This window comes from Manis pentadactyla, chromosome 1 (assembly GCF_030020395.1).
Source record: "Manis pentadactyla isolate mManPen7 chromosome 1, mManPen7.hap1, whole genome shotgun sequence".
In the NCBI taxonomy this organism is placed as follows: Eukaryota; Metazoa; Chordata; class Mammalia; order Pholidota; family Manidae; genus Manis; species Manis pentadactyla.
Genome location: NC_080019.1, coordinates 226351303 through 227233782, shown reverse-complemented (window position 1 = coordinate 227233782; position 882480 = coordinate 226351303). Strand labels below are relative to the sequence as shown.

At 40.2% G+C, this 882480-nt stretch overlaps 2 protein-coding genes and 1 long non-coding RNA gene across 18 annotated transcripts in view; 2 read left to right on the top strand and 1 right to left on the bottom strand.

The window, feature by feature from the left end:
* The first annotated feature begins 214471 nt into the window (after window positions 1-214471).
* On the top strand, window positions 214472-839412 carry PTPRG (protein tyrosine phosphatase receptor type G). 4 transcript variants are annotated; one of them, XM_036878497.2, is made up of 30 exons: window positions 214472-215237; window positions 368349-368453; window positions 577209-577388; window positions 591269-591417; window positions 653772-653867; window positions 697062-697128; window positions 716615-716772; window positions 726459-726651; window positions 746482-746666; window positions 749606-749714; window positions 754578-754627; window positions 756383-757163; window positions 767774-767903; window positions 779312-779398; window positions 790111-790202; window positions 801194-801285; window positions 808280-808376; window positions 812654-812736; window positions 812923-813057; window positions 814061-814195; window positions 816005-816177; window positions 817530-817665; window positions 818182-818328; window positions 820320-820413; window positions 821286-821362; window positions 821785-821913; window positions 824727-824873; window positions 825570-825712; window positions 834241-834376; window positions 834954-839412. In XM_036878497.2, the coding sequence occupies exons 1-30, from the start codon at window positions 215153-215155 to the stop codon at window positions 835098-835100; spliced, it is 4338 nt and encodes a 1445-aa protein (XP_036734392.2). In that variant the 5' UTR covers window positions 214472-215152; the 3' UTR covers window positions 835101-839412. The 4 variants fall into 4 exon arrangements, with proteins under 4 accessions (XP_036734392.2, XP_036734391.2, XP_036734393.2 ...); XM_036878496.2 differs by having other exon boundaries at window positions 767771-767903; XM_036878498.2 differs by lacking the exon at window positions 779312-779398 and having other exon boundaries at window positions 767771-767903.
* On the bottom strand, window positions 823203-836663 carry LOC118908673 (uncharacterized). The gene is made up of 3 exons (XR_005023285.2): window positions 836531-836663; window positions 833245-833332; window positions 823203-824259 (listed from the first exon to the last, which is right to left on the bottom strand). It is a non-coding gene; the product is annotated as an uncharacterized LOC118908673 (long non-coding RNA).
* A 31749-nt stretch (window positions 839413-871161) lies between the features above and the next one.
* CEP15 (centrosomal protein 15) overlaps window positions 871162-882480 on the top strand; it is a 13883-nt gene continuing 2564 nt past the window's right edge. The window contains exons 1-4 of one of the 13 annotated variants that reach the window (XM_036878506.2): window positions 871170-871216; window positions 871820-871953; window positions 872491-872571; window positions 873987-874110. In XM_036878506.2, coding sequence (XP_036734401.2) covers window positions 872519-872571; window positions 873987-874110 — 177 coding nt within the window. In that variant the 5' untranslated portion in view covers window positions 871170-871216; window positions 871820-871953; window positions 872491-872518. The other 12 variants (XM_036878504.2, XM_036878502.2, XM_057508066.1 and 9 more) reach the window with 12 other exon arrangements.

Here is an 882480-nt window from a genome sequence, read left to right as displayed (position 1 = left end):
ACCTAAGAATAAAATAAAACAAGAACCAATCATTGAAAATGCCCTTGCAGTGCATGCTAAGGGCCAGAACTAAAGCAATAACAATAAGGATGAAAGGTGCAAAGGGAAGTAAGATAGAAGATTCTATAATTTGTAGATTGATAGGGTTCTATCAATAGGATTGTTAGTATAGTATTAGTAAGAGAGAGCATCTGGAAACTGAACCCAAAGGTTTTACACTAAGAAACTGGATACTAGGAATAGAACTATTCAAGACAAGGAATATTAAAAAACAAACTAACAAACAAACTGGTTTTTGTCTAGCCTCTAAGATGGCTCCCATAATCCCCACCTCCTACTCCTCACACCCTTGGATACTTCCCTTCTTAAGCCCAGGCTGACCAGTGTTCTCTGTAGAATACTGCAGAAGTGATAGGATGCTACTTCATAGATGAGCACTCGCCCTGGGAGAAGCCAGCTGCCCCGTTGTCAGAGCACTCAGCCAGCCTGTGGAGAGGTCCACGTGTCGAAGAACTGAGGATCCAGCCAACAGCCAACTGGGAGCTGAGATCTGAGAATGACCCCGGGAGAGAGAGGGTGATCAGCTCTTCCAGCCCCATTCACGCCTTCAGTTGACTGCAGCCCTAGCTGACCGACACCTTGACTGCAACATGAGACACTCTGAGCCGGACCACACTGCCAAGCTGTACTCACATCCCTGAGCCACAAAAACTGTGAGATAATGAATGTTTGTTTTAAGCTGCTACGTTTTGAGGTAATTTGTTACATAGCAACAGATAGCTAATAAAACCAGTTTTGATTAATTTGCTGGTCTAAAGAGCTGACTATTCCTTGAAGGCAGGAGTCATGTCTTGATATTTAAAGCCTCTTGCTGCATGTGGCACACTATGTTCAATGAATATATTGCAAGCTGGGAAGATAGAAAGGAGACTGGGAAGGCTGGCAAAGTAGTTTTGGACACCTCCTGGTGGGGACCCACTAAAGGGCCATAAGATATAATAATTCAGGACACAGATTTTTTTAAAAGAAATGTGGTGAATTACTTTAATGCTTGATAATTCTTTAAGGACTTGCATTGCTTGTAAGTGTATTTTAATAATCTCATGTGCTTTAGAAGTGCATTAATCCAACATGTTCACATTGTAGAGTTCTAAACCTGTGAATTATTTTCTTATAGAATAAACTTTGGGAAAGGGTAGAACTGAAACATTTTAACTATGGAGAGACTTAGCAAGATATTTTTCTCCAAATTCCTTTCAGTAGTCTGGGCAATTTGTAGCCAGCTATTTTCTGCCAGCTTTCCTTTTTCCTTTGGACTAGTGTCGACCTTGATTTAAAGCCTTGAGTTGGTGAAACTCACATTTTTATAAGATATTTTACAAATTAGATGATGCAATAGTCAATCCAGGAAAATCCTACATTCTGCACTCCATCTATATCTGTCCTTTAAGCAATTGATTGGTCCTATGACTGCTTGGACACGTATTAGAACCAAAGAGAAAAAGAATGTAATGGACTGAATGTTTGTGTCTCCCCAAAATTCATGTTGAAATACTAACTCCCAGTGTGATGTTATTAGGAAGTGTGACCTTTGGGATGTAATTAGATCATGAGGGTGGAGCCCTCGTAATGGGATTAGTGCCGTTATTAAAAGGACTCCAGAGACCTTTCTAACCCTCTCTTACTGTCGTGTGAGGACACAAGAAGTCAGCACTCTGTACTCCAGAACCTGACCATGCTGGCACCCTGATCTCAGACTTCCAATCTCCAGAACTGTGAAATATATTTCTGTTATTTATAAGCCACCCAGTTTATGGTACTTTGCTATAGCAGCCTAAACTGAGAAACAGAAGATATAATAAAGAGGACCAGTCCATTTAAACCTGAGTGTGCAATTATACTTAGTCTGTTACTAAAATAATCCCATAAATACACACACACAAACAAGTTTTACAAAACCAACTTACACTCCCTTCATCCCAGGGCTCAAAGAAAAATAGAGGGGATTTGTGAGTCCCTGAAATACACCATATGCCTGGTAAAAATGAAATCAGAAAAGTCTGGGGCACTGGTGAGAGGTCCCCTTATTAAAAGTAAGAGATGAAAATCTTGCATTGTAGCCAATGTAAGCTGAGGTTCACATGAAACATGTATGTCTCTGGATAGAACCACAAAAGCTGAAAAAGAAACGGGAAGGCCAAGGAGTTGATCCATTGTGCGTCAGAGGAAGGACTGGATCTTGCAGATCTTTCTCAGTTACTACAGAGTCTGGTTCCATCTGACATCTCCTCAACCACTCAGCTCTCATAGCTCTTGCTTCAAGGACTACCTAATTAGATACAGCAAATAAGAATTTCCCTTGCAAAGCATGCACGGCTTTTCTTAATTTTATATCATTCTATAATTCACTTTGACATTTCTTGTACTACCTCCATATAATTTGCAACGTTCAAACACTGGGATAGTTAGCATTACCTTGTAGGTTTTATTTAACTAAACCATAGTCAAGCAGCTTTTACCTCCTTTAGAAAGAAATGGCAAGAACATCTTTGACCTTATATCTTAACTGTAATTAAGATATCATCTCCGATGTTTTCCTCTAGCAAATCAATAAATAAAATATGAATTGATACAACAAACTCATTCATACTGAAAAGCAAATAACAGACTACTCCTCATCATTCAGTTACAGTCAAACAGGACTCCTGGCTGTGTGACCTTTAGAAAAAAAACATTTAACTTTTCTATGCCTTTGCTTCCTAATATATAATAGGATAATAGTTCCTACCTTAGGATTGTTGTGAGGACTCCCTGAGATTATGTAACTCTTTCCCAACATAGGCAATATTACTGGTAGCATCTCCCTGGCATGAACAGAATTCTTTGGGCTTCCTTTTTCAAAAGGAGCTCATGCTATTTCATTGTGCCTCATCACCTAAAACAAGCATTGGAAAGGGGTTTTGCTGAATTGCTTTTAGATTTTGAATTATAAGCAGATATTGAGTTGTAGCATCCCGAGATGCAACGGCCAATACCATAAGAGGAGCTGTGCAAGAATAATGTGTTTGCACACGTGTGTGACTGTGTATGTATATATATGTTTATATACACACATGTGTATATACATATATATTTGCATATATGCAAAATGCCAGCAGCATGTGGTAAAGAAAGGCAGAGATATTTATACTGAGGTAGATTACTTGCACATTTAAATATTTTGCTGCTCTGGTTGGAAAAAGACATGGTTATTCATATATATAATCATGGCTCAGAAAAAAATGGTATATCTTAGCACCTATGAGCTGCCCTTTCTGCTGCCAAAGCAGCTAATGCAGACAGTTTATTCCTTTGCCTCTTCTCTTTACAGGCTTACTTCTCACTTCCCTGAAAGAAACTTGAGCTGATTCACATGAGGCGGAAGAGTGAAGTGAAAGAGCTCAGGCTCTGAAGCCCCTTCGATTTGCTTTCAAACCCAAATCCTGCTACTTCTATCTGTGAAGCCATGGATGCATTACTTGCCTTCTCTGAGCTCAGTTTGCCCTTCAGCAGAATGGGAATGATGAGACTGCCTACCTCCATACAGTTGTAATAAGGATTAAATGAGATACTATATGTACACTAAGGACTTAATGAAATGTTGTATGTGATGGTTCTTGCATGACCCAAGATAAAGGCTCCAGCTGCTGTGGTGACTACAAAGACCCAAATGTAACCGAGGCTTAAACAGGACATAACTCTATTTCTCCTCACCCAGGACTGTTAGAGCAGCTCTATGATATCAAGCACCCAGAGTCCTTTTATCTTGTTATTTTGCCAGAATTAAGTGGCAGCCTGCATCTCTGAGTCCAAGATGGCTGCTGTAGCTTCTGCCATTTATTCACATTTCGGCCAAAGGGAAGGTGGAAAGAAGTTGGGTACTTATTTGTTCATTTATTTTTCTAACTACATTATTTCTGACATAAAACAATAATTGGTCATCTCTCATAGTTTCTGTGTTACAGGAATTAAGAAAAGACACAGCCCGAATGGGTTTGTCTCTATTCCGCAGTGTCGGGGGCCTCATCTGGGAAGACTCAAAGGTTGGGGATGACTCATGGCTGAAGGCTGTAGCCGTCTCTGAGGCTTCCTAACTCACAGGTCTAGCAGTTGGTGCTGGTTACCAACTGGGACCTCAGCTGAAATCGTTAGCCAGAACACCAATGTGTGCCTTCTCCCGGTGGCTGCTTGGGCTGACTGATCACAGCCGGGCCCTAAGAGAATGACCCAAAGAGAACCAGGCTGAAGCTTCATCACCACTTTTTGACCTAGCCTCAGACATCAAATAGCATCACTTGCATGCTATCACAGACCTGCCCAAATTCAAGAGGGCAAACAAAAGCCCCACCTCTCAATGGAAGGAGTGTCCAAGTCACAGTGCAAAAAGACCACACAGGATGAAGACTGTAATAGTCATTTTTGGAACATACAATCTGAGATAATCCGCCTATGATTGATACAGCAATTTCATTCATAGTTTCAATAGATATTTTTTGAGTGTCCACAATATAGGGGTCACCATTCTGGGTTGTAGGGATAGAGTGGCCAACAAACCCCATTCCTTGCCTATATGGTAATTATATTCTCATAGGGGAGAAAAGTTCACCTTATTCCACTTTGCTTTATACCACTTCACATTTATGAAAGACCTACGTTAGTATGGGTTTTCGGTAACTGAAAGAAATCTGAAGAGGATTTTTGATTTAATAAAAAAAGACAAAAACAAAAGTAGCGTTCAGCCTTTGTTTTGCAGCAAGCTGTTCCAGAGGCAGTGCACCCCCCACAGCAGGAGTGGCCTCACCCAGCTCCTTCCCCAGGGACTCCACCCAGCGTCTCAGCATCAAGCCACCATAGCTTTGAACTGTGTGAGCATCTGTGCTTTATCTGGATTTATTTTGTGCATCTGTTAGCAAGATGTGTCCTAAGGTTTCAGAAAAGCCTAGGAGAGGTTATTTTTGGAGGCTGGGAATGCTAAATATGTTTTCCATATAAATTAACGGTAATTGTGTCTTCCTTTATGCCATTTCAGTTTACAGAAGGTTTCATAGGAACACTCTACTCTTGAATAGCAAGGGGAACCTGTTTAATACACCTTTGGGTAGTGATGAATGCTAAGAAGAAATTAAAACAGAGTAAGAATATAGAAAATGGCAGCAAGTAAATGTTATTTAGATAATATAGTTAAAAGAAGGACTTTTCTGAGGAGGTGACGTGAACAGAGACCTCAGTAGTCAGATGGACCAGCCATGCAAGAGCTAAGAACGAGCATTCAAGGAGAGGGACTTGCCCGAGTAAAGACCTGAGGTAGAACATACTTGGCTCCTTCACAGAACAGCAATAAACATGTGTGACTGGAGTGAAAGTAGAAATTATTCCAGCAGTCCAGGCAAAAGGTTAGCGAGTAACCCTGCAGATGGGGAGAAGGAGCCTGACTTGGAATCTGGAAGGCAGGGGGAACAGGACCCACTGATGGATCCTGTGAAGGGTGTGAAAGAAAGAGGGACATGGAGGGTGACTATTAGGCTTGAGGCTCTGGTATGAATTGGAAGTCCCCCTAGCACCCTAAAGCTAGAGGCAGTACAGTGCAGTCATTCATATCCCCCTACAGAGGCTCAGGGTCAAAGCATAAAGACAGACACCCCAATGGTAACCTTGAGTGCCTCCCATTCCTACCAACCAAGGGCAGAACCAGCCCCACACACTGACGTTTAGCCAGCAGGGGGGACAGAGAGGTTTAAGCTTCCCAGATGAGGAGAGAGGAAGGAAGCAACGGGGTGCACCAGGAGCAAGGAAGATTACTTTTGCAGTAGCAACGACAGAAAGGAATCAAGCACTCCCAGAGAGAAGCACAATGGATCCCCAGGGAAATCAGGTCTGGTAATCCTCTCAGAATCTTGGCCTTTGCTTCCTCTGTGCCAGGCACCCAGTGGGCACTCCCTAAACACCACTGACTGCAAAAATGATGTTGTTGACTGGGCAGCACTGCCACTCATTTTTGACCGATTATTTACGATTGTTCAGTTGATTTCCCACTCTGGTAATAGTCTTCAATTTTACTGCACACACAATTAGGGCACACCTATGCAAATGCTTTACCACCACAAAAAATAGATCTTACCTCCCATTGGATGCCTTTATGCACTAAATTTGTGGCTAACAGATCCACTACCAAAGTCCCAGGGAGGTTTCCCCAGCCTACAGATGAAGACAGTGCAGGAAAAGTCAATAGGCTTAAGTCAGTCCTAGCAGTGTAGGATGGAGTCTACGTTTTCCTTCTTAGCAATGTTATTTCACCTGCTGCTTCCCCACCATTTTATTACAACCTCTTTCTATATATATATATATATATATCTTTTCATTTCAAATGCCAAATCTCAATCAATCCAGAATGACAATCTTCTTCTTATTTTTGTGCTCTCTTTCTCTCTCATATTTCACACCCAAACTGAGAAAGAAAAAAAAAAAGATGGAATTTACACTCTTTTTCAAAGTATACAATTGAACTTTTTTTCTTTAGAATGTCTGTTTCTCCCTTTCCAGATTTTTCCCTAATATTTCTTCCTTCAATATGCTTATGGAACGTTGCTTCTTGATGTCAAAAATTTTGCCCCTTAGATCATACACATAACACTAACCTCCGCCACCAACCCCAACTGGCAGAAAGCGGCATGAGGCAAGTGCCCGTCCAAAGAGAATAGTAAGGGCAGGCTGGCTCCCCTTTGTGTCACACCCACCCCCACTCCAACCCCCTTAAGTCACACACAAACAAGGAGAGCAATCTCCTGGTAATAATTCCAGAACACGTTTCAAACAAGGAAAGAACTGTGAATTTTTTCCAAATCATAATATCCAGGGCCAAATGAAAAAAAAAATGGGGATGATCCAAAAACCCTCAATTAGCACAGCTAATCAATATTTGATTTGTATTTCTCAGACATTTAAAGGACAGATTTAAATGTAGTTTAATTTTCTTCCCTACTTTAGAAATATATCAAAGAACTTTGCAAAACAATGCTATGTATGACAGATAATCTTGAGTCTTTCTCCCGGATGGATGGCTTTACTAGACTTCATTTAACTGTTTCTGGTTTTATTTTCAAGTAAGCCATGAAGGAACACCTCATCAATTTAAATTGATTTAATAAATATTTGTGAATGAATATAACTTACTGATTCTCTAATCTTAGAAACTGAAGGCTTAGTTCTTTTTAAAAAATTGAGACTCTACTTCCTACCCTTTTCCTACTTTCCTGCTGTTTAAGTACTTATCAGCTCTACTAAATTCTCATTCCCCTTTAACCTAAGCATCACTTTACGTCTTAGAAACATGTCAAAATAACAGTAAACTAAAAGAGAAAACACACAGCATCAAATACACTTTCCACAGACTGTTATAGTTTTGAAGCATATCCACAATATTTTGATATTCCTCCTTTGAGCGTGGGCTGGATTACTGACTCACTTCCAACAAATAAAATACGCCGACTTCTGTGTAACTTTCAAGAGCGGGTCACGAAAGTCATTGCAGTTTCTACCCTGCTCCCTCCTGAATCACTTCCTCACAAAAATTATCAAACAATTCTTCGGAGGGGTCCAAAGGACAAGAAACCAAGGCCTCCTGCAACCGCCATGTAAGTGAACCAGCATGGAAGTGAGTCTTCCAGCCCATCAAGCTCTCAAATGACTAGCCGCGGCCAGTGTCTTCATGGCAACATCATGAAAGACCCTGAGCCAGAGCCATCCGAGAAAGCTGCTCTTTACTCACTACCCACAGAAACTGTGACATAATAAATGTTTGTTGTTTTAAGCTGCTTAGCTTTGGGATAATTTGTTACATAGCAATAGATAACTAATTATACTGATCATTTCACAGCTTCTACCTTGGTTTCCTACATTCACAGGTGAACAATTTTCTCTAATTTCCGTTTTATATGATAGTATTAAATCATTTCATTTCATACTTATCACAGGCTTTGTAATTGACATCTATATCCCCATTTTATAGCAGAGAAAAGTAAGTCTCAGAGAAGTTGAATGACTCATTGACATATTGCAGAGCTATAACTTGAAACTGTATCTTAGAAGACTCAATTTTGTGTTCTTTCTGTGGGACCACAAGAAATTCATTTGTTTTAATTTCCACTTGAAAAAACAATAAACATTCGTGATTTTGAACTTAAACATGTATCTTTTCAGACGAGGTATCTCACAATCCTGCAATAACATAGTAATCATGATCCTCAATCATTATATTATTGTTTTCATCCATTTAGGTTTATTTTGCATCTTTATTAACATATTATAACATATGAAGCTTATGTGGGAACTGTTCATCTCAGCTGTGCCCTGAATTTTCCAGTGAAATTCTTCTACATTGTAATGAGTTTACTGGTACCATTGCTTATGGATTTCATTCTCTATTACTCTCACATAGGCTATAAAAATCTTAGAAAGTTGCTGGAGAAAATTAACTCAAACATCTATATCATTAAAGATAAAATAATGTCTCCATAAAAATCTGTCTCAATTTCTGAAATAAGCTATGCAGAAATGCACTCAATCTCACCCTCGATAGATTTTTTCCACCATCAAAATGGTCTTTCAGATAATTTAGGTCAAAATAACACAATAAAAATTGAAATGACTGTTAATTTTTTTCCTCTCAAATTGCTATAATTTTTTTTCCTATTGAGACTAACAATTAGCAATGGTTTCCTACATTCACAGGTGAATAATTTTCTCTAATTTCCAAAAGTAGTGACCCAAAATGAATTACTTCTGGAGAGTTATATTATTATGTTTGTTTCTCTAACTTCATGTTTTCTTAATTCTAAAGGTATTTTGAAAAATTCTCAATAGTATCATTGTCTTACACTGTTAGTGAAATGATTCATCAGAGTAGCAAATTTCTTCCTTTCACATTTTCAGTTTAACACTCCAGACTGTTCAATATGTTGAAAGACAGAAGGCTTAAGAAACACATTAATCTCTTTTTCTAAAACCATAGAACTCCTATAGTCTTCTCTTAAAATACACATGATAAAAAGTACATCTGTAATATTCCTGAAAAATAAAATTTGTTCCCAATTTAGCAATTGGGCAATTTCTTCTATACTTTTCATTACAAAAAAACTTAGTAACTGGAAGATCAAACTAAGAAAACCCAATTATTATGTAACAAATCCCTCTATTTTTTACTTGCAATTGTTCCTCAAAGGACACTTATCATGTTTTATCTTGCTATGGAATTATTTATATAAGTGCTTTATTTTTTTCTCCAGTACCTTATAATCAGTGTATAACCAGAGCTGTTCTTTCAAATGTTTGGGTCTTCCTTCAGTCCTAACTGAATCTCTCAAATTTAATGTCTCTGAAATTAAAAAGATCTTTTATGGGACTTTGATGCCAATAGGGTTTTTCAGACAGAGTCAACAAAAAAAACACTCAATAAGCATTTTTGTTATTCTGCCTAGCCCACACTGATAGATACAAACTATAAATTGAGAGATATAAGCCCCCAAGTGTACAAAAATATTTGGCCCATTGCTCTGTTACAGTACTACTATGTATTCAAACTCACAATATGGTCTAGTGTGTAGTATAATTATTTCAAAGAGAAATTAATTTCATTACAGGACAATTGGGATGTAATACAGAAAAAAATCTAAATCCAATCTCAACTGCTGAGAAGTCACTTTCTTGAAATCACTGGCAAGCATACTGTGTAGGAGAAATAGGAGGATTAAAAGGTGGGGCATTGATACGACACCATTTAATTATTAATGAAGCTTCAGAAAACTATCCACAAAAAAAAAAGTTAAATTCTATCCCAGCTGTGCACAAAGATTTATCTTTACAATTATCTCATCATTATTTTAGAAGCATAATGTTGGAAACAACATAAATATATAATAATAGGAAACTAACTAAATAATTTTGATACTGAAATACAATGGGATAGTATTAAGCCATATAACTTTCCTATTGTAGAAAAATATTGCATATTATGTAGGTATGTCCATTATTTGTAGCTTAAGTGGAAAAAAGTTATAAAATAGTATCTGCAGTTTGATTCCATATTTTTAGATATACTTAAAATGTGAAAAAATACTCAAACTTGTGTATTTATGAGACATGGAAATTAAAACTACATGAAGAACCATTTTCATTTGTTAGGTTGCCAAAGACTCAAAGTTCAATAACACATTATGTGATGAAGGGTTTAAGAAAAAGATATGTTTATACATTGCGCATAAGACCTGTAAATTTAGTGCAATTTTTATGGAGAGTAACTTGGCAATATATATAAAAAGTATAAATGCACATCAATTTTGATTCAGCTATTCAAATTCTAGAAATTTATTCTAAGATACATTTTTATTATGTGCAAAAGGACATATACAACAGGTGTTATATGGCTTCATACTATCCCACTGTATATCAGTATATTAAAGTTCTAAACCCAGTACCTTGGAACGTGACCTTATTTGGAGATAGGGTCTTTACAAGGTAATCAAGACAAAATGAGATCATTAGCGTGGACCCTAATCCAATACGACTAATACCCTTGTAGAATGGGGACATTGGAACACAGAGACACACACATAGAGGAAAGACGATGTGAAAAGAAACTGGGAAAAGATGGCCAGCTACAATCCAAGAAGAGAGGCCTGGAACTAGATCTTTCTTCCACAGCCATCAAAAGGATCCAGTTCTGCAGACTGACTTTAAATTTCAAGCCTCAGAACTGTGAGACAGTACATTTCTGTGGTTCAAGCCACCCAGTCTGTGGTACTTTGTTACAGCAGCTCTAGTAAACTAATACACAAAATTACTCATTGTAAAATTGCACACAACAGAAGATTGGAAACAACCTAAGTAACCATTAATAAGTAACTGGCTAAATAAATTAAGGACAATTGAAGTTATTTGTACCTATGTATACATATTGATTGTATTTATGCAGACTTGATTACTACACATTACTTTTAAAAGAGAGTGCTGTTTGTATCAATATGGAACTTATCTCCAAGACAGATTGTTAAGTTAACAAACAAGGCACAGAACAATTTGTATATTAAGTTACCATTTTGGTGAAAGAAAAAGAAAAAAAAATGTAATTCTTTGACTCTACTTAAATATCTCTGTAAGAAGAGAAAACATGGAACACTGAGGGCCTCTATAGAAAGGAACTTAGAGCTGAAGCTCTAAAGGAGGAAATTTTTCATCTAACAATTGTTTTATTTCTTGAATTTTGAACAAGACTGCATTACTCATTCAAATATATAATTCATGTGTATGTCTGTGAATATATATAGAAATCAATTGAAAGGATGTAAACATACAATCTTAGGACAGTGACAGAGTTTATTTTTTAAAACCTTCTCTCCTTTTACTTAAAGTATTCTTTTGCAATTATAAAAATCACTGCATTTAAAAAATATCTTATCATTCTTGTAATAGGAACTTAGAGACAATAAGGGGAGGGCTATTTTGTTTTGCTTTTCTTTTTAATCAGCATGGTAGCTGGAAGTCCCATTAATGAAGAGATTTTAGAAAGAACCAGCCAGACATATTTGGGCCTAGAAACAGAAAAAGTAAACAATATTAAGGAAATTTCATGGTTATCTGGACTTTCACTTGTACTAAGTCAAGGGGAACTATTTTCTTGCAACAGACACGGGATGCAACAACATTTTGTTTGACTTGCTCAAAATATAAAACACATCATTCATTAGGATGCCATTAAAACAAAACCTACATTTGTCTTCTCTGAGATTTATCCTACTTAGGGCTACTAATAGTCCACAACTATAACTGTGAAGAAACAGGTGCCTTACTGTCATACATAGAATAGCATGAACAAATTCTATCATACCTGAAAGACTGTCTCCAGAGGAGAGGAATGAAATTGAGGGCAGGTAGTTGAGCCCTTATCAGTTCATTAATGAACTAGGAAACTCTCTGTATAATAGATAACACCACAGGGCCAGTGGAGCTAAAGCCAGCAGTGATACTATTGGACTTAAAGCAAATAGCTCCTATAGGCGTGCTCTAAGATAAACTATGAAATGTGATTTTTTAATGTAGTCTATTCACAAACTATGTAATGTGAATTTTAAAGTTGACTTCGAAAAGATTTCATTTTTCTATAGGATAATCTAGGTCAGCAATAGACCTTTACAGATTTGCTAGTATTAAAGGTCTATGGAAGGAAATTGCTTATATTAAAAAAAAGGCTGCACAATTTGTATTCTCTTGATTTTACAAAGCAGACAACATATCATTCATGGCCTTGCATTTATCTTTAATATGCAGCTATTCAAGAACGAGGTAGTTCAAATGGGTTTTTCATTTGCCAGGTTAAAAATAAAATCTTGTCAAACTCAGAGAATTTACAGAGCACTAGGTAAGATTGCTTTTGCATTTCAGGTGGATTTAACACCCTAATTTCCCGAGTTAGATCCAAATGCTTCTCAGTTCTTCTTTTTCTCCCCCATAGGAGTTGTGATAAAATTCTTGGCTTTGCTTCAGATAAGAAAAATGCATTGATATTTTGTGTTGGGACTCAGTGAGGAGCACTGAGGCAAAATCATGTTCCCATAATGCCCAGTATTATGAAGAATGTTGAAGGCTCTGAATAGTGGGTACTTCTAGAAATTACTTTGAACAACAAAAGGACGATATTTCCAAATGCCTTCTGAAGACCCTTTGCAATGGCTTTGAAAGATATGCACAACTTTTTGACACTGCTGTCTTGAAAGATGGGGATGTCTATGTTCCCTCCTTCTGCGTCTGGAATGGTCTGAGTGACTTGTAACTATGAGAATGCAGTAGAAGAGATGTTGCATAATTCTGAATCCGGGTCAGAAAAGTCTGTGCAGCTTCTGCTTTCTCCTGGGATGTTCCTTCTGGAGAAAGTGAGTGCCATGTAAGAAATCTGACTACCCTGAGACCACCATGCTGGAGATGCCATGTGTAGGCAGTCAGGTATAAACCTTGCTGAGCTCCCGGCTGGTAGTCAGAATCGACTGCAGCTATGTGAGTGAGCCATCTCAGATGTTCTGCCCAGATAGCTCCAGCTCCAGCCAGCACCCGACTATAGCCACATAAGAGACCCCAGATAAGAAATGGTCAGCTAAGCCCTTCCCTGTTTTCTGACCCACTCACTAGTGAGCAAAATAAAATGGTTATTGAAGCTATTTAGTTTGGAGAAAATTTGTTACAAGGCAATAATAATCAGAGCACTCTTTCACACAAATTACAAAAAGGTAGATAATGCTTCAGCCTTTTAAGGTCTATAAAATCTAGTAGGATCAGCAACCAGCCTTCATTCCTTCCTAAGCATTTGGTATCTTTCTAAGCTGCCCTGATATTTCTGGGTTCTTAATATTCCACTGATACTCAAATCTAGTGTTTAGACTGGATAGAAAAGATTGGGCTGATACGCCAATAACTTCATGAACAATTCTTGGTCTCATTTACCAGCCAATATAATTGATGATTCATGAAAGTTGAACAAATGCTACTTTAGTGAGAAATCAGCACAGAGGAAGGCATCTTTCAAGACATGCTCCAGGATGAGAGAATATTGACTACATAGAAATACCTCACTTGAGCATAGACATTGTACTCATGTCTTTTCTTATCCTGAAACATTTTTCATTCAGTATATTATTCAAGGTCAGAATAAAGTTTTAGGTGTTTTTTTTTTTTTTTGGATTGGCTGCAAAGCACTACCATTTCTCAGACTAATAACATAGGGCACATCTAGAGATGACAGGGTTTATGATAAAACTTAGTTAATGTTTCATGATTCATCCAAATAACTGATTCTTGTGGGACATTTAAAGTCCCAAACCTAAGTTTATTCTGCATGAAAGTGGAATCGCTAGAGTCAGTGAACTTCACTTCTCACTTGATTTGCCAATGAAGCTAAGAACCTCCTGAGGTAGGTGAGAATTTTCAAATAGTAAATGACAAAGCACCTTGGTCACATCTATTTAGATAACCTCTACATGGCGTTAGGATGAACTCAGGCAGAACGGACAGACTGAATTTTACAGTTCTGGGTCCAAATCATTCATGAAGCTTGTCTCATCACAATGATAAATTCTCAGCAGATAAGTTGGGGAATCAAACCTATACATCAGCTAAGGAGTAACTTTAAGACTCTTTCCTGAGTTGTAATATTCTATATGAATAATACACTGCTTCAAAGATGTTCTGTGCAAAGAAAATTCAAATCCCTTTCTTATATTTTAATGATTTTTCAATTGCCTAACCTCTTCCTAGATTATTTTCTATATATATTAAGTGAAATTCAAGTTAGTGGTTAAAGAGCTTATTCAAAATTATTCAAAAGAGGAAGCTAATCAGAAGTATAAATCAGTTTTGGTAGTTCAAGATTTCAAATAAAGAGCCCCATATGATATCTGTTACATGCTCATTACCCTTAATAAAATAAGTCACTTATTGATTTCCTATTTTATATCCATGTTAGTTGATGAAAGATGGACATACACTGTGTTTTCCTGACCATCATTCACTTCCCCTTCTTCTGGCCACAGAACCCTCATTTTCATTGGGGAAAAGTACCTTTTCTTCATTCATAGGCTCTATATTTTGTGTGAGGTAGATGCCACCCCATCCCTCATTTCCAAGTGTGAGCACATGATCCAGGTATTGCCCATCAGAAGATTTTAGGAAGCCGGTAAGGCAATCACATGTAGTTGGTAATGAGTAAACAGTTCATTCTAAGGCCTAAACACAGGTGAATGCAGGATGAGTTCCACAGAGTGTGGAATTCAGGGAAGGGAGTGGGTAAAGGTGAAGGATAGGAGCCTTGAATGCCTGTTGAGGAGTTTGGAATTTTTCCTAGGAGCCACCAGAGGGATTGAGGTAGGGAAGGTATGAGATAGCATTTGTGTTTTTATAAAGTAACTAAGGCTACTTTGTGGAGAGTGAGATTTAGGGGCTCAGTATGGATTTAGAGACAGTCAGGAGGTCGCTGTAAAAATATTAGCACATGGTAATTATGTCCTGAACCAAGGTGGTGGTAATGGGAAGCCAGAGAGGAAATGCAAAGGAAACAAAAAATGATTGCTGACTGAATGGAGAGAGGACTAATGGAAAGAAAGAGTGAGACACAGGCTGCTGATTTGCAAACCCAGTAGTATGTTGTAATGTCTTGGGGTAGGGCCCATGTCTGGGTCACTTCAGTACCTCTCATTTCTGCAGGCCTTGTTTGAATCCAGTATAATGTGATGGTTAAGAGTCCAGGTTCCGAAGCCAAACAGCCTGTGTTTTAGTCCCTGCTCTGCCACTTCCTAGCTTATACACATAACCAGGCCATTGGTGCCTCAGTTTCCTCATCTGTAACATGGAGGAAATACTTATATCAACCTGATAGAGTTGGTGTGAGTATTAAATAATTTATTACATGTATAATACCTAGGATAGTTCTGGAACATAGCAAGTGCAATGTAAGTATTAGATACTATAGTACTAATATACTATACTCTTGGTAAATATAATAATCAATTGAGACTCCCCCAAAATACGTGTATTCCAGGAGAAAGTAAAAAGATGGCTTGATATAATTTATCTTGGTTGTCTGCTCCTTGGTGCTAAAATTAAGAAAAATTACAAATTATTTTTCTGTTGAAAAAATATTTTATAACAATATTTTAAGAAGAAAAAAACCTGACAGTACAAAAAAATAACAGTTAACAGGACAGAGTCAAACTGGGAAAAGCAGGGTGCCAGAAGGCAAAAAACTGGAGCACATGCTATTTAATATCATTATTAATGATTTGAGGCACAAAGTAATTGTACATTATTCTTATTTGCAGAAAATCATAAACAGTGAAAAATACATCTATGGTACAGAACAATCTAGAGACCTTGGAGAGACACATAAGTTTTAAGTGTGATGAGTTCAATTTACAAGAACCGAAACAATACACTTTGGGAAAAATACTATGAAGCACAGACATAAACTGAGAATTCTTCTGAAGAGTAAAAAGGCTTAAGAGGATTTGGGGGTGATAGTCAATAACAAATTCACAAGAGCTTACAATGTGCTCCGAGCAGCCAAAATTAAAAAGAGAGAGAGAGAGAGAAAAGGGGAAGTAAATGTTCTAGAAAAGGAGCAATATGAAATTATTGGTACTGAGTGAGCAGAATAGTACATGTGGTAACCTAAGTTATTCCAAGCTACCCTATAATTTTCCAATTTCTGCTTTAAAAAAATATCTAACAATCTATCCCTCACTATGAAAATGTACATCTTCATCTCTAAACCCCTGAAATAGCAAGGAAATATAAAATATAAACCTGAGCAAATAGAAGTAAACAGAATTTTTTTCACAGTGGAAATAGGTTTCCCAAATAAAACTTGTTTAGTTTAAGGAATTTGGGTGAACAATAATACAGCACTGTTAGAAGCTAGTTAGATTTTTTAAAGATGGTAGTTGTCACAGATGTCATTTTTTTGCCATAGTTATCTGTAAGGGAACATCAAGGAAAACACTTTGCATTTATTCATTTGCTCATTCAGAAAAATTCATTGAGTAATAACATAAATAATCATGAAGCCAGGTGTTATGCAATGCTTAAAGATACAGAAATGAATGAGATACAATTCTTCCCTTAAGCTGATCATTGCTACCCCATGTGGTAAATAAACCCAGGGAGGGATGTACATACAGACAGGAACCTAGAGGATGACAGCACAAATTCTGCCTGGTGGGGAGGGTAGTACACAGCAAAGGCAGGAGATGCCCTAAGCAGTTTGTGAGGCTGGAACATTAGGTCCAGGCTGAGAGAGGTGAGAAGTGACACCGAGAAATCACCAGGACCTTAAGGAGTCACTGGAGAATGTTAAGCCAGGAAGGACAGAGTCATTTTGGGATTCCTGTGGTAGCCAGTGCAGAGGCTGAATTTGAGAGGATCAAGTTTGGAGATAAATGACATCTACGAGTCCAGGCTTGGGATGCTGAGTAACATCTGGTGCTTTCCCCTGGGCTGCATCAATGAGTGGCCCCCTTCCTTTGGAAACAGCACCCACATTCCCCTTGGGAAAGACCCTTCCCCACTGGCTTCATGCTTGGTGGGAAGATGTGGACAGGAGACTCAAGCCAGGCTAACCCTGTACATCCTTTCTCTCTCCCTAAAATTTGTATCATGAGCCAAAGGACAAACGGACTGAAAACAAATGGAGCATTGCATTTGTGGCAGTGTCCTCAGGGGCGGCACTATTTTCTGTCTCCTACATTCCCTGAACACTCTTATTGCCCTTTTCCACCCTGTCTGCCCCTCTTGGGGCCTCAGGTTTTATCCTGGATTCTGAAAACCCTCCTCCCTTTCTTTGACTTCAGCTAGCCAAATTCCTAGCCAAATTCTTTCACTTGCAACTAAAGAAGTTAAACTAATCAAGGTCTGAGAAATAGCTAGGAGTTAAGATAGGCAGGGCATCATTACTATGATTCAAACTGTTTTTTGCTTAAGAAGTATGGCTAGGAATATAATCATATTCATATATATATATATATATATATATATATATATTCATATGCACATACTCTTTCTTTAAAAGTATGTAGCAAATTGCAATTATTTAAAAGTCCTAAAACTGGCCAAAAAAAATCAGCAGGCATTTATAACTATTTCAAATAAATCATTCCAAAAAAAGTGATTTTTGAAATTCCTATTTTTAAGGCATGAAGGAATTCGACTTTCAAAGATTCTGGGTTTTCCAAACTAGTGTTTGAAAAATGTTTAAGTTCTATTCCAAATCCCTTAAAAACATTGAAGAGGCACATACAATCAAGTCATGGCATCAGGAGAACTTAAACGGTGGGCTCCCCAGGCATTTTACCTTAGGGAAAATGGGTAAGTACTTAAAACGATTTTTTTCCATTAGGTATAGCAATGAATCAATTTGAAATTATTGAGTGGCCGACATTGTAGCACAGAGGAATAATGTTCTGGAAGTCTTAAATTACTAACATCAGATATTTGAAAATGAATGACTATGAAATCTGCCTACAGGTAAGACACCATGTATGCAATTATTCTTTCAATTTCAGATAGAGAGACATGCTTTTAAAAGCTTAAAATGAAAGTTTTTTTTTTTTTAAAAAGCACATTACCCAGTGCATGTATAATTGTGCAATCACAGACACAGGGTCCTTCTCTTTCTCTAAGAATTGGAGATTGTAAAGTGAGGGCCACCCCTATGCACGAGTTAAGAGCTAGCAAGGCACATAACATCAGGCCACATCCCCACCCAAAAATCTTTAAAGATTTTCCATTTCTTTCAGAATGAGTCTGTAATCTTTATGTAGCTTTCAGGGACACCTGTCATCAATTCACAAGGTCTTGCAAATTTCAAGCTGAGGTGCTGACCAAAATGTGCTCAATCCCACTCAAGCCTCTTGCTCGTGGTCCCCTCCTGTGTATTCTTCCCCAACTGTCACCATTCCTGCCTGTCTATCTGTCCAAATCCAGCCAGTGCTTATAGATCACCTCAGAGCTTATCTCCTCTATGTAGATCATTGCAACCACCCAGACCATTCCTGGTTTATTCCTCTTTCAGGTCCCACCTACCAGTCCCAGGCATTGTTCAAACATCATTTGGGCCATTACTTTTCTTGTTATATGTTCGCCTACATCCCATGACTAGGGCATCATTCATTCATCAAATATTTCCTGAATTTCTACCATGTGCAGATATGGCCCTTTGTACAGAGAATCCAACAGTAATCAGATCCAACATATAGTCTGGTTGGGGAGAGGGGGGAAAGCTGATCTTTGTATTAATCAAATAATCATATGGTTGAGAATGGAATCATTGGTCCATTAAGATAGCTCCAGCTTCAAGTCATAGAAAATCTTCACCTCAAATTGGCAAAAACAGAATGGACATTGGCCACCTCTCAACTCCACTGTCTTGCAGAAAGCTGCCCTCCTTTCTGTGGCCTCCATCCCTCAGGCTGACAGCAGAACGACAAAAGCTGTGGCAGGCAGCTCATCCCAGCCAGCAGAGGAAGAAAATTAACTGGTTCCTTTTGAATGCTCTTCTTGACAGCCAGAAATACTATCTCCACAGTCACCTGGCACACATCTCTTTTTGTTTTATTGTCCCAAACTTGGTTATGTGCCCACACTTTAACTAATCATTGGCAAGGAGATTTACTATGAGATGGAAATAAGGTCATCCTCTCCTAAGGTCACATAAGGAAGGGCACATACATTAACAAAACTCAGGTTTTGTGACTAAGGAAAAAGGTGGAAAGGATAATGAGTGGGCAAGTAGCACTGCCTGACGTAACTATCTACTGACTACCAGCAAGGCAGTATGCAAAGAAAATACACGATCCCATGAACTTAGAGCAGAACATAGATGGCAGTACAGTGGAGAGAAGGGGTCAGATTTGCAAAATAGAAAGGGGGTAAAATTGACAGACCATGATGATGAATTGAACAGCCTAGTAAGGACAGCAGCATCAGTGATGACATCCAGTTTCCTGAATTGCATCTGCCATGAATAACTCAAATAGATGTTGGTGTCATTTCCCAAGCTAGAAACATTAGCAGAAAACTAAGTCTGTAAGGAAATTAAGTTATAATCCCAGTTTAGTGCTTTTTCCCTTTGAGACATCCAAGAAGCAATGTCCATGAAGCAGTTATGTATATGGGCTTGGAGCCAGAGGAGCCATCTGGGCTGAAAATATAAATTTGTGAAACATCTGTTTATTAGAGGTCATTGAACGCATGGGCATGGGTGAGATTTTGCAGAAAGAAAAAGGAAAGATTGAGAAAAGGGGGTGACTCAGAATTGAATCTTGAGGCACTCCAACATTTAATGGCCAGAGATAAAAGATAGCTGAAAGGAAGATGGAGAAAGAATTGCCAACAGTGGCAGGACATGCCCTATATATTGCAAGCATATCACATTGTATTTCATATTTCTTTATTGGCAACTACACTTTCTTAATTTAAACTCAAACAATTAATGATTATCCTCCCAATTAGCACCTTTTAAAAAATATCATCATTCTCAAATTATCTCCAATATACAATTTAGCACTTCATTTTATCCACATATATTGTGGCTCTACAGAATTGCACATCAGCTAAATACTGCCCTCCCCCTCCCCCGGCTTTTGTCTTTTCTCTTTCTTATTTTCTTATTTGATTTATTTCCCCAGCCAGACAGTAAACTCTTCACTGGCGATGACCAGCTTATATTTTGGTTCCTTTGTTCTCAAAATCATAGCACAATCTTCTTCCCACAGTAGTCACTCAGCAAATAATTAAGTTGATTCTGACACTGCCCGTACATTTATAATGCCCTTCATTCTAGGTTATGGAATAAGCTTACTGTTTTCGTATTGAGTTTTGTGACAGGCCTACCTTACTATAAGTAAAAAGAGCTAAGATGAGGAACCAACCAGTCTATTTCTAATCCATACCCATCACATTCCCTAGGTCAGAATTATCAAAAGGCATTTTTTACTAACTATGCCTTTGCCATTTAATCAGCAGCTCCTCATTATTTTTCTAATAGAATGGTTAATAATTTACAAAGTACAAAAATGAAGATTGTAACTTCAAAGAAACATGTCCCCCTCCCTTTTTTACTAGATAAGAAGTGCTAATAACATTAGACTGCTGTCAATCAAGATACACCATTCTAATTTTATGCTCTAAAATGCATTAGAATTCACTTATTCTCTGCCCCATTAATGGCCAACATTTCAAATTAATTTTAGAAACTCAATGGATAGTGACTGCAGGCTGCCCCCCTTCTAAGAAGCTGGGTCTTAAATACAACCTGTGGTCATCCAGTGGACATCTGACTATTGTGGCCTCTCCTGTAGAGACATAACAAAAGCAGTTGTCTTACAAGCCTGTTAAGTCATTTTAAGAAAAAGGGCAAATACATGCCTATCCATATGAGCAACATAAAAATATCACCGCTTGAATATTAAGAGGGAAATGTTTCACACCAACCATCAGGAAAACAAAGTCATGATTTGGTCAGTAGTGAAGAAAAGAGTTGGTAAACACCAATAGTAAAGTTTGTCATGACAGCCACACCAGGAATTCCAGAAAAGTTCTCTGTAAGTCTGATAGTATTTTATGGCAGTATCTCTGATGTTTTCAATAGGAAAAATACCTGGCCCACACTTTCATCATTTGTGAGAACTCAAACACAAAAAAGCTATAAGGTGCTTTGTACCAAACCTGCACAATTTACCTGCTTTGCATCCTAAAGCTCTATGCCTGGCAGGCCATCAGTTAGGCTGTCAATCAATCTACAAACCCATATTGAAAGCCTTCTGCAAGTCCATGTGGAGAGGAAGCCAGGCTGTGGAAGCAAGCTTCCCAATCTGGCGTCTTTCATTAAATTCCAAAGTCACTTGTCTTTGTCTCCGTATTAAAAGAAATGATTTCATGTCCAGTCCCTCCTTTAAAAAGTGGCAGAACTCAACCATGCAATATTCATTAGTTCTTTCTGGCAACCCAATTTAGCTAATGGAAAATCAGGTACATTCATGTGCAATTATTAGATATTGAAAAATTATAAAGTGTCCAACTTTTCTTTTCACAGCACTCACTCCCAGGTTTTACTCTACGGTTGTAAATATACACATGCAGCTGTGACATATCAATAAACTTTTGAATAATTGGCAAGTTTTCAGCTTGCTCCATCTATGTTTAGTGTGATAAGCAGCCAGTTCTAACTTGTTTATCAGTTTAACTCTGCTATACTGTTTTTTAGCAAAGCTATGCACATGCTAACCACAAATGTACCCAAAGTAAGAGAAAGTGGCCTGAAGTGGGGACTGGTGCACCACTTCTACACTTTATTGACACAGGCACCAAAAGGACAGTGACTGGGGCAGAGGACTGCATGGGTGGCTGCTAGTGCTCCCCCTGGAGTCCTCTGGAGTCTCCTATGTGACAACGCAATCTGCTTCATGTGGCTGAGGCTCAGCTTTTTTTCATCTGGGAGATGGAGATAATATTAGAACCAAGGCTAGGAGCACTAGCTTCAGAAGCAAAATTTAAGAGGGGCCCCAAAACTCAATTGCCAAGATAAATCATATTTTAATGCAATGTTTTAAAAAATCAAATTGACAATCTACAGGTGCCTATTTTTGTAAGTAGACTTTACTAAGGTTTAATTTTTTAATTAAAAAATTAAAGTTTTTAATTTTTTGAGGAACCTCCATACTGCTTTCCATAGTGGCTGCACCAGTTTACACTCCCACCAGCATTGTTCAAGGGTTCCCATTTATTCACATCCTCATCTACACTTATTTCTTGTCTTTTTGATAATAGCCATTCTAACAGGTGTACAGTGATATCTCATTATGGTTTAGATTTGCATTTCCCTGATTAGTGGTGGGGAGTATCTTTTCACGCACCTGTTAGCCACCTGTATGTCTTCTTTATTAAATAAAGTTTTAAGGCAGTATTTTTTTTTAATGCACTATAAAGTTTAAGGACAGGAAATAAGATTGACCTGAGGAAGACAGAAATCTTAGGCTCCACATCATGTTATCTCAATCCTGAAAGTACAACTAGAACTTCAGAGTTTCAGAATTAATGGAAGAAAGAGGTAGGGAGAACTAATGAAGAAAGAAGTCCTAACGTGAAATGAACACAAAGTTCTGATTTGCCTGGGATTCTCTTCATTTTCCATTCCCAACATCCTAACACTTTTCCTTAACAACAGATCACTCATTGCACATGAAAACTAGAACTAGAATGCTTGTGCAAAGCAGACGGTGAGGGATAGCCGAACACATTTGGCCCAAAACACATTTTTTCCCATTAGCCAAAAACTTCCTTGTTTTTTTACTTCCTTGTTAAGAGAGGAAAGCAAATTCAGAATGTTAAGTAAGCAGCTTCTATGTGTTTTAATTTACTAGTCTCTCCAATTCAACCTAGTATTTAAAAGGAAGCCAAGTGGAGTCGTCAAGAGCATGATGTATGGTATGCCTACTTTAGTGTGTGTTGGAAGAGCTCTTTTCTTGTTTATTCTCAACGCCCTATGACTTAGGAAACCTAAACATAAGGTTTTTCTCTCCATAATAATAAGATTTTTAATCGCAGTGACACAAGATTTTAGTATCTCACTTGTCCTTGCCAGTTTTACCTCACTTCTCCATTGAGCCAAGCCCTTAGGAAATCAGCGCTTTTGCTGCCAACAGGGATTGGAGAGGCTCTGGAACAGAGACGCATGGGAACTGTAGTTTATTTTGTATTTAGCTCCAAGGCTTCTATATAAAGGGTGTTAGCCTAAAATAAATAATGCTGGCAGGCTGGGAATGTAAAACATGTCTCTTTCCTCTGTCAGAAGTGCAGCCTCTTCTCTTGCTTCCTGATCTTAGTGCTGTTTCCTAGGAGAACCTATTCACTTAAGAAGCACCGCACTGAGCTGTTTCTGTTCAACCCAGGATATAATCTTCCTTGCTCCTCCACTTGCTTTGCACCACTACTGCCTCTGTGATTATAAAGCACAGCCACCAGTCAAGCAGATATGAGCTTCATCCTATTTGCATCTAAAATCTGAAGATCCACTCCCAGGAGAGCCCATGAAGACAATACTGATGAAAGTCAGCAATAAGTAAAAGTAATCAGATGGAACACTAAATTCGGCACTGCTCTGGTAACCTTCCTGAAAATAAAGGCAGGCTGAACTGTAGTGCTTCTCTCCAAGTAAATTTCAGAGTATTTTATTGAAACTTCATGCACAGCTCAACAAGAAATTAAAAGATGGGCAAAGATTTCTTCTATTTTCCCTCAACATATATCATAGCCTTTCAAGCTACATTCACTTAATGTAAAATGAATTCTATTTTAAATGTTAGATATCTAAAATACATAACTTTTTAAGGAGCTAGGAAATATGTTAGTCAAAGTACAAATCACACTATGTGAAACCCAAATAAGTGGGTGTTGGATTGTTAAAAAGCATAAAAGTTCAACAAGCTTACCCAAGCACAAATGTTGCCCCTGAAGAAAATATTAAACAATTATACACCTTGAAATGCAAGCTGTTCCAAAAATGTAGTTTAAATTGTTTGTGGAAAAAGCCAGTTGGAAAATTAGTCTTTAAAGCAAGTGATAAATTAGTGCTATTAGAGTAAAATCTGAAATGGAAGAAATTAGCTAGATTTTCAGAAGATTGAATAAACATAGTCACATTGAAAAAGTTGTTTGTTGCTTAGCTCTTGTGCTTTCAAAATTAGAATTTCCTTTAAACATTCTCAAAGTCTCCTGTGAATATTTTTCAAAATATATTAAAGGATGGATTAACCATACTATTTCAAGAATGACATACTCTGGTTAACAAAATTAAGCAGGAAATGTCTTTGTCTGAACCCTTGTTTTGGAATTCTTACTAGAATGCATTTTAAGGAAAGTGTACTCAACGTCATCTTCCCTTGGGAATCTGTCATTGGAAAATTGAGCATCACACACAGCTCTGAAAGCAAAGCAAAGATTCAGTTTCATGGGTGCAGATATAAGGCCCTGTGGCAGGGGGTAGAATACAAGCCACACTCATGCCCCATCTTCTCACTTTCCTATTGAGATATAAAAAGCCTGCCTAAACTAGTTGAGTTTTAAAAGGTGGGGCTGAGGTGGTGGTGTATTAGTCAGGATTCTCAAGAGAAACAGACCAATAGGATGCATGTATAGAGAGATTTATTCTAAGAAATTGGCCACTGTGATTTGGGGGCCTGGCAAGACTGCAGGGTAGACAGGCAGGCTGGACATCCAAGGAAGGGGTGATGTGGCAGCTTCCTTCTGAAGGTGGTCTAGATGCAGAATTCCCTTCAGGAAAGGTGATCTTTTTTTCTCCCTCTTAAAATCTTCAAGTGATAAGGTAAGGCCCACCTGCATTATGGAGAGTAATCTGCTTTACCCTATGTCTCCTGATTCAAATGTTAGTCCCACCTAAAAAAAAATACTTCCACAGAGTTTGACCAAACATCTGTATACTGTGGCTTAGCTACGTTGACACATAAAATTAACCATCACAAGTGGGGTGGAGCGTTCTTGAAGAAGTCACAAAATATTCAGTGAGACTATGAAAAATAGATGGAAGAGAGCCAGAGGGCAAGCTCATCTGCTTTACCTTAATATGTCACGGCAAGAGAAGGAGGGCAGAAAGATCAATATTATGCATATTAGCCAAAGTCTTTCTTCTTTTTATCAGCTGTTTTAAATATCTCCTCACGTGCCCCAAAGTGTCAAGCCCATACTGACTGTTCTAAAGTTCCATAAGTTTGCTCTGGGAACCTTATGAAATGTCTGGGAGGTGGCAGAAAAATATCCTAATAGATACTACCAGCTAATAATGATTGAGTACAAGACACTTTCCATGTATTACCTTATTTCATCCTCCTAACAACCCTCTGAAGTAGATGGTAATAGATTGTCATTTCACAGATGAGTAAACTGAGGACCAGAGAGGTAGTGACAGTCTAAGATCACCCAACACAAAAGAGGAAGAGTGACTCATAGTCAGGTCCATAAAATCCCCAAACCCACATTCTTAATTGCTGTAGTAGGCTGCATCTGTTTCCCCTCACTAATTCTCAAGCACTTATCAATTGTGTGCTACAAATAAACTCTTTGCTATTTAAGGTACAAATAAATAGAAAATGACAAGCCGAGGATTTTTGCTGGTCTCTTCCCTACTTCTCTCTTTTCTGCCTCTTCACTTAAGAAACCCAGCCAAGCCATCTACTGTATGCCAATTGTGTTAAGTCACTTCCCTTATATATTTCCTGGAATGGTTACTGAAAAATAAAATGAAGTCATCATTCAGGCACAGAAAGGCAATTTAGGTATATACACAACCAAAATAGTCAATATATTGATCAAGAGAGTTAAATGTAACATGTGTGACATGAGATATTGCACATGGAATGGTATAAAAGCTGAAATCACCCAAAGTATAGCTTACAAAGAAACGCAAATAGCTCCACTTGTATATTCATGTACCAGTGAGTCTAGGAAACAATGCACACAATGTTCTCAAGAAGCTTAGATTATCATTGGAGAAACAGAACTCTCCTGGATGAACCAATATGGACAAACAAATCACTCAAATATAATTAAACACCAAAATATAAATGTCTCAGGGACCTCTGGGTGAGAAAGAAAATGTTGGGTAATGATTGGCCTCAACCTGCTAGCTTCTCCAAGAACACATTAAGAAAACCTGGAATCCTGCCAAGAGACAGTGAAAATCAGTCAGTGCCACCTTTCAAAAGTGGCCTACCTCAGTCATGAACTTCCAGTAAAGCCTTGATAACAACCTGCTGTGATTTTTCCAAACGGTTGTCTTCTCAAGCTTTGCCTTTAACAGTGGCACCCAAGAAAATAAAAGTGATCACGAGTTTCATCAATTTTAAATAATAATGTGGCCAAGTTGGCTGTGGCAGGTGGCTCTGGTCTCCAGCACCCGTGGGATTTGGACACAGCCCAGGGTATCCTGCCTTTGTGATTCTAGATGGTCCATGATGGAAGGATCTGTGTCTGGTTTACTCCTCTGCTACCAGTGCCCAGGGCATTGCCTGGCAGACAGTAGGCACTCAATAAATCAAGCTAATGAAAAAGCTATCCAATCCAGTGAAAAGTTACAGGATAATCTGAGGGTGGCATTCATGTCTGTTGGTTCTTCCTATATGTTTAGAATTCTCATTTTAAATACAGCCGGACCCTCAGCTTCCTTGTTCAAACCTCTTCTGGGGAGATCAGAAGTCAGAAGCAATTCCTAACTTGTGTGAAAAACCAAAGTCACTGAAATGATTATTATGTGTTTTCAGGAGCTGGTGGAAAAAGAGGAGGAGGGGACAGGGAGCCATTTCTCACTGAAGATGGGGAAGAGAACAAATGTTGGGAATCTTCTGAGCAGGCAGGGACTAAGTCCTAGCCAAGGCAACACTTTGGGGCTACCAGGACCTCAGAGAGGACTCCTCTGGGATACTTAAGCCGGCTGGAAGCTAAGCTCCCAAGTGCCACCACTGCCCTGATACCAGTGCCCCAGGCCAGAGAAGGTCATGCAGCATAATAGAACAGTACCCCATGCTTTCTTAGGAGTCATGAGAGACCCAGGAAACTTGCATAGCATCCTTGGTGGAGGGTGCAGGGAGAGAACATGGGGAAGAAAAGCATCCCAACAATGGCAGAGGTTGAAATTGGACACCCTTTTAATTTGCCCTGTCAACCTCCCTATACTTGCTGGCAGGATGAGCAAACTTAAGCAAAGATATAAGAAAATCAAGGGAAGCAATGATTCTTCCACTTGTGGGATTGTAGGTGAAGTCACGCCTGCTAGGCAGCTTGGTTTACAAATTGCAAACAGCAAGTGTAAAGTACGTAACTGGTGATGCATTTATTAGCAGGTGAAGGCAGGTGAGTTGGTAAATATCACTTAGCAGGAAGCACATCCATGAAGAGCTGCGCTAGGGCATGGGGACGCCAACACGATGGGGAGGGCAGAGGTTCCCACTTCCGTCACATGGGGCCTGCATTTGGAGCCACGTGGAAGATACTCCACAGGTGGCCATATCCAGCCGCTTCTTCAGTCCCTGCTTGAGCAGCTACTCTAATCACATGACAGCTCGCCAGGATTCAGACATTCATTTCGGTGCTGGATGTATGGCTCCAGTTTTGAAGCTATGCCACTGTCTAATGATTGGCAGTCAATTAGTGCAGATATTAGCAACAAGACTAACAATAAGAATGATGAAAACAGGAAAAACAACACTAATGGTAACATTGCTGCATTCTTACTCACTGCCCGGAACACACTCCTCACTTTACATGCATCAGTGAGGTGAAAAATGAAAAACAAAGGTCTTATGTTGCCATTTTACAGATGAGAATATTCGTATTATCTCCATTTTACAGATGAGAAATGGAGACTTAGGATAGCTTTGAACTTGACCAAGATCCCCAAACAAACAGATGGTAAAGGCAGGATTGTGATCCATGCAGTCGGTCTCAAGAGCCCACACTCTTCACTATTGCAGAATATGCAGTTAACAACAAATAAGTAAGTGCAAATGTTCAAAGATGGCCTCAGGTTCGGTGTAATGTATGCTGGCAGTGTCCCCCAATGTCCGTTTTCTCATGAAATGCCAGAGAGAAGGCAAAGTGTAACCTGATAGCTTATCAAATTTTTTGTGCAGTCCAAGTAGGTTTTCAGAAACAACACTCAACTCCACTTCATAGAAAAATACTTCTGTTTGATGGATAAATGGAGAGTGTAAACTGGCAACTCTCTTACTGGCCGACTTGCATTCAGAAAAGAACTTAGTCCTTGCAATTCATATTTGCATCTTTTCTTGAAAACTCTTAAAACACTGGCTCATATTTTAAAACACGACATCGAGACCAACTCAATGTAACTGAAATCAAGCCACAGGGACAGCCTCATCATGTCGTTATGGCAACTTCTCACACAACTGTCCTTTCAGTCATTGAACAATTGCTAATTTCCTTGCTTTGAAAAAAAGCCCTGAGTTGCTTTCTCAGAGGCTCATCCTGTTATCTAAGATTGTGCGTGAAGGTGATAGAAATGTTACAATGGTAACATTCAGAAGAATAGTATTTTTTATTAGTCACGCTTTGCATTTCAATTTGTTTTCCTCCTCAGTGTGCCATTTGTGGTGTCCCTGGCTTCCGACAGTTCAGCAGACTTTAGCAATAAAGGGGTTGGCTGGAACTTTGCTTTCTTTCTAAAACCCAGGCTGACAGAAACACCAAAATCATCTGTTCCTGAAAAGGGGTTTTACATCCATCTGCAATTAGAAAATGAGTATCTTAAAAGCTGGGATGGAAGCTCTCTCTTCTCTGTCCTTCAGTCTAGCTAACATGTTTGCTGGATGAATGATAGAGAATCCCTGAAGTTCTACAGTGTGTTTTTAAATTATTTCCATCTTTTCCAAAGTGCATAAGAATTGTTTTAATATTTTACTTTTGCAGGGCTCAAGTGGAATAATCCACTGAAACAAATCAGGTATTGGATGAGTGGTAATACCTAAAATCATGCTTGGAACTCAGAAATCAAAAAGATGTTAAAAATGGAGACCTTTACTCGTAAAACACTAAAAAGTCTGTGGAGCTGTTGGACATTACTGGAACAACTGGAGAAATTTTAATATGGGCAGAATATAGCTAAAGATCTTAAATTAAGGTTAAATGCCCTAAATAGAATCATTGTGTTGTGATTATGTAGAATAATTTCCTTGTTCTCAGGAGAAGACTGCTGTATTTGTTATGTCTGCAACTAATCCTCAAATGGTTCAGAAAAATTATGTGTATATAATGCATGTACATTATATACACACATGCATGCACATTAATACACATATATGTATATATAAAGAGATACATAAAGCAAATGTAGCAAAATATTAACAATTGAAGAGTGCAGATAAAGATAATAAAGCTGATCATTGTGCTACTCTCACACCTTTTCTATTAGAAATAAAAAGCAGAGGTGGAAAGTCCTTTCTACTGAAAAGCTTCAAGTCTGTAGGGAGAGAAATGGCAAAAAAATAAAGATGTGATAATTGGGTAACAAAATAATATGATAATATGCTAGTGTAAGAAATCATACAAAAATTCTTTGGGGTCCAAAGGCATCCATGTAATTCCCCATAGAGATAATATTTGACCCTAAGTATATAAACAGATTTTATTGCACATAAGAAAATACCTTTGGAGAATTGGAACTAGAGGAGACTGATCCCAGACAGCTCAGAAGTGCCAGATATGGTCAGGAAAAGGAATAGGTATCTTGGGCCTGTCTTCTTAAATGATGAGTCCATAGACAGATGATGGGCAACACAGGCACAGAGCTGGGAACCTTGACTTTCCTCTCCTGTAAGCACCTCTTGCAAAAATGCCTAGTGCCGTACAGTAACTGAACTGATATTCTCAAAAGCTTTCCAAACAGCAGAAAGAGCCAATAAACCAATATTGTTGCTCAAATTCGTCTTAATAATGGATGCAAGTCTGACAAACATTCCTTCTACTCATGTCTATTCTTGTAAATTGTTTTCAGATTTTTAAAAAATTGATCCATCTATTTCTTCTGTAAGTTACGGTCTTCAGAAAGCATTAATGTAATGGACTGATAAAGGGTGTGTGCTCTGAGGTTACACTACCACAGGTTAAAATGTACTGGCAATCTGCTCTTTTAACCTGAGTCTTATTAGCATCCTCATCTGTAAAATGGGGAAAATGAATACTTTGAATCTCATAGACTTATTGCACTTATTAAGTTAGGTAATGCTTTGGGATAAATAAGATCAGGCACATTCTAGACACCAAATGAATATCAGCTAACATTATTTGTAACTCATTTCATTGCACCTACATTCACTTACTTCTGAAAACAAGAGGTAGGGACATTTAAAAGCTACCCGTAGTAGAATACCTTGCCTATAGTAAAGACAACTAATAAAAATACTAACTCATAATAATCTAAGATACCTGGATGCTGCATATAGTGGGAGAAAGTACATAGGCTTCAAAGTTTTAAAAACCTGAGTACAAATCTCTAATTTTTTCTCTTTAGCTACATGCTCATTGGCAGCCACTTAGGATCTTTCTGGCTCCATGTTATCTGGAAAATGGGGAAAATATCCTCTCCTTATATTGAGATGACAAACTGTAGATATAATGCCTGTAAACCTGCAGGCACTCAGGAAATGGTAGCCATGATCATTCTCATTTCTGTCAACCTACTTTTTGTCCAATAACAAATATGTGGAAGTATATACCAACTTTTGTTTAAAAACATGTATTTCAGACAGCCTCAGATATAGTACATAGCTATTGCAAGTATTTATTACAACTTTTAGCAACTAGTTTTGCAAACACATTACTTGTGTTTTGTTTAGTTTGATGTTTCTGTTGTGGTATAACACACACAGTAACGTGGGCTCATTTTAAATGTGCTAATCCCAAGTATACAGCTTGATGAACTTTTGTGTGTATATATATATACATGTCACACACATGTATCCATCACCTAGATCAAGGTATAAAACATTTCCAGCATCCTCAGGCCTTTCCCTGTCATACTTGCCCCAGGAGGTAACCACTACTCTGACCTCTACCACCACATTTCAGTTTTGCCTGTTCTTGAAACTTGAAACGTACATGAATGCAACGTTACAGTGTGTACTCTTTTTTCGTTATTGTTATTGTGATAAACAGTACCTACTCTTTCAAAACACATTAAAATTTCCAGTGTTTCTGATGAAGAATATTCCTGGATTCTTTCCCTTTGTTTCTTTTTTTTTTTTTAACTTGTAATCGGAAATCCCTTGTCTTGGTTTCATAGTCACTTGCTGTTTGTCTCAGATCAATTTTCTGGACATGCTCTGAAATTAATGGACTGCATCCAGTCATCTTTTAGGAACTAAATGATTGCTTCGTGTGGTTATATTGAAAGGAAAAACATGGGTGTGGGCATTCAAGAACATCCTCTAGAAAAAAAGAACACACAAGTGGCTGGTGGGTGCTGTTATATAACCAGCAAGCATGTTCTGATACACAAGGCTTAAAGCATAATGTTTCCTTTGGTAGGGAAAAGCAAAAATCCAATTGTGTAGAGTTTGGATAAAAGAATACACAGTACGAAGAAAATATAACTAAGAGATGGCAGAATTAGAGAAGCGAAAGAAGGAATTATGGAAAAGCCTTCTAAAAATACAATAGGATGTTATGCGCAAGAAAATTAAAGCTGGTTTTGCTAAACCAGGGGTGAGAACATATCATAAAAGACGCAGAGAAGAGTGAATATGAAACAATATGAAACTACTATTTTGTCTGTGCCTTTAACACAAAGAATGAAGGAAGCAGGGGATCCGTAAGATAAATATTAATGAGTCTCTGGGAGTATCAAGAAACAGAATTAATAAGAGGCAGGTAAAAGAATACTTATGCAATTTAAATATTTATAAATCACCTTTGCTGGTTGAGATTCATTTGAACATATTCAATGAACCGACCAAGACAGGATGTACCTCCGATACTCGTGTTTGTCGTAGAGACTTATGTACCAGGGACATTTAAGCAGGCTGATTTAGTGTTGGAGATAAAGCAGCCAAAAGCAGATCCGGGAAAAGGTGGGCTAGTTAGCGTATCCAAACTACCAGTCAAACCTTAAATGAAATAATAAATCAGTCCATGAGCACCTTGAGGAAAATAACATAGTAAGTAATAGCCAAAGAGGTTCATAAAAACTAGAGCCTGTCGAAGCAGCTTAATCCATTTTTGGATATGCTAAGAAAGTTGGGGAAGGTAACAGATGTCAGAGACATTGTTTAGGGGAGCGCTGCCAATACCACTAGACAATTCATTTTGGACCCACCTTGATGCAAAGGCTGTTATTCTCCCCTTTTCCAACAGTGAAGGGTAATTTTACTTCCACACTTCAAATGTGGGGATGGGACTCTATGTATTCCCCATGGCACCCAGCATGGAATTTAGTTATCAGGTAAATGCACAGAAGTACAAACTAAATGTTATCCAAATGAGAGAGAGATATTGATAATATTGGAGCAAACTAGACTAACATCTTTGGGGAAAACAATATGTGTGTGTGTTGTTCTTGCCACAGGGCTTTTGCACTTCTCCTTGTCCCTCCCACTTATTCATTCTTCAGTTTTCTATTCGAATCCACTTTGGAGGAAAGCTTCTTTGACCTCCCAGACCATATCATTTCCATTGTATTTTGCTCTCATAAAGCCACCTTTCCTTACCAGAAGCGTTTATTTCAGAATGTAATTTTATACTCAGTTTAAATAATGAACATAGTCCTTCCCAAGTAGACTGTAAGCCCCATAAGAGGAGGGACTGAATATAAGTTTTTTCAAGATTGTATCCCCAAGACCCCAAGACAGTACCAAGCACAGTATTTGTAACAAGATAAAAAATAATTAGAAATATATATGCAGATGGGCTCCCTTCATAAAGAGTTAACTGGAAAGAGTCTCTCTCCATCCTGAACATTATAATATTCCTTTCAGGTTTTTTTTCTCAAGTAAAATAATGGGAAAAAGTCTTTAAAGAGGGTCTTGTTGACAGAGGTGTAAAAACACGAGGCAGTTAAAACTCGAATTGCTGAATTCTACATTTGCACATTATATTTACCTCTGATGTGTTCCAAAATTTCATTTCATGGTGATAATGAATCTGTGGGAAATTAGCATTCTGTCACTCTTCACATGACAGTGTTAGCGAAGGTTTTCCAAGCCATGCATCATGCAGAAAACGAAGTACTTTTCAGGTAACTAACTTTATAACACAGTCTTACTGCTTCAACAGTGTTCATCTTTACACCTTGAGTGATCTAAGCCTAGAATCAGAGGGAGCCATGAAGTTAGAGAACAATATTTTATTCAAAGGTCAGTCACTGTGGGGGGTTTTCTGCTTTTGCAATAGTGCTTGGATGCTGAGATTTTTTTTTTTAATGAATTTGTAAGTTCACAAGGAACCAGACCCTTGCATGAGAGGTTTTGATATATTCAAGGTCACACAACAGATCTGGAATTCAGGTTTCTGGCTTCACTCCATTGTTCTTTCATTAGTTCCTTCATTCATTCGGCATGTGAGACCTGAAGGGCTCCCATGAGTCTGGAACTGCGCTATGCACTGTGGAAACAAAGATTAAGAAACTGTCCCTGACCTTGCGGAATTCATTATTCCATGGGAGAAACCAAGCAAGGACGAATGATTGCAGTAAAACTGACGAAGGCTCTTTATAGCAGCCGCCATAGGTGCCCCAGGCTGAATGCTGTCAGCCCTTCTCTGACTTCAGCCACAGCTGCGCAGCGCTGTGCCGGCGACAGCATCCCTCTGCAGGAGCCTGCTTAGCCAAGGGCAGGGCCGCCCAGCAAGGAGGGGTGTGACCACCCCTGCAAGCAGCCTTAACCAGATGGGGATGTGAGTTGGTGGGTATATGTCCCTCCCTCCCATCCATCACAAGGATGATTCTTAGGGGCATTCTACATGGTTCCTCAGAGGGTCTCCTCCAGACTGAGCCCCAGGTGTCCACAGCAACACTCAGCTCAATAATGTATCTTTATGGGCAATTTCTCCTTCCCAGGCTTACTCTCCCCACTCCTTCACTCCTGCTTCCTAAGATCACCTCCAAAATAAACTCCCTGATCCCATGCCCTTGTTTCAGACTCTGTTTTTAGGGGAACTGATGCCACTAAACAATATCAGTGAACAAATGAATGAATGAGTGAATGAACACAGAGGAGATACTAAGAACAAGGTTGTAAACTGGAGCATCTTTTTTTGGCTCTCCACAAAAGGTCACTGCCTATAGTGCAATGGTTTGTGTTTGTGTTTTGTTTTTGTTTTTTAACCTATTTGAAGACAGTTGTTAGTAGTTACTATGGGGGAGGGGTTCGGTGGGTCAGTGGGAAGGATGAGAGGGATAAAGAGGCACAAAAATTTCCAATCATGATATAAGTTGGTCATGGGGATAGTAGTACAACATGGAGAACATAGTCAATTATTTTGTAATATCTTACTATGTAACCACTATTGAGAGGGTAAGGATTTAATAATATGGATGACTATTGATTCACTGTGTTGTATATTTGAAACCAATATAAGATTATATATCAACAATAATTCAATAAAAAAAAAGATGGTCGTTAAATGTTGGGTGTGGAGATGCAAGACTGGAGCATCCAGGTTAGAGCTGAATTGCTTTCCTGAAGAATTGAGAGATACATGTGGCAGGAAGGGAAAGATGCAGCAGCAGAGAAGCCTGGGCTGGCACATCTGTGGCCTAATTAAGGAAAGAAAGGAGAGTGAAGACAGCGATCTGAGGAGCTGGCAGAAAAGCTCTGAGTATTGAGGATCACTCTGGGAAAAAGAAACACTGGGTGGTGCAATATAAAATCCCGTAAGCTTTTCCCAGGCATACACTGGGCTCTGTGTGCCTCCCACACTGCTGGGACCATCCACACAGGACCATGAGTCACTTTTGTGACTCCAGTCTGAGCTGCTACTCCTGGGAACTGCTGTCACTCAGAAAGATCCCTATCAAACAAAGGACAGTAAAAGGGAAGTCAAACAGCAGAGGTGGAATAAAAGGTCTGACTGGAGCTAGCATTCCTTAGGCTTTTCTATGAAAACCACTACTTAGAAGTCATTCCTGACAAAGCAGGAATAAAGATCCAGAGTGAGGGAAGTCTTCCTAATGAACATAAATTGTATCTGGTCCCCCCACCACGATGCTTCCCATGGTATTGGGATGATGTCTGTGTTGGAGTCCCAGTACCCAGCATAGTGCTTGGCACACAATGGTACTTGATACATGTTTATGAAAGCAATTAAGGAAGAAAAGGAGGAAGAGCAAGAGTTGGATACAAAATCAATCAGTGCGCCACAATCAAAAGATTGCTAAAATGGTGTAAACTCAGTATCAAGGCACAGAACTCAGTAAATTACATTTGTGTGAGATGAAGACACGAACATAATTCAGGATCTCCTTGGATCCTTTGCACAGGAATGCAGAGGAGACTGGAGAGTGGGTGGAGAGAACATCTTCTCCCCATAGAAGCAGAAGAAAAAGTTACGTTTTTCCTTCAGAAAATTCCAGTAGGTAAGATGATGCTCTCTTGTTGGTAATGAGATATGGGCTTCCTTCCAGAGAGTGACAGAGATCCTTCCAGCGAATCTGTGGCCTTTGATGTGAACACTACTGAGAAAGTATTTTCAGCTGGGCAAGCAGGGAGGAAAAATTTGAAGAAGGCATTTCATGTTCTCCTCTGTTGCATCTTTGATGTACACAAAAGATTTAGCACTAGAAGATGAAGATTGTATCAGTTTTCTTCTCCCTGAGGAGAGCTTTGTTCCATATTTCCCTGTTGGGGCATGATCCTGGTGAGTGGGTGACAGGTAATTATCTACTTTTCTCATTATCCAAGTATTCACTACCCAAGTCCCATGGGCAATAGGTCGCATAGACAAGTAAAAGTCATCATAACACAGAAATATGTACTAATGAGCTTACCATTTATAGTATCACCCTTAACTTAAATATTCCTTGCCAATTACAAATACCCATATTAAACTATGAATTCAAAACAAATCAACTGCTACAACAAATTGAAAATTTTCTAAAGGTTACAGTTTCATGATGTCAATAAAAGTAATCTGGGAGAAGTGCTCCTAGTAAAAGCAAACCCTTTGACAAATGACAAATCAGCATAAACTAGTCAACAGCTGGGAGAAAAAGTGGGTGAAAGGGGTGAAGGGGGTCAAAAGCTACAAATTTGCAGTTATAAAATAAACAAGTCCTGGGGGTATAATGTACCCAAATGGGCAACTACAGTTAATGATACTGTATTGCATATTTGAAAATTTCTGGGACAGTAGATTTTAAAACTTCTCATCGCAAGAAAAAAAAATCTTGTAACTACATGTGGTGTCAGATGTTAACTAGTCATTGTGGTTATCTTGCAATATGTACAAATATCGAATCATTATGTTGTACACCTAAAACTGATATAATGTTATATGTCAATTATACCTCAAAAAAACCATGAGGGGGATGACATAATAGCACTTCAAAAATACAATGATCTGAATATAAAAAGACACCCTTGAGACAATTGGCAAAGACCAAATATTTCCCCAAAAATGATCCTAATTATGAACCTGTGGCAAAACTGAAACATGAAATGAAAGGTGGCATTATCACACTGCCATAAAATTTGTGTTGAAAAGTATGCCTCCCACACTCCTGATTCAGTCTTCATCTTAAACGTTAGTTTACAGTGATTATAACTTAAATAATTATTTATGATATTAAAATAGGGATTTGAAAACTAATTCTAGTTTAATGTTTCCAGGTAGAGTCTCAATCAAGATTTTTGCTCTATTTACTTGAAAAGTTGGTCGCTGTATTAAATGACTTTATTTTCAAGTGACTTCTTCCAGGTATTGACTGTTCTTGAGAAAAGAAGACCTCCTCTATTCTGGAATCTGTCTTCTTCTCCCAACCCCACCGTCATTTCCTTAATTCAGACTACCATCATGTCGCAGCTGGGCTATTACAACCACCTCCTATTGCCGCTTCCTCCTGGTTTGCCTCTCTCCAGTTCTTCCTCCCCATTGCAGGCAGATGGTGACCTCTAAAACGCAAACACGGCAGCATCACTTGCGTACCTGCAATCCTTTTATGGATGCCTTCTGCCATCAGTGTACATATGTCTTAACATGTCTTGCAAAGCACTTCATGATTTAACCCCTTTCTTCTACCTTTCAACCTCACCATCCTCTCTCCAACATCTTTAACCCTTGCTCCTATAGAGCTGTAGTCTTCATTCTAGCTTCTCATCATCCCCTAAGCGCTCCCATCCCACCACCCTAATGCCTATGCAGCTTTCAGTTCTCAACTAACGGGTCACTTCCTCCAGGAAGCCTTCCCAGATCACCTGGGTTTGGTGCCCCTCCATTATGATCCCACAACATCCCGCACTGACTGACTATAAGGAAGCAGTTATGACACAGTATCAGAATTATCTATAGGTATGAGGGCACTGGGCCTGGGCCTGCAAGAGTGTCCAGCACCTTCTTCAGAACCAAGCCCAGAACAAGTACCCATGCCCAGTATATGTTTATTTAAGGAATGAATGCAGCACCAAGAAAACCAAAGCAACTTTAATACTGCTATGAAATTAGTGAAGCCACACAATTAAGCTGAGACTTTTTCAAGTCTGGGCGTTGAAGAATCTGAAAGTTAAGACAGCAAAACTTCCCAGTGGTTATTTCTGGATGTGGGATTAAGAGAGTATGAAAAATTTCATTTTTTACTTTATACACCTAAAACAATTGTGGGACATTTCTATAAGAACACATTACTAATTTTTAAAAATAATTTCAAAACCAATAAATACCCATAACCAAATGTTTACTATTAGTTTTAAAACATCCTCTAGTGCTTTCTCAATTTGAATATTTCTACTTGTTTATTTTTTTCTAAACTGTGTAAAAATACAGGCACTTTAAAATAAAAGCTGTTTTAAAGAAATGAAATACTTTGAACATTTTTAGTTTAGCTACTGTATGTTGTTTACATAGGGTCTCGGGATTTTTTTCCCCATCATGGAGTCTTAGGCTGTTCTTATAATAATGTGTATTGAGAATTTAATGTTTCTTCAAGAGAGTGAAATTGATTGGGAAGGAGAACAGGGTACATTGAGAGGGAAGGGACTTCTAGTTTTCACTGTACACCCTTCTGTACTGTTTAAAAATTTTACAAGAAGTTCCTATTACTGTTATAATTAAATAAAAATAGATTAAAAATTCAAAAACAAATATCGGCAAGCACTTTATGAGGCTTTAAAAAAATACATGAATACTGCTGGCAATATTCTGCAAGGTAGATATTATTGTCATTTTAAAGATAAAGAAACTGAGACTCCAAGAAGTTCTGTGACTCGTCCAAGGTAAAAAATGGTGGTAAGTGGCAAGCAAAGGCCCCAAACACAAATCAGATTTAAAGGCCAAGGTGTAGCTCTCTAAAAATGTAACATCATGTTTTCTTGTTTTATTAAGCAAGTGGATAGTGGTTAGCTCGGAGGATAAGTATGTTACTTTAGGGATGGAGAAAGATTTATTTTCTTAGTTTAAAGCAGTAATAAAGCTTAGGGATTCAAAATGAATGCTTTCCTGGACTAAGGTAACCAAAGAGGAATCATATTAGCTGCCAAATTTAAAACAAATTTCCTTCTAACATTATTATTATTGTCTTAAACATTAATATTTCCTAAATATTATCTCTCACTTTAGCAACAATAAAGCTTTGCTTTAGGCGTAGAGCCTTAAATATAAGAAGCAGTCAATATTTATTGTAAAATTGTTGAAGTGTGAATGTGTACGTATATTTATATGCGTATAAATATGTGTGCATGTTTTCATGTATGTGTGTATTATATATTGTACAAAAATATACACCAATATTAACTGTTGTGCCTGATGATGAAATTATAAAAACATTCTAATTTCTCTGGGATTTTCTATATTTTTTTCATTTGTCTAAAAATGATATTTATTAATTTTTTTGGAAGGCTAGTAGACAGTTTTATTGAGCAAGGAGAAAGTGCACTCTCAAAGGGACACTGGGTGGTCTGAGAGGTCAGGACCAGCCAGGATATTTATTAATTTTATATAAGAAGAAAAAGAGTGGTATTATTGCACAGATAATGAGATTTATCATAAAGTCATAGTAACCACGTGTATTAGTTCAGGAATAGACAGACTGACCTGTGGAACAGAATAGAGAACCCAGAAATACATATGGAAATTTGATATATGAGAGAGAAAACATGGTGCATTGAGGGGTTGGGGGGAGGGGAGGATAATTCAATAGATTGAGCTGGAACAACCAGTGGTCCATAATAGAAAAATTATGGATTTTGGATCCCTATCTCCAATCATACTCAAAAGTCAATTACAGATACAGTAAGGACTTAAATGCCAGAAGGAAATACAGAAGACTGAAAGAAATTCTTGAACAAGAAACAAAGAGTGCTAATCATTAAAGAAAAAATTGATAAATGCAACTCCATTACAACTAAAAACACCCTAAAGAAAGTGAAAAGCCAAGTCATATGCAGGGAGAAAATACTTGCAATGGGTACAACCACTGTATTGATTGGGGTTCTCTGATAGGAAGAATATATATAAACATCCATACGGAGATTTATTACAGGAATTGGCTCAAATGATTATGGAAGCTGAGAAGTCCCACAGTCTGACCTCTTCAAGCTGGAAGCTCAGGAAATCTGGTGACATAATTCAGTCCAAGCCGAGGCCTGAGGACCAGGAGCACATGTCTGAGGGTGGAGAAGATGGATGCCCCAACTCAGGCAGAGAACAAACTCATCCTTCCTCCACCTCCTTGTTCTACCCAGGCCCTGGAAGGATTGGATGCTGCCAACCCACCCAGTGACAGGAATCTTCTTTACTCAATCTATGAATCCAAATGCTAATTTCTTCCAGAAACACCCATTCAGACACACCCAGAAATAAAATTTTACTAGCTATCTGGGCATCCCTTAGCCCAGTTAAATTGACACATAAAATTAACTATCACAACCACCACCAGATTAACATGAAAAAAAAAATTATCAAAAACTTCTACAAGTCAAGACGGGAAAACAAGCAATTAAATACAAAAGCCAGTAAAAGACATGATCAGACAATTCACAGGAAAGGAGACATTATGGCCAATTAATATAAAAAGAGATTATCATCCTCATTACTAATCGGAAAAATTCAGACCAAGGCCACAATTCCATTTTATGCCCAGTAGCTTAGGAAAAACAAGAATACCAAGTATAAGAGAGGATGTGGCTCAACAGGAGGGCTTACACATTCTGGTAGGAGTGTAAATTGTTATAGTCACTTTGGAAAATAATTTCATATTATCTGTTAAAGTTGAACACTCACAAAACTTCAATTTAGCAGTTGTGCTCCTGAACTCCCAAGTTTGTACTCCCAAGAGAACATCCTGTTCATGTGCCCTTGAGGAATGTTCAAGAAGGTCCAAGGGGGCACTCTTCATAACGATGGAAATGACTGAAATGTCCCATGACAAGAAAATAGATAAAAGTAAGTGTCTAAGTGCCTGGCATGTAGTTAACACTCAGTAAATGGTAATCATCATCATTAGCCTTGAGTGTCAGTGTCTTCATGCATAATATGGCAGCAAAATACCTAATTTACAGGAATGTAAAAAGAATTAAATGAGAAGCATATGTAAACCCTTGGCACATAGAAGGCATTTGATGTACTCCCTCCTTACAGATCTGCGTGAGGGCTGGAGTGAGCTATTAGGTTAGAAACAGAAGTTTGTACATAGGCAATGTTGCTGGTCAAAGCCTATCCTTAGCAAGCTTCCAAGGCTAGCTGTTTTTGTTTTGAGGTACCATTTTAATGCTTGCCATATGCCAGGTGAGCACCATCTGAGGTGGTACTGCTATTATCCCCATTTAATGCATTTGTAAATCCAGCCTTGAGACCTGAGATGACTTGCCCCAGGTCACCCAGCTCAGAAGAGTAGATCTGGATTTGAACTCAAGTTGCCTGATTCATTCTCAAAACCACCACCTTCTACTGCTTTCCAAATGCCACCAGAGCTAAACCTCAACTCTAACAGAAAGTCAAATTCCTCCTCCTATTCCATGTCCCCTACTGAGGCTGTGTGTGTGTGTGTGTGTGTGTATGTGTGTGCGTGTGTGTGTGTGTGCACGCGCAAGCGTGTTGGAGGAGGTAGGAGGCCAGGTCTTGACCACCAATGGGAGACCTTGGAGCAAATGTCAGCTTGGATGTGCAGAAGCCGCCAATGGTTAACTGCATTAATCCCCGAAGGGCACCAGAAGGTCAAGGAAATAGTTCTTGACCTTTCAGTAGCTATTATGAGGAAAACATAAAGAAACAATTCTGCAGGCTTAATGAAGGAACGCTGTGAAAAGTGTAATGGGCTATTTGTGCACATCTCAAAAGCATCATATAATTTGACACAATTGGCAGCCTTTTCTCCAGCATGACCAAGCAGGGTGTTGCTACTTAGACCCAAAGTGCCTTGGCAAAGCCAGGTCCCACCTCCATCCTTCTCTAAAACCCAGGGAGTCCATGATTTAATTTCTAAGGCTTAAATATTAGCTGCTGAAATGAAATGTGGCATAGGTTCATTCATTTTCCCTAAGTGCAAAAATATGTTTTATGCTTCAAAATATGAGCCTATTTTGGTTTTCTTTTTGTTACACAAAGTTCTTTTTTTTTTTAAATTACATTTTTAGGCAATTATTCATTACATTGACTCAGCTTTTCATGATTTGGTGGGGGCTGGTGGAAAGGTGAGGTAGTAGAGTACTTCATTATTTTAAAAATGACTATTGGCCATGTTCAATTCCCGTATTTCACTCCCATTTTCATAAAGGCATTTAGTATGCAGAGTCTTTGCATAAGATCATCAAATGCTACATTAGCACAATGGCTCTTTTGGAGCCTTAACAGTCCACCACGGAAATGATCCGTGGATTATGTAAGTTTACAAGGTCTGATAGATTTACAAACAAAGACTTTTTTTTCACCCTTTTCCATTATTTTTTCTTCATTAGGCTTCTCCCTCTCTTTTTTCTGCTCATTAATATAAATGCAAAAATAACACGCAAAGCCAAGAAGACACACTCCCAAGAATGTCTGACTAAAGCTAAGAGAAGTCTGAAAAAATGATGGCACAAAAGTGATGATTTTCAGATCAACCCTGGGATTCAGCCTAAACTGTATTCCTACAGAGCTTCTGTTCACAGCTCATGTTGCTCCCCAAATAAAGGAATAAGTGTGTGACTTTGGGGGCCAGGGCTGTGTAGCTCTTTGTGGCAGTTCCCATAGTCTGGAGGACTGTTGTGTAACTTCTAAACAGCATTGCTATGTTGGCCATGAATATTTGAGTCTATTTCAGGTTCTTGATCATTCTAAAACTGGTGGTAAAAGCCGGAAGCAAAACTGGTAGCTTTGTATTTTGAAAATTTGGGCATTTTCAATCAACTTACTTAAGAGATAGAAAACTTTGTCTTAAGCTGGCAGACGTCAGTAGGCACAGAGCAAATTGAAATATCTTTAGCAGCCTGAGCTATGCCAGGATTAGAGTCCATGTTTGTTAAAGCCATAAACAAAAGCAGCAGTGAAGTGAATTTAATGATAACAGAAACATGCCCTGGACAACTGTCACTGCTCATATTTGATTTAGATCATTCTTTACCAGCAGTACAGCCTTGCCCTTCACTTTTGACACCAGAGAATAGATTGTTTTCTTGGAAATGGAATATTCAAGTGAAAGGTATTTTTAGACATCTGTAGAAATGCATCCACTAGGCACAGAGGGTTCACCATAAATATTTATCATATCCCCCTGCCAAGACCCAATAAATGATAGTAAAAGAATGAACCCATAACCAAGACAAGCCCAGAAGGGGTGCCATCAGTGAATGAAACACCCCAACAAATTTCTGATGGATAAGTAAAGGGTGCAATCCTATTGGTGGATGAAGGGCAGGGAGTAAGGGAGTAGTTGCAGAGTATCTAGGGGGCTCCACAGGAGGAAACCTACAAGGGACTTAGGGGGCCCTCGAGAAACTAGAGTCAATATGGGTGGAGTTAGCAGAGGCTGGCAATAAAAAAGAGATTAATGGAAATTATCTTTGGAAGGACTATTTCCATGAGCTCCCTCTTTGACCTTCCCCTTTCCAATCCTGCCGTAAGCCACGCAGCACGTGGTGGATGGGGCCAACTATGGCTCCCACATTCTCCTCGCAGTTCCCCCGTCCCTAAGCAAGCAAAGCTAGGTCTCAACCCTACTGCCACCACCTTCCAACCCCAGTATTTTTTCCCCAGGATGAAAAGCCAGGTAACTCTTGTCTAAAGCATCTGAGTCACTGCCTGGACAAGCAGGCATGCTAGGGCGGATGCAGGCTCTTGCACACTGCAGACCTCCACCTCCTGGTGTTTGGAAGCCTCCAGCTCCCTGTCTGCTGAATTCATTCCCTCCCTGAAGTGAAAGCAGCTAAGCACTAATCCTTGCTCTTAAATTCAGAGCTCGCAGGCAGCCTGTCCATTCCAAGGTTGATAGCACAGCAACCTACCCAGACCAGAGTCCATGCTCATTGGTGTAGCTGTCATGGATACTGTTGCCTTCATCATCAACATTATCATCATCAAACACTTACTGAGCGCACATCATTTCTCACATCTCTCAAAGGCATTGCAAACTTAGACTGCAAATCAAGCTAATCACCTTCTCCCCCGACTTCCTTCCCAAACTTCTCCTCTTCTGATATAACCTATTTCAGAGACGAGACCTACCAACCATCACACTTACCGTATGCCAGGAACTGTTCTAAATACATGATATATAATAACTCATTCAAACCTCATAATAACCTGAGGTGAGAGGCAAAGCCAGGCAGAAGTCGGTAAGGGACCCTTTGTAATCATTTCAGAGCAATTGGCTTTCAAGAGTTCTCAGAAGAAAGAAACTTGAATTTCTAAGACTCTGGTAATTTGTGGTGATTTGTTTTCTCATTTTAAATAAATTGCATGGATTTTTGTGTATGTGTGTTTAGGGTTTGTGGTCTTTTTACATGGAAACTTTAGGCTCCCAAATCTTGAATTTGGCCCTGGGCTACTTACATAGAACAAGAATCTGACTCCTGTGATGAGATTTCCATTGGGCAGCAATGATACTTGCAAGTGTACAGTAAAACCAACATACATAGACTGTACTTCAAATGGGCAGGTGCTGCCTATAGTGCTTCACGGGCATTAACTCATTTAACCTATCCCCCCATTGTACACATGAGGAATCTGAGGCACAGGTCCCAGGTGGCCAGGCTTGACCACTCAGCTGTTAGCCACTGCTGCAAGAGATGGATTCTCAGTCTTGAACAGACACACACAAAAAAGCTTTTGAGCCATTAAGAGTTTATTTAGAGAATAAAAGTTCAGAAAAAGACAAAAGTACATGCCCTAGGGTTGGGGCATGGGCAGATCCAGAGTGGGTGGTGCAGAGAACAATAGGAAGCCTTTTTTATATGCAGGGAAGTGAAAAGTATTAAGTGAGATTAGGTTTCAAAGGCAACAGGTTGAATCTTCTGGAATTTGGACTTGCTCCACCCTCATGTGGAGGAGGATAGTTTTTTTTTTTTACTGTATTTGGTTCTTCTTGGAACCGTCATGGCGCAGGGAATTTTACTATATTAATGACGTATAATGTATTTGCAAGTGAAGTTAGCGTCAACTTCTCCTTCAAGTTGGAACAGGACAATTTTGGCCCCTCTATTATCTAGACCCTCACCCCCATCCCATGGGAACAGCTGGTACAGAATGTGAGAATGCAAGCAGGCAACCAAACAAAGTTCCCCTCCTGCTTATGTCTAGCTATCTACCTACTCTAACACCACTGCAGTACAGTCTCTCGAGTAGTTGTAAAGTCTAGGCCATTATGCAATTATGTTAAAATTTTAGGTGTGCAATAGAATAGCGGTTGTGTTTTTTTAAATGTATGCTGACCTCAAAAAATTAAACACAGCATTACCGTATGATCCAGCATTTCTACTTCTAGATACACACCCAAAAGAACGAAAGCCAGGGTCTCAAGTAGATACTTGTACATCCACATTCATAGCAGCATTTTTACTCACAATAGCCAAAGGGTGAAAGCAATCTAAGCATTCATCGAAGGATAAATGGGTAAATAAAGGATAGGAAGGATAGGCAAGTCCACCTCACACAAGACACGGCAATGCCTCTGTATAGGGTTTCAGAATTTGTGAGGGGTCACCATCAGAATCATCATTCTTCATGATGGTGGCAGGGGGAAAAGCTAGAGCTTACACACTAGAAAAAAATAAAAGAGAAGGCAGGGGACATCTCAAGTGAGGAAATCAAGTATTAGTCAATTCAAGAGCCAAGACCTGGTGATGATTACAGACATTATTCAGGAAGTAGCTCTCTGACCCTTCAGAAACTACTGCGGGAGGGTACAGAGGTTGGGAAAGAGCCCTAATAATTGTTTTGGCAATCTCACTCCAGGGCCTGACCATTTCATCACATAATAGTCTTGAATAATAGGAAGGGGACAGGTGAAGCTAATATAAAGAAATATAAAGGGCAAATACATTTATAACTCATATAATATGGTTCCCAAACATTTGACTTGCCATTGTATTTTGGTTTTCTTTTAAAGGAAGAGTATAGAAAGGCAGGATCACACATTAATTTCTCGACTCAAAAGAAATAACATTAAAAAAGGTCTCTTTAGCCCTCATCAAATAAACAGTGTTCAACTTGCCCTGGAGACAGGCTGTAAGCCAGGGCCTGTGAGAAAGAAGACAGGCCTGCTTTCAACAGTTTTCATATGAAGTGACAAAGGAAAAAAGTGTCCAGATTTACATGACTCCAACATCCTTAGAATTCTGTGTGGAGTCATTTATTGAAGACTTGAATTTATCTTCTCCACAGGAGAGTGAGTTTTATGTCATCCTGGAGGAAATGCAGTATTTAAAGTTAACCTTATTACAGGAGGGATTTCTGGAAAGACAACAAAATCCAACAGTGGGTGGATTCAAGCTGGAGGTCACTCTAATTAAGAAAGTAAAGAGTAAATAGAATGCAAACAATCCTATTTCAAACTAAACAATTCAACGTGGGGAATCATGTTAACATAATGACTCAGGGACAGATTACATATTCCCATGCACAGACACAGCCCCCATAGATACTGATGTATATCTACAAAGAGTTTGGAGCCTAGAGGCAGGTGAAATAAATTGTGTGAAGCAATTTAAAATGCAACCAGATGTTTTTGACTCAGAAAGATGGGGTGGGGCTCAAGCCACAGATAGCCCACGTGATAGAAGACAAAGGCATAGGCATTTTTAAAAAGTCAGCAATAAACTAACTTGACCTCTTCTACTATCTTGCTATCTTCTTATTCCATTTAAGGAAGAATGCATACCAAGAAATTATTTCATTTGATAAGCATTTCAGAAGGCTTCCTCGTTTTAAAGCATCCTTGAGGAAAAAAAGAAAAGATCGATTGACCTGAATGCTGATCTCAAGAAGTTCAAAGTTTGTCTAATAGGAGAAATGAATATGTACAAGATTAAACAAGGGACACATTCAGAAAATAATCACAGATGTCTGAAAAAGTTGCCCACAGGGATTTCATAGAAGCATTGCTGTAGTGAAAAAAATGTCTTAAATATTGAGTAAGGAATTTTTTTTTTAGAAGTATCTACTAATAATGATTAAATGGTTTGCAACTGTTAAGAAGGATTTAAGGATATTTAAATATTCTTAAAATATTTAAGGGTGTGGAAAACTGTTGATGCAATATTATTAAGCAAAAGAACAACTAACCATGTGTTATGTGCAATATGACTGTTTCTAAAGAAAAAAAAATTTACATTGCTGGAGTAAATGGAAGTTTTCACCCAGAACTTCCCACCTGGCCTCTATAGCGGTAAGATAAGGGTCTCTTTGCAGGCGCCTGCCAGTCACCTGGGGGCCTGCCCATGGAGTTCTTCACAGAAGGGGAAGGTGACAGAAGGGGGGATCCCTGGTGGAGCAGAGCAAGAGGGAGACAGAGAGTGCTGAGTGAGAGACTGAGCTGCAAGCAATAAAACTCTTCCCCCAACCTGCCCTTTCCCTTATCTTCCTTCGGTTCATAAGGAACTTGCCCCAGGTGGGGAACCTCCTTCTTCCCAGAGCTACAGTTGGTTTGTTTGCATAAAGGAGAAAAAATATTTATCAAAATATTAGCAATGCTTATCATCTGGTGGTAAAATTATGAGTGGTTGTTTCCTTTACTACTTCTGTTCAACTCTTTTTTGATCATCTGTATTTTCCACAATTACTATTCCAAGTTACTATTTTTGATAACTAAAAAAGAAAAATATATATATTGAAATGATGGTTTAAAAAGAACATAAATAAAACAGAGAAATTTAGAAGAAGGAGAAAATACCAGTTGAGATGGAAATGGAAATAAGAGTGGAATTGAAGGAGGCAACATTGAGGCTGGTCAATGGAGGAGGAAGAGAACTAAAGCTAAAATATCCAGTATTGATTTCTGTCACCAAATTCATGATCATTCCCTCTGCATAAACTTACTATAGAAGTAAATACACATAGTCACTGTGCTGTGTGAACTTTAAGGGGTCACCCTTCATGTTGCAGTCCATGTCAATGATGTCCCTGGAATGCAGTCTTGTAGGCAGTGTTCTCTTCCTTACAGAATTTACAGGCCTTGTTCAAAAAAAAAAAAAGAAAGAAAATGGGGAGTGGGGAGACCAAGGGAAAATCCAATTCATTTATTGGTCTAGAGCAGTTCGTGGAAGCCCAGAATTCTCATGCATATTTGATAACAGGCTTACTGGTGAGATTCCAGACTTTCTAGCCTCCTCCAGCCCCACTTTCATGAGCAGCCTCAGGGTTTGTGGGGACAGGTGCAAATGAAAATACACCTGAGGCCCCTTGTTTAAAAAGCAGGGAAAAGATGGGAGCTATTTGAAGGGACCCAGAATATACCACTGTGGCATAAAAATTATTTTGAGCTGAAGACATTTGAGAATCAGCATTTTAGGCAGAAACACAGACATGAGCGGGGTAGAGTGAGAATAAAGCCAGTAAAGTCCACCAAAAGGGACTCAAAGAGTTAATCAGATAAAACCAGGGAGCCAGAAAGGACTCACAGAGTTAATTAGTTAATTAGTTGAGGTCTGAAAGGCCAGGAGTGTCTTGGAATGTCCAGCTATTCCCCAGATGAAAAACACTTTCCCAGATAAAGAAAAGTATCAGAGTGCAGCCCATGACTTCACTGGACCAATTAGATTAGGCCTCCAAGGCCACAGACTGTCAATCAAGGACTTTTCTGCTCTACCCTATGAGACAGAGCAAGGAAATGGGACAAGGGTCATGCCAGTGTAAAATCTCAGCCTGCAAAAAAGGCCCCGCATACTCTAGCTTTATCTATATGGTGTTCTTTCTCTTCTTCCAGCCCCTTTGTAACCAGGACAGGAGGTAGACCTTCGAAGCATAAATAAACCTATGTGGATAAAGAATACTGAGATCCAGATCCACAGTTACCTAAATAACCCTCTTCAAAACTTCAAAGGAATTATGAATCACCTGTATATATAGTGCCTATACTGGCCCCTACCCAAAATGCCCTATAGAACCCCAAACTCTAAGCCCTAAGGGCACCTCCTCTCTGAGGTTGCCCACACTTCCCTTTCTTTGAGTGTCCTTTTTGTCTTAAATAAAGACTTCTTACTACTTAACTTATGTTCTGTCTCTGTGCTCTTCCAGTGGTAAGCTTCTTTGCCACTTTGCTATTTCATTCTATTCTCCAGACTTAAAGCACAAGTCCTCAGTCTGTCTCTCTTCTACTCCAGATAAGTAGGGAAGGACTACCGAGAGCTCTGATTTCAGCTTGCAAGTCCCTGTTGCCTGGGTGACCCGGACGGGACTGCAGCTATACAATCATGCTCTTCAGTAGACTGCCTGAAATTCTCCTTTCTTTGCCTTTGGGAAGTTCTCAGAACATAATCTCACTCCATCCAGTGCTCTGAGGCTCCCCCTAACTCCTGGGATGGGAGGGGCTTAGTTCCCACAACATGCAGATTCAAGTGGACACTGAACACCAGGTAACCCTGGCTTTAGGATTTGGCAAGGGATTTGCCCTGCGATGAACAGGAGTTCAAAGAGACTCCCTTTCCTCTCTCTGTTTCTTCCTTGCTCTCTGCTGCCTGCAAGGCAGCTGCCATTCCCTGCTATTCTCGCTTTAATGAATTCCTTCCATACCTTTCACTCTGACTTCCTTGCATCTAGGAACAGAATTTGTTCCCAGCCAGCAGACCCAGGAAGAGGTTTTGTTTGGGCTCACCTTTTCTGCCTAAAACAGAGCCTTCCAAGAGAACTCAACTGCTATAAATCAGTAATAATTCCTAATGTCAATTCCCACAGGAAATGGGTAAGGTAATGGAACAACTAATTTATAGTAGAGAAAATACTATTGAGATACAAAGAGATGCTGAAAAGCATTACTAATTAGGCAAAAAATTAAATTAAATCTATGAACCCAGAAAAATCACAAAATGGAGTGATGCTCAGTTGGTGGGGATTTAAGTGTAAGGAATCCTCATCTGCTGGGGGATGGGTAGACAGGTTCAGACATTATAAAGAGTGACTTAGTCAAGTTAAACAGATGATAGCAATTAATTCTGCTCTTAGGTGTTGTGAAGAAATTCTTACTTAGCATAGACATATATTTTTCTGCTGACTATCTTCCCCACTGGACTATAAGCTCCTTGAGAACTAGTATTTTATTTCGAACATCTCTGTATCTCCAATGTTGGGATCAGGGCTGGTGCATTCTAAGAGCTCAATAAATATTTGTAGAATGAATGAATGAATGCCATAGTCATCACAGAAATCTGTGAGGGCATGTATTTTATAGATGAGGAAAATGAAAGAGCAGCCATCTCTTCAACATCACATGGCCGTTTAGGGCAGAGATGGTGTTAGCACAAAGTCACACAGCCACGACTGACTGACTCCCAGGCATCATCCCTCATTATTTCAACATTCCTTATCAAACATCTCAATAGACGCTCCAGGCTGTAAGTAACTGGAAAGAGCAACTATATAATCATATTTTCAAATTTGAGCATTTCTAAATACATGAAAAGATCTATGAGGTAAGGACTCCTTCTAAATGTCTTCATGTATTGTTGGGTTATGCCTTTTCCAAGAGATGCTACTTTTCTAAAAAAAAAAGAAGAAGAAAGGAAGAAAGGAGATTGTCTAATAGGTTTAAGGCTTTTGTTTTACTAGATACATTTCAACATTTGGGGACAAAATAAGCAGTCTCAGAGAGAACCAATTCTCTGCTTTATTTTACAGCTTTAATGTTAAAAAGGGTTAATATTTGCTTGCCAGCTTGCATATTTCTTGGTCTTTCCCTTCCCCTTTCTGTCTGTAGCTTTGATGAGTTTTCTTCAGAAAATAATTTGAGTACTTTCTTCATTTTTCTTGGTTCTTTCTGGCTATCTCCGCTTTGGCAGGTCTCACCTTATATGGGTGTAAGTACCCACTCTACATCTCCCCTACACCCACTATATTGTGAATCGAGTGTTAACTAACATTGTAGCAAAACAAATCCATCTGGAAATTGGCATTTCTACGATGTGTTTTTAAAACTGCTGTTTATCATTCCTGACATGTGCACATGTGTGAAAAATTCAGAATACATTTAAAGCAGGAAGCACTGGAAAGGCTGGGCATGCGTTTACAATTTGGAATGCACGCCACAGAGGGAGGGGACACTCTGAGAGCTCTGCAGAATGGCTACCATGGGTGTCAGGTATGCTAAACTAAATATCTGACCGTTTTGACTGAACACTATTATTCTGAACATGTTCCACCTTCTCTATTTACCAAAAGATTATTTCTCAATTGCAAAAAGGATTACAGTTATACCAAATCAAAATACATAGCCTTTTTTTCTTCATTAGTTAATTTATTTATACTCAGCCTCGCTTGTGGCAAGAGGATTCAAGGTAGCTCAAACACAGTGGACTGGATTATCCAGGGAAGCATTCCTTTCCTATTCTGATTCCTACTTCCAAATGGATAACAGTAGTAAAATTAATTGCAAACTAATGATTAGGAATCGCTAACATCTTTCTAGTACCCACCATATGCCGGACTCTTTGTCAAATACTTTGCATATCCTTTCTCATTTAACCTCCTCAACAACCCTGAGTGGATACGATTTTTGTCCCCACTTCATTGACAAGTAAAATGAGGTTTAAAGAATGTGAGTATACACAAGCATTTAATTAGTGAGAGGTAAAGCTGGAATTGGAATGCAAGCAAGCCTTTCCTAGGAAGTTCCCTCCCTGCCAACCCTTATCCACTACATTTCTGGTGAGAGGTATGTGGGCAGGAGGAAGGGTTTCTAATCAGTCCCTTGAGTCCAGGGGATCCATAATGACAAGTTGGAGGAGATGGATGACCATGGCTAGAGGTCAGAGACAAAATATATGATGATCTCAGGTTACTCATATCCAGTGGTAAATATAATATCATGAATTGCCACATCCTGTTGTGCCTGAGAAATCTCCCTGGTTTTTAGGTGATGATCATGTCTATAATACTGATCAGTCTATCCCTACTCCCCAGCACACTGGTGCTCAGTGAATATTTGTCAAATGAATGAATATACCATCGGGTTCACCAACTCAAAAAGGAAACTTTCTTAAGACATGAAAATGTCTGAAGAGCTACTACTTTCAGGAATTAAAGAATGGAGCAGGAAGTTCATTGAATTTCCCTGTATCATCTCATGATTATCACCTCCTGATAATCACACCCTATGTAATCGCTCTCCACGATTGTAGGCCCAACTTACTGGTTTGCTTTTAATAAATAAAACATGGCAGAAGTGATAGGATGCCACTTCTAAGATTAGATTATAAAAAGACTGTGTGTCTTCTGAACCCGTCTCTTTCTGGCTCTCTCTCCTTCTCTCTCTCAGATCACCACTGTCATGTCATGTGAACACTCAGGCAGTCTGTGGAGAGGCCCCCATGGAGAAAAACAGGCCTGCCAGCAACTGCAAAAGGGAGCTTACAAACAGATTTTCAGAGGCCTGCCAACAGCCATGTAAGTGAGTTTGGCAACGGATTCTCCAGGCCCCCAATGTGAACCTTGAAACGACTGCAGCCCCAGTTATCAGGTTAACTCCAACCTCAAGAGAGACGTGTTAGCAGAAGCTAACTGATCTGGGCCTGTATTCCTGATCCACAGAAAGTGTGAAACAACAAATGCTTATTGTTTTAAGCTGCTAGGGTTTAGGGTAATTTGTTATGCAGTAATAAATAACTAGTGCATCCCCTGATAACTTCCAATGAAACAAGGACTATAAAGAGGCACTACAGCTATAAAAATGGTGTAAGACCACTTATCATTGCTGCTTATTCCTTCCTGCCTGATTTCCCCATGGTGGTTATCTAGAAACATCCTTACAATAGAAAGGGACCTCGCGCGTATTTTCACAGGCAAAAAACGAGTGGGGACAAGCCCTTGGTCCCGTTCCACAGCCACTCCAAGAGAGAGGATCCTCAAGAAGATCATCATGTTGTCATACCTTTGAAAAGGGAAGACAGCCAGGCACAGGGAGTGTATCCAGCGGTAATAATTAACTCCATGGACAATTCATCTTGGTTTCCCAACATTCATAAAACTGAAGTTGGGTGATTTTCAATTAAGATTAGTTTTAGCTATATAAAACGGGAAATCTCTCAGGTAGGAGAATTCTCACGTAGGAGGGAGTTATTAGAGGCTTCCTCTGGCAGAAGCAGGATGTTAACGGGCCTAGGCTCCTCCTATCCATCCACAAGGCAATGCCTAGGGGGCAGGCCCACCCGCCCAGTAAACAGAGCACTTTGATCTCAGCACCTGTATCCTCATTTCAGCAGCAGGGTGGAGGAAAGGGCTAGAAAGAGCATACCATCCTTTTAAATAGACTTCCTAGAGTCCCACATGACTTCTGTCTACATCTCATTGACCAGAACTTATTCACACAGGCACCTAGCTGCAAAGGATGCTGTGAAATGTGCCCAGCTAATCATCAAGGTTCTGTGAATAAGAGGAAGGGAGAGGCAGAGTAACTTCTGCTATAGGAACAGGACTGATACAGCACCAGATGGTTTGTTAGTCTAAGAATCCCACGATCTGACTCCTCTCTCATTTTCTGTTTGATTGCTCTTCTTTAATTCCATCAGAAAGGACTAGACACCATTCTTTATGCCTTTGTATCTTCATACCTTCACTTATGCTGGTGCTTCTGAGGGCATCCCAGCCGTGCCATCCATATTCAACCAGTTCCAAAGCCACATCCTCTGTGATTCTTCTCTCAATCTTCTCCTTTCTCTGAAAAATCACACCACTGCTTTGTACTTTTGCCCAATGTAATAGAGGAAAAAATATTACCATGTACTTTTCAACTGCTAGATGCTACATTAGGAGTGCAAATGTGAATAAGATAAGGAACCAGTACTCAAAAATGTATAATAGTCTACTAATTATTGTTTGTTAAATAATGAATGACTAATCTGCTCCAAAATCTTATATCAGGCTTTGATTACATATGGTCTTCATAATCACATGCATAACAAAGGATGGAATGTGGTCCATGTACATATAACTTGGCAAGATTTCTTCAGCACTTTGTATATACTTGGCATTATGCTTCCCACATGATCCTCCCATCCTTCATTTATTTAATATCTACTGTGTGCCTGACACTGTGCAAGGCACTGGGCATAAAAAGAAAGGCCTGAAATCTTCCCTTGGGGACTTGGGGAAAAGACAGACAAATAAAAAGATGATTATAATATAGGACGGTGAAATGATAAAAAATACATGCATTGGTCTCTATCTCCTGTTCCTGGCACAGAGCTCCTGAAACCTTTGTTGTTTCCTGGGGCAACAGGAATGTCTTTTGTCCTAGTGAGGTGACCCTGGATGGCTCCGGGATGAGCCCTGGTCACCAGAAAGGCCAACCTATGATAAGAAGCTTGGAATTTTCAACTCCATTCCCCATAACGAGACAGGGCAGAGGGGCTGAAATGGAGTTAATGACTAACTGATCATGCCTATGTAAGGAAGCCTCCGTAGAAAGCTCAGTAGTGTGGGATTTGGAGAGCTGCTGGGTAGGTGAATGCATCCATATACCAAGAGGGTGATGTACCCCAGTTCCATGGGTACCCTGAACCCAGGATCTTCCCAGACCTTGAAAACCCAATGGATCCCTTCATCTGTATCCTTTATCACATCCTTTAATAAACAGGCAACTGTAAGTAAGTGTTACCCTGAGTTTTGTGAGTCACTCTAGCTAATTAATAGAACCTGAGGAGGAGGTCATGGGGACCTCTGATTTATAGCCAAGTGGAACATAAGTTGTGTGTAACCTGGGAACCAGCTACTTGTGATGAGCATCTGAAGTGGGAACGGTCTTGTAGGGCTGATCCCACAAGATCAACCTGTGGGATCTATGCTATCTCCGGGTATATAGTGTCAGAACTGAGTTAAATTGTAGTACACTCAGCTGGTAACATGGAAAATATCTTGGGGGAGGAAAAACCTCATGAATTTAGTGACTGGAAGTGTCAAAAGTGAAGTGTTCTGTGTGAAAGTAAAGAACACACACAAGGGGGGAAAACTGGGTTTTGCCCAATACAAGCACAACGAAGAACTAGGCTGGAGATGCCCACAGAGTGATAAAAGTACTCAGCCTAGCTTGGAAGGCTTAGAAAGCTTTCACAAGAAAGTGGCACTTGAATCTGAAAGGTAAGTGTAAGTTGACCAGGCTCAGAAGAGAAAGGATAGCACTTCAGGGGTTAGGAGGCAGCATCTACAAAGCCCACAGGTGAAGAACAAGACACTGACAGTGCTTTTATAGCACAGGAAGTAATTCAGTCTGACCAGGATTTAGGGTGCAGGGTTGGGAAGGGGCAGGGATGGTATTGGACATACATTAGATAAACAGCTGTATCAAAATCAGTAAGGAACCGAATTTAACTAGGAGTAACAGATTCCCCAAAAGACTATCTTAAACAAAAATTTCTATTTTTCTGTTTATTTATTTTATATTATTTTATTTTTCCCCAGCTTTATTGAGGTAGGACTAACAAATTTTAAAAGTTTATATTTAAGGTGTATAATAAGATGTTTGATGTCTACATACACTGTGAAATGTTTACAACAATCAAGCTAATTGACACAGCCATCAGCTCATAGTTCCCTTTTTCTAGTGAGAGTAAGATCTACTCCCCTAACAAATTTCAAGTATACCGCGCAGTATTGTTAACTAGAATGCCCTGTCGTACATCAGATTCGCAGAACTTATTTACCCTGCACATCTAAAACTTTGAACACCTTGGTCAACAAACAAAAGCTCCTATTTTTCTAATACAATGACTGCCCAGGTAGGCAGAATAGGGCTGGTACAGGAGCACAGCAGTGCCATGAGGAACTCAGGGTCCTTCTGTCACTCAGCCCCTCACCCTTACCGTGTAAATGACCCTGTGGTCACCATTCAGCTACTTCACCTTCAGTACCTCAAATGCACACCATGCGGGGAAAAAATGAAGGCAGAAGGGAAAAGTTATGCGCCATCCAAATCTGCTTATCTTTTCTAGAAGTCCCATCCTGCTATTATTTCTTACTGGCCGGAATTATGCCGCACGTCCCAGAAAAAGCAACTGCTGGAGATGCTGCTAAATGGAGTCGGGCTCACTGTGGCCCCAAACCACGAGGCCTCCATGGCTGAGGAAGAAGGGCGGGCAGGACGCTGGGTAGGTGAGCATCCATATGCACTCCAGTAGGTCATGGAGGTCCTAGTATGCCCCAGCCATAACTTAAGGAATGTTACTCTGGCAATAGGGAAGGAGGAACTAGAAAGAGTTTAAACAGAGGAGCAAGAAACTGAAAAGATATGCATTTTAGAAAGTCCTGAAAATTAAGTAAAGAGTGTATTGGGGGTAAAGAGAAAACAAAGCTGGAGACAGAAAGATTAACATCAAGAGGCTGTTGTAGCAAGGGCTAGAACTTAGAATACGATAATGGGATGGAAAGGTTTGAAGCAGTTTGAATAGAAGCCCCTCTGTAGGGAAAATGGAAGTTCATGGTCAGGATCCTCTCCTGATAACCATTGTGTACATGCAATGAAGTAATACTTGGCCCACTGCGTAGGCGCATGCTTGCATGCCCTTTGGCAATAAGCCATCACTGTCCATATTGCTATTAGAACAGTTCTGTCTGGTGCTAAGGGAAGCAGAGAGCAGAGGCTACAGAAGAGAGCAAGAAAGGAGGAAAGAAGAGAGCAAAGCTAAGGGCAGAGGCTGAGTTGAGGGCAGAGATGGAGGTGGATGGGATTCTAGTGCTCGGCCTACTACCATGAGAATAAAGCTTGGTATGAGCCACTTTTTCACACAATGTTCTGTTGTCTTTATTCAGTCTCACCAAATCCATAGTGAACCTGTCCAGGGCTGAAACCTTCAGGTGAGACACCCTCCCCAACTCATATCCACCCAGAACCTCAGAATGTGACCTTAATTTGGAAATAGGGTATTTGCAGATGCAATTAAGGTAGGGATCAAGGTGAGATCACACTGGATCAGAGCGGGCCCTAAATCCTGTAAGAGTGTTCTAACAGGAGACATAAAAGGACACACAGACACAAAGAAGGTGATGTGACAATGGAAGCAGAGACTTAAATACTTCATCTAGCACCCAGTGAACAACAAGCATTGCCAGCAGCCACCAGAAACAAGGAGAGAAGCATGGGACAGTTTTCCCAAAGAGCTTCCAGAAGGAATCGGCCTTGCTGACACCTTGATTTTGGACTTCTGGACTCCTGAAACGTGAGAGAATAAATTTCTATTGTTTAAGCCACCCAGTTTGTGGTAATTCACTTTGGTAGATGTACAAAACTAATTGAAGGTTAAAATAAATATTAAGGAGACCAAATTGATAAGACTGAATGGGCCTAAGAGAAAATAGGCGCATCACGGTGCTTTTATCAAGATGAGGAACACATGAGAAAGAATTGTGAGAAGGGGGGAAAAAAAACAGGTTCAGCTGTAGACAAGTTGCTTTGAAGGTGCCTAAGGAACATGAAGATGACAGGTCTGGGATGCAGATCAGATGTAGCAGCACTTGGAACCATTAGAGTGGATCTTGCCCACAAGTTGCCTAACATTTTCTCAGGGAGATGAGACTTTCACGTGTGAGATGATAGAGGAACATTCCAAGAGAACATGGATTAAACTGTAAACTGTGGAGCATAAGAAGCTTGGGGAAATTAACATAAAGTGGGAAAAATGGCCTCCTTTTCTGAACTAATGAGCAGGGTTGTTTCATTTTTACTATTAATTGGTGAAACATGCATTAGCCTCTGACCAAACAGGCTGTACCAACTCGGCGACCGGTTTTAATTATACATGCAGAGGTTCATAGAATGTTCCAGTGGGGAAGGACACATACTTTCCAAACTCCCCCACTGACAGATAGAAAAGCAGAGACATTGAGGGAGAATGAACTGCCTAAAGTCACTAAAAGGAACAAGTGAGATATTAGCACAGCCTCAGCCTCCACCCTGAGGTTCACAAAATAAAGTGAGCAGGAGCATAGGGTGTTGTAGCCTACAGATGTCATCCACACAGTCAGCCTCTTGCATCAGTAATCAGAGTAGAAAGAGTGGACAGTCAATGTGGAGGGACAGAGAAAAGATATTCAACACTCTCCATTTTATAGATGAGGTGTGGGTAACATTGCAGTATTTCCAGAATCTCTCTCCTGGCCTTAGTGCATCTCCATATCAACAGGTGTTTCCAAGAGGTGGAGAGAAGTAGGCCATCTCTGTATCAATTGGTGACTACAAAGTGGGTGGGGAACAAGCAGGCACCTGGACCAGAGAGGTTTGGTGGAATCTTTTTGCAACAGGGTCATGAGAGACACAGACAAGCAGGAGTAGACTACTGCTAGTAAGCAATAAACACTACATTTCTCCTACTTTACTTTTTTATTTACTCCCACTTTACTTTTCCCTTTCACTGATTAAGGCTTCAAAGGTTTATTTGCCCAGGGGTGGGGAACATATTTTCCCCCTGAAGTTACATCTGTCATAGTTGACAGAATATCTGAACCCAAAATCTGTCTTAATGGGTGCAATGCTGGGCAGGCTGCCCCCCGAGATGGTGGGGAGATACCTGGAAACCCCCCTGTGGATGGTGGGGAGGCCCCAGAGACTGCTGCGGTGGGGGATGATGACTCACCCTTACCTCAGGCAGTGCTGGATGGTGCAGCTTGACCCAGGAACCCCCTATACATGAAGCTTCCACTCAGGGAGCCCCTAGTGAGGAATCAGTCTAGGGTAAATCACCTTCTAAAGGGGCGAACCATTCCCCTGAATTTGGGAATGGTGGAGACGGCAGAAACTGTGGAATTAGCCCCCCATGAGACAGAAGACTGGAAACAGTCTTAGAGGCCCTGAGTGGCCACAGAGTGGCCAGGATTGCGGGACGTTTGTTTCTCAAGATATTGGAAAGGGTTATTGAGGAGAGAGAAACACTTTGGCATTGCCTGGAGGAGATGGACAATGACCTATGGGATGTCCTTAAGAAAGAGAGACAGTTATTAAGAAGTGAGGTTGCGCTCCTGAAGATGTTAGCAGCAAGGGAGGAGATAGCAGGAGAATCTGTGTTTCAGGAGGCCACGGGGGTGGGTAAGAAAGGGCAGTGCCTTCAGCCCCAGAGACGGTAGAGGAGCTATCAGGGGGGGGGGCCAAGGGCCAAACTGTTTCCAAGACTACCTCCCAAAGCACCAGTTCCTCCCGTATTAAAGGCCTACCCGGCTGTAATTAAGAAAATAAAAACACAACAACTGCAGGCTCCTCAGGGGAAGGAGCAGCCCCCTCCCCAGGTTGTGGAGCACTCCATGCTCAGCCCCTATACCCAGGATTAGCTGGTGGACATGAACATCCTGTTTTGGCAGAAGACCTCAGAACATCTGCCTACATGGCTTTTGCGTCTTTGGAATATGGGGGTGGAAAACACTGTTATGTCAGATTCTGAAATGGGTAGACTAGCTTTCCTGACGACTCACCCTTCCCTCTGGTAGCAGTTGCAAAGTGCCCATCACACCTCAGGGAATCAGGCACTTCCATATTGGCTGACAGCTGCCATCAGGGCAGTTTGGCCTAATCAGGGTGATTTACCATACTTACCCACTATCTGGAAAACGTATGCAGAGCAGGTGTTATGGGAGTTGGGCATGAAAAATATCATCTATAATATGGATTGTGTCCAAATACTACAGAGTGGCATGGCACAGATGCCTACACTGGCCAAATGGGGCACATACTTACAGCAGCATAGCACCCTCTCCACTAGCCCCCTAAGTGGAGAACTCCAACTCTTACTGGGGCCAGTGACCTATACCAGTGAAAAGCAGGAAGAACTTGCTTTTGAGCCATTGGTAGCTAAAAGTCCTTATCAGGAGGGAAAAGCCCCTATACCTGAAGATGCTTGGTATGGACAGCTCCAGTCATGGGCAGCCCCCAAAGTGAAGGGCTATGGCTTTCCATCCTAAGACTGACACAATATGGATGGAGAATGGAGAGGGGAAAAGCAGCTCATGGGCTGAGTTGTGGGCAGTATGGCTCATGATCACCCAGGAGGCCTCCGCTATAGTTGTCTTCATTGACAGCTGGGCTGTCTACCAGGGCATGACATGTGGCTACTGACATGGCATCATGCCAACTGGATGGTTGGTCACTGGCCCCTTTGGGGGCAAGAGTTGTGGCAAGACCTAGGGGCCTCTGGTCAGACTAAGACTGTTACTGTATATCATGTGACTGGCCATGTGCCTTTGGCATCCCCAGGGAATGATGAAGCAGACATGTCAGCCCAGGTGTGTTGGCTAGAAGGAAAGGCTGCCTCTGATGTAGCCCAATGGTTACATCAGTGTTTGCTGAACCCGGGGCAAAATACAATGTGGGCTGAACCCTGTCAGTGGTGTCTGCCACTGACCTTTGAAAAAGTCAGCAGATCCCAGAAGCAGTGCCTCATGTGCTCTAAGAAGGACTGAGTCCTGCAGCAACATGGGACAATACTAAGGGAATCCATACTCTTGTCAGGTGGCAAATAGACTACCTTGGGCCTCCGCCCATATCAGAAGGATATCTGTATGCCATGATTTGTGTGGACATGGCTACTGCACTGTTGGTTGCTTTTCCTGCACATTGTGCAGATCGGCAAATGACCAAAATGGTCCTAGAGCATCTCTTTGTGGACTATGGCCAGCCGCAGGTGACTGAGAGTGATCAAGGCACCCAGTTTACTGGACGTTCTTTACAAGAATGCTTGCAGCAATTAGGAATAAAGTGGAAGTTTGATGTACCATGTAACCCTACCAGGGCAGACATTATAGAGGTACAGTGGTTTGTTGAAATCTGGCTTGAAGTCAGACACCAACTGTCTACAGGGCTGGTCAGTTTGCTTATGGACAGTGCTACAGCATTTGAATGAGAACCCCTAAACAGGAGCCTTGAGCCCTGTGGACATGCTAACACACATTGCTGCCTCTCATATACAACTGTATGTGCAAACCAAAGAAGAGTTACTGAAGCCAGGATATGGCCAGCAGAGCAACATCCTGCTGCCAGCCCCCACTGCATTAAACCCTGGAGACTCTGTGGAGTGGACGTAGCCCTGGACATTTCAACACACGGACCAGTGATGGCTGACCCTTCTGGCACCTTGGGGAAAAGGTCTGAAAGCTGGCCTCCTGCGTGTTCCTGGAGTAACAGCAGAGTGGCCCCCTAAGATCACAGTAGTTTACCCAAAACATCTTCTGGGAGGTAAAAGCATCTTCTGGGGAAGTTTTGTTTTATCTTTATGGCCAGTGCATGTACGTCCCATAGCCCTATATATTGACCCATCTGTAACTCCCACAGGGAGGGGAGTGAAGGTCTGGTATACTAGACCAGGATGAGATCCCATTCCTGCCACTGTCCTATCACAGGACCACTCTCTTGCATACATCCCAGCTGATGGACAAGATTTCCCTATGCTGGTGTCATTAAAACATGTATGTTATTGCCCTTGAGGTTATTTTCTTCTCTAGTCCCTGTGGCCTGGACCCACCCCCTGGCTGCAGCTGCCATATGATGAGAGCACTGAATTCTCTACCAGTTCAGCTACTGGTCTCCTGTGGAATGGGTAAGCTACAGACTTCATTTGAATAGGATTTTGAAGCTAGCTGGATCCTCCAGTTTGAGGATTATCATGATTTTATGGCTGTTGTTATTGTATGTTATTAGTCTGGTTACAGCACTCCAGTTTTCTCACACAGGAGCCATTGCAGAAGATGGAGAGTGAGTGGATTGTGAGGCAAGACTTTTGGAGAGGGGTGGAGTGCATAAAATTGCAGTATTTCCACAATCTCTTGCCTGGCCTTAAGGCATCTCCATATAAATAGGTGTTTCCAAGGGATAGAGAGAAGTAGCCCATCTCCATATCAATAGGTGATTACAAGGGGGGTGGGGAGTGAGTGGGCACCTGGACTGGAGAGGTTTGGTGGAGTCTTTTTGCAGCTGGGTCACAAGAGACACAGGCAAGCAAAAGTAGACAACTGCTTGTAAGCAATAAATGGTTTTCTCCCACTTTATTTTTCCCTTTGACTGATTTCAGCTTCAAAGGTTTATTTGCCCCAGGCTGGGAACATAGTTTCCCCCCAGAGTTACATGAGTAAACCAAGATTTGAAGAATTAGGTCACTTATCTAGTCCAGAGAATCTATTCTTTCCCCCAACCCCAGCTATATTAAGGTATAATTGCTCAATTAGAGCATACACTTTTAATCACCACACTATATAGAGTGCTGGATGCTAGACACCAAACATATGATCCACAGACACTATTTTTCCATTTTATTCTGGACTTCACTGGCAAAGAGAAACCACTGATAAAATCAGAGTGTCCAGATCTTCCCAGGCAGGCACTTCTATCAACAAATAAACTAAGGCTGCCTCCAAGGGAGTTGGCCCACATCTCAGAGTCCACACAGTGTGGAAGCAGTGGGGGGACCACAATATAAATGTAAAAGCCATGCTGCTTTTCCTCTCTGCATTGCTAAACTAACTTGAATTGCTGGCTATACCATGGAAATAAATCAAAATGTGAAAGTCTGTGAACAGTTTCCATTCAAGGTGCAATTGATTTGTTACACAATGCACAAGGTAACCAGAGCCACACAGACTAAGTAAACAGGGTGTCTGACAATATGCACATATTCTTGCAAGCAGTGCCTATGTATCCACACTCTCCAAGAAAATCAAAGTGTTCAACTGGCTTCTTCTTAATCCAATTCACACTCACCTCGCTCTTGTCAGAAAAGTGGGTGGCAGATATTATTTATCATTCCAGTGTCACTGGTGGGCTCAGAAGGGTGACATGATTTACCAATTGTCAAACAAGTTTTCATACCAGCCTAACTCCGTTTGACACATTCTTTTCAGCAAGCCAAATATGCTGTCGGTCCATACCTTGAACGTGTCAAAATAATTTGCAAGCGACACCTACATCCCCAACCCATTTGATAGAGCTAGGTTAGTCACTTGGAAGAGTTGCTAGGGAGATTATTCAGAAAGGAGAAATGCTAGAAAATTAGAGCTTTGGAGACTTCTCCTCACATGGATGAGGCTGATAATTAATTATAATACTGATGTGTACAAGAAATGACTGTGGGCAGGACGCTGCTGCTAAGCCCTATGTTTTTGTGATCCATTCAATGCTCACAAGCAACCAATAAGGGGCTACTACTACTCTTGCTACCATTCTACAGAAGAGGAATTTGAGTCTAGAGAGATTAACTGACTTGCATGGAGGCAGGGGTGGCTTCCTGGGCTTGCCATTTTAGAAGGGATCAGTGCTTGGCTCAATGCTCAACTCTTGCCATTTTGAAATCCCTAATAACTTTTGAACAAGGGGACCTGCACTTGCATTTTGCACTAGGCCTGTACGTAATGCAGCAAGCATTGCCTGGAGGCATCACGCCTACACATACTTAAGTAGTATGTACCAGACACTGGATTAGGCAGAAGGGGTCAACAAGATGTTCAAGTGCCCACTCTCATGGAGTTGCCATTCTAAGGGAGAAAGGTGACAAATGAAGGGGACCGCAAGAGAACTGCAGATTATCATGACTGTTATGAAGAAAGTAAAGGGGTGATGAGATATGGCAAATGTGAGTAAGTGGGGCACTACTTTAGATAGGGTGGTTACTTCAGAACAAGTGACACTTAATGAGGCCTGAGGCTGAGGAGGAGCCAGCCTGGCAGGACCTGGAGAGAAGTTCCCGCCCGGCGAGTGCAAATGAGGGCAAAGGACCAAAGGAGGCAGGAGTCATACATGCTGAAGGAAAGAATCTCTGCTACTTCACCTGTGTGAGGGGAGCCATAGCACAGACGTGAGAGAAGGGCAAGCAAAATCAAGAATTAGACAGAAACAGATCAAATGAGGCCTTCAAGGCCAAGGTTAGGAGCTTGGATTTGATGCTCCAGCCCTGGAACGGAGGGACAGCAAGAGGAGCTAATGGATATTTTAAGATCACTCAGGCTATTGTGCAGAGAACAGATTCTCTAGAGGAAAGCAAGAGACACTGGAGCAAATCGCGACTATGACCCACCACCATACGGCACCGCTCCCAACAGGAGCAGCTGAAGAGAATGTGAGGATTCCATGACGGCCTCCAGAGAATCCACACATAATGGATTCACACTGCATGTGCATGTATGTGTGTTACAAATGGAATCCACTAACCTACTCACATTTCATTATGTGTGTATATATATATACAAATATTTAAAGTACAATGCGAAAAAAAAGCCAACATGCACACAAAAATATATCCTATTAAAAATTTATTTCCAATGCATTAATTTATGCAGCTAGATTAATTCATTTTTGGATACACACCTGAGATTTAGAATGTCTTTGCTATCTCTGATTATTTGAATAAGCTTGCATGATGAGATGATTAACATCATCACTATTTAAAACCCTTCCTAGGCACTTCCTAAAACCACTCAACCAGAGCAAAACAAATAGGAGCCTAGGACCAATAGAAAATTGTAACCATTACCCAAGTCCACAATTTCACATTTGGTCTTTCCCAGCTTGTCAACTTTAAAGAAAGTAAAATTCTGTATATTTAAAGGCATACTTGTGATTTGTATTCTTAAAGATCAATTTGTCTATTTAATATTGATTCAGCAAATGATAATAAAATGAAAAGCAATACATAAGGCAAGTTCTTGTCCTAAAGCTTCACACTCAAGAGACCTGACAACAGCAGAAAGGCTTTATTATCACCACCCTATTCACAGGTGAATAAACTGAACTACAAAGAACTTAGTAGCTCCTCATGTAATAACTTTATAACAAGGTCACACAGCTAATTAGTGGCAGTGCCAAGATAAGCACCCAAGCAGTCTAGCTGTATAGTTCATGTTGGCAGATTGGGTTGATAAACTACAGTCCATGGGCCAAATCTGGTCCTTTGTCTGTTTCTATAAATACTGTTTTATTGGAACAGCCACACCCATTGGTTTACATCTTGTCTATGCCTCCTTTTTCTACAAGGGCAGTTTTGAGAAGTGGTGGTAGAAATCATATGGCCCACAAACTCTACAATATTTACTACCTGCTGTTTTACAGAAAAAGTTTGCTGACCCCTGCTCTAAACCACCATCCTATATTACATATACTATATGCTGATCACTGTTCTAGGCACTAGAAATAGAGTACAAACAAAATTAACAATACTGGTCTCATGGCACTTACAATTATGTGATGGGTTTTGCAATATTGTGTATGTGTGCAAAGAGGCAATGCTCTGCTGCTAAAACTTTTGACCATCCAAATATAGATGAGCCCTTACTTTGTACTCCTTTGTTAAAAAAAAAAAATCTAGCAGTAGCAGAGCCTTGGGTGTCTTAAAATTGCTTTGGAAGGAAAAGTAATTGATACGGTTCTAGGGGCTTCTGTCATTGGCAAGTTAAAAAGTGTGGCTCTGACCCGGCAGGGTAATTCTCATGGATAAAATACACCTGCCTATTAGAATTGCACAGCTGGTTTGTTCTTGACAAGTATGCCAATAAAAGGATAATTAATAGAAACAAAGATTGTTAAAACTGATAAATGTTTATAAGAGCCAAATATGAGCTTGCAACTGAAAAGGAAACCTGGCTGATGCTATAGGAATTAAAATATTCCTGAATCAAAAATCTACCTGCAATATTTATTTTTTCCTCATGCCCTTAGCAGTCTCTATTAAGAATTTGTGATTGTCAATATTACCATGGCAACCTATTTGAGAGCAGCAGCAAAAAGATGCACCTCAGGTTTCCCTCTAGCTGATACTCACCAATAATATGCATCTTTGACTAAATGGGTGAAGCACAAACTCTTGATGTAACTAGCATCCTATACCAAAAAACTTGGTTTTTTGCAGGTTATCAGATAATTAAGAAATTCACTGGATTCCTAATATGAGCTGCATCCTGGTAAGATTTCATATTTGTAATCAAAACGTGGTAAAAATCCATCAATAAGAACAGTTTGCTGATCATATTACCATAATTGTTGATTGAGTGATAGATGGCATTAACAGTCTAAACACAGATTTCCTTCTCTTTTTAAAAATCCACTCTTAATTCTAACTTGTGGCCTTACCTCATGAATTTTGAAGCCACTAATTTGGAATTTGTGATTCAGATTCAATCAAAATGTATTGAAGTTCCTACCAGGTGCCTTCACATGCATCTTTCATTTAATTCTTGTAGCTACACAACCATTCTTGGAAGTAGATATTATTACACCTACTTTATAGATGCATAAATAGAAGCTCAGAGAGGTTGAGTAATTTACCCAAGGTTACCCAGTAAAAAACGGGCAGATCCAAGAGTCAAACACTAGTCTCTTTAAATTTCCAGGCCCAAGTTAATGTCTACCATTACTTAGCAATATTTTCTTCATAGAATATTAATTATATATAGGATAGGAGGAAGGGCAGTTATTAAAATAAGAGGTAATTATTTTCAAGGAGCTCAAGCTCCTTAAATCTAACATTTCTATTCAAATCCCTGCGTGTTTGATGATTTTAAAAAGTGCTCTCTTACTTATTAAAGTAGGCTATAGATTTTTCTAGAAAATATTTGGCTTGTGGTTGGAAGTTATTGGATAACCTGGAAAGCAAATGTGCTAATAGTCTCCATTTCTCTCTTCAGACACACCCTCCATCATTCTTCGTGCTATTCTACGTTCTGAGAGACCTTTATGGGCCAACAATACTTCCTTGCCCTCCTGGTTCCTTTTGGGTTCAGTCAGTGGGCAGGACCATGGGATCAGAGGACAGAAAGAGAGAGAAGTCAGATTATTTCTTCCCCTGACCCTTCCCATAAGTTGGAGTTGGCTGCATTCCTCTAACAAATGTCAAGCTCTTTCCAAGCCACTGTATCTTAGTGCTACAATTTCCATCAGATTTCTGCAGAAACTCCCTTTCCTTATGCCTTGAGGCCTAGTGAGCAGTAGTACTTTCTACCTGCTAAACTTGGGGTTTACCGTCATCCCTTGTCAGTTTTCTTTAACCCTGTGGTCCCTGAGGTCCCTAGTGAGTCTGTCTTTCCACCTTTAACAGTCTTCTTATATTTGGTTTATATTTGTGGTGTAATATATAATTATAATAATTATTATGTTATATGTAATACATTATATATAATAATAATTCTACATAAATGTACTCTTTATATTGTAATATATACTACATATAATTATTATTATATTATATAACTTTCAGGGTTTTTAGTTATACTTTAGAAGAAGGAACATGGTGAAATATGTCTATGTCTATTTCATCTTCACAAAGCAGAAGTCCTCATGCCAAATAGTTTGAAAAAAGGAATTAGTTACAAAAAGTTGGATGAGCTGAAAAGCTAAACAGGGAACAGTGAGGCCACCCAAACATTTGCAATAACAGAAAGTCCTTCTACTCTAGAACTGGTGGCACACAGAATAGGAGATGTCACCAGGGTCAAAAAGCTGAAGCTGCCCCATGGGAGACTGGACCACGGAGGAAGGGCCCGCCCGACAGAGAGCATAAATCATGAAGGAGATGCAGCCACTGATGGACTCCCACCTCCACCCCAGGTAGAAAGAGGGAGGCAAGGAATACATTAGCTTCTCCCCTCTTCTTCCTTTTCATTCCCCTTCTGGTGCCTCCCAATTGCTCCCTGAAGCCACTTGTCCAGGGAGCCAAGGAAATATCATTTGCAGGGGTCAGCAATCCAGACACTGAGCAGAGCAGGAGCAGGCAGAGAGCAAGTATGCAGGGAAACAGGCAGATGACTGGTGCATGCATAAATAGTTTTTTTCATGCTGTCTTGTACTTGGAGTGGAAAAAAAAAAACAGAAGTATGGGAAAATGGCAAGAACATAGCAAATGCATCAGATGCCACAGGAAAATATCATTATTGGGTGGCTCAGCCCATTGCTTGGAGTAGAAGGAACACCAGTGTGGTATACCCTAAAACATCAGGGTAATTTCTTAAAATCTATCTACTTTCCTCTGATTCTAACCACCTTACTTGAAAGATAACAAACCTCAAATATTTATTCTTGTGACTATGCAATCTTTAGAGTCGGTGTTCTGAAAAGGGTGTGTGTGTGGGGGGGGTAACCTAAAAGTATTAGGTGTGCCTCCCTCGGTGCTTATTTGTGGGGCTGGATTCTTGTGATGTGTTTTTTCTTTTTTTGAGAGGGCATCTCTCATATTTATTGATCAAATGGTTGTTAACAACAATAAAATTCTGTATAGGGGACTCAATGCACAATCATTAATCAACCCCAAGCCTAATTCTCAACAGTCTCCAATCTTCTGAAGCATAACGAACAAGTTCTTACATGGTGAACAAGTTCTTACATAGTGAGTAAGTTCTTACATGGTGAACAGTGCAAGGGCAGTCATCACAGAAACTTTCAGTTTTGGTCACGCATTATGAACTATAAACAATCAGGGCAAATATGAATATTCATTTGATTTTTATACTTGATTTATATGTGAATCCCACATTTCTCCCTTATTATTATTATTATTTTTAATAAAATGCTGAAGTGGTAGGTAGATGCAAGATAAAGGTAGAAAACATAGTTTAGTACTGTAAGAGGGCAAATGTAGATGATCAGGTGTGTGCCTGTAGACTAAGTATTAATTCAAGCTAGACAAGGGCAATAAAACATCCACAGAAGCAGAAGATTTCTTTCAAAACAGGGGGGGTGAGGTTCTAAGCCTCACCTCTGTTGATACCCAATTTCTCACCTGATGGCCCCCCTGCGACTGTGCCTGTCTTAGGTTGTTCCTCCCTTGAGGAATCTTACCCGTCTCTGCCTAACCAGTCATCTTCCGGGGCCATACAGGGAAATGTAAAGTTGGTAAGTGAGAGAGAAGCAATATTCTTTGAAAAGGTTAGCTTTTTACTTCTTTGCATATTTATGCCCTGTGGCTTCTATGCCCAGCATTTGTCTTGAGGTATCTTTACCACTTGGAAGAATTATGATACTTGGTAATTTCGATATGAGGCATGAATTCTACTTAAGGGTTGTAATTAGGAAGGAAGAAGAAAAGCTATAGAAGTAGCAGGCGGAAGAAAACATGGGAAGATTGATTATTTCTTTGACATGTCTTCTTGTAGAGTAACTTCAGCATGTATAGGTTTTAAACTACTAATTAAATTGTGTACACACATTAACATAATAGGAATACAGCTACATAACCAAAGCAGACCTACAATTACCAGCCATCTCCAGTGAAACCAAAAAAACCAGTTAGGCACCCTAGGCATTTGTGAAAACTTACCAATGATATGATGGATATTGTCTAACTGAATTTGAATAGTTTGAGAAAAATCAGACAAATTAAAACAACACATTCCTGGGAACTGTTCACATCCCATATGTTCTTTTAACAGTAGATAGTCTATAGTCGCAAGATTTTGGAGCGCTGCAACTTGCACTTCTCCTAACTCTTGGTTGAGTTCTGACACTATAGATCCAGTCAAATTTGTTGTTTTACTGTATGCACAGGCCAGCTTAGATACCTCCTTCTTCATTCCAATGGCAAGTCCAGGAACCGGTGGGATGAATGCAGCTACAACTGCAGCATCGCCTGGATCTTTGTTGAAATTATTTGATGATCATCTTCTGGAATGACTCTTCCAGAGAATGTTGATGTTGGAAGTTCTTCATATCGTATCTTAATTCGTTTTCTGGGTAGCCAAATTAGGCTTTGATCCTCTGTATAAACACAAACAAACCCTTTGCCCACACTTTGATATGCCCTTTCTACCATTGTGAAGAACTTATTGGAGATCACCACACAGGAACTGCTTTTTTTTTTTTTTTAAGAGAAAGGAATATTATCAGAAAAATGCATTTCCATAGCTGATCATCTGACACCCTTTAAATGATCAAAATTAAGGATATTTAAAGCATGCATTAATCGTTGATTTACAGTTAGTTTTATCCTATCAGGGAGTAATCCCCCTTTTCTTTCTTTTTTTTTGTTATCATTAATCTACACTTACATGAAGAATATTATGTTTACTAGGCTCTCCCCTATACCAGGTCCCCCCCACAAACCCCTTTACAGTCCCTGTCCATCAGCATAGCAAAATGTTGTAGAATCACTACTTGTCTTCTCTGTGTTGTACAGCCCTCCCATTACTCCCACCCCCCCAATAAAAGAATGCTAACCATAATACCCCTTTCTTCTTCCCTCCCCTTATCCCTCCCTACCACCCATCCTCCCCAGTCCCTTTCCTTTGGTACCTGTTAGTCCATTCTTAGGTTTTGTGATTCTGCTGCTGTTTTGTTCCTTCAGTTTTTCCTTTGTTCTTATATTCCACAGATGAGTGAAATCATTTGGTATTTCTCTTTCTCCTCTTGGCTTATTTCACTGAGCATAATACCCTCCAGCTCCATCCATGTTGCTGCAAATGGTAGGATTTGTTTTCTTCTTATGGCTGAGTAATATTCCATTCTGTATATGTACCACATCTTCTTTATCCATTCATCTACTGATGGACACTTAGGTTGCTTCCAATTCTTGGCTATTGTAAATAGTGCTGCGATAAACATAGGGGTGCATCTGTCTTTTTCAAACTTGAGTGCTGCGTTCTTAGGGTAAATTCCTAGGAGTGGAATTCCTGGGTCAAATGGTAAGTCTATTTTGAGCATTTTGAGGAACCTCCATACTGCTTTCCACAATGGTTGAACTAATTTACATTCCCACCAGCAGTGTAGGGGGGTTCCCCTTTCTCCACATCCTTGCCAACATTTGTTGTTGTTTGTCTTTTGGATGGTAGCCATCCTTACTGGTGTGAGGTGATACCTCACTGTGGTTTTAATTTGCATTTCTCTGATAATTAGCAATGTGGAGCATCTTTTGATGTGTCTGTTGGCCATCTGGATTTCCTTTTTGGAGAACTGTCTGTTCAGTTCCTCTGCCCATTTTTTAATTGAATTATTTGTTTTTTGTTTTGTTGAGGTGGGTGAGTTCTTTATATATTTTGGACGTCAAGCCTTTATCGGATCTGTCATTTACAAATATATTCTCCCATACTGTAGGGTACCTTTTTGTTCTATTGATGGTGTCTTTTGCTGTACAGAAGCTTTTCAGCTTAATATAGTGCCACTTGTTCATTTTTGCTGTTGTTTTCCTTGCCGGGGAGATATGTTCAAGAAGAGGTCACTCATGTTTATGTCTAGGAAGTTTTTGCCTATTTTTTTTCTAAGAGTCTTATGGTTTCATGACTTACATTCAGGTCTTTGATCCATTTTGAATTTACTTTTGTGTATGGGGTTAGACAATGGTCCAGTTTCATTCTCCTACATGTAGCTATCCAGTTTTGCCAGCACCATCTGTTGAAGAGACTGTCATTTCGCCATTGTATGTCCATGGCTCCTTTATCAAATACTAATTGACCATATATGTTTGGGTTAATGTCTGGAGTGTCTAATCTGTTTCACTGGTCTGTGGCTCTGTTCTTGTGCCAGTACCAAATTGTCTTGATTATTATGGCTTTGTAGAAGAGCTTGAAGTTGGGGAGTGAGATCCCCCCTACTTTATTGTTCTTTCTCAGGATTGCTTTGGCTATTCGGGGTCTTTGGTGTTTCCATGTGAACTTTTGAACTATTTGTTTCAGTTCATTGAAGAATGTTGCTGATAATTTGATAGGGATTGCATCAAATCTGTATATTGCTTTGGGCAGGATGGCCATTTTGAAGATATTAATTCTTCCTAGCCACGAAGATGGGATGAGTTTCCATTTGTTAGTGTCCCCTTTAATTTCTCTTAAGAGTGACTTGTAGTTTTTAGGGTATAGGTCTTTCACTAATTTGGTTAGGTTTATTCCTAGTTATTTTATTCTTTTTGATGCAATTGTGAATGGAGTTGTTTTCCTGATTTCTCTTTCTGTTGGTTCATTGTTAGTATATAGGAAAGCCACAGATTTCTGTGTGTTAATTTTGCATCCTGCCACTTTGCTGTATTCCGATATCAGTTCTAGTAGTTTTGGAGTGGAGTCTTTGGGGTTTTTTATTTACAATATCATGTCATCTGCAAATAGTGACAGTTTAACTTCTTCTTTACCAATCTGGATTCCTTGTATTTGTTTGTTTTGTCTGGTTGCCGTGGCTAGGACCTCCAGTACTATGTTAAATAACAGTGGGGAGAGTGGGCATCCCTGTCTTGTTCCCGATCCCAGAGGAAAAGTTTTCAGCTTCTCGCTGTTCAGTATAATGTTGGCTGTGGGTTTATGATATATGGCCTTTATTATGTTGAGGTACTTGCCCTCTATACCCATTTTGCTGAGAGTTTTTATCAAGAATGGATGTTGAATTTTGTCAAATGCTTTTTCAGCATCTATGGAGATGATCATGTGGTTTTTGTCTTTCTTTTTGTTGATGTGGTGGATGATGTTGATGGATTTTCGAGTGTTGTACCATCCTTGCATCCCTGGGATGAATCCCACTTGGTCATGGTGTACGATCCTTTTGATATATTTTTGAATTCGGTTTGCTAATATTTTATTGACTATTTTTGCAGCTACATTCATCAGGGATATTGGTCTATAATTTTCTTTTTTGGTGGGGTCTTTGCCTGGTTTTGGTATTAGGGTGATGTTGGCTTCATAGAATGAATTTGGGAGTATTCCCTCCTCTTCTATTTCTTGGAAAACTTTAAGGAGAATGGGTATTATGTCTTCTCTGTGTGTCTGATAAAATTCTGAGGTAAATCTGTATGGCCCAGGGGTTTTGTTCTTGGGTAGTTTTTTGATTACTGTTTCAATTTCTTTGCTCATAATTGGTTTGTTTAACTTTTGTGTTTCTTCCTTGGTCAGTCTTGGAAGGTTGTATTTTTCTAGGAAGTTGTCCATTTCTTCTAGGTTTTCCAGCTTGTTGGTATATAGGTTTTCATAGTAGTCTTTAATAATTCTTTGTATTTCTGTGGAGTCTGTCGTGATTTTTCTGTTTTCATTTCTAATTCTGTTGATTTGTGCTGATTCTCTTTTTCTCTTAATAAGTTTGGCTAGTGGCTTATCTATTTTGTTTATTTTCTCAAAGAACCAGCTCTTGGTTTCATTGATTTTTGCTATTGTTTTATTCTTCTCAATTTTGTTTATTTCTTCTCTGATCTTTATTATGTCCCTCCTTCTTCTGTCTTTAAGCCTCATTTGTTCTTCTTTTTCCAGTTTAGATAATTGTGATGTTAGACTATTCATTTGGGATTGTTCTTCCTTTTTCAAGTGTGCCTGGATCGCTATATACTTTCCTCTTAAGACTGCTTTCACTGCGTCCCACAGAAGTTGGGCCTTTGTGTTGTTGTTGTCATTTGTTTCCATATATTCCTTGATCTCTATTTTAATTTGTTCATTGATCCATTGATTATTTAGGAGCATGTTGTTAAGCCTCCATGTGTTTGTGAGCCTTTTTGTTTTCTTTGTAGAATTTATTTCTAGTTTTATACCTTTGTGGTCTGAAAAGTTGGTTGGTAGAATTTCAATCTTTTTGAATTTACTGAGGCTCTTTTTGTGGGCTAGCATGTGGTCTATTCTGGAGAATGTTCCATGTGCACTTGAGAAGAATGTATATCCTGTTGCTTTTGGATGTAGAGTTCTGTAGATGTCTATTAGGTCCATCTGTTCTACTGTGTTGTTCAGTGCCTCCGTGTCCTTACTTATTTTCTGTCCAGTGGATCTATCCTTTGGGGTGAGTGGTGTGTTGAAGTCTCCTAGAATGACTGCATTGCAGTCTATTTCCCCCTTTAGTTCTGTTAGTATTTGTTTCACATATGCTGGTGCTCCTGTGTTGGGTGCATATATATTTAGAATGGTTATATCCTCTTGTTGGACTGAGCCCTTTATCATTATGTAGTGTCCTTCTTTATCTCCTGTTACTTTCTTTGTTTTGAAGTCTATTTTGTCTGATATTAGTACTGCAACCCCTGCTTTCTTCTCTCTGTTGTTTGCCTGAAATATGTTTTTCCATCCCTTGACTTTTAGTCTGTGCATGTCTTTGGGTTTGAGGTGAGTTTCTTGTAAGCAGCATATAGATGGGTCTTGCTGTTTTATCCATTCTATTACTCTGTGTCTTTTGATTGGTGCATTCAGTCCATTTACATTTAGGGTGACTATTGAAAGATATGTACTTATTGCCATTGCAGGCTTTAAATTCGTGGTTACCAAAGGTTCAAGGTTAGTCTCTTTAGTATCTAACTGCCTAACTTAGCTCGCTTATTGAGCTGTTATATACACTGTCTGGAGCTTCTTTTCTTCTCTCCCTTCTTGTTCCTCCTCCTCGATTCTTCACATGTTGGGTGTTTTGTGCTGTGCTCTTTTTAGGAGTGCTCCCATCTAGAGCAGTCCCTGTAAGATGCCCTGTAGAGGTGGTTTGTGGGAGGCAAATTCCCTCAACTTTTGCTTGTCTGGGAATTGTTTAATCCCTCCATCATATTAAAATGATAATCATGCTGGATACAGTATCCTTGGTTCAAGACCCTTCTGTTTCATTGCATTAAATATATCATGCCATTCTCTTCTGGCCTGTAAGGTTTCTGTCAAGAAGTCTGATGATAGCCTGACAGGTTTTCCTTTATAGGTGACCTTTTTCTCTCTAGCTGCCTTTAAAACTCTTTCCTTGTCCTTGATATTTGCCATTTTAATTGTTATGTGTCTTGGTGTTGTCCTCCTTGGGTCCTTTCTGTTGGGAGTTCTGTGTATTTCTGTGGTCTGTTTGATTATTTCCTCCCCCAGTTTGGGGAAGTTTTCAGCAATTATTTCTTCAAAGATAGTTTCTATCCCTTTTTCTCTCTCTTTTTTTTCTGGTACCCCTATAATACGGATATTGTTCCTTTTGGATTTGTCACACAGTTCTCTTAATATTGTTTCATTCTGGTAGATCCTTTTATCTCTCTCTCTGTGTCAGCTTCTATGCGTTCCTGTTCTCTGGTTTCTATTCCATCAATGGCCTTTTGCATCTTATCCATTCCACTTATAAATACTTCCAGAGTTTGTTTCATTTCTGTAATCTCCTTTCTGGCATCTGTGATCTCCCTCCGGACTTCATCCCGTTTCTCTTGCATATTTCTCTGCATCTCTGTCAGCATGTTTATGATTCTTATTTTGAATTCTTTGTCAGGAAGACTGGTTAGGTCTGTCTCCTTCTCTGGTGTTGTCTCTGTGATCTTTGTCTGCCTGTAGCTTTGCCTTTTCATGGTGATAGGAATAGTCTGCAGAGCTGGGACGAGTGACGGCTGGAAGGACTTCCCTTCTTGTTGGTTTGTTTCCCTCCTCTCCTGGGAGAACAGCGACCTCTAGTGGCTTGTGCTGCGCAGCTGCGCGCAGACAGGGCTTCTGATTCCTGCCTGGCTGCTGTGGAGTTTATCTCGCTGTTGCTGTGGGCGTGGCCTTGCTTGGGCTGTTGCTCCAAAATGGTGGAGCCCCGTTGGAGGGGGAGCTGCCGGGGGCTATTTATCTCCGTGAGGAGCCTCTGGGCTCCCTGCTGCCCAGGGGGTTAGGGTGCCCAGAGATCCCCAGATTCCCTGCCTCTGGACTAAGTGTCCTGGGACGCTTCCATCCAGTTTTGGGGTCCCTGTCCCTTTAAGACTTCCAAAAAGCCCTTGCCAAAAATAAATAAATAAATAAAATTAAATAAATAATTAAAAAAAAAAAAGCTGCTCGTTTTTCCTTGTCCCCGGGCGCCGGCCTCAGGCATCCACTCACCGGTCCTGCTGCCCTGTTTCCCTAGTATCCAGGGCCCCGCACACGTACTGTGTCTGCACTCTGGCCCGGATGGCTGGGGCTGGGTGTTCGGCAGCCCTGGGCTCCGTCTCCCTCCCGTTCTGCCTGCTCTTCTCCCACTGGGAGTTGGGGGGAGGGGCGCTCGGCTCCCGCCGGGCCGGGGCTTGTATCTTACCCCCTTCGCGGCGCTGGGTTCTCTCAGGTGCGGATGTGGTCTGGATATTGTCCTGTGTCCTCTGGTCTTTATTCTAGGAAGGGTTGTCCTTGTTATATTTTCATAAATATATGTGTTTTGGGGAGGAGATTTCCGCTGCTCTACTCATGCTGCCATCTTGGCTCCGCCTCCTGATGTGGTTTTCATTCATTAAATTAACTAGTTTCCCTGCATGTAGGTGATCTGAGCAGAAGTTGGCTATGCTTCCACTTTCAAATAGATACATGAACTTAAAACACATTTAAAATGTTCTGTTTGAGTAGGGGAAAGTCAACAATGTAAAAAATAGATGTTCCATGCTTTGAAGTCTGGTGAGAACATCAACTGGTTCCAGGTGGACAACTACCACTACACCACTGATACTAATTTGGTGGCAGCCTGTGTGAAATTTCTTGGAAACCAAATAGGAGAAAGTTTTATTTGGCAGAATCTGTGGCATTAACAGCAAAGAAAGATGAATGGAAGAACTAATGTCAAGTGTTTTAAAGAATGCTCTCAAAGAATCCATTTTAAGGAACAACTATTACATACATCGAAATGCTTATCTTTTTATTATGCTTTGGAAGTATATTTTAGAAATGTATTTCTAAACTTGGGGGATTAAATCAACATTTCTATTTAAAAATTGTAATAAATACATTTTATAACTCAGATCTATTAGTACACTTCTTTCAGTGTTATGTGGGAGGGCTAGTTTGATGTTACATGAAGGAATGTATGCACAGGACAATAAGCTATGTCTATTCTCACAAGTGAGTAACTCCTTTGATTGACAGTTTCTTCCTAATTAGTAAAGCAAACTATAGCTGACTGTACTAGTGTTAGAAGCCCAGTACAATAAATTATCCTTCAATTGTCATTCAAAACAGAGTTCATGAAAGAACTAAGCATTAGGCAGGGGGGAAAAAAGCAGTTTCCATGGCTTATTAATAATGTACAAGAATGGTCAATGCAGTACTTGAATGAGATGGGGGTGACAAAAGTCAATTAAAATCTTGAGACAGTTTTTGAGATTTGGAATATTAATTAGAGAAAGCAACCACAGAATACTGGCATTACCAGGCACACATTTGAAATCCTGTTTGTAGTTCAAGAAGCCATTTTTTAAAGACCACTTGAGAGACTGAAAAGATGCATCCTGAAAAGAAAGCAATTAAAATAATTCAGAGCTGGAAGATGTTAGGTCATCTTGACGCACATAATACAGAAGCATACAGTAGTCAGAAGGGCACTCCAGGAAAACTAGTAGGACAGCTACTTCTGTGGGACTCTTTAGTGTTTTTATTTTTCTCTGGCAAAGAAAATTTTTAAAAACACAAATGCAAGAAAGTCCATTACAAGTGTAGTTTTGCCCACTATTATGAATTGCTTCTTTCAAACATAAGTGAAAGAAAGACCATTTATGCTCTGGTTAAGCAAATCGTATTTGTCTACAATAGGATTAGAGATGCCACAGGGTAGCTTGGCTCTATTTCTGTGACAGGAGGTCTACTCTGCAAAAATAAAAAATAACTAACATCTTTGAGAGACTTTTTGTGTACCAGCCCTGCAATAAGCTTCTAAATGCTTTCGTCTCTCCAGAATGTAAGCTACAGGGAGGCAGGAGAACTTGCTTGTTTTGTTTTGTTGGATGCTTGGCACATCATAGGCACTCAGTAAATATTTAATTGATGAATGGTATTTCTCAGTAGTTGAATTTATATGTATGTATTACTTTTGTAATCAGAATAAAACTGTGATTTACCACCTCTTAATAGTCATGCCTTTGTGTAAGTCTGTCTCCTTGAAGGTGGGCTGGATCTAGTCATTCATTTCTAACAAATAAGATTACAGAAAAAGTAATGAACTATAACTTCTGAGATTAGGTTGCAAAACGACTTGGATTTCCACCTTACCCTCCATTGTTCACTCACTTGCTCACTCTGATGGAAGCCAGCTGCCATGTTCAGAGCTGCCCTACAAAGGTGCCTGTATGGCAAAGAACTGAGGAGGCCTCTGGCCAACAGCCGGTGAGGAGCCGAGGCCCTCAGTATGATGGCCTATGAGGAGTGGGATCCTGCCTCCAAACATCTGAGCGAGCTTGAAAAGTAGATTCTCCAGCCTTAGTTGTGTCTATAGATGACTGTAGTCTTGGCCATGTGATCTTGTGAGAGACACTGAACCAGAGTTATCCACTCAAATTCTGGATTCCTGACATACAGAACTATTTATAAAAAGCATTTTGGTATTTTGAGCTGATAAGTTTGTGTAAAGTTATTATATAATAACCATAGATCTACAGAAGAGTGGTTTTTTAAGTTGTTTTATTTCCTAGTAGCATGATAGTTTTATATTTTCAGCTGTTTATGAAATGTACTAGTATTTCTCAAAAACTGACCCTGCTTCAGCAAGAAGGTAGTAATTGCCCTTTCATGACCAAAGGATGGAGGTAATGTTACAACTGAACATTTATTCCCCCAATCTAATATTCTACCCTAGCATATTGACAAGGGGAACTTTAATCAGTTACTAGAAAATTATAATTAAGCCAAGGTTTAAAAATACTTTATAATCCAGTAGGTTTATTCAACACTTCTTATCATAATTATACTTATCATAATGATACTAGTGCTGAAATTGATCTTCAGACACCTTCCTACTGAAGTGAAAATGGGCTCTGTCTAGTTCCATCTATGGTATAATGACATCCATCTGTTTTCTTTCCAGTAGCCAGACAACAGCTGTACAAATGAGTCCTAAGGATTCACACCAATTCACCATCCCATTCTAAATACAGTAATCTCCATTTATCCACAAAGGATACATTCCAAGACCCCTAGTGTATGCCTGAAATGGCATATAATACTGAACCCTCCATATACTATGATTTCTCCTATATACACGTACCTATGGTAAGGGGTAATTGATAAATAAGGCACAGTCAGAGGTTTATGACAATAACTAATAATAAAATAGAACAATTAAAACTATAACTGTAATAAAAGTTAGGCGGGTGTGGTCTCGCTCAAAATATTGTATTACATTCACCCTTCTTAAATGATGGGCAATGATAAAATGTCTACATGCTGAGATGAAGTGAAGTGAATTAGGTAGGCATCGTGACATGACATAGGCTACTATGGACCTTCTGCAACATGTCAGAAGGAAGATCATCTGCTTTGGGACTATGGCTGAGTATGCGTTACTGAAACCTCAGAAAGCAAACCACACATAAGAGAAGATTACTGTAGACATTACACCCTGTGGTCCAGCCCCCAAATTCCAATGATACCTACACATTATTGTTTACTCTTACACTACCAATGTTATAAACCTTCATATTCTATAAGATACATCTAATAGTACAACAGAACCAAAATAATTTAATCTTTGAAATTGGAAGGGCCTTATGAGGTACCATTATGAATAGCAAGTATTTTTCTATTCAATTAGCATGGACTTCCTATCACGTAGCTTTACCAGCACTTTTACTAATTTCCCCAGACTGTAGGTATTGTATCACTGAAAAATACCTGGTATGTAGTAGAAACTCAGAAGTATGAGACTAATGGAAAATACATGAACTCCACCCTCATTTATTCATTCAAACAAACTTCAGTATAGTCCTAGCCCTCAAGGATTGATGAGGAAAGGGAGGAAATATGCAAATGATCATGTTGTACGACAGTAATAATAATTACTTTCAGAAGTGTTCAAAATGATAGTGAGGATTTATTAAACATATGCAAATCTCCGGGCCCCAGCCTCCAGATGAATGTCTAATTTAGTATGTGAGGATGTAGTGTGTAAATTTTTTCCATAAAAGGCCAGATAGTAAATGTTTTGGGCTTTGCTGGCCATAGAATCTTTGTGGCAGCTACTAAACTCTGCAAAGATACTGCAAGAGTGGCTGTAGACGATGCAGAAATGAATGGACATGGCCAGGTTCCAATAAAACATTATACGTGAAATTTGAATTTCCAGTAATTTTCAGTTATAAAATATTGGTCTTCTTTTATTTTTATTTTTTACCATTTAAAAATATAATAACCATTCTTAGTTCTTGGACTGTACTAAACCAGGCAAATGGCCAGATTTGGCCCGTGGGCCGTAGTTTGCTAACCCTTGGCATGGATGAAAGCACAAAATCTGGAATCCTCTTGACATAAGTTAATATTTCAGCTTTGCTCTTTACTAGCTTATGACCCGGGCAAGCTATGAAACATCACGTGAACATGTTTCTTCACCTGATGAGAGACTTCGGTAATACCTACTTCATCCCTTAGGCGGCAAGAAACTTGAAGACCAAGAAAAAAACAAAGGCTAAAAAGCCTGTGTGCTAAAACAACCGTGCTGCTTGGACTATCATAGTAAACATGTTTTCTTTTTACATGCCAATCAGGGAACTAATTTGGACATTGGATTTAATTAAATGCAGTTGGCTGCATCACTAATATACTCCTCTCTCTTCATCATATTCTTTTACACAGTAGTCACTTCTTTTTGGCATTTGTTACTATAATGTGATGAGACCTCACCATAACATGTCATGGAGTGCACCAGGCAGCATCTTTTATTTTTATATGACTAGGTTTTAATGGGATTTTACAATTTAGCTGTAGGATGTCTAGCCTGCCAAGTCATTCAGCAAATGCTAAGGAAATTGTCTTAACTAGCACACTGCAAGTAAATGGTTCAATTTAATATATCATAAAAATAATAAAAAGAGGAAAATAAAATAGGTAAGGAAAAAATCATTTTGGAGAAAAGCCGAGCTTTCTCCTGAATTAAGATTTTAAGAAACAAAGTTCACATTTATTTCTTTATCTAAAAAGGGACAGGCATTATAACTACTCTGATCATAAGTCCTCCGCCCATCCCCCCCACAAAAAAACACATTCTTAGTTTAAATACATTTACTTTACATTGTGCCTGACAAGTAGTCAGTCATCCAGCCTCATTTCAACAATCTGTCCTTAATAAAGGAGAGTCTTAAAGGAATAATGCCTTAGCCCAAGGGAATTAATATCTAAATAACAGAATATTATGCATTAGACTAGAGGCAAGTGGGTAGTGGTGGAAGCAGTAAGGTAGTGAAGAATATAACCAGAAAACAAGTCCACCCCTATTATTTTGTGGGCACAGGAAAAGAGTACAAATGGAGACCATATAACATGTTTAAATATTTGGAAGTTATAAATAAATTTAGCCTCCAGCCAGCATCTTACCCAAAGCACTGCAGCCAACTCTCTGAGAATAGCCCTCCAGCCTGGATGTTAAAAACCTAATGGACGGTGTGGCAGCACAGATATGCTGGAAAGGACAGGATAGAAGCTAGACCTGATGTCAGGTCCAGGATTTCTGGGTAGTGACTAGATTACAAACCTATTCGAACTCATGATCAAGTTCAGCAAAGTTACAGGACACATGATCAATATACAAAAATCACTCTTATTTCTAAACACTAGCAATAAACAATCCAAAACCAAAATTAAAACAATTCCATTCATAGCAGCATCAAAAAGAATAAAATACTTAGGCATAAACTTAACAAAAGAAGTGTATAAACTATTTATTCCACAAAAATGTATACCATGAAATGTATATGTTGAAAATGACAAAACATTTTTTTTTAATTAAAGAAGACCTAAATAAGTGGAAAGACATTCTATGTTCATGGATTGGAAGACTTAATATTGTTAAGATGGCAATACTTACCAAATTGATCAACAGATTCAACACAGTCCCTATCAAAATTTCAGGTGGTTTTTTTTGCAAAAATTGACAAGCCAATCTGCCAGTTCACATGGAAATGCAAGGGACCCAGAATAACCTAAAAAGAAAACCTTGAAAAAAGAATAGCAGAATCAGAAGACTCACACTTCCTGATTTCAAAACTGACTCATATTCATATGTATGGTCAAATGATTTTCCACAAGGATGCCAAGACAATTCAATGGATGGAATAGATTTTCAGCAAATGGTGTTGGGACATACACAAACAAAAGCATGAGGCTTGATCCCTACCACACAGAAATTTGGAGTCAAAATAGATCCCAGACCTAAATTTAAGAGTTAAAACTATGGAACTATTAAAAGAAAAGAGAACTACATCTTTAGGACTTTGAGTCAGGCAGTCTTTTTTGATATCACACCAAAATCACAATGATAAAAATAGATAAATTAGACTTCGTCAAAAATTAAGATCTTTTGTGCTTTAAAGGACACCATAAAGAAAATGAAAAGACCACCCATAGAATAGGAGGGAATACTTGCAAATCATATATATGATAAGGGACTTGTAACCAGTATATATAAAGAACTCTAACATTTCTTCATAAAAAGATAAATGACCCAATTTAAAAGTGGGCAACGGATTGGAATACACATTTCTCCAAAGAACGTATATAAATGGCCAATAAACACATGAAAAAAGGCTCAACATCATTACTTATTAGGAAAATACAAATAAAAGCCACAAAGAGACACCACTTCCTACCCACTAGAATGGCTGTAACAAAAAAAATAGACAATAACATGTGTTGACAAGAATAGGGAGAAATCAGAACCCTCTCCTCCCTAGAATGAAATCCCAGGTTTTGTATCCTGATGAACTCAGCTTCCCCTTCCCCAGGGGAGAATTGAAGATTTTGTTTTTAAAACCCTTTCAATCACACAGCACTATTATGACAATTATAATAATAGCATTTACTGAAGGTTCACTAAATGCCAGGCATGGTACAAGCATACTTCACAACAATTAAGTTATTTCATCCTCACCACACCCTATGCAGTAGGAATTATTATCATTCCCATTAGGTAGGAAACGGAGGCTTAGAGAGCTTTAAGGCACAGATAGCTCTGGAAAGAGTAATGATTTCAACCCAGGCAGATTCTGAGATTTTGAACTACTATGTGTGTTGGAAATGCTAGAACCTGCCTATGGCATGGATAGAGATTTTCAAATTTGAAGGGAAGGAAAGCAGTCTGACTTCTCAGAAAGCGGGGTTCCCCCTTAAAGCCAGGGAAATGGAAGGACTCAGTGAAGATGAAGACCCACCACCCATGTCCACACAGAACCTATAGGTTGGCAAGAGCTTTGATGAGCAGAGCTCTGTGGGATTGAGCACCAAGCTTAACGGGGTTGAAAAATGGTATGAAATCCCTGTAGTCAAGTCTGCAAGGAAAAGAGTGAAGACAGGTACCATCAGAACTCCCTAAAGTCAGCCCAGATTAGAGAGAAACAAGTCACCACTAACTGGTTTATCTGGACAATCTTAAGTCTCTGGGACCATTTCCAGTCCTGCAGAAAGGAACACCCAAAATAATGCTGATTAGACATTATGTCAACTAGATTGTTGAAGTTTGAGTTAGATGTAATTTCATTTGGCAAACTAAAGAAAGGTGTTCCCTTGAAACCAAGAATCACAGAACAAGTTCATAATACAAAGCTAGAGGGCATGCAGAAGAATGATGAAGAGATGCTGTCTGGTGATGGAATAAAAAATAGAAGTTTGAGTTTCTTGTTTGAAGGAGTAGAGTTGGTCATTGTAGGAATCAATTTTGAGGAATGTTGGGGGGAGGTGATGTAAATGATCTAATTCAATCTTCATATTGTCATAGCAGAAGTTACTCAACATCTATGTACACACACAAACTTGATTTATGCTTCTGCACTAAATGATACTGGGACCAAGCTATAAATAACTTACTTGCTCCAAGGAATACCTGCTCCTGGTAGATAAGACTGAGCCAGCTACAGTTTACTTATCAAGACTAACAGCTTGCTCATCAACATTTACTTCAAAACTTCATCTTGTGCCTGAAAATACAAAATTAGTATCCCGAAAACTCAGCCCAGTTCCAATCAGTTTCAGTCTTAGAAGACTTGCCTTAAAACACCCAAAACTCTTTATGTATCCTTCCTAACATCCCCTTTCTGAAACACTAATAACAGTCTGTGAAGGTGTTCTCCCTGATGTAGTAAATCTAATAAACTTAGCATTGCTCCATCTACAGGTGTTTTTAGTAATCTTTTTGAGAAATCAGCAGTCCACAATTCACAGTGAATAAATTAAAAAGGAGTAGGAAATGAGCATCAGAGATAACTGAAGCAATCATCTGAAAATAGAAATGGTTAAAAGAATCGCCCTCTGGTGGCAGGGAGGGGTATAGCAGGGAACACTTGCATTTCCTGTTAAGTCTTTCTGTACAATAGATTTTGAAACCAGTGTGCATATTACTCTGTTAAAAAATATTAAAATTTAAAAAAATATTAGTAACAGTAACATAGTGGCTGTCAGGCCATTTCCCCAACCCTTTGCATATGCCAGGAGACCTGGCATTCTTCTTTCTGGATTTAGCCTGAAAACATAATACTGATCTAACAAAGAAACAAGTTATCTTCATCCGCATTGCACAAACATAAAAGTCACAACATAACAGGCATATTTTACAGGTACAGAATGCCAAGAGAATTGAAGATATTGCCAGGGTCCACAATGCACCCTTCATCTACTGCTGTAGGGCTTCCTAGGTAATGGTTATATCTATAATTAATCTTAACAAGTTTGGTTGGGTCCCCCTTACTCCTGCCTGCTCTCGTTACACACATTTCCAGCCAACTCCTACTCCTAAATCACCTTCAACAAGAAACATCACAAGGGAAGAAGTCATTTTTAGTATACGATGGACCATTTTCCTGAGCCCCAATTTTAAAAATTTTAAACCTTAGAGAGGAAATTAGCTTTTCAGATTGGAAACCAGTTTCTGTCTAGCCCCAGCTCCAGCTTGAGTTCACACACGGAGCACTTTGACATGAGAGCATTGTGTTTATGGGAAAACTTAGAGGAGGTTATGGAAGTCATCTGAGAGGTCTCAACAGGCCAAATGCAAATACATATATTTGAATTCAAAGAATAAATATGCATAAGAAGAACTTCTTTGAAGGTATGTTTCTAGATAAACGCACTCGCACACACGTACACACTCTGCACAAAGATCCTCTTCCCACAAAGACAGTAAAACAAGTTGAGTCTGGGTCTCAGGATATCCTCTTCCCCAGACTTTGAAACAAAAAGAAACTACCCACTGAACCATGCCCCCAACACTTCAGAATCTAACCCCAGAATTGGCTAAGACACACATCCATGGCAGTGATTTGGCTTATTTTTTTAAAAACTTCAACCCCTTGTTGGGGTGGGGACTAGTAGAAATAGTAGTAAATGTGCACTGAATAATTAATTATTCATTCAACAGTATCTACTGAGCATCTCCACGTGCCGGGCACAGCTTTCGGCACTAGGCATGGAGGTGAACAAGTCCCTGACTGCAAAATGCCCCAGTCTGGTAGTATGCACAAAGTAGGTACATCATAAATATTTGATGATGAAATGAATCAATAAGCAAGTTAAAAAATTAAGTCAAAAGATAAAATCACATTTGAGTGTTACACTTTTCTAATTCTCTTAAAATGTATTTTACAATGCCAATAAAAAAATAAGTAAGTTGGGAAAATACTCAATGATGGGAAATGTCTATGATACAACCGTAGGAAGAAAAACAATGCAAACTGTATACGGCTTTATTTGTCAACAAGAAAAATATATATATTGCTCCATGAAAGGGAAAAAAATCGATAATGCAACAATCCAAAATGTTAACCATTATTTTCCTTAGTTTTAGAAATTGTTTTAATATTTTTAATTTTCCATTTTTCCAATTTTTCTATATTAAACATACATCCTTTGTGTAAGGAGGGAAAATTATTTTTAAAAGAAAAAAAATTCTACATTAATTTTGCACTTAGCAAAAGAACTAACAGATCTTAAGAAAACATACTGGATTGACAAGCTAACTAGTTTCTATCAACTTTTCTCCTCCAGGCCGTAAGATGACTTTATTTTTGTTTCTCAGATCTTATGTCTGTGGGGTGACGGAGTTGCTAGTCCACAGAAAAGGAATCAGCAGCCCCTGGTTCCAGGAAGTGAGCAAAGAAACCTCCACAGCACACAGTCCAGGAAACAAGGAGGAACGTGTTTAAAGCAGCCCACACCTGGCATTTGGGAGCTCTTAAAATCATGCACATGACTGGAAACGTCAAATGATCTTTCGTTATTTTTTTTTCATCAGTTCTCTAACTCATGAAACTCATAATGGTATTTTTCATATTTAGTTTCTATAAAAAGAAGCTGTCCTTAAAACATAAAGTGAAAGTGTCATGGAACAAATAGGCTCTTAACAATTACAATAATAGCTGATGGTTCTAAACACTTGCTGGGTTCCAGGCACTGTGCTAGCCATTGTATATGCTTTATTTCATTTAATTCTCAGTCTGTGAAATAGGTAACATTATAACACTGAAAGATGAAGAAACTGAGAGATGGTAAGGAACTTGCCCGAGATCACAATACTAGGGGAAGAGGGGGCCTCAAACCCAGGTCTGGCTGCCTCTCAGGCACCTAATGACTAAGATTTTTAGTTATTGACTTTATTTTTATCTTCCTGTATCAACAAGAATATTTTGGGACATAATATAAGCTATTTTTTCCAAAAAGTAGTTGGGGGATGCAAAGTTTAAGGCTTAGCAACCTCTATTTACCCTTTTACACATTTTGTCTCTTCACTTTTTTTCAAGAAAATGAGACTTTGGAGAAAGATAATTTCTTGAAGACTGAAAGAATTAGCTGTTACATATTATTGAATCATTTCCACATCACTTTTTGTCGTATCTTTTACCGAAAAAACAGATGCCTTACCACTGTTTGGCATTTCCACCAGTTTCAAAGATTCCAGTACAGAAAACTGCATAGGCAGAATAATATTCCTTCTGATTAATTTATAGCTTCAACTTAACATTTAGAATGTTCTGGAAAGAATCAATAGGTATATCCTCTTCCTAGGAATCATAAACATTTATTTAAACAAACTCAATGTTCCTTTTGTTTATGTTCAACACATAAACAATTTGAAATGGGTTAGAAAAGGATCTAGTCCCTTAAAAATCTCAGATGACATAACAGTGAATGGGAGAGGGATTGTATGAGGCAACCACATGTATACACTCAAGGTGCATCATTCTCTTCTATTATTTGATACTTGTTTAAACTTGGTTAGGCTGGGTTTGGATAAGATGTCACACTTCCATTCATGGTCATTAGACCAAAGAGTGGTGGTTCTCAACCTCAGAGAACTTAAGAAAAATTGAGACTCAAAGCCTCCCATTTCAGAAATTCTGCCTGTTCAGGGCATCTAAGAATCCATACTTGACAAGTCTCTCCTGGAATTTGAATGCAGGTGACACGTGACTTATACTTCAAGAAACACTGCTGTGAGTAAGGGTGAATAATAGCAAGGGCTCAAGAGCCGGCCGTACATGTTTGCATCACGGCCCTTCCACTTATGAACAGGTGTCTTTAGTCGTCTTTAGTCAAGCAACTTAATTTCTCTAAGTCCCAATTTCTTTATCTGTGAAATGACAGGATAGCAAGAGTGTCTTAAAGAGTTGTGAGAATTTTTAAACATATATATATATATATACATATATATATATATATACACAGAGAGAGAGAGAGAGAGAGAGACTTCTCAAACTGCTCATCACAAATGCTCAAAAACTGTAGTTTGCTGGTATTAAATTATTAGTTTGAAAGAGGAAGCTCCAAAGCTCTAAAACCTCTGCTGTCATGCTCTCTTTATTTCTCCAACTCCTCCCAGGGATATTGATTCACCTTCACATTTTCTCTTAGTTAAATCTTCCATGAGTATTAATCTTAACTTGCTTTGATCGTGAGGTCCACACATTTTGTAAAAGCAGTATTAAGGATTCGAACAGTTCTCTCTACATTTCAAAATATTAGAACATCGGGAGAGTCTTTTGCCTAATTTGGCCTTAGTTGGTACAATAATTGTAACTGGTCTCCCTGGATGTGTTCTTGTGGTGAATAAAATAAATCCCAAAGCACAGAAGACCAATTAATTAGTTACCAAAGTATTGTGCAGATGTTTTCTAAGAGCATTCTAGATGTTTGTATGATTTTTACAGGATACACATATGCACACAAGAATTAATGCTAACCTGTTTGTTCCCATGATCTTTGAATAATGCAATAGTTGGATTTTCCACTTGTAAACCTCATAGAATTTTTGCCTAAAACATTATGCTAGAGTTTGTATTATAAAGCAGAGTGAACATATATATAATATTGAAACTTAGCTTCCCACAGGTTTTGCATTTTTTATTTTGTTATTCATATATAATACTCAGTTAAATACACAAATCATAAGGACACTGCTCAATGAACTTTGACAAAATGAACACAGTCCTATAACTACCAATGATTGAGATTTACAATACCACCAGTACCTCAGAAGTCTCCGTTGCCTTCTCAGTCATTACCTCCCTGACAGGTAAACACTATTCTGACATCCATCACCATTGATTAATTTCATCTACTTTGGAACTTCAAATAAATGGAATCTTAAAGTATGGATTTCCTCTTCAACATTGTCTGTGAGATTCATCCGTACTTTTGTTTACAACGGTAGCTTTTTTATCTATATACAGTGTTCCATTGTATGCATGTGTCACAAATTATTTATCTATCTATGGCCATTTCTGTTAGGAACTGTTATGAATAAAGTGACTATGAACATTCTTGTCCATGTGTTTTAAACACTGTGTACTTGGAGCACATTTGCTGGATGGTAGGGTAGGCATTTACTTAGCTTGAGTTAACACTGCCCAAAAAAGTTAAATACAATGACTTTATCAATTCACACTCCCAGCCAGCAGTGTTTAGAGTTCCAGTCACTCAACACCCTCACTAGTTTGGGTATTCTGTCTCTTCCATTCTAGTCATGTTGAAGGATACGCAGTGGCAATGCACTGAAGGTTTAATTTGCATTTTTCTCCTGACTGATTTAATTCATCATCTTTCTTGTCTGTGTTGGACCTTTGATTACTGTCTTTTTTTAAGTTACTCACATTTTTGCCCATTTTTGTATTGAGTTAGTCACCTCTTCTTTTTATTTTTAATACATTTGGAGCAGAATGATTTCAGATTTATAGGAAAGTTGTAAGGATAACACAAGGGCTTCTTTTTATTTTATTTCATTTTTTTTATTAAGGCATCATTGATATACAATCTTATGAAGGTTTCACATGAGTAACATTGTGGTTACTACATTCACCCATATTATCAAGTCCCCCAGAACCCCAGTGCAGTCACTGTCTATCAAGGTAGTAAGATGTTATAGAATCACTAATTGTCTTCTCTGTGCTACACTGCCTTCTCCGTGACCCCACACACACCATGTGTGCCAATCATAATGCCCCTCAATCCCCTTCACCCTACCTCCCCACCCACCCTCCCCTTTGGTAACCACTACGCCCTTCTTGGAGTCTGTGAGTCTGCTGCTGTTTTGTTCCTTCAGTTTTGCTTTGTTCTTATACTCCACAAATGAGTGAAATCATTTGGTACTTGTCATTCTCTGCCTGGCTTATTTCACTGAGCATAATTCCCTCTAGCTCCATCCACGCTGTTGCAAATTATAGGATTTGTTTTCTTCTTATGGCTGAATAATATTGAATTGTGTTTAGGTACTACATCTTCTGTATCCATTCATCTACTCATAGACACTAAGGTTGCTTCCATATCTTGGCTATTGTGAATAGTGCTGTGATAAACATAGGGGTGCATCTGTCTTTTTCAAACTGGGCTGCTGCATTCTTAGGGTAAATTCATAGGAGTGGGATTCCTGGGTCAAATGGTAAGTCTATTTTGAGTTTTTTGAGGAACCTCCATACTGCTTTCCACAATGCTTAAACTAATTTACATTCCCACCAGCAGGGTAGGAGGGTTCCCCTTTCTCCACATCCTCACCAACATTTGTTGTTGTTTGCCTTTTGGATGTTGGCCATCCTAACTGGTGTGAGGTGATATCTCATTGTGGTTTTAATTTGCATTTCTCTGATGATTAGAGACGTGGAGCATCTTTTCCTGTGCCTGTTGGCCATCTGAATTTCTTCTTTGGAGAAGTGTCTGTTCAGATTCTTCACCCAACACAAGGGCTTTTTATGTATTCTTCACCCACTTTCACTTAGTGTCAACATCTTACATTATGTTTGGTACATTTGCTAAACCTTAGAAACACACTGGTATGTTATTATTTAACTAAACTTCAGGTCTGATTCGGATTTCTCCAGTTTTTCCACTAAAACATTTGCTTTTCCATAATCCAAACAAGGCTAGCACACTGCATTTAGTCATTATGTTTCATTAGTCTCCTCTGGTCTATAAGAGTTTCTTAGTCTTCTCTTGCTTTTCATAACTTTACAGTTTTGAGAAGAATCAGTCAAGTATTTCATAGAATGCATCTCAATTCAAAACTGTGTGATGGTTTACTTACGACTGGATAGAGATGATGGGTTTTGGAAAGAATAATCTGACATCTGTCAGTGTTCACTTTATGACTCAGAGAGTGGTTTATTTTAATAAATGGTCTATGTGCACCTGAAAAAGAATGTGTCTGTTTTGCAGAGTGCAGTGCTATACCATACACACATATACAGGCAAGTTTGATAATTGCTCAAACTATTCTATACCTATACCAATACTTTCATCTGAGAAAGAGGTGTTAAAAATCTCTCACTATCATGATTATACATTTGTCTACTTCTCTTTTCATTCTTATCTGGGTTCGTTTTTATGTATTTGGGTCTATATCATTAGGTGCATACAAAGTTAAGATTGTTATATCTTCCTGATGAATTATCCTTTTAGGCATTATGAAATGACCCTTTTTATCTCTAGTAATAGTTCTTGCACCTAAGTTTATTTTGTCTGCTATCATATAGATAAACCATCTTTCTTTCAGTTAGTGTTTGTATGCCATATCATTTTCCACCTTTTCATTTTAATTGTTCTGTATCTTTATTTTAAGGCATGTCTCTTGTAAGCACTATATAGTTGGGTTGTTTTTAAAATCTATTTTGACAATCTTTGCTTTCAATTAAAATGTTTTGCCCATTTACATCTAATGTAATTACAGCCATTCCTCAGTTTATGATGGGGTTATCATAAGTGGAAAATATCATTAAGTAAAAATGTATTTAATACACCCAATCTACTGAACATCAGAGCTTAGCCTAGTTTACCTTACATGTGCTCAGAACACCTACATTAGTCTGTAGTTAGGCAAAATCATCTAACACAGACTATTGAATATTGCCTGTAATTTATTGAATACTGTAACTGAAAGTGAAAAACAGAATGGTTCTGTGGGTACAGAGTAACCAGTTATAAGTGATTCAGTTGTTTACCCTATGACCGTGTGGCTGACTGGGAGCTGTGTTTCACTGCACTGCCCAGCATCATGAGAGAATATCTTACTGCAAATCACTAGCCTGCAAAAGATCAAAATTCAAAATTTGAAGTATGGTTTCTACTGAATACATATTACTTTCATACCATTGTAAAGTCAAAAAATCATTAAGACGGGGGCCATCTGGACTGCCCTTGTACTGTTCATCATGTAACTTATTCACTATGTAAGAATTTGATCTCCATGTAAGAACTTGTTCGTTATGCTTCAGAAGATTGGAGACTGATGAAAATTAGGCTTGGGGTGGATTAATGATTGTTCATTGAGCATTGACTCCCCTATACAGAATGTTATTGTTGTTAACAACCATTTGATCAATAAATATGAGAGATGCCCTCTCAAAAAAAAAAAAAAAAGTACAGACTTCCAATTGTAAAATAAATAAGTAACCAGGATGTAATGTATAGCATAAGGAATATAGTGAAAATATTGTAACAACTTTGTATGGTGATAGCTGGTAGCTAGAATTATCATGTATATAAATGTTGAATCATTGTGTTGTACACCTGAAACTAATGTAATACTGTGTGTCAACTACCCTTCAATAAAAAATAATTATCTACAAAAAAAAAAAAAAAAGATGGGGGCCATCTGTACTAATATATTTGAGTTTAAATCTACCACTTTATAATTTATTTCCCATTTCTTTTAGGTTCCTTTTTTCTCATTTCTTGCATTCTCTTTGATTAATCAAAATTACTTTATCACTTCATGTACTCCTTTTTATTGGATTGTTAGTTATACAATTTTTTGTTCATTTAGTATTTACCCTACCCTCGATATTGCAACACACATCCAGGACTTAATATCTACCTTAAATTAGCAATTGTACCACTTCCAAGATAATGAAAGAATTTCACAATACTTTGCCTCCAAACATTGCCTCTGAACATTTCTTGTCATGTATTTTAACTCTGCATACTGTTAAAACCCATGAGGCTTTATTATTCTCGTTTTAAAGAGTCAGTATTTATTTAGACTTACCCATATATTTACCTTTTCTTCTGCTCTTCACTTATTCCTGCATTTCCATGCTTCCATTGAAGGTCATTAACTTCCTGCTGAAGAACTCCCCTCAGTGCTTGTTTTAGTGTGGGTTTTCTAACAACAATTTCTCTCCATTTTTATTTGAGTGAAAATTGCCTTTATTTAATCTTCACTTTTGAAGGATATTTTCACTGGGCATAAGATTATTCTTTGACTATTATTTTATTTCAGTTGCTCATATATATATATATATCATTCATTATCTACTAGCTTTCATCATTTCTTTTGAAAGGTCAACTGTTAGTTTATTGTTGCTCTTTTAAAGCCCATTTATCTTTTTCTCTGAATATGAATTAGATTTTTCTCTTCATAGGTGTCATCACTTTTTGTGATAATATTTTACATTATTCTGTTTGGGATTTATAGAGCTTTGTGAATCAGCAGTTAGTTCTTTTACTGTTTTGGGAAATTATTTGGTCAGTCTATCTTCAAAGATTTCTTCTGTTCCATTTCCCCTCTCCTTTTCTTTTGGAACTCCAAATACACACATATTAGACATTTCTTCCCAGTCTTATGTGTGCTCTATATTCTCATTTTTATTTTCCATTTATTTTTCCTCTCTGCACTTCAAACTTACTATTTTCTGCATACCCTACTTCCAGCTCACTAATTCTCTATTCTGCTGTGTCTAATCTGAAGTTGAACTCATCTTTTGACTTCTTAATTCTTTCTACTCTGGAACTTCCAAGTGGTTATACTTTCATAGATTCTGAATTTATAGTTACATTCTCTATTTTTCAGTTTACTTGCTTTAACATATTAATCATATTTAATTCAAGTTATATTTCTGTGAACCCCAATATCTGTATTATTTATAGGTCTATTTCTATTGTCAGTTGTTTTTTTTCCTCTTAGCTTTTGTCATTTGGTCCTGTTTCCTGGCATAGCTGGTAATTTTGGATTGAATACTGACATTATACATGAATGATTATAGAGACCATAGATGATGTTTTACTTCCAGAGAATACTTTACTTTCTTCTGCTTGACAGGCAGGAAACCTTGATCCACTCAGAGACTGAAATAATTGGAGGCTATTTTTAAGACTTTGTGAGGGCCAATCTGTTACTGATTTATCCCTATCATCAGCCATAACACTTTGGAGGTCTATTTTTAAAGCCTGAGGAATTTATTGGGAGCTCTTCTTCTTGACAGGTTCTAAATTATAATTTTTGTCTCTCCTTAGCACTGTGATTCTGTTAAAAGCTGTGATTAGCTTTTTTGCCCTTTAACAATTACTTTTTTCTGGATTTTTTAGCTTCTCAACCCACTCATGCCCAACTTAGGAATTAGCTAATGCATTGAAGGGAAATTGTACAGAGAATTCTGGAACACTTCTCTGAAGTTACCTTATCTTCAGGATCTTGGCCCCTTAAGTCTTGGCTACTTTCACAGCCCTTAAGCTAAACTTCCAGTTCCCTATCCTAACAATATGGCTCTAGACCTCTGCTTTCTCTTCAGCCCCTGTGCCTCATAAGGCAAATTAGCAAATGTCCAAAGACAAAAGCTTCAGTAAATGTAGGACTCAGTTTATGCTTTCCTCTTCTCTCTGAGATGCGGGCCCTTCAAGGTTTGGCACTTTGATCATTGTCTTATGGCTTTAGATAGCTGCTATTTTGTATTTTGCTGAGATTTTTATAGATGTTCTCAATGGGAAGGTTAGTTTAATGTAAGAGAATTTGGTTTTAATTTACCTTGCTAATTCCTCGACTGCTAACAAAGTTGAAATCAACCTTTAAATGGGATGATACTATACCCTAGTTTGCCTGGGGTGGTTCTGATTTATGGTTGTTATTCTAGATCAGTTACTACTAGTGCTCTCTTTCATTCTCAAAAGTATCCAGAATGTAACAATAAATTGTAATGACTACCCTACCTCTGAAGGCAGGTAATTCCTCTTACTGCATTCATTAAAATAACTATTAGTCATAAAAATATGACTAAACAATAAAACTGCATGACTAAATAATAAAAAGAACAGACTTCATATGTATTATTTGTGCATGTCTTAGTATTTCTTTTATTTACGTACTTATCTGACACACCATTCTGAATCAAAAAAAGGAGTTTCTACTTTTAAAGGTCAAGGAGAATTCCACATCTTCAAGTGGATAATCATTTCCAATGTCTAAAAAATATCATGCATTCATTCACACATAAACATACATATGAATACAATGGTCATTTGTAAAAGTCAACTGTTTTTCTACATGTGTAATTTTCATAGTCTCTTAGGACTAGAAGAAACCTTAAGATGACTGGACTCAGCCATATATTTCTTTTATAAACAAAGACACTGAGGTCCCAAAAGTTAGTTTAGGGTGACCAAAATGACTTTATCCTACATCACAGGTACATGTTGAACTCCTCTGATCTTTAGTCCAATAAAATTCCCTCTCCACAAACTACCCAATCCAGTGCTTTCCTATTAGCAAACTTTTCCTACTTCTGTAACAACAAACACCTCCTGCTCCTATATCTTAGCACACAAGGATAAAAGGATTTGAGGACCCTCACATATTGAGATGTAAAGGGCAAGATTTGGACCTTTCATACAAGGATATAAAAAGCAACAGCTCTTCCTGGAAATTTCATAAAGTAACTATTTATATTTTTGTTCACTAAACATTTGCCAGGATACCTTTTGGATAGTCCCTAAGGATTTGGAGTTGCAGATGGTTCATTAGGATTCTTTGTTTATTTCAAATGGAACAATTTACAGAGTACATGAGTTATTAGGTAGCTGCAGCAGATACATCTTGTTCCCTGAGTTGCATCCACGTAGCCTTACACCTGCCTGAGTTTGGCCAGGTTGGACTAGATAATTCAATGCAAGCTTAGATTTGCTTCATCTGATAACATTCCACCTGTGGCCCACACTGAGTATCTTTAGTTTCTGCCCCATGGCTCTCTGAGATACTAGTAAGAGTTTTTTCCGTCCTTACATATGTGCAGGGAAAGAGCATGGGGCAATCTTGACCAAGGCACAGGAGTTAATGGATAGACACTCATGCCCCCGGACCACTGTGTGGACAATTCTGGGAAGTATTCTATGTGCCTTTTAGGATTAAGCCCTGTTGTCCACAGTGGCAGTGTTGAAACATCACCCTCTCTTTTCCAATTTAATTCTTCCTACTCCATCATTCCTGCCCCTAAGATCACTTCTCAAATAAACATGCAAGCAAATCTTTGTCTTAGGATATGATTGTGGAGGAAACCAAAGCACATAATGTTCAAACACTAAATTCTTCCACCAATCAAATGTCCCTATTTCAAAGTCCTCTCAACATCAGCTTCACATATGAAGGCTTCCTTAGCTCCTATTTCTATGGCATGTCTTCCTAGACAGTAAAGGATAATAACTACAATGAATGTGTTCTATTTTAGTGCCATCTAGTGGCCAGGATGAATCAAAGTGCATGGCATCTAAGTAACCAAGTTGTAAATATTAAACTTAAACACTGGTAAATTTCACATTACATGAGATAGGTAGATGTATTCAAGAGCAGGCAATCTTACCACAATTCCACTGAAGGTCAAAAAGATAAATGTTTGTGACAGGATATTAAAAGGTTGGGATAATTTTATGATATGTAGGTACCACAAGCTAAGACAATGATAAAGATAATCAAATCTCATGCATGAAAAGACAAAAGCTAATCACCAACAAGGTCAGGAAGAGCTTTGCCTCTGTGTTTTGATTTAGCTGAACATAAAGCCACACTAAACACACAAAGTTGGTTCGCACAGTTTAGAAATCTGCCCCAGCAGCCAGTGCTAAAAAGATTTTGGATAAAATGAGCAGTAATACAAAATAATAACAGCAATAACAACTACCATTTAATGAGTAATTATGTTTCAGGCTCTATCTAAATATATCATCCGTGGGATATCATCAATTTTTAGAACAACCTTTTAAGGTAGGTACTACTGATACCCTCATTTTTCAGATGAAGAATAATTACTAAAGTTCTCAGTAGACACATCTTGTTCCCTGAGTTGTTCCATATATACTCAGTAAAGAGCAGGAAGAGGTTCAAATCCAGGTCTGTCTGGCTACAAAATCTATTCTCTTACCCAGTTCACATTTCATGCTGCATCAGAAATCATGACTAATTTTATGGCAAGTGCATTATTGGTAATTATTATAATAACAAACCCCCATTCTACAGACAGTGCTGAAACAGTCATGGTTAAATATCTTGTCTCAGGTCACCTGGAAATCATTTTCTGTCTGGATTAAGAATCCTTGGTCACTGGACTCTAATCAAATCAAAACATATATTCTTTCTCTTGATTGACTTCTGCCAGTAATTAATTTATATCCTTAAGCAAAAATCTGATTGTTTTATCCTAACTTGTGTAACTGAAAATACTATTAGATAAGATTCTCCAGAACAATTGGAAAATCTAATCCTAGTGAATTTAATTCTGTGCCGTCTTCTGACAGTTAGTTTCATAGTTCAACGGAGTTTGGGATGAATAAGAACTCAATGATCAGCAATATATGGTCCTAGCAGTTCATCCTAACACAAGAATTGAAGATGAGATGGATTTACTATCAAAGGGCATATGGAGCTTGTTGATAAAACTAGAATTTCCCTGGTTATAGGAAATGTCCCTTTTAGGAAAAAAGCTTCTGGATTCTATTGAACCATTAGCACAACCTTGGGTGGGACATATAACCTATCTGGGCCTTAGTTTTTAATCTTGGAGGAGGAAAAATGAAAACTTCACAGAATGGCAGTGGGGATTAATGTATATAAATAACCAAGAATAATGCATGATGCATAGTAGACACTTAAATGATTTTCTTTTATATCCTTTCATTTTTCATAAAGAATTTTAAGTTGCTTATGAAAATAGTCTCCAAAATATATTCTCTCTCTTCCTCCTTCCTGTGGTCCAAAATAAGACAAGTTCTTGCAGCATGTTGAACACTGTATAGGATGTGAGAAATGAATACTTTTGGAATATCTGGGCTTGCCAATAGAGGACAATTTATTAATATCTAGCAATTACAAATGCAAATACTGCTTGATCTACTAATTTTTGCCTGTGGGAATTTATCCTACAGTAGAGTTATGTGCAAGGCTATTCATTACAGCACTCATTTTAACAGCAAAGTATTACTTAAAATCTAAATGTCCATCAATAGAAGATCGGCTACATAAATTATGGTGCATGGTACATGTATATAAGGGAATAGTATGTAACTGGAAAAAAATCCAAGATATATATTTTTATGTGAGGTAGCAAGGTATAGAACAATATGCATAATATACTACTTTATGAAAAGGAGAGGAAATAAATATATATTAATATTTACTTGTATGTGTACAAAGAAACACTGCAAAGATATTCAGACAACTATGGTTTCTGCTGAGCAGGATATGGGAAAACTGGATCCATGCAAGAAATGGATGAAAAGGTTTTTCACTGTATATTTCACCTTTTTTTAAACCAATGGCAAAAAATTTAATAAATTAATTGAATTTTTAAAATATTTGAATTGGGCTTGTGCCCACTTCTTAAAGATAACACAATTTAAAAGTGCACTATCTTATATCACATAGTTTCTAATGGACAAATGGATGAACTGAGCCATAAACTACTAAATGTTTCCATACAAAGGCCATCATCACATCCTGGAGACATAAAACTACCTGCATCTATGAATATTTCCACTATTTCTATATTGGTCAGTATTTAATTTTTCTGATGCTATTCTAGTAACAGAATGACATGGTAGGCATTTGTAGGTGAAACACAGTTTCACTACTGACTTAGCATATCTAACAACACATGCCACATACCATTTATTTCCTCTTCAAGGAAATTTACGACACTTAATTGGACTTTGAATCAAAGTACTAATTTTTGAATATGTCAAAATCTTGCACTCATAATCAAATAGAAGTCACAGAGACACATGATGAACTCTCTTCCGATTTTTCTTTTTTTTAATGAGCACTTCCTTGTTTAAACTCTTATTTTTCCACTTGATTTGTACACTCCAGCATGAAGAACATCAAAATAAATTTCTTTTAGGACACCTGACTTTTTAAATACACATTTGATAGTATGACTTAAATGTCCCAAACTGACTTCTTGATTTCCCACATAAAACATGCTACTACCCACATATTCCTCATCACAGTACATCACACTTCATTCACCTAGATGCTTAGACCAAACCTTTGTAGTCAGCCTTAATCACCTCTCTCTGTCATAACCCACATCCAATCTATCAGCAAAATATGCCAGCTCTACATACAGTAAAAGATAAAGAAAAGAGCAAAGGTATGTACATTAAAAAATTACTTCTAAGTAAGGCATGAATTTAAGAAGATATCACAAGGAAAATTAGAAAAGATTCCAAATTGGAACATAATCAAAACACATGAACATTTGTGGGATGCAACTATAGAGTAGTGCTAAGAGGGAAAGTTATAGCTTTAAGTTATGATATTGGTAAAGAAGAAAAGTCTAAAATCAAAGATTTACATTTCCATCTTAAGACTGTAGAAAAAGAACAAATTAAACCCAAAGTAATGACAAGAGAAGAAATTAATGACACAGAAAAAAGGAAAATAATTGAAAAAATTAACCCAAAAAGTTGTTTCTTTGAAGAGATTGGTCAAATTGATAAACCGCTAGAAAGCTGGACTAAAAAAGAAAAAAGCACAGGAATTATCAATATCAGGAATGAAAGAAAGGTTATCAAAAAAAAAACATAAAAAATAATTTTTTTCTGGAATACTTACAGAAAAAAATGTAGAATATCTTCACAAGGTTTTAAGGTAGGCAAAGATTTCTTAGACAAGACAAAAAAAGCATCAATCATAAGGGAAAAAACTGGTAAACTGGGTTATAACAAAATTTAAAACAGCTCTTTAAAAGATCCTGCAGGGAAATTGGAAAGGCAAGCCTCAGAATGAAGAGAAATATCTGATAAGGGTCTTGAATCAAGAGTATTTAAAGTACCACTGAACTGTGCACTTTAAAATAGTATAAATGACAACATTTTATGTTATTATATTTTACCACAATAAAAAAGGTCAAAAAATATATAAAGAAATCACTACAATGGACTAATTATTTTTTCCTCTGTTCCCACCCCTCACACTACCTAATCCCCTGCCTAAATGAAACCTTGAGAAAATAGAATACTAGTTTTTTGTTCATCACTATATGCCTAGTGCCACAGCAGTGCCTGCAATATAGTAGACACTTATTAATTATTTAATTGAATAAATGAATTAATGAGTGAAGTTGCAACCAATCATGTGGCTCTAGTTAATCTGTCTCCCTCAGGCTTCTGCATGTATTTCTCCCTCCCCTAGATTAGTGGCTTTGCAAATCTGCAGACCGCTGGCAATTATTGGGTCAAAAAAAATCTTCATTATAATACTAAGATGTTATTTGCATTCTTCACTGTATTGACATTCGCACTAATGGTGCAAAAGCAAGAGTGGGCATAATTGTTGGTACCATAGCAGGAATTAAGACAGTGGCCCCAAGCTGTACCAGAAATCGCTATATTATTCACAGAAATTGCTGTATTAATCACAGTTTTTAAAAAAATTAAGTTTCACTTAAGAATGTCTTTTTTGAAAAAGTATAAATGATTAGTCTCATTAAATCTCAACTTGAATGCAAGTCTTAATATTTTGTATAACCAAATGGGGGGATTTTCATAAAGTACTTTGTTGCATAAGTAAGTTCAATGGCTGTGTCTGGGCTGGGAAGGATTTGTGGGTTCATTTGAGTTGCAAGCTGAACTGGCTGCTTTCTTATGAAACAAACTATGGTTATTTAAACAGGTGTTTGGAAGATATTTTGTCAAAACTTTTCTCAATGAATAAAGTGAGTTTCTGCAAAGCAACTGACAGTATTTGTTGCCAATGATAAAACTTGAGTTTTCAAGTAAAAAATTAGAATTTTGTAAAACTTGTATCCACCACTGTGAACTTAACAGCTTCTAGTACTTTTCCAATGAGATAGGTGCTGATAGTAATGTATGTGATTTTTAAAATATATCATGCAATGAAACTATATGATCATATAGTCAACATTTCTGCAAAAGTCAGTGAATGACTTTTTTCCAAATACCCAACACATGATGTTACAAAATTATGCATGAGTAAAAACTCCTTTCAAAGTACAAGACAGATCAATGGACTGTAATTCAACAACAAACAAAAAGTTCATTGACATAAGTTCAAATTCTACATTGCCATGAAACTTTTAAAAACTACTCACCTGCCCAGTTTTTATATAATACTGAAAAAGAATACCCAAAACTATCAGAACATGTTTTTTAAATATGCCTCTTTCCTAACTAAATATCTCTGTGAAGCTAAATTTTCTCCTTATATTTCAACAAAAACATCATACCACAATAAACTGAATACAGAAGCAGATTTGAGAATCCGGTTGTTTTCTATTAATACATGGACATTAAAGATATTTCTAAAAATATAAAGTAACACCACTCTTGTCACTTTTTTTTTTGGAAATGTAACTATTTTGACCAAAAATGTTATTTGTATTAACAATGGGTTGTTTCATTTTTAAATGTATTAATAAATATTTTTTAATTTCTCAATTTTAAATTAAGGATAGATATAACTCACATAAACAAAAGCTCTTTAGTGTCCTCAATAACTTCTTTCTTAATTGTGACAAAATATATATAACATAAAACTTATCCTTTCAATTATTTTCATGTATGTAATTCACTGGCAATAATACATCTACAAAGTTGTGCAACTATTCCCACTACCCTCTTCCAGAATTACTTGTCCTCCCAAACTGAAACTCTGTACCCATTAAACAATAATTCCCAATTTGCCCCCAACCTCCAGCTCCTAGAAAAGTTTCTGTCACTATGGATTTGCCTACTTAGGAACCCCATGTAAGTAGAATCATACAATATTTGTCCTTTCGTGTCTGGCTTATTTAATTTAGCATAATGTTGTCAAGGTTCATCCACACTGTAGCATGTATGAGAATTCATTCCTTTTTAAGGCCAAATAATATTCCATTGTATGCATATAACACACTGTTTATTCTTTTGTTGATGGACATTTTCATGAATAATATTGCTATGAACATTGGTGTACAAATATCTGTTTAAAACTGTACTCTCAATTCTTTGAGTATGTACCTGGAGTTGCTGGATCATATAGTAATTCTCTGTTTCAATTTTCAAGGAATCCTCAATAACTTTCAAGTGTTTGAAGGGATCTGAGACAAAAAAGTTTGAGAACTACTGTCCTAGAACATACCAGCTTTGCCTGGATAACTCCTGCCTGTTATTCAAGATAAAAGCAGGCGTCACCTCTTAAGAAGAATGTCAAGTCCAGCACCAGGTTGTGTTATGAGACCCTCCTATATGTAGCCTATGCGTACTTGCACCTTGGCTGATAGTACACTGTGTTTTATTACCTGCTGACGTCACTTTCTCCTCTGTAAACTTTGAAGAGGGCAAAATTTTTTTTTCGGGGTGGGGGGAAATTCAGATCTTTTCTATTTGTGTGTATGCCCAATGTCTGCAATATAATAACGCACAAGAAATGTCTGTAACATAATTTTGTCTCTATAGGAGGCTTGATAAAAACTTCACTCATATTTCACCTTTAATTGCCTAGTGATGGCTGCCTGGAGGTCTGTGTTGAGAAGGATTCTGAGGTCGTCTGGAAGCTTAGCAGGAAAGATTATAGGGACCAATGAGCAATGCAAGTCAGATGTGTAAAGATCTATACCTAGTCTAGATGCTAAGTTCCTTTCAGTTCTAACATTCCAGGTAGGAAAATGCAATTATTTTTGTTTTCAAATCTCACCTTTATTACTTTAGTCTAAAAATCTGATACTTCTTTTATTAGAAAATTAACTGTGACTATGTTGTGAAATCCACTGGATAAAAAACACAAATATTCCCTCTTCAGTCTCTCTGCATCCCTACCCCTGGATCCTGCCAAGATCAAAAGTTCCTTAAAGAATTCTTCATGGATTTTTACAAATACATCAATGCAATTTTATGATAATACAGGCTGTTAGATTTGAAATAACTCACACTGCTTTCATCTAGGGACTCATTCCTTTCTCAAGTAGCATTCAGAGACAAATATATACAGCCTACATTTTCATTTTATTTCTAGTTTCATGTCTTTGGTTTTATTTGTAAAAAGCTATGCATTGTTAGAAAATGAAAACCATTTGAATATGTATTATTACATTGTTTCTCTGATCTCTCCTTTTACAAATGGATAGCTACTGGAGTTAAAGAAATTACTAGCTAGGCTAAAAAAATAATAATGATGATGATGCCTTAGAAGAAAGACTAACAGGATACATTTGAATGGGAAGTCTGAAGTCATTACAGCCTCCACTTCAGGGGGGAAAAAAAGGAGACACCTATAAATTAAGTATTGGTATGGTATTATCCATGTGGGTGACATAATATATTGGCATCCAGTATGAATTTATCAACAGATTGATCCATAAATGTTCAAATCGGAATGGAGATGTTACTCCCAGAAAGATCCTTTCATTTGTACTGTTTAGGTTTGTTCAAAGATTACTATGCCTCAGAGAATAAGTGACATACTTATTTTACACTCATCCTGGATGGTGTAGAAACAATAAATGAGGAACTGAGAATTTCATGAAAATCGAAGTGATACACCTTCATAAAATAACAGAAAAGAAATTTCTAATTTCTTGAGGATAGAAGAAGAGGCACATGAATACTTTTTCATATGCATATATATGGAGAAGAGCTGATCAACAATGAATGTGATAGAAAACAGTTTTGCAGCCAAGGCACGAAAATACTACCTTGAATTTTATAGCACTTTTTGCTTTTTAAAAACACGCTCACATCCATTATTTCATTTTATCCTCCCAAGAAACCTGTGAGGTAGGTAAGTCAGGTTTCATTATCTCCAAGATTTATCTAACACTCTTGCCGCTGCTGTTTTATGATAGGGTTCATGGGTCCAGAGAGCGGTATTCCTTGTATTATGGCCATTATCTGGTGACTCACAAGGATTGGAAAAATGAACAAATGAGTATGTATTATGAGGGACAGGGACACCCTCTCTTAACTTGGGAGTTGGCTTTCCTTTATAAATATTGTACCAGCAAATTTATTAATAAATACATTTGTGCCGCTGTATTGAAATAGGGATTTCCTGACAAACCACTTTTGACTTTCCAGCATGGAGGATAACCATAAAAGGTGATCCCAAGGGCTACATGCAACAAAAGCCCTGGCTTATAATTGCTTACCCTCTTCTTAATTCTTTCTCTTATTTAACCCTCTTTCTGGCCTTTGGAAGACCAAAAATTAAGAGGAGGGGATGGGAACATTTTAGGTGAGACAATGCAATGAATAGAAATTGCCCTGTGTAGACAGAGCCCACGTTTCTATTTACTTCAAAGTTAATATAGGTACTATTTATCCCATGATTATGAGAAATACAAATTAATAACATTAATTGAATGCTAATAACCTATGAGGCAAAGAAAATTTTACAAAGATTTCTTTAAAATGTCTTCTTATAACAAAGTTGCTTATAAAAACAGCTCAATCTCAAGATGTGCTCTTTTATTACAGTGTATGGAAGCATTTCTTTAGGAGTGGGGGATGGAAGGAACTGCCAGTCAGCTTTGTTTATCAATATAGCCCATTCACTTGTTTATGGCTAACATTCTTCTGACTATCTGATGACTGGTGCCTATTAAACATTTCACATACCATCCCTAACATAAATATTTGCTATTTTATTCTTTACTTTTGCATATGCTTGAATTTATACACATAAACACACACATGTGTATATGTACATAATTATATATGTATGTGTATATATATGTGTGTATTACATATTTTCTAAACAAAATCAGGTATTTATAAAGCATTTCTCCTTGCTTGTAGAGGGCAGAGGACCCCTCCATCAGGTGTTCCCTGCTTCAGAGCCCACTAAGTTCTGACCTCCACAATCTCACCAAGTTCATATCTTAGACTAACATGGCTAACAGTGTCCTCTTTGGTCTTACAATTAGACTTAGTTCTCCTGCTGATGGTTTACATTTTTTGGAGGCAATGAGAATGTTATACAATATTATATAGTAAGAAAGAAATTTAAATTTGACAATATTTCAGAATACTCTACTGACTGTTCTTTACCCGTAGCTTAACAAATCTGTCCCAAAGGTTTCTTTTCTCCCATCATCCCCATAAGTGAAGTGTGACTGGATGGTAGTGTTTTAGAGGACACAGTGCAGGTAGAATTTGATTCTAGTTATTACCAATTCCCTCTTTAACAATGAGGGAAGATGCCATCTCCTCTCCCTCCCTCCACCCACTATGCTTTATGGCCTAGTAAGCAGAGCCTGGTTTCTAAAATCGCATGAGCCATGATTTGTATTCCAGAACCTCTCCTTTCTGACTGAGCAGTCTCAGAAAAAAATAATTCATGTGGGCCATAGTTTCCTGATTTGCAAAATGAGGAAACTGAAAGGCTCTATCTCAGAGGGTGGCTGTGAGAACACCTTAGGACACAGTGCCCAGACAACCAGTGCTCACTGTTAGGAGGATACATCTATCTAGTTATAAAACATGGTTCTTGAACTGATAGCAGGCAACTTCAAAAAAGGTGAAATATACTAGTTTCAAAGTCTAATTTTCTGATGTCTTTTGAGAGAGACAAGGTGGGTGCATACCTATCTTGACTTCTGAAGCTATGCTAAAATATAATGTTGCCTTTCTATATCTTTTATGATGACTTATTTCCTATCTCAATTCTACCATGGTACCTCACACTCATCCTCATATCATTCTGCACAATTATATGTCCTGTCCATTATTTTGTCCTGTCTCAGAGAATGGGCACCTGGAGAATGAGGATCTTTTACTTAATATGAGCTTCTGCTATCCTAGCTCCACTGAAATGTTCCTACACTGATTGTCTAAGAATTCCACAGTGCAATAACCAAATTATTTTTTAGTTGTGATTTTCCCTGGGTCTATTTCTCTATTTGACCCAGTTGACTACTCAAGTCTTCTTCAGACTTTCCTTTTCCAAGATGCTACTCTTGACTAATCCTCCTCCTGCCCAATTTTCTATTTCTTTGCTCAACTGCCAAACATTGGTATTCTCACTAGGCAGAAGCCTGAAAGAAAGAGGTTGTTCAATACGTGCTGATGGAGACAGATTTCCAAATTATCTAATGAAATGAAAAATACAAGATGTTTCGCTTATAATTTTCTATCTTAAAAATATTCTAACCATGGAAATGTGTATTCATTTTCTAGGGCTGCTGAAACAAAATACTACAAACTAGATGGCTTAAACAACAGAAATGTATTCTTGCATAGTTCTGGAGGCTGGAATTCCGACATAAATGTGTCAGCAAAGTTGGTTCCTTTTCGGAGGTTCTGAGGGAAAAGCTTTTCCATGCATTCTTCCTAGCTTCCAGTTCTTGTTGGCAATCTTTGGCACTCTTTGGTTTGTAGACTCATCCCTCTAATCTCTGCCTCTGCTGTCGCATGCCATTCTCCCTATGTGTCTCTGTCTTCATATGGCCTACTTTTTTTGGCGTGTCTGTGTCCAGTTTTCCTTATTTTATGAAGAGTCACTGGATTAGTACCTACCCTTCCTAAGCCTGTATAACCTTGTTAATATTTTAAAATAATTAAAAGTAAGGCATATTGTTACAGGTTGAATTGTGTCCTTCAGATATTTGAAGTCCTAACCCCAGAACCCCGTGAATGGGCCCTTATTTACAAATTGGTGGGTCTTTGCAGATTAATTCCAGTTAAGATGCAGTTACACACATGCAGACACATATATATTTCCATATTATACAATAATTTAGTACTTTGTAACTTTTTATCCCCGTTTTTCCTTCTCTGTCCCTGTCCTATCCAGAGAGGCCCAAGCCAGAAACTTGTAAGTCCTCCCTGAGGGCTCCTTCTCACCACTCTGCTGTGCTGTCTCACTAATATCTTTTAGTCCAAGTCCTCCTCTCCAGCGTACTTGAACTTTGCATAAGTCCAAGCACTCATTATCTCTTACCTGGACCATTGCAATAGCTTACTAACTGGTTCCCTGGCATCCAACCGTGTCCCTTTAAGTCCATCACTTCCAGGGTAGCTGGAGTCATTTACATAAGATGCAAATTAGATGATGTTGCTCTGCTGCTTAAACCAGTGCCTTGTTTCCTCTTCCCTCTAGTTCCTCAATCTGCACACAAGACCCTCGATTACCTACCCTACCCATCCCTTCACCCTTATTTTCTAGCCTGTCCTTGCCTTCAAAGCTACACTATAAACAGCAATGGCATGTAGGTTCTGGTTCATACTTCTCTTCCTCTGCTGTGCCCCTTCTTCTGCCAGGAATGGTCTTTCCTTCCTCTGCCTGACTTATCTGTCTGAGGGATGAATTCCAGGTAGTCCACGTCCTCCGTGAGGCCTGTCTGAAGCCCAGGTGAGGTAAGGTGTTCTTAACATGTGCGACCAGGGCACCCTAAACACACTGCTCTCTTTACTTTCTTATCTATATTAAGTACCAGATTCTGTGTCTCTCTGACTGTAAGCACTTAAATGATAAATGTCATGTATTTTAAACCATGGATCTGTTGTGCCTAGCCTAGTCCTTGGACATGAAGTAGGTGCTAAAGAAATGCTGGTTGAGTGAACAAAGGAAGACACATTTTTTTAATTAAAAATAATTTTTTATTGAAGTATATAGTGACATACAATATTATACTAGTTTCAGGTGTACGCCATAGTGATTCAGAAGATACATTTTATCATTCAAGAATTTCTACAAACTATTAATTAACAAAAGAATAAATGACTTTAATTTTATTGTAATAACATCTCAAACACTTATTTTATATAGACCAGGATTTCTCAACCTTGGTACTGTTGACATCTGGGCTGGATAACACTTTGTTGCAGGAGCTGTCCTGAGCATCATAGGGTGTATGGCAGCATCACAGGCCTCTCTACCCACTAGACACCAGTAGCTTCCTGATTCTCAATCGTGACAACCAAAAATGTCTAGAAACATTCCCAAATATCCCCTGTGGGGAAGAGAGGACAAGATCACCCCCAGTTCAGAAGCACAGACTGATGTTCATTATAGATTTTGAATTTCAGACTACCTGTAAAAGCAGGAATTCCCATAACATTCCATTTGGTCCCTTGGGAGACCAATTATTCTTTGTAAGAGCAAATCTGCCACAGTTTATCATGTTTTTAAAGGCATTTAAATCAACTGTATGTAAAATTTTTAAGAGTTTTTCTAATATAATTACCTTGTAAAAAGATGAGATCGTGTTATTCATTGTTCTATAAAAATGTAGGGTGTTTTTTTTTTAACATATCTATGTGCTGATTCTCATTTGGAAAGGAAAGAGGTCTACAATTTTAATTTGAAGATGCTCTCCTCTGGCTCTGAAAGAAGGAAGGAGAGAGAAAGGGGAAATGGAGAAGGAGAGAAAGGAAGAGAGGGAGATAATTGTTTTAATCCAAAATTTGGGGGGCTTTTTATGTTAACTCCCCGTTTCCTTTGCTTTCTGTGTGATTCTAACCTACTGTTATTGACAGTGTGGCCAACATTAAACAAAGAACAGTGAACTCTATTACACAGCCTGGTCAGGAAAAGGTCAATCCAATATTCTGGTTGACAGAATGTACAATATTCAAAGTATTCTACTATTCATAAAAACACTGAACATTAAAATTACACTAAAGTATTTTAGAAATTCTTTGAGGCAAAGTGAGCATAACTAAGGGTCAGGAACTATGGATTTTTAAAAAATGAGCCACACAGACATGATATCTCTTCTCTGAAAGTTTATGGTCTAGTAGGTATGTATAAAAAATAATGAAATAGTCACGATGATGGGGGTATAATTAGAAACTGAATAAATGCTAGGAAGGAAAATAATTAAAGGAACATGACCTGAACATGAGGAAATGACACTTGTGTTGAGATCTGAAGAAAGAATCTAAGGAATTAACTGAAAGAGACAGAAGAAGAGCAGCTGAAGGTGGAGGGCATGGCACGAACAGATGCGCTTGGCTGGAGGGAGCATGTAGGGGACTGAGTGAGGAGGAGAGAAGAGCCTAATGGAGCCAGGGAGGTGGGCCAGGGCAGCTAGGGAAGGTCTGTTGGATCATGTTGAGGATAGATGGAAGGACCGTGAAGTGATGCAGGTGTTAAGAAGTCATTTTGGTTCTGGGGTAGAGAACAGATTAGTAGAACAGGAAAGAGGGCATGCAGGGAGACTGGCATCCTACCTATATCAGGATTCTCATTGTTCCTTGAAAGCTCAGGCAGAAGATGTATTGTTCTCCAAAGGGATGAACTCAGAAACAGTGTGCTAAATGAAAGAAGCCAGTCACAAAAGGCCACATTTTGTGATTTCCTTTCTATGAAATATCCAGAAATAGGCAAATCCATAGAAACAGAAAGTAGATTAGTGATTGCCAGGGAATGGGGGAAGAAGGGAGGGGAAGGTGTCTGTTACTAGTTATTGGGTTTCCTATGGGTACTGGGTTTCCTTATGGGGAGATGAAAATGTTTTATAATTAAATAGTAGTGAAGGTTGCACAGCTTAGTTAATATACTGAAAACCAATGAATTGAACACTTTATAAGGGTCAGTTTTTATGGCATGTGAATTATATCTCAATAAAGCAGTTACCAAAAAAACAAATCAAAATAAAACCCTTTTATTATGTCTTGTGAGAAAACAGGTTCTAAGTTCCTAAGTAAAACTAAGATAAGAGATGACTTTTAAAATTCTTAATTTTAAAGTCATGTTTTTAAAAATGTTCCTTGCCTTCTAAAATTCAATTAGTTGAACTTTAAGAATTACATTGAAACAGAGGCATTTATACAAGAATAGTTGATCAATGATTTAGTGAGATCCCCAAATTCCCACATCATGGTTTTTGTTAGGAAAAAATTATAAAACCACCAGCTACTGAGAATTAGATCAATTGGAATTTTACTATTTTGTCAATTCAGTCAAATAGTGGATTTTAACTTTCAACATGATTTTCATTTCCTATGCAGACAGCCACTTAGGTATGTGGTATCAATCTTGATTTTCAACCTCAGCATTCTATATGAATTTAATGGGGGAAGTAATTGTGCAAGAATGTGTTTTAAAACACAAATTTCAGCTACCCTATTATTACATTTACAGCTGATTACCACGTGACTTGCTTTTATGTTATGCTCGAATATCACTTAACACTTTCCTTTAAGAGGTACATGGCCTTTAATAATGATGGCACTGGCTAATATTTACTTTTAAATTCACATTTGCCTTAAAATTATTATTAAGGAAAAAAGAACTAATGAATGGGTCATTTTCTATATCAGGATTCTTTTTGGTAAGTGACAGAAAATCCACCTCAAAGCAATGTAAGTGGAAGTAGAATTCACTGGCTGTCTTAACTGCAAAGTTCCAAGATGGTGCTACTACCTTCAAGCACAGCTGGATTCACAGCTCTCAGGCCGTTTTCTGCAAATTAGTTTCATTTTCATACTCATGGCTGTGCCTCCTGACGCCATGATGAGAGCAGTAGCCCCTCCTGTGTCTCCCCAAATTCCCAGCAAAAGACTCACTGGATCTCTCAGTTTCTAACCAAACCATGTACCAGTCTTGGACCAATCACTATAGCCAACAGAACTGGGCATGTTGACTGACTTAGACTTGGGTCACATGCTCAGCCTTGTAGGATACAAACCCACTCCAACCATAAAGACTGACAGTAGGGAAGGGATGAATCCCTAAAATAAAAGCAGGTACTGTTGCTAGAAAAAAGGACAATGGAGGCTGGCAGGGAAAATAACAAATGTCCACTGAAGTTTGCAGTTAAAAGATGGCCCCATCATATTAAAAGTTAAAGGATGGGTAGGTGGATGGATAGGCAAACTGACAACAAGCTGGGGAAGAACTTGCAACTGAAATACTTCTAAATGGTTTCTATGGAAATGCTTTTTAACCATGATACAGAAAGGGCCCTTCTAGAGAAAGTCAGGATGCAGCTTTCCCTGTGGCCTAACATGAGCCAATTTCTCTCAATTTCAAATATCTATTCAGTAAACATAGTACTCACCTATGGTAGTCACTTTGCTAAACACAAAGATAAATAAAAACGTAGTCCCTGCCCTCCAGAAGCTCTCAGCATTGTACCACTAGTCTACAACAACAAGCAAACATAGGTATGAGAACAACCAGCTTTGAAGTATGAATATCCATCTAGTGGAAGCCAGGGAGCGTCCTCTCTCTTTCCCTCTTTCTCTCACTTTTGGTCTGTCTCTCTCTCCATATTTATAAGCTGACATGCAAACTCAGAATGAGGAATCATAAATATCACAGGCTGGAAACTGGCTATACAAGCTAGAAAGACAAAGATACAGCTTAATTAAGGAGAGAGTAAGAAAAATAAAAACTAAACTAAAAACAAAAAACTCAATAAAAACCAAACTCAAGTTTATTTGGCAGTGGTGACACTGACTAAATGCTTGACATCTGCTCCCTGCTCCCTTTAGGTTGTAGAGAAGCTATTTCTACTAACTTCATTAGTAGAAAGGATGGCCCTGGATTAACCCCCTCCATACACATGATGAAATTATCACTAACAAATTAGTAAATGACTTGAATCAAATGTAAATTTGTGCATTTAAATCTTGCACAGTAAACATCCCCATGGCTATGAAGAAAGGCCAGCAAAAAAGAATCTTGCACTAGAAGTCAATTATTTATTTCTGCTGGCATCTCTAAATACAACCATATGGTCCTAGAGGCCACAGTGTTACAAATTCCACCTACTACAGGAAGATCTAAATTCCCGGGAGACCATATGTCTAATGATGTATCCCAGCCCTTTCATTTACACTTCAGTCTGTCAACAACTCTGCTTCTAACTGGTCTGCTAAGCATAGAAGGCAGTTCAGAGATGCTCAGAGTAAGTATCAGACATCTCTTGTGAACTCCTGTCTTTGACGGAACTTAGAACTTTGTGACTAGGCCACTGTCCACCAAAAAAAGGACATCCAAAACCCAGAGCATTTAAGGAAGGCTTTTTAAACCTAGTTTTCCTAGCAAATTATGATGTTTTCCTGCACAACTCCTTATGTCTTGGTTTTGTCTTTTATTTTCATTAATTCACTCATTTTCTCATTCAGCAGATTGAGGAACTACTTTGGGTCTCCATGCTAGGGTGGGTGACAGGGGTGGGAGGGAACACCAAGCTTCATAATACAAGATACTTGCTCTTGGGGGGAGGAGGGGACAAACACACTGATGCAGTATTAATAAAGATACAAAGTGGAATACTGGCACTGTGACTGGTAAACTATAAGGCACTATTCTAATGTTTGTTATTTAGCTCAGGAGAGTTGAAGAAGGTCTCAGAGAGGATGGTGGGCTTGATCTGGTTTTACAGGTGAACAGGTATTCCTTCACTACATGTAAGAGCACAGAAGGAGTCTCTATCCACTCCTCCAAGAAGCTTAGTGTATTATGTTGGAGGGAAACTACAGAAGAATATGTGGTAGATTGTATTTTATGTAGAAAGATGGCCACTTTCATCAGTAAGAGATGGAGTCTAATTCCTTGCTCCCGAAAGGGATGCTTTCAACCATGAAGAGTATGGCCAACGCAACACTAATTGCAAGATTATGTCACATTTCATTTCTGCCCTTTTCAGTGGAACACTCCAGCTAGAGCCCTGAGTTACCATGTGAGCACTCCCACTATCTTGGGGGTGCCATACTGTGAGGAAGCCCAATCTAGCCACTACAGGGACTGCATAGAGGAGCCCTGAACTACATAAAGAAAGACAAATGCCTGGCCAGCCATAAGCTGCTCCAGCTCCAGCCACCTTCTGACTGCACCTTGGGGAGATACCCCACACCAGAAGTGCACAGCTGTACCCTTCCCAAATCACTGACCCACAGAAAAACCATGAAAGATAAATAAATAATTACTGTTGTTTTAAGTCACCAAGTTTCAGGGTGATTTGTTACAAAGCAATAAATAACCAGAACAAGGATGTATGAAGTGACTTGACTATTTTTATTTTTTATTCATTTCATGTCAGATTTGGATTTGGTGGAATCAGCCAAATGGGGGCTGACTGGAACCTGGAGATGAGGCTGACTCCACAGTGCAAAAGAACTAGTCAGGTTAAATCCAAGAGTAGGAGGAGATGCTAAACAAACAACTGGTCAAAAATATAGTAGAGGACCAGGCCCTACAAAGCCTGAGGGACAAGACAGACCCAACATTGAAGAGGGATACTAAACTGAGAACCAAAGTGAAGACACACACAGCAGGGACCTTGCTACTCAAAACCAGTAGGCAAAGTCCCATGAAATTCAACAAGAAGCTTGCAGATGAACACAAAGATGAACATGACACTGAGTTGTGAAGCACTGGTTATAGGGTTTCTTCCAACTCAGGAGTCTAGAACGCTTTTAGTTTGGGGTGAGATGAGGCCTGGGATCCCATTTGTGTGGATTAGATGGAGGCAGAATCAGGGACTGGGTGCTTATCAGATTATTTTCTTCCCAGCCAGCCCTGATAACTGAGTATCCTCCTCCACCAATCCTCCAGCAAAAGTTAAAAAAGAGAGACCACTAAAATAGACTAAAAGAAAAGAAAGTCAAAGGAGAAAGTAGAAAGGATTATGGATGGTATTCTGGAATAGTCTGTATCCACTAAAAATTCAAATTCGGTACTCACCCTTGATTTGGCAACATGTATCAAAACATGCCTGAAAATATTTGTAACAGGCAGAACAGCATGCAAATACATATGTAACAGAAGGATGGCTTCCACAGTGTTCATAATAGTTACATCCATAACAAAAAGGGGAACATGGAACAATCTAATTGCCAACAAATTAGCTGAACTGCAGAATACCTTGGAGCCTTTTTAAAAATGTTTGATAACGTGAAGAAAGATTCCCAAGGTATTGTTTAGTTTTTAAAAAGTTCCTTGAGAGCAGGTTCTTGGTTTCTGTATCTTTAAACATGCCTATAAGAATCCCTTGTACCAGCAGGCCCTTAAAATACACAAATTCTATAGTTAGTTTTCAGGGGAAACCTACTATATGCCAAGCATGGTTTTAAGTTCCTTCCACATGTAAATCTATTTTGCCTCCAAGTAACCTTAGGAGGTAAAGTATTACCATCCTTGTTGTAAACAGGCAAAAACAGGAGCAGAGAGGTTAAGAAATTTGCCCAGTTGAGTGGTAGCACTGGGACAGGAAGGGATAGGCCTTATATTGTCTTTTGAGTAAGAGGACTCTTAAATGATCAGAAAAAAAAAAGTCACAAAACTAAAAGTTACAAGACTGTATCACCAAACCAGTAAGACAAAAATACCACTTATTAGGTCTTATGATTATTGGTAACACATTTTTCAGAATTAAGGGCAAGGAGCATACTAGCAATGATTCTAGAATTAAGGAGGATGGGAGGGATCCTAGGATATTCTTTATTTTTCTTTCATTTTTTTCACTAGCTGGGGAAAATAGGGAAAGCAGAAGAGGAAAAAAAAAAAGGAAACCAAGTTTGTTATTTAGGTAATATGGAATCATACAGGAAAGATATCAGTAAAAATATTCTAAATGCATTGTTTTGGGGTCTTCTATTTCTGGATCCATTTTATTTCCCTACTTATCTGCATGCATTTGTTTCAGCACCCATTACAGAAGCATAATTTGTCATGAATTAACTTAGGTCTGTTCAGGAAATTTTAAAAATCACTCCATCAAAAATTAAGTCGAAATGAGACTTGGGAAATAGCTGATCACCCCCTCCTTAAGAGACTGTCTCATACTGTTTGCCAGTTGTTTCTAGCCTCAGGCAAAGACCCCCAACTCTGAAACAGGATCAATGCTACATGCACATTTGCCACTTGAAACGGGGGCAGTGCCAGCAAGTCGTCATTCTCCTCCCACACCTCCCTGTGTCTCTGGCAGCATCGGGGATTCGGACTGATTTGAAGTGTGGGTGGTGGAAGAGTGGGAGGTGTTAACCAAAATGCCCCCACCCCCATTCTGCGCTGCGCTCTCTCATAGATTATGCCATCCCGCCGCTCTCCATACCGTCCAAGGCGAGAGCATATGGAGCTTCCCCAAGTGCTTTAATTCATTTCTCCCTTCATTCTCACACTCAGGAGGAAACGGCTACGGTTAGATAAAATTCGTACTTAATAAGGGGTTACCGAGTGTGTAATTGCTCCCAGAGTGTTTTCAGAGTGATAGTTCCCTGGTAGGAGCCCAGCCTTGCTAGAAAAAATCTCGCTAAACCGGCCCAAAGACTGCAATTCCATTCATTTGTCATTATTTGGGTAACAGACCAAAGATGAAGGAGCATCATTTACTAAAAATCCTCCTGCCCCATTTCAAACAGGTCAGCACATTCCCAAGTTCCAGGTTTTCATCCAGGAGTCATGGAGTGAACAGGTCCTCAAGCTAGTGCCGAGGTGACTCCAGAACCTCCTCACGTCAGAGTTCACGAGCAGGTAGATGTGACCTTTGACAGGGGTGGAGGCAGAATTGCCGCACTTTGTAATTTTTTAGAGCTTCAGAAGCAGGACCGCCTTGTTTCACCAAGTGGGTCACCCAGCTGCGAGGGGAAGTTAGTTCTGCGGAGAGCTAACCGACGGCTCTCATCTCCTCTCAGGAGAGAGGAGAGAGTCTCGGGCCTGAGGGCGCCATGTGGAGACCTTCCCGGCCTCCCCATCTTCCCAGGGACACTCGCCAAGGTGGGTGCAGGGCTGCCGCGACAGGTGGCAAGCTGCGTTCTTCTCAGCCAGGAGGCTGTTCCCCGAGCCCACGTCCGCGCCGGAAGTCGGGGCACGCGGGCTTCCGGTCGTGTCCTCGCACCCGCTCCCGGGACTTCCGTCGGTGAGGGAGCCGAGGGCGCGTCCAGGTCGCCGGTGTTCCCAGCGCCGGGTCCAGAGCGTTTTTAGTCAGGAGAGCCGCCGAAGGTAAGCGGACCTCGGGTGTGCACGTGTCTCCACGTTGGGGTGTCAGTGAGCAGTCGCGGATTTCGTGGACTAAACAGTCGCCTTCTGTGGACTCAGGATTAGGGGCTTTCCAGTCACTCTGCAACCTGAGGGGGGTTGGAGGTTTGTCTGGGCTTTTTTGCTTTCATTGTTTTTTTCTCTGACACCACTTTTGGCGGTTTTATTGCCTTCGTTTGAGCTTCTCTGCTCGTCGGTTGCTGTAGGTGAATTACTTTGTTCATTTTTACCACAGTTTATTCCTGGGGCCTCGGGGAAAGGATGGGCTGTGGCTCCTTGCTCAGACAGTCATCTTCACTGCGGCACTATTCACGAGGAAACTACCACAATCATGTGCCTGATAAGGCACAATAATACCATCCTCTTTACTGAATCCACTTTGTGAACTATCCACATCATGTTATCCAGTGTGACTTCAGGCTACCCACGGGAAAGCTCACTGTGGGCAGGAACCTGCTGTTTGCCTCATCTTTCCAGTATTAGGGACAGTGCTTAGATGGGAAGGCAGTCAACAACTGTTTGTTGAATGAATAATAGTGAAGTAGTCAGAGTAATTATTTTTTAATCATTAAAAACGACTAATCATTTTTTAATTATTAAAAAGTGAGCTATGGAATTTAAGAGGAAGAGAAGGTGATCTGGTGATTTGGCTTGAACATTTCAGTGCTTCCCTTTACCAGTATGGATAATTAAACAGTGTCTGCGGGCCCACAGTCAGAAAGAAAACTGTGATAAATAATGGTCAGTTGGAAAGGCCTGTTTTTACAAGGACCTAAGAGTGAGAATGCTCTCAAAATGGTCATGAATTAGCATTAGAACTATTTTCATTAAGGTCTTTAGATTATGAACAGCAGAAAATTACTCAAATAGCTTAAGTGAAAATGGAAGATGGAGGTTAGTTATAATGCTACAGAAATTACACAGAAACCCAAAGAGGATACGGACATTATGCAAACCAGAGCATGGAGAGAAAAACAACCAAGATCTCTCTGCATGTTTTTTCTCAACTCTGCATCTCAGAATCAGCTTCTTGCTGTTCTCTTGGCTGGCCTCTTCTGCCTGTTTCCCTTAGGCATAGTCCAGCAGCGAGATCCTGAGATCTCAGATGACATGACTTGCCTACATATTGCCCATCTTCTCTGACAACCTCCCTAGAGGGCATCTGAACAGCCAAACTCATCCCCTCTTGGCAGTGCCTTAGAAGTCATAGATATGTGGCCAACCAATGGAGTGGTCACCTCTAAGTCAGGTCTTCATCTGTAGTCCAACCTGTGGTGGCTGAGGGCAAAGAAGGAGGAGGATGGGTTTCCTAGAAAGCTTTAAGGGTAGACAATGAAACATATCTAGTACTTTTGTACTTCTAGTAGTCTGTGAACTTCCCTATGTTAGAGATATTGCTTTATTCTTCTTTGTACACTTTGTGCCTAAAATAGGGTCTTTTACAAAGTGGATATTCAGCAATTATCTGATGAATGATTGAATGATGCATAGATGAGAATGAACGCTCACTAAACTTTATGTCACGCACAAGAATAGCTATAATAAAAACACATGATAACAAGTGTTGGAAAGGATGTAGAGAAACCCAACCCTCATATACTGGCTATTGAAAGGCTAAAATGGTGCAGCCTCTTTGGAAAACAGTTTGGAGGTTTCTTAAGTGTTATATATTTCTTTATTACATGACACAGCAAAATCACCCCTAGTGTCTAATCAGGAGAACTGAAAGCTTGTGCCCACATAATGGCTTACACACAAATGTTCAAGCATTATTCATGATAGCCAGAAAGTGGGAAAAAATCTATTCATCTATCAACTCTCCAGTGCATAAACAAAATGTGCTCTATTTATACAGTAGACTATTATACAAAGGAAACAAGTATTGATAAATGCTACAATGTGGATTAACCAAAAAATATGCTAAGTGAAAAAAGCCAAGTGTAAAAGACCACATATTGATAATTCCATTTTTCTGAAATATTCAGAAAAGACAAATCTATAGAAACGAAATAGATTAATGGTTGTCTGAGGGTGATTGGAAATAAGAAATGACTGCATATGGGAATTTCTTTGGGGAGTGAGGAAAATGCTCAAACACTAGATTATTGTAATGTTTACACAACTGTAAATTGACTAAAAATCATTGAATTATATGCTTAAAATCAGTGAATTTTATGGTTTGTAAAGTATACAAATGTGTTTTTTAAAATCTGTGCAATTAAAAATGACTATGTAAGTTTTCTTAGATAACCAAACCCTTTGGCTGATTTTTTATTGCATCTTCCTCTGTTTTCTGAACAGATTTGTTCCCAATCTACTGTTAGCTTCACATCTCCTTACAATCTAGCTTGGGCAGAAAGGAGCCTAGCAAAATCAAGAGTGCCCAATACATCCTTTTTGGACTATAAAGAGTAACAGAAATGTGTCCAGATAACATCACCAGCTAAAGCTAAGATAACATTGACTGTGGTATCTTCTTCATCTTCATGGCCTGGATGACCAGTAATACCATTCCTGAAAATACAATTTATGCATCTGGGCAGGCATTATACACTGTTATTATATGGGCTGTTTACTTGCTCCAGAGTCAGATGGTTATTTAGGTATCCATAAAAACAATAATGTAATTGCTCAGTATAGAATGTAACATCATTGTATGGAGAGCACTTAATGTTACATTTCTCACCCATCCATATTGTGATGCTTTGGTGACCTCTTTAACATAAATAACCTTTCCATGTGGAAGGGGTTAAGGCTGGAGATGACATAAAGATATGGGAATAGTCAAAATATTTCTCAGCCACCAGTATTCTCCTCCTGAGTGGTAAAGGGAAGGTGATGTTGAGTAAATAACAATATCGTAGCTGGATCATTTTCTAATATTATTTTTTAAATTAATCTTTTATATTCAAGTGACCATAGCTCCATCTTTGCCATTCACATAATGCTTGAATACATGATTTGAAGTAAGGAATCACACAACTGTTCTACTCACACCCTTTTCCAAAGAGACTTGTGTTATAAAAACATTTTTTCAAGCTTTTGCTCAGCTTCCAGGGTGGATCAGAAATTACAACAGGGATGACTTAAAATTGACTTACTAATTTTTTTAGTACACTTGGATTCCCTAGACAAGCTGACTGGTTAGTTTCAAAAACTGTAATGCATATATAAATAGGCAATAAATATATATGTAAATGCTTGTATTTTCTTTATACAACTGCTTTAGATGGTGTGATATGTATACCTTTAAGATTTTTTTCTCTGAATATCAAATTGACCCAATAAGTATTTAATTAATCCCTATGGTAAACTCCTAGCACTGTAAAGTACAGCCATAAATAGGAAAGATAGTAATAGGAGCTGCTAGTTAAGGAGATTTTTTTAAGGCGATAGAATAGGTCTTAGAGTCAGGTGGAAAATTAAATAATTAGCACAAGAAGAAAGTGAAACCTAAAAGTACTGGCTATAGTCTCTAGAAATGCACAGCAAAAAAAAAAAAAGATTCTTAAGTGCAAAGTCAAATGATAAAATGTTTCCTAATTAACCAGAGCACCTTGTAGGTATTGATTATAACTTAGAAAAATAATAAACTTGTACATCATAAATCATGCCTAACATATTCCTTAAGGAATGATGGATGGAGAACAATGGCTTGAACTTATTAAAAGTTCATTGCAAAATAATAGGATTTTGATGGTAAACTGTTTATACTTCCTGTTTATCACATGGTCTTCCTAAATGAAATGGATCTTGAAACTCATTTTTCAGAATCTGAGATACTGATCTTCCTGCATTACTAGAAGAAAAAAGAAAAAAAAAACATAGGTCAGGTCAAAACATTGTATCACTCAATGTCTTAGGGACATAATGGGATTATAAATAATGAGACTTTTGATAACAATTTGTTTTGGTTATAAACAGAATAAAGTCTGGAATTGAGGTGTCTGTCTTTAAGGGTTTATATGCAAGGTAATTATCTTTATCTTGGTCCATTTAAGGATACTTGAGCTTAAAATGGAATAGCTGGAAATAATCACATTTTTGGAAAACTGATGTTAAGAAAATAGCTTTTAAATAGTGTGGAAAAAGAATAATAAGTATTCAAGAGTGTGTATGCTGTAAAATGACACTAATTTGGATTAGTGAGGATGAGGCCCATGCAAATGAGTAAAATATGAACTTGAAAATATTTGAAAATAGAATAAATGTTGTTTTTCTAGTATATGCCCTGAAAGGGAAAAAAGAAAAATGGTGAACAAAGTGCTGAACCTGATGTTAGGGCTAGTTTTAATTGGTAAAGAGGTTTTTTTTTGTATATGTGCATTAATACAACAAGTATTTACTGAGCTCCTTACTCCTTGCCCACCCATGTGCAAAATGCTGGGGAGAACCAGAGAAACACAAGAGGACTACAAAAATCTGGCTTTCTTAGAAGATTCATTAATTTACTGAGCAGCCTACTCAGTAAGAGGCCAAATGTTTCTAAGTCAGAGACCCCCTCCTACATTTTGAAACAGTATGTCTCATAAAGAGTCGTTGTTATAAACATCTGTTTTTGGCCTGTGCTCTCATTCAGTGATACTTTCAGGAGCTATCAAGGAGCAGTCTTTGAAGTATTATCAGTGATTCTTACTCAGCATCTTCTCCAACCGCTGCTGGTATGACTTCCTGACAACCATGCTCCCTTCTGATTCCTTGCTTATCCTCTTCATTGTCAAAGGAAACCAATCATTTCTTATTTTATTTTTGTTTTAATTGTTTTCATTATTTTAATCAAATCACAATATCATGACTTCATTTTATTTTCATTTTAATCATCTTCAAGATGATGGTTACAATAGCAAACATTCCCATATGCTAGCCTCTGTGTTAATCTGCTCAGGTACCTGTGATTTTTGCCTACTAGCATCCATTTCTCATTCTTTTGGAAATACCATCCAGATTTTACTTTGAGCAACTCTTTCCACTCACCTTACCTACACACACACACACACACACACACACACACACACACAGATGCACTCTCTCTCTCTCTCTCTCTCTTCTAGTCTATGTCTAAAAATAGTTCATTTCTGTGATTATGATCATTGGCCAGGGATGATTCAACTTGATCCGACAAGATCTGGTTCCAGTTTTGCTGGAACTGCTGGAGGGTTATTGTCTCTTTCTGCTGTCGTGATTAGCTATAAGGACCATAATGTATAGAACTGGAGAGGCCTCTTGAGAATGAAGCTAAACACAGAAGAAAGCAAAACCTAGAGATGAAAAGAAACAATGAATCTTGATGACATTGGCCCCCTGGATTCAGCTCTACCTGAAATTTACTCCTAGACTTTTCAGTTATGTGAGCCATTATAGCCTCTTGTTTGCTTTGTGCCATCTTGGAATTAGAAATATCTGCTTAATAGACATACTCTTATTTCATTTGAAGTCTGTAACAGTTCTCTGGGGAAGATACTATAATTCTTTACATTTTATGAATCAGAAATCTCAGGCTCACAGAGATTTAGAACTTTGCCCAGTGACCCAGCCATTAAGTGATAGAGCTAGTACTCAAATCCATGTCCATCTAAAACCGATGTCCATGTTTTTAACCCCTGAAGTCATCTCCCTTCATGCCTCATTTCTCTCTGTCTCCAACATTTAACACAGGCTGTGACACATACTCAGTGTTCTGTCAATGTTTTATGAACTGGTTGGCCTTAGAGGAGAGTAACAGGCTGTCCTGTCTAATGGACAAAGGCATATAAGAAAATTAATTAGGTAGTTGGGGGGATATAGGGATGAGGGAGAAGAATGAGACAATTTGAAAAAAAGGATTTTGGAGAATTCCTCAAAACTGGTCCAGTTAAATCCTTTAAAAACAGTTGATTCTTAAAAATGGGTTAAACATTAACCTGAACTATATTATTTATCTGACCCATTTACTTTATAACCTTATAAATAGCACAAAGGTAAACTTAAGAATGGTTAAATTTGCCCACATTCTTAGTGAGTAAGGGCAATTCAACGTATTATTCTCCATATTTAAGACAAGCCTTTTCACTTTGCTACTTTATCATGACATAGCTTATATCATGGCATAGCTTTTTTAAAAAAAATCATGCTAATTAATGATCTCCAAAAGGCCTATTTTCTGCTCTTGTTCCAAGGCCTGTGATGCTTATCTAAGGACAAACCTCGGGCAAAGTTCAAATGGTGCTCTGCCCTCAAATATGCTCTGTAGAGTTGTGTAGCCAGACAGGAAACAGCCTCTTGAATGGTCATGGGGACACACGTGTCCTAATTTAGTAATACCCCATGTAGTCTCTGGCTTAATCATATCACAAAGTACACCCCAAGCATCATTAGCCCCATTGTATGCAGTGACGTACGAAGACCACAGTGTGAGGCAAAAATGTCCAGTGATAAACATGGCTGCAAATCATATCCATGTAGTGGATCTCTGCCAAGGATGGCTGACAAGCCTCACCTGTCTAGTTCACTCATCCATTGCAGGTCTGAGATCATTAGGCAGATGATGGGGGAGTAACAGTAAAGCAAACTGAAGATATTAAGACTTGGTAAGTCCATGAAAATGGATGATTGCACAGAGATTCCATCCCAAGTGATAGCCCAGGAGGCAGAGAACTCATTGAGAAAATCCATAAATTGTTGTTATTACTTAGCGTATGTAAAATATGTGAAGCCATACTAATAGCTTTAACTCACAGAAGGTTTGCTGTAGTCCAGGCACTTTGCTAAGCATTCTGAATTCCCTGTCTCATCCTCATAAATGCCCATGGAGTTGTGGTGTTCTTAATCAAGCCCACTCTGGATCTAGGAAGAGTGAGGCTCTGTGGAGTAAGTAACCTGCCGGAGGTCACACAGTTCGTAAGTGGTGAGGCTGGGGTTCAATCTTATGCCTACCAGGCTGTTTCTGGAATGGGGGTATTTAACTACCATGTTACACCATTGCTATGAAAGACTACACAGAACATTAAGGATGTCCTCTGGAATGTGATTTGGTTCACTTGCATTTCTTTTGATTTTTTTATTGTGATAAAATATACATAATGTAAAATTTACCATTATAACCATTTTTAAGTGTACAGTTCAGTGGTATTAAGTACATCCACAGTGTTTTGCAACCATTATCACCATCCATCTCCAGAACATTTTCATCCTACCAAACTGATAGTTGGTGCCCATTTAACAATAATGCCCCATTCCTCCTCCCCCTAGGCCCTGATAGCCACTATTCTACTCTCTGTCTCTATGATTTTCCTACATACCTCATGTAATTGTCCTTTTTTGTCTGGATTATTTGCCTAGCACAGTGTCTTCAAGGTTCACTCATTTGTAGCATGAATCAGAATTTTATTCTTCGCTAAGGCTGAATAATACTCAAGGCTGTATGTATATACCACGTTTTGTTTATCCATCCTGTTGAGGACCATTTATATTGTTTCTACCCTTTGGCTATTGTGAATAATGCTGCTGAGAACATCAGTGTACAAATATTGGCCCAAATGCCTGCTTTCACAAATGAAATTGCTGATCATAGGGTAATTCTATGTTTAATTTTTTTGAGGAACCACCATATTGTTTTCCACAGTGGCTGCACCATTTTACATTCCCATCAACAATACAAAAGGTCCCAATTTCTCCACATCATTATGCACACTTGTTCTTTTCTTTTCTTCCCTTCTTTTTCTTTTTTCGGTTGTTGTTATTGTTGTTTTAATAATAGCCATCCTATTGGGTGTGAAGTGGGGTCTCATTGTGTTTTATCATTTGTGCTCCCTTAATGATTAGTGATGTTGAGCATCTTTCATGTGTTTATTCACCATCTGTATATCTTTGGAGAAATTTCTATTCAAGTCCTTTTTCCATTTTTTAATTGGGCTGTTTGTTTTGTTGTTGTTGAGTTGTAGGAGCTCTTAATGCCTCCTGAATATTAATCCCTTATCAGATAAATGATTTGCAAATATTTTCTCCCATTCTGTGGGTTGCCTTTTTACTCTGTTGATAATGTCTTTTGGTGCACAAATGTTTTCAAGTTCAGTTGCATTTTAATAAAAAAGTGTTCATCACCTGGGTGCACAGCAGTCTGGTCAGGAAGAGAGGCTGAGATGGGTGACAGAGCTCTTGTCTGTGGCTGCTTTTGTGTTTCAATAACAGAGTTTAGTAGCTGTGATAGACACCATAAAGTGGATAAAGCTGGAAATATTTCCTCTCTGGCTGTTTACAGAAAAAGTTCACTGATTCCTGCTGTAGAGTAAGGCCAGTGGCAGCCCTGAACTGTTATGTGAGTCCCCCCAAATTTAAGCTAGTGGGTATTCAGATCTCCATCACTTACAACAAAATATTTCCCCAAAAAAGTGTTCTCTTGATTTTAAAGAAGAGAAACATGAAGTTTTGAGCAAATAAGTGGCTTGGTCATATAGTTGGTCACATATTTGGTCCAATGGGCTGGTATCCTGTCTCTCAGCTCACTGTCATATAAGCTGGCTTCATGGATATACAGCCTATGCAGTCACACAGAGCCCTCCCTTCCCTGCTTAGAAGGCACTTGGTTTAATGCTCTGTTATCACAATATTGAGATTCTTACGACATTTTGAACAAGGGGCTCTTGCATTTTCATTTTGCACTGGGCATCACAAATTATGTAGCCAGTACTGGTACCACCCACCCAGCCTCCAAACCCTATTACCTTACCCTTTTCTAAGTGCATTCCACATCTACATTATAATTTGCTATCGCCCTAGTACATTAATATTAAAGAAAGTGATAGTGTAACTGTGTCCATGTTTTAATTCCAATATATTTATATATTAAGTTTCTCTAAGGTTCAGATAAAATAGCTACAGTTTTATTTTTCAAGTGGTTTAATCATTCTCATCATCATAATTGCTTTGTATTTATTTTTTTATTTAATTCGTACTTCAGGAATGGATGGCACAGGGAATGGATTCAGTAATTCTGCAAGTTCATAAACTGTGAACGGGATTTCAAAAATGGTGCCTATTATTGAAGCATCTGGCTGTAGTGCTAATTAAAATGAAAAAAATTATAAATTATACAGTGCCTAGATATCCCCATAGCAGACCAATATATGGGTAAATAAATTTATAGCACAGGGCAAACCACAAGGCTTAGTTGCCTAGTCAAACCTGAATCTCTGTCCAAAACAGTTTGGTTCACAAAAAATGAACCTAAGAAATGCAAGAGAAAGGAACAGTTAAGTCACATGGTACAAAATTGTCCATTTTTTCAAACAATGATCTATTCAGTCTACGTTGGGTTTTTGTTTCCTGCGCTTCTAACTACCTTTTTCTTTGTTTTTTTTTCTGTCTGTCTCTAATCTGCCTTTCTATTTTCCTTCTTATCTTTTTTTTGTAATTTTTATCATTTTTGCAAATTACCAGTTATATATGTCTCTTGTAGTATATTTTTAAAGTAAAGGTTAAGGGAAAATAAGAATGTAAAACCACCATTATTTTACTGCTCAAGATAGCTATGGTTAACATTAATTTTTGTTGTTACTAACATTTAGAATGTCTTTCCTAATCAATTTTCCATGCACACAGAAAAATTTTAAAAATGGAATCTCACTGTATTCCATCTTAGGAATTTGCTTGTGAGCATTTCCCTTTGTCTTCACTGTTCTTTCTCACTGCCATTTTAATGACTACATTCTATGTAATTGTGATGGTAATAATTTGATGTGTCAAGTTGACTGGGCTAAGGGATGCCCAAATAGCTGGTAAAACATTATTTCTGGATGTATCTGTAAGGATATTTCAGGAAGAGATTAGCATTTGAGTCAATAGACTGAGTAAAAAGATCCACCTTCACCAACATGGTTGGACATCATCCAATCCATTCTCTCTGTCTCTTCTCTAGTAAGACATCCATCTTCTGCCCTTGGACTTAAGAGTTCCTGGTTCTTGAGCCCTGGGGCTCTGGAACTCCTGATTTGGGACTTTTGGCCTTGGACTGGCATTACACCATCAGTTCTGGTTCTCAAACCTTTTGCCATGGGCCAAATTATACCACCATCTCTCCTGGTTCTCCAGCTGGTAAATGATGTCATGACACTTATTAGCCTCCATAGTCAATTCCCATCATAAGTTTCTTCTTGTATATATCTGTGTAAAACCTATTGATTGTATTTGTCTGGGAAATCCTAAAACAGTCATTTATTTAACAAATTCCTTATTGTTGGGCATTTGGGTTGTTTCCAATTATCAGCAATTCAAAACAAAGCTGCAGTGAATATCTTTATAGCTATATTGGACTTCATATATGTTCTTTCTTTTTTTCATTTTATATTAAAAGCTCAAAGAAATTATTCTTAAACTCTGTGATTAACAACTTTTCATTTCCATAACACTGTTGACATGGGAGCTTGGATGAAAGTGTATATAAATTTCAAATATTTGCATAGCACAGTGCCTACATATAGTATTTGCTCAACAAATGATGCCTATTAATAGCTCCAAGAGAGCCTAGCCTACTTGACATCAAATTCAAGGGACAGTTTTCCTTAGCTGACCTTTATGAACTTTGACATAGACTTTTAAGATATTCAAATATTTGTGTTATACCATCCCTGAGAAAATGGGTTCCTTTAGTTTAGTCCTCATATTAAAAAAAAAAGGACATACTTTTTTGTCCCATTTATATTTCAGTGAACCTCTTATCCCAGTGTTTTCAGGATTAGATAAATCCATTCTTAACTCAAAGTATGCATAAAACTTAAAAACTTGAAGATACATATTATATGCAAAACAGAGTTCACTATCATTCTTTTAAACATTAGAATGTTATACTTTTAGGAACAAAGGTCCAGTCACATCAACAGAAATTAATAAATGGAACTAAGGATTTTCATTTTATGATAAATAAATGTAATGTATTTTATTATAACCGATAGTTAACTTAATGTTTAAAAATAGATTAAATACTACTAGAAAGAGAGTGAAACTTCTTCCCTTCTTGGTTCAGTACCCTACAAGGGATTCATATCTTCTAGACTTTCAAGTAACTAAGGTCTCAGTGTGGCAGATTTTCTCTACCAGCAGAGAATTCCTGTGTTGTTGTAGGTTTTTGATGGATGTCTAAAATAATCATCACTTTAGATACATTAAGAACCCCCTTGGAGAGTGTTACAGATGAGCACTCAACTTAGGACCTGTATACAATCAATTAAAATTTTATTAATAAATAAGCAATGTCAACAAATATTGCCTTGGGCCATTAATATCTAAGACAGCTTTTATGTCTTCTCTGTATTTATTATCTCTGTTGTTTCATATTTTTCTTGGTTCCCTCATCTGTAAAATGGGAAGAGCAATAGTGATTTGTACAATTGTTGTGAGGATTCAGTAATATCGTGTAAGTAATGCACCTAGCATCAAACATGGTACTTGATAAGCCCTTAACAAAAATTAGCTGTTTCCATGAAAAATAGCGTAATCATCACCATCATCATCATTATCTTTCTGGAATGTAAATGCCATCTGTCCTGCTCTTTTTCAGCAGGCAGGAGGAGCCTTATTTTCTCCTTGAGAAAAGGTTATTCTACAGTTGTTGTTTCCAATACAATCGCCACCTGAGGGTATGATGTGGAAGGGAGTCGGAGAGTGAGAATCGGAGAGAGGGAGCCCATTAATTTGGGAAAACTAACATGTTACAGAAAACCTTGTCCTAGTATATGAGAAAAATGGACTTAGCAATTACAACTGTTATGAAACTTCTGTTTTATGAAGCCAGAGGCTGGAAGCATACAATAAAACAACTTCAAAGTATCAAAAGACCACTTTGGGTGGTCTGCCAGTGAATTATAGACATGACTTTTATATTGAGAGAGATTGTCTGGCATTGAATCAGAGGAACTATATGATATGAGCAGTGGGATATCAGTAGTTAGTTTGGTCTTAAATAAAAATATCAGAAATGGTAAATCAGTACAGCATAAGCAAAACTTAAGAGATTTGTTACATACAGTGTAAAAGAGGAGAGTTTTGTAAACATCTAACTCTAAGAATTCTGGAGTTTTCTTTAAACCATATCTTTCAGTGTACTGAAACTTTCCAAGAATTTAATTGATTTTTAGGAAGACATTCAACATTGCAATCTGTATGGGAACATTGTTAAAGTTAATTTAAGAGCAAGTTTATCACAAAAGCTCATTTTTCTAATTATTAGGGAGAGAGTAAAAAAGATTGCAGGTTTGAGAGAGACATGGCAGAGCCCAAACGGGGGGGAAATCTCTCCAGTGCCCCAACACAAAAGGAGAAGGAAGGTGCAGAAATTGCCCTTTGTTGAAAACCACACCTGCAGAAGCTAATGAGAGCGTGGCTTTGCTGTGTCTGCCAACCATTGATGGCTGATTAGCAACTAATCTTTTAAGTGTTACAGTTCAAAATGGAAACAAAAGCCTCTACAAGTTTAGACCATAATTGGTAAGAAAGACTACTGCTGCTCCCCAAACTTAGCTAGCTGCGTGCTGCTCCCTCTCTCTCTCTCTTCAAGACAGATTACTGATCCACATGCCATTTAAGTTCTAAATTAATTTTTGCAGCAGCCATGGCCATTTCTTATCCATAAGAATGCAACATGTACCAAATGTACAAGGTGGCAAAATGGAATTATGTTATAGAATGCTTTGGAGCCAAACCTTCTGCTAAAGCAGGTAAATTATGAAATCGAAGAGGATACCAATGCTAACACAGAACACAAACAATTCATCATTTCTCCCTGGAAACTTTCAAAATAATTTTGCCAATGAGTTACTCCACTCTAACAAAGAGGAGAGAGACTTCTGGGTGTTGTAAATGATGCTGCTACATCCGTAGAAAGCCATCTTCAAGAAATGGATTTTACAATATTAACACATTTTAAAGGTTTATGATTGGAGTCTTTTCGACCTAGGGGGTTGGAAATAGGTAGCTTGTTTATGTACAATCTTGTGTGCTGTAACATCCTACAGCAAAATCTTTTGACTGGAGATCCAGCCATTGGACTCCCATTCTTTCTAGAGAGCTATTTGACTCCCTGATTGCAGCTAATTGTCTCAGCACTATTAAGTGGATATATGTACACACACACACACATGCAGCCCAGACTCTTCTACTGGTGCTGGAGAAAATCAGATAACTCTAAACTCTGAGTAATCTTACTGTCACCAGCCTTACCTCCTTGGATCAGTTCTCCATGGTGCCTTTAGATATCAGAGGTATCAGAGACACCTTTCCAAAACATAGATCTAATATTGCCAGGATGTTGTTTTACAAATCTTCAGTGGCAAACCACCTTCTACTGGATTAAGTCCAAAATCCTTATAAAAACTGTTAGAAAAACCCATATACTGGGCATTTTGTAAACAATTCATTTAATAGTATAAAAATTATATTTTATAAATCATTAAACAAATATTTAAAAAATTTCTCTTCAATTCCTCAAGGGAGGAACAACCTAAGACAGGCACAGTCGCAGGGGGGTCATCAGGTGAGAAATTGGGGATCAACAGAGGTGAGGCTTAGAACCTCACCCCCCCCCCCCGTTCTGAGAGAAATCTTCTGCATACGTGGATGTTTTATTGCCCTTGTCTAGCTTGGATTAACACATAGTCTACAGGCACACACTTGATCATCTACATTTGCTCTCTTACAACACTAAACTATGCTTTCTACCTTTATCTTGTATCTACCTACCACTTCAGCATTTTATTAAAAATAATAATAATAAAGAGAGAAATGTGGTATCCACATATAAATCAAGTATAAAAATCAAATGAGTATTCATATTTGAACTGACTGTTTATAGTTCATAATGCATGAGCAAAACCGAAGGTTTCTGTGATGGCTGCCCTTGTACTGTTCACCATGTAAGAACTTATTCACTATGTAAGAATTTGTTCTCCATGTAGGAACTTGTTTGTTATGCCTCAGAAGATTGGAGACTGATGAAAATTAGGCTTGGGGTGGATTAATGATTGTGCATTGAGTATTGACTCCCCTATACAGAATTTTATTGTTGTTAACAACCATTTGATCAATAAATATGAGAGATGCCCTCACAAAAAAAAAAAAGTACACACTTCCAATGGTAAAATAATAAGTAACCGGGATGTAATGAATATAGTCAAGATATTCTAACAGCTTGGTATGGTGATAGCTGGTACCTAGAATTGTCATGCATATAAATGTTGAATCACTATGTTGTACACCTGAAACTAATGTAATGTAATACCGTGTGTCAACTACCCTTCAATCAAAAAATAATTGTATACAAAAAAAAAAATTTCTCTTCAAGAATATGCCTTATGTATTTTCATGTATTGGTATTTCTCAGAGCACTGATATCTAACCATGGACAATATTTTCCCCAAGGGATATTTGGCGATGTCTGGAGGCATTTTTGATCATCATAACTAGAAAAGGATGACTGGTATCTAGTTGGTGGGAGGCCAGAGGTGCTGCTCAGCATCCTATAGAACAGTCCCCCACAACTAAGAATTATCCAGCCCAAAATGTGAGGTGTGCTGAGCTGGAGAAACCTGAGCTAAAACAATGAAACATGTTACTCAGCTGTGACAATGAAATTCAGGTTTGGAGTCTCGTGCTACTGGAGTGGACCTCAGAGGCTGATGAGTGCATCTCTCTGGAAACTGACCTTCACTTCTCACAGTGACCACTGAGGAAGGCGTTGGGACTGTATTGCACCATATATATGGCACACCAGATGGCCACAATCTCCAGATAAGGCAGGCAAGGGAAGATGTAAAAGAAGTTTAAAAAAAAATTAGAATGTCAAAGAACCTTTCATACCTGGCAGGCTCCTCACTCAGCACAGGTAACAGCATTCATTACTGTAGGTCCCTACCTGAGACACCATTCCTCTGAGATCATGCAGTGACAAATTCTGCTCTGGCTAATGGTCTGTTTCTATATCCTCTGCCATTTAAGATTCTTATATCCTCCAACATCATTGGTTGGTGTTTCCAATAATCACCATCTATTTAGGACTGTGAAACACCAGTGAAACAATGATTTGTGAGCTAGACTAAATTTAGAAAGAAAAACCTATTCTAAAAGCTCCTTTGAACATATCAAAAGTAAGGGTTTAAGATATAAATATACATTTTTTACCACAAGCCAGAGGAACCTGGAAATCAAAATATGACACAAGGAAATTTCCCACCTGCCCAAACATAAAGTGAAGGGTATTTGCTTGGTAAGGGATTCTGGGGGGAATGTGGAGGGAGAAGAAAGGAGACCAGAGATCAGGCACAAGGGTACAGACTTCCCTTCAGGGTGGAGAGCTTTTGGGGCTGGGGGGAGGTGAGTGAAATGCCACATAGCATGAGATAGGAGCTAAAACCCTAGGGATTTGGGACCTACTTTCCACTTGTAATACTGGGGAAAAAAAACACTTTTAGGGTCCCTGAGACAAATGGGCAACAGTAGAAGAAAAAGAAGCATGGCCTGTTTTTGGCAGGGACAGCATGGAAGGAAGTCAGATGTTTCCACTTGCACTCAGTGAGGAATGCAAACAGAAAACTAGTAGATTGCATGGCAAGTTGGCCATGCAAGTCGGAGGTGACTTTGTAGTAGAGTTTAAGGGTAGACAACCAGAGTGTGGGCTCAGATGTAAGATATAGCTTAGATGCAGGAGACTGCAGCAAGAATGACCACATCAGCAAAGGAAGGGAGGAAAACACACCAAAGAAAACAAACCAAGAAAATAAGACAAAGTTTTCCATCTCTGAACTTCTGTGGCAATTACCAGGTGAGACCAAGGACGTCTTCATGAGTCCAGCAAACACCTGGAGGGACCAGCCTGGGGCCAGCAGTACAAGTCCCAGACCATGACAGTACATGTAACTTCTATACACAGGCACCAGCTTAGGAGGAAGGCAACCCTTTGAGAACAGCAGAACTGAAGATCTATCCAAATGTCTAAGTAAGGTTAAGGGAATGGGCACTCAAGACATTTAGATAAGTTATGGGAAACAAAAAAGCTATAATTTTTTGCACATCTAAATTGTAGTATTTAAAATGTTGATGCTCATTTCAGTAGGAAACTCCTATAAATGGTGTAATTCTGAGGTAAGTGAAGCACAAAGAAGTACCTGAACTTGCCCAAGTTCTCAGAGACAGTAGGTAGGACAGCTCTGGCTCCAAAGACCACTACCTTTCCATTGTTCTTCTAGATGTCATGACGTTCTAGCAGATCTTTGGCCATCTAGCCCATCCTAAATTACTGGCCTCATTTACTGCTACATTCCTCACATTCTTTTTGTTTCACTCACAGGATTATTTCCCAAATATGCCATGTATGTGATGCTTTTGAACAAGTTTTTCCTGCTGCTTCAATGCACATACAAACTACCCTTTTCTGAACGCACATACAACCTAACACTTTTGGGTAGACTGGGACCCACTTTGTTGGTGGCAAAAGGTGGGAGTTGCTAAGAAACAAGCTGACAAGTGGAGTTATCCAGGTCAGTTCCCACAAGGCAGAGGCTGCCAGGTCAGGCAGGGCAGCATGGGAGTATAACCACCTACTTGATTTTTGCTGGCTGCGACCATAGCAGCAGAGTCATACCAGGTCTGCAATACCCAGTAAGTTCTCAAGCTCAGAGGCTTGGCTCAACCATTCTGTTTATAGCCCCAACAACCCCTGGACATTTTGTCCTTGCTCCTCTGGCATACAACTCTCTCCAGTTTCTGCCCAACTTTCCTCCACAATGAAACTACCCAGACCACCCACAATTCCTGTTTATCTTATTTGCACATGGCTTTTCTCATTAGCATGAGATGAAAACCCCTTTTGCCAGGACAATCAGAATTGTCTCACCCAAATCCTCTGCTTCACTTGGTTTATCTCAACCTGGCTTATCTCACTCTTGTAGTCACAAGAATCTAAATGCCCTGCAACCTCTTCTCTAACTGATCCTTTCTGAGGTCTTCCTATAACTACTCTGATCAATTCACGTTCTTCTAAAGCCAGTTATGTTAGTATAGCACTTTCCCATAGAACTTTTTGCATGATGGAACATTGTATGTTTTCCAATATGGCACTCACTATCCACATGTACTATTGAGCTCTTCAAGTGTGGCTAGTGTTCATAAGAAACTAATATTAAATTTTTAAGAAGTTTAATTAATTTAGATGTAAATGTAAATAGCCATATGTGATTGGTAACTACCACACTGGACAAACCCAGGGTTAGAACAGTCTGTTTTGACCTATGTAACATACATCATATTTCCCTGCATATATTCAAAGCATGCATGATATATACCCACTAATCAAACACATCTTATATACTTAATCATCTAATTTAGTATATTTCCATTTTCTTCAATAATAGCTATCAACTATTAAAACCAAACCCAAATTTACTCCCTCAGGAAAGGGTGATGCCAGTTTGATAGAAGCAGTCACCACTTCTTTTCCAAGACTCACACATCATTTTATACATGTATCTATCGTAGAACCCCTCACAGTGTATTCATTCATTTTTTCCATTTTGATCTCCTCTCCTGTTAAAAAATACTTTCTCTGAAGGATGGAAGAGACCTTTATTCATTAAGAGTCAGTATGAAACTGTTGGATGAATGAATGAAAGAAGAATAACTGAGTGGGAGATGGGTAGGAAAGTTACAAATATTTTTTAAATGAACATGGAAAGGATAAAATATAGCTGGACAGAGATAATTAAAGTATCATCTGTTTTATGTCTTTTTCTTTCACATTTCTTTTAATGGAAGTCACTGTGATCTATTTGAGAGATGATGTGGAATTCTTATTGCTAATGAGGCCTCTGTAGAGGCCAGCATTAAACAGTATTTGAGTTGTCAGTTATCAGATGTTGCTGATAGATAGGAGACAACATACCTGGTGGTACTGTTCTCATTACAGTTGTCATCTGCTACACACACCTACCCAAGACACATCTCTGCAGACTTTTGAATCACAGTTTATACACTGGAGTGTTGCCATCACTCTAGCCTCCTCCAGTCCTTTTTCCAAACCACTGCTTCAGTAGTCTTTTTAAATGCAAATGGTGTTGGGTTCTATCTGATTAAAATCTGCTGCTGACCAAGCTCTTTAACATGACCTGCAAGACCCTATGTGACGACACTCACCCCCTTCCCTGCTGCAGCAGCACTGGCCTTCCCTCAGCCCTCCACCAAGTTCCTTCTGGCCTCAGAGCATGTACACTTTCAGCTCATGCTCCCTGGAACTCTCTTCCCATTCTTTTTTGCCTAGTTGATGCCTATTTATCCATCAGCTCTCAGCTCAGGCATCACTTAGTAGGGGAAGACTTTCCTTACATCCAGAAGCCTAGATCCCCTTTTATAAACAGAACATGTCTCTCAGTAACATCACAGATGGTTTTACATATATTTGTGAGTATTTCAGACATGTCAGCCTCCACCCCAAAAGGCTTAGCTCCATGTGGACCTGCGTATGTTTACTATTTTTCATTGTGTGACTCTGGTCCCTAGCACGGTCCCTGACACAAAGTGGAATCTCAATAAATATTTGTTGGATGAATGAAAGAATGAATGAATGATGGGTGCAAAAAAAAAATCTCCCTTTAGAGTATAAGTCCAATAACTAAATGTTATTAAAGATCACAACTCAAGTACCTAAAGATCACAAAGAATAGGTCCCCAATAAAGAGTAAACATAATCAACCATGGCCTGTCCTCCTTATAGTAAAATTAACACTAATAATGACTCTCAAAGGATAAGACGTCTTAACAGATTCTATCTCACTCTAGGAAGTGACCCACCTAGCGGTCACTAAATTAACATAGCACATCTCTTCTGCGGTGACCAGCCAGATGCATCCAGAGATAATCAAGAGCATTGATGTTAAAATGTCCAGAGGTTATCACTGTGGAATTTACTTCAGGGCTCGAGGATATGGACCTTTTAGCTTAAATGTCTCCTAATCATTAAAACACACCAAGGGAAATGCTAAGTTTTACTTTTCACATTTTGCATCTGGTTTTGGATGTACAATGTACTTTATAAACATACAATAAAGCGCATTGATTGTATACTGATATTCACTGATACATTCAAAAGCTATTTAGAGACTCATTAATATTGCCCAGAAGTGGTAGACAAACACAGACATGATATCTGGCCTTATAGAGCCTACACTCTAGTGGATGATAACAGCTAATATCTATTGAGTGTTTATTCTTGTTACAAGCACTGTGATAAGACCTTAACATGTTATTTTAATGCTTACAAAAATCATATAAGGTAGTACAATGGGCATTTTTTGTTTGGACTGTCCAGAACCTACAATTTTCAACAGCCACTGTTTCCCTTGAGAAATTATCATTCGCAGGGATACTTTCTCACTGGAACTGTTAGACAAAAAGGCTTGACATTCCTCAGTGAAGTGTGAAGGTATAACCCAGGCTTCTAAGCCAAGAATGTACTCGTTACCTGGAATCTGAGTTTTGAGCAGAGAGAGAATGAGACTGAAAAGGGCTGCATTCAGACCAGATTCCTTCCTATGGCCAGGAGACCATTTGGGCTTCCTCCTTCCTAACATCCCATGCATGCTGCCTTTAAATCTGTCAGTTCCTCATATCCTTTCAATAAACTATTCTTGCATAAGTTAGAGCCAGTTTCTGTTGCTTACAATTCAAGAATATTTATTATCATTGCAAGATGACAGAATGGGTTGAGAAAAGTAGGTCATACAGCTAAAAAATGGTGGAGGGTTAAAACCCATGCAGTCTGATTCTAGAACATTCCTCACTTCTGAAAAAGCTGATTATATATCCCCGGATATCATGGCTCATAGGGTAAATTCTAGGAAGTTCTATGCAGTCTCACCTTGATGAAGGCTCTGATTATTTGCCACCATCAGCCCATGAAGAGTCCATGCCTCCCATTTTTGATTTGAAATGTTGGAAAGGCCTCCTAAAGCAGAAACATGCAAGTTGCCTACAGCAATGGTGTGAATTGATGGAAATTTGTGGAATTTGGTGAAAATAGAATTTTGCTTACAAGCAATGGTGGAAATTGGTGGAAATTTGTGAGTAGAACCAGCCAGAGTCTCTTGGGTACCTACCAATATCACTTCAGAATGGATGCAGTGGTAGATGGGCTGGCTGCTGGCAGTTTGTGCTTTTCCCTGGAGAGCATCCAAGATGACCTTGGAACTGAATCAACTTCCTGCTTGAATGGTACCCCAGCTCCTGCCTCCTCTTCCCTAGCCAGAGGGATATCTAGTTCTGGGGAGTAGAAAAACTCACCCTGAAAACATGCATCTAAAATCTTTGGGCCAGAAGCCTTTTCCCTTGAGTATTAGTCTTTGTTGCAGTTTCCCAAGTGAATGCAAGCCTGGGGGGGAGAAAAAGGCCCTTAGAGAACAAGAGAGAAAGCATGGGGGGAAGGACACTAAGTGGAGTTACAATTCTGCCCCCATGACCTTGCTCCAAATAAACACATGATAAATGGTCCTTGTAAACCCATGAGAGAATAAAATGTATATAAATACATTGTTGGAGTCCAGTGAAGAGTCCAAGAGTTTTCTGTGACTGTGTTCCTTGTGGATTTCTCACATATACAATAACAAGTTTTGGCTTCCCTGACACATATGCTTGAGCAATGTGTTGCTGTATCTCTGACAGTTGGTGGCATTTCCTTTGCAGTCAGCAAGATTTGTACAGAGGCTGTATGTCCAATGAAGAAATTAATATCCTGAATCCCTACGTTTGCTATTAGTCATCATTTGTGCCTTCATCCAAAAAATATTCCTTGAACACCTACTGTGCTCAGCCCTCAGGGATGCAGATGAAACCAAAACAGTTACTGCTCCCCCAAGGAGATGAGGCATATACATAAAGTATATTGCCTAGTGATATTATTTATTAGAACAATTGTGATTAACATTTATTTGAGGACTTATATTGTGCCAGAAACTGTTCTAAAATATTTAACATGCAATATCTCCTCTAATCCTCACAGTAGCTCTGTTATTATATGCATCTTATAGATGAGAAGCATGGAGAAATTCTATAATTTCCCCCAAAATCACATTAGTACGATAATAAGAATGAAGGCAAAGCTGACTGAATTCCAGAAAATAGCTGTTAGTTGCACAGAAGAGTACCAGGAAGGTTTTATCATGGAGGCAGTGTGTGAGCTGGTCCGGTTACTCTACAGTCTGTAAAGCTGGTGTTAGGAAAAAGTGATCATATTTCTCTTGTGATTCTTACCCTCAGGAACTGTTGTTAACACATATCCCTCATGAGAGTTGCTTATGAAGCTGCAGGTACTGATAACAGACTTCACATAAAACCTTAGGCTCATACTGACCTTCCTTCAAAGCTTGGAAAAGTTCGTTCTATTGGTGTATTGTGTTTGAGATCTAAGAATTTAGTGATTCGCTTTACAAATTGCCACAGAGTTATATGATCCACTGAAGTAACTGATAGATGGTGGATTTAATTGGCCAAAAGGCCATTAAACAATTGGAATTTTTCTGCTGAATAAGACTTTGGACAAACTGATCCATCACTTTCAAATTTAAAAAAATGAAATAATGAAGACACATAGAAGTAAAAAGACTCATCCAAGGGCACACACAGACTTTGTATAGGAGCCAGGAGTGGCACCCCTGCCTTCCTATTCCTAATCCAGTGTCCTTTTTTTACATTTAACAACTTTATTCAGGTATAATTGAAATGCATTAAATTGTGTAAATTTAAAGTGAACAATTTGATCCATTTTGACATATATATTCACCTGTGAATTTAAAAATTGCCACAGAGTTATAAGATCCATTGCAATGAAGATAAATATTTCCATCACCTGCAAAAGTGACATTTCCTTTGCAGTCAGCCAGATTTGTACGGAGGCTATCCTTCCCTCAATCTCCATTCCTCAGCAACTACTGATAGGCTTTCTATCACTATCAATTTGTATTTTTCACAATTTTATTTAAATGGAATCACATGATATGTAGTCTTTTTGTCTGGCTTTCATGTAATTATTTTGAGATCTGTTCGTGTTGTGTGTCTCTACAGTTCACTCCTTTTTACTGCTGAGTAGTACTTCATTTTATCACATAACACAATTTGTTTAGCCATTCAGCTGTTAATGGACACTTGGGTAATTGCCAGTTTTGAGCTATTATAAATAAATCCATAATAAACATTCCTGTATAAGTGTTGTGTGGACATACGCTTTCATTTCTCCAAACTAGACCTAGGAGAAGACTGGCTAGATTGTGTGGTAGGTTTATGTTTATCTTTTTAAGAAACAGCCAAAATGCTTTCCATTGTTGTACCATTTAACCTCCCCATCAGCAATGCATGTGAATTTTAGTTACTCCCCGTCCTCTCCAATATTTAATATCTATTTTCTTTTCTCTGTTATTTTTACTAACTAGTAATGATTTCCACCACAAGTGACTAAATAACACATTCCTTAGTGCACTGTAGAGGAATGTCTTTCAAGCGTTTGAGGCCTGATGTGATTTTCTTACCCTCTCAGCTTTTTCTTTTCTCTCCTGGTCAGTTTTGGAAGCATGTAGTCTTTTGTCAAAAAGTAAAAATATATGATTTAATGTAGTAACCACATTGTTTTTTCATGTGAAACCTTTATAAGACTGTATATCAATAATACCTTAATTTAAAAAATTTTAAAGTAAAAGTAGTAGATGTTTGTAGAGGGGGTGTCACTGTGAAAATCAGAAAGGTCTGACTTTCTTAGAGGTGTTCCCTTTGGCAAATATGAAGGAAGAGAAAGCTCCTTCACTCAGTACACAGGAAAACCATGCCATTACCGCCAGGCTGTAGGGGAGTAGCACTCGGAAGTTGGAGATTGGTGCCAGGAGTCAAGGAGAAAGAAGAAGGGAGATCTATGAGAATCCTCTTTATCTCCCATTCTGGTGGGTTCTTTAAGGACCACCAGGTAACCTTCTCTTTCCTTCCCTAAACTTTTTGAGATTGGACACTTTCTCTTGGTTATCCCTAGGATAACCCTATCTCTAGGAAATAGAGAAATACCTGGGATTAGTTGTTTAATCACAGTAGCTACTATTAGCAGAACCCTCATGCTAGGAAACTGTGCTGAGAATTTTACACTCATTATCTCATTTTTAATTCTCAGAATAACCATGTGCATTTGGTGTTACTAATCCTATTTTACATGTAAGGAAAATGAAACACAAATGTTATGTAACTTGTCCATGATCACAAAACTAGTTAACTAGGAGGAGGATTTGAGCCCAACTCTGTCTGGTTTCAAAACCCACTCTCTTAATCCCTGAACTGTACTACCTTTTCAATGACCAAATATGGGTGTTGTGAATATAAGTGAATAGCAAATGAATATGAGACCCCTTCCCAGACTAACCCTCAATGAGTCTATTCTGCAATGTCATGGATTGATTACAGCCGTTCTTTGCCAAATAGTCAAAGAATTTCTGTAGTCCTTAAATGTTTGCCAGGAGTAGGTCTTTGATGCTCCCTAGCAAATTCTGGAGGGGAGAGGGAAATCCATATTTAGAACTTCGGTTACTAACTGCCAGCAGTCTTTTTCCTTCTGCCCACCCATTCAAGCTGATGTTCCAGCACTTGCTTCAGATGTGTGTACACACGTGTACCTCTCCCCACAGTGTCCAGTGATTCTTCACCTTTGGTGCACTGGCTAAAGCTAGAAATACCAGGGCTTCGCATTCTGAGATTCTGATTGAGTAAGATTGGTTTTGAACCCAGCAGTTGTATTTTCAAAAGGCATCTTAGTGACAACTGTTACTTTGTAGCTGCCCACCTTCCATTCCCTGACCTAAAATCAACCCAGTTGTATTTGAGAGAATTGCCTTCCTCTTGCTGGGCTTGGTCCTGGTGGGTGGGCAGTTCCAGGCACTCACCTCCATAGTAGACAAACCCCCTTTCCCATCAATTGATTTAGCCAAGGAATTGGCCTGTGAAACAAGCTTAGCCAATCATATGGCCTCACCCAAGACTGTGAATTCTGAGAGAAGGAACAGATGGAGGTGATATAGCTCAGCAACTATGCCTGGTTCTAACCACGAGCTACTTGTGTGCTTATTGCTTCTTGTCCAGAGAGTTCCCTTGATATACCTATCTTGTCCCTCAGTTCTTTAAGCCCTATCATGCTTACCTAAATATCTTTTCAACAAATACCTATTTGTACAAGTTAGCTTTTCAGTTTTTGATGCTTGCAACCAAAGCATTATTCCATGATACCTCAGGCAGTTCTGATGCAAGAGATTCAAAGGCCAGCCTAAGAGGAATACTGCCCTTAATTTTCAGAACTTCCCTACTTAAGCTTTTTGGAAAAGGACATGTGACTAGTACTAACTGTCTCCAGCCATCATTCCCACATGAGTAAACTTGTCAAATCTTTCCAAAAGCATAAGGAGACCCTGTGTTTTCACAATATTTTATTCTCCCCCCTTTGCATATCATGCTTGTAGTCTCTGCATACAAGAAGTGTATTTCTTTTTGTCCCATTTGCTATTAAGTTAGATCTCTAGAGTGCTGTTCATTTTATTCAAATTCAAATTATTAGCTTGTCTTTATTTGTATGCTTTAGGATCCTGTTCATCTGAAAGTAGAGGAAAAGTTGGTAGAGCCAAGTGGACATCTGACAAGCCACTGATTAACTGTCTAGTAGTGTGTTGATGTAGGCCACGACCTTAGGGAACTGATCGCAATGTGAAGATCCACAGGAAAGAATGGAAAACCAGAAGAGCACCATTATTAGCAACTCCTGATGAAATGATAGCATTCCAATGATAACAATAGATGCTAATTGACTCCTCAAGCGAGGAGTTTCTATGGTAATAAGCATTTGGTCACATATTTCTGGCTGAAGACTTAGTCATTGCAGAAGAAATTCTAGCAGAACAGAAGAAGGGCTGTGACCCTCCTTCCCTAGGTGAGGCAATCTTACGTATGCAGGTGGTGTGTAGTATTGCTAATACGCTAGTTTTGGATGCTGCAGTTATCTTGATTTTCAGAATGGACTTCTGGTGGGGAGTGGACCTCTGAGGCTTTTCGCTAGCCAGCATCATTATTATTCCCCTTCTCTGGGGATGGCAGCAGTATACCTGTGAGAGCTTTCTTTCCCCACCGCAGTCTGTGTAGTTTCAGTGGAGTTGACACCACCACCTTAGCTCCAGTGTGGGCACAGAACCAAGGCCTGGCCAGTCAGTCTTCCTGGTCACAGTATGAATCTGAGATGGGTATATGACACAAGGCAGACCAGTGAGACTCAGACCTAGGCTTTCCCTAGAGCCATTGGGAAGGAGGTACTTTCTGCTGAATTTGTTAAGTTAGTTAGATCCAGGACATTTTTGCCATCACAAGGGAGAGCAGAAAACTATGGAACCAGCTCAGAGGAAACCAAAATCAAGAGACTAAGGAAGAAAAATTGTCAATGCCCCTATGCAAGCCTTTGAATCCAGCCATGATGAAGTAGCACTACCCACTGGGATTTTCAATTATGGCAGCCAAGAAAGTCCTGTTCAGTTTTGCTTTAGTTATTTTGAATTGGGTTTCTGTCACTTGCAACCACAAAAATCTTGAGCAGTATACTTGGGAAGCAATAGACTGACCCCTGCAAGAATCATTTCATGAGGCTGTTAACCCATCCATCTGGAACTTTCTAAACTACTCTTTCTGGTCTAGCAGGGAAAGTGATACAGGCATAAGGGAAGGACAGGAAGCTCTTATAATTGAATCCTCCTGCTACAAACACTTTCCCACACATTTCCTAAGCTATGCAGCAAAATCTTGTTTCTTTGCCTTCCTTCCATACAGTGTTTTCAAATTCAGAACATATGCCGAAACATTCCAGATGAACTTGACTTCTGCTGTTTCTCTTCATTCAGGAAACTGTTTCATTTTATGTGGCTTCCCCTGTCACCTTTATGCCTTTCTTCCAGTTCTTATTTCTTTAAGAAGCAAGAACAACTTACTACAAGGCCAAGGTCATTAGCTCTAACACCACCATCCAATACTTCGAGCAAGTTCTCCATCAGAACAAATCACAGAGAGAAGACTCAGGGAAGGCAGAGGAGGAGTCAACCTTGACTTATCCTGGTGTGCACATTCTGCTTTTTAATGTGTTCACACTCCAGTGAGAGACTCTAGTCCATTAATATTTAATGGATTTAATGGCCTTTCTGATATGATGGGATAGAACTAGTGAAGTATCCCAACATGCCTCACTAGTGTGAAGTTATAAAGTCATTTTGCAGCTTATAACTCCTTGACTCCGCCCAAGTTATTTGTGCCAAACCCTGTGATCTCTGTCTTCAAGGAGCTTAAAAATAAAACTTAGATTGCTTAAAAGAAAATACAGAGGGGTTTTCAACACCACTGAAACACGTGTGGGTAACCTGAAGATCCTCTGCTTTAGATATATGACATAAATCAAGTCTAAAACCTTGTAGAGAATGACTGGACACAAAGAAAAAGATTGTGGAAATGTGAAGGAGAAAATAGTAAAATAGCTCAATAACTGGATATATGAGTATAAAGAAAAAGACAAGTTGGAAATTGTTGCTTAGGAAGTTAGGCATAAAGTAGAGAAGAGCCATGGTTTAGAGCTGGTAAATTAAAAAGTATTACTTTTTTAACAAAAATAATGCTGGTTCATTGTAGAAATAGAATTCACCTATAATCACTCTGCCCAAGGATAAACAAAATTAGAATAGTTTGCATTTCTTTTATGCCTAGATACTTACACTGATTTGGAAAGTTGAGACTTTATTAGGATTATTTATTAGAACTTACTTGTTTAATATTTTATGATCATTCTTCTACATCATTGATCATCCAAAACATGATTTTTATATTAATTTTTTCACTTCATTATTCAATATTTCAGATGTATGAAGGGGTATAAGGAATGATTATTATGAACTATACCCACCACCCAGTTTAAGAAATAAATAATCATGAACACAGTTGAGGCTTTCTGCATATACCTCTGGAATAACATTCTTTTCTTCCACTTCTGCAAGAAGCATGTTCCTTTTTCTGGCTGTGTAATATTCCCTTATAGAACTGTATCATATCATTTTTAGGCATTTAAAGTGTTGCTAATTTTCATTATTATTAATTACAGTGAGATGAATATCATTATACATTTTTGCATACATATCTATAATTATTTCCTTAAGACAAATTCCTAGAAGTAAAATTGCCATTGCCCAAGGTAAGAACACTTTGCTACATATTGCCAGGTTACCCTCCAGCAAAGTTCTATCCAAGTGCACCCCATACATACCACCCCCAGCATTGTATGAAAGACCTTATAAAATAGCTGCTCATAGAACACTGGGGAAACATCATGAAATTTGTTGTTAGTCCATGCTTTCAAATAGCTAACAGATGTCTGTTCCTGGGCACTGAGGGTACAGAGGCGAGTGAACCCTCTCCATCTAGCAGAGAAGTATAGCACTGGAATAGAAAAATAACACTGGGATGGGAGGCAGAAGATGTTGTGTGCTGCAGAGGTAACCTAGTAAAGTGGCTAGAGCACTGCTTTGGGAGCCAGACTTCCTCCTTGGGCAACTTATTAAACTTCTCTGTGCCCCAATTTCCTTATCTATAAAATAAGAGTAATCAAACTTCCAGCATAATCCATTAATCCAAGGCTAAAAGGACACAATACACAGTGCCACTCACTTGAACTGCAGTGTCACTAACTCACCTGCATGCACAGTATCTGATGGAAAAGGCAAAAGCTAGAAAGGGAGGGCAGAGTAGCAATTGGAAAATAGAAATAAGACAGGAGGATAGGCAGGGAGGAGAACGAAAAGGTTTGTGCTTATGACACAAAAATGCAATTACCTTCCTGTGTAAGAGGGCCCAGGAAATGCTCCATGCCTATTCTCCTGTGTCCCTGCCTATGTCATCCCCAAAACAGATTAACTAAATGCTTTATGACTATGATCCACTCTGCGTGCCTAAGGCTACATCTGAGCTGTACAAAGGCAAACTACTGTAAGGGCCTTGGCTCTTGTGCAGCGGAGTATACTTTCTGTTGCCAAGAAAAAAGGAAAGTGCTCTCTTTAACTGCACATCCAGTATAATCCTAGTGCATTGATATAACCAATATATCATGTATAAAAAAAGCACACTGTAGATAGTATATTGCTCAAGCTCTCATATATATATATATTTATTTTTATTTGCATGTGTATGTTGTATGCAACATATATATACAATTTGTATATTGTATGCATCTATATACACATAGATACACATATGCAAATAAAACAGTAATTCATTCATCCAAATAATAATTATTTAAAAAGTATTTACTGAGGACGTCCTATGTGCCAGGCCCTGTGCTCCATGCTGGGGGATATAATGTGGATATGGTTGCTGCTCTAGGGGAGTTGCCATTCTATCATCCATATCTTATATACTTACATATTGTTTGATAGTTTAAAAAATAATGATTAGGTATTACTGGACAAATAAAAAAATAACTTTTTTGTTGTTAGAATAATGAATGATCTGCACCAGCTGTGTGACAGAGACAGCCAAACAAATGAAAATACAACAAAGCAAAAAAATAGGTCAAAGAAAGCAGAGAAAACCATAATTAAAAGAAAAATACACACACTTTAGAAAAGGCTGGGATTGAAATGAATCTGCTGTTCTTAAGGAGCTCATGTAATGATCTTTTAGAACAGGGGTTAGTAAGCCTTTCCTGTAAAGGGCCCAATAGTAAATATTTTAGGCTTTTCAAACCACATGGTCTCTGACACTACTCAGCTCTGCCATTGCAGGATGAAATCAGCCAGCCATGGACCATACATTGCTGTATAGGCATGGCTATGTTCTAAAAAACCTTATTTATGGGCACCCACATTTGAATGGCATGATTTTCACATGTTGTAAAATAATTCTTCTTTTAAGATTTTTAACCATTTAAAACTATAAAAATCATGCTTAACTGGTGGGGTAGATTTTGTCCATGGACCGTAGATTGCTGACTTCTGATTTAAAGAACTGCATAATAATACATTCTATGGAAATTCCAAGCCATTCCATTGACATTCCAAACTCTTCTTAGTGAATCCCCTGGTGACATGTAGATCATTTCCATTTTTTCCCTATCATCCACAGTGCTGTGATGAGCATCTGAATACATGCATTTTTGCATCTTTGAATGTGTAAATTACTATCTTTTATGTTTCTGAATCCACACCCATGCCCCAGCATGAACTCATTTGAAAAGATTATACAGAGGTGTTCTTTAGACAGCCCTGCTGAGCTCCAAATGCAGAGGATAATACAGGCATTTTTACTCACCAACCTAATAATTCTGTTTTTAAAGGGCTGTCAGATCACCTGATGTGAGTTATTCTGTATATACCCTGCGGCTTGTTTTCAGTGACCCATCGTCCTCAGTTGTTGCAGAACTTTGAAGATGGCCTTCACTGTTTCCTCCAGGAGGCTGTCAGAAACACTCTTCAGCCATTTGCTAGGCCACCCTGACCTCCGAGATATTCCTACTCCCAGCATCTCTCACTAGGTTCCTCTTCCTATTTTTGTTTTAGATATTCATTCAATTTGATATGAGATTTCCTTACTACCTCCACTAGAACTTGAATATTTGGATGAGTGTTAGGTTAGTACATCTTTTTTTCCCAGGGAGCCTCAACTTGTATTTATTCATGACCTGTCCACACAATTTCTATTTTTTCATTTTGTTTGTATCATTTCAAGTTTTTAAAAGAAATGTTTTTTGAAACATTTTTTTTTTTGCAGAAGAAATACAGGATTGTGAGAAAAACAGGTACAAGCTAATTAAACTCTAAAGTAGACTGTGAAAGTCCTCTCCTATGCCTCACCAGCAACTTTCAACCCCCGCCTCCCCAGAGGCAGCCATGATTCTCAGTCAGATGGACCTCTAGCTACAATGTTGCTTATCTGTGTGACCTTGGACAAGTCAGTTAACTTCTCTGAGCCTTAGGGTCTTCATCTGTAAAATGAGAATGATAATTCCTATGATCTTAACTGGAAATTATGCCTATAAAGCATTTAACACAGTACATTGCCTGACCATAGTAATGCTAAAAAACAATAGCTACGTTAGTATTATTATTATTAACATCTTTGCATTGTCATTCCTCTGTGCAAATGTGGTCATCGTTTTTTAACATAATGTAGACTTTTTTACCATAAGTAGTGTTATTCTATGAATAAACTTTTGTAATTTTTTTCTTTTTTAGTCACTTTACTTACCTGGAACATCTATCTTTCTTTGATCTATTATTTTTATTACTCTGTAGAATTCAAATGCATTGGTATCCTTTTATTTGTTTAATCATTCCACTATTGATGATTATTTAGGTTTTCAACTTAGGTTTTCATTGCTGGAAGAAAAATCCTTGAACATATAGGCTGGGTATTTTCTTAGGACCTGTTCCCAAAAATGGAATTGCTGTTTCAGTAGTTATAGACATTTTTTATTTTAATAGTTAAGGCCCAAGGCAGTCATCTGTTCAGCTTTCTGCCTTCCAGGGCCTCATAGAACTGCACTTCCTGGTCCTTTTGCTGATAGAAAGGACATGTGATTTGGCCAATAAGTTGTGAGTACAAGGAACAAATATTACTGCCATTTTATTGACAATTTGAAACCTTCCAGGGTCTCCTTTATCTTCTGCCACAGTGACCAGTGATATTCCAGACAGTGGCCACTCCACCAGCCTGAGTCCTGTAGTGAGGACAATGTGGGACAGAGCTTCAGATGACCCACCACAAACGTACAGCATGAATTGGAAAGAAACATTGGTTGCTTTAAGCCACCATTATTTGGAGGTTGTTGGTTACTTTGGTATAAAATGATTGATACACTGCCAAGTTTCTCTCCCAAGTAGTCTAAACTAGTTCCCACCCTTACAAAAAAATAAGTGAAAGAGCCTGTTTTACTATACTTCTTTTGTAATTTTTTAAAATTTTATAGATTTCTCTTTTCCATTAGTCCTATTAGAGACGGACAGAGCAAAAAAAAGGTGCATAATGCCTCAGCCACTTACCAAGGCTATATTAATTCAGCACACCTCCTTATTTGCAAATCCCTTTTTTTTCCCCAAAATACCCCCATACTAATATACAACTAAAAGCCCTTCTCATGTTCTTTAGTTTCTTTTTTCCCCCATATTAACCTAGTTTCCTTTTTACTAGACTCATTTTATGCTCATAAGCCTTAGCAAGTGCACTATAATCCTATCTGTGTTTCTCCCCGTCATCTTGATTATTACAAGATAATTTTTTCCCTTCAGAGAGAAATGAGTAGTCACTGTATTTTAAATGTGATTCTGTTGAATAGTCCTTTTAAAAAAAATCACATTAACAACTCCATATCTCTTACCTTCATTTTTAACAAGGGGTAACAAATGTAGTGTATATCTAAAACCTAGCCACTCTAACAACCAACTTAAGTACCACTTACTTCGTGAAGCTGTTTCTCATCATCCTCAGCTCAAGATAGTTATTCCCCCCTCTAAATACGTATGTACTTTTCTACATCTTTTTCACAATTCTCACTTTGTTGACTTGCAATTAGGTGGGTCTGCTTTGTGATCTCTACCCTTCCTGTGTCCTCTCTACAGTGACATCATTTATTTGCAACATATTTTGCTATCATTGCATTACAAGTTATGTCCTTGGGTAACAGCTCTCATTGGGAGAGAGGGAAGGCATGTGATCAAACCACCAGTGTGAAGCAAGACCTCCCCAAGAGGTATTTAAAAAGCCTAGGAACCTTAAATATGAATGCTCAAATTCTCAAACCTCAAGTACATTGTTGTGTATTTTTTCTACAAGTTAAATGATTCTTCTATTGAAAAAATTCCAGAAAGAAAGGAAACAGAAAATGTATTTCATTATAACCATTGGCATCTGAACAGACTCTTCACTGGGATGTATCTATCTCTGGCTTTGAAGGCTTGTTGTAGGACAGTGTGAATTCACTCAGGCCGAATTGGTTAAGTAGAAGCTATGCCTCTGTGTGTGTGTGTGTGTGTGTGTGTGTGTGTGTGTGTGTGTGTGTGTGTGTGTGTGTGTGTGTGGTGGAATATAAGTTCCAAGAGTTGTTTCATAAGCAATTGTTCAGTACTTAGTTAGAGATAGGTCATTATAAATTACCTTCCCAATCCTTGCTGCAATAAAAGTGAATCTAGCACCAAATTCTGTCACACAGACGTTTATTAGATAAGCATTACCAGCAAGCAGGCACAAAAACAGTCAAATAACCTCCAAGTTTGACATCCCAGCTCTCTGCCCTGTTTGCTCTGACCATTCTTTGCATGACAAATTCTCTTGAGACAAGCCTAACAACATTCTTGAGTCAGGATTTAGTTAGCCTCCTAGCCAGCATAAGGCAACCAGAATCATCAAACTTCGTTAACGGAGGTTTTGGACCATATTAGAGTCAAGCCCTAACACCATTCCAAAAGTTGGACGGTGAAAACCTCACTAGAATGTTATGTCCTGCTCCTGTAAGATTGGGAAATGTCTCTAATATTTTTATTTAATCTTCATATCTTGAACACTGGTCATTTTACCAATGGAAACCAACTTCTAACATTTATTATGCTAATTAATAAGACCTTTGGTATTGGTCAAGCATAAATACAGTTGAAGCACTTGTGGTTAAATTCATCTGGAGTACTGTCTTATGAATAAATGCAGACTGGCCATTTACAGAGCATATTCCCAACCAGAAAGACTGACTGCCCAAGGGTGTAGCTTAAACTAATCAACCACATACTTCTATCATACTATCTCTGCTGCCTTAATTTAAAATTAATTACAGACATCAAAACACAAGAGGTCACTCATGTAAGATTCTATAACACAAAAATCAGGGTATTTAAACCATCTCTTGAAACCTGTGTAGGGGTGTGAAACCTGAGGGTACTTGAAGAGGGGGGAGGCATCCCAGTCATACTTTTATGGCAGTGTAATAAAAAGGAGAATTTGATTCCCTAGGAAGACATTTCTCCTGGTAGGTTACCTCTGTATGGTGGGAACAGTTGAGACGTGAAGTCCCCGCTCTCCAACAAATTTGTCAGAGACTCTATCCTATATGCCTACCCCCAGACCCCATTTCAAGAATTGGAAGACTTCTAACACACTGCTGTAAAACTGGGTGTAAAAAGCAGTAGATGCTTTATTCTTTATTGTTTTTAAGAAGGATATAATGGAGGCAAGACCTTCTCTTGGCTTACACTAAACTGCTCCTTCTCACCCCCCACCTGCATCTCACCTCCTCAGTTCAGACATATAGTTGATGTGGATGTAGAGTTGAAAAAGGTGACTCTGAACAGTCCTTACTCTCCCCCCTCCTCCTGCTCCACATCACTTCTCTCACTGAAGGATATAGTTTTTGTGGCCATTGTATTTTGTGTAACATCTTTCTGTGTGTCCCTGTAATCCCCCCACCAAGTCAAGGGTCAGCATTTTAGTGTACAAATGATTGTACATAGCTTTTTATTATTGCTTCACTATTTACATAATGCTTTTTAAGTGTTTTTAAAATGTGTATTAGGTCAGTGTTAATGGATAAAAAGTGTTGAATGGTAAGGCTCTGAGTATGTATCTAGATTTTTTTTTGCAATAATTTTTGCAAAAATAATTTCCCATTATGTCTTTGCACTGTGAATTGCACTTTTCCTGAGATACATCCTTGACTTGGGGTATGGATTCCCTATGTACTCAGTAATGACTTCTATCCTCATTAGAGCATTCCAAGGGCAGGATCTATACCTCTTTCATGTTTGTATGTCCAGTATCTATCTCAGTGCAACAGAAACATAATGGGCCTTCAGTAGGGATTTGAGTAGGTGGATGGGTACTTGGGTAAGCATGAATGCTTGTGTCTACTTTGCTGTTATTCTTGCTGCATATAGGCTTGCTTTTGTTCTGAAATTATTTTTATAGTTCTGTGTGTTTAATTGTATCCTGAGTGCACACAGAAGAAGTGTAGAATGTTACAGATAAATGGCCCTCATGAATTCAAGAGTAAAACTGCTTTCTTGTTTTCAATATGATCTTCTATAATGATACTGAGATTAAAAGTTTTCAGTATACTTGCGATGACTTTTGAACTTAATCCTCTTTGTGTCTGTCTCTCTGTTTTTCTCTTTCTCTCAGAATACCATGGGCCAGGCTCTGGAGCTAATTGCTGGAAATGAGAATAATATAACCAGCCTTGCAAGAACATTTTCATTTGCTAGACACAAAGGTGAGGGAAGGACTTACTGCCCTCAGTAATCGGCCTTGTAAGTATATAGCTGTTGATACCTGAAACAGGAGCCACATAAGGAATGAGGAGGAGACAGTCCAGGGGTTCCACAGAGCATGACAACGGCAAATTATCTCTGTTGGCAGAAGAGAAAAAGTGATAGCCAACCAGCATAGCTGTATCTCTTACTGCTTCCATCAGTTTCTCTTAAGCTTTAGTCATAAATGGTAGGGGAAACATTTAACTCCCTGAGTAGATGGAAATTCTGGCTCCAGCTATGGCTAAAATTGATAATAAGTAACATGGGAATAGTTAAGAGCATACAAACACAATGGGGAAACATAGACACTTCTAAGGTTATTTCATTCAGTAATTTCCTGAGCAAGCTGGATTCAAAGCCCTGACATTATACTGGGAGTAAGAGTCACAGAAATAAGGAAGACAGTCTCTAGTCTCAAAGGCCTTTGAGTAGACTAAGACCTGTCCATACCAACTCTATAAAAAAATAGAGCATTCCTATAGATACTCATGTAAGACTACCACATATGCATGAATATGAGGTAAGTTTTTATTTTTCTCATTTATCCATGAGAAAGAAGAGTAAGCTTTATATTTGAGTCCTTACCAAGTCTCTTATTATAGAACATGCACTCAAATATTTTAATTTGAAGAATAAGTTCCTGAAGCAGAATCATCTTCAATGATACTAGTTTGGGGTGATTATGGAGGTCATCTGATAATGCTTTTTAAAAATAAAGAAAAAGACAGATTTAAGACAGACTTAGAAAGCATTCCTGAATGTATAGTCTCACAAATCCAAGAGCCATATTACTGGTAAACAAACCTGTGAAAGATCACTTTAGAAGCAATTTAGGACTTCCATGTCAGCAGGACAGACGTTAAATAAACCACACTGCTGAATGAACCAAGTAAAAAGCTGGATTAAAGATATAAAAACGTCTGTTTGAGTGTTTTGCTGGCTGGGCTGGGGTGGAAAGCAGGATTCTCCAGTAGCTAGCAAAAGAAAGGAGGGTTCCTGGGAGACATTCTTCTGAGACCAGGGAACTTGGACCTTGGCACTGACAGCTGATCAGAGTGGGCACCTGAGGAGCAGGGTTGGGGGTGCAGGGGGTGCTGATTTGGTATTTTCATGGAAGTGCTGTCCCGAATAGGCTGTACCCTTGGTATAAGGAGCAAAGAGAAGTAAATCTTCCATACTAAAAGGAACCAGAAGAAATCAGCTCTGGGTGAAGACAGGAAAACAAAAACAAAAGCAAAAACAAAACAAAACTCCCCTGAGAATTTGTAACTGCAAGCCAGCTTTCACCTAGGTTTGTAGTTTGAATTCTATCTATGTGATTCCAGAACACTTCCAGAATAAAATTTAATATAAAGTAGGAAAGGACAATTTAAAGGCTGTCTTTTCATCCATGGAACTACAACAACAACAAAAAAAAACACATTAATTTCTTTATTACATGAGTAAACAACATATTTTTTAAAACCCAAAAAATATAAAACAAGAAGAAAAAATATATGAGCAATTTCCAACAAACTCTGTGTATTCATCTGAGTAAGTCATAGAGAGTTTTAAGGATAGCAACCAAAGATAGCTGTGATAGCAAAATACAAGTGGCACACTGTAAAGAATTATTTATTTTAACTGCTTTCTTACTCCTTTTTTTTTTTTTGCCTTTCATGTGAGAAGAATGAGATAAAGATATTTGGAACAAAGTTATATGGTGCTTCTTGTTAATTTGCTAAAGTAATGGCAGCTAGTAGTTTTCTTTAATTATGTTAATATTCAAGCTTACCAGTAATGATATTAGACTTCCCCTAGATGCCATGAGACTTAGACAAGCATAACCCTGAGAAGTTCTCAAAAGTCTTTGAAAACAAATAGTGGACATAGCGGGAAAAAGGTTAGATCCTGATAAGTCTTCAGGTCACCAGGGAACAGTAATATATAAAGGGAAAAATTATCTTGGCATATCAGTGTTTTCCTCTGGCAATCAACCTCACTCTTCTAGATGTTCAGATGTGCCCTACTTGTTCAAAGAGAACCCAAGAAGGCCATAAAGCACATCATTTAAATAGTAAGTCTCCAAATTTCATCCAAATTTTTCTTCCTCTGTTACATGATCTGCCTATCCTTCAACATTTCTTTTAACAGATACCCCTTCTATATATAATTTCAACTAACTCAGGCATTGCTATGCACTTAGCTGATGATAGACAATGAGATGAGGTTAATGCTCACCAAATGCCTAAATAATTAGTAGCACTATTGTGGGAACAGGTCTTGGTAGTCAGACTGGAACTATTTTAAATCCCAAATCAACATGTCTCAACATGATTCCCTTCAAACTATGGAAACAGGTCTGCGTAGTACTTTATTAAATATAAAGGCACTTCTTAAATAAATCAAATGTAATCCAATCTTTGAGATGAATGTCTTCAGTAGGAAAAGTTAGAGCCCACCCTCATTATTTCTAAGGCAGTCTATAATAAATAGGTGGATGTTTGTTCTTTAACTAAAGTCAGGTGTCTACCCACACTCACTAAAAATTGGCAAAAATATTGTATTACATTGCACTTTAAGCTAGAACATAAAATGAGTGTACCTTGAAATAAAAAGAAGCATTTTGGAGAGAACATTTGTTGGTTGCCTCCCCTACAAACCTTCTAGCCTTCTGCCTTTTTTATAGGACCTCAAACTTCTCCGACATGAGGTTGGGCTGGAATTGAACTCTTTAAAGAATTCAAGGGTGGGCCCTGGTCGCCTTATTTCAACCAGTGTTTCCTTCTTGCAGCCAGAGTGAATTGCTTTTTGGAGGCATTCTGAGAAACAAGTGTCTTCTTTTTTCTGTGGAAGCTACGGGAAGAGTTCATTCTTTCTCCCCTCTGGTAAAAACAGAAAAGTGTGGCCTGTATTCCTGCTACTAGCCCTTTGTGGACATGAAAGTTGCCAATCTTGAAATGAAACTGATTATGGGGAAACAGAAACTGGTCTCCTGGTTGAGCCACTAGATCAGTCTATACCTGAAGCCTGCCCTACCACTGGACTTAAATAAGCTGATAAAATCCCTTTATTGTTTAAGTTAGTCTAAGCTGGGTTTTGTGTTACTTGTAACCAAATGATTGTACATAAAAGGTGCTTGCAACCTAATTAATTCTTTTATTTTAATCAAAGTTATTGTTGATATACAATCTTACATTGGTTTCAAATGCACAGAACAGTGGTTCGACAGTTGCCCATATTATTAAATCTTTACCCCTCTAGTGCAGTTACTATCTGTCAACATAGAAAGATGTTACAATCATTGACTATATTCTCCATGCTGTACTACTGTCCCCATGACCAATTTATATTGTGATTGCAAATTATTGTGCCTCTTTAGCCCCCTCACCTTCCCCACCCACCTACCCCAACCTCTCTCCCATGGGCACCACCAGTTACTTCTTAGTGTCTATGAGTCTACTGCTGTTTTGTTCATTCTGTTTTGCTTTGTTCTTATATTCCACAAATAAGTGAAATCATATGGTATATGTATTTCTCCACCTGGCTTATTTCACTGAGCATAATACCCTCTAGATCCATCCATGTTGTTGCAAATGGCAGGATTTCTTTTCTTTTTGTGACTGAATAATATTCTATTGTGTATATGTACCACATCTTCCTTATCCATTCATCTATTGATGGGCACTCAGCAACTTGCTTAATTATTAACTGAGGCTGAAGTTAAATTAGAAGATAAACATCCTTTAAAAACCAAACTTATATAAAATTATCCAGATATCTTAGAGAGTCACAGTTTAGACAGTATAGGGCATATTGCTAGACAAGAAAATGTAGCCTGGAATTTAGTAAAGTTGAATCTGTTACAACTAAAAGATTTTAACACTAACATGTAGAGCAGTCCATTATTGCTGATAAAGTGACAGATTTTGTTAAAACACTTCAGTTCACTGTGGAAATAGAGCTGATGCTAATATCTCAGTCCATCCCTATGCATAGGCATTTGTGAAGAACAAAAATAACAAGTGTATAATTTCCTCCATCATCTCCAAGGCATTTTGCAAATTCTCCATCATGAAATATTTGAACCAAGAACATTCTTTTTTGCTGTATTTTAGAAGAAAGATAAAGATTCACAGAGATACTCTTTGGGTATCCAAGATGAAGCAAAGACTGTTCTTTTTTGTTTTGTTCTCATTTTTTGCCCTTTCTTATTGCATACCACCAAGAAATAGTTCATTCAGAGGCTTCCTTGGTTTATGCTTCTCAGTTTGTGTGGTCAGTGTCCACCACTTGTCCCCTAGTGATTACAACACTGGGTTCCTGGCAGCCATAACTACTTAATTGTTCCCTTCCTAATGGATTCAGTTTATTGGACCAGGGATGGATACCTTTCCACAAACCAAGTAATTAATTCTCTAGAAATTTGCATTGGAACCAAGAGAGTGTCAAGTTCACTTGTTCCCTGAGGCTGGACCAAGAACATATAAAATCAGTATGATTAAGTGGCTGTTCTTAGCCATGTGGACTAGAAAGTTAAGAAATCAAGTCTGTAGTGACACATTGTAATAATCATAATAATTCAATGAACTAACTCTTGAGTGCTTACTAAGTAGCAGGTACTATAATAAGTTCTTTATATGCATTAGTGATTAATGCTCAGAACCACCTAAAGGAAGCTATTGTTACTATACTTACTTGATTGATGGGCATACCAAAGGATTAAGTAAATTGCCCAAGATTAGAGGACCTGTGTTAGAGAAATGATTCAGACTTAATCTGCCTTCAGAGTATTTGCTCTAAACCACCAAGTTCCATCCATGGTGCCATTTTGTGCCTAAGGTTCAGATGCATCTCTGTTTGAATCCAATAAAACTACCCAGTATTTGTCATAACGTTTACCTTTTTCCTTAGTTTAAGTTGATTTCTTTCAAAAATATCTTAAGGAGCATAGCAGTGACAATCAAAGACCAACATTTATAGTTCCAGGAAGTCAGTAAATGGTGAGAAAGTAGATAAATGGACAAATGGATGTCTTCTTACCACAAAGCTGCATTTTTTTTTGAATTTTTATTTATTTTATTTTTCTTCTGGTAAAGATCTTAATTATATATTCACAGATATCTTTGACAAAATATTTTAGATCTACTTTTTTGTGTGCATTTTTTTTTGGTATCATTAATCTACAATTACATGAGGAACATTATGTTTAATAGACTCCCCCCATCACCAAGTCTGCCCCACATACTTGTGTGTCTCCTGCTGTTTTGCTCCTTCAATTTTTCCTTTGTTCTTATACTCCACAGATGAGTAAAATCATTTGATACTTGTCTTTCTCCACCTGGCTTATTTCACTGAGTATAATAGCCCCTAGCTCCATTCATGTTGCAAATGGTAGGATTTGTTTTCTTCTTATGACTGAATAATATTCCATTGTGTATATGTACCACATCTCCTTTATCCATTCATCTACTGATGGACACTTAGGTTGCTTCCAATTCTTGGTTATTGTAAATAGTGTTGTGATAAACATAGGGGTGTATATGTGTTTTTCAAGCTGGGCTGCTGCATTCTTAGGGTAAATTCCTAGGAGTGGAATTCCTGGGTCAAATGGTATTTCTATTTTGAGCTTTTTGAGGAACCTCCATACTGCTTTCCACAATGGTTGAACTAATTTACATTCCCACCAGCAGTGTAGGAAGGTTCCCCTTTCTCCACAACCTTGCCAACATTTGTTTCTGTTTGTCTTTTGGGTGGTGGCGATCCTTACTGGTGTGAGGTGATATCTCGTTGTGGTTTTAATTTGCATTTCTCTGATGACTAGTGACAGAAAGCTACATTTGCAGTGGGCTTTTGGGCATCTTAACTCATGACAACTTCAGATTCATATTATCTGAGCATTCCTGTTATTTGTGCCCTGTACACAACAGATGCTCTGTCTGTGGGCATTTTTGAAGTAGGTGGATAATTTCCTGGAAATGGAGCAAGTTCTTCATGTTCTTAAGAGGTAGCACAGACAATACTCTCCTCTGCAGTCTTGGCATTTTGAAGGACAGATGTAGGATTCAATCAATAGTGAGAATCCAGGGGAAAAAAACTAAAAAATACATTAGGTTGAATTTTTTAAAGATAAAACGGTATTATATATAGCAAGATTAACTCAAGGCTGAGAATTGAGTTTTTAAGTCAAGCAAATTTGAATTTGAACTCCTAGCAGCTCTGCCCCTAGCAGCTTTGTGTCATCAGGCAACTTTCTTAATGTTTGTCTTACCAAGTTCTATAAGTTTTTAAAATATTACTTTGTTATTTGAAAAAGTACCCCAAGAAGTACAAATAAAGAAATACCACTTTAAACATTTTTAAGTGTACAACTCAGAGGCGTAAAATACTTCACATTGTTAGGCAAATGTCACTGTCATCTATCTCCAGAACTTTTTTAATCTTGCAAAACTGTATCCAAGAAACAGTAACTCCCCATTCCTCCTTACCTTTAGCCCCTGGTAACTGCCATTTTACATTCTGTCTCTATGACTTTGAGTATTCTGGGTAACTCATTTAAATTAAATCATAGTATTTGTACTTTCATGACTGGCTTACTTCATTTAGCAAAATGTCTTCAAGTTTCCTCCATTTTGTAGCATGTTATAGGATTTCCTTCCTTTTTAAGATGAATAAAATTCCATTGTATGGCTTGCTACATTTTATTTATCCATTCGTTCATCAGTGGACACTCAGGTTGCTTCCATCTTTTGGCTGCTACAAATAATGTTGCTGTGAACATGGATATAGAATATATGCTCAAGTCTTTTAAATGCTCATGTTAAGGTAATTGAATAGCTCATTCATGTTTACTTTAGATTTGTACATGTTTAACATGAAACTCAAATTTTACGTACTGTGAAAATATTGCAATGAGTTAAATTTTCTAAAACAAAATTAAACAAAACAACAACAGAAGATGACATAATTATGGTAAAGTCAAGATTATATAGTATTGTAAGGGTCAAGAGCATTGTGCTCGTCAGTCAATCTGGCCATGTGCATCTCTGGGCACGTAACTTAAAATCTTCCAATAATAGTTTTTATTATTTGAGTAGTTACTAAACACCAGATATTAAGTAGGCCCTTTACATGTATTAACTTATGAACTATAATACTGATGTTATGAGAAGTATATCATTGTTATTCCCATTGTACTTAGCCTGGCAGTTGAGAGTATGTGCTGAGCCACATTGCCTAGGTTCAAATCCTACCTCTGTGACTAGTTACAGGACCTTGTTCAGATTAATTAATTGTGCATTAATTTCCTCAGATATAAAATAGAAATAATAGTATCTGCTTCACAATGCTTTTATGAGGATTGAGATGATGTATGTGAATTCTTCTCTCAGGATTTTGTATGTAGCTAGTACTCAATAAATATTTCATGTTGTTACTTGCATCTGTATTTCATTCAGTCCAATCCAGGTACATTTTTTTCCCCATCCTTAGTGGTCATATGTGAAGCATGAGTACAGAGTTTGCAATCTTATGTTAATATTAGTTTAAACCAAACACAATTAAGAAATACTGTGATTTTTCAAAGTTGATATATATATGAAACACTAATCATCAAAGTTGGTTCAACCCCATTTTTTTAAGAATGCTCAATACATTTGGGTCCACCCTACCAAGATTCTGCTTAGGTGAAAGCAGGATCATTCTCTGATTCCCTCCTGTCCAACAGAGAGTATATATGTGCAAGGCAAAGTCTTTACATATGGATTGGATTCTACTGAGTGAGTAAGGTACTCTTTGAAAAGAGTATCTATTCCTTCCACTAAGAAATCCTCAGATGGCTTCTGTACAGAGGTGACTCTTGGTCAAACCTATCAACTGCTTCCTTTCTCTTCATTATGAATGAAACAAGTGACATTGAAGTTTTGCTGACCAGAAGACCCCTTTCTGACTTTCTGACTTCTAGACCTTTGCATGTGTTATATCTGGGCCTCTGCATATGTCATTTCATCCACCTGGTATATCCTTCCTTCTTTGTGGAACTATTATCCATCCTTCAAGGCCCAGTTCAAATACCATGTTCCTCCGTGAAATCTTCTAGAGTCTAGCCAATTGTAAAGTTCTTTCCCTTTTCAGCTCTGATTGTGCTAATTCATACATCTTTATTGATTTTTGTCATATTCTTCACTTGACTTATGTATTATGACTAGGAACCTTATCTTTCTTATCTCTAGAATCTTCATAGTGCTTAAAGTGCTTAATATGACATGTTATAGATGCTTAGCAGACCTGTATACTATAGCATCTACCTGTGAGATTTATCTGATATTTTAATACACATGACTTGTTTGTGTCCCCCACAACCATCCACAGAGTAGACAGTGTTGGATTAATTTAGCTGAACACATTATTTGTTTTGCATTACCTTGACACTGTTTAAATCTTCTTGGCCACAAAATGTGAGAATGAGAATCCCAGAAAATCAAGTAGAAGCATCTTTTTTGTTACAGGTGGAACAAGTTTCTTCTATACTTGATTTGGTGGTGCTGTCTTTAATGACCTACTGGAAGGGAAAACAGGCTTTGGGATGAGTTCAGTAGAGTGCTGTGGAATTTCCTGAATATAAGCAATAAAGAAGGAGATGATTTCAAAAGCCATTATGGATAATCTCAGTGACACTAAATTGAACCAGATCTAATTATAAATAATCAACTTTGGATAGGAAGAATGGTTGGAGATATGCAAACATGGACCAACAACAATTTGCAACTTCTGTGAAAAGAAAGTGGATGGCTTTTTTTTTTTTATATCATTAATGTGCAACTACTTGAATAACATTATGGTTACTAGACTCCCCCTATTATCAAGTCCCCCCCACATACTCCATGACAGTCACTGTCCATCAGCACAGTAAGATGCTATAGAATCATTACTTGTCTTCTCTGAATATACTGCCTTTCCCGTGTCCCCCCTCACCTACATTATGTGTGCTAATCATAATGCCGCCTTTCCCCCCTTATCCCTCTCTTCCCACCCATCCTCCCCAGTCCCTTTCCTTTTGGTAACTGTTAGTCCATTCTTGGATTCTGTGAGTCTGATGCTGTTTTGTTCCTTCAGTTTTTTCTTTGTTGTTATACTCCACAGCTGAGTGAAATCATTTGATACTTGTCTTTCTCCACGTGGCTTATTTCACTGAGCATAATACCCTCTAGCTCCATCCATATTGTTGCAAATGGTAGGATTTGTTTTCTTCTTATGGGTGAATAATATACCATTGTGTATATGTACCACATCTTCCTTATCCATTCATCTACTGATGGACACTTAGGTTGCTTCCATTAGTGGATGGCTTTTTTAATAAATCAAAGTTATTTATAAAACCATAGGGCTGTGGATTAAAAATAAAGTATTAGAGAATTGGCAAAATATAAAATCTATTGTCTGATCTTGCTCAGAACTGAGGAGTTCACCTTAAATGTTGAAAGGGGTCCCACTATTTCACCTTGAAGAACTGATAATATTAAAGGAACAGAAGCCACATGGAATCAAGATCAGAATCATCAGATTCAATATAAAGATGTCAATTGGCAAGCAGTATTTTCCATGAATAATTAAATCTAAAATTGGCTGAAGTCAGAGTCTAAGTAATTCCTTGATGTAAAACCAAACTCACTGAATAATCTCCAGAGAAGTTCCCCATGTGTTAAATGGAGCCAGAGTCCCAAGATTCTGGACCTTGCATTTGGAAAGAGAAAAGGCTGGATACATTTCTGATGTTATCACAAGAGAATACTGCCCACATGCTCAGTGATTTAGATGCCCAATTTTTCTTCTTTTTGTCAAATTAAAGTCATGTAAATACAAATGGTCATTATATTTAATCACCTCAACACATTTTACTGTGAACATATGTGATTGTGCTGTATTACGACAAGGAATGATGAAGACACAAATGATTAAGACATGGTCCCTGTCCTCAAGTAACATACATTATATTAACAACAATTACAGTAAAACATGATGAAAGCAATAATAGAAATAGCACAGAAGCTTTCTTACCCAATGAAGAGTGAGGCCTCCAACCTGGTTCTTTTTTATTGCTTTGGCAGTTCTTGTTGTTTGCATTTAATTCTAAAACCTGTTTTGCCTATTTCTGTTAACAAAGATGACTGAAATTTAGGTTTGGGTTATGTTGAATCTGGAACAACTAAAAGTGAATTGATATCCTAACAATTTTACTTTTACAACCCATGAATGACATTGTATATATTATCTCCATTTCTGTGGGTCTTTAAAATCTCAGCAGTATTTTTAGTGTAAAAATCTTAAATCTCATTGGTAATTTTTAAGTATTTTGTGCTTGAGGCCACTCCTGTACATGGAATTTAAATTTTATTTTCTTATTGATGACAATCATATAAAAATATAATTCACACATATATTTTATTTATATATATATATTGCATATTATGTTTTTCCTCTTATTGTTAGCTTATATGGTAGATTAGATTGATTGATTTTCAGCTATTGAATCAGCTTTGCATACCTGTAAAAAATCCATTAGTCGGGAGGGGTGGAAGATGGCGGCGTGAGTAGAGCAGCGGAAATCTCCTCCCAAAACAACATATATCTATGAAAATATAACAAAGACAACCCTTCCCAGAATAAAGACCAGAGGACACAGGACAATATCCAGACCACATCCACACCTGAGAGAACCCAGCGCCTCGCGAAGGGGGTAAGATACAAGCCCCGGCCCCGCGGGAGCCGAGCGCCCCTCCCCCCAGCTCCCGGCGGGAGAAGAGCAGGCAGAGCAGGAGGGAGACGGAGCCCAGGGCTGCCAAACACCCAGCCCCCGCCATCCGGGCCAGAGTGCAGGGCGCTTGAAACTAGGAAAACAGGGCAGCAAGAACAGTGAGCGGGCACTGGAGGCTGGGCGCCGGAGGACATAAGAAAAGTGCGCGACCATTTTTTTTTTTGCTTTTTTGCTGTTTTGTTTTGGCGAGCGCTTTTTGGAAGTCTTAAAGGGATAGGGACCCCAATACTAGGGAAACAGGGCACCAAGACCGGTGAGCAGAGGCCTGAGGCTGGCACCGGAGAATAAAGAAAAACGAGCGAACACCTTTTTTTTTTTTTTTTAATTAAAAAAAAATTTTTTTCTTTTTTTTTTTGGTGGTCGTTTTGCTTTGGCGGGTGCTTTTTGGAAGTTTTAAAGGGGCAGGGCGGGACACTTAATCCAGAGGTAGGGAATCCGGGATCTCTGGGCACCCTAACCCCTGGGCTGCAGGGAGCAGGGAGGCCCCTTACAGAGATAAATAGCCTCCCAGCAGCTCCTGCTCCAACGCGACTCCACCATTTTGGAGTAGCTGCCCAAGCTAGGCCACGCCCACAGCAACAGCGGAGATTAACTCCATAGCAGCCGGGCAGGAAGCAGAAGCCCTGTCTGCGCGCAGCTGCCCAGCACAAGCCACTAGAGGTCGCTGTTCTCCCAGGAGAGGAGGGCCACAAACCAACAAGAAAGGAAGTCCTTCCAGCCGTCACAAGTCCCAGCTCTGCAAACTATTCTTATCACCATGAAAAGGCAAAGCTACAGGCAGACAAAGATCACAGAGACAACACCAGAGAGGGAGACAGACCTAACCAGTCTTCCTGAAAAAGAATTCAAAATAAGAATCATAAACATGCTGACAGAGATGCAGAGAAATATGCAAGAGAAATGGGATGAAGTCCAGAGGGAGATCACAGATGCCAGAAAGGAGATCGCAGAAATGAAACAAACTTTGGAAGGGTGTATAAGCAGAATGGATAGAATACAAGAGGCCATTGATGGAATTGAAATCAGAGAACAGGAACGCATAGAAGCTGACATAGAGAGAGACAAAAGGATCTCCAGGAATGAAACAATATTAAGAGAACTGTGTGACCAATCCAAAAGGAACAATATCCGTATTATAGGGGTCCCAGAAGAAGAAGAGAGTGGAAAAGAGATGGAAAGTATCTTAGAAGAAATAATTGCTGAAAACTTCCCCAAACTGGGGGAGGAAATAATCGAACAGACCACGGAAATACACAGAACCCCCAACAGAAAGGATCCAAGAAGGACAACACCAAGACACATAATAATTAAAATGGCAAAGATCAAGGACAAGGAAAGAGTGTTAAAGGCAGCTAGAGAGAAAAAGGTCACCTATAAAGGGAAACCCTTCAGGCTAACATCAGATTTCTCAACAGAACCCTACAGGCCAGAAGAGAATGGCATGATATATTTAATACAATGAAACAGAAGGGTCTTGAACCAAGGATACTGTATCCAGCACGACTATCATTCAAATATGACAGTGGGATTAAACAATTCCCAGACAAACAAAAGCTGAGGGAATTTGCTTCCCACAAACCACCTCTACAGAACATCTTACAGGGACTGCTCTAGATGGGAGCACTCCTAGAAAGAGCACAGCACAAAACACCCAACAAATGAAGAATCGAGGAGGAAGAACAAGAAGGGAGAGAAGAAAAGAATCTCCAGACAGTATATATAACAGTTCAATAAGTGAGCTAAGTTAGGCAGTAAGATACTAAAGAGGCTAACCTTGAACCTTTGGTAACCACGAATCTAAAGCCTGCAATGGCAATAAGTACATATCTTTCAATAGTCACCCTAAATGTTAATGGGTTGAATGCACCAATCAAAAGACACAGAGTAACAGAATGGATAAAAAAGCAAGACCCATCTATATGCTGCTTACAAGAAACTCACCTCAAACCCAAAGACATGTACAGACTAAAAGTCAAGGGATGGAAAAACATATTTCAAGCAAACAACAGTGAGAAGAAAGCAGGGGTTGCAGTACTAATATCAGACAAAACAGACTTCAAAACAAAGAAAGTAACAGGAGATAAAGAAGGACACTACATAATGATAAAGGGCTCAGTCAAACAAGAGGATATAAACATTCTAAATATATATGCACCCAACACAGGAGCACCAGCATATGTGAAACAAATACTAACAGAACTAAACGGGGATATAGACTGCAATGCATTCATTCTAGGAGACTTCAACACACCACTCACCCCAAAGGATAGATCCACTGGGCAGAAAATAAGTAAGGACACGGAAGCACTGAACAACACAGTAGAGCAGATGGACCTAATAGACATCTATAGAATTCTACATCCAAAAGCAACAGGATATACATTCTTCTCAAGTACACATGGAACATTCTCCAGAATAGACCACATAGTAGGCCACAAAGAGAGCCTCAGAAAATTCCAAAAGATTGAAATCCTACCAACCAACTTTTCAGACCACAAAAGCATAAAACTAGAAATAAACTGTACAAAGAAAGCAAAGAGGCTCACAAACACATGGAGGCTTAACAGCACGCTCCTAAATAATCAATGGATCAATGACCAAATCAAAATGGAGATCCAGCAATATATGGAAACAAATGACAACAACAACACTAAGCCCCAACTTCTGTGGGACACAGCAAAAGCAGTCTTAAGAGGAAAGTATATAGCAATCCAAGCATATTTAAAAAAGGAAGAACAATCCCAAATGAATGGTCTAATGTCACAATTATCGAAATTGGAAAAAGAAGAACAGATGAGGCCTAAGGTCAGCAGAAGGAGGGACATAATAAAGATCAGAGAAGAAATAAATAAAATTGAGAAGAATAAAACAATAGCAAAAATAAATGAAACCAAGAGCTGGTTCTTCGAGAAAATAAACAAAATAGATAAGCCTCTAGCCAGACTTATTAAGAAGAAAAGAGAGTCAACACAAATCAACAGTATCAGAAACGAGAAAGGAAAAATCACGACGGACCCCACAGAAATACAAAGAATTATTAGAGAATACTATGAAAACCTATATGCTAACAAGGTGGGAAACCTAGGAGAAATGGACAGCTTCTTAGAAAAATACAACCTTCCAAGATTGACCCAGAAAGAAACAGAAAATCTAAACAGACCAATTACCAGCAACGAAATTGAAGCGGTAATCAAAAAACTACCAAAGAACAAAACCCCCGGGCCAGATGGATTTACCTCGGAATTTTATCAGACATACAGGGAAGACATAATACCCATTCTCCTTAAAGTTTTCCAAAAAATAGAGGAGAAGGGGATACTCCCAAACTCATTCTATGAAGCTAACATCACCCTAATACCAAAACCAGGCAAAGACCCCACCAAAAAAGAAAACTACAGACAAATATCCCTGATGAACGTGGATGCAAAAATACTCAACAAAATATTAGCAAACCGAATTCAAAAATACATCAAAAGGATCATACACCATGACCAAGTGGGATTCATCCCAGGGATGCAAGGATGGTACAACATTCGAAAGTCCATCAACATCATCCACCACATCAACAAAAAGAAAGACAAAAACCACATGATCATCTCCATAGATGCTGAAAAAGCATTTGACAAAGTTCAACATCCATTCATGTTAAAAACTCTCAGCAAAATGGGAATAGAGGGCAAGTACCTCAACATAATAAAGGCCATCTATGATAAACCCACAGCCAACATTATATTGAACAGCGAGAAGCTGAAAGCATTTCCTCTGAGATCGGGAACTAGACAGGGATGCCCACTCTCTCCACTGTTATTTAACATAGTACTGGAGGTCCTAGCCACGGCAATCAGACAAAACAAAAAAATACAAGGAATCCAGATTGGAAAAGAAGAAGTTAAACTGTCACTATTTGAAGATGACATGATACTGTACATAAAAAACCCTAAAGACTCCACCCCAAAACTACTAGAACTGATATCGGAATACAGCAAACAAAAAAATCAGTGAAACAAGCCAAGCAGAGAAAGAGAAATACCAAATGATTTCACTTATCTGTGGAATATAAGAACAAAGGAAAAACTGAAGGAACAAAACAGCAGCAGAATCACAGAACTCAAGAATGGACTAACAGGTACCAAAGGGAAAGGGACTGGGGAGGATGGGTGGGTAGGGAGGGATAAGGGTGGGGGAGAAGTAGGGGGTATTAAGATTAACATGCATGGGGGGGGTAGGAGAAAGGGAGGGCTGTACAACACAGAGAAGGCAAGTAGTGATTCTAGAACATTTTGCTATGCTGATGGACAGTGACTGTAAAGGGGTTTATAGGGGAGACCTGGTATAGGGGAGAGCCTAGTAAACATAATATTCGTCATGTAAGTGTAGATTAGTGATACCAAAAACAAAACAAAACAAAACAAAACAAAAAAGCAGTTCCTGTGTGGTAACCTCCAATGAGTTCTACACAAGGGTATAAAGGGCATATAAAAGTGTAGGCAAAGGGTCTGTTTGCGTCTATACAGAAGATCAAAGCCTAACTGGGCTACCCCGAAAATGAACTAAGATACGATATGAAAGAGAACTTCCAACATCAGCACTCTCTGGAAGACTCATGCCAGAAGATGATCATCAAAAAACCCCAACAAAGATCCACGCACTGCTACAGCTGTAGATGCACTCATCCCACCAGTTCCTGGACTTGCCATGGGAATGAAGGAGATTATCTAAGCTGTCCTGTGCATACAGTAAAACAACAAATTTGACTGGATCTATACTGTTGGAACTCAACCAAGAATTAGGAGAAGTGCAAATTATAGTGCTCCAAAATCTTACAACTACAGACTATTTACTGTTAAAAGAACATAAGGGATGTGAACATTCCCCAGGAATGGGTTGTTTTAATTTGTCTGATTTCTCTCAGACTGTTCAAGTTCAGTTGGACAATATCCACCATATCATAGATAAGTTTTCACAAATGCCTAAGGTGCTTAACTGGTTTTCTTGGTTTCACTGGAGATGGCTGGTAATTACAGGTATGCTTTGGTTATGTAACTATACTCCTATTATGTTAATGTGTGTGTGCAATTTAAGTAGTAGCTTAAAACCTATACATGCTGAAGTTACTCTACAAGAAGATATGTCAAAGAAATAATCAATCTTCCCAGGTTTTCTGCCGCCTGCTACTTCTATAGCTTTTCTTCTTCCTTCCTAATTACAACCCTTAAATAGAATTCGTGCCTCATATCAAATATACCGAGTATCATAATTCTTCCAAGTGGTAAAGATACCTCAAGACAAATGCTGGGCATAGAAGCTACAGGGCATAAATATGCAAAGAAATAAAAAGCTAACCATTTCAAACAATAAGGCTTCTCTCTCACTTACCAACTTTACATTTCCCTGTATGGCCCCGGAAGATGACTGGTCAGCCAGAGACGGGTAAGATTCCTCAAGGGAGGAACAACCTAAGACAGGCACAGTCGCAGGGGGGTCATCATGTGAGAAACTGGGGATCAACAGAGGTGAGGCTTAGAACCTCACCCTCCCGTTCTGAGAGAAATCTGCATCCGTGAATGTTTTATTGCCCTTGTCTAGCTTGGATTAACACATAGTCTACAGGCACACACCTGATCATCTACATTTGCTCTCTTACAACACTAAACTATGTTTTCTACCTTTATCTTGTATCTACCTACCACTTGAGCATTTTATTAAAAATAATAATAATAAAGAGAGAAATGTGGTATCCACATATAAATCAAGTATAAAAACCAAATGAATATTCATATTTGAACTGACTGTTTATAGTTCATAATGCATAAGCAAAACCGAAGGTTTCTGTGATGGCTGCTCTTGTACTGTTCACCATGTAAGAACTTATTCATTATGTAAGAATTTGTTCTCCGTGTAAGAACTTGTTTGTTATGCCTCAGAAGATTGGAGACTGACGAAAATTAGGCTTGGGGTTGATTAATGATTGTGCATTGAGCATTGACTCCCCTATACAGAATTTTATTGTTGTTAACAACCATTTGATCAATAAATATGAGAGATGCCCTCATAACAAAAAAAAAAAGGACAGACTTCCAATGGTAAAATAAATAAGTAACCGGGATGTAATGTATAGCATAAGGAATATAGTCAAGATATTGTAACACCTTGGTAGGGTGATAGCTGGAACCTAGAATTATGTATATAAATGTTTTATCACTGTGTTGTACACTTGAAACTAATGTAATGTAATACTGTGCATCAACTACCCTTCAATAAAAAATAATTATCTAAAAAAAAAATCCATTAGTCATGGCATATAATTTTTTAATATATCATTGATTTGGTTTTAATAATACTTGTTAAGGATTTTTACATCTAAGTTCATTTTTACATCTGAGTTCATCTCTCATGATCTAAGTTATGAGAGGTACTGATTTGTAGTTTTCTTTATCTGGTTTTGGTATCAGGATAATATTGGCCTCATAAAATGAGTTGGAAAGTATTTCCTCTTCTATTTTCTGGAATCGATTGTATGAAATTAGGGTTAATTATTTTTCAAATGTTTCAAGAATTCTCTAGGGAAATCATGTGGGCCTGAAGATTTCTTTTCAGGAGCTTTTACATTAAGAGCTCAATTTCTTTAATGGTTATAGGGCTATTCATATTGTCTATTTCATGTTGGTTGAGTTTTGGTAGTACATGATTTTCAAGGAATAAAGTTGTCAGATTTATGAGGATGAAATTGTTCATAGTATTCTCTTACTATCTTTTTAATGGCTGCATGATCTTTTGTGATATGTCCTTTTTCAATCCTGATATAGGGGATTCCTTAAATATTTTAATTTTTATCACTGAGGAAAGCCTTATCCATTTTGTTGAGTTTTGTAAAAGACTTGCTTTTTCTTTTTATATCAATTTCCTCTATTGATTTCCTACTTTAAATTTAATTGATGTCTGTTCCTTTGTTGTTTCTTTCCTTCTACTTGCTTTGAGTTCATTTTTCTCCTCATTTTTCTGATTTCTTAAGGTAGGAATGTAGTTTATTGATTTAAGCTATTCTTCATTTCTAACATAAGCACTGGTACTATAAATTTCCCTCTCAGCACTGTTTTAGCTGCATTAAATACATTTTGCTATGTTATTTTCATTTTCACTGAGTTCACAGCCTTTTCTTTTTTGAGACTTCCTTTTTGAGTCATGGATTATTTAGAAGTGTGTTGTTAAATTTCTGCATGTTTCAAGATTTTCCTGTTGTCTATTTTTTATTTTTATTTCATTTATTATCAGAGAACACATTCTGTATGATTTCATTTCTTTTCAATTTGTTGAGGTTTGCTTTAAGGCCCAGAAAATTACCTATATTGGTGAATTTTCCAAGGACTTCTTTGCTGTTTTTGGGTGGAGTGTTCTGTGTATGTCAATAAGGTCTTGTTGGTTGATTGTGTTGTTGAAATAGTGTGTATAGCACATGTCAAGATTTGTCTATTTCTGCATTCACCTGTGTCAGTTATTCCTTGTATATGAGGTTCTGTTTGGCACACAAACATTTAGGATCATTAAGTCTTCCTTGTGGACTTATTCTTTTATCATTATGTAATATCCTTCTTTGTCTCTAGTAATTTTCTTTTTCTGAAATCTACCTTAGCAGATATGATAGACACTACTATTATTGATTGCTTGCATGAAGTAATGTTTTTTCATCCTTTTGCTTTCATCCTACCTAATGTTGACTTGAAGTGAGTTTTTTATACTTGGCTCATGTTTTCTTATACATTCTACCATTCTGTCTTTTTATTAGTGTATTCAGACCTTTTACATTCAAGGTAATTAAAAATTTTTATGTTATCACATAAATCTTTCTTTTTCTTTTCTATTTGTTTCCTTTAGAAATTGTTTCTGTTTCTCTTACTTTGATTTCCTGTGCATTACATAAAGATATTTTTGGGATTCTATCCTGACTTATTAATAGTGTCTTTAATTCACATGTTTGTATCATTTTCATAATGGTTACTTTGGATTTTAATATACATATGTGACTTAGAACATTTACTGGTATCAACATTTAACTCTTTGTGGAAATCTCAATTCCATTTAGATCATTCTACTTTCTCACTTTAAAATATCATTGCTTTGAACATCAAATGGTAATATAATTTTTGTTATAGTCACCAAATATTATTTATTGAACTTATAGTCTGTCATATGCATCTATATTTCTCCTTTGTTCTCTCCTGATATGCCAAGATTCCTCCTTTTATCATTGTTTCTGTTTGAAGATATTCCTTCAGTTAATCTTTAAGGGTAGATATGCAAGTTACAATTTCTCTTTTTATAGCCTTCCTTTGTCTGAAAATAGTTTTATTCTTCCTTTTTTCATAAGCAATAGCTTTACTAGATCTATAATTCATGACTGACAGTTGTTTTCTTTTAGTACCTCAGAAATAATGTGACATTTTTTTCTGGCATCCATGATTTCAGGTACGATATCTGCTGTCATTTGAATTGACATTCCCCTATACATAAACCATTGTTTCTCTCTGGCTACTTCCAAGACTTTTTCCTATATTTTTAGTTTGCAAATTTAATTGTATGTGTCTTGGCATGGATTTCTTTGGGTTTATCATATTTGGGGCTTGTTCACTTTCTTGTATCTGTAGGTTTGTATATTTTATAACATTTGAGAAGTTTTAAACTATCATTTGTTTACATACGCTTTCAGCTCTTCCATTCCCTCTCTCCTCTCACCCCGGGTTCTGATGATACAAGTGCTGGATCTTGCATTATTTCTGAGGTCCCTGAAGTGCTTTTTATATATTTTATTTATTTTTCTCTGTTCAGATTGGATGAATTCTATTGTTTTGTCCTCAAATTCATTGATTCTTTTCTCTCTTATCTCTACTCCACTCGAGCCCATACAGCAAGTTTTAAAATTTTTTGTTATTATATTTTTCACTTCTATGATCCCATTTTGTTCTTTTTCATAACTTCTGTTTCTTTATTGAGATTTCCTATTTTTTATTTTCATTTGTTTCAAGAGAACTTGTACTTGATTGTTGGAAACTTTTTTATGATGGATGCTTTAAAATCTGATTTATCTTAGTGTTTGTCAGTTGATTATCATTTCTCATTCAAATTATAATGTTCTTGGTTCTAGGTATTTTAGGTGATTTTCTGTTATATTCTGCACCTTTTTATATTTTATTAGAAGACCATGGGTCCTATGTAAGTCTTATTTTAGCAGTTGGTCACCTTATTAAAATTGAGCATGCAAGTTTGGGCTTACTTCTGTGGACTGTGGTTTCAATGACAGTTTATTTTTCAGAGACTTTGTGATGTTCTGTTGGTCTGCTTAGCTTATCTGGTGCTCCTGGTGCTGTCTGAGTTTTTTCCCAGGCCAAGCCACCAGGTGGGTCTTGGTGAAGGAGGGATGTTGCAATCTCCCTATTGGTGACCCTCAGCTGCCTAGGTGTCTGGATGAAAAGGAGGGAAATTCTGAGCCCATGAGGACAAAGCTTCCTAAACCAGGTCACCTGATGTAGTTGAGGCTCTCCTATAAGCCTGCACTGCCTGCCTTGGTTCTCTTGGAAGAAATGGAAAGTATCAGGCCTGGCAAGGAGAAAGAGATGTCAATTAAGATTTTACTGTTAAATCAATCTTCCATTCATGGAGTAAATCCTACTTGGTCATGATATCTCATCCTTTTCATAGTTCTGCATTTGATTTGTGAATTTTTTTGCTAAAGATTTTTGCATCAGTGTTCTTGAAGGATATTAATTGTGACTTTCTTTTTCTGTAATATCTTTCTCAGGTTTAAGGTTATGTTGGCCTCATGGAATAAATGAGAAAGTTTTCTCTCCTCTCTGTCCTGATAGATTATGTAATAGTGGTTTTTTATCATCCTTAAGTGTTTGATAAAATTCGCTGTGAAACCCATGTGGGTCTTGAGGGTGTTTTATTTGTGGAAAGATTTGTGATAATGTATGTAATTTCTCTAATAGATGTAGTGCTATTGACATTTTCTGTTTCATCTTTTATCAGTTTAGTATGTTGTATTTTTCAAGAAATTTGTCAGTTTCTGTAGCTTCTTGAATTGGCATAAATTAGTTTACAGTATTAGACTATCCTTTTAGTGCCTGTAGGATCTGTAACAAAAACACTTATTTAATTCTTGATACTGGTGCTTTGTGTTTTGTTTTTCCCTTAATCATTCTAGCTTGGGGTTTGTCAATTTTGTTGATCATTTCAAAGAACCAACCTTTTGATTGGTTATTTTCCTTACTGTTTACCTGTATTTAGTTCACTGATCATAATCTATTTTTATTGGGGTCTGTCAATTTTGTTGATCATTTCAAAGAACCAGCTTTTTGATTGGTTATTTTCCTTACTGTTTACCTGTTTTTATTTCATGGATCTGCTCTTATTTTTATTATTGTTTTACTAATTTGGGTTTACCCCTTTGTTCCTCTTACTCTAGCTTCTTGTAAATATACAATCCTTGGCCATTGATAAAAGCATTTAAAGTTTTATCTTTCCTTCTAAATTCTGTTTTAGTTTCATCCCACAAAATCTGACATGCCCTATGTTCTTTATCATCTATTTCAAAATATTTTCTAATTTCCTCAGTGATTTCTTCTTTGACTCATGAATTATTTAGAGATTTATTATTTAATTTCTAAATATTTGAAGTTTTCCTTGATACTGGTTGCTATTAATTTTAAGTTTAATTCCTCTACAGTCAGAAAACATAATTTAACAATTTAATCCCCTTTAAATGTATTGAGACTTGTTTTATGGCCTAGCTTATGGTCTGTTTTTTATGAATGTGTCACAAGCCCTTGAAAAGAATATGTATTCTGCGGTTTAGTCTAGTATCATACAAGTATCAATCATATGCAGGTGGTTGATAGTGTTCAAATTTTCCACACCTTTACTAATTTTTTTGGTCTAGTTTTTCTATCAGTTTTTGTGATGGAGTATTAAAATCTAGCACTGTAATTTTGGAGTTGTCTTTCTCCCTTTAATTCTGTCAAATTTTCTTCATGTATTTTGAAGCTTAGAAGTAGGAAACAGCAGGACATTATCAGGAAACCTACATTAAAGTTGGATAAGGCTAGGCATAGAATAATGCTGGAGCTATTAATTTTCATCTTTATTAAATAATGATTGCATGGGTAGTAATAACAACATTATCATGCTGTTTCCAGCTAATGCTGTAAGACTTTATTACAATAAAAATAGTGTTATCAGGAGAATCTGCGGGCGTTTCCAGAACAAAATATCATTAGATGGCATTTTAAATGAGATCTTTTATAGAAATGTATCTTAAAATGTATAAACACAAGTAGGAGTTATCATAATCATCATCATTACAAAACAATAGTGTCCTCTTCTACTCAGTTCCATGCTAGAGAAGATTGTATTCTATCAAGACTTTACTCTTATTCCTAAATTCATTAGAGCCTTTTAAAATACTGTATAGAGAGTCTTTATTGTGCTAGTCAGTGGGAGCTCCTTTCTAGGAAAAAAGGGTCGTTGGAGAAAAAAATTAATGGAAATTGAAAAAGGTACATTATATGGAATCATGGTAAAAAAATCTGGACAGAAGCATATATATGGCAAGTTGACTAGGATACATTGTTAAATGAAAAAAATGTAATAATATGTAATGTGGCTTTTTAGTAAATACACAAGTCTATAGATGTGTACGTATACTTGTATAGGCCTAGATCAAGAATGAAATTGTTAATTGTGGACAACTCTGAGGATGGATATTTTAGCATAAGGATTTGGCTGGTTGGGTTAGGGTTGGGGAGAGGGCACTTTTGCTTTTTAGTTTCTAGAGTTTTCTATTATTTGTATCTTCTTTTACAACTAACTTGAATTGTTAAAAAAAAAGTTTTTAAATTTGAGTAAAAGCAACTGATCAAAAAGGTAGAAAATAGACAAAGTTAAATTTTCTCATATTGGGACAGAATAGATCCTTGAAGTAAGACAATAAGGAACACCTTTGTTAATTTACTGCTATAATGCAAAACTGGATAGGATTATTAGAGTATTTTTTTCCATACATGCACAAAAATAATCTCTGAGATTAATGATAATTACATATTGTAACCTGTTTGTTTTATTGGATTTTTCTGATCAAACTTTAAAAAATTTAAGTAAATACAAAGTAACCTCCTGAGTTTGTGGCACAATAGCAGCCTTCTCTTGTGCTGCCCTTTATTAGAATAATTAAGTTTAATTGGCTCTTAGAGGATCACAAGTTCTATGGAAGCCTAAAGGAAGAAGCCATATAGGTCTCCCTCACCACAAAAACTTTGAATCAGGACTCAGTTTGATCGGGTAGTTACTGAGAGACATAAGGATTTATATGCAGATTATAGCATCTTTAAGCAAATTCATTTTCCAACAAGAGATACCAGCCTGCTCAAGTATGGTCATTTAGAATGTAAAGTGATCATGTAACAGAAACTGGTATTACCATTGTGTCTAAAAAACAGACACTTTTAGTTGCCAACCTAATAGCCATTTTCCTACTCTTCTTTCTTGCCAGTAGAGCCTTCCTCATGTTCCATGGGAAGCGGAAACTCCAGATGAGAACCATCTGTAGTAAGCAAATTTCTGAGCCTCTTTAAAGTTAGGATGTGGACATGTGACCCAGTCCTGTCCAATGGGACTTGAGGGGGGAATTTCCTGGGATAAAGAGAGAAATAAGTGAGAGAAATCTCTTTTCTCTCTCCCTGCTTTTGTACATTGTTAATTGTTGCTACTGCAACAGCCATCTTGTCACTGTAAAGGAACCCACATCACTGATATTGTAGATGGTAGAGCAGAAAGAGAAAAATCTGAGCTCCATTAGTCAGTTGGAAACTCCGTCCTGGAATCATGGACTTCTATACTTGTTTGCCTTGGAATACGGAGGGAGTCTGTGGTCTGCTCAGGTACTGAGCCGAAAATGTGGGCAAAGAGGAGGGGTCGGGTGTTATCCATGTATTTGGCATAGTTCACAGGATAGTCACAATGATGCAGTAGAAGTAGTAGGCATGTGAACAAGGAAACCTTGTGAGTCACCCATTATAGTCTGGAAAGGTAGTGGAACCATGGCAGCAGAAATGGAGGATAAAATCCCCTTGGAAGGCCAGTTGCCCCTCCCTCAGAGCTGTATTTGCTCAGGAGAACTGCATGTACCAGGCCAATGAGCAGTGAGATAGAATCTTAAAAATGGGCAAAGGACTTCAATAGATATTCTCCAAAGAAGATAAACAAATGGCCAACAAGCACTTGAAAAGATGTCAATGTCATTATTCATTAAGAAAATGTTAATAAAACCACAACGAGATCACACCCACTAGGTTGGCCATAACCCTCCCCCAGAAAAAGAAAAAAAAGGAAAAGGACATTGGTGTTGACAATGAAGAAGAGAAATTGATTGGAATCCTTGTATGTTGCCATTGAAAATGTAAAATGGTGTAACCACTGTGGATACCAGTTTGAACACAGAATGTTCAAGTGTAGTTACTTTGTGCCCCAGTAACTCCACTCCTAGGTATATATACCCCAAAAAATTGAAAACAGGTATTCAAATACATACTTATATGAGAATGGTCATAAATGTCACTGTTCTCAATAGCCAAAAGCTGGAAACAATCTAAGTCTCCATCCAGAAATGAATGGATAAACAAAATATGATATGTACATACAGTGCAATGTTGTCCAGCCGTAGAGAGGAAATATGGTACATAGTACAACATGGATGAACCTCAAAAACATGCTAAATGAAAGAAGCCAGACACAAAAGGCCACACTGTATGATTCCAATTACATGAACCATCTGGAGTAAGCAAATCCATGAAAAGATAGAGCAGATTAGTGGTTGCCAGGAGCTGAGAGTAACCGCTTATGGAAGTAATAGGGAGTAACTGCTGAAGGAGTACAGAGATTCTCTTTGGGGTGATGAAAATGTTTTAGAACTCGGTAAGAGGTGATAGTTGCACTACATTCTGAATATACTAAATGTCACTAAATCATACACTTTAACACTTTAAAATAGTTAATAATTAATTTAATGCAAATTTTACCTCAGTTTTTTACAGAATTGTTTAATGTACAACAGGATCATAAATTGTAACCTTTATGGCTATCTGTTCCACCAGACAGAATTTGATTTAATCTGGCTAGGGCCTATCAGACAAAAATCTACAAGTTAAACTCTCTCTCCTGTGAGTTATAAAATGGCCCTGACAATAGGAATTCAACCAAATAACACACTGAAGAACACTCCGCAAGCTCTTTCCTATTTCTAAATTTTGTATATTTTTTGCAACATCACATAGAATCCAAGTTGCAGTTCAGACTATGTTCGTAATGGGTTATTTTCATCTTTGGAAAAGACTGCCTTTTTTTTCCCAGTCAGCTGGCCTCATTCATGGCCTCCCCAGTCTATTAGAAATGTATTAAACTAGAAAAGGAAAATATTGGAATCTAATTTCTTTCCTCCCTGAAGATTACTTAGTCTGTGCACAATGTGCCCACCTCTTCCCAGTAAATAAACCATCCTTATGTGGGTCTCCGTCTCTATCTGTAGGATGTGTTTTACCAGTGTCGCCAATGGGTAAGGAATAACGAATAGTATTCTTCTGTCTGCTTGCATAACTAGGTTTTCAGTTCTTTGCAAGTAAAGCAGACGGAAAGCCCCATTAAACCCTTCAGCCAAAATATTAGAGACAGAGACAGAGATAAAGACAGGGAGACAGAGAACTTCTCTATAGTTCTTCAAGTTTTACTAAATGTTTTGGTGGGTAATAGGACCCTTTGAAAATTTAAAGAAAACTGAGGACTATTTCTGCAGGAAAACACACATGGATACATGAACACAAAACTTTGCAGACGGTTTCCAAATTTCAGATAGTTTTGTACTCACAGAAAGGTTTCCAAGCAAAGAATCCCTACTCTGGGTGTTCCAGCCAATCAGAAATAACTAAAGTAAAAATTTTCTGTGTGTGATCTGTCTAACCTGCCTGTGTACAAAGCCTCCAGTCTACAGCTTTCATCTCTTTGCAAAGATCCACAGAATATATGAAATTGTTCCCTTTATTTGTAGGTTCCTGAAATGAGGAAATAAAAATTGTGAATAGAGGAAAAAGCATCAAAGAGGAAAACTTTTTCATAGGCTTGCTTTTTGGAATTGTTTCATTATTTTAACTAATTAGCCAACTACTGTTAAAAGATACTTATTTTGAAAAAGTTATTTATGTTGCCCCACCATATTTATTTTCTCAGCATCATGCTTGTTTATATAGACTACTGGTGAATAAAGCCTGGAACAGCCTTATTCAGCATGTATTTCAGTTTGAGACTGAAAATGCAATGAGCTTTCTGTATCAACTTCTAACTGAACTTAATCTTCACTTTTTTCTCAGCTTGAGTATTTTTTATAGATCATTTTGCCCCTCCCACTCACAAGCTCATTATTTTCATCTGCTAATTTACTTTTTAATTACTTATTTCCACCATACTGTACAATTATATTCAGTGGCTCTTGATTTAGTAAACCTTGGCTTATTTCAGAAAAAAAATGTCAGAATGGTATATTTTCTTTTTGAGTCTAAAGTTAAAAATAAGATTTACTTTGCATGCACCATTAAAGGTGATAAATCTCCCAGCTTCAGTTAAGAACATAACAGCATCAAATGTCATAGAAATTCCTTCTTTATGCCACTTATTTTATTCTGAAATTTAAAATAGAATTTAAGGTCTTCTCTGAAATGTCATAGAGTTGGTGAACAATGCTTCTGGAAAGATGAGGAGAGAACTGCTTATCAGTTGCCATGTACCAGTATCCAGTGTGGGTTTTTACATAAAGCATTCCTTCCCTTCAGTCCAGTGTACATTCTGATTGGTCAGGCATCCCTGTTTGCATGGGACTTTCCTAGTTTTAGTACTGAAAGTCCAGTATCTGGAAAACTCTTTCAGTTCTAGTGAAGCTGGGATAGCTGGTTACCTGAATGATCCCTTTCAGAAAAACCCAACATTATTAACTTAAAAGCATCTGTAGTCCATGTTTGTAAACAACTGACCCTCTCCAGGTTTGTAATATACCCTAGAGATTTTTTTTTAAGAGTAGTCAACTTAAAACACATTTGAGACCAGAATGGAAATTACATGAGTATCATGTCAGAGAAGGCTTGTAGCAGAAAGACTGATTTGCATTGGCATTTATAATGGAGAGAATTTCCATATTACTTGTGAAATTAAAAATAAAGATTTTTTTAAAAGAGGCAAATTTGGAAATAGGCCTAAAAGATGTTAATCCAAGAAGAGTATAGATCAGAATTTCTTCTGCAGCTGAGAATTTTTTAAAATTTAAATTGTAATTGTATTGATTTGAATAGGTATAAATTTAAATAGTGCTAATGCTAAAAAGGAACAAAAAGTGTATGTTCAATAAATATCTTCCTCCCATCCTGTCTTCCAGCCATTCAGCTGCCCAAAAAGTTCTGGTATACTATCCAGAGATATTCTGTGCAAATATAAAAAAGAAATATAATTTTGGGGGAGTAAAATGGTAACTACTGAAGATAAGACCGAAGGGAAGCAAAGAGGTGAGTTTGGAGTTGAAGCATAGGAGTTAGCAACCCAAAAAAGCTAGGGAAGAGCAAAGCAACAGCATGAGTAGACGGAGAGTGTGGAGTAGCGTGGAGCTTTCAGGGACCTGCAGGCAGTTCAGGTGAGAGCTAAAACGTACAAAAACAGTGGCGGCAATGAGAGATTAATCTGGAGAGACAGGCAGGGTCAGGCAGAATTCTTGTAGTGTAAAAGCACAATTTTTGCTTTAAATGAACATGAGCCAAAGAAAAGCAGACTTAATTCCATGGGAGTGGGGTGCAGGGTACAATCAAAGGTCTTAGTAGGCAACTCTCTTAATGCCTAGCCCATTTAGAATCAACCTCTGGATAACGTTTTAGATGACATAGTTTAAAGGGGAAAAGATAACTATATTCAAGACAAACAGTTTCTTCCAAGATGGATGATGTCCATTTCTATTAAGTGAACCAAAGCTGAAGCTTTGACAAAAGTAGACGTAAGAGGAAATAATTTCAGCAAGGTCTCCATGTCCATGTACACTCTTCTGTGACAAACTGTGTTTTCGCGTTGTTGGAAGTGCTGCTTTCAACAGCTCTGATCAGTCCTGCTGCCTGCAGTCTTAGCTCAACAGATGTCATAGCTGTGATCTTTCAGAATGCATTCTCTGTGGCTGAAACTCTTTATTGGAGAAGCTTAAGGAACATTGTCCTCACTTGAACATTACCTCTGCATGCCAATAAACTTCTGGCAGCTGTAAACATGTTCCCAGTTGCTGAGCCAATAAATAGGGACTCCCATTCTGGAGAGAATAACTTTCACCACTGCACAGTAATTTCTAAGAAAGAAAAAGAGTTTTGACACTGCCAGATAGGAGTTCCTTATACTGGCTCTTGAGAATTAAAAAAAAAACATTCAGGGCACCAACCTTGACTTTCTTGGGTTAGAATAGGGTAGGAGTGATGAAAGAGTCCATCTTAAAAATAAAAAAAAAGTCCCAGGGGTTATAATAATCAGATTTGGGAGATTCCATCTGCTAGTCCAAAATTGGGCACAGTCCTCAAATAATCTTTTGTGATCACAGACTCACTCCAGATGAGCCTGATTTGCACTGAGGTGTTGAAAGATTTCTAATCACTTAGATTGGGAGACTCTTAACTCTGGAAATTTGTTAGGCTCCACAGCAGAGGAAATGATAGTGGAAAAGAAGTCCCTATAGAAACCCATTGGTAATGGGTCATTCAACTGTACTGATATACCTTAATGCAGTAGAAAAAAGTGAATAAATCAAATTTTTATAAATGGAATTTCTTTTAAGTGTATTGGGGGATCTATAGATTTAAAGAGATCTTGTAGGGCATTTTTCAAATCAGTATTTTATTTTTAAATGTAATACATGCTCATAGTTAAAAAAAGCACACCCACATATCACCTCACACCAGTAATGATCGCCACCATCTGAAAGACAAACAACAACACATGTTGGTGAGAATGTGGAGAAAGGGGAACCCTCCTACACTGCTGGTGAGAATGTAAATTAGTTCAACCATTATGGAAAGCAGTATGGAGGTTCCTCAAAAAGCTCAAAATAGACATACCATTTGACCCAGGAATTCCACTCCTAGGAATTTACCCTAAAAATGCAGCAGCCCAGTTTGAAAAAGACATATGCACCCCTATGTTCATTGCAGCACTATTTACAATAACCAAGAAATGGAAGCAACCTAAGTGTCCATCAGTAGATGAATGGATAAAGGAGATGTGGTACATATACACAATGGAATATTATTCAACCATAAGAAGAAAACAAATCCTACCATTTGCAACAACATGGATGGAGCTAGAGGGTATTATGCTCAGTGAAATAATCCAGGTGGAAAAAGACAAGTATCAAATGATTTTACTCATCTGTGGAGTATAAGAACAAAGAAAAAAACTGAAGGAATGAAACAGCAGCAGACTCACAGAACCCAAGAATGGACTAACAGTTACCAAAGGGAAAGGGACTGGGGAGGATGGGTGGGAAGGGAGGGATAAGGGGGGGAAAAAAAGGGGCATTACTATTAACAGACATAATGTCATGGTGGGGGGCACAGGGAGGGCTGTACACAGAGCAGACAAGTAGTGACTCTATAGCATCTTACTATGCTGATGGACAGTGACTGTAATGGGGTATGTGGCGGGGACTTGGTGATGGGGGGAGCCTAGTAAACATAATGTTCCTCATGTAATTGTATATTAATGATATCAAAAAAAATGCACACATACATAGTAGAGAGGAAAATAATATGAAATGTAAAATCCTCTCCCTACTCCTCCCAGATAATCAATTTTAACACTTTCTTGTCTCTCAGCTGCATATTCCAACATGATCTTATAAAACATTTGCCCTTTTTTTTCTTTTTGTCAATACATGATGGACCCCACTCCATGTTAGGAGATAGCCACCCTCATTCTGGAAGTTGCTAAATGTATATGCCATCTATCTATGTTCTCTGTAACTATTCCTTCATTTATGGAAATTTAGGTGATTTCTTCTCTTTCTCTGTCACACACACACACACACACACACACACACACACACACACACACACACTAATGCTCCAGTGAACATCTTTGCACATATATGCAAGTATGCCGATAGGATAGCTTCCAAATGAAACTGCTGGTTGGAAGAGTATGTGCATTTTAATGTTCTCAAAATGTGTTCCCCCCAAAAGTATACCAACTTCCACTTCCAACAGGGTATGTGACAGCCCCTATGTTCCTGCTTCCTCACCTCCTCTCGGTATTATCCTGCTTAATCTAGGTCAATTTCATTGGCAAAAAACGGTATCTCATTCTTATTTTAACTAGCATTTTTTTTTTACTATAAGGGAGGCTGAGTATATCTTCTTGTGTTTACTGATCACTTAGATTTTTTTTCCAGTTTATTGAGGATTCTTTTGCAATGCAGAAAGTAATTTTTCAAAGTGATCCTCCAGCTGCCATAATTTATCCCTTTCTAAGTTTAGGGCATCATAAATTGGCCCAAACAAGTCATTTCCAAGGGATAACCATACATAGGTTATCCTTACTTTGAAAAAGCTGTTACTTGATCCTGCTTGTATCCCATTTCTTTCCTTTGCTTTGCTGCCAAGAGATGGATTCTTATTTTCCTCTTCATCCATACCTTCTTAGTCCCCAAGGTCTGGCATCTGTCCCCTCCACTCTAATGAACACACTCTCTGGAAGGTCACTGAGGACCTCCTTATTGCTAATACTACAGCCTCTGCTCTGGGATCATTCTCCTTGGCTTGTGGAGGGCGCTTATGGGTTCCTCTGCTCCCTAACTTCTCTGCGCCTCAGATTCCTCAGCAGATGGTAATAAGAATATCCTTTCTGTCTTGGGTTTGTTGGGAGGTTTAAATGAAATCATATGAATGTGCTTTGTGAGTTATAAAATACAGCATAAATACAAATTGTTATTGTTGTTTGCCTGGGCCCTTCGGGTTCCCAGTACAGGCTGAAAGCTTAAGAGGAGATATTTCATTCTTACTGATCAACCGTGCACTGCTTCCCTTAGCCTGCCTTCCTCTTTCTCTCTCTCTCTGTCTCTCTGTCTCCCTCGCACCCCACAATCTTCCACACTAAGAGACTAACTTTTACTAAGCATCTGCTATGTGCCAAGCAGTGTTTGGGGTGCCGGGGAAACAGTGGTAACCACTTTTGTTTTTTCTTTTTACTTGATGATGCTGTTTTATTTATTTATTTTTTATTAAGGTGTCATTGATATACACTCTTATGAAGGTTTCACAAGAAAAACAATATGGTTATTGCATTCACCCTTATTATCCAGTCTCCCACACACCCCATTGCAGTCACTGTCCATCAGTGTAGTAAGATGCCACAGAGTCCCTGTTTGTCTTCTCTGAGCTACACTGTCTTCCCGGTGACCCACACACACCATGTGCACCAATCATGATACCCCACAATCCCCTTCTCCCTCCCTCCCTCCCCACCCATCCTCCACCATCTCTCCTCTTTGGTAACTACTAGTCTCTTGGAGTCTGTGAGTCTGCTGCTGTTTTGTTCTTTCAGTTTTACTTCGTTGTTATACTTCACAAATGAGGGAAATCATTTGGTATTTGTCTTTCTCTGCCTGACTAATTTCACTGAGCATAATACCCTCTGGCTCCATCCATGTTGTAGCAAATGCTAGGATTTGTTTCTTTCTTATGGCTGAATAGTATTCCATTTTGTATATGTACCACATCTTCTTTATCCATTCATCTACTGATGGACACTTAGGTTGCTTTCAGGTAACCACTTTTGGAACCTGCATTAAGTATTGGCAGTGTGCCAGCATGGTGCATAAAAGCCCACATGGGATAATGATCAGTATTTTATTTTAAATATAATACATGCTCATTTGTAATAATTGCTCCATATCAATTATCAGAGACAAGTATTATTTTTACTTTTTTGTTTCAAAGATAGGAATCCGAGACCCAGATTTGGGTTAAGTAAATTACCCAAAGCTACAAAGTAGTAAGTGAGGAAATTCAGGATTTGAACCCAGATCTCTGGGGCCGTTCCATGTAATGCTCATTACATTATATCCTGTCTTAAATGGCTGGTAAGAGAATTAAATGAGATCATGTATATGCTTAATGGATGATATAGACAGGAATGAGATAAGTAGGTGCTTAATAAAGGTAGACCATTACTAACAGCAGGACCAACATGGTCAACATGGTTAGCTCAAGGAAGAGCAAATTCCAGACAGCATTGACACGAACTGTTGCACAGGCCCCTGGGGGCACTCTGCTTTTTCAGGTGAGCACAACCACGGCACTGCGTGATGACCAGTCTGTGCCACAACCAAGTACCTATATCCTCTGCCGCCACAGGGGTCCATAACAGCTCTGTCTTATTCACTCATTTATTGGCCTCTTGCTGAAGGGAACAATGAGGGATCAGGTGTCACTCTACAGTCCTGAGTCCTGAGAATGACTTTTGAATCCAGTCCCTGCCGGCAAAGAGAGCAGTCTGCTTTCTTGGGAAAAGAATTAAAGCACTTCACTGTGTGGATAGTAACTTTTTGTTGAAGCAGGCACCCAGGATTAGGGATTTTGGGTCATTTTGCAGATTAATCCAATAGGTCAAAGAGAGACAAAGCTTATTGGCCAGCCATCATTCCAAAAAATGAAAAACATTGCCTACACATTGCTAAATGGTTTCATCAGAGAATACGCATGGTTCTGTGGTACAATCATCCAGGTACTATTATTACAACAATGGCTGCTGCCGTTTCTCATCCAAGCTAAAACAACTGTAAAGCATGCCACTTTTTAATGTGCCACCAAGAAAAAGAGCTCCCAGTTAAACTGTTTTTACATCACACCAGTTGTAAGATACATCTTTATTTCTAAAAAAGTTAAAAATGTAAAAAACTATGTGCTCTGCAGAATTGATAATACCAGTAATAGTAAGAACTAAAATTTTTAGTGTTTTCTACTGGCTGGGCTGTCTTCCAGGTGCTTTGCGAATCTTACATTATTCAATCTTCAGAACTCTGAGCTCCAAGCTTTACTGGCCCTTTTTCACAGGTGAGGTTGCCCTGGGAGGCTTGAAAACACTCCCACCACATACACAAAATCACAGAAGTGCCACTGGAACCCAGATCTATCCAGGCCCAACTGTTCTTTCTGTCACTGTCCTCCATCAATTTAGAAAATTTCAGCATGTCCTTCACAATGCCCAGCAGGAAACATGGAGTCTCTGAGACCAAGTTGGAGAATGAATGTTGGTGGGTGGGAAAAGTGCCCAGAGCTGCCACCTGCCAAATGAGCCTGGGATGTGCTACAGAAGGAAGACGTGTGTTTCCTCAAGTCGTTTCACCAAGGTCACCTAACATTGAAGAACATAAGAAAAGTTCAACACAGTTCTGGAATGTGGTTTACCAGCAGGCAATTCTTAATCTCAAGCAGTGAGCTGACATAGTGAGGGTGACAGTGAGCACAGTGGCTGGAAGGGACTCATTCTTCCCATCCTAACTTCACTTAATGTAGCTTAATTCTGAAATAGTAGAAGCATGCACAGACAAGGCTTGCTGGCCAAATCAGAAATGGGAGAAGTGCTTCTTTTGAACATGTTGTCTGAGAAACCTCCGACGAGTACTTGAAAAACACGTGTATAATCGTACATACTTCTATTATTAAACACCTACTCTTAGCTCCACCTCCTCACTCCGTCCATGGGGCCACCTTATCCTCATGGAGGAAATGGACAAGAAGGCCGTCATTCAAGTAGGGGTCACAGTAAAATAAAAACCCAATCCTATCCAAACCTGTTTGTCTCTGGAGAAGAAAACAGCTGGATATTTTTACAAAGGAAATCAGTTGTGTGACTAATAAGGGACATCAATGCCCCCAGGAAACTCCCAGCCTGACCTAGTATTAGGAGTCCCGTAGGGAATCTCATGTAAAATCCTGATGTCTGTAGCCTCTCTTCCCAGACATAATAAATCAGATTATCTAAGAAGAGACCTGAAATTCGTATTTCTTTAAAAAGTGCCCTAAGTGATTCTTATGACCCTGGTCATTTGGAAAACCCTATCCTGAGGGCAGTTCTTGTTTTAGTTATTGAAAAGCCACTGGAGTAAATGTTATCTGGGTAGGCAGGTAGAATGCATATTACTCCTTGAGACAAATGGATAATTGAAAGGTGGTTGGTTCTTATCTATTATTTTCTCTAAAAAGAAATTCCAGCAAATTGACTGGACGTTGGTGAGGATAAGTTGCAGTCTTAATGGCTACAGCCTAAGAAGGAAATTGAAGACTGCCGATCAGGGACCATGTTTTAGTGGCTACTGTTATCTTTTTGAAAACAGCAGTTGGTATGCTCTGTTATTATTCCAACTTACAGATGAGTATTCCAAATCCCAAACAGTTTAGTATCTTTATGAAGAGTCCAGTATGAAAGAGGCACATGGAAAGAGATAGGGAATCTCAGCTTGAAATTGGCCTGTAAGTAAATCCAGTCTTAATTTAGAAATCTTTTTTCAGGCCCTTTGAAAGTCCTTAGGCTTTGAGTTAAGAGGAGTGTACCCTACTCTAAAGGAAGTAAGATTCCAACTTCTTATGCCACTTAAACTCAATCAAAGCCCAAATATATTCAAAGATTCCGAATATTCTACAGGTGTCACCAGATGAAGTTTAAAAAAACCGGTCTACTGTCTTATCATCCTTATTGAATGGGTTGGAAAAATTATTCATTGCACTTCAGCTCACCCATCTTTGTTTGTAACTGTAAAGGGGCAAATTTGCAAGAAAGGACTAACTTCTACACAAATCCAAACAACATTACTCCAATCTTGTGTGTTGTTGAAACAATTCCTTAGTTTTGTTGATCAAAATTCAATGTGCAGATGAACCTCTTGTACAGCTTGTTTAAAATTCAGATTCCTGGACCAGCCCTGTAGAATGCAATTCAATGGGTTACTCTGGGGTAGGCCCAGAAATGTGAATTTCAATAAAATGCCCAGTTGAATCTCATGATAGGGACCCATTTATAAGTTTCTGTGTTAGTAAAACTTAATTGTAACTGTTTTCCACTTTTACTGTTCTCTTTTACTCCAAAGGAGCCTGAATTTATATTCAATTTAGAATTGTCATATGTGGCTGAAAGAGCTCTGAGTTTCAAGCAAACAGGTGAATTACCAGCAGAATGATTTATGAAGTGAAATAACTCACTCATTTAGGCAAATCGGCTCCCCCTTGTGGAATGTGTTCTGTGGCAGATACAGACCTCAAATGAACCATAGGCCTTGGGGCTGAGCTTGTCAATACAACTCAACCAAGAATATTCTTGGGGTTGTCTAAGCTGTAATTCTGGGAAAGCCATTTGGTTTCCTGTATCCTGCTTCACTTGATTTCCTGCATCTGATCCAATGCTCAGAGTTCCTGCTTCACTGATGGCATGAATAGAAATTAATTGAATTAGCTATTCTCCAATGTTCGTTTGCACAGATATGCTTAGAATTTAATTCTGTCATGTCTGCTTTCCTCAAAGCCCTCCCTTTTTAGAGATAAAATCCCTAGGTAAACAAACCACCAACAAAAAGGTTTTTCCCCTGGCTATTCCCAATGGTAGAGAAGCTAAATGAATTTTGCAAAATATGTCATCATTTTTAAAACCAATTTTTTTTTTCAAAAATCTCTTAATTCTATGATAATCTCTTGTAATGTGTGTTTGCTGTATTATTTAAGATCATTCACTTCTGCAATGGAAAAAAAGAGAAGCAAACAGGGAGAAGAGATGAAACTAAACACAGAAGTAAGTACCTTATGAAACACATTAGACGTAGATAATAAGTAGAGGAATACATGTGCCAAACTTGATAAGAAGGAATAGAAAAACCAAGAGGCACAAAAATTTCTGCTACACACGTTAAGGACAAGAATTTTTAAAAAGATGTGTAGGAAAAAACCTTACATCAATCTGTGAGGTCTTAAATTGGCTGTTATTGGTTGCACTCATCCTAGTTCCAGGGTTTCTGCCCAAGAAACACCAATGGTTGCTCATCTGGCTTTTTGGCAAGCTATAGATGTTGGCCTAGAGTACTTGCACTTGTGTCTCTAATATAGCAGCTATGTGTTATGGTCCTAGGTACCTTTCATCTGTTGGGTGCCTTGTTCAAACCTCATTTCTGCTCCTCCTGAACCTGGGAAGACTGATGTGGCAGAGTGAAAGAACGAGCCAGTAAGCAAGACATGCTATGTAAACATCCCCAGAGTTCAGACAGTGTGGGCGTTTCACCCCATGGTACCCTATGTTAAGCATGTTAACCTATCCCATCTCTTCCCCCTTGCTTTGCAATGTGTTTTAATTTACTTCAATAATCTATATGATTTGAACATGCTGATTTGGTCCTTGAGCCTTTAATTTAAAAAGGTCTGTTACCTTGCCTAGTAGTCTATTTGGAGGCTATCATTACATTGAACTATTTTCTTACATATCTCTTGTTTTTATTTTGTCTATAATTTGTTTTATAATATGTCAGTAGAGACATAGTAGTGTGGAAGGTTATAGACCCAGGCTTTGGGGCAGCTTTTAGAGGGCAGAGGAATTTTGAATAATAGGCTCAGAGATCAGGAAGGGAGTGCATGGGTATAGACCACAATAGATATTCTCCCACATGAAGAGCTAAGCTAAGAGAATACTGAGAAAACCCCCTGGATACCTGTTCCCTCTTGAAAGTGTCAATAGCCACTCCTGGCATTTGTCACTTCTTCCGGAGACATGCCTGGCACACACAAATATGGGCCATTCTATTGTATCTTCATTGATGATCAAGCCTTGATCATGTGGACTCTTGGAGACAAATTCTTCTATTTTAGCCAGCATCCCAAGACCAGCAAGAAAATTCAGTATTCTGGACATCATTCTGTGCCATACAGTTTCCTTTTTCATCTAAGAATATGTGGCTCCCAGCACTGTTCGTAAATCGGATTTCCTGGGAAACAGGTGAAATCATACTAGGTGAGGCATAATTTGGAAATGAAGAGTGCGTTCACATCAGAGGTGGAAGGCCCATACTTACTAAGCAAGCCGTATTTTTTCCACCTTACTACCTTTCTTTCTTTTTAGTGGAGATTCAGTTTTGTTTTTGTGTTTACCATCTCATGGGCTCAGTGAAGCACTCTCTCCTCAAGAGAACAATGGGGGAGTAAAATAATCCAATCAGAAAAAGCCTCTGCTATTGCCTAGAGAGGGTGGCTTATTCATGGATTCTGGTGCAAATCTGAACAATAAAGTCTGTTTGGGGTTCTTAGGGGGAAAAAAAGGCTACTATCTTATGCCATATGCAAAAATTAACTCAAAATGGATTAAAGACTTGAATGTAACACCTGAAACCATAAAAGTCCTAGAAGAAAACATAGGCAGTGAACTCCTTGATATAGGTCTTGACAGTGATTTTTTGAATCTGACACAAAAGGCAAAAGCAACAAAAGCAAAAATAAATAGATAAATCAAACTAAAAAATTCCTGCCAGATGGAAACCATCTACAAAATGAAAATGCACCTATGAATGCAAGAAAATATTTGCAAATCATATATCTGATAAGGGGCAAATATCTGGAATATATAAAGAACATACAACTCAATAGCAAAACAATAAACAATCTGATTTTAAAAAGCACAGGAGATCTGAATATTTTAACAAGACATGCAGAGGGCCAACAGGTACATGAAAAGGAGCTCAACATCACTGACCAATAGGGAAATGCAAATCAAAACCACAATAAGATATCACCACACAACTATTTGAATGGCTATTACCAGAAATAACAAGTGTTGGTGAGGATATAGAGAAAAGGAAACCCATGGATACTGTTGGTGGGAATGTCAATTGGTGTAGCCAGTGTGGAAAATAGTATGGAGGTTCCTCAAAACATTAAAAATAGAACTACTATATGATCCAACAATTCCCACTTCTCAGTATTTATTGAAAGGAAACAAAAGCTAACTTGAAGAGATAACTATATCCCTATATTCATTGCAGCAGCATTATTTACACTAGTCAAGATAATGAAAACAACCTAAGTGTGTGTGTGTGTATATATATATATATATATATATATATACACACATACATACAATGGAATATTATTCAGGCATAAAAACAGGAAATCTTGCCATTTGTGACAACATGGATGGACTTCAAAAGCATTATGCTATGTGAAAAAAGTCAGAGAAAGACAAATACCATATGATCTCTCTTATATGTGGAATCTAAAATAAATTTTAAAAAACAAGCTCATAGATACAGAGAACAGATTGGTGGTTGTCAGAGGCAGAGGTTGAGGGGTGGGGGAAATGGGTGAACTGGTTTTGTTCTTTTTAGTTTAAATTAATTGAATTTTAAAAAAGAAATAAAGCAGAGGATGAACTTTGGATTAAAACAAACTTCATTTCAAATCCTAAGTAACACCAGTTAACATGAGTTTGAGAAGTTGCTTAAGAAAAAAAGACATTGAGACACACTTGTATTTATGTACCACCCTAGGTGTGGTGAATTAACACACAAATGGCCTTAATCAAGAATTTACATTCAGTCAGTGTCTGAAAGACCTTAATCAGGAATCAACACACTGGAGAAACCTCTTCTGCAAGATTTTCAAATATCCCTATCTGGATCTGCACCAAAAGTTTTATTAAATAGCGTAAGTAATGTTAAAAATAAGTTTTCACTTATTTGTCAAGTTGGCAGGAAATTTTGTATAGGCATCTTCATTCTGGCATGGAGGAGGTATCATTATCTGAGGAGCCCAGAAGCCTAATGCCTCCTGTGACACCTCAAGTTTATAACTCAGTCCCATTTTGTGTTGTCTCAACTTACTTTCTGGAGGATTCTTTCATCTGATTTATCTAGGTCAGCAGATCCTGATATCACAGCATGGTCACATTTGTCTTGGAATAAATGTTTTATGCACAATGCTATCAAAATGCCTAAAATGACAAAGAACCAGGGACTTTACTGAGTTCACAAGATTGGCTGTGTGATTATTTTGTGTCTGCATGATAAAATTAGACCTGAGACTTGCCATTGCTTTTTCATTCAGTTATATTATCAGAACAAAGAACTAGAGCCCTTGCCTACCCTAGTTATTGGAGGTTATCAATCTCTGTCAGAAAGAACACACAAATTGGAAACAACCAAATTAAATTAATTTGGACCATGTATTATCTATTACTGTGTAACAAATTACCTTGAAACTTAGTAACTTAAGAGAATAAGCATTTATTATCTCACAGTTTCCATGAGCCAGGATCAGGAGTGGCTTAGCTGGGGAGTCCTGGCTTGGTGTCTCTTACGGAGTTACTGTCAGGATGTTGGTCAGAGCTGAAGTCACTTGAAAGCTTGACTGGGGTTAAAGTAGGTTCACTTCTGAGATTGCTCATGCACATGTATGGCAGGATGGTGCTGGCTGGTAACAGGAGTGCTCAGTTCATTGCCATGTGATTGTCTTTATAGGACTATTTGGGTGTCCTGGGGATACTGAGGCTGGCTTTCCCTAGAGCTGGTGTAAGTCCGGGGAGAGGAAATCCTGGGGCAAAATACCTCTAAAAACCGAAATCAGTCAAAGGGAGAAATAAAAGTTTAAAACCCGTTTATGGCTTACAAACTGCAGTCCAGGGGCCTCTCTCTTTCCTGCTCCAGCAGAAGCAAATCTGACAGTCCCCTCCCCTCTCCGGATAGCCCTCCTTGCCTAGTAATTACCCATTGATATGGAGATGAACTTCTCTCCACCCCTGAGGAATGATGCAAAGGCACTAAAGCCATACTTCTTTCCACCTCTTAATGCCTATTGATATGCAGATGTACTAAAGCCAGGCGATATATTCTGGAAATGTTACAGTTTTACCCACAGCTGGTAACCCAAAAAATACCAAGTGCCCAAAAGTGGCAATATGATACAGATGCAAAAACTACATATACTGTCACTGCCACATTGTGTTCATTAGAAGTAAGTGATTAAGTCTGTCCCCACATTCATAGGAAGGAGAATTAGTCTGCACCTTTTATGGTAGAAGGGGCAAATAATCTGTGGACATGTTTTAAAGCATCCACAAGGCACTTGCTGGATCATGTTTGCAAGTCAAATTGTATTTGTTCTGTTCTTTCCATATTCTTACAATAAATGTTTATCAAGTATATAGTATGTGCTAGACTGTGCTGTAGATATAGAAATAGAGCCCGGAACAAAGTAGATGAGGTGGGGAGGTGGAGCAGGATGGAAGAGACAGCTGGTCAACAGCAAACCCAAGTGCAAGTGAAGGGCATTGCTCCATGTAAGAATATGGGATAGTGAGAACAGGTGAACTTTGGAATCAGTAAGATTCAGTGTACCAGGCTTTTAACTTTAAATAAGAAATCACTGTGACTGACATTCTGCAAATGAAGCAGACTGGGTGTGGATTTTGATTTAAAAGTAAATGACTTCTGCAGATATAATTACGGGGTTAACATCAGGAGGGTATTGGTTGGACTTAAGTTTTTAGCTTCAGATTCTTGGTTCAGATTTTAGCCTTTGACCTTAGACAAGTTATTACATCTCTCTAAGGTTTTTATTTGTTAATTTGTAGAAGGGAGATGATAAGATACACACCTTAATGTAAGGGAGAGACGATAAGCAAAGTCCTGTGCATATTGTCAGTGCTCAAGAAATGTCAGCTGTTGTTATCACTGGGCCATTTGCCTTCCATATGGCTGCCTCCTGGGAGAGCAGTCAACCCACCTCATATAGGTCTGCCTTACCCTTAAAATCCACAGAATTCCTTGTAGGCCTCAATTTGGGTCAACAGCTATTTTCTTCAAAGGTAGTTTAACATAACCAGGTGGATATTTGTTGAATCCCTGAAAAATTGCTTTAATGGTCTGTACAAGTTCAAATCCTGGAATTTTGTCCATGACCTCTTCTCTCAGAAAAGGTAAATCACTTAAACTCTCAGCTTGTTTGCCTGAAGAAAAGAATAAAAAGTCACTTTCCCAACTGTGATATTAATTAGTAGAACTAAAGTGTTTTGGAAATGCAGAATATGGCTAATTTTTAAAGGGTAAAATATAAATGTTAAGTGCAATGGAATATTATCACACCTTGGAGGGAATGTAGCTGCTCTAACACTTTTTTTGCCAGAAAACATTATATGGTGGTGATAATGCTTAGCTTTCAGAGGTCTGAGCTCATTTTGAGCAGAACTAAGAAAAGCCTTGGGATTTGAGGCAAGTTTTTTAAAATTGGAGGGGAAAAAAGCATTAGGGATTTTATAGGACTGCTTTCTCCATGAGATCCCTTTAGTAAAAATGCATTTGCTTCCAGTTTTCAAAGATTTCCACTACTGAATATCTCTAGCTTTAATATGGGTATAGTAGCACTCAGATTTCCTCTTTGTCATCAAGGGTCTCTCTGTTGAGTATTCAGTTGCTCATTTCACTTGTGAAAGTGAGGGTCCCTAAGTTGCTAAATCAATGTAATGGATTTTACGAGCTGCTTTAGATTAGTGAGGTGTTGTAGAAGAATGACTTGCTTAAAAGAACTATTTAGCTTTTCAGAAAGGAGGTATTACCCATTTGACCAATAAAATTAACATGGAAATCCAGAATCAGGGAATAATTGTCATGTCCGACACTGAAATATGTGTTGCTCGTGAACAAGGAAACAGGTTGTTGTTATTTCTTTTTAAGAGTACTGATTTTTATTTACTTTTTTTACCCAATCTTTAAAAATCCCTTGTGTGGTACAAGAGGAACATTGTCTCCATTAACTGGAGCAAATTGGGGCAGTTGGGTTTGGTGACTTTTCCTGATTTTGTGATGGAAGCTAATGAAAGAGCCAGAATCACTAAGTTCCTGATAGTCACCTTGTGCCACTGAACCCACACCATTCCAAGCAAAAGTACTTCACTCTACTGTTTCCCGTTTAGTCTCAGAGGAGTCCAGCCCCTCCCTGGTCTTTTTTCTTTTGTCTGACCTTCCAAAGACAGGATCATTTATCAAAGTTCTCTCTCCAAATGATCTGCCTGCACCAGCCATTTTCAGATATACCATGAAGAACAGGCTGGCAATACCCCAGCATTCAGTGAATTTGTTTGAGGGGGACAACATGTCTCTGAAAAGGGACTGACTGTGATGGGAAGTGCTGGGAAATGGGTCCAATGAGACAAGGATGGAATTAGCTGAGAAAAGGAAAACACGATCTAATCTGGAAGAGGAAGTATTAAGGAAAAAGAAGAACAGTAACTGTTCTTCTATAGTTATTGAGAACAGAGCTGGAAATCAAAAGACTTAAATTGCAGGAAAGAGGTTAAAAGAGGAGGAAATGTTCTGTTTCCTGGCTCTGTGCAGAAATCTGGCTAACTTGATGTAACTCCGAGGAAAAATCCCAGGGCAAAATACCTTTGAAACTGAAATCAGTCAAAGGGAGAAATAAAGTGGGAGAAACCCATTTATTTCTTACAATCACTAGTCCTGCGTCTCTCTTGCAACCCAGCTGCAGCAGAAGAGACCCCCACCCAACCTCTCTGGTCCAGGTTAAGCCCTTGCTTGCCCTTATAATTACCTATTGGTATGGAGATGGAATACTTCTCTCTAACCCTTGGAAACACCTACTGATATGGAGATGTACTAAGACCAGGCAAAAGATTCTGGAAATACTGCAATTTTACCCACAGCCCATCCCTCCAGAAATCTTGCCTTACAATCTACTCATTCCCCATCTTCCGCAGTGGCCCCTGGGCAAGAAAACGAGCATTGTAACCAGACTAATAACACACAAACAGCAACAGTAATAAAATCATGATAATTCTCAAGCTGGAGGATTTAATTAGGTTCAAAGTCCTATGCAGATTAAGTCCATAGCTCACCTATTCCACAGGCAGTCAGTAGCTAAACAGGTAGGGAGTTTAGAGAAATCATCACACAGCAGCTGCAGTCAGGGAGTGTGTCCAGGCCACAGGGATTGTAGAAGAACATAACCTTAAGGGCAAAAAGATACACCAGCATAGGCAAATCTGTCCATCAGGTAGGATGCATGCAGGAGAGTGGTCCTGTGAAAAGACAGTGGCAGGAATGGGATCTTGTCCTGGTCTAATATATAAGACTTTGACCCCGCTCCCTGTGGGAGTTACTGATGGGTCAATATATAGGGCTACAGGACGTACATGCACTGGCCATAAAGATAAAACAAAACCTCCCTGTAAGATGCTGTCACCTACCAGACATTTTGGGTAAACTACTATGATCTTTGGGGGCCACTCTGCTGTTACTCCAGGAATACACAGGAGGCCAGCTTCCAGGCCTTTTCCCCAAGGCACCAGAGGGGCCAACTACCACTGGTTCATGTGTTGAAATGTCAAGGGCTACGTCCACTCCACAGAGTTTCCAGGGTTTAATCCAGTTGGGGCTGGCAGCAGGATGTTGCTCTGCTGGCCATATCCTGGCTTCAATAACTCCTCTTTGGTGTCTACAGGCAGCTGTGTAGGAGAGGAAGCAGTATGTGGTAGCATATACACAGGGCTCAAGGCTCCTATTTGGGGTTTCTCATTCAAATGCCATAGTACTACATAAATGAACTGACCGGCCCCATAGACTATTGGTGTCTGACTTCAGGCCAGATTTCAACAAACCATTATACTTCTCTATCATGCCTGCCCCAGTAGGGTTATATGGTACATGAAACTTCCACTTTATCTTTTAATTGCTGCAACCATTCATGTAACATATGTCCAGTAAAGTGGGTGCCTTGATCATTCTCAATCACCTGCAGCCAGCCACAGGCTGCAAAGAGATGCTCTAGGCCCCTTTTGGGTGTTTGCTGATCTGCACAATGTGCAGGAAAAGCGACCAACAGTCCAGTAGCTGTGTCCACACAAGTCATGGCATACCAATGTCCTTCTGATATGGGCGGAGGCCCAATATAGTCAATCTACCACCTGACAAGGTGTACTGGTCCCTTTACTATTGTCCCATGTTGCTGCAGAATTCAGTGTTAAGTCCCTCTTAGAGCACACAAGGCACTACTCCCAGGCTCTGCTGACTTCTTCAAAGGTCACTGGAAGCCCCACCGATGGGCTACAGCCCACATTGTCTTTTGCCCTGTGTACAGCAAACACTGATTTGAACACTGAGCATCAGAAGCAGGCTTTCCTTCTAGCCAATGCACCTGGGCCAATGTGTCTACTTCATCATTCCCTGGGGATGCCAAAGGCAAATGGCCAGTCACATGATATACAGTAACAGTCTTAGTCTGACCAGAGGCCCATAAGTCTTGCCACAACTCTTGCCCCCAAAGGGGCCGGTGACCAACCATCCAGTTGGCGTGATACCATGTTGGTAGCCACAGGGTCAAGCCCTGGTAGACGGCCCAGCTGTCAGTGCAGACAACTATAGGGAAGGGCTCCTGGGTGATCACAAGCCATACTGTCGCAACTCAGCCCATTGGCTGCTTTTCTCCTCTCCATTCTCCATCCGTATTGTGTCAGTCTTAGGATGGAAAGCCACTGCCCTTCACTTTGGGGGCTGCCCACGACTGGAGCTGTTTATACCAAGCATCTTCAGGTATAGGGGCTTTTCCTTTTCCGTCCTGATAAGAACTTTCAGCTACCAATGGCTCAAAAGCAGGTTCCTTCCTGCTTTCCACTGGTATAGGTCACTGGCCCCAAGAAGCATTGGAGTTCTCCACTTGAGGGGCTGGTAGAGAGGGTGTTATGCTGCTGTAAATATGCACCCGATTTGGCCAGTGTAGGCTTCTGTGCCATGCCACTCTGTGGCCTTTGGGTCCAATCTCGCACCCACCCTGTGATGGGATAGGTGGTTATTACCTTGGTTGTAGCTGTTTCAGTGATGGGCTTTGTAGCCAGCAAGGCATGGTACACAGCAGCCAGTTGCTTCTCTATCAAGGTGTACCAGACATCTGCTCCTTTCCATAGTTGTAGAATCCAATAGTTTGGCATGTCTGTTCAAACTACAGCCAAACACCCCATCCATAACCATTGTCAGTTACATGAACATCTAGCTCGCAGGGCCTTGACGACTCCATTACACTCAAGGCTTGTACAGCCTTGGCTGCTCAGTTAGCAGCAGTAAAAGCAGCTGCACATGTCCTATCCCAGGGTCACCTAATGCCCTTTCATACCAACCAGTATAAGGTCTTCAGAATTTGTGTGACATGCAGGATAAATACTCTCCAGTAGCTCAAAAAACCAAAAAAACTTATGAGACTGTCACAGTGGTAGGGGTAGGGAAAGCCTGAACCTTGCCTATGACTGCTTCAGGAATAACTTTAGTTTTACCCTACCAGACAAACCCCAAGAACTTTACAGACAAACCAGGTCCCAGAACCTTCGTGCTAGTCACAGCCCATACTTTCTCCTGTAGATGTTACAGCATTCTAGGAACTGCCTCTTCTAAATCTGCAGAAGAATCAGACATGAGCTCAATATCATCAATGTAGTGATACAGCCACAACGTTTGTGGTTTCTTCCATGTGACTAAGCCCTGGGCTGCAAGTCTGTGACAAACGGTGGGACTGTGGAGGTATCCCTATGGAAGGATATTGAATGTCCTCTACCAGCCTTCCTGTGTGAAGGTAAACTGTTCTGACTTTCCTATGCTATGTCAGTAGAGAAGAAAGCATTAGCAATGTCCACAACATAATGATACGTCCCTAGTTCATGACTAAGTGTGTCCATAAGGGCTGCTATTGAGGAACAAGAGCGTGCAAAGGGGGTGTGATTTTATTCAATTCCTTGTAGTCCATTGTCATATGCCAGGAGCCATCTGGCTTTTTCACTGGCCACACTGGGGAATTAAAAGGACTATGAGAGGGCTTTATGGCACCCACATTCTCCAACTTCTGTAGAGTTTATCCAATTTCCTTGTGCCCCTAAGGCAATTTATACTGCTTAGTATTTGTCGTGTGCTGAGCTATAGGCAGAGCTGCAGGTGGGTGTTTAGCATGGGCCCTCAGAACTGCCTTTACCGCACATACCCTCAGTCTGAACTTAACTTCCAATGGTCTGTAACCACAGACCCTGCAGGATCTACCCCAAAAATATATTCAGGGATGGGACAAATGTACACATATACTTCTTTTGGGGGTATCCCCAGTGGGATTTGGGCTTTCTTCACTCTAATTGCCTTTCCCCCTTAGCCATCTGTCACAGCAGGGATCCCAGGAAAATGCTCAGGGTTGCCATAAATCATAGAACATTCAGCTCTTGTGGCCACCAGTGCCAGGACACGTTGTACATTCCTAGGGGACCAATGAATTGCTAATTTTACATGTGGCCTCTGGTTCCTACCATGTCCCCCAAGGTGGGGGCCTTCACCCTCCTCTCAGTTGAACTGTGACACCCGGTCATCATCCTGTGGGGGTGAGGGCCCAGGCGGAGCCTGAGTATTGTTCCCAGGGAATTCTTGCAGGGACACAGACCGGACCTGGGGCTTTGCCTCCAGTTTCTGTGTCCTAGACCTCAGTGGCTGGAACCACTGCTCTGGCTTTAATTGGAGTCACAGTTCAAATGGGCTGCCCATCAAGTATTTCTTTCACTACCCTGACCTTTATTAAATCAACCCACATCTGGGTCCTTGAGACCATCACGTGGCCTTTTGCACCTCTCCTTTCAGTCATAGCCTTTACTTCCTTCTGTGCTCTTACTGTTTCAAACTCCCCCAGATCTGCTAAAGTACAAGTAGCCTCACTTATGGGTTGCTCTACGTGGGGGGCAAGAATAGACACGAGGGACCCAAAGAGAGATGGGGAGCTGTATGGAGCACCAGATTTCTCATTCCTGCTGTGAATAACTCCTCATCAGGGCCCTGGGGGTCCATATTATAGATGATATTTTTCATACCCAGCTCCCATAACACCTGCTGGAGCTCTGCATACATTTTGTAGTTAGTGGGTAAGTATGGGGAATCACCCTGATTAGGCCAAACTGCCCTGATGGCTGCTGTCAGCCAATCCAGAAGTATTTGATTCCCTGAAGTGTGATGGGCACTTTGCAACCGCTGTCTGAGGGAAGGGTAAGTCTTCAGGGAAGCTAGTCTACTCATTTTAGAACCTGACATAACAATGTTTTCCACCCCCATATCCCAGAGCAGAAGCCATGCAGGCAGAGGTTCTGATGGCTTCTACTGAAACCAGATGCTCATGTCCACCAGCTCATCCTGGGTATGTGGTGGAGCATGAAGTGCTCCACAACCTGGGGAAGGGGCAGCTCCTTCCCCTGAGGAGCCTGCAGTTGTTGCATTTTTACTTTCTTAATTACAACCTGCCGAGTGTTTAATACAGGAGAGACTGGTGCCTTGGGCAGTGGCCTTGGCAACAGATCAGCCCTCAGTCACACCCCCTGATCCTCTCCTGATCCCTCTGATCTCTACCATCTCTGGGGCTGAAGGCACTGCTCTTTCCTCCCCCTTCCCCATGACCTCCCCTCTTGTCACTAACATATCATCCAGGAGCACAACCCATCTTCCTAATAACTCTCTCTCTTAAGGGCATCCCATAGGTCATTGCCCAGTTCCTCCATGCAATGCTGAAGTGTGTCTCTCTCCTGCCAAGGTCTCTCTCTCTCTCTCTCCTCAATAACACTCTCTCTCTCCTCCATAACACTCCACTATCTCAAGGAAAAGAGATCCTACAATTCCAGCTGCTACACAGCCACTCGACCTCTAAGCAGTCTTTTATCTGATTGAGGGCTGCTTCTGCAGCTTCTGGTGTCTCCACCCTTCCCCAATTCTGGGGAAGGCCCCACCCCTCTAGGAGGTGCTTTACCCTAGACCAATTCCCCACTAGGGGCTCTCCAATTGGGACCCCCACAAATAGGGGACTCCCAACTGAAGCTGCACCCTCTACTGCTGCAGCCACTGGGGCCTCCCCACTATCCTTAGAGGCAGCCTGCCCAAGGGTCACACCCATGTTGACAGATTTTGGCTTCAGAGATCCGGCCGACTGGAGATGTAACTCTGGGGAAAAATCCCAGGGCAGAATAACTTTAAAACTGAAATCAGTCAAAGGGAGAAATAAAGTGGGAGAAACCCGTTTATTTCTTAGAAGAAGTCATCCCGTGTCTCTCTGGTGACCCGGCTGCATCAGAAGGGTCTAACCTTACCTCTCTCGTCCAGATACGCCTTTTCTTGGCCTTGCAATTACCTATTGATATGGAGATGGCGTACTTCCCTCCACCCCTTCGAAACACCTATTGATACGGGATGCACTAAGGCAAGGCAAGAGATTCTGGAAACACTGCAATTTTACCCACACTTGATGATGAGGCTGATGATAATGATGTACTTGGAGAATTTAAAGGCAGTGTTGCTCAGAGCAGGGCGCAGTGTTGCCCAGAGCAGGGGAATGGACTGGATGAGTTTGCTGACCTCTTTGAACCACAGGATTTTAAACATAAAGGATTGATAGCCTGAGAGGCAGAGTCACAAGGATCTTGGTGAAATGCAGATTCTGATTCAATGCTAGCTGGGGCTCAAGTCTAATCTTTTAATAAGCTCTCAGAGGACTGTTGCTGCTATTCAGCGAACCACATTTTAAGTAGCCAAGCCCTAGAGCTTTGTCATTAAATAGAAATCTAATATGAGCCACATAGGTAATTTAAAATTTTCTGTTAGCTATCTTACAAAAAAAAAACAAATGAATTTTAATATATTTTATATATCTCTATATCTCTACAATATTTTACCATGCAACCAATATAAAAATTATTGATGAGATATTTTGTTTCATTTTTCTATACTCAGTCTTTAAAACCTATTTTACACTCTACAAAACCTCTTGATTTGGACCAACCACATGTTGCTGGTGCCTTCTGTATTGGGCAGTCCAGCAAAAACCTAGGACCATCCAAATACTCTTGGCAAGCTGAGAAGAAGTGGGCTTTTTAGTTCTGGAACCCACTTGAGTGGGCAAAAAAAAAAAGCCTAGGAGCATAATGAATTCCCTGGTACAGAGCAGGGGTCTTCGAAAGTTTAATTATTCACCAGGATCCCCTGAAGATGGGAGAAAGTATAGATTCCTGGGCTTCACCCCTGAAGAAAAAAAAGAAACATTTTATTATTAAAAAAGTAAACATCTGTACCCCAAGATAGAGAAAGTAGAACATTGGATACATTCTCTTTTTTTAATGTCATTGATGTATTTGTTACAGAAATTGGGTTGTCACTGCTTCTCATTGATTTGGCTGGTTGCTTCCCCATGGTATGATTTTGCTTCTTCTATTCTCTTTATTTCCTACAAACTGGCATTTATTGCTAGAGAGTTGAGGATATCCAGGTCCCAGAGATTTTAATTGGAACAGGATTTTTCAACCCTGGTCCCATATGGGAAATGCCTAGTTACTTTGAAAATACAAACACTAGGGTCTTATCCCCAGAGCTTCTGATTTAATTGACTTAATCGGTATGGGGTATGGCTTGTGTATCAAGATTTTTAAAAGCTTCTGGGTAGTTCTGGTAACCAAGGTGGTAAACTGCTAGATTAGATAAACTCTGGTTTGAAAAAAGGCAAGTGCTCTATAAAGGCCTGAAGATAGGGCTTCTCAATCTTTTTATCACTTTGCCCTAAACAGCCTTATGAAAGAGCCTTGGAGCCAAGCTAAGAATTAGTCACTAGGGGAACTGAAAATACTGCCAATGTCCAGACTCCACCCCCAGAGAACTAATAAATTGGTGAGCCCTGTTGTCCTTGGTTTTAAAGTCTACCCACTGATGATTCAAACATGGTGCAAGGATTGAGATGATCTCTAGCCATAGATTGGGATAGCAAGGATTGAAATTGCTTCTCATATTTTCATGAGCCCATAAGTCATCTGAGGATCTTGTTAAAAATACAGGTTCTGATTTTGCAGATCTGGATTGAGTCCCAGGTACTTCATTCTTATTGAACTTCCAGATAGCTCTGGTGTTGCAAGGATCACCATTTGAGTAGCAAGAGTGCAGGTGGACAGTATGCACTCTGGAGCCAAAAGAACTCTCTTTGAATTCTGCTTTTGCAACTTACTAGCATGTGTGACTTTCAGCAAGTCACTTCTCCTCTCTGAGTCTTCTCACCCACAAAATAGGGATGATAATGCCTACCTTTAGTTCATTCCATGTCTAGTAAACCGGGCCTTATTATTGGCTGGTGTGAAAAAAGCACAGGTGCATAGTTGAATGTTGAATCTCTGTAAGTCTTTTTCCACTCATGCTGGATCAGTTCTGGGGATATTTGGCCTTCTAGCAGATCCTTTGTTAAAAACTGACACATCAGACATTTAAATAAGTATTCTTAGGCCAGCATCTGTATTCCTCTGCTTGGTGCCAGGCTTTGTGCTTGGCAAAGTGCGATTTGAGGTTATCCATGACCTGGCTCTTCACTTCTAGTCCTCATTACCTCTGACCTGTTTCCCTCCCACTTTTCTTCCCCCAGAGCTCTGGATTGTTTTTACGCTGTCATAAATCTCAGCCAGCACCACGTGTTTCTATGACTATGTTGAAATGAAAATTGTCCTTTCTCACCATCTGCCTGAATTGCCCCCACGTCTGAATCTCAGCGGGTTCTCCATGCCCTGAGATTCAGGGCTCAGAACACATGCCAAGAAGAATTGCATCTATCCTGAGGTTGACAAAGAAACTCTCCTGTTAACATAAGTTATGAACTACAAGTTCTTATCCTCTATTTTTAGCCAGATGGAACAATTTGGAACTCTATAAATCACGTGGCTCTGTGAATTAAACTAAAATCACCTCTTTCGCATTAAAAAAAAAAAGCTTATATTCTGCTTTTTGAAGTTGACATACAAAAAAAAAAGTTTGCTGTGGCTTCTTGACTTAACGAATGTGCCTTTCAGGTGCTTTCAACATTGTTCAGAGTGTTAACAGTTCACAGTAGAAAATGATTAACACAATTAGTGGTTTTCCAGTTCATAGCTCTCTCCTATCTGAATTACTGTAAATATTTGTCTGTTGCTTAACTTGTGCTCCTCATTCAGTCACCTGACTTCCTCTCAATTTCAAGTTCCAATAATGTCTTTTGAGGGATCAAATAAAAGACCTTTTGTTTCCCAATAGAGATGTCCTTATGCTAAGTAAGGTAACTGAAAATGCATTTCTATTCTAGTTAGAGGGGGAAAAAGATACTCTCCCTATCAGTATTTGAAACACAAACTAATCACTGATTTAATAAGCAAATAGTGGGTGTTTAAAAGTACCATGCTGAGTGCTGGGGAGGACACCCACAGAGATGAAAATAATGAAAATAGGAAGTGTCTGTCCCGAAGGACTTGGAAATCTAGGAGGGGAGATAAATCTACATATATGAGCACCTACAATATTCGTACAATGTGGAAGATATTTCTCAAAAGCCTTCCCTGGTCCACTGGGATTTTCTTTGTACCTCGGTTCACAATGCAAATCTTAAACATCGTGTTATAATTAGTTGCCCACTGTCTGTCTCCTTGGGAAGGTTCTAAGGACTCTGAGATCAGAGGCTTCATCGCAGCATCTCTCTGTCTAAGCCAGGTCTGGTACACAGAAGGTGGTTGATAAGTCAATGAAAAGGAGGAGGAGAGGAAGGGATAACTTGGGAGTGAGTGACCTTAGGGCTAAGAGATGGTGCCTGTGTTACAGACATTCAGAGCCTTAAAAAAAAGGTGAAATTTAAGTCAGGGCTTCAAACCTGGTAAGAATAACATTGGATCACAATGAGGCAGAAGATATTCAGACTTGAGTGGTATGAGGAGAGGAGTGGAGACAGGAAAGGCAAGGCCAATCTGATTTCCTGTGTTTGCTGCTCCTACTAAATCCAAGATAGAGACACTGATAAATTTTAAGGAGATTAAGAAGTAATCTGACCCTCATAATGGAAGTGCCAGTGACAGCTGGTAAAAGGCCTTGTGGCAAAACCATCTTTCTTTATATTCATTAACCCAACATATTTAATTGTATGTATTGAGCTGTAATGATGCGCACATTCTGTTCTATGTAGGGGACCCAGTGGTGAGCAAAGCAGACACGTGAGCTTGCTTTCAGTGTGAGGTTCATGCTCCAGTGGAGAGAAGGGTTAGTGGTTTATTACACACTGCCTTCTCCATTGGAGTATGAGTCTCAGACAGACAGCAAACTCACGTGGCTGCTTTGCTCACCACTGCGTGCATAAATAAACACGACTACACACATGCACAGTGTGATGATTTGCTGTGAAGGGGATAGTGTGCTGTGATAGAAGGTGACCAGTTGGATAGGGTGGTCAGAGAGAGCTTCTCTGAGGCCTAGCTCAGGTGATGAAAATGGAACAGCCACACCAAGAGTTGAAGGAAATAGCTCTAACAGAATAGGGAGCTCAGTTGGGGGTGATTTTGCCCCACCCTCCACACCCCTGGGACATTTGGCAATGTCCCCAGACATGTTTTGGTGGTCACTTCTAGGGGACTTAGGGGAGTGCAGCTGGCATCCAGTGGATAGAGGCCTGGGGTGCTGCTAAACATTGTACAGGGAACAGGGCAGCTGCCGCCCCCCACTACCCTCCACATAGAATCATCAAAGCCAAGTTCCAGTAGCACCCAGGGCAAGCAACCCTGAAATAGAGGGATGGTCAGCTACAAAGACCCTGAAGTGAGAATTAACCTGAGAAATAGACAAAAGGCTCATTTGGATGGAATATTTGGAAACCTGGGAGAGTAGAAGGTGGTAAGGGAGAGACTTTGTTGGCTGTGGCAATGAGTGCACCTAATTGTGGTGCTTTAGAACAATTAACCTGACCTCATCTGCTACAAATTATGGTTTATAGGTAGATAAACTATTTCTTTTAATAACTTCAACATAAACATGTCATCGTTTCTTAGTTGCTTTTCCCAGCTCTCTGCTAGTCCAATAACAGAGCAAAAAATGATTTCAGTACAATTTTGTTCTGAGAGCTTCAAGAAAATACTTCCAAACATTTGGCCCCTTCAATCTGTGGATCAAAAAAATCCTGCAGCAAAAAAAGACCCAGAAAATAGAATCTTGTTTAACCTCATTTAATCCAATTCTCCAATCTTCTGTCATATATCTTTATGGCTCTTTTGCCCACCCAAATTGCAAATGTGAAAAGAAAGACACCTTCATTACTGAGAACTCAAATATAGATGATGATGTAATGATTTATTTGCTGATACTGGAAAACTGAGCTGTATATGTTAAAACCTCAGAGAAACAAAATTAGGAATGTGGCTATTAATGTGGTTGCAGAGAAACATGAAATAATGTCCCTTTAGAGGCTTTTGATGTATACACAAATGGATAGTTTTATAAACATATTCATTGGCACTTAGTTATCACTTATTCTGTCATTCATGCATGGTGCTAATACTATCGTGCGTATAGTAAGTGGGAGAAAATATGCATGGTGTCGGAAACTAAAAAGTAAAATAAGGCCGGCTTCTTGGTTTCAAAGAATTTCTGGTGTATAAGTAAAATACCACATAATCAGCAGCATATAATATAATTCAGAATTGAAGAAAGAATAGTTTACGCCTGTCTAGTGTGTATTCTTTTTCTTCTAGTAACAGCAACTTGATTTTTCTCCAGGCAACATCTCCCACATTCTCAGTATCTGTGGATTGAATCCGTTTGACCCTCTGTCCACCACAGGTGGGCTAATGACTAGGGCCCAACCAATCAGCATACTCCATTTCTCTGGCCACAGAGCATGGCATGGCCAAGATGCTGGGATGGGTGCGTGACTCAGGTTGATGCAATGGGAGTCACTCTCATCAAAGAAGAGGCTAGGCTCAGAGTATAGGAGAGATATAAATTGGAAAGAAGCTAATTCTTGCTGATACCATTTAAACTCCTGATTTAATCCACTCCAGAGTCAGTGTTCCCTGAACCATTTTCAAAAATTATTTTTAAAATTTATATACAAAAGATTGACTTACTTTTTGGTGCATAGTTCTGAGTTTTAACCCATGCATTCAAATATGTATAACTACCATCACAAATAGGATATAGACAACCCCACCACTCCCAAAAACTTTTTCATATGAGCTTTCACAGAGTAAAAGTTTTAAATTTTTGATGAGGCCGAATTTAATCAGTTTCCCTTTTCTTGGATTTTGCTTTTAGTGTCAATTCTAAGAACTCTTTCCCTATTCCTAGATTCCAAAGATCTTCTCGCTGTTCCCCCAAAGTTTTTATATTTTACATTTAAGTCTATGATCCATTTCAGTTCATTTTTGTATATAAGGTTTAAGTGTAGGTTCATTTTAAAATTTTTGTTATATATACTCTTTTACCTATGCATGTCCAATTGCTCTATCCCCATTTGTTGAAAAGGCTATCCTTCCTCCACTGAACTGCTTTTACACCTTTGTCAAATGTATCTTGGACCAGTGTTGTCCAATACAACTTTCTGGAATGATAGAAATGTTCTATATCTGCACTCTTCAATGTAGTGGCCACTAGCCCCTGGAGCCTATCGAGCACTTAAAATGTGGCTAGTGCAACTGAAGAACTGAGTTTTAAATTTTATTTAATTTTTATTAATTTAAATAGCCACATGTGGTTGTTGGTTACCATACTGACCAGCACAATTTTGGACATCTTTCTATATCATAATTAATAGCTCTTTCTTAATATTTTAAAAATATAGCAATACTTGATATATTTTTATATTTTATGTATATATTATATAATTAAAAATACTTGATATATTTATATATACTTGCTCTGTATAACAATAAATTCAAATACATATTAATACCAGTATATACTAATTTTTAGTTATAAATTTTTATGTGTTATATAATAGTTGAAAAGGAAATTGAAAGTTTTGAGAAAGTCAGATTTATTGAATAGGAATTGTATCCTTAGGGATGCTTTCAGCAACAAGTAACAGGCAGCTCTACTAAGAGTAGCCTAAACAGAAATTTGTTCTAGAGCTCATGAATGTCAATAAAGACTCAGGCTTTTATCCATCTTTCTGCTTTGCCACTCTCATCTTCATGCTTTAAGCCATGTTAGCAGGAAGACTTAAACAACCACATCCATTTCCAGGTCAGGAGAAAGGGAGAAAAATGGGAATATCAGCTAAATCTACTTCTCAATGCCCACCCACATATACTTTTAAAATAATTTAAAATCATTCATTACTACTTACTTTTCCCATGACAGAGATATTTTGAAGCAAATCCGAGTTATCATTATAGTTTGACTTGCAAACATGTATGTCTCCGTGAAAGCGATTACTTTATTTAGACGTAAACACAATACTGTTAAATGCCTAAAAATTTAACAGTAATATCATAATATCAAATATCTGATATTCTCATAAATGTATACTTTTTATAGTTTATTTGAATTGGGATTCCTTGTAAATGACTGATATGACTCTTACACCTTTTCAAAAATATATAGATTATACTGCTTTTTTTTCTTTGCAATGCATTTGTTGAAGAAATCGGCTGCCCTGCAGTTACCTATGGTCTGCATTTTGATTCATTCCTATGAAGTCATTTAATATGTTTCTCTTTCTTCTGAATTTGCCTTAAATTGATAGTTGGATCTAGAAGCTTGATCAGATTCAGAGATTCACATTGAACTTTTTTGGCAAGATTGTGTAATAGGTGGTGTTGTAGTCCTCCACTAGGAGGCAAATATACGGTATCCCCTTCAAAAGTAAGCTTTCCCAAAACACTGTCTCCCCCTTCCTTGCCAAGCAGTCTTTATGTTACAGTCTCATTGGCCTCAGTAGAACATGTAACTAATCCTACTTGCAAAGGAGTATGGGAAATCAAACATTTGATGAAGTAATCAGGATTAAGGCTAGGCTCATTACTACTCCAAACTAAATCAGGGGTCGCTTGGCAAGGAAGAGGAGGCAACAGGTATGATTTGGACAGGAATATGGTTCTCCTTAGAGGTTTAAATAAATAAAATCCGTGATTAAAGCATGCAGGATATGCTCTTTATTTATAAAGGCTTATGATATAAATAACACTTACAGATGAATATTTATTAAATATTAACAAAGATAATGATTAAGGTTAGTGATAAATTGTCACATTACCCTTTGTATTTGTTATGGTTCAGTAAGTCCACCTATATGTAGTTATCTGTGGTAAGGACAATCTGAAATAGCACTTTTCAGATAAATTTTTTAAAACAATGATCTCCTAACTTTTCAGATAACTTTTTAAAAACAATGATATTCTAAAATCCTTTAACTTCGTAGTATGCTCCTGTTTGATATGCTGAAAGGAATATGTTTTTAGGGCTTTTCAGAATCATCTAGTGTGTGCAGTTGAGTAATGAGTCTCATATTTCACATAAAAATAAGAATGGGTTTATTGTTAAATTGAAGAAGGTATAGATTGACTTTCTGACTTAATCTCCTCTGTTCAAGTCACTTTAATGGCAGTTTATCAAGACAATGAGCCTTTATAAAATTTTCAAAATAAATGTTTCCTCTTTTTTTGCCATATTTATTGAGATATAATAATTGATATATAACATTGTGTAAGTTGAAGATGTTCAATGTGTTGGTTTGACACATTTATATATTGCAAAATGATTACCACTAATGGGTTACCTAACACCTCTATCCACAATTACCATTTCTTTTTTGTGGTGAGAACATTTAGGATCTACTGTTTTAGCAGTTTTCAAGTATATAATATAGTAGTATTACGTTATTGCTGTACGTTAGATCCTCAGATCTTATTTGTCTTACAGTGGAAGTTTACTATGATCAAAATCTCGTTCTTTTACCCCCAGCACCTGGTACCACCATTCAACTATCTATTTCTATGAGTTTGGCTTTTTTAGATTCTACAAGTGATATCCTATAGTACTTGTCTTTCTCTTTCTTACTTATTGCGCTTAGCATAATAATGCCCTCAAGGTTCATCCATGTTGTCATGAAAGATACAATTTCCTTCTTTCTTATGGCTAAATAGCATTACATTGTGTGTGTGTGTGTGTGTGTGTGTGTGTGTGTGTGTGTGTGTGTGTGTGTGTATGTGGTTTGCTTCTTTATCCATTCATCCATTGACGGACGCTTAGATTGTTTCCATAACTTGGCTAATGTGAATAATGCTTCAATGAACATAGAAGCTCAGATACATCTTTGAGATTCTGTTTTCAGTTCCTTTGTTTATCTACCCAAAAGTGGGATTGCTGGATCATATGGCATTCCTATTTTTAATTTTTTGAGGAACACACACACTCTTTCCCATAGTGGCTATGGCAATTTACATTCTGACAAACAGTGTACAAGGGTTCCCTTTTCTCCACTTCCTCATCAACACTTGTTACCTGTTGTCTTTTAGGTAATAGCCAATTTAACAAGTAAGAAGTGTTACTTCATTGTGGTTTTCACTTGCATTCTTTGATGATTAGCAATGTCAAGCACCTTTTCATGTACCCTCTTTGCTATTGGTATGTTTTCCTTAGTAAATGCCTATTTTAGTTCCTCTGTCCATTTTTTAATTAGATTGTTTTTTGTTATTGAGTTGTATGAGTTATTTATATATTTTGGATATTAACGCCTTATCACATTGATGATTTACAAATGTTTTCTACCATTCCATAGGTTGCCTTTTAATTTTATTGATTATTTCTCTTGCTGTGCAGAAGCTTTTTAGTTTGATGTTGTTTCACTTACTAATTTTTGCTTTTGTTGCTTGTGCTTTTGATGACATTCAAAAACTCATTGCTAAGAGCTTTTTCTCTATGTTTTCTTCTAGAAATTTTAGACTTTCAGGTCTTATGTTTTTTAGCCTTTAATTCATTTTGAGTTAATTTCTGTGAGTGGCATAAAATAGAAGCCCAATTTCATTCTTTTGCATGTGGTTATCCAGTTTTCACAGTATCATTTGCTGAAGAAATTATCCTTTCCCCATTGAGTATTCTTTGGTCCATGGTCAAATATTAGTTGACTGTGTATACGAAGGTTTATTTCTGGGCTCTCCATACTCTGCCATTTGTCTATGTGTCTATTTTTATGCCAGTATGCCAGTTGCATACTGCTTTAATTATTATAGCTTTGTAATAAAGTTTGAAATCAGTGTGATGTTTCCAGCTTTGTTCTTAATCAGGATTGCATTGGCTATTGGGGATCTTTTGTGGTTCTATACAAATTTTAGAACTTGTTAGTAATCTGTCACATGATCTTGGAGAATGTTTTTGTGCACTTAAGAAGAATGTGACTTCTGCTGCCATTTGATGGAATGCTGAATATATGTCTGTTAGGTTGATTTGGTCTAAAGTATGGTTCAAGTCCAATATTGCCTTGATTTTCTGTGTTGATTATCTATCCATTGTTGAAAGCAGAGTATTCAAGTCATTCCTTACATTTATTGTATTGTCTTTTTCTCTCTTCAAATCTGTTAGTATTTGCTTAACATATTTATGTGCTCCAATGTTGTGTACATAAATATTTATGATTATTGTACCTTCTTGATGAATTCATTCCCATTATCATTAAATAATTACCTTCTTTGTCTCTTGTTGCCTTTTTTGACTTAAAGTCTATTTCATCTGACATAAGTATACTTACTCCTGCTTTCTTTTGGTTCCCACTTGCATGGAATGCTTTTTCCTTCCTTTACTTTGAGTCTATGCATGTTTCTCAGTATTTAATATTATCAAGGGATATTTTACATGTGAATTTTCTTCTTTCTCCTTTTTTCCTTTTTTTGGCTTGCTTTTCTTTAGGGGATTAAGTTACTTGCTGAGCATTATATAAATGAAAAAAATCAGTCATTTCAGGAAAATTTTGGAGCTGTCATCACTAACAAAATCTTAGAGAACTTAAAGCCGTTCATTGCCTTCACATATTTAATATTTATTTGAAGCCTTCTTTTCTTCAATTGTGGAATATACCACAATTTCAGGAGAACTATTTCAGGTTTTAACATGTTCAATTTCTAAAGCATTATTGTGGATAACACTATAATATTCCACTAAATGGCTATGTAATTATTTATTTAGTTGATCCCCTATACTTAAACAATCTCCCCCCCCACATACTTTTTAGGTGAAACTATTGTGATAAAGATTCTTGTTCATGAATTATTATCACCATCTCTAATTAATTCTGGACCTACAATGTTTGTGAGTGATGTTACTGTGATTTTGGCTCTGACTTTAGCATTTACTTCTGCTAACTGGGCTTCAGGACTTATTTCTGTGTACTACAGTGACTGAGCCCCTGTCTTACTTCCGGTCCTTAGTAGCTTCCCTTCAAATTACTCTCTTGATGCATTATTTTTCGCTTCTCTAAAATAGGGATGGTAGCCATTTTCACTTAAGAAGACTGTTGTCAAGTATTAAATTAGACTATAGCTATTTTTCCAGACTATTCTTCTCCTATTCCTTGTTCTTCTAATGCGATGAAAATCAAGAGTAAACCCTAAATCTGTCACCAGGTTGGTCAAGTCTGTAAGCCTGGTCCAGAGAGAGATGTAGGACCCAGGCAAGGGCATTTAAAAATACATTTTAGGGAATCATTATGGACACTGGAAATGATATCCTTTTGAGAACAGGCATCACCAGGAGCCAGACAAGGAGGTCAGAGGAAAGGAAAGCAAAGCTGTGGGAGCTCAAGAGGTAATTTAGAGCCATAATTGGAGTCTTTTGGCCCAGTCTTGCTCAAAGCCTTGAACTTTCCACCAGTGATAGGAATCAATAACTTGCTTTACTTTATTCTAGTTAGTTTACTTGGTGGTTCTGTTACTGTAACCCAAAGAGGTCAATCACGTTCGCTATTAGTACTAAATCCTATCTTTTGAATAGTGTATTAAAATAGCACCACTACTTGTTCATTCTCTTTAGGCCACTGAATATAGGGCTTTATGTAATGACATGATGAGTATCATTATCATTAGAGGACTTAGAGATCTTTTCCTTTGTTACATTTTTTCAGAATAAACATGTTGCTACATTTAAATTTATTTTATTCCTAAAATAAATATTGCCCCCAAATTTGGAGTCAGAATGAATAGATTTTCTGTTGTTATTGTTTTGCAAGCATTTACGTGTGAGGTTGAAGACATAGTCACAGCTATGGTTTGTCTACACATGAAAACTATCCAGGAGAAAAAGGTTAATAGCATCTGTATAGTTTCCTAGAGCTGCTATATAACAAAGTACCACAAAGCAGGGAGCTTAAAATAGCAGATACTAGTCTCATAGTTCTGGATGCTAGGAGTCCAAAATCAAAGTGTTGGCAGGGCCACAGTCCCTCTGAAACATGTAGGGCACATCTTCCTTGCTTCTTCTGGCTTCTGGTGTTCATTGTCAATCCTTGGCTTATAGACGTATCACTCCAGTCACATGGCCATCTTCTTCTCATGGGTTTTGCACATTGTCTTCTCTCTGTGCTTGTCTATATCTGTGTCCAAATTTTGTCTTTTTATGTAGACATCAATCATACTGGATTGGGGCCCACCCTGATGAACTTATTTTAACTTGATTATTTCTGTAGAGACCCTATTACCAAATAAGGTCATATTCCGAAGTACTCAGAGTTAGGACTTCAACATATCTTTTTGGGAAAACACAATTCAACCCATACAGGCATCTTTTAGTTTTAACAGTAGATGAAGTAGATTGTTTGCAAAGGCCACAATTCCTGTCATCCTTGTTCTCATGCCCCTTTGCAATGAGGTTTAGCTGCTCCTCCTCCCTTCAGGAACTAGAGTCTATTTTCCCCTTCCTTTGAACCTGGACTTTTAGATTTGTTTTGACCAATACAGCCCTAGATCTCAAGATTGCAGCTTCCATTCTCACACTCCTACTAGCCTGGGACCATTGTGTGAATAAGTCTGAGATAGCCTGCTGGGGATTTCAGTGTTGGCCTGAGGAATGAAGAGAAAAACAAATGGTCCTTGTTTTGAGTTACTAAGTTTTGGAGTGATTTGTTACACAACAATAAATGTCTGATACAGTAGATCTGTTAGAGGCTTGAGTCTTCTGTTTACTATTTCAGGCACCTCAGCTAAATCACTTAAATCTAGGACTCCTGCTTCTTTCTTTGTAAAATGTGGATGTTTTACTTTTGCCATCAGTTCCAGGTTTCAAGTTTTTAGTTTGAATTAATAAAAACCCAACTCAAAGAAGCAAAAGGAATAAAAGGAATTTATCGGCTCAAGTAACTGAAAAATCCAGGGTCTGGTCTGACTTCAGATATGATGTAATTCAAGGATTCAAGTGATGAAATCAGAAGTCTGTTGGTCTCTACCTCTGCACTCTGTTTTCTTTTGTGTGTCAGCTTCATCTGAAAGTAGGTTCTTCACAAGTGGGGCCTTCTTCATGTCTCAGGGCTTCAGTTCATCCATTGTGGCAAAGCCAGGAAGAAGTTTAACTCTTGCTGGATCAAGTAGAAACATGTGGCCATCCCTAACCTAGTCCGGCCAGGTGGCTGAGATGCTCCAAATGGTTAGGGTTGGGGCATGTGTACATGCAGTGAGGTGGAAAGACAGAAGGTATTTCTGGAGAAAGAAGGGACTAATGTCTCACCAAGACCCTCTGTAGAGATTAACACAAAGGAAAACTAGGGTGCTATTATTAGAAGAAAAGGAATGGAAGCTAAGCAGGCAGAAAACAACATCTTCACTCCTTTATTGCATAGGCTTGTTGAGCAGATAACTGTAATAGCTTATGTTTGTTAAATGCTTATTAGGTGCACCGCACTGTTCTATGTACTTTACTCTTTTTAATTCTTGTAATTTCAATTTTTTATAAGTAGGTGCAGTTATTATTCCTTCTTTGCAAATAAGGAAACTGAGGCACAAGGTGTTTAAGTTACCAGTGTCAAACAGATATAAGTCACATCAGAACCCAGCTAGACCAGCTTGAGAGCTATCATCTTTAACTACTAGCCTAAACTCAACATAGACCACCAGCACTATGGTAGGCAGACTTATAAAATGGTCACTGGGATTCCTACCCACTGGTGTTATAATCCCCTCTTTCTGAGAATGGGTGAAGCCTGTGAATGTGATGGGATGGTCGCCCTCAAGAATCCTTTATAGATGACATTCTTCTGTTGACTTTGAGGAGGTAAGCTGCCATGTTGTGAGGGGGCCATGTGGTTTGGGCCTGAAGGTAACTTCTAGCTGAGATCCACTTCTAGCAACTAGCCAGCAAGAAAATAGAGATCTCTGTCCTGCAACTACAAAGAATGAAATGTGTCAATAATCTGCTTTGACAAGGACCCTGAACTCCAGAGAACACCTTTGCAATGCCTTGACTTCTGCCTAGGGAAACCATGAGCAGAGAACCAGTTATGCCACACCCCAACTTGTGACCAATAGAGCTGTGAGATAATAAGTGTATATTGTTTTAAGACGTTAAATTTGGGATAATTTATTACTAATACCAGCACCTTCTCTTTGTGGCCTTCTTATCTTCCCATCATGGTAGCCTATCTCTCCTATGGCATGCCCATGGCCCTTCACACCAGCTCTCCTGAGGTCCTTTCTGTATAAGGGTAGCCCCCATATCACCAAGGGTGGGGGTTGTAATCACCAGAAGGGAGCTTTGTGAAGTCCACTGCTGGGTTATTTTGTGCCAGTAACACTTGATATAGCCCCTGGTATGAGCTGTTATGTAATTGGTAGAATGAATAAAAAGGCACGCTGTGTGATATGCCTGTAAAATTCTATTATGGAAATTGGCGGGGTCTAGGTTGTGGGAGGGTCTGGTAAACTTTAGCTTAGAGCCCAGGACAGTCACAGGCCCAGACATAATTAGACATTTATTTTTAGTGTGGGACCTCCTGTACTATAAGAGTAATGGTAATTCATTCTCCCACTCCTAAGCCTCTTCCCCACATTTCAGTGTTACCTGAAACCATCATTTCTTTGCTTTTTCACATCTGTGCAAACAGGCCTCAGAATCCCAGCTCTGCTACTCACTAACTGGGGATCCATTATTTTACTTTTCTGAACATGTTTCCTTGTTGATAAAATGGGGAAAATAATTCTTACCATTGGCAGAACTGTTATAAGGATTGTATGAGGGAATGCATCCTGTAGTTTGAAAGGTAAACTGCACAAAGATCACAGACCCTGTCTCAACACAGGCTGTGTTCTCACCACACAGTAAATATTCACTAAATTCGTTCAATGATGAGTTTATGAAAATAATTCAGGAGAGTAACTAGTAGATAGTAAGCATTCCACAAATGGCAGTTTTTACTATGTCCGTTTTGGAAAGAGGAAGCTCACCTGGTGATCTCTACTTAGGTGTTCTGTTCTGATTCAGATTCCAGGATTTTCCCATTTTATCACTCAGATATTTAATAAAGTAGCCAGACATGCAGGGGTCAATCTAATCTCTTTCAAAACTGCTACTGACAAGTGACATCCTTTAAATATAACAAGAAAACCGACACTCACAAGCATTTATGAGGGAGTCAGGAGTCCAACAAAACCAGGAAGGATCAAATTCCAAAGAAAACAAACCATACTCACTCCTCAACCTGAGGGAGGGTGTCCACCTTCTACCCTCTTTCAGCTAAAGATAGAATTCGGGCCCTCCCCGGGAACTTCCTGGCTTTTATTAGTTTGTAATCCCAAACGTAACCGTTCCAAGATTTTTCTTTTCGAAGTGTGGGTGTGAAACTGTTTCTCTAATCACTTCTTGCGGTAGATCTCCGAACATCTGTATATTATTTGAAAACCTAGCATCCGGTTGGGATGTTTGAGTGGGCGGGGGGCCCTGCGTGATGGGATGAAACGAAACGGACAAGTTAAAAACATGTCTAGAATTCTTTTAAACAAAGGCAGAAAAATTTGGCAAAAATTACAAATGGCTAATTATCTTGGCTCAATTACACGTTTAATAAAAAACCCACCTCCCCCACTCCTAGCACCAGCCTGAGTGGAAATAGGGCGCTTAGAAATCTAAACGATAAAGATCTCACCGAGAGCCAAGGGACAAAACTCATTACAGATAAGCCCAGTCCCCCCATTTCCCCCGGACGCCTCTCCTCAACTGCTGAAGAGGTAGCCGCTCCCCGGGTAGCGGCCGGGAAATCAGGCCTGCCCCGCGGCGGCTCAGCTTTGGCCCAGCGGAGAGTCGAGGCGCACTTCCTGCCGCCTCCCCACCACCGGGCGGGCGCGCGGGAAGCTTCCCTCTCCCGGGGAGCTGCGAGTGGGGAAAACTCCGCCAACCGATCCGGCTAGGCGCGGAGAAAGGGGGTGTGGGACTCTGAAGGTCTGCGTTTTCCAAGCCTAGGATCGATATTCCTCCTCCCCCGCTCTCCCCAGCCTTGGACTCGGCCAGTGGAAGCCCGAAAAAAAAAAGAAAACAATTAAATCCCAACGCAGCCAGAGGGCAAAGGCCTCTCGGCTTTGTTTCCAGATGGGTGAATGAGCCGGGCTGGGGGCGAGAGCAGGGAATGGGCAGGGCGCGCCCCGCCGCGGCGATGAAGTCAAGCACGAAACCCTCTTTCCCTAAAAAGGCGGCCGGTTGCCACTCTCTTCTCCCCAGCCAGGGACCCCCAAGTTGCAGACTCGCGAGCAGCGCTGACTGGGGCAGACCTCGCCAGGCCCGCGCAAAGCACGGTGTCTTAAGAGCTCGCAGAAGGTGAATCTGGCAGAGACCCGCCTGCCCTGGAAGGCAGCCGCCGTCCTCGGTCTTTCCCAAATCGAGCCAGAGCCGCCCCAAGCCCCCAAACTGCCCCCGCCGAGGCCGCAGCCCCCACGGCCGCCGGCGGAGAGAACTGAACTGTGGGAGCCCTCCCAGGCGAGAGCAGAGCGTGGCTTCTTTAAGAGCGCGTGCCTGTCGCCGGGAGCCCGGGTTGCGCGCGCCCGAGCTCGCGCGCCACCGTCGCGCGCTCCCTGCTCGCTCGCTCTCTCGTTCGCCGGCTTTAAAGTCTCTGCCAGGATCCATGCTCACATGTTACTTCCTGTATGGAGGCATGGCCAGTTTCCAGCCCCGCGCTCCTGGTTCCTCCCCAGCCTGCGCTGGAGCCACAACTTTCAGGAGCATGGATTGAAGGCGCCCTCGCCCCAGCGCCTCTTTGAGATCCTTTGTGTTTTCCTTCATTTCGTCCGGTCGTTTCTATTTTGGGGGGGCTCTTTGCTTCCCCCTCCTCTCCCCTCCCCTTCCCCGCTCGCAAACATGCCTCCTTCCTTTCCCGGGCCCTGGAAGGAGCTGCCTGCCTGAAACCGGGAGACGCCGCGCCGTGCTCAGCCCCGCCGCCGCCCTCAGGCTCTTGGCTGCGCTGCGCTGCCGACTCAAGTTGGGGATCCTCGGCTGTTGGCCGCTGCCTCCTGCGGTCCCTGCCTGCCCCGGGCCCGGGGCATCGCTGCCGCCTTCGACTCCTCGCCCTGCTCGCTCGGCTCGTTCGTTTTTGAAAGGAAAGCAGCCCTTCTCCTCTGAGGATCGTCCCCAGCGTGGCTCCACGTTCCTGGTCACTTTTTGAGATTTTCCGGGGGGCGCTCGGCGGCTTCTCGGATTCCAGGGGGACTCGGGCCGCTGAGCACGGGGGGCCAGCAGAGCGGGCGAGAACGGGAAGAGCCCCAGGTTTAGCGGAGGCTCACACGGAGGCAAGAACTTATTCAACAAGTTTACCCCTCCTGCCTTCCTTTTTTCGATGTGCGTTTTTGGACATGCGGAGGTTACTGGAACCGTGTTGGTGGATTTTGTTCCTGAAAATCACCAGTTCCGTGCTCCATTATGTCGTGTGCTTCCCGGGTAAGTGACGGCCTCCGAAGGGACGCGGCCCTGACCGGCGCGCGTGGAGGATGCGGAGTTGTCGCCTTGGCACCGAGCTCTGGCGCCCATCCGGGGGACCCCAGAGAGGGTGGGGTCGGGGTCGGGCCCCCGGGGAGAGAGGGTTTTCGCGCCGCTGGCTGTAGCGGCGTTTAGGGAGACTGATGGTTGGGAGGCGGGCTAGGGCTTCAGGGGTCTACTCTTGCTCGGATTTGAGGGGCCTCGGTGAGCGGGAGTCGGGGAAAAGGGAGACTCGCTCGGCTGATCTGCCGCGGTTCGGGAGAGCTAAAACTCTGGAGCGACTGAGGCCAAAGGCGGGTGCTTCTGTGGGTTGGGGTGGGGGCCAGGGTGCACCTCTCACTCTGGGGGTATTGAAGGAGCTCAGAAGGGACACTTGCTTTGCTGTTTCCCGGCCTTTTAGAGAGGGTGGTGTTCTGGGGATGGAAGCTGGAGGTTGACCGTGGAGGACTGGGGTTGTTGGGAGCAGCCTGTGTTCTGGTCTCGGGGGCGAGGGGCGGCCCCTGTTCGGGGCTGGGGCGCAAAGCTGCACTTGAGTGCCCGCGCGAGGCAGCCTTCCCGGGCGCGGGGGCCTGGGAGTGGTGGGAGGGCACGGAGTAGGCTGTTGAGGGAGATCATGGCTCCTCCAGCCCCTGTCCGCGGCGCCTTTACCCCGCAACTCTCCCTGGCCGGGCTGCTCTGGTAGGGGCAGGGCGGTGTGGGGGGTGGGGGCCGGGTGGGCGGCTGGGCTGCAGTCCGTGCCCGGGCGGAATTTTTGCTGTCTCGCGCGCCCTGCCTACCCATCTTTGCCCTTTTGCAGCCTGTTCGGGGTTAAGGCAGGAACAGTATTGGTCACTGATGACGATAATAAATCACTGCACGCAGCATTGTGAGGCTCGGCGACCCTCCGCTTTCAGCCTCCACTGGCAGATCCCCATCACACTGTTCTCTCCTGGAGGGCAGAGGCCGGCTGCCTCCCTCTCCCCTCTTGCAGGTCCCCTGGGCTGCAGTCCCGAGCTCTCTTGAATCTGTCTCCCCTTCTCGGGGGTGGAGGCCACGTCCTCTGCCCTAGCCGGGGAAAAGGTGGAAAGAAGGGGGCGATTTGCCTTTTTTTCATCCCTTCATCTCCTAAGGACGGGAACCCCTCGTCTTTCTGCGCTCTCATCCAGCAGCTCTGGCTACCCGGCAGTGGGGTTTATCTGAACCAAGGAAAAAAAGGAACGTGTCCCCACGTTTCTGCTCTCCCTGGTCACAGCCGCCTGTTTCCTGAGCGGCTCGAGCGCAGGTATTTGGTGCAGCGGGTCTCCCGGCTCCGTCTTGCGCCCGCGTGCAGGGCGCCAGCGCTTTTGCTGCCCTCGGGGACCCGCTCGGAGACCAGCTCGGAGACCGGCAGCGAGTGTCCCCTTTGGAGGCACGGGGGTGGCCTTGAGGAGCAGACAGGCAAAGCACCGTCTTGTCTTCGGCACCCCCTTTACCTCTGCGCATCCTCCTGCCCCCGGAAGCTCAGGGGGCTCCTGCCACATCCCAGAAACCCAGCTTCGATGCCCAGCGAGGACGTGCGTCCATACAGGCTGAGGCCTCGCGTTTGCCCTCCAGGGTTCTGCCTCCGCAAAGCTGGAGGCAGTGTGGAGAACTACCGCCCGCCCCCAGCCCAGCCCTAAACCTCCTACCCTCCTCAAAAGAGCCCTGCTCAGTATTTGTGTTAGTCATCTGCCTCTTCTAGACTTTCTCCTTTGCCGTGAACTTGCCGGCCGAGTGGGCTCAGGTGTACGAAGGGTGGAGGTTTGTAAACGTCATGCTTTACCCGGGGCAGTGGAAGGCAGCAGGAGAGAAGTTTTGCAAAATAAGAGGAATGTCTAATTCCACTTATGGCCTTCTCCTTATAATGGGGCATGCGGCCAGTGGGCCGGCCGTGATTTTCTTTCTCTTGGTGTCGAGGAAGCTTGAAATCCAAAATGGGACTGCCAGTGATGCCGCCTTCGTGGGCTTGGACAGCTTTCGTCTTCCGTGTTTTCTTTTCGTGCCCACGCTGAGAGGTAAATAGCCCATTCCCTGCTCCGGGAGCCGAAGGCGGTAGGAAGGGGAAGGACAGGTGTGAGGCGCGGGAAGAAGGGCGGTGGTTTGGGAGGTGCCGCGTGAGAAGAGTGCAACATCCTTAAAAGCAGACCAAGTTAAAACGTCAGAACCTTGGGAGACGCCGGCTTTCCGTTTCCCGAAGGTGCGGCGATGCCGCTGGACCTCAGGGGGCGCCCCGGAGCCGCTCGTCGGGCCCCTGCCACCTCCACTCGTCCGGCTCGGCCACCTCGGCGCGGTGCGGATGTGGCGGGAGCGGAGAGGCGGCCACTGCGGACGCCCCTTGCAGCGGGGAGGCGGCCTCCGCCCGGCGCTGCAGCTCCTGCCCGCCCTCAGCAGGGCGAGGGCCCGAGTTCCCTTTGAGACCCCCACTTTTTGCCGGCCGTAGCCTCGGAAACGTTTATCTGGTTGACGTGAGGGAACAAATGCTTCTGGTTTGGATTACGTTCCTCCTTGCAAGGTCTTAACCCAAATTCCTTGTTATTTTGTTGTCCTCTCAGACTCACGCCAACTTTTCAGTTGCATTTGTTCTCAGCTCCTGTTCAGGATACGACGTAGCTGTAATTTGGGAGGGTTTTGGAAATGTAGCCCTCGCATAGATCTTTCGTAGCGGACCGGAAAAAGTGCCTTAGTCTCAACAACAGTATGGCAGCGTGGGACCGACGCCCCCATCACGGTTAGCTTTTCAAGTGATGTTTCCACCTTCCAGAGCAGAAGTGTTACTTGAGCCTGTCATGATACAGTGCATAGTATGTTCTTTTCCTACATCTTCTTAATAATGCAGGATTAAAAAATTTGTGGAAAATTTAATGAAAATATGAAAATATAATGATTCCCTGTGGAACACCAACCACCACGCTCCCCCAGCTCAATTATCAACTCAGTCTTTTTTCTTCTATACTCTATCCTCCCCAACATCTTGTTATTAAACAGAGAACCTTACGTGTAGATTATTCAAGCCCTCGGTATCTATCTCTACATTGAGAAATGAAGTGCCACCAACAGGATATCAAGTATGTTGGTTAAGAGGGTTAACATTTTATATGTTTTATATTTGTAAGCGATTCAGCAGAAACTTAAAACAGTTGATTTCTTCTCTCTTTCTGCCCTCAGAATGAAACGCTTCTCTTTGATTCTGATATGTTTTGTTTCATAATTGCACTACATCTAAGAGGCTGATGTGGCAAACACTTCAGATGGATACGCTTTGCTCTGTACTTTGAATGTGTCAGAATCGGAAGATCCATGATTGATTTCCTGTGCATCTCCCTCTAAGCCATCTCTTGGTGGATTTGCATGTAAATGCTTTAGTCCTGATGGATATCCTTCATGTCCTTCGTAGGAAAATGCAAAAGCAGTATTTGTAAGTCAGTAGTCTTACTCTTTCTGGGTGTGGTGAGAAATCATGCAGTTATCCCCTACTTCACGTGTCTTATTTGAAACTGAAGAATCTTTGTCTAGTCTTGAAACTTAGTCTCTCTGAGGCAGTTAAGGAATAAAATCTTTGATGTTTCCTCCTAAACAATGTTTATATTGCAGAGTTGTTGAAGTTACAACGTTAATACAAATAGGTCTAAAAGACTTTGGAAATACTGGAGTTGCCTTGGCTGGAGGCAGAAAGGTTATAGGAAAGGTTGACTGAAATGAGAAAAAAAAACTAATAGTGCAGCTCTGAACATCTCCCCTTAATTATGGACCCATTTTCACTGAATAAAAGATTTTACTGTTGTTTGCATGAAACAGTACAGGGAATGCTGATGATTTAATACAGCAAAACAAAACAAAATCCCTTTCAGATTCATCTTCCTATTCTTCTGAAAAATTTCCAACTTAATGTAATAGAATCAGTTATATAGTGGTGCACTAGTTGGAATGAACTTTTGCCGTTTGTGTTAGATTATTTAAAATGGCCCAGAGCAATTGTTGCTAGGGACTGCCTTTTACCCTTTCACCCCTCCCTCATTTTCCTGGGAACTTCTTGACCAAAAGGACAGTCTTGACACTCACATTAGGCTTACTCGGGTGAGGAAGCAAATTAAATGTTGCTGGTGCTTTGTTGCTTTGCTTCTTTCCTGTTACAGTAAAAGTTTTTTTTCTAATCTGAATTTCCATTCAGCATTTTCCTCATAACATACAGGACAATGCAATGCCATTTCTAAGCAGGATAAATATTGTAACGTGGGTGTCCATTCTAAATTGGAATGTTAAAAAACTATCATGAACACTTTCATCCTGGGGCACATTTCTTATGTGGTCCTTTTCGTATGTCAGAGCTTAATGGGAGAAACTTAGATCTGAAATTATCTCAAACATTCTTGATTCCCCCCACCCCTAAACCACTCAATCTGTCCATTAGCCCTTGGTGCATTTTGATTACAGGTTAACCACTATCTTGTGATGGGAGGTAATGACTGAAACTGCATTTTTGACTGTATGTATAGAGAATAAAAGTCCTGTGTATCTAATAACATGAAGGAAGCCAAGGAAGTGTTAGTTCTCCACCTGAACTTGATCCTGGCAAAGCTAGTAGCTACTGAGGAGGGTGGGGGCTCCAGAAAGTGAGAAGTGTCCTTCAGAGAACAGCCTGCCCCCACCAGGCAGTGAGAGCTGCTCTGGCATTAGGGAGCAGTCACTGAATGAGGTGGCCTGGACACTGATTAGGCCCTCAGTAAAAGATCATGTAATTTGGTTTCCCTGTCTGAGAATTGGAATGACCATCTAGCTTGTAAAGAACCAAACCCAGGACCAGGCAGTGTTCTGCACACTTAGATCAAATAAACGCACAGCTGTTAAAAAAAGTTATCTGTTACTGACTTTGCTTTGACTTACTTCTTTGGTATTGAGTTTACATGGAGTTATAACCAAAAAATCACTCCAAAATGATTTGTGTTTTAAAAACCTGTTTACTTCTCTCTGCTTTTTCCTACAGTTCCTCTTTGTCTCAAATTTCCAATACCATGCAGTTGTTAATGTTTGTTTTAAAAAAATAATCTGGAAGTAGTGTAGGTGAATTTCACTTTGAGGAAAGTCTATAATGAATGATTGAAATGTGTAGCAGATGAATGTGTCGTTTGCTTCTATTATGGAAAGGATTGTGAGGTTTATAGAGATAGTTGTGCAAGATTGCCTGTAGTAGCTAGAGGGCTCCATGTTCTGTCTTCTCCTGCAGGGACACCTGTAATTGGAGGAGCCGTTTCCCCGGGTTTCATTTGTAGCAAAATGTTTGGTGTTTCGATTGAAAAATATATAATCTATGTGAGATGGTTTGACACACCTATGCAGGCTTGAAGTTTCTATGTCTATAGCACTTTAAATGACTACTTTTGAAAACATTTTAGGGCTGGGTGGAGGAATGATATTGAGCGGACCAGGTTCCAGGTGTGCTGGGTTTTTCTTTTCTGAGTGCCTCCTAATGAATTAGGTGGTATTAGTGCTGTATTTGAGGTGGGAGTGTGGGGGGCGGGAGGGGGGGTGGGAGCCAGCTTTCATACTGGAGAACTGTCATATTGGTCAACCAGTTTGGAGAGTCACTGTACTGTTCTTTCAGCATATGACAAGGAAAAGTCCTTTAGAAACTTAGAACTTGTTAATATTTTTTATTTTCTTTGTAAACCAGGTAACTATGGAAAGTTATATAGAATACATGAAAGTTTCTGGAGCCTGCTTGCTTCTCTCATTAGTAGCTGTATTGCTTTCGACAAGTTGCTTAACTTCTCTGTGCCTCTCTTTTTTCCTTCCATCTGTGAAATGACATAGTGGTAGTACCCTGACTCCTAAGCTCTGTATGAGGTTTGAATGAGAATGCATGGTAAGCACTTAGCATTGTGCACGGTATATAGTGCTTAATAAATTGCCTGTTTTTATATTATGTATGCTAAGGAGATTTGGTAGGAGTATATTGGAAGAGAAAGTGGGAACTGAGGACAATTGTATGTAAAAACAAAAACATTAAAAAAATGTGAACTTGCATGAGGGTTTTTGTACATGGCTTTGCTATTGAGGGTGAAAAGGAGTAAGGACTGGCATGAGGATATAGCATGTAAAATTTGTAAAATGGTTATGTTTTGAGGTTTTAAAAGAAATGAGAAAGCCTCAGTGAAGTCTGAGATCCTTGCTTGTTCTCATGGTGAGGAGATCGCCACTTCCCCGGCTTAAACTGGGAAGAATGTTTTCCTCAGGCTTACCATATCTCGGGAATTGCCAACATCCCTGTGTGGTGGTATCCTTTCAAGAAAAAGTTGCTTGGTCCTGCTTCCTGGGATGCTGAGTCTTCTCCTAAAGCCTTCTGGACTGTGTCATAGTCAAAAAAGGATGGGTATGCCTGTTACTACCATTTCTGAGTTTTACTTTGGTGCCACTAGCAGGAAGCAACCAGTAGTTACTTGGGTGTTTTAATTTTGTTCTTGTGTGAACACGAACAGAGTCATGTTCCTGTCTCCATGTTTTCTTGGATTCGACCTGCAGAGCCTTTGAGAGAGAACCGTGAACTGTGCGTAGCACCTGCCCTCTAATCAATTTTTTTTTCCAACTGAAATCAGCATGAAGGTTTTCTGCACAAACAACAAAATCTGACTTTAAACTACCCAACTTAGCTATTTTTGAACTGTAGCAAAGTGACACAGTCGGCTGCTGAAACTAAAAAAGAAACAAAAAAATCTAGCAACTGAAAAAGAAGAAGTGAAAGCATAGGTCATGGAATATCTAACACTTCCATGTAAGAAAATAGGACAACTGCTCGTATCTTGGGGTTTGCAGATACTATTTTTCTAACAAGGAGAACGAACCAAGTTGTTGATTGATATTGCAGTGGGTATACTTTCGAGGAATTCATACTGTCTACATGGATTCAAGAGGCACTTGAATTCTCACACCATTGCAGCCTTATGAATTCCACAGTGCACTTAAATCAGAGAACTCATCAGTTTGGAATAATTTGGGTAGGGGACACAACCATAAACAGTTCACCAAATATAAAAGCATACTCCAGATAGTGAGGAAATACCATTGACTTCTCAAGAATCAAGTTAGTCATGAATCATCAATGGATTTATTTGCAAAGCAATTGCAACTTATAAATGAATTCTATTAAATTAAAAAAAATAGATCACTTTTCCTGAGGTTCTTTAGTTTAGCGAGTGTGGAGGCCAAAAAACAGCTGTGGTCTTGGCTAGTTCACTGGGTAGCCTTGGGTGAATTACCCAGGATCTTGTGGAAGTGGGGTTGGGTAGTGGTGGTCTGGAAGTCCCAGATATACATACCTCTTACTCAGGAACCACACTGTAGGACCCCAACGGTCCAGGTTGAACTCTTGGTCTGTTGCAGCAGGGTTATCTTGGGCAAATGGGCCTCGGTTTTTTAATCTCTAAAATGGCAACTGATTATAATAGCTCACCACACTAACCAAGTCTGTGTCCCTTATATAGGTGCTTGGCCTGAGCTTTTTATATGCATTTAATCCTCTTGGAGGTAGAAACTGAATATCCCCACTTTAGGATGAGGAAATTAAAGCTGAGGAGGTCTTCACTTGTCCAAGGTGTCTCTCCTATAGTAAGTGGAGGTAGGTATAGTATGTCTCTGTAGTCATCTCAGGATGTTTTTAAATTTCAGACTGTTTGCTGTGAAAGCTGTTTTTCCTAATTATATAAGAAGGCCAATTAAAAGACAGACCCAGCCTTGCATTTTTAACCCTCCTACTTTTCCCATATAAGTATGTATCATGACTACTGGTGGAAGTAAAGGTGTCTTCCTGTATTTGCTACAATTAAATAAAGAAGTAATGCAGTTACTATAGTATTTTATTTGGTTACATGGAAGAGATGGCCTTTCAGCAAATTACTTTAGCTTTTGAATAAGCCAGTGATAACTGTGGAATAGAGTGAGTTTGTTTGTGGCGAGTTTTTTTGACTCCTCTTCAGAATGATCTAAATTGGTTTAGTCTATAATTTGAGAACTTTTGTTTGGGGTGTTGAATATGATTATGTTATAATAATGTGCTGTTGTTACTATACCACATAGCATTTTAAGTGTGAGCTGCAGACTCTGAATTGCAACTTAAAGAAAAGGTCTGAGGGAGTTGTACTCGGCAGGAGATGGTTTGGGTTCTGGAATTTTCCTCTGGTGATCAGAACTAGCCATGGGAATCATCCAAGCCAGTTCTGGGATTTATGCAAGACCCTCAGTTTCTTTGGGGTTGGTTTCATAACCCTTAACTAAATGGCTTCAAAAACTCATCCGGAATTTTAGGGATTGTTGATTCCAGGCTGAGCATTTTGTGTGGGTGTGGCCTGTCTGCATTATACAAGCTAAATGCCCAGTGCATGTGTTGTGTTCTGTGAGGCGCACTTCTTGTTAACTGTCCTCTGAAAGTTTGCTTCCTAACTGGCTAAGAACCTTCTGATTATCTTGCTAACCTTCGTACAGAATATCCCCAGGGAGTAGCAAACAAGGTGGTGGAGTGGATCTTGGTTAATGGAATGCCTGTAAGTGATTTTTTTGTTTTTAAAACATTAAACCTTATTTCTCTAGGAATCCATGTTAAAAAAAAAAAGGGAGGTTTGCTTATGTCAATGAAGTTATATATGGCTTTTAAAGCTGTTTAATGTGATTTATGATTGGGATAGTGGTTTCAGAGTACTCAGTCTAAAAAGTTCTGGATCTTATTCTGGAAAAGAAAAATGGAGAAAGGGCAGCCATTCAAGTTATTTGGAGCTCTGTAAGAGGCATCTGGCCACTCAGGTTATTTGGAGGTCTGCGTGGGGTATCTCGCCTGCAGGTGCTCTTGTTGGCCATACTATGTTGAAAGAAATAATTGAATTAAATATTTGGGTGTTTTGCATTCATGCCATCTATAAGTCTGTCCTAAATCCTACAGCCTGCTAGGCAGTATTCTAGACACTAAGGGGGACAGTGGTGACCAAAACAGATGGAAACTCCTGCCTTCTTGGGGACTTCCCTTAGAAATCTGGGTTACTCCTGAATTGGAAGTTTTGGCAACCTAGGGCTTGTATTCTTGTGTGGCAGCAACAGTAAGGTGGAATTAAATAGTGGCTGCCCCCTGAGATGGGGCACTTAGCTGGCCCGCCGCGGTTATTTACAATACCCAGCTGGTCCCTAGAGGTGTTTGCCACCAGTGTTTAGGGGATTTCTAGATTTCAACCTGAGGGACAGTTTTTTTTTTTTTTTTTTTTTGCTACTACTTGTTTGGCATTACCTGGATTGGTTGTGTGTAAATGTGTGTGTGTGCACACACAAATGCAAACACGTGTATTGTAGCTATTGAAATGCATTCATTGCTGTCAGTGTGCCCTATACAGCTGAGGCTCAGCTCTCTGGGTTGTATGTTTTTTTGGCGCTGCCAGTGGCTTGCTGCTTGGATATTTCACTGTAATGTCGTGACTTCTATTGCGGATCTAAATTGCTGTTGGCTTGTTCAATTTTTAAAAGTAAATCTCTCATTTGATTGGAGAACTAGCTCCCTTGGTCACTTCTTGTTACCGAACTACCCAAGGAGGAGGGTGATGGGGAGGACAGGGGAGGGGAGGGAAGGACAATGGCCAGTGTAGTAGGATCTGAGTAACTTCATCTTGGAGACGTCATAATAGTGGGTCCCTTGCTAAAGATCTTAATTTTTTCACATAACATTCTGACCCACTAATTTTTTGCACATGATGCCCAAGGAGGGATTTCTAATATATGTTGGAATTATCACATATCTGAGTGTTTCCAACAACGACATGATGGAAGCATGAATTCTGAATAGAGTGACCAGCTCTTGGCATAGACAGATGGAAGATTTGAGGGAGTGATTCTTTTCCTCCAATTCCAGCACTGGTTCTTTAAGTGATTATCATGATATATAGTATATTCACATGAATTCCTCATGCATGATTCAGAGCCTAATTAATTCTACTGTGCTCTTTGAGGGCAGGACATCCTCCTCCTCCTGTCTGCTTTATCTTTAGTGTCTAGGTAGTGGTAGTCATATTTAAGGACTGATAGAATGAGTAGATGCTCTCTAAAACACTTAGAGGACTTTTTACAAGACATTGATATCATTATATGTTTTTTTTCCCCCAGAAATCTCACATTCGTATATTGCCTCCTCTTAAGAGGTTTGATGTCCAAGGTTAACATCTTCCTTGAAAATTCAGACTGTATATATTATCATGGTGTTTGAAGTCCACTGTAAAAAATGAGAAGCTAAATTTGTACCTTCTGTTGCCAGCCACCAAGGTATCTTTTGCTGAAAGCAAGGTAGTCTAATTAGAGGTCAAATGTCTGATGGTGCAGCAGGGGCATGTTTTGATGATCACAAACCTGTTTTTTTTCCCCTGTTGTGTAATAACTTAGGCTAAATTTTGTGAGTCTGGCGTTCATTTGCATCAGAAGTGTCCTTGGCTTTAGGGTTGGTTCAGAAGTAGGCATTGTCATTTCTGCTTTGGTTGTTCAGTGACAGGAGGTTGTAAGGGACAGCAGCATTTGCTTGAGCTGACTGTTGAGCCTGAAGGTCAGGGTTGGTCTATTGCCTAGTAACAGCTTCGGGCAGGTTTGTCTAGGATAAGAGGCGCCTGAACTGACAATTTTTGCTTGCTTGACCAAGTACTGGTTTACCACCTTGTCAAATGCCCTTGATGAGAAAGATGTTGGCTGGTGCATAATGGTGATCCTAAACGTGCTAAGGTGGGAGCACATGGCCAGCTGATGTCTGCTCTATTTTATTCTTCTTCCAACTAGTTGTTTTCTTTTTAAAAACTAGTCATTTTCTCTGCTTACATGAGTGCAAAGGCCATGAGTGGAGGGTGTGGGAAATCACTTGACAGTTTTAGACATCGGCCCCTTATTTTCTCAATTGGTCAATTTGCACTGAAGCTGCTGAAATTATTTCATGTGACAGAGGGTGGGTAACACTGGCATGAGATTTCTTCCTGAACATTTTTGAGGATGTGCTTTTTAAAAGAAACATCTCTGTTGTTAATGAAGCATATTAACTGATATGATGGAGCTGTTGATTCTTGAGGTTTCTGTCTTCATTCATGACGTCAAGTGGAGGGAAAACTGATTTCTGCAGAATCTGGGGGAAATGTAAGCACTCTGACCAGATAAACAGAGGAGCTTGTGGAAATAACTCTTATATGTGTTGGGACCTCTAACAGGGTTTTGGGGAAATGCTACTTGGTACAGATGAGTTCTGATGAAAGAGGCTACTGGCAAATGCATGTTTTTTGAATTGTGCAGATCTGTGCATCAAGTTAAGTAACTGGTTGGTTCAGGTTAGTGAATACTAGCTTTGTCCCATACCAGTTTGGGCCAGTTACTTACTTTGTCTTCTTATCTGTAAAATGGGGATAATGAGAGGTTTAGCCTTGTAGAGTCCTTGTAAAGTTGAGATGAGATGGTGTGTGCAAAGCACCAGAAAAGCATTAGGCAGACAGGCCATTGTAAATAGTGCCTGTTTTTAATAGTGATTGCTTAAGATTTATGAAAGGAATGCATGCATAAATATGTTCTTAGCACTATGCAGCCCTGTGAAGAGGTGGGAGAGCTGGAACTCAGGGAGAGTGGAGATCCCAGTTAATGAAGTGGCTGAACCAGAATTTGAACTTGGCTTTCTGGATAGTGTTATGCTCCTCTTCTGCTAGCAGAATAGGTGGTGGATGGATTCGGTGCACTTGGCTGCTTGGGAATATTTTCTTTTGACAGAGATTTACCAAAGATGCCTGTTAGGTTTTAATTTGCCCAATGTGCCTCAGCTTGAAGGAATGGGTTTACAGTTACCCTTGGTATTCTCATTACTGATACTATCTTTGTGAGTAGGATGTGCATGCCTTGCTGTGTATCTCTGTGATAACTGTGATGCCTGTCATATATCCCTTGGGTGCAATGCAGATGGAAACACTAAGTGAAAGTCTGCACTGCATGTGTTTGTCTTCGTGCCCCTTTGTTACTTTGCTATTTTTCTACACAGGGATTGGAAATTGACATTTGAGGTGAAGGTCCTCGTTCCCACAGCCTGGACAGACATTGCTAATCAGTCACCGAGTTCTTGCTGCTAATGCTTGAAATGGATCTTAGAATGCTTTGTAAGAGTTGGCCTGGGAGAGGACTTTCGTGCTATTCTGAGACGCCTTAGCCAGTATTGGAAAACAGCATAAGGGGAAGCATACCCAGGGGATTCTTATATCTTTCTGGTAGGTTTGCTGCTACAGGAGCAATTTTTAAGCCATAGAATTATTTCGAACTTGACCTGAAAGAACAGCTATCAATAACAAGGACCATATGCAAAGGTTTCCTTATCAATGAATTGACTTGGGCGCATATTTGATTCACATTCATTTATTCAGGGGGGAAAAATACAATCTCTTGATGATGGTTACATCATATTCTAATTGGGGACTTTACTAATGGAAGTTTAGGGATCTAAAATTAGTTGCTTATTTTTTCTCCAAAGCCCAGAGGTTTTGCATCAGATTATGGATTTTTAGGACTGTTTGTATACCGAAGTGACACCTTTCTGAATTCTTAACTATTTAAGCAAGTGTTAAGTATTGGCTTGGTGACAGCAGGTTTTAAAACTGTGACTGACTAAATGGATCCTTTTCCCCTATTGTTTATACCTGGTAAAGTATCTTGTGTTTACTTTGAATAAATTCATTGTTACATTTAGAGTAGCCTGTTTCTCAAAATTGGAGTGGTCCTCTGTTATTTTTGCTAAGGAAATTAGAGAGTAGGGATAAAAGGTGAAAGGAATTCTTTTGTGAAGCTGACATCCGATAAATTTGTGGTGTTTGGTAATATTCCATGTACTTGGATGGCATCAAGAAACCCCATATTTGTTTCCTGAATATGAATTTTTTCTCTTAAAGGTCCCCTCTGATGTTGAGCCTTAGCTTCTTTACTATGAAATGTCTGTAGAGCTGTATTGTCCAGTAGCCACTAGCCATGTGTGGCTATTGAGCACACAAAATATAGCTTGTCTGAATTGATACGTGCTTTAAGTATAAACTTTTGGATTTTAGAGACATATGAATAAAGTATGTAAAATATCTGTATAATTTTACATTGTCTACTGAAATGATATTTTAGATATATTGGGTTAAGTGGAACATATTCTTAAAATTAATGTGGCCTGTTTCTTTTTACTATTCCATGTGATGGCAGTAAAATTTAAAATTACACATGTGGCTCACATTCGTGGCTTATATTGTATTTTAATCAGATGATTCTGGTCTGGAGTGCTCTTTCGGACCTTATCTCACTTTCCAGAAGAGTGATTCACATAGTAGTCCCTGTGTGACCATGATGAGCTCTTCTTCCTTCCCCGTCCAAACATAGGGCCAAAGGAGACAGGCCATTGATGGAGAGGGCTCCCTCTGGAAGGCAGTGCCACTAGGAAGCACTGGAGTCTGGTGTCAGAGAAAATGAGGGGGTCATTTTAGCTTTATGGGCTTGTCCCCTGTCAGTGAAATGAGGTAACAGTCCCTGCTCGGTGAGGTTTTGTAAGGAGCAGATGAGGTAAGCCATATAAGGCAGTTGGCACATGTCTGGCAAATAGTAAGCAGTTGAAAATAATAGCCATTGACATTATCTTACCAGTTCCTGAGTAGGCAAGTAATGGAGTTCCAGCTCTGATTTCTCCCTTTCTGGTTCCAGTTGGTGATGCATTGGGACCTGTGAAGGGTTGCAAGCTGAGTTGAAAAGACCAACCTCTGCTGTGCAAAGAAATCCTGGGCAGTGTAGAATGCCTTGAGCCTTCTGATCGATCTCATGCAGCAACTTGAAAGGCAGAAGCGACCTTGGAGATCTTCAGATGGGCCGCAGGAGCTCCCTGACAAGAGTGCTCACCCATCACAGTGCTCATTCCCATCTGCCTGGTGGAGGAGACTGTGGGGGCCTTCACACAGCATCCTGGGTCCTTGCATTTGCTCTCCTGGGTATTTTATTTATTAAGGTCCAAGTTCCCATTTTTGGTTAATAACCAAGCTCATACCAGATCTAGTGTTGAACTCCAGGTTATAACCAGTGGTCTGGACTTTAACACAGCTGTGGATTTGGTGAGATGGATAGGATGTTGGCTTTTACACCTGGTAAGAGTATTAGAGATGTTCAAAACCCCCTATTATGATGTGTGTTTCGTTTCTGCAACAGAATGTTAAAATGAAAAGCTTTTCTGAGTGGAGTGAATATTCTGTACTCGCCACCTCTTTGGAAGTAGAAAATAGGGAGAATGTTATGAGACTGAATGCACTTTTATCAGAAAGTATGGGCTACTCGGAGGGTTCTGGCATTGGTCCTCTGTGTCAGCACGCTTCTGCAGGCCAAGGACTTGGAAAAGGGTGGTTGATGCTGGGGAGAGAAGCAGCAGGTCAGCTGGGAAAACCCATCTGTTTGTTTTTCAGGTGGGAATGCTTCCTTCCCAGGAGCTGTATAGCAGGGTAGACACATGCCCTTTGTGTGGTGCAGTTGATAAGAATCTAGGTTTCAGTTTTAAGTTCTTTTATGAAGGGTAAACAAGATAGTGAAGTCTTCAAGTTAGGGCGTTGACGGAGAAGTAGTGAGTCCTCAGGCCCCAGCGCGAGCCTGCCTTGGAAACCCCTGGCAAGGGTGAGGAGAGCAGCTGTGTGTGCCCATGTGGGAAGGGGATCAAAGGAGTTCTCTGAGGACTTGCTCATTGTTTTTGGCAGAGCTGGACTTCGGAGTGGCTTTTTAAAAAAATTGAAGTATAGTTGACATATAATGCCATGTTAGTTTCAGATGTACAACACAATACTCAACATTCAACACATGAATGCTCACTATGATAAGTGAGGTACCTGTCACCAAAGTTATTACAATATTACTGATTGCGTTCCCTATGCTGTACTTTTTGTGCTCATGACTTATTTATTTTATAGTTAGAAGTCTGAACCTCTTTATCTCTTCACCTGTTTTCTCCCCCACCCCCTGCCCCCAAAACACCAGTTTGTTCTCTGTATTTATGAGTCTGTTTCTGGGCTTGCTTGCTTGTTGTTCAGAGTGACTTACTTACAAAGGAAAATAGTCCTCCAAACCTTTCTGTCTATACAGAGCTTTCGTATTTCCTGAGTCATCAAGGCAGATCCCTTTTTAGGGGTGGTGTGATTACCTGTGTCTGTCGCTACTGACACCTCTCCCTCCCTGGCCTTTCACTGTGTCTGGGATTTAACTCCAGTATATTCTGCTGTAATCACTGATTTCTGGGAAGAACACCTCCCTTCCCAGCCTGTCATGAAAATGGAGAGGGATGGTATCTGGAATTCTGCTATTGTTCCATCTACAGGTGTCTTTTCAACATATGGCTCTATGGCGAATATATAATATATGCCGGCATATGGCTAATAACATAAGCCACCCTTTTTTGAACCCATTCTATGAGCATGGTGGGTGTCGTGCAAGGGGCTGGACACACCTTATCTGAAATTCAACCTCTTATTTTCCAGGTGTGCAAGTAGAAGTTCTGCTTAGTTAAAAACTTGTCTAGTATCAGATACCTTTAAAAGTGGTGGAACCAGGTTTCTGACTCCAAAGCCAGTGATCCTTTTAGTAATAGCATGGGTGCTTCTGTTCTTGCATGAAACTAGCTCTGCACATCTTGGGAACTGCACTTACTGGAATGAACTCTGGGTACTTTGAGACTGATAGCTGAGATCTGAAAAGGGCAAAGGCTAGGTGAGTGAGGACTGAAGGCTAACTTGGACCAATGTCTTAGTTCTTTTGCTCTTGGCCATTTTAGGGATACATAAAATAGGGTCAGGTCTTTATATGAATTTTGACAAAGCATTGATGAAATGCTAGAATGCATTTTAGACTGAATAAATGATATATGTGTTAAAAAATAAGGGAAAAAAGCCTTACTGGGTGTGTTTTATTCCTGTGGCCAAGAATAAAGTAAAACGACTTAAAGATTATTATTTTCTTTTGGTTGCAGAAACCTTTCAGTTCTTGATAAGTTAGTTACCTTGGGTAACAGGATATAATTATATCTTTTGTCTGCAGAGGGCATGTTTGCAAGGTATACTGTATGATTTGTACTACTTTATGGAGGTTTCTGAGTAGTTACAGAGAAGTCATGTCTTTGAAGGATGGAAAACATCTGTGTTTCCTTCTTGCTGTCTTAGACCCAGAGCATAGCAAGCACACATTCTCGCCCTCCTGACTTGTCCAAGGCTGTGCTGCTTGGTCCACTCAGGTGTTTCTGTTGATGACATTTTTGGCACCGTATATAGGCAGGGAAGCAATCATGTGAGGGATGAATTTTTAACTTTTCTTTCATGGTGTTGGATACATCTAAAGGCTGGTAGTTGGACTCTGAATAATGAACCACCTCACCGAGCTCTCTCTCTCTGTTAGTTTTGTCCTAGAGGAGCTGTTGTAAATCTAGAGACATCAATTCCCTGAGAGAAAGTTGCCAAGGTTTGTTTTCTTCTTTCTTTCTTGCCACACCTGTTAATTAGTTCCAGACACTAGCTAATCAGACAGCAACCGTGAAAGCTCAAGGGTGAGAAGGAAGGTCAAATCAGTTTTTCTATACAGGCACAGCCCTTGTTTTAACAGAAAATGGTTTGCAGCATCCTTTTTCTCTGTGCCCTTTGAGTCCTTTCTGAGTGCAGGCTGCTCACAGCTTTGGGGCTTTTTGTCTCCTATAATTTTAGATTTGTGTGTACCAGTTTGAGAACACGTGGCCGCAAGAATGTGATAGGGACACAGCAGTGCCAAAGGACAAAGAGCAAATGAGAGAACCTAGAGTCACTTCTTTATCTTGGCAGTTGCTATATCCTTATTTTTGGGGGCTGGGAATGCTGAATATATTATATTTTCATATAAATTATAGTATACAAATGATGAAAATGGCAGGCATAGCAACATGAATGGCCAAAGTGGTGAATTACAGTCCACTGTTCTCACCACCCTGGCATGACTGAGACAGACACTGCTTCTCTAGGACGGTAGAGATGAGAGATGGAACAGGCTAGCCAAGGTAGCAAATGCAGCTGGCAAGTAGCATAATTTGAGCTCAGAGAGCCTTTGCCTATGTTTGGCAGGAATGGCCTCAGTGTTCAATTTAACCGTATTCCCTTGTGTCTGTCTGTTGGGATGCTGGGAAGAGAAGGATGACCAGACTCACTCTTGGGAAGCTGTTGTCTTCTAAACTTTACTATTTCCAGTGCATAGAGAAATGAATGCCTGAGCTGTCCAGGGGGATGTTTTTATTATTATTATTTAAACTATAAGGGGTATTCTCTTGCACATTACTGCAAGTAATGGGCTCAAGTCAAATATAGTGGAAAATCCTTATGTGTAGGACTTTGCTTGGTGTTACATGGAGCTTCTGAAATTGTGGGTGAATTGGGGAGATCAGATAAAGGCCCCTTAAACAGTTTGCTTAGCTGTGTAAACCTGAAGATATAATAAAGTGCTGAAATACTGATTCAGTCCCTAAGTGTTCGGGATCAGTAGAGTAATGAGAAGGATACCTTCCTGCGAGTAGATGCTCTAGAAATCTTTGAACGCATAGTTTTTATATGAAGATGAAGCCGGTGGTGGTGGGGAAACCAGGGAGCAGAGCTAGTAAAGAGACTGTTAAGGTGGTTGACCAGAGGGTAAACAGGCATATTCCAAGGGCAAAGTCATGCCGTTCTGGGACTTGGACCCATGTCTGCCTTGTATCTTAGCTGTTTCCTCATGCATAAAGCCACTAGTGACTTAGCTCGCACATGGACACCGCAGGGTTTTGAGAGGCATGGCAACCAACATTGGACACATTGACTGGCCCCTGAATGCTAGGCCGAGGCCTTTGGACTTGATTTTGTTTTCTGTGAAGATGGTAAATAAAGTAGCAAAGGGAAAGGCTGAATGACTTCCTCAGAGTGGTTTTGCAGTCTGAGACTAGGGTGGGTCTTCTTGCTTTGTGTCCTTAGTTCCCAATTTCCTCATCCATAAGATGGGATAATGGTCGTTATCTAATAAAGTTGATGTAAGAATTAAATTAGAATGTAAATAAGGCACTGGTCCCTAGTAGGCACATGGCTGGCTATTCTTACTGTTATTATAATGCTCTTGTTTTTACCTACTGAGCATTTTTTGCTGATAGCATCTTTGCTACTCTCGTCCTGACTTCATGGTCTTGGAGGAACCTTCTACTGACTGATCAAGGGACTTTGTCCACCCCAGTTTGAGAATGATACAAAGGCTAGGCCAGTCACACCTTTTCTCCCTGGACTTGGAGGCTTAAGTCAGATGACATAAGAATACTAACATCTCTCTCAATTTCTACTACCTGATCCCAGAGCTGCTCTGATTCTTACCCTTTCAGAGAAGCTGGATTGTTTGGCTGTTGATTGATATCCCAAATCCTTTCAATACATTCTTTTTCTACCATGTTAACCAAGGGTTGATTTTGGTCATTTTCAAAGGATACCAGTATCAGCTGTAGGTACATAAAGGGGGTAGTAGGTAACTTGGTGTGTTGAGAAGGACAGGAACCATCTCCCCTGCATGCCCGAAATAGTCCTTTAATAATGGTTTTGTTCCTCTGTTTGGCTTTTTTTTTTATCATTCATTTTGAGCTTTTTATCTCCAGGACTTGGAGGGCTTTTATTTTGGTGCTAGGGACAGCCTCTCTTGAGACATGCTGATAACACTTAGCCTTAACTGCTTCTCTTGATTTTATTTGTAAATGAGAATCCTACAGATCTGTAAGGAAACGAGTAAAACTTAATTGAACAACATTTAGAGCTAGAATTAAAAAAGTAATAATAAAAAGAGTCCATAATGGTAAGAGGCCCTGGGGGATGAGATTAATGTAAAGCTATGAGGGCACGTATTTTTGCCCACACCTAATGCTGTCTATCACGTTTTAACTATTGCTTAGACACGAGGTCTACAGAGTGTCGGATGGCCTCCCGAGCTGTGTCTCTTATCATATGTTGTCCCTGCTCAGTTTCCTTTGCTGCCATTATTGGACAGCAAGTGTTCCAACTTAAATTAAAATCAATATGAAGCAATTTCATTTGTTTTTAACTATGAAGACAAAAGCGCTTCCAGCAGAGCACTGTACTTTCAAATAAAGTTTTTCCTTTTCTCTGGCTGGGGCCGCAAACACAGTAATTTTTTCGTGTAAACTTTGCTTATGTTAGCCTACTTTGCTTTAAGGCCTTGTTGTTCTCATCATCTCTTTAAAACCGGGATTGTTGGCATCTGAATGAGTTTTGTATTTTGTATAGATCTTTGGCAATCAAAGTGTCATTGGGTTTGTCCACCTTGAAGCTTCTTAGAAGTACTGGACCTCAGCCCCCTCAACCAGGTGATCTGGAGCACCTTGCCACTGTTTCCTGTTTGAATGGTTATGTTATTTAAATCTTGTTTTTGTAATTTTTTTCTATTGAAGTGTAACAAATATTCATTGTAAAAACAGGGGAAAATGAAAGAGAGAGGAAAATAAAATCCTGTCGCTTCAATACCTAGTCATAATTAATGACTTATGTTGGTGGATAGCCTTTGGTGGGTTGTTGGAACGTTAAAAAAAAAACCAAACAAGCAGTATTCGAATTGAAATGTTTATTAACACCTTTTATTCATCTTAAAGCCTAATTCCTACAGGTTGAAAGATGAAGATCTAAGTTCTCCTTTGGACAGATTATTCTTGAAGAAGAGACCTTCTTTTCCCTCAAACTAGTATCATTTGTTAAGGAACCTACTTTATGCCAGGTACAGGCTTCCTGCCTGGGAGACCCTTACGTTGGTCATCACAGAAGAAGAAACTTATGACACTTAAGGCTTTTGAATCTGAACCTGCATTTTCTGGACAGTTGAGGTGAAGGAAATTATTATATGGCTTGCTTTTTGCTTAATTTTCCTCCTGTTTTTCTTTTTTTTTTTTTGCCTTGCTTTGCTAATAATGATTTTGAATAACTTACTACCTTAATTGCTTTCATTAGGTGATGCATTCCTCTGATTGAGCAGATCTTTCCATCTGAAAATACCTAGGATTTGAAACTTAAGGTCAGGAGGGACAAATTCTTCAGTGTGGGGTGGTAGGTACGAAGGTGGTAGTCTTGGTATCAGAAGCTTGCTAATTACACTGTGGTGTGGTATCTATTTATGATGGAGGCCCTGGGGACCCAATTAGCATGTCATTTTCATGTAAGGGTCTTGGGACTGGACTCTGGTGTGTAAAGATGATACGGCAACCAGCAAGCACCTTCTCAGTACAGGGGATGGTTTTAGATCTTGGATTGCCGCTGGTTACTGATAGGAAACTAAAGCTCTGCTGTTCATTCTGTTCATTTGAATCATTAGTTTCTAAGGTTGTCTGCAGGGCCAACAGTACTAAAAAGTTGCTGCCCTTGGCTTCCCAGGAAGGAGCTGGCTGTGGTGATGAGGCCAGGAGGGTAGTGAGGATCAGCAAAGCTGAAAGCAAAGGTGTGGAAGAGGCAGTGGGACCCTCCCTTTGGTCCGGATTTCCCATCTGTCTTGAGGGTATCTCCCTTCCTGGAAAGCATCCACTTGGATTCTTTGACTGGGGTTGCTGTAGAAAGGGGAGGGCATCAAGAGACGGACTGGGCAAGCCTTTTCTTCCCTGGTTATTCCTTATCATTTGTAGGGCCAGGTATCACCCTGGTACAGGAGGGATCTACAGGGGATGTGTTTCACCTGGTGGGCACCAAGGGCAGAGAGCTTACCTGTGGCTGGGCCCCTGGATGGGGTCACTTTTAGGGGGTGAGTAGAGAGTTTGACTTTTTTACATCTTGCTCAGGGCAAAAGTTCAGATCCTATGGTGACATCAGACACCATCTTGATGATGACTTATTTTCAATACTAATGGCAAATATTACCTTACATTACTTTGTAAAATAGAAACAGAAAGCAAATAGGCGTGCTCTCTATATAACGACTTTTAACAGAGAACTTGTAGCTTTCATTTATTCTTGGTCCGTATGCTTTTAAATCTGAAAATAATTTCAGATTTCTGGAGAAGTTGCAAAAAATAGTGCAAAGCATTTATTTATTCCCTTCCTCCCGGACTACTCAAATATTAAGTTTACCACATTCACTTTTTCTTTCTCTCTTCTCTCCCCTTCACACATGCACACACACACATGCATGCACACACACGCAATTTTTTTTGGACATTTTGAAAGGAAGTCGCAGAGATGATGCCCCATACCCTGAAACACGTCAAAGTGCATATTTTCCAAATAAGGACATTCTCTTACCATAAGCATAATTCAATCATTAACAGCAGAAAAGTAACATAGATATAGTTCTGTTTCCTAATCTGTAGACCTCATTCAAATTTAGTCAGTTATCCCATTAATTTCCTTTATAGGAAAACAAAAAATTTTTTTCCAACTTTTTTTTTTTTTGAAACTTTTTCCTGGTCTAGGATCCAAATATACACCCATCTGTTTAGAAGCAACAAAGTCCTGTGGGACCTGCAGGCCTAAACTATTAATTGTGTGGCCAGTTACAGAAAGTTTGCCAACTCCTACTCTTATCACCATCTTACTAATGAAATTGCCACTTGATGAATGGTATGTTCTACGTTCCGAACTTAGAAATGGTTACTGAAATACCATGGTGTAGTTGTGGGGTGGCATAGGCTTTGGATCTGGGGAGACAGGTTTGGTTCGAATCTTGTTTTTAGACTTAACCAATGAAGTTATTCAGTCTGCTATGGGTTGAATAACCTGGATTTCTGTGAGGATCTTTGAGAATCATTCCTTAAAGGTGAGAGTCCAGAAGATAATGGACATGAAGGGCCACACATAGTGCCTGATACTTACTAGGTGCTAATAGTTAGTTCTGCTGTGTCCCAGTTACTAAATTTGGTGCTGAGACTAGAAAGGATAACTAAGATGTGTTCTTTCTCTCAGAACATTGATGGACTAGAAACTGGCAGGTAAATAAATGACCATAAACAGAATGTTGGATGGAGCCAGGAGCAACTGTGTTGGAGTGTCCTCAGTAGGAGGCACTGGAGAAAAGTATTCATGACTGAGTCTTCCTTTCTCTGGAGCTTAAATTGTGCTAGGACAAGTGGATAGATACTGCAGCATACCCTTTTTGATTTTATATGAAGTTTATACCTAACCAAAAGGATTTCAAATTATTTTCTTAGTAGCTTGTTGGAGAAAGCGGGTTATCGGCCCATTTTGTGAACTCAAAACTCACACTGTCTTTGAAAGTCCCCTTCTCTTTGTGAAATATACCTCATTAAGGTTGGGGCTAGAGAGGAGGAAAAAAATCACCCACTTACCTCCCTGAAGTCTGGATGGTTCTCTGCAGTCCCCCAGGACATGCTGGGCAGGCAAAAACAACATAGGCTCTGAGCTGGCCTAGGCTATTTATTCTAGGATATTCCATATCTTAATATTCAAAGTGTCATCCTCTGATGGCAGCTCAGTATCACTTGGGAATGTGTTAGAAATGCAGAATCTTAGTATCTCAGACCCTACTCGGGATCTGTATTTAACAAGATTCCCCTAATGATTCCAATGCACATGGAAATCTGAGAAGAAACGGGTTGGGATGAGACCGGTAAACTGGGCCCACCTCTGTGCACCCCCTCTGTACATTTCCCCAGTACACCTCAGGCACCTCTGTGCCCCATCAGGACAGACACCTTTGGAATCCTAAAACAGGGTGTGCCAAGAAGGGCCCCACCATGGTAAACTGCTTCTAGGGAGCTCTTTACTTTCCTTCCAGGCTACAAATCAGCATTTCCTTTGTTCACTAGGTAATAATAATTGGATTAAAAGACAAGAGAAGAAGGTGGTCTAAATTGTCCTCACAGTCAAAACAGCTGGGGTCACATGGGTGAGAATTACTGCTTATGGTTTCAAGTCTATTCCCTAAAAGTAAGCTGTGTGTACACTTTTCTTAATGACACAAAGTGAAATGGGCTTTGAAAACTAGAGATAGATGAATGAGGTTTTTATAATAATCACTTGCATTTGCTCATCAGCTCTTGTTCTTGTTCTCTTCATTTCCTTTCAGATAGAGGCATTTTTAATGAGGAGAAAGGCATTAGAAAAGGAGGTCAGAGAAACCAAAACACAGAAAGAAAAATTCTGCTGAGTTCTGTAACTGTTCTCAGTTCTTTAAAGTGCTTGAAAAGTAATATTTTTTTGCTGCTAAATCTAATTAATAGCTACCTGGTACTCATCAAGTCTTCATTTCTTTCAACCTTGAAGGCAGTTGGAAAGATATACAGATCTCTGTATTATCACAGCAAACAAATTCTCTTTTTTTCTTAATCACTTAGAGCTTTATCAGCAATGTAGGCAGCAGATGGACAGCTGTGTTTAAAAAATTAAATGCATCTCAGAGTGTTCACTGTGGCATGTAATGAATGTGTATTGATTGATGGAATTACTTTTTTTTTAAAAAAACACAATTTTAAAAACCAGAGTCTAAACTAGGTACTAGGCATGGTTCTTAACTGAGTATCCAGGCTTTTCCTGAGAATTGGGGTGGAATCAACAAGTCTTTGGAAGCCTGTTCTCTGTCCAGCATAGGCTAATCAGAATGCTAGGGACCAAAATGGATTTAAACACAAGGAGGAGATGAAAATGCTCATCTGGGAGGGCGCTGGTGGATTACGGCACAGAGCCCCGCATCTCAGGCTGTGCAGGCAGCAGCTGTGGGCCATTGGTTACGCGGACATTTCTTCCATTCTGAGCAGACCAAGTATGAATTGACTTGGTGGCTGACGTGCTGATAGGCTCCAGTAAAGTAGGTCAGGCTTTAACTGTAGCTATCAGACACTGGGAGTCCAAGCAGAAGAGAGGCAGTGATTGCAAATGCTCTTATGTAGAAAGCAAGAGCCGCTTCCGAGGGTGCCTGAGCATCCCCTCTGTACACTCTTTCCCCAGTCCAAATCGATTTTTTCTGTTGAAGCACACCCAGGACTTGATGATGCTTTGTGTTTGCGAGGTAGAGTGTTACTCGGTTTGGCAAATATTTATTAAGTATGAGCTTTGTGCCAGGTCCTTGGTACAGCAGTTTAAGCCTCAAATCTGCCGTTTTGTTGGTTGTGCCAGTAGAGCCAACATCCATCAGCACTTTTGCATGTCTGTAATTTATACTGTGCTAATAATCTGGCAGCCCTGCTTTCAAGCCTGACTCTTATCAATAAAGCATGACAGAGAAATCTGCACAGTGTTTGTGGAAATAGCTTATGGGAAGAAACACGATGTTACAACAAAATTTGCCTGATCTAAGCATAGCGAAGGTCTGAAATTGACAGGGAGTTGTTAAAATTAACACATTTTTTTTTTCTTTTAACCATCTTTAATCTGCTGTGAGAAAGTGAAGGAGTTTCACTTAATCCAGCGAAAAGTGAGAAAGCCTGTTTACAGATGTTTGTCATTTAGTCAAAACACACAGATGACAGCCTATGTTTTTTTTGGTTTCCATATGGACATGCTGCATATGCCTGTAGAGAGAGAGCAGTGGTAATCTCCCACCTTCCTGGACAGGACTGAGCAACATGTAGGATATTTCCTTTGTCCTCTGAATATAGGAGACAATACACTGTGTTTGCTAATAAACTATTTCCACCGTAGGTGGGTGATAGACTCAGCAGTCATATTCACATTTTAAAAAATCTATCAATTATGTTTCTATCTTTTGAAAGAGGGAGAAGAGTCTGATTATGAAGTGTTCCTTAACTGCTCAAAGAAATTAACTGAAGTAGAACTACAGAAACTCTGAGGTGTCTTTTCTTATAGTTGGTAATGTGTCCTCAAAATCTGATTGTTCTCCAAGATTTGTCAACAATTTGCTGTCCCAGGAAAGGGACTAGAAATCAGAACTTTGGTAAAGGGTATTTCTTATGGCTACTTGAGGGAAGGTGTAAAAGAATTTCATTTCTAACTTGGTAGTTTGGCCCTAGGCCTTGACTCTTATACTGAAAGAAATAATTAATACCTTATTCATATGCTAGTATACAGACTATACTATACACTTTTTATATACACCCAACAGCTGTCAGGCACTAGGTGGACGTGTGCCTAAGATTTCCCATATATGATTGGATTTGGATCTTAGAGTCTTTATCAGTTTTATAGGTTTGGGTAACTGGTTTATATAATAGACAGGAAATATAGCTGATGTTCACATCAGGGTAAAAGATCAGAAAATTTATATGTGGTATTTTTATACTTAAGTTTCTTTAAAGAAAGTCTGAGGCAGCTACAGACGGAAGTGTAGCATCATTGCATTCTTTAGCAGAATTTGAAAAATTGAAAATATTTTTGAAAAGATAGCTTTTTAAAAATTTGTAAAATGAAACCCTTTTAGAAAAAACAAAACAAAACAAACACCATCTTCAAGGAAAACCCCATTTAGGAAGGAGGTCAGTTAGTTTTCAAAAATCTCAATTTGTCTTTGTTTTCAGCAGGTATGGAAAATGTGTGCTTTGTAGATCCGTTTTCAGTAATGTTGGCCAAGTTATCTTAAGACTGAAAGCATTTTTCAAAGTTCCTTGGTTTCCTCAACTTTGTTTTTCCTTTATATTTGAGTACAGTGGATATCCACATTTAGTTTAAAAGTAAGTGGCATTTTAATCTAAGTTTACATTGCTTTTCTTGTGAGTGTGAAACAACATACATACTCATTTCTGTAAGTAATAGGATTATTCTCAAAAACAAAACAAGCCCTCCCCAACCCTCCCCCAAAAAACACAGGACCACTTTTCACCAGTGGTTTTCAAGCACTGAATCCTTTCTTCAAATCTGGTTTTTCTTGTTGAAGCACCAAATGTGAAACACATGAGTGCCTCATTTATTTGACAAATGATCGGGGAGTACATGAGACACTTGCCTATCTTAGGCTTTAAAACAAGGTATTTGTTTTTGATGGAGAAACCCCTCTGTTATTCCTTAAGAGAATACTGGGCTCCGGGGAGCCTCAGACTCAACTTCACAGTGAGTTAGTGGTGGAAGTGGTTTTGAAACCCGTGTCTCTCGGTTGCTTCTGCCTGGTTGTTGTTTCACCTTTGACAGATGGCAAGGATGGCGAACAAAAATGGTAACTGCTCACATGAGTTTAGTGTCTCGACTGCTCTTCAGAACTGAATAATTTTCCCAAGGTTTTTATGCCATTTAACTCAACTTGTAGTAATTGTATGTATGGGATTGAAATGAATGATATAGAACACTTAATGTCAAATTTCACTTTCCCTGGTATTAGCTGTAGGATACTGCAATCTGCCTATTTTCTCTAAGGCAGTCAAGTTCATTTGTTAAGGGGTCTGATTTAATATTTTTACCATATTGAGTTTCGTATGGTCATTGTTCAACATTTAATAAGTCTGTTTTAACTAGTCTATGTGTTGCTTACTCATATCATGTTTAGTTTAATCAATTAAGATAGGTAAATTTGCCAAGGGCATTGAAGTTCCTGTATTTCTTTGACAGATTTTGTGAGCCATTAATCATTTTATTTTTATTGTGTATTGATATTTATGTGAAAATGGATAGACAGTGGTTTGTGCTGGTTGTAATTAGAGTCATTTTACTAATATGAAATGTATCCCCTTAGAGCATTTGGAAATCACTATCTTGGCAGATAAAACAAAACGAAACATTATTCTAGCGATAAAAATCCATTTAAAGGGCATAGTTTGTTTTCTTTTACCAACTATGATTGGGCTCCGAAACTAAGGGGCTTGGCCGTGGGAAGGAGCTACTCTAATGGGATGAATAGAAATTTTGCACATGCTTGTTTTGAAACTCAGCTACTTCTGTTCAGGGTTGACTGGTCTCACTGGTAACAAGCTTAAAATGAAATAAGGCCTTTTTGCCAACACCATCTTGATTCTTCTTGTATGGACTGCTTGAGCCAATGTAACACATAATGTAGAGCAAAACAAGAAATCGATAAAGCCATTAAGCAGCTCACTGTCTGGCTAGGAATGTTGATGAATGGGTCTGCATTTCCCTTTGGGTGTTTTTATTCACCATGGGAAGAAAAGGAGTGGGCCAACAGAGTAGAGCAATTGAGAACAGCTTTTCTTGCTTGAGTGAGGCAATGCAACTAGTGTGTGTGTCTTTTCATCTAGGAGACTTCTTTTTATTTGTGGGTCAGGATGATTGCTCTGTCCTCTTATTTTTGGGTTATTAGTTGATGATAGAGTGGAGAGATACCAGACACAGTCATGAAACTCAGGAGTCGGTTAAGTGTGACTCCACTTAGAAACCTGAGGCCAGTGCTCAAGAGCGTGGGCCAGTTGGCCTGCTGTGGGGCTACAGGAGAAAATGTGAGCTTGGAGGTTGTATTACTTTGGTAGGACAACAGAAATTTATTGGCTTTAAGCTCTGAAGGCTAGAAATCTGAGATGAGGGTTGTGCACAGAGTTGGGTTAGTTTCTTTCGAGGGCTGTGATGGAGAATCTGTTCCATGCCTCTCTTCTAGCTTCTGGTGGTTTGTTGGCAATCTTTGGTACTCCTTGGCTTGTAGAAGCATCACCCTGATCTTTGCTTTCCTGTTCACATGGTGTTCTCCTTTTGTGCGTGTCTGTGTGCACATTTTCCCTTTATATAAGGACACTGGACATAGTGGATTGGGGTCCACCCTAACGACTTCATCTTAACTATCACTTCTGCGAGGATTCCATTTCTAACAAAGGTCACAATCTAAGGTACTGGAGGTTAGTTACTGGGGTTAGGATATATGATTTGGGGAAACAGAATTAAACTCATAACCAATGAATAAGATGGCTGGTTTTGTGTCTCTAAAAATCTTAAATAAGACTTGTTTCAATCAAGTAACCTATGGATTCAAATTTTCTAAGCATGTCTACTGTGTTTTACAGTTTTTTTCTAGCTGCTTTCTCATACCCTGTGTTCCTTACTACAGCAAACATGTATTGGTGTTTATGAAGGTGGTAGAGACTTTATAATAAGTGCAGTAAACCCTGTAGGTGAGCAGGAACATTTGATAATCTGCTCATCTTTTTTTGTGGGGGTATCAAAAAGCATAATAATTCTAATCCCTAGTCATCTGCATGAAGACTTTGGTTTATATTTATCAAGCTCAGTGGTTGACAGATGTTGGCTTTATACAGTACAATGTACTGTATCATGACATAAAATATGTAGTATACTTTTTGAGTGATGTAAGGAATTTTCAAAGAGTAATTTGGACTCTCGCTCAAATCCTTGTACTGCATTGACTTTTGAACTATACATCCATACCATCCCAGGTGGTAATCTACTCTAATTAAATGAAAGTTTGATCATGATTCTCTGCCCCATCACCCCCCTTCCAAAAAAAATAGCCTTAAAGTCGAATGTTTTATAGTCTACCTTTAGCAGTGGAACGTGTTTTGCAAATAAAATCTTACTGGATGTGAGCTTTTAAGATTTACTCTCTTAGCAGCTTTCAAATATGCAATACAGGATCGTTAACTACAGTTACCATGTTGTCCATTACATCCCTATGATTTATTTATTGATAACTCGAAGTTTGTATCTTTTGACTCCCTTCACACCAGTATGTTTCCTGTAGCTGTTAGCTTCTTTTTTTAGAGTCCACATTTTAAAAGTATGCCAATTATACCTCGATTTAAAAAAAGCATATAGAAAAGTATATTAAATAAAAAGTTCTATGTACAAACAGAAATCCTACTTGAAATCTCAATATAGGAAATACAGATTTTTAAAAAGATCTTCTCTGATTGAATCAAGGCAGAGGCTTCTGGTCAGCCTCCCCTGCCTCCCTTTCTTGAACCCTTCAACCAGAACATAGCTGGAGAAGACTTTGAGAAACGACAGTATGTGAGCATATTTACCCTGTGATGAGAATTTTATCCCTTGAAGGAAATTAGAACGAGTGAGAATGTTGGGTAGCCTTTGGATGGTCTCAGTTACAAGGCTCAGATCAGGTTCATGGTGTCCCTCTTTTGTCCATATATTCAACAAAACTTGAGAGTAATCCATGTAAGATGTTGGAGAATCAAAGATCATTGAGACATAATTTCTTGCATTAGAGTTTTTAGTCTCCATCCATCCCTCATAATTGTTGATTGCCTCCTATCTGCTGTGTCCTGTTTTAGGTATTTGAAAAAGCGACAAAAATGATAGAACTGTCAAATAATCTCTGGCTTTGTGGAGCTTGGGTTTTAGTGGGGGGAAACAAACTAACATGTTAGAAGGGTCAGGGAAAAGGAAAGAAGGTTTAGGGAAGTGGAAGTTTTTGGAGATGGGGAGTTGGGTATGTGCCATCTATTTTAAATAGACCTCACTGGAAACAGTTGACATTGAGTGAGGGTGTGAAGGAGGTAAAGTTAAGCATATGGTATCAGGGGACAAGGAGACAGACAACTTTCTCTCCTGCATGCTTGCATTTGGATGCTACAGTAACCCTCTAAGAGCAGGTACTGTTATTATGATAAAAATTAAGCTAATGGCTAAAGTTGTCTAGGATCAAGGGACTAGGAAGTAGTGGAATTCCAGCCTTTGGGTGCGAGTTGAGGCTGGCCGATTGTACAGATGTCTCTCTGTGGCTGTATTCATGCGACTCTTCTTAGGCTTTCTGTTTCAGGCAGTCCTAGCCTTTTGCCAGCCTGTGTGTGCCTGAAAGACTGAGGCTTGTGTTTATCTTGCTCACTTGGATCTACAGAGTGCCTAACTCATAACTCTTATTATACATGTATTCGTTGAGTAAGGAGGATAAAATATGGCCTTGGGCCCCTTGTAATTAAGAGAGAGGGTCAAACACCCAAGCCAGTGGTGATAACCCAGTTCAGAGGGGAGTAAGACCAGCTTTCTCATGGTGGTACCAGTCAGGCATCCAGCTCTGAGTTGGGATCCTGGAGCACATTGCAGCTGGGGCTCCAGGTAGCTGCTTCACGTGCATGGGCTTCTAATTTTCTCTGTGGGTCACGCTAAATAGTCCATTGTTCATCAAGGAGAGGGGAAATTGATTTCAAATTACTCCTGTATTGGTTAAAAACCAAACTGCCACAAATGCTTTATGGAATCGGGAGAAGATAGGCTCAGGTTTTTTAGCTGCACTTAAACATGCTTAATTAACCGAGCACCGTCTATTATCATCTGCCAACAAGTGTGACCCCACTTCTTCAGAGGGTCTTGGTTTTGAAGACCATACTTACTCTGGGGCCAGGAGTAGTTTAAATCTGAGAGGGCAGAGGATTTATGCTTTATGGGCTTCTCTTCTGCTCTACGCATCCTTGCCTGGGGTCAGGGGCCTGCTTGTGCCGTCTCAAGGGAACAGATTGTTAAACGCTCAGGAATTTTGTGAGCTGGTTGTTAAGCATTGTCTATTTAAAGCACAAAAATGCGTAAACCTACAGTTTAATTGTGTTTAGAAGTAATACATACCCCAAGCTCATCACTTCCTGATTTACTGTTACCTGTGCCCTTGACTTTACTTCTGTTGTATCCGATGGAAGCGCTATGGAATGATGTGCTCCTGTCCATCTCATCTGTATGTCACATTTAGTGATGTCACATCACTAGTTTAAAATAAGCTGTGGTGGGAATATTTACACTATGGTAACCCATAGAGGCTACAGATACCTTGCCAGAACTAAATGGGAAACATTTACAAATACTGGGGCTGGGGCCGTGCTCTGTATTAGTTTGCTAAGGCTACCATAAAAGAATACTGTAACAAGGTGATTTAAAAAACCACAGAAATGTATTGTCTCGGAGTTTGGAGGCTGGAAGTCCAAGACCAGGGTACTGGCCCGGTAGGTTCCTTTTTCAAGGCTCTGCGGGAGAATCTGTGCCTTTCCACTTCCTAGTTCCTTGCCATCGATCCTTGGAATTCCTTGGTCTGTCGGTGCACCTCTCCAGCCTCTGCCTTTATTTCCACATGGCCTTCCCCCTGTAACTGCAGCTTCACGTGGCTGTTCCCTTCTGTGTCTCTCCCCCCTCATTGTAAGGATACCAGTTGTATTGGAATAGAGACCCATCCTATCCCAACGTGACCTCATCTACTAATTACATCTTCAATGACTTTATTTCCACATAAGTTCATGTTCTGAGATATGGGGGTTAGGACTTTAACATGTGTTTCTGTGGAACACAGTTCAACCCCTAATGTCCCCCAGTGAACTTACATTGCTTATTGGGACAGCTCGCCTTTGCCAGCTCTAACAATAAAATCAAACACAAGAGCCCATATGCACGATAACTTCAGTGGGTTACTGTGCTAAATTTTTTTTTCTCCTTTCTTCACATGTGTTCTCATTAGCCTTCTCAAAAACCCTGTTATGTAAGTACCATTATTCCCATTTTTACAAATTAGGAACTGAGGTTTGGGCAAATTGGAGAAATTTTCCTAGCTAGTATACTAGGTATTTGAATCTGAATACTACAGCCTTTTTGTCAACTTACTTAGGACATCCTGAATTTTATTTCCCCAGAACCCCATTAGTTGTACCAAATCTTTAGAGAGGGTTAATTATGGGAGAGTAGGACAGAAGGAGAGCTAATTTTTATAAAATTCCTTGTAGAACCAGGCAGCAAACATGATGCCTTTGTGTATGTATTACCTAATTTAATCCTCGTGACAAATTGAGTTGTTACTGTCTGTGTATATGAGAGAATTGAACTGTTAGACGATAAAGTGAGCTTTGTCCACTGACTAGAATCTAAAAGCCAATAAGGGGAACAGCTGAAATAGGAGCCTGGGTCTCTGGGCCGAAGACCCTTCTTGTTGGGCCCTAACACACTGCCTTTCAGCACATCCCACATTTGATTCCTATTGGTTGAGGTGTTCGTCATGCATGTATCTATTTTCTCATTCATTTAGTAAGTATTGAGAGGCCCCTGATGATGTGCCAAGGTCTGTGCTAAGGGATGGGTTGTGACTTGTAAACACATATTATGGCTCCATTCTCAGAACTAGAACGCTTTAGAGTCCTCTACAGCCATGCTCCCTTAAAAGGTCAGAAGTCCCACCTCTTTCTCCACCATTTTCCTAGTTGGTGAACACCCTTAGCTCATTTGCTGTATTTATTTGTTTTCAAATCACCACAAACTCAGTGACTTAAAACAAGACAAAATTATTATCTCACAGTTTCTGTGGGTTATGATGCCAGGGATTAGTTGGGTCATCTGCTTCGGCTGAAATCAAGGAGTAGGCCAGGTCTGTGTTCTCATTTGAGGTTCAGAGTCTTCTTCCGAGCTTGCTGACGGTTGCAGAATGCAATTCTTTGTGAATGTAGAACTGTGGCCTGAGCCTCTAGAGGCTGCCTGCTCTTGCCTGCCTTTTGGCCTTTGTACAACATGGATGTTCAAGGCCAATAGGAGAGTGGCTTTGCTTCTTCCATTCTCTCTCAAAAAACTTAGATGATTAGGCCAGGCTCCTATAGGATGAATTCCCTATTCATTAAACTAGAATCAACTGATAAGGGACATTAATTACATCTACAGGATCCCTTTACCTTTGCCATTTTTAATGACTAGAAAGAAACCATTGGTTCCACACCCTCCTCGAGAGAAGGTGATTGATTATACAGGGTGTAACACAATGGGTGACAGTCACAGAGGCCATCTTGAGTTGCTTTTGCCATATTTGGGATTTCCTTCAGACTTTTCCACCTTTTTGGGTTTGGACCCTGTTATTTCCACTTACTCCCTCCTTTAGACGGGAATGTCCACATGGTTCATAAACAAGTCATGGTTTGAGGAAACTGAGTGCCTAATCCTTGACTGGCTTTGGATGACTAGCCTCTGTTTCACCGATTCTTGGGGTTGTTATAAAGCTATTTTTGCAGATTCTTTGTGTAGAATCCCACTTCTTTGTCCTTAGTCTCTGACACCTCTGTTTCTATTACTTAAATATTCTAATTTCTAAAAATTAAGGGAACACTGCATTGAATTTTTCTGTTGGAAGGGAGAAAAATCAACACTAAATAGCTCATGCAGATAGAGGAACTTATTGGTTCTCTAATGCAAGGGTGGAGTGAATTCAGACATGGCTAGATCCAGGTCCACAAAACATGTTATCACTTTTTTTTTCCCCCTTAGTCTTTTCTGGTAGCTTTGGTGATGTTGATAAGCGGCCACCTTCTCTTTCCTGATACCTATAGACTTATATGATATACATGTCTCCTTATTTCTAAAGAGAAAAAAAAAACCTTCCTGAGTCTAGATATCACGCTTTATTCATAATTATCGAGACTTGGGTCACATTCAGCTGGACCAGTAACTGGACAGGCTCAGATGTGGTCCCCACCATTGTGATTGAGGTCAGAGTGAAAACACTACCATGACCTCTTGGAACAATTTTTTCTTAGAAAGTGGTGTCTTTGCCAAGAGAATAGAGAAGGAACATTGGGAGGATGAAAAGAACAGACAGCAAGTTATAACCTGGAATGAGAGATACATTCTATTGGTTCATCTTGTTATAAAAGCAGGGGTCTAGAATTGGTATTCCCTATCCCTCCTTCATCAACACCATAGCTCGTGAAACGTAAGTGGTGTGGACAGCCACTGGTGAAGAAAAGTCTGGGTACCTGCAGTGCCTAGTAGATTTTCATTTAGTGTAAATCCTCTGTCTTCTTGACATGGGTCTCTTTTAAGACTTGTGAATATTGTCCTGAGAAACTGCCACATGAATTCAGAAGTCAGATCAAACTATGTTCTTTGGGATTCATTAAAACTGAAATGCCTGGGGCCAAATGCTAGACAGATGTATCAAACGCTGCATAAATCTGAGGCTGTACTGAGCTGGATTACTCTGATGCCCTCATTTTATAGAATTTTTCTTTACCACAAAAAGGCAGTGCCACAAATTCTTTAAATCTTACATGACTTTTTTTGAAGGGTCTGAGAACATGGCTAGAAAGTTTTAAGTATTAACCTAACTTGCTCTCCCCACTCCTCCTTCGAATTAAATTCTCTGTGAAGAGGCCTAGAGGTGGACATTCCCCCTGTTGGGTTTTATCAGTTTGAGGGCTCACTTTCTCTAGCTGGTTTCTGTGATGGCCAATATTGAGGTTGCAAATTCAAATAAATTCCATCTGTGCTCAGGAAGTTAAAGTAAAGGTGTGAGGTAGGGAGGGACCAGACTGGTGAACTGGATACAACTTGATTCTCCTCTGGGACTTGCTCCATTCTGCCTGGGCTGCCTGTTGCCCTGAGGGACTTTGAGCCAGGGTTAGATCATTCCAGTATTCTAGGAGAAACGAGAGATCTTAAATTTCACCTAAGTACTCCTGATTTTAAATTTTGCTAATGACTTCAGTTTTTATTACACCGTGAAGGCTGAAGTAATTGTCTTTTGGCAGGGCTTGTACTTGGGTGGCCAATTTTGATCTCTGGTCTGCATCTTGCCCAGGTCAGAGGCCTGTTGGGATGCTGTTTGGTGCCTTTGTGGCATCCATCTCCTCCTCCCTAACAGAGCCTCAGTTCTGCACATGTGTCCACTCTCCTCTATGAAGTCAAACCCTAGCTCAGGGTTGGTTTATCTGGTTTACCTTCCTTACCAATGGTTGTTCAGGATTGGCCATGTGATCTGGGTCTGTCAAAGTAATGGGAAGATGTGTCTGCCTTGTTCTCCCTTGGAAAGCTGTCTTAACCTTGGGGCCAGGGAAGCTGTGATCGTTTTCCTCGCTCCGGGCACTTTCCGCTGGTTCCATCCACAGCTGTTGGAGCCGTTTTGCTGCCAGACTGAGATGAAGTCAGATTGGAGGGGGCTGACCTGGAAAGGACGGGTAGGACCTGGGTTCTGGCCGATGTCCTTAAGTTGCTGTATCAATCAGCTCCAAAGTCTCTGCCCTTTCAGTGGACTTCCTTTTGTGTGAGACAATAAACTCTTTATTGATGTTTAAGGCAGCGTGAGCCATCCTGGAAGCAGACTAGGGGAGAGACCCAGTCCATTTCTAGACCTCGTGAACTATTGGTGATAAAGAATGCCTTCCCTGATGCTAGGCTGGGCTGCCACTGATTTAGGGTCAAACAATAGGATTTCATCTTATGTCTTCACTCTTCACCCTTGCTGTTGTCCCCTGGGAGTATTATCCAAAATAACCATCCATCTTCTGTGAAGGATGGGCTCAGTCAGGGAGAGGAACATTCTCAATTAAATCTACCAGCGGGGCTTAGAGCGAGGAGTGGCCATCATACCATGCGTTTGCCATCAGTGGTCAGATTCAGCTTGAATATGATATGGAGGCTTTTGGTCTCTATAGAGGGTTAGATATGGATTGATAATAACCAAACTGTGACCTTTTCCATTTATGAAAATAATTCTCTAGGTTGATAAGCCTTCATTATGAAAAGAACCTCACCCTTGAAGGAAAGGCTGAGTTGTCGATAGTGGAATACAAGACAGAAAGGTTCCTGCTTTACCTTTACAGTGAAGGTAAATCAGCTGGAAGCATATCACTGTCTCCAAACATTCCAGATGTTTCTTTATCTTCCTTTTTTTAAAAACTGAAAAATAACATTGCATTTTGAGAAAATGTTTTTTCTCTGTCAGTTTATGCAGGTTATTCTTCCCAGCCTTTTTCCAGTTGTTCAGAGTTAAAGACTGTTCTTCTATTAATGACACAGATAAGCTTGATCATGCACTACTGATTTGCACATTGAAATGTTATCATGTGATTCTGTTATGGACAGGCACTGAGGTATGTGGTAAAGAGTGGGAACTCGGATGCCCCCCTGCCTGGGTTTGAATGCCAGCCCTGACACCTACTGGCGATGGGACCTTGGCAAATTGCTTAATTTCTTTGTGCCTCAATTTCCTGATCTATAAAATAAAGTAATTATAGTGTTGACCTTGTAGGGATGTGAGGATTAACAGTTTAACGCCTGAGTCCCTTTGAAGTGCTTGGAACAGTGCCTGGCACACTGTCAGTGCTCTGTGTGTTCGCTACTAGGCGTCATCACAATCATGGTAATAAAATCTGCAGGACTACGGCTGGCTGCAGCATCAGGCTTTGCTAGGAGATTTTGGAAGACCTGAGTCATTTGGTAGATGTTATGTCACTGTCTCTGAGATTACAAGTGATTTACTGCTGGATATAAAAAATTGCCCTGGAAGGTAAGCGTTAGGGCAGGAGTCTCCATGGGGCAAGGATGCTGGGCTGCAGCCAGGAGTCTTCATAGCTGACAGATAAAGAGATTATATAGTGTGTTTGCCTAGATGGATTTGGCTGTCCTCAGCGTGATAGTAGGTACAGGAACTGATTGTGACTTAAGAGCTCAACATTAAAGCATGCAGCAGTTAATAAGACAAACATTCTTAAGACCACTCTATTCAAAGGTAGGTAGTTTTCTCATTTCATTCACTCAACAGTTACTTATTCTCTTACTGTTTCATTCTTTTTCCAAGTGGCCAAAGTACTATGAGTTTTTGAACAAGTAATTACTCATCTAGTAATAATTAAGAGGTAGCCTTGAGCTTTGAGGATACCATGTACTGCCATGACCTAGTGACGACCTTGTGAGGATGTGAGACAGCTTCTCTTGGGTTCAATTTCCTCACTTATATGGGGTACCCTTTCCCCAGAACCTTCTGTGTGGTTTACATGGGATCATGTGTGTAAAGTGAGCAATCAGTGTCTCCCTCATCATTTTTTTGTGTCTTTTTCCTGCTTTATGTCTAACCACCATCTTGGCTACCAAGTCAGCAAACTTAAAAGCTTTTTGGGGAACTTTTACATTGTGCCATTTCCGCTGAGTTTTCTGAGAAGAGAGCCTATTTAGAATAAAGAACAACTTCTCTTTCATTAGTAACTATATTTTCCTAGTGGGCTTTTTAGTTTACTTGGAGTTGTTTTCTTGGAATTTGTGGGCAAAATACTTTTCCTATAAAGAGCCCAATAGTAGACATTTTTGGCTTTGCCACATCAGTTGTGCCTACTAATTGTGTTGTAGCTCAAAAGTAGCCATAGACAATACGTCAAAGAACGGGCATGGCTGTGTTCCAGTGGAACTCTATGATGACATCCAAAATTTGAATTTCATATATTTTTCATGTGTCACAGGATATTATTTTTCTTTTTATTAAAAAAAAACACTTAAAGATATAAAAACCATTCCTACCTTGAAGTTGAAGATCATATAAAAAGAGAGAGTGGATTGGAGTTTGAGGACCCTGGCATTAAAGTTATGATAAACCATATTATAATCCAAGCAGCAGAAGTTTCTCATTTGCAGAGCTTCTCTGGCCAGCATCATGGAATTGGAAACATCTTCCTGCAACATGGGTAGCCTCTCCATAATTTGAACAGGTTCAGACACTGTTTCCTTGGATGGCCTTTCCCCAAATTGAGGTGCTTACGTGCTTCAGCTTCAGTGTAGCATGTCGCTTATTTCCTGTTAGAAATGTTAACAGTGTGAGCCCAGGTAGCTTCTGGGCATGAATTGCCTGATTGCCTCCCAGAAAAGCTGTTAACTTATCCACTGCTTTTGAAAGGAACTTCTGCTTTATGCATTCTCCAACCAGTTTTTTTCCTTGGGTTTTTTTCCCCTGTCTTCTCTGCATTAAAGGTGCATTAGTGTATTCTCAGTGCAACACTTTAGATTCTTTGGAATGGGCAGAGAGCAGTTATATCCCATAATAGCAGGATAATCAATGGAAAGAGATAGATTGCCAGGTTGTAAATCATGTGAGAGAATTTGATGATATCAGCTTCAGGGGAATGGGATCCTATTACTTGTTCTGAATTTTCTGGTTCCTGGAATTAATTTTTTTTTTTTGTACTTGTAATCATTTGATGGAACAGCCTTTTGCTGTGAACAAGAGGATGACAAAGCACAGGTCAGCTGTGTCCTGCACCCTCCCTCCACTCCTCGCTCTCCATGCTCACCCCTGTATAATTTCAGACGTGTGATGTGAAATGCTCTTTCTGTAGCCACAGTCAGCATTGCAGAGTGGAATACACTTAGACTGTCAAAGAGTTCAAAGAACATTTATTCCTCCATATTCAAAAGTGAAGAAAATCACACCCGTTAGACTAGGACACCTAAAAACCTAGCAGCTTTTGAGCAAATGCAATTACTGGCAATAGAAAGCAAAGGGTGTTTTGCTTCTTCATTTTTAAGAGAAATAAACCATACCTTTTACTTTCTGACTTACTACAGAGAGATGAAAATATGCTAAAGACATGTTTGCTTTTTTAAAGGCATAAACCAGAGACATTTGGAACATTTTCATCTAGCAAATCCAGCTTCTCTTTAAGCAAAGCATCAGGACTGCTTCAATATTTAGGTATTAATATTCCCTTGTGGCTCAATTAGCTCTTTGAAAATGAATTTCTCGGCACTGCTGTCACAATGAAAGAAAGACATGCTGAGGTGAAGGGGAATTTGTGTTTCTTAGAGTGGAAGGATGTGTTGAGTCAAATGAACATCCTCTCAAGGTTAAATTATCTATTTAAAACCCTCCCAATTACAGTGCCAGGTACAATCTTTGATGACATTCAGGGAGAAGAAATGACTTAATCTGTGGGAGAGAGATTTTTTTGTATGAAGGAAAGCTGTGAAGTCAGAATGAACTGGGCATTGTTTATTGTCAGAGGAAAATGGTTACATAAATTGAACATGGTGCAGTCTTACTAAAACATGAGCCATCACTGGGTGTCTGAAGGCCTCACAATAGAAGAGGTTATGGGTGAGTTCTTTGCTGTTTGTGCTTAAGACAAAAAAAAAAATATTAAAGAATCGTGAGATCACCAGAAGGGAAAACCCCCAGCAATCTAATGTTACCCCTCTCTGTGTGATCCGACCCAAGGAATTTGATGGTGAATGCAGTTCTATTTTAAAGGTTAGTCTCATGGTCTGACTTTTTTGAACAGTCACATTGGCTTGTTGGCCTTATCTCCATAATAAATCTTGAATCTCTCTGGCCAGTGTTGTCCATCTCTTCTGCTACTGAGTTGGTCTAGGCCACCATCCTGCCTGAGTTAAAAATGTGATGACAGCCTTCTTAGTAGACTTTCAGCTTTCATAAACATAGCTTCCTATGACATAAGAAAAAATCCAGACTTTGATCTCTAGAGCTGCTTCCATTTCTCACATCTTTTCCTATCATTCCACTTACTTGCTGCAGGTATATACATACCCATTTGCATTGTATTTATTTTTGTATTTTTATGTATTAAAAATCACTAGTATATTACCTCCAATTCCATTTCAACACCACATGTATCAATTTAGTTTTCTCCCTTCTATATTTGTTACTCCCTCCCTGAGAGTGAGTAACCTGGCTTCCACTATCTTGAATATATTTACTAATTCAATCAGTCCCATCCCATGTTGTGCCACTTTTCCATGTAGACACCTTCCTCAACTCTCTGAGATGCCAATACTCCACGCGAAGCCCTTTTTCCCCATAGTACAGACCCTTCTCACCATTACTTGGACACCCCTTCTGAATAGGTGTGCTTTTGTGCAAAGAAAATGGTACCTCTTCCTCCTGGCAGAGAGCAGCCCCATGCTAAGACCCTCAGCTTGGAAAGTAGGGTGTATTAGCTGGATTTCATTTCTCCCGATTGGCCTTTGTGCTGTATGTCAAGTACCCAACTTTCTGTGGCAGCCCTGTTGATTCCAACCCTGGCTACGGGTTGGATGACGGTGGGTTTCTAGCCCATCGTGGGACTGAGGTGCTGGTTGCTGCTTCTGTGCACTTGCTGCTGTGTTGAACCAAGGAGATCCGAGGAAGGGTATTGTTGACAATTACCTTTTGCCATTGGCACTGGGAGACAAAGAAAACCTGACTCAGTAAGAGGATAAAGTAAGTGGACAGAGAGGGAATGGCGACAGAGGATTGCTGGAGACTTCTTACTTTGTGTCTGAGGCTAGCTGCACCTTTGCCCTTGGTACTTGAGTGACTATCCCACATTCTTACAATAAACTAACTCTTGAAGTTAAGCTGCGGACCTAAGCCAAGTCACAAGGTCATACCCCCAGTTCAAGGGACAGACAAGAACTGCAAAGTTGACTGGCAAAGGGCCTGGATTTGGGGGCCAATTATCCAGTATACCGTGGAGAGGACAAATTTGTTTGCCACAGGCTAACCTGCTAAGAAATGGCAGAGCTAGGATCAAATGAGGTCTGTCCAATTAGGGTATTAGCATTTACCCACTGTATTGCTTCTGGGTAAAGTAGGTGCTTGATCTGCATGTGGGTATATCAGGGTATACAGACATTTTAAAAGGGTGTTCCTCTCTTCGTGCTTTCTTTTGCCCTCTTATACATAGGAAGTTTTCTTTAAAGAAGATAATGTTAATCAGATACAGGACTTCTTCCAAGAACCAGATGGCCTTCATTTCTTTCTTCCTGATTAGCTATATAAAGCTAATTGTCCAACTGAGAGAGGCTTAATTTTACAGGCTTTACATGGGAGGCACACTTACTGTTCACAGCTTTCCATCTCCCTCTTGCCTTCTTTGCCAGAGGCTCTGCTCTAGCAGGGGAACCTGAACCTAACAAATTTTGAAAGAAGTTGGATTTTTACAAGGAGGCTCGATATGAGAATACTTCTCTTTAATCCTGTAGGTTAAAGGTGTGCCTGTGCTGTTCTTAGGTTCCCCATTCTGTCTTTGTATTTTGTTTTATTTTAAATGGCTTGGGCTGACCGCAGGAGTTTGTATGGTGGTTTTTAGGTACTGTCTGCATTAATACTCTGTAGGCAAAGGGCTGATTGTGCTGGAGACCATATTAAGGAGTTGTAATATAGAAATTATACTGAATTATAAATGTGCAAGGATGCATTATTATAACTAATTATTAAGCTTACACAGAGGCCAAGTGGTACTTGGTGTAAATCTTATATTTAAAGTGGTGGAAAAACTGTTTTGTTTCAGTGGAAATATACTTGAAACATTGTGCCTTTTATGCAGAGTAAAGATAATAGTGTCTGGAATACAGGATCAGCCATGTGTTTTGTGAAAGATGGTAGGCTTAAAAATCCATTCATATTTCTGGCAAATGGCCTTAACGTAATCCACATACCTAATTTAAAATAATGAAAGTTAAAGTTTATACCTAAGTTATATCCATTAAGAAACTGGTAAATCAATTTTCTCAAGCCTATACTCCAATGTTAGATGTGTGTGTGTGTGTGTGTGTGTGTGTGTGTCCTGCTCACGTTTGAATTGTGAATTCACATTGCATTCCCTTGCAAGGATGTACCATTTTTAATTAAGAGTAAAACATGGTGGGGGATTCTAAATTAGGCCTGATTATAATTGCAGATGGCAAGTGAGCTTGTGGAAGCTGGTTAAACTATTAAATAAAATTGGTGTTTTTTAGTGTTGATTTGCAGAAGTTCAGCAGTGGTTGTTTGGGAAAGAATCTGTCACCTCTTTATTTCCATTAAACTCAGTATCACGAAATATCCATCTTCTCTTAAGGGGGTTTGACTCAGAAGAAATTTTTCTTAAGGCTTTATCGGTCAATGATTAAATAAAAAAAATTTAGCTCATAAAGCTGAACTTTCTGACGGCTTTCTGTTGAGAAGTATAGAAAACTCATGACAGGTACTTCTTAGGTGTTCTTTGGATAGTTACTGAGCCAGTGCAATTATAAAGTTGCAGAATTTTTTTTTTTAATGAAAACTGCCTTTGACTTTCAGTAGACTTTTAGTGATCAAAATTAGTATCTTACTGTAGCCTTCATCTGTTTGGTGGGCAAACTTAGGCTTTGTTCAGTGCCTTAGAAAGGTCTATGGGTGTGATTGGCTGTTGCCTGGGTGTGCAGTGGATTTATGCATCCTGCTTATGTGGACCATATACATAAAGTTTCTGCCTCTTGATGGGCATACAGACCCACTACACCAGTGCTTCACAACTAGGGATTCATCATTTTGCCCCCTTTCCCCAAAGGGACATTTGCAAATGTCTGGACATTTTGGAGTGTCAGGACTGGGAGGTGGGGCTGTTGTTCGTTTGGTAGAGGTCAGCGATGTTGCTAAAGACCTTACACTGCCCAGGACAGCTTCCCACCGGGAAGAATTATCTGGTGCAGAATGCCAGTAGTGAGGCTATTGAGAAACCCAACACTAAACACTGAGCTCAACATGCCTCCCTTTGTCTTCCGCTGGCCATGGATTCAGCTCTGTTCTACTGCATTTTATCCTCCTGTTACAGTACCGTGGGCAATATATTAAATTAAACCCAAATTGCTAAGGAATAGTGTTTTCTGGAAGAATTCAAGAACGTGAAAGGCGAGCAATGATCCTGCAATGTTGTTAGGCTAGAAGTTTGCAACAGGCCAGATGGAAAATGGATTGCTCTGCTCACCCCCCACCACCTCCCTGGAAGTCTACCTTTGTTAAAGTAGATGTCACCCTTAAATGTTAGTTCCTGTAAGTGATGGATTCATAAATAGGTGGTGATGAAAACATTTTAATAAACAACATCATGCCACTGTGTTACTCCTCTACACTGAATTCTGCCTAATGAAGATTGGCTGTGTACAGCCACCAGTGCTTAATTTGTTGCATTTTGTGTACACAGCTCTGAAAATTAAGAGACCAGGGAACTAGTATTGAGTAGAATAATAAGAGGACTTTCTTGAATGGTGGCACTTTTTATGTTTTTTTTCCCCTGTCTTACGTGACTGGAGAAATAAGGGAGTAGGATGTCATGGGGCTCGTAAACAGTTGATAACAACAGGCTTCATTTACATTTTGTAGCTTGCATAGCCCCCCTCCTTCAGGCACATGTGTAGGGAATTGAAATTGCAGTTTGCCTATTATGTGTTGGCAGTAATCTTTCAAAAAAAATTTTATGTTTCAAAATCAGGCAGCCAACAGCAGTAGCCGGTGATATATGGGGCTATTGATGTGAATTGAATTTGCAGAGGGAAAATGGGATTTGGTTGCAGTATGAACTCATAATGAGGTGGCCCCACAGATTTGTAATGGTCAGCCATTGTTTGTGCCCAGATTCAGCTAGGAATCAGATAGCCTTTTATCTGAGTCTATCTGACTTTCAAAGAGAGTCTGAAATGAAACTTGAGTTTTCTTTTTCTTCTAGCTAATGGAGTGGTTCCAAAGTGGTATCATTTGCTTTAGCTATGGAGGGTACTGGAAGTGAACAGTTTATTTACCCTGTAATAAGTGTGTGGGTCAGTGGTCCTCACTGATCTCATTCATTGTCTTAACTGTAAAAAAGAACTGGACCCATGCCTCCTATACCATATCATATTTACTTTTATCAATTTTGTACATGTGGTCTTATGCTAAAGTATTATGTAAATTATGAAACACAAAAAAATGCAATGCGTGACATGAAAATGATTACGATTGAAGGTTAAATATTTTTTATCATCCCCAAGGGATTATCTTATGCACCCTTGGAAACGGTGCTGGAAATGACAGGTGATAATACTGCCCAGGTAACTTTCTCAGGTAATGAAGAATATTGGGCTGCCTTTCCTCCCATATTGCATGCATCTTGATAAAGTAAGTGTCTTAATCTTGAACCTTTACTATGATTGTATGGTGTGAGCTGCCAGTGTGACTGGATTTGGACTAAACATTCACAACGGGCTCTCCTCCCCAAGTGTGAAGTGCAGGATAGATAGCGTAAGTGAACTAAAGCTGCCATACCGTGTTTTATCTGGATGTTGTGCCTTAGAAGTCTACCTCCTGATTTATCTCAGTAATTTTCCTCTACTCCACTCCCCTTTGCTTCTATTTTTTCTAATTTTTTGCCAGGGGAAATTGGGGCACAGTATTTGCCGTAGATATTTTGTCTCTGAGGTCTTCTTCTCTGTGTGGGGTTTTAAGTTAGAATAATTACAGTGTTCGATGCATGAATGAAAGAAGCAATAAATTTATCTCTTAGCCCAAACTTCGGTGTTCAGATGATCTTGGTGGACAAGCTGGTAAATTCTTCCGATTCTCTGTTTTCTTTTCTGTGAAATGGGGACTGTTGCTTATCCTCGCAAGTCTGTAGGACTGAGTGCACATGAAGGAGACAGCACAGGGCCTTGCTTGAACTAAATGCTTGCTTAATTTTGGAGTACTTTTTTCAGCAATCCTTGTCCTTGGAATTCTTTTAAGTGTTTCTCAAAAGTCTTCACTCCCTGGAGCCAACACTGATTTCCCCGACACCAGAGCTCTTAGATACCAAAATGACAAGTGGTACAGTATTTGCCGGGCCCAGTTATGTGATCATTCCCTTAAGTCTCTCCCTTTCCTTCTTCCCAGGTGAACTCAGTTTCTGGAGGGTAGAAACCAAGTCTTGACTTTATTTTATGGTTGGTTGCTTTTTCTTGCCTCTCTCTCCAACACCATGCTGAGGGAGTAATCAAAGAACTAATTCTTAGTTGTCAGGTTAAAGGCATTTTTGTGTGGAATCAGAAGACTTAGCTCTTGGTTGACTCAGAAGACTTGTTTTGGAATTAATGAAGGTAAGTGATTTTAGAAAGGATATTGTGCTGATTGTAATTAATGCTGAACAGAAGTTGGTACACTTCTGCAGTCTTCTTTTGTCAATCACTTTGGATGATGATTTTTTTTTTTGCTATTATTTTTAAGTGACAGATTGCAGTACATATTTTAGGATCTGCCACCCATTTTGATTTGAAAGATTATGTTGTCAGAATTTTAGACACTGCAGGTAAGGATCTAATTTTACTAAATAACAGGGACTTATGAATCTTGTAAATTACTTTCCTCTTGCAACTGAAAGTGTTTTTCTCTGGTTTATTATGCAAATAATTGTTAATCTTATAACTGAGTAAATAAAACTTTTCGTGTCTTTTAGAGTCTATTTTCTGGTTTTGCTCATTCTGTAACACTTACCTTAATAGGCAAAAAGTATGAATTGTGTGGATTATTGAACAAAGATGAAGGACTGTATATTTTGGTTATTTCCAGTTAGCAAATTGCCTCTTAATCCGATTGAGTTCCTCAGTCACTTCCTTTTCTTACAGATTGTCTTTAGGAAGGCACATTTCCACCGTAAATGCACTGAAGAAATTATTACTTTGCTACTTTTACTAAAAGTAATAATATCCTTATTTTCCTGTTTTAGAATTTCAGGCATAACCCCCTGGAGCTGAAGGACAGGCATATTTTCTACTGTGTATCTTTATATCAGGAAACTAGCTTGCATGCATATCAAGCTGATGCCAGAGAGTTTCCTTGATTGCTAACAATGGGATGGATTCTGACCAAATTAAGTCAAAAGCTTGCTTTGGAAGGGTACTCTAAGTTTATTTTCAGGATGAAGGAAAAATGGGATGAGCAACTTGGAGGTAGCAGGAACCAGGACAGTGGGAGCTAATGGCCAAGTGGTGGTGTAATGAGTTAGCTCTTACCGTGTCTTGTTTTTAGGGATGACATTCCACAGGCAACTGGATGCCTCCCTGTGTAAGATTCTGGTTGACTTGGCTGTGGAGGACAGGGTATCTGCATGGATAATGCAGAGGAAAATTGGGACACTCTGACCTGGAGAAGTCGGGGGAAAGGAACAGGAGATTAACTACTGCCAGAGATTTCTTTCTCTGAATGTTATCTGTTAGGTGGCTTTAATCAGAGAGTGGTTTGCAAATGTTGGAGCAGGAGGGGGCCCCTAATTCCTTAGGAAAGCCCTGATGAGTGAGTGGTGTGCTTAGTGTGCCGCAACCGTGTGTGCTCGCCTAGCTTTCATTTCTTTTGTATTAGGCTAGAAAATTTGGTTCCTGGGTGATGATATCTAACATTGGGAAAGAAAATCTTTTTCAATTAGCAGAGATAAAGTATTGACATTGAAGTAGAGTGGGTGCCTATAAATATAGGCCTTTTATAATTGGAAAGGAGCAATTAAGATGACTGGAAGAGAACTTCCAGTTGCTGGTTGTAGAAATCAAGTAAAGGACTGACTACCTGTGAAAGGTTTCACCTTTTTGAAGTTTATAAATATCACTTGAACACACACACACACCGAGGAGGATAATAGCAGGCAGGGTAAGTCTATTCCTAAATCTTATTGCCAAGCACTAAATGTAACTTCTAGTATTTATTCAGAAAATGCTTTGTTTGGGCACACATCAGAGGCTCTGTTGGCTTGGCTGCTTCCTTCAGTGCTCAAAGGCCCAGTATATCTTAAAACCCCAAAGCAGAGGCCACTGAGCCCAGGAGCAGCCCCTGGGAGGCTACCCCCTCTCCAAATCTTTTTCAGTTAGGACCACTATCTCATAAGGCTTTGGATTTGCTTAGTGCATGGTATAGCGTGGTGGCTGCAAGTAAAGTTTTGAGATTAGGATGAATATCAAGTCTCCCGCTTAGTTGTGAATGAACTTGGGTAAGTTTTCAACCTCTCTGAGGCTCTAGTAGATTGAATCAAGACCCACTCCCTTCTTCCTTGTGATCGAATGCTTGCAGTGAATCTAAGTAAAAACCTACATTTCCCAACTTCCAATGCAAATATGGTTGGTTGTTGAGTTACCAGTAGAAATAGTTGCTTGGGGGTGTCCAGGAAAGCTATTCCAAAAGGATTCATTCAGGTGAGAATTGACCTTTTTTTTTGACTTTTCGCATTTGCCATTTCAGATGTGAAATACAGGTGTGATGGCTGAGAGCTACAGCAGCCATTGTGAGTCTGTGAGGAGTACTGGCAAAGGGAGTTGCAGAGACAGGCATCTTCGGGCTGCTGAGTGACTACCTGCAGTCACCTGCCTCCAGATTGCTTGTTACACGAAATGTGTTTAAGCCCCTGTAATGGGTTCCTGATAGCAGCATCAGAATGTGGTTCCTGATCCCAAACCTCAGACTCCAATCTGAGTATAAAACTGCAAAAGGATAAAACTAATACTTATGTTGTTGGGGTCTTTCTAAGGATTTAAGGACAGCATGTGCAAAGTCTTACCTCATAACTAGCAGGTGCTACTTTTGAAATTTCTGTTGCATTATTATATATTACATACATATTTTATATAGACACATGTATTATTGGTTCCCTAGGATTGCTGTAACAGAGTAACATTAACAAAGTACCACAAACTGGGTGATTCAAACAGCAGAAATTTCCTGTCTCAGTTCTGGAGGCCTGAAGTCTGTGATCAAGGTGGCAGCAGGGTTTGTTATGAGGGCTGTGAGGGAGGGATGTGTTTCAGGCCTCTCTCCTTGGCTCCTGGAGGCCTGCCTTCTCATTTCATTCACATCATCTTCCTTCTGTGGGTGTCTCTCTGTCCAATTTCCCCCTTTTATAAGGGCACCAGGCAATTGGATTAGGGTGGGCCCTGACTCTGAATAAGGTCACATTCTGAGGTACTAGCGATTAGGACTCCAACAAATACTTTTTTTGGGCACACAATTCAGCCGGTAACAGGACATACATAACTTAATGTCAGTGAAGTTTTAGTCACTACCATTTTTCTGATTAAAAATCTCTTCATAAAAAATCAAATACTACTAGAACGGATATCGGAATACAGCAAAGTTGCAGGATACAAAATTAACACACAGAAATCTGTGGCTTTCCTATATACTAACAATGAACCAATAGAAAGAGAAATCAGGAAAACAATTCCTTTCACAATTGCATCAAAAAGAATAAAATACCTAGGAATAAACCTAACCAAAGAAGTGAAAGACCTATACCCTGAAAACTATAAGACAATCTTAAGAGAAATTAAAGAGGACACTAACAAATGGAAACTCATCCCATGCTCTTGGCTAGGAAGAATTAATATTGTCAAAATGGCCATCCTGCCCAAAGCAATATACAGATTTGATGCAATCCCTATCAAATTACCAACAGCATTCTTCAACGAACTGGAACAAATAGTTCAAAAATTCACATGGAAACACCAAAGACCCCGAATAGCCAAAGCAATCCTGAGAAGGAAGAATAAAGTGGGGAGGACCTCACTCCTCAACTTCAAGCTCTACTACAAAGCCATAGTAATCAAGACAATTTGGTACTGGCACAAGAACAGAGCCACAGACCAGTGGAACAGAATAGAGACTCCAGACATTAACCCAAACATATATGGTCAATTAATATTCGATAAAGGAGCCATGGATATACAATGGGGAAATGACAGTCTCTTCAACAGATGGTGCTGGCAAAACTGGACAGCTACATGTAGGAGAATGAAACTGGATCACTGTCTAACTCCATACACAAAAGTGAATTTGAAATGGATCAAAGACCTGAATGTAAGTCATGAAACCATAAAACTCTTAGAAAAAACATAGGCAAAAATCTCTTGGACATAAACATTAGCGACTTCTTCATCAACATATCTCCCCGGGCAAGGGAAACAAACGCAAAAATGAACAAGTGGGACTACATCAAGCTGAAAAGCTTCTGTACAGCAAAGGACACCATCAATAGAACAAAAAGGTACCCTACAGTATGGGAGAATATATTCATAAATGACAGATCTGATAAAGGCTTGACATCCAAAATATATAAAGAGCTCACGCACCTCAACAAACAAAAAGCAAATAATCCAATTCAAAAATGGGCAGAGGAGCTGAGCAGACAATTCTCCAAAGAAGAAATTCAGATACACATGAAAAGATGCTCCACATTGCTAATCATCAGGGAAATGCAAATTAAAACCACAATGAGGTATCACCTCACACCAGTAAGGATGGCCACCATCCAAAAGACAAACAACAACAAATGTTGGTGAGAATGTGGAGAAAGGGGAACCCTCCTACACTGCTGGTGAGAATGTAAATTAGTTCAACCATTGTGGAAAGCAGTATAGAGGTTCCTCAAAAAGCTCAAAATAGACATACCATTTGACCCAGGAATTCCACTTCTAGGAATTTACCCTAAGAATGCAGCAGCCCATTTTGAAAAAGACAGATGCACCCCTATGTTTATCGCAGCACTATTTACAATAGCCAAGAAATGGAAGCAACCTAAGTGTCCATCAGTAGATGAATGGATAAAGAATATGTGGTACATATACACAATGGAATATTATTCAGTCATAAGAAGAAAACAAATCCTACCATTTGCAGCAACATGGATGGAGCTACAGGGTATTATGCTCAGTGAAATAAGCCATGCGGAGAAAGACAAATACCAAGTGATTTCACTCATATGTGGAGTACAAGAACAAAGAAAAACTGAAGGAACAAAATAGCAGCAGAATCACAGAACCCAAGAATGGACTAACAGTTACCAAAGGGAAAGGGACTGGGGAGAATGGGAGGGAAGGGAGGGATAAGGGCGGGGAAGAAGAAAGAGGGTATTGCGATTAGCATGTATCAGCTGTGTGTGAGCAATGGGGAGCACCGTGCAACACAGAGAAGACAAGTAATGATTCTACAACATCATATACTATGCTGATGGACAGTGACTGTAATGGGGTTTGTGGAGGGGACTTGGTGAAGGGGGATCCTAGTAAGCATAATGTTCTTCATGTAATTGTAGATTAATGATAACAACAACAACAACAACAAAATCAAATACTTCTTTATGAAAAAGTGCCCCCCCCAAAAAAAGTGTCCTGTTTGGTAAATGACTTTTTTTTTTTCATTGAATTTGTATTTATTAAGTGTATTTTTAATCAAGATTCTTTTGAGCTAAGCAAAAAATGGAGCAAGGGAGGGTACTTACTGGCTCACCTAACTGAAAAAGTCTAAGAATAGCACCACATCAAGGTATAGCTGGATCCAGGCTCTGTTTTCCACTATACTCTCAGACAGTTGGTAAATGCCTTTTAACTTATACTTTCAGATTCTAGAATCCTGAAGGGCTTGTGAAAGGGCCATTTGTGGTAATTTTAAGGCAGTGATTATCCACTTTTATGGCCCTTTTGGATTTGAGTATTCACTTGGGTAGGTTTTAAGCCGGTGACAGAGAAATACAGGAGTCTACTATTTGTTATTCCACATCTTTTACAATTCTGTAGAATATAATATCTATGTGGTCACAGTCATACATGTTGTGGGCTGTTTGGTCTCTTGGTAAATTCATGTGAGAGCAACACCCTGGAGGTTGTTCTGCAGTGTCCTCAAGACTCATGGCTTCAGGCTTTTTAAAATATGTGTAACAATATTCCTTAACATCTCAGTCTCCAGTGTAAGTTACCTCAGGTGGGACTTGTTTGAGTCCATTGTGAGAAAAATAATAATAACTCAGTATTCTTACATCTGTTTTTTTTTTTTTTTTCTTAGCAAATATTTCAAGCACTCACACCATTATCTCTGGAGTAAAGCAGAGTAGTTTATGCATTAAATAAATAACTTTCCTTGTCCCGACAGGGTTTTTTTTGAACATCACTTTCAGGTGACATTATGTGTTTGTAGGGGCTTGTCTTCAAATAAAAGGCATAATTGAAATACAGCTGAATAGGAATCAAGTGTGTGATTCAAGTGTAAGGTAAAATTGATGACATCCCTTATTGCTTTATAGATGAATTACTTTACAGTGGCCTATTTCCCAGTAAAGCTTTTTTAAAAACTAAAAATGGATTTTTCTACTCTCTAATCGTCCATCCTGACAGTAGCAAAAAAGAAAGGCTGTTCCCCCACCCCCCTCAGCAGTGATAGTAGAAATTGCTTATTGCCTGAAAATCTATATTTGCCTGCTGGTGTGCCATTAAAAAGGGAATTTGTAGCCTGAGTTCCATTTTTTATTTACCATAAGACCTAAGGGGGTTACGTTTTCCATATTGGCAGATTGTGGAGTGGGTAGGTGACTTAAATGTGGTCTTTTTCATTTAGTGTTATTGTTCAAAACCTACATGTGGGAATTGGGAATGTTTACATGTGAGATAGAACAAAGATGATAGTTGGGGCTAGTTCTCTCTGCATCTACCAAATCATTAACCTTCTCAGAGTCAGGAGGAGTGCAGCCATCGAAGGGAGGTGGTCACTCATGAACCTCTGCCACTCGCATCTGCTGGTGGACACCAACCTCTCAGCAAAGTGATGGGCAAACATTTGTTAGGGGTAGTAGAAGTCTGGTTGGCAATCATTATAAAGTATCATCCAGTTCAATTCAAGATGGCCCATCTTAACCACCTGTGATGTATTCTTAGATAAAAGAATAGCGCTTTGCATCAGATCAAGCCTCTCACATGCATAATGTAAAATGACACCCCTGGAATGCAATCAGCAGAACCCGTGGTTGAAGGGAATTTTATAATTCAGTTGACCCTATTTATTCAACAAGTCTATGGAAGAGTTTAAAGAGTTTAATCTCTTTGGATTAAAAGATTAAAGACATTTGGATCAAATGCAACATGCGGACTTTGGATCCTAATTTGATCAACTTATTTTTAAGATAGGAGATTTGGACAGTAGATATTACCTGACTTATGACATTATTATTACTTTATAGGTATAAACAAGGTAGTAGTGTTGGAATTATATCTTAAAGACTTCTAATCTTTTAGTGATATGTAGTGATTTAGTGTTGGGGGAAATTATGGTGTCTGGGTTTTGCATTAAAATCCAGTTGAGATAGGGAGTGGGTCAGGGTAAAAAGAAATAAGAATTTCCATATATCATAATTGTTGAACGTAGAAGATAAGTATATGGGGACTCTTCTAATTTTGAATATTTAAAATTTTGATAATAGAAAATTAAAAAAATAGTAATGGTTCTATTTTTGATGACTGTTGACTTTAGAAGACCCACTTTGTTTTAACTATTCTTGGGTTAACAAATACTTTAATATATGATATTTTATCTCAAAGTAATCTGGAAATAAATATGGACAATAACTGCAGCAACCAAGTCTCAAACAATTGACAGGTTTTATTTAATGACCCATTTTCCTTTATTTCAACTCAGCCCTATGGAATAAAGGAGATGTTTTATTCATCAGATTCTTCACTTTTTTTATTTTAGAAAGCCTTTGTAGGAATTAGCAGGTGTTTAATTATCAATGGGAGGATTCTTTATTTGCTGAATGCAGTAGAAAATCATTAAAAGAAGTTTAAAATATGAAAGAATCAAATGGGAGAACTTGGGGAACATGAATACATTTGTTCTTTCGTGTCCTGGCTTTATTATAAGGTCAAATGAGATGTGGTTTAATGTTTTGCAGCTTCATTGTAAACTGAGCCAAAGGAAAATCTTTCTGCCCTTTGGTCAAACATTCCTGTGTGAAGAGAGGAGCCATAGTGGAACAATGCCAAGGTTTTTTGGGGTCATACCTTAGACCTTAAGTTTAGATAGTTGAGATAAGTCAGGACTTACGGACAGCCTTACCTCTAGTCACAACATTGAGTCATTACTTCCATGTTTTCATTTTCTTTAATGCTACAAGAATTTTTTGGAATGCCCACTGTGCATTCAGCTCTGTGCTAGGCACTGAGAATGCAGACAAATCAGAATGATTTTTTTTACTCTTTTGTCTAACTTGAACATCTGTCTTCTGCTCTGTCATCCCCCCGCCCTTTCTCTTGTCTTTGTTACCTTTCTCTTTTTCTAGCAACATTACCTTATCAACTTTGAATGATGTACTACTGCCCATGGTGATGCTAAATTATTTGAATCTGGGAAAAAGGTTTGATAAAGTTGAAGCAGTTTGGAAGTGAGTAACGGAGGATGGGTGATGAGCTACCATTTACTGCCCAAAGGAATGTCTAATCTATTCCATCCAAAAAGCCTGCAAAGTTCAGAATTACTCCCATTTTACAGGGAGGAAAGGAACCTCGGAGAGTGTGAGTCTCATGGTTCCAAGCATCTTTGTTAGTAAAAAGACCCAGGTCTGTGGCAAAGTAATGCTTGTAACCTACATTCCATATACATTCTCCAGGGTGTGGGTAATGAGGGCAGTTTTGCAGTGACACATCAACCATTTATTTCACCACAATGTTGCTTCTTATTGATTCTGCATGAGAAGTTGAGGGGCAGAGAGGAAGACACTTGGGAGACAGGCATTTGTGCCTTCAAGTGGTTCATTTTGGGCACCTGCATGTATTTGAAGATTGCCTAAATTAGATCTATAAATTTTCTTGATAAAAAAGGGGTAGAGGAAGGACGGACAGGCACTGGTAGCTTAGTTACTGTGAAATGGCTTTGCTAGCCCTTTGTCTGCTTCACTCCTTTGTGTTAACTTCAAAGTTGGAAAGGTCTCCATGATGTAATAGAGGGAGATCTTTGTGAACAAAGCTGCTTACGAGCCCCATATATCAACAGAAAAGCATTATTTTCTTAAAGCCCACAACTAACTACTTTTGTGGTCTCTGATAAGAAGGAGGTAAAACAGGTAATGGCTTACCGTAGATTCTTTGGAAGGCATGTGACGTTTGTGGAGTACTAGTAAACGGAGGATTCTGGTTGCTCTCCAGAAGCTCTTCAGGTTAACTAGTGTTGTCAGTGTGCCCGTCTTCAGCTTTGGGCTCCTTTTCCCTCCAGGAGCTCTTCTGGGAGGCTGGTGAGGGGCACCATGCCAGGAAGGAACTCCGGTGTTGGAGCAAAATGTTTGAAAACAGAAGGTGGATGGAGAATAGCAATTTCAAATCATGGGCAGTAAATAATAGAACTGGAGAAGTTACTCAGGCTGTGCTAATGTGCCCAAAAAAGTTGAGCATCAGCTAAGGAGTGAGATGTGCATCTAAGTGGTGTTTCTTGGCCACAGGGAGTAGTAAGATTTGCTCAGCTACATGTGAGCCTTAAATGGATGATGGTATTAGTGGAAAATAAAATGATAGGGAGAACTGTATGCTTGCTCCCTGGACCTCATTCTGGATATGTTCTATGGAGCTGTGGGCCACAGCAGATTTTGAGGTAAGTATTCATTTAATTAAGGAGGTTATGATCTTCATTCTGAAGTAGTTTAACTTGGCTTAACTCATTTAATATGACCAAATTCTTCTGTTCTGGCTTTCTACCTTCCTATGTGAATATGAAAGTGACATAGAAAGAACACATTTAAGTTTTCTTCAGTGTTTTAGGTACTAAACTATAAAATTACCTGGTTAATACATTAGCATTCTATATTGCCTCATTAATAGTGACTTTCTTCCAAGTCAAAGATGTTTTGTACTGTCACATATCCACCCTCTGTTATTATCTTCCTTTGGGGGATCTTTTTAAAGACCTGCTCAGCTGAAGCAACGTTCCAGTTTGGTACACATTCTTTGCAGTGTGTTTGTGGTTCAGCATGGTTCAAAATATTTACCATCTGAAATTTCTTTAAGAAGAGTGGGAAGAAATGTTAGTGCACGTTTCCCCAAAGTGCCATAGTAATTGTCAACTACTTAAAAAAATGTATCTTTAATGAGAGAGAACATCCTGCTGTTCTTGACAACATGAATGGACCTTGAGCATATTCTGCTCAGTGAGATAAGTCGGGCAAAGGAGGGCAGGACTCCACTTATATGTGGAATTAAAAACAAATTCTTTATCTCAATCATCTCAACAAACAGCAGCCCTATGGTACTGTCATCTCTTACATGTAAGAAAATTAAATCATAGAAATGATTTTGTGTCTGTGGACACAAAATTGTTACTTACATGCAAGAATTAAGAACCAGGTACACAAACATTAACATCTGCACCAGTTCTTTCTGTGACTCAAACCTTTAGCCACTATATTATAATGCTCTCCTGTAGATTCTGGCTGCCCAGGTTGTTTTCTAGATACTTCCCAGTGTATCCTTCAAACTGGGTAAGGACTTAACCATGAAGTCCTGAAAAGCAGATCAAGAGCAAAGGATTCTTCAGAAGATTTAGAACATAAGCTGCCACAGATTCCTTGCATGATTATGGTCTAGATTTGAATCTTCTGACTCCAGTTCTCTTCATTTTCAGTTGCTATTTTGGAAAACTCCTCTCTCAAGTTTTAATTGAAGCATAACCTCTGTGTAGCCTTTCCTGATCTGAGAAAAACAGGTTTTCCCCCTTATATGTTGGATATGGTTTAACTAAGCATGCAGCTTTACTGAGACATAAATGTTTTTCAGTTATTTTCCTTAATGTTTGTAAGTGCTATGGTGCCTTAGAGGACTGTTTTTTTTTTTTTTTTTTTTTTGGTATCATTAATCTACAATTACATGAGCAACATTATGTTTACTAGACTCCCCCCATCGTCAAGTCCGAGGACATTTAAAAATCTGTGTAAAAATGGTTCTCCAACTTCTGAGCATCAAATTTATCAGAATCATCCCAGACACTTTTTAAAACACAAATTGCTGAACAGTGTCCCATGGAGATTCCAATTCAGTAGGTCTGGGGTAGAATCCATGAATTGCATTTCTAACAAGGTCACTGTTGATGTTGATCCTGCTGGCCTGAACCACACTTTGAGAACCACTCATCTGTCACTTGGCGCATAAAAATATGCTAAATGAACACCTTTCTCTAGATTATTCCTTAAAACAAGTTGCTAATAAGTTTTCAATATGAAGAGTGATGAACTAGTAACCATTAGGTATAGGACTAGTTTGCACACAGAGAGAACAGAAGATCAGAAGAGATTATAGAGCTTCAGATTTTGTCTTCCCCTCCAATATTCTTAACCAGTTATTTTGAACTGAGTAGGAAGTAGAAAGGTATTTTGAAAGAGAAAAGGAATTTCAGATTTCTGTGTGTCCTGCTTTACATCCTTAGGTACTTTGATGTGTTCATCAAAAGAACAAAAATAATTTCAGATTGCGGTATTTTGGAAGGTGGATATCACACAATAGGAATTAGACTTGGATTTTAAGCATCTTATGGAAACCATTAGCTTTAAAATAGTTGTTTGGGCCTACATGGAATCAAATTCATTAATAAGTGTTCTTCAATAAAATAATGTCACATTTTGTATTATACAATGAATAAACCAAGCTCGTGAAAACAGAGTGAAATGTTTGTTGCCAGGGGATGAGGGTGGTGGGGGTGGGGGAAAAGGACAGATATTGTTTAAGGGTTTAAACTTATAAGGAGTAATAAATAAGACTTGAGATCTAATGCACGGTATAGTGAATATAAATGATATTATATTATAATCAACAAATTTGCAAAGAGACTAGAACTTAATTATTCCAGCCACTAAAAAAAGGGTAATTATGTAACGTGAGAGAGATGCTGCTTATCACTACAATGACAATCATATTACAATATGTAATGTAATAAATTAACACACCTTAAATGTACACATTGGTATATGTCAAATATATCTAAATAATAAAAAGGAAATGGGTCTTTAAGATTAACTAAAATTCAAGTCTTGAGACTATTTGGTGGGGCAGGACCTACTGTTGGGATAAAAAAATAAGTAACAACTTTTTTACCATAAGGAAAGATACCTCCAGTTTTGTTAAATGAGTATATTATTTTCTAAAATTTACATTTATTATATACAAATACATGTTGCCAAAGCTTTTAAGCCCTTTGTTTTCGTCAATAGTTTGAATACTATAAAATGGTTTATTGTGTTCACATGTTGGGGAGACTTGATCACAAGAGAAAAGGGAAATTGCAAACTCGTCAAAAGCTTCCCCTTGGTTTTTCAGGGATAACAGGCCCTGAAAGTAGGTATAAATAGGATGTGGAACCTCCTTTCAAGGAATTTATGTAGTGACAAAGATGGACGTGTAAATAATCTACTGCTGTTGAATAATATAGATGCTCTGACTGTAGCCTAACATGGGGGCAGTGGAAGCCAGTTCTAGGAAGAGATCAATTCTGCAGAGGTTAGATTTGAGTCAACAGTCTAAAAGCCTAAAAGAAGTGATAAGATTACATAGATACAATACTGGCTAGATAGTGATAAGTGTTAAAGGAGGTAGACAGATAAAGTGCTCTGTTTCTAGAGAAATAAATTACTTCTGTTTTAGGAGACTTGGGAAGGCCTCAGTAAGGAGGATGATTTTGCTATACCTTCAGCAGCAAATTTCAATTTGCAAAGAGCTTTCAAGTATATCATCTGCTAGTCCCACCGAAAATCTGGGAGGCAGTTTGAGGTATATTTCGTACTCGCTCAGAGAGGTAGCGGGGACATACCCAGGGCTATATAGCGAGTGATTGATTATGCAAGCATGTCTTTGAGTTCAGCATTTCTGACTATTCCACAAAGAACCAGAGTTCTTCATTCTGCCCTCACCTCCCTGCCTTAGCTTCCCATTAATACAAAGGCAAAGCTTTCATTCTGGACCGTGGCCTGCAAGGCTGCATATGATCTGTCTGGCTCCTGTGTTCCTCTTAGGACTAGCCTTGGATGGGTCCCCTTGTTTACCATGCACACTGACTCTTGCAGAAACACATCGACATGGGTTCCATCCCACGGTTCTTAAGCTTACTGTTACATTTGCAGAGAAAGCCACCCCCAAACTCCTTCTTGATCTGGTTCATATCACCTCCTCAGGGAGGCTTCCCTGACCTCTGAATCTAGGCACACCCCACCTTCCCATTAGCTTCCATTTCTCTTCTGTGTTATTTTTGCCAAGACACTTAGCACTGTCAGAAGTTAGAATTTTTGGTTCATCTGTTGTATTCTCAGCTAGAATGTGAGTTCCGTGATGGGGGAGTGGCAGCGTTTTCTTTTGTTGTTGTTCACTGTTTGCCTAGTGCCTGGGACAGAGGAGGCACTTGGAAGTATTTATTAAGTAAACAAATGGGTCTTTAATTGCTGAAGATATGATTGAGGTATTTTTTGAAAAGCAGAAATAAAAATCATTGGAATGACTTTATAATTTTCAGCCTGTAGATTGGAAATCTGGAATTTATTTGGGACAAGGCTGATGTGAAACACAAACTTTTATTTTTTATTTTTGGGTTGTTTGTTGCAAATATATAGAAATGATTGAGTTTTGTATATTCATCTGGTATCCTGTAAATTCAGTCTTTGTTGAATGTTTGCTCTAATCTTTTTGTGGATTCCATAGAATTTTCTATATATAGGGATCATGACATTTGCAAACGGAGAGTTTTACTTCTTCCTTTTAAATGTGAATGCATTATTTTATTTTCTTGCCTAATTGCTCTGGCTAGAACTTTTGGTGTAGAAGCGGCTCCAGAACAGAAGTGGTGAGAACAAGCACCCCTCTTACTCTAGATCTTAGTGAAAATACAGTCTATCACCAATGACTATGATGTTAGCTGTGCATTTTTCATAGACTCCCTTTATCAGGTTGAGGAAGTTCCCTTTTATTCCTACTTTGTTGAGTTTTGAAAAGTGTGTTGGATTTTTGTCAAATGATTTTTCTGCAGAAAATCAAACTTTCAGACTAGAATTTTTCTTCTTAAAGCACAGATTGAAAGACACAATTTTTCTTGTTGACCCCCAGTCAGCAGAGCTTTGGGAGTTTTCCCCTTCTTCCTATGAGCTCCACAATCACGTGGAGCAGTGTTTGTCATAGGTGAACTGTCCGGGAGGGATGCCCGTGCTTGTCTTCTGGGAACAACTAAGAATGGGATGTTGCCCTGCGAGTCTCAGAAACAAACTGCTGAAATGTGATGCATGTCTGATGTACACACAGTTGCCATGTTTGTTTTGAGGGTGTAATACTGTCCAGTCACTGCTGAATAAGCTGATTTGGAGCTATTGATATATAGTTCAGACCGTGGAAGTTTTCTAATCGTGACACTTTAGTGTTTGATTGCATTCATTTACCTTGCAGATAGTCCACGGTGTAAGTGATCTCAAAATGAGAATGTATCTAAAGCTTGTATTTGTAATAGACAAGGTTCCAAGGAGATCTGAGACTGTAAAATACACATATGGACTTCCCGAGTATGTAATAAAGACTTCTACTCATTGAGGCCTGTCAGACAGCCATATTAGAGGCATTGTTTGGTTGCATGGAACTTCCTTTCTTGATGTTAAGGTAATATCCAATAAAAAGTAAGATGGTAAAAAAATAAGCTGTCAAGCATGAGGGTGAAGGCAAAGGTGGGATATCCATAAAAGTGCATTGTGTTAATTCAGTAGTTTGAGGCATATATGTTGGGAGAGTTCTATAGTCCAGTATTATACCATGCCTTCATTAAGGCATTAAAATAGCACTAAAATTTCTTAGAACTCTTGGATATTTATTGGAAAAAACACGTATGTTGGGATCTCTGTTTAGGAGAGAGTCCTGTCCCTTTTATTCAGTGAATGCTATTGGATGGTATTTCAGTTTTAGTTAGAAACTTTTATATTATAGCTCATGCAGGGTTATTAAGCATGCTGATGTGCTATGGCTGTGGCTCATATGCCTGAAATTCTAATGACATACTATGAGAAGGGCCTTATCATTATGTTGTTTAGTTGTTACCATTAGCCATTAAAGTATTGATTATGTTATTATTGACTCCATTTTGCAAACAAAAAAAACCTGAGTTTGGGGCTGATTGCTTCAAGAAGGCCATTTTATTAAACGGTGGAGTATGGGTTTGATTCCAAGCAGCCTGCCTCCACATTTTATAATCTTTTTTTCTGGAGGGGGTGGGGGACCCTTAATGCTTTCTTAATTAATTCATTCATATATAAAGTGTTTTTTCTAATCACAATATTGTATTTGTATATCAAGTACAATATTGACATACAACTTTTGGTTTCAGGTGTGCAGCATAGTTCTTCGACAGTTCTGTACATTACCAGATGTTCACCACAGTAAGTGTAGTTGCCATCTGTCAACAAAGATAGAGTATTTTTGACTATATTCCCTGTGATGTATTTTCATCCCCTTGACTATTTTATAATTGGATGTTTGTACCTCTTGATAACCTTCATCTATTTTACCCACATTTTGTACTCTTAAACATATCTGACCTAATCCAAGGATTAATTCTTAAGTGTCATCATAACAAGTATTAGAATTTTAGTATCTTAGAGATGATTTCAGCCCCCAAGTGAAATAGATCCCGTTTGTTGTATTCTTGACCAAAAAGGTAGTCTCTGCTTGAATGCTTCCAGTACTGAAGAGCTCACTGCTTCATGTGGGCAATCTTTTACATTGTTGGGTAAGTTCTTACTTATTTTGAGCCAATCTGAAGGTCAGGTTAACTTTCCTAGCAATTATCGTATTTTGTCTCTGTTTGAACACAAAGAAACTAAATGCTCCAGGTTTTTTTTTTTTTTGTGGTAACAGTTTTTTATTGGGATAGATTTTAATAGGATAGAATAAATTCCATCCATAACTCTGGATAAACCATACAGTTCATTCATCTAAAGTGTTTTTCTTACATTCACAGAGTTGTGCAACCATCACAACAATCAATTTTAGAACATTTTCATCACTCTCAAAAGGAAACCCCATACCCTTTAGCAGCCACTCCCCCTTTCTCCTCAACACCCTCTAGCCCTAGGAAACTACTAATATACTTTCTGTTTTATAAATTTGCCTTTTCTGGACAGTCTGTAAAAAATGAAATCATACAATGGCCTTTTGTGATTGGCTCACTCAGCTTGGTGCTTTCAAGGCTCATCCATCTTGTTGCATGTATCAGAACTTCATTCCTTTTTATGGAGAAATAATAGTCCACTTAATGATATACTACATTATGTCTATTCATTCATCACTTGATGGACATTGTAGCAGTTTCCACTTTTTGGCTGTTGTGAATAATGCTGGTTTACAGATTTCCAAATGCTTTTTTGACTGAACAGTATGGGCTTTTCCCACTTTTGTACTCTATTTACTGGTTGGTTCATCTGAATATAATATTTTACATGGTGAAGTCTCATATTGTTGTTTTTACTAACAATCTCATTTTGTCTGGATGTTTGACATTTTGGTTACTTGATCTATTGTGTGATCTGTTCACTCCAACCTTATGTATATGCCAGTTGTTAACTCTGCAGTCTCTGTCTTCCTGCAAGTCAGATTAAAATACTGTTCAATTTGGGGGTAGCTTTCCTGTCCCATAGCTTGTTACTGTGGAAGAGGCATGGTGGCCTCCTCCCGGCCACTGGTCTGTGTACAGTTAGGGCACTAACACATTTTTATGTCTAACATGAAACATTTTAAGTTATAAAAACATCCCTTTATTTCTGCTAGCACCAAAACGTTCTGGTCTTACAGGATTATCTATGCCAATTTCTCATCTCTAGTTAGGTTGGTTAATTATTTCGTGTTCCAGCCAGAGTTTGAATTCTGGCTCTTCACCATGACCTGTGGGTAAGTTACTTGAAACTTAATGTGGTTTATTTTCTCCTCTGGAAAATGTGGGTAATAGGAGCACTTACCTTCCAAAGTTATTGAGAGGGCTGAATGAAGGAATTCATACAAAGTGCTCCTCACGTGCTGGGCACGTCGGGAAGGACTGTATTCAAGAATGAATTTTCAAGGAGGCCAGAGGATTTCTGTGACTTTCTCACAGCCAAAGCTAGAACTGTGCAAACTGATCAGAACACGTACTGTTCCCTTGGAGCCTTGTTGCCTGAAGGACTCAGTTTCTGAAGGAAAAGAGGTCGAGCACACATACACGGGGAATGTTAGATATCTTAGCAGTGACCAGGTTGTCCACTGTCCCTTCCTCAGCCGTGTTTTCCGGCATTTTCCTGTGTGTGTTTATCATTGTTGGCCATGCTCCACAAAGATGTCAGTACATCTGAAACTGCTAGTCACCACATAGAGAAAACTCCTGCACACCAACACAGCCCTGCCCTCTGAGGATCTGCCAGCTAGTGATGGTGGTAAATGAGAAGAACACACTTATCATTCAAGTCTGCAAATTATTATTTCTTCCCATTAGAATAATCTCAAGAGAATTATGTGTAATCTCTGCAATGTCAACCAAATTTCAGTTTTCACTTGGAACTGTGATTCCATCTTGTGCAATTTTAAGGGCATAATTTAAAGAAAATGTTCGTCCTTTTAAAAAAGTTTGTTGTCCTTAAATTTCTCAAACCTTTCAGCTACTATTTTCAAAGTTGTGGGACCAAGTTATTGTTCAGGATATTCACACAGCCCAGCCCTTTGGGGCCCTAGAAAAAACTAAAAAGGCTGAGGGAAGAGAGGTATCTTACTGCTAATTCTCTCAGATGCTATTATGGCAATGATACTGATATTTTTGTATTCAAGATTAAGGATATTTAAGTTAATGTTTGTTTGTAGGTGTTCTCTCTGTATTATGTATAGCAAAATGTCAGGACCCAGCTATAGGACAGTGTTTCTCAAATTTATGTTATAGACCTCTTATCAAAGGGAGAAACATCTTGCTAGAACCCTGTGAATTTGTCCAAGCCCCACAAATGTAAGATACTTCAGTTTTGCTGCATGAAAAGTATATTTTGATGCCAGTTATCAGGGTTCTTGCCTGGTTTGGTGTCCATAAATAGAAATATTTTATTTTAGTCTATCACAGAAATGCAAAACCTTGAACTTGTGGACTTCTGAGGATATCCTAGTAATTTCCAACTCCATTTTGCAAAATCTTGCTCCAGACAGTGAGCCCATCAGTAGGAAGGGAGGACTCTCAGGTCTGTCTAGCAGAGGTTGCAGATTGTATATTCATAAAGCTCTGGTTCAAGCCACAAGATGTGATCTTCCCTTCTGAGATTGTGTTGGGTTGCAAGTTTTCAGATACTTAACTTTTTAAAATATGTGCATGCATGTATAACAACTATATATTTGATACCAACTTCAGATATCAGGCAGTCTTACACTCAGATGACATCCACTTTCTTTAATAACCCTGTAATTGTGCTGTGCTGTCCCTGCATTCCTGTCTTGCCCCAGCTGCCTTGAGTTGCACTGTTGGTTTGTCATTTTCTGACATAGCTTCTTAGCTGGCTGGTACCTGCCTGCTTCTATCTGTGGCTCCTGGACCACTTAGGAAGGAAGAAATGATGACAGTGCTGTTGCCTGGACGTGTGCTAACCTGTGAGTGAGGAAACTGTATTGGTTTCCCAGGGCTGCCATAGCTAAACCTCAGCAATTTATTCTCTCACAGTTCTGGAAACCAGTAGTCAGGAATCAAGTAGAGCCCTACCCTCTCTGGAGCTCCAAAGGAGAATCTGTTCATTGCCTCTTTGAGCTTCTGGTTGCTGTCAGCATACCTCCACTTCTGTCTCCATCTCTGTCTCCACGGCCCAGCCGCCTTCTCTTCTCTTTGTCAAATCTCCATTGGCTTCCTTCTTCAAAGGGTGCTTACTTATTATTGGATTTAGGACCCACCTGGGTAATCTAGGATAAACACTTCCTCTCAAAATCCTTAAATTAATCGTATCTTTGTCATGTAAAGTAATATTTACTCTTTAACCATATAAGGTAATATTCACAAGTTCTGGGCATTAGGGCATAGACTTACCTTTTTTGTGGGGTCAAGGAGCGGTAGGCCTACTACTGTAACCTAAAGCTCAAGACTGCTTCGAGCTGACAAAGGCATAAAGGCAGCCTGCTGGGTGCTCAGCAGAGTATCACTCACTCTTCTAGAAATGACAGCTTTCCTTTCAGGGAACTCCATGATGTGTTGGTCTCCTGCACATCATTCTCTATCTTTTGTCCAGCAAAAATTCAGCACGTGTTAGGCACAGGGTAGGCCTAGGGGGATACCCTGCAAAGCATTCTAGATGCTGTGTCTGTCTTAGATTGGATTTGCATTCCACTGGACACTCTGTGCGCAGTCTCCTCCTTTGAACTCTTTACCTGCTAGCCATCCAGACATTTCCATCACTCTGCCTGCCCTCTCAGAAAGACCTGCCCAGTCCACAGTTGACAGCCTTGTTTCCTGGTTGAGTACTTTATGTGAACTTGAAAAGCCATAGCAGCCTTAAGGGAAGAAATGAAGCTGATGCGGTTGGTGAGCAAGGGACAGCCATCACTGTCTTGTCTTTCTCCAAAATGAAAGTTGCCCTCCAGAGAAATCAGAGTAGGACATGGGTTATATAACTTGGCTATTTCCAAAGTTGAAATGGACTTCCTCTCCATTGTGCGACATGTATGGACCATTTTCATCATCGCGGTCATTGTTGTCACTGTCACCGTCATCATCATCATGCCCAACCTCCTCGTGAGCAGAACTTGTTGAGCATATATGAAGGGTCAGACCCTGTGCCAAGCACTTTTTGCACATCACCATATTTAATCCTCACACAAGCCCTGAAGGGAGCTACAATTGCTATTCCATTTAACAGATGAGGCCAACAAGTCTTGGAGGAAAGTTACATTCCTGTGGCCAGCAGTGTCTTAACTGTCTGACCCAGAACCTGAGTTTTCCATTAAACAGTCTCACTCCTTTATTTATCCTGCTGAATGGGCTTTCAGGTTCTGGAAACCAGTAGTCAGGAATCAAGTAGAGCCCTACCCTCTCTGGAGCTCCAAAGGAGAATCTGTTCATTGCCTCTTTGAGCTTAAGGAAACAAAGGCTAACACAAACTGCAGCTATTTTGAACAGGTCCCAGTCTTTGCAGTTTCTTTTCTCTTCCTGCAATGCTTAAAGTAGGAAGGTGTCTACAGATCAGAGGAGAGGTTGATGAATGGCATGGTGCCTCTCAATGTTTCAGATGGGGTTAGTCTTGGAAGAAATTAGCGTGGAGACCTGGGACGATCAGGGGAAAGATCGGCCAGCTTTGGCTAGCATAGGTCCAAGCAGGTTGTTTTCTGATGACGTGAACTTACAGGCGTATTTACACAGAAGAATCTGAGGCTTAGTGTCACCTCCTTGGTCATCTCCTAGATTTTCCTGTCAGCTCTGAAGTACTCCTGGTCCTAGTGAAATGAGTAAAATTTCTGTCTCCCCTCTTCCTCTCATCCTTTTCTTTTCCCCTGCCTAAAAAATATATAGAATACCTACCGTAATGCCTCGTTCTTGCCCTGGAGGTACATCAGTGAACAAAAGCAGATGAAAGCACTTGCCCCTCTGGGCACTCTCATGAGTGGGTCGAAACAGGAAGCTCAGGAGAGCAAGAAGCTGCTACACATGGCTGTCCTGTGGACCACAGTCATACTGTGTTTGTTTGGCAGTGATTATTTTTATTAATCTAGGGGAGAGAAATTTCACGAATGTTTATTTCTCCTTGCTTTCTTTATTAATGTATTTTTAAAGGAAAATCATTGAGTTCCTTCCAACTCTCATTTAGGTAAATGATTGCAATTCATTTCAGGCTTATCAGCTTTTCTGTTTTGTCCCACTGCAGATGGGTCTGTGTTTCTTTTTAAAAGATGGGCCATCAGTATTTATATAGACACTTAATCCAGGTTTAGGAGTTGTCAACAGATGCCTCATGAAATCTGACAGTGATTAAGGAAAGAGAAAACAATTTCTTTGTTTGGTTTGGGAGGGGTAGTGCCCAAATCTGGAAGCATATTCATGAGCTATAATTTCAGTACTTAATGACTTTTAGAAAAATTAAAAGCAGGAAGTAAACCTTGCCTGCTGCAAAGATCTGAGATACAGGATGGATAGGTCTGATTTTGTTTTGCATTTATATTTAATGGCCCGGGTCTCTTTCCTGTGGGCTGGTGCACATTTAGCTAATGAATGCCTTCTGAGGAGACCTTGTTGGCAGTAAGGAGGTCATACCCAGCTTCCCCACCTGCAAGCCCATGGGGAAATCTGGTGCAGTTGCCAGTGGGGCCATTGCAGGCCTTACCTGTGGAGTTGTTTTCGTGCTCCCCACTTGCCTGGATTGTTAGTTTATAAAAATCAAAGGACCAAGGCAGAAGCCCAAGCGCCGACCTTGAGTTATTAAATTGGCTCCTCTGGCCATTTTTCACAGCCACAAAGCTGCCCACCAGCCACAGACCCTGACCCTGCACTGTGGTGTGTGCCTGTCTCTGCCTCGGGCCCGTCAGCCTGCCAATTTGTAAAGCCATCGTTAAATTGTGTTCAGACGGTTGATTCAATTTTTCTCCTGTACAGCTTGTCACTTCTCTCTTCTTTGCTGCCTTCGTACTAGGTCTTTTCTTAGTTGGACTGGTGGATCTTCTGTTTGGTTCGCAGATGCTTGCTTTGAGTTTGGGGGGCAGCCTAAGGTCCTCTGATGGTGCTTGGAAAGGAACAGAGGCATGATGTGATTCCCATCGCTGGAGTCACTTGGACCTATGTAGGAAGGTGGCCCGCCACCCCAAGGACAGGTCTGCACTGTGCCCAGGGGAGTGCTGAGTAAAGGGAGGCCTGAGTTCTGTGCGAACTCTATATATGTTCTCTTTGCTGCCCTTTGGACTGAGCACATCCATCCTGACCCTTTGGGGAACGCCCAGATTTGACAGGAGAATAACAAGGCTTTTGGTTGTGACTTCTGATCATTCTGTATGTGGTGGAAGTTTACATGTGTATGTAATGTATGTATTTAAAAAATTAAGAATGGCTTTCAATACTGAGTAACCAGGCAGTAGATGAGGGGATGTTTTTCCTTTATGAAATAATTGTAGCTGAAAATGAAGACACAGTGATGGAAATGGAGGAGGAACATTCTGCAGCCACCAGTGAATTGCCAGATGTAGACATGGGTGTCGACACTTAATAATATCACAAAAAGACACAACCAGACATGAGCCCCTGATGGTGGAACATACCACCTCTTAGGAAGTTGTCATACAGCCCCTCTAACCCCATCCTGCAACAGAAACAGAACCACCTGAGTATCTTCAAGTTGTCCCAAGGACCAATTTATAGAAGTGCAGAGGACTGAGAAACATGGTAAATGGCACTGTGGGAATAAACTAGGCAAGTTCCAGACAGGCCAAAGATCTGGACTTTTTTAATGAATGAATTGCAAGGGGGCAATAAAGAGAGATGAAGAGGAAAACCTATAGATTAAAGAATTTAAACGACATACCAGTTAATCTCTGTGTGGATCTTACTTGGATCCTGATTCAAATAAATTGGCTAATAAAAGCTAGGCATTTGGAAATTTGATCCCTGAGTGGAAATGGAGCAGTATTAGGGAAATATTTAAACATTTTTTTAGGAGGGATAATAGTTTTGTGAATTTTTTAAAAAGAGCCAGCCCCTATTTTTAAAGTATTTGTAGATGAAATGATATAATTGAGATTGGTTTTAAGTCATATGTAAGGAGGGAATGTAGGTGAGCTTTGTGAAACAAGATTGGCCATGAGTTCATAATCTTTGAGGCTGGGCAGTATATATGGGGATGGAGCTTCTATTTATTTTACTGTTTGTTAGGAACTTTCCAGAATTAGAAATTAAAAAAGGAGATATGGTAAGGTGTTTCCAAAAATGCTTTTCCTAATGTAAAAGCCACGTGTTCGTTGTAACAAACAGATAACGATAAACTGTCTTTGCATTAATTTGAATACCTCAGGATATATGCATCTATATATATATGTCTTAGATTTTTTTTATGGAAATGAATACTATAGTACCCTTGTAATCTGCCCCTTTCACTGGACTGTTTATTTTGCATGTTATCCCGGACCATCACTCTTCTAAAACCTTTAGAATTGACTCTCCAGAAATGTTTAATTTAATGTTTATGCTGTAATTTTAAAAAATGATTTCCTTATGATTAAGTAAATGTTGTTTACAGCTTTGGATATAATGAGTGCAATGATGAAAATTCTTCTAATAACATTTATCATTCTTCCTTATTAAATAAGTTCCTTGGGAGTGTAAGGTAGGATTCACCTCCAGTGTTAGAGATAGCTTTTGCTTGGTGCTTTGCTTATGAAATGTTCTTAGTTTTCTCCAAAATAGTAAGCTTCTTGAAGCCAGCCCTATATTTTCAATATCCTTTTCTTCATAAACTTGTCTAGCTGTTCATGAATGTTCTCATAACTGGGTATTTGTTCCCTTGATCTTCAAGAAACAGTATTCTTATCGGAGCTTTGCAAGGAAGATGCCGTCTTTATTGCGTAGGTGTGGCTGTGTAGTGTCTGTTAAATAAAACGAATATTCAGTATGTTCATCAAGTTATTCATTTTCTCACCTCTGAATTGGAAACTTTAACTACTGTCTGAGATGTTTGGTTGTGGAGGTGATTGGTGGGGGGCTGTTGGGAGAAGTCTTTTTGTAACTGTGGATAACAGAAATTGTCATTAAAAATTTTTTTTATTAAGGTATCATTGTACACTCTTATGAAGGTTTCACATGAAAAACATAGTGGTTACTACATTCATCCATATTATCAAGTCCCCCCCATGCCCCATTGAAGTCACTGTCCCTCAGTGTGGTAAGATGCCACAGGGTCACTACTTGTCTTCATGTGAGTCTTATTTTAAAGAAGAAACAATATGATACAGAGATGAAGTAGCTCATGTAAATTCACAAGGTTCCTTATGAAAACGAGGCTGCTGAGTGAATGGAATGTGCTCGGCTACGTCATTGATGGGCAGTTTTGTACAAGGCCTTAGAGAAAAGTGGTTAACTCGGGCTTAGTGATTAAAAGCGAAGGCTGTAATAGAGACAGAACTGAATTACAGTCCAAGCTGTGCCACATGCAATGTGTGATCTTTGGCAAATTACATGAACTTGTGCCTCAGTTGCCCCATTTGTAAAATAGTGGATAATAATTCACCATATCTCACAGGGTGGCTATGAAGAGTAAATAAAATTATAAATGAAGTAGTACATAAGTTTAAGTGATTAGAGCCGAGCCTGGCATGTAACAATGGCTTTATAAATAGTAATTATTGATAATGCTACCTTTTCTTAGAAGCATTTTAAGGCATCTGATCTAGCACAGTGATTGCATATAGTAGGCAGCCTCAAAATGCTTGTTACATGGTCAGTTTGACTGTATATTATAATGGTTAAATTTGATTTCCACATTTAGTTAATCTTCCAGATTAACTGGGGCACCCTTTTTTTCTGAGTTGACCATTTATATACTCTATAGAAAAGAACAGATTAGGCTTCTAATTTTTACCCCCTTCAGGCTGTTATGGAATCAAATCCATTATGTATGCAGCACCCACCCTAACAGAGATGATCACAATCCTATTTGAATTATACTGCACACCTACAGAGTCTCACAGATGTGTGGATATTAAGTTATTAATAACTAATTGGGTGCTAATTACATGCCCTGGAGTTCTTGGAACTGATAAAGAGGTGCCACCTACTGTGTCAGTTCTCTGTTCAGCCCTGGAAAATCATTTTTGGCAGATGTGCCAAAGTTAACTCTCGAGCTTAAGCTTTCAAGCATTGTCTCTCACAAGTCTTCATTTTATTTTTTGTGCATTGTAAAACATTCCTATGAAACTGATGTGACTTCCCAAAAGTAGAAATTCCATTTCCAAAGAGAGGGGTGACCAATATGTGGCCATAGTTTTTCATCTCTGAGGAGATAGAGAGGAACTAAGTGAGAATTAAAAGTAATCCCAGGGAAGAATGAAAAGCTGCTCAAGGGAATTCAAGGATTCTGAATTCCTGTTAGGTTTTTGGTTGTTTGGGGAAATGACTGTTTTCATAAAGCCTTGAACTTGGACCTTGCAAGATACAGCTTCAGCATTAAGGATACATGTCTCTTATTTGCCTCTCCTGCCCCATCAGTACCTCATCATTTATTCCATTTCCATCTCAGTTGGTAATAGTTTGGTTTCCATAAACTGGATAAAATCACTGACTTAGAAATCCTGTATGCAAGTCAGTATGCTAGGAAATAGGTTCCATGATATCTAAGATTGGTGGAAATATTCAGAATTAAAGGAGATGTTTTGAATGAGATAAACATTGAAAATACCACCCTCTCCCCTTTTTTTATCTCTCATTACTTGTAAGCTTTAGATTGCTGGAAAATTTTGCCTCCTGCTTTGAACAGGCAACATGCTCATTTGTTTTAAAGTCAGTCCAACGAGAGGTGTTGCTTTATGATTGACAGAACCCATTTGCTACTAGGAAGTTGTTAGAACATTAGGGCTACCTGGTTTGCTTTGTCTTAAAATTAGCTTCATAAACACACAGAATTGAAGAGGCTCTTAAGTTTGGGTATTGCCTTTCCTCCTGCCAAATTAAGAGCATTTAAAAAAATCGAAGCATTTCCAGACAAGGGATAAAACGTAGTATAAAAGACATAAGAGAAAACTGAGGATGAAAGCAAACAAATGGGAGCCCAGGCTTAGCAAATATTGACAATGACTAACACTTCTTATTCATCAGGTTGGCAGAAAACCCACTGTTTGGCTTAAACCACAGAAAATAAAAACTACTCAGTTGTGTTGTGGCTGATAACTTTGTCCGTACTCCACCTACCCATTCTGCGCTCTGTTCCTGGCTGGCCTCTGTCTAAAGTCCCTTTCTGGGTTTTGGCCTTGCCTGCTCTGGAAGGCCTGGTAGATGCAGAGTCTGCCCGACAGGTTTCAACCTCCCTTGCAGCTAGTGTGGGAGCATGTGCCTGGACTCTGCCAATCACATGCATCTGCCTCAGACCCTCCATGAGTTTCAGCCTCTCTTGCAGCTAGTGTGGGAGCATGTGCCTGGACTCTACCAATCACATACATCTGCCTCAGACTTCGAATCAGTTCCTGGTTTTGCAACAGGGACAGAGGAAAAGCCATTTTGTCAGTGCAATTGTTGGGTCATGTGGTAAGTGCATGTTTATTTTTATAGATAGGACAGCAGTGGCAGTTGGAAGGGCCTCATTGTCTTACTTGGCTTGATTACTGAGCTTAGTTATCTGGCTCTGGGGTTGGCAAGTTTTTTCTATAAAAGGGCTGATAGTAAGTATTTCAGGTTCTCTAGGATATGTATTCTTTTTTTTGAACTATTCATTTCTACTGTTGTAGGGTAAAAGCAGCCGTGGAAAATAGATGGATTTGGATGTAGTTTGCCAAACTCTGATCTAGGCTACCCAGTGAACCTGAACCTGGAAGCTAAGCTACCTAATGTTTTTAATAAATTAATTTTCTTAGATCAGGCAGAGATGGTTTATTTTACTTGCCTCTAGGATACTCACTACTACTTCTAGACTCCTTAGTCCTAATTTACTATATATAGGGGCCATAAAATACCACCTGCTTTATATAAACACAAATAGGACTGCTCTGATCTCCAAAGGGATCACAGCCCTTCCAGGGTAAAATATAGCTCAATCCTAATTCTCCACAGTAGATCATTTAAGTCTTAATTGGACTTAGCCTCTTTATTGAAAACTCTTCTGGTGTTATGCATCCAGACATGCTTCCTTTTGAAATCCCCCCACCCCCACCACCAATGGGGTCTGTGTACCCCTTACCCAGTCTCCTCCAGTGGTACATTCTGTATAACTGTAGTATGATACCAAAACCAGGAAATTGACATTGTCACATTCACAGACTTTATTCCTGTTTCACCAGTCTTATACACGCTCAATTGTGTATGTGGTGTGCCTGTGTGTGTAGTTCTGTGCATATATGCAGATTCATATTATCACTACCACATCAAGATATAGGACTGTTAGATCCCATGTGCTACCACTTTACAGCACATTGAGCCAATCCCTAACCCCTGCTATCACTAATCCATTGTCATTTGAAGAAAGCTGTATGAAAAGAGTCACACAGTATGTAATCTTATTGGGTTTGGCTTTCTTTACTCAGCATGATTCCCCCACCCATCCAGGATGTTGCTCTTTATTGCTCAGTAGTATTCCGTGGTTTGGATATAGCTTGGTTTGTTTGACCATTAAATCTGTTGAAGGACACCTGGGTTTTCCCAGTGTTGGGCTGTTGATGGTAAGGCTGCTACAAACATATATGTCTAGGTTTTTGAATGAACCTGAGTTTTCATTTCTCTGTGATGAACACCCAAGAGTGCAGTTGTTGGGTCATGTGGCAAGTGCATGTTAATTTTTATAGGAAACTGTCAAATTGTTAAACTGTTTTCCTTAACTAGATGCACAACAGCTTGGATTGACAGTTTTTAAACATTTTTCCTATTTTCCATTGTACCCTCTTTCTAACCATTATCTGGAATAATATTCCTAAAACAGTAATTGCAGTATTCTTACATACCAGATGTTATCCTAAGCACTGTACACATACTAATTTAATCTTCATCCCAGCTCCTCAAAGGAGGGTTGATACAGTTATTTCTCTAGAGAGGAAAATTGAGTCAAAGGGGTGTAATTAACCTGTTCAAGTTCATCCAGTTCATTAAGATGCAGATCCAACAATTCAAGCTCTGCTGTTGGAGTTGGTGTTGCTAAGGCCTCACTAGACCGCCCTTCTAAAATACCACTGAATGTGCACTCGATGCCTTGAGGTGTCCCGTTCTAATCATGGCCCATTACAGTCTGCCTATCTATGGATATTTCCTTGAATCCGTCTATGAATCCTCTGTTGCTTTGGATTTTATTTGCCCTCTTGCTTTTGACATACCTGAAGCCTAAGACTTTATATAGCTCCATAATAAGTGGGGGCTTAATGTTTGATTAAACCGATCCTGTTGCATGGTCTCCTGAGAATACCTTAACAGAAGTAGTACTGGAAACTCTTGTAGGGTGTAGTGAACCACACTGGGATGAAGACTTCCTGAGATTAAAGTAAGCCCCATTTATTCATGTAGCTCTGGGTTTGTCATCATGCAGTCCTTGTTCCATGTCAGAATCCTCATAACTGAATCTTAGCTGTATTCAGCAGTACCCAGTCACTAAGGATTCCTTGTCATCCCCAAGGAACTCATCCTTCCTCCAATGCCCTCGTGTTCCCTGGGCACAGTCTGAGGCTCCAAGGATCCAGCTTATAAAACACTTAGCCTGCCGCTATGCGGGTATGCACGTTCACAAGGAGAAGGGGGAATGAGAACTGGGCAGCAAAAGGGAGTATTCAGGGAAAGAATGAAATATTCCCAACTTTTTGTGGCATAAAAGAAATTTTCTTCTGGAATACAAATCTTCCAATACCCAATTTCATCCGTACTGAGACAAAAATCATTCCATTTTGTGCCAGCAGGGAGATGAGATGCAGAGTGTTTGATCGGGGTGACCCCTGCTAATGTACCAAAGGAGTGGTGCCCCTCCTAGGCTTCCACTCTTATTTGGCTGTCATCTGGAATACACTTCTTCCAAAGAGAAAGGGTAAAAAGTGTTCTATTAGATTCTGTTAACCTGTACTGGAATAATAAATGGCATATTGCTTGAATGTTTCCCGAGAGAATGTTTTCATGTGTTCCTTGTGCATTTCAAACACCAAAGAAGAAGAAGAGTAATGGTGGCAGTGGCTGGGGGAGGCCTGGATAGTGAATCTCCGCTTAAAAGATTCTGATCTTTGCTGAGGAAATTATTTATTTACATGAGAATATAAAAGCTATCTTTTTCTTGAACTGCTTCAGCAAGCCCACCAGCTAATAAGTGCATACAGGTTTACAATAGCACAGTGATGTTTGAGTTTACTACCAAGAATTAAAATGCCTAGTGGCAACTTTGGACTCCGAAAAAAAACTACACTTTGTTGTTCACTGGTTCTTTGCTCCTATCTTGACTCTCAGAAGGAGATTGCCCTATTTTATAGAACAGCAAATTGGTACTTTTAATTTTGTGCTGAAGATCTCATGGCTGATAATGGCTTATAATTGGTGGAGCCTGGGTCTGGGGTTTGGGCCATACTTTATGTCCCTAAGCCTGTGATTTCAGCCAGCATGCTATGTTCTGGCTTGTCAAAAGCAGACTGTAAAAAACACCCTTTACAAGCAGTATCCTGGAGGTCCTAATAAGTATGGCCCTGGGTTTTGCTCCTAAACTTAATAAGGGCCATCTCTGTTTTTTTTCCAATTTCTCTTTGTCCTTAACTATCCCCTTTTCTTTCTAAGGGGAAAAATCAAACCTATAAACACCAGGGGTTGCATTGCCTGGCAATCTTGGTTTCCCCTTTAGAAGAAGTGCAGTGATGCATAGTGAAAGTATGAGAAGCAGAGCTGTACACTGCTGTTGAGAAATGTCTTTTGGTGCATAGAGTTACAAAACTGAATCAAGGAAGCCAAGGGTGGAGTCTGCATATACTGTAATCCTAAAAATGTTGAATGCCAGCGAAGTCTTAGGGAATTGGCCATTGCCACATACCCAGGAACATTAATGGGAATGTGTAATACAAGATTTTTGTGGAATGAAATTCATGTTTGAAGAGCAGAGTGGAGAGTTCTGCACAAAACTGCTGAGCAGCAGCCAAAAAAGAGCTCATGAATGATTGCGCCCAGGGCAGGAGAAGGGAAGTTTGGCACCTGACTTCATAGGATGCACTAGTTATCCAACCTTTGGATGCATCTGCCGTTTTCACCAGGAGGACCATGGGACATCAGGGTGATGACTGAGTGAGGAAGTTTTGTGTCTGAGCCCATGTGTTTCCAACAGCAGTGTTCTTTTCTGTGGAATTAATGTTTCCGAGCACTACTGTGAACATTTAATCGAATTAAATAAACATTTCATCATCAAATGCACAGTCAAGTTTTATTTTAAAATGTATTAATGTGATCATTTTCAACTACTTGGTGTTGTTTTAACTCAAATTGCAAATGAGCTGCTCTGTCAGATGTATGCATTTGGAAGGGGCTTTCACCACTGTCTGGCTTTATGGGTTGCTTTTCTTGTTTACTTTATGTTATAAACTCATTTTAACTACCAATAAAAGTTTTAGGAATCCTATTTACATCTGAACAATGATTGAGCAACTTGAACCTATTTTTTGCTTTGGAGTTGTCTAGTAAAACATTTATATGATTCTGCTGACTCTAATGGCTCAGATAAATTATACATTTATCTGTGTATAAGTTTATATTTCTTTCCTCACTGCCTACACATTTAGAACCTATTCATCAACCTCCGTTACATGAGTGGATTTGGACACTCTCTCTTTTTTTTCTTTAAGGAAAAACATAATTTCTGTATGCTACCAGATGGGTGTGTTGGCTATAAGATAAAAATCCCAAAATACTTAACAGACCATCTGGTGTCTTGGTAGGGTTTAGTTGATTAAGTTCTTGTGTGTTTACTAATTTTCAGTCTCAGCAGAGGTAATCTTACCCCTTTGGATTTCTACTTAAACAAAAAAATTGTTCATATTTTGTTCTATTGTTAATTTTTTTCTAAGAACTTACATAAAAAATTTTGGTGGTAGATGGTAGCAACCATTTCTTTATAGGCTCATGCGGTTACCAGTTGACTATTGATAGGATGTCCTGAAAAGGCCAATGAGGCTGGAGGATTAGGCTTAGTTCATGGGACGTAGCTTTCCCCAGGAGATGGTAACGGGACCAGAAAGGAATTGACCTTCCCTGGATTCACTACCATTGAGCTTGAAGCTAAGCAGTTTCCTTGTGTAACATGTCGGAAGTTTTTGGGTGTGTACATTGTTCTTAGCAAGTCACCTCTTAGACTGTGGCTCTTGTGTGTCTCGAAACAGTGTTAAAAGCTTCATATACATTGTCCTGTGTAAATTATAGAAGAGTTAAGCAGCATTGTAACCCTCGCATTGCAGATGCAGACCGTGGTAGCCATTGGCAGAGCTGATATGCGAGTCTGTCTGCCCTTGGCTGTGTGGTTGGGATTTCCCCTTCTGTGCAGCTCTGTGCCCTGGGGGATGGGAGGCTTGCCTGCTGAGCCCCTCCTCTGTGCCGTGGACGGTGCTGAGGTTAGGGCATGTTCCCCAACTCTGTGCCTCTGGAAACTTGCTCCTCAGGTAACAAAACATTTTACATACTGTTAATAATAATTTTTCTTCTTCCGGCTCCCCACACTATGATTTTCATTCTAATATTCTAAAGAACTGTTTCTCAACCTCTCAGCACTATTGATATTTTGGGGCCAGATAATTGTGTGCTGTGGGGGGGCTGTCCTGTGAACTGTAGGATGTTCAGCAGCATCCCTGACTCTCCAGAGAGATGCCACTAGCCCCCCTCTCCTCCCACCCCACCCCCCACACACAAGTACCAACAACCGAAAGTGTCTTCAGACATTGCCAACTGTCCTCTGGGGAACAGCTTCCCCCACGCTGACAAGCACTCTTCTAAAAGTGACTGCCAGCTATTTGTCACTGGGTAAAGGGTCAGAAGCCTGTTTGGCAGCTGCAGAATCTTTCTGTCAAAGGGGCAGAGATTTACAACACAACCCCGGACTGTCAGGTGGCAGAATTGTCAACCAACACATTCACATTCATTGTAGAACATTTTATAAGTACATACAAGATAGGGGAAAGGCAGTTTTTCAAAGCTCCAAAGCAAAAAAAGAAAGACCATTTAAAAAATCATCTCATAATCTAGAGATAATACTGACTCAATATTTTGCTCTTTATCCTTGTAGTTTTTTTTATCTATACATATTGTATAGAAAAAGTTTTTTATCTGTACATATTACTTATAGGAGAGACATGGCATACATACAGAGATAGAAAAGATACACTGCCCATGATATTCTGCAGTTACCTTTTCACTTTATGTTGTGAACATTTCCTATTTTTTCAAGTCCCCTTTTCCAGCATGGTTCACAATGGACAGTACACCTTATCTGCTAGTTCTTGTAATTTTTAACAGCTGTAATAACAATCCTCAATTAAGGAACAGTGTATATTTTTCTATTATTTTAATGTTGGGCATTTAATTTGTTTTCATTTTTTTTGTTGTTCTTCCGATAGTACTTTGTTATTCCCCAAATATTTACCCAGGCTAAAACAAGTGAACAAAACAGACTGCTGCCCTCATGGTTCTTACAGTCTAGTGGTGTACTTATAACTAAGTGATGGCATACATCTAGGCTTGTTTTGTTGGCATTCAGTGTGCCCTGCCATTTTCTCATATGTTTTGGCTCCTGCTTCTCCACCTTCACTCTTCTGGATAATCTCTCCCTTGTGTAAGGGCTCAGCTTCTATGAAAGGGAATGTGCTTGCCTTGAGATCAGAATTAATCTTGGCTCAAACTGCTCCCAGTTTTCTAGCAAATCAGCATGAGCCAGTAACTACTAGAAACAGCATGTGTGTGCTTTTTTAACGGGGAGAACTGTCAAGGAATATATAAGGCTAATTAAGGAATTTCATGTTCCGCAGAGAGCTGACTGAATGGTGTCTTTCTTAACCTGATTTTCATGGCTGGCCTCATAGGAAGGCAATACAGCCGGGAGAAGAATAAAGAGGAATGAGATGGCATAGCTTTTCTGAGTGATCTTGGTGAATGACTTAATCTCTTTGGGCCTCAGTTTACTCCTGTGCCTCATAGAGTTGTTGATAGAAGTGGATTTGATTTGTGAGCAGCATTGCCATCGGGGCTGGGATAAGTTGTTACTCCAGAGAATGGAGGCTACTCTTATTCTCACCCCATCTTTAGACAGACTTTTGAATGACTCTGTGAGTACCTCCTGTATGTAAAATACTTGACATGTGTTCTCAAATCTAAATAGCACACTTAAGAGGTAGACGTGGGTGGAATTCCACCAGTTTTTGCATCAAGTATTTTGAGGCTCTGTTGTTGGGCGAATATGCATTTGTAGTATCTTTCTGGTCTATTGACTGACCTATCCTAGCTTCCAGGATTTGAGTGGTTTGAACTTCTTACTGGTGACAGAGGGTTCGTGCATGCTCTCTTATTAGCTTGCTGAGATGTGGGGCAAAAGGGATCCTAGTTGCCTAGTGAGTCATCCTGCAGGTAGATAGTTGAGTCTCTGAGTTACATGCCAGGTCCGTCCAAGGGTTGTACATGGGCACAGCTCAGCCTCTCAATGTCAGGAAATCTCTCTCTCTCCTGTTTCTCCTTATTTCGCCACTGGTGTAAATTTAACTTTTACGTATACTGGGAAACCAAAAAAAATCATTTGACTCACTTTATGGTGATATTTGCTTTGTTGTGGAGGACTGGAACGGAACCTGCAATATCTCCAAGCTATGCCTGTTTTATATGTTCCTAGAACAGTGCCTGACACATAGTAGGTGCTTAAAAATGTGGATCAGATGGATGTTATCACTGAAACATCTCAGTCAAGGAAGAAGGAATGCCAGTTACTCCCCGTTATTTTTCCTGAAGGTGTATTCAGGTTGATATGTGTTAATGCATGGTTGCACAGTTTGGCCATTTTTACTATTAAGTACTTTTATCATTATCATTTATTTTGTGAAGAACTTTCTTTCCTTTTGAGTTTGTGTTTCCTGAGCATCCCTCACCTGCTACAAAAAGTGAGGTGACACAGAAGTGGCCTTAGTCTTAGCAATTAGCAAATGTAGGATTGAAGTGCTTCTACAATTCACAGTTTACATGTCAGTAATTGAGAGCTGACTCTTCCAGAAAATAGGAGTTTAGGTGGCTGGGCTGTGTTCAGAATTCTTGAATATCAAAGGCATTTTCTTTAGTTTCTTGATCTTTGCTTTCTGGTCTCATGGCCTTTCAGAAGTTTTCAGTTTCTTGATGTTCTAAACAATATTTTTATTTATTCCTCAAACATTATGTACAACTTCCTATATGCCAGACACCCATTTCAGGTACCCAGGATAGAACAGTGAACAAAGCGGATCCTGGGCCTCATGGGGCTTACATTTTATAGTACATGTTTGCAGCTAATTATTATATTTATCTTTGATTTTTTTCTTCATTGTGCCCTAGTGTTCCTTGTATGTGCTGTCTCCCACCTGTCCAGTTTTCTTAACTCAAAATGAAATCAGTTGATTATAAATGAAATGAATACAGGAGATATGAAAGCACTTACAGCGAGCATCTGTATCTTACCTTCCTAGAAAGTGCCGTTCACGAGGCAGTCGAGAGTGCTGTGCAGACCTCTTGGTCCTTGCATTGATGGATCCCAGGCGCCAGTGGGGAAAAAGCCTACACTTGGCTTGTTGAAAAGTGGGCTGCTGCACAGCTGGGGTCCACTTGGCCTGGCCTTGCTGCTGTGCCCCAATCCAGTGGTTACTGTGCTTTCCTGGGCACACACACTGAGCATTCGCTGTGTGGACAGATGTCTCCCTAAAGAAGATGTTTGGGAAATATAGGAGCTCCGGGTCCTGGGATGGGATGCAAAGAGGACTTAACTTTCAGGGGCTGCAAAAGCTGCCAGATTAGGAATGTTCTAGTCTGAACTGAGCAGGTACTAATGCCTGTATATTTAGGGCTGGTCACATTGCAGCTGGATGCTGTGAATCCAGATGTCTCTGACAAAAGTGTGTCCTGGGAGAGTGAGTGACTAGGTGAGGTCTCAGGAGAAGGCACAGAGTTAGAGGAGGCGGTGTGCCATCCTGATCAAGAGTTTTGATTGGCCCTACAGCCAAGTAGCTATAGGTTCAAATACTAGCTAGCTCCGCCTTCGAATATTCTGTGTGACCTTGGAAAACTCGGATAACAAGTTGAGCTCATTTCTCCATCTCTAAAATGGGGGTTGAATGTGAGGCACAGCCCCTCTGGTTTCTGTTCCCTCTACTCTACCTCCATCACACTGTGCTTTCTAATTTTGTTTTCTTTCTATTTCTTATCATTGATGTAAGTGTTTGTTTTGTTATTTCCCCATCTAGGATTCTAATTCTTTGAGAGTCAGGGATTTGATTCTTTTTTTTTTTTTCATCGCTCTATCTCAGCACCCAGCACCTAATAGATAAAATATTTGTAGAATAAGAGAATGAGTTTGCTAGAGGCTCATGGTCACGATTGGCCTATATTTCTTGGCTGCACTCAGGAAAAGATAATTTTCAAGTAAGAATCAGTATATGCTTGTGTTTTAGACATCATGGCTTCTGCCTACCATGCCCTTGGCAATTAACTTCTGAATCTGTTTTCCGACCAAGAATAAAACACTCGTTCCCATGCTTGCTTTGGAGGGTGTCTTTGGGAATTGTTGCTGACAGCCTTCTACTCAGGAGCATGAGCTCTGCTGTCTTTTCACTTGCCCCTGTTCCCACTTCCTTGTTCCCTCTCTCTGACAGTGCCCAAGGCCTGGCTGGGGCACTCGGGGGCTCCTGCAGCCTGAAAGACTTGCTGATCCCTGCTTTTAAGGGTCTTGAGCCCTGGCTTGACAAACATCAAAGACAGGATGTTGGTTGTTTTATTTATTTATTTTTTAGCTTCACAGCTGTCAGTTTGATTAGATGTTCTCAGGGCTTCATAGAGGCATATAAAATGTGTGTTTGCTTTCAGCGACAAAGGCTGTGATTGTGCAAGTCCAAACAGTGCGGTTCAGTTGGGTATTTTTCCTAGTTCAATTTTCGGTAGTTCTCGACTGACTGCATTCTGCCTCATTGGAGAGGAAGATGGCTTTTTGATGCTGCATATATATGCTTCTTAAAGTGAAACAACCTTTGCAGATAGTTTCTGCAGGCAGGAGGATGTAGCAGGAAAGAGAGTCAGGAAAAAGGGTCTGAATTCTGATTTTGAGCATTCACTACTCAAAAGGCTTGGGCAGATAGACATTTTTCTTTTAAAACCTTGAATGTCAACTTCCTCCTCTGTCCAAAAAGTGGATTAGATTCAATGTGATATGGTCAATAGATCTGATTTTGAGTGTCATTGGTAATTAATAGGTAGAGATGCTTAGATCACTGTATTGAGCAGTATTCTCACATTGTATCTGGGCTCAGTGTGTGTCATGATTGACTTAATATTATTTTTGTAAGCTATTTACCTAAACCAAATGGTACTAGTTTTTCATTCCTAGGTGTAACTCTAAATTTCTTTGAAAAATAAGCTAGTTTAATTGAAAAAAAAAAAGAATAAATTAGCATATTGAGTGCATGGACATGGATATGGCAGAAACCATGAACATAGTATGAGAAAGAATAAAATTCTGGAAATATTACGTAGATTTTTGTTATTAATCTTCTGACAGAATCATTTTGGGGAATTTCATGCAGGTGGAAGCCCATGATTTTTAAAGGCATTTAGGTGGTACTACGTTGTTCTTAAGGGTTTTTTTGTTTTTTTGTTTTTAACCAGGAGCTAGATCTGACCCCAGAGCTTTTTCCCAAGCACTCTGAGAGAGGCCTTAGGTATAGAATGTTAGCAACAATATGGGATAGTGGTCAGAGCCTGGACTCTGAAGGATTCCCTAATGTTTATGTAACAATGACACGCACAGTTACTTAACTTAACCTGAGCCTTGGTTTGTCTGCATTAAAATAGGGGTGATAGTCATACCTGCCCGATATTGCTGATGCATGGTGTTAACACCTCATGATGTTAAAGGGGTCGATGCAGAGGACACCTCTAGAGCAGCATGTGGTTCAGTATCACACACTCTGCACATGCTGCCAATAATGATGATTATTGAACATAGGAACCCTTACACAATTCATTACACAACTTTGAACACTTCCCTCCTTATTCTTAAAAGGAGATGGCTGGCCTTAGTGATTGCCAAGACCACTTCAAAGTCTGAAGACTTCGTATTCTAATGAAAATTCGCCTTTTTTTAAAGAAGGTTATTTCTGGACGAGGAAGTAGCAAATCTTGAGTTCAGTGAATATCTTATTTCTTCCCGAGTTTCTATATGCTCTTTTCCTTGTGCTTGTGTATATCTTATTTATCTGGCTGCCCAAGGCAATTCAGAATATGTAAGCATTTATGCAACTGAATGTTTCTTAGAGTTATGGCATCTTTGGTGAATGACTCTGGGCTGAAACATTTTATCATGCTATAAATTTCAGAACCACTAGGAATTAAAGAACAAGTTTATTTCATTTTGTTTATAAATCCTACCCCTTTTATTTTGCAATGGATAATGGGCTTTATTTTGTAAATCACCTTACTCTTCTATTTCTTTCCTGTGGAGTGAGTTAAAGAGTAGATACCCATTTGTGCATAGATATTAACATTTTGTATGTAAAAAATTCAGCCCTAGATACATTAAAAACCTACAAGCTTGTTTTAAAATGTGATTGTGAAAAAGAGGGTACTGATTTAACAACAACTAGTCTGTCAAACAAAAGCTAGTCCCTTACAGTTTCGCCCAGATATTGATGATTTAAATTTTAATAAGCACTAGGACTCATGTTTCATCAAGTATGAGTTTCTTTCCTTATTATCATGCACTCTCTGCTGTAGCTGACTAGATCCTGTTAGCGGACCCCAACCAATAGAAACCAACCCTAAACTTACCTTCTAAGTCTACATTTGTGGCTAATAAACCTGAGTTATCTTGAAGACCTGATTTCTTCTCATCTTGGAGCAGTTTATTAGTTAACAGTCATCTTGAAATAGTCCACAAATTCTTTGATACTCCTTCTTTCAGGACCTGAAGCTTAATTCTCTTCCCATTGAGTCTAGGCTGGACTTAGTGACTCACTTTTAACGACCGGCATAAGGTAGACGTGATGATAACTTTTGCGACTAGGTCTCTAAAGAGACTTCCTTTCTTGGTTTAACACGCTCTGGGGGAAGCCATCTGCCACGTTATGAGGCTAGTCAAGCAGCCCCTTGGGGAGGGCCACGTGGTGAGGAAGTGAGGCCGCCTTCTGAAAGCCATGTGAGTGAGCTTGCAAGTGCATCCTCCTTCTCAAGTCAGTTCTTAGATTACTACAGCCCGGCTGACCCCTTGACCGCAGCCTTATGAGATCCTGAGCTGGAACCACCCAGCCTAACTGCTCTGGCATCCCTGACCCACAGACGCTGTGAGATAATTAATGTTTGTTGATAGAAGTCTCTATGTTGTGGGATAATTTGGTACACAGTAATAATAACTGATACAAGTTAATGGTGGGGCCAGATAAATTGGAGCAATCCGTCATCACTGAGTCCATAAGCAGATTCCTCTCCATGGCATACCCTTTGAATGGGGACCAACAATGGCGGGCACTCTGGGGAAGGCCTTTTTAGAGGCACAGAGGGGAACATTTTCCAGTCAGGTTTGATACTTGGCATGTATAAGGAAGATCTGTTCCACTGGCAGTTTTTAAAGACCTTCCAACTAATAGTTAATGATGGTGACTTGGCACAAATGACCGTCTGCAGGAGTACAGGTGAGCAGGGGAGGGCAGAGCAGGTGCTGTCGGTACAGAATACAGAAATTGGCTTCTGACTCATCTCTACATAGAATAGTTTCTGAGGTGACTCATTTATTTAGTTTTTAAAAGCACTGAACAGAGAGAGGACATTGGCATTCCACTCAGGTTCGGGTATGAAATCTGGCTTTGCCACTTAGAAGATTGTAGTCTCCACAAAGGTCAAGATGTCCCTGTGTCATTCACTTCTGGAGTGCCTGGTGTAGTGGAACATGGAAGGTTCTCAGGGGGATAGTTGAGTGAATGAATGCACATTATTGTGTGATTTTGATCAGGTAACATGACTGTTTGAGCCTCACTATCCTCCTCTGTATAACAGGGGTAAGTAACCTGTATCTTAGAAGATTACTTTAAGATGTTGAGATAGTGGGTTTAAAGCACTACGGCCTTTAGGAGGTGGGCATGCATCTCTCAAAATCAGAATGAATTCTGGTTTTGTTGGTCAGAGAATGAATGTGAAGTTTTGGTCATGTTGTACTCCCTGTTTGGGCAGAATTATTCGGGGTAATTCAGTCCCTTAAATTGTCAATGATGAATTCAGAAAATGGACTCTTGGATTTGGCTCCATGCCTGGATCATATCGAAATGGGTTATCACCAAGCTCCCACTGTACGTGCTCCTTGTAGTCTTGCTCATGTCGTGCCCCTCTCACTTCTAAGAAGATAGTGGTGCAGTTGTGAGTCGTAGCTCTCCAACAGGAAGCCACATTCCTGGGGTTCAGTTATGGGTGGGGGGAGTGGAGCTCTTGATACTGATGGACCATCACTTCATGTCTTGTCATCTTCGGTCCAAGAGCATGTCCAGATAATTTCCTTCTTTCACTATGATGTTTCCGTAAAGCGATCTAGTGTAAATCTGGATATTCAGTAAAAACAATTCTACCTTTGTGCTGTTAATGATACTTACGAACCATAGATTTGGGATTAAAATGGCATTATGGGGAGATATTGAGAAGGGAATTTTCTGTCTGAAGGATTATATGAAGTTCACCCAACTGGACATACCCTATTTTTGTATGGTTTTTTTTGGCGGGGGTGGGTGGGTAGGGGGAGGTGTATGTTTGGCAAATGGAGTTTTCTGGTAAATCTTAATGTTACTATCAGTGTCACCCCTTTTGGAATGAGGACTCTCACAGGAAATTCATATTTAATGCCACACTTTATTCTTGTCCGTTCTGTATTGTTGCACTGTGGTTGGGGTGGAGTTCTGAGGAAGGGAGTTGTTGCGTAGTAGGTAGGGATGGTAATCGTGACCATGTGGGTGCCTACCTTCCCGCCATTCAGAACTGGAGAGCTGGAAGAAGTGAAACATGGGGACCCAAGAAATACATTGTCTGTCCTTCTGTAATACTTGCCTCTATGTATATATTTATGTATTTTTATATAAATGAAAGATTCCATTTTTCTAAAAATGAAACGTGCAAATGAAGCTATTTTAGCGGTAATTTTATGTGTGAATATGAAAAATCCTGGAAATTAAATAAAATAAGATTATAGTGGAAAGGACTAGAAGTCTGGCTCTTAAAGGCTTACTTTTTTTTTTCCCCCAAACGAAATGGCTAATTATACTGGGAAGCAGGGACAGGTGGCTGTGTATCTTATTTGGCAAATAAAGAATAATGTTAACCTCCCAGGATGCCGGTGGCTGTTTAGTTTGGGTAGAAAATCCTATAAAGGAGAAAGAGCTGCAGAGTGTAATAAACTCTCAGGTGCTTGATAAAACCCCTGTTCCATTTATGCTGGCTGGTCAAGATCAAGGGCACTGCTGCAGAGCAATGGAAGGCTTCTTACTGGTGCACAGGTGATAAGATTTCTTGTCTCCTGCTATTTTTCTGAATTACTTCTGGGGCCCCTCTTTTGATAGCAGCTCAGAGGCTTTGGATATCTTATTTCCCTTAAGTTAAACCTACTGGTCTTCATTTGCCAAATCATTTCCACTTCTGGGAAGGGTGTGTGTGGTAAACTCAACAAGCTCATGTCTAGTTCTCTGCTGATACTTTGGGGCCATGGGGCCTGGAGCAGGCAGCTGAACCTCTTGTGCCCTCTTTTCCAGTGTCTGCCAATGGGCAAAAAGGAAAACCAGCTTTGCATAATTGCCATTGAGGAGGTGAAGTGAAATAATAAACACAATGTACTGGCATGTGGTTTTCTCTAAGGCAGGGTTTCTCAATCTCAGCACTATTGCAATTTTGGGCCAGAGGATTCTGTGTTGTGGGGGACTGTCTTAGGCATTGTATGTCATTTAACTGCATCATTGGCCTTTATCCAGTAAGTGTCACTAGCATTCCCCAACCCCCCGTACCCCCTTGTCATACCAAAGATGTTTCCGGACAAATTTGCCCCTGACCACTGATAAAAAGGTACTTAAAACCTGATGTCAGATGTTTCTTTTGATCAAAAATGGTGTAGACCAGTATTTAGCATGAATGACTTCAATTTAATATTATTTCTATATTTGATAAAGAAATTATATAGTGGTAGTGACTTTCCCTCCCTTCTTTTAGTCATTCATTGAATTGATGTTTTAAAAGATGCTTGTAAAATTTAGGCCCACCCATCTGCTCCTTCCAGTTGCTTTAAACCAGCATTAATTGCTTTAGGATTGATTTTGAAAACAATAACAGAAATGGTTTCCTGTGACCACAAATCATAATAGAAGAACTGAAATCCTAAGAGAATCACAACAAGCTTATGAATAAGCTCAAAGCTTAATTGTATCCCCAACAAACTAGATTTGGATTGCACAAGGTATATGTATTTGATTTGACACTTTAACCTCTTTAAATCCCTTAAAAAATTGCTTGTAGGGTGCGTAGACATTGACGTTGGAATGGATATAAAATTTTTAAAACTTTTCCTAGAAAGTCTGGTATGTTTGATATAAGCATACGAGAAATAAAAATGTTTGGTACTGGTACTTAGATAATTGTATTAATCATATTAAAAATAATGCTTACAGTTGATGGTACTTAATATGTGCCAGCTACTGTTCTAAGCACTTTCCCTGTAATCACTGGCTTGCTTCTCAGAACAATACTATGAGGTAGGTTCTGTCATGCCTGCCTCTCCCTCTGCATTTTATAAACAAGGAAACTGAAGCAAAGAAAAGTTAAGTGTTTGTCCAGAATTACCCAGCTAGTAAGTGGTAGACTGGCTATTCATTAGACTTTAACTTCATTTGTAGCTCAAGGTTGGATGGGGGTGGAAGAAGACAAGAAATGAGTTTCTTTTGTCAAATTAGAAATTATGTAAATTTTGCAAAAAAAGTATTAGAGGAAATGTGTAAGGCTTTAATTGGTTTTATGGCTTTATCTCTTTTTTAAAAAGGTTACTTTGTGAGCATTACCCTCTGCTGAACATTGTAGACAGTTCCTGAGGTTTAATAAGATCTTGGAGTAAAATCACAAGAAATATGACTCTCCAATATTTTCAAAAGGTGATACTATTTTGGGCTAAAAGTACATTACACTGGGCTGTCACTTATTAGGAGGATTCACTCCACCACACAAGCTCCTCTTTATCTGAAATTACTATGAGCTGCAACAGAAAGCTTTTTGCTCACACCTAATTGACAGAATACTTATTTAGTATTTATCAAATCAATGGTGGCCTAGTTTTTTAGGCTCACTTATTATGCTGAACTTTAGTTAATACAGAAATTACATAGTTTATAATTACAGTTTTGGCCCCTGGTAAAACTAATATTGTGCATTGCATTTGTATTATTGGCATCTCCTTCCTGGTAGTCGTGAACCGAAGAGTCTGGCTGCTCTCTAGGACTGTTTTTTTTACAGTTTTGATTTTAAGTTGAGAGTAGACTGAGCTTTTGTAGATCAAAACAGAAAGTATGAGCAGAAGTGTTTGTTTCAGACAGATTTTTCAGTGCCTCATTTCCTGTGGGATTGATGGATCATTTTTGGGATTTAGGGCCTGAAATGTTATGAGTTACTCACTGAGACCCATAATTGGGTCAGAATGATTGATTCTAAACATTGTGGCATGCCTAGGTGCTGGTCTTCCTATTAAGAGGCTGGGAAGGAACACTAAGCATGCTCATAGTGATGACAACATAGTCACACCTGATGCGTGCCCATGACTTCAGTGTGTGCAGGAGCACACACTCCTGTCTCTCCTTTCTGCTCTTCACAGACTTATCCCCACAGTTAATTACAGTTGTATGTCTATTTCAGATGGTCTATTTCGGTTTGCCATGCACCCCAGTACCTACAGTATACTGTTGAATGAATGAATGTTTTGCCTTTTTCTTCTCCTTTGAAGTAAGGGATTTTCTGCTTGGAACCACATTATGCAGGTTTATCTTAACATTTTGTAAGGCACCCATTACTTTCTGAGGTATGGGTCCTACATTGCCAGATAAATCAATTTGTACTTGAGGAAGACTGGCATACCTTGGGGTCTTGAATGGCTGGTTGGGCAATGAGGAGGTGACATGGGGGACTGAGAGGAGAGGCCACACATGAGTGTGTCATGCTGCAGATAGAGGTCAGTGAGATCCGTGAGGTGGCACTGCTCCTTTTGGAGAAGAGACAGATTGATAGGGTGGTTAAAAGCCTCAGTTCTGGAGTCCAGCAGAAACAGACTTTTGCCCAAATCCTGACTTACTGGCTATTTGACCTTGCACAACTTTATTTATCCCCTTTGAGTGTTAGTATCCATTTTAGTCCCTCCAGGATGCTTCAACAAAATGCCATAGACTGGGTGGCTTATAAACAAATTTATTTCCTACAGTTCTGGAGGCCACAGATCAAGATGCCAGCAGCTTTGGTATCCGGTGAGGACCATTTTCTGATTCATAGAAAGGACTTCTTGCTGTGCTCTTACGTGGTGGAGCGGATGAGCTAGTGAGGAGCTAGCTCTCTGGGTTTTTTTTAAAGGCACTAATCCCAATCATGAAGACTTTGCCCTCATGACCTAATCACCTCCCATTGGTCCTACCTCCTGATACCATAACCTTAGGGGTTAGGATTTCAACGTAAGGATTTTAGGGAACACAAACACTCAGACCATAGCCATCTCCATGTCCCTTTGATGGGCATAAATACCTGCCTCATACATAGGATCTTTGGAAGCTCAACAAAAAGCTTAGCACTGGGCCTGGTATGCAGTAAATGTTCTTTAACTGTTAGCTTTTCTTTAGTCAGATTTGAACAGATTGAGTTGCACTGGGGCTCAGCCTGCAGGTCAGTGGCTAATATTGAAAAACTTGGGAAGTCCCAGAGGGGGTTTGACTTATCCAGAAATCAAGTTCTTTTTGAATTGCTAATTATTTCAGGCCAGCAAGGTATCATCTAAGGATGTCAGATAATTAACTAGTTCCCAGATTTCTCAAAATGTGACTCTCAGACATACCTAAGCTATTCTTAAGAGCACCTTGCCTGGTAGGAGTCCATTTTGGTGTATTTGCTTTAATTATGTTACAGAGCACTGTGGATTTGTTATCTATGCTCAGAATGGCATGATTTGCCCTAATATTGATCAATGCCACATCTTTTTACTTGCTTATTTCTGCTTTCCATATGGTGAAACTCCAAAGTCAGCCCTAACTCATTAACTTCTCTGATATGAAATATAAATCGCCCGGGAGGGGATGGGCTCCATAGGATAGGATAGGAGGCAGAGTGTTTAAAATTTCTTTCAGCCCTACTGCATTTTCCTGAGTCCCAGCCAGAGACAGTAGCCTCAGCATGGAGGAATTTGGCATTTTCTGTGTTGTGGTCATTGAAATCCCAGCCCTCTGTAGGCTTGCCCCCACTGTGGGGAGGTGTGAAGTAGAACTCTATAAAACTCAAGCAGTCCAGTCCGCCAGGTAAGACAGAGCTTAAGTTGGCTTCTGTTGAGCACATGATTCACTGGAGAAATGATAGTCTCCTGGCCAAAATGGGGTCCAGGATAGATGGATGGAAAAAAAAAATCTTCCATGTCTATGGGCAAACATTATTACTTGCAGCTTAGTTGTTATGTTTGAGGCTTAGGATTTTCCCCAACATAGTGTGAATGCATTTTGAAGAAAATGGTTTCTTAGCATCCCTCATATATCAGAGTCTAACAAGTTATAAGTTGTCCCTGCATGTAAAGCCATTTCTTTGTGCTTTCTGGAAGTAATTGAAATTTCTGTGTATTAACAGCTTGGCCAAAGTTCTTTTGGAAACTATGGCTTAGAGTTTTTTGGTAAATAACAAAGAACCTGAATGGTTCCCTGGGATAAAATACCAGATTGGGACTTTACAAAGTTAGGCTCTCATTATGATATTTCAGTCTGCAAAGTGAGGATAACATATATAATAATATAGGATATATGCATTATATTAGTGTAATTCAGTGCTAGTTTTTAGTGCAAATTCAGCGTTAGGCATCAGACTGATTATAAAATACATCCCTATATGTTCTTCCTTTTAAATATAGAACTCTGAACCACACTTGATTGGATGGGAGGGTTGGAGTAAGTTGAATGTAAATTCATTATGTTAATAGTAGGATGAAGAATCGTGGCATGAGAAAAACCCTTTGAGCATCTCGGAGATAGACACACAAATGTTAACTTGAGTATAAGTCCTGGATACTGATCTCTCTCATTTTTGGATTTTATTATTATCTAATATATTTAAAGCCATAATGGAACTCCGTAAATTCTCTCTCTCACACACACATATAATTTTCTATTTTTAATGGAGGATAGAAGAAGATCCCTCAATTCTCCAAAAAGTTAAATTGATGTATGGCTCGATTCTGTTTATTTAGCAAATGTTATTGAGTACCTGTTTGTTGACTTGGATGAAAATGAATTTAAACTAACTTTATTTTGACCTTACCTTTTTTCAATTTTCAAATCACTTTATGAATTAGTTGAGAAGTTCTGGAATGTCTTTCAAACTCTGGATGGGAATTACTGTTTAGGAGTTGTCAGGTAGTATCACTAGGTGATAATTCCCCTCTGTGTGAATGTCATGGTTACAGTCTGCTTTTTGCCTCTGAAAGAACAATTATATTCAAGAAATTTCCTAGTGCATTTAAAAACAGCTGGGTGAAAGTCATTTATGCATTTAATTAAGCAGAAGTTAAAATAAATTAGAACAGAAGACATTCAGTGCCGTTTGTTGAATCAACAAAGCAAGAAACAGCCTAGCATTACCCTACCACAGATGTCTGTCACTCAGCACTGTTGCCCTATAAATTCACATCAACTCTTAACATTTTTTGAATAACGATTTCTTTTCTGTAAAAACTGGTATGTGATATATAACAAGCCAGGTTCTTTATACTAACTTTACTTCTGCATGTGTGTGCACACTTGTGTGTGTGTGTGTGTTTTCTCTTAAAATAGTAATTTTACATTGCTTGTTTGGATCATTTTTGGGGAGAGAAGGGACTAAACCAGCTTAGTCAAGTTTAGAAAAATACAGAAAATTAAAACAATAAGGCTTAACATTGAATTTGTGTATTTTTAGTGGAAATGACTCTTGAAATTGTTTCATTTTAAAAAAAATTTATTTTGGTGTCATTAATATACAATCACATAAGCAACATTGTGGTTACTAAGTTCCCCCCATTATCAAGTCCCCACCACATACCCCATTACAGTCACTGTCCGTCAGCGTAGTCAGATGCTATACACAGTCACTACTTGTCTTCTCTGTGCTATACTGCCTTCCCTGTGCCTCCCTCTATATTATTTGTGCTAATCTTTTTTTTATTTCTTTATATTTATTTTGGTATCATTAATCTACAATTACATGAAGGACATTATGTTTACTAGGCTCCCCCCTTCACCAAGTCCCCCCCACATCGCCGTTCACAGTCACTGTCCATCAACATAGTAAGATGCTGTAGAATCACTACTTGTCTTCTCTGTGTTGCACAGCCCTCCCCGTGCCCCCCCAGCACTATACATGCTAATTGTAATGCCCCCTTTCTTTTCTTCCCACCCTTATTCCTCCCTTCCCACCAGTCCTCCCCAGTCCCTTTCTCTTTGGTAACTGTTAGTCCATTCTTGGGTTCTGTGAGTCTGCTGCTGTTTTGTTCCTTTGGTTTTTGTTTTGTTCTTACACTCCCCTGAAATCATTTGGTACTTGTCTTTCTCCACCTGGCTTATTTCACTGAGCATAATACCCTCTAGCTCCATCCATGTTGTTGCAAAATTTGTAGGATTTGTTTTCTTCTTAAGGCTGAATAATATTCCATTGTGTATATGTACTACATCTTCTTTATCCGTTCATCTACTTATGGACACTTAGGTTGCTTCCATATCCTGGCTTTTGTAAATAGTGCTGTGATAAACATAGGGGTGCATATGTCTTTTTCAAACTGGGCTGCTGCATTCTTAGGGTAAATTCCTAGGGGTGGGATTCCTGGGTCAAATGGTATTTCTATTTTGAGTTTTTTGAGGAACCTTCATACTGCTTTCCACAATGCTTGAACTAATTTACATTCCCACCAGCAGTGTAGGAGGGTTCCCCTTTCTCCACATCCTCACCAACATTTGTTGTTGTTTGTCTTTTGTATGGTAGCCATCCTTACTGGTGTGAGGTGATATCTCATTGTGGTTTTAATTTGCATTTCTCTGATGATTAGCGATGTGGAGCATCTTTTCATGTGCCTGTTGGCCATCTGAATTTCTTCTTTGGAGAAGTGTCTGTTCAGATCCTCTGCCCATTTTTTAATTGGATTATTAGCTTTTTGTTTGTTGAGGTGCATGAGCTCTTTATATATTTATCAACAATTTGTTGGATATGTCATTTATGAATATATTCTCTCATACTGCAGATGCATTCTTGTTCTACTGATGGTGTTCTTTGCTGTACAGAACCTTTTTAGTTTGATATAGTCCCACTTGCTCATTTTTGCTTTTGTTTCCCTTACCTGAAGAGATATGTTCATGAAAAAGATGCTCATGTTTATATTCAAGAGAGTTTTGCCTATGTTTTCTTCTAAAAATTTTGTGGTTTCATGACTTACATTCAGTTCTTTGATCCATATTAAATTTACTCTTGTATATGGAGTTAGACAGTAATCCTCCTGTTAACCTTTTGGGTGTATAGGTTTTTTTCTTGGTGTATATATACTTTTGGCTTTTTTTTTTTTTTTAAACAGGGTTAAGCTTTATAAGCAGTCTTGTATTGTCTTTTTTCCCATTTAATAGAATTTTGTGATTGATACAGTATCTGGTATTCAGCTGCAACTGAAACAATGGACAATTTGTGCAGCTGAGTAATGAGTACATAAGGGATCAGTATACTCTTGCTTTTGCATAAATTGAAGTTTTTCTTTAGTGAAAAAAATTTTATATATATGCATTGATTAGTCATTAATATCTACCCTGTCTGCAGGTTTACATTGTTGTCATCATTCTTAGGAGGTACATGTCATGCCGTTGTAGCACCGACCACAATTTGGAGCATAGTTGCAAGTTAACCAATACACTATTGTTAGATCTCAGTTTTTTAGACCATTCTTTCAAATGGATGGAAACTTGTTTGGTCATTCTCTTAAGAATCTTGAATTGTGGTAACCTCAGAGGTGAGAACTGGAAATCTTTATTTAGAAAAGTTTTAAAGTTTGTGAAATCATACATTCTCTAAATGCTTAATTGTATTTCACATGGATCTTACAGTCCCTGCTCCCTGGCCCCCCAGTCCCACACATTTTAGTCCACCAAATAATTTTATTGCCAGATGTCTTAGTGCCTTGTTGTATTTTAACATGTGGCACAGTTGAAGTTGACTTTTACGGAGACAGTTTTTGGACTGGATAGTGCATGCATGGTCTGTCATCTTTGCTGTTTTTTACAAGCTACTAATTCATGTATTTCAGCTGAGGGGCTATTCTGTACTTTCCCCTACTTCTTATCTGCTTCAACATTTAGTTAGATGTAGAATCCTGAGTAAGGAGTATCATCTATTACATGAGCCTCAAGTTAATTTAGATAAATTAATATTAATCACTACCTCTTACATGAACTTAAGTGTGAAACAGTTTCTGTGTTATATACCTGGTACCTACTTTATCCAATTGAATCTTTACAACAGTTTCTGTTAATCTCTCCATGTTACAAGGGAGGAAAAGAGGCCTAGAGGTAATGCACTCAGTGAATGTCACACTGCTAGATGCAGATTTGTGGGCACCATGGTCACCTCGTTTTGTAGCTTGGATCAAGATTGAAATAGATTAATGAATAATTTTTGGTAGGTGTGTTTACTTAGTAATCATAATGCATGCAAATGGGAAACCTTAGATAATAGGCTTGGGATTCAAATCTGCCCATGGGTTACATAATCTAGAAGTTTCTTTCCTATCTGTGTCTTAGTAGCTAAATTTTACTAACTTTACATTTTCAGTCCTCTTAATTTTATTTGGAATAAACCACAATTCTAATGTATGAGGGTCCAGAACGGTGAATGGCTTCTTTAATTGACATACATTCTAAGTTAGCAATTTCTGAAAGTTGGCAGCTCCTTTAGATGTGAAACACCGAGAGCATGAGTCACTACAAAGCGTGCTTATGATTACTGGGCCCTGGGGTGGAGAACTGACTTGTATGTAGTATTTTGAAAGGTAGCTTCTACACAGCTCTTCCTTATGAATTAAAATTTATGAAAGCTGTTTGGGAAATTCATTACCCAGAGGTATAGACACCTTGTTTGGAAACACAACACACTGTGCACAGAGTCTGAGCAGAGAGTCTTGATACTGAGTACATTAGGATGCCTTATCATCAGTAGACAAATGATGCCTGCCAACTGGTAAGGAAGGAGCTGTGGCTGGGTCAGCAGGCTCCAGGTGGGCACTTCCAGTTGCCGTTTTATGAGCCAGCCAAAGGCCTGGGAGCAAATGCCCTCCCTGAGCCAAAGGCACATGGATGATGAATGTAAGAAGGACAGTCTCTTTGAAAGACGCTTGCAAACCAGCAGCTGTAGAAATCCTTCAGAATACCTGAAAGGGTGAGCTGATGAGTTTTAAGAAAATGAAGGAAGGGATAGGTATTCATGCTTGGTCCACGGAAGACATGGACAATGTGTGTTTTGGTCTTTACAAAAATAAATGTCTGAATACACAAAGCGCGGTTCAAGAACAGGGAGCAGCCAGGTGGGTTTGGAACTGACAGGTACATCCTAATGGTATTTTCCCTCATTCCCGTTCTTATTTTGAAAGAAGTGCCATACCCTGTAACTTTTCTCCCTGTCTTTGCATGTTTGATCTCTCTGGCTTGGAGCATCACCAGACAAGACGGCCGCTCGCTGATAGAAAGTTCACTGGCTGAGATCTCGGCTTCCAGGCTTCTCGGCTTGGCACCTCACTTTTCTAGTTAAGAATTATCTGAGCCACTTCACAATCCTGTTAGGACCCTGTCCCCTTTTGGTAAATATTCAAAAGAACCCCTAATTTGTCCACTTCCTATTGTTTGGTTGAACCATTGTTTCTGGTTTTCAAAGGTAAATGCCCATTGTAACTAACACTCAGTATGCTCTTTCCGATTGCGTCCCTGCCCTTGAAATTTGCGATGCGTCTGAGTGCCCAACCCTCTTTAAGGATCTCTGCATTAGATACGTTTTTTTTTCTTTCCTTTTTTTCCTCAGATACTTTGTTTTTGTTGTTTTGTTTTGTTTTCCTTAAGTGAAGATAGATAGTCATCTCTAAGTTTGGTTTATTTGACGAGGAGAAAGAATATTCAGGAGAACACTAGCCTAACATGACTAGAGAAACTGATAGAACCACTGCAAGATTGTGCTGTAGTCCAATTGGATGGTTTGAAGAGCTTGCTGCCCCAGGGATGGATGCATATACAAAGTCCCCAGTGGTGCATTAATTGATTTTTTGATTATGACAAAGCTTGGGCATTTCAAACTGTCTTCAGACTAATGGCCGCCACATTTGGCAAGGAGCCCAACTGCACATTGGGTTCATTGTAAAAGGAGATCTTGATAGCTCATCAAGAGGACAGAATGCCTGCTAGGGTGTTGAATAGTTGTTCAGTTTCAGAGGAGCTCATATTTTTCCTTAAAAGGTGCCAGAAATGTAGGACCCCTCCGCCAGTCAGGCCACAGTGACTCTGGTAAACACTAGCAGAACCTTAGCAGAATGGTTTCAGGGGCTCCTCCTTAGATTCCAGCTCACAAAACCTCTGAGATCAGAGCCTTATGAAGTTGAATGGAATCGAATGGGAAGTTAAGGATGATCCCCAGGAGAAGTAAAATCCGTGACACCTTGCACCCTTCAACTTGCCCCACATTTTGTCGACTGCCCTCCTCCTGGAACATTTTCTCTTTCTTAATTTCACTTGTCCCCTTAAGCAATTTACTAATTAGACATTAAACTTTCCCATCCTCTCAATCCCAAAGCAAAATTATGAACACAGCAAACCAAAGCATTTGGGCTAGAAAAGAACAAAGACGTACCTGCTGCAGAGGTTTGAACTTGGAGCCAACACTGGTAACCCAGGCTGGGTGACCATATGTCCCATTAACCCCAACTTGTCCTAGTGTAATTATTGACAGCGCCCCCCTCACTCTCGAAGGTGTCCCATTTCTGAACTTGATTATGAGGTCACCTTAGGGATGAGTGGTGGTGAGTGAAGCAGGGTGGTGGTGGGGGATGTGGTGAATGGGAGGGCCCTTGTCTTGGGGTCGGGGGTTGGCTGGCCCTCTGATCCACTGAAGAGCCTTGGGTACCCACCCACTCCTGCCCCAGTTAAGTCTCCAGAGAAGCCAGAAATCTGGATTTTTAGGTGAATGTCCTAATTTTAAAATGTTGGCAATTTTTCAGCTTTATAATCACTTTGGGGGCAGACAAAATATGTGGGTGATCCATTGGTTCCTTTCAAAGACAGTTTTCCATTCTTCCCTTCAAAATAAATGCAGCCAGTTTAGATGAACAGCTTTGGTTTTGAGTCAGGTTGAGTTAATCTTGTATCTTTTCTGTTCTCCTAAAAAAAAGTCAGAATGTCCAAGCTTTCCTGGAGCCATTTCTGTCTTTGTGAATAGGCGATTTAAGGTCTGTCCCATCCTAAAAGCTTTTGGCTTGTGAAAAGCTTCTTTTCTTCCTTTTAAAACCTTCACTCTGTGTTTAGAATAAATGGCATTCCTGGGTCTGTTAAGTAGGCAGTTAATTATGCCATAGAAGCTGCCCATTGTACAACCAACCATAAAATTTGCTCAGAGGGCAAGACATGTATTGGAATATTCCATAATGATCAAATGCTGAAACTTTATAATCAGCCGTGACCCTGCAATCTGCATTCTTAATTACAGTTTTCATTTACAGTAAAGTATTGATCTGATTTTGCTTTGTCCTGAAGGTTGACTGGATCTCAGTAATCTATTCATGTCAGACTGTTTGCTAGGACCGGCTTGAATTCAGCTTTTTAGAGGATGCATTGTCATAGGGAGAGTCTAGGTAGTTTGTTTTACCTCGATATGTTTTCCAATATATGCTTTGTTCTCGGGGGATGGTTTTTCATTCTCTTTTATAAAATGTGGATTATAAGGACTCATGCCCCATGGAGTTTTATGAGATTTAAATGAGACAATTCATATAAAGTGCTTGAAAAGAGAACATAGTAAACACCAAATAAATGGTGGTGGTTCTGATTTTTCTTACTCTGGATTTAAATTTTTTAAAATCTTGAATTTGGGGTTAGTAATCTTGTTGACCATTGAGGAGACTTGAAAAAAGAAAGTGAGCTAGCAATGAAAACAAACAACAAAAAAATAAATTTGTGGGGTAATTTATGGTGAAATTCTCATATGGACTGTAAATTAAGTTGTATTATAGCAATATTAAATTCCCTGATTTTAATAATTGTACTATACTTATGAAAGAGAGTGCTTGTTTTTAAGAAATTTGCTAATTTGGGGTTGAAATGATATGATGCCTGTAACTTACTCTCAAATGGTTGAGGAAACATTTATATGAGAAGACTTTAAAGCAAATATGACTGCATGTTGACAATAATGGATATTGGTGAAGAATATACAGGAGTTCTTGTGTATTATATAATGGAAGTTTTATTTTAAGTGGGCTGATGAGGAAAAATGTATCTGATAAATGTTCCGTATTTATCACCAGGTGAAACTACTGGCTCAGTTTTCTTAGAGCTTCCTGTCAAATGCTGGAGAGAGTTCCTCCAATCCTACTCTGCTTTCCCACCTTCCAATTCTTGATTCCTGGGTATGGTTATTTGAAAAGAGGAACTTCTTTGCCCAGCAGTTAGTGCTCTTGCTGTTTTGTTTCCACCGTCAAGTCATAATCCTTTGTTCATGACATTATAATAATCACCATTAGTGGCTAGTTGTGATGTCACAAACGGAGGATTGTGACTCAAACGAGGAATAAACAGTAGGGGTGGATTAATTCCTAAGCAGTGAAGAAGTTTGGTGCAAATGCCCCAGGGAAAGGCAAAAGGAAGACAAAGCTGAACATATGTGATCTGTTAGCCAAATTGTCTGAGTGGAAAGCTAATGTTTTTCTCCCCTCTTCCACTTAATTGTCCTTGTGGTATGAATAGCTCCTCTATGGTAGATGCATGGATTTGTTTTTAGGTCTAACAAAGCTCAAGGTGTCTTGCTGACTAATTACAGGGTTGTCACACCTGAGTTGAAAAGTGAGTCATTATGGAGCCATCGAGGTATTTTTATTTTCTGTAAAGTTGAATTGCTCTTTGTAGTCAGCCTAGAAAAGTCAGGCTGTAAAGATCACAATGGCTGCAGGCAGCTGGGCTGATAATTGACAGCAGCCCCAACCTGGGAACGCCGGCTAAGGCCACAGCAGAGTGAGAACAAATGGCCTCAGTCGCTCGGGCTCCAGGACAGTTTCCTGAATGGGTTGGATGTAAACCAAGCGGTAGTTAACAGCTGTTGCTATGGATTGGCCTAGAATTAGTAGTTAATTCTTGTGGAACTGTAATTTTCAATTCCAAGTCAAGAATATATATTTTTTTGCTTTTCAAAAATGTGTGGTTCCCATATGATTTGGTTAACCAAATACCCAAATTCTCCTCTGGAAATGACACTTAACATCTTATTTATCCCTGGGGTTACTTGGTTGTCTCAGGAGTACTTTTGAAATATGTGGCCTTTTCTAAAACCATGGTTTCAGTAGCCAAACTAAACTGGAAATCCCTTTGAATTGTTTTCCTTTTCAGGGGACATAATGTCCCGACTCCTGTCTGTTATATTTAGTTCTTTCACATCGTGCTGTTGGAGCCCAAGCCCTCTCTCAACGTACGACTTAACTTGCACTTGAAATCTGGAAGCCTTCTTGAAAAACACTGGGGAAAGACCTGAGGCTACAGCTTGGCATTAGATGCAGAGCAAGTAAACCACATTTTAAAAACTTGGTAAATTTACTTATAAAGGAGACGTCCCATTTTAGTCTAGGCATTTAATAATAGCCTTTATGCACAAGTAGAAATTATGTGATTATTATCTTGGGGCTGTGATTAGAATGTGTTATGTTGGTAACATTTAGAAACGTGTAACTTCATCTGTGGTTTAGACGAAGCCCTCCAGGGAACCAGCAAGCGGGACATCACGTGGCGTTGCAGTCCGTATGACTTTGAGATTCTCGGAGACAGAGCAGTTAGGAGAAAGTCATGACAACCGTTGCCACTATTTTTTCCTGTTTCCTTAAGTGACCAGAGATGGTCTGTGTTTTTTTTTTTGAGTAGCTCAGGTAGACGTGTTGCCTTCTGGGTTGTGAGGCAATCACAGCCTCTCCTGTTTCACACGCTGGAGTAAGCATGGGGGGATTGTTCCTGCCTGTGGTTTCCCTGTATGTGTACTGTGGCCAGCTCTCTGCCAGGATGTATTGTCTTGGATGCAGGAATGTGCCTGTGTGCATCCTTTCTGGATTTTCAAGTTGAGCATACATTTAAATTTTCCTTTGAGAATCTTGTTTGGTGCATTTACAGCTCTTCAAAAATTTCAGGTATTTTGGTGTGGGTTTTCTCTGAGCCAGTATTTACTACACTCCAGTGAAATTGGGAAAAACAAAGGGAACATGTCCAAGCTCAGAGGGGGTCTCTCAACATGGGACAGGAGCCCCCAAACCTGGTGTGGTTGTTATTGTGTGAAACCCAACAACATAGAGGCGGTGGTGACCTCTGATCCTGGGGTATGTATAGCTTCGTTTGGAAGCCAAAACTGGACCATGTGAAATCAATGAGAATAAGCCAAGAATCAACAAATGTGGATTAAAAAAGATTGAAACGTGCTATAAGATTCCAAGGGACTTGCAGATTTAAGTTCTGTAGTTTATTGGAGAAAGTGTCCTGGAGTACTTCCTTGTGTTTGGGAACCAGGTTTTAAAACAACCAGTGAAGGTGGTGAACATGATTGTGTTCTGTGTCACCAGAGGCACTTGGTGTGAGGCCTTCCCTGCGGTTGACTGACGTTGGGACCAGTTGTGGAACCTATGTCTGATGTCCTGGACCTGGCTCTTCTCTCTCTTTCTGTCTCTCTGTTGCTCTCCCTCTCTCACTCTCCCTACCCGCTTACCCCAGGAAGGAAGTTAGACGGACTCACTGGACAGTGCCTGTGAGGAGCTGGACCAAGTGCCTGCACTGAATTAAGAATTCGGAATTACCAGTGGAGGCAGAAAGCACGCAAGCCAAGGAAGCATGTGTACCCAGGTGCACCGGTAGTCTCCCCAGGAGCCTTACTGTGCAGGCAGGTTAGCTTGGCTGGGAAGGAAGGTCTGATGAGGGACATGTGGTTTGGTTGGGATGAGGAGTGGCCTGGATGATCACAGCAGGTCTCCTGGCCATGTCCATTGAGTGGTGCAGACACTGAATGAGTGGTGAGAGGCATGCATTGAGGGTCAATGCTTGTGACACATAATGGGGAGGAGGCCAGTCAGAGAACCTTAGAACAATGCAGATCTGACACAATCTCAGTCAACCCCCCGTGGAAAGGTCTGGAGCAGAGGTGGCCCATTGTATGAGTCAGCCTGTAGATGGAAACAGCTAGACAGATCCCGGTACCCCAGTATCCTTTGTGGCACTTGACTGGGGGCTGCTTGGGAAGAGCATCATCTTGGCCCAAAAGCTGCTTGGATCCTGAAGGCTCCTTGCAGGTGAGCAGCAAGTTCTTCCTTGAAAGGACATCTGCATGGCACCCAACCCCACTCCCACCCCACTGTGTTCTACCATCAAAACTGGAGGCTCTGCCCTTTCTTTTTTCTTTTTTTTTTTTTTGGTAGATACTGCTTTTATTTTATTAAAAAAATTTTTTTTATTAAGGTATTATTGATATACACTCTTATGAAGGTTTCACATGAAAAAATGTGGTTACTACATTCACCCATGTTATCGTGTTCCCCCAATACCCCATTGTAGTCACTGCCCATCAGTGTAATAAGATGCCACAGAGTCACTATTTGCCTTCTCTGTGTGACACTGTCTTCCCCATGATCCCCCCTACACCATATGTGCTAATCATAATACCCCTCAGTCCCCTTCTCCCTCCCTCCCCACCCGCCCTCCCCGAGCCCTCCCCTTTCGTAATCACTAGTCCCTTCTTGAAGTCTTTTGAGTCTGTTGCTGTTTTGTTCCTTCAGTTTTGCTTTGCTGTTATACTCCACATATGAGGGAAATCATTTGGTACTTGTCTTTCTCCACCTGGCTTATTTCACTGAGCATAATATACTCCAGCTCCATCCATGTTGTTACAAATGGTAGGATTTGTTTCTTCCTTATGGTTGAATAGTATTCCATCGTATATATGTACCACATCTTCTTTCTCCATTCATCTACTGATGGACACTTAGGTTGCTTCCGTATCTTGGCTATTGTAAATAGTGCTGCAGTCAACATAGGGGTGCATCTGTGTTTATGAATCTGAGAACTTGTTTTCTTTGGGTAAATTCCTAAGAGTGGAATTCCCAGGTCAAATGGTATTTCTATTTTTAGTTTTTTGAGGAACCTCCATACTGCTTTCCACAATGCTTGAACTAGCTTACATTCCCACCAGCAGTGTAGGAGGGTTCCCTTTTCTCTGCATCCTTGCCACCATTTGTTGTTCTTAGTCTTTTTGATACTGGCCTTTCTAACTGGTATGAGGTGATATCTCATTGTAGTTTTTATTTGCACTTCTCTGATAACTAGTGATGGGGAGAATTTTTTCATTTCCCTGTTGGCCATCTGAATCTCTTCTTTGGAGAAGTGTCTGTTCATATCCTCTGCCCATTTTTTAATAGGGTTATTTGTTTTTTGGTTGTTGAGGTATGTGAATTCTTTATATATTTTGGATGTTAACCCCTTGTTGGATATGTCATTTACAAATGTATTCTTCAATACTGTGGGATGCCTTTTTGTTCTGTTGATGGTGTCCTTTGCTGTACAGAAGCTTTTTAATTTAATGTAATTCATTTGTTCATTTTTGTTTTTGTTTCCCTTGCTCGAGGAGATGCGTTCAGGAAAAAGTTGCTCATGTTTATATTCAGTAGATTTTTGCCTATGTTTTCTTCTAAGAGTTTTATGGTTTCATGTCTTACATTCAGGTCTTTGATGCATTTCGAGTTTACTTTTGTAGACAATAATCCAGTTTCATTCTCTTGCAAGTAGCTGACCAATTTTGTCAACACCAGCTGTTGAAGAGGCTGTCATTTCCCCCTTGTATGTCCATGGCTCCTTTATCATATATTAATTGACCACGTATGCTTGGGTTTATATCGGGCTCTGTCCTTTCTTATTTTCCATCTTACTTCCCTCACAGCATCTAATCATCAACATCATAGTAGAAATGTGTACACTTTATCTTCCTCACCAGGAAATGGCTCTTGCCTATGTAATTGGCTGCCACACACCAATAGGCACAGTGGAGAGCATTTTTCTGTCAGCCCGACATGCTATACAGTATTCTGTCTCTTACTGCTATGACCTATCATTTGGCCTTGGAAAGCTTGCTTACCTTTTGTTGGATTATGAGTGGGAATGCAGTCATTGTGAGCATGTGCCAAATGTTCCAAGGGACATGCTTTGTGGTTATCTCATTTAATCCCTACATGAGGAAGGGCTAGCTTATATTTGTTTAGTAGAAGAAGGATGCATGCATGCATGTCCTCTTTATGGATAAGGAAACTGAGCTTTAGAGAACTTAGATATTCAGACTCTCCAGGGTCACTCAACTCAGCAGTGGCAGAGATGGGACTTCAACTCTTTCTGCCCACCAAACCTATGATCTTAATTGCCCTGCTCCTATGGGGCAGATGTGTTGGGAGTGAGGGGAATGAGTGCAAGGATTTGGCACACTAGCCTGTTGATACTTATGTTTCCTGTGCCAGGGTTAAGGCCCTTTAGAACTGGCCTGTATTGTAGATAGTTGATGAGCTGTGGGGAATTGAGGAACTGTAGGTGTCACTACTGGGGACTTGAAATTGGTACACCTTCTATAAGAGTATCAGGGTATGTCCGTCAAACTTATGCATACACATAACCTTTGATCCAACAACCCAGATCCCAGGTATGTGTCCTATAGGTGAGCTTCCACAAGTGCAAAATGACTTTGTTCAACCCGTAAATGTACTCTAGGGCGCAACACTAGGGGCCTGGCCTGAACTGACCAAATGTGACTTTGGGGTCCTTTTAGAAGTTTCTGGTTGATGTTCCTTTTTTCTCCAAAATAAAGTAATTGCAATGAAAAGAAAATGAAACTGTTAAACTTACATATTTATACAAAAATGTGAAAAAGAATGAGAGGTTAGGAAAGCGTGAATTATTTCTTAAGTAGGACTTTATAGCTTTGTTGGTCATGGAAATGGTTTTTTTTTAACACATTAGACAAATTCTTTGGAGGCCAATTTGCATTCACTTAGAGAAAGATTTGTGGGGGTGTGTAGTGTGCAGAGATACCTGTTCCTTTTTAGGAAATCAATTTGTTAAATAGCCCTCAAAATATGACAGCTTTATGGTAGGATTATGACTTTTTTTGTTTCCCTGTCTGCTTAAAGGGCTAACAGAATAAGACAGTCTAATCACACGTCATTATGTTGATAGGGGTGTGGGAAGCTCAGAAGAGCTTACAGAAGTGGATATGGGTTCCCAGATTTTGCAAGCCGCTTTTTAGCAGAAGTCACTTAAGTACAGCTTCTCAATATTTGCATGGTTTGGAGATGTGCCCACTGAGCCCGTTCTGAGGGTGTCTGACCTTCCCGAGGTGTAGTTGGACTCACCTTTCTACCTAAGGTTGAGGCAGTTGTCAGGGAAGGCTTGTTGCTAGGTAGGGATGTTGTCTCCACAGAGAGAGGCCTCCCCTGGAGTAATCCATGTTTCCAGCCGGATGTTTATTATGTATAGGGGGTTAGGCAGGGGACAGGATTTAGACCAGTGTTGCCCTGGAAAACTGTTCTCCAACCTCAAGCCAGAAAAGGGAGTTTGTGTTGACCAACGTAGGGAGTGGTCTCCAAGTGACAACCTGTGCTCTGTATTCAGGCATTTGTCATTCCAGCTACAGGTCTTGGAAGAATTAGAGCTAGATAAAGCATGAGCTCATCAGCGGCCTCCCTTCCGGGGCTGCCTGCGTCTTCCCAGAGATGGAAAGGGCCGCCTGCGTCTTCCCAGAGACTGAGAGGCCACCAGCTGTGGAAGCCAGTCTTGAGCTTTGCCGGTGATGAGCCGCCCAGCAGGAGGGGCTCATCACATTCCCCTCCGTCTTGGAGCTCTTTGGGCTGGAGAAGCCTCATCTTGGCCCCTCACAGAGCGGGCTGCTGGCGGCCCTGAGCAAACAGAAGGAGCCAGTGTCCCATCCTTCCCCCCTTGTTTTCCATACCGAAGGACTTAACACTTCTGTTTGCAAATTCAGTTGTTCCTGCCCTTGTCAGCTGCTTACTTTAAATTCTGTGTCCTTTCGTGTCTCTGGGTCATTGCTTAGTAAATGGTAAACATTGCCATACCCCAGCTTTCTTTTCCTAGGTTATCTTGCTTGAGGCTTGTCAGTGGCAGAATCTCAGATTGGGTTGCTTGACCTTGACTTGTCTGCTGAATTCTTGGACCATTGTACCTCTCTTACCAGTGCATCAGGGAAACATCCTGACATGTTTGTTTACCCTTTCACCTTATGAAGAGGGCAGAGGTTGAGGTTTGGCATCGGACCTGCAATTGGTTAATGCCTACACTGGTGAATCAGGCATTAGCTGAGCCTCCTGACTTGTTTGAGGACTTCTTTCACCATATAACTGACAAATCAAAGACTCTAGAGACTGAGAGATCTCTGAAATAAATGGGTTTATTGAGCCTTTACAGATGCTAGCCAGGTGAGGACTGAGCCCTGAGACAGGAAATTTCTGCTTCACCAGCAGCAAGGCCAGTTAACAGAAACAACCTGTCTGCCAGACTGAAGAAACAGGGCACAATTCTGAGGGATCTGAGGGAAAGAAAGTTGGCTAAATTCACATTGGCTACAGATAAGGAAGGCTGTGGACTAACACAAAGCAGGGAAAGTCCTGGGATAGGTGGCTGGTTACACAGAGAAGCCTCGTGGATTGGCCATTGATGGTCGTCAGACACTGGTCACATGCAAGGGGGCTACAGTGGTCCTGGGGACCTTCTGGATGCTTGTTGAAATAACTTCATCCAGGAATGAAGAGTTTCTGGTTAGCTGTGGCCCATGGCTATTGACTGATGACCTCCCCTTGTCTGTCTCCCTCATAATCCAGCCGTTATGTCACTTAATTTAGGACATAGCAGAAATTTACTGAATCATAATCCCATCACTCTGGGTTTTAAGTTTGAGGAATGAAAATTACATTTATCGTTAGCCTAAGGAAGACATGGTGCAGTTCATAGTTAGGGCTGCTGTAACAAAAGTCCCTCATGCCAGCCAGAAGTGATTTGGTGATTGGCGACCGATTTGGGAGAATTATTCATATAACTGCTTCCCTATCATTGTCTGTATTAAAGAGTTGAAAGTACAGATGGGCCCCCACTTGCCCAGGTTTGACTTACGCATTTTTGTCTTTATGGTGGTATGAAATCTATAAAAGCAGACCTGAGAGATATTACAGGTTTGGTTCCAGAGCACCACTATAAAGCAGACATCTACTCAAGCATGTCAAATGAATTTTTTGGTTCCCAGTGCATGTAAAAGTTGGTTACAATATAGTGTTGTTGATTAAGTGTGCAACAGTATTGTGTCTAAAAAAATGCACTTTATTACTAAAAAATACTAACCATCACCTGAGCTTTTGGTGAGTTGTAATCACTGATCACAGACCACCATGGGAAACATAGTAATAATGAGAAAGTTTGAAGTACTGCATGAATTACAGAGAGACATGAAGCAAGCAAATGTTTTTGGAAAAAGGGCACCTATAGATTGGCTTCATACAGGGTTGCCACAAACCTTCGATTTGTGAAAGATTACAAAATCTGCTGAGCACAATAAAGTGAAGAATGATATGACAAGGTGTGCCAACATGCACTCAGTAGAAACCATATCTTGGATTAAAAATTTTATCTTTTCCTGGGTGCATAATAGGAGGTAGGGTCCCCTCATGATAGTGGGAGGGCAGCTTACCTCACCTCCCAGTAGGTGCTGTGATGCAGAGGGTGGACAACTAAGACACCTACAGCCATTCTGTCTCCACACAGCCATTCTGACTTCACTTTGAGGACAGTACTCAGTCAGTTACATGAGATATTGAATATTCATGAGTAATTACTGATTACCAAGTCCATGAGATAGTGAATATTTTAATCTATTTATCAGACAGGTTTTGTCTTAGGATGTCCAGCTGTAGGGCAATGCAAGTGTTCTGAGTACATGTAAAGCTGAGCTCTGGTAGTTCAACAGGCTACATGTAGACTGCATTTTTAACTTTGGATATTTTTAATGTATAATGGGTTTATCAGGCTGTAACTCCACCAGAAGTTGAGGAAATCTGTATATGTATATGTTCAAACATGTGTACACACACATGATAATTTGTTTCCTGGATCTTAAAAGAATTCTAGAAAGATTTTCAACAATGAAGGATGCATGTTTATGATGGTGTGGCTTAAAATGTAGGCTGTGGAGTATATAAAATTTACTTTGGAGGGCGGCCTTGGGAGAGCTCCACAAATAAATAAATAGGTAATCAGTGTCTTCTAGGGCAGCTGTTACTGAGTGAGACACAGTGAGAGGCTGATGTGGCTGCCCAGCTGGGAAGACCTAATCTCCATTATAGGATGCTGAGCACTGTGGTGTCCTTGGGAGTGAGGAGGCAGATTTGCAGTGGCAAGGACAAATGTGAATGGCAGGCACTGATTTGCATTGGAGCTGCTCTTCTCAGGGGCATGGCTGAGTAGCACAGGTGAAAGTAGTATCAGTAATTCTAGACTTCCTATTTATTGGTGGTGAATAATTTTCTCAAGAAATGAAGGAGAATGGAACATTTTCAAGAATAGATAATATAGTAGGCCATAAAAAGAGCCTCAGTAAGTTAAAAAACATTGAAATTGTACCAACCAGCTCCTCAGACCACAGAGGTATGAAAGTAGAAATAAATTATGCAAAGAAAATGAAAAAGCCAACAAGCATATGGAGGCTTAACAATATGCTCCTAAATAATCAATGGATCAATGACCAAATAAAAACAGACATCAAGCAATATATGGAGATAAATGATGACAATAATTCAACACCGCAAAATCTGTGGGATGCAGTGAAGGTGATGCTAAGAGGGAAGTATATTGCAATACAGGCCTATCTCAGGAAAGAAGAACAATCCCATATGAAAAGTCTAAACTCAAAATTGATGAAACTGGATAAAGAAGAACAAATGAGGCCCAAAGTCAGTATAAGGAGGGACATAATGAAGATTAGAGCATAAGTAAGTAAAATTGAGAAAAATAAAACAATTGAAAGAGTCAATGAAAGCAGGAGCTGGTTCTTTGAGAAAATAAACAAAATAGGTAAACTCTAGCCACACTTTCAAGAAAAAAAAGAGTCTACACACATAAACAGAATCAGAAATGAGAAAGGAAAACTCACTATGGATACCACAGAAATACAAAGAATTACTAGAGAAAAATTATATGCTTACAAACTGGATAACCTAGAAGAAATAGACAACTTTCTAGAAAAATACAACCTTCCAAGGCTGACCCAGGAAGAAACAGAAAATCTGAACAGACTGATTATCAGCAACAAAATTGAATCAGTAATCAAAAAACTATATAAGAACAAAATGCCTGGACCAGTTGGCTTCACTGCTGAATTTTATCAAACATTTAGTGAAGACCTAATACCCATCCTCCTTAAAGTTTTCCAAAAAGTAGAAGAGGAAGGAATACTTCCAAACTTATTCTGTGAGGCCAGCATCACTCTAATACCAAAACCAGGCAAAGACACCAAAAAGAAAGAAAGAAAGCTACAGACCAACATCCCTGATGAACATAGATGTAAAAATACTCAAAAAAATATTGGCGAACTGAGTTCAAAAATACATCAATAAGATAATCCACCATGATCAAGTAGGATTTATTCCAGGGATGCAAGGATGGTACAATATTCAAAAATCCATCAGCATCATCCACCACATGAACAAAAGGACAAAAACCACATGATCATCTCCATAGATGCTGAAAAAGCATTCAACAAAATTCAACATCCATTCATGATAAAAACTCTCAACAAAATGGGTATAGAGGGCAAGTACCTCAACATAATAAAGGCCATATATGACAAACCCACAGCCAACATCATACTTAACAGTGAGAAGCTAAAAGCTTTTCCTTTAAGATAGGGAACAAGACAAGGATGCCCACTCTCCCCACTTTTCTTCAACATAGTTCTGGAGGTCATAGCCATGGAGCCATGGCAATCAGACAACACAAAGAAATAAAAGGCATTCAAATTGGCCAGAAAGAAGTCAAACTGTCACTGCTTGCAGATGACATGATATTGTACATAAAAAACCCTAAAGAATCCACCCCAAAACTATTAGAACTAATAACTAAATTCAGCAAAGTTGCAGGATACAAAATTAATACACAGAAGTTTGTTGCATTCCCATATACTAATGATGAACTAGCTGAAAGAGAAATTAAGAAAACAATTCCATTCACAATTACATCAAAAAGAATAAAATACATAGGTATAAACTTAACCATGGAAGTGAAAGACCTATACTCTGAAAACTACAAGACACTCGAGAGAAATTAAAGAGGACACTAATAAATGGAAATTCATCCCATGCTCTTGGGTAGGAAGAATTAATATTGTCAAAATGGCCATTCTGCGTAAAGCAATCTACAGATTTATTGCAATCCCTATCAAAATACCAACAGCATTCTTTAACAAACTAGAACAAATAGTTCTAAAATTCATGTGGAACCACCAAAGACCCCTAATAGCCAAAGTAATCCTGAGAAGCAAGAATAAAGCTGGGGGGAATACATCAAGACAATTTGGTACTGGCACAAGAACAGACCCATAGATCAATGGAACAGACTAGAGAGCCCAGATACAAACCCAAGCATATATGTTCAATTAATATACGATAAAGGAGCCATGGATATACAGTGGGGAAACGACAGCCTCTTTAACAGCTGATGTTGGTAAAACTGGACAGCTACATGTAAGAGAATGAAACTGGATTATTGTCTAACTCCATACACAAAAGTAAACTCAAAATGGATCAATGACCTGAATGTAAGTCATGAAACCAAAAAACATAGGCAAAAAACTCTTGACTATGAACATGAGCAACCTTTTCCTGAACGGATCTCCTCAGGCAAGGGAAACAAAAGCAAAAATGAACACATGAAACTACATCAAGCCAGAAAGTTTCTGTACAGCAAAGGATACCATCAGCAGAACAAAAATGCTTCCTATAGTATGGGAAAATGTATTTGTAAATAACATATCGGACAAGGAGTTAACATCCAAAATATATAAAGAACTCACACCCCTCAACACCCAAAATGCAAAGAACTCTATTAAAAAATGGATGGAGGATCTGAAAAGACACTTCTCCAAAGAAGAAATTCAAATGGCCAACAGACACATGAAAAGATGCTTTACCTCACTAATTAACAGAGAAATGCAAATTAAAACCACAATGAGATATCACCTCACACCAGTTAGGATGGCTTACATTGGAAAGACTATGAACAACAAATGGTGATGAGGATGCAGAGAAAGGGGAACCCTCCTACACTGTTGGTGGGAATGTAAGCTAGTTCAAGCATTGTGGAAAGCAGTATGGAGGTTCCGCCAAAAACTAAAAATAGAAATACCATTTGACCCGGGAATTCCACTCTTAGGAATTTAGCCAAAGAAAACAAGTTCTCAGATTCATAAAGACATATGCACCCCTATGTTGACTGCAGCACTATTTACGATAGCCAAGGTATGGAAGCAACCTAAGTGTCCATCAGTAGATGAATGGATAAAGAAGATGTGGTACATATATACAATGGAATACTACTCAGCCATAAGAAGAAAACAAATCCTACCATTTGTAACAACATGGATGGAGCTGAATCAGTGAAGTAAGCCAGGCGGAGAAAGACAAGTACCAAATGATTTCCCTCATTTATGGAGTATAACAGCAAAGTTAAACTGGAGGAACAAAACACTAGCAGGCTCACAGACTCCAAGAAGGGAGTAGTGGTTACCAAAGGGAGGGGTATTGGAGGGCGGGTGGGAGGCTGAGAGGTGGGGGTTGGGGGGCATTATGTTCAGTACACATGGGGGATCATGGGGAAGACAGTGTAGCACAGAGAATTCAAATAGTGAATCTGTGGCATCTTACTATGCTGATGGACTTCAGTGCAATATGGGAAAGACTTGATAATATGGGTGAATGTAGCAACCAGAATGGTTTTCATCTGAAAGCTTCATAAGAGTGTATATGAATGGTACCTTAATAAAAAAAGTAATGAAGGAGAACAAACTAGTATGATAATCCTGATGGTGGCAAAATAGAAGTCTTTCTCATTTTAGAGTGTGTTTATCCCATCATCGAAATTAGTTGACCATAGAAATTGAGGATTCAAGCAGCTTCCATTTATTTTATATTGGAAGGGTTTTGGGATTCTTAGCATTTGTTTTCTGAAAATTCTCCAGTTTACTAAGTTTCAGTGAAATTAGAAATAGCGTTCCTTTCAAATGCTTTGAAGTGAAACCTATCAGTGGACAGATGTCAGTCAGGGAAGGGATGTATGTTTTATGAAGTGTCATTGTTCTTCCTATGCGATTGATTGATTGTTCGTCTTCTATTTTTTGTGTTTAGTTTTATTTTGTTGCTTCCTCTGGGTGCTGTCCAAGCCCTCTTCTAGACTAGGTGATGGGAGAGAGCTTTGCCAAACATTGTTCTGGCATTAGCCCCAACCAGGCTGTGGGCCTGACTTGCTCTGACAATGGCACCAGCTCTCGTCTGTGGCAGATGGCTTGGAAAGCAGGTGCAATTCACTGCATCTGGGGTGGTTGCTATCACTGCTCCTAAATGCAGGGGTTTCCTGGTTCTCCAAGGCCACTGAGCCCAAGAAGAGAAGAAACAAAATAGTAGAGACCCACTAAGGGGCTGAACAGATCCCTTTTTAAGTGTATTGTGAGGGTAACTCATTTGCCAATTCTCTCCAGGACAAAAGGTGAATAATGCTTAATTGTCCCTGTTCTTCACAAGGGAATATGTTATATAAAACAGCTAATTCAGGACCCTCTGTCTGCCTTTCTTGGACATTTTTTTGGACTATCTGATACATGGAAAGTGGAGGAAATGTACAAAAGAGTGGAATACAGGTTTAAGAAACATGTACAAAACCAGAGAAAGCCTGGGACCCTAAAATACTCAGTGTCTTTTTATCCTGAAGGTCCATGAAGGTATTCATCACACATAAGGGCCAGCATTGTGCCATTTATAGATTCCACATCCTAAGAGAAAATCATTCACTCACATGGTTTCTGGTAGTTGACTCCTGTCTCTTTGATATGCCCTTCTAACTATTTGACCAGAAACAAAGCTCTTTGAGTAACAGCAACCCTCTGTTGGCTTTTGAGCTTGTGTCTGGCTTTTTTGCTCAAGGGTTTTCTTTTCCCCCCAAGGAAATTAATAGATGATCCACTCAGTGCCCAGCAGTTTCAGATCTCAGTGTAGTCTTTCTCAGAAAGGCATGTTGTGCTTCTTTACATCTCTTGAATGAAGCTGCTTATTGAACGATTGATTTTCGGAAAGAATTGCTATGTTACATAGACACAATAAAGACACATTATATGTCAATGGAGGAATGGCTAAATAAAATACAGCACACCAAAAAATGTGGGATATTAGATACCCTCAAAGGATTTAGGTCCCTGTCTGCTGACATATAAAAATACCTAATATACTGTTGGGTGATATAAGCAAGTTGCAGAGCAATATGGACTGTACTTTTATTTGTGTTTTTTAAAGGAGTATAAGGACCAGCCTATATATGTATGTGCTTCTCTGTGTATGTACATGTAGTTATTTAGAAAGATGACTAAAAAGCTGTAAATCAAACTGTGTTTTCTCAGGGGCTTGGGGCAAGCAACATTGGGTTGCAGGGGACAAAGGGTGACCATCATGCTTTGTTTGGAACGATGCATCATCCTGATCTTGTACATTGAGGATATATTTATATCGTATGGACATAACAAATTCTGCAAAGTATTTTAACAAGATTACTGCAGACAGTACTTTGCCCTAGGTCACCATTTGAGTTCCCACCAAGAAATGATACAGCATCAAATATTTCATAAAATCTTAATACCTTGAATGGCATATGGGGTTTTCCTAAGGGTTAGTAGGTACAGTGGAGCCACATTACGTGATGCAGACTTAGGTTTGAACCCCGACTAATAACGAATTTACTGATGGGGCACAGAAAGCGGATGTTACATCATTTATATATTGAATATAAATATATTTTAGGTTATGGAGAATCTCTAAGGTAGGTAGGATGAAGAATGAGCATTCTAGGCTATATTTACTTTGATTTTTCTTCTTACATTCCAGTGCTAAACTGTTAATAGTGTATAATAAATAATGAATTTTCTTCTACTGTCATATGTGTTCGCTCCTTAAGGATTCACCTGCCTTTCCAGATATGTGGTGCTGTTAATGGTTTGATAAAGAGTTGTGTGTTGCACAAGTTGCAGGTAACATTTAAACATAGACTGGCAATTTATAAGACACTGAATAGAAATTTAGGTAATGAGCATGCCTCATGGAATTGGACAAACCAGCGTTCAAGTTTCCATTGTGCAATTTGATAGGACTACTTCCCTGTATTAAGCTTTCAGCTGGGGGTATTCAGTTATAAAATGTGACCAACAAAATTACTTAACTCTGTACAATTGATATGAGTATTAGGTCATGACCTAACTACAGTTTATGATACATCCTGTCTGAGAGCTGTTACCTGCTATTACTCCATGTTATACTGTGGAAATCAACAGAAGTAAAAAAAATCATGGCAAAAGTTAGCTACTTCTGTGTAAGCACATGTAAAACTTTTTAGTATGTTGTACATTTTATTCAGTACCTTTCCAGCCCTGTTATTAACAGTTGTTTTTATAACAATTGGATATGATGTGAGACTAAAAATTTTTATTAATTGGTTGCTATTCCTTGGAATAAAAATGAAAAAAAGATGAACAATGGGAGAATATTAAAAACGCAGTTTGCCCATTCATTACATCAGACAATTCAGTTTTATGAGAGGTAGGCATCATATTAATGTTCAACTATTTAGCAAGATGTATAAATGATTAATATATGAAAAATTCTGAATTTAATACCTGTCGAAAACTTGTTAGAATAAATGATTTTTATGTTTCCATTAGGTTTTGTGATTGGAAATAATATATTTTATGTAAGGGGATATTCAAATACTTCTACTTATTACCCATGAGATGTCCTTAAACTTGGCACCCTATTCCTCTTTGCTAATACATTCTGAACTCTTACGGCTAAATGTCCAGGTAATATATTATAATTGAACGCACATTTATGTCAATATTGCCTGTCAGCCAGGATCCAGTAATTCAGCAGACATTTTCTGCCTATTAGGTGGCTGGATTTGGTGCTAATGAGCCCTGGGAGATGGTTGAATCCTTGCTCTATAAAGGTGTGCTCTAATACCAAGAAAAGAGACAAAAGGTATAACCTCCTATAGAACAAAGATACTAAAAGGTTTGTGTGTTGAGGGTTAGAGACAGAGAAGAAAAAGAAACAGCAAAGTCTGGCTCCTGCGGAGAGTAGGTAAGGGAAGACTTCGAAAAGTAAGTGATGTTTGAGTTGAGTAGGGAAAGACCCACTTAGGCTTGAAGGTCTGGAACTTAGGGAGCGGCAGACTATGGAACCAAGATGGAACAGCAGTGAGGTAGGCAAGAGGCCAAGTCCTGAAGGGACTGTGAGTCTAAATTTTGAAGGCATTGAGATTATAGCTAGTATAATAGGGAGAGGTTTGTAGAAGAGTACAGACTTTGAGATGTAAGATGAACAAGATACGAAGATCTAATGTTAGACATGGTGACTACAGTTGATAACACTATATTGTATAATTGAAATTTGCTGAAGAGTAGAACATCTATGTTCTCACCCACCCTTCCCTTCCCCTGCAAAAAAAAAAAAAAAAAAAAAGAGGAGGACAGGGACTTAAGGAAATGTTTTGAGAATGTTCTGTGGCACCTTCAATATGGGCTTGAACTGATTGGAATATAAATATAGATTCTTAAAACTTAAGACTTTGTGTTGCCATGAGAACAGACCTTATCTAATGGTCTTTCTCACGGTGCTGTACCCATAAAGTCCTCCTAATGCCTATGTGGCCATTGTAAGTATTTGCTGCTGTGGTTATGTAATTGACATGTTAAGTGCATAGCAATTTAAAACCTTGTAACCACATGCTTATTCCATTTTTTTCTTTTTTTATCAGTAGAAGGGAATTTTATTAACCCGATAAATAGTACCTACCAAAAACCGATGGCAGTCATGTGCATTGGCCAATGTTACAGCTTTTTCTCTGATCAGGAGGGATAATAGGATTCCCATTATCGTTGCTACCACTGCTACCACTACCTCGCTTCCCTCTCCCCTGCCCTTTATATATACAACAGCACAGACTCATTTCTAATGTTACCCCGTCCTTGGTTTTATAAGGCTTTTTTACTAATGGGTTGCATGAAGACACTTCCTTGTATGTCTATACTAGGTGGGTACTTTGTATGTGCATGAATGAGCAGGGAATTAACCTGGGAACTGGTCTCTGGTGGAAACGACTGAGGTCCAGTGCTCTCTTCAACAGGAAAATACCTTTTCTCACTTTTCGCATTGTAGGGCAGCACACAAGAAAGTTTTTCTTTTTTCAGGAGGTCTTTTGAAAAGTTGTCATGTTTATTTTTCATGCTTCAGAGTCACACTTGGCTTTGATTACTGCCTGCTGCACAGATAAAGCCTTGTGACCTAAAAGTCCCTTAAACTTTGAGCTTTAATTTTTTTCTTTATATGCTGGGGATGTGACAGTGTTGCCCTTCTGGAAGTACCTGGAAGATGATTTGATCCATGTGAAGTGCCGTGGCACAGTGTCTGGCGCATGGGAGATGGCCAGTTAAGATTGATCATCAGCATCATCTTTTTCTGTCAAGGGCCAGATAGTGAATATTCTAGGCTTTGCAGGTCATACCGTCACAACTACTCAATCCTGCTTTGTGGCAGAAAAGCAGCCAGAGATGATAAGTAGACAAATGGGTGTAACTATGTCCTAGTAAAATTTTATTAACAAAAACACTTACAAAGCATTTATAAACAGGCTGGATTTAATGGGCTCATGTACAGTATCTAAACAAACATAGCTGTATGCTAAAAAGAAACCTTACATAGCCAGGCAGGTTGGATCTGGCTCATGGGATGTAATTTACTGATCCCTTTTCTATAGTAATGGTTCTCAAACCTTTTATTCTCAGGTATCCTTTATACTCGTAAAAATTATGGAGGATCCCTAAGAGCTTTTGCTTATGTGTGTTATGTCTTTGATACTTAACTGTATTAAAATTTTTAAACTGAGATATTTAAAAACTTAATTCATTAAAAATAACACTAGTAAAAATGTGGCATGTTAACATAAATACCATTTCTATGAAAAGTAGCATTTTTCCAAAACAGAAAATGTGGAAAGAGTGGCATTGCTTTACATTTTTGCAAATATCTTTAATGTCTGCCTCAACAGAAAACAGCTGGATTTTCGTAACTTTTACAGTCTATTGTGATGTTCCAAGTCTTGTAGTCTCTGGGAAACTCCCACTATATCTCCTAAAATTATCTTGAGGAACCACAGGGGTCTGGACCACACCTTGAGGATCCTTATTCTATAGACATCATTAAGGGAAATGGTTAGGTGTTATCTTGTAACAATGCCAGCCGCTTTTCCAAGTTCCTTTGTTGTGTCATTCTGAGCTGTGAGTGAAGTGTTGCAGTGTTTTTCCCTTCCCTCTGCTGCAGAAGGTGTAGTCAGTCATGTGGTAGGAGTTTATGAAAGCAGGTTTGCTTTATTTTCTGAAACGATTGTCACCTTAGCTTAAATTGTCTGCCACTGCATTGCAATAGAGTTTTACTACTGTAGAGAAACAAAAGCCAGGAGATAGTCTGAATTCACTGGAGTAAAGGGGAACAATAGAAGGGAGCTTCCGAACAGGAAAATGCCTCTGATGACAAAGAAGCCTAGAAGAATGATTTGCATAAAGCTGAAACACTTGAAAAGCTCCAAGAAAATAAGGTAAAATACAAAAGGAGACTCAACCCTAGAGTGACTTCTTTTGAAATAACTTTTCAGGATTTTCAAGAACAAATGTTTCATACTCTAGTGTTGAGGGCCCTTTAACTCTAGGGCAGATACCTGGAGCTGTGAATTCTTTTGGGGGAAGCATGTGTCTCCATGGTCTTGGAATTGATCCTTATTTAGTGAACAGGTGGCTCTGAAAGTCTTTGGCGTTTTATACCCATTGTGTACTGCTTCCTCTGGGTATCCACTTTCCCCCAAGGATTTCCATGAGCTGCTTTTCATCCAAGAGATAAGTTGATTCATGCAATGCTTAAATCATCCTGTGAGATGCTAATATAAATCCATCTCATGTAAGATTTTCCTCATGAAGAAAAGCAAAATTACTTTATTCAGATCTGTTTTGTTCATAGATACCAGTGAGTAAATAGACTGGGGATAAAATGGCAAATAAGCTGAGAATGTTCAACAGCAAGATTTCTTGTAGCCCTGACTGGATAGAAATGAATATTAAGTAATCCAGCATAGTGCTAAAAGCTTGCATCTAATTGCCTTTTTTTTTTATTTAGCTTAACTTTAAGGGAAATTTATAATTAATTGGGCTCAATGAATTCCCTTGGTTACCTAGTTTTATTGCACATCATAACATATTTCTGTTTAATTTACCTCTTAGAGCACTGGTACTTCGGTGAGGATATGACCATGTATTTGGAAGGTAGTAAAGTGAACTTGATTGCTTGTGGAGGTTGAGCTCTAGAACTTCCCAAAAAAAAAAAGTCAATGAAATGATCCTGCCTTGTTCCAGAACATTTACATTTTGGATTTTCCAATGTAGAAGGATCAATATTCCCATTTTCTCAGGCTCCTGTTCGGCTGTGTCACTTCATTCTGTGTATACCTCCTTTCCCATTATCACATCTGTTACTTGTATTCCCGTCTGCCTCTGTGAATCTTTAATTGCATGGTTTTATACTCCACAGGAGTACATGGGAAACATCCTAACAACTCTGGTGGAAACAAATGTGCATCCCTATCATTAAAGCTCCAGCTGTAAGCTTTGCCTCCATCCAGGTCAAAAGGCCCTATTGTTTAAGGAACCCCCGCATTTAGCAATGAAGTGAAGACAGTCTGGGAAGGTAAGGTCCCTGGTTTTCTGGAAACATGTGTAATGGGAGATTTAGTGTTTGCGGTTCCCTCCAGCTCCTGTCCTCATCGCTTGCCCTTTGTCTGTTTACTGCTAGCTGCATATTTCTTCCTCTGTGTTTGTGGAACACTCTGCTGTCGGACCATATGGGCTTTTTCCTCTGGTGATTAATCAGGCTGCATGCTGGGCTTTCTGATTCTTTGGGGATTGTGTTTCCTCATGATCTTGTCAGAACATGCAGAATAGCAGAGTGTTAGTTCTCACATTTGCACCCACTGCTAACAAGGTATCTGACAAGTCCTCAGTGGCACCTGGGATGCAGGACGCAACTGCCTAGTGAGTTTCATTTTCCCTTCTGTGGAAGGTCTGGGTCTGAAGAGGCCCAGGTCACATTTTTATTTATGCTGCATGTCTAGTTGCAAGTTACCATAATAATATATTTATTTGTTTTTTGGTGGGGGTTTTGTGGGCCAAAAGGTGGTTTAAAAACAACCAAATTCAGTGGTCAGTTCTTACTTCTGCAGTATATATAAATGAAGAAATAAGTACAGGAACATCTGAAGAATTGTTATTATGAAGATAGTAGAAGTAATAGCAGCCAGTGCATGTTGAGGCATCATGCTAAGATTCAACCGACCCTTACGCTGTTTACTATTTCATCAACAACTTGAGAAGAATAGGGGCTAGTATTATCTCCATCTTAGGGAAGAGGAATTTGAGGCCCAGAAAGTTAAGTATCTGGCCTTCAATACTCAGCTAATAAGTAGCAGAGGTGCTTTTTTTTTTAAACAAAGTTTTTTGTAATTGAGTAAGAACATATATAAATTAGTTTATATATTAATTAATGCTAGTGATATTCAATATAGTAAACAGATATATATATATATATAAAACATTTTATAGATGTTATATAAATGTAAATAAATAATACAGACTACTTCCAGCTTCCCAACCGTACCAGTTATTCCTTTCCACCCCAATAAGGTGTAAATTGTGAACCACTCACCATAGATGCTTTTGCCACTTCTAGAACTTTAGGTAAGCGGAGTCACACAGTGTGTACTCTTTTGCATCTGATGTCTTCTGTTCAACGTAATGTCTATGAAATTTATTCACCTTGTTGTTGTGTGGGATACTTGTTTTCTAGTTTTAATTGATTACACAACTATACCACAGTTGACCCCTTTGCTGTAGGTGGACCTTTGGGTTCTTTCCAGTTCTAGGCTTTTAGGAATAAACTGTAACAAACAGTCTTGTATGTGATTTGCACACATATGCATATTTGTAGTCAGTCCCCTTGGGTCCCACTGTAAGGGAGGCATAAGGCGCGTGCAGAGCTTGGATTCGAACCTTGGTCCTTTGTCCTCAGAGCCTTGGTACTTTACCACTACCCTTTGCTGTGCCTGTAGATTAAAAATCTCCTCAGGTGATGAAGCTGGAGGTTTTTTGTGAAAAGTTGGGTGGACTGGTACTTAGAGATACGAAAAGAGAAAACTTGGTTTCCTCCTCTGCTCTGCTTTGGCCACACTTGGAGTCACAGCACTCTGACATCAGTTGTGTGGATTTTCCACACCAAGCAGTTCTCCAGTTCTCTGCAAACACTAATTGGGTGTCCTACAGTTTAACCCAGTGTGCGTGGAGATAGCGTCAGATCCCATAGTGATGTGCTTAGTCTTCTGCCCCCTCTGCCACCCAGCATCCCCCCCGTGCACCCCCCCACACACACTTCAGATGACAGTTGCATGGTGGGTCTCCAAATCAGAGCCACCACCCCTTCCTCAGATTCAGTCATTTAGTAGAGTGGCTCACAGGACTGGGAAAAACAGTATATTTACTAGATTACTGCGTTATGACAAAGGGTATATTAAGGGATATAAATGAATAGCCAGATAAACAGAGACACAGGGCAAGGTCTGCAAAGGTCCTGAGCACAGTTGCTCTGTGCCTGTGGAGCTTTGGGCTGTGTTACCCTCCTTGCACATCTGTGTATTCAGGCTCAGGACTCATACTTTGGAATCTTTATTGAGGCTTTCGGAGAGTCCCCTCATTAGCGTAATTCAGGTGTGGTTGAAAGGGGCCTGCTGTGAATAACAAATGACACTTCTTTCATCTTTATAGCTCTTATCACTTAGGAAATTCCTAGGGTTTTAGGAACTCAGTATCTAGAACTGGGACAAAGACCAAAACTGCTTATTGTAGGTCACAATATCACAAGGTGTTTCTTAGTAACTTGTGTTTGCCCTGCTTATACAGGTGCCAGACCATTAAACTGCCCATCATTTTCAGAATGATATCCTTTGTGTAAAATAGATGTAGGACACTCGAAAAATGGATCTTATCAGTATTGCTTGCCTAACAGGTTGTGAAGAAGTTTTTTGTTGTTTTTTTTTTTCAGGTTGTGAAGGAGTTTAAGTTACTAATATCAGATTGCACAAGATTGGGGTTGAGAGTAACTGTTTAGCTAAGCATTGGCTTTATTTACTCTTAAACCTTGGTACCGCGGATTGAGTGATCCAAAGTCAGAAACCAGAAATAGCATTTCTAAGAATCCATCCCCAGGTTTGGGGAGTTGACATCTTTCCTCTACTCTCTTTGTGCTAATTGGTTGTGTGGCCTTGGGAAAGCCACTTTCCCATACTTTATAATTTGCTCAGTTTTAACATGGGTTATATAGGATTTCATCAAGGGTTCTTATCTTTTTCTTGGTTTTTCAGATCCAAAGGAAGTTGGATATATCTTTTCCTTTGAAAAACAAATACAGATTTGTGTCAAATTTGATATGGGCTTATTCATGCATATTTCTTAGGATTCCTTGATTATAAAGGGTATTTTCAGTTCTAATAATAGATAAAAGTTACCTCTCTGCTTTTTGGAGGAGAAGTAGTTTATTGCGTCAGGTTATTGTCTGGATGCCGGTGCCTACTGTCATCGCTAAAATGAAAACACGACTCCTTGGTTACCCTGTAGCAAAAGTGAACTGGATGCCCAGTTGGTCAGACAACATCTCTGATGGTAACACCTCCGTGGACTGCCACTCTTGAGGCAGCCTTCCTTGTGCCTCGAGGGTGGAGAAGTGAATAAGCCAGACTCCAGCTTAGGGCTTAGGGTGAGGCAACAGGACTCACGTGGTGCGTAGCTGCTGGAAAAGAGAGGCAAATATTGGCCGTGTGGGAAGCCAGGTAGTGTAATGGTGAAGAGAACAGGTTTTGGAGGTGGATAGAGCCAGACCAGATTGGAACCTCAGGTCTACGCAGGCCAGTTTTATCCCTCTCTGTGTCTCAGTTTGTCCATCTGCTAAAAGAGTATAGTGGCTGTACCCTCCATTTGGATTGTTGGGGCTTTAAATGAGTCATGGCAGGGTCACCTGGCCTTGGCCCTGTTTGACACTTCACCACAGGTCATTGTTTTGGGGTCACTGTCCTGTGTATTGTGCAGTGGTTAGCAGCAGCCGTGGCTTCTACCTACCCACTGGATTCCTGCAGCTGCAGCAACCAGAAATGTCCCAGGGCGATGCCAGGTGTCCCGTGGAGGAGGCAAGATCCCCTGCCCCACCTCAGCCACTTGAGAACCACTGGTTTTATGTTAAATTCAATTTTCCAAATGTTATGGAAGAACTCTTGGTGACTGTTGCCTTAAAGAAAAAAGTTCTTTGAATAAGCCGCAATTCCCTGCCTTGTGCTCAATTGATGGAAACAAACCCAAAAGCCAACAAAGCCCAGGTAACAAAAGTCTTTTTGTTCTCTGCTTACTGAATTATTGATGTGCGCTCTAAGATGAACTGCATTCATTCAAGTAGGATTAATAGCCACATGCTTCTTGAAGAATAGTAGCTATCACCTGGCTTCTGCCCCCTGGCCTTGGCGATGTGACGGCTTCTGCTGCCTGCACATTTGCAGCCCAGCTTCCTGTACACAGGCTCTGTTCTTACAGTCCTTGCTCAGAGCAGACCTAGTGAATAATGGTAATGCTAGGCAGCTCTGCCCAGAGCGTTAGCCTGCAGGGAGCGTGGGCGCAGGTGCCAGGTAGTGGGTGAGCTTATCGGATGGTGATGAAAGACCCAGGCAGGGAGGGCTCTGGGTGACTGAGACGCAAGAGGGCATTATCCCTCACCTCTTAGTGACCCACACCACAGAGATATCAACCAAGAAGAGGCATCTGGGGCACCTGAGGCTTGGAGCTGAGTTGGTGAGGATGCCTGTGATGGGTGTGAAGAACAGGTGGAAACAGCCCTGCTGAAAAGCACTTGCAAACTAGGGAGTGAAATAGCAGTGTCTGATGGGTTTGTCTGTTGGGGAAGGGAGTTGGAGGTTGGAGAAGAGGGTAGGTAGATTCTGATTCTTTTTTTATTTGCCATTTATTTGCTCAAGGATGCTATTTGTTTCTGCAGATAGGAGGGACCTGATGCCTGTTGTTGAATGATGATTGACTTCATGAGTGGTGGTGTCCTAGGTTTGCCAGTCTTGGTGAGGACTTGGGGTTGGGCAGAGGCCGCATGGTGCCCTGGGGTGCACATTCATCTCTCATTCTTCTTGTCCTCATCTTTCCACCCTTTGCTTTTTGATCTTTCCCTAAATGTCTGGCAAGATTGCAGCAGTACACAAGCATATTCCCACTTCCGGAGATGTTGCACCTTCAACTCTTTTTGTTTCATATGGTTTGTATGTGCCCCAAGGGACGGTTATGTTGTAAAAGTGGGTGTCCCCATTGTCCTCCCCACCCCAAGTCTGGAGAGGGATGGTTGGGTGACTGGCAGTGTGGACTGTGATCTCTGATAATGAAGGCAAGATTAAATACTTGCAATCTACTGACATTCTGAAATGCTCTGTTTGGACACTAAGGCTTAAAGAGAGCTTTTAGAATTGGAGACTTCTAGTCATTAAATAAAAAAAAACAACTCTGTTAAAAAAACGTAGGAGAATGCACAGGGTGCAGCTGGGAGCTGTCCCATTGATTAGGTGTCCAATAGGAGCTACATCTTCAATCCAAATGCCCTGACCTGTTTCTTTTAGTAATAATTGGACAATGTCTAGTTACATAATATCTGTAAAGCTATCAAGAAAGAGAGACCCTAACTTCTTGTTTTGGAGAATGACTGTAGAAAGTATATTATCTTTCTTTCATTTTTATCTTACTCTGCCAGTCTATTTAAAAAAATTTTTAGTCAAAAAAGCAGTATGTGAATACATTACAGTTTAAGAAATTCTAATGATGCAGAAGCACATTTCACTAACTCCTCCTAATCCCAGACCCTTCTGAAAGATGAATGTGGTGAATTGTGTATTTACTGCACTTCTACATATGGAAAATACCTAATTTTCATATTACATAAATGATATATATGTATTGTTAGACAACCTACTTTTTCCCCCCTAATATATCTTAGAGTTATGCACAGGGCATTCCAGAAATAATGTGTTCATCCTTGTTAATTGCTGTGTAGTGTTCCGTAGTTTATAGAGCATGTGGCCATTCATAATTGTATACTGCTGTAAATAATGTTGCAGGGAAAAAGTAAAACTAAGCACATGCATATTCATTCACGTGTGCATTTTCATCTATGATTAAATGCGCAGAAGATTAATTGGTGATAAAGGACGTTTTTAACTGTAATGTATATTTTGTTTCTCCAAAATGCTGTGGTGTTTTGTGCTGTACTCAACAGTGAACGAAAAGACTGTCCTTTGTGAATATTCCAGCCAATTGATGATCTCAGTCCACTAAAAAATACTGAGTCACTGCAGTGGGACAACCTGAGTATTGTCAGTCTGCTATGCGAGTGAGGGGAGCACTGTGGCTTTACGGTCATCACTTGAGCAGTGACCTTGCCTGTAGGGGCAGACACAGAAGCCAGGGGCTACTTTCATACACTGTAGATCCTTAGCTTACCCAAACTTTGGCTCTTTAGATCTTTCCTAAGGAGCTGGCTCTTAATTAAATTGAACAGTGCATAAAGGCACGATTCTGAGAATACCACTTTGAGTTTCTCAAAGATACCTTGGAAACATACTTTTTTTCAAGTGGCTACTTCCAGACCACCTTTGAGGGGACTTGCCCAAAGAACACAAGTCAACAGGATAATTTTATAAATTGTCACGAGGTCTGACAGGTTTGGATTGTAAGTCTGTCAGAAGGAAGTAAACACTACTAGTGAGACCACAGAAAAAAACTAGCCACCTGCAGTCAGTTATGTGAACTCTCTGTGCGTGTAGGGCTAGCTGGGGCCTTTTATGCTCTGAATCCATTCAGCATCAGTCTTCCCAGAGCTCCACAGACTCAGAGGTGTTGTTACCTCCATTTTTCAGATGGGCCCACTGAGGTAGACGGGAAGCAGCCTGCATGCCAGCGAGGCAGCTAGTAAGAGGATAGATAAGCCAGGAAATACATGTAATGAAAGTCAGTCTGACTCCAAATTCTTGAATGGGAGCCAGCAAATGGGGCCTGCCACCTGCTTTTGCACAGTGCACAGAGAGGAATGGTTTTTACATTTTTAAATGGCTGCATTTTAGGGGATTACGTAAATACTACATGACCTTGATTTTGTCTTTTTGACCAGCAAAGCCTAATATGTTTACTGTTTAGCCTTTCATGGAAAAATTTTGCAAACCCTGCCTTTGACTATTACTTCTTAACTACGTAAGACTGAAAAGGAACGGTTTCACTCAAATGGGAAAGTCACCTAGGCCAGTGGTTCTCAAATTGGTTAGTCTGGGTCACGATCATGTGGCAGGCATGTTCCAATACAGCTGCTGGGCCCTGACCCTGAGGCCTGGGGTGGGACCAGAGACATGGCATTTCTAACAGTTTCCCAGGGTGTCTGATGCCGCTATACCTGGAACCACGCTAGGAGAAGCTCTGAGCAAGAGGAAGGAAATAGGAGTCATAGATGTTGGCTAATGAACTGCGAGAGTGCCGCACCCCAGTGATTGGCAGTAGCGATTTTCCAAGTTGGAGCCATAGCTTTTTAGGAGCATTAAGTGAAGGAGGCTCCCGTGTTGACAATGAAGAAATTAAAAATATGGTGGCAACAGTTGTATGAAAATGGAGATGGTTAGTACATAAGAACTTCAGTTTTGCCACTTAAATGTTTTAATCATTACTGTTGAATATATATTTAACTCTCTTTCATACTTAGAATTTTTGGTACCAATTATTGATAGCTTATAATAATTGGTATCAATTACTGATAACTTAGTATGTGCCAAGCTCTGTTCTGAATTCTTAGAATAATCCTATGAGGTTAGATAATAATATCTCCCATTTTAAAAGTAAATAAATGGATCTAGAAGATGATGCAAAAAGGAACTCCTCATCAAAGCCACTTGGTAAGTGGCCCCAGATCATTAAGACCCTGACGGTGGTACAGTTTTCCCATTACTCTCTTAACATCCTGCCTTCACCCTCCCCCATGGCTCCTCACATGTCCTGTTTGTCTCTTTTAACTCAGAAAAATGTTACTCTGGGGAAAATGGCCCATGAAGTAAAAAGTTTCTAATGTTATTATTTTCTTAGAAAAAAAACTTGTACTTCTAGTTCAGCTGTTATAATTTTAAGATTTGAGTTATGGAAAATTTTTATGTAGAGAAAACACAGCAGACATCCACATTTAACAGATGCTGATGCTTTGTTTCAGTTGCTTAAGAGATTTTTTTTTTAAAGGAGAAAACACGAGAGAATTTCTAAGTATCTGAACATCTATACCCCTTCCTTTCCTACCCAAAGTAATACTTATCACCCAAGGTAAGTATTTTGCTTATGCATATTTACCTATGTAGCAAAACGAAAAAAAAAAAAGCATGCAAGAGGAATCATATATAGTGGATTCAGCATAGGACACTGGTCAGTTGTGTGTGGACAGTTTACTGAGTAAGTACTCCCTGGAACATTAGGTGAGAGAATGATGTTCCTTGTTTTTCCTGGGGTTTTGTAGGCAGCATATTAATAGAATTTTACCAACTTCAGGAATTCCTATTTGGGACCCCAGATCCCTTTCATCATCCAGGTGTTTTGTTGTTGCTTGTTTTGTTTTGATTGTCCAACATCTTACAAATTCTAGAATGCATGGGTTTGTATCTTTAAGTGCTTATCAGAGTTTTGGCAGATTCTTTGAAGCAACAGATGTTTTTTCAGTCCCTCTAGGTAGCAGGCATTAGCTAGGCAAAGAGGATACAGTAGAGAATGAGAAAGATAAATAAGTACCCCTTCCCGACTGAGCCTTTTATTCAGTTTATTCCAAATACCATCCCACCTTCCCCAGTTTAGTATAATGTGACTTTTCTAAAAGTCAGTAATACTAGTTCATAATGCGTGATCAAAACCGAAAGTTTCTGTGATGACTGCCCTTGTACTGTTCACCATGTAAGAACTTATTCACTATGTATGAATTTGTTCACCATGTAAGAACTTGTTCGTTATGCTTCAGAAGATTGGAGACTGACGAGAATTAGGCTTGGGGTGGATTAATGATTGTGTATTGAGCATTGAGTCCCCTATACAGAATTTTATTATTGTTAACAACCATCTGATCAATAAATATGAGAGATGCCCTCTCAAAAAAAAAAAGTCAGTAATACTTGCAATTAAATAGAGTCCCAGATTTTTCATGGTGTCCTCAGCATTCAGCAGTGGTTACCATCTTCCCTGTGTGTGGAAGATAGTGTGTTCCAATTTTTGGTTCATAGAAGGTGGTCACCTTATCTATTATGTGGCAATGAGGCATCCACACTCTTATTAAATGGCCTGCAAAAGTTATGTGCCCATTTCCATTTGTTATTAGACAGTGTGCTAATTGCACGGGTGATTTAAATGTTAAAAAGGCATTAAAGCATTTGTTGTAATAATTAACAAAGGATTGGTAGGTTATGAATGAATGATAATGCCGTATTTAAAAAATACAGCATTACATATCTGTGCAAAGTGGTATGTTATGAAACATTAATATTCAAATGAGAGATTTGAACTGAACGATCTCTAAAACCTTTTCTAGTAAGTTCTTTCTGATTTTCTAAAGTGTCAGCTCTACATCTATTATATTTTGTGAGATGTCAACCATGTCGCACTTACGAAGACCTCAAGGAAAGGCAGCGGCCTACCTTTGGCCACATACCACTGCATTAACAACCTCTGATAGTGAACTAGAGAATGCTGATCTTCTTTTTTCTCAACAATAGAAGCTCTGTTTTTCTAGCTGGACACAAAGCTGCTGGAATACAGACTAGCCTTTAGCCTCTGTAGTTAGGTATGATTTAAATTTTGGCTGACAGGATGTAAGTAGAAATGCCATGCTATTTCCAGGAAGTTTCCTTGAAGGAAGAGAGGCATCTCCTTAATGTCTTCTTTCTCCTTGTTGGCTGAAACGTGGACCTGATGGCTGGATCTTGAGCAGTTACCTGGGACCATGAGGTTTTGCCATTATGTGCAGGCAGAGCCAAAAGATAGAAGCAGTCTGGGCGACACTATGTATATAGTTGTGCAGATTACTTCTTGTGCAAAGGTGTCTGCCTCAGAGGTTGATTAAGGGGCAGAAATTCAGTCCTGTTTCTACTTCCCAAGGTCTGTATCTGGAGAAAAGTTGGGCATTTTACCTTCCATGAAAGAATCGTGTTTACTAAGCCATGTGCCTACAGGGCTGCTTTCACCTGGAAGGGTACCTTTTTCTACTTATTCACCGCATGAGCCCTGTTACCACGGAATAAATGCCTCACCACTCCAAGACCTTCCTACCTCTGAACTAGAGAGAAATACCCTTTATTTTGTTTTAGCCGCTGTTGTTCTGGTATTTTCTATTACTGTTGCCTGGATCTGAGCCTGATGAATAACATACCACTGTGTTTTTCTTTGCATGGGTTACTTTCAATTTTTTTTTTCCCCAGCAAGAGAGACCATATCTGGGCAACTTAAGTCAATAGACCTTTTTTGGAAGATGTTTAGGAGCTCACAGAAGAGGGAGGCAACTGAAGAATCAGTGTTGGTCCTGGGCAAGGAACAAAAACGTTGCAATATGCTAGGAAGTGAATTCTAGAGCCCAGCTTGCTGTGACTGGGACAGTTTGGCAGTTGGGGTGACTTCTGCTATGGGGGCCGTAATCTCCAGCCTTGTCCTTTCTCCCTAAGGAGCTCATTCATGATTCAGTGGTGGCACAAGGGCGGGGTGTCCACTTGGTGAAGTGTAGCAGATCACACGTCCTGGCCCCTTGGCCTGCGGTTCCTGTAGTGGGAGTGTGCATATCTGGGTCAACTGTTTGACTGCCTGCATTGAAGGAGCATACTTTTCAAAAAAGGAATTGAAGCTGCTGTTAGGATGAGGGATAGATACTAAGTATCAACAAAGAAGTAAAAGGGAAAGAAATAAAAGAAGACAGTGATGGCAGGTGATCACACCACTGTGTGAGCTCCTAAAAGAAGAAATGGAATGAAGTGCATACTAGTTTCCCACGAAGTGTTTTTTTTCTTTTCTTCCTTTTTGGTGTTTAAAATTCTACCATCACGAAATGAGTGCTGAGTCTGTATTTATTAGTCCACAAGAACTATCATCAGACCCTTATTGACCACCTGCTGTGGGCAGGACATTGTGATTGATACAAGAGTGACATAACAAAATGACACACTGAATGGAGAGGCACCCAGAGTCCTGAGGAAGCTGCAGAAATGGCTTTGCAGTCTCAGCCGCTCTGCCACCTGCCACTCCCCTCTCCTTTATAACCCTTTAGGGAATGGTTTGTATGCTTTTTTCCCAGAATTGGGGCTCTGTCTCAACACTAAGGATCTAACGTCATCTTGAACCCTGCAGAGGTATATTTCTGCCTCTGAAGTGCTATTTTGTGGTAATTTTATGGTTTTTCTTTATGAATAATTTACACATAGAGTCCTAATATCTTTGTATGACAGTGAATTTTGGTGTTCATCAAGGGTACATCGCAACTAGAAGAGAAAAATCAATTTTCTTGTTATAAAGCTAAGTAAAACATGAGATCATCTATCCTATGGGAAAGCAGTATACTGTATAAGCATTTTGGATTTTTTTTTTTAAGTCAGGAACTCATGGATATCTAAGTAAATTATTGTCCTGTCTCATACAAAAATGGTGTACTTATTACTCTCCTGTCATATGTCCTCACTACCTACTCTTGTTGTTGGGTTATGAAGTGTTCTTTGGTCACAGCATTATAGGGCTAAAAGACAAACCTGTGATTTAAACCATTTAAAAAAAATATGTGCCACATCTTCTTATAAAAATTCCCAGGGACACCGACACCATAACCTATTTTGGTGACTTATCTCTTTGTCTTCAGCTCTTCTAGCCCTTATTGTAATAGATATATTGATACTCTTGTCCAATTTTCATAAATCTTCCTGGAATCACATGTTGTAAAAAGTTTCTGTGCCTCTTAAGTTTAACAGTGCCTACTATCTGTTTTTCTGTGCCCCTTGTGCCTAATCTCTGAATGCCCAAAGGGAAGAAAAAGAGTAGTAATAACAGTAGTAGTTACAGTTTATTAAGTGCTTCTTACATGCAATGCATAATCCTGACCACAACCCTCTGAGGTACGCAGTGTTATCACCCCCACTTTACAGATGAGGAAACAAGGCCTGACTTATCAAGGCCAGAGGCAACACACCTGGAACTTGAGAACTCTGCCTTAAAACTAGTTCTGTGGGAAATCAAAATCACTTCGGCTTTCCCACCAACAGAAAATTGATATATTTTTAACGTTTATGCTTGGAAGAGAAATAGGTGTTACTCTAAGAACCCAATTCATACAAGACTCAGAGAATCCTAACAGACTTAGGAACTCGAGCTTCCTTCTCTTACTGTTGACCTGTTACATTCAAGGAAGAATTCATTAATGACATTTCTTTTGTATTAAAAGATTCCTCCCATCTCTTTAACTGCTTTTTACATTTGGCTCACTGTAGTGGGGTGTGGAAGTGAATTGAAAAACGCCAGGTAGATGGTGACTGTGTGAGTTGAAGAAGTCGTGGATCAACATGACATTATCTATCTACTTTAATTCTTTTTTACCTTTAGCAAGTTAAAGAGGTATGATCTTTTGATACTGTCCTTTAATTTTAAAATCTGGGGCTGTTTTACAATCATTGTTGGGTTGTGGGGAAAACAAGAAGGTAAAAATTTTGCCAGTGTCTCTGTTGCTTTGGAATAAATCAGGGAAATTGGGTATGTCCCAAACAGTAGCTTGGTACTAAGTTCGATGCTCTTTTGACTTAGTACCTTTTCCTTGACATTTGGAAACTAGGGCCTCTGAAAGCAGAGGGCTCTGACGTGGCCCAGAGACTCACAGGACAGTTCGATGAGGTCACCAAGGGGAGCCAGATTTTTGAGGTGAGGTCTTGCTAACCATTTGGCCTGGTGTCCTGTCCTTTCCCGTTAGTAATAGAAACCTGGAGTTCAATGCTATCGACGTCGAGCAGTCATTGACTTGTGCACAGTGAATTTGAAGCTTGGGTCTTAAGTTTAAAGGGGATAAACAATCAGTGTTGAGTTCTTACCTGTAATAGCTTGTTGGTTTCAGAACTTGTCCCCAATAATCCCTCATGCATGGTACAGATACTAGCCATCACCTGGTGGCTTTTATTAAAATCCATAGAAATACACCAATCCCAAACCTCATTTTTTTTTTTTAAGTCACAGATTTCCACTTGTGCTCTTGCAAAAGCTTTCACAAACAGCAAAGATTTTATATATGAAACCTTGTGTTGCTTTGTATGCTAACGAAGCATAAAATCTTACCAGGGAGAGAGAGAAAGGGCAAAGGAGTATGAATCATAAAAATCTTCGGGAAAAAATAGTTGTGTTGTACATGAAAATGTAATTGAAGAATGGCCCCGAGGTTAATTTACTTAATTAAAACAAAGGAGTACAAATATTCTCAAGCATTAATCAAGCATCTGCAGCCTTGGTCCCTGACCTGGGAGTTGTGGGGATGGCTGAGGTGTGGAGGCCTCTTCCTGCAGAAGCATCTGGAGTGTGGTGTTCTCAAGCCCCTCCTCTGTCGTCACCGTTGCTGTAGGGTCCTCTGGGTCTCCATGCCTCCCATCCTCTACCATGGAGGCTGAGGTAGGGTCTTGGATGGAAAGACAGGAAACCAGGAGGAGGTAGAGTAAACCTGAGTGGTATCCTGCCCTTCCTTCCCCATTGTCATTCCTTTCCCTCTTCTTCCTCTTCTCAGCCCCTCATCCCATTTCCTCCCTATAGCAGTTATGTGTTCATTACCTCAGATCTGAAGTGTTGCATCTGAATTGAGTCTGTGTGTGTAAGGCTTGGGGAAAGTGGGACTAACAGTTGGGTTGTTTTTCTCTGGTAATCATGATTATGGTTCTTGATTGAATGACACAGAAGTGCATTGGGTCAGGAGGAGGAGTAAGCTGTCTCCTTGCTTGCTTCTATTCTCCCTAGTAATCCTTCAAACACTCTACTGCAGTGTTTCTCAAGTGTGGGTGATTTTGCCATTCACAAGACATTTGGCAGTGTCTGGGTTGTCATATCTCTGGGGTAGGGCTTCCTCCTTGCATCTAGTAGATAGAGGCCAACAGCACGGCTCAACGTGCTACAGTGGACAGAACAGCCCTGCACTGCAAATTATTATCCTGCCCCCAGTGTCAGTAGTGCTGAGAAACTCTGCTCTACTTAAACAGCTCCCGGGCCAACAGAGGAGCCTGTCTTGCTGGCACATCCATCCTTGCCAATTTATCTCTCTCTCTCTGCAGTGTAGCAAACTGGTTTCCTAAACCAGTTAATCATTTGCCTTTTAATTTGTATTGGCAACTCCTTTTTTAGACAAAGCCAAACTGATTGCTGCTCAAAAGGATCACCATTTCCAAAGTGTGGAATCAAAATGAGGGATTTTATTCCTTGGGAGTAATGCCAGTTATCAGTCATTTACAGAGAGATACTTGAACAATCCACAATATAGTTCACCACATTATATGGGCTGGTAAGTAAGATAAGGATTTTGAAGTTACGCAGTCAATAGTTGTGATCACTTAGGGTGAGCAATAATTTTGTGCCAAACCATGTGCTATATTATTTTCTGGTCTCTCTTGCACTAAGCCATTTGTCCTGTGGGCCTTGCCTTGGCTATCACTGCCTCCAGGAAGTTTTCCTTCATGCCTCAAGCTCAGAGTCACATACCCATCCCATGTACTTGTTCTCTGGTAACATAAATCTTAACTCACTGAACCAGTGACTTGCTGTTGCCTTTGAGTGGCAAGCCCCTCCCGGGTAATCACATTTGCTGGGCGCATAGTAGGGTCTCTGTAAGTACTTGTGGAATGACTATATCAAGGAAAACTGCAGCCAGCACTTTGCTTAATTACAAAAGGAATTATAGTAGAAAGAAACAAACTCAAGAGTCAGAAAATGTGTGTTTAGATGTTGGTTCTCTGACTCTCATTTATCAAGTAAGTGGATAAACAAGTGGACTGAATGAATGAAATGATTGTAAATGGGGAACCTCCATGTTTCTCATAAGCAATCATGAGTACAGTGCTGTCATTATGAAAGTTCATCTGCATTATTAAAAACAACAGGATTTTCTGTTCATCTAGAGTCAGTAGCAAGCAGAGTGTTACTAAAATATTAACTCAAGGCCTTGCCACCCTGATCAGCATCCCTCTTCTCAAGCAGGAGTTCTTACCGGGAATATCCACCACCTATGCCGTCTGGTCCTCATCCTCTCTGACTTTTTATGCTCCTCTACCCCTCGCTCATTCCGTTCCAGCCGCCTGGCCTGCTCGCTTTCCTCACGCTTCTCCGCCCTTTCCAGGCACCCTCCTGCCTCAGCGTTTGTAATTGCTTTTCCCTTTGGCTGGCCTGTTTTTTTCCCTAAGACCTGCATGGATTGACCTTGACCACCTGTGGGTCTCTGCACAGATGTCACGTTTTTGTAAGGCCTTCCCTGGATACCCTGTCTCTGATCACAGCCCATTCATGACTTGTTCAGTCTCCTCTTCCTGATTTACTTTCTTTCTCCTGAGCACCATTTGGCATTCTATATATTTTACTTTATCTTGCTTATTGTCTCTTCTCTGCACTCCCCACCCTCTTTAGAATAAAGCACCATGGTAGCAGATGGAATTTTTGTTTTATTGAATGATGACACACATATGGAAAAAATGGACACATTATATAGTGAAAAGAGTTCCATAAATGATCATAATCTGAACACATCCATGTAACTAGCCCCTGGGTCAAGAAACAGTAACACTTTAGAAACTCCCCTCATGCCCCCTTCTAGTCACTTTTTCCCACTTCAATGGCTACTGCCAGCCTGAGTTCTGACATCACAGATGAGGTGTGGACGATAAGGAGTTTTGCCAGTTTCTTTCATTGGTGTATCCACAGCTTAGGCATGAAGTAAACACTGTTCAAGTGAATTAAAACAATATTGGAAGTGAAACCTGTACATCTGATGCAGGTACATTTCTAAAGTTGATCTTTTTTTGAATTAATACCAGTCACTTTAAAATGCAATTAGAGGCTTTGAAATATCCAGTTGCAAGACACTGGCTTGCTCTAACTTAGCCAATTAGATTTGTCACTTGTTTCTGCTGTGTTGGCCTTGATTATTTAGGTATTTTTACCTGTGATTTCTTTAAGTCCATTCTTCTTGCTCGTAGTTTAAATTTATTGTCTATTCTATTTGCTAGGCACTTAATCAGACATCTCTCTGGTGATTGTCTTACAGGATTATTTAACTTCTTCTTGCCTTTCCAACTACATTGTAAATTCAGCCAAGCATTATAAATTTGCACCAAATTTTACCCTTCAGTCTTGATTCTTTCCTCACTGGAACTATTGTACATTTCTGTTCCTGGTCACTGGTCATTATCTGGGACTATTTGGAGTGTTGGCTACTTTTCCAGTTGGAGGCCTACATTAGAATTGTAACCTGAATTATTCTAGTGTTTTAAGTAATAGAGTGTCTTAAGATTTGATTGTACTACTAACCTTTTGAGATTTGATGATGAATTTAAGGATGCCATGCTTAACGTAAGCCAGTGGGTTAGAGCTATCTCTAGCTGTAGAGATGCCTCCAAACTCAAGGATGTGTCTGTCACTACAGCGGCACTATGTGATTGATGCATATAGTTATTGGGCCTTTATCCTAGCAGGTGGCAGGGAAATGTCCAGAGAAAGAGGTACATTTTCTAACTTACATAAAGTCACCATGTCACGTGATGCTGGGGATTGACTATGTGATGGGATATTACACAATCAAGAAGACAGCAGTGTATTTTAGGACACATTTTGTATTCCAGTTTTCATATTTAACACCATGCCTTGTATATTTCCCTGAGTTAGGAAATGCCTAGGGGACTTGATCCTCTAAAAACCTTTAGAGGCCACCCCACATTAGGGCTTCCTGAAGCAAGCAAGAAAGTTACAAGCAAGGATGCTTTCAACTGCAAGTGAGGAGAAACCCCAGTCTGAGCAATGAGGAAAAAACAATGTTACTGGCCATACTTAAGGACCAGAGGTAGAGAAATTCCAGGTAATCAGCGGCCAGCCAACTTCACTGGAAACCCAGCCTGTTTCCATTTATTTGCTCTGTCACCTGTGTATCCGATTTATCCTCAGAGTGGCTCTCCTCAAGGTGGCAAAGTGAGTTGCACAGCATGCACCTCCAGGCAAGCAGAAAGGGGACCAGACCGATTTGGACCACCTACTCAGCACTGTGAATTGAGGCAGCCTCCTTGAGGCTCACAGCTGAGTGGAGGCAGAGTCAGGAGGGCGTGTGTGTTCTGATCTGTAGGTGGAAGCAGGGCAGTTAAAGGTGGGGGACAGACATAGGATGGGCATGCAACCCACGGGCCAGAATTAAAGTTGGGCTTTGGGAGCTCTGTTTATGCAGGTCTCCCCTGCAAAGTTTCAAATTCTAAGCAACTTCTAAATATGAAGTCAGTATCAAATTTATAGTCCTGTTCTCTCTTAATTTCATTATTATAACTTTAAAGTGAAACTGTTAGCATGATTGGGGAATTAATAATAGTGCATTTTTGGGTTAACTTTTAGAACTTAGATTGCTTATTTAAAAAAATGGTTTAGTATACTGTGTGGCACACAGATGTTTAATATGTAGTTATTTAATCATGGATATATGAATACATGTTTTATTTTCTGTTTTTTAGAATTGTGTAAAGGTGCCAGCCCACATGCTGGAGTTACACAGTAATGTTGTTTTAACTTGAATGATTTGAGAGAAAAGGAACTGAAAGGATTGCCTGGGGAGTGGGTTTGTGGGGCGGGCGGATGTGGATGGTCAATTCACAGGAGCTAGATTTTAGCCTCTACCTGGATTAGAACCATTCAGTTTTCAACCTAGGACAAATATTTAGGATGCTTATTCTCCCTCCTCCCCATTCTTTTCTGGAAATGTCTTTGTTTTAGAAATTATAAAATCCATCCCTTAACTGATAATATTGTTCAAAGGCCTGGTAATGTGTGTTAACGTAGTCTTGTTTCATTTCCCAGTATTTCATCAGATGATCAACAGGAAATTGCAGATTTAAAGTAATGGCTTTTACCCAGTTTCTTCCATTGGTTCCATCTTACATAATTACAGTACAGTATCAAAACCAGTAGTGTGACATTTGTACAACGTGCATGTATAGTTCATGCCATTTTATCATGTGTGTAGATTGATATAACCATCACTGAATTGAAAATACAGAATGACTCCATCATCACAAAAATTTCCCTCATTCTACCAGTTTATAATCACACACTCCTTTTCCGCACAAGCACCCCTGATTGTTGGCATCCACTGTAATCTGTTTTATGTCTGTGTACTTTTTGTCATTTTAAGAGTTATATACATGGAATCATACAGTATGCGATCTCTTGAGATTGTTTTTTTTTCCCACTCAGTATCCATTCAGGTTGTGTGTGTACCGTAGTTTGCACAACATGATGCTAGAGTAGGCTTGGGTTCCATGGCGTGGATGCTCCAGTTTAATGCCTCATCTTTTAACGAAGTTTGTTTTTCTCAGTTCCTGGTTGTTTTAGAACAAAGCATTAATAGTCATGTACAGGTTTTTGTGTGGATGTTGGTTTTCACTTTTCTGGGATAAATACCAGTGCACTTCCTGGGTCATATGGTAAATCTGTGTTCTGTGTTTTTTAAGAAACCGCCAGATTTTCCAGAATACCTGTCCCATTCCACATTCCCACCCACAGTGTATGAGATCCAGCTTCCCTACATCCCCACCAGCCTTTGGTGTTATCACTGTTTTTCTTTTTGTTTTTCTAATTTTTACCTATTTTGATACATGTGCAGTGATAGCTCATCTTGGTCAAAATTCGCATTTCCGTAATGGCTAATGATGTTGAATATTCTTCCATGTGCTTATTTGCTGTCTTCTCTAGTGAAATGTCTTTTAGTCCCTTGCTCACTTTCTAACTGGATTGTTTGTTGTTTTACTGTTGAGTTTTGAGAGTTCCCCCGTACAGTGGAGATAGTAGTCCCTTGTGAGATACATGGTGTGCAAATATTTTTTTTCTCCCCTCATCCTTTCAAAAAAGCCTTTTACAGATCAAAAGTACCTAATTTTGATGACATCTAAGTAAATTCATTTCTTCTTGAATCATGCTTTTGGTATCATATACAAGATGTCTTTAGAGCCCCCGTCCAGACAATTTTCTTCTATTCTGTCTCCTAAAAGTTTTATGTTTTCTATTTTGCATTGAAATTCATGATCCACTTTGAATATTTGTAATAAGGTATGAGGCCTGGGTCAAGATTTTTCTTTTGCCTGTGGATAACCGGTTCTCTATAGAGCATCATTGAAAAGACTCACCTTCCTTCGTTGAACTGCCTCTTTGCACCTTTTCAAAAACCATTTGGCTGTCCTCTGTGGGTCTCTTCCCAGCTTCTGTTCCGTTGATACATACGTGTATCTGTCTGTCTTCAAATACCACACACTCTTGGTTCCTGTAGCTACTATACAAGTCTTCAGAATGGATAGAGTGATTCCTCACACTCTGTTCTTCCCTTTTGAAGACTTGATTCTCTGCTCCACCCGTCACCCCCCACCCATTTTTTTTGTTTGTTTTGTACTTGGAATAATCTCTGTATTGAGTACAAATGACCTCAGTGCCCCTTGAGGAGTCCTCACTTTAATGTGATGCATTTTATCCAGAAGGTCAGTTCCAGCAGATTGTTGATGCCTGCTTATAATCTATTTTAATTTTTTGTCTTTCTGGAATCCAATTTTGAACAGGATTGAGAGGACAAGGCCTGCCTCAGTGGGAAAGTGCTGTGAAATTTTAGTGATCCCTTCCTTGGGTTTAGGATAAGCTCATGGTGGCAACACCACGGGGTGTTCACTTGACTGGTATCAGATAAGGCACTGTTGAATTTTAGCTGGAAAAGAGTCAGGCGTTTTCAGGCTGGGATGGGCAGTGGAGGAGGCTTTCCCTGCACATGTAATCTTACCTCTCTAGTTAAGTATTTCCAATAAACCATCATATTCTCTGACCTTGTAGCATAAACTGAAGAATTGCCACAGTTCTTATCTTTAAACTTCAGCCAAGTTTTGTTACTGTGGTTTATGTGTAGTGGTTTTGTCTTTTGGGTTTCTGGTCATCCTACTGCCCACTGTTTACCGTTTTACGACTGTTGACCCTTTCAATTGAAAGGATCTCTTGATTTATGACTTGGTGTGGTTTTTTTTTTTTTACCACAGATACAAATATACATTGACTAATGATTGAAAACATAGGATTTGGTTGATACAGTATATCTAGAAAAATCAGGTGAATAATTTTTGGGAAATACACTATCAAATCTTACTTGTATTAAGGATTTTTGTAATGGGAATACACTACTACTAAATGGAAAACACCAAGATATTGCTAAACATAATTGAAAGTAGGTACTTTTCCTACCTAGGACACATAAGATGTCTACATTTTATGACCTATTAAAGATTGGTGGTTGAATTATATCTCTCCTCCAATGCCTGCCCTCTAAATTACCTTTTTTTGATGCCTGAAGTTTCAGCATTAAGGGTTATTATTATTGTACATTAGTATCTCCAGAAACCTTCTATATTAGATTATCTCTTCCTCTGAGTTTGTGAAATGTTAAACTGTTCTTGCTTATTAAGATTGAGCTATAGAATTTAATTTTGATTTTCTGGGGCACGTTTCTGAGTGTAGAAGTTTGGAAGTAGAGGAATGGAAACGGACAGGCCTGGAGTCCAAGTTTTTTGGAGAATGGTTTTAAGTCATTGCAGTGTCAAATCTTAATTTTCAAAAAGTTAAAAACATGACTCTTGCACAAACATAATTAATGCATATCAAATTCAAATCATTAATGAGGCAAACAGTAATACCATAAACTTGGTTGGAAGGGCATTTGGAGGAACAGGGTATTTTTAGGTAAAAAGAAATGTCAGAATATGATTGCTAGGTTAGATGTAACACTGGTTAATATCCTATAGAGTTATAAAACTGTAACCTATTTTTCTTTTTTTGAAACTGGATATAAATCTATAGGTTAATGTGTAACTTCACCAAGTCTGGCCTTTAACCATAGTGAATAGCAAATCAGACAGTGGTATATTCATCTATGTAATTGAGTTATTTCTGCGTGAGTTTGTTAAATTCCTCCCCAGTATGACATTGAAAGGGCAGGCTACTTTTTCTTTACCTTATTTCCATGTTTTGGATGATTTTTCTCATCAGTAGTTTGCGAAGCTTCGTGGAGACTGACAGTGCCTGAGTTTTATCTACTTTACAGTTTTACTTTGACTAATGTTGATGGCTAGTCTACCTGTCTGCAAGGTGAAGCACTTCACAAGCTTGCAATTGAGTAATTTGTAATTTTCATTGCTTTCTCTTTCTTTGTTGGTATTTGGGTATTTCAGTCCTGTGCTCATCTTTATTTCTTTCTTTAATCCTGTTCAAGTTCATTTATGTCTCTCGTATCTACTTTGCATGTTGGCAAAGAAGAATCACCAAATAGACAAGACTGAATTAGAGTCCTAAACAATTTACTTCACTACCCTGGGCTTGGACACAACTCTGTCATATCCTATCTCTGTGTCTTTAAGCAAATCAGTTAACCTCTAAGCCTCTATTTTGGTCATTTAAAATGGTTCAACAATGGTGCTTACTGTGTTAGGGATATTGTGAGGATTAAAGGATTAAAGCATTAAAATGGTACCTACCACATACTAAGTTTTAAATTAAGATGATTAGCACAGAGCTGTTTGTGTGTATGTATACATAGCTGTATGTGTATATGTATATATGGCTTATATCTTTTCTTTTACTTGCTAGATGTTTCTAAAGGATTTGCAAACCCACTTAGAAGGATGTGGGAGCTGTACTATAAATAACTGAAAAGTCTTACAAAATATATCATAGGAGCAGGGACAACTGGTGACTGAAACCTGGGATTCCAGCTGGTTAAACGAAGGTGGTCCTAAGCTAGGTGTCTTGAGCCAGTTGTTACCATATGGTTCAATATGGCCTGATACTAATTTTTTTAAAAGAGAAGGTTAAATTCTGGACTGTCTTGTGTCCTTTCCCCTTTGTAAATGGTGGGAACTGATTGACATATTTTATGGGCTCCATATAGTGGGCTGCCATTTTGCTATGTTCGCTCTTGGTTGATTTAGATTATTTAACAAGAAAGGTAAAGTTGTTCACATTAGACCATGTCAGAACTTGAAGTGACCATACTAGTCATTTCCACAATCCCCTGCTTTCACATATGAGACAGTGGGTTTGGGCAAAGCCAAATGGCCTGGCTTGTTAGTGGTGGTACTTTTAATTTCTATGGAAGTGAGCTTTACTTCTACACATTCTTCCACTTTGAGAGTTACAGGGTTTAACACAGACTCATTTTGAAAGATTCACCATGCACTGAAAAATAACCCCATTGATTATTGTAACAGAGGGAAGTACACCAAAATTTTAACAGTGTTTATAGTTATTTTTATTTTCTTGTTTATGCTTTTTATGTACTCTCCTGTCTACTTAATGTACTCCTCATTAATGTACTTTGCCTAATGTGCTTCTACAACGAATATTTATTGCTTTTATAATCAGAAAAAGCAATAAATGCTATTAAAAACAGAATTTATTGTGGAAATGCCAAGATGTGTGATAATATGATTATTGATCAGTTTCATGGCCCCAAGACTGTTGCCAGCAAAGTAATGGCTTGTTATTTCCTTTGCTCCAGGAAAATGACTGTGCATCTATTTTACTGTGCTATTTAGATCTGTTTAGACAGGTCTTTCTCAGGTCTGCACTGCTTTTTTTGATTGAATGGGTTTCTGTCCATCATGGGGCATATAAGTTGCTGGTTCCAGATTTGGGCAGCTTGCCTGCAAGGGATACCGTCTGTTGTAGCAAAACTAGGGGCTTGCCCTGCTGGGCTGGAGCCCACCAACTGTTGCAGCCACAGTGCCTCAGCTGCTGTGCTTTTACACTAACTCTTATTAGCCATGCAGATCTTTATGGTTCAAACCAGGCCACACATCTGTTGTGAGTCCCATGACCTTCAAAACCCTGAGTAGAGAGCAATGCAAAACACACTTTTTATCTCCACGCTTTGTGTAGACAAGTCAGTTTAGAGGGCTTAATTTAAAATTTTTTCTAATCTTATTTTGCAAAATATCTTCATTTTCCTTTTACTCCATTAGCAGTAGATTTACGTTGTTGTTGATACGAGCAAAGTAGTGTTGCTCAGAATCTGGTCTGTTGACAACCTGCATCTTATCCCAGGAGTTTGTTTAGAAAATGTACTTCAGAGACATCGTAGACCTGGAGAATCATGTTCTTAGGGGTGTGTTCTTGCCCCAACATTTTAAACCCATGATTTGGGCATTTAAGGCTGTATGTCCAAAGGGACGTCCTGTTTTTTAAAGGAGCGGGCATGGAGTTAGAAAGCCAACAGCAAGATGGGTGATTATGTGTTGAGTTGGGCACCTGCAGGAATGTCTGGACCTCTTTAGAAGGTTTGCTTTTGGGTGTAAACGTTTGGGGAGGGTCCTAGTCATGTGACCCTGAAAATGTTCATGTTCCTTGCAAGATGAGGAACTACTGTATGCTTCCAGGTTGGACACAATGATTCAGTTGGTTATGTTTTCCAGAAATAGTAATGTCTAAAATGAAATTGTTCTCTTCTCTGTATATGCTGTTATGTCCCCTCAACCTAGTTCCTTCAGAAAAACCGAGTGTCCAGAATACCAGACACTATGGTATTGTTCCTGTATTCTTCAGAGCCAAGCCATTTGGCCTCCTAGTGCATTTATGAGCCCTATATCCCATTGCTGAAGCGCTATACAGACCAGTGGACCGTACACCTCTATAAAAACACTCTGTCTCCTCCCCACAGAGTTAGCTGTCTCTTGATTAAAAGAGCAGAGAAAGAAGAAGTTGAGTTTTCCTAATTTGTGGGACTGGGGTAGATGGAAGGAGAAAGGAGAGTTTCACTAAAGTATTCTAGGTCTCTTTTTGTCCTTGGGGCAGGAGCTAAAGGAACAAAGAAGCTGACTTTCATAGTGCTGTGTAAGCCTTCAAAACAACATGCTTCATTTTAGATTGAGGAGATTAATTTTATCCAGTATATCCAAAATATCATCTTAACATGTAATCAAAGTTAAAATTATCGAGATTTTTTACAGTCCTTTTTTTTTTCCCCTAAGTATTTGAAATTCTCTGTGTATTGTAGTCTCACAACACGGTTTGGGGTAGCCCCCTGTGGCTGGAGGCTACTGTATTGGGCAGTGTAGTTCTAAAGACATCTACTAACCCCTAATTTCTAGTTAAAATGTGAACATATGCCTGTGTGGAACATTCTTTTTTTCTGTTTTAGAGAAAGTGAATTGTTTTCTCAGCAGTTAGTTGGTGCTAGCGTAATGCCTTCCTGTGTAGGCTGTAGTGTTAGAATTCTCTTTGCAAGCCTTGTAATAATTTTCAGGAATTATCACTTTTATTATGGCATTTTTAGTTGCAACTAAAGAATTTTTATGGTGGGAATTCTTTCTGTGTGAAACCTCTTAAAAGAACAATTGAAAATACACTGTGGTTCTCCTGGGATGCGCAGTTGGGGCACCTAAGTAACCAGGCGGGGTCCTTAAGACAGAGTCAAATTAGAATTATCCAGGAGAGTCCTGGTTCAGTGGTCACTTGGTATCAGTGCAAACATGTCCCATGTCAACATTTTATGTTGGGGTTTTTATATTTTTCAAAAAAGAACCTAAAATATGCACAAGCCATTCCCATGTTGCAGGCACTTTGGATTTCATAAGAATGTCTCTGTGGAGCTTCATTTCCTTTTTTCCCTCTTTAGAGTGTCTGGGTTTGAATGCCTCTCCAATACACAGTGTAATGTGAATTTGACAAGGAACGTCACCATGTTGTGTCTGGGGACATGGGCGTGCCGAGAGGGTTTACCCTCAACGTTCTGGTGAGGATTAAGTAGGATAATCCAGCACAGTGTCTCCGAGTACATCGCAAGTGCTAAAAAATACTAGCTATCCTTGGCATCTTGAATTATCTTTGTTAATGTTAGAAACTAAAGCAGTATACAGCAGGAATTTCAGTAATGAATGTATTTCTTTGACATTGACATAAGTTTTAAAAGAAAACCTTCTTCCCGAAAAATATCTTCAAAATCTTTGTTTCTGCATAATATCCTGAGCTCCAAACCCCTGTTCCATCCACTGTTTTGTCCTGGGACTGAGCATTACTTCACTCTGGGTAAAAGAGCATCTTAGTTATAATGACCTCCCTCTCCCACAGTGTGAAGGGAAGTGTCCTAAGCACATTTCACAGAGTGCCTTTTCTTTTTCTGAAACACTGGCTCCTCAGTAACCATCAAGTATCACATGTGATTTCACAAACACCTAAAATCTGAAGCCTTTTTTTTGGTCTCATTGTGTTAAGTATCAAAGAATGGATTAACGTGAACATGGGCTGGCACAAAAGAAAAACACGAGGTTTCCTCCGGCTTCCATTTCTCTTACCTTTTTATTTAATACTTACTGATTATGCAGAGGTGATATTTAAGAGCAAATGTGTTTAATAAACCTTTGTAAGTAATACTTATGAAGCATTTATTTTTCAAAACCCCCTGAGGATTTTTGTAATCTGCAGTTCTGTAGTTTGGATACGTGTGTTACACGAATTGTTCCAGGGTCACGTCGTTCTCATCTGCTATCTAAAAGTCAGGGAACAATACATTCCATTAAGTTTTGCCTGATAGGGAAGCCTCTAAAGATAGAAAATTTCCTCTCAGTATCATTATATTTATTACAAAAAAAGGGGGGGGAAACTGTCCTTTGAATAGTTTGATTGACTCCCTCCCTCCCCTAGTTTGATTGTATTGTAGTCATAAAAGGACTTAAATTCAGAGTTGAAAAGTTTCCTTGCAATTGATTTTATTCAGTTCCTTGTAGACAAATGGATATTGAAAAGGAAAAAAAGCCATATTGAACTGAAACTTTCAGTTTTGGATTTGAGCTTTTTAAAGTCATAAAACTGCTTATCCATTTGACTCTTCAAATGGGTCCTGCAGTGTAAGTGGTCAGAGCCAGAGGTTTTAGAAAAATCACAACCAAAAAAGAAACAAAACAAAACAAAACAAAATGCTACCTCTTCAGTAGCCATTTTTTCATCGAAAAGGACTTGGTAAAATAGCTCTTTTTCCAAAAAAGGAAAAAAAATCCTATACAATGACAGAAACTGCTTTTAAGAGGTAGTTGAAGCCAACTTAGAGACAAATACATTAGGCATCACGATGTGATCTGGTGAAAATTTTTACGTGGCTTAAATTTTTAAATTAAATTATTTTATTCAAGATTGAAATAACCCCTTTAAGTTACTTTCATTGGGACTTGGATTGTGTTATTTCAACTTAATAAATCCTTTTGAAGGAAAGCAGAATGCAATATATTTCTTCTGATTTCTTTCTGCAATTGAAGAGAACAAAGCAAACCTCATTCTTGCTGGAAAGGAAGAGAAACTTAACACCTAAAAAAAATGGAGATAATAAAAATGAACATGTAGCCCTGGGATATTCTGACTAGCAACATTAAAATGGTTGCCTGGGTAATGCTACTCAATTTCTTGTGTTATTTTTTTCTTTTAAATCCCAGGGACAAGTCTACATTACTTGACTCAAGGCCTGTTTCTCAGTGTTTCAGGAGGGAGAAACGGTCCTATGGATTTCAAATAATGGAGAGAGAGAGGTATTTGGTAATTTATCTCATTACCAGCCACAAAGCTTATCTGTCTGAATACATTTTTTATGGTTTAGACAATTCTGAACAGTTGCTAGAGATAAACTCTGTCATTGTGCAGGAATGAATTCCTGTAGATTTAATTTATTAATTATCCTTTATTTAGGTCATTTACTGTTCCACTGTTCACATCTAGTTGTGAAAGATAGCATTTGTTTTGTTTTGTTTTAAATTATTTGGGGAGACAGAAGACAACTTGGGTTTAAAGTCATGTACATGTCCATGTTTAAAAGATGATAAAACTGTTTTTTTAAGAAAAACTACCCACCTAAGCATCCTATGAAATCCATGGTAGAGCCTTCTATACCTCTCTAAGTATACATACAGGCAGGTAATTTTTTTTCTGGTGTGATATTGAGGGTGTAGCTTTATGTACTATATAGCTCTAAGAGAAAATATACTGATAAGGAGAATTCTTACCTTCTGTCTTTTCCTCATTTTGCTTTTAAGTAGTTGTATCTGGTGTGCCTCTCATTAACTGTTACCTTGTTTTATTGATATGCAAAACAATTAAATCCTTGATCAATCCAGTGCCAATCCTAAATCAGGTGAAAAAGGACAATGGGGGACTTGTAAAAAATAACAGCAAAATAAAACTAGAAATATTGAGTAGGCTTTTGGCCAACTGATTATAAATATTAGGCTACTGTTTGCTCTCCAAAATTATGCCTCCAGGAGGGCCACTGTCCTGCTCACAGGTGTAAGTACACATTTAATGAATGATTGTTAACTCACTCTGGGGGGCCCTGTTTTCTGCTCCTGTCTGCCTCCCTCTAGTCTGTTCCCCACACAGCACAGTCACCTTTTCAAAGTCTACATTGACAAAAATGTTCTAAAATCAGATTATGTTGATGGTTGCACAACTCTCTAAATATACCAAAAAGTCACTGTATTGGTTTGAAAGGAAAGCATATATCAGACATACTGCGTGTCCTCTTGGGGTCCTTCATTGCCTTCCAAACTCACTTCAAAGTCCCTAAAAGTCCTGCAGGGTCCTTCCCTTGCTCATCCTCAGCCTCCTTCTCCCGCAGCCAGCTCACCAAGCGTGGGCCTGGCGGGCCCACTTAATCCCACCCTCTCTCCTGCCTGGACATCCTTACATGTGCTGCTCCCCATCTTGAACTCTGTCCTCCTGTCTGCCAATGCCTTCAGCTAAAAGGGTGTCTTCTTCCCTGACTGCTCCAAATGCGTTTCTTCCCTACTTGTATTCTCTATGGCAGTAACTTGTTTATTTCATCTAATTACCACATTTGTTTCACCAGGAATACAAATTATAATTCATGCATTTACTGACTGACCCCTGAGTGGGCTGGAAGCTCCAGGAGGGCAGGACCTTTGTGGGGTACGCATTGTCCACTGCCTTGGTGTAGGAGCATTCTGCTTCGGGGAGACCGTGAACAACTTGCCGAAGTCTTACCAAACTTCCTAGAATTCTGTTTTTTGCCAGAAGTAGTTAGGGACTTTACTTAAACAGTAAGTGTAGAGGTGGAGTAAATACTTGGCTGACCAAGACCACAGCTCTGGGCAATAGACAGCTGCAGGCCACTGAGCGGCTGGCTGGTCAGGACCTACGTGGTGTCGCCACTCTGGCTCTAGAAGTCTCAGGTTTGTGGGTTCACTAAGCCAGTCCGGTCTGTCCGTGCCATGAATGATGTCTTGAGCAAAAGGGTATCATGGTTGGAATCCTCTCTGTATTTCATCCCCAAACCCAAGGCTTAGGCATTATGCCTACAATCTGTTTTCTACCCCCTACTATTGTTGGATTTTATCTTACTGGGTATTTTTGCCACTGTGAAGCTATGTACTCACTTCTGGCAAATTTCACTGGGGTTGGTGGGTGCAGCTATGGTTTTGAAATGGGCACCCAACAACATTTAAGGAGGGTTTCTTTGTCCATTTCAGGTGTTTTTTTAAAAAGCTTTCTTCATTCAGTATTTCATAGGGATTATGCCTGTGTAAATGACTCAACTATAAATAAGGCCCAAGTTAAGCTGATCCTTTATTTCTCAGGGATAAAAGTGCATTAGGGTGTCATGATTACAAATTTTAAACAAACAGTTGTAAGTTAATATTTATTTTCTGCCTGAATAGGAGTGACTTTCTTTTTTATAGACATAACCAATTGTTCTCATCATATTAGAAAAATCACTCTGTTGTATTTTTCTGTTAGGACTATCAGAACATTTTATTTTAGACAGTTGCCAATAGTAGTGGGAAGAGTAGCCTAGACAACTTCTTTCTTTTGAAAGTATTACTTTCGAGTTTTCTGAGGCCCATGTAGAAACCGTTTTCCATTTGTGATGTTTATGAACTTTTGAGCAGGTGAAGTAGCAGTTAACTCACAGATATTTTATGATTCCTGAAATTCAATTTTGTGAAGAATAGTTGTAGTATAGTGTCAATTTTACAGGTTGGGAGTCATATCTGGTTTGGGACTGTGTGTCCTTGGGCAAGTTACATACCTTTTCTGAGTAATTGTACCTAAGCCATAAGATTATTGGAAGAATTACATGAGTCATTGCACTGAAATGCTTTTAGTATTTAATTTGGTATTATTGCCTGTAGGCAATAATTGAGTTAGTATATTGTCAGGCCAGGCCATGGGTGGAAAGCCCAGATGGCCATAGAGCATAGAGGAATGATCAGAAGGAGCTGGGGACAGTCATGATTCTATTCTAAAGAGCTAGTCTGTATTCACATAGCATATTGTTGCGATTTGTGAACTAAGTCCAAATCTCTTCTTAAAAAGTATACAGGTATTGGGGTTCTTTTCTGGATTTTCCCATGTTGGCAACTAATTAAATACACTGCACACACATGCATACACATACAAGGGGTGAAACAAAACATCTGGATCAATGGCTGTATTCAGCATGGTGGCCACCGTATGCAAGCTCAGACCTGCATTTGCCAGGTCTGTTGATCAATAAGGATTCAAAGGGGTGACACAATGGTAAAACTGGAAGTACAGATTGGTGGCAATGGGCGTTACCACAACACTATCAATGACAAATCTTCGTTTTCCCAGTAATCTTACAGAATTAAGAGACTCGATTCTTTGAGAACCAAACTGTTTTAAGTGGATTGGAAGAGTTGGTTGATATATTTCTATCTGATGTTATAAAATATCTGAAGCCAGGAGTCCAATTCTTTTCTTAGCAGGGGGTCCCTGTGGAAGATTGAACCATGGTCTTTTTCAGATTTTCATCACAAATGAGCCCCCATATAAATCAGTTTTCTAAGTATACCTTTTCTAAGCCCTCCATATAAAACAGTTACCTGTTTAAGCATGTATTTTTATTTCTGAAGTTTTAAAACTATGATATAGTTAATAGCAGAGGGACAGATCAAAATTTTTGTTCCTTTACTCTTGTCTGAATAAAAATTAAATGCTGCCTCCTGGAATCCGTTATTTTGGAGTAAAATACTTAAGAGCTTCTCCACCTGCCTTGTCATTTTTATAAGACTTACGTTGTGTGTCATTCCACACCCCTACCCCCCGCCCCCCACTGCAATACTCCACTGCTGTTATGATTCCTCTTTCCTTGAATTGCCTCTGAGTTTAGTAATTTATTTTACTTAAAAAGAAGTCATGGCTCTATATTTGGTCCTTTTATCACTATAGATGATGAGAAGAATTCTATTTTTGTAGTTGGGACAATAAGTACATTTGAATATGATAAAATAGGTAATCCACTGTAATATAATCTATTGTATTTGAGGTTAGCTCAGTATCACAAACAACTAGAGGGACCGTTTGTAATGCAGTAGTTACAAAGGAACACACTTCTTGATTCTACTTTTGGGACACTTGCTAAGTACATTTTGCTACAGTTGAAATACAGACACAAAGGAGATGGGAGGCTGATTGGAATATTTAATTACTTTTACTATTATTTGATACTTTTGCCCATTGTAGGCATAAAAAAGATAAGGATTTATTCATTTTAGACTATTGTGTGGAATTTAATGTTCTTAAATGCTGTTTAAAATTTAGAGAAAATTATGCTTGATAGAGATTTTGCCATCCTTGAAGGATCTTTAATTTGTTTGTTGTATGAGCAGCTATAATAGATATAAACAGCCTGCTTAACTGTTTGTCTGCCATTCTGGAAATATGCATCTGGATTTGAAGATTTAAGTGCCTGTTATTTTTAGTGGGCTTACTTTTGGCCCTAAGTCTGGCAGAGAACTAGGACTCTTTATATGAGAGCAATCCATCCATCACTCTAAGTAATCGTCATTCTAGCGCTAGGGAACCAGGATTTATTTGTTCTGATGATTTCAATTTTGGATGGAAACTAACCAGTTCTCCAATTTTAGATTCCCAGGCTTCTAAATCCTTTGAAATGACCTAGAACTGGACACACAGTTAAGTGGAAGTACCCCTAATTGTCACTACACTATTTTGCTTTGCATACAAGATGTATACCCATGTTGCAGATGCAATTTGGGGCTGTTCTCATCAGAGACTTACTGTGGCTTCCCCTCTGCATAACCTCTGCCATAGAACCACTTTCCCCATAGGAAACCAGGACATAGTTGTGATCAAGTGGACATTGTTGGCTTGATATGGTTAAATCGATTAATAATGTGGAGAAATGCTGTGGTTATTTTGAAATGCTTCATGACTTCATGTGTTCCTTTCTTGATGGACACTTCAGACTTCCCTTCATTTCGAGATAAGCAAATGCATATATAAATGTACCGACCTGTCAAGAACAGTAAGACATTAGTTGTGTTCTGTAATTTTTTATCTCACGCATTTGCGATTTTAGAAGAAAAATATTTTCTATCAATGCATAACTACATTAATTTTTACCTCATGTAGATTCAGTGACCATTCTCTCTGACAGTAAAACCTAAGAGAAGACATCTGTGACAGGAACATTATGTAATGTAGTGTTTAGAGGAGCTGGTCTCTTTGTATGAAAAATGTTTGGCCTGCACATCAACACAGAAGAGTTAACACAGCCGGAAACTCTTTTTCTCCCCCACGTCAAAATTTCTCTGAAGCACTGAGAGTAAAGATTATACAGAATCCTCCTGAAGATGGAGTTAAGGCAGATGGGATACGCATCTGCTTTTGTATTCCCAGCGTAAAAACATTTATAATCATGAACTATGTCCGGTGGCTTTGGGAAATACAATCATGTACACAGGAAACAGTTTTGGTGATATCTTTAGTAGGTAATTCTTAGGATATTTTTGTAGGAGAGGATTGGGCCTTTGGGTCTGGAAACATTTTTATCTTTTTTGCTTCAGGCTGGAAATGAGGTAGGCTCAGTAGAAGTTCTGAGAGGTGATAGAGTTTATAAAAATTCCCTAATGAAAATACCTGTCACTCATTTAGTCTCTGCATAGCAACCAACTTGACTTTAAGATTCCTCCTGCTGAGTGAGACGTCAGCATCACTGTTAATGCTGTTGGTTTTGAAATCTCCACTTTCATCTTGTCAAAATTGAGAGACTCGGATTCTCCTGGATGATGAGTATAGTGGGTTTTTCTTTTCTAAATTCATTTCTTTATTACACTATCTAGACCCTTGAAGGTTGCCCAAATTTGATATTCTTTATGCCCAGATTTTTTAGCCCAGTGTGTGTGTGTATGTGTGTGTGTGACTTGCACTAGAGCTGACTGTTTGAGGTGTTTACAGCATTGTACACAACTGGGTGTCCTTTATAACTTCAACACTTTTTACATCACTGGGATTCCAATTCCTTGAAGCATTATAACACCATTAAAAGCCCTCCTGAGCTTTGTGCTGACAAACGACTTCAGCTCCATTAACCATAGTGGGCTCGGTGCTGTAGAACTTGGTAGAATATATGTTTGCATAACAGCAACTCCTCCCTCTTATTAGTCACACCATAACCACAGGCAGATTTATACTTACTGTCTATTCTGAAGAGTGAAACTACATATTTTCATAAGCATGCTCCATTTTTAATTGTGTAATTAAGTTGCTGACATAAGCAAGTATATAATTTCACATTAAGGTAAGGACCCGTAAAGGCATGCATTTGCATAATTTAATTTTCTGCAGAAGATATTGAAAATCAATAGCATGATTCATAGCCTTACCATATCATTGCCATGCTGCCACTGGTTGGCGTTTTGAGTTTAGAAGAGCATAAAGAGTATTAAAATTGATTGAATTTGGTGTGTTGAGTCTGTCTTTCATTGGGGGCCACATACTGTTTCTTTTTGCAAATCTTTGCTCCTTGCCAATATAATATTAAGTTGCTTAATATACTGGATATACATTTTTTTTACTGCTGTTCAAGTAATTTTTTAAAGCTATTAACATGTCATATGATTAAAATGCATTTGAGGAAGGGACTTAAAATTTGTTTTAAATTATGTAAGTGCTAGTAGTACATGATTATATTCTTATCAGGAAAAAAGAAATCACACGTTACTGACATAGACAGAATAAAAAGGACAACTAAATATAGTCATCTTTAATGAATAGTTTGTGTGTTAAAAAGAAGTCTGGTGCCAGAGTGATAACGTCCTTTGCTACCCTGTTCATTTCTGAGTTGCCTCCTTAAAGAATTGCTTACAAGGTTCTCAGGATTGTTTCTTCCATTTTCATGGTTTAGATGTTTGCTGTTTCTGACAGGTGGGCAGTAACTAGAAAGCAAGACAATACGGGGGAAGGTGGGGTTTTTGCTTGTTTGTTATGTTAACACTCATACACACACACACAGATGGACAAACACTCCTGACACAGACAACATCAGCTGTTCTTTTATTCATGTATTCATGCATTCATTCATTATTGAACACATTCCATATGTCAAACTCCATTGGGGGTGGTAAGTGGAGAGCCTCTTATCTCTAGAGAGCTTAGAGCCCTTGATAAACCATGCAGCATGTCCTTAGAAGCAGGTTCCCCTGCCCATTCCTACCTTGCTGTGAATAAACCACACTGTACAATGCTTTGGGGAATGTGAGGAGGACAGGGTTCACCCACCTTCCTTGGGATGGCCATTCCCCATCTGTTACTTCTTGTCAGTTGGTCTGTATACAGTAAAGCTGCCCCTTTTACTTTTGTCCTAAGTCAGCTCCCTTTAGATAGGCAGTTCTGATGCACAGCTCAGATCCTTACACTACAGTGGGCTGTGTATGGCTGGCTGGGAAGTTTATCTACTCTCTGGAGAATGGTTTCCATTACTTACAGTGTCGTGGAGGGCCTTCTGATGTTTACCTCCCTCGTTTCTTGAATTGGATATATCTGCAGATTTTCTTTTTTCAGTAATAGTCTAGTGAGCTTGGGAGCTAGCAGGTGTGGGATCCCAAAACCTATGGCCTCTATCCAGTCTAGTTAAAGACTGATTTACAGGAATTACAGTCTGCTTGTAAGTACTTCGGAGTTTTCATGCTTACCAGATGAACTCTGGACTCTTGTCTTGCTGTTCTAGCAGGCTGGGTAATACAGCTGCCAGCACGGAGCCACTCCAACATAGATGCCGCTGGTAGCCTTTGTCCTTCTTTGCCCCACCCTGATACTCTTAAAGGTTCTGGGAAATGAAAAGCAACCTCTTTTCAGGAAAAAAAGGGGAACTGGCAGTGGAGATTGTGATTCTAAAAAACATCTTGTGTAAAGGGTATAAATTAGTATCCCTGAGGATAACCCCATTCTTTATATTTGTAGCTGGTTCATTTGTTTGTGAGCTTTCTGGCTAGAACTCTGGTTCAGTTCAGATTTGTCTGTCTCAGTTCTGAGGTTGGCGCCACACTGGTATGATTTCAGCAGCAGGCTGTTCATTTCAGCCTGGCCAGCTCTTTACTGATGTTAAGATTTAGCTTGTCAGGTTGCAGGCTGTTAGGGTGAGAGTTGAGGAGGTCAGCATGGTACACCTCAGCTGTAGCACAGCAAGGAAGTCTGTGGTTCTTATCTCTGGCTTCACAATAGAATCATCTGTACTTTTTTAAAGTACTGATTTCTTGTTCCCACCCCAGACCAATTAAATGTGAATCTCTAGAGGTAGGGTCTAAAGCATGGGGTGTTCTGTTTTTAAAGCAACCAGGGCTTAGAGCCAGAGCTCTAGTCAAACAACTGCCTTTTATGCATTGAGAAATTGACGATCAGGTGTTCAGGTGACTCTGAAGGTCACCAAGAACACTTTTAGTATCATTTAGGGATCTTTTGCATGTAAGAGACAGAAAAGTGAGCTTTGGCAAATAATTGGTTCATGTAAGTATAAAGCCTCCCATGGGGTTGGTTTTAAATTGGCTTTGTCCTAGGCTTAAATTTTGTCAACAGAATTGATCCATAGATTTAGCTTCCTCTGGCTTGGCTCCCTTTTTAACTCCTTTGGTTCATGTTCGTAGCACCTTCAGGAAGAAAGAAGAATCTCTCTGATTGTCTGATTTCCCAGGGTCAGGGGAAGAAGAACGTCTGATCCATGACTTGGGGCTAGAGGGAGTACAGTATAGTGATAACAGAAATGGGGTCTCTGCACCAGTTTGCCACTATGTTGTCAGGCATTTTAAAAGCACTGTGTATATGCCTAGTGCTGAGTGAAGAGGGGCTCTCTGCTCACAGTAACTTGTATTGTCTTCATAACAATGTCAAGGTTGGTATTTTTAATTTTACAGACCAGGAAACTGAGGCTTAACCACGTACCCTGATGGGAGCCACATTCCTATGGTTAAGACACTGTTTTTTACTCATTATCTAGATACAAAGAAGCATTATTTGGGAATAATTAGAGTGCACTAGCTCTAAGAAGCATAGTAAACAGATACGTAAAAAAAGGTCCCCCAGAAGCATAGAAAATACGTTAGCCAACGGATTATTTATTTAGTGCACTTCAGTGGAAGAAAACAATTGATTAGTGAAACTGGAAGTAAAAAACAGAATGGTTGTAAGTCTTTGGTTATCCACCCTCGCGATCTCGTGCGCTCGCTGCCACGCCCAACATCACGAGAGTCTCGCTCTGGACCAAATCCGCAAGCCAGAAAAAGACCAAATTCAAATTTCAAACTCCGGTTTCGACAGGAAATGTACTGCTTTCGCACCGTTAAGTCAAACCATAGTAAGCCAGCGGCTGTGTATACTTTATGTGTTTTCTAATTTTTCTTCATGAAGAAAGCTAATGCTGTCATGGTGAGATTGTTATTATTACTTTGATTAATTTGGAATAGAGAATGTGTTATGTTTTCCTGGTGCCGTCTTGATCTTAAATTGAATATACAGTTCCCCTAACCGTTTTCTTTGCTTTTCAAAAGGATACTTGATTTTGTTTGGGTGCATTGAAATATTAACATAGACAGCTGGGATGTATGGTTTGAAGTGTAATTTCATTTCATCTTGGATTCTGGGCACCTGTGGTATTTGTCTTAGACGTCAGTACATTCAGGTGTGGGCTCACAACAAAAGAAATTCACATCCATGGATTTTGCTGGGAGGGGAATGTTTTGCACATTATATAGCAGGCAGAGGGAGGCTCTCCATAATGGGGTAGAAAATTGGATTCATTTGAGTTTTCAAAGAATACATCATTTAGCAGTGTTTCTTTTCTATTGTTGGCCTTAAAGGGTTTCAGTTTTCTTATTCTCAGGTGTAACAGGTGACTCTTTGGGGTCTAAAGGATGTATAGGACTGGTATTGGCGCCGGGGAGTCTCCCAGGCCTGGGCCTGTCTTGTTTGGCTGGCAGAGGCCCTGGCTTGGCTGCAGGCATGCCTGTGAAGGCTTCCTCATCTGCTGCTGTTTACCTGTGTGCCAGGGACCAGTTAGTGTCTCTAAACCTTAATTCCTCCATCTGTACAAGAGACGGAATGACTCCGTGTTCTATGATAATCAAATAAGGTTAGAGGCCTTTTGCATCTAGGATGTAAGTTTACACATGCAGTTGGAACCAAAACCTCAGGTTCCAGGTCTGCTAGTTATATAATCTTTGGCAAGTTAAAGTTGTTTAACTTCCCTAAGCTTCAGTTTGCTTATCTGTAGAGTGTTACCAGTCTGGACCATTGTATCTACTGCATGGTGGTGTTTTGCAAATTACGTAAAATAATGTATGTAATGTGCTTACTGCACCGCACTTCATGGCACAAAATAAAGGCTCGGTGCAAGTGTATTTTAATATTAATAGTAGTTAACAGTAATCTCGCTAGGTTCTCCGCAAGTAGTTTTTCTGTAAAATCAGGAGGTTTTATTCAGTTATCCCCAGAGTCTGTATTTCTAGGAAGTCACCCTTTCTGTGTCCAGTGGGGCGATGACTTTGGCTTATGGTAGTTCTTCCTCTCTTCCAGTGTTGACGGAAGGCTACGTCGGGGCCCTGCACGAGAACAGACACGGCAGCTCTGCGCAGATCCGCAGGCGCAAGGCCTCAGGCGACCCGTACTGGGCCTACTCAGGTAAGTTTACTTGCTGGGAGCAGGACCACACAGACCAGTTAACACCCCATTAAACTCACTGGAAAGCATGCTTTTAATCACTTTCACACCTGACTTCTGTTTGCTCAAACCTTATGTAGTTTGCTGAGAGTTGAAATACCCAACCCTGTTTTTCTCAAGGTTTTAACTACCTTAAGTTATCTCTCCCACCTGTTTTCTCAACCTGCTTTATCTTCTCAATTTGCAATTATTTCAGAACTGGACATGTTAATGAGTTATTGTACCAAACTTGTAATTTTCCCAAAGACATAGCCTTTTCTTTTCCGTCTTTTCAGTGGCTGTGATTTCAGAGAGCAGAAAATACAAGGCTAGTCTTGTGCTGCAAATGTCTGCTAAATATTACAAAACATTACATACCAAAATGATGTATTATGTTTTAATCTAGGAGATGCAACTTTATTTCCAAGTCACATCTTGTTAGTTGAATATATTCAGCCCTCTCTGGTATTCTGCAGTGCTTTCCATTTTTGTTTTTATGTTTAGCCTCCTAGCAGTGAAGAGAGAGAACAGTGTTATAACTACATTAGATACTACTTTGCAAATAATTTTCTTACATTTTAAGGGGGGGAAAAATGAAGACCTACAAGATATACAGACCTTCCACTTCCAACAACTAACAAAAATATGATAGGTGGATTGTTATTTCTAAGAGAGATTTTGATGCTCTAAAATATATGGGAAATGTATTGTAGCTAATTAAGGAGGAATGCTTGAGAAAGATAGACCACTTTGGAAATTACTTTGGCACTGAATAATTCAAATTCTCTGAATGAAAGGGCTTGGAGGCATGGAGTATCAGTCTTACTAACATATCTATGTCTTATGCAATGTTGTTGCATGTAGAACTGAAAGGTATTTTCATATTGATGCTGTGATTTTCAATCCTGAATTTCTACCTGCAAATTCTGTTAAATTTTTGTCAGTGTAAAATGTATAGGCTTGTTCTTTAATTACACCTTATCTATTGGCTTTTTGCATCCTTTTGTCTATTGATAAATCTCCTGCCCCTACAGGGAGAATAGCCTATCTGTTTTGTTTTGCAAGGAACAGATAGTGATTCTGAAGTCTTCCATCACACCCAGTTCCTTGTGATTAGAATTATTAGAGCCTTTTTGTCACCATTTGTGAGAAATGAAGGAAACTGGGAAATGAAGGCCAAGCTTACATATGTGTGTGTGTGTGTGTGTGTGTGTGTGTGTGTGTGTGTGTGTGTGTGTGTGTATATGTAACTTGATGTCTAGAAATCCAAAGAAAATTTATCATTTGTATTCTTGTAGCTCCAATATCAGGAAGAGACATAAAGTGCCCTGCTATTTACAGTTCATCAATTTAGAATAATAATGCTGTTAGTCAGGAAACTACAAGATATATCCCATCAGCATCTCCAATTGCAAATGGTAGTGAAGGAGTGAAAGGCCTAAAACATTTCCCATTACTCAGTTCAAAATGGATGTAAGTGGTGCAATCTTTGGAATGGAGCAATTGTTGATATCCTTAACTCTGGTGGGCTTAATGAGTCTCCATTTTGTATTTCTGGAGTGGATTGTGTCTGGATTTGGTAACTGCCTGTATTAGTGGAAGGGCTAATAGTTTAGCTTCAGAGGTTAGCACATTTCTACTGTAAAGATCCAAGTAATAGGTATTTTAGGTTTTGTCGGGTGGTATATGGTCTCTGTTGCAGCTACTTAACTCTTCCATTGTCATACAAAAGCAGTGATCAGTTGATAATTCTGGACAGACTGTTCTGATAAAAATTTATTTATGAACACTGAAATTTGAATTTTGTATAATTTTCACATATCAAGAAATGTTATACTTTTGATATTTTTAAAATTGATATTTAAATGGTTGCATTAAAAAATATAGAAACTATTCTTACTATGCAGGCCATGCTAAAACAGGTAGCCGGTTAGTTGGAAATGGTTGGATAGGTTCACAGACACAGTTGTCAAACCCTGTCATAGTCGATTTTTTTCAGACTAGGATAGGACAGTCACAGGAGGAATTTTCAAGACGGAAGAACCGCTGAAGTCTTGCTAGGCATAACAGAGAAAACAATAAAATAAAAGCCAGAAGAATGAGACAGGCATCAGTTGGTGGTACATAGTCTTCATGCTTTAAACAGTTGTTAATGAAAAATTTCATGGTATTAGTGGTTGCTTCACACCAAAATGGTGGAATGTTCGTTCTCACGTCAAGAAGATTTGGGGTCCATGAAAGACACTTCTTAGCATTGGGCCAGTAGCCACAGAAAGGCCAGGGAGCAACAACTGTGTGTTCCTTCTGTACATCAGACCAGGGCCTTAGAGCAGCAAAGCAGATGTTGGACTGCTGGCTGCAGGTGTACATCTCTGGATATAAATGCTGCCTGGAAAGTGGGACTGTCAAGAGAACCTCATTGTTTGTAGAGGAGAATGTTTTTAAATTTAACAAAGGTGAAGCAGGTTTAATGGTACAGATTTTGATTTTGTGCTTCTAATTCATAGATTTGTCTTAGTTCATCCTAAGATAATGCCGTTGGTGCTTAGGGGTATGGTGTGTGACTGTATGAATCTTGAAGTCATGCAGACAGACTGTTTCAAATCTGAGTTTTATCTTTTAGTGTCCTCATGTTGTTGGTAGAACATTCAATTCCTTGGAGACTTAGTTTCCCTATATTTGATATTGGAATAATTATAGCACTTCCCTCACAGAGGCATTTTGGGGATGAAATGAGATGATATGTATGAAAAATTTAAATTTAACACAGGCCCTTGTATAAAGTACTTAATATTATTTCCTGCTGTTTCTGACACTATTATTACTTTTACTGCATGTTGTTGGAATTCTCGGTGGGTAGGTGTGATTGACAGTGGGTGATAACTAGGTAGTACTGAGAGCTAAGCCAGCTAAACTCGGTCAGTCATGATTCCCAAGAACTGCCCATTTGGGATTTGTGAATGAGGATTAAGCAAACCATCCTGAATTCAGGGATTCATGGCCTACATGATCCACTGCTGTTTTTGTGAATTAAGTTTTATTGGAACACTACCATGCACATTTCTTTAGGTGTTTTCTATGGCTGTTTTTGTGCTGGGAATTACATGGTGGCTACAGAGACTGACCAAAATGCCTGGAATATTTTTATCTGGATCTTTACAGAAAAGGTTTGCCAAGTCCTGCTCATGTTAATATCCTGGTTTTCTCAGCAGATGTTAGTCTGACTCATAAACAGAACAGATTTGGAAGATGTCTTCCCCCCGCCCTCTCCCTTGAGCTGGAATCTCCTTGTTAGCACTCGTAGCGGTTCTGGTGTCAGCTTTGGGAAAGCACTTGGGAGGGACAAAGATGAGTCGGGTGAGATGTGCTGCAGGAGATGGGTCAGAGTGGTGGGTGGGTGCGAGTGGTTCTGGGGCCTCTGGGTTACTGTGTTCTACTCAGTGGGTTCCTTTTGTTGGTGGGGTGTGGTGAATGATGTTGACCTGGTTTTCCAGTGACATTCCACCCCAGTCACTTGAAGAGAATTATTAGTTTTCAAGCTGTGGATAGCTTGTTTTTAGGATACTGTCATGACTCTAATTCATTAATATTAGTATAACTTTTCACGTTAGGACTAGCCAAGTTATTTCAGTTTCTCTGCATCACCTTGGATAATGGATGCCCTATTTATATTTGACATGCTCATCAAACAATGCCATGTGAACACCTACAGCTTTGACATAGAGAACTGTTTACTGAGGAACCTGGAGATATGTGTTCTGGTCCCCTGGGATCATGTGAAGATTGATTATCTCCCTGGCTTCTTAACTTTGTCAGTGGTCATAATATCAGTGTGAAAATATCATACACAAGAGATATAAAATGGAACGTAAAAGTAAGGTACTGTTGTTAACGGTTAGTAACAGCCATGCAATTTGAAGATTGCTTTGTATCTTTGGATTTCTTTTCCTTAGATCAGTATAGGGAGAACAGGGGAAAGACCTCCTTATGTATTTCACACAGAATTATAATGAAAAAAAAAAGTTGATAATTTAGAAAAAGAACATTTCATTGAAAATAAAACAATTTCTTTTCTGTTAGAAAAAATCTGTATCTTAGTACAGAAAATTGTGTTACTTAAGGTGATGACAGCTCGTGAATTTTGGAGCTTGTCGAGAACTTGGGTAATTCCTACACAGAAAGTAACCACTGCTCGGTAGGTCATTGTTGCTGGAAAGGGAAATGAGAAACAAATCTGGAGCAAGTTAAGTGCAAATATGAGGCATTTTTATAGAGCTGTCTTTTTTTTCTCTTTCCCCTCAAAGGCTTGGAGAAAAACAGATTGTGGTTTCTCTTCCCATCCCTTTTTTACTTATCCTGTTTTTTTCCTGCATTTTTAATAATCTGTACCTCATGTTCCTTCTCTGTAAAAAGAGTCTATGAATCGATACAAGGGAGGCAGTTCTCATCATTAGGGGAATCCAAAATTGAGGCCTTTGATGACCAAACTTCTCTGCAAGGTGTGTCTGGTGTTGCAGTGGGTGAAGGTAAAGCAGGGTTTTTCTAAGCGGCATTCCTGCTGTGGCCAGGAAATTGTAGGAGACATCAGAGTCCTTTCTTACTGTCCTGGAGCTTGATGACTTGTTCAGCTGTAAAATGGAGATAACAGGACATACCTTGCAGAATGGCTTTAAGGATTAGAGGTAGTGCACATAAGTACCTGGTATAATTCTTGGCCTCCACTCTGGAATGGAATACATATTATCCATTTGGTTCTTAATTATATGCCACCCCACTACACTATTCATCTAAATGTCTTGTTTTTTCATGTGTGTCTGTGGTGTGTAGGTGTATGTCTCAGTTTCTGAGCTAATTGTAGAATCCTTGAGGGCAAGGATTATAGTCTATCATTCCTTGTTTTTTCTGCTGTGTGCCGGAGTATCTTATTTTGTGCATATTTGGTCAATATTTTTCAGGTGGGTGTATGGTTGGACAGATAAATACACTCATGCCAGAGTCTGTGCTTGGGAACTCACTGAGGGGATCCTGCCATGAAATTCAGATAAATTAGTGGGTTATTTACAAAAGGTTTCACCATTGGATCCTTTTAAGTAACAAGCTCCTCTGATTAACTTAAGATAATTAAATTCCTAAAATATTTCTATGCCTATTTTTAATGTTTATACAGGGTAAAGCAAAATATAGTGCTTTGATACCTACAGAAGTCTACTTTCATCATTAGAAGAATGGAAGGCTCTATGGAACATCAAAGATTATCGTTAATATAGTTTTATTATTTGTCCCTCTCCTAATTCCTCCCAGGAAGTCCCTTACAGGAGTCATTTCCCCAGAGTCATTTTCTTTGCAACAGAGACTTTTGATGATGGAACCACCCCTTTGGGGGAACAATCAGCCTTGAAATTCATCCTCCGAAGGCCCCCCTTAAAGGAACCTCCATCTTGATGCTTGGCCTTAATTCATCAATCTCCCTTTAACTTATCAGTCTCCCTTTATTTCTTATAATTAATTTCAGTCTACTGTACAATTCCCTGTTAATCTTCTTGAAGTTTTAAGTAGAAATTATTTATTTGTTCAACACACTTAAACTGCTTACTGTATGCAAGGCATTGTGCTATAATGGGAGGGGACAGAGAACTCCCAGTATGGCTGCTGTCAGATCGCAGTCATTAAAGATGGGCAGGTGATGCCAGGATGTGCAGAGGCTTTGAGGCATGAGACGATCTGTCAGGGTCTGGGAGACTGGCAGCAGCTCAGTAAGTCTGGAGGATGCGGTAGGGGGGAGAAAGATAAGGGAATAATGCAGAGTATTAGAGTTTGACCGTGAAGGGTCTTAACAGTATTCTACTAGGAACCCAGAACACCTTTCTGAGGGTGATAGCAACCATTTAAGGGTTTCATGGTAGAAATGGGCCAAGTTCTGTATTTGAGTAAAAACACTGATCGTAGGATTAGGATCTGTCAGTGGGGGAAGACGGTGGGATGAAAAATGATGAGGTTGTATCATCAGTGATTTGAGAGATAAAAGGAAAGAGCCCATGGGAATTCATTATCATTAATACATGGAAAAGAAAGCAAAATGGATTGTTTAGGATAATCCCCAGGATGATTGAAGATGGGGTTGCATTTTATTTAAAAGGAGTAGTTGGGGAGTCGTGGGTTGGTTGTAAAGATAAAAATTTGGACTTGAACCTGTTAAGGTATGGTAGAGTATTGTGTTCATATTTCTCACACTTTAAGTTTTATGCTGCTTGAGCAGAACCTTTTCCTTGAGCATATTCCGTGTTGCTGCTTAAATGTTTTGGAATAGAAGGGCCTCAAGGTAAACAAACTGTAAAGAAACTGTTTCTTCCTGCAGGTACTTTTTTCTTTTGCATTTGATCTGTGATTACAAGGATAGATAAGGTGAGAAAAAACACAGATGGTCACACACTAATCAGGACTTTACCTATAAAAGAGAAAAATGTGTTACCGTATGCCTAAGTTACCTTGACCATTTTTCAATACTTGGCCAAGTTGGGCTTTTACCCCTTCCACTATTTGAAAGAAATTATTCTCACATCTTAGAGATGTCTCCACATTTTCTTTTTTTTAAACTTTCCTTTTAATACTTGCCTCCTGAATTCTAAAGTTTCTTGATATCTTCTCTCTGGAGATGGTTTCACAATTGTTTGTTAATAAAGTTAATGGATGTTATTATATAAGAAGACAGCAGTAAGTTCTTCAGGGTCCTTGCGACCCTCAGGAAAGCATATTAGGAAGATGAAATATCGTTCAATGTTGAGTTAGTATCAATGACATATATTAGTGATAACAATTTCAATTGTTACTATGATAGGACAGTTAAAATGTGAGTATATGGGAGGCTGAGAAGTTGGGTTTTAAGTTGGCTCTGAAGGTAGCGGGTTGATGGAGTCTTTTTGGAGGACTCTTTGGAAATAATCTGCGAAAGTTTTAAATATTAATAGTCTTTGATTGAGCACTTCTGTTTCTAGAAGTTTGTTTTGCAGAAACACTTGTACCTATCCCCAATGTGGCATTGCATTTAACAGCCTAAATGACCATCACAGGGAAGTTGGGTAAATTACAGTATATCCTTATGAAGAAATGCTTACTAAGCATCCATCAAAATGAAGTAGGTTGAGCAATAAGATATGTTAAAATAATATGGGTAATAAACTGCTATTAATGAGTCAACCCTGAGAGGTCTGGAAACAGTACACAAAAGTTAATTGTGGTTATCACTGAGAAATGAGAGGTATTGCCTATTTTACATTTTTATTTGTACAATATTTTAATAACTTACAGAATTATATCTGGAACATTGTGATTTCTTCTACTAGTACATTCATAGTATTTCCTAAAATCTTTTTATTGTAGAGTAGATGGCGGAATCATTGCATTCAGGCAGTTGTCTTTGCAACAATTTTGAAGGGAGAGAAAAAAAAGAACTGAAAGGAAGGTCAGAAGAAAAGCAATGGCCTTTTTTGTCTCTTTAATTGGCTGGATATAAATTTTTTAGGTGAAACATTTTCACTGGCATTTCAAATTTTATAAAATGCTGATATGAACTATGTAGAAATTAATGAACTGATATTGACTCAGTTTGAAAATGAACATCAAGATTTATTGAGCAAAGCAGTAAATATTGACCCAGGCAGAGATAAGGTCAATATTTACTTTGATATAACATAAATCCTAATATTCAGTAATCTATAACTTCAGTGGGCCCACAGAAATCAAACAAGAGTTATCTATATGTTTTTTGTATTTGTGATGGGTCAAAGTCAAACGTCTTTTTTCCTGGTCATAAATTTGAAACGATGGTGTTTTATCCTTTGAAACTGCTTTTGGGGAGCAGGGGATGGGGGGATATGAGTTAGTGGAGTAACATGATTAATCTAGTTTCAAAGGAAAAAGACACCTGAGACTCATAGATGCCTAGAAATTGGAGAGCAGTTACTTGTGTGATTTACTTAAAGGCTACTCGTCTTCCTTTTTAACCTCATAAAATATACTCGTTTATTATGTCTGATTAGGTTCATAAAACCCACTGTCTGACTATATAAAACAGAAGTATGTTCTGTCTTTCCCTTTGGATACTGTTCAGCTATGTTATATGGAACATTTTTTGGGGGGCAAATAAAATATGACTGATACATGTCCAACTGAGTAATGCTTTAGTGGCCTTTCCCTTGTTGAAATTACTAAGTTGAACTACACCTTTATTCCTTCTCTTGTTGTCTCTTCCCTTGGTGGGATGGGCCTGGCAGCAATATAAAAGTAGGAAAGTGCTATCTCCCTGGGTTGTGAACTTTTATTATTGCCAATATGTAGCTGGTATAAGTGTCTATCTACTTGTGCTTAAAGATTGAATTGTTTTTTAAACTTCAGTTTCAGAAAGGAACTTGGTCCGCAGGGTTAAGCATAAGCTTGCACCTCGGCAAAAGCCTTAGATCTTCCATGGTCCTGTTCTGGTCACAGTACCTTGGATTATCTTTCAGGCTGATGACAGTGTAAAGTGGCAGTGCTAAGCTTCAGTGACCCCAAAATTAATCTCCCCCCCACCTCTCAGCTGGTAACCTCCCACGGCCCTATTTGAGATCAGTAGCATTAGGGATGGTATATCTTCTTGACTTCCTTCCTGTTATTAAAATTTAACCTGTCCTCTGTTTCATTTATATTATATTAAATCCCATTTTTCTATCATGTAACTAAGACCTTCTTTAGTGTAAAAACCAATCAGGACTCTGTGTATAATGTGGAACCTTGCCTTCCTGAGAAATACTTTCTCATAAATGTAGGTATCCTTACCTTTCATTAACAGTGCTATAGAGTGTATGATAAAGTTTTCCGAGTGTAGTATGGAATGTGATTGTATGTCATAAAAATGAGTACTGTGATGTAAGGACTAGACTTTAACATAATAAAGTGTTTCTTCTTGAGTTGTTTATAAAGGAGAGACTCACAATTGGTACAGACAAGTCTTGAACCCTTCTCTTAAGTCTTGCCTGTATCTCTTTGTAACAGTTAGATCTTGCCCAGGGCCTGCAGCTGGGAGAATATTTTAGAATTTGATCTTGTGGCATTCATTATTTCCTAGTACCCTTCATATCGGGCAGCTCTGCTAGTTTGCCATATTGGTTTCTTAAATTTACTATTAGTTATATATTAAAGATTTTATAAAAGGTGAGTCAGTTTAAAGAAAAATTTTAACTCAGCAGTTATAAACTCTTATTCCAATATGGCAAAATAAATCTTCTTCTGTAGCAGATGTCATTGCCGTCCTGAAAGAAGTGAAAAGCCTCTTATTAAATGCCATACAATCAAGCTGTATCTGTGATGGAAGAATCACAAAGTGCAAAGTGAAAAAATCCCAAAATGTAAAGAGTTTCCTTGAGATGGCTTTTAAAAATTAAGGAAACTATTTAGTGTCTTAATTTAAAAAGTGTGGTCTGCTGTGTGTTCTAGTAGCCATATACATATAGATTGTAAAAAATCTTAAAATATGCTTTGGCCCAGTCAGGTTCCCGGAGTTCCCCTGTCCCCTCCCATTTTGGAACCTCCTCAGGATTCAACAGTGGGTCTCTCCATCCATCATCCTCCACCAGCCATTGCTACTGGTTATTGCCTCTGATTTGTTAAGTATTAAAATATCACAATGGAGGGACTTTCAGAGAGTGGAAGGTGGCCTGTGGGGTTTTAAGGCTTGTATTGTGTGCTGCAGCCCACTTACTGAATTTATTTAACCTTGAAGTATTTCCTGGGCTTGGGAAGCCACTTGATCCAGATACCCTGCTTATGTTCATCCACATTCTCCCCTTTTGAAGGCCATTTCCTGGGAGGAAAACAAGCTCCCTTCTTGAAGCTGCACGAAAATTTGCTGCTCCCAAAGGCATCGTTGAGTTGCTCACCCCAATTATTGCTGGCCTCTTTCCCTGCTGGAACCTGTTTTCTTCTGTCCCGCCCTCCCCACGAGTTCCAAGTGTTAGGATAATGTTCTTCCTTGTAGCAGGGCGTGCATGCCATTAGTACATTTGGTATTGATCTGTTGTTCAGAAATTTTAGCAGTAAAATGAAATATGAGCCTCGACCAGGCTGTTTGACTAGTATCTGCGAAGATGAGAGAGGTCATTTGTAATGTGTTTCTGCCCTGGGGCTCACTGTGATAATGGGAGGTATTTTCTCCTCACTGTTGTGAAATACATAGTCTACCCTCTCCTCTTAGGGAGTGATTTTGACATTTTTTGAAGGTCCTGGGGCTTTTACGTTTTTACACCACTTCCTAATGAGCTATCTTATAACATCCTTTTCGTGTAAAGATTGCCCTTTCTCTCACCATCTACTAGGGTGTGAAAAAGAAGTTTCAACACTCATGGCCATTTCGACCACATACCTGCTGTGCCAGAAAGAACTAGTCAGGATTTGCTTCCCTCTGTCCTACAAGCACTTCTGCCTGGCAATATTATCAGGATTTTCCTCCCCAGTTCACATGGAAGTCATTTCTAGGAGCATGTTTGAGTATAAGGATTTGTTTTTGTATCAGTTACCAGGTTTTATTTTGCCTGTGGAAAAGACTTCCTAATTCTCCTGGCTTAATAATAAGGACAATTTGTTCCTTACATAGCCCTCAAGAGGAAGGGGCCTCCAGGATATGTCTTTGTGTTTAAGTCCAGAGAAAGAAGAGAGAGAACCCCCTTTTTGTGTTTCTAGGAGGGAGTAAAATGTTCTTTTAAGTGCTCCATCCCTGACCAATCAACCCTTTTATCTCATTGGTCAGAACTGGATCCCGTTCTCATGCTTCATACAGTCACTAGCGAGAAAAGTGGGGTTGGCAGTATTGGCCTAGACCAATCAGGATTTACCCACAAGTAGCAGAGACAATGGCTAGATAAGGAGCCTATGATGCCAGCTACCCTTTATTACCTTTTCCAAGTTTTAAAAGCTAAGCAACCCTGTGGCACTTAATAAGGGAAGAAGTTATGGAAAGAAATTACTTTTGAAATGAACATTTGATTTTAGAAGCCTGGCATGTTTGCAAATAAAATAATAAAGCTACATGATTTGGGGGCCCTTTACAATATTCAGAGTTGCACTGTTCAGTTCTGTCACCATTGGTCATATATGCCTATTTGCATTAAAATTAAAAATAAATAAAAATCACACTAGCTAAATTTCAAGTTCTTACTAGCCACAGATACCCTTTTATACAGCACAGATAGGAACTTTTCCACCTTTGTAGAAAGCTCTATGGGACAGCACTGTTCAGAAGTTTCAAACATTATAGAGAAACCAGCAGATAACATATATTTAGCACTGACTCTGTCTGAGGCCTGAGCTAATTGCTTTCTCTGTCTTAGTTGATATTCTAACCAGCCCTCTGAGAATATACCCTTTTGCAGAAAGGGAAACCTTCTGTGTGGGGTGCTGCCTTCCCCAGGGAGCAAGTAAGAGACCTCTCCTGAGCAATTACACCTGTCTGCATACCCTGCCTTCCTAGCCACTGGAGCTGTTTGGAAGTGGGACAACCCAATACTTGCAAACATTCAGTTCATTGGAAAGCATTAGGTGTCGATTTTGATTTCAGATATTCCTGAAAAACTTGCATGTATCCCAAGTGTACAAGCCTCTCAAATCCAGGGAGGTCCCATGTAGGTCCTTCTTCCCTCTGGTGGTCTTGGGAAGTTGTGCTGTTACAGCTCTTAAGCATTATTTTTGAAGTTCTCTATCTTGGGCTAAATAAGTCAAGGACTTACAATGAGTGAGGTGGTGGTAGGGGGTGTTTTCCTTTTGCCATTTTCCACTTCATTCATTCTTTCACTGAAAGAGTATTTATCAAAACTCTGGGCATGAGGCATGTACAGTTATAGTCATTAGGGCTACACAGAGAACAAAACAAACAAAATTCCACTCCTTCCTGGTGGGGAATGACAGTGAAGCAGACAAAAAATAATGTAATCTCATCAGATCAGGCTATAAAAAAAGTGAAGTAGGGTATGGCAATCGTAAGAGGTATTATTTCAAGAAAAGCCAGAGAAGGCCTCTCTGATGAGATGATACTTGAGGAGAGACCCAAATGTAATGAGGGTCTGAGCCCTGGGTACATGGGACAGGCCTTCCAGGCAGAGGACAGAGGGGAGACTATGGAACTTGGAAAGGTTAAATGAGGTATGTGAAATTACCCTACTAATTTCAGTTGGACTATATTCTAGAAACCTGACTGGCCCAGAATATTTTGCAATGTACACAACAGCCCCGAGAGCAAACAATGTTCTAGCCCACAATGTCAGTAGTGTCAGAGTTGAGAAGCCTGGTGCTAGAGGCTCGCCAAAGAGTCGCCATGCTGCTGTGGGAAGTCCACCTTTCGAGCTGGTTATCAATCCACATCCTCAACTGAGTGAATATTCCAGGGCAAGAATGCAGCAAGCAGTGTCATGCAGGGTGGCTAAGGTGTTAGACAAGCAACTGAGTAGTGTGCTGGTCAGTCTTTGGAGATTGGAGAGAAGAAATGGAAAGCTTGGCAAGTTGACCGTTCCAGGAATCTATGCATGAACTCAGAAAGGAATGAATCACAGCTCTGGTCGTGGTGAAAGCCCACCTTTCCTGTCGTGTGAGGCCATAAATGATAGCTGAGCCACACTAAAGAGATGGTGAAGTGGTTTTTATTGTTTTATTTTTGAGGTCTCTGGTGACTCCTCCATGTGTCAACTCTTTGATCTAAGAGGCTGCTATGAAATAATGTTTCCTTATATTGCTAACAATGAAGGACCCTCCAGAATATCACTATGAGAAAATTCACAGTACCAGGCGTGGGCAGGGCATACTTCCTTAGTGATCACTTTTAACAAAAAAAGTGAAAAGGAGAGCTATGAATGGTGACTGACAGGTCATCATGATCTAGCATTTTTCAAGTCAGCAGCTTAATATTTGATAATAAGTTATGTAATTGTTAGAATAATGTCCACAGTTACCTCCCAGAAAGGATTGTTCACCTTCTGTGTATGGATTAAACAAAAATTACATTGGGTTGGGGATATAAATGCATGTATATTTACCTATACATCGTGCATGGCGCTCTTGACTTTTCTAAAAAGCAGGTGGTTATCAAGTGCTAGCTCTGACTCAAGCCCTTTTGTACATGTTTAGATATAAACACAATTCATGTGATTATTGCCCCTAGGGAGTTCAAAGTCTCTTTTACTCTTTCTCTTTTGAAAGCAGAATTTCATTATTAATGATAGTCAGTGACTCTGAACATTAAAGATAGCAAAATCAAATATATTTACCCAGATACTCCTCTGGTAGGTGTTCTGAGAGTTTGATACCAGATAATTCATAATGCCAGGCTTGCCCAGAAATAGTCTTTATTTAAGTTGTAATTGATAACATCTTACCAAAGTATTGACTTACCTATTTAAATTGTATTCAAACATGTGTTATTCTAGCTCCCTTGTTGATGGCAAAGGTCGTGTGAGAAGCATTTTCTTTCCCAAAGAAATTTTGGAATTATTGTCTCCTCTTTTTCTTACCTTGGATTCTTTCTTATGTCCCAGACTAATTCCAAAGGACTTTCCTTAGTCGTTGCTGTTGACAAAAGACTTTATGTTTGGAGTGCTTTTTTCTTTTAAAATTTTGCTCGTAGATTTTGAGTCTAAGATCTCTGATTGGATACCACTTTGTATAAACTCCCTCTTTATATAGAAGGAGTAGATTTGGGTCTTCAGATCTCTCTGGTAGAAATACAGACTGCATTATAAAAAAGGAAAGTATATTCCTATTTGAAAATGTATTATTTAACACCATTATTATATTGAAATGCATTTTCCTAATTAAAAATGCTTACTATAAAACAGCTAATCATTATTAAAGTATGTGGCTTAGAATAAGAGGATTGTCACACTTCAGTTTTGAAACACATTTTGTAGTGGGAAGAAAGCCACATCATGTTTCACTCAGTTTTTGTGGCTTATTCAAATACATAGTGATTTCACTGTAGTAAATAATTTTTCCTAATTTTCCTCATGTAGAAATCTATATGCATAGATTCTCGTTTAAATAATTTGTTTAAAGGTTGCTCCACTGAATGCTGCCCTTTGCAGAATATGTTTTATAAGATATTAAGAGCATTTTAAGTATTCTTTCATATTAATTGCTTGGCATTTAGAAGTAGTTTTAAGTTACTTTAATAAATTAGGTAGAGCTATAATATAAAAGTGAAAAATACACATTTGAAGGGTTCAGAGACACTTGGGTGGGTAGTTGAATACTTGAAATACAAGTTCAAATGAATATTTGATATTTGCATTTGAGTTCTCATTACAGAACAGAATGAATTTATGCATTGGGAGGGTAAGAAATATAATCATTGGAAATAAATTGATTTCAGATTTTTGTCTATAAAATACTAGTCATAAATACAGTTATTAGAATCCATGTTTATGGTCCTGGAATTTGACTGAGAGTTATTCATCAGAAAAGCCACCAGTCCTACCATTTATCACAGTGAATCATGAATTTATATATCTCTAACTCACAGGTGTGATGTATGTCTTTTTTGATAGGGACTTTTACTGCAGGAATTAATTTTATACATTGGGAGACTTTTATGGCCATTTTAACTGTTAGTTACCTAAAGATTTAAATAATTTCACTGATTTCTTGGCATTAGCCTCTGGGAGTAGAGTTTGTGTGAACAAAAAGAATATCATCAGTACAGATTGTTCAAGTGCCTTTGTGTTTACCTCTGCACTGAGTCTCTGTAAGAATCCCTTGGCAAGAGTCTAAGTCAATGTGGTTTCTCAGAGAACATTTTCCCAAAGTCTGCCTGGGCACACTAGTTCAGTAGGCTGTTCATAGACCTTCTATGGCAGGAGAGGCATGTGGCCCAGGAAGATTGGGAATTGCTGAGATAAACAACTAACACAGGTTTCTTTACTGCAGGACTTCTCAGAGCCTATAACATCTCATTCTTGATAGAATTGGACATGTTGGCCTTCACTGTGAACTCACACACTCCATTAGGAAGGGAGGGGAAGAGAAAAAAGTGTGTGTGTGGCGGGGGGAGAGTATAGGTAGGAGATTGGTTCTCCTGTGCTGGACCAGTGTCTTCTGTGGTCATTATTTCCTAACAGCTTTAAAAAGGCTAGGCTGGTGTTCTGGAGTATGGGTTACAGGGAAATTTCAGTCTGAAATGAGGAGTTTCACATGATTTACACATCTACCCTGAAGTAAAATGCAGAGACATGCTTGATTAAAAGGAAAAGCCATGACAGTGTATATCAGAATATTAGAAATATTCTTTCTTCTTACTTAGTGGAAATGGAGCATTTGTGCATGAAATAATTCCTTGGAGGCTGAAACAGCATTTAGTTTAATGTGATGAAAATATGTATTCAAGTCTCCATAAATGAAGATATTTACTAGAAATGACGATATTTAAATTTATGGAAGTGTTTCGTGTCCTACCTTCCTTGAGAGGGTGATGACGTATGGGGAGTGGGTGATGGCTTTATTTCACATGGAATTTGGGAATAATAGATTAGTCGGCAATGAATGGTTAGATGACAGGGATAAACCCCCTAAGAAATGAATCTGTGGTTCATAAGAAATGAAACAAAGAATTAAAGATTTTAGTCAAGGTAGACGGCACATGATTGAGCCTCAGCAGTGAAGGTAACAGAAAAGATTAAGTTTAGAAATTTAATTTTAAGGGAGAAAAGGGAAAGAAGTGGGATTTTAGAGCATGGAGAAGGAGAAAAATGAGGCTGTGATTCTGTCATTGTTTTTTGTTCTTCCTGGCTCTGAAGAGTAGCGCTCCCCCTAGTTGGGACTGTCAAAGAGTTTCCAGACATTGCCAAATGTCCCTTGGTGGGAGGCAGGGCTGAAGCCCTGTGGTTGAGAATGACTGTAGAGCATGTAAGGAAGAATAGTATAGTAGGTATAGTAACAGTATAGAATGGTATAGAATTATTAGGTGGTAAAGGTGGCCATGATGTTTGACCTGACAAGTTTATTTTGGTAATTGTGAAAGGTTCCTTACTGCAAGTGGGCGGTTTTAAGTATTTCTTACTGCTGTAACAAATGTGGGGCGTGGGTTTTATTTCCCTTTGATTCGTGCTCTGTCAGCTCTGGAGAGCATGGATGAAGTGTGATCGTAGCTCAGATGGAAGATGAAGACTAAGGAGTTGAGTTGTCTAGTTAATGGGATATATGTTTGCCCCTGATCTGTACAATGTACTGTTTAAGGTTAATACTTAGGGGTGAATGATGGGCTGAGTTTTTAGACATTGTCTGCCTTAGGAGGATAAGAGCCATAGTGCTTCATCTCACATTTGCTTATGTGGAGAATTAAAGACACTGCCTGAATTAAATCAAAACAGTAGACAGGGTCATAATGTTAATTATCTGAATATGTTGGCCTGCAGAATATATATACATACATATATATCTTTTTACATACATACGTACATACATGCATACATACATATCTTTTTTTAGTTCTGGAGGGTGGAACTAATTCTTTGAATGGTTTTCCTAACTTGGCATACACTTTCCCCCCTGCATTTAATATTGTTTCGTTCAGATCATCTCCAATTTCTGTGGAAATGGCTTCATAAGGAATTTAAAATGAGCTGTGGTTTGAGGTCTTCTTTTAAAAAATGGAAATTGCATCTATATGGGTTAGAATTGTATCTAGAATGATAGCTTAATAGCTCTGAATATTATTTTCAAATTCATATTTTAATGCAATTAAAAGTTGGCTTTTTAAATTTCAGAGCAGAAAGAAAGCTTTTTGAACTTTTCTTTTTCCTGCCAAGGAATGTGTTTTTTCCTTGGCATGGACAGTGCTGCCCGTTTTCATACCTTCTATCTTTGTATCCTCTGCTTTTCACTTCTGTTTGGCAGAATTTTCCCCTTTCCCCCCTTACCTCCCACTTGACGTAGTGAAATTATTCCTTGTTCTGGCTCTTGTTTCTCTCTCTCCTGGGACAGCTGCCTCTCACCATTTGCTGTGTCCTCCTTGAGTTCTCCTTGTCTTTGTGTTTCATGTTTGGGACATTGGTGGACTGGGGAGAGTCAAGTTCAGTGGAAAGAAAATAGACTCATGTCTTTTTTACAGTATCCGATGCCCTAAAACGATCAGCACAAACAGAGAATAAGATGCACTATGAAAAAACTTTTGACACTTGCCTGTAATGAAGCTTTTGGTTCCCACAATGCTGACTGGAGGCTGGAACTCTGTCAGTCCTCCGTTTGTTCAGCTCAAGTTTGCCGTGGCCTGTAAGAGGGGAGGAAAAGGAGTGGCAGAAACTTGAGAGCTTTATCTGTGTGTGTGTGTGTGTGTTTTGACTTTCTACATAAGTTGACAGGCAGTTTAATTTCATATTCTGGTAGGTCTTCTAGTTTTACTTAGCCCGTACAAGGTGACCTTTACATGTGACTTTTGTCTATTTGTTAACTCACACTTAAAGATCACTAAGATGCTTAGGGTTATTATTGGAATCCTTTCACTGTTCTCATATTTTAATTTGTTTTGTAGTTTAATTGCCATGGAGATGAGATATAAATCCAATACCAAAAATAATTATTGTGCCTACAGAACTTGCATTCCCTACCTTGGCTTAACTTGTTAAATATTAAAATGATATCACCTTTGCCCTCCCCTCCTCCTCTTTGCTTTCCTGAACCATAGCGGGGTTGGGGTAGCTTGAGATTATAAGAAAACTGTAATAACTATTCTAAACTTTGTTCACACATACACATGTATGCACACAGTTTTCTCTCCTGTTTTTTTTTTTTTTAACCATTTGATTTTGGTGACCATTCTCGTGGCAATGTAGAATAGACATTCATCTGAGCCAGTATGGATAAAGATCCATGTTTTTTGATAACCACATGTCATTTCATAGCATGGATAGAGATACACTGTAAACTATTTAAACATTTCCTTGTCAACGGACATTCTCATCATGCCCAACTTTTTACAATAACCACAGCGCCCCAGCACTCATCCTTGGGTGCTGGTGCTTTTGTTTCCGTAAAAGTAATTGTCAGAAATGCAGCTAGGAGATCAAGGGCTGTCGTGGTGCTTTTTCCCGTACCTTTCAGTAAAGGGCTTTTCAGATTAGATTATTCCTCTATTATAAAGAATGGGGGAACTGAATGAAACAACTCCATAACATGTAGTCTGAAAATAAGGCTTGTTGTGTCTTGACCACTCTCTTGGGGAGATTTCAAAGTTGAAATCATTGTTTTCATAATTAGCACCAATATCCTCAACACGAGGAATGTCACATGGATTTGTGCACGCTGGCGGCAGGGAGGGAGGGCTGCTAGCCTCCTAGTATGTGTGCCCCACTCCCCATCCACATGGGCCTGTTGAGCAGCTTCTCAGATTATTATGAACAAAACAAAACAGAACCCTGAAAAGGTTATTGGTTAAACCAAGATTGAAATGGATGCCTGAGTGACCCAGGAATTGTGCTGTATCTGACCTGTTCCCAGCATGGAGAATTTATTCTTTCATAATATCTACTCCATCAAGTTCCAAGTTGGACTCCTTTCGTGTGTCTTCTGTAGTTCTCAATTTCCAGCAGGTAATGTAACCTCTTCCCTTAGTTCCCAACTAATAGTTTTAACCAGTCTGTGATTGTGTGACATTTTATCCCTTAAAGAAAGCTCTTTCAACATTTTAAACATGTAAGACTATAGGAAAGCTTGAAAAGCAACATGGCGTGCCTTATTTCCTTTTATTTTATTGAGCATTTCCTTTATGTGTCTTTTTAATAGTATTAAAATAATGTTGCAATAGAAATGTATACCCCATAACGGAAATCTTCCTTTTGATAATTTAGTTGATATGAAAAGATAAACTGAGTCATAAAAAAACTCAACAGTCTTAAAAATGGCTTCCTGTATCTAGCTCATTCTCTGTAAAACAAACACTAAAGATCTTGGCTGAGACTTGAAGATTCTAATACCAGTTGGTGGCAAGTGTAAATCTCCAGACTTTTTCTTTGTCATGGGGAATTGATTTAGAGGCCAAGAGATGCTATTTCTAAGAGACAGAAACTGCTGTCCAATCCAAAAATGTTTTGCCATTTTTTTTCTGTGGATAAATGAGAGCCATGAGGTTGACTTACTTCCTTGAAACGTCAGATGGTTTTCTTTGAATCCCAAGTTCCCATTATTTTTGGAACTTTAAAATTAGCTTTATTGAATAGATTGATATCAGCATAAGTGCTTTCCCCTTTGCCAAATGTGAATAGAAATCCTAGCTATCACTCGATTGTTATGGAAAGAACCAGTTTGTGTCTGTTAATCATTATCTCTTGATCCAACCAGCTCCTCAGCCACAGAAAAAGGAGAAGCTACCATCAATAGCAACACAGGAAAGTGTCATCTATCCTTGGGCCTTTATTAGGGTGATTTCACATTTTCTACACGAGAAACTCTGTCCCTTTAGTTGGAAGCTCCAATTTCTTGATGCCCTTTGGTTGCAGTGATCTGAGGCCTTAGATTTTGCCACTTTCTCTCTTTTACTTCAGCACAAAGAACATTTGTAACTCCTGAATGTTCCCTGATTTTTCCTGCAGCTGAATCCTAATTTATACAAATTTTCAATCTGGGGTGGCCCCTTGTTTGTTAAAATCTTCCCAGCCTTTAAAATGTATTTTTAAAATACTTGTTTACCTAAATGTTGCCAGATTTTTAATTTTGCTCCATCATCCAATTTGTATTAATTATTGCATGCGCAGTATTTTAGCAAACTATAGACTGGTTTGCTTTGCACACTGGTTTGTGAAATTCTTCTGGTGCAAGCTTGAAGTTTTGTTCCTCTTTCGATCTCTGCTGGGCCTAACTTGGTACTGCACATAGAGAAACACCTAAATAAATATTTGAAGTATTTTATTGAATTATGTTTCTCTGTGGAACACAGGAAAAACATTTCTTCTAGTCAATAAATAATAAAGTGTTTACTTGGTAGCTTTATTTTGTAAAGCCCCGTACCAGTGCTGTCCAGTAGATTTCTTTACGATGCTGGTAGTGTTCTGTTCTATGCTAACATAGTAGCCACTAAACAGATGTGGCCATTGAATGCTTGTAATATGGCTAGTGTGTCTAAGGAACCGAATTTTAAATTTTATTTAATTTTGATTAGTTTAAATAGCCACACATTGCTAGTGTGAAATAAGCTGTTTTAATCTGGATCTTTTCCTCTTTGATTTCAGCAGTCTTTATTAAGCACCTACTAGGTGACAATATATTTTTTAAGGCCCTGGGGATATCGTGAGCATCTGTTGATTTCAAGACACAGGAAGCTTTCACAGTGCTGCAGAGAGTCTGACAAGATTCCAGCACTCATTCATACAGGACAGTAAGTGTGATAAGGTCAGGGTAAGCAGAGAATTGGGGATACACAGAAGATGGTGTTATAAAGCCAGGGATTATTTTCAGCCTAAAACATGGAACTGGGGACAAGACTGGAGAGGTCAAGGAGGCTGTCACAGAGGAAGGTCTCTTGAGGTGAACATATTTCCTGGGACATGGTAGGAGGGCATTAGCACTACATCTGTTTTTAGATATTTGAAATGGTAGATTGCAATCAAGTCGGCTGTTAACCATGTCTGAAGTCTCCCAGAAAAAATAGCACTTTGAAGCCCTGTTACTTCATCCATTTCTTTGACTGTTGAGCCCTGATACTAAAATTTCCAGGGTTTAAGCTACCAGGTGTATTTAACTTACAATTGAATCACCAGTGCCTGGCACAATCCCTGTCACATGGGAGGTGCACAGGAAGCTTAACACTCGCTCACTCATTTGTATATCAAATACATGATGGTCTGCCCTCTGCCAGACCCTGTGACTCCGCTGGAGAGCATGACCATTTGATTCCTGGTCGCATGAGACCCATCTTAGTGGCGCAGTCTGGCAAGAAACTAGTGAGTATCAGTAGATGAAATTTATCTATGGTAGCCATGAAGGAAATGAATGGGCCTGTGACAGCAGCAGTAGGGATCTGTTTGAGGTACATGGTGAGGGAAGGTCTTCCATTTGTATGACCAGTTAAGGGAGAAAGAATTCCAGCCTGAAAGGCAGCAGGTACAACCAAGGACACATGGTGGGGGAAAGTACATAGCTTTAAGTAGAGTAAGAGAGATGGGAGTTGTACGGGAGGAAGTCCCAAAGGAAGAGAAGGATGGATGAAGGACAGAGTCTACGGAACCCTGTAGGATGTATTAAAGAGAATAAAGTTCTAAGGATCATGAGATATCATTAAAGGTGAGCAATATTTACATTTGTCTCAATATTCATTTACACACAGACACGCATAGACACACATTCTAAGGGAGGGAAATGTTTTAGCCCATCTTAAAAGTTACTGAACACTTAGTTGGTCAGTCCTCATCCTATTTTGAGATACCCTCGTTTTGGCCATAGCTTGGAATCCTTTAAGAAACTGCAGAGTTCTACATTCTTCTGGGAGTGCTTGAAGCTAAGTAAACTAGGGGAACATCTGATTAAATCCTTGGAGATACGAAAGTGGAGGACATAATGCTGCTCAAGTAGGTTTCGACTGCAGGTCTAATCTTAAGAGTGAGCCCCCCTGAGAGAGGCAGTAATTGGCCAGAAGAGTGTGATTGCTCCTAATTGCCTTCCTAATTGCACAACACTGGTGTTGGGGGCTGAAGGCCTGGTGCTTGGCACTGTACATCACTGATGACTTGTCCCCAGAGAGACGAGACTATAATATCTCCCAAGTTTGAGCATTTTCTGCAGCCCTTCAGTTGCTTGGAGATTCTGTAGGTTATGTGAAGGGTCTTTTGCAGGGAGGTAGGCATAGGTCTATTCAGACAGGACACATCCCACCAGATTTCTAGCCTTAGAAAGATTGATTTCTCAGCTGTTCTTGGTTAAGTCCTTGCTCATTACCAGTAGAGTATGCCAAGAAGGTGAGGTAGCATAGATAGTTTTAGTACTCTGCCCATATTTCCTCTCCTTTTTTTTTTTTTTTTTCTGCAGGCTGGCATCTGAAAGTCTTTCTTTGAGGGCTCTCCAGGGCTACAGGAACATGGCAGTTGGAACAGGCTGGGAAAATTCATGCCTTTTCACCAGCAGCTTTCAGTCACTGATTGATCAGAGTTCCCCAGTACTTCTGCTCCCCTGTGCCCCCCCACCTCCCCCACACATTGTTTCCTGGGTCACCTTGCAATAAAGTACTAGTACAGGACTCTTTGCCTCAGAATCTGTTTCTGGGGAGCCCCAAACTAAGACATTCTACATTAAGGAAAGTTGGTAGAACAACTTAATGGCCACATACTTCCTTACTAGACAGGAAGGTCACATATGAAACCTAAGTGTGTTTCTCTGAATAAGACAAAGTCATGGTTATTATATAATTAAGTGATGACAATTTGCTTGAAATTAATCACTTAATCAGCAGCTCTGGGTAGTGACAATCAGACGTGTGTTGTTTTTTTGTGGGAAGGACCATTTTATGAAGCTGGAAAATGATAGAATATTGAGTGGGGGGCTGGCAGACCTAATGCTCTCAGGGCAAATTTGGGGAATGCATAATGAAGCTACTGTGAGATTCCTGCATGATACTAAATCAGAGGCAAACTAGATTTGTCTCTGACTTGAGTTGCATTTGGTCTACAAATGTTTTGTTTGTATATATTTGAATTCCAATTTTTAAAACTGGAAATTTTAATTTAAAAAGCTAATAGTAATATCTTCCTTAAATTAAAATCACAATGCACACATTATGAATGAAACTGTAAAATCAGCCTGGCTGGCAGCCCTGAGCCCAATCTTTCATGATAACAGTACTACCTTCCATCTAGTCCTTGCCATTCAGTCATTTTTTGTTCTCTGCAGTTTATATTATCTGCCTGACCCCATGAGAGACTTGAATTTGCATCCATGATCTAAGAATTTGTCTTTGATTTATTAGCTATTTGAAAAACTTAATTCTTAGGCACTCCTGCCAATTAGCTTTAAATATGAAGATAAAAGATCTATGAAATTAAAATATGTGCCTGTGTCCATCCTCTTTGTTTTAGGGGGTGATCTACTGGATGGTGTGATATTATAAGTTAATGGGATTTAGTTAACAAAAACATCAATTAGCTCAGAGCTCTCCTAGAGCATGCCTCTAGAGGGCATGGGAGGAATTTTTATAATTACGTAGCTCTTAGAGATCTGACTGTGGGCTCTTTAGTTAACATTATTAGCTAATTTCAGATGACTTCCGAGTACTCCTGAAAAAAGTTTACAGACCATACAGATATTAAAAGCATAGTAGGAAATGCTCAGTGATAACCTCTGTAGGAGGAAAGATGCCCTGTCATCGTAGCTATTGGGAAATTTATTATTAATTCCCTCCTTCCACCTACATTTAAAAAGTTCATAAACCTTTTGGAGTAGAAGAGCCAGTGAAATGGAGTTTGCAGAGTGTTTCCTATAAAATAGGTTCACGCTATGTGCTTGTCAGTTAAAACGTTGAAGGATGACTGGGTATATGAGCATTTAGAGAGTTTGTTTTTCTAGGAATACATGATAGGGTAAAACTATAACTTCAGTTTGATGACTGTCCTTTGAACAATCATTATTTCAAGTCTTTTTTTTTGTTGAAACTTACAAAGACTATTCTGTGTCCTGTGGAACAGTGAGTTTGGGACAAGTGTCATCTCTTCCATGTTATCACCTCTCCACTGCAGAAAATTTTGTCCAGGACTTTATTTAGTAGGCTTTTTGTCAGCATAGTAACACCATCCAGTTTTATATATAGACAGATATTTGATTTTCAAGTTAACTGTTATGAAGATGGCAGTTGTTTACAGTAAGAGAATTTATTAAATAATTACTCTTCCCATTTCTCTTAATAAATATGATTTAAATTTGTCAGAACTTAAGCTCATCGTGAGGTCACCAGTGCTCCCTCATTGAGTGGATATAATTCCATCTGTAAGCAAAGACAGCAAAAGGTAGTTACTCTGTGCAGACTCTCTGTGATATTGGGGAACAACAGTTCCACCATGACTAAGACTTCTAAGGCAAGGAGCAAAGTACTTCATGTTTCTATCTTCCTTTGACTTTCATTGAAATTTGTTTTAAATGAAACAAATGCACGTGTCTCAATATTTACCACCTCCTCGATGTCAGATGTTGTTTATTTTTCAAAGTGTCAGTAGGCTAATTTGACAAACCAGTCGGTGTTAATTTAACAGTAGATGAGGACAATGCTTTATTCATCAACTGAGTCATATGTTAAATCAGTCAATAAATTGAGTGTGAACCATCAGCCGGGCTGATGAATCCTGTCTTCATACTTCGTTGGTTTGAAAGACAGACATGAGATAAATAATTTCACCAGTCATTGATTTAAAAGTGTGATGTGTGCAAAGAAGTTTGGTGTGCAACTGAACTGTTGGGTGAGCCAGAAGCTGTGTAGTTTTAAGGAGGGGAGTGATTGATGGTGTTGATGGAGGCGGTGTGGTCTGAAGAGACAAGGGCCAAAGAGAATATTCAAGAGGAATGTAAAATAGTTGACCTGGGTCATTGTGGAGTCCTTCCCTCCTGATGTGATATTTAAGCTGAGGGTTACATCCAGGATCTGCTCTTTCTTCAAGGTAATAATTACATGAGTGTGGTTTCATATTTCATTCTGTAATTTGTTTTTTAAAATATACTAATTATCCACTTTGTGCTAAGCATGGTCCTGGGTGCTAAAGCACATAAGGGTTTTCATTGTAGTTAGGGTGGGAGAGACACAAATAACAATTCCATTAATACCATCATGTGGTAACTGCAATAATAGGAAAGTTTGTATTTGGCTGGGATACCCCACTGTAATTTATCCTAAGGTGTAGTATGGTGGACAGGAAAGATTTTGGAGGAGAACAATTCTTGTGCTGGACCGTAAAGAATAAGTAGAACTTATCTGGCTAAGGAAGGTTAGATGGTATGTGCCGAGGGTAGAGACTGAGATTGTGTGGGGTGGGTAAGGGCTGGTGGCAGCATGCTTGATGCGGTGCACAAAATGTGAGCAAGGTGTGGGGGACGGGGACTGGAACTGGCTGCCTAGCTCATGCTTGGGGGCCTCAGGCAGATCAGAGCCCTGCAAGATTGGAGGGCAGGCTGTGGAGATAAGAGACAGATAAGCTCGGATTGCCAAGCAGGGGTCTCATCTTCAGGAGCCTGTGTGCCATGCCTTGGAATGTGAGCTGGGGAGCCATGGAGGGGATCTGTGCCAGGGGACTGACTGAGTTAATTTGAGGTGCTAGCAGATGTCCTATTAGAGAAGCTGACCATTGGCTGTTTGAGCCTCAGGACTGGAGTGTAGTGGAAATTTGGAATTAGCTGAGATGACTGAAGGAGAATCTATAAAGCAACATCCCACAGAGAAGTACTGATTTTTAAGATTCTGATAGGGAAGAAGAACCCAAAAAGGGAAGGTTAGGGATGGTGAACAGTGCACTGGGAAGTTAGGTATTGGGTGAGCCAGAAATTGTCTCAAAAGTTTTGAGAAAGAGAATAATGGATGGTGTTAATGGACCTCACTCATGGCAGCCTGCCACCCTTCCTAGCAGGTGCCTGATCAGCAAGGCTGCGTGCTGGTGGGGGCTGAGTGGGCAGGAAGTCCTTTAACAAGTGGCTTCCTCAATGTGTACCATAGTAGGTAAATATTTTCTATTATGTAAAGGCATATTTTTAACCTCAGGGGAGAGAGAGAGAGAAAGTGTGTGTGTGTGTGTGTGTATGCATATGTGTATAAAAAGAATCGTACAGAGTTTATTCCTGGAAGGGGTATAAACTGTGGATGGGGAAATTAAGGCTGAGTTAGAAGCTGTTTGACTCTGAAAGGTACAGGCTAGGTCTTTAGTTGATCTTCTAGGTAGTTAATCTTTTTTCAGTTTCTTGTGCATGGCACTGGGAAAATAGGAGCTTGATAATTTCATTTACTGTTCACGATCTGTTTCTCCCGCCTTTCCATTTTTACGCATAGAAGCAAATATCATTAACAACCAAAATGACCCATATGCTCTCATTATGAGATACAATTCTTTTAAAGAATTTGGTATGCATATCCTTGACCTTTTTTGGAATTAAAAATTATCTTGAAAATTTACCTCTACATCTGTAATTTCTGTGGTGTGCTCAAAAACAGCTTAATAGTCTGAAAATGGATGAATTTAAAATTAGAGAGTTGAAGGTCGTAACCCAGCAATGATAACTCGGCTAATGAAATATTCATTTCCAACTCCGGTAGCACTGTATATCAATATGTTGTCACTGTCATCGTTACGTAGAGCTCAGGTATATTTATGTATTTATAAATAGCTGAGAGTAAAAAGAGACTAATTACATGCAGAAATGCGACAGTAATTTTTATGGCTGTTCTTCTAACAGGCAACTGCTAACCATTTTTCCAAGCCACGTTTGTGAATTAAGTACGGGTTCTGCACATTAACCTTTGCCATATTTGGTTTTTAGAATTATGCAGTTAGAGGGAGGACAATTCAGGAGATAAACGTACTTTTTTAGGTCATGTCCATACCAAGAGTTTGTTTATACAGATGTAAAATGAGGTGGAAAATTTAGCACCTACCTAGAGGAAGTAAATGAAAAATTCTTTGCATTGAATCATCTAGAAAATTGTAGAAGGTATATATATATATCTTGATATAATTAGCTTTACCAATAAAGAATGGATTTACCTTAGCAAAAATCAGTGTTATTATTCCAGATAATTCAAGCTAATTAAAGCCCTTCCCAAATCCTTAGACCTGCATGTTTCTGGTAAAAACAGATTTTTTAATGTTAGCTTTATAATTGGTATTGGTCTTACTTTAATTTTCAGGTGTAGACCTGGCTTCAGTTGATAATACCCACTTGATGAACAGATGTCCTTCAGGGTGAAAATAAAATGGGAAATATAAAACATTGCACACCAAATTAAAAATATACTGGGAATCATGCTGACAAATCTTGGAATACACCATCTTTATATCCAGATACACATAGACCAGAGCAGAGAATTCATTAAAAATCATATAAACAGGGTTGAGCATATACGTTGGGTCATTTTAGAGTCCTAGTGAACAACCTATTTCACACACATGCACACACACGAATTAAGGCCACTTCTTTCCGCCACCTTCTCGTCCTTTGATTTCTGTTCTTCCTGTGGCCTGTCCTTAGCTCTCCTGCTTCCCATTCTGACCACTTGTTATCTTTTTTTCTGTAGCCCTTCTCCAAACTGAAAGTGACAGCCACTAATTAGATTTATAAATAAATGCCACCTTGAATGAACATCATAAACAGGTTCCCCAAATCATACGTGCCTTTGGCTTTTCTTCCCATTTATTGTAGAATTTTAAAAAGAAAAAAGAAAAAAACAAAGCAAACATTATTACCCATTATCTTAGAAGGGTGGAGTAGGTGGAAGCAAATGTGCCCATCATAGTGCCCGCCAGAAATTAAAAGAGGAAGATTTGCCTTGAGCAATTGGCACTTCTATTTTAGCTTCTAAAAAATTCATTTTGTTCTTTTTCTTCTTCCTTGGTTATTCCTAGCTGTTAAAGTGAGAAAAGAGAACACATACTGTAGCTTGGACTGAACCTCATGATGAGGAAGGAACAGGATTCAACCAAACTTAGTTGAGTATGTGGCTGTGCATTGACTTGATAGCTGAACCTTAGGAGGCATTTATTTCATTATCAGTTGTTGACTAGTTGTAGTACCATTGGAGAGCTTTAAGAAAAAAAACAAATAAATTACTAGGCTGGGTGTCATACTTGTTGTAGGAATTCAAGGGGGGTTGGAGACTCAAGGCTGGGAAGATCTGGAAAAGAGGAAAGAAATGCACTCCAAGGATGGGGACACATTGGTAGTGTTGGGAATAGGCAGGAGCATATTTGGAGGAAAGACCTACTTTTACCTCTCTAGTCCTTCTATTTTTGTTTATGCCTAATGATATTTTTAAACATAAAAAATGATAATATGGTTATCAGATTTTGGAACGAATGTATTTTTGAATGATTATTCTCTGATTTTATCATACATTTAGAATATGCTAACTCTGAGGAAAATCAGTGTGGTGTCTTTGAAATGTCCCAGTGGGAATAGAAGCCGTACACACTGTAACTTGTTTACATGACAAAGCGGAATAGATGTGTTCTGAATCCCTGAATGACCGCAGTGGCCTTCCACGTCCCACCGTCCCACCGCCAGTGTTCCTAAGCAAAGTACAGTTTCAGTTCTTAACATATATCCCAAATGGGAAAATACTACGTGATCTAATGTGCTCCTTCAAAAGTGTTTTATAATGTAGGCTCAAAGAATCTTTGATTTTTTTTTCCCCCCAAGAACTGGGTCATTTGTGTAGAAAGGAAAAAAACCAGAGTTCTTTAACCTAAGAAACAAGTAGCTTGTTGAATTGAATGTTTAAATGTGTCCACTTCCCACCCCTCTCCTCCAAGAAGGTGATTATGAAGAGGGAATCACAGTGCTAGATAATTTGTGATGGCTTTTCAGTGCTCATTAATATTTCCTGTTGTAAAGTTAAGGAAGATTATTTTGGAAAGAACCCAGAAACATGAAAAACTCGCTATAAAAATTACTTCACTTAATGCTGTTACTCCCTTTTCTCCATGTTGCTGATTGGACCTAAGGCACCTTTGGTAGAATCACATTGTGTTGATTTGAAAAAAACAAAACAAAACTGTGTCTGGTTTCAGTGGATAGGTTGTCTCATTGGTGTTTTAACACCGTAACAATTCTGAGTGATGTCATTACTGTTGGGATTTTCCATGATCTCTTTAGTAAGAGGTCCCTACGTAACTTGGGGCAGTGCAGCCAGAAACGGAATCACTGTGGCTTGCTTTATTAGACCCTTCTGGGGAGCTTATAAATGCTTGATCGCTGACCCCATGGACCATAAGTGTCATCTTTTACCTGTTCTGGACCATAATGTTCATTCCTTATTAGAAGCCTTTAATTTTTGTGTGATGGACATAATTATGTCACAATGGTTCCTATGGAGTTGTTAAAGTCAATTTGTTCTTAGAAACTTCTTAAAAGGCCAATTTATTGACCTGATGGGCTGTAAAGCTATTTCCGTTTATTACAAGAATTACCTTTTTTAGGTAGACATTCATGCCCACGATGGCTGTAGTAATACCCCTCGTTACCCAGTGGAGGCCTGAAAGTCATTGAAATTAGGCTATTTATTCCCCTTGTCACCTTTGTTCTTTTTTTTGAAGATGGCACCTGATGTGGGGGAGACTGCCAACCTGGGGGTTTGTCTAAGAAAAATAAAAAGATCTGTAGCAATAGCCAAAGTATCTGAAGTGTGAGAGCCCCTTGCTGCTTCTTCGTCTGTCCCCAAAACTGCCTAGGTTGGTTAATTTCTTTCCTTTTCCCAGCTTTACCTGGATTTATTCCCCTGGTACAGACTCTTTTATTTTCTGCATCAGGATGTACTGCATGGGACAGTCTCTTAAGTATCAAAGGTAAGAGATTAACATTTTGCTCCTGAGTATTAGAAGGAAGTTCAGGTGCCTAGACTATTGTATTTGTAGTCAGTAGATTTAACTGCATTTATCAGAGTACACAGGATTACAAGGGGAACTAATTGTGTTGAGATAGTTATCAAAATGTTAAAATTTGTTATTTGGTTTTACATAAACATTTTATCAACACAATACATATGATCTAATAACAAGCCTAACAACTGTCGTAATATTGAAGTTGTCATGAGTGCACATGACATTTTGAGATACTATAGCAACTGTACTGTGAGTGATTTCTGATGATAATAAATTCTTAAGTACTTATAATAGTACTACGATTTTGCATACATTCACAAATATAAGGAAAAGGAAAATTCAACTACTGGTTCAAGGTTGAGGAGAATTAAAAAAAAATCATTTGAAGCCCACAGACCACTGAACTTTTATTTACAGGTTGTTCTAGACCATGGCTCCAACTTTTCCTATGAAGAGCCACATAACAAATACTTCTGTTTTTATAGGGCATATAGCCTACTCTGAGTAACTGCTCTACTCAGCCACATGAAAGCATCCATAGGCAATACCTAAACAGATGGTCAGGGCTATGTTCTAATAAAGCTTTATTTAGAAAAATAAAAAGATGGCTCATTTGATCCATAGACCATAGTTTACTGACTCCATTTCTAGATGAAGGCTCTTCTTGCCAAGACTGACTCTCTACCCTGGCTGACAAATTTTCGCTTTATGGCTTAATCATTCTTTGTTATTTTACATGTGTCTTTCTCATCTTTCATGTTTGGGTGCTGTTTCTTACACTAGTTGTATTCCATTCAGTTTAACAGGCATATACCTTGAGCACTAGTATGTCTGGTTTCTTATAAGACAAAGATGATTAAGACATACTCTGCCCTCAGGAAACCTCATACTGGTCAGGGAGACAAACACATAAATGGGTAACTATAATTAAAGTGTTGTAATTGCTATAATAGTTGTACATAATGCCATATTCCTCCTCCAGGAGACCCCTTACTGCTTCTCACTCAGTATGTTATATGGGTGATTTTCTTTCTTTTCATGACTCCAACATACCTGAAAATCACTGTCTATATTTTAATAAGTATAATAGGAAAAAAAGCAGTGAATTTAGAAATCATAAGTGTTTAGATTATGGAATTGGAAGTATATTCACAGATTATGATGACATTGCTTTAGATATACTTTGTTTCAAGTGAGTGGGCTGTTATTTTAGACTCCTGTTTGAGGTAAGGTAAGGATAATGCTGAAAACATACTCCTCTAATCTGGGGGAGTGAGTTTTGTATGGGAGTGATTTTTGTTCACGGAGCGGGTTTCACAACTGGCATTTGCTGTTGTAGTTGAATCCTCTATGTCAAGTTATTTAGGACTTCATTTTAAACAGCTCTTTTCTGGTACCATCAGGGTCAGTGTAGCCAGTGGGTTTTCCTTTGGTGTGCTTACTGCCATGGATGGTGCTTACCTGAGTTCCCAGGCTGCGCCTGTGGTGTGCAGTGACTGATGTGATTACTTAGCTGTGTCCGTCACGGCCACTGGGGGAACCCCTAGGCCCTGTTGTTTTTCTGTGAATTCAGGAAGTCCTCATCCCCTAACGTTGCTGGCCTTGCTGTGGGGGGCATTCATTTTGCTGCCTTCCTCCTTAACACTTTTTATCCCCTTGTCTTCACAGCTATCCTAGGAGCCTATTTATTGTGAACTTTCAGTTGAGTGAGAAGTGTTTTAGTCAAGTGGTTTGGATTAAAATCAAACTTTATGACGAAACTCAGACCAGATGCTATTTCACTGCAAACATCGATACTGAATTTATTTGAACTTTTAGAGTTAGAATAAGAGCTATCATGGAGAACAGAGTCATTGCTGATACATGACTGACCTTCGTGGATAAACTGTTCTACTGCAGGGTCATAAATGTATACTTGCCTTACATGTGTATAGGATGAAATACCAGAGCAGAACCTTTATAGCTATTTACCTTATCCCTGGTTTCACAGTTAGCTTTACAGAGACAACTTCTGTCTTAGAATCCCTTCCTTCTCTAAAATGCTCTGGCTTCTCTGATTATTACTATTATTTTGTTCTTTCTGAAATCGAATTATTCACATTGTGATTTAATTATTTTATCTAGGAAAGTATGTCTGAGTAATTCATCTCTGCCCTAGGTAACAGTGATTGATTTGTTGATAGTCTTTGTATAACAGTTAAATAAAATATATGTAAAATCTGATCTTTCATTATATATTACTAAAGAAATTTTTGGCTGAAACAGATTCTAAATCAGTACCTCTTTTTTCCTCTTGCTATGTTAAGATGAGACATGCATGGGCCATCAGTTTAAAACAACAATCCAATCAGTTGTTGCCATTTTGTTAAATTATTCATGCAACAGGGGAAGAAGTGTGATGCAATTTTTATCATTTGATTTCACTTTTCTACTTATATTTATATATAATTAATCCTGAGCTATTAGATCCTAAGCTTTAAGGATAGTTTTGGGAAGCCAGAAACCATCATTTCTTAGCAGGACAAACAAAAATACTTCCCTAGGATATATAAAATGTCTTGTTTCTTAGATTTGTGATTCAGGCTTGCTCCCACAGACGCTGGGAAATTATTTCCTATTGTAACGATGAGTTCCTGGAGACATGTTTTTCCAACCTTTGATTCATCATCAAGTAATGTGAGGAACTAAAATGATCCTATGATGTAGATCGTCTGTTTCCCGCAGAGACTGGGCAGGTATTTTAACAGTTTCAGATGCCTGGGACCACTACATTTATAGTAAATTTATTCGTAATCCTTATTACTCAAGGATTATTCTACAAACCGCAAATCTCTGTACTAGTTGGGAAGTCTTGAAGGTGCTTTCTTGCGTTCAGAGATATTATTCTTTAAAGTTAATTTATTTTAATCTCATCTCAGCTTTTGGATTTTGCTAATGATTTGCAGAGGTTTAAGAAAAGAGGAAGGCAGAAAAGTACATATTTAATGCATCTTCATGAATAATAACTAGGATCCTGAGTTCTAGAAGTTGGAATGCATCGTTTACTAGAGCTCATCGTTTTGCTTGGGTTGCTCTGACCTCAGAGTACAGTTTTTTTTGGGGAGGTGGGGCGGGTCAAGGGAGGGTGAGAGGGGCTGCAGTCTTAAGTTGGTGCAATGTCACCAAAGTGGACGCTGGGTGCTGAGTGAGCCCTTCCCTTCCCCAGCACATACGACTTTATGGCCTTACTTCACCCTTGAGCCTACCTTTAGAGTCTAACATTTGGTACATGTCATATTTCTCTCAGTTCTTTGCTCCTTCCTACCAATGAATTCAGAAATTTGGGTTCAAATCTCAGGTGGTGCTCTTTACATTTTCCTTAATTCTTTTTTCCTTAGACCATTTTTCTCTCTTTTTTTCTCCCATCCCACAGCTTACTATTCATTTATTGGATAGAAAACTGAAGGATAGGCCCTGAGGACAGCACAAAAAAATATAAACAGATGGAAGAAAAGACTGAGATAGGAGTGGTCATGAGAATTGGGTGCATGTCAAGATTTGTCTCTCTTGGTCCAGCCCATCCCTTCCTCGGGCCGCCTGTCTGGCCTCTACGTAGTTCTGGGAGGGCTGCCCATCACAGTGACCAGAACAGGCGGGGTCCCCTTAACTAGCCCAGTCTTGCTCGTGTGAGTGGGTATGTCACCCAGGCTTGTCAGAGTGCCTAGCTATGGTGGTGGTTTCCAATACTCGTGTGTCCCAAGCAAGACTCATGTGTATCTTCCATTAGTTTGCCAGATGGATGCCTCATAAACAGAGAGTTTCTCTTGTTAGGGGGTGGGTTTCTTATCCAAAGGAGAGGGTTTTGCAATTTTAGCTTTGTGAGGGCAACTTTTTGGGCATAAAATTAGAAGAAGAGTCAGAGCCATGATTATAACTCCTCTGCCCTGGAACCACCTGTACCTGAAGCCTTCTGTCTTAGCCTTTCCGTTTTTTTGCCACTTAGCTCCAATTTTTTCTTCTTTATCATCTTACATTTATATGCCTTTCAATAAAAAAACGCCCAAGTGAGACACTAGGGAGAGGGATACATAAAGTCACTGGGGTAAAAGAAAAAGGCCAGCAAGCTCCTATTACCAGCATGGGACCTTAACTTCAAATTGACAGGAGTCCTGGCACAGCTTTCTGCGTGTTGTCATCTCTGTGACCCTTTCCCCGCTAGTTTCCTTTTAGCTGAAAGGAACAAAATTAATTCCAAGTTTGGCTAGGTTGTAAAAAAGAAACTGCAAGTCATCTGCTCTGTGTTTTTCCTTGCCATACAGAAATGAATACCTTTTTAATAATCCAATTATAGCAAAACCTATGTTTTACCATGGCATGTTGAAGTTGTTTCCACCAGATAGCTTGGTGGGATGAACTGGTTGCCCTGGAGGCGCCACCCCTGAAAGTGGTAACGGTGCAGCTCTGGAGCTGCTGCTCGGTGTGGAAAGGGCACTTTGGTATTCTGTTTGCTCCAGTCCTCGTGGTTATGAGAGAAGATTTCGGATAAATGATTTTGTCTAAATCCCTACAATCCCACTACATTTCCCTCTTTTCTACCCCCGCCCCATTTTACTTTTTAAAAATCAGAATAGCGTTTATTACTATTAATTATTAGGAACTTATGTTTGGAGTATTTTTGTAAAGGATGTGTTAGGTTTACTATTATTTTTAAATTCTCCTTGTCTTTATTTCCCTATTACCATCTGTTTGTTTATATTTTCTCAGGTCGTTTATGGTTTCGGTTTTCCCTCCATACATTTTCTGGCATTTGGTTCTCCTTTTCTGACACTTTAAGGTCAGGCTTTCAAAAATCTGGCCCCTTTGTATGCGACTTTTTCTATAATCAAGACACTGCCTTTGCCTTCTGAAGTCTTTCATCTCTTAGGTCTTTGAGCAGATGTTAACGGTTTAAATATTTTGTTGTTTGGGTGTAAAGAAAATTGAAACGTAAGACATCAGCGATAGTATGCTTTGTTAATACCAGAGCATATTGCTGCCTGCAAATTGAATATGCAAACATCTTTAAAACATGGAGTATTCCCCTTATGTATTTTAACCATAATCTACAGGTTGTATACTCTGAAAAATGATTTAAATTCTTCAGGTTATGATGGGAAGATTTTTGTTGCTTCTGCAGTATAGTATCTACAAGCTAGTGTTCTTATTACCTGAATTGATTTAGAGTGGTAGGGCTTTACCTGGTAACAGACTCTGGGCTTCCCCATGGAAATAAAAAAGGAATTGGATGTGTTTTACACTGTAATTTCTGGTTCTTGTTTTATAAATAATGGTATTTGAACTCATTTGGTCAAAATATGAAAGGTTAAAATGAATGATTAATATTGTACAGTCAACTGGGAATGTGATACCACTCTGAGCAATAGTAGTGGCTTGAGTAGTATCACTACCCAACCTTCATTGTATGCCTGATAAATTCCTGTCACTAGGCCAAGTATGTCATTTAATTTTTCAACCAACTCTTTGTGTACCAAGGCTAAAATCCCAGCTCTGCTACTTACTGGTTTCATGACCTCGGGGAGCTAGTGAACCATTCTCAGCCTCAATTTCCTAATGTGTAAAATGGGACCATCATAGAGACTGAGTCCATTGCTCACGGATTTAGCCTCTGGATTTCATTTCTTTTTAGGGTAAGCCTTAAGAGTGCAGGCTGTGAAGATCAGGAGGACTTAGCATTACTAGATCTTTGTTATTTCATCTGTAAATAGTAAATGGTAACAGTATGTACCTGCAAAGTATTGAGAGGTTAAATGACAAAGTACAGATGCCTGGCTGGTAAATGCTCAGTAAATCCAACTATTATCCTAACTATTAAGGCTACTGATAGTGTTATACTATAGAGCTTTATTTTTATTTTGTCTCCCATCCCCCCATGACAGAGAGGGCTGTACATATAGTAAGCATTGATTATGGCTGAGTGTAATCATACTGTTAAAAAGCAAGGTTTAGAGTAAATTTTGAAGATGTAATTGGCTTTATTTAATGACTCATAAATCAGGTGATATCCCATCTAGGAAGCAGAAAGGAACTCTTGAGAAGTGCTACAAAATAAAAGGTTTGTATAGGCCAAAGGAGAGTGGGACAAGGAAGTTTTTTGAAAGACTAGATTATTTTAGGCAAGGTTATCTTCACTTAGGAGAAGACAGGTTTTGTCAAGCAGATTACCTCACTAGTGCTAACCAGGAAAATTCCAGACTGATTGGTTTAAAATTCCATTCCTGGGAGATGCTGAAACTGAAGTTAGGTTAAGAATCAAGCGTTGGTTTGCTGGTGTGGGGCTTAGCACAAGTGACTCCATTTTGGGGCCTCTTGTTCCTTTTTTAAGAGTGTCTTTGGATAGATGATGCACCATCACTACCTCTGTCTTATGTGATTTATTAAATAATTCAACAGCAGAGGATTTCTCCTTAACTTTATTCAGATTTTGTCCTTGGTCTGTGCCCCACCAAAATAAGGAGAAATTTGTAGGTTGGGCCATCAAGTTGAAAGCAGGAATTAATATCAGCAAATTTCCTTTAATAATCTTCACATTAAATTTGATGACCAGAGGGGACATTTCTCATAGCTTATAACTTAAAATAATGTCTCTGGGAGACAAGGGAGCATTACCCAAATGTTAACCATTGAGGGATATTAGAGACTGATGACCCGGGAGGCTCATGGTCGGTGTTATTAATCCCACAGTCCACACTCTGGTGACTCACTTACATTTCCTGAGCATCTGTGGTACTTTAATCTTAGCTGCAGAAATAGAAAAGAAGATTGTAGAAATATGACCCGAAGCAAAGATTATTGATACTTTTTCCCCTTACATGACTCAGAGCCAAAGAGGACTGACTGTAATAATAATGTCTCTGACCCTTTGGGTTACTGAAGAAGAGTCATGAAATCCAGCAGCCAGGACAGCTGAAAGTTGCCAATACAAGGCCTTGAATGGCAGAACTTGGTTTCTTGGGGCAAATGAGGCTGTGTAGTTGCTTAGAAAGTATGAATGAATGCCTGTATGGCTTCTGTGTGTGAGATGATATTCAGGCAGGAGTTGGAGCGTAGCCAGGGAGTTGCTCTTTATGCTTCTTGACCATACCTTCAGACCCTGGTGCTTCATGGCTTAATCCTGCTCCAGATCACAGGTTAGATGTTGATTCTTAAGTGTGACTCCTCCAGAGTACTCTTACCTCAGTCTATCACCTTATTTGTTTTGTTGTTCTTAACTTGTTTATTATTTTTGTCTGTCTTACAAAACACTAAGGTAAGGATTTACTTTCTCCATTGTCTAGGCTGGTGTAACACAGGGCCAAGCGGCCCATACCAATAAGCACTGAAAGTCTCGATTGGTTTACTCCATATGTTTTTGTGTATTCACTACAAGTGAGGGACTGTAGGAAAAGGTAGAAAGCAGGTCCCTGTTCTATCAGGTTATAAAGGCAGGGGTCACGTGAATGTTCCTGTGATTCTCAGGGGCTAAGATGTCCATTACCAGCTCTTTGAGCCTCATTTCCATTCCATCTGTGAACTTCAGAGACAATACTTAGGTGTTTTAGGCTGACCCTTGAGGATTAAACGATGTAGTAGATGTCATCAGTTTGTGAGGTTTTGTTCTTCTTCCCATTTTAACATTGCTGAAATCAGGATGTAATTTTCATTTAGTACTGTTTGAAAATTGTTGTTGGTGTTTTTTTTTTCTTTCCACATTTGAACATCTCTGAAATTGGGATGAGTCATAATCAGTGGTGTCTCTGACTTCCTGAAATAAGGTAATTATGGAAGGTGTATCGGTGTTACTTACATACCAAATGTTTATTTCATTATCTTTTTCCTCAATACCAAAGGAGAAGAAAACAGTGGAAACGTCCCTGTGAGACGACAGGCACCTTCCTGTGGAGGGAGCATCACGGGTCTGGGAACTAGGTGTCGGGTTCTTTCAGCTCTAGTGCTGCCAGTCATTTTATCTCCCTCTTCCCTGCTCTGCAAATCAAGGTGTTTGGTTTTTTTGAGTAGCATGTATGTTTCCTCTGTAGTGCCAGTGATTGCTGGTGGCTCTTCGGAGCTCTGTGTTCACAGTTGTGAAGCCAAGCCCTGGGTCTGGAGGCAGATGCCAGACTCGTTTAGGCCGACTTGCGTTGAGTGTGGTGTGGAGAAGGGGGCTCAAGAATGCCCACTATTTACAGTTCTGGGTCCCTGATCTTCAGCTCTAGTTTTCAGTGTCAAAAAGGACGAGGGAGAAAGGATGTGTGAGAGGAAGAGAAGGGAAGGGGGGAAAGAGAAGGGAAAGAAGAAGGAAAAACGGGTCTATGGAATTTTCTTCCCAGCAGAAAATAAAAGGGATTCTGAGACTGTCTACTGAACCCAAGTCTATAATATTTATGCTGCCACAGTAGGACCACCTACTTTTCTTCTTTCTTCACAAAATATTTGTTTGCATTTTAACACAGGTAATTGCATGAATTATTCTTAAAGGAATAAAATCTTCCCACAAAGACTCAACCTGTCCATCATGTTCAGGACTCTTAACGAGTTTATTGGTTGTACTATAGGAAAGAAACACTTCAAATAATTGTGGAAATTAATGACACAGCTGTAACTGTAAATTTCAACTCAGCTTTCTAGAACTCTTCTATTCTCATCTAAGTTCCCTCCAAAATACTGTGACAGTAAATGACAAATAGTTAATTCTTTTGATAGATTAAGAGGAGTTCTTTGAGTATTGGAAATAATATCAGGTTTATCATTGACAAATTACAGTGTAATTCTGGTCAAAACCCTTTGCAACTTACTGCTTTTCCTCTGAAGCTTGTGACAAAACATTTCCCAGAAAGGAATAAAATGTGGTTCAATCACTTGGCATTTTAAAAAGCCTGTTCTTTACCACCTTCCCAAGGCATTCAGAGCCATGGTGGCGGTGGTGTTTTAAACTTTGCGTCATTTGCATTTCTTTGTCATTTGTAAGTGTTGTTAAGAGTGGGCTCAAAAATAGCCAGCCTGATAGCTCAAGAGTAAAATCCAAGATCTGCTCAAGTAATCTGCCTTTATGGATGAGCAGCAAGTAATGAAGCAGTCAGTGGAATGAACTAGAAGCATGATGAGGCTTTGGGTGACTGTTGACGAGGCAGAGCCTTATTGTGTAGTACAGAGCTAGTCTTCCATCCCTGAGAGGTTCTGTTCATTGCTGAAAACTTGGAGGGTTTCTTACCTTTTGCACATTCCCTTCAACTATTAGTGTTTAAATAAATGATTTATGTGAAAGTTTGAAGTTTATGGAAAAATTGTGGTAATAGTGTACAGAGAGTTCCCATATTCCCATATACCCCATTACAGTTTTGACTACTATTGACCTCTTATGTAAGTTTGGTACATTTTTCACAACTAAAAAACCAAAGTTGCTACATTGTTATTAAAGTCCAAATCTACTAGATGTCCTTAGTTGTTACCCAGAGCCCTTTTCTGTTCTAGGACCCCACCCAGGATACCACATTACAGCTAGTGGTCATAGCTCCTTAGGTTCTTCTGGATTATGCCAGTTTCTCGAACTTGGCTTGTTTTGATGACCTTGACAGTTTGGGGGAGTATTCTTCTGGTACTTTTTACTCATGATTAGACTGGAGATGTAGGGTTTGGGGTAGAAGATAATAGAGGCCAAGTGCCCTTACCCTTGTATTGTGTCAAGAGGACTTGCCGTCAATGCAGTTTATGACTGTTGATGTTGACTTCGATCACCTGGCTTGTGGTAGTGTTTGCTAGGTTTCTTCACTGTAAAGTTACTAACCACCCCTTTCTACTTTTCCACATTGTACTCTTTGGAGGGAATTCACTATGTGCAGTGCACACCTAAGGAGTAGGGAGTGAGTGATGCGCTGCCTCCTTAAGAATATGACATAGCGTTTCCTCTCCAAACAGTAAGTGTGTTTATTAGCAAAGAATTGAATTTCTGATTTGAGAAATAGCATACTTCTTAATTTAGGAGATGATATATAGTCACCATCAAGAGTGTGGACATTGCAGCCAGGTCAGCCTTACAGGGGGCTAACAATAGGAATATATTAAACATTAAGTGAAATGATCTATGATACAGTGCTTAGCCCAGTGTTTGGTGAAGTCTCATTGCTTAATATTGCCTTGATTGTATGAACAAACCAGTTTGTGTATGGGTGTGTGTGGAGGATGTGCCATTGGTTTCACATGTATTTTTAAATATGTTTTCTCAAAGAGCCAATTTTGTTAATGGTGGTAGGGTTTCCAGGTAAGTTGAAGACAGGTAGGGGACCACATACTGCAGCACTAATTTCAGAAATAAGAACCATCAAACAAGAAACCATGTGGTTTAAAAACATCGTGAGCTTTGTAGAGGGTAAAGGGTTTCTCTTAGAAGGTTAATAGGTGTCAAGATTGGTGGAGATCATCAGTGACATGTCTTGGTGTCTTTGCTGCTTCCGAGGATGGTCATTTTCAGTGATGTCTGGGTTTCCTCTGAAGCCTTAGAGTTCCTTGTGGAGTAGTCACGGCCCTTACTCCCACCTCTCATAATTGGTATTGCAAGCTGAATGAAGAGAGTAAGTTTTTTCCTGAGGTGATAGGAGTGGAGAGAGGAAAGTCATCTGTGGCATAGACATAACTCTGTACAGTTTCCTGAAAGGAAGGAGAATGGTGGAAAGAAGCAGACATTTGTGAAATGCTTTGTTTGCAGTGTTCCTTGGGTGGAGTCCCTGACCCGGCCCTGCCGGTTTCAGTGTCCCTCTGGGCAGTGACTTTCTGGTGAAGTGAAAAGTGTGTGACCAGCTGCTTCTACAAAACAGATGCTCTGGTAGCTCAGGGGAGTGCTTGTGAGGTGGGAAATGACTCCTGGATGCTTAATTTAGCTTCAAAAGTACACATATTTTCATGATTGCTCCCTAGAGTACCTGCAGGGATGCGGTGTGTGTGTGCGCATGCACGCATGAACTTTTTTTTTTTTTAACCCAGAGATACAGAGGAGAGGGTGGAGAGGGGAGGAGAAAGAGGGTGAGGTGGTGAGGAAGGAGTGATGGTTATACAGAAAACCCCAGATCAAGTGCAGGCAACAGAAACTCAGTTGGTTTCAACAGTAAAGGAGAAGAATAGGGTTTGTACTGTCCTCAGTGTTAATTGGGTCCAGCAGCTGAAGACTGGGGTCAGGGATGCTGCTTATTTCTGTCTCTGGACCCTGCCACCCACAGCACTGGCATCCTATCCTCCTAATGCTGGCTCCGCAGCATAATGGTGATGTTGCTGACCACCAAGGAGGCAGGGAGGAGTGTTTGGGAGGAAGAACTTTTCCAGAATGCCCAGCTCAGAGTTTCAGGCTGTGTCTGGTGCATCCCAGATCCATTATTTGCTCAGCTGGTTATCTTAGGCTAACTAAGTCCTATGCTGTAACCCTGAAGTCCAGGCAGGACCTTAAAAAAATTATTTTTAAACTATGTGAAATGTCAGTAATACACAAAATTAGAGAGTAGTATAATAGGCTCACATATGCTCATTACCCAACTTGGGTGGAACTTTAAAACATTTTCAGTGTATGATTTGGTAAGTGTAATCACCCATATTACCTCCAGGATTGTTGCCCAGAGATGCTGTAACAGAGCTTGGTAAGCTACCAAAGAGAAGACAAAGCCCACCACAGTGCTCATCTCATAGACAGTTGGGGGTCAGCCCTGTTAGGGGGCAGGGACTTTAGGCAGGGTTTCCTGGAAATGGTACAGTGTGCTATAGAGGAAGTGGCATTAACTGTACTCTTCCTTGTTTATGTCTGCATTGTGGAGAAAGTTGACCCATATTTTTTTTGCAGATCCAGCTTCCTTTATCAGTAAGATAACTGCATACATGCTGGAAGACTTTTATACAGATATAATTATTAATTTTGCCTCCTTTCATTCTCAAAATTGATATGGTTTGGATGATAAATTTTATGGTCAACTATCAGTCTCTGATGGAAAGCCCCATTATTTGATTCTGTCACTGTCTAGCTCTTTGGGGTTTCTCTTTGTGTGATACCAGTTTTACAGCTGGAGTGCTAAATGCACATGGCCACTGCATGGAGAAGGGTCAGTTAGACTTGGGGAGTGACGGGGACACTGTGGGAGCTGGAACCCCCAGGCCCAGTCTAAAGGCATTCAAGTTCACACTCGCCTGGAACCCATGCTGGACACAAACATGTTTGCTGGCTGAATTCATATTTTGGGTTCTTACATATTCGTCCTCCTCTTTATAGGAAACTGTTAATGATCTAGACCCTGGCTAGGTAAGCTATGGCTCATAGGCCAAATTCATCTTTCTGCCTGTTTCATAAATATAATTGTATTGGAATATAGCTACACCCATGTGTTTGCTCATTGTCCATGACTGTGTCCAGACAGAGACAGAGCCTGAAATATTTACTGTCAGGCCCTTACAGAAAGTTTGTTGACTCCTGTTCCTTAACAGTGCTGTCCAATAGAAATATCACATGAGCCATAAATGTGAGTCACACATATAATTTAAATTTTCCTGCTGGCTGCGTTAAAATAAGTATAAAAGTAAAGATGAAATTAAATTCAATCTACCCAACAGATCTGAAATACTATCATTTCAACATATATTAAAGTAATTATTAGTGAGATATTTTATTCTCTTTTTCCTGCTAGATCTTTGAGATCCAGTGTGTATTATATGCTGTAAGCATGTCTCAATTCTGAGTAAGCCACATTTCAGGTGCCCAGTTGGCCACATGTGGCTAGTAGCCACTGTATTGGACAATATGGTTCTAGAAGGAAGGCTGAAGCATTTCTCTGAGTATACTGCAGCTCACAGTACCTTTTCAACTTATGTTCATATTGGTAGCACCTAAAGGACTTTTTTTTTCCCCTGAAAGGATTTTTTTCCTTGCTTCCTGAATGTTGCTCTTTTGAAAGAACACAAGGTTTGGATGTGAGCGTCTGGTGGTTGGCTAGGCTCTCTCACTGGGTGACATGCCACCATGTGTTAGCTTCCTAGTCCTCTCAACTCTTTTTTTCCTCAGGAGCTTTAAAAATATCTATTTGTCATGGATCTTCTGGGTCTGTTAGAATAATAACCAAGCATTTGGAAAGTTAAAAGTTGCAATGCCAGGGTCTTTTATACTTCCTCTAAGACATAACTGTCAGGTAATGAAAAATCTGCCATGGCTAGATCCATTTGTTGTATTAATCACTACCTTTCCCTTGGAGTTGATTTACGGTTCAGTGGGAAAGTCTGAAAGTGCCTAGTGCAAACAAGACCACGTTTATTCATAGAGAAAGATTGGAATGCAGGTTTGAAGAAAAGAAAAATAATAGTTGCCAAGGCCTGTGAGAAAAAACAGTTGGCCGCTTAAATTCCCATGAGCTTTCTGTAAGCACCATCAGCCTGCTGACCTGTGTATGGGTCTTCTAGCATCTCCAGCTCTTCAGAGCAGGAGAGCAGTTTTAATTACCCTGAGTTAACTCACTATTAAAATCATTTTTGGATTAGTCACAGGTTTCTATTGTTTGAGGTTTGATGCATAAAACATTACTGTCCAGACTACCTTCCTTTTCTTGTTATCAAGGCACTAACTTTGTGGGCAAGGTGGGGTTAATGTTTAGAACTAGATTAGCCCCCTCTTCACTGGGGCATGAGCCCTGTCCCTTGAATAACTCAATCGCTTGGGCAGGGAAGGTAGTCTCAGGTCTTAGCTTTCAAGCTGCCAGACTTGGTTTGCCTTTACAGCCCAGTAGTACTGAAACCTTCTTTATCCCAATGGTACCTTGTCGTACACTGTGTTCAGCAACCTCTTCTTCCTAGGGGTTAAAATATATCTGTCTCAATCTGTGTCTTTTTGTTTAAGGGTAGCTTAAAAGTGCTGATGGTGAGCTGTACTTTCTCATATGCTCATTCTTTATTTTTACTGCAGGAGTTACTTTTTTTTTGTTTCAAAAAAATCTTCATTGCTATGTCAAAAAGATAAAAAGATTTTATAAACATACTTCGACTTTTCTGTTTCTTTGCTTCTACCCCTCCCTCCAACTTTAAAAAATAAGCCTCATAGCATCAGGCATTTGCCAAAGCAGCAGTTTTGAAGCATAGGATTTTTCCCTTTCCTGACATACAAATGCTAAGTCTCTTCTCCCCTTTGCAGACATAGGCGTTTCCTCCTTTTGGGTTTTAGTTTTATGATAGCCCATTATGAAGGGTTTGACAGATCCCTTATGATAAAGCAATGTTGATATATTTGTGGGTGATCTTGGCATCCCATCATTGGTAATGGGGACATGGGCCTTGGAAACCCACAGAGCTAGACAGACCTGAAACCACTCATTTGACAACAGTGCCTGGACTGACCTTAGTAATTGTCTGTCTCTTTTGCTCTAAAGCAGTGGTTCTCGACTGGGGGCAGTTTTATCTCCAAGGGAACATTTGGCAAAGTCTGGAGACACTTTGCTACACCAGGGCTGGAGCTGCCTTTATCCAGTGGATAGAGGCCAAGGCTGCTGCTCAACATCCTACGCTGATCAGGACAGCCTCCCACAGCAAAGAATTACCTGGCTCAAACTGTCAGGGGTGTTGAGGTTGAGAAACCTTGATGTGGGAATGCTTTCTGGGATTGAGCTGTGGCCTGTGTGTTTCTTTCTCCTCTTTTTTTTTTTCCTTAAAAAAACAAAAACATTTCAATAAGCTAAAAGGCACAAACTGTATTCATAATAAATTGCCTCTTAAAGAAAATCCCAGTTCTACTCTTTCTGCAAAGGGGAAAGGAAAAAAAAAACCAAAATGGCCCCATGGTACAAATTACCCACCGATGATACTTGCCTCTGAGGACAGTTTTCTGGGTTAGGGTAATTAACAGCGTCCAGCAGGTGGTGAAGTACAGGTTCAAGGATGACACAGATTCAGTCTCCAGAAGGGCCACCCCACTGGGATGCATGTCAGTATAACCTGCAATGAAATCTCATGGTATATTCATCTTGGAATGAGAAGGAAGTAAAGGGGTGCTCTTGAGTCATTCTTACCAGAGGAAAAGCTCATGCTTTTCAATTTAATGTGATTTCTTATAAAGGGTCGATATTTGGGTAGTGAAAAGAGGTGAAATGACTTACAGACCTTGCACTTTGCAAAGTATAACATGACTTTTGTTTTTGTATTGTGGATTGTGTTTGCTCTTAAGGCATCATTCAGATTCTCTCTTTGCCATTTGTCTGGCCTGAGGGTTTCAGCCCGGATTCAGTGAGACGGAATAACAAGAACGGAACATTGGGGGTTAAAAGCCTTACTCAGCTTTATTCTCATGGCCCAGGTGGAATGCTAGAATCCTGTCCGCCCCCATCTCTGCCCCCAGCTCAGCCTCTGCCCCAGGCTCTGCTCTCCTCTCTTCTGCTCTCTTCTCTCTTCTCTCCTGCTCCCTCTGCCCTTGGCACTGGGCAAACTCTTCTTTTAGCAATACTGGCAGTAATGGCTTATTGCCAACTGGTGTGCAAGCATGCGCCTACGCACGGGGCTTAAGTATTACCTCATCACACACACGCAATAGGGATCAGGTCATAGTGCTGGCCATGGAACTTCCATTTCCCCTGCGCCATTTAAGGAAAAGAAAGTATCTCTTTGTGGACTTTAGTACACAGTGACAAAATTTGGTGGGTTGATGGCTAATGTACCAGAACAGGCCTTTGGAGCTGATTTCTTTTGAATTGACAAGGATCAAATGTACTAAATGCAGTTTTGTGTGCCTAGGTCTCTCCTAGAGCTTGCATGCGATTTTTCACCTGAGCTCATGAGACTGGGATAACAGAGATGCTCTTTAAGCATTACCATTTTGGTTTTTCAGAGTGGTAGGAAAGACAGAGAGAATCCAGTTGTAGTAAGCACACTTAATTGAATAATCTTAGAATAGAGTTGTAGGCAATAATGGTGTTGGCAAGAAACAGACCTGGGTTTCTAAAGTTAGTGAGCCCATTCATCTGTCAGCTAAAGTACATCTAGGCAATGTCTCCCCGGAATAATTCAAAGGGTATTTGCAGTGGATGGGCTAAAGACTTCATTTCACCATCCTCCTCATCCAAGTTCTAAGTACATATGCCCTGTCTGCTCTGTGACTCATTTTAGATGCAATGAGTGGAAAATTGAATTTAATGATTAAGTCCCTTTGATTTCTGAGTCGTGGAAATTCTTGTGATTTTTGAGCTTCTGGATTTACAGTGCATCTTAATGAGTATCATTTTTTTCTTCTCAAATTATCTTAAAAATGTGATAGAGTTGTTAGTGGGTTGTGCTGGTTATGTCTGTGGGCAAATGAAGGGAAAGGAGGTGACAAAATAGGTTCCAACAGGCTGAACCCCAGCATGGTAATTATTCTTTAAACACTAAAATAGTGTTTTGCCTATTAGAAGCCTCATGAAACCAGCGTCCACCATCTATCTGATTTTGCTGTTGATGTAATTTTAGGAAATCAAATGAACCGAGATAGAAATTAGGTTTCATACTCGGTGGCTTGTGTACCCCTTGAAGTTCTATTAGATTTAATAGGAGTTTTGCAGGTGGAAACACAGCAGGACCACAGCTTTTATCTCTTCAGAGAGCAAGCCCTTCATAAACAGAGAATACAAAATCACGCCTTTTATCTTACCATTTAAAAATTCTTCATTTTCTGCACGCACGTTATTTATCACATGCATGGAGAGGACTATTCAGGATATTGTATTTCATAAAAGGGAAAGAGAAGCCATTCAAATTCCCATTAAAAGGAATTGCATGAGCTGTACATCACTTTCTAATTTCTGAGACTACTTGTAAATCAAAGGGAGAGAAGGGCATTCTACCATTGGTCAGGGGAAAAATGGGAAATTTAATAGTTTGTCAAAGATTAATAAGAAAGGATTATCGCTTGGAGAGACCCTGACGGGGTGAGCAAGTATGTTTTGAAGTTCATCAAGCTTATAAGCAGATGGAGAGTTCAATTAAAGTTACTTGTCATTACTCAAGTTTGCTCCTGCTCTGTCCCTGGGACGGAAGTGTATGTTACGCCAGTGACATTGTCAAAACTTAGATTTGACCTCAAGAGCTGTGCATTTTTATTTCATTCTCTCTCTGTTCCTCTTTCATCATTTAGGAGCTAATGAATATCTTTTCATTGTGGTCAGTTCTGTCTCATAGATCTGGATCAGTGGAAGTCCCAATAGTTGACTATCTTATTTATTTATTTAATTATTTTGTGTTTCCGGTTATTTTTTAGCTCATACTGATTCAACTTAAGATGGCCAAGACCTAGTGTGTGTTTAACACACACACACACACACACACACACGTTTAAATATTGATAACAGAATCATATACGTGTGTGTATTGGGATCAGGATGGTATTTACCCTTTCAAACTCTGAACTGCATATTGAGACTGTTTGTGCCATTCTTATAAGCAAAGCCCTTTCCTCCAGCCCTTTCTTTCCCTCTTGTTCAGACAAGAAACTCAGAGAGTGTACCTTTATCTGGGAAGCTGCAGTTTTGATCTTGTGTAGAGCTAGGAACACTCTGACATATGGTTCAACAAAGGAACGCAGGCTCAGGCATCCAGCACGTCTGGTGCTTCTGTTAACGCCTGTTTATCAGATTATTGAAAGGCAAGCTGCTTTCCTCAGAATGTGCTTCCTACTCCTCGACTCTATGTACTTCTACCTGGGCACCCTCCTGATATCATTATACAGACAGAACTCTCGACAGGCACTACTGAGAGTCGTAGAATGGGTTCTATAGGATAAGGCCTTTGATATGGACATAACCAAATATGCAGGGGATATAATCATCACAGCCTGGTGGTGCTTTTTAAAATTGTATTTATTGGAGACAAAAGCCAAAAATCTGCCGTTTTCTTTTTTCTTTGCATGGTTATTTTTAAACTGGTAGGTTACAGAAGTGTTAGCAGTTGAAGTGTGGAATGGACTAAAATTCAGGGTTTCTCAAATCTTGCAGCTCATCAGAAACCCCTAGGGAACCTTCGTAAGTGGCATCCACTCCTCCTCCGTAACTGTGAAGTCTTTATATTTTTTTAAAGCATCCCAGATAATTCTTATGCAAGTGGTCCCTTGGTCCAGTTTGGAAACCCCTGAAAGAGGTCATCAACCTTATCCTAACTTATCTAGGCAGAAATTGATTTTTTGAATGTAAATCATTTAAATTCCATAGTGTGATATTAGATCTTAAACAAATTTAATTATGTAAGACAGTATATATAAGATGGTACATAAAAAAGACCATCCTTTTCATAAAACGCACAGAATTTTCAAGTTACGCCTAAAATCTTTGAAACATATAGTACATTGGGCAGAGATCCACTGGTCATAGACAAGGCTGAATTAAACCCCTCCCTTTCTGGCCCACCCACCGTAGAAATTGGCCAGCGCACTCCAGTGAAGGTTATTTTCAAAACCAAGCCTGTTCAGATTTGGCAGTGAAAAAAGGCTTCTCAACTTGAGCCCATTCCTAATGGAGCTTTTTGATCCAACTGTTTTCGAGTTTGACCATTTGTATCTTAGTTGATGAAAACGGAGGTGTAAATATTATTTAAAAAGTTTAAACTGTTTCTTCCAGGACCTCTTGGATTTGAGTCTGTTTTTTGCTACCTGTTAGGTGTGTGACCTTAGGCAGATGACTCAATCTTGGCCACATTTTGTTTCTTATCCTGGAAAATGAGAGTAATGGACTTCATAAAATTATTATGGGAATAAATAGAAGACTGACTAAAGTGTGAGCTCACTGTCTTTGAGGTAGTACAGGCTCAGTAAGCGTAGTGTGACTTGTTATCATGGGGGTTGGGAAGGTTATAAAATGAAAGTGCGGCAGGTCTTACCTTAGTTATGAGCTTGTAACCACAAATACGGCATAAGGTGTAATGAAGTCACCATAGTCCAGGGAGGAAAGGCCTGAAGGCTGTAAAGGGAGAAGAGGAAAATGACTGCACTTATTTCAGAGGAGAACATCATTGCTTATGGCTTTTTGCTGCACTGTGAGAGGAAACATCTCCTGTGAAGTGACTTATTAAGCTGAGCCCAGGGGAGTGGCCTAAAGGAACGGGACAGAGAGAAGAACAAACTGGAAGGTGGAGTGGTCCGGTATCTAAAATGTCAGACATAGGGTACATAAGAAATAATGGTTGGAAAGCGTGAAGTTTCATGGGAAGAAACTTGCATGTGTGTCTGGCCCTGTTACCTTTTGTGCTAGATGTGATGACACCACATAGATTGCAAGGAGCAAGTGAATACTGTATGTGTAACGTGCTTAGCAGAATATTTGGCACATTGTAAGGTCCTGATAGTGGTGGGAAGTCATATACCTGTTTTCTAGTGCTATGAAGGGGAATAGAAAGGTGTCAGCTGGCGATATAAGTGTGTACCAGATAATGAAGGCCTTTTGATACTGAGCTCAGGAGTTTAGGTTTAATTCACTTGACAGTGGGAACTCTGGGAGCTTTTTGATCGGGTGCTCCTGTCAGGGAGACCTTTTCTAGAAGCCACATTGCACACTTCACCTTGGCTGTCCGCTCCAGGTTGGGTCCCATGCTCACTCCGTAGCTGCCTGGGAGTCTGGGAATGTAGTTTAGCCTGCTGGGCCTCTGTAGTTGGAGGAAGGGTATCTGTCTGTGTACAATGGGAATGGCTGTTAGACTGTGGCCAGGCAACCAGCAATACCTGTCATTGGGCCTATAGTGGCGTGTTGGAACCCGACACCCAATGTTGGAGGTACAGGAGAAAACAAGAAAATGGTGCAGAGAATATAGGAAGAGAAGATGTATGTGAAAAGCTGTTAAATTCACTTCTATACCCAGCTTGAACTTAAGGTGCAGGTAGGATCTCCAGGAAGAAGTGATCCATAGGCAGGAGAAATTTAGGATTAGAGTAGATGGCTAGAAAAGAAGTATTGATCTCGGAACCATTTGCTTAGAAGGTCACAAAGAAACCCCAAGATTCCCAAGTAAGGAAAGAGTAGAGAGGAACAGACAAGAGCCAGAAGAAACTCAAGACGAGCCACTCCTGTCTCCTCTGGACAGATTCCTCCTCTCAGCTCCGTCTCTATATAACTTTAATTGACTCCTCTGTGGCAGCTTGATTGGCAGGTGGCACATACTCCCTTAGCCTGTTCCCACCTACCTGTGGGGGGGAATGAGAGACTGTTAGCAGGGGGGCAAGTAAGGGTGAATTCTGACAGCAGAGCGTGTGTGGTAGATCTGATTATTGTGCAGAATTGATACTCTCTCCCTGCAATGGCCCTGCAGCCCCTTGGCCCTGTGACTCTGCTGTGCCTCCAGATGGGTGGACACCTTACAGCCCTGTTGACTCTGGGCTGGACTCTGTGATTCTCTGGTCAGTGGAATGTAGTAGAAGCACATGAGCAAAGTGCTTGAATGTGCTTGCCTGGTGCTACTTGGTCTCTTTGCACTGCCACCTGCCCTGAGCACAGCCTATCTCAGTTTCAATGGTAGCTGCTGGTCCCAGAGTGAAAGATGGGTGGAGCATCCTGGCCCCAGCCTGCAGCTTATACTCAGTCATCCAGCACACCTGAACACTAGTGAGTGACAAATAAGTCCTTATTGTTGTCCACCACCAAAATTATTTTGTGTGTATGTGTAGTGGGGGGCACCCAGTGCTATTGTTGCAGAAATCTGACCTATGTAGCAGCCAAGTTGACTAATGTATCTGCTCTTGGTCCAGAAACTGAGGAGCTAGAGTGGTCAGCAATGAATTAGTTGCTTCAAGGGTCATGTATGCTGCCCTGTGTTTGACCAAAGCTGAATTCAGTAGAGTGCCTTAATTCAGTCATGCCTGTGTTTAGTATTATAAAATTATATGCTTTTCCACAAAACACAGCTTTAGCATTCATATTCTGATTAACAAAGGCAATCTACATTATTAGTCTTAATTTAAAGGTGTAATCAGCTGTGTCAGTCTCATAAGGAAAAAACAGTAGCGTGGACCTTTTCCAAATCCCACAGGCTAAGGGAAAAAAAAAAAATCTCTGTCAAAAGTGCTGACAGCATACCTTGTCTGTGATTATAGCTCGGGTTTTATTTTCCTCTGCCAGAACCAGAGTATCATTAGGTTACAAATCAGATCTAACGGTTTAGATTATTGCTCATCTTGAGCTCTGTGCTTTCTCTCCATTAGTTGTAGCATAACAGAAATAATTTATTTGTAGGCCTGTCTTCCAAAGCTTTTATTTCAAACTGTGCTTGAGGACATAGTGGGGAGAGCCATGAGTCTATTCTCAGTGACTCAGGAGGTAAAATTGCTGGGATATAAAGGTTTTTGAAAAACCTGGTTTTGCAAGATGAGGTGGCGCTTGTACCCGGATGTAGTGCCTTCTTGCTGCAAAGAACCGATTTTCTGGCAACTTCTTTCTGGTAGGCTTAGTTGCTTTTTTTTAGTATGTCATAGCCATGATTTCAGATTTACTGTCTCAGAGGTAATTGAGCGACAGTACTAACATTTATTCATTCATTCACTTTGTCAACCCATCTGTCAACCATTCAACAATATTTATTCTCCTCCTTCATTTCAGGATATGATCAATTTTCCTCTTGCACATAATAGTCTTTCATACAAGGTTGAAGATTATTCAAACTAGACATGTACATTTTAAAGTAAAATGAAAAGTCACTAATACAGACTTAGATTTGTTATTAGATTTCCTAGGTTTCCCAAATCATGCCTCAATGTGCCACTTTCCACAACGGATGTTGAAGATTATTCTAAACATATAAATGTGTACGTCTTTGCTCACCAGTTTAAACTCACTTCATCACTTAATTTCCTAGGTTTCTAAGGAGCTCCTCAGGTGCTTCCCACAGAAGAGATTCTTAAGGGGCAACAATACAAGCAAAATGATGCTGGCCCTTCAGAGAAGTGCTGGCTCCTCAGGGTCCACTGATAACCACCCACGGGAGTCCTGCCCGGATGGTGACATGAATGGGGGGAGTATGGGAAGTTTGACGGCATTGTGATAGATTTTAAAAAATGCTGTGAACAATTGTTTTGCTGGTTTAGTGATAATTTAACATGAACTTACTGGTTCAGGATACTTGATTCATTTAAATGTACACCTTCTTAGGGTCTTAAATGCACCATGTTTTATGGAGATGTTTAAATTTTAAGTCCTATAAGCAATATAATTACATGCAATGAATAACTGCTTAGATTGCCTTAAACAGATTCCCATCCATTACTGTTTAGCAAAGACCAGGGTCTTGAGATATTAGGACAGATTAGTTAGGTAGAATGTAGTACGCATCTATGACAGAGGGTACTTCATGGGATTCAACTTAATGGCAGACGATGGGGTCCAAGAATATAAGAATGAAAATCTGCCTGTGTGCTTGTGTATATGTGTGCTTTTGTGTGTGATTGTACTGGTTTGTTTTTCAGCCATCATGGCTTGTAGATTTCTGTGGATGCCTTTAATATAACAGTACTTGTTTTAGTTGTAGTATTAATAGGCACTTATTGCACATATGCTATATTCCTGGCCCAGTGCTATACTCGTTGCATGGAATGTGTTCGATTTATCCCACCTGTCTTACAGTGAGTTGTATTCTTACATAGCAAAAGAAGACAAGTGATTTCTGTATGTCCCAAATATTTATGTAGTGTTCTAATGTGCACCAAACATTCTCCTAAGTGCCTTTCAGCTATTACATGAATCTATAGCAATCTTATGAGATAATTATTTTTATATGATAAGCAGTTGAAGTAGAGAAAGATAAAGCACCTGTCTAAAGTCATAATTAGTAAGTGACGGAGCAGGATTTGAACCTGGGTCCCCTGGCTCATGAGTGGGCTCCAAAACTCTGCCCAGTGATAACTCGCTCGTTACAGTGGTGGCCCTGGATGTATGCTTGGACCATCTTGATGAGGAGCCTTGTTCAGTAGCCACTACTTTTACCTCTTGTATAAAAGAATAGATTCAGGGTAGCCTCATGTGTTTTCCAGTTGTTTGTTTGTTTGTTTATAATTTAAAATCTGCTCTGGAAGGCTGCTTAAAATTCTGTTAAGTTAGGATTCATTACCTAGGGTGTCTAGTCTTTATTTCATGTATAAGCAAAAGGAGAAAGAACATGTTAAAACTTGGGCACCCTTATAAGATGCTCTTACAGGGTGTTTTCTCTTGTTTTGTACTTCATCTCTCTTCTCCTTGTCTAGGATGACTGGGAGGGGTTCTGGAAAGTAAATCTAATTGCGTGACTTCTTTGTGCTAAGTACATTGCTAAGTGCTTTGTGTACCTGATCTCATCTGTTGCTGGTAGCAACTCTGTCAGGGAACTACAGTGTTTATCCCTATTTTATAAATAAAAATTTCAAGGCTTAGGGTGGCCAGTAGTGGGGATAGGATTCAAACTCACATCTGCATCACTCCAAATCTAGAGTTTTCCCCCCTGCAGGACTGCCTCAGACTCTGGTTCTATGTGACCTGCCTGCTAGTTTGGTCATTAACAATGGCTGCTTTCTCAGATTCAGTTTTATTATGAAAAGACATCCCATTGTGTCATTTTGCTGGCTGTAATCTGTTTCCAGTGCAGCTTAGAGATGGATACATTACAATGGGGATGACCATTTCCCAGTGTCATCTCTCATTTGACCTAAAAGGAGAATACCAGCTTATATATAGGCAAAATTGTAGGGGGCCAGATGATGGGGCTTCATTGTTTTACTGAACAGAAGTAGTTTATCCATTCTTTATTGCCAGTGCTTATTGAGAACCATATTGTTCTATGGGCTCTGTCATTACCAAGCAAGATGAAAGATACAGTGGCTGTTTATTAGGCTAAGGGAGGCCGATGCATCCACCTGACAAGTATTTGTAAAACTCCTGTTACATGCTGGGCACTTGTTATAGACACTGGGGATACAGCAGTGAACAAAGTATATCAGAGTCTTGTTTTGCCCTAGAAACATAACTAGGGCTTTGAAGTTCTAGAATGGACCTCTCATTATTTTCATTTTTATTTTTTTTTGGCAATTTTATTTCATAAAATCACTGGTTACTGGCCATCTTTAACCCCTGAAAGTACCACTGCAGATGAAGACTTTTCTGATAGAGGAAAAGTTTAGTTTCCAGCAACCAGGAAAGATAAATGACAAAGAACAAAGAATGGATGTTCTTTGACTACTGTTGAATAACTCTTAGGTTTGTTATGAAATCTGTAAGATGATGACTTTGAGATAATCGAGTCAATTCTTACATGTATTAGATGACAAATTTGAGGCTGAGGGAGGGGAAGTTTAAATAGCAAGGCAACTTAGTTCAGAGTAGGGATTTTGACTTGGTGCTGTTTTTGTCCTGGTATTCTTGAAAAGAATTCATAAATCCAGAAAAAGGAGGGTACTGTTTACTGTGTATCTAGCTACTAGACAGTTATAGCTCTACTGGTTCTTGCCAAGAACTTTTTGGACATCTTCTCCCCAGAAAAATACCCATGGCCACATATATTTGAATTGTTTGTTAAGTTACTTGAAAGTGGATTGAAGAGGGGCATGGATGGCTCTTTTTGCAGTGGCCTTGGTGAGAGATGCTGGGAATTTGGTTGAGGACAATAGTGCTGGAAATAAAGACAAGTGACCAGATGTGCAGGCTTTGGGGAAACACAGTTGACATCTCACTCTGCGGATGAGAACTGTTTTACTTGTAGATCTGTATCAAAATTAAGCTTTTGGGGAAAGATAGTTTACTGATGAAATTAAAATTTAATGCTATAAAGCTGAAGTTCCTATGAAGCAACTCTAGACTTTCTTCATTTAAATGGCCACATTTATTTCATGAAAAAAAAAGATGGTTGAAAAGTTTCATAGGAAATATTGGTAGGTGGAAGTGTTTGATTTAGGGGAGTCTTTGAAATATTTTTGTGTTCTTATAAGAAATATAAAAAAGTCTCATTGATTGTTTTGGCTCAAGTGAATTCTGGGAAGAGAGCACCAATGGCAGCAGGTTTTAAATCTCTAATTTTTCCATGAAAAAAATTCAGCAACCGTGAAAGATAAATGACAAAGCCACGACAGTACTGGCAGGGAAACTAGGTTAAAAGGTATTCTCATCAGTCTCAGAATAGAGAGAAGTGAAGGAAAATTGGACACCATCCCTCTACTCCCCCCGACCCCACACACACCCAAATCAGCCACAGGCTCCCACAAGAAAGTATAGTGGGCCCGTATGGACTGTGCATCCGGAACCATACAGAGCAGTTCCACCGGGTATCCAGTTCCTAGGTGAAGGCAAGGAGCCCGGAATGTAAGCAAGGTCTCACGATTGTCAGCTCTGTCATTTTACAAACTAACAAACTGGATGCCCCTTCCAAGGTAAAACTCACCATCTGGGGGGAAATGCTGGGCATCTGAGAAACCCAGACTGAGCAGAATGGGGCAGTGAAGGGAAGAGGAGGTTCAGATAACTGTGTGGGTGGTGAGAGAGAGGTCTGCGCAAGCAGAAGCTAATAATATTTTTTGGAATCACTTTGTGAGAACTACAAAAGGAGCAGATGTAGATCTACAAACAAGACAGTCTCAACACCAAGCCTGCTTCCCCTCAATGTTTGTGAACATTTACTTTACTAAAGTAAATATTACTAAAAATGAGCAATAGGATTATAGTTGAACTCCATTCAAAGTTACTATAATTAAAGAGAGAATTGGAAGAGTACTCAACAAGAGTTGAAAACTGTATATCTGATATTTTAAAATGAGACAAAAATAGTAAGAACATGATAGGAGGTATGAGAGCCTTATACGTTAGTATTAGAGAAACTCAGAAATGAAAACTTCAAAAGAAAAATGGCAGAAATCAGGAAAAAAACAGAAATAGAACAATGATTTCAGAAATTAAGAGTGAACTAGAAGAAAATACAAGAGCATATGAACACAATTGTTAATATTTTTAGAAAAGTTGAGGAGATGGAATATGTTAATAAAGAAAAATAAAGTGATGGAAAAGATTTGATGAAAAGTTGTATAAAAGCTGTATAAAAGAGAACCAAATATGTTTAATAGTTCTACATGAAGAAATTGAAATAAAACAAAAAATATACATTAAAAAAAACATAAGAGCACAGAAATAAATCCATGCATATATGGTCAATTAATATATGACAAAGGAAGTAAAAATATACAATGTGAAAAAGACAGTCTCTTTAATAAGGAGAATTTATGGTTTTTGGAAAACTGGACAGTTATCTGCAGAAGAATGAAACTGGACCACTGTCTTATACCATATACAAAAGTAAATGGATTAAAGACCTAAATGTAAGACTTGAAACCATAGAACTCCTAAAAGAAAACATAAGCAGTAAACTCCTGAACATTGGCATTAATGATTTTTTTCTGGGCATGCCTACCCAGACAAGGGAAACAACAGCAAAAATAAACAAGTGGGACTACATCAAACTAAAAAGCAAAGGAAACATCAAGAAAATGAAGAAGCAACCTACTAAAGGGAAGAATATATTTGCAAATGATATAAATCTGACAAAGGGTTAATATCCAAAATATATAAAGAACTTGTATAACTCAACACTAAAAAACCCCCAAATATTCCAATTAATAAATGAACAGGGACCCTACATAGACATATTTCCAAAGAAGACTTACACATGGTCAACAGGCATGTGAAAAGATACTTTCACTAATCATCAGAGAAATGCAAATCAGAGCCACATAGAGGCATCATCTCACACCACTCTGACTGGCTAGTGTCAAGAAGACAAGAAATAACAGCTATTGGCAAGGATGTGGAGAAAAGGGGACTGTCCTTGTACACTGTTGGTGGAAATGTAAACTGGTGTAGCCACAATGGAAAACAGTATGGAGGTTCCTCAAAAAATTAAAAATGTAAATACCATACACTCCAGTAATTCCACTTAAGGGAACTTACCGGAAGGAAACAAAATCAGTAATTCAGAAAGATACATGCACTCCTATGTTTATCATAGCTTTATTAATAGTAGCCAAGGTATGGAAACAACCTAAGTGTCCATCAGTAGATAAATGGATAAAAATGTGGTCCATTTGTGCAGTGGAATATCACTCAGCTATAAAAAAGAATGAGACCATGCCATTTGTGACAAAGTGAATGCACCTAGAAAGTATTATGCTAAGTGAACTACATCAGTCAGAGAAAGACAAATTATATAGTATATGTAATTTCACTTAAATGTGGAATCTTAAAAAATACAGCAAATGAACAAACAAAACCAAAATAGACTCATAAACACAAGAGAACTGGTGGTCTCCGTAAGGGAGTGTGGTAGGGGTTTAGGCAAAGTAGTTTAAGGGGATTAAGAGGATTAATAAAAAAAGAAGAAAACATTGTTGAAGTAAGAATCCTTCAAGCTACATATTGAAATGGCCACATTGTTCCTCATAAAATCATCTCAGATCAGCACTGAAGTGAAGTATAGTAAGCGTATCATCTATAATGAAAGGGAAAAAAGTTTGTGTGTCTAGGCAAAAGGATTTTTCACTGTAAGGGAAAGAAACTTAGATTCTTATGAGGCTTTTTTTTTTGTTTTGACAACAGTGTTTTATGCAAAAAAAAAACAAAAAACAATGGAGTATCCCATTTAAGATAATCACAGAAAGTAAATGTGAGCCATGAAAATTATAACCAGCCAGGTGATCTTATAGTATAAAATAGCAGACAAATTATTGCGAATGTGCTAGAAATTAAGGAATATTATTCCTATGAGCTTTTCCTGAAGAATTTGCTATAGAATAAGTCTTAGACAGCCTTAAAACTTGTAGAAGCCAGAGACTGATGAAGAATCTTCTTCTTTTGAGAAGTATTTCAGCTAATAAAGCCAGTTTCATCTTTAATATCATCACGATTATAGTTTCTGTTGGATTCAGGAAAGATTGCACTGTGGTAATATAGTATTGCTGTGCCAAATAAATTCATGGATCTAGGCAATAATCATCCTGGACTGATAGCATTACAAAGAGGGAGACCCTTAGATATGATGTTCTTCTCCATGGATGTATACAGCACTTACCTGTGAAGTAGTCTTGCCATGAAAATATGGAGTTTTTAGTCTGATCAACCTTCTGGATCTTTCTATCAGTTTACACAAAATAAATAGGGTAACATGTTAAATGACACCATCAGGATATAATCAGCAAAACTGGCAAAATCCTGACCAGGGGAAACTTAAAATACAAAAGACTTACTTTTAAAACAAAGAGGGCAAAGAAGATGAAAGGAAAGCCTATATATATATAAAGAAATTTAGGAATCCATCATTTGATCGTAATGTATGAGCATTTTTTGGATCCTGAATCAAGCAAATTAAAAAATAAAAAATTACTGTAATTGGGAAAATTGGATTGTGAATATTGGATTTTCAGGAATTGGTAATTCATGTTTACGTGTTTTGGCTTTTATTAGTAATATTTTGGCTTTTATTAGTAATAACAAAGAAGAATAAGGAAGAAAAAGGTTGTGTGAGAAATTTGAGAACATGGGAAGCTGAAAAACTCACTTGAGATTTTACTAGAATGTGCTGGCAGAATCAATAGGATAAATATAAATCAAAATAAAACAAACCAAGCAAATCAAAATAAAGAGATTTGTTATATGGAATTGGCTCATGTGATTTTTGGAGGCTGAAAAGTCTCATGAGACCGAGAGGTGGTGTAAGAGTCCTAAGCAAGACCCAAGAAAACTGATGTCTTAGCTCAATGGCTAGGCAGAGCTTGACTTTGTATTCTTCTCCCTTTTTTGTTCTATTCAGGCCTTGGGTAGATTGGGTGGTGCTCACCCACGTGAGGGACAGCTATTGCCTTTACTGAGTCTACTGATTTAAATGCTAATCTCATCTAGAAACAACCTTAATAGACACACCCAGAAATCATGTTTCACCAAATATCTGGCAGTCCAGTTGACCATCACAATTAAAAGCACCTTTTTTTGGTTCCTCATTTCTGTGCTCCTTTTGTCCTCTTGGCTGTTAGTGATCAAATAGTAAATCACTGGGGTTGAATGACTGTGGTCATCAAAATGGAAAAAAGCAGGTTTTGCTGTTCATTAAATTGAGGCTCCTGGTCACTGGGGATCTTTCAAGTCACAGCTACACTATTCATCTTCAGGGGTCTTCTTTTGCACTTCATCTGTTAGGGCAGTGGGAAATTACATGTGAGATTTCCTGTGTTCCTGGGACCCTTGGAGAACTTGATTACTTGTTACCTCTAACACCTTTGTAATAGGGCTATTTTCGTTCTTCACTGTGACCGTTATGGGCTTATTCCTTTTCCTACACCAAACATTTCAAATAATGCTTTCCTTAGAATTTTCACATGCCGTGTTCCTTACAGACTTTGTCTACATTTTACAGCATTTATCCCAATGTGGATTCACTGTAGCTATTGACAACTACCTCTTAGCCTTAAGAGTCTTAATTTTTTTTGGTAATATTAACAGTAATAACAACAACAAATCATACTTGTTTTCTTCTTAATTCTCAATCAGTTCTCATTTGTATGCTCTTCTCAGGTTGACAGAAAACCTTTTTTTCTTACTGTTTAACATTTAGTATTTAAATGAACATATAATACATTAATGCGTTTAACATTTAATACATTTTAATACATATGGTAGGTTGCATTTCTTTCATTTTGAATGCCAGTAGCTGGAGACTGAAATGATAAATAACTTGCTGAGAGGTAAAGCTGAAAAGGGAAAGATAGTATAACCCTAGGGTATAACAAAGGCATAAGAAGGAGAGAGAGACAGAAAGGTTTAGAAAGGTTCAAACAGCAAAAAGTGATGAGTCGTGAGGTAAGTGTTTGAATTTGCAGTGTGAGTGATGACAGCACTATTGATCATGATAATGTGGACCATTCTCCCAGGAAGTATGCTGGGAGTTTTGGCAGCATTATACCACTGGATCTCAGGGCACCTTTATCAAGTAGCTACCACAGTTTCCTCCATTTCACAGATGAGTAAATAGAGCCACTGGGTAGGATGTTATATAACCTGCACTGGGCAGTGGTAGCCAGTCAGTGTGTGACCATGGCCAGTAATTTAATTGCTTCTCACACATCACAGTAATGTGTCTTATTTCTTCTCCCAGAGCTTAGTGACTATACCCCCAGACAGGTTAGGGAACTAAGAACTCACATTTCAGTCAAAGACAGAGCCAAGAAAAAAAATCTCTGTTTTTTGACTGGGAAGCATTAAGACTTTGCTCAGAGAGTTTGTTTTTTGAATAGCTCCTTGAAGGCAACATTCTTGTCATTTCGATAGTTTCTTTGACTTCCATGCCTGTTGCTAATTGTTCACGACATCACTGTCCGTCCATATCCCCAAGTATGAAGGAAGTACTGGTTGACTTTCACATTATAATGGAAAAGATAAAAGAGGGCTTAAAAATACTCCTGGTCTGTTGGGAGTGTTGGCTTGATTTTTAGAGAATTTCTTTCTTGTCTCTGACTTTAGATTTAACTCTTTCATTAATGAAGAGGGGCATGGCAATGTTTCCCCTGAACTTTATTCCGAATAATTCACCAGGGGAAGCACTCAAAACCAGCTCTGGTCATGAATGTTGCACAGCGACCTTTTGTAGAAAAGGAAAGAAAAAAGATCTTTTCTGTTCTCACAGAGATCCTTCTCATTTGGAAAAACCAAAGACAAGAAAGATAAATCAGGCATTTGAAGGAAAGGAGCTACATCTTGAGAGTGTTACATTTGTAAAAATTTTAATAGCCCAGAGATTTTTTCCAGGTTAAGCCACGAGGAATTTTACAATGTGAAATTATTATCCCCATGGCCACTAATAAGGTATTTTTGGTGCTAAAATATTTGCTGAACCTTAGTATAGCAGTCTTTTTACCCTTAGAAATAGAAATAGAAAAATTCCCTTTGTATTGTATCCTCAGACCTTCCCCACAAAAAGGAGACATGGGAAAGGCAATACAATACGTGCTTTAGACCTTTAGATGGATCCTTTACATGGCTGTGAGTGCCTGAGGACACCCCACACCCAGCCCCATGTTGCTGTTCAAGGGAAAGAGACCAAGGGAGTGTCCCATCTCCATGGCAGTGGAGGATCAACATCCCTGTGGCATTCTTTATGTCTTGTTTCCTAGGCAGGAGTTCTTGAAGCATTTGATTACCCCAGATTGAACATTTTCCACCATCTACCCCATCCCATTCTGTGCACTTTGCACCTGAAAGTCTGGTTGGTTTGGGAGATTGATGGAGCTGTAGTGGACAAACCAGCTGCACAAGGGTTATTAATTAGTGGAATCATATTAATTCAAAGGAGTAAGTAGTGCTTAACTGTGGAATGCAGCTTTGGTATAAGAAATCTGTGCAGTTAAAATGGAATAGATTTTAACTTAGCAGAAGTGATGGAAAACATAAAGATTGTTGTGGTTCTTCATACTGTTTCAATTTTGTATATTATTCAGATGCAGCAAAGCAAAACAAAACAGCCTCCTCCCTGCCAAAAAGTCTTGCTCTGCATGGAGATAGAAATCACGTGGATTCACAGTGCAAGTAGAAATTCATAAAATAGGACAGTAGAACAATATCTTTAATTCTTGAATTAGTCTGTCCAGCGAACTTGCTGAAGATACATAGCACTATTTTTAAAAATATAATTTGATTTTTAAATTTCTGATTTATGAGGTATGATTTACAAAGTTGTAAGGCGTTTAAAGTATACATTTTGGTGATTTGATGTATACTTATCAGTTTTTTAATATTTCTGAAAAATTGATTGACACTGTGAGATTTGGGTCTGAGACCTTGATGAGTTTCACAAACCAGATTCAAGTATTCCTGTTGAGTTATTTAAAAATATTTCTGTACTTCTTGGTAGAAAATACTTGTAAAATTTATAGATGAACATGTTCATTCTGCCTGGGAAGCCAGGTTGAATGTTCATTTGTTTTTTTCCTTGGCTGGTCAGATTATACTTTGTAAGACAGCGAGTAGCTTTCAGCCACAAACCCCATACAGCCTTCTTCCACCAGGCTGCTGAGCTAGGATAGGCCCCCAATTTACACTGAAGATGGCTCCTCTTGCAGCAGGGAAACCGTAGCTGCAGGTTCATTCCACTGTGAGGATTGTCAGCTGCCTCTCATGTTCATAACCTGTATGAGGTCCAACTGGCATCCTTAGGTTTAATGAACCACCTAAGATAGAGCCCAAGACAGTGGGAGAACTGTACTTGATGTCCAGTTGATTTTATCAGGTGTTATTTCTAAAAATTCTCATAGCCCAGAGACTTACTTTCCAATTTAATCAATGAGGAATTTTTCAATGTGCAACTGTTTTTCACATGGGCACTAATAGAGTATTTTTGGTGCTAAAATAGTTGCAGAGTTCTGTGCAGTCACCGAGAGGTGTGTAGTGACAGAATGGCAAGGTAAAGGGGACGTTCCAGAGTAGTAATGGACGATCTTCTAACCCTGACGCCCCCATCTGCTCTGAGGGTGATTTCTGAGAAGTGTGGGAACACTGAAGATGCACCAGAAAGCTTACCACCGATGTTTACTTGGTCTGGAGATACTTTTTGGGTTATTTGTCAGGACTCAGTTACACGTCCATGTGTCTCAGCACTTTTAGAGATCTCCAATTAACAGAAACCCTGCTTAGCATCTTCCCAGTTTTTATTTTGAAGCCCAGTATTATATGCTTCATGTGGAAGACTGGTCCTGTTAAACACAGAATGAATAGAGCAACTACAGAAAAATTCAAATAGGTTCTTGTGGTCATTGAAAAGATGAGTTTGCTTCTGGCCATGGTCTGTAGAAATTACAGTAAAGGCCAGAATATATAAAAGGGAAATATGGACATTTAAGTATTCCATATCTATTGATTTGGTGACTTTACAGTGTGCATTATAGTTCAATTATTTAAAAATAGGAGACAATATTATGTGGTAGCTAAATTTCACAAAGTTGGAGTAAGACCAAGAATTGATCCTAATTCTGCTGTTGTTAATTCCATCATCTTGTTGATAAAATGAAGATAATAGTAGCAATTTTGTAATACTTATAGAAATAATCCATGTAAATTACTTAGCAGCATGCATGGCCCATAAGACAGCGTTCAAAGTTTCTGGGCTATGCTTATCATTAATAACTACATAGTTTTCAGGGGATAAAAATCTATTCTGAAAATTTTCAGTTCTTTTTTAAAATTGGTGGGTGTGGTTTTGGATGGTGTGGCCTCTTCATTTGTTTCTCTCCTGGAGATTTGGAGTCTGTGCCTCCTAAAAACATTTCATCCGTTTTCTGTCAGAGGGAGACCCCTCTCCCTCTCCCCCAAGGTGTGTTTCGTATGGTGAATGTCAGTGCAAATGCATTCAAATCCCGGGTGCACCAGGAGACTAGCCTGCAGGGATGCTAAGTGGATCCGACGTGATGATGACATGGAGGTTATTGATGATTAATGCCAGTCACTGGGGATCACTGGGAAATGGATCTGTCCTTTCCACCTGACCCTCCCAACCTCAGAAAACTTCTTGACAGTTATCTTGGTGCCACCCCATCTGCTTTCCCGCATCTCCCAGAACTTAAAATCTGGTGTCTGTACCATTTTCCCCCTTTTCAACACTCTGGTAGCTGCTAATTTTTTTAAAATATAAGTATGGCTGGATGTTTAATTGTTTGTGTTAATGACAGCCTGGAGTTAAGTATGAATTTTTTTTTATGGTGATAAAAATCCTTGCTTCTTATCCTACTACTTGTTCATTCCACCATCCTTTATAATCTTTTTCATAAGCAATGATGAGGGACTCCTCTGTTCTCCGCTGTTCAGCACAATAGGTCTGAAGTCCTTTAGGCACAATGCTCAAATATAAAGTTTTCTGAAATTGGAGGGTTTTTTAAAATTGGTCGTATGGTGGCAAAAGCTAACCTGTCTTGAAATCATTTGGTGACTGAGGTAGTAATTAACTTTGCTTCAAGACATATTTTTGGCTGTGTACCTCTAGGCTGTTGGTAGCAGTACACTTTCCTGCCCCCCTCTGAGCTGGGTTATGCTCCTGAGATGTGGAGCAGGCGGCTGGAGTGTAGTGGGTGTGAGCAGTGTGGCCTTTAGGTGGGAGCTTTCACAGTGAGGACAAGTGTTGCTAAGGACCCTGTTCCTGTCCTCTGTAGTCAGAGTGTGTGGAGGAGGAGCATCCCTCGGCCTGGGAAAGGAAGATGTGGAGCCTCACCTGGGTGGTACACTTGCAATCTGAACAAGAAAACACCTTGTTGTTTGACCTTTCTGTTTTGGGGACTGTTGATTTCTGCAGCATTAAGCTAGTTCACTCTGGGAAATACCAAATTAAAAGCAGCCTTCATTTTTCTGTTTAATGTAATTTTATACCTGCTTGTAGAAACATTTCAATTCCTGATTCCCACTCTGCCTTTTCTGTACTTTGTTCCTAACTGGGCTCCATCTTCTCCCTTCTCCCACCTCTGCAACAGCCCACATTGTATGGAAGGAGGACAGAATCTGATCACTCATGGATCTAAGGGCAGACATTCTTCCTGTGGCTTCTCAGCAGATGGTGACGTCCCTTGTCTGTCCTTCAGTCCATGGAAATATCCTTAGGTATAGGCAAAATTTCTTGGTGTGTGTGTGTGTGTGTGTGTGTGTGTGTGTGTGCGCGTGCGCGCACACATCTGTTTATCTACCTATCTATAAGCATCAACCTATTTCCTTCCCAATGTTAAATTATGCAATTATCAAAATGATCTAAATAAAAATATCAAGTAGATAGAATACAAACATTTTCTATGTAGTTCTCTCCTTATATAGCTAGTTTAGAGGTCCAAGGAGGAAATATTATCTACTTCATAGAATTATTTCAAGAATAGAGTACATGCTGTGCTCATTAAATAGTACCTTAAAAATGTCTGTATTAAGAGATAATAAGATAGCACATTACCTCATGTGTACTACTTAAAGAGAGATATTTAGTTTTACTTTACTTATTTGGAAATATTAGGTACTTTTCTTACCATTAAATTAGTGTTTTTCCTTAAATCAACTCATGACCCTTGGATCAAGTCAATTATGCATTATTGGCTTATGTTCCATGTACAATAATTAGTTTTTGTTCTGTTGTTAGTATTGAGTCATTGCTACCTGTTTTTGGTGAGTATGTGATTTTACTCGTCCACGTGTCCTTTCTTCTACTACATACAGGCATGTTATTTGCATTTTTATGTTCCAGGTGTTCATAGTAAAAAAAAATAATTGTCACTCACGTTTGAAGGGTTTACAATCCTAGGCTTGCAGAGGGGTAGGTTCACTTTCCCAAATGCAGTAATCAGACCTTGGTGATACAGTAGGAAAGATGCTTAGTGTCTGTCTGTACGTTTGTCTGTCCTCTCATGTAGCAACATATGAGTTGTGCAAGTACGGTGTACCAGGTTTATCTGTAGAAATGAAGAAATGTGCAAATGAGAAAGTCCTAAGTCCTTGCTACTCTGTGGGGAAAATGGAACTAGACTGGAACAAGGTAGACTCGATCTGTTTTGCACATGGCCTGACCTCTTCATTTGCATAATGCCTGGCATGCAGTTAGCACCAATTAGTGAATAAATGCGTGGCCCCATAAGGGACAATTGCTATGCACCCCCACAGGTGCTTTAGCTAGCCTGTCAAGGAGCTGCTGTGTGAACCCAGAGGAGGAAGTGACTACATACACATGGTTGGGGTGGGATGTGTTGGAAAGGTTTCAAATAAGATGATACTGGACTTGAGCCAGTGGGAATTGGCTTCATGAAGACTTCTGGGGAGAGAGTGACAAGTCTTGCCTGCAGTGACAGCAGCTTGTGTGAAGGCACAGTGGCAAGAATTATGTGCAAAGAGATGAGCTGTGGTTTTCATTTCCCTGAGGAATCTCTTTATTTGGGCCAACATCTTTTACACATTTTTCCCCTCCTTGGTCATGGGTATAATGTAATTACCTATGGGGTTGACCATCTACAGAAGAGGCCAAAGCCCAGAACAGGCCATTTCTCCCACATCTTAAGGATTATATTTTGTTAGTATCTGCTTGCATTGATGCAGTTATGCATCCTTAGCATGGGGAATGTTCGTGTGTGTGTGTGCAGGGGTGTTTATGTGAGACAGGAGGAACAGACATAGTATGTGATTTGAGGAGAGACTGTATTTGGTGTTTGTTCAGGCACATGCATCCCAAGGAAGAAGTAAATGTCTCTGTGGTATCCTACATAAAACGCAAAGCACTAAATAATAGTGAGAGAGCCTCGTGGAGCCCTTCACGAATAGTACATTAATGTCAAGGAAGTGTTGAGGAATTCCCAGAGAGCATTGTAGTTCAATAATGACTGTTATTTATCACAAACGTGCACTCTGTTTGTTCACATCGGGTAATGAATGACCTTTCTGTTTCCATGGCCTGGGCCAAACGGGCCTGTGTCACTGCCAGTGCAGGCGGGGGCTATTCATCACGCTTCACTTAGCCCATCATTGCCTTGCACACCACCACCAGGGAAATACTCTGGCTTAAAGGATCAGTTCAAAAGGAAGCCTTCCTGGGTTAACTACTTCAAAAGCAAATACTGCCTGACCTTGCCTGCAGCCATTCATTCCCCGGCCCCCTTTCTCTCTCCCTCCCTCCCTCTTTCAGATTTGACTCTACTAGAGTTTGAATCAAATCACTTGACAGTGTTGTCAGAGAGTGCCCTAATCCACAAGAAAAGTGTGTTTCCAACATAGATGATTTTTGTAGGGTTTTTTGTTGTTCTGTTTTGTATGGCACAGCATCTTTTTTCCTCTCCCATTGAAAATTTCTATCATACTTCAAGTGGTAGGCCTGCAGTCCAGAAAATCACTTAGGACCGTTCATTAGCTGGCCTACCATGGCTCTGAACTTGGACTAAGAAACTGTCTTGCTTGCGATCTGTTTGGGCTTGTTGGTTCAGCATGTTGCTAAGGAAGACAGCTTCATTCAGTTTAGTTTGGTAATTCCGTGAGGTTCCTGTACCTTCCTGGTGGTGCATATCTTACAGAAAAGAAAACAAAAACCTTTGCATTGGATGATTACAATACTGCAGAGATGGCCCCTGAGTTACACACTGTAATTGTCCCTAAAAGTTAGATTTATGTCAAAGGCTGGTCAAATTTATTCACTTAAACATGTATTTAAAAGCTGGCTCTGAGAAACACTGTGATGTCATTTGGTATAACCCTGGGAATACTGCCAGTTCTGAAAACCTGTGTAGCAAATCGGAATTGCCATATTTTTGGAAACTTCACTGTGTGAATTTTGAGACTGGTATGCTTTGGAATTACACCGTGTGAGTTGTTACTCTCTTGTAATGAACAATGCTATCTTCTTTTAATTGATATCTTCATATAATTTAGTTGTGTGATTGTATTTCAGTGATTAAAAAGAAAACATGCATGCTATGTGTGTGGGGGTATTTTTTTTTTTTTTAAGAAGGAAAGGAGACTTTAGAGTCTTCTTTGGGTTTTCTGATCCTTGACAATTAGATTGACAATTTTCTTTCCGTCTTTGACTATAACGTTTAAAACTGGTGATGGTTCTCCTCATCAGGAGCTAATAGTGCATCATGATTTGTGGAGCCGAAGTGGAATTTGTGCTTTGTTTTGGCTTAGTGGCTTCCTTTCATTTTAAGACCTGGTGAGAATGCTTAAGTGGCATTCGGGTTCAACATTTGAAGCCTTACCTCACATGGTGTGGTATTTGCAAGTTTTTGAGGCAAATTAGGACAGCACTGCACATTAGCTGTGAAGTATATTCCTTTAAGTACCTGTATACCTAAAGCTGAAGTAACAGCCCATGTGTATCTTTCATATTTTTATGGAAGGATGAAATGCAGACATAGCAAACTTTTCATTAAAATATATTAATAATGTGTGTAACAAACTTCATGAGAGAACATAATACCCATTTATGGTAAAGAAAGAATAAGCTGGTAAAAGGTAAAGCAGTTAAGTGAATAGTTTTTAGTCATATAATTTGCATAAAATCATAGAGATAATTTTTACTTATTATATCACAGACAGAACAAACCCCCTACTCCCCACCCTGCCTTATTTCATTTTTTAGGTCAACTGACAGCTGTTTCTCACCTCCATATCATTTTCCTTGCTTGATGCTCAACTCAGGTGAAAGTGAAATTAGACTAGACAACATTTATTCTTTTTTCATACATCTTCCTTCTTTTGTGGATTTCATCCATCTGTGATCTTTTTACTGTGTTAACTCAGATGCTCCATGTATAAGTGTTTCCCACATTAGTGGTTTGGGAATTTCAGGAATGGATGATTTGGGATAATGCCAGTAACCTCTAAAACAGAGGTGTTTTTGACTTCTTTCTCTTATGGTAGATGCTGTTTTTGAGGTGTTTTTCCCCCCTTGAATAAAGGAAGTAGATGTTTAATAGGAGGTCTTGGTTCAAACAGTGTGTTAATATACATATGCATATACATGTGCATAATGTGTATACATCTATATAGTGGATATTTATGGTAGTAAAATTTTTCTAAATGCTTCAAATGAGAAGACTGAAATAATTACTTATTGCAAGAGAAAAGAGGATAAACTCACATATTAGTTGTTTATAACTAGTCTGGGTGGAATTTTTTCTAATTTATTATTTTTAAAAAGTTTCCAGACCATGAAGTTCATTTATACATTTATTTATGTATTTGTATCTAATGAAATATATGAGAAAGAGTCAATCAAGAAATTACATCTGCGAAAATAAGTGTAATCATGTTGTGCAGCTTAACAAGAAGAAGGAGGTGCTTTGCATGCAAAATTCCATGCAAATGAATCCACATTTCCATCTAACTCAAGGAGGCATATTCTCTCCACAGCTGCGCTTTTAGTTTCGTCATCCTGATAGAAGCTCCACTTTCAGAATTACTGGATTTCAAAATAAGGTTTGGAATTCAGAATTTGCTGCCTAAAATAATAACTCTCTGTTTTTTTTAAAAAAGTGTTATTATGTGCCAGGCATTTCCCAGAACCCTTTGACTGTATTAACTCATTTAACTTTCCTAACCCTGTTGAGGTGGGTACAGTTATACTCTCATTTTTGCTGGGAATCATGAGGCATGGAGAGGTTAAGCATGTGTCCCAGGGTCACACAGCTGGTAAGAGCCTGGTCTGGACTTGAACACAGACTTGCTGGCACTGTTAATCACTGCGATATGCTGTCTTCAGAGTATCGGGCCCTTTCTTCACATTATCTTATCTGTTCCCCCAGTGCTTCTACAGTAGGGTAGGTGTTATATTCAAGTGACAGCTATGCATACTGACACTGAGTAATTCTCTGAGACACAAGGGCTGGTACTCTTCTCTATTTTACTGCTTTTTCTTGGACAGATGGTGTTAGAGTCGCCCTGAGGTGTAGATGGAGTCTTTTGATTGAAAGTTCTTAAATGAACTCCACATAAGACCTTAAATATTCTCTAGGGCATATACTTTAATACCCATGATTTTGCAGGGCAGTTTGCTACATCTATCAAAATTAAGCATGCATACTTTTTGATATAATAAATCTACTTAAAATAGCAGAAGAAATCACAGGGGCTTTTGCCAGCTTTTACTGGTTTAATCTAGTTTATTTAATAAATTTAGATTTTTATGCCTGGGGTAGTATTTGCAGTTATCCTACACCCAATAGAAAGAGAGACCATGGAATGTTGTACTGAACATGTAGCCATTTCTAGGTGTGTCGTTCGTCCCCTGCCCCTTGTCCTGCATTTCTGTTTTCTATGCAAGCTCATCTGTGAAAGGAGAGTTCTGTCTAAATATTAGATATTATTATCCACAAGGTTATGAGTTTTCTTTATTTCTTGTCTCTATTACTGTTTGAGAGTCACCATGCGGTTGACATAATGTGATTAATGAAGTGAAAGTCAACTTTAGGACTTCAGATGGTATTTTGGGGGTAGGGGGACAAGTAAACTATGGATAGCTTGTTCCTATATTGTTTCTTTTAGTTTGTCAAAAAAGACATTTCCCTTGAAAGGAAATTATTTATATAGCATATGCTTTTGACATGTCTCCTCTCTCAGGTCATTTCTTCACAAAGAAATCTTCTGCAGTTACAGTTGTTGGAATGAACTTTGATAAAAATTGGTCTTAGACTCATCTGGAATATTTTATTGTCAAGTTTGCTTATAAAGATTTCTTTTTTGGCCTTCAGAGTATGTCTCTCTCAAAAGTATTCTTGCTGGTAGGGGCACAATTTTAAGTACAGAACTTCTTTACTGTTGAGCTTACATAATTGAAAAATCTGGTTCTCATGTGTGATGCTGATATGGGTGTCTCATCCTGAATGTTTTTAAAAATGGACATGCAGGAATACAGGACTCAGGGCTTAAGCAGTTGGATTTTATTTCACCCAGATTGTCATTCCAAGCCAATGGAGACTTAATTTGTAGAATTATTTGTTTACATTTCGGGCTTTATATATAGCTGTATATATCTATATATATCTATATATGTAGTGATACTTCATATATGTGTGTGTGTGTGTGTGTGTGTGTGTGTGTGTGTAGACATTATCTTTATGCATCCCATCTTTAATTCAACAAAATACAGAAACACACCTAAAAATCCAGTATCAAAAATTTCAGCCCATTGAAAGATTATTTGCATTTGTGTTCGGAATTGTGCTCTCCAGTATGGTACCTCCAGGTCTCTCGTGTACTGGCAGGATGTGTTGCCTTCGATCACTGTATGACTGTGACTCTACTTCAGGGTTCCCTTGGAAGAAAGGGGCTTAGGATGTGGCATTAGCCGCAGGCCGATCCTTCCTGCATCTTGTGTTCTCTGGTGAAGTCAGTGTTCTGTTCGGATCAAGTCATTGCCACCATCTAAGTCCTTGACCATCTGGCCTTTTGACAGCCTGAAATCCTGGCTTTCCATCAAGAATACTTTGAGCATTTGTTAAAAGTGCAGATACCTGGACCCCACTGCAAGTTAATGGATCTTTGAGTGTTTTCAGGTATTTTCTCAGAGCTGTGACCACTGGTGAGGTGTAACATACTTCTCTCTTCCCTTCTGTCCAAACCCACTTTCTTTAAATGTGCCTTTATTGTAATGGATGCTGCTTATCTGTCTCATCCACTAGCCTCTGACCTCTCTGGTACAAGTGGCCCTCACCTTCACCATGTTTTCTGAGTATGTAGCACATGGTAACTGCTTGGAAATAAATGGTTGAAGTGAATACAGTTTTGCGATTGCAATATTCTGGGATCTGATGTTGGTGTACAAGGGTGGTAGGTTCAATTCTGAAACAAGGTTTTCATCTCTTCTGCCTGCCAGCTTCATTTCATAGTGATACTAAGTATGGCAGCAGTTATTCACTGCACTCTCACTATCTCTCAGACACCTTGCTTAGTGCCCTTTTAGTTTCCACTTATGAGTTGTTTCACTGTTCAATTTTGAGGGGTTATCAAAAATAGGTGAAGAAACTGAACCTAGGTGCATTAGTCTGCTAGGGCTGCCATACAAGGTATCACAGACCGGATGGTTTAAACAGCAGATTTTATTTTCTCACAGTTTGGGAGGCTGGAAGTCCAAGGTCAAAGGCGTAGGCAGCTTTGGTTTCTCCAGCCGCCTCTCTTCTTAGCTTACTGACTCGCTGTGTACTTGCTGTGTCCTCAAGCATTCTTTCTTCTGTGTATTTTCCTCCCTTTATAGGGATGCTGTCCTACGATTGAGGGTTCCACCCCCATGACCTTGTTTATCCTTAATTATCTCTTTAAAGCTCCTTTCTTCAAATAGTATCCCATTACGAGTTAGAGCTTTAGTGTGTCGTTTTTGGGGAGTACAGTTGCGTCCATAGCACCAGGGAAGATTAAATGACTGGCCTGAAATTCCAGACGTGGTAAGTGGGAGAGAATTGGATAAAGAAGCCCAAAATCTACAACAAATGATAAATGCAGGAGAGTTATTGTCTTCAATTTAGTATGTGAGGAGCAGTTAATTTGGGAAGATTGTGTTGTTGGGTGGCCTACCTTAGATCAATTGAAGAGTTGTTCTTTGTATTAAGTGACTAACTCTAGACATTGGGTCTGACTGTAAATTAAGGCCACCCGAGCTACCCAGGTATACATTTGTTTTTTCTTTGAAAAGTCTCTTTTAGATTTAATTATAAAATAATACTGCCAGATATAACCTTCTACTAAGTGTTTAGCATGCTCTTGAGTTTTCAGTGTTCTTGGCTCAGTCGGTTTAACTGCTCCTGGAAGCCTGGCCTAAATTGAACAAACAGAATGCCTCCATTGTGATTAAAACCAGGCCTCGCTTTCAAATCTCTACATAACAGTTTATGGCTACAGTTCCTTAATTAAAGATGATCCCTTAATTAAGTGATATATTTGCTTGTGTGAATGGAATCTTTTGAATGAAATATCAAGTTAGAAAAACTTGTAAAAAATAGTTAATAAGTTTTATTTCAATAACACCATAATATTCTATTTCAAATGACTGGTCAAAAGTGAGATATTGAATGTTCTTAGCATTCTCCCTGAGCTTTTTCTTCTTCATTTGCTTTCTCCTGCTAAAACTGTCATTTGAATTAGTTCTTCTCTTGTGTTTCTGTAAATAAAATTGATAGCATGTTATTAGTGTCTTTGTTTCCAGAATTCAGAGAGATTGCATTTAAAAAGAGCTATATAAAATGTAAGCTTTTCATGCTTAATGGTCTGGTCTTTAAGTGAACAATGGTGTGAAGTTAGCACATATTAATTAAAATGTCTGGAAAACCAGTGCTTTATGAATTCAGTAAGGATTGAGAGGAGTTTGCAGGTTTCAAATTTATATATTACAACCAGAGAGTTTTTATGTTGTAAGCAAATAAAAACCCAACAAGGTATATCCTCTATAAGATAATAAGTAACTTCCATTTATGGGTTTTAAAAAGCTGAATTGTAGTAAGAAACACAACTGAGAAAAGAAATAAAGATTTTGTATTACAAAAATTACTTCTATTGGTGGTAGGAAAAAAGCTTATTTGATGTGTTAACTATATTCAATACCTCTGGAGTTGATTATACCTGAAACATATTTACTGTGAAATCTAGAATTTTGGCCTCCGCAGAATGAAAATAAAACCATTATTTCAGTTGCACAGGAAGTGGTGGACACAAGAGAATGTTCTATGATATTGTTTCTGTTTCTTTAAAATATATCCAGCTGCTCCTGGAAGCCCCAGGTCAGTAAAGAAGATAGATGCAAAAACAAACTAAAGTAAAACGGTAAATATTCTCCAGCTGCCAGAAGAGTGGAATTTCTAGCATGGACCAGCTCCAAGAGCTTCGGCCTGGAATGTTTTAAACATTCCAGCTTGACAGTGTTGGGTCTTGAAAAAGATAGGAATTTGCCTAATACAACTTAGTGTAGCAACATTACTTTCTTGTTTGAAGGAGAACTTCGATAATATTTTCTGATCATAGATTATAGAGGCTAAGTATGCTCAATATAGGGAAGCTGAAAAGTAAAGAAAAATTTAGAGAAGCAAAAGTAAATTAATGATATTAAGGAGAAATAATCGCTTTTGCCATTTTGGATTTCGTTCCAGTACTGTCCTCCCCCTGGACTCAGTCAGGGCTGGCCTTTACACCCCTGCCCACACACACAGCATGTTCTTCATTATGAAAGTCACCTTCCTCACACATTCGGCTTAGTTTGTGATCCTAATGCATCTTAGTGTTGTGGGTGTTTATGTGGTGCTACTTTTTTTCCTCCAAAAAGGCTGCTATTAAAACGATTGTATTTCAGAACTCATGGAGTCTCAGAACTTAGGAAATAGAGAACACATGTATTTATGTAGACACTTATATTTATCACACATATATTTAGATGTGTGCCTGCCTTTTCCCCTTGGTATTGTATCATACGCATTTTCTAAGTAGGATGAAAATCTTGGTGCTTAAAATGGCTACATGATTTTAGTTTGTATGATTGTATCTTAATTGATTTGAGTTCGCTTTAGCCATTTAGGTTGCTTCTAATTTTTTCACTCAATATAATTAACTTTCTTAAGAACATTCTTTTTTAATTCTCTGTCTAAATATCCAGGGTTCATTTTGATCAGTATTCTTCTAGTTTCTAAGTCTTTGAAGTTTAAAATATTGAGGGTATATTATCTAAAAAGTGAATATCTTCCATATTAAGTTATGATTTGGGCAAATTTATCTTATTTCTAAGGCAACAGAAAAATCAGACTTTCATCTCTTTAAGTGATTTAATAAGCAGTAATAAGTGTATAATGAGGATGATTTGGGTTTTATTAGACATGATGTCAGGGTATGAGTTGTGTAGCTACTTTTTGCTTTGGTCATGCTGATCTGAGCATGGGATAAATATTCTTTTATTCATCAAAGAATCACTGAGTACCTAATTCTGGCCACCTTCTGGATGTTGATGTAGGGACAGAGAATGTGTTTTAGTTTTTTGGAGTTTAGATTGGAGGAGAGAAGGGATGGTGTTAAGACAGATGATATGTAAGTAAACAAATATACAAGATACGGTTAATTTCATATAGATACCTTTGGTTTTTCCTTGTATCTGTCCATTGATTATTTTACCAAGTATAAGACAAATAGAAAAAAATTGAAATGCATCAGCTTAAACATTGTGACTGTTACAGCAGTTTAAGCAAAAAATGTTAAGGAGATGTTTTTATATATATTTAAGATAGTCATATTAAAGTGAGGTGGGGGAAACCTTTTATTTGATTTTCCAAGTCAGATGTCTTCTGAAAAGACATGAGTTCAAGTGAGGAATTCCAGTGCCTGTTCCAGATGGAGAAACTAAGAGCCTCTTGCCCTCTTCATAGTGATTTAGTTTTGTAACATTTCTTTCTTTCTAAAAAAAAAAATCTTTGTCCTGGAGATATGAAGTCATTACTTGGACTAATGGGGCATTGAACTAACTGGAGGTATAAGGTGGACTGTTTCTAAACATTTTTATTGAATCCTTTTGGTTGTCAGGTCAAAAGAGATGTGATTAAACTTAGACCCCCCTCCCCCACCCTCTTGCCCCTGAGAAATGTTTTCATGCTTAGGAGATGGCACCAAAAAGGAATGATTACGTGGTTCCATCTGATGGCAATTTACTAAGTGAGGCTAACTGAAAGTAAAAGGCAAAGAGGATACTATGGATTGGTAAATTTGTTCGGCTTACACAGGTAATCGTGTAAACTGAGGACCACAATTGGATGTGCCACATGGTGTGGGGAGCCCAGTGTGGTAGGCATATGCCGTCCTCCTCACTGCCTGAGTGTGAGATTGACTCAGGACGTGTGATCTCCCTGAGAGTCACTCTGAGGGGCTGGAGACAGAGAAAGCCAGAGCCCAAGTAAGCTTCCTGAGGCGCAGTTGGTGTGAATCAGGTATTTTTGGTGGAACCAAGAAAACAATGTAGCTGCTAGCTGAGTTAAAGCCAGAGGCTGTGTCTCTGGGGAGGGGCAAGGATCCTGTGGAAGGCTGGGGCCAGCAGGGGTTACCTGGAGGACAAGTGGGATGCTCAGAACCATCCTTACTACATGCCAGCTTTGTGGTCGAAGAGCCCTGTCTAAATGCACAGTGTTGGTGGGCAGAGGCATGAGATGGAAGACAGATAAAATGGGGACCCACACATGGGAATCTCTTAAAATTAGAACTAGAAATTGATGTGTAGATTTTAGACAAACCCAATCAAGATACCATCATGCCTTTTTACAGAAACTGACAACCTGGTTGTACAATTCATTGGAAATACATAGGACATAGGTTAGCTAAACAAATTTGAAAGAGAAGCATTAGAGGACTGAAATTACCTCATTTCAAGACTACTATAATCAAAACAAAGAGGTCTTGTACGTGAGTGTTCTTAATTGGCAAAAACTGGAAACAACTCAAATGTCCATCGGTCCGTCAGCTGATGAGTAGATAAACAATTGGTGGTACATCCATACAGGGAAGTTCAGCTCAGCAGTGGAAAGAACCATACTATAAATACATGCAACAATACAGATAAATCTCACAAACGTTATGTTGAGTCAAAGAAACCAGACATGAAAGATGACTGACTGTAAGATTCTATGTTTACAAAATTCAGGAAAAGACCAGACTATATTGATGCAAATCAGATGTCTAGTGCTACAGGAACCAGGGAGCAACTGACTCCAAGGGGCATGAGGGAAGCGTGTTGGGATTGGACAAATATTCTGTAAGTTAATTGTGTTACAGGTTTTATACAATTATTTTATATAAACTGTACCTAAATTAAGTTGGTTTAAAATGACACTAAGAGGTAGTTAGACCTCCTACCTTTCTTGTTAAAGTTATGCCAGAAAGGAGGGTTTGGAAAGGCATTCCATTTAGTAGCTATAAATATGGATTTTCTGGGTTATCCATGACATGAACAAAAACTACAATGTTATTCTAAATCCCTGAGTTCTGCGGCATTTTAAGTGCACAGAATTGACAACTTGGAAAACTTCATTATTTTTTTAAAGAAACATACAATTTTTAAGAGATTTTTCTGCTAGAGTACCTTGGGTATCAGGTGTTGTCATCAACTAATTATGTATTTCACTTTATCCCTGTTACAGAACGTTTTGAGCTAAGATTTCAGATTTTCCTTGTAAAGGAAAAATCTTTTCTAGTCAATGGAATCCTGCCAATAAAATAAATATCTTTGGTATGGTAATAAAAAAGAGAGGGAAACTGCCTCGGGAATATACCTCCTGGATTTGGGAAGGACTGAAGGTTTTGGGAACTGCCAAAGTTATTAAAATAATTCACATACAAGACCAATATGCGATTTAGCTTCTTCACCAAAACATTTCAATTAACTTTCTCTATTAGTAGTTGTCACAAAATACTTCCTAAAGGTGGGCACTGTCTTGTATTCATTTATCTCTCTCTTATTTTCCATTTGTATATGGGTCTGTGTCTAGGCTCTGCATATATATTTTATTTATATCTATTGTTTTGGCAGTACCAAAATGTAGAGTATGCTTTCTTTTGTAGTGCAAAAACCATTGATGTTTATTTATCTTCTTTCAAATTCTTTGCGGTGATTCTTGAGCCAGATGAACTACAGACGTAGACATAACTGTAGACTTAAATTCCAAGTATTGGTGGTGGAGCATAGCCTGTGAAGGTTTAAATTGACCAATGCAGCAAAACTGGTTTTTCTTTGCAGAATGAGTCAACATAAAACTGAGATAAAAGAATTTTTGTTCTCTGAAGTAGGGAGGTCCTTGCTGTACAGTAGGCTACTGCTACAGAATTGTAGAGATACCATTAAATTTCATTTCATTAAGTATAATTTGGATTTTCAATGCTTTGCAAAGGCTTGGACTCATATTAATAACACTGGTGGCTATAATAGATAGTCAAATATGATTGCTTCAACAGAAAAAAATTTGCTTTTAACTCATGGAAAGTTAGTAAACTGTAGATCTAGGGAAACTGAAGGTCTGGGTTGTCATTCACAGACACATGCTCCCTCTGTCTTGTTACTCTGCATCCTCAGCTTGCTTGGGAGCATTTTATGGCTCAGGCCTAGAAGAGGTGCATACCACTCCTGCCACATTCATCGACCTACGTGATTTCTTTTGTGCATTCCTACATTGCAATGAGGGAGTTTGGAAAATTCGCTGTGTTTGTGTCATGAGGAAGAAAAGGAAACAAGTTTGATTGTAGCAGAAGTCTCTGCTGTAGCATGTAAGTAAATGCCCTGTACATACTAAATATAAATTGGGTTGCTCTAATGTGGGCCCTCAAAATGCCACCCCTCTGGCCACAGAATACAAGAGACACATGTAGTGAAGGGAGATGTGGACCATTCTCTCTTAGGGACATCTTTGGTACTGATCAGGGTCAAAATTGAACGCTTGAGCCGAGGACTGTTGCTCACCAGGCTGGGCAGAGAATGTACAAAGTGTGTTTACATCTATGTGTGCATGTATATGTCACAACGAACCTACTTTTCAGGAATATACCATGCCCTCTAGAAACAATAAGAAATTTTACTGCTGTCGTGTGATGGATGCATGTAGGATTGATAGATGTGTGCAGGGGCAGGTTGCTAACGCTGACTTTTTTGAATCAAATGCCATATAGGGTATGTTAGCATACTCAAAGGCAGGCTTATTTATCTTTTGCCCTGATCAAAACTGCGTTGTTTCCTGTAACTATATTTATCAAATAAAACCAGACACTGCAATCCCATTAACAAAATTTTGGTTCAACTTTCCATGTTTTGTTCACTCGGGGTTCCATCCACAACTGTCATGGAATTACATGGTGACCCAGGTTCTTATTTCATGCTTCCACACTTAAATATGAGAATTGTTATGTGGTAACTTGCTAGAAGTTATTAACTCTCAGAGCTCTAGTATAAAAATCTGTATTTCATATTTGTTTTGCAATTTAATATCACTGGCCAAACAATGTGTTTAGTTTGCCAGATAAAAGATAGGACATGCTCATACTAAAAAAATTTGTCGTTTATCTGAAGTTCAAATTTAACTAGCCATCTGCATTTCATTTGCTAAATCTGGTAACCGTAGTTACTGAAAGGATATTAAGTCGTCTGATAGCTTGGGATTAAAATACACTAAATATTGCAATGTTGAAAGGTGTTCATAAACTCAGGAAAGGCTTTATCTGACTGACTTGTTGCTCTATTCCTAGTCTTGTTACAGTACTGGTTGCATAGTAATGCTCAGTATCCATTTCTTATATGATTGTTTATGAATAAAGGGAAAATTGGTCCATTCATTTTGTTATTCTGTTTCTTTTAGTTTTGTCACACTTTCCCAGCAGCCAGTTTTAAGCATATTGTGGGTGGAGATTGTTTCATATTCTTTTGTGTTTTCAAAGTATTAGTGATTCTAAAGACCCCTTGTAGGTAACTTGTAGGGGCTCTGAATAAGCAGGAAAGATCAAGGGTTTTAAGTGGGTGCAGAACATTGAGGGAGGGTGATTGTTTGGGAGAGCAGCTTGTGGTTTACCAAGTTGAAGTTTAACCAAAATAATTTTAGACTATAGATCAGGACAAAGAGCCTAACAGCAAGGACGATTAAACTGTGAGGTGGCCTCTCTAGGGAAACTGCAGAAACTGTGGCTTTAGTCAGTCAGAGGCAAATACCTCCACTGGGAAGTTGTCTATTGATCGTATTATCTGGGGACTTGAAGTAACATTTCAATTTTCCCCTTGAAAAGCCATGATGTCACAGTAGTGACCCTATAGCACCTTACTACGCTGATGGACAGTGACTGTAATGGGGTGAGTGGTGGGGACTTGATAATGGGGGGAATCTAGTAACCACAATATATTGCTCATATGATTGTAGATTAGTGATACCAAAAAAAAAAAAAAGCCATGGTGTCGTGTTTTAAAATCACATACTTCATCCTTAAAGTCCCATGCAAAGCCATTACTTGAGCTAAACCTTTCTCACCAGAAATATTTTCAAGGAGCACACGCAGCATAAGGATGTATGAGGAAGATTAGTAGGGGAAGTGTTCTTGTATATGGCATGGACTTTTTGCAAGGAGAGCCCCTTTTGGAGGTTGTGAAAAACTTTGTGTTACATAATGTAGCATTTTCCATTATTATTGGTACATAAGCATATGTGTTAATAATTAATATGAAATCATATGGTAGAGTAGTTTAGGGAGAGGATTTTGGGATTCAGGCAGATATGAGTTGGGGATTATTAATTTGCTCTACAGTCTGGAGCAAATTGTTTAACCTTTGAAAGCCTCAGTTTGCTCATCTGTTAAATAGGGATAATAATAGTAATTAATGTCAGAATTGAAGGATGGCTGTATAAAGCACTCATTTCAGTGTCTAACATCTGATAAATGCTGTATAAATTTGAATTGCTGTGTTTTCTTATTTATACATGTACTGTTTGAGAGAAAATTATTATTGCATTATTAAGATTGAAAGCTACAGTGACAAGTTATTAATCCCTATAATTGTAACTAATATCTGAGTGATGAATTGTCATCCCATAAAAGGCCGCTAGGAATGTTGTCATCGTATGTTTGGTGTGCGTCCCAGGACAGTTTCAGAAGTTACATTGTAATAGAAGCAGCTGTTTCACTGAGCTGTATTAGCTCAAGACATTCTTTGGGGAAAAAACAAAACAAAACTCCATGTCCTGATTCAGTCCTGATTCACATCTCAACTTAGAGTGTCTTTGATCTGGAGCAAAGTACAAATATTTTAGACCCTCTCTGAACTTCAGCTTCCTCCTTGGGTAATGGTGGTAACCTCATGTGGTAATGCCTCATGTGCATAGAACTTCCTGCAGGACCTGGAACACATTAAGCCATTGGTGAGTGAGTACAGTGAGAGAGAGAAAGTATTTTGCAGTCATGCTATCCCATACAGTTCCAACTAATTAAATTAATTTGGATAAAATGAAATGAAAAATAATTCCTCGTTCTTTTTATTTGAATTGTATTCCTTAAGAATTCCCATGTTGGAGTCCTAACTCCCAGTGCCTCAGTATGCAACCTTACCTGGGAATTGGGTCATTGCTGATGTGATTAGTTAAGATGAGATCATACTAGAAGTAGGATGAGCCCCGAATCCACTGTGACTAGTGCCCTTACGAGAAGGGGAAATTTGGACAAATATACACAGGGGGAGAATGCCATGTGAACATGAAGGCAGAGATGAGGATGGTGTTTCTACAAGCCAAGGAGTGCCAAAGATTGCCAGCAAACCACCAGAAACTGGGGGAGAGGCATGGGACAGATTCTCCTCACGGTCCTGGGAAGGAACTAACCATGTCCACACCTTCACTTTGGACTTCTAGTCTCCAGAATTGTGAGACAATACAACTCAGTTTTAAAGGCACTTTATTTTGTGATAACTTCTGTTACACAGTCCTAGCAAGCAAATACATGGAGGAGTTGCTGGGCCAGCCAAATTTTGGAGCGCTAAGTGATGGAGCCACATGTCGCCTGTGACTCGTGTACTGGGTGGTGAAGGTACTGAACATCGCTCTCATTGCAGAAAGTTCCTTTGGACAGTACTCTCCGGGGGACTCCAGGCTGCTCATAAGCATCTAAAGCTTAAGCTTAAGAAATGTAAAAAAAGTCAATGAGTTATATGAAATGTATTATTTGTTCCAAAATCCAGAGCAAAACACATAAAGGATTTAAAGAAGAAGAGGAAGAAAAGCTCTGCCTTAAAACTGGGCTGGTCAGACATCCACATAATCAGGGGGACTTCCTGTTCTGGAGGAGAAGGAGCAAGCGGCCAAGGCAGCCTCGTCTGCTGCGAGGGATGAATTTCTGATTCTGCTTGCCTGGTGAAACTCTTACATAATTACATTCTATATATAGAGCTTCCCTTTGTATCCAGCTCGGCTTGTCCCCCTTGTTTTCTTCAGACTATATAAAAATGTTTGCAGCGATTCCTGCCTCCCCACCCCTCCACATGAGCTGTAAATAGACGAGCAGATGAGGATTTACCGCCCTAGTTTGTTACATCTGCTTCACCACGTGGAAGGGTGGAAAAGCCTTTCCCAGTTCCCAGCCATGGCTGAGAACATATTTCGAAACGTGTGCACCCTTTCCTTTGGCTGGAGAGCAGACGCCAGAGAACCTGTCCCAGGAGTGGCTCAGGACACAGTGCTGGCAGCGAAAAGCCTCCCAGACCCGGAGTAGCAGTGAGCAAGTGGACACCGCCCTTCTGGATGGGGATTTGAATTTGCTGGCCGAGGTTGTGACTGATGGGGCAAAGTCAGCAAAGCATCTTTTGTACAGTCTTTGCCCTCTTTTCAAGGGGTTGTGCCTTGGCTGCTCAGTGGGATCTTACAGTCCTGGTTTAACTCAGAACAGTTTGTGCACCAGACCTCTGAGTGACAGCTTGCACCAATGAAATTCCTCTGTTGGCCGACTTGGCCTTCAGAGAGTCAGAATTACAGGGAAAATGCTGGAGGAATATTTTCATTTTATACCTTTTCAAGTTAAGGATGTTCTTTTAAAAGTGGGGTTATACTTTAGAGTATCTGCATATACCTTTTATAGCGACTAATAAGATCTTGAAAAGTTATTTTATCTTTTCATATCAGCGTTGTTATTTCAGACAATTTTTATTCATTCAATGTTTCGTTAAGCTGAAATCATGACAATAATGAATCTGGAGTGTAAAGAACTGCTCTTCCCTAAATAGCTAAGTATACTGTCTCTGGAATTGTTTTATACTCAATGGTAATACTCTATAGTGTCCTACTGTGTCCCAGGCATTCTGCTAAGCCCAATGCATTCATTTTAATCCTTACAATAAAGCTTATAAAGAGGCAGGTATAATTCCCATTTGTTAACAAAAAACGAGGAAACTGAGGTTTAGGAAGTTTCATAACAGATCACTGGCTGGAGAACAGCATGAAACTTACCTGACATCACAGCACGGCCCCCTCCCAGAGTTTTGATTTCATTACGTATTGTTAGAACCCAAATTGTGTTTGTTCTTGCAGTCTTTGGAGCACTCAGGGCCTTTTGCAGTCAGGACAAGCCCATTTCCTTTCTCAGTGGGAAACACTCCAAGTATTCCTCTTGAAACAAAACGCCAAGGATTATTTTTGCAGACTTTTGTGGAGTCGTTTTGGGACAACACCCTGGAACAGGAAACCACAGTTTCTCCTGAATTTGTACAGGATGGAAATAGATAACATTCTTTATAAAACCACTGTCACAATTAGTGCTTTCAAATCAGCATAATGGTGGATGGTTTGGTTTATGCATTTCCTACCTGAATAAATTATTGGAACCCACTGCATGGGAAACTCATGAATAATTTTACAGGGTTTTATTTTATAAACTGGAAATGTAGCAAAAAGGTACATGTTTTGAGGAAAAAGAGCACTATTTGATTTAAACTCTTTGAAAGCTTTGCCTGGAAAATGGATTTGAAATAAAACGGTATTGCATCTTAAGTAATGAGAACGTAATTTACTGTTGCTACCTGAAGCCTAGGTTCTGCTAATTGTTACCGGAGAGAATGTGATTTACTTACTGAAATGGGAGATGGTGGTGTGTGAGGGAAGTCAGCACAGTAAATTGCACTTAGACATTGGCAATGTCTTTGTTATAGTACAGTAGCCAAAACTATTCATAGTACAAATGTCCTGTATATCCATGGCAGATCCGAAAGGATTGAGGTACTTCACTAGTTAACTCCAGTCTTTGTGCCTGGAGTCATCTTTCTCTAATAGACGAAACTGCTTATATATTTTGGTCTGTTTCTGCAAAGTTCTGATAGCTGAACCGACTTAAGATGGATTGAATTTTTCAAGCTACTATATTTGTATGACTAATTCTTAATTATGAACATTATATGGTTATATTTTCCTGGTAAAAAATGGAAGTGTTTTGCACAAACGTCAATTTTCAACTTGTTCCCTAATCCCAGGCCCTTTTCTTTCTTCCTCTCAAATAAAAGCTATTAGTGGTTTTGTGAATATATTACTAGCATGTTTTTAATGTGTATACAGAATGCCTTCATATCGCCTTGGGAAATATTTAATATTGTTGCTGTTTCTTTTTAAATATATAAAAAGGGTGATACATACGCTTGTGGGTTTGCATGTGCATGTATATAAATGTTATGCTTTAAGAAATTATTTGCCTTATTTGTGCTTTGCATATGCCATCCATATGAGTTTGGATATATTTGCTTCATGTTTTAAACTGCTGCCTAGCATTTTTTTTTTTATTGTGGTTATCCGTGGCTGTTTATTTGCTTCTCTATTATTAGGTGTTTAGATTGTTTGTATCTCACTGACAGTAAGAACTACGCTTGACTGAACATCTGTCTACATGCCTCCCTGTACACATGTACTATTGTTTATAGTAGGCATATTTAAAACTTTAATACACACTGCAAAAATGAGACTGCTTCTGTAAACAAATTAGGGACCCCTTTTTGCAAAGCAAAACATGCCTTTGCATCAAATAGGCTATATTCAAAGGTAGATCTCAGTTTTGCTTGCCCGTGATATGTCTGATAGAAAGAAGCTCACCTGGGTTCCTGCTGCTAGGTTTCTTAATGTTATGGTGCCCAGGGCCCTGATGCCGTGGTAGTTGGGCTTCTCAGAAGGTTCACATAACTGTTCCTCTTTCTGCCAGTTCACTGACATTAGAGTACCCTGGCTGTTGAACAACTACTAAAGGGCAGGACCACCGAGTCCACAAATAATACAAAGTTAACGTGCACTGTATCAGTGTTGCAAGCTACAGAAGGCTACTCTGGCTAAGCCTAAGGAGAGATGGACTTTGTTACAGAAAGATAGGGGAGCTGGTGAAACATTGGGAAAAGCTTAAAAACCCAGTTCAGAAAGGATTAGTCAGGATGCTCCAAACATATTTTCAATATTCGTTCATGTCTTCAACTCTCTTGGTTGTATGATGGGCTTAGTCTCGGGGAAGGTGAATACCTTGCTTTGGTGGCACATCAAGAAAAGAACTAGTTGGGCAAACAGTAATGCTAGAGGAAATCCAGCTACTTTTAGCAGAAGGCAGAACACAGATGCTGGGGTGGCCAGAAAACACTGAATTTTTCAGCTTCTGCTGAATAATTTTACCAGTACATCTTAGAGCTTACTGTAATAGTACCTATCATTTTCAAAATTTGGTTTCCACATCTAATTCTTGTTTACTTACATGGTGGAGAAGCTGGTTGTTTGAATTATGTTTAAGTTTTAGTCTTTTCAAAGAATTTGACTAAGGTAAAGCATACATAAAACACGTCTGAATTTTAAATGCTTGAGAACTGGTGTTAGAGAGCTTGGAATTTAATAGGCTACTCCTGATGGGCTTGTGGTTACTTATTCATAACGATACTAAACTACCCTGACCGGGGTGCTGCTCTGGCTGACACAGTCAGTTCTTTTCTCTTCTGCCTTTGATAACATCATTTGAAAGTTAAAAAATTAAAAGGTATGGCCAAGAAAGAGTCATTTTAACCTGGAGACACATAATTTTCAATTGTTTTATGATTGTGGTCATCTAGATTGGCTGACCCTCAGAAACTGTGATGTAATAAATGTTAGTGGTTTCAAGCCACTACATTTTGAGGTAATTTGTCATGTAATAAATGACAGTAAATACAGTATCAATATAGTTGGGGCTATATTTTTGGTGAATGGGAAATTCTGCTGGTTTTGGGTGTAGATTTGATAGAGCTTAACAAAGCCATCTGTATTAAGAGCCTTCTTTCCAGGTGTTTAAAACAATACTAGGTATTATTTTCTCCCCCTGTCTCCACCTTTCCCTAAACATAATCTTTGAAGAAGAGAGCATTTTGGTTGTTCACTGTGCTTTTCCAAGAGATCTGGCTTTCTCTTATTGTGGTCCTTTTCTAAAGTTGTAAGAATTATGTTGACTTTCCTCGAGAATCTGTCAAGGTGGATTATATTTCAAGCCTGTGGTACGATGATTATAGGATGGGCCCAGTACCTGGGATAACAGTTTAAAACTCAGATCTGACACATCCACTTACACAATTCTTATTTCCTTGCCTGAACAGTTTGATAAAAACACATACTGTCAGCCTCTAGCTTCAGTGATGTTATAATTCAGATGAGTTCATAGGTATAAGTATGTTGCCCCTATGAGCTTCAATGCTGAGTCCTGGAGAGGTGAGGTGATGAACCTTCAGTTCACCTCTTAAACGTCACACTCTTGTCACCTCTGCCACATTCTCCTGATCATACAGCTCTGATTGACTGTGGGCAAACACCAGAAAAGGATGTGAATACCAGGAGGTGAGGATCACTGGGGGCCTTTTGAGGCTGGCACACCCCTAAATTTCAGTTTTCAAATACTTCTGCTTTATTTTTTTCTCCTTAGAACTTATTGCTATATAAATTATTTTATTTGTCATCTTACTCATTATCTGTTTCCCACAGTAGAATATAAGCTCTACAAGGCCAGTCGTTTTTGTCTGTTGTGTTCCCTTCTGTCCCTTCTAAGACTAGGCCCTAAAGGCACTGAGGCACCTGCTGTGGCCTCACTCATTGCTGCCTTTGGCACAAACTGACCACCACGCCCTGGTGGTCACGCCCCAGGGGAGTAGTGAGGCTCCTGCCAACAGCCAGCACCATTTTGCCAGCTATGTGAGCGGACCACTTTGAACATGAACCCTCCAGTCCAGGTGAAGCCTCAGTTGGCTGCAGTCTCAGCTGACATCTTGACTGCAGCCTCATTAGAACTCTGAGCCAGCACCAGCCAGCTAAGCCATCGCTAAATACGGACCTATAGAGACTGTGACAGATACTAAATGGTTAGTGATGTTTTAAGCTTCTGAGTTTTGGGGGGAATTTGTTACAGATACCTAATGTGGGGTGCCAGGAAAGTCCTTATTGTGTAAAAAGACTGGGGAAATAGCTGTGCCCTCCTTTCTTGTCTCCTTCAAGTTGATGCATTCTGGGGTGAGCTCTTTTCCCTGTCTGGGTTCTAGGTATTGGGTATGTGACCCAGGCCCTGGCATTCAGGGTCTTAGTATTCTTGAAGAACGCTAAGATCAGAGAGGGACATATGGCCCAGGCCCACCGAAGGAGACTCAGCTCTATAGTTTACCTCGAACTGCCATGACCAAAAGCTCTTTCTACACTGAGATTTCTGTGCTTAGGAAACATAAGCTAGGAGCTACTAGTGGCTCATCAGGAGAGGAAGGCTGGCTGAAAGCGAGGGCAGCCAAAAATCATGTGAGCAGACTGGCTCTGGAGTAGGGCAGACCTGGGTTAACACTGCAATCCCAGCCCAGTGTATCCAGGTGTGTGTCCTGGAGCAAGGTTCTTAATCTCCCTTCCCAGGTCTCAGTTTTCCTTATTTGTAAAATGGCAATAGTATTGCCCACTCATGGGGTGGCTGGGAGGCTGGAGTGAGGGAATATGTGACAGTCCTGACGCATAGCGAGTCCTCAGTAACTGGCAGCTGTTTTTGTTTAAAAAAAAGGAAAGTGAAGCCAGCATCGGAAAGCAGAACTGAGGGGCAGGAGGAGAATGCGTATTTTGTGGAGCCCTTGCGCGTGGGACGTCGCAGTGCTAATACACATGCAAAAGGTGCATCCTTGCATGGCTCGGTTATGTGCACCAAGAAACTCTTCACTCCTCCTTAGTTTTGTTCTCTTCCAGCCATTTTGAGGTGAGGTTGTTTCATTTTGGCTTTCTCATCTGCAGAATGGGTCTGATTTCATCCCCTTCAGTCTGTCTGTTGTGAGATGTTAATGAGGAAAGGTCTGTAAAGACATTTCCTGTTTCCTCTATTCATCCTGTTTCCCCCTCCCACAGCAAATACTCCATTTCAAGACAGATATTTTTCCCTTAAGGTCTGTGTCTCTTGGAAATATACATACATATGTAGGTATATGTGTATGCATTTGTATGCGTGTATATATGTGTGTGTAGATACACATGTGCTTGTGTAGACACACACACACACTTTTGTTTAACATGCCCTGTTAGGATAGTACATTGTAATACATGTGTAGCATTAGCAATTTGCATGTTTATCAAGAGTTGCGCTAATGGATGGGCACTGGTAAGAGACAGGTGTTTTTCTGTAATATGAACAGTTTGAGTGGGCGGTGCTTACCTGGGGTTTAAAATGGGTGTCAGGTAAGTGTATCACTCTCCACAGAACCATGTGTCCCAATGGTCTGTGATGTGGGGTGTGTAGGGAAAGAGAAGGCTGGCAGTGCTGTAGAGAGAGTTAGTTTGTCTGTGTGTGGCTTACCAAAAACACAGCAGGTGTATCTGCATATTACACTTTGGAATTTGAGATCTCTTTTGTTTTTTTCTTTTCCTTTGCTGACTGAATCAAGTATTCGCATTAATTTATCTAGCAAAGTTGGAGATCTGCTGGTTTATAGAGGTATGGAGTCTCTTTAGAAATGGTTGTGACTTAGTTTTTTCTTATTTTCTTTGCATTGGAAGGAGAGCACAGTTACCCTATTATTCTTGTGTTTGACAACAAGCATTTCCTTGCCTGTTTTGTCCCCAGACCTGTCTTTAGGGCATAAAAGATGGCTAAACTCTCTGGCAGTGCAGCTGCTGACCTTAAGACGTGAGCACCTAGGGGGTGGCAGACAGTAGTAGGATGTAAAGTTTTCACAGCTGGGCAGCTGGACTCGTCTCATAGTTCCTCTCTGTCTTCTTTTTTCCTGTAGGAATCTTTTTCCAAGTGGTTCTCTGAGAGCTGTGGGTTGTTTGATCATCTCGTTACAACTTATCTGTTCCGTCTTTGGTAATTAATCCTCTCTATGTTCATGGTCTAGATAGAGATGCTGTCATAACCCTTCTCAAACAACGGGATTCTTGTTCAGGTCTGGTGGTTTCAAAGTGTATTCTAGAATTCTCTAGCTCCTTGAAGTCTTACAGAATTTAACTTTATGTATTTTGGTCTTCCATGTAAAACTGCAAAACCCAGTTTGAAGAAAGATTTGAAATAGCTTTAAAATGTTCATGTTAAAGAAGACTTTATAGTTCTGTAATGTTTTACTTACTGATATAAAATAATATGATAGAGGAGAGCTTTTTAGAGTCAAGCACATGCATAATTATAATAATGTCTTACCTTTATTTCTCATGTTTTGAGTTTCAGGCCTCACAGTTGGAAGCTTGCTGAGGTTGAGAGTTTTCTTTGAGCATGGTCTTGCTGGGGTTCCTGGGGGACCTTGGGGCTTAACAGGCATTAAACCATGGAGGCTTAAGGAGAGGCACCTGCTGGACCTCAGTTCTGGAATCCAGGGTTCGTTTCTTTTGAGTTAGTGAGAAGCAAATATCTATGTATTCCTCTAGACACACCTCAGTTTCCACCTCTTCCCATCTCTAGAAAAGCTTTCAGAGTTCCTTTCCCCACTGTCGCCAGCGCTGCTCCCGATCTACTGGTGGAGGAGGCATTGGTGGGAGGAGTCAAGTGTGATGATCTCAATGTCTTCTATTTATGTAGAACATTAAGACCAGGAATGGTTTTGATTATAAAATACACATAACACAAAATTCACTATTTAATTGTATGCTTCAGTGGCACTTAGCACAGTCACAATACTATGAAACCAGTACCACAATCTAATTCCATAGCTTTTTCATCACCCCAAATGGAAACTCCATACTCATACCCGGTCACTCTCCATCGCCTACTTCCCCTAGTTCCAACCTCTGACTACTTTTTAAGACCAAGAATTCTCGAGATTATTTTTGAAATGATAAGATTTATCTTTTTAAACTGTAGCAAAAGAATAAGCCACAAGGATGAGTTACACTGATATGAAACCCACCAGTCTAACCTATGATTTCATGCCCCTTTTTACCTCCCCACCCTCAGTGCTAAATATTTTGGGATGTTTCCTTTCATACTGTTTCTCATTGCATGCACACATATGTATTCACGTATCTTTGACTCATTTTCTTATGGCTTATAAATAAGGGATTATAGTGTACACATTCCTCTGCAGCTAGATTTTTAAAAAATATATTTTATGACCACCTCTCCACATCAGTGCGTACAGCTTTAACTTGTTACTCTGCAGCTCTGTAATATTTTGTAGTGCACATAGTTCATAAATTACTCAATCATGCTGTTCTTGGGGGCCCTTTGAAGATTTAGTAATTAATCCAGAGAAAGTCCTGTGAGGAGGGCCGAGCAGGTAGAATTAGCCCCTTTCATGTAGGACAGTGGAACCTCACAGGGAGGTTAAATCTTAAGTTACAGCCACAGTACTGCTCCATGATACTGTCACTCAAATTGAGGCCTAAGAATGTTTCTAGTGTGTTTTTCCTACTGTAACATGCTCTTCCTTTGTCAGTCAAGGTAAAATGCCCTGTTTTTGTTTGTTGACCTTTTTCTGGTCAGTTCCCATCCTCCTCATATTCCTGTGCATGTCTAATCTTGCTGCTTCTCCCCTTCCACGTAGCCTCCGACATTAGTCTTTGGTAGTTCTGCAGTTGAAATGCAAATCCCTCATTACTCCTAAATTCTCATATTGCAACATCTTGTCTAGTGTTAGAATTCAAAGATCCTTTTAAGGTCCCTTGATGTGTATTAAATTAATAAAGGAAATAGACTCAGAGAGATGAAGTGACTTGCTTAAGTTATACAGCCCCCATCGCCATGGCAAAATTTGAACCCCCCCTCCTGAAGGGAACATCTCCCATGGCAATTCCATGGACTGGAGCACCTTGGGAGAAAGAGTTTTAGACTTAGATTGATTAGATTAATGGTGTCTGCCATAAATGGGAGAGGGGTGGTGATTACGCAGTGGTACATGTGCCACGTATTTCCTGTGCCCCCATGTAACATACTGACAGTGACAATTCTTGAGTATGGCTAGAGAATTACCATACCTCAGGGGTTTGCAAGAGTCGTCAGCCTAGGGAATCAGAAAGGCAGGTTGAGGTTTTGTGTGCTACCAGGCTTTGAGTCTAGGTAGCCAACTTTGCTTTAATATTTTTTTAAATGGTTGAATTTCAAGTTGCTAATTGGTACTGTTACTGGTGTCTATGTTAGTTTTGGGAAGACTGATGTGGTCCCTAACATTTTGTCCACTTATAGGCAGTATGTTGCTGTCGAAAGTTGGGTTTGTAAAAGTGGCTTCTTTATTTTTCTGCCGTCTAGTATGGCTTTCCTTTTTCCTCTGGAAGAAATGGTACTCATTTTTGTGAAACTGGCTGCCTCACCCAACCTCAGCGCTGTGAACATTGCAGCTGGATGGTTTGTCCTAGTGAGGAGCTGTCCTGCACATTGTAGGCTATTTGGCAGCGTCCCTGGCCTCTGCCTACAAGAAGCGCATATACCCCTACATCTCCATCTTGGCAACTGTGCGTTTCTCCACACGTTATCAGATACCTCAGGGGCAGTATCACTCCGTATGAGATCCACTGGGCTCAACTGCTGCATGCTTTTAATGAGTTGTAAAAAATTTTTTAAAAGTTGTTTTCTCTTTGGTCCATTTGTATTTCAGGTGTTTGAAATGACAGGAAAAGATGAAGGAAAATAGAGAATCGTTATCTCTAGAAAGACAGTAGGGCACTCTGCTTCCTCGTAGTACTGAATAGGAAAACCACAGCTAGCAGAAGCTCACTTTGCAACAATAGGTGGCACACTGCTACCAGACGCTACTCAGCAGCTGGGCGGAGGAGCCTGTGATGACCGAGTGTATTTTAATCCATTTCTAGTAACAACATCCTTAGTGTTTTTTACTTCTTTTACAAGAATATTCTACTTTAAAATGCTTCTACAGCCAATTTTATTTTTTTTAATGAGTACAAATTTGCCACTTAGTATAAGAAACAAACCTATCATCAATGTAGTGTTCATAATAGATCATATCATCATGAGAATAAGCCAAATTAACTTTGATGTATCAGTTATTTTCTCAGTGCAGTACAGAAAATGACATCATTTACCTTTTCTAGGATGTTAGGAGTTCCATGTATATATTTTTGAACAGATAAATGAATTTTTTCTCTCTATGTCTGAGTGCTTTAGTTAAAAAAAATAAAATAAAGAAGCTCATTATTATTATATGCAGCTTCTGCTGAAAACAGAAATGCCGGTTGAGGGGCGCAGAAATTATGGCAGCCCAATGTCTACTTTACTAGTAAAATATCCTAAACTTTTAATTATGATCCCGTTGTAATTGAAGAAGAAATGTAGAAATTGATTTTTAAAGATTATAACCATGGTGCTTATTTCTAGTATGATAGACCAGTTCATTACAAATTCCTTTGAATAAACTTTCCACTAATTCATTTAAAAATAAACACAGTCCTTTTCCTGTTTTAGTAAATATCATTTTGAATATTTTGTGTGTGCAGGTCATGGTGAAAAGTTAGAAGATGGAGACAGTTTCTTGAATGGATATTTATATTTTGATGGTTATATCTCTGTCTTAGGAGTTTGTTTTCAAAAGCTTTTAAGTGGAATGAGTGAAAGTTAATCTATGTAGACTCTCAAAAAGAGTGGTAATCTTTTTCAAAATAATGCTATTTTAATTACATTTTAATGTTACTGTTTTTAAGTACTAAAAAATGCTTGGTCTCTTTATCCTAAGAAGCTATTGACCTTTTATTACATACCTACTACGTGCCAGGCATTGTTTAAGACATTAAGGACATGTTCTCACTGTAATCCATATAATAATTTTGGAGGAATGAGTTGGTCAAGGGAGGATTATTAAGTAGCTCACATTACAGTGTTAACTAAATCACAGAGCTGAAATTCAAACCCAGGTCTGATTTTAAATTATTCTTTATCTAAAATCATTTATTATTACAGCAAGGAAAAGTAGTGTAGCCAGCGTGATATAAAATCTTATTTCTTCCCATACTTCTGCTCCCCTTTTCCTCCATTATTTAGGTATGGAAAGGTTTGTTCAAGGAAAATCATGTGGGAGCCCCACATATAACCAATACAGGAGAGCTTCCAGTTGGAGGCTGTGGTAGCTAGTCTGTCACTATGGCTGTGAGGCCCTGAGGAGTTTGGCTTCTCCAGCACTGAAAGTCAAGACTTGGGATTTTTTTTTTTTCAATAGGCAAAAACATTTAAGAATGGAAAGGCTGGTGAATGACAAGCATAACGAATAGCTGTAGAACTAATGACTGGAACCGAACAACTGCTCATGTTTTGTATCCTCCATTTGGATCAATAGAATGCATCATTTGTTAACGAGCATTTCCTTTTAAAATTTACTAAACTCTGGAAAAAACAGTGAAGGATTCCAGTTGGTACATCAGTCCATAAAATCACGTGTGATTACTTTGTCATGTTACTAAAGGTGTTGAGATACAAGAGGAGGAAAATGTCTGTATTTCAAGAGTGAAAAGTTTTGCCTCAAGGTATGATGTGAAATGGAAATAGTGGGTAAGAGCATTGGACTGAGAAGGAGATTCTTTCCCTAAATGTTTTTATGTCCTCAGTCAAAATATTCCGTCTTGTTGACAATGACCCTGTCCTTTCAGCTATCATAGTTGTTCATATTAGTTGTACACTTTTCCTGGTTAACTGGGAAACTGTTTCCTCCAGTGGTAACTTCTTATAGAATTGTAGTGGACTATCACAACCAGGATACTGACATTGGTACAATCCACCTATCTAATTCAGATTTTCCCAGCTTTCTTGTACTCATTTGTGTGTGTGCACATACATGAACGCATGTGTATATATTAAATTCTATACCATTTTATTACCTGTGTAAGTTCATGTATCTACCAGCACAGTCAACAATTCCAACACCAGGAGGATGGTATTGCCCTTGTATAGCCATACCAACCTGCTCCCTAACCTTCCACCCGTGTTCCTAACTCTGTCCTTGGCAACCGCTAATTAATCTCCATTTCTAAAGTTTTGTCATTGCAAAATGTTCTGTGAATGGAATCATACAATAAGTAACCATTGGGAATAGGCTTTTTTTCACTCAGTCTGATTTTCTAGTGAATATTCAAAATGTTGAGTGTATCAATAAGTATTTTGCTTTTAATATGGACTGTTATTTTAAGACGATCCTTCAGGAAACATTTTTATTATGGTAGTTTTAGTGACATCAGGTGTCAAAAAAAGGTTGTTTGCTATAATTGTTGTTATCCAGTTTCCACCAAAAAGCTTTTTTATAAGTCAAAAAAATTGGCACAGACTTCACTCCTTGAAGCTTTTGTCAAACGAGGGGCCAGAAACAAAATCCTGCAAAAACATTGATCAAAGATATCATTGTAGAAGCAAGTCCTTGAGGGCAGAAAATGTTATCTTCCTTTTACTGTGTTGCTAAAGCTGGCTGTTAGTGGAGTCCTGTCCTTTGTCTTCAAAGCTTTCGAGAAATGCCCCACATAAAAGAAAATGAGGTAGGAACCACCAAAGAGGCTTGTCTTTGTTGTTGTTTATGTGGAAAGTATTGTTCTCTGCTATTGACAAAGTAATTTTCAGCTCCAGGTGAGCCCAGATCAGTCACAGTGGTTTTCACAAGCCTTACAGGAAGGCCTAGAGTGGTGTTAATTAGTCAGAGACTGGATGGGAAGGGCATGTGTTGGCATACTTGATGGGTGTAGAGTTCCTTCAGTAGGCCAGGTGCTCCTCTGTGGTCACTACTGCAGTAGGGCTGGAAGTATGTGCCCGGTGCCCACTGATTTAGTGTGTTGTTTAAATTTTCTGCCATGCATCCTGATGGTAGGGGTGCACTGCTGGTAGACACTCATTATGGGTTATGATATTAGACGGAAAGAATCTTAAGGGGATCTGAATTAAGATACCACCCAAGTAGAGGCTGAGTGCTAAGAGTTCTTAGACTTTGAAGTTGTATCATCCTGTAATAAATGTATTAAAACTTCTCTTATATTATCTCTTAGAATAATGGTCTCCTTTGAGCTTTGGCCAAAGAACCCTAATTAGTAGTAGAGGGTTATTGGTTAATTTAGTTAGTGGGTGTTTCGCAGACTTAAAGAGGGGCAGAATACAGTTACCTTTTACTTATCTGGACATTGTTTTCTAGGCCTGCTGGCAAAATTCTAACTTAAGGGACTTCCCTCCTGATTTCTTAGTTTCTGTCTGACATCAGCCCAGTTAGGCTTTCTCAGACTCAAGGTGGTTTATTGGAAAGTTCTAAGTTCCCTCCTAATATGTGACCCTGAGAGTGATATGTAATCTCTTGCCTCAAGTATAAAGTAAAATATTAGATTTCGCTAGACTGTGATCCCTCCAGCTCCCTTCCGGTTTTGGTGGTCAGTACAATGTAAGGGTGTAAAGTGTAAGATCCGGCACCTTTTTCCAATGAGACAGTGCAGTTGCCTGGAATTTATTGTGTAGGCTCAGAAACTGCCTATGCAGTGAGAGGAGCCAGTCTTGTTGGGTTGCGAGTAGTAGGGCCAGCCACAGGAGAGTGGCTTTGAGACAGGGACCATGGATGTAGTCAGAGTAGGGTGAGGGCCTCTGGAGGGGGCAGGGCGAGATATTTGCAGTCAGAGCAATGTAACTACATGCAAGGAAACCACCCCCTGCTAAAACTCTGTTTAACATTGAGCTCTAAAATCATTCTTAAGTGAAATCAGTTAATGTTCCCCAGATAAAGAAGAGTAGCACACGTTTTATTATGCTAAACTTTTGTAACCATGTGGAAGATTCACTTTAGCATACTAAAAAGCCCAGACCTATGTGCTGTCTTTTCTCCTTCGGATCTGACGAGGTGATTCTGCAAACTGAGCAACTAGCTTAGCATGCAGACCCAGCTGTAAACAGCATAGTAAAGGGCAGGAAGAATTCCATCTTGAAGATAAGATTGTATTTTAACACCCAGGAAGTTCAAGAGGCAAGATTCTTTAGCAAGTAGACAATACCTCAGCCCACCTTGGGGGCTGGGCAGGCAGCCTTTTGATATGCTCCCAGACCAAGGTGCCGGTGTCCCAGAGAGAAGTCAGGGGAGGAAATTCCTTACAGTTAAGTTAATTTTTAATATTCAGGAACCACTTAACAAGTTCCCACCCCTAAGTTTCTTCATGTTCTCGAAAAATCCTCAACTGCCTATAAAACCCCCTAGACAGCGCACCATTACGGACTCTCTTGTCCCCTCCTGGCGTGAGCCGGGAGCTCTGTCCTTTCACTGTATCTCTAAATAAAAGCCTGTACCTTGCTCTCCTACCTTGACTGTTTGTGAAGCTCATTCTTCGGCTCCGCAAACAAGAACCCCGGCATCATTTTCACACTCTTTGTGGAGTAAAGTGACACTGGACTGGGACCGTGTAATTCCCTTCCTTCAACCCTCCCCTTTAGGGAGGACCACTGCTGCTGGCCTCACCTGTAGCCTGTCTTGGTGATGTCACTGAAAACTGAGTTGGTGGGCAATACAGGTGTTCACGACAAAAAATTCTTGCAACTCTGTTGATTGTTTTAACATTTTCATAATAATATATAGGAAAAAATCTAGAGGGATTTCATTGCTTAAACTTTGGGAGCAAATCAGAGTATGTGTTTAGCTTCAGGTCCCAATAGCATAGACTTAATTCATAGCCTTCACCAGCTCTTCTTCAGGGAATCCTTTGGAGCAACAAGTGTCTACAGAGCAGGAATTTGTAATGGGTGAAGGATGCCTTCACGTTCCCTTTACCTTCTCTGCTTATTTGCTGTGCAAGGCAGTTTATGTCAGCTTTTCACCATTGGGCTTGGCGGTCGTTATGTTACCTTAGGCAACATACTCTGGGTTCTCAAGACAGGATCTGCTCCAGCCTGCTATTTGCAAGCCTTGGATGAACCCTGCAGGTCATCATTAAATCCTGAACAGGTCCTTTAAACTGGTAAAGGGAAAGACTAGCTTTGCATGCATAGTGAGTGTGCAATTCAACTTTTTTCTGTTTTTCACTGGAAGAGACACAGTTCAGCAAATTAAGAGTATGACCAGGGGAGTGAACCTCAGAGCTGCCTTATGTATTTAGCAGAACTCACCTACCAATACCAACCCCAAACAAGTTGCCCAAGGTTAAGTTCTTGCTGGTTATAGAAAATCACAGTGGAGTCAGATAGATCTGGGTCTGAATCCTAGATCTCACCCTCTCCTAACAAGGCAAGTCATGTAACTTCTTTGAATCTCCAGTCTTCTTATGAGTAAAATGAGGATAGTAAAATTATTTACCAGATGGGATTATTGTGAGGGAAAAATCAAACTATCCCTATAATACTTCTTTGTGCCTGTCATTGATTTTGAACAATAAATGCTACCTGGGGTGGTAGGATTCTTTCTGCCACCTGATTAAGACCTTTTCTATCACTTCACTCCTTTATTTACTCTCACATTTCATTCCATACCCCAGGAGACTGGTGTGATAAGAAAATTTAGGGACTTTGTCTATGACCTTGATCTCTATAGTAAAGATGCCCATCTTCATCTGATAGATGAGAAGTGGAGAGTGCTCACCTTGATCTCTGATTGCTGGGTGTGGAGGTTCTCATCTTCTAGTGCTTCCCAAGTGTTTGCAGAGCAGCTAAGCTAAGCATTCCAAGGATTCTGGGAGAATTAAGGAAAATCCCAGGGGTATTAGGAAACCAGAGTCATTTGCTTGTCAAGTGATCTTTCTCTACTAAACTATCAGGTTGAGCTTCGTATGGTGAACTGAATTTGTTTCAGCTCTTAGTTTTCCACCTCGTAGTTCTAATCCTTTGGTTGCCCATTGCCTTCTTTAAGTCTGGTTCACCAGCCACCCACCGCATTCAATAACCCTGGCATCTTAAGGTTTTCTCTTCAACATCTGTGCTTTGGAAATTGAGAGACCACAGTTTAGGGGTATACTCAGAGGGAGGCAGGGTAGACTGTGGGATCTTGTAATGGGTAGCATCTGTTTTTGCATTCTTACCAGATTGTTCTACAGTGTACCTCTGCACACTGCTGTTTAAATGGATCTGCGGAAGCTTTGCAGTGAGATTTGGGTGTCTTAGCAGAGCTCTCTGTGTCAGCATGCCACTGTCACGCAGGCACATCCAGTCATACCCTCGTTCACCCATCTGAAATCGCTTTCTGTTTTGCATGCTCCTCATGCATTTGGCTTTGTCTGTGTGCAGAGATGGGGGGCCATTTTTGTTGATCAGTGGAGATGATGTCTAGAGGCAAACTGGGCAGTTGCTTTGTGTATATAGCTAGAATATTTGTGGGGTCATACAATGTAAATTAGAGTGCTGTCCAATTCTATTCAGTGTCTGTTCTCAGCTCCATCCATCTCTATTACCATAACAGTGATTATAGCAGTAATAATTATGGCAGCCAACAGTCAGAGAGCTACATTATTTGCTCATCTCATTTAATTCTCTAAAAATCCCACAGAGGAAAGACTATTATTTTTCCCATTTTCTAGCTGTGGAAACTGAGTGCTAGAGGTCTCCATCCAAAGCACACATTTAGTAAATGGTGAAGCCGAGATTCAAACTCAGGTGGTCTACTTGGAGCCCCACTTTGTCCTGGCTGTGCGTCAGTCCGTGACGAGTATTCTCAGCTGTGGAGTAGGTGGGGCTGGGGTGCTGTCCTGATGCAGATGGCCTCCTACCTGATCGTAATAATATCATCCTGTTTTGGACTTGGGCACCCCACATGCTGGCAGGGCAGGTGGCAGCTAGCTGCTCCCACTGCGTGAGCATGGCAAAACTGTTTGCCTTCCCAAGCATGCCATTCTCCTTCCTTTCTGTGCGTGCATCTTCTGCCACTGCAGCCAGATTTCTGAGCCCCCCCTGCCCCGGGATAAAATGTGCTTTCCTCTGATGGCCGTGGAGCCAGAGCAGCCACAGAAGCCTGGGGTTTTGTTGTACTGGGGTTATTTTCTGCTGGTTTTATCTACACTCTTCCAGAAAATGCTGAGATTCGGCAGTTGTTCAAAAGACGCTGACATCTAATTATCATCTCGTAGTCTGTTGCCATAACAAGTCCACAGAGTTAAGTTAGCGCTCATACCGGCTTCCTTTGCCACTCAGAAGGGCTCCGGTTTGTTTATAGGTGTAAGATCCTGTGAAGGATCCAGTGGGGCAGTTTTTTAAATAAATGAACCAAAGAAAACTCTGTGCGTGCTTATATATGTAATGCGTAATTCATGCCAGAGCCTTTCCCGCTGCACCCAGGAATGGGCGGACTTTGATCTGTCTGCTCTTTAGGGACCCTGCCTCCAGTTTATTCTTCTACACTGGCTGTTCAACACCTATATATACTGCCCTTTTCTTGGTCATGATGCTCATGAAGAAATGCTCTTCAGTTTGCCCATGATAACCTACACTTCTGTTTGCACTTGACCATGATCATCTTCCTTGACTCGAGCCTCATAGAGGGGCAGAAGATGATGTGAGTCCAGAACTGGAAGGCTTATGACACACCTGTCCAGGCTGTTGTGGGATTGGGCTGTGGATGAAGGAAAGAAGGAAACAGGGAGAACATGTCCTCATTTTAGAACACCTAGCTGGGAGAGGAGGGGGCAGAGAAGTGGGCAGAGCTCCTTTCTATAAAAATGGCATTTATACGGAGTTTTCCCCACTTTGGAACTGGTTGAATTTTTATCCAAGCAGAGCCTTGTGTTTATATGGAAGGGGAGACCATGGCAGTGCTAGCTAGGCTCGAGTTCAGGGAAGGGTTTGATAGGAGATTCAAGTCATCTTTTTGGTTGCTTAGAGCACCCACCTTTGAGCCAGGAGAAGTTCTTCATCAGATTGCCCAGAATTGGGAAGAGAGCTGTACCAGATGGCCTCCTGGCCCCAGATGTTCCTTCTGGAGCTGATCAGGGTTTTCTCGTCACCATGATTCAAATGATTCAACAACAGCAGGCATTGATGGCGCTCTCACTGGGTGTCTGGCATGGCCTCATGCCCCCTGCCTCTCACAGCCTGCAGCCCTCCTCCATGGCCAAGGAGTGACTGCATGTGGCGACATACCAGCGGCCCCTATGGAGCTGACTTGGTGTCTGAAGTGAGGCTGGTTAAATGGGTAATTGATGGAAGCAAAGAGCCAAGGGAAGTGGGTCCCTGCTGGGTGACTGGTTAGTTAAGAGGCTGCGCATCTATAGTGGGGCTGAAGGTGGTGACCTTTCCCAAATGTGAGTCCTTTCTTTTTTCTTCTTTCTCCTCTTTTTATGATTTTAATAACTTTAAAAATCAATTGCTTGTTATGATCCGTACACTGAGCTCTTTCCATCAGTTATTCATTTTATCTTTTTTATGACTCTTATCTTCACATTAACTACGGGGGAATCTGAGGCCCAGTGTGGTAAAATGAAGTGTCCAAGGCCACACATTTTGGTGGCGACAGAAGCAGGTCCTTGGGGTGGGCCTAACAAGCCAGGCTCTCCACTGCACTTCTTCTCCGTGTTCTGCGGTTCTGTCCCCCTCCCTTCCTTAGGGACTCCTTGTGACCTATCCTATACCAGCTTCTGATGGAGAGCCTGAGAGAGAAAGCATAGGCCTTTCCTTATGGACCTCAAATTTGAGTTGTTGGGGACAAACAAAGGTTTCTGATCCTTTGTACGTGAGGGAAGCTCAGAGCTGCATGAAGCCACTTGGTGAGTTCCTGCCTGAACCTGGGGCCTTGAGTTGAGCAATAAGTGAGAGGCCAGCTGGTCTTCCTCCCAGCCATGCTGGGCTGATCACCTTCCCCAGGTAGCCCAGGGCATGAGGTATCAGTGGGGTCCCCTTCCTCTGTGGCTGTCCTAAACATGTGGTTTAACTGTTGGGATCCGTTGGCGCACTCCTGTGCCTAAGGCCTTGTTTTATTTAAGCCCTTATGCCTCTCCCCTTTTTCTCCTAAATGCTCCCTTAAGGAAGTGAAGAAGTGCACAGGAGAAGAGAGGGGCCATGTCTTGAGACTAGGATTTGTATCAGGCTCTGGACTGGGTGTTTAAAATGGTAGTTACCTCCTACTATCCTCATGACACCTGAACAGTGGATTGTGTCTGTCTTATCTCACTGTAGAAGAGACCCAAGATCAGAGAGTATTAGAAGACATCTTTTATGTCACTTCTGTGCTCTCCCTCTTGCGACTTGCCTCTCCCAAAATTGATTCAGAAGTCTCCAAGTTCCAGGAAAAAGAACTCTTACAATCCCGCCCTTGGGCGTCTCATTGCCTCACACCTTCCTCTTGGCCACAGCACCCTGGCCTCTGTGCTACCCTCTGATGTGCTGTGTGCGCTTCCTGCCTGGGCCCTCTTTTGCCTTCCTCCCCCTTTCCTAGTACACCTGCCCCACCACAGCTCTCTCCTTCTGTTAGGTTTTTCTCATGTGAGTTTGATTTTGATGGTTTTGATGGGCACAGTGAACACATTTGGCTTAGAGATTTACCCTGAGGCTAATTTGTAACAGAACATTGTTAAAGGGATGGTTTTTTTTTTTTTGGTTGAATAAGTGCAAGTAAGGCAAAAACAATCCAGGGTGGAGGTCAGAGTTTTCGAAGTTTCTGGAGCCTGGCTCTCTCGATCTCGTATTTCGAATCCCTTTGGGTACTAGTCTTTGTACCTGAAATAGTCTCATATTTAATTCAACATGCACATGTATAACAAGGTCTTATTTGATGACTTGCTCAGAAATGTTTTTTAGATGTCAGCAGAATGATGGGATCTCTGGCCTCTGTGTTGGTCACCTAGGCAGGCCTAAGATCTTTTTTGTTAAAACAAGCCTGGTGTCCTCTGTGGCCTCCCTGCTTTGCAGACCATGAGAAAGATGAAATTTCACTTGCTAGGCACTATGACCTTTCCTGCAGCTAGTTTTATTCTTGCTCTAGGTATCTGTTATTGGCCCATTGTCATAGATTTACTGTCAGTTTCATCTCACGTGATGGTGGTGCCCCTGAGGGATTGGGTTCAGGGGATGGATAGCACCCAGCTGTCTTTACAGAGAGGTTTCCCACTTCTATGAAGTGTCTCCTGTAATTCAGAATTTATTTTCTATTTTGAGTCAGGGTGTCCTTGCACAAATCCCTAGGTGCGGTCCTATTTGCAAGAAGCACAGAACAAAAAGAACAACTTGTAGTCAGACTGTGGGCATATCTTTGTGAGAAATTAAATAACGTTTCAGTATTTTGGCTGTATGACGAAAAAAAGGTTGAAATCCAGAATGAATATTTGTGTTTTAGTCAAGTGACTGCACACTTTTCTGATTATGCCAATAAATTCTTTACTGTGTCTACCTGTGAACATCCACAGCTGTGTGTGGTGTGCTCAGAGGTCCCGGGAGCCATTCTTCCCTATGTCGCTTCAGTGTTCCTTGTGACTCTCCTCTCCCTCTAGTGCCACCAACCGGACCCCCACCTCCCTCCCTCCTGCTCCTCGGCCTTGTCAGCAGTGCTGTTTATTGAGCTTTCCCTGGGCACAGGCCTTCTGCCTTAACACTTCTCACCAATGCCTGAGATGAGCTCCATGAACCTTAGAGAAGGGATTGATAAATCTTTGGGAAGGGCCAGATGGTAAATCAGTCGTGCCCCCTCAGCCACGGTTTGGCTTTCTGCGGTTTCCATTACCTGCGGTCAAGTGCGGTCTAGAAGCAGGTGATCTTCCTCCTGCGTGTCGGAAGGCCAGGAGTAGCCTAATGATGCGTTGCAGTGCCTGCGCTGTCCTCCTCACTTCATCTCATCATGTAGTCATTTTATCGCCTTACATCATCACAGGACGGTGAGTACAATACACCAAGATATTTTGAGTGAGAGAGACCATATTCATATAACTTCTATTATAGTGTATTCTTATAGTTGTTCTACTATTAGTTATTACTGTTAATCTCTTACTGTGCCTAATTTATAAATCAAGCTTTATTGTAGGTATGCATGTATGAGAAGAAACATAGTACATCATAGGATTCAGTTAACCACTCGCTGTTTCAGGCATGTACTGGGGGTCGTGGAAGGTTCCCCTGTGGATAATGGGGGACTACAGTACTTTAGGCTTTATGGCCCCTTGGTTTCATTTGCAGCTACTCAGCTCTGCTGCTGTAGGAGTAAGTAAGCCATGAGACAGCACATAAATGAATGAGTGGGGTTGTATTTGGCTTGTGGACTGTCGTTTGCTGATTTTATGGCATGGAGGGGTGAAGTAGGTACCCCAGCTATTAAGTACCAGGGTAAGATCTGCACCCCTGCTATCTGATTCTAAAGTGTCTGTGTTGAACTTCTGTGCACATCACAGGAGATTTATTGGACTGTTAGTTAACTCATTTGAGCTTTGCTCTTTCTCCGAAGAAAATGTAGTTAATATTATTTTTTTAGGACTATTGTAAGAATAAAAAAAGTACTATAGAAAGGACTCTGGTAATTGAATGGATAATATTATATAGAAGTTAAAATAGGTTTCTCATGGATGGTTAACTATTAAAACTTTTAACCTGCCTTTTCTTTTGACTTGTAATTATTTAAAAGTTAATTAGTGGATAGTATATCACATTAATGTTATGGAGTAAAAACAGATATGCCTTCTTATTAGCCTTTGTATACATCAAGGAATACTTTGATTAAAGAGGTGTTTTAACTATTTACAGACATCTTGGTAGCTTTTCAGAGTGTATCCCTTCGCTGAACACAGACTTGTCACCCTGCTCCTTGTCCACCAGACGTGTTCAGTAATACAAAAAATAATATGCCACATATTGCCTGCTTATGTAAATTAGCATCCTTTTTTTTTTGATAAAAAGATAACCTATGTGTGCATCAAGTGCACTCATTTCATGGTTCAGGTCAATGATACATGTCCTGATACATACGTAACCACCACCCAGGTGGATGTAGAGAATGTTTCCAACCTTCTATAAAGATTCCCTTGCATGTCATCCTTATGTATCAACTACCCTCTCTCATAGTCAACCATTGTTTTAGTTTCTGTGACCATTGATAAGTTTTGTCTGTTCTTGAACTTTCTGTAAATGGCATCGTACGATAGGTACTTTTTTGTGCCTGCACTTTTCTTTCAGTATATGTGTGAGATTTGTCTCTGTATGTGCATGTATCAATAATTTGTTCTTTTTGCTGTGTCTTATTTCATTGTATGTTTGTACCACAATTAATTTATCTCTTCTCCTGATGATGGGTGTCTGGGTTGTTTCAAGTTTGAGGTTATAATAAAACTGCTGTGAACTTAGCTGTGTTAATTTTGTGGACTTTTTTTCTCTTTGGTATGTAAGTTAGTATTATTTCTGTTATAGGGGGTTGCATTGTTTGTTTTTGAGGGGTGTGTAAGAGCCATTGTGAATGTTAGTTTTATTCCAGATATGTGTGTATTAGGACTTTAAAGGTAAAAACACTTAAATATGTAATTCTGAAAATATTTCAAGTATCTCTTTAAATGAGGGAGTAAATGATGACAATACATGTTGTCTTAGTTAATTGAAATATGACATTTGATTTAAAGTCATCCAGGCAAGAATACTGTGAAGTATAAATGCCCAGTATTATCATTTCCACCATTTTAGGAAAAAATATGTATATTTGCTATTGTATAAATATCTTTGTGTTCTTGCCCTTTGTTGGGAATACATATAAATAGTTTTTATACACAATACACTTTGCTGATGCTAAATTTTCCATTGTAAAGTGGGAAAAATGATTCTTCCCAGTTTTAAGCATCAGATGACTATATAAAGCCTGTGGAAGTGCTCTATAAACCATAAACTTCTATTGAAATGTTGGTTAAAGTAGAGGCAATCATAATAATAACAAGCTAGTGTCAGGCTTTCATTTGTGAAATAAATTAGTTCATTTACCAAAAGCTCAATGGCTATGATTAAAAATATATTATTGTTTCGAAACAGCAGTGGACTAGAGTTAAAGATGAAGATTCATGTTTTAGGGAAAACTGAGTCTTTTTTTTTTTTAATTTTTAGATTGTTGGTCTCTATGTGCTTCAGTCTTCTTGTTTCTAGAATGAAGGGGCAATAAGCAGACTCTCCTGAACCTCCCTTTCCTGCTCTACTTCCCTCACATTCCCTTTTATTGTTAAAAAAGTGTAAGAATGCTGAATCTCCACTGGATATTTGATTCTAATAGAAAAAAATTCATCCTTTGGGCCCAGTTGGATCACGGGATAGATTGTTTGGCAGAATCTGTGGCAACTTCATGAAACAAAAGTTTTGTTGATGTGTTAAAAAGTATTTATTGTGTCTCTTCTTCCAGGACTCACTGCTCTGTTAGGACCTGGTGGGTTCCAGGTTAGTTACCTGAAAAGTGACAAGTTTGCACAGGGGAAAAAGAGAAAGACTTGTTTCTCTCTACTGCTCTGATTTTAGAATTCATTTGGCGTCCCACTTGCCATTGATTCTGAGGGTAGTAGTTCTGGTAGTCAGGGCAGCGGGTTCTAGAAATCACCGAGGCCGTTTGGGTTTGCAGCTCCCAAGCAACATAGCCTGCTTTCCTTTCTTTCTGAAGGAGATAAATGGCGCTGTCTCGCTTCCTCATTCTGCCTCTCAGCAAGGCTGTTTAGCTTTAAAGGCCAGAGGCATTAAGGATCCAGGGATCTGTATTTTAAAGCTGAGTGTTCTTGCCCAACATTTCAGAAGCCAAGCTCAAAGCTCTCAACAGCTGCAAATACCCCCTTGCTCTATTGAACCAACACGAGAGCGGCTGATTTCAGGATAACGGAGCTTTTCTCATGTAGTCCATTCATGTTGAAACCTCAGTAAGGGAAACATTTTTCAGAACGTCTTGTTACGGAGAGGATTGGGCCAAATAAATATATTTCCTGTGGAAAATAACGTGCACTTGTAAAGGGCAGTCTCTGTAGTGGAGCTGGTGTTTGAAACACAGTAAGAATGTTGATTCTGGAGTGAGAGTGAGTTGCTTTTCCAGTGTTTGGCTCTGCGGCTCTCTACCTTAGTGAGCTTGGGCAAATAACTTACTCTCTCTGAGCCCCGATTGTCCCATCTGTAAAATGGGGATCACACTCAGCTCTGAGGATGGCTTGATGACGCAGGCAGTGCTTGCCTTGCCGGGTCCTTATTAAGTGCTTATTCAGCATTAGCCACAGTTTCTTTTATTCTTGACCAGCTGTGTGGTGTATCATCGTATATATATATATATATATATATATATATATACAGTAAGGGTCACAGTGATTTCTCACAGAGAGCTTTTCAAGTGGTCTGTGTCAGTAAGCAGTACCGGTGTGCTCCTCTGGAGAGGTGAACTATCTTTGGGCCAGTGTATATGAGACACTCCTTTATGTTCAGTCTGTGTGTTTCCAGAAGAATCCAGAAATCACGGTAGAGGTAACTAGCCTGGAAAAACGACTACGTTTGGAAAGGAAGATGCTTTCCTTGGAATTATATTGCTCATTTGAATCCATGTCTAGAAAATGTGAGGAGCTGGTTTTGAATCAGACCCATCCATCACTAGAATGATGAAAAGTCAAAAAGTGAAATTGAGTTTCAAAATGTGACTCTCACCCCATTTCTCCATTCAGCAGTGTCATTAGGTGGGAACAAACTAATAACCATTTGAGGAGCTGTTCAGTAAAGTTGAAGACTTCTATGCCTTATGATTATGCAATTCAATTTATAAACTCTTGATACATATAGACTGGGTGACATGTAAAAGAATGTTCATAACAGCACAATTTGTGATGGGGAAAACTGGCTAAAAACTGAATGAATTAAACCAGGCAATAGGTAAAAATATTATATGTGCTATATTCATCCCTTGGGAACCATGCAGCTGCTAAATAAACAGGACCAATTTACCAACATGGTCAAATTTTTACCCTTACCTATAACATTTCATGTCTTTTTAACATTAAAACAGATCTAAAGCAAATAAAACAAAACATTAAATGTTATTAAATAATGGTAGTGGCTATATGATTGTAAATTGTATTATTTTTTGGCACTTGAGACATTTCTTAATTTTAGGTAACTGGTAGAAAAAACAAAAAATGCCAAAGGATGAATATGGGTTGCGTTTGGCATTTATTTTTGTTAGAAAATATTATTTCCTTGAGGGAAGTAAATTGGTGATATGAGGCACAATGAAGTGTTTTGTATGAAAGTGGGTTTTTTTGGGGGGGCGGTTTATCGCACTTTCTACTTACCATGAAGACATTTCTTGCCCACATTAGCTCTCTTATGTGAGAAGAAATGAGTGACAGTTTAGAAGGCAGGGGAGATGGGTGGCTAAGTGATAAGGATGCTTAGTCGGCCTTTCTGGGTTTACGTCTCTGCTTCTGCTCCTAGTGGCTGTGGGATATGAGGCGGTATATTCAACCTTCTGCCCTGCCGTTTCTCTGTAAAACAATGTCCAGTAGAGTGTTAGATAGTGAATGGGATTATTTCTCTTGATTCAAACACTAAACAGTTTCAGAAAGAACAAATGTTACCTGTTTGGATCATTATGCTTTACAGTGGGAAAGGAACTCTAAAACAGCTGCAGAACCCGAGCAATGGGAACTTGCATCAGATTCTTGTCACAGCCACGTGAATCCAGAGTCCATAGCACTGGGCCGCAGCCATTTCCTTGATACTCAGCTCTTGAAGCTCAGCCTTTCCCTGGGCGGTTAGATTCGCAGCTGCTGCCCCTGCCTTCTTTCTGTTCCAGGCCTTGAGATGTGGGGTTGGCTGCCTTTGCTGGATTCTCTCAGCCGCCTTTGGGAAGCTCATGCTCTCCAGTCTGACCCTGTCCCATCAAATGCATTTCTCGCAGGATTTTATCTAGCCTATGCAGACGTGTTTGTGGTGTTGCTGATGGGCTGGGTATTTAAAAGCCCCGGAATAATTTCAAATTTGTGGGCATTTCTGGGGTGGGCTGCATTGGAGAGGTAAATGCCTCACTTTTTACTTAAATGCCCACAGTCCTTTTTTCCCTTCTTCCTTCTCCTTTTATACGAACACACTCACACTCACATTCATACTCACGTTAAATTTGTAGGACTCGGTCTAGGGCGGTGGTGTTCTACCTGGGGTTAGTTCTGCCCCCCAGGAGAGAGTCGGCACCATCAGAAGATGATTATGGTCGTTACGGCTTGAGGCAGGGAGTGTGCTGCTGGCATCTAGTGGGTAGGGACCAGGGCCACTGTGGCTCAACGTCTTACAGTGCACAGGGCAGCCCTACAGCAAAGAATTATCTGGTCCAAAATGTCAATAATGCTGAGGCTGAGAAACCCGCCTTGGCCTGATGAGAGAGTTGTAGGGTGAAACTCATAGCCAGAGTTCCAAGGCTACATTGTATTAGAGTGATTTCAGCGTGGAGTAAATCTGGCATCAAAGACTTGCTCTTATATAGAGTCACAAGTCAAAGCATTTCAGGAGGGGAGAGAACTGGTAAGTCCCGAGTCCCAGAACTCCATCCACCAGGTGCCCAGGATAAGAAGGAATACACATCATTAACCTTTAGAAATTGTCCTTCGTCTTTTCCCTCTGCCATGTGCTCTTATCTAAAGAAGGAAGATTCAGGGTGGAAAATATCTCAGGAAATCAGTTGCTGAGGCTTTTGATCCCTCTTCTCATTCTCATCTTTTCCGTGTGTAGAGATCATATGTCAAAGCTCAGACCTGCTTAGAATATTGAGTGTTAATAGAGGCTGGAGCCTTCTTTGTGCTGCATCTGGCTCAGCAACTGACACTCAAAGAAGTATTTCCTATTGATAGCATTCAGGGACCCATTTCAGAAGGGCCCTGGGACTGCCTGTGGATGCTGTCGGAAGCACTTGAATTCCATCTGGAAGGCAAAAGGCTTTGAGGGAGAGAGGATTCTCTTTTAAAGCATCATAATGTTTTTAATGTTAATTATACAGGCTCCTTGATTAATGAGTGAACTCCTACATTTATATGTAAGGGGAACTGGGAATTGCTTCAAAATGAAGGTTACCTAGTGGCTTGAGAGCTGTTTGTTCTGTATTTATATTTCAGGACTTAGGTAGCTCTTGATTCAGACGTCAGATGTAGAGCTTTCTGCTTGGAGTTGTGCCTCAGATACACCCCCCCCCCACCGCCCCACCACCACACACACAGAGACACACCCACACACCCAGCCCCCCTACCCCCCCATGGATTTTATAGACTGGCTTCATGCCTTTGCCAAGGTCTTTTATTCCTTTTAAAGCACCATCATTTCTTGCAGGGATGTAACTGAGAACAAAGCTTGCAGAGATGGTTGAATTATTTTCACTCCTACCCTCTGCCTAGAATCCAGATGAAGTATAGGCTTGATTCTTTTTCATTCTTGATTCACTTTGATAAGAACCCAACATAAGGGATATAACTGGCAGTGGGGAAACCTTCTAATTGAAATCCAATCCCTACTTTTTAAAGTCTTAGTCATGACTGACTAAAAGCAGTTTTTTCATTTAAAGAAAAAGGCATGACAATACTTAAATGGAGTGAGCTAGGTGAGGGACATTGGGAAACTCTATGCTATTTTTGGAACTTTAATTCTGAAATTTGTCCAATACAAATTTGTTATTTCAAAAAGCATTAATTAGTATGTGTAACCAAACTAAGTTAAACAGGTTCTGTTGTTTTCTCATCCAGATAGCAGCTTAAATAGCATTTCACATAAATAGTTCACAAACGTGTTCGTTTTATGAATTACAAAACCATGAAAGTGTTGGTTGTAGATATTAAATAGCAAATTAATTTTTTAAATTGAGAGGAGGATATATAAATGTTTCAAGGTTAGTACTTGGTGTTTAAAAGGTATTATAAAAGTAATTATGCTGTTGCTGTAAGATACGTCCTGTCACATTATCACTGTGCTGTTTCCCACTGCCGGACGCTAGGCACAGCTCGTCAGTGAGTTCTTGTTTTCAAAGTGCGAGTTCTGTGTAGTACCTATTGAACAGAATGGGATCATACCGAATAAGCCCTTTTATAATTTGCATCCCCAATCTTCCATCTAACAGTAATTCATGGCTTTCTTCAGTACATATATTTCTGCCTTATATCATTTGTCTGCTCTAAAATATTAAATTTTTTGATTCTGCCATAATGTATTTAATTACTTATTTACAGCACTTTCAGCTGTCTCCCAGATTTCATGCATACCTCCCATCCTCTCTTCCGCTCTCCTTTCCTTTCTTCCTTCCTTCTTTCTCCCTTCCTTCCTGCCCTTTCTCCCTCTCTCTCTTCTTTTTTTGATATTAACAGATGTAGCTTTTGATTCAGTCCTCCATTTTTGTATCAGAACAGAAGTATGAGGTCTTTGCCTTGTGCAATCTTTGCAGTGCTTTTTCATTGTTTTGTATCTCAAGTGTAAGTTTGTTCCTAGACATGAAATGTTTGGGTCCATATGTAAGGACATTTTACATTTGATCATCAAAGAAAAATCATATATAAATTCTCCTGCTTCCAGCTTTTATTTAAATTTTAGATCATTGTGGGCATGCAAGGAGTGCAGAGGTGTGAATTAGCTTGTGGATATTTAATCCCTAAGTATGGCGAGTGTAGATGTTCTGCAGCAGTAGAGAGGTGTATGTGCGTGCTGACCTGGCCCTCAAGCTAATTTTGTGTTTTTCAACTCTGGTATAAGTATTGAGGCTCCTGGCAGGGGGCTAATAAGTAAACCACAGAGAAGCCTCACAGATGCCTGGATCTGGTTCTTTGTAGTTTATCTTTAGACTAAAAAGGAGGGGAAATAGTTGACCAATTTATAGAAATTTATCATATTTGATTTGTTAACAAAAATACACTACACCAAATAAACTTCAGCAGTTGTGTGTAGGCCTTTTCTTGGTAGAAAAAGCAGTAACTATTTAATTGCATGTCAGAAACACACTCTTGGGATGCTAATATGTTTACCTACAGGAACTTCTGAAGCAATAGGACTGATGTAATGAAAATGATGGCAGTAAAGAGAAAATAAAAAATGAATATTAGTTGGTGAGAGAAAATATCTTTGGTTCCAAAATATTTAAACTCAGAACAAGCTGTGTGTTTTGTGAAATTTATTGGGTTAGCAATGACACCTTTCAAAATTAGAAGGAACAAGTTGTAGTCTTGAATATAGAAGGCTGGCATAATTACTGAAAGTACAGTAAATGTCCCTATCATTCTTTGGGTTTAATCTTACCATAATTAGCTCTTTGCACAATAGAGTATTTAATTTGAAATGCTGCCAAGGCTTATTAAGTGAGAGAAGTACTTGCTGAGATCTCTGTTGTTAAATTTGGGGCTTTCTGTATGAGATCATTTTCACTAGAACTGTCAGGGTATCAGAATTGCTGCTTAGATTCTGTCATTTATCACCAAAACCCACTGAAACACTTAACATCTTTCAGTTTTATTGATGGAATCATTTATGAATATTGGGGAATTTACTGCATCACATGGAAAGAAATTAATTTCAGGAGACCTGACAAACCTCCTGAGGGTTAGATCCATTTGCTCTGGAGAGACTTCCTTATTCAGTGACTTGTGAGAGCCAGTTGGGTTTAATTACTTTATCTCTTGTTTTGGATTCCTTAACTTGTTTATTACTGAGTCAGACCAAGAAATAGAAAATGTGAATGTGAGTTTTCTTTGGTTTGCATTTCTGTTTTGGTTGTGACTTGACATTTTCCTGGGTTCGTAAAACCCAGTGGAATCCTCCTACCACTTCTGGAGTTGGAGTACAAGATATTTTAATATGCTTTCACAGTTTTTGGGTATATTAAGTGACATAGTTTAACCTGTGATACATGTTACTCTATAAGATCAGTCACCTGTGTGTACTAGCACAGGTTAGACTGGGTAGCCACTGACCTCTTTAGACAGAGCATGCTATCTTTTTTTTTTTTGCCATAGTCTCTACCACTCCCTTGTCCCCCATTTGGCCTGTTTAACCTTTTGTTATCTTCCTGGTATCCTTATCATATCATTTGTGTCTTTGTCATATCATTTTATAGGGAATTTTTTTAGCTATTTGAGTTGTCACTGTGCAGAATAAGGAGGAACTCAGTGATAGTAAAAAAGTGATAGCTCCTTTCTTTAAAGGAAAATTCTAAGTATCACTTTTCTTGGGATTATAGAGTTGACTAGATTTATTTTTACGTACAGAACACTTAACTCAAATACTCATATAAAGCACCCTGCTTTCTGCCCTACCCCCGATATACAGAAGTGAACAGAGGCTCTTAGTGTGGACCCCTATCATCTCAGCTTTCTTTTCATTGCCTTAGCTCCCCATGGGCCTCCTAAGGACTGAGGGACACAGTTGGAAAATCACTGACTCTGATAATCCTTCAATAACACTAGTGACACTTTGGGCCATATAATTCATTGTTACGGGGGGCTGTCCTGTATACATTGCAGGATGTTTAGCCAGCATTACTGGCCTCTACTCACTAGATGCCAGTATCACTTCCCTTCCCAAGTTGTCAATCAGAAATGTTTCTACACATCATAAATGTCCAGGGTGGTTGCGGGAGGTGTCAGACTTGGCCCTGGTTGAGAATCACAGGGTCTACATCAGTTTGGTTATGCCTTTTTAGTTTTAGATACACTTCTTTTTTTTTTTTAATAATTATTTTTTATTGAAGGGTAGATGACACACAGTATTACATTACATTAGTTTCAGGTGTACAACATAGTGATTCAACATTTATATACATGACAATTCTAGGTACCAGCTATCACCATACCAAGCTATCACAATATCTTGACTATATCCTTATGCTATACATTGCATCCCGGTTACTTACTTATTTTACCATTGGAAGTGTGTACTTTTTTTTTTTTTTTTTTTTTTGTGAGGACATCTCTCATATTTATTGATCAAATGGTTGTTAACAACAATAAAATTCTGTATAGGGGAGTCAATGCTCAATGCACAATCATTAATCCACCCCAAGCCTAATTTCGTCAGTCTCCAATCTTCTGAGGCATAACAAACAAGTTCTTACATGGAGAACAAATTCTTACATAATGAATGGAGACTGACAAAAATTAGGCTTGGGGTGGAATAATGATTGTGCATTGAGCATTGACTCCCCTATACAGAATTTTATTGTCGTTAACAACCATTTGATCAATAAATATGAGAGATGCCCTCACAAAAAACAAAAAAAAACAAAAAAAAACAAAAAAAACAAAACAAAAAAAAAGGACAGACTTCCAATGGTAAAATAAATTAGTAACCGGGATGTAATGTATAGCATAAGGAATATAGTCAAGATATTGTAACAGCCTGGAAGGGTGATAGCTGGAACCTAGAATTATGTATATAAATGTTCTACCACTGTGTTGTACACTTGAAACTCATGTAATGTAATACTGTGTGTCAACTACCCTTCAATAAAAAATAATTATTAAAAAAAAAAAAATTCTTACATAATGAATAAGTTACATAGTGAACAGTACATGGGCAGTCATCACTGAAACTTTCGGTTTTGCTCATGCATTATGAACTCTAAACAGTCAGTTCAAATATGAATACTCATTTGGTTTTTATACTTGATTTATATGTGGATACCGCATTTCACTCTTTATTATTATTATTTTTAATAAAATGCTGAAGTGGTAGATAGATACCAGATAAAGGTAGAAAACATAGTTTAGTGTTGTAAGAGAGCAAACGTAGATGATCAGGTGTGTGCCTGTAGACTATGTGTTAATCCAAGCTAGACAAGGGCAATAAAACATCCACGTATGCAGAAGATTTCTCTCAGAACAGGGGGGGTGAGGTTCTAAGCCTCACCTCTGTTGATCCCCAATTTCTCACGTGATGGCCCCCCTGCGACTGTGCCTGTCTTAGGTTGTTCCTCCCTTGAGGAATCTTACCCATCTCTGGCTAACCAGTCATCTTCCGGGGCCATACAGGGAAATGTAAAGTTGGTAAGTGAGAGAGAAGCCTTATTGTTTGAAATGGTTAGCTTTTTATTTCTTTGCATATTTATGCCCTGTGGCTTCTATGCCCAGCATTTGTCTTGAGGTGTCTTTACCACTTGGAAGAATTATACTCGGTAAATTTGATATGAGGCACGAATTCTATTTAAGGGTTGTAATTAGGAATTAAGAAGAAAAGCTATAGAAGTAGCAGGCGGAAGAAAACATGGGAAGATTGATTATTTCTTTGACATATCTTCTTGTAGAGTAACTTCAGCATGGATAGGTTTTAAGCTACTACTTAAATTCTGCACACACATAAACATAATAGGAGTATAGTTACATAACCAAAGCATATCTGTAATTACCAGCCATCTCCAGGGAAACCAAGAAAACCAGTTAGGCACCTTAGGCATTTGTGAAAACTTATCTATGATATGGTGGATATTGTCCAACTGAACTTGAACAGTCTGAGAGAAATCAGACAAATTAAAACAACCCATTCCTGGGGAATGTTCACATCCCTTATGTTCTTTTCACAGTAAATAGTCTCTAGTTGTAAGATTTTGGAGCGCTACAATTTGCACTTCTCCTAATTCTTGGTTGAGTTCCAACAGTATAGATCCAGTCAAATTTGTTGTTTTACTGTATGCACAGGCCAGCTTAGATATCTCCTTCTTCATTCCCATGGCAAGTCCAGGAACTGGTGGGATGAGTGCATCTACAGCTGTAACACTGCGTGGATCTTTGTTGGGGTTTTTTGATGATCTTCTTCTGGCATGAGTCTTCCCGAGAGTGCTGATGTTGGAAGTTCTTTTTCATATCGTATCTTAGTTGATTTTCGGGGTAGCCAAATTAGGCTTTGATCCTCTGTATGAACGCAAACAGACCCTTTGCCTACACTTTTATATGCCCTTTATACCCTTGTGTAGAACTCATTGGAGGTTACCACACAGGAACTGCCCTTTTTTTTTGTTTGTTTGTTTTGTTTTGTTTTGTTTTTGGTATCACTAATCTACACTTACATGACGAATATTATGTTTACTAGGCTCTCCCCTATACCAGGTCTCCCTTATAAACCCCTTTACAGTCACTGTCCATCAGCATAGCAAATGTTGTAGAATCACTACTTGCCTTCTCTGTGTTGTACAGCCCTCCCTTTTCTCCTACCCCCCCATGCATGTTAATCTTAATACCCCCCTACTTCTCCCCCTCCTTATCCCTCCCTACCCACCCATCCTCCCCAGTTCCTCTCCCTTTGGTGCCTGTTAGTCCATTCTTGAGTTCTGTGATTCTGCTGCTGTTTTGTTCCTTCAGTTTTTCCTTTGTTCTTATATTCCACAGATAAGTGAAATCATTTGGTATTTCTCTTTCTCCGCTTGGCTTGTTTCACTGAGCATAATACCCTCCAGCTCCATCCATGTTGCTGCAAATGGTTGGATTTGCCCTTTTCTTATGGCTGAGTAGTATTCCATTGTGTATATGTACCACATCTTCTTTATCCATTCATCTATCGATGGACATTTAGGTTGCTTCCAATTCTTGGCTATTGTAAATAGTGCTGCGATAAACATAGGGGTGCACTGATCTTTCTCATACTTGATTGCTGCATTCTTAGGGTAAATTCCTAGGAGTGCAATTCCTGGGTCAAATGGTAAGTCTGTTTTGAGCATTTTGATGTACCTCCATACTGCTTTCCACAATGGTTGAACTAACTTACATTCCCACCAGCAGTGTAGGAGGGTTCCCCTTTCTCCACAGCCTCGCCAACATTTGTTGTTGTTTGTCTTTTGGATGGCAGCCATCCTTACTGGTGTGAGGTGATACCTCATTGTAGTTTTAATTTGCATTTCTCTGATAATTAGCAATGTGGAGCATCTTTTCATGTGTCTGTTGGCCATCTGTATTTCTTTTTTGGAGAACTGTCTGTTCAGTTCCTCTGCCCATTTTTTAATTAGGTTATTTGTTTTTTGTTTGTTGAGCCGTGAGAGCTCTTTATATATTCTGGATGTCAAGCCTTTATCGGATGTGTCATTTTCAAATATATTCTCCCATACTGTAGGGTTCCTTTTTGTTCTATTGATGGTGTCTTTTGCTGTACAGAAGCTTTTCAGCTTAATATAGTCCCACTTACTCATTTTTGCTGTTGTTTTCGTTGCCCGGGGAGATATGTTCAAGAAGAGGTCACTCATGTTTATGTCTAAGAGGTTTTTGCCTATGTTTTCTTCCAAGAGTTTAATGGTTTCGTGACTTACATTCAGGTCTTTGATCCATTTTGAGTTTACTTTTGTATATGGGGTTAGACAATGGTCCAGTTTCATTCTCCTACATGTAGCTGTCCAGTTTTGCCAGCACCATCTGTTGAAGAGACTGTCATTTCGCCATTGTATGTCCATGGCTCCTTTATCAAATATTAATTTACCATATATTGTCTGGGTTAATGTCTGGATTCTCTAGTCTGTTCCATTGGTCTGTGGCTCTGCTCTTGTGCCAGTACCAAATTGTCTTGATTACTATGGCTTTATAGTAGAGCTTGAAGTTGGGGAGTGAGATCCCCCCTACTTTTTTCTTCTTTCTCAGGATTGCTTTGGCTATTCGGGGTCTTTGGTGTTTCCATATGAATTTTTGAATTATTTGTTCCAGTTCATTGAAGAATGTTGCTGGTAGTTTCATAGGGATTGCATCAAATCTGTATATTGCTTTGGGCAGGATGGCCATTTTAACGATATTAATTCTTCCTAGCCACGAGCATGGGATGAGTTTCCATCTGTTAGTGTCCCCTTTAATTTCTCTTAAGAGTGACTTGTAGTTTTCAGAGTATAAGTCTTTCACTTCTTTGGTTAGGTTTATTCCAGGGTATTTTATTTTTTTTGATGTAATTGTGAATGGAGTTGTTTTCCTGATTTATCTTTCTGTTGGTTCATTGTTAGTGTATAGGAAAGCCACAGATTTCTGTGTATTGATTTTGTATCCTGCAACTTTTCTGTATTCCCATATCAGTTTTAGTAGTTTTGAGGTGGAGTCTTTAGGGTTTTTTATGTACAGTATCATGTCATCTGCAAATAGGGACCGTTTAACTTCTTCTTTACCAATCTGGATTCCTTTTATTTTTTTGTTTTGTCTGATTGCCATGGCTAGGACCTCCAGTACTATGTTAAATAACAGTGGGGAGAGTGGGCATCCCTGTCTAGTTCCCAATCTCAGAGGAAATGCTATCAGCTTCTCGCTGTTCAATATAATGTTGGCTGTGGGTTTATCATAGATGGCCGTTATTATGTTGAGGTACTTGCCCTCTATTCCCATTTTGCTGAGAGTTTTTTTCATGAATGGATGTTGAACTTTGTCAAATGCTTTTTCAGCATCTATGGAGATGATCATATGGTTTTTGTCTTTCTTTTTGTTGATGTGGTGGATGATGTTGGACTTTCGAATATTGTACCATCCTTGCATCCCTGGGATGAATCCCACTTGGTCATGGTGTACAATCCTTTTGATGTATTTTTGAATTCGGTTTGCTAATATTTTGTTGAGTATTTTTGCATCTACGTTCATCAGGGATATTGGTCTGTAGTTTTCTTTTTTGGTGGGGTGTTTGCCTGGTTTTGGTATTAGGGTGATGTTAGCTTCATAGAATGAGTTTGGGAGAATCCCCTCCTCCTCTATTTTTTGGAAAACTTTAAGGAGAATAGGTATTATGTCTTCCCTGTGTGTCTGATAAAATTCCAAGGTAAATCCATCTGGCCTGGGGATTTTGTTCTTTGGTAGTTTTTTGATTACCACTTCAATTTCTTTGCTGGTAATTGGTCTGTTTAGATTTTCTGTTTCTTTCTGGGTCAGTCTTGGAAGGTTGTATTTTTCTAGGAAGTTGTCCATTTCTCCTAGGTTTCCCAGCTTGTTAGCATATAGGTTTTCATAGTATTCTCTAATAATTCTTTGTATTTCTGTGGGGTCCGTCGTGATTTTTCCTTTCTCATTTCTGATACTGTTGATTTGTGTTGACTCTCTTTTGTTCTTAATAAGTCTGGCTAGAAGCTTATCTATTTTGTTTATTTTCTCGAAGAACCAGCTCTTGGTTTCATTGATTTTTTCTATTGTTTTATTCTTCTCAATTTTATTTATTTCTTCTCTGATCTTTATCATGTCCCTCCTTCTGCTGACCTTAGGCCTCATCTGTTCTTCTTTTTCCAATTTCAATAATTGTGACATTAGACCATTCATTTGGGATTGCTCTTCCTTTTTAAAATATGCTTGGATTGCTATATACTTTCCTCTTAAGACTGCTTTTGCTGTGTCCCACAGAAGTTGGGGCTTAGTGTTGTTGTTGTCATTTGTTTCCATATATTGCTAGATCTCCATTTTGATTTGGTCATTGATCCGTTGAGTATTTACGATCGTGTTGTTGATCCTCCATGTGTTTGTGAGCCTTTTTGCTTTCTTTGTACAGTTTATTTCTAGTTTTATGCCTTTGTGGTATGAAAAGTTGGTTGGTAGGATTTCAATCTTTTTGAATTTTCTGGGGCTCTTTTTGTGGCCTAGTGTGTGGTCTATTCTGGAGAATGTTCCATGTGCACTTGAGAAGAATGTGTATCCTGTTGCTTTTGGATGTAGAGTTCTATAGATGTCTATTAGGTCCTTCTGCTCTACTGTGTTGTTCAGTGCTTCCGTGTCCTTACTAATTTTCTGCCTGGTGGATCTATCGTTTGGGGTGAGTGGTGTGTTGAAGTCTCCTAGAATGAATGCATTGCAGTCTATTTCCCCCTTTAGTTCTGTTAGTATTTGTTTCACATATGCTGGTGCTCCTGTGTTGGGTGCATATATATTTAGAATGGTTATATCCTCTTGTTGGACTGAGCCCTTTATCATTATGTAGTGTCCTTCTTTATCTCTTGTTACTTTCTTTGTTTTGAAGTCTATTTTGTCTGATATTAGTACTGCAACCCCTGCTTTCTTCTCGCTGTTGTTTGCTTGAAATATGTTTTTCCATCCCTTGACTTTTAGTCTGTACATGTCTTTGGGTTTGAGGTGAGTTTCTTGTAAGCAGCATATAGATGGGTCTTGCTTTTTTATCCATTCTGTTACTCCGTGTCTTTTGATTGGTGCATTCAACCCATTAACATTTAGGGTGACTATTGAAAGATATGTACTTATTGCCATTGCAGGCTTTAAATTCGTGGTTACCAAAGGTTCAAGGTTAGCCTCTTTAGTATCTTACTGCCTAACTTAGCTCGCTTATTGAGCTGTTATATACACTATCTGGAGATTCTTTTCTTCTCTCCCTTCTTGTTCCTCCTCCTCGATTCTTCATATGTTGGGTGTTTTGTGCTGTGCTCTTTCTAGGAGTGCTCCCATCTAGAGCAGTCCCTGTAAGATGTTCTGTAGAGGTGGTTTGTGGAAAGCAAATTCCCTCAGCTTTTGTTTGTCTGGGAATTGTTTAATCCCACCGTCATATTTGAATGATAGTCGTACTGGATACAGTATCCTTGGTTCAAGGCCCTTCTGTTTCATTGTATTAAACATATCATGCCATTCTCTTCTGGCCTGTAAGGTTTCTGTTGAGAAATCTGACATTAGCCTGATGGGTTTCCCTTTATAGGTGACCTTTTTCTCTCTAGCTGCCTTTAACACTCTTTCCTTGTCCTTGATCTTTGCCATTTTAATTATTATGTGTCTTGGTGTTGTCCTCCTTCGGTCCTTTCTGTTGGGGGTTTTGTGTATTTCCATGGTCTGTTCGATTATTTCCTCTCCCAGTTTGGGGAAGTTTTCAGCAATTATTTCTTCTAAGATACTTTCCATCTCTTTTCCTCTCTCTTCTTCTTCTGGGACCCCTATAATACGGATATTGTTCCTTTTGGATTGGTCACACAGTTCTCTTAATATTGTTTCATTCCTGGAGATCCTTTTGTCTCTCTCTATGTCAGCTTCTATGCATTCCTGTTCTCTGATTTCAATTCCGTCAATGGCCTTTTGCATTCTATCCATTCTGCTTATAAACCCTTCCAGAGTTTGTTTCATTTCTGTGATCTCCTTACTGGCATCTGTGATCTCCCTCTGGACTTCATCCCATTTCTCTTGCGTATTTCTCTGCATCTCTGTCAGCATGTTTATGATTCTTATTTTGAATTCTTTTTCAGGAAGACTGGTTAGGTCTGTCTCCCTCTCTGGTGTTGTCTCTGTGATCTTTGTCTGCCTGTAGCTTTGCCTTTTCATGGTGATAGGAATAGTCTGCAGAACTGGGACGAGTGACGGCTGGAAGGACTTCCCTTCTTGTTGGTTTGTGGCCCTCCTCTCCTGGGAGAACAGCGGCCTCTAGTGGCTTGTGCTGCGCAGCTGCGCGCAGACAGGGCTTCTGCTTCCTGCCCGGCTGCTATGGAGTTAATCTCCGCTGTTACTGTGGGCGTGGCCTGGCTCGGGCAGCTACTCCAAGATGGTGGAGTCGCGTTGGAGCAGGAGCTGCTGGGAGGCTATTTATCTCAGTAAGGGGCCTCCCTGCTCCCTGCAGCCCAGGGGTTAGGGTGCCCAGAGATCCCCGGATTCCCTACCTCTGGATGAAGTCTCCCGCCCTGCCCCTTTAAGACTTCCAAAAAGCACCCGCCAAAACAAAACAACGACCACCAAAAAAAAAAAATTTTTTTTTTTATTTAAAGAAGAAAAAAAAATGGTGGTCGTTCGTTTTTCTTTATTCTCCGGCGCCAGCCTCAGGCATCTGCTCACCGGTCTTCTGCCCTGTTTCCCTAGTATTGGGGTCCCTATCCCTCTAAGACTTCCAAAAAGCGCTCGCAAAAAAAACAGAAAAAAAAAAGTGGTCACTCGCTTTTCTGGTGTCCTCCGGTGCCAGGCCTCCGGTGCCCGCTCACTGTTCTTGCTGCCCTGTTCCCCCAGTATCCAGGGCACCCTGGGCACGTACTGTGTCTGCACTCTGGCCCGGATGGCGGGAGGGGCGCTCGGCTCCCGCGGGGCCGGGGCTTGTATCTTACCCCCTTCACGAGGCGCTGGGTTCTCTCAGGTGCGGATGTGGTCTGGATATTGTCCTGTGTCCTCTGGTCTTTATTCTAGGAACGGTTGTCTTTGTTATATTTTCATAGATATATGTGGTTTTGGGAGGAGATTTCTGCTGCTCTACTCACGCCGCCATCTTCCGCCCCCTCTCTTAGATACACTTCTAAGAATATTTTCCAGTTTTTAATGATAAAGCATCATCTTCAAAGACTGGTGTAAATCACTCCATGATTTATTTGTAAAGTGGGTTTTATTAATACTTTTCTCTTAGGATTCATGAAAGTAAGTGAAGACAAAGCATATAACAGTGTAAATGTAGAGAGGGAGTATTAGCACTACAATAGATTATTTAGATTATTTATATTATTATTGTGTTTATTTCTGAGAATTTTTGGAATAAGCTGTTTCTAAACATTCCTGTAATCCTTTGACATGAATGTGTGTTTCTGATTGTAACCACCTTTCATGGTGCACAGTCCTCTGAAGTATATTCTTACAACCCCCTCTGTCTACCCCCAAGCATCACCCGTATAACAACACGCATGCAACGAAACTGCTGCTTTCTTTCCCCTTTGACATCTCACGCTCGTGGGATGGGAATTCCATGTTTGATTAACCCCCAATTACATGGCATTAGTACTGAAAGTGCTCCCCCGGCCCCCCTGTCTCAATAAAGTACATGCCAAATCTTCTATTTCCTGAGAACATAAGCTTGGAGCAATTTTCCGAATGGAAAAATCATTTGACATTTTGAAACGTAATTAAGGAGCATCTGGGTAGCTCAGAAATTGTGGGTCAATCAACTGCATGTTCTGTTTACACAATGCCAGTGGCTAGTTGGAAAGCTGTTTTTCCTGAACCAAATGACTTCCTTAGATGGATTTATTTTCTGAAAAACTAGGTTTGCTAAAATAAGTTTTACCCTTTGGAATCCAAGATGTCCTGGGAACTATTGTTCTGATGTGACATACTTTGAAGTTACATTAATACACTTATGGTGGAGGTATTCCTAACTGTATTAGATGGTTGACTCAGTGATCTTGGTGATGAGGAGTTGGCTTATTCCAGGGTTGATGACACGATTAGTACGAGGAGCTGAGGACTGTCAAGCTGCATGCCAGGCATCAGTATTTGTTCCAGAAGACTGTAGCTGTCCCACAAATGTGAAAAGTCATAAGTCTTAGAATTCTATATATCTCCACAGATCTTATACCTCATTCTAATCAACATTACTTTTTAGAGTGTTCCTTTTGGGATCCAGGGCACTCTGGGTTGACTGTCAGAATTCCTGTTATGTTTTGTTACAGTCACCTGTTCATTTGTGTTTCTGTCTAGGTTGTATAGTCCTGAGTACTTGTTTTTGCTTGTTTTGTGCATTATGCATGTCCCTAAAAAATTAGACACACAGGAGATGTTTGCTGATTATATGAGTGACCCCGTCTCCTCCAGTTCTTCCTCCCAAATCTTTTCCAGTCCTTGCCCTCCTCTTTCTATTTCCTCTGCTGCCATCACAGGCCTCTTGACATCTTGACTAGATGATTCTAGTAGAGGTGTGATGGTCACCCTAATGTCAGTCACTGTCTTAGCAGACACAGCTCATTTTATGACCTTCAACTCCAGCCTGAACTCCTCACTAAGGCTGCCAGTATCCACAGGTGGTCACCAGCAGTTGAATGCCTTGCCAAGTCATGTGGACAGGACTTTTGAGAATCGGCCACCAGGTTATAATACTGTTCTTGAGTTTTTTTTTATTATTATTAATTTTTACCTGTACAGGTAATAAAACCTTAGAGAAGAAAAAAAGAATGATATAAAGCTTATTTGATGAAGTATATTCCTGTCTTCTAACCAAACCACCCATCATTGTCTTTCTCTTCTCATTAATATATCAGGGATTTTGCAACTTGCATTTTGGCAAGGATCCCTATGCTTACTATTTCTGTGTGCCCTTTCCTATGGTTCTCCATCTGGGGAGTTCTGGCCCATAGCGCAAGGCCTGTGGTGTACAGAAGTCCTACCTATCATCTAGAAATCGTTTCTTGATTTCTGTAAGCAGACTAATCTCATCTGCTAGAAAGAATGTCCTTTTAAAATACCTCTAAAACAACATTCTTCCTTAGTAATTCAGCTAGTTGAGTTAGTAATTCAAAATTTTCATTTAGCAATTTCAAAATTTTGAGTTAGTAATTCATAACTCACATTGTTCCAGAAAGGGAGGGAATAAGGTAGCTGACAGGGATGTGTAAGAGTCAGTAAGAATTCCATGGATACAAACACTAGTATCTTTGAGGGTTAGAATATAAAACATGGCCAGAAATGAGATTAATATAAAAATATATGTCATAAAGTTTGAAATATCTTTTATGGACTGAAGTACTGATTTTGTGTATATGTTTTCCTGTTTCAGTATTTATGTATGCGTGCATTTTTTCCAGTTTTACTGAGATGTAATTAATATGTAGCAGTGTATAATATTAGGTTGTCCAGCATGATGACTTGGCTTCCATATGTTTTGAAATATTACCACAATAAATTTAGTTCACATCTGTCATCTCATATAGATACAAAAAAAGAAGTAAAAGTTTCCTTGTGATGTGAATGAACCCTTAAGATATAGTCTCTTAACATCTTTCCTATGTGTTATTCATATATGAGTGTTAGCTTTTGTCATCTTGGTGTGCATAAATCCCCAGTGTTTATATTTATTTTAGAACTGGGAGTTTGTGCCTTTTGACCACTTTATCTACCTCAGTTGTATTCATGTTGCCTTCACTTATGAGCTTGTGGTGATTAAAATAGCAGAAGGCCGTGTAAAGTGTGTGACATCTTTGCAACATTTGTAGCCCCTTCTCTCCTCTTGCCTCTATTAAAAGTTGTTTTGGACTTTTCACATTTTTACCTTCCCTCCGCCTAACCTGCCTTTTGAAACTTACCTGTATGGTGACTAAATTGATACTTATGTCACTGCAGTCCAAAGTACTGATTTCCTGATTGAGTTCAAGTTAGTGTCATTCACTTAGTGTGAAAAGCACATGTGTGTCAGTCAGGTATAATGAGTATTAAAGTTATCTGAGAAGATGTTGGGTCTGCCCTCAGGGAGTTCAGAGTTGAGTCTACTGGGGGAAACTTCAAAAGGTAAGAAATGAATGTGTTAAATGGTTAGAAATTTTGTTAAGTCCTCCTACAGTTGAAGCAAAGTTCCGAGAGAGAGTGATCTGCTTTAAATAGAGGTTGCAAAATGTCTTCTCAGGATTGTGTTTAAGCTGAACCACGAAAAAAGGAGATTTGAGGTTTTACTTTTGGTTATTGAGGTGCTTATTGTTCCTGGCAGAGGAAACTGTTTACTCACAGACTAAAGAGCTGGCAAGACCTTGGTATTTTAAAGAAGTGAGGAATGTTCTTGTAACTGGAAGGATAATTGAAATTTTTTTCTTGGAAAAGTTGAAATTATCCTAAAAGGCATGAACTTTTTATTTTTGAAGGTCCTCATCTCTTTTTGATTTGGAAAAGTAGAGTTTATATAAGGCTACATGGTGTTTCTGAGGTTCCCACATGCCACTTCTACTCAACTCTAAGGAAGTGATCTTCAAATTTGATTCCTGACAGATTTAAAATGCCCCTAGCAAAAGAAAACCCCAGAGGGAAAACATGGTTAGAGCTTGGGAAAGTGGGATGCTTCAGGTTTAATCAGAATACCCGCTCTTCTGCCCAGAGCGCATATAGATCTGTCCTGCATTTGTAGTCAGTAAATAATCTTGACATGTGGTGTTTGCTTTCATCGTTGGCTACAGCAAAATGTCATTTATTTCACTCAGCCAATTTGAAAACCATGCTCTTTTATGAAAATACAAGTACATGAGGTGTAGAGGTGGGGTTTTTGCTGTCGTTTCAACCAATTTATAAGTTTCATAGATCATCTAACAGGCTAAAGTATGACAGTTTTGCTTAGAATCAGACACCGGGCAAAATTTGTTGTGAGTTTTGCTTGTAAATATCCATTCTGCTATTCTGTGTCAAAACAAAAACCCATGTCGGTTTCTTTTTAATACTGTAGAAAATTAGGAAAATGCACTAAGCCTCAAGAAGCAAAAACGATTGTCCGTTCTCCTGCCTAACAAGAATTAGCCATATTGTATATATTATAGGATGTGTTCAAGAACATTGATATCTGATATTGGTTGTTTTACATCTTGTCCTGCATCCCTGATAGAGCCCACCTGTGTTGTTGGGATCCACTGAAGCCAGAGGGAGAGGTAGATCACTTGAGTCAGGTAGTCAGGAAGCTGATGGGAAGGGGTATTTGACACAGGACACATTGCTGGGGAAATTCTTCCTAGTAGTCATGACCCAAGATCACCTTGAGCTATTAACTAGCCCTTCCATTTTCTGTTTCTTTTCAGATATGTTTTATAGATGATGTTCTTCCAAATAGAAGGGTTTTATTTTCTGCTTAATTGAGTGTAAACAATTGATTACATGTTTGCCTCACAGACTCTGAGTGTTGTGGCATTTTTTCTGTTCTTAGAGAATTGATGAGCAAGAGGACTACTGGTCTTCTCTTTTTTTTTTTAAGTGAAGTTTTGATTAGAGACGAAGTCAAACAGTGCTCAGTGTTCATGGACGATCAAGCAAAGCAATGAAGCATCTTGTGTGCTCTGCTAATGAGGAAAAAACTCTCCGGTTCCAATTTCTGATTGTCTTCCGCTTAAACATTATCTGTAAATACTATTTATAAAGTATAAATAACCATACCATCTTATTTTTAAGTGCCATCATTAAATACTCATTTTACCCTAGTTAAACAACTTTCTGAGGAGAGGAAGGGAAGTTGAAAATAAATCTACACGATGCAACTAAGCTGTTATTTCTAAATCCCTGGCAGTCATTTCTTTGCCCTAACCAAGAGCTTCTTAAACCAATTTTAACAAGATCTTTAGACAGAGTAAAATACACTTGCTAAGAGTAAAGAGTCCAGCATAGCTTGGAATATTTTCTCAATGATTTCCCAATGCACTGTTTACAAACACGCCCCCAGTCTTGAAGGGTATTCAAGTTTCTTAAGGTTAGGAAAAAGTAAGAACACACCCCCCAGAAGAGAAATTTATAGCATTTAATGAAATTCTTGGGACTTTGAATGTAAGCTCCTATTTAACCTTTTGTTTACTATGTGGTGGCTTTGAGCAGTAATCATTATATGACTGGACTACTGTTGTTTTACAAATTCTAGGGCGTATATTACCAAACTTCAATTATGGATGATGGCTTTCAGTAAGATTAAAAAAAAAAAGAGCTGACTGTTAAATCATCCATATTTATTTAGGGCAAAAAGGAAGACCTCAGAGTATCTTTGCATACATTCTTTACTCTTAAAAAAGAATATACCACTTACCAAGTATTGCTGAGATCACATTCCTGGAAATGCAAAGATATTAAAGGAACATTACTCAGTCTGATTTTTCATAGGAATAACATTATAGATTCAAACAGAGAGTTTTAGAGAATACCAAAACAGATTAAGGTAATATCAAATAAGAGAGATACGCTAAAAATAAAAGAACAGAGTCATAGATGCAGAAGGTACTCAAAGCATTGTTTTGTGATTGAGTGAACTAGTCATGTCTGTTTCTATACTTTTAAGAGTTTTTTTGTCTTTTGTATTTTTATATAATTTCAAACTTCAGAAAAAGTTGAAAGAATAGTACAAAAATGTATCTTTGGTCCAGATTTACCAAATTTTAAATCATTTTTCTCTGTGTGTATTTATTGTACAGTTTCAAATATTATGCCCCATTACTTATAAATATTTCTCTACCCTAGGAAAAAACTACTTTCTTAGGTAACAGTAAATTATCTAAATCTGGAAATTCAGTGTTGATATAATAGTATCAAAACCCACATTCCATATTCATATTCCACTATTTTCCCTCAGTAAATCCTTCATTGCAGTTTTCTCTCCAGTCTAGGACTGTACATTTCTTTGGTTGTCATGTCCTTTTAATTTCCTTTAAATCTGGAACGGTTCCTCTCTCTATATTTACATTTTATGAAATTGGCATTTTGAGGAGTATAGGTAGTTTTTTAGTAAGCTGTCCTCAAGTTAGGTTTATCTGATATTTCCTTATGATTGGATTTAGGTTGTGCATTTTTGACTGGAATAATCGTACGTGATGTTGCTCTTCTCTTGGTGCATTATATCAGGAGGTATTGGACATCAGGTCATAGTAATTTTTAAAATTTAAGAGTGAACCTAGGTGCCTGCCAGTTGCTCAACTATAAAGTTGCTATATGCCCGAGTTTATAATAAGTGGTTTGTGAGCTGATGCTTTGTATCTGTGTTTGCATCTTTGCTTGTTCATCTAAATTTTATCCCCTTGTTTTAACATCCAAAATGATCCTTGATGTTACTGTAATAGTTGCGAAATGGTGATTTTCTAACTCTGATTCCTTTACATTTATTCCTCAACATTAGTTGGCATTTTACTGGAACAAAGTATTTTCTTTTCTCCCCATATTTTTTATTTATTCACTTATTGAGGTTTATCATTAGGGTTCATGTATTCTTGCTTTATTTGGTGGGTTATAATCTGTTAATATCATTATTTTGGTGTTCAAATAGACTGTCCCAGATTTGGCTAGAGGGAGTCCTTCAAGCTGATTCCTGGGACATTTGTGCATATTCTTATTATGTCTAACTTGATTAGGAAAGTTTAATTTTAACACAATAGTAGAATATGTACTCCACGATGTGAAAACTTAGCCATTACATTATTGCTCTGTTCTAGCAGTATTTTTATTGCCCATACAAAAGGCTGTTATTATTTCTGGTGTGTATACTTGATTTTTTTCTGGTATAGACATTACAGTCTACTTAAAGTTCATTAGTATTGTCTTAAAATGGAATCTTCCTATAAAGTGGGTGATTCTTAGGGGGCTGGCTTCATACTGTGCCCCAGAAGTCAGTCACGCCCAGCTACACTGGTTCCATAATGAACTGGAGATGTGATTGAGTGTGTATTTCCTTCTTGTTATTTTCATATTTAGCTTATTTCCTCTGTCATTTCCTCAATTAAATCTGGGTTTAATTAAAAACAGAGACATATAATACAGAGACATACCTGCAAACCAGTCAAGAAAGTGAAGATGGGGGAGGATTCTCTGTGAAACATGCGGCATCCTTTTAGCAAGTGTTCAGTTAAGGGGCCGCCAAATTATGAGATTTTGCACTTAACTATTCTCATACTTTATGAAGACAGATATTTTCAGTTTTTCCCACTTAAGTTTTTCTGCAGGGTATATGGGGACAGCTGTTGCATTCTTTTTAGTAGCTGAATATGATTCATTTTGCAATCTCAAGATCAGACTGAAAATCAGACTTAGTTGTTACCCTTAAGGTGTTTATTGAATAGAAAATAATCCATAGCTTGATATTTAAGGTTAACTGGATTGCCAAATTTAAGTACAAAACAGTTTAGCAAAGGATGTTATCATTTCTGTCTTTTGATTTTCCTTATCTCCTTTTTCTGTGAATATCTGTCTTAGTCTTTTGGATTAACCAAGCCCAGTGCTTCCCCACACAAGGCCATGGATGATGGGAGTATTTGTGGGGGCTTTGTCTTTGTTCTTTGTATTTTGGCCTTTTCATAGTCAGGTTTTGTCAATTTTCTTTTCAGGTCCTAACTCAATAGCTCTGTAGTCTTTGAGCAAAGACATCTGGAAGCTTTAGCAACAATGAAATTACAGTCATTCCTTGAAATAGCTGTGTTACTACGTTCCATCCCTGTTTGCTCTAAACGTGCACAGGTTTGAAATCAAGTCTCCTTCTCCACCTCTCATATATGAGAAAGGGTATTTGGTGTAAAAGTTGGCTTTTTAAATTCAAACCCAACCTGAGCTCTATTTCAGCCATTGAGTTTCTGGCAGAAGACATTGCTTCTTTCAGCGTGAAAGAAAATGAGGAAGGAGGCTTCTGCAAAGAGAGTTTAAACTGTTTCTTTTCATCATTATAAGATAGCTCTTTGTTTTATAATTACTAATATACTTGTACAAACCTTGGCTAGTTTAATATCATTACATCAGTTCTTAAAAATTCAGTGTTTTTATGGGTAGGAACTCTTGGTTTGAGGTGTCTGTTTTATCTGTATAAAAATTCTGAAATTAAATTTCACAGTGACCTTTCTCATTCTCCATCCCATTCTGCATTTGATCTCAGTTGGCTCAGATGCACCTACCGCCCTAGAGACCTTTCCTGAATCCTCTGAACGACATGATTCTACGTGGAGGGTTTTCTCTGTGCAAACTGCTTTTTGTCTTATTGTGGAAACACAGCTTTGCAGACTTACCTAAAAGGAGCTTTTTGGTCTTGGCCGTTTTTTGGTGAGTCAACCTGGCGATTGCCTAATGATGTTGAAAAGGTACATGATTCAGAGAATGAAGTTCTATAAATGTTCTTATGTAAATACTTAATGTTCTGGAAAGCACAAGGGGTCACAGAGCAGGGTAGATAACCAGAGATGGTTTTAATGTCTAGAAAAGGCATATCTAGATTTTTGAAGAGGTGATTCTAGTGTTTTTTTTTTTATTTTGTAATCCATTTATACATCGGGTACGTATTGAAACTTTTTGACCCTTTACCTTACTGTGGGAAGACATTCAATATCCTACTTTAAAGAAGATAGTTGATCTAAGATGTTCACCCACAAAAGTGTCCTTCCTTCTGGAAGGACTCTTTAAAGAACAGTTGTGTAATTTCACTCAATTGTTAACCCAAACTAATATTCTTCTTCCATATAAATGAATTTAGCTGATTTTTAAATTGATTTCATAGCTGTTACTGTGAAAATAATAATGGCTTAGTTTTACTGAATGGTGATAATGTGCTATGCACTGTGCTCTTTTTTAGAAAGATTTTCATCAGTCTTCTCGATAGCTTTGTGAAGTAGTTGGTATTGTTATCTCCATTTTATAGATGAGAAATTCTGTCTTAGCTTAACGGACTTTCTCCGATCCATCTAAGTAAAGTTAAAGTAGTAGCAACTAAGCTTACAACCACACTATATGATTGTAATGCTGAGACAGGTACCTGGACCCCTTTAGTTTATTATTAATATATCTACATGTTGAATTCATAAACTAATAAATTAGGCAAACGTTACAGTTTTTAATAAGATAATCTAAAAAGTGTAGGCTGGCTAATCCCTTAAGAGAAGGTATAGTAGAAAAGAAGCCTCAAACTTGATGTGCTCAAAGCTTCCATTCCCAGTCTCTCACATAGGGAGGTAACAGATGTTATTGCATTTAGTCTGTTATCTTTATAGGTGGCACATCATTATCAGCAACTGCTGATAGACTGCAGATGAGTGCTGGTGAGAGCCATGTGCAAGAGGGAGGGAGGTCTCCTTGGAGAGCTCCAAGTGTGCAAAATTTAAGAACTTAACAAGGTTTTACAAGGTAGCATATTTTGGGAAAGTGTCTGAAAGCTGCTGAAAGGTGTTGTCATAGACATGTTGAAAAATCAACAACCGTATGATGCAAGGTAGTAAAAGTCAAATTCCTTTTCTAATAAGAATAATAGTAACTTTATTAATTGACCAGTAGGTATTGCTCAGCTGCTTTGTATGTTATAACTAATTTAATCCTCGTAAGAACAAGGTGGATACTGCTTTATCTGTTACTAACACTCTGAGCAAAGAAAATACAGAGTGGTTTGGTTATGTAGATTGTAGGTGGAAGTGTTTGAGTTTTTAACTCAACTGCCTCTGTGGTTTGATGCCTCTTGCATGTATCCATTTGAAGATTGAATAATATTCCCTTTAACAGAAGGGTTCCCTTCATCTAATTAGTTACCATGGTGCATTTTGGAGTCTTTAGGCACAAACATTTCCTACCAAGCCATGAAGCCTGTGTATTTATTTCCCATTTAATTCTCAGTGCCCAGCACAGCCAGGCACTCAGGAGCACACCATACATATTTGTTGGCCAGACTTAGATTCGTGAGCTAAGGCATCAAAAGAAACATTTTGTTTTCACAAACAACTCCTAAGAATATATCTACAAGACATTTCTTTGCTGTCAGTCTTGGTAACTACTGTTCAGATAATAGTCAGGGTGGTTTCCCCTTCATGAAAGTTGTTCCTTATAGGAGGATATTTGTGGAGAGAGTTACATGACTGATTAAGATGCTTCTCAGGTTAGCCCCAGATAAAGCAACTGGCGTCAAGTTTAGAGACTAATTAGAATGGTCAGTTCTCATGTAGAGCTGCAGGAGAGGAAACTAGCTAAAAGAGTGACCAAATAGAACCTGAAAAAGATGTAAAATCAGAAGTGGTTCATTTCCTTGGCAGCTGAGAAATGTAAAGATGGGGATGCGGAAGGGAGAGAGTGTAGTGACAATAACTAAACACATTTATTGTCTGGGACCTGTGCTGAGGCTCAGATCCAGCCATATCTTATTTATTTTCATTATCCTAACAGCTTTTGGAGGACAGAGCAGTTATGAATCCTCCTTTACAGGTAATCAACGGAGACTCACCAAAGGTAATCACCTAGTTTAATGTCACTAGATATTAAGTGGTGAAACTGGGATTCTGACTTGGGTTTTGTGGCTCCAGAATTGATGTTCTTAAAGCATAGTAATCACAGAGAAAAATCTTCTTCCTAAGGATGAATCAGACCTAAAAAGATGAAGGTAGTAAGAGCTACCTGTCCCCTTGAAGGGTCACCTCCACTTAGTAGCTCTCTGTTAGTTATTCTTGGTGGTACATGAGTATTCCTCCAAGCATCCTCTGTGGCAGGGTGTATCAACTTGAGCACAACTGCCATTTGGGGCCGAATGATTCTTCCTTAAGGGGACTGTCTTGCACACTGTAGGATGTGTAGCCAGCAGCATTCCTGGTCTCGTACCCACCAGAGGCCAGTAACATATCACCACCACTTCCCTCCCCAGTTTTAACAACCAAAAGATCTCCAGACTACTCTATATGGTAGAAACATAATAGCAATAAATTGTAAGCAAGTAACTATTTTGACAGGGATTCTGAAACGTGTGTGTGTGTTAAGTGTGTGAAGTCACTTGATGTCTTGTTCACAAAGGTTCTTTTTTTACCATTACTCTGACTTAGTAGGTCTGGTCAGCAGCTGAGGAATCTTCAAGGTAATTTAGATGGGTTAGTTCTTGGACCATACTTTTGGAGGAAGTGACCACAAAGGGATGGAGCTCACATCCTTTCTTGTATGCCAACTATGCTTCTTACTAAGTAACGTGCAGTTCCTTTGTGGGCATTTAAATGCTCCTCTCCCTGTCCTTTTAATCTTCCTTTGATCTACTGGCCTATCTTGCCAGTGATTAAGTTTACAGTTCAGCTAATGATTTGCTCCAGGTTTCCCAGCTTGTAAAGTCACATGCTGTGCATATAAATATATAGAATTTTGACCTTATAAACTAAGGAACAATTACTTGCATATCTTAAGACAGAGGAGGCCACCTTTTGACTTTGGAAATATCACCTGGAAGTCATTTTATTTTAGAGAGTCAAGTTTTGTGTTCTCAAATATCTGTTTATTGTGTTTCTTGGTAGTAATTTAAGGCAAAATTTTTTCTGTGAATAGTGGCTGAAACAACTGATAAAAATGAAATTTGGGATTTAGTGATATGATTCAGTTTTTATGTGGTATTTATCTCCTGTTGTTGCAAATAAGCAAGAGTTGGTTCTCTGAGTGATTTCTGCTAGTATTCACTGTGTTCTGTCAACATGTCCGTGGAGAGGGCTTTATATCAGGATGATGTCGCCTTAAAAAGGTGTCCTTTGCTTCTCAAAACACAACTTTGGGCTTCCCTTAGATAAATTTTAAATTTATCAAATTTTATAAATTTAATATTTATCAAAGCAATACAAATAATATTTAAATGTATTTGCCCAGTTTTCCCATGATAACATTTGCCCAGTTTCTTAACATATTTTTCCAGGGTCCCCCATGGTAACATTTTACAAAACTAGAGTATTGACATAATCCACTTAAGTTAATTTATTCTTATTTGTGTGTGTATATTGAATTCTATGCAATTTTATCACCACTTTATGTATCTACCACTGTAATCAAGATTGGACAGTTATCACAAAGATCCCTCATGATTCTTCCTTGTAACTATGCCCACCTTTCTCTCACCTCTGTCCCCAATTCCTAGAAACCCCTAATATGCCCTCCTTTTCTGAAAACTTTGCCACTTCAAAAATGTTACATAAATGGGATCATATAATATGTAGTAGTTAGGGAGTGGCTTTTTCATTCAGAGTAATTAGTAGGGGCTCATCACTGTCTTATGTATTAATGGTTTGTCTCTTTTTACTGCCAAGTAATATTCCAAGGTATGTATGTGGTACAGTTAACCTTTTACGTATTGAAGGACATCTGGGCTGATTCCAGTCTTGGGGTATCACAAATAAAGCTTCTGTGAACATTCATGCACAGGTGTTTGTGGGAACCTAAATTTTCATTTCTCTGGGATAAATGTTCAAGAATGTAATTGCTGGGTTGTATGGTAGTTGCATGTGTAGTTTTATAAGAAAGTGGCGAATGGTTTTCCAGAGCGGCTGTACCATTTTACATGCTCTAAGTGTTATATGGGTGATGCAGTTTCTCTGCATCCTTGCCAGTTTTTGTATTGTTATTTTTTATTTTACTCATTCTTGATAAGTGTGCAGAGATAATTTCATTGTGGTTTTAGTTTGCATTTGCTTGGTGGGTGGTCATGTTGATCATCTTTTCATACGCTTATTTTCCATCTGTATCTTCTCTTTAGTTCAGTATCTTTTCTTATCTTCATCTTCTGCCCATTTTCTCTAATTATTGAACTGTTTTTCTTTCTACTTCTGAATTTTCAGAGTTCTTCATATATCCTAAATATTAGTCCTTTGTTGGGGTTTTTTTTTTGATTTGCAATGTTTTTCCCACTCTGTAATTTGTCTTTTTATCCTTTTCATATGGGCTTTCACAGAACAAAAGTTTTAAGTTTTGATTAGCTCCTATTTGTCAGCTGTTCCTTTACAGATTATGCTTTTGGTTTTAGTCCAAGAACTCTTGGCTTGGTCCTAGATTCCAAGGATTTTCTCCTGTGTTTTTCCTTGAAAGTTCTAGACTTTTACACTTAAGTCCATGGTCCCTTTTGAATCAGTCTTGCGTGTGAGGTTTAGTTCATCATTCCTTTTTCTTTGCCTGTAGCTGTCTAGTTACTCCAGCAACATCTATGAAAAGCCTCTCCTTCCTTCATTAATTTTAAATCTTCATTAAAAAGAGTTGAACATATTTGTGTGGGTCTATTTCTGGGTTGTTTATTCTGTTCCATTGATGTATGTGTCTATCCTCCCACCAATACTCATACACCATTAAATTTTGCACAGATGTGCACTTGCTTAATTGTTTGCCCTCGTGTCCCTTCCATTTCTGTCCTTGTTCTGACTTTATCTTTGTTTCTGTTGTTTTATGTCTACAAGTTATGCTTCAGATAGTCCAGGCCAGAAAAGTTGGAGGAGCTGTACTGTTTGTTGATATGTAAGAATTATCTGAGTTCATATTTAAACAACTTGCTTTTCTGATTTGGCAGTGGAAATAGATGTGACACGTCACATTGCATTGTTGTTCCCAGGTATTTTCCCTCCTCGGTATATGATTTTGTCATTGGCCAAAGCATATGGAGAAGGATTTTGCATAGTTCTGGGCATGGGGTCACTGCTCATGGAATGGGTGGATAATCTAGCAGAGAAGAAGAATGAAAAGTAGAAGGTGGTTGTGGAATGAATGCTGAAATGAAATTGCTACAATTACTAGGTAAAAGAACCTAAGAGAGCTTTTTCCGGAAAAAGGCCACAATGCCTGAATCAGTTGCATTTGACAGTAAGCATGATGAAAACCTGTGAACTGAAAATGATTCTAATGGTTTGTTAATGATGACTTCTTGAGAGTGAACTGTGGTTTCGGCTTCAATGAGGTCTCCATTCACGATGCCGTCTGTTGTAGTGCTTCTGGGGGAGAATGCAGCGAACCTTCCAGAACACCTACCAGTAGCAGCTCCCAAACTAGACTGCCCTGCAGACTGAGCTGTGGAAAAACCCCCTGTTTCCTGAATAGATTTTTCAAGCCTGTTTCTTGTGTTCTAAGTTGGTAGGTTTGGAGGAGGGCCGAGGAATCTCTATATATTTCTTGAGGCAGAGATCCCAGGAAATTCTGAAATGGAGCCAAAAGGGGATGAGAACCCCTGGGATGAAGTCTCCATTTGAAGTTTAGCAGCTGTAGTATCATTTAAAGTTCTGCAACCAATTCCAATTTTGTGTGCAACCTAGGAAAATCACTTAACCTTTTTGTATGTTTCTTGACCCAGCCTTTGGAAAGAGGAGGCACAAGGGATAAAAATCTGACCTACTTTACATGGTTGCTGTTAAGAGTTACTTTAAAAAATATCTGGAGAGCACTTTGCAAGTAGAAATTGCTCTGTAAATGTCTTTTTAAAGAAATGTAATTTTTGAGAGTTTTAAACACCATAGTCTTGTCAATTGCATGGGCTCAAATTACAAGTATCAGAGGACATGGTATCATGATGGCCAGAACCAAAGTTGGAGGCAATAAGGGAACAATACAAGGTCGTAATGTCTTCTTTTATCTGTATTATCATTAAAAAAGAATGCTGACGCTAAGCTCTAAAATCCCTCATTTTCCCATTTGGTTTGTTTGGTATTTTTAATAGGCTACTCCCACCAATTTGAGGATTTAATTAGGAAAACAAATGACTTCTACCATTGCCACCGTGTTGTTCTTCGTTCCCCCCACCTCCAGTCTCTCAATTAAAGACTTTCTCCTCCTGGCACAGACACATCCTCAGGTCTGCTAGGAGGCTGTGCATTGATGTGTACTTGCAGAGGCGGCGGGGACGCTGTTAGTCCCGCCCCCCGAGGCAAGGTGTGTTCTTCTGTCGTCTGTCACTCCTCCACCCCCAGAAGCACGCAATCTGCTCCCCTTCCATTCTGCCCCAGTCTGTTCCCAAGCCACCCTTTCTCCCAGGCTAAGACCAATGGAGGCCCATTCATGCAGAAGTCCATGAGTGAGGTTTGGGATTTACAGGTCATAAATTTACTTTCCACCTCAAAATTTGGTGGCAGCATCATTGAGGTGGTAACAAATATCACACAGATTAGAGAGGTGAGTCCATAGGAATTCAGAACATGTTATTATAAGTACTTGTCACTATTTTCATGCCCTGTAGTTTTAAAAAAATGTAGATGGAATATACAATAATGGTTCTGGAGTTAGGCAGGCCAGGTACAACTAAATACTAATAATAATTATCTCATAGAGGTACTGTGAAGGTCAGTGGAAATAAAGATTAAAAAAAAAGTTTCTTAGTTTGGGCCCTGGCACATATTGAGTGCCCCACATAGCTGAGCTGTCTTGCCTACTGATATAACAGCAACGCCTTATAGAGGTAGAAGGCAAACGAGGTGAGGGAATGTGGATCTCAGAGGCTGCAGTGGTCTGTGTTTAAATATTGTTAAATGCAGAAACCAATAAATTTATCTAAATGTACTCTTTACTTTTCATGTGATTTTCTCTTAATTTGTGTTCGGCTACTACACCAGTGTATACATTTGCACTTTTTGGTACATATAAAACCACATAGACTAACTACAATGCTGTGTGGCTTCTAACAATGTGTTTTTATAGGACAATAAGCAGGAAAGTTAGATTAGTAAGTGAAGAGCTGCCTCTGTGTTTGAGTTTTGTTGTGCAAAAAGTTATTGGATGGCTTTCTACTTTTAACCAATGAATGTTTGCATTGACTGCTGATGATAGGAAAGTGTTATGTCTAGGTGATACACATTGAGATCAGGTAGAATTGAAAATAAAAATTTGAATGTAGTGCTTCAACTTCCTGGCAAGCTATAAATCAGAAGATAAACCTGCATGATATGTGCATGGTTTGCATGTTCTCACTTTCACCTGGAGATTCCCTCAACCCGCAGAGAAGCGGTCTTCTTTGCAGTGTCCATTGAGACTTGATAAGTGCTAAGAGCACCCCAGAACCTCCAGTCTAGGCCGCTTAGAGCCTTTTCACACTGCCTCTGAGAGAAGCCAATTTGCCAGCTGCTCTCCTAGGGTGGCCACCTGCTCCTGGGGTCTGAACCATTTAATTTTAGACAAATTGAGGATCTACCTTTTGTTGAATGCCTTTTCTTTTAATTTTTTTTTAACATTGATATGATTGCCAAATATTTGCACTATTAAAAACGAAAAGGAATCTACTGAATAAATGACATGAATAAGTAAATTGAAGGACATATTAAAATAATATTACCTCATAGTTATGATTGCCTATTTTTATGCCTTTTTTCCTCCATTGAGATTTTTATCTTGTAATGAAACATGGCAGTAAAGGACAGATTGGATGAGAATGTACTGTATTTTCCTACCAGCTTAGTACGGAGAGACTGAAAATGTTTGGTATGCAGAGACTGGCTGGTCATCACCCAGTATGGATTGTTCCTATCCTCTAACCGTGGGATGCACCGCACAGCCTGTAGAGAGCCTCCCTCTTATCCTTCTCCTGGGCTGATTGAGATTGAAGCGGGATGGCAGTGCTGTCAGTGTCCTCAGAGGATCCTGCTGGAAAGGAAAGGATTATGTGGAAGGACATACAGAGAGTTACTTTCCGTGGTGTAGTTGCTAACACTGTAGAGCTGAGTAGCGTCAGGCATAGTAGCCTGTGCTTGGAGACAGGTGCATTTAGGCCCAAGGGAACAAACTTAAATTCATCTAGCCCTAGTTTCCATCACCTGTATCTTGAGATTACTAATACTTTTATTTGATCAAATTGATGATTAATTATACTTTTATTACCATTGTTTGTAAAACTTACTGCTCTTCTATGTACCACGTAGGAAGAAATCTCACTAGCAATATAACTATGACATACCATCAATTAAAGGATCCATCCTAATTTCAGGGAAATGACTATGTAAGTTATAAAGTATGGGAGCCATCACATCATAAATTTGCAAGGACCACACAGTGAACACCTGTAACATGTATGTGGTGTCTTAACACATAGCACTCAGTAATCTTTAACTTTTTTCCCTCATCTCTCTTTCCCAGTGGTGTTTTCTTCCTAATAAATTGGTAAGTCATTTTTGAGTACATAATACATAGCCAGCATGGTTCTTTGTTTTTGGGGACATACACAAAGTAGACATAAAGCGTAGCTCTGGTGGAGCTTGTACTCTCCCCTGTGGACATAGTAAGGGACCCACGACCTCAGTAACCAGTAGAATTGCCTCTGAGCTCAGATCTCCTTTCCCACCAGAAAGAGCTGTTTTTCTTGTCCATGACATTGGGCTTGAATTGTGTGTCAGTAGCTTATGCACATAACAGGATTGGCAAACTCCTTACAGTTTCCTCATCCTCCACCGTTTTCTGTGTACACTCTGGTTTATCTTAAGTCTCTCACACAAGCCATGCCATGCCCCATCTACCTGCTTCTCTCTATGCTAGTCGTTCTCTCCATCTGGTATTTCCTGCCCTCAGCCATGGACGTACAACTTCCCTAGCAATCCCAAAAGCTCCTTCTGTCATGATGCCTTTCCGAGTTCTTCCATCCGAATGTAATTCATCTCCTTAGACCTTCCCCACAGGACTCCTTTGTGTTTGCTTCGGTGATGGTGCTCTCTGAATGCAGCCCTGTGGCCCCGGGGGTATAGGCTCCTTCAGGAAGCCCAGTGAACAGTAATTGCAGGCCAAAGACACATGCCTTTATTCATGCATATCAGCAAGTCACACAGAATTTTACAAATGTATGTTCTCCATTTTAAACAAATGAAATAAGGGGCCTTCCAGTTGGGTCATATGGCAGTCCTGTACTTCCTCAATTATTTTCTATTTTAGTAAAAAGAAGTATGCCATTAAAATCTGAAGGCTCTCTCCACCCCTTTCCTTTTCATATGTATCTGTTCTATCTTCTCACATTTCTGGACTGACTTAAGCTTGTCAGCCAGAAAGATGGATGTCATTCAGGTATTGGCAGGAAGAGATGCTTCTGTAAATAGTCTTTTTTCATATCTGGTTCTTCAGTTTCCCCTGCTGGGGCTGAGGGAATCGGATGAGCTTTGGGCTTTTTTCCTCAGACCCAGGGCCCATCCAGCCCGTGCCGCTCTTTGCCTCCGCTCTGGCATAACCGCATCCTTTTCCTCCTCATTGCAGCATCCCAGTGCAGCTGCGGGGCCCTTCATCCGCGTCAGACATGCCAGTACCCACCACTTGAAACTAGGCCCTGCTGTGATTCTAAGTCTCCATCCAGAAGGAGCTGGGTTTTTTCCCTGGACTCAAGAGACTGTGAAAGTCTCATGAAAAGGAAGAATTTTGTGCCAAGAGAAAGAAGTGCAGACACCCTCTGTTTTCTGCCTCTAAAGCAGGGCCAATGGTTCCCACTGCTGTGTTTTTTATGTTATTTGACTAAGCATCTCCCTACAGGCCCAAGCAAATGTGGGCAGTGCAGATCCAGCCTCCCTTTGAGAGTTCTTGTGATACAGTATTTCACTGTTTGCAGCATGACTATAGACTGCTTCTTTTATAGAATTTAAAACCTTCCTGTCTTATGCCTATAAGCCTGCAGCTCGTATCTACCTAGTTTTGTGGTCAGCTTTCTAACTCTTCTATAATCCCCAAGCACACAGCTGGGTTTTTCACTGCATTTAAATTGTTACTCAGAATTTAATGTAGTCTTTTTAAAAAACCATCCCTTAGGTGGTTTAAAAAAGGTGTAAATCCAGTCTGTAAAAGCTGTGAAAGTCATGTGTATGAGCACAGTCGGCATCCAGACATACATATTGGCATTTCACATACATATTCTTTTCTAGTTGATGAAAATCAATGTAGTAATTTTACACTGGATTGTCACCCCAAGAAAGCAAAGTGTTAAATATTACCAAAGTATTAAGTGATCTTTGATTTTAATCAGAAAGACTTTCTTTTTGATGCCCAAGAGCAAAATTGTAAATGGGTAGAAACTGTACATTTGGTTCTGTCTGCCTTTTTTCCAAACTTTGATGAAGGAAGGGCTTTTACCAGCATGTGGAAAACCTCAAAGAAATTGTTCTTTGTACAAAAACAGGCTCCTCCCTGCTCAAAAGATTGCTGCACAATAGATAATTGAAAGTCAGATGTAATAATTAGAAGGTTATTCTGATAATCTGACTGCTGACCCATGCAATTTATATGACACTCACATAAATGTTATTCCATGAGACCTAGGCAGGGAACATAGCCTTTAGTGGGGTAAACTGAGGTTCGAGAGGTTTGAGCTAGTACATGGTGACCTTGACTCCGAAGATTCATGTCCCCTTTTAAATGGTCTTGCCATGCACTTTCCAGGAGTCATACTCACACCTGTTGTCTCAGACCATATCTGGTGGCTGGATAATGCTTTCAAGATTACTTCCCCTTCATTTTTGACACTGTATCAAATCCTCAGGGTTCTTTGTCTTCCAAACTCCATTTCCTGGATTGAACTTTGATTTTCTCAGGGTATAGGTAGTCTTTTACCAGTTGCCTGGCATAGTTTACTAGCTTGTCCATTTCTCTGATATACACTTAACACAAATCCCCAGGATTCACATGTCTTAAATGCATCTCTCAGATTTCAGATTTTTTGCTTGTATCTGAATGAAAGACCTATGCATTCAAGAAAGAGCTTCTGAAATCAAACCAAGCAGGTTCCGAGATTTGCCCAGCTTTTGCTGATTTTCAGTCTTGCTGTGGTGGCATCATTGGAGGCAATACTAGGAAACTTTCAACTGAGTCAATAAAAATTGTGTTCAGTTTTAGAGAACCATGAATGTACTTAGCCTTATTTTTTGGATTTTCATTTAGCTCCAAAGTTGCATGTGTCATCATCCAAGCTGAAGGGATTCTTCTCTGCCATGGTGAATGGGAAGTCTTATTTGTAGAAAACATTTTAAAACCTGGGCTTGCCTTCATATTGTAGAAATCTAACATATTTAAGTTAGGTTTTTAAAGCTCAGACTACTGTCGCTCCTGGCTGAAACATTAAGAAAAGTGTTCAGCTTTCTCTTTGGGAAAGAGTTCTATTTTTGTTACTTAGTAGAAAACAGAAGTAACCGAACCGATAAATGAACTTACGGCATTTTTGATTTGGACAACTTAAAACATATACAAAGTTTGGAACTATAAAGGATTTTCTTCATCTATAGTCTTTTAAGGTAACATTTTCTGTCACACTATGCTACCAGCCCTTCCTCTTTACTTTAAAGCCTTCTCTTTTTTACATTATTAGTTGTCGTACAATGAATGAATATGTGTTATAGAATGTGGCTGGTTTGTATTGTTTCTAAGAGAAGTTATGTTGACTTTCAAATCTAAGATTAATTTTAAACCCAACAATTGGAAAGCCATAATTCTGTCTCTGTTTGTACTTCGTCTCTCGCCCTGCTCATGAAAGACATCACTAAGCCATCAGTCAGTCTTCCCAACAGAGCCCTGATGTGCCACCCTGACTCTTTTTAGCACTGCTCTGCAACTGCCTGCATGTGTTGTTTTAAGATGAAGTCTGTATTCCTCTTTGAATGGGAATCTCTTTATGGGAAGTCCTTTCATAGGCAAAGCCTGTGCTGAAGGAAGGAACAGAATTCTTTATTGTAGGAATTTATATCTCTGGTTTGGAAGTCCGCTTTCACACCAGGAAGGACTATAAGCAAAGTGCAGATCAAAGCTCCTGTAATTACAGGGGCACAAATGATAACTCTGTCCAGGAACATCCTGAGTTGTTCTGATTTTATCTGAAATCAGACTGTCAGTGGAACTTCTTCTCAATTGTGGTAAAGCTGAAGAACTTTTCTCCTTTGTTAATTTCTGAGCAAGCACCAAAATACAGGTTTGAACCAACATTTAAAATCAATATTTTAGAAGTGGAAATCTAGTTAGGATATATATGTTGGGAGGACACTGATTGCATTTGGCCCCAGCTCCACACGTGAACTTGGGGGAGGACCTGGTTAGAGTTCTGAGCAATTTGGGATCAGCAGTTCAATCCTGTGTAATTTAGTGACTCAGCACAGTAATAAACCCTGAAACCTTCTGCTCCTGTGTTTCTCCTCTGCAGGAATTAAAGGCAGAAAGGAAGAAAGCAAACATGAATTAATTTGATTTTACGTGCTTAAGCAGATATAATGAGAATCTGTTGGTGTGGCAGAAGTGCCCACCAATCTACATAAAAATGAATAATACCGACATTAAAAGAAAGCACATTAATTATGTTGCTGGGATTGCAAAATTAAAAATCATTTTAGGGGTTTGTACTTCCCCTTAAGGGTCTCAAGCCCCTGAATTTGCTTGGCATTGCCCGGAAACTGGTGGAGCAGAGGGGCCTGAGGCAGTCTTGCCTATCCCAAGTGAAATTTCCTCATATCCTGTTATTGACTTGCCCTTGCACTAGAAAGACTTTAAAGTTTTCAAAGAGTAGAAATGAATGGGGTTTTCCCACCCCATTTGATTAACCAGGTACTTTGAATAGCAAGGCTATTCTTGGCTTCATTCCTTGGCCAAGTTTGTGATAATTTTTGAGCACGTTGAAGCCTACATGCTCAGTGGTGGCTCTTCAGTAGAAAACTCAAAAGATCAGCTACCAAGAATTTCAGATTTCCTGTTGGAAGAAATCAAACAAATGATACAAGTTGCATAAGTTATTTCTTGGACGATAAAGCAGCTGTTCTCTCAGACTCAGTGCACACTTTCCAGCTAGCTAATAATGAATCTCTGTCAGCTTAGGTTTTTAAATCTTGGGACTGTGCAGTTCAAATGTGAAAGGTAGCAAAATCATTTAAAAAACAACTAGAATGTGTGAGATTTGTTAGAAAAATGTAATTGCTAGTATTGCTGCCATGGTATTCACAAATGATAAAATATCAAGTGAGGTTTTTATCACTGGTAAATATTTAAAGTTTATTTTAAAATCATGTAGAAATTGTATTGTAAAAATTTGGACGTAAGATTCACAGGGTGTTCTGTGCTTCATGGAATATGCTCGTCATTTCATCATTGGTTTGTGAAGGAGGCCTCTCTTGGTTTCATCTTATTACTTTGTTATTTTTCTCCTTTACTCTTACTCCTATCTTTTTCCCTAAAGATCTTCAGTAGTGATGTTTTTAAGTCACCTGGATATTTTTGTGCCGTACATCCAATTTTATAATTATTTTTAATGAACACCATCTCTGAAAATCTATCCACATTGCTTTAAATATATCTTTGTAATAGCTTTTGATTGCTGTATAGTAAGTAGTCCGTGCATCCATTTATCCCATTCTACTTACCCATTCCCACCGGGGAGGACACCGTGGTTGTCTATAACCTGTTGCCTTAACCATCTCAATATGTAAAGGTGTGTGTGTGTATCCATCCAAAAACAGGTTTCTTGAATTTTTGGTGAACTGATGAATTTTACAAACTTAGCAAATTTGGTCATTAATGAATTCACCAAAATCTGCTCTATTACTCTCTAGAATGACTGTACCATTTTATCTCACATGTTTATCAATAATTTGCATTGCCTGATAGTCTAATCTTTGCCAAACCAGTAGGTGTAAAATGGTAACTTACTCTTTTAATTTTACCTTCTTCTTGTTGCTGGTGACGTTGAGTATCATTGGATATTTTTAACCAATAGATTTTCCCCTCCTGGAAATTCCCTATTCAAATATGTCTCTTTTAAAACTTGGGTTTCCCTCCCTTTTCTTGTCGTGGCTACAATGTTTTCTTATTTATGTTTAAACAGTTTAACATGAAGTCATTCTTACAGCCCTGGGAGCCGACTTTGTGACTGTGAGATGCCACCTGAGATTATTTCTAGTGTTTCTTTTTGCCCTTTAAGTACCTGGAGTCTTGCTTGTCCCTGTGCACTTGTTTCCCCATCTGCTTTCCCCACAGAAGTTCCTGCCTCCCTGCAATGCAGCCCAGCAAATGTGAGCAAAGCTGTCAGGTCACTGCTTTGCTTAAAATCTTCAGTGGCCTCCATTGGCTTTTAGGAGCAAGGCCTGAATCTTTGCTGGGTTTCAAGGCCTTCCCTGATTTAGTGCTTGAGTCTGGCTACCCTCCTGCTCTGTGTTCCAGCTAGAGGAGGCTTCTTTCCCATTCCGGGGCCTTCTCTGGCCACTACATGCCGTCCCTCTGCTGCTATTGCTGCTCTCCTTCCTGCCTGGATAACGGCTATTCTTTAAGTTTCATAGTGTCTTCTGGAAAGCCTTCCCTCATCTTCACTCTAGGGTAGGGCTCTCTGTGTCCTCCATGGCTCTCTGTGTCCTTCTTCCTTCTTTGAAACTCTTTCTATATTTTCAATATTTAATAAAGTTTTTGCTTAAGACAAAGGGTGGGGGCAAAGGCATTTCTCTTGGGAATGCCATGAGGTAGGTCATGGAGTCTTTGTTTCTCTCTATTGGATCCCAAGTATCTGACTTAGTGTTTGAGACATAGAAGCATGATTAATTTTTTTTTGACAGAGGGATAAAAGTATCTATACATTAAATGTGAATTCTATCACTTTGGCTCTGTGCCTCATATTTGCTTAGTATTTGGATCATTTAGTCTATTTGGACCTACTTTTGATTCTGCATTTACTATATTAACATTTGATTGCATTTTTCTTGTTTACCCAGTAAGTATACTTAAATACATTTCTCTCTGTAAACAGGTTTATTTTTCATGGGACATGTGTGCATGTTATCAGTTTAAGTACCATTATATGTTGTGCTTCTGTGTCATGGTTTGTATAATTGTTCCTTTATTTTGAAGCATTAGGTTGTTTCCAATTTCATTACTTTACAGTGAAATAAAATATTTCTTCATATACATTAATTTCTTTTTTCCCAGAGTTATTTCTTTGCAATTACTGCTTTTGAGCAGCTCTTATTAAAGGCTGCTAGATTGCTTAGAAAAATCGAAGTTGGTTTCATTGCTAGCAATGTATACCTGTTTATCTAGAGTTCCACCAAAATTGAGTTTTATAATTTCATTGTCTTTTAATAGCTATAAAGTGTAACTTTAAAGTTGTTTCAATTTTCGTTTCTTTCTCTGCTGGTAAATCTGTGCATTTTTCACCAGGATGATTTATGCCTTCGGTTTCGTCTATTTGAATTGTCAATGTGCGTCTTTTGATGTCCTCCTAATATAATCAAATCTTTCTTTTGTGAGTGGCTTAAGAGCAAGCAGTCAGGATCTTATCTTCTTGCTTACTATTTTTTTGGAGTATTTTTGGAACCTCACAGGATTTGCTGCTAAGAATATCCTTTGATATTCTAACAAAACGTGCAACAATATAGAGTCGGCTTTAGAACCTACTCCTTTATAAATAATTCCCATTTAAAATGTAGTCATGGCCCCTTAGCACTAAAACCAAACCAAAGCAGTAACAGTTCTTTTCATTTGCTTGAAAAATATTCCAGTGAAAAGATCAGATCAGAATTCATGTAAAGAAAAGTATGTTTTCTTGGTTCTCTTTTAAATTTAGAATTTATGGATTTATATTCCATAGTGTCTCAGCACAATTTACAAAATTCAAACTGTAGACCTTCATTTAAGTGTGACTCAATTGCCCTATCATGTACCCCCCAACCCCCAAATTACAAAGCAAAGCAAAAAAATCCATAGAATTTGTTATTATGATTGATTCTTATGCACAGAAGACTGGCAGTCTTTCCCAAAACTTTCATGGCCTTTTTTGTTTTTTTTTTTTAAATCTTTTGCCTTTTTGTTTGATATACTTGAATAATCTGCATGGTTTTGATATTTAATTCTCCTTATTCTTGTCAGTTGGGAGCTAGGATTGGGAGGTTGGCTTTTCTTTATTCTCCATGCAGTTAGGGGTTTCTTCTTAAGCGTTTAAATTATGCACAGCCTAGAATTATCTCAAGAGTGGTTTGATAAGGGTATTTGGCTTTACTGGGAGAAAATGAACTGCATGGATTTGACACAAGTCATAGCTTGATGTTCAGGTTTTAAGATTCTTTTTTTCTTCTCACTATGGAAAAATATTTTCCTCCTCCCTTCCCCCAATTTCTTTTCTCTTAACTGTTTTTTTTTTCTTCTCATGCTGAAAATAACGTGAACTTGTACATGTGAAGGGCTACAGTGCATAGCCGGACAAGATGTTCGCCGTTGAGAGCGCTGGCCAAGGGCAGAGGGTGGCTGCGTCCCCCCCCGGGGGTGCCTTCTTCCGGGTCACACAAGCATATACTGCATGATGCATGGCCTTAGCAGTGGGTGCGAGTTTGCAGGTTTTCTTTTTCTCTGTGGGTTTCTTTTCCTCTGTCTCTTTATAATGTTGCTTTTGTGATCTTCAAGAAAGGATACCCAGTGTCCTGGACCTTTTTTTCTCTCTGCGGCGTATTCCTCAGTAAGTCACCCTCGTTGCCCCCCTCGTTTACGCCCAGATGAATGTACGCCGGTATGTTGCCAGGCACTGAGGGGATATTCTCGAGCGTTTAGTTCTTTCTGCTGCTTTCTTCTCCCCAGTGGGGACGTCTGGTTTTTCAAAGCCATGTAAACCAAGAGGCCTGGTCTTAGAGAAGAGCTCAGTCCTCAGAGATTAGTGCAAGTTTGCTCAAGAATTTTCTTTTGTGTCTGTGCCGTAACAGGAAAGCTTCCCCCTTTTTTCAGCCCAATGGAGTGTATTTCCCAGCGAGGTTACAAAGGCGCTGGCTCTTTCCCATCTGAACGGAAACTTGGATCATGGAGTCGCCTTTTTTCTCCTCGGCAGCCCCTCTCCTGTGTCTGTCTGAGTGAAACAGGACTTGTAGCGGACGGCCCTGTCACTGGCGTCCTGATCAGAAATCAAGTGAAGGTCATGGTAAAGGACTACTGGTCTCTGGCTTTTTTAATTCCTTCACTCACTCTTCCTGCGTTAGAAAGAGTTCATTTTGCTTGACGTATCATTTCTTCTTTGTGATTCGCTGTTGGTGGAAGACAAAGTTCATCATTGTTCTTGGAGATGGGTCTTTTGCTTTAAGATCCGGTTCAAATCAGTTGCCTCTGTGGACTGGAGATTTTTGCTCCTTGCTCATTTTTTGAGAAATATGCTGGGGACTCAGCCTTATCTGGCAGCTGGTAGTCTTCCTTGTCTGTGAAGACAGCCGTGTCGAAGGGGGATTTGTGCCCATCCTCTTGTTTTCCTGTTACGAGTTCAAGCATCTGAACCTATTGTTCATAGTAAATCAGAATGGTGTTTGTTTATGAATAAAGGTGTTCTGAAATGACACCACTTTTTTCCTTCTAGGGTGAAATAGCTGTCAGGTTTCATTAGCTCAATTTTCTTCCTAGCTTATTTCCAAGGAAGTAAAAGGTTGACCCTACAGAAACGATATGGTTACCTCAGCACATAGGTTATAGAAAGAAGTAGACGGGAAATACATAAGCCTAGGAAATCATTTTCTCTCCTCTGAAGAGCGGGGAGAGCATGGGCATGGGAGAAGACACGGGCTTCATCAGGGATATATTATGTCTCACCAGACATTATGCTTTATTTGACTCTTTTAAAATGAGAACCTATTACTTACAAACTTAATTTCAAGTGGACAAAATTTAAAAAATCATTTTCATGTAAATAGCCCCCGCTGTGACCCTGCATGCCCTTTCCTTCCAGCATGTTCTGAAGCAAGGCAGTCTGTGCAGCCACCTTGTCTGTTCCATGGTTTCTGAACCCAAGGACAGCTCTTCTCTCCTGTTGGCTTGAGTGGTGGGGGAGTTGAGCTGAAATCCTTCCTTAGTGTGGAAGTATTCATGTTTCTTCACCGTTTTTAGCAAGAGACAGCCTCAAGTTGGAGGAAGGCGTTGTTGTTCTGTAAATAGAGCTGCGAAATATATCTTATTTGTCATCATCTTATTATCCCTTGGCCTGTTTCTAGAGATCAGTGCAGTAAAAATTGTGAATCCTTCTTCAGAAGCTATAGTTGGAGCCTTTGCTAAGTGAGGCCTTATAGGAACTTTTCTTTTCTTCCCTGACATGGTGAGGAACTCATTGTGTCTGATTATTTTTCAGATAGTCTATGTAAATGGAAATTAATTTTTCAACCAGAGCACTACATCTTAAGGGGTATTATAGAGTTTACAAAGCATCATATTATCACTTGAGGTAAAACCAAATACCTGAACCTGAATAATAAGGGAAATCCCAAACAGTTACACTGAATTTAAGACAGCTTGGCAGTGCATTTATAACTTCTAGCTGAACAGCACAAATAATTGCAGCCCATTTTTGAATTAACGCATCTGGAGCTCTGTAACTTATCACATATGAGTCGTCAAGTAAACTGTTCAATTATTGTTAATTCTTATGAGCAGAAAGTATACAGAGAACTGTTAAATCAGACATGAATATTATACCACTTTAATCCCTCAGCCCAAATGAAGTCAGTTGCATTTGACATGGGAAAAACTTGAATGTACCCATTAGTCAGGAAGCTGAAAAAACATTCTCCTCTTGAGCCATTGGAAGTTGGCTCTGTATTTTTTGTTGTTAGCATTTGCAAATTGAGTTTTTTTCCTGCATTCTAGACTTATATATATATATAGAATATTCTGACTGTATATAGAGAGCTGTAATATTTAATGAAAATGTGATTTGATTTAGAAGTAGGGCAGTATTAAACATTATTTTGGTAACAAGATTATCAGATTTATAAATTAATTTTGAAAATACCAATTTTAGTACCAGATGACATCCAAGAGATTCTGTTTTGACACCCCCTCCCCCATGTTTTTTGCAAATGATTTCCAGAGGTGAAGCCTTTGACAGAATTGTACTGGGGATAAAAATCTCACTTTCAAATCAAGCACCTTCTTATGTATACTCTAATATGAGATGGTGGTAATTTAAGTTAAGGGCGGAGTTCCATATATGCCTGTTTCATTATTTCTGTCTAAATCTGTACTAGAAGAAATTTTAGATATTATTATTATGTATATATACACATTTTAATTATTATATATATTTAAACACTAACTTGTACGAAGCTTTCCATTTGTTTTCAAAATCCCTATGTATATTTCATCCTCCTAACAGTCACGTGACAGAAAGGCACTATTATCATGCCCATTCTTAAAATGAGGAAAATGAGGTATGGGGCATAACAAAATGTGCTTTGGGGTCATTTAATTAGCATGTGGTAAATCCATTTCCATTTCAGATCTCAAGTTTTTCATCACTGTCTGTAAAATTCTAGCAGTGCCTTTATAAGTTTAAACATTATAACATTCTGAAAATGTCAAAATATTGGAACCAAAGGGATGGTAAATGATGCCCATTCTTGTGGATAATTTGTCCTTGTTTCTGAGCCATTCTCCTGTTAAGCCTTCGACCTGTCTTCGTCCCAGTGATGTGGGGACTGGAACGCTATGGAGTCAGCTGTTCTGGCTAATGGTAGATGTGTTTGGGTCAAGGTGGCAGCCAGTGCTCTTTGTGTCCCCTGCAGCTGTTGAGACAATGTGAATCTGTGCAGTGGAGGTCTGCCAAGTTAGACTCCCGGCTCCTCATTATGCTTTAGGAACTTAACACTTTTCACAAACCTCCTGCCCTGCAGCGGCTCACATCAGTGCATTGCTATGTCAGACTGAATAATTTGCAGCATTTAGCACTTAAATTGGCTCATTGCAGACAATCCAATTAGAATAAAGTCTATTATCATTTTGGTACCTTGGAATGAAATGGAGTGTTTAAGCGATGAACATGCCATGTTGCTGGCAGTCGCTCCGTGTCTAACTCGTCGTCTTGCAGGTTCTTTGCATCTTGCTAAAATGTTGCCTCATCTTGGTGTGAGCCATGTTTGAAGTTTGGTGACACACCTTGCTCATGCAAGTTTCCTTTTGAGGTGTTGCTGTTGGAGGCCTCTGAGAGCTGGACAAACACCTTTTAAAATCCCAGTTATGTGTCTTGCTAGCATGGAACATTTAATTAAGGTGGCTTTTCAGGTTGAAGTCAAGAACCGAACCAGGCATTGGTGAAGGACATGGCAACGTCCAGCAAGGACCCAGATCATGCAGCTTAGATATCAGTAAAATAGAAATTTGAAGTAGGAAGCAGTTTATAGAAGTCTTATATTTTTCCCCCTGTACGTTGGCCAGTGGTAAGTGAGAACACAGGAAGAAGTGGGCAGCATGGTGGACATGATCCAAGAAAGATGCTAAGCAAAAAAGTCTGCATTGACTCCAGAATGAATGATGGTTTCTAGATGTGGTAGGTTTGTGAGCAGAGATTTTGATGTCAATATGGAACTTTGGCATTCTTGGGAGACTAATTCAGAAACAGTCAGTTGTTCCTATAACTAATGTCATAAGGACACAGATACATTTATATTCCCTAAGTTTGTAACTGAGGGGAAAAATTGATTATTAAATGGAGATATACATTTTTATTTATTTATTTTTAATTTCCCTAAGATGCACCATGGTGCTCTGGACTGGGTTCCAGACCTGGATTTGACATTCAGCCCCGTCATTTGCTAGTTGTGTGACACAGCAAGTGCAGGGACATCATTTAATCTTTCTGAGTATTATGTAAAATTGAGTATAAGGTCCCCCTGTACAAATAGTAGTGAGGATAAGAAATAGTACATAAATGCCACTTAGATTTGGTAAAATCTGTAAGTATTGTGTTTATTTCAGTTGTAAGCTCAGAAATCGCATGGACAAAGAAGGTGCCCGGAATAGCTTCCTCAACTCCTTTAAAGGTTTCGAAAGGGCTGTATTTGATTTAGACACCGTAAATAGATTGGTGGTCAGGGGTGGGAAATGCCCTTGCCAACCACTGAACATGGCCATGATTTAAACCATCTCTCACTGGCTTTCTTTCCTTTTTTGTCTAACATGTTTCATATCACTAACCAACTGATTCTCACTGATTTCTTTTACAGTGTGAATCAAAAAGGCTACCTCATTTCCTGGGGAATGCCTGGTTCTGCAAATACCCTTTTATCCCTCTGTAAATGCTGTTAGTGGCTTCTGGAGGAGATTGCATGGTTGTGAGAATGGGCCTGGGAAATCTCTGCAGTCGGCTTCCCCTGGAGGAGACGAGTTTGTTTTTAACGTGGATCTCAGTTGTGGGAGTGTTCCCCAAAAGTCAGGGCATTGATGCTGGCCATTCTTAGGGTCCCCTGCACTGAAGTCAGAGACCCAAACTGGACTGGTGGTGCTGTCCTTGGTAAACGCAGATTTCAGGCTGCCAAGGGAGGGTTTCTACATGGAGTCTAGCCATCAGCTAATCGCTGTCTCTCGCTTCATTGCCAGGTGCTGTGTGGAGGGGTGGAGATAGATATGTGGTTGCTCATGTGTGGTCCAGTGGGGGATTGTTTGGCCTCTCTTTCACTCCAGTCTGGTCTCTGTTCAAACTTCACCTTTCCACAGTGACCCACTAATAAGCTCTTCTAAAATATGCCCTCATGCTCTGTGACTTTCTCCCACTTCCTTTAATTTTCTTTATAATTTTCCCACTATCCATTGTCTTACTCCTCTATTAGAATTTAACTCTTTGAACCCTGTTGTTTTCCCAGTACCTAGAACCCAGTGGGAATTGAATAAAATCTATCAACTAATGCTAACATATTAGCTTAGTCTTTTTCATAAATTTGGGCCCTTTAACTGTTTGTGTCTCTTGCCTTAGCAATCACAAAACTAACCTCTGTTTGGAAGGTATGTAGGTGGAGGCTGTGAACTACATGTAAGTTATGGCTTTAGAAGAGTGCAAACAGTGGACTTAAAGATCCATGGTATTTGCTCTTCCTATGTATTTCTTTACCTGCTAAGTGAAGTCATCAGGGTTTTCCCAAAAGGAGAGGCCTCAAATTGAAACGGCCTGTTTCTTATTCATGTTTCCTTAAGGAGGAATATTCAGACATAGGCTGTTAATGATCAGATCATGTATTACTTGTAATTATCTTTTTCAGACAAGGGTAAATAATATGGGATGGTGGGAGGCATCCGATATATAAAACAAAGGCTTTGGTGTTAAAATAGTGTGTGGGGAAAGACAAATTTTTGAAAGGGCATGTGTCTTTAGGTAGTGTATTTGAACGATCTTTTATGTTTCACTTTAAAAATGAAACAGCAACAGTAGCATCTTGCTGCCATCTAGTAAGTATTCACCTCTCAAGTGTATAAGAGAGGTATTAGTATTATGCCGATTTTATGGATTAGAACACTGAAGCTGGAAAGGTAAAATGGTTTGGTTTGCTCAGGTCCCCAAGAAGAAACTCCAGCCACGTTCTGATTCCACAGCCCATGATTTTTGTTTCATGATCATGCTACTATGCTATGAAATAGAGTAGAGGGAACATGGCAACTGCTAATTTTATCAAAAAACTAGTAAGCAGTCATTTCTGTCATATAATTTTGCTGCAAGACAATTTTGTAAAATTTTAGAGGTCTCTTGAAGATATCCTGTGGTAGCCCTTCATGCTGTGGGAAGCTGGGGCTTTATCATCCTCAAATCTCCTACTTCTTTTTCCTTTTCTGCCTTTATTCAAAATTAATGTTTCCTCTTGGGCTCATAAAAGGCTGCCCACTATTGTGTATTCTCTGACTCAAGTTGGCTGGAAAGGGGGCTGTCCATGCTGCCGTTTGCCAAGGGTCTGGTGGTCCTGCAAATTCCGACCTGGACTTGCTGGCTTCGGGGCCTCCTGCTTCTGGATATCGTGCATCCAGATCTGGAAAGTCCTTTCTGTCCTGCCTGTAAGCAGTCTAAGAGGAAGGAAATGGAGTTTGTGAAGTACGAAAAGCAGGTTATTGTTATTAATAAGAGGCTATATTAAGAGTTGCCATTTTTAGCATATCCTAAATGCCTTATATTGCAGAGCTAGAGAAGGGCACAGAAACTTTGAAGTATCTTGATTAAAAAGTATGAGTTTAATTACAATTCACACAACTCTGTGAGCCTCTCCTAAGCTCCTGGCACTGTGCTAAGGACTGTCATATAATAGTCCCCAAGATGGCTACGGACGTCACTGTCCAGCAGGGAAGACAGCTGTTGAAGAAGTAATTACTTATTCTGGAGGTGCTGCAGAGGTGACGGGGAGGATGGAGTCAAGCATATGGGTAGGTGATTTAATGATCTAGGCCAAGGGTCAGCAGTGTCCTTCTGAAAAAAGGGCCAGATAGTAAATACTTTATGCTTCAAGAGCCATACGTCGCTGCCGGAACGCCTCATCTTTGCCCCCGTAGCGCAGAAGCAACCGTAAACTGCCGGCTGGATTTGGCCTGTGGGTCATTGCTCGCTGACCCCCGATTTGGGCTCTTTTCCTGCTCTCACTATACTGCTGTCCTCTGAGTGCCCTCTCCCCGCTTGTCACCTTTTGGTTCCAAGATGGCTCCCTCAGCCTCCTGTAGCCCAGCCTCCCAAGGCTGAGACCAAAGCAGGAGCTCCGTGGGGAGGGGAGACAACTTTTTCATCACAGGAAGTTCAGCTGACTTCCCCTCGTAGGACTCCTTGGCCACAGTTGCATCATCTGCTCATCCTCAGGCCAGCATCTACCAGAGGTAACTCTGTTCCCAAGAGTGGCTTGGCTTGAGCATGGCGCATCCCTTGGGCTGGGTACCCCGCTGTTCCAGTGAAGTCAGGGTGCTCTGAGTGAGAAGAAAGCAGAAGGCTGTTGGTGAGGTAGCCCGTAGTGCTTCCACAGGACCCGAGCAGCTGGTTTCTCTTGACTGATTCACTGACCGAGGGGCATGACATCCTGTGGAAGTTGGTTAGAACTGTGGAACCTCACACCCCTTCCAGAACCACTTAATCAGAATCGCATTGTAGTTTAACAGATTCTCAGGTGGCTTGCGACACATTAAAGTTTGAGAAGGGCTGGGCTAAAAGGGTCAAGGAAGGTTGAAGGATGGTTAAACTAAGACTTGGAGAAAGTGGATTAAGTGATTGGTAGTCACACCTTGATTCCCATTCATATAATGCCGTTATAATTCCAGTTTGAAGTGACATTTCGCTTTAAAAATCTTAGAACATTTTGTGTGTTCTGTGCTTAGAGTGAACCACAGTTACTGAGAGGACCCATCTCATTCCTTTTTGCCCCAACAAGTCCTAGCAGTTTTCATGGTGTTAGGAGGTTGAGGGAAGAAAACAATAAATGAAAGCCCAGGGAAATAAGGCAAAGTCTGTAAACAATGTTATTTTTTTACCCATAGTACAGGGCATATAGATGACAAGCAATTTGTTGGCCTTATTTGAAAATCATTTGCCATCGTTCATTATGGGCAACTCCATGAGTGCATGTGACTGCCAAATGTCTGGAGTCTATTTTTGACTACAGGAAACTCTGCGGTTAAGCAACCAAATACCATTTCAGAATTCTGTTTCTATGTTTTGTTCCGTTCATTTGATTTTTTCCATCGGTAGGCACGTTAGCTTCCAAAGCAGGAAGAATTTCTTTCTTCCAGCCACATTTTCCTCAGAATGCTGAGGGCCTCCCCAGGAAATAAAAACCCAACTAACTGGAAATATGGTTCGTCTCATGGTACATCTTTCGGCCCCAGACATCAGGTTTGTGCTTGCAGTCATCTTTGCTAGACTTGCTGCACATTCTAAGGCAGAGCTCTCAACTGTCCCTTGAAATTCCATCAACTGTGTGCTGTTGTGAGCTAAATACGGGGAGAGGCCTATTGAAGACTGGCCTTGTCAGCTGGGCAGGTCTCCCACTTGGCTGTTGGGAGAACGGTTATATCCTGTACTGTTGAAACAGGATGAACCTGGCCACGAGTGTGGGCCAGAAGCCCTCTATCCCATTTATGCGGCGTGCTGGCCGGGTTCTGAGAAGTGCATGATTTCATCTGGGCGCTCACTGTGGTTTGCCGCTAACCACCTGAGTCTGCAAAATGATGCCTTTTAAGCATGACTGGGACAAAATAACCCTGGGGCTGTATTTGGTGTGGTTTGTCAGTAGGGTTTATAACCTCACTATAGGATTTTCTTGCTTTCTAAAATTGAGGCATCCTTTAAAGTTGTGTCATTTCTATGGTTTGTAAATCAGATAATCTTCCTCTTGTAATGGTGGTAGTTTAATGTTTAATAGAAACTGGAGATAAGATTCCTCTGTAAAGATTTCATAATTGTTTGTTTGCCAAAGTTGGCCATTTTCCCCGTCAAAGAGCAGTATACTTTTTCTCAAAGAGGGTAGGGAGGGCCTGGGGGAAGGGGTTGTCAGGACGCCATCTGCAGCGTGGCTCAGTTTGCTGTGTGGGCCACCGCCTGAATCTGAAGGGGAGCTTTCTATGAGGCTGTGGAGGAAGATAAATTAGCCAGGTGATGGATGACCCACCATCCTTCTTCTGCTGTAAGCAGTATGAGGTGAGAATTTAAGTGACTGACACACGGTCATTTCACTTGTCAGTGGAAAGACAGGGCCAGGTCTCGTGGCCCTTTGACCTCACCCTGATTGTCCATACCCAACTGCTTCCGTCACCCCCGAGAGTTCTCGTTCCCACTTCTGTCCACTGGGAACAAGCCCAAGAAAGCTTGAAAGTCTGATAACATGGCAGGTGGCTTTGCTTCCTGACCAAGGCAGCCCTACCACAGGATCTCATGAAACACGGGGGTGACTCAAATGGGTTCGTCAGCCACACAGAAGGTGATGGTTTTCCATCTCCAGTAAATGTAGAATGAAACCCAATCACCTTTTCCAAATCAAACTTGTTATTTTGCCTCCCTGTCCATTTTTTATCCCGTGCTTCTATGGTGAAGATTAAATTGCGTGAATTTACTGAAAGAAAAATCATAGCAATTGTCAGACTGCATGAGGAGAGGATTTATTTCTCTTTCATGGATGGGACCAGTATTTCCTAGAACAAGTTGAAGTTTATGAGCTTTTAAATTATAGGGTATTGTTTGGGAGTTGCCATAAAAAACTAGTTTTATACCCCTGTGGTGATATGACCCTAGAAGAACAAGACACTGTTGGGTTAATTCTTTTTTCATTTTTCTTTTTACTTCTATTTCTAAAGTTTTAGTTTGAAATTACAAAGATGTTGGAGATAAGGAGGCGGCTGAAAATGTCTTCTTTTCAAACTTGAAAGGCTTCTATAAAGCTGTATTGTAAAAATCTCTAGATGTAGTAAAATGTGGTTTCACTGTAAAACAGTGTGATTGGACTAGTACGGTAGGTTCTCAAGTAAAGGTCTTTGCACATTTGGCAATATCTGGACACATTTGTGGTTGTCACTGCAGGGAGGGTGCTGCTGGCATCTAGTGGCCAAAAGCCAGGGATGCTGCCAGACACTGTCATGCCCGGGACCCACCCCTCCGCCCCTCCGCCCCACCCACGCTCGTGAACTCCTATGGCGAAAACTGTTGGTAGTGCTGCTGCTGAGAGACCTTGGAGAGGCACCACCAAACCCAAACAGCTCTGCGTCTGAGCTTTTTGTTATTTAACGTGGCATTCCCCAAAACACTTTAAAAATGCCTCAACCATTTATTGCATGCAAAAAGCATTGTTTTTTTAAAATAGCAAGTACGAGCCTTCTGAGCCAAATTGTTTCCTAGAAGTTATTCTCTCTTTGGGAATGAAGACTGAGGCACTCTTTCACGTTATAAAATACTAGTTATTGATGAATTATGTTTAAGTTTTTAAAAAATTGCATTGCTTTACAAGATTGACTCTTTCTTCAGTGATAATTCTCTTTAAATTCAGTGATTTTCAAATGATCCCATATTTAGTCCTAAGGCACTTTCCCAAGACTGGAGCTTCAACATTTTAATTGGAAGAGGAATAGCCCCTTCTGGTTCTTTATGCTTTTAATTGTGAGCTTCCTTTGAGAAAAAGACCATTCATTAAGCCAAACTGTCCTTCGGATGTGGGTTTTTCATTATGGATCACTGCCCAAAAGGTTATGAATTAAACTGTAAACTCATTTCCATTGTGCTCTGAGGTAAACAGAAGTACATTTGAACAACGAAGCACAGGTGGTTGACCAGACAGCATATGAGCGTCACTCTTCAGACTGGGTACAGCCACCCACTGCATGTTCTGCCCCTTCAGCCTGCAGTGTTTGAGTAGAGAGCTGTGGACAGGTTCTTCATAAAGTTACACACCCTTTTGACCTTGAACCTGCATTAAAGTTTTCGTCTACAGTTCCCATTGATTTTTATAAGATACGAATCCAGATTCTCATATACCAATTTATACTAAATAAAACCCATTGAATTGTCAATTATGAAATATCAGGTTTTAATCAAAGTTATTAATAATGTCTTTTCTTATCCTGGGTACTTGGATGTTGAGGTATTTGATAATAGCGTAACAGAGAATGTGGTATTTTTTTACTCCTACAAATTGCTTCTAATTCTCCATGATCAAGTTGACAATTGCCAGTTTATTTATAGAGAAAGATAAAGATGGAGCTACCTACACTGTATCTATAAATACAGCCTTACATTCAAAATGTAGTGGTGACAGCCATTTTGACTGTTTCAGATGTACATGTTTTTAGGAAGACTTGAATATAGAAGACTTGTATTTATGTAAATTGGTTTTTTGTATTTTGTGTGGCTTTTTACTTTTAAGGCCGACTTTGGAAGAAATTTTGACCCAGGGACACCAGAGAATTAGTTCCAACCAATTTCATCTAAAAGAATGTTGGTGATTCTCTGAACGTCAGAGTTTGGGGTGACTCTTGGTCTCACACCCCCCCCCCCCCTCAGGAACATGATGAGTTACGATCCCAAGGGCAATCACATCCCTTCACTTTAGGGTACAGAACAGATGTTAAGTGTCACTTCGTACTTTTTATGTTCTACTAACACCTATTTTCCTCATCAGGCTGTTAGAGACAAATTACAAAGGAGATACTGAAAATTATTTGAAAAACAAAAGATCTCAAAACTCCGAATGTACAGGAGTAGCCTGTGGTTCTTTGTTTGTGGAGCCGGGCATCGTAAGAGCATCATCCCTGGGTGTTTCAGAATTGGAATAATAGTTCAGGAAACAACACTGGCGATGGTGCTGATGAACCCCTGCAAAGGAGACCTGTAACAGAGGGCTGTGCGGCCTGGATCGGGTGTCAGGAAGAGGCCCCAAGCCTTCCTGGGCCCGGCGGTCCTGGGCCCTGGCTGCCATGGGCTCCCCTGGCTTGGACTTCTGCCCTGGTTTTGTCTCCTTTGCCTCAGCTGCAACCCCTGCTGCCCCAGGCTGCCCCAGTTCTCATCTGCCTGGTTCCCTGCTCTCTGTGCCTGAGAGGCTCTGCCTCTGCGTCTTGCAATGTTCGAACTCATTCTCCCACTCAGCACCTCTGCTAAAAGAGTCATTCCTTGTTGGCTTTTTAGTTGCTTTAGAATTATTTGTTACATTTCTGCCTCTGGAATATAAATTCTTGGAGGGAGAGAACTTGTCTGTATTATTTCTCTATCCTCTCCCCTCCATGTTCTGCCACCACCCACCTCATGGATTAAACTCTCAGGAAATATTTGTTGAATGTTTGAATAAATTTTGACTTCAAATTGTTTAAATCACTGTAATTGTAATGCTTAAAGGAGTAGCCATCCATTTTTCTGGAGGTCTGCTGGGCAGTATTTGATAAATAGAATACTGTTCAGCAGACATACTGCTTTTCCATTCCATTTTATACTGTGGGGTGATGACATGTCTGTAGTCATTATTAATTCCTCCCTAAACTAAGTTGTGACCACTGTAGGCACCATGCTACCATTGGAGTTAAGCTAAACTCACTGGATCTCCTGCACAGGCACTGTGCGTGCCTGGCTTCATCTGGGTTATTGCTCAAAGCACCAGCCATACCCCCTGTGACGGCTGCAGTCCCAGCACCCTGACCCCACTGCATCCTCCCTTCCCTCAGCCCAGGTAGGCCAGCATCGAGCTCATGACCCACCTCGATGGCACTGTTAGAGGAGGGCCAAACTAGCAACAGAGTCAGGGCTCTTCACTTTGTGGTGGCTTAAAAATGACAAAAAAGCCCCCATCAAAAAAGTAAAAATAAAAACAAAAGCAATGTCAATAGAGTCTTCAAGACTGATGATCCTGTTTTTTCAGTGTTTGTCTGAGTTTTTGGACAGACATAACAAACTCTGATCTTCATTAACAAGATGATGTTCCTGTTCTTAGCTCCAAAATGAAAACTTTGGGCCTGAAGTTTTTTAAAATTATGATTGAAACATTACTGTCTTCCTTCCAACATACGCTATCTTCCTTTCCCATCAGCTGACAACATTTATTTTATCTTAAGTATGGCAATCATTCTTCATTTATACACTTATTTCTTGTTATTTCAAACATATTTTATGTGAAAAGTATCTCCACTACCAAAATTTTTTGGCTTTTTTAAATGAATAAAGTCAGATTTACTCTCCAGGCCAATTAAATAGCTAGTGCTAAGTGCATAAGTTGAGGTCCACAAATGTTGGGCTGCCTTGCTCCTTTCTTAAGCCGATTGTCTGGAAGCTTTGCTAGTCTGGGAGCTGCATCTTTGGATTGGATATTGCATAAATTCGTGTTACACAGCACTGCATGGAATTATCCCAATGTGGGCATCGGTGTTGAACACAGCAGACCATAAAATTCCATTTCGTTTCTGTTGCATAAACATAGGATCACAAATAGTGTGATTATTTCTGGCAGCCTCAGGCATCTTAGCTAGGAGGAAGATGTAGGAAAATAGGAATACTTAAATGCATTATGATCTTCTCAGCATGACCTGACCAAGTGCCTTTGGTGCTTGCCTTTAAAAGGGTCAAATGTGAAAACATGTAATGCTATCATTTGTTGAGTTGTTACTGTGTGCAAGGCACTGTTTTCATGATTTCATCTGCCTCATCACAGCTAGTCTGTAACATTGTAGTGTGTTATACGCTCATTTTACAGTTGAGGGAATGAGAGCTCAGAGAGGTCATGAGACTGTGCAAACTTGCACAGGAAGAAAAGGAGGTGGGTTTTGAACCCACATCCTTTGGCCCCAAAACTTGTACCCACTACCACAACCACCACAGAAATCTTCCTCACATAGAAACTTCTCTCACTATTTCTTTGATCTCTTTTGGTTTCCATTTTGGATTTTCCACGTATGACATGTCCGTGTTCTCTCCCTTGTCTCAGTATCTCTTGAGAGGCAGGCAGTCCCTCAGAGCCACAGGGAAAGCTCACCTTGACTAAGACAAGAGCTGTAAGAAACCAGCAAGATCCCTCCACACTTGCTACTTGACTTTCAGTTAGAGAAGCCAAGGTCCAGAATGGTTATATTGGCAGCCTGGAGAGGGGACTGCCAATTATGAAACCCATATAGCTAAGAATTTGTGGTCAGATGAATGAGAAAATGTGGTCTGTTTGAGCAGAGCCTCCACTGCATTTCTGTGGTTGGGGTCCCAAAAGCAAATATCTGCCCAAAGCCAGTCAGAGGTTATAAATATGTAAAACAGGGGAGGTATAAGACAGGAGGGAATGATACACCCTGAGTATCACCCTGAGCATGTATCTGGAAGGCTACATGCTCTCCAAGTTGGAAAAGTAACAATAATAAAATTTTTAAATCTTGGTGGCCAATCATAATGTTGCCGAGATAGGAGTTTTTGCCCTCTGTGGTTAGAATGGTGGTTTATGAAGGCAGAGGCCTTGTCTTTTTTTGCTCCTTTTTACTCTCAATTAGTAATTGTATATGGTACCCCATGGGCATTCATTAAATGTGTTGCAAAAAAATTGTAAGCCTTAGTTTCCTCATCTGTAAAATGGCCACGGTTACAGTCCACAGCTCAAGGTTGTTGAGGGGATAAAATGAGATTCTACACAAAGTACACTTTGTTTATGGTGTCTGGTAAATTGTAAGTGATAATGGAAATGTTGGCTGTTACTAGTAATTTCCACTTACTGATTAATTGATTCCTATCATGTGACTCCTCGCTTTTCTTGGTAGCAATAAACGTTTGGAAAAGATCATAGGAGACCATAAAAGTATGATTCACATCGACAGTGGTAACTGTCACCCATCTTCTGGTGCTGTTCATTTCTCTAGTGTGTTAGACTCTATATCTCGCAGGTAGCAATAGGAAATGATGAGATAATCTGATAGATTTCCCCTTTGTCTCTTCAATGATTCCAGTCTTTTCTTACTTTGGCATTTATGTCAAACATGTAATCAATAGATCAGCTAGTTTGAAAATAGTCTCCACTGTAGAAATTTGCCCCGTTAGATAGATATCTGTGCCATCGAGTTCAGGGAAAGCAGATTTCCTCTTTGCAAGGGAACCACATGTGGATGGGCTGGGGCACCTTCTTTCACTTCTGCACCTGTGTTTCCATACCTGAATATTTTATGGACTCAAAGATGCAGTCGTAGTTACCTTACTTTGTGAAAACATTTTGCTTATTCTACCAGGAGTTTTGATTCTCAGTGGTAAGGGGACAGTGAGTGTTTCCAGTTAGAGTAAAAACAAAGGTGTCAGTCTTAAACCCAGCTCTCATTACATTAAGTTAACTATACACATATATAGAGATTTGTGTGTACATATATATGTGTATGTGTGTATATATATATTTTTTAAATACATGATTTAGAATCACTGACATTGCATATTCTGATGAATGCCAGAATGTTCCCTGGAGATGGATGATAAAGTGATTTACAGAATGGTTCATATTTTTTTATTTGCTCTAAAACTTGAATTTTCAAATACTGGTTTCCTCTGCTATCTGAAAGTAGAGTGTTCCTCTGAAACGTTTTGTAAACTGAAATGGCATAAAGTGAAGAAGCAATTCCACTAATTTATATGGAAAATTTTGAGCTTGCCTAGATAGAGAAAATAACCTCTCTTAGGCTTTTCTGATACCTTTGGACACATCTTGCTTATGTATGCATAACATAAATTGTCATAAAGCCCAGATGCTCACAGACACAGTTCAAAGCTTTGGTTGCTTGATGCTGAGATGCTGAGTGTAGCTCTGGGGCAAGGAGTTTGGTGGGGCCACCCTTGCCGTTAGGGGTGTGTGTGCCCTGCCTCTTTAAGGCTTGCTGCAAAGCAAATACTAGTTGCTATTTTCACTCTTCTTCACTCTTCAGATTTTTTTCAGTTAGGGAAAGATCTTTTGTAAAGGTGCAGTGACATAATGTGAACTTTTGAAAAGCGGGAGATACCTGTATTGAGCTGCCATTTACAAAGTCACAGTATCTTTTAGGCACGTATATTTGGAATCCTGCCATAACAATACCCAAATAAGTGTCTTACACAATACAATGAACTTGGCTCCGTGTAATCACCTGTGCGCAAGCAGTTGAATGCTGATGAGATGACAGTGTCAGAGATCCATCCAGGCTCCTTCTGGCTTGTTACTCGGCTACCCATACTATGTTTGCTGATCTCAGGTGGGTGCCCTCACTCTTGCCGTCAGATCTGTCCGGCCGTCAACTGGAAGATGTGAAAGGGGAGTGACGGGTATGCTCTCCCTGTCCCTGTAAGAACCAAGTTTTCTGAGCTCTACATGTGTTCCCCCTCTTGTCCTGTTGAGCAGAATGTACTCCCATGTGCATACCTAGCTGCAGGAGAGCTGGGAAAGGCAGTCTTGAACTTGGGTGAACATGTGCCCAGGTAATATTGGGGTTCTGTTACTTGTTTCTTTCAGTTGAGTTAATGTAGTCTATAATCTGCTCACCCTGAGGAACCTGTATGTCATGTCCCAGTGCTCAGATCTGTGGCTGGCACATCATTGATACATGCCATGTATTGCCTCAGTGAATGAATAAAACAGAGCCCATGTCATCTTTGGAACTCTCTTGAGTGTGGAGTCCCACACAAATCTCTTTCGCCTCCCTTTCATTTTTCTTATTTCATTCTAGGCATTTATAGAACAAGCCCATTCCCCATACCACATCCGTACCCTTAGTTGATTTAAAGGTAGCTACCAAGTGTAGCTCTCTCCACCTCTCCCCGACCAGGCCCGGCACCCACGTTTGTTTAAACTGTTGCACATTTTCATAAGCTGAGGTCTTTCCCCCATAGCTGTCTCTCACCTCCAAGCACATTGCGGTTTTGCTCATTTCTCAGTTAAAAGGGGGATCTACAGAATGCAGCACAGCTTCTCAGTTTTTCAAGTAACAGATGGACAGGAGCACTCTGCTTCGTGTGCTTTGATGGACACCGTGTCTTCTCCAAACTCTTGACTGCAGCTTCTTTCTGTGTGGCACAGGGGTGGCAAAAATATGCAGCTGCACACATCCCCACCCCCACACACATCCCCACCCTGACACACTGCCCCACCAGAAATACACATTGAATAGATTCATAGCAAGTGCTGGAGTGAACGTCCCTGATTCCTCTCTGGAAGCTGGACGCAGCACCGCCTAAGCAGAGCAGAGCATCTGGGTGTAATGCGCAGCTCTGCCAGTGGTGCGCTTGCACCGCCCTTGGCATGGTAACCCTAGCATAGGGTTTCTTTTTGACCTCTGACTTTGCCATTGATTTAATCTCTTTTCCCTGCCCTTATTCTCAGACACCCTTGCCTTTTTAAAAAATGTTACACATTTTCTGTATACTTGCAAGATGTCTGAAGTATCAGGAGGTGTTATTTATATTAAGTATAAATATCTTAAAAAAATATTTGCCAACCTCACCTCCCTAACCCTTGGTCTGGGCACTGCACTAAGCGCTTCATTTACAATATTTAATAACCCTTCGGAGTACATACCATTTCCATCCTCTGCAAAAGAACTGAGGCTAAATGAGTCAAGCAATTTGCCCAATTTCCCTTCTCAGAGATGAGATTCAGTACCAGAAGGTCTGATTCCAGGCCTCAGGCTTTTGAGCAGTCATTAAGCTCCACTGTATTCACTTTTGACTTAAAGCTTGTCTTCTACCAGGACATTCAATGGCTGTCTTCATAATTGAGTGTGTATTAAACAAATGAATAACAAAAGCCAGAAAAGAGTCACAGCAAACAAACCCCTCTCCACCCAGTGGGCATACACGAGCATGCACACATATACACCAGTTGAAAAGAACCGAGCCCAATCTGCTTATAATGAAAATGAGAATGCCTGATTTCTACTTCAGCTACGTCACTCAGATCATGTCTTTTTGCTTTTCCTTTAACCACCAGCTGCAAAATGGGGGCGGAACAGCATTTGAGTTCTTTCTCACACTGTGAGCCTTTTGGGTTATGCCTCAGAGTCTTAAGTTCTGGATGTGGACATCGTGTGTTATTTATAGCTGACACTTGAAGAGAATTACAAGAAGCAATAATGAGGAAGGAATACCTTCTGTGCTTTTCCTTTATGAGACAACAACAGTAAATACATCCCCTTAAGAAAGCCATACTGTGGAGTAGTAATTTACATTTTCCAGGTTTAGAAGCAAAATTTGATCCTTAAAAAAGTTCAGAAAAGTGAGGTGCACTTAAGATGTTCTTCTTTTAAGCCTCACAGGTTTCTTGCAAATTAAGTGACCAGGCTCATTCAGGCTTTCTTTTTAGACATCCCTCAGCACGTTCTGAACTAAAATAGGAACCTTCTTGTCTAAGGAGAGTGCATTATTGCCCCCTGCCACTTAGATGAGATAGAGACTCAAAAGAAAGTGCTAAGGATAATTCAGTTAAAAATATCTTTCCTCGAAAGATGCATGTCTTGAAGGATACCTCATCAGTGAAAGGGACTGCATTCTGTATTTTTCTAAGGAGTCAGCAAGTAGCAGTATTGAACACGCCCACCACATTTGCCTTCGCTGCCAGGTCCTTTTCATGAAGCATTACTGGCCATTTCATTTTTACCCTGGTCTCATCACTTTGCAAACTGTCCTGAATCTCGAGGGCACCTGTGCAAGGCTGGCTGCGTTATCACCTCATAGACATTACAAGCTGCAGCCCTTGCACAGTAAGCCCAGATTCTAGGCGAGACCGTCCTCAGAAACTGGTTATCAGATCCAGAGTCTTAGAAACCATTTGAAATACCCTTGTCTTCATTGAGCATTTAAAGCTAATCATATTTCCATTGTTCAGAGCAAAACAGTTAAAAATGTAAAACCAACTTGCTTTTTTCAAGGAAGCAGCTGAAGAAATCTCCATTTATGAGTTCTCTGTTCTCTTCTTTGAGGCCTGGAAACTTGGACACATTTTCACAGCTTCTTGCTTATTTTAGAGGCAAGAAACATGCAGACAGAGTGATCACATTTTTAGATTTATAACAGGTGATGGCAAGAGAAGAACACTGTGCTCATCGAACTGCTCCTGCCACTTCTACTCCCGGCTCCAGTGTATTTAGTAACATCTTCTGAGTAAAGTCTTAAAATTATCTATTAAGCGCAATTTTTCACCCTTTCTGACAGATTACTGGGGCTGCCAAGAAGCTTTTAAGCTGTAAATGAAAAGGAAAAACAATCCTGCATTTGATCTTCGTTTTTTTTTTTTCTTTTTCTTCTGTGAATTATCTTAAAATAGAATTTTGCCCCTAGTGCTTTCATTGGAATTTTAAAACGACAATACCGCCTTTTCTGTCTGTCTGTCTGGACTTAAGGCTTCTCACTGTTCTAAGACTATTTGAAGATGCCTATCTTATCTTAGTAAAGGTTTTAAAAAAATCTCTTCCTTTTAATCTAAATTTATTTTCTCTGTGGTTAACCAATTCTGAATGGCTCATTTTATTAACAAAGCTTTAGTATCTCCCTCTGCCCCCACCCCCATGACAGCTTTTCCCTCCTTTTCCTTTTTCCTGTCGTTCTTTTATTTTTTACCCTTAACTTTTTTTCCAGATTGGCTTGGATAACCACATGGTATGGGTGTATAAGCTTTTTTGCATGACCGTAAACTTTGAAAATGGGTTTGAAGAAAGTATTTGCATTTTCTTACCCTGCAAATTAGAAACTTTCTGATCTGGAAAAGAACTTTTGGTATGCCTCATATAGTTCCCTGGAGTTTTGTGTAAATTGAAATGTATTGTGAATCAAGTTCTATTGTAGGTGTTTTTTTTCGAAATCTGTAAATGCTAGTAGAGAAGGGAAATTGATTTAGCATTCTGTGCTCTTTGATGAATATCATCATGTATGAAATGTGTGAGGGCTCCACTTATATTAGTTATATTTTCCTGATCTTTACAAAGAGCCTGCTACTGAAAGGTGTCAGCACTTTTTCATTTTGGGTGTGGTTGGTTGAAATATTTCCTGTTGCCCTGTACTTTATACAAACCTAAGTTTAAAGTGGAAAATGACGATTTTTATTATCATGGTCTATTTCTCTGGAAGGAATGAACTGGTAGATCTTATTGTTTAACATTTTCGTCATTCAATATCCAGGTGTCATTGTCCAGATTTTTGCTTTGGGCATGGAAACTTTTAAGTGGCTTTTAATTCCCATTATATTTTCATGAGTGGAAAATAAATTTTCAGACATCAAAAATAATTACTTGAAATGACCTGCTGAAATGTATTATTGTAAATGTAAATATATTATTTCAGTTATAATATGTAGAAATCATTGAAGCTCCTGGGGAAACCGGAAGTGGTACAGCCACACAGCTACACTCGCCATTTTGATAGTTATTTGGATGCTCTGCAGGTCAGACCAAACGAGTAGTCACACTTGCAGTGTGTCAGAGAGTATTTTTTAGCACACACTAAGGAAACTTTTACAAAGAAAATAATTGTTTACTGATGCAAAGCAGCTCAGTATTTACTCTTAGTAGTAGGATTGCACAGCTCAGTGGACTAACTTGACATCAGTTGTCTCTAAGCAGACTTCAATCTGAAGACGCATTTTACCTCAGTAAGTTTAAAAAGAGGATGCTTTGAAATTGAGTAAAAACATGAAGAGCTTATAAAAAAGTCTTAGGAATTGAACCTAAAGAAAAATCCAATGCTTAACCAAATTGCACTGTAAAGATAATATTGCTAAATCTGTCTTCATAGCAAAATGCCAGGCAAATAGAGAGAAATTGCCTAACATTTTATAAGACTTTTTTTTTTAGGTGTAGGCATATAAAAGAAGTAAGGTACCACATTTTGGAGAAAGCAATCCATATTCTTATTTCTGAAGTCATGGACCTAACAATTTTTATAATAATACATGAAATAGTTTTGAGAGGTATGCTTAACTTTATTCTCCCACTTTGATCCAAGGATCCAAATAAAGCTGACTTTTATTATTTAAGAAACAGTAATTATATGTTTTGGAAAGCTATATAGAAAATTCTAGCTAGCCCTTTCATGACGAGGTGGAATTCTGCACCTAGAATGACACGTGCAGCTCCATGTTCTGCCTCCTGACCACAGTGCTTCTGATGGGTGTCCACCCAGGATAGATGGAGAGACAGAGCAAAGGAAAACGCCAGAGGCCTTCTGGAAAAAAAGTCTGGACTGGGTCCAAGTCTTGTCTTCATCAGTAGCTTGTTTTTGATGTGGCTGCATTACTTAATTCCTCTCTACCTTGAACTATGAAAGAACTAAAGTTATTTTATAGGAAAATACTGAGGAAATAATCATTCAGATGATAGGTTGCTGTGGCCCCAGTTGCAAAGGTCATGTGTGAATGAATGAAATTTGAGTAACACTGAACTTCAGAACCTCTAATCTCAAAACTTTGAGAATACCTGAAAGAGGTTCCAAAATTTTTTTTTCCCCACTTGGGGTGGTTTTCTGTTCTTATTGGTTCCGCATGTAATTTGGCATATGCTCATTTATGTGTCTTGTGATAATTTCTAGTTTTGTTATAACAGTAGGATTATATATTTTTCTTGGGAAGAAATCGAATTTTAGTTTGGTTTCAATAGATGTGGGTTTAGTAGATGCTTATTATGTGGTGGTCAAACAGATGTCATCTGGTGGAAGCAATTCTGTACTTGAGGTTGGGCAGATTGACATTCTGATCCCAACACCAGCTGTTGGTTCTTCTTGGGCAAACTAATTAAGAGCATTGTGCATCCTTTATGTATTGAATGGGAAGGAAAAGTCCTATCTCACGAACGTGTTGTGCAGCTCAAAGATGATGGCTGCCTGTAATTAGGATTGGCCATGGCCGTTCTTCCTGCTGGGGGTGGGGGGTGGCCTCATGTGGTAGATGAACACAGTGCTCCAGCCATTTCCTGTGGCCCCTTTCTCACAGCTCACATTGCCTGACTGCAGGAAAAGTCTGGAGACTAGATTATGGTGAATTTAAGTCCCTCTCAGTTTGAAGAAGTCTATGGCCACACCCTGCTGCACAGTAATCAAATTGTGATGCTGAGCCCTTTGAATTCATCAGGGGATGGCTGGGATAGTTGTCAGGCTCTACCTTGCCAAAGTACAATCTTGAAAAAAACGTCTTTCAGTTGCGGTCTACAGTTTTTTCCTCTGGAATTGCTGGTGATAGCCTGGATCTGGTTTAAAAAAACATACTTGCATTTATCCGTAAGGTTTTAGCTACTGAATCAAAACTTTTGGTACCGGAACACAATGGCATCATTGGCCAGCTAGCCAGCCCCACTCAACCCTCTCCCCTTACTGGAAGCCCCTGTGATGTTAAAGGTATTTTGTAAAGTGCTCTCTCTGAGATCTGTCCTGCAGACTGCAGTGGTTCTGCTGAGAAGGAAAGGAATTATATTTAAGCTACAGTGTATGTCATTAAGACATCCATAGAATGGGTGTGTTTCTCTTTTTTCTTTTCTTAATGTGGCTGTTCTGTGACATACGCCTTCAGTGGTTAGTAAAGGGGCAGAGCTCAGTTTGTGACCATTAAACAAAATACTGGTACATGCTTAAAGGTATACGGTATTGGTTAACAAATTATGAGCAAAGTACCAGCAATATCATAATCTAAATTTTATATACTTTAAGAAGCATCTGGTTAAACATCTGGTCCAACTGACTCTGAAAGTCCTTGGAAGAAAGACCAAGGCGTGTCTGAGAGATTGCATAAACCCACCTGAACCACAAAGCATTCCTCTGCAGAGTTCCCTGGGAAACTGTGACCACACGCTGTGAACATATGCTTTCTCTATTTAAGTAATTTTGCTAAATTAAAAAAAATTAACAAGGGCTACCATTTATTGAGCATTTAATGCATACCCAGGCACTGTCCTAATAACTTTGAATATAGAATTAAAACTGGCAGTGACCATGAGAGTCAGCCCAGCAGTGGACATGAGTGCTGTTCCTTTCTCATTGGTGAAAGAAATGAAGCACAGAAACGGGAAGTGGCTTGCCTGAGCTATGCTGTTCCTAAACATCACTGTTGAAATGAGCTTTCTTTTGCCCAGTCACATTTTTTGACTGATTAATTCATTCTTTATATTTTCACTATTGCCTCTCCCCTTGTATCAAACTGTAAGTTGTTACTTAGAATACCAGACTTGTGATCAGTCACTGAATATTCTGACAGCACAAAATTAAAACTCATTTTACTGAAAGGTTCTTAAGGTGCACCTGGGGATTAATATTCTGTGTCTCCTCAAACAATACCAAATACCAGAGTCAGCTCCACCCTCACCAGCCCTAAATAAAATCACACTGGATACTAAGTTTCAAAATTTAAGGCTCTGCTCTTAGAATAATATTTTTAATGTGATAAATAAAAATGTTAATTCTGTCTATGCCTGAGAGGTTTGGAACAGAAAACAGAGAAGAATTTAATTTAGGAAGCAAAGAAAGTTAAAGACTTGGGAGGGTGAGGATCAGGCCCACAGACCCACACTTTTCTCTGGGACTATTTAAGTCTGCCATTACCTTCAGAACTGTTCTCTCTGCTGTGTGAACTGCAGTGTGCATATTTTAATCCACAGGTAACCCAATTCAGGTATATTCCATTGCTGTGGATTTAGCTCTCTCTTGATTTTGTAAATTAGAGGCCAAAAATACCTGTGCTCAGTAATTAGTACCGCTTATTGCATCAGTGTGCTATTTTGGCACTGCTGTCTTCTGTTGCAGAAATTTGGAGACATCTGTTTACTTTCAACTCTGAGAGACCTTCTCAAGCACACTAAATTTGTAGGACATGAGCTCTTTCTTACATTAGACATCCTTTCGGTATCTTATCTCTTCTAGAACATTTTTACCAAATTATTGAAAATTAGTGAAAACATTTGAACAAATTTAGACATGGTATGATGAGGAATGACAGCTCCTAATAAAGGAAAGAGTGTTCTGCTAAAAATCCCTTCTTGGGGGTTGGGGGAGATGTGTGCTCTGATTGAGTCAGGAAGAGTTTCAGAAGTTTTCAGCAGATATTTATTCCTTTATAGAAAAGGCCCAGGATTCTCTTAAAAAATAACCAAAGTGGACTAACCAGGATGACAGTGCTTTTATTAGTAGTATTAATCAGGCCAACTTAATCTGCCAGGGTTTGGGCTTTTGATCCCATGCTGATTTGTGGGCCTTCAGAAGGAGATCAACTTTGGTTGGACTAAAGCGGTTTGTGGTTGGCCTGTGTGTTGAGCATTACTTCAAAGTATATGGAATGATTGTTTAAAAATTTGCAAGTTTTAAAACTATCTTAACAGTGGAGTGGGCAGTACTAGATTCATGCCTGAGGAATTATACACGTGAAATACATGATATATAGATAGATTTCGGCAGCAGCAATGGTTCTGACTAGTGGTTGGGCAGTATGGGAATGACAGGTTGATAGAAAGTACAAAGAGGCAAGGTACCCAGTTAAGGAATGTCAAAGGTTCTTAGGAAATTTTTGGATTGGGGGTTGCCCAAATGAACATAAGGAGGTACATGTATCCCTTAGGGCTCATTCAGGAGCATGCAACAGAAAATCCAGGGAAGAAGTAAAAATTGGAATTCATCAACTGAAGTAACTTAAAAGTCTGGGTCTGGGGCTAAGTCTCAGCTTGACTGGAACTGTGTGCGTCTGCCTGAGTTGGCTTCCTTTCTGGGGGTGGGTACCTTCCTTGTGGAGGTCTCCAGCATCCGCACGTTTGTATCATTCTTATCACTTACAGTACCAGTGGCACAAAAGTTCTAGCACTGCCGGCAAAGTCTTGTCCTTGGACTAGTTCCTCTCAGCATTCAGAAGATAAGTGTGTCTAATTGCTAGTTCTGGATTTCTGAGGAGGTCCTGACACCTTGCCAGTGTCAGAAAGACAGAGTATGGAACGGAGGAGATAGTTCCCTCAAAGGAAGTCTGAGTGTCATCAGGAGAGGAACTGATGCAGGCTAGGCAAGAGCACCTGTTATTTTGTGAATCAAGAAGGAAGCTGGGGTCTGATGACTCATTCATTCATTCACTCATCCTTCTAATGAAGGATTATTGCGCACCTACTATGGCCCTTTTATGAAACTACCAGGCATTGTTCTAGGTGCTGGGGGTTCAACAGTGCACAAAACCCCCTCAAATCCCTTTCTCCATGAAACTTACTACATTTGCATGCTGTTGCTGGAGGGGTCATGAATGGGGTATGTTCTCCAAATATGGAGCTATGGTTGGTTGGTCTAGATACAGTAAAAGGCAGAGCGATTAGTTGGGCTGCAGTGGCAAAAGTAATCAAGGGAAATGGAGATAGGGCATATTAGAGAGAGGAAGAAAAAGAATGGAGAGGGGTTTGAAATCTCTGAAGAGGAGGCTGAGAGCAGATACCTGGAGTATTTTATAAAACAGAGGGATTTTGCATATGTGTGTAAAGAGCCTTTTTTGTTAATTGGGAGTGAGAGTTAATATATTTACCTTTGAGTATGCAGTCATGATAGTGTGTTATTTTAGATGCTTTACCCGCCCTGAAAGAAGCACCGAGTTGATGATCTAATAGCTTGTTACCACTGTTAATGTCTATGATTATCTTTGTCACAGTGGGAATATAGCTGTCAGGGAAAGAGAAAGGCACTTCTTCTTCACTTTCAGTCACAGAGCTCAACTACACTCCAAAGAAGAGGCAAAGGCACTTAACAAAAAATATATAAGCAGAATAACACCATGGGACCTCAACATGTGGTTTCTAATGAGAATGTTCAAATGGTCTTGCCAAAAGCCTGATTTTTTTCCCCCAAAAGTCTTTGTTGTTTAGAGTATGACTTTAAAAACAATACCAAAAATGGGTGTGATAGGACTTTTCGTAACTGAGAAAAGTGGGATTTAAATGAGCAGGTGGAAAAATAAAAATAATACAGTTTTTCTTGTTGGTGGTAACAGAATGAGGATTGTGTAGCTGTTTATTTTTTGTGGGGTGTAGATATGATGGAGGGGATCCCATACAGGCTGCATGAGGAAGGACAGTAGCATCAAAAATGAAGTGTGTGGAGGAGAGTCCGGGCCTGGGCATTGCTGGGGGGACACCGTTATCCCAGGTGAGGCTTTGTCTAGCATCCGCCACGCGCTACCGTCTTTGCAAGGGCCCGCTGTAGCTTACCCTTCTGCACGGCTCACCCTGCCTGGGAACCAGTGTTGCTGTGACTTCACATGTGAGGGATTTGTGGCAGAGAGAGGTTAAGGGACCAAATTTTCACAGCTGGGAGCTCAGGCAGTGAGACCCCCAATACTTCCCCTTCCTTATATGCCTTTGGTTTTAAACCAGTGACTTAAGTAACTCAAGGCATTTGGTAGAACCCTAAAAGGTGATTAGGATCCTGTCTCCAGGGATTCCCTGAATGGCTCTTCGCTCTTCCTGGCCAATAAGATAGTCTTAAATTATTTTGCATGGATTATAACCAAAGTGCTTTCTGATTCCATTCCGTAGCTAGTCCGTCTCCTGCCTTGGATTGCTTTGTCCTGCCTGGCGGTCACCTGCGCCCACCTCTTCCAGCTCCCGAATGCACCATCTTATTTCTTGTGCTCATGCAGTCCTGCTTGTAACTCTGTTAGGAAAACTATGTATCCAATTGCATTTTTCTCTATGCTTGACTGTGGGAGCTTTGGGGAGCTTGGGTTTTACAGAAATTGTGTCTTATTTTTTTCAGAGTTGGTATACAATGCAGTGAATGCTGAAAGAAAGAGTGTGAATGGTAGGTTTCAGAGGCTTAGTAATTCTAGGTTGTTTCTTTTCAGCTTGAAGCCCCCAGAAGAACTTTAAGAGCAGCAGTCATGCCTTAAATGGGTTTAATTAATATTTTTTAAAAATCACTGGCTATGGTTCTTTTTGTGTGGTTGTGCTACAGATTGCATTTGCTTTCATGTGCCTCTGATAATTGAATGAAAAGTGCTTCATTCACCTGGGAAATCTTGATTCCTACCTGAACTGGCTGACTCAGCCCTCATAATTATTTCACCGTATTTATGCCTGCTACAAGAAATGTGAAATTGGGTCTTTTTAGATCCTTAGCTTTAAATTATTAATATAAGGAGTCAAAACTGGAAAGACAGCTCAAATGCTACATGGCATGCTATATTCATAAATACTCACATACTGAAAAGTAGACTGTTCTGGGATAAATCATGGAGGCTTCGCATTCACCCTTTGTCCTGGGGAGTGAACACAGGATTCTCCAACCCGTGCCATCCTCCCCTTCCTGCTCGCGGTTTTTGTAGAACTTGCATTGCAGGAAGTTGGAACTGGATAAAACATCATTTTCCTAAGTTGTGCAGAGGGCACAGATCATCCCATAGCTCTTCGAGACAGTAATCATTGTCAGGTGGAATAAAGCATACCCGTGCAGAATTTAGGAGACCTTTAGTCTTTTTCACCCATGCTGATCTCATCTTTCCTATTGGAAAAGAGTCTTCTCCCTTCCCACCTGAACTGTTTCTCCCAGTTACTAGTTGGAAGTGGCAGTCACTCCGAATCTGGTTTGTCTAGTGTTTTCTTTGAGGCCTCTTCCAGAACAGTATAGAAAGTATTCTTATTGGACCAGGGTAGCTCCTCAAACCGTAGCTTTTAGTGTTCTTAGTTTCATAATAATACTATCTTTTGAAAGTCTGCTTAGATTTATGCTTCCTTAACGTATGTAGAATCTATCTTTGTGCTACTTTGGAATAAATTATTTTACTTGGTATTGCAGATAACACATCAAGGGTACATTACTTTCTTCAGGTAGCCTCTTCAGGAACAGTCTTCATCTTTGTATGGCAGTAGGAATTCTTCACATGTTCAGATCTGGATCGTTTAGCAGCAGGAGACATCACAGTCGGCCCTGCTTGGTCTCCTGAGGGCAGAGGACTCCTTGAATTTTCCCGTACATCTCCAGCGCCCGTCTCAGTGCCTGGTTCTGAGACCGTCTCTATAAAGTGTTTGCAGGGGGTTGTGCAAGGCTTCCTGCTTGGCACCCGCTTACTAACTACTGGTTTTTTTTACTAAATGCAGAAAGCGTGTGCTCTGATGCTGATGGAGTTGTTTCTGTAAAGTCCTCTTTGTCCTACTGGTATTGACAAATAACTCAAACCCAAATCAAAAATGATAGATTTAGAATTCCACCATTCCTCAGTCCTCAGAAGTTGAGAAACTTCATGGCTAGCAGCCCTAGGTGGGACTTGCAACCCCAGAGTCCCAGGAAGCCACCACTGACCTCATAGGACCACCTCACCATCTGGCCTATCAGCCAGTATTTTAAAGTTTTTGTGAGCAGTTTTGTTTTGCGTAGAGAAGGAGAATTCTTTGCAGTTTTGTGATCTGGGAGTGACAAGCCATCATTTTAATCTCATCCAGGCTCTGAATGATAAAAGGGTCGAATCATTGTCATTCATTAAGTTCATTTAACTGTTGGAATTCCTCTAAGGAACCCTCTGGAGGCCCCCTTCTCTTATCACTCTGTACCCGGTGGTCTCCCCAGGCAACCTTATAATGGCTTAAATTACCATCTATTCTGAGAGCATTCTCAAATTGCCATTTCTGGCCGAGATCACCATTTTGATCTTAAGATCTGTATGACCTACTTCCTCCTTGACATGGAGGTGGAGGGAGTCCTCAAGGCACCTTAAAACCAAGCTCAGTATTTGCCCCGCTCCCCTCTGCTTCTTTACCCCCAATATGCTCCTCATCCAATCTTTCCTGTCCCAAAGAGCCCATCATGTTAGCTTCAAACATGGGCTTCCTTTCTCCCTCCTTCTATATTAACCATTCCTAGCTTCGGTCAGCTTTACCTCTGTCTCTTGAATCCATTTTTTCTCCCCATACTCCCTGCCGCCACTCATAATAACCTCTTGCCTGGTGTAGCTCCATGCGGAAGGTGGTTCCCCGCCCAGGGCAAGTTCTCAATGAATTCGATGAACCGAAGGAGGACAAGGGGAGGGCAGTTGGGAGAAAGGGCTCTTATTGCCCACAGCTCAGTCTCGTGCTCGGCTTCCCCCGGCACGCTCCCAAGTCCTTCCTCTCTGGTCCCCGCCAGTAAACCAGCTCTGTCTGTCCCTTGCTGCCCTAGCATGTGCTCTCTTCCCCTGCCTGCCCCTACCAGCAGGAACTCCATGGACATGTCCCTGGTAACTGATGGGCACCAGACCAATTAGGAGAGGAGAGAATGGCCGTTTTCTCTCCATCCCTTGCCCAGGACCAACTGGCATCTCTGTCATGGTAAACATCCATTGGTATGTATGTGGATAAAGCCAGGTGGGAACTGGAAATTCTGGGTGAAAACTTCCATTTACCCATACCTGGGTGACTGTAGAAGCCTTTCTACATCTCTCCAGGTTTACTTTCTTGTGACCCCACTGTTTTTTGCATGGAAGTCTGGAGTATGTTTTAAAAATGAAAATATGACTGCATTTTTCCTGGGTCGTCAGCCTTATAGTGGCTTTCTATCAGTCTGAGGACACATTCTAGGATCCAGCAATGGCTTTTCTTCATAGTCTCTCCCGCCTACCTCTCTTTGCCCCACATTCTCTACAGTTTCCCCTGTAAGCTGTACCTACTGCTGAGGCCATTTAAAACTTGTGCACTCCTCCAAGCCTTGCCTTTACATGGACGCTGGGCTAACTTCCAACTCAGGCATAAGGACTCCTCTGAAATCATTTCCTCTAGGAGGCCGCTTTCAGCTTCCAGCCAGGCAGAGTCTTTCATTCCCCAACACCCTGCACCACCTTTGCTCTGCTACTGATTATGAAGGTTAACTTGAGAGGGGCAAAAATAGAGAGAAGAGAGCTACTGGCTCAGACATTGAGCAAAAGGAATGGTTAGAAAAGGAATTGAGGGTAAACCCCTTTCTGTGGTTGACTTTTTCCTTTGGTATTTAAAACCCTGAGCATAACCTGAAAAGGCTACATACTGTATGACTCCATCTATATGATAATCTGGAAAAGGCAAAGTTCTGGAAATGAAGTATAGTTAAGTGGTTGCCAGGACTCGGAATGTGGGGAGGGATGAATGGCAGATCACAGAGGATTTTTAAGGCAGGGAAAATACCCTGAATGACACTATAATGATGGGACCATGTTATTATGTGTTTCTCCAATAGATTGTGCAACACTGAGAATGAATCCTAATGTAAACTATGGGCTTTGGGCGATTACGATATGTCAGTTAGGTTCATCCATTGTAACAAATGCAACATCCTGGGGTGGGATTTTGTTAATGGGAGAGGTTATGCACATGCAGGGGCAGGGTTTTGCTGTGAACCTAAAACCCTTGTTAAAAAACACCCAAGCCCTGGGCAGAACCTCTAATATCAGTGTGTCTGTAGGAATGTGACCACTTGTGGCTACCAAGCAGCACTTGGAAAGGTTTACCTAAAGGCTCCTTAGTAAATTAATGTTGGAATTGCAATGGCAATTAAACAGTGTAATCAATGTGCTTGTTCTGTGGGGGAGGGGGATTCTTCCTGCAGGCCGGGCACCTTCCCTACTGCTCCTCTAATTTATGTAATTTCTAGCCAGAGGCTCACTGCTGTACTTGCTCTTCCAGTGTAGAAGGACTGGGGAGATGCACCTTACACTCTTTTAATGCATCACTTTCAGCTACCCTCAGCCGAGAGTGAGGGGAAAGGAAGGGAGAGGCTCCGTGTAAGTGGTGCCTGCAGTCCCACCAGCTGTACCAGCTACTCTAGAGAAAACGGGAGGAGCTGACCCGCCGCTCTCTCTCATCTTGCAGCCTGTACATGCAGTGATGTTCATCATACGACTCTGACTTTAAACATATGTCTGTTTCCTATACAAGGCCAAGTTGTAAGCCAAGTACTGTATTTAATGCTCCCTGGACAAAGAGCAATAGGTTAAAAAGGCTTGGGAGAGGACAGGCTCATTGGCCTTTCAGTTTGTCTCTCTAAAGGATTTTGGAGAGTGATTTTGAGTAATACCCTGCTTAGTTTCACGTTTTGTCCTGACTTTAGCATCTAAATCCCATCTTTGCCCAGCTTCCTGCCACCCACTCAGTATACTGGTACACTGCCGAGGTGTGAATGTATGGGCAATTCCATGCTAAATTTATTTTTGTTTGAGGCTCAAGTTTTATATAACCTGCAGTGATGATGGGCTGAGAAACATATCGGTGGTAAGTTTGCATATGTTTATTTACAAGTAAGTTCAGTGTTGAGCAAGGCTGGGCAGGCAAGGGTGTTGAGTCATAGGAACCCCGTTTCTTAGGACTGTGAAAACCGATAGATACTCTCTGCTCCCTTCACCTTGATGGTCTGTATGAGATGAAATGATAGAGAATGGGAGAGTTGGCCTGCAGAGCTTTTCTGTTTAATGAACTAAGCAATCGGGACCTGCAGAGATTCATGGGGGAGATGTTTCTTACAGCCCTGAAAAATGGCACTATTTGGGCTAGCGAGACTGGAGAGGGGAGTCTGGACTCAATAGAAGCCAAGGGGAAGAATTTAAGATGAAGATTTTTCAGACACTGGCACTTGTAAGGTACTTCTTTTTATCCCTTATGAAACCCAAACTATATGCATTACTCTTTCTTGAGCTAAGTTATGGCAGTAGTCCACTGGAAATATTTTGTAGCAACATTATGGGAATTGTGCAGCATGAAGTAGAAAGATCAGGAGATGTACAGGGGCGCACATCTCAGTGAGAAGTGGAGCAGAAGACTTAACAAATCAGGTGGGAAAGGAGACGCTTGAAGAGAAATCAATTCCAGTAAAAGGGTTACATGTGTTGTAGTTTGATTAAACAACACCCACATATCCTGGCAAACTTCCCTCTTAATGGTCTGATCAAGTCAACTTGTGATACACTATTATAATCATAGTATTATTTCAATTTAATAATTGTATGTAATGGCATCTCCCAACAATTAATCTAACATTAACCCCCATCCTAGTCCTTGAATATAAGCTGTATTTAGGCTGAAAACATGATGGATAAAACTTAGTGGCTGTTCTGGACATGGGTATATGTGTCATATCCATGAACTTTATTTGTTTTTTGCGTCAGTCTTTTTTAGACCTTAATCTATGAGACCCAACTCTATATTATTTGTGAACCAATACGATGTTAGATGCTTTTATCTGGAAAGTGATAATGACCATTTTTTATGAGCAGTAAATGTTGAATAAATTGAATGTTAATGCTTTTATTGTCCCGTAGGAAGATAAAAACCATTAGCTAATGACAGTGGTAATGTTCAAATTGTTTTTAATTTTAAAATAATATTTATAACCTGCAGTGCTGTGAAGCCTCATTTTCTTCTTAGGAAGAATTTATAAATGTCTACATAAATGTATGTGAATTAGGCATCAGAAATAAAATAGCTTAAAAGTACAACTATGGCTAAAATCTGTTTATGTGTATGTTTGGAACTTAAGCTGTATAAATACCTGGCTAGAAACCTGCCTGCTCAATTATAACTAGGTGTCAAATTCCCCTACACTTACCTATAATTAAAAACATTCTTGTCTTAAATTTAGTTTGGCAGGGGAATATGCTTGGTGATTATCATACTGTGTTACCCAGGGGAGTTAAAGATTTGTATTATGTTCCCGTTCCACTGAAATAATAGCATTGCAGACAAACATATTTAGATGTAAACAAATGTTCTTGAGAAAGTTCTCCTTTAACAGTAGATGGTTTTAATACTGTCTAAAATAAAATAACAATGCTTTGTTTCATATCAGTGTGGAGCATTGCAGAAGTCTAAGTTTTTTTCTTGGCTCCCAAAATAGGTAACACAACATAATATGTTATGCTCATTAAAGACAGAATTTCAATTTCAGAGATAGAGTTGCCAAGTTCATTATTTCTGGGGGAAGGAACAAATACCAACCCATTGTGTTTAATTTGAAAATGAAAGAGCATATGAATTAATGAAATGCATTTATTAAAAAGTGGAATTTTCTGGCTTAGCATTGTCTTACATGTCTTTATTTCCAACAGACATGTGATTTCCATCCTCCAAACAGTGCCATGGGGGTTTATTTTAAATTTTTGTTCCATTGTTTAAATTTCATATAATACCTAGCACACACACACTCTGCATACTTACACCTTTGTTCTCCAGAAAAAGAGTAATAGTAGAAACAGTTGTTGATAGTAATATTTTAGCTACCTGCAGAACCATCTCAGAACTTTTCTTACTGCAACTGTTGGTCAGATTTAATATTGTTGCCCCTCAGTCTCAATATTCATTGAAAAAAAAATTAATAAGGATCTAGTAGGTCACAGTCTGGTTAGTTTAGAGAGATCTGGAAAGACTGATGATTTGCCAATCCTTATTCTAAAAATCAGCTCAGCATTCAATTCAATGGATGTGCCAGAAACTAAATTGAGAGGTTGAATGTAGGTAGATTGAAGGCAAATAAATAGCCTAAGGAAGATGAACCAGGGTAAAAAGGATTGGTGTTGATATGTGAAAAATGAAAGAATATACCAAGACTTCCATATCCGTATGTTGAGATTTTCACTTGTCAGGAATGGAAGTGGACCACTGCATAACTATTTTCACATCAGGATGTAGTGACATCTCTGATTAGACTAGCTTTATGAGCACCCCAGGAAGGGTGTTCAGTTACTGGCAGTTTAGCTCTCTTTCTTCCTCCTGGAAAAGTACCTCCGTGTGCATCTTACTCCTTTTAAAAACTCATTAATGAAAATGCTTTGTGTTGTACCCATACCTATGATTTGCTTCTTTCATTCTGTTGACTTGTTTAAAGTACATAGGAAGTGGGTTGAAAACTTGTTGGTATTCCACATAATACTAACTTGAAGTCTCTCCCTCGTATCACCAAATCACTACAAATAAGAACAGTACTGTGGTGCACCTTGCTTCTCTGTAAATATCACCTGCAACAGAGCAAATAAAGCCGTGTATGTTTAACTGGGAAGAGTCAAGAATTAATGCAAAACTAAAATTGTGTCACACGGATTAGTACGGGCATACCACAGTCAGTCTTCCAATGCCTTTCTCTTTACTGTGATCACTGAATAATCATTATTTTATGAAGGTAGTGCATTGTAAATATTTATAAACAGAAATGTAAAACAGTGAGACCACAGTGAATAAATTATTTTGAAATATTTTAAAATCCAGTTTTTATATGCTTTTTAGTAAAAATTATTCATGGTGATCAATATTTCTTTCTCACTTGCCATCTGCTCTGCTTCTTTGGCTGTGCAGTTCTAGGTGAATGATGCACTGTGCTGGATAATGTACTCCACAGATTTATTGACTTGGATACAGCATTTTTACGGAGAGCGTGCAAACATGTAATCACTAAACATAGGTCTTCTGGTGCAGGTAATTGCCAATTCTTCTGCAACCCTGGGAACAATTAGGTAATCATTAGGCTTGCAACATGATGCCTTGTCTCTTTTCTTAGTGCTGCTGTCTTTCAAGAGTGGCTTTATCAGAAGATGGAAGAAATTCATTCCACATATTCCTGGAGTAACTGGTCAACATAGTTTTGTCTTGCCTCTTTCAGGCAATTTTAGTGTTTTTCCATTGCATCATTTGTCGGAAGTCCACAATTTCATGCAATTCCATTTTAATTGACTTTCAGCAGCAGGTTTTGCACTGTTGAAGCAGCCCATCTGAAAGCCTCAGACAGGGTCTTTGGGCTGAAACAATGGCACTTAGGTGGTTTGGCCACCTCTTTCTTAATCTGAAAGCAGATGTCTGTAGCCAGTTAATAATCTGTGACTCTTGTACTTGCCTTTCATTATCTAGCTTGGAGGACTTGTCTTAATGAGGCTTATGTGTATTGCTGGTTTGTTGGATATACTTACCATCCCTCCAAGCAAACCATTGTAGACAACAGTATTATCTTTTCATTGCTGCATGTCACCGGACTGGTCACAAATATTCAAGGGATTTTCTTGAATCAGGAGAGTAATAGCAACATAGTGATGTTGCCTGTATTTGAGGACAGATGAGGGTCAAGGGTTCTTAATGCTGCCTCTCCTGGAAGCCATCCTTGATTCCCTTACTTTAAGTTAACCACCCTCTTTTGTTTGCTTCCAAAGTTACAAGTTTTCCCTTTGTTATTTTCTTTTATTAACCTGCCTTGCAGAAGCTGCCTTATGATTGCCTCTCTATTGGATGGCAAAGCCTTCCGAGTCAGGAACTGAGTATTGTTCACCTTTGCTTTACTCTGCAGAACACAGAATATGCACTTAATAATTATTTGTTAAATTGGAGATAAGTCAAATTTTCTAAACTAAATACTTGCTGAATCCTTACTGTATCAGTCAGGATGGAAGGCGGCAAGAATGGACATCCATATAAACTATCTTCAGGCAAAGGCCAGAATTTACTTGGAGGATACAGGTGTGTGTCTCAGATTCAAGGCTGGGAAGTACATCCAGCCAGGACTCAAGGCAGGAAAGGGGCCGTCAGGGGAAAGTCCTGGGACTGCTGCTTCTTTGCTTCACCGTCTGTCTTTCTGTCTGTCTTGTCTCTTGAATGGACCATGTGGCTATGTCCCGGTCTCAGCACCTGTCAGTCCGTCTCTGTCTATAGATCTTTTTCTTTTCCTGAACCACTGGAGCCCAGAATGAGCTTGCTCTTCTCTATATTTTTAGAAAATCATACCCTCCCTTCATTTCTCATCCACTTGGGCCACGCCCTTTCCTGCTGCTCAACTTTCTGTGCTATTCTTACCCTTTCTTCTACATGAGGCGTTTGTTTAGGCTATTCATGTGCCTGGAGTACTGCCCACCCATCTTTATGTATCCATCAGGGCTTAGCTTAAATGTCATCTCCTTAAGGGGCCCCCTATTGTATGGAGCTCCCCAAATAGTTTTGCTTCACATTCAGTCACTTCATATTCTTTTTCATAAGGGGCAGTTGCATATGTTTGTGCTCATTTACTTGTTTCCTGCCTTCCTCTCCCACTGAAGTGCAAGCTCCCGAAGGAGCTGAGGCCATCTCAGCCTTGTTCATTTAGGGTTTCAGTGCTTGGTGTCGGTGGGAGCCCTGTAAATGCCTCTTTAACGTGCAGTTGTCTGGCTGTCATACATCTCCCGGAGGTGTGACACAGCCTCCTCTTGAACGACCAAAACTGTACCCTGAGTTAGGCCATCTGTATCAGGGTGATAAATTCCCTGTTTGTGTAGTCAGCTGCCCTGCCGTGAACACAACACTCTATAATGTGCAGAATATAATCATTTAGCTTTTGGGGTTGCTTTTCTGCCTCATTTGATCAAGTCATAAACTTAAGTTATGAAGTCAACTCTACAGACAGTCTAAGTAAAACAGATCAATGGGATTTGTCTCAGGAACAAGACATTTAATATCCTGCTTGGCAGCTGGCTAGAGTCATTGTATTTTCTTCCCAAATGCAAGGCTAATCATCCAAATAGGACAAGGGTGGCTTTTTTTGATGAGCCAAGATAGGCTTTGTCCCTGGTGCTTCTGGACCAGAAGGCCAGTGCTGTTACTTTTAGTGGTAAAACATAACAGCTTCATAGTGGCACTGGGCGGTATCACACATGCCTGTATTCTGACTACTGTCCCCTATACCCACATGTCCAGCTTTTAAAATTCCTGCAGTGAAAGGCAGCTGGTGGTGTGGGTAAAAGCTTGCACATTGGAGACTAAGACCACATTTTGGGCCCTCTGCGGATCGACTCTATCATCTTGGGCAAGTTATTTAATCCATTCGCCTCCATTTTTCATCTGTAAAGTAGGGATAATAATAGTATTGTCTGAGCAGTGATCTGGTAAGGTTTCTTTAAGATGAGAGTTGTTCTCAGCACAAAGACAGTGAAATGTTTTACACACTTGTTGATGACATCAACATCTTCCTCTCCCCAGGAAACCCTTGCCAGGTGCCACCAGTGTTACCTGGAAGCAGGCCTGGAAGGTGAAAGGGTGGTACTTACACACATAAATGTTATTTGGGGCAAGATAAACATCCGTAAACATGGATTCATTTATTATTTACTGCTTTCAGTTTAGCTTTCCTTATTGTTTCTGACTGATTATCTTTTGGAGCTGAGCGTTGAGACAGGCCTGTGTGTTTCTTCTTCAATACTGGGGACATATTATGGCTCAGGTATATAGAGACATGTTAAAATTCTAAAATTTGCTTGACTAAGTGAAGCAAAAGTAAACCATTTTACTTCACTTTGTTGCTCACATCAGATCAGGTTCTGTTTTCTCTGGGCAAGTATGGCTTAATGCCTTGTTTTGACCCCTAAGTTATAAAGTTTAGGCACTGATTCTTGAAGGGTTAGATACTCTCATCTTGAAGTCTTGTTCTGCACACTATTTTAAAAATAAAAATAGAATGGGAAAATCCAGCTTTGGTTAAAAAATCTTAATGTTTCTTTGGATCTTTGTTTCTCAGTTTCAACAGTGGACTAGTTGAAAACTGAAACTTCCGTGGACTAATGGAAGTTGCTCTCTTGAAACCATTCGTTCTCAAAGTGTGGTCCGTGGACCACCACCATCACCTGGGAACTTGTAAGAAATGCTCATTTCCAGAACCCACCCCAAAACTTCTAAATTAGAAATTCTGAGGTGGCTGCGGCAACCCTTATCAAGCCCTCTGGTGATGAGTGTTTGAGAAGCAGTGTTAAGGACAGAGCTTGGGCTTTGAAGTTTCCACAGTCCCTGCCCTTCCCTGTTAATCTTACACCCAGTTCCACTCACTGAGTTCAGTTACTTCTCTGGTACCTACAGGCATTTTTTCTGAGGACTGGTATGGATTTCAGGGTTGGCCTGTATGTATGTTGATTTATGTTCTGTCTCAAATAGATCTGACACCTTAAGCTTTTAAGTCCCCTAAGCTTTTCTAAACTTTAGTAAGAAGTAACACAGTGAGAGGATGTGTCTCTAAGAGTATGTTTAACATTGTTGAAGACTGTTGACAGCTGTGTTGACTGTCTAGACAAGATCAGGATAATAGACTGTCTAAAAGGAATGTATTAATTTTATTCTCTAAGATATAAGGTAATCAACTCTTCCTAAGCCCACGGGCAAACTGGAATTTGGAATCAGATGTGTCTGCTTGAAAAATCTTAGCTTTGCTGCTGGAACTGTGTGGCTTGGAAAGACATCTTTAACTTCTCTGAACACAGCTTTCCTTATCTGTGAAATGGGTATTGAAAAACCTGTCTAAAAGAGAAATGGTGAGATTTAAGTTGTGTGTATATAGGAAACTTCTCCTTAGCTTTAATCTTTATTTATTTTTCATATTTGTAATCAAGTTTATCAAGCTTTTTTGAAGAACAAACACACACTTTAGGAAATACAGTCAAAATGGAAATCACTAAGCCATATATTTAACCATAAATTAGTCATTTATGTATATATATTAAGTTATATATAACTCATCTTTAGTCAGTGTTTTTTGAGTGCTTACTATGTATCAGGCACCGTTCTGTCGCTGGGACAACCCAGAAAACTATTCAGACAAGATCCAGGCTGTGTAGTGCTCATCTTCTAATTTGGAAATGGACGGAAGAGCCAATAAATGAGCATATGAATAAATGGATTTTGCAATTTCACTTACTCTTTTAGATAGCATTCGATACAGTACTTTAGTGATAGTAGATCATTAAGCTATCCAGGAAACATGTAACTAGCTGGAAAACAAATGTTATTAGTATAAATAGAATTGCACGTATCATGTGGAATCTGCTTCAGGAAGAAGAGACCCCAGTGGTTAATGTGTTATCTTTATAGGAATGTAAAACTAAGTTGATGGGACAGAGAGAACAATTTTATTCTATAAAAACTAAAGTGGTTTGGAGACTTTCCCATGGATATTGGCAGGATGGCTTTCTAACATAAACTATGACTTAGAGAGGATAAAAAATTAAACAGCCATCTTCACGAGGTATAAAATGGTGAATGAGGTGGGAAATATCAGAGGAAATATTCCTTTCTGGTACCATTGGGGCATTTCTTCAGTGATTCCCCGGATGGTGTCCACCCCTGAGCGTCATGCATCTGTTTAGTGAAGGTTAAGAGTTAATCACCCACCCCACCACCTCTGCTGCAGCAAAATGTTACTTGGAGATCAAAACCCCATATCCAACGTTGTTCAATTCCACATGACTCAGCTGCCCCTCGCTGCAAGCGAAAAGTGATACGACCTGTTCTGTGTTTTCTCCAGGCACCTATAAAGCCAATAATTCTCTATTCATGTGAATTTCCTCTTGTCTTTATTGCCTCAGCTCCCTTTTCCCCTCTTTGTTATAGTTCCTTTGTCCATCCTTGTTGTGTCACAGCTTTACACGCATGGCTCAGCCTGAGCTTGAGGCTTTGTTCTCTCAGCTTTTTTAAAGCCTTTTTGATGAGTCGCTGGGTAGTTCCAACCCACACTATTGTCATTTGATCGCATATCGTCTCGCTGACCTAGAATTTTAGAAGAAAATGAAGAAATCCCAACTAAAATGAAATAATTGTGTAGTTAATAAAGAATTGCAGAAAAGTACAATGTTAAGTTAAATCTCTTAGGTGGGACCCGTATTCATGAGTATAGAATGTGTACGTTGTACGTGGGTTCCTCCCAAAGTACTTGTGAAAATAGAGTTTTCCGTATGCTTGGTTAGCCACTTCATGGGCCTCCTGTGTGTGTCAGTCTGGGTAATAATAAGACTCAGGGTACTAAAAGCTAACACTTAATCAGGTATTATGCTTACCCTTTGCACGGCACCATTTTAAGTATTATATCATAATACTATGAATTAGGTACAATTATTATCTATATTTTACAGACAAGGAAACTGACATACAGAGAGTTTAGGTGACTTGACCAGCATCACTTCTGTACCAGGAGGCAAAGGTCTGATTCAGTGGTCTGGCTTTAGAATTCATGGTCTTTTTCAGTAGGCTATGTATGGCCTCTTTCTTTATGGAACTTGTCATCTAGTCGAACCTGATCCATAGTTTTACTTTCAGGACTCTCAAAGCAAACGTTTATTCCATAGCAAAAAGCAAGTCTTTATTTTAGCTCTCTCTGCATTACCACAGAATTCAAATTAATGGAGTTCAAAGGAATGAGATTTAACCATAGTTACCATGCCTCCGTATCTGACGTGACTTGTGTGTCAAGGAGGTCTTCCATATTGATTGGCACTTACATGTGATACTTGGTTATCAAGTTTAACTTGAGAAGAGGTTTGCACGCTTAACTACCTGCTGGTGAGATTCTCATTGCCATGGAATGTGTCAGAGCCAGTGGAGCATTGCAAGGTAATTACTTGTGTGCACAGCAGGCAGTGCTGCGAACAGGCAGCCACCATCAATAAGAGGATGAGCCATTACTTGAGATACCTGAAATTGGGCTGCTAATGAGTCATCTTGATGAGTGGGGAAGGCTAATGTCGAGAAGGCCAGCTACGGCTTTGTTCTGACGGACTGTTTAGCCTGTGAACCAAACTACTGCTTCAAGCAGGTGTGCTGATGTGAGGTTGAGTTCTGGTGACATAAGCAGAGTAACGTAACAGAGATCCAGTATCTATAATGCTACATCAATTCCATATAAAAAGCATGTGTTAAAATGACTAAAGCCACTGACTTAGTTCCCCCTCACAGTTTCTCACTTTATTCATCAAGAAAAATTTACTCGGTGTCTATTATTTGCTGGATACTTTTGCTACACTCAGTGGGAGCATAGGAGAGCAAAGTGAGCAGGTGGCTCCAGAATTCCCATACACGATTCACCCGCTGCAGTCTGGGTGGGAGGTGGGGGTGGGGCTGGTGGGATTTGTCTTGGAGCAACACTGATCTGCAGCAAGCACTTTGCTTTTACTTCGCTTCTATGTTTATTTAGGCAACTTCGGGGATGGCCAAAGTTTTCTCACAGCTATTTACTGGAGTTGCCGTGCGACTTATTCTTGGGCTGGTGAGAATTTGGAGTTGTCACAGACAACATAGGCCCAAATCCTTTCAAGTGAGTGAATCAAAAAGTGATCCCAAAGGAAAGCATTGTGGTTTTCCGAAGCTCATGACTAAAATGACATCGAGTCGGGGGTCCAAGGAAGAATTCCGTGAGGCAGTGGCTCTTCTGCTGCAATGGGAGCACGTGACACAGAGCCTAGGCCTCACCTGGGCCAGGATGAGACCAGGCCCAGGGCCTGCTGCAGGTGTCCCGGGGCTCGCCTGCGTCCCAGCACTGATGGAGGAAGGGCCTGTCGTGCGGACTTCTGTGATTTGATCTCACATTGAACTGTAAAGCTTTTTAACCCACTAGGCAGAATGGAGTGTTAAAAACCTCCATTAGAAAATCTTCATTATCCCTCATTTTATCAGTAAGGCTTTCAATTTCACCTCAGCTTTTCAACTCCCTAATCTCCACTGTACTTGTCAGAAGTAGTAAGAAATATTAACCCACCATAGGAATGGTCTCAAGCCTCATTTCAAATGTTAGTAATGCATCAAAAACCTCAGTCTTAAATTAGCTGCATCTTAAATGTCTAAATTCTTTCCCTTACTGGGAGCGAAAGGCATCCAGTTAAAAGCAGAAAAGGGCTAATGATATAATCATTGATAATCATGGCTTTCTGATCAGGAGAGAGTGCCATTCTCCCAGATTTAGTGCATGTTACTCCACTGAACACTGAGCTAATTTAAGCAAATGCTTTCTGTGTTGGTTAAGGTAGCTGTGTCTATCTTTGACTATCGTGGAAAACATTTGAAGTTGGAATTCCTGGGTCAAAGTAAATGTGTGTTTTTAAAGATACATATATATAAACAAAATGTTGTGTGTGTTTTGTGAATACTTACATATTTGTATATATACAGATGGCTTTTAGATTTTTCTCTGTTGAGCACATTAAAGAAGTATTTTGAGTAATAATAAAAATGGTATATGACCAACTTTAGATGGAAGACGATGGTTTCCACGGGAGGCAGGGTTGGGGGAATGTATGCTGAAACATAACAAGCATGCTTTCCTCGATGTTGAGTCCAAAAAGGAAATACTCCTTACTGCTACTCTTCCATGAAATAATTCCTTCTGACATTAAGTTAAGTGGTTGATGCCGTTTTGATCATACACAAGTACTACATTTGACTAATAAAATGGTCTGAACCCTTACATGGGAAGAATTTTATCAAACCTTTGTGGTTCTTGTTATAATCATGGTGGATATTTAACTTCATGTCCATTTTTTATGCTTCTTATATCATTTCCCTGTTGAATAGTTCTCACAGCCATGTTTAGCAGCCATGTTATTTTCCACCAACAGAGTATACCCTCTCATTGCTGCGATGGGCATTCTGTTCTTCCTTCATGTCATTAATAAGGGTGTGATGCCTGTCTGTGCACAGCACTCTTCTTTACTCAACTGGGTATTCTTAGGTTCTTAGAGTCCCACATACAGACTCAATGGGTTTTATTTATTTATTTATTAAGGTATCATTGATATACAATCTTATGAAAGTATCACATGAACAACATTGTGGTTACTACATTCTCCCATATTATCGAGCGCCCGCCCGCCACATACCCCATTGCAGTCACTGTCTATCAGCATAGTAAGATGCTGTAGTCACTACTTGTCTTCTCTGTGCTATGCTGCCTTCCCCATGACCCCCCTACATTATGTCTGTTAATCATAATACCCCTTAGTCCTCTTCTCCCCCCCTCCCCTTTGGTAACCGCTAGGCCCTTCTTGGAGTCTGTGAGTCTGCTGCTGTTTTTGTTCCTTCAGTTTTGCTTTGTTGTTATACTCCACAAATGAGTGAAATCATTTGGTACTTGTCTTTCTCCACCTGGCTTATTTCACTGCAGACTCAATGGGTTTTAGTGGAAAAATTGTAAAAGCATCAGTACATATTGTAAGAATTCTCCCAAAATATGTGTGTAGTTGTGGTGCCTCAGACATTCTCTGAGAGTACTTCTGTCCTTGTACTCTGGTCAGTGGTAGTTTCTTGTGTAGAAAGATTTGTTTGATACAGATTCTGAACATGGTGAAATCAAGGTGCTGCCATCTTTGAGTTGTCTTTGGCTTTTCATTTAAGCCCTCCCAACTTTACTTTCTCCGCTGTTAATTGGGAGGTGAGGGAGGATGTGGTAAAGGATGATTATTGTGGTGGTACTTCCTGTCATTTTATGATGCTATTTCAAGGGCTTATACAAAGAAGATGTGTGCTAACATTGCCAATCTACCTTAAAGAACATTTGATAGGATAATTATCCTCATAGCTCACCTTCATTTGAACCTTAAGTTCTCCTGAGATACGGTGTCTGTTCTCTGTATGTTTTATTGAAAAGTTGTTGTCATGTATGATTAAAACTGAGAGTACAAATCAGTCTCAGGTGCTCCAGAATTAGTATTCCCACTCCATGTGACTTCACCACTTCATGCATCAGTTCCCATGTCTACATAATGGGAATGCAATACTATGTTTGACACAGGACGGGATGAGGAGTAAGTTCCCTGGTCCAATGAATGGTTCATTAATGGTAGGTAGTGGCAGCCACAGCAAGAATGGCAGGAACTGTATGCACGAAAATGTGTTCTCTACTGGGGCAGAGGACTTTGTCCCTCAATAGTGTTTCAGTGTGCCCTGGGTGCAGAGCTCAATGAGCCCTGAAAAAACTTTGAATAAATATTTGCATCAATGACTGCATAATAGCAGTAAAAGATTATCAGTATGTTATGAATGAATGAATTATTATTTGGGGGGACTTTTAATTAAATACATGAAATTAAAAAAAAAACTGTTAGGCACAGTTGAATACAGAATTATGTGATAAAACTTACCTTTCTCAGAAAAAGTATTGAAGGATATGGAGAAGTCTTCATTTGGAGAGGCCGGACGTGGTTACCTCAGTGGAGTAAGATCAGGGAATACAGTGAGGTGAGGAGAGGTATATCTGGGCTTTGCAAGCTACACTGTGGAATGATTTTTCTGCAGATACTGCAGAATCAGTGTCCTTCATTCCCTCCATCTTGCACGTGCTTTGTGGACCCTGGTGAGCACATCTGGCCATTCAGGACTAAGACATGTGGCATCTTCCAGCCACACATAGCCAACCTGGGGGGTGAACCACCTGGCCCAGCATGCCTCACGGTTCCGAGGTGGGTGGAGAGCTATTCTCGTAACGTGTTTCCCCTTGGGAAGCTGCATGGGGGAGATGGAACGCGCCTGTGTGACTTCTCAGTTACAGCTGTAAGGCAGATTTACTTACCTGGTGTGCAAATTACTGTGAAGTCAGTGAGGTTGTTTTGAGATTACATTTCAAAATAAGTTTGGGATAATTTTGAGGCCTTTCTCTTACAAACCATAGGTAGATTCTTACCATTTTCTTTTTAGCACAGATAATTGTTCACTGACTTGAGCCAGAAATGTTCCTAAACAAGTTAATGAAATGCCAGTTTTTGAACCATGTGAGGTGTATCTTCCAGTTGTTTGTATTTATAATGTCAATTCAAGTTAATTTGATTCACCAGCGAAGGGTATCTGGGTGACTTTTTGGATAGCGTTGAGAACCCCATCTCTCATGAGGAAAAGGAAAGAATGAATTAATCTCCTTTATCGTCTCCTCACTTCTATTTGTGTTTAGTGTTAAGAAGGCCATACTTAACGAGTTTTCCTTTTTTCCTTATTTTTAAGAATTACCAACAAGAGATGCAGAAAATAGAGATAAACATCTAATGAATCCTAAAGACAACACAGTCACCTTGTTTTAAAATTTGGTGTTAGTATATGCTACTTTAGGAAGCGAATAGGTTCGTCTGCAAATAATAAGTAATACTTGAAAGGACAGATACCCAATGTGTGTTTTGCTATGAAACTCTAGTTGTTAATGTGTAACAAATTATCCCAAAATATGCAAAGGGAAAAACACCTTTGCAATTAGGAGTTGTTTGTCATCATTAACAGCAAAGGTAGATTAGTAGCAGTGTCTTAATTGTGATTTTTGGTGTGGATTTTCAGAATATATTTTGAACTTTGAACAAAAATTCTAGGATCTGGATCTGCATCTTAAAGTAATACTCAATTCTTGACTTTGAACTTGGTAGGTCTACAATGGCAGGTTAGGATAAAAACACCAATAAAGGAATCTGAGCCAAGGTAGCTCATATATCAGAAATTAAACCTGCCACACGTGCTGAATTTCCTTAAATCTTCTAAAACCTTAAGGTTAACAATGCGACTTTGATTTACTTTTTGAATTTTTCTGTCCTACATAAGTTCGTGAATGCCCCAGGGTGGTTTGAATGTAAGTGAGTAGTAGTTTCAAAGAGCACTTGGTTTCTGAAAGTGAAGGTTGCTAATTGTAGTCTCACCATCACAGAAGGACATGGGTGAACATATCCAAGTGAGAGACTGCTGAGGAGCCTGGTGGCATGGGGACTTGATCAAGCATTCAGTGGAGAAAATCTTTCCCCTGGTTGGCCGAGGTAATGCTAGTAAATCATATTTGTACACCACCCAATGTTTCTGGTAAAAGAGCAGGATTCAAACTTTACTCATCTGATTATTTCCATTGATCCCATGGTACTGAGTACTGTGTATGAACTAAGAAATGTTTGCGAAACAAAGGGAAATCATAGACAGATGACTAACAGTGGTCCATAAGCAAGTTGCTTCAAAAATTGTGTTCCTAGAAGTTTGAGTGTATTGTATATCAAGGATGGAGATATAATGTTAGATACATTTCCAGTTAAAAACTTCTCTACAATTCATTTGGTGTAATGGAAGCATTCTGAAACTGGATTGTGGTGACGGTTGTACAGTTCTATAAATTTACTAAAAATTATTGAATTGTACACATGAAATGATTCATTTTTAGCATATAGGCTGTATCTCAATAAGATTATTTAAAACCCTCTCTATTTTAAACTAAAACTACATTGTTGTTTATGTCTGTTAGACTGTTCTTAGGAGTGTGTGTGTATATATATATATATATATAGTGCCCACAACATGGGCGTCCCTGGGCATCCCAGTGGTAGATAATGGGCAATATCCCAAACAGATAAGTATGTAAAATACTAGGAGGTGAGTGCTATGGACGAAAACATTTAAAAAGGAAGAAAGTACATGGGCTGGGGGTGAGGGGTGTAATTTGATGGCAGAGCAGGTCTCATTGAAAAAGTGACATGTGAGTAATGAGGTCAAGGAGGTAAAGGTTGGTAGCTGTTAGCCCAGATAGGCAGCTAGGACAGCAGGAGAATGCTCGATGTGTACAAAGGGAACCAGGGTGACCTGTTGGGTTTATACAGAGGGCTTAATATGGAGAGAAGTAGGAGCAGGAGCAGGGAGGTGATTGGGGCCAGGTGGCGGGTGTATAGGGCCTGGTAGACTATTTCAGGTGTTGGGTTTTTCCTCTGCATGAGGAAGATGCTGTTGGAGGGTTTTGAGTAGGTGACATGTTTTACAAGATCCCTGGCTGCTGTTTTGAGAAAAGACTGAAGGAGGGGAAGGTGAGTTGGGGAGTCAGGTAGAAGACAAATGCAGTAACGGTGGTGGCCTGGGCTGGAGTGGTAGCAGGCGGAAGAAGTCAGCTTCTAGATGTGTGGAGAATGTGCAGCCTGGGATTTACTCCTGTTTCTGAGAAATATAATGAAAAAGATGTGCAGGTTGACAGCAAGTTTTTGGTTTGAGCATTTGAAGGATGCCAGTAAGATGGTAAAGACCACACTGTTCCAAGTTCAAGATAGAAGAAAGATCTGGGACTTGAGGTTTGTATATATGCAATCTGAGATGCTTAATAATCACTGGCGGAGCTGTGGAGTAGACAGATGGAGTCAAGCGAGGGTTTTGTGATAAGGTGTCCCCAAGGGCCTGCAGCTTCCGCCTGATCATGTCATGAAGTGTTGGAACTCACACCCCTTTTAGAAAAGCAGCCTCTAAGCATTCCAGAAAGTGTCAGGGTAAAGGTACTGGTGATTCCTGTATCCTCCTTTATCAGAAGGAGCATGTATGCCCATTGGGGTTCAGGGCTTTATGTACAATTGAAGACTTACAGGCAAAGAGCCATGTGGATATTAAGTTTTACTCACTATTGACTTTGATAGAGTATGGACGGCCAGTGGAGGAGTTTAATTGGCTTCTCTCAGTGTGCTATAGCAGTTTGTTTCTCTTTGGGATCTTGCCCAAGAAGAGATGGTAGCCCTAGTCGGATCTCTTGGAGCAAATTGAGCCTGACATAGTAAGTACTGTACTTGAAGTGATGCTTACAACCATAATGGTTTAGAAGTCTGTGTGACCCAGGAAGCATGGTTAAGAACCTGCTGCTTAAAGAAAAGTCTGTTCCTTATAAAAAAAAATTTCTCATTGTGTTTCTAAGTTAGGTGTTTCTGGAGTGAGTTGGGGAGAAAATTTAATGCTAATAATTGAAAACAAACTGTCCTACCTAGACACAGGAAAGGTCTAAATTCTCCCTTACAGAGTGGCCCCACAGTTGAGCACAAAGGTTGCAAAGAGAATGAAAGCTGATTACAGTATGTCTCCTCTTTTGAAAATAATTATTTTCTATCGAGGCTTTGTCTGCATTAGCAGTTTTATCTGCAAGGAAGGGACTTCTGATTTACTCATTAGACAGCCTGTTTTTCACAACCAGAATCCTGCTGTTTTAGAAATCACTGAGCACTTTCTCTGGAATGTGAGCTCCTGAACTAAAAAATTGCTGCTAAGTTCATCGTTACGGTGGACAGGAATTGACAGAAGCCTGCATCCTCCAGCCCTGGAGTTCTGGACTCCAGAAGGAGAAACGTGTGTTCTGTCTCTTGCTGAGTCACAGACTGGATCCTAACTTCAGTTTCTTATTAATCCTGTTTTTTTCGCATCTCACCAAAAAGGATCCTTTGTTGTGTTGTCTAAAAATGATTAATTTCTTCTCCCTTTTTAAAAAAAGAATTTCAGACACCTGGGAGTCCTGCCTTATAACTGTCAGTTTGTGCTGTTCGTTTTTAATATTGTACCTAGAATGTGATCAGGAGTATTTAGTCTCCTGGTATTAATGATACTTAATCACTTAGCTGAAGAATTACAGAAACACCACCACACAGCCACACCTTATGCCGAACCTTTCTTTTTTTTTTTTTTAATTTACGTGTTTACTACAGTTATATATTCTGATGCCTCAGTACTGTTTTCTTTAAAGCGGGCTGATATTGTTTTGAAATCTCTTCAAACGTCTTGCTAACCATAATAGGGAAGACCCTCTTATACAAAAACATGTGATTTTAATTAGGTGTACATGTAATATTTGTATTACTTTTTCCTTCTGTCAGTCTCACAGAGTTTATGGCATTAGTCTTCTCAAATTTAGTGTGGTAATCGTGGGACCTTCTGTCTTTCTGTGAATGGTTGTCTTTAGACAACAAAAGTAGTTGCTCACTTCATTTTCTTTTATCTGCTTACTTAGCTTTGTGGCCCAAAGCTACATGGTTGTACAGCCACATGGTTTTATTGAAAAATGTTAGTAATTTGATAATAATAAATATTTTCTTTGCTGATTATGAAGAGTCAAAGTCAAAGCTACCAGTAGGCTAGTGTCCCTAATCTATGGCCTTCACTGAGATTCAGGCTTTTGTGGAGCAGCTTTTTGGACCTAAATATATAATCCAAGTTGAAACTGACTTCCAGATTTGGCCAATATCAGAACTGCCCAGAAGTCTCCACCTGTTTCAGTATTATTATAGCAGGACATTTAGAGGGGGTCTCTGGAGCCGACTGGCCAAGTTTAAGTCCTGGCTCCACTCCTTGCTTAATGGTGTGATCTAAATACCAATAAATTAGCCTGTCTAGGCATAGTATCTTCATCCATAAAATGGAGGTAGTATTGTCAGGAGCAAATAAGATAATCCATGGACCTCTGTCCATTGTCAGTGGCCTACAGATGTTAGCAGTAGGTAAATAATGGGTGTGAAGTAGGGGGTTCAGAGCTGTTCCCTGGGGAAGTGGTCTTGGACAGGTCACCCCTGACCTGACATGCCTCACCTATTTAACAGGGATAATAGTGAAGTTAACAGCCAATGGTAGATTTGAGCATTATGTGAGATGATTCTTAAAAAGCGCTTAGCACAATGTCTGGTACCAGTTAGTGCTCAAGGTACTAACTATCTCGTGGGACTGTCGTGGCTATTTTCGTTGTTCTCAAACGCAATTTCTTTGACCCCCACTCTTGGAGATGCAGATCTGGGGGCTCGGAAATGTAAGCTTCATTTGTATTTTATTAACTAATTAATTTTATTCATGATGTTCTCCAGTGCATAAAGCCCAGCACTGGTCTCTGGTTCAGCATTTGGGAACCACTGTTTCCTCCGTCCGTGGCCATCAGTGGGCTGCTGCATCTTGCCACTTAAATCCTGAGATGAAACTGTAGTGCCCTTTCAAACAAAATTGCCGATACTTTTCTTCAGGCTGCTTTTTAAAATCTTTGCCACTTTCTTTTCTGCCAATATAAATAGATGCCATCTATAACTTTTACACTTGCATTTTTTTCCTCTTGTCAGTGACCAATTTAATCCTTAAAAATACAACAGTGAGTCTTAAGGTTTATGAAATTTTTCATCAAACATTTTATTTTGATCACAAATTTTTGACAGCATGAAAGATAAGAAAGCTGGCCATTTTTGTGTTTTCACTGACTTAATTTTTTTATATTCCCCTTGCACACCCCATATATTTCACATAACCCTTATATACCCAGTGCCTGTACTGCGAAATGTGGTAATTAAAGTGTGAGGGAATTAATGGGTGACCTCCCCTCATAAATTCTGATATTCTGAAAGGGAGGTTCCTTGTTACCCTCCGTTTCACAGCTCTGCAGTGCGTTGGAGACACTACTAGATTTTCAAGTGCATTTGACAAGATATCTGGATTACAGAGAGAGCCTTGACAGAATATCTCTTGATATTCTCAGAGTTGAAATGGGAAAGTGAGGATTTAGAGTAGATTGAAAAACTCTTCCCAGGGAAATCTGGATAATGCACCCCCGTAGTGATGGAGAGATGTAACTTCAGCCCTGGCCTCTTGAGCATTTGTATCAACAACTTGACGAAGGAGATGGATTTTTTAAAATTTGTGAATGGCATGCTGCCAGGAGGCATAGGTCTGAAATTAGATGACAGAATCAAGATCTCCCCAGTCACTGAGAGGCAGGAATGATGGGCGAAAATTACGTACAATATAGTTTAGATGCAACGGGTAGTGCAGCCAAACGGAAGAGTTGTACAGACTTTGGTTCAAAACACAGCTTTAGTGCTTGCTCAGCTAGTAAGTGGGTCTCAGATTTCCATTAGGAATGATGGGTATATTAGTAACTTGCATAGTAATGAAAGTTATTGTAGGTAATGTAAGTTAGTATCAGTAATTACTATAAGTTATATAAGCAGGATAAGTTTCACATTGGGTGAAAATATAAAATAACAATGAGAAACATAATGACTTCTCAGTAATATAGGGTCTTTTTATAGTTGTCTCATTTTAAGGTTAAAATAGAATATCTGCTTCAATACAGAACCGGGCTCACATGAAAAATCTGAGGATGCTTTTGCCAACAAAATTCCATAACACTTTTTTCTCAACCTTGTTTTCTATTATTACCGCCTCCTCCAAGGAGACTTAGTAGACGTTTCTTTTCCCCTAACCGCCCCTAGCCCATGAAATTTTAATACCATAGATAGACTGTATGTACTCTATGTATATCTGTGCTTTAAAGATAAAAAGAGTAATACATATTTTGTCCCCAAGAATAAACTTTCACCTTACTGGGGCATTGTTATGCTGTTGAGAGTGAATGCCGTAATACATTAAGAACCTAGCAGTTCTGGAATCCATTGAGAATATTCCAAGAAATTTATGTCTCCAACATGTTAAAATAAACTTGGTTAATTACAGAAGTACTACATGTATTCTCAAAATAATTATCTTCCTAGATAGTACTAGCACCTTTGACCCCCATCCCAGAGATAAACACCATTAACAGTTTAGCAAGCTTCTGCTTAATCTTTATCTTTTGCCATTAGCTGTAATTTGTATTTAATTTTTCTTTATGTAATGTGACATCATTTTGCAATAATTGCTCAACAACTAGTTTTTTCCCCCCCACGGAATGGCATCAGATACTCCTTTCTCCATTTAAAATATCTGTGATTTTTTTTAAATTTAATTTTTAATAGCTAATATATTAATAATTCAAAGTCCAAAGAGTGTAAAGGAGTAAGTCTTGAAAAGTATCCCATCCCTCGTTCCTCTTCATCTGCTAGTGTTATGACTTCTGAAATAGGCTTCCAGAGGCATTGTATGTACATACCCTCTCTATATATGTAGTCATATATTAAAATGTAGATGGTAGCATGTGATAATGTATATCAGGTTCTTCACTAAAAATATAACTTGGAAGTTTGCCAGTTTAGCATAAAGAGGTCCCTTCTCTCCCTCCCCACCATTCCATTGCATTGATTTGCAATAGTTTAGTTAACTGGCCCTTTGGTGATGGGTGTTTATCATTTCTGATCTTGGTTATTACCAACCGTGTTGCCATAATTAACCTTAATCTTGTATGGCTGCAAGTATGTCTGTAGAATTAACACAAGGGGAGGAGTACACTTTTGTGATAATGATAGTCATTCATTGACAAATTTTCTTCCATAAAGATTGTACCAGTCTGTCAATAGCTGTGAATCAAAGTGCTTATTTGAATACATCCTTGCTAACAGTGTGTAATCAAACATATTGAGGTTTACAAATTTAGTAGGTGAAAGAATGAATCTATGCAATTTTGATTTGTGCTTCTTATTACTAGTGAGGCACAACAACCTTTCCTATATTAAGGGGCCATTAGTGTTTACTTTTTTTGAATTGTCCATGTCCTTTGCCCATCTTTACATGGGGTTTTGGGTTTATCAATTTCTAGGATTTCTTGAGGTACGAGAGAACTTTCCCTTTCATGGTGTGAATTACAACTGGTTTTGCAGATTATTTGTCTTTTGATGTTCTTATGGTGTTTTCTGCAATCACAAAATTAAGTATTTCTTTAATGTACTTGATTTTATCAGTCTTTTCTGACTTTGGGGTTTCACATGATACATGGAAATGCTTTCCCTAGTCCAGATTTTCCCACAACTTCTTCTTGTGCTTGCTTGCATTCTTCTTACTTCTCTTTTCTTTTCTGTTCTTCTCTCTCTCTCTCTCTCTCTCTCTCTCTCTCTCTCTCTCTCTCTCTCTCTCTCTCTCTCTCTCTCTCTTTCTCTCTCTTTCTTTCTAATCTTGGATTCATTTGGAATTTATTCTAGGGTAGGATTTTCTACTTTTGGACCATTATATAGTATTAAGTAATGGATGTAGTTTGCTTTGCAGGTCTGTACTGATGGCTTAATCACATTATTGCCAATTCTTTCACATTATGAACAAAGGACCATATGGCAAATATTTTAGGTTTTGTTTTCTCTTTCACAACTATTCAACTGTTGTGTTAGAGCACAGAAACAGCTATATATAATATGCCAGTGAATGGATGTGGCTGTGTTATAATAGTATTTACAAAAAACAGGTGATGGGCCAGATTTGGCCACATGTCAAACCATAGTGTGTAAAGAGCATGAGTTAGTCCTTTGGATCTAGAATTGACTTGTCTGTCACTTACTGTGTAATGGCAGGTTTCCTAGCTTCTATGCCTCAATTTCTTTATCTGTAAATGGGTAATTAGTATGTACTTGACACTAATTGTTGAAAAGATCAAAGAAGATAAACTGTGGCAAGTTTTCATCACAGTGCCAGGCACATAGCGAATATTCTCCAAATGGGTGATCCCTTATGGATGCCATTTTACTGATGTATACTATTAAATGTCACTCAGTCATTTATGGTAGGACTGGGACTAGGGTGTCAAAAAAACTTAGTAATAGAGAAATGATACTGTAATGCAATATTTTTTATTACTGAGTTTTCCTTGACTTCAGACTCCTGTATGACTTTGCATAGATAGCACTGTTACTGATAATGTCTTTATTCAAATTTTTAAGTATTTGTTCATCATGCATTTAAAATACAGCATTAAAATAATATATAAGTTGATAATTGAATTTCTGATGAATGCCTCAACTTAATCCTAGCCCTATTGAGCAGATATATATCAAGTGCCTTTGGTGTGTTTTATGAACAAAATAAAAAAAGTATCTCCTTTTCTCACAGACCATGTAGTGGGAAGAGAAATGAACCAGGTGAAGGAGATAGAATGTGGGTGGGGTACTATTTCAGATGGACTCATCAGTGAAAACTCCTGATGAGGTGAAATGAAGGGGATTGTTAATGTTCCTTTTGTCACTGTTACTTCTACTAAATCCCTCCCATTTTCTTTCTAGATCCCCTTTACTGGAAGTTACTTACAATATAAATTCATTGGAACAGAGAAAAGTACAAGTTAAAATGAGCTATTCACAGTGTGACAGACACGGAATCCATCATGCTGTTTTGTCTTTACCTCATAAATGTGGCGCTTTATGTCTAGACATTTCCCCAGATAACATTTAATACTTAATACATTTTGAGCATACGTTCCTCCTTTTATAGTTGTCACAGGAAGGGTGTTAATCATCCCGTCTGCACTCTCCCAAGTGCTTCCCGGTCCCACACCCACCTCCACACCAGGCCCCTCCGCTGTTAAGTGAGTGCCTCATAAAACTGTTTTTAATTTCTTGTTCTTTTCCTCTCAGCCCTTATGTCAGTGGGTTGGGATAGAGACATTTAGCCCTCCCAAACACCGGACTCCCAAGTTCTGTGTCTGGGAATTGTTCCCTTTTCCTATTACGACTGGGATTTCTCACGAGCTGAAGCGGCTTATATTCAACAACACGTTGTTCGGCATGATGCCGATGGTACTGGCAGCAGAGAGTCCTGGTGGGAAAAGGGCCTTCCATTCACAGACAGGAAATCGCAGCCTCGCCTGAACCAGACCTCATCTGTCAGATTTGTTTCCCTCCCTGGAATGCAGTTCTGACCTTTGGGACTAACACATGGTCGCCCCAGCGGGTCTTCTCTGCATAAAAACGTGCGCAGCAGCTCGGCTCTGAGGCAGAAAACTTCAGCAAGAGGCAGCTGTTCCCATTAAGACTTCCATGGATTCTTATCCTGTGACCCCTGTGTTACCAAGACTGAGAATTTATAGCTTGTCCCCTCTCCTTTTGTCTAGAATGAGATCTTTAAACCCTTACCTAAGTTTATCCCTCTACTGTAGGGAGAGCGATTAGGAAAAAGACAGAGGAAGGAAGGGGAATCAGGAGATGTTATCTTTATATATTCTATCCAGCATGCGTTTCTGATTTTTATCTTTCTAATTTGACATTTTTGTTTAAAAGATGAATGTAAAAAGCATTGGATAATTTAACTCTTGGTCTTTTTTAAACCAACATTCTAATTATATCCTCTATTTAAAAAATCACAAACAGCAGAAAGACTGCTCAAGCTGTTTTAAATACAAAGACACTTAAAATTGATTAAGTCTAGAGATAAAATTTAAATGTCATTAATGGTTTGATCAGGTCCTGCCTATTGTGTTGTGTTGTGTTGTATTACAGCGTATTGTGTATTCTCTCTCCCCCTCTCTTCCCTGCCTTTTTACTTGTCAGCTTTGGCCTCTAGTTAATTTCCCTTTGATTTAAATCCGTCCCCTCCCTTCCTTAGTCACATTCTGGGACGAAGGTAGGTTCTTCCCTTAGGCTCTGTGAAAGTCTGGAGCCTTGTTTTGACCAGTACCAACCTCATGTTCCTTCTGACCCAGGGAATTCCTTGTCAAGAGGAAGGGATTAAACTGATTCCAAATACCAATGAGGCGTTATTTCTGGAGCCACGAGCAGGGTCAGGCCAACCATAACTTAGGGTTTGGAGGTGGTGCCCGCAAGAAAATATAGACAATCATGTTTATTGAGCACTTAGTATATGACAAATACTGTTGAACATGCTCTGTGTGAATTTGTTTAATCTTCATCACATCCCAGTGGTCACTTTTAGGAACGTATCATACCACTGAGGGTGAATGTCAGCTGAACTATCAACAAATATTTTATGCCTTCTTAATTCATCCAGATGTTACAGGAAGTGCTCTTATTTGAACTCTTTCAAGTTTCAGAGATAATCTGATATAATCCTGTAATTTGCATATAAGGAAATTAATCAGAATAAGATTTAATTACTGCCACATTCAACTCCAGCGTTGAAACTGGAATCGCAGGAGCGAATCTGTGGGATGGATCTCACCACTTGACCTGCTGGGACTCCTGACAGACGTTGCTAATTTATCTCATCTTTCTTGATAGGTAAGCATGCAGTCATTTGGAGCTAACACGTGAGTTAAAACTTATTTGCCGTCATTGAACTAGAGCTCAAGTGGCTGGTTTCCTTACCCCACTGTGCTTTCCACTATGTCATGTGAACTTTCTAGTCCTTGGGTGACTGTTTAAGTTTTGTAGGGGCAGTCAGAATTCTGCAAGAATGTATCTATCATATGAAAAGTGTTGGTGGCTTGATGGCATACTTGAGTTGAAGTTTGAAAACCTCAGGATTGGAAACAACCTAATGCAAAATAAAACCACAATGAGACATCACCTCACACCAGTTAGGATGGCCAACATCCAAAAGACAAACAACAACAAATGTTGGTGAGGATGTGGAGAAAGGGGAACCCTCCTACACTGCTGGTGGGAATGTAAATTAGTTCAACCATTGTGCAAAGCAGTATGGAGGTTCCTCAAAAAGTTCAAAATAGACATACCATTTGACCCAGGAATTCCACTTCTAGGAATTTACCCTAAGAATGCAGCACTCCAGTTTGAAAAAGACAGATGCACCCCTATGTTTATAGCAGCATTATTTACAAATAGCCAAGAAATGGAAGCAACCTAAGTGTCCATCAGTAGATGAATGGATAAAGAAGAGGTGGTACATATACACAATGGAATATTATTCAGCCATAAGAAGAAAACAAATCCTACCATTTGCACCAACATGGATGGAGCTAGAGGGTATTATGCTCAGTGAAATAAGCCAGGCGGAGAAGGACAAGTATCAAAATGACTTCACTCATATGTGGAGTATAAGAACAAAGAAAAAACTGAAGGAACAAAATGGCAGCAGACTCACCAAACCCAAGAATGGACTAACAGTTACCAAAGGGAAAGGGACTGGGGAGGATGGGTGGGAAGGGAGGGATAAGGGGGAAAATGGGGCATTACGATTAGCACACATAATGTAGTGGTGGGGGGTGGGAGGACATGGGAAAGGCAGTATAACACAGAGAAGACAAGTAATGGTTCTATAGCATCTTACTACACTGATGGACAGTGACTGTAATGGGGTATGTGGGGGGACTTGATGATAGGGGGAGTCTAGTAACCATAATGTTGTTTAAGTAAGTGTAATTGTACATTAATGATATCAAAATAAAAAAATTTTTAAATACTTGAGGTGTTTGGCATTGGACAGCAAGAATTGTGACTTTTCTGTTAGTAGTTCAGATGCTTTTTGTAACCAATTCCATGTTGTATCTACAAGAAGTAAAAATAAAGTTGGTTCAACTTTATGCAACATTAGTTTGATTTTGAGTGAATAAGCCATTCCAATTATTAGTAGAAATTTTACTGTATGCTTGGATATGGGCAGATTCAACTTGAAAGATATAACTTTTTAACCCCAGATATATCTAAACATGCATAGTTACAGACTGCATCTTGGAAGGACTTTCAGAATCCTCTAGTCAGTGAATTGCAGGTGTGCTCCTAGTGCATGCTTTACTACTGTGGTCTCCCACACCCATGCAGACATCACTAATCATCAGTCAGTCCCTTGAGTGTCTATGTAGCCTGAAGGTCTGTGGTTCAAAACTTCCAGCTAGTCAGTACTGGCATCTTCAATGCATAATACCCGCATTCTTCAGAACAGTAAAATGGTCTGCAGGGAGACCTTTTGGCTTAAGGGTAGAATCTGGGGCCCTAACTGAGAGATCTGTGCTGTCTTGTATTTTGCCTGTAGTTAGTTTTAACATCCAGTCCTAAAATAAAGACTCTGAGAAATTAAACACAAAATAGTTGGTATTTAAAAAATGAGTAAAGTAGTTCCCATTTCTGGTGTTATTGTCTGATATTATTTCTGGTATATAGTTAGTTATTGATAGTTACCTTTAAACACACTGTTGATGTGAAATGGAGGAATAAGGTTTTTATACCTGAAATTTAGAAACAGAAAAATTTGCCAGACTACTTGATTTTCTGAAAGGTAAATGTACATTTTCTTAACTGGCTTAAAAGTTAGAGTATTCCATTCAGCAGTGTTGAACAACTTCGTAATTATACATGAATAAAATGAAAACAGGAAATCAGCAATATATGAATGCTTTTTCACACTTCTTCCTTTTGTCATATATACAACAATAAATGCACTACAAGTAATTAAGCTACCAGTAGTGGAGAATGCAAAAGAATTATAAGCTAAATCTCACAAACCTTTTTAATTAAAAGATGGAACAGTTTAAAGATGTGTTTTAGATAGGGGAGAAAAAGCATTAATTATAATACTAGGTAAAAAAGCAAATACACATGTTTTTGGATTGTTGCTGTTGGTTAAAAGTAGACAACAAGATGCAGGGTAAAAACCCTGGATGGAGGTAATACTGTTAATGTAAGTTCCTTGAGGGAGGCATCAATAAGCATATTTGACTAGAAACAGCACATAACGTGTATTAGTTTTATTTTTAATTAGGTTTAGACAGAATTCATTATTTTTAATGGCTTTTCATTAGTGAATAGAAACTATTACTTGGATCTATTATAGCAAGATAAATTCAAGGTGTATGCTTATTTTTTGCAAAGAACCTCGTAAAGAAACCATTGTTGGGAACACAAATCATAGGCAGATATTTGAAATTCCTTGCTGTTAAGACGAAAGTATGATTTATATGCTTGAAAAATAGCACTATTTTTTTCCAGGTCAGATATTAGTAGTGAACTATATTGAAGTGAGATGGTTTACATAAATTGTAGAAAAAAACTTGCTGCTAACCACTTACGGTTTGTTCATATTGAACTTTTCAAGTAGTGTTGCTGGAGGTGGGGGGCAAAATTGAGATGTTTTGCTCAGATTTCTCTTTATTTTTCTTTGAACGTAATTACATAGTTTTGGTTCAAAATTTATGCATGTCCACCAGGTTTCTTGGGTTAAATCTGCCTTAAGGAAACACTGAACACCAAGGGATCTCAAACTTGAGCCCAGATTTACAGTATTTGCCATTATTTTCACATGGGGAATTGTGTCTGCATTAAATAGACCAGTTGAAATTAATCTCCAATTGTGTGATTTATTTACCCTACTGTAGAAATACGTCTCCCTGTTGCTGGCCTACTGAATTGTAGCATCTTGAAACGAGAAAAATACAGTGACTTGTTAATGGCACACCAAGGAGGTAGAAGTGGGTTCTGTTAATGGACAAATGAGCCCTAAATTAAGCTAATAATGTTGTTTCTTAACAGTAGTTTTTAAAGATGAATTTCTCCAACTTCATACAATTTTTATGTAACCTTAAACAATTAAATGCCATCCACAAACTTGCTGTGTTTTCTTTAAGCCCGCCTCTCTTTTCCTTTGGCTTTGGCTCTGTGCAAAATTCCTTTAATGCAAAGAGGATATGACAACCGTTCCAGCATTGGCTGGTATCAGTGCCCAAGTTCTGGATCTGGTGGGCCACAGACCTGTCCCCAAATATGTAATAGTAAATCCAGGAAATTAAGGATATTCAAATGTAACCCATTTAACAGAACTTAGCTTTTATTCTGCTTCTGCGCAGGTTCATAAATATTTCTTCATTTGTTGTCAGGATACCCACAAAAGAATGACTCTATAGACAAGGATCAGTGAGGAATCAAAGAATGTTATTACCTGAGTCCAAACTTTATTCAGATCTCGTAAGTTTTCCCACTAATTCCCATGCTTGGTTCCACCAGTCCAGTCGAGAACACCACATTGAATTTTTTGTCCCTCACAGTCTTCTTTGGTCTGTGACAGCTTTTCAGTCTTGTTTTTCATGAACTTGACATTCTTGAGGAATATTGGTCAAGCATTCCTGTAGCATGCTTCTCAGTTTGGGTTTGTTTAACGTTCTCCTCATGATTAGACTGGGGTCGTGGGTTTTAGAAAGAACCTCATGAAGGTGGTGCGTCCTTCTCATAACACGCTGTCAGGACATGCGTCATAATCCGCGTGATCACCGGAGATGGTCGCCCTCACCACTGATCAAGGTGGTATCTATCTACCCAGCTTCTCCACTGGGCAGTGGCTATTTTTCTCTTTCCCTGCTCCTCCTTAGAAACTAGTCACTAACTCCATCCAGCGCTGGTATTAAGTTCCATCACCCGGAGGGGTCAACAGTAATTTTGCCTCTTGTCTTCTGCCCAGACGGGAAGCACCAGGGCCTAGTCAACCTCTCTGCACTTCAGGAAGTGACTCCCCTCAAATGTCACCTTCTAAGTTCCATCCTCTGGGAGGTGAGGACCCCTCTCTTTTTGTATGCCACAAAGTGCCTGCATCTGCCTACCTTAGCCCATGGTTAGACTTCATGTTTGTTTCCTCCATTATGTACCCTGGGTTCTTGAGGGCACTCTGCACATCTTTATAACACAGTAACAAAGTGGCAATAATCACAGCATTCACCACTTAATGAGTTTTTATTGTTGGCACTGTTCTGAGTGCCATGAGTTATCTCATATAATTCTCACAACCACTCTTTGATGTGGACACAACTAATTTTCCCCACTGTACAGATGAGAAGACTGAGCTCAGGCTCCTTACACTGCCCAGGGCAGCACCAAGGGAATCAGGGCAGCTGTGCCCCTTAGCACCTGTTGCACACCACCATGCCTGGTACTGGGCAAGTATTGAGTCAGTATTTCAGTGACTACAGTGATGATTAACAAGACTGATTTCCTTCCTTGACTGACCTTCTTTGATTAGAAAACTCTGTTAACATGAAGAAAAACTAAAACCACCTTAAAAATAATTGTATTTCACAAAGGTCATTGAAAGCAAAGTTCTATCACAGTCCTTTTTTTTTTTTAAAAAAAAGCATAATTGCCCTTGGTGGTGGTCTTAAATTTGCACACAAGATTCCATTTGTACATCACATATTTGCAGCTTATTTTACCTTATCTGTTCTGATTAATATATCAATGAAGAAAGGAAAGAATATTTGCTTCTGGAGTTGGCATCCTGACTTTTGAGACCAAGGAGTGAGGAAGACTTTAGTAAGAAGTCAGCTGACAGAAGTATAAAATTAAAGCCGAAATAATGCACAGAGACTATACTGTAGGGTCATCACAAGTCCAAACTATGCAACTCTTTAATCTTGTCTTCCAATTCATTAATTTGTGCCAAAATATATATATCTATATTAGGACTCACCATAGGTGGGGCCCTGTGCTAGTCACTGGGTTAGAGTTGAGTAAGATGGATAAGGACCTTGTTCTCATAGAGTAATGAGCTAGTGAGGAAGACAGACATTACGGAATAAACAACAAATTACATTCATGATAAGGAGACTGAAGGAAAATAACCTGTTGCCAAGATAATACAGAATTCTTACATATTCCCTCATAGAAGCCTTCCCAAAAAGGGGGTGTTATACTGAGGTCAAACCTTTAGCCAGGAATTTCAGGTGCATTCATTGTATTCATTAAAAAGGAAATATTTTTCACCATAGGTTGAGTGAGGAATACTGTTGGAGTCCCTTGCCACTAATATGTTGGCAGCACGTCTCCATCAAGATCTCATTCCTCTAAGACTCTCAACAGGTAAATGGGAAATTACTTGTGGCAGCCACACTGCCCTGTGGTTTCTATCCCCACCACCCTTTAGAGAAGGTTGCCATATATCCTACGTTGCCGTGTCAGAGCTGGTGAGCTGTTGAAGAAATGTCCGGCTGCCAAAATGCAAACATCCTGCTCATTCTCAGAAGGAATCAGTAAAGGAAACCAAAATGCAAATGACCTTTCCTTACTATTTCAGGTGGGTAATGTCACACCTGTGAGAGGAAGGCTTCTTGCAGATGGTTTTTCCCCAAAAAATGAGGTTTACATTAACCATAATCTTTATTTAATGTCATGTTTTTTACTTAAAAGCATTTACTCAAAGTTCTGAAAAACAAAGCATCCAATACTGGAGACTTGAGCAGCTGCAAATGATTAATGATATAATTCTAGGCTCTTTATAAAGTGTCTTAACACTGAAGAGATTTATACAGTGTAGAATGGCAGTGGTGCTTCACTGTGAGAATAGGTAATCGATACCTGCAAGCTTGGAAAAGTGTTCTATTTCCTCCGCTAATGACATAGGGGTTTTTGCAAAGTAAGGGTGTTTGGAGCATGAAGTACTCTAAAGAATTAATTTAAAATCTGAAGTGGAAGATCAGTTTCAATTAAAATTGCACTTGAATGTACATTGGGTGGAAGTGTGAAAGCAAGCATGTAGTTGGCTTAAATCTTCAGATTGTTACCAGTGAATGAATGAATCCCACTAGTATAAACCCTGATTATATTTTTATAGAGTGCTAAGTTATATTCCACCCATGTCTGGAAGGTTATGGGGAGTAATATGTGTGGCACATACGGCAAGTACTTTTCAGAGGTTGCAGAATAGTTTTTTATTAGGATAATTTATCAGGTGTGTGGTGTGTTTTTACAAATGATGGCTTATGTTCTTAATTCTTTTAAGTCGTATATATTTGAATTGGTTTTGACTTGCATTTTTTTCCCCATTGAGTGTAATTTTATAGTACCAGTGAGTTTCTAAGAGGCATTATACACACACACACACACACACACAATATTGAAACCTTAGTTTCCATAATTCAAACATATAGGCCCAATTGTAGCTAAGCAGAATTTACATTTTGGTCAGCCATCAAACGTATCAACAATCACTTTACTCAATTTCTCAAGAGATTATTTTGGCACCTGGGAGAAAATTTGAAGAGTAAACATGGGGCCACTCCTCATGTCCCTTTGTCTCCCTTTTTTCTTAAAACTTACTGATGCAAGATGAAAAAGTTTAGCTAGAATATGTGCAAATGCACACTAATTTCCTTTATGATCAATCTGTTTTTAGAGAATTGGACCAAGAGGTGAAACAGTCTGAATAAAAAGTCCTTGACATTTCCTACTTTAGTTGGAGTCCTACAGTAAAGAAAAGGATGGTGGTGACTTTTTCTAGAAAGTAGTGTGGCACTTGTAAATGATTTTGGAAAGTACCGTGAGGTTGCTAACCCTTGACTAATCAGTGAAGATGTTCTTTATGATAGTCTCTTTATCTTACTATTTGGGATGAGGATTAGGGAAAATGGCCCAGGCATAGAGCAAGGTCATGCTATTTGCCAGATAGCAAGAATATGAATCGATTCCTGTTTTAGCCGTGAAACTTTCATTGCCCTGACTGAGAAGCTTTTCTGTGGTGGTCCTTTTTTTCATGGTACTGTTGTTTATGTCAGCTGTGAGCTGTGTCAGACCTCAGCAGGACGGGGAAATCCATGGCAAATGAGTGCATGGTGGTAGGCTGGGCACAGGTGTGTGGGCTTTTTTTTCAGTAGTCGGAGACTCACCTTAGGGTGTCCTTGTGTCCTCCAACATACAAGGCTATGTTGAGTGAGGCACAATAATACTGGTTGATGGGTGGGTTGATCTCAAAATTACCTTAGCCAGTCATCCTCTATTATGTGTTACATGTAAAGAAACTTAAAGCTAAAAAAAGTTTGGGAGCACAAGTACATGGGTATGTGTGTGTATATACACATACTACACTTCATTGATTGGGAAGCCTAAGTTTTGTCTTCTAAAAATTATAAAGCTTAGACTTAGTCTGTATCTAATTTTCAAAAAGAGACTTGTCTTAGTCTTTCTGGAAAAGGATTTTTTTTTCAACAGTCTGCTCCTGCTTTGTCATGTCAAAAACATTAAAGGTAGGGTGCAGAAAAATCTCAGAGCTTGTTATTGCCTTAACAGACATCACCCCCAATGCACTTCCATTGCCAAATAGGGTAGAGAAACAGATGCAAGTGTGTTTTCCTTACCTTTGTCTGATTGGTACCCATTAGGATTAGGCATTATAGTTATGTTCTCATCCTTTATTTCTGTGCGTACCGAGTCCAGTCTGAAGGTAACTTTTTTATACCACCATCTCCTATGACAGAAAAGGACTGAGAAAGAGTGGTGAGTGCTTTAATATACAAGTGTCTAAACTGTGGCCAAGTTGAAAACTCTTCCATAATTAGCCAAGGAACAGCCCTGCTTCTTTTCCTAGATACTTTGTAATGATGCTTTCAGTGTTGTGTTGCTTTTAATTTTTTTAGTTTTTTTCCTTACCAGTTCACAAACTCCTAGGAGCTAAGAAGAAAGTTGTGTTTAGTACACTCTTTGCCATAGCAAAACATGCTAAATTGATTAAGGTGTTTTCCTGTGAATAAATGCTTTGCTTATTTTAGGAAACTTACTTAAAAATTTTTTAAAAACACGGACAACTCTGACAGCCCTTCTGCTCAACTTCCTTGATCTGATAACAGATGAAGTTAGCAAATGATTACAAATGAAAAAGCAAAACTATCTTAAGAATCATACCTTTCCTTAATCTTGTTCCCCTATCACGCACATGCCTTGGACCCATGGTTCCCAGTGCACTGACATCTTCAGAGTGGGGCCATGTAGGAAAATAGACCTTGGGAGATGCTGTACTTGGCTTCCTACATCTCATTCATTCCATCCCTGACCCTTGAGCCACTAGGATTTAAGGATTGCTTTCTTTTAACAGGTGCCTATGGTCCTGAGCACTGGGTCACGTCTAGTGTCAGCTGCAAGGGCCATCACCAGTCTCCTATAGACATTTCAGACCAGCATGCACGTGTTGGTGAAGAGTACCAGGAGCTGCAACTTGACGGCTTTGACAATGAGTCTTCTAACAAAACCTGGATGAAAAACACAGGGAAAACAGGTAGACTGTCTTCTTTACTTGTCTACAAATCGTGAAAGTTTTTTTTGGATGTCTCTGTTATTTCCTTTACATGACTTGCTCTTTAAGTAGTGCACATTGCTTATAGGGGATGCATAGCTGAGTGAGAGGTTTGGAATTGGAGCTTGGTTTGAGAACCCGATGCTTGCTTTACTAGCTGTGTTATTTGGCCAATTGCTTAACCACTCTGTGCCTCAGATTTAAAAAATATAATAAGTGTGGATAATAGTAACAGCTTTAAAGGGTTGTAAGGATTAAATGAGTCAATATATGTAAAGTGTATAGATTGGATTTTCAGAGACCAGTTCTGTCATTATAGTGGTCATTAGCTACATGTGGCTATTTAAATTTAAATGTTAATTAATTAAAATTAGGTAAGATTAAAATTCACTCCCTCTGTTGTAATAGCCACATATCTTCTTTGTTGTTTCCCCAACTTTCTTAGGTTATCTATTGAAAGCAGAAAAGACATACGTTCAGTTATTTGTGGGGTTTCAGATGGGGAGCACACTTGACTTTTGTTTATTTACTTTTCCAACTTTGTTTGAGATAGGATTGACTTACAACATTATATAAGTTTAAGGTGTACAGTGTGATGATTTGATACATGTGTAGATTTGCAAAATGATCACCACAATTAGGCTACTTTACACATCTATCGCCTCACATAGTCATGTTTTTCCTTTTTTTCTTTTTTGGTAGTGAAAATATTTAAGACATTTTCCAGCAACTTTGAAGTATGCAATACAAAATTGTTGACTGTAGTCACCGTACTGTACATTAGATCCCCAGAACTTGTTCCTCTTATAACTGAAAGTTTGTACCTTTGACCAGCATCTCTCCCCTACCCCTCTGCCGACCCCTGGTAACCACCGTTCTACTCTCCGTTTCTGTAAGTTCAGCTTTTTTAGATTCTACACATAAATGAAAACATATAGTATTTTTCTCTCTCTGAGTCATTTCATGTAGCATAATGCCCTCAAGGTCCATTTATGTTGCCACAAAAGGCAAGATTTCCTTCTTTGTTAGTCTGAATAGTATTCCAGTGTATGCATATGTGTCTGTATATATAATATTTTCTTTATCCATTCATCCACTGATGGACACTTAAGTTGTTTCCAGTCCTGGCTATTGTGAATAATGCTGCAGTGAACATGGGGGTACAGATATTTCTTCAAGATAATGATTTCATTCCCTTTGGGTATATGCCCAGAAGTGAGATTGCTGGTTCATACAGTAGTTCTGTTTTTAGTTTTTTATTTAGGGATCTCTGTACTCTTTCTCCATGGCAGCTGCACCAGTTTACATTTCCACCAACAGTGCACAAAGCTTCCCTTTTTTCCACATCTTTGTCAATACTTTTTTTCTCTCTTCTATTTTGATAATAGCCTTTCTAATAGGTGTGAGATGATACTTTTCAGTTTTGATTTGCAGTTCCCTGATGCTTAATAATGTTGGGCACCTTCCACATACCTGTTGGCCATTTGTGTGTCTTCTTGGAACAATGTCTGTTATCTTGGCCCAGTTTGTTTGTTTTATTTTGGTATCGTTAATCTACAATTACAGAAAGAACATTATGTTTACTAGGCTCCCCCCTTCACCAAGTCCCCCCCACAGTCACTGTCCATCTGCGTAGTAAGATGCTGTAAAATCACTACTTGTCTTCTCTGTGTTGCACAGCCCTCCCCGTGCCCCCACACACACACTATACACACTAATGGTAATGCCCTCTTTCTTTTTCCCCGCCCTTATCCCTCCCTTCCCACCCACCCTCCCCAGTCCCTTTCCCTTTGGAAACTGTTAGTCCATTCTTGGGTTCTGTGAGTCTGCTGCTGTTTTGTTCCTTCAGTTTTCCTTTGTTCTTATACTCCACGTATTAGTGAAATCATTTGGTACTTGTCTTTCTCCGCCTGGCTTATTTCACTGAGCATAATACCCTCTAGCTCCATCCATGTTGTTGCGAATGGTAGGATCTGTTTTTTTCTCATAGCTGAGTAATATTCCATTGTGTATATGTACCACCTCTTCTTTATCCATTCATCTACTGATGGACATTTAGGTTGCTTCCATATCTTGGCTATTGTAAACAGTGCAGCGATAAGCATAGGGGTGCATCTGTCTTTTTCAAACTGGAGTGCTGCATTCTTAGGGTAAATTCCTAGAAGTGGAATTCCTGGGTCAAATGGTATTTGTATTTTGAGCATTCTGAGGAACCTCCATACTGCTTTCCACAATGGTTGAACTAGTTTACATTCCCACCAGCAGTGTAGGAGGGTTCCCCTTTCTCCACAACCTCGCCAACATTTGTTGTTGTTTGTCTTTTTGATGATGCCGATCCTTACTGGTGTGAGGTGATATCTCATTGTGGTTTTAATTTGCATTTCTCTGATGATTAGTGATGTGGAGCATCTTTTCATGTGCCTGTTGGCCATCTGGATTTCTTCTTTAGAGAACTGTCTATTCAGCTCCTCTGCCCATTTTTTAATTGGATTATTTGCTTTTTGTTTGTTGAGGCGTGTGAGCTCTTTATATATTTTGGATGTCAATCCTTTATCGGATCTGTCATTTATGAATATATTCTCCCATACTGTAGGATACTTTTTTGTTCTATTGATGGTGTCCTTTGCTGTACAGAAGCTTTTCAGCTTAATATAGTCCCACTTGTTCATTTTTGCCTTTGTTTCCCTTGCATGGGGAGATATGCTCATGAACAGGTCACTCATGTTTATGTCCATGAGATTTTTGCCTATGTTTTTTTATAAAGAGTTTTATGGTTTCATGACTTACGTTCAGGTCTTTGATCCATTTTGAATTTACTTTTGTGTATGGGGTTAGACAGTGATCCAGTTTCATTCTCTTACATGTAGCTGTCCAGTTTTGCCAGCACCATCTGTTGAAGAGACTGTCATTTCCCCATTGTATGTCCATGGCTCCTTTATCAAATATTAGTTGGCCATATATGTTTGGGTTAATGTCTGGAGTCTCTATTCTGTTCCACTGGTCTGTGATTCTGTTCCTGTGCCAGTACCAAATTGTCTTGATTTCTGTGGCTTTGTAGTAGAGCTTGGAAGTTGGAGAGTGAGATCCCCCCCACTTTATTCTTCTTTCTCAGGATTGCTTTGGCTATTCGGGGTCTTTGGTGGTTTCATATGAATTTTTGAACTATTTGTTTCAGTTCATTGAAGAATGCTGTTGGTAATTTGATAGGGATTGCATCGAATCTGTATATTGCTTTGGGCAGGATGGTCCTTGGCCCAGTTTTTAATTACATTATTTGATTTTTTTGATACTGAGTTGTATGAGTTCTTTATATATTTTAGATAGTAAACCCTTATCAGACATATGGTTTGCAAATGTTTCTCTCACTCAGTGAGTTACCTGATTGTTGATTGTTTCTTTTGCTGTGCAGAAAGCAGCCTTTTGGTTTGATGTAGTCCCACTTGTTTGTTTTTGCTTTTGTTGCCTGTTATATGCAAAAAAATCATTAATGTCCAGGCGCTTTTTCCCTGTGTTTTCTTCTAGGCATTTTAGTTTTAGGTCTTATATTTAAGTCTTTAATTCATTTCAATTTAATGTCTGTGAGCGATGTAAGGTAGAGTTCCAACTTCATTCTTTTGCATGTAAATACCCCATTTTCTCAATACCATTTACTGAAGAGGCTATCTTTTTCCATTGAGTATACTTGGCTCCCTTGTCAAATATTAGTTTAATCATATATGCGTGGGTTTAGTTCTTGGCTGTGGATTCTGTATCTGTTGGTCTATGTATCTGTTTTTAGGCTAGTATCACACTATTTTGATTACTACAGCTGTGTGGTATCCTTTCAAATCAGGAAGTATGACACCTCCAGCTTTCTTGTTCTTTCTCAGGATTGCTTTGGCTATTTGGGATCTTTTGTGGTTCCATAGATATTTTAGGATTGTTTTTACTATTTTTGTGAAAAAATGCCAATTGGAAATTTTAATAGGAATTGCACTGACTCTGTAGCTCACTTTGGGGAGTGTTATACTAACCACATTTCACGTACTCAGTAGCCACATTGCACTAGCAGCTACCATGTTGGGAGCAGCACAGAAAGAGAACATTCTATCACTGCAGAAAGTTCTATTGGACAGCTCTGTGCCAAACGCCCAAATGGAAATAAAATTCTAATTTTCCTTGATTTTTTGCTGTGTTGTTATTTCCTGTTATATTAGAGCACAGATGAACACTGCCTCATCCCTTTGTAATATCAGGCCAACCATTCAATCTTCCTGCTTCCTTTCACCCCTCACTTGTCATTTGAGATTTATGAATATGAAACACAGTGTTTTTACAATAACTAATACAAAGAGCTGCCTCCCTCTTAATCACTTTTGCACACCTATCAGTTATAGATTGTCCGTAGAGTTGAGAAGGCCTTGCTGTGCCACACTGGCCGATCTGAAAATAAACACTGGGTTGTCCTATTACATCTCTGCCTGGTGCTACTTGGGAGTCGTTGGTATTAAAGATACTTTCCATGTCTTACTTTTAAGTCTTATAACCCAAACCCATTAAAATAATCCCCCCGTCCCCAGCTCCTCACTCAATTCAGTGACCCCTTTGTGACCAAGGATGTCACTACAAACCACTCTTCATATTCCCTTTTGGGAACCTTGGCTTCCCAAAGCCCTTGCGCTGGGCTAAAATAACTTTATCAGTCCTTTGGTGCCATTCGTGTGTGGGTCACAAAGTTATCTTTTAACCCTAACTGGGTACACATGCAACTTTTAGGGCGGGATCCATTTTCTTTAAACCAGCATTTGTCTGAGATAACTCATGGCCGGGTACTTGAGGCTGGCCTGATTTGTTCATAGAATCTCTTCCCACTCAGTCAGCACGGGGATTCCTGGCTTTGGGCTCTTTTTCATAATGTCACTGTGAACTTTTCTTCTTCTTGCCTTGTAACAAGCTACCCTCTCCTGTACCTGAGTCACCCATTTGAGTAGCTGCTCTGGAACAATGGTGTGTCCCAGTACTGATGTTTGTATGCATCTGTTTATCCCCACTTTTTTCCTCCCCCAGTTTAGATTGTGTTTATTGTTACAATTTAAGTTTCTCTGCCAGCTAGTGACCTTTGGAGAACTGTACTGAGAATATTACTCCTCAGAAGATCTGAATGTGGTAGATGGGAGCTTTGCCACGCTGGGTGTAATCATATCATGGCGTTGAGTGCCACCTCAGTGCCACATTCTGGAAGCCTGCCAAAGGCATTTGCTCAGCTCTCGGATTCGATTTTCTACTTGACTTGCAACGCTTGACAGCCTTCTGCAAAGATAACACCTTTCAGTGACAGCTTTCAGCTTAGTGCCTCCAATGACAGGTTGTAGATGAGTGTAGGGTTCACTCAGTGCAAGTTGATTCATGACCTTGGTCTTCGAGATGCTGATTATCAATCTCTGTCACTCTGCTGACTTCCTTAAGTGATCCACAACCTGTTGCATATCTGCACGTACCTGCGCTTGATTTTAGAGCCAGCCCAATGCGGGCACGTTTGTCTCGGAAATTTCAGAAGCAGTATGGCTTTCTGAGAAACAGAAATAAATCTTCATCACTTCTCAAACTGTACTTGCTACTATAAAATTCATGACATCATACTAGATAAGCCAAGATCTCATACATAATCGAAGGTGATTCTATAGGAGTGGTTTTTAAAAAGTGACATGTAATTTTAAATAAGAACATGGAATTGTTTTTCTGTTCTCTTATTTTTAATGAATGTTGGTTTAGCAATTTGGATGCAGAAATCACCTTGTATTTTTTTTTAGCACAAACCAGGAAACATATTCCATTTTGTAGTTCTTAAATGCCAAATGAATTAAAAAATTTCCAGAATGTTGGAGAAATGAAGATCTGGTTGCTATGTCAGTTATGCATTGATCATATCAGTTCTCTTGAACAACATAGTTGTATGCTGTGGGGTGCCATGTGTGTAAATTAAAGGTGGAGACTGATAATACCCACAGTGAATAGTATTGGTAGGCAACCTAGGTAATATCAATTTAAAAAAAAAAGCATATCATTGTTCTGTAGTTTTACAAGATGTTACCATTTGAGGAACTAGATAAAGGGACACAGGGCAACTGTGTTATTTCTTATGACTGCATATGAACCTGTAATTATAAATATTAAAAGTTTAGTTAATAAAAAAAAAACACATCGTAAGCCACATGGTCTTTCTTTGTTGCAGTGGTTTATTTTATACCTATCATGCATACCTAGATGAAGAAAAAACTTTTTTCTTTAATCATTAATTTTTGACCAACATGAATCTTTCTTTTCCAAGTCTTTTCTTTTACTGTAAGAAAATAAATTCAGGAGAGAGTATTTACTTTTTCTGATGGAAATTTACAGGTCACTTACCTGTAAAATAGACTGTTTTTGGATATTAAAATACAAATATAGAAATTTAATATTTAAATCAGCCTATTATATACAGACAGTAATTTTCCCATAAAATAGTTTTAGTGTTCGTATCTGTCTTACAGCACAATCGATAGAGTAAGTTGGTTGTATGTAGCCCACTTCTCGCAAGTTTTCTAAAATATCTTTACAAGACAGATATCACTGTTTCTTCCTGAGGAGTCAGAACTGTCTATTGTGCCTGTCATTTGATTTCATTTAAAGTTATTTCCCTTTCTTTCATTTTTTATAGAATGAAAGATTATGCATTCACCACAAACATTCCAAGATAATCTTGCTGTTGTTCCTAGCATTAGCTTTTAGCTAAATGATCAGAATTTAAGACTTTGATGGTACTTCTGATGCATGTTAATAAGCATGGTGTCCTATGAATTCTAACTATTATGAGGGCTTTTTATTTTTTACTATTTCTTGAATCTCACACCAAGGACAAGTCATAAATGCAGTGGTCATCATACATGTACTTCCATTTTCCCACTTTATATTTGTTTACTGTGTTTTTTTTCTTTGCCTGTATTCTTTCCTATTTGTCTGCATGTATACTGTCTGGCATAATTGGATTTAAGAAGTAGTTGTAAAATTAATAACAGTAGATTGATGGTGAATAAACTAGGGGTAGGTAAGTAGGTCAGGAACATATCCTAGTATGTTGCTGAGCCCATAAAATATAGACTAGGATTAGGAGGCTTGTATTCACTTTATTTTTCCTGATCCTTGAAACTTTATTAATAGAGTAATACTACATAAGAATCCACAGACTTAACCTAAAAAGAGAAGAACCTAATTGCAGGCTGGCTTAACAAGAAGAATAAAATCTTCACAACTTCAGGCATTTCTACTTGCTGCTTCCCTAAGTGAGCATGTGACTGGGAATGTGGCCCTGCCGCTCTGCCTGCTCACGGGTAAGTCCCCAAGGGACAAGCAACTGTCTGACATTGAAACACATTTTTCATTCTGTTGGTCGTTGCAGTTCACAGCTCAAGCTAACTGTCACCTCTGTGCTGCCCTGAAGAGTTTCTGTTCTGGCCCAAAGTTGGTGGAGAAACTGATTCGAGCCTTGCTAAATCAGCACCAGAATGCAGTTAGAGGAACCTTACAGGCTTTTCAGTGGTGATCTTTGTGATCCCTGACTTTCTACCAAGTTCATGGGCTTTGGTACTTAGCTCCCACTCAAGATGTGATTCGTCCACACTAGCATGGCTGTCCAAGTGTAACATGCATGGCAGCCATTAGCAATCTTGAAATTGACAAGGAGTGTCCTAGGAAATCTGTGTGTGTGTGTTCATTTGACTTATCTTTCTATTTGGGGTTTCTCTTCTTTCCATTCCTATTCTCTTCTGTTCTGTTGATGACCTAGATGCATGTCTCTGTCTCTCTCCGTGAACTGTCACGTTGTTGCTGTCTCATTCTCTCCCTCTTTCCTGTTCCGCCTCTTGAGGTTTCCCTCCTTGCAGCTTGCCTCTGTCCCCACCTTTATGTTTGTTTTTACTCCCTACTCCTAGCTTTGGCCCCTTTCTCTTCCATTTTCCTGTTTTCCTTCCTTACAGCTGGCCAAAGTGAGAACCCAAGTTTTAAAAGCATCTTTACTTACTGTATTTATGCAGTAGAGATTTTGGTGTTGGTGATAAACCGAGTAAGCTGCTCATTTCAGTAAAACCTCTCTATCCCTGCTACACTCATGGGAAGGGCCTAAACAAGTGAAGTACACAAAGATTTCCCTCAAGTAGATGTTCTTGGACTTTGCAGATTTGCTTGATACTAAACCATTAAATTATTTTTAATTCCATAGTCCCCTACCTCAATTATTAATGATCCTTGATAAAGGTATAAATGTGAACACTGACAACAGACTGGCATGAGTCCTCATTCCTGGTTCATGGTATCATTTTTGTGTTCAGTTTTGTTTGTGTCACTAGTGAATTGGTCATTTGGCTCACAAAGAGGCTGCCAAGCTTTCTGATTAAAACCATAATATCAGCCAAGTCAACAGATGTTTGGAAACATCTGGGTATGTGGCACCATTTACATTGGACATGGCCAATCCTGGCTTTGCAATGCCCTAGAGCATCTCTAGTTAGCCCATGGTTACCCAAAAGAGGAAATTTAAGTCTGATTTTTAGAAGATCCATTTTTCTTTTGGGGCATTCTAAGTGTGCTTTGGCCCTCCACTTTTTAAATTTCCCCACTTCAAAGGTCCGCATTCTAGGGTTCTTTTATTCTGTTCCTGTTCAGTCTTACTTGAACCCTGGAATTCAAGTTGGAGCTGCTCGCCGGGATCTCTGGCCGGCCACACTACAAGCCCAGTTTCATGTCGGCTAAGCTCCATTTCCTTTGTCTTAACACCCATAGCACCAGTCTCTGTGTTTATGTGGTAGAAACTAGTTTTTGGGTAAACAGAAGTCTAATTTACCAATTACATAATGGGAAAGCCAGTGCCATTTTTAACATGATCTACTTATGGAAGTTGTGAGTTTATAGGGTCATTTTTGAAGTCTGTCTTTTTTAGGACACAGAAGCCTCCAACGTATTGCATCTCTCACATCTTTTATGACTAAAGGGCTAACTAATCCACGTTGTTCATCTTGCTCAGTGTAGCAGGAGTTAACAGAGACCCAGGATAATCCCATGACTTGACATCTCCTGGATACCTGAGGGTGCCCCAACTCAATATGTACAGTCTCTTTACAAAATGACTGCAGTAATCTCCTAACTTTTGTTTCCACCACCAAGTGCTGCTTCCCTCCCAGGCTTTTTCCACTTAGAAGCCAGAATAATCTTCTTTCCCTAGTCTGATCATGTCTGTCTGTTTGTCTCAGCTCTCTTTCTTTGCCTGTCAGCCATCTCAAGGACTTCTCATTTCTCTTAGGGATAAAGCCAGACTGCTCACTGTCCCTGCCTCATTCTCTAACCTCTTTGCCACACCTTCTACTGGGCATCAGTTAGCCTGGCTTCCTCCTACTTATAACCATGACCACAGGGCCTTTGCATGAACTTCTTTCCCCTTGCTGGGCTTCTCTCGTCAGTACCTCCCCAGGAGCCCCTTTAACTCTCAGCTCAGGTAATTCCATCAGTCCTTGATAATACTCCCTCCTTCTCTGTCTAGGGCTTAAGTGCTTACTTACCTCTTGTAAGGCTGCTTTTGTTGTCACTTTAGTTGTTGGGTCCTGTCTTTCCCACCAACCACATGCTCCTTGAGGGCAAGAGCTGTGTCTGATTTACTTAACTTTTCTTCCTCAGTAATTACTTAGTAAATATTTGAAAAATAAATGCCAATGCCTACAAGGAAGTTAGTAAGTAGAATGCTAAAACTAGAGTCCATGTGTCTTGACTTCCAAACCAGAGTCTTTCCCTTTTCACCAGGCCCAGAAGTATCCCCTGATGGACTCTGTTGTGGTCAGTTGGAGAACTCCCCTATTACGATACAATAATGGTAGTCTTTTTCCATCTCATAGTGTTAAAAATTGGTTGGGGGATAGTGAAGGTAAGACAGTAAGCAGCTAATTTTCCCTCCTATCCATTTTATTTAACTTTCGGCACCTGCTGCTGGTTATGCAGATTTTGGTGTGAACATTTTATTTAGATCAGCATTATATGGACATGCTGAGTTTTATTCATAAACAGTTGGTAGATGTCCAGCAAAGAATGCCTTGAACTCTAGTTAGTTGGTCATCCTTTCAAGTTCAGCAGAAAACGGATTCCATGTCTGTGGTGTGATTCCACGTGCCCCTGTGCACAGCCTGGGGTATCTTTACATTTTGGGGAGCCCCAGACATGGGAGGAATTGGTAAAAACTGTGGCTCCCCTCCCTAGGATACTAACCTTTATAAAAAGCACTTAGACAATCATACAATGCTATTATATTGTCACATATGAATTAACGTTCTGAGCATTCTTCATACATCACCCCTTGTGATGTCATAACAAACCTGTGAAGTTGCTGTTGTACTCTTCCAGTTTTACAGAGCCGGAAACGGGGCACCAAGAAGTCTAACTTTCCCATAGCTCAACAGTGGCAGATCTAGGATTCAAATCCAGACCCAACTGGCTCCAGAGTCTGGCTGCATATATGCACATGCTCAGAATTTTCCCTCTATCAGGGCAGCATAGACATCAAAGTCCATGCATGGGTACTGCTGTGGCCTTTGGACTCTAGGTTAAGAAAACCTGAATTTGAAGCCCCCAGCTCCTTCTTCTCCTTCCGTGCTTCTCCTTTGATTCTTTCATACTCCATGTTAGCAGTTAAACCAACCAGAGGCCCTAGTTCTAGAAAGTCCACTCCCATGTACTGTTCCTGCTTACCCTCTTACCTGATTGTTCTCCATCCTTTAGCCGTGCTTGCTGCCTTCCTAACTGTCAACTTAACCTAGATTCAACTCTTAATGCTATTTTAAAGTTTACATTAAAATTCATTGAATTATTATTATTGTATTATTTGCTTTTGTTTTTCTTTCAATTGATTCACTTTATCTTAATTAAATTAATTGATTATACAGGAAAACGTTCTGTCAACACCGTAATGGGAAAAACCACAGCTATTTGACCTGGATAGACTTAGGTCATATAATCTATGAAAATAAAGTTTCCAAAGTTCTTAAATTCTAGCATAATACTTACTCACAGGTAAGGGGAAATAAAAGAGTATCAGGAAATTGTGGAGTGCATATTAGCACCAAATTGAGATTTTCTTCTTCTTGATATGACCAAAGGATAAAAATAACCAAGAAAAGGAAATGTCTTTTTGAACTTTGTGCTTTAGTGTTCAGAGTGTCTACTCAGTACTTAAGAGTTCCTCTCAAGTATTTGTGCCGCACAACATTTGCTTTTGTTCTGTCCAATGATACTTTATTTCATGGAAAGATTGATATTTCTTTAAAATGGAACTCTGAAAATGGAGAGTGACACCTGGCTGGTCCTCTCTTGTGCTGCACATGAGGTCCGTTCGTATCTCTGCAGTTGAATTTGACAGTAACTACCATATACGTGCTTGTTGGGTTTCTGGCACTATGTTAAGTACTTGCCATGCGTGATTTACTTCGGTTTTTATCAAAAGAGCCTCGCCATTAGGCACTGTTACTGCATTTGAGCAGTGGCGGGAACACAGAGAAGTTGGGTAACAAGCCCAAGTCAGAGTGCTATGAAGTAGCAGAGCAAGGTTCCAGCCTAGGTCTGCCCATTTTCTAAATCCATGGCTCTTAAAACACTTTGGCAATGTCTGTCTTTGGCGCAGTTTGTTTTGAAACAGAGCTGTGCTATCAGTGGTCATGGGTAAACTGTTGCATTATACCTGGAAAAGTTCTCTTTTCCTAGTTGTATAGTAAACAAAAACATAAGCCACTTTTGGGAGGGGGTTCGTACATGTGGCATTCTGTGTGAGGAAGTGAGAAATACTGTAAAGTGAAAAATGAGATTAATGTTTCAGATTGTACAGTTTCCTAATTATGCTGTTAATTATTCATATAAAACAAGTAAAATGACCCCTGACAGAGACATAAATGATTTAGGTAAAATCAAATATTTATAAGACACTGCTGAGTCCTGGGTGTATTGTAACAGATGCACTCAAAATGCTTCGCCTTCATCCTTTGCATGCAAAATGTTATATATAGAATTTATAACAGGTTGAAAGTAATCAACGGCATTTAAGACACCACTGAGCTAATTCATAGGTATTTTGGCTTTGAAACTAAAAGCATATGACTGGTTTAATATAATATTTTATGTTCTAAAATATACTGCATTTTAGGAATCACCAGATGATAGTCCCCTGTACCTCATTTCTACATTTTTTAATGGTTGAAAGAAAAATTAAAATAATAATATTCCATGACACATGAAAATTGTATCCATATTTCAGTTTGGATAAATAAAGTTTTATTGTAACACAGCCTCACTCATTCATTTACATACTATGTTTGGCTGCTTCTGTACTACAAGATGAGGTGAATAGTTGCAGCAGGGCCCACAGGGCCCACAAAGCCTTAACTACTTACTGTTTGTGTTTCACAGAAGAAGTTTGCTAACCTCTGTTCTTAAACATGCCTAGCAGACAGTAAAGACACAGCAATGGCATAGCATATTTAATCAGCACAAGAAACTCTTGCTTTTACTTCACTTTATTCTATAATTTGTTGTCCTGCTAATCGAACGTTCACTGTATATTTTTCAGAAGTTGGAGAAAAACTGCCTTTTAAGTGCCATAAAAAGGGATTTATATGAGCAAAGTTCCTTCACTTGCTTTTAATACTTCCTTTATATAGAGAAGTGCTGAAAGTAATTGCACTGTTTTAGAAATGGGTCATTAGTCTAGTCCCTATCTTTTACAGAGACCTAATTTTCATGCAGATTTCTCTCTCAAGCTCGAACTGGGATCTCTTTAGGAAGAGGCAACAATGTGGATAGGCGAGCTTTTCCATGGCTTAAACAAGCTTGGCTTTTGATCACAAACCATTAAGTATATTGGTTGGCATCTTCTATGTATTTAGCAGCCAGTAAGTGTTTGTTGAATGAAAGACTGGATTCACTTTAGACAACAAAAAAGGGAATGTTTCACTTAAAAAATAAAATCTGCTTTTTATGTATTTGGCTATTACATTCCTTTGGAAAAATCATGTGTCTACTAATATATTATTGTTCTCAATTTCTCTTTTCCATGTTTCAAGGAAGAGGGGTGTGCACTGAAATTTAGGAATTGTATTGATTAGGCTTTCCTTTCTTATAGACATTCTTATGTGTTCTTTCAGATGAGCTAAGGGAAGTTTTCTTATACTGGGAATTAAAGGAAGCAGTAAATTTAGTTGCCTGCAGTGATTTGAGTGACGTAACAGAATTTTCACAGCACTTGTCTGGGCACCATTATCAAATACAATGAATGCAGTCCCCTACCCCAGCTGTCTTCCCACTGCTGTTGCCTTAATATGGAAGAACCTGCCAGTTTTATTTCCAGATGTCTTGTCTAAGTTTTCTAATCAGGGAAGTGCCTCTCACATCTGGTTTGTCATATGTATTTCCCATCTCATTGCAGACCTTGAATCTTAACCCTGGGAATCAAAGCTTAAAAAAAGAAAAATCTCACTCTCCAGATAATTTTGACCATCAAATGGACTTAGTAAACCTTGATTCAGAGCATTTTTTTCCTTTCATTGTTTCCATTATTTTTTCATCTGAGAAATGGATAAGAAATTCTGAGACCCAGTGACTGGGAATTTTCATGATTTAGAGTCCACTGGTGTTTGAGAGCATTCTGCAGCTCGAATGTGTTAATTTATTCAGACTCGTGTTTTTGACTTGGTATTTAACAGGTATACATGAGGAAATAATTCACATCATGGAATCATGAACTTTATTTGAAGTGCCAGAAGAAATCTTTCAAGTTCTGTTTTGAAACTCATATTGGTTCCCCTCCGTTCTGTTTTGTACAGTTGCCATACTTCTAAAAGACGACTATTTTGTGAGCGGCGCTGGCCTGCCTGGCAGATTCAAAGCCGAGAAGGTGGAGTTTCACTGGGGCCACAGCAATGGCTCTGCGGGCTCGGAACACAGCATCAACGGCAGGCGGTTTCCTGTGGAGGTGAGAGCAAGTCCAGCATCAGAGCATAGCTGTGCTCTGGATCTGGCATTAATGAGATGCTTTGTAGTCACTCCAAGTCATTTTGTGAATCAAAATGTCCCTACCTTTGTCCCTGGAATTTTGTTATGAACAGCATGTCAGGTGGACATCCATTCTCAAGTGTCTCATCTCTGTTTTAACTGGAGAAGTAATAGGAGTCACACACGTGTGGGCTTGAGTGGACTCACCCCTGGTCGATGATTTTCAACCATTTGTTTCATTTGACACAGTTTCTTTTTTCTGTCCTTTTCTGAAACTCTGTTTTCCAAAGGTGACATTCAGTATGTAACTCGGGTGTCTTCATTTTTAACCTTTACAAAAGAGAAAAGTCAGTTGATAAATGAAGAGTAGTCTGAGAACCTTCTCTTGGTAGGGGACCTGTTTAAAGGTTTGTTTGTTTCTAACAGCTCATGAGAAAGAAGCTGTGGCCCTTGGTAGTGTGACTCACTGTCAACTTTGCTGGAATCAGTGGTGAGATTTTGCCCCCTCTGTGTTGGCAAAGATCCATGTTGCTAGGCAGACAGAAGGTATGGGGTACAGTAGGTCATGTGTATCTCTTTGGTGAAGGAGGAAGAGGGGACGTCTGCAAACTCCCTTATTAATATTTTGGTGAGGAAAGCACACCCCCTCCATTGCTAATCTTATTTTTACCTTTAATCATAATAAGGATGTGAATATTCTTTCATTGGGACAAACACGTTTGTTGTTGTTTGCTTCCCTGTGTGCTAAACTTTACAAGTTTGTGGAAGAACTGAAGGGGTTTACAAGCCTATGGCTGGACTCAAACATGGAATGACAACTCTTAGTGTTGTATAACGTCTGCTATGACTTACTTTGATAATCTGATGAATAATTTAAGACCTCCTTCCAAAGAGAAAATACATGTATATACACACGGATTTGCACATGATCGATAGGGTTGCATCACTCACCCTAGCTCCTCAACCCATTCGGGGACTTCTAGGCATCCCTAAAGCTTAGGTGAAGATTCCCTACAAGATGAGAAAATCAGTAGTATTTCCTTGTTTATAGATGTTTATATTCACATACAGATTTGTTTCTTGTCCATGATTCCTGGAGAAACCAGAGACAACTGTTCTGAGAAAATGCTTCATAATTTTTCTTCTTCAGCTGAAAAATTCTCAGTATCAAAACTCTTCTCGTATTAGGAGTCATCTCGTATTAGGAGTCATCTATCTGTGGGACTTCCTGTCCTAGTCACACTAATTAGATGTCTCATGAGTAGGGTTTCTTCTTAATGTGCTCTCTCCTCTTTTATATTGAATGAATTATTTCTTAGGAATCCTTGTTCTGTCTGTGCCTGGAAACTTGACTCCTAGAGGCAAAATTACGGCATATCTTTCAGTTTGGGGTTTCCCTTCTTTGTTTGCTGATGAGTGTCCGTTGGCAGTGTGAGTTGAAAGGATAGTTTATATTCCCACTAGCTTTGCTCTAAAGCCTCTTTATCTTAGAATTGGGTTGCCATTTGTTCAGTCAGTGTTGTTCTGGACAAAAGACCTGTGCTTGAAAGTTTGGAAACTTAATTTGGCTGCTGCCTTGGAAAAGAAGAAGTTGAGTTCGGAACTGGGAGTTGCCACCTCAATCCTAATCCCATCCTTTACTGCCGAGACAGGGATGTCTTCTCCTCCTATCTGATTCTAGAAAAAGTGCACAGACTGGATACATACTGTCTTGAAAACTTATTACTTTAAGTGAATTTTTAAATTTTCTTTTACTCAAAGAGTGCCATGAATTTCATAAGCTAATTAGAAATAGCTACAATGACCTGGATTTACTATTTGACCAAGTTTTTCAAATTTATTTCTTCTAAGTAATGTCAGATGGTAAGGCTGCCTGTATTAATTGGGTGCCTCATTGAAGCCCATCTGCTTCATAGCCTGTTGTTGTTGTTGTTTTTAATGTGATGAACATGTTAAATTACTTAGTAGATATATTTGGAGGAACTTGAATTTCAGAGATCAAAAGTAGTGGGATCAAGTTTAACTTTAAAATATGCACAGAAAAGTTGTTCACTTTTGTCCAAAACATGTCTGTAATGTTTTCTGTTAAACTGCTTTATCTAAGCTCTTTATTACATCAGCCCTCCCTGAAATTTTTATGCTGTTTGAACATCTCAGACTTGGTTTAATTCTTTCCATATAACTACATTCTTTTCTAAGAAATTAAAGTGAAAGTAAAAACATTTTAATGTATCATGGAATAGTTTATCAGCATGGGGATATATTTATTGATCTGGTCTGCAGAGTCAGAGAAGAGTCATTGTGGGAAGATCGTTCTGGGATTGGGAGAGTACACCATGGGTTCTCAGAAACTGGGTCCCCCCAGGGGGCGTTAGGCATTGTTTGGCGACTTGTTTGGTCGTCAGTGTTGGGGGCAGCGGCCTGCTTCTAGAATCTAGTGGGTAGAGACCAGGGATGCTGCTGAGCATCCCAATTCATAGGACAGCCCTCACGGCAAGGAATTATCCAGCCAAAATTGTCACTGTTGTGGGACTCTGGAGCAGAGAGAGCAGTATGTTCAGTGCAATGGAGCCTTCTTTTTACTTGCGTGGTGTCGTTTTAAGTGTATCTGAATAATGAGGACTCATTGCTTGACAGAATGTGGATTCTTGGCAAGAATGTGGATCTGCTCCCAGTGGGTAAATTGCAACAAACCCAACTTTGTCAGTTTTCTGCTTCCCAGGAATTCTTTGAGGTCATCTGCAATGACTTTGTACACATCTAGAAATTAGACCTTTCCACATTTTCCTGGCTGAAATCCTTGACTCAGTCCTGTAGTTCTTGCACTTAAACTATCCAGTCTAATAGAAAAGTAAATGTCCTTGTAAAGACAAAACATAAGCCCTTCAGTATCCAACATTCTTTACAACTCAGTTAAAGTCAGGAGAGAAGGTTGGAATCAGGAGACAAGGCCCAGTCTGGGTTCTCAGGTGCCCTCCCTCGTCTGCCATCATTCAGCTTTATTCCTTGCCGAGCAGCAAGTCTTTGCTGAGTTCCTTCTGTTGTGTAGGTACTACAATGACAGCATCCCTACCCTCAAGGTATTTACACCCCAGTCACGATGGAAATTGAACAAGCAGTCACATAAATAGCTGTGTAATATCAGTTGTGATACAGTCTCTGAAGGAAGGGAACATTTTGTCACAAGGTGGAAGACCTCTGTGGAGACAGATATTTACTAAGCTATAAGATATTTATTAAGATGGAAGGGATGAGTCAGAGACTGCCCATAGAAAGGGGATTTGTAAAGGCCCTGAGGCAGGAGATACTTGGTGAGTTTAAGGAATAAAGAGAGATCTGTGGGGGTTTTGGATAGGCAGGTTAGTGACTTCCCCAAAATGTCCACTCTCTAATCCCTGAAACCCATGAATATATTTATTACTTTACATGGCAAAATGGACTTCTTTGCGCATATGACTAAGTATCCTTAGAGTCAAAAGGCTCACGATCCTCCAGTGATTTACACCAGTGGTGTCGGAGGGCCCTGCTGCAGTCCATCCTACTGGGCTTTGTGTCATCCGTCCAACTAGCATTATCTATGGTAGCTTCTACCTTATCCTAAATTTTCTCCCTGTCCCACATTCGTTCCTTGTTCTGGGATTGGTAACTTAAATAAATGTTCATGTAACACTAATAGGGTTGAATCATGTGGTGTTTCCACTGATAACTGAAGTTGGAGTTAATGTAAAGAGAAATCTTCAGATAAAAGCTCCAAGAGCTCCATTAAAGTGGAGGTTCATTGCATGCTTGTTGTCTGAGGTAATTAAAATCTTGTTTATTACGATAAGAGATCGCAGGAGTTGTTGATTCAGACTTACTGGTGCTTTATGAGTTGAAGTCTTCAGTAAGCTTAAATGATCCAAATTGATTGTGTGTGCCCTTTCCAGTGGAACTCACAGCTGGCTCATTTCAACTCTGCTTAGAGCATCTTAGCAAGTGAACAGAAGCAAAGACATTTTTCCTAATACATAGCGTGTACACATAACCATATGGTTCAGGTCTATAATCCCTTAGCTGAAACCCTTGAGGCCAGATGTTTTAGAATTCAGAATCTTTTAGAAAGGTATGATAGCCCATCTGCCATATATTACAGAGGACAAGTAGTAGGGCCTGGAACTATACCTCTTGGCTGTATTAATAATTCCGGCAGCATGCAGATGACTATTACACTAAGTGGGAAATAATAGTATTCTAAATAGCTTCACATCTCTTCACATCAGTTTTATTATCAAATTAGTTTTTGCACCAAAATCATAAGTAACAGCAATGGCAAAGCACCTTTGGTCTTGAGAGCTTTTGAGGTCATAATCACTAATACAGGGTAGATGGACTTGTATATTAAAAACGGTGTCCACAGTGTGACATCACTGGCTTATGTTCCAAAGCACATGGGCTGTTTCCAGCCATGACACAAGCACATTGAATCATTTGTGTACCTAGTGAGCTGGATGTGTCCAGGTACTCATTCTCCTCATCCACCTCCCTGCTCTCATGGTACTGTCCAACATTCTTTGTCAAAGTTAAAGTTTGTCCAGGAGGCAAGAAATTGTTACTAGTTCCATGATCTGTTTCCATGTTAATGTGCTGTTTGGGCCTGCATTAGTCTTTGGTAGCCACATCTTTGTTACCTTGACCTGCTCTGTATTCCCTCCTGTCTGCCAACATCCTACCTTCCTACCTAGAGTCAGACAGATGACTTGCCTTCCATTTTGTGAAATAGATCTTGGTTCTTCCAGGGCTTCTGTTGCATTCTGGTTAGACGGCTGTCTTGCCTTAGACTGCTCAGTTACATTCCAGATGGCCTCTGCCTCTGCCTTCCTTTTCCCAGGTGAGCCCAAGGGCTTGTGCCATGCACATAGGCCCCATGCAGCGTCAGTCTGCCTGCGTTCACGGCAGTGTGGCAGGCTGCTGCACCACTCAGATGTGCGCCGTCCACAAAGCTCCCGTGCTGATCGTTGGCTTCAGTAGCACAGTACTCTAGAGCACGGCTGCATGTTCGGTTCTGCTAGAACTCCTTTACATATCCCTTCTTTTGTGCTGCAGGTAAACTTAAGACAAATGAAATGTCTTCTTAAAGATTTATTTTATATATTGGCATATTAAAGGTTTTGAAGACTCCTCCATTGAAAAAATCTCTTTGCCTTTGTTTAACTGTTGTTCCAGACTTAGGGCCCCTTGTCCCTCTCCTTTTTCAATAAAAGTGAGCAATATCACTCTTTGCCAAATGGCGTTTATACCTTTCTCCTCTCCTCCTTTAGTTCACAGTCCTTAAGAGCAATGGAGTCCTATTCAAATAAATGTTTTTGAAGGACACCAAGGATGATTTGGATTTCAATTATTTGGAAAATTATAAAACCAACTTTTCTTGTTCACCAAGCACTTGCTTTAGTGTCTTTATGAACTTGATAATATCTTACTTTATCCCTAGAGAGCCCTGCCATAAAGGAAGAGTGAGACACTTTCTATTAAAAATAACTTTTGCAGCATCATGCTATTTCTTTCTCCCTGCCTTGCAATTTACTTAAATTCCAGGAATTGTTGCAGCTTCTCTGAAAATTTGCTTCGTTCACAGAGAGTCCTTTGTCAGTGGAGCTCAAGACAGAGCCTGTATTCCCTGTCCTGTCCCCTCAGGGAACACTGGGAGTGCTGGGGACCTTGCTCAGTGGTTATCACCTGTTTGCTTTGCTGTCATGTAGCCAGTTGTGTTTTCCTCTGTGGCGACTTTCATCAAATGGCAAGGGAATTGGTTGAAATTTAATTAACGACTTTATTGAAATAAAGATTCCATTTTAGAGCAGAATATTCCATCCTTTACTAGTGAAATATTTAGTTTCCATCTGGCTGATCTTTTATGTATATGTCCTGGGTTAATTACGAGGAACAGTTGAGGAGGCCCCATACTGTGCATGTGCTCAGTGGGGGAAGGTAACGCCTGGTTGTACAGAGCTGGAGAGCAGGTTTGGGGAGGTGAAAGCAGCCTGGGTCCCTGGTGCGTGAATCTCCATGATGTTGGACAGTCCTCATCACACAGTCATCCTTAGATGTGAACGTGGCTCACGGCTGTTTGATGGTATGTCTCTTACATGTAATGTGCTGGTACCTGACTGAATCGTATTGAAAATCACATACAAGCCGATGACATTCTCCATAAAGAAAACCTGGTTAAATTGGAGCTATTCTCAATATAGAAACTTGATGACCCCAACTGGGGGCAGTGGCAGGAAAGGGTGACAACCAAAAAGAAGGCTTAGGTTGGTGGTGATGGTGCTGGTGGTTGTGATCATAATGATGGTACTATAGACACCATTTAATATGCATTACCTGTGTCAAGAAAGTTCCAGATATTACCTCATTTGATTTTCTCACTCGATGAGAAAGATGCTCTTACCATACTCATCTGAAAGAAGGGACCACTGAGGGCCCAGAAAAGTAAGTGGCTTGGCTGAGGTTTTCTGTTAGTACTCCATAATCTGGGCTCCATTGTCTCTGAAATCTTAACTACAGTGGTCCTTTCCATAAGCCGTTTCATTGCTTTTCTTGTCGTTGCTTTAGGTTGTTTTTAGAATCACCGAAGCAGTAAAAATAATTTTGCTGAAATCTTAACTGCTGTTTACTGTTATAACAAGAAAAAAAAAATTCAGAGAGCCTCAAATGTTCAGAGAAGAGAGGTGAAGGGAACAGAAAACTCTATATCAGCTCTTTGCCAGAGATCTCTGTAGAAAACATGACATATTTTTATCGGGATCGACGACTTCAGTCTATTTTTAATCACACAGAGCAATACTGTCTGATAGAAAATATAATGTGAGCCATACATTGTAATTCAAAATTTTTTGGCAGCCACATTAAAAGAGGTAAAAGGAGACAAGTGATTTTATTTGATTTTAATATTGTATCTTCATGCAATTTATCTTATACAATAAGAATAATTACAATTTCATTGATTTTAAGGTCCTATTATTTTTACCCGAATTCATTAAAATGTTACTATTTCACCATGTAATCAATATAAAAATTATTACATTCTTTTTTTGTCCCATCTTTGGAATTCAGTGTGTATTTTATCCTTAGAGCACATCTCAGTTTAGACTGGCCGCATTTCGAATGTTTAAGGGCCACATGTAACTTAGTCGCTATAGTCTTCCTCTTCCAAGAAAAATACAAAGACAGTAGTTAAGTTTTGTATTGGGATTTGATGGGGTGCTGAAAAGCCTGCACTTAGATGTAGTACAGGTTTTTTTCTTTGTAAGCTGTAACATTTTTTCCTCCTTATTTATTTATTTACTTACTTACTTACCTATCATTTACATATTTATTTTACAACATTTGTTCCCAGGGCTTTGAACACTATTCTTCTCAGAATCCATTTCCAAACTGAGAAACTCAAATAGAACTGGCTGGGGAGACCTTTGTGCGCTGAGTGAACAGACCTCAGGCAGCCATACCAGATGGATTGTAAGTTCAGGTCAGGAGGATTTAGGGGCATGTGGCTCGCAAACATAGCACCCCCTCCATTTCTTTTTTGTTCTGTCAAAATTTAAGCAGGAAGGTTTCAAGCTATCTTAAATCTAAAGCCCTTAGCAAGTTCTTTAGTGCCACCGTCACTCAGAAAAGACAGTCAGGAAGATTTATAAGGAATAGCAAGAAGTCAAGATTGAAAGAAAGTCTATTTCCTCTCTCCCCTTTAAATCCCCAGCTTGGAATTTCATAGGCGCCCCCCTCTAATGGAGGGGGATGGGGAGGGGACTCCTAAAGCTTCCCTCTCCAGGTTGCATGGCCCGACTCTGTGTTGAGCACAGATATTTCTCTGGGTACATTTACCGTGATATGCAGAAACCACCTGGGCAAATTCACCAAAACTCTATTTTATTTAAAAATATAAATTTCATCTCTTGAATGTTTGAGGATGTCTTAGAAGACATGGTTTTAAAATGCAGGTTAACACATGAAAGATATTTGGGTTAATAGTAAAATAACTTCTAAATCCCAGCTCTTACTGTATAGTTAGTTAGAGCTTTGATTTCTGAATCTCCCTATTCAAACCTTTACTGCATTGATTTATGAAGTTCAGTATTTCAGGGAATCTTCTCAGTTTATGCCTCCATGTTCACACTGTGTGATCGAAGATGGTTAGGGATGAAAGGAAACTCATCCCATGACCTGCAATTTCCAGCCTGCTTCTGCCTTCAAATTTGCTTCTCTCCCTCTCTCTCTCTCTTTTCTTATCACTTTATTTATTTGTACTTATTTATTGTCAGGGTAAGTCTGGACTGAAATACATAACCATATGTAGGCAGCACCTTTAGAAAAATGTGCCCCTAATATATTTTCTGGATTCTCATTAGTTGGTCTAAATGCTCTGCATAACAAGAAATCTGTGGTCAGATTCATTTAGGAAATGCTGCTTAATATGTCTTCGTCTTATAGCTTCATAATGGGTTAACATAGTAAAATTCTTGAGAAGTATTCCATTAGAGAAACCTGCTTCGTTTTCATTTAACCAGGAATTTCCCAAACTCACATGAGCATGAAGCTCTTTTTATTTGTGTGTATCCTGTGAGGCTAATGATGAGGAGAGTACATGGGGGAAATGCTGTCCTGAGCAGTCCAGTGAAGAGCTCTTTTCCATGCCTTCATGCTGTATAAAATATGTAAATTACTTCCTTACACTTCTTTCTAGTATCTAAATCTAAATGATCAGCAGGGTTTGTTCATTCATTTGATTAGCGGAACCTTCCCTGTGTAGGATACAGAGGGCCCTGGCCCAAGGGGCTTTTATTTCAGCAGGTGCTAAGGCCCTGAGGAAGAATCTTTCTTTGCCTGTTGAGCAAAGGAGGTACAGAGTGATAGGAAAGCAGTCAGCGAAATAGTCAAGGTCCTGATGCTGTGAGGCCTTGTGGACTCTGAGAAGCTTCCTGGCTTATACTCCAGGTGAGATGGGAAACCCTTGGAAGGTTCTCAGCAGAGGAGTGACATCATCTCACTTATGTTTTAGAAAGATCCTTCTGTCTGCACTTGAATAAATGGTACACCTGTGGACACTGAAGTTAGAAGTAATGTTCAGGAGTAATAGTGTAGTATTTCAGGAGAGATGATAGTTCCTAGTACCAGAGGTGGGTGCAGTGGAATAAGGTTGAATTCTGAATGTTTTGAGACAAGAACATGCTAATTAAGGGAGATAAGATAATTATGTTTTCTCAGGGGTAGTTTGTATTTTTCGGTTTTGAAAACAAATTGTGGATTACAAAACCAGTCTGTATTATTTTACATTTCATGTCATTTTTAAAAATTCTTTTTAAAATGTTTGATTATGTAATATTCAAAGTTTATTTGTATAATACATGTTATATACCAGCTTTGATTACAGACTACATATTATATGCTAAAGAAGAATGTAATATAGTGAAGCAATTAAATATAATATTAATAAATCCCCTTCTTGAAGGCTTAATTTAGGTTAGTAAATACAGAGGGCTTCCAGCAAAACCTGACCTATTCTAAGAGTTTACCAAGTATTAACCATTAGCTTGATGTCTGTATACTCTTGTTACTATTAGGCAGATCTTTGGCTTACCTGTTTCTTTTCTTTTCCACTGTTTCCATCCTGGTTCAGGCCCTCACCATCTCTGACTTTGACCATTGCTATAGGCTGCTAAGAGCTCTCTCTCTTGTCTACCACAATCCACTCTTTATTCAGTAACCAAAGTTTTCTTTAACTACTTGAGTTGCATGACACTTTCCTTTGCATCAGATCTTCCAGTGGTCTCTGATCATGTGGAGAATAACCATAAAGATCCCACACTGCTCTGTAAGGCACTACCCGGTGTGGCCCCTCGCCCCCCTACCCCTCGTGCTCTCCACCTCATTTTCACTGGCTGTTTCCTCAGTCCAGATGTTCTCTCCCTGATTATCCCTCGTCACGGCCCATTATTTTCCAAATCCTACCCATCATAACATTGCTTTCTCTTTCTCTTCCCAACTGGGTCACTTGCTTTCTCCTATTACCCAGTTTCATTTTGTGCATAGCACCCATCACTTTTTGAAATTACTTATTGATTTGTTTACTTGTTTATTAACTTGCCTCCCCCTTCCAAATCCCTATATACTCTAGAGGGGAAAGGGGTCTGTCTTGTTCACTGCTGAATCTTAAACGGTGATGAGATTACCCATAGAAATGTAAACAGTAATAAGTACCAGGAAACCAGCATTCTCATGTCTTCATCTTGTCTCAGAGGTTTAGAGTAAAGAACTCTAAATCCTGAGAATGAAAACTTGTGAGTCATTTATAAAAAGGATGTTTAAAAGCAAGTCCTTGCCCCAAACTACCTCTTGTATTAAGGACGTGAAAGACCCAAATGAATTAGTTACTCCCAAGTAAACACATCATCCTGTGGCTGAATGCTGTGAGGCTGAGGGTTAGGTGTACAGCCCACAGAATCATCTTGTTCAGGTCTCTTTTTCCAGAGTGTAGTTCTTATTAACAACCATTGTATCTACATATCAAGACAGATTGTTCCAATTAGTCAGTGAGGTCCCGGTTTTTGAGAGCTGTTAATATGTACATGAGCAATTACTATAGCAGGGTTAAAAGGCATGCCTTTGGGAATTTTTTATTGAGATTATCAGTTTCATTCATGAGCTCAGGCAGAAGCCCTGAGAATTATGTGCTGCCTTACTCTGCAGATGCATCCACTGGGAGGTTCTCCAGTGCCCATACACAAGAAGTTATGAAGTTTCCAGATTCCTCTCCTCTGCCCCACCTTGACCCTGTCCCAGGCCAGTGCCTTCCTCTATAATCATTGAGAACTAGACATTGTAAGAAGGGTTTGGGAGTTTCATCGTGAACCATAAGAGACCAGCAGAGTGAATCTTAACTATGATTTATATCAAAATTAAGCAGGTGGTTTTTTTTTGAAAACCAAATTCAAATAATTTTCTCTCATTCTTTACTACTGGTAAAGGGAACCAAAATAAAACCAAACAAACATTGACCGTCTGCATTTCCTCTTTCACATAAAATGCTGTATCTCCTTAACATGAATACCATGTCTGTCCACTGTGCTCAGTCTTGCTCTCTCCTTCTGAAAGCTCACGAGAATCCCACGGTAAAGTAGGGACTCGATTTGGAGCCAAACAGCAGATGATGTGCAGGCTGTGGGGGTAAGGAGCCACTTTCTAGAAGGCCAGCCTCTTTGAATAATTGAGGGTAACCAAGTCAATGTCAAATGGGCCAAAATTCCTCCATTTGAATTAAGGTATCGCTTCCTCTTCAAATGCTAATATAAGAGAAAGAGTGAAATATAAAAGTTTCATCCTGATTGAGCACATTAATAAAGCGCATCTGATCCTGCTCCTTTCGTAGCTAATAAAGAGCATGGCATCGTTTGGAATAAGATGCATGTGAGGTAAGCTTTGAGGGCATAATTGGGGGCATTTCCGGGTAAGAAGGCCCGGGAGAGGGTGTATGAGGGGAAGGACTGGGGAGAGGAAGCACTGCTTCCAGAAGGCAGCTGGTTTTCTTGCTGACGGTACGGGAGCCTGGCTCATCTGTAGAGCAGACCATTCAAATGAGCAGTGGTGTGCAGATAGATTTTGGTGGTGGGGCTTGATGTTTTTGTAGGAATTCTCATGAAAGAAGGAACCACCTTAGTCTCTGGGGCCCCAGAATGAGCCCATAGAAGCTGACTCTACTAAGGAAATGGCTGCAGCTCGGGCATAGCTCCCAGGGTAGCCGCAGATGTTTACCAGGGTCTCATCTCTTTCATGTAATTCAGGGGTAAGTCTTCAAAATCACATTCCTCTAGTCCCTCATGGGACCTCCTGAACTAGGTGTCGAGAAATAAAAGATATTCCCTGATAGTTTTTCTATGAAAAACTCCTGGATAAAAACCATAGTTAACATTTCAAAAGGTACTTACTGTGCATTCTTGAGCACTTGTGTCATTTAATCCTTTATTAAAAACATCTTTTCATAAAAACAGCAGTTAATAACACATATCTCTTTTTTTCAGTTAGAAAAACTAAGGTAAGAGGGTCCTCCTGATAGAAAACTCAGGAGATTCTAAAGTTGTCTTGGTAGAAATCATTTATGAAGTCTAGTAGTATGAGTTTAGAAACCATTTTCTACTGATCACAGAGTGTTTCCTGTTATCATTGTGATCTGTTTCCTTCTAATATTTGGCAGGGGCTGGGCAGAGATAAAACTATAGTTAGTATCAAAGGGAATATGATCATAACCTGCTTTATCACTTCACATATAATGAGTATTTTTCATATTCTGAAATATTCTTTACTCCTTCAAAAATGAAATCTAATTTTTTTGTACTTGTTGCATTCTACAAATTTTCAAAATTAATGCATTTTACTTGAAGATCAGGGAAGAAAATAACAGAACAACGAATCTAATTTAATGTCATTTCTGAGACCTTATTTTTTCTAAGCAGAAACAAATACAAGGCAGTATATGAAAGCATAAAAATATCTTTTTTTCCTAAAATGCAGATAGTTTCCTAGGCTTCTGATTATCAAAGTAATATATGTTCATTATAAAACAATTCAAATAATACGTGAGTTAAGAAGGAAGTATGTGTTTTTCTTGCAAACACATGACACTCTTTTAAAAACGCCAGTATGCTATACACAGTTTTATAAGCTCATTTCCAGTTACTAGATGGTAGAAATCTTCCACTGTTAGTAAGCAGGTATCTACATTATGAAATTTAAGTGCTGCATAGCTTAGCCTCTGAGCCAGATTACTGGGGATCAATCTCATCCCTGCCACTTACTACCTATGTGAGTTTGGGCGTCTATTTAACCTGTTCATTTATCTGTAAACTGAAATTTTATTACTTGATGAGAGTTTTTGGAGGAATTAAAAGTATAATATTTATAAAGTGCCTAGTTTAGTGTCAGATAGTAGGTGACTGATAAATTTTTGCTTTTCTTCATAGTGTGGATGTGACATAATTTATTTTAGTAATGTCTTGTTGATGGACATTTCGGTTCTTTCCATTTTTCCTGGTTATAAACATCATAGCTACTATGTAGAGCATGTATTTGAGATAAACTCAGGTTGTCTAGCGACTAGCCAGCCTTTATGACATAAGGTGAAATTCGGTAGGGATTGTCTAAAACGCTGTTTGACTTTCTGAGATTTGGGGATCAGCTAACATTGATTAGTCAGAACTTCTGGCTTTTTCAAAAGAAGCTGGCAATTTCTGTTTGAAAAAGCTAAAATCTCTATATTTGTGTGTATACTACACCCTTTATGTAAAATACACTGTCCTGCCCTTCACAAGTTACTGCTGGCCTAGAATTGGTGATCAGTTTAGGGTTTCATATCCAGGATGTTTAATCTCAATCAAAACTAAAGTTCTTTTTGTCTTAGCTCACCATGTTTGCTTTTACCTTCATGAATCAAGAATGCCCAGGATGCTATATGAAGTTAATTAGTGTGATATTATATGATAATATAAATTGGTGGCTTTGTGTATAAATTCTGAAACTATATGTAGTAATAATAATTATTACTTTCCCTCACCAGGATGCAAGTTCCTAATATGGGGTTAATAAACACCCTGAAATTGAATGTGAAATTTTGTATATTTAGGTGTCTTTTCTTTCTTTCTCTCTGTCTGGGTGTGTGTCTCTATGTCTCTTCTTTTTCAATCTAGTGCTTCATTCAGACCTATTGTTTTCTGACCTGTCTTTCCCCAGCCAAAAAAAAATAAGGAATCTGGAGAGAGAGGAACAGATTTTTTTTTCTCTATGGGAATAATTTGTCTTTTAAATTATCTACAGAATATATAAAATTTACATGAAGGTTTACTGATAAGCTCATTACAAGTCTCATGAATGTTCTAGAGTTCTCAAAACTCACAGTGAAGGCTGCCCTCAGTGACTGTTCTACCATCTGGAATGGGCAGGGACCATTGCTGTCTCAGTAATTTGTTTAACCTCCTTCCCAAGCACAGAACCTTGGCACATTGTATCTGCTACTGTTTATCTTAGTTAATTTAGACATATAAGGAGCTCAGGTTCACAAGAACTAGCTTGCAGAATGTCTCTTTTAGTCAAATCTGGTTCCCATTGCTGGCACTCAGCACACAAGAATCAGTATTGATGGGCATTTTGTTTTGACAGACTGACTGACAGGCACGATGCTTGTCACCTTCCTATGGCTCAGTAGAGGGTGGTAAGTTCATCAGGTCCTACACAACAGGCTTTGTTCAATTTAAGTAGATTATGGTGTGAACGATGGAGGTGGAGATCAGAACTGGCAGGCACTGAGATTTGAATAGGACCTTCAATTTATTTGACATGTCTAATGTTCTTAAGAATGGGGATGGAACCCTGGTTTTTGGTGATAGGTAGAAAGATTGGCTCCAGGATTGATAGTCTTGGGTGGATTAGTAAATTGATTTGCTAAGAGCTACTAGAATGATATACCTTGTGGGTCTGAAATTCACCCAGCAATAGCTTAAGATAACAAACCTAGTGGCACTAGCATTTCAAAGGTATTTTGCACATAAGCTCTAAGTGGCTTTTCTGTAGAACTATTACTTCTACAGAAATAAAAGCTATTGTTTCAGTTAATAAAAATGGGTAATTGATTGCTTGGTAACAGAGTGTTTATCTGAAGTCTTTTATTTTTCTTGCTTGTTCTTTTTTAAAAAAAACCGTTCTTCCCCTTTCCTATTTCATGTTTATTAAATAATATAAATAAATTCAAAAGAAACTCATTATTTAGAAAAATACTTCACTAATTAATTTAATTTAACCTCAAAAAGCTGCAGTTTAACTTAGCTGCTACTTGTTGTGGTTAAATTACCTGTTCTAAATAGTTTAATGAAATAGACAAAGCCAATAACAATGTCTACTATCTGTTCAGTAAATTATACTTTAAGTTATATTTATATATAACCCTGAATCAGCCTTTGATATAAATATATTAATGAGCAGATACTGAGGTTTTTACTTTACTAGTCTTCATGAAAACATCAGGAAATCACAACGTTTTCATGACTCAAGATGGAATTGATCAACAACAGTTATGATGTCATTTACCTCCAATGCCAGTTAGCACTACTGATACAAACGTGTATTTCCACAACGTGTAGCCCTTTGGAAACTTGAGTCAAAGACCCTCATCTCTTCCAGGTGTCTTTACATCTTCTTGCTGGGATTTCCAAACATTTTTCTTCTAAAATTGTTAGTAAGTGTTTGATCTCGTTTGTATTTCTTATTGTTCTACATTTCTCCAAGTATTATTTTTGAGTCTGTATTTCCTCTCTCATCATTATCTTTGTTTAATTCTTCATACAAGTAACAAAAAAAATCATTTCCAGGCATAGTCACCAAAAATGACTAAAATTCCTGAATTTTTAGATGCATCCAGAAATCTGCCTTTTTAAATTGATATGGAAACCCAGGGAGACATTGTTGGTCTGAGATCCTAGGGCCGCTTTGGCAATGCCAAATCTTGAGTATGAAGTAGTTAAAACCTACTCTCTTTGTCTGTGGCAGATGGTACAGAAGGAACTGGTTATCGTTGTGTTTAGGAACATAGTAAACCCTGGATAAATCTAAGGTTTATCAAAAATACTAACAAGATTACAAGATACTGTGCAATAAATCCTTCAGTAACTGTTACTAACTATTCTGTTGGGGAATACTTGAATATTCAATGAAAAGCGTATCTTAGGTACATCATAATTTTCTCAGACAAGAAGAGGTTCAAAGGTGTGTGACTTTGGTCATTTTTGGGAAAGACAGATGAAGAAAGGCTGTTTTGAAAATGTCTGTTTGGTGGTACCATAAATTTCTGGGCACTCATTTTTCATCCTTTTCCAAGTTCTTTTTGCCATAATTCAGTACTTTAGTGTAACTTAACCTTGTGGTAGTAACAAAGGAATTTCTTTTTCTATCAAGACCCTGTTACAGATCCCCCATCTCTCCATTTTTCCATGATGTAATTTATTTTGGCAATAACTGTAATGAAAGTCCACTGCATTATCTTTGTGGTGTCTTTGCTGGGAAAAAAAAGTATAGAACATAAACTTTTTCAATGCCAGGCAACTTCAAAAGAACCTTTGGCTCTGCTACTGTCATCAACTGTTTTTGATTTTACATTCCATCAAGCTTCTAGGTAGCCTGTAGTACCTGCATTTAAGTGGAGAAGGAGTGGAAAGTAGACTTAAATCAGAGCTGATCTGAGCTTTAGTAGACCTGTGTGTATTTTCCAGATTATTCACTTCTTTGTGGAATCTTTTTGACAATTTCACCACTTCTTACCCTTGATATCAAGTGGGTAGTCGAAGAAAGAAAGAAACATTTTTGGATGCAAGTTTTCCTTCTCTAACCGTTAAGGTGTTATCTGTTAAAGACTGATCAATTAAGGAATGAGCTGAAAGTAAGTAGATCTCATAAATACTCTAGACCTCAATTCTTATTATGGGCTTTGTTTTATGAGATTGTCCAGTTTGCCAGTATCACATAATGGGAAGTTGTTTACCATATTTTCAGTAATAATCTGCCTTAATAGCAGGTCTGTCATTTTGACTTAACCTTAGCAGCTTCTTCTTATTTACTAGTACAAGAGTTATCTTCCTGGAGTGTGAAAGTCATGCTTGTGACCCCGGTTAGAAGGGAGATGTTTATGTAACAGACTGGGAGTTACACCAGAAGGTTTTCATACGTGGGCAGTGAAATCAGACTTAGACACTGTAACAGAGAGTGGGATGAAGCACTAAAAATTTTTAATATGTGGTGTCTTAGCTGTCACTACCCACCTCTGTGCTTAAGAGAAGAACTTATTATAAAAAAAATTATAGGTCTGAATGCATATATATATAGCGCAACACATTCTCGATGCAGATGCACTAATGTTACTATGGGGAACTTTGCTTTATGTATTTGACAATTCAATTTTGCAACCTTTGCAGAAGCACTGGGAAGCTATCTGAGAATGGTGCTTGTGTTCCTCTATCTACAGTTATTCTTGTTATTGTTGTTATTATTATTATTTTAGGACTTCTCAATTCAGTACAATAGAAAACCATTTTTCTAGTTCTTTTGATGGGTATTTTTCCTTTTGTAGAATAACCAAATTTCCATCTTTAATTTTTCAGTTGCAATGACCTGGTTTTAAGTTATTTGGACTTCAAAGGGGATCCAAGATTTTTGTTTTGTTGCCAAATGTAAAAGGTAACCATTCTGGAGTAATTTTTTTTCCTTTGAATTCTTTTCATGTGACCTCAATTATTCTTATGGTTTTCCCTCCAAGTATCTACCTGTACTAAAAATCACCAAGTTTCAGAACACTCTCTGTTGAAAAATGTTAAAATCTTCAGTGTTTTAGCATAAAGGCTCAGTGAAAACTAATCTCATAGGAAAATAATTGTTGGCATAGGCTGTGTAGAGGCCTCAGTGATAACCTAATTTTTATCAGTATTACAAGACAAAACCTCAAGCAGTGTCATCATCAAGTATTGGCTTTTAAAATGCAAAAGCAGTTTTATACTTTTATATTTTACTGATACATTTCTAATCACAAGTTTTTCAGAAGGTTAATAGAAATTGCAGTGCTTTATTGTCATGATGCTTAAAATGATTTCTTTTTCTATAAGAGCATGTTATTAAAGAGAAAAATGATTTTGCAACCCGTGCATTAAAGAATGTAATGCTCTCTGTCCTAAGGCTTGGTAATCAATGGTGTAAGTGGGGCCAGTTTATTTCTCATGGATTTACTAGCATCACTGCATAAATAGCCACAATGGAATTGATCTCTTAGACTGAAGCAGCTTTTATCACGTACAAGGTTTGATGGCAACTGTATTAAATGTTGGCCTTTGATTAGTCTTAGTCTTGCCTGGATACAGAGGTTTCAGAAGCTGCTTCATGCTCAAAGATCGAAGATGCAGTATTTTTGACATTGAATATTTTTGACGTCAACTACTTGTCCCTGTTCTTTCCTTCTTGGAGAAGCCCTTACGGTGTATGTGTCCTGACATTTCCCTACTTCGGTGAAGTATTAGGGTTACCGCGTTTGCTCCCTTTGTGCTCATCTCAGAGGCATAAAAAGTGACATCGTGAGTACTCCTCCCTGTGTGACCTGGGTATGTAATTACTCCTGCAAACCTCGGTTTTCTCATCTCAGGAATGGGAATGAAAATCCCACTTAGAAGAATGTTGTATACAACACAACAACAAATATGTGTTGATGGTACTTAGTGGGGTGGCAAACACAGGGGCAAATAAATGATTAGGATTATTATTATCTACTCTTTTTGTTGCTTCTACTGAGTGAGAACAAGATTCATTCGCAGTAATCATGTAAAGTCAGCATAGTTATTTTACCCTCTTGAGGAAAATGAACCCTTACCCTTTTAAAAATTCTGTTTTTTTGTTTTGTTTTCTATTTCCTTTATCTAGCATTTCTAACCCCCATGGCTATTTAATAGGGTCAATTGGGGATGAAGCTCATCATAGTCATCCAGATGGTTTTTCTGCAAAAGATTAAAATATCACTAATTATTGGCACAGAGAAGACCTACCTTCTGGGTAGCTCTGACTGAAGAACGTCAAGGGCAAGGCAGTCTGTTCTGTCCATGCCCCCATTCTCCCCAGAGCAGATCCCCCGAAACTGGCCCCCACTGCCTAGTCTTTATTCTAATTCTGGTCCTAGGAGGTGACTGGCAGCTTCACTTCTACTTCATAGCCTCAACCTACTTACTGCCATCCCCAGCCTCTCTCCTGGAAAATGTGGTTTATTCCCATTGGCTGTGTCAGAGTAAATCAGCTCCTCAAACACCCATTCAGCAGCCAGAACCTTAGATGTTCAGGGTTCTGGCTGAAAGCAAGTGTCTCCTTAAAAATAATTGGTCCCTTACCTGGAAAAGCGTCTATACCATGGTAAATCTAATTTTCTCCAAATATTTTTGAGTGCCGACTTATATTTTAAGCCAAGCAGCTGACAAAAATTTACCTGTAGGCTAGCTTAATCAGATTTTAACGTAGAGAGAGGCCTAGCCAAAGAAATAAACTTACTTTGTGAGCACAGATTTCTAAATCCATCAAAAAATGTGCCCCAGAGCGAAAGTCATTTTTTAAAAAAGGATTTGCTGAACGATCACCTGGGAAATGTGTACATGTGCATCTGTAGGACAAGGCCAGGGGTTAGAAGAGAGGCACATTTTTGTGCTTCAGTAAGTAATTTCCCTTGTTATAATAAAAATCACAACCCTTGTTGGAAATCTGGTTGGTGCCCAAATGCTCTGGGCTAGTGTTTGCAACTCGTGATTATTTATTCCCCAGATCTTTTCAGATGGGCTATGTGTGAATCAGCCTCGCCTGCTTTTAAGACTTGAAAAATGTTCTTTAGAATTTCTTGGTATCAAAGCATCCATTAATTACTGAAAGGATGAGACAGTGGCTTACTGGAAGTCAGAATCTACATGTTCTTTTTTCTGAAGAGGCGAAAAGAGTCCTCCATAGAAAAGAGAACTACTTTTAATGTTACCCTTTTAATATCCTATGGAAAAATATGTATTTTTTTCATTGTAAAGAGTTCTTTCAGAATGATCTTTCTGTGATGACATCCACATTATACTGGAAAATATTCTTGTGTTTCTGGCGGTGATACACTAATTACTGCCTATACATTTTTAATAGTTTAATCTGTCATATTCTAGGAGAGAAGTGATTCTGATTCCAAACAAAACTGAAATGTATGACCAAACACATTATGAAATATGTGGTTTCATTAAATCCGGTTATTAATTCAGTCATAAGAAAATTGTTTAGCTCAAACCAAGGGACAGGAGTGCGGAAGAATTATGATTGCATTTGCAGGTATGCACATACCTTAGTATTTGTAGTCAAACCTCACTGCCATGTTATGCCATGTTGCCTGGTAGCCATCAAAAAAGGAAGTCATGTCACAGTTTGAAAGCAGAGCATTGCTGTATTCCATGGCTCTGTTAGTACTCAGTGGGTTGCATGGAACAGAGGCCAACGCAAGTCAACTTAAGCAAAAAAAAAAAAAAGGATAGTTTATGTAAAGATATAGGAGTGTCTCAGCTGTGGCTGAGACAGGAGGGCACAGCTGTGGCTAGAAAGGGGCTGGACAGTGGACAGAAGTCTATTTACATCTTCAGTTTCTTCTTGTGTCCCTTCTGCTGTAAATAGGTTCTCTTGGTCAGTGTGATGCATTCTGTTCCTGATACTTCTTGAGTTTGTAGATTACGGGTTGATACTCACTCACAGTCCTTTGGGCTTAATGCCAAAGACCCAGGCAAGACAATCTGACTGGTCCAGTTGTGTCATGTGGCCTATACCTGGTCCAGTGGGCTATGGCCATAGAGTGCACCACAAATGTGGCAGACCTGGGCCGCTTCCTGTGGTCCTCTGGTTGAGTGTTTCCAGAGAAAAGGGGGCTGGCAGAATTCCTAAAATATTCCTTCTCTCACACACTAAGAACTTTTTCCTTTTTATCTCTGAGAGACTATGTGCACCTGAGTCAACATCAAATCTCAAGAATGGTGATCTTGCAAGAACTCTGTGTATCATCTGGGCGTGGATTAGTAAGCATGACTGACATGGGTCTAAGTTAGAGTCTGTTTAGAGACACTTCTTATTATTTCATCCTCACAAATCCCTCTCCCATTTTCAGCTGCTTCAAATTTGCCTTTCAGAACAGAAGAGAAAGGTGTCTATTATTTAAAGATGGGCTCATTATCAAAAGGTGACCAGGGGTGTGTGTCCTAGCTACAATTCACATTCCTAGCACATCCTTAAAAACTGGTAAAACACTAGGTATTATTTATGAACGAGTCAAAATAGCAGCATGACCTCTAAAGGGATGCCTGGGTTATTTATTTATTTATTTATTTATCCATCTCTGTTGGAAAACTTACCTTCTGGAAGCAGTCCACATTTTAAAAACACATAAATTAAAATCCAGTGCAAGTTGCCTACAATGTGGGTGACCTTCAAATCCTCTCTTATCCCAGCCAGCCATTTCCTATTCTGATTGCACTGAAAGGAGGGAGGAAAAAGAGAAAGTGCCTACACACAGATATATCTGCTCCTATTTATTTGGTGAGATTGGGTCTTCATAAGACCTTGCATTTATTTTAAACTGTATATTATAGGTGATGATAAAATGTGAATTATGAACACCCTGCTGGAGTAATGTTCCCGAAATAATACAGTGCATTTCCTCTTGCCTGGCCACCTTCCACCTGTCACAAGGCATTGTCCAATCTGATTTTCCAGCGTGCGTTTTCTGTCTCTGGTTGAATGAGTTCATAAATTGCTTTTGATTATCCTTACATTCTGTTAAAGGATATGGGTTTGATGAGTAAATACATTGTTTACAATTTGCCTCTATCATTTGTATATTCTGAGTTACTCAAGTTACAAATTGCATGAGGCTTTCAGTGAAATCATGTGTTTCCAAGTACAGGTAGATGTGTGTTCTGCATAGACACAGAATTCTGAAATGGTGGAAAAATTTTCCCTATGTTTTTTAACTTAAGCCATGCTCTGCATTTCTTTTATCCAAGTCCATTATGACACTTTGCCCAAAAAAAGTTTCATTTATTAAATGTTTTTGTTGTTATCACTGATAATTGTATGGTAACCTGATGTTCACTTGTCAAGTTCCTCATAAATTTGTTACTTGTAAAAACAGTGTAATTGAAAGATTGCTTTAGGGAATTATTAGGGGTAGGTAGGAGGACAAAATATGCACAAGACTAATTAGTATTTTTAAATAAAAAATATTTCTGTAAATTAAAACTTTGAGCCTAGGGGTTTGTGGTAGAATTGTGGCGAAATGGGTATTACTCAGCTTGAGCATGTTTCATAATTACGGGTAAAGGGTATCAGGCTTTTCCTGGAAATGTCCTCATTGATCAATCAGTTGACTTTCAAGTGAGTATTGAGAAGGCATACATCTTAGAGTGGCAGGAGATTCATAAATCATAAAATCGTTTGGGGTGTGGCATGCACTCGTGAACAGTTAACGAACAGCAAACAGCATGAGTGAAGAATGTTGAGTTGCAGACAGATCCAAGGATATGACCTGAGTGTCCGTAACGGGATTAATTGTGTAAAACTCTGAACCAGGCAGGGAATTGCCATTAGCTTCATGGGGGATGAAGGCTGATTCACCTCTGGAATGGAGCAGGAATTTAGACTGACTCCCGCTGCCTTTGTAATCGTCAGCAAAGGGCTACTGAGCCCTGCTGACCTTATGCCAGTCTCTGTGTCGGGTGAACAGGTGGAACTAGTACCCTCACTGGTTATAGGACAGCAGGGAATCTACAGGCTACCTTGGAAGAAAATGGGATGAATAATTTCATTACTACAGTGGGAAAAATAAAAATGAGGTGAGTCCCTAGACTAGAAGATCAGGAACTGCTTCCTGAGAGGAGTTACAGATTCCCTGAAGCCTAAAGAATGTAGATAGCGGCACCTGGGGAAGGGCGTGCTGCTCCACGCAAAGGGACCTGCCTATTGAAGCCAGCGTTTAGGGAGAGAAGGGCCATTTGAGGAAACAGTCTAGGCAGGGTGAAGGCACATTAGGGAGAAGGCTAGAGTTGTCGACAGCTGGTATGACGTAAGTCTGGACTTTATCTTAGCGGAAATGAGGATCTTTTAAAGTGTTGTGAAGAAGGACAGCAGCGTGATCAGTTATCTGTTAGGAAGTGACTGGCACTGTGGTGTGGACAGTGGAGTGCACTGAGAAGGCCTGCTGCCTGAGGTCACCGTAAGGGGCTCCTAAGTGATACAGCCAAGTGATGATGGCTACTTATCTAGGTATGACTGGAGACAGAGGCCAGGGCAAGAAGTAGACTGATTTGAGAGGTATTTGGGAAATGAGGTTGACGGGTCTTCATGTTGGATGTGGAGAGAAGGCAGACAAAATCAAGGTTTTTGATTTGTGTAACTGGCTCCGAGGTGCTGCTCCAGGGATCCCTGTGGGAGTGGAAGGAGGCTTTCTGTTTTAGACCTGCAGGGTGTATCCAAGTGGACATGTCAACGAAATAGATTGGTTAGGTGGATCTGCCACTCAGGTGACGAATCAAACCTGGAAATGCAGATCTGAGAGGTGTTAGCATGCCTGCACATAGACGTACCTTAGTACTGGTGAGAGCCGTGGGTGCAGTGAGAACTGGTCATCCTGAGGCGAGAGTGGCCCCAGCCTTTAGGAGACACCTGGGGGAAAGGGGCCTGGAGAGAAGACCCAGGTGGGGTACCCTGAGCGCTGCGGGGAAAGCCTGCCTCCACACAGGCAAGGGCCTCATTTGTTTTGGGAAAAGCAGGAGCAGTCAACAGTGTGGGGTGTCCCCTCAAAGTCACATGGAGATCAGGCCTGCAGTGGCATTCAGCCACAGGAAAGCTGAATGTGACCTTTCTCTAAGAAATTGCTGTAGATGGAATCAATATGAACTTAAACAGAAATATTCAACACACCATTTGCTGAACAAACCTGAGCACTGGATATGCAATGACAGGAAATTCTGAAGTTCCCAGTGGCCAAGCTGGCAACACCAACAGACCCCTGTGGCCAGAAAGGAAAAAAGCAACTGGAATTTATTGAAAAGCATTCCAATTTTACAAAAGTGTTGAAGGAAGGAGGGAAGCAACAAATCTGATTTAGTGAAGACATTTTCCTTGACAGCAAGATTTACTCCTGGGTTATAAATTTGCCATGATCGAGACTAAAATGCATTGAAAGTTAAATTTCACCTATATCTCATTCAACGCCTAACGTGATTTAAATGACAAGATTTCAGAAGTGACATGTAGCCTTGGATCTAAATATATTTTTTATGGCTGGAAATTTTAATTTCAGATCAGTGAAAAATCATGATGCCTCTCCATGTGTAAGAGACTAAAGACTGGAGTGTCAGGCCGGTGCAGATGGTTTCGTTAGGCAGAACTATTAATGCTACAGGGAGTCAGATGGCAGAGTTTGCACAGGCTTATCTATAAATTCACCCCTGCAAGATAATATTGAAATGGTTGAATGACCACCTAGTTGGAAGATAGAGACACGATGAGTTCATCTTGTTTTAATCTCACATTGGCTGTTCAATTTGCCTATGACAAGCTGGGGTAGACACCCCATAAAAGTATTATAGGTGCATGACCCCACTCCTGCTTCCCACCCCAGCCACCACGAAAATACTCTTTCCCTGGTTGTCTCCGCTCCAGGTTCAATGACTTTTTTCCTTCAAAAGACCTTGCCTCTTCCTGCCTCAGGACCTTTGTATCTACTCTCCTGGCTTGTCCTACCACCAAGAGACTCCTCCTCTTTTCTAAAGTCTCCCATTTCCCTTTCGGAGGAAGACTTTTCTCTCATTTCCTTGCTGAGATCTAGTGTCCCTATTACCTCCTGTCACCGTCCCCTGTACTTTTTAAACAAATACAAATAAGGGGGGGAGGGAAGAAGGGAGATAATTTGGTAACAAGCATTTTGAACACTTTTGAGGTTTCCAGTGTCCCTTCTTGTTAATTGATGAGTCTCACAGAGCAAATGATAATAGATGTTAATGCTTAGTGAGTGCTCATTATGGGCTGAGCATATGGATTATTGTAATGTTCGCAGGAACCTTATGACGTCAGTATTGTTTTCATGCAAATTATATGAGGAAACTGAGGTATAAAGAGGTTAAGTCAACAGAGTCCTGGGTCACCCAGCTGGTTAGTGCCCTGAGTGGTGTCCGTTGCTGCAGTTGAGATCCTGAAATGGCTTCTTCTCTGAGGTCTGATGGTGGAGTCTTCGAAAGGCAGCCGCTCAAAGCATTTGCTGAGTCTCTTGCTAGGATGTCCTTCAAACAGCTCTTTCCTGGGCTTCCTGAGGTTGTCAGTTGCACTTACCTAGCAGTAGCTGTCCATTACAGTTCTTAGCAGCTGGTGTAGATTTCTCTGTCCTGATGGTGACTAGTCCAGTTAAGTGACTGAGAGAAGGCCTTCCAGCGGCACCAAGTAAACACCCCCTCCTCCCAAAGAAAGTTCAAAATGCCCATTCCAGCAGAATGAAACTATGAATGGTTAAAAATAAAGTCAATGCTGTGGCTTTGCTAGGTTTTCCGGATTGTCTGCAGTGCACTTGGCCACCATGGCAGCCAGTCGCTGGAAGTGCTGGTTCGATAGATGTAATGGGAGCATTCTCACTCTATTACTTTTAAATTAACTTAGTCCGTGTGGCTGTCCTCATCCACTGCTCCTTCTTGGGGAGCAGGGCTGTGTGGTATTGATTCAAGTGATGGATGAGAATATTAAGCATTCTGAGGCAGGACAGGAACCCCGCATCAAGGGCTCCAACGAGCCAGCCCGTGGCCTCTGAGTATGTTAGGGCCGCTAGGTCGGATCAGCAAAACCCCGGGGTCCATTTGAAGTTGAAATCTGAACATCATGCTCTGCTTGGAGCATGAAAACGGCACTTTTCAGACTCTGCATTTGAAGACTGTTTTCTCTTCTCTGAGTATAAGTCACAGATAGAAGAGAGAGTGACGTGAATTCCAGGTCATCAGGAATTCATAGGCTTATATTTCAGAGACCATAGCAGCATCTGGAAACATGAAAGCAGTAGTTCCTTCAAAGCTAAAAGCCAATCAGAAAGGTGGCCATTCAGCTTCCATGCCTTGAAAAATAGATGGGGTGGGGTGGGGTGAAAAGGTGTGACGATTCTTCCTGGACATTTCAGAGTAATTGTAACAATAATGCATTAAAGTGTCAGTAGGAGAAAGGATTAATTGAATTTGCCTTCATTTTTCTCATTTATTTGCTTTTGCTCCTGTCTTCTTATCCTCTATAAAAAAATACGAGGAGTCCTGTTCTGCCCAGTCCCCACACTCTCTCTTGAGTCCTTTATTATTGCAAAGTGACATGTGTGAAACCTTGCCACTGACATTCATAGACTTATAATCCCACTCCTGCAGTTGCTTTATTAATGCTTTGGCTTTCAACATGAAAGCCAGCACATTGAAAACCATGAAAAATTTCTGATTATGACAATGACATTTATCATTCTCTAATGGAGGAGCCGTAGCATCTAGGTGGAAAGTTAGTGGGTGTAACCAATGTGAAATTCCTCGTTTTAAATACAGTCTGTGCTGAGAGTAGCTGTTCCCTAGGGCCCTGGATAATATTTACATCTCACACCGTTGTAGGCACACGTGCCCATCAGTAATTGGTGGGAGCGTTGTGAATTTTTAACTACGGGTCTTGTGGGTGAAGAACTGATGCCATGTTAATTCGGTGATGCATTCAGCATAGTAGTAAGTGCTTTCTCTTTGCCAAACGCTGCCCATGCCCTTGGGATACGTCCCCAAAGAGACAAAAATTCTTGGCATCATGGAACTTAAATTCTAAAACATTTTAGAAAGCATCATATTAGAAGGTGAAAAGTACTTGGTGAAAAATAGAGTACGTTACAGAAATCAGATGGGTCAGGGATTTGGTGGGGGTTGGGAGTTGCAGCTTAAAGGTAAGAAGGTGACATTTCAGGAAAGTCTGGGAGGAGGTGACTTTGAACTGGACTGTCTCAAAACTCTCACAAGGAATCACAGATTAGATAGGGAAAAGAAATCCATGTTGGAGAATAATAAATCCCAGGTATTGGAAGCTAAAAATGCTTTCCCTTTTTTCTTTACGACTTTTGAGTCCTCTTTCCTCAAATAAAGCCCTGCAATTATTTGGGGCAGTGGCCAACCCTCCTGTCACTCCTCATCCTAATGGGAATTGGATGGAATCAGGAGTTTTCAGAATGTGACATCTGTGTGTGGTGTTTATAGTTTGTCATGAAATCCACTCAAGAGCTAAACAAATGGAGGGTGTTGGCTTCCAGCATGTTTTTGCCTCACTTTTATTGGCGTTCAGTGTGATTCACTGACCCGATTCAGTTCTAATGGTTCACTTATGTATGCAACTTTTTGGGAAGGAAAAGATAAAAATGTCCCCAGAGCAATTTTACTGAGATTTTGGTCCAAAAAGAAACACTGTAAATAAACAACAAGAAAAGTGGTGGCTAAAGCAATGGCTACAGAACAAGGCAGAAGATAAATGCTTTGTAATTTGTAACATCCTCTGATTAAATGGCCGTGAGCAAATCATCGGGGCCTCCGGGACACACTCCGTTCCTCTTTGTTGTGGCTGTGGCATACATAACACACGCATGTGCACAGCTCTGCACTCAGATAACTCAGCCTTAATTGCCACTGCTTCCTACCACCCTCAGTACCACAAAAATAGTGTTCCCTAATGTATAGGAGCCAAAAATGGTAATTATTTAATGATGATAATCTTCCTGTGCATTATCTACTCTCACAACAGCCTTATTAGAGAAATGCTTTTTTGTTTAATCCTCAGTTGATAAATGTGGAAACTGAGGTCCCCTGTAAGTTAAATTAGTGATACCTAGCACACACAACTAGTCAAGTGCTGGCGTCAGAGTGGGAACTGAGTCTGGCCCCAAAGGTCATGCAAGAATATATTTGGTTATTTCTAGATAGGTCTTTTTTATTGACATGATGGCAGATTATAGAGTTGAAGGGATTTCTCTCTTGATTTTCTAAGGTAACTTTCCCAATCCTTACTTACCTCTTACTTTGATGTACCTCTCCTTGCCCATGTGCCCTCTATACTTAGATGTCTTTTTTCTCTAGAAACTTGGAGAGTTTATACCTCTTTGTAAAGAAGATAACCACTGCCTGCTGTAATTTTCTCATCATGTTTTTGGGAAACTGATTTCCTTTTGCTGAATATGAGCACAGCTGCAGAAGGACCAGTACCTGGTTTGTCTTTGTAGCCACTGGCAGTGCCTGGCAGCTTAGATGTTCAATAAGTATTTGTTGAATTCATCCAGATACTCATTCAGCTTTATTTATTGAGGGCCTGTTATATGCCAGGCAATGCTTCAAAGCAGGCGTTCTCTAACTGAGCAACACTGTCATTTTGGGCCAGGTAATTCTGTGTTGTGGGCAAGCTGTCCTGTGATTTATAGGACTTCTAGTAGCATCCGTGGCTCCTAGTCTCTAGATGCCAGTGGCATCCTCCACGTGTCTTCCTTCCAAGTTTTGACAATGAAAAATGTCTCCAGCCATTGCTGAATATTCTCTGGGGGGCAAAATCACCCCATTTAAGACCCTGTGGTCTAGATGCTCAGGTTACACAGCCCTGCTCTCCTGAGCCAAAATCAAACTCTTCATCTCTGATCAAATTTCTCATCCATCTAGGAACTGTCCAGCTGTAGCCGAGTACATCAGCCAGAATGGGCTACATAAGAAAATATTAGGCTGATTGGCTTAAACCACAGAAATTTCTCACAGTTCTGAAGGCTGGAAGTCCAAGATCTAGGTGTCAGTATGGCAGGTTCCATTCTGAGGCCTCTCACCTGGGCTTGTAGCAGCAGCCATCTCACTTTGTGCTCACATGACGTTTTCTTTGTGCCCTGGGGGAGAGAGAACAAGCTCTCTGCTGTCGTCTTAGTGGGATGCTGGTCCCATCAGGAGGACTGCAACTTCATGCCATCATTAACCCTTATTTCCTCCCCAAGGCCCCACCTCCAAGCAGTATCACTCTGGGGGTTAGGGCTTCAACATAGACTTCAAGGGAACTCAAACATTCGGTCCATAACACGGAACCTTGATGTGCTGGAAGCATAAAGAGGATGAACTCGGGCATACAAGAGTTCACTCTCATTCCAGCTTATTATTTAGACAAGTTATTTAACCTTTGTTAGGCTATTTCCTGACCTGCTAACTAGGGACAATGCCATTTGCCTGATGGGTTTGTTTTGGAGATTAGAAAAAACAATCTTTCTCAAGATATGTGATTTTTAACAGAAAGAACTTTTTGCTCTCCCTTCTTTTCTCTCCAGAAGTCTCTCCACACATGCCCTAAGTGGGGGATGCAAGGCTGCCTTTAAAGTTAGAAAACACAGTAAAATAAATGTTTGTAGCACTTGGTGTGGTCTTGGCAGAGTATTTGATTATAAAGGTGTGATAATTTATCCAGTGAATAATCATGCTTTATTTCTTAGTCACCACAATAAGACAGAGATACATGTATGGAGATATTTGGGACGTGGGGGAGGATTTTATATTTTTTAAATAATAGAAGTGTTTATATGTACAACATAAGTTAAAAAAAAAATACTAGCAAGAACCTTCTACAAAGTTCCATACCATCCAGGTCTGGAAAGAATCAGTATTTTTATGCAATATGAAAAAATTCTTCTTTCCTCTAATAAAATTGTGGAAACAAGATGAGTAATAGCACTGTGAAAGCATAGAATGTTTTCCAGATACTTTGGTGTTTTTTCCAGGTTTTCCTTCTCTTAAGGCAAATCATGACCTTGTACATAGATCTGAATTTCAGATCTTTTTTTTCTTTTGGAATATCTGAAAGAAGTCAGTGTACAAAACTATTATTTGCCAACCTGAGGAATTCACTTCAGAGATGTACACAATTGTGGTTGTGTGTTAAATTGATGTTAGAATATGTTTGGGTTGATCGCTCTGTAGGGACTCCTCCAGCTGGTGAGCCTTAAATATGTGTTAGAAGGAGTCCGGTCCACCACCAGTAAGTACATCTGCAAACACTCTGAGCCTCTGCTTTGCAATCGTGACAATGCTTGCCTTTTTTCCTCGGCATTAGAGCAGTGCTAATCATTAAGTATGTTTAATAAAAAATATCTTCTCAGCCTCCAAGTGACTCTGTGTATTAAATATTTTAAAAAGTTATTCCACTCAGTGAGACACTCTTGACATTAAATAGATTTAATAAGAAATTGTTGGTTTCTGATGGTTTTCAGTGTTAAGTATTTTTTATAGATAGTTACTTTTCCAGCCGACAGCCAGCTCCAAGTCTTTAATAATTTAAAAAGTTGCTTTTATAGCTGCTTGGTGCATCTGTGTATAAAACATAACATGAGGATTGCCTCTAAATTTTGAAGGACTCATCCTAATGAACATAAGAAGAAAACGTTTTCATTTTCTAAGCATATTTATATTTCATGCAGCAAAGTAGATTCCAAGTTTCACAAATTGGAGACAATTCCCCGGCCCCCCACAAATATCAGTTTTAATGCTTTGTAAGATGCCAGACAGAAAGGCGCACACTTGAAGAAATGTATTTATCTAGCATTGAGCACCTGTGAGGAATGTGCTGTGGGGAATGATTAAGACATAAAATTTTTTTTTCCCATGGAAGCTAACATAATACAGATAAGTCAGTTTGTCTTCACAGAGTTTATTTGAAGGTGGTGTACATGCTTCTCATGAGTAGAGTTTTAAAGTGGGACGTAGGGTGGTAAAGTACAGGAATGCAGAGCTTGACCTGGGACGTCAGGTGGGTTGAGTCCGCATGTTGACTTCTGTCTGTGAGAGCTCCCTCCTGGCCCCTGCAGTGGACAGCAGATACAGCCAGGGTGTGCGCTCTGCATATATGATACTTTTAGTCATTTTTGCTGACTTTGAGTGGGTGGCTTCTGCAGACTAAGTGCTGTGGTTGACCTGCAGGAGGCAGATGTAGATGTTAGGCACAGGGGATAATCAGCAAACCAGGCTTTGAGGCTGGCTGTGCTCACTTAGTCAGTCTGGGGCGAGACACACTTAGCCCCTTGGCCAGCCCCTCTCTCCCTCTGTACAGTGTGGGCAGTGATAGCTGATGCTTGTGGTGGTTGTGACAATTAAATTAGCTCATGCACATTGAAGTTTTCGCTTGGCACCCACACTGTATTAAGTATTCATTAAATGTTTACTGTTTATATTGTTGTTATTATTATCATCATTGCACTTAACAGAGTTAATTCTTTCAGCAATGCTTCAGAGAAGGATTGACCTAGAGACTTAGAAGTGCCTTTGAATGCCAAATCTGATAAATCCAAAAAACAGAATGTTGTTTCTTCTTTCGCAGCATTGATAAACACTGCCATACTTTTCCTTATGTGAGTGGATTGCAGTCAAAAGGTTCAATTAACACCAATCATGAATTCTAAAAACATTTAGGGCTCTGAGTCTGAATTTCTTTGACCCTTTACTTGGAATGTTCACATCTTTCCCAATGAGCTTAGGATTTACCTGTCGCCCCACTGAACACACACACGACATTCCGGGAGAGTCTCTAGAATTAAAGCCTTGAGCTAAAAGGTATTTATCATGTCTGCCTGCATGATCTTCCACTAGACTTATGTCCAGAGGTGGAGGTGGTGATGGTGATAGTGACGATGGCAGTGCTGGTGGTAAGGATTTGGGTGATGTGGTTGGTAAGATGATGGTAGGTCTCTTGTGTTCACTTTTACATGTGATGGGCACAGTGCTGAGTACTTCGCCTGCATTATGTCATTTAACCTCATAGCCTCTTCTGAATTCTGTATCATCATTGTCCCTCTTGAATGGACAGGCTTTAGTTTACCCAGGGCTTTAACCCAGGGTCACAACCTAGGCTCGCCTCTGCTCTTAACTGCTTTGTGTGCTTCCTCTCAGACTGTCCCTGAAAAGTTGACGTGGCGGGCTTGCTGGTTACTTCCGGAGCTCCTAGGATTTGGGGTAAGCTCAGAGATGGCAGATTGAGCCTGGAGCTTCCCTTCCAGTTCTGGAGGCAGAGATGCGAACAGTGTTGCCAGCACTTGCACGGCCTTTCCTGAAGCTGTGCCCAGGGGCTGGCATGGAATAAGCCTTTGAAGGCTTTGACGGTGGGATCCAAGTGACCACATGCCTTCAGAGCAAGGGTCAGGGTGGCTCACTGTCTAGGTTTTAAAGAAATGTGATTTCTGCAATGTGTCCTTATGCTGAAACCCTTCCGGTGTTTAGCATTTCTGATCATCTGACACTTATTCCAGGCCTCGTGCTCTCTTCCTGTATTGTTGATCCTGAAGCATGGTGTTTCTTTGCCTGAAAAGTCTTCTTTCTGCTCCCGCACAGCACATGGCCAGTCTTTACTATTAATTTTCCTCTGGGTCTCAGACCTGCAACTTCTTATTCTGGGACCTCTCCTTGGTGTTCCTGTGGCAACCTCATTTCCCTGCATAGCCTCTGTCACATGATGCTGCCTGTACTTGTTTCCTCCTTGTCATTCACTTGGGACCAGGACTTCCCAGAGATGCTCACCTTGTGGCCGTGTTCATGCCTGTGTGCTCAACATTTATGCCTCCACCAAAGACGGTTGCTCAGTAAATGCTAATTGCCTGCTTGAATGAATTCATGTCCTGTTTGTACATCACAACCACACCGGGAGATGTGGGATAAGGAACTAAGGTTGTGACCTTTTCTCTTTTGACCCAACATTTGACCCACCTCCTAAAATGGTCAAATCCTTTACTTATATAAAATTAGCCATGCTATAGTAAAAACAGATTTCCAATTGGAATATATTCCTTAAGGCACACTTTTTTTGTTGTTGAGCAACATTTGTCGAGGACATTATTAGAATCCGTGGGGGTAATAAGTTCATCAAGTTGAAATTTTCATTTTCAATCGGCAGAAGGCAGAAGGAAAGACAAAACTCATTTTCTTACTGTTTGTAATTTGATCATATGAAGTTATCTCAGCAAATACAAGGAAGCCCAATGTGTTTTTCATGAGGCTTCTGTATTTGTTTTATAGAATCAACTCTATAGATACACCTCCAGCATTTTGTCTTCCAAAATGCAGTATTGTTTATTTTCATGTCCTGTTTTCTTTCCCCAACAGCACACATCAAGACTTTTTAAATCAACATTCAATTATCACCAAATGACTTTTCTGCCTATTTCAGAGTGATTTTAATGTGGCAGTGTTTATTTTAATAAGGAATTTTTATATCTGCCTTGGGATAATGCAATTAGAATTTGTCCCCTTATGCAATTATTATAGAACCTTTTGCATAAGAGAATATAGACAACAGCGAAGCAAAGTGGTTTTTATTTTTAAAGAGCAAGTAAGATACTATACTCTGTTTTGAAAGTTCCTCTGTTTAAAACTTGCCAAATCTGGGGGCTATATCATGTGCTTAGAATTTAGGGCATCTTGATTTAGATAAAAAAAAACAAGCTTTCGTCACGGCTCAACTTTTTTTTCTCAAGTTCTGCCAATTTATGATTGGGACCAGGATAGCCTCTCCTGGGTTCCAAAAAAGTAAAAGAACCAACGCCGGTACAAAGGGTGATGTAATCTAGTTAGAAAATACATGAACGAGAAAACAAAATTGTCAGTGAATTGAAGTTTTGAAATCTCTATCAGAGGCCATTTGAAAACAACAGCTTTTCAAAACTCATAGTGGCCCCCTGCAGCTGGTTAATACACAGTAAGAGCTTGAAGCAACATGGAAGATTAAGGTGGACATTTTCAGTTTTCTTGGGTAAGACATTTGGAGGATAACTTGTTCCCAGTGGTAATGAAGCCAGCACCCTCTGTGCAGCTATGATCCCCTCTTTTTGTCCCCTCTATTTTCAGACACTTTTTACTTCACTGCTGCATTTCCAATGCTTGACATTTTCAGAGGCAGAACTGCTGGAATTTCATTGTGAATACGCATTCCAGTTTTGCTCCTTTCTCACTGTGCACTATTGAGCAAGTCACATTACCTCTCTGTGCTCAATTTCCCCATTTCTAAAACTGAGTTAATAGTGATGCTTACCTATTGAAATTATTGTAGGATTAAATGAGCTATGGCATTTAAAGCAGTTAGTTCAGGCTGGCCGCACAGTAAATACTCCTGAAATCTTGGTTGTGGGTATTAATTAAAAATAAAAATCATCAATGGTATGTATCATGCAGCCATATTGCCATTCTTGTTAATATCCTTCTAATCTCAGCGATGTCATTGCTCAGCCCGAATGCCAGCTCATCCATTAAGCTTTCCCTCTTCACCCATTGGAATTAATTACCCTTCTGTATTCTTATTTACTTTTTCCTGTATGTTTATTATGGCCCTTAATACTTAATGGATTTTATTATGTATGTCCTGGAAACTTGGGACTATTTCTTGCCCATCCTTTTAATCAAGCCTGAGCATAGTAATTATTTTAAACAGCATTGTAGTAGAGGAGAGGATAAAAGAGTATGGCCCAGATGAGTGTTTTAATTTGCTTTCATTGCAAGAATGGGGAGGGGGTGGAGTTTTGGGGTGAGGGCAGGCATTTCATGAAATTCACACAAGTTGTCCCAGGATACTGCCTTGACTCATAGCTGTGTGTTTGGACGTTGGTGTAGATTTCTGCTGTCGCTGTTCAAACGATGCAAACTCTTAGGTCGAATATTTGTTATCCAATTCAGGAAGAAGTTTCCCCAGATGGAAAGCCTTGAATTATTTATGCAGTGTTTATCTCTGAGTTTACTTCCCATCACAGCCAATTAAGGCTATTTGGTTTCATTAAAAATAGCATTTTCTCGTTTGGGAAAACATTTATCTGAAGGAAATTTAAATTTACCCACTTGGAGGCTCCAAAGCTGGTGTTATCTAGTACAGCCCTTAGCCAAGACCCAGAAAAGGAAACTGATACGTTTTTCCCCTTTTTCTTTTCTTTTTTTCTTTTAATCTTCAGAAGATATGAATTATGCAGAGTCCAACCTCATTTTGTCCAGCTTCTAGATTTAAATCTCTACAAATCAGAAAGCATTTAAATGGACGTGTAAGCGGATTGCCCTGAAAGCTGCTGTTTTCTATACTGTGACAAGTGCCTTAGAAATGAGTTATGGTCCCTTAATTCATGCAGCGTGTGAGCAGTCACTTAGCATTCACCATCGTTGTCTATTCATTGCACTGAATGCAATGTTAGGTCTTCTTTTAGGTCATGGCCTGTATAAATAACTCAGCATTCGGAGCTCCTCCCTGCCCCCAGACCTAGCGGTATCCCATTGAAAATTGTTCTGAAGCTTTATATTTTATAATGCAAGCTTTGTGTTAATTCATAGATGCCGTTTTGAAATGAGACTGCATTGCACTTTGGATGGGCAAGGTGAGACAAAGAGATAGGGCCAGTGACTAAGTGAGCCAAGTCCAGCCAGGGCATTCTAGGGACAGGTGCTCCAGCTGGGCCACCACAGTCAGATATTCTTCACGGAGAGGTGGGTTGACTCTCCAAGATGTGCTCTGCTCCCTCACCTTCCCCACGTGTGATGGTTGTATAAAGCGGCAATGGCCTCTGCCAGTTGTTATTGGCAGGCCACAACTGTCAACTGTGGGGTGGCCCAGTTACCTCACCAGGGCACCCTTTCCCCATTCTAAACCTTCTGCAGAAGGCCAGCTATAAACTGTTGGGTAACGATGGAATTAGAGCAAGACTTAAAGTTGGGTGATGTTGACGATTGATGATACCAGGCTGTCTCCCCTGGAGGATATCCTTGGGCGCGCACATCTTCTCTACCCTCTCCTTGCTGTGAAGGTCACGCAGGGATGAACCCTGCAGAATTTCTTGTTTTTCTCCCTTCCGTGTGATTCTCTGCCTTCCATTGATGTTTTCTTTCTTTATGGAGCCTAACAGCAGTATATAATGGAAGAACAACAAATACCTATATGCATAAGTATATTCTGTACATACACATACCTTATACACCTCCTGAGTCCATGCTCACCTAATTGCCATAGATTTCTTTCCCCGAGTCTGAGAGAATTTCCTAATCCTTCTGGAAGATCTGAGCCGAGCCGCCACCACCAAGTAGTCAGCATCCTCATGCTAGATTAAACCTATGTGCTACCTTCCATTTAAGTTCAAGTCTTTCTTCCCTATGTTCAGCCTGGGGAAACTTTCTGTCTCCTACCATTGCATGGTGATTTTTTAGAAATCAAAACATTCAGAATTCATGTATAACCTACAATCTAAGCCAGTCACATTTTCCCATGCAAAAATCTTTGTATGATATCATTCAAAGGAAGAATGTTGAAAAACCTTTTGGAAGGACTGTCTTTACACTTAGTGTTAGATGTTTGTTATTTATCTGGATTGTTTTGACCCTTCCTTAAAGAATGTTTTAGATCCACCTTATGCTTTGAGAAAATATGCTAATAATAACCACTACCCTTTGCACCTACTGGATATAAGATTGTATGCTGAGCTAATTATGAATATTATACCATTTAATTCTCACAAAAGTGTTAAATAGGTAATATTACCATCCCATATTAAGTATGAGATAAGTGGGGCCTGAAGAGGGTAATTTGCCCATGTGTGTTAAGTGTCAGAGCCATAAATAGAGCCCAGAATTAGAACCTTTATCTGCTGGATTTGCAAGTTTCATCTCAAATTTAAATCATAGTCTTTCTGTTTAAATTATGCTATGTGACACACCCCCATTTACTTTGATGTAATTTCCCTGTGCTGACTTTGAAAGTAGCTTCTCGAATGCAGGGAGTATGTGGACCTCTTGGTTCACATGCCCAACTTTCTGTTACTTAAGCAGTATCCTTGAATGCCTGGCTCACAGTTTCAGACTTGCATGAGGTTCAAGTATGCAAGACTTTCCTGCCCCATTCAGCTGTCACGTTATATAATAAACATTCCCCTTCTCTCTAATGCTGGGTGTCAATGCTGAGTTCCTCAGAGACTGCGCACGCTCAGGATGGTGGGACCCCTTAGTCCTAGATATAAATCATTCCAGCAGAGGCCTTTGAGTTCATAAATGCAGTGCACGCTTCTCTTTTCCTATCCTTACCACTCCCTCCCCTGCCTCTTTCAGATGGATTTCAGGTTTAGATTTACACGGATGTAAAAAAGCCAGCACAGTTATTTAGCTCCAGTCTGCAGTTAAAACAGTGGGATGCATAGCTAATTTCACTCGTGTTTTTTAAATGCGCATTAGTAACCTGACACTCCATTAATTACTGTATTTCATATTGGGAATCTAAACTTGCTTTTCTTAGAAACCTGCTGAAAGTAAGACAATTACCTCTGCTTGCCACCTCTGACTGTTTCATATTTAATATAACATGTTAACATAATAACGTTGTTTTACAGAGGAAAGAGGGTGAATTATATACTGATGATAAAAAGCCTGCTTAAAAAAAAGAAAAAGAAAGAGACAAAGTTGGCAATGAACGTCGCTCTTTCCGAGGATTAGAGAGAACACACCCACGTGAGGCAGTGTCTGCAACAAGACAAAACAACTAGTCAGTTCACTGTGACCTGCTTGTTTAGCAATTTATAACTTTTCTGCTACTTGCCTTTGATTCTTAGGCGATAAGAGTAAGGGAAACAAAACAGTCTAGAAAATATCCTTATTTTTCCCAAGATAGGGACTTTGTGGCCAGTAAGTATAGATAAGATAAGTAGAAAGTAAATCCTTTGGTTCATTGGAAGACTGCAGTACTATTAATCACTTCTTATGAAGTTGAGATGTAGGAAAACACTATAATATTATCAATAAGAAGGAACCCCTTTTATAAAAACTTAAGTCTTCTTACCACCTTTTAAATTTACCACTTTTAGTGCCTGGAAGCACCTGGAGCACTTGTAGACTGAAATTGAACTGAAAAATGTTGTGGTTCTTTATTCTCCATCTAGAATCATGCAAGGTGCCAGCATTACATAATTGCTGTGTCATCACATCTTCTTTGATCTGTAAAGGTGAACATGTTCTTCTTCCAGTCCTGCAAGGAACAAAGCCACAGAATATGTATAATTCAAAAATTGGTCCAGTGCAGGCACAGTCGCAGGGGGGTCATCAGGTGAGAAATTGGGGATCAACAGAGGTGAGGCTTAGAACCTCACCCCCCCGTTCTGAGAGAAATCTTCTGCAAACGTGGATGTTTTATTGCCCTTGTCTAGCTTGGATTAACACATAGTCTACAGGCACACACCTGATCATCTACATTTGCTCTCTTACAACACTAAACTATGTTTTCTACCTTTATCTTGTATCTACCTACCACTTCAGCATTTTATTAAAAATAATAATAAAGAGAGAAATGTGGTATCCACATATAAATCAAGTATAAAAACCAAATGAGTATTCATATTTGAACTGACTGTTTATAGTTCATAATGCATGAGCAAAACCGATAATTTCTGTGATGACTGCACTTGTACTGTTCACTGTGTAACTTATTCATTATGTAAGAATTTGTTCTCCATGTAAGAACTTGTTTGTTATGCCTCAGAAGATTGGAGACTGACGAAAATTAGGCTTGGGGTGGATTAATGATTGTGCATTGAGCATTGACTCCCCTATACAGAATTTTATTGTCGTTAACAACCATTTGATCAATAAATATGAGAGATGCCCTCACAAAACAAAAACAAACAAACAAAAAAAACAAAACAAAAAAAAGGACAGACTTCCAATGGTAAAATAAATAAGTAACCGGGATGTAATGTATAGCATAAGGAATATAGTCAAGATATTTTAACAGCTTGGTAGGGTGATAGCTGGAACCTAGGATTATGTATATAAATGTTTTATCACTGTGTTGTACACTTGAAACTAATGTAATGTAATACTGTGCGTCAACTACCCTTCAATAAAAAATAATTATCTAAAAAAAAAAAAATTGGTCCATTGAAGGCACATAACTTTCATTTAATTAAAGGCTCTGACTAAAGGAAGTTTGAGATAAGCTTGAACAAGTAAGTGGCCCACTGCCTGTTTCTCTCTCTGGCCTTTTCAGATGGGATACAGTGTATAGCTGAGTATTTTGTGAACTGAATGAGGTAATAATAAAGAAGGAGAAGCGACTGACACAAATTTGAAGTTGATAACCTTGAAACAGAGTGAGAAGGTGAAGGTCCTGAAAAGCAGTTTTTAAAAACAGAATCTGGTGAAAGAAAAATCTCTCACTGTACTTCTCATATCCTTCAACTAAGTCGGCGCTCAGACTGTTTCCTGTCCATCTGAGCTGTGTGTACAGTGGTCCCCTTGTCCATGGGGGACACATTCTAAGACGCCTGTGGATGCCTGAAACCCAGGATGGTACTGGACCCTATATATACTATGGTTTTTATTCTGTACACATATATACCTATGATAAAGTTTAATTTATAAGTTAGGCACAGTAAGAGATTAACAACAATAACTAATATAAAATACAGCAGTCATAACAATGTACGCTAATGAAAGTTATGTGAATTTCATCTCTGAAAATATCTTACTGTATTGTTCTTACTCTTCCTCATGTGCTGACATGAGATGATAAAACGGCCTGGGTGATGAGATGAAGTGAGGTGAATTGTGGCCTAGCACAGGTTACTACTGACTTTCTGACAGTGGTCAGAAGGAGGAAGGAGCATCTTGACAACGGGTCAGAAGGAGGATCATCTGCCTCTAGACTGTGGTTGGCTGCAGGTGTAAGGGAAGATGCAGAAAGCGAAATCGTGAAGAAGATGGGACTGCTGTAATGTGAATAGCATGTGTGCTGTTTTAAGGTTGTACCCCAAATTATGCATGCCTCTTTTCACCTTAGAAATGAGTTTTAATTTACAGTATTTCTCCCTTTCCAAATAAATTAATGAGGTGTTTAACCATTTGGTGTACTGGGGAGAGAAGGGTTTTTGGTCAGAAGATATTTTGGAAAGTCCCAGTCTGGTAAAATGACTTTTGCGTTTGAAATATTTACGTAGCAGTGCCCATGTAGCGAGTTCGCTTGGAAGGTGTTTTTTGTTTCGTGTAATCAAATGAATGTTTACTCGGTAACTTTCCAAGTGATGTGCAGGATTTTCATTGTTATGTGCCCATTAAAATCAACTAGAATGGAATGGCTAGTTAAGTTGTAAGATATATTGGAAGCTGATTTGTTCTTAAATTTGTGTGGGTTAAGAATACCATACATGTTGCTGGGGAAACTTTGTAGAACATTTTATGAGTTCTGTGATACTCAGCCTTCATGGTAAGTCAAAGGAAATTCAAAATAGGGAGAAAAATATTTCTGTACTGTTCAGATAAATTCTAAGGAAGATAAAATGTGTTCATTGAAGTGAAGTAATGCTAGAAAGTAATTTTCATGTGGCTTTCTATAGAATTTTTCTTGTTTCTCATGGAGCTTAGAAAACATTAAAAAATGGTGTATAATTAAGGGAATATTAGAAATTAATTGAATATGTGATTAAATTGACACCAAGGAGGTTCTTAAAGCTGTGAAAGGACTGAAAAATTCAGCTTGTTGAGTGTTTTAATAGATGCTAATAATATCAGAAAAAGGCTAATATCTATATAAGGATATTGTTAAAAGAGGTACAGAGGTAAAACATAATAAATGTATTATATAAAAAAAATAGGTTACAGAGCCTCTTGACTTGTGTAGAAAGTAAGAGAAACACAGACTTGACAGGATATAAAGTGGCTTGTAGAGTTGTGTTACTATTATTCTTACTGGGAACTACAGAATCCATTCCAATCTAGTTCAAGAAAAATTTGGGAGTTCAGTGGTTCACATAACTGAAAAGTCCAGAAAAAGGATTGATTTATCACTGTAAAGACAAGTTATCTGGCACCTCTCTGCCCATGGCCTGGTCCTGTTCTCAGGCGTACTGTCTCCTTGGGGTTGCATACAACCACTCGAGCTTACATCTTCCTAGTTCAAATCCAGTACTTACTGAATACTTGCAGGAAAGTCACAATTTAATTTCTGCTTTGTCTGAATGGATCACATTGCCAACCACCCAAGAGTCCACAGGAAGCTTTTCTTCAATGGGTGGGGAAAGATTGTTACCCAAAGAAAATGTGAACTTGGTTACAGAGGTGGGTCTCAGGCCTCCAGGTGTGCTGTAGGTAGCCCCAAAGCCAGCCTAGGGGCGGGACTGAGGCCCACCTCCAGGTTTCCTGCCTCTGTGACATCAGGCTGCCATTCTTTCTTCTTGGACCATTAATTTGACAAATACAGAGTCTTGTACATGAGAAAGATAAAGAAAGTAGCGAGTCGCACTATCAGATCAGTTCCAGTTTGGATTGGAGAGGCTCTAGGGTACTTATGTCCAAAGCTGGCTGCTGCGGGAATCCTTTGGCACAGCCACTCTTGACCTACTAGATCAGAATTTCTGGCATGGGGGCCCAGAAAAGTGATTTTTGAACGAACTTCCTGCTGAGGAGCTACTGTGCAAGAAAGGAGTCCTCTAAACATGAATAATGTTCCTAATAGTCATTGGCAGACTCTGTCTGTCATACCTGCAAACTAAATTGGAGTTTCTCAAAGCTGGGGTCCCAGAGTACCAGAGTTGGAATTAGCACGTTAGACTCTTCAGATTCTAGGGCCCTACTCTGGACCTAATGAAATTTCTCATCCTGGGTTCAGTAATCTGTGTTTTCTTTAATAAAGCTACCTGGGGGATTTCCGATACGTGATAAAATTCTTCTCCAGAGGTCATAACATTGAACTATTGGGGCTCAGGAAGAGTGTTTGTTAGAATGTTATTTTTATGTTTTATCAGTTAAAAGAAAGCTTTATTAATGCTTATATACATGGTAGCTGGCGCCCTCACGTGGTCTGTGTGCATGGAGGTCACATCTTACGTGGCAGGTATCCAGCAGAAGTATGAGAATGCCAAAATGTGTGATCATTCAACTGCTCTCAGCATATTGTAGTCACTTGCATTTTATGTGTGCCTGTTTTAGTTAATCTGTGTGTATGTTAGTATTATGTTTGTAACTAAACTACCACTCCCAAAATAGACAAATGGTTTTAATCAACATGTTCTCTGTCGGCCATCTTATGGCTAAAAATTAATGAGGATCTATTTGGACCTGACATGAAAATTACAGATTATCAAGACAATTTGATATATGCTTTTATGTCCCTTATCATTAATTATCAAACTCATTAATTATCAAAATATAGTTCTGAATTATCACCAAGCGGCAATGTAAAGGTAAGCATGGTAGTTTGAAATAATGTTTATTTCACACTGCATCCATTTTTTATTTCTACCATTGTGTGTGTTTTACAACGGACGTAGTATGCCATTTAGTACAGTAGTACAGGTCTGTAATCTATCAGTAAACAAAAATAGTGGAAATGCATACACACACAGAAATTTGTACCACTCGGGGGCAGGTACATGATCTAAAAAATGGAGACCACCTCTTTGTTTAAGGAAAAAAAGAAAAAGAAATGGCCAGTCCTTGAAGCTCTGGCTCCTATATTATGGTACATTTGGTTAGCCTTTCATTTCCTTTATTGCTTGACTTTGAAAAGGCAAGGGAAGAAAAAATATAAACTGCCATTTAATTAGATTTAAGCCATAAGGAAAATACATCATTGGTATTTACATGCTAATAAATTGCCTTTCCTTTGTTTGCCAGATTCATTTGCATGTAGCTTTGTTGATAGACTAGAGAGAGATACCCAGAGTAGCCAGGAAGCTCAGCTCATGCTACATGTTAGTTTTTAAACTATTCTTTAGATCAGAGTGTTTTAAATCCATTTGCTTTTCTAGTTTCAATACTGTTTGACAAAAAGATGTGTTAGTATGCGTTCTCTGGCTTCAGTTTTTTTCCTAAGGGTACATCAAACTCCTGACAGATATTTGAGTGTCATTTTTCTTGGTTTAATATAGACTATATTCATATTTATAAATGTAATTGCTCTCCAAAGGAAATCAGTAATTTGTAAGCGATTATCTGTATTTTGAACTTCACTGTCTTGCTTTTAACATATTTGAAACTTTTCTAGCTGATGCTTAATATTCTTAAGGCATGAATTTTGTTTGCTGTAAGAAAGATAAGCATGACATCTGGTTCACACCTGTGGTGTTGGGGATAAAAAGTCTGCAGTAAGTTATATTCAGGGCCCCCCGGGTCTTCAGGGAATGGTCTCTGTTTTGAGATTTCTTTTCATCTAAATGTAAACTAAAATAGACACCTCCCTCCCTGTAGTCTCCCTTACCCTCAAGGCCTTTAAAGTGTCAGAAGGCTCAAACTGGTGGTTAGATAATTTGGCTTTCTAGCTCTGCCAAGACAACTGTTCATAACAGTGCTGAATTTTTTAAGACTTTCTGTTGAGGTATAACATAACAGTAAAATTTTCAAGTAGTAAGTTTAGAGCTTGATGGAGTTTACGTATGTGTGTACCATGTAGCCGCCATCCACATCAGGGTATGAAATAGCTCCTCACCCTTGACATCTCCCTCGTGCTCCTTCCAGTCAGTGACTTCTCTTTGCTCCAAAGGTGTCACTGTACTAACCTAGGTCCTTTATGTCCCCTTTGCCTGTTCTTGACCAAAGTTAATTGTTGCTGATGTCTAGGTTCTTATAGTGTTAAATCTGGGGATCCTCAAAGTTCTATAGGTTATGTAGCTCTGAGCCTGGGGGAAGTCCTTTCTGCCCCCAGAATCTTGTGGTAGCCCTTTAATAAATAGTACTCAAGGTGTCCATTATTATCCCTCCGTTTGATCTTCTCTCGGTCCCTCCAATTTGTCTTCAATGTACACGTCACCTGTTTGGAGTGATTTGGTAAGATGTTACTATATGTTAACCCATGCGTTAGAATCAGTTGGATCTAATTTGCTTGCTGTTACCTGATGGTGGGTTGGCCCTCCAGGGAGGGAGATGTGGGCCAGGTATTTGGTGAAGAGAAAAGAATCAGGAAATCAGTGGCTCTTTTGGGTGGGTCTCTTGAGTTCATGTGGTCGCCGGGGAGACTATGTTGGAAGGAAGAGGCATTGGTAGCAGTGGAGGGGTGTGGGTGGAGACAGCCTAATCACGTGCCTCTTTGGGACATTCAGATTCCTTTAGGTTTATGGAAATGGGTTTTAAAAAAAAGGAATCCCTATTATTTTTGTACCTAACAGAATGGCATCTTTCCTTCATCTGTTAAGCTTGCAGGAGCATGTGACAGGGCATTCAAAGATGAAAAAAAGAGGTGTGGTTTCTGACTATATGGTGCTGACACAGGAGAGGCATGTATGTTGCCAAATAAGTTTATAGATGATTTATAAAGTCTGAATCACACCCTATATTGGTAGCAGAAATTAGTCCCTGCCCCTGGGGTTCTGTGGGGTGGCAGGTCAAGGGAATGATTGCTCCACTGGTCAGGAAATACTCCACGTAGCAGGTAACAATTTGAATCTTGAGAGAGTAGGAGTTTTCCAGGTAGCATTATGTCTTAAGCTTTTCTGCTTCTGGTTGTTCCAAATTGATACACTCATGTCGTAAATTGCTACTGTGGTTAGTGTTGTAATTAAGGCCCAATTATGTTTCAGGTAGTAGTGGAATTGAGTCCACACTTTTACTGCATTGCAAAATTTGAAGCAGTAATTAATATAGGACTATTATTGAAGTATTACACTCATGTTAAAGATGACACCATATTTACTTTTTTACATTTTGGATTAGAATTGCAAAATATATTAGAAAAAAAAGGTGAAGGATCAACAGAAGTAGAGCTAAAACGTCTCAACTCCCTGAGGCCAGGCACGCTAACGAGAGAACAGCTACTGCTCCTTGTGCTCCACAGGCTAGTCGCTCTGTTTCACTGTATATTTGCTTCTGCAGCAACCATACAACTAGATACCATTACGTTTAATCCCATTTAACAGATACTAAAATCAGACACGTGTAAAGTTGCCTGTATTAGTTTTCTGTGGCTGCCCTAACAAAGTCCCACAAATGGGAGAACTTAAAATAACAGCAATTCAGTGTTTCTCAGTTCTGGAGGCTAAAAGGTTGAGGTCACAAGGTTGGCTGTATTGGTTCCTTCTGAGACTGAAAGGAAATCTGTTCCATGCTTCTGTCTTAGCTTCTGTGGTTTGCTGGCAGTTCCTTGGTTTGGGGATGCATCAACTACCTTCATCTTCGCATGCTGTTCAGGTTGGTGTCTTTGTGTCCAAACTTCTCCTTTTTGTAAGGACACAATCATATTGGATTAGAATCCATCCTAATGACCTCATCTTAACTTGATCACTTACAAAGACCCTACTTCCAAATAAGGTCACATTCACAGTCCTGGTGTAGGACCTCAGCGTCTCTTTTAGGGGACACAGCTCAACCCATGACATTGCATAAGCTCACCCAGCTAGAAAGCAGTAGAAGCAGGATTCAAACTCAACTCCACGTGACTCCATAATCGAAGGCTCTAACAACCGTGCCGTCACACATTAGGGAAATGCGCTCATACCCAAATGTCATGAACTTCCTAATTCAGCAGACAGTTGGCAAACATCATGATATGAGAATCTTGTCCAGGCAGGACTGACTTGAGAATATGCCCTGATCAGGAGGGCTAGCCTGGTTGTCATGGAATTGGAGGGTTTCGATCTCCACTGAAATATGTTACATGCTTCATTGTGTGTGTGAGGAACATATGAGTCTCGTTATTTATTTAGTCTAAATAGAGAGTATTTTGACCTTGATGCTCACATTTTTAGCTGGGTAATTCCCTATCCTGTCACATGCATTGGGGGGTATTGATTGGTACCCTATGCCTGTGCCTGCTGCATGTCAGTAGCACCTCTGCCAGGGTCATGGCGACCAAAGATGTCTCCACACAATGCCAGCCATTCCCAGGGGAGCAACAATGTCCTGTTTGAGAATCACCAGTTTAGAAGGGAGGAGTGACACTGTGGCTAGACCGTGCTGGCCCGGCACGTGCTGTGTGTTGCCCAGACTTCATGTTTATTTAGGGTGGTTCCTGGTGGAGAGCAGCAGGAAGACAATCCTTTTTAACTTACTCTGGGCTCTGTGGCTCCCGTGGGCACTAGAAGAAAGAAGGCAAACAGAATGGAGAGTTAAAGACCTAAAGCATATTACGTATGCTCTCTGAACAATTTTATTTTTTTTCAAACCAAGTAGTAGTTTTGGAATAAATTTGAGACAAAAGTAAAGATCTTTCATTTGAACAACAAGGGCTTATCCCTGTTTCCAGGAAAAAAGCAATGACTCTGGTTCAGACCAAAAGTTAATGTTTTAATTTACTTTTTGAGGCGATATTTGCAATTGAGATGAGGGTTTTAATGGGCCTTCTGTTTTCGAGAAAGGAGGTAATCCTGGTTACACCTGCAGGACAGTTTGTGCGAAGCCATAGCCACCATTCTCAGCCAGGCATCAGAGCATTGTTAGGAAATTCAGATTTAAGGCTGGCCTACACCCTTCATCCTTCAGTTAACTGTTTTCTACCATGCAGAAAGATGGAGGAGTATCGTTATTCTTTTTCAGAGAAATTCCTCTTTGTGGGTTGCTTTGCCAGGACACCATTTCCTGAGATATGTTGGGGTATCTACACCCTGAGGCATTAACATGCCCCTGCATCCGTCAGTGCATTTCCTCATTGTCCCAACCATTAACGTGGTTATAGACACTGGTAACAGCTCAAAAAACTGGAAAGTGAACTCAGAGCTTTACTGCAAGGAATGCCAACTAACAAAGTTAACTGTGCCAAAGCAGTACCCAGCCTGGTGTGTGCAGCTCCACGAACCACGGTGCTGATGGCCTGGAAGCCCAGTAGAATGATTTGAAAAAGGAAAATATCCATCTGCCGTGCGGTTAACATTCCAAAAAGGTAATGTCCAAAAACTCCAGGTGGGTCTTAACATGCTGTTTAAGACTCAGAAAACTCGGAGAGTGGTGTGCTCCAGCCACCCTGCGCTCCCAGACTGGGAACAAAAAAACAGGCTCTCTCTGTGAAGCTCAAATGGACAACCATGGGGAAGAATCGGGGGGTAGGAATTACTGAGCCAGCAGGTTAAAAATACTTGAAATGTAGCTGTTTGAAGAAATAATAGAGCCCAATACGCCAACCTTTAGACCAGGACATGGGACTCTATGAAGATGGAATACAATGCTCTGAATAAAAATACAACCCCTACCACTGACCCCTTTGAAAACCCAACAGTGCATGTGTGGATGTGTTTCTTTTTCCCCTCGCATGCCAATCCCCATGGGCACAGCCCTTCTCTGTGCAATTCAGAAAGCAGGATGGAAAATTGGGTCTCACCTAGCCATAGTTCTTCACGTGAGCTATGTCTCATTACTGTGCCGTGTCTGGCACGGCCCCATTCCTAACCTCGGCTTAGTGACTTCGGAAGCTAGCGTAAGTTGCTTTGTGGTGGGGAGGGAGCTTGACAGCAAGCTGGCGTTGGATGGTCAGTTTAAAGTGTCTGTTCCTTTGTTCTAAAGCCCACCCCTTTTCCCCGTTTGGTTAGTGTCTCAGTAATGCTTATACGGATTCTGCTGGCCTTTGGCCCTGCTCCGTGTCAACGGCCCTGGAGAGTTTGTAGGCCCAGTCTGTGGGCTGCGGCACATGCCTGGGGGCTGCTGACGAGACCCTTGTAGGGGATGCAGACCAGGTCAACTCAAATTAGATAGGGCTTGAATTCCAGCCAAAGTAGGTGTTGAGGCAAGCCAGCTTCCGGTTCCCCAAAGCAATCGAACAGAGCCACGGCAATCAGAACCCACTGAAGTTGCGCTCTGATCCCAAGGCAAGGGCTCTGCCCACTCTGAACTGCATTATGGGGTCTGCGGGGGCTGTCCTGCCCTTTGCCCATGAATGATCAACACACAAGAAAGAGACGGTGGCTCCACAGCAGAACACTGCTCTTGTTGGGCAGAAGCGAATAATCTTCTGGCATATGATGGACCCAGGTAGACACGTCCCCCGGTGTGTTCTATTGGGAAGGAGCAAGTCTGGTCCCTGACTGCTCACCAGCTATTTCCTCACTTTCAGAAGCCTCTCTTTCCTAGTCTTTAGAATAGGGACAACGACAGCACATCCTACATAGAGTTTCTACCAAGATAAAATTCTCTAATCTTTGGAAAGCAAGCAAATCCCCATGGATGCATGTGGTCCCATTGCTCTTTCATAAGTGGAGCTCACAAAAGTGTAGGGTATTATTTGCAGACTTGGAGCCTCTCAAATTCTAGTTCCTTGAAACCTCATTCCATCTCCCTACTAGTAATCACCTCGAAAATCACTCTAAATTGCCTGTTACTACTGATACTAGTCCCCCGAAAGCCCAGTCACCCACAAAACAAGACAAGGAACGAGACCTCACTGATCTTACAGCTGTCAGCCTTGTAAGAATGTGGACAGAGGCCTGGTATGAAAGAGAGGATTTACTTTAAAGCATCATAAGAATCCCATGTTTAGAATGAGCTTAAAAGCCATCTGGTCAAGAAAATAAATCTTTGCTCCTGGAAGTTAGAAGACAGTTACTCTTGGTTGAGGTACTGACCAGATGGGAGCACATGGGGCTTCTGGAAGTCCCCAAGTGGAGTATGGGTGTGTTCACTCTGCAGCTGCATCAGGGTAACCGGTGCACTTACACTGTGCACTATTCTGTACGTATGTCATTACTTGGGAAAGTTTAATCACATCTTTTCATCCATATTCTCTTTTTAGTCTTTCTTTATGGTTACTGTCTTATGCTTATTATTTCAAATATTTATAAAAGAAATTATTCTCATTTGACATCTATAAACAGTACTGAATGCATGGAGTAGTAATCGACGTCATTGCTTCATCCCTTTGCATTTTTAATTCTCAGAGGTAACCACAGTTAAATTTCTTACAGATTGTTCCAGTTTGTTTTTCCTCCCTAGGTATGTTTCTGGGGGGCGGTTTTCCCCTTTACTTAGTAAAAAATGAAATGGTTGTATACACAGTGTTCCATATCTTGCCTGTTTAACTCAGTATGTTGTGGGCATCTTTGTATATCAGAATCAACATCATTCTTTTTAATAGCTGCATAATATTCCACGGTATGAATGCTCCCTTATTTAGTCAGTCATTCTCCTGTTGATTGACAATGAATTTCTCTATAGCACTTTTGCAATTATAAATAATGCTTCCTGGGCTCCATGAATCTTTCTTATAATATCTGTGACACTGCTAAAATCCCAACTAAGGAAGCCAATTTCAAGCTCCTTTTGATTTAAAATACCTTCTTCTTTAAGATTTTTGGGCTGGGGTTTTTGTGAGGATGACTATGGTGACTGAATCTCACATTTGGAGATTATGAATCAGGCTCCCTGGGTAGACTTCTGGATGTGTTTCCTGTTACATTACATATTGTAAGTTCAAGACAGGTAAAACAAGTGTTTGAGCACAGTTCTATTTCATGCATACTCTGTCCGGGTGTGTGCTAGTTTGAGCTAATCAGGATGGAGCATGAATGGAGTCAGTTGATAGCATGATTATTGGCTGACACTGTGTCCTGTAGACTCTTGGCTTCATAAAGCCATGTCTTTGGTATTTTGTTTTTATCCCCTCTGTTAAACTCTGTCTTTATTCCTAATTATTAAGAATTCCCTGCCGAGCTGTAACTATCAGAATCTCAAGATGTTCTCATTAATAGAGTTATTAACCCCCTTGCAAACCAGCAAGGCATCCCTTGGCTTGGACCCAAAACCTGGAATGGATCGCATGGCTTTCTCTTAATGTTGAGGTTACTAGTTTGACAATGGCTTGCTGTCAGAGAATGACGATGTTTTTTTTTTCTTTAAAACTCAGTACTTGATTGAATGGATGTATAGAAGAATAGACTTATTTGATAAAGCAGGTGTATTAAATTGTTAATGATAGAATTTAGGTGCCGATATACAAGCGTTAACAGTAATATTCCTTCCTCCATTGTCCAAAATCATACTCTGGGGAGTTCGTGGAAAGGAGAATCATTCAGCCAAGAATATTTTGAAGTATGATCAAAGGGACGATGGGGGCAGAGCTCTGTGCTCCTCATCACTAAGGCCTTCAACCACTTCCTAAAAGCCCCTCTCAAAATCATCCCTTCCAGGTTGCAGCCCGTACCTCACCGTATCTGGTGCTTTTGTCCAATTTTGGGCAATATTTTTTGCTCCCTAATTCGTTGGTGTCTTTCTGACCAAAGATACGGTTTGAGGAAATTAGTATTTGGTGTTTACTAGGTGTACACACTGTAATGTTTATGGCTAAGTAAGTGAGAAACTGTAAGTCTGCACAACTATACTTTTCAACAGAGCAGCCCTGTTGAATTAATTGAATGGTCTGTGTAGATCAGAAAGAGCTCAATCGTTTCTTTCTTTTTTTTTTCTCCCTCCTCTGGAGTTAGTGAGCTTGAGTAGTTGTGTGTTACATTGCAGGCAGAAATAGATGCAGAGTGCATAATGTCACAGCGACATCAGGACTGGGGCAGGACGGTAGCCTGTGGGATGCTGCCCGTGGGTCTGTCTCGCGGATGGGTCCTTTCCCCCGGGGCACGTGCTGACGCGGCTGGTCTTCTGAGCTGGGTCCCCACGTGGGCCCATTAACTTCACCTTCTCTGTCTGTAGCAGTAATGGAGATTTTGGTTTTGTCCTTTTCTTTTTCTGATTTTTCTTTTTTCTTCCTCCTCATTTTAAAGGAGATCCTCCCCTCCCCCCAGCCGCCACCACCACCACCAAGATGAGCTATTGTTTAGCGTCAGCAAGCATTTTAAGCAGCTGTGATTTAACAAACCACCTTTCTTGGCCCCAACCAAACCAGTGTGAGTCCCCTCCCTAAAGAAAACCACTATTATTAGTTCGGGTTATTTTTCAGAGCCTTTTCTGTCTTTAGTTTTGTAAATCTGTGTAGATTCATAAACAACTAATGAAGTGTTTTGTTGTGTAGCATTTTCTAAGTCAAATGTGTAATTCCTTCTCTCCCCTCCAGGAGTCCTTTTGCTAATTCTTCTATTTATCATGCCAGTTTTTATTTCTGACACCCACGGTGGTGGGGCAAATGTACTCGTATATTTTATTGACTTTGTATATGCAACACTTCTGGCGGTCATAATTTTCTCAATAAAGAGCCTTGTTTAAATTAAAAAATGGAAAGTCATTAGAAAAAATGAATAAAGATCCTCATTTTTACTGGTTGTTTGGAAAATTAAAAATGAGAAAAGAAGTGTCCCGCCCAATGTGGAAAAAATAAAAAAGGATCCATAAGTCCACTGTCAACAGTGGCATAGCAACATGATACTCACAGACATCGTTGACTAGATATAAAAGGTATGCACCCTTTCCAGGGGACACCTTGGACCCCTTCTAGGTATTTGTTGTAGAGAAAGGATTTTGTGCTCATAAAGCCATGTTCATATATATATATCTATATATATAGATATATAAAGCCATGTTCATATATATATATCTATATATAGATATATAGATATATATACACACACACACATAAATATCGTTTTTTTTCCTGTTTTTTTTTTTTTGGCAGCACTGATTCTTAACTTTTCTGAGGTTAAGAAGAGCCCTTGAGGAATTTGATGATAGTCATACCCCACGTGAGATCAGGGCTGAAAATGTGTCTTAAAGAATTATCAGCACATGGTAGTAGATGGGACCGTAAGAGTTCGTCTGATGAAAAGTGATAGACACTGTCCAGTGCATATTGGCAGTATTTCAGGAGATGTGCATCCCTTCTGGAAGCCAAATCCATAATTCCATAAATTTATTTTCCCTGCTCTACCAGTCATCTACCTAAAGCTTTGGCTATAAGGGAGACTTAATAATAAGAGATGTTTCAAATGGAGCGATGTAATGCATCGCCTTCCATGCCAGAAGTAACTGCCATTCATTTGTTCTACAGTTGTTTAGTGAGTGCTTACTGTACACATACATACAGTATCCAGAAGCATCCATTGGAAGGGCACCTCCACCAGAATTAAACAGGTGACCTAAGGAGCAAAGAGCTGTCTTAAAAAACAGATGTTTTAGTTCACTTGACCCAGCTAATATAAAAAATACTTCCCTGTGGGGATTGTCCTGAAGATACTAGGGAATGTGGTTTTGATTTATAAAACTCGAAAGCTTTTGGGAAGCACCTAGGTTGTCTTGCATGGGTGTTCTCAGAAATATTTTGCATAAACCCTTTTCTTATGGTACCCTGATAACATTCCACTCTGTAGGGCAAAATGAAGTCTTCTAGATAAAACTGCATAGCTTATCTTTGTGTACAAGGGTTCTTGTAGGCTCCTGGCTGGGAGAAAGGGAGATGCATATAACCAAATCTATACCCATGTTAATATTATTTAGCTTAATTGCAAATTCTTGGCATCATCATTTTCCCCAAAATCGATTCTTGGATTAAAAAAACACTCTCAGAAGTGAGAAAAGCACTATAATGGGAACTTTGGGTGAGTAAGTAACAAATAAACTATATTTCAGGTTTCTTGTATTTCAAAACGAGAGACATATTGCTGATTCCTACTTGGTTTTGAATGATTTATAACCTTTTATTTGTGGTTGAGTGTTGCAGTCTATGTTGTCATGGAAATTCTATTGAATTTATAGGTCCATTTATCCAAAATGATTTTCCAGACTTCATTTCATGGTGAATCATGTGGCTGTTACTCCCAAGTACAAAGCAATTTCTAAAAAGTTTCATATTACAAGGAGCACAAACACTGCGGTGGTTATTTTCATGTTTTTGAAATACAAATGAGTTCCAGATGCACCTAGGGACCTCCCCCCCGCCACTGTGTCCAAGGTGTTAAGCTCCAGTGCACTTCAGAACCAACCTTACGTATAAAATAGATATGCAAGCAAGGAAAGGTTGTTTTAATAGAAAAGTAAGTTATTAGAGTAACTCAAAGAATAGTTGAAAATGGTCTTGAAGTGATTGGTTTGTGGGTAGGGGCAAAGCTGCCCTCCTATCTTTTATCCCCATTACAACAGACTTGTTCCTCCCCCTTTAAAATTCAGTATTAGTGGGAAACACTTTACCATATCCATTGACCAGGTTGCATGTGACAAGACAGGGCAGGCATGGTTTGTATACCTCAGCACTACTGTCATTTGGGGCAGGGTAAGTCTGTGCTGGGAGGCTGTCCTCTGCATTGTAGGGGGTTCAGCAGCATCTGTGGCCCTTACTCAGCAGAAGCCTGTAGCACCTCTTCCAGTGATGACAAACAGAAATAACTCTAGCCATGGCCAGTGTCCTCGGAGGTCCAAAATTGCCCAGGGTTGAGAACCACTATTCTGCAAGCTTTGTGCTGGGATCCTAGAGATAACTAATAGGTATTTCTGATTGCTAATGGAAATTCTGATCAGGCCATTGTATGGAGAGGATTTAAAATGTGTGGGTTCTGCAACCAAATGCCTGGATTTGAATCCCAGCTTTATACTGCATAGATAAGACCTCATAAAAATATGCCCTAATTTCATTTTGTATAAAATGGGGGAAAGAACAGTGCCTACCCGCAAAAGTGATGGCAAAGATGAAAGGAATTAATTAATGTGCAATATTGTAAATACCAGCACATCTGAGCAGCCCTAGTGGAATGTTTTATGGACAAGCTGCCTTTGGCTTTATTTGCAGTTTCTGCCATCAAGGAAAGGGGGGTTTGGTATTGTTTTTTGGTCCTCAGCTGGTGGAATTCTACACACCCAGGGACAGTTCACCTGACTTTGCTCTGTCAAGCACGAAAGTTCTCTCTAGCCTGACCCTCAGTTTGGGGTAGCCTCTGTGGAATCAAGTGGGTGCAGGGCAGGGATGTTTGCATCCTGCCTGCAAACATCCCTGCTCTATTATTAGGGACATATTTTTGTTTATTCCAGTCTCAAAAGTACAGCTATTTCATAACTTTCATTTATTTTTTATTGAAATACTATATACAAAGAGGAACATTCACAAATAGAAAGTTTAGAGCTGAACAATTTTTCAAATACTTGTAACTAAGCCCCATATTAAGAAAAGCACTAATTGGCACCCCCAAAATTCCATTTCCAATTAGTGCCCCCCATGGGTAACCACTGTGTTGGCTTCTAACTATGTGAGTTTTTCCTGGTTTTGTACTTGATTCCAGTGGAATCTCATGGTGTAGTCCTTGTGTGGAGGTGGGGATGCAATCTGGCTTACTTGGCTCAGCAGTATCTGTGAGATCCCCTGTATTGCCCCCTGTTGTTGTGCTTTCCGTTAGCTATTTGTTGTGTTACTGTTAGAATGTGCTTATGCATTCTATTATCCATCAGCGTTTGGGCAGTTTCCAGTTGGGGGTTATTGCAAGTAGCCCTTTCACTGACTTATTTTTTTCCTTATGTTTTTTCCTAATGTTTTCCTTATTTTGACTTATGATTTAATTTTTAAAAACATGTGAGTCAGCTGGGGACCTGCAGCATTCCAGATGTTACGGGAGGTGCTTTACTTGAGTTATTTTATTTAATCCTCACTGTAACCCAGTGGTGTATTTATTATCCTCAGTTTACTCATGGCGATGTTAAGACTCAGAGAACGTGACTAACTTCAACCAGGTCACACAGCTAATTACATGGGAGAGCCCTACCTTACTGCCCTCTTTCCTGAGTACATGATAAGGGTATTCGGCCAACATATAGGTAGATGCTAACCCTACCTCATTCGTGTTCAAACTTATGCTAAACTATAAGAAATAACTCATGAATCATGCATAGTAAATCCCTGAAAAACCTAATTTGCTATTGTAAGCAAGAGCCTGAACTCTTCCATACCAAGTATTTAGTTGACTATAATCAGATGCACCACCAAACCAGAAATTCCAAAAATTACCTAATAAACAGACTCAATGACGTGAATAAATTACACACAGAGACTTTTAAAAGGGATCCCCAAACCATCCCGCCACCTGAGTGCATGAGTCACAGCCCTAGTGTGCGTGTGCGCTTCGGTGCGTCTGCTCCAGCAGTGTGGGCTCCTGCCCTAAGTAGTTGAAGATAATGCCATGGTATAAGGCAAGTATAAAAAGGAAATAAGTAAGGATTCGTGCACTCTGTGATTAATGACATTGTATGAAGCAAGTGCTTCAGAATGTTTATTTAAATGCCACCTTGCCTGCAAAGTTGCTGAATAGCTGCTACTCTTTGGAGCACAGTTCTTCTAAAAATATTCTCCCAATGCAGGCTACGTGAAGCCAACGCACAGGTTTCTTTGCTATACCTTTGTGTCATGACTCATTGAGATGTTAGCTGGCCAGGGGAAACCATTTATTTTCACCTTAATTTACATATCCCTTCTGGTCATAAAGAATGGTAATAAAGACACATAATAATAGTAAGTGAGAGAGCTTAGTTTGTTCTTACATATGTCTTTATACAATGATCCCATGAGGTAAATACTGCCTCCATTTGATACCAGATCTAACTCTATATAGTCCAGGCTCTTTGATCTCCATTTAATATCATCACCCAGTCATTTTGTCTGCCAACATGGACATTTTTCTGTAAGCCACGAGTGTGTGAACTGGGTTGTAACAGGCTACATTCTCCATGGGAGAAGCCGGTTAGAAAGAGGTGAATGAGGTAATGAAGCTCAGACCTCAAAGATGCTCAAAAAGTAAGTGGGTTGCAGAATGGTTTTATGATGTGATACATAGTCACATATGCATATATCTCTGTGTGTGCTTAAAACCAGTGATGACTTCAGTGGGGGGTGAGAGGGGTGTATTAATCAGGGTTCTCCAGAGAAATAGAATGAATAAAAGAGACTGACAGACAGAAAGAGCTACAGAGATAGACAGACACTAAGATTTTAGGGAATTGTCTCAATCAGTTGTGGGGGCAAGCGAGTCCAAAATTTGCAGAGCAAGCTAGAAATTCCAGTAAGAGCTGATATTACAGTCTTGAGTCTGAAGGCTGGATATGCAGGCAAAATCTCTATTTTGTAATCTGGAGGCAGAATTCCTTCATCTTAGGGAGACCTCAGGCTTTCGACAGATTGGATGAGGCTCTCCACATTATGGAAGGTTAATCTGCTTTATTCAGAGTCTACTGATTTAAATACTAATCATATCAAAAAATACCTTCACAGCAATATCTAGAATAATGTTTGACCAAACAACTGGACATTGTAGCCTATCCAAGTTGACACATAAAATTAACCATCATAAGGGGTAAAAATATAATGATCCTTAAATAAAGTAACTGGGAGTAAAAACTGTTCATTGTTATAAAACAGAACACCCATATCATAGTTTTGAATTCAGAATATGTGTGTTATATGTTTTTATATAATACACATAGTGTGCATTTATCATTTTTCTCCATAATTTAAATGACTAGAATTTCTTTTGTTGAAGTGTTAAAATTTCAGGTTGGAGGTACTTGCATAAAATAGTTTGAATTTCTTACAAATGTAAGAGTAAGTAATATAACCTGTGTTTATTAACAGGACCATCCTGGGGCCATTAAGCCACTTCCTAGTGACTTTGGCATATATTTGCACTTGCCTGAGCATCTTCCTAGTGGCTTTAATCCATTCATTCTCTTACACTGATCTCACCCTGTTACTCATTTTGTTCTTTATTCCTATAGATAGCAAGAACGTCGTTATAATTTTGGTTTTATCATTTGGCTGTCCTTGCCTCCAGCCACTCAGAGCCCCAGCTCATCTTCTTCATTCCAAAAAATAAATTGCTGGTATTTACAATGAACAGCACTCTTCAAGACACAGCCTTGGCTAGGCAAATATGCTTCCTGCCTGCATCGATCTTCCTGTCTGATGGCGGTAACAGAATTAAAGAAATAGAGTGCACTGTGTTGAGGGGGTGAGAGCTGGCTTTAGTAGTTAAGGGTACAGAGTATTCTAAAAATCAACTTCGATTAAAACCTGTTACACCAAAACTTCATATCCGACATCCTCCCTTGCAGATCATCCAATAAGTAGAACCAGCAGGTCATTAACTGTGTTTGGGTTTTTACTTTGCCTTCACTACATTTTTATTCTGTTTCTAGTCCCCCACCGTGTTCTCAGCTGGCTTCCTAAAGGTTAGCACCAAACATGATCAGAAAAATACACTTGACGTTTTCAGTTCTGTTATCTACTACCTCCCATGTGGTTTTTAGTTCTGCTGTTTCCTTTTTACTCACCATCTTTACCTCATCCCATTTACATCTCTTCTCTGTCAGTACTCTTCCTGTAGCTTTTCCTGTGTGTTCTTCCTCTCTTATTAAAGCTGCCCAGCAGTGTCCTGGAAATGTCTAGTGGACCTTTCAGTAGACTACTTTTCCTAAGAGCTGTTTGCATGCTGTTTCCTTACTTAATTCATCATGATATTTTTCTTGGGCCCTGTATATTTATGTGTGTGTGTGCAGGGGGATGGCTAATGTTAAAAAATTAAAATGCAGAGCTTTCTAAAGGACCAAGGAAGTTACTGTTGGATTTTTCCATGCTTGTGTTGGGATCATCGCCTCTTGCCTCCATTACCACGGGGATATGAGGGCTGACTTATTCTGCACATATATAACATTGGATAACAGGAAGTCTGCCTTCTCTCACCCATTGCCTGCATTATTTAAGTATTCATTTAATATACGCCTCACTTGGCCAACTCCATTCATTGCCTTGTGATTTTTTTTGTGATACGTTTGCTTGTGATGCAACTTTGGAATTCAGAAAAAGTTAACCTTGTCTCATTATTGGTAGTTCAGTCTTCCCAAGCACAAACTGTGACCTCATCCCTTACATGTAAAGGGAATTAGGCAAATATCCTTGCCCATTGGAAGAAAGTACAGTGATAAAGACCTTGAACTCTATGATTAGATAGATTAAGTTTTATCCTAACCCCACCCTCCTTTTTTAAGAGCTTTGCCAAGTTTGAAAATCCTTAAATTTCTTTGGTTGTAAAATGAGGATCATGGTGGTACCTCCTCACTGAGTGTCAATGAATGATAGTACAATACCTGGCATACAGTAGGCACTAAGTGTTTGAAAAATAACATTAATAAAAATATGAAGGCTCTAGTTTTTAGATTTGTTTTGCTTTCTGTTCATTCAGTTTAACACAGATGGTGATACAAATTGAAAAGCAGGCATACATAGCTTTTAAATCAAATTGGAACTAGAGTCATTTTAAGGGAAAAAATGGCACTAGGCAAGAGAAAGGGGACACTAAGTGAGCATTTTATTGTTACTCTTATGCCTCATGCTGTACCCAGAACACTGTCAACCCTGTGCTCACAGTACATTTAATCTCCCTCCCATTACTTGGTAGTGTTGCCATTCATTCAGGCATTTTCTGTATCCGTATTTAATCACATGCTTCTTGGTCAGTGGTAGGGTTTTTTCCCTCTGTCAAATTTTATTTTCCAAATGTCAGGTTATACCATGAGATACTCTATCTATCACCTTGATCTGGTTAGAGAAATGCCTGCAGTTTTTCCTGTCTAGCCATTCCACAAAGTAGAATTGAGCAAATGATTTCATCAAGTCCTGTGAGGCTCATTCATGAATTTGAAAGATTTTGTAGCACTGATCCCTTGATTGCACCCTTGTGTACATCGTCTCCCGGTGCCTCTTTAGTTGAGCTTCCTGTAGATTGTTTCTGTGGTTAGGGAGACTTAGAAGTCTCATGGCACACTATGTGGTGGAGGAACATCCATATATGCAACGTTGATCTGGCTTTCTTTCCTTTGCAAAGGAGGTCCTTGTTGGAGTGGAGTCCCTGAGCTATAAGCAAGGTAGTTTTTTTGAAGAACCAAACTGTTGTAATTGCAAACATTTGGGAAGTGCTGAGTTAACGTTTTTAGGTCTTTAAATACAAGTCTTTACTAAAAGAAACCAGAGCTCACTCAAGAAATTGCCAATTTTAGGGCTAGAGGAGGGAAAAATAAATATGAGCCTAGATGATCTGTGTCAGCTAATGAGGAGGTGCTAAAAAAAAAATCATGAGAACATGCAGAATGACAGGAATCCATTAAAAAGGTTTCCTATTGAGCAAACCTGAGATAGTTTGAGCATCAAAATAACTAATGGTAATAGATTAAAACCCACTGAATAAAATAAAAGCAAAAATAAGTGAGCCCATATGTGTGTGATTAAATGAATGAGTGACTAAACTGTGGAGAAGGGAAAGCTATTCATTATACTAGAACAACATTGATTAATAGAAGGGTTGATATAGTTAGACAATTATCAATAGATACCAGAACAAGTGGATGAAAATTAGATGAAGAGCAGGATATTTGTGTAATCTCCAAATATCTCCATACAAAGTACTTTTAATTACAGAAAGCAAATTGATAACTTTATAGTGGAGAAGCCTGGCAGAATCAACTTAAGTCTGTGGTCAAGTTAAATACCCTTGATATTGAGGAAAACCCTCATAATGCAGTGTGAAGACGGTATTGCTGCTGTGGAAACCTGTCTATGGTGTATGACCTGAGCCTAATGATGAGAAGCCATGAGACAGACCCCATGTTCTACCCAACAGCCGGCCTTCTGTGTGTCACACTGTTAACACAGAGAAAGACAGAGAGAGACTGAGTAACTGTTCCAGATGAAAGTGGGAGTGGGAGGGGTCAGTGTAAACAAGACAACTAAATGCAAAGTCTGGTTGTCAGGGACTAAGAAGCAGAATAATAATGTATCACAGACTTTATTTGGGTACTTGCCAAAATGCAAAAATGTACTGTGAGTGAAATAATGGTATTCTATCAATGTGAAATTTGCTCACTTTAATAATTATACTGTGCTTATATAAGAGAATGTCCTTATTCTTAGAAATTACACACTTCCATGTTTAGTAGTGAAGGTGCATATTTTCTCCCACTTACTACTAAATGATTCAGAAAAAAACTGTGTGTGCGCACAGAGAGAGAGGAGGTCCAAATGGGGTAAAATGTAATTACTTGGGGGGCCTAGAGGGAAAGGATGTATGAAGCAGTTAATAGATCTTTTTATTGCTGGATTTTCCAGATCTTTCCTTTCACTGATGTGCACTGTGATTCATCAGGAGGAGGATCGCTATACAGCAAACATAGATTCACCATATTCACAACATATGATGCTGTTGAACGGAAGGCTCTGGGTATAGCTCTTGAGATAAGAAAGTCAATGAGCTACTCAAGATATTTAGTAGCTACCCCAACACCTTCCAAAGATGTGCCTGTAAAACAGTTTTCCAGTCTCTGCCCAAATTAGTCTCATCAACAATAACAACAGAACAATTTAAAGTCAAGTTCACCCAGCAGAACTCCAAGTACTTATTTATTCCTATATTTAAGATAGCTTCAAAAGTTAACATAACTCAGTAGACTACAACCTGAGAGATACAGCAAGGAAAATTGATATTTCAGACCACTGCTGCTGTTCTCTTTATGAGACATTTTATTATCCTAATGGGTGGAGCCATGACTCAAAGACATTTTCTAAAAATGAATTTCCTCACCCAGTTGTAAATGAAAATGCCCTTGAAGAGGTCTTTAAGTATTTTGTATCACACACCATTCAGGTGATGCATTAAACAATGTCGCCTCTGCTCATGGGCTGAAGAATAAGAAAACCTTCTTTGAACTTACTTAATTTAGGGCCTGAGTTTTAAAAGGAAAGTGAAATGTAATTTTCTGAATATGCTTGTGTGGAGTTTCTTTCTTGCGTTAGTAGCACTGTACCCAAAGCAATTCACCCAACATTAAGTAGTTTTAATCTGCACCTCACTGAATGGATTTTTCTCATTGTAAATTCATGATGTCTAAAGCTGTCCAAACCTAAAGGCAACACATTTGTAAGAGGCTGCTGCAATGGGTGGAAACTCACAGCCAGAGGAAAATTATTTGCTAGAAGAAAGAAAATTCTCCAAAAGAATGTCCCCATCCTTCTCCCATCCACTTGAGTACCTGACTTTTCCTAGAAAGTCTCACTTTGTTTTTAACAAATTAGTTAATTCTCTCAGAACTCCGTTTACCTGTGACATATACCTCAGCTAGCCTTTTTTTTAAATTTAATTGAAATACAGTTGATATATAATAGTATATTGATTTCAGGTGTTCACCATAGCGATTCAACAATTATATACATTGCTAAATGCTCACCACAATAAGTGCAGTTGCCATCTGTCATCATACACAGGTATTACTGTATGATTGCCTTTGTGTACTTTCATCCCTGTGATTAATTTATTTCATAATTAGAAGTGTGTGCCTCTATCCCTTCACCTATTTCACCCATCCCCTGGACCCCTGTCCATATGGCAACTGCCTGTCTGTTCTCTGTGCTTATGAGTCAATTTCTGGTTTGTTTGTTTTGTAGATTCTGTATATAAGTGAAATCATGTGCTATCTGTCTTTGTCTGACTTACACTTCTAGCTAGTGTTTAACATGGATTTCCCCACTGGAAGTTCATCGTTCAGTGTCAGATCTCCAAACTCCATCTGGGGTATATGGTTGTTTGGTTTATTACAGAAACTAGTATCATGCCATTTGGAAAAGTGGGGAGGTAGAGGTCATGGGAGAGAGCTAATGGTAGAAGAGATTTGATTTCCTGTAACGAGTAAGGCCATTCTAGAAGTTTCAGTGGAATCACATTCTTATTAAAAATTTTAAGATGTCTGCCAAATGTTAACTCTAAAATATGATGTCAGTAAGATGATGATGATGATGGTGATGATGGCGGCAGCTTGTGAGCACAGATGAGGTCTAAGCGTGATGTTGCATACTGTCACTGCACTGGCGGTGTGACCACCACCTTCCCTACCAAGGATAAGCACTTGATTCTATACATGAGGAAGTGGGTGCTTAGAAGTTAACTTGCTTGCTTGGAGTCCCACAGGCAACTAAATGGGACAGAACCCGGTTGTATTATTTTCATCACATACCTAGTGTCTAAAATATGCTGTGGTCCATTTTTGTTCTCTGAATTATATTCAATATCAAGGTGTATTCAAGCATCTAAGTTGTTTAATGATTTTAAGTTGACTTATCTGTGTTCTGCTTTTTGAGTACGAGAACCCTAGCCAAATGTTTGGAATGGTATTTAAGGTTGGGATGAGATCACTTGGATTTTATATTCTGCCTCTGATATTTACTCTTAGCCAAATTAGCATCAACTTTTGAGGCACAATTTCCTCAGTTATATCTAAGTGTAGTAATTTCTGCCTTATCAGGGTTGTTAAGTGTATTAAGTGAAATAACATGGGTTTTTTTGCAAACTATAAAATGTAAAGCATTAGTATTATCATCGCCATTCAATTTTTTTGTGGAATCGGTGAAATATTCCACTTGGAGCTATTGAGAGACCTCTTAAAATTCTTATCACTGGAAGGGGCATTTATCAAGATGTGACCACTTAAGCGTTTATAATTTCTACACGTGGACTGACTCTCACAGGCTTGGTGTTTAACTTCAAGGTATTAAATGCCATTAAAATTTTCTTAGTAGGGAACTTTCAGCATGACACTACTATTGGGTAATAAGAAGGTGCCAGTGTTACTTATGTTGGATGGCATAAAGGCATTGTCATTTCATGAGAAGATGTGTTTTAGTGATGCCTACTGGGGTTTGGAGGGATAAAATGATATCTTGTCTGGGGTTTGCTTTCAAATACTTGAGCAAATTAAAAATATGGATAGATGAATACATTTGGCAAAATCTGAGTAAGTGGGGAATTTAGGTGTCTGGTATTGTTCTCCCTACTTTTATGAAGACTTGAAATTTTTCCTAATATATTTTTAAATTATTCTTTTACAGATGCAGATTTTCTTTTACAATCCAGACGACTTTGACAGCTTTCAAACTGCAATTTCTGAAAACAGAATAATCGGAGCCATGGCCATATTTTTTCAAGTAAGTTAACAGTGGCTAAAGTACATCAAAACAGAGAGTTCTCTGAGCACTTTTTAAAAATTTGTCGAATTGTTCCATGTTTAATGAATGCATCTGTTTTTTAGTTCACACCTGTCTAAATGAAAGATATTTCATATTGTCTAATGTGTGATTTAAAATGTAAATAAGTATGTTTAGAAACATAATGAAAATTTTTGCATGAATTATTCTGATTTTACTGCTACTTGACTGGTGCACAGATTGAAGAACACATTTATCATCTAAGTGACTTCACTGCTGAAGCGTTTTGAACAGGTTCCTTTAGCATATTAAGAGGCTGCTGTGTTGAAAAAGGTGGTTTTCTTTGGAGCAACTTTAAAATTTGACATTACTTGCAAGTAGATTAATAAATAGCATCAGTCATTTCTCTAAAGAGACCCCTGTCTTTCCCTCCCTGAAGTCCCATGGTAACTGATATTTTTATTGAGACCATTTCTAAGTTGGCACATTCATGATCTCCCATCCTTTCTTTCTCTCTTTTATTGTGTATGTGTTATTGAGCATCCTTGGTTCATGTGTTGGTTCCATACCAGAAGCAAATGTTGCATCCTTCCATAGACATTATCCAGGCTTTTAAATAAATCACATCAAATCAAAGTAGTGTTGGTCAGCAAATGTCTTGACTAAGTAGCCCGGTCTTCCAGGCTGGTGCCCTTTTGGTGTGGTGACCAGGCTGGCGACCTGGTGCTTTTTGGTGTGGAAGGCAGCCTGAGTAGTAGGAAGCATGTAACTTGTCTTTTGGTCTTAAAAATTCCCTAAAGACTATATCCTGGCATTCCTTTTACCAGTTAGTCATTTTGGGCGATTATGTCTTTCTCACAACTCTGAGGAATATTAAAGACATCAGAACCTTCTCCAACATGGGTGTTTAGCCTCTGCCCTTTCGGAGGAGCTTCTTTGTCATTGAGATGGAGACGTTTTTGTTTGGAGTATATTGATTTCACTACCTTTTGTAGTATGACCCTTTTTTTTTTCTATTTAAAGTTTATTTTAAATTTACATACCCTTTTTAGTGACCCATGTGGATAATTTTCTCCACTGCTTCTCTCTCCCTCTTAATTACCCTCTCTCCCTTTTCTTTCATTGGATAAAGGTTCAAGTGGGAAATTATATGTGAACAATGGAAAAGCCTAATACTCTACCCAAGCCTCAAAAACAAGAATGGTAGTCATCAGCATTGGTTACAGCATTGGTTTTCAAACTATGGATTCTGACCTAATAGTGGGCCGTGAAATCATTTCAGTGAGTCCTGACCAGCATTTTAAAAAAAATGAAACAATAGGGAAAAAAAAAAAGAAAATCTGAGTATGTCACACATAGTAAGGGTAAATATTTTTGTGAAACTTACTTTTTAGTTGTTTATACAGCGAGGCATCCTGGATGTGCTGTTGTAAAATCTACTTCTTATTGTGACGGTCACATACTCTGGAATCATTTGTGTGTGTGTTTGGCTGATTTCCCCACTGTCGCCATGACCTTCCCACACATCTTTCCCTGATTACATTCAGGAACCACAGTAGAGCATAGTGTTCTAAGAGCTTATTCACGGAAGTAAAAAACATTTGCTTTTGAGTTCCATTTCTTCCATTAAACCATATAATGGTGATGTAGTTTTTTAAATTTTCCAACCTCAGTATTACTCATCTGTGAAATGGGGATAGCAACTTCTACATCATCCAGATTGTAGTAGTCAATTAAACGAAGTCCCTAGCGTAGGTTCTGGCACATAGTAGACATTTGGCAAATGCCAAATAAAATATGTCTCCATATCTGTCCATCTCTGTTTCTGTGGGATGGAGACCCCGTGGTGTATGTGTCTTCTTTGCATTAGCTTAAGTCTCTTCTGAGCACTGTCCTATTGGCAGGTCAGGCCCGCCCCCTTCTGCATCTTAACCATTACCAGTTTGCCTTAGGCAGTACTGGGGTCATTTGAACCATTCTTAAACAGTTTCCACTTACATGGTTTATCCTTCTTTTCCAGTATTGTCCTCTGGGCATGCTGCTTTTCATGTCACCTCTACTCTTATAGCTCTGCCATCAAATCCACCCCCTCTTCCTTTCCTGTCATGCCTACCCATGCCCAGACCAACCAGGTCTTACTTTGTTAGTCACCTTTTTTTACAGGAAACTAAATTTTAAAAATGTTTTTATGAGTACTGGAAGGACTCACAGCATGCTTTACTCAAAAGCTTTCTATTTTTCCAGCTCTGTAATCTCTTATTAAATACAAGACCATTTAGAGTTTTAGGCAGATAAGGTACGCATTAGTGTATAAACCAGCAAAACACCTCTGTGTGAAATCTAGGCTTTGAATTTTTAAACTATTTCTAGGAATTGACCACTAGTTCACATACAAAGAAATTTAATGTGTGTTTCATCTGGTAAGTCCTTTCTTAAATTTTGGCTTGCTTTTCTGTAGACACAAAATAGAGGACAGATAATATTAAATAGAACCGATTTTTTTTTTTAAGATTGCAGCTGTTTCTTTTGTTTTCTTTTTAAGTCCACATATACGTTTATACATCTCAGTTCACACTATGTCATGCAATGGAAAGGAAGATGGTATTATTGTTATTTTCCATTTGGCAGTCTGGTTAGATGCTGTATTTTGAGATCTTAGTATTTTGAATCTTTCTTTAAGAATGTTGAATTTCAGAGTTTTGTATTTCTTCCCTAACTAGTCAGATGGATCTTGGTATATGTTTCTAAATTCAAACCTGGCATTTTACTTTTTGGTATTAAAGAAGCATTTATCATTTATTTAGCACTGATTCAATGCTAGTTTGCTACATTAAATACAATAAATGTAATCAGCTCTTGCGCACATGGACCTCACTGTCACAGTCCCATATGATAATGGCTAGAGAGAGGTGAGTGGAGAGACTTCCAGTCATAAAGGTTGTTCTCTGACTTGGTGCTCATAAAGCACATATTCATTATCCAGAGTAACATGATATGAATGACCCACGAGCACATGTCTAGACAAGGCTGAGTTCCATGTAGATGTTATAGCCTTCATGCCAACTTACTCATGCACTACAGTAATTTTCTTACACTTGCAATTTTTAATTATTTTCATTTATTTTTTTTTCCTCATCACGTGCCTCTTATTCCTGGCAGTTTTGTCTCTCTCACTGCCTTTTCTGTGATTAGATATGATGAAGTTCTTAATGTTACCAAAACACCAAAACAGGCACAAACCTAGTGGGCACATGGTTGACCAAGGAACCGTGTACTGACTTCCCTGGACTTGGGGTTGCCTGCATTGTGGTCCAGTTGTAGCTCACAGGCATGACTGTTGAACCTACATAAGGTTTCCAATTCTTCCCTTCATTTAAATATGGAAGATTTTACATACTATGTTGTGTTGACTGTCAGCAGTCAAGATCTTAGTAGTGGCCATCTGTCTAATTTGGAGGGGTTGTACATTCCCATTGCACCACAGTCTCCAGGCAGTCTTCTTCATGCCTCATGTCAATGTGATCTTAAGATCATGACCCAACCTGGACCCCAGCACCTTCGAATGATAGCTGGTATCTTTTGGTTACAGAGAGAGTTGAAAGTCAGTCTGTCCTGAAAGACAGTGAGCCAGGTCTCACCACGGTTTGTGTGAACACCAAAGAATGAAGGACCAGTGTCATGAAGGGATGGTAGCAGATCATGGCAGCCATGTATGGGTTGTGTGCATTTAGGCCAGCACTGTTCTAGAAGGTGCATTCACATCACAGCCACTGGTGAGTGGAATATTTGTTATAATTTCCCAACATGTGGTAGTCATGTGCCTGGAGGAAGAAACTCCTTTCTTTCTAGTTCGCAGACACCTTTGGACCATCATCCATATGGAAATTATAGGGGAAAGGCAAGGATTAAGCTTGATTTTAAAAGATTTTTTAAATTAATTAAAAGAAGAAATTGGCAAGGAATAGAGGTATTTGTTGTTAAACCACTAAAGAGAATATATGTTTGTTAGATAATTATGTAAGTTATAAAAATTAAAATTATTATTTTGTTTATTAAAGTAGAACCTCTACTATTCTTTACTGTTAGCCTGATTTCAATTCCTCTAAAAAATATAAAATACCAGAAGTCATTAAAATACCTTTTAAATATATTCTTTTAACCTGATAATGCTCTACAGAAGTTATCTGTTTAAAGAACAAAATATGAAAACCTGTGTTTGCAGGAAAGTTGAAATGACAGTGCAGTGATTAGTCAATTTGTGAACAGATACTTAGCTTTGAAAATAACTCACAATATGAATTAATTGGTTTATTGAGTAGAGAGTACCAAGTTCTGAGAATGACCTTATTTTTAACCAGGCCTATATTTTTTAGACCATGAATCTTTTATCATCCCTCTCTGAATTGGGTTCTGATTTGGTCTTTCTTTCTCCCAATCTGTTTCTTTGCCATTCCTTGGAGAACACCTCCCTCTACTTCCCGTCAGAACAGACGGGTGGCGTCTGACCATGCAACCATACAACTTTGGTTATCTCCAAACTTCTGATAGTTTCGAATATTGTGGTTATATAGGTTTGCTTATTATGCTTTTTCAGGAAAAATTACCGATTATTGTTTTGAATTCATTATTATTATATTGAATTTATGCTTTGGGGAGAAACAGCCTATTCCTTTTACTACCTGGTTTCCATTGTTGTTTGAATGCCTAAATTTTTAAAAATATTTTCCTGATTCCCATGAACTTTGGAATTATAAATGTGTAATTCTTTAAGAGCATCTACAATTAGAAACTTTTCTCATGTGATATCCTTTCCAGCTTCCCTGTTAGACCTTTTAGGTATAGTCACTTCTGAAGCTTTGTTATCAAATGCAAAGATAAAAAATTTTTATTATGTCTGCATCCAGAGGCCCAGTCAATGGTATATTTCTTGGACATTGAAGAAATAAATAAATTGTGTCCTGATTTATTTATAGGTTGTCTTAAAGTGTTTCTTTTTGATAACCTGTCTTCAACCACCCTAAGGTTTCATCATTTAATGTTAGCATGTCTGTGTCTTCTGGGAAAGTTGAGCCCCTTTGTTACCAGTGTTTTTTTTCTATTTGAATTCCTACCCAAAATATGATTGCAGTCATTCGGTTTTCACTAACGTCTATAGTTCAGTCATTTGCCCCTTCTTTGTTTCTGCCCTTACTTCATAGTTGAAAGCAAACTTCAAAACTCGAATGTTTCACAAGTTGCTAACCCATTCTTTATATCCTGTCGGTGGTACAGACTGCTTAATTATTTTTCTCCATCTGGAGAGGCTTAGTAATTAAATGAAATGACAGCACCTGGGATTATTTATAGACACTGAGAAGGCAGGAGGAGCTCTTGATGACTCATCTATCCAGAGCTGGCTTCAAACCTTTTTCTCCACTTCCCTGCCTTTCACCTTCCCTCCCCACAGTGAAGGTAGATGTGATTTGTCCTTCTCTTAATCCCCCAGTTTCTGTTAGCACTCCATCTTGCCATAAAGCTGTTATTTTACTTGTTTTCTTCTGCCTTTGTACTGTGAGATTGTTGGGACTGGGAGTCTTAACTCACTCATTACTGCGTCTCTTGCAAGTGGCTAACACTATGGCTCGGATGTGCAAATACTTAACTGAATTGAGTGGAAACATTTAGGCTCTATGATCTTGTTTGGAAAGGAACAACTGATAGCCTGTCAGCTAAGGAGTATGAGGAACAGGCCCTATGAGGTAGAGGACCTGAGAATACCTGAGGTGGATCAGAATATAAGGTCTTCCAGGTTGAGGTTCGTGTCTTGTCCCACTTCTCTCTATCCTACCACCCACCTTTCCCTCACCCTCACCTAAGTGTCTTGATCTCAATTACTACTCAGGAAATAAGTACTGAGTAGGACTAGGTTATAGGAAACCTCTCAGGGTCTTACCGTAACATTAATGATTTAGGTTTTGGAAAAGCATGTGTCCAGGTGACTGTGTCAGCTTCACCTAAAAAGGGTAGTAGTTTTACAGAAATGTAAGGCCATCTCTTGAGATGGTCAAGGACATGACCACGAAGGCTGTCAGTCTCCTGATTCACTGATGATGATAACTCCCTGACCTGGGGCTCCACTGGGTCTAACATGCTGTCAAAGGGCTGTATCTCCATTTATGCCTGTGGTTGTAAAAAAGCAACAGGACTTTAAAAATCTTAAAGTCGTAGGGCATTCAGAGGCCTCAGAGGAGTGCTTTGGTATCAAGAACATCAGAATATATCTGTGTCTGAGAATGTTTTTGTAATGTTTCCCACCAAAAGACTTTTATCACAGTAGATGGTGGGTGGAAGGGGTTCTGCGGTTTTGCTGTTTTTCTTTCTGGCTTACTCCCGTCTCTTTCTTACCCGCTTCCTTCTTAGGGTCTCTCTGTGGTAGGTGATGGGTCAGTTTCTGGGTGTTTCAGCATACGTATATGTATGTCTCTGCTTTTTCTTGCTTTTCCTATTCTTTACATGTCTATGGTTTTCTTCCTCTTTTCCCCACTTTTCTCCTTCAGATTCTCGTGTTTTCGTATTTATTCATGCACACATTTGCTAACTCATTTGTTTCTGCAATATTTATTAAGCACCTTCTCTGTCATTTTCCATTAAAAGTGCAAATGTATCCTCAGAGTTACAGCCTGTACTCACGGTAGTTGGGGAACCATACATTTTGATCCTTTTAATCCTTTCTTCAGAAATAGCGTCATTCTGGGAGGTAGGGAAGATGGATCAGCCAGGTAGATGAATATCAAGAAAAGAATACAACAGTTATACCTTGGTGTAATTTCAAAATGATAAAACATTCATTTTGAAAGTATAAAGTTCCTATTTGTAGATTTTAGCACTGGACTCTGTCTCCATTTTTTTTTTTCTTTCTTCCACTTTTCTACAAAGCAAAGCACCACTGTGCAGTATGAATCATCCCTTTTAACTGACCTGTTTGATTTTTTTTTTTAACCATTCCCTAGGAGTCTTTTTTTCTCTAATGAAGAATACATTAACTCTCACTGCTACAGATCTAAATGTTTTTACATTTGACTAGCCGTGTTGGGAATGTGAAACAAGGGCCTGTACTCCATAGAAAAGAAGGAAGGAAGGAAATTGAGATAGGGGAAGAAAAGAGAAAACAAATTAGTAATTATGCCCATCTATCAAACACCCAACCCCTGTCTACCCACTAAACAAACAAACAAACAAAAAAAAAACAACCAGTAACTATTTGAGCAGGAGAACATATGAGTTAATGTCAGGGAGTGGTAGTGGGTTATTCAAACTTCCTTAGATGGTTTTTTGGGAAAATTGCACTAAACTAATAAGATTCTTAATTTATTCCTTTCCACTTGCCGTTATTTGAATATTACCTTTCCTGAATTTTCTAGATCCTTGGTTTTACTCAGTTATAAGTTCAGTTCTTTGACTACATTACTTAGAAGTGTAATTTCAGAATGTTTTGGGTTGCTTGAGAAGACATTTTTATACACACAGAAAAATTAAAATACATATGTTCCAATTAAACTATTTTAACAGCGAATTGATTTCACAGGACTTACCATTAAGTGAAGGCTAGAGTCATTTTAATGTTCAGATGCAATTTTGGAACAGATTTGTCGATGTACAAGATTGAATTTATAGCCTATCAGGTGTTTTCAGTACATCTCCTATCTGCAAATGGCCTGTAATTCAAATTTCCTCTTAGTGGACACTACAGAGGACTATTTAATAATTGGTGAAGCATTACATAATTAAGAGACATGGAAAAAGACACTATGAAAATGTTCTTTAATTAAATCATCATACTTCAAGGACAGGTACCAAGTACTTTGCCTTTGCACATCACTAGGTGATAGTTTAGAATTTAGTTGCTTTGGCCATTTGTTCTAATATAAGTCATAGAATCTGATTGTCATAGTGTCAGAGAAAATATTAGGAATAATACAGTGATCCCCCTAAAATGATAAATGAGAGACCTGTTTCTCTCAGAGGTGGAGTGGTTGATCATGACTCCATAGCTCTTTGGAATGTACTAAACCAAGAATTCCAGTTTCTTGGCTCCCAATCCAGTTGTTTCACTTTTCCCATTTTTCCTGGCATTGGTCTCCCTGGAGTGTGACCTACTAGGTGCCTTAGCTGATTAGATTTCTTGGGAGAATTCTACACATAAAAACACTTTGAGTACCAAGGTCCGAAGCAACCTATCCCCACCTTCTCTCTCTTTCTCCACTTTCCCTCCCCCAGATCAACTAGTTGAAAAGAAAATATGCTTTCTTAGAGAATACAAATACTGCAAATAAAAGTTAACATTTATCATGAACTTAATTCATGTAAAATGCTAAAATGAGTGCAACATTAGTATTACCTTACTTAATCTTCACTGGGATCCCCTCAAGGTATTGTTATGTCCATTTTACAGATGCAAAAGCTGAGGCCTGGAGCTTTTCTCATATAAGTGCCTTATGATGACATAGTCCAATAAATGTTAAAGCCAGTATTTCAGCCACAGCAGTGTACCTCGAGGGTCTGTGCTCTTAGAGGAATACTGAGTCGGGAAAGGGGTGGGTGTCTGTTGCCGAGGGTAGAGGAAGGAAGTGTAAGAGCATTGGTTCTAGTTACCACGTGTATGTAAGTGCTTCAGGGACTCTTAGTTTTTCTGGTACCTGAAGAGTTATTTTTTTTGTAACAAAATTATGTCCTTATTCTCTTTGCCCATAATTAAAACCTTTGATCCTGTTGTAAATTCTCTTCTGCTCTGTGCCTGTAATGATTTTATGGACAGCTTTTTTCTTTTGCTTCCTCCTTTTCACAAAAAGGCTATAAACTGTGTTGAATGAATGGGATGGTTAGATGAGGATAGTGTGGGTGAGTGGGATAAAGATTTAAACAGTCATTTATTAACTTTTTAATAGCAGTGGTTCTTAAGGGTCAGGGAGAGGACAGGGCATTTTGCCCCCCAGGGGACATGTGGCCATGTTGGGAGATACTTTCAGTTGTCACACTGAGGTGACAGCACTACTGGCATGTCTTGGATGGAGACTAGGAATGGTGCCCAACATCCTGTGATGCCCAGGACAGCTGCCCACTGCAGAAGAGTATCTGGCCCAAAGTGTCAGCGCTGAGATTGAGAAACCCTGCTTCATGGGGATCGGCTGGAGTGTTTGAGGATACTGCAATGTTTTAATCTCAGCAGCTGGCGGCACCAACAGCTGTTTGCATTATTCTGCTAGCTGGTACCGTAGGGGTAACAAATAATCTCATGCCTGAGAAGACCCCCTTCCCTGGAACCAGTGTTAGTCAGCTGGAATCCTAAGACAAGGTGTAAAGACTTCCAGGCCAAAATACTTAAATCGACCCTGTTTTGAGGTATCCTGGCTTCGCCTCAGCCCCCTCAACTTAAAGAGCCTGTGTGGGTGTTTGTTCCCAGACCCTGTAGTGTTTTGTGACACCAGCACCAATGTCAGAACATTCACTGAGATACAGAAAAGTGAACAGGTAAGAGCATGTGCAAATGCCTTTGAGCTTGAAATCAGCAGGAGCCAGTTTGAAAAACTCAAAAGATCAATGAAACCCCTTGTGGAGGTTGTAGGCCAACCTGCCCCCACAAATCACAGGGTGACCCTGTTCCCATGGCATTGTAGGGCTCCCAGGGCGGGATTTTGAAGCTATTAGTGTTGGTTCTATTTTACAGGTTGGTTATTGTCTCTTTCAAAATCTTTCTACTGTCTGGCCATGTAGGCATTGTCCCAGGGGAATGATCAGCCATCTTTACCTGTGAATCTGGGCGTTACTCACCTGCAGCGCTGCTATGTAGACCTGCCTTCCCAAGTCTATTGCATCTTACCCTGTAGTGTATCTGCAGCCCGGAGCTTTTGTTTCTGTTTGTTCAGGACGGTGCCTGCCTAACTCTCGAGGGTGCCTCTGACCCACACTCTCAGAACGCATGCCGTGAGCACCCCATGGATTCTGTTTTATGATGGACAGCTTGTACAGAGCTTTACTGTTTGGTGGAAATCCACTCAACCATTTTACATGATGTGAATGAGACTCCTTTAAGCAGTCAAAATAAATGACTGTTTAAATCTTTACCCTGTTCATTCCCATTTTATCTTTTTTTCCCAGTACGCCCCACCCCACCCCACCCCGACACCTTGAACTTGGGAAGACTGGCCAACTGTGGTGTTTTCAGGAATGTAATTCCTATAGATTGCGAGGGATTAGGACACAGAGACTATGGGAAGAACTTACAAGATAAAAATGTTTTATCCTTTCTGCCTTTTAACGTGTAACAAGTAAGCGTCCAAATGTGATATAGTAAGAGGAAGTAGTTGGTGCTCACACTTATTTATTATGAATGCCCAGGTGTCTTTTGAGAAAATGACCAGCATTGGCTGCCCTCTGTTGTGGGTTTCGTAGGAGCTGTGAAATATGCATGTGCACTGACTCACCTGGACACATTTGTACATCAGGTTGTTTCTGTGAGCCCTTTGTGTTCTCTGAATATGTATTAAATTATAAGATCTTGGCATGCATGCAAATTCTTAGGGAGCTGTATGTAAAATGATACAATAGAGCTAATTAATTTAGATCTTGCTTATTTGGAATTTGTGTTTGTCCAAAGGTAAGCCAGGACTTATACTGAAGAAAGCAGTAATTAGGCATATTGGTATCATAGATGACATTGAAATGAGAGGAACTGCTTAATCTGAATGTATCAAGTGGGTTTTACCAACTGATTTTAGGTACTCTCCATCTGCTATCAGTTCCTTGGTTCTAACAGAGAACGCTTACCTATCATACAGATGGGTTTGGTGAGGGGTTCTCCTAAAATCCCGATTCTAGTTAATTTGGTTTGTACTACATAAAATGAAATAAAATTGTCTATCTCTGAAATGATACCCAGTTCCAACCCTGATAATTCTGCTCCTTTGACTTCTCAGTCTATATTATTGAGGTCTTATTCAACTTTCTGCAGTGTTTTCCCTGATAGCCTGGCATCCTTGAGCACCATTCTAATGAGGTTTCAGTGAATTATTTCTATTTTTAGGTACTCTCCAAAGGTGGCTGCCAGGCACTAGTACTTTTTTTTAAAACAACCAATTATAGGGTTTTGCTCCAGATGTCTCAGCAATGCAGGCAGCTAACTAACACAAAGCTAATTCTTCATCTCTCAGGAAAGGAAATGAATGTTTAGGGCTATACCTGAACTTGGTAGACTCGCTACCCACCTTCCCACCTTTTTTTTTTTTTTTAATGGTAATCAGCTTAAAGCTGTGGTTCCTTTCTATTTTATATAATACAGAAAAAGATGTCTTCATCCTACTAAAACAGTTGAAATAAGCAAAATCACAAGCCTTCTGCAAAGAGACTTCTAGTTCCTGGTTCTCTTTGGATATAAACAATATATTTTTTTAAATAGATGATAGTTAGGGACTCTGGGCATGTGTCCAGCCCTCTGCCAATTCTATCAAGCATTCTATATATATTATCCCATTTAATTCTGGAAATGTCCTGCCAAGGAAATTCTGATTCCAGAACTTCCCTGAGCTGCTTAGATTCCCTTTGACGATGAAATCAATGTCTAGGAAAGGCACTGGAAAGGGTTAGGGTTTTAGAATGAAAAGTTCTGTGCCAAAATTCTGACTTGCTGCTCATTGACATGTTCCTTTGGACAGATCTGTTTATTCCGTCTCTGCCTCAGTGTCTCTGTCCATCAACTGTAAATATTGATATCTGATTGGTTTGTTGTTAACTTCAAACGAGATCATGTGTATTCATGAGCAGGCCTTGAAGCAATCTGTAAAATTTGTTAATGGAGCAATCATTTTGATGAGGATGGTAATTAGTAACAAGCAGAGTTGAAATGGTAAAATACAAGGGACTACATTCAACTATGACTTATTCATCCCTTGAGGCCTGGCCTAGAGTAGACACATTAAAATAAACATCCTGTTCTTGGTCCATCAAATACATGCACGCTCCTGTCCTGCCTGCATTTCGGTGGACGGTGCAGTGCTTCAGCTCCCTGATCGCCTTGGCTGTGAGACAAGGTTCTGAACTCTAAGTGGTGGTAACTGGTGCTGTCAGTCAGTGATTCAGGAGGAGGTAACCAAAATCAAATTTCCTGAAGGAGTGTCTGCATGTCTCTTACTCCTTTAAAGAGGAGCTAAAGTAATTAGTTGTAACACCTCTGATGGTGAAATAAATACTTAATTGGAGCAGCCAGTCATCTGGGAGAGAGACAACTAACACACTAACGTGAGCCCAGATGCCTGCAGGTGGTGGGGAGGCCATTTGGAAATAAAAGGGCCCCATCAGGTTTTCTCTCAGCCCCCAGGAGACTGCTTTATTTCTGGTAGTGAGTTCCTGTCCCGCGTCAAGGTTGTAAACCAGGTAGCCTTTCTGTAGCCTTATTTGTGCTGGAAATGTATCTTCTTTTATGAGATCCCTTATTAGTGTCTGCTTGGTTAAAGGCCCTGCCAGCAATAATGATGTGATTGTTAGAGAATTTTCAATACTGTGGCATGTGAATTATTGTCAGTTCTGGCAGTTGATGCCGTTTGTCCCTGTGACTGATGTGGGCTGAAGGCTAGGGCTGTGAGTGGAAGATGTGTCCCATTCTGCATTTGGCTATTGTGACTCTGTCCCCCTTGTCTTAGAGGATGAAATCGCCCCGTACACACACTCTTCTCTCCTCATTTATGGCCCTTGTCTTGCCTTCTTTGTTCATCCCCTTCGCAAGGATGTGGAGTCACTAAGGTGTTCCATGTACAGTGGTCAGCGCAGTGTCCAGAGAATTGAATAAAGTGCCATTCCTGTCCTGCAGGCTCCATGTGTGTGCGCGCTCTCCCTGTCTCTCACATGCACACACACACCTGTACGCTCCTTAAGACAAGGGCCTTTGCTAGTTTAGTGTTAATATTCTCAATGCTTACCACAGAGATACTGAATGAAAGTAAGAGATTACTTGAGATGCCGCTTGATGAAGATAGTGGACGCCAGTCAGATTGCTCATTTAAATCCCAGTTCTTCCCAAAAGGGGCAGTATACTTCAGCCAAGTTGACTTAACCTTTCTGTCCCTCAGTTTCCTCACCTGAGAAATGGAGCCCATCACAGTAAGACCTACTTTGGAGGGAGTTAGTTACCAAGTACAACAGTTAAGTGGAAGGACAAGTGGTTACCTGCACTGTGAGAGAGGAAAGGGGGTCTCACCTGAGCAGGGTTCGTGACATGTTACTGATGATTTTTTTTTTCTCTTCCTCTCCAAACCCGGTGGGCTGAGAGGATGCAGAAGAGCTGTCCTCCGCCGTGGCTGCGCGCTGGGATCACGGGGCAAGCCTGCTCTAGCACTGATGCTTGGGGCTCACTCCTGGGATTTAGATGCTGTTGGTCTGCGAAGTGGCCTAAGCCATTAGTATTTGTAACAGCTCCTCGAGTAATTGTGAAGTGTAGCGGGGATTGGGAACAGCAAGCATGGCCAGTGACCGGCTCTCAGGGCTCCCCAGAGCCCCCTTAGTTGCCCCCCCACCCTCTCTCCTACCCCGCTAGCTCTCTGCTTAGGTGGTTGATGATTCATTTAGGCCTTAGTGGGCTGTGTTCTGCTTTCTTGAGAGGCACATCTGCTGCTGAGGTCCTGATGGCCTTCCCCCCTTCCACTTGAGTAACACCAGTCCCATGTGGATTCTGTTCTCATTTCGTAGAGAATAGTTTCAGGAAGTACCGTTGTCTGCTGGCAACGCAACCTTGTTGTATTATCAAAAGTAGTAATATTCTTACAGGTGTAGGGGAGTCTCTCGTTTGTCCCACCAACCAGTTTGAGCCAGAAGAAACCCAAGGGTAAGAGTTGGAAATGATCAGGCAGATTAAAGAATATGAGTGGGTCCAGAGCCTCACATGAGTCTGCGTGCTTCTGCACTGCAGAGGGGTCACCCTGGCTCACTAACCCTGGAACAAGAGGTTAGGACCAGGGTCCAGGCTTACCAGCTGGGTCTGCTTAACACTAGAAGCTGGAGTTGGGGGCATCCTCCCTGTGGCTTGGGTGTGGCTGGGGAATCAGGAAGACTGTGCCAGAGGAGAAGGCTGAGCTGCTTTTGTTTGAGTGGCCCTAGTATTTAGGGGAACTACCCCTGCCTTGGGGAGGGTCGGTGTCGGGGAGCTGGGAGTAGGAAGCCAGAAGCAGGGGGAGAGAGAGCTTGGTCTCAAGCATGTCTGAATAAACTGGTTCAAACGCCCACTTCTGGGGAGCCCAGGTGGGCATGTGGGAGAGATGAAGCACATGCTTACACCTCCCTCTTTGTCCTCCTGCTCCTTCTATGACTAATAATATTATGGAGGAGAGTTTCGTGTTTCTGTCTGCCCTTCCACACCCCTCTCTCCTTCAATGCCCCAACTTGGGCAGTAGGAACATCCATCTCTAAATGACAAATGAGGAAACAAGAAAAAGACATATTTGCTGATTTGTCTAAAGTCACAGGCTTAGAAAATGGTAGGATTTGAACCCCTGTCTTTCTTCCTTTCTCCTCATCCTCAGTATTATGCTGCCTCCTACTATCCTATAAACTCCCCAACTCCCCTTTTCTCTTCCCAAGAATGTGGACCTGGGGTGGGTGCCCTGTGACGGTCCTCAGACTTCAGGGAAAAGTCTTCATTAGGAAAACTTGTCATTTTGAGCCAGTTCTCCTGCCAGCAGCTCTCTTTAAATTCAGGGGATGCCACAGCTGTGAGAGCTTTGTGTTTTCCACTGGGCTGCCTCCAAAGTGCATGACTGTAATTGGCTACCTATGGAACCCAGCTTCAAGCTCACCAAAATCGGGTATTTACAGTTGTTGCCAGACAGCTCCCTGAGTCCCGTGGCTTCCGTAAAAGATTTGGGATGTTCTGAGGTAGGCGGTTACAGACCCTGGCACCTGCTGGCAGTCCCAGCGCCAGAGCCGGGCCTCCGGCGACCCAGTGTCCCCCCCGAGGCCGTCCATGGGAGTTGAGAGCTCGCTCACGTGCTGGGCCACCACGGGTGTTTGTCTGGTGAGGCTGTGGGCGTGCGGGGCGTGCTCAGTCAGCTGACAGACCTCTGGGCCGCGGAGGAGCCCCTCTGGGAGCCCAGAAGCAGCTCTGCTCCCGCCTCGCTGCGCTCTGCCAAGAGGCCTTTGCTGACGTTCTCCGGTCTGGGAGCCCGTGACCTGCCGCAGAGGAGCTCTTCTCTCCACACGCTGACTTTGCCAAGAGGAAGGATAATTTTCCTTCCGTGTCTTTTTCTGCCAGAGCCCCAACGTAATAATCTTCTCCTCTCTGGCTTTATAAATGATGAAATGTTGCACAGCGTTTTTCTGTCGCACAAATGTGTAAAACCAGCCCAGAGGCCCCGCAAAGTATCCTGCCTTCAATTACATCCTTGTTATAAAAGCTTCATTTAAAAATTCTTGGGCCATACAGCAAAGTGAGAGCAGTGTTTACCAGTGCAAGTTGTTAAGCAGGCGGTTTTGGTGTCAGAGGGGACGCTGTTGGGCGCTGGTGCTCCCAGTCCTCCGGAATGTCGGAGCTCCATCCCCTGCGTGGCCCTCAGTCAGGCAAAGAAAGGATGCCTGAGAGGAGGTTTTTGCGACTTGGTTTGGATGCAGCCTGACTGGGGCCTTCCAGGGCTCTTGTGGGCACAGTTGACATATCGGGTGTTAGGCCAGAGCAGGAGAGCAGGTGCTGTCCTGCGTTCTCAGTGAGAGAAGACTGTTACTATCTAGTCCTTTCCAATTCACGTATGTAGAATAGTCTGGCCTCTTTCAGTATTCATTCACCACCAAGGCTTCCATAGACAAGTGTGTGTGAGACTCTCTCTGCTAGGCACCAGGGCTGCGCTGGTAAGGTTATAACCACGTGGTCTTGGTCCTTGTGGATATCACAGTCTGTTAGGGGAGTAAATACTAATCATATCCATGTACCCAGGGATGCATGCTTAAATTTGTGTTAAGTCCAGTGAAAGAAAGAGGCATTCAGTGCTCTGAGAGCACACAGTGGAGATAGGGTTCACTCTTGGGGTCAGGAAAAGCTACTGCAAGGAGACACGATGGAGCAGAAGTTAGCTGGGCCAGGAAGTTCTCAGCGCCAAGGGAGTAGCACGTGTGGTGGTCCCACGACAGAACAGAGTGTCTGTGGACCCGAAGGGAAGCTGCTGGCCTACAGCTGGACCCCACAGCGTCAGTGAAGGACATCAGTTCTGGACCTTTACTGGGGAGCCATTGAAAAACTGGCCATGCAAAAGGACTAACTGGCTTGGCATTTTGTAGCAGATCAGGAAGTCTTTGGTGAGTCAGCCAAGCTGGAGAGAAACAGGGAAGATGCACTGTCATCCGTTTATCATAAAGAAAAAAGATGGTGGTAGCTGGGACCTGGGGAAAAATGATCTCTTTCTATTACCACAGTTGTAGGAATTTTATGTTCTTACGTAGGAAGAAGAAAATTAGTTTCAGGCTCTGGGAGCTTGCATTTGAAGCAACTTGGTGACTAATGAAAATAACACTTCTGGGGTAAGAAAGCAGGCCAGAAGGGGTTTTATAAATGCTATTCATGATCAGGTTTGTAGACACATCCTCATTTTGATACTGGCAATTTTTCTGCACTCACTTTTCTTTGCTTTTTGCATTTGATGTTTTGTCTTGTGCTTATTTCTTAACTTGTTTATATGCACTGTACACGTGTATTGAAGGTGCCTTGTGTCGTCTCCTGATTCCATGTTAACATCAGAGAGCAGACAGGAGGTGATTATGATTATCAGCGCATGTGTGTGTGTTGCCATGTGTTGTTACTGCAAATTGAACTGACTGCTTTTCACTGTGAAAGTTAATTTTGCGGCCATATTGCAAAACCTGTAAACCCACAGATTGAACTTCTTGGGGATTTCATCAGTGTGTTTCTGCATATAATCCTAAGATGTCTAATATATAAAAATTACAATCGACATTCATAGTATCACATTATATCTACACCCTCTGTTTCAGGACAGATTAATGACCAAGCTGAAGCCTGATTATAATTATCAGAATAAAAGAATGAATTAGGTGGATGGTCCCTAGCTACAGTGGCCTTTAATGCTGATCACATTTTATGCTGTATTATAATTTATAATTTGAAAGACCTTCCATTTAAATTTCATTTATAGCACCGGAGAATTTTTAAACATACACAGTTTACCAGTTCATCTTAAAACACACGGCAAAAAGCCATCCATCTTAAAAGTGAAATTATGGGGCCAAGCTGGTTTACGATGATACCATTAGGAACCCACTGTCAGAAATACAAAGAAGCCCCCAGCCAGCCATTACTATTATCATGCATTTTAGCAAAGGGCAAGCGCAGATTCTCTTTGCAACTGATTGCCCTGCTCCACTTAGTACTATAAAGGAGATATTGGTTGTAAAACCTAATGGTATAAAAATAGACTTTGTAAAGGATGGCCTGCCCAGCTCCTTTAGATCTTGCTCATGTAATCTTCCAGCTGAGAAGTGGGAATATGACTCCTATTAAATGTAGTTCAGGATGTTCTGCCAAAGGCAATAGCACTCCAGACCGGTGACCGTGCCAGCAAATGAAAACCTGAGAAACGTACAGTAGCACCTCGTGTTCTGTAAAGGACTCCTGGTCTGAGATGCCGAACAGATAAATTAAGAATCATGAGTAATAGTGCATTTTGGGCATGCCCATGTTACTGGCATATGTTTGCGCACTCTAGACGTTCTCTTTTAGGGGCACAAGAGGACCCCTTGCACCCCAGCCCAAAATTAGGTAGTACCATAGCATAGTGCGGTGTTCAGGGCACAGATTTCTAGATGGGATCCCTGGTATGAAATAAACTCATTCAGTCTTTTGTACCATCTGTATCTAGAATGCTCAGGAGATAGAACTTCTAAGAACCCCGGTAGTCCAAAGGTAAATTCACTGTATTATGTGTATTTAATAATAATGAAAGTAATATTTAATCATATATTTAATAAGTAATAACTATGGATTAATATGGTCAGAAAATACAAAAAATAACCTAGAAATTAATTTTTGCAAAGGATCTCTTTTATGGAATTTCCATTCTGCTATAGTCTATTTTGAAACTTAGTTCAAATTAAATTATGCATTTTTAATACAGAGAAATGGTGTTGATTTTCCCTTTCAGGCCTCTTTCAATTTTCTATTTTATAAGGTACACAAAGTGTATTATTTATGTTTTTAGAAATATTTCAGCGGGATGACAAGCACGGCCAAATATCATTATCTCAGGAAGCACTCTATAGAAGAGGAGGCTTCGGGGACTCTCCAAAGTACTTTCAGTAAAAAATTTCAAATGTGCAATATAATACTAGGAAATGAACTTCAGTCATTAAAGTAAGCAATAAATATCTCAGAATAATAATTACCAACATCACAATTCCCCAGGCTTGAATGGAGATGTACTAATCCTAATTAGAGATGATTTTCATTATGGATACTAAACTTCTGAGAGATTCCACAACTAATTGATAGAAGAACTAGAACAAATATTTTAATATCAATCTACCTTTCTACAGGGCTTGACAGTTTATCGCATGACTTCACTTCCGTTGTGTCTGATCCTTAAGACAAACCAGGCATTGTGGATTTCACCCACCCTCTGTGCTGAGCCTAGCTTTTTTCCTGGTTATTTTTCTTAACAGACTTGAGGAAAGCAAAATCAGAGGTTAACTGACTTGCCAAAGGTCACAAAGCTGGCATTAGCACCCAGACCTTCAGCTTTTATGCCTGAATTCTTTACTGCTTTTCTGAAAATCTGATTGATCTTCTCTTAGGTTTCATGTGTGGACAAGTTCAGTGAATATTCTGGAAGGCATGCTAAGTGTTTTTATATTTACTTTCAGGAAGATAACAAAGTTTGCTAGTTCCCAACTTCCCATGCCTAAAATTCATTATCAACAGATGGTAGAACTGAATTGCATCCGTGAACTTACAAAATCGCAGCCACAGAATGTATTCTGACAGTAGCGATGAGAAGTTAAAATGTATGATGTCTTAGAAACAAAGGTATGTCTACTTGTTACTGGATGAAGAAATTCTGAGATGATGGATTTTTATTCAAATTTAGAATTCAGAGTTGTTTGAGACAGGAAGTGCCTCTGGTAGCCATCAGCCTACACATACAGCTGTGTTTTCTGATTTATTCTTAAAATTCCCACATTTAGGAATTCTAACTGATGGTGCTGGAATTGGGGCCCTTGTCTAGGATTTGACTGTGCAAGGAGGATTTGCTTGCACTTGTGAATCCAGAGGTGGATTAGTTTAGGATTTTCATAGCTGTCTTTCAGGTTTAAACAAACCCTCAATGTGAAATCTGGTTTTTTGATTCCTTATCTCCCCTCACTATTTAAAGTAGTCTTTCAAAATGGTAATTTAGGCCTGAAATTTAATCTTAAGAAATCAAATGTTGGACAAGTTTTGGGCCCAAAAGTGTTGATTACAGTATTATTTATGATAGTGAAAATTAGTAGAAAAAACTCAAATCTCCAACATTTTGGCAATAATTAAGTAAATTAGGCCCATCCTGAAGTTGGAATATTATGTAGCCATTACAGTTTCTGCTTTATGGAGACTTTTAATGACATAAGCCATACTATTAATGCTATTACTGATAAAATCCTAATACCCTAAGGGAACAAAGCAACTCTGAGACTAGCAAACGCATATATGGTACCTGTTACCAGGTGCTCTCTTAATAAGCACTTTACATATTCTGTGTCCCTTTGAGGTAAGCACTCATAGTACTTGTGAGGAAACTGGAGTCCAGATGTCAGGTCACACACCTAGTAAGTGGAGGAGTGGGGATCCTGACCTCTGAACTCAGCCACTGTGCTGTTCTGCCCAAAGTAATATTCCTGACAAATGATCTCATCTATAGTGTAAAATGTATTTATTTGTGTATGGAAGATTTGGAAGGGTACATGACCCGCTTTCCAGCACTGGTGCCCTGTGGTATTGTGACCTGTGGGGTATGAATTTGGGTGGCTTAATCTTGTTCTAGTCTTTTCCATGTATTATAAACAACATGAGATATTTTAGTTATTAGAAGATAATGCAATTTTAAATAAATGAGTTAAGTGGAAGCCTTCTTTACACTTCCGGAATTTCCTTGTAGCTGAGTGAAAGCCCACCCCTACACTGTCATTTCTGTGTCTTCCAGAATCTGTGCAGTCAAACCACAGTGGCCAGGCTTCCTTTACCACTGATGTGGCATCACTTCAGAAAGTGGGTCTGGACACGCACCAAATTTGCCAGGCCAGTTTTTTGCTTTCCAATCATAAGCAAAAGTCCAAGAGGCACATGGGAATAAATTATGTGAATTCTGGGTCCTTCTGTTCCCTCAAGTAATTTTTTAGTTGATTTGACTAAATGTATGGGCATTTTAGCTATGGGATAAATACTAGTAAAGACTTTACGGGATAAATAATGGGAAGGATTTTCAGATGGTGCGCTCACTATTTCTGCTGAGTTGTGGACACATGGGTTGTTTATGCTGTTTCAAATACAGCCTTTTTTCTTTTTTTTACTTTCTTTTTTTGCTGGACTTTTTCTAGCAAAAAGTAGAACCAGGGTTCTTTCGTTTTTCTCCCTACCTCTCTGCTAAGCCATATTTAAATGTTTGCCTCTTTAAACTTCATTTTTCAGTGATAAAGTAATGTGTCCCATGTGATAGAGGGATCTGTTAAAGGAAGTTTGAAAGAGTCCCTTTCATTTAAAAATGCACATGACACATTTACCAATAAAATATGATTTAGGATTTACTCCCAATAATTGGAGGAGTCTGCAGTTATAGATAAAATGAGGTTGGTCACGAAGCTGAGTCATGGTGTGTAGGCGCTCATTTAGACCCCTTTCTACTTGTGCTTATGTTGAGAAATTATTGTCATAAAAAGATGAAGCAGGCACATAACTGCCATTCTCAGCAATTCTGTTACATCGTGACATGTCACACATTGAAAAGAGACATTTTCAGGGAAGTTATGTAGAACTTTAGTCTACAAAATACCCAAATAAGCAATTGAAATGTGAAAAATTCTGACCGTCTGTCATATTGTTTGCATACAGGATTTACCCCATGCAAAAGTGTTATTTGACTGGTTTTTTCAACTCAGTTAATCTTCTAATAGTAATATTAAATGGATTTTGATATTGTAAGCCTTCTGTAAATCCTTAACTATATTTACCCTAGCACTTTTGTAAAAGGATCTGAAGTGTTCATTTTGATTTCAGACAGCCTTCCCGACCACCCTACATGTTCCCTGTATGCTTGGAGCACTTTGTCTTCATCATTATCATTGTCTAGAATTTGGCAGTGGATCTCTAACTAGAGAAAAAAATCTTATTTTTTTTGTAGACATTTTCTCATAAGTACTGTTTTCTCAGCTATTTCTCATCAAATTTCCTTTATTTCGTATTTCCAGCTCTTGAACACAACCTAAAGACTATGATCTTTCTGCAGCGTACTTGGACTTCTGTGTAAAACGTGGAAGCCTGTCTTTTGTATTCTCACTGCTCTGGGTAGATGCCCGTTAAATCAAACTCCTAATGAAATTCTGTAGCTCTTAGATCTCACCAGCTCACCACCAGTTATAGTGCTAAGCAGTTTTGCCTTCTCTTCCCACACATGTCTACATGTAATGTGTCTAAAGAGTAAGTAAGAGTGATCCACTTCAAATGCCAGAGATTCCAGTCTCATTAAAAAAAAATCATTCCTGTTTCCATAGTCTGAGGTACAGCCAGAAAGGCCAGCCCTAGAAAGAAATATTTAATTACCCTTCAGTTTGTTCCGTCTCCTTGGTTCCTGTGCAGAAATTCAAGCCCATGATACTTTCTCCATCTTTTAATGCTGATGTCATTTTTTTTTTCAATGTTTTGGGTTTTTTAATGTTAAAAAATATGGTTATATGAGTAATACCTAAATACATTCTCATGGTATAAAATTCAAGCAATACACATAAAACAAATCTCCCTTAACTACCTCCTATCCCCAGTCCCAGTCCCTCAGTCCCTTTTCCAAAGAGAAACCACTATTACCAGTTTTGTACATCCTTTTAGTCCCTTCTCTGAAGATATAGATAATATTGTTCTGTGGGGTTTTTTTTTTAATGAATGGTATTATATTGCATATATTGTGCAACCTGCTTTTAATAAAATGTCCTGAAGATTTTTCCATGTCAGTAAATGAAGAGGCTATTCTGTAGAGGTTAACAGAATCAGCTCTGGAACCACAACTCCTGTGTGCAGATCGCTGCTGTGTCACCTATTAGCTGTTCAACTGTAACATGTTACTTAACTCCTCTTTACCTCAGTTTCCTTGTCTATAAAATGGGTTTAATGCTGATGTCATTTTGTGGCCGATGCTGAATAAAAGCAAGCCCAGGCCAGGTGGCAGGGTATCTGTGTCTGCATTTTGATGACACCTGCCACTGGCGAATCTAGGCATACAGACTGAGGTAGTGTCCAGGGATAAGGTAGAGGAAGTGAGCAGCCCAGAAACCCCACCAGTTGAGGAACTGCACTGGGGTCTCCAGAGCTTATGAAGTTTTTATGTGATTTTGCCGTTAGACCCACATTTTTAAGCAACCTGCATTTCATGAGCGTTCTCATAATTTGACTTAATGTTTTCTCTCATATTTGACTTTCTCATCATCAGTTGCAGAATCCTGTTGTAATGAAATCATCAGTGAATGAAAGTGCAGTCAGCATTATGCCACTCCTGTGGTTAACCAATATTGCTAGTGCACGTACTAGAATATTAGGTATGGTTTTGATTCTCCAACATACCTACTTAGAACTATGCCTTGGTAAAGAGAGTAAGTTGGAGTGTTTTACCTCAATGTACCTGTTATCAAGTCTGCATGTTATTTTCAAGTCAGTTGGACTGTCCAACCTAAGTTTTCCCCCTAACTTCTCACTAAGCTAACATTCTGGAGGGGAGTGCAAAAGTGGAACTGATAACTCTGACCTCTTGACATGATAGGCTCTTCTGACACAAGGTAAAGAAAGGAAGAATACACCTCAATTTTCTGTGTCACCAGTTATGTCCTGTTGTCCTCTGAATACTGCCTGTTCTGTCATATGTATAGAAAAGAGAAAGACAGAAATATGTGTGTGTGTCTGTGTCTGTGTGTATACGTATATATGCATATAATTTTAGCTGAAGTTTCTTAAATGCCACCAATAGTCTATTCTGAAATTCCCAGATTAGAGCAAAGCTCTTCTGACTGCAGCTGGTAAAACTTCCGCATCATGGCAGCTGTGCCCTGACCCTCTGACCATGTCGGCAGAGATAAGCGTTGCCAGGTTTTGCATATGAACCCGTGTGTCTTATTCTCTCCATCAAGTTACCATGTGTATGAGATGCTCCTCTTCAGGCGCACACTGTGTGCTACATCCTACACCTTCTGCTTCGTGGGAGGGCGCCCCCTTTGCTTTACTTTCTGCCAACATACAAGGTGCACTTCATGGTAACACTAGTTTGGGACCTTCCAGGAAATTTTTTCTTTTTTTTTTTTGTAATTACAAATGGCATAAGGACATCGTTCTGTTGCCACTTCACCTACCTCATGGACTCAGAAGCAGTGTCCTGGTGACATTACATCTTGTATGACTTCCATGAAGTGCAGTTATCTTCTTCTCTTGCTTGGCTTTGTAAGCCAAATAGGAGATTTGGCCATGAAATCCTACAGCTTTGGAAACTCCAGAATCCTTCTCTAATAGTCTAAATTAAGTTGCAACTCTCCATGATCTTGAGAAATGCAGTCTAAAAGGCCTTTCCCTTCTTTGCCTTGTTATCTGGGAATCATCTTTGTCTTGGTAATTATGTTGGCTTTATTCATTGAGTCATTCAGTCATTCCCTTAGGAAATTATGATGAAACACCTGATATGCACCAGGCACTGTTCAGACTATTTCATAGCAATGTTAATGTCCAGTGGAGAAACGTAGAATGACATTTGTATTTATAGCATGGGGCACCACGTAAAGTAGTGGGCTTGAGCATAATTCTGTTTCTTCATTAGGGAGCTTTCGGCAAGGAAGAGCATTCACTTAAACAGTTCACTGGGGAAAAGTGCCCCCATATAGTCCTTGTGGGAATGAAATCTGGAATTGATTGCAATGCCATGTGTGACCATGAGTCCAAAATTGTGGAGCTTTACAATTTTTTTTTGTTGTTAACCTGGCAATTCTACTTTTGGAAGTTTATGTCAAGGAAATTAACAGGAATATGAACCTAACCATAAAGATGTTCATTCAAACTCTAAAAAAAATAGTGAAAAATTGAAAGTAATCTGGGTTTCCAGTAGTGGGCTAGGTTACATACATTATGGTATGTGTGTGCAGTGGAGTCATAAGCAGCCACTAACAGTGATGTTGAAGAATATTTAACTGCCTGGGAACATGAAACTATTTTTGTGCATGTACTTTTCACACATCTGAGAAACAGGATAACATAGGCGGCACCTGGGAAATCTACTTCTCTCTTGTTGGTTTTGTGACTCATGGCAAGCTACTTAATATCTATAAGCCTGAAGTTCCTTATTAATGAAATGGTAATATTTTTTCATTTGCATAGGATCATTGTGAAAATTAATGATATTATTCACGGAAAGTGCTTAACACAGTATTTGGCACATAATAAATGCAACCCATACTAAAATCAGTGACAACAGTGATTGCATTGGATAAAGACTGGAAGTCTGTATACCAAAATATTAATGTTCTTTGCACATGGATGAAGCATAAACTTTGATTTTTTTTTATTTTAGTTTGCCTAGAAGTATTTTCTAAATTTCTTGCAGTTAACATGTTTTAGTTAATGATGATCACAATAAAAAAATAATTATTTTAACTATAGTTTGCTAGGGAAACACCTCAATTAAAGAAGAGTGGTCATTTTGGAGTTTTGAGTACCTAAGCTTTTTATTAATTGATGCAAGAACTTGATTGCTAGTGGAATTGGGGGGGATGAAACAGTTGTCCACAAATATTTATGGCTGGGGTTTCACTAAGACAAATAACATGTGCTTAGTCACCATCAGTGGGAAAATTCATTGTATTTCTAAGGCATCTGTATCAGCAGCAGTGACTGAATATCTGTGTTAATGTTATGGCATGTAATTTGGGTTAATTACTGTCACAGTTTTATTAGACTTTGACATGACTTTTTTCTCAGCAAATAAAACTTGAGGAAATTCAGGTTTGGTATATCACTGTCTGGCTGCAAATGAATTACTAATATGGGTAACTAAAATCAATAACTATAAAACCACACTGTTCCTAGGAGAGTGATGTCCTAATACAGACATAGCATAGAAAGCCTCATTTGATTTTCACCTTCCTTTGCATGTGTGTGAGTTTACTTGCATAGAGAGGCACTGAAGACCAGAAGGTTCTGGACTGATCGGTGGAGTTGGATTTGCTTCTCCTCTTCACCTGAGAGCCCTCCTGTCTTCCTTTTTGGTCATTAACGACATTTCACCTCTTGGTAATACTTTATATTAAGTTTTCTCATTCAAATTATTAATTAGGCTTCTGACTCTTGACTGGACCCTGACAAGAAAAAGGACAAGAGAATAGCCACCTGTAAAAAGAGTTAATTGCTACTGAACTGCCAACTCGTGACCAACCCTCTATTTTCCTCGACATGTTTACTTTTCATGTCAATATGGATTACATCAGTCATTCCACAATCAGGTGCGGAGTATTCCCACTAGCACTACTGCATTTAGTGCAAAATAAGTAAATATCCTTTTTTTCCCTCCATAATATGAAGGCATTTTTCTACTCAGCAGATTCATTCAGCAACGTCAGTGTGGCTTGATACGAGAGTAGGTGCTAAAAAAAGGAATGATATTCTGTCCCTGCCCTGCACCTTTGTCAGAGAGACAGAACCTGAGTGTGTGAAAAGTTAAACAACAGTGCAATGGGGTTTGCCAGGCAGCACACAGCCCCATTAGCATTTGTATTGCTTCATATTTCTAGACTAAGTAATGTTGCAGAGCACCAGTATTCTGTTCTGTACAATCCGTTCACATTTCTATGTGCACGGGTATTCATTTGTCTTTTCAATTGTTTACCATTTTCTCTACATACACAATACTTGCTGGTAGGAATTTCAAGGGCTGCAAATTGGTAGGTCCTTTGTAATCAATGAAAATAGTTTATGACACTAGATCTTTGAAATGGTGTCTGAATATGCACACTTTGGGACTTTAGGAGGCATCTCTTCTACTGTATAAATTACCAGAAGCCAGCTGGGTGAGATGAAGCAGGAATGCTTTGTGGAATGTCAATGGTTTGGAGATTGTAGGGTTCTATATGAAGTGATTCGAGTTTTGGAGCCTTTATGCAGGCAAGACTCATGCAACCAAATTGAAAAATTTGGTGTCCCTTCACACACGTACCCTTACAGAATAATATTTAAGATGTTAATCTTCCCAGAGTTGGAAAAAAAGATGTTATCATCCCAAAATTGTTCTAATGAGTCCCTGGAGTGGAATTGTATGTCCTTCTCTGCAGTTCTTATAGAGAAATTAAGTCAAATTGGCAGGGAAAGCTTTGGCTTCTCGAGCTCAGACCCATGGCTGAAGGTGAGGTGCTGGAATTCGCCAGACCAGACTTTACAGCACATACTTGAAGAAGTAGTCATGGAAGGTGCTTGACCTTGATCACATCCTGAGAAATGCTCTCTGATCTAGAATATCCTCTTCCCCTTAGACTGACAGTGCAAGTTAGCATAACAAAGTCTCATAAGTTCTGAAATACAAGGAACTTGTCATTTCCTAGCTCTGTATTCCCGAAATATTGTTCATCCTGGATCCTTGTTTCCCTTAAATATCTATTGTCCACCAAAATATTGTTTTCCTGTGTGTGTGTATGTGTGTACCTCTGTGGCTTTTTTAAAAAAGATTTTTGGTAGCTCCTGCCATCCTTAGGAATTAGAAGGATTACGTAAGTGATCATGGGGCTTGGAAGGGAAACCATGCATATGGGGATCAGGCATTTCGATGATGTAAGCAATGGTTTAGACTGTACCAGAATGGCCTCAGTTCTGAGTTCCGTACCACCACTTTCTAGCTGTAACATTTGACAAACCACTTGCTCTCTTGAAGCCTTAGTTGTTGCCAGGTCTGTTATGTGAGAATAGTTACTTATTCTTAACTCATGTGTTTGTTGTGGGCACAGTGAACCAGTGAAGGTAAAGTGCTTGGTGTAGTTCATGGCCCATGATGGCCCCCCAGTAAATACCGTTAGTATTTTGGAAGAATAGATTGTGGCCAGCAGCATGTAGGATGGTCCTCTGTGGAGTCGACCTGGGCATCACCGGGGCAGTGGCTGTAATCATTTTCAACTAGGTTTGCAGAGGTCCTGCTTGTGAAATAAAGGAGATCATAACTGATACCAAGTCAAGTCAGAAGCATTTCCATGTCCCTAAGGTGTGTGTGTATGTGGTCATGTCTGTGAGGAGGGTTGTTGAGGAATAGGAAAGAAAAGCAGCAAATCACACACAGGGTTGCTCCTCCAGTTTACGTTGCATGTCTGCCTTCCGCTGGTCACTTTGGGGCATATTTCTTCTGGTCTTATTTGCCTTTCAGTGCAGACCAAGCCACTTGAAATCCTATTCCAATATAAACACATGCATCACAATTCATGGGATAAAAATAATGATTCCTGTCTGAGAGCTATTTCCACTCTGGGTCTGTTTGGGGAAACAGCTTCTTATACTTAGCAACATACTTCCTTGTTTTCCTAGCCCAGGTCAGTGTGAGGCAGGGCTCACTAAGTCCACTGAGATATTCATTAGTGGCATTTTCTGCCCACATCCAGGTCCACATGGGAGGGGAAGGCGATTACAGACTAGTGGTGGGGAATGTGGCCTATTACCAGCCACTGAGAAGTCATGCTCTGATTTTATAACCTCTTGCTGCCCCCTACTCTTTGTGGTCTTTCCTAAAACACTGCCTACTATAGAGGCATATAAGAATTAGTTCATTTAACATATATGTATTTTATGCAAATATACCAAATTTGATATATACATAAATCAAAATCATAAAATACACATTGCAAATGTTACTGTATATATATGAACTTATCAAAACTGATATATACAAATATATCAGTAGTTGAGTACAGTGGTTTTTCAAGATGTAAATACAATTTTTTTCTGGTTCTAAAAATAATCATGCTGTACAAATTTCAAGCAGCATTGAGTCCATTAAGGAGAAGCGAGAGTGGTTGCCCATGATCCTACCCTCCAAAGGGAACTGCTGATGTTTGCTCTATCTGCTGTGAGAAGTTTTAAAAGCATTAATAAATATCTGTCACCTTAGTAGGATAAAACTCTTACTATAAAATGGTTCAGACCCTAGAAATATGTCACAGTCATGTGTTGATGTTGGTAGATAAGAGATTCTTGTTCTTTTTCAACCACTTCATAGTGTTACCCTGAATGGTGATACCATAATTGAGTTAGTTACCTATTAATGGGTTTTTTTTTAATTGTTTCCATTTCTTTCTTATAATGAACAACACCAAAGAGTTATGTTCACATGTTAGTGCCCTTACCCAGTTATCCAAGTGTTTTCTTTGTGTAAATTCTTAGGTAGATTCCCTGGGTCATTGAGTATGCTCTGTATTAATTTTAAAATCCTGTCACAGATTATATACTACCTTAACAGAGTATGCCAGTACTCGTTTGATGATTTTCTCATTAACATGAAGCATTTTTGATTCGGAGGTCATGATTTTAATTCATGAGGGGTTCTTATGCTGTTATTGAATCTCATTCTTCCGCCTTTCCATCTGTAGTAGCCTAATGACTTCATGTATTTCGACTGTTTAAGTTATATAAGAAAGTCAATGGAAAACAAAAAAAGAAGTGCTGACCTCTAAACACGAAAAAAGTAATTTTAAATAAATAGGGCTATTTCTACGCTTTGGCTCATCATAGTGGACAGTGCTAAAATGGGATTCAACCAAATGCTTCAGTTGTAGAGAGACACAGTCAAAGTCTATAGATTTTCAGGCCATCAGGAAATTCAGGATTTTCAGGCCATCATCACGTTTGTCTTTTCTCTCATCATCCTGTCTCCTGGTTATTCTGTACCCACTGGCTTGACTTCCAACTAGACAGAAATTTGATCTTCCTCAGGTTTCATGGGAGGCGGTATACAGAGTAGATAAAGTTCATAGATCAACCTCCTACTGGTTTATCTTCTCAACACTAATGCAAACGACTGAGAAATCACAAATGAAAAATTTCCCTTTCCCTCTGGAGATTAGAAAGAATGTTTATCTTTGATACAGACTCCCGACTACAGTTCTGTTCATCCGTTTTTAGATCAACAGATTTTCAAGGGCTTAGGAGTAGAAGCAGGTGGGTTACTGCTCCGTGAAAAGTGAGTGATCATGGAGGAGCTGCTCTGAAACTCGTGTGTGCTCCCCAGTGACAGCTAAGCATGAAGAAGAGAATTAGTGTCACTTATGTATGTGCTTTCAGTGAGTATTAGTAATTTCTCTTCATAAACTAGAATTTCAACTTAGATTGTAAGGTGTAACTGTACCAGACACAGTATTGGTGAATCCAGCACACATTCTAGTGTGGCAAAGAATGTTAAGTGGGAGTGTCGTTCAAAAAAGAAGCTCACTGTGACGTTTTTAGTTAGCCAGTCAGGTTTTGTGTACACTGAAAGTATATTATATTGTATATGTGGTATGATTACAATACAGTAATACTGTACATATATTTTATAGTCTAGTATTTATACATAGTATCATATTGGGGTGTTTATTCAGTAAATGCATTATTGCATCAATTCTCATGACAGCTGTAAGAGATTGCTGAGGTGACCTTTGTTTTGAGGTTGAAGGAATTGAGCCGCAAGGAGGTTAATTGACTTGTCCAAAGGCAGCCTGGTAGCCAGAACCCAACCTTAAGGTCTGCTCAACTCCCAAAGTCCTTACACTTGACCGTGAGGCTCTGCTGAGTCCTGTGGTCATGGGACAGATTGAGAGTCTCTCATAGTATGGGTGCTGGATTTTGGTGCCATTTGAATACAGGTCCAAATCAGTATCATTGCTGTACTGTCTGCTTTCCTAAAATTTTATTCCCTCCTCTTAGGTCTTTATTAGCCTAAGACTTTCCATGACTTGCATCAAGGTGGTGATGGTTTATATGATAGATAGAGAAGTAATTTGCCACTAAAACAGCAAGCCATTGGATAAATAAGTCACGATATATTCATATGATGATATTCTCTACAGCGATAAAAAAGAACTAACTTGCTACTTGGAATATGGATGAATCTCACAGTTACACTGATGAGTGAAAGCAGGCAAAACAAGAGACTGGAAATATCCATATGGGAAAGGGTTAGCAACTGGCATGTCACATGGGAGCCTTGTGGGGTCCGGGAACTACTTGTCTTCATCTGGACTGGTTACACAGGTGTATACATCTGTGAAAATTCATACAGCTGTCCCCTTAAGATCTGTGTCCTTTACTGTTTTGTATTATACCTCAATTTAAAATTAAGATCAAAAGTAAATCCCAACACATTTCATCTGGGACCTCAGTGTCTATGGGAGGGCCGTGCTGATCTAAGGACTGCAGCATCTCAGAGTGGATGCTTAATGAGACCTCTTCCTGGCACCGAGTTAAGTGTGGGTCAGTTACCTGACAACCTCAAAAAGCTAATAAACAGGCACAATTTTTAAATAATTCTGAAGATTCAAAGGAATCGGTTTATATGTCACCGTGTCTGTACTGAAGCACACGCACCGCAGTTACCAGAGAAATGTCCAGCGCCCAGCCTTCTCGTGACGCTGAGCATGGAGGCAAACGATCACCCAATCAGCATTCAACAGGATCCACTCTAATAATTGACTGAGGTTTCGATTATGTTGAATTAAGAAGGCAGTAAAGCATGCAATACATTTTATAAAGGTTTTATCTGAAATTATAAGAAAGTTTGAGAACTTAAAGGGGACCTTTTCGAGTTAGCTGACAAACTGCTCTGTGTGGCTCATTCTTGATACTGTTTTCCCAACAGAATTATTGCACTGCACCTCATATAACAGTGTTATTTGCAGATTTAGCATTCTAAAATAACTCTCACATTTCCCAGTGCACTCTTAGACTTTGAATTACTTTGCAGTGATACCAAGGTCTACATAATACAACACCTGTGAAAAGCTGCTTCTAGATTTTAGGTGATTTGCATGTGATGTTTACAGATAGACACAGTTCATTTACAGTGCCATAAAACTTGGGCAGTTTCTGTGCCATCATTGGAAGCCTCCCTGCTGAGTAGTTGGACTCTTTGCAACAACCATCAATCAATCGGCCATTCCCACAGATTTCTTGAAGGCTGATTGTGGGAGAGGCACTAGGCTTCTTTTGGCAGCACCTCTTTAAGCAAAACAAAACTCAAGGTCGGATTGATACATATACTAATGCTACACATACTAACACTCATGCCACTGCTATATAACTCAGGTTTGGAAAACATTACGGACAGAAAAATTCCATTTTCTTTTTTCTTTTATTCATCTAATAGCTGTATCTGCAGTAAAACATATCCTAGTTCAATTATTGGCACTCATTAGCTGCTTAGTAAGTATGTGTGGAATGTGTGAGTTAGTGAGTGAATTAATGGATAGGTGGGTAGATGGGGTTTAGCACTGATAATTTAACAAAAATTTACTATTTGAATTTACTGTTCAACATGTATTGAATTCTTCAGATATGCCAGCCCTGTGCTAAGTATTTTGTGTGGATCCTGTCATTTCACTTTCTCAACAACCCTCTGAGAGAAATACTATTATTATCTCCATTTCATAGTTTGAAGAAACTGAGATTCAGGGAAGTTAGGTAATTAATTCACCAAAATCTGGGACTGCATACTTTTTCTATAAATAACCAGACAGTAAGTGTTTTGGTTTTGCAGGACATGAGGCTTCTTGGCAGGTCCCAACTGTTCAATTCTGTTTTTATAGTGTAAAATGTAAACCAGTGTTGCAATAAAACTTTATTTACAAAAGCAGTCAGGGGGTTGGATTTTCCCAGTGGCCATGGTTTGCTAATAATCTCTGTCACCGTTCATCAGTGATAGGACTTTGATTTGAACGAAGGCAACATAACTTTGAAGACCATGCATTTAACCAGTTAAGAACAAATTATGATCTGTAAAAAATAGGAAGAAATTTGCCTTAGCGGTTTTGGTCATTATTGTTTGCTAGTTCGTTAGCTTTCCCTTTCCCTCTAAAATCTTCTTTTATCAACCATACTACTTTTCAGTTGTGACTTGAAAGAAAATGAAACCAAAGCCCACCTCAGTGTAATAGTCTCCCGATCGTTGCATGGTGGAGTGATGCCTATTACCACACACGTCCCTTAGTTTTACCCCTGCTGGGTCCACCCCGGGAGGTGTGCATCACTGTCCATTTGTCCAGAGTGATTAAGTCACTTACCTTAGGTCACACAGCCAACACACTGCCAGAATTTTAATCAAATTCTCTGGACATAAACCCCAGAATCCTTTCAACCCTGTAGATCCCCTGACTAAAGTTTTCTTCTACTTTTTTTCTCCCTTCTAGCCCTCTTTAATAGCTGCCTGTTGTTCTTCCCAGGAAACAAAGCTGGGAATATAAAATCAAATTAAATAAAGTATGAACTCTGGCCTTCAGGGAACACTCAGCCCAGTCAGGAGGGCAGGAGTTCAAACAGGCCAATGCAGGGAAGGATAGTAAGTGGTATGACAGAGGACGGGGTATAGGTGGTGCGCTGGTGACGCCGGAGGGGAGGAGGACCTCTGACCTGTTTACGCTCAGAGGACCCTCCAGCCTGGATTTCCTGAGATGCACCAGCTACGTGGACTGCAGCCTGAGCTTCAGGTGTTGCCAGTCAAAGATCGGCGCTAAGAGAGAACTGAATAGAGGGAGGAGTTAGCAGATACTCGGGACGGGCCAGTCTGGATGGGATGGCCAGGGAAAGCCTCTTGTAGCTGAGATCTGAAGAGCAGGAACCTGCCCTGCAAAGAGCTGAGTGAGGAACATTCTAGGCAGAGGGGACTGCTGGGCGAGGGAGGGAGGCTGGTGGCGCGGCGGTAGGGAACCAGGGCGGTTGTGGCGGTAAGAATGCGCAGGGCCCTGGGCTCGGGTCCAGGAAGACTCTCAAGCTGGCGTATGTCGTGATTAGATTTGCTTTTTAAAGGATCATTCAGCAGTTCTCACTCTCAGGATCACCTAGGGAACTTCCAAACATCCAGATGCCCAGGCCACTCCTGAGGTCAAGCCTAGCAGTGTGTCCTCGTTGTTGTTGTCTTTTCAAATTGTTCTGTTAAAGCTGATGAAATCGATTCCAGTGAGCAGCCGGGGGAGAAGCACTGGCCTAACGGCTGTCCGGGGAAGGAGTTGGCGGATACCGTAGAGGAAGGAAGGAAGCCCGTTAGGTCAGGCTGTCGGACGCTCTTGAGGTTGCAGGTGGCGGTGGGCCAGGGTGGAAGAGCTAGAGAGAAGGTGTGACAGTTTCAGATTATATTAGGAAGTAGAATCTTTTGTTCTTTTTGCTGTATCATACATAGGTGTGCCCAGAAAGGCAGTGGTCAAAATAATTCCTAGGTTTGGGGTTTGGTCTACTGCGTTGAAAAGAAAGACAGTACATTTTTTTGAGATGAAAGATTGTGGTGGGTGTGAGGGAGCTCGTGATTAACCGATTCCGTCTTGGAAACCCAAAACTATTGGTCGGTCTGTTACCAGACGTAGTCTTACATTTACATCCTCATTGTTTTCTAAGGAGTGGCTTATTCTCAGGGTGTTGTCAATGGCAGTATTTGTAAGGTAAACCTCTTCCTGGTTTAATGTTACCTATACCTCCCCCTGGGGGCCACTTTTTCCAGCTGAGCTGCTGGAGAAATTGAAAGATCATGAGCATCGTTTCCTAAATAAGTAGACTATGTGCTCTATGAAGAAATGATATTATTTTCTCACAGGAGAGAAAGTTGACCCAGTGAGGCAATGATTGCTGGGAACAAACTTTCTGATTTTCCATTTTGTGCTGCTACAAATAGCACGTTCTATCAATCAAGGCCTGTTGGGAAAGATTCTGTCTTTCCTGGTTGCAATTTAATTTTATCCTCTGTTGAACTCAGGTACATTTTAAATACAAAGCTGAACTATTCAGTTAGCATTAATCTGGGTCTTCTTTGAGATGGAGCTGGCCTTTGTTTAGACTACTACTTCCTTAAAAGGAACTTACCTAAATTGTGGATTTGAAAACGTTTGACCACTGAAGTAATCTTTCTGTATCCCCCAAAACATTGCTTATCTGAGGCTCTTAAATCGGATGCTCCAACTTAAACTGTAGTGCTCTGAAAGCAGTTTTCACTGGTTTGTCGGTAGATGAAGTAGGATATGTAGTTGAGTTTGGGTTGATTTCAGAGGACAATGACAGGGATCATAAACTCTGCCCTCTTGTATCAGGCACCAAAGCCCTCACATGAATGTGTGGTTTGGAATAGGGAATGCCCTGGGAGGGATTGCTTAGGAAAGTGGACTGATACTTAACCAATCTTCAGAGACCACACTGTGGGAACCATCATTCAGTGCTCCAAGGAAAGCACGGACTAGAAATCCTCCTTCCCAAACAAGCACTGGGGTGTGTGATTGGTTTGCACTTAGCTTGGTTGCTATGAATCAGAAGTAATAGCTGCTCACGCCAGTGCATTTTGTTGTGTTCCTTGTCCAGGGACATCTTTCACTGAGCAAGTCTTAGATTTGGTGCTACAATATATCGGTTTTCTATGTTTGTTCAAACATAAAAGTTACTGAAAGCTCTGTGTCCCAGAATCGATTATTGTTGTTTATTTGTTCCATTTTGGCTTTGCTCATTATATTTTGCCAACATTTCCTGCTTGGAACTTGGAAGTTTCTTTCCCCTCAAACTTTACAAACTGTGGTCTAACAGCAGCTCAGGCTAGAGTTTATTCAGAAGGAAGAAGACTGCTTTTTTTTTTTTAAGGTATTGTTGATATACACTCTTACGAAGGTTTCACATGAAAAAACAATGTGGTTATTACATTTACCCATATTATCAAGTTCCCACCCATACCCCACTGCAGTCACTGTCCATCAGTGCAGCAAGATGCCACAGATCCACGGTGTGCCTTCTCTGTGCTACACTGAGAAGACTGCTTCTTGGTAGCTGGTGGGGATAGGAGGGCAGGGAAATGGTGATGTGGATTATGGAAACAGTGCCCTCATCCCCTCTGTGGGAGCTAGAGCTGGACCACCAGGTCTGTTAGGAGGAGCACTGTGATTTGTCCAGTATCATATCCCTCTACCTAATTCTTGGCTACGTAACATATTTACTACGAGTTTAACAGCTAAAACGACATACTTTACCATCTTACAGTTTCTTACAAGACTGCAGTCAAGTGTCAGCTGGGGCTAGGGTTGCATCTGAAAGTAAGTTTGCTGGAGAAGGATCCACTTTCCTGCTCACTCAGGTCCTTGGCAGAATCCAGGTCCTCAAGGACTGTTTGAGGACTTCAGTTTCACTCAGGAGGTTGGCCTGAGGCCACCTTCGGTTCCTCACCGCATGGGCTTCCCTAACAGGGCCTTACTTCATTTCATCAAAGTGTGCAAAGTGAGCAGGTAGTAGTGAAGGTCTTCTGGCACAATAGAGGTTAGAAGATCTTGGAACCTAATCATCTAAGTCTTTCTCCTTTGCTTTTGTTACATTCTGCTTGTTCAAAAGAAGCCACCAGATCTAGCCTATCCTCAAAAGGAAGAGACTGCACAAGGGCCTGAGTACTTGGAGTGAAGTATCATGGAAGGCCATCTTAGCATCAGCCTGCCCATCAGGCAATTGATGCTCTTTACGTATTTGTCGAGTGAGCATAACAGCTAGGTTCTTGTCCTCTGGGCCAAGGGCACCATACTGTTTTCTCCCTGTCACCTCTTTGTACATTTTAAGATGTGCAAGGTCGTTTTGATATTGTGTATACCATACCTACATATCTACATGGTCTTCCCATCCCTCATAACGCCACCTGAATGCTTAGTTACTGCATTTCAGTTATATCCAAAGTGATGACCTTACCTACTCCTAAGGAGGAATGTTTTCTAGGGAAGGACCAATCTGGTGACCCCTTTGGTCCAATATGCCTCATCTCTTCTATTTTTCTCGCTGCATACATGGTAGGGATGTAAAGCAGTCCCCACACAGTGTTGTCTGGATTGCGAGTCTTTTATAAATGGAGCACCCTGAGCAATTTGCTTCCAGAGAATGAAAAGCAAGGGTAAGAGTTCACGTCTAATGTGTTTTGGTTCAAGTCACTTGCTACCTGTGCAAACAATCAACTCTGCTTTCTCCCCCAAGCCTTTTATATTGTTGGGGCTTTTCAATGCATGGCAGGATTATTAACAAGAGAAAAGCAAAGTCGTCCAGCACTGCCACACTGAATGGCAAGAAACTGGCAGGCGAGCTACTGACCCTGAAATAAGCTTCTCTTGCCCCAGGCTTCCCCAGATTGCATACTTTTTTTTTTCCCTTGATTCAAAGGTCATGACTATCTGTATGGTTTGCAGTAGCTTAAGACTCTAGATTGTACTTCACTAGCTTGGAATTTCTTTTTTGCTTCTTTCCAGTTGAAGAGCAACCTTTATTTTGAGGCAACTGGCAGGGTGGGACAGGCCGGTTCTGGGACCCTGTCTTGAACCCCTGTAAGGCTTCCCCACTACCTTTCTGGCTCTGAAACACAATGCAAGAAAAAGACGGACAAGATCAGAACACCATGGGGGCCCTGGCGGAAGTTGCATTTGCCTAGTGCCCTAGCCTGCCTACTCCCTCCTCGCTTCTGCTTGGCTTTGAAGTTGGAGTTGTTAAGTGAGTCCAAAGCCCAAGGAACAGCATTGTAGACCCAGCCCAGGACAGTCTGATCTCCATGAAAAGCAGAAATTGCTGGTATTGATAAGAGAGAAGGCTGCTGCCGGCGAGATGTGCAATTGTGTAGCTTTGCTTCTGGGCCTCAGTGTCGCCCTGCTGGGTTGGTTTTTTCCAGCAATAGACTCCTCCAAGTCAGGTCTGACAATTAAGTGGTAAATACTCTGAGCTGGAGAGCTGGGGGCAGAGGGATAGAGAAGGCCAGATTAAGTAGTGCAAGAGCATTAAATCCATTTCCTCCATGGCGGCCTTCTCTGGCCGTGAATCTCAATTCTCTGGAGATGAATAACTCATGAATTGACTTGTTTCCGTTAATATTATGAATTAACAGTAAGTTGTACCAGTGCTCAAGCTCCATGTGAGAGGGAGAGGACGAATGCCATTAGCATTTATAATTGTGTTGCCTTTTCATGCTAATCCCTTCCCATGACTGAGGAATTAGGAGTTTCCTCATCCGCTGATGGAAACCTGCCCCCAGAGTGTGTCCTGTCAAGTGCCGGAAAATAGATGATGATACGGGGCCGTACCTTCCGCACTGACAGGGGCTCTCCCTTCTCTTTGGAGATGCCCGTTATTCTGTCCATATCTATGAGATTAGGCTAGAAATATGATTCTGGAAATTTATTACTTGAAGTTAAAGCAAGCCTCCTGGCAAGGAGTGCACACCGGGTTACTTGCCTTTCGCTGCCTAGGAGACTAAAATCTTTCATTTCACAAAAGGCCCTACAGCCTTGCCGTGCTCCTTCCCCTTGTCCCTGCCTCATTCTGGATTGCATCTCTTTTCTCTCGGACTTTATTCCATGACAGTTTGGGATGCAACATACACCAACACCTCTGACTCTGCTTTCTGTGACCCCACTGCGGCAGTGACAGGAGAGAACACAATAATTGGGGAGATAAAAAGGGGAAAAGGAGATGTTTGCATCAGAAACTGAGACTGTAGGCTGTATGAGAAGGAACACCATGGTTGTGAGCATTTAAAAGGAAGTCGGGAAGAGTGGGATGTTTTCAGTACGGATCAGCGAGTGGGTCAGTAGTTTAATGATACTGCTGTCTGCTTAAATGTAGCACAGTTCTTAAATTATTGACAAGTGTTTAATTTATTAGTGAAGGAATGTGGTCTGTCCTCTGACTTCAGGTTAGGTTCAACTGAAATGCAGTTGTGTGAAAAGAGCCAAATTATAAGCAGTTGGTTCCAGGAAGTTCTTGACAGCAATTTGAACCAAAATCTGGTAAGTGGTAACCAAGGTGTTGCAGGTGGAATGAGAGAGGCTGCAGTGTCCATGCTACATGGTTCTTTAGGTAAGAGCCGTGGAAGGAGAGAGAGTCCAATCTGAGATCCGAGCTCGTGAGAAGTGCTTGCCTTTGTCCTGCCAAGATGCCGTAGCTTCTGAATGCAGTCACCTGCCGACCATCAGGGCAGGTGGAACATCGCCTCTGTAGTTCAGGAAGGCCCCGCGGAGTCCCTGGGCCTGTGTGGTCACTTTCCTCTGCAGCCGTGGTTTAACGGTGTAGCCGTCCACTCTCAGCACGCGTAAATCCTTTTTCCCACAAGACGGTACAGTAGGCTGGATGTGACGTTTGTGGGACTAAAGGAGCAGCTGGCGATATCGGACTCGGGCAAGTAGGTTGTCTTGGTCATCCTACTTAGCAGATGGCCAGGACTTGGTAGATTGAAGATTATTAGGCTCCTAGTCAATGGCCAAATGGCATGTGGGCAGGAAAAGTGAGAGTGGTAGCCCATATCTGAACACAGGCACATGTAGGCTGCTGGGTCTGCCTGCCTCCATTTCATTTTGCTTCAGAACTGGGAAAAATGCAGGCCCTTCTACAAGCCTGGACTATATATAGACCCATCTCTAGAGATTATTGACAACTTGGTTACAGTTTGATAGTTGGTTGTATCCTTATTGTACGCCATTACTTGGAAAGCCAATTTTATGGCGTTTAGATTTCATCAGCATTAGTATGAATTTGGCCTTTTGCCCAAATCTGCATGTTATGGTTTCCTGTACTGCTAATGTCTCTGTGTGTTTTGTTATATCTAAAGACAGCTTCTTAAAAGCTTTAATTCAGAGCCGTCCATCGCGTTTGCATGCCATCCTTTTGAAGATGACTGATGCCATGGAAGCTGCTCCAAAATGGAAGCGCCAGGAGCTGGTTCTGCGAGGAGAGCGCACCCTGCAGGGCTGGGGGGGTGCCGTCTCTGCCAGGCGTTTTAAGCTCATCTGTGCCATTGCTGTCTTCTCAGTACCACAGCGTAACTCCTCTGATCTTAAAAGCGGAAGGAAGCAAATTTCAAGAGCCAGGAAAACTCCTCATGTGGTTTTAAAAGGAGCAGCACATTACAGAATTGAGTGCTTGTCAAATAAAACATAAATTTGCATCTTTTGAAATTTGAACTCAATTAAGTATTACTTTTAGAGCAAAGCATATTGAGAAGTTCAGGAATAAAATTGCTGCTGTTTGACATTTATTCGTATTTGAGTGTTTAGGTCTCATTGTTGCCGAACATACCTACCCTTTATTGATTGTTGCATTTCTTCTCTGCATTAGACACCACACTTCACACAGTTAATCCTTGTGACCACATTATGAAGTTGTATCCCATTTTACAGATGAGGACACTGAAGTTCTAAGGGTTCGTCTCCAGCTCAGAATTCCATTTTTCTCTCACCCCTTGGCCTTCCCTGGACAGAGACCAGAATGTAAATGTGCATTGCTAAAACAGCCTTCTTCAATACAGGCATAGTTCAGAGCTACCCAAATGGCTTAGCTTCTGCCCATGAAATTTTTTTTAAGTAGCAAGTTAACTGAAACAGTGAGTGGAAGGGATTATTTCCGGTAGAGTTGAACCTTACAGGAACAGACCCATTTACTAGCGTGCTATTTGTAGCTGCACCCTGAGTTTTGGAACCAAGAGGCAGATTGAAGAGTGAGCTTGGTATCATTAGCAAGTGACTTTGACCAGTCAATAATCTCCTTTTTTCTCTCCCTCTCTCCTTACCCACCTTCTCAACCCCAGCCGTATAAAGCACAGTGGGGTCTGTGGGCATGTGTGGGCATTGCAGAAGGCTTCATTTATGGGACTGCTGAGAATCTGAGGTCAGGCTCCTGAGCTCACATGAGGTCAGGCCTGAGTAATTAAACCAAGAGATAATGTAGTCAGAAATGACCAGAAATGGAACCTGAATTCGGTTGCCTGGTTATTTTCCTCCTTGGGCAACAGATATTATTAGTAGGTATAAGTCATGGAGGATTAGGAACACTTTCTTTGAGCTTTCACTTCACTGAATGAGACTAGATGTATTAAAAGGTCCCTCTGGCCACAAAACATCCCCCCACAGTTGGGATTAAAAGTCAGATTATCTGTGAAATGTTGCCATAGTAGAAGAGGGGTAACATAGTTTTGGAGAAGCACATAAGTTGATCCAGTTAACAGCAAATGCTGTGTCTTGCGATGGGAATCTCACTGAGAAACTTTAACTTTTAAGACAAACCGTAAGCAAAGTGTATTGGTTAAGAAATCATTGATACCGTAGCCTGTCCCTCATCCTCCACCTCTACACACACTCATAGAAACCCTAACGAGCTAAATTTTGTGGTATAACAAACAATCCCAATTAGTTAAAACAGCAGTTACTAGGTTATGATTCCATAGATTATCTGGTTGGTTCTGGTTAAGGCCAGCTCAGCCCGTCTCCGCAGGTGGTTCAGCTGAGGCTGAGTGACCCCAGAAGAACTCAGTCTCCTGTCTGGAAGTTGGCAGGAGGTTGGGCCTGGAGTGACCTTGGCTGGCACTGCCTGTTTCTGCTCCTTGTGGCCTCTCTTCCTCCAGAAGCCTAGCCTGGTGATCTCAGGGTTCCAAAGAGCACAAAGAGAGGATAAACCCCTGCGTCCAGTCCTGTATAAGCCTGTCTCTGCATCACTTGCTGATGTCTCATGGGCCAAAGCAAGTCATGTGGTCAAGCCCATTTTAAACAGCGGAGAAGTTGATATGAGCTTTTGATGGGAAGAGTGACAAAGGGCAAAAATGTGTGCAACAGGAGTGGAAGGAGTTTGTGGCCGTCTTGCCATTTCCCACAGATACTAGAAACACTGCAGGTTGTTGGACTGGCATCGCCATTGTACCCGAATGCCTCTGGAGGAGGGAGAACAGAGACCATGTTTTTGCCTAGAACTTCAATTTTTTTATGGGGTTGGTATTTCTCTGGGCTCTTACATTATCGTCTCACTATAGAAATCTGGTCACATTTATGGTAGACTCTCTTAATCTTGCATTCTTGAGTTGTGATTCCATTTTTGACCATGTTTTTAGGATTTTGATTAGTATTGGCTATGGTGCAAATACAGGTTTTCATTTTGGTGTATTCCGTGGGTGTTTGCCTTGGAAGGATGTTTCATGCTTCCACCAGTGTGTTAAGCCCCTGGCTAGAGCTTCCTGTCAGGCAATTTGGAGGTAAATGCCAGCTCCCAGAATTCTGCCTTTGCAATCTGATACACTGGGTTCCTATTCACGGATCCATTTTTTTAAGTATATGTGTATACACCTGTGGTGTTTATGGTGTAGTACCAAATTCCACCTCATTTTATTCGTCTATAAACCTAACACCACACACAATGGCACCTCTGTTTTAATGTAGTCATAACTCAGGGCTCCAGACACATTAATATGTAATCATTATTAACTCAAACAGATCTAACTGGGGTTACGCAATCTCAACTTCTGCCCCACTGACATCTTGGTCCCCGTAATTCTTTGTTTTGGGTGGGGGGGTGCACTTCTGAACATTACGGGATGTTCAGAGCAGAAGTCCTGCCTCTACGCAACACTCCCTGCATCCCTACGAGCGACAGTCAGCAAAGCCCGCAGATGGGGCAGAGGTGCCCTGGGCAAGGGTGGGAGCGGGAGATGGTAAGAATCACCTCCAGCTGAGAACCACTGCTGTAACCTGGAGAAGTGGAGGCAGAAGGAGAAACCTGTCAAGTATGAGTATTGTCAGAAAACGAACTAGGAGTGGCAACCCAACAAGGAATCTCTAAGGAGAGAAGGAATTTTGAGATCTTCTAGTTACCTTAAAATTTAACCTACGATGGCCTGGATCTAGGAAACATAAAGTTGAGTCTTAATACATATTGAAAGGTTTGTCAATATCTCAACCTCATTATGTTAGAAGTGGATTAAATGTAAATACCATCCCTGAAAAAAAAAATTCAGGAGTTATGCTAACTACAGATAATGGATTTTGGAAAGCTCTTTATTTGGGAAGAGGTAAACATACACAAAGGTAGACAAAATTATATTATGATCCATTTGATATTCACCACCCAAGGTCATAAATGATTGATTGACTAATGGCCAATCTTATTGCATCTATATCCTGCTCGCTTCCCCTGCTCTCCACTCCTAGATTATTTTTAAGCAAAATCCAGACATTTCATTTTGTACTATTTCAACATGGGTCTAAAAGAAAGTATCTGAAAAACCAAAATTATAATAATGCTGGTAGAATTTTAATCTTCTAGAAAGGGCAAGAGTGAGAATTTATGCTGCTTAGTATTAGAAAGTTAAGGGAAAGAATGGGTGAAGGTCATATGGAAAAAGCTTGACTTCTGGAGGGATTAAAAACCCCAGAGGGAAAAGAAGATGAGGAACGCTGTCTCTCTGAGCTCCACGCCTCTCCTCGCCTGCTCTAAGTGACCCTTAGAAATGCCTCTTACAGTATATGGAAAGGCACAGGGGACTGGGACCCTGGGTGAGGAGAGTAGACTGGCAAGGGACAGATTCATTTTCCACAAAGAAGAGAGAAAAAAAAAACACTTACAAAATGGTATTGAAATATTCAGTCAATGATGGATTGCTCTCTGATGACTTTCAATGACTTTTTAGACAATCCAGGTCTACTTTTAATAAAACAAAGCAAGAAGAACGTCTTACAGTTCTTTTTAAGATTTTGCTGGGACTGTGGTATTTCTCTCTTGTTTTAATGTATTCTGAGAAGTTTCTTTCTTTTGATTTAGACTTCCTCACTTGATTTTATTAAGTCATAAATCCTTCTGTGTTTGGTGAGCGCTGTGGTATATGTGAGACCTAAGCAGCTTGCTAGATAACATCTATTCTCCCCCTTTTCTTTAGAAGATTAAACTGAGACTGTTGTGTCTGATGCCAGAATAGATTTAACCAATCATGTTTCCTTTACATCTAGGTCAGTCCAAGGGACAATTCTGCCCTGGATCCTATTATCCATGGGTTGAAGGGCGTCGTCCATCATGGTAAGTAAGCCACATACACTTGCTTTTGCTGGGATGTGAAGGTCTAAGGTCTCCACCTAAAGGAATGGGGTTATCTTGCAGAGGACAGAGGGTGACACCCATTTGTCATCCACTGATGTTGAAGGGCATTAGAGCCATTATTTGATGGGTAAAGAGCATGCCCATTTATTACCTGCAAATGGATCTGGGTTAACAGTAAGCAATTTGTTTCTCTTCAGGTACCACTTTGAATTCATGTGTTATAAATCAAAATGCCCTAGGATGTACCATTCATATGTGCTGAACCTGCTACTTGTCTCATGTCTCTCCTAAAAAGATTTCTTTGAAGCATCTTTTCATTTATAAATTTCTTGATTTGCCTCTCAGATTTAGGGAAAAAATTTAAGTACCCATGACAAGTCATTAAACTTGGCTGCAAGTGAGCAAGTATCATCAGCTACTAGAATGGAAAAAGCTAGGCCATGTTCTGTGTTGCAGACGTCTCTGCCTCAGGCGTAAAACTGGGAGAGAAAGTAAGATAAATGGGTTCTGTCTTTCCCAACTGGTTTTTATTGGAGGTATTTCCCTGCAACTTTATTATCAGCAATGCATCATTACCTGTGACATCAGGATCCTCTAATTTCATAAGTACCCTTGTCACAGGGAGGTGAGGATTCTAAAGGTAATGTAATGATTTGCAAAGTTTTAATAATCTAATTAGGATTCCAAAGACATTGACAGAAATAGCATTAGTAACCATCATAAATCTCTCCTTCATCTCCACGGCTGTGATAAACGTCTTCACACCTTTCTAGGAGGATTGTCTTTCAACACAACCCGATTCTGCAGAGCTTAACAAACATCTCTGATTTCTCTCAGGGAAACTAAAACCAGCTGTCATTGTTTGGTTGAAGCAAGTAGGATGTTGGATTAATTGTTCTGCTCTTATAACTGTTCAATCATGTAGCAAGTAACAATAATAAACCTAGTGAAGGTAGGAAAATAGGGTGATTGAAAACACCCTGTAGAGGTTTTCATTGTAGGAAGTTTCTATTGCTGCTCCTTAATTTCAGTTTGTGTCTCTGAAGTAAACCACTGGGAAATCATATGACAGTTCCGCTAGGGTATAAAACAACTTTGCCAAAACGGACTCTTTTTGTGCCTTTGTGTTGATGTTGGTAACAATGGTGGTAGTTTGGGGCAGTAGGGAAATTTGCATTGTACTGTGGGCAGCCCCCAAAGTGCAAAGAAAATGGTGTCATGGGCAGTGTATTACATAGTTTGAGCTCCTTTCCAGAAGATCCTCTTGAACCCTCAATTGGTCAAACTCCTTCTTGATATTCCAGTCCATAGAATAGGTTATGAGTTGTGGAGTTTGCAATGTAGTAAATGATGTATACATCTTCCTTCCCCCTGATTTTCTTCCTGTTAAAAAACATACACCATGAAGTGTCTAGAATCTTCACGACAGGTACCTATTCTTCAGCTGGAGAGGAAGCGCTTCACCAGCTATGGCATTTAAATACATCTGTGTATTCTTATCTCCACCATGATAATTGAAGGAGATCCTATATATATGTGTGACAGATTATCAGTGCACTTCCTTTAGCCCCCAGACCCCTTACATCTCAGTAACCTCACTGCATGGTGGGCATTCCATTCATGAGACATGTGCTAACAGAATCATGATATCCATCCTCATTATCCACGATTACCCTCCAAGAAGCTGTTTGCCCTCTAAGAGGCTGTTAGATGTAGGGATCCTTTACCTGGCACTGGGAGGGTGGCAGAGATGCCTTAGCTGTGGTTTTAATCCTTTCTTCTAATTGAGAAGTCAGAGGAGACCTGCAAAGGAAGTTCACTTGTTTATTCAGCAAAGGTGTTGCGTGCCCACTCTGTGTGATCACAGGGCTGGCACATCGATTAAGACCGACGCAGGCCAGCCTTGTGGGCCTGAAAGGGAGGCAAATGCTGCCTCCTTCCAGGCCGTGTGTTACACCTTCCAGCCTTTGCATTTTGCTGTTTCTGTTTTCCTTCGCTAATAGCAAGGCTGTCTCCCTGTTACTATTTCATGTCTCAGGTCAGATCTTGCTCCCTCAGAAGGTTCTGTCATGATTATCCTTCCAGACTGCCCACTCTCTCCCCACTCCCATCACTCCCAGTTTCTTTCTTCGAAGCACTTAACAATTATCTGACATAACCTTCTTGCTTGTTGATTTACTGATATATTGCCTACTACAGTGTCATCTTCATGAAAGCAGGAACCTGTGTGTGTAGGGCAGATAATAGATGCTCAATAATTATTAACCAAATGAGTGGATAAAGTATACATACAAATAAGTGAAAATATAAAAATATTATAATGGAAGAAGGGAAAGAGAAACTGAAGACCACGTGAGTTTTGCTTTGGTTGGACAAGAAAAGGGCAGGATAACGTCTTGGAAATGGGATTTTGCCCTCAGTTCTCAGGCTGTTGCTGATTTCCATTTTGATAACCCTCATCCCTTCTGTCACTCTTCCAAAAGAGGATGAGTATTTGCAATAGCTAAAAAAATCCTTTTGCTGGAACTAGAAACATTTTCACTTGAGGGTCCTGTGAGGGATTTGGATGATCTGCTAATTTGATGGGACATAAATAATTGTGCCCTTCACAGAATCTCTGGCTTGGGAATGATGATAGAGATGTGTAAAAAGAAAAAAATCAATACAGATTTCTGTTGCAGTTCAGAATTGGCTTTTTATTTCTCCAGCTCTGGGAGTCATATCTTAGATTATTAATTCCTCATTAAGTGAGATTTTTTTTATAGGAAAACTCCTATACGTTCCTTTAGCCGAAATGGCCATGCGTAATCTGGCCACACAAAGCTTGGCATGTGGTCATTAGGGTCCGCTGTGAAGCGGACGCCAAGATGGGATTTTCAGAGCAGGCGAGTTTTTGGCAGAGAGGGACTGACCGGGAAGGATGAAGAAGAAAGGAAGCAGGAGTAGGTTGGGATCCCAGTGCAGGTCTGACACCTTTGAAGGGAGAGGTGGCCAAGAAGACGGTCTGAAGGCAGCTCTTAGAAAGGCCAGACCACCAGGAACCCCAAGCCAAGGCTGCCTGTGCGAGGGGTCCTGTGCTGGGCAGGGGTGGCCTGGTCCTAGTTCACTACAACCTGTAGTCGTGGACTGGAGCGCCTTCATGGCCTGGAGCGCCCTGCCAGCAGCCCGTCTCTGGAAGGCAGATCACAGGGGTGCACTCCCACGGCTGGTTCAGAGGTTCACACCTTCCTTCCAAAGACGTTTTCCTAATTCCATGTCCAAAAAGTTTTTTATTTGGTCCTCCCACTTTAAATTGCTCAGAGGCTTTTACAAGCAGTGCTTGTTCCTTTTTACATAGTTAATTGTTAAGTGCTAATCTAAGTACACCACAAAGATAGGCATAGAGAGCACGGCAGACGTGGACCGGCTCTCATTATGTTTACAGCCCCTTGGGAGAGACCTGTGGTTAAGTGCGGAATTACCTTAAAAACTGGAGAGCAGCAGATTTAACTCAGACTTGCAGGTATAGAGAAGGCATCTCAGCCAAGCTGATCATTAGTACCTGAAAAGTGCGCAGAGAGGGTCCGGGCAAGGCAGGAGGCAAAGGCTTCAGGCAGCACCAGTGCAGGTGAGGGTGTCTGGCCGGGAGAGATGTGGCGTGTTGTAGGCTCTGGGCCTGGCAACATTGCTTCTTTAATGCTGGGCAGAGATGCCTAGAAATCTCTTGGCAACAAAGTGCTGTTTCTTACGTATTTATTTTTCTATGTACATTGTGATTTGTATAAACCTGAGAATCCTGGAGAAATACAAATAGAATACCAAAAGGTGATTTACCATTGATTCCGGTCCAGTCTATCCATTGAGCAATAGATGGAAGCACTAAAATGTATCTAGTCAGGCATTTTATTTATACTACCACCAACACCCACCAGAAGGGAAAGATTTAGGGGAGAAATTGAACTCTTATTCACGGCATTGACTCAGTCATTTACTGTGCTTTTATATATACGAGAACAAGCACTGGCTGGTAACTGCATCTGATAGCAGTATCAGTTCCAAAGAACTTAGTTTAGTACAATTTAGAAAAACAAAACCTCACTTAAAAAAAAACCTTATATGTGCATTGAATGGAAATGTAGCCTTCTCTCATAAGTAGATCTACCCAGTTGATCAATGCTGAGAAATGGACATTGTAGCCTATGTCAATTAAAAAGGTATTTTTTTCTTCACATTTCTGGATGACCTACTTTTTATCCAGTGTCTAAGAAAATCCAACAGACTCTTCATGTACATATTCTAGAGTACTGCCAAAAAGGAAGTGAAATACAAACCACTCCAGTTTTTTATTTTTGAAAGGAAACTTGCTAGTAGTGATTGGTTGTTGAGCTTTGACTGTCTGTCTCTCTTTTTCCGTCCCCTCCTTGCTGTTAACTTCCCTCTTCCCGCTGATTGCGGACCTTCAGGAGCAGGAAGGGCTCTCTCTCCTTCACAGGAAACACGAGGGGAACCGTGAGAAGTGGCCTCAGACACTGGGCAGTGTGCTGTGGCCCCTCTCCCTGTCCCCCTTCCCTGACCCTTCCGAGAAAGCTGATCAGTGAGAGCACAAATAAATCACCACCTGACAACACCGTGAATGTCACAGAAAGAGGCCCTTGCAAGCTTTTCTTATTAAAACTGAGCAATGGAAGTTGAGGCCATGACAGGACCAAAACTTCCTTCGTGGAACAGCTTCCCTGGCTCATTTTTGGGGTGTTTCCCACCCATTTTTCTCCCCTGCCCTGGGATACTCACCATCAACTCACCGAATCTATGGACAAGGTCATAGAATAGCTAGGGCTAATCCAGGCATCTAGCAGAAAAGAAAGAAATAAGGTAAATTTGCAAATACAAGCGACCACCTGGCCAAGCATTTCCAGGCACTGATAAGAACTGGTGTGTCCACCTCTGTTCTTTTTCCCATAGCCTGCCTGCTAGGATTGAGGTTTCTACAATCAGGAAAAACCTGGAGGAGCCTCCTGACCTAGAGAATCTGAATTCCTTCTAAAGTCGTGGGTAGCTTTATCTTTGACAACTGCCAGCACGTCACCAGCCACAGATACACGATTTAGAGAGAACACAGCCCAGGGCACGGTGCTGCCGGCACGCCCCAGCAAGTGCTGTGGGGATGCGGACGGCACAGGTTTTGCGAAAGCCACATGGCCACTTGTGGCAAAGTTACACATAGGCCTTACCCTTAGAGTCCGCACTTCCACATGTAGGCATATGCTCAGGAGAAACGTCCATAAAAAGACTGGTACGCAGGGGCTTCCCTTGTAATAACCCCAAAGTGGAAACTGCCCAAATGTCCACCAGGGGACCTGGATATACAACTTGTATACAATATTCCACAACACAATGGTGGAATATTAGGCAGCAATTTAAACTAATGAACTGCTTAATTTACACAAAAACAAAAGCACACCTCCTGCATGGTTCCATTTATGTGAAGTTCACAAATAAGTACAACTTCTCTCTGGTGATAGAAGTTAGAATGGCAGGGTGGGTGATGGCATAGCTGTAATTTTAAAAATGTACCATGCAGTCCCCTTACATTTGTGCACTGGACTGTTTGCCAATTAAAGAATAGCCCATGTATATTAAAGATTAATTTTTCAAAGGTATTGCATTCACAAAGCTCAAAAGTAATCTAGCAGCTCATACCAGATAGTCAGATATTAAAAATTGTGACAGTATCAAGTGCTGGCAGGGCTGTGAATGCTAGAAATGGTTTGATTCCGTTGTCCTGCTCTGGTGTACGTCTGCAGGAGAAACTCACATGAAAGTGAACCCTGAGATGCGCACAAGAATGTTTGTAGCATTGTTTTTCCTAAGTGCCCAAATGTAGAAATACCTCCAGTGGCTGTCATTAGCCCATGGACTAAATTCGGACCGTAGAACATCTCGTCTGCACGAGAAGGAGTGGAGCCGTGCCTCTCAGCACGGGCACATCTGAGAGCCATGAGTGCCGCGAGAGTCCGAAGGACACATAGAGTTATTCCTCAGCATAAAGCTCAAAACATGAGAAAACCGACCCGTGTTGTTAGGAGTGCACGTGTAGGTAGTAAAACTAAAAGGAAAGCAAAGTAAAGATTATTTTATAAAAAAAGGATGGTGGTTACTTCTTTGGGGCAGGATAGGAGAGTGATGCGGCACAGCCCAGGGTGGGGGGGTGGCAAGGGCCCCATTCTGAGTGGTGGGCACACTGGGGTTCCCTGTGGGATTATTTATCAGTGGTCCGTTCATGTTTTGTGCACCTTTCTGCATGTATGTTAGGTTTCACAATCAAGGAAGATGGGGATTATGATCAGCATTAGAAAGTAAGAGATTCAGACAGCGCCGTCCTCTGGGGCATTTTGCATACTAAGTGACCTCACAACAAGCAAAGAGAGGAGTGGAAACACTTTGTAAAAAAAACTTTTTGGTCCAAGTATCTTGACAGGCTGCTTGTTCTCTCTGCAAAGTGATTGCAGGCCAAAGAAGGAACTGTGGCTGCCATGGTGTTGTGTCATTAAAAGATGACTTGGGAGCCACTGCCTCCTTTGGGGACTTAGAAAAACGAAATTGGAAAGAAAGGAGATGGGTTGTCAGGTGACAGGTCGGACGCCAAAGGCTCCTCACAGCTGCTGCGTGGAAGCACGCTTGCTGGCTCTGCACCGGGTCAGGGTCTGATAGGCCCTGCAGGCACCACCGAATCCTCCAGAAGCCCTTGGAACTGCAGCTGTGTGTCCCCATTACATAGAAAGGCAAGTAAGGCAGGCAGCGGCCGGGAGACTTGATCCACGGTCCTCGTGGCTTCACACGAGCTCTCATCCCTCCCAGACCTTCTCCTGCCTCGTTCTCCGCCAGGGTCACCACCTGCTTCTGTCACACTTGACTGAGGTCCATCATCTGGCTGGTTGAAGGAGAAGGGACGAAGTACCTCCAGAACCGCGCTCTGTCATTGTCGCTCTGGCAGGTTTGTGATTATTCCTGAGACATAACCTTCTGCCTGAGGCTAAATGGCTGAAAAATACCTTGCATGGACTTTGGAAAAAGAGGACAAATCTCAGAACAAGGGACTTTGGGGAAGAAATAAACTGACAGGTAAAGACAGGTCTGTGTCATTACAGTCCAGCAGCAAGAAGGTGGAGCAGAGATTTGTTGGTGAGGGTTGAGAGGTTCTTGCCTGTTTTCCATATGTGATCTTTAAGTTCTTTTAATGAGAGTCTGTCCGTTCTCCCATCTATCGAGTGCCCAGTAAGTGCTAGTCAGGTAAGTGAGGGTAAAATGATGAGCAACATTTCCCCTGCCTTTGGGAAAATTTTAATATCCTGAGGAATCTTTTTTTTTTGTTTTTTTGGCTTTGCCATTCTTGGTGCTGAAGGTCAAAAAGACAAATGTTGACTGCCTGCAAGCGAGCTCGTGTGTTCACATGAATACGCAGTCAGAACTTTGCAATGAGTTTTTATAAGAAGTCCACCTTATGGAATGCACACCAAGAAATGGAGTTTTCTTATTTTTCACTTTAAATTCAACTGTTAGAAACAATACTGAACAAGGATTCTGGAGCAGTGCTTTAGAAATTCAGGTTGTCTCAGGTTTGAATTCTGGCTCTCCAGCGTGAGGGCTGTGTGAGCCCGTACAAATTACTGCATCTCTCTGTCACTGAGGTTCTACCTTGTAAAATGGGGATAATCAAAATACCTGCCTTGTGGGTATTAGTGCTAAATGTGTTGGACAGGGAAAAGGACCAGGAAGGAAGGGTAGCTGGCATTGTCTTCTGTCCTGTAGGTCAGAGGTCGGCAAGTACAACCTGTGAGCCAAATGTGACCAGCTGCCTGATTTTGTAAATAAAGTTTTATTGGAACACCACTATGTTCTTTCCTTTATTTATTGTCGCTGACTGCTTTCCTGCTACAATACAGAGTTGAGTAGTTGTGACAGAGAGATTACCTGGCCTGCAAAACCTTAACTATTTACTCCCTGGGCTTTATAGAAGTTTCTCAACACTGCTTTGTCTAAACGGGAGCTACTATAGGGGCGCTGCTAACAGTGTTGCCTTCACGCAGTGGTTTGTTCACATGCAAACAGTGTAAATACCCACTCATATCATTACTTACCATTCAATAGATTTTTAACAGACATGGGCTTCAATTTTTATCTTACTCCAATTACCACCTACTCCAGATGTGTTTCAACTGAATTAATAAGGGTTCTGTTTTAATATTTACCTTAAAAAAACTATTCCGATTATTTTCTTCCTTGTGAGTGGAAACCCTGATGCTTTATTATCTATAACCCACTGTTTGGACATCTTAACATGCAACAGAATTTCCTATTTGAAGTCTATGTTTTCAGCATTAGTTACATGGAACTTTCCTGAATTGTGCTATACATATGACTAATTGGCTCACGGTTGTTAAGAATCCAGGAAGGGTGGATGCTTATCTGAACACTTTTGATCTCAAAATCTCCTAGAGACAGGCACACTTAAACCATTTCCACAATTTCCTGGATTTTGGTGTGTTAAAACCACCACCATAGATGTGAACTATTTCCATTTCTTTTCTTAGCCAAAGCCAGGAAATAGGATGCTGTGCAGCTTCTATGTTATCACTGATAATGTTAACAATAATGTTAAGACAGAAAAAAACTTCAAAAGTGACTCCTTTTAGGTTGGATTTGAATTTGAGGCTGATTCTCATCTGGCCAGCCTTCTTTGTCAATATTTTATCATTTGAACAGGATGATGGGAGCCCAAGGAAATGCCCTTTTCCTGGTTCTTTCAACAGGATGTGGAGAGCAGAGAGTTTAAAAATAGGTCTCCAGTTACGTTCTGCAGAAGTGCTGGCTGAAGCACTTGGGGTTGCAGTGTGTGACTTCTCTATCCCTGCTACACATACGTCACCTGGGCGTAGGAGAAGCACTGTTGTGTAGTGGCCGAGCACACAGGTGTGGGTTTCAGTACCACCTGTGCTTCTCACTAGTTGTACACAAATCACTTAAGCTCTTTGTGGCTCAGCCGTATGACTGCCAGCCTTACTGGTCTGCCTGGAGGACTCGGTGACTTACTGTACATACTTGTGCTAGCACACCGTCAGCCCTCAGGGTCAGCTGTTATCCATGCCCCCTCCACTACCGTCATCAGCATTACTGTTACTTGTCAACTGGAGTACAAGGGAGGCCGTGTCGTGGTGGGAAATGACTGTGGAGCTCTGAGTGCTGCCTCCATCACTGCCTGGCAGTTGAAGTAGAATATGTGTTGCTTAACTTAGGGTCATACAAATAGAGAATGAAATGGTGAAGACAGTGGTCATAAAGATGATTTGGGAGAGCCAGTCCCTTCAAGATCAAGGGAAAGTGTCCTTGACAAGAAGCCAGAAAGGCTGTAAAAGGAAGAACGGCAGATTCTTATCTGCAAACCGCCGGCTATGAACATAGCCCTACCCTGATGTTCTTGATATACAGGCTCATTTAATCCTAGCAGCAGCCCAGTGAGATAAGAATGTCAGATGAGTAAACTGAGGTCTGGAGTGACTGGCTAATTTGTCCCTGCTCATGCAGCAGAGCAATGAGTTGAACCCAGTTGTATTGGGCTCTGAAATGTTTCTGTTTCCAGCATCAAATCACTTCCTGATGATTGTCAAAATCACTTAAATCTTACGTGCCTCGGTTTCTCCTCTGTGAATTAGGCCATTGACTGAGCATCAAAAGGAAGCTAAAAGAATATACACAGCATGTCAGTTATGACACCACAACTGCGTAATGGAGAGAGACAAGCAGTGGAAACTGTTCAGTGATAATACTGGGTTTTCATCACTATCTGACTGTAATGGAAATGTCACGTTCATTCCTTTAATTGTTAACAAGACTCTGCTCTTCATGTAGTTTCTCTGTGGAAATATTAATGTCAACATACATTTCACTCAAATGTCAACCCTTGAATCAGAATGCCACTTTTGACCAACTGAAACTGCCAATAAACTGAAGGAGGCTAGATGTCTTTGACCAGGGGGAGTGACAGTTCTGTGACCTTGGAGTGCCTCTTTGGTGCTTGAATATGGGAATGATTAATCAGGTGGGCTATCTCCCTCTCAAAGGTGCCCTTGCTCAGACACTGCAGTAACACTAACTATTCATGCCATAATATGGGCCGCTCAGGTTTTCTCGGGACTGCACCTATACGGAAGGCCAAGGGCTCTTATGCACCTAATCCTCTGCCCACTGGTGGAGAGCGTTTCAGAGGCAGAAATAAGCTCCTATCTCTCTGTTCCCATGTAGTTTGCCCCTTTCATGCTAGAACGGTGTTGCTGTCACCATCCCTTTTAAATGTCCTACCCTTCATATAGGACCAGGGGCCAGCAAAATTGCTCTATAAAGGGACTGATAGCAAATATTTTAGGAATTGCCAGCCATACATTCTCTCTTAAAACTACTCAACTGTGCAGTTGTAGCCTGGAAGCAGACATAGATGCTATGTAAAGAAATGGGCATGGCTGTGTTCCAATACAACTTCATTTATTTAAAAAAAAAAAAAAAAAGTACTAGGCTGGATTTGGCCCCTGGGCCACAGTTTGCCCACTTTTGACTTAGACTTACTTAGTGAATGAGTTCGGTCAGAGTTTAGCTGTCATAAATAAACGACCTACTCTCCGAGGCACTGCGCTGGGTGCTGGGTATGCACAGTGGTCAGAAGCCACAGTCTTGCTGTAAAGGAGCCTCCAGCCTGCTAAGAAACCACTATTAACCAGTTACACAGACTGTAAGTGAGACACAGGCCTGTATAGCCATGATCTCGGGTGGGTTATCCACCCTCGGCGGGTTGTTGGTACCTGCTTCACAGGGTTGTGAGGCCTCATTTGAAGAAAGGGGTGCCTGGCACTGACTTCACACGCCATAAGTGTGTGTTGCCAGAAGTGAACTGTAGAACACCCAACAATGTGGAACGGATTCTTGGGGTTCAGGTCAGTGAAGGGTAAACTGAGACTGGACAAGCAAGTCAGCAGAAACAGATGGGAGGCAGTGGTGCTACCTGGCCCTTGCCCACCCTCCGCTGTGGGCACCTGACCCGGGCCTGACCCAGCTCCAGTCGCCTCAGAGAGTTCATGCGACCCTTTGACGTGAGTCCTATTGAATCATGTCAATATCCTATTTCATCAATTCTGCTACTCTCATTTCTTCATTTTTATCTTATGAGGTATAAGTGACACACAACGTTATATTAGTTTCAGGAGTACAACATAACGATTCAACATATGTATATATTGTGAAATGATCACCGCCGTTAAGTATAGGAATCCATCACTACACACAGTTAAAAACATTTTCAATTCTTGATATTTTAACAACTCTAAAATCATTTGATATCATGTCATTGTTTAATTAGCATCATGTTGCCTTTATTGGTGGTATTTGAAATAATTACACATCTTACATTTGATGGTGACTTAGGCATGAAGAAATACATTATCCATGTTTAGGGGTTATTTAAAACCTGACTGCTATGCTTTGTTTTCTCCTGTTTCCTTTTCACATAATTACTAGGTGCCTACTGTATTTCAAGCAGTGTTTTAGTTTCTGGGTTTAGCGGGTACACAAGAAAAGCAAGATGTTTTCTCGTGTGCAACAGTCAGGCTCGTGGGGGAGACAGAAAGCAAACACAAGCGGGGAAGGAAGTGAGCGAGGTGTGATGCAGGCAGCCAGCCGCCGCAGGAACATACTGAGGCGAAGCGGTCAGAATCGGCTCTCAGAGGATGACATTTGAACCCAGTCCTCTGTGGATGGGGGTGGGGAGGGGCATTCTAGGCACAGGGACGGCAAGGTGAGGCAGTCAGCGCAGAGGAGAGTGGCTGCAGGGATAGGCAGATCACATAGGGCCTATAGGAATGGTGAAGCATTTGAATTTTATCCTAAATATAGTGAGAAGCCACTGGAAGAATTTGGGCTGGGCAGGGTCAGGATTAGATTTCTATTTAGAAAGCTAAAGGAATGCTTAAGTTAAGATTTCCTCTCCTGATCGTGTTTATATCAGCTGCAAGTAAAGAACCCAGAGCCTGGATCCGGAGTGGGGGAGCAGGAAGGATGCTGGGAGACCCAGATGTCCTCCCTAACCTCACTGGGTAACCTGACTTCAGTCGCTTTCCCTCTCCAGACCTCATGTCCCTTAGTTGTAAAATGAAGTGAAACTAGTGGCCTCTGAAACTCTACGGAACCCTGCAGCTCTCTTGATGGCTGGGTGACTTCCCAGGGTCCTTTATTGCAACTTGAGCCCGGTGCTTATTCCTTAAAATCATATATCATGAAGGCTTGTGAACAGCTACACCTTGAAAACAGGCCAGCCCCATTTCCATTGCCCCGTCATTCCCCTTCCATCTGGTGACAGGGAGACGACATGCTGGATAGTTAATGTCCAGTATATAGAGCAAGTGTTGTTGCTTGTGTTTAGATCATAAAATTAATATCTCAAAAAAAATTAATATCTCAGCTCCCTCTGGGAGGCCTCTGCCACCATATTAATTAAAATTTATGCTTTCTGACTTCCCTGATGGCTTCCAGATTCCTCACTCCTAAAATCCCTGAATTCTGGTCCTTAGGCTCTTTATTTCTATCCTAACTTCCCATTTATGTTCCTGTGTCACCAGGCCTTTCTGTCGCCAGATTCCCAGATCACATAGCCTGTCCATGGCTGGTCCGGGCTTAACCAGTGCTACTGAATCTACATCTAGAGTTTTAGCCTCTTAACCATTTTTAGCCAAATTCTGTTTAACTAACAGCTGATTTTTTTCCCCCGGAGCCTGTCAAATTTTGGGTCCTGAACTTTTCCTTCGATTTTCCCTCTTGCTCACCTCACTCCAGCCACACACCAGGAAGAATCTTGTTGCAATGTCTTTTCTCTCTGCCTGAAATGTTCTCTCCAGGTAGTTTTACATGGCTTGCTTCAACCTGCAGTTTTTAATCAAATGTTTCTTTTTTCAATGAGCCTATCCTTAAAAGTGCCATTTTCAGAACAAAGGTCAGTGGAGACCTCATTGAGAAATGTGTCATTCAAATATGACTAAGTTGTTACCAGCTGAAAGGCATGTGGTCTAAAACCAGCCATGAACAGAGCAGTAAAGAAATGTTTCAGGCATAGTGAAGAGCCCCAGTGCAAAGGCCCTGGGGTAGTATGACCATGGGACAGCAAAGAGGCCAGTGTGGCTACACTTAAGATTCTGAAAGTAGTGGAAGGCTGCAGAGGGTGTAAGGGCCTATTGACACAATCCTCGCAGAAACTGGCTACTCGAGTGTAGTCAGCATGATAAAAATGCAGAATCCCAGCCCATCCTAGAGCTACTGGGTCAGAGTCTATGGTTTACCAAGCTCCCCAGGTGATTTGCATGATACTGATACTACCTTTGAGCTGCAGTATCATAAATCGTCTTTCCTCATTTTGAGTAACCTGATATCCAGTTTATCCCACTGTCACTCTCTCCCCAGCAACATGGAGCCGAAGTTTAGTCCTACTCCAGTGATTTCAAGCATTTAAGGAAGAACTAATAGCTTTTCCTTATGAGAAGTTTTGGGAACCACTGAAGAAGCTAAACAGTCATTGGGCTAAAAAAACCGAAGCTTGAGCTTCCTATTATTAGTTTATCTTACACAGTTCCCTAAAATTGGTTGATTCCTTGTTTTGGGGACAGCGCAGGTATTCATCCCCTGGAGGCCCCCTCATTCTGACCGTGCCCCCTCAGTGTAACACTTTCTCCTATGTGTGCTTATCGTGTTTTCAGTATAGTTCCCTAACTCTGGGTTACTGCACTGGTCTTATCTGTATTTTGATTGTTCATCATTTCTTGTAAAGGGCTTTTCTTTTTTTTCCCTGTCTATATAACCAAAGCATTGAAAATATTAGGTTATTAACACACTGAAAAACGCAATCAATCAGATGATTATCATCTAATGTTTTAATGATCACATTTTTAATCCAATTATGCATGTTTGAATCTTTCAAAATTTCTTTAATTAAAGATTGCCTCCTGGCACTGCTATCAGAAATAAGAAATTGAATGAACAGAATCAAGCCGGATATAATTTAACGTTGAAAGGAAACTGCGGAGGCAACCGGGCTACTCTGGGTTTAATAGTTGACCATGACTTTAAAACCCTCATACAAAATTTTCTGATTGATGAGAAAAATTTAATCATCTTCAGATATACTCTGCTTGCATTCTAATAAGGTATTTCTTTTTCTAAATAAACTTCCCCTAACTGATTATTCATATTGTCGTTCAAAATGCTTAAAAATGAAAGACAGAGTTGTGTGGAATGTAGACTCCTTAATACAGTGTGTATTTAATATAAAAGTCATACATTATTCATTTTGCAATTTGAATAACTTTGAATTTAGCATCCCTGTTCCTCATCGTTTTCTTTGATGAACAATTAATTATTAAAATATAATATTGTCTGCATACAGCACAGGGATCCTTGAAAGTGGAATATGAGATTCAATCCTTTTCAATTCTTTTCTCTGGTAATGCACAGTACCTGCTTATTATGGTATAATGGAATGAATGGTAAGATAAGTAGTGTTTCACATACTTTTCTCAACTAGGTAAGTGTGGCTGGAATAAAAATGTTTTGAATTCAAATTACTAATTAGGATAAAAGTTGGTGGCAGAATGCTGTGATCAGGATGAGTGTGAAGTCAAACTGGCCTTTTATAGTAAGATCTGTTTAACAAGAACCTGTATGTGCTTATTCTGTGCCAGACACTTTCCTAAACCCTGAACTAGTGTTAATTCTTTTAATACTCAGAAGTTCCTTAGAAGGTTGATAGTATTATAGTGCCATTTTAGAGATAAGCAAACAGTCACAGAGAGATTAAATGACTTTCTCAGGTTAGACCTTTACACAGACCAGCTAGGACTCAGGTCCAGGGGCCCTGGCTAGCTCTTCTCTCCACTTTAAAATACCTGCATTTATTAAGATTTTCTAGTAAGAAGGAGTTTAAGTTTTCAATGGAAAAAACTACATTATTTGTTCTGTCCAGCGGCCATACCCGGGGACTGTCAATGTTGATACAAGCCAGTTGAGCACTTTGTGGCTTATGCTACTTGTGGGCAGTATTAGAAATATAGGGCTACCGGTTCTAAAATTCTTTCAGATTTACAATTAAGCACTGTGAGCACCCAATTTGTCAGTGGAGCCATGGGACTGAGCAGGAAATGGAATTTTCAGAAAGCTCAGTAAAAATTGATGTCCACCTTGAACCCACAAAACTCAAGAAAACAACTCAGGAGCTCTTGCTGCAATATATATTCACAAAAGAAATCATCATTAATGACGGGGGCACCTGAACATGTCGCATGGCCCCGGCCATTCTAGCTGTGGCTGTTGAGGCGACTCTGACACTACCCCATCCCCAACACATGGCTTAAAATGGTGTGGGGCAAAATGAGACCCGATGGCCAAATCCATTCTAGTGTCTTTTTGTTCTGTGGTCTTTGAGCTAAGAATGGTTTTTACATTCAAACTCTAATTAGGTGAAATGCTTTTTCTCTAAAAGAGAATTCTGTTTTTCTCATTAGTAAGTATAAATCTTTAAAATTGTCCTCACTTGTTATTAGCATTTTGAATATCATTAATAAGGTGGTAGGAGTGTGTTTGATATATAAGTACCCATATAACATCTTTGATTTTGCCTTTTGGCCTACAAAACCTAAAATATTTACTATCTGGCACTTTACAGAAAACATTTCCTAATCCCTGGCTTAAAATACAAATGAGCCAGCCTGCTCTCAGCCAAGTGTCTGCCTTAATAAATCAGCACTCATGAGGCACTGTGCTAATATAAGCTCCTTATATTTATTAGCTTCTTTTATTGCTCATAGCAACCCTGAAGGGCAAATATTTTTATGTTCCCATTTTACATAGGAAGTAGCTCAGAGAGGTTAAGACCAGTCTCTATGGTCACACAGTTGTTAAGTATCAGTTCATTCCGATGCTCATACTAGAACTTTGGCAACAAAAACTCTAATCTCTCCCGCTTAGTTGGTGGAGAATATGTCAGACATGAGGCCCCTTTAAGGCACTAGTAATGCAGTTTAAAGAAATAAGTCACATGCACAAACATAAAAGGAAATGTTTGTAAAATGCACACAGTAGTTTAGAGGAATAATAATAACAACAGTAATAATACAAGTAGTAAGAGTTAGAATAAGAATAATATCCGTTATTTATGAGATGCTTACTATGTTCGAAGCTCTTTCAGAACCCCTTACTTGTATGGATTTATTTAATGTTCACAACAGCCTAGGAAGGGGGAGGAGCTGGGATTTGAACCCAGCAGGCTGAGAATCCGCTCTCTTCACCAGCTCCTGTAGGGATGTACAGATGAGGTGCCGATAAAGGGAGTGGTTCCATTTCGGCTTTCAGTGCTCCCAGGCTTACTGTTCCAGATTCTAAATGATTCTTGAAGAAAGAATCCCCTCTGAGTGTCTGTATTCTCAAGATTTTGACAGTGGGTCCATTACTTCCCCCTGGTCCTGTATTTCCCAGCAGTAAAATTAAAGAATTGGACTAACTTGGTGATTTGCAAAATGTCCCTGGGCTCCCAGCTCAGCTTCAGCCACTGTGGCTCTGCTTTGAGCTGTTCGAGTTGCCTGGCTCCCACGTAAGATTTTGTTTGAAGAAAGTGTTCTTTGGCTCTGAAGCTGCAGAACTAGGCTGGTCTAAGACCTTCCAGGTCTCCAAAGCCTAATCCAATGGCAGTGACTCTGGCGGAATCAACAAGCAGGCCAGACTGTGTCCCCTCACCAGGTCTACCCGCCCTGCACCTGTCTGACTGTACCTGCTAATCAGGTAAGGCCAGCCCTGCCGCGGAAGCCCTGGGCTGGCCAAGGGCACAGAAGACCTTCTGCATTTGCATCTGTGGCCACACCTGCAGTTCCCATCAGACCCGGCCAAGTTCATAAGCCCACACAAGAGCATATATAGTAGTCCTGACCCTGCTGGAATGGTGTCCCTCTGAAAGCCAGTCCCCTCAGATGGGTGGGGGCAGGGGTTTCTGCTGTACCTTTTTATATTCTTTAAAACCCCGGCCTCTTCCTCTTGTCGGTGTTTCTGACGGGGGCTTTGCCACTGTGGACTTAGAGGGATTTTCTTGTCACTGTCTGTCTGCATACAGCATGCCTAACTGCAGCTCTAATATTGGATCAGGCTCCTGGGGGAAACACTAAAGATTTTCCGGTCATTCACTCTGGAGCCCTTGATCCTGAGGCAGGTTGGTGCGCTGTAGTGTGGTGCCAAGTTCACCTACAACATGAGGGAGAAATGAAAATGATGATTTTCTGGTTCTTGATGGCAAGCCCTGTGCACACCCTCAATTGCTTGGGGCCTTGTATCGACTATTTACACAACCCAGGAAGTTCGGAGGCTGCAAGCAAAGATCAAAATATTTCCTCCTTCCAGCCAAGCCAGTGCCAGCCAAGCAGCCTGTAGAGATTTCCCCCATGATTAGGCTGCTGGTAGCCAGGTTTAAATTAAAGCCCAAGCTTGCCAGTGGGCGGAGGGGCAGTTCCATTATTTCTGGCTTTTTGTCCAACAGAAACTGCTTTTGTCATTTTGATTATAGAACCCTATGATTTAAAGACTTTTGCATTTATTAGTTAATATTTAATTTTTCCTTATAAGAAATGAATTGAAACCCTATATGACAATCAGCCAGGGTTTCTGAGCTTCATGAATGACTGCTGCCAGTGACCTTGAGCTTAATCATTTACCTCTCTGGGCCTTGATTTCTGCACCCATAAAATCAGAGTAGTAGGAGTATGCACTCCATAGGGTTGTAAAATGAAAGAGTATAGTGATGGTTTAAGAATAAAGAAAGCCTGGATTCTAAACTCGATTACCAGACTGTGTATTCCAGCTCTATAAATGGGGGATAAGAACAGGACTATTTCGTGGGGCTACTTTACATGTTAAATAAATAAATCTTTATAAAGCTCTTAGAACAGGGTCTGGCACGTAAAGTAAGTGCTGTTTAAATGTTTGCAACATGTAAATACTCAAAATTATGTTTGATATATAGTAAAAGCTAAATAACATATTGTTTTGTTCAACTTAGAGCTACCTAAAGAATATTGCCATTTCAATTTTTCTAATATAGTTGATTACTGTTGGGGTTTTTGCATCATCTCCCAGTTACATAGACCTCTTGAGTCTAAGAATGCACATCTGCCCAAATGCCTGCACTGGTGGTTCTGTGTTGGGGTGTGAGGCTTGGGAAGAATATCTCTGTAGGCACAGATGTGTCTGTGAAGGGACCTGTGACACTGAGGTTCCCCAGGCATGTTCAGGGGCCTATGGTGGAGGCCATCAAGGAGCTAAGATAAGCCATTAGCAGGCTGTCACAGCCTTATTACACCCTTAAATGGGATGAGGAAGGAATCCCAGACTTAAATTCACGGCTACACCTTTGGAGACCCAGGTAGAGACTAGAACCTTCTCCGATTCATGAAAGACACTGGATGGTGTCCTGAGCCTGTTGGGAGAATTATAATACAGGCCCCTCATCTCTGTTGCACTATTCCTTCCTGCCTTAGAACCATCATGCATGCTGTTTCCACAGCCTAAAATGCTCTTTTCCTCTTGTGTCCCCACCCTTCACTATTCACCACGTTCACTTCCTTCTTTAGCTGAGTCGTAACCATGCAAGCTCACCATCAGGGTGCCTGTGTTCCCATCCCAGCTTTGGCATTTAGGGCCTTGGGCAAGCACCCACTTAATACCTTTCTTTCCATATTGACTTATTGTGGGGAATCATTGTTCAGTCTCAGCTTCAATGTCATTTCTTCTATTTAAGGGAGGACCCTTTCATTTTTGTTTAAAAAAGAAGCAGCAGCCTATTTTCAGGGCCATCATTTTATGAGTTCGGGGGTTGTGCCTCAGTTAGATTTCCCTTGGATTCGGATAGGCCTTGTTGAAGCCGTAATGAAATGTTGAGAATTGCCCTTACTGTGGCCTTACAGTTCTCTTTTCACACTACTTGTCTCATGGGGGTCGCAAAGCTTGTTCCGCTGATTATTAGTTCATAACTAATTGACTGAGAAAGATTCTATGCTGAAACAACGTTGGGAAGGCGAGGGTTGGGCAAAATCAAGCCCATTTCTTTTCTGCGGGACTTCTCAGAGACTTGACTGTGCTGTGTTCCCTAGGGAAGGAAGGTGGGGCTGCAGTATTGCCTGTGCTGTTCCTTAGGGAACTCATTTTTCATTAACTCTAGCGCGCAGTAGCAGCTCGGAGCACACCCTGCGAAGTGCTGTTCTGTTTTCTGTGGCTCTCCTGCCACCCAATGGAGATGGAGTGCTCCTCAGGAAGTAAACAAACATAGGCCTGTGAAGGCACCAGCAGGCCAAGGGTTCTGACTGTGTCTGCAGCATAGCGCGACTTATCATTGTGCTTTTCTTTTCCCTTTCCCTGCACACAGAGAAGGAGACCTTTCTGGATCCTTTCATCCTCCGGGACCTCCTGCCTGCATCCCTGGGCAGCTATTACCGGTACACAGGTTCCTTGACCACCCCGCCATGTAGTGAAATTGTGGAGTGGATAGTCTTCCGGAAGCCTGTCCCCATCTCTTACCATCAGGTATTCCGCCCCAAAAGGGGCTCCTCTGATTACTTGTTTCGTGTTGGCTTAACCGTCTAACATTGCTAGAATACAACAGTAAGGATTTCTCTTTAACCCTCTGCTCCTTATTGATTCCTTCATTCTTCCCGACGAGCTTGTTTTTGAACCCCAGGATTGTAAACTATAAACCTTGGTTCCGTTAGCAGTAAGTTACTCAGCTGAAGAGAGCTGTAGGCACAGAAACAGGTATTGTGCCAGTATTCAACCTTGAGGATGTAGTAGCTATCCTCTACGGTGATATCTTGTGTCAGGAACTCCTTTATGTGTTAAACCCTTTAATCCTCAAGAACAGTAGTCTTATGCAGTAGACACTATGTGTACCTCCTTTTTATAGGGGAGGACACAAAAGTGAATTGACTTGCCCCGGGTCATGCAGCTGGTTACCAAGCCATGGTGTCTGATCTCAAAGATTATGCTTTGAACCACTGACCCTATCCAAAGTTCAGAAAAGAGAGAGATTTGTGAACACAAAGAAGTGAAAGAAAAGGTACCATTAGTTGAGCTTTTTCTGTGTGCTAAGCACTTTACATAGAACCAGCTTCCACAGTTACAGACACCACTGAAAGAGGGGTATTGTATTAAGATGGTGCATGTAAGGACGTGGTGGCCTGGAGAGATTGGGTAACATGCCCAAGGACTTAGAGCTAATGAATGTTGAGGCCAGAAACCAAGCCCAGGTTTGTCTGATTCCAAAACTCATGTAGCTGACCGCTACACTGAAGGGCTTCTCTCTGAGTGTGGCTTGGGCACATTTCATAGGAAGGTGGGTTTGGGCTGAGCCGTTAACTGTGCATAGAAATTGGTGAGATGGAGATGGGGTTAGGGGTAATGGCAGAGGAAGAGAGACCACCACAGGGTAACATTAGGGGCCTTGAAATAAAGGGCATTGAATTCCTCATGAGGAATAATAAATGAAAGGGAAAAATTATTTGAGTAGGGTGTGCTAGTCACCAGAAATGCAGCATGCACCAAGGTGTAAGAGGAGTAGATTTCTTCTCTGCAATTTCAGAAAATAGAGCCTGGAACAGTGGGTAGGATTTGGAAGATGGTGGATTTGAGTCATTAACCAGATTTGTCTAAAAATATAAGGTTATTATCAGAGCCATTCACAGAAGTGTCTATCCAGCTTGACAGCTAGATGTTGGGATGTTGTAGCAGGAAGGGGGTTATTTTGGAATTACATGATAATATCAGTAATATAGCTGAAGACACAGTCAACTAGATTATGTATCGGGCTGGCATGGGGAATGGGCCAAAGATTTTCCTAACAAGAGTTCTTAACAAGCACACTCTTAAAGGGGAAAACAGGGTTAAATAGTGTCCTGGTAGGGTCTGTTTGAGAAGTAAGAAACAGAAACTGATTTAAAGTAGCTCCAGCAGAGGGATTATTTTAAAGAAACAATAGTAGGCGCATCCTGAGATGAAGCCATCGTAAGCGGGACTATACCTAGAAAGTGAGGCGCATGCTCTGCTCTCTCTCAAGGACCGCATAGGCTCTTGAGTCTTGGAGTTTCTGCCATGGCTTGGTGATGCTGTACTTCTGCAAAATTCTGGTCTGTCCTCTCTCCAAGTTTGTTTTCTCTTGCTTGCATAGCCCAATGTTACCATAGTACCAGGTGTCCTTTCAGCTCAAGGGCCACCACCAGCTGACAATAGTCTGGGTCCTCAGACAAGTATTCAAGAAAATAGATCTGAATAGATGGTGGCCAACCAGTGAACTGGCTGGCCTTGGGTCACTTGTCCATCCTTAAATAAATCAGCAGGGACACTGTCAAGCAGGATTTTAAGGCACCCAGAGTTGCCCCTCTGGGGTATATGGGGCAGGTTGTTTAGAAAGAGCTGTGTGCAAGGGAAACACTTCCTCCCACTAACAAACTTAGGGCCCAGGCTAAACAGACTTATCTGGCCTCATTGCTGTTGGCAAACATTTTACTTTGAGATTTTTTTTCTTTTAATTTCGCTCTGATTAAAAGAAAAGACTAGTAATTTGGTTGCTGAACAGGATCTGCCAACCTTAATGAGATAATGAAATATGAAGTGAGTTTTCTTCCTCATGGTGAAACCAGCATTATTTTATTACAATAAAATAAAGTTGCAGTCTAAATATTTGTGTTCTCAGGGTTGGGGGAGGGTGCTTTGAAAAGGGATCCTTTTTTGTCAATTAAGGTAAGTGCTTTTATCTTCAAAAATATAAAAGCTCAAGATAATGAAGTTAAGAAATATAAGTTTGGCCACTTTTTTTGTAGGATGTCCTGTCGTAGGGTAAACAAAGTGTGGTCATTGTTTAATTGGGGAGAAATGAGGACTGTTAATACATTCTGGGTTTGATGGCAATTTCATGAGTTTAGTGGATCTAAACAAAAGGCAGAGTTTTAAGCTTGGATGTCTTGTCAAGTGTCTGCAAATTAACAGCATTTTAAATTTGGTAAGTGGGCCTCTTAGAAAGTGCCTTGTTAACATCCATCTATTACTCTCCCCTCTCTACCACCCATACACTCAGAGGAAAGAAATTATGCAAGAATCTATCCCTGTGACTTCCAATATGTGACTTTCCTGTACAACTTCTGTTTCAGGGAAATAGTGAATAAATTAATTATACTGGCTTCCCCGTTTCTTTGCTAGAAACCATCTTTAGGTAGTACTTTATCAGGCACAGCTTCATATATCTCTGTCTCTCCCCCAAGGAGGGAAAATGGTTAGTTTTCAAGTGGCCAAACTGGATCCTTGCTGGCGAGCTGCATGGAGGTCCAGCTGTGTCAGCGCTTGGAAAGAACAGCGTCAGCCACCCAAGTATTCTCTCTGAAGACCACCCTCCCTGACTCTGCCGGCATCCTTTCAGAAGTCGGCACAGATTGTTCATTTCAGAAAGGCAAGCAGCCAGGTTGGGAAAGCCAAGTAGACAGAATTCCGTGACTGCTTCTGTCAGAGAGAAGACAGTCCTAGTCCCGCATCCTTCTTTCTCCCAAGGCTCTGTCTCCTCTTCCCGTGATGCTTACCCCATGCAGATGCAGTGAAAGTGAGGACGAGTTCCCCATAAAATACAGTGGCTAGTACAGACTGTTGGCTTGTATGATGGGGGTTTCTTTGAAGACTTTCAGGGTAAGAAAGAGCAATTACTTACGCCTCCCCTTTTGTTTTCTTCTGTGAGTCTCCCTGGTCGTTCACAGCAGCCGGGTACCTAGTGAACTGTGACTCTGGCTTGTGTGGTAACCTAGATCTAAACGCAGGGCTGTAACGGCATCACGGGTCGGGCTGGTGGCCAGCAGGCAGCATGGCTCATGTGGGTCCACTAGACGCCTGCCATGAGCACCGGGCAGTGACTGCCACCCAGGAGACGGTGGCCTCTCAGTGCCAGTGCAGGAGCTCCAAGGAACAGGACTCGCACGCGGAGGCGGGCGCCTGCACGTGTTCACGATCACTCAGAAAACATGGTCATTTTTGCCCAGCATGTCAGGGTGTGTTTTATTCGAGAGCGCTCACTCTCAAATGACGATGCTTTGACCAGTGAATGACTATCCCAGCCTTGCCTTTCTGGGACTGTTTTGTTTGCTTTCTGCAACTTAAAACATGACACTGCCTGTAATCTTCCTTAGCATGAATTTTATTTAACTGCTTCCCCAGCGGCTCTACCCAAAAGGCAGCAAATAAGTCTGAATATGAATAGTTTGTTTGGTTTAGGGCGTTTTTTTTTTAGTTTTGTTTTTTTCTAACAGTAAGCTGGACTGGATAGGAACAGTTTATTTTGCATGAGGCTTTTTTTTTTTTAACTAGTATTATTTCTGTCCTAATGAGCAGAGAAACTCTTTTGAATTAAGATGATGTTCCATTTGGAGTCAGACTTACAGGCTCTGCTCTTCAGCCAAATTATTCAGCTGTGCTCTGTGCCTTGGTTTCCATCTGTAAACGGGGTGATTCCACCTCATACAGTCATTATAAAGATTAAATGATGGAATGTGTGTAGAATGCCTGGACTAGTGCCTGGGACCACAGGAGTGCTCAGGACATATTAAGTGGCTTTTTAAATTGCTCTTACTAAATGATCACAAGGCTCTGGGGCAGCACTGTCCAGTAGAAATAAAATGCAATTCACATACACTGTTTTATATTTTCTAGTAGCCACATTAAAAAACTGAGAAACAGGTGAAATTCATTTTAATATTACACTGACCCAGTATATCCAGATTATTATCATTTTAGCATGTACGGCTAGCCACATTTAACAGCCACATGTGGCTACTTAGCTGATCGTAGCTCTGATGTTTATCTTAAGGCCACAACAACTAGTGAATCACATAATTCCGCAAGTTTCTATTCCGTCTGCATAACGTGCAGTGCATGTGAACAGAGAATATTTTTATATGGTGAGGTGAATGTGTCATTATTAATCCCAACAAACAGCTTCCTTTGTTAATTGTGGTTCAATCCTTTTCTTACTATAGAAGGCCTTTCTATCATTGTTTTCACACGAAACTGTCTGTAACTACAGGGGGGCCATGGCCTTGTAGTTAGCTATTTTACTTTTACAGCCATCGTTCGGTAAGCAAAACTTTGGATGCTTCAGGCTACTGGAATTTAATATTCTGTCAATATTGCCTTATTTAAATAATGAGGCAACAAAATAGGGCCTCCCCCATCTCCCCTCAAATGCATGATGACACTCATGTCTATAGGTGTGATATGACCTATAGGTGTGACATTGCAGTTCCTAATGCTTACCCTGCAGCTTATCATTATGTTCATAATGGACTCCAGTTTTGTTTAATTGCCATTATATACCCATCCTACAAAATATTGTGTACATCAGTCTTTTTAGTGGTTCATAATTATGTGACTTTGGTTTTCTCTCATTTCCCCTCTTCAGCTATAGTGGTCCCTTCCCCTCATCTTATGGACAAGAGCGCCCGCTGCTCACAAATGGCATGAATAGATTTCAACTTCCCTTTGATTGGAACCAACAGATTAAAAACTAATTATTCTCTGTAATATTTTTATAATAAAAACTAAGTTGAAATGATTTATATACACTTCCAGCTAACACATTTGCAATTCAAGGTTAAAATCATTCTTGAAACAGCACCAGTTAAAATGTAATTACAACTCCCTGAGCAGGAATAAAAGAAGGAAATGTTTTACATGTTCACTTCAAAAGTTAAAAAGTCCATTTTATATTACAGAAATAAAAACTTTCATTTAGTTTTACTAAATGATAAAGATTTCATTAACTATATTAAAGTAAAGATAAATCCAAGTGTGTGTATTATTCACTTCTGGAAAAGAATAAGGTGAATGAAAGTGTGGGCTTTGCACAGCAGGCATTTTCTCCTTGGCCTGCCATCTTGTTCACAGTCCCAGTTCTTTCTCCAGAGTGCAGAGAAGTGCAAATGGATTTATATTGCCAGTGGTGGGTGCCCTGCATGAATGGGCTTTTGGAGTCACTTAAAAAGAATTGCTTAGGGACTTCTACTATCAACACATTGAATTTCTGTGCTGCTCTTTCAGTGAGTAATACTGTGGGCTTGTTATACGTCTGGCATGAAGTGGCTGGAGGCATGAAAAACAGGCATCAGACCTAGGTTTCTAATCTTCGTTTCACCTCTTGGTTGCTGTGTAATCGTGGGCTACTTAATGTTTCTAAGCCCAGTTTCCTCTTCAGTCAAAATCAATGGTAATGATATGGTAATACCACCAACAGTGGGGGACTTCTGTGAGGATTAAGCAAAAACACATATATCACAAAGCCTTACACATAATAAACTCTCAATAAATGCCAGCTGCTAGTGTTAGTGATACAATGATAGTGTTGTTAACAATGCTACTTCAATGTAACTATTTTAAACTAAAAATAAGTTGGAAACCAAAATAATGTTTATGAAGTACATAACAAAGTACCTGTCACATAACAGGTGTGATAAGTTAACTTTATAAGGAAGAAAAGGAGAGAGAAGCAAATAGAGCATTTTACAGTTGTCGGAAGCTTTGAGTACAATCGTAGTTACCACATTCCTCATAAAATAATAATAGATAGTAAGGATAGTCATTCTTACTCATCCATATTAATCATCCTTAATAAGGATAATCCTACCTTCTGTGGTGCCAGGAATTGTTCCAAACACGTTCTATATAATAACTCATTTACTAGTAACAAAAAGCATACACAAGGTAGGGATTGATGTTATCTCCATTGCTCAAAAGAGAAAACTAAAGCACAGAAACATTAAATATTTTGGCCAACGTCACACCTTCAGCAAGCAGGAATTAAAGACCGGGTTTTGGACCCTGACAGCAAGAGTAAGTTTTTAGAGGTTGCAGAATTAGGCACTGGCTAGATCATTAGGGTCCCACAGTGAGACTGGGAGGCTTTTGAAAGGTATTGAACAGAGGTGCAACACGATCTCACGTGCATTTTACAAGTGTGGCTGTTAACCAGATCTAGGAGAGTCGAACAGATGAAGCTGGTTCAAGGCACAGAGAGACACGGGTCCGGGCACTTTGTTCTGCGACTCCAGCATGAGGCGGCACTGCCGTGTGGCACGACCCAGAAGGTGCCCTCATTATAGTTTCTGTAAACAGTATCCCTTGGAATATAAATAAGTGGCGGTCCAGGCAGTGGTCCGGTTCCCCTTTAGTGAGTGTGATCACAAGGCAAGGGTAAGGGTCAGCGGACGGCCTGTAAATGATCAGTAGATTTCTGGCTCCCCTGCCAAAGGGAAAATCATAGACTCCCCTTGCCAATCCAGCGATCAGGGAGATTCCCACTCAGTGGCCGAGCTTGACAGTTACCAACGAGATGCCACCAGCGATTTTCATTCAACTCAGAGGAATGGCAGGGTTTTACTGAATGATGCCAGCCTACTGAAGGACATTTGGTAAGTCTGCTGAGCTTGACCTCTTTTTCCTCTTTTGTGTGACTGTCAAGCAAAGCTGTGATCTAGTTGACAATATAATATCGTTGAGGTCATCAGTTCACTCTCAGAACCATCACATCCTTCCTCTGAAATCTTGGGGCAAGTTGAGTTAATGATAAGGAAGTGGCCAAGCTTTTAAGCCAAAGCATGCTATTAAATCTGTAAGAGCAATTCAAGCGAAAGCGTTTTTGTGTTAAATTCAGAACCTGCCTTTTTTTACAGTTATATGACTAAGTCTTTACTGAGGCATCAGAAATAAACTTTTTGGGAGAACTAAATGCTAGCTGTGAAAGAAGCAAGTATTCTAGAAAATAAACAAACAGAATCATATTGCTGAGACAGTCTCCCAGGCCATCCTTTTTTGGCATCTCAGAAACTAAACTACTTCAGGACAGATGGCTGTCTCTTCCAGAAAATTTCCGGTCTGACTTGCTATGTATGGAAGCCCAGTCCATTTCTTAAAGAAATTACCCCGAAAGTTAAGAAATTCCTTCCTCTATTCAACTCATGTCTCAAAGGCTTTAATTGAAACCAATTTTCTCTTGTTTGGCCTTCTCTGAACATAGAGAAAAGCTGGTCAGCATCTGGCCTTTAATCAAATACTCCTTGCTCGCCTTTCTTCAAGCTAAATAGTTCCACTTCCTTTAACCTTTCCACCGAGGACTTACCCTCTTCCCTTTAATCATTATTGTTGGTCTTTCTCTAGACTGTCTCCAGTGGACCTTTATTAATCCTCCCATGTAATTCTAAGAAGTTACTTTCTCTAAGAAAGTCTACAAACTTTGCGCATTTTTGGATGCTTTTGGTACTGATTTGGGGAGGCCTATCAAGCCAGTGCGCATTGCTACATCGAGGTGATTTTTCTTTTTCAACACCAGTTATCTTCAGTGGAGTGGGTCACATATGGACAGAATAAACAGTCCAGTTGTCTGAATTTTTCTGCCTTTATTGCCTTTCTGCCTTTGCTATAAATAAAGAAGGAACATCAGAAGAAAGAATGAGAAGAAGGGTGATTCTAAGTAGCAACCACATGAGTTGTTAGAATCGTGACTAGTAGAGAACTGCAGTAACATGTTGCTTTTGCTTTTTGTGGATTGAGACACCATCCTGGTTCTATGACCTTGCTGAAAAAGCAGAGAAAGTTTCATGGTTTACTAGCACTTCACATTTGTAGGCAAACTGTGGGGGAGGTGGGATGATAGGTGAATCCATCTACTTAATTGATTTTTCTTGGCTCAAATCACTTGTAAACCCATTGCTTTTTCATGCAAAAAGAGGGAGTTTCAGACTGGAAGCTGGTCATTTTTTTTGCAACATTCTCTGAGGCTGGGAAACACTGGCATTAGTTCCAGGCTTCAAGATGACCATCCAGATCCAAGCTGGTAACTCTGGTCTATCTTACCCCTTGGGGTTAGCCAGCTTCTGGTCCCCAAAGCCTAGGGCAGCCACTCAGTGCCCACCTGGGAAGCATCTTTCCAACACCTTTCACCCAGTGAGTCTCTCCTTCAAGAAGTACTCCAAGTTGGTACTCAGGGAGCCGGGGGGACCAGAAAGAATTCATTCAGGTTTTCTCTTTTTTGTTACGTTTTTTTTTCTTCCCCTCAAGGAATAGTTAGTATTTTTGGTGGCTGGGCATTTTAAATTATGCTCCATTTCTTTGGTGACAAGAATAACTTTGTGGTCCATTGAGAACAAATCTCTGCCACTGTGTCATTCCTCTTATATAATAGAATTGCTTTTTTTAATAAGCAGAAGGTTGAAGGCCACAGAGAATCCTTTTTGATAATAGAAATATAATTCTGGAGTTCTGAATTTTTCTTCTTTGCTTTTCCAAAAAAGTGTAGTCAGCAGTCTTTGTGGAAAATGTTTTCTAATGATTTTAATAATTATGATCACAGGTAATCTTTACTAAGGGCTTACTGGCTGCTAAAAAACATTACATAGCTTTTAATATTTTCAATGACCTTATAAGATAGGTAGTAGGATTATATCTGCTTTACAGATGAGGAAACTTGAGCTACAGAAAGCAAGAATGGTTTGACTATGATTATGTGCTGGTAAATGTTGAACTTGGGCGGCTTAACCCACAAGCCATGCATTTAGCTACTCTATGCCTTAGCTACTTAACCAAAGTGGATCCCTAGTATGTAAGATAACAAGCCATAAAAAGTCTATACTTAGTCAAGAATTAAACCACTATTGAGCTCTTATTGGCGAGGAACTATCTTAGGCACTGTATATGAATGATCACATTTAGTGCTGGCATAAACCCTATCAGGGTAGATGCTACTCTAATTATCACCATTTTACTGAGGAAGGATCGAGGCTCAGAGAAGTTAAGCAAGTTAACCACAGAGTGGTTGAGCCGTGGAGCTAGAATTCCCACCCAGGCAGCCTGGCCCCGAACCTCCCTGTAACTCTGTGCTCTTTCCCATAATGCTAAGGGTCTGGCCATGGGGCACCGCGGGAAGACTGGCACTCTTGTCTGAGACACTCACTGAGAGAGTGGTGTCCAGCCTTCACATGAGGTGTTTTTCTGACGAGTCGGCAGGACAGGAGCTGCAGCCAGATAAGCCCGTTGGCAGTGATTCTGGCAGGCAGCCTGTGTCCTGCTGGGTTTGTCCGCCTTGGCACCAGGTACTTCCTGCCAGTTTATGTTCTTGTCACCGCACCCGCTTTGGACCACATAGCTCTTCTAATCGATGTTCTTTTCTTCTCCCCTCTCTGGCTCTCTTTCAGCTCGAGGCTTTTTATTCCATCTTCACCACGGAGCAGCAAGACCACGTGAAGTCAGTGGAGTACCTGAGAAATAACTTCCGGCCGCAGCAGGATCTGAATGGCAGGGTGGTATCCAAGTCTGCAGTCCGTGACGCCTGGAGCCGTGACATGACAGACTCCCTGGAAAACCCACTGGGGACAGAGGCCTCTAAAGGTATGTTTGGATTAAGAGCCCTTGCCCAGAGGAAGATTCCTTACTGTAAATTACTTTAAATGAAAACAAGTTCACAATGGGGCGAGAATCAGAACTTGGTGTTAAGAGCACATTTCTCTGCTAAAAGAGACTTTGGACCATAAATAGGAGCACTTGTGGGAATAACTTCAGCTAAAGAGATAGATGTTCAAAATTGCCTTTACGACTAGTAATATATGTCTTTCCCTCTGTATCTTTACCTTGGAACCTCAACCCTAACTAGTTTATAGCTAAAGAAAGCTTTTGGGCGTCTTTTTAACCACCCTCCTGTGGAGATCAGAATTTTGTCTCTGTCAAACATCAGGACCTTTGACCTCCCAACACCCACCCTCTGGCATCTTACCAACACCCACACCAGGCAAGATCCTCAGGGCAAGCTCTCCACCCCCGCTAGACATCATGTGGCCTTTTTAAACTGTTACTTAACAGTTTAATTTCCATATCTGATAAACTTAAGTTTACAATTTTTAGGCATCTTAATCTTTTCCACTTCCACTTTCTCAGTGAAAAAAAAACATGAATTTCTGTCCCAGGAAACTAGGAAGTGATTCTACCAGGAAATCCCAAACTTCAAGCTCTATGATTTGTCGTAAGTGTGGCTTAGCACTCAGGCAACAGTGGAAGAGGGCTGATCAAAGCCCTCGTGCTTGTAAGAGGGAAGAATAAGAATGCATTTTCTTTGCTTGTAAGGAAAGGGATCTTTCTAAAGTCAATGCTGTCCTTCTTTAAAACTGTGAACTTGGATAATACGGGAACAGTTTGTTTCATTTATCGATGCTGGATGTAGACTGGCATATACTTAGTATGGAAGGTTATATGGAGAGGTCTTGTTTCAGGAATGCCCCCACCCCTAATAAATGGGACCAGTTTGCTGGCATTGACCTTTGTAGGAACAGAAATGAGACTATATGCCACAAATAACTGTACTGACGTACACTTCGATGATACGCATGAGCCCATTTTCCAGATTCATAGATGTGAAAAGGAGCTAAAAGAAGAGGAAAGGAAGTTTATGAACGGGATCGTTTCCTTCCTGTCTCTGTGACCTTGAGAATAATGAGGAGAAGCTTGCCTGGTCAGGTTCTGTCAAAAACCACTTGAGATTCAAGTAATTTGGCACCCACACTTTGTCAAGGGCATCATTCAGCTAGGAACAATGAGAGGATTGAGAGGCATGCAAACCTCTAAAGTATCTGAGGTTGGGCCGGCACAGAAAAGCTCACTTGGGCTCATTTTTTTTTTTACCAAGCTAAAAATAAAGAAAATGACCAAACTTGGAGGCTTTCTCCCAAGAGAACTTGCTTGGGAAAAGGAGGTTCTCTTTGGGACTGCCTCTTTGTGAGAGGTGAATGCAGAGGACATGCTGGGATATGGAATTTTTATCACAAGTGAGTGTGATATCTGGCAGCTCAGAAATGCTAAGGTTCTGACAGTTAACAACGTTCTTTCCAAAAAAACTGGCTGGGCATTCGATATGTCAGCTATGCAGAGAGAATGCATGGCTCATAGTGCCCCAAAAAGTTAAAGAAGATGGTTTCCATTGCATTACATTGTCAAAGTGGGCAAGCTCTCCCGCTGAGTGGGCTTTCTCTGAATTTGAGCAGAGCTGTGGACCCGCCCTTAAGTATAGGGAATCAGTTCTTCATTCTACCAGGTTTTGTTGAAATTATGATAAGGTCCATTGCTGACTCCTAAGATATATAAATATTAAAATGTTTTGTGATCTTTCTAGAGGCAGGTATAAATGCAGTCCTATTTGCTTTTTAAACGTATTATCAGAGAGTGATATATAGAAAAGCACACACATAATACATGCACAATTGGGTGCATTTTCACAAACCAAATACACTCGAGTAACAAACACTCAGATCAAGCAGCTAACATCACCAGTTCCAGGAGCACCTCCGTCCCTCCTTGCTAGTCGCTCACCGTTCCCAAGGGTAGCCAAGACCATGAAAGCTTTGCCTGTCCGTGAGTTTTGCACAGAGCCATCCCATATGCCCTTTTGTGTCCTGCTTCTTTTGCTCCATAATGGCTCTGAGAGTCATCTGTGCTGTTGCATGTAATCGCAGCTTGTTCTCTCTTATTGCCGAATTTCATTGTGTGACTGTACCTAAATTTATTTATCCATTTCAGTATACATAAATATATGGATAATTTCTATGTTTTGGTGATTATGAAAATTCTTGAACATGCCTTTTTATGCGTATATGGACACATCTCTATTGGGTATGCACTCAGGAGCCAATGACTACAGCCTGGAGTACATGTATATTTTCAGGTTTGCTTAAATACAGCTGAATAGTTTCCTAGAGTGATTGCACATACCGCTTTATACTTCTGCCAGCATTATATGAAAGCTTCCTAATTTTTATAGCCTTTTTAAAAGCTATAACTTACCACAAAATTCAGCTGTTGTAAATATACAATTCAGTAGTTTTTAATAAATTCATTGTTGTGAAGCCATAACCACAATCCAGTCTTAGACCATTTTCATCACCCAGAAGGTTCATTCATGCCCATTTGCAGTCAATTCTTTATCCTATCAGCAACTCCAGGCAACCTCTGATCTGCTTTTATATTTCACATGACATTAGGATTTTAAGATCATCCATGTTGTAGCACTATCAGTAGCTCATTCCTTTTTATTGAAGCATAATATTTCTGTTTGTCTTTTGATAATAGCTTAAGATTTCATTCACATACCATAAAGGTCGTTCTTTGAAAGTGTACATTTCAGTGGTTTTTAGTATGTTCACAAAGTTGTGCAATCATCACTACTATCTACTTCCAGAACATTTTATCACCCTCAAAAAGAAACTCCATACCCATTAGCAGTCAGTCATTCCTTCTTCCCTCTTTCCCCTGTCCCACTAATGTGCTTTCTGTCTATATGGATTTAACTACTCTGGATATTTCACATAAATGGAATCCTACAGTATATGGCTTTTTGTCTCTGGCTTCTTTCACTTAGCATAATATTTCTAAGGTTTATCTATATCGGAGTATGTCTGGGCATTTCATTCTATTTTATGGCCAAGTAATATGTCATTGAGTAGATACATACCACATTTTTTTAATCCATTTATTAATTGATAGACTTGAGTTTTTCTCCTTTTTGGCTATTACACATACTGATGCTGTGAACATTTCTGTTCAAGTTTTCTGTATGGACATATGTTTTCATTTCTCTTGGATATAAACCTAGAAGTAATATGATAACTCCAGTTTTACAGTTTTGAGGAACTGCCAACCTGTTCTCCAAAGCAGCTGCCCCAGTTTACGTTCCCATCAGCAGCATGTGAGGGTTCTGGTTTCTCCACATCCTCACTGACCCTTATTACACATCTGTGTTATCTTAGCCATCCTACTGGATATGAAGTAGCCCCTCTTTGTAGTTTTGAGTTTCATTTCCCCGGTGATGAGATGTCCCTATCTGTTTGTAAGTACACATTACACGTAACCGTGGTCTACAAGACCGAATGCTACTGCTTTTTTTCCCCCAAGAAAACTCAGGTAATTCCAGGGCACCACCCAGGTTCTGGCAATCAGCAGGCAGCGTGGAGGGCGTAGCCTGTCAGCCTTAGAGATCTAAGTGGCAAAGGGCCAGTGCAAAAGAAGAGCCCTCTTCTCTTCCCCAGGCTTCTGCAAAAAAGATTTCAAAAAGAGAAGGGTGGTGTTCTATGATCTTGACTATTCAGATCTTGAAATTCAGAAGGAACAAAGCCTGTCTGGTTGGTGTTCTTTATCTAATCATTATCGCAAACTTCCAGGGTCACATGATGTTGAGCATGGAGCTATGCATTTATCAGGCTGTTGTCATAGAAGAAAGAAAAATCAAGAACATAGGGCAGGAGTCAGTAAACTTTTTTGGTTTAGACCAGAGTGTGGGCCATGCTGTCTCTTGTTGGAGCTACTCGACTCTGCCACTACAGCGTGACGGGAGCCGTTGATGACACATAAATGATGAGTGTAGAAAATGTCTTCCCAAAAAACCTTATTTACCAAAACAGGCAGCAGGCCAGATTTGGCCTGGAAACCTCAGTTTAACCTGCTCTAGAGGATGGCTCAAATGAAGATGGAGAGGCCAGGCATAGGCTTGTATTAAGGTAATTCTTTCTGTCTTAAAGATGGCAGTGGCCGTGACTGTGAATGTGTCCATTGGTTGGTTCCACTTTTCCATTCTGCCGTAAGACCTCAGGACTAATTATATATTAACTTGGTAACTAACCATTTACCAATTCACCCTCATACCTGGTCATCTTTCACACGAAAGATACAAGCAGCGTGTCAGGGGACTGATTGTATGGCTGCACCTCCCTCATCCCCTGGCTGTGATCATTGACGAGTGCTCATTGAGAGGCGCTCTGGTGGATGCCTGAGTTAATGTGCCCCCATCCTGCCCTCCTGTCAGGATGATGGGATGTACTGGAACAGAACAACACAGAATCGAGCCTTTCAGTGCCAAGCACGAGATGCATGGCCATGTATAGTCCCAAAGGAAAGGGGAAAAGTCATTTTAATATTGTATTGTTGCTGAAGAAACACGTATAATGGATGTCATCCATAAAAAATACAAAGCTTTAGTTCCAGTAAGTGGAAACAATACTTAGGCTTGGTGGATTGTCCAAGGGACATCCAATTCACTGCTCTGCCCTTTGTCAGTAAATAACTCGGACAGGCTTTAGGATTTAATGTGCTGTCATTTGAGTTATTCTGTGACACATCCCGGGCACATGGAAGAGCATTCAGTGATTAAGTGCTGAATATTGTCTATTGTGAAGACTTTTGGAACAGTGAACAGAGAAAAATAACTTTCCTTCCAACAACATGAAACATATGGTTTATTAATTTAACAAAACCTGTTCACACCACAGTGGAATCAAAACCACTTGATCTGATAATTTGATTTGATGGCTTAATTAAAGTGACACTGCATACTGTAATAAAAGTGAAGGAAATGGAGAGGACACCAGGCTGCCCGTGTACCCGCTAGTGTTCTAAGCCAGTGCCATAATTTTGGGAGAATGGTCTTTGCTTCTGCTGATGGGGGATCTCTTTTTGCCTTCATTTTCAGTGGTAAAGATTGCTTCCTGTTTTGGGAAAAAGTAGACATACACCACTGTGTGACAATGTTTAGCCTATTTTACAGCCTACATTGAGAAAGAGCATCACGTTTTCCAGGCAGATTAGCAAACAAAGACATAAATCCATGATTGCTTTTAAAAAGAGTTTGACATTGAAATCGTGGTTGTCTCCTATTTTTGGAGAAAATTTTAATGTTGTTCTATTTTCAGTTCAATCATTTCCACTCATCAGACTAATGAGCTTGAATTACTTTATCTTATTAGAAGAAGTTCTGATATGAGCACTTAATTCCTTTGTAGGCAGCTGCCCTCCCAGAAATTTCCAAAAAGTTATCATTACTTTCAGAAGCTTCAGCACAGAAAAATGCTAAAAGCAACACATTTTAATATAGTTCCTGGGATGTGTTTTAACCCCTTCATTTAAAAATAACTATCATTAGCCATTACATCTTAACCTTGGGAGCAATTAAGGAAGAAGGCAAAAGGTTAAGGCTGATTTTAAGACTTTCCAACATCATGAGTTCTCATAGTTTTGAAGGTCATGCCATGTCATATCAAACATGTTTACATGCTCAGACATCCCATGATTAGTATCATTTTATGTAAATACATAAAGAGTTGGTGTCAGTTGCCTTTGATTGCCTGGCATAAAGTTGATATATCATAGACATTTAATGTAGCACTAAGTACTTTTGCTTCATGTTTTGTAGCCAGTACATTTTCACACCTTAGACATCTTCCTCCACTGTTGAAGTGTTATCAACTCTGAGAGCTGTGCCTGAAATAGCCTATAGGGTAAAGGCTGCCTAGGGGTATTTGTGTGCCAGATGCTATGCTACCCTTTTCCATTCATGTTTTATTTAATCCTGAAACAACCTCTGCCTCTGTTTCATTGTTAAATGAAAAGGATTCACTTTTCATTTATCAGCTATTTGTTGAGCACCTACTATGAGCACATTCCAGGCATTAGAAATAAAGGGAACAAGGGGGAAAAGTCCCTCATTGTGCAGCTTACATTTTCAGGTGGGAAAGAAATAAACAAGGCAACTAATGATAAAGCTTCAGTGTGCTGAAGAAGATCAAACCAGGTAGTGCTGAAGAGTCCTTTTGCTTCATGTTTTGTAGCCAGTACATTTTCACACCTTAGACATCTTCCTCCACTGTTGAAGTGTTATCAACTCTGAGAGCTGTGCCTGAAATAGCCTATAGGGTAAAGGGAGGTGGGTGGAAGGAGGTGGGGGGGAAGCTGGGAAGAGATCTTCCCTGATAGAACAGGTGGTATTAAGGAACCAGTCCTGCAAAGTTCTTAGAAGGGAAGGTCATTTGCAAAGGCCCTGAGGCATGGGCACTAGCAAGGAGAGGTGGGAAAGGTCATGTCTGAAAAAGACTTTTACTAATCTAAGGAGTTAAGATTGTATTCTTATGTCAGTGGAAAGTCTTTGGACGGTTCTAAGCAGGACTGTGGAACAGTCTGAACAGGTTTTCAGACCTGTCGCTCTGACTGTTTCATGAAGAATGTCTGCAGAGGACCTGGGGTGGACTCTGCAAGACCTGGAGGAGGCCGATGGAAGTGCCACCGGCAGGATGACAATGATCCTGGTAAAGGTAGAAGTGGTCCGTAGGGATGGACTTTGAAGTAGAGCCTGTGAGATTTACTAACAGTGTGGATGGGGGATGAGTGGTGGAGAGCAAAGAGAGGAACCAAGTGTTACTGTTTCTCTTTAACAGATGACAGGTCTGAGACTAAGAGCAGGTGATCCTGCACAGCCTCCGAGCCAGGTAGTGGCAGAGCTGAGATTGTCAACCGAGATCCTCTTATGTCCAAACATGGCATTTCTTCCATTTTCCAAGGGTCCACTGCCTTCCAGCTGAGTCTGCCAGGGGCTGGCCTCTCTGTTAGAGATGTCGGCAGGTGACTTGAACATCACAGTTTATTACTCCTTACCTGAGCAAAGGAGCTGTGAAATCAAACATATTTGTAGGGATCAGGTACTCTTCCTAAAGATTGAGTTTATCTTTATAAAAGGGATTATTGGGCTTACTCTCTATTTTCTTGGCTTGCTTTTGGTGGGTTACTGTGGGTGCTCAGGGCACAGGTGACTGAGGCCTTGATCACAGGGTCAGTCCCTGGGAGGGCCAGGGCACCCACTTGTCTGGATGGTGGAGCCTTCTAGGCTGAGGATCTTGGGTGTCTTTGAATCAGCAGGGTCTGCCACAGTACCTAGGGTGTAGTATGTGTGCAGTTATTGTTCCCTGAATGAGCAAATAAATAAATGAATGCACTTGACTCCACCAGGCACCTCCAGTCTCAGCAGGCTGTTCTTTCTGCCTGGGAGGCTGTTGCCCTACCTCTGTGCCTAGTCAACCCCTCAGCTTCCATAGCTCAGCTGTAACGTCCCTACCCCACAGAAGTTCCCTGGCTGCTACATGCGTCAGGTTTCTCTTGTATTGCTCACTTAACACAGTTGAAATTTTACATTAATTTTTGTGATTTTTTTTTTTGCTTGCTTATGACTACCTCTCCCACTACCCCATAGGCTCCATGAGGATTAAGACTCTTTTTTTGCCCCCCTTTTTTGTTGACAAGGGAGTGCAATGCTTACTGTTGGCTTCTTAGGAAATAAATATTGGACTGGATGGACGGATGATGGATGGGAGGAAGGTGGGTGGGTGGATGTTATATGGGAGGGTGGGTAGATGAATTAAGCTAACTCATACATGCCAAGTCCCCAGGAATAAAAAGATTCTTACTACAAGAGTTGGCACAGTTGGGGCATTTGTGGTCTAGGACAAAGTAGCCCCTCTTACGGGAAGAGCACGGGAGTAGGAGTCTGTGCCACTCCCAGCCCCTGAAACCAGAGATTTGGGGAGCCACCTTCCACTTTGACTGTAAGCCACCTGAATGGAGTGTTCATCTCAAAAACCATGGAGAGAAGGCTTTCCTCTCTGTCCCGAGGAGTAACCACTCTACCATAATAAAGGCAGAGAATGGATGCACTGGTATCAGGTGCTAGTGGAAGGAAGCTCCCAGGCAGACCGCTGTCACCGAGTGGGAGCTGTTCAGCTGATGTTAGTAACAGACCCCTGGAGCCATCTGTCATTTTCGCCCTTTATAAATATTACCTAATTACTTAACCCTCTCTGTCTCTGGGCAGGTAGGCAGAGTTCGATCTTCAAGCTGACCAAACAACCCTCCTCCGGCTTCAGCTTTTCTTTGCTCTCTAGAAAAATCTTCCCTGACATTGGGTTTATTTGTGTGGACATTGTGGTGCTTGTGAACAGCAATCTGGAAATTAATAAAAGCCAACAACATCCTTCCTTCCGGAGCCACACACTTCCCCTTTCTCTCGCTAACTAGCATTCACCACCCGTGAGGCATGAGGCTCTGAGATGTCTGCGGGCCTCCCCTTGGAGTCTGGAGGAATATAGCTGGGAGACAGACTGTTTGTCTTCCTATTCTTCCCCCTGATTATTCAGCAGACAAACACACATGGGTTAGTCGAGGCTGTTTTTCTTGAGATATAAGGAACATGGACAGAACCCGTGGCTGTCTCGTGGCATGAGAAACTGTGTCACCTCTCCAGCCCCCGAGGCCTGAGAATCAGAGGCCATCTATAAAGGCACAGAAGTGAGACCCATGTTGAGCCTTCTGGAGTCACCTTTTTTTCTCTTTCCTTCTCAGCACAGCCAGTGGTCCTTATGGCTGCTGGCTTCACTCCCGGGCCCTCTCTTGTCTGGTTTTGTGACTCCAGAGCTGTGGCCTGCATTGACATGAGTGTCTTGGCTGTCCTGTTTCAAACCTCTGCTTGTGTTGGGAAGGTGCCGTGTGTGCATCTGACAGTGAATGCTAACAGGTATGATTGAGCGCTGAAGCCTGTGTGCCCCTGGGCTCACACCAGCAAAGGCTTCCCAGAAGAGAGGAGCCCCGTCGGTGGGCAGTGTGCTGACTGCCGTTGCTTCTCATCCACCAGCCAGAAGCCTAGGCCCCTCAGAGTATGTGGCCCCACGTGCCAGAGGCAGCCAGGAGGCCAAGGTGGGTCCCCCCATGTGCTGAGTAAGTCATTTTGGCCTGGGGTCCAGTTGGGGTACTGCCTGTCCACAGCCTACAAGTGGCAGGCTCCCTGGTCTCTCCCAGGGTCCTCCTGGGCAAGCCCCAGAGGGGGTGCCTGAGCCCAGCCCCCAGGGGTAGGAGACCGGGAGACCCTACACAGAGGGCCATGCTTACAAGCGATGGGCTGCCGCCGACATCCCATCTGGGGGCTGAAGTGAGTTTGGAGTCCACACAGTGCAGCTCATGGCACGGCTCTCCTGAGCCAGAACTAAGAAGAGGTGAGAGAGGCCGCTGCCAAAGCGACTCAGACCCGCGGGCTGGTAAGGCGAGTGCCGGGCAAGGGGCAAGGCGGTCTTCTGAACACACTGGGCGCCAAGCCTTGGTGGTGCTATTGACGTAACTGTTGGGGTCCTTTGTACAGACAGCTCGTGGGATCTTAGGTGTTTGGATAACAGGCTCACATTGCCAAGGACAGTGGGAGGACGCCAGGTGACCCAGGTGTTTCTTCATGATTAACAAGGCGATGACATCATCTCTGCAGTGCAAACCAGGAGGCTGGGCTAGAGAAAACCCAGGTCCAGGACAAGGGTGCCGGGCACGTGCCCCCCTGGGCCTGTCCCCTGGTCTCTGGTGCAGACCTTCAGTCAGAAGCACCGCGTGGAAAGGACGCTGTGTTCCATTTAAGTAGGATAAGTCAGTTTTGCCCTTTTGGCAGGAAAGCACAGCATCACAAAGTTGAAAAGGAGAGAAGGGGGCCTCAGGTACCTGGAGTCCAGCCTTCCACCCAGTGTCTAAGCAGCTGTTGTCCCGTGGGGCTGAAAATATCATCATTCTGAACCTTGCTACCTCCCCTAGCACCAAGCTGAACAGTACTTTTTCCTGCACAGAACGTGGATACCTCCCATGGCCTTTAGCTCTCAGAGGAAGAGGGATAGCACATAGAAAAAAGACTCCAAGGAGGAGAGGTCAGGAATGGCGTAATGTGGGACAATCAAAACCACATGCTTGGAGGGCTGGAGAATTGAATTTCTGCTCTGCCTTCCTGGACACGGGCTGCAGTGGTTATGCTTTAAGCATGTGACTGTTACCTGCATAGCAGAGACAACTGGTGGGATAAGGAAGTTTGCACATTTGCCGTCTTCCATGGTAATTGCCACACAGAGCATCTAATAGTCAGTTGTTGGATGAAAAATTGAATTGCAGACCAGGGCTTATTCATGGGAATGGAGGAAGTGCCATTGGCCAATATATTAGAGAAACTTAAAATCTCCCTCCTGCACCGGGAAATACCCAGTTCTCCACCTCCCTTGCGTTTCTCCATTACTTTTACAGAGAACACTTCACTTTTGGTGCTCCTGGTCATCAAATGTGTGGGGCTTTCCCCAGCCAAGCAATTATCTATGACACTAGCTGGGCTTCCTACAATTCAACTCAATTCTGACACTGCCTTATTGGCGATAGCATCAGATCCCACATGTTAAGGACTCAGTCACACAAGACTGCCCCCCACTTTAGATGCCAGTCATAAGTAGCAAGTTACCCATAACTTCAAGATACCCACAACTTCTTTCTGACTTGGCTGCAAATCAGGGGTTCCCACAACCCTCTCCTTGGGTTTGATTAATTTACTGGAGTGGCTCACAGAACTCAAGAAACACATGCTCAACACTTACCAGTATATTAAAGGATATGATAAAGGATAAAAGTGAACAGCAGGATTTGAAGAGATACAGTGTGAGGTCCAGAAGGGTTCCAAGTGCAGGCAGTTCTGCCCCTGTGCATCTGGGGTATGTCTTCCTCCCTGGGATGTGGATATGCTTGCTGACTTGGAAGCTCTCTGAACCCCATGCTTTAGGGATTTTCACGGAGGCTTCCTCACGTAGGCATGGGTGATCATTGATTCCATCTCCAGTCCTCCTCCTCTCTCTGGAGGACGGGGAATGCAGCTGAAAATTCCAAGCTTCGAATCATGGCTTGGCCTTGCTGGTGACCCCCCAGGAGCCCACCCAGAATCTAGTGCTCTTACCGCTTTGGAACTTAAAGGCTCCCAAAGGAGCCCTGTGTCGGGGACAGGGTCACAGACCAATATTAGAACTAGAATGCGCCTAATGCTCTTACTACTTAGGAAATTGCAAGGGTTTTGGGAGCTTTGTGCCAGGAACCAGGGCCTAGATCCACATATATATATAAAGTTGCTGTTGTCTCATAACAGGTTACAGTTTGCACTAGGTAAGACAACATCGATGGAAAGTGAACGTGTTTGTCCTAGTGCTTGGCAGAGCTTGGGGGCAACTCTGCATCAGTGTCTCCCACATCCTGAGAAAGTGGCCGCCCCGCAGTCTCTGGCCCTGTGTCAGATCCACCCAGGGCTGAGCCCCGGCTCCAGCACCTACTAGCTTTGAAACCAAACTCCTCCTCGTTCTCTGCTTACCAACTACATTAGTTTTCTTCCAGTTTACCCATTGCAGGGCCTTTGCACAAGCTGTTTTTTGTCTCACATATCTAAGCCTTCTTCCTTCTTGCTCACTCTTATAAACACCTGCTCAGTGTTTGGATTTCAGTTCAGATGTCACTCTGCTCAGTAAATCTTTCCTAACCCACCCCCCAAATCTGTCTAAGTCAGGGTCCCTTATTAAAATTTTGTACCAAATGACAATATTTCCCTTAAAATTTTGCACACAATCACATAATCCTTAGTGCTGGGAGGATTTACCCTCATGGGTACATGGACCGCCTTTAGCCATCTTGTGAATCCCATAGACCTCATACTGACAGCTATCATCAAAAAATTTTTGAATTGTAATATAATCCATCTGCTTCTCAATTAAGGCATTAAATAATAAAGTCGAGCAGCGGGTCTAGTAACCATTGCAATTTTGAATAATAATGAGCAAGAAGGAAAACCTGAGATGTTGGCAATAACCAGTCTAATGGAAATCGGCCTGGGATTTCTGCGGTGCCATCTCACAGATCCTGCTGTTACCTCTGCAGTTTATTGCCAGCGTTTGATAGAGAAGGAAATGCTAACTTTTAGTTAGAGATTAGTGAAAATGAAAGTCTATTTTTCCCCATCCAATTTTACAAATTTCTGTAGATTTTATTGAGAGCCTCTAAGAAGGACCAAGTTAACAAGTCTTCTTAGGAGGATTGAGTGGTTGGTATTTCCCCCTCTGGGCTGTTAGTTTCAGGTTGAGGACCACGGCCGCTAGTGTTCGCCTTTTTCTCTAGTCCCTGGTCAGGGTCCTGGCATATAGCATGTGCTCAATCCATATTTAACAACAGTGACTCTTCCTAGCACACTTCCTATATGTCAGTCAACATGTGCTTGCACATTCTATGCATTTATCCTGAATGCCTTTCCCCAGCTTTACTTAAGACCACATGGCTGGTGTGTCCAGAAGGGAGGCAGTCTGACTCTGGAGTGAACAAGTGAATGAGTGAACCTCTTGCATCTCTGACTCTAAAACGGGTGTCCTGATGGAGCCAGGAACCCCACAGAATTTCAGTGAGGCTTTCATGACATAATTCGTGAGCTGCACTAACTCAGGGCCAGGCGCATCAGATAGGGCTCGTTACTATTGCAGTGACCGCACAGAAAGGTGCAGAGCAAAGGCCACGGGGGTGGGCACCCTGCCCCAGCGCATGGACTGCCAGCATCCCCGTGATAGCTTGAGGGACAACACACTTAGTTTGCATTTCTCATGGGAGAGAATGGTGACTGGGCTCCGTCCTGGGTCTGGAAGGAATTGGAGGCTGCCCCATACTCTCATCTATCATTGAGAACAGAGAGCTCAGTGAAGGCAGAGGGAGCAGGGAAGGAGCTGTTCGCACAAAGGATTGTGAACCTGCCAAAGAAGCCCTGGACCGGAGGCTGAAGGACTGATGTGTCGAGCTTACATGGGACAGCTTGCACCTCTTAAGCACTTCAGGTAACACCCCTCATATCTTTATTAGCATCTTGCAGAAAGAAAAACAGATGTGGGAGGTACAGGTGGATAGAATGCACATGACCACCCCATTGTTTGGACTCACAGACTGGGTTCAAGTTCTAAACTCTCTTCCCACTCCATGCTGCTGGCCCAGCCCAGGGACTTAGTCTCTTTGTCCCCAGTGTCCTCATTCATCTTTAAGGGGAAGAATAACTGAACCCACCTCCTGGATTCAGGTATGCGTGCATGGTTCACCTGAGAGGAATGCATAGAGCCTGGCCCTCACTTGGTAGCTCGCAGCTCCAACTAGAGGTTACTTGAATGTTGATAATACCCCAAATGCAGGCCTGGGGTCCTGCTTTGATTCCTGGTACCTTTGCACATGAGGTTTCCCTTTCATGAGCTCTTGCGTGGTGAGTAGGGCAGGTGGCACCCTGGAGCACCAGGTTTGAAGTCCTGCATGGTCTGCTTTGGGGGATATCATATTTACCAGGACCTCTTTGATACAGCCATGCAAAAAGAAAAATCCTTCCTTAAGGCTATTTCTTTGGAAATTTCCCCTAAAGGACTCCCTATTCAAGGGTTCTTGAGCTGAGCTGGGATGATAAAGAAATGACAGGCCTTTAAGCTGTCTGAGGCAAGGCTTGGGGCTCTGTTCCACTTGAATACTTTCCTTCTGCTTTAAGAGGAGATAGTGCTTCTGCTCTCTCTCTACCAGGCAGGTCCCTGGGGGGGAAGCATTTCTCCACTCTCTTTATCTGACTTAGACCAAGCTGGTCCCAGGGTCACCACACCCTGTGCGTGGTGGATGATGTCAAAGATGTCCCCAGCCCCCACCCCCAGAAAACAGCAGTTTCTGTCAACAAGCATTGTAAAATAGTGAATCTGCTTCAAATGGCTCAGTTTGAGCAATGCTGTCTCTGACTCCTGATCAGTAATTGGTCTGTGTAGGGTATGCAACTCAGAGGGGGCAGGTACTGCGAGAAGGCCTACAGGAGGACCTTCAGCAGTTCAAGGACTGTGGAAGTTACGCTGACTGTCACACACAGCATATCTCGCTCGTTCATCTAATGCCCCACACGAAGAGGATTGGGGTAGGGGTAGGGTGGGGGAACTTTGCATTTTTACCTGAGGAGCCACTGGGAAAATACTCTTCACGTTGATTTAGAATCAGAGGACTTCGGGTGCTCAGTTAAAGAAGCCACTTTATTATTTAATGAAGTCTGGGATCATAATTAAGGTGGTTCAGAATGAAGACAGATTCTCAGAGCTGGCATCAGGCATCATCTGAGATGACTGTGAGAAGCAATCAGACACTGGCGAGAACATAATCAGGCCCCTGGGAAAGGGAAGGCTGATGTCAGGAGCCCTCACAGGGGCTATTTGTTTAGGGAGCTGGGTGTGACACCTCCCACATGGTTTAAAAAGCTTCGATTTTTGTGCAGAAGGATTTAGCAGGCCAGCGGTTCAGTCCCTGCGGTTGGTGCCGTTTGCAACGGGCGTTGTCACTTTCTGGCTGTGATCGTGCTCCTCATGCCAGTGGGAAAGTCACCTGGCCTTGGGGGCCCGGCAGCTGTGGGAGAAAGGGGCTGCATAAAGGCAGTGGGGAGTGCTAGGGACTGGGCAGATGGAAGCACACACCCCCAGTCTGCAGGGGAGGCTGCTCTGCTGCTCAGAGGAACCACGGCCATGTGCGGATGCCAGCCAAATTTTAAAATCTAGCTTTATAGAAAATACACCAATTTTTAAAACACCGTATGGGCCCAGCAGCTTATCCCTGTGTGGGCCTCTGGGCTAAGGACCACAGATACTGGTTTAGCCATGGTGTTCTCTATACCTCAACCCTGTGGGGAGGATATTGTTGGGTACCCATTTTACAGATAGCAACACAAGGGTCTGTGTGAGTCTGGCTCCAAAGTCCGTATTTTATTAGACCAGCTTTTCCAAACTGTTCATACAATTCCTAATGTTAAAGGAGGTTTTATTTGAAAGCAGGGTTTCCATCACCAAAAAAGCAAGCAAAACTTGGAAGCATGAGGTGAAATCATCTGCTGTCTGCTTATTTTCATATTCTTGGAGGCACCCGGTCATCTGGCCACCCCAACTGTCCAGCACTGTGGGAGTTTTGTCACCTCTGTAGAGGGTTTCTCCATAGAGTTTTCTGATTAGCAAATATCCCCTCTCTGAATCTGTGCATTAGACTGTAACTTGAGGCCCGTGAAGGTGACCCCAGGAATGGATTGTGTGGCACCCAGTTTGTACATGAGAACTTTATCAGTGGTTCTGACTGAAAAGCAAAATACCTTCCCTCCAACCATCAGTGAAATGTGATGCCTTGCTGGGGACCCTGGTGACAGAGAGCCAAGTGCTGCCCTGGAGGTGCTAACAGCCTAGAGAGACGCAGGGGTTGGCTGTCAGTGAGGATAGGTACGATGGACACTGGGGAAGGGAGCAGAGGGGACCTTGGAGGGGAAGCGTGGCATTGAAGGCAGATCTCCAAGGAGGCTGGAGTGGGACCCGGCCGGAGAGGAGGAGAATGGAAGGCAGTGAGGTTGGGGACGTGGAAAGGGGCCATCATATAGGACCTGCAGACCAAGAGAAGAAGGAATGTATCCCTTCCGCCAGCATGTCATTCATTCAGCCACTATAATATTACTGGGAGCTTGCCCTATGCCAGGCTCTGTGTGCGCTAGGAAGGACCTCAGCTCTGTGCAGGAGTGGGCCTCAGTCTGTGCTGAGGGAAGAATTTGGTGCTAAGAACACAAATACTGTTGGTGAACATGGTTCAAATTAAAATTTGGCCTACTTTTATCTTCCAGGTCTGGGATCATCAAACTACTAACCTATGGGCCAAAACTTACCTGCCCCCCCCCCACCTTTTGTACTAGGAATGGTCTTATAATTTGAATAATTTTTTAAAAATTGAAAGATTTCATAACACATGAAAATCATGTGTGAACTATTTCTGTTTTCAGCTTAAAGAAATAGAATTTTTTAAATGACTAATGTGGATGACATGGTATCTAAACAGTAGCTGTGCAAAGAAAAGTAAAAAGAACAAAAAATCCTATGAGGTTGGAATGTAATGTCCCTAAAGAAACTTCCACTGGAGCATAGCTATGCTCGTTCCTGTGTTATCACCTAGGCTGCTCTTGTGCTTCTAAGCAGTTGGGTACTTGGACAGAAACCATACAGTCCCAAAAGCTGAAAACATGTACTATCTGGTTCTTTCCAGCCCTGTTCTAGGTCCTCCTAGTACTCTGCAAGTGTCTCCTCCAAATCTTGCCAGAAAAGCCCTCCCCCTCAGGGAGACGGTAGAGAGAGATGAAGAGCAGAGAAATTTCTCTCCCAGCTGCTCTTCCCAAAAAGCCAGGATGGGGATCCTCAGCCTGCAGCCCATGGCCCGGTGCTCCAGTGGGTAGTCCGGGACGCGGCTGCCTCTTTGGAGGCCCCTCTGCCACTGAACTCCCAGCCTGGCAGGTGGTCTTGTAAGGCCACACCTGCCTCCTTTGCCAGCTTCACTTTACATTTTCTAGTACGTTCTATACCTTCATCCAAAACAGTGATCCCAAGCTGTATTTACTTGCAAGGAAGTATTTCCATGACTTACTGAGTTAAACAACAAGTTCAGTTACAGTGCCATACCCGTCCTGTCCCATTCACATCAGATTGAGTGCTTGTACATGGGTATGAAGAATTGTCTGGATGTTGGATCCCTAGAAAGTTAACAGTGATTATCTGTGGATGCTGGGATGTTGGGTGATCTAAAAAGAAAAAAAAAACTTTATTCTTACTTGTGTTTCTTTTTTAAAATACTAACATGAATCATCTTAATCAGCAAAGAAAAACCCAGCTATTTTAATTTAAAAGAATAAATAAGAAGAATGGTTACATCCACATGTGGGTGATAGAATTATTTATGTGGTTATGATGTAACCATGCATCCCCCATAGAGCTCACCACTAATTGGAGCAGGGGAGGGATGGCTTCAGAATAAGGGAGATTAAATAAGAATGTGGTAGGAGGTGAGAAAAGAGGTAGAAATCAGGAAATCTGATATGGTCACCGTTGTAAAGGAGAGAAGCTTCCCAATATATAAATCTCCTTGGTCCATTATTGGCTTTGGGCAAGACGGGGGTGTACTTTCCTGATATACATACACCCCCTTCCCCCTGAGAAACTATGAACCACTTCGTAAGTGGGGGTGTTTAAAGCAGTGTGTTAGCGCCACCTAGTGTCCAGACTTTGTCATTCCGCCTCCTGCGTCTTCAGATTCTTTGATGCCCCTGCTCTGGTGGCATTTGCACAGCAGGCAGCCCGAGGCCTCCTGGGGTTCTGTGGGGCAGTGGGAATGCCTCGTTAATTTATCCCTTCCTACCGGTCTCGGTCACACAAAGCTAATCTCTCCGTCTGAAGCGTGGTTTGCCAGTCGCTGAGCAAAAGGATGCCACCCTGTCAAAACCAGTCTGTACTTTACCCCGCAGCAGGTCCTTAAAGCTGGGGCCGTGATGTTCTGGCAGGAAAGCCATCCTTCTCTCCAGGGCCGCCTCAGGCCTGGGGTTCTCGGGTAGGAAAGAGGGGAGCCTGGCTCATGGTGGGCTGCTAGCCGTGCAGTTGAACTTTCTGGAGATGCCAGAAGCAAGCCTACCTCCTGTAGCGCTGCTCGCCTCTGCTCCAAGCCTCAGTGCCCTCCTCCCTGCCTCCCCGCCCCTCATGTGCTCCTCATCCAGCACACCACCGGCCTTGGTTTGACCTCTGACTGTTCCCTCTGGAACCTGCATTTCTTCTGCCTCTCTCTGGTCTACAAGCAGCTGGTCCACTGTAGCCCCTCCCCAAAGGCCTCTGTCCTCTGCTCTGGGCTCCTCTGGGCTCCTCTATGCTCAGCTGAAGCCCAGGGGATCTTTGTAAAGGGCAAGCCCGCCTCCGTCATTCTCTGGCTTAGATCTTTCCAGTGGGTTCTCCATGCTCTTCTAAAAACCAAACTTTTCATGGGCCCAGGAGGCCTCCCACTCCAGCTGCACCTGCCACCACCTGCCACCTGACTTCTCTGTGCCTCGATCCAGCGCTGCTGGCTTCCTTTCAGCCCCCGAGGCTGTCCCCCTTCTGCGGCCCCTTGACCCGTCTTTCTTTCCCCTGACTCCCCCCAGCTCACCTGCACTCACTGATCTACTCTCAGCCAGATGTGCCTTCTGCAAGGGAGTCTTGCCTGGATCCCATCTCCTGAGTCAGATCCCCCTATGATGTGCTTGGAAAATACCACCAACCCTTCCTTGTGTCCATCCGTCCCGCCCAGGCATGTAGTACCTGCCCCATATGTGTCATTCTTTGGTGAATCGTCATCTCCCCGATAGACCAGTGTTTCTCAACCAGGGCAACTGGCCCTCTAGGGGACATCTGGCATTACCTAGGGACATTGTGAGTTCACATAACTTGAGAGGGGAGTGCTGCTGGCATCTAGTAGGTAGAGGCCACGGGTGCTGCTCAATATCCTTCAACATGCACAGTCAGACCCGAAGAGCAAAGGAGTGTCTGGCCCAAGAAATCAAACGTTGAGGTTCAGAAATCCCCCTCTAGATGCTAAGCCCCTGGGGCAGGAGTGATAGCGCTGGGAGAAAACACAGACAGAGGCAAAATCACCGTGTCCCGTTAAACCTGCCAGCCACGAGGGATAAAATATTAGCCTGACCTTTCCTTATGCCCCACCTCAGGATAATTACATGAGGTGCTACTGATCCAGAGAAAATCATCCCCTTTTTTTGTGCCTTTGCTTTAAAATTATTTAAAGTCTCACCCTGATGTATACTTGTTTACAGTCTGATCTATTCACTATAAAATTTCATCTTAAGTTTTGGTTAGCTGGAATGATCCACAAGTCATATGGCAAGACTTCCTCAAAAAAATTGATCATGATACAAACACCCAGTGACTCTGGTAGATTAAAAGAGGCCAAAGCATTGGAACAACTAAGCGCAATGTGTGACTGGGGGAAAAGACCATAAACAAATCCTTGGATGCAATTAGGGAAACTTGAATGTGGACTGTGTAGCAGATAATGTTTTGTAATTAATGTTTATTTTCTTAGGTGTGATGATGACGTTATGGTTGTCTCAGCTCAGGCTGCCCTAACGAACTACGATAAACTGGGTAGCTTATAAACAGCAGAAATTTGTATCTTGTGGTCTCAGCAACTGGGAAGTGCAAGATAAGGCACCAGCAGTTTCACTGTCCAGTGAGAACACACTTCTTGGTGCACAGATGGCTGCCTCCTCACTGTCCCCACATGGCAGAAGGGACAGGGGAGCTCTCTGGAGCCTGTTTTATAAAGACACTAATCCCATTCATGAGGGCCCCCCTTCAAGACCTAGTCCACACACCTGAATTGGGCAGGGGGGGCAGTGCAAATGTGCAGCTCATCACAGTTCTATAGGTGATTGTCCTCACTTCATAGGAGATATGGGTCAGAGAATTAAGGAGTGACGTGTCAGGATGTCTGCAACTTGCTTTCAGTGATTTAGCAGGAAAACGTGTGTGTGTGTGTGTAAGAGAAAGAGAGGAAAGGAGAACAGATGTGGCAGTGTCAGCAGCAGGTGGATGTAGGCGAAGGGAGCGTGGTGTTTCCCGTGCAGCTCTCAGCTTCCCGAAGTCGGAAGCATCGGGAACCGGGGCAGACGACCGAGTGGCTCGTTGTGCCAGGAGCCCCTGAGCTGAGTGTGTGTGTCTTCAGTTTGTAGCTCTCCGCCCATCCACATGAAGGTGCAGCCGCTGAACCAGACGGCACTGCAGGTGTCCTGGAGCCAGCCGGAGACCGTCTACCACCCGCCCATCATGAACTACATGATCTCCTACAGCTGGACCAAGAACGAGGACGAGAAGGAGAAGACGTTCACCAAGGACAGCGACAAAGACTTGGTAAACCGTCCCTGTTCCGTGTGGGGTGCCTGCTGCGTGTGAAGTTAGAGAGCGGCCCTCTGTGCCCGCCATGGCACGGCACGCTACACCCGTGCCATCCCGCCTCGCGCTGCCTGCTGAGGGGGCGGGGACAGCCGCCACTGCGGCCACCAGTGGGAACTGCGGCTGGCACCTGCCCGAGCTCCGTCCGCCCTTCCACTCACCAGCTGCGTCCCTAGGGAGAGCCGTTGGTTTCTTTGTCATTCGGCCCTTCAAAACTGACTGCCGCTTCTCTCATTATTATTAAAAGAACAGGAACTTCCATGTAGCCATTTTCATCTGATGAGGTTATTGTAAGTAGAAATGAGTCACACCGAAGTCCAGCAGGTCCTGACACACAGGAGGCCCTAAGTACGAGCTACTGTTATGACAATTATTCCCCCTCCTCCTCCTCTTCCCCTCCTCCCACTCGCGTCACCCTGGTGCCCGCCACGCCCGTGTCACATTTTCTCTGCCTCATGCATTCCCATTACCTGCCAGACCCCTGTGACCATGTAATTTTTAACCACTGTTCTCAGACTCAGACACTAGACTATCAGACCTCTGAGCTATACAGTCCCAATTCAACTTTTTATCTTAAAATTTATGTAAATGCTTAGTGGCCAGCACCCCACAAGGCCCAAGGAAACAGATGTGTGTGAAAGCCGCCTTCTTCCCCTAGAAAGGCAAACCCTCCAACAAGCACCAGGCTTTTATGTCTTTGCATAGAAATTCAAAGTGACACATTTGGGTTTGAAAGCTTTGCACTTACTGTTAATCAAAGGAAGACTCTGGAATAATGAAACCCATAATTGTATAGGCACATGAAAAATGCAGTAACACCGAGTGGGATTCTTAATGACTGTTACTTCTTTTTTCACTCCCAATACAGAGTCCCCAGGGCCCATTCAATCAGTTATAGAATAATACTTTTCATATTCCTTTAGATGAAGATTCTTTTACTTCATTTCCATTTATATTTTCAATTTCCCCACTAGACATTGTTATCTGGGTCACATTAGGGAATGATGAGCTTCATGAAATAAGAGAGGAATCTGCTGAAAGGTACCCAAGGTTATGATGTGTTTAAACCTTTCTCTTGTCACTACTGAAAGTCCAGAAGGGATTTTTCTCTTTCTGAAGTGAAGATGACTTGCGTTAATCAGCAGAAACTGTCTAGGTGCTTACGCAGTTTCCTGTTCTAAGTGGAAAATAATTAAACATGCAAAGATAAAAGATACCGGCTTGGAGTGAATTCTAATAAATCCCCGCATAGATGGAGCGAAGATTTTTCTCTGAACAGAAGATGGGGTCAGAGGTTTAGCAAATGAGGCATAAATTAGTTTCAGAGGAAAAAAGAGATATGGAGAGAAAAACATGCTTTGACAGCAAGTTCTTTTTTTGTAAAAATTTCTAGGGGTGGTTATTTTCTTTTGGGACACACAAAATTAATTTTCGTAATTCCTCAAGAAGTCAAAGAGTGCTGACTTAGTGGCAATAAAGCTGTTCTCCAACTTACAGTCATTGTAGCCCAGAAACCAAAGGAGAAGCTTAACGTTTGTGTGGCATCTTCAGTCTGTCCCTCTTTCACAGCCTCACTACAAACCCCTGAGGCAGGTGTTACTACGCACCTTTCTCAAAGAAGAAAAGGGGGGCGTAAAGTTCAACAACGTGACCCCAACTCCTCTCCCCAGGAAGCAGTTCGCCAGGCGACAGCAGCTGGCATGGCCGCTCACATTTTAGTGTCTATTTGGAGGTTTTCAGTAGCCACATGGGGAAAAACCCACTCAGTGGTGAAACTCCCAGAACCGCTTTCTGTACATGGCCCAGAATGCACGATTTGATGACAGGCCGTTTCATCCATTAGGAAGTCTTTGAAAATTAGCTGCTTTTGTTGTTTGTTGCTTCAGGAAGCAAATGCTGCCTGCTTTTTAGGCATTTTCCATTTTCTTATTTTTAAAGGCTCTTGGAATAAAGCTTTCAGGAACAAGAGTCTGGGTTTGGCTGGTGGCATTTGACCAGGGACTAGCAAACTTTTTCTAGAAAAGGCCAGACAGCAAATACCAGGCTTTACAGGCCAGAAGGTCTCTGTGGTAACTACTGAGCTCTGCCATTCTAGGGTGAAAGCTGCCACAGATAACACGTACATGAATGGGCATGGCTGTGTGCCAGTAAAACTTTACTTAGCAAAACAGTGGGCCAGATTTGGCTGTGGGCTGTAGCTTGTCCCTCCCTGTTAGACCGGTTGCATTCTTTCTGTTGCGTGGTGGCCTACCTGTGAACGAGGCTTGCCTGCGTCATACAGCACTCATGGGACCCACGAGAGGTAGGTCCTACTGCATTTAACAGCTGAAGGTAGCAGAGACTGAAGGACACCGAGTGACTGACTGGGGATCGCACAGCCAGTGAGTGGCATGGCAAAGATCCCGTGTCACCTGACCTCTGCTCAGCTGCTCTTCCTAGCCTCGTGCCTCATGTTATCTATGGTCCAGGTTCAACGAGGCCTTTAAACTGCAAAGAAACAGACACACAGAGATTTTGTAGTTGAAGTTCCAAACTCGGCATGGCCCCGGATATTCAGTACACTTGGTAACCCCAGAGGATGTCTAGGTTAAATAACTATGGTTGATAAAGTATAGCTGTTTAAAAAAAAAAAACCCAAGCTTTGAGAGTACAGAGAGGCCTGAAAACGTGTTCTAAGCCATACTCGGGAATGTGAGTCAAGACTGATTTTGTTATTTCTCTGAATGCACTTTCCTTTCAAAAGGAAAAGTGGGAAAGCATCACGTCTGTCAGATTTTGCCACACTACCCAGAAACGTGAAGGTAATACTTAACCATTGCCTCAGGTTTGGCTTTAGAATATAAGGTGCGTGCCGCCTTCTAGAACCAGCTCACCGCCCTTTCCTCCTTCGCCCGCAGAAAGCCATCATTAGCCATGTCTCGCCTGACAGCCTTTACTTGTTCCGTGTCCAGGCTGTGTGTCGGAATGACATGCGCAGCGACTTCAGCCAGACCCTGCTCTTCCAAGGTAAGGCCGGGCCCCCTTCCTCTCCGACCAGGGGTGCCCCTGCTTCTGTACCTTTGTCTTTTTCCCTGTGAAGGCGTTTGGACAAAAGAAGGCGTGCTGGGCATAAGCATCAGTGTGGGGTTTTAAATCTCACCTGAAAAGCCTCAGGAATTTCCGCTTGTCTTTTAGGTTGTGGGTTTCCTAGGAAGAAGAGCAAAGCGTCGGCTAATTTTTTTTTGTCACTGCTGTTTTCCAGCGGTGGGGAGCCGAGTACTTGTCTAACGCTGTGCCGGATCACAGAATGCCCTCCCAGTCATGTTGGGGAATATCATCTTTGGCTTTCCAGCGTGATTCAGTTAGCTTTCTCTTAAGAACTAGAGCCCAGACAGATAGGGCACACCCTTCCAGCCTGCGAGCCACACAAACAAGCCCCTGCCTGCAGGATCCCGGAGCTTCTTGAGAAGCAGATGTGTGTTCCTGCTGATTTCGAGTCTAGTAGGAAGTTCCAGAGCTGGGACTAGGGTGAGGCAAGAGAGGCATTTACCTCATTACACAATTTGAAGTAGCGCCAAAATCTCAGTAATCAAGAAACAGCCTATTTTGATGGAATCATTTTTAAAAGCAAAATCCAGGCAAAAGGTTCATGAACCAAGTGTCAAAATTTTAAATAAAGATGGGGTCTATTCTGTCTTATCTGCCCCAACCTAGTCCCAATTCTGGTTCCAATAAAGCTTTATTTATAAAATCAGGCAGGGTCCATGGGCCATAGTTTGCCAACTGGGTTTTGTGTTGCACACTAAGACCAGCTTGAAGGGAGAGACGAGGGCAGTGGGTTTCATCTGCCCATCTGAGGTCCTCCCTGATCAGGTTCTTTACATCTTGGATCCTCAGCTTCAGGTAAACCTACACACTGGGCCAGTGGTTCTTAACCTTTCTGAGTCATGACCTTGTGCCTAGAAGATGCCAACATTTTTTGTACTTTGGGGGCCCCATAAATCCTTTAGACTGTGGTTAGGCAGCGTCAGCATTACCTGGAAGCCTATGAGAAGGGCACCTTTCTGCCCCCTCCCCATGCCAGTCACCTCAGAATCTCTGAGGGTGGGGCCCAGGAATCTGAGCTTTAATAACCAGACAGCCCAGGTAACTGTCATGCACATTAAAGACAGAAGTGCTCATTTAGAGCTGCGGCCCCGCAATGACGGCCCAAGTTTGAGTGCTGCCTGTCACGTTGTGTTTTTGTGACTCCTAGAATGTTTAGTAACCTCTTTAAGCTGCAATTTCACAGTCTGAAACGTGGTCCCACTCACAGTACTGGCTTCATAGGGTCTTCATAGAATGACACGGGTGATGCATATTAAATAATTAGCACAGTACCTGGCACCAACTATAAATATCCCCTTAGTTTGATATAAAAAATAATAAATGACAAGCCTGGGGTAAGAAGCCCTCCAGCCTAGATTCCCTCCAAGGATCCCTTCTCACTTTATAATTAAATATAAAGTATTTAAATATTCTTTCCTAATGTTCACACTATCTTATACTTCTGTTTAAACTAATTGAAATTAGCGTGGCTGTATTTTTTCACAGATAAATCATGCTTGCCCTGTCCACCCGTGCCCAGAATATATTGGCCTCTTTGCCTGTAGGCCCAGACCAGGTCTGTGCTGGCCCAGGGGGCAGGAGACGGAAGGCCACAGGGGGAGCTTACTGAGGCCAGCCCTGAAACTTTGGATACATGAATCATGATCAGGCCTCCCACGTGCTCCGACCAAGAGCCTGGATCTGCAGAACTGCCTTTCCTGATTAACAGGCCCTTGAGCTTGCTGGCTTCTGCATGGACTTTGAAAAATTAAATGTTTATAATGTAATGTAATTCAAAAAGGCCTTGTCAGCAGTAAATTCCCAAGTTCAGAGTATTTAAGATGTCTGTTCATAGTGGCTTGTTGAAAATGGCCAGTGTTTGCTTTGTCTACAGATTTTGTTTGTTCAGAGGTGGGCATGAGTTTACTCATTCTCTGTTTGGTGTTTGTCCCTCTGAGGTGACACAGGGGCAGGGGCCCCTCACTCCTCCCCACAGCACCTGTGGGCAGTGTAAACACTAAACACGCAGGTGAGCCAACACTTTGTTTCTCATGAGCCGCCAGAAGTTCATGAGCCATAGAGGGCAATGTATAAAATCAATCAAGTATTAGGCCACAAGTTTTAAAAGAGAAAGGAAAAAAGCTTAGAGAATTTCATGGAAACCTTGTTCAGAACAGTTAGGTTTCCCAGTGATGGAATTTACATCTGCTTTGTGTACCTGAGGAAGCCACATGGAATATTTGCATTATTATAGTAAAAAGACCAATATTTATGTTTTATATATCATAATAAATATGTTTACCTAACTGTGGTAAATAGAACAATAATAATAATGGCTACAGTAGCTGTAGAAGGGCTCAATTACAGAGCATTTGCCCGTAAGTTACTTTATCCAACTTCATGGCAGCTTGTGATATAGATGTTATTTTATAGATGGGAAATGGTGTTCAGGGGAGTTAAGTAACTTGCAAAATATCACTTGGCCACTAAACAGTCCTATTTCTTATTTGAAGTCTGTCATTTATACAGAGCAACAGACGACCCCTCAAGAGTAAACATTACCCTGTGCCTCCGGGTCCTCAGCAAACAAATAGGAGTGACTAGAGTATCAAAGCCCTTTTTGCTGCTCTGAATAGTCGTGGAGAACAGGACTTTGTGAGCTTTTTCTTTGACCCATTAGGCCGCCTGTTGAAGCTGATGGATCCTCTCTCAGAATGATTTAAAATAAATGAGTAAAATACACAGGAAAGGAAACCAATTATGTTTCAGATACAGTTGTCAAAATATCTTAAACAAATTGGGAATGTAGTAATATATCTGCTTTTTTATTAAAGCATTAAAAGACAAGTGGTGGGTCCGTTAGCTACTGTGATTTGTGAGAAGTGAGGAACACAAACGATATCCGGAAAGAGCTACAGCGGTGGTAAGGCAGATGAAAGTGACCAATTTCCATCAGAGACGAAGTCCCAGGTCCGGCTGATGCAGGTCCGCAGCAGAAGGCAGGCCCACGCCCGTGGGAGCGTAGTGAGGACGCGGGTGCAGTTGTGTCTTCCCAGCATCCCGTGAGGCCGGTGGGCCGCAGGTTCAGCCCTCTTGAGCCAAAAGTCCCATACACACTTCCTAGTCACCACAACTAGAAGTGACCCTGGTGGAAATTGTTCAATATTAATGAAAAGCTGGCATGCTGATTGAGTTGCTGTTTAGTTTGCTGTCCTTAATTAAAGCCCTTTGTCAAGGGCAGGAAAAGCAGGTCTCCTAGGAACCTTTTTCCTGTCTTAACAGAGGATGGTGTGTATATACCTGTCTGAGGCACGGCGTGGATCCTGGAGCCAGTAAAGGATAGGGGGAGCTTCTGTTTAGTCCCAGGCAGGAGCTGTTTGCTTCCTAGGCTGCCTTATTTGACCTGGTCGTATTGACTTCTGAATCAGTCCGGTCTCCACAGCTCTCTCCTCATGCGCCTCACTTCACCGGCTATCTAGAGGAGTCCAACTTAGAGAAACAGAGTAGAATGGTGGTTACTAGGGACCCCCGGGGGAGAGGGAAATGAGGAGCAGTTGCTTAGCGGGTATAGAGTTTCAGCTTTGTAATGAAAAAGTTCTAGAGATGTGCTTTACATCATAAATCTAATTAACACTATTGAACCATATACTTAGAAGTTGGTTAAGATGGCAGTTTTACATTGTGTGTGCTTTTTCCCATTAAACATTTTTTTAAGTTACGTTGTATAATAATGATAACATATTGGTAAACAGACTATAGGAAGCAACACCAGAAATGGTAATGTGTGGTTAATATAAAAGAATCTTAAAGCAACGATAGCAATATTTTATGGGGTTTTAAATCTTATTCAGACATAAATATAACTGACCCTTGAGCAACAACGAGGGATTAAAGGCACTAACCTGAGTGCAGTATAACAGAAACAGGTGATTAACCCATATTTTGAATGTTATGTATATTACATACTGTATTTTGACCATAAAGTAAGTTATAAAAAGAAAATATTTTTTAAAATGTTCACAAGTCCCTAATAAATTTCCCAGTATATTTATTGTAAAACACCATGTATAAGTGGACCCACACAATTCAAACCCTTCTCATTCAAGGGCCCACTATTTATGACAGTACGCAAAAGGTGAGGTGGGCAAGTGGAGTTAAATTATTGTGCAGTTCTTATATTTTTAGGAAATGGTAAAAGCACTAACTTAAGGTAAACTATTAGAAGTTTAGGATGCATATTATCATCACTGAAAGGATAACCTAAGAAATTATAACCACAGATTGGAGTAGTGAAACATATGATTCCACTTATATGAAGTTCAAAAATAGACACAACTCCGTCAGAGGTGAGAATGCAGGTTACCTTTGGGAAAGGGGGTAGTGGGTGTTGGCTGGATGGGGGCACAGACAAACCTAGGATGCTGGAGAATATCTCTATCTCAGCATAGGCGGTAGTTTCATAAATGTTTATAGAGGTTAAAAATTAATCGGACTATACAGTTTTGATTTATACATTTTACTTCATAAGTCTTACCTCAATAAAGCAGGAAACAATAAAAATTTTAAATTAATAGCTTGAGACAAGTCACCACACTGTGGCCCAAAGGCCAGATCTAGCCATCTGAATGTTTTTTAATGACTCATAAGCTATTTTACTTTTTTTAATGACTGGAAAAAAATTGAGGAAAATTAGTTCATAACATGTGAAAGTGACATGTAGTTCAGATTTGTGTCCATAACTAAAGTTTTGTGACAACAAAAAAAAAGTCATGTTGTTTACAATGTAATGTCTTTGTTTCTCAGCTAACACCACTCGAATATTTCAAGGGACCAGAATTGTTAAAACAGGAGTGGTAAGTAGAGAAAATGCTAAATCGCTTTGTCATGCCTGGTTATTAATTCTCATGCAGTTGAAACTGTCACCACAAGGTGGCAGTATGATGATGTCCTATTGCTCGATGTGATGAGGTTAAAATACAGAAAAAAATTAATTATTCACTGTAAAATTCAATACATTATGAAAACAAGCTGTGCAAAGCTGTGGTGTTATACTATAATTTTTGTCAAGATAAAAATTCTCCAGATTTTTTATTATTATTTACAGAATCATATAATGTAGAGCAGAAAAGAGGTCTGTTCCAAAGCCTTCCTTGGACATACACTAAAATTCAGAGTTTGTCTTTTGCCCAGAGTTACAAATATTTGCATATTTCTAGAATCTCAGTATCTAAGTTTTCCTATTTCTAGTGCAACTAGTAATTATAGTATTAATCAGTGTTGGTGATAACAATAATGGGCTAAAATTTATTGAGCATTTGCCTTTATTTCAGGCACAGATTACTTCATTACTTTTTGGTGTTACCATTATTCCCATTTTATGAATGAGAACCCCAGGACTCAGTGAGATAATATGTCCAGGATCACCCGGAAAGAAGGATCATTTTTTTTAAGCTTTGTCTCCAGTGCCTGATCTTAGGTGGTATCTGGCATTTCATTAACCAACCTCACAACTCAGCATTTGCCAACTTGATCATCCTTAAAAATACAAAGTTTTCAAACTAAAATTTAATGATAAACTTATGAAATCTACGTTGTTCTGGCTCTCTTGTTTTGAACTGTAGAAATGATGAGCTGGAATTCTGGGTTCGGTGCACCAGGTTATGAGAATTGAAATTAAACTAAGAGCAATACTGTTTAATGCCAAGATACTACAAGTGAATACAGTCCCACAGTTAAGCCCCAATGTAGGTGGGTGGGAGGAATGGGCTGAGGGTTGGACACAGGCAGCCCTGCCCCTGCCCCTTAACATCTCTGCGCCTTGGTTTCTCTGCCAGTAAAATGGAGTGATGGGCACGTGTGCCTCGAGGCTAGTGTGGAAAGCCCAGCACACAGCTGGCAGTTACTAAGCAGAACTCTTCATTGCCATCATCTACGTGGGCATAGATTTTACCGTGGATAAACCCAGAGACTCTGAAAGGCGCAGCAGCTGAGCAGCGTCCAGCACAGAGACGCAGGGCTACAAGTCGGTCCCCAGAGTTGGCGGCGCAGAGCGTGCCTCCTGCCTCGGTCCCGCCGCCACCGGCAGGGGCGGGCCCCGAGCCCCTTCTCTCCGTCCCCTCCCTCACGTCCGGTGACGGATCTAAATCCTGGAGGGCTTCCGAGGCTTGAGGGTGACGCATTCTCCACCAGGGCCGCTAACATGTGAAAAAGCGAGGCCGCCTGCTCTTCCGGTGTCACCCCAGGGTGGTTGACCATCTGATGCTGCCCGCTTATTTCTTGCTTGATACTGGCTTCCAGCCAAGTTGAGTGCAGCTTCGCTCTGCGCCACTCGGCCTCCTCCTGAGCGGTGTCAGTGACAGGGTGGGGTCCGTACCCTCTTGGAATTTTAATGCGCTCAAAGGAGTTGCAAAACCACTAAGACCAGAGATGGCCGTCCGCGGTCACCTGTGTCCGCGCCGGCACCGTGCTGTCTGGAGCCCCAAGAGTAGAACACGGGATGAGCAGAACCCTTCGGGGGTCACGAGCAGGGCCCCCTCCCCAGTCCTCACGGCTGAAGCGTCTCTGCTCTCTCTCCCCCCTCCCCCCCCCCACCCCGGCGGCCTCTCAAGCCCACAGCGTCCCCGGCCTCCTCTGCAGACATGGCCCCCATCAGCTCGGGGTCCTCCACCTGGACGTCCTCCGGCATCCCCTTCTCGTTCGTGTCCATGGCCACTGGGATGGGCCCCTCCTCCAGCGGCAGCCAGGCGACGGTGGCCTCGGTGGTCACCAGCACGCTCCTGGCCGGCCTGGGCTTCGGCGGCGGCGGCCTCCCCTCCTTCCCCAGCTCCGTGTGGCCCACGCGCCTGCCGCCGGCGCCCGCGACGGGCAAGCAGGCCGGCCGGCCGCCCCTGGCCACGACCGAAGCGGCCGCCTCCCCGGGCCCGGACCGCGACCCGGCCCCGACCGAGCACGGCGAGGGCGCCGAGGACGGGGGGAAGGACGAGAAGGGCGAGAGTGAGGACGGCGAGCGCGAGCACGACGAGGAGGGCGAGAAGGACGCGGAGAAGAAGGACAGGGGCGGGGCGACCCGCGCCCCCCGGGGCCGGGGCCGGGAGGAGCCCACCGCGGCCCCCTCGCCTCCCGGCGCCACCGCCCAGGGCGGCGGGCCTCGGACTACACCCGGGCGCCCGCGGGAGCACAGCGCCGCCCCCGCCGGCCGGCCCGGGGGCGCCCCGGCTCCCGACCCCGGCCTGCGCCCCGACGCGGCCACCGCCGCCCCGGCGCGCCCCACTGCCGTGGAGGAACGCCCCGGGGGGAGTGACCCCAGCGGGCCTGGAGCACCGTCTGAGAAGCCTGTGTCCCGAGGGGACCGGTTTTCCGAGGACAGCAAGTTTATCACCGTTAATCCAGGTAAGCGGGCCCCCCCCCCTCCTCGAGGCCCCTGCTGCTGTGAATGGGCCTCTCCTCTTCTGTAAAATGGGGTGAGCAGTGAAGACCCAGGAAATGCTTGATGTTCCTGGAACTGTGTGTGTCCCCGATGGGGGGGACGTGCGTGCCTCTCTCTCTCTTATTCTAATAATAACCTACTCCTGCCTTAGCTGCAACAAGCCTTACTAGATACTTGTCTCCTGGTAAAACCTACTTGCCCCAGAATAACTCCAAGGACTTCAGCCACACAGTGAAGTAAGTGAATGAAAAGACATTAGTCTTCAGTTTATTCATTAAGATTTCCTTCTTTGCTCACTTAACAACACCTGTAATTACAGCCTGCGTGTTTGGTGCCAGGCCCTGGGCTGGGTGCCCACCCAGGTAAGCACGGCCCCCACCTCTTGAAGCTCCCAGCCTAAAGGAGAAGACTGGGATGGCGGCAGCTAGCTAGTGCCCTGGCCGGGAAGTTAAGAAGCAGAACGTTAAAAAGGAGGCAAGCAAGTTAGCTGGCAAGCCGGAAATTGGAGATTGTGAAATGGTAATAGAGGAAACCACAGGTCAGAAGATAATAACAAGGAGGGCCAGGGCCTGTCTTAACTAAGAGAGGCCACTCCTGGAAAGTGACACTTACACTGAAACCAGAAGGATGGCTGAGTGTGGGGAGAGTGGGTAATAACCTGCTGGCCTAGCCCATGAAGTAGGGCCCGTTCTTCCAGAGCCCGGTAACTGCAAATTGCCCAGTTTATAGATGGTGAGATCAGGGCGTGGCTGGCGGGTCTGGCCTTTGTTGGCTTTGCTGTGAGGATGTGATTCCACATCACGCTGACTGGTGGCAATGTTGTTGATCTATCAGACGCTCAAATCTTAATGAACCACCCTGACAGTTTCGGCAGGGCAGCCGTGAGCATGAGAGGTTGTTATTGTTTTGAGGGGGTTTTCTTAATAAGAAATTCTTCCTTTTGCCAGACTACAAGATGTTTAGCAACAATTTTTTTTGCATCTAAGCTGTTGTGGAGTTATAAGAGTGCAAAAAAAAAAAAGCAACTGGTAAATATTTATTTGCTTTTGCACTTGTAAACATTAAAATTCATCTAAAGCTGAGATTTCGTATGTTAAGATACAACTTCGAATAAATTTTCATGTTTTGAATTATGTTCCTCCTTAAAGCTGGTATGGACTCATTTCTTGAAGTTTGGGTTTCCTCTGGGTGTTGCTCAGTTTGTCCTGGATTTAGGGAAAGTGCCTTCTGCAGAATTGAATGATGGAAATATTGGACCATTTGTGAAGCTGTTAAGGCCACTCCTGCATGAACAGTGATGTTCCCTCTAGGAACTGCTGTGGAAAGGTTGACTTTCTTACATTTGAGGATATTAAAGAAATATTTATGGAGTACCCACTGTGTGCCAGGCACTGGACTAGGCATTGGGAAAAGGTCAAGACAGGCTTGTGTGCTCTTGGGGTCTGTGTTCTAGTGGGGAAGCTTGAGAATACTCCAGTAAGTACATGCATAACTTCAAATGCTGGAGTTGGGGAGGGGGCAGTGGGACATGGAGTGGCCAAGGAATGGCATTTAAGCAGACGCCCAAGTGGTGAGAAGGAGCCAGCCATGCAAAGATCCATGGAAGAACACTCCAGGCTGCAGGGGTCCAGACATCCTGAAGCAGGGATTACTTCAGAATTGTCAAGGAGTTACCAGAAGGCCAGTGAACCTGGGCCTCAGAGAGTTGGGAGGGATAAAGGATGAGGTCAGAGGTGAACAGAACTAAGTCAGGAAGGGGCTCAGCAGCCATGCTGAGGGTTTTATTCTACTTGGAGTGGAAAAACCAGTGGTGGATTTCAGTAGAATGCTTACTTATCTGATTAACTTTTTTGAAATCACTCAGACCTCTTCTGGAGATAATACAGGGGATGCAAATGTGGACACAGGAAGCCCGGTTGAGAGGTGGTGGTGATGGCAGCGCGGGCCAGCACAGCTTCTCCAAAGAGGAGTAGTGGGCCTGGAGTTGGACTGAGGGCTCTGGGAGAGGGGAGTTCTCAGCCTGCTCCTATCAGACACTTCTTTGGGCACACTTCCAAAAAAGGTGACTGTTAAGAGCTCAGGTTGGGAGTGTTTACACCTTGAGAGACTAGAGAGGAAGAGGTCCTGGGGCACGTTCCAGTTAGTGGCATGATCATTGCCTTTCTAGTTAAATTCCGGGTGCCAGGAAAGGGAAGAAACAGATGGTAAACCTTGGGGGTTTCCAGCTCCAGGTATGGGTCGCATGGGTCTCCGCTTCAGCTCACAGGCATGCGGGTCAGCAATCCTGGCAGAGTAGCGTTTGGAGTCCGATCACCCAGTGGGCCCTGCCCCTTACTCAGTCGGGGTCCTCGGCCCGCCTTTGCTCAGCATCCTCGTCTGTGAAGTGGAGACAGCACTTCCTTAGTGCAGAAAGAGGTTCTGACCCCTTGCCGTTGGTCAAACAGGAGGAGGAGCTCTCTGCAGCCCAAAGGCCACAGAATCATGCTGGCGACTGTGAGGAGGGAGGCCCTTAGCAGCCACTGGTTTTCTAATCACCCCTGGACGTTAACCAGCCCGCCAAGACAAAAATCTCCACTTCACTGGCATTAGAAATGACCCCCAGGGACTCTGCTGTGTCCCCAAACTGGCAAATCAGAGCATCTCCCTCCCTTTCATCTCAGCGCGAAGGTTCACTTCTTCCCAAAGCAAAAAGGGACCCTTCTTTGGAATTGCAGGCAATTCAGATTTCAGTGGGGTGGTGGTGATTATTCAAGCCAGAGATAAGCAGTCGTTTTTTGCAAATGGCCACGTCGTAAACATCAGCTTTGTGGGCCATGGGTCTTTGTTGCAACTATTCAGCTCTGCAGTGTAGCACAACAGCAACCAAAGACAAATAGATAAATGGGTGGATATGACAGTCACTAAAACTGTTTACAGAAACAGACAGTGGGCCTGATTTGATCTCCAAGCTGGCATCTGCTGACCCCTGGGGTAAGCAGAAATATGTGAGCGCCTACTGGTGAGTAAAGGGTGTGAGTAACTTGAGGATAGAACTCACAAACCCCACATCAGTCCATGATCCCCAGGGACTCAGTTCACCCCCATCCATCCTGCCCTTGCCCCCATCTGCCTCCTCCAACTTGGCATTTATTTTTTTTAATGAAATCACCATTTTCATAGTGCCTTAGTTTAAAGACTTTGAATGTACATTTGTTTGAATCTGTTGTACATTTTTTTCTTAACATTAAGTAAAGCAGTCATTTTCATCAGCATTTAGTCTTCTTTGAAAAAAGCACTCTCCTTTAAAGTTACAAACTGTCATATTTTTACCAACATCTCCAACAGGCTGGTTTCAATTCCTTTGATGTTTTTTATAACACCTTTTTAAGCCTTGTGAGTGGCAGCATCAGCATTAATTTACAGGGAAGAAGAGGGGGCTCCTTCTAAAGAAGAAGTGCCAAACTCAGACATCTCCAGAAATCAGACAGGTAATATCAATGAGAAGAGAGAACCAGGTGTTAGACAGTAGGGAGTGGTGAGGACTGCAGGAAACTAGAGAGGGCATGCCCTTTCTAAAGAGGGCCGCCTCCCCCAGTTCCAGCTGATGATAGCCAGTGAGAATGCTTAGTGAGCCAGAAACCAAACCAGGTCTTTGTGAAGAATCTCCCTATTTGTGAGTGACTTCAAATCCAAAACAAGTTTTGTGTGTGTGTGTGTGTGTGTTCTCTTACATGTGACAAACTAAATGCATCCCTGGGCCAGGTAGCTACAAACCACTGCAGTAGAGTTGATTTTTATAGTTGCTGCTACCCCAACTCTCACAGTGTTAGGGTTTTCCATTTTTGTTGCCTCAAATCGGAAAACTCCTTTTTCAGACTGAATCTTGCACTCGTTCACTGAAAGCTTACTGACTACCTCCTCGGGGTCAGCCCTGAGGCAGGTGCTAAAGGGGTGATCCAGGCCAGGGGTCTGCAAGCTACAGTCTCCAGGCCACATCTGGTCCATGACCTGCTTTCGTCCAGCCCACGAGCTAAGAATGGACAGAGTGGGTCCAGAGGTCCAGAGCACTAAAGCTGCTGTTCTGCTTCGAGCCAGAGCAGAGCCCCAACCACCCGATGCTTCGGACAACCCCGTGGTACCTCTCTGGAACTCTCAAGCCCTAAGGAAACGGCTAGAAAACTTCTGATCATAGAAACAGTCCCATCACCCCTTGGCGTTTGTTCCCTGCCGGCACGCCTGTGCTAAAAGCCAAACTGCTCTTTGAGGTCCTACAGCACCCCGGGAGGGCTGTGCTGCCGTCGGGGCCATTAGGTAGTGAGGAAATGAGCCTCAGAAGGGTGCTTGCTGCCCAAGTACACAGCACAGTGATTACAGATGAAGTGTTAATTACTCGGTGAACATTAGAGTGTGCGCTTTAATGGAGATACCAGTTTCCCATTTACAGCAGAGATTCTCAGCAAGAAATGATCTTGTCCCCCATCCCTTCCCCAGTGAGGATATTCAGCAGTATCTGGAAGCATTTTGGGTGTCATGACTGGGCCCTTCCACAGTCAGGCTACTACTGGTATGGAGTGGGCAGAGACCAAGGGTACCGCTAAACGCCGGAGGATACGCAGGGCACCCCTGCGGCCGAGAATCATCTGGCCCCATGATTGAAAAACTCTTCGTGTACAGTATTAATGTGAAGTCTTCTTTTCAAAGAACTTCACCTATGGAAAAATGAAGGGCAAAAGTAGTAGAGGTTCATGAAGGCAACGCAGGAACCGTGAACGCAGTGTTCAGCCACAGTCCCTGCAGGTGGAGGGAATAGTATTGCTTTACTGGGAATAAATTACAGCAGGCTCCTGCCTGGACTTCCTGAAGCAGTTGCCAGGTTTCAGGGCTGGGTCTGTGGCCAGGATCTCTTTTTGGGAGATGTTTTTTTCCACATAATTCTTCTTGTCTCTTCTCATGGCTGTCATTTTCCTGGGAGGGTCAGAAAGAATGGGCCTGGAGCGGCTTGGAGGGGTTACTCAGCTCCAGTGCCAGGAAGTGTGTGCGTCCTTGGGAGTTTCTGTTCCATGCTGAGTGGCTGTTGAACCCGGACAGCCGGTATATCTGTTGGTGTGGAAAAGGAGACCCCACCAAGGATAGGTAGGTTTCCAGAGAGGCTGGGGTCAAGAATCGAGGCTGGAAGGGGCAGTGGATCTGACACGAGGTAGTAGACAGCCTCTGTCTTGCAATGAAGTGTTTTTGGTGAAGGTTAGGTAGGTCAGGACCGGCGGTATTTTTGGTTCTTGGAATTAAACTGGGATTTATCAGTGCTTCAACTGCCCAACATCTAGTTGAAATGGCCGTGACAGACAGTTGTTTGAGTCTGATGAAGTGAAGTCTGTGTGAAATGGTAAAAGAGTGCTGAGAGAGAACTCTGGGTGGTGATATAAATGGAAACATATCCTGCTCTAATCCAGCGCAGAACTGATAATGGGGACACGGAACAGGTGTCCTGTTCCAGGAGAAGGTAATGTATTTTGCAACTGTCAATCATGCTTCTGCAACAGTGATTTGGTCAGTAGCAGAGCTGCAGAAAAATGAAGGCAAATTTCGTGGCTCTGCAAAAAAAAGCAATTACTTGCCTTCTTACTTCACCCCCGTTCATGGGGGGCTACCAAAAACAAAACAAAACAAAATAACAAGTGCCAGTGAGGCTGTGGAGAGATGGGAACCCTTGTATACTGTTGGTGGAAATGTAAAGTGGTGCAGCTGCTATGGAAAGCAGAAAGAGGTTATTTAAAAATTGAAAATAGAATTACCACATGGTCCAATAATCACACTTCTGGGTATATACCCAAAAGAATCAAAAGTAGGATCTTGAAGAGATACTTGTACCCCCATGTTTGATAGCAGCATTGTTTATAGTAGCCAGGGGGTAGAGCCATCAAAATGTCCACCAGCAGGTGAGTGGATAAGCAATATGTTGTACATGCCCACACAATGGAATATTACTCAGCCTTCAAAAGGAAGGGCATTCTGATAACCATGCTGTGGATGAACCCTGGGGACATTATGCTAAGTGAAGTAAGGCAGCCAGGAAAAGATAAATATATATGAGTCCACTTGTATGAGATGTCTAGAGTGGTCAGTCAGAGACAGAGGGCAGAACAGTGGCTGCCAGGGGCTGAGGGAAGAGGGTTGGCAGATTGTTGCTTAATGGGTGTTGAGTTTCAGTTTTGCAAATTCAAAATGGATCCTAAAGAATGGGTGCACAACTGTGTTAATATACTTAACACTACTGAAGTGGTTAAGATGGTAAATTTTATGTGGGTTTTTTTTTTGCCACATTTCTTTTAATAGCAGCTGCCTTAATTCGTGGGTATGTTTTTTTTTTTTTAACTGAGTGGCGTTAATCAGAACAAATGCAGTCACATTGCCCACGATCAAACCATGCTATAGATTGATGAGTGTGCAGATTGTCCTTCTCTTGATCTTTCTTGAAAAGTGAGAATCCGGCTTAGCCTGACACCTGATCGGGGCCCGTCTGATCCACGCTCATTTTAGTCTCAACAGCATAGGGGTTCTTGTCCTGCCGAAGAAGTTGAGCCCTTACTGTGGGGTAGGCAGCCTCTCAGATGAGTCCATCTGATGTATCACTGGGTGTAGCATTTATAGTACATTGTACTCCGTTTTTATTTGCTTCTACTGGGATGAGAGCCAAGCCAGTAAAAGGCAAACAGCATTAATTCAGTGATGACATATGCCACTGAAAACTGTTTTTCTTTTCTTTTTTTTTTTTTTCATTTTTTTTTAAAAGCAGAATGGAGGCACTTTACTCAGATTCTGCTGAATGCTGAAATAAAAGCTGGAAGGAGAAAGGACTGCAGAAGGTCATTACACCTTCCCTCCCTCCCGTGAACATCAAGAGAGGGTTAGTTAGCATCTTGCTGTCGGTCTCACCAGGAGGCTGTTTGTGAGGCAGCTTCATTCTCTGATTTCCAGCTCTGGCCTCTTATCTCCTGGCCCTCCCAGTCACCCCTCAACTACATATCACATGGGGGGAGTGAGTCGATACCCCTTCCCGTTTCCGTCCTCTTACACACAGACAAGCAGGATGCAACTCTGGAATGAGTATGAAAGAGGTCCAGGTTCACTGAGGGGCATGACCCACGCCGTATAGATGGAGCAGCAGCCTGGTCTATTTCTAATTGGTTGAAAAATCTCATTGAAAATAAATACTGAAGTGAGAACACCTCCTTGTACAAAAGCAGCCTCTTCTCTTGAGCCAGCTTAGTGATTTCAGAATCCTGGTCAGGAGTTTATTAAAACCATGGTTTTTCCTTTGGATTATGAGGCCTTTTTAAAAGACCCTGGTTTGTGTTGTTCTGCTGATTCCTTGGGCCAGAGTGCCGTCCTGCAGACTGAAATTAGACTGGCGAGAGTGAGCTGGCAGCAGGATTCAGGCTGAGGAAAGCCAGGTCTGGGGTGCGGTATTAGGGAGCCGTGGGGACTGTGGCAAACTAGTCATATATAATCCGTTTGAAGAGAGTATGCTGCTTGGTTCCAGCTGATGTTTGCCACATGGGAATTCAGGCCTGTATTGCCAACCTCGAACATTTCTGGGAGAAGACTCCATTGTTGGTTTTATGTGAACTCAATTGCTTATTAAATGTTGGCAGATAACTTAAACTTTAATAATAATTAGTGGGGAAGGGTGCCAAGCCAGACACATGTGTCCCCACAGCCCAGGGCCAGCAGGAATCAAAGGGCTAGTCCTGCTGGGAAAGCCACAGCGTGGATGAATCAGTGGTGGAGATGAGAAGTGTGTGAACCGGGGGGCCCTGCACACGTCCTGGTGTCAGGATTTGGGCATCGTGTAGGGAAGCAAACCCTCCGGCAAGTGGCAGCTGCATTCGGCCGGACCTTTCAGGAGACAGCTGGGCTACAAGTGGGATTCAGAGCAGTAGGGAGCTGCTCCTAACAGCTGGGAGCATCTAATTTTATCACACTGCCAGCAGTGTCGCTTGGCTGCACAGAAAGGGAGAGGAGGATGCCATTCTCTGGACGCCTCCTCTGTCAGGCACTGTGCTTATGCTTGGCTTCAGGAACGTGCAGCCAGTGCAGTCATCCTGTGCTCGGAAGGCCCTGTGCCTGCCTTCAGGCTCTGCTGTCGCCATCTTGAAACTCTTAATAATCTTTGACCGGGAGCCCCCAGCATTTCATCTTGCATATGGCTGTGCAAATTATGTGGTCAAAGTTCACACCATCTGTTTCACGTGGATTATCTTGTTTTATCCTAGCAAGTCTCCTGGGAGGTGAGCATCTAATTTTATCTCCCTTTGATAGAGGAGGGACCAGAGGCTCAGAGATGGGCAGTCACCTACCCAAAGTCACACAGCTAGAAAGGTCTGAGCCAGAGTGTGTAATCAGGCCTACCTGACTGAAGGTTCACCCCAGTGGGATAATTGCTGGCCTGGGCTGCCCCCTGCTGGAGCCCTGCAAAATTATTCTCATTTGCAACTGGTTCCTCTGACTGGTTACTAGAGCTTGGCTATTGAAGCATTAGGTCAAGGGAGGGACTGCAGGTGTGACCTTTGTTCGCCTCAGCTTACACGTCTGCAGTAGCGTCCAGTGCCCTTGGGACTAAAACCTGTTCTTAATCCAGCCTAGAAAGCCCCGGCCGGCGTGGCCTCTAACTCCCCATCTTGGCCCCTCTGCGCCTCCTACTCTCTGAGTGCTTTCATGCTCTGTCCAAACGCACGTCTTCCCCTGTGTTTGGCCTGGTTAACGCCCCTTCTCCTTCAGGTCTCCACATTAGGGAGCCACTCCCCTACACCCTTGGGCTTCCCCTGGTGTCACACTCATTTAGTCTGATTGCTGGTTCCTGTGTCGGCCTCTCTGCCTTTCAACAATCCCTGTCCTGTGGCAGAGGGTTGCTCCTGTCGTGTTCTGCCACATCCCATCCGTACTGCCCTCTGGCACACACTAGGCACTCAGCAAATAGTCTTGGACTGAAAAACCGTGGCGCAAGGGGTTGAGAGAAATGGGCTGGCATGGTTAAGAAGGCACGTCATACGCTGTGACGTGCTCTGTTGCAGTTTTCAGTCGGAGTGTGCTTCACCTGCTTGCCTTGATCTTCTTACCTGTGAGCTGGGCATAATCTGGCCCACCTGTTTTGTGGGCCTGTGTGTGAGACAAAGTTGGCGATCAGAGGAAACTAGAGGAACCCCGGTGAGGAGCAGTGTGACCCACTTCTTCGGTATTCAGGAGCTTTGTGTCTTTAATAATCTCCTCCCAAGGCCAATTATTTCTTTCTTGCCTCACCCACCTTCTCTCACTTGGAAACCCAGCCTGATTAGGTCTGCCTTTAATCCACCCTGGAGGACCCTCGGCTGGCTGGATGCTGGCCTGGTTTTTGCAGAGCAGGAATCCTTGCTGAGCACAAGCCAGCCTGCAGCCAGCTTTGGCTTTTTCAAGGGGCCTCCCCCTGCGGTCACAGTTGACTTTGCTCTCTTGCCACCTGCCTCCCGTGCTTGCCTCTGTGCACCTGTGCTCTTTCCCGCCCCACATGGCAGCTGATTTTCATTTGGGCCACGTGGCACTTTGCAGGCATCTAACCCGCTGTGCAAAGGAGTAGGTTCGCCCTGAGGCTCCTGGGATCTCATGAAGGTACTCGGGGCCGGAGAGACACTGAGGAGAGCGCTGCTTGGGTAAGAGGTTCCCGAGGACTGGAGAGAATCCTGAGCCATTTTATGAACTTTCCTGTGGCCCTTAGACTGGCTGCAATGTAGAGGCAGACGAGAGCTGGGAGCAGAAAAGGACATGGCTTCCTGTGTTCGGGTGTCCGAGTGCTTTTAGAAGGCTAGGGTCGGGGGTGGTAATGGCATCAGAATGAAAGCTGCAGAACCAGATCTGGGGAGAGACAGGATCCCTGGGGATCCGCCTGGTGGGCATGGGGAGCAGAGGCCTGTGGGTGTTCCTGCTGGGACGTGCTGCTGTTCAGTCTGGGAGTCTCTGCCCGAGAGTCGGGGTGAGAGAGCCCTGCCCTAGGTCGAGTCCCACGCCCAGCTCTGGCCCCACGCTTGGGCGACTCTCACCGTGACTGTTAGGGGGAGGCGGTTTCCCGGAGCCGGGCTGGCGGCAGTTACTAGAAGAAGGGTCGTGCGTGCTGAGCAGGCCGAGTACTTGCCCGCGGCGGTCACAGCAGGCCCTCTCAGCGAAACCCGTCACGCTGCTGCCCCTGCCCGACACCAGGGAAACAGGCCCTCGGCCAGCCACTGCCGCCACCCCACCCCTCTCCAGGGGGCACTTGAGGGCTGGGTTCAGCCCTGAGTACCTGTCTGCAGTGCACCCAAAGGCCCCCCAGGTCAGTGATGTTCTTGGACTAAGGCTGGATGCCTGTCTTCTTTGCAACTTTGTGTGAATAAACCCCGACCTTGATGTGCAAGTCCAGCCCGCTGGCGGCCTGCAGGCCAAGGCCCTGATCAGCGTGGGCCTTTGCAGCAGCGGCACAGGCTGCACACTGGCCCCCGGCGGAGCAGGCAGCCGTTCTCCGGGTCCCACGCGGGCCCCCTGCCCCTCTGGCCTCTGCTCTAACCGGCGCGGTTTCTCTCCACAGCAGAGAAGAACACCTCGGGGATGACCAGCCGCCCTGCCCCAGGGAGGATGGAGTGGATCATCCCCCTCATTGTGGTGTCAGCCTTGACCTTCGTGTGCCTCATCCTTCTCATCGCTGTGCTAGTTTACTGGAGGTGAGTAGCCAGGCAGCAGCGGCAGGGCACGAGGAGGGTGGGCTCCGGGGCAAGCACACTGCCCTGGGCGGCAAGCCAGGGCTCTCCTCATTTGGTAAAGGAAGGCAGCTGGGGGGCTTCTAGGGTCACCACCTGGGCGGTCGGCTTCATCGGAAGCCGACAGGCTGGAGTCTGTGTGGAGGTCAAGGCACTTACGACGAGCTGCTGGGATCTTTGCCTGGGAATTGGGGAGGTCCAGGTTCAAATTCCAGCCCTGCTAATTGCTGGTTTCAAACCCCCTTTACACTCTGAACTTTAGTTCCAAAACCTGGAAAGCAAGTTAATAAGTTTCACAGCCCTTGTAGTTCCTCTGAGACTATGCCTCACATCCAAACTCCCCTTGACCTTGAAATTTTTGTCATAGCATTTTGCTGTAAATTAGGTGATAGGAAAATACTTAGCCTATTATGTGGCTTTTAATACATGTTAGATAAAAATGGCTAATCACTGTAAGTCATCCTTGTATTGTCCTTGAAGTCGTTCTCACTACTGCTCATGGGAACTGCTGCAGCTCCTGTTTAAAAGCCCTGTGTGTTCTCAGCTGTGCTCTCCCAGCCAGTTTAACTGAAGGAGGCCCCCTGGTCTGCTTGGTTGGCCTGCCTTCACCTCTGACTTTAATGTAGGAGACTCCTGGCCTTTCACAACCTTCATCAGTGGTGAATGGCATCATATTTCTGTCCCTCCCTGCCTTCTTTCCATTCATTCGATTAATTTTGAGCCCCCTGTTGCATGCCAGACACCCCTCTCATGGAGATTACATCTTACTAGGGCAGACAGGCAATAAAGCACAAAGCAAATTAAAGAATACTTATGATGGCATTAAGTGTGTCATAGAGAAAACTAAATCTGTGGGAGGGGGGCATGCTGGGGCCTAGGGGTGGATATTCTGAGTGGTTAAGGAAGGCTTACCTGGCACGTGATACTTAACAGACTGAAAGGAGGATGGAGTCAAACAGGCTGCACCTGGGACAAGTCCCAAGCAGCATAAATGGCAGGTGCAAAGGCCCTGGGGCAGGAGAAAGCCTGGCGTGTCCCAGGAACAACTAAGAGGCCAGCATGGCTTGAGTAGGTGAGTGTGGGGAAGCACGGTGGAGGAGGCACAAGAAGTGGGGTGGAGGGGGATCAGAGCATGGACAGCCTTGAGGGACATTCTAGGTACATTTCTTTTTCCTCTAAGATAGTAGGGCTGGTGCAGAAGAGTGTTGTGATCGAACGTCAGGATTACTTGGCTGTTGTGTTGCAGAGAGCCTGAGGGAGTGCAGGAGTGGATGAGCCCAGCAGGGAGAACACAAGAGGGAGGGCAGAGGCTCAGACAAGAGGGGCACTGCAGGTAGTAGGAAGGGATTGGGTACAGATGCATTCTGAAGGCAGGGTCCGCAGGCTCTGCTGACACACTGGCCTTGAGTCCCTGGGTCTCTTCTCAACTGGACAGAACAAGGGAATAAGGAAGTTCACCTCAGGCTTCTCCAGGCGTCTGAGGGTAACGAGCACTGCTAGTACTGCAGACCAGCTAGACTGAATTTCATCGCCTTCTGGGGTGAGCCGAGGAATATAGACTCAGCTCCCTGTCACCTGTTCTCCAGGACAGAGTGGTTTGCAAACAAATGCTTTTCTAGTAAATTGGAGGCTGCCTACCATGGGATGAACTGAGCACACAGGAGTAACAACGGGTCTGCACATTCATCTCCTGGCTCAGCGTGGTGCTGTAGCCTCAGTCCTCGGCCCTCCCACAGGAGAGCAGAGACGGCCCACGGCTGCCCCAGGCTGGGACCCAAGCCCAGCGGCCCAGAGTGAAAATGTGCCCATTCAGAGTAGTTCAGGCATTGGCCCACCACCCACCTGAGAATGGATCACGCGACCAAGGAAGACCTTGGACTGTGTCACAACCAGGCCGGCCAAGCACACATGTTGATTGCAAGCTGCATGTGGAAAGAGACTGTGTAATATAGTAAAGGAAGCTCTAAGATTCCTCCATTCAAGATGTATTTTTTTTCATCAGAAGATGACCACTACTTACACTTCTGAAAAACACAGTGAGTCCAAGTAGAAAATACGTATTGAATAATATTTCATGCTTAAAATATATTTATATACAAACATACATGCATGCATATATCCAAAGATGGGCATCCAAAGACTCTGCATAAGAGCTTTCACCCAACTAATGCCAGTTACACAAAAACAAGTGTGAAGGAGAAAATACTCGGCCCAAGTATTTTCAAGGAACATAAGAAAACACTGATAGCAGTTTTAGTAAAACGGGAGTAGCTGTAGGACAGATGAGCTGGCTAAGCATGAGAACAGCCTAGAGGGGGCGGGGACCTTTGTTCTGGCCGACTTTTTTTATTATTATTAATGTGAAAGGAGGCGGCCTTGGGGAGCTTACACTGAAGAGCTTGTAAGCTCAGAAGAGGCATGTTTCCCCTTGGCAAGGCAGCTTTGAAGCCAGGGCAACAATGCTTCACTTCTACCTTTTGAGAGCGAATGAGTGGCAAACAGACTTGGCGAAAGTAGGGCACTGAGGCAGATCGAAACCTTCCGGATCATTTCCTCGGGTGGCAGGCCCGGTGCCTGGGGGTTCCCACCAGCTGGCTGTGGTGACAGTCTGTGCAGCCCAGGCCTGGCCCTCGCAGCTGTTCTGCTCTCTGAGTGTTCACTTGCCGTTGCTGACCCTGCAATTTAATGGGTTCGTGAAGTAATAGCAAATGAAACCTCAGGTCTCTGAATTATGTGTGCCCACTAGTGTCCCATTGTACCATAATATTAGCACTTGCTGATGCTTGGCAAGTCCTTTTTGAGTGCCATGCACTTGGGTGGCACCCTCTCATGTGGTTCTTACAGTCGATCTGCATGGTAGGTAGTGTTCCTATCCCCGTTTTAAGAGTAAGGGACTGGAAGCTCAGAGAGGGCCAGTGACTTGCCCAGTCCTGCAGGAGCAGTGGACCCTGGTGGTGAACACAGACGTTAACCTTCCTTAACATCTCGTGCCTGTGTACCACGAAGGCCGCACTTGACTGGTGTCCAGCTGTGCCGCATGGACCTGGTGTTAGGGAGCCCTCTGTGCCAACACCTACCTGGCTGTTAGATCACATGCCTTCTTTGGCCACAGAAGGGAAGGTTACTAATATGTGCTGAATGCCTACTCTGCCTAAGCAGCGTGCAGGATTCTCATCCACTATGTTGGAACTGATAAAAATCTGTTTCAAACTGCCTTAACACAAGAAAAAAACAATTGTTGATTAATGGCATTGGGAAGTCGGGAGCCCTGGGGCCTGCTAGATTTGCAAGATAGATTGAGAGGAGGACTGTGCTTGCTTCGTGTGTCTTTCATTCTCGGTGCTTGTGACCTGTTCTCTCTCTCTCTCTGGTCCTTTCTCTTGGGCAGGTCCTCTATTTCTACATGGTGACCTCTGGCTCCTATTAACTTACATTCCTCCCATCGCAGTGGAAAGGGAATCTCTCGGAATTTCAGTTAAGTCCCAAGATGGTATCTCTTAGGACTGACTCAGGACATATGTCCATCCCCAGAACAACCTCTGGTGGCCAGAAGGATCACAGATTCTTGTGAGGCCTGGGTCTTAAATTAACCCTGGAGCCCAGAAGTGAGGTCACTGCCATCAAAATGACATGCACTGAAGCAGGACAATGGGTGTTTTCCCAAAACATCGAGACCCAGAAAGGTGACTGGAAGCAGGGGCCAAGAGGTCAGAAGCAGCCAGTGTCACCTCCAGGAGAAGCTGGGAAATTAGAATCAAAGAGGCAAGGGCTTTTCCATGAAGGAAAGAGAATCCAGGCTTGGGTAGCAGGGAAATGTACATGTGACAAGTGGGAGAGAACCGTGGTGGACATGTGAGCTCAGCATGCTCAGCCTCAGGCTCCCAGTTAGGACTCTGGTCTGACACGTGCCATGCACTGGAAAAATAGGGGCCACTTTCCATTCCATCCCGACTGCAGGACTGGTAGCACATATAGCAGTTTAGAAGTGTTCTGTTATTTAAGAAATGATAAAGGTATTCTGTTGCATGGGTACTAGACCCACTTTCCGGTTCCTAATGTTCATGCAGTTTTCACAGAGTGCCTACCATGCAGTGTGCTGGGCCTGGTGACTCAGGGATGAGGTCCTTTCCCTCAGCATTCTTGCCTGGGACAGGCAGACAAGTAAATAGACTATGGTGAGTGTTCAGAAAGGAGCAAGTCCGAGTTGCTACGACGGCACATAGGCAGGGCTTCAGCCTGGCCTGGAAGCTGTCAGCGAGGGAAGAGGGCGGGGGGCCGTGGTGCTGGAGAGAGAGGGCCTGGCGTATGTCAGCAGGCACGTGTGGTTCAGCATCACTGGAGGGAGTGTGGGGGCAAGACGAGCCAGCTCATGAAGGCCTTTGTGGCCAATTCTGAGCGTGGCGGAGGAGCCTGAAGGAGCCCAAGCTGTAGGAGGGTAGGATGAGAAAATAGCAGTACCTCATGGTGCCGAAGTGGCAGCGCAGGCCCGGCGTCAGCCAGCCTGTGTGTGGAGCCGGGCTCCTCACTCACTCAGCACCTGTGTCGCCTTAGAGCATGTATTGTTAATGGGGTTCGATCCTCCCCAAAGGGGTGAAAATGGCTTCTTGGGAGGTGAAAAATGTATAAGGCACAGATATACATATGATACCTAAAGAGATATATGACGCTAGTGGTATTAGATGTCATTGGGAGGGGGCCAGTGGAGGGGAAGGTCTCTGGGAAGGCCCTTACATAAGACGACTCCACCACCTTCAGTTTTGTCCTCTGCGAAATAGAGTTAAGAACTGTGTCGTTGGGCTCATGACGAGTACGTGTGGATGACGGGAAATTGTCCCAGTTCCTGGCACATGTGAATAACCGATGGTGGTGGTTGTATTATTACCTCTGACTTAGGGGAAAATACAAAGTTAATTCTGGGTCCTGGTGTGCCTAAAAAGAAGTTGTTGTTCTTTAATAAAGAAATTTAGACTTACAAATCTACATGAATATCATGCCTTAAATGTAATCACTTTAATAGCTGTTCACAAGTTCTTTGTCCATTGCTTGAAAATAACTTTTGGAATTTACTTCCTTTTGAATGATCTCAGTAATGCAAAATATTTATCTTCCTAGAAGTAGCTAAAAGTCATCTGTTTGGAGCTTAAAATAGATGAACCAATGAGAAGAACCACCTGGGGACAAGCAGTGGAAGTGACTGTGGGGTTAATGAAATAGGTCTGAGTCATGCTTCCAACAGGCCTCAAGGCAAGTCCAGGAGCGAATCCCTAAGTGACTAGATTAAAGACATGATCCACCCACCCCACCTCAACTCTTCCCAAAAAAGCCTTGAAGCCCAGTGGTCAACCTCAGGAACTCAGGCTTGGCTGAAAAGTCTGCTTCATTAGCTGCTGAGCAGACAGCCCAGGACCCCGGCAGCCTGACAACAGGAAGTTCATTTCTTACCCACGTGAACTCTCACGAGGTTGGGCAGCCCTCCCGCACACATGGCCTTTCGTTTGGGACCATGTGTTTCCTACATGGCCGTAGCAGGGATAAAAATCAAGGAGACACCTGGCTTTCAAATGCATGGCCCTGAAGTGGAATCCTTCACTCCCATTTGCTCACCATTGGCCAGAATGGTCACACAGCCCCCAAAAACATAAGATTAGATGGAGGGCATATTTAGCGAGCACTGCCAAAAAATACCCAGATTCAGACCCTTTGGCACATTAAGTTACGAGAGAGTCAGCTGAAAAGAACAAGTTTGGAGGCCCATCTTCAGTCTGACAGCTTTGTATTTGGCTGAAACTAAAAAAACAAAATAAAACAAAACATCTGACTTTTTTTTGTCATATGAAAGATATACAGAGACACATTGAGGACTTTGTAGGCCGTGTTTTTATCAGCAATATGGATTTGTGGGACAAATTTATTTTAAAACACTGCTAGCTGAGATGTTACGGGTATGACACCATATAGTTCTCTCTTGAATGCTCCTTGCAAAGGTCTACCTTGAAGAGACGTGGGAAGCAAAATCCATAGTAATGCCCAAGTTGTAATGATACTGGAAAGAAAAACATGCTACGTGCCCTGGGACAAGCATGAGGGTCGTTGGGCAGCTAATAAAGACAAAACCAACTAACAGTCACAGACTGCCTCCTTTTGCAAATGGTGCCCCACGTGTGCCTTTTGAATCTTGTACACCACATCAACCCTGCGATGGTTCAGAGATGAAATAGCTTCTGTTGAAATGAGGGAGAAAGAAATGCGTTGAATAGTTTTGAAATGTGCCTTTTTGGCTAGTACTCAGGATGGTAGCAACACACGCCTCTTGGATTACTAGGCAGCGCATTCCAAAAGGCCCAGACCCCTGCCTTCCCGAGACAAGCTGTTCCTGTGGCGCTAATGTGCTGACGTCCCTGAAAAGACTTGGAGCAGTACAGCCGCTGCCACTCAGAAAGAGGACATTTTTTGAAAGGTTTCTGTCTGATTTGCATGACTTGAGGTGGGTGCTGGGAGAGGAGCTGTGTGCAGGGTGTCCAGGCGCTGGCCCAGGGCACACAGCTGGGTCATTATTTCACTTGTTCTGTAGAAGAGCTTAGCCACTGTGAGCAGGTCATTAGTGTCCACTTAAGAATTTTGAATATTGTGAAGATACTTTTGATTTTTTTTTTCTGTAATCTTGAGGAAAATTGCTTCGAAGGGTAGCTGTTCTCTGATAAGCAAAGTCTTACCCCTAAAATGGCTTCATATATCTTAAGACCTATATAACCAAGAATCTTTGATTGAATATTCACCATGCCACGCATGTGCTAATAAGCAGATTACCTCACCATCTAATCAGCATTCAAGTCCTCAGCACTGTTATATCCATTTGGCAGATTAGAAAACTGAGGCTTGGTCAAATCAGGTGACTTGCCCAAATCCCAGTGTTAGTCTTTGGTGGACCTGGGATTTGAACCCAGGTAATGTGACTTCATAGCCTACTGCCTTAATCATTATATTATTTTGCCCAGATGAGGAGTAGCATGTCTGGAGGCATTTACTTCCATCCATAGCCTATGTTTTATAACTCATGTTTATGTCCTGAAAAGGTCCTATGGTTTGGATTTACTGAAGTCATGTGGAAAAAAAATTCAGAGAACCAATTATATTTTCAGGTTTTCTAGAAAATGAAGAAATTTTGATGTTAAATAATAAACCTATTTGTTCTGACTTAGTTCTAGCTTAAGAGTGCTACATTAACTTGATGACAAGTGGGCATCTTACTGACCATACTTCTAGCTTAGAGATGAACTTTCCAGAGATGTAGAACAGCTTGACCAGGTAAGACTGAGCTTGGATTCTGCAACAGAAAGCTGGAATCTCAGAGCTGGCATTGTAACACCTGGCCCAGGTTTGTTAAAATTTGATAGGAGGATTTCACACTCTGGGCTGAGAAGTTCATTTCCCTCTTCACGTGACCAAGCTGTCCATAAATTCTGTGGAAAATGAGTCAACACCAATTTAGTCTCAGGGACGCAGAAAAAAGTCTTTTACTCCCATCTTTGGACTTTCAGAAATTTTGCCATCCATTAGTGCCTCTCACTAAGAATGCTGCTCAAGAAAACAAGTGAGTTTTGTTGGCATTGCAATTTTTTTCTTCCCTGGATGTTCAGTGGGAGGCAGTGTAATAAATATAAAGGGGGGCAAACTGCAAACGGGGGATTTGTGCTGGTGTAATGGCGGCTCCGGCACCCAAGCAGGTGTGAAAGTCGAGTGTGGGCATGTGGCAACACCCGTCTCCTGCTTGAGGAATGACTGACCACGTGTGCCCCAGCAGAGCTCGGATCCCTCCTGTATTCCCAGGGCTGCAGCAGTGATGCTCAGCTGCCCCAAGCCCAGTCACACGCTCTCCGCCCGTCTGCTCTGAGCTGCCAACACTTCCCAGTTTACTCGCTGAGCAATAGGAGTCATTTCCTCCATGCTGATTTCTTCCATGCCTGTGACTGAACAGATAGCAAAGGGGGAGCATCGTTAATCACTGCAATGATACAAATAATGGTTGAATGACTCAAAGCAACATCACCTTATTGAACCCTTAGAGCAGCCATGAACGGTAGTCCCAGTGTCAGGGATGGTATCACCTTCTTCCCGATGGGGGGCAACAGTTCCCAGAAGGGAAGTGCTGTGCGCAGGATCACAGAGCTAGTAGGTTTTGGAGGTCCTCACACCTAGGGGTTGGTTTGGTTTTATTGACTGAAGACCCTTTTATGGCTGCCCCTTTTATTCCTTCTTTTGTTCTTTCAGAGACATTTCTTAAGCATCTGGTTTGTGCCAGCACCTAGAGATCCAGAAAGCAGAGTAAGTTCCTGTCTTCACTGAGTCTGTAGGTTAATGGAGTAGTTGAGCAGGTAAAGAAGGATTACCCCAAATAAAGTTCAAAAAACTAGGAGGCCTCCAGACCCGCTTTATTTACCTGACATGCCATTTTTGAGAATCTGGGTTATTTTGAAAGCAGCGATATTTCAGTTAAAATCCTAAGTGTCTGGGTTCTCATAAATTGGCTGGGCTGAGCCAACTATGCCGACACCTTTTTAAGGGGCAGCCACTCTCCAGTACTTACCATGTCTGGTTCCCCACCTGCCCTCTGCATTTGGGTTGATGCAGGGAGCCTGTGTGCTCTGCAAGGAGCTCTGATTGCCACCGGTGTGTGGCAAGAGCGAGACCGAGCCAGGAAAGGCTTCTTGGAGGAGGGGATGTTAAGCTTTGATATTCACGGAACAGAGAGAAGGGACAGATGCAGCCGAGGGAACTGTGTCAGATCTGGCCAAGAAACACTTGGTCATTGCGTGTTCCGTGCTGCTGGAGGGAAAATGGCATCAGACTGCCCTTTGTGCAAAATAAAGTCACTTTTATGGTTAGCATCAGATTCTTTTCCAGGGAATTCAGCATGTACCAAGGCACTGGGGTCAATCCCAGCTGCTCTTACATGGCGTGTGTGTAAGAGGGAATGAAAATCAAAAGGCAGATTCACATACAACTTGTTTCAAGTCTAGAAAAACCCAGGCTTCTAAGTCATACGTTTCGGTGGCTTTGTGTAATTACCTGTATCTTCTCTGCAAGCAGGCCACTCATGGGGCCACAGGACACGGGGCACCGTTTTTTCTTTTAAAAGTGGTGACTGCCCGTGTCACTCACCTCTTTCTGGGACCTGTATCCATGGCTGTATTTCAATAAATTTTTTTTAATCATTAGGAATAATTTTTATAATTAAACCCTTCAAATTCTGACAATGTGTCAAGACAGTGGGGAGAGCTAAAGCACATTTCATGATGCCAAAATGTGGCTCGCCTTGGAGGGTTTGGGTTTAGAATGGCATTGTGGCATTAGACTGTTGTGCTCTGAGACTAAAAGGCCTGGGGGTGGGGGAGCCTTTCGAGGTCCCCAGCTGTTCCTGGAGACGGGCACCTTTTCTTCCTTTCTCCTTGCAGCTGTGCACCAGGAGATGTGGGTCATGGGGCAGCAAATGCTGCCGATCCCAGGCAACTTTTTTGCCCAATAACTGTTTCCCAAATGGCTACTCGGGGGCCTTTCAGAATCCACAAGAACAGTCAGTTGTTATAGTAACCAGCCCCCTGCTGTTGAGTTGGCCCTGAGATGCCAGTCGAAGCTCTTGGAACAGGCTAACACGTAGTCATTAGACAAAGGCGGGGAGAGAGTCACTGCTAAAACTTGCCATTCACACATACTCTGTGGTACTTAAAAGATGGACTGTTTCTGTCAAGGAAGAAGTGCATGGTTGCGTTTTAAATTATACTCACTTTTCAGGAAAGAGAAACTCCTTACACCGTCGGTCTGTTCTACATAACCAACACCTTTCTTTGGATTTCTCACAATTCAGTGTCTTTTCCCTTAGGATTGATTGTGTCTGTTCTGTTGGTCTGCTCAGGTAGCCCCCTCGATTAGTCAAGATATTAGCTATTGGTTTTGTGGCATTTGCTTCCCAGCAAAATGTTGTCAGTTTACGGGTGGTAGTTTTAAGCGCCTGTGATTGTGTGTGAGGAAAAACTGCGGAGAAAGCCGGCTCTGCTCCAAAATTCCTGAAAGAGTGAATCTGGCAGAATTCAGAGTAGGGCTAAGGGTTGAGAAGAAGTCTAAATATTTTAGGAAGCTGCAAATTTCAAGTTCTTATGAAAATTTGCAAAAACACTGCAACATACTCGTGATGTCTTGAGATTAATGTTTGTAGCCGCACTGTGCTCGAGAGATGTTCGGAGGACAGTCATTGCAGTTCCAGAATGTGCTCAGTAGAGGGAGACGAGGAGTTCTGAACTACATCCCACCGCACACAGTTTTGAATCACATTCCCAAGTTTTGACTTCGCCAAAGGTTGGTTCCCGTGCCAAATACTTTCACCCAGTTTTGGAGTCTAATAAGTATCAAAATAAATGAGAGCTTGTATTAAGAGAGAGGAAGAACCTAACACTTGAGAATTAGAAGATGTTCATTTCTAGAAGTAAAAAGCCACCAAGGAAACAAATGCTGCTGGGAAGTACGTGCTTGAATTGAGAGGTCTGCTTGGGATTCAGCAGAGCTTCCCCCAAAGAAAACTTCAGGATGTCTGAGTTTGTCTTTGATGTTCTATCAACAGAGTTTGGAAACAGTAGGTATCATCTCAGTGTGAAAATCCCGTAGCGCAGGTGGTTAGGGATAAAATGTGATTAAATACCTTCCAGCTCTTAGGTGACAAAAGCCTGTCTTTCAAATGCGATAAATAAGTCTCAGATGCTATAGTTCTTTAAGTTTTAACAGGAAACTAATTGTCAGGTTTAGTATAGTAGTAACTTGGCAAGGGCCACCCTCACCTTCTCTGAGGTGCCTGCACAGTCCATAGCCTCTGCTGTGAATCAGGAAAGTGCCCAGAGATTAGAGGAATGCGTGGGAGAAAGACAAAGCCCCAGATCAGTCTAACCGCGCCACATTCAGAGAAACTTGTGGCAGAAGGGACGTTCAAATGGTAACCAGAAGATTCTTGCCAAGTTCTGTTTATTTCAGTGGTATTTGAAACGATCCTCTTTGCCAGGGCATCGTGTCAAAGGTGGAAGGGTAGGCATATGAATGAGAGAAGTCATGACTGGATCCACGAACACCAGGGGTAACGCAGGTTTCTAATATGTGAACACAGCGTTTAAAAGCAATTCCCATTTTGTATTTCTTACTTAAGCATGAACAGCCTTAACAGACCCAGCCACCGATGTAGGCAAGCTTTCTCTTTTGAAAGTGTCCCAAGTGAGACCTGATGGTGGGCTCTGTCTGTTGGATGGGAGGGAGGGCATTTGTGTAGAACTCTTCGTGGCCAATTGAAAGTACTGTCTTCTACACCTGTTCTCTTTTGTTTTTTATCCATTTAGAGGGTGTAACAAAATAAAGTCCAAGGGCTTTCCCAGACGTTTCCGTGAAGTGCCTTCTTCTGGGGAGAGAGGAGAGAAGGGGAGCAGGTGAGGGGCGGTCCAGCTTAAAGGGGGGGTGGTGTCTCTGGCCGGGACTGGCTTGCCGATTTCTATTTTGTTGCCATGGGGATCGAAGTCCTCTAGACAGCACAGCGCTGCAACTCCTGTTCCACCCCAGCTCCCAAAAGTCAGGCTTGCGAATAGCAGTGCAGCTTGTGGGTAGCTGGACACAATTCGAATATGTCCTGTGGGCTTGCTTTGCTGTTTGGCACGTTTTGGGGGCGGGAGGGGGTTGTTGCTGGGACGGTGCATATGGGGGGCTGTTCTATGTTTGTGTGTCACTATGTTGGTTGCATCCATTTTCTTTCCAAAATTTCAGATGTTTGCATGTTTTAGAGCTTAAGAGGGCACACATAATGCATGCATTCCGCCTTACAAGTGACAAACACCTTTTAGAAACCTAAAATCACAGAAAAGCTAGGGACGAAGAGTAGGAAGGGAAGACAGAAGTGAGCAAATGGGGATGCGCCATGTGTTCTTCAGTAAGATGGGTGAATTTTTAAAAAGGAAAATAAATGAGTTCTAGATAGTTTGGATACTTGGTAAAGTTACTGTCCTGGAATAATTTATAATAAAGTTTTAGAAGTCATGATTATGCTATCTTAATTACTACACAAGCCTCTTGATAATATTTCTGTTTTAAGGCTTATCTAACTCCCATTTAATAGTAATACGATAATATCTTAATTTTAAATTGACAATGGACATAAATCATTATCAGGATTAATTCACTATTAGGATTAACTGTAATTCATAATTAGGCTATTATGTTGTGAGAAGCCCCTTAATACTTTCAATGAACCAATTTATAGGATTTACATTCAAATTTTTACATGGAATGATTTGTCTCTGTTGGTTGCAGGTAAATCAGATTACTGAGATGAAATTTTAGATATCCATCCACTCTAATGTGCACCTACGATACCTGAGAAGGTGTAGGGGCGAGAATTGTGCAAGATTAATGAGAAACACTGTGCCCGCTCTCCTAAGCTGCAGTTTTGGCCTTGTAGGGAAAGGCAGTAACTGCTGGTGCTAGTCAGACAATTATACTTTCTGTGATCTCTTTTTGCTTACCAAATTCTTCAATTTCTAACCCATTTTTAAAATTCCATGGGTAAAAACTGGAAAACCCCTCTATATAGCATTACAATCAAAGGTCTAATCTTGAAAGAAAGAACACCTTGGACATCACACACACGCCTAACCCTCATGCCCAATCTGTTATAAATACAATGTGTTTGTGATGTAATCCTTTAAAAAAACAGAAAGCCAGCACACCTCTCGGGCAGCACAGAGATAAAAGCACATCTAACTTCTGAGTCCTCCAGAAATGATGCCGGCGCTCCATGGACTGTTACTGACTCTGATTGACATTCTTGGCCCCCAGTTAGAGGAGCGGGCCTCATTACGGTTGTATTTTAGTTCCTACGAGGCTGCATTTTGCTACCAGGTGCTCAGTCCCTCTGGTTTCTTTACTTCTGAGTGACAGATGCTTGGGAGAAGCACAGTCAGATTCACTGAGGTCTAGAAGTTGAGAACCATCTTGGGAAGCGATGAGTATTTATAGAGCCCAGCTGATTATGAATCCCCTGTTGTACTTTACTTTTTTATAGCTATGAAAGACTTTCAGGGAAAGGTGGGTTCTCGCTGCAGCTCTACCGCTTCCTGGCTCTGTGACCTTCAGCAAGGTACTGAAGTCCTCTGAGCCTCAATTTCCTCATCTAGAAAATGGGTCTAATAGGTCCTTTAAATGAGGTCATTGTTAAGATTCAGTGAGGTAGTACAGTCGACCCTTGAATAAGACAGGTTTGAACTGCACAGGTCCACTTACATGTGGGTTTTTTTCAATCAATATTATGGGAAATTTTGTGGAGATTGTGACATTTGAAAAAACTTGCAGATCAACGGTGTAGTGTAGAAATACCGAAAAAATTAAGCGAAAGGTATGTCATGAATGCATTAAACATATGTGGATAGCCCTCTGTTTTATCATTTGCTACCATAAAACCAATAGTAGGCTTAGTAGTTAAGTTTGGTGGCGTTGGAGGTTCCATTTGTATTTCTGACTACATGGGGGATTGGGGCCCCTGACCCCGGGTTGTTCAAGGGCCAGCTGTGTATGTGAAATGCTCAGTGTCTGAAATGCAAGGCCCCCCGAAGAGGAGGAGGAAACTGAGGCTCCGAGACCTGCCTGGCCGGCCACCCTGCCTGGCTGTGCTGAGCTAACTGCTCGCGGAGACCCTGCCCTCAGCAGGCTCGTGTCTCTGCTCTTCCTCGTGTCTCTGCTCTTCCTCGTGTCTCTGCTCTTCCTCGTGTCTCTGCTCTTCCTCGTGTCTCTGCTCTTCCTCGTGCTGCGCACCCGGCCATGCTGTTTCTCCAGGGCCCGCGATTCCCCGTTCGTCTGGAGGGTCCCGTGCACGACGACCGCCGGCCCTCTCCCCGTCCCCTTGGCCTCTCTCCCCACTCCCCTCCGCCCTTCTCCCCACCCCAGCTCCATCCTCTGCTGCTTAGAAAGCCTTCCGGACACGGGCCGCCTGCCGCTGCCACGCTGCCACGGGAGGCTGGGCGTGTCAGGGCAAACACCGTCCCTCGGCCTCTGCCGTCTCCTTTCTGCCCACCCTGGGTTCGGGTCCTGGCCAGAGGGCCGCATCCCATCCAAAATGTGATGGGGACTCGGGAGGAGGGCCCAAAGGGCCGCCAAAATAGCAGCCTTCTGAGCAGCTGAAGTGCCTACTGTAAAGCCTACGCACGTTCACCTCTGGGCCCTTTGCCCTGGAGCGTGAGCTCACCTGCCCTGAAACCCCCACGGTGGGGGCAGGCGCCTGTGCAAAGGTCGGATGGAACGGCTAACAGCAGGGCTGTGGCTCTAAGAAGTGAGAGCTGGTCATCCTCCCAGAAGGGAGAAACGAACACAGTAAAAATCAGACCCAGATATTTTTCAAAGACAGTTGATTTAAATTTTGAACAGGTAATAATTTGGCATGGTTCAAAAATCAAAATGTTTAAAATTATATATACCCCTACATCTCCTTCCTGTCACCCACCTACCCTGCTCCCTACCTCCACGCAAACAGGTAACCATACACTGGTTGGTTGGCTGTTCTTCCGGAGGTGGTTATATGTGTGTATATGTATGTATATGTAAGCACATATGAATCTTTATCCCTCTACTCCTTTTACACAGTAGAATACTGCATACACTCTCATAAACTTTGTTTTTTTCACCTAACATAGTATTTTCTGATTGCATATGTAGTTTCCTCATTCTTTATTACGAAGACATGGTGTTCCTTTGTACAGATGTGTTGAGATTTATTTAATGAATCCCCTGTGGCTGTTATCTTGGTTCTCAGTCTTTTGTTACTATAATACCACGGTGAACAACTTTGTATCATTTTGCAAGTGGATGTATCTAGCTGTGGGGTAAACCAGCTGTATCATAAGCTCTGTGCACGGGCACTGTGGATGGGGGGTGCCACATCCTCCTCCTCGGTGACATACCAAGGCGGCCTCCTCTCAGCAAAGCGGGGGGCCTGCCTGTTTATCTGCAGCTTCCCCAGCACAGTGCATTAGCAAACTCTGGCATTTTTGCTAACCTCACAGGTGAAATGGTGTCTCTTATGTTTTCTCTTATGATCAGTGAGGCTGTGCATCTTTCATGTTTTTGCCGTTTGTGTTTCTTTTGCCATAAACTGTCTGGCGCATTCTTCCTCTGCGGCGTTGGTCTTTTTCTAATCAAGGGGGATGTCCCTTGTTAGTAATACAGGTCACACATATTTTTTTCCTATTTTGTGATTTGCCTTTTAACTGTTTATGCTACTTCTTTGAATTTATGTAATCTAATTTATCCATAAATTTCTTATTTGGTTTCTGGATTTTGAGACATCATTAGAAGTCTTTCTCCATTCTCAGGTTACTTTATTTTTTTAATACTTTTATGGTTTCACATTTTAATGTTAAATTCTTAAATCATTTGGAATGTAACCTGATGATGGTGTGATGTCTGAATCAGCTTTTTCCCCAGATGGACCCAAATATTTAAAAAGTATTACAATCTGGGGTTGTTTACTAAAGAGGCATATAATACCTCACCAGATCCTTATAATAAATACACTCTTAGAGCAAAACTCTGACTGGCATGTTTCAGTCTGTATGCTAATGAAGAAGTTGCCAAAAGATTTTTACTGGACCATTTTATGTTACAGATACTGAATTATATGTGCCATAAAATGTGAATTTCCATTTCCTACCTCCTGCCCAAAATGAATTGGACCCCCATTCCCCCATGAACTTCATCAGTTGACGGTGGATCGTGTCAGTCCCTTAGCACAATGACAAGGTGACGTGAGGAGTCTCTGGCCTCAGTCCAGAAATTCAGAACATTCCAGGTCCAGATCCCAGCTCAGTGAGAGCCACCCCAAAGCCCCCACTTCAAGCCTGCCTCCCCGGGCAGCTGCCGGGGGCCCTGAGAGGTACTGTCCAGAGCTCACTTGCTGAACACCAGCCCAAACATAAAAATGGCCCTGTTCAGGCTCCTGGTTTGTCAAAATGTGGTTTGTGAAATGATCTTTTCTCCCTCAGCTTCTGTAAAGTATTGTCAGTACTCTAGGCATTCCTAGGTATCACCAAGGAGTTCTGGCAGACTTGATGTTTAGCAGAAAGTTTATCGCCATGAGAGCACCTATATATATATATATATATAATTTGTTAGTTTTCTCCCATCTTCCTAAGATGCTACCTGTAGACAGCCTGTAGCCTTCAGGAAAATTCTCAGTGCAGGAATAAGATTTCTGTCACTTCCAGCTGTAATGAGAATTGACTGGAGCTTACCTCCTGCCCATGTGAGATCCAAAATGTTTTGAAACATTTGCCTGATTTTATTATCTGTATCCTCTCTCATACACCATCCATCTTTAAGATGATCTTGTCCATTCCTCTCTTCCCTCCATCCCTGCATCTCCTCCTCACATCCGACAAGCCCACCAACCCAAGGTGTGGTGACCATATATATGTCCCAGGATTGCCCGGATGGCCCTGATGTGAAACGTGCCCTGCCATCATCCCCAGAAGTATATTCGTATTTGTCAGGTCACATGTGCCGCTTATGGTGTGGAGACTATGCAGATGAGAAGCACGGATGTAAATGTTTCTTTGTAGATTTCCCCCTGAAAAGATATGAGTATAAGCTGGGTTTTACAAGCAGAATCTTTTCATATACAGTAAAGGAAATGTAGCAGCAAGTATGTGGTTGCATATGAAACATCTCAACTCAGAACTTACGTTGGGCTCCTTTCCAAGTGGGATCCCCACGTTATTTCAAGCAGACACATTTCTCTTTAAGGAAAAGCCCAACAGTGCCCCCACCTTTCCCTTCTATTGTCTGTGTCACTTCAATGTCTTGGAACATTTTGCCCTAATAAATCAATCCATGTCTTTTTAACGCAACTCTCAATCATCTTCCTCGAAGACGTGTGAACGTTTTCAGCATTCTATTTATAAGTGGCTCTTAGTCATACACGGTTTACTACAGCAGATCTATTTACAAAAGTAAATATTAATGTGATTTCTGTACTTGACAGCATGGGAATAAGTGGGATTATTAGGCGTGCTACTTTAAATTTAAATGAGGGCAGTATATGAATCAGTTGATTGCTTAATTAATATTCATCAGCAGCTCAGCCAACTGCCCTGTTCTAGTCTTCAATTAGCATTTTGAGCTGCACAGTGCTGACAAATTCCTGCCACCCTAGTGTAATTAGAGAGCCATTGAGCCTAATTTGAAGAAAGTGACTTGGTTTCTGATCCCTAATATGAGCATTTGGTTATTTTGTGATCTTGAGGTCTCATAGGAATCTAGAAACTGTTGTGAGCCGGCTCTTGCTTGTGCGCCACATGACGCTGAAGGTGGCGGTCAGTTAGCGAAGGACCCTGGATGAAAGTGTGACATCTCAACCTTGTCAAAAGGGGTGTGAATTTTGCCCCCCCACCTCACCCCACCATAAGCAGGGCAGGATGCTATCTTTTGAGGAGCCTTTTTGATATACAGCAGTGCTGAGCCGCATTCCAGACATTTCCAGTATCCATCCTTTCTGGACTCTCAAGATCAGCATTTTGCTTTTGAAAAACATTGGCCACCTGAATTTCTCCCAGGTTCTTCTCAGAAGGGCAGAAACAGATACGTTAGGTAACGGGACATATCAAAGGGTATCCAAGCTGGACAGACAGGAGCAGCAGAAAGGGAAGCCTGTGTGCGGGGCTCTGGGCGTTCCGCGGTCAGAATGTGCCAGCTTCCTGGAAGGCAGTGGGGCCGGGGATGGACAGGTAGACATTTCCCGACCACCTTTGTCGTTTGCTGCATTTCGTCTGGAGAGTAAGCCTCTGTGACTGGAGTACTTACTGATACCTAGAGAGCGCTGTCCGAGCAGCCGCGGTGGGGGGGCCGGGGTGATCCCCTCGTGCGGAGGCCCAGGGGCCGCTGGGCTTGTTGTGGGCCGGCAGTGTGCGTGTTTCGGCGGGAAGCTCAGGGAATTCATGTTCGCGGCTTACTGATATTGGTCAGTATTTGCTGCATCCTGACTAGAAGATGTATCCTGCCTTGTGATGTGCTTCCTCAAGCATAGAATTTTTTTTTTTTTTTGAGAGGGCATCTCCCATATTTATTGATCAAATGGTTGTTGACAACAATAGAATTCTGTATAGGGGAGTCAATGCACAATCATTAATCAACCCCAAGCCTATTTCTCAACAGTCTCCAATCTTCTGAAGCATAACAAACAAGTTCTTACATGGTGAACAAGGTCTTACATAGAGAATAAGTTCTGACACGGTGAACAGTGCAAGGGCAGTCATCACAGACACTTTCAGTTTTGATCACGCATCATGAACTATAAACAATCAGGTCAAATATGAATATTCGTTTGATTTTTATACTTGATTTATATGTGAATCCCACACTTCTCCCTTATTATTATTATTATTATTATTATTTTAATAAAATGCTGAAGTGGTAGGTAGAAGCATAGAATTTTTTATTTTAAAAAGTTGGCTGTATTTAAAACATCTCCCTTATCCGAAAGAATGAACGGTTGTTTTTGGAAAGTTCTGCCCAAGACCGAATGTTCAGGACTATACGCTTAATGTATCCATGGGCCTTTTAGAAGCTGGACTGATCCATTCATACTCATTCCTACCACAAGACCTTCAGGCGCCGTACAGGTCTGGACCCCAGACTGGGCGATATGGGCCTGAGACCAAGGGAGCTGCTCACCAGAATCCACATTGGTCGACTACTGGAGCGGCTATTACACACTGTCCTCCGATCTTCCAATCAGCCCTTTCTTAGGAATCTGACAATACCCGTGCCCACTGTGGTTTTCTAAAAAAGGGATGAATGGATGGAGAGTAATACAGAAATCTTGTTTCCATTTTGCCACTTAGACCTTTCTTCTGAGACACACACAGGTCTATTATGTTGGCCAACTTTGACCAGACACCAGAAACACTTGGCTTGCCTCGAATGGCTGTGTTGGATGAAAAATGCGCACCTTTAAAAAGTAGACTCATTCAGTGCGGCAAGAAGCGCTCTCTGCGAGAGGCGTATGAGATGTGTGATCAACTCGGGGATCCACATACTCACATCTGCCATTTCATTTTCATTCTGATCTGCGTGCATCAAGTGTGAGCGGAGGAAGAGTTTCCTCCTGGGGGCCGTGGTGTGTCTTGCTCCATTCTGCAGGTGACCGGTGAACACTGATGGGACGCTGTATCTGGGTACTTTCTTCCTGGGGGTGGCTTTTAGAGTGGCCTTAACTCCGTGGCTGTCAGCTTTGTTCAAGTGGTAGGACACTTGGAATTCAGGACATCAGGATATCCATGAACTACTTAAGTAAATATCGACAAATGTAATTCCTTCATAGGAACTAAAATCTGTTTTGCTGGCAGACAAGTAGAGCAGTCCACAAAGGTGATTTAAGAGGTACCTTTAGGAGGGAAAACTTTCATTTAAGAAATGGAGGGTTTTTTTTGGTGATCTGAGAAAACACTTTGCTCTAGCTTAGAGAACGCTGTCCTATTTCTGAGAACCTAGGTTCTAACAAAAACCGGGCAGAAGACTTTAAAATATTTAAAGTATATGCAGTACAAGACTTTTATTTCTGTACTTGAGAAGATGATGTTCACATTCTTACCTGCTCACTGCATGCTGAGGACTGGGTGCCAAATAATGTTTGCCGAGTCCATGGAAACCTTTCTTCTAAGGGGAGACATTTCCCACAGGTCTGTAGTTAGTGCCCACCAAGTCTTTGTGTGGTAGCAAAGCGTGTCTGACGGGCATCAAGGTGCAGGTGCGGGGAGCTGTGTTTCCTGGGCTTCTGACCTTCACCCCTGGTGGTGTGCTGTTCCCTGACACTCACAGTTATGTCACTCCAGGGAAAGTCCATTATAAACAGCGGCACATGGGGCACGAGAGAGTGATGGGCCTTGGTACACACAGCGTTTTTTCAGAGAATGTGGAGGCTTCGGCTTCACATGTAACGCAGAGAGTGATTGAACTGTGTGTCTGTCTTCCAGAAGGAGAAAAAAATCTACAGAAAAGGAACAAGCTTATCTTTTCCAAGTCATTTGACTGTAACAGTACCTTGGTCAATAACAATTCTTTCTCTGATAGCTTTATATTTTACAAATTTAATAGGCATAGTAATCCTGCCTTAAAATGAGATTAATTTCTGTCTTTGGTGTATGCGTTTGTGTATGTTTTTCCCAGTTCGTTAAAATGCGACCTGGTAAATTGCATGTCATTCCTTTCAATGTCATGGAGTACTTTGGGCCACCAAATACTTGAATAGCCCAATATCTCAACAAAAGCAGGTTTTCCTTAGAACTTGACACTGGGTGGTTGCAGTTCTAGCTCATTTATGAAGTCCACAACATATGTTTTAACTTTAACTCAATCTGCAAATTGCGGGGAGCAGGGGAAGAGGGAGGGGCGTTGGAATCCCAGAGGAGACACTTGGTACTAATTTAGAAACAGCAAGAAGTTATTACCTCAAACATCAAAACCAGGTTTTTTTCCACATGGATGTCCATCATTTTACTTTCAGTGACCCTAAAATAGTTTGTTGGTTTTATATCCATGTAACTTACGTCAGACTGACACATTCTTTCAAATTTTGGTAAAGGCAGCTTAACAACGGTTGATGCAACCTTATTTTATTATTTGTATTACAAACGCCAGCTAATTCCTAGAAAGAAGTCGCTGCGCTCAGTGCTCTGCACGAGCCATCGTGGGAGACACGTGCCCAGCATGGGCGTGAGTTATGTGCAGAACCCCCTAATGGCATGCGGTGGCATTCCGGATTGCTTCTAGAACAGTGTCCAGACGTGCAGTTGGTTCACGCTTCTTTCCACTGGAAAATAGGCGCTGCCTAAAGAAAAATGCCTCCAGCCATGACATGTAGTCATTTCTGGTTGTGTGACATTACGACAGCCTTGTATAAAGCTGAGGCAAATGATCTGTGTGACTTGGAGGCCTCCTTTCTCCTAGATCTTCTTTACTTCGTAGAGTCGTGTGGTTTTTCCCAGCCCCTCAGCCCCCTTCCTTGGCGTGCGCAACACAATCACCCCAGACACTTCCAATCAGATGAGCAAAGTCTGAAGACGAGCCGACGCACTCCGGTGGCTGACACACAGCCCCCAGAGGCAGCGAAACTGGGGGGCGGGTAACCGGGGCCTGGTGCGAGGCGCCAGGGAGCGGGCTGGACCCTCGGCACCGAGCACCAGAAGGCCGCCGCCCGCCTGGCTCAGAGGCCCAGCAGTAGGGCCAGCTATTGTGAAGCCCCTCCGCCAGATGAACAGGGACCCTTCTCTGGTCACAATAGCCATTCACGCTGAGCAGCCTCATTAAATATTCAGCCTGTGCTTCCGGCAGCTCATTAGGGCCGCAGTGAGCGGTGACGTGGATGCTGGAAAGCCGAGGGCCGGCCAGCATCAGAAGGCAGGGGCTCAGTGAGCTGCTGATGGCTCCACTGTTCACTGCCTGTCCTATGATGACCAGTGTTTGCTCCCTGCTTTGCCTGAAGTACAGGTAAAAACAGAACAAAAACGAGCAGATGACTCTTGAGGGCTTCAGGTCCTTACCTCCACTGTGGGCTGGCCAGGGCCTCTGCTCTTGTGTGCCTGCCCTCTGGAAGCCTTCTGACCCTCTTCAAGAGCTGTCAGTGGCTTGGGGGCCTTTGCTAAGCACTAACAATGTGGTGTTATTGTGGCCTCGGGGTGTTTGATGACTGCATGTGGGAGGGTTCAAGGTGTGGCTTTGAACTTGGTGGTGGGGGTTTCAAATAGCAGCAACTTATTCCTCTGTCTCATGTTGAATTTAGAAAAACCGTGGGGTAGTCCTGATGGCTTGGGCAGCAAGTTTACTGTGTCTGTGCCAAGTTTTTGTGTATTTGAGCAGTTCATTCCTAAGCCTTCCCCTTTTGACTATCAGGATAGGTGAGCTCTAGTGAAAAACAGGTATTTAGCTATTTGGGGTTCTGCCAAAAGGCAGACTGTTGTCCTTCTTGTGTCTCATTAGTTTCCCAGGGTTTGCACTTGTGCTGTGTGATATTTAAAGCTGGGAAAATTCGTGAAAGGAATTGAAAATTGATGAAGTCAAAGTATATTTCTGTGTTCTCACTGTTTGCATGTTTTTCTTCCCTAAACAGAAAATGTTTTCAGACAGCTCATTTTTATGTGGAAGATAGCAGTTCACCTCGGGTGGTCCCCAATGAAAGTATTCCGATTATTCCTATTCCCGGTAAGTAAGGCACTACTATTTCCAGTGGGCTGATTGTTTTACTCTTTTGTTTGCAGTTTTGTGTGACAGTCATGACAAAATATTATTTTTATAGCCTTGTAAAGCTTGCCCAGTGTAAGAGATCCTTAACTAAAGGAAGTCTAATGAAGTCTTTGCTGCTTTGCATGTCTGCAACATAATGAAATCCTCTAAGAGGAAGAGATAACTGCATGAATACAGTGTAGATTCGCAGGCAGGGAAGGGAAGTAACAATAGACAAAGGGGAAAACATACATGTTTGCAGACTACTTGGGCTAAACTTCATTTTGATAGGCAGTATGTGCTTATATATATATATATATTTTTAAATCTGCCTGTGGTACATTCTTTTAAAATTTCTTCCAAGATTCCTTACTTTGAAAATATTTTATCTCAGTGTTGGCTCTTAGGATGTTGGTGTGGAAGTCTAGGGTACATTCCTGGTCCTGCACGTTTCATTTGTTCTCAGGTAAAAAGCTACGACACTCGCAGTGTTAGGGGCAGGGACTGGTGTGGTACATACACTGCAGGAAATCCTAGAAATGCCAGGGCAGAAGTTGAGCAGCAAGTCAGCTGTAATTCATGGGTGTGGGATTTGAAGATGGCTCCCACCATGTTTATTGGGTGGCCGTTCCTTTTTGCCAGATTTGAACTTTGTGCCTCTGGGTTTCATTATGTACTTGGAAATATGTATATTCAGGTTATCTTGTATGTCCATCCTCTTGACACTGATTATTTTTTCATAAACAGAGGCACTACTTTATTATGTCCCATACACCCACAGCACCACCATTCTCCATTTGTCTGCCTATTCTCCAGAACAGTCTTCACCGTCTACTCTATTCCACCATATATTATACTTGTGTGTCTCCTCCCACTGGAATGGGAGCTTCATAAAGGCAAGTGGATGTCTCCTTAGTGCTAGAGTAATAGCTGCACACAGTAAGCATTCTTTGAATGAATGAATGAATGAATGTCAGCAAACCTTTATAATTCTTAAAAGGTCCTATCTGTGAAGCTCAGAGACAGTCATTCTCTGAGTACTACGAAGAAGTACTTCTGTTGTTTTCAAATCTTCACTAGATGCTATAACAACCGGGGACTTAATCGGTGCTTGACATGTCGATGTATGTCAAGTCATTTGATATTGCTGGAGTTGTCCATGTTCTGTCTGACCTGGTGACTAAGTCTTGTCACACTGAAATGAGGGGTTAGCAGAAAAATCTCTGGTCAAGGTCTTACTGGGTCATTTTGTGGCTGCTAGACGACCCCACAGAGGAGACGGGTTTTGCGTCGGCCTCTGCTCCTCATCACTAACCCTCGCCCCCTATTCTTGGTGGAGGAAATTGCCGTCTGGCCTTGAACAGAGGGGAAGCCGATGGGAATCACCAGCCTTGCGTCCGCGCGGAATGAGTAGCTGCGGACCTGCAGGACCGGCGCAGCAGCGTGTATACGGTCACTTTCCTCTTGCATCACCTCATCTGCGTTGACCCCGAGAAAATGCCTGGGAGCCCCTCTCCTCTAACCCGAGTCATCTGACATACACAGCTGTTGGGCAGTTGCGCGCCACTGAAATCCAGTTTAAAAGGTTAAGTGCTGAGGTTACTTCTTGGGCTGTCTTTCCATTTTTAGTTTCTTCTCCTTGGTCAGTTAGGAATCAGAAAACCTAGGCTCACACCTGCTTCCACCAGGAGACCTTTGGTCAGTGCCTTGGCTTCTGCCGTCTGTAAAGCGAGCAGGATGTCTACCCTGCCGGGGCTTGAGGGTAGCATTGAAGATCCCATGAGGTGACATGTGTAAAAGCACTTTGGGAAACAAAGTCCAGCAGCAGGGCCACATGTTGAAGCTTCGCTTCCCAAGTCACGGTCGTGTCCATCCCAGCAGCTGCAGAAAGCGAGCCCAGATTTGCACTGGTCCCAGGTTAGTATCCCGGACACTGACCCGCACCTCACCATGCTGGCTGGCTTGGACTTTAGGACTTGGAGTTTACCAGAATCCTCAGAAAATTCCGGCATTTGGGCCTGCATTACCACACCTTTGAATAGGTGTCTTAGACTAGAAATGCTTTACAATGGTTTCTGCTCCATTTCCCAGTTCTCTATTTAATCACCAGGTTAAATACAGGTATCCCCCAGTTGTCCACAGGGGATGCATTCCAAGACCCCCCCAGAAGATAGATACCTGAAACCACGGATAGTTCCAAACTCTATATATACTATATATTTTTCCTAGACATGCACAGCTATGATAAAGTTTCATTCATGAATTAGGTACAGCAAGAGATTAATGACAATAATAGTAAAATAGGACAATCATAACAGTATACTGTAATAAAGTTACGTGAAGGTGGTCTCTCTCTCTCAGTATCTTACTCTACAGATCTCACCCTTGTGATGTGAGATGATAAAATGCCTACACGGTGAAACGCAGTGAGGTGAATGGATTGACACAGGCATTGTGATGTAGCGCTGGCCTATCATTGACCTGAGGATCCTTCAGAAGGAGGCATTCAGTATGAGTATAAGTGCAGGTGACCCTTGAACAACAGGGGTTTGCAGTGCCAACGCCCTGCATAATTGAAAATCTGCAAATAATTTGACTCCCCAAAACTTTACTAATAGCCTACTTACTGTTGACCAAGAACCTTGCTGATAACAGTCAGTTTACACATATTTTGTATCTTATATGTATTTGACACTGTATTCTTACAGTAAACTAGAGAAAAGATTTTTTTCCAAACTGTTGCAAATCTCCAAACAATTTTCCAGTATGTTTACTGAGAAAAAGTCCATGTATAAGTGGGACCCATGCAGTTCAAACCTTTGTTGTTCAAGGCTCAGCTGTACATGGAAGGAACATTTCAGATTCTCTACCAGAAATCTGTGGTGTTTGGTTGTAGCTCAATTGCCATAGTAGATGCATCCTTGATGAGTCGTAACACATCTGTAAAATAGATTACTTGAAATGCAGTAAGGCGGTGTGGCGTTAAAGGTCCTACCGAGGGAACCCAGGGGTGAGGCTACTCGCTCTGTGTTCTCTCGGGTTGTAATAGCACAGCCTTACCTAGGGGCATTCTGAGACAAAAACTTCACTCTTAACTGGGAAAGGGTTACCTTACATGACATTTCCTTTAAGGCTTTCAACTTGGCCACAGTCTTACTTTTTTACAAAACCTGACAGGCTTATTTAACAGTTACATTTGTAAGTATTTTGTAATTTACAAAGAAAGCACTTTAACAATCCTTTATTCTATTTTATTCTTACAATTCCTTCTGGTTATTACAGTACAACAGTGTCTTGCGTAAGAAAATTCAATATAAGAAAAGCAAACTATAATAAACCCATGAGTTATTTTCATTCTGTTAAGGTTTTCAGCAACTTAGGTTTTCAACCTTCAAAACAAAGGTTTTTTAAGAGACCTTCATGAGATTGTTTTGGATGATTTACCTTAGGAATTATCTAATTGTTCTTATTTCTAAAAATAGTAGGCTATTTATAGAGTGCGCATGAAATAGTCTGCCCTCTGGATCTCAGCTCTGTTTTACCCTTGTTCAAAACCTAATGAATGACAGGACTGTTGGAGCCCAGATTTATCAGATGATTTTATCACTTGAACTCTTCATGTTCTGTAACTGCTTTTTTTTAAAAAGATATTTCCAGACAATCCCCTGTAAACTGAACAATTATACTGGTTAAAAATGTGTGCAATAGGCTAAGATTGAAAACTCAGGTACCAAACTGTCATAAAGTAAGTTCCTGAGCCATCCCTGCAATAAACCCTGTTTCCAGAACTTACTGTACATTTACCCTTTTTTAGAAAACATCATCATCATCTGATATTTCTTAAACATTTACCGGCTACGGGCTTTTGTTCATTTTCACGATACTGCTGTAGAGATCGGTGCAGCTGAACCCTCGTTTAGGAGATGGAGGGACGGAGGCTACAAGGCGCTCGCTTACCGGAGGTGCACGGACGAGTGGTGGGGCCAGCCTGGGGCCTCGGGGCCTTCAGAGCTCAGGCGCTGGGACGCGGCGTGGCCCCCTCTCGGCATGCTGCTCTGACGCTTCAAGACTTCAGGCTCCTGATTCAGATATTGCTTCATTAAATCGCATTTTAAATGCGAATGTTCTCTTCCGTTTTTTCTGAGTTCTTTATCCTTGTCTTTTTCCTTTGACTAGCACTGACCATTGGCTTCTCCATTAAACTCGCCTTCACCATCTTGGAGAGTCTTGCCATTGTTCTGTTGAAGTTTCCTCCCCCCCCAAAAAAAAAAAAATCTCTCCTCTTCCCTTTGTTCTGTAGTTTTTATTCTAGAAAAACTCTAGACACTAAATCAGCTTTAGGATGATTCTGCTGTGGTTAAAATAAATAAATAACTCTGGCCTTTAAATCCCAAAATTTAAGTGGAAATAGTTAAGTTCTGCTGACTTTTGTAAAGTATAATGAAAATAGGCAAGTGGTAGTTAGGGAAAGCTTTGCTAACCTTTATCCATCCATCCCTTGGAGAAGCAGTTTCTAGGAATTTCTGAGAAATCTCAAGTTACCACTTTTACTAATCTAATTGAAATTTAGGAATACTGACTCTTCAGTGTGTTTTTCTGGTTTATTAAAGCAAAAATAGTGCCGTAAGACATTTTTTTCCTGCTCTCCCCTATACTTAGGTAAAATGTAGAAATGCTAAAGAGCGTGGAGATGGTGCTTAGATGAGTTGGCCACGTTAGAACTCACAATGTAACAGTACTTACTCAACATGAAAGAAGTACTTTTGAGGTTAGGTTCCAATCACTATAGAAGTGACAGCAATTTTTAATCAGGAAACTTTTGAACTGTTGTTCAAATGCTCCATATATATGTATGGGGAAAGTGGTTTTTGTTTTTTTCCAGATAAGTTAAACTGTGACTTGTGCAGGAGAATGAAAGCGGCTTTGACTCCTAATATTTTTCACTAATGGTTCCCTAAAATTAAATCTTCCATGTCTGCTGGTTTCCCATTGTTAGTTACTCTGTGTAGATAAAGCACAACTGAATGCAGTACCCTAGCTGTCAGTCCCTTCCTAATGCTTCTAAGATACCCTGAGACATTTTCTAAAATACTGAAGTGGTCACAAGTTTCTGTCCTTTAAGATCCACGTTATTAATATTTACAAGTACTTTTAAAAATCTAGTGTTTCAATCTGGGGTTATTTATTGGAAATGACAAACTTGAATAATATTTTCACTGCAGTTATTAATGGAGTGTTACATACATATGTCATCTACATTTAATTTCACTGTATTATTATTTTAGACTTTTCATTATATACAGGGTTTTAAAATCAAAACTTAGCTCACAAAATTAACTTGTTTATAGAGCACATTGAAAGGGGTTTTCCAAATGTGCATATTGTCAAACACAGAAATGCCCTTATAAATACTTTTCCCTAGACATTAGAAAATCTAACTTTCTAATAAGAGCATTACAAAATAAAATGTTGCTGCTAACCAGCAGCTTAGAAATCCAGAAATGATTCATGCCTTTCCAGCAGTTAAAATACATCTTAATAATTTGAAGGTCACTGGCTTCAGTAGGGTGCCAGCATATAAAGGGGTTTTAAACATGCAGTTTAAAGCCCTTGGGATTAAACCAACCTTGTTGGCATATTTTATTTATACAGAGATTATCTCCAAAGGAGATTCATTGGTCTTTTGACTATAATGAAGCCCTTTCTTTATTGACTTCATTGTGTCATAAATGAAAAGAGATTTCTTTTTATGGCAGGAAATAAAATGTTCCAATCTCTGCAACACTCCTTGCATCCTAAAGAGTCTGATTTAGACAAAAATCTATTTGTTGTATCCTAACTTGGGAACTAAAATCTCTGTAATGTTCTTTTATTTCACATTTGCTTTTTCTTCAGAAGTTGGCCCAGAGGTATAGCATCAAGTGCAGACAGAAGCCTGCACGAGGCCTGTGGGAGGCTGGAAGGGCAGACCCAAAGGGGACTGGGTTCCTGAAGTGCAGGCCCACTAGAGGGGTGGTTAACAGCACCCATGTCAGCCCAGGCATGGGACTTGGGGGAGCAGGGGTAAGTTCTGAGCTTGACTGACTGAACCAGGTTCTGTGCTGGAGCGTTAGAGGTTCTCCCTGGCCACAGTCAGTTTGCTCAGGATTTGGAGTAGGGTTGAGGGAAACGCTACAGGTTAAATGAACTTCACAGAGATGGGTTGTAAAGTGAGTGGCTTAAGGCCCTCTGGAATCAGAATGGTGATTGGATATGTACCTGCACACTGCCAGAGGAAACAGGTATTCTTAAGCAGACCCTCAGTCAACCCCAGAAGCTAAGTATCTCGGCAGGAAGGTAAATAGTCCAACACTTCCTTTGGCTGGCATCATCACGGCGACCAGCAAGCACCCCAGCGCGAACATTCCAGGCAAATGCAGCCTGTCACCCTTAAAGCCGAAGGGCCTACAGCCTGAGCATTTTGTTGTTGGAAAGTTTCTTTAAAATGTTTTAAGTGGTTCTCTGTTCTCTCCACCCATGTAAGTCTCACTTAAGGTCCAGAGAGGCGCGCAGTAAGGTGGAAGAAGACAGGCCTTGAATCAGCCTGGCCCCACCACTTGGTAGTGAAGGTAGGCTCTGGCCAAGTTTCTCGTCTCTCAGCCACAGTCTCCCCATCTCTAAAATGTGGGCGATCACAGCCCCGTATCTTTGTGTTGTGCACGTAAAGCAATTAACATTTAACAACAGATCGTACTTATTAAGCACTCGCCAAATGCCAAGCATCCTGACACGTTCTCTCATTACTTTTCCTAGTAGGCACTGTACCGTGTACTTTACAGCTGGGGAAGGGGAACCTGCAGTCATGCTGTCAGGGAGTCTGGCTCTGGCTTTTACTTGCACACCATTGCCCCTCGGTGCCCAGTGCAGTGAGGTTCCCATCATCGGTACCTGTAAAAATGAGAGCCACACATCTCAACTCAGAGCCACGACAGAGCAGAGCCCTGGGCTGGGCCCTCTGCAGCGCCGCCTTGTGGCGATGCTCGGAGATAGCCTCAGCTGCTGATTGTTCCTTTCCAATATCGAACCAAAAGTTGCAAAGAAAGCTAAGTTTTTCCCTTTTGCTTATCCATTATTCCTTAAGATTAAGAGAAAGCACATTTAGGATACACACCAGATTAGAAGCATAGACCAAAGGGTGGGTGATTTCCCTCTAACGGCTCTAAATGCAAGTACAACATAGACATAACCACAGAGTTTGGAAATAGCTTTTATGTTACACTATTTCGCCCCACAGTGTTTTATTTGAGGTCTTTTTTTCTCCTGCTTGCAGTCTCTCAGCCTTGGTATTTTCTTCTCAGTAGATATTCACCATCTTTGAATGCTCTGATCTTGGTACCTACAAACCACACATTAATTTCAGGCTTCATCGGAAGTGGCGCATAAGGACATTTTGTTGTGGATTGACTAAAATAAAAGGCCTGTTATATACGGAGTTTAATTCCACCCCCAAAAGCTAAAATCTTGGAACAAAACACAAGTATATTATTTAAGGTGCTGATTCTCAACTGACTATATCACATGTGTTATAATGGGGTCATGTAGTGATAACAGTAGCCTCATTTTGGCCTAATTTAAATCTTTGGTGTCTGAAAACTGTAAGTAAAAATATTGGCACAAGGTTATAAAGTAACATTTTATCACATTAACTGAGATACTCTGCTTCTCCCTTTCTCTTCCTTGAAGCTGTGGTGCTCACAGTGCACAGGCTCGGGGCCAGGACACCGAGAATCCCCTCTCAGCTCCGCCACTTAGTGATCATGATGCTTTGGAGAGGTTGCCTTGGTTTCCTTGTACGCAGTGACAGTGACAATGGCCTCTTTGCCTAGTTATTGTTCAGACACACGTATGAGTAGCGCTTAGCGGTCCCTGGTGACCAGTGAGGGCTTAATGAATGGTGGTTCTCTTCTCCATGCCGACTCCATCATTAGACCGTAACAGTCGCTCATCTAGACGGTACTTAGTAAAAACACCTTCCTTTTGATTCCAGCTGTCTTCTTTTTGTTTCTCCCCCATCAGCGCTGCATCACTCATTTATTCTCACCTGAGTCATCCAATCCATCCCTCTTGTGGCATTTGTGGTCTTTGCCGTGTAACTACACGCTATTCTTCTTGCTCTCTTACGTCCGTCACTTTCCGACACAGATGGTGCCCTTGGGTGGAGAACGTGTCCCCGCCCCTTGGCCGGGTGCTGGCGCCTGGTAAATGCCTCCCCAGGGTCTCCTGCTCACTCTGGCACATGTGGGGGCTGTTGTGTCTCCGAGTCTGACCACACTTTACCTTGGGTCTGCGGCCAACGTTTGCTACCATACTCCACCCTCCAGTTAATCTTTCTTAGCTCATTTTCTCCCCTGTGCGATGCAAATAAAAATAATACTTATCTCGGGGGGTTGCAGGGAGGACTGAGTACTGCTGTGCATGCAAAGGACGTGGAAAGTGCATAGTCTACGGTTAGTGTTGCTGATAATCTGCATTGGTTAGTGAAACATGTTTAGGTGAAATAGTATCTTTCAGAAGGATATCCTTTTATCTGTTTCATGTTGAGAAATTTAATATAACTATAGAAAAGGAAAACTGTTAGGACTTCTAATTAATCGTAGCCTTATATATTGTAGCCAATATCTCGATATTGAGGAAAAAAGATTTATTGTCTTTCAGCTTCATTTATCTTGATTGAAAGTTCAATAATGTGTTATCTGGGGAGCAGACGGCAGTCAGTGCGCATGCGTGTGTGTGTAACTGCATGTGCCTGTCTGGCAGTGTTAGGACTCTTGGGGCCTGGAACCCCAGAGGGTGTGATGAGACTCCCTTGGATAAAGCAGCAAACTGGGGAGACAAGGGACTCCTATCTCCATGGTCACCACACCGAGCTCTGCTGGATTTTTGCTGTATACAGCCACAGAGAGTAGGAGATGGACTGACTGCTAGGCCCGTATGGCATTAGCTTGGTTGGCATTAGCTTGGTTATTACCATTGAACACTTCACGGGGGAAAAAATTGTTACCCTAAAAGCATTTGATACCTTGAGGTGGGCTGTGACCTTTGAAAATGCTGTGTGTGCTTTATCTTGCAGAGTAAAATAGCTCTAAAGCCTCTCTCTTTTTTTCTTGTTTTGAACTAGAGTCCATGTGCACCCTAAGTTTTTTGGGAATCTGAAATCTAAATTACCAAGGAATAAAGGTTACCCTCAACCAGTTGTACTGTGAATGTGTCCCTCCACCCCCCAGAACAGTGCCGTGCCCTTCGTATGTAAGCGCACAGGAGAAACGCTGCGCCGCCTGCCACCGTGTCGGGCCAGGGTGGGCCTCATCTCACTCGTTTTGCCTCTTGCCTGAAGAGTTTGTCCTGGACTCATCTTTCAGAGACTCTCCAATTTTGTACATATTAATCCCTTTCTCAACTTAAGATCATTTCTTTGCCACTTGATCTTTATTGTAGAATTCACTCCTAAAGTGAAGTGATCATGAAATTTGGAAATTTTCCTTGAACTGTGCATTCTGCTAAATATTCTGGGGAAAAACATCTTGGCCCCTTTTACTTGTTAATGCTGGTTACATCATAACTGGAGCTATAGATTTCTGGGGTGTGTAAAATGATTGCATATTCATGAACATCTTCAATCTTGAAATATTTGTAAATAACGTGGCGATTTTTTTCATAAGGTGGCCTATTAAAATGATTAGGTCTTTAATTGTTCACACAGAAAGAATTTGTGCTTACAGAGCACCACCTATTTGATAAGTAACATTTCACTGCTAAGCAATTTGGGTTATGAACATGTAAGTCACCTTCCTTAAAGTACAAGAGATGCTATTTTCCGCTTAAGAATGATTCAAGTTTGTAAATGTCAATAGATGCAAAAAGCCACCCTAGAGCTTTGCTCTCTCAAAAGAAAGTAGAGAAGGAATGACATAGTCAATGTTAACTGTCACCAGATGAAGAGAAATCAGATTGTCAGGCCTGGATCTATAACATTCTTGCCAAAGTAGGACCTCATTTACACATACAGATCTTCATACCCTTTGCTAAGAAAAGCATCTGTGGCAGTTTAGATGTTTGTGCGTTTGCCAAAGATCTTTCACTCTGAATAAAGTAAATGTCATGTCTGTTGTTTATCTCAAATTCAGCAGAGTATTTTTAAAAGGAAATATTTGCGGGGGAGGGCTGCAGGGAGAAGGGAGGTTGGAGCTCTAGTTAGTGGGGTGCGGCACTTTGACAGCTCGTGCTCAAGTACCACGTTGGATCTGGATAAATCAGCTTCAAACATACTTTGGGCTCCTGAACTGAAAAATGTCCTTAGGAAGTGACAACACACTACAATAAATTGGAATGTTTAGTCTTCCTGAATCTGTACCTAGTCTGTCAACACCAAAAAAATCCAGTTAATTCAGTCAAACTGATTATTTGGCATCGTGTAGACACAGCTGTCTTGAACTAAAATTTTGAACACTTAGACATGGATGGCCTTGTACCCGAAGCCAGCTGGTACAATGGCATCTTTCTGTGATAGTGTGTAAGATACTGCTTAGACTTCAGAGGTTGGAAGTAGAACTTAATTGCTCTAAGGTCAGGTTGGACCCCACTGAACAGGAATCCTTATTCTAGATTGAGATAGACTTTATTGACAGATAGATACCCTTAACAAGTTTAGACTTCTGGCTGAGTAAAGTGTAATGCAAGTATGCAAGTTTCTTTGAATATAAGAAATATAATTTATGTACTTAAGAAAATGTATTTAACCTAGTTTATTTGCATCAAAATCATAATGAGACCTTAATGTAAAATCCTGAGACTTTTCTTGACATCTATTTCAGGTGATAGGATTGTATCACTCTTTGCAGAAACCAAATGTTTATCATCAGTAATCCCTTATCAGTGTTACTTGTTTTATGCAAGTATTCTGTGTGACTCTGAGTATCATTTTATTCCTACAGATGACATGGAAGCCATTCCTGTCAAACAGTTTGTTAAACACATCGGGGAGCTCTATTCTAATAACCAGCAGGGGTTCTCCGAGGATTTTGAGGTATGTTTCAAAACTGGAAATTTCCAGAAACCTAACTCTTATTTTAGGGGGATTTTTATAAATGTCAAAAGAATTTATTCTCAGCATAATAAGGAAAATCATTTCTCTTTTCATTACACTTACCATTTTAACAGGCCTTCTTTTCCCAGGAAAAATTAGGTGAAAGGGAGTTAGTTGCTTATGTCCTGAACATACATTTGGGTGGACGAACAGACTTAGTGGTAGAAAAGAGACCAACTCATATCCTCTCTTCATCATCATTCTGACTGGGCCAACGATCACCATGCAGATGATAGGGCTCCTAATTCCACATACTTCTGGGATGCCCAAGGTACAGCGCAGACAGCAGATCTGAAGTCTGGGCAACTCAGTGCAGGCTCCATGGCTGCGTGCCTCATTACCCTTAGGCCATTTATTCATCTCTGATCCCCAGTGTCCTCATATTTTAAAACAGTGCCAATATCACCTACATCCTTAAGTTGTTGGAAAAAGTGAACAGTTACCGTCTTGCAAGTGCTGGGTTGGTGCCTAAGCCCATGCAATAGTTGATTGCTGTTGTTTTCGTGATTATTAATCCTTGGAGACAAGACATGGGTTAACACAGCCTTCTGATTTTAAGAACTGTTGTGTAGGAAACAAGGTAGAGAGCAGCCCGCACCACCCTGCCAGCTCTGGGTTCCGTGCCAGTTCAGCAGTGACAGGGTGTCAATGAGGAGCTATTAAACAGACTGCCCTTTTCTTCACTGAGGAGCTTAACTGAGGCACATCTCTGGCAGCGAGAGTTGTGCCGAGGAGGCCAAGTTTTCACGGCAGCTCAGCTGTCTTCTAGCTTTGTGGGTAAGTCGGTTCCTTTCTCTCATGTCCCCTTTAAAATGGGAACGGTGATGACGACGCTAAACTGGCCCACCTCTTCACAAAATTCGCTATGGGGGTCAAACGAAATAATGGGAAGAAGGAAGCACTTTGTGATTGTCCAGGAGCTACACAGCTGGGAGGTGCGATTAATTTGCATGGACGATGAGAAAAAAATACAGGAGTAAACGCCAGTCTTATGCAAATTTGGAGTCTCCAAAGGCCATCATAAAGGCAGTTATATTGACAACTCATTTTAAATTAAGGTTTTTCTCTTGTTTGGGGGCAGTTTTTTTGTTTTTGTTTTGTTTTTTGAGCAGAATCAAAGCAAAGGTGGTAGAGAGAAGGAACCTTCTGATTTATTCGACAAAGTCATACGTTTCATGAAACAAGCAAAAACATGTCAAGTATTTCATGTGGCTATTAGATGCTTAACAAAAAAGGTGCCTATTCAACTACAAAAAGCATGGTTTAAAGTCAAACATTTTATATTCATGAGGACAGCGAATGTGTGGGGTGTTAAAGTGATTTAGTTCAATTGACTGTTGGCTGGATGACTGAGCAAGGATATTGAGGCATTTAACAATGTTGATGGTATTCAGGACAAACATTTATCCTCTAGAGAACAGAATTTGATCAGGATGATCAAATGCAACTCCAGTTTCTCAATTATTTATGATTTGAGACCCCGGTGCTATTCATCACAGCTGGTTTTGACACCATTTAATTATTCAAAATGATCAGCCGCACCTCTGTAAACTTGATCTGACTTAAAATGGGCTTTCCTGCATCAAAACCAAGCCTGCTAACAAATCCTGGGCATCTGCTCCCCATTTCCATCCTTCAAAAAATCCTGTGGCTAGACGCTCCCGTCGCCCATACTGAACTTAGCAGCTTGAGTGCCATGAGCTGGTAGTTACCAGGGGAACAGGGAATCCTCCTCGGTCTGCCGTCATCCTTTCACTGCATCTCCTGGTTTGAAAGGTTTAAAAATCAGAGCTGTTCAGGAGATGAAGAACATCCTTTCTTCCTAAAAGAGTTAAAGTCAGTAACAGCCATGAGGAAATGAGACAGAAACACAACTCACTGAACATACTGTTGTCTTCTAATATGAGGGCATTTGAAGCATTTTAAAACAGTACTAGTATTCCTTTTTGGCAGCTCTGCAAAATAGGGAAAGGGTAACAGGCTATACAATGTTTTATATCTCTTTTATAAACAAGAGATAGTAATAGGCTATAACAAGAAAGTGGGGGGAAGGTAATTTTGTGTCATTTTAAAAACTACAAAACAAAATTCTCATCATGGTAAGAGAACAGGAGGCTCCTGAGATTTCCAGGCCTTTTTACTTGCAGTGATGATGGTCGTCATGTACTTACCACTGTGCACAGGTCATTGCACCCGTTCATCAGAACCCACCCGTGAGGGAGGTGCTGTTTTATTGTCCCCATTTCCCAGATGAGGGAACTGTATAGAGAAAACGGAGGCTTTGTGTGGCTCAGTTTTGAAGTGGCAGACGTAGGCTCTAAGATCTGAGCTATCTGACTTGAGCCCACGTTTACCTTTGATGCCCTCCAGGCTGATTAGTGCCCTGTAATGAGCCGCAGTCAGAAGGCAAGAGAAGTAAGATTGCTAGTGATCGTCTAAAACCGATCATGCAGCTGACGAGACAGTTGCTCTAGCAAAAAAAAAAAAGGGCAGGGGAAGAGGGAGACGCCAGAATAAGGAGCCGTCCGCTCCACGCCAAGAGTCCTAGGAGCCCATTACTCCTCGTGGTCTAGAGCCTCCGGGTAGCTGAGAACCTGACTCACAAGAATCTTAGACGGCATCTGAGGAGGCCTAAAATCAGCCCAAGTACTACTCTTTAACATTATAGAGATGCCACATACAGGGGATACTTGGCCAATGTGAGGAGGAAAACCAGCTCATCTAACCGCCTCTGAGCACCTCCTGCTCTCTGCACTTAACGTAAACTATCAGATGAACTTGGGGCTTGTCCCCCCAGGGTCCAGGCCTGCCCCCCGCCAGGCTCCACAGCCAAGGGGGAACGCGCGCAGAGCGGGGCCGGGAGGAGGGCCCCGCCAGGTTTGATTGGGTGGCCCCCTGAAAGCTTTTTGCCCATCTACCTTAGAAGTCTTGGGTGGATATGGGGGCCAGCGACGTGGCGAACAGCTGTCCTATTTTCAGAACTTTGCTGTGAGGAGAGTAAGAAAAACGACTCCCTGGGAATTCTGAGGCTTTGTCTCGAGGTGACGCTGAAAGCAGACTTTTTGTCCTTGTCAAAAGATAAATTTTGTATACCCTTAAACCCCGGCAGCCGTATATACCGCCAGCAGATTTGGCGGTCAGGGGAAGCGCCTGCCTGGGTCGGAGTCCCGGGCGGGCCCCACGCGCAGGCTGCCCGGCCGACGGAGCCCCCCGCTTCCGCAGCAGCTGCAGGCACCGTCCAGGCGGCTTCTGGGGGCGCACGGCCTGTGTCATCTTCCCGGAAAGGGGCTCAGAGAGTGCGAGGAATTAACAGGCTGGGTGGGGTCAGGAGCACCACAAGGGCAAAGGCCGAGTGCGGAGATGTGGCCAGACGCCCAGTACACTGGGATGAGAGCCTTTGGGGGAGCGCCTCTATTATGACTGACTGCAGCTGAGCTAAATTTGGGCCAGCTGCTCATCTTAAATCAAGAGAACAAAGCTCTGTCCACCTGAGCCCATGAGCTGAGGGACCAGTGGTCACGACCACTTTCTGTGAGACGCAGCGTCTAGCGCTGCCAGCGACAGGGAACAGGGAGCCCCAGACAGGCACCAAGCCTGTCGCCTGCAAGATGGCAGGTGATGGCCCGGCAGAACTTAAGAGCTGCTGAGACAAAAAGCCTGTTTGGCCTTAAACGTCTTACAGGAAAACATTTTAAACCTTTATTGTGAAAGAAAGCATAGTTAAGTTGAAGTTTCGATGAGGAGTGAGTTAGGCAGAGTCCACAAACGGTCCAGATATGTTATTTCATAGACCTGCCGCAGGATGGTAGGCGCTGCGACGCGCTCCCCAAAGCTGGGTTGGTTTCCTGGGGACAGCTGAGAACTTGCGGATATGGAGAGGGGTTGCAGGCAGGCCTTCTGGGCAAGGTAAAGGGCAACAAAGCAAAGAGCGGGAAATCACAGGGTTTCCGCAGAGCAGTGTTAAAACTGGGGGTGGGGAGGGAGCTGGTGGAAGACAGGATGGGACCTTGAAAGGCTGGCTGAGGAGGTTGCAGTGTACGCGGAAGTTCCTGAGTCACAGAGTCGCAGAGAAAGCAGCCTTTGCAGTCAGTCAGCCTGCAGCCCGCACAGCAGAGCGCAGAGGCGGGCAGAGCCGGTGCACGTAGGACCTGGCGGCCCGGCTGGTGCCCTGCACCGCAGGCACCGGGCCTCAGTCCCGACCTGACGCTTCCGCGTCCCGCGGGGCGGCCCGTCCACACTCGCACGGCGGAACGCAGATGCCCCCGAGAGTGTTACATATACCGGGTGGAACACTTGCCCACCAGGTCCAAAATATTTTCTTCTCAGCTTGCTTTGTGAAGCTGAGTGATCTGGAAGATTTCTAACATATTTTGTTAAATAATTTTTGTGAATGGGCCACAGATTGGTAGGACGGTGGGTCTTCCACATGCCCTTTCTACAGCCTCTCACATCAAGGACTCCAGGCAGGTCACTTACCTATTTTAACTCCCAAGAATTCTCAAAACATCAACTTTTAGTGCTTCTATTTGTCCATTTTCTAAGTTGTTTATTTTAAAGCTCTTGTTTTCAGGGGGCCCTCTCCTGCAGTTGTGTGCCTAGTCAGACCGAGACTGCTCACTTTGAGAATTCCAGCTTTGTTATATAGACAGTAAAATACAAACGAGCTTAAATCTTGAACTGTTTGTGAGAGTGCTGACTGAATAGGTGACTTTACTATACGCACACCATCAGCCAGTGTCACTTCAAGGGGTTTTAACACCTATTAAAATCACATTAACTTTGAAATGCCAGTTCTGATGGAGAAAAGCCACTCCAGGATCAGATGATATTGTCAGCATCTAAATGAGCCAAGCAGTCCTGCAAGGAATTACAGATGGCATTATTATCCACAAGACAAAATTAGAAGGCCTTAGGCAAAGCCCTTGGGTTCTACTAAAATCAGATTTAACATTATATATGACTATTCTTTGTGTTCTGTCATTCACATAACTGGAAAAGTGAAAAGAGAAGCAATGGATCAGCCCAAGGATTTTAGATAACAAAGAGTTTGATTGGCCATATTGAATGACTGCTTTGCACGGTGCGCACAGCTGCTCCCGAGCAGTCTCGGTCAGCTGCACTATATTATACTGGAGGCCCAACTCCAGTGCATAGCTAGGGTGGCCAGAGCCACACAAAGGGAAAGGAAATCAATAAACAAAGCTGATCTCAGGGTGAAGTACTGAAAGCTAAAATGCTCAGTACAAGATACTTCAACTCAGCTGAAACAGGCCAAAGGTACGGCCTTCAAAGCCCATAAACGGAAGGATGTCTGTCCACTTATTTCAGGGACTGGTTACACACCGAATTAATGTCTCCTAGAACACAAGTCCCTTTCAAAGGTTTTCTGTCCCTGAAACTATTCAAAGGAGTCTGCCTCGGGCTCTCACGGCAGTTCTAAAGGTCACTCCCTGGTGCTCGGAGCGGGACTGGCGCTGCTTTTGGTCTGGTCAGTGCTGAGTTACCAGACTCCTTACTTTCCGCCCACACATTGTTACTTCATTTTAAAGAAAAGAGCCAAAGGCAGTCTTAAGCCCCTTTATGCCAGTTTGCCAAGCCACAGATTATAAACCATTTTAGGACCGAAGAGAAAATATCAGAGCTTATCACATTTCATAAGGGTGAGAAGGGTAGGAACTGCCACGGAGCACCCCCTCTCCCCACAGAGGTGTGCTGCGCTGTGCCTGGGGGGCTTCTGTTTTTGCTCTTCCAGTGGACAACTGGGAAGGCCTCCAGTTATGAAAAATTCAGTATATAGCTTCCACAACTCAAAAGAGTTCATGAATATGGTTTATTTGAATAGTGACCCTTTGCTTTTATCTCTTAAATTCTTTGATTGCAGTGAGTTCTTCCTTGGAGAAAAGAAAGGGATTCCTCACTGGGAAAGTACTTTGTGAATATGAAAGACAACCAGTTCCTTGTTTTCATTATGCCTAATGTAAATGCTGTGGAAAACATCCACAATTACTATGCGACTCCTTTGTGGAAAAAAAAGTCTGCATGTCCGTAAACTCTGTTACATCTGTTAATGTGTAAAACATTTCTCCTGATAATTTTATGTCACTTTGCTCCTGCTCTTTGTAGCAGCTGTGCACTGCTAATGACTTCCCTTATTAGTTAGCTCCAGTACTTTCTTGGGTTGGAAACACACAGTGCAGAAAAATTCGACTTTTCAGCAACCTTTCATTAGGTTAATGGGTGACGTTTCGTCTACATGGCAGAGGTGGCCAGAGGGAGTTGCTCCATCCATTGTTTCTCTAAAGCAGGGTAATTTAAGTTAAAATTAGAGTTTACAAATAATTCATCAGTGCTATATTGATTTGAACCAGGTATCACAATTGAATGGGCTGTATATTAGTGTCATTTCAGAACCAAGTGTTTATAGTCGATTTGCAGTCTGATAGTTATGAAGCGAAGCTATAGGGCCTGCAAGCATATTGCAAATCATGGTGGAGATTATACTTCTGCCTGGAAAATTCTTGTTCGTCTTTTAAGCCTCAGGGGAATTGTTTCTTCAGGCCTCTTTTCTGTTAATTACATTTGATTGTCATTATCTTTTTGCCTATTTTTCTCACCCATCAGACTGACACACTCAAAAAGAGATACTGTTTTATGATCCCCATGTCTGAGTCTAAATCTAGAAAAATAGGTGATTGATGAATTAGTAAAGAATGAAATCCTTTTATATGTTCGCATCCTTCCGATATTTGTTATGAATACGTCAGTAATTATTTCTGAGGTTGACTTTGGGGAGGTAACGATGCCTGTCACTGGGAAATGAGTGAATACTTTATGCTTTTAGGTGTATGTAGTTCCTTTGCTCCTGTACCTTTGTTGTTACACATCTAAAGTGTATCTAAAAATCTTTGAAATTTTACTTTGTTTTCTTCACCAGGAAGTCCAACGCTGTACAGCTGATATGAACATCACTGCAGAACATTCCAACCATCCAGATAACAAGCACAAAAACAGATACATCAACATTTTAGCATGTGAGTAACAAACTTTAAAGTATCTTCAACTGCGAGGAAATTAAATCTTCATGCTGGGTGAAAGCGGAAAGCAAGCAATCAGAATCAAGGTACCAAGAGAGAATTACATTTGCAAGTTAACCTCTCATTAGCTCATCTTCAACAGTGTATAGGAGGCGGGGACATTTTCTGCCCCTTTAGTATTTCATGAAGCTGTTAGATCTTTGCTTAATAATAAGGTGACTGAAAGAATGTTCTGAGTTTCACTGTTTTCTCGTGAAGTGATTTCCTATCAGGTGCTGGGAACCAAAGTTTGAATGTCACGTGGCCATTTTGACATTGCTTTTAACTGGCAAGAACAAAGTCTCTAAATACAAATAGAAATACTGAGAATTGAATTGAGTAAGCTAAATTTCAAGCAGTCTTTCCAGGACTTGGTGATTGGTCTGTGCCAAAGTGATGGGGGCCTCCAGTCTCTGTGGCCGTTGGTCTCATCCAGCAGAGGTCCCGAGTCAAGCATATCCTGGCAGTTAGCATCTCAGACAAATAAGCTGCTTCTTACAGAGCTTCACGGAATGACCTCGGTGGTTGGGCTACTTCTGTGGCTCGCACATCACTTTTCATAGACACCAGTGCTTGGGTCAACGGCAGGTAACACATGCTTTGATATTAAGGGTAGGACACACGTTTATGGTTATCATACACATGGTAAGGGACATATTTTATATAATTATGTACAATAAAAGGGATAGGATTTTATATAATAGTGTATTAAATTGGACCACTTAAGTTTGAACACTGTAAAGTTTTTTATAACACTTTAGTAAGATATAATTCACATATCATATAAAATTCACCTATTTAATTCACCACTGGAATTTAAACTGAATTTCAGTCACTACTGTCTCATGTTACCTTTTCAGCACCCCCAACAAGACACCCTGTACCCATTAGCACTCATTCCCATTCGCCCCTCTCCCCAGCTCCTAGAAACCATTTACCCACTTTGTGACTCTGTGGATTTGCCTATTCTGGACATTTTTCATATAAATGGCATCATGTAATACATGGCCTTTTTTGTCTCATTTCTGTCACTTTAGCACAATGTTTTCAAGAACCATTCATGTTGTAGCTTCTGTCAGCACTTCTTTCCTTTTCTGTGGCTGAATCATTTCTCCATGATATGAAAATGCCACGTTTTGTTTGTTCATTCATCTGGTGGTCATGAATAATTTCTACTTTTTGGCGCTTATGGGTAATGCTGGTATGACATATTTCCATTTCTCCTGGGCATACACTTATAGGTCATCCGGTAACTCTGTGTTGAACATTTTGAGGGACTGCCATTCTGTTTGCAGTAGCTCTACCGTTTTACATTCCCACCAGTGATATATAAGGGTTCCAGTGTCCTCATATCCTTGTCAACAATCGTTATTTTCTGGGGTTTTTTGATAATAGCCATGCTAATGGATATGAAGTTACATCTCATTGTGTTTTTGATTTGCATTTCACTAGTGTTAGGGATGTGTTGAGCATCTTTTTGTGCATTTATTGACCATTCACATATCTTCTTAAGAGAAATGTCTGTTCAGATCCTTTGCCCATTTTTCAATGGGACTGCCATTTTACCATTCGGTTTTAAGAGTTCTTTATACAATTCCAGATACAAATCCTTTATCAGATGTAAAGTTTGCAAATATTTTCTACCATTCTGTGCACTGTCGTTTCAGTTTCTTGATGATGTTCTTTGCAGCAGAAATTATTTTAATAGTGGTGAAATCCAGTTTATCTGTTCATTTTGTTGTATGTGTTTTGGGTGTTGTGTCTAAGAAGCCATTGCCGAATCCAGGACAGTTGTTTCAGTCAAGAGAGTTTTATGGTTTTAGGTCTTACATCTAAGGCATTTGATCCAAGTACTTTTTTATATTGCGTGACATAGGGGCAGACTTTTACATATTACTATCTAGTTGTCCTAGCACTATTTGTTGAAAAGACTGTTCTTTCCCCCATTGATTTGTCTTATGAAATTTGCCTTATTGAAAATCAACTGACTGTAAGTATATGGGTTTATTTCTGGAGTCTCAATTCTGTTCCATGGATCTGTGTGTCTACTCGTACACCGGTAGCAGACTGTCTTAATTATGGACTGTAGCTTTGTATTATGTTTTGAAATTGGAAACTGAGTCTTCCAAGTTTATTCTTCTTTTTCAAGATAGTTTTGGCTGTTCTTGGGTCCTTTGTGTTTCCCTATCAATTTTAAGATCAATTTCTCTATTACTGCCAGAGACTTTGATAGGGATCACATTGAATCTGTTGATTAATTGGGGGGCACTGCTGTCTTAACAATATTAAGTCTTCCAATCCATGAAGACAGGATGTCTTTTCATATAATTAAGACATCTTTTATTTCTTCCAATGATGTTATGTACTCTGCATTATACAAGTGTTGCACTCACCTTGTTAAATTTCTAAGTATTATTTGATGCTATTAATGGAATTATTTTCAGATTGTTCTTTGCTAGTGCATAGAAATACAGTTGCTTTTTTATACTGACCTTGTATCCTATAACCTTGATTGAACTCATTTATTAGTTTTAATAGTTATTTTTTGTAGATTCCTTAGGTTTCCTATAAGAACTGTCTATGAGTATTTTTACTTTTTCCTCTAGATGAAGTTCTAATAAAACCATAATCTTTTTTTCATAATCATTTTTTAATACGGCTTATTTGTTTCACTTACCTGAGAGGAGGAAGAAGTAAAGAGAACGAAGTGGAGTCACACTCTCCCCCTGTCCTGTCCCCCATCTTTGGGTGGACTGCAGTACTGGGACATCCCAGTTCACGGTTACCTTGCTGAGATCCTGAGGATTTGCCTCCCTGCATGCACGCGTGTTGTTCTCTCCACCATGGGGGGCCTTTGCTTCCAGGGACCTCACTGCCTTGACTAAAGTATGAGGCAAAGCAGAGGGAGGAAATCAAAGCAGCTTCTGTGACATGTGCCCAAGGGTCATGATGTTTTTCTGTGGGTAGATGTGCTCATACTTCCACAAATTCAGGTTAGATGTGGGTTTTCTCCCAACAACTTCAGAGAGTTGATTTCGGTGTTCTCTTGGCCACTCGGTCAGACTCTGGGCACGTCGCCCGTTGTTTTCATCTACCCCAATATTAATGCCCTAGTATATAGCAAAGACAGCCGTGAACTGTCACGGAGCAAGTACAGTGAATCTGTGAACGTGCCGCCATGCAATGTAGGAGAAGCTTTGTATCACAGAGCCATCCCAGCTGTGGACACTACCATGCCACCTCTTATATTGATCTACTTAGCTGGTCTCTTGCCTTTCAGATTAAATAGGGATTTTGCAACTTGAAGAGTATGTGTTGTCAGGCTGAAAAATAACAGTATACAGTGTAGTGCTACTAAGGCAGAGCAGTTTGTATCCAGATGACTTAGGAAAAAAATTTTGTTTGGGGCCTATTTATATCAGGCAGCCTATGTGCATACCAAGTGTAGTCTCAGAGTCTGTCAGAACAACAGAAGCAAATCACCGCTTTAGGTCTGTAGATTTCTCTTAAAACTAGCCTTTTATGATCATGACTATAAACAGAAATGTAAGCTGGCTTTTGTCCACTCTGTCTAGCAAGGGGATACAACTGTGACTTCAGCTTCCCTTTAATTTGCTATCTTAAAAATACAAGCTCACTCTGTTGGGCAGCTAGAGGCACATGCCACCCCGCCTTTTGTTTATAAGCTGAGGTTAAGTGGATCCTAAGATCTGCTCACTGACTTCACGTCCTGGAGTGAGATTACTGTTAAAAGCATCCCCAGTTCCCTCGGTTACTCAGGTTCTGCTGAAGTAGTAGGAAGTCCCACTGAATTTAGCAAAGGAATCTTCTGAAAATAGATGTTCTGGCTTAGATATAATAACCACCTTCTTCCATTTGTATTAATGGCAAGGGGACCAGGCCATGGGTAATCCAAGGCCTTAAGCCTTTGTTTTCAAATATAGAATAGGAAAATCTTGGAGGGTTACAACATAGTTGTTTTACAGGAACTAGCAAGGGCACGTTTGCATTTCTCAGGCAGTCACAGGTTAGAGCACAAGCTAGAAGCATCCCTGTGGTTCTGAGATGGGTTTGGATGCCGTATCTTTGAATTTTTAGTTGTTATTTTTCCAGAAGTTCCCTTGCGGTGCTCTGGGAGGTGCCACGTTGCCTGTTTGCCTTGTTCATGCTGTAGAATGCTGCTAGTTTGTGAATTATACATTTTGTTTCTGCTTTTTTTTCCTTATCCTCTATAGATGATCACAGTAGGGTGAAGTTAAGACCTTTACCAGGAAAAGACTCTAAGCACAGCGACTACATTAATGCAAACTATGTTGATGTAAGTCAGAAATGTTTTTATAAACCTCTTTCTGATAATCGAGAATGCCACACAGACTGTTGAATGTGTTCTGAGACTGCATAAAGCCTTCACTAAAAACAGCCTGTTGAGTAAGGCACTGGAATTATTGACTGGTCTGTGATGCTGTGTCCTCTTACTTTCTCTGTGATACTGTGTCCTTTGAAGGGTTACAACAAAGCAAAAGCCTACATCGCCACCCAGGGACCTTTAAAGTCTACGTTTGAAGATTTCTGGAGGATGATTTGGGAACAAAACACTGGAATCATTATCATGATTACGAACCTTGTGGAAAAAGGAAGAGTAAGAGCCTCTCAGTCTAATACCTTAATCATGCACCTTCACAAATATATGTACCTTTATAAATATTCATGGAGTACCGGCTATAGGGCAGGCACATCTAGGGACACAACAAGCGTGCTCTCTGCCCTTAACCTTGCTGCGGTCTGGGGGAGGGAGCAAAGCTCCTGTAGGAGTATATTCAGTGTGATGACGGGGTGAAAAGGGATATATGCACGCTGCAAAATGAAGGCCTACAACAGCCTCAAGGACAGAGACTGTGGAAAGGAGCTAATATCTGAGGTGAGATTTGTGGGAGGAGGAAGAGTTAGAAAAGGACGTTCCAAGCACACGGGATGGAAAGAATAAAAAGCTAAGTTGGAAGAAACACAACGTAGTTAAGGAACTGCTAACAGTTCAGATTGGAGTAAGTAAAGATTGCTCAAACACCATGACCTTCATTATGAGAACCCCTTTTTTAAGCTGATTAATATTTCAGACTATATTAGATTATGAATTTAGGTGATGCTTATTTAGGCTGGAATAAGGGCTAAGCTTCAGGTTCATATAAATCAGTATAGCTTTGCTTTGACTGTGGGGTCCCTGTTTTGCCTTTATTTACCCAAGTTATGAAGTGAAGATTCTCATGGTTACAAGCCTTTTCTGTAACTGTGATGCAGCCCCATCTCCCAGATGGTACTTCAAACCCCTTTATAACATAGCCTCCCCATATTTCTTACAGGTCAAATACAGTTCTCTTTCTTAAGCCCACTTTAAAGCATATCACATGCAAAAACATGATGTTAAACACTAGATCCTCTTCTTAAATGAATTTGCCCAAACTTGTTTGTCCCTAGATGAACCTCATCCAAGGTCACATCTGCCTGTAAACAGTGCAGCCCTTGTGTCCCTTTTTCAGTCAATCGCCTGGTGATATTACCTGTATTTTAGCACTGTCATTTGAAATCACCTCAGCACTACAACTGTGGCATAAATTGCAGTTGTAATTTATTTTTTTTCTTTCCAGCGAAAATGTGATCAATATTGGCCAACAGAGAATAGTGAGGAGTATGGAAACATCATTGTCACACTGAAGAGCACAAAAGTACATGCTTGCTACACTGTCCGGCGTTTCTCAGTCAGAAACACAAAAGTGAAAAAGGTACTGAGGGAACTGGGCCGCCAGGGCATCTGGGGTCAGCCCGGTGTGAGGATCAGGCCAGCTCTGTACTGGGCAACCAAGGCCAATTCTTAAAATAATACTTTTAAGAAACCAAGTTAAAAAGTATTTGAAGTATTTTTTAAACTTCTATACAGCTCTTTTAATTCATGTTAATGTATGATAACAAAGACATTGGCAAATAGGATTTAACTGGCCTGACTGAGTCGTGTAATTGCCCCATGAAGATCAAAGCTTCATTAAAGAAAAAAAGAAAAAAAGGTCCTCAGAGGTTCTGCAAATACAGCAGCATGTTTTTGTCAACTTTCTTATTCCAATTTTCTCAGTTTTAAACCATTGTTTCTCAAACTGTGTTCCAAGGAATACTAGCCTTTCAAGAAGCTTGCAAAAATCAGATTGTTCTATTTAATTAAGTATGGCAAATGCAGTGTATACACAAATTAAGTATACACTACATGCAGTGTATCCCCCCAGTGACCAGAGTGCTAGAGAAACCTACTTGACTTTGTTTTGCTTAAGTGTTTCCTAATCTCCTAGCTTCTTTAATAATAAAACCCTTAGCTATAGAACTGCTGACATCCTGAGAATCACACCTTTGGAAGCACTGCTTTCAAGTTACCTCAGTTTCCCTTGATCAAAATCTGCTGTTCCATTGAGACTTCCAGCTCAGAACAGCAGCGCTGTGAATGCTAGGCAGGCTCTTCAGAGACCTAGGAAAGCCAGCTGTTTGCAGCGGTTTCAGTAGGTTTTTGTCGCTGTTTTTGAGTCTCAGACATCTTTGCCAATGCGAGGGAACTGGAGCCCCTTGACAAATTCATTTTTATCGAAAACTTAGTGGCTCTACAAAGCCATCTGTAATCAAGGTTAACAGTCCTTTCTGTGTATAGTTTTTTTCAATGTCAGAGTATACAGAAAGCAATAGCATTAATATTTATACGTGTCCTCTAAAACAGAGCTGTTAGCTGGCTTAGCTAAGCAATAACCAGCTTATATTTACAAAGCCCATTACTCATGGGAACCCCACCGGTATTTAAACATGGCCCGGTGACGCACAGTTCAGAGAGAGCAAGTGAGAGAAGGAAGCCAAATGGAACACAAGGCATTCTGCACACTGACAAGAGGAAAAGTAAGAAAACAGGAACTCAAAGCCACCCATAGCCTTTGTAGCACAGGGCCAAACACCCTACAAGCCTCAGTGTTGACTGGCTAATGACCCGGAATCATCCAAAATTTTTTTAATTTTTAGAGGTATTGGTAATTAGGAAAACATGACAGCAAGTGGCTGAACCTTTTTACAAAAATCTACAAAATTCAGGTATCAAAGTGAGGTAAATTTATTGTTGCCTTTGACTTTGGAGCTTGGGAATCATTTGCCCCTTCAGATCTTCTCCACACTTCTGGACAGTGTAGAGCAATACTCGGGCCTCCTAAGGTCTGACCTGGACAACAGAGAAAGAACAGGAGTCACTGCAAAGGGCAGGGCTTTCTGAAGCTGGGGCAGGAAGCCGGGAAATGGAGGCCTTGTAGGCAGATGAGAGTGCTTTAGAGGGCTCCAAATCCCAAAAACTAGTATGAAACATTCATTGTTGATACAACCTTACGCCATTTTTCCTTCTCCGAGCCGTCCTGGCCAGGTAGGTAACGTCTCTGGCATGAGAATGCCACGACGACGAAGAGGAGCAGGAATCAGGGTGAATGAGCTCAGACATCTTGCTTCTTGACATCCTGACAGTTTCTATCCAGAATGCCCACCCGCAGCTTGAAGACATCTGTGTCCACCCTTTCTCATAGGGTCAGAAGGGAAACCCCAAAGGCCGTCAGAACGAAAGGGTCATCATCCAGTATCACTACACGCAGTGGCCTGACATGGGGGTCCCCGAGTACGCCCTCCCAGTCCTGACCTTCGTGAGGAGATCCTCAGCGGCCCGGACGCCGGAAATGGGTCCTGTGTTGGTGCACTGCAGGTACGGCCCACGCCTGTCTCTCCCTCCTGCCTGGGCGTCTGGGTGTGAGGGGGCTGGGAAGGGCATGTAGGCCTCCTGCCACTTCGTCTGAGAAACTGAGTCCTCCACCTAAAACGGGGGCCAATCAGACCTGTTGAGGTAATAACATCAACATATCATCTGCTTTTAGAGGATGAACTTAGGTTTTTGGAGGGAAATTGTAGGCTGTTCCTAGTATGTAAAATCTGACCTTAAACACAAGTTGAGAACTTTCTTTCCACACTAGAGATTTTGAGTTTCTGCTTATGACTTTTCTGTAGGGTTCCTCCAAATAATAATTGTATGTATGGAAAGGTTTTTTTCCCCCCAATTTTTTAGTTTATACCTGCTATATAAAATACCTTTTTTAAAAGCACTGGGAAAGCTTTCTGTGAAACCTGCTTTCCCTCCTTAAGCAACCTTAATGGGTTTTTTAAATGCTTTGTTTCATTTGTAATAGTATTCTTTGCTCCCCACACCATTGGCATTCAAATAGAGGTTGCTTCCTCTGTTTTATGTTGCATAACTGCTTGGCCTTTTCTAAGCATTTCTTTTGGGCTGTTTTGTAATACGCCTTCACAAAGCAAGTCCTTCGCAGAAATTGGAACCCATTTTCTGTTTAAAGTCCCATGAAAATTCTACATTTTTCAACCCCATTTAAGAGTAACTGAAATGAAGGTGAAAACCTAGGAAGAGCTGGGGAATGAACAGTTGTGAGAAAAAGGGAACCTTCCAAAGGAGGCTTGTTAATCAGTGCTCACAGAGCCCGGGTCTCTGAGCACAAGCAGGAACGGGAATCAAGGAGGCCAGACTTTCCAGCTGTACCGTTCCCTGGATTGTTAAAGGGAAGTACCCCTTTTGGAAGTTTCTGATACCCAGCAGACTGGGGGGAGTTGTGCAGAAAGGGGCTTTATTGGAAGAATAGAACTCCCAGAAGGCTGGGAGCGCCCGCACAGACTGACTCCACAGGGCGTTTTTGCTGCAGCAGAAACAGTTCTCATGTCATGTTGCTAAGGCCACTGCTAGGAGAGACATCTCACCATCCCTTGCTTCCTTTGCTTGAGCTACGAAGAGGCTGAGAAAGCAAAGGGTAACATTTTTCTCCAGCATCTAGGGTAGAAAGCCTGTCTCTGCTCCCCATTAAGACTTAGTCGGGAACCCCCTAATAGTTTTTAGATGTGACCCATAATGAATAACCCATGCCAGCTGCACTGGGTTGTCTCCACAGCAGGGTTATTTGTAAGCTCATTAGCAACTTAGATTGTGATTTTTCTAATCAATGGTTAATGACCTGATAAAGCAAAAGGTACTAGTTGTCTTCAACTTTTTTCTAGCGCTGGTGTGGGCCGGACGGGCACCTACATTGTGATAGACAGCATGCTGCAGCAGATAAAAGACAAAAGCACAGTGAATGTCCTGGGCTTCCTGAAGCATATCAGGACACAGCGTAACTACCTCGTCCAGACTGAGGTAAGGAGTAGCAGCCGCCGGTCTCCTGAGCGTCTAGCACATGCTTTAACTGAACATGGAATGATACTGAGGACATAGATTCACTCACTCTCTTAGGGTGTCAAGAATTTACAGGTTTATATAAGAAGATACCCTGACACCATTCTCTGGCTCACAGTTCATTTCTGTGTGTATCTCAAGTTGGATATCTCAGTAATACACAAGCCCTTGTGAAACAAATACACCTGTGTTTAGAGCCATGGTCACTGCTTTGGGGAGCTAGACAAGTTCTCTGGCCCAAGAAAAGCATCCCTGCCTGCTGCAGCAGGACTGCCAGATAGGGCGTGGTGTGTGACACACAAGTACATTTGACGCAGTCTCTACCCTACAGCACATAACCAGTAAGCGCTGGAGCAAACCGCCTACAGGCAAATGCTTGGGGGAATTCACTGGAAGGCCCCGTTAGAGTTCATGAGCCAGTACAGGTGTCTACCCCGTAACAGCACTCCCTCAGTGACCGTGTAATGTACCTTTTAGGAACAGTACATTTTCATCCATGATGCCTTGTTGGAAGCCATTCTTGGAAAAGAGACTGAAGTATCTTCAAATCAGCTGCACAGCTACGTTAACAGCATCCTCATACCAGGAGTAGGAGGAAAGACACGGCTGGAAAAACAATTCAAGGTAGTATTTTGAATATATTTCTTTGCAGACAAGCAAGGGTAAAGAAAGGCATTGCGTTTGGGAGTCATATCTTTTTTGCACACATGTATAGACTGAAATGAATGACTATATTCCTCAGACAGGATACAAGGGATTAAGTGTTGGTGTCCATACAGTTGACCCTTGAACAACAATGGGGTTCAAGGTGCTGACCTCCCCCTTCCTGTGCTGACAAAAATCTGCTTAACTTTTGAGTCCCCAGAAACTATACTAATAGCCTGTGGTTGACCCAAAGCCTTACCAATAACCTAAACAGTCAATTAACACGTATTTTATATATTATATCCTGTGTTCTCACAATTAAGGAAGCCAGAGAAAAAGGAAATGTTTTTTTTCAAATTGTTGAAAACCTCCAAAAATATTTCCAATGTGCTTATTGAAAAAGATCTGCATGTAAGTGGACCCCTGCAGTTCAAACGCATGCTGTTCAAGAATCAACTGTATTTTCTTCTAAGCAATTAAACATTAGCCCCTGGCCACACTGCCCTAATACTTTCAGTCATTCCAATCCAAACTAACAGATAATTTCAAAACATAAAAAAAGTTTACATGGAATACTGATGTTACTTTTTCCTAAGTGGTGGTGCTTTTTTTTGATAGGGGCATGAAATGTAAAAGCAGTTAAGGTTTAGATGGAACTGACTGAAGAGAAGGTGAAAAAGGAGACTCTATGAACTATTGCAGTATTTAAGATCAGAAAAGCTCAGTCATCTCACAAGATTTATTATAACTTTCAAATGTTGTCTGTCTTTCCAGTGACTAAGTGCTTTCCTATTTATTAGTCTCTTCCCAGTCCTTTAATTCTATTTGCACACTGTTCTATATATATAATTTCTGATTTTCTGTCAAAAATGTAAAGAATGAGATGAATCTGGGCAGTTTTAGTTTTCATGATAAAACTTTTCTATAGACTTTGAAACCTTCACCTGCATCTTAGCTAAGGAAATTAGACTGCCAACTTACTGTAAGTGATATAAAATGAAATATAGATTAATTTTGCTGAGTTCAGGCATTTTAAATGTCTGCCTCTTTTGTAACATCCTAACTACTCTCAAAACCATTTGAGGTAATTAATAGTGAGAACATAGTGTCTCACTTTAAATGTTTAATTCTTAAAAAACAGTGCCAACATTTCTTAAATTCTTTTTTTTTTAACACATTTAAAAAAAATTCATCAAAGAAATCAGGCAGTTGGTTCTTTTATAGCACTAAGCACTTAACTAGAAGAAAACAATCAGAAACATGAAAACTATATCCAGGGCCCTTGACAGTAGTATTCAAGCATTGAAGGGATCGCTCCCACACAGAGACTCCATTAAGGTAGATCTAAAAATAAAAAACAAAATTGACAAAATGGTTCAACCTAGCTATCTCAGTAGGAACAATAACCACAAACTACTGGGCTGTTTACAGTGCCCTTAGAACTACGTCAGTCCAGGTCATCAGAAATTTACTGACAAACTGGTAAGTTCTTTATGTTCAAAAAACATCATTAGCTCTCATTACCCTGAAGCAATCTTTTCTAGTATACACCCATATGAATCTCATGTGCCTGTGAGGAATTATAGACAATCCACATTGATTCACTATATAGCTACTGTTCACATAGTACTTGCAATCCAGGAGCCTAAGGCCTGCTAGTAGAAATAAGACAGTCATACAGAAAACAAAGTAATTATGAGAAGTGCTGCTACTAAAACACAGAAAAGTGTTATTTGGGGTATAGTGTTTTTTTGTTTTTCCATCAGTAATCTGATTATTGGTATTTCTGCCAGGTCATCAAGCAAATGCTATGCATGTCATACCTTTACTTTTTCTTGTGTTTTTTCCAGCTTTATATAGCTACAACTGATATATAACATTGTCTGAGTTTGAGGTGCACAAAGTAACGATTATCACAGTGACTTAGCAAAGGCCTTGGAAGGAAGACTAACCTGTTGCCTTTCTTTCAGCTGGTCACACAGTGTAACGCGAAATATGTGGAGTGCTTTAGTGCTCAGAAGGAGTGTAACAAAGAGAAGAACAGGAACTCTTCAGTTGTGCCATGTAAGATCTTAAAATCAGTTTGACTTGGTTGAATGTGTTAGTATTTTTCAATGCATTTTATGTATTACGTAAAGAGGCAAATACCACCAAAGGGGCAAGTCCCACTCAGGACGACCAGGATAGTTTGGAGGGTGGCTATCACGTCAGCAAGTCGCTGCGTCTGTGTGACGTGAAAACTATGAAAACTAGCTTCTGTCCACCTTGAAATTCAAGAATTACGTTACTTCTACCATATCTTAACTAAAAAAAATAAATAAAGCCGTTACTACTGTGGCATTAACACTACTTTAAAACTTAGAGTCCAGAAATAATCTGTACAACTGAAATATGTCATTAAATTATTCTGGTTTTTGGGATCAAGGCACTGTTGAAAGGCAGGACCTTTGTAGAAGTAACTCAGGGCACAGAGGATGGGTGCTGTGGCCACAGGCGTGGCGCTCACTGCAGTCTCTACTGAAAAAGGCCCCTGCTTTCTCAGCCCTCACAGGAGAAAGAATTGGGCAAGGGGGTGGCAAAAGAGCAAATACAGAATGCTGGCAGAACTGTAGGAATATCAAAGCAGGGCCAAAAATGGTCTGAGACCCTCTGAGTCATATTTCTTAGATATTTCTTAGCGATCTACTGCAAAAACCCTGCCCCACAGTAACAATTTACTCCTATAACATCTGTGGCCTTTGGGAATGTGCAGCAAAATTTCATTTTACATTCTGACTTAGCTGGTAACACACTAGCTCGGTTAAAACATAGGTAAGTCTTAAAAAGCAAATGGAGCCAGGGGCATGTTTTACTCACCAAGTAAATGTCAGAAAGTGCTGTTGGTTGTGCATGCATAATAAGGTGAATGTGGTGTTTTTGCTTTTTCCATATGATAGCTGAGCGTGCTCGAGTGGGTCTTGCACCGTTGCCTGGAATGAAAGGAACAGATTACATTAATGCTTCTTACATCATGGTGAGAGTCAACAGTTAATTATAAATAAAGTCAATTAAACTGAAAGGTGCTAAAGAGCAGATACCACTATGTGACTGACGCCATTTTTCAAATAATTTCTCAATGTGTTAATATGAAAATTACAGAATTCTGTTTCTGGAAACCCCTAACAAAAGACAGCTTATCCATGGGTATACAAAAATACTTAAAAATGCTTGTTGTTAATTTCACCCATCTATTGTTTGAATAGATTTTGCATGTGGAGAAAAAATTGTCTTCACATGTTAGAAGTATACCTAAAAATTAGCCAGATATACTGAATGCCTTTTTCAATTATTTAAGTGTGGTCAAAACAATGCTGTGTTATTTCATGAACATATTTTGTTACCACAAAATTAGAACAAACATTCATAATTGCCGATTTTTCGTCTTCCTACCCACAGGGCTATTATAGGAGCAATGAATTTATTATAACCCAGCACCCTCTGCCACATACTACGAAAGATTTCTGGCGAATGATCTGGGATCATAACGCGCAGATCATTGTCATGCTGCCAGACAACCAGAGCTTGGTGAGTGAAGCACATCTGCTGTGTATCCACGAGCCTGAGAGGCCGTGAGCTGCCATGACACTGGCACCTGCCACGGGGCTATAGTGTGTCTGTGCTGGGCAGAAGGGAGTCAGGCTCCTCACCTCTAGGTCTGCACAGAGTTCTTTCATAGGCTCACAGTTCCTGCCCTGTCAGTTCCATTCTTGATTCTCTGCTGCTGATCTCGCTCCCACCACACACACACTTTGTACTGTACATGGCAGCGCAGGAGGCTGTGAAAAAGTTCTTTGTAATGTATGTCCTTAACCCAACCTCTTAGTTGCTGCTGTGTTTCAAAAGTGCTGTACAGCAACTTCATTTAAATCTGTATTTCCTCCACATGCATTAACTCACTCACTCCTCTCTACACCTGTATGGCATATCATCAGAACCAGGATTTGAACCTTAGTCACCTGTATCCAGAGCCTATGCTTAAAGCATTGGGCTCTGATAATTTGTCCCACCCAACAACATAGACATGTTTCCCAGTCCCCGTATTGCCACCAAAAAAAAAAAAAAAAAATCCTATCAAAACTACTAATATGTATCATTATTTCCCCTCCAGCTCTATAGGCAAGTCAGAGCCATTACAGGGAAGGAGATAATGAAAGGGTAGTTTGTTCTAACTTAAAGTCCCTTTTTAAGACCTTCACTAAGCTACCACTTTCTCTTTCTCCTCCCTTTAGCCCGTCCCTGTTGAGGGGTCTTGACTATGCAGAAAACTGAGAAAGTTTTGAAAAATTAAATGTTTGTACTTAGAGTTTGTTGCATTCTTAACAGTTGGGTCTTCAAAAGTTACTGTGAGGACATGTTAAGCCCACAAAGTAAAAACAAAAAACAATGAGGCCCTGCCTCTATGAGTGTCAGATTATAAAGAACAGTGTGTGACTGAACCCTAGGCTTGATGACATGCGCTTGACTGTGTGCCCAGTCAGCAGGAACTTCTCTTTGTCGCATTTTGCTCCAGCTTCAGAATACCAAGACTGCTTCTGCATGATAGAATGGCAACGAAGTTGAGAATCTTAAGCTAAAAACTGGCGTGCAAATTTTCAATTCTGTTTGGCGTGGGGATTGGAGGCATTTACAGTTGTTAAAACATTCATTGGTTGCATAAGTCAGTATTTTGTTACTGTCACTTAACAGAGGACAGTCACCAAAACCATCTACCCACGAACTCATTTGTGTGGGGAAACTGCGGGGACTGGACCAAATCAGTCAGTCCATGTTCTGCAAGCGGCAAGGGTGGAGTCGTGTGTGTCTGCACTCTCGTTCCTCACCCAGCTGTCAGTTTTATAAATACGTAGGCCTCTCTGGACATTGTTAACATATTTGTGAACAAAATAACAAAGAAGCCAGAGTCCTACTGACTTCAAGTAACATTTTAAAAACATCTTTCTAGATGACCAGTTACTCCCTAGTTCACCCAATCTGTGTTCAAAAGTTTGTCTGCCTTTCTTCCCCATCACTCAAGTCCCCTTTGGCAGTCAGAAGGCCAATTTGGTAATTTACTACTCATGCTCATGTCTTCGGTGTTTGCAATTTTAACATTTCCATTTTTCAGATATGGAAATTAAGGCTCAGATAGATTAATTATTCAGGATTACATCCAACCCTAAATCCGTGCTTAATCTACATATACTGGTTAAATTTTTAAGTCTTGTCCACCATAACCTTATGTCTTTACTATCTGTTAAAAAGGACCTATTTCCCATTCCTTGGACAAAATGTATTAAACCCATGACGGTCACAGAGTCCTTTGTACTCAGTAAACCCAATCGTAATCTGTTTCCCCTTATGCTGAGCTTTTAAAATAAAAATGTACTTGGCAATAAACTATATTGAACCTTGAAAGGGTGACAAGTCTTATTGGACTCTTGGCTCATTTCTAATGCAACAATGTAACTAAACAAAACCTTTGTTTTGAACATTATTCAGAATTAATTCTGACACTTCTGACTTCATTAGTAGTATCTAAGCATTTTCAGGAAAATGCCCTTAGAAATGTATATATTACAGGTAAACTAGTTTAGGAAAAGAGGTGGGGGGACTTAATTTCCAACCTAATGCAATGATTAGCTTTTTCTTTTTAGTCCTCCATAATCTAAAAATAAATGAACATTTAAAAAGCTTGCCTGATTCAAGACAGAAAGACTCTTTGTTATCCCCCTTTGAATCCAACATTGACAACAACTTTTTTTAAAGAGCACCTTATACTCCACCAACATGCTCACCTGTGGACAGTCTCTTCCCAGAAAGGTTCTGTCCCTTACCGTTCATTAGTGTGACTGCAGACAACACATGGATCTCTCTGAGCCTTGGTGTCCTCACCTGTAAAGATAATAAAAATCCCTTACATTTTATATTGTAAAAGTTATTAAGATAATGTTGATTAAAGTCCTTTGCAAAATCCTAACCAACTGTGTTGCTAAAGCTGTTGTGAAATAACAGATTAACATTAACTGGTTTAGGTCCTATCTCCTTACTCACTCTGATAATTACATTACAGGACATTTTTCAACTAGAGGCAATGCATCCCCTATAGAGGGAGCATTTTTGGTTGTTACAATGACATGGGTAAAGGATGCTAGCAAATGATTGTTATCAAGTATATTTTATAATAGAATGCAATAACAATTGAACGTGGAATGATTACACAGGGATAGAATTGTATGAACCCAATTTAAAGATGAGTTGAAAGGTATGGGAAATGACAAGCTTAAGAAACCATTTTGCACAAAAAATCATTAACAAATGTTTGACAGCACATCAGAGGTTTTTGTTGTTTTTTCCTACAGGCAGAAGATGAGTTTGTATACTGGCCAAGTCGAGAAGAATCCATGAACTGTGAGGCCTTTACCGTCACCCTTATCAGCAAAGACAGACTGTGCCTCTCTAATGAAGAGCAAATTATCATCCATGACTTTATCCTGGAAGCGACACAGGTAACCTAACCCTCCGATCTTCAGTAACAGTCATACCTGGGCCTTCCTTCTGAATCACAGTGAAGTAATTTACCTCCCCCTCAAGATAGGCCTAGAGTTGTATATGAATATTTTAAACATGTATACTTCCCTTTTTTCTTCCTTCAAATATTTGCTTTTTCCAGCTGGAGAGATGAAATGTAACTGAGCATACATACATACTAATAAAAATAATACATCAGAGCTCAATATTTTGTCATCAGAAATGCAAACCTTGCAATGTGTTGCACAGATAATATCGAGACTTATTTGGGTAAACAGTATTTTAACATTTAATAACTGCCCTCTTAATGGAGTAGATAAGAGGGGAACCATCTTATGTTAGTAATTTAAATGATGATGTCCTAAACCCTTCTTTATCTTTTTTCCCCTTAATTTTGTAGATAAGACAGAGGAGTGTATAAAGTCTCTTATAATCATTGCAACTTGAAGTTTTATTGTTACTTGCATACAAAATAGGATTCCACAATTTCACTATCATGATCTGCCCATTTTTCAATGGCAGGCAGACGTCCCTAGTATTTTTCTTACCAGCCAGTTTGATTAATTGACATTCTTCAGTTATCCATAATACATCCTTTCTCAGGAGCAAGTTCTTACCATTATAGATATAATGAACTAAAGGATGGGATATGACTCATGTTGTGTTGGTTACAGGATGACTATGTTCTAGAAGTTCGGCACTTTCAGTGTCCCAAATGGCCTAACCCAGATGCCCCCATAAGCAGTACCTTTGAACTTATCAATGTCATCAAGGAAGAGGCCTTAACAAGGGACGGCCCCACCATTGTTCACGATGAGTATGTATCTGTTTCTTAATTTTAAAATTGTTAGAGTAGTGGAAAGGAAAAATGGATTTTAAAAACCTCTTCCTTCTCTCAGCCTATGATAATTCTGTCTTACTTCTATAACTTGTGGGTCTGTTTGCATTTTGATACATCAAACCCTTCCAAGGTGTCAGGTTCTCCTGCAGTATATGTTCTAGGAAGGTCAAACTACTAAAATTAGACTTGCATGCCTTCCAAGGTTTTCTATTAAATGGTTACATTTATTTTAAAACCCTACACTGAATTTCAGCAAACACTAGGCAAGAAAACCTTTTAAATATGGTTGAGTTGATTAGTAGTGGAAAAGTTACCAGAGTCTACAATGTGTTTTGAGATTTAAAATACTGTATTTGGGGATTTAAAGGTAAAGGATTTGAATCTCAATGAGAACAAGTAAGTTATTCCTGGTCTCCCACCTACTAAGTGTCCAACTAGTGTTCAAACTCAACCCTTTTTGCTTTAGTAAGAGAAAAAGGGTCATGGCAGTCAGATTTCATGGCTAGAACTGACTAGTTGTGTAACCCCAGACTCTCTGGAATTGCACAAACCTTTAGCCAGTATGTCACCAATTACACATCCTCGTTTCTCTTTTAGTTCCAAGGTAGCTCCTGTGGCCAGCAAATTCTCAGTGCATCCATTGTGTTTATTAGATCACAAGGTACTCTGGAAGCATAGATATTAATAATACATTTGCAAGTAAACCTTATTGTCAAGTCTTTGATTTTCCTTGAACTAATCTGTAAAGGAAGTGAATACAGACTTGACCTTACACCACAGTTCCCTCCTACTTGAAGTAATCACATTATTGGCTGCTGCCAAAGAGTTTTGTGGTCTTCTTTAGGAATAGTGACTACTTCCAAATGTTGGCTGACTCTTAATTAGATTAAAAGTGAAGATCAGGAGAGCATTACAGTCAAAACCACTAAGTTAGATGCCTGAAAATGTGACAAGCACCTGCGCTGCTGAAAGAGCACAGCCGGCCTGGGGCACTGGCGAGGCGCCTGGTGTCTGAAGCATTAGGGTGTGCAGGTCCTGCCTCCAGTTAGGGCTGCTGCTAGAGTTTTCTTCCCTAGCATGGATTAGCTCTCCAAATAAGAGGGTTTTACCAGCTCTTATCAATTCAGACTGAATCCTAACGGTGCTGCCCAGTTCTCTGAGTGATTCTGCTGTTATGATAGTACTCTAAGGAATTTTGTCCTGGAGTCCGTCATGCAAGCTAATCTTACACATACTTAGTTCATGGTAAAGGAAAATGGAAAGAAAAAAATGAGTTAAATAACCTAAATGAAACTGTTTGAATTGAGTTTCTATATTCAGTTATTGAGTATATTGTCTCATTCAGCGATATTTTGACTTATGCCACATGCTGAATATGTCACCTTTGGAATTAATCAAATGTAGCTTGTTCTTAGGCCTAAATAAGGAAGAATTAATCTAAGGGATTGGCAGCACATATCACACAGGTGAGCTGGACTGAAAGCTAACTGAACAAATGTGTTCATTCGTTGAGCCACTATTTTAGGAGATGCTGATTCCATGGAAGTTATTTTTCCACATTTACGCAAGAACAAACTTGAATTTTTGTGGACAGGTGCTAGGTCCAGTGCAAGTACTCTGCCAGTTACTGTTCAGTTTCCATCTCGCCTACTTTTCTCACCTCTGAAGTATCCCTTCGTGAGGGCCTACAACCACCTCAAAGTTACCATGCCTGAAACCAAGCTCATCTTCCCAGCCTGCTGTCCCCTTACGTATACAAACCAGGAACACATCAGATCTTCTGTGTGCTGCCTCCTCACCTCCACATCTACTGGCCACCAAGTCTTATCGATGTGACCCAGCTTCCAGCGCACTTTCCAAATCCTCTTCCAGTGTGGTGGAAGTCTACCTTTCCCAGCTGTCATCCCAGCCCCCTGCTGAACTGCTTCCTGTCGGCCACCTTGGCCCTGCAATCACTGCTCCCCAGAGAGGCCTTTCAATCAGTACACGTTTCAAAAGCAGCTCTCTTTTACTTATCTGAGAGCTGGTCCTCAAAATGTCCTTTCAAATGCCAATCCTGTTTCTCATGTTATAACTATTTCTTTTGTGTTGCCATTATTCCCCACGATTTGTACATAGTCAAGCTTTAAAACTCTTGTTTTCCTTCACTGCCCTACACAGTGACAGGGTTATAAACTCTGCATTGCATTCTGTGTTCTGATTTTTCAAATATCTGAAAAGCAAAGGCCCTATCTATTAATGGTGTTATTAGATGAAAAAGTAAGAAATATAATGAGTGTAGATATTATACACTGATGATACAAGGAACCCCAATGTGCTTTAAGATGATTATAGATAAAGCACTTAAAAACATTACTGCACACTAGAAATTTGAAGTACTTATATTTCTTTGAGATAAAGGCAGGGAAGGATGAAAATATGTTGTTTTTTCTTAACAGCACTACTTATATAGCATTGCTCTCAACGGTGCCTTTTGGGAAAGTGGCAAACTACCAAAAGGCCAATGATTTAATATGTTACTCTTATATTTTTCACCAAGTCCCTGTAGTTTTAAGTGCAAATCCATGAACTTAACAAACATCCTTTAATCCTACTTAATTCCTAAACTTCTGCAAGAGAATGACCTTTATTTTTCTTTTTTTCATTATAATGCTTGGCATGTAGAAGACACTTAAAATAGTCTGTGTATTTGAGTGACTTGACTTAGTTTCTAGTCATGTTAAAAATCTTATTGTGTAGGTACTTCCTTTTAATGAAGATAGTTAAGAGTGGCTAAGTATAGGAAAGGCCAGAGTAATACATGGAGTATGTGAGGCATAATAAAATATTGTCATTTATATACTGAATTTTCTATCGGAATGACTATGGGTAGATTTAAAAAGAGCTAAGGAAAAAACAGAGATCCCCCTGAGTCTTACATTTTCACTAGAATAGATTAAGCAAAGACTAAATTCTTCTATTGAAAAATATCAGTACAAATGATTGAAAAAACAAAACAAAACCTAGCCATACAAAACTGAGAAGGTAAACTCCATATAACTTAGAATCTGAGGAAAGACAACCTAATGAACAAGAACAACAACAACAAAAAATCCAACAAGTCCAGGTTAATAAAGCAGTGACAACAGGATCTTAAATTATGCTCAGAGAGTTAGAGGGAGACTGTGTGAATAAAAACATGTATTATGAAACAGGGACAAATCAGAATCTAAGAAATGGAAATCAAACTCAGTTATGAAAGCTAGACACATAAGTTCTAACACCTGAGAGGTGATCCATGGAGAGACAACAGACATTCAAGTGTAAAAAATAATGGTTGAGATTTTTCTAAGAACTGAATAAAAGGATGAATTCTTAAACTGAAGGATCATGATATATTTGAGTAACATTCAGAGAGATTTGAACACCACAATTAGCAAGGCCGATCTAATAATAATATATAAAAGTATGTCCCCCACAGATACTGTATGGCAAAACCATATAGTCTGTTCAGCACAAATGGTTTATTTACAAAAACTGACCATAAGTGGGATTTCAATACATTCCCAAAACACAGCATCCAAGGCCACCACATTTATTCATTACACTGCATTAATATTAGAAAACCAAGAATGAAGTGTGACCCCAAATCCTTATCCCTAAACACTGAAATCCTTACATCTAGAATTTAGATAATTCATGAGTTAAAAGGTAATGAAAACAAATTATGAAATGCTTAAAACTAGAGGAGCTAAACAGACAGTTCTCCAAAGAAGAAATTCAGATGGCCAATAGGCACATGAAAAGATGCTCCACATTGCTAATCATCTGAGAAATGTAAATTAAAACCACAGTGAGATATCACCTCACACCAGTTAGGATGGCCAGCATCCAAAAGATAAACAACAACAAATGGTGAGGTTGTGGAGAAAGGGGAACCCTCCTACACTGCTGGTGGGAATGTAAAGTAGTTCAACCATTGTGGAAAACAGTAAGGAGGTTCCTCAAAAAACTAAACATAGAGATACCATTTGACCCAGGAATTCCATTCCTAGGAATTTACCCTAAGAATGCAGCAGCCCAGTTTGAAAAAGACAGATGCACCCCTATGTTGACTGCAGCACTATTTACAATAGCCAAGAAATGGAAGCAACCCTAAGTGTCCATCAGTAGATGAATGCTTAAAGAAGAGATGGTACATACTTATTCAGACATAAGAAGAAAACAGATCCTACCATTTGCAACAACTTGAATGGAGCTAGAGGGTATTATGCTCAGTGAAATAAGCCAGGTGGAGAAAGACAAGTACCAAATGATTTCACTTATCTGTCGAGTATTACAACAAAGAAAAAACTGAAGGAACAAAACAGCAGACTCACAGAACCCAAGAATGGACTAACAGTTACCAAAGGGAAAGGGACTGGGGAGGGTGGGTGGGAAGGGAGAGATAAGGGGGAAAATGGGGCGTTACGATTAGCACACATAATGTAGGGGGCGGGGGGACATGGGAAAGGCAGTATATACAGAGAAGACAAGTAGTGATTCAATAGCATCTTACTACACTGATGGACAGTGACTGTAATGGGGTACGTGGCAGGGAGACTTGATAATGGGGGGAGTCTAGTAACCATAAGGTTGTTCAAGTAATTGTATATTTATGATGTCAAAATTAAAAAAAAAAAACTAAATGATGATGAAGTCACTGCATTTCAAAACCTGATAGGATGTAGCAGAATCACACTCACAAAAAATTATTGCCTAAACTGCATATACAGAAAAAGATTAAAAACAAGCCATTCGACTCAAGAAACCAAAAAAGAACCAGATAAATACAAAAAAGTCCAAGTAACTGAAAGAAAACAGCAATGGGTTCATAGAGTAGATACAACTTTGGGAAATGGTGAAGAAAAAATACTATGTATCTGTTGTTACTTTAAAAACATTTGCGAATTATCATTTTCTTAAGTCTTTCTTTTAGAGTTTTATACTGAAGTATTAAATACCTGGGATTTGCTTCAAATGGGGGAAGAAGTAGAGATGAGACAAAGATTGGACATGAACTGGTGATTACTGTAAATGACTCACAGATGAAGGCTACATACATGTTACTGTACTTTTGTGTTTGATATTTTTTATAATAAAAGGTTAAAAATAGAACTATTCTAAGGGAGATGGCCTGTTTGTAACTCTATACTAATACATGTTTAAGCCTAGATAATACACATAATGGGTAATATCTACTGAATGTGTCATTCGCACGAGGGCGTTTCTGTCCTGAGCCAGTCAGCTCTAGTCTCACTATGAGACCTTGGCCAGTTACCTCACGTGATGTGCCTTGTTTTTGTCAACCTAAAAATGGGGATAATAATAGTACTTAAAGAGTTATTGTGAGAATTGATGCGTGTAAAAAAAAAAAACAGCTATGAGTCTGGCACATAGTAAGAGTACAACACAAATTTGTGATTCCTAACAACTCAATAAAAAGATAAGTTCTCAAATTGTTAAGGCTCACTACGTCCTGACTGAGCTACACTTCAAAAATAACACAGAAGGTAACCCTGACTTAAAAAACCAAGGAAGGCTAGTGCCAGTTTGGAAAATAAGCCAGTCTTATTTGAACATGGGTACAAAAACCTCAATAAAATACTGCCACAGTAAAACCTTTTGTTTTATTAAAAGAATTGTACATCATGAAAAATAAGATTTAGCCTAGGAATGCAGAGCTGGCTGCACATTAATAAATATCCAGAATTTGCTGAGATAAACAGATTTTTTTTTCTCATTTGATTTTTTTTAAATTAAAGTACTGAAATAGTCTTCTAATGGTTTCAAATACATAACACAGTGGTTCAACACTCACCCAAATTACCCAGTCCTCACCCCCTCCATTGTGGTCCCTTTCTATCAGCATAGTAAGATGTTAGTCATTAATTGTATTCTCCATGCTGTACCACCATCTCCGTGACCTACCTATATTGTGATTGCAAACTATTGTGACTTTAATCCCTTTCTCCCTCCCCTTTGGTAACCACTAGTCCCTTCTCGGGGTCTTAGTCTACTTCTATTTTGTTCCTTTTGTTTTGCTTTGGGTGAACAAATTTCTTAAAAAAACAAAAATAAAAAAATCAGCAGATGTTGGAAAATATACAATAAAGTAACACCACTCATAATTCCCCTCCATAATTCATAAATAGCTTGATAAATGTTATTTATCAGAACCTGACAGCAAACATTTTCATTTGATATTAAAAACAGGAGCTTTACCATTAAAGTAAAGAATACAACATGATACCTCCTTGCAGTATCAGATTGCAAAACTGGCATTACTGGCAAATAAAGATGTAACCAAGTGGATGTGGAAATCAGTAACTTGACTGTATCACATGAAACCAAACAGAAAATGTCATAAAAAGGCCATGCTTAGGAATAACAGAAACCCTTAAGTACCCAGGAATTACCCTAAAACGAAATTGGTGAAGACTATGAAGGTCACTATAAAATCTAATTGGAGAAAAAGGCATCATGCTCATGAACAGGAAGCACTCAAAGACACGTCCACCTCCTCAGCTTGACCTGCACACGCAGTGCAGCCTAGCCAGCATCTCAGTGAAGCGCTTCATGTTCCTTGACAGCCCTGTCTCGAAATTAATGTGCGACACGAAGGGATGGAGGAGAAATGTTAGGGTTATTTGCAAATGAGTATACAAGGGGAAAATGACTACATTTGTTTGAAGCACTAGGGAAAAAATGAAACATTAAATGTTGAGACAGCCAAAACTACTGTGGAAACTTGCTTTAGCAAATATCAAGATTTCAAACAAATGTGGAGAAATATAAAAAACAGACGAACAGATTAAAGGGCTAAAACAGAGCTCACCAACAGGCCTGCATTTACGAGAACTTACTCTATGATAAAAAGGAAGCTCGAATCAATGAGAAAAGATGAGACTATTCAATAAAAAAATGCTAGGACAAGTGATTATCCACTGGAAAAATAACTAAAATCAGACCCCTGACATCAAAACCAGAAAAAGTTTCAAATGAATTAAATGTACAAAATAAAATTAGAAAAATACAGAATTCTTTTTTAAATACTGGGTTAGGGAGAGCATCCTCAAACAAGATTCAAATACATCTAAATTACAGTATTAGAAAAACCTCAAATAATAGTAAGAGCAACTAGAGATTGAAAAAAAAACTTGCAACATGTACAACAGATAATTAATATCTCCTATAAAAATTCACCTGAAAGAAACATTAAAAAAAAGCCAAGCTATATTAATAGGCAATTTCAGAAGAGGAAATACAATGGCCAATAAACATAAAAAGATATTCAACTTCCTTAGTAATCAAGGAAATGCAAATAAAAACAATAATAAAATACAATGCTACACCCATCAGGTTGACAAAAGCATTTAAACTTTAAAATGAGGGAAAACAAGTATTCTCATGTCAGGCAGAGTATGAACAGGTAAAAACCACTTAGGAGAGAAGTATGGAATTATCTTTAAAACTAAAAATGGGCATACCTGTGACTTAGCTCTTCCACTCATGGCACCTCTACTAATGTGCAGAAGAAATAACCTGAATGTCTGTCCATAGAGAAGTCCAGCATGCCTGTAGAGGATGGAATAATGAGTTGGATTGCAATGTACTGATATACCTAAATCAAGAAAGCTACACATAAATATCTAACAATTGTTACATCTATAATAGGTTACCTCTAAAGTTGGGGTAGTGGCTGGGGGGACACTTTGGTCTTACTTGTATTTAAGATAAACAGCATCTATAATGTGTTAATTTCATAGAAGAATAAATTCAGAAACTGCATATTTAATAGTTTTCAACAGAACAGTAAGCATAAGACATCTAAATTCTAGTCTCAGTTCTACCACCAACCAGTACCACCGCCTTGAACAATTCACTTAATTCATGTGTTTTCTCATTACTAGTAAGGAAACTATGTGTCATCACAGGTTCCTACAAAAAATGGAGTTGCCAACCTGGCCTGATGAAAATGTCTGCCCTTCTAAGACTGAATGTCTACACTTCAGTGCCAAAAATAATTACTATGAAATTCATCTTGAAAATGCTCTGACTGCATTTTGAACTATATTATTTCCATTTTTATTCCTATTTTCTAAGTTCAATTTAGGTGGTTGGGATCGTGAAAAAAAATTTTCACCACTTTCTATTTGATAGCTTGTAGTTACAGTTTGTGTATCTTTCTTACTGTATCACCCCACACCCAATCATCTGTAGCCCTCCCAAGTCTAATTTTGAACCTCTCAGCTCATATTGACCATCAAGTTAAGCATCTGATAAGCCAGTTTGGAAGATTTACTATTCATAAATACATGTCACCTTTATGCTAGCTACTAAATCTCTCTCCTTCACAGCATTTCATTCATTTTTGTGCTTTCAAATACAGTGTACTTAGCCTCTATGAAGAGTAATGGTAATTTCACTCTAATATATTCAGTCCCTTAGTAAATCTGAAAGAGCATTTTTGTTTCCTCCCCAAGGTACGGAGCAGTTTCCGCAGGAATGCTGTGTGCCCTCACCACCCTGTCTCAGCAATTGGAAAATGAAAATGCTGTGGACGTTTTCCAGGTTGCAAAAATGATCAATCTTATGAGGCCTGGAGTATTCACAGACATTGTAAGTACTCTGCTTACTTGTGAAGCCTGTACAACAGCAGGTGAAACTCAGGCTCACACTTTATAGCAGTAGTTCTCAACTGGGGGAGACTTTGCCCCCCAGGGCATGTTTGGCAATGTCTGTAGACTCTTTTTTGGTCGTGAGAACTGGAGATGGAGAGCGATGCTGTGGCATCTAGTGCATTGGGCCCAGGGCTGTTTCTGGGCGGCTTGCTGTGCATCAGACAGCCCTTTACACAAGGATTGGACCCAAAATAACAGCAGTGCTGAGGCTGAGAAACTGATTCTAGAATATAGTACTCTCTAGTTATACTGATATTCTAGTATTTAAATTCAGTCAACACTGAGAATTAGCTCCAAGCTAACAGAGCTGTCAAGGACAGGAACAAGGCAGACATCTTCATTGTAAAGGATTCAAGTGACTTTTTCTTAAAAGTTTCTTAGCATTAATATATGTGTATACCTGTATATCTGTTCTGTATGTTTTTCACAATTATTTTTTGAATTAGTATTTCCACCTTAGGCTACGTGACTTTGCTGTTCTCTTGGTCTCAAACCATCTTCCTCCTCTTTTTCAGGAACAATACCAGTTTGTCTATAAAGCAATGCTCAGCTTGGTCAGCACTAAAGAAAATGGAAATGGTCCCATGGCAATGGATAAAAACGGTGCTGTTCTACTTGCAGATGAATCGGACCCTGCCGAGAGCATGGAATCTCTCGTGTGATCGGAATCCTGAAGGGGCACTTACTTTGTAAAACTTCTGAAGACTGAGAACTTTTTTGAGGCCTTTTTTGCCAGACTCTAGGTTATACAATAACCCAGTTACTTTTTTACACTGATAAAAGTTTTGATATTTATTTTTTGTCATTTTATGTCTTAATGGTATCCTACTGAGCATTTGCACCTCTGTTTATTTCACACAGTGAAAAACCCAATCTGACCTAGTTTGCACTATCTGATCAGTGTTACTGCCTATAACCTAATACTAAAGCAAACCTGACGTGACATTCCATGACAACATACACGCTACTTTTCAGTTAAGTACAAGTGAAGGTCTTTGTTAGGACAGTGAATCTTGTTTTTTTTATTGTTATTATTATTATTATCGCTAAGTAGTTGCACTCGGCTAGCAGGCAGTGCTGAGCTTTTCATCAAGTCCCCCTCTCCTGTTTCTGTTTGGCCCTGTTCAGCACTGGACGCCTTCCGTACTGACACGGAGTTGCAGGGGCACTGTTCTCTTTTTACGAAATAGCAGGTTATTGGGAACTCATAAGAAGGTCTGTCAACCTCATGGCCTAGAAATGGTTCCATTTATGGTGGTGAAGACATCCATTAAGAAATTAGAAGGCGTAAGAGTTGGTTCATGTGAACATTACTTATTAGTTAAAATTATATTCATAGCTTAAAAAAATGCCCAATTGTGTCAAAATAAAGGATTTCTCTGTATTACAGTTTTCACAGTAGGTATGTGGACAGTGTGTGTTATTTCCATTTTGACTCTGAAACACCTACACCCTAAAATCAGACTATCTTTCACAATAGAGAGATGGCAATATTTTTCACATCTCAGTTATGAAACCCTTTTAGTGTCTCTCCATTAATGCTTCTCGGTTCATAGTAGTAAGTGCACTTCACAGCCGGTGGAATACTGAAAAATTTTGCAGGTGTGTTTTTAAACCTAGTCCTCAAAAATATCCCTATTACTCATATAGTGATCTAATAAAAACTGCCTATAGAGTTAATATTCTTTTCTTTCCTTTTTTGCCAAGTGTTTCCTGATAAATCCCATAATTGAACACATTCTTCTACTTAGATTAATTTGAAAATATTGGATTAGCAGAAGGCTTGGGATTTTCTAGATTCCACATATAGGTAAATCTGATTTGGAGAGAGAAAATTAGAATCTTGAATAAAAGGTGATACCAACAATTGCAAATGTTTTTTAAAACAAAGATGGCTGGCTGTGCATTTAAGTAGCTTAGTCTCAAGAACAGATACACTTCAGTAGAAGAGGCCGATCATCGTTACACAAGGGCCCAAGGACGTGACTGGTCTAGCCTCTGGAGCCATATGCACCCTGCAGTATATAATGGGAAAACTGCGAGCATTAGGAAGAAGTTTCAGTTCAGTAAGTTAAAAAAATGAGCTACTTACTGAGATCTGTTTCATTTATTGCACATTTGCTTTTGAGGGACAACTTCTGTCAGAAGTGAAATCATTCACCAGAACTGGGCCTGTTAAGAAGAAAAGAGTTTTGGTTATAGCTGATGTCCGCACATTTTAACAAAAGTCCATACTGGCTACTATCATAGTATCAGACATTAAAACATTAATGATAATCACTATTTATAATGAGGTTCTGTTTATCTTAAATTGACTTTCTATGAAATTTGTCAAAGTGGTGCTGAAGGACCAAAACTGCTAAGGGGAGAGAGTACAGGCCAGGATAACGGCGTTTTCATGAACTACACACTTGCCAGGGTTAACCTCATCTTTTCATCACACAGATTCAGCAACATGGAACGGTCTGCTATTCACAAACTGCAGCCTAGGCTGGAGGAAAGATGTGCAAGCAAACAAAGTTTGCTAAAAAAGTAAGCACTAGGTGACAGACACTTTATAGGCTCTCTGCTCCTTTCAGAGCACATAGAAGCGTTACCTAACTTTTTTTTTTTTTAAAGCTTGAACACAGAAACACTGTGTAAGTGCCAGGAGGCTGAGGGGACTCAAGAAGGAAAAGATTTCAGATCCTGGCAAGGGCTAGATTGTTTTATTCAATGAGGTAGGTTACTTTAGTAGAGACTGTTGACAGGAACTAACTCTTTTTGGTAGTTGGCACAATGGATTTGACTTTACGAAGTAATGCTAGAGGTCAGGGTCAGGGACCCTCAGTTTTTTTTCTTAATACAAGTAAACATTGGTTAGAAGACACATAGCGAGTATTTCCTTCCGTGCTATTTACAGAGGGCTCAAGCCATGAAAAGGCATACCCTCCAACACATTTCTTGATCAGCTCTTAAATGGGTACCAGAGTCATGCTAATAAAGAAACAGCTAGAAAATAGAAGCACTACAAGGATGGTTTAGAAGTTCTCTAAGAGCAGCTGTGTGTCTAAGCAGGCTTGAACCAACATCTACAAATCCTGACTCACTGAGCTATGAGCAACTGCTATTTGCCCATCTTGCCAAAGTGGTCCAAACCCCCTTCACTGGGGACGGTCACATTCACAGTTCCTCACCGTCACCCTGCATTGACAGAACTATGTGTGCCTCTTCCCAGAGGCAGAGAGTTCCAAAGATGGTGTTTTCTGTGAGACATAAGCACATTGCTTAACTACACTAAGAAGGTTATTAGCACTTGGCACTCGGGAAAGGACGTAGCTATCATAAATTAATGTGCTTTTTAATAAAATAAGTGTATTGGGTATATAGATTTAGTGCTAGGTGAACAGAATGCACTCATCATACTAACCTGAATTGCAAAGATCAGACTAAGTGGCAGTGCTGGGCATCAAAGACAACACCTCATTGCCATCAGAAGAATTCTTTCTTGCATCTAATACCCACAAAATCTTCTCATATATTTAAAAAAAATAACTTCTGAATGCCAACATGTGTAAGATTAATTGGTTTTTCCTCAATGTTTATGTCTTGGGAGTTTTTACAGTCTGTTTCAAACTGAAGAGCCCAGTAAGGTCAGAGAAGGTTATGGTGTTCAAGGCCTGGCTGTTAAAGAGTTTTTAGCCCAGAATGACTTACTGGGATCAACAAATAACCTTAATTATTTTATAATGACACAGCACAACTGCCTTGTTACGAGTTTTTTCTTAAATGCATATATACTGTATTTAAAAATTAAAATATAGATAACAATTTACCAAAGACACATATTACTAATTCTAAGCAAAAAAGTAAAAAAGCCCAAACATCATAATTTAAGAAATATAATCAAAATGTACTCTTGTCTTAAGATTTTAGCAGTTATACTAGAAAATGCATTTCAACTCCTTTGTTCTGAAGTTTATATTCAAATGGCGCCAGTGAATTTTTATATGAAGGGAAAATGCCTGCGTTTTTTTTTTCCTTAAAGGCTGTAATTTCACTAACCCTTTTGTGCTTTCCCTTAGTTGCCATTTAATATATGACACTGGCTTTACTTACATAGAAAGAAGACATGATACCAATAAGAAGGAACTGTAACAATGATATTTGGCCTCTACTTTGTCTTAGCTGTTAAACTGTTTTTAGTATTTTTGTTAAATATTTGCAAAGGGAAGCATTTTCTACAGAGGACAATTAATTTCAAGAAAAATATCTTGAGTTTTAAGAAATAAACATCTCCAGGAAAGGAGACAGCTGATTTTATAAAATGTCACAACTCTCCAACATTTGGGGTAGTGACTCCTTTTTTTTGTTAGGATATTTGGAACTAGCAAGCAGCCATTGTTTCTAAAAACTCAGCTTTCGTGTTGATTCGTTTCTTTCACTTCATTCAGAAATAGCTAAAACCATTAAAACTGTAAATATTTTGTTGCTTGGGTAAGCATCTTCTGGGAACTTTGTATCTATGGTATATAATCATAGAATTTTATATTTTCATATAAAGCTAATTTTTTTCTAGTTTCAACTCAGTCATAGTTTTTTTTGTGTGTGTGTTTTTTTTCCCCGTGGTGGATATGTGAATTTGACTTTCTGTGTTTTGAAGTAGCCAAGAGCCATCTTTGCATTCCAAAAGAATCGAACATGTGTTATTTCTTTGAGGCAGTGATTGTGAAAGCCGTATTTTCTTTTTAAATTCCACTGACCATTTGTGCAATAGGAATTAGACATGATTAGTCACTGAATACATTCGTTGCATTGACCCATTTGGAGAAAGTGCGGCTTTTTTAATTTGTCGGGGGGAGGGGTTTTATAACCTGAATTTTTTCCTTTTTTCTTCTGTTTAAGACTATATCAAATCATTCTATTATAGTGTTATTTAATATGTAAATTGTATTGCTATACATTAAAAATAAAGTATGGTTTTTGATGTATTCATTAGTACGGAGCATTTCTATAGAAATACACCCAATAAAATCAGGTTGCTAGTCTCCCTTAAGAGGTACCATTTATACCTTCCAACCCTGTCTTAGTTTTCATGGTTGCAAAATGAGTTTTACAAGTCATCTTCGTACAGGCGACAAATGAAAAACGAGTGAGTTTACTGTTCTTCCTCCTTTAAGGAGTTAAACAGTGACAAAGTTTTACTGGCATTTAGAATCAAGCACTCATCTTCAGTGTACCAACTGGACTGGTAGCACCTTCTCCCTCTTATTTACTGTGTCAGGTGGAGGATATGTCCTGGCAAGAGCATTGGAGAATCTATGAGATATACGCAAGACCTACAGACACGTGTCAGACGCACGGAGGATACTGTAATTGCTTCTGCTTACAAGGAATGTTGCCACTTCCAAATGAGTACACAGCTCCCAAACCTGGCAGCTCGGGCCCACTGTTCTGAACCTCTAGTGGCCCCACATCAGGAGGTCAGCTATTACTACCAGGGCCCTAGTTTTTCTTCCCAGAGAGCGAAAGCTCTGATACTTAGTTCTCCCTCACTAACAGGGAACTTACGGAACAATATAGTAATCTTTTCCAGGGTAAATGGAAGAAAGACCAGTTCCAACACAAAATGCTGAATTTCTCTTAGGACAGAACTCTAGTCTTCATGAAACTGCGCACACGGACTCAATACTCTGTAATACAGAACTTAGATACATACCTGAGGTCACAAATTGATGGTCTGTAGGTGATACTTAGTCCACAGACATATTTTATGTGGCCCGTAATTTTTGAAATTCATACTTGGTAACTAAAAGTGAAAGTTTTTACATTAAGATTGAAATTCCATCTCAAAAAATGAAAAATGCCATATTAAGATTCAGATTTCAAACTCCTTTCAATAATATGGATGGTGATACAAGGCCAGGCTTCTGCTCTCAACGCGGCAAAGACAAGCCAGAGTGGAGGAGGGCGGCTCCCTTCAGGCGACACCGCTGTCTGTGTCTCTCCCACCACCTTCTGTTTGCCCACCCCCAGTCATTTCAGCAACCTGCCTGGAGCATCCTATAAGCAGGCACATAACAATTTTGAGACATCTTTCATCTCGGGCTGTTAAACCCACGACCGAGAACAGCATAAGAATTTAGACTGATCCTGCAGTATGAGAGTCCTAGGAAGCCATCAAGGGCAAAGGCAGTTCCCACATTCCTAACTACTTCTGAGTCCAACCGAGAACGCTCTGTAAGGCAGCAGGTGTGAAACGAACAAATCTCTTCTCTACTCTGTGGCTTTTCCTGTCCAGGATGTAACTCTAGACAAGCAGATTCATTTCTGCTACTGAGAATGGGGCAAAGAAAGAGTGTAAAAAGCCACTAGTCTAAAACTCCACTTTCTAACAGTTAGTTTAGATTGTTAAGAATGTTAAGATTTAGAAACAAGTCACTACTAACCATGTCTCATTCAGAGACAGGATTAAAGACAATTGTTTTTTTAAATTTCTGCCTGTGTTGGTGAAACAGCATAAATCACTAGAAGATAGGAACCAGAAGTTAGGGATTTCAAGATAAAATTGGCTTTTGGTGATTGTGAAAGTTTGCCAGGGAAGATAATCAGAGCAGCAGTTTATATGAATCTAACAATTATATTGCTCAAAAATTGAAAAATAGAAAATTAACTTTATCTGATCTGTACTAATTTGAAATCCTTCGGCTTTTATAGTTACTGGCCTACAGGGTAATCACCTTCCCTACTCCACACTCCACTTCTGCAAGGGGGAGAAAAGTCAGGCTTTGTTACAGTACCCAGTGGGCCTTGCAAGGCTTAGGAGAACATTCTAAACTGCAAATAAATTTAGCATTCTTCAGAATTCATTCCATAAGCATTTGCTAAATGTCTACCAGAGGCCACATGTTGGATACACTCTGTACAGAATATAAAGTTGTTCAGAGGCTTTTCAAGTAAGATGAGGCAAAGACTAACTTAATCTTAAAATCAGTTCTATACTTTATCCAAAAATATTTATTTGGCTCTACAATAATCAGAGATGGCTTTTAGGGAAGGAGTAAGAAAGACAATTGTGCAGCGTGAACAGTAAGCAAAGCCTGTAACCACCACTGTCCCTTAATTCATAGACTGTGCTCACATAATTCTGCTTATTCTATGTTATATTTGTTACTGGAACTTGGAAAGTATTTTCCCACAGGGGTAAAATGTTACAGAATGAGGACCACAGAGTCAAACAGCCAAGGCTTCCAGTCAAGCCTGCCACTTACCGACAGAGTGATCTGCAGCAAGTTGCTTCACTTCCTCTAAGTGCTATTTTTCTCATGTGTAAACAAGGAAACAAATGTTCATCTCAGGACTGCTGTGAGGAGTGCATGAGATGATGCACTCAAAGCTCATGGGATAGTCAATCTACTCATTACAACTGTCTTATGATCTTGCTTTATGTTTTTTAACTGCTTAGCAGACCTTCTGTCAGTCACGAAACAAAAAGTCAGCTACCTTAGCACGCCCAATTAAATACTACTAAGAAATCTCCCTCATTGATGAGGAAGCTCATCACATCAAATTGACATGAAGGAGGTGGAAGGAGATGAAGGTGGCAGAGTGCGGTCAGCCCATATAACATACATCTTCCTGTCCAGAAACAAGAGTGTCAGAAGCTGGTAATGGACATACACATTGCCCCAGAGCTTAAATGTTTCTCTTCCAATGGCTCAAATCTATCAGTATATTCCAAGAAACTGTTCTTCTTTTTGTTTTTTTAAGGAAAAAAGCCCCATAATTTAAGAAAAGTGAAACATAAGGCTTCATTATATTTGTTAATGTCAACACCAAGTGCACAATATTACAAAGTGCACAAGATGAATGTTGTTTCTATCACTAGCTACAGTGCCCTGTCTCAACCTCCAAACCTTACAAACTAATATAAACAGTGATAATTTCCTCCTTCCTCAGATGACTTCTATCTTTTATATCTCCCACTACATTCAATATAGCACTTCATTATCAACCATTATCTTCCCTCATCTGAAACTGACTTGGCCTCTTTAGCCACTCGCTACCATACTGTGAAGAAGTGGCCAGAAATTAGAGACATTTCCTGTTTCTGCAATAGATCCTTGAAGTCTATAAAGTACATTATTTCACAGTATCTCACTACATACATAACATCATCTGTTTCCTCTGCCAACTTTACTGATTGTTGAAGGAAGAAAAAAAATTAAATAAATTATGGTTAATATTAGAACACTTGGTGTTCTAATAAATTAAAATACATATTCCAATATTTAACATTTCATGACTCATGAATCCTATAAATGTTTCATATTTGATCATTTAAAAAATAACATGGTGGACAGTAAGGATGGCTGCCATCCAAAAGACAAACAACAAATGTTGGTGAGGTTGTGGAGAAAGGGGAACCCTCCTACACTGCTGGTGGGAATGTAAATTAGTTCAACCATTGTGGAAAGCAATATGGAGGTTCCTCAAAATGCTCAAAATAGAAATACCATTTGACCCAGGAATTCCACTTCTAGGAATTTACCCTAAGAATGCAGCACTCCAGTTTGAAAAAGACAGATGCACCCCTATGTTTATCGCTGCACTATTTACAATAGCCAAGATACGGAAGCAACCTAAGTGTCCATCAGTAGATGATGGATAAAGAAGATGTGGTACATATACACAATGGAATACTACTCAGCCATAAGAAAAAAACAGATCCTACCATTTGCAACAACATGGATGGAGCTAGAGGGTATTATGCTCAGGGAAATAAGCCAGGTGGAGAAAGACAAGTACCAAATGATTTCACTTATATATGGAGCATGAGAACAAAAGAAAACTGAAGGAACAAAACAGCAGCAGAAGCACAGAACCCAAGAGTGGACTAATAATTACCAAAGGGAAAGGGACTGGGGAGGACGAGTGGGAAGGGAGGGATAAGGGCGGGGAAAAAGAAAGGGGGCATTACGATTAGCATGTATAGTGTGGTGGGGGGGGCACGGGGAGGGCTGTGCAACAGAGAAGACAAGTAGTGATTTTACAGCATCTTACTATGTTGATGGATAGTGACTGTGAAGGGGTATGTGGGGGGGACTTGGTGAGGGGGGGAGCCTAGTGAACATAATGTCCTTCATGTAATTGTAGATTAATGATACCAAAATAAAATTTAAAAAAATAATAATAACATGGTGGAAAGACTGGGGAAGATGGAGGCACAGAAAGACCTTGAACACACCTTTTGCCTCCATCTGCACACCGAATCTACACCTACAAAATGCAGTTCATCTTGAGGAAGAACTGAGGCCAGGGTGAGTGTCTTCTGCACAGCAAGGGAGAGAGCACATAACAAACGGCAGGAAAATGGAGACGGGGTCTCAGAAGGAGCCCAGCCCCAGCACAACCTGCAGTGAGGAGTAAGATCACCGAGCGGCCTGGACGCACATTCCCTGCCCTGGGGCAAGAGAAAAGCCTCACTTTAAGCTGCAACTATAAATGGAAAGAAATTAATTTTCACACCTAAAGCCCCTGCCATTTGTAAGGGAAACAAATGGAATGGTCTCCTAGATCACAAGTCTGGTGAGCACCTCGGTTTGCACCCCTTCCCCACACCGACAGGCAGAGAGCAGGGCTGGGGGGCACACATCAATTTCAGACTCAGTCTCTGAGGCCTCTGAGCCCTGGCCCACAACCAGACACTCCATCCTGACAGTACACTTGGGGCACAACACGGCCATGCAGGCACCAACCCACATGCCGACCACCCCTGGAGAGCGCACTCGAGCCACCGCTACATGTAGTCAGGGAGCCTCTACTCAGAGGCTGGGCTTTCCTGGAGGCCATCCGACAGTGCAAACTCCATCAGTATCCACTAAGGAGCCCCACCAGCTGGGGCCCTCCAACTGCAGCCCCCTCCTGAGAGCCCTGACACCAGGACACCCCTGGCTCATGCTCACTAGGCCTCCAGCCAGCCAGCCAAAACCCACCAGGCACACCCAGCCTAGCCATGAAACCTTCCTTACACAAAGCCAGTCCTTCACACTAGGAACGGCAGCCCTTTCTACTAATTCATAGAATCAAGTGCAAAAAGTCAAACGCAATGAGACAGAATAGTATGCTTGAAACAAAAGAACCCATGAAAACATCAGAAAAATAAATAAAACAGAAGTAAGCAATCTACCAGAAAAAGAGTTCAAAATAATGGTTATAAAGATGCTCACCAGCCTTGGGGAAAGAGTGGATGAACTCTAAAAGGGGATGGAAAATATAAAAAAGAACAAATCAGACATGAAGATATAATAAATGGAATTAAAAATACACTAGAGGGAGTCAAAAGCAGACTAGAGGATGCAGAAGAATTGATGAGCAATTTGGAAGACACAGTAATGGAAAGATTCATATCTACATTATGCAGCAAGAAAAATAGAAATCAAAAAGGTAAGATTAAATCCATTATTGGAGAATAACCCATGTGTCTTCAAAAAAAAAAAAAGCACAGTGGCAGAGATCTAAAGAAATCAAAGCCTATTGCTGATTTTTGCCCTAGGCAGGCTACACAGAAGCCACATGAGATATGGAGCAAAAGGGATAAAAGAGAGTATGTTTTTGAATGCACTGGAAAAACTTTGAAAGAATTCAAGAACAGAACTCTGCTAATTAATCTCCCTTAAAAATCAACCAGTTTAATCTTGTCAATAATCCTCCTTCGAACAGTCAATGGCTCTCTTTCTGAATCACATCAAATATCGAGACTTGACTTTAAAGATATCATCATTCTTCCCTTTACTGCTACCTTTTATTTATACAACCTTGAATTTCTTCTCTTCAGCTCACACCTCTATTCTGGCCAAGTCCAATCTATTCATTCAATGACCTACAAACTCATTGTTTCATTCCTACACTTCAAAACTTACTACCAACAACTGGAATAATTATAATACTATTTAATTTCCAGATGTATGAAAAAGATTCAGTTATTTCTGACTCACTGTTTAAAAGAGAGCTGTACTATTTGTATTTTAAAGTTGAAGTCATTCTTAGGGACACTTTTAAGTAGAGTGAGCCTTATCTAAAGCTGTACAAGAAAAATCTGATCTACCTTTGAGAAGAGATATATTTTCATGAAAAATTTTGAGAAAACTTGACTACCTCAAATAGCTTGTTTTGTGGTCTTTCTTTGGCAGTGGCACCATTGGTGAACCTCCATCTTTAATGGTTCTCACCTTCAGGCAAAGTCAAGTCCAAACTCTTTAGCCTGATATTTAAGGTATTCCATGGCATCCTCCTTTTCCAAGTTCATCTTACTTTTTAGATTTAAAAAATGTGTTTATCCAGGACTTTTCCAATATTCACATAAACAGAATGTCCTTCATTTCCTATTTTGTCACACAAAAATCTATCAGTCTTTTAAGGTGCCACTGAAGTATCCTTTCCTTCTCAAACTTTTTCTCTGAACTCCTGTGGAACTTACTTATGTTAATAATACTAATCTTTTTGAGACCTAATGATAAAATATCCTGTATTGTTATTTAGCATTTAAGGTCTGTATAGATTTTTGGCTTTCAAGAAATACCTCAAAGTCCAATAGATCTGTCAATTCTACTCTCTGGGCATTTGAAAACATTGTCACTGTCAGATAGTAACTGCACTAGTTGGGGTAATGATTTAATAATGTGGGCAACTGTTGAACCACTGTGTTGTATCCTTGAAACCAATATAACATTGTGTGTCAACACTACTTCAATAAAAAATTAAAACACACACATACACACACAGATACAGTTCATGAAAAATGTCATGAAAAGTTTTGAGAAAACTGGACTACCTCAGATAGTCTGTTTTGTAGTCTTTCTTTGGCAGTGGTATTATTGGTATACCTCCATCTGAGTTTAAAAACATTTCTAAATTAAGTTTAGATTATTTACCATGAGGTAGCATCAGACAAAACCCAAACTGAAGACAATCTACAATATAACTGACCTGGACTCTTCAAAATGCCAATGTCCCAAAGACAGGGAAAGACCTGAAGAACTGTTCCAGGTCTAGACGAAACAGACATGGCAACTAAATGAAACATTTGAACCTGGGTTGGGCAGGACCAACAAAAACGCTTTTGCTCTAAAGGAAATTGGTTATACTGTATCCTTTAGGATTTCCTGATTTTGACAGCTATACTATAGTTATATCATTGGTTTGGAAGGTATGTATATTCTGAGAAAGAGAGAAAATGAATAAGACATTTATAGCAGAATGTTAACAGGGAACCTGGATATACTGCAGTTCTTTATACAATTCTAGTAACTTTTCTGTATATTTGAAATTATTTCCAAATAAAACCTTTTATCAAAAAAGTTTAGATTATTTACTTAACAGTGACTTTTGTGAATTAAGTTTTGTTAAGTTCCATAATTAAAAATTAATACTCAGTAATTCTTACTCTAAAAAGCATGGGAAACTAGTTCATGAAGCCTAAAAAATATAACTAAGAACACTATTTCAACGTGTACTGCAAAAAACTTTCCTTTATTTGCTTGTTAAATAAATGTATAAAGATCTTTACTCACAGGCTAAGTAAGCTTAGACTTTTTCATCTTTTCAGCTCATTTTATGAGAAAAAAGCATCTTTGAAAAGATGTGAATGGGTTATTCACAGAATTAATTAAATAAAAAACAGCAGGGTCTTGGTATCATGAGTCCATAAGATATAAATTGTTTACTTCAGAACGTGGTTCTAAGATTTTTACCACATAACAAGACTATGTGTGATACAGTCTAATAAAACAGATCTACTTTACCATTAAGGCCACTCAAAAATGAGAACCTTTTCATAGTGACTTTCAATTCTGAAAGCATTTTCCTACATGTTATTTCATTTAGCCCTTACAAGTATCTTGTGAATTAGCTAAACAAGATAGTATTTTCCCTTTCTTGCCAATGACAAAACTGAGTTCCTAAGTAGCCAATCCAGAGGAAGAATCCATGTCTTCTACTTCAACAATATCACCACACTGTCTCTCTGACAAGTATCAGAGCAAGGTCCCACTGCATTTCAGTTGTAAAGGTCAAACTTTGTAGGTTTATTCACAGCATAAACTGGGTTAAAATTTCTATGATGTCTGCGATAAAGATGAGTTTACTACTTTTACATTTCTTTTTCTATACATGCTTTGTTTAATGGTGGTCTACTCTTACTCAGTCAAGGTAGAAATTTTATATGGATATATTTATGTATAGCAAAGTTGTCAGACAAATTTTTATAAAATAAATGTTTTCTTTCCTTCCATAAAAATCATGTAAGCACTCTAAACAGACTGTTTAACTAAATTTAAATAGTGATCTTATAAGGAATTTGAAAGCATTCACAGCTGTCAGAAACTCATTTGAACTATAAAATTATATAATTTGCAAAATAAATAATATTTGGGGCACATGAAATAAATGAATGTTCCATCTTCATACCCCTAAATCATCTTTCGTAGAAAACTTGTCTTATGCAAATAGGTTAAAAAGTTCAAATGCAAAACAAAATTATAACAAAAACTACTCAGGAAAATCTTAATTTCAGCTACGCTGAAATATTTTAACAATTTAGGGTATTTTCTATGTTGTGACTATGGTGGATTACTTCTTTACAAAAGAACTTATGTACACTGAGATGCAAAGCAAAGACTATATAAATAATTATTTAATCTTTTTTCTCTGAATCCTTAGTTATTTGATAGCACTTCAAAGTATTCCTATGAAACACATCCCTAGGAATTTTTTTTTGACCTTCAAGTGTAAACATCTCAGTGTAGACTCAAAAAAGATAACTAACTGCCTACTAGATTTTGTATTACAGTAATCCACATGCAAAATCACACCATGAATCTAGTAAAGGATTTACGTGATTGTAGTTCTACAAAGCATGTTTAACACATACCATTTTTAAATTCTATCATACAATACAGAAAAGTCAAATTTCTAAAATTTCTAAAATCCTGAGGTCATTGGTTACAATAATGGGTAAATATGCCAAGACTACAGCACTGAGGTACCTGAGTTAGCCTGCAGGGTCTTCCTAGCTTTGCTTCTAACAGCCCCTTTCAATCTTGACAGCTCTTCTACCACAACACCATAGTGGCTGCATAGATCATATTTATTATTTTATAATTCTGTTAAGCAGAATAGGAGTGGGCACTGTTCTAAGTATTGAGAATATAGCAGTCATCAAGATGAGCAAGATTCCTGACCTCCTGAAATTTATATATTCTAGTGAGACATATATACAACAAACAAGTAAGCAAATGCATCAAATATATTCACATACATGTGCACACACACACACAATACATATATCAGTTACAGGTGTTGGAAAAGAATAATAAAACAACATAAGAGGACAGAAAATGACACATGGTGAAAGGGATTTTTGACAAGCTGGGCAAAAAAGGACAATCTCAGGGAGTGATATTTGAAGAACATACACAGCTCTGTGGAACTATATACTGGCAGAGGAAACACTGAATGCAAAAGTTCTTGAGATGGAGCTGAGCTTGGTGTGCATCACTAAAACCAGAGTGAATGAGGGGTAACCTGGTAGATGAATTTAGAGACTTAAGCAGTGTCTGATCAAGCAGGGCCTTGTTGGACACAACAAGGAGTTTAGATTTTGCTCTAGGGGCAGCAGAAAGACACTACAGGGTTTGAGAAGTTACAAGTTCTAGTTTATGTTTTGAAAAATCACTCTCACTGGAAAGACTGCATAAAGAGATAAAGTGGAAAAACAAATGAGGTGGAGCCAAGATGGCGGCGTGAGCAGAACAGCGGAAATCTCCTCCCAAAACCACATATATCTATGAAAATATAACAAAGACAACCCTTCCTAGAATAAAGACCAGAGGACACAGGACAACATCCAGACCACATCCGCACCTGCGAGAACCCAGCGCCTCGCGAAGGGGGTAAGATACAAGCCCCGGCCCCGCGGAAGCCGAGCGCCCCTCCCCCCAGCTCCCGGCGGGAGAAGAGCAGGCAGAGCGGGAGGGAGACGGAGCCCAGGACTGCCGAGCACCCAGCCCCCGCCATCCGGGCCAGAGCGCAGACACAGTGCGTGCCCAGGGTGCCCTGGATACTAGGGAAATAGGGCAGCAAGAACGGCGAGAGGGTACCGGAGGCCTGGCGCTGGAGGACATAAGAAAAGCGAGTGGCCATTTTTTTTTTTTTCTGTTTTGTTTGGGCGAGCGCTTTTTGGAAGTCTTAAAGGGATAGGGACCCCAATACTAGGGAAACAGGGCAGCAAGACTGGTGAGCAGATGCCTGAGGCTGGCGCTGGAGAATAAAGAAAAACAAGTGGCCATTTTTTATTTATTTATTTATTTAATTAAAAAAAATTTTTTTTTCTTTTTTCTTTTTTTTTTATTGTGGTCGTTGTTTTGTTTTGGCAGGTGCTTTTTGGAAGTCTTAAAGGGGCAGGGCGGGACACTTAATCCAGAGGTAGGGAATCCGGGGATCTCTGGGCACCCTAACCCCTGGGCTGCAGGGAGCAGGGAGGCCCCTTACGGAGATAAATAGCCTCCCAGCCGCTCCCGCTCCAACGCGACTCCACCATTTTGGAGTAGCTGCCCGAGCCAGGCCACGCCCACAGCAACAGCGGAGATTAACTCCATAGCAGCCGGGCAGGAAGCAGAAACCCTGTCTGCACGCAGCTGCCCAGCACAAGCCACTAGAGGTCGCTGTTCTCCCAGGAGAGGAGGGCCACAAACCAACAAGAAGGGAAGTCCTTCCAGCCGTCACTCGTCCCAGCTCTGCAAACTATTCCTATCACCATGAAAAGGCAAAGCTACAGGCAGACAAAGATCACAGAGACAACACCAGAGAAAGAGACAGACCTAACCAGTCTTCCTGAAAAAGAATTCAAAATAAGAATCATAAACATGCTGACAAAGATGCAGAGAAATACGCAAGAGAAATGGGATGAAGTCCGGAGGGAGATCACAGATGCCAGGAAGGAGATCGCAGAAATGAAACAAACTCTGGAAGGGTTTATAAGCAGAATGGATAGGATGCAAGAGGCCATTGATGGAATTGAAACCAGAGAACAGGAATGCATAGAAGCTGACATAGAGAGAGATAAAAGGATCTCCAGGAATGAAACAATATTAAGAGAACTGTGTGACCAAGCCAGAAGGAACAATATACGTATTATAGGGGTTCCAGAAGAAGAAGAGAGAGGAAAAGGGATAGAAAGTGTCTTGGAAGAAATAATTGCTGAAAATATCCCCAAACTGGGGGCGGAAATAATTGAACAGACCACAGAAATACACAGAACCCCCAACAGAAAGGATCCAAGGAGGACAACACCAAGACATATAATAATTAAAATGGCAAAGATCAAGGACAAGGAAAGAGTTTTAAAGGCAGCTAGAGAGAAAAAGGTCACCTATAAAGGAAAACCCACCAGGCTAATGTCAGACTTCTCAACAGAAACCCTACAGGCCAAAAGAGAATGGCATGATATATTTAATACAATGAAACAGAAGGGCCTTGAACCAAGGATACTGTATCCAGCACGACTATCATTTAAATATGACGGTGGGATTAAACAATTCCAAGACAAACAAAAGCTGAGGCAATTTGCTTCCCACAAACCACCTCTACAGAACGTTTTACAGGGACTGCTCTAGATGGGAGCACTCCTAGAAAGAGCACAGCACAAAACACCCAACATATGAAGAATCGAGGAGGAGGAACAAGAAGGGAGAGAAGAAAAGAATCTCCAGACAGTGTATATAACAGCTCAATAAGCGAGCTAAGTTAGGCAGTAAGATACTAAAGAGGCTAACCTTGAACCTTTGGTAACCACGAATTTAAAGCCTGCAATGGCAATAAGTACATATCTTTCAATAGTCACCCTAAATGTTAATGGGTTGAATGCACCAATCAAAAGACACAGAGTAACAGAATGGATAAAAAGGCAAGACCCATCTATATGCTGCTTACAAGAAACTCACCTCAAACCCAAAAACATGTACAGACTAAAAGTCAAGGGATAGAAAAACATATTTCAGGCAAACAACAGCGAGAAGAAAGCAGGGGTTGCAGTACTAATATCAGACAAAATAGACTTCAAAACAAAGAAAGTAACAAGAGATAAAGAAGGACACTACATAATGATAAAGGGCTCAGTCCAACAAGAGGATATAACCATTCTAAATATATATGCACCCAACACAGGAGCATCAGCATATGTGAAACAAATACTAACAGAACTAAAGGGGGAAACAGACTGCAATGCATTCATTCTAGGAGACTTCAACACACCACTCACCCCAAAGGATAGATCCACTGGGCAGAAAATAAGGACACGGAAGCACTGAACAACACAGTAGAGCAGATGGACCTAATAGACATCTACAGAACTCTACATCCAAAAGCAGCAGGATATACATTCTTCTCAAGTGCACATGGAACATTCTCCAGAATAGACCACATACTAGGCCACAAAAAGAGCCTCAGAAAATTCCAAAAGACTGAAATCCTACCAACCAACTTTTCAGACCACAAAGGCATAAAACTAGAAATAAACTGTACAAAGAAAGCAAAAAGGCTCACAAACACATGGAGGCTCAACAACATGCTCCTAAATACTCAATGGATCAATGACCAAATCAAAATGGAGATCCAGCAATATATGGAAACAAATGACAACAACACTAAGCCCCAACTTCTGTGGGACACAGCAAAAGCAGTCTTAAGAGGAAAGTATATAGCAATCCAAGCATATTTAAAAAAGGAAGAACAATCCCAAATGAATGGTCTAATGTCACAATTATCGAAATTGGAAAAATTAGAACAAATGAGGCCTAAGGTCAGCAGAAGGAGGGACATAATAAAGATCAGAGAAGAAATAAATAAAATTGAGAAGAATAAAACCATAGCAAAAATCAATGAAGCCAAGAGCTGGTTCTTCGAGAAAATAAACAAAATAGATAAGCCTCTAGCCAGACTTTTTAAGAGGAAAAGAGAGTCAACACAAATCAACAGTATCAGAAACGAGAAAGGAAAAATCACAGCAGACCCCACAGAAATACAAAGAATTATTAGAGAATACTATGAAAACCTATATGCTAACAAGCTGGGAAACCTAGGAGGAGAAATGGACAACTTCCTAGAAAAATACAACCTTCCAAGACTGACCCAGAAAGAAACAGAAAATCTAAACAGACCAATTACCAGCAACGAAATTGAAGCGGTAATCAAAAAACTACCAAAGAACAAAACCCCCGGGCCAGATGGATTTACCTCAGAATTTTATCAGACATACAGGGAAGACATAATACCCATTCTCCTTAAAGTTTTCCAAAAAATAGAGGAGGAGGGGATACTCCCAAACTCATTCTATGAAGCTAACATCACCCTAATACCAAAACCAGGCAAAGACCCCACCAAAAAAGAAAACTACAGACCAATATCCCTGATGAATGTAGATGAAAAAATACTCAAAAAAATATTAGTAAACAGAATTCAAAAATACATCAAAAGGATCATACACCATGACCAAGTGGGATTCATCCCAGGGATGCAAGGATGGTACAACATTCAAAAGTCCATCAACATCATCCACCACATCAACAAAAAGAAGGACAAAAACCACATGATCATCTCCATAGATGCTGAAAAAGCATTTGACAAAGTTCAACATCCATTCATGATAAAAACTCTCAGCAAAATGGGAATAGAGGGCAAGTACCTCAACATAATAAAGGCCATCTATGATAAACCCACAGCCAACATTATTGAACAGCGAGAAGCTGAAAGCATTTCCTCTGAGATCGGGAACTAGACAGGGATGCCCAATCTCCCCACTGTTATTTAACATAGTACTGGAGGTCCTAGCCACGGCAATCAGACAAAACAAAAAAATACAAGGACTCTAGATTGGTAAAGAAGACATTGAACTGTCACTATTTGCAGATGACATGATACTGTACATAAAAAAACCCTAAAGACTCCACCCCAAAACTACTAGAACTGATATCGGAATACAGCAAAGTTGCAGGATACAAAATCAACACACAGAAATCTGTGGCTTTCCTATACACCAACAATGAACCAAATAGAAAGAGAAATCAGGAAAACAACTCCATTCACAATTGCATCAAAAAAAATAAAATACCTAGGAATAAACCTAACCAAAGAAGTGAAAGACTTATACTCTGAAAACTACAAGTCACTCTTAAGAGAAATTAAAGGGGACACTAACAGATGGAAACTCATCCCATGCTCGTGGCTAGGAAGAATTAATATCGTCAAAATGGCCATCCTGCCCAAAGCAATATACAGATTTGATGCAATCCCTATGAAACTACCAGCAACATTCTTCAATGAACTGGAACAAATAATTCAAACATTCATATGGAAACACCAAAGACCCCGAATAGCCAAAGCAATCCTGAGAAGGAATAATAAAGTAGGGGGGATCTCACTCCCCAACTTCAAGCTCTACTATAAAGCCATAGTAATCAAGACAATTTGGTACTGGCACAAGAGCAGAGCCACAGACCAATGGAACAGACTAGAGAATCCAGACATTAACCCAGACATATATGGTCAATTAATATTTGATAAAGGAGCCATGGACATACAATGGCGAAATGACAGTCTCTTCAACAGATGGTGCTGGCAAAACTGGACAGCTACATGTAGGAGAATGAAACTGGACCATTGTCTAACCCCATATACAAAAGTAAACTCAAAATGGATCAAAGACCTGAATGTAAGTCATGAAACCATTAAACTCTTGGAAGAAAACATAGGCAAAAACCTCTTAGACATAAACATGAGTGACCTCTTCTTGAACATATCTCCCCGGGCAAGGAAAACAACAGCAAAAATGAACAAGTGGGACTATATTAAACTGAAAAGCTTCTGTACAGCAAAAGACACCATCAATAGAACTAAAAGGAACCCTACAGTATGGGAGAATATATTTGAAAATGACACATCCGATAAAGGCTTGACGTCCAGAATATATAAAGAGCTCACATGCCTCAACAAACAAAAAACAAATAACCCAATTAAAAAATGGGCAGAGGAACTGAACAGACAATTCTCCAAAAAAGAAATACATATGGCCAACAGACACATGAAAAGATGCTCCACATCGCTAATTATCAGAGAAATGCAAATTAAAACTACAATGAGGTATCACCTCACACCAGTAAGGATGGCTGCCATCCAAAAGACAAACAACGAATGTTCGCGAGGCTGTGGAGAAAGGGGAACCCTCCTACACTGCTGGTGGGAATGTAAATTAGTTCAACCATTGTGGAAAGCAGTATGGAGGTACATCAAAATGCTCAAAACAGACTTACCATTTGACCCAGGAATTGCACTCCTAGGAATTTATCCCAAGAATGCAGCAATCAAGTTTGAGAAAGACCAATGCACCCCTATGTTTATTGCAGCACTATTTACAATAGCCAAGAATTGGAAGCAACCTAAATGTCCATCGATAGATGAATGGATAAAGAAGATGTGGTACATATACACAATGGAATACTACTCAGCCATAAGAAAAGGGCAAATCCTACCATTTGCAGCAACATGGATGGAGCTGGAGGGTATTATGCTCAGTGAAACAAGCCAAGCGGAGAAAGAGAAATACCAAATATTTCACTTATCTGTGGAATATAAGAACAAAGGAAAAACTGAAGGAACAAAACAGCAGCACAATCACAGAACCCAAGAATGGACTAACAGTTACCAAAGGGAAAGGGACTGGGGAGGATGGGTGAGTAGGGAGGGATAAGGTGGTGGGGGAGACGAAAGGGGGTATTAAGATTAGCATGCATGGGGGGGTGGGAGAAAGGGGAGGGCTTACAACACAGAGAAGGCAAGTAGTGATTCTACAACATTTTGCTATGGTGATGGACAGTGACTGTAAAGGGGTTTATAGGGGGGACCTGGTATAGGGGAGAGCCTAGTAAACATAATATTCATCATGTAAGTGTAGATTAATGATACCAAAAAAAGGCAGTTCCTGTGTGGTGACCTCCAATGAGTTCTACACAAGGGTATAAAGGGCATATAAAAGTGTAGGCAAAGGGCCTGTTTGTGTTTATACAGAGGATCAAAGCCTAATTTGGCTACCCCGAAAATGAACTAAGATACGATATGAAAAAGAACTTCCAACATCAGCACTCTCTGGAAGACTCATGCCAGAAGATGATCATCAAAAAACCCCAACAAAGATCCACGCACTGCTACAGCTGTAGATGCACTCATCCCACTGGTTCCTGGACTTGCCATGGGAATGAAGAAGGAGATATCTAAGCTGGCCTGTGCATACAGTAAAACAACAAATTTGACTGGATCTATACTGTTGGAACTCAACCAAGAATTAGGAGAAGTGCAAATTGTAGCGCTCCAAAATCTTACAACTACAGACTATTTACTGTGAAAAGAACATAAGGGATGTGAACATTCCCCAGGAATGGGTTGTTTTAATTTGTCTGATTTCTCTCAGACTGTTCAAGTTCAGTTGGACAATATCCACCATATCATAGATAAGTTTTCACAAATGCCTAAGGTGCCTAACTGGTTTTCTTGGTTTCACTGGAGATGGCTGGTAATTACAGGAATGCTTTGGTTATAGTAGTTTAAAACCTATACATGCTGAAGTTACTCTACAAGAAGATATGTCAAAGAAATAATCAATCTTCCCATGTTTTCTTCCGTCTGCTACTTCTATAGCTTTTCTTCTTCCTTCCTAATTACAACCCTTAAATAGAATTCGTGCCTCATATCAAATTTACCGAGTATCATAATTCTTCCAAGTGGTAAAGATACCTCAAGGCAAATGCTGGGCATAGAAGCCACAGGGCATTAATATGCAAAGAAGTAAAAAGCTAACTATTTCAAACAATAAGGCTTCTCTCTCACTTACCAACTTTACATTTCCCTGTATGGCCCCGGAAGATAACTGGTTAGCCAGAGACGGGTAAGATTCCTCAAGGGAGGAACAACTTAAGACAGGCACAGTCGCAGGGGGGCCATCAGGTGAGAAATTGGGGATCAACAGAGGTGAGGCTTAGAACCTCACCCCCCCTGTTCTGAGAGAAATCTTCTGCAAACGTGGATGTTTTATTGCCCTTGTCTAGCTTGGATTAACACATAGTCTACAGGCACACACCTGATCATCTACATTTGCTCTCTTACAACACTACACTATGTTTTCTACCTTTATCTTGTATCTACCTACCACTTCAGCATTTTATTAAAAATAATAATAATAGAGAAATGTGGTATCCACATATAAATCAAGTATAAAAATCAAATGAGTATTCATATTTGAACTGACTGTTTATAGTTCATAATGCATGAGCAAAACCGAACATTTCTGTGATGACTGCCCTTGTACTGTTCAACATGTAACTTACTCACTATGTAAGAATTTGTTCTCCATGTAAGAGCATGTTCGTTATGCTTCAGAAAGTTGGACACTGACGAAAATTAGGCTTGGGGTGGATTAATGATTGTGCATTGAGCATTGACTCCCCTATACAGAATTTTATTGTTGTTAACAACCATTTGATCAATAAATATGAGAGATGCCCTCTCAAAAAAAAAAAAAAAAGTACACACCTCCAATTGTAAAATAAATAAGTAACCGGGACGTAATGTATAGCATAAGGAATATAGTCAAAAAATTGTAACAACTTGGTATGGTGATAGCTGGTACCTAGAATTATCATGTATATAAATGTTGAATCACTGTGTTGTACACCTGAAACTAATGTAATACTGTGTGTCAACATCCCTTCAGTAAAAAATAATTATCTACAAAAAAAAAACAAATGAGCAGGCTATTATATATGTCTTTAGTACTTGCATTTTTGACCCAAAGTAGGTGGCATATGGAAACTATAGGAACGTACTCCCAAAACTTAACTTAAGGTTATTCTTTAAAAATGAAATTAAAAAGGACCAAAATACTAAGGATGGGAGCAGACATCTATATATAATACTCAAAGATTAATGGTGGATATGAAATTGGAGACTTATAGAAAGACTCCCCAAATGTAATTTTAAGATAACGGAAGTGTGAATTCACAGTATGACTGATTGCAACCATAACTAAAAGATTTAGATCTATCAATTTTATAACACTGATTATAAAATTATTTTTTGCATTATTTTTTTAATGAGCTAAAAGTGAGAATAGTATAAATTGAAGGTTGCAAACCAATGTATTGCACTGGTATTTTTTGTTGTTGTTTATTTGAATTAGTTGCTAACACTGAAATATTAGATTTCTTGTGAAAATCCAAATTTCTGTCTTCACTTGAAAAATCAGCAGCTCTGGAAACTTTGTATTCACAAAAGGCAACAAATTGTTAATAAACAGCAGTTACATTAATCAGTACAAAATTCTAGAAGCAACTTCTCTAAATCAAATGGATAGATTCTATTCATTTTTTTACTAACACCAGGTTGTTTTATGTTGTTTAAAAAAAAAAGAAACAAAACTTTCATCCTATTGCCAATTTAAATATATTCAACAAGCATTATTCAAGAACCTATTATGAGAGAGAGATCCAAAATGATGACACAGGGACAGCCTGACCTCACTTCCTCCCACAAACACATCAGATCTACACTTATACATACAGCAATTCCTCCTGAAGAATTGAGGACCTGTTGAACAGCTTCTACACAACAAAGGACTAAGTGGTCACAAAAGAGAAGAGCAGGAGAGATGGAGATATGGTAATGAAGAGAAAGGGGTGGGGGGCAGCACACTAGGAATGGAGGGATATCCCCCGAAGACCCACGCACAGATTTGCCCACCCTGGGGCACAGAGAAAAACATGGCTTAGGACACCTAGAATGTAAGCGAAGGCAGCCAGTGTACTAACACTAGCACATCCACCAAAAGGCAGGGGAACTGCCTGAAAGCTCTTGGCATTCAGAGAGGCTGGCAAACACCACTGCTTGCATCTCCCCTCCACTCTGATGGTGCAGACAGAGCAGCACCCAGGCCAGCTAGTTGGCCTGCCACCTTGGCAAGCCCTGGACCCCTAGCCACACCAGTTCCAATCATGCCCCTGGCTGAGCCCACCCGCAACAAGCTCAGCTCCAGCAGGCTGCCAAGGCACCTCTATTTTGGATTCTGCAGACGTGCAGGGTGCCCCCTGCCTGAAGTGCCCCAGGACTTCCTGGCCCATGCCCATTTTGGCCTCTCTACAGGCCAGAGGGAGTGGCAGGATATGTTCAAAGCGCCAAAAGGAAAAAACCTTCAACGAAGAATACTTTCCCAGGCAAGGTTACCATTCAGGATTTAAGGAGACAAAGATTTTACTAGACAAACAAAAGTTAAAGGAATTCATCACTAATAAACCAACCTTACAAGAAATGTTAAAGGGACTTCTTAAAGTAGAAAGGAAAAGGTCATATTTAGAAGGAAGAAAATTATGAAAGGAAAAAACAATTCACTGGTAAAAGCAAACATGAGCTAAGGTAGTATGAAGGTTAAAAGCTGGCAAGATTAAAAGACAAATGTGGGAAAATTACATTCAAATAATTAGTTAAGGGATTCACAAAATATAAAGATGTAAAACAGGACATCATATACATAAAACGTGGAGGAGAAGTAAAAATACAGTGCTTTTAGAATGTGTTAGAACTTAAAAGACCATCAACTTAATGTATATTGCCAAATAGAATACTACATATAAATCTCTTTTAGAATGTGTTAGAACTTAAAAGACCATCAACTTAATGTAGTTTGCCAAATACTTACAATACTACATATAAATCTCATGGTAGCCACAATCCAAAAAACTATAACAGATACATCCAAAAAAATTGAGAGAAAGGAATACAAGCATATCACTAAAGAAAGTCATCAATAACAAGGGACGATAGCAAGAGAAGAAAGGAACAGAGAAGAACATAAAACCAGAGAATGATTTTACAAATGGCAGTAAATAGATACACAGCAATAATTAGCCTAAATGTAAATGGTCTAAGTGCGCCAAAAGACAAAAGGCAACAGAATGGAGTCAAAAATATATCTATATACTGCCTACAGGAGATTCACTGAAGATTTAAGCAATACACATATAGAATGAAAGTATGGTAAAGTATACTCGAGGCAAATGTAAGTGAAAAGGGGTGGGGTAGCAACTCTTATATCAGACAAAACAGACTTTAAAGCAAAGACTGTAACAACAAAGAAGGGCATTATATGATAAAGGGCATTATATGATATGATGTATCTTTGAAACAACAAAAGGATATAATAGTTTTGCACCAATTATTAACAATCCTAAAAGGAAGAAATTGACAATGATAATAACAACAGTAGGGGACTTTAACATTTCAATTATGTCGATGGATAGATCATCCACACAGAAAATCAATAAAGAAACAATGGCTTTGAACACACATTAGACCAGGTGGACATACAGATATATAAAGAACATTTCATCCAAAAAAAAAGAATATACATACAAGTGCTCATGGAACATTATGAAGAGTAGATCATATGCTATGCAACAAGATAAATGTCAAAAAACTTAAGAAGACTGAAATTGTTCCAAGCATCTTTTCCAACCACAATGACAGGAAACTAGAAATCAATTACAAGAAAAAAACAGGAAAAAAATACAACACATGGTGTCTAAACAGCATCCTACTAAACACCCAATGGGTCAATGAAATCAAAAAGGAAGTCAAAAAAATACTGGGAGACAAATGAAAATAGAAACACAACAGTTCAAAATCTTTGAAACACAGTTTCAAAATCTTTTTGAAAACAGCATTTCTAAGAGAATATTTATAGCAATGCAAGCCTACATCAAGGAACAAGAAAAAAATCTCAAACAATTTTAACCTCACACCTAAAAGAACTAGAAATAGAAGAGCAAACAAAACTCACAGTTAGTAGAATGAAATAATAAAAACAGGAGTTAAAATAAATGAAATAGAAACTAAACATACTAGACACACACACAAACTCAATGAAAGTAAGGGCTGCTTCTTTGAAAAGATAAACAAAATTGACAAACCTTTAGCTAGACTCATCAAGAGAAAAAGGACTCAAAATCAGATTTAGCCATCAGGTGAGAAATTGGGGATCAAAGGAGGTGAGGCTTAGAACCTCACCCCCCCCTGTTTTGAGAGAAATCTTCTGCATCCGTGGATGTTTTGTTGCCCTTGTCTAGCTTGGATTAATACTTAGTCTATAGGCACACACCTGATCATCTACATTTGCCCTCTTACAGCACTAAATTATGTTTTCTACCTTTATCTTGCATCTACCTACCACTTCAGCATTTTATTTAAAATAATAATAATAATAATAATAATAAGGGAGAAATGTGGGATTCACATATAAATCAAGTATAAAAATCAAACAAATAATCATATCTGACTTGATTGTTTATAGTTCACGATGCGTGATCAAAACTGAAAGTTTCTGTGATATGACTGCCCTTGCACTGTTCACCATGTCAGAACTTATTCACTATGTAAGAACTTGTTCACCATTTAAGAACTTGTTCATTATGCTTCAGAAGATTGGAGACTGTTGAGAATTAGGCTTGGGGTTGATTAATGATTGTGCATTGAGTCCCCTATACAGAACTTTATTGTTGTTAACAACCATTTGATCAATAAATATGAGAGATGCCCTCTCAAAAAAAAAATCAGATTTAAAGAGGAAAAGTTACAACTGACATCACAAAAATACAAAGGTTTGTAAGGGATTGCTATGAAAAATGATATGTCAACAAACTGGACAACCTAGAAAAAGTGGATAAATTCCTACAACATAAACTTCTAAGACTAAACCAGAAACAGAAAACCTGAACAGACAATCACTACTAACAAATTAGAATAATTAATCAATAAACTTCCAACGTACAGAAGTTCAGCACCAGGTGACCTCACAAGTAAATTTTACCAAACATTTAAGGAAGAGTTAATACCCACCTTCCTCAAACTATTTCAAAAAAACAGAAGGAAAGCTTCCAAATTCATTCTATGAGGCTAACATTACCTTGATACAAAAACCAGACAAAGACACTACTAGAAAATTACAGACCGCTATTCCTGACGAACAAGATGCAAAAACCCTAAGTATTAGCAAACCAAATTCAAAAATACATTAAAAAATACGATCATTCACCATGACCAAGTGGGATTTACTCCAGGGTTGCAAGGATGGTTCAATATCTGTATATTAATCAATGGGATACCCTGCATTAAAAAAAGGAATTTAAAACCATATGGTTAGAACCTCACCCCCCCTGTTCTGAGAGAAATCTTCTGCATATGTGGATGTTTTATTGCCCTTGTCTAGCTTGGATTAACACATAGTCTACAGGCACACACCTGATCATCTACATTTGCTCTCTTACAACACTAAACTATGTTTTCTACCTTTATGTTGTATCTACCTACCACTTCAGCATCTTATTAAAAATAATAAAGAGAGAAATGTGGTATCCACATATAAATCAAGTATAAAAATCAAATGTGTATTCATATTTGAACTGACTGTTTATAGTTCATAATGCATGAGCAAAACCAAAAGTTTCTGTGATGACTGCCCTTGTACTGTTCACCATGTAACTTATTCACTATGTAAGAATTTGTTCTCCATGTAAGAACTTGTTCGTTATGCTTCAGAAGATTGGAGACTGACGAAAATTAGGCTTGGGGTGGATTAATGATTGTGCATTGAGCATTGACTCCCCTATACAGAATTTTATTGTTGTTAACAACCATTTGATCAATAAATATGAGAGATGCCCTAACAACAACAACCAAGAAAAAGTACACACTTCCAATTGTAAAATAAATAAGCAACCGGGATGTAATGTATAGCATAAGGAATATAGTCAAAATATTGTAACAACTTGGTATGGTGATAGCTGGTACTTAGAATTATCATGTATATAAATGTTGAATCACTGTGTTGTACACCTGAAACTAATGTAATGTAATACTGTGTGTCAACTACCCTTCAATAAAAAATAATTATCTAAAAAAAAAAAAACAAAAAAAAAAAAACCATATGGTCATCTCAATAGATGCAGAAAAACATTTGACAAAATTCAACATCCATTCACAATTAAAGCTCTCAACAAGGTGGTATAGAGGGAGCATAGCTCAACAAAATAAAGGCCATATATGAAAAACCCATAGCTAGCATCATACTAAATTGTGAAAAGCTGAAGAGACTTATCCTCTAATATCAGAAACAAGAAGGAAGCACACTATCACTGTCTTATTCAATATAGTACTGAAGTCCTAGCCATTGCAATAAGAAAAAGAAAGAAAAGGCATCCAAATTGATAAGGAAGAAGTAAAATTGTCACTGTTTGCAAATGATATACTATGTATAGAAAACCCTAAAAACTCCATCAAAAAACTATTGGAATAGGTGAATTCTGTAAAGTCACAGGATACAAGATCATATGACAAAAATCTGTTGTTTCTACACACTAATAGCGAAATAGCAGGAAAAGAAATTAAGAAAAGAATAACATTTAAAATTGCATCAGAGAGTATTAAATATCTAGGAATAAACTTAACCAAGGTCAGAGACCTGTACTCTGAAAACTGTAAGACATTAATGAAAGAAACTGAAGATGACACAAATAAGTGTTTCAATGCTTACAGATAGAAGAATTAATACTGTTAAAATGTCCATACCACCCAAAGCAATCTACAGATTCAGTGCAATCACTATCAAAATACTAATGGCACTTTTCACAAAACTGGAACATATAAACCCTAAAATTTGTATAGAACCACAGAGGATCTTCAATAGCCAAAGCAAGCAATGTTGAGAAAGAACAAAGCTGGAGTATCATGCTCCCAGACTTCAAACTAACTACAAAGTTGTAGTACTGATAGTATAGTACTGGCTCAGAATTAGACACATAAATCAATGGAACAGAATAAAGAGCTCAGAAATAAACACACAGTTATGGTCAATCTATGGCAAAGAAGGTAAGAATATACAGTAGGGTAAAGACAGTCTCTTTAATAAATGGTGCTGGGAAAACTGGACATCTATACACAAAAAAATGAAATGGGACCACTTTCTTATACCATATACAAAAAACTTCGAAAGGATTAAAGACCTAAATGTAAGACCTGAAATCACAAAGTAAAAGAAAACATAAAACTCTTAAAACATAAGCAATAAACTCTTGAACAACATCTTCAGCAATTTTTTTCTGGATATTTCTCCCCAGGCAAGGGTAATAAAAACAAAAATAAATAGTTGGACTACACCAAACTAAAAAGTATCTCCACAGCAAATAAAACCATCAACTAAATGAACAAGGCAATCTACTGAATGGAAGAAGATACGTGCAAATGATTTATCTGATAAGGTGTTTGTTAATATCCTAAATACATAAAGAATTCATACAACTAAACACCAAAAATCCACAAATAATCTGATTTTTAAAATGAGCAGACCTGAATAGACATTTTTTCCAAAGACAGGCAGATGACCCACAGACACTTGAAAAGATACTCAATATCACTAACCATCAGTGAAATGCATATCAAAATTCCAATAAGATATCACCTCCCTCCAGTCAGAATAGCTAACATCAAAAGGAATGACAAATGTTGGTGAGGATGTGGAGAAAAGGGAGCCCTCATGGACTGGTGGTAGGAATGTAAAATGGTGCAGATACTATGGAAAACAGTACTGAGGCTCCTAAAAATTTTAAAACTGAAATACCATACAACCCAGTAATTCTACTTCTGGGTATTTGCCTGAAAAAAATGAAAACACTAATTTGAAAAGATTTTTGTATGACTATGTTTACTGTAGCATTATTTACAATGGCCAATACATGGAAACAACCTAAATGTCCATCAACAGGTGAATGGATAAAGAAGATATGGTGTATATATACACAACGGAATTTTGCTCAGCCAATAAAAAGAAAAGAAAGAAATCTTGCCATTTGTGACAACATGGATGGCCATAAATGGCATCATACTAAGTGAAATAAGTCAGACATAGACAAATGGCATATGATTTCTTTTTTTTTTAATTAAGGTATCATTGATATACAATCTTTTGAAGGTTTCACATGAACAACACTGTGGTTGCCATATGATTTCATTTATATGTATAATCTAAAAAACAAATGTAAAAACAAAATTGAAAGAGACTCATAAATACAGAGAACAAACTTGTGGTTGCTGGGAGAGGAGGGGTGGAATGGGCAAAACTGGTGAAGGGAATAAAGAGGTACAAATACCCAATTATAAAATAAATAAGTCATGGGGATGACAAGTACAGCCTAGGGAAGACAGTCAATAACATCTTAGTAATTTTGTATGGTAACTACATTTGTCATGCTGAGCACTTAGTAATAATAGAGATGTTGAATCACTTTGTCCTACACATGAAACCAATATATTTTATGTCGACTTACTTCAACTGGAAAAAAAAGGTTAAGTAAGAACCTACTGTGAACCAACATCTGCTATTAGGAATTTAGAGTCTAGGAAATAACTCCAAGGGCACAGGAACTCTCTATAATGTAATCCTATCTTTCGGAAAGTCTATTGGACATTTACTCCACCAACTCAAAAGGCAAATGCTAACTCCAGGATCAGAGGTGTTCAAAGTCGAGCTTCCAGTGGGCTGCTGCAAGCCTCCACATTTTTGTGGCTGAGAGGCACAACGACTTCACCTCTGCTTTCTGAGTGCAGAGCATCAGGTTTTGGAACTACAGGGCCTAGGCGCTCGCATGCACGCCCTTTGCCCTGCGCAGCACCTGCTGCCTATAGTGCAGAAGTGCCTGTAATCCACTCTTGGGGGGTAAATATACTCGGGGCATAAATTACTATAAATGCAAGAAACAAAATTCACACAACTAAGTCCTCTCATTAGGATTATTTCATATAAAATCTGCAATAGAAAAATTAAGATATCACACCCTTTGCTTTTCTGAGTCACTTGCTATGATGAGCCCAATTAAGTCAACTTTAAGTCTCCTTTATTGTATTTGCTTATCACCATATCAATGTACAGTAATTAAAAACCGGGGGTAGTTGTGCTCAGCAAGTCTACAGCACGGATAATGTACTCAAACAGCTGAGACTGTGAGATGAGAACAAAATATGATCTGACAGACGTTTCCTCTCTCTTTTAAATGGTATCAGAAACACAATTTAGTACTCCCCAAGCAACAGGCTAACACTGTGAACTAATTACTTATATGTAAAAATTTTTCTGAACGGCAGCAAAGTAAAATGAATGTCAAGTGTACATGCATGATATCTATGTCAGATTTGGAGTGGACTTTTATGGAACATATTTCATGAAAGTAGGCCTTGCTTGTATTTTTAAATTTCAAGACATTAAATATTAATAGTTTTCCCAATGGTGTATGTTTTGAATTGATATTGGTAAATAATTGTACATAAAATAGAAGCACACTGAATTAAATGTTACTAGAAATGACAAAATACCGGCAATAGAAACCATTACACAGGTGTACGCCATATTACTAGCAGAAAAAATAAAAATCTTGCAATCACAGGCCCACACTATTTAGATCTCACTTGTGTGTAATTACATTTTTACATGTTTGTTTAGTAATATCAATCCAAGACATCATTTTGAGAATATAATTAACTGGATGAAAGAACAGAATGTGTGTTTTTATTATTTTTTGTTTCTTTATTTCAAACAAGCAGGTCTTTGTTAGCTGTGTTTAACTGCCATCTAGAGTTAAAATGAATCCATTTCTCTTCCCCTCCACTATTCTTCAAAATTTTAGGCATATAAACACATTTAACCCTTATTTCATATCAAACATTCTTCAGACAACAAAACTGCAAAAGGATAACTTCATTCAATTTTTCAAAGTACAATTAACATATCCACTGGCAGAAAATACTTTACGCTGCCCACACTGTGAACTCACATTTAATCTATCAAGAACATTATTTTTGAAAGTGCAAACCACTGAGCAACCTTATACACAAAGGGACCTGGGAAATACATCAAAAACTTTAAAAAAATTAATGTGCAGTCTATTTCTATGGCCTCCTCTTTGTGTTTTTTTCAGAGACCCCCCTCCCCCAGCCCTAAAAGGAGACCCATACAGAAACAGGCTCAGGAACTTTCTTCCTCTGACAGATATGATTATGAAAATTAGCCAAATCCCAAGTGCATGTTTAATTAAAGTTCTTAATATTCTTATGTTAAAAGTGGCATTTGTAACCAGGTTTGAGAATGTTTGAAAGAATAAAACCATCAGTACTATCACTTAGCTTTCAATTTGTCATTTCTGAAAAGCAATAAATACCAAAGGGGCACTTAGGAGAAAATCTGATTTGAAAGTAAGACCTCATGCTCTAGCAAAAAAAAAAGGTATTCATCTGAAATGTTAAAAAAATCTAGGTAAAACATTGTCTTATGCTGTTCTCTTATAAATGAAGGGTACAGATTTTTTAAAATTATCTGTCCTAAACGCATTAAACCACAACATCTTTTGACTATGTTTTTATACGTCATCCTGAAACAAAGAAGTTGCAATTCAGTAAAATTACAACTTTTGTTTTTTCAAAGGAAACTCTCTAAGTTTTCAAGTCGATGCATATAGCAAACATTAAAATGATGATGAAAAACTGGCTGATGACAAGAGCCTGGAACACTCTTAATAAACACAGTCGCACAGTACTGTGCAGAGACAGGAATGACAGAATACAATGCTTGCAGGTAGTAAAGTACGCATTTAAGAAGGTTCTTAATGCTTACTCACTCAGTAGTGAGTTAATGATAAAGTTGTTACAGGATTATAAGAGCAACAGGGGCAAAAAAAAAATATGGACAAAATTATAAAAAATAGGCAGGAAGGCTATGAAAGAGAAAATGCCTACTTTAAGAAAAGCCTCCAAAGTTATAGAGACACTACACCTTCAAAACAGAGGTTTGAATGGTGACTACATGGGGTATGGGTGGGTACTTGATATGGGTGAGTATAGCAACTACATTGTTTTTTCATGTGAAACCTTCATAAGAGTGTATAATACCTTAATAAAAAATTTTAAAAAAAAAACAGAGGTATGACAGTAATAAAAGGTATTGGAAAAGGTGAGACTGGGAAATAGAGAATAGAAATGGGGACAGAAAAGAAAGGCTTGTGGGAATTGAAAGCTGCTGGGAAATCAAGGAAACAGGATTACAAAAAAAAAAAAAAGCCTTTATGCATTATTCACAGCTGGAAAGGTGTCAGTTTTAAGACAAAGGATTGTGAGAGCTTTAAATTACTGAAATTTGGGAAGAAGTACCTATATTTACTATGTATACAGCATACTAATGATTTGCTAAGAATTATCATGCCTGCTTTCAATTTTAAAATTCTAATGCTTTCTCAAGTGAATTTTAGAACTAATGAGGTTTTTAATTTTCTCTCCCATGAAAGAAAAGACTTACAGAAATTCTTGCCAGAAATCTCTAGGACTGAGCATAGTTTTTATCAGCATGGCCTTTGTCTCAGCCAAGAACATCTACAACGTAGGCACCAGCTGTGATAATGATTACTCTATTGCAGAGGTTTATCTTCCTGGATCTAGATTGGCAGTTGATTCATTGACAAAAGATCCTGAAGAGGTATCTGGGTGTAAATTCTCTCTGGTCAAAACCCATCAAGGACCAACTTAAAGACTTTTGGATATATTTTCAGTGTAAAATATTTTTCCACAGTGAAATGGACAATCTGTTAGCTGTGGAAAAAAGAAAAATTTTAATCAGTTTACTTCAAAGTAGAAAGGAACGCAGTCAATTGGACCCACTTCAAGTTTCAGCTTGAATTTCCTGAAACTAGGATTTCCTAACTCCATTTCAGGCATCAGTTATTTATTTTCTTAGTATTTGTCTAACCAAAGTACTCCCAAAGGAAGTCTAGAAAAGATGGCCTCTATAGAAATCTTAAGAGAATTTATTGTTAATAATTTGTAGTCTTTGGCATTATCAAGGATTCTGTGATGCTTTTATTTATTCTTACTCTTGAAAGCTTTTCCTTCATCTGCAAGCCTTTCTTTCCTGTCCCCATATCTATTTTCTATTTCCCAGTCTCACCTTTTCCAACACCTCCTCTTTATTACTGTCAAACCTGTTTTCAAATTCTGACACCAGAAATGAAACCTTCAAAACAGGGGGAAAGAAGGAGAGAACATTCTTCTCACTGCTTCCTTCCCACTGGCCCTCAACCCAGACATATTCTCATGCAGATATTTCTGTGCATGCTGCCTCCTTTACTTAGAAGACACCCCACTCTCCCACCGCCTGACACCCCCATTACAAAAAAAAGATTTCCAAATCTCACCCAGTCTTTAAAATTCACCTGTCTTCCAAAATGTCATCTAGACTATTCCAGCTCATGGTGCTCTCCCCTTTCTTCTGTATATGTATACACATATATACATGTGTAATACATAATGTTCTCAATGTAAAGTACATAACTACTTAGACTAGTGACACCTAACGAGCTAAAGATCACTTCCTAGCAGTGTTAAGTCGTTTCTCTAAGCCTGTTTTCTCAACTGAAAAATGGAGACAGTAAGACCTAAGCACCCTTGTTCATAGGGTTGTTATGAGGATTAGACGAGGTAATTCATGCAGAGCCTAGTACAGAATGGGCATTTAATACCTATTAGTCACTTGTTTGTTGTCAGCTGTCATCCTGTAGCTTTTTGTGCATATCTTAAGAGCCCAGCCATATTCTAGACTCTTGAGGGCAGACTGTATCTTAAGAGATATTTAATACATCTTTATAGAATTTATCACTAAAGGACACAATGATTTCTAAACAATGAGGCCAAGGAGACAATTTTGACATACTGGTGAACAGAACTAGACCAAAGTTAGAAAACATTAATTTTGCTACACACTTACAGAAGGCCCCATTATGGGCCAGGTATTGTCCCATATTGTCAGTATGTCCCAGTAAGCTGCATGGTAGACTATAAAGACCTCATTCTAGAAAGTACCCAAATGTAGCTAATAAATAGAGAAGCTGTACATTAATAGACTGCAACTCCCAGATTCTTACTAGACAGCCAGGTGTCTCACAAAAAGGATCAGCCCAGGGTGGTCATGAGGAGGGGAGCTACGGCAGCAGATCTTTAAGTGGAGAGTATGCACTTTTGTTGGTGCTATAAAATTACCACTATCCACCCAGATAATGTTAAGTGTCTATCAGGTATTCCTGATTACCATTCTCCTAAAAACTGCAAGAAATTTTCCAGGGTATTGCTTGGTTCACTGCTAAGACCAACATCAACCTAAAAAACCTGGGTTCAATGAAAGAGTTTGGTTTGTCCCAATTGTGTCACTATGCAAATTTACATCAATCAGGAAAGTGAGCAAAGTTTGCTTTAAGCAACACCCCAATGTTTTAATGTGCAGCCACTCAGTTCTCTATTTCATACAACCCATTGCCAAATAAGAAAAATCCTTAGATGCAAACTTACATAAAAGATAAACAAGAATGCCTCATTTTCATTCCTGGAACACAGGACCACTCAAGTGCCTATTTCTCATCATAACTAAGGCTGTGGCACAGCTAAATCAAAGGTTCTGTGAACTGTAGACAGACCTCTCTTACATTATGGTTTCTACTGGGGAATTATTTAATCTGTTCATTCAAATATATTTACTGAGCACCTGTATGTCAGGCAGTCTTAGTTGCTGAGGATACAGCAGCAAACAGAAGAACAAAAATCTGTTCTTACAGGGTTCAAATTCTACTAGGAGGTGTATTGATAAACAAACGCACAAGTGATTATAAAACAGGTGGAATGATGCTGTGTTGTGGAGAAAAATTAAGCAGGAGAAGGAAGACAGAGAAGAGTTGAAGCTGCCTTCTTCAACTGGAGATCCAGGCAAGTTTTGTGCAAATACTCTGGAAGGAACAAAAAAAATGACATCTGGACTGCAGTCCTAGCTCCCAGGCCCTTACCAACTCAGTAACCTGTAGGAAGAAAACAACTTTACCTGTCTTGACCCATTTGTTCCAATGAAACTAAGGAAAGCATCACGTATCTCGCAAAGGTATTTCAAGGGATAAAAAGAATGTTTAGGAATGCACTTTACAGCACGTTAGAATTACTCCAAAATGTGCGTCCCGGGGACTGTGGGAAATTTAATAAAGGCTCTGCTGGCTTCAAGCTACAACCTAAAGAAACTACTCATCTGGTTCCCTGTCAACTGAGAATGACGGTGCCTATCTCACCGGGATTCGGTGAATGGGATGACTCGTGTAAATGCAGCCACCGACGCACAGACTCAAGATGGGAAGGATATTACTGTGCCCTTGCAAGAGCGAACGGCAGGCGGGCAGGGGCTTCGCTCCTCCACTCAGCACAGACGCCGAGGGTGACGCTCACTGAAGGACTTCTACTTCTACTGACTGTAACGTCCTCTTTAACCCTCCGGACTACTTAAGGGTTGCTTCCCACTTCCACATTACTACTGTGCCAGAAGGGTCCTGAGAATCCAGCTTCACTCTCTGGAACCTTTCGAACACACTCAGGTGCCGCTTAGAGAGGCCTTGAAACCGAGCTGCCCCCGAGCGGAGCGCCCCGACGCGCAGCTGCCGCGTCAGCCGACCTCCCCGGGGAGCAGCGCCCTCACCTCAGCTCAGCGGCCCGCCCTTCAGGGCGCGTGACGTCACGGCGCGCGAGCGCAAAGATGGCGGCGTGGCCACGCCCACGCGGACGCCCTTCCGGGAGAAGCCGGTGCGGCTCGGTGAGTGAGGTCCCTCAGCGCGAAGGCCCGCAGCGGGGCCCTGCCTGTGCGAGGCCAAGGGGCCGAGCTGCAGCGATGAGCAAGCTCCGGAGTCCTCGGGGTGTTAGCGGCAGCTGGGGTGGCCGTACGGAGGGCCGCGGACGCTGAGGCGGTGCAGATCTTTGGCTCAGAGGCAGATGTATCTTGGGTTTGTCTGCAGGGCTCAAAGTGGGCGTAACGCAAAAGTTACCAGGCACTAACTTCTCCGAGGTTTCCTTGAGGCTGATGTCGGAACCGGGAGGACGGGCCTGGAGCGGTCTCCGCGGGGAGCGGCTGTAACCTGACCTGGGCGAGTGAGCGCTGTCCGCGGTGCTGACGGCAGACCTGGGCGCCCGGCGGGAAGCCGAGGGGCCGGGCGGTTCCGTGTCTGCGGCCGGGCGCGGTGCGCTGCGCTCGGTGCGTGCGTGACGGGCACATTCTAACGGCGTTGGGCACTCAGGCCATTAGTGGACGTCTGGTGTTTAACTCATAAAATTTAGGAAAGCCAGCGCGTCGTTTCGGTTTTTATGTCCCGTAGGGCCGGCGCCTTGCGCTTCGGCACCCAACCCGATGATTTGGTTTCAGGCTCCAAGTCTTGAAAGCCCTTGACCGGACCACTGTCCGTACTGGCCCAGGTTCTTCGGCCAAGGTAGGCCCACTCGCGTGCCATGAAAACAGGCTTTCCTAAACTGCCCCGATGAGAGTCCCGAGCAACCCAGGTAAGGGGAAGGGGCCGACTGTGCTCTTCCTCAGTTACACACGAAAAATGCTTTCCTGTTTGGAAAAGAGAGAAAACTGGGCAGTCTTCCAATGAAGAAAAGATCATGAGTTTCCAGTTACTTGTTTGCGTGTGTGTGTGTGTCTGTGTGTGTGTGTGCGCGCGCGCGCGAAGGGTGGTGTTCCTGTGCTGATGAAATTTAGAGTGAATTTTTTTCTTTGTTGAATCAATAAAATGTTTACTAGTCTTAGTACCAGCTGCTTGTTTGTTTTGATTTATGATTAAGGTTAAAGTGTGAGGGAGAAAGAAGGGGAAATGTGAAATATGTTGAGTTTACCTGATTCATGGTATTCTTGGATGAATCTGGCATATGAAAAACTATGCATGGTAAATAAAAAATATTTAAGTGCTTTCATTTTATACATCACATCTCAAGCTTTATTTTTCTCTTCTGAGAGAACAAGTGGGTGGAGGTATCAAATGTTGCCAAGCTGAGGATACATGATAGAAGTAACTTCAAATATTTTTTATTTAGCAGAAAGTTTATAAGGCAGCTTTGCCTAAAGATGACTTCCCTGTTCACTCAAGAAATCCGCCTTTCTAAAAGACATGAAGAGATGTAAGTTTTGTTGTGTTTTTTCTTAAACTATTCTAAATGTATAAATTGTACTGGCTTTATTAGTGGAACCCTGTGCACAGGAAGACTTAAAAATCTGAAACTCATTTTAATTTTCTGACACTTGAGCTTTTAGTGTTAGGAAATGCCACTGTTTCAAGAATAGCAAAGATTAAAAGGTATACTTATGTACTGTACCTTTTATTTTTCATTACTAATACATAGATAATTTCACCCTTCCTCTCACCTTTCTAGGCTCCAAACTAATATTTAACAGACTTCTCTAAGCCTCTTATCCAGGGCTGGATTCATGGGTGTGTGGCCTGGGCAGTCACAGGCCCTGCACTTGGTTTAATCCTCTAATGTTGCTGTCTTGAAATTCCTAATAATATTTTTTTTAACAAGGGCCTCACATTTTCATTTTGCACTGGACCCTGCAAGTTATATAGCTAGTCCTGCACTTGCATTTATTATTAACCTTTCTCCATCTCTGTCTGTGGGCTCTCATGTTTTCCTTTTCTTTAATTACCGGGTCTGTTTCCTGGACTGAGATATTTTCTTTACAAAAATGACTGTTCAAATACCTCAATTTAGTTCTAACTTCAAGAGTGGCCCTATAAAACGTAATGTTTCTCGAGAATATCAACTATTTGGGAAATGGTTAGACTACTACATATACCACTTATGTATCCTTTATTATCTGACATATTTTCTTATTCAATCATTTAAGAGGACCAAAAACTTGTAAAATGAGCACTTGACCAGTAAGAAACTTTTAATGCATATTATATATAATAAAGTGGTTTGATAATTTACTTAAAACTTTTTACATCTTTCTTCAGTTACTGTTTTACCTTTTAAGTATGCATACACACATAACACAGCCTCTCACTCATATATGGAACCACCATCTTTCTCTTGGAAAAAGGAAAAATATATATATTTTTATTCTTCCTCAAGCATATGGAAGTTTAGCACAATTCTAAATGTGTAACATGAGTTTCAGGGGTATTGAAGTGTTAAGCAGAAGGTTTCGTATAGCAAGTTATATCAATGTATGTATGTGGGGAGGTATATATAAGTATGCGTACAAAGGGATATGTATTACAGTTTGCATTTTCACCAAAAATTAAAACATTTTCAACACTCTAAAATAATTTCAAAAGACCACAGAGGCTTAAAAAACAGAAGCATGTACTTGTGGTATGTATGTTAAAGAAAATAAAAATAATTTTACCCAGATTTAAGACTTGTTGAGCTACCCACATTTTTCAATGTCTTATTAATTGTCATAGTAATTAGCTTCCAAAATAGATTGAGCTTGGAGTAAGATATGATTAATTAATCACCTTTTAAATTAGCCAAACAATAAAATATTTCCTTTCCTAAAAACTTTATGTAATCTTCATTTTTTCTAGAGTATCAGAAAGATTAATGCTACTTCAAAAAATGGAGAGTAAATTTGGAGATTTAAACAAGGGAAAGGCATCTCAGATGCAAGCAGCTGAGACTGCTTTTAAAAGGAATCTTAGTCTTTTAAAGGTAAGTTTCCATTACTTGACTGTAGAGATTGGTCCCATCCTTGCAAAAAAGGCTTTAAGTCAATTTCATAATTTTTATTTTTAAAATACCTTTATGAGTAATAAATAGAATGAAACACCATCTTTTAAACCCATGTTAGTTGGATAACTAGCATATGGATTCTTTTTTAAATGAAAAAAATGTGACTTTGCTTAAGCTACATGTTTTTCACCAACCATAAAATCAATGACCACAGAAGACATTTTAAGGTCACCTTTGTGCAAGAAGTAATAACTACAATGTGTAGCTTTCTTTCTTTTGTCTTTGTAAGGATATCCTGTAACACCAAAAAGTACCTATAATGTATTTAGATCCAACTCAAAACTATTTGTCATTATAGAAACAAGGAACAATTTGAGTTTGCCCTACTGGGACCACAGTCAACATGTAAAATTCACATCTAAAATAACAGATTTCCCAGCTCTCTTTTGATGGTGATGGAGAAGGTGGTCAAAGTATGTGACTACACACGGCCTCACCATTTGGCCAATGTGCCCATTTGGAATAAAATCATATGTGTAACATTTTTGGCTGCTTGCTATACTTTGCTTCCAGAATTGTATGGCTTCATCCATAATTAAAACCCTAAAGTTTGCTTCCATTCAAGCTTCCAAGAGATCCTATGACTAAAACATTTGGTAGTCAGGCTATATTATTTAAGTTATAAAGCAGTGTTTTCAGTTTTTTATTGTTAAATATTTTCATCGATAGGCATAATATAGTTATCTTCTGTCCTCACTAGAGGATAAAGGAAGAGGAAAATTCAGTTATCTTCTCAGCTTCTGGCAGTTTGATCCACAGTAATTTAAGTCACAGCCATAGTGCTACCAAAGCATTCTATATTGCCATATGTCTTACTTGCCCAATGGTGTTTGCAATATTTACTTTAAAATGGAAATATATAGGATAATCTGGAATTTGCTGTGAAATGCCAGAAAAACTAAATTAGAAGGCTTGAAGGTTTGATTGCTACTTATCCCCACAGCAGTGTAGGTAGTATTTGGTTTTCAAGCATCTTCCTTTTAATGAGCAAGTATTTGATGACTGCCCAGAAGGTCCTTATGACTGAGCTAGTGCTCAGCAAAAGTGGGAATAACGAAGTGTGTATAAATTACAACAAGTAGCTTTTTACAACAAGTAGCTAACAGGCTTAGTTGACAAAAGGTTGCCACACATGAACTATGACACCTTGTGTGATCAAGCACTAAATTTTGCTGAATATACAACCCTAAAGGAATATGTGTAAAAAAATCTTTGAGAGCTAGAGTATTCTAAGAGGTCAGAGAGGAAACTAAGCTAGAACTATGTCTGAATAGGTAGAGGGCAAGTCATTCCATTTGACTGTTACAGAAGAGCCAAGACTAGAGAAGTATTAAGTAGTCCTACTCATGTTCACAGGACCCTGAGCTAACTTGCTTGGAAAGTCACTGGAAGCAAAGCAAGACTGGAAATGTTTTATGAGACCAAAGAAGACATTGAGATTTGATATGTAGAAATAATAGAGTATTGGAAGTGTCTGAGTGAAAGAAAAATAGAGACTTATATAAGAAACATATGAGTGGGTATTTAAGAAAGATTCATTTGCTTTTTAGATAACAAAATGATTTCAAGAAGAGAGAGATTGGATTCAAGGAGAATAGCTAAGAAATCATTGTCCTACTTAGAAGGAACATATATGAACATAGTTTCAGAGTCATGAGAAACCAGTTTAATATGGTGATTTTCCCCCAATTATCAAAGTAATACATTCTCACAATAAAAAAAAACCTTGAAAGAGCAAAGGAGATGAAACAGTATACCTCGCATATCATCCCCCTAACCTAGAAATTTTTATTTTTGTGTATTTCCTTTTAGTCTTTTAATAAACATTTACTGAGCACCTATTACATCCAAATACAGTGTGCTAGGTGTTAAAGATGCAGTATCTTCCCTGCTTTTTTTTTTTAAACATACTTTGAATAATTGTATATGCAGTTTGTTTTTACTGCTTTCCTGTATATATATATTTTTTTGATTTTGGAAAGAATGTTAATGGTTCTACCATAGAAGTCACTTTGGAAGTAAAATAGGACTTGATTACAGAATTTTGAGTTGGGAGAGACTTAAAAAAAATAAACTGACAGATTCTCATCTAAAGGATTTTTTTTTAGCATATATAAACTTTTTTCAAAGATGCAAAATACATAGAAGTGAACCTGCTTTTGCCCAAAGCCTCCCTCAGGTAGACCTTCCATGCCTACTCTGCATGGGTCTAAGGAACTGTGAAAAACCACTGATTTGAACTAACCCCTTAATTTAGAGATGAGGAGGGAAGAAGGTAACTACTACTAATGCCCCTTGTCAAGGGCACGTTAAGGAGCATCAGGATATGTGCTTAAGTACACAGCATGCTTTAAAAATGGTTCCACTAAAACTTGGAAGCATTCCTGTAAAGACAGTCACAAGATAAGGATGACCTCTGTCACCATCTGTTACCTGACCTTGTTTAGATGTTCTGACCAATAAACACTAAAAGGGAATGAGCTTTAGCTTTAGAAAAGAAGACATAACACTAGCGTTTTTAAATGATATGGTTATACACTTAGAAAACCAAAGTTTTAAAACTAATATAAGTTGAATATAAACAATGGATTAAAGGTAAACACACAAAACACATTGTCAACAGCAATCCTACAGATGCCGCTGGATAACAGAAGAGATCACATTAGCATTAGCAGTGAAGCTATAGAACACTTGGCAATGCTCTCAAGGGATATGCATAGTTGGTACAAAGACAAATTATTACACCTTAGTGGGAGATTTAAGAGAAAATTTAAATGGAGACATATACCTAATCTTGATGCGGAGGACTATTGTTTTTCTAAAATCAGTTGTCACAAAGTTATTTTTGGAGTTAATAAAATCCCAACAAATCTGCATCTAACCCAACAAAATTTCCCTAAATGCAGTTAGAAAAATTAATTAGCAAGAATATCAAGGAATATTTTTTAAAGAGGAACATCAAGGAAGAGACTAACACCATCAAAGACTATGCACATTAGTGAAGACAACCCCCAGTGAGGATTAGTCGGTCAGTAAATATCCTAGAAGGTAAGTGGACTTCGAGAACAGGCTGATTTTTTTTTCCATTAGTATTAATACAATGAAGTTTATCTGCCTTTACGGATTCAAGAGAATAAAGAGAGGATTTTGTTTCCATAAGTACTTCCATGAGGTAAAATGTCTTCTCTTCCACCTCCCCACCCTCCCCACCAAATTTAGTTTAAACCAAAAAGGCAATTTTGTGGTAAGGAATGTCATCTTGTGAGAAGGACAGAGCCCCAGGGTGAGCCTAGAGGTACAGCATGTGCTTCCACCACGGCGTGTCCGAGAAGGCGCCTCGGCCATTTGGCAGTTAGCTCCTTCCGCAGACCACCGCCCGGGGCGGCCCGTGACAGGGAGGACCACGGCTCTCCTCTCTCCCCCTCGCATTTCTTTATCCAATTCAGTGAAGAATGACTTCAGTGAATACTTAAGTGTTCCCTGAACCAATGACCCCGTTATCTCATTCTTTAGTATATCTCCTTTTTTCCTATCCCAGCAAATGTCCCTCCAGCAGATTAACAGATTAAACCCAGTCCTGCCATAGCTGGGTCCACTATATATATTTATAGGGAGACATGTATGGCTGGATTGGGAGGGAGGGGAGCGTGCAGAGAAAGAAAGACATTTCAGGACATAACTTTTTTGTATGTATATTTCACCTTTCCTAATCATGAGACAACTCATTTATCCAGGCTGCTGAATTCTGCCATAGAGTAACATTTACACCATCACCCACACTGAAAACCTGTTCTGTAACTATTAATAAAAATTTCAAAAATTAGTGAGAATGATTGATATCTTGATTTGGGAATATGGTTACATGAGTGTATACACATGTCCAAAATTCACTGAGCTATATGTACACTAAGATTTGCACAGTTTATGTACAATTTTAAAAAATTGAAAAATTTCAAACCTGTGTAGAGGAGGCAATAGAAGAATGTATTTAATGTGCTTATCACCCAGATTCAGTAATTATCAAAACACACCCAATCTTGTTTCCTCTATACTCCTCACATCCACACCCAGCCCCTCAGATTATTTTCAAGCTAATTTTCAGACATCAAGTTGTTTCATCTGTATTTTTGCATGTATCTCTACATATTTCAGTTTTTTATTACCAGAAGATAGGACTATTTTAAGCAGAATCACAATACCATTATCAATGTAAGAAATTAATAGTGGTTCCTCAAGTATTCAGTCAGGATTCAGATTTCCTTGATTAACTTATAAGCCATGTGTTGGTCTTGGTGGGGGGGTGCCATTTGTTTGAATCAGGATTCAAATAAAAATCCTATTTATAATTAATAGGTCCCCTAAATCTCTACAAGTCCCTCCTGTTCCCAACCCCCAACCTTTTTGTCTGTTGAAGGAATTGGATCATTTCTCCCATAGAGTTTCCCACATTATGGTATTGTTAATTACATTGCTATGGTATCATTTGGTATGTTCCTCTGTTCCCTGTAATTCCTATAAATTGATAGATCTAAGTTGTGCTGCACAACAGAAATACATGAGCCACATATGTAATTTTAAATTCTCTAGTAACCACTTTCGATAAAGTCAAAAGAAACAGGTTAAATGTTACTAAGATTAATTTCAAATGTATAAACTATTATTTCAAATGTAACTACCATAGAAAGTTAGTAGACATTTTATATTCTTTTTTCTTACTAAGCCTTCAAAATTCAGTATGTTATACTCACAGCTTAATTTGGACTCGTCTACATTTCAGGCGGGCAGCAGCCACACGAGGCTAACGGATACTGCCTTAACAGCGCGGGCCTAGAGACCTGTTCAGGTTCAGGGTCAGTGCTTTGGGGACGAACGCAGACGTGACGCCTGGCTGTCACTCTTTTTTAGATGTTAGTGGTCACTGATGATCACTGCCTAGATACATTCACTAGGAGTTGCAAAAAGTAATACTCAAATTCTTTTATTCTCATTCACTTGCTGATTATATGAAAAGACACTTCCCCTCACCAATTATTTGGTTACACTGAGGTATATTTCATGTAGGAAAAAAAGCATGATGGGTGCCTGATTCTTTCTTCTGTAGTTAGAATATTATTATTTCATATTCTCAAAACAGGTTGGTTCTCTAGTATCCTCCAAAAGTGACCAGTTAAGTATTATTTGTTTTTTTTTCCTTTTTAAATGTAACTGGGATTTGAAATGATTCAATCTATTTCAATTTTTATTCCTACTAATACTCAAATTATCCCTATTTTACCAAGTGGAGCCTCCTCCAGAATGCCTCTGACATGGTCTTACAGCCTTCAGTAGTTTCCTTTCTGGTCTGATGAAATCTCTCAGGCCCATCGTGTGTACATGTTGCCCATACCTGGAATTAACTATTGCTCCAAGGAGCCCTGGATCTTTTTAGCAAGAAAAATGCTTAGAGCTTTCAATCTGGACACTAGGGGTATTTGTTACAACTTTTTTTAAAAAAGATAAAAATACATCAAGAGCTCCTATCAATAATTCCAGTTCAATTACAAGACTGCAAGACTTTGAACTTTAAGTTATCAATCTTTTACTTCTAACTTCTTTTTCTCAAACCAAAATCTTAGTTCCCAGAGAATTTTCTGTCTCCAACACTCAATCACTTATTTATGTTATCCTGTGGTTACAGCACTACCACCAAGGGTATGATTACTGAGAATGGTTTTCAGGAAGATGCTTGTTACAATTCTTTTCCTACTCCCCTCCCACTAGGGATGCTCAGTCAAAATACTGAAATATAAATAGTGTTCTAAGACCACTTGATACATTTCTTCTCCATATGGTTATGCCACCACCTGGGCAGCAGTTAGATTTCATTTTGTTTTCAGTCTTTAGGAATTACTTTTTCATTGGTGCTGTGATAGTATAAAAATTTAAATGGTCTAGTGGCAAATCTGTAAAACAAGCTAACAAGGTCTAGTCAGGCAAGTGTGGCCTCTGTTCCTCTTTTTCTTTTGCTCCACCTATCCGCTTAGGGACTTTTTCTAAGTTTGGTTTATACCCAGGAGACTCTGACACCCTAGTTACTTAGTCATTTAGTGAATATTTAAATGCCTAGGACATACCTGCACTTTGTTAGATTCTCAGATGCTTAAAAGTTGTATCACCTAGTCCTTACCTTCTGGTAAAGGTATAAAGTCAAAGAGAAGGTTCTGATACGGAAGTACTAGGATATAACTTGCTACAGAAGGCTGCAGTCAACTTGTAGAGATTTTTCAGTCAGGCTAAGGAATTCAAACTTCAACTTCTGTGTAGTGGGTATCATTCTTTTTTAATCTAGGTAAGGGGATTTTTAAAGTAGTTTTTAGCAAAACTAATGAATTCCATGTTGGGTATGGATTGAAGTAAAATGAGATATAGTGTAGTCATAATCCTAAGTATTAGGTAGGTATTTGTTGAACGAATAATGTGATAATAAGCCATACTTTGGGGAATGATCTGGCAAGGCTACAAGGGACATCCTAAAGAAACAACCTATGGACCTTTGTAGTTTTAAATGGCAAGGAATAAAAAGAATCGAAGGCAGAGGATACAGCATAGTATCTGGGTAAGTCGCATTCCCACTACTACACATTCAATACATTTAGCAGGAAGAAGATGAGTTTAGTTTTATGAAATTGAGAAATAAAGGCTAGAAAGAAAAGTTATCCATCTTCACTAATAGTTGAAACTAGATAAGAGACCATCTTGGAGAGAGAAAAAGTAAAAAAGATGAAGACAGATGTCACAAATCTTAAGGAAGCCCACACTTAGGATTAAGAAGAGAGAAAGGAGCCAGCTAAGGAGAAAGAGGAGGAGGAGTCAGAGGTATGCAAAGCATCTAAGAAAGTGAAATCTCACTTAAGGAAGAAGTTCTCTGGAGGGGTGATAATCCCTTGTTGAAATGCTGCAGAGATGACAGTCAAGCTAACTGTCCACCGGCCCACTGCACAGACCACGTATCCCTACTCCTACCTGCTCTTTCATTTGCAAATCTGCCCTCCTATCAGAGATACACAGTACCCCGATTTCTAGACTTCAATAAAATGTTTATAATCTTGTCTACAGGTGCTAATGGCATCTAGGTCACCGACTAATGATAATTTTATAACTGTTCTCAGAATAATGGTATAATTGGATTAGGGACTTTATTGTTTGATCTATAAAAGTAAAAAATAATTTTTCCAGAATCTTGCAAAGCCTCCACGTAATCAACAGAAGAGTTCGTCTTCCCTGTCTGTCACAGTGTGTGCACTGAAAGCTCTTTGGCATGCGTCATCGCCATAAACTCCTGGTATGGGATAGACATGCTAATAGATGGGCTTTTTATCCCTAAATTGATGTTTTTCCCCTTCAAATCACCTTCCTCTAGACAGCAGGTGCATTAATGGCTGTGCAACTTTGGGGAGTCCCTTTAGGGAATTTCCTGTTTTTCCCTTTTACATTTCACACCCATTCCTTGCTCCCGCCGCTACCATCTGCTCTCTCTTTTCTCCTGTTCAGCACTGGGTTCTTCACACCCCACTCCCACGCCCTTTTCCATCTCTCTCCGTCTGTCCAACAGCCCTGTACTTAGATTGCTCCAATGCTTGTACATGGATCCAAACTTTCTTTTCTATCAACTCAGTAAGCTCAAAGGAGGGACAAAACGTACACAGCCTTCCACCGAAGCCTCTGTAACCTTGACAAGCATGCACAGGACCCGTAGGTGCTGATTCTGGGAGCGTTAAAGGGAGCTCAGTGTTTCAGTAACAACTTGGAGAGTCCTACATTTCTGGGCATGCACTTCATGTATGTACCAAGGCACAATCTTTGCCACTGTATGAACTAAGTGTAATCACCCTTGTGTTTGTACAACCATAAAAGAAAATACACACATCCACCAGTTAAACTACAAATTAAAGCACAGTGCTTGAATGCCATTAGCTGAATGGCTTACTAGCTGTCAATAAAACTTGCCATCGAGCTTACCTTAGAAATATAGTACTAAAAATCTAGATAGGATAGTGAAAAGGTTCTTGTTGCAAAGCCCTCAGGTATCCCAATGACCTCTTTAAGTATTTGGAGAATTTAAGTATAATTTGAGAACAGAGTATCAAACAAATGAACTGTGTGTCAGTAATGTGCCCTTTGCATGATCTGGACCAACAGGAACTATTCACTTACAAGGTTAGGAGAGTGTGGGTCTGAGTATCTGACTCTCTTTAGTATCTGAATATCCAACTATTTCATCCATCTGGCTGTTTTTAATGGTTTTAGAGC

What these genes read in the sequence shown, in the direction of transcription:
- PTPRG (XM_036878496.2), top strand. Translation starts at nt 215,153, where the DNA reads ATGCGGAGGTTACTGGAACCGTGTTGGTGGATTTTGTTCCTGAAAATC. An exon ending in GAAAAACACAGGGAAAACAG is followed by an intron (nt 577,389 to 591,268) that starts GTAGACTGTCTT and finishes TGTTTTGTACAG; the next exon opens with TTGCCATACTTCTAAAAGAC. An exon ending in GAATTGTTAAAACAGGAGTG is followed by an intron (nt 754,628 to 756,382) that starts GTAAGTAGAGAA and finishes CGGCCTCTCAAG; the next exon opens with CCCACAGCGTCCCCGGCCTC.